Source organism: Phacochoerus africanus, chromosome 16 (genome assembly GCF_016906955.1).
Source record: "Phacochoerus africanus isolate WHEZ1 chromosome 16, ROS_Pafr_v1, whole genome shotgun sequence".
Lineage (NCBI taxonomy): Eukaryota > Metazoa > Chordata > Mammalia > Artiodactyla > Suidae > Phacochoerus > Phacochoerus africanus.
The window spans coordinates 36,357,036-37,390,403 of record NC_062559.1 but is presented as its reverse complement, the minus strand read 5'-3'; the positions used below and the strand labels follow the sequence as shown (position 1 = coordinate 37,390,403).

Sequence of the window (1,033,368 nt, the reverse complement as noted above, 5' to 3'; positions counted from 1 at the left end):
AAGACCTCTGCACAACTGGTCAAAAGGCCCTGGACCTACCTGTGGTTTTTAACAACTAATTGGACCCTTTATGATGTCCCTTGAGGACCCCAGCTCTCAGTTGTTCTAATTCTGATTTTCTTAAAATCTGCTTTTGGAAGATGAGATTTCTTCCTTGGAGCGCTTTGTTACTTCACTCAGAGAGTTTTGATTCAAACTGTCCTTTGATTCAGTCTGTCCTTCTGCTGCAGAAGGCTGAGGGTTTATAATTCTCTAATATTACACTGGTGGTTCTGGCTTGTTCTGTCTGAATGTGTTTCCTGATTGTTAAATTGAGCTTTGGCCTCAACCATTTCAGAGTAAGTTCCTTAATCAGAACAACAACAACAACAGCAACTGACCTGGGTGACAGGGAATATTTTAAAATCTTGTGGTTTCACGAAAGTGCCTCGTCTCTGACTTTCTCTTCTTTTGGATACCAAGGATCTCTCTCCTTGCTTGGGCTTCCCAGGATTCTCTGCGGTGACCCTTGGTTCACACCTACAAAGCCCAGATCCTTTGCGGACCCCGCCTCCCAATCAGAGCTTATTTACTCTACCTCCATTCAGTCCTGTCTCTGCTGTCTGCTAGGGAATTGGTAAATTAATCGACGGCAAGGGTGCATGTCTGCTAATTAAGAGAGTTCTGGGCTTAGGATCAGGGAAACTTTCATCTTCATCATGATTTCACCACTGACTAGCTGTGTGTCCTTGGGGAAACTGATCCACCTCTCTAGGTATCAGTTTATTTAACTATTCAATGGTGGTATATGTTGCCAGGATTAGAGGGAAATTATGAGGATTAAAGAGACAACAACATTAGTGAAAAAAACTTAACAGTAAACGTTAGATACATTTAACGCTAACAATGAATTAACACTATCCTTCTCAAGTACTGGAATTTTAACATGTTTTGCTTTGTGAATTTTCGTGGAACCCTTAAAGGGATATCCTTCTTAGCAATGCACTTCAGTAGATACAAAGTAGAAACTCAGAACACCCCACAGCAGAGGGCCAGCCCTGGATGGAATGCAGGGAGTAACCACGGTAGGAGAGAAGGTGGAAACCCAGGAGCCCACCTGCCAGGAGGTACACTGGTAGCTTCCCACCAGGAAGTAAGCCAGTGATCTTCAATGTGTTAACAGTGCAGCAATGGCAGCAGAGCACAGTGACCCAGCTACACAAGAGGAACTGTGCTCCAATAGTCCTTTCTTGCTCCCCATAGACCCCAGCCATTCACAGGTGCACCCTGAGATACTGGCTGGCAGACGTATGCTATTTATAACTACAACTGCTTTCTAAGGCCAATGCATTCTGTTCAACAGAACTTCTTTTGTCTGCTGGGTGCCTGATAGTAAATTTGGGAAAAGGAGCTGTGGCCAGTGAGTTGCTTATTATATGTGAGGCAGTAGAATTTGGACACAAGGCAGAAGGAAGAAAGTAGGAACAGAGAAGAGAGAAGCAGGGACAGATGAGGCCCTGGAGTCTTCCTGGATAAAGAATCAAGAGAGACGTGCTGGGAGATGGGGTGGCAAAAAGCCCTGAGCTAAAAGGAGGTTCCCATAGAGACGAGTAAGTTGTTTGCCGAGCCATGTGAGCAGTGATACTCTGCCTAGATCCTGAATGGAAATCAATGAAGACAATGAGCTTCATGTTTGGATCAGAGCAGAACAGAGCAAAGAAGGCACGGGTAGTGACAAGTGCAGAGGCGGAGGACCAGGAGATTACCTGCTGGGATTGACAAAGACCTTAGGGAGGGCTTTGGACTCTTACATGCTGTAGATGGATTCTTGCATGCTTTAGATCCCCCTATGCTATAGACTAGGGGCAGGTGGGCTTAAATTTTACCTAGAGCTCCAAAGTATAAAGGAGAGTTTGAATGCACATAACAGAATAAAATAAAATAAGCAAGCCGAAACAAGCTTCAGGCTCATTCATTCATTCTCTTATTCACTTTTGAATAAAAGAAGTCCAGAAATAACTGTTACGGTTATTCCATGGTGTCTTCAGGCACCTAAGCTTCTAATTTTCTGTCCTATTATCCTAGAACGAGTAGGACAGAAATTTTTAAACCTCCAATGACTAAAATGGGGAGTTCCCGTTGTGGCGCAGCAGAAACGAATTCAACTAGAAATCTTGGGGTTGCAGGTTCGATCCCTGGTCTTGTTCGGTAGGTTAAGGATCTGGCGTTGCCGTGAGCTGTGGTGTAGTTTGCAGACGCAGCTTGGATCCTTCGTTGCTGTGGCTCTGGTGTAGCCCGGTAGCTACAGCTCTGATTAGACCCCTAGCCTGGAAACCTCCATATGCTGCAGGTGTGGCCCTAGAAAAGGCAAAAAGACCAAAAAAAAAAAAAAAATCAGAGTTCCAAACAGAAGGAGAGAGAAAATATTCAGAGGCAACTGTCGACCATGTATATTATACACAAATACACATGGATATTTTTCTTTCTGCACTGAATATGTTTGATTACCTTGTGAGTTTGGGGAAGGTAGAATGGGGACACTGGCCTGTCCTATTCTTCCCAGTAGGGCTTTCTTTGAATGCGAGGCAGAAGATGCTCCCTAAAGGCACTTTTCTCTTCAACTCTTGTCCTGGACAGCCCGTGGAGAGACAAGTGGGCAAACATCCTCATGAAAATCATAGCGAAGACTGAAATGAGACAGGCTGCACTGGGGTCAGAGGACTATCTTGAGTAAGACCGGGCCCTGACTTACTAGGGGGTTTGCTACTACATTAAAAAGCCGTGGATCCGTTATATTTCTCCTGGGGATACTTCCACGGAAGAAGCCTAAGCAAAATGCACTAAGCTTCAAGCTGGCCATGAGCAAAACGCTAAAAGCAGCTTCAAGGCTCACGTGAAAGGTGCAGGACACTGCAGCTGCAGAAAACTAGAGTGGTTGTGCTTGAGCGGTCTGAGAGGAGAAGTGGCTAAATATAAGGTGAACTTGAGAACTTGCCTCAAGCTAAGTGGACCTTGACAGTTTCACTGCATGGACCCCAAAGGCACCCTGGGAGCTCAGAGTACTCTGTTGCAGGCTTCTTAGGAGTTCTGCCCTAAAGTTCTCTCCCTGCCATTCCCAGTCATCGTATCAAGAGTTGGTGGACAACAGTAGGGAAGATGAGGGAAGATCTTGAAATTGCTTCACATGGGGCCTGGCACAGAGCAAGTGCTTAAAATGTTGCATCTAGGAGTTCCCGTTGTGGCCCAATAGGTCAAGGACCTGATGTTATCTCAACAAGGGTGAGGGTTCAATCGCTGCCTTTGCTTGGTGGGTTAAGGATTCCGCGTTGCTGCAACCTGCAGTGTAGATTGCAGATGCGGCTTGGATCCAGCATGGCTTCGGCTATGGCGTAGGTCAGCAGCTGCAGCTCTGATTCGACCCCTAGCCTGGGTACTTCCATATATGGAAGGTGTGATCCTAAAAAGAAAAAAATAATGTTGCATCCAAATCCATATCCGAACTCCTGCCAAGTAGCGGGATGGAAAGGAAGAAGGGATGGGAATGAATATACTTTTATAGATTTGGGGAAAATAAATAATCAGAACAAATATATCCCTAAATGATTTTATGTGAAGACAATAGGGGATTTTAGAGAAAAAGATACAAGGAGTACAATTAAAGATAAAATTAGAGTCAAAGAAAAATTGTAATCTCAGTAAAAAACACAATAGATCATATACTCTGTTGCTTGCAACCCATCCCCACCAAAGCTCCCAGTGGCTCACCCAATGAAGAGTGAATTCCTTGGAAGGGCTCACGAGGCTTCTAATCATCTGGAGCCCTTATCTCTCCAGCCACATTTCTAATCACTTTCCCATGTCCTCTATGTCCTGGTGGCACCAAATTCCCAGTGTTATCCCCCAGAGAGGCCCGGATGTTCATGCGTCAGTGCCTTTGCACAGATTTCACTTTGCATGCAATGTCCTTTTCCTTATCCTCCAGGGCATCTTCTCCTTTTCATTCCAGTCCACTTCTTCTCAAAAGCCTCTGTGTCCCTTGTCAAGCACAAGTGTTTGCTCCATCCTCAATGCTCCCAGAACCCTTCAGGCAAGCCTGCACTGGCCCTTCCCTTTGTGGCATGGCCATTACTTTGGGCATCTAACCCCTCCATTGGCTACTGAGTGTAAGTAATTTAGTTCCATTACTGTAGACCATGCACCTGACTTATGGCAGATATTCAGTGAATGATCGTGCGGGTGGGGGAGGAGTGAGCAAAAATAATAAAATATGTTAGGTATTTTATCAGTATAGGGAAACAGACGAGGATATTAAAAAAAATGTTCTCAGGAGTATTATGCACATAGAAAAGCATTAAAGGCAGTACATTGGGGGTTCAGAAAGAAACGCTAGGGCAAATATTGTGGAACAGATTAGCCAAAGATACAATAAGGGTTAGCAACTGAGTTAGGATTTGAGAGGAAGCCCCAAACCGGGTGGAGAGAAAACAAGAAGCGAGGGTGTTATATTATCAGGGGGTAAAGTCTAGAGTCATGCAATTTCCTCCCGGTTTGTCATGGTTTTTGTAATACGATGGCAAAGTTTATTTCCCTATAGACTGTGGACCTGCCTGGTTGCTCTGACCAAGAGTGACCCTTCTTCAGGCCCTCATCCTTCTATCGTCTCCTGGGACTGGACCCCTGATGGCCATTCATTAGACATCTGGTGCCCCTCGTGTGACCTGCTGTGGTGAAATGCATTTCAGGAGTGGTTGATCCTTTCTGAAGACACTCCTCCTCACTGCTCTATGGCATCAATACCTCTACTCTCCTGGAATTCAAGCCATCTAACCAGGTGTTCCCTGCAGCATGGCTCCTTTGAAGGCATCGCCCTGCAAACTGACCGGTGCAGGCAAAGCCCCCAGCTCACGCCTTGCTTTAAAAGCTCTGGTGAGTCACCTCTCCTGAGGGCTCCAAATGCCTTAAGGCTGCAGGCCATGATAGAAGAAATCCACTTAGTTTTGATTCAGAAACTTCCCTTCCACTCTTTGATGTGAGAAAGGGCTCAGACTTTAAAACAGACGCGTGGGTTTAGAGGGCGGACCTGACTCAAGATACCCACGTGGAAATGATCTGTGCCAGGCTTATACCAGCTCCCCCAAAGACAATCCAATTAGCACACAGTACCATGAATAACGTCCTTGAATTCCACTGTGCAGAGAAATAGTTCATTCTCAATCAACAACAGCAACCTTTCATCCTGTCATTGTTAGCTCTGAAACTTAGATCTTCTATTTCCATGGAGTCAGAGGTCTTAAATTACATAATTATGAATGGAAAGAATCAGGGAGTGGCCCTTTTCCCCCATTTTCTTTCATTTATAAATTTTAATAAAAATGTAAGATGAAAGTCATTATTTCTCAGTGAACAGCTTCCAGACTTTCAGCATGAAAACAATTAGATTAAGCTAAGACAATTTTCAATTTAATGCCAATATGTGGCTTTTAAATAAAATCAAATAAATTTCTTATGAGTGGTTAAAAAAAAACCACCTTGTTGTTCCCATCGTGGCTCAGTGGTTAACGAATCCGACTAGGAACCATGAGGTTGTGGGTTTGATCACTGGCCTTGCTCAGTGGGTTAGGGTCCGGCGTTGCCGTGAGCTGTGGTGTAGGTTGCAGACGTGGCTCGGATCCCGTGTTGCTGTGGCTCTGGTGTAGGCCAGCAGCTACAGCTCTGATTCGACCCCTAGCCTGGGATCCTCCATATGCCACGGGCGCCGCCCAAGAAAAGGCAAAAAGACAAAAAAAAAAGCCAACTTAATTTAATTGGGCCCACAGTCTTCATAGCATTCTAGAAAACTCTTCATGGATCGAGTCATTCCATGTATACTTATTGCATATTATCGATCACCTTATGTCCAGGCACTTGTTGCAGAGAAGTTAAGAAAACTCATGAAGATTCCCATCCTTGCTGAGTATATGTTCTGTGGACTCAGAGTTCACTTGCAGTGCCATCTGGAAAATCAATTTATTTAAATATGGTTTGGAGTTTCTTGGTGGCTCAGCAGGTTAAGGATCCAGCGTTATTACTGCTGTGGCTCTGGTTACTGCTCTTGCCCACATTCAATCACTGGCTCCAGGAACTTCTGTGTGGCATGGGCATGGCCCTCCAAAAATATGGTTAAATCAGTTTTTCTTTTTGTCACTCTTCATCTACATGATCAGGAATGCAGCTGTATGGAAAGCCCCTCATTGGGAAACTCACAAACGCACCATTTCCACGGGGTGGGAAGCTCTGTATTTCTCTGCTCTTAAGCAGATGCTGAGGCTAAGCTCTACAGCTTGCACATAGACTGCTTCCTATGTTGACTCTTAAGCACATGTCATAGATAAAACGAGGCAACTTCTTGTATCAGTACATTAATTGCCTGAAGCCTTTTTTCTGTTCCTTATTGATCACTTGATATGAAATATCTTTCATTTTATAGAGTCACGGATCCCTTTGAGAATCTGATGAAAGTTGTGGATCTTCTTCTGGGCAAAAAAGCACATACACAGGAGTTCCCGTCGTGGCGCAGTGGTTAACGAATCCGACTAGGAACCATGAGGTTGCGGGTTTGGTCCCTGCCCTTGCTCAGTGGGTAAAGGATCCGTCGTTGCCGTGAGCTGTGGTGTGGGTTGCAGACGCGGCTCGGATCCCGCGTTGCTGTGGCTCTGGCGTAGGCCGGTGGCTACAGCTCCGATTCAACCCCTAGCCTGGGAACCTCCATATGCCGCGGGAGCGGCCCAAGAAATAGCAACAACAACAACAACAACAAAAGACAAAAAAAAAAAAGCACATACACAAACACACTAAATTTTTTGTCTTTTTTTTTTTTTTTTTTAACGGCTGCACCCCATTTTTCAGGTGTTTATGGATCCTACGTTAGAAACGCCTGGTTTGGAAGTTCTTACTGTTCTCAACTTCTTACTCTATATCCCACAGATGTGAAACTCCCATAAACTGACATTTTTTCCTTCTTAAACTTTCCCCCTTAGATTGGGAAATTGTGTGAAGTTTGGGGCACATCTATTTTTGTGTGAGCATGGTGATATAAGCTCTTCCTGTTGAGCAAGGGTGTCAGAGTGAACATCAGCTCTGTGTCTGGCTGTGGTCAGGAGGCTACATGTGGGAAACTCCAGCCCAAGAGCTGATTTCCTTTTCCTACTCCAGATGCCATGCCCTGGCTCTCCTCCTTCCTTTCCAGGTCACAGCTGTAAAATAAAAATTCCTCCGTATATCTCTGCATTTGAGAGAGAGCTCTTTTATTTTAGTTTCTAGTCCTCTTTTATGCCTTTTGTAAAAATCTTCAGAGCACTGTATCTTGGCCATTTAGAGAATAGGTAGTGGGTTTTCTTCCTGCCTTGAAGGAATGCTTTCAGAGGGTGAGATGTTAACAATAACTCAAAAAAAAAAATTTTTTTTTTGGTCTTTTTGCCTTTTCTAGGCATATGGAAGTTCCCAGGCTAGGGGTCGAATCAGAGCTGTAGCCGCCGGCCTACACCAGAGCCACAGCAATGCGGGATCCGAGCCACATCTGCGACCTACACCACAGCTCACGGCAACGCCGGATCCTTAACCCACTGAGCGAGGCCAGGGATCGAACCTGCAACCTCATGGTTCCTAGTCAGATTTGGTAACCACTGTGCCACAACAGGAACTCCAATAACTCAGAATTCGTTAGGAAATTCATTTTTTGATGAGGTACCCTGGATAATGCCCCTCCAAAGATGTTGATGTCCTAATCTTGGAATCTGGGATGACAAAAGAGATTTCGCAGATTCAGTTAAGTTAGAGATCTGGAAATAGTGAGATTACTCTGGGCTACATGGGTAAAGCCAAACATATTACGAGGGTCCTTATGAGAGAGAGGTTGAAGGGACAGAGTAAGAGTAAGAGATATGACCGTGGAAGCAGAGATTGGGGTGATGCAAAAAAGGGGAAGCAATCAGATAGTACCGGTTCTGTCTTCTTTTTCCTTGATTCTTATAACTACCAGAGGAGATAGGCTATGAGAGTGCTTTTATTTTTAGCTGTAAAGTGTGATAGAATAATGCTTGATATCCAAAAATCATTCTGAAAGTTTTATTAATCTCAACCAGTGACCGGCTATATCAAGGTTTTTTTAGGTAGAAATTCATTTATCCATTCTTTCATCATTTGTTTATTCAGATAATACTAGCTGATCATGTTTATATTTTTATTCTTGGTGATCTCTAACTCTTAATTGTCCTGTAGCTTTCATACAGATGGAGATCTAGAGCATTCAGATGTAACTCCTTCCCCAGGACTCTTTGCCTGGGGCAGCCAGGCCTGGGGTTTACTGGCCTTAGCATGTGCAAGAAAATGACATGAGGGTTTCGGGTCAGACAGAAAAGAGAGGGGGAAGCCTGTTCCTTCTGAGCCAGGAAAGTGGAGGAGAGGGACCTCAGAGATAGGTGACCAAGGAGCCAGACATGTAGAATATGACATCTGGTCCTCCAGCCAAACAGAAGGTCATAGGCATTAGGAAGACTGCGGGGTGGGGGCGGGCGCAGTTTCCCATGCTCCCCACTTGCTTTGTGAGAGGACACCATCCCACAGAGGGAACCTCTCAACTGCAGGAGGTGCCTGCGGCAGAATCAAAAGTGTGACCGCAGCCCATCTGGCAGGGCGGAGGTCTGGATAAGCATTCTCAGGTTTCTCTCGGCTCAAGGGGAGTGTGAAAGGGACTCACATATTTACTTGTGGCTTGCAAAAGAAGCAGAAGTTAGATGCTGAAGTAGCTGTTGAGATTTGCCAGTACAGGAGCAGAGATCCTGTAGCCCAGGGGTGGGGTGGGCTGGCACATCATTCAGGTTGGGGCACCAGCAAGAGCCCAAGTGAAGCCAATGCCATGGAAGGGCCTTATGGCTGAGATGGAGCCCAGAGACCAATGGCAAACTCACCAGCTCTAGATTTCATGCTCAGAGGCCAGCAATGGAGAAGAGGACACCCTCGTGGCTGCCAAAGGACACTGCAGGAACTGAACTTGTGGAGTGAGAGTCCACTCTTGCCCACCACCCTGAAATCTCCTCATTGTCCCCCACCCAGGTGCCATCTTGAAAAGGCGGAGGTAGGGAAATTGGGAAGACTGAGCGTTTATCCAAGAGACCTGATCACCCCAGAGAGATTATTCGAACCCATGGAGACTGAGAGATTACTCATCAGCAAGTAACATGTGTGCACATTATCTGTAGGATGAAAGGAAGATGCCATCATCAGCAGAAAATAAGGAAGCTGTGTCTTATTCCCATAAGCTGGAGGTGTGTGCAGTTTTTGACCCCAGTTAACAGGGCAATGATCACAAGAATGGCGGGGTTTGTAATGGGATGACCCAGCGCTTGCCCTGGAATAAGATCAGTTGGTTCAGGCTTGTGAATGACTAGAGGCTGAAGGACTCAAGGTCAAGCAAGAATCATGTCAGGAGATCCCAGAAGCACAGAGCCTAAAGGGGGCGAACGCAGCTCAGGGAGGGGGAGGGGGTGGGGCTTCACCGAGGTGGGGGGGTGAGATTACTTGGGGAAGGGATTGTGCTCACCCCTTACAAGGAGTGAGAGTCTCCTAAACCATGAAACTGAGCTGCAGAAGCCTGGCACCTTCCTAAGGCTCTTTTGGTTGTAAGGGACAGGAATCCGTGGGAACCAGCTTGAGCAAAACCTAAATGTCAATGAAAGCATAGAGAAGCCACAGAGCCCTAGGAAGACCTAGGCCCTGGGAACGATAAGGAATCAGAATGGTATCCTCACTGTTTCCTGCTGAGCCTCCTCTTAATTCTTCCTTTGGCTTTGGAGGAGCTTCCCCTGTTCAGTCCCCAAGGCCACCAATTGCACCTGAGTTTACGTGTTACAGCTGAACCCATCTCAGTTGAAATTCTCCAAGAACGGAATCAGTTGCCTCCTCTTAGACCCATCTGCTCTGTCTAGGAGAGAGGACGATCAAGTGCAAAACCGCTCTGCGGGTGGGAGCCGAGGGGAGAGGGATCGTAAGGGGCGAGGCTCGCGGTGCACAAGAGTACCTCTGAATTAAGCAGATTCTAGAGTCAGAAAGAATGGCCAGGCGGAGGGGAGGGGTGGTGGGCAGAAGCGAGCCAGGTACTCATGGACTTGGGAAAGCCGAGTCAGCATCCTCCTGGCTGTGAAGTCAGGACACAGAGCTGTAGGGGGTGGCTACGGACCATGGTCACGTTTGCTCTCACATTTTCATTATATCACCTTCAAGAAATTAAGTGAAACTGTCAGTGAGGAAAAAGAAAACTAATGGTGGGGAAATAATCTGAAGACAAAACTGGTTAAGCGTTACATGGAGATTGCACAGCAGGTTGGTGTACTGGTTTTCCCAAGGCTCCTTAGTGAGTCTTAGAAAAAAGAATCATGGTATAATATTCATGTGATTTTGATTGCTTTATTCTCAGTCATCCCGAGAAGTTTCTCATGATGCTAAATTATTCGTTTGCATAAATAAAAGTATAAGTACTAGGATGCCCGGGAATTTGGAGAAAGGGGGTGGTGGAGAAGATAAATGGAAGGAGAAAGAAAGAGGTGTGGCCAGAAAGCATGGCTTTCTCTCTATTCTCTCACAGCCACAAGTGGAAGTACTCTTGTTTTTGGTTTTTAATGGTTTCAATATTAGAGATCCATTAAAAATTCCAGATGAAAAATGTAAAACATTTTGTGTCATTTTTATGGATGCTTTAATTTTCTGCCATCACATTTCTGAGATCGGATTGCTTCCAGCCAAATGTGCAGGATCTTAAATGTGCAGTTCAGTGGGTTTTGACACATGTATATTTGTGTAACTGTCTCATTTTATTTTTGAATGCAGTTTTCTTTATATCACCTAACTTAATCAACACTAAAATAGCTTTGGCATGAGAGTCAAGATTCATAAATCAAATGAGTTTTCATAATTTGGAATTTCACAAGGTTTATTGAAACAACTGGGTGAATTACCATTTGAATGCCATGCTCCCTACACCAAGCAGACAACCATTCCTGGCTTAGAGGAGAAAAATAAATGTCTTCTAGATTGAAGTAAATGGTTGGCTTTGGTTTTAAAATTAAGTTGCTCGGAGTCTTTGGCCTCAATAATAAATAACCGAGTTTGGTAATTTTGTTTGAGTTATTTGAAAGCCACTTTTTATTATCAAACTAAATCACTTTTATTGTTCAAAGATGGAAAAATGCAGAAAGGCTTCCCCTGAAATTTCCTCACCAGTAAGTCTATTCTAGAGATAACCAATATTTACAGTTTGGTGTATACTCCCCCTGACATTTTATGCGTATAAATTTTTAAAATAAAAGTATCGTCATATATTTTTATAAACTTTACATTTACTTGACATTTACCAATAAACATTTGTCTCATGTCAACAATTATCCCTCCACACTTCCATTTTAAATAAATGCATAGAGTGTATTGCATGGAATTCACTCTAAAAATACCCTATTGTTGAGACTTTGGATTATTTCCATATATTTGCCATTAAGACGCATACTATGTTATACACCCCCCAACGGAAAACATTTTCCAATCCACTAATGATTTCCTTAGGATAAAATTATACCAGCGCAGTTGCTTAGTCAATATTTTATACATTTTGTCAAAGACTGTTTTTCATACAGCAAGCTTCCCGTGAGAAATTCTTTGCCCGTTTGGGCTTCATCAGCTGCATAGGATAGGTCTTAATTCTTCCCTCACTTCACCAACAAAGGCAGAAAATATGTCATTGTGTTAATTTGTATTTCTTTTGTTACGAATTAAGAGGTGGAGCCTTTTCCTCTTATGATTATTCTCTCTCTCTACAGTGTATTTTTCCTTTTAAAAATGTCTGTTTATGTCTCTTTATCTTTTTGGGCTGCTCATGTATTTTCCTCCTTATCTATAATAGCTGTTGCACATTACATATACGGAAATCATTACACTTTCATACATATTACAGACACTGTTCCTTTTTTGTTATTTGCTTTGTGGTTCTGTTTTCTACTGCAGCTCTACAGGTCAGCCCTGCATGGGGTGAAGAGCAGGAAAGAGGGTCTGAGAGAGCTGAGGTTGCAGAGCCAGGCACAGGCCAGTTAGCCTAAGGGCTGGCTGCTCATGCCAAGCACCTAGGAATTTCTACCGCAGAGGGAGGGATTTAAAACCATCTAGGGAGTGAAATCTTTAGGGTTTGCCGACTAGCTGACGGATGTGACAGTAATGGAGGTGATACATGGACAAGACCCAGTCTTCTGGCCCCAGCAGTGAGGTGGAGAGCAGTGCCTTGACCAAGGTGAGGGCCACCAGGGCGAGGCACGCTTGGAAGGAAGGTGATGAGCCTTAGAATCATCCTCTTTGCAGTATCGGCAAAGCTCAGGTATGATGGCCTTCAGAGCCCCTCACATGTGCCAGGACCTCAGCGTCAGGCCCTGGCACATAGTGGGTCGCCTAGTGGGTCAGGTTTAATGGAAAGGAATTCATTGTCAGCCTTTATCTAGTAGGGTGTTCTCCTCTCTGGTGCCCTTTGACCTCTGTGCCCGGTGCCAGACCCTCACAACTAATATTAATAATCTCAGTTCTGCTTCTACGGAACCCACAGAGTCCCTGAAAGAATAAAGGTCACAAACGACATTCCCTTGACCTCTGGCTGAGGGTCAGGATTTCTTAGGGGTTTTGTTTCTTTTCTTTCTCTACTCTGGGGTTTGTGTGGCCTTGCTGACGAAGTTAACTATTTCTGTGGTTCTGTTGGATTTCCTCGTGGAATCCAACAAGTGGCTTTTGTGCCCCTTTTTAATCTTCAGCACCTTCTTTGGCTCAGGTGGAGCAACTCATTGCGAACGCTCTCTAAGCCTCAGAGGAATCCGTTGGTCTCCAGAGAAGGCATGGCTCTGATCAGAGGTGGCAGGAAATGCTGCTACCACACAGCAAGTTCAGCATTGTGTACCGAACAAGCCATCCTGCGAGGGCTGGCAGCGGAGAGAAGCTGTGTTCTGACTCTGGGGGAAACCAAAGGCAAGGGGGTTGTTGGATGAGTGAATGGAGGGGGCAGTGTTTTAGGGAGGGGTCTAAACCAAACAGCTTGCAGGAAATTCACAACAAAAGCTACTTAATTCTGTGGTTGTAATTGTCACAGCTATGAATAAAGCTCACATTTGGGCTAATCCTACAAGTCATTAGTCATCCGCTAGGAGATGTGCTGGATTTGTGATCATACGAGAGCTCCACGAGCCACTAAAATGTCCCCCTTGCTTGTAGAATGGCCCCACTGCAAATCTCAGGAGGGTTGGTTGGTGTAGAAGAGGCAGCCACTGCATTTCTCTACCTGAGACTCCTGGGAAACCTGTGGGCACCTGATCTCCATCCACCCCCTCAGACACAGCTCTAGATATCATGCAACCTGTGGGCAAAGGAGCTTCCTCTCAGGTGCTAGAGAGGGGCTGGAGGTGGGAGGAAGCCAGGTGATCCACCCTGTAAGTAAACTTTGCATCCCTTTGATATTCATCCTATCTCTTTTTCATTCACACTTAAAACATTATCAGAGGAAGTCCTGTTGTGGCTTGGTGGTTAACAAACCTAACTAGCATCCATGAGGACGCAGGTTTGATCCCTGGCCTTGTCCAGTGGGTTGGGGATCCAGTGTTGCCAGTGAGCTGCGGTATAGGTCGCAGACTCGGCTCAGATCCCATGTTGCTGCGGCTGTGGCTGTGGCGTAGGCCGGCAGCTCCAGCTCCAGCTGGATGCCTAGCCTAGGAACTTCCATATGCTGTGGGTGCAGCCCTAAAAAGACAAAAAGACCAAAAAAAAAATTATTGGGCACCTACTTTGTGCCAGGTCATGCCAGTCACGGACAATTCAGTGATGAATAAAACACGGCCCCTTGTTCTGAAGAAGCCAACTGGCAGGAGGAGGCAAAAGGGACATCAGAACTTGGAATCTGGTGCCATTGCTCCTTCACAGAGGCATGAACAGAGCCCTGTGGAATCAAGAAAAAGGATGCAAATCACTCTGTGGGTTGGGGCTTGACAGAGGCCCATGTGACACAACTTGTACCGGTAAGAAGGAGTTCAGCAAGAGAAGAGTGTGGCAGGAGAAGCTGTGAAGGAGAGGGAGCGGATGCCAGGTGGATTCCTGAAGATGGCAGCTAGCACACAAGGTGCCCAGCAAGAGGGGGCAGAGCCGAGAGTGGAAATTCTGGAAGGCTGCAGCAGGGGAGAATTTAGAGCCATGTACATGCATTTCTTGCAGAAGGAAGAAGTACTGCTCCTCAGGTCTTCTGATGTTGTGTGCAGAGGGGAGGGGGTTCGGGAAGACCGTGCAGACATGCCATAGAGCGTGACTTCCCATCCTTTAAACAAACAGTGCAGTAGCAAGTGAAGAGCTTATCCTATTAGCTTTTAATTCCATTTCATTATCAACATCAAATATGTCGGCAGCCCCTGTGGAGAAGTGAGTCCCATAGTCAGTGAGGGCTGGGAGATACAGAGGTTTATCAAAGACGCATCCTTGGGCCCTTAGGTTTGCAATTTAAAATGGAACATTGTAAATCAACTTCAGTACAACTTAAAAAAAAAAAACATGGAAACACATGAGAAGAATTAATAGTGGGACAGACATATAACATTGTTCTTAATCCAGTGTTAGCTACAAGGCTTTGTTTTGTTTCTTTATTTTGTTTGCACCTTAGCACAGTGGCTTTCAAACATTTTTAGCCATGATCCAAACTAAGAAATACATTTTATGCCGTGACCCAGAACCCATAAGAAAATTTCACGAAGTACTATTGGAAGTTGAGTGAGTGAGATGCACTCTGATATTTTATATCCTCTTTTATTTTATTATTTTTTTTAAATGCTGGTCACTGACCCTCGAAATAGATTTCATGACCCACTGCTGGGTTATAATTTGCAGCTTGAAAATTCCTGTCTTCCCATGTCTTCGAAGGGGTGATGTGTGAGTAGGGGGGGAATGAGATCATGGACTGGGGAGAGAAGGAGTGAGCATGGCCACAGTGAGGAAAGGGGTGGCCTGAGGAATCGCCACAATAACCGCCTCTGCCCGAGGTGGGGAGTGAATGACCCAGGGGGATTTGCCAAGCAGGGAGGTCTACTTGCTCCAAGTGAGAAGATAATTTTTTGATATTGGGTAAAAGTATAGAATAGCATGGGTGAACCTCTGTTGTCTGGAACATTTTGAGATAATAATAGATATTCTTTAAAAAGTTGTTGAGTGGTGAAATAACTTTGAGAAATGCTAAAAATGTATATCCCCAATTTGGATGGCCACAAAGCACATTTAAAGAGCTGAAAACATTTCCAGTAACAAAATTGTTTTATCTGCTTTTAGAAAACCAGGATTTGGAGTTCCCATTGTGGCTCAGCAAAAATGAACCCGACTAGTATCTACCAGGTTTTGGGTTTGATCCCTGGCCTTGCTCAGTGGGTTAAGCTTCCGGTGTTGCTGTGAGCTGTAGTGTAGGTTGCCGATGCAGCTTGGATCTGGCGTTGCTGTGGCTGTGGCGTAGGCTGGCAGTTACAGCTCCAATTTGACCCCCAGCCTGGGAACTTCCATATGCTGCAGGTGTGCCCTTAAAACAAACAAACAGCAACAACAACAAAAAAGATTTAACTTACTAGATTAAAGAACCATTTATGTCTTGTACTATTACCATCTTGCAGAGCAGTTTGGGAAGGGCAGGTATAGTATATACATATACATATTTATATATTTTCTAATATATATATTTTTTTTTCTAGGAAGAGTATTTTACATTATTCGCAGTCTTTATCAAACCCTCTCTGATCTGTCCCTTCTTCTCAGACCTTCCTTACCTGCTCTGCCAGTGATGGGGACCAGGACAGGAGAAGTGTCCTTCTCCAAGGCCAGATTCATGGGCTCCTAGGCGTCCAAGTGCAAAAACCCCCGCGTGAATTACAATTAGCAATGTGGTCTTTGAACCTGTGTTTTGTAAGTGAAGTCTGATGGGACAAGGGAGCACGCGCATGAGCACAGGAGAGCCGTGTAGTGCACACACCCCCAGTTGCCTCCCAAGTCACATACACCCCATCAGCACAGAATTCCAAGGGACCCTGTGTAAACATGGGAATTCAGTCAGACTCAAAGTCAGTATAAAGGAAGTGTGTTAGGTCAGCTGCTGAATAAAGAAGCAGTGACAGCCCCGCTTACCATTCAAACGGGAATTTGCTCTGAAAACGGAAGGAAGGCAATGGTGCTCTAAGAAACACACATGGCCAAGGAGCCCAGTTGTGTCCTTTCTTGTTTGTGCGATATCAGAGCAAGATGTGACCAGAGAAACGTGTTTCAGAGAATCCAGGAGATGTTGCTACAGACGAAGGAGGGAGGAGGAGAGCTCTGAATTTTCCCCTGGGTATAAAGGAATTTCAGCCTTTAAAACTAAAAATCAAGGATCAGGGAGTTCCCACTGTGGCTCGGCGGTAACAGATCCAACTAGTATTCATGAGGATGAGGGTTGGATCCCTGGCCTCGCTCAGTGGTTAAGGATCAGGTGTTGCCATGACCTGTGGTATAGGTCACAGACAGGCTCAGATCCCGCATTGCCATGGCTGTGGCATAGGCTGGCAGCTGCAGCTCTGATGTGACCCCTAGCCTGGGAAGCCCCATATGCTGCAAATGTGACCCTATAAAGCAAAAAAAAAAATTGAGGATTGGCAAGATGCCAGCTGTCTGGAGGAAATCTTAGCAGCTAATATCTGGGTTACAACTGTGTTATAAGGAGAAGGGAGAATATTATTAGGAGTCCGTTGTATTAGTTTTGGTAGCACTGGTTGCTGAAACAACCCCTAACCATAATAAAAGTTCATTTGTCACTTTCCAGAATAGGTGTTCCTGACGATGGCTCACCAGCATCAGGAGGAGGTGGCTCTCCTCCCAGTGGAGAGTAAAGGACCTGGGCTGCTTCCATCCTGCGGCGCCACCGCCTTTATCACTCAGCTGTCCAGACGCTGTGGTCCTCTGCAGTGGTCTGTAGAAGGGAAAGAGCTTGGAGGGTCTTGTGTGAGAGGTTCGTAGGGGTCAGATCTGGAAGTGGCCCGCCTCCCTTCTACTCACATCTATTGGCCAGAACCCAGTCACATGCAAGGGAGGCTGGGAAATGTAGTCTTGTCTGGTGGCCAGGAAGACGAGGAAAGGGATTTGATGAACATCAGTCAATGAAGAAGTAGGGAAGGCATTCCAAGGGAGGGGGCAGCATAAAGAAAGGCCTGAAGGGGAGAAATGATGAGGTGAAATGGGGAACTACAAGCCATTTGTAGTAGTGAGAAGTGTTTGTGGAAAGCAGAGGTTATGGACGGAACGCCTGTAGCACAGTGCTTGGCCCTAACCGTGACGTCCCCTAAACTCTGCCCTGCAAAGGGCTAGAGATGGTTGGGGCATTTAAAGTGAAGAGTGAAATGGACTGGGAGTTTGGGGTTGATAGATGCAAACGATTACATTTTAGAACGGAAAAGCAATGGGGTCCTACTGTACAGCACAGGGTACTATATCCAGTCTCTTGAGATGAACATGATGGAAGATAGCATGAGAAAAAGAAATATATATATATGTATATATGACGGGGTCACTATGGTGTACAGGAGAAATTGGCACAACATTGTAAACTGACTATAATTAAAAAATAAAAAAGTGGAGTTCCCGTCGTGGCACAGTGGTTAACGAATCCGACTAGGAACCATGAGGTTGCGGGTTTGATCCCTGGCCTTGCTCAGTGGGTTAACGATCCGGCACTGCCGTGAGCTGTGGTGTAAGTTGCAGATGCGGCTTGGATCCCGCGTTGCTGTGGCTCTGGTGTAGGCCGGTGGCTACAGCTCCGATTAGACCCCTAGCCTGGGAACCTCCATATGCCGTGGGAGCGGCCCAAGAAATGGCAAAAAGACAAAATAAATAAATAAATAAAAATAAAAATAAAAAAGTGAAGAGAGAAACGAGTATTTGTAGAGGGTGGGTAGAAAGCCTTCTCTCCTCTTCTCTTCCCTCCCTTCAAAGCAGTGAGATCAGTGAGATCAGCATGGGTGCAGGGAAGAAGAGGCTCCAACTGGCTTAGGTCCTGAAGCCCCTGGGCTCTCGCATGGTCATGGGCTTCTTGACAATCGGGTGTCTCAGTGGATCAGAATCAGACCACCAAGCCTGGAAGCCCACCTTCCAGGTGTAAAGAATCAGCATTTGGTTGGTTTCTTTGCCTTCTTCCCCCACAAGAGCATCAGATGTACCAGGGCACGACGGGACACAAAACTGAGGCAGAGTCAGGTTTTAACATGATTCCCAACAGGCACACCCACCTTGTGCTAAAAGACCTCTCAGGTGCCTGCTGCTGTTTTACCTCCTCTTTCGAGTGCCTAGAGAAAAAGTCCAGAGCCATCCAGGGAGCCTAGGATGTCCTCCTGGGAACACGGTCCAAGCCCAGGGTGAGGTGTATCAAAGGGGGAAGGAACCAGCCATCTGCATTAACTAGGTCTAGTCAAGGACATTGTTTCTGTCTGCCTGGGTTTGACAAATCAATCGATCTAGCATGCTGTTGCCTAGGTGTCCAGAGAGCAAGTTCTCAGTTTTTCTGTACAAATATATCCCCGTTTTGAGCTCAAGTAATAGACAGGAGGTCATCAGTGACCATAAGAGAAAAGCGCCTTTCTTGGACGTCACTTCTCAGCACAAAATTGCTCTCATCCACACAGCTTAAAAGGAGAAAGCTCCCTTTTACGCGAAGCATCCCTCCTTGAGTGAGGCTGTCCCTGTTCCTCACAGGCTGTGCAATTACACCATTAAAGGACCCTCGCTGATGCCACCAGTTCCCTTCCAGACCTTTTCCTCTCTTCCTGCATCCTCTTCAATGATGTTTAGGTACCTTCTCAGCCTCTGCTCTTGCCTCCATCAAGTCACAAACAAAACGTCCCAGAGCCACTTGAGATGGTGCACACGACCACGGACAGTGCCGGCTATGTAATTAGCAGGGCCTGGTGCAAAATGAAAACGTGGGTCCCCTTGTTCAAAAAGCAAGGGAAAAAAAAAAAAAAGGAACCACTGAAGGTACTAAACTACAGACTTCGTTCTTTTCTCTGCAGGTTTTCTCATGCCTTATTGTGGTATGTAACATTTTTTATTTGCTATTACCTAAAGAAAAAATTTAAAAGATTAGTTCGAATTGACTCTTCACACTTACATTGTGCATGGCCCAGTTTAACTACAAATATAACAGCACTGAACTCATGTGAAATCACCAAAATTACACAATTCATATTTCATAGCTCCTGATGCATATAGATTTCATTCTTACCAAAACAGGGAAAATACTGCACACACACAAAAAAACCCTTTAAGTATTTAATTTCACCTCTTCATAGATGCAATTCTACTAACACTCTCCATCTTTGGCTCCCTGATTTGGGAGGAAGCAGTCAAAGGAAAAGGATGGACAGGGTGCCCTATCTTTCCCTTCCCTTTGATGTCATCATTTTCCGTCTGTGGTGGGCTACAGCAGGCAAGTAACAAGAGTAAGAAAGGATATGATAGAATTTCTCGGTCTTTCCTGTTTCCTAGAATGCCACTGCCTTCCTTTTGTGTTTGAAGCAACTTCTGGTTCTCAGGACTGTCAGCCTCCCCCTCACTCAATTATGGACACAACATACTTCCCTTGGGCTCAGTTTGGATCTTGCTGAGCCCCATGCACTGTTAGATTCCACTGGGCTTCTCTGCTCTGGGTGCCTCTCAATGACTAAATGAGAAGGGGGCAGTGGAGGCCAGCAGCCGTTCACAGAATTCATGTCACCTCTGCTCACGGCCGTGTGTATTGGTCCATCGGACTTCACTTACAATACACAAGTTCAAAGATAAAATTATTAAGAATTTCAGAATGCTGTACAGTAGGGAAAAAATATATGTGAATAAATGATACAAAAATAAAGGACAGTGAGAGAAGTGGAAAAAAAAAAAAGAATTTCAGAATGGCTTCAGCAGAACATTAAATCAGGCTCAGGGCCCTTCTGAACTTAACCCTGTCTGGCTGCACAGCTTGCCTACCTGTGAAGCCAGCCCTGAGGGTGGAGCCCACCCAGACAGAATTGAACTACGTGCTGTAGCCAGTCCTGCCTCATTTCCCCACCAGAATATTGAAAACAGTAGTCAAGGAGGGCACAGACACATCTTATTTTATTTGCATGGATTTTGAAATTCTGGGATCTTGCAGCAACAATAAAATATGAATGAAAATCATGAGTTAACTTAGATACACTATAGACAATGCTCTCTAAAGATCATCCATGGAGTTCTGATATTAATTTTCACCCAAGAACTGATGAAAAGCCCCAGTCTGGTATTACCAGGAGAATTGTCTGGTCTTGCCTGACTGTATTTTGATGTCTAAGGACCTTCCTTGTTCTTGTTCCACAGGAACCCTTGCTGTAATATCCACAGGGGGCTTTATCCTCAAGTTCTGTTTATAAACTTGTGCAATGCCCTTATTTAAGCTGTCTTGTTATTCAAGAGCGAAAATAGTTTTTCAGTTACAAAAATAGGACATGCTTGTGGTTAAAAATTAAAACAACACAGAAGGTATAAAGTTCGAAATTTCTCATCTAATAATCCCCAAGCATCACCACCATTAACATGTTTATGAAGACCTTTCCTGACTTTTTCAGTTCACATACATAGGCTCTCTGATATGCAGGGAACACACACACACACACACACACACACACACACACACACACGCACGTTTTTGTTAGTTGTTTTCCGAAATGATCTCCATATGAATGCACAGCATTCCAGTGCATAACTGTAATATTGTTTATTTATCCAATTATACTGACAGATATTTAGGTTGTTTTGAGGTTTTTTTTAAACTTCTGAAAGTAAAATAAGCACATTTTGGAGGCTTAGGCTATAAAAGGAAGGAATGAACTATCTCCTTGCTTGTCTCGATGTAGAGGGACCGTGGTGCCTAAATTATCCTTTTAGTCACCACATCACCTGATGGCAAATACCCTGGTCACCCGCCAGGTACACACGTGGTGCCTCTCCACGGCCTCATTCACTTCAGCGCCTTCTTCCACATGGACCCTGCAGTAAACTCCAGTCCGTTTCCTCCTCCAGTCGCTCTACTTCGGGCTCCATCTTTCAGCCACAATGATCCTTCTTTTTTTTTTGTCCTTTTGCCATTTCTTGGGCCGCTCCCTCTGCAAATGGAGGTTCCCAGGCTAGGGGTCTAATCGGAGCTGTAGCTGTCGGCCTACGCCAGAGCCACAGCAACGCAGGATCCGAGCTACATCTGCAACCTACACCACAGCTCACGGCAACGCCGGATCGTTAACCCACTGAGCAAGGGCAGGGACCAAACCTGCAACCTCATGGTTCCTAGTCGGATTCGTTAACCACTGCGCCACGACGGGAACTCCAGATCCTTCTTGATCTTTCTAAAAATAACTCCTCTTGTCTCACTCCTACTTGCAAGCCTTTTCATAAGCACTATCTGGAAGGGCCATGCTCAGAAGCTTCTGGAGTCTTTCTTTCTTCGGAGGAAGTCCACGCCGCCCTCCCTCTGCTCACACCATCATTGATGGGAGTAGACTTGCCTTATAACTTTCACGGTTTATTTTACACATCCCAGGAAGGTGCAGTTCAGATCGTTTGGCTTCCTTTCTCTTTTCCTTTGGCACATTCCCTTATCTTCCAGGACCTGTCACTTGAAACACGCTCTACGGAAACTGAGTTTGGGTGGCGACATTAAACAGAATTAATGGTTGGTGAGAAGTTAGGTTTTTGAGGGGAAACCTTTTCTATGTTTAGGCTACCTGAGACTCACATGTCAATTATTGTTGGTACTAGAAACGACTCTTGCTAATTAAGCAAAAGAAAAAAGAAAGAAAATATCACAGCAGAAGGAAGTAACTCCACAAACTGAAGACAAAGTTGACTGACCTGACATTGGAAAGGAGGAGTTAAATATGGTCGGTTTGGGACAAGTGCCATGGCAATGCCTGCCATGCATCCCTCCCCTGGAATTAAAATTCCATTAAGAGAGAAAATCGGTCTAGCTGGGTGGGGTTGTGGGCTTGGCCTGAGGAGTCTTGGCTCATATGTTGATTTTTACCATTACTCGTGAGTACTGGGAGATGTTTAGCCCTCCTGTCTTAGAGTGCTGGGGTTGCAATAACATGATGCCGCAGACTGGGCTGTTTATTTATTCATTTATTTTGTCTTTTTAGGGCCACACCCATGGCATATGGAGGTTCCCTGGTTAGGGGTCAAATTGGAGTAATGCAGGATCCTAGCTGCATCTGCGACCTACACCACAGCTCATGGCAATGCTGGATCCTTAAGCCACTGAGTGAGGTCAGGAATCGAGCCCGTGACCTCATGGATGCTAGTCAGATTCATTTCTGCTGAGCCACGACGGGAACTCTGTCTCTTCCTCTTCTTAGAAGAACACCAGTCCTATTAGATTAGGGCTCCACCCTACGACCTCACTTCACCTTAATTACGCAAATTCCTGTGTCCAAATACTGTCACATTTTGATGTACAGGGAGATAGGGCTTCACTGTAAGCATCTGGGGAAGAGGCTTTTTAGTCCATAATACCCCCAAAATAAAATGTGATATTGTCACCTGGTGAAGGGGAAAATGCTGCCGGGCAGGTTAGAGCAACAGGTGGACCCAGCCTTGCTCTTCTGGACCCTCATCATGACATAAGTGTATTTGTTCAACTTCTGCTTTTTTTTTTTTTAAAACTGGTGCAATTAAAAAAAATTATTTTTGTTTTCTTTTTACGGCCACGCCTGCAGCACAGGGACGTTCTCAGTCTAGGGGTTGAATCAGAGTGGCAGCTGCCAGCCTTTGCCACAGCCACAGCTACAGCTGCACCAGATCTGAGCCACATCTGTGACCTACATTGCAGCTTGAAGCAACACTGGATTGTTAACCCACCGAGTGAGGCCAGGCACGGAACCCACATCCTCATGGAGACTATGTTCGGTACCCAATCCACGGAGTCACAATGCAAGCTCTACATTTCTGTTTTTTAATGGTGTAAATGTATTGGGGCTGAGGGAAGGAGATGTAAGAGCCTAAAGGAGTGATAGTTCTTCTCAGTTAATCTCAGACCCACTCACCCCCTCCTCTGCTGTAAGACTATAGGCTGAGAGAAGAGAAAGGGAAGAAGACCATGACATATATGGGCTGCACCAATGGCCCCCTTGCTCTCTGATTTCCCATTGGGTTGAGCAGAAGGATGATAGCAGCAGGTGTGTTGGAAGGTGGCAGCGCATTGAAGTCAATGTATTTATTTCTTTGGCTACCTTCTCGCTGGGCCACAGGTTGGCAGTGTCTACAATCCTTACTGAAGTTTATAGCTCTTTCTGAGTTCCCTATCTTGAGTTCCAATGGGTGCCCCCCACTGTTACTAACCCCATGGGGCTTCTCTACCCCTTATTGGTTTTTATTAAATCTGCCCACATCTTTGTAAAATGTCCCTTTATTGCACTCTCCAATTACCCCAGTTTGAATGTATTACTTGTTTTCTGCCAGAATATTGAGTTACATGGTAATTAGTACTGAGAGAAGTGGCCCCAAGACACAGCCTCTTAAAATGGGATTCTGTGATTGAATTGCCCATATTTGGGGATTGTATAGATAATCTCCACAATGGAAGGAGAGGGAAAGAGGTAAGACACTGATACTCCTTGGCATGCAAAAGTGTCTCCTCTTAGCCACTCTCATCCTCTGGTGGTTTTCCCACTCCCTAAAAGTATAGTGAGAACTGATGCACTCTACTGCCAGAACACTCACATTAGTTCCCTATGGTGTGGAATGAAGATTATATTGATAGGAAGAGCCAGGAAGAAGTCCCAAAATAATCAGTTTAAAGCAATGTGATATCCCTGGAGGAACTGCAAAGATTAATGCCATCGTCAGAGACTTGGGAGATGCAAGGGTGATTATTCTTGCCACGTTTCCATTTGACTAGTCTGTTTGGCAAGTGCAAAAGCCAGATGGGTCTTAGAGAATAATTATAGATTGCCCCAGACTTAATCAGGTGTTTATGGCAATCACAGTTGAAGTTTGGGATGTGGTATCTTTATTGGAGCAAATTAATAAACACTCCTGGCACCTGGTTTTTAACAACTGACATGCAAATGCTTTGATAGGCAGTAGGAAAGGTGACTGTCAGTCACTCTCTTTCCTCAGCTACATTGGCGTTTGTTCAATGAGCTCATATAGAGAGTGGCAGCAGAGACAAATCTGGAGGCTTAACATGGACTTCTCCCCAAGGTTGATCTGGCTAGAGCCGCTATTGATTGCCCAACCTGCCAACAATAGAAGCCAACTCTGAGTCCTAATACATCACCATTCCCTGAAGTGGGCAATGATTTGTCCTCACAGGAGTGAGTAGTATATATCCCAGACACATATTTGTCTTCCTCTCTCAGAATTCTTCTGTTGGCACTCCCACTCACGGGCCTCCAAATGCCTTGTCCATTGCCATGGTATCTCACAAAATGTGGCAGCTTTCGAAGGTACTTATTTGGGGGTGAAGAAGGTGTGGCAAATGGCTCTTGCTTTCAGCATTCACTACCCTCTCCTGTCATTGAGCAGCAAATGACTTGATAGATTACTGGAATGGTCTGATAAAGAGAGTTCCTTTACAAGCAAGTACCTTAAGCCAGCAGACAATATCTGGTGCCATCTGGAACCAGAATGCATGAGCCTAAGAACAAGGGAAATGAGAATGGCTAGAGAAATGTGTAGTGTTATCCCTATCTCGAGATCTATATTCTAAGGAGGAATGTTCTGCCAAAAAAAACAGAGTCATGGTTTAATTAAATTGGGAGCTGAGCCTACTCCCAGGCTATTTTCAGGCTTCTTTTACCACTGAATTAACAAAGAAGGTGGGGAGTGGTCACTACAGGGTGGGGAATTGATACAGTGGTCTTATAATTTCTGAAAATACTAGGATAAGTTCATAATCAATTGAAATAAATGCTTAAGCAAACTGAAGCCATCAAGATATCACAGTAGGAAGTAGCTAATGCAAAATCTATCATCAAGGACTTCTTCTTTGGAGAAGCAGAAGGTAAAGTCCCCAGAGTCAGTAGGTAATTACACTATTCCCTCTCTTCCAAGAGAAGTATCTGCCAAGATTTTCTCCCATCCTGGTGCATATTCATTTGGAATCTGCAAGGCTTTCACAGCCATCTTTGTAATTTGTTCTTCATATTCAACATAATCTTTATTCATAGCCACATCAGGGTTTGATGATTGGACCATAAAGTAAACATTATGCCAAAAACATAAAGGCTTTAGCCAAGACAAGCAATTGCCAAAAACTGTTGTTTGGGGAAGTAGGCATTTTTTTTTTTTCTTCTATTGGCATCAGTGTTCTGCTGCTCTTTGCTGCAAGATGCTTTAAGCCCCGTGATTCTGTAGAAGCACTGCACCAACTTGACATCAGTGGGAATGATCATCAAATCTCTTAGCCTGTTGGGTATTGGTCTGCCAGAAAAGGTGCGACTGAGACACAATGGTATCAATGTCGTGGCTTGATAGAGGTAACACAGTATCAGTGAGACAAAAGGCATTGTCTGAAAGCTGGATCTATCACTGGAGATAGTTTGGCAAAGGAATGAGCTGGCTCTCTCTTGCCTGAGTGTACACAATGGCATTCAGGGTAGCTGCATTAGGAACCAAGGGCAGCTAGACAAGACCCCTGGCTGTTGTGGTTTCAATAGTCACCTGAGTGCTACTGTCAGGTTTTAAGATGGAGCTGATTGCTCAGCTCTGCCATCCTTGGCCAGATACTACACATTTAAATGGTCTTTGATGATTACATCTTCACTGTCCATAGCTTCTGACAAAGGCAGTATTGCTTCTTGGTTGGGGCTTGAGCTAAGAGAATAAATCCTAACTCTGACATCTACCAGCTGTAAGTCCCAAAGCCAGTTATAGAATACTTCCCAAGTTCTCTGATTCTTTATAAAATAGTAACGGGCTACCTTATTTGCTTTTAAGTGGGGGTAGAATCCCAGCCCCTAAAATCTCATCTTGACACACAGATGAGGAGAAACAAACTTCTAATAATTCCTGAAAGCACTAGACTTTAACTCTGGCAGAACCCCATTCACAACCGACTTTTAAAAATGTAAAGAGATTTTAGAATTCTTTAAAATAGCAATTGATCGATTCCTCTCATCTGGAAAGAAAACTAAGCTTATCTTCATCTAACCCCAAAGTCTACATTCCAGTGTATTATCAGTGTGTAGTCTAGGGACTCAGTTTTAGAACCATGAAGACCTGGGCTTGAATGTAAGTTTTGAGCCTTATTTTCCTCCAATCTGACACTGGGACAGTTACATCTGACAGTAAGACCAGTGTCACTTCATGGGTCAGGTGAGCACTTGTGCGGTACCCAGATGAGATATGGGGGACACCTCCCAAACATTGGTTCTCCTCTCTTCTCTCTCTTCCCACTCTTCACTCATGCACAGCTTTAGAACTGTTTCCTAGTTTTTGCATAGATTTTGCACATGTTTTTCTTCAAACCAATGACAGTATTTTCTGCCCTTTAGATGCTTCATAGAAGATGCAACCATTAACTGATTTCTATATTCTTTTCTCAAGAGTTCAGCTGCTTATGCCCTAACTTTACCCTTCTCGTCCCCATTTCAATCCATAGTCTTTTAAATGTGCTGCATTCTGTGCAGTAAATGCCATTTGAAAGCACTTAACATTTACAAAGAGCGCTCACATTTATTATCTGAGGTGAACCTCCCTCAGAGCATCGTATTATATACGGCTGCGAGATCAGAGTCACCCACTCCGCAGATCATTAAACGGAAATGTTATGCTGTCACCCAAGAGCACACCTTACCAAGGTCATTGGCAAATGGCAGAGCTGGAACATAAACCCTGGTGCTCTGACTCTGAGTCGGGTCCTCTTCTCACTTTGTCTTACTGCCTATTGTATCGACTCTTCCCTCTTCCTGTTTCTGTTTTGCTCACCTCCAGGTTGGATTTTCTGAGGTCTCGTCTCCACAGTGTTTTTGCCGTAACCCTGTGTATTAGCCAGGGCTCTTTCAATTTCAAGTGTCAGAAATCCCACTCAAAAAAGATTTATTGGTTCACGTACAGAGAAGGATGGGGAGGTAGGTGGTGTCAGGCACTGCAGGGTCTGAGGGTTCACTGATTTCATGAATTTTTTTTTCTCCTCTTCACTTCTCAGCCCTGCCTCTTGCCGATTTTTGGCCTCACCCACTTCCTGCAGATGTTTCGTTTTTGTGGTAGCAAGTCCGGTAGGCAACAGCTCCTACCTACATTTCCAGCACGTGCTGTTCCAGAGGAAAGAGAATGGCGTTTTTCATCTGTCTGTATGAAATGAGCTTCATCTGAGTCACGTACCTACTCATGGGACCAATAATTGGCCAGGGGGATAGGGTGTGCTTGGCCAGGTCAGTGTCACACATCATTCAATCAGCCAGAAGCTGGGGTTCTATGCCTGGCAGCTTACCATGGGAGAAGCATGTCTCAGGGGAAAAAAATCAGGGAAGGGGATGGCAGAGAGCAAAGCAAAGCAAAACGAGACCAAAACAAAGCCCGCAGGTGCCGCCCCAACATTCTAGATTGTCATAGATAATTCTAATTTCAAATACATTAAAAACTGACATAGCTTTCCTTTGAATTTTCACTTGAGGTTTTATTCTTTGCAGTCAAGATGATCCACTAAATTGCATGTGATTTAATTTAATACCCGTGAAAGCCTTTTCATAAAAATAAATGAAAACTCAGGAGAAAACACATTTGTCAGACCACACATCCTGATTTGGAGCTCAGTCAACATGGTCCCGGTAAGGAAGGACAGCCGAGCCTGCAGCAGGGGGTGTCTGTCATTGCTCCACCTGCCCACCTACGGGACTCTATTTCTTGGCAGGGGAGCCAGCCTGCTCGAGCACTCATTGAATATATATGTAATGGTGTGACATTTATACGATGCCAAGGAGACTTCGAAATGACTAAATTTAAAATAGATCTTAATACCTAAAGCAAGAGAGCGAAAGCAGAAGGAAATGAAGTACATTCTGGGAGTTTAAAAGACACATAACAACCGAGCTAAAATCAAATATGCCTGCAAATTTTCCAAAGAGACGCTAATTGTTTTACTCTGTCTTTTTCCTTCTGTTTCTTCCTTCCTCTCCACCCCAGACGTACTAGGTAAATTAGGGAACAATAACAATGATGATATTATTAATAGTAATGATTACCATGTGTGGAGTGCTTACCATGTGCCGAGCACTTTACCAAGATCTTTAGATACATTATCTAATTTATTATTATTATTACTATTATTATTATTATTGCATTTTTAGGGCCGTACCGGTGGCATATGGAGGTTTCCAGGCTAGGGGTCTAATCGGAGCTGTAGCTGCCAGACTACACCACAGCCACAGCCACACCAGATTTGAGCCCCATCTGCGACCCACACCACAGCTCGCAGCAGCAACGCCGAATCCTTAATCCACTGATCGAGGTCAGGGATAGAACCCGCAACCTCACGATTCCTAGTCGGATTCATTTCCGCGGCGCCACGATGGGAACTCCAGATACACCATCTAATTTAATCCTCAACAGACAATTTTCCAAGACATCTGGCAATGAATGGATGAAAACAGGCTATAAGGAAGAGCCAGGAGAGGGAAGAGTAGAAAATAAATGTGAGCAAAGAGTAATTAATGAAGCAAAATGATTAGAAATATGGAGAGAAATAGAGACAGAAGAAATCAATTCAGTTACAAAAGACAGACCCAGAGCCATCAACCAAATCATTTCCTCCTTCAATTGAGACATAAAGGCCAGAGAGGCCATCCTCTGTTAGCATAAAAGCAGGAGACCAGTAATCCAAGGGGGGTGGGGTTCAGCCACCGTCTAAGGATTTATTTCCGGTTTGGAAAGTTAGCACTTAACAAGACGTAAATCAAAATCTGTATAATTAGGCAATTTTCAGGGACTTACGGTAAATTTAACTGCAAGGCAAGATTATAGTATGAGCTGAGTCTAAGTATTACTCTGAGATGTAATTAATTCCCTACAGGTACAACCAGAATTATCGTTAACAGCAAAGAGATAAATTGGAAAGTCAATTTGCTTTTTTCCATTCCCCTTATACCCCTCCTCCCTGCAAGTTACAATTGTTTTCCCCCGAAGTGGATTCTGTACTAAATCATCTTAATGATGGGCCCTTTCTGACTTGGTTGTTTCTCTGCCTGTGGCATCCTTTTCTGCTTTCCTAACTCATCGAGTCTCACTCTGTTGTTGAAGCATTTCCCTGGGGAGCTTTTAGGCTTCTGCGTCCTAATTTCATTTCAGTATCTTCACTGTATCCTTTGCATGACATCAATGGTCTGTTAGTTTTGCACTTTGCTTTATGGTACCAAATTGATTAACACATGGTTTTAAAAACATAAATATGCATCCATGTAACAAAGTGCAAAGAACAAAGAAGCAGTTTGTATTTGCCTACCAGCTACAAAACTAGGCGGTATAATGAGCATTGACGCTACAAAGATGAATTGGACTTGGTTGCTGCCTGCCCACACAATATTTGTGAATTTCCCAGAACAGGTGAGTCCCTCAGGTATAGATTCAAATTCTGATTCTCTTTCTTCCTTTACTTTCCCACAGAGTCTACTATCACATGGAGAGACAAGCATAAGTTAATATTTATAAAAGGAGGGGAAGGGAACTGTAGAGAGATGGAACTCCATACATGATGGAACAGATGCATGAAAAAGCACAGTTTGAAAAGAAGAGCAAAAACAGGTCCGCTCTGCAGTATTCTCCAGAACCTTGTGAACAACTACGTGTAGATTTTGAGAAATCTCTCTTACTAAAGTTTATTTTGGGGGGGGTGCGGCACCTGGATTCAGTCATTTTGTTTTGAGAGATCACCAAACAAGGATCTAGGCTATGAAATTTTGCAGCAGAGGTCATTTTTCCCCCCAAAATATAGCCTGGATTTCATTCCTCAATGTTCCTGGTGGCAAACTTGGTAGCATTTGGGAAACACGCTCTGGCGTGTGGTACCTTTTACCCTCTAGTCTTGCGATCCTAGTTTGCCAAAGTCTCCCTTCCTCAGTTGCCTCATTCTCACAAAGTTGTTTGGATTAAATAAAAATAACAATATAAAGTCCCTTGGCACAAAGTGAGTGCTCACTAAGTGGTAGTCATTTAATTATTGTCATTATCATGATCACTAAATTCCTTTCTGGACTCTGCTTGTGATGTGTAATTATATAATCAGTGGAGAACAGTAGTATATTTCATTTAAATACTTATGTGTAGAGTTCCCCTTATGGCTCAGCAGGTTAGGGATGCCATGTTGTCTCTATGAGGACGCAGGTTCGATCCCTGGCCTCTGTAGGTTAAGGATCTGGCATTGTTGCAAACTTTGGTGTAGGTCACAGATGTGGCTCAGATCTGGTGTTGCTGTGGCTGTGGTGTAGGCCTGCAGCCACAGCTCCGATTTGATCCCTAGCCCAGGTGTGGTTGTAAAAAGAAAAAAAAAAAAACAACCTTAAATGCTGGAATTTCTTACCTTCTTTTGCAGTCTTATTTTCTCCTAGCTTTATTGATGTGCCATTTATGTATAATAAAAATATATGCTTTTCTAAGGTACAATTTAATAGGTTTAGAAATTGTATACCGTCATGTAACCACATCAACAATTAAGATATAGATCATTTTATGAAACTAAAAAATTCCTCATGTCTTTTTTAGTTGCTCCCTTCCCTGAACCTCCAGCATCAAGTAACCACTGTCTGACACCATACTTTTGTCTTTTTTAGAATTTCATATAAATGGAATCACACCACATGTAGTCTTTTGTGTCTGATTTTTCCTTTAGCATAATTCTTTTGGGACTTATTCAGCTTGCTGTTTTAATGGATGTTCTCTTCCTTTTTATTTCTTTTATTTATTTATTTATTTATTTTGTCTTTTGTCTTTTTAGGGCCGCACACACGGCATATGGAGGTTCCCAGGCTAGGGGTCCAATAGGAGCTATAGCTGCCAGCCTATGCCAGAGCCACAGAAACACCAAACGCGAGCCACGTCTGCAACTTATACCACAGCTCGCGCCAATGCCGAATCCTCAACCCACTCAGCAAGGCCAGGGCTCGAACCAGCAACCTCATGGTTCCTAGTCAGATTTGTTTCCCCTGTGCCACGATGAGAACTCCCCTTTTTATTTCTGAGTTGTATATCATAGTGAGGATACACCAGACTTGTTTATCCATTCACCAGCTGATGGACCTTTGGAGTGTCCCTAGTTTCTGACTCTTATACATAATATTGCTGAGAACATTAGAATACAAGTCTTTCTGAAGATGTATGTTTTCATTTCTCTGGGGTGACTATTTAGGAGTGAGATCACTGGATCAATGTAGCAAAGATAAGTTTCACTTTACAAGATAACTATCATAATAGTTCCCCAAAGTTGCTATATCATTTTATATTCCCAACAGCAGCGTATGAGGGTTCCGGGTGTTCCACATTTTGGCCAACACTTGGAGTTGACAGTTTTTAAAATTTCAGCCATTTTAATGAGTGTGTTGTATTATCTCATTGTGGTTTAGTTTACATTTTTTCATGTGATTTTTGGCCGTTTGTGTATTTTCTTTTGTGAAGTGTCTGTTGAAATCTTTTGCCAATTTATATCAGATTATTTGTTATTTTGTTGAATTTAAGGGTTTGCAAAAATGTATACTGGATATAGGCCCTTAACACAGGTATGTTTTGCAAAGATTTTCTCCAAGTCTTTCTTTTTTTTTTTTTTGTCTTTTTGCTATTTCTTTGGGCCGCTCCCGCGGCATATGGAGGTTCCCAGGCTAGGGGTCGAATCGGAGCTGTAGCCGCCGGCCTAGGCCAGAGCCACAGCAATGGGGGATCCGAGCCATGTCTGCAACCTACACCACAGCTCACGGCAACGCCAGATCCTTAACAACCCACTGAGCAAGGGCAGGGACCGAACCCGCAACCTCATGGTTCCTAGTCGGATTCGTTAACCACTGCGCCACGACGGGAACTCCCTTTTTTTTTTTTTTTTTTGTCTCCAAGTCTTTCTTTTTTATCTTCCTAACTGTGTCCTTTAAAGTTTTTAATTTTGATGAGGTCATTATTGTCATTTTTTTTTTTTTGGTCTTTTTGCCTTTTCTAGGGCCGCTCCAGCGGCATATGGAGGTTCCCGGGCTAGGAGTCAAATCAGAGCTGTAGCCACCAGCCTACACTACGGCCACAGCAACGTAGAATCCAAGCCACGTCTGCGACCCACACCACAGCTCACGGCAACGCCAGATCCTTAACCACTGAGCAAGGCCAGGGATCGAACCTGCAACCTCATGGTTCCTAGTCGGATTCGTTACCCACTGTGCCATGACGGGAACTCCACTCCTGGATATTTTTTAATGCTGTTGTGAATGAAGTTTTTTTAAATTTCATTTTCGAATAATTTATTGTTAGTATATTAAAACACAATTGACTTGTCTATATCAATCATGTATCCTGTGATATTGCTAAATTCTCTTATCAGTCCTATTAGCATTTTTTATTGATTCCTTAGGATTTTCCATGTCCATGATCATGTGATCTTCGAACAAATACGGTTTTAGTCCTTCGTTTACAACCTGTTCTCTTTTATTTACCTTACTTTATCATACTGAGTAGACTCTCCAGTGTGATAGGGACTAGAAATGATGAATGTAGAATTGCCTTCTTCCTGATCGTAGATAGAAACATGGAGTCTTTCAAGATTATTTCGATGACTAATTTTGTGTGTCAGCTGAGTTAGGCTAAGTTACACCTTTGGTCAAACATCAGTGTAGGTGTGACTGTGAATGATATTTTCCAGATGTGATTAACATTTAACTCAGTAGACCTTGATAAAACACCTCTGTACTGTGGGTGGGCCTAATCCAATCAGTCAAAGACCTTAATTAACAAAGACAAGTCCTCTGAAAAAGAAAGAATTTGGCCTCCAGACTGCTGGTAGGCTCCAGCAGTCTGCTGGTTGCCCTGTAAATCTGGGACTTTCCAGATCCCATAGTCAGGTGAAGCAATTGCTATAAATAAATACATGCATACATAAATAAATAAATTCATGGTATATGTATATGTTCACACACACACACACACACACACACACACACACCCTGCTCTACCAATTCTACGTCTCTAGAGAACCCTAATACAAATATATTGCTGCTGAAACTTGAAACTCAGCATCCGTCCACCATTGCCAAAATAGAAATGCAGAGACAGAGTTTGGGGCGAAGGAGAAAAAGATAGCTTTATGCTTTGCCAAGGAAAGGGGGCCACAGCAGGCTAATGCCTTAAAGACTGTGCCCCCTTTGAAAGGGGTCAGGAGGTGGTTTTGTAGTTTGGGGAGTGGAAAATAGGGCCACAGATAAGGATCATAGCAGGTGTTTAGTGCCTCCCAGGACTGGTTCTGGCGGTCCTCTTTCTTCCTGGAATAAAGAATGCTTCATCATTTGTTGGGGGTTTTAGTTCTGCAGAAAGACTCAAAGATATTGTTATGTCTATTCCTTAAGGAGGAACCGGGACTCTACCCCAAGGCTGCACTATTGTCTCTTGACTTCTCTTCCCTGGTCTTTTCATTTCTTTGCTTCCTGGATTACAGCTACCCTTTCAAGCTCAGGGAAGATCCTGGAGGCTGAAGTTCATTTCCTCAAAAAAAGAAGTGGAGGACACAGAAAGGCTTGTGTGCCCAGTGCTAGGTTTGTCCCAGGAAAACAAGACTTAGGTCTAGGCTCTCGCCCGGCTCTGGAGAGACATGATGAAGACATGACTAACTCTTCCCTAAAATCATGTGACCCAATCTTAAAGACTAACCCCACTACCCAGGAGAATGTCTAAACGTCTGTTCATATCCTACTAACAATTCCCCCAAACTGGTCTGTTCCTTTTCACCCTATTTACATAAGAAATGGCTAATCGGCTTCTGCACAGAAACCCCCTTTCTTGGCACCCACATATAACCTCCCTCCTTGACCAGCTGACTGCTGACCTCCCCTTGTGAGTCAGCCCGGCAGTACACCCTGCTAATAAAGTTTTTTATGCCTGAACACAGGTCTTGTCCTTTTGGCCAAACTCACACCCAGGAGCCTCCCAGGGCCCCGCTCAGTTATAATATTAGCTGTGGTCTTTTTATAGGTGTCCTTAATTAGAGACAATTCGTGGTGTTTTTTTTGTTTGTTTTTATTTTTAATCATGAATGGATTTGTATTTTGACAAATGCTTTCTCTGGATCTATTAAAATGAAGTATTTGTTCTTTAGCTTGTTAATGTAATAAATGACATTAATTGATTTTCAAATGCTGAACCAGGCTTGTGTTCTCAGGAAAAACTCAGTTGGTCGTGACTTACAATCTTTTAAAAAGACGGTTGGAATTCATTTATCACAATTTTGTTCAAGGATTTTTATATTTATGGTCATGAGGAATATTTTTCTGTAATACCTGGCAACTGAAGTTTGGCACTTGCCATCAGCCTCCGCATGGAGTAAAACATGAGCCACTGCAGCTGCTGACCGCAGCAGCCCCTGAGTGGAGCTCAGGGGGAAGACCAGGGGGAGGCACTCTGTGCTCTGGGAAATTGGAAGAACAGGTCTTCAGAGAGATATTTTTAGGAGACTTTATGAGTCCAATTCTTGCATCCTCTCATATCTAGAAAAACATTAAAATCCATCAATGATGACTGACGGCTGTGATTAGTAGTAACCTTCACGAGACCAGCAGCAAACTCCTGTGAAATGTGTGCAGGGCTGCCTGCACCTCCCCCTTCATCTTTATAACTTATATCTTGCTAGTCCCCCTTTCCTCTGTGCTATCTGAAATACTGCCTCCTGGGCTATAGTTATGGTCGCCCGTGAGAACAGCCACTCCCATGGGTGGGCCAGTGAGCCCTGAGGGAAAGAAGACTGGCCCACAGCTGAGGTGCCTATCAAAGGAGTGATGGCACCAGGAGTTCCCCTCGTCGTGGCTCAGTGGTTAAAGAATCTGACTAGGAACCGTGAGGTTGCAGATTCGATCCCTGGCCTTGCTCAGTGGGTTAAGGATCCAGCGTTGCCATGACCTGTGGTGTAGGTCACAGACGCGGCTTGGATTCTACGTTGCTGTGGCTGGTGGTGTAGGCCACCAGCTACAGCTCTGATTCGACCCCCAGCCTGGGAACCTCCACAAGCGGCAGGTGCGGTGCTAGAAAAGACAAAAACAAAAACAAAAGAACAACAAAAAAAGGAGTAATTCCAGTGAGCCCAGACCTTTACAACTTCCCATAGAAGCAGATTTTCTTTAAATCTTTTCCCGCAAATCTGGTTATCTGTAAAATCTTTTGTTCCTATTACCTTCCCTTTTTGCAAAAACTCATATATTCTAGTGAGGCAGAATATTAACTCAGGTAGTCAGTGTAGGAGCCTGGTCTCTGATACATTCTTGGACATGGTTATTGATTAACATTTGTGGCTTAAGGGCTCCAGGGAGTAACATCCCCGAAGGCCTTGTTTTATTGTAGGAAAGGCTCATTCCCCACAGGCTTTGTTTACTATAGGAAATGCATATCCCTAGCCCACCTCGCAACTAACAGAAAAGGAATGAGAGGAATGGTGACTTAGTCTAAGGAAAGAGAAGGACAAAAAGACCATAAAACTTACGGGACCTTTCCAACCCTAAAACCCCTACTGGACAAGGACTGATATTGGTAATTGAACAAGGCCAATGGGAGAAAACCACATCTTTCTTGACCCATGTTGGTGCCCTCCCTACCTTTAAGAGATAAAATCCCTATAGGACAATAGAGTAGGGGGGCTCTTCTCCCCTCTCCCAGTAGCCTTGGGAGTTATTTGCTTTCCTTTAATAAAGACTTTTCTTGCTTGCTGCCTATGTGTTCGAGGAGTTCATTCTTCGACTGCCGTGAACAAGGACCTCAATTCCGGTATCATCTTTCCTGTATCACTAGCATCCCTGCCTCACCTCCTCAGAGCTGCTTCTCAGGGCTACCTGAGATGCTGTCTCCTAATTTCACGCCAAATAAAACTTAACTCTCAACTTGCAGGTTGTGCATTTTTTTAGGTCAACATGGCCCTGGGGTATCTTTGGTCCTGATATTGAAGTGATATTACAGAATTAATTGGAAAAGTATTTCCTCTTTTTTTTAATCTCTAAAATTAGAGTTTGTGTATGATTAGCATTATTATTTCTTATTTATATTTTTGATAAACCATCAATGAAGCCATGGGAGCTTGACATTTTCTTTGTGGAGGAGTTTTTTTTTTTTTTAACAAATTGAATTCCTGTAATTAATACAGAGTATCTAAATTTTGTGTTCTTGGGTCAGTTTTGGTAATTCGTGACTTTCTAATGTTTTCCCATTTCATCTAAGTTGTCATATTTATTGGCATAAGCTGTTCATAATTCCTTCATTACCCTTTTACATCCATAAAGGCTGGTAATTTCTGTCTTCTCTTTTTTCTTGGTCAGTCCAGCTAGAGATTTGTTAATTTCATTTGTATTTCCCAAGAACCAGCTTCTGGTGAATGATTTTATTTTCTCTGTTTTATGTCTATTTTCTATTTCATTGATTTCTACACTTATCTTTATTATTTATGTCCTCATATTTAGATTTAATTTGCTTTCTTTGTCTAATTGCTTAAGGTGGAAATTTAGATTATTGATTTTATACTGTTCTTCTTTTCCAGGGCTCAGTGATATTTTCCCATGAAGGTTCATGTAGTAAATATACTAGGTTTTGCGTGTCACATATGATCTCTGCTGAATTATTTTCCTTCTCCTCCTCGTCATTCGTCGTTTTTTTACAACCATTTAAAAATGCAGAAACATTCTTAGTTCAGGGCCATTAAAAAAAAAAAAAAACAGGCTACAGGCCAAATTTGTCCCAAGGGATGTAGTTTACCAAATTCTGTTTTTTTCTAATATAAGCATTAAAAGCCATACTTCTTACTCTAAACGTGTCTTTAACTCTATCCCAAAATTTTTGGTATATTGTATCTTTATTATCACTCAAAATAATTTTTAATTTCCCTTGTGACTTCCTTGATTTATAGAATATTTAGAAATGGATTTTTATTATTTTCCAAATTTAGATGAGTTTCCTAAATGCTGTTTGTGATTTCTAATTTAATTATGTTGTGGTCAGAGAATGTACTTACATGATTTCAATCTTTTCAAACTTATTGAGGTTTGTTTTATGCCCATAATTTTGTCCATCGAGGTGAATAAATATTGGCAGTAGAACAAAAAATGTGTATTCTGTAGATGTTGGTTGTTGTGTTTTATAAATATCAATTACTACATAATGATAATTTTGTTCAGTTCTGTAATTTTATAACTTTTTTACTTAGTTTTTCTATCAAAGACAGAAAAATAGTGTGTTAAAGTCTACAAATGTGGAGTTCCCATTGTGGCTCAGTGGGTTAGGAACCCAACTAGTATCCATGAGGATGTGGGTTCAATCCCTGGCCTCCCTCAGTGGGTTAAAGGATCTGGAATTGCCATGAGCTGTGGTGTAGGTTGCAGATGCAGCTTGGATCTGGCATTGCTGTGGCTGTGGCAGAGGCCAGCAGGTGCAGTTCTGATTCAACCCTTAGCCTGGGAACTTATATATGCTGCAGATGCACCATAGAAAAAAAATTATATATATAATTTTATATATATATATATATATATCACTTATATAGCACCTACTAGATGCTGAGCACTGTCCCAAGTGCTTGACATGAGTTTACTCATTTACTGAGTACCTGCTGCATCCCAGACAATGTGCATTTATTTGGGTGTGTGTCTGTGAGGACAGGGACTTTTCACTCTTGATTACTAGTTTAACCTGGGCACTTACCACAGCGGTAGGCATACAAAGAGTGCTTGGTGAATACTTCTTTTAAATGCATGAGCCTCTAGGTACTTGGCAACTAAATCCCCAGAAGAAAACTAACTCATTTGATAGTAGCTCTGCAAAAGACAGCCTTCCTATCAGCAGAGATTTTAGTCAAGCTGCTTTCTGAGCCTTGGGCCAGCTGTAGATGGGGCTTTGTACTCTCTGTAGTGAATCTGACTTGCTAGGCTGTGAGCAGGAGAGTGGGGTAAGTAGTACAAAACACATGGTGACCTATGAACTTCTTGGATGGGAACAGTGAAGACAGCCTGAACCACCCAATAGAGACATTCAGCCATATACATAAGCACTCTCATGCATATTTGTGAAATGTATTACACATGATACGTAGATGTGGATATGGGAAAAAACTAGAAAAGAATACCTGTCTCCTTTCACTACTCTATATTCATTAGAAAAAAAATATTGGATAAAATATTAACAAGTGCCTCAGGATTACCCTGTCAGTATTGCAATGTGTGGGGAAAGGACTTTGGGTAGGATGCAGGACCTAGGTTCCTGCAATGGCGCTGGATTGAACATATAGGGCCTATCCCTTCAAAATGGAGCTTAATCTATGATTATTATATTTTTCTGTGATCACAGTCATACTTCAGAGCTAAGAAGGGTAAGCAAAGCTCTTTGCCATTGCATTGAAAACTTCAGATCAAAATAATAACTCTGCTATTGAACCAGCAAGCAATTATAAGGATTCTTTTTTACAGCATCGTTTCAAATGTGGAATATTGGAAAGAATCTAAGTGTCCAACTGTTGGGAACTTGGTAAGCAAACAATGGCAAATTCATACGATAGACTGTTTTTCAGCTATAAAAACGATGCTGTGCATGGGGAGGCAATAACTTGGAAAGATATTAAAATATATTATTAAGTGAAGAGAGCAACTTATACAACATCTATGTTTGATTGGATTTTTGCTAGGAAATACCTACTCACTTAGCTGGCCATCAGTTACCACCTACTGAAGGATATAGTCCTTGAGTGTATAAACTGGTTATCTCAGTAAAGAAAGATTATGACTCCTTTTGTGTTTTGTCCTCCTTTGCTTACCTTTATTTCAAGGGTATTTTTTTTTTCTTTGCTGACTATCACTTCTTAAAATAAGAGAAATAAATGGAACATACTGTAATGAGACAGAGAGTAAGAGTGAGACAGGTCAAGTGCCAGCATGCTAGAGAGAGTGTGTCTGGGAGAGAAGAAAGAGTGCATTAATTCAGAGATGAACTGGTGTCTCCATACCACTGCTGAACCTAACTCTGAACTTGACGTTGGACTTCAATCCACCTCCTACACTAAATCAATTCAAACCATGTTCCTGATGAATGACTAGTCCTTTAGTTTATGAGGTGTCTCCCTACAGCTCATACCTGTGACCTGACATCAACTCATGCCTGTGTCTGAGCTCCACTTGGACCCCACCTCCCTCCATCCATGCAGTCATGGTATAAGAAAGTTTTGTTTTAAGTCAGAGGTTGGACCATAGATAATGTACCAGGCTGCATCAACTTTATGATAGGTTAGGACTGTTTGCAATACACATAAGTACATCATGCAACAAACTTCCAGTCTATAATGGCAGTACAAGCTAATTGCCAGCTGTCATTCATTCATTAATGCTCTTAACTTTTCTTTTTTTGACACTTGGGTCAATTTTCTCAATTATATTACCTGCCCTGACATATATTATATAACCATGAATGTAAATTTTTTTGTATATTGAAACATTTAAGTAAAATTCAGTAACTGAGATTTTAATATTTTGGGAATTGACTTTTAAATTTATAATTTTACTCCTTAATGTTAAATGTCATACATTCAAAATTAAAGCTGGTTTTCCAAATTCTTTTCATTTATTGAACCGTTTCGTTTGTTCATTCTATGTAAGGATAATGAAAAACAAAATTTAACTCACCCGGTTCAGCTAAAGAGTTTAATGAAGGGATGGCGCTATGGGCTGAATGGTTGGGCCACTCGAAAATTCAGGTGTTGAAACGCTACTCCTCGAGGTTACAGCAAAAACAGAACAAAACAAACAAGTCATCTAGGAAGTGGGCTCTCACCACAGAATCTTCTGATGCCCTGCACTTGGATTCCCCAGCCTCCAGAACTGTGAGAAATAACTTCCTGTCATTTAAGCCATCCACTTTGCGGTGTTTTGCTGTAGAAGCCCAAACGCAAATGGTTTACTGAGATGCAGGCAGAGTCGAAGAAACCAAATAGGATGTGGAGACCGCCAGGAACTAACAATGCAGGAAGCTGTTATTAGCCTTAGACCTAAAGGAGCAAGAGGAGGAAGTAATATTTCTGGAACCCAGTGAGAGATGGTGTCACAGAGGAGGGGCCGCCTCCCTGGAGCTGTGGCTGTGAGGGCAGAGCCACACCGGAGGCAAGGGGCCAAAGGAGAGGTACTCAATCTCTCTTTCCACCTTCCCACCTCCTGTTGTCGGCAGCCAGTGGACAGTCATGCAGCAAAAACATCTGGGAGATGCAGTCTACAAGGGTCAGGACAGAGACCAGCAGAAGATGATGGAGAGCAGAGAACGAATGACCGGGTTGGGGGGGTGAGGATAGTGTATTCACCCAAGAAATATTTTGTTAAACTAATTGCTATGCTCCAGACATTGGGCTAAGTGTACTTGACCCAAGCTTTGTTTGGGATTTGTAAGTAGATCTATTGGGCATAGATCTTGAGGCAATTTCTTTATCTCTTGAATATTATTTCTATTTACGGCATTTCAGTAGGGATAGCTCCGTGTGGATTAGGTTTCCAGTGAGGTTTGCTACCTTTTGCTTCTGCTTACATAATAACACACTTTGAAAAGCCTTAAGTATAAAACAGGCACAACTTCTTCTAATTAAGCCGAGAAGTAAAATATACAGTTGAATTTTGGAATATGACATGAGGGAGTTTTCTAGGCTCTTTGTTGGCTTTAAAGAAAAAGCACAAATAAGGATGCAGAACACAGGAGACAGGAGGCAGGAAGAAAAACAAATAACTTGGTGAGCAATTCAAAGGGGAATTCACAAATTCTGCTTCCTGAAGCCTTAATGAGAAAGATGGAGACATTTGGGTGAGGAGTTCATATTATTACCGGGAATGTTTTGTATGGAGAAATGAAATGGATTTTCAAAGAAGCAGCATTCTGATAAAAATCCTAAATCAGAAATGATAAAACTTGCTTCTTCATTCAGAGCTACCCAAGCCAGTCTGTGGAATACTGAGTGAACTTGCATTTCGCTCTTCTAACCCCTGGCAATTTTAGAGGCCATTCCTTTGCTCTTTCAGCACTCCTACCCTCTCCCTTCCCTTCAGAGGGGCCAAGCGGAAGAATTTGGATAGTACACGTATATCTTATATCACACAGTAGATTGGTTCCTTCGCCACTTTATTAAATTGGTATTTCTTTATGAATGTGTAAAGCTTGAGAAGCAGAATGTCCAGGTTCTAATTCAGTTTCTGCTACTGTGTAGACTTGGGCAAGCCACTTAATTTCTCAGAAACTCATGGTGCCCATCGGTGAAATGGGTGAAGATCAACTGGAAAACAGAGGGTTTACCTGGGCTTCGGGAGGTCATTAATCACATGAATCATATGGAAAATTGTGTCTGCACATATCTGTGTGTTCATATTCCCACTTGTGAAGACAGGATCAGTGTGTTTTACTAGCTTCTCCAAGAACTCTGTTGTTCCTAAAAACTATTATGCAAATCTCAACCAAAACATGTTAGATAAATCCTATTTTAAACTGAAAAATTCTACAACTACATAAAAATCTTCCATCGAGATTGTAATTTCAGAGCTGCTTTGAGTCCTTCCTTTGAGTTTCAATTCACTTGAACTGGGTTTACCAATTCCAGGTTTCACTTCCCACTTTCTTTTCTTTCTTTCTTTTTTTTTTTCCTCATTTTGCTTTTTCTTGAGCCACTCCTACAGCATATGGAGGTTCCCAGGCTAGGGGTCTAATTGGAGCTGTAGCCACCGGCCTACACCACAGCCACAGCAACGCGGGATCCGAGCCACGTCTGTGACCCACACCACAGCTCACGGCAATGCCAGATCCTTAACCCACTGAGCAAGGCCAGGGATCAAACCTGCAACCCCATGGTTCCTAGTTGGATTTGTTAACCACTGCGCCACGATGGGAACTCTGAAGTTTCCACTTTCTTTCTAGTTTTCATGATCTATAACATATAAATCAGATTCCTAACAAGGACATAAGCCATCAAATACATTAGAAACGTGCACATTTAAAAGATTATTTTTACGACATAAATAGATATGCTCTATTTTATCTGTTTTAAAAATCACCATTTTAATATTTGGTTTCTCATAACATTCAAGGAACTGCAGCTTGAGATATTTAATAGAATTTCAGAGTGACAGAAGATCTTGCAGCAGCATTGTCCAAAACAGCATTCTGAGTAAATGGAAACAATCTATGAATTTGTACTGTCTATTACAGTGACCACTAGTTATAAATTTGAGCACTTGAAAGGTGGCCAGTGCAACTGAGGAATCCAAAATTAAATTAAATTTAATTTAATCACACGTGGCAAGTGACTACTATATTGGATTACACAGTCTTAGAGATTGTCCCATACAACCCGTATCAGGAGCTGAGACTCTCATAACACCTCCTAAAACAGATGTTCTCAACAGCAGTGCTCTTGAGCAAAGCCAGATGATTCTTTGTGGGGAGGGGGGCTCTCCTGTGCATTGTAGGGTGTTTAGCATCATCCCTGGCCTCTACACACTAGCTATCATTAGTATCCCAACTCTAGTGACAATGACTTCAGATACTGCCTGGAAGGTATATCTGCCCCAGTTGAGAACTACTGTCTGGAGATTTTCCTTGAAAATACCCAGGGGCCAGGCACTTCACCAGATAGAGCATTCCTTCTTGGCACTTGAAATTATTAGGAGGTTATTCCATACATATGGCTGCCCATACATTCTCTCATCTTTGTACTTGCTGGCAACTCTGGTAAACTGTTGGTTGATAAGGAGGAAGGTGGAGACAAACAAGCTAGTTGAGATGTGAATCAACAGGAAGCACCACACTAGTGGTTGAGGGTGTGAACTCTAGGACTAGAGAGACTGGGCCCAGTTTCTGGCTCTGTCATGGACCAGTTGGGTGGTCATTTGCAAGTTAATTCAGTTCCCTGTTTCTCAGTTTTCCTGCTAGTGAAATAGGAAGAATAATAGTAACCAGAGTAGTTTTAGGATTAAGTAAAATGATGTTTTTTAATAGTCTTGGTTATTATTAGGACAAGTAATAACAACAATAACATTTTACTTTCCTGTTGTGCTAATTGTTGTTAAATATTTTATCCCATGATTGATCCTCCCAATGATTTTGTTATTCCCATTTGATAAATGAAAAATGTTGATGGTCATGTGGTTTATGGGATATGCCCAAGGGTAGGCTTGGTGAGTAAGAGAGCTGGGATTTAAGTCCAGTTCAAACCCTCATATATGGAATATAAACAATGATAAACAAACAAATAAACAAAAACAAAGTACATGAACACACCAAACTGAACAAAAACACATAGTCATGGAGAAAGGAGCGATGGTTACCAAAGGGGAAGGGGTGGAGGGGGAGGCGAAATGGGAAAAGGGGATCAACTGCATGGGGATGGATGGAAAATAAATTTTGTGTGGTGAGCATGATACAGGGTAGATAGAAATAGAACTAGTATGTTGTACACATGAAACATACAACGTTGTAAGTTAACATTACGTCAGTAAAATAAATAAATAAATTCAGTCCATCCAGTTCCAATTCTAATGTTCTTTCTGTCATTCAGAAAACACTCTGCCCAATCTTCTGGTCTCCTATTCTTTGCCCATGAGGGACCAATCTATGTGTTCCAGGTATGGAGAGTTTTACATAGTAATCAGGAATTTATGTAACCCTTGGAAAAGCCAAATGTCAGAGAAGCCACCAAAGATCTCAGCCTGAAACACTAAAGCCATAAGTCTAGGAGTTCCCATCGCAGCTCAGCGGAAATGATTCTGACTAGCATCCATGAGGACGTAAGTTCGATCCCTGGCCTCCCTCAGTGGGTTAAGGATAAGGCATTGCTGGTGAACTGTTGTGTAGGCTGCAGATGCGCCTCAGAATCCACGTTGCTGTGGCCGTGGTGTAGGCCAGCAGCTACACTTCCGATTGGACCCCTAGCCTGGAAACCTCCATATGGCTGTGAGTGTGGAAGAAGAAGAAGAGGAAGAGGAAGAGGAAGAGGAAGGAGGAGGAGGAGGAGGAGGAGGAGGAGGAGGAGGAGGAGGAGGAGGAGGAGGAGGAGAAGTTGTTCTCAGGAGCTGGTGGAAAGCTGCTGTGAAGCTCCATCTATCCAGGTGTCCAGGTCTGCAGGATAAAGGCTCTGTTTCTCTTCTTCCTTCCAAATGTTTCTCATAGATGCTCTACCCTGGATCCTCCAGGCAAAGGCATTCTGGGAAAAATAGTCTCTGCTTTGCATCTGCAATGCAGAGGAGATGGGAGTGATGCTGAATTGATAGCCAAAAATCCAGCATACAGCCAAGGGACTCATTCAGTCACTAGCAGATTATAGGGGTCAGGAAATGTCCTGTGGGAAATGTCCGGGGTCCAAAGGCCCCTTTCAGAATGTATAATTATCCATGGGCAAGTTACTGTACCACTCAGGCTCTTTGCCTATCAGGGTTATAGAAAATAACACTAACTGCATGAGTCTCACCAAACCCGGAACTCAGTGAATGCTCAGTATTTGTTGTTGCTCCTGACAGCGGTAAACTGACTCATGTACTCTGAGGGCTGCTTGAGCTGAGTGCTCTTTAATAGTGCCAGACAAATCCTCTTTGGGCAGAGATGGCCAGTTGGCCCTATATCCATTATTCCTTCCTCCATAGTGATAGAGGCCATGTGATGGCCCAGGTGAAGGTTACATTTCTGGCCTGCTATTTATTTATTTATTTATTTATTCTTATTAGGGCCACACTTGTGGGCTATGGACGTTCCCAGGCTAGGGGTTGAATTGGAACTGCAGCTGCTGGCCTACACGACAACCACAATAACATGAGATCTGAGCCACATACGTGACCTACCCTGCAGCTTGGGGCAACACCGGATCCTTAACCCAATGAGTGAGGCCAGGGATTGAACCCACATCCTCATGGATACTAGTCAGGTTCGTAACCCACTGAGCCACAGTGGGAACTCTGATGTTTCTAGTCTCTTTGGAATCCAAGTCTGGCTCCCATCTCACCTGTGGCTGTGTGTGTGGGTGAGGGTAGTGATGCGGGCACATTCCAGGTCTGGCCTTTGAAAGGAACTGAATCTGCACCCCCTTCTTCTCCCTCTTTCTGCTGGCTGGATATGGCCAGGGCACCATGGCTCTCAAGGACTGTGGGCTAACGTGGTGGATTGAAGGCAGCAGAGCAGGGCGCCAGGAGGAACTGAGCTTTAGTCCCTCTAGGACTGCTGCGTCCAACAAGAGAGCTTGGACTCAGACTACTAGATGGATGAAGAATATACTTCTATCTTGTTGGACCCCTGAAGTTGCTCTGCTGTAGCCTATCTTCTAACTATATATTACTGGATTCAGAGGCTCCAACATTATTCCTCAATTATGATATAAAGGCAGCTTTCTGTAGGTATGCGAATGCTCACTTGAGACGGATTTCAAGCCAGAATGGCCAGTATCTCACTTAGCCAGCTACCTATATTTTGAAAGACAGATCCTGAAAGGGATGGGTGACAAAAGAAGTGCAAAAATGGGGAGAGGTATAGCGCCAGGAAGCAATTCCGTAGGCGCGTAGATGTCCTACAGGGGGAAGCAGGCGGTCCTTTAAAGCAGTCAGGTGTGCAGCTCAGAATGACAGGAGGGGTGATAAAAAATGCACAAGTCGCTGATGTTTGCTGGCCTTCGTGAATACTGCTGGTATTCAAACAAACAAACTTGACGGACAAAGCAGTTTCCCTCAGCTGATGCCCGCGTGATCATCTTCGCTTAGCTGAGCACCACACATGCTTCTACCAATAATCGTAATTTAAGAATTGCAAGTGATAAAAGCATCACACTGAAATATCTGTCGCCTTTACAGACATGACGAACTGGAAAGTACTGCCAGTCGTTGCAATCTTGGCTGGCACGTTTATTGTGGCTTTAACTACATCGTAACCTCATCAGTTGTATAGCTGTCCTTTCTCTAGACTGTGAACCCTCTGTGAATTATTTGCCTTTGTACCTTCCACTCCCTGGATGGTCGATAAATATTTAAATGGATAAATCTGTTCAACCTCTTCACTTCATAGTGACTTGTTCAAAGTCGAAATTAATAATAGAAAAAAAAAATCTGCTGGCTTTTTTCCTTCTAAGTAGAGAGTTCTAGTTCTCTTTTCCCCATGGCTTGGAGGGTTAAGACAAATTTCTTATTAGGGGTGCCATAACCCAGATCCACGTATACACACAAGCCCCCAAAACGCATACACACATTCACAAAAACACACAGGTACGCTAACAAATGGCAAACAGCCATAAGCACAGAGGCCTACACACAAAGAAAAACCACAAACCCATCACATGGTTTCACACTTGAAGTTTGGGTCAACAACAAGTACTTATTAGTATAAATAAGTCTTAAATATTGCACACACCAATACACATGGGACATATGTATACTAAAAGGATTGTTTGCTGTTTATCTGGAATTCCAATTTAGCTGTAGAATCTGTACTTATTTTATTTTTATTTTTATTTATTTATTTTGCTTTTTTAGGCCCGTACCCAGAGCATATGGAGGTTCCTAGGCTAGGGTCGAATCGGAGCTACAGCTGCCGGCCTATACCAGCCACAGCAATGCAGGATCCAAGTTGCATCTGTGACCTATACCACAGCTCACGGCAATGCCAGATCCTTAACCCACTGAGTGAGACCAAGGATCGAACCCACAAACTCGTGGTTACTAGTCATATTCGTTTCCGCTATGCCACAATGGGAACTCTGGGATCTATAATTTTATCTGCTAAATCTGCTAACCTTAACTCAGACACACACATAGATACACACATAGATACATACAGATAAACGTAAGCAAGTACACACACAAACACGTACACTCCCACCTATTTAGTTGTTCCCATCAGAGCTGGCCACTACCAAGCTGGTCATTAGAATCCCAGTTCTAGGAGTTCCTGTCGTGGCTCAGTGGTTAACGAATCCGACTAGGAACCATGAGGTTTCAGGTTCGATCCCTGGCCTTGCTCAGTGGGTTAAGGACCCGGCGTTGTTGTGAGCTGTGGTGTAGGTTGCAGACGCGGCTTGGATCTTGCATTGCTATGGCTCTGGTGTAGGCCGGCGGCTGCAGCTCCGATTCGACCCCTGATCTTGGAACCTCCATGTGCCAAGAAATGGCAAAAAGAAAAAAAAAAGAAAAAAGAAAGAATCTCAGTTCTAGTTTTCCCTCTGAGAGCTGGAGGTGTCAAGGAGGCTTGGGAAGGAAGCAGAGGTTGATTCTCTGCTCATAGTTGTCTGCAGGAAGAGAAAAAAGGAGTCTTATCTTTCAGCGATAGAAGCAACTGCTTTAGAAAGGGCACACCTCTCCCAAAGACTTACACACACATACACACACACACACACAGCCTCTGTAACACCCCTAACAATTCCTTCTGCATGATTTTGTAAAGAGGTTCAAGCTCCAGAGAGAAGCTTTTTTCCCTAGAAATCTGTGATGCCGAGTTTACAGATATGCTTGGCAATAAATGATGGGGTGGGTTTGCATGAAATTCTACCTCTGTTGCGGGTGCTAAAATGTACCCCTAACTTAGCCTATGGGTAATTCTTGGCTCTTCTTACTTTATTGCCCTCCCCAGCCCATAACCATTTTCCATTACATACCCACGAGGGTCTACTGACTTCGCCTCAGAAATGCTTGGAGAAGGTTTTGCCCTCCACTCCCAGGGCCACTGGCCATCCTTTGCCCCTTACCACCTCTCACCTGAAGATGACCTCAGCCCTATTGCCTCACCCCAGCCCACCGACTGATTCATCAGAATGAGGCACCCGATGTGCAGATTTGATCTCGTTCCTCCCTTCCTTTGATGGGCACTCTATTTGCTTCACCATAAACCCAGACATCTCGGCATGGCCTCCAAGGCTTTTCACTATCAGAAGCCATTCCAACTTCTGTTTCCACCTTCTGCCTCAGACATTCAGGCTGGCCTTACCCAAATGAATTGTTTCCCCACAAACACTCAGTCCCTTCTCTTGCTCAGCTTTCCCCCCATTATTCTTCACCTCCTTTCCAGCCTAGTGAATTAATTACCCTTCCGACCAGTTTACACATCCTTTCCAACCAACCCCACACCACCTCCCCCTGCCTGTAGAATTAATCACTCCCTTTTCTATGAACCCACAGAATTTTGCATATACATGCTTCTTTCTCTCTTACCATGGTATCAAGTAAGATGCGCAGACCACTCTCTCTCACAAACCTGTGAGCCCTTCTGGGGCAGAGGTTAACGCTTATTCGTATACAAACCACCAGTGTCCAGGATAGTGCCTGCTACAGAAGAGGTTCCGACAAAATGAGGTTGGTAGCCATGTGCATTGGGGTTAAGAGGGGCTTTGGAATCAAAGAGACCAAGATTGGTACCTAGAAAATACCATTCGTTAGCTCCAGGACTTGCAGTAGGTTATGCAGTATCTCTGTGGCAGGTAGAGTACTAGCTCCTTCCCCCCAAACATGTTCGTGTCTTACTCCTTGGACCCTAGTGACCTGTAAGGGAAATTTGGATTGCAGATGAAATTAAGGTTGCTAATCAGTTGAACTTAAAATAGGGAGAATAGTTCAGATTACCCAGGTGGGCCCAATACAATCACAAAGGTCCTTAAAAGTGAAAGGCTGAGGCAGAAAAGGGGTCCGTGTGATGCAACATGAGAAGGACTCAACCCAACTTTGCAGGTTTTGAAGCTGGAGGGAGGCCAAAGCAAGGACTGTGGGCAGCTTCTAGAAAACTAGGAAAGACGTGGAAATAGAGTCTCCCCTAGAGCCTCCGGAAAAACATGCAGCACTGCAAACGCCTAGGTGCAAATCAAAAATTATGTGTTACATGACTTGAGAAGGCTTAAAAAGTAGAAAAGTTCTGATTCTTTCTCTGGAGCACTAGGCCTCAATGAGTTACTTTTCCATGAAGAATGTCTAGAAAAACTCAATTAATTCTCAGTTTACCCTCCTCCAAGAGATATATATATATATCTTTTGTTTTTAGTAAAAGAGAGTCCGTTTCTGAAATCCTGATATAACATATTAAATATATATATATTTAATATATATATCTTTTGTTTTTAGTAAATGAGAGTCCATTTATATCTATATATTTATATCTCTATATATCTTTTGTTTTTAGTAAAAGAGAGTCCATTTCTGAAATCCTGATACAACATATTAAATATATGTTTTTAATGAATAAATATTTTTAATGAAAATGTATATTTAGTGAACAGATATATCACCAACAATGCCACCACCCAGAGTAATCATACTTGACGTTTTGGAGACTATAATTTTAGGGGTGTGCATGTGTATGTGTTTGTGTGTGCGTGTGTATCTGGGCATCTACAAACATGGCATAAAATCTTAAAATCTTTACAAGTTTTCCTTATCAGGCACATAACACAAACAGCCTTGCCATTTATTTTTCTTCTTTGACACCCCTCAGAAAAAATTTGGAGTCTTTAGAAAGGTCTAACACATTTCTAATTATATTTAGTCTTTAAAATTTTATGTTTGTGTAGCTACTGTGAAGCTTTTCTATTGCATGTTCTAAGAGGTTATTGAGGATGTGGCTATATTTTTTCATTATGTATACTAAAATTACCTTTCTGTACTCTCTTAGTTCTAATATTTTTTTCAATAAATTCCCAGATATTTTCCAAAGAAGCAATTATGTTTTCTAAAAATAATGGTAGGAGTTCCCATTGTGGCACAGCGGAAACGAGTCTAACTAGGAACCATGAGGTTTCAGGTTCGATCTCTGGCCTCCCTCAGTGGGTTAAGGATCTGGCATTGCTGCCAGCTGTGGTGTAGGTCGTAGATGTGGCTCAGATCCTGTGTTGCTGTGGCTGTGGTGTAGGCTGGCAGCTGTAGCTCCGAATAGACCCCTAGCCTGGGAATCTCCATATGCCGTGGGTGCAGCCCTAAAAAAGACAAAAGACAATAAATTAAATAAATAAATAAATAAATAAATAAATAAATAAAAATAATAGTAAATCTGCTCCAATAGTCGTAGCTCTCATTTAATTTTCTATTTAACTTAGATTCTGTGACCTATTCCAAGAGAAAAAAAGGAGTCTCCCCACGGACATCTCCTGGAAGATTGGGAAATCCTTCCAAAATATTCCAGAATCAGCTTTTGGTTTTTGCAAATTTAACTTCTTTAAACATCGCAGAAACATTTTATTTATTTATTTATTTATTTACTTATTTATTTATTTACTTATATTTGCTTTTAGGGCCATACCTGCAGCAAACGGAATTTCTCTGGCTAAGGGCCAAATCCTAGCTACAGTTGCCGGCCTACGCCAGAGCCACAGCAACGCCAGATCCAAGCTTCTTCTGCGACCTACACCACAGCTCATGGCAGCGCTAGATCCTTAACCTACTGAGCAAGGCCAGGGATAGAACCTACGTCCTCATGGTTACTAGCTGGGCTCGTTACCACTGCGCCACAATGGGAATTCCTTTTTATTTATTTTAAACATTTCTTTTTTAATAATAAAAGCATCAAATGCTATGAATTTCCTCTGAGTACAGTTTTCACCAGAATGTTATCATTAGCATTTCCTAAGTAGTTTATAATTGCACTTTGGATTTAGTCTTTGATCCCAGAGCTATTTAGGGGAAATATTTTATGAGTTTCCCCCAAACTCAAAAGCTTGATCATTTTTGTCTGTTTATTTATTTTTTTAAAATTTCTAAATTTGCTGGCTCTATCACCAGCATCTACCATATTGCTTGGCAAATGGTAATGCTCATTAAATATTGGATGAGTGGGAAGTTTGGGGTTGGTGGATGCAAACTGTTATATTTGGGATGGCTAGGCAATGGGGTCCTGCTCTACCATACAGGGACCTGTGTCTAACTGGGTCACTTTATTCCTGTACAACAGAAGTAGAAGAAACACTGTAAAACAACTGTAAAGACAATGAATGAATGGATGAACAAATGGAAAAATGCGGAAATGTGGCCTGCAGAATTTCTATTCTTTAATTTATTGGTGGTGTATTTTTTAGCCAACTTTGGTAAACTTTTGTAAATGTTTTAGGGACAATTTTAAGGAAGCCTTTTTTTTTTTTTTTTTTGGTAAGGTAAAAAGCTCTGTTTATTTATTAAACCACTTTAATGTATGTTTCAGAGCCTCTAAATCCTTATGTATTTTTGTCTATTTGATCTCTCAGTTTATGAGAAAAATGTTTCAAGCTCTCCATCATGTCTTAATAAATGTCAAAAGCAGAGATGATTATAGTTCTGGGCAAGATTTAATGTGAAAATCTTGTAGAAGCAGGGATATAGAGGTTTGGTGGCCTCGAAAGCCAAGGTGAGACCAAGCAGATAGTACCCAAATTGCTTGCCTCATTTCTCGGCCAAAAAAGACAAAGAACTGTTTTTCCCTATTTCCATACAGTCCCACACTCCCATGTTAGTCTAATTCCCTTAAATAAGAGGGGGAACAAACTCCTGACATGGGAGTCGCAGCGGAGAGGCTCTACCAGGCAGCTAGTTCAAAGAGGCTGGAATTACGTCCCCTTTTTTATTTCTCCTGGGGTGGAATTAGAGGACCTAAGGATGACATCAAATCATAATGCCATCCAGATTTGAACTGCTAAGGCACCATCTTTATTTGTTTGTTTTACTTTTTCTCTAATAGAAACATTAAACATCAAGAAAGCATCATATCCAGACTGAGGCAGAAGCTTGAAGGAATCTTGCAAACATTACATGGTCTCTCTGGGAGAGAATATGGAGCGTGGAAAAACTGCCGCAGTTGATTAATTCCATTTGTTTTCAAAGAGAAGGATAGTTTAAAAAATTTTTTTATTTACTTGTTTTTAACATGGCAATGCTAAAGAGCCCATCAAAAGAGATTTTCCAAGAGTCTTCTGACAGCAATTCCAGTTGTGGTCTTTTATTTCTCTGGTCTTTTTTGTCCGTTTGTTTACCTATTTCCGGGCTAGATTATTTCACAGAGAAATGTGCACACCTACCGTATTTCCACTGTGAATTGTATCCCTATCCATTAAAAATAGATTCTTTGTTTTACTTAATCCTTCTTCCTTGGATTTTACCTTGTCTGATAATATTACCACTCCGACATTGTGTGTGCTTTTGGTCACTTGATAGGCCTCTGCCTTCCTCATTCATGTGCAACATTCTTGTTGTTTGCTATTAAAAATATCTCTTTAAAAAATCTTGTAATAATGTGAGGAACCTTGTTATATAAACGGGAAAGTAATCTATATTCATTGCTTTATCTCATTCTTGTCATCTCTAAGAATTTAATTTTTTTCTATTTCTACAGTAATATATGGTTTTTCACTTTTAACCTTACATATTTCTGTTCTCTCTTCTTTGTTTGCTTAGTCTGCTCAGAATTAAGACTTTCTTTTATTTATCAATTTTTTTGTTTCAAATTTATAAAGTTCAATGTATGTATTTGTTATTCTTTTTCTTAAGTCAATATTGATAAAAACAGAGGTCATGTATTGTCCTTCTTTTGAAAATATTTTTGATTAGCTTTGGCCATACCTCACTAAAATTTGAGATTCAATCGAATCATTATAATTGCTTTCTAAATCATCCTTAGTGGCAGTTTTAATTTTGTCTTTGACTCGAGTGTTAGCTGTGTTTTCTCAGTTTCCAAGTAGTATTTTAAGAAGCCGTTTGCTATTAATTTGCAGTTTTATTGCACTGTCATGAAAAATTGGCTAGTATAATATCTCTTTGGAAATGACTGAAATTTAGAAGGTTCCAGCTGTAATGGTGAGCACTCTGGACTCTGAAATTACTGAGATTTGCTTTGTGGCCCTAGATACATACTGACTTTTATAAATATACTATGGATGGCAGTAAGTACAATTCATGATAGATAGAATGACAGATAGATGATAGATAGAAACCAAGCTTATAAATTACATTAATTTTTCATATCCTGGGTAATTTTCTCTATTATTCCAGATTTTATTTTAGGTAATTTTTTTTTTTTGCCAATGTCTCTTCCTTGTAGAGTTTGAACATTTTAATGCTATGTGAGTCAATGACTAGATTTAAGCATTATTTATGAGTACCTTTATTGTAAATATTGTTCAAACAATATAAAACAAAACTCACTTTGTCTCATTTAGCAATCGTTTCTCTTCATTTCAATTTTATTTGGTATTATTATTGCCATCCCTACATTCTTTTTTGGCCCTGTGTGTCTTTATCCAACTCATTATTTTATTTTCTTTTGGCCTCACTCGCATCATGTGGAAATTCTTGGACCAGGGATTGAACCGGCGCCATAGTAGCAACCCAAGCCACGACAGTGACATCGTGACATCCTTAGCCAACTGCGTCACAGGAAAACTCCAGTAATTAATTTCTGTCACTTCAGTTTTGTCATCTTGTTCGGTACTTTTAAATATTTTCCCTCATCTCTCACTTATTTTCCTTTCCCACCCTTTTTTTGAGATTGACCAAATTTTCTTCATTTGCTTTCTATTTTTTAGAAACTAAAATTTGTAATTTTGGCCTGGCAGTGATAGTCTTTAAGCTGAAAAATATGTATTTCCCAATTAATATCAAGGATAAAATAATGTGTTTGTTGAATACTGGATAAACTATGGGAGATTAGCACCCTCATACCTGCTCCTTCCTGCCCCCCTTCTTGTCTACTATCTCTCTTTGGTTTTTATCAATAGACAGCAGACTTTCCATCCAGATTCATAATAATAATAATTTTTACATTATGAACATTAACATTAAAGAATTATTCTTTTTTATTAAAGTAGTGTTGATTTACGATATTTTGTTAGTCTTAGGTGTACAGCAAGGTGATTGAGTTACATATATATATTTCAGATGATTTTTCATTATAGGTTGTTATAAGATGTTCAACATAGCTCCCCACATGATCCATAAATCCTTGTTTCTTATCTATTTTATGTACAGTAGTTTGTTTCAGTTAAATCCATACTCCTAATTTATGCTTCTCTCCTACCGCTTGCTTTTGGTAACCATAAGTTTGTTTTCTACATCTGAGTCTGTTACTGTTTTGTATACAGATTCACTTGTATCATAGCTTAGATGTTGCCTATAAGCATATCATATAATACCTGTCTTTCTCTGTGTGACTTCCTTCACTAAATATGATATTCTCTACATTCATCCATGTGTTGAAGATTTATTCTTGATATTTGCATTGTTTAACTCCAAGCTAATATCAATTATTTAGGCTAATTCAAAATTTTATTTTCTTGCTCATCAGCATTAATTTCCTATCCAACCTCCAGACTCAAATTCTTGGCTTGGAGACTTTGTGCACCAATACTTCTTCAGGAAATTTTTATTAAGGAAAATTTTGGATGTGATGCATCTTAGTTCTCGTATAAGACTCTCTTCTGATGCTCTCACACATATTAAATATCATGTTATTGGGTGCAAAACCCTTAGGTCATGATATTTTCTCTCTCAAATGCTGGGGCTATTCTCTGGTAACTTTTGGCATTTGAGTTTTTTTTTAAGAAATCTGGTGCCAAGTGAACTATTTTTATATTTGAACAATCACTTGTTTTTAATCCCAGAATATCTGTAAGATTTTTCTTTTTGTCATTTAAGTTTAAAAATTTTACTGCATAGATGTGCATTTCTTTTCAGATATTTGTCTGGTATTAGAAACTCTTTTTGCCCTGAAGCTTCCAGTCTTTTTACACTGAGGGATTTTTCTTCTATTATCTGTTTAATGATTTCTTTTTCTCCTTTGTTCTGCCTTTTCTAGAATTTCTCATTCATATGAAACACACACACACACACACACACACACACACACACACACACACAGAGTCCTCTGGGCTACTTTTCGTCTCTTTTTGTATTCCTTTCTTTACCCTTTTTTGCCTGAGTTTTGGGAGCCTTACTCTCATCTTCTTATAAACTCACGTGTCTGTAGAATCCCATCTGCTGAGGGAACTTCTACTGTATGTTTTAAAAGAACAAACTATTGACTTAATAATACAAATAATAGACTAATTCATCTTATTGATAAAACAAAATGAAATCTTCCCTGAACAATTTCCCAACTCTTCCCTTCCCCAAATTAAAAAGATGTATATGTGATTCTGTATCTTTTTTCTGTGTTATATACACCCCTATGGAGATGTATATTTTTCCCTATTATTTGCATGGAAAATGTCTACTCATACTGTTTGTAATTTTCTTTTTTCATTCAACAACAGGTAGTGGAGGTCCCTCCACGCTGGTTTAGGTCAGGTTTCCTGGGAAACGGAAGCTGAGATAGAGATTTGTGTGTAGGAGGTTGTTTAGTTACTGCTCTTAAGAATCACGGCTGTGGGAGAGTGAAGGAAGCAGGATTGATCAGAAGAAAGTCAATTGCAATGCAGCCACAACACCTCGTGGGGGGCTGTGGGGTCCCAAACTGAGGTCAGAAGGCCTTTATCCACACATGGACCAGAAATTGGATGTGAGCTGCTTCTGAATGGGCCATGACCTGGTGCAAGACCTCTCCCCTTGGCCGGGGATAGCTCCTGGGGAAGGACTCAGCTTTGAGATATGAACAGGGAACCAACCCTCTGGGCAGCTGAGGAAATAATCTCTCTGTTCTGATAGGGGACATAGACAAAGCATTACAGCACCCATCACACATCCCACTACTTGCATATCTAATATTACTAAATTCATGTGTGATCATTTTGTGGTAATCAGTTCATAATATATACATGCATCAAATCAGCACATTGAACACCTTAGACTTATATATATTATATATCAATAAAATCTCAAGAAAGATGGAAAAAATAAATGCAAATATAAAAACAATCCTCAACATCATATCATTTTAGCCCTTAACACCAAGCATACAAGTCTAAGATAAGATGGCCTCATATGTCATCTTACGTAGAATCACCAGGCCACAATTACATCTCATAAAATAACAAAAATTCCCGAGTGTGGGAGACCCCACTGTGGCACGGCAGAAATGAATCTGACTAGCAGCCATGAGGATGCAGGTTTGATCCCTGGCCTCCATCAGAGGGATAAGGACCTGGTGTTGCTCTGAGCTCTGGTGTAGGTCACAGACACGGTTCGGATCCCGTGTTGCTGTGGCTGTGGTGTAGGCTGGCAGCTACAACTCCAATTCGACCCCTAGCCTGAGAACTGCCATAGGCCACAGGTACGGCCCTAAAAAGACTCCCCGCCCCCCCAAAAAAACCCACTAACCAAGTATTTCATGTTGAAGTAATATTTTCTCTCAGCATATTGATCCCTTCGTGATGCGACAACGATGTTCTCTTGCATCCTGTCAAGAAGCTGGAAATACATTTTTCAAAAATGTATTTATATTGGCTGTTTTCAGTTTGTCATTTTATTTTTCCCTAATTTCTTATACAAAGCTCCTTTCATTTGAACCACTGAACTTTGTTTTGTTTTGTTTTGTTTTGTTTTTGCCTTTTCTAGGGCCGCTCCCTCGGCATATGGAGGTTCCCAGGCTAGGGGTCGAATTGGAGCTGTAGCTGCCAGCCTACGCCAGAGCCACGGCAATGCAGGATCCAAGCCGCATCTGCAACCTACACCACAGCTCACGGCAACGCTGAATCCTTAACCCACTGAGCAAGGCCAGGGACCGAACCTGCAACCTCGTGGTTCCTAGTCTGATTCATAACCACTGTGCCATGACAGGAACTCCTGAATTTTGTTAAACATCTGATGATTTTTCTTTCGAGAGGAAAGTCGCTCTCTGAAGTATGAATATTTGTAGTGTTTCCAGTGCTCATTGAAAGGAACAGGCATTTCAAAAGCGACGAGAGGAAGGGCTGCAGTCTGGACATGAATGAACTACATACACTCTTGGTACTTCCATGTGTTTGCAAGCTAAGATCTGCCACTGCCTGTGTGCCCTGGAGTTGCTTGGCACTGGAGGCTCCTCTCTGCTGAGATTCAATTTACCAGTTTAAACAAGAAAACATTTATATAAATGCAAGTGGATCACTGAGCCATAACTTTTGCTTAAAGGCTATCCAATGCTCCAGTTAGAACACGTGTCAAAAGAGTATCAACACTCCTGTGTACTGTGAGTTTCATTACTAACTTAGCTATTGAAGCTTTTCTTGTAAAATGTTTGCTTCTTCATCTTTCTCTCATGTCTGGGCTTCCCAGGGCTATTTCACAGCTCTTTGTCTTTTACAGCGAGATGAACATTTACTGTGGAATAGAGGGCTTCATTATCTCCCTTACACATTTGTATTCCCCGCTGAGCTCCAAAGTCATCTTATGGGTCTTAATTTTTTTTTTTTCTTCTGGAACACTACCTGAAGCTAGATGGTTCATTTCTCTGGAAATTTTTCCTCTATTTTCCTCTGTTGCCTTTACAACAACCTTTAATGCAGGAGTGAGCAATGTCTATCTCCAACTGCTCTTAATTTGTGTTCTCCCTTCATCTAAGTAATTGATATAATCTGTCAATACAAAAGCCAGATCTGTCTGCCTGCCTGTCTGCCTGTCTGTCTGTCTATCTATCTATCTATCTATCTATCTATCTATCTATCTATCTATCTATCATCTTTCATTAGAGGCTACTGACATAGAGAAGCAAGAGGTGGGCTAACTAGAAGTAAAACATCTTATGTCATTTTTTGGGGGGAATATATTTAGCTTTCCCCTGTTGGCTATGAGTTGAAAGAAAGGGCAAAAATCTAGGGAAGCTGGTGGCCTTGGCTACATACTGACAGTTCTGGGCCAATTACTGCACAGGTGATGGTTTGGCTTCCCAGCCTGGTTGCTACAGAGGTCGAGGGCCAGAGTTCTAGTGTCATACATGGCTTGACCGTTGTTCGCTTGTATGCTGTCTCGCATTCCTAAATAATAGTTGAGGAAAGTAGGGACAGAGTAAGTGACCTGGTCAAGGCACTGGAGCCAGTGAAGGCAGAGTTGGGATTTGAATCAGGTGGGTCTGTGGTTCAACCGGAGCTCAGGTCACCAGGCTCTAACCCAGCTCTGCTTGTCACCTGGGGCATCTCCCAGCTCCTCCCTTGCTCATGTGTGATCCAGAGTTGCTTCACTCTCTTTGCCTCTCTTCATCTAACTGAAAATAAATAAATAAATAAATAAATAAAAGCCAACTCCCTGGCTGGGTTTTTATGAGGCTCCAAGGAAATAACAGCTGCAAAGTGCCTGGCATGTGATAGACACTGTGAATATGTATCTTCCTTTTGAGAGACCAAGAATGAACTTTGTAAAAATAGGTTGGTTTGCAAGTAAGGGAGATAATTCCTTGCATTCCCAAATCTTTTTGTTTGTTTGTTTGTTTTTGACAAGGACATTTGGGAGATTTATTTGAAACATATTTCAGACAGCTTTTCTAGGAAAAGAATAAGGTTTATGGCTATATACGCCCACTACTACTTTTAATAAAATGTCTAAGCACTTAGCCATCATTTCTTCAAATCCTTCTCTTGAAATCATCACAGCTTGAAGACATTTCTGCTATTTTTCTTACTCTGGCAGCCCCCACAAGAGCATCTGCTTTCTATTTACAGAGCCAAACCCGCAGACCACGAGCCAGTCTGATTAATTAGAAATTACTGTAGTGGGATGCCTTCCCCAAACACAACAGTGACTCTTTTTTATCCTCTCAATAGTAACTAGCTTGTATCCCCCAAATTAAAGCATTTGACCTTCAGAGTTGGCTTATTTCAGATCCAATCAAAGACCAGTAATTGGCCTGGCCACATTCTGCTTACTGGAGAGGCTGCCTGAACTACTTTGGGGAATGGAATGGCTCAAACCAAATTTCTGAGAGTCTTGGAGAATTAAAATGTAAGAACCTTGATATTTCCAAGGAAATAGTGCTGAGCTCATAGGGACAGAATGCGCAGGGGAATAGAATAAAGTTTAGACCAGACATGAGGGCTTATTTAGAGCAGAGTCTGCTTCTGGCTCTGCACACTCTGTGTGTAACCTGAGTGGGTGGCAACCGTCTAGAGAGCAGCACTCACTCCTGGGATGCGATGAGATTTAAATGGAATGACAGGACAGAGTGCCATGATAAACTCCACCCACCGCAAGAATGGCGTGCTATTTCCAACTGCCATCATACCAAATGGCACCAAGATCCCACAGGGTAATTCGCCAGTGCAGACCACAGCCGGAGGATGGATTTTGGCTAAACTTATTGTCAGAAAACCCTTTGATTTTGTAGAAAAGTGAGAATCCAGTGCTTTAAGCTTGGCCTATAAGCTGGGTCTAGGAAGTAGAGAGCAGCCAGGTCAGGGGACTCTGAGAGAATATCTGGGAGAAGATGAAACTGACTTTATTCCTGATGTGCTCTAATGTGTTGGGAGGGGACTTAGAGAAGGGACAGATAGTCTGGGTAAATAAAAAGACAACAAAATTAAAAATCGATCCTGTTGTTCATTTCATAGAAAACCAATAGTTGTGCATATTCTATGTGGCTCATTGAGAATAGTTTACATGGTTATAATGTCAATGTTAAATACTGAATCATTAAGAATTTTGATTAAAGTGTAACAGATTTGAGGAGAAGTGTGTGCATCTGTATGAGAGAGATGGGAGGAGTGAGGGAGAGTGAGAGGAGGGTGGTGGAAGGAAGAGTAAAAAAGAATTAAATCCTTATTTCCCTAGTAGGAAATCAATTTATGCTGCCTAACACTGAAAAATCACAAATAGTGTTAAAAAGAGGATATAATATTGATACACAGGTAAAAAACCAAGAGCAACAGTTTAAAAAGTCACAAAGGTGGACTCCTGGAAATAAAAGTTTGAGATTGTGACTGATGAACAAGAGATGGTTTTGGTTTGGTGTGGTTTGGGTAATGATTCTGGTAGAACTATTTAACTCTACATGTGTACATGTCTAGCTTTGATTAAAAGACAAACTAAATTATAAAAATGATGGTCTTTGATCCGGAGGTCAATGACAATATCCTTTTTTTTGGCAATTTATTGTTCTGAATGGACTTCACGATTAAGGCAGAAAAATTCTTTCTGCTTGTGATCACGCAAGTGTATGGTGTGTGTGTACACATGTGCATACGTGTGTTCACGGACATGCTAACGTGCTTGTTTACTTACACATGTGAAACGAAGGGAGATGTGTTTATACATATTTATGCAGATGGGCTTGTAAGAAGCAAGAGAGTAAATAATGTGATGCTTATAAGACAAGTAACAACCTAAAATAATGGAATTCATTAAAGTACCATAAGCAGAGATTAAGTCTTTGAAAATCTAACTGAAAGAGTTCTTTTTTTAGAATGTAACAGCCTTGCTTGGATGAAATAACTGAGGATATGGAAAGGAGTATTTTTACTCTGCATTTATTTTCTATAAATAGACTGGGTAATTATCATTGTTAAAATAATCTATTATTCATTATAAAACTTATAAACAGAATTAACAAATTCTTGTCAGTTTCTAGAAAAAAATCAATGAGGGAAGTACTGAAGGAAATAAATATTTAAATGCCATCTGATTATTTTTAAAAAGAAAATTTGTATTCAAAATGTATAAATTTGGAGGATTAAAAATTAACAAGAGTTTTATTAGTATTTCTGCAATAGCATGGTGTTAAAGACTGCTCTACATAGTCTTAGAAGGAAACAAACTTTGTCACAATAGCATTCTGGAGGGGAAAGTGTGCATTTGATTTGAACCCTGGAATTTTACCTCTCACTGTCTGTTAAGACCTACCCAGTCCTAGAACTTTCTAGCTCAGGCAGAATAGAGGTGATCAAAGGTGAACCAACCCCATTAATGAAAACCACATATGGTTCACACACACACACACACACACACACACACACACACTACATTACCAAAACACAGACAGTGAACTCTGATGTTACCCTCTGGCTATTTCTCTGAGAAAGTAGCACCATCATCTTTCATCAGTTCCTTTCCTGGGTGTTACACGGTGCTCTTTAACCATAAAGGAGGCAACAAATTGTTCTCCTTTGTTCTAAAACTATGTTAGGAAGTCAGTATGTTTCTGTGTTTCCTGCAAATACCATGTTTACATCCTGAATCCTCATCACTGATTCCCAGCTGGGCATTGCTGGCCTCCGATTCACTTGGCTGTTGCTGATGTGGATGCAGATTCTGTGATTTTCTGTTCTGGCTGTGACACCCCATGCTCTCAGCTCTGATGACCACGTGCTTGGCATACTGTAACAAGTCAAAGGATGCTTTAAATTCCTTTAGCAGGGAAAACTCATTTCTGGCTTGGAGCTGGTGATGAAATCATTCCTTGGTGTAAAGAAACACAGGCACCAAGGTCTTTTCTAGGCAGAGCCATTACATCTTCCCAGGAGCTGAGATTCGGCGTGACACCACTCAAACATTCCAAACTTGGTGTCATCCAACTGGCAGCAGAATACTTAACCTGTTTTCTTTTCCTTTTTTCCAATATGATGGTATAAGGTCAGCCGTTGACAATTTCTCTGAGGTGTGCATCTGAATTGGTTTCTCTCTCCTCCTATCCCCATGTTCTGGCAACAAACCCCTTTTACAGCTGAGAACCCATTGCATGAGATTTAGGAGGGTCTGATCTCTCCAACTTCCTGCCCCCACAGGAAAGGAAAAAGATGCACATTAGGCATCTAGGGAGTAGAAAGAGGGGGAAAGGCAGTGTGGGAGGAAAATCCATCCTCGGTACTTAAGTAAGAAGTTCCAGGAAGAGGCAGCATCTCATTTGCTTCCAGGACCTCGGCCTACGCACATGTAAATTCTGAGATGACTTTGTTTTAATGGCGCTTCATCACTTCCTATTATTATTTTAGCTCATCCTAGCTGTTTCCTGGCTTGTCTGATCATCAGGAGTACCCAAAGAGCTTTAAAGTGAAGAAGATGAACAAAATGAATCCAAATATTCCAGAATGAGATCTAGAGGATGGGAATTTTTCAGATGCTTCCCAGAAGGTTCTTAATAGGAGCCAACTTTGGAATTCACTGGCCTGTACAAACAATGGTATCCATTAATGAAAACATGAATTAAATGATCAAATTTCCTTTTTTTTTTTTTTTGTCTTTTGCCATTTCTAGGACCACTCCTGCAGCATATGGAGGTTCCCAGGCTAGGGGTCCAATCGGAACTGTAGCCACCGGCCTACTCCAGAGCCACAGCAACGCGAGATCCGAGATCCGAGATCCGAGCTGCAGCTACAACCTACACCACAGCTCACGGCAATGCTGGATCCTTAACCCATTGATCAAGGCCAAGGATCAACCCGCAACCTAATGGTTCCTAGTCGGATTCGTTAACCACTGTGCCACGACGGGAACTCCAAAATGATCAAATTTCTGATTGCTATAGAAAGGCAAATGTTGGCTGAGTAAGAGGAAATACTCTTGTAGATGGTTTTACTGGAATATTGTTCCAGAGCTAGAAAAGAGATGCCATTACCCACTTCACTAGATAGTGGAAATCCCTGACTCTTCACAGGTTTAAATAAGTGGCTTAAATATTCCTGGTATCTATTATCTATAGCTTGTCATCTATTTGTTTCTCCCAAACTTTGAGAGAATTGAGCGTTTTGGAGACAAGATCAAGTACCTTTGGAAACATCTCCTCAAGACATCCTCTTACCCAGTCTCTGGGGAAGCAGTCCCACAGCCCTTGATCTTGGCACTGCTCACCTGCCGTGTGAATCAGGGAGCGCTGCTGGGGCAGACACGAGTCACTCTGACCCATGCCTCTCACTCCCTTGCTAATGCTAGTTCTCCCCTGTAGTCCCATTTTGTGAGTCTTTCCAGGCTTCTTAATGAAGTGTGCTCAGAAAGCTTCCCATCCTGGTGAGACACAGCTGCTGTGCTCTGTGATGGTGTGAGACCCTCTGACGTGCTGGCTGGCTATTCCGGGTGCCCACTGAATCATTCCACTTTCGACAATCTGGTTGTGCAGCTCTGCTGGATCATACTATTTAGCGGCAGATAATCAGGAGGGAGAGGACGTTTTGCCTTTGCAGAGTGATGCAGTATCAGAATCCATCATTTCTATTAGCTTGATGCAAATACTGTTTCTATCTGGGTGAGCTGGGAAGGCACCGAGACCCTTGGAGAGGAGCTGGCCTCTGTACAATCTTTCTGTTTCATGTGACAGTGCAATGCCATTGAAAATCTGACTAATTTCTCTTTCTTGTCCCTGAGGGTCCCCGTGACATAAATGACAGTGATGCTCAAAGTGTCACCAGACTGGTAATTGAAAGAACGCTTGGCGTCTTTGAGAAGGGTTCAAATGGAGAGATAAATCTCCTGGAATATTGTTGAGCTGCCCTTCCCAGAGATTTCCTTACTCCTGCCTGGATGGTAACAAATTGATTAAGTATCATGAAGTATGGTTTATGTTTAGACAAAAAGATATAGATTAATATATCAACACTTATTGCTGCCACAAATGAGGATGATGGACAAGTTGGAAAGGAATTAGAGATACAACAAAAAGCACTAAGTTGAGAGACAACCGTGGATCAGGTTCTTTTCAAAGCCAACAGAGAGAAGTATGTGGTCCCTTCTAGGTTCTGGCAGATTGCATGCTCTGATTTGTTCCTTTGTTCTTATTTCCATTCAGACATCTCTAATACATGGTGTGCCCTTCTGGAGGGGGCCATCACAAAGAGAGATTCATCATTTAGCATGAAGTTGATAATTAATAGACATTTCAATAGCAAACGCATGAATATCAAACATATTAAAACACAATCTCTGGGGGTAGGAAGAGCTTTCTTAAACATGATGTGTAAAAAATTACTAACCACAAAGGAAAACATTTGTAATCTGGGCCACATTAAAATTAAACATTGAATAGAAACATCAAAAAAGAGGGGGGGGGCTTTAAATGGCCAGTAAGTGTGTGAAAGGTGCTGAATTTCATTCGTCACAGGGAAATAAATGACAACTGCAAGGTGATACCAGTATACCTCCACCAGAATGGCTAAAACGGAAAAGACAGACAACACGCCCTGTTGATGAGGATGAGAAACCACCATAACACCCATACTCTGAGGGTAAGAGTGTAATTTGGTACAATCATTTTGGAAAATCATTCCATAGTATCTATCAAAAGTGAACACATATACACCTATGAGCCACCAATTCCACTCCTAGACACCTAGCCAAGAGAAATGTGTACATATCTTCACCTAGAGACAGTCCAGTACTGTGAGCAACAGCCAAAAGTTGAAACCCAAATGTCCATCCATGGTAGTATTTACACAATGGAAAACCCTGCAGCACTGAACACTGAGAAAGAATCAGCTATAACTATATGTCATGACATGGGTGAATCTTACAAATATAAAGTTGAGTGAAAGAAATCGGACACAAAAGACGGCATAGTGTAGGATTCCATTTCTATAAATTTGAAAAGCAGACAAAAGTACTCTTTAGAGTTAGAAGTCAAGATCATGGTTATATTTGAAGGGGGATCAGGGAGTGGAAAAGGGCCCATTGGGGCTTTCGGTGTTCTGGTAATGTTCAGTTTCACCATGTGAGTGCTGGTTTCTCACTTGGTAAGAATTCATCAAAGTGTATAATTATCATTAATATAATCTTTTCTGGCTGTATTCCATGTTAAATTAAAAGTTAACATTATAAACCCTCTACAGATGAATGATTGACCAAAACATCCAGGCAATGGAATATTGTGTAGCCCTAAAAATAAATGAAGTACTGACACACGCTACAACATGGATGAACCTTGAAAACGTCATGCTAAGATGCCAGTCACAGAAGGCCACGTGCTTCCATTTATATGGAATGCCCAGAACAGGCAAGTCCAAACAGACAGAAAGCAGATGAGTGGCTGCTAGGGGCTGGAGGGAGGACAAATGGAAAGTGACTGCTGGTGGGTATGTTTCCTTTTGGAATGCTGAAAATATTCTGGACTTAGTGTATTGCACAACCTTGTATACTAAAAATCATTTCATTGTATACTTTAAAAATGAATCTTATCACCTTTGGATTAGCTATCCATTTTTATAGATCCTCTAGAGTGTTAGCATGTTTTATGCATGAGCCTGCATTTCTACAACCACAAAGTCACATCGATTCTTTAGTTTATTGATTAGCTGTCCTGATCTATCTGGATCATTCAAACTATAGATTCCACATTGGTTTGACTACCCTGGGTCAGGAATCTTCAGCTTTTCTTTTACATGGAATGTGGCATTGTTACTGAAAGCTTTGTGGACCCCCAAACTGTGTTAAATATTTCAAGCTAAACCAGTATATTGGGCCAGTCAAATGTTACATACATTGAAGAGCAGTAAAGCTCTGCTATTTGTTTTTCTTTTTATGGCCATACCTGCAGCATATGAAAGTTCCTGGGCTAGGGGTTGAATCAGAGCTGCAGGTGGAGCCTATACCACAGCCACAAGAACATCAGATCCAAGCTGCATCTGCGACCTACACCAGCGCTTGCAGCAATGCCAGATCCTTAATCCACTGAGCGAGGCCAGGGACCAAACCCACATCCTTACGGACATTATGTGTGGTTCTTAACCCACTGAGCCACAATGGGAACTCCAAAGTTCTACTATTTCTAGTAATTTGTTATTCACATGCCCATAAATACACGTCAGTATTAGGTCATCCAGTGGGAAGAGCTAACACTTGCCTACTAAATAGATATAAATTAAGGTTTTCAAAGTCGTTCATACTGTTTGACCTAGTCATCCTACTTCTAGGAATCTAAAGAGATAATTAGAGAGGCTTATTCAAATTAAATGTCCAAACAATAAGAGAAGAGCAAAGAAGGGGAGAAGCAGGGCCTTCCAACACACAAGAACGATTCCAGGTACAGAGTCTGAGGGAGTCAACCTGGTCATCCCATCCCCACCCTTCACACACATTCCCCAGAGCATAGAGAATTTTTTTTTTTTTTTTTGGTCATTTTGCCATTTCTTGGGCCGCTCCGGCGGCATATGGAGGTTCCCAGGCTAGGGGTCCAGTCGGAGCTTCAGCTGCTGGCCTACGCCAGAGCCACAGCAACGCAGGATCCGAGCCGCGTCTGCGACCTATACCACAGCTCACAGCAACACTGGATCCTTAACCCACTGAGCAAGGCCAGGGATGGAACCTGCAACCTCATGATTCCTAGTCGGATTTGTTAACCACTGAGCCACCACGGGAACTCTGAGAAATGTTGCTAATGGGATTTCATAGATACTGAGCCAGACATGCTGAAGGCACCAATCCAAGTGGTCCTCCAAGCAGGTACGTGACAGCAGATCTCCTGTCTCCTCCCTCTGTCCTCTTCAGTCTACTTGTTACACGTATCCCAGCTGCTCAGGGCCTGACCTGGGGTTAATATCCCTGAAGACAACACTGACACGTTTTGGCCTTGACCAGTTAAAGTCTGCTGGGGAGCTTTGATCTGGAAATCTCTCTAGAAGTGGCATGGGGCTGTGTAAATAAATGTTTGGAAATAGGGCAATGAAGGTAGTTGGAGTGTTAAAACAAGGACATCTTCACTCGTTCGCACCAATGAATTCTCTGCCAAACGTTGCATCTCCATTCTACAGCCACAGAAAAGCTATGTGAGAGAAGTGGAAAGGAAGAGAAACTGGGTCAGCTCACCCCTCCTTGACCAGCTTCCAATTCTTTGAAGGGGAACATGGCAGGGCCAGAACAGGTGAGTTCCCTATAGTGGTGCTCCAGGGAATTTCAACTTCTGCCTCAAAGTAGCAGGAGAGCGGGTCAGTAATTAGAGGCTATGTTCTTGTAACTTGTTCTACTTTCTGTCTGAAATTCAAAAGGGCATCAGCATAAGAGAACATGAGAGAAAGGTGTGTATAATAACTTTAGAAAATCCTTTAATGAAAGCTAGTGTTATACAGGTAGCAGAAGTTTATTATTTAAAAAGTTGTATTTGCCTCACCACTCTGTCTTACTCTCCAGAAGTAACAATCATTCATAATCACATCAATTTTTTGTGTGTGTATATATATGTGTGTGTGTGTGTGTGTGTGTGTGTGTATAAAATAATAAAGACATATATTTTAGGACAATAAATTAATTGTCCTTAAACTTTAATGTAAGTGATCATCTGAGAAGCTTGTTAAGAATGGAAATGGGGAGTTCCTGTTGTGGCTCAGCGGTGATGAACCTGACTGGTATCCACAAGGACGCAGGTTTGATCACTGGCCTTGCTTAGTGGGTTAAGGATCTGGCATTGCTGTGAGCTGTGGTGTAGGTCTCAGATGTGGCTTCGATCTGGTGTTGGTGTAGACTGGCAGTTGCAGCTGTGATTTGACCCCTAGCCTGGGGACTTCCATATGCCATAGGTGTAGCCCTGAAAAAAAGAAAAACCTGGTCGGGGGCGGGGGGCAGGTTGTGTTACAAAAAACCTGGAAGATTTTGACGTGGGTTGTCTGCAGGGCCATCTCCAAGGCGACCATCTACAACTTCTGGTATTCACTCGCTGTGCTTCCCCGCCCACACTGAGCAGGACTGGCTTTTGGAAGCAGTAGAATACTGCAGACACAAGGAAGCGTGATGTCCAAGGCTAGGTCTCAAAAGTCACCACAGCCTCCAACTTGCCAACTCATGGGTCATTCACTCTGGATGAAGTAGCTGCTGTGTCCTACCCATCGAGGTGGTGTTATCCCAGCAGAGTTGTCCCCACCTCTCCTGCTGGTCCTACTGTGACTGCCCTCCCCCTCTCATGTGGCTTCTTTCTAGTCCACCACACATGTCTTGGTCATCTTCCCCAACATTTGCCTCCACATTATCCTGGCTGCTGAAACATCTAGTAGATTTCCTCTGTCCCTGACTTACAGGATCCCTCAGGGTTCGAAAATGCCTGATTCTGTATTTGGAGAGCATTTCCCATATTCTGCTTTTTACTCTCCAATCTTGCTCTTTTTGTTTTTTTTTTTTTTACCCAGGGAAGGAGGTAGGTTGGGGGCAGATACTAGAACCAGGGAAACTGGTTCATTTCTTGGCTCCAATGTTTATTGTCTGTGTGGTCCTAATTTTTTTTTTAACCTCTGTGAGCTTTGGTTTCTAATCTATAAAGTGGTATGATACCTTCCACATAGGGGTGTTGCTGTGTAAAGATGAAGTGGGGCACTATTTATAAAATGGAGAGGATGGTGTCTTCAGCCTCTAGTAGGGGCTAGGACTTGCTCTCTCAAACTGCTCTGCCCAAGCATCCCTAGTTCATATCCAGCTTATCTCTATTCTTTGGTTCCATTGCTTATTCCATTGCGCCCATGATACCTGTGCTCCCTAAACAAGACTGTAGCCCACTGAAATCCCTCCCTTCTATTGTTCTTTGAATTCTTTGGAGTCAGAGGTTATAAATCCCACATCTCCTCATGATGCAGGGAAGGGCGATCTCATTATTCCAACTCTCCAGATGTGCATCTGTAGAGGTAGCATTATTGCCTGGGAAGGGATTTCGTTTTGTGAGGTAAGAGGGGGGTGTTTGTGTGTTGGTGGGCATATCCTTGCACACCTAACTTATTTTAGGGTTATTTTAGAATTTACTTCTAAAAACCTATAAGGAAAAATGCATTGAGGCCAGATAAAAAGCCAGGGGGTATACAGTCAGAAGGGAAAAGACATCGAATCTTTGTCTTGCACAGGAAATAGAAAATTATTTCCAGAAACTTAATGCAACAAAAATAACAACAATGATGATGACAACAAAAACTGCAACAACAAACAGTGGGAGCAATAGCAGACTTAAAGTTGAGAATGAATTATAGAAGAAATGAGGAGTTCCTGTCATGGCTCAGCAGAAACGAATCTGTCTAGCATCCATGAGGATGCAGGTTTGATTCCTGGCCTCGCTCAGTGGGTTAAGGATCTTGTGTTCCCATGAGCTGTGGTGTAGCTCGCAGATGTGGCTCGAATCTGTTGTTGCTGTGGCTGTAGTATAGGCCGGTAGCTACAGCTCTAATCTGACCCCTAGCCTGGGAATCTCCATATGCTGTGGGTGTGGCCAAAAAAAAAAAAAAAATGAAAAAGAGAAAACCTATTGGGAAAATGCTTGTGAGAGAAAGACTAAAGATTTAAGGGTAGAAATTTTGAAAATGAAAGAATGGAAAATATATTTTTTTATTGAATCAGTAAGAGGACTAAAGTAAAAATTCAAACTGATGAAAAGGAAAGGTTTAGATATGAAAATTTAAACAATTAAAAACAAAACCTTCAGCTCAAAAGCTAAAATGAAAATCAAAACAAATTCAATGTCATGTAATGTAAGGTAGGATGTCAAAAATAAAAACAAGAAGAAATAATAAAAAGGAAAATTCTAGCTCTAAGCTGAGAAGGTTAAACGTTGAATGGGAAAGCAGATAAGACCAGACACTTCAAAAGGAGGAAGAGCACACCAAAACAACATACCAAAAAGCCATTTCGAAGTTGAAACAGTAAAAATAACACCAATAGTAATGAAAAGCATAGGCAGACAAGTAAGTTTCTGTTGCAGGAGGCTAGGGATCTTTGGGGTCCCAGGCAGGGGCCCTTTAGGGGCAAGACGGAGGTCTTCATGAGAGCTTGGAGATCAGAGCTGCAGCCCAGCTGGTGGTATTGCAGACCTTGAAGGCCAAGTCCCTTTCGTCAATGCCAACTTTTGCTTGGTCTGCAAATGCAAGGAAGAAACCCGTAGCCTCCTTTCTCTCCTTCCATTTCCCCCACTGCCAAAAACTTTAAGACCCTGGCTTGCCCTCTCCTTTTGGGACAGCTTTCCACTTAGAGGAAATCTATGTAGACAGTGGAGCAGGGATTTGTGTAGACAGTAGAGCTTGTTCAAGCCACCAGGGAGATTGAGAGGGAAGGAAGGAAGGTCAGACAGACTCCTTTTCTCTCCTGGCCCAGTTCCCTGGATACTCAAACCTCCGTGACCTAAACTGAATCAGCCATCTGCCCTCAGATGGGTTCCTCCCGCCCCCTGTTTCATGTGGACCTCATTGCCCTAACCCATGAAGCCAGCAGCCGCAGAGTCACTCTGGATCCCTCCCTGGCGTTCACTCCCTCAGCTGACGTGCCACCAAGGGCTGCTGCCTCTGCCTCCCAAATCTCTCTTCTCTCTTCCTCACCTCTGTTCTTTCCAAGCCCTCACTGTAAGTGAGATGGGTCTGAAGAAATAAACAAGGGTTTTTTGGTTTTGTTTTGTTTGTTTTTTCCCCCCCTTTTCCAGATATTTATTTTCCTTTATTTGAATACGTTATTATTATTATTTTTCTTTCTAAGCCTGCACCCGCCACATATGGAAGTTCCTGGTCTAGGGGTCAAATCAGACCTGAGCTGCTGGCCTACACCATAGCCACAGCAACGCCAGTCCTTAACCCAATGAGCGAGATTAGGGATTGAACATGCATCCTCACAGACACTATGTCAGATTCTTAACCTGTTAGGCAACAACGGGAACTCCTTGAATACTTTTTAATTCTTTTTTTTTTTTTTTGGTCTTTTTGCCTTTTTCTATGGCTGCTTCCTGCGGCATATGGAGGTTCCCAGGCTAGGGGTCGAATCGGAGCTGTAGCCACCGGCCTACACCAGAGCCCCAGCAACTCGGGATCCGAGCTGCATCTGCGACCCACACCACAGCTCATGGCAATGCTGGATCCTTAACCCACTGAGCAAGTCCAGGGATCGAACCCGAAACCTCATGGTTCCTAGTTGGATTCATTAACCACTGAGCCATGACGGGTACTCCAACTTTTTAATTCTTTATAGAATATTCAAGGTAAGGTCATCCTGTTTCTACCTTTTTTTTTTGAAGTATAGTTGATTTATAAGGTTGTGCCAATTTCTTCTGTATAGCAATGTGATTCAGTCATAAATACACACACATTCTTTTTCTTATATTATCTTCCATCGTGATCTATCCCAAGAGAAGATATAGTTCCCTGTGCTGTACAGTAGAAGCTCATGAAGAAATAAGCAAGGGTTTCACGTTCCTTATTTTGGTGCTGGGAATTCATGAAAACACTGGTTTGCAGAGAGCTTGTATACTACGTCAAAGGCAGAGGAATGGAAAGGAGCTGGGAAACTTGAGAGCTGGGAAGAGGTTGGTTAGCACTGGACCCAGGCAGATGTGCAGATTCCAGAATTAATTCTACAACACTGGCTCTGTCCAGTGCCACCCTGCTTCACACACTTTTCTGAGTGTGATGTCCTCTTAGGCAGAGAGGTGGACAGTCAGCGTCTCCATTGACTGAAGGGGGTCTGGGTAGATGGTCTTCAGAGTCCCTGTCTTGCTCTTCCCATCTAGTATCCATGAGGACTCAGGTTCAATCCCTGGTCTCGCTCAGTGGGTTAAGGAGCCGGCATTGCTGAGAGTTGTTGGGTAGGTCGCAGAGGCAGCTCGGATCTGGTGTTGCCGTGGCTGAGGTGTCGACTGGCGACTGCAATTCCCATTCCACCCCTAGCCTGGGAGCCTCCATGTACTGCAGGTGCGGCACTAAAAAGACAAAGGAGGACCAGAAGATCTGAGAGACGATGGATCTTTTGTCTTTGTCCTTCCACAATGGAGCAGAGGCTGCACAAATCACAGGTTACTGCTCTTAATCCAGGAGGCTTCAAGTCCAGGGACCGCAGGACACGGTTCAGAGCCTTTTCTCCCACTAATCCGATTAGACACTCAGTCTTCCGCGCTCTCTGATTCAGGCCGACCCTCAGACGCCACGGCATTGCTGGGCTCCCAAGAAATGTGCTGGGACTTACCTCGCATCAAGGCACTTTGAGCTGAACACGCTGTGAACTAACCACATCTGGAGGGGATTCCAGGGGTGAGAGAGGAAAACGGGGCTGCCGAGACTTCTCGCAACAAACGCTGACGCTGACATCCCTAGGAAAACAGCTCCGAGTAGTTGTCGTGCTGACGGTAATCAGATTTAAAATTAGCCTTAACACGCCTTCATCAAGGGAGGCTTAATTGCGGGGCCCAATCAGTAGACAACATACAGCAATGATAATTCTGCTGACAAAGTGATTCTAAACAAACCATTTCGAAGGGGGTAAAAATCTCTCTTTGGAATCACTCAGTTTTTGGGATCACTCAAGCCTTTCTCACTTTAGGACCACCTCTTCATGCTCCATGCTCTCTGATGTTAAATGCATAAAATTAGAATTTATACTTTCTCTAAACTCCAGGAACTAGTCTGTTTTGGTTGAATACCCCATTACGGGGTGGGGAGCGCTCTGTTTACCTACTCTGTGGTCCTGGACAAGTTACTTATCCTTTTTGAGTCGGTTTTCTCACTTGTAAAATGAGGGAATAAGGCTTAGCTTAAACGACTGCCAAGGGGTTTAAAATAAACAAGGTATAGGAATTCATTTTTATTTCCCTTCTCTTTCCTAAACCCTAATGGCTATGGATGCTCTCAGCCTGATGTCCTGAGGACATTGCTGCAGTAATTTTTTTTTTTTCCTTTCATAGCCTCACCTGCAGCATATAGAAGTTCCCAGGCTAGGGGTCAGATTGAATCGGAGCTGCAGCTGCTGGCCACAGCCACACCAGTTCTGAGCTGCATCTGTGACCTATGCTGCAGCTTGCACCAATGCCGGATCCTTAACCCACTGAGTGAGGCCAGGGATCAAACGTGCATCTTCATGGACACTACGTTGGTTCTTAACCCACCAAGCCACAACAGGAACTCCTGGAATTTTTTTTTTAATGATTCGTAAATAGGTTTATTTCGATTATATTTTGCTTGATGTCAGCAGCCAGAAGGCTATTCCCCTGTCCCCATCCCTTACATCTAGTTTAGTGATTCTCACCTGGGGAGAATCTCAATTTTGTCCCAACAAGGGACATTATCTAGAAACATTTTAGGGTTGTCGCAGCTTGCTGGGCAAGGGTACAGTGGGAGGAGGTACTACTAGAATCTAATAGAGGCCAGCGATGCTGCTAAATACCCTACCAAGTGCAGGACAGCCCCACATAACAAAAATTAACTCGCCCTAAATGTCAGTAGTGCCAAGGTTGAGAAACCTGGCTGTAGAGGATGGTGTATATATATATTCCTATTCGTGAGTTCCTTGAAGTAAGGAATGTGCCTTATATATCTTCCTTTTTCAAAAAGGTTTAAAAGAGAGTTGGGGAAAATACTCAAATGGGATTGCTTTTCTTACTGAGTGTAAGGAGAAGGTCTCAATTCAGCCTCATGTGGCCTGTATTTCTTTCCTCTTTGGTCTTCAAGTTGGGCTCTGTGAACATTTCTTTAACAGTATGTATTGTCTCATTTCCATTTTTTTTTTTTTTTTTTTTTTAGGGCTGCACCTGTAGCATATGGAAGTCCCCAGGCTAGGGGTCAAATCGGAGCCCCAGCTGCCGGCCTATACTATAGCAATGCCACATCTGAGCTGCATCTGTGACCTACATCACAACTCATGGCAATGCTAGATCCTTAATGCACTGAACGAGGACAGGGATCGAACCTGCATCCTCATGACTAGGTGGGTTCATACTGTTGAGCCACAGTGGGAACTCATTCTCAAAGGAACAAGTCAAGTTCCTTTTGACTTGAAATTTTCCTTCAACTTTTCCCCATTTGATATATGTGATTTAGGTAAGTTTGTTATCCTTTTCTTCTGTCAGTGCTGGACACTGAGTAACATAGAAGCATATATACAGGAAACTTAGAGAGAGACCCTGGAGGGTGAAGTCGAGGGTGCCCACCACCAGGGGACTTTTCCAGAAGTCATGGGGAGTGGCCACATGAAGTAAGATGCCAAACATTGGAAGAAGCTAAGTCGAATCACTGGGTGAGGCCCCAAGGAAACTTGATTACACCAAGGGCAGTTGTATGGATGCATTAATTTTCCCTGGCTGATTCCAATCAGTTGATGATACAAATACATATAAATACACAGTATATTCTCAATCATACAATATCTATAGAGCTATTGATCTACTCACCTATTTATCTAATATATGGAGAAATGCCTGGAAGGGGAATATATTAAAAGATGAATGATGGTTATCTTGCTTAAAGTCATTTTTTTCCTGTATACAGGCTTCTGAATTTTCCATGAGTATTTTGTAAATTGAAAAACAATAGACATAATTTCAAAAGAGTTTGAAGAGCCGTTTTCAACATGTCTTCCTGAACCTTATATTTTGAGGATTTCTCCTCCCCTGTAAATCACTAGTTAGATGTTGGCAAGCTGCTGCTAAGAGATAAATTGCTCTCCCACCGCCCCAGCTGAGAGCCATGTCTGGATAACAGCTGCCTCAGTAATGACTTTATTTGGTGATGGATGAATTCTTGGTTGCATTACAGATGTTGAAATGACTTGGGCCAAACAAAATTGCACGTTTGCTTGTTCATTTCTCCTCACTCCACTCACGGTGGGTGTAGGAAATAAATAGCCCACTATGGGGCAGAAGGAACGGTGTGACCTGGCCTTCCTCTCCTGAGGCAGTGTCAGCCTTGGATGCTTGCTTTTGGAGAGCTTCACGCAGCTGGTAAATGCACCAAGGCAGGGATGCTGCCCCACAGCAGACATTGCTGGGGGTACGAAGCTCCACTCCCATCCTGGCTCTTACGCCCTCTTCTGCTTTGCACTCTGCCCTGATGGCGTACCACTCTTTGCCAAATGTAAACAGAAAAAGACAAAATCCAGTCCTGATTGGAACTGTCTCACTTCTCAAATGGCCACAAGTCTTTAATGAAGGAAGCAGTAGAAAGTTATTTATAGGAAAAACCATGGCTGCTCCTTGTCACAGGGAGTAATCCAATGGCACTCACTGAAAAAGCAAATGAACAGCTCTCTTTTGTCTATGGAGGAATTCCTCACAAATTCTGGGCATATATTTTGGAATCTAACATTAAAGAGATATCCTAGCAGCGTTCAAGAACCACAATGATCCCAAAGAAAATGGAGAGGTAGCTCAAAAACTTAACTAAGAGCAAATATAAAAGAGAGAAATGGATCAGGATGAGAAAAGTTATAGACTCCAAGATAAATCAGTCAAGGTGTATAGGGACTTTAAGAATTGGAAATTCTCTTACAGTCTATGACCAGGATAAGGCATTAAAGATCCCTGGTGAAAAACCTAGGCAAACTAATGCAGCTGCAGAGAGTGCTTGCTTGTGAGGCTGAGCAGGTAACGCATGGGCTGCAGGTCTTTAAGGAGGCTGGTGTACAGCGCACAGCTCATAGGACTTGTAGACAAGCCTAATATTTCAGAGGTAAGGGATTTTAGCAGCAAAATGAAATGGTGTCTGTTTCTCAGGAGAGAAACATGCAGTGCCAAATTTAGGATGAAAAACATGAAACACATAAGCATCAGAGGGCGAAGGTCCACCACACACGGTTCCTTTGAGTGAGGAGAGCCCATGGAGTCAGAGAAAGCCCCAGATCCAACTCTTTCCTTACAATGTGCGCTTGGGTAGTGACCTGAATGCGCTGAGCTTTGGATTTCTTTGTGAAATAGGTACCACTACTGCCTCCTGGAGAAGGAAATGACATAATGCAAGGAAAGCGTGTAGCTCAGTGCCTGCCGACCAGATGGTCAGTACAGGCAGCCAGAACCACAAAGGCACTTCTCACATCAAGTACAGGCAGTTACAGAGAGCTCCCCATTATTCCTGGTGCCACATGGGATACCCCTTAGTTCCCAACCTTGCTCCCATCACCTGCTGCTCCTGCCTGGCTAGGCCAGAATCTGGTGAAAGTCCTTTGTGGGTTTGTAGATGACACTGTGTCAGTCATAGAAACATGGTAAATTTTATCGGTGTTAAAGAGTATTACAGACCACTTTCTGTTTCCATAGATTTTTACCTTCAATTTAACTTGCCTGATATTTATTTTCTCCCTCCCTGCCATCTCCTCTCCCCAAATGCACTGTGACTTTGTAGTTGCTGGTGTATCTTGCTCATGGGATATCTCTGTATTTTCAACTATTCTGTCATTTTATTTTAGGCTGATATCTTGTAATCAGATATTCATTTGTCCATATTTTGCTTTCTAGGTAAGACTTGGTCTTATTTCTATTTTCGTATCTGTATGTTAGGCTTAAAAAATATATCCAGGTTTCAATCACTGTCCCAGGAACTTCCATACGCCACGGATGCAGGCATAAAAAAAAATAATAATAAAATGAAATAAAATAAAAATATGTCCTTTTGACTTTTATTTTTCTGTCTTTGCAATGCTGTTCAAGTTTCACTTCTTTTACAGCACAAACATATTTTTTTGAATTCAATTAGTAATTTGAGTGATTGACGGATACTCTCGGCCTTCTTAAAAGTGAGACACCTTTACTTCCAGCTATAAAATAAATAAGTCACAGGATGTAATGCACGGCATAGGGGACAGAGTCAGTAGTATTGTAATTACTCTGTATGGCAACAGATGGCAACTTATCATGGTGATCATTTCTTTTTTCTTTTTCTTTTCTTTTTTCTCTTCAGGGCAGCACTCGTAGCACATGGAGGTTCCCAGCTAGGGGTCGAATCAGAGCTGTAGCCACCAGCCTACACCAGAGCCACAGCAACGCAGGATCTGAGCCACGTCTGTGACCTACACCACAGTTCACGGCAATGCTGGATCCTTAACCCACGGAGGGAGGCCAGGGATCAAACCCACATCCTCATGGTTCCTAGTTGGGTTCGTAACCTGCTGAGCTCCAATGGGAGCTCCAATTTCTTAATGTAGAAAAAATATCAAATCTCCATGTTGTGCACTTAAAACCAATATAATATTGCATTTCAATTACAATTTGATAATAAATAAATACACAAAGACAGTTTTAAAAAAGTGAGGCACCTTTGTCACAGGTTTAGCCTATTCTCCCTGCCTCTAGACCTTGTCTTCCTCAATTTGCCTTTTGTGCTGTGGCCAATGTGAGATCGGGGATCTTCAAATGCAAATCAGATCGTGCCATTCACGTAAGTATCTATGCCAGGGGCCCTAGAGCATAAAGAATATAGTTCCAGAGTTCCTGTCGTGGCGCAGTGGAATTGAATCCGACTAGAAACCATGAGGTTGTGGGTTCAATACCTGGCCTTGCTCAGTGGGTTAAGGAGCCAGCATTGCCATGAGCTGTGGTGTAGGTCACAGACGTGGCTCAGATCCTGCGTTGCTGTGGCTCTGGTGTAGGCTGGTGGCTACAGCTCTGATTCGACCCCTAGCCTGGGAACCTCCATGTGCCACGAGTGCTGCCCTACAAAGCAAAAAAAAAAAAAAAAAAGAATATAGTTCCAACCTCTTGACATGCCACTCGAGGTCCTCACCCTCTTTTCCATGCTTATCACCTACTTTTCTCTCTCCCACATTCCTGTCTGCTCCAGCCATAACCCATTTCCTCTTTCTCACGCTTCATGCTGTTACCCCTTCTGGAAAAGCCCTTCATCAATGCTCTTAGAAAGTGCTGATGGAGTATAGTAGGTGCCTGGCATTGGGCTCAAAGTAGGGCATGAGAATAGTGAGAACAACTGGCCCGGTGTCTCCTACCATGGAGCTTCTGGAGAGTGAGGAAGACAGTGGAAGCTCAAGCCATTACAACAGGGTAAGTAGAAGTGGCGGTGGGAGAACAGAGCAGGCGCTCCCAACCTTGACTTTGATGTCCAGGGAAAGGGATGACCAAGCTGAGACCTAAAGGATGAGTAGGGAGGGAGCCTTGCCTTCTTTCCCGTGTCACCTGGGGGCTTCCTGCTCATCCTGCCAGCCCCCTCTCAGGCCTCACTTCCTCCTGCTCTGTGTGACAGCTCCATGTCCTGCACACTATGGTCCTTTTAGCCCTGGACTGTGTTGACTTGTCAGTCTTTCCCATTCTAGACTAGGAGCCTCCGGAAGGCAGAATCACTTCTTACTTACTCTTGTATCCCTGTTGTGCCTGGTGCATACCGAGGCCTGATGGACGTTCTAGGGGCTTTGGTTCCTGGGTCCTGCTCTTCTGCTGCCCTGCACCTCTCCTGGACCCGGACCAGCTTGCACATTCCTGAGTCATGTCCTCTGGCCAAGCCGTCCTTGGTTGCTCTACTCCCACACGCCTCTTCTGATCCTTCTATTATTTTGTCTCTAAACTCACTCCCGTATTCAGAAGGCCCCTTTGTGGGTACCCATTTGCTCTCATCCCTCAAGGGGCTGCAGGGGTAACTCCTTTCATTTCACAAAACAGAGTGACAGACAAAGAGCATCTACTAAGAAATGTCTATTGTGGGCAAGTGCTTTTAACAGCATGTCCTCTCTGAACTTTGGTGCTTGGGAAAGCATGCTTTCGTATGAGGAGCTAGAACTTTCATTTCAACAATGAGAGCTATGTATCCAGTTCGCGTCCTTATTTACATTGGCTTCCAGGAAGCCCAGATTTAGATTTATCTAAATGTCCAAGCATATCAACTATCTTCGCATCATGTTTCTGGTAGAATTATTTCCTTCTTTCACTTGAGTGGGTTCTGATTATTTTTCTGAGTTTTTAAAAAATCCATTCAAAGTGCTCATTTTGCATTTTACTGTCAGAAAAAAATGAAATTGCTTTAAAAGAAAAATATAGGGTATACTTATATTTTCATGAGATTATATCATACATCTTCCACTCGCCTACCTCTGAATTTATTTTGAGGTTTTATTGCAAATCCTTATTTCAAGAGTATGTTCGATTTAAACTTTTCCCTTCCTCCTTTCCTTTTTCATAAAACAGTCTGAATCGGTTGAAACATGCCATCTAGTTTGAACTATACTGGAGATCATTTACTCAACTGCTATATATCACAAAGGAGAAGAGCAGATGTGAGGGAGGAGGAAAAGGGACCAAAAGAATGGGAGGAAACTTACTTACTGAGCAATGGCGGTTTCCAGCCCTCTCATCCATGGGCTGCTCAAGTCATGAGATCTCTGTTTTGTGAATGAGGTGAAAGGCTCACGGTGCTTAAAGGACTTGCCTAAGATCCCATTTCTTTGTTCGGAGAAGTTCAGCAAGCCCACTGTCTCATGATCTCCCCTCATTATCATTTCCTAACATCTCCTGTTCCTCCTCTCTTTCTGATTTTAGCCCACAGCCCTGTTATCTGCTTATTCCCTCCTTCCAGAAACTCAGAAGTCATTGGCATTCTTCTCTCTCCTTCACTGCAACGCAGCTAAGTCTGCTCTTTAATGTATTTACTGCCCTCCCCTCTCCCATGGCTTATATGCAAATCTGGGATCAAATGGTTCTTGTTTGAGACTATGGCAATCATCCTGTTAATATCTCTGCTTTCAATTTCTCCCACTCTAACCTTCCCCCCACGTGGGCGTTTTGTCTCTGTGAGATTTCTGAGTGGCAGATCTGACATCACCCTCAGATGGCACTTGCTTTTGCCCTCAAGTAAAAGTCCCTGGCCAGCCATCTCAGGATTTTTTTGATTTGGGTCTCTTCCACTCTCTGCAATCTTCTCTCCTTTATTCATCCTACGTACCAGCCACACTGAAGAACACTTTACAGATTCTGGAATAGTCACTGGTTTTCCTGCCTCCAAGCTCTGTTTGTGTGTTTTGCTCTACTTGGAATGTTTATCTCTTGCATGGTGAACATCTGCTCTCTTTCAAGACCTAATTCAGGGTTTTACTTCTCTCCTGGTTTCCCTTACCCCACTTTCAAAAGTGCTGAGCACAATCTCCTTTCTACTACTTGACCTTGTGCATATTTATATAGCATCACTTCCAAATGTGCTGCAATTATTTGGTTTTGTATGTGAATACACTCTTTGATGGTAACTTTCCTATTTTACAAATGTTATTCTGTTCATTTTAGACAAATTTTATTCTTGTTGCATCCCTAGCGTCTAGCTCTAAGCATGTTTTTTAATTATTGAAAGAATCTTTTACTTCTTTAAAGTTAAAGGTTTATATTGTAAATATTTCATAATTAAAGCAAAATGGATAAAAGGTGTGTATGTCAATCGGACAGACGCTCAGTTCAACAAGAGGGGAATTAAAGCATCGTTAGATGACAATTCAATGATCAGTTTTACTCAGGTAAAGAGGAATTGGAAAGTGCAGCTTAGACCTGGTGACACAACTGGGTGTCCTCCTTCAGTGCTCCCTTGGCTTAAGTTGATTTGTCCAGGCTTAGAAACTTGCGGCAATGCGAGCTGAGCTGGGGAGAGAAGGCGCACTGGCTGGAAAAGTAGCCTTGGGCAGCCTGGGTTGAGAAGATGAAGTGACTCAATGTGGACAGCAACCCTGCACCATGTTGCCACAAAATGAAGGAATGATGTCGCACTTTCAGGGTTTCACCAGTCCTTGAGAGGAGGGTCTAAGGGAAGGTACAGAATACTCCTTTTTGTTTGTTTGTTTGTTTTTTTTTTTTGCATTTTAGGGCTACACTTGTGGCATATGGAGGTTCCCAGGTTAGGGGTCAAATTGGAGCTACAGCTGCTGCCCTGCACCACGGCCACAGCAATGCAGGAACCGAGCCGTGTCTGCAACCTATACCACAGCTCACAGCAACACCGGATCCTTAACCCACTGAGCGATGCCAGGGATCGAACCTGCATCCTCATGGATCCTAGTCAGGCTTGTTAACCACTGAGCCACGAAGGGAACGCCCCCAGCATACTCCTCTAATAGTCCTGAAAGGGTTAGTTTCTACTTAACACACCAAAGAAGGAGCACTGGAAGAGAGAGGGGCTCGTTTTTCCCAGCAAGGGTCATAGGATGGATCAATCTCTTAAACTCAGAGTCCCAGGACCTCAGATATCTTGGTCCAAAGAATTCCCCTTTTCATGGATGGAGTCTGGACCTCCTAAGGCAAAAACAGTATGACTCAGCCTGATTTCTTTTACCTAACAGTTAGCTTTTTATTGGGATGTTGGGTAGATCCTGACATGAAGGATACATGTGTTAATATCATCCAAGCTTAATGTAAAGGAAGCATCAACTTGACACTGAGGTGTGAGTGCTCCGAGGGGAGGCATGACGGCTTGGGCATCACTAAGGATTATAAAGGAGATTTTTTTCTGTAATGTATGGAGGGCTCTGGACCACGTCATCTCAACCCAGGTTAATTTGTAATCACACATCTTGGTGTAAAGTGCAGTGACCTGAAAGCATCTAACACGTCTGTTGTGAGTCCACAGTGGCTTGTGCTGTGAATTCCACATCACTTGGACTTTCCTGACATCCCTTCCAGCCCTGGAGTTTATGATCCAGATATGCCTCCAGTGCAACAAGCCTCAGAAAAATCCTTTGCTGGGCTCTGAGCCATAGTTTATTAATTCCTAGTCGGATTTATTTAGTGCTGGCTTAATTTATTTCTTGTCTGTGGGTTTGCATTCTTTTCCATTGCTAACCGTGCTCCTTCAAAGTATGATGTGTTTCATTTGGTCAGTTCTCTAAGTTATACAACAGTAAGGAAGAAAAAATAAAAGAGAAAGTCACAGTTAGGCAGCAACAGGGTAAAATGATCAGATGACATTTTCACACAGGGAGTTTGATTTTCTAGATGACTTGAGATGCTCTTCTTAGAAAGATCATTCTCCACTAATGCTCAGAGCCTAGGATGACCTAGAAATGGTCAAGAGTCCTCGGCACCAGTGCTTCCCAAATTTAATACGCACATGCACACCCCGATTCTACAGGGCTGGGGTGAGGTTTTAAGAGTCTTCACTTCTAATAAGCTCGCAGGTGATGTTGATGACTGAGCAGCAAGAACCTAAATTACCGAATCAAAACACCAGCTCCCCAACTCATCACAATTAATTTTATTCCACAGCATGTTTAGGGGAATGTTATTCTCAGGAAGATGTTTAGGATTAAAATAATTAAAAAAAAAAACAACCCTGGAAAGTACACACATTTATGTATCTCTTCTTTTCATTAAATATATATCTGTTTGGCAAAAAATGTTAGACTCTTTTATACAAAAACAAAGCAAAAACAAAATAAAACAAAAAAACAAACAAACCAAAAAACCCCCCAAAACCAACAACCCCAAACCCTCGCAAATTGTCAATACCTGCAGTAATTACAATGATGTAAACTTGGATGTCTAACAGCCTGACCATCCTGTGGAACCTGCGTTGCGGCAAAACCCCCAGGAGAAGGACCCTCAAACCCTTAGAGAGCAAGTGCCTGTCACTGAGGCTTTCAGATTGAGTGTATTAGAGATGGCGCTGGACGACTGATTTCACCATTTGTGCTTTCAGCTAAGGGGCTGCAAGGGTGTGTGGCAATGAAGACGGCAGGTCTGGGCTGGGGTGGGGCGAGGAAACCCAAGACGAGCTGGGAGGCAGGAAGGGTGGTCACAGTCACAGGGCAGACACGAAGTGGGCGTGGAACCCGCTGACCGTGTCTGGGAGACCCAATGCTGGCGAGGACTAGGATGCGGTGGCGGCTGCTGCTCTGGGGACCAGAGAGGAACCAGGCAGGAGAAGGCTGGGTTTGGGGAGGGGATTAGGAAGCAGATTTCAATTCACTTGGAACTGGTGATATGAGCGCACCCCAGGGAGAAGGGGAACGAGGAGGTGGTGTTTGGTCTCCTCAAGCAGCTAGACCGTTTCTTCCAGGCCTTGGGGCATACCCCTTGGTCTGGCTGCGGGTTCGGGGGCAGTCTGGTGCTGCTGGCTTTCAGACTCCAGGAGGGGGGCACTTCCCAGCTGGGATGAAGATGGAAGGGCCCTGTGGCTCTCTTACTGGCGATGGGTTTTCTTTTCTCCCCCCTTAGACGGCAGCCGTGCGAGGTGACCTAAAGCAATGGAGTCTAGATACAGAATCAGGTCAGTGAGCAGAACGCCAAGGAGGAGGGGCAGAAAAACGCTGGGGCGAGAGGTGAGGCCAAAGGAAGTGGCGATGCACAGCTTCCCTCTATCACAGAGGATTCCAAGGCGTGGGCGCGTATTCATTCTTCTCTCGTGTTAGCTAGGTCTTCCAGTTTTGGAGGGGGTGCTTCTGGGCCCGGGTGCTTCAGTTACAGTCATAGACAAAGTCGTAGTTGCTGGGCTCCTTGGGGATGGGTGGGGGTGCGTCGGGGATCTGAATGTTTTCCAGGTCCAGGAGGCGGAGCTTGATTTCCATGCTGAGCAGCGTGTCCAAGTCATTCTGCGTCAGGTCACTCATCATGTCTTTCCCCAGCAGTGCATTCAGCCCATCTGTCCAGATACAGTACTGGAGGGAAAGGAGGTGACAGTGACAACTGCTGATGACAATTACAAGAGTAACAATAGCGAACACTTATGATCACTCAACATGGGCTAGGCTCTGTGCTAAGTGCTTTGCCGACATCACCGTTTAATATGCACAGCATCTCTACAAAGTTGGCACTTTATAAAGGTAACACTTCTGTCAGCATCTCTGATTTACAGATGAGGGAACTGAGGCGAGGAGACATGATGTCACTTGGTGGTACGTGGAGTGGTTGGGATTTGAACTTATGCCATCTGCCTCCAGTGACTGCACTCGTCTGTGCAGATAAGGACTCCCTATGTAGCAGCAGGAGGATTTGAGCTTTTTGGTCCTTGTGCCTCATAGTATCTCTAACATCCCACCAGGGAGTCAATGAGTTTAAGGTATTGGCAGAATATATTTCAACACTCCTGGACTCAGCATCAGGTCAAGCTTGCTTTTTCCTCACTTCAAGTATGGCTCCTAGTCTAGTAGCGAATTTCTGCCTATCCTATCTGATTCCTAGTACTCACAATGAAAATCCAGTCCTACCCTGGGACCAATGGTAGTCCCACCTTTGAATTTCTTCGCAAAAGTTCTAGGGGGAAACTAGCTAAATGCTGCCTGACGTCTGATATGCCAAGTGGCTAACATTATTGGGTGATGAAGGTCCCTGCGGACTTTCCCTGTTTTGGAAAGCATTCCATAGTACCCAATTATGACTTCAGTTCTTCCTTTCTCTTTAAAATTAATCATGCCCATGGCCTCTCCAGTAGACTGTGAGCTCCTTGAGGAAAAGGACCATGTTTTGTTTATCTGAGGACCTCTCTTGCTCTTGTCAGATTCCCTCCAGAGGCTGAAGCCTTGTGCTGCCCTGGTATTCGAGCCATGATACCTGCTGGGAGAACTGGCCTCTGTTGTCAGCATCTTGAAAAAAAAAAAAATCCTTCCTGGGAGGTCCCATCGTGGCTCAGCGGAAATGAATTTGACTAGTAACCATGAGGATGCAGGTTTGATCCCTGGCCTTGCTCAGTGAGTTAAGGATCCGGCGTTGCCTTGAGCTGTGGTGTAGGTCACAGACTCGGCTCAGATCCCACTGCATTGCTGTGGCTGTGGCATATGCCAGTGGCTACAGCTCTGATTTGACCCCTAGCCTGGGAACCTTCATGTGCTGCAGGTGTTGCCCTAAAAAGCCAAAACAACAACAAAATCGAAAAACAAAAACCTGCTTGCCTGCAGCAGAAATGGACACAACACTGTAAATTAAATATACTTTAATTAAAAAAAAACCTGCGTGTATTCTGGATTCTATGTTTTGTCCACATTTTAGGAAGTCATAGTCCTATATAGGACTTCTTTGATAGCAATTTCTCTGCTCTTCCTGTTGGACGTGCCTTGCTTCTAGAATGTGCTCTAGATTATCCCCTCTCTTGCCCTCACTGGGTCAAGCTGCAATTCCAGACCCTATTTAGCTTGTCCTTTGCACTGTGGCCACCTGAGCTATGTACCAGAATGTGACAGCATATCTCAACATAAAAGTACTATAAGGTGGCAAGCTCTCTACAAATCTTGTCATAATGATGTGATGGAAATCTACCATGATGCATATTGGTGGCCCCACTGTTTAAGCGGAGCAAGCGTATCATGGGTGTATTATGAGTAGTGCGTGTCTGAAGAGTGCGGCCCTGAACAAGTTCCTGAACCTGAGCTTTGGTTCTGCCTTGGCTATGTGATCTCAGCCAAAGCACTTAACCCAACTAAACAACAGCTGAGGGCTAAGGGATTTCTGGAAGCCTTATTAGCATCCTCGTGGATTCCTCAGATATATTCTGAACACATCTAAACATTTGTTGTCTCAGAAATAAGCTTGATAAAAATAGATACCCAGGTTCTACTCTGTGGATCCTTATCTTATGGATCTTGGGTTAGGAAATTTTATTTAGAAAAGCTTCCAGTTGGTTCTGATGCTCCTCCAGATATGGGCACCACTGAACCTCAGGCTCTCTAAGACCCCTTCCGTGCCAACACTGCTTCGTTGTAAATCCCAAGCTGCTGGGGATTACTGCTCTTTGTACGCAGCCTTCCCAGTCCTGGCTAGATTCCTAGGACAGATTAATTTAACTCAAAGGAACACTTCTGTGGTGTGTTTCTTTTGAGAAGCAACAAGCACAGAGAATTTCCTTAAAAAGTACATCGCCAATAAGTAAAAACTCTATGGTACTGACTCTAAGATGGAAGGATCAATAAGAACTTGGGATGTGTTTTTGTCTTTAAAAAAACATAACTCCAAGCTCTGTTGACAAAAAGACCTAAAAATAATGACTAACCAGGTACTGAAAGGCACACCTAATGTCCAGATTCTGCTTGCTGAATACCCAAAGGAGCCGAGGCTCCATACAGAAAAGGCAGGACATGTACAAGATGAACCTGGAATATGCTGTCATGACAGAGGCCTGAAAGCTGTCAAAGACGTACGTCAACAGGACTCAGAAGCTGACCAGAAGGTGTTCCTTCTTTCTCTAGATAAAGATAATTTGAACACTGATAATGACAATAACCAAAACCTACTAAAATACAAATATATGTAAATCCATAACTTCATAATGATACTCAAATACCAAAAACCCCTCATTGGTCTCCTTTGGAAGAGGCTCATTATTTTGAAACCTGGCAAAAGGAATCAAGTATGTCTCCTGCCTGTCATTTGTACACTGTATAACTTCAGGGCAACCGAATAGTTGATGAGGCCCTCTTCTCTTTATGTAACTATCCTATTAATAAATGAAGAAGAAAAAATAGAATTGAAATATTAACCTTTCCCAACATCAAATGGATCCAAGGATCTAGGCAATAATTGTCAATGGCTGTAAACATCCCCAAAAGAGAGACAACCAGACATCATGGAAGAATATAATACTATTGCTGCTTCAAGCTAAGCCTGAATTTGATTAAGCATCTAGCTACCACTTAATAGGAGGCAGGCAAATGTGAAATGACAGCGTAGGTTGTGGGAGGCAGAAAAATACCCTCCTTTTAAATAAGACCGTGCCCTAGTCCCTAGAACCTGTGGCTATATTAGGTTACATAGCAAAGGGAATTAAGATTGCTAACCATCTGATGGCGTTCTCATCATGGCTCAGCGGTAATGACTAGTATCCATGAGGACATGGGTTCCATCCCTGGTCTTGCTCAGTGGGTTAAGGATCCAGCATTGCTGTGAGCTGAAGTGTAGGTTGCAGACAAGGCTGGAATCCTGCTTTGCTGTGGCTGTGGTATAGGCTGGGAGCTACAGCTCTGACTAGACCCCTAGCCTGGGAACTTGCATATGCTGTGGGTGCGGCCCTAAAAAGACAAAACAAAACAAAACAAAAAGCAAAAAGAAAGATTGCTAACCACCCATCTGACCTTAAAATAGCAGTCTTCTCTGGTATTATCTAGGTGGGGCCAATATAATTGCAAAGGTCTTTTGAAGAGCAAATAGAATAGGAGTGAGTGAGAGAGAGAGCCTTCAATAGAAAAGAGGTCAGACTGCCTTACTGTAGACCATGGGGGTGAAGAAAGAGCCAAGGAATGTGCGTGACCTCTAGAGGGGGGAAGGGTGAGGAAATGGATTATCCCCTAGTCCAGAATGGAGTTCAGCTCTGCCGATAATGAGTTTAACCCACGAAGACATGCATCAGACTTTTGATCGCCAGAATCACATGATAATAAATTTATGGCGTTTTACGCCACAAAATTTGTGGTCATTTGTTACAGCGCCATAGGAAACTAATACATGGAATCAAAATCAGAAAAATCTAGAACTATTTTCAATGCTTCCAAAGAGATGAGCTGCTTTTTTCCAATGAACACATTACACGGAAACAAGGCATGTGCACATGCTCACGAAAGAGCAAGAGTGACCCAGAATACAGATGCAAGGAAACTGAAGAAACATGTGAACCAAATGCCAGGTATAGGTCTTATTTGGATTCTGATCTGAACAAAGTACCCCCACAGAAACGAGACAATTGGAGAATCTGAAAACCGACTGCGTATTGTGGTATTAAAACATTATAACATTGGGTGTGATCATGTATTGCAGTTATGTTTCAAAGGGGATGCTTTATGATTTGGAGATGCAACAGGGGACTATTTACAAATAAAATGTTATGATATCTGGATGTGCTTCGAAAATAACTTGGGGTGTGGCAACTGGCTGTGGGTGGGCCTATGGGTAGAACCTGATTGGTGGTGGGTTGGAAACTGCTGCAGCTGGGGGATGGGCACTGGCAGGAAGTCCGGAGGCCAGGTCCTCAGTTTTTCCTTCCAAGCTACACAGAGCAGGGGCCAAAGAGAAGCCACTTCTGGACAAGACTCCCACGGTTTAAATCCCAGCTCTGTCACTATTTGTTTGATCTTGGATGCGTTTCTTAACCTCCCTGTGCCTCATTTCCCCTTTTTATAAAATGGCAATAACATTAGTTTGTTTCTTTCAGAGATTACAGAATGCGGATTAAGTGGGGGTGAAGCACATACGGCATTGAATGGTACCTGGTACAGAATATTCTGATACCTTTATCGAGGCATTCAATTTTAGGAGGCCTCTCTCTCCTCCCTTAATCAATGAGGATATCTGTAATAGAACATTCTATTTTATGGAGTGAGAATGCAAGTAAAACAAGGTAATAGATACGGAAGTGGTCTGAAGAAATTAAAAGCATTCACGAGTGCATGGCATTTTTCTCTTTACTCCATCAACAAAAAGGGGCAGATATGAATAAAAATTTGGCAATCCCAAATCCTTATGTGGAATTAACATACACCAGGAGAAACAGCCTTGCATGGATTTAAATAACACCCAAAGTTTCCTACTTTAAGTAGTTTCTCATACATCTGTATGTATCTTGAATATGGTGGCCGGTGTACAACCACAATTTTATTTAAAAAGAGAAATGGTAGGACACAGTATCTATTTTCAAGAAGATGAAGACAAAGTCATCCCCTTCTGAGAACTAAATGTCAAGTAACACAGAATCATATTTAAGCACCACTCTAAATGCAGGATTGGCATTTTATCTTTCGTCTCTCTTTGGGATGTACAGTTTTATTCAAAAGCTTCAAACCAGTGAAAGCCAAAAGCAGAATAAGTTCTAAATGAGCTAAGTCTCCTGGAGGAAATGGGGAACAAAATTCAAATTCTATTAAAACGTTCCTTCCTTTCAAAAAGCTTTTTATGTAACCACAGGCACAACAAAAATTTGAATGGTATCATCTAAAAATAAGAGTTTCAAGCATGATGTTGGGTTCTAGTTTACAAGAGAAAAAGTCAAATCAGCCATCGCTGCCACTTCATCTTACAAATAAATGCATTTTCCTAGATTTATGCTAAATATTTTAAATATAGCTGACAGCGTTCTTCAAGAAGAAAAACAAATTATACTTATAACAAGATGTCAAAAAGGAATAAAAGCATCTCAAAAATAAAATTCCAACAGCAGAGACGGCCCTAAATCTCCTAAAATAACTTAAAGAAACATGGTAGAAAGCCTACTTCATCAAATGTTTTAAAGAGTGGAAACAAGTTTTTCCTGACCAAAAACTAAATATTCAAAGACAACCAAAGATATAACCAGGCTGATACTTCTTCTGGGTTAACAATCATGCCCTCACTGAGAATGAAGCATTTGTACATTCTTTTTCTTTACCATGAACTATTGCTCAAGCTAGTAAGAAGTCGAACATGTTACAGCTTGCAATTTTTCGAGAGGTTTCCATTCTATTCCAAGTCAACAAGATGTTCTTGATTTTTCTTAGGCTTTTTTAAAGATAAAATTTCTTCCCAATGTTTTTTTACCTGCCTGTTTTTCTCAAGAAAATATGACATTCATAAATGAACCCCATTGAGACCCTTACCTCATGCTTGTCAGGAGCTATGAAATTCAGCTGGCAGTTGGAGTCATACAAGATCGAGAAAGCGAGTTCGAGCACCTCCTACAAGAGATTAGAGAAAACACCACATTGACGAAAACTGGCATGTTTGTTTTGCAGCTGCAAGTGGCTGCAGGTTGCACGTGGAAGCGAGGTTCCAGAGCGTCCAGATAGGCAGATGAGGCAGATGGGAGGAAGGACTGTGTTTTTCAAGGTTCACAACACATTTCCTTCTCTCTGTTTAGGAGAGGACTGCACGGAACCATCTCATTTAATTCTCTACACAGCGCATGGAGCAAGTGCTATCATTCCCCTTCTGTGGGAAGGAGCTCAGAGAGGTTAAGTGATTTGTCCAAGGCCACACAGCCTTAGAGCTATGCTACTGTCCTTTCTTCAGCATCTCTCTCCCAGGGAGACCATGAAAAACAATCAACTGCATTATGGACCACTCTATCATCTATCACTTCCAAACAAACAGGTGTCCATAAGGTTATAGACTTCCTAGAACCTGGAAGCTACATAGGAGCTAATGAGGCTTCTGAGTGAACCCATTATCTGTAGGTAACATGTCTGCCCTTTGACCTCAGAACTACTGTAAAGCAAAGGTTATACGAAAGCTAGTTTCAGCCTATAGTGGCTGCAGAGTATAAAGGAGAGCATGGGCCCAAGGGTCAAAATATCTGGGTTCATTCATTGGTGACTCTCTACTGAGTATAGACTATGACCCAGACCCAAAGGATCAGTGTCATTTCATTGTAGCTGAGGGACCTTGGCTGAAACAGCATCATATCTAATATACATGTTAATGTATACTTCTCAAATTGCATGCCCTGTACAATATTGGGGATGAGGACTATTCTACTGGACTGAGCAATCGGCTGGGTACATCCTATAGAAGACAAGAGTCATTGCACAGCTCAATACCTGACAGCTTCTAACCTGGAGGGAAGGGCCAAGTGAATCCCCTTGGTGCTCTGCATCATGTAACACACATGCTAGCCCACCTCTCTTCTGTGCCATTATGAGGCACCGCTGATAATGCTCCAGGAGCTGTGCTCTTAGGAACTACCCACAAGGTGTTCTTTTTTGGGGGGAAGATCTCTCCATGTCATTTCCTACCTCAGCATCTGTCAGAGGACTTACCTTTGGTCAAAAGAAGAATGCCCCAGAAAGAAGACAGAAGGCAGAAAGATGAGGTCAATACCTCCAGATTTCAGAGTTTCAGATGAGCTAAAGAATCCTTCCAAACTGAACTCCAAAAGTCTAGCATTAGCTGGATGCCTCTTCTGGACATTGTCTGTATCTGGCTCAACTCTAGCTGTTCCCTCATGAAGGAAAGCCACTCTTGTTCTGAGCCCAGACCTGCCAGTATCTCACACTCCTATGGCATCCCACCCCTGCCAGAAATAGAAACGAGAGAAGGAAAACGTGCCGAGTCATGGAATGGGAGTTATTCTGTAAAACTACCCCCTCTTCATTTTTCATTTTTCTCTTCCTTAGGCTTCCATTCAAGCTTGCCCAGTAATGATCAACAATATTAAAAAAAAGAGTTCATCAAACAAACAGAAGCAATTTTCCCATAAGTTGGGTATCTCTTTTGGGGTCTTTTAGTTTATAATAAAAATGGTTATGGGCTCCAGCAGTGGTACCATAAATTGGTGTCTTTTTTTTTTTTTTTTAAAAGCCAGTAAGGTAATCCATACCAAGAACCAGGGAACCCACTCCTGAGGTTATTCCTAAAAAATTCGAAAGGAAGAAAAAGCTGTATACATTATTATCTGTAAGAACATAATCTGAGAAACAAAATAAATGTCCTCCCTTCTTTGAGTAAACCACTTAGGAAATCACAACTTAGCAACCCAGAGAAATACATGCAGCCAGGCATTCAATATAATTATGGAAATCGGATCTTAAGCTAAACAAACAAACAAAACAAAAAAAACCAGGTGAAATGAACATTATATACATACTGATCACAATTATGAACTGTGTCTACTTGGAAGCCAATATGCGAAATGAAAATAATAATGTTAAGTTGCTGAGATTCCAGGCAATTCTTTTCTTTTCTTTTTTTTTTTTTGTCCTTTTGCCTTTTTGCCTTTTCTAGGGCTGCTTCCCTCGGCATATGGAGGTTCCCAGGCTAGGGGTCTAATCGGAGCTGTAGCCACTGGCCTACGCCAGAGCCACAGCAACGCGAAATCTGAGCTGTTGTGACCTATACCACAGCTCACGGCAATGCCGGATCCTTAACCCACTGAGCGAGGCCAGGGATTGAACCCACAACCTCATGGTTCCCGGTCAGATTCGTTTCCGCTGCACCACGACAGGAACTCCGATTATTTTCTTCTTTCAAAAAATTGAAAATATTTTTTTGTTAAGCTCCAATGTCATAAATTCATAAACATTGTTCTTAGATGAGAAACATTGACATAAATAATGATTTATTTACTAATCTAAGTGTCATGCATTAGGAAAACTCTGACTCATACTTGAAATTGGAGAGAAAGGAGAGGACGAGCTTTGCTTTTGGACATTCAGGACATTAGAGTAGCACTAGGTGACCTTTGGAGGTCAATAGGAAAAGGGGAAATTGACAATGGATTCCTGGCTGATGCTGGACCGTGACTGCTGATTTGTTCAGGGCAGGCATGTGGCCAATCATCCCCTTGCTTATGCCAGCAGGTGTGAACATCAGCAGAGTCCAGGCGTGTCCTCTTGACTAGATGCTGAAGTCACTTGAGACCATAGTGTCAGCCTGCTTGTCCTTTGTGACACTTTCTCTTCTGTAAGGCACAGAGCACAGAGAAGGGAGGAAAAGGAGGGGGCCTGCAAACTTTGAGCTTTGCCCTTCTAAGGCATTTACCAGTGAAGACATGAATGAGCGGAGCTGTCATGACCTAGATTCCTGATAAACACAGGTAGGAAATGGGAAATTCGTCAGAATGTCAATCCCCACTTTAATTTCACCAAAGCTGCATGGGAGGGGCTGGAGGAATTACTTCTCTGACCCGCACGCCTGTGTTAAAGGCTGCTATCACCTATAATGAGTTTTATTGACGTCTCTGGCTTGCTGTCATTGAGGCATTGGTGAAGGTCAACTCTCCAGCACTGTGAGCAGACAGGCTGCAGAGCTGGGAGCAATGGCCCCTCTTGGGCTGACACTCCAGAAGCTGCCACCTGTCCAAACTGCCTGTGATGGAGAGAGGTGCCAGGAGGAGATGGAGTAAGCGGTGGTGAATCTGGGGCAGCGTCCCCCTCAGGGGCTCCTTGTCACACACCACAACACTCTCTTAACACATCTGATGCTCTGGGCTCTGCTCCTCACCACCTAAGACCTTTTACTCCTGCTGGATTTAGTTCAGTGAAAATCATGTCCAAGAGCATCTTATTTCTATCCTCTGTTCCACTAATTCACCTATCATATGGAGGAAGTTCTGGGATAAGTGAGTTTGGGGCTTATGGGAAGCAGGAGGAACTGATTTTACAGCCTCTGCTCCCGTACTCAACCCTCTGGCCCTGAGACCAGCAACAAGGGATCCTGGGTCAGGGGATGCTCAGAGAAGTTCTAGGCACGATGGCACCTTGGTTTGAGGACTGCCATCTTCCAAGGGTCAAATGATGGGCTGCCATTCCTTTATTGTTTTGGGGTGATGTGCCTCATTTGGCCATCTTGCCTGGCATTTGCTTTAATGGTATTGGCTCTCCACCATCTGACCAGGTCGTCTCGAGGGCAAAATATTTTGCCTAAAAGATGCAGGATGTAACTTGGCATGTGTGTGTGTTAAATATGGCCTGATCGCTGCTCATCTGCATATATACTATGAGTTTGAGTTTCTACTTTAGAAGGGAAAGGCAGTCATTCATTCGCTTATTTGTGATAAGAGAGGATATTGCCTTTTTTAAAGCGGTTATAGTGTTCTGGTCTCCACCTATCCTAGCATTATCAACCAACAGTTCTCCAAACCATTTTCATCTCTCTGTCCCCACCAATCCTATACTCTGAATTCAATGTTTCTCAATAAGAGGAAATTCCTTCTGGTGTCAAAGGCTCTTGCGCCTTTTCACACACTGTTTCCTCCTCCTAGAAAGTCTTCCCTTTGCTCCTCCACCTGGTCAAGTCCTTTCCAAAACTCAATTCAGACGTCATTTCCTCCACGAGTCTTCTTAAATCTCCTAGGTGCTTCCCGTGTTTAAATTTATTGGGGCACAGGCAATGTTAGATTGTATTGGCATTTGATACATAAGTCTTTTTTATGTGTGTGGTCTTTTTAGGGTTGCACTCGTGGCATATGGACGTTGCCAGGCTAGGGGTCGAATTGGAGCTATAGCCGCCAGCCTACACCACAGCCACAGCAACGCCGGATCCAAGCCTTGTCTGTGACCTACGCCACAGCTCACAGCAATGCCAGATCCTTGACCCACTGAGTGGGGCCAGGGATCGAACCTGTGTCCTCACGGATGCTAGTCAGAATCGCTTCCTCCAAGCCAAGCCACGATGGGAGCTCAAGATACCTAAGTCTTACATCTGCTCAACACCAGGGATGGCAGGACATATTTATCTTTGGATTCCTAGCACCTGGCACAAGCCTGGTATAAAGAAGATACTCAAACAGTATGAGTATGAATAATGAAGTAAATCTGAATAAAAGGACTTTTTGGTTAAGACCAGGGTTTTCAAGCTGATGCTAGAACATCAGCTTCTAGTGTCATCTGCATCTTATTTCAGGTACATGAATCATACAGGAAAAATAAAAGCTGGACTCTGGACATGGTGAGAAGGAAGCTTTTCTTATATTAAATACGTTCCTATTCATATCACTGAGATCTGGTCAGAAGTTCCATCTGGGGATTACGTGGTAACTGTTTAACTATAAGCCCCAAATTCGGTGGGATAAGTGCCAGGAATGTCCACATTCAAAATTAAAGCAACAAATCAGCTTTATTTGATAAGTTACTGAGTCTGAATTTAGAAGCTTTAATCCTTAAAAGTCAAATTCTTCCAGTTGAATATCCATTCATCTATGATAATTCTTTTCAAGTGTCAGAAATGTCCTAATCTCTCCTTTTTTTTTCTTTAAATGCTTGCACCCTGGCATATGGAAGTTCCCCAACCAGGGGCTGAATCCGAGCCACAGCTGCAACCTGTGCCACAACTGCTTCAATACTGGATCCTTAAACCCACCACTCCCAGGCTGGGGATTGAACCTGCACCTCTGCAGCAACTCTTGCCGTTGCAGTCAGGTTCTTAACCCACCGTACCACAGAGGGAACTCCAAGGCTTAACACTTTTTGCCTCAGAGAAACTCTCCTGTCACACCAACTTCTGTTAAAGATGTCAGAGTCTAAGCTCCAGGAGGCCAGGGCCCTGTCTGCCTGGCGGTCACTTACTTCCTATCTCAGGCACGCCGATGTTGAGTGACTGACTTTACAAACAAATGCCTCTGCCTTAGCAGAAAGGCTCGGTTCCTTTCCTTTCCTGTTGCCAGGACCTTAGACAATGCCGGACACGTCAGATGTCGAATGAGTGAGAAGTACTATGTTACCAACATTTTGCTGTTCACAAAGTATCTCCCTTAAGGATGCTCATGTCCCAATTTGCCCTGTTCAATAATTAAGCTAATGGGGAGTCCAGTGGCCCAAGATGTCAGAGCCTACTCTCTAGCTGGAAAAGTGGAAGAGCCAGGAACACGCCTTGGTTACTGCCCACTGCCGTGTGCTGATGGACCTCCTATGGACACATTTTGGCTGACTTTCCTTATAAGCTGCAGGTCTCCACTTTCCTATCCAGAAATCCCAGAAGTAGGGAGGAGCAGCCTCTGGAGTATTGGAGAAGGGCCGGGTGTGGGTGAGTTGAGGAAATAAATTATTAGAACTGTGGGTTTCCTTTCCGCCTTTTGATGTTTTGCCTGAAGAACCAGGTGTATGAACACCATTAACACTACAAGATAATTTTTATATGCGTATAAGTGAAAGAATCCCGCTGCCAGAGATACTACTGCCTCTCTCAGCTCTCAAGGTAGCCTGGAAGAGCCAGGAGTGGCTGGAACATCTGGGTCAGTGAATCCCAGAAAGTAGCCTCAATTTGGAGTCTTATCTATATGTTTATAGCAATGTGTCCCATTTATCCATCCATCCATTCATCCATCCATCATCTCATCCCTCTGTCCACCTGTCCCATTTTCTGTGTCATTACATTGTGTTTTTTTTTTTTGTCTTTTTGCTATTTCTCGGGCTGCTCCTGAGGCATATGGAGGTTCCCAGGCTAGGGGTCGAGTCGGAGCTGTAGCTGCCAGCCTACGCCAGAGCCACAGCAACGCGGGATCCGAGCTGCGTCTGCAACTTACACCACAGCTCACGGCAATGCCGGATCATCAACCCACTGAGCAAGGGCAGGGATCGAACCCTCAACCTCATGGTTCCTAGTCAGATTCGTTAACCACTGCGCCATGACGGAGTCATTACAATTTTTAAAAAGGTTGGAAATGTCATTTACTCTGTTTTGTTGGTCTCCTCTAAGGGGAGAGAAATCTCATACAACACAGTCAAATTTACCCACACATACCACATGCTTAAATGAGAGCATCATCTCCACACCTGTTTAGATATTGGTAGCTTGTGTCTTCTTTCATTTTTTTCCTGGTTAGTCAGGCTAGAAATTTATCAACTTTATTATCTTTGCCAAGAACCAAGTTTTGGTTTTGTTGATTTTTCTCATTTGTTTTCAATTCCATTGATTTCTTTTATTATTTCTTTTCTTCTGTTGATTTTAGGTTTAATTTGCTCTTCTTTCTCTAATTTCCTAAGGTGGAAACCATTGATCTTTAGATCTTTCTTCTTGCCGAATATGTGCATTTAATGCTATAAATTTCCCTCTAAGCATTGCCTTCACCACGACCCACACATTTTTTTTTTATATTCCAATAAATTGTATGTATGTATGTATGTATTTTTGGGTTGGCTGGGCTTGCTCTATTTTTTTAATAATGATTTTTATTTTTTCCATTATAGCTGGTTTACAGTGTTCTGTCCATTTCTACTGTACAGCAAGGTGACCCAATCACACATACATGTATACATTCTTTTTTCTCACATTATCATGCTCCATCATAAATGACTAGGTGTAGTTCCCAGTGCTATACAGCAGGATCACTGCTCATTTTGATAAATTATATTTTCATTCTACTTAGTTAAAGCATTTTGTAATTTCTCTTTAGACTTCTTCTTTGAACCATGGGTTATTTAGAAGTGTGTTATTAAATTTTCAAACATTTGAGAGGATATTCCAGCTTCCTTTCTATTACTGATTTCTAGTTTAATTCCACTGTAAACTGAGAACATACTTTGTATGATTCCTATTCTTTGAAATTTAACATGTATCTTAGGGTCCCAAATATGGTCCAGCTTGGTAAATGTTTCTTGTGAGCTTGAGAAAAATGTGTATTCTCTTGTTGTTTCATGGATTTTCTATTAATGTTAATTAGATCAAGTTGATTGATGGTGCTGTTCAGGTCATCGATAATCCTTATTGATTTTTCTGCCCACTTGATCTATCAATTACTGACAAAGGGGTACTGAAGTATCCAGGATAATAATACATCTGTGAATTTCTCCTTTCAGTTCTATTAGTTTGCCTCATGTATTCCGATATCTTTGTCCATCTCATTACTTTTACCTTAGTATTTATATTTAAGTGGGCTTCTTGTGCAAAACATATAGTCTTGCTTTTTATCTATTCTGATGATCTGTCTTTTAATTGGTGTACTTAGACCACTGACATTTAAAAAGACTATTGATATGGTTAGATCATATCTGCTATGTTGTAACTTTTTCACTTGTTGGCATTTGTTCTCTGTTTTTTTCTTTTCTCCTTTTTTTGTTTTGGCTTCTGTTTGAGTATCCCAATTCCTCCCTCCTGCCCCTTTTGACTTTGCTGTCATTCTTTTCACTTATCCATATGCCATTAGACTCCAACACATTTTACTATTACTATTTTAAGCAAAGAGTTATATTTTAGATGAATTAATAACAAAAATAAAATTTTTATTTTACCTCTACTTAATCCTTCTCTGATGCTCTTGCTTTTCCATTCTTTGTGTCGATTCAAGTTTCTGACCTGCATAATTTTCCTTCTGGCTGAAGAACTTCCTTAAACATTTCTTGCAGAGTAGGTCTGCTGGCAATGAATTCCCTGGTTCTCTCTCTCTTTTTTTTTTTTTTTTTTTAGGGCCTATGGAGGTTCCCAGGCTAGGGGCCTAATTGGAGCTGTAGCCGCCGGCCTATGCCACAGCCACAGCAACACCAGATCCGAGCTGCATCTGCAACCTACACCACAGCTCACAGCAATGCTGGATCCTTAACCCACTGAGAAAGGCCAGGTATTGAACCTGCAACCTCATGGTTTCTAGTCGGTTCATTAACCACCGAGCTACGATGGGAACTCCTCCCTTGGTTTTTGTTTATCTGATAAAGTCTTTATTTCTCCTTAGGTTTTGAAAGACAATTTCACTGGATATGGAATTTTAAGATGGTGGGTTGTTTGTTTTTTTTTTTTTTAACACTAAATATTTCACTTTCTTCTTGCTTGCATGGTTTCTGATGAAAAATCCACTTGGATTTTTACCTTTGTTCTTCTATAGGTAAGGTGCTTTTTTTCCTTTTGGATTAAGATCTTATCTTTGTCTTTGGTTTTTTTGCAGCTGGAATACGATATGTTTTGGGGGGGTGGTATTTATTCTGCTTGGCACTTTATAAGCTTACTGGATCTGTGGTTTGATACCTATCTTTAATTTTGGAAAGTTCTTGGCCATTATTGCTTTGATATTTCTTCTATTTCATTCCATTTGTTTTGGTATTTTATTTTATTTTATGTTATTTTATTTTTATGGCAGCACCTTTTATGGCATATTAAAGTTCCAGATCAATGACAGATCTGAGCCGCATCTGTGACCTACACTGAAGCTTGTGACAACACTAGATCCTTAATCCACCGAGTGAGGCCAGAGAGTGAACCTGGACCCTCATGGGCACTAGTAGGATTCTTAACGTGCTGAGCCACAACGGGAACTCCCTCTTTTGGTATTTTAAGTACACGTGTGTTATACTTGTTGCAACTGTTCCTCAGCTCTTTGGTGTTTGAGTTTTTTTTTTTTTTTTCATTTATTTTCCTCTTGGCATTTCAGTTTAGGAAGTTTCTACTGACTCAATAATTCAAGCTCACTAATGCTTTCCTCAGCCACTTGTTATGTCCACTGATGATCCCATTAAAAGCACTCATCACTTCAGTTACAGTGCTTTTTATTTTAGCCTTTCCTTTTGATTCATTTCTGGAGCTTCCATCTCTCTGCTTACATTACCCATTTATTCTTTCGTGTTGTATACTTTTTCCATGAGAGCCTATAACCCTTTGAATCATAGTTATTTTAAATTCTCCGTCTGATAATTTCAACATTTGTGTCATATTGAAGTCTGGTTCTGATGATTGCTTTGTTTCTTCAGGCTGTTTTTTAGTCATGCTTATAACTTTTTGTTGAAATCCAGACATTCTGTATCAGGTGATAAGAAGTGAGATACACTGATCTTTAGAGAATTGAGTTACGTTAATCTGGAAAGGGGATATGTTTAATGTTTGCTGTATTCATAAGGACTAGGGGCTTCAGATTCTTCTGTGTCCCTGTTTTTGTCTCATTTACTGACTCTGAGCTTCCCTAAGTACTTCTCCTTAGAGAGAGTTTGTATCTTGCAGGTCTTTCAGCTTTAGTCCAGTGTTATTACTTTTGAGTCTAGTTAGAGTGGTAAGATATAGGTGAAGGATAGCACTCAATTTTTCAATTAAATTGTCATCTCTTAGGGGTCCTATGTCTTGTGACTGTCACCTTTTCAGATATATCACCAGCAGCATAGCTTTTCCAACAGTATAGCTACAGAGTTTCCTATTGATTTCCTTGAGGCTCTGACTGCTGTTGATTATGTTTCCACCATCCCAACCCCATGGCTGAGATAGAAATTCTAAAAAGGGATTCAGTGGGAGAAATTCCCTTCCCTTAGCTAGGAAAAAGGTCCAGAGACCAGGACTCTGTTATGGAGAAGGCTCTGTCATATTCCATGATTACTCTCCTCTTTCACCTGCCGGAACCATGATGGAGGTGGGCTGTTGGGGAGGGGGGAGCTCTATAAGATCTTCACTGACAGACTCTGTTAGGGTTACTGGAAGCAAAGCTCACATATTCCACCCCTCCCCAAAGTTTCTCACTCTCTCACTCACATATTAGCAAATGATAGAACAGTCACCTGTCACATTTTTTTTGGTCTTTTTTTTTTTTTTGCATTTTCTAGGGCCACTCCCGTGGCATACAGAGGTTCCCAGGCTAGGGGTCCAATTGCAGCTGTAGCCACTGGCCTATAGCAATGCCAGACTCAAGCTGCGTCTGCAACCTACACCAGAGCTCACGGCAATGCCAGATCCTTAACCCATTGAGCAAGGCCAGGGATCGAACCCTCAACCTCATGGTTCCTAGTCAGATTCGTTACCCACTGCGCCACGACAGGAACTCCGAGAACAGCCATCTAAATGACTGACAGTTCATGGCTCCAGTAGATTCTGCCTCAGGTGAGCAGATCTCACTGTGATTCCCTGGATGTATCTAAATTTCCAGGTTCCAGGATGGTTGCCTGCCCTGCAACCTCAGTTCTCTTGGTAGTTCCAAGAAAATTGTTGATTTTCACTCTCTCCAGTTTCTTCTTTCTGTAAGGAGTGACAACTCCAAGCTCTTTACATGTTGGTGCTGAAACCAGATGTTCCTTCGCACCTGTTGTACATAATTCTCTATCTTTCTTCAGCATCCTTGAGTCCTGGCAGGTTGGTTTACTGCCAAGTACATCCCATTCTGGTCTTCTTTAGGTTACAGACTCTTGTTGCTGCCAATTTCCTCCACATTATATCCTGCTCAGCTCCAAGTGTTCTATAAGCATGGGGACCTCTGCTGGAGCTGAGCAGAGCCAGTGCTCCCCAAGAGGGTACTCTGAAATCAGGTGCTCCTGAAGGAAGGCAGCCCCACAGGAGGTAGACCATGAAGGCTGGGGACCTGCTGTTCTAGTTAAGGATGCTTTTCTGGAATCTAATGAGCTGTGGAATCCTCATTTCCCCACGTGGAGAAGAGAAATGCTATGAGACAGATGACCCACAGACTCCAAGGCAGGCTGTTATATTTCTCAGGGCATTGAATGATAGTACTGTGACAGGTTGACAAGGAGGAATTCATATGGACTTGAGGTGAGTTATACTTATGTAACTTCAGAAGCAGAGATCTTGTTATCAGTCTCCTCGGCTCTATCCTTGCCCCATTTTCTTCTTAAACAGTACTTTTGTAGTACTTTTGTTTTTTTCCTTAACCATAGATAGATAGGGCCATCCTACGCAGACCTAGATTCATCTTTGTCTTAAAGCATTTGAATTACAGAGCAGGGATTATTTACTTTAACCCCAATTGCTCCACAGGATGTGTATCATGTTTTTACTCCTCTTAGATACTCACACTGGACAGTAAAGGAGCAACCTATTGCTCCTTTACTATGTGATATTTTTGGTGCCGAGATGTCTGAAGCATCCGGATCAATCTGATTCATTCTGCTCATGAAATAGGTGCACTAGGTAACACAAAAAATTGGCTTCCTGACAGCCCCTCCAAGGGCAAATATCTCCAAACCGGGGGCAAAGGAAATTCCTTCATCTTTTCAGATAATGCTGCCTCCCACACCCTCTGTTATGGAATGTGGGCTGTCATGGTGACCAGCATGATAGGGGAGGCTGAACAATTTGCAAGGTGAAGAGTGGTTATGCAATATATACCTTTGGGGAAATTTTTCGCAATACTCTCCATGATCTGAAGAGTATCAGGCCTTTTCCAAGATTCTTTTGAGTCGTCTGGTCTCTCCTTTTCCCAGACTTCCCTGAGTCCCCAGCGTGGGGGAGGGGGGTTTACTAAGAAGGAAATGAAACCATTTGTGCCAAAGCAGGGAAGGTGGAATACGAACATATGTAGGAGATTAGGGGAGGCCTAGAGGATGGAAGGAGATGAATGGAGAAGGCTCAAGAGAAGACTGTGGCCACAGTGAGAGGGCGAGTCCCATGGCTGGACACAGACAGGAAGTGAGACGACGTATGAGATGAGGGGGATTTGGCAAGTGATCAGTGAGAGGAAAGAACAAGACTAAGAGATAGAAAAGGAATCAAGACAGGAAAAAGGGGAGCCAAGGAAGAGATATGTAACTGTGCCTACATGTACACACACACACACACAAACACACACACACACACGCACGTAGCTAAAAAGAAGGGCTGGGACCACTGCGGTCAGTCACTGCATTGTGCAAACAGAACAACTGGCAATAATTTAGAAATCATACCTTGTTTTGTTTAAGGGCACCTTTCTCTTTCATATGAGGGCAGTCCTTTCCCGTCACCACAGCTTTGATATCTGCCACCGGCACTGCAATTCACAAGAGAAAATGAAAGTAACTACATCATGTGGAAGCTTAGATGTCAGTAAAGGAGCAGACTCAGCACGGGTCCACTGGCACGGCTGCCACTCCCAGAAACTACGGCAGGAAGAGAAAAGAGGTGAAAAGAAGAGCGGTCAGGCAGTGTGTCCAGGACTAGACACTACGCTATATTCTTATATTCTGGTAAAAAGTATTCCTGGGGAGGAAAATCTATGTTCATAAGTAGAATCTGGTTCACTAAAACAAACACCTAAAAAAAAAGACCCCAAACAACAAAAAACCCCACCATAGTTGTGTTAAAACTGATGGTATTGGAGTTCCCATCGTGGCTCAGTGGTTAATGAATTCGACTAGGAATCATGAGATGGCGGGTTCGATCCCTGCCCTTGCTCAGTGAGTTAAGGATCCGGCGTTGCCGTGAGCTGTGGTGTAGGTCGCAGACACAGCTCAGATCCCACGTTGCTGTGGCTCTGGTGTAGGCCAGCGGCTATAGCTCCGATTCGACCCCTAGCCTGGGAATCTCCATATGCTGCAGGAATGGCCCTAGGAAAGGCAAAAAGACAACAAACAAACAAACAAACAAAACAAAAAAACCGATGGTATCAGAAGCAGCAGTTAATAACAATAGTAATAGTGGTACGGCTACTGATGCTGTGGAAGACATCTGCGTGTCAGGAACAAGGCCACATGCTTCCTATAGATCCATATCGCTTGCTATCGAATCCAGGCCTCTTTAGTTTCTGAGTTTTGGATGATGGGGGAAGTACCCTATGACAAAACTTGATCTGAATTGAAACCATCCTGAACACTCTCTCTCCAAATTCTTATTCTCGTTAATTCTCACAATTTTGTGAAACAGGTTTTATTGTTCCTATTTTATAGTCAATGAAACCAACCTCAACTAAATAAAGGGAACATTCCTTTCTGATAGGGAAATGATGGCTGGTATTTATCTGGGAAATCCTAAGACTAATGCACTTAGACAGAATGATGTTATCTCTCATCTTATTCAGGACTCAGGGGAAGATAAAAGACGTGGAAAGGTTTGTGCCTTTGAAATGTTTGTTAAGGGTTCCCATCATGGCTCAGCAAAAACGAATCTGACTGGCATCCATGGGAACACAGGTTCCATCCTTGGCCTCCCTCAGTGGGTTGAAGGGATCTGGTGTTGCTGTGAGCTGTGGTGTAGATCACAGACGCGGCTTGGATCCCGAGTTGCTGGGACTGTGGTGTAGGATGGCAGCTACAGTTCTGATTCAACCCCTAGCCTGGGAACCTCCACAGGTGTAGCCCTGAAAAAAAAAAGGCAGGAAAAAAAAAAACCCTTTTGTTAAGATCATCTGAGAGAAAGAAGGCAGCAGGATGGTTGGGAACCTTCATTCTAAGAACTGCAGAGTCATCTGTCTCTTTCCAATTCCTAACCTTTCAGTCCCACAAGGGATTGTGAATCTAGGGGCTCACTCAGGAGCCACAGAAGCTTTGTGTCATCACTTCCTTAGGCTCCCCTAATAATGAAGATAGTGAGAGATTTCATAATTAAAGTCGACCTATTTTGGGGGGGCATTGAGTTGTGGGGGTGATATTTAGATGAAGATAAAATTATAAAATACATAGAATAGAAATTGTATATATATGTGTGTGTATATACATACACACACACATACCCCCCCCACACACCCCATATCTTCTTAATCCATTCATCTGTTGATGGACATTTAGGTTGTTTCCGTGTCTTGGCTATTGTAAACAGTGCTGCAATGAACACTGGGGTGCATGGATCTTTCCAAATTATCATTTTCTCCAGATATATACCAAAGGGTGGGATTGTTGGATCACATGGACTATTTTTAGTAAAATTTAAGAAAACTATACAGCCATAAAAAGAATGAAACACCTTTTGCAGCAACACGGATGGACCTAGAGATTATCAGAGAGAGAAAGATAATTATCATATGATATTACTTATATGTGGAATGAAAAAAAAATGGACACAAATGAATTTACATACAAAGCAGAAACAGACCTACTGACATAGGAAACAAACTTACAGTTACTAAAGGGGAAAGGGGGGAGGGGCAAATTACAGGAGTTTGGGATTAACATATACACACCACTTTATAGAAAATAGATAACCAACAAGGACCTACTACATAGAACAGGGAACTATACTCAATATTACCTGTAGGGGAAAAGAATCTGAAAAAGAATGTGTGTGTGTGTGTGTGTGTGTGTGTGTGTGTATATTTGTGTGTGTGTACAACTGAGTCACTTTTCTGTCTACCTGAAACTAACATGACATTGTAAATCAACTATACTTCAAAATAAAAAAAAATAAAATAAATTATATAAAATATCAAAACAATATAACAGGAAGGCTTTTTAAAAGCTAACATCTTCCAGGTACCCTAAAGTTGCTGAGAATTTTGCCCAAATCCCTTGAACCCCAGAGAAGACCGGGGCAGTGATGAATTCTTCCAGAAATCTCTGCAGACACCCCTGCTTCCAGGTCCACCTAGTCTGCTTCATCATTCTACAGTCGTGGTTCTACATCTCTTTGGTAGATATGATTTGGACTAATAACTGCCTTTCCTCTCTTTGGGGGCATGTGGTAGACTAGGCTTCCCAGGAACTTTTGCAGTTATGTGGGGCCATATGATTAGCTTTGGTCATGAAATGTGAGAGGAAATGGCATATCTCTTTCTTGGCCAAGGCAGTGAAAAGTCCACGCCCACCAGCATCTCTTCCGCAGCTGCAAGCACTGATCAGGCCACATGGTCCAACCAGATGGTGCAGTTCTGAGATGGAAAAGCAGCCATCAGTCTGTGTCCTTGAGTGACTGCGTGGAGCAGTTCTTTGAAAACCCATGTCAGTTCTTTGAAAACCCAATGTAAGGGGTTAGACATAAACTCTTATCCTGAGCCATTGAGGTTTGGGGGGTTATTTGTTCCTGAAGCATACTGTCGTAATGCAGCCTCCAGTGAGTGGCATAACTCTTGATCTTGGACTCCGGTCATCCTCTGCCTGGCCATGCCGGATCAGTGTCTTCCTGGAGATAGCTCCTATGATTCCTGAACCTACCTTTGACCACAGCCACTGAGTTCAGTTCTCCTGAAATCCATTTTCATAACCAACAATCAGTTCTCAGTGGCCGACCTGGCTACCCGAGGAGGCTGGGCATTTTGTGAAGTTGGGTTTACTCTGGAGTTACTAAATCCACCACCAAAGTGAATCTGTGCTATAATTAACATGCCAACTCCAAAAACCTTCTCAAGCTTTAGATGGAGTTTGAGTCACAAAACCTTCTGTTGTATAATATGTAACATGGTCAGCGAACCAGACAGCGTGTCTATGATATATAAATAGTAAGATGGCTTTGAAAACCCATCCTATGGAGCAGAACGAGAGTCACACTAAAGTTTGTCGTGGGAGCAGTCTTCAGAATCTCTAATGGGAAGGCTTTGGGGAGAAAAGACACTCTTCCACCGTGCTTGTGGCAGTACATATTTTATGTATTTTATATGCATTGTCCCCTGTCAAGGAGACAAGCTGCTACATTACTCACAGGATTATGGCTAAAAGGAAAACACAAAATTCTAAAAATACAGCATGGCTTTTAAAGGTTGCTTTTTGCATAGTTTGTCTCTAGATGCACTGGAAGATTAGGCATCAGAAGGGCTAACACTGTCCTCTCTATACCCACCAGTGGAATCAGACTCACATCTCTTAAATCTCCACTCGAAGGAGGCAACAGAGGGCTCTTGACTACTTCAAAGCAGGGGTAGTGCTTCCATCAGGACTTTTTTTGGAGGAGCAGTATAACAAAGTGAGGTTCAGAGATAAAAAAAAAAAACCAGTAAGGTCACTACTGGCGCCTTACCTCCCAACACTAACTCTTTGGGGCCTGGCTTCATTTCCTTCAATAATGCTTTCATCAGTTTGAGCTGAATTGAGATAACCTAATTCAACACCCCCATTTTACAGATGGGAAGACTGAGGCCTACATAAGAAGAAATAAATCACGCAACATCACATAGCTAGTAAGGGACAGAGCTGGGACAACAGCTCTTGCTTCTGTTTCACAGTCCCTTACCAGGTCATGATTTTTTCCCTATGTTCGAAATGTGTCCACACCCCAAAACGTGCAGAACACAGCCCCAAGAAGTGGTTATCACTTGAGACATGTTCAGGAAACTCCTTGATTGCTAATATTTGTGGAAGGAACTTTAATTGTGATTTAAAGCAAAAATGCCGTTGAAAAAGTAAACGTGGCCACCATGGTAAAAATTGTTCTAGCTCTTCCTGGGAGCAAGTTGAGGCAGAAATCACCCCAGGAAATAGCTAGCAAGCCATGGGCACTTACTGTATACACAGCTCCATTGTAGAAGCTGCTGTGGGAAGAGAGGCAGGGAAGGAACAGGCTGATTCCAGTACAGTTCAATAAAGAATCTGGCCTCTACCTTGGCTGCCTAGAGTGATGGGAAGATTCCACTGGAATCACAGAGCCTGGATTTGAATTCTAGATGCACCTCCTGGCTATACCACATTGGGCTTGAGTTCTTGGAACCTCAGCTTCTTTACCCACAGTATGGAACTATAACATCCTTCATCTCATAGGGCTGCTCTGAGCGTGAACTCAGTGCTGGAGCCAAGATCATTGCTGGCTTGGAATCTAGGTGGTCCTGAGCAGGCCCTGAATTTGGAGGGCTGCATTCAGATCTTTGCTCTACTATTTGCTAGATATGTGACCTTCAACAAGTTACATAATGTTTCTGTACCTCAGTTTCCTAATGGGTAAGAGAAGGGCAATGAGGTTGTCGGGAGGATAATTTATGTAAAGCTCTTAGCAGAGTGCCTGGAATAGAGTAAGCACTCCAAAAACAGTGTTTGCAATTATTCTCATTATCAATAATCAAAATGAGTCCTCTCTGTCGACCGAGGGACCTGAATTATTTGCCAAGCTTCGATGACCCAAATCGCCCACTTTGCTTTGCTGTGCCCGCCGCTCCTCTCATCTGTTGTAATAGGCTTAATCGCCTTGTGTGAGGGAGTGAGGCCTCTCCTCCTGGCCCCTTTGATGTGGGAGAGGAGCGCTGGCCTAGATTCTTTCAAAGGGAGGCTCGGAGGGGCCCGGGGGCTGCTGGAAAGCAGGGGAGTCTGGTGTTGAGTGGAGGTGACGAGAGCCTGGAAACCTGGTGGGAGGAATGTGGGGTGAAGGGAGGTAAGGGGATGTGGACTTGCCAAGGCCACGTTTCCTACCAAGCAAAAGGAATATGAGAAGAGAGATTTCCTAAACCTCTAGCATGAAGACAGCTAAGGAGAAGCCCTCCATCTCCATTCGCACTCTCCGATGAAGAGGATTCAATTACACTATTTGATTCATCAATACCTCAGTATTCAGCACTGATTAACTTGAGGGGTGGAAGACAATTTTCCCCTTGGTCTCAAGAGAGAGCAATCGTACATGGCAAGAGCAATGGCACTTGAAATTAATTAAAGGAGCATCTCATTTTTCTAGTGGAATGAAGTTTTTGACTTTTAAGGGCTCCAAGAGGATGAACTGTTTTGCTCCAGGCAGAATGCAGAACTGGAATTAAAATGCAAACCAGGTGGCAGACCTCAAAGCAGCAAACTTTAGTTTCCTAGGCTGGGGCCTTCTCATCTCAGGCGTATCATAGCTTCATTTGATTTTATTACATGAATATACCCCATCCTTGGCACACATGTACATACAGATATGATCTCCTCAACACAAATACACACACACACACACACACACACACACACACACTTTGCTATGCTCACACCGATATGCAGTCTTGGTTTATCCTGCAATGAATAAACTATGGAGCAACCCTCCCAAAGTCTGAAATCCTGGATTTCAAAAGCCACAGAGGAAAGGAGCAGACAAAAGTTTCAGGGCCACTGTCAGAATGGACGGTTGCAACCCTTTCCCAGAACCAGCATCACTCAAGGCCATGACCATGGTCAAGGAGATTTGCAGCTCTGGCCTTGCTCTTCTGGCAAGGCCACCCTGGCAAGCTGGCTCTCCCTGGCATTGGCACTCTGGTTTCTAGGTCTTGGGGGTCCAGCCTTGGTGGGACTGGGGGGCATCAGCTCCTACACAAGGCTGAGGTGCTGTCTACACCTTGACCTTCTCTAGGAACAGGGCAATCAATTTCCTAAGCAGCAGGACCAGCTAGAAGAGAGCGCTGTATTTAAACCTGCAATCAATGCCAATCAAGTGCTTGGTTGAGAAGTGGATTATATCCCTAAAAATATGGGAATAAATAATACAACCTGTGAGAGGAAGCGCCGACTCACTGGGCCACGTGGGTTAGAAATGAATCCAGCTGTGGTTTTTCTTTCCTGCCCAGACCATTTTAAGAATGAGGCAGTGCCAGACTTCGTATAGAGCTTCTGGTGGCTTCGGCTGACAGTAACCTCCAACTCTTCATTTCGCCACCTTAGAACAGTGATTCCAAATGGCTGGCCTCAACTATAGCCATACCACCCTGAATGCATCTGATCTCTTCAGATCTGGGAAGCTAAGCAAGGCCGGTCCTGGTTAGTACTTGGATGGGAGACCAAAAGGCTGGACTCTGGACCATTGTGCGTTCAGGAGGGAGGTTACACTAGTCAGTTTTCACCATTAATAGCAAATAGAGGAAAATGAGGACACTGCTGTGAGTTTTTCATAGTGCTAATTCAATTTAGTAGAAGGGACTGTCCTTTTTCTCAAGATTAGGCTTTTTTTTGGTCTTTTTGTTTGTTTTTGGTAATCAAGAGTCCTTTATAAAATGAAAGGAATGTGATATTAAATTTTAATTAGGTCTTCTTTTTTAATAGCTTTTTTTTGACTGCCCAAACTAAAAGTTGACAATCCACTAACAATTCACTTTTTTTGTTCTTTTAGAGTTTTTAATTTATTAGTAAATGCCAAATTTAGGGAATCTTTATGAATCATCAGGCCAAATCTAGCCCAACAGTTCTCACTTTGAAGGCACATCAGAATCGCTTGGAGGGTCTGTTAAGACAGAGGTTGCTGGCCCCAGGCCCAGAGGTTCAGGTTCAGCAGGTCTAGTTCACCTGCTAATGCTGCTGCTAATGGTCCAAGGACCACACTGGGAGAACCACTGGTCTAGCCTCTCCATGGTGGGATGAGGAAGGCTTTCTGGGACCTGAAGGGAGGCTCCTGACCGAAGGCAGAGGTCTGCGATGCCCTCACTTCGGGGATGCATAGACACGGCCCAGACTCCACGGCCCTGGATTTCAGATTTCTTTCTTTTCCCATTAACTGTGCTAATACCGTGGGCTGAGGAGGCAGTGCTTCCATGAAAGGAAATCAGATTACTTTCTGAATCAAATGACACTACAAAGACCAGACTGTCCCATTTTTCAGCTGCAGGAAGCGAGAACCTTCCAGGCTGTCTATCTGAGATGTCAGCGCAGAGTCTGAGTGTGTTGGGAATTTGCCTCGTGGTGTATTTTCCCGTGTGATGGCCATTAGCTGCAGGGAAGACAGTCCAGATTTGGCTTCTGTGGGCCCCAAGGTGACAAGGGGGAGGGTGCTAGGACTTGGGGTCAGGATTCTGTCTGGGACTTGCTTAAATGAAGCATGGCAGGGTCAGGGTGACTTTTAAAAGTTATTTAAAATTTAAAAGTTATTTAAAAGTATCTTTACTTTTTTCTCATCCTTTGATTTCTCTACCTGAGAAATCCTCCGAGGCTCTAACTTTATCTCATTTCTCTTCCAAACTAATCCATTACCTTTTCGTATTTTGATGTTTCTATACTTTCAATTGTACTCTTAATGCTGTCTGAAAAACCTGGAACCTGCTTTGGTGTTAGACTGGCATATCACTGGCTCTTCCAAGCATACAGTTTAAAAAAGACATTGTACAGAAACAGCAAATTCATATAAATACTCTGTATTTTGGAGAATATTTAGCAAATGAGAGAATGTCACTGAGGGTCCGTCCGCAGTACTTGTTGAAGTAAGTTATCTGTATGTGGATCTGCCATTAGCGCTGCATTATAATCATGGGACACACTCAACTAAGGAATAAGCCTGGTGGGGATCAAACACATAACTCACGTGAAATTATTTTGGGTCATAAAAAAAAGACAATTGAGTGGAAATTTGAGGTTAGTAGATGCAAACGATTACATTTTCAATGGATAAGCAATGAAGTCCTACTGCACAGCACAGGGAACTATATCCAGTCTCTTGGGAGAGACCATGATGGAAGATAGCATGAGAAAAGGAATGTACATGTGTGTATGACTGGGTCATTTTCATTTACTTAATTTGTTTGTTTATTTATTTATTTATTTATTTATTTTTTAGGGCTATACCCACAGCATATGGAAGTTCTCAGGCCAGGGGGCAAATTGGAGCTACGGCTGCTGGCCTCCACCAGAGCCACAGCAACGCCAGATCTGAGCCATGTTTTCAACCTACACGCCAGCTCACGGCAACATAGGATCCTTAACCCACTGAGCAAGGCCAGGGATTGAAGCCACGTCTTCGTGGATAGTAGTTGGATTCGTTTCCACTGTGCCACAACGGGAATGCCCACATTTACATTTTTTAAAGTATAGTTGTTGTGCAGAACTTGGCACAACATTATAAATTCGCTATACTTTAAAAAAAAAAAGACAACTGACAATCAGGTTTATGTTGGTTTTGCTCCTTAACATTATGATCAGCGATGTAAAAGTGGTGTTTGAACCGTGGGTTGACATCTTTCAGGAAAGATACGTGAGCATTCCTTTTATACCCTCCCTGTCCAGACCCAGAGCCCACATCTATCAAGGTCTTGTGCTTGATGAGATGGTTTGGGCCAGAACTCACAGCATGTGACACAAGTGCAGTGGGTTTTCTCGGGCTGATGGTTTTGCTGCCTGATGTTCAGGAAACAAACATGTGAGCAGAACTCAAACCTTCTACACAGGAGAGACACTTACGTTTGTCCTGCAAGGAATCATGGGGCACTTCTCCCTGAGGACTTTCCTCCAAGTCTCCATAGTGCAGGACCTTGTGGTTTGGTGAAAGCCGACAATACCAAAATTTGTCTGCGGGAGAAACACAAATTTACAAGGTAAGCGATTCTGGTTTTCGGAAACACTGACATCCTGATTGCTCCATCGCCTGGTCTGGGAGAACAAGCTCGGTCTTCGGGAAGGGATGAATTCTAGAGCCCTGGCGGCCAGTCCCTCTTTGATTTTGATACTGAGTTAGTGCCTGTCCTGCTTGGCGGACATTGGGTACCGCTGGGAAAGTTAGCGAATCCTTCAAGGCAACGACAACAGGGCTTCTGAGGTGGTGCCTCCTAGAAGGTTATTTCATCAGTATCTGTAACGACTAGGGTGGGCCTGACAAAAGCGGGGATGGAGGTGGCGAAAAAACAGCTTTCTCAGAGCGTTTCTGCTTCTTCTGCTTCCCTCTGTGAGATGCTGAGACTGAGGATATGGCTGTTTGCTGTATCTCAGTTGCCAGATCAAACTCTTCACCCCTGAGCCTCTATGCACAAATTAATCAATGAACAAATCGTTAGAAGCCTAGTGATACACACGAGGGGTGGAGTTCATGAGGAAATACTCTAAATAATTCAGAAATGTATCCAAGAATGACAATATTCATAATCATCTTCTCAAAATCCAAGACTTAGGTGCTCTTAAATAGGCATGACCAAGACCTTAGGGTCATTCGGATAAATAACTCCCTCAGTTTGACTTCCTCTGACCCCCCAAATGTAATATACATCTTTTTCAAAGAGCTTATGAGGTAGTGAGAAGGAGGTAAAGAGTAGGAAACTTACATTGTGACACCCATCTTTGAGCAGCTCTCAAGACTATGTTTAGATGCTGCCTCCTCTGGGAAGCCCTCTGTGATTACTGCAGCTCCACATTCTCCCAGTCCTCTTAGCTGCTCCAACATCTCCTTTGATGATTGATGCCACCATGCTAAATACCTTGGTATTCCCCATCATCTGCCACAGACCCTAGGTAAGCAACTTGCTCTAGTGGGGGCACTGAGAACAATCACTGACAGAGGAAGAGGACTCCAGGACATTCATCAGCCCTGAGAGGTGAAGAAGTCACTGTCTTCACAATGGCACTGCCTCAATCCCTTGGCACAGTGCCTGGCATGTAGACATTGCACAGTTGGTGCTGGCTAACTTCATAAATGAGGACCCAAGGGGACTTGGTCAAGATGCTTAAGGCACAAAGCATCCACGTCTGGTGAATCCCTTTGTGCCATTATGCAGTTGGCAAACACAGTGACCTTGGTCAACTCACCCCATTACTGTGTCTACAAAATACAAATTGTTTTGAAGTCACTCTGACCAAAAAGCTCTCTATAACATTTAAGAAAAATTTTCTTCCATCTACAATTGCTTTCATGGCAAAACTGCATCTGGGCTACAATTCTTTTAGTAGAAAAAAGTAGTTTTAAAACTGGTAGTATAACTGCAAACCAAAAATCTACAATGGATACACAAACAAGGAATCTCTGGAGAAGAAACATATCTCATAGTAAGTAAGTGCATAATCCACCATGAAGGGGGTCATTTGACATCATTGTTGGAAGGCTGAAGTCTTCTTAGAACTGATTCTGATTTCCTCTCCATCAAAGAATTTACGATAATTATAATTAAATAATATAGGTCTACAATGGTATTATTAATAACCATTTCTCTCCATGGTACAATGTAAAGTCTATAATGTCTTGTTTATCACATCACCTAGAATGGTGTAATGCCTTTATTGAAGAACCAATAAGATGTAACAAATTGTGAGGACATATTTATATAGTTACACTGTTTTTTAACCAATTTACACATTTTATATTTTACTTATTTTCAGAGGGTGTATTATTTTTGTTATTCTTACCAGTTAAGTTATTCTGTTTATTATGCTATATAAAATATTTAATGGTATATAGGGCTTTCTTCTTTATAAATTTTAGTTGTATAATATACACAATTTTAATATAATGCTAATTTTTAAAGAAAAATTGAAATGTAATAGATAATACTAAATAGTAAAGATGAAAGCCATACAAAATGTGATAAAGTATAGAATAAATTTCCTATTTGTCTCAGCATATTTTCTATTCCACTTCTCCAGAGGGAGTCACTTAATCTGTTTCTTAAGATCCATGATATAATAATCTGTGTGAATGTAATTGTGTTTAAATATATGCATTTTATTTTGTAAAAACAAAAACAAAAACAAAAAACAAACAAACAAACAAAAACTGGTAGTAAAAGCCACACAATGAACAAAGAAAACACCCAAACTGGATCCACAAGAGCAAAACGCCTTTCTCATCTATAAATTGAGTTTAAGAATTCCTGAATGTAGTTACAATGTGGCAATCCATACATTAAAGAAATCTGAGCACTGGTGGAAACATTTGAGAGGAAAGAAAAAAGTTATTTGATGGCTTGGAAAACATCTGGAATCGGTAAATTTTCAAAATTCTGTTATATATACACTCACAGGTCATTTCACAGCCATTTTGCTTAGGCGGTTTTCCATGAAGAGACCACATTTGGGACTTTGACTCAAAATTCACAGTAGGAATTGTGATTCCAAAGGAACAGGCCAAGCTTTGGCAGTGAGCATCATGCTCTTGTGGGCCTTGCATGTCAGGCTATAGAGATTTCTTCCCCCAAAGGACTTTTCACTTTGTCTAAATGAACTGTGATAACCAAAAAGCCAGCTGGAAAAATATGCTAGAGAGCTTTCCTTCCACTGTCACCTCTGGGGTGGGACTTTGGCTAAGTGTGCAATTGAAGAACGGTGACAGAAAGCTGGGAAGAAGTCAGTGAGCCGAAGCATTTCATGCTGGTCTTATTTTGAGTACAGTCTTAGCCCGTTGTTTCTAGAAATCCCTCACTTCTCAAGCTGGGGAAACCCTAGGGATTAGCAGTTGTAACCTGAAGCCCAAGGAATCAAATCAAAGGAGAGCAGTCATCCTCGGTATATTTGGGGGATTGTTAAGAAATTTAAGTGGTACAAATAGATATATTGTGGAGTAAAATGCACAACTTAGATTCATTGGTAACACTTCAAAGAATCTGCTGCACATATACTTTCATAGGTTGTCTGTTTAACAGGTTAACCTATTTAATAGCTGAAGCCTCGTTCTCCAATGAATACTTGCAGCGTGTCTACAATGCTCACAGCGCTCTCCTGAGTGTAGCAAAAATTAGAAGGATGAAAGGCAGATATGAGGGACAAAGCCCAGAAGCTCAAGGAGAAGGTGCTCCCTCAGTTCTCAGTGGCAACTCAGAGAAAGAGGCTAGACACCCTTGTTTCCCAGGTCTGGGGAGCAGGGACAGGGACTCAGCAGCTCTGCCAGTACTACAGGGAAAAATGGGAAGAGGGAAGGTCTGTTGTGCAACATCTTCCTACATTCAGAAACTACTGGAGAACAGTGGGGTTTATCAGGGTTCCGGGAGGCAAAACAACCAGCTTCCTTGCAAGACTGTAGTCACTGCTTAGAGAAACACAAAAGGCTACCTGGAAAGCTATCATAGCAATATCAGGTGTGTAGCTGACAGATTTTCCTCCTTCCAGAGCTTAAATCCTCTTGATTTTTATGACACCACTCTCTTCTGGTTTTCCTCCTACCTCTGGCTCTCTCTTCTTGCATCCTATAGAAGTTTCTCTGTGTTTACTACCAAAATGGTACACAGCAAAAAGACCTCTGCATCTTCCACGGGAGTGATGTGTTCTGCTCCTCCTCACCAAACAGGAAGTCTTGGATGGATGATAAAATATTGGAAAAGGGGCTGAAGGGCTTGGAAAGGCTGTTTTGACTCATAAGCAAATGGGTGGATACCCAGCCAGAATCTTTCTCAGGATAAAGACTGGAGTTGCTCCCCTCCCTCTGGGAAGGTTAAGAGGCATCATAACTTGTGTGTCTGTCTTGAAGGCAGAAGTGCTGTAAAGGAGAGCAGCGATGCCAGCACCCACCAGCACGGCACACCCAGCTTGCTGGATGAGACAGTTTCAGTTCCAGCCGTCAGCGGCAGCTTGATTTGCAGTTTCTTTTATGGTAAGAAAAATGTGCATTTTCTTATCAAAACCCAGCATGATGTTACGGGTTCCCCAATCTCCCTGGGCAATGAATGAGTGGATTGTGTTGCTAAAAGCAATTAGCAGAAGGCATGCAGACATTAGTAAAGATTGTGTACTAGCATTTAAAGGGAACACAGGAGTTAATACAGAGGTCTTCCAGTCAATTACAAATGTTACTACCTTAATGGCCATCCTTTCATTCCCCAAACTCAAAAATGGAAAATATGGAGACAATTTTGTGCTTCACTCTTTCTCTGTGTGTGAAGGATCGGAGGGAAAAGCTGGTTTCAAAGCTCACAGCTGGGTAAGAAGGTCTCCAGGGCTGATTGAAGTTATTCCCAATGTCACATAGATCATTATGGAGCTAATAACCCCTGACAATTGTAATTTTTGTGATAATACTTGATAGAACTCTCTGCAACAATGCAAACAGTCTGCATCTGCTTTATTCAATAGTAAGAAAATTTGAATTTTATTTAATTTTAACTAAATTAAATAGCCATAGGTAGCTACACGGAACAGTGTAGCTTATTGTCTATCTTCATATCCAGGGTGGAGACAAGAGTGAGGTTGCCCAGCAGGTATTTATTTATTTATTCACTTATTTTCCTAAATTGAAGTATAGTTGATTTACAATACCGTGCTAATTTTAAGTGTACAGCAAAGTAATCCAGTTATATAAATGTATGCATACATGTTCTTTTTAAGATTCTATAATTCCCATTATAGGTTATTACAAGATATTTAATACAGTTCCCTGTGCTATACTGTAGGGCCTTGTTGTTTATATCTTTTATATATAATAGTATGTATACGTTAATCCAAAACTCCTAATATGTCCCGCCACTATTTTTCCCCTTTGGCAATCCCAAATTTGTTTTCTATGTCTGTGAGTCTATTTCTGTCTTGTAAATAAGTTCAGCAGGTCTTTAGGCAAGAAGGCAAGCTGAACTACACCATCGTTGAGTGTGAAATGCTGTCTATAAGGTGAGGCACGGGGCACAGCAAGAACTGAGTCCTGACTGACTCTGCCGTAGACCCAGGGAGACACCTTTGTCTGTGTGCAAAGCCCACATTTGGCAGTTGGCTACTGGTCCTGTGTTTGGGAGACAGGTGGCCTTCACTAAAGTGAATTCTTAGGGCGTGACCATGAGGATTTTGGGTCTTCCTTAGATTAACCTAAAATATGCAAAATCTTCAGTTTGCTCAGGAGAAGGTCTCCTTTCTGCCTACGGTCAAGCCATTCCAAGTCACAAAACATGAGAGACCCTAGAAATGTTTTTAAGGGGAAATCACATCTGCCTGGTGGTGAGATACAAGATTTTTCTGTTGGTCCAGTAAAGGGAGACAACAACTATAGAATACAAATCTTCCGCACTTCATTGAACATTCTTCAGAATGAGAGATTCTTTCCCAGGAGATTCTACTTTCACAGCAAAAGATAACTCCTGAGCCCCTAAGTCATTTTAAAGATGCTTTGGCCTAATGGATGCTTTGGAGTTAGCCATCTGAGTTAGACATCTAGCTCTGACACATCAGGTATGAGTCTTGGCCAAATTATAGTTATTATGATCCTTTCTTAAGTAATGCTAATAATTATATAAGAAAAACACATATAGGTTTTCCATCATGCACCTTTCACAGAGCTGGCTCTCAAATATTACTGCCTTGCTATTCTTCCAGTTAATGGTAACCCCTCTCATCCACACTACTGGTTCCTCCACCTTCTGAGAACAATGACTATCTGTTATTTTGGTCTATTGGAAAGTGCTCTTTTCCTAAAAATAAACTGGATTTTTTTTGAAGATTTATATTTATTTATACCTGCCTTTTTGTAAAAATGAATTATGATCAGGTTTGATTTAATAGTGAAAGGAAATTTCAATCAGAGATAAAGACATGTCTCTTTAGATCATCTGCCCATTTTTTAATCAGGTTGTTTTTTTTTTTTGATATTGAGCTGCACAAAGTTAATCCCCTGTCCATTGCTTAATTCGCAAATATTTTCTCCCATTCTGTGGGTTGTCAAAAAAAAAAAAAAAAAAAAAGGGCAGATGGTCTAAATAAACATTTCTCCAAAGAGGACATATGGATGGCCAAACAAACAAACAAACAAACAAAAAACACACATGAAAAGATGCTTGACATCACTAATTATTAGAGAAATGCAAATCAAAATTAGTATGATGTACCACCTTACACCAGCCAGAATGGCCATCATCAGAAAGTCTACAAATAACAAATGCTGGAGAGGGTGTGGAGAAAAGGGAACCCTCTTACACTGTTGGTGGGAATGTAAATTGGTGCAACCACTATGGAAAACAGTACGGAGGTGCCTCAAAAAACCGAAAACAAAACTACCATACAATCCAGTACTCCCATTCCTGGGCATCTATCCAGTGAAAACCATAATTCAAAAAGATACATGCACCCCAATGTTCACTGAAAGCACTATTTACAACAGCCAAGACATGGAAGCAACCTAAATGTCCATCAACAGAGGAATGGATAAAGAAGATGTGGCACATATAACGATGGAATATTACTAAGCCATAAAAAAGAATGAAATAATGCCCTTTGCAGCAACATAGATGGACCTAGAAACTATCATACTAAGTGAAGTTAGACAGTGAAAGACAAACATTTGATATCACCTATATGTGGAATCTAAACAAAAAGGATACAAATGAACTTATTTGCAGAACAGAAACAGACTCACAGACCTGGAAAAACTTATGATAGCAAAGGGGACAGGTTACAGGCGGATGGACTAGGGGTTTGGGATTGTCAAATGAACCCTGAGGTATATGGAACTATTGGCCAAGGGGACCTGCTGTATAGCACAATGAACCACACTCAGTATTCTGTGATAATCTATTTGAGAAAAGAATCTGGGAGGGAATGGAGAGAACAGATATGTGTATATGTATGACTGGGTCACTTTGCTGTACAGCAGAAATTATCACCGCCTTGTAAATTAACTATACATCAATGAAATTTAAAAAGAGAGAGAGAAAGAAACAACCTGCTCCCCCAAAGGGTTCATATGGTTACTGAAATGGCCTGAACATATTTTTTGGGTCTAAGCCTTCTGAGCAAGCTGAAAGAGCAAGGCGAGGACACTGGCCTTGGCTGAAGCACAGCAGCAGGCCACCTCCTCTAGGTATACTTCTTGCTCACTATTAGGTTTCACCTTAGGTCTGTCATGTTAATGCACAGAGAAGGGATGCTGGCCAACAAAATGGTCACTGTCTTCAACAAGAAGCAAAAGTCTCATGCCATCATTTTTTGAAAAAACAAAACAAAACAAAACAAAACAACCCTGGGCTCTTAACAGGACTATTCAGTGCATTTGATCCTGAAAGATCTTAATCTCTGAAAAGTCAGGAAAATAGGAGGCAATTATTTCTGGGGTTTCATCCTAACTCTCTTGGGAAGCCCAGGGGACACGGAAGCAAGGCAACCTCATCGTGGAGGATTATGAACAAGAAGCTTCCATACTCGATGGTGAGTGTGGAAAACAGTGAAGCAGGTATGGAATGTCCACTGACACTCTACAGCCTGTGTTGAAACCTATACCTGAGTAACTAACAACTAAAACTAATACCAAGTAGCATTAACGAATGTTTGACAATGTGCTCTAGATGCATGATTTTATTTAACCCTTGCAACCATTTGATGTAGGGGCTGACATCATCCCCATTTGACAGGTGAAGCAACGGAAGCACAGGGAGATCTCTTAGGTTGCCCAAGGCTACCCAGCTAGCAGGAGGGGAGGCAGGGACTTGAAGGCAGCTTGGTGTGTCTCACATGATTTATTGCCTCTCAGTTCTACTGTGGTCAGAATCCCCAGAAATCCAGATTTGTTTATTTCCACATCAGACTAACCACTGCAAATGAGGCAGGCAGAATGACGGGCAAGAAGCAACTCAGGGGCCTTCCAGCCAAACACGGTGCGGTAAGGGGCTCTAATTCTGCTCCTTCCCTTTCAAGTTTGGTGGGCTGGGAAACTCTTCCCTATTTTCCCTTATAAAGTTAATACTTAAATGCCTTATAAAGTTAATACTTAAATCCACTCATCTATGTCTGAGTCACTGGTGGACAAGTTTAGAGGGAGCGTGGCAGGTATTTGCTCGCCCTTTAACCTGGGATGGCTCATGGCTGTTCCCGTCTGAGATCTCACCTTTCTCCAAGGGATCAAAGTGATTTTACACCGTGTCCTCATTAATGTGTGTAAATCTAAATGGCATGTTTTGATGGAGTGATAGGAAACCAATTTCAGCACAGTCTGACTTGAGTTCCTATTTTTAAGCACACAGAGCTGATCACCAGATTTCAAATCAATTTACCAAACACCAAAAAGCCTTCCTTTCTGCATGCAGAAGGATGATTTTACACTAAACACAGATGGTTATGCTCCCAAGGGAGTTTAACTAATACATTTATACTCTAAATGCTAATTTTTTTGTTCATTAGGTAATTCATTTTTAGAAAACTGGACAAATTTTCATATTTGGGACTAACTGTAATTATGATATCTAGAAACAGGATGATTCTAGTCGAATCTACCCGTTTCAGCCTAGAAAGGGAAGACTCGTGGTGAAGTAGACCGCAACATTTAGTTAGGTTCTCTGAATTAGGTTCTGAAGGATTCGAGCTGCGCGTGAGTAGGGGCATTGGGTGGTACGTATCTATTGCCACCTCTCCCCTCTCCCCACTTCTGGGCCCTTTGCTCAATGTCAAGTAAATAAAAACTTTATAAATCACCTTTTGTGGGCAATATATCCTGAATGTTGATTTTACCAAAGGCAATGAGGGTATCAGGGCATATAATTGACCATCTGGCCAACTGAACTAACAGATCATCTGGTCCTGTTCTCCCACCTAATAGATGAGAAATTGTGGCCCTGAGAGGTCTCATGTCCTGACCAAAGACCCCCAGGTGGTTAAGCACAGAGCTGAGGAGCCTAGAACCAAGTGTGCTCACGGCAAGCTCATTGTTCTTTTCTATGAGATCTTCCAGAATAAAAGAGTAGCTACTCTTTCTGCTTTTTTAAAGCTGTTTTCTAAGTGCTGCATTCATGACCAGCTTGCTTCCTCATAATAGCTTTAGGAAAGAGGCATTGTGGTCCCCATTTCAGATGGGGAAAGTGCCCAAGGTCATAGAGCTGGACACTTGGTCTGGCTCTAGGGCTCTTATCCTCCCCACTGCACCACACTGTCTTCTTAGAAGAGCATCTGCTTTGACAAAGATGCCCAAAGCAGAGAATGTGATCAGGAAGGGGGAGGTTAACTCATCCTTCAGTGGTCGAATGGGAGAGATGGGTTCCCTCTCCCTGACGGGATGCTGTTTCCAGTCCCAGTGGTAACTCAGCCCTTTCTTATTCTGCCCATTGTCCTCTCCTGAGGCCCAGCCTGAAGCTCACTGTCATGGTTTCGCATCCTCTGGGAATGATCTACATTTTTATTCATCAAGGAAGTTCTGCCTTTGGATGTTCCTCAATATGATTTTTTTTTTGTCTTTTTGCCATTTCTTGGGCCACTCCCGCGGCATATGGAAGTTCCTAGGCTAGGGGTCGAATTGGAGCTGTAGCCGCCAGCCTATGCCAGAGCCACAGCAACACGGGATCCAAGCCGTGTCTGCAACCTACACCACAGCTCATGGCAATGCTGGATCCTTAACCCACTGAGCAAGGCCAGGGATCGAACCCTCAACCTCATGGTTCCTAGTTGGATTCGTTAACCACTGAGCCACGATGGGAACTCCTTAAAGTTTTTTTTTTTGTCTTAATATGATTTTTAATGGTTGCATTTGAAATACTTTGAATGTACTCAACATCCAGCATAAAGCATTAAAAGTAAATGGCCAGGAGGAAGGGCCCAGCATAAACATGGAGTGATGTTTGTCATTAGTGGATGAGCTCTGTGTCTGAGCAGGGCATCCACTGGGTTTCACAAATATCTGCCAGAGGTGCTCCTGGGCCATAACTGATGTTTGTTCTTAGTACCGTTGCTAATGTTTGTGTTTGTTCCTGACTGATCCTCAATCCCGTCACCTCTCCCCGAGTCTCCTCTCTCAGGTTTATTTTCTGACTGTCCTTTGTACGATATGGGTACCTTGACTTTGCAATCCACAAACTGTCAAGAAAGCAAGAAAGCAATCAAGGGACTTCACTTCCTTGGCTTAGAAACAGCTGGAAATACTTTCTGCCTGTTGGAACTCATCCAAGGGCACCCATTTTATATTGATGTTTTGGAATTAAAATTTAGAGACAAGTCATAAATCTGCCTTGCAAGATTATGAAAACTGATTCTATGTGCCACCTTGGTTCAGTTCCTTTTATCTACAAATAAAATAATTCAGACCTGGAAGAGAATCAGGATGGAGTTTTGAAAATACGTGCCAACCATGCTGAAAATTCCAAGATCCAGTTCAACGGTGGGTGTCATCTCTGCTGAGAGCAGAGTGAATCATGAAAAGTCAGGGCCATGCAGGTGTTGAAGTGTAAGTCCTTGCCTTTCTGTGACTTTGGGCAAGTTACTTCGTACCTCACTGTCTTAGTTTCCCCATCTGTAAACTGGACATAATCATAGTCGCTACTCCGTAGGGTTACTGTGAGGATGAAATAAATTAATATAAGCAAAGTGAGAGCCTGGCACATGCCAAGTTCTCAATAATGTGAGCTGTTGTTGAACCTCTACTGGCTTGAGGCACGAAATGGCCTAGACAGCTCTTCAGGTCCATGGGTCTCCTGGTAATTCTGGACTTGGATTCTCTCTGGGTAATGCAGGGGAAATCGAATTTACCTGGACTGGGACTCCTGTCCCTAGTAAAACATTGCATGGCCTGCCCTTAAACCAGCACCCACGCCTGTGTGATTCCCTAGGGAGCTGTTCCCCCGAGCTGGGTCTGGAGTGGCCACACACAATACCTTGCCTCCGCCGGCAGTTGAGTTTCCTGAAGCAGGTCCCTTCTACGAGGCGGTTTAGGCGTTGTTGTTTGATCAGCTCCAAGATTTCTGGCTGAATCTTCTCCTTTAGTTCCCTGTGGAAGGAGAAACACATATTCCACAGCAGGTCTTGAGAACAGCGTGTGGCTGAAAAGGCGTCATGGGCAGATGGGACAGGCGAGGACAAGTGGCATCTTTTCATGAACATCCTGATCCCTCGTGAGTTGGTGCTTTAGAGGATTATTTATTAGGCTTCGGTGGACAGGGTTATCTGTTCTAATAACCCTGTCGAGTCTCTGACATTCACAGGACACCCACAAGAGCACCAGCCACTTCAGTGATGTTTTTCCAGACCGTCTCCCGAGAAACGTCTACTTTGGTTTTTACAAAGCCACAGATATAAATTTATGCAAAAACTCCCTGAGCTCTGCTGAGACAATGACTCTCTGGTCATATGTCCCGTCCCCCCCCCCCCCATGGCAGAGAAACTCCTAGACTGCACTTGTGATCTGACCAAACCTGAATGTTAGGCAACCACGCAATTACTATCCTATAGCAAACACGGCATCGGACAAACCGCAGGACCACATTCTGCTTCCAATTCTTTCACTTACAGCTGGGAACAGCACATCATCCCAGACCCTAGCCCACAGAGATGGGGATAATGAGGGGATAAATTAAGGATTATTTGTATCTTGTCTCATGCTACGATAAGGTAATTTAGGTTTAGATCTTTACTGTGCTGTAAAGATACGATAAGAGCGTGCAAGGGGTTTTAAATCTTGTATTTCAAAGAGCAGAGTTTTTTTTTTATCATGTGAAATTTTATATAGCGCCCCAACATTTGAGTCTATTAAAGCTGCTGTTGTTCTAGTTGAGGGTCAATAGAGAGGGATCAGCCCTCAGAGCACTGTTGAAAGCACGGACCCAAACTAAGAAGACAGGATTTCAATTTAGGCTCTGCTCACGATGACCATTTCACGTAGCTCCTGTAAGTCTCAGTTTTCTCATCTGTAAAATGGGAATAAGAATCCTTCCTGTCCCAAAGGAGACAGTGGGGGTATAAATGAGCTAAAAGCACTGGGCAGTAATGCAAAGTGTTACTGAATCTCCTTTCACCGGCCCAAATTACACTGGAATCAAGGCTCACATTTCATCAGCTTCAACCTTAACTCTGGGCTCACCCTGAACTGCAGGCAATACGCCTTCACGTAGTGTTCTGTTCCCATGCACGGAAGTCACGAATACTTGGTAAGGGTCTACTATGAGCCAGGTAGTGTACTATGCAATTTTAGATCATTTAGCATCCCTTCCCCTCGTTCCCTCCCAAACCCCCCATCTTTTGGGTACAGGTATTAATATCAACATTCCCATCTCACCAATGGATTAACTGCTTACAGAGGTGAAGCCTTGAATAGGGGTACAGACTCAAGTCTTTCTCACATAAACGTTTTCTATTTACACATGAGAAAGAAAAAGAATATGCGATGTGAAAGGATCTGGCCATCTAACAGGGTATTTTAGTACTCTGTGAATACATATTTGGACCTTGTCTTCAAACACCCTATCATTTGAAACTGTTCCAACCGACCACTTATAAAGCCTAACGTGGAGATTCAGCCCTAATAGCAGAGCTCAGTGCATCTGCTTTACTTGCATTTGCTTTTCCAGAGCAGGTCTCCCAGGGTCTCATCTCAGGCTTTCAGATCACTGCAACTACCTATTATCAGCATTCAGCTTTGGTACAACGGACTCAGCAAATTGCAGCTTTGATGAACCCTGATCTGAATGGAGAAGGTGGGGGAATTGCCAGGGCAGTCCCACAGGACAATCAATCACCACTCCTGACTCCCCAGTTGGGGCAACGTGGCGGAGAAATCATGGGAGAGTATCTGGGGATGTCATCAATTCTTAGGTTAGCGATGAATCTTTGAATAATAGTTTTACTAGGCTCAATCTGTGTTATTAAAATGGAGATGAAGATGCAGAGGTGAGCTGGAGGAAATAACTGAAAGAACTTCTGGGTAAATTTAATTGATGGTATATAACTTTTAGTGTAAGACCCAGATGCGCTCGTCATGACACATTCCATTATGGACCATCTTTGGGGACAGACTATCAGAATAAGTGGATCTGCTGCTATAAGAGTTATCCTTTTCTTGTTATGAAGCCCAAAGGACTCCAAAACATGATTGGGCACGGAGGGAAATGAAAGAGCTCCCCCCCGCCCCCCGATTGACTTCCTCTTCTTTCTCTGCAAATGGACTCCGTAGCTACAAAATCAACCTCTATTAGGAGAACGTAGGTAATCCCTACATGATGTCTCTGTGACGGAGATGTGACCTCTGGGCTAATCCAGGTAATAACCATGGGCTGGAATCGGGTTTTGAAATTCTCAGTTTGGAGCCAGTGAGGCCAAGGTCATGGGTTCACTGGCTTTGCTTTGATAAATGTTCCCCTCATTCTATTCTGTTACGAATAAATAAAGGGAGGGAGATTAAAGGAGATAGAATAATGAGTGTGTGGAGAGCAATTCAAAGTCTAGCCCTGTTTCTGGGAGAGAATTCCAAGTCCAGGCCCAGTGGGGCCAGTGCCATGTGCAGAGGACAGACACGGCAGCATCAGACTGGTGGGTCCTGGACCCGGGTCAGCCCTGCTGCGCTGTTACCTGGCGTTCATCTACAACAAAGGTTGGCAAACTTATTTCTGTAAAAGGTCAGATGGTAAATATTTCAGTTTTGTGGGACAGCCATTCTGTTGCAGCTACTCAACTCTGCCATGGTGGGTGAAAACTGCCAACATGATGTAACCAAGGGAGCAGGACTGTGTTCCCATAAAACCCTAGTGACAAAAACGAGTTGTGGCCTGGATTTGGCCTAAGGGCTATAGTTTGCTGATCCTGGATCTACAAAGGCTCTGGGGAGACTTTGGGCTGAGTGATAGAGTCTGTTTCATGGACATTGATCTGTCTCACTGTCTCACCCCAGGGTCTCCAAGGTCAATCTTTGCACCTCTGCTGGTCTTTATATTATAGAGTCATGCCTTTAAATACCAACTTTATGCTGGCAACTTCCAAACCTATAGTTCCAACCTAGATCTCTTGGCCGAACTCCAAACTCATCAATCCAGCTGCCTCTCTGGGTGTCTCACAGACATCTCAAACTTGACATGCCCACACCTGAGCTCCTGAGCCCCTCGTCCAAACCTGCTCTACTCACTCTGCCCTTTAGTTGTTCAGGCCCCAAACCTTGAGTTCGTCCTTCTCTTACACCTACATCTAATCAATCAGGAAATACCTTTGCTTCTTATCTTCAAAATCTATCTGCTCTCTAGTAGAGACTCTGATTGCTGCTCAGTAGCTCCTGCTTGGATTATTAGAATAACTCCCTCACTGATCTCCCTGCTTCTGAACTTGCCTCCCTGGAGTCTTTTCCCAATACAGCAGCAAGAGAGATCATTAAAAACCCAAGTCAGGAGTTCCTGCTGTGGCTCGGCAGGTTAAGAACCCAATTAGTATCTATGAGGAAGCGGGTTGGATCCCTGGCCTTACCCAGTGGGTTAAGGATCCAGCATTGCCACAGAGGCAGCTTGGATTCTGTGTTGCTGTGGCTGGGGCTGTGGCCAGCAGCTACAGCTCCAATTCGACCCCTGGCCCAGGAGTTTCCATATGCTGCAAGTGTGACACCCCCCAAAAAGACCAAAATAACTCCCCAAACCCCAAAACCCCAAGTCAGAGCACATCAGCTCCCTACTCAAAACCCTCCAATGACTCCCCAACAAGGCCCTGTGTATTCAGGCTCCCAGCTGCCTTTGTGGCCAGGCCTCCTATTGCTTATTCTGCCCCACTTGCCTCCTTGTTATTTATTGAGCACCCAGACCTACTCTGACCTCAGGGCCTTTGCACTGGTGATTCCCTCTGCTGGAAATCCTTTCTCCCAAATATACACCTAGCCTGCCCCCTTAGTCCTTGACACATCTTTACACGCATGTCCCCATCCCAACTAGAGAGATCTATTCCTATCCCTTGGTTTAAAATTGCAAACTCTCCATTTCCCTAATCTTGCTTTGTATTTTCTGAATCCTTTTTCAGCAGGCTATAGTCTTATGTACCATGTTTATCACCTCTTTCTCCCTACTGAAACGTGATCACTACAAGCTGAGGACTGTGTATTCTTCCCTGTGGAATCACCAAAACATAGAACAGTGCCTGGCAAGCAGCAGGCACTTGATAAGTATTTGTCAAACGCATGGAACCCTGGCATTTGCTACGAGAGCCGTGAGCAAAGCTTGTGGCCAGTCTTCAGCAAGGACGCAGACTGGCAGGATAGGCATTAGCTTCATTCCTGGCTCTGTCTGCCTTTACTTTTTCTTTCTCTCCTACTTTCACTGTGTACATTCTGAAATAAGATGAGGTATAAACAAATGCACTCGCAGCATCAATTTTGCCATTTACATATTGACAGTCTGTCAGCGTGTTAAACCCTGGCTGTCGGCTCCTAATACGAGCGACTGTCTCTCTGAGTGGATGTTATGTGTGGGGCATATGCTAAGTGCTCTTCAGGCACTGCTTCACTGAGTTCTCCTAATAACCCAACCATGTAGACACTTTTATCATCTTCAGACATGAGAAAAACAGGTCTAGGATGGGTGACAGAACTTGACAAAAGAGCCCACATTTGCAAGTGGTGGCCTTGGAATCTGAGCCCAGGCCCGTCAGCTCCCGAGTCTGGCTTTTTTACATTTTGCTACTCTGCCTCACTGGTGTGTGTCCCTACAGCTCCCCTGCCCCCAACAATAGGTAAATGACCTATGTGGGGACTGAACGAGCTTTTTGTTCTTGTTCTTTTTCTTTTTTTTCCCCATTTTTGGCTCCCCCGTGGCATATGGACTTCCCAGGCCTGAGATCAGATCCAAGGCGCAGTCACAACCTAAGCCACAGCCGGATCCTTCACCCACAAGGTGGGGCCAGGGATTGAACCTGCATCCCAGTGCTCCCAAGATGCTGCTGATCCTACTGTGCCACACCGGAACTCCTGTTCAAGCTTTTTATATCCATTAACTCAGATTAATTGTGTAGATGGACTTATCTTCCCTGTAAAGCCTCCTTAAGCAGAAAATAACAAATACCTCCTTCTGAAACAATTAGTTAAGAGCTAAGACATAAAACACAGCTGCTTCATCCCACTGAGTACACAGTCTCCCAAAACATTTGTTCACACGGAGTGTGCACTTTTCTTCTCAGGAAATATAAACATTTTATAAAAACGAGAGGCGTGCCTCAAAGGGTCTTCGTGGTGCTGAGAGCTGCCTCCGTGCTGTGTGCGGCAGCCAGGCGAGGGGGCAAGGGCGGCCAGTGGGGTTCCTCACGCACCAGCCATCAAGCCTCAACCATGTCACTGTCCCTGTCTGCAAAAGGAAAAGCTTGAGCGGAATGACCTTAGAGGTGCTTTTCACTTCTAAAATTGGAACATCCTAACCTCCGAGCTTCGGTTAGATGCGTCTCCTGTGTGCTCTTGTGACAACCCACCCATCTGTGCGTCCTCCTACCGGGCACTGAGCACAGTCTCTGGTAACCCCTCCAAACCCCAGCTTTAAAGCCGGGCACAGAGGAGGCAGACCGAGGGTCTCTGGGTCTCTGCCTGTCCCATCACCTCGAGCTGGGCCTGGCAGGTGGGAGTTACTCCATGCATATTAGATCAACAAATGAATAAATGTTGTGAGCTACACGGGACGTCCAGAATAAATGAATGAATAAACGAATGAATGAAATCAATCACAACACGGTCTATGCCTTGTCTTTGTTGACTCGGGTTGATCCTGTGAGCCACTGTGGAGCATTTAAACTTCATCCAACCCCACAGTGAGGTCTTGTCTAGTGGATCATTCTAAAAGAGCATCCCTGGAGAAGAAGCCGGAAGCTGACACCCTCCTGCCTGTTTCAGGGGCCAGAATAATGATCCGGCTGGTTCATGGTCTCCCCCCTTAAACACTACAGCTCTGACAAGTCCTCACAACTTGACTGCAACAGTATCCAGAGGTCAGTGGACTGTGGTCCTTTCAGTCCTATGGCCTAGCGATGAGACCAAAGTTACATACATATAGGAGATTTCCTTTATATTTGCATTGTTTCTCTCTGCTTAATAAGCGTAAAGGTCAGAGCTTCTTATCATAAAGGGAAAAGAAACTTCAGAATGTCACAGGCAGAGCCTTGGGAAGAAAAGCTATGAAGCCAAAGCAGGAGCAAAGTGTTCATACTTGACAAGCAGTTAACATTCTTACTTGGAACAAAGTCATGGTCAGACATTAATTTAGAATCACTTGGCTTTCACTGAAGTGGTTCCTCAAGTCTCCCTTTAGGTTCTGAGAATTGTTGTCAAAAGTGTAATGAAATCTCCTGCTGTTCACACATCCCCTGAAACAGACATTACGAAATCCCACGTTTCAGGACTATAGGCCTGGGGGCGGGGGCAAGGTGCCACTGTCCCTCTTTGCAAGAGAGAAACCGCATCTCCGAGGAGTCGGTCATGTCGTCAAAGTTCTCTCTGCTTGATATTTGGGACTGTTCCCTTCTTTTAGCCCCACTGTTGTTTCTCGTTCCAGTTGCCCATGGCCAAGTGCAGGTATGGCTTAGGTTTTATGTAGATGCAAGCCGAAGACCCTCAGGAAGCATCTCCCCTCCCTGCTGCCTAACCTCATCCCCACTAAAGCCTGCAGTTCTGCTCTGCGGTTTCTAATGGTGCGTCTTAAGGCTTGAAAACCAGCACAAAAGAGATGTGTAGCTTGGCTATGGTTTTTTCAGATCTGTGCACTTTTTAAAACGCCTCCTTAGTCTTACACTTGGCAAAGGAGCTCTGGTAGGGTACATGAAGAATCGGCTAAGGACCAGTTGGCTGGAGTTCAAGTCCTGGCTCCTCTACCTGCCAACAAGGTCCTCCCTTCTCTAGACTATATCCTGGTCCTCAAGTAGGAGTAAGACTTGCCTCTCTCACACTGGTAGGAAGAAATGATTTAGCGTAGGGAGGGGCTTTGCAAACTGCCGAGCATTAAACACATCGAATAAATAAGAGCAAGAAACAGAGAGGAAGAGAGAAAAAGAATTAGGAAAGAATCAGGTTTAAGAGGAGCTTCATGACACCTATGATGGCTTCATAGAAAAGCTCAGAAGAAGCTGTGTCCAGTCTTCCAAGGGAGACTAAGAATAGATACCCAACACTTTCCTTTTCCCAAACCCTGTTTCCTATTTCCTTCCCTATACATTAGAAAGGCAACAAAACTGACCTACCACCTAGAAAAGGGCAAGCAAAGATAGACCAGTATGAAGAAAAGATGAGGCAAACAAAATAGTCTAAAACAATCTTCATCTTCAAGGTCCAAAACATCTTAAAGATGGAGATACATGAAATCACACAACTGTTGCAAGTGCATGTGACACAAAATCCTATTAAAAAAAAAAAAAAAAAGGAGCCCCCTGATTCTTCATCTTAGGCCTGTGGGTATGAGGTGTTCTGACACGAAGTGGAGCCAACAGAGCAGAGAGAAAAATGGGTCTTTCTCTTCCTCTCAAGCTCTCCCTCCCTCCCACCATGTTTCAATGTTCCCATTGCTTTAATTACTGGTAGGTCTTACTCTGGCTGGGGCGGAACATCTTGCCGCTCAAGGGTACCTACATGGATTATAGCTTCATGGGCAAAACTGGGCAAAGTGCCCTAAGTATTAGAAAAGTTTCCAAACTTTTCAGCTGAAATCCTGAGAGGACTCGTCAGTAACTAGGTCACTTCTTAATTTAGATCCTTCCACCAGCATCTGTCCCTACCACCCCCCCTAGCCTACCCCTACCCAGCCTACTTCAAGGAGCTGCTGAGACTTCAGGAACTGAATAGAGATCTTTTGTTGGCCCTTCTGTCAAGAGCTCACACCACAGCCCTGCTGTGTGATAGCCTTTATTCTAGAAATGGTGTATCAGAGTCTTTGAGGAGCTAGAGGTCAGAGGTAACTTACAAAATTGGGCGAGACTGGAAATCTTCCTGGTTCATCCTCTCAGACTGGCGGATTTTCAGGATCTCGGTGTAGCTCAGGTTCTGCAGTTTGCTCTTGAACTGGTCCAGGGAGCTAGGCTTGGTTGTAAGAGCTCTCATAACCTGCTCCTTCACCACCTGCATTACCTGTGAGATGAAAGGAAGACCATAACTTTCCTGGGGATCGATCTTGCCCATTCAGAAAAGTCTTCCACAGATGACCCCCTTCCTAGTTCCCTGATCGCCTTTACAGGCACTCTCAGCCCAGACTTTGAGTGTGTTTTTCCAAAGAGTCAACTACCATGATGCACAGCTTCCATTTTTTCCTGTACCACTGGAACCACAAGGAAGGAGGTTGATTGACCAACTTTGAACTGGCTTGGGGGGGTGGGAATGGAGAAGGAGAGGTGGGAGGACACAGACATATCCATTTGCTCACCGTATTATGTGACTGTATACATTGCGAACTCAAGAACGAAAGAAGTCCAAGCAACAGCTAGAAGTCTGCACAATCATTGTTTTTTTCCAGGAGAAAATTGCTGAGACACAATTAACCATGGAAGTTTGGTTGGCACTGGATCAAATGAATGTGAAATAATACCCACACCCGCCCCTCTCAGATTGCTTTCCCAGTAGTTAAGGCTTGAGTGTTCATGCAAATGATGTATTTGGAAATGTGCATGCGGTATTGCCTTTTTGAGCCAGGCACTAAAAAAAGAGGTCTACTGAATTAGGACAGACATATCCCGTTGGAAGCTTCAAGAAAAAAGAATATGGTAATTTGCTGCTCAGGACAGGTCCAGCTCATAAGGAGGCAATTAACCATCGTCTCTATTAATGTGGAATCATCTTCATCAGAATATATGGAGCAGGAAGAGAGAAGAAAACAGAAGCATCCAAGAGACTTGACGTAAATTCACTGCATCTTTTTTTTTAATCCTCCGTTACAGTTGAGAACAGTTGCTACCTTTGATAACATACCTACTATGTGCCAGATATTATGGAAGGTGCTTTATGTATAATCCTTCTCTTAAGCCACTCAAATCCGTGAGATAGATGTTATCATCATTTCATTTCCAGATGAAGAAACCGAGGCTTTGAGACATTAACTACTTCAAAATCATATAACTGATTGGCAGACGGTTGAGCTGGGATTTGAATCTACGACTGTAAATGTACCATGCCACTCCCCCATTTTGGGGGTCTTTTGCAACTTAAAAATAAGAGCATATCATAAATGGACCTCAACTATGTGGTAGATTCGGTGCCAGGCACTTGGCTGTTCACCCCCTCTTTAATCCTCTTTCGAATACAGTAGAGTCAGTGTTGTTACCACTGTTTTAAAGATAAGAAACCATCTTGATCCCCTTGCTGTACAGTGGGAAAATAAAAAATAAATAAATAAAAAAAATAAAGATAAGAAACCAGAGACCACGAAGAATTGAGCATTTGTCCAAAGTCACACATATCTGGTTGAATTCTATGACACTAGTGTGGTGGACACAGCATCCACTGGGTGTTGAACAGCCCTGGGGTACTGTCTATAATGTCACTATGAATGTGATCTTAGTACTCTCCTTATGGCTTCTAATCAGTTGTTCATTCAATAGTTCACACACAGTGGATACTCAGTAATTGCTCACTGACCAAAATGCCATTTTCACGAAATGATAGTGTAACAGAAGTAACAATTTTACAGCATAGGGAAGACCAGCAAACCAGAACTTCCAAACCTGCCTGACTGCCACGTGATGGGAAAATCACACCACCCCAGGAAATATTATGCACCTGACATGTCCCAACACTTTTTTTTTTGTCTTTTTAGGCATGGGTTCCCAGGCTAGGGGTTCCCAGGCTAGGGGTTGAAGCAGAGCTGTAGCCACTGGCCAATGCCACAGCGACAGCAATGCCAGATTTGAGCCGCATCTGTGACCTGCACCACAGCTCAGAGCAACACCGGATCCTTAACCCACTGAGTGAGGTCAGGGGTTGAACCTGCGTCCTCATGGATGCTAGTAAAATTTGTTTCCCCTGAGCCATGACGGGAACTCCTTTTCTTTTTTCTTTTTTGCCCCCCAACACTTGACAGCCACTTGCACTTGCTAAGCTCTGTTTAATGGCACTGCCCCTCTCTGATGGTGCAGGTTGCTTTCTCCAAGCATATGTCTCTCCTACAGCTGTCCTGTCCACATAAAGATGTGTCCAGTGATCTGCTTGGGTCTTAGAGGACACTGGGAGGCAGAACAAGAAAGTGAATCCTTTTTGGTAGCAAAACTAAACATGTCTTCAGAAAAACCTGGACATCCATGAAGGAAACCCACAAGCCCACGAGTCCCCTCTGCTCAGGACGCCTCACACTTTAGTCATCTGCATATGCATGCTTTTCAATGCCCTTGTCCAACCAGGGATCCCATGTCAACTGCTATGTCCTTTAATCGTTTGAACATGGCTGAGCCAAGGGTAAGATGAGTCACAGGTGGCCGGGAGAGAGTGACATAAACCCTCATTTGTCCTTATACACTTCTGACTTTTAGGAGTCCATGTCCAAAGTAAGAAGACCCTCTACTAAGTAACAGATTTGCATTTCATAGGGGGTGTTTGGGAAGTAATATCTTATCACAAAAAAAATGAACCTAATGGCAGGAATATTGGGAAACTATAGAAGAAAATTTGAAGGAGGACAGATCTGTATCATCTACGTATCGACCTGCTCTATCCAGTAGGCACCACTGTTCTCAGAGGACCTATGTGCCACGCTTCACTGTGAAGAAGTGGCTGCTGGTAACAACAGTGACGTCAAAGCACGAAGGCAACTGTCCTCCAGACCTTGAGTCACGGGAGTTTCTACAGCCATGGCTGGGCTGCTCCCTTCAGCACAATTCAGCTGGTTCTGAGCTTACCAGAAAGCAGACTGTATTGATAGAAGTTCTTAATAAAAATGTACTTGAAAAGCATTATTTGTGAAGCTAGCATAACAAAGTGCTCTCTATACTGGGTGAGGCGCTAGGAGCTTGAAGATGAATAAGACATGGACCTTGCTTTCTATGAACTATAGGTCTAATAAGAAAGCCAGAATGGGCAAAGCTCATGACAGCAGAAGTGAGGACGAGACAGAGCAGATAGGCTGATGAACTTTGTTGGCAAGTGGAAAGGCATTTATTATGGATTTTACAGGAAGAAAGGTCGTTCCTTGGTGTGGAAATGGGTGAATAATCTGGAAGCTACCGCACCTCAGCCACTTGGAACCTGGGCGGCATCTGAACTGGAACCAGTTACCTAAACACTGTTTCATGCCCCCAAGGCAACAGCATAGAGGACATTTTCCAGTTGACCTTCCACTTGACCTGCTTCTTTTTTCACTCAGGCAAAATGCTAAATTTGGGATCTTTGGCAAATTTTGAAATTGTGACCATCTCACATCAAGCGGTCTAGATAGTGGTTACATTTGGTCAAAGCTGAATTATAATGCTTTGCAGTTTAATGTGAGAGGCACCACAGGATCTGCCCCTTTCTCCATGTAGAGAAACTCAGAATTGAGCCAAGGAGATAATTACCATCTCTCAATATTATTTGACCTTCTGCTGGAAGGCAGGACATGTAAGAGAGACAAAGAGACAGCGATTAGAATACCAAAATGAAGAAGCAATTTAAAAATAGAATCAGGTTTAAAGCTGATTTTACAGGAGAGTTTTAGAGATATCTCCACTTCTCTCATTTTATAGATAAGAAAACCAAAGCTCAGAGGGCCAGGTGATTCCCCTACATCAGGTGTTTTTTAAGGGGCTCTCAGAGATGCCAGCCCCTACATGAGCCTAGACACAGCAATCATGCTGGTAGGTGGGCATGCATCATGAACTGACCAATCAGCATCCTGCCCAGACTCATGACCTGACTTGAGGCAGAGCTGAAGCATGCTCTTTCCTCACAAATTGAGACCTGTAAGACTGTCCCTGCTAGTAGAATCAGACCAAAGAAAGAGAGAAGTGTGTGTGTGTGTGTGTGTGTGTGTGTACAAGAGAGATGTGTTAATAGTAGTTAAGCCATATTCAACCATAAAGTCAGTTCAACCCTGACATTTGGTGGTTTGGTTTCATAAGCCTTTTTTAGTGTGCACCAGCGGCATATGGAAGTTCCCAGGTTAGGGGTCAAATCGCAGCTACAGCTGCCAGCCACAGCCACAGCAATGTAGGATCCTTAACCCATTGACCAAGGCCAGGGATCGAACCCGCATCCTCATGGATACTCGTTGGGTTTGTTACCACTGAACCATCATGGGAACTCCAACCCTTTTTTATTTTCTTAAAATGCTTTGAATGGGATTCCTGCCACTTGCAACCAAAGATCCTAATGCATATGTACAATGAATTCGAAAAGGAGTACCAGCTTATGTGGCTGAGGTGGCCCAGAATGGAGAGAAATAAGGAAACTGAATAGAAACAACAAAGTGTAACTTTAAAAAAAATCAGCTTCACAGAGTTCCCACTGTGGCGCAGTGGTTAACGAATCCGACTAGGAACCATGAGGTTGCGGGTTCGATCCCTGGCCTTGCTCAGTGGGTTAAGGATCCGGTGTTGCCATGAGCTGTGGTGTAGGTTGCAGACGTGGCTCAGATCCTGCGTTGCTGTGGTTCTGGCGTAGGCTGGCAGCTACAGCTCCGATTCGACCCCTAGCCTGGGAACCTCCATATGCCGTGAGAGCAGCCCAAGAAATGGTAAAAAGACAAAAAAAAAAAAATTTAGCTTCACGTATATGCTCACGGTTGTACTTTTTCATGGAAAGGATAATCCCTTATGTAAGCATAGAAAACTCTTCAGCTCCTACTTATGGCTTATGCTTGAAATCCCCTGCTAGAGTTCCATTTCTCTAACTTAAGACTTTGATCCCCACTAGATGTAAGCATCCGTAAGTGGAAAAATACTTTAAATTCCCAACAATCACTCACACTTCAGTTGGAAGAAAATACAGCCCATTTCTTAAGAGTAGGTTGAGGAGTGAAGGAAGAAGAGGTCTCGAGGGTACTGGTCCCAGGGCGCGGGATGCAAATGGCAGGAACATAGCAGGAAACAGGTCGGTGCAGACAAGACTGGTTTTGCCTACATCCCTTCACAGGTTTGCTTGGCACTGATGACCATGGACTTTTTTTTCCCCATTTTTAAAAGTTGTATTGAAGTATAGTTGATTTACAATGTTGCGATAATTTCTGCTGTACAACAAAGTGGTTCAGTTACTCATGTACACACATCCGTTCTCTTTCAGATTCTTCTCCCACATGGATTATCACAGAATACCACATGGATTGTCCCCGTGCTACAATCAGGTCCTCATTGGTCAATCGTTTCATATACCTCAGTGTGCATATGCCAGTCCCAAACCCCAGTCAATACCCCTCACCTGTCCCCTTTGGTAACTGTAAGTTTTTCAAAGTCTGTGAGTCTGTTTCTGTTCTGCAAATAAGTTCATTTATATCCTTTTTTATGTTCCACATGTGAATGATATCATATGATGTTCGTCTTTCACTGCCTAACTTCACTTAGTATGACGAGCTCTAGGTCCATAATGCTGCAAATGGCATTATTTCATTCTTTTATGGCTGAGTAATATTCTGTTGCATACATGTACCACATCTTACCATTGACTTTTGCTCTACAGTCACTCTGTGTGCCAAGGACAATGACCCCAGTGATGGATGTCATTTTTTTTAGGAAGGGACAAAGCAGTTAAGTCAAATAGTCTTGTATTCCTTTGCAATGTAGCTTCCATAAAGACTAGAATTAATGGCATAAACTCTCTGTTAATGCTCTATGTGTGCAATTTAAATCAAGACACTCACAACCACCATTCTTAACTCTGTCTTTTTTGGAAAATATCATGCCTTTAATCATTGAAAAACCCACAGATGGTGCTGCAGAGGAATCAGCAAATCAATGAAATTAAAAATTCTCCATCACAACATGGGCTTCGCAATGGACATCAAAGAAAACATGCTCTTTGAATCTGCATTTGGTATTGACTGATTATTTAATCAAGGTCTGAACCATGCCTGTGATGTGTTTCTAGAATTTTCCCAGCCCATGTTAGGAATAGTGTCACATGTTAGAAAAGAGGGAGGGGTCCCACAGGACACCTGTACATCAAATGGAGAACACCTTTGGCTCCTTCGAAGACTGGCTTAAAGGTGTAAGTGCTGGGGATCCCTGAATAGAATCAAATTGTCTGGTGGTCTAAGGGTGCTCTGGTTTTGTCTTTGTTAATTGAAAGGTGCTCCCGATCCCTGGAGCCTCCATGCTCCTGGTCCCATCCCCTCCTGGACCCTGCCTTTAGAGGCACACCTTTATCTAGCATCATTCATCTATTCACTCAGCAACTGTTTTTGAGTACCTACAATGTGCAAGACACTGTGCATGAGTGTGTGTGCTGAATGAGCTCCTGGTCCAAGAAAATGAAAGACTTGCACACACCTGCCTCCCTCGAGAGAGGAAGTGGTATCATGGTGGAGCAAGGGCAAGGTGTTCATTCCCCAAATATTTTCCGAGTCCCCCTCAAGTGCCAGAGGGCTGAGGGTGCAGCACAGGGACTTGGGCTGGGACTGAAGGAGAGAAAGGATGTAGGCATGATAAGATGCAGGGAAGGAGTCCGTCTTAGTGGAAGAACCAGCATAAGCCAAGGCTCAGAGGGAGGAGCTCTGGGTGGAGAAGAGAGGATGGCGGTTTCGTTTAGTTGGAGAAACAAGGTGGGGCTGCGAGGTAGGGCTTTGCTGGGCCAAGATGAAAAACTTGGATATTTTCTTCTGCGGCTAGTGATAAATCACTAGAGGATTTTTTTGGGGGGGTATGATGGAATACATAATATAAAGTATGTTGGGACACAGACAAAGGAATCTTTATTCCTGGTCCAGTTGGGGAAAGAAAGGAAGACAGCAAAGTCTACATGGCTGAGACAAAATTGTTGCTGGGACTTGAAGGGTGAATGGAGGTTAGGAGGGGAAGGAGAGGAAAGGGGGTCCAGGCAGAGGGACCAGCAAGAGCAAAGGCAGGAGGCAGACAGCATATGCTTCAGACATACAGAAAAGATGCTCTTGGAGTCCACGCCAACAGTTTTTGGCAAACACAGGGGTACCGGTTGCAGGAGAGGTCCACAGCCTTTAGGGATCAACAAACCCGATTTTGAAGCCAGGCCGTGGACGATCTCAAGACACTCCATCCCTCCCAGGCTCATTTCCCTTATCTGTAAACTCAGAGAACGAATCATTTAGGACTCATCAGGTCATTATTAATGAGATAAAGCCTAATACCCTTTGTGGTACACTGTAGATGTTTTTCAAACTCGTGTTCCTCTTCTTAAGCCTTCCTTCGCTCACTGTAAAGGGAAAGTAATAGTACAGAGTTCACAGGGTGGTTGTAAAACCTAAACAAGATATTACATGTGGAGCACCGATACAGGAAAAGGAACATACAAGATTCACAACAAATGTGAGTTCCCTTCCCTTCCGAGAGAGAAATTATGTCAGAGGTGTCTCCTGCTAAAAATATACTTGCTGGGCTATTCCCAGGCCACATCTGTGCCCTCTGGGAACTGGCTAGAAATTCAACTGCTCCAGCCCACCCTAGACCCATTGAATCAGAAACTCCAGGAGTGGGCCTGAGAGTCAGGGTTTCAACAGCCCCTCCAGGTGGTTCTGATGCCTCCTTTGATCTGAGCAGACACCCAGCACCACTTCTGAGCCTTTACTGGGGCTTCCACAGCAGTTCTTGTCCTATCACTCTAACAGCAGTTAAGTTAGTGACTGGTGTACCATCTGTAAGTCCCTGGAGAGCCGGCACTTGTTTCTTACTTGTATTATGGCCCATGGCACTTAATAGAGTCTCTTCCAGACTGTGATAACGATTGATAATGATCAAGACCGAAGATTCTTAGGCTCCTCCCTTTCATCTGTAGACTTAAACAAACTCATTCTTAACAGAATTGTAAGACTTTTAACATGGTTTTCAAAGAGCGCTTTCACACAGCCTAAAGAATAATGCCTATGGCTTTGAGATGGGGTCTCAGGGTTCCAGAGGTCATTCAGGGCTTCCTTCCAGGGCCGATCTGAAGCCAAGTGGAGGGTTTCTGGAGAAGTCACAGCAGTATAGCCTTGAAGGGGGGTGGGGGTCAGCGCTTACAAAAAGTACGCTTTTCCCAACCAGTGGTGCCCTCATTAAATAGACTTATCTTCATAATGAAGAGAAAAGGTTGTCTCCGGAAAGACAGATGCCAACACAGCCCAGCTTTAAAATAATTGGTGGGGGAGAGTTTTCACTGCTGGGCTTTGGGACAGGACCATTTTTCTTCCTAGAAATGTCTTTTTTTTTTTTTGGTCTTTGTAGGGCCGCACCCTCAGCACACGGAGCTTTCCAGGCTAGGGGTCAAATGGGAGCTGTAGCCATGGGCCTACACCACAGCCACAGCAACACAGGATCTGAGCTGTGTCTGTGACCTACGCCACAGCTCACAGCAATGCTGGATCCTTAACTCACTGTGCTGGGCCAGGGATTGAACCTTCATCCTCAAGGATGCTAGTCAGATTTGTTTTTGCTGAGCCACGACAGGAACCCCATTAGAAACTTCCTTTATACAACACAAAATGACAGAAGCCTTGCGAGGACCCCAGATTTGGATGGATTATGCTTGGAGTGGGGTCTGTGGGAAGGAAGACCCCAAGTACTCATGTGTAGGCAGGATAACTTCCTGGAGACTGGGGGGCGGGTCACTTTAGGGGGTGACCCTCCCAGGTGAGAATGTGGGAAGAAGTGGCTTTGCTCAGAACAAGTATGAGAAGTTAGGGTAAAAGCTGGTGATTTACATGGCAGGGACAATTATTCACCCAGATGTCGGCTGTTGATCCTCCCCTGTCCGCAGTCTTTAAAATTAGGACGGCTTCTGTGAGCTAAAGTTGGTTTTACGCTGTGGTTTTGCCCCAGTTGGGGAGCGGACTGCCTAAGCCAGTCCATAAGAACAAGAGTTTTTGCTGAGTATAATCAAGTGTATTAAGTGAAGGAAAGGAAAAAAATAAAAGTGCTGTCTGGGCTGAGGGAGCGGCATCTAAATTTTCTGTATTTATCTGGGGCAGTGTGGCATAGAGCAGAGGTAGGCAAACTTCTCTTGAGGGCCAGATAATAACTATTTTAAGCTTTGTGGGCCATACCGTGTCTGTTGTAACTCCTCAGCTCTGCTCTGGTGGCATGAAAGTGGCTGCAGTGGGCATGGCTGTGTTCCCATAAAACCTGACTTGATGAGACAGGTCATGGTTTGGTCAGCAGGTGGCGGTACAGAGGAAAAGTGTTTGGCTTTAGAGTCAGGCAGCGCTCATTTCAATGTCTGCCTCCATCACTCACTTAGCTGTGCAATTGCTCCAGCTTCTCTGACTCTGTTTCCTTGTCTATAAAGTGGAGGTGAGTATCCTTAGTTAGGATTAGAAGATACACAGCACTTACTCCAATATATTATACCTGTCATAGAAGACTTCAAGTAAATAACCACAGGACAACACGACAGCTTGGTGGTGGTATGGGGGTGTGTGACGGTTAACATGTGGAGGGCAATTCAAGATTATATTTAGGTTGATTTGAATAGAACTGATCCAGACAGATTAAAGAGTTTCTTTTTTTTTTTAAACAAACAAACAAACAAACAAACAAACCAACAAAGAGAAACACACACACAATGAACCAACCAACCAACCAACCAACCAAACAAGCAGTGTTCTCAACTCTCCCCTGAACAGTTTCAAGGACTGGAAGATACTCTGGCCCATCCTTGCTTCCTCCTGCCACACCTCCCACTGGGGTTTGACCAGTGCTGTCCCCTGCCGGGGCCCCTTGGGGTCAAGCTTAGTATCAATGAACAGAAGCTGTTCTAAAATCTGAGGGTCACCTTGGTTGGTGTTCCACCTCCAGCCCCTCTCAATTTCATACGCCCTCAATTATACCATACACATTTAAACAATTTTATTCATTAATAAATGCAAAGAAATGCCACTGAACTTCCCAGAGGACATGATCTAATCCTGGCATGTAGTAATCCTAAGAACCACGAGGTATTTGACTTCTCCCTGCTTCTGCTGCTCCAGTGGGTCTCTTAGAGCCCTCTGGGCTCTGAGCTCCTGTGGGCATCCATCTGAAGGGGTGATGATGACCTGAGTCAGAGCAAAAGGCCAGTGCTGTGTGTGTCGTGGGCAGGGAGGTCCCCGTAACTGTTCCTCTCTAAGATGGCATTGCCAAACCTAGTAAATATTAGGTTTGTAAACATTTTTAAAAATTACAAAACTTTGCTGTATAGCAGAAATCGAAGGAACATTGTAAATCGACTATACTGTAATAAAAATTAAAAAAAAATAAAAAGACAAATTGGGTTTGTTATGCAACATTTCAAAAGCCAAGATATGTACCTAAGAGCTGAGAAAAACAACAGTTCACTGCAGCCTGGAGCCTTCCATGGGTTCTACTCCTCCCAAGTTAGAGTCCGGGATGCAACCTGCTGACAGCCAAGGCCTGTTCTCAGGGCGCCATGTAGCAGGTCCGTAATGCAGTTCTAGTGACATTATGTCTTTGGTGAATGATGAAAAACTAGGTAGCAGGGATCAAAGTAATGGAACTACTGGTTTGGGAAACTGAATGTTCACGAAAGTTGGGCATTTGCCTCTGGAGATTATAGTTTTCAGGAGTGGTGTGGTGTTCACTCACCTCATGAACTCACCTCTATCTGCTCCTTTCCTCTACTTCATGCAGCCATTCTTGCTATTCTCATCATTCTCACTGACCCATCCCTGGCACCCTGCCCCCTTTACCTGTCCCCATTAACCTCTGACTTCAACTCTGCCCCTTCCAGCCCAGCCCCTCCTCCCAGAGGCTGATGTCCAGAATGCACATCTGATCACACTGTTTGCCTGGTTCAGCACGGCCGGTGGGTGAAGACCAGCCCCTCTGGTGTGAACACGTGAGCCCTCCTGGTTGCCTCCCGCTCTATCAGCTGAAGCCTCCTACTTGGCACCACCCTTTGCATCCCATGATCTAGCCACATGGATCCTTTCAGTGCCTTGAACTTCACCCCAGGCCTTCATTTGTGCTCTTCCTTCCACCTGTGACTAATGACCTCCTTCTAATACCTGCTCACTCTCCAATTCTATAAATTCATCTGACTTGCTGCCCTCCCCACAAAGGCCATGGAGGACCACTTGTCCTCCTGGCATAAGATGGTACCACAGCATCATGGACTGTGTTCTTCGTGGTTACTCTTGTATATTCAGGAGTCTGTATGATCCAATCAGAGTAATGGACAAAATATTGGCTTAATTTATGACCAATGCACTTAACAAATGATTAAAAGAAAGAAGTAGTCTCAAAATCCATTAATTCTCAACCCTCAGTCTACAGGAAAATTTAAAAGGTCTCTTTGCCTGGCCTTCCACCCCACCCATCCCCCTGCCAGAGTTGCAGACTCATCTGGTCTGGAATGGGTTCGGGACCCTGGTCATGCTCTCCAGAGCCCTCCCCACCCCACCCAGGGGCACTAATATGCAGTGGGGGTGGAGGGCTGCTGGTCTAAGTGAGGAGGTATAAGAAGGTAGGAGGGAGCCATGATGATTGCCATTCCTGAAAGGGACATGCCATCTTCGCTTGGAAACACCCACACTACTTACAGACCTCAGCTTGTCACCACCCTCAGTTCCCTGAGGGGTGGCCTTCAGATACCAGCTACAGTGGAGACAGGTTGTATGCTCTCACCTGGGACAGTCAGAGAGACAGTCAGGGGACTGTGTCTGCTCTGAGCATGCCTGGGCAGATCCCTCAGAAGCCACCTCCACTTGGGGGCCAGGCCAGTTGTCCTGGGCTGTTTCTCACCAAGGCAGCCACATCTGCTGTGGTGGTACAAGCAGCTGCCTACGTGGATCAGGAGCTGCTTAGGGACCACTTTTAATAAGGGCAGCCACCATCTTCCCAATAAGCCTGCAATGCCCTGGGCAGCAATCAGCATCAGTGTTCCCAGATCCAGGGCAGTGGTCTGCATGGCAACCTTGAGAGAGCAAACCTGTGGTTGGCAGCGTCCAGTTGGTCCTGGGGAACCTGGCCGAGGACTATTATTAGAGAGACTATGAATGATGACTTTTCAGACTCACCCTGAGAGCAAAGCAGATGACAGCGGAGCAGTTAGAAAGGGAGCTAGCTGCTTGGCAGTGCTGTTTCCTTGCTCAGGACGTCCCCTGGTTTTAGCTACTAATAAAATAAGAATCGAATGGCAGAGGGTATGATGTCCAGGCAGCCTCCAGCATCCCAAGAATCTGATCATAATCCAAACCGAGAGCTCTGAGGTCTTGGCCATTAGCCTCCCAAATAACTCCTTATTCAAAGGCCAGAGCCATGGTTCTGCTCCGGTGCTACCTGGGTGACTTCACATTCCAAAGACTAAGACACAGGCACTAAGAGTTGCCCTGCTCCCCATGAGGAGGTATTTTAATTTAAGGTTTCAGGCATCTTTATAGCCAGTAAAGAAAAATAAACCTGTCAACCAGCCATTGATCTTAAAATCAATTAGTGCTGGGTTTGTTGATGAACTATGGATAACCTCCTTCTCACTGTCTTCAGCTTCCACAGGAAGCCAGTTCATAAGGGGAGAAAGACAAGGTAACATTTGGGATCACTGCCTTCCCTCTGTATCCCGCCCTTGAGGAGAGAAAGATCAAGAGGCAAACATCATGTGACCAAGCCTCCCCTTCCCGCTGAAACAAGGAGCCAAATTAATACAGCAATCAGGCTAGATTTGCTGGTTAGCTAATTGAAGGCCCTGGTAGACAAAAGGAAGCTATTTTCACCAGTGTCTGAGGATGTCGGCCTCCGGCAAGCAAAGTCTGCACAAATCACATTAGGGGTGGCATTTAATCCACAGCTTTGAATAAACAACACGTCAAGGAAGTCAGTCAAAATATACGACTGTGTGTGGTAAGAGAGGCAGAAACAAATGGGGCTGGATTTCTTGCACAAAAAAAGGTTGAAAGCTCTTTTCCAACAGGGTTGGGGGAAAATGGCTACACATTTTTAATGATTCTGCGGCTGCTGGTTTTCTAACACTCGTTTACCAAACTTAGCCATACTTTATCAAGCTTGGGTGTGGAAAGCAAAGACTTGGGCAAATATTCTGAAAGTTACAAGAATGACCTCCCCAATGGACCAGTCTCCCAAATAAGAGTTGCTATCAAGATGGTGGATTCTTACAGCCAAGGGTGCCCTGGCTGACCGCAGTGTGGGGTTGGGGTGGATTGCTTCTCCTGGCAGCTCTCCAAGAGCAGGGGAGGGATTTCATTGAAGAAGTAACTGAGCCTGAAAGGAGTTTTTCTTTTTTTGTCTTTTCAGGGCTGCTCTGTGGCCTATGGAGGTTCCCAGGCTAGGGGTTGAATTGGAGCTGCAGTGGCCGCCTACACCCCAGCCACAGCAATGCCAGATCTGAGCCATGTCTATGACCTACCCACAGCTCATGGCAACATCAGATCCTTAACCCACAGAGTGAGGCCAGGGATTGAACCCGCGTCCTTATTACTGGCTGGGTTCATTACCACTGAACCACAATGGGAACTCTGAGTTTTCTTTTTTAAGGTCCACAATCATGATACTCAAATACACAGTGCTAAATGATAAGCAACTAACTCTCTATGTCTGTTAGTGGATAAATGGCGTTATGGGCTGTTTACCAACAAATCTGAGATCCGCTCACTGCCCTTCTTCACTCATAAGACATGAAGAAAAGCAGTGAATGGTAACTGTCTGCTCACTTGTTCATGTCCCCCACCCCATGTATCTCAGCCTCTAGGGATGGTGGGATTTTACCCAATTCATCTTGGAGTATCCAGTGTCCAGTATGAGATTCAAAAATATTTGTAGAGTGCATGAATGAGCTAAATGGAAATAGACAGAAAACATATCAATGTGCACAGATAAATCAGCCTCAGACTACCCTAAAATGAGTCACCATTAAGAAATAAATGCAATGTCTACTGTCTCCCATGGAGGATGAAACCTGAAGCCTCACATGTTTGGCTCTCCCAGCATGCTTTGCATGAGCTGTTAAATACTGACAAATGGAAGGGAGATTTAATAAACTTTTCATAAGCATACTCCTCAGGCAAGACCACAGGGGATACAGGGTGGAAGAGGCAGGGTCTGGCTTCTATAAACTAGCTCTGCCACCAGGCAAGGAGGCTGCCAACCTCAGAGGACATTGGAATCACTGCTTCAGCAAGTCACTCACTCTGGAGGGACAGTGCCACCAAAATAAAAGGGTTGCTGGTGCCCCTCAGCAGACAGACTGGGCGGGGGGATGGCCAGGCAGTGGGACTTAAAATTGAACCCAGCCTGTTGGTCTAAACTCTGTGACAAACGGAGAAGGACTATTCTGGCCACCCTTCTCCAAATACTTTCCCCTTTTCAGTACTCATAAAATGAATGGGGTGATATTTTTTCCCCCCACATACTGGTTTTATTTCATTAAAAGTTATTATTTTTAATTTTCAATGATTTTTATTTTTTCCATTATAGTTGACTTATAGTGTTCTGTCAATTTCTACTTCATTTATAAATTTAAAGCTTTAAAATTATGAAATATTTCAAACCAAAAAATACAGCAGATAATCATCCATTATGCTAATCTTACTTAAGTCAACATTTTGCCTTTTTTGTTTTAGATGTCTTTTTTTAAAAGATAAAAAATGCTATAAGTATGGCTAAAAGTCCTTTCCTCATTAAACTCTTGCCAGAGATAATATTCTTCCTGTAAGACATTTTATAATTCTATACATGCCTGTATCCATAAATAACATGTAGCATTTTTGTGTTTTTACGGTTTTAATTAAATGTTATATAGAATGTTTGTTTCTATAGTTAACAGTATGATAAGTGGACCACTCTTTGTTGAGAAATTCAAAACACTATGGTATGCATTTTAATTTCCAAATATATTCAGCCGAATCATCAAGGAAACATCTTGAGAGTAAATATGTTTTGATTTTCTACATTTTGTCTAATATGTTGTCAATTTCTGGTATTGCATTAGAAGCTTTAGAAGTACAACTGACCCTTGCACAACATGAGTTTGAATGGCTCGGGTCCACCGACTTGTGAATTTTTTTCCATAGTAATACTACAGCATTACACGGTCTGGAGTTGGTTTAATCCTCACATGTGGAGCCACAGAGAGGAAGGAACAGCCCAAATGGAGGGCCGACTATTAAGCTGCACGTGGATTTCTTCCTGCACAAGGGACTGGTCCTCTAACTCCCACATAATTCAAGAGTCTGCTGTATATCTTCAGTTCTGTATTAGCTCAGCTAACACGTATTAAGCATCTAATATCCCTGGCTGAAGTGCTGGCAACACAAAGAACCAGGTCCCATGTTCATCCTTGCAAAACTCAAAGGCAGTTGGGGGAGGGAGGTGTGTTAACAAATAATGAGAGGGAACCTCAATGAGTGCTATTGTGGGTTGGAGTTACCAGTATAATTTGGCAGGGGAAGCAAAGTGATGATTTGGCACACTATGGGTGTTTGTGCACGCAAATATAGTTCTATTCCTGCCCAGTCACTTCAAGGACTACATTTCTCAGAGTGTACTGAAGTTATATATTTCCTGTATCTCCCAGTAGGACCTTGAGCCCTCTGAAGGAAGAGACTATACCTCATTTGTCTTTTTATCACTAGTGGATGTCAAAATTTCTCATACCTGGGAAATTTCCCCCTCCGTCTAGTAAGCTGAAGGTCAACTTGTCTGTATTTCTGAGTTACATGCAAAACAAAATGATTTCTGACCCATCTTTGTGAAGGCTGGGGTCAAATCCCTGTGATAGTTTTAAGCAGAGGGAAAGAGGGGTGTAGGACAGCAGCAATGATAGATTAACTCTGGTTAACATGCTGCTATACCAACGTCCCGCTGTATTTCTCCCAGATGGTTGTAAATTGGGACACCTCATAAATCCCCAGGCCTTTTCTTTTTTTCCATGGCTGGTTATTACAGCATCCCAGAGCAGAAGAGCACTTTCCAAACTAAAGTAATTGTGAGCCATTTATTATCTTTAAAGGAGAACCTGTCAACCACCCTGGCCACAAAGCTCAGACAATTAAAACAGCCCAAAGTGCCCTGATTCTGCATGATCCTGACAGTTGTTTGGTGGTTTGAAGCCAGTGCACTCAGGGAAGATCTGCAATTGCTTTTTGTGTTTTTCTATTCAATATCTCTTCTTTCTGCCCATTTACTATATCTCTCTCAGCTGGATGAAGGCAGCTATTGCCACAGCTTCCAGAAGTCCACTGGGCTTGCTATGCTTTCACCTGAATGTGCTTTCCTCCCTTACTGATGGGTCCTTTGGAAGAAATAGCATAGATGGCAATTATACAGACTATATGCCATCACTCCTCTCTCCTCATGTCCATGGCAGACATGACTAATCTATCATGGCATTTTTTTTTCCTGCTGAACTAGGACTCTGCCTGCCATCAGCTACCATCAATCAATTGAATTTGGTATTCACAATGGCACCCACCCCTCATCTCTGAAGGAACTGATGTTAATAAGGCACAGTTAATCTCATCTAATACATCTGACTGTTTAATAACTTTGGATTAGGTTTTCTTAACAGTCCCAATGCCCCAGATCAAATTTCTTGAGGATTAGCTCAAATTCTTTCAGAACCTGGACTTGTGTTCAATTTTATGTCCTTGTAAAAGTTGTTTAATCCAATAGCTATCTCACTTACCATCTTGGTGATTGAAGCCAATACGAATACCTCTAGAAATGGTGTATCATCCAGGGTAAGGACCTAGTCATGGGCCCTAGAATAGTGCCAAACACTCAGAAGGAGCTGACACATTTGTTGAATGGATAAAATAGTGGGAAGACATGAGTCTCTGTCCTCAAACTGTACCCCTTCTGATGACGAACATGAGTTTGTTTTCCCTTCTTTTTAAATTTCAATAATTTTGTAATTCTGGAAAAAAATTTCTGACCACAACCAATGCTTAAGGGATTTTACTAGAATATAATCTGGGTAAAATAAACTGAGGATTTTTAAAGAAGTGATGTTTTATTTCTATAACACGAATGATCTTGAGACTTTTTTGTTAAAAAAAATGAAATGATTTCCAACAGGATATAACTGGAATTAAAGTTCTTCATATTGGACAATCAATGTTCTGTTAAATTTTGTTATTATTTTTTTAAGTGTGAAAATAGAGGAAAGCATGTCTCAGAAACAAAGTTAAGGGAGTTCCCTTTGTAGCTCAGTGATTAACGAGCCCGACGAGGATCCATGAGGATGAGGGTTCTTCCCTAGCCTTGCTCAGTGGGTTAAGGATTCGGCGTTGCATGAGCTGTGGTGTAGGTCGCAGACATGGCTCGGATCTGGTGTGGCTGTGGCTATGGCTGTGGCGTAGGCCAGCAGCTGTAGCTTTGATTGGACCCCTAGCCTGGGAACCTCCATATGCCATGAGTGCAGCCCTGGAAAGCAAAAAAAAAAAAAAAAAAAAAAAAAAGTTACACTACACTATTTCATTTGGTCCCAATTTCTGTTGGACCCTGCCATGCATGCCATTCTTGATTTAGAAAATATATTTTTAAATTGAAAACAAATTTAATATTCATCCTCTTTTACCCAATCAGGTATAGTCATAAGAGTAAAACAAGATGTGTGCTCGTAAAACACATTTTATCTGTCAGAGGTGATGGAATGGTCACTGTTAGCATTGACTGGGTGTTTACTAAGTGGGAGTACAGTGCTCAAAACTTGGTATCTATCATCTCATTATATCTTCACAACAATCTCACCAAACAGGGATTTTCCATTTCCTTTGGTTCCAGAAACCACAGCTCAGGGAATTTATACTTGCAAATGACAAGGGAGGGATGTAAATCCAAGTTTTATAATTAGAAAACCTCTGCTTTAAATTATTGCAATGGAAATACCATGCGGCAATTGATTTTAGAATATGAGGATTGAATAAAAAGATGTTTGCAAACTTAACCTATAGCTAATGAATGCTATTGCACTGAGCTGATGGAAAGATTAGCAAATAATGCATAGCTCCTCATAAGTACTCAAGTCATAAGCAAACAAGAAAATATTTATAAACAAAATAATAAATTTATTATTATTGTTATAAGGGCAACTGGGAATTAGCGTGAACATCTAACAGCTGAAAACTGGGGTCCAAAGAATATGCTGGGCGGCTAGGGTGGAAGGAAGAAGATATCTGCTTTGCCAAATGGGAGAAATAGAACCAGAGACTCCTGAAAGGAATATCTGAGGCCCTGCAGGAGCCAAAGGTCTTAGGAACAAAAGGGGACAAGGGTCACTGAAGATGGTACAGAAGACAATAGTCCTTTGAAACCCAAATTTGAAACCTGGCAACTTCAATTAATTGGTAACCATCTATTTTTCTGCGCAGGTTGGTAACTTGGGCTTGTCTATATAGGAGCACAGGATTGATAAAATGCTGAAAAAATTATGACACCGATAATGTTTTAACAACACAATATTACATATAACATATATGACATGTTATATATGACAAGTTATACATAACATATATAACATGTTATATTATATATAACATATATAACATGTTATATTATACTTAACACATATAACATGTTATATATACTTAATATATATAACATGTTATATTATATATAATATACCCAATAGTTTTGCCCAAATAACTATACTGTTAAAAGTGGAGAAGGACTCTAGAAGATCTTGGAAGTTATTGGGAAATTCAATGCTAGCAATAAATAAATGAATGGATGACTAAATGAATAAAAGACAAGCAAATAAATGGGAGTGAGTTAGAAGGGTAGAGGCCTCTCTCCACAATTTCACCTGCTGTGCCCTTCCTTCCGCATGAGGCACTGTACCAGCCGGCGGGAGGTAGTGGTGAGGCAGGCACAGAGAGTTCAGGACTCCACACATAAGAAATCATATCTATGATATATCTTCAGAATCCTAGAATTCTTGATTGCAGTGGGGGAGGGGGTGGACCTTAGAGCTCAGGTTGTACCATACACCAAGATAGAATTATGACTTTCTCAAAACCACACACTAGACAGTGGCATAGCAGAGATCTGAGCCGAAAGCTCTGGATTTCCATGGGAAGAGGGGAGACAGCTTCCACCTGGCGTGGTGAGGAAATACTGTATGAACAAGGTAGGTTCTAGGAGGGTTCCTGCAGGATGAGTACAATTTAGATCTAAAAAGACGAGTGAGTTGGGTGGGCAGTCCAAGTCAACAGAAAGGCAGTTGCTCAAGATTGCTAGGGCTTTAGTGAAAGGTCAAAGGAAAAGAGCGAGTTGGGCAGAACAGGGTTTGATTCTTGGCCCTCTCACTTTTACCATCTACGTGTCCAGGGGCAAATTTCTGAACCTCCCTAAGCCTCGGATTCCCAGTAAACTGGAGATTACGGTACAGACTTTGCAGTGTGGGGCAGGGATTAAAAGAATGTTTGTCAAACAGCTTCTGCAAGACCAGACATACCCAATGGCTATTGTTTATGCTCATACACTTAGGGAGAAGGGTAGGAAGTAAGCTGTGGGAGACAGGTCAGGATCAAACCATGGATGCTTGTAGCTGCTGAATAGAAGAATCTGAACTGTACCTCTCAGGATGTAATGAAAGTATTAAGATCTTTGAGCAGAGGAACAAAGTGATAAAAGTCAACCATTAATAACTGAGCCAGGACACCTGGTGACTATCTCGCTTTGCATTTTTCTTCTTGTTCTGCCTCCTGTGTAACCTTGAGCTCATCCTCTCAGCTCTGTATTTTCTCCCCCAAAGTGGATTTGGGCATCCTTGTAACTTTTGAATCAAGCATTTTAGATGTGCTAGTAAAAAAAAAAAAAAAAAAGAAAGAAAAAAGAAAAAGAAAAAGCACACTTAACAAGGGATTATTTCTCCTTAGGAAATAGATATTCCTAAAGTCTCTGGACAGGAGTTGCCAAAGATGTTTTCTGTCAGTTCTCTGTCAGCAGTAGGGAGAAAAGACCTGTTCTGGAAAGCACAAAATAATCTGCTGTAGCCGGTTTTGGCATGCCACTGAAAGAATAGCACCCCAATTAGTACTGAGACATTTTCTCAAGAACTTCAAGATCAATGTTTTTCTTCCTCACTGTCCCACCCAAAGGATAGAAAAAGATCAAAAGAAGAAATTTTGAGTAAAGAAACAGATGCTGAACCAACACAGTGTAACAGATGAATGACATGAGAAGGAAAAGTAAGAAATGTGTCAGGCAAGAAAAATACTATACTTAAAACCTCTTTTTTTTTTTTCAGCGAAAAATTCATTTGGTAAAGAAAACCTCAAACTATAAATGTTTGCTCTTTGGCATAAGATCTTCAAAAGGCATATCTCAAGATACCTACTGATACAAGTGCCTTTTGTCTGAAGGCGTGACTGGGAAGCAAGTAGGCTTCATAAGCAAATTTATATATGGTGAGACCCAAGGCACAGAGAAGTGATGCAGGTGTATAAACATATCAGTAACATGCCTCACGCTGATTCTGGGGTGCCTACCAAGAAACCAGACCCTAAGGCAATTCTTTTCCTGCAGAACCTGCCCACTCCCTAGTTAGGATAACCAAAAGTCATCCTGGTGTTTCTAAAAGTCTCCCCTTTCTCAAGAGGCCACCTCCTGTGCTCCCATCAGCCAACTTTCAGCTATTTATCTTTGACTAACTGGGTTTCTAAGATGCCTCTGCAAACGACTCACTCCATGCACATCATTAATCAGTGCCAAACTAAACAGGCTCCAGGCCCAGCTGAGAATACAGTGGCTTGGCTCATCACCCCAACACCTAATGAACAGACATGAGTGATGACTACTGGGTAAACCCACAGAGAATGCGAATCACCTAAATGCATCTTTCTTTAGACGTTACACCTAGGGAGGCTGTCTGACAAATATTGACATACAAATTCTTTCAAACATATAATAATTTTCCAATGAGATGAAGCTTGCTGGCTTTTATTTAAAGTGTTAAGTTGTAAGAAGGATAAACTTTGGGCCATTTTCTGAGTATATCCAGCGACTTCTGTGATACTGATAAATGTGTCTGAGCTGTAATCATTCTCACCTAGTTAAAAAAGAAAGAAAAAAACCCGAGTGGCTTTGTCAGTAGTTTTGTTTGAAAGGACATGAGTAGGCCCTGAATTATAAGAAAAGGTGCCTGCCATGTCTATGTACTGTTAGGAGATGTTCACACTTTAGGAAGAAAGATGACATACCCATGGAAAATCATTCTGTAAAGGCAGCGACTTAATTATCTCTGATATTAGTGCTACCAGGGATTGGGGAAATCATAGGAGAAAGATAGGAGACTGAGCACATCCAAAGGGATTTATTTTTGAAATTACCATAATATTAATGATAGTTAGAGCTGGTAGGGGACGAACCCTCAGGATGTTCTAGGGTACACACTGACCCATAATGGGCAAAGTGGAAGAGAGGAATGAAGTTGAGAGAAAACTGGAACACTGAGCAGTAACGAAATGGGTCATATTCTGCTTTATTATTTTGATGTATTTCCTGAGCTTCTTTAGTAATACAGAGTGGAATATCATGAGTTTTGCCTACAAGGAGATCTCTGGCAACTTGCTTGCCATCTCTGAGTCATAATTTCTAAATTCACTTAGGAAAACCTAATTAAGCCTAAACACAGGTAGGCACATTCAATGAGAAAGTGTAACTAAAAGTTCCTAAAATAATTCCTGACACATAGTAGGTACTCAATAAATATGAGTTTCCCCTCTGTCTTTCTTCACACTTATGGCATGTATCACTTCCACCATCCAATGAAGCTTACATCTTTGTTAAGTCGTCAAACTTTCTCAAACTCAAGATTTGTCCAAGTATTTACCCCCATGGCACCTTGCAGCCCATCCAGGAGGGGTGCAACAAATACTCACAGAAAAATGAAAGACTCAAGCCATCAGATAAGGGGTATATCGCAGCATGCTCCTGGGTTCAACACCTCTATTAACACAATGATCACATTGTGTACAATTTATAAATCCACATTTGCCTCTTTCATTGGACTGGAAACTCAAGCAAGAACTAGTACATATCAAGTATTCGACAAATATTAGGTCACAGAATCCTTTTTTTTTTTTTTTTTTTGGTCTTTTTAGGGCTGCATCCGAGGCATATGAAGTTCCCAGGCTAGGGGTCGAATCAGAGCTATAGCCATCGGCTTACGCCATAGCCACAGCCATGTGGGATCAGAGCCACATCTGTGACCTACCTACACCACAGCTCATGGCAACACCAGACGCTTAACCCACTGAGCAAGGCCAGGGATGGAACCTGTGTCCTCATGGATGCTAGTCAGATTTGTTTCTGCTGAGCCACAATGGGAACTCCTAGGTGAAAGACAGAATCTTTTAATGCACCTCTGTATCTGTTTGGGGGACTCTGTGGATCTGAAGGATGTTGACTGCAATGCCAAGCTTCCTCAGTGTGAGGACAAAATGTGCGAAAAAGTTGATTTCATGGGAACGTGTACAGAACTTATGGGAAAAGAGTCAAAATACAGAGGTGAAAGCTGTGGAATGTTTGCATTCTTGTGAAAACAAAGTGAGTTGGGTTCTGGACACCCGATGGCGTTTAACCAGTTTGAGCAGAGAAGACAGTGGAAGACGAAGTGAGACTGTCCTCACAACGGGATCCCTACCTCGTGATGATAACGAACTGAGACAAGAAAAGACCACACACACGTGTCAATAAAAAGCGACAAAGTCTGAACAAGAGTTCTGCCTTGGGGAAAAGTCTGGGGAGGAGTTTATGACACAGGCAAAGGACATCATGAGAAAAGGTTTGAGTAGTGTTGAGAAGAGTTAAAGTGAGCCTGTGTGTTCCAGTCTCTAGGTATTGGTGCTGCTTGCTCACCTCCTATTGACTTGTGTTGAAAATAAACCATGTAGTTGCAACTGGAGTCCTCCAATCACACAGCAGTAGTAGAGGATTCTTGACAGTCTCTCAACATCTCTCAACATGTGACTTGGCAGCTCAGAGATTTGTAGAGGTTTTTTTCCTGTTTTTGTCTTTTTAAGGCCTCACCCATGACATATGGAAATTCCCAGGCTAGGGGTCGAATTGGAGGAGCTGTAGCTGCTGGCCTATGCCACAGCCACAGAAATGCAGGGCTTGAGCTGCATCTGTGACCTACACCACAGCTCACAGCAACCCTGGATCCCCAATCCACCAAGCGGAGGCCAAGGTTGGAACCTGTGTCCTCATGGACCCTATGAAGGGTCCATAAGCCACAAAGGGAACTCCTTGTATGGAGTTTAAAAGCTCTCTATGACTCGCATGAAGAAAGGATTATTAACTTGGAGTTCTTCAAACTACCTGAAATTTGTCTGTTACATTTCAAGAACACGTGCATGCGTGTTCTTCCACCCCAGAGAATCCGTTGCTATTGCCAGATTCTTAAAAGTTGGTTATGATGAAGCCTAAAAGAATCACTGATTTAAAGAAAGAAGAAAAAAAATTATGCAAACCAGAGCTAACGTGGTATTTCTAGCTTTGAGACACAAACTGATGTTTTTGTCTACAAACCATTTTCTTCTAGACGTGTCCATAAGCCCGCTCACACTTCTGAAACTCAACTTCTCATCTTCCCCTTAAAACTGTCCTGCCTGCAGCATGCCCTAAAAGAGTTTATGCCTCTTCTTTTGGACCAAAAATAATGAAGTCCTTTGGAAATCTTCCTCTTCCTTAACCTCTGTGTCCAGTCCTCAAGTTAACACCTCCCTCTCCACGTTTCTCAGCTTGGCCCTTTTCCTTCCACTCCCACGTTCTGTGAGACTCCACATCCGTCATCTGGACTATGTCAGGAGCCTCCTGTTAACATACTGCCCTCCCTCCATGTTCGACTCCTCCCACCCCTTCTCCATTGTGTCATGAGCTCAACACACATCTGACCATTTGGACCCAAATGCTCAGCAGCATCCAAGCCACTCTTTTTAATGTCAGAAGAGCTGTCCTCCATCACAAGGTTCTGCATATCTTCCAGTCCCACTGACTGTCACTTCCCAGCTTAGACAATGCCTTCTAGAGACACCAAGTTACACCAATTTCCTTGTTCTTCCATGTTGATGTTTCTTTTTGAAATGCACTCCCTTCAATGGGCTAATGTTCATCCTTCATCCACGCAGGCTTGTCAGCCATCACAGCCCATCTCATTGTAGAAAAAGGCTTAGTTTGAGCTAACATCCCCTCCACCTCCTGCCACAGTGTTATATTCTTTGAGCAAGGACACGTCCCATTAATTGTGTTGGCCCCCAAACCTCGAATATTGCTTAGCCTACTGAGAATTTATGGTGCACTTTTTCTTGTAGGGGGATCCTTAAAGCCTGATGGCTGCTCTGAAACCTTGGCCAACAGAGCCAGCTTCAGGAAACTAATCCTGGAAGGAAAACAGTTCACAAATAAAGGCTCTACTTTGAACATGCAGAATATAAAACTCCACTTAATTCCATGAATCCTGCCCCTCTGAGACTGGGTCAGCCAGCTGAATGACAATTCAATTTTATCTCAATTTTTTATATGCATCAGCGTCTCCCAAAGTACAACATTATTTATTTCTCCATCAACAAAGCCCTGTTTGTGGTAAAAGAAGCTAATGACTTCCCCGTTCTAGGTGTAGGTGACCCTGCTCAATCTCTTTAGACATACATTTGTTTTTCAAAACTAAGGCTCTTTTAAAGTTTAAGGCTTCTTGTATCTGACTTTAACTATGTGGAAGAGGGATGATAAAACCTATCCCATAGAGTAATTAAGGTAAAACACATGATGCATATGAAAACACTTTATAAAGTGTAAGGAGCTATGAAAATGCACATTCTTATTCTCCATTGTTTTAGAATGACCAGAAACATTTGAGTAAACTGTCTCTTGGTGTAGAATGCAAGATCCCAGAAGTTCAAGTTGTGAAACCAGGCAGTTTCCATTTGACAGAGCACTGCTTCATTTAACAATTGGCCCTAGTAATAAAAGGCTAAGATTTGGGTAATTGTTCTGTCTTGCTCAGGACACTAGTCATAATATATGCATATCTGAAATAGAACCACTCCACAATGTTATTCAATATGTCTATTCTTTTATTTAAGAAATAGGCAGGGGAAAGAGTGATTGTGTACTTTTGAGGGATTCTGGTAGGAAGGAGTGAAAACAAGAGATAACCAAAGCTGACATCACGGTTTGTGTTCCAAATGTACACCCCTGAGAAGCGAGGAGAACTTTTCCATCACTAAACCTCCTCAGCCTTCAGTGCAGAAAGAATTCATGAATGAAAGGAGAAAGTCAAGTCAAATCAACAACTTGGAGAACAAGAAGGCTGGATTGCTGTTTTCCAATCTTCCTATCTGACGCAAAACAAAAAATAGCACAGGCTTGTGTTGGAAACCCAGGAGATCAAAGCAGGAAAGATGCTAACAGCTGAGTCATGGCAAGTGACCTCATCAACAAGGAGGCTGAATGTTGCTATAAATGAGAGATGAGATGGCTTGATCCTAAAGCAGGAGGTAAGGACCAGAGAGAGGGAGAGGACCAAGGCATCATTGTGACCCAGTGTGAGAATGACTTATGCAAAACTTCTTTCCAAAAATATGCTTAAACGAAGTTCAAGGAGGTTAATATTTAAAAGATGCAATGCTTATGTGCAGGCATTTGTACTCAGTGGGAAGAGCCATGGTTTTGGAGCTGGGGAGCTGGGAGCTCCAAGCTTTTCCACTTAACTTGACATGGTTCAGTTTCATCACCATTAAAACAGATGCAATAATACCTCCCTCCCAGAGTGGCTGTAAGAGTAAATGAAATGAGGCGCCTAGCATGGGGACGAGACCTGAGCAGGTGTTCAATAAATGTGTGGAGTCCCTCCTTCCTGCCCCAGCAGACAAGAAGCTTAGTGTACCAGTTCTTGTAATGTTCCTTTCTTCTCTAATCATTCTGTTATAGCATCTTAGCACGAGCAGAGAGATGAGACGTCATCTAGTTCTACCTTCGACCCAAGCCAGTGATAATCTCTACCATCTCTTGACATATGGCCCTGCAGCCCGCCTGCCAGAATGGGTGCAGCAATCTGGAGCTTTAATTGTGAGAAGATTCTGCTGCAGCTGTTAAAATATGCCTACCTTACAAGGGTTTATAAATTCAAATAATGTCAAAGTGTTTTTCAAAACGTAAAGCACCATATAACTGTAATATAAGCAGGGAGATGAAAAGACATCAGTTTATATTAAGTAGTCTAAAATTCTCTACGGCAGTGCTTCTCCCCCACCTCCCCCTTTGCCAGTAGAATCCCTTTTCAAATAGATCTTACCTACCACCCAATACACACAACAAGTAAAGGCAAAGCTTGTTTGGGTGCTTAACCTCTTTCCAGAACCCCCCGTCCCCCCCATTTCCCTGACACTATGAGTCACTTGAGCTGTACCCCAGGGCCCTGGAGAAAGGCAGCTTGAAATCCCTGCTCCAAGGAGAGACAGAGCTCGGATCTCAGCCTTGCACTTTCCTAGAAAAGGCAACGACATCACAGAGCAAGGACGGCTTTACAGTGTTATTTGAGCGAAAAGGCTCAATTTGAGTACAAGCAGTAATTAGCTTAATGAAGGCCAAAGCTGTAATTACGACCAGCCTGGTTGTAACGCAATTTGAGACACTTCGCAAGAAATTCAGTGCAGAAAGGAAAATTCAGTGAAATCCGAGCGATACAAGCTGCAGACTGCAATTTTTGAGAGATCTCTGAGTGAAACTCACAGAACGTTTTTAGGGCAAATAATACTTGATTGGTTTAACAGTGTTGCCAATACCATGATTTCATTTATTAATAGCGAATTATTATCAGTTTCAAATCCTGCTGCTAGCTGAGAGTGTGAGCTTGGATTGCAACGTTAAGATCTCTTTTCCTTACCTACAAAAATGAGAATCATTACTCTTATTCTGGGTGGGATAGTACTTTATTCTTTTTTTTTTTTTTTTTTTTGCTTTTTAGGGACGCACTTGTGGCATAGGGAACTTCCCAGGCTAGGGGTCCAACTGGGGGATAGTATTTCATAAGATCCTAAAATCATTCATCATATGATGAAAAACTGTTTGATTTACCTACATTAAAGAGTAAGAATATTTAAAGAAATTATTGGTAAATTATCAGATTAATAACTAACTAGGAGTTGATTCCTACAGCAGCTAAAGCTGACAAGGGATTAATACCTAGACTATAAAAGGAAATGGAAAAGTGGAGAAAGGACAAGGAAAGGTAGTTCTTGGAATGAAAAAATCTAAATAGGAAAAGGCACCTGAAGAGATGCTCAAATTCACCAGTGATCCAAGATATAAAGATCAACACAACAGTGACATGTATATATGTATACATATATATATATAATACATAACTGAGTTACTCTGCTGTATACCTGAGATGAACACAACTCTGTGAGCCAACTATAGTTCAATAAAATTAAAAACAAAAACAAACAATGACTTGCACTCTTAGCCATCAGAATGAATGACCAAATGTCCATGCCAAAAGGTGGAGGTGTAGGGAAGTGAGAACTCCCATGTGCTGTTTCCATGTAGGAAACCAACCTGAAATTAAATGTGCATACTTCATACGACGCTGAGACCCAATTTCTGGGCACACATCCCAGAAATAATTCTCACACAGGCCCCCAAGGATTATAAATGAGGAGGTTAGTTGCAGAATTTTTTGTGACCAGCGGGGATCTGGAGGTAACCTGGGTGCATACCAACTGGAAGAAACGAAATAAAATGGAGTGAAACGCAGACAATGAAATACTGTGGACATGTTGGGAGTCTACACAGTAACTGGAATGTACCTGAAAATATATGCTGAGTTTAAAACAAGCAACCTTCTTGCTTTGTCTAGCCTGCTTGCATTATAGACCTATTGTTTATAAAAATGATAATATACACATGCACAAACCATAAGATATATTTCATAAGGACGCATGCCCACTTGACTTCCAGGATATTTAGGTAGTTCTCCAGTGGGCAGGGGAAGGGGTTTGGGGAGCAAGGGTGAAGAGGAACAATAACAAAAGGAAAGTCTAACCTGAATTTACGATGGTAATAAGCTATGAACTGAGGACTATGTATGACTTAGCTCCAAATCTGAGGGCCGATCCCAAATGTTGGTGAGGTCTTACGAAGATGATGTGAAATCTATAAACCAAATTTCCTGGCAGTACTGGAGGTGCTCAACACCTATTTGCTTCCCCCATGACTCTTAGGAAGTACAAAAGGAAGAGAGTTTTCCTTCCTTTTTTCCCTGATAATTTAATCGATGAAAATAAATGAAATCTCGAGAAAATGAAGTACCAAAAGTAGCACTCAGATCTGGGTACAGAGGATTGGTTCTCAAACATGGGTGCTTGTCAGGATCACTCAGAAGATTTGCAAAAAATTCAGATCACCAGGCTCCACCCCCGCCCCACCCAGAACAAAGTGGACCATCGTCTCCGCATGGGGGAGGTGATGGAGACTAGGGCTGGGGTCTGATGAGCAGAATTTGAAAAGCATTGCCACCACGCCTGTCTGTCCACGAGGATCTCAGCCACTCATGTTCTTTGGAACATTGCTTTGAAAACCTTCAACAGCTTTTGCTAAATAAAGCAGCACTGAATTGCTCAAAAAGAAATATATTTCAAAATATATGACTAGTGTATACAGTATGGTACTCCATCTGCTCTTCCAAAATACTTGAGTTTTAGAAAATAATGTGTAGATAGGTCTATAAATTGCTACCTCCCACAAAACAAAGTCGACTTGCTTTAGGGAGTATGGGAAAATATTTTTTCTTTTTGGTTTATCCATAGCAGGAAAGGTAATCTATAAGAGCAAGCAAATGGGCAAGCATTCATTCAGTTATGTAGCCATTCAGTCAACACCTGAGGATGGTTCAACTAACTAATAGTAATTTAGCATCTGTAATAAAAATAACTTGCACAAACAACAACTTTCCCTCTCCTAGCTCAATAGTCAAGCAAGTAGGTGTGCATCTTGGGATGGAAGATCCTAGAAGGCAGAGAATGCAACTCTCTCCGTTGGATGTCATCGTCTGCTTCATGGAATCCAGCATTTGGTAAATAATGACTAGGACAAGCATTCTTTGCTATGATTCTTTTATTTCTCACAGCATTTAGCACCATGCAGCCTCTGTCTTTTCCAGTGCTGCTCAGATGCCGGTTGAAGACCTTTGAGCCTTAAGGCTATCCCTGATAAATTCCTGAACCAGTCTCTCTTGCAAGTGAGAGAGGCCTAGAATGGCTCAAGAGAAGCAGCACTCGGTGAAATAGGAAGAATGTGGGCTTTGGAATCAGATAACTCTGGGTTTGAAACTCAGCTTGGTCTTCTACTGACTGAGTCTCAGTTTCTCCATCTGTGAAATGGGACAATGACAACCTTTCTGGATTACTGTGAGCATCACACAGGGAATGTACAGTGCCTGAAACAGAGTGGACCTGGGAAATACGGAAGCGAGGCTGTTGCTGCTGCATGTGTTGCTACAAACCCAGTATCTAGTTTCCCAATGCTCACAAAGATCTAGTTCATATTTCTATGCTTTGTGATGTATACTGGGCTCACACTGAAGAGTTTATGAAGCTCTCATGAAAATGTAGCCCTCCCTGAACCCCAATACCATCTTAGCTGTAACTGGAACAACCCATCTAGCAATTTCTAGCCCTCTTTCCCTAGAGTCCTAGCCCCTGTCATCCCTAAATCTCTAGCCAATATCTGAAGTTGAGATCTTAAATTCGATGGACCATTCCAAGCTATATTGTGTCACCCCTGGGCACGCTCCACGGCAGGTCAAAAGCCCACACCCTCTTAGGAAATCAGCAGTAATGTGATCAGGATGCTTGGTTCTTCTCTATAGGCCTTCTAGTCTGGACTAATAAATATATAATATCTTTCTCCTCCAAGGGACAACCTTAGACTGCATCCTCTAGCCTGGCTTCAAAGACCCAGATCTCGCCCCTTCTACTCTGAGTAATATGCCTGTTGGCCAAGCCATTCCAGAGCCAATATCTAGGGTTGGGACCTACTCAAAAAATGTTTGTTGCATACAAGGGTCAGTGATTCCCTGAAAATGAATAATGGAGTGAATGAAATGCATCACTCCTCATTTCCAAATGAGATTTGGATTGACTGGTTAGCTAGACCATTGTCCAGTGCAGGCAGCCCTCACCTGGTACTGCCTCTGGAGAGAGACACTGACCTCTAAAGTGTTCATGTTTTCCATTCAGCTGATTTGTGGGTATTCAAAACAACTGCCACGAGGTCCAAAATTACATGGTTCTTTAAAATTTAATCATAACATAGTATTCATTTTATATCCTAAAATATAACTGCTCACCTAATACATTAATTTATATACATAATGAAATTCATACATATGTATGTGCATACATTTTAATGAATATCAATAGATCACGATGGTTTTATGCAGGAAAGATTTTTTTTTTAATCTGGCATAAAACATGTGCATATTAAATCACTCTCCAAAAATGGCAATTTAAGAACATTGAGAAGCAGTGAGCCTTGTGGTTAAGAGCTGGACCACTGGGCCAGACCTGCCTTGAGAACTTAGCTCTGCCATTTACAAGCTATGTGGCGTTATCAAGTTACTGAACCTCTCTTGGCCTCAGTTACTTCAATTCTAAAATGGCGATAACAGTACTCCTACCTTCAAATAATAATAATTGCTGTCATTGTTGTTGTTATTACCATTATTCTTATTACGACTACTCCCTTCCCACCTAGACTGTGACCTCCCTGAGAGCTGATGAGAATCTCTTTCTTACACTTGGATCAAGAGTCAAGTATAATCATTGGTTTACTGTAGGCATTCAATAATTATCAAACGAGTTCTCCAAAACCCCTTATTTTGAACAGAAAAGTTCCCAGAATGTTCCTCAATCGAGTGAGAGTCCAGATAAGATTCTGCCTTAGTTTGTTCAGGCTGTTATAACAACATACCGTCACCTGAGTAGCATATAACCAACAACAGAAGTCTGTATCTCATAGTTCTGGAAGCTGGGAGTTGAAGATCAGGTGTCAGCATGATGGGTGAGGGCCCTTTCCCTGGTTCATAGCTGGCATCTTTTCACTGCATCCTCACATGGCAAAAGGGGCTAGACGTCTCTGCGGGGCCTCTTTTATAAGAACACTAATCTCATTCATGAGGGCAGAGCCCCCTTTTCCCCCGTCCGAGGACCCCTTTTCTAATACTAGCATCTATGGGGGTTCGGGTTTCAACGAATTAATTTGGGGAAGCACAAACATCTGGACCATAGCAGATTCATTGCAAATACCTCCATATTTATGGCAGTCATTTATCTTTCAAAGCTGTATGACTCTTAAGAAAGATCTCTGAATTGCTGGGCTTTAGCTTTGTGCAAGTGCCCAGGTCAGGTTGCTCCAAAGATGGTAGGACCTCTCTGCATGAGCCTGGTTGATACTGTCCAGAATTCCTTCCCTTTCTTTCTTTTTTTTTTTTCCTTTTTGTCTTTTTAGGGCCACACCTGAGGTATATGGAGGCTGGGGGTCTAATTGGAGCTGTAGCCGCCGGCCTACGCCAGAGCCAGAGCAACGCGGGATCCGAGCTGTGTCTGTGACCTACACCACTGCTCGGGGCAATGCCAGATCCTTATCCCAATGAGCGAGGCCAGGGATCGAACCCTCAACCTCACGGTTCCTAGTCGGATTTGTTAACCACTGCGCCACGACGGGAACTCTCCTTCCCTTTCTTACAGAATTCTTCACTCTCCATCAAATACTGGGCATTCTCTATATCCGCTCCTTGCTAATTGCTTATTTTTCCTTTCTTTACAAGTATAAGGCAAACTTTTGGGAAACAAAGCAGGGTATCTAATTTGTAGTAAAATGGTTAAAAGTTCCAATAATGATAAGTAGGTAGTCAGGTGTCTAATTGTCCAACTGAAGCAGTTTAACATAAGAGAGGAGGCTAAGTTGAACAGTCTATTCTTGCAAGTAAATCTACTGATGCATTAGCTATTTTACTATGAATACATTTTCTCTCAGCCTCCAAATTGGCAGAAGCTCATGAACTTCTATTTATTATTTCACTTCAATGTTTTTTTTTCCTTTTTAAAGTCAGATATCACAGACTGAAGAAGAAACAACAGATAATTGAGCTTCTTTTATCAGCCTCCTCCACCAGGCACTTTAAGAGACATTTTATTTATTCTTGGCTTTTGGGAAATTTTCAGCCTACAGATTATTTGTCACTTTTCTCATTTTGGTCAATTTGTCATTATAATTAGTTTTATTCTTGGGTTCTGGGATCTTTTCCTCCTGAAAATTAAGAAACATTCCCAAATATGACTTGACAAAGAAGGAAAAGAAAAGGGGAAGCAAGAAGACAAGGAAAAATATGAAAACCTCCATCTTATAAATGAAGATGATTTAATGAACTGGCTTCTGCTGGGACAGTACCAAGAGGAAACAGAAGCTGAGTTCCAAGCTGTAACACACATTTCTGTTGTGGATGCTGCGCTTGGCTGCCAGCAGGAATCAAGGTCTAAAAATCTCATTTCATATTCGTCTTTCATGGTAGCTTTAAAAAGATGGCTGAGTGTTAGCCTAAAACTCCATCCTAATAACATGCATCCTGTGGACAGTGCTCAGAGCCTCTCACTGCGCCTCCTGTCTTTCTTAAGGGTGATAATAAATAAGAAGAACCACAGCTAAGTGACGGGCGAAGATGAATGAGAAGAGACTGTCATCAAGATGAGAAGAGACTGTCATCAAGACACTCACACCATAGGCATCCAAGGATTTCACTTTTACAACCCTTTGTGCAGTCTGTCCGTCTGTCTGGGCCTCCCTACAAGCTATCCTACCCTCCACTGGGCTGCTTCTCCTCCCAGCACATCACTCTGAGAGCATGCTTTTTTTGGCAGTGGAAACACTAGATAAGAAAGTTATTTCACTGGACTGTGAGTTCCTTGGAGGTGGAACTCTACTTGTTTTTTTTTTTTTTTTCTAGATGCTGATGAATTAATTAATGAAAACAAAGAGAGATTATTCAAACACCCAGAATAGAGCACAATCTTAGGAACTAATAGGCTCGTTAACGCAACAAGGAATGAAATTTCTTCTGAAATTGAACTTTCATAGAAAGAAAACTTTCTATGTCAATATTACCTCCTCAGAATGGATATATTTACATCTATAATTGATTCACTTTGCTGTGCACCTGAAACTAATACAACACTGTAAGTCAACTACACTCTAATACAATTTTTAAAAAATATTACATCCTCAGGTAGAAGAGAAAAGGTAAGAGGAAACTCACTTTCAGTTTAGAGAAGACAAGTCTCAGGATACAATGGCAACTAGACATCACAGAAGGAAGGAAACCCTGACAAAAACCCTGTGTTGGTTGGATTAGCAGCGACAGAAGGCCAGTCTACGAGCTTCGATTTGGTTAGGCTTTCCAAAGACGAAGAAGTTGGGTGGGGACCTTGGAATTTTCAAGGCACTTTTTGGAATTTAGAACGTTAGTGAATTTTTTTTTTAAACCAAAAAACAAACAAAAAAAGCCTCTTCTCAAGAATGACAAATTCTCAATTACTTCTTTGGGATTGGAATCATGCATTAATTCACTGAATTACATTCAGGGAGTGTCTACTTTGTTCTACATATTGGAAATTCAGAAAGGAAAATAATTGAAATACATCATGAGAAGAACCCTACTATACCATAGGTTATAAGGCAGAGAGGTAGCACCAAAGATAAGATTTTTTTGAGTTGAGTCAAGAATAATGAGTAGGAATTTCCCAGGTAGAAGGAAAGAAAGGAGAGGCATTCCTGGCAAAGGTATGAAAAAGCCTGCCACGGTTGGAAAATTGAAAGTCGTTCTGTATAGCTGGAACACAGACACTGAGGGAGCTGGCCAGGGGAAAGACTGGCAATAAGGCTTGTGTGGGCAAATCACACAAGTCTTATGTCCTAGGCCAAGGAGGCTAGATTCCGCCTGTAGAAAATAGCAAAGCCTCTAAACAAGGAGCAGGATGGCCTTCCACTGCGTATTAGAACAATGCCTCATCTAAATTCCACCTGTTCCAGCCAGACTCCACTTACAATTCTAAATTTGGATCTTTTTGTTTTTTTCTTTTTAAGCCCAAGTTTATGACATATGGAAGTTCCCAGGCTAGGGGTCGAATAGGAGCTGTAGCTGCCGGTCTATACCACAGCCATAGTCACACTTTCTGAGCCACATCTGCCACCTATGATGCAGCCTGCGGCAATGCTGGATGCTTAACCCACTGAGGGAGGCCAGGTATCCAACCTGCATCCTTGAAGATACTATGCTGGGTCCTTAACCTGCTGAGTCACGATGGGAACTCCTAAATTTAGATCTTATTAAACATTTAGATCTTAGACTATTGCCCAATAGCTCTGGCCTTGGCTTCATGGTTTCACTTATTTTTCCTGGGAGAAATACCCTCTTTCTTCTTTGGGGGTGTGTTGGATCTGGGAGCAAGAAGCTTACGTGGGCTGGAGGCTGTGGCCCTCAGTTCAAATCACCACTGCTTCATATGCAGGTGCATTGGAATGAGGGTAAAAGAAATGTAAGCTGTGAAAAAAAAACCCAGAACCACAGAGACCTCAGGACAAATATGTCCTCTTGGCACTGCCAAGTAAAAAAAAAAACACCCGTAAATAAAACCAAACGGAAACACTGTGTGGAAATGTGTTTTCTCTGGCTGAAGCTGCACATTTGGCAAACAAAGAACATATATTTGGTAAATACAATGCAAACATTTCATGACAAGAACAGTGTGCATTAAACTTACTACATGTTGTGGGGGATAAGAGAGGGTGGAAAGCATTTCATCTTCTTCAGGATGAAAATGGAGTGGCGGTGGGGGGTGTCCCTACAGGGATGGGGACAGGCAGAGGCAACGCAAGTAGGCACAGAGGACACAGACCAGTGGTCTGGGGGAATAGCTGACCCCCGGAGAAAACCTGAATGCAGGGACAAGGGGAAGGCCGTGTTTTCTGAACAGTGCTCTCAACTTGAGACAATCCCCCTCCCACCCAGGGAACATCTGGTAAGGTTGGCCATCATCCCAACTGGAGGTGGGGGTTGCTCCTGGCATCCGATGGGCAGAGCCCAGAGATGCTGCTACCCATCCCACAATGTACAGGACAGCCCCACAACCAAGAACTATCCAGCCCCAAATGTCCACAGCACTGAGGCTGAGAAACCCTTGACACCGTAGAGTCTCCTGGCTGTGCCCACCCTTGGCTTCACTATTCCACTTTCCACGGCTGTAGCTGAAGACAACTGCCAGTAGACCAAAAAAAAAAAAAAAAAGTAATGTCTAAAAATAAAATCATTTTTATACTTCAAGGAACAAACAGAGCGATCATTTTTTTTCTCCTGACTCTCTCAGTGCTTGAACATTTCCAAAGGCTGGGAAGAGCCACCCTGCGTTCTATACTTAGCTCCCAGCCTCTCTGATCCTCCCTGCGCCGTGCCTCACCGGGCCTCTCCAGGCTGGCTGCTGCTGCAGCAAAAGATAAGACCTTAATTTATGAAAAGATGCTATTCCCGGCAGGTCATGGCTAAACGCTTCCAGGAAAGGCATCCTTCCTTATGCCCAGCATCCCTCCCATCCCATCATTCAATCCCCAGCACTTGGTCCCTATATGGTCCCTGACTCATTTCAATTTTCCTGGGCCCCAATTCCGGGCCCAAAAGCCCAGCAAGTGTTTTTTGCCTTTTCTTTTCACGTTGCTCCAACCCCACTGACTCTGATGGCAAAGACAGGCCAGAAAATGAATGTTCTAACAAGCAATTTTTTAAAAGGCAAAAGGTCTGTGTGCCATTAAGAAGCCAGAGCCTAGCCTGCCTATTACCTCCGACAAGTCACCTCCTCGTAATTTTCTTCCAACAAATGTCTGCCAGGCTGCAGCAGAAATGTGTTCAATGACAGCCTCTAGAAAATGAAACACCGAGCAATGGTGATGGATGCATCTCCCTTCCAGCCCCATCCCCACGGCCCCTTTTCTAACCCAGTCCCAGCAGCCATGCGGAGGACCAAATGCGGATGGATGCCCCGGGCCAGAGGAATCCATCTCGGTTTTGCATGTGCTCTGTTCCTTCCCCTTTCCCTCTGGGTCTCCTTCATCTTCATTCCTCCACCCCCAGAACCCAGCAGTATGGCTTGGCTATGACTGCGGGGGTAATATTTTTACTTTCCTGCCCTCCTTTTTCTGACCGAGTTACATAAGGAAGATCCTGGCTGCCCAAGGCAGGAGGGGGAGGGAGGGCAAAACGCTGAATTCGTGACCGATGGAGACTCTGTCCTCATTTCCACCCTGCTGTGTAAGCCTGAGCACAATTCACTGTCATCAGGACAATGGCAGGTAGTCCCGTGGGAGAGCAGGGCTGAGACTCGGGCCTGGCTGCCTTCTCGCTTTACAGCAGACCTAGGCTTGGGTCTGGAGTGACTGGCTCAAGGTCATGCATTTTGTTTGGAGAGATTAGGGCCCAAGTCTCAGTGAGCTCCTGTCTCTGAAAAGTTGGCAATTTTTCCTTTTGTCTTACGTGTGGCGGGGTTAGAGTCTTTGCATGGGCCTCCAAAGTCCCACGGGGGAACTGATCCATTCAAACCAACAGTGGAATCTCGGGTCTTTGCCTGTTTCAAGCTTTTGGCTTTACTCAGAATTGTACTTAAATCTCATAGGATTCAGTCTTCCCCTCTCCTCCTTCTCTCTCTTTACAATGGAGGAAGGAGAGGATGGAGAGAAACTCGGCACTCAGTGCCTTGTTCTTACTTACCAGGAGACTGCATTCACGCATGCTTCCAACACATGGAGGAGCAAGGAAGAGCCACGCGAGCTGCCACTGGTACTTTCATTTCACACACTAAGCTCAGAGGTGTCCTTCCATGTTCCCAAACTCTTATGTTCAAATTCCTACTTGAATATAATGGGAATATTGTATTCAAGGAATCATACATCCCATGATTTATACTTTTCTCCATATCTAGTGTAATGGAATCCCATAATTTATTGTGTTTCCAGGTTTTACATTAATTTTGTTCTAACTCCACAAGTGCTGGAGAAGAAGAAATCCCTGTAACTTATTTTGAAGCAAACAACAATTAGCTGTGCAGAAATTGGTCCCTATGAAGTTGTCTGCAGGTGTTTAGCATCATTTAGAAAAGATGCCCAGTCTCTCTCTCTCTCTAGACACACACACGCACACGCACACAGCCAGATCCAAGCCGCATTTGCAACCAACACAACGGCTTGTGGCAATGCTGGATCTTTAACCCACTGAGCAAGGGAAGGGATTGAACTTGCACCCTCACAGATACTATGTCTGTTTCTTAACCCACGGAGCCACAACAGTAACTGCAGATGCCCAGCCTTTTAGTTTTAAAAATTAGAATAACAATAATACTGCCATTCAGAGGGCACTTACCATGTACCAGGTACAGTTCTAAATGATTTATGTACTTTAATTCATTAAATTGTTTCAGCAACCCTAGGAGGTAGATACTATCGTGATCCCCATTTTACAGGTAAGAAAACTGAGGCAAGTTGCTTAGGGCCATCCGGATAGTGAGTGGCAGAGGAGGGATTTGAACCCAAGCTATCTGCTCCAGATGCTTTAATCACCAGGCTATTTTTCCTCAAGTGATGCTCCTTGGCAGCAAGTTCAATGGCCAAGGAAAAATACAAAGGGTACATTAGATATTTATAAACAACTGGCAAATTCAAGATTCTTTGCTTAACCTGGTTTTTCTCAAACTTGTTGGACCATAGGACACTTCTACAAGATATACCTGCTTACAAAATCTTGAATACATATTCCATGGGATGTAATTTAGAATCTACAGCTTAGCAACAATCTCATATATCAGAATCCTTGTTTAAATTCGTGCTGGTAAAGTTCCAGAGTCTTCTTAGGCTGATTCTCACACTAACAACCAGGGGGGGAGCTATAATAACCTTCCCTTGAGAAAAGTCATTATTAACTATCCACAGTATGGCTCATCATGCCTCTTGCTGCTGAAGAGCCATGCAGGGACCTAATCAACCCACTGATTTCCCTGGATTCACTCATCCACTTTTGGTGGAGTCTCTAGAAAAGTGTAAAAGGTACATTATTTTCCATCAAACAAAAAATGGGGGGACCAGGACTTGGGAAAGGACCCCAGGAGTTGTTGAAATATTTCATGTGCCTCTGTTCCCCTTTTCTTTCTCTACTCTCCTTAACACATGGGAAGTTGCTACTCTCATTTTCCTTTGAGTGGATTTTCACCTCCAACTCAAAGAATCTGAGCAATTCCTGCCAGATGAGGCTGCTGAAGAGCATGTCCAAACCCTCACCCCCTTTGGCATGTTCCAAAAGCCATGTTCCAGCTTTTCTAGAGAAGCAGGACAATGAGCCATGCTGATGGACATGGCATCCTTGGCATATGGCTCCAAGTCTCACACCTGTGGTGGCTGCTGCTGTTGCTATTTTTAAAATCAATTTCCATTTCTCATCTGTGAGAGGGACCCACAACTCACAAGATTTACTCCAACATTTGAAATCACCAGTTGTAAACCCTGACAGACCATTGTAATTTGGGAGTTTCCGGGTGTTTTCTGAGTTCTACGAGGGATGTGATATGATGTATGGGGATGTGCATGGATCTGGGTCAGGCAGAGCTTGATCTGAATTCTAAATCCACAACTTTTTAGCTGTGCAGCTTTGTGTAAGCTAAGTATAAGTTTCATAATGTATCTTCAAAATATAAATGCTTAAATTTCTTTTTGGGTGTGGTTTGAATAAAGATTAGAGATACCTTTTCTTATAGAACACCAAAACACAGCACCAGACACAGAGCAGTAAATATTTACTGAATGAATGAAGCCTATGTTTGTAAGCACCCAGTTGTCCCCCACTGTAGCTGGGTGATCAGCTTCTCTCTATTATCTGCAGTTTGCTACATCTCTTTGTTGCCCAGGATTACATAAAACCTGAAGCTGGAGTAGTGGATTTGGAGACTTAACAATACACAGATGGCCTAGAATTGAGAACTCCCCACTGTGGTACCATACCCAGTTCTACTTTTGGGAGGCAATACCAAATTATTTTATTTTTTGCAAAACACATGCCTGGTCCTCTCATTCAATAAGTACAACTCTAAAAATCAAACTTGAAGCAACTAGTTCATACTAGAGTGTGAATGACTGATAGGGGGCCCAGAGGCTACTTACATATTTAAAGGGATTGGTTACTTTTAAGGACTATCATTTCAACTAGTGTAACAGGCTCAACAGGGTTCAAATACAGAAAATAGGTGACAGGTCTCTCAACTCTTCAGGGAAGACAGACTTACATTTAACCTAAATAAATCATAACAATCAACCTCTGATTATTCAGAAACTCAAACTTCATCTCTTAGTGCTTTCACATTTTCATTGGGTGGTGGTAAATCTCTGAAGATCTCAAAAGGCAAATTAGGGAAAAGATTCAGAAGTTTCTTTTTTCTTTCCTTCTCCTTCTCCTTTCTTTCTTTCTTTCTTTCTTTCTTCTTTCTTTCTTTCTTTCTTTCTTTCTTTCTCTTTCTTTCTTCGTCTTCTCTTCTTCGTTCTTCTCTTCCTTTCTTTCTTTCTTTCTTTCTTCCTTTCTTTCTTCTTCTTCTTAACAAGAAGATAAGCTCCTTTGGTACAAGTGAGGCTTCAAGATTAACTCCAGGATTCATAACTGTGTCTTTCCTCTGCCTCAGAAAACAGAAAGCTGGCTGTTTCTTGCCACCTGCACTTCTATCCAAGAATAGGATTATTTTAAGACCTTCCGAATCTCCTCCTACCTTCTGCCCTGCAGACTCCAGGGCTTTGACAGTAATGCTTTCCCTTCTCCATCTAATCAATAGGACTTTAAGCAAATCATTCAGTGTAACCAGTCAAAAGGAACCATCTTATAAGTTGGGTGCAGAAGGCAATTCCAACTGCATCAGTGACACATGAACAACATTCTATATTTGAAAAGTTGTCTCTGATAAGAACAGTGTATTTTGCCATCTTTTTAAAATCCTGATCCAGGAAGCACTGACAAGAAAAGCAGCAGGGCAGTGACACCCTGTAACCGAAAGATAATGTCGACATCTATTTCAGGCCCTGCTTGGTTCCCACTGCCTGGTTAATAACACTTGCCTCTAGAGTTGGCCAACCACCCCCCATCCCTATTCCCAGTCCTGGATTTTAGTGTTAACTATGGTCTAAAATGCAATCATCCCACCCACCAGGCTTCTTGTAGAGACCCCATGGAATCAGATGACCCCAGCTGAGGAGACTTTTCCTACTAGATTGAATATGAAAGAGCTTTTCTGGATGGCAAGAATGAACCCAAGTGTGCATTCTATACATCTGGCACCCACCCAGTATATGTGTGTGTGTGTGTGTGTTTACTTGTGTACATGCACAAATGTAGACAATAGACTAGAATGACAGGGGTGACAGGTAGCAGGGGCAGCCCTGCCACACATGCCACTGATAACCAGCACTCATGGAATGTTTTTCTCTGGCCAGCCACTGAGCTAAGTGCTGTACCTGCCCTAGTGGTAGAGAAGTTATCAACTTCACGTCACTAAGAAAGGGAAATCGAGAGAGGTGAAGAGCTTTACTCAAGGTCACATGACTAGGAAGTAGCTGGCCGGCAACCAAACAGCAGATACCAAAGCCCATACTACTTTGCAACTGTCTTTGAGGACTGACCTCAGTTGTGGGCAGCTGCAGACTGGGGTGTGGATTTCTTCTGGGCTCACTTCCCAATACCCAAGGTTGGCCATATTGCTGAACTTTGCCCTTCCCTCCTGTGTGGAAGAAAGAGGAGGTGCTGCCATTTCACTTAATTCCCTAGGATCACTTCTCCTCTTGAGTCTCCTGCCTGCCCTATCTAAGTTTTCCAAAAGAAGATGAATACATTTCAAGGCACCCGTTAGAACTTTACATTTTAGGTTGGAATTAGAATTGCCCGTGTAACTGTTTAATGGGCAAACACATCGTGACCCTCAGCATCACCTTGCAAACCTTTATTAAGCACCTTAAAGTCCTCCACCTTCATGTTCAGTGTGGTCCAGCTCTGAATGGTTGACACTCAGTCAATACTCGTTGAATGAATGAGCCATGAATGGCTCAATCAGCTGATGAATTTAAAGGAGGGTAAGTCTTAAAGTCACTGCAGCAGAATAATATAAAAGTAGCTGGCAAAGGTGTAGTGAAATATTAAGTATTAAAGTCTCTGATAGCCAAATCCATCATACTGGCTTCCAAATGGACTTGAAAAACACCACCGCCTCATGAGTCCGCCGGATACAGGCCAATGCTAATCTGGTCAATGAGGGACTCCCAAAGCGTAAGTACGGAGGGTCATCAGCATTGCACGTGCCTTTGGGAACAATTGAGAAAATGAGTAGTCTGCTGTTGCATGAGATACAAGTGGCTTAATGAAATAATGCCTCTCCTCAAGGGTCTAAATTATGTTTGGGGATTATATTGCTCATTAAGTAGCACCCCTGCTGTGAGGAGAACTGGTCAACCAAAGTGAAAAGAGTGGGAAAACATGCAGTCACAGAGCAGCCATGAGAGCTCTCTCTTGCAACTGAACGGACTACCATGGTATGTGGGATTTCCCAGCCCATAGGCCAGCTGCCGTTGACCAGGAGAAGCCATGGCCCCAGATGTACCTTGAAATTCTAAGTGGGCTATTTGGGGCCCAAGGCAGTTTTGTTAATAATATCAATAGCAGGTCAATGTTAGGCAATTCAGAAGCTGTATTTTGCTTTCAAATTACAGACTCAGTGAATTTATTCCACATGCATATATTGTAATATTTTAGGATGTGCCTTTTCAAGATGAAGAGAGTTGAAAGCCTACTTCCCTGCAATTCCCCCAAGTTAAAGCTATTTTAAATTTCCTTACCTTTGAAGGTTCATTTCTCTTATACTGTCATTAAAATTACTTATGCTTTTAATTCGCTGAGTTGCATTTAGTAGGAAGCCTCCCAAACCACATGCCATGTTTCGTTATTCACTCCTGTGTTCCAGGGGCCCTGCTCCCTTTAAGAGTGAGTGCAATTGAAATAGCCTCTAAAATAGGCTAACACCATCTTCTTCAGAGCATGCTCAGGTACATCACTTTTTAATGTTGTGTTTTTAGAAACATCTCACGGATTTTGTAAAATAAACTTAACTCAGTTTTCCCCTCTCACTGAGAAAGTCTCAGTGACTTTCTCATTCCAAAGAGAACGTCGAATTTGCAATTTCAGCTATTTTCCAACCAAGTGAAAAAAAAAAAAAGAAGTCAGCACATGTTCTCCAGGGTGGGAAAGGCACGCTTCCTTCCCTCTGCACAACCAGGGCACGCAGACCAATTCTGTGGACCTTTTCAGACAGACTCACCTATGAAGTGAGCATGTGGGCACTTGTAGTTTCTTTCTCCCACGTCCATCTCCATCACGTTATGAGTCATTGAAAGGGATCACAGTGGAAATGAGTCTCTGGCTTTCCTATTGCATTTAATCCATTAATGTCAATTTGAGAGTTGATGCATTGAGGCTTAATGTAAGATGTGAATGATATGGACACTTTGGCCATTATCACACTATTGAGCACCGTCTTACAGTGAGAAAGGCAGATGCAAATTTGGAAAGAAAATGCTTCCTTTAGAAGAAGTAAGGCAGCTTTGGGGGCTTCATCTCAGAGGGTCCATCTCCTAGGATGTGTCCTAGCTGCTTGAGCTGTAAGAAGCACTACTGGAAAGGAGGCCTGTCAGTATAAACTCATGGCCTAAAATAAGACCCATTTATTTTCTCAAAGCCTCAGTTAATCACAACACTAACATGGACTCTGCAGAGTTGTTGTAGGATTAAATTACAAACACATGCATAGCACCTGATGGCACATCCAACACAGAGCATGTCCTCAATATATGTAACCTGGACACAAATCCAAAATGTGAGCTGTGACCTTGGCACACATGCAATAACCTCCATGAAAAGAAGGAGAGTATCACATATCTTACGGAATTCTTTTAACGACACCTTTATGTATCAAATAGTAATTGAGCGAATTTTATGTGCTAGGAACTTTTGTGTCTACGTGTCTCTCTTTAAGAATGTGAGTAAAAATACGAAAGTTCTCTATGATAGAAGATGCTGTTTCAGGTAACCAGATACTATACACAGCAAGTTGTATGGGCCCAGGTGGTAAACATGTGCTGAGATGTAAGATGACCTTCTCTTTAGAGGGTCCACCTCATTCATTCATTCATAAAATATTTATTGGAGTGTGTTGAGAGGCAGGCAAAAATATAAAATTAGGTTGTGATGGTGGTTGTATGACTATAAATATAATAAAATTCACTGAGTTTTTCTTTCTGTAAAGAGGCAGGCAAGGCAGTCTAAGGCAGTACTAGACCCAGTTTAATAAAACATGGCCCTTGTCCACACATGAGAGAGGGCTTTCCCATAGTTCTTGGTTCAGAGTCCTTCGGAATAAGTATTAATTTCCTTCTTTTCCTTCCTCAAGGAAATCTCTGATTAACTGGGAGACAAATGCAAGTCAATTCAAGGGTTGGGTGATACGTGCTAATAGAGAGCAATGTGCCTAATATCCTTCAGTCACTTCCAGATTCATGAACAGAGGGAAAGAGTGTATTAGGGTGGAAGAGTCTATCTACTTCTAATTGGGTATCTGAAATGCACGGATAAAAATGTCCTTAGTTCAGACCCTGCTAATTGAAAGTCTTTGTAATTTAGAACAGGATTGACTGTGCTTACTCCTGTAGAGATAAGGCGGGGAAAGGGAGTGCTAAGGAAATACTAAGTGAGACAAATTTGGGGGGTTCTATAGGGTGTATGTTTCTGTTATTGGAGAGAGTGGGCTGAGGTGATCCTGAGGCAGAGATAACAAAGACCGATTTCATCCTTTTCTTTATGTCTTAAATATTCAATAGTCTCTTGGATGTTTCTAAGATGACGTTTCCCCATAATTGTTCAGCTTGCTGAGTTAACTTGACAACACTGCCCCATGAAATCCATTCATCTTTGGATGCCCAGCCCCAAAGTGACTGACACAGAAAAGACTCTAAATATTTGTTGTCTGCACAGATGAATGGGAAATGCCTGTTTCTTTTCTTTCTTTCTTTTTTTTTGTCTTTTTACCATTTCTAGGGCCGCTTCCACGGCATATGGAGATTCCCAGGCTAGGGGTCGAATCGGAGCCATAGCCACCAGCCTACACCAGAGCCACAGCAATGCATGATCCGAGCCACGTCTGCAACCTGCACCACAGCTCATGGCAACGCCGGATCCTTAACCCACTGAGCAAGGGCAGGGACCGAACCCTCAACCTCATGGTTCCTAGTCGGATTCGTTAACCACTGTGCCACGACGGGAACTCTGGAAATGCCTGTTTCTTATCTCAGGGTTCCTCCTGGGTGTTGCAGAGACAGTAGATGGGGAAAAGCCTTTCTAGGGCTGGTGCTCCAGTCAAGGCTCAGGGATTTTGTTTGGACTGGCCCTGAAAAATCAATAATAACAAGTTCTGCCTTGTTCTTTACAACAAGCCAGTGAGGCACTACCATGTCAGAGACAAATCAAGATGTCCATTTGGCTTAACCTGGTCTCAAAGAGCATACAGGGTTGGAAATTACTTTTTCTTTCTTTCTTTCTTTTCTTTTTTTTTTTTTTTTTGTCTTTTCTAGGGCTGCACCCACGGCATATGGACGTTCCCAGGCTAGGGGTCGAATCAGAGCCACAGCCATGCAGGATCCGAGCCTCATCTGTGACCTATACCACAGCTCACAGCAACACTGGATCCTTAATCCACTGAGCAAGGCCAGGGATCAAACCCGCAACCTCATGGTTCCTAGTAGGATTCATTAACCACTGAGCCACGACAGGAACTCCTGGAAATTACTTTTTATGCCACTCACCTTACTTGAAGAAGACTTTCGAAGTCCAGGCTATTGGCTGCAAATGACTGCATCCCAAGCTTGCTTAAATATGACTATTCACAATGTCACAGATTTTCTACAGCTAAAATTTTATAGGAACAGAGTACAACCCTAACATTTTCAAGGACACTAACCCCTTTGGTTCAAGACACCCCAGATAGGAATGACTAGTAATTTTCTTCTAGGAAGACCAGGTTATTTTTTTGTCGAAGAACAGGGAAGGGTCTAAGTCTGTGTTCTTCTCTTGGAACTTGGGAGTGGGAAGATGAATTGTATGTAGCTGCCACCAATCCACCAAGAGGAGAAGTTGGTGGTGAAATCACAGTTGTATGAACAACAGGACCCATGCTTGTCTATGCATACACACACATCTTTAAAGCTCTCTGTGAGATACTTTCTGTGCTGCTGTGAGCTCCAGTGATAGGTATACGACCAATCCAAGCCCTTGGGAGGGAAGAGCTGCAGAATCAGGGCAGAGGATGAGGGTAATACTCTCATGCATGCAAGGGCTCCATCTCTGTGAGAAGAAGGGCAATTGCACAGGAATCTTCCAGACAACCTGGGGAGTTCTGGGGTCTCCAACTACTAGGCCAAGAAGCCAGGGGGCTGGAGAGAAGAATGCACGGGCAGGTGAGAATCCCAGCCAGACCAGAGGTCTCATGGTTTCAGGTCTGTGGTTTCTACATTGTGTTCAAAAGAGGTGGAGAGATTCACCTCAGGGGACCAAGGGGCAGGACATCAAGTTAACCTCCGCCTATTTTAAGTGAGAACAGCTTGCTTTTAAGTTTCCCTTAGCCTTTTTCTTTCCTCCTTTCCTCCCTTCCTTCCTTCCTTTTTTTTTTTTTTTCTTTCTTCCTTTTTCTTAAAGAAAGCTCTAGTTATGGAACTCTTTGAAATGTGCTGATCCGGCTTTCTTTGCAGAATACCAGGATCTTGGGCGGGTTATAGGGACTGGAAAGAGCCCTGTGGGAGTGAAGCCAAGCGGGCTGGGCTGAGGAAATACGTAGCACCAGGAAGAGAGACTAAGGTTTTGTAGAGATTGAGCTAACATGATAAGGAGCAGGAATGTGGAGAAGTGGGGACACCTCAGATGGCAAGTCACATTCCTGGTATAGTGCAACTCAGGCTTATTACATGCACATTTTCATTCAACCCTTCCCCCCCCCCCAACTGAGACAGTGGGGTTGAGGCTGCTGGTCTGAGGAGTGGACAACGTCTGCCTTTGCTTTAGAAACTCTGCAGGTAGGGAAGGGCACGAGCTTTACAGCGTTCACACTATTTCCCTTTCCCTGAACACACCTGTGAAACCAAACCTGGTGGGAAGGCCTTCCAACCTTCAGGAATGGCTAGGTCATGCTAAAAACTGTTTACTTTGGGGCACTATAAAAGTTAATAACATTGGGGTTATTTCTGCTTTGGATGCAAGTAATTGAAATGATTGAAATGGAAATGAAAACATGGGCTTTTGATGATTAAGACATGAAAAAAGAAACAATTAGCAAGAAGGTTAATAATGGGCAAAACAATTTTTTTTTTCCCTTAACAATACAGACTCTAGTAAGAGGAAATGTCCTTGAAAAACTTTTGGATTTTGCAATGCTCCATTGTAATAGCCATGGGCCAGAGACATGCTGAAAGAAACTCATAGAAGTAGCTCAACTAAGGTTAGAGACAAAGACCCAGGCTGTCCCCAGTGTCTGAGCAGGAAGGAATCCATTCTCCATTTCTTATCACTTGAGTGAGATGCCAGGTACAAAGAAAGCTTCAGCTCTTCTATCTTGGACATTGTTACTGCTCAACCATGATAAATACCACCACCGTCTCCATCACCCCAAGTTTCTCCTGAGAGGTTATAAAGATATTACCTTGCCTCCTCCCCAAAAGAACCCAATACTCAAGTGGTCTTATTGCGAAGCTGGAGGGAGTACCTTTTCCTCCTCACTCTGTCTCTCTGTCTCTCCCTATTTTTGATATCCTTTCTTGGGGAGTGAGCCTACTTGCCATCTTGCTCAGAGTGCATTAAAGCACAAAGGGAATCTAAGAATCCTGTAGTTCTATGAAGGCTGTCTGTTCAGGTGGGGAACCCATCCTCGCAGCACAAACACTCCTAGAATTCTCTCTTGCCTCTGAACACTCAACAGCCTTATTCATTCACACATCCCATGAGACTCTTGGTACTCTTATGAGAAGGTGCACAATCAAGGGTGTGGAGACTGAGTTTCTAAGAAGCTTAGACTACATTAACTACTCCAAAAAGCATACAAAGAGCTTATCCACGCCAGTACAGGAAATGGTGGTAGCCTACTGCATGAGAAAGTCAGAAACATTCAGTGTTGAATGTTAGTCTAATACTCATGAGCTGTGTGATTCTGGAAAGAAGTGATTACCTTCCCCAAATCGTAGCTCTTTTGTCTGTACACTGGTCCTGCTGAGGTGCATGTTATTGGTGACCGACACAGTGATTGCCTCTTTCTCCGCCCTAAGAGAATCCTAACTGTACTGAGGTATAAGCTACCCTCCAGGCAGTCCTTGAGCCCGAGTTAGTGCTTACCCTGCCACCCTTACCTGTAGGTGCAGATCTGATTGGCCTGAGTATAACCCCCCTGCCCACACTTTTTAAAACAGCATTTAGTCCAGAACGGGGTTCGGATTCAAATTCAAGCCAAGGAGATAAGCAGAGGGTTGGCTCGGTGCTTCTATAAATGTTCTTGCTCCTTCTGGGATAACATCTTAAAGTGACCCTTCTCTTTTCCATGGGGTGCTGTACTGTGCACTAAAGCTGCCACATAGGTGAAGGCAAAGCCCAGGGAATCACAAATCGGTGGAGCCCAGGGAATCCAGACGTGCAGCCCTGGATTAAGCCAGCCCTGCTGTCTACGTTTGTAGCTTCTAGTTATATAAGCCAACACATTTTTTCTTGTTGAAGAAAATTAACAATTGCCAATTTTCTGTTAATTGAAAATTAAAGTATATAAAATGACAGATATCTATTAGAATTTGGGGGAAGATAAGTAAAAAATAATGTAAAAAAAAAAAAAGAGATATGCTGTGCTCAACCTAAGACTAAGTACAGGGTATGCATTCAAAACATGATCGTTCCTTTCACACAGTATCTTTTCTGGCTACACTGCCTCATCTTAAGTAGGGGATTCTCCCAGAAATCCTATTTTGGTTTTATTCAAGCACAGGGACATCACAGGCATTATTAATGTTGAGGGGCTTTGTTCTGTTCACTGACAGTGTCTAGGAATTGAAGGTACTGAAGGCAGGGAGAAGAACTATATTCAGAAAATCCTCAGTCCGTTAGGGTTGAATTGTATTTTCCCCAAAATATGGGTCAATGTCCTGACGCCAGTACCACAGAAGGTGATCCTACCTGGAAACTGGGTCATTGCGGATGTCATTAGATGAGGTCGCATCATAGTAGGGTGGGCCCCTAATCCAATATACCTGGTTTTCTTATGAGAAGATGGAAGGTGAAGACACAGGCGCACAAGGAGAATGTCATGTGATGACAAAAGCAGAGATTGGAATAGCAGCTGCAAACCAAGGAACGCCAAGGATTGCCAGCAAAACACTGGAGGCTGATGAGACGATTCCCTTACAGGCTCCAGTAGGAGCCTGGGTCTGTTGACACTTTGATTTTGGATATCTAGGCTGCAGAACTGTGAGATAATTTCCACTGCTTTAAGTCACTTGGTTTGTGATGCTTTGTTATGGCAGTTCGAGGAAATGAATCCAGTGCCTATTCAGAAACACTTAACAGAAAGAAATCAGGTGGAAAGCAAGTATTTTAAATCATCTCTCTTTTGAAAAACTTTAAAATGTTATCAGGTGTCCTCTATCTGGTAGTTTATGCCAGACTGCTAAAGTCTAAAATTTCCTCTCTAAAAGCATCTGAATCACCCTTATTTCAAGATACAATCATTCTCGAAGTCTTTTCTTTAAAGGTGAAATTAAATGCAGTAGTCAGCTGTATAAAACAGATAAAAGTGCAGCTCCTTTAATTGAAGGAAGCTGGGAAGGTTCAGACCTGCAGCCAACTTTTTCTCATAACTCCACCAGCCCAATCCCCTGCCCTCAAAATAAGTGATCAGTGTTCCAAAAAACTCAGGTTGAGAAACACTGTTCTAGGGGATGCAAATGATGTCTGTTTATGGTCATATTCAGAAGTACAGTAGGAGTTCTCTTAAATGACTGCTGCATAACTGACTTGACTGATTAAGAAATGCTATTCATCCTTCCTGTAAATATAGTGACTGATGCCCAAGCTGATACCACAAGCTAACAGTCTAATTGCTGGCATGCTCTTGTGCTTCTCTTCCACCAGCTGTGATATGAGATTTTGGGGTCAGTTTCCAAACCTGTTTCTGCCAGTTATACTTGTTAGTGTAATTATGAGACTTGGTTGCATAATATGTACACTGATGAAATGTAGGTGTGAAAAAGAAAATACTCTAAGTTGCAGGCTTTATAAGACTGGGAAAAAAAGGTTATTATTAAGCAAAATCAAACCTGGCTGTTGAGCCAGGTGTGGGTGGGTCAATCATTAAAGGCTGGAATATTCTGTACTTGGATTGCTTCTTAAGTGCCTTTAAGATCTCATTCTGCTTTAAGAAAACTGCAACTGGAAACTGCAGATGATGCCTTTTAGGTATGGTTTATCTAAAAATGGTCACTAAAAATTCCAATCAGCAAACCCAAGAAATGTTTTGGTCTCACATTTTTAAAAAAATAGTGAATTAATATTCAGATATATGTTTTAAGCTAAAGTAAAATATTTAAGGTACACATATGCCATGTTATTGTTCACCGTAACCATTTTCGTGGTCTTTTTAAATTAACTAGTCAGCTACCAGCTCCAGCTTCCTTGGATAAGAAGCCCCTTATTGCAGTTGCTTCATTTTTGGTGCTATGTTCTTGGATGGACAAAATGCTTGGGTTTTTTAAAATTTGTTTGTTTGTTTTATTTTGTTTTAAGTCAATCTTAGTTTCCCTCTATGGACACCTAGAATGTAAGCTCCATGAGGAAGGGAATGTTTGTCTGCTTTGTTTAGTGATGCTCATGTTTTAAAAATTCCGTTGATTCAAAACATCACAGACATTGTTAATTTTTTTAAAAAAGGACCATATGTTCACTGTAATTTTTAAAGCTCTTTTAAAAAATGGAAAATGACCTATAAATCACCTCCGTTTGGATATAATTATATCTTAGGCATGAGTCTCAGGAAGGACTTTGTTGATTTCCTTGCCATATCATACGTAGGTCAAAGACTTGTCCAGTTACCAGTGAAAGAAGTCCGAGACTTGTACCCAGCCCTAACCTAGTCAGGTGAGGGGCCAGCATCCTTAAAAGAGCTCTACCTACAGGCTCTGCATGTTTCACCTCCTTCAAGTAAAATTCTACAGAGTATAATTGTAAATCCCATTTCAACTTGGATTTCTGGTTTCATTCCATTCACTTACTTATCAAGAACTGCATTTTCCAAACATTCTCAGAGATGATACGGTAAATAAAACATCATCAGTACTGCAGTGGTGCTGGACTGTACCACATTCACAAAAGGGTCCCCATCCTCATTCAGATTGCACATAAACTCTTCCCCTAGGAAGCTGCACCCACGATGAGAAAGCTAGGCCAGGAAAAAGCGAACAGGAAGTGCTATAGCCCAGAGGAGACTGGCGGCCAGCAGGGCCAAGTGGCTGGTCCATGGTGTGCAGGGAGTGGTATCTGATCTAGAGTGAGAACTCAAATCTTCTGTTCTTGCCTTCAACATACTGTATGTCCCTAGCAAAAGCAAACCAGGAAGAAGAATCAAAATGAATGTGAATGAGTTCATAGGGCCACCCTATCTTTAATATGACACATGCCCCACAAATACCGGTTGGTTTGACTTCCTGACTCCGCAGGTGATATAAGGCTGAAAATCACTGGGTGTGTAAATCATCAAGGCTTTGTAAAAGAGAAGAATCTGGAGTGGCATATGTTGTTGGCATCCTCCTAACCCCATTAGCAGCTGGGCAAGTGGAGAGCAAATGGACAACCACTTCCCAGATCTGAGGCTGTTCTCTCTGGAGGGACTTTCCAAAGGTGAACACTGCTTAAATTGGCAATTAACCCAAACTTAACAAGGGCTTACAGTCACAGCATGGCAAATCTGGTAAAAGCAACCTCAGACAGAACCTTCCACACTCAAACTGTAGGAGAAAAAGCAATTGGCTGGTGGCCTAGAAGTCTTTCATTTATGAGGGTGATTATCTCTACAGTGGGACTTAGAGAGAAAGGGGAACCACAAAGGTGCTACAGAGGCTGCTCTTCTGGATTGGGAATGCTTGTCTCTTCATTAGCCCCTGAGAGGGTGATGCTTTGTGATCTGAAGCACAGGACATGAGACATTCATAGTTTTAAATACTGGATATGATGCTGAGAAAGTTATTGGGCATTTTTTAAAGCCTCAGTTCCTTTATTTGTAAAATGAGGTGAAATGGTATTTGCCTTAGTTTTCTTGTGAATATTAAATGAAATAATCAATGCTAAGTGCTTAGTTTGAGTAGATATTTAACCAATATTAACTAATTAGTAACTACCAAGTAATAATGAAAATCATAATAGTAAATGAATAATAATAGGGAAATATGAGAAATTCTCACCAAGTCAAACATCTGAGTGTCTAGGACATGCATGCTCTCTGCTAGACATTGTCAGGCTCTGAGAAGCACTCCGCAAGAGGAGTTTCTTCATCAGCAAAGGAGACAGCCATGAACACAACCAGTTCTTGAGTGAGATAGAAAATTATAAATAGGAAAAATCATTATAAAAAAAGAAAATTATAAACGCACAAGAGAGGCACAGGTAAAGTGTGATAAGAGGTTGGGAGAAGAAAAAAACAACTTCCAGCTTAGGAATTAAGAGCTGCTTCATGAAGGAGGTGGTGTTGCCCCTCACCTATATGGTTTGTGAACTATCTCTAACCAATGTAAATTCCAAATTATTTTCCAATTATACAGTATATTCTTAGGATAAATTCCATACTCTTATCCATAGTGGATCTAGAAAAAAATACATTGATTTCTCAAGTATCAGCTAAACAGAGGCCATGGAGGAAAAAACCCTCCTGCTCCAATCACTTTCACTTACCACTCTGTAGTATATTCAGAAGTCATGCATTTTCATTCTATATACTGTTTGGTATTTGGAAACACCTATAACACCATGCCTGTCCACTTGTACAGGTGTAAAAAGCTAAGGGGCAGCTCCTTTAGAATTCCTTGCATCAGCATTTTACAGAATATCTTTTGGGTTACATTAATTCCATAATATGCTGGGTGGGGTAGGGGAAAGGAAGTTGGATAAGAAGGAAAGAATAATCCGATGTAAAGTTTTGAGAAAATTCATTTCTTATATCCCCTTCCTGGAGGCTTTCTATATGCATTAGCATATACAGGTTAAATCTATTCAATTTATTAAACCCAGGATAGCACCAACATATTTGGTCACATAAGACTTCTTATCTTCTAGCATAATACCTACTAATTTTGCAATTCACCCTGGAAATTTTTGGCTTGAGTGATTGGCATGGCAATGCCAAAGGGTCATTAGAATAGCATGTCAAAAGTAAACCAATTCAGGCAATCTGAAAGGAAAGTCTGTGGCTTCTGGCCTTGTGATTTTGTGACCACTCCCAGGAAAGATGATCAAACACACACTTCCAAAGGATTTAACTCATCTTTCCATTTGGAAGTCACTGCATTCACTCTATAAAACACCCTTACATGGCCTTTCACAATATCTTGTGAAATGGGCCTTATTTCTCTCCTTTTCACAGGTAAGAAAATTAAAGCTCAGAGAGATAAACCAACACACCTAAGACTGCATAGCTAGGAGGTGTCCAGATTTGAATTCTGTTTCCTAAGCCTTCCTGGTCACTCCACCCCAGTTGCCTTGGATTCACAATAGTGCTAGAAAGCCAGAATCTCCTTAATTTAGTGCTGAGTGACTCTAGGGAGCAAATATTTTAGGGGCAGAGGTAAATAGTAATCAGTATTTTACATAAACCCAATGGACTATACAGTCATCATCTCATCAGCAGATATTCAGAGACAGATTTTTTTTTTTTTAAAGACACAACAGTCTAAAGCACAACCCTGTTAGGCCAGATCTCCACACACTGTTTCCCAGCCTGGTGGACACTGACCACGGAATAGAAGTGTCACCGAGCCACATCCAACCCTGACTCACTAAGTAGGTTTCTGCTACAACGAGAAAATCTTCCCTGTTCTATCATGAAGTGCAGCTACATGTTACTTCTAAGACCCCTCGGCTATATCTGGAAGCAATAAAATTATTTTGCCAAAACATAAGACAACAACCCTTGAAATAGACACACAAAGTAATTATGAGTAACAGTCTTCAAATTGTGCTAAGGCTCAAAAGAGGTGCTTTCTTTGTCTCAGGAGGCAGGCTGGTACTACCACCATCTGAGGAAACATGATGTAGGATGGGAATTTCAAGAGAGTTAGGGAGAGGATATTTTCTTTGCTCTGGACAATGGATTGTCTTAGTTATATAAAAACCATAGATCTATACCATGACCAAGTAAATCTGGATAAATGGTATGGGTTATTCCTCTTAAAGGAGGTGCTTCTTTGAATGGTGGGTTCACTGTGTTTTAGCTTGAAAGAATCATGACATGAGATCATACATGACCTCGTAGGCTCCTTAGGAGATTTACTGCTCCATTTTTAGCTCTGTGAAAAGAACCTACACATATGATGAACACTTGGCTGAGAAAAGGAATGCACAGTACAAGTAACCCAGCAGTCATTACACCAGCTGATAAGCTGCTCTAGGAAGAAAGGGAGAGATGCCCGAAGAGCTAGAAGGGAAAAGGCGGTTTTTACAGCATGCCACTGAGAGCTCCCAGAGCTCCCCTGCAGTGGTAAGTCATCATGACAAACCACCTTCAGGTCACAGCTGCAGCAGGCTGGCCCAGCAGAACAGAGTGCTGTGACAGAGACTGTAGCCACCTGTGGAACATGCATTTCCATCAGAGGTGCTCCCTAGAAGCTGCATCCCCTTATTCTCTTTGAGCTCCAAATTCTTCATTTGTATATTGGGGACACTCTTGATCTCATGGTTAGAGGATGATGAACATGTGAAGGAGAATGAAACAAGTTCACCAAAGTCCTTCCAATGTACTCATTCATGATCACTTACTTGTGTGGTCATGTACTTCTGGGATTGTCAACAATATATTTTCTTTAATTCTTAAAATAGTTCAAAGTAATGTTGGTATTTACGTATATCCAATCTTCCTATTTTCATGCCTGCTCATAAGCTGCACCTCCCCTAGGGTCTACACTGGTCCTGGCACAAGGTGCATCACCTCCTCCAGCCTAAAGTCTCCCTGTTGGTAGTCTGGATCATCATTCTCAAACAGATCTTCGGTCAACTGCTTGGGTCCTCAAGTTTCATGAACTGATATTGCCGATTTGATTGGAGTTTGGGGGGCAAAGTCTATCCCACTCCCACTTCTCTCCCCAGCACCCAGCATAATACCCAGTGTACAATCACTGCATAAGAGAGTTTGAATGAATGAATGAATGAATGTAATATATATTATCATCTTTAACAAGTGAAGTGTATTAAATAATAATACACTAAATAATCCACTCACCCCTTACTAGGTAAATGAGCTTATTTGGTTTTGGAGGAATACTTGGCACTTTTTTTTTTTCAATTAAATAATATATTTTCATAACAACGAAAAAGAAGCAAAACCTTAATTCCAGTTCTGCATAACAATACTCACACTGTCTTTCTCCCGGAGCCTCAGAGGCTTCCTTCCTGGCTTCGTGTGGAAATTGGCACAGCTGTCCTTTTGGTGAAGCCAGATGTACTTAGACAATAGCTGTATGCTCCCTCATGAGGATGAAAATAATGTGACTGGTTCCGCAGTGAACAAAGTGATCAAAAAAATTGTTCAGAAAAGCATGGGGAGAGTGAGAGAGTGGGAAGGAGGGAACGAGCACCCCAGGCAGGGCATCTCTGCCAGGTGCCATCTGATATTGTCACAAGGACACACTGAACACTTACATTCCTTGCCCTTCTAAGCACATTACACATGCTAATTATTTATTCACCAAGCAACTCTCCCCCTTTTAAACAAAAGGACGTTTAGGCACAAAAAGTTAAGGAATTTGCTACAGACGACCCAGCTAGTAAAGGGCAGAGCAGGGAGGTGAACCTAGCAATGGAGCTCCAGAGTTCCCGCTTGCCGCTTGCCAAGGTGATATTACACTGCCTCTGGGATGTCACAATCCTAGAATTGGATGATTATTTTCATCTATATTTTAAAAATACGATTCAAAGAGTCTCAAAAACTTGCCCAGAGGCTGCCCATTCACATAAGGAGTACACAATTCCAAATGAAGTCTGTCTGATAACAAAGCTTGTATGCTTTCCATGATAGTCTTGGGGTCTCCTACATGATATGCTCTCTCCTTCTCACAGGTTTAGTGGAAGATGACTCATTCTTTTCCATGCTGAGCTCCTTGCTCGGCTACACTATGGAATATCAATTTTACCCAGGATGAATTTTTCTGGTCTCTTCTCCAAAATGGAAAGGAGATTCCCTGATAACCAGAGCCCATTGAGTCGGCTCCACTCCACAAACATTGATCTGTCTGTCGCCTGCTGGCTGCCAAAGGCTGTATCGAGAGCTCCAGAAGCAGAAGGCCCTGGACAAGCTGGATGTGTGAGGCATTCAAAGACCTTATTAGCAACATAGGCCTTTACGCATGGAGACAAAGCCCAAAGCTCAAACCCTCCTAAACTAGTACTCTTTCTGAATGTGGAAGTATAACTAGAAGGTAACCTCACCAGGAAAACATTAGAGACTCTGCAATGATGATCAGTTGCCTAGGAGAGGAATATAAAGTCCTGAATTCACTCTGTGAACACAGAGCCCGGCGAACCTACGGGCTCTACTTTATACTGATGGCTGCCTCTTGTTAGCTTTGCTCTCCTCTCTCGGGATGAGGCAAAAGGGAAAAAGCACGGACAACTCTGCTTTGGGTGGGACACCCACCACCACCGAGTCATCATTCACAGGTTATTTCCTACAGCCGTTCTCCACAACACTTTTCCTCCTAATTTTCTATGTGGCATTGGTTAATTGCAAGGTGTCTATTATTATCATTTGTTTTCTCAAAACTGTGGCAGAGCAGGAACACAATAATTTGGGGATTGCTACTGCTATCTTAGGCACCTTCCAGGATCATCTGACCCACTTTGTATGATGTATACCTTATCTACTGCCAGAAGGAATGGAAGAGGCTTACAAAAGAATGCACTAAATCAGTGAACTCTCAGAAATCAGAAGTGGCAGCGATCAACGGGTGGGAGGGAGGGAAGTATGGGCACTGCCCAAACCAGAGCCCAGCCACAGCGATAGAGCCTCTGTTTTAATTTAGCACAAAGCTTTCTGGGCCTCCCCAGGATGACCATTTAGAATGCCATGGCTTCAATCGGCATTATTTCAGCTACAGGTAGAAGCCCATTATTTGAGAAATAAGGATGCCTCGGTATTTTTCCAATCATGGTGGCTCATTGTGTTCCCGCTGGCTCTTGAATGGGGTGAGATGGCCAAGGGGCAAATTTCCCCAGCAGGATGACTCAGCAGTGTGAAGAGTTCCCGGCCCTGCACTTTCTCCTTCAGGTCAGCATCCATGCCATGCCCACACATAAAAGCCCAATGTCTGCCCAGAGTCCTTGAAAGCACTATTTTTAGCGAGGCAGTCACATAGCACACCATCTAGAGTGACTGTGTGTCTCACCTCTCGTGATTTTCCTCTCAGTAGTACCGACTGAAATTAGAAGGGGTCAACAAATCCTCTTACCAGACAAATCCCCACTCCGCCCGCCCAACATGAAAAAGTGACATTTTTAAGAACCCCCTTGGTAATCCTAGAAGACAAGGCACTGGAGGCAGAGTATGGAGATGATGGATCTTCACCTGTGCCGGCCTTCGTGCTGAAGGAGGACAGGCTGGGGACAGGCTGCAGGCATGGAAGAGGCGGCCTGAGCTCACGAGAACAGCAAAGCTGACAGCTGTGCTTTTCTGCACCGAACACCCTGGGAAAATCAACGCTTGGGCAGCCTTGCTGCCATCTGTGGAGTTTCTACAGCAGACAGGTTATTTATAGTAACCTGTTTGTGCAAAGCCAATATTTACCTGTCGGGGCTGTCAAAATTTACAGTTCATCTGTGCCATTAGCCTGCTGTTTTCCTGTCAATAATGGAAATTTCCATCACCAGGAAGAGAGGAGTGGGGTAGCTACCAGGGCTACACTCCCTCCCGGGAGGCAGAAGAATGAGTGGTATTAATGGTTACAGGAAAAGCGCATCTGTTGTCCAATGGCCACTGGACCCTCCTGCTATGCTGTGAAGATCAAGGGTTGTCGGGACAAAAAAAGTAAAAATCTCCCTGTCATTTCTTTATAGTTGAAGCTTCAAAGCCACCCCTGGCTAAAACTAAAACGCTTTTGCGGCAACAATCTGTGTGTGTGTGTGTGTGTGTGTGTGTGTGTGTGTGTGTGTGTTGCTCTGTGCCTTCCAAAGGGAGACTGATACCTATAATAAGGATGGGGGTGGTATGGTTTTCCTTAAAGACCTACACTTTCCTCCTGAAACCTTCAGGACTCTATCTTCCATTGAAAACAGCCATGTCTTCCATCTCTCTGATCCTCCTCTTCCGTGGCTCTTGAGAATCTGCCTCCATCTGCCTGCCCCTTACATGCAGTCGCATAGTCCTGGGCCCTCTTCCTCTTTTCGCTCTCCGCCTTCGCCCTGGTGGTCTCCTCCTTTCAAATGGCTTATAGTTTTATCTCAGGCTTGCGACACCATTTTTTTTATCTTCAGTCCAGCCCACGCACGTTTGCCCATTAGACTCTCCAGCTTTGCATAGGGTATTACTTCCATGTGGATGGACCCAAAGCACTTTCCACCTGGCTCAGAAGCGGAACTCACCTCTCCCCTCAGTCCTGGTTTGCTCTCACTCCCATATTCTCTATCCCAGTTGGAGATTCCAACATGCCCCAAGAAATCAAGCCTGATTTCTCATTCTCCAACTCACTCTCCATTACATCCAACAGATCATCCAAATCTACTGATTCCACATCCTAAACTTCTATTGACTCCAGTCCCATTTTGGCCGCTACCTTGATTCGGGCTTGTACCATGTCCTTCTTGGATGAGGCAACCGCTTCCTAAACGTGTCTCTTTTCCAGGAATCTTGGACTTCTCAATCCAGAGAGTTCTTCTAAAGCACAAATCTGATCGTGTCTTTCCTCAGCTCAAAATGTTTCTGTTGTCTTCAATAACCCTGGGACAAAGCGTAAACTCCACAGCAGGAAGTATAAGGCCCTTTGCAAGCTGACCTGGCTCACGTCTGCAGCTGTACTTCTTGCCTCTCGTGTACGCACATGCTGACCAGTGACCTGGAAGCATCCATGGGAGTGTCCGCATTCCTCTGCCTGGAGTGTTCTCCAAGCACCCCTCCCCTCATGATTCCTCTCCTCCTTCCAGGTAGATCCCAATATATCAACTACATGATGAAATTCATGAAGGTGGAGCTCACGTGACAAAATATAAGCAAACACTTGTCTGTGACAAACACAGTCAAGTGGAGAATTTTGTGTTCTTTGACTTTGTTTTCCCAGCTTTTAGGAGTTCCTAGCATACAGGAGATGCTCAATAAATGCAGATTGAATAGTTAAGTGGTGAAAAGCATCCCTATTTAGAATGAGTCGGATCTTGGTTTAGTATGAAGCTTATTTTAGAGCAGCTTCTAAGGACTTTAGAGAATATTTTGTCCTTAAAAATCTTTGGCGAGACAAATGGGAAAGAGAAAGAGGCATTTGCTTCTGTATGATGGGGAAACTAAGGCAACATGTGGAATCCAAATTCACATAACTGTGTGCAGAAGAAGAGGGATGCCATCAGCTAAATTCTGGAGCAAAGAGAACATCTGGCACCTGGTTAGTAAGTTAGCCAGGTATAGGCATTTTGCATACGTTTTATTCTTACAAAGGTTCTACAAAGCAGATGAGAAGTACAATATTTTCTCTATGGCCAAGTAGATGCTCCATAAATGGGCTGGGTTTACCTACCTCTGACCTCTCTACCTGCTACAGCCCCCAGCTCTCCCACAGCACCTCACCTGGGGCCTTACATGGCGATAGATGGAGGGTAGGAAGCATTTGCTGATTTCCAGGGAGACTCAGGCAGAAGCTGGAATTACAGGTGGGATTGCTCAGAATGTCCTCATCTTGCTCTTCTGATAACAGACCAGCAGGTGAGGACAATTTTCCAATGTGGATGCCATACCCTTTTCTGGTGGCAGGCATCAGACCATACTTTCTTATTCCTTCTTCCTCACATGGTCTAGCCCAGAGTCTCTCAACCTCAACACTACTGACACTTGGTGCAGATAATTCTAGGTTTTCAGGGCTGTGTTGCGCATTTCAGGATGTCTAGCTGCATCCTTTGCCTCTCCCTGCTAGATGCCAGGAGCAAACCCCTCCTTTCCCCCTGGAGGCAACAAAACTATCTCCAGACATTGCCAAATGCCCCCTGGGGGGAAATCCTTTTTCCCATTTGAGAACCACTGACCTCACAAACCACTGACGTTTGATTACATTACGTGGACAATGTAAACTCTTTCCAGGGCAAACTCCCAGAGTTTTCCCAGCTAAGCCAATTTTACTGGATCCACTTCTCAATTCCTTAGGTCATGGTTCTCTGGGTCAGAGATCCCAAGCTTTCTATTCTCTCCCACTTCACTTTGATCTTCTTTCTATCCCCCTATCTCACCACATTTTTCAGAATTTAATTCTAGAAGATGAAACCACCTGTGTATACCCAACAGCTACAGTAAATGAGGAATAAAATACTATGCACAGCATACGAACAATAAGGCACATAGATGATTGGAGGTGACTGGCTCCTGACTGGCTGGATTGGCTGACATGCCCATTAGTCACAGGTGTGAGAGAGGAGGTGACATTTCCTTTAGCCTTATAAGCGAGACTCAGGAATTGAGCAGCCCACAAGCAGCTTTTTATGTAACCAGCCCACCATCTCTACAGGAGACGCAAAGAGTTTAAAAATGTTTTCCTTCCTGCTCCCTCCTGCAGTCCATCTTTTACGGTAGGTGACTGGACAAAGTGTCACTCACCATGGAGCCCCAGGTTTCTCCAATTTCCTCCTTCGCCCTAGGCCACTCCTATCTTCTGCCTCTGTCTTTTGATTCAACCCCCACTGGATTCTAGGGCCATCTGTGCTTCATGGCTCCAAGCAATTCACCTCTCTTTTCTCTCCTTTTTTTTTTCCTTTCCTAAGGTGAAGGTCAAGAGTATGCACCTCTTAGCAAGGCTGGGGACTAACCCAACACTTTTCCAACAGGAAAACTGCTCTACCTGCAGACATAACCATTTAGGTGCTCCTCAAACTTTCATGCACACAGGACACTGTGCTTTAGGACAGAGCCTTTATGGGGAATCAGTCTAATGGCTCCACTGTCAGGGGTCTGGGTTGAATTAAGGATGTAGCCCATGAGTTAGGCTGAGGATAGGCTCCAGGAAGCTGTTACAATGGGATGTCTGTCTGAACAGGTTAGGCGGAGTCTGAGATAAAGGCCAGGAATGCATGCCTCTCCTATTGCCTCTTCAGAACAGTACACGGCACCTTCATCTGTCCAATTACTCAAGGCAGAAACAGAGGAGTCGATTGTGACTCCTCCTTGCTCTAAAACTACTCCCCACTCATAGCCAGACCATCAGCAAGTCTTTGTAAACTTCTCTCTAAAACATACCTAGGAATTATTTTCTTACCTCTATCTTCATTGCTACTGCCTTAGTCCAAGCTACCACATCTACTGCTTGGACCCGTGCATCCGCCTCCTAAATAGTCTTGCTACTTTCACTCTTAAGCAGCTCCTATGTGGTCTGGGCTCAGCGGTGGAGATCATCTTAAAAGTAATTCATATCAGTGCAGGACATTGCTTAAAACACTTCAATGGGGAGTTCCTGTAGTGGCGCAGTGGTTAACGAATCCAACTAGGAACCATGAGGTTGCGGTTCGGTCCCTGCCCTTGCTCAGTGGGTTAAGGATCCGGCGTTGCCGTGAGCTGTGGTGTAGGTTGCAGACGCGGCTCGGATCCCGAGTTGCTGAGGCTCTGGCGCAGGCCGGTGGCTACAGCTCCGATTCTACCCCTAGCCTGGGAACCTCCATATGCCGCGGGAGCGGCCCAAAGAAATAGCAACAACAACAACAACAACAACAACAACAACAACAAAAAGACAAAACAAACACACAAACAAAAAAACCCAAAACACTTCAATGGTTTCTTACGTTACCTGGACTAAAGCTCAACCCCCCGACCCTGGTCTACAAGAACCTGTATGATTTGGTTCCTGCCCACATCACCAATGTCATCTTCTGCCACTGTCCCCCTCACACTGCTCTGGCCAAAGCAGTCTGGATTTCACTTCTTACACTTGAGACCATTTTGCCTTGTTTACTTCTGTTTTGCTTTTGCTTGTCTTTTACTAGACTGTAAACCCTACAGGGGAAAAACCATGGCTCTTTGTCTCAGCACTGCATCCCCAGTGACTGCTGCAGGGCCTAGTAGATGCTGGATAAATACTTGCTGAAAGAATAACAACACAAAGGGGAATTTAAGGGCCAGGGTAAGAAGAAACTCTGAACTCAAAGACCTCTATATGAAATTAACGAGTAGACTGAAGCAGGAGCTGGTGGGGAACCAAGAAGGAGGGCCTGGGCACCAGCGGGATGTCCCCAGGTGAGGGCAGTGATGGGTGAACAGGTGTGTCCCTTTGGCAAACCCCCAGGATATAAGTGCTCAGTGTCAGATGGAGGCCCATCTCCACCTCTGGGGGCTGCCGTCTGGCTCAGCATAGAACATGCATCCTGAACAGAAGCCCCCAGAGGATCCAGGCAGATTTGAAAGGAAATCAGTCAAAGAGGCCATCAGAGGCCCTTTAATTAAATGTTCTGCTTGGTAACCTCTTAGTGATCTTCCCCTATCCCCTGGGGTCAAACACAGCACCTGGCCACGGGAGGTGAGGGTGAGATGGAGCCAGCCACAGAAGCATCAGTGGCATTTTAATGAACACCGCAGAGAGCGAGTGGGGTAGGCAGACAAGAGCAGTGAAAGATGACACTAATGAATCTTATCCAGCTGTGCGGGTTTACGTGATTAATGCCCAGTGCAGAGTCAACGTTTGATTAATAAGACGGCCCCTCCGTACACCGTGCTCACCTCCAAGGCTCCAGGTAAAACGGCGGCTGTATAGGGATTGGGACGCTTTCAAGCAAGGTTCAAAGGAAAAGCAATCATCCAGACTCGGTGATGAAAATGAATGGAGAGAAAGTGGGAATTCTAATGGCACTTAAAAAAATAAAGACTCGAAACATTCTTTTCCATCACAGAGAGTCTCAAGAGAGGTCCGCTTACATAAGAAACATTCTAATGGTGTGTGAATAGGTGGGGAGGAAAAAATTACAGACATCACGGAAGGACTGGAGTTCTTCCTGCTCTTGGAAGAGACAAATCTCATTGTCACCCCCAAAAGCATTGGTTAGAGGACCTACAGGAAGATGACAGGACTCTTAAGACACTTCAATATCATGAGGTCAGGTGCCAAAAGATGGAAGATGGGTATTGCTTTCCTTATGTAAAGATGAGCATCGCTCAAGCCCCAAATTAACTGCGTAAATATTTAGGTCTGCAGTTAATGTCTGAAAGCCCAGCTGTTACAATCTGTTAGATATATTTGTTTATTACACAAGTATGTTAAATTCAATGTAATTATGGTAGAAAAAAATAAACATTTTTTTAAAAAAATGACCTTTAATCCTATCATCTACAAAGAAACTACTTAAAAATTTTGCTGCATATCTTTCTAGAGGTTTTTGTAAGAACAGTTTTAGTATAATATTGTATACATGGTTTTTAAACCATTTTTAATATAATAACAACAACATAAATCGCTTCTATAGAAATAGCTATGCTAATGCATCATCATCTTTAAGGAAAACAGTTTTCTACTCATTTAACTTTTCTCCTATTGTTGAACATGCACGTGATTTCTAACTTTAGCCTGAATAAAATGGATCCACGGAGAGTCTGGCATCTCAAGAGTGTGTGTATTAGCACCTTACTAAATAAATGACTAGATTTCCTCCTTCCTTGCTCCAGACCTGGGGCAATATGGGGTGTGTGGGGTGTGTGTGTGTGTTGGTCATCTCAAGGGGGCTTTTGGAAAAAGGGAAATTGAATCTTTAAATCCAAAGCTACCATCTTTATTTAGATGCTAATAGACTTGCAGTGAAAATTTTAATGCTCTTGACTCTATGCCTAAAACGTGGACCCTCCTCTGACTCCTAGATAGGCTTTCCAAAGACACAGTTGCTCAGAAGCGCATAAACACACAAGCTGCTGGAGGGCATGAGTTCATCATGGTGTTCGGGGTATTTGTTTAAAAGGCAGATTCTTACACCTATGCAATCCTACTGAATCAGAAATTCTACAGGTGGTTCCCAAGATTCGACATTTTTACAAGTATATCAGATGAGAGGTGTTTCTGGACTCCCAGGTTTGAGAGCTGTTCTCTAAGTTCATTGTAACTTTTGTGACCTTGGAGTCTTAATAAAGCAAAGTTCACAACTGAGAGATTAGTGTCACTGTCAACTGTCCTGTCTATTGTGCTTTAAGGCATGAAAAACTTTCACGTCACCTCATATGTCTCAAAACAGCTCAGTGGTTCCCTCTGCACAGAGGAAGGAACAAATACCAGGAGGTCAAGTGACTTTAGTCTAGGGTCATATAGCTTCTAACTGCACACCCCAGGAAGTAAAACCTCCTCTCTTGGCTCCAAACCTCTGCTTCTTTCTCCACACCATCTCATCTCTCTTAATTCTCACCACTAGGTCTAACTCACAGAAGATGGAGAACCCATTTTTCAAGAACAAATTCCCAAGAAAAGGTACTTGGAAAAGCAACACACTGAGCAGGTGTAAAGCCTTCCTTGGTGAAAACACCCACCAGATGAATTATTCACACTCACCATAGAAAAATGGTCTAATTCCTCTTATTTCTGTATAACAATTTGATCTCTGAATGTTTCAGAGTAACACCTAAAAATGAGGATTCTTCATAATGTCTTGGAAACAGGTATACATCTTTTTATTCTCCCTAAATCTGTCACAGGTATGGTGCAAAGAATCTCTGTCAGTGCTGTGACAGAGATTCTTGCTGCCCCTTGCTGCCTTTTTGCTCAGGCTGTTGTCCCCTCTTTGAATTCCCTCTCAGATGACTTCTACCTGTGCTTATGGATATGGTAAATTCTAGATCATCTTCCGAAGTCCAATTTAAAGATCTTACACTCTATGTAGGTTCCCTGCTCCCTCTCCCCTACTCTCTTTCCTCCCCTAAGAAGATAAACTGTTCCCCCTCTTCTAAAGTTTAATGGAATTCAACAGAGTAATTGCTTTATGTGTCTGTCTCCACCGCTAGACCATTTGATGCTTGAGACAAGCTCCTTTTTTCATTTTTATGTCTCTCTCTTAGTCAGCGCCTGGTGCATAAATAGATGCCTGATTCAAATTTATCTCTCAATATCTGTTCCCTTTTTAAAAACCTCCTTTTGTCTAGGGTGTCCTTAAGGCTATAAACACTTTGATTCAGGAACAGGTCAGAACAAAAAATCAATAATTCTCTCCAAATTCTGAATTTGCCTTCTCTTTTTTTTTGAAAGAAAATAATTAGGCTTGAAACTTTCAGAACAAGGCTTTGGTCTCGTCTATATCTGAGAAGTCACTTTGGACCAAATGCCATCTGATCAATCAATGTTTGTAAAGAACAATTCTGAAATTGGCCTCATTGCATGTAAGAAAAAGGATCCCTTTATCCAAAAAGTTATATTTTGCAGCTTAAAAAGGCACTGAGACATACAAGAAAACTAATTAGACTTTAAGACTTCCAAGTGAGGCCATCTTTCGACAGCCTGTAGTGACAAAGCTTTTTAGCAGTTGTTGGAAAGACTATTATCAAAAGTATGTTTTGCTTACATACAAATTATCAGCCTACATAAAAATCATCAGTTGGGAAAATTTTCAATGACTACTTTGAAATGGGAAAAGCAAGAAAGCTACACTTATCATAGGTAAATAATGAGTGGTCTGCAGGTTTGATTATAATGCAGGGAAAAAATGACAAGAAAGAATTAGCAGAAGCAAGTCTCTACTGCCTGTACACACTGACTACTCCAGTAGGCTGAGTTTCCCAAGTCCAAAATGTCTAGTGGTGAGCAAAGAAAAATATCATTTCCCAGTTATGTTCCGTAGTGATGTTGTCAATTTCCCACCAACTGTGATCTCCTCAAGAGATAGCCAAAGCTATTTAAATGCCGTCAGCCTTGTTTCTGTGGAGAGGGTGGCACCAGCTCTTTGCCAATGTAAATTTGAAGAGCTTTCCATAAAAACAGTATTTGTTGAAGCGTCAATCAACCGGTAATTCTGAAATACATTCAGGCAAAGACCCCAATCACTGGGTGATGGTTTTCTAATCTAGAGAAGGTAATGGACAATAGAAGGAATACGGTTTCTGGAAACCTTGAGATTGCTCTTGACAGGATGGAGGCAAAAACCCTAGAGCTCTGCAGCCCTTGTTAGACCACTCTCACTGGCGTCCAAGGAGTCCTCAGAGTGCTGCTGGCTTCTGGTCCAATTTCAGCTCTCCTTCCTCCAATCCTTCCTATCTCACCATGAGAACCACCAAAGAGACCGGTACCAACAAGGAACTATGTTCAAGACTGAGTATCCCACTCTCTCTGAGACTCCACCAGAATCTGCCTGTCATGCCTCTCATTCCTGTGGACCTCATTCATGACTCCAGCTTATTCTCCATCACCCAGACTCTCACAAATCTGCATCCCCAAAGGTGCTGCTTATTCCCTAGTCTGCTTGAAGCTCTAGCTACTCCTCCCACCATCTCCAAACCTTTCCAGTGAGTCCTCTGAAACCCAAGATCTATCATCAATAAATTATCCTGCATCTTCTTTAAGTGTTTGTTTCTTTCTTGCCCTGATGTAAATCTGGCTGACTTTCTAGGAGATGGTTTTTCTTGCAGCCTTCCCAAAATCTTCCTCCAACCCCTTGATACTGCTAATCTTGGATCGGGATCCTTACCCCACTGAGCAAGGTCAGGGATCAAACCTGAGTCCTCATGGGGTTCGTTAACCACTGAGCCACGATGGGAACTCCAGAACTTACCATGACTTTTCACATTGCCAATAGTTCCTTCCCCATTCATGTTTTCGCTTTCATCTTGACTTAATTTCTATTCCATTATAATTAAATCACTCCCTTACATTTGCTCCCAAATACCCAGCACTTTTCCCCTCATCATATGTGCCTAGCAAAAACATTGATCTTCCTTAAATCCTGTCCTCCATCTCTATCACCGGCAAAGTTGAGTGACGGAAGGAAAGCATACAATGGTGCTGTCTGCTGTCATTTTAAATCTATGACCTCAACCAACGAGTGAGTTCTTAGTTCTGTTGGCAACTCTGCCGTACTTCCCCAGTTGATTCGCCCTTCATAGTTTCTCCTCTATTTGCAAACCTCAATGCCCCACCCCTTCCTTCTCTGTCTTCACCAGATAGCTGATTCTCATTTCACTAAGAAACTAAAACCAATCACAAGAGAACTTCTCTAATCAGGCAGTGAATTAGAGCTGAAACTGCTTTAATTATGAGCATCAATGACCTCCATAAGGCCATTCTTGTAGAAAATTTATAATCTTCATTCCACAATAGTGTCTGAAGCAGATGATTACTGTCCCTTCCTAAAAGAGTCTTCCTTCTGGCATTTGTAATACCAGATTTCGTTGTTGCTGTTGTTTGTTTACTTCCCATCTCCTTCTCAGTATCCTTTGCAGAGTTTGTCCTCATTTTTCAGATCTCTAACTATTGAGTGTGCCCTGGGTTTGGTCCTTGACCTCTGTCTTCACCTGCTTTCTAGATGATCTGAGCTATGTTTGGAACAACTCCCAAATTATATCTCCAGTCACACCCTCTTCCTTAGAGTCAGATGTATCTATTACATTGCTTTCTCCACATCTGCACTTGGATGTCTTTCAGGTATCACATATCCAACAAGTGCAAACTCAACTCTTTCCTCCTCTCTCCTCACTCCAATCTGTTCTTTCTCAGTGTTCCTCATTTCCATAAATGGTGCCATCAAAACCCAGAGTCATCCTTGATTTCATTCATTCTCTCTTACCCCACACCCAATCTATCCCATCTAGTCAGCATATCCTATTGACTGTACCTTTAAAACAAATTCAGAATGTGATGGTGCTTTGTCATCTCCAACCCTTCCTCCTTAGTCTAAGCCATCACCCATCTCTTGCCTGATTTGCAACAATAGCCTTCCTCATCTGCCTCCTTTCACCTTACTCCTCTGCCATACCCGCAATCCTTTAAAACCTGTCATATCATGTCTCTCCCATGCTCTCAACCCTCCAAGGGTTCCATGTCTCACTCAAAACAAAAGACAAGGTCCTGACCATGGACTACAGGCCTTGCAAAATCTGCCCCCTGGCTAGCTCTCTGACCTTGTCTGCTACCATCCTCCTCCTTGTTCACCGCCCTCTAGGCACACTGACTGCCTTGATTTTTTTTTTAATTTTAAGGGAGAATTGCAATGATTTTTAATACTTATTTATTTATAATTGCTTTTTTTTGGGGGGGGGGGGCGCTGCACCTGCGGCATATGGAAGTTCCTAGGCTAGGGGTCCAGTCTGAGCTACAGCTGTTGGCCTATGCCACAGCCACAGCAATGTAGGATCTGAGCCTCATCAGAGACCTACACCACAACTCACACTAATGCTAGATCCTTAACCCACTGAGCGAGCCCAGGATCAAACCCACAACCTGATGGTTCCTAGTTGGATTTGTTTCTGCTGCACCACGATGGGAACTCCTGCCCTGATATTTTTTAGTACACCAAGCTTGCTCCCATCTCAAACTCCCTGAGTCCAATCTTCTCTCTTCCCAGAATACTCTTCCCCAGCTATAACTGCATAGCTTTCTTTCCACAGTTCCAGGGTTACCTCCTCCCAGAAACCACCCATGAGCACTCCGAACAAAAAAGTAGCCCCTACCCTTCTCTATCCCTTTAACTTTATTTAATTTTTTCCCATGATATTGTTACTACTTGACATAACATTATCCATCCATCTACATAATTAATTACGTTATTTATATGAGTTATCATCACATAACTAATTATTAGAGAAATAAACCATTTAACAAGCTGAAAATGATACTTTTAAAAGGTAGTTTGGCTATTCTTTGAAGTAGACAAGACTTTGATGAAGATCAGTGCTGTTCACAATGTGGCTATAGAGCAAGACTAATCTATGAGCCACTTGAGATCCGACCACAAAAAATAGAGAGCTTGCATGAGGATGCAAGTTAAAGTGCTGCTTCCTTCCTTGAGAAAGACATACCAGGAAAAAGATATGAAATGAACTAAACTGTGTGCTTAATGGCATAGTTGACTTACATTCTGTTGCAGATCAGTTACAAAGAGCTCATGAATCAGCGCTTTTTGTTTTTTGCTTGTTTTTTTTTTTTTTTTTTTTTTTTTTTTTTTTGCCATTTTAGCTACTCCTGCGGCATATGAAGGTTCCTAGGCTAGGGGTTGAATCAGAGTTGAGCCGCTAGCTTGCATCACAGCCACAGCAACACCAGATCCGAGCGGTGTCTGTGACCTACACTGCAGCTCACGGCAACACCGGATCCTTAACCCACTGAGTGAGGCAGGGATTGAACCTGCATCCTCACGGATGCTAGTCAGATTTGTTTCCACTGAGCCACAACTAGAACTCCGGGACCAGCATTTTGAGTAACTCTGATGTAGATCATCTAGTCCAGGGTCCCTTGCAGCTTCTTACCTACAGCTGTGAAAACTATTTTTTAATCTCTCAATATACTTGGAGATAATTAAGCGTGCTGTGAGGAAGTCGCGCCTTCCACACACATATATATGTGACACATACATTAATGACGACTTCGGAATATATGTATTGATGACATGTATCAAGTGGAGGAGAGAGGATAGATATGAAAGAAGACAAAATAGATTTTCTATTGAGAATCATACTGCAATGTACATGCATGAGTATAATTTGATAAATCAGGTGTGCTAGAAAAATAGGTAATCTCTACTACCTGACAGAAGAAATAAGCTTCTTTCAGGTTGAGGATCAAATTTCTCTCTCATTTTATATCCCTACAGAGGAAGATGCTACACAAAAATCTTCACTCTTTGGCATGCAAACATTATTAATTCAGCAGATATTTACCCGTGTCCACCATGAACCAGGGACTGGGGACCCAGTGGAAACAAGACAGAGATTCTGGCTTTCCAGAAATTCAACTTTCGTGGAGACAGAAAGAAAAACTAATCAAAATTGTTTTACAACCCAACTCCTCTGTATTTTCTAAGAGTATTACTGATGATATTAATGACAATATAGGGTGTTCACATTACCTGACATGAAAATTAGGGGGTGTTAGTCCACCAAACTCCTTGAGACTTAGCAAGAGAGGAGATGAAATAAACCTCTATTATTACAATATCCTCTTTAGTCTTACAAATGGACCTATTTTTTTTAAAAAAGAAAAGACTTCAACATTTCTTCCAAGAAAACACGCAGCCATTCCAAAATATTTTTCTTTTTTTTTCAGTTTGATGATATTTATGAATACCATTTTCTATAAAAAATACAAATACTCCAGTGGCTTTAAAGTATTTTTCTAAGGATGAAAAATTTTAAATGTCTTCAATTTAAAAAAAAAAGTTTCACGTGGTCCTTTAATACAATTTAAACAAAATACCCTCTTGCCCCTCTGCCCAACAGAACAATACTTGATACTCTGAACTTTTGTTTTAAATTAAAGTTTAGCTGATTTACAGTGTTGTGTCAATTTCTGCTGTACACATTCTTTTTCTCATAATTCATCATGTTCTATCCTCAGAAGATACATGCACCCCTATGTTCACTGTAGCACTAGTCATAATAGCTAAGACATGGAAATAACCTAAATGTCCATCAACAGATGAAAAGATTAAGAAGATGAGGTACATATATACAATGGAATACTATTCAGCCATGAAAAGAACAAAATAATGCCATTTTCAGCAACATGGATGCAACTAGAGATTCACATACTAAGTGAAGTCAGAAAGACAAATACCATATGATACCACTTACACATGAAAACTGAAATATGGTACAACGGAACATATCTATGGAATAGAAACAGATTCACAGACACAGAGAGCAGACTTTTGCCAAGGGGGAGTGGAAAGGAAGTGGGATGGACAGGGAGTTTGGGGTTAATGGATGCAAACTATTATATTTAGAGTGGACACTCTGAACTTTGACACAGCCACGCACACAGTAGTCTCTAGACTACTGTTTTCTATTGGCTGAGAAGTGAAAATCCTGACTCAGCCACAAAAAAGCTTTCATAGCTTAAAGACTGTGCTACTTAATTAAATTAGGCATCCTAAATGGAAAAGATTTTCTAATCTATACTTGCAAACATGCTGCTCTTCGGCAGCATGCTTTTGAAATTTTTCCTAAAATAATCACATTGTGCTGGATAATTTTAAGCTGTGGCTAAGGGAAGTTTCCTGCTATAGCTGCCCCCCCCCCTGCTCTAGAGAGGGTTCCCGGGCGACCACTGTTCCTATGTGCCTATCCTACTATGACTCATGAGGGGCCAAGCTGCTTGCACTGAAATCACAGGGGAGGTTTAAAACATACAGATTCTCAGGACTCATCCTGGGTAACTTAGTCCAGAAACAGAGGCCTGTAATGCCACGCTGTGGGGTTAGAATTTTATTTAGACAGCAACACGGCTGCACCGCAAACTTTGAGGCAGAGCAAGGCATCACAGGATTTACATTAAAATGAAGTATGAAAGATGGATTAGAGGGTGAGCCAAACCCGAGAAGAGGAGAACATTTAGGAAAGTCTATAGGGATCCAGAGTCAGTGATTAGGGCCAGAAAAACTAAGTGGGAGGAAGGCAGTGTACAGATTCAGGACATTTTTTAGGAGGCAGAACTAAAGGAACATGGTGAATAATTAGAAGTGGTAGGTGTTGAAAAAACAGAAGGAGCTGACAATGCCATCCATGCTCTGGCTTGGGTTACTGACTTATGGGATTTAACTGGGTTGGAGTGGGAAGAAAGAAAAACAAGTGAGAATCAAAAATTCAGGAACTCATCTGGTGCTTTGAAGCACCCCTTTCCTTCTGCATAAAGGATAGCTCAGTATCGCCTGCAATTAGAGGCAAAGCTTTGGGTATGTGTGTAACTCAGAACTGGGATGGTTATCCCCAATCATGGTTCCCTCCACTTCTGGAAAAATATTACAAATTGGAAAAGCATGAAAAGACATATTTTGAAGACTCTTTCATCCCAGTATTGATCCTAACATTGGAACAACCTATGTGTCAACCCCAGAAGATTGGCAAAATAAATAACGATACATCTATACACTGGAGAGCCATGTAGCAATTACTAGTGACATCATGACTCCACGTTTAAAGAGATGAGGCGACCGCAGAATGGTTTAGACGGTGTGAGCTCCCCACCCACAAACAGAAAAACACCTGAGAGAACATAGATTAAAAGCGTTTCTATCTGAATAGATGAATTAGATGTTTTTCCTTTCGTTTTTCCTGCATTTTCTATTTTCACCCATAAACTTGAATAGTTCTTTACAAAACACGTACTGTCAAAATATATCCTTTTTCCTATTAAAGAACAAAAACACTACTCAATTTTCAGAACCATGTCAATTTTTCACCTACCCATCGGATATCCCAAGTGTAGGAGTCTTTTCAATTAGCAATGGAACGTCTGCATCCCAGGCTCTGACAAAGAGTCCCCTTTAAACTGAGCGAGGACCAGCTCTTGTGAGAGGAGCAAGGGCAGAGAAAGCAAGCCTACAGAACCCACCCTGCTGCCCTGCCCCTGGGTACCGTGTGTGAAGTCCTTCGCTTCTGGAAAAGCTATCCACCTGGCTAGTTACTCTTATCTCAAACCATGAAATTCCTGCAGAGTCATGCTTTAATGCTACACTTGTGGTTGATGCAAAATTCCATGAAAGCCCATTTCTGGAGACTCTGGAAACTAATCTTATATCTCTGTATCTCTTACTTTGTAGGGTAGTTATTTTTGTATGTTTGTTATACACCTTATTAAACTGCAAGCTCATGGAAGGCAGAATTTATGTCTGATTATGGTTTGTATTCCCTAGAGTGTCAATAGTTTGCATATATTAGGTGTTCAATATTCATAAAGAGAATTATTGATGTTTCTTGTATAAGATCCAGTGGAATACATTATGTTGTAAATTTATTTTGGAAGTTTTTTCCCTTAAGAATGGATCGCCTTCCCTTTTAACTAATTAGAATTACATAAGCCATCATTTTCTTTTTTCTTTTTTTTAACCCTGGCTTTGAGAAAACACAGAACTATGTTTTGTGTTTTTTTTTTTAAATCATAGTTGATTTACAATGCTGTGCCAATTTCTGCTGTATAGCAAAGAGATCCAGTCATACGTGTGTGTGTGTGTGTGTGTGTGTGTGTTTATTCCCTTTCTTATGTTATCTTCCATCATAGTCTATCTCAAGAGACGGGTATAGTTCCCTGTGCTATACAGTAGGACCTCATTGCTTATCCATTCTAAATGTAATAGTTTACATCTATCAACCCCAAACTCCCTGTCCATCCCACTCCCTCTCCCTTCCCCCTTGGCAACCACAAGTCTGTTCTCTGTGTCTGTGAGCCAGTCAGAACAACATTTTTAATTCTCAATCCCACACTACCTGTTATTACTTCATCCTCCCTCTAAATGGTCTTGAGCTTTTATTTGAATGGGTCTGGGTTTAGGCATCATACGTATAAGTGACCTCAAAGCCATTTTGGACATTGATGAAATAAAAATATTAAAACCTTAAAAATATGTGGTTTAATAATAAATCTTTAAATCAAGATTAAGAGTACATTTAAAATAAAATGAGAAATACAGAATTTCCATCATGGCCTACAAGATGCTCCATCAGTGGGCTTCCTTACCCTTGACCTCTCTGCGTGTCACAGCCTCCCCCCCGCCTCCCCGCCCCATTCTTGCTGGGCTCCAGCTGCCTGCCTGCCAGACATGCCTTGAATACCCCTGCCTCAGGACTTTCAGGAGACTTCTCTGCCTGACACACTCCCAAGATCTGCGTGTGGCCACTCTTTCTCAGCCACTCATTCTAGTTCCTTACCCGATGGTCCTTCCTATGTTAGCCCCTTCCCTTCTTCCATCATTCTTTACTTTCCTTATAGCACCAACCACTCCCCCTGGCCTGGCTGTTTCTCTTGCTGTCTCTCTGAGCACATCTCTTGGCCCCTCCCATTCACTGAAGTATCCCCAATTCCTAGAAGAGGGCCTGGCAATGGGCACTGAAAAAAAATATTTATCCTATCAAAGAATGAATGAATATTTAAAGGCATATACCCCCCCCCCAAGTAATAAAGAAGAAACCTTGTTCTTTCTCCCAGAAGACTAATTTCAAACTTAGCTATGGGGAGAGGCACTGGGAAAAAAGCTTAGGGTGGGGGACCTCTGAGATGTCCAACCTTATCTCCATCACAGAGATGTACTTTCCTGGGCTTTATGAGTAGGTGTCCACTCTGTCTACAATAAGAGTTCTGCGGCTAAAATAAAATGTGGAAAGCAATGATCAACATAAGTAATAAGCCTTCAAAAGACTCCTGTCTCAAGTTAGTACAGAAAATTGGAATCGAGTTGTTATAAAAACATAGTCCCAATTACTATAGGTTGCCTTGTAATGACGACAGTGGAAAGGTCCAAATGCTACTGCAACCCATTCAAAACATCATTTCCTCTGCATTACCTGGGAGATCATTAACATCACTTTGGAGCATCACATTTGCCTGTCTGATACGACCTTAATTGGAACCAGGCATATCTCCCTACATGAGGAGTGCTGGGCTATTAGATATACACCACTGGATAGAACGCTTGCATTTTCATGTCTTGATCCTCCCATACTGCCTGTGTTAGTGTTTCATTTTTTTTCCTTGCAGAATGCCTTCAAAGAAAGGCTCTGAAGGAAAAATGAATACAGTTCATTTATTTTTAAACTCTGCCCAATCATCTCAGTCAAGCAATAGAAAGGAAAAGAGGAAAGTGCTTGCTGTAATAGAGCCATATTTTTTCTGCAGCTCCTCCATTAATTCTTAGGACCTCTGGCTGCCTTCCTTTCAGAATGCAACCCCATTCAAATCTTACATTATCTTGCCTACTTTCAGCTGTTCATTATTGCAGAAGCCAGGCCATAATGGCATTCTGCCAACATGAGTTTTAAGGTCACTTTTATATGCCCTAACTGTATACCTTGGAAACCATTTGTGAATCAGAAATCAGACCTGAATCAATGGGTCAGCTCAAAGGTTATTTATATTTGGCATCCTTTGTATAGCACTGAATATTAGGACCACAGGTTTTTCAGGCGAGACTCCTGAAAACTTGGTCCACCAACGCTGCTGCTCAAATAACGGTTTCATACGATAAGAATACTCCCTCCTGAAGCAGAGGCAGCAGTGGAAACTGCCAATCTGTGAGTCCCCAAGAAGAAGGCTCTTTTCTCTCTCAATCAATAATGATGACAAATCTATTCTCTAAAACTTTACATGTAAATGATAAATGATTAGGGTAATGTGTTGATATTAATATGAACAGTCTTCTCTTTCCTGCAAGTACTATTAACATCAGTGAATTGAATTAATGTGCCATTTGACAGTTTTGAACAAAGAAGTGGTGAAAGGGATTGCTAAAGGCTCCAGAGAAATAATGAAAAGAAACTTTGACCACGAAACGAATTATTCTACAAACGGACCAGAATAGAAACACCCATTAGAATTAGGGCCAGTTTTATTTAGGAGATCCGTTAACCATCTGGAAAACATGATAAACAGCATGTTGATGAAATAAACAGGCTGTTCCCAATGGGCTGGCTATCTAGAAACTGGAGAGAGAAATCTAAAATATGGAGGATGTTTAGAAATATGAATGGAGAATAATGAAACACCAATGCCCAAGCACAACTGGCTTGTTTGTCATTTATACTCCCATGTATTGGCAGGTAGCATCAGGAAGAAAAGTAGCAGCAGGTGTGCTCACAAGTGTTCACTGTAGAAAATGAATACAAACACCTCTGGCTTCTATGCCTTTTGAAAATGAAGACGAATTTAGTTTATAAGAATTTCTTTCTTCTCACATTGCCTCTCTTATCTAAATCATATGGAGATATATGATCTAGGTCAATTGACCCAAATTTGAATATTTTAATTACCTTGGCTACTTGTTAGAAGAGGTATATATATTCTGAGCCGTATTTCGGATGTGGAGGCCAGCAATTATGTGTCATTAATAAGCACCTCCGTTAACCCAGGCTGGCATCAGTTTTAAGCCTCTTGGACAAGTCATTTTAGGAGATTTGTTAAATTGCCACTAGGGGGAGTGTTGGCCAAGCTTTGTGCTTTTGGTAAAGGGAGGGTGCTGACTGCCTCCAGAAGCTTAGCCGTAGCAGAAAGAAAGGATAAAGAGACAAAGGGAGGGAAGTGTTCCCTGGTGAGTAGGAGGTAGTTTTAGTAGGGATTTAAATATCTGTTAAGGAACAGCTGATTTCTTCGGGATTAATGATAAAAGGCCCATGATGGAAGCACAGGGACACCAAAGACCTTTGTTTTTGGAAAAAGCATGTCCTCCTAGCTAGTACCTCCTCCCTCCATCTCTCATTCATTCCCCCTCAGGGGAATGGAAAGTAAACACACTACCCAGTGAACATTAGAGTCTATGGCATCCTCAGTCTTAACATGTCATGCACACATGGTTTCTATATGTGCTTCTCTTGTTAAATATTTTTCAATTGTTTTATATTAAAAAATCTCCTGTTATTGCAGTAATTTTATTGTCTAATTACAAAAAATTGCAAACTTATTGAGGAATATTTGGAAGATACACAAACTGACAAGGAAGTAGATAAAGATCACTTGTCATACCTTCACTCAAATAATAAATGTTAACCTTGTGACGCTGTCTTCCAGAATTATTTCAGTTCATAATTACATGTTTTTTCTTGATGGAATCATTCCATTTTTGTGTCCTCCCCCCACAAACATTAAAAGCAATAGCACACTACTGTGACGGTGGTCTTCCTAAACTCCGTCTCCCTCAAGGATTATCTTTCTAAATTTCTGTTTTCCTTATGATAAACACTATTTAATTTTGGAATAAGAGAGTTCAAGGATCATAGAAAGTTGTAAGTTCTTCATATTGCCATTTTCAGGAAGATTGTACAAGTATATATTTCAACCAACAAAGTAAGAGAATTTGCTTTGCTAGCAATTTATATATTTTGTTTCAAATATATCATCTTCACAGGAGGCCTATAATTATTTTGTCTGTGTGTCTGTGTGTGCCACACCAAATGAGCTTTATCCAGGATGACAGCGTATTGCCATACATCAAATTCATTAATAATATTTTAGTCACCTAATGCCTATTTTCGTCTCATATTATAAAATTGTTTCTTCATGTTTTCTCTGTATTTTCTTTGGTAAACTTGTCCAGGGTTATTACTTATTTAAAAGAAGTTGTTCTTGAATTCACTGTTATTTCTATTACTTCTCTTCTTCTAGTTTATTGTTTATTATATCTTTCCCCTTGCCCCTTCTTTGTTCTTCTGTTGTTATTTTCTAACTTCAGTTAAATCCTTAATTTTTAATCTTTCCATAAAAATGAAGATTTTTAGAGCTATAAATATACCAGTTGAGGACAGCTTTGGCTGTATCTTGTCAGTTTTGTCATGCCATGCTTTCACTGTCATTACTTTCTAAATAGCCTCTAATAGTAGCTTTTACTTCTTTTTTGATTCAGTAGTCACTTAGAAACTTGTTACTTTCAGGATTTTATTAAGGGCCTTTGACCAGGTAAGTGACACATTTTTAAAAAAAAAAAACTGCATGGATACTTGAAAAGAAGGCGTACATTCAGTGTAAGGCATCAATTCAATATGGACCTACTGGCTGACATTTAATTATGTTTTAAAATAATTCTATTTGTTCTCTTTAAAACATAATACAGTAATAATGCAATGATGTTTTAGCATAGCTATGTTTTTGTTCATTAAGTTTTTCTTTTGATGATACTGACATGCTGTGAATATTCATGACAATTTTATTTTTATTACTTGTTTGAACATTTTTATCTATGAAATGATTCCTTGTTCCATTTAATACTTTTAGGCTTAATTTCTTCTTTGATGTCCATATTACTATTTCTGCTTTCTTTGTCTCTCACTTATGTACCATATTTTTCCTTAATTTTTCCTACCATTTACTTATGTAGTTATTTTGTGATTAGAATATGATTGGATATTGTTTTTTTTTTTATTTTTTTATTTTTGGCCATGCCCATGACATGCAGAGGTTCCCAAGCCAGGGATCAAACCAAAGTGACAGCAGTGACAAGGCCAAATCCTTAAATACTAGGTCATCAGAGAATTCCTTGTATATTGTTTTTTTAATCCAATTTAGGATTTTTATCTTTTTCCAGGAAGTTTAACCTAGTATGTATACGGCCACAATGGGTGGTATCTATCACCTTTCTTCTCTATTTCTATGCTTTAACTTGATGCACATCAGAATCACCTTAGGAAGTTGGTGGTGGTGGGGGTGTGTGTGCGTGTTATTTTTAAACACAATTAAGCCTCATTTGAAATTCTGGTTTATAATGCTAAGGTAGTCCAGGGGCTGGAACTCTCAAAAAAAAAAAAAAATCAGTAAGTGATCATAAAGTACACCAAGGAACAAGAATCACTTCTTTAAATATTTCTAAAACAAATTCTATTTCTCCCATAATTAAATTCAATAGTAAACACACATTCCTTTATTGATAATGTTGTAAATGTTTGATTTTTACTAATATTTTATCAAGATTTATATTTTAAAGAATTCACTCTGTTGATTAAATTAAAATAAATATAAGAGTCAATGCATACTGCGAAAATATGTGTGGAAGAGCATTGTATTAAAAATAAAAGTCCTTTTCTGGGTTCCCCAGTCTCATTCTCAGCATTACCCATTCTTGATACCGACTTACTCATTTTCCAGACTTTCCTTACATACATGCAAACACACACAAACACATCCATACACTTCCCTCCTACACACACATAGCAGGGATCATATGCATGCACAGTTCTCCTACCTTCTTTTTTTTTTTTTTTTGTCTTTTTACCATTTCTTGGGCCATTCCCGTGGCATATGGAGGTTCCCAGGCTAGGGGTCCAATCGGAGCTGTTGCCACCGGCCTACGCCAGAGCCACAGCAATGCGGGATCCGAGCCGCGTCTGCAACCTACACCACAGCTCATGGCAACGCCGGATCGTTAACCCACTGAGCAAGGCCAGGGATCGAACCTGCAACCTCATGGTTCCTAGTCGGATTCGTTAACCACTGAGCCACGACGGGAATTCCTCTCCTACCTTCTTTGTTCACTGAGAAATAGTTCTTGATCATTTTCCCCTGTCAAATATAGTTCATTCTGTATAATAAACTCATATTATCATAATTCATTTAGACAGATTCCTCTTGGGTATGAGACATGATAACTTGGTTTGGGAAAGTCCATGCATGTGTAGAATGCAGGGCTGTTTTTCCTAAACATACTAGTTTTACAATGGGGGTCTAGGACTTAGTTCTCTTGAAGCTCATAATTCTGTTATTAACTAGATAATACTGTTTAACTGGGTCACCATGCTGTAAGTAGAAAAAAAATAATGTATTGGGGAAATTAAAAAAAAAATACTGTTCAATATGGTTTACTATGTTGTAAGCTTTTCACTGTTTTCTAAGATCCCCGAGAGCAAAGTCCAGACTGTGTTCTCTTCGGATCCTTCTCATTTACCAAACACAGGGCTTGGCACTTAGCGTTCACTTGATAAATGTTTTGTTGAATCAATGGATATTGGTGACAGTGCAAAATGACTACACTTTTACTATTCTTCTGAAATAAAAGCTAAACCATTTCCTAAAATGAAAGAACAAAAACCCGAACCCAGCAACCTATGTATGTGGTGGTTCAAGGTCAGAGCCGGTCCCTCCGTGTGGAATCCCTTCTCCAGAACTCTGCCCCGTGGGATCAGAAGCAGCAGTGGAGTCACTGAGAAGAACATGATGCACAGTGTAAGGCTGCCTGTGAAGAGACATCAGGGCAGAGGCCAACAGAGCTGGACACCAGGATGGGCACACCATTCCAGCTGTCACCGCCCAGGGGATGGCCCTGCCCCCACAGAGCAGCTCTCCCTGCAACTACTGAAGACTCGTTGGAGGAGGCGCCCTATGATCTTACAGTGTGAGAATAATTTCAACCGAAGGGAGCTTCAAAAGGACTAGCTGCAGAAGCCTTCTTTAACAAGGAATGAAAGGTCTGAAATCTTTGAATCTCACCAAACGCTATCTAAGAGGTTATGATAATTATCTACAAGTACTTAGCGCCAAGATGAGGCAAGAATGTCTTAAGGTATTTTATGGAAGTATGAGAAAGTCTTGGCAGGTAGGAAGTAGTTAAATAAAATTGCAAAAAATTACATTTCAGCAGGGACATCTAGGAATATCTCCCTTATGTGTCAAACAGGAGTTCTGAAAGATATGCTTGAGCCATTTAAAGTCAAACTGGGCCAATTATTTAAGGACATAAGAGAAGAAATCATTTTAAATGGGGGAGAGGGTTTAGGAAGGGAAGCGAGGAGACAGCTAGTTTAATTAGTCACATTTTCTCCTGATGCTTTTTTCTTTGGGGGGGCACGCCTGTGGCATATGGAGGTTCCCAGGCTAGGGGTCTAATTGGAGCCACAGCTGCTGGCCATGGCCACAGCCACAGCCACAGCAACATGGGATCAGAGCCGCATCTGCAACCCACACCACAGCTCACGGCAATGCTGGATCCTTAACCCACTAAGCGAGGCCAGGGATCAAACCCACAACCTCATGGTTCTTAGTCTGACTCGTTTCTGCTGCGCCACGATGGGAATACCCTCCTAATGCTTTGAAGGGTTGTATACACCTCACTTCCAGCTCTAGCTGGGAAAGACAGATTTCGAGATTCCAGTGACTCAGAAAAGCACCATCACCAAGAGATCAGTAAGCCTGGTGTTATTTACCTACCGAATTTACTCTTTAAAATGTGTTTGGTCAGCTGTGCTTGGCCTCTGTGACTGGCTGTATTTGTCCAAAGGCTAATTAGCTCAGAGGGTAGAAAGATCAGTGAGTTAATCCATAAACTTGAGTGACTGATGAAATCTAACTGCCAACTGGTACCACAGCAGATACTTTTTCTTTAAAGGATTAATGAGGCATGCTGGCTCTTCTCAAATATTAGCCTTTCCAAGAATAAGATGGGATGAAACAAGAGAAAAGACAGTCAGAGAGTTTTTTGCAAAAACTCTCTGCAAACATTTGTATGGAATTTTACAACTAAAACTTCCAGAATTCCAGAGCAGCATGTGGGTAGTACCTGCTAGGTGATTCACGGATCTGGGGTGGTCTTAGATAGAAGTTGTTCTTTTGAGTCCTTCGTAACAAATGAACATTTCATTGTCGAGTACTCACCATGGGCCGAACGCTTAGCATTTTACATGTTGTTAATTCACTTGGTTCTCACAATAACCTAACAAGGCAGGCGTGATTATTCTTTAATTTAACAAGTGAGACCATTCAGATTCGGTCCCCGAGCTCACACAACGGGTAGGATTTAAACCCCAAAAGCTCTGGCTCCAGAGGTTTGGTAGGTTTTTTTAAAAAATATTTTGTTTATATTTTTGAAAATTAACATTTTTTATTATAGTTGGTTTATAATGTTTCTTCAATTTCTGTTGTGCAGCGAAGGGACTCAATCCCATAAATTCCTTGTGCTGTACAGTAGAGCCCCATTGCCTATCCATTCCAAATGTAACAGTCTGCATCCCCAAACCCCAAACTGCCCGTCCACCCCACTCCCCTCTCCCCCCGGAACCACACGTCTGCTCCCTTTGGCCATGATCAAACATGTTTCTGTTTTGTAGACAGGATCATCTGTGCCATATGTTAGATTACACAAATGCGTTTTGATCTTCACCGCTATGCTGAACTGCTCTAAGGGAAAGGAAAGAGTTTGGGTCCAAGATCAAAGTTTTCCTGGCTCCAGTCCTCCTTTAGATGTACTCTGATTACAGCTTGTGTACGGATGGACCATGTCATGCAGCTATAGCAAAGATAAAAAATCACTGGGCCGAACGCTTAGTCTATTAAAAGAATCTATGCTTTTGAGTGCACTGCATTAGTTTGCTAAGGCTGCTGTAAGCAAGTACCACAGACTAGGTAGGTGGCTTAAATGACAGAAATTTATTGTCTCACAGTGTGGAAGGTCAAGTCTGAAATCAAGGTGTCAGCAGGGCTGGGTCCTCCTGAGGGCTGTGGGGCACAGATCTATGCCAAGCTTCTCTTTGGTTTGTAGATGGCTGTCTTTCCCTATGTCTTTCTACATTGTCTTATCTCTATGTCCAATTTTCCCCCCTTTTATAAGGACACCAGTCATCTCGAATTAAGGCCCATTTTAATGACCTCACTGTACCTGGATTATCTCTGTAAAGACCCTATCTCCACATAAGGCCACGTTCTGAGGTGCTGATAGTTACAACTATCATCTTTTTTGAAGGACGACACAAGTCAACCCATAACACACATCAAGGTTGCAGGCAGGTTTAAACGCCCACTTGTGTGGTACAACATATAGTCAGTACAGCTGGAGCACAGCACAGGCTCCCATCAATTCTGAAATGCCCAGCCTTCTACTTTCTCAAAGGCACTGTTGGGTATTTTTCCTCCTAGTTTCTGATGTAGGGACTAGTGAAGGAGTTGTCTGATCTGTAGGACTGAGTCCAGACATTTCAGAAACCACTCTTTTGACACTGTCCTGTTTGAGTCCCCCATTGCCATCAGCTACCCCTTGAGGTTGTAGAATGGCTTATTAAGAGGTGGGGTGCTTACATGGGGCTCAGTCTGCTCCATGAGAAAGAAACAAGCTTCAATCCATCATAGGATGCCCTTGAACTATGGAAAGCCATATCCCTGATCCTGTCTTCTAGAGTAGTGGTCCCCTAATTCTCTATTTTTAAAATCTTCGTGCCCCTTTCCACATTTTTTAAGTTGACTTTTGAAATATTTTATCAAAGTTGAAATAGTTGCAAAGAATTGAGTTTTCAGGGTATTATAATCATGATGTTTAAAAAATAAGACTGTCGATCGCTTTTAAAAATGCATCCTTGGGGAGTTCCCATTGTGGCACAGTGGAAAAGGATCTGACTAGTATCCATGAGGATGCAGGTTCTATCCCTGGCTTTGCTCAGTGAGTCGGGGATCCTGTGTTGCTGTGGTTGTGGCATAGGGTGCAGCTCAGATTCAACCCCTAGCTGGGAACTTCCATATGCTATGGGTGTGGCCCTAAAAAGCAAAAAAAAAAAAAAAAAGCATCCTTGGATATGCATACAGAGGTGATTTGATACCCATAATTGCTCAAACATACATGAATAAGTTCTTCTTTAGTAGCTGGAAATTTTACATCCTCATTTTTCTCCTTTAATACAGGTCACTAAACTTTTTACGTATAAGGCCAAATATTATTTTAGGTTTTCCAAGCTGTGTCTGTCATTCCTACTCTACAATGCTGTTGCAGCAGGAGATCAGTCACAGATGATGCATAGACAAATGGGCATGGTTATATGCCAGTCGACTTTTATTTATAAGAATAGGCAGCAGGTTTGATTTGGGCCATGAGTCACTTTTGCCAACCTCTGTCCTAGAACTCAAATTCCCATTTACTTCCCATTTCCCCCATTCTACCTTGATTCTACTCGTATGGAATTTTATCATAATCAAATTTTATGCTTAAATGTCAGCTGTTAATCATGTTATCATACTTTTGTGAAACACACACACACACATCTCAACTTGGAAGTCATATATACAGGCTTGAAAGTCAGCGAGACCTGGATTTGAATTTTACTCTGCCACTTCCTAGGCGGATCATGAGCTGCCTCTTCTGCGTGTCTGTTTCCTTATCTGTTAAAGGGGATATGATGCCTTTTAACATTGCTCTTAGTGCTGTTCTGAAACTGTTAGAAAAAAAGGATGGAGACTGAGTATCAGCACTGAAGGCGCCCTGATTCCCGACCTCCATCCATCCTCTGAGTGCAGGGCGGTCTACTCTTTGATAAAAACTAGTTCTCTTGATAGACTATGGCAGGTGGCCATTTAAAAATAATAGTTACACTAAAAATATTTTTTAAAGATTTGGGAAATTTCATTAAAAAGACTTATGCCTATGTAAAGTGCCTGGCACGTAGAACCACCACACAAGTGTTTCTGACGTTGCTCTGGCCTTGACACAAGTGACTAGGAGTGAGGTTATGAAGGACAATTAACCAGGGATGGGAGAGAGAGACCAATCACCACACACAGTTGGTGTGGTTATTGTATAATTACCTGCAGTGCTCAGGTTTGGGGATAATAGTTTTTCCTATCCACTGCTATTTATACCTCTACCCAGGTGACATGGAACTGCCACGGTTCTCCATCATCCTAGCTGCAAACTCCTTCTCTTTTGACAATTCTAACAATTCAGAAACCTCAGGTAAGGTGAAAAGAGTTTGGTTCATCTAGGTTTCATCTTGCAGGTTGCTTTGCAAAGCTACGATCGTGCACAGCTCTTGAGTTTGCTCTTATAATTCAGATTTTCTTCTGTGTTCTTTTCAACTCTGTGCGAGAGAGGCCATAAAAGGAGGCCGGAGGGGAAGGAAGGCACAAGACAGGGGCTAATTTGTTTGTTTTCATCGATTTCTTTCAAGTTGTTTTCAAATAACTCTTACAAGGTCCCCATCTTTAAAAGGGGCTATTTATTCCTTATGTAAATAGGCATGGAAATGAATGCAGAAGTGAATGCATGAGTGAATTAAAGAATATGTAGATAATCTATTGGAAATTGTTCCTATCATAACCTCTGTATTCTGTGAAATTCCAACTTTGACACTAATGGCTGCAGGAAAAATAAACCTCCGTGCAGGTTGATCCATAGATCTTCACTGATTATCTATGTTCGCAGATAATACCAAGGCCTGGAACTCATACACAACAGACATTCAGCAAGCATTGGTTGTTGAATACATTGAGAGAGCCGGGAAATGTGGTCATTGTCTGTCGTTAACAGAGACATATTAGTCAGTCAGTTAATTTCTTTGAGCCTCACTTTCTTTACCTGGAATAAGATAACTGCATGCTGTTGCCCTCCCCTCCCTGCCCACAGAAACACTGGTCCCTAGGCACGAAAGCTGTCATCAGATGACATATATTTGTCATTCCAGGACTCATCTTTCTTCAAGATGTAGGATGTTATAGGATTACAGTAAGCAGATTACCGGATGAAACAGAGGAAGACATCACCCCTCTCTCTTGAGGACTAAGGAAGTCAGGGGTGTGAAGTGCCTGGCTGGGGTGGGGAGAGGATGGCAGTCCAGGGCTGGGAAGAAAGCGACCAAGAAGTGGCTGAAACGTGCATATCGAAGAATCCCAAATATGCATGTTTTTCAAAACCTTTAGTATGTTTTTCAAAAAGAAGAGGGATAGAGTTGGTGCTGTGTGGCGCAGGCTTGGCTATCCGGGAAGATTTACAGGCCATCTGCAGAGACCAAGAACATCTTGACTTACAAATGTAAAAAGCCACCAATTATTTATGGCAGTTCACAGCCTTCCTGCATGCCACAAGGCATCTGTCTAAAAGCACAACATCGCTTGATCCTGACTGGCTTCCAACATCAGGAAAGCATACATCATCATCCCGGAGCTTCTGGTACTCTGCCTCCAGAAACATCATCCCAAGGATCCCTCCTCAAAAAACAAGGCTGAGTTGTTAGGTGATATTAGATTTGAAATGATAATAGCGATAGCTTCTGTTACTATCCACGAAGCACATGGCAAATGCCACTTTATTCATTCTCTGGACATTTCTAGATGTTAGATTAGCGTAAATAACATCTATGTTTCATCCATGAGGAAGAAACCCACTAAGATTGGAAAGGTAATATGGCAGGACCTAAATGTGACTAGTGGCTAAGCTGAGACTTTTGTTTGTTTGTTTTTCCCTTAATATCTGGCTGGCTTCTGGTGTTAGCAGGAAGTGTCTGAGAATGCAGAATAGGGGAATGATCTGAGAGCAGAGAGCATGCACACTGGTTGTCCAATGAGAGAACATTCCATAGCCAACGAGCTGAGGCAGACATCTGTGAGATATGAAAAATAAATAGCTTCTCCCCAAGGTATGTAATCATACTATCTTCTCCTTCTATAGTGCATTACGGTACGCTGATCACTCACCCAGACATCGCTCTAATTTTTATTCAATAGCCCTGTGAGAGATGCATCTTTACTGCACTTTTACAGATAGGGAAAACTAAGGTTCAGAGAGGTTAAGGAGCCATCTATAGAGTGCTTGGGAAATTTAGGGTGGACAGGGATTGTTCATAAGTTGGTCTTTGCAAAGCTTGTTGGGTCTAATTTGCAAAGGCATCAGAGCCTGGCTCATGGAATCTAGACTGGGGGCTTCTGCCCCTTCACCTCCAGCACTCTCTAAGTCTGGAAGAACATGGCCCTACTACCACTACAGTGGGTACTAGAAAGAGTGCCAGTGGACAGTACAAGATAACACCCCCACAACCCGAGCCTCAGATTAAAGCCTTAGGTCTTAGGGCAGCACCAGTGTTGGTGGCTTTTCAGACCACATCCTGCTTTGGTATCACTCATTGTAAGTGATAACACTTCTGAAATGCAGATTCCATACTGCTGGCCCACTAACCAAGAGTGGGCTCTAGTTCCCTTGCTGGGTCCTATGGACTGGCTAGTCCTAGTTAGAAATGATTTGCCCCAAGAGGTCCTAACCAGGGCTGCCAGCATGAAGGACATTAGCTGGTGGCTGGTGCTTCATTGCACCCAGGCAAGCGAATGTTAGAATCGCCCCAGATGCTACCTCAAATGTTTAACTAGAAGAATTCCAACCAAGTCAGGATGAATTTTTATTTCATTATGCTTCCAGGTCTGGGAATTATGCCAGTGAACTGCTCTCCTTGACAGGTCTCTCATCACTTATAGCTCAAAGGAAGAGAAAAGTGAGCTCCCAAAGTGCCAGGCTGCAGCCCTCCTTGTCAGATAGCAACACCTCCATGGAACAGCTGAGCAAGGGGATGAGTAAAGACCTGTCATTCCCTTATCGCTGGAACCCTGAACACTGAGGATAATTCCGTGTATGTTCCTTTCCAACGTCCTGCATAAGGCACAGAGCTGAGGAAAAGACCTAGGAGAGGGATGAAAAATCAGTTTCAGCTATGAGCCAATTCTGATAGCTTGGCAGTGGCTGAGGAAGCTTGTGTTAAGAAGGATTCCAAAACTCTATCTGGGTACCATGGAAAGACAGCTATGATCATGGAGCATAGGCTTTAGAGGATGGATTATTTGGAAGTTTGACACATATACGACCTTGCAAGTCACCACGTCTAAACTCCTTTTTACATGTGAAGATGCTGAGGATCACAGGGTTAAGTGACCTGTAAAAATTAGTTCTTAAACTAAAGACCTTCCACAACACAAGGTCTTAGATTCTGGATTACTGCTCTGTCATCTACACAAATACTCTTCTACTCCTGAATTTCTTGAATGTCACAGATTATTTGAAATAAGATAGCATATTAGTGAACTTTGAAATCCTATGGTAATGCAAGGACAATGATTATAATGATAATTTTGCTTATGAAACATCCAGCTAGTTCCCAGGGTCTCTGCACCCTCTGAAATCCCAGAGCACTTCTTTCTGCTCGTGACTGAGTGGATTAGCCCTTGGCTTGGCCAAATAACCAGCAGATTCACAAAGCAAGTTATCTTGCTCTTAAGATCCAGTCCCCGCTTACGGTTTAATCTACTTGGACTGCCCCCGTTACCTTAGGAAAAAAGATTAAGCTATGCCGTGAAAAGAAAGAAGTTGCAAAGGACTTAGACAATTTAATCCAACAAACATTTGTTGAGTGCTTAGGTGCACAAGGCCTTCTCTCTGACAATTCTGCCCAACATGCTGGAAGTGGGTAGAGATGGATCAGAAGGTATCCCTGATGTTACGGATGATAGAGAAAGATAGGGATTTGTTTCCTTTCTCAATGTTTTGTGTTATTCCTAAAAGAGCTCTTTATTAATGGAAGGTTTAAAGCACCAAGCTTAGCATGAGCTTTATCCTTCGACCTGCAGATTTGGCTGAAATCATGCTCTTTAGGAGGCTGGGACTGGGTGCCACTAAGGAGGCTTTGCAGCACGATTTAGATCTAGTTATTGAAGGGGTTGATACTGTTTTCATGGTTGGTTTTATATATCTTAAAAAAGAAAACTTTGGATAAGGCTCACATCTAAGGAAAAGATTTGAAGACCGAATTAACAGGGAGAACTATGGAGTCAGTAATTTCCAGCTCAAACAAAATTTGCAGAATCGAATCCGCTGACAAGCAATTAAATCATCCCTTAGTCTCAGTTTCTACTTGTCTCCCTAAAGAATTATCTGTTCGCAGCAGAGTTACTTTCTCTCAATTGCGGTTTGCTTAGCATATTATTAAAATGAAACCCATGTTCCCTGAACGTACTGAGTTGAGGGAGGTAGTTCCAAAGTGCAGAGTGGCAGGGCCAAGATACCTGGGGGCTGGAAAATGACACAGATGGTGTGCTGACTTTCTGTAATGGGAAATGGCACGCCTTTTAGTTCCTTCATGCCAAACAGCGCAATGGAGAAACCAAGATTTAGCTAGATGCTGTCTTTGATACATACCACGGTTAAATGCAAAAATAAGCACATCTGTGAATACTGGTGCTCTGTTTGCTGCTTTGTTACCAGGGCAGGTCAGCCAGGTACTTCATGGAGGTAAGAGAGAGGAAGGTGTCACAGCCTGATGGGGAAGTGAGAGAAGTAACCCGACTCAAGAGAACAGTTCTGGAGGGCCCAGCACTCCTCTACCCGATAGAGTAACTGCTAACCACCCGTGGCTACAGGAACCTTGAATCATGGCTAGTGTGACTGTGCCGTTGTGGCTTTTTGTGTTTTGTTTTGCTTTTTTGTTTGTTTCTGAGTCTTAAATTTTCTTTAATTTTAGCTAATTTTAATTTAAAAATTGGTACTTCAGTTATTACAAAACTCTTAAGTATGTTTAGAACAACTTATGTTCCTGAGTCTACTTTTTATAACTGTAAATGTCCTGAAATCTAAATACAGATTTCCTGTGAAAAGTCAGTATCCAAGTTGTGCTGTGCTATAAGTGTAAGAGATATATCAGATTCAAAGACTTAACATGAAAAACTGAATGTAAATATGTTGTTAATAATTTCATAGCTGTATGTTGAAGTGATAATATTTTGGACATACCGGGTTGAGTAATACATATGATTAAAATGATTGGGGTTTGGTTTGTTTTCTTTATGTTTTAACATGACTATTAAAAAAATTGAAACTACATAGATAACTTGCATTGTATTCCCCCTAGACAGTGCTGGTCGAGAAAGATCTGCCATATTATTCTTGAAGACCATTATTTTTTGAATAGTTAATAAGATTTTCTTTTACACATAGGCATACCTGGTATAACAGTAGAAACTGCATAATATGAAGTATGTATAACAAATAACCCATGTTTTTAAAACCTGCTACTGAGACCCTTACAGATTCCTTTTCCATATAGCAATGTGAGCTGGCTTATTTGCTCTGGTCTTTTATTTCATTGTATGGAATTGGAACTTTGAGGAGATCAATACTTTTTCTTTTTCCCTCTAGTGGCCTAACCTTCCCTTTCATTTGTCATTAGCAGGTCTTCAGTGGGGATGCCAGGTTATAAAACCGACAGAAATGGAGAAGCTCTGGTGGAGGTGGGAGTTGAAGCCTCCCAGTCACTCCCCCAACTGCACATTACCCCAGCCCCCTGAAGGCCCCCACCTCTGAGGGGCACGCTTTGAAAACTTGTGTCACTCAATGATTTCCACACTTCATCTTCCCAGTCTTCAGGTGCTGCATCTTGGCACGTCCACTGCAGTCTCTTTCTGAGCTGGGACCATCACTCCTGATCACAAGATCTTCAGAACGCGTGGTAGCCCTGGTGATGCCCACAGCCCCTGCAGGTCAGGCACACCCCCAAGCTGGCTGCCCTGTTGTTTCCAGCCCCTCAGGACCCTCACCATCGCTATGGTAACAGCAAACCATTCCTGGCAAAAGCAAGCAAAGGGCAGCCTCTGAGCTGGTGACCTTCCACCTCTCACAGACAGCCCAGGAGGAGCTGGTCGCACAGAGGACTGACCCAGTTCCTCGCAGTCAGATAAATGCTCTGCAGAGTGAGGGGCACCTTGCACAGGAACACAAGGGGGGGACAAAGGCAGCATTTTGGTGACAGCTTTTTACTTAGTTCAAACTCCTTTGCTTAAATGGCATTATTAATAATTCACCCAACCACCCTGACTGCCTTTCCAATTTGACTTTAATTATTGCAACGACTGTTTAATTCACCTTCCTGTGGCCTAACTCCACCAGACAGACCTACAGCCTTGGAAGACCTCTCTCCCCATCCACTCAAACTCTGCCCACCCATGAATATAGCAAACAGGTCAATCAGTGTGTGTGACGACACTAAGCCCTGGCCAGTCTCTAGCTGGCAAGAAGAACAAGGTCTTTAAATTTTTAAACAAGCTCTTTAAATTTTTGGTGACTCCATTTCCTCATCTAGAAAATAGGTATACAAATAGTCCTGCTGGGCTGTTATAAAGATGCAGTGGTTTATTACATCTATATAAAAAGTAGTGAACAGTGCCTGGCCCACACTCGATGCTCAAGGCAGGTTAGCTCTTCCTGTTGCGATTGATTTTATTCCAGTTGCTGGAAGAACGGAAAGATCCTGTCCAACTCTCAATGCTGAATATCAGGGACTGGATTCAACATATTATATTCACTTTGACTTAGATTGGACCACTCTAGAGTCACTTGAAAATCTGAGAGAACTCATTTTTATTTGTTTTTACATTTCCCTTTCTAATACATCCCACATCCTACACATGCCAGAAAGAGGCAGTGGGAAGAAGCCTTCCCTCCCAGGAGCAAACCAAATAGTTACAAGCCTGCAGTTAATTCTGGTGCCTGAAAGAGCCTTTTCATTTCAGGTCCCGTAACTAGCTTCACCAACCCTCCAACCTCAGGAGTGAGAAAACCACCACGATCTAGAATCATTTCCAAAACTCCTTAATTCAAACCTTCATCGAGAATGCCCAGGACCTCACTCAGGTACCGAAGCCACTGCTTAAGCCGGCAGTTGATTGAGATGGGGCTGTGGCAGGATTCAGTGGACCCGTTTGCGAAACGGAGATAATGAACTTGAGAGTATAATGCATTCTTGGCTATTCGTGTAGGGCAGAGATCTTACTTGACCCTGAAATGGGTTGTCATCAAAGTGTTATGTGATTTGGCATAACTGTATTTTCTTAAGGCCAAGAGAGAGTTTCATAGCCTTCAAATTCTTAGACTTCTGTGATCCAAAAATAGATTAATAACTTCTCTCTCTCTCTCTCTCTCTCTCTCTCTCTCTCTCTCTCTCTATATATATATATATATATATATATATTGCATTTTCACTGCTTCCATAAAAGGTTGTTTCTTTTCTCATTCTTGTCAACAGGTGCCAGCACTACACTTATGTCAAGTGACACTAGTGGGGGAGAGAAGACACCAAAGAGAATAGAGGGTCCTTCTCGTGAGATGACTGTCACTTAATGCACGTCTACTGGAAACCAGACTTCCTCAAAACTGTGCCTGAACTGAGATGTGCTGAGGAATGAGACGCAGCAGGAGAGAGGCAGATGCTCCCTTCCAATCAGGTGCTGTTCTCCATCCAGCACACCATCTTGAACATCTTGGGACCAGAGGACAGCCTACATTTCTAGAGAGGTCTCAGCTAACGAACAGGACACTGATCTGATCAGACAAGTTTCCCCCATGTTCTGTGCAGTCGCCCACAGTTAGGAAACTCTCCATCTCTTCCAGAGCGTCAGCCCCTTTTTCCAGGTCACAAAAGTAGAAGGTCTCTACCAAACACCCAATCACCCTTACCCCGATTTCGAGTCTTCTGCAGACAACACCTTCCTAGCTCTTGTTTCCTTATTGTTCATCCCAGAGCCCATTCAGGGCACAGCAAATTCCACTGTAGAGCCACGTGAAGACCCACAACCCTCTTCTGTCAGTAGGATACTGTTTTAAAGGACAAGCCAGTAAGATTTCCCACGGATGACTATTTCATGTGCATATATTTATGAACCAGATGATAATGCGTTTTCTCTTTTTCTCTCTCTGTTATTCGAACCTGAGTGGATTGTAAATTGAAAACACCAAGTGTGCTGTCAGTCTCTCTGGCACATAACATAGGAATTCACATTTTAAAAAAGTAACAGTTTCGAAGCCTCAAAATCAGAAGACAGAGGAGAGATATACTAGGGAGAGGTATGTAGGCAGAGCTGGAAGCCCCGAGTTCAGCCCCCACTCTCTGCACCCAAACCAAAGGCAATGCCTTGCCCCCTCCCACGTTTGGAAGGATTAGAGATCCTCTGGAACCCAACACTTGAGCACAGTGCTGAGGTCGGTCTTGCGACATATATTTTTAAGTTTGCAGCTGGAAGGGTCCCTAAAGGCAGGAGTTTCTCCTTTCACATGCTGCCCCCCCCCACTGCCTGTTTACAGCACTGCTTTCTTATTCTTTCTCCTTCTAGCCAACAGAATTGAAAATTTCATCACCAGTCTCAGAAAATTAAACCCCAGGGAGCAAAGCAATAGCTGAGAGCATCCCTTCCCTGGCAAAGAGCCAATCCTTGAATACAACTTTGCCAATCCTCTCTGGCTTTCGGAGGTTTAAACGGATGCAAAACGGAGTCATTTCAGAAGCTTTTTTTTTTTTTTTTTGACAGCTAGAATCTCTCCAACTGCACTCTAACTCTTTTTGCCATTAATTTTTTAAAAAGAGAGAAACCAGATTTCAATCTGGAGACTAGTTTCATGAAAGAAAGGGACAGGACTCAGGAGGGAACGGCAGCGCAGGAGGAAGAGATGCTTCCTTCTGTGGCTGAGGGTCTGAAGAAGTGTTTGATAGATCATTGCAACAACGTATCTCTTCACAATGCAAACCCAGCAGCACACTCAGGCAGCTCAGGGCTCGGCTCTGTGCCTGCTCCTTTCTCTCTCTTCCCAGCAATGCACAGGGTTGACTCTTATTAATTAAAGCATCCTCTTTTGAAATGGATCAGTGCCCAGGGAGAGACAGCAAAACTCCACTCTTCACAATGGTCCTAACTAGACAAACCAAATACACAGTCAACTACAAATCTGATCACACTCAAGCAGAGCACGCAGCCTTTGGAACACAGAGGCTCACACATCACGGGAACCCTAGAATGCCTGCTCTTCCCTGTGCTTGTTCCAATTCACGGTTTTCTAGGCAGACAATAGGACAAAGCTACATTTTAGCTCAGGCTGCTAATACCAGCAGACAGATGTGTAAGACTGAGGTTTACTCACCAAGCTCCCGTAAGTCCATCTTTCCCTACTACAAATACTGCTTCTAAGCCGCTGTCACCACCAAAAGACTTAAAGTCGTCCCCCTGAAGAGCAACGTGCTGGAATACCAGATGGTTCCTGAGTAAGCTTGTTTATGAAATAGATTTCCAGTTGAGCCATGTGAATGGAGACCCGCCGCACACCTTTGAATGGTATACACTTCAAGTCCAGAAGAATAAGCATGTAGCTTTGCTTATGTTTATGGAGCTGGAGCCCAGGGGTGCTCCGATTGGCAGGAATCGCAGAAAGATCAGCCAATCAAAGGGAGCTTCCATTTCAGGGAAACTCCTGCTCATTTATTTAGCATCTTCAGAGATCATCGGCTTTTCAAGGAAGAGATTTTCTCTTGGAGTAGCACAAGAGAAAACAATAAGTTCATTTAATTTTAGTGCCCTATGCTCTTTCATCAATAATGATATAGTGCTTCTGAGTGCTCTCAATATTCCCACTTTCCTTATAAAGAACTAAAAACAAAGGAAAAGAGGAAGAAGAAGAAGAAGGAGGAGAAGAGGAAGAAGAAGAAGAAGAAAGTGCTGGTGATGGGCCGGAGATAGTTCATATTCATCAGCCTCCACCTTGTTGGGAGAAAGGAAGGGGGAGGGCCTGGGCTCAATAATTACTGATTCTGTTGCCATGGAAACAGACTGGCTGCAGCGAGTTGGATTCGTGTAGAACATCTGCTGCCAGACCCATAATCAACTGCAATCTCATCTCTCCCCCTCTCCCTACTTTTATTTGATTGTGAGTTTGCTTTCTCCCTCCTTCTCTTTGCACAACGGTTTTTGTCCAGAAATGTCAGGTAACGGCCTCACTCTGGACACATAGCGCACATGCACCAACGGTGCTCACAGTCCCAGAAATGCACTCATGCAAGAGTGCATCCCAGCAGGGTTCCCATGGGAGGATCCATACTCTGATTCCCACTCAGGATGTAAACAAACACACACAGCCCCTCCTGAGCCGCCACCGCTAATTCAAATTTACTGTAAGCTACCTCAAAAATTAGTACGGCATCTTTTAAAATAGTTTCCATCTAACAGCCCTATAACCCCCCCCCCCATAAAAGTTTGCAATGGCATTTCTTGGAGAGCACTGTGGGGGTGGTTCCCAGCAAACCTTTGGAATGAGGCAACTAAACAGGGACCCTTGCAGAAAAAAGCTTGCACAAAGCACTTAGGCTCAGATCCTTCTCCGTATTAGCATTTCACCAAGGCGCCCTGAACATGGGGATCCCCCTGGGAATGTTCTCAGCCCATTTGCTTCCCCCTCTCTCCTCCCCTTGCTTGCTCCGAATTCTTCTGGTTGCCTGACCAGAGTTAATGTCACATTCTAGATGGGCTGCTATCTTTCTCTTTAACAGCAGGGGCCGCCACTGAGCAAAGAAAGGCTGCATGGCCTGGTCAAACACAGGATGGGGATCAGATGGTGAGGTCTGTGGAATAATAGACGGACCCTTGATAATAGAGACCGAGGGAAAATGGTAAGTAAAAAGAAGGCTCTGATTCTGGCTTCACTTAAAGAGAAGGGAATTATTCTCTGTCCCACTGTTGTGAATCTCAAGGAGATCCTTCCCCTAAAGGTCTCTACAAGCCTGGTGCCCTTAAACTATTAATAACACAGACCAGGCTTGGGAGGGAGCTGACACCAGCTCTTCGTGTGTCTCTGGTTCTTAGAGCCAAAGTGAACTGTTCATTACCGCACACCCAGTGCCTAATAAGCAAGAGAAGCCCCAGGCCTCCTTTATTCCTAAACGACTCTTTGTCCAAATCCGATTTCCATCTGTCTCCAAGTGCTCAGCTCTGGCCCAAGGTCTTGATTTGTACTTTCTCTTTCAAGAATCCATGTCCTGGCTTTCCATCTTGTCTCCTCGTGCTACTGTGAGCTTGGGAAGGAATTCTTACACAAGCTCTGCCTCTCAGGCACCCAGCCATCTTTCTCTGCTCTGTCCAGACTCCCTGGATATCTCAGGGTTTCTGAAAACTTTCTAACCTCGTCTGTCTACCCTCCTCTGCCATGGGGACACCTACTCTTTCTTTCCCTCTCACCCTCCTGAGACTGTTCAAATTGCCACTGTTTTTATCCCAAACCGTGCCATTCCAACCAGGTCTTCCCTCAATCAAAATTTAATCATTTGTTCGAATATTTAGTAAGTGTTTATGCTAAACACTGTGCGGGCGACAAAACAAACTGGCATGCCTTTTGCCTTATGGCACGATGACCCTGGCAGAGGACACAAAAAAATCTGAAAATGTAACTTTCTTACAGAGCATGAAGGAGAGCTGTGTGCAATGAGCACACATCATGAAAAGACTAGACTTTCGAGGTAAGGAAGAATGTCTCAGAGGAAGCGATATTTCAGCGAAGATCTAAAGGAAGAATAAAAGTTAAATGAGTTGAAAGTGAGGGGAACAGTGTCTCAGACATTAGGAATGGTACCTGCAAAGGGCCTGCCTAGATGCACAAGGCCTAGGAAGGAGGGTAGCGTCCTTGAAAACTTGAAAAAAAGACAAATGTGGCTGATCGGGGTGAAGGTGATGAGAAGGATAGGGTGAGATGAATTTGGAGAACAAACACAGGCCAGACCTGCAGGGTCCTGGAGATCATGGTCAGAGTCTGGTTTTTCTCCTATGAGAAATGATAAGTCACTGAAGTCCTTCACTAAATGACTGCCTGTCCCCGCTCCACAGCACACCTCCGTAACTCAACATATCCCCCAGTGACGTGAACAAGTTAATAGGATATCAATCTGATTAAAACAGTTAATTTCAAGGCACCCATAACTTGTTGGACTGACCTAGCTAACATTTACTAAGTGGTTAATAGTCCAGATAGCATTTCATCTGGATGAATCAAGTTAATCTTCACAACAATGCTGTGAGACACTATGAGCATCCCTGTTATACAGCATGAGGAAATGGAAGCATAAGAAGTTCAATAGCTGGACCCAGGTTATAAAGATAAAATGCGGCAGGGCTGGGATGTGCACCAAAAGATGCGAGCTCCAGTTTCTCTAAGTGTGATCTCCAGGGACCACCTGTATCAGAATCATGTGGAGCTCTCAGCAAAATGCGGATTCCTAGGGTCCCATTGCATCCCTCCTAAGCCACAGTCTCAGGGGAGGACTCTAGAGACATTTTCCCAAGATGTCCAGGGGATTCTTATATAGACCAGTTTGAGAATCATTGCTAAGGGAGGCTTAAATAAAGGGGAAAAAAAAAAAAAAAAGAAAAAGACTAACCCTAACTTAAGCTTTAATGTACCAGGTGGAGAAAGGCATTTTCTTTGAGAGTGGGGGTTTCACCACTCCAAGCCACCCCAAAGGACCCATTTACATCAGAAAAAGGTCACTATCCTTTAACTACCAATTTTCATGTTGAGGATGGGTACCCATAGCACAGTTTGGGGCTCAGTAGCAATGCTGGTGAGCAGGCAAATGAAAAAAGAATAGGTGAGCTTCTGAAAGACCAGATTCACCAGCTAGTTAGAGATGCTATCAGACCTGCCAGCAAGAAGACAGGTAGATAATATATTATCCTGAACCCTAAGAGCAATCATAAATTTTCTTTGGGTTATTTTTTTTTCCTAGAGAATTCATTTTTAAGACAAAATTGCAAGGTAGACAGAGAATACTTTTTGGCTTTCAGTAGAATCCACCCCCCTCATCTCTGCAAAAGCTAGCGAGCAGGCACTTTGGTTCACCTAGCTAGTCATGGCTTTAGTTCTGAAAAATAAACAGCTTCACCTACATTTCCAGAGGGGTCACTTTATACAGAATAGGTACAGAATCTCTAGAAAAAGTCTTCCCCAAATTTCCCCATGGATTCCTGTGTACTAGTTTCGTTATGAGATCACAGGCTGGGTTAGTTAACCTGCTCTTACTGGGGAATCTTCCCTTTCTAGGCTGTGCAATGCACAGAGAACTATATCCAGTCTTTTGGGATAGAACATGAAGGAAGATAGCACGAAAAAAAGAATGGTTATATATCTATGACTGGGTCGCTTTGCTGTACAGCAGAAATTCATACAACACTGTAAATCAACTATACTCAAATAGAAATAAAATAAGATTTTAAAAAAGAGCATACACCAATTTAGAGAAGTGCTGATGAATCTCAAAAAAAGGGAAACCTAGATTTTATTGCCTTGATATTTGAACTTCTGCTTGTCAAGTTCCCAAGAACTGGTATGAATCATACATTTCATGAACTTGGACTCTAGAGGCTCAAAATGTATTACTGGTAGCATATCATCAGGTTCCTGAACACATTCAGATTTATTATCTGCTGTCAGGTAGGAGAAGGGAATCACAGCATCCAATATCTGAAAAATCATGCCTAGACATCTGAATAAAATCAGAAGAAGTCTCTTTCCATTTCGCCCCACACTATGGCTTATCCTCTCTGCTCCACTCCGGGTAGGCACTGCTAGTACCATTTATCCTGCATTTTCTTGGGGAAGATTCAAGCTAATTAAATTCTATTCCTTTTCATAAACATGATTTGTAAAATGTACTATTGCCATTTTTTTTTTTTGGTCTTTTGTCTTTTTAGAGCCACACCTGAGGTATATGGAGGTTCCCAGGCTAGGGGTTGAATCGGAGCTGTAGCTGCCGGCTTATGCCACAGCCACAGCAACATGGGATCCGAGCCACGTCTTCAATGTACACCACAGCTCACGGCAATGCCGGATCCTTAACCCACTGAGCAAGGCCAGGGATCGAACCCACATCCTCATGGGTACTAGTCAACCACTGAACCACAACGGGAACTCCCGCCAAATGTGATGTAAGTCATGTACATTTGCCATACGTTCAAAATAAATACACAACAAAAAATTCCATTAGGTGACAGGTGTTTGGGGATCAGAAAAATGTTGTGACTATTGTGATTTCTAAACTAGCTGTCAAAATTTTCCTTCAATCTACCTACAGGTTTGAACCAAAATGAACACCACTTATATTGGGCATTTAAAAGAGAGCTGAAGAAGATTCCATTTACTGAATTATAAAGAGGTGGTGCTAATAGCAAATGCTTCTGGTCCCTAACAAATTACTTCCACAAGTTGGGCACTGTTTTATCATCGTGCATGTTCATCACTGGCAATCAATGTAGTGGGCATGACCTCCTCCATTCATGTCGTGGCTACACTGAGTCCCATTTTTGTTTGGTTGATTCTTAAGAGAGAGCCATTAGGGTCAAAACGAGCTGCAAGTCAATTCCAAACAAGTAGGGTGTGTATTGCACGAAGCTCACCTCCAACTACGTCTTAGCCTTCTTCAGATACCCTCTGTCCCTACCAGGCCCAGGAACATGAGGACACCCACACACTGACTTCATTTCACCCCCATCTAACAGAATCAGGCCCAGTACAGACTGGACCAGATCATGTGCCCCATGGGTGTGAGGTCAGGAATAAGCACTCGGTTCTAATGGGTCAGAAGTATAATTGCAGTTGGTCTGTTTAATAACATTATTTCATTCAAGAGACATTGGAGAGAGATTTCTCTAGTCAGTTGGGCTGGCTGGTATATATAGTTAGCTCTGACTTTTACATGGTGCATTTTAAAACCAAAACATATGCAAACCCTCAGCTATACATGGTCAGGATAATTTTACCTATCTTTTTATCCCCAGGGGGAAGTAATTATAATAATATTCCACGGAAAAATCTTCATACCCAAGCAGCTGCTTTTTTTTTTTTTCCGCCCTCATGATGAGGTGATCATAAGCAGAATTTACAAAGCCTGCATTAATGTTGCCTTATCGTTGGGTCCCAGGATGCTAAGCTCTATGTGATATAGCCTCAACATCTATGGGAAGAAGAGAGAAATAGAAAATGCATGTGCAGAGCTTCAGTGGGCCGATATGATAGTAAGACCCCCTTTTCTAGCAAGGGTGGCTAAGATCCATGACATAAGTAGAATGTCCATGTCACCATCCAGTAAGTGACAGACCCAAGATTCAAAGTTAGGTGTCTGTCTGTGAAGCACCATGAGCAGTGTACTGCAGTATGCTTCAGAGTGCCCATATGCAAGGAGTCTGGAGTAGGTAAGACTGTTCCATTAGCATCTAAGAATAAGCCATATTTTGTAACTCATGATGAGGCATTCATAGAAAGAAGTATATCCTTCAACTTTGCTATTCTTACATTCCCTTAAAAATGCCGAAAATAAAAGCAAAACCCACAAACACTGAAATAAAACTAGATACACGAAATGCAAACCCGTCTATAAGAAGGTCTCCAATCTATGCATTTTTGCTCCCTTCTTTCAGGGCACAGACCTCTGGCAGGTGGTCACCATGATTTGCATTTGTAGGTTTCGAAAAGTCAAGGTCTAGAAGTCCTTGGGACGTGAAGGACTTGTCCAAATGCAATGAGCTAACCTGAGAAGAACATGGGGGCCAGAAGAGCAAGGCTCAATATAAAGCATCCTTTATAATTCTGACTGCTTTTAAAGGAATAGTTGGTGGATTCTGAAAGTTTATGGTCTTGCCAACTTAAATTTTTCAAATATACCATGGAAGTGCATTCCAGAATTGTAGGCTGATGAAAAATCATGCCAAAAAGGAAAAATGAAAATGCCAAAATCCTCAGCTCAGCCTTGCCAAGCATATCCACCTGCAATATGGTGGCAAAAAGCTACTGGGCCAATGGTAGGATAATCTCTAGGTGATGCCAAATGGGAAACAGCTTCTTCACCATTAGGAAAAGGGATGCTTCTGGGCTGTCATCACATTCTTCTTGGTCTTCAGACCTAATGCATAAATTAACCTCTCCCAATTCTGAAAAACAAAGGATGTCACACGCAAAGAAGTCTACCTTTTGAGAAAAAATTTAGTTTCTGATCTTCTTGGCAGCTGGTAGAGATTAAATGTATTGTTTTATCAAATGGTTAACATGTGATGCCCTCACTTTCTCTGCTCTTTCTGCTCATAGATTCACAGATGACCTGTATGTTCTGGTCTCCTCTTGGAACAGGGATCACACGACTGCAGAACAGGGTAAACCAGGCATGAAGGAGGAGGAGAGTTGGCTGAGCAAGCGGGAAACCAAGAAGTAGAAGCAGTTCGTTCAGGCAAGGAGGGAGGATGAGGGAGGTGGTAGAGACGTAGTCAGTCAACTTCCGGGAGGTCAGGCTCTAAGATGTGAAGGGGGAAGGTAAAGCAGGAGTTGGAGGGCTTGGAAGAAAGTCCAAGAGGTCTGCACAGAGCCAGATATGAAACCACAAGATGAGGACACCCACGGGACCAAGAGGGTCACCATATGAAAATCTAGGGCGAGTCCTATTTAAACTCAGTTATTTTTACATTGTCCCCTGATAAAGAAGCAAGCTTTGTCAGCAGCCAGTCACATTACAACTATGTACCCAGCAACAACCAGTGTTTCAATATCAGCAACAACCCAGCGCCTCTCTAGGAAAACAACTCATGGCAAACTGGCATTGCCACCATAAGGACGGGCTTCTTCTTAAACTCAGTCCCTCAGTATTATCAGCTTGTAAGAGCCAGATTGCTTGCAAACTGTTCTCTAGTATACTTCCAATTAGAGAAAGCTTTGAAATGTGAACCATGACCCCTAGGCAGATGATATTAACAGGTTATTCCCAACTCTCACAAAGAATGAGCTTTGCAACCTAATTTGTGCAGCAATTAAATTCAGACTAAAACATAATTTTATTTTATTGCTCAGTACTTGCCTGCATTTTTTTAAGCCAGTAATTGCAGGAAGGAGTTAATTTGATAATATAAATAAAAACTGGCCCCAAAGGGCAATAACCAATCCATTTACATGCAAAAATGCTCCACCTGCAAACCATCCCTAGGCAAACATGAAACATGATTTCCAAAATTCATTGCCTGTAATTCTCTTAATACAGTGACAAGCATGAGAATTATGAAGCAAATATTTCAAATAATGACACATATTTAACCATGAATAAGTGCTCTTGTCCATATTTGGGGGGAATCTATTGTGTGTCAGATATCTCAGTTGTTCTATACATACACTGAAAAAATATATTTCATCAAAAAAGTCCAGTTTTTAAGTGAGAAATTGGGTCTCCAGTCACGCAACTAATGTTTAGAAAGTACTTATAAATGTATGTTGTCTCATGTTTCTTTCAAGTCTTGGGAAGCCAAGAATACAGCCTTATTATCTTCAGTGTAATAGTGCTCCTTTTATTAAGTTTTCTTTTTAGGTATTCATTATATTTCATGTCTCTTCCCAGTTAATTCTGTTCAGCTTTCCTGGTAAGCTTCTATTCATACATTAAAACCCTCCAAAGTAGAGTTCTTCTTCTATACAAGCCCTCCTGTGAATTTGTCTCATACAATGTATGGGATTTTGCTATTGCACGTGTCATGTTATTTTGTAATTATCCCTTTCCAGAGCTGTCCCCAATACTGCGAACTCCTTAGAGTCAGATTTATTAACGCAACACTGGGAATACCATCTCTACATGTCTCTGATACCTTAGCCAAGACTACAGAATCTTTTTGCAAACCTTTACAGTGACAAATCCTTCTCAGTACTCCTCTGTCATTCTACCAAATCTCATGGATAAAGTGAGGAGCTGAAGATGTCTTTGAAAACATCTCAGTGACTCATCTCAGGTTGTCTCCCATCCCTTCCTCCTCCCACTCCTGCAACCTCCAGCCTGAGCGAGAAGAGGATGCGCTGGAAAGCAGTCTTGAAACCTCCCCTTTGAAAACCCATTTTACAAGCAGCCCAGGTGCTGGGCCCAGCTCCGTCTGTGATATGGCTCATTTTTTCAAAGATGTCACATCTGCTCAGAACTTTTTCCCAGTTAATGAGACTTCCTCGAATGGAGCCTCTGAGGGTTTTGATCTTAGCACCAATCAACTTCAGGCTGAGGATGCAGGGCCCTGGCTGGGCCAGCACAGCTGCCTCAACCCCATGCTTTATCTGAAGGACAAATAAACAAACTTAGCCTGAATTTATAACAGGAGCTGTTGAAGTCAAAGAATACCCTCTAGACCAAGACCACTTATCAGACTACAACCGGAGCTTGGTGGCAGTATGAACCCCCAAACTTTGAAGTTGTTTTTTTTAAATTTGACTGTAAGGACTTACATATTTAGTAGAGAAAAGAGAAAAATGACAGTGAATCACACCGTGAAGAAGAAAACACGGTTACAATTTTCCAAATTTAACAAACCTTCTCAGTTTGCAGTTTTACTTGGTTAAGATATAATTTTGGAGCCCACTTCCTCCCCCATTTAATATAATATTTTTAAATGTTTCTTATAGTTAGAGACTCTACAAATGTCATTTTAAATGACTGAAAATTTTGACATATAATTAAAAGTGTCCACAAATTAATTTATCATGTTCTCATGCTGAAATGCTTGGCCAATGTCTATTTTCTTACCACTGTAAATAACAACAAAATGAACATCTATAGGAAGACCTTTCATTTTTCTCTCTGGAATGTCTATGATTCTAAATTGCTGCATTATATTGCATGGCCTTATAGATGAGGTCTATTGTTGGTGAATTTCCCAACAGGAAGTTTGTCCCAACATGTTTCTTAAAATTCTGTTGAAATGTCAAGGTTTCTGCCAGCAAAGTGGTAGCAAGGGGCCCTTTAGTGTCACTGTGGGTGCCAATTTCTCATCTCCTTTCTGCAGAAGGAACTCCAGGTCTGTCGCCTGATATAGACAAGGGAGGGGAGGATGGGAGTTACTCAACCTCACAAACCACTGGAATTTGTTCTATAGTTTGCAAAGTTTGTTCTGGGATGTGCTTTTTCCTTTTAAAACATGATTAACCTATTCTTTTTTTAAATTGGCTTCTCCCCCCACCACCCGCTAATGGCTAGATTAAAAACTCAATCTGCTTAACATTTGTTGCACACCTGTATACTTTTTTGGTAGGCATCTTGGGATAGAAAGGTGAGGCCGAATTTGTCCTTATTCTCAAAAGCAGAGTGGAAGAGAGTGCAGATAATGAACTATAATCTAAGACCAAGATTTCTAGTAGGTCCTTCCAGGATTCCACAGCATTGCTTTGGGCAGCTATGAGGGGGGACAAAGGGTGGTTGGGACCTTTAGAAGCAAGTTAATTGGCTAAAAGAAGTTTTCAAACTCAATGTATGGCCATGCATGTTAAGTGCTACAAGAAAGGGAAAAAGAAAGCACAGCTAGAAGTTCCCACTGTGGCTCAGTGGGTTACAAACCCGACTAGTATCCAAGAGGATTCAGGTTCAATCTCTGCTCCAGCCCAGTGGGATAAGGATCTGACGTTGCTGTAGCTGTGACATAGGCCAGCAGCTATAGTTCCGATTTGACCCCTAGCCTGGGAACTTCCATGTGCTGCAGGTGTGGCCCTAGAAACCCTGCCCCCCCCCCAAAAAAAAAGTGCACCTAAAATGAAAACCATTATTTCTGCCTTCTTGAAAGGGCTCTGCAGAACCCATGGGAGGGGCCTTGAACAATGGGCACAATTTCAATAAAAAGGGTGAAAGGTCTTTCAACAGAAAGGGTGAAAGGTCTTCCTGGTGGAGGGAACACGGATAAGGATGGAGACTTGGCTGTGCGAGGTGTGCTTGGGGAGCCATCAATATGATTCATTATAGGTTCGTAGGGGTGTGTTAGGGTGCAGTGGGCATGTTGTTTAGAGATGTGGTTTGCAATAGGATGGTAGAGCTTGGTTATCACACTGCAAGAAGAGGAAACCAAAGGTTTTTGGGAACAGATGTGTTGTTAGAAGACCTATGTTCTAGAAAGGTATTTCTGGCAGCTAGGGGAAAGAGAACTCATCGATGGGCTGCGTCCAGATTCAGGGAGAACATTCAGAGACAAGCATAGTCTCCACAAGAGGTAATGGTGGCAGGAAGCAGAGTACTAGTGGTAACAGCCAGATGACCCTTTTTCCTACAATGGTAGGTCCAGAGGATCTGGACCTGTTAGGAGAAGAGGAGAGGAAAAGCCAGGAATCACTCCAAGGTTCCACTTCTAAGAGACAAGGTGCCACTCCCAGAGGTGACAGATGATTGGAAATGAGACTGGGCGGGGAGGAGGAGGTGACAGGAGAGAAACAAGAAGGCCTGGGGAGTGCCTTAGCTTAAGGGGTCAGTGAGAGGTTGTGGCAGTGCCCTGGGAGTCCAGGAATGGAGAGGATCCCAGGAGGCCCAGGTAGGGACACAAGCTAATGCTTTAGGGCAGAGGAGCATGAGGAACATGGAACAAGCCATCAGACTTGACACTCAGGAGGTGACTGCGGACCCTAACGCAGCAATTTCAGTAGGTGGACTTGGGTGAATGTCAAACCACAGCAAGTGGAGGAAGTGGGCAAGGAGATGGCAATCTCTCCTGGAAAGTTCAGTGCAGGAGGTAAGAAAGAAACTGTAAAGAACTTGAAAGAGGATGAGGGGTGAAAAAACATTTTTAAGGATAGGAGAGATTTTTAGGCTGAAGAAAAGAAACTGAAGAGGGAGGAGGGAAGATGCCAATAAGTACAAAGGAGAAGGGGATAAAAGATTTATCTTTATAAAATTTTTGATGTCTTCTTCATCAGAGCAGAGATGCATGACAATACAACTTCTTTCAAGTCTTAAATGAGAACAACTCAATGATTCCTCTCAATCTCCACTTGCTCTTAGAAATCATGTCTTTTGTGGCTAAAGGAGGTTTTCAAGTATTCAGATTGTGTATTAGTGCATTTTAGGGTCGTGTTTCTCTTCTTGAGCTGAATGATATTTTTAGTTACCTTTTAACTTTTTCGTCTAAAAATATCACTAGTAACTGGAACGACAATAATTACTTTATTTCTTCCATATATACATAAAAGAGGAAGTAAAATAATTATCATTGCTCCATATGTATGTGTATACACACACACACACAGTGTACCACGTACACATCTTGTGTATGTGTTCATGTCCAAAGCCACAGTAAAATAGTTTCTAAGAAAAGAGTGGCCAACAGGGCCAAGTACTGCAAAGGAGGCAAATAAGACAGAGATTTTAAAATGTCCATTAGAGGTCATTCCTGACTTTGTCAAAACTGATGGCTTTTGTGGCTAAAGAGGTTTTCAAGTATTGACAGTATAATTTAGTGCTTGTTTAGAGTCATAACTTCTCTCCTTCTGCTTAGTTACATTTTTAGTGAGGGCAGAAGACAGGTTGCCATGGATTAATAAGTGAAGTGAAAAAAGATGGTAAATAGAGGCACCCAGGCTGGAGGTGGATAGAGGATCAAGAAGGGTTTTTATTTTTTTTAATTTATTTATTTTTGTCTTTTTGCCATTTCTTGGGCCGCTCCCACGGCATTTGGAATTTTCCAGGCTAGGGGCCTAAACAGAGCTGCAGCTGCCGGCCTACACCACAGCCACAGCAACACGGGATCCGAGCCTTGTCTGCAACCTACACCACAGCTCACGGCAATGCCAGATCCTTAACCCACTGAGCAAGGCCAGGGATCGAACCCGCAACCTCATGGTTCCTAGTCGGATTCGCTAACCACTGAGCCATGATGGGAACTCCAAGAAGGGGTTATTTATTTTTTAAAGTTTGGGAGACTTGAGTACGTTTAGATGCTCGTGAGCAGGTAGCATCTAAGAGGACGAGACTAATGATGTAAGAGTTAGAAGGGATTCTGATGGAACAGTCCTGGAGCAGAGGAGACGGGAGAGAATCCAAAGTATAGGAGGAGGAATCCACCTCAGGTGCTGCCTTGTCTGAAAAGGAGGAGGGCGGGTGAGTGCAGGTGTAGGAGAACCATCCAGGGTCAGAACTGGACTAGAAACCATGTCTTCCTGGAGTACCTTGTAGTCCTCATGAAAATGGCCCAGGTGCTTTATATATATATTAGGATAAGCCATAAAGAATTTACAATTTTGCAACAATTCAAAAACAATCAAATACTGTCCATTTCAGACAATCAGGTTCATGTTGGCTGATTTAACCCTCTCAACAGTTATATTTAGCTCCAACTATATTCTTTCGCTGATGAAGAGACCGAGAAATAGAGCAAGGGAATGAATTCATCCTCCCAAGATCACCCAGCAAGGAAATAACGGCGGTAGGGTTTGAATCCCACTCCCTGGGTTCAGGGTTTATACTCTTCATTTATTGAACTTCCTGATTGAACAAATTCTTTCTTTGTGAATTTCCAAACCCTTCTCTTGACACCCCACAACCATGGGAGGGGGGTTGGGAGCGGGGGGTGTGAGGGTGGGAAACCAAGCCTGAGGCTGTGTCTGCAGCAGCTTCAGGGTTTTGTTTTGTTTTTTTAATCAGCCAGGTCTGTCCAAAAGAGTTTTATAACTTGAAAATGTAATGAATACAAAATTTTGGTACACTGCATCAAAAAACCATCAATATCTTTTATTCAGTCTTATGTTTTCCAGGACGTGCACAAGCAGATTTTATCTGTCTGAGAAAATTCAAAAATAACTCTACATTCTTGACTAACTGGTATCTGTTTCATTGAAGCTTGGAGCAAATACCCAGGGTTTCCCAGTGCCCACTAAAGCAAGCCAAGCAGCTTTTTCTAACACATTTGAGGGCAACAGCATCACCATTTTATGTATTTCTTATCACGACAGACACATTTTCATAGGAAGAGCATCTCTGAGATGTGGTTCTTATCCTCTTCTGCCTTTGCTTTAAGAACACACAGTGGCCTGGGAGCTTTCAGACAGAACCCCATGCTCTGTGATTCAAAAAATGGAAATCTGGCATTATATGCCAATGACATTTTCTTCTGTGGCAGCTCAAGCGGCAAAAAGCCATATGCCCTACACCTCGGATCCAGCCAAGCCATGCAAACAGATATGGGAAAGGGAAATAAGGAAATCAGGAGCTGAAAAGTTCAAGGGACTTGATTACCTCTAGTGCTTAAAACACACAATCACTGTGGCAAGAATCAAGTCTTCCTACTCTGAGGACAAAGAATGCAAAACAATTTTTTTTTCTAATTTAAGAGCATTTGAGGAGATAAAGGTAAAATGCAAAAGATAATTTTTGCAATTTGCATGTTGGGCTCACGTTTACTATTTGACATGCTATATACCGGCCCCTGTTTCTTGGGCGTGCTTGGGAAGAGAGTGGTCATTCAAATGGGATGGCTGCTGGAAGGCACATTTGTCCTCTGCCTTGGAAGGCCTCTTGGTGGCCATTTGGTAAAAAAAAAAAAATAGATACCATTATTGGTATGGCTTCCCCCACTGGTCTGGAAACAAAGACTTGAGAGGGAATAGAGTATTCCCCAAAGGTCCAGGGCATGTGGGTTAAGCAGGCCTAAGAGTGATATAAGAAAGAGTGAAGGTGAAAAAATAAAACAGGGATTTAAAAAAAAAATAACTAGGGGCTCCAACCACTTTCCCTGGAAAAGGGAAAATCTGTTTATTCTGCAACTCTTCAATGCTTTTGAGGCTTTCTATTCATCTTCTACGAAGTTACAGATGTGGAAAAAAATTTTCATTTTTCCTAAGACATGGGTGACAATGTCAGTTTGTAACGACCTCAAAGATTTGACATTTGAAGAAGGGATTTAGAATGAAGGGTCTAGAAGTGTTTCTCAATAAGGTCTGTTGGAATTTGGGGCAAGAAAATTCTTCATTCTGTAGAATTGCAGAATATTTAGTACCTGTGGTCTCTAGGGATTGAACGACAGTGACCATCCCACATGAAAATAGCATAAATTAATTCCGCTGATTGGCCAGGTGGGCAAATATCACTAATGAGTGAATTAAACATTTCTGGAATTCATTCATTCAATATTTAACCCAAAATAATTGGGCAGATGCTACTTTAAAAACACCTGTAGGATATCAAGATTTAAAGCTATAGTTCATGTTTCCAATGGCATATTTACCTAATTTAGAAAGATAGATTTATAAATACACTACTATTCTACAGCTCGAAGATATTTTCCGAGAGAAATTTTGAATTCCGTGCTTTGGGGGCAGAGGTGCAGAATTTCATTCTTAATGAAAGAGAGACTATAACCTTCTTACTGAGGTGGTCCTTGTGCAAAATCCTAAAGTAGAATTTCAGCAGAAAGCTGGAGGAAGACATTTCTGGCAGAGGATGAAGATTTAGGGATGAGGCAGGGAAAGTATGGTAGACAATTAAAGAGAATTCTGAACATCTTGCTAAGGTTATGACACTTTATAAGGCAGACAATGCATGGCCACAGATGGATCAAGATTAAGAATAACATGGCCAGATCTGTGTTGGAGGATATTTGGAAAGTGGCAAGGTTTCGAAGCTGGGAGGGAAGTTACTGCTATAGTTGGTTTCTTAAGCAGCTACTGTAACACTAATGCTGAGTGATAAATAATCCCATTGCTGAGAAGTTCTTCTCCTAAGTCTCTGAGTCACTTGAGGTGGTTGTTTTAAGCTATAATTCTGCGGTATAGGTAGGGAAACTGTAACTCCTTTGCCCCTGCAATGAGGGGGCAAGAGGATGTTCATGTTTTTATTTCATCTCTTGATGAAGGCAGAATGCAAGAGCCCAACCCAACCACACAAGTCATAGGCCTCTGCTCACTTCATGTCTATGAACATTTCATTGGCCGAAACAAATTCACTTGGCCAAGTCTGAAGCTGAAGGACAGAAGAAATACGCTGCACTCACCATGAGGTCTTGGCAAGGATGTGGAGATATCCCAGTCCCAAGGAACAATGAAGAACTGCAACCAGCCACTCAGTCTACCAGATTTGGACAGAAGAAGAATATCTGAACCAAGGCAACGAGGAGATGGTGGAGGACCTGACCATGATCATGGTGACTTATACTGATGGTTTCTCAAGAGGGTCTAGTCCATAAACTGCCAAATAAAAACTCACCAGACCACTAGCTTCATGAGGGCAGGAACCACCTGTCTTCTTCACTTCTGATTTCCTAGTGCCTGGAGCAGTATCGACTATGTTGTGGACATACAATGACATTTGTTGAAATAATGGACCGCACCTAAAGTGTAGATTTTATTAGTAACCAAAAGTGGAATGCTGATATGGCCGGGCTGTTTATAGGTGCTGTGAGATAGTTATGCTGAACACCTTCTATATCCCAGATCCTGAGCAGATCCCATGAATATAGAAAAAGCAAGACCCTACTCACAGGAAATCTGAGTTAGATAGCTGCAGTTCACTGTGGTAAGCTCTAGGTGTGGGTATTCATGAGGACAGACCAGAGGGAGCACTTGAAGGGCGTCTGAATGGGTTGTTGTCCAAAGGGATACTGGCAGGCTTCAGAACTTTCCTAGAGAAGGCATTGGCCAGGTGTGGGAAGGATATCTGAGTTGACTCCTTGCCTAAATGACTTCCTCCCACATAGTTTCACTGAGCACTCACTATTATATTTAATTTTATCAGAACTGCATGGAAAATACATAGAAACAACAAAAGAAAAGGGAGAGGGAGGTAGGAAAAGAAGAAACCAGTAGTTTAGAATTCTCATCTTTCCAATTCAAGTTTCCATGTTGATGTTTCTCCCTATAAGAACTGGCTAGAGAAACTACTGTAAAATTGAGCCAATGAGGTCCTGCTATACAGCACAGGGAACTATGTCCAATCACTTGTGATGGAACATGATGAAAGATAATATGAGAAAGAGAGTGTGTATAGATATAAGAGTGGGTCACTTTGCTGTATAGCAGATACTGACAGAACAATGTAAATCAACAATAATAAATTTTTTTAATTGAGCCTTACTTTGGTAATCTCTTTTTGGCTCTCAACCTTTGCTCCTGCTTTTGATCTGTTAGACCCAGTGGCTTATATCTATGCCTGGATATGGAGTGGGCAGGTCAGCATCTGCATAACCAGGCAGGCAAGTGTTTTAGCTCCTATTGGGGAAAATGAAGGTGGATAATCTGGGTGCTCGGATGTAAAAGCATGATTTTGCAACACTTGCACAGCCATGTCCATAGTGTAAATTAGCAGTTGAATGATGCACGTTTAAATAATTAAAGACATATTTTCACCCCCCAGCCCCAAGATCTGTTATATTTTCAGGGCATATTTGGAAATCTCACTTGGGATCTCTTAACTTCTCCTACCTCTTATACTGAAGTCTTAGCAAAAACACCACCGTCTCATTCTAATCTTACCTAGGTTCCCTCTCTGCCCTCCATCCCCCACCACACCTCAACATCTGGTACCCTCAGCTGGCAAGAAGGAGCCTCCACATGACAGTACCTTATGCACTTCTGTTCAACCTTAGCAAACACATCCCTCTGTAGAAGTGCATTCTCAACTCCCTTTTAACACAATTTACTTCGCAAATACAAGATAAACATTTTCTTTTCAATTAAAAAGGACTTGGCATTTCTTGAGAGATTCCCATCTACTGGTACTCTTCTTAGCTAGCCAACTCTGTTTCCCATCTGCCTTTTAATTTAAAATGCCTAAATCTCTTTATGCCTAACTTAGTAGGTAGGTAATGTCCTTTTAATTGGACATATACTAATAAAATGGTTTCTGTGCCATTATCAAATCCCTCACATAATCCACATGGAATATGGAATTCAGGTCATAGGAACCAGTTAGGAATTCATACGGAGCCCCAGAGTGTAGTTAATAAAAGGGAAAAGAAGTGCCAAAAGTCACTGAATGGAGTTAGAAAGCGCAGTTAACTGAAAGAGTGGCCGTTATTACGCTCAGGGATGGTCTGCACTTGAACCATGGGGATGTCATGTACAGCATAGAGAATAAAGTCAGTAATATTGTTAAAACTCTATATGGTGACAGATGGTAACCAGATATATCGTGGTGGTCATTTCAGAGCATGTAAAAATATCAAATCACCATGTTGTATGCCTGAAATTAATATGACACTGTACGTCAATTATAATTCAATAAAAAGATATGAATATTTTAAAAAGGAACGGATGTGTCTCACCACTGTCCAGCAGAAGAACCTATCAATTCTTGGCTTCTCAAATTGGCAAGTCTCAATTTAGCACGTTACACTTTTTTTTTTCCCCATCTGCTTTTGTGGCCACACCTGCTTCACATGGAAGTTCCCAGCCTAGGGGTCAAATCTGAGCTGCAGCTGCTGGCCTACACCACAGCCACAGCAATACCAGATCCAAGATGCATCTGTGACCTATGCCACAGCTTGCAGCAATGCGAGATCCTTAACCCACTGAACGAGGCCGAGGATCGAACCCACATCCTCATGGATACTGGTTGGGTTCTTAACCTGCTAAGCCACAATGGGAATTCCACATGGCACACATTTAAAAAAAGATACACTGATTCTAGGAAGACTTTGGAAATGAGAAGAGCCTTAAGCCAGACCGTGTGCATAAAGGAACCCCCAAGATGTGTCTTTATTGTTGTCAAGCTTGTCCCAAAATTATTTGTGCAACTCAATCACAGTAAATATCGTTTTTACAAACGCTCCAGTTATAAAGAATGTCAAGAAAGCAAAACATGTCAGCAGTGTTTTCAGCCAGCTAAACCTACCAGTCAACTTTTAAACAGATTTTAAACAGTTTAACCATTTCTTATTGAAATTATAAGAACAGAATCAACAAAATCTAATTCTTTCTGGATGACTCAGGGATCCTCATATAAAACCTCTTCATGAGGAGACAAGGCCAGGCTGTTAGTGGCACCATGCCAGGACAGACCCTGGAAATGAACCACTTTACAGCCGCACCTGTTTCTTCATAAAACGTGCACACACCCTGTGTAGCTGGGACTACTAAGATGGCACACTGAGATGGGCATTCTATTACATTAATTACTAAATTATCGAGAGAGAAGCCTGTCTACTTTTTCTGAAAATGTTTGCTGCCAGCCTTGCCATGATATCCTTTTCCTTTTCAGAGGCATTTAGAACCCTGTGCCACCTGGTGCTTGCTCCAGGCCAGACTCAGCTAAGTAGTTTATGTGCCCGACACGGTCCAGGGCTTAGCACCCGCCCAGCCGTGGTAATGTTCCCATCCCCATCTTACAGATGAGGAATCTGAAGCCGACAGGGCTGAATCCCTCGCACAAGGTTATCCAGCTGGCAGTGGGGGACCTGGCCTTTGAATGGCCAGGGTGTCCGTCCTCTGAGATTTTGGCTAAGCTCCTGCATCACCTGCAGTACATCTGTGGGCAGCTGGGGGAGGGGCAGCCCTCATCACCTGCAACCCTGTACAAGACGACTTCCTCCTCCCTCAGAAATTTGTCCCCACCGTGCTCAAAATCCCCTTTTGCATCCAAACCAAAGTTTGGTGGCTCATACTGAGGTAGGGGAAAAATCTATATTTACGGATATTTGAACTAATCAAAGCAGCTCAATTATGCTGCACAACCAAGTGCAAATTACTGTTTGTCTGTCTCGATCAACACCTCCCATTTGCATGGGGCAACTTACAAAGCCTACCTTTGAGGGCCTAATTCTCACCATGACTCAGGGAAACACCATTGTTATTATTATTATTGTTATTGTTGTTGTTGCTATTCCTACTCAGCTTAGATGGGAAAGAACTTGGCAGCTATTGGACATGGTCAAGGTCATACTGCTGGTAAGGGGCCACTGCTGGGACTGTCAGAAGACCCTCTTGCTGCTCTCAGCCTGGGTTCTTTCCTCTCCACTTTGCATTCTCAGTGGGAGAGGGGGACAGTGCTCCCAGGGACAAAAATTGGTGCTTTGGATATATGCATGACTAGATCACTTTGCTGTACAGCAGAAATTGACCCAATGTTAGAAATCAACTGTCATAAAAAAATTTCAAAAAATTGGTTTTTGGAGGAGGAAAAAATCTGAGCCTTTTAACGTATAAAGCGTAGGTGTATATACATTACATAAGCAGATATCGTATCTACATAATTAAAGTTTCAGAGGGAGGGTGGTTAAGGGAAAGATGTCTACAAAAGCTCCTTGATGGGGCTGTTATTCAAACGAGTTTGAGAAATACTATTTCATCCCCCAGTGGCCTCCCTGCCTTGGTCAGGACCATGTTGCCTGTAATTAATACATTTCTTTTTAGAAAGGACATACACTAGGATCTATTTAAAAAAACACCTCTAGAAAATAATTAGTACAGTCGGTCTCTTTCTTAGTTTTTCTGCTGTCTCTGGGCAGCCATGATTACTGCCCAACAGAAAGTGGCAAAGACATAAAAAAGGGTACCACTACCTTAAGAGAACACCTTAAACACATTCAAACACACACACACACACACACACACACACACACAAACCATTTGCTACCTATCCAAGGGAAAACATCAAAGGAAAAAATAAATCTATTCATATAATACATTTGCTACTAGAAGAGATGTGATTTCCTTTATGCCAAACTCAAAGACCTTTGTGAAACATGAGAAGCCTTTTGAATAAATACTCCTAAATGGCCTAGACAGCTGAAAAATGGTAACCTCCTACTATATTAGGGCTCTTTAAAAGATTTTCCCCTCCTTAAATATTCATGTTTCAATTAAAATGTACACCTCCTTTATTAAGCACACCAGGCCCCGGGTTCAGATCAATAACAGCAGCACTAGATGGAATTCTAATGAAGATAAACAACGCCGAGTCCTCCCCAGCTTCCCCTGGGCACGGATGCACAAAGCCTCCTTTCACAACTTGCTCCAAGATATTTTACAGTCACCTGCCTCATGCAAATGAGGAGATTCATGTTTATTCATGGTGAGAGTTACAGACCACCTTTCATTCCCTAGGCCAGCTCAGCTAACCAACAGAGTGCTGTCTGCACCACTATGAAGTTGAGCTGGCCTGGCAGGGGGACGTCTGAATATCTAATGGCCCCCTGAAAAGCATGCACAGAAAGTCAGTAAGCTGGAAGCAGTTTGGGGGGCAAACATAGTTCCCTTTTTAAATCACGCCATCACTGCCTTTGAGCTTTCAAACAATTGCTTTTCTATACCCCACCATAATCCAGGAGATGTGACTGGTTAGTGGCTATTTTCCAAGGATAACCTTCCAGGGAACTTCTCAGGATGTTTTCTCCATCCTGCTCTCTATTTCTTCCTAATTGAGATTTTTTCACCCACTGACTCGGAAGAAGCTGGTAGCTTAGCCAGAGGCAGCTGCAGCTTTGTTTGATGGGCCTGGGTTCGCCCCGTGCCTAGCCTCTCCTATATAAGGAAGGGATGGTTTCTTATTTGCGAGCCTGAGATTCTAACCTCTACCATGCATGCTTTGCTTGTCATGCTGCCAGCTGACGTTTTAAGAGTGCTTTTGCTCTAGAGGGATGGCATTTTTCAAATCATTAGTTTCTTCCATCTTGGAAACTAGAATGAATGCCAGTCACTTGATCTCGGCTTTTAATGTCTCTTTGATAACATCTGAGTTAACACTAATGTTATGAACAAAATCACAATTTAAAAAATCAAAAACAAACGAACAAACGTACAAATATCCGGCCATCCCTGGAGAGATCTGGGCAACTAGGTAATTGCTAGAGAGGCCTTAACACTTTCCAGCCATCAAGTACAGGAAAACCATGGGACCTGGCTGAGTTTTAGGCTGCTACCCATGACTGGTCACGTGGAAAACCAAGGTACCTCATACAGTTGTTTGGAAAAAGACACTGCCAACATTTCAGCCTAAACCTTATTTATGCCAAGGGTAAATGAGTTATTTAACTCAGTTCAGAACTTAAATGGGGGCCTATAGCTTCACGTCTTTGGTTTTTTTTAATTCCTTTTTGAAACATAATGGAGCAGGATCAGGGAGAACCTGGGCCTTGCAGACCAACAGACATAGCTCTTCATCATGCATGCCATATATATGGGTCATTCATATGTGTTACGTTATGTCAACTGATGTAATTCTATGGACAAAATTCACCCTTAGTGATCCAAGCTACCGTAATGTTTGGAAAAAATCTATCAATAACATTGGCTCCACCCCAAAGATTGAATTGGCATATGGTGCCATTGGGCTCTGGGATAACAGAGCTTTCAAAGCCCAGCCCCTCTTCCCCCCCACCCCACCCCCACCCCAGTGATTCTAACACACAGGCAGGATGAGAAATACTGCTCCACACAAATACAGATTTTGATGTATATACCCTTGTTCAAATGTTTGAAGCGGAGCAGCCAGCCACAAAAGCTTTAAATGAGATTCCCATGTCTGAAATATCCAAATCACTTGCCTCCTCTTTCCTACTCCTGCTCAGAAATGAAGGCTTCATTGAAATGATTATGGAGCCACTTGTGTGCCGAGGTATCCAGCTGCAGTTTAGCTCTTCTCTAATGCCCATGACAATGAATAATGCATCCTCTAAAATATTGGTAATAAAAGGCAAAAACAGAATACCAACTCAATGGGCTGAATCAATGGATTACTCTGCAGAGACTGCTATATTGAGAAACTGAAAGAAACTACTTTTCAAAGCATAAATATTTTAATCACTCTCTAATTCTACTTCTCTTAAATAAATGAAAAACATCCCATCTGCTGCTTCCCAGGTCTGAGGGAGTGGGAAGACCTGGCTGATTTTCCAGATGCTCACTTCCAGCAGCAGCATTAACTACTTACTAAGCATTAGGTACCTAACAGCTAGTGTTCCCAAAGCCGGATGGCAGAAGAGATTCCTGTGTCTGCTGCAGTCTGGTATTGTTTGATGGAAAAAATCAGAATTTGAGATTGAGGGGTATTGCTTCTCCAGTAATGAGCTAAAGAAGGCTGATAGCTAAGCCCTTCTTACAGAAGCCTGGGTCTCAGGTTGACAATTAAATCAACCATCCAGGCTTCCATTCAAAGTGGCGAAAACCTGAGAAGATGTCCAAGAAAGTTCAAAGAAACTGTGTCTCCTACAGGGCTCTTTTAAGATACTTCTGAATTCCAATATGGATGATCTTAGGAAATATGAAAAAACATTAAAAAATCTATCAGTAACACCAAACCCACATTTGTTCCTAAATTCAATCTCTTCTGCTACCAGGTTAATAACAAGGAGAAAAGTGGACTGATTAAAATTTCACCTTTTTCTCTTTTCCAATGTATTATCTGTTCAAGTGAACAGTGACTGAGAGACAGGCAGCAGGAAAAAAAAAAACAGAAAAGGTCTTTTTTTTTCTTTTCTTTTGTTAAGGCCAAGGAGACAAAGAGGAAAAGAAAAGGGACATAATTATATCTGTATTTGAGCAACCACTAGCAGAACTCTGTGACCGGTATTGTGCTGATCTACCAGCAAAAAGAACAACAACAAAAGCTCTGTCCATGTTTCATTAATTTAAATGGATACCCACAGCTACAAATCTAATATACTTACAATTTAAATACACATCAGAATAATGCCCCCTCCCATTGGTGCCTATATTCTAATCCCCATAATCTTTGAATGTATTTCCTTATATGGCAAAAGGGATTTTTTTTTTTTCTTTTTACAGCCATGCCTGTGGCATATGGAAGTTTCCAGGCTAGGAGTCACACTGGAGTTACAGCTGTCTGCCTACACCACAGCCACAGCAACACTAGATTTGGGCCGCATCCGCTAACTACACTGTAGCTCGTGGCAATGCCAGATCCTCAAGCCACTGAGTGAGGCCAGGGATAGAACCTGCATCCTCAGGGATACTATGTTGGATTCTTAACGTACTGAGCCACACCAAAAACTCCAGTGAAAGGGAATTTAGATGGCATGTGAAATGAATGTTGCTAATCATCTGACCCTAACATGGGGAAGATGAGCCTGGACTCTCCAGCTGGTCCGGTGTGATCACAGGGGTCCTGACAAGTGAAAGATGGAAGCACAAAAGGCATCAGAGTGATGAGATGTGATGTGGAAAGGACTGGACTTGCAGATGCTGGTGTTGAAAATGGACAAAGAAGGTCATGAGCCAAGGAATGCAGGCAATTTCCAGAACCTGGAAGAGGCAAGGAAATGATCCCCTACCCCAAGAGCCTCCAGAAAGGAACACAGCTCTGCTGACACCTTGATTTTAGCCCCAAGAGACCCATTTTTGGCTCTTGAACTATGGAACTGTAAAATAATAAGTTTGTAGTGTTTAAACCACTAAATTTGTGGCAATATGTTACAGCAGGATTAGAAAATTAATACACATGATAAAAAGTATATAACTGATACACTTTTCTGGTTACAGAAGTAAGGCATGCATTGTATTAAAAAGAAAAAAGCAAACATGTTTTTGTTTTTGTTTTTCCTTTTTGGCCACACCCATGGCTTGCAGAAGTTCCCGGTCCTAGGCCAGGGATCGAACTTGCACCACAGGAGCAAGCTGAGCCACAGCAGTGACAACACCAGATCCTTAACCTGTGGCACCACCAAGGAACTCTGCAAACATTTTTAGCGCAGAAAACTTAAGTGCCTTGTCATACCCATCCTTGATCCTCCTCTGATATCCATTCTTGACCAAAGGACACGTGGAGTGGGACTTTCTGCCTCTCGGACCTCCAGCTGCCATAAACCATCTCTACTTGGCATCCGATGTGTGACATAACGTAGCATAAACATCATTCGTTTATGATGGTCCAATGCAAAAAGATGGCACCAGAGCCATAGTAAGAAACTGCATTTGAACCTGGCTCTTAGATCTTGCTGAAGAAACATTTTGCAGCCATATAATTACAAAAAAAAAAAAAAAAGTTTCAGCATCACACTCTGGGAGGCTTGCTGTCACCTAGCGGAACTGCTCACCCTGTGCAGGAGAACGACGTCTCCGCCAACCGGAGCACACAGCCGCAAGGACCGACACGGATCTGCGAGCCGAGCTCACCTCCTCCCTGCAGCCTCCAGACTGAGGCCTCTGCTTGCCTTTGCTGACGATGTACGCTTGGGGCTTCATGACCTAAACTTACAAATTCTACAGGAATTAACTGTCTACATACTCATTCCCTGGAGCCGTTCTGCTCTAGGAATTTGGTAATATTTTCTAGACATCTTATCTGTGCCTAGATCAACAACAATGATATTCGTAGTTTAAAATGTACAGACATGCAGATTTCTGTAATTCTGAAATCCCCTCAGAAAGCAGATGGATACCTTATGCCAGAATGCATGACATTCTTTTAGGAGAATGGGTGTCCCCAGCACATAAGAGCTGGGGACCAGACAGCTTTCAGAAACCCTGCAGCACAGGAAGAGTTGAACTGATCCAGAGGCGAAGCGGTCACAGCCATTTCCCAGACTACTGATTTATCTCTCCACTTTGTGGGGCTTGACTGAACAAAGGTCTTCCTGCTCCTTCTTCCCTCTCTTCCAAGAAGAGTTTGTACCTGAATTGCAAAGTCTCTCATAATCAAGCGAAGTACATTTAGGAGGCCGCAGTTACAATCATAAGGGAATTAAGGGGCTTCGTTCCTCAACTTCCCTTCCTGGGTCAAGTCTGTCCCAGGGCATCAGTGCTCAGACACTTGCAGCTCTACAATGCAGTTCCCAGATCTGTGTTTGCCACAGAAGGGGGTTGCGGGGGTCTGTTTCAATGAATTAAATGGATGGCCCAGGAAGTATATAAAAGGACTGAGGATCATGTAAGCCAGTACATAGGTTTTTTTTTTTGGTCTTTCTGTCTTTTTGCCTTTTCTAGGGCCACTTCCCGTGGCATATGGAGGTTCCCAGGCTAGGGATCTAATTGGAGCTGTAGCTGCTGGCCTACACCGGAGCCACAGCAACGTCAGATCCAAGCAACCTACACCACAGCTCACGGCAATGCCAGATCCTTAACCCACTGAGCAAGGCCAGGGATCGAACCCACAACTTCATGGTTCCTAGTCAGATGAGTTAATCACTGTGTCACGACGGGAACTCCTAGGTTTTTTAAAAAATCAAAAATTTTCTGTAAAGGCGATTATAACTATAATGAATAGCAATACGATAAACACGGAAGATGTAAACTAGGACATCAACATCACGAAATGTGAGGGAGGGGAGTAAAAAAAAATGTAGCTCTTTTAGATTGTGTTTGAACTTATACGACAGTCAGTCTAAAGCAAGTAGATAGAGGTATGGGTTAACATACTTGAAAACCAGTAAACACAAATCAAAAACACACAATAGATTTACCAAAAAAAAAAAAAAAAAAAAGAAGGGAGAAGGAAGGAAGGGGAAAAAAAGGAACTAAAGAGAGGACCCAGAATGACGGGGTGGGAGTGGCGTTCTCTGCTTCAGCTGCAGGTGAGATCATGATACTGATGGAGGCCGTCAGATTCTAACCTGGGGAAAGAGTGTCCTTTTCCTGGTTTTCTTCCTTTTCAACCAATTTTGGTTCAAGACGCCACACACCAGAAATATGGTGGAAAAGAAGGACCAGATGTAAGTTCAGAGAAAAGGGAACAGGAAGGCAAAGACCAATGAGAACAGCAAGTGACCCTGGAATTCAAGTACATGCCCATGCTAAGGCTCCACTCCACCCCCAGACTGTGAGATCAGATGCTTAGATTCTTTCCAAACAGTAATGTCCCTGGTACCAGGTCAGCAGACATGAGTGATGGCGCCAACCAAACCCAGAGCCATATACCATAGCAAACTAGAATTATTAAATACGGCGCCAACCAAACCCAGAGCCATATACCATAGCAAACTAGAATTATTAAATATGTAAACATACCGGTCCCAAACATCGGTTGTGATTAGCCATGCCATGATTGCTAACAAGGCTTCTTATCTAAGGATAAATATTTTTGTTTATCTAAAAAGGTGCACGTGATGTTTCTGTTTCCTCTAAGTTGGTCAACACTCTCCTCTCTACCCAACATTCAACTCAAACAGAAATGTGAAATTCACATGCTTCAAAAAGTCAAATGCTCTCTGATAAACTTACTCAACTCCCTGAAAGAGGTCTTGCATTGTAATAAAAACTCATCATGACATAGCCAAGGGCAGTTATCTCAACATATCTATAACCTACAAAGAAACCAAGTGACCATGGCAGCCTTCCTCATCTCATTGTCTCCCTGGCAGCCACCTGCACAGGTGGAGGGAAGGCATTTTCCCCACTAGGTCCTGCAGTAACAAGGTGTCCTGGATCGATGCCATTAAAGGAAAAAGTTCACCTTCTCAGTATTTCTCAAGAGAGAGTCTTTGCTGGTGGCTCTGCTTAGGAAGCCAAAAGGAACACAGCTGCTCCAAGCTCATCCCTAGAGAGATGAGAGCATCACTAGCACACAGCTTCCTGTCTATAGGGGTGTGCTTTTCTTTCTCCATCTTCAAAGCAAGTTAAAATCACAGTGTTCCCCATTCTCCTTCCACGCACAGCTAAGGGACCCTACCAAGGTGGGGGTTAGTCCAATGGGGACACAGGAAGCTGCTGCCTCTGCGTCAGATTCACCTCACCTTGTTGAAGTCTTCAGAAGTTGCTCTCATTTCCTTCCACGTCTTGTTCAGAAGCTGGATACAGATGCAGAAAAACTCCTCGAAGGATCTGTCATGGGTGAAGAACATCGGGTGGAAGTCGTTGCAGGTCTCACTGGCTGGAGGACAGAGGAGGGAAAGAAGGCAGGATGTTTGAAAAGGAAAATGAGAGGACACAGCCACGCGCTCTGAAGGGAGATGACAGGAGGCATATGTGGCTCAAGCCACAGTGGAAGAGAGGCGTTTTGAAAAAGCAACCAAAAGACAGTCACTGTGGAACTTTGAAGTTTAAGGTCGTCGGGTGGTCAGACCTACCCTTAGGCACCTATTTTGACTGAAGGAAATTAGCTCCTAACTCACCCCAAGATATGATCTTTTGGCTTTGGATCCCTGGTGTCGAACAGGGGCTCTGCATCTGCCTTCTTGACGTTATAAAGATTATTCAAACTACCCTGTCAGTCACAGCTCCTCCATCACCCTTTATTTCCCATGTCTCAACAGAATAACTGGCAGAAGAGGAGCTGTCCCGAATACATGATTAATTGCAACTTTGGAAAGAGCATCCTTGATTATTTCTCAAGGGGGCTCTTTTCCCTCTTATGGAAGTAAGCAGGGGACAGCTGAGATCATTAACCAGCTGATACCATTAACCATGTGCCTTACATCCCCAGACACAGGTGGCCGGAGGTCAAAACAACCCAAGTGGCTTTAAAGGCCACCACTGGTTCAGTCCTGGACCAAACCCCGAAGTCAATCAGATAGCCTTCAAGCCACCCCATGACAAAAGCTTCCTTGGGTTACACCCAGGGCTCTGAAGTGCTAGTTGTGGCCACCTCTCTCCTCCTTCCCAGACCAGCACACCAGCCCCTCCCTTCTCAGCTCTCTGTCAAGCTTACCTTTTTCAGCCCTTTCACATACACTGTGAGCTCTACAACGCCTCTTACTGTTCGTGTCTTATGGATGAGGACAGGAGCCCAAGAAAGTAGGCTTTGTGACCCCCAAAATAGGATCCTAAGTTTAAAAAAAAAAGCTTCCCAAAATATAAAATCTTATGTATAATAAAAGAATTCTAATTTTAATTGACGTCTATTTAAAGACCAATTTGTCTTCAAGGCCCCAAATGGTAGAACTGCAGGCCCTGGAAGCCTGGGAGAGGAGGAGGTGGTGGGGTGGGAGTAGGGTTTACAGCAAGGACCTTCTGTAGCTGGGGAAGGCCTGATGCATGCCGTGTAGTTGAACGTGGACTCTACTTAGTTAAATATTCTCTGGTGAAGGCCCCTGGTGGGTGAACCCTGATCAAACCTAAGTGGACACAGTCTGCTTGGCAGGGACACACCCATATGTAAACTTCTTCTATCCTCACTCCTTATAATAACAAGTGCTGTCTTCTTCCAGACAACGTCAGGGCATAGGCGAGCAGCAGCGTGCAGTCATGTAAAAAAAGTTGGGGTCTGGGGGCAGAAGATTAAGGTTCAAGTTCAGCCCACACCAATGAGGAGCAAGTCACTTCACATTTCTGAGCCTTGATGTTCTAAACTAAAGAATGGAAATGCAATCTCCCTTCTTAGGCTTTGGAGAAGATCAAATGACATGATTCGTGAGAAAGTGCTTTGGAAGGATAAGTTGCACAAACAGGGAACAAGGTGGTGGTGATGACAACTGTTGTGCCAGCATATTGTTTCCAGCAACAGAGGCTGTTCTTTGATTCTTAGTCAAGCCTGTTACATTTCAGAACTTAGAGGCAAAAACGTGTAAGTCACCCACTCCAGCTCATGTAACTGGTAGAGACGGTGAAAGTGAATGTCTGATCTGACACAACAACGTAATTTAGAGAACTTGAAAGGTAAACACAGGTGGATTGTGTGTTTACTACCCTGGGCAAAGAGCTGTCAGTCTCACTTTCACAAGCGCAGAAGCCAATAAAATTTACAAGTCTACAGAAGCACTTTAAAAAACTATCCCCATACAAAAACTCATTATTAATCACATTATCACCGTATCTTTTTCAAGCCCAGTGTGATTACATAAATACTTTATGCCCTAGTTAAAGTTTTTATGGGACTACTGAAGCTGAGATAGCCAGACAAACCTGAGCAACATCATTAATAACAGGGATCTGGGGCCAGACGATTGTGTATGACACACCAAGGGCTCTATTAGCTTCATCTTCACAGCAACCCAGGAGGTAGGCATGATGCTTATCCTCATTTTATATATGGAGGAAGGTGAAACGTGGAGAAATTAAGCCTTCCATCATGAGCCTTTTGTAGGTGGCCCCAAATGAGCATTTGAAACCCACAGTTCAGTTGACCCAGCAGCCGCTTTCCTGCCCTACTTGACATCAAGAGCTTAGGGCACTGCCTCGTGATTACTGCTTTGAAAATTAATTTTTCCACCCATGCTCCTAGCTCTCCTTGCACTCCCCCTTCAACAGAGACCAGGATCTTGACTCACAGTCCAGCGGGGCTGACAGCAAGTGCGCAGCCAGCATGTGCTGACGGACAACACCTGGCCATGTGTCAGTACCAACAACGGCCATACTGCTGACACCAACCACACGTCAGGCACTATGTTACTCTTACTTATTCTATCAAGCACGTAGGAAGAAAACATCAAGTTCTTTTTCAGAAAAATTAGAAGAAATAGGAGCGGTAGAAAGGTTAGGTAAGTTGTCCAAGTCACATGACTTGCAAAGGGCAGAGCTGGGGTTCAAGTTTGAGTTGACTTGGCTCCAAATGAACCGCACCTCGGCCACATCCCCCTCTCCTCAACACAAATCTGAAAGAATTGCTTTTCCACCTGTAGAAGATATTTATGAAGTAAAATCCTACAAATGGCACGCCTTTAAATATGAATGCTGAGGGTGTATTTAGAGTCTAGGGTTCCTCTGCTTCCTCTGATTGGAGTTACTTTCAAATCAGCAGGGTTACACTCCTCCTCTGGACCTCACCTCTCCTCTCCCTGGGTCAGGTCAAACTGCACGTCTGCTAACTCTCTTGAATGCCCAAGAAGTAGCCTACCTGGTTCTAGCTTCTACTGAACCAAATCCTTTGGCTTCCTCAACATAATCTCAACTTCTGTAACACACCAAGTTTTCCCAAGATAGTCACTGAGGAAGAGTCACAGTGGATGAATTAATCAGACTTATTTCAAGAAATTAAGAGCTTGAGTTCTGCGTTAATAGAACCCCAATTCTGTTCATTGCAACAATGTGCTCCCCAGAAAAACTATACCTCCCAGCTTCCCTTGAAACTACGAGTGGTCATTATGAAACAATCCCAACCAATGATAGAAAAATGGAAATTGCTGGAAAGACCTTTAAAAAGCAGGAGACTTGACTGGCTTGTCCCTGATACCTCTGCCTTCACACTTCAATTTCTTTGTGTATGGAACACAGGAATGATGGTTGGAGCTCCTGCAGCCATTCTGTCAGCTTAAAAACAAAGGCTATACCCTAGAGGAGTATGTTAGAAGGAGCTCCTGAAGACACTGTGGATTCACCATATCAACCTTGAATTACCTTCCTCAGGAATTCTTTGTATACAATTTATTGAAGTCATTGTTTTCAATTTCTGTTACTCTTAGTTACACGAACTACTGAAAACTTAAATTCATGCAAGCATACAGACATTGGCATAAGAGGACAAAATGTTCAGAGGCCATGGAAGCAGGAATGAAGAGGCAAAATCATTACAGTCAAACAGACCTGCACTCAAAGACCAAAACTGATGCTCCCTAACATGCTATGTAATCTTATACAGTTAAATTCCCTGAATCTGATTTCTCATTTGTAAAACATATGACCATAGAAAGTTTGTAAGCATGAAGTTAGATTATGTACATAAAGTTTGTGGTAAAGTACCCAGCACATAGTATAGGCTTATTAAAAATGACTATTAGGCATTATTTTTATCATCATTATCAGAGGACTATATAGCTTTTTATGTAATGATTTTTATTTTTTTCCATTATAGCTGGTTTACAGTGTTCTGTCAATTTTATGCTGTATAGCATGATGACCCAGTTACACATGCCTGTATACATTCTTTTTTCTCATATTGTCATGCTCCATCATAAGTGACTAGACATATTCCCAGTGGTACACAGCAGGATCTCATTGCTAATCCAGTCCAAAGACAATAGTTTGCATCTATTAACCCCAAGCTCCCCAACCACCCCACTCCCTTCCCTTCCTCTTTGGCAACCACAGTATACAGCTTTTTAAAGACATTAACAATTCTAGGAGATAAGGAAGGACAGAAAAATATGGTGAATGGCTTTTGAGGTCCTATTGATAGGGAGGGGGTGGGATCAACCAATCACTCTTGTTGTTATGTCAAAAACGTATAGAATACTCAGATTCCAAAGCTGAAATGCTGAGGGGACATGTGCCCATCAGCAGAGCAAAGGTAAATCAACACTGTCTCCAGCTAAAACAGCACCTGTTCCTTCCCACTGCATTGTGTTATGAAAAGAACCTACATTTTCGAATCAGGTAAGCCTTGACTCCAGCTCTCACTAGGTTGGTGATGCGAGCACGTCTTTATCAATAAGACAGACACCCACTAGTTGCCTCCTGAGGTGGTAGGGGGTGAAGCATCTGGGCCTCGACACAGAGTAAGTCTAAGTTCCCATCTTCCCTTCAAATCTCCAGATATCATCCAAGTCTCATAGGCTTTTTTTTTTTTTTTAGGACTGCATCGATAGCATGTGGAAGTTCCCAGGCTAGGGGTTGAATCAGAGCTGCAGCCGCCCGCCTACACCTACGCCACAGCAACATGGGATCTGAGCTGCGTCTGCGACCTGTACCACAGCTCATGGCAACACCACATTCTTAACTCACTGAGTGAGGCCAAGGATGAAACCCGCATCTTCATGGATACTAGTCGGGTTTGTTACTGCGGAGCCACAACGGGAACTCCTGCCAAGTCTCATAGGCTTTTTTAGCTGGCCATGCCAAAAAAAAAAAAAAAAAAAAAAAAAAAAGAAAGAAATTGCTAATGGTCCATTAAAAAAATACAAGAAATAGTGAGATAGTCACCTGGGTTGAGGTGAAGGCATTAGGGAGCAGTTCACCGCCCCCCTCCCCACCCCATTCTGGTGAGGGAGGAACAAAAGGGGAAGTGGTGGAGGCTGGAAAACCGGAGTCCCCAAACCAAGGAGAGCTGAGAAGTACTCCACTTCCCTCTGCCCTCTGTGTTTTGAAACCACTGGCTCTGGGGACTAGCAAAAGCAGAGACAAGACAGCCATTGTCCAGGTTCAAGTTAGCATCAGAACACAGTCACTGCAGGGGGGAGTCCCAAGACTGGCCAGCAGCCATGCCTGCGTTCCTAGTTACAAGAGAGAGGCCTGCAGTGGAAACCAAACTTTAAACAGAGCTATCATGGGGGAAAAAAGTGATTACGGGGGGCTGGTTACGTATTCGGTACTGGCCAGCAATCACTGACAACAGTGTGCTGGGCCCTGTCTTAACTCTCTGAATCCTTAGTAACAGCACAGGTACCACTATTATCCCTATTTCAGGGATGAGAAAACTAAGGAGCAGGGAAGTTAGGTAACTTGCAGTGACAGGGCCAGGCATCACACCCAGCATGCTACACCAGAGCCAGTGTCCTCAACGTCCCCAGGAGGATGGCTTTGCCATCCTCCTAAATGTCTTTAAGACTCCTCCTTGGCCATGAGGAATGGGCCAACAACAAGTCAAAGACAATTGGTTCCTTGACATGTTACAAAAGAAGCAATGAAAAGACGGATTTATTTTGGGATTTACGTTTTAAGGACGTTTCCTTAGAGACAAGGAAAAAGTAATAAGTGTTAACGTATTTTTTTCCCTCAAAAACATTGAAATTGCAGATATTCAGGATCAAGGATGAACAAGCAGGAAGGACCTGTCCAGATTATTTGATCTGTCTCCCTCTTTGATTTTGTAGGTAAGGGCAGTGAGAAAAAGCAGAAAAGGGGCAAAGATGCTGGGAGTCAAGTTGCCGGGATTCCAATGCTGGTTCTGTCACGTACTGCTGGGTCACCTGGGCAAGTCATTTCACCTATCAGGGTCTCAGTGTTCTCATCTGTAGACTGGGAGCAACAGAAGTATACATTCGTCGGGCGGCTATGGGGATTAAAAGGGAACCGTGACAGTAGGAAGCGAGTTCAATGCGAGTGCAAGTCATCAGGATTACAAGGCTCCTCATCATAGAGCAAGTGGACCCCTGCCCAGGCCATCCCACGGATAAACGAGAACTTGCATCAGCTTACAGGGATGGCCTAACCCTGGTGAACAGGGTCCTTAATCCACAAATTTAAACAAAAAAGCAAAACAAACAAACAAAAAAAACCAGAAACAAAAATGGGGGGGAGGGGGAGGTTTGTTATTCCTTTTTAAGGAAAATAAAAACACTTTTTTGAGAAAGAAAAAAAAGTGTTGAATTCCCAGGCAATGATTTTCTAAATGAAATTCCAAGAGAAATTTTCAATGAGACAAAAATAGTAAGACTTTTTAAAAACCAAATTGTTTTTAAGCACACTATTTTTAACACAGTGAGATTCTCTCTAAAAAAAAAAAAAAAGAATCAACTTAATGGTCTTTTAAACCTGGAATATTAAGGTATTTTCAGGGCTGAGGGTAAAATGAGTTCTTATTAATGTACTGACATCTAATTCATTTATAAATAGACCAGCTTTGGAAGCTTCTATGATCCATACACATTTGTTTTAAAAATGAAAAAGAAGAATGCTGTACACTTATGTAGCATTCTGCCTTTCAAAGTAGTTTTGTTCCTATTTTCCACTGGATAATGTGAGGTGAGGCATTATCATCAGAGGCTCAGAGAACAAGGGCTGCTGCAGTGCTGGAAGGAAACCATGAAAGGTGAGTACGAGAAAGGGTTCTAGTGCTGCCCTGTGACCTTGAGAGGGTCAACCCAGCTCCAGGGCTCCAGGTTTCCTACCTGTAAATGAGATAGGTTGGTAACGTTCCTGCCAAATCTAAAATTCTAAGACTACACACATACACCACACACACACACACACACACACACACACACACACAAAGCATGGTATGTATTCTCAAGTGCCTAATATCCATCAATAATTATAGAACTTGGAGACCACACCTGCATTGAACTCTATTTCCTAAATTATTATTTCCTTGAATGAGAGGAGGGCTACACATTTCAGCTGGGGTGTTAGGGCACCAATGTGGCATTTGATAAGCTTAGACAGTGTTTGATGAGCTAGTACTTACTCTGCCTTTCATAAGAAAATGGTTAGTTGTTTTCAGCCCCTTTCAGTCTATTAATATCACCTAATGCAGACCATTATATAAGAAAATTACTTGACTAAAGATAGAATGACAAGATGACACAGGCAAATGCATGTAACTTCTCTTTCATGGGAATTTTTTCTGAGACAAATAGAATTTCAGAGATGCTGAAAAGCTCTGTTCCATGCTTTCAATGACCCTTGTTATGCTCAAACTGTGAACCCATTTGCAAGTGACTAGAGAGACATATACTTTGGAGGCACTCGGTAAATTCTAAGAATTTTTACCAGGAAATAATGAGCTAGTTCACCTGCAACAGTCTTTGGAAATGGTGCACTTTGAAAGGAAGATAAGCACTGGCCTAACACAAAGGGCATTTTGTTCTAAAATTATAAGCTATAGGAAGGAGGGGATAAATTACAAAGCAAAAGCATTTAATACATGAAAACTGCCAGAGTGGTTGTAAAATAAAATCTTACTAATTATCCACGGCATGGAAACTCAGACTAGAACTATTTGTGGGTCTAGGGTCAGGCTGGATGAGATACTGATGAATTCTCTGATGCAAATATGTATTTATCCCTTTATCCCTTTGCAGATAACCCTTGTGGCCTTTGCGTTTTCTATTTTTAGGCCTGCTATTCTTTCATGGCTTGGTTTTCAAGTTTTGGTGCTGTGTGGGAAGACGCTGAAAGTTCAGAACCTTTCATAGGTGTGAGAGGTGAAAAGAGGAGAGGAGAGTGAGGACAGAGAATGTGAAGTCCCCCACCGCTGAGTTCCGCCAATATCGAGGCTTCCACCCCTGCTATTTCAGGACAGGGGATCAGAGGCTTGAAAGCTGCTCAGCTCTTCTCAGCTCCTGAAGCCTGGATATTCTTTTCTATCCTCTCTCATGCCTAAAAATAGTATGAAATTGACAATGAAAAGACATACAATCTAATCCAATGCTTCATTGTTCACTTCCCTTCTGGGCTTTTTTTTTTTTTTTTTTTTTAAGGACACAGAGAGAGAAAAAAAAATACCGACTAGTGTTAGAGCTAAAAATCAGACTCTAGCACCAAAGGACAGCCAATTCTTAATTCACCAAGAAGGACCTGAGGCCACATCCCAGGCATGCAGTTGTATGCAAATCGCAGTGTCACTATTTAATAAGCAACGGGAACTTGATCAACTTATGCTTCCTCTGAGCCTCAATTTCCTTGTTTTTTTTTTTTTTTTTTTAAAGAGTGCATCCTATCTCATCAGTCTGGTGCTAAGATTAAATTTAAAGTGATGCATAATTCATATATTAACTGAGATAAAATAAGCATCAGTAAGTGCTAGTTGTTACCAGTTTTACAGCAAAATAACCATTATGGTACTTAGCTAAAATGACAAATTTGGAGGCATTACACATGCAGATAGAAAGACATTATAAAACAATAATAATTAAAACAGCTTGATATTGGTCCATGAGTGGAAAAACAGAACAACAGAATAGAATAGGGAGTCCAGATACAGACTTAGATATGCAGCACTAGATTTACAAAAAAGGAAATCCACAGTGAAAAGGATTTTCAACAACTTTTGCTGGGCTAGTTATGTGTGTATGCATCTGAAAAAAATGAATTATGACTCCTTACCTCACACCACCCACAAAAATTGACTCTAATTAGATCATAGATCCCAATGTTAAAGGAAAAACACTAAGCTTCTATACAATACAGAAGAATATATTCATAATCTAGAGGTGAGCAAAGGTTTCTTAAATAGGACCAAAAAAAAAAAATTATTAACCCTAAGGAAAATGTTTGACTGGTTTATATTAAAATCAAGAACTTCTTTTTTGTTGCTGTTGTTCTTATTTGCTTTTTAGGGCTGCACCTGCAGCATATGGAAGGTCCCAGGCCAGGGGTCTAATCGGAACTACAGCTGATGGCCTACACCATAGCCACAGCGACGTGGGATCCGAGCCATGTCTTCGACCTACAGCCCAGCTCATGGCAACGCCAGATCCTTAACCCACTTGAGCAAGGCCAGGAATCGAACTCACAACCTCACGGATGGGTTCATTAACCACTGAGCCATGAAGAGAACTCCAAAATCAAAAACTACTGTTCATCAAAAGATACAAAAAAGATTCAACTTCTGAGTAGGAGTATAGCACAGGGAACTACATTCAATCTCTTGAGATAGAACATAATGGAATATGAGGAAAAGAATGTATATACATGTATGACTGGGTCATTTTGCTGTATAGCAGGAATTGGCACAACATTGTAAGTCAACTATACTTTAATAAAAAAAAAAATCTAAAAAAAAGAAAGAAAAATTTGCAACATCATCTGGCCAAAAGCTGGTACCCATTATATATAAATAGCCCTAATAAATCAATGAGAAAAGACAGGCAACCCAACAGAAAAATGGGCAAAATGTTAAGTAGGTACTTCACCAAATAGGATATCTAAGCAGCCAATAAACACATGAAAAGGTAATAAGCTTTTTTAATCACCAGGGAAATTCAAATTTAAATTACAGTGAGATATTTTTAAACATCCCCCAAATGGCCACAATGAAAAGATGGGAAAAAACAACAACAACAACAACAAAAAACTAAGTGCGGATAGAATGTGGAGCAAATGGAATTCTCACAAACTATTGATAGAAGTGTTTTTGGGGAGTTCCCGTCGTGGCGCAGTGGTTAACGAATCCGACTAGGAACCATGAGGTTGCGGGTTTGGTCCCTGCCCTTGCTCAGTGGGTTAACGATCCAGCGTTGCCATGAGCTGTGGTGTAGGTTGCAGACGCGGCTCGGATCCCGCGTTGCTGTGGCTCTGGCGTAGGCCGGTGGCTACAGCTCCGATTAGATCCCTAGCCTGGGAACCTCCATATGCCGCAGGAGTGGCCCAAGAAATAGCAAAAAGACAAAAAGACAAAAAAAAAAAGAAGTGTTTTTGTTTCAACCACTTTGAAAAACATATAACTGGGTCACTTTGCTGTACAGCAGAAATTGACAGAACACTGTAAATCAACTATAATAAAAAAGTTAAAACAAATAAAAGAAAAACAGTTTAGCAGTTTTTAGCCAAGCTAAAATATTCATACCCTATGATAGCGTAATTCTACCCAAAGATATAAACCCCAAAGAAGTGCACGCACTGGTGCTACATTAAGAAAGGCACCTGCATGTTCATAGCGGCACTATGTGCTTCAGCCAAAACCTTGAAATAACCAAAATGTCCATCTAATACATTAGATAAATAATTTATACCTTATTTATATAGCAGTATATTTACTACAAAGAAATAAGGTTTTTCTTTTAATTGTTCTACGCATAGTAAAATGAACATAAAACACAATGTTGAACAAATAGAGCTCTATACAAAAGACAACATACTCAATGACCCTACTTAGCTAAAGCTCAAAACAGACACATTTCAACTATGGTACTAGAAACAGGGAGGGAGAAAGAAATTGGGGAAGGGCAGCCCAGTCATTCTCTGATGGTTGCCTAAGGCTCTCTATCTCGAGCTAGGTAGTAGAAAAATGGATAGCGGGTGGCTGGAAAATTCACTGAGCTGCGTTGTGCTTTCAGGATCTGAACACTTCTATTCATTTAAGTTACACGCACCTAAAAAAGTCAACTTAAAAAGATATAAGCTTTCTGAGCAGATAAGAAGGAACAACCACACTTTAGACAGTGTAAAACTATGGCAGATGATTTCGATGAGCTTTCAGAAGCAGTGTTGTGTTTGGCCCGCCCATCACCTCTCGAACCAGAGATTGGCATTTTACGTGGCCAGGTTTACTGACCAGATAAAAAAGCATATAACCTGTCTATGCAGGCATTCTAGTTCAATTCCCTAAATGGTATCACCTTCTAAAGTTGTTCAGGGGCACCTCTCCACCTCTGGACTTGAATTCAATTTCACCTGTTGGTGAGATGGATAAAAGAGTATATGTGTGCATTTTCTTTTGTGAATGGGCATTCTGACCTCACTGAAGAATATTGCAGATGCTGATGGAACAGCTATAATACATTTGACTGGTTGTATATAAATTCCAAGAGCACGAGGCTCTTTTAAATTAGTTTCTTCCCTTCCTCCCTCCCTCGCTTCTTTCATCCATTCATTTGTAGCCCCTTTCTTCCTTCCTCCCTCCTTTCCTTCCTTGCTCCCTTCCCTCCTTCCTTCTTCCCTTCCATCCATGCAGGTGCATGTCCACCTGTCTGTCCATCCATCAGTCATCGACCCACCTATTTACCCATCCACACATACATCAAACTAGCAAGGTGGTTAAGAGCATGGTCCTGGAATTGGTCCACTTGAGTTTGGATCTGGTTCTGCCACTCATTATCTATATGACCTTGAGCTCAGGAGCAAGAAGAGATGAGTAAAAGACAAGGCTGAAGAGGCAGGCAGGCATCATATCATCTGATTCTTTGTAGACCACATTACAGAGTATGGGCTTTATTCCCCCTACAATGGGAAGTCTTTCACAGGGTTTAAATGGGAACCGGATAAAGTAACAACTTCCCATCGCCTTTCTGACTCCACACTTTATCTCTTTTTAATGGAATTAAAATTCAGGTAATTTGAGGATTCTTGTTATTCTGTACTCCACTTGCTCGATGCTTCAGTGTATTAAGGACAAATAATGAACCACATAAAAACTTTAGTGCTAAGTGGTTAAGAGTTGGTTTTGGAGTTAGGACTCATCTAAGGACTGCAGCTAGAATTCTTCCTCTACACCTTCCAATGAGCCCTTTAATGTCACCAATTCTCTAGTATTATGATGACAATAACAGTAATTTATAGCTGTAGAACTGAGTAAAGATATACTGAGAGGATTCCCATAAAACCCTTAGAGCCTGGCATATAATAAGCACTCAATAAATGTTATTCATAAAATGTTGTGCAGAATACAAAATATGTAATTTTGTAATTTGCCCCAAATCTTGAATTTAGTGAAAGCTTTAGCTTGTGTGAAATCTTATGGACTTCAATCTCCTCTCATGAAAGTACCAGGTCCCCTGGAAAGTTACATACAGAGCAATATCCTATCATGATCTTGTAAGATGTATAACCAAAGGACAAAATGTGCAGAAATTCCAGGACATTAAGATTTCTGCTAAGAGTGAGCTAAGCGATTTCTGGAATTTGGCTTATAATTGAACGGTGGTCTTACTGACATGCTCTGTATTTGTGCTTTCTCTTGGTGCTCTAGCTAAAACAACTAAGACTTGCAGGAAAATGGAACCTAGATCCTTGACACCTTATCTTGCAGCAAAATAACTGCTTCTGGGTCCACTTACAGGTCTACAAAAGGAGTTCTTCTCAGTCCAAAGAGAAGAAAAGAGCAGGAAAGAAAATGAATTCTTTGGAAAGGTGTATCAAGTTTGTGGTGCCTGTTAGGGATGCAAAACCAAATGTGAAGCACATATCTTGCTAAATACGGTTTACCTACCTTTTGGGGGATGGTATGGCTGGAGCATTGAGAGGTACAGTGGAAGATTAGGAAAAAGTTGGGCGATAAGTAGTCTAAGGCAGGGCAAAGGAGAGCATATCCAAGAAGAGGCTTCTGTATGTTCTTACTGAAACTTCCTTTACAAGGAAAATTATTCTGAGAACCACACATTAAGAGACTGTCCTATAGCAAATTTAGCATGGATATGAGTAATTGCCCGTTCAACCATGTGAGATGGGCATTTGAAGGTTATGCTGAGAAAGAGACTGATTAATGAGCAGCTCAGATGTACCTCACTAAAGACCCAGCAAGAACTGCGTCACATCCCATGACCACGGGCTGAACCTTGACCTGAAGCTCAGAGCCTTAACCAGGGCTTGGGAGCCGAACAAAAGGGGCTAAAAATAGGTAACCCTAATTCTGATTAAAATGAAATTAGGGAAATTGGACATGCCCAGGCTTGCTCATCATACACATTTTTTTCTTGGCCTTGGCACTCAGAAAATGAGTTGTCTTAAAAACTCAGTGATTACCTGTAGGAATTAGTATAAAATGCAAATGCTGTAGCAAAGCATTCAACACTTCCCAGTCTGACCCTACTCCACTCCCCTAACTTTTCTCTGACCTATGACTGAACACAAAGGTCAGCGATAGTTTCTACCTCTTCATCAAATAAATGTGCCTGCTTGTATCTGTACACAGTAAGCTCTTGGGTTTCCCTCTTCATGGAGCCCATTGATTCATCCTCCAGAGCCCATCTCTTTGCTAAAGGCATTTCCCTACAGCTTTGTCCAACTTCCACTTCGTGTTCCCACAGACCTTGAATTTTCTCCACCTGTTCAGAACCCCCACACTTGATTCTGAGCCTATAAAAAACAGGAACCTTAATCATTCTTTTCTGCATTCTTTATGGTTCTCACACGGCCAGCCTTCCATGGACACAACGCTCACCATCCCTGGCTTGGTTTCCTGCCTCCTTGTGCTTTTCTTCTCTGTGGTTTCCATTATGCACCACTTCACGCATTGTTAATAGAACAGGATGAGGAATGTCCGAGACTTTGGCATGACACACGTCTCAGGACTCTTGCTGTGATCGGGGCACTTTGGAAGGCTCCACACAGGCTTCACCTACTACTTTAAACTCAGTAGTCCAACCTTCTCTCCCCCAATTTTCTGAAATCTAAGTACAGGTGCTCTCTTCATAGGAAAATGAGGACTTTATAAAGGAAGAGGATTAATTGCACAAATGCAAACAGAAGAAAACCAAGTCTGAGATCTTCCCCAAACACAGTGATGTAACCTTCCTCTGCAGATCAACTGCCAACAACTTATCCTGCTTGGTGGGCAGCAGGCGGAGGGTGTCTTTCCCACTCCCCGCCCGCCTTATTTACCACATGTATGTAGCTTTGAGCACTAAACCCTTGGAGCGCTAGGGTTTAGCGCCCATCTCAGGCCCTTGTCTGACTCTGCCAAAAGAAACACTTGGCCTCAAGGACTGCAGGACAGTGCTAACCACATGTTCCTCCTGCACGGTGGCATTAAGGGAGATGGGGGGCATATTAGGGAATAATCCATTGACAATCACCCTTTTGGCCATGCGGGATTTGAGAGGATGGAGATTTCTACCAGTGAAGAATAAAGAGTTAAATCCCTAATATCTTTGCCTATATATAGTTCCCATCAATTGTCTTAAAGAAGAGAGCCTGATAAGGAGCACAGCTCTCTCCTACACGGGATCACGTGGGCAGTTTTGTGCCAAGGGGCCAAGAGGTCCTCTCGGTGTATGAACAGAGCACCAGGCCCAGGAAGCATATCCTCAAGCTTCGTGATCATCATTTAGGAAAAGGTCAAGCTTCATACAGGCACTTGAATGAGATTTATGAAAAAATTAAAACAAACAAAAAACTAAACTTAAAAATAAGGCCTTAAATTTTAAACCGGTAACAGCTGGCTAGAAAACTTGAAAGGGACATAATCTGAATTATAACACACTGGAGGTATCTGCTTCAGGGAATTAGAAGGTGAGCAGCTTAGAAAGGTGAGTTAATTATTTCAGAATATTGCAATGACCATGCAAAAGAACTGCTCTAAGCTCCTTACAAGTACTTCCTCATTTAATCTTCACGACAATTCCATAAAGTAGGCACGACTGTTATCATCCCCACTGTACGGATAAGAAAACTGAGGTACAGAGGAGAGATTTACAGGGCTAATAAGAGGCAGAGCCAGGGTTTAATAATAGTTTGGCTTCAGAGTCCCTGTAATCAAGTCACTAAACAGATACCAATTTTCCTCTATGGAAGATTTTTAAAGCAGAAAGTTAATACTTTCTAGAATGTGTATTTACTGTGATTTAAAAACAACCTTAATTCAATGTCTTTCTGTGATCCAGTATTTTAATAAAGACTTGATCTTGCTAATAACTAAGGTAATTTTTGGATATGCAAGTCTTATAGTTGGTAAGAACTCCGCATTTTCCAGTTTATCTACAGCAGACATGTATTCCCACGAAAATGTTACTGTTTCAATGCTAAGGGGGGAGAAAAACAACAATTCATAGACTCAATTTCAGGGACTTTTTGTTTTTGTTCATTGGCTTAATAGATCCTTACCTTAATAAAGAAGACACAAAATTCATCTATTTTAATGCAAGGCTAATATCCTGGAAGATTAAGAAAATGAAGCCAATCAGACCAATCTATTTTTTTTGTTAAACAATTAGAGGGCACTTAATATATATACCAGCCACTGCTCTCCATGCTTTACGATTATTAAATGATTGAATTCTCAGATGAGAAGTGCCAGTGAGACACATTTGAGTCTCATCTTTATTTTATAGGTGAGGAAAATTGAGGCACAGAGAGGCTAAGTGACTTTTTTGAGGTCACACAGCCAGAGAGAGGCAGAGCCAGGATGTAGTGTGGGAGGCAATCAGCCTGGAGAGGCTGTGCTCTGAACCATACGCCTGTTATTGCTTGGAGGTCTTCTTGCCTCAGTAGCTTTAAAACTGCATGGTTGCTGCCACGGTTGTCCTAACCATTACTCACTTAGAACTTCCCCAGTGTTCACACAATAAGGCCACTGAGCCCCCTACACCCTGACCATGCACATATATCCATGACTACCCCAGATGTCTCGGATTTAGAATAAGTAATCAAATTATATTACTTCCCTTCATTAAAAATAGTCCTACACACTCTGATTTCTTTTAAAAAATTATATTGGGTCTGGATTTCTATTTCACAGAAACAGCCTCAAAACCAAACAAACCAAAAAACAAAAAACAAAAAAAAAACAAAAAAAACACACAAGTATTAGTGTTTTGGTGATTTTTTGGGAAATAAATTTGGGTAAAATACGGCATGTTCACCAAGGTGAACTCCCAGAATGCATTTCATTGTCTTGAACATACAGACATCCTAGAAGTGAATCTGGTTTTGCAGCTGATAAAATTATTTTCACTATTAAAGGCACTGATACAATCAGGTTTAAGCTCTGTTCCTTACTGCCTTAACGAGGCTAGTTTTGCATCTTATAGATTGTGAGCTAATTAGCATTCCAAAGAATGAACCATTGCTTTCCTGTTCCTGGGCCTCCGGGATGGCCACACGTGTAGATTCTGCCTCAGAAATGTGTGTTTGTGAAGAAGTCAGTCTTAAATTGACGGGTGAAGATATGTTAACCCTCTGTTACCCACTGGTTTCTTAGACTGAACGTCTGCTTGTTTTTCCCTGGATTTTGCTGACATAAAATGATAGTTAACTCCTGAAGTTTCTAGGACATCCTTGTATTTTCTGGTGGTTGTTACCCCAACACAGACTGCCTCCAGTTGAATTTGTCCTAAACCAAATTCAGCAAAGTTTATTTTGGCCTTCAGCTTCTTGGCCATCACTTCTCTCTCTCACTCTCTCTTGCTTTTTAAACCCTCACCAGGAAGAGGACATTTTAGATAAGAACACATCTTAATGAAAAAACCTAACTATGGAAGAGACTAAAAATAAAATGCTTTTACCTTCAGGAGGAAGGTTCGGATGAAAATTCTCAGACCTTCCTCCTATATGAAATAAAAGTTAGTGCTCTCAGACACTTTCCTTCCCTTTCTTTGCAGACAGTTTTTTTTTTTTTCTTTTACATTACTTTTTGGTCATTTGGGTTTGTTCTTGATATTTTGACACCATTTGCTCCCTCTCCCAGGACAAAGGCATTCAGGAATTTTCACTTTACAGAAATCCCCCAATTCTCTAAAAACAGAGAGTGCTTACATTTTCTTACACAAACATATGACTGGGACATCTCATCTGGTCATTGGAAGGTACATAAGATATCCGCTATGGCACCATGTTCCCCGTAAGCGTGTATATGTACATGTGGACTCCCTATGAATGTTTTCAAGATTTTATTCTCCTATAAATAATGACGACAGCCCACTAGTGGTGGATAGTTGTTCTTCCCAATATCACTGCTCTTTCTTGTCTCCTTCACAGACTTGTTTGGTTTATTTTGTTTGTTGGGGGGGGGGGGAGGGTTCCTTATTCTGCCCAATCATCCTTTCTTCTCTCCACTCTTGCTGTAGAACTCATCGGGTCTCATGGCTTCCATGCTCACAGTTGCCAAATCTCTGTTTCAAGTCCAGATCTTTTCCTTGAGCTTCAGAAACCGACTCCTTACTGGACATGCCCGCCTGGATGTCCCTTAGTTACCTCACACTCAAAGGGACCCAAACGGAACGCATTCTCTCTCTCCAGGCAGGCTGCCCATCTCCTCCATCTCCTCCACTGGCCGGGGGAGCCTGGACTCCTCTCTCAGTCACCTTAATATCTTAAATATAGTTCCTCCATCCCCTTCCTGTTGCCACTGGGCTGGGTTCAAGTGCTCATCCCTGTGGCCCCAGATGGTGATAAAAGGACTCAAAAGGGTCTCCCACCCTCAAGCAAGTTTCATTTTCCTCACTGTTTCTCACGAGAGGTTCACGAAAATCCAAGGACAGCCACAGCAGGATACAGATAGAGCAAAGACAAGAGTGTAAACCTATTTTTATTAGTTCTTTTTCATGGTGAAAATAATTAAGCCATGTTGCTTAAAATCTCACAACATCCAAGCTCTTCCATAACTCTTCACAATGTAGACTCTGCTTAACCTTCAATAAGCCAATTTCAGAGCAGGTATATAAAAAGAAAACTTCCAGAATGTAATTATCAGGGGAGAGGGAGAAAAATGATTTCAAATTTTGAGAACAAAATAGAATAACTAAAATAAATCAAATCAGAGCAACTGTTTGCAAAACTCCCAGGATCCTGAAACATTGTGTCATCTCATTCCCCTTTTTGGTGACAACTCCTACAGGTCTTTGAAGATTCAGTGCAGTTGTTTCCACTTCTTTGGGTTTCCTTTTTCCCCATTATCTGTAGGCTGACACATCTAAGTGTCCCCATCTCACCCTCTGGCGATCCTCCCAATTCTCTGTCTGCTTTTGTGTCTCTGCATAGAAATTCTAAGACCCTGGAGACTCTGGACTATGCCTTCTCCATCTCTCTACGTAGGGCCTCCAAAAATGTTTGGTGAATGTGTGATTAGATGTGATTAGACCAGACTTGTACCGATGGGGCAACGTTATTAAAGTTGCAACATTCAATGTCTTCATCTCCTTACACTGAAATATTGCAATGAGATCTTATCTTCTTGCCAGTGCCAGTTAATCACTCACTAACATCTCTCCCCACTGACAACAAAATATGACCACAGGAGAAGGCTCCGCAGAGACTGTGCCCACACATTTCAATGCCTGGGCTAAAATAAGCATGTAAGTGTGTAGGACTCATCATCATATTGTACCAGGAAGCGTGCCCTCCCATGTTTAAAAATACACTTGTTTGGCTTGATTCAGGCTGCTCCCCGCTTCCAGGCTTGCATGAGTCACTGGAGAAACATCCTATTAGAGGGCACCCCCACGGACTGGCTTCCTTTGTATGTTCAGGATGAGTCAGGAGGTATGAGTCACAGTTCACTCTTATGACAAAATGAACTTGCTCATCTTTCCTTTTCATTACCAATATTCTGTGGGTTTCATTGGCACCTTTTAGAAACATCTAAGGCTGCCAGGGCAACTTGAGACTTGGCATTATTTATTTTTTACAAGCTACTCCACTTAAAGTGTCTTTCATCAGAGCAGCAGGATACTTTGCAGGTCTGACACATCTGTAGCTCACATGACTCCCATGAGCTATCTGGCTGGTGTTGCTCTGCTCTGTCATCTATGGGAAATAGGAGGGCTCAAAGGAGATAAAGATGCTGCACGTGGCCCCTCTTCAGGGCTGGCACCTAAAACTGGTCTCCCAAAGCTGCTATTGATGAATGGCTGGTTGGCTACCCTTTCTTGGTTATGAGATGCAAATGTGTGGCTAAGGAGCAAAGCATTCTTCAGCATAGCCAACGGTCAAGTAGTGAACATGAAATAGACTGAAAGGACAAAGACTGCAATCTTCCAGATGTCATCCAGGGCATTCGAAACCTGCCAATGGAAGAATTTTTAGGCTCCATGATAGTTATAAACAATAGAGCTTGCTTCCTTCCATTCTATTCCAGAAAACATTTTGAGTGGCTACCCATGGAGGTGAACCAGGCATGGAATCAGCAGCAGAATAAAGTAGAGCAAATTATATACCACAAAGGAAGAACACGCAAAGGGTTATGAGAATCCAGTGGAAGGACAGATTTATTTTGTTGGGGGAATTGGCGTTTGAATTGGACCAAAGGATGGGTAGAATCTAATTCATTGTTCTGAATGTGTTTTTCGTTCAGAACAATTTCCCAGTCAGGCTCATTTCAAATCCATTTACATGCAGACTCCAAATTCCATAATCAACATCTCTTGGAAGCCATTTAAATGCATGCATATAAGTCTGCCTGCAAGGGAGATGCTTCTATGTAGTCCTATCAGGAATAGCTTTACAGTGGCCAATAAATGAAACAGAGCAGAGACGCACTAAGTCCAGATCTCTCTGCTTTCCAGGGGATCCTGGTGCATTGAAATCCGCCTCTGCTTTAATAGAAGGTGATAAAAATACCTGCCACCCACCTACCTCAGAGGAACACTGCAGGGATGGATAATATTCAAAGCACTTTGAATTTTTTCGAAGAAAAATGCTCTATGAAAACAAAGCTTTGTTATCATGAATGTTGGGTAAAGAGGAAACAAAAACAATGTCTAGAACATGGTTTAGGGGGTGAAAACAAGACACTAGATTATAACTTTCACAGTCAAGGCCTGAAAGTCCCTTCCCAGGAGGTAGGGCCATAACTACTAGGGTATGTTGAATTATGAAGAAATGGGGGTGAATTTGTGTCTTTGAAGATAGAGGTTTCTGGTAACAGTATAGAATCTGGAAAAGGAATTGCAGGGCAATTTGTCTCATGATGATGTGTTGAGGACATAAGTACTAGAGGCCAAGATAATCAGAAGTGATTCTTAAAAAGCCAAGACAAGAACACACGGAGGACACTGAGAGAAAAGCTTTTCGATGCCCAAGCCTGAAAGGGGTGAGTGATCCAGAATATTTAGTGGTACAGAGTAAAGACAAAGAAAGTTAACGGAAAGATAAAGTTGTAAACAGTGAATAACCCTCTGAATTAGATTACAGGGGCTGTGTGAAAGGGAGAAATAAGACTCTTAGAAGGTTTAAGTAATACTCCATGCTCTGGTACCAAACAGACATATGTTTTCTGGGTGAATTACCTAATTCCTCACAACTTCACACAGCTGAGAACATCAAAGGAGAAAATATATAAAAAATACCTTCAAAGATGTTCTGGTATCATACAAATGTCAGGGATGGTGATAACTGAGCTGAGTTAGTGGGAATGATGAGAAAGCAGGAGAAAGTCCCTAAAGAAGAGTCACACGTTTTTGGTGGTGGAATTTTTTCTTCTGTCAAAAATACACCCAAGATACTGGAGCTGGGAGGAAGCTTTCGGAAAGGATCTAGTAACCCAGAAGTGATACAACCAGGCGTTTGAACTGGACCAGGGTTTGGACTCCCATGATAGGGAAATATTCGAGACGGATTTTCAACAAATTGAACGTGGAAGCAAAGATAAGAGAAAACAAAGATCGGAGTTCCCGTCGTGGCTCAGTGGTTAATGAATCCGACTAGGAACCATGAGGTTGAGGGTTCAATCCCTGGCCTTGCTCAGTGGGTTAAGGATCCGGCGTTGCTGTGAGCTGTGGTGTAGGTTGCGGATGCGGCTCAGATCCTGAGTTGCTGTGGCTCTGGTGTAGGCCAACGGCTACAGCTCCGATTCGACCCCTAGCCTGGGAACCTCCATATGCCGTGGGAGTGGCCCAAGAAATGGCAAAAAGACAAGAAAAAAGAAAGAAAGAAAAAAAAAAGAAAACAAAGATCACGTTGAGAGCCCAGGCTTGCAGAAATCATAGGAGAATGTAAATGGGAAGCTGGGAAGAGGAAAGAGGTGGTAAAACGGTGAGGAGTAAGGACTTTGTTGGTGAGAAATACCAGGAGAGTTATTATGGAATAAAACATGAGCTTCGAATAAAATAATAAAATGAGGGGTTAAAGATTTATTTGTGAGATTCTCTGCATCCACCAGGGAGTCTCACAGCAAATAAAATGGAAACTCTCCCATGTAAAAAGAGCAGAATATGTCCCTTAATGTCTTAACCAAAGATGTGCAACGAAGAGCTGTCTCCTGGGATTAGTTTTGAGGCCAGCAGTTCCTGTGTCTTATGCAGGAGAGTCACGCATGTTTTTCCATGTTTCTCAATAACCTCAAAGGCCTTTTGTTTATACCCCAGGGTAATATTTACATTTACACTTCCTTCCCCAATTCAGCCAAAAAACTGATCAGCCATTCTTTCACTGGGTTCCAGCCAGTTCTGTCCACTAACCCTTATTGTCGAGAAGCCTGGAGAATAATTGAGCTGTTACCCAGGAAGACACAGCCATTGCCTGTGCTGAGGCCTCCGTAAGCAGGGCCAGGAATCGGGCCATCAGATGGCCTGAGCAAACTGGACACAGGCTTGCAGCCCCTGGCAAAGGACCCAGTGACAGAGACTGTTGAGGCCAGCTTTGTTCTTGAGAAAATTCAGACAGAAAGAGGAGGGAGAGGCTAGTGAGAAATGAACTGAGGGAAAAGCAGTCTCTAACAGAACCCACAGAAATCAGGCATGAGCTGGGCTCCAATGCCACTGGAAACCCGGTCCGAGCAGTCAGAAGAAGTCAAAGTCAGGCTGCTTTTAACTAGGACAAGCTGTGTCTGGGAACATTTTAAATGTCTGTCTATAGATATGTCTCCCCCTTTTTCCCTCTCCATCCCTGGTATGTTCTGCCCTTCTCCCTGAGTATTTTTCATGGAGAATACAGAAACTCTTACTAACAAGTTGGGTCATTTTCAAAAAGTTTGATTTTGCTTTAAGACATCATCTCATTTTGACCAAATGAAGCTTATTACGATGCAAATACAGACACAGCAATCTATAGTTTCGGGTGTGGCTAATTTGGGCAACTACATCCCCCAAAGTGTTACTGTTTGAGTAAAGGAACGATGGGAACCTACAGAAAAGTCAACCGACTTGAAAGACACTGATTGGACGTTGCAATCAAGAGAACAATAAATGTTTCCAGAGAGGATGGTTGACTGAAGAGACACAGTGCTTGGGTGGACCCATCTGCTCTGCCCATCATCACCCGTAGCACAAAGAGATAGATTCCTTAACTTGCCTGTTTGGCCTGTGCTTTTCAATCAGGGAACCACACAGAGATCACCTCAATGGAAGCCAAAGAAAGCAAGCGTGAGGCCATGAGCTCTTTGGGACTAGCTAGCTACCCTTCCACCTTCGTGCATACCATTGCCTCATCACTTTCTACCTGCTCCTTGCTTAAGACATCCTTGCCTTTTCTTCTGCCTACTTGGCTCTAACCCCATGGGACACAGTGCGCACTCAGCCCCAGGTTCATGCTGCCCCTTGAGGCTTTAGGTCACTGACCTGCCTGTGCAGGCTCCATCTAGGGAGTGCCCTGGTGTCGCAGAAAAATTGCTCTTATTTTAAGAGAAAACTTTTGCAGGCAATGAATTAAGTCCATTTGGCTGGTAACCCAAAAGATGCTCATGATATTTTGGGATGGACTTTGTGACCTCCTTTAATTCGTACCATTAAAAGTGTAGGTTTTTCTGCATAGTTGGAGCATTACCTTCACCTTGGTAGCAACAGAGACTGATCGTGAAAAGGTATGACAGGTTTTTTCTTTCCCTAGAGATTTGCCTTTTAATATCACTTTTCCAAGCTCAGGAAACTCTGAGATTCTTTTTTTTTTTCTTCAAAGGGTTAGAAAAACTCTGGCTGATGTTTAGTGACACGAGTCACTGCTGCTGTAAACAAATGTGACTTAGTTTGCAAGGACACTCACCTGGGCATACACAGGCTCACAATGGATGGCCCCTTATGTCACAGGCTTATCAAGGGGTAAGCTGGACAGATTTATGACCTGCCATGGTCGGAGGTAAAATAGCTCGTTTTGTTTCAAAATGCTCATGCTCTTGCAATAATAAGAGCCACCTTCTCTCCATCCTTCCAGAAGCCTCCTAAGCACCCTGTCCATAGGGTGTGGGTAAGAGAAGAGACACGGGCTGTGTCTACACTCAGGGACTCCCTGCACTGAGACTGCACTCTGGGTCCAGCTGACGTGGGAGGGCAGAGCATTTAAAAATCTGTGTCTTGGCCCCTTTTCCCGATAAAATTGGAGAAAAGTTTCTTCATGCATCACTTTTACTTAATTCGAACCAAGAAAGGAGGGGAACTGAAATGCTTTAAGGGCGGTTTTGACCTTCAATGTTAAAGATGCATCAGAAGGAAGCAGTACAGAGCACAAGGGATCACGCAATGCCATCAACACAGAACTGGGAAGGTAGAAACGATTTGGGGCTCACTGTGTGTTCTCCTTGTAGACAAGTTCCCCTTTTTAGATTGATTCCAGTTGGTTCTAATTAAGCCTGTGCCTAATTCTTCTCCCTGACCCTCGAGAGTCAACAGTTACAATCCACATGACTTACGTGGATAGATGAAGTTCTTGGTTGTATTATTTGTTGACTGGCATTTAGTTCTTCTTTTTATCTGATCAACCAAATGCTGATTTAAGATAAAATGTAGGCTCCAATCTAAAATAATTTAAAAAATGCAATGACAAATTTTTTCATTTTACTTTGGAAAGGTGTTACATTATCGTGCTGTCCAGAAGAGCTTCCTGTGATCATGGAAGTGTGTGTGTGTGTGTGTGTGTGTGTGTGTGTGTGTGTGTGTTTGTGTCTGTGTGTAGTGGGGGGAGAGCAGAAGGGAATCTACATAGAGAGGACTCAGTGTCACTATGACACAAATGTAACTGACACAGAAATAGCAAAATAAACACCAGAGCACCTGGCTGTGATTAGTATGTGCCTGAAGTGATAGGAATGGCCAATCCCTCCTTCTCCCCAGGGTATGACTCCAGTGATAATGGGCCCTGGAACAAAAAAAGCCAGTCACAGAGTTGAAGGGGTGTATGTTTCTCACACCATGTTGCCCCCACTTGGTGTATTTCTCTGCCAGAGAAGGAGGAGTAGGACATTCTATTGCCCACAGCATCAGTCAGAAACGAGGGGTCTAAGAAATAAATGCTGTTCCTCCATTCTTCTTGTATCATTATGATTCTATATAGCCCTAAAAGCTATTTGGGGATAGGGAGTTGGGCAGACCAGAGGAGAGTGGAGCATATATTATAGGTCATGTCACCAGTCTGCATAGGAGAGGAAATAAGGAGAAACAACATTCAGGTTACATGGTTGCACGACCTTGGCTGTCCCTATAACGTCCTTAGAGGAAAGGAACAATGAGAATATTAATGTTGCCATTTGTCATTTTATAGCCATAAGCTTGAACACATGAAGCCTTATTCATCATGGACAGACCACAGGCCATGCCCCCCTGAAATATACCTGATATATTTCAATCAGGAAGGTCTTTGCCCACTTTTCTAATCTACAGTGGGCTTCTGAGGTAGCACAAGAACAGGAAAAGTCTGTGTGTGGCAAAGGGAAGTGGTGGGGCTGGGGGAACGGGGTGGGTGGTAGAAGGAGGTTTTTATTTCACGCTTTGAGAGGACGCACACGTTTCTAAGATTTGACTGCGTGCATGCATATAAACTTATATACTTTCTCCTCTGTCCAATTTCTCCCAGAAATTATCAGCCAGGGGAAAGGAGTGGGAAGTAGGATGGAGGCACAGTTTGAAAAGCACTGCTAAGGAGACAAAAAGGCCAAGTTTTTGACATAATTTTTTTTAAAATGCAGCTAACGAAACAAAGCCACAACACCTGAAATACTGGCCAGGGAAAGGAGAGTAAAAATGAGTATGTAGTTATGTACAGTTGTGACCTTGGCCACAAGAACACAGAAATAGTAAGAGCAGACACCTACTCAGGTACACATCCTGAACTGAACTGTAGTCTGTTACCCCAAAGGGGTCCTCAGTGTCCTTGATTCGGTTTTCTATCCTGATGAAACACCTGCAGCTAATTACATTTTCCAAAATAGATTCATGATTTATGTTTCACAACATACATAACTGCTTTCATGTATTCTCCACATTTCTTTTTTGTTCAAGAGAGTTATACATTCGCTGAAACTTGTAGTTTCCTATTTTATCTTATTTTATCACTGTTAAAGCATAGTCAGAGCCAGGTTTTTTTGTAAAACTGAGCTTTTTGGGGGTAAGTATTATAGTAATTAATCACAAGTTTCCATATTAACCCTATTCCCACCACTAAGCACTGATTTCTCTTAGTCGCAGCCTGATTTCTTCCTTCACTGGGTTAATCTGCAGCCCAGGCAGAGCTGCTCAGTTGCCATGTTGTGGCTATTGGGGTTATGGCTTCACATCTTTGGGCCCAGCAAGCTGTAATTACAGGTAGTGATTGGTGACATGTACAAAAAAGATGCAGATTGTATATAGAGAGACAAGGCAAAATATATCACAAGTCATCAGAAGTTCACTTCCAAAACTTGAGACATTCTTGCTTCTCCTCTTTCTCTCATTTCCCACACCCAGTGCACTGAAAGTCCAGAGGAGCCCCTCTCAAAAGCCAGCCTCTAAAAGTTGACCTGAATGGGTCCACTGATATCCATCCTCACAGGGTAAGGAAGCCACTGTCTTTTCACCAGCCTCTTAGCTGGTCTTCCTCATTCCATCCATCTACCTGCTACAACCCATTCTCCACACAGCACCCAATGGAATATTACTCGGCCATGAAAAGAACAAAATAATGCCATTTGCAGCATCATGAATGGAACTAGAGATTCTCATACTAAGTGAAGTTAAGTCAGAAAGAGAAAGACAAATACCATATGATATCACTTCTATCTGGAATCTAATATATGGCATAAATGAATCTTTCTACAGAAAAGAAACAAACTCATGGACTTGGAGAATAGACTTGTGGTTGCCAAGGGGGAGGGAGAGGGAGTGGGATGGACTGGGAGTTTGGGGTTAGGAAATGCCCAGTTTTGCATTTGGAGTGGATAAGCAGTGAGATCCTGCTGTACAGCACAGAGAACTATATCCAATCACTGGTGATGGAACATGATGGAAGACAACATGAGAAAAAGAACGCATATATATGTATAAATGGGTCACTTTGCTGTGTGGTAGAAATTGACAGAACATTATAAATCAACCTTAAGAAAATTTTCTTTAAAAAGTATCAGAACCTGTTTTTCCTTGCTTCAAACCACATGCCTATCACACTTGGAACAAAATCTACCTAGATGTCATTCTCCAAAGTCCCAGGAGCTCTGACCTCTGCCCTCCTCCCCCACCTCATCACCCCCACTCTCCGCTTCCCTATCCCTCCAGAAGCAGAAGCCTTCCTTCTCTTTTAATACTGGCAAACCTTAGTTACAACCGAAAGGCCTTTGCACTTGGATGGAATATTCCTTAATTCCACTTGGCTACTTTTCTCAAGACATAAAGGTCTCAGCGTAAATGTGATCTCTTCAGAGAGGGCCTCCTGGGCCACGCAACCTAAAGTAGCCTCTGCTGCTCTGCCATATCACCCTGATTCAGTGCATAACATTTTTCTATTGCAGGATATTTTCTTCTTTGTACAGGTATTATTTGTTCCCTGCTAATTCAACACACATTTGCAGTAGCCCCAGTTGAGCAGGAGCACTATATCTTTAGCTCACCATTAGTGTCCACGATACTAAGAACAGTGCAGACATCTAGAAGAGGCTGCGTATGTAAGTGGTGACCTCCCACTGCCCACCAAGAGGGGGTCTGCCCTGCCCCAAGCAATGTCTCAGAGCCTCCCAATCACTGCATGCTCTTCTCTCCTCAAATCACTACAACAACAAACAACCAACCACAGCAAACTGCAAGCAATAGACTGGTCTTCTCTCAGCTAATAAAGGAAGCATAAGTATGAGATAAACTGATGGATTCCCTGAATGTATTAACAGAACAGCTCAGATTTCCTCTCCTGTGTCCCTGAAATTTATTAAAGGCTGCTAGGCAGCACTGCTGCCCATGATTCTCAGCCCTGGCTGCACACTAGAATCATCTGCCTTTAAAAAACAAGGTCCTACTGTATAACACAGAGAACTATATTCAACGTCCTATGATAAACTGTAATGGAAAAGAATATTTTTAAAAAGAGTGTGTATATATATGTACGACTGAATCATTTGCTGTACAGCAGAAATTAACACAACATTGTAAAGGCTTTCTGAAAAGGACATATTGAAATTTGGGGGGTGATACAGTCTGTTTTGATTGTAGTGTTGGCTGCATGACTGTATGTGTGTACCAAACTCAAAGAACTATACCCAAAGAAAGGGTAAACTCTACAACGAGTAAATTACATCTCGATAAACCTAACTCTAGAAAACCACTGATGTCTGGGCCCACCCCAGATGAGTTACATCAGTCCATCTGGGCATGAGCCAGGTCACTGCTGAGAAGCTCCCTAGAGAGTCTAACATGCAGCCAGGATGAGACTGATGCACGTCTAGAACCCGTGGTGATAGGAGAGTCACACGAAGAAGAGGAGGCTGGCACAGAAGGGGCTGGGCTGAAGGCCTGCTATGCTGCCAGCTCTAGAGAGACAATTCAGGGCTCTCACTTTGGAGGCTTGTGAATTACGTTCTTCGGTCTCTTCATCAGGGGGATGCTGTCCCCTTTTCCCAATGAGGGCCTGGAAATAATGAGTATTTTTTACATGCATTAGACAGACTCTGGGAGGCACGTGATGCATGGATGTTTGTTTGTAAGGAAAATTCACTACAACCCACTCAGCTGTTTTTTTCCAAATAAAGACTTAAACAGATGCTAGAGTTCCTATCGTGGCGCAGCGGAAATGAATCTGACGAGGAACCATGAGGTTTCGGGTTTGATCCCTGGCCTTGCTTAGTGGGTTAAGGATCTGGCGTTGACGTGAGCTGTGGTGTAGGTCACAGGCGCAGATTGGATCCCGCGTTGCTGTGGCTGTGGCTGTGGCCAGTGGCTACAGCTCCGATTGGACTCCTAGCCTGGGAACCTCCATATGCCGCAGGGGCATAAAAATAAAAAACAATCAACAGATGCTTGTTTCATTTCGCTTTTTTTTTTTTTTTGTAATACAGCAAATAGGCTACTTGGGGGCATATGTGAAAATCCTCTGTGAGGTGTGGACTGAGACTTGGGAAGAGCTCTGTCCCAGCGACCTTCCTACTTCCCTCTAACCTCTCTGAGGGCGAATGCCCTCGCTATAAAACAAGGACAATGATTATAAAGGCCATTCCTTTCTCAGATCACCTGGGAGGCGCAGAACAGCCAATCTACATGCGAGTGATCTGTCACCTATATCCCATTAAAACAGCTAATGTGAACAGCACATTTACTGTGCTAAGCATTTTCATATCATTATATATTAATTCTGACAACAGTATAGGTAAGACTATTTCTGTTTTCAATTAAGAATGAGAAAACTGTGACTTTCCCACTGTCCCCACGCTGCCAAGGCCAATGGTATCCGCCAAGTCATCCCTTTACTCCACCTGGTCATCAGTAGCCTTTGACGTGGTAATCACTTCTTCCCTTGTGGGGGGAATCACCCCTCGTCTTGACTCTTCAGACAATTAATTGCCTGCTTTCCTAGTTCCTCCTCCAATTCTTAACCTCCAAACCTAGAGCTCAGTCCTGCACATCCTGGCTTCTCTCCCTGTACTCTCTCCCTGGGTGTGACAGCTCATCCCGTCTCTGGGCCATGCAGGCAGATGCACATTTTCCACCACGTACCTGTCATCACCACTGCGATGTCACACAGACATCTCAGACGAACATCCAGGCCTGGACTCCTGACTTCCACCCTCAGGCTCTCCCCTTCCCCAGTCTTCCCTTCTGTAGTAAATGGTTAACGACCTTGAAGCTTCTTTGACCCCCTTTTTTCTCAAATCCTCATTAATACACCAGCAAATCTGGCTGGCTTTCTCTTGAAAATAAATGGAGAACCTGACCGCTTGTCACCTTCTCCACCACTTCCTGGTCTAAGCCACCTGCCTCATACAGCCTCTTCGCTAGATATCCTGATCCACCATTGCTAGAGTCTCTTCTCCACAAAGAACCTAGAGTTATCTTTTTTTTTTTTTTTGTCTTTTTTGCCTTTTCTAGGGCCACTAGAACAGGCATATGGAGGTTCCCAGGCTAGGGGTCTAATCGGAGCTGCAGCCACTGGCCTACGTCAGAGCCACAGCAACACGGGATCCGAGCTGCGTCTGGGACCTACACCACAGCTCACGGCAACGCCGGATCCTTAACCCACTGAGCAAGGCCAGAGATCGAACCCGCAACCTCATGGTTCCTAGTTGGATTTGTTAACCACTGTGCCATGACGGGAACTCCCAGAGTTATCTTTTTTATAATGTAAATAAGATTTTCAATACCTGAGAGAAGAGAATGTAAGCTCCACAAGATGGGCCTCCATCCCATCTGTTCAGTTTGTACTCTTAGTGTCAACACGGGCTGGCTGGCACTTAGATGGATATGGGTTGAGAGGCTGGATGAGCTGAGGATGGCCACCTGTCCTGCCCCAGGCCACAGTCCTGACCCAGCACCTGCCAGAATCCACAGCCTGTGGCTTTCTTTCCCAGGCAGGATTACCTCTCAGGTGCAAGAGTAAGTCACAGCTCTTGAGTTATTGGATTACGCTTAGCTTTAAAAAGATGACTTACAGTTCATCCACACATTCCACAGAAAAGTTCTAGAAAAGTTCCTGAGGATCAGCACGACCCAGAGTTAGACACTGAGCTGTGCTGTCTTTGCATATATGTACACTGTATTATCCTCATCATAGGCCTCCTTATTCTTATCATTACTCTCAATTCAAAAGTTACTAAAATTAAAAGAATACTTTTATTCACACTATCTTCTGGGTCATCAGACTTGAGATTTACTCTAGAATTTCAAATAACCCTCAGCTATTTATGGGGAGAGATTCATTCTGAAAGCTGAGCCCTCAAAATATTCTACATGGTACCAAGGTGGTTAGAAATGTGTTCCTGTGGTGGTTCAGCGGAAACGAACCCGACTAGTGTCCGTGAGGATGCAGGTTCGATCCCTGGCCTCGCTCAGTGGGTTAAGGATCCGGCCTTGCCTTGGGCTATGGTGTAGGTCGCAGACGTGGCTCAGATTCCGTGTTGCTACGGCTGTGGTGTAGGCTGGCAGTTGTAGCTCCGATTGGACCCCTAGCCTGGGAACCTCCCTGTGCCACAGATGCGGACCTAAAAAAAGCAAAAAAAAAAAAAAAGAAGAAATGTGTGTACAATACAAATAAGTATGAATGAGAGAAGTAATGCTGGAAGCCATGCGCACAATGTGGTTGGCACTCTGTTGTTCACTGCAACTGTTCTGGGCTATTTTTTTTTCAATTTCTGTGCAAGGTTTTGCCTGGGTTTTGCTCAGATAAAGTGGCTGAGCTCTGAGATGGAGGTAACATTAGTCTCCCAGTATGAGGCGATGCATGCTTTACTGGGAATGATCAATACAGACCCTTAGAAAGAGTAACTACTTTTAACACAGATACGCCCATAGACACACTACAAGCCAGGACTGGATTCTGGGCCACCTAGAGTATAAATCATTAACGAAATACAAAGTTGTGTTCTGGGCAGGCTCGTGAAACAGAAAAAGAATGTTAGGTAAAAACCAAGGAATCTGAATAGAGAATGGACTCTAGTGTTACTATTATTAATGGTAACAAATGTAACGTACTAATGTAGATGCGAATGACGGCAAAAACTGGGTACTGGGTATAGGGGAACTTTGTAGACTATATTTACACTTTTCTGTAAATCTAAGCTATGCTAAAAAATCAAGCTCGTGAAGAAAGACAGTGCACCAGAAGCTAAAATTTTGCATTGTCTACTTACTGCTTCAAACTTGCATCATTACTGTAAAAACGTCTTCATATTTTTTTAAATCACATATATGTTTTCAAATCACATATATTTTTTTCAATCACAATAGTTCAAAAGCCTTTTTAAAAAGACTTTTTTCCCACTTGCTGACTGCTTTTGTTCTGCAGCAATTTCCCTGTCCTTATTCTCTATTAAATTTTTAAAATACCACTTATTTGGGAGGAGGAAGAGTTATTTATATATTTATGCAGTGCCTCATTCTACAAAGGAATCAAGAGAAAGGGAAAATAGTTAAATAAAGGCTTCCTTTTCCGAGTTTCCCTAAAATAGTCTAGGATTATGAAACAGTCTGTATTTCCATGATAAAAAAGTCTATTTTACGCAGTATTTCAGAATTAACAAAGCATTTCCCCACACATTATCACACATTAGGTAACTACTGTGATGTTTAGAATTATCTTTATTTTAGAGACAAGAAAACTGAGGCTCTGAGCGACAATGTAAAACCTTCCGAGTCAGGCAGGATTGTCTGCTTTGTGCAGACATCATGACTTCTCTCCTGTTCTCCTGGCCCTGGTGCCATTACTGTCACACCGGACGCAGCCTTCAATGGATTAAAACCCCAAAAGCACCTTGCCAAATTCTTAATCGATCCCCAGTTTATAATCATGACGTCCATCTTTGCATACAACCACTTTCCTGCTTCTTGAATATAAAGAAGCCAGCTGACTTATTTTTCCGTCACCTAAAACATACACTTCACCTGTCCCCTTTAAAAATTACAGAGTATGTATAACTGCCCAGCAATTAGACACAATTTCAACAGATAAAAATCAAGGTTAGCCTTAAAAAGAGAGAACACTATTTTCCATACATACAGAGTAATATTTATTAGAAATCAGAGCCATCAGAGCTGACTCTGCCAGACACATCAAGCATTCTTTGTACTCTTCCCACAAGGAATCCCAAGACATTAGCACTTATTGTGAGAAAAAGGGGGCCCACGCCTCTGCCCAGCCACCTTCCTGTCAGAGAACAGAGCGCTGCAGGTGTCCCACTCCGAGCTGCCCTCAGGCTTCAGATCAACTGAGGAAAGAATCCTGGTGTGTCTGCTCTCATTAGAGCGGCAGTTGAGGTTTGATGTTTTGATATTTTATAATCATCGATGAATCAAATGGGGGAATGAGAATGATGAAAACAAGACAAAACAAAAAAATCAAAGCCTGAGACAAATCAAAGACCAAGGCAAATGTCTGCAGTTAACCCTGATGCTCTGAAATTCATGGAGTGATCAAGGGGAAGGCAACAATATGTACCTTGCATGAGATTTTGACAGATCAGGAAGTGGGGAGGGGGGGAGTCTTTGAGAGATCAAGGGAGCTTCTGGAGCAAAATAACAGCTCATGTAAATTCACTTTCTGATTTTTTAAAGGGAACCTGGGAACTCTCTAAGCAATTACAGGACAAAGCACGAAGGGGTTTTCAGGATCCTTTCAGCTTGTGGAAGAGGCTGTGAGAGGCTGGGGAAAACTCACTAGGTGCTCACTAATGAAACAGAATTTTTCTTTCTATGTTTACAAGTCACAGGTTCCCATATAAAAAATTATGACTTGAGATCAATCAAACATTGCACATAAAAATATAGTCTGCACAATTTGTCTTTGGTAGTTGATGTTGCTGCTGCTTTAACTTGCAAAGGAGAAAGAGAAAGCACAGAGGCACAGACATGAACGTCTAGAGGGGCAGGGCCAGGGCCGGCTCACCTTTCTGTCCCCAGCCTCTGGCCCTTGGTCTGCAGAACATGTTTGCTGAATACAAACGACCTGGCCTTCCATTTTATAGGCCAAGTGGACAAACCAGCTTGTTAAATACAGAAAAAGCTCATTCATCAGTATACCTGCCTGTCATAGAACTTTCTTTTTATATTTATCTGACTTTGGCTACGTTGTGTAAGCACTGAAACATACAACCGAGACACCTGGGCTGACCACAAAACCTGGTCCAGTTTCAATAAGAGACCAGAGTGCCAGCTTGGCCCACAGTTAAGCTGGGCCCATTTTAGCTTATGGGGACTTACGGTATTCAAGGGGTATAGAAAAGTGAGTGAGTGGATGCACTTGTTGCCCACGGGGTCAAGGCATCACCATTCAAGGAGCCTCCCCAATAAGAAAATTCTGGCTGCATCACAGCTGTAAACTCTTTCTGACTAGGTCATGTGACCTCTTCTACTAAGATGCATAAGCATAACAATGCCTGCCACCACAAACACGGCTGAATTGTGCCTAAACTGAAACTCATACCTTGTGCCTGAGTTTGAGAGACTTTCCTAAATGAAGCATGTGAACTTTAATGCTTGAACTTGAAGTTATCTATTTAACACCAACAGGTTCTTTCTGCACTCAGTTGAGGTTATCAGGTAAGTATTCCCAGGAATGGAATTCATGCCACAGTTTTCTCTTTCCCTATCCTCTGTGAGAAATGGTATTTTTAAAAATGGCATCTCAAAATAAGAAGACCTTGAATTCTTTGATCAGACTATGTCACTATCTAATACTGACTATGGCAGCTATCTAAAAAAATCATTCTACTTTATGATAAATCATTGGTTTTGCCTTATAGCACTAAATCTTTACATCTTGACAAGATGTCTTACTGATTTAGGCCAGGGATTTTTCAACCTCAGTACTACTGACATTTGAGGCTGCATAATTCTAGTTGAGAAGGGGCTGAGCTGTGTGCTGAAGGGTGTTCAGCAGCATCCCTGACCTCTACTCACTGGATGCCAAGCAGCAGCCCTCCCACCAGTTGTGACAACCAAAAGTGTCTCCAGATGTTACCAAAAGTGCCCTGAGGTGTAAAACCAACCTAGTTGAGAACTATTGACTTGGTTACGAAAAACCTCGTGAAAAGCCTACTTTACTATATGTATTATATGCTTACAAAATACATTTTCTTAAATAATAAAGATGAAATAACTTCTCTGCACCATAGTAACTGATTTTAAACTATTTTATAAGAAAGCAAAGGAAACCGATTCTCTTGTGCATTTGCACAATTATTAGGACTATTCTGTTATTTCAAATGCTAAACAACTCTTATCCCTTTGGTATGATAGAGAGGAGGCCTTTGTCTTGGGATCAGTTCCCCATCCGGCTCACAAGATAAATATGCACAAGGACTGCTATTTTAAAATTGCTATGCAAAGGCTTGGCCTGAATACATATTTAAAAATATTTCATCTGGGAGTCCCCATTGTGGCTCAGCAGGTTAAGAACTGGACATAGTGTGTCTGTGAGGATGCAGGTTCCATTCTTGGCCTTGCTCAGTGCGCTAAGGATCTGGCATTGCCACAAGCTGCAGCACAGGTTGCAGATTCGGCTTACATCTGGCGTTGCTGTGGCTGCGGTGTAGGCTGGCAGCTGCAGCTCTGATTCGACTCCTGGCCTGGGAACGTCCATATGCTGCAGGTGCAGCCATAAAAAGAAAAAAAAAATTCATCAGGCCATCAACACAATGATTCTGTCTAGGTCCTTTAATGTTTTCAAGGTGCTTCCCAAGCATTGTCTCACTTCGGACACAAGTAGTCATTGTCTTCTGTAAGATTTTTTTAAGACAGAACCTACGTAGTAACCTATTTGTATAATTAAAATTTCAGTTAACCCAAAACGTTGGGCATTCACTGAAAGGGCTTGGATTATATGGGCAGCTTTCCTTGTCTTACACAGATGTGAAGATGGGCTGGAAAGGGCTATTCTCAATGAGCTAAATGGACGTGATGTGGTCAGAGAGGCCCCCTGGGAAAGCAATCACTTGCTATTCTAATCCTTTAGTCCTTTGATTAATGTATTATTTTGTATTTTTAATAACAATTTATAATTATTTAGTTTCTCTTTAACTTGTTTTCTCTGGCTTCTGATTGGAATGTCAGCTTTTAAGATAGAGGCTACCACATTTGTCTTGCTAATGGATAAATACAAAAGCACATACTGTACTGCCTCAGACACAGCTGGCACTCGATACATATCAGTGAATGAACTGGATAAATAAATGCAGGATCTGAGCTGAGGGAGGGCTACGTCCTACAGCCTGACCACTGCCACTGTTACCCTGGGACTCCCAGGACCCTCTTCCCAATGGTCCCTGGTTCAGCTTTCCAGCAAGGATTCTCCTCGGACTCCATCTCCTCTCCATGGAAAGACCATTCTGCTGCAGAAAGGATTCAAGTGGTGGCCTTTTTATACTAGTTAGGATATGGGGTATGTTCAACACCTTTCTCCTCTGGGCAACTCAGCCCTCCCGTTCTGAAGGGAACCAGGTGGGGGAGGGGGGATGTTAAAGAGGCAGAACTGCCCACGTTCCTTAAAGAGCTTACAAATTTTGTCTGATTTTCAACCACACATTTGCATGAGGGAAGTAGCTGATCAGCCAGTTCAGCCCAGGGAAAGTGTGATGAAAGGTAGCTTCATTGAGGGAAAACAATGAAGTCAATTTCCTTTAATAGAGTTTTTGGGGAAGAAATATATCCTAAAATGGAATGGTCAAATTTTCTGTCATAGGGGCTTCTTACAGGCTCTTAATTTTCATACTGAAGACTTACTTCTACCCAGGACTGCTCTCAGGGCCATCAAATCCTTCCATTCCCAATGACTGACATTGCTGAGGGCTTTCTCTGAGTTAATCAAATATTCTGGTAGATGTTTTACATACATTATCCCAATTATCCTCACAAAACTCTGGGAGAAGGTATTTTTAATCCCCATTTTAGAGATAGGAAAACTGATGTGTAGAAGTATTAGACACACTGCCCAGGGCCACCCAATTATTAATGGAGAGTTATGGGGATCTGATCCCTAATCTCCTTGCCCCCAATACTTGTGCTATTGGAAAATGCCACCTTTTCATCCATTAAAATTTAATAGCTCCATTGAGATACATTTTGGATATCATAAAATTTACCCATAAAATGTGAAGTTCAATGTTTTTTAGCATACTTAGAGAGTTGTGCAACTATCATCATTATAAATGCTAGAACTTTTTTTTTTTTTGTCTTTTTGCCTTTTCTAGGCCCGCTCCCGTGGCATATGGAGGTTCCCAGGCTAGGGGTCTAATCGGAGCTGTAGCTGCTCTGGCCTACGCCAGAGCCACAGGAATGTGGGATCCGAGCCGCGTCTATGACCTACACCACAGCTCACAGCAATGCCAGACCTTTAACCCACTGAGCAAGGCCAGGGACTGAACCTGCAACCTCATGGTTCCTAGTCGGATTTGTTAACCACTGAGCCACGACAGGAACTCCTGTTAGAACATTTTTATCACCACCAAACGAAACCTCATATGCATTAGCAGTCACTCTCCACTCCCTTTTTATTTTTAAATCTTATTTTTCCACCTTCTATCATTCTGGCCACTGAAAAAGGTTTGTTTTCTTTAATAAATTTAAAATTTAGAACTACAGAAATCAGTTGACACCAGCCTCTTCAAGTGTGGCTTTCTCTTGGGAATATGGCTATCCTTTTCTCTAGAACAATGGAGAAACCAAGAGCTTAAGTCAGCAGACCGGTTCGCCATATTCAAGCATGAGATTCAAAGAAAGCTGGCCTCTGGACCTCCCCTCAGGAGGAGAGAGATCCATCATAGACTTAACTTAGTATGAAGATGTAAGACATTCAGGGACAAATTATACCTAGGTGTTTGGCAAGAATAAAAACTTACTTCCCAATTCTCTTTTTCAGTAGTGCTTAATACAGACTTGAAAGAGAAGGTGGAAAGAGAACCAACAGTTATTGTGCCCCTGCAATGACCCAAATACCTTAGAGCAACTCCATGAGGTAGTTAACACAACCTCTATTTGATAGATGTGGAAGCCAAGTTCAGAAGCTAACTTGAAGTGTTTTTATAAGAGTCTCACTTGTGCTTCAGTGGAAAAAAGTCAAACATTTGTTGCTGATATTTAGCCTGCTCTAACTGAGGTTAACTATCATCCAGGGGGACAATTTAACCACAGAAGATAGCACATAAGGAAAGCCTAGTTTACTCCAAGGGCTTTGGGCAGGAAGCCCTGTGATAAATGTGGAATTTCCCATGAGAATTCTTCCTTGGACATGCTCAGCTTCCTCCCTCCTCTGGCTATTACACACACTGATTAATCAAACACTGTTTTCTCTCAGAGTGGAAATAAGTAACACCAAAATGTGTGAAAGAACTGTAATGCTAAAAAAAGGGGGCAGATGTGAACTTGGTCTCTTGATTACATTGGTAAGATATAATATTAAGAGCTTTTCAAATGGACACTGGGACAGCTGTATTTTACTCAGGAAAAAAAAAACTTTCAAAGAGAATTATTCAATAAGTGGACTAGTTCTTCAGGAATTTGTGTAATTTTTCTAAGCCTAATAAATCTGACCTTGAATTTGACAAGATGTCTAAATTTTGAAGGAGTATAAATTCTTCTACTCTCAAAGTTATTTATATGAAGTGTTATTTAATCACAAACCCTCACAGGATGAATGTAGATTAACTGTCATGTGTTATATTTTCTGGAACCATGTTCCTATTTTTTTCCCTTAATTTTAAGGGAGTTTTTCTCTTTCTACCAAACTCACATGTATCATGGAAAGCATTACTAAGTGCATGATACACTTAGGGTACAGCAATGAACGAGCTCCTGCTGCATAGCACAGGGAACTGTATCTAATCACTTGTGATGGAACATGATAGAGGATAATGTGAGAAAAAGAATGTGTGTGTGTGTGTGCATATATATATATGCATAACTGGGTCACTTTACAGCAGAAATTAACAGAACACTGTAAATCAACTATAATAAAAATTTTAAAAACAAAGTAAAAATTAACTTTGAATCCTTTTCTCAAGGAATTTGACATTAAAAATGTGGCTATATAATTTATGAACCTTAAGTAATTTGGCTTCGGCACAGGTGTTTACATAAGTTAGCTATCATTAAATATCAGAGATTTTCAGACTTTTCTTTCTTATGCTTTGTGTTCTTTTTTGCCATTACTAGTCCTTTTTCTTCCTTTTAGTTTTAGGTTTCCAAAATTTCCTCATTTGAGCTCAGTCCTAGATCTCTGGGTTCACAGAAACCAATGCTCACATCTGTCAGTTTCTCTGTTGTGAGGAATTGAGACCCCACGCAAGGACAGAGGCACCTTTCCTTGCTAATCCAGCTAAGCCCTTCTTTCATCTGCAGGACATGGACTGTCCTCCTCGGCACAGCTCAAGTTTATCAGATCTCTGCTTCCGTCGTCAAGATGTTCTGTCAATGTGGTTTCCCTAGCTGCCATGTGATGACCTTTACTCAAAGCTCTTCATTCCCATGCAAAACCATGTTAGTGTGGAAAACTGATATCTCCAACCACCAAGAGCAGGGCTTTGTATGTATGAGGGAAACCAAAAGTAAAAAGAAAAAAATTCCAGTTTTCATGTTGAGTTTATCAGTGACCTCAGGAAACCCTTAAGATGCTCTTTCTCAGCCTGTTACCCACCTTATCCTGTATTTGCCTTCATGTCTAAGTCTACCAAGAATTAATGAATATATGCCATGAAATGATTTTGCAGGCAGTTAGAAATGCAATCATTTAATTGATCAAGAGAGATCTACGAATGTCATGTTTTACCTACTGCAGCACTCTCAAATCTCAAATCTCTTCCAAAACTCATCTCTCTTGAGAGGTCAGTGGGCTGGAGTCCAGGCAGGCAGGGTGCCAGGCAGATTTAAGATAAGCAGGTAAAATTATCAGAAAGCTTGATGTAAGGATTTCATCTGTATGGTGTGGAGTCATCATAGTGAGGGTAACAACAGGCAATAGAAGCAACCTGAATTGTTGCAGGGCAGAGGTAAGTAAAAAACAAATCAGCCTGGGAGGACGCCTAAAAGGCCCTACCTTGATTCAGCACCACGGAGAGCGCACCAACCACTGCCCTGCTTATGGCGGTTTCCCCATGGCGGCAGTCTGGTCTCCTCCAAAGAAAAAGCCTGGAACCAGAGCCTGTGACTTATGGAATGTTCAGCAAATGTCTTAGAGTAAGGTGGGTGTCACGAAGAAATAATCCAGTTCTCAGTTTTTCCATCCTTGGAAGTAGGGTTGTTAGAATATTCTAAGAATCTGTATTTCCAGACACAGGGGAAACCCATTTAAAAAAAGTTTCTTAATTAGCAACACCCATGTTGTAATTTGGTTAAACCAGGAGCAATGCCTCACAACTTTGTAGTACACTTTCCTTTGTTTAAACAAAATCAAACAACAAACAAAATCCCTTGTCTAATTTCCTAAAACTCCATACATATTGGTCCTAGTTTACCTAGAGTTATGTGCAATAAATTAATTTTTTCACTTGACAATCCTTGAACTATTTCAAGAAAGTTTGTATTTCTCCTTATAGCCTTCCTACTCAAAGTCATACCCCATTTCTTCAACTGTTACTAAGAGACATCATTACTCTCTTCTATATATACTCTTATTTGACCAAGACCTTCTTAAAAGATGTGCCCCAGAATAATTCCTAGTATTGAAGGCATTGTCTGAGGCAAGTATATTTATCGTGAGACTATAACCTCTTCTTGGGTTTGGAAACTCTATTTTGGTGAGTACAGCCTGACACTGCACTGGTTTTACTTAACAACAATTTACCACGGGCTTAGACTGACAATGTCATTAACTAAAATACTCAAATCCTTTACCTAGAAAGACTGATTAATATATGCTTTGTTTTAAATTTGAGCAATGGATTTCTTTAAATGGAAATGCAAAAATTTTATCAAAGTTAAATTAATCTTGATGTTTGTCTCATGGTTTCAGCCTCCTAGAACATTTAAAAAATCTTTAATTATGAAATGCTCCTCTTGCTTTGAATATTCTGAAAAGTCTGAGAAGTAGTTTGCATACCTTAATTCAGATTATGGATTCAAATCCTTAAAAATATCCAGCCAAGGACAGACTCATGTATCTTCCAAGAAAATGATTCTAAGAAATTCTTAAAATAGATCCTGTCTTGGAGACTAAATACACTACATTTAGGGCACCTGGCTAAATTGTCATGTTAATACTTATGAAAGAAAAAAGTGATTTTTGCTAAAAATAAATTTCAGGAACCCCAATGACTCCAAGTATTTGTTACATTCTCTTGTAAAAACTAAAAACTAGTCTTTTAAAATAATCCCATTTAAATTTTTTTTGTCAGAAATAATAGTCTTCAGAATCCACTTTTAAAGATGATGAAAGTGGTAACATTCACCCTCCAGCCCTTCGCATACACTGGGTAACTGCCTGTCACAAAGATGCATAAGCAATGCATTTTTGCATCTATTTTCAAAGACATGGGAAGAATGGGGAATTGGTTATGGGCACAAGAATGCACTGCAGGCGGAAAGTGGTATGTGCTATAATAAAGTAATATAGAAAGTTACAAGGGGCCACTTGTACATTGGAGCTAAACAAACTGTGCCAATACTTTATAAATACCTTAAGGAAACCATAAGTGGTAATGTGAAAAGAAATTTTTAGCATTCTGCGTAATCTCGATCCAAGTTAAATTTAAGAATTTGTGTCGATTCAAATTATGTTCAATGTATCTGGGGGATTTGTATGAGATATGTAAATACTATAAAATCATAGATTTTCAAGGATGGCAGTAATGTTACCCTCCCCTTGCAAATAGCACACATGCCTATAGTAATTCGGAGAAAGGCACTTCTATGTAGCTATCTCCAGTTTTTGGCACCTTTCCCATCTTCATTGAAAATTTGCTAAAAAATTTTCATTTTACATTGCCTATAAATGTGAAACAGATAAGCTTCTTTGGTTCAAATATCTTTCCAACCATTCATGCACATATTAGCATATGTATAGCATTTCTTGTCCTAGCAATAATGCTACCGCTTACAAACAATAGAGCTAGGCATATTCCATCACCTAGGGAACAGATTTCTAAGGAGCTTTATCATTTAGCTTCTCCAAGACACCCATGTCTTCCTGTCAGCCATATCAAAAGCAGTTGGGGCTCATCCTGAAACATAAACACTGAACATTAAAATGAATATGAGAAAATGGCTCCTGTGACCAGTGGACAAATATATAGAGATAATAATAAGAAACAAAAAACTGGAATATCTACAGACAAAACTTGCCCAAATTAGAAGTAGCAGAGCATACTGCAAAAATCACAAGATTTAAAGGTATGGGTAAACTCCATCTCGACAAGTTACTAGGTATGGGAATTTGGTCAAGCTGAGTCTCTCTCTGAGCCTTACTTCATATTTTGACAGTCAATACTATAGCAGAAGCCAAAGATTCCTAGGTCCTTTTGGGTATGTGTGTAAACCTAGAATCAAAGTTTCAGTAGGCAAGATATCAACCTGCCCCCTGCAGACGCACACTCAGCCCAGCTATTCTCCTAAGAACCAACAAAGCATGGTCTCTATCATCCATTTGCAGGATCTGCTCTAACCAGCTTGTGAGTCATATTCAACAGGGTGTTAGCTCCAGGACTCCAGCAGGTGAAGTCTTCATTTGTTCTGTCTCTTGAGATTTTGAGTGTTAGAAATTGTCTGGGGCAATGTAACTGCTCACTCCACATCTGTATAAGTTCTATTAGTCACAGGTCCTGCTGTGCCCACAACTTCATTACTATGTATGGCTGAGCCATGCCCATTTCTAGGAGGCATCATAATCACCACAGGCCATATACATGGTGCACCCTTCCATCTGGGCAGTACCCAACCATACACAGAGAACTGCCACAATCTTTCTAAGAGGTATGCCTACTTATAGTCTGGGCTGAAGGAGTAGCCCTAGATGTCCATGTTTCATTCTATATAATCCATTAAGATTTAGCATTGATCTTAATATTAATCGGCAACCACTTAATCACAAAGTATTCTGAAAACATGAATGTTTTGAAAGGAACAGAGAAATGTAAAAGGACAACCCTTCCCAGACAGAATTTACAATTTACAATAGTCTTGTCTCTCTCAATAATATTTCAAGAAGATTGTAATTTTAATAATGTTTGTGGAGTAGTTTGTATACCTTGGAGGAAAGATGATTTATAAACACAAGCTATTTTTTTGACTATAGATCCCGAGCCAGTTCTTGATGAGCTCAGTACACCCATGAGGAAAGACAAGCGGTGATTAAGAAGCAACAACAGTTGCAGTTTCTTCTAAGCGACTTTCTTGACAGGAGTACCAGGCAGGGTCCACTTTTCACGCATCAGTTCACAAAGAGATAACTAATTCTGGTAACACCATCCTTCAGAGTTCCTACCGCACCCACTGTAATTAGATCCAGCGCAGCTCTCATGAAAAAAAGCTGAAACAGGACTGTGGTCCATTAGGTGGAGTGTCATTGCCTGTTAGAAAACAAAAAAGGATAGCCCTACCACAAATCGGGTCTATTTAATCTGTCGATTTTTAAATGCAAAAGGGATGATATGGTAAACGAAAGAAATAGGCTCTTGCCGCTGGTTCTTTCCAAGCAAGCCGATTTGACTACCTGCTTTAGTCTGGGTGGTAAGGCACTGGAATGGGACCCTTTTGGACACAGAGGAAAGTTGTTTTGGGGCTAACAGATGGAATTGCTCACCATCAAAACAGCTTCTTTGACCTTGCATGGGTGTGCATGGGGTGAGGGGGAGGTCAGAGGAGAAATCCAATGACACACACAGTAGAGTCCAGTGTGAAGGTCTCTGGAGACAGAGACCTCAGTTCCAGTTATTATCTGAACCCATTTTTGCTGTGCAATCTTGTGCCAGTTACTGGACCTCTGAATAATTTCTCTCACCTGTAAAATGGAGATTAAGATGGTAACCATTTCATAGAATGGCTGAAGTATTAAATGAGGTAACAGATATCAAAATTCTTAACAAAACATCTAGTACTCACAAATATTGGTATTCTGTTCTTAGTATGTAAGGTATAATACAGAGGAGAAAATTAGGATGGTGCTTAATAAATGATTATTAAATGGATTGAAAGAGATATAACAAGATGTGAATTATGCTCCTTTTGAGGGAAATTATATTACCAATGGCACACGATACATTTTCTGATTCCTTTTATGCAATCTTGCTGGGTTTTGCTGGCTCCGATTTAGGGTTAAAGTCAATGGCAGCATGGGGCATATTGGTCATGCTTTTGAGAAAAAAATAAGTTTTAACAACCATTTATGCAAATATCTAACTTCACAGGTTTAAAGAAAATGACGTGTTAGAGACTGACTCTTTTGGGGACCTCCACCAGGCACAGCTTACTCTTCATAGGATAGATGTCCTGCCCTGTTACTCCAAGTAGAAAACGGTAAAACCATTTGGGAGTAGAAATCAAATTTTCCCAAAGCCATGAGGGTCTCATGAAATAGTCTACAGAAGAGATTCTTCCCTGACCTTTTTTCTTTCAAGAGCTTCATCATTCCTCCTTTCAGAGATCTCAAAAATATAAAGGCTCTTACCCAGCTCAGTAACACATGTTCAGCCTGGTAAATTTGGAGCATCATCAGAAGAGGAGAGGCTAGTCTAATTAAGCTTTTGATGTACAGGAGCCTGCGCGTGTGCACACATGCATGTGCACACAATGGGCTGACCTCTGTCTATTTGGGAGGATATTCCTCACATGTCTGAGCTTCATCTGAAAAGTTGGCTTTGGTGGGGAGTGGGAGCTGTCAGTTCTGCTAGAAAATGATCTCTATTTTGAGCCTTCTCAGACGAGCAAACATTTTCTTTTGAGTTTGGAAACTGACATAAGGTTGTCAACTTCCCTTTGTGTCAAGTAGAACCATTTAAAAAGTTCTCTGCCATTACACCAACATTTAATAAAGAACAAGTCTTTTGTAACCCTAAAAAAGTTGGCAGGACACAGATACTGAAAATACAGTTAGTCCCTCCCTCTGTGCTACAAAAGCCAGATGGCAACTTTATACAAACATATATATACTAACAAACACACATGCATAAACACGTGTAATACATTGTATTATACGCCATTGTTGACGAACAGTGAAAGTTCTATCCCAAGCTAGTGGGGTCCTCAGTCTAGAGTGCCTTAGACTTCCTATGCTAAAAAAATCCCCACTTGTTCTCACTTTCTTTGATTCTATGGGGCTGGTTTCATGTACAAGTTAAATTCTCCATGATACGTATCATTCAACTCAAATCAACAGAGTTGCAAAATTAAGAAAAAAAAAATCTCCTACTCTTGTGGGGGACGTTTTAGCTGGTTCATCACATTTTCATTGCAGATTTTTTAATTCACTTTAAAAACCTAAGCGGCATGGAGCCATGTGGCTTCTATTCTCTCTCCTACCCTTGGGGATACTCTTATGCTGTTCCATCACTTCTTACCATACTGGGCAGACCAATCAGAGGGGACCAGGAAAGAAAGTGAGAAAAAAAAAAAATCCTGTCAAGGTTTCATCAGACTGACCAGAGGAACTGCTGGGAAATGATTTTGTGTTGTCATGAAGGTAAATAAACAACCCCTGCAGCTTCAGCAAGAGCCAGACACCTTTTACCACAGCGTGATGTGATCTCGTCCTCAGAGAATCTCAATACGGGAACCCCGGGGGTGGTTCCCCAGGACAAGGACAGCCTCTGGGCATCAGGTGTGATATACAGACTAGAAAACCTCTTGGCTAGAAAACCAAGAGGTCCTGATCCACATGGGCAACAGCCCTACCCAAGAATACTTGGCAGGAGGATTCCTCAAAGATTGTGAACCATCTGTCAAGTCTAGAGTTAGTGATCTGATTTCATCCTTAGCCTAAAAGGATTTTCAGAGATTTCTGAAACCCATGGTAGGTCCCTTGCTTTCTAGGGGGACATCCCAAGAAAGGACCAAGGGGAACCGCGGGGAGGGGCCTCTGCCCTCAGGCATTGTACTGACAGCTGTGAGGCAAGCCATCAGCTTCGGATTTCAGGCCAGACCACCTGGGGCACCTCAGGTCTCCCTGTGCTGAGGGTCTCCAAGGAAAAGGGTGCTGGGATCTTTTCCAATGCCCGGTGAACCCCCTGAGACAGCTGTTTTTCCTTCGATCTTCCACATTTTCCATACTGATGAATTCTCTTAATGAACCCAAGGTAGGGGTGGGGGGTGGGGTGGAATCTCATCTGCCCAGGACAACTATCCCATCAGTTAGGGGGCTTTCACAGACAGATGTTCTCTAAGACAGGGAGCCTGATGAGCTACCGTCCTGTGCAGTGCTCATTGTCATGCCCGCCTTAAAATGATTTCAAGACAGGAATGTGAGCCTAGGAGCAACAATGTCAGTTCTTTGCATATAGAACACCATAAGAATTGGATAATGTATCCTTATTGAAAACTAACAGTATGTGTGTCAAACTTAGTACACAGTAGTAGAAAATATTTTATGGCCTATTAATTAGCTGCTATATTTTCCTCTTTCATTGTGTGGCAGAAGCCATTTCTGTGTTTCATTGCTTTTCAGTACTGCCATCAATCGTATCTCACAGAGCCAAAAAATGATTCACTATTATGTTAATCATTAGGAATTATTCTAACTGGCAAGGAGATTAAGCCTTTAACTCCCACTTAAGGAAATGTGGCTTTGAAGTCATGTGAAGGAGGCCCTAGACAGCACAGCTTAATTCTAGGCAGGTTTCTTTTTTTTTCCTTTTTTATTCTTTTCCTCTCTCAAATTTTCCTGCATGAGACCTCATGACACCAGAGCAATAATGACAGCAATGCCTTTCATTTTCCCATTAGTTCCCAATGGCTCTAAATAACCCATCTGGGCTGGAAATGGAGAAAAGACAAATTAGTGATGAATAAATAAATGACTTGCCCAAGGGCAGGCACAGACTTATACCTCGCCTACCTGTTGGCAGGTTAGTTTTGATAATAATCCCTTTTCAAGGTTTCTTTGATACCATTGTAGGAAGAGAGTGGAAACAAGCAAAGTTACATACAAGGAAAAACATGTACTGAACACCTCCTATGAATTAAGCCTTCTATTCAGGGCTTTGATGCCTGTGATCTCTTTGGACCTTCACAATAGTCCTGTGAGATAAGAATCATTACCCATGCCCTTAAAAGTTGGTGCAGAAGGGCTTAGGGAAGTCTTTGTCTGAGGTCATGGAATCAGCAAGAGGCAAAGCAGCGACTTAATCATTTAACTCGAACCCTGGTGCTGAGAAAGCAACAGGAATGTCTCTAATGAGGCATAGCTCCTTCCCTTTGTCTGGTTAGAAATGGGCCTGCAAAATTCTAGAACAATAATCAAAACACCAAAAAAACCTTCGGGCAATAATTCTTTTGTGCTTTACAGCCTATATGATGTTAGATCATTGGCTTTATTTTATTTATAGTATAACTAAACTAAGTTAATTTGTCAAAAGCCTGGGTGAGGAGTTCCGTGGTAATCTAATGATTAAGAATTCTGCATTGTCATTGCTGTGGCTTGGGTTTGATCCCTGGTCCGGGAACTTTTCTATGTCCCAGGCACAGACAAAAAAAAAAAAAAAAAAAAGGAGGTTAATGTCCCAAGTCACTAGTTCCAGTCCCATCTGGTGCTGGGCTGGGGATAGGGAGGCACAGAAGAGGAGGAGCAGGGAACTCGGACAGAAGGTTTCTGGCCTGAGAGGCTCCTCAGGCTGAGATTCAGATTTCCCCTGTACACATCTGAATGACCATTTGGATCAATGACAGGTTTTGATCTCCCAAATTTGCTTACATTTTGTTTTTGCAAAGTGGATACCTGCCATACTATCAGGTTTGTTTTAGAATAAAATATTTCACACTCAAGTTTCACTAACAGAACAGAGAACTCAGAGAACTAGCAGTAGTTAGAAGAATGGTGGTAGGGGGATCATTCTACATGGAAATCAAGTAGAATAAGGGTTTTAAGGAAGAAAGGATTGGAAAAAAATAAACTGATAAAGTGAGAAAGTGGTGATAGACCTTGGTCTGTCACCTGCTGTTTACGACTGGGAGAGGTTTACAGAGAGGTAGCCTCCCTTCAAAGCACGAGATACAGCCAATATTTATGGAGGGAAAAATACATGTTCTAAAGAGACACCTTATTTCTACCTTCATATAGAAAGCATAACAAATGGCCAAAGATAAGCAACTAGGGCTGCCCAGAATTCAGTCTCATGGTGGCACCACCCTTTATCCCTGCCTCCCTCTCAGCCTCCTGTCCTCCCTCCCTGTCTTCTTCCCTCTCTGTCTTCCTCCCCCCCTCCCTCTCCTCCTTCCTTCTCTCCTTCCTTCCTTCCACAAAGCGTTCTTGTCACCATATACAGAACAGACACAGAGCTGGACTCGGGGAGAAGAGAGTGACAGAGTAGACAGTGGTCCTCAAGGTGGCATGTCGATAAATGGATGAAGTCATTCAGCAGTGAGGTGACTTCAGGAGGTTGCACTCTCTGTTGCATTTTATTAAGAGCATGGGTTGTTTTAAAATCAAAGAAAATATGTTCGAATAAGTACAATGAAAGGCATACATAGACATCGGACTTTCTCTGTGATGCAAGCATTTAGATTAATTACCACCCTTAGAGTTTCCACATTCTAATGTTTTTCCATCAGGGTTTTATTCTTTTAATCCCTAATATCCCACAACTAATATCATCCCAAGTGTAGATCCTTCATCGAAAAGAATGAAAATCACCCTGAAAGACATCTCGTGACTTTGGACAGAAATAAACCCTGCCTGGGTCATATTTCATTCTATGGGAAGTGTTCAGCATTCAACCTGCGGCGTCCTAGTTGACATAGCAGCATCCTGTAATTACCCCGAAAGGCCATTTGATTTGATAATATATTCACCACCATGTATAATTTACATAATGTTTTACAATTATCCATTAATATGCAAATGTTAGGCTAAAGATTATGTGGCCTAGAAATGCAATGCAAGTACTTCTCTGACAGTCACATTCTGTGTGCATATGGATATCTGACCCAAGAGGCCTTTCAATTTTAGCAAAGCAATGATTCATGGTAGTGAAGATGAAAGGTGAATAAGTACAACTTATCACAGTACACAAAGCCATGTGACATTCGATCAACAATTATTCAGTTTGGGACACCAGGTTGGGCATCCAGAAGATGCGAATGAACAATATTTTCTCTTTCTCCTAGGGCCCCCATAATGTTAGAAAGCCTGTCAAAAGGAGCAGCAAACAAAAGGCGGAGGTAAAGCGTAGACACAGGCATCCTTTGGACGTGTAATTACCATGAAAATAACTTGCCAGGTGAGCACTGCGACACACTAATCAGATAAACCAGTCTGTGAAATTCAGTCCTCCTCTCCTCTCCCCAGTAGCAATCCATCTAAAAAGGAAAAGGAGGAGTTCCCGTCATAGTGCAGGGGAGACAATCCGACTAGGAACCATGAGGTTGCGGGTTCGATCCCTGGCCTCGCTCAGTGGGTAAGGATCCAGCGTTGCCTGAGCTGTGGTGTAGCTCATAGATGTGGCTAGGATCTGGCTCTGGCATAGGCTGGCGGCAACAGCTCCAATTAGATCCTTAGCCTAGGAACCTCCATATGCCGCTGGTGCGGCCCTAAAAGGACAAAAGACAAAAAAAAAATTTAAAAAAAAAGGAAAAGGAAATGAAAGTGGGAAAAGGAAGACATACTCATGCCACTGTTGCATCGCTGTTGATGTGTTAAATGTACTAATGCCAGGAAATTCAGTTACTGTTCCCATAGCAACTGCAGCTCGCCTCTTGGACCTGGTAAATCAAGTTATAAAAATTAATCTTACTTAGAGCACATGGAAACACTGCACCCAAGCAAGGGAAACCACAGTTAGGTTGATCTTCACATTAACGGAGTAACCAACTCTCCTCAAGAGGAGGACCAGGAGGAAAAAACCCTCACATTAGTTACTCACTCCTGGCTATTGCTCAGGAGGACCAATGCTCTCTTCCACTGGCACCACCAGACCAGCTGAGGACACAGGGCACGTGGGCCCCGGGGCCCAGGAATTCCAGAGAGATCAAAGAGAAAGAAAGCTACCTTTGCCTTATATACTAAGGCAGGGGAAGCAATTTTGTACATTCCACCCAGTAAAAAAAGGGTCCACAATATACACACTATAACCTACTGTTACTTGTGAAGGCCAATTCTATTTAGGTTTGATGAAAACCAAGAGCGCAGAGGAGGCGTGGATCTGAAACTTGTATGAAGGTCAAAGTGTTAAGTCATGTGATTGTCAATTCAATTGATGATGTTCACACCTGAGCCAAGTCTGACTGTATGACTGAGGGGAGCTGAAGATTGCATTTTAAATCAATAAGGTAGGATGGACTGGGAGTCTGGGATTAACAGATGCAAACTGTTGCATTTGGAGGGGACAAGCAATGAGGTCCTGCTGTACAGCACAGGGAACTATATCTACCACTACTGATGGAGCATGATGGAGAATAAGGTGAGAAAAAGAATGTATGTATGTATGTGACAGGGTCACTCTGCTGTACAGTAGAAATCGATAGAATACTGTAAACCAACTATAATGGAAAAAATAAAAATCACTAAAAATAAATAAATAACAAAATCGATCAATAAGTAGTTTTTAGCGAATAACTAAATCTTGACTCATAGTAATTTAATTAAGATTTCATTATGCTAGCACTCATTTTCAGGCTCAATAGGGAATCTAAATTTTTAAAAGAGACACTAATAAAAGGTCTCAAGCTTAGTAACTGAAAACATTTTTAAAATTATAAGACATGTTTCTGCTTCCCCACTCTCTGATGAATACAAGTTAGTATAATAAGTGAACCACAAAATTGTTAATGAATATCAGCAATATCCAAAGGCCACTCATAAGAGGTGTTAAATTTCACATTATTTAGTAATTAATACTCTAGAATCAGGGTCACAGTCTTTCTCTTCATAACACTCCCGCTTTCATCCTGGACTATGTTTAGGTAATAAATACAATACAAAAATTTTTGTATTTCCAAACTTTTTGCATTGGAATATATTGATTCTGGTGATAAAGCACTTTCCCAACAATCAGGGGAGGATTTGACTATAGAAGGGGCCAGTTGATGGGGAATGGGGAATGTGGGTCCCTGGAGATGAGAGGGAGGGAGCGGGATGGATTGGGAACTTGGGGTAATAGATGCAGACTATTGCCTTTGGAATGGATAAGCAATGAGATCCTGCTATATAGTACTGGGAACTATATCTCGTCACTTAGGTAGGAGCATGATAAGGTGAGAAAAATGAATCTATACATGTATGTGTAACTGGGTCACCATGCTGCGCGGTAGAAAATGGACAGAACACTGTAAACCAGCTATAATGAAACAAAACAAAAACCACCATATATATTAAAAAAATTCCTTTACTTAACAGCCTCCTCTTTTACCTCCTTAATTAGTTCGAGTACGCCAACTGGTACAGCCCTCCAATCTCATCAAAACCTCAAGTCCAACCAGCCCCTACCCACTTCCATGTCCCTTTCCTCCCATCCAGAGGTGATGTCCCCTGAGTCCAGCCATGCTCTCTCTTCAAAGTCCCTGAAGTCCTTTGTCCTCTCCATCTTCTTTCCCATCCCATTGTTATAATCCAACCATGGAGGAGCCCTACAGTTTACTTTCTCTGGGCCTACACAGAACTGCTGAGACGACTGAGGGTGTCCCTTCCCATTGGATGGTCTCACTACTCGCTTATGGCCCAAACCATCAACTGGGCACCTTATGTTCTTATGCTTCTCTGGTCAGCCTGCCCCCCAACCCCCAATGAGACCACCTCATTTCATACATTTTCCACTTTCCTCATGCATCTCTCATTGGCTCCCCTCCTTCTAAGGGGATGTTGCTGGATTCTTCAGAGAGAAGACAAAAGCCATCAGTGGGGACTCATGTCAACTTCCTGCCACAGAATCTACACATCCTCTGAGATACAGCACAGAATGCAGAGGCCACGTGCAAGGGCTGGAGTATCAGATTACTGGGTTCAAATCCTGGTTCCTTGATTTAACAGCTGCGAGGCCGCAGGCAAACCACTTCTTCATCTCTTTGTGCCTCAGATTCCTCAACTCTGAGGACAATGACAGTACTGGCCTCAGTGTGTGGCTACTTCAGGAGATGATCCAGGCAAAGCCTGTGGAAGAGCACTCAGGAACATTAGCTGTCATCATTTCCACTGTTTTTGTTTTGTTTTGTTTGCTTGTTTAATAAATCTTGCCTCTCTCTTCTCTCATCTCTTTCTCTAAAATGGAGGACATATCCTCCTTCCTTGTAAAAGTCAATTTCCTCTAGTAGCTGGATCCCATCTCCTCCATCCTCAGAGACTAGGCTCCATCAGCACCACCTCTCTCCTTTTATAGTGGATCCTGCCTCTCTGCTGAGGTTTGCTTGGTGGTAGGTACATAAATGTGTAACCACTAGTTCCTGGAGGAAATGGTGGGGGCTTACAATGTTTGCTGGGTTTTGTAATGTAAATACTCCCATTACAGTCAAAAAAATATACATTTTTTTTGTCTTTTTAGGGCTGCACCTGCAGCATATGGAGGTTCCCAGGTTAGGGGTCAAATTGGAGCTGTGCCTACACCACAGCCACAGCAACAAAGGATCTGAGCCGAGTCTGTGACCTACAACACAGCTCATGGCAATGCCGAATCATGACAATGCGAGGCCAGGAATGGAACCCGAGTCCTCATGGATACTAGTCGGGTTTGTTATCGCTGAGCCATCACGGGAACTCCTACAGTCAATTTTAACCCGCTGCCAATTATTTACCCACTGGCTACCAAACCTGCTGAAAATTTAATAATTAGCTCCATCACATCATTGATGTGTGCTATATTTTCTCAACTTTAAACAAACAAACAAAAAAACCCAAAGACATCCCACGTGAAAACAAAACAAAAAAACCTCCCAGATTCCAACATTCCTACCTCTGCACACTGCACGCAAACTAGGACTCAGGAGGCTGCTGCCAGGCTCTTGGAAGTCCCCATCAATTTCTATGTCAAAACTTCTCATCCACTCCCCACACATCCCCTTCTGCCTTCTATCTCCAACCCTCTGTGGAAACTGGCTAAGAGCTGCAGTGCCCAGGCATATTTCTTTCCTCTTCTAACCTTAGCATCATCCACTGGGGCCCCTGTGTCTTCTGGCTCTGCCCCTCCCCCTCCTGCCTCTCCTTCACATGGTCTTCCTCTTCCTCTATGCGGCTCCTAAAGGAAGGTTTCCCATTGGTTTGCCTCCTAGATTCCCACTCGTCATATTCCAAATTGCCTCAAGACGATCTCACCAATGCCATGATTTTACCACCAACTCACATGGCAATGACTTCCAATTTATTATCTCTAGCATAAGCTTTCCTTCTGTGTTCTGTGATCTGAATATGTATTTTGACAGTGAAAACACTACAATCCTATTAGACTGGAGGGACAAATTAAGAACAGGAACGCTGCTTGCCTTGAACATCATTCAGGCTATCTGGGAAGAAGGGACAGTCAACCATGAAAGTCTCTGAAGGAAGACCTGGAGCCAAACCTTCAGGGCACTGAGCTTTGCAGCTACCATTGGGAGTGGCATGTCCATTAGTGTAAAGATTTATGCATTTATGCCTCACGCTTCTGAATCTAGTATTTAAGCAATTTGAGGGCAATGGCAAGAACTGGGCAAAATGGAATCTCCCTTGGCACAAAGTGATTCTCCAGAAACAAATACAGGGACCCTGGATGCAGACACTGGGAGGAGCACCCAGTATCCAAGCATTCAGGGGTCATCTTCTGAGAAGGTATTGTGGCTTCAGGTCAGTGGGCCTTTGTGCCTCAAAGAGCTACTGACACTGAGAAAACTGGACTCAAGGGCTCTTATCAATTCCAGGGTAGAGCAAAATGAATTAAGAAGATAAAGAAATGGGAGAGCAACGTATTTGTGATTTGCTACCATACTTGAAAAGCCAGTTGCGTTACCCAGTTAGGATAAACTAGTAAGTAACAATTACCTGCAAGAAGATTTACAATTGGTTGGACAGAGATGCCAATAAAAAGGACTTGGGAATAAATTCTCTATCTGAGCAATTTTAAGGGCAGAAAAAATTTTGCACAAGCTGTATTTTGAGGCAAACTTTGTTAGAATTTGAAGAGGATCCTATAGAAGTCCAGATTCATGTATTCTACAGAAACTCATTCATTCATTTTTAATTAAAGCTTTTAAATTTGCAGATGACACCAATTACTGGGGGGCAGCAGGCAGCCCAGACATTCATCTGCAGATACGAGGCTTCAGAAGTAAATATTTTTATCAAATGATGCTAAAGTGCCTCGTCAATTGAAAAGAACGTGAATAATCAACATGAAAAGATTATCCAGCCACACATATGTGCTGAGCATCTTAGCGACTTTCAGAAAGTCTGCTGGATGCTGGGGTACAGTGATGAGCAAGATTTCTAAACACCTATGTGCCAAAGACTGGCAGAAAGGCAAAGTACACGAACAATGACTATTGGGATGATTCTTTTATTTTCTAATTTTTAATTTTCTGATTTTTCTGCTATGCATAGGGATCTGTCTTACCATCAGAAAAAAAATGTAAAGAGGTTTAAGAAAAAAAACGTCAAAAGGGAGATAATTTCAGAGATGGCTTTAGATTGTTAAAGTATTAAGACATCTTCGCTTCTCTCTGATATCTCTACCAACTTTAGAATCAGAAAATTAACAGAGCAAAAATAGAAACTATTAGTCTGGAATATCTTGAAAACTCACATAAATTTTTTTAAAAGGCAGAAGGTTAAAAAAATCTCTTGGAAATGAAGGTCACGCAGCTGATAAATATGATGTCATAGGTTCTCCTTGGACTGGATTTATTCACCAATCTCAAAAGGAAGAGTCTGAAATGTGGACTCTAGGAAGGTTATCTTCACTCAGAAATAGAATAGTTCAATCTGTACCTGATGTTATGAGAATCCCAAATTCCCTAGGCTGGAAGTCCCCAGGACATTCGCATTTGAATGTTCCAGACAAAATCCTGAGCTAAGAGACTGGGGAAGGCCAAGAGGCAGTAACAGTCCACAGACTGTCTTGAAACATGTCCACTGGACTGAAGAGGACCCCAGTGTGGGCGACATGCATACCTCATCCCTCCCCAGGCGTGCCCTAAATGAAGACTGTGGGGGCGGAAGTTGGGCAGCAGTGATGCAGTTCTCCGCTGCCAAGGTGCAATTCTACCCCATTCTCTCCCTCCCAGGGAAGTATGGGACATTTTCGAACTTGCTCCAGCACTCTCCCACAAGCTTTGGTACTTTACCCATTATTAGTAACAAATTACGCGTGACCATTAGCTTGGGATAATGTCGCAAGTGAGAGCCAGTACATATGCCATTAATTCCTAGGACATATCCACACTTCTTTTGTTGTAGTTGCTAGGAGAGCTGCAATGCCCCCTCCACTAAGGCATGCAAACTTTAGCATTTGTTTGAGTCAAACAGAAATAAGAGAATCAACCCCATAAAAGAACAAAATAGTTACAGTACAGCTCTCTTAGAAATTAACATGACACACAATATTTAAACTTACAGAACTGATGGAGTAGGGCACTCTTTGGGGTAATTACCTGGTGGAATGAAACTCAGGAATGTCTAGGCTAGTGTACAAAGGAGGAGATGGAGGTGCTGACCAAAAAATGGACATCTTGAAGGGTTCTAATGAAATCCCCTGTAGAAGGGCCGTGCCCCTCGAGCTAATATTGCTTAGTAATGACTCTGCCCTTAGGTCATCAGATCGTCCCCAAATTACTTGAAGGCTGAACACCTACCTCTTAAAGGTGGTTGATACAAATTAATTCTAAAATGGCAGTTTGAATTTGTGTAACAGTTCTGCCTCTGAAATATAAACGTGTTAATGGCCTCATTTAAAAGTGATTGGAAGGTCGCTTGTCCCCAAATGCCTTGTCTCTCCAATCAAAAGTCAGGGCCATACCATGACAGTGTGGCAGTGACCTCTTCCAGGACACACTAGCCATTACACGTGTGCTGTTGCAGCCGCTGCTGCTCGGGAAGCCTCCAAGTACGGAAATGACTGCCTTCCCCTTCGGCACTGACTGGGGTGGTGAGATGACTCCTTTTTACTTTTTACTCTTCCATGTGGACAGACCCCGACTTTCTTCCCCCCCTGGGTTTAGCTAGAGATGATGGGGATACATATAAAAGCTTACTTTATTCACACCTTGCAAATCTGTTTGTAAGACTGATCTATTTAGAAGAAAAAGTATGTGTGTCTATATCCAAACCACTGGAATTAGAAAGTTAATCCTCCGTCAGACTGACAAAGAAAAAACAAATTCCACTCTATCGCTTCCCAGCCTCTTCACCTAGGAGACAGGATAAAAATCTAGAACCAGAGTAACTAAAAGCAAGGAGGTTTGGTGGTTAAAGCATGAAATGAAGAAATCCCTCAGAAGAGAAATTCTCAAATTATGCCCAGTGCCGTGAAGAGATATGAATTACTAATAGGTGCTAAAATTTCTAATGTCTCATATCATAACATTTCTCAAATTTTTAATTTATTTCTTAACAAACTTTTCATGGTCGATCTTTGGGAAAATTATTTCAAATGGAACCTATCTCCAATTTCATACCAAAAGTTAAGGAGACTATTGATCTCAGACTAAGTAATCAACTTTGCTAGAGTCTTCCTACTCACTCTGTTAAAACTTATGAATTGGAAGAATTTTAGAATCTGATTATGGGTTATGTTCTATTTTGCTCCATCTCACCAACATGAAGTTGAGATTTTTCTTATGTAAAGTTAGTCCGATTTCACCCTTTTTAACTTTGAGAACATGAGTTAATTTGCGTGCACACTCTGTATATTTATATCTAAATCCTAGATTTGCTTGGAAATGTGAATTTTATCAGTTGTCAGAGGCAACTCAACATGGAATGGTGAGATGGGGGAAAAAATCAAATTATATTCACATGAAACTTAAGCTGGCTCCCATCTGGCTAAACTTTAAGCTTAAAATAAAGGCAATTTTCTCTTCTTCACCTCATCCGATTAGACATGGAAGCCATTCCTCTGGAGATGGGGGGGGGGTGAGAAGACAGTAATTGAGGGAGGTAAGAGAGAAGAGGCTGCAAGTGCATCAGTTTAAATCCTGGTTACCCTACCTACGTGGCATCGTTCAACAGCAGAAGAGGCCATGCTACTTAACTCACTTCATTCTGCAGTGCTTCCAGAGCCTTCCATATCTTGTGGGAGTGTGATAAACAGACTTCAAGAGGATGTGGTAGGCTGAGAAAACTCATTGGAAGATGCAATCTCCTTTTTCTCTTTATTTCTTTTTCATCTGTAGGAAAGGGCTAAGACCTAAAAAAGGATTTAATTAGCTACTTGGCTGGTTCACTAAAAACCATACCCTTTCTTCACTTCCACAGACATCTGTGAACTTTGTAGGCCTACGTGTGTTTGTGTGTGTTATATACAACCCATGTTTAAGTATCAAATTTGAATACTATCTATAAATTAGGAGCAATGATTAGCAAATGAGGTGGGTTTATCCTCATGGTATCATCTCTAACTCCTTGTTTTTTTGAGCAAAACTTTCTTATTTGGTTCTGGCCATTATTGACTTCTAGTTAAAGATGATGCGATAAGATGCAAACTATTACATTTAGAATGGATACGCAGCGAGGTCCTACCATACAGCAAGGGAACTATATCCAGTCTCTTGGGATAGAACATGATGGAAGATAGTATGAGAAAAAGAATATATATACATATAGACAGATAGAGAGAGAGAGAGAGAGAGAGAGAGATGACTGGGTCACTTTACTGTACAGCAGAAATTGACACAACACTGTAAACCATCTACTCTCTAATTTAAAAAAGATGGTATAGAGTTCCCGTTGTGGTGCAGCAGAAACAAATCTGACTAGGAACCATGAGATTGTAGGTTCGATCCCTGGTCTCGCTCAGTGGGTTAAGGATCTGGTGTTGCCATGAGCTGTGGTGTAGGTTGCAGACAAGGCTTGGATCCCATGTTGCTGTGGCCATGGCGTAGGCCAGAAGCTACAGCTCCGATTCAACCCCTAGCTTAGGAATCTCCATATGCTGCGGATGTCATCCTAAAAAGAAAAAAACAAAACAAAACAAAACAAAACCAAAAAAACCCCAAAAAAACAAAAACAAAAAAACCACACCGTGAGGTAATCAGTTTCAGAAGGATGGGCATGAGTTTAGCTTTTTGGTCCAGGAAAGGTTCTGGTCCAACCTGTGGCACTACCATACTAAGATTAAGCAAGATGTGGTAATCCAGTGGAGAGGAAAATATGCATCTCTTGTCTCTCCACAAGGAATGTCGATTCCTTTCTCTATGCTTCACAAAGGGTTGGGGGGACACTCTCATCAAGTAACCCTAGAAAGTGTGTAACCCTAAAGGTGGAATAGGTAAGATTACTGAAGATTTATGGCAATCAGGTTAGATTTAACTTCATTAGCTCCACTCCTCACAGTCTTCCATTTTGCTAAGGCAAAATAAATTGTAAAGAGAATATTTTGGGGGGAGACAGAAATAGTCTCTATCCTGATTGTGATGGTGGTGACACCCCTGTATATGCTTATCAAATCTAATGAAGACTTAAAAAGGGTGAACTTTCCTGTGCTAATTATACCTCAATAAGCTTGACTTAAAAGGAGAAGGAGGGGAGCTCCCGTCGTGGCGCAGTGGTTAACGAATCCGACCAGGAACCATGAGGTTGCGGGTTCGTCCCTGCCCTTGCTCAGTGGGTTAACGATCCGTCGTTGCCGTGAGCTGTGGTGTAGGTTGCAGACGTGGCTCGGATCCCGCGTTGCTGTGGCTCTGGCGTAGGCCGGTGGCTACAGCTCCGATTCGACCCTTAGCCTGGAAACCTCCATATGCCTCGGATGTGGCCCTGGAAAAGACAAAAAAAAAAAAAAGACAAAAAGGAGAAAGAAAAACAAACAAACCAAAGCTCACTTGGCATTAAAACAGTATGTAACAACCTGGATGACTCTCTAAAACATTATATTGAGTGAAAGAAGCCAGACGCAAAAAGCTACATGGTTTATGATTCCATTTCTATGGGTTGTAGATAGACGAGAACAAATCATTTATCTCTTCCACCCACATACACACACGTACACACGCCATACTCCTCACTGCACTGCCAATCCTAGGGGAAAAAAAAAACCTTTCTATTTTTCCAGAAGCGGCCCTCATGCTTTCAATAAGAAACTAGCAAGGATTTCATAACTGCATTTTAGAGTCTTGAGTGGGACTGCTATTCAAGAAAAGAATCAATTCTGGACATTTTGCTAAACTCTCCTAGAGAGAATTCCAGACAGAGCTCCTTGATGGTGCACTTTCTGTTTATCACTCCCTTCCCAAATTTAATTGGCTCCATCATTTAAATAAAGAGGGGCATTTACGCTTGGCATCATCTTCCTTTATTTGCCATTACTCTGAAGAACACATCTTCTACTGTATCTTCTCTACTAACATTAGTCAAAAAGATCATCTCCCAGGCCCCGCAATTTTTCCAACCAATTAAGATAAACAGAATTCTGTGCTGCAAACCCAATATTTCATTCGCATTTCAAGCACTGTATCAGGTCAGACATTACTCTGGAATATTACCCAGCCATTAAAAACGTGAGTTCTACAGTCTCTCTCTCTCTCTCTCTCTCTTTCTCTCTCTCTCTCTCTCTTTCTCTCTCTCTCTCTCTCTCTCACACACCCCCCCCCCCATATAATAGCATATGCAATCAGAAAGGACTAGAAGAGCCCATCAAACTGAGGTTACTTCTGGGATGGGAGCTGGGACTCAAGAAGAAACAAGCTGAGGATGGAGAGGAACATTCATTCTCTTTACTTTGAATCTCATCTATAATTTAAAGTACTTTATAGTATCATGTGCTACTCTTTTAATAAAAGTATTAAGTAAAGGAAGAACCTAAGACCTTAAAAAATCAAATAATCAAATACTACCCTGTAGGTTTTGGGCAACTCAATAAAGAGAAGAGTGTCTGCCAAAGTGGTTGAAGCACCTACAAAAGGGACTTGAAAAGTCCCTTTGAAAATAGGGCTGGGGCCCCCACAACTTAACTTGTTATCACTGCAGAATGCAAGTCTATGTACAGCTCCTCTAAATATGTTAAAAGCAATCTGAAAAATCTAAAGTAAAATGAGTACCCTATATATGTTCCAAGTTAGAATTACCCATTCTCATTTATTTCAAAGAATAGATCTTCCTAGTCCCTATCTCAAAAACATGTGTCACCTGAAAATGTCATCTGTTTCTCTTATTTACGTAACATAAGGCATATGCTGTTTTCGTGTAATTAGGAGAAAACCATTTTGATACACAAAATATAAATGGGCAATACATATATCAAAAATATTTAACATTTCTCATAAGATAACCAAGATTGAGGTATTTGGAACTCTCAAGTTAACAATGAGGTTTCTTGGTTTTGTTGTCTTTTTTTAATGACAGTACTTAGTGTGGTGAGCACACACTCCCTCACATTCTGTTATGCGGGACGCAAACGCTGAGATAGCCTATTCAGAGGGTAGTCTGGCAATAGGTAACCAGGACTTAAAGGTGTATGTGACTAGCGATTTCACTTCTAAGAACTTATTCTCAGTAAAAGACTAAAGATGGATGTAAGATTTATTTGTAAGGAAAATCATCCTGGTGGTGTTCACAGTAGCAAAAATTAGGAAAAATCTCAACAGAGAAAAAGTAGACATCTATTATAAAAATCGTGGTGTAGCCACAGAGTGGAATGGTATCTAGTCATTAAAGAATATACCCTTGAAGGATATTTCAAAATACAAAAAGATGTTATAGATACGATAATTCCGAGTGTAGAGATTAAAAGAATTCTGAACTATACAGGCGTAAGATCTCACACTTTTAATATATGCATGTCTATGCAAACACAGGCATATATGCAGATAATGTGTGAGGATACAAACATAGATACTGCAGGGGGAAGACACAAATCCTTTGTCTAGAGCAGTTATTGCTGGGTGGCAGAATCGTGAGTGGCTTTAAATTTCTTCTTTAAAAATCTTTCCTATTTTCTAAGATTTCAACAGTGGGCATGCACTTTTTAAAATATTTATTTTTAATGTGTTTATTTTATAAACTTATATATATATATATCATATACATGTGATATGATGCTGATTTTGTGTGATTTTTTTTCTTTTGATAGAGAAATGGCAGAGAAAAATCAAGGGCATTTATTTAAAAACATAAAAATATGATCCCCTCTAAAATGTATAATATCATAGAGAAAATTTAGAAATAAAATACATGCTCTAAAAGATCATTTGCCTAAACAATGATAGAAACCAAAGGATAACTATGGTGGAAATAGCCTTATGAGTCTTCTTTTTTGTTTCTGTAGAATTCCTCTTCGCTGCACAGCTTAAAATGATGCATGGAAATTTTGTTATATCTCTAAATAGTTTTATTCACATGGCTGCAATGATGTTAGAATATAAGTTAATGAAGAGCATAAAAGTAATTCCACAATCGACTTTTAGATTCTTTTCAACAGATCAGCAAAGTTCCAGCACCTAGACCGAGGTGTGGGGCATCATGGACGCTCAAGAGGTGTTTGTCTATCAAGTCTGTAAGTTGGCCTCTCAGGAGGGAGCGAATCAGGTATTTTTTGAGCATAATTCTTTTTTCTTTCTTTTCTCTTTTTTATAGCCGCACCTGTGGCATACAGATGTTCCCAGGCTAGGTGTTGAATCAGAGCTATGGGTCTATGCCACAGCCGGGGCAACACTGGATCCGAGCTGAATCTGCAATCTACACCGCAGCTTATGGCAACACCAGATCCTTAACCCACTGAGAGAGGCCAGGGATAGAACCCACATCCTCACAAAGACAACGTTAGGTTCTTAACCTGCTGAGCCACAAAGGGGAATTCCCAGAGTTTTTGAAACATGGCAACTGCTATATAGAAGCACACTGGATTAAAATTAATCAGAAGGGCTCCCAAAGGTTTTGAGCCAATAACCTGAGCTACACAAATTGGGTTGATATTCAACCAAAAGCAGCTGTGGGAAAAAATGCCTAAGAGCGAAGGCACAAATGAGAGGCAAATGGGCTATATCTAAGCAAAATGCAAGCTGGTTGTGGTAGTTAGTTTAGGTTTTTCTTTTCCTTTTTTTTTTTTCTTTTTTGAGTCGTATATAAAGTAAGGCTAGAAAAGCAGAGAGGAGACAGATTATTGAGCCTTGAAAGGCCAGGGATTTTTTTCCTCATCCTAGGCTTGAGTGGGAGTGAATGACTATTCAATAATTTTCCTATTAGTTAGGACCTCAGAATTGCTTTTTCTTGCCTCATTTATTCTCTTTCACATTCCCTCGACTGAGTGAAGGGGGAGCCTGGGAGGAAGGAAGGGCATTTATCATGCCAGCCATTTCTGGTCAGGTTTTAGATACAAGTTTTTATGTTGTGGTGGTTGATGGCTTTCCATTTGGAATTGTTTAAAACAGAATATTTTGTTCCAGATACAACACTGGTAAAACACTGACACAAATTGGAAGCACAAAAGTTGTTCTAAGGTTCCGGTCATAGTTGGCACAAAAGACTGACACTCTCCTTTCATTAAAGATAGAATGGTGTTCCCATTGTGATGCAGTGGAAACAAATCCAACTAGCATCCAGGAGGACTCGGGTTTGATCCCTGGCCTTGCTCAGTGGTTAAGGATCCCGAGTTGCTGTGAGCTGTGGTGTAGGTAGCAGACGTGGCTCAGATCCTGCTTTGCTGTGGCTGTGGTGAGGCTGGCAGCTGTAGCTCCAATTAGACCCCTAGCCTGGGAACTTCCATTTGCTGCAGGTGCAGCCCTAAAAAGCAAGGAAAGAAAAGAAAAAGAAAGGCAGACAGACAGAACTTGTAAAAAAAGCAGAAAGCAGAACAGTGGTTACCAGGGAGTGAGAGTTATGGCGCTTAAAGGGACAAATTTGTAAAAAAACTAGTAAATGAGCCACAGAGAACTAATGCACAGTATAATGAATACAGACAATAATACTGTACTGTAATTATGCAATGTGATAAATGTCATTACCTCGGCAATCATATTACAATATACAAACGTATCAAAGTAACATGCTGTACATCTTAAATTTATACAGTATTACTTGTCAAATATATTCAAAAAATGATCTTCAAATGATGAAAATGATAACAATACTTCCCTCACATACTTGTTGGAAAGATTACAAGGCATTATGTGAATCATTTACTATGATCTCAAATATACATAAAACATAATAACCAAAAAAAAAAAAAGATGTAGCTTCTGGCTCCCTCTTATGTATATATAGGAAATGTCACATATATAATTCTCATTTTCTAATCGGTAGAGAAGCCCATTTAAGAGGAATGAGCCTGGAAATCTGAGGAGATCACTAAGAGCCAGAAGTGGGACCAAGAGAAAAGATCTGAGCAGGAATCACGCAGGAGATGCCTCGCTTGTATCACTGTGAGGCAGGCAACTCATCCGTTAAGATAAACTCTGGTGGAATAACACACTGGAATCAGAAAATGTGTAATGCATACATTAATGTGAAAACAGACAATGCTCGGTGGAGTAAGTAATTTCGAGATGAATTGCCTTATGATGGGGCAGGGGAGGGGGCGCTTTCAAACTTTTCAACCATGACCTACAGTGCAAAACACATCTTGCATTGCATCTCGGTACACAGGCAGGTGAATGCAAAACGGATATAATGAAAACTTGTCTCTGCTACTTGTAAAGCACTCTACAAGTTATTTTATTCTCTTTTTTAAAGCGCTATTCAAAATTCACTAAAGTGATTTCCTTACCCTGATGAATCACTCTTTGCAATTACTTCAAGAGAGTAATCCACTTGATTGCCTCCTTCCAGATATTTTTTTCCCTATTCCTTCAGATAAAATGCCTACAACCACATCTCATGCACTATTCAAAGTCAGAAATCAAATGACTCAAGGTCACGACCCAGAAGAATATTCAGAACAGTAGAAACTGTGGTATTATCTGAAGCATAAATGCAGGCAGCCCCACACGGCATAAGAACTGGTAAAATAAGAAAAAGGTACAAGGGTCCCCTTCTTACCATCTCACCAGCCACAATGACCAGTGTTCCAAGAGAGAAGCAAAATGGGTCAATGGGTTAGGTTTATTTATCTTTCTCTGTGTGTTTTGTTTCACTTGTTTCCCATCACCTGAAAACCCAACCCTCTGGCCACTCAAAATAACTCAGTGAGCATCACTGCCTTTGATTCTGACTTTTCCCTCAAGGGCAGGAGCAGCAAAGACACTTGAGCGCCACCCTTACCAAAAGAGAATAAAGATCTTGATCCTACTGATGACAACCTAGCCATAGCAGGACTCGCTTGCTGGTTTGTGGAGTCTGACTGATAGTGACCCATGTGGACCTGGGGCTGTCCCATTGTCCAGCAGGCAGGAATCAGCAGAGCAGAGGGCCATCCTGCTGGGCCAGATTCCCAATGCTTGCCTTCAGTGGGAGGATGATGACAGGCAGTATCTGCTGAACACTTCCTGGGGCTAAGACCCATCCCACTGCCTTCCATCATACCATATGACATTGCTTGTCCTATATCACTGCTTTTTTTTTTTTTGCTATTTTAGGGCTGCACCCTCAGCATACGGAGGTTCCCAGACTAGGGGTCAAATCGGAGCTACAGCTGCCAGCCTAAGCCAGAGCCACAGCAACCTGGCATCCAAGCTGCGTCTGTGACCTACACCACAGACCACAGCAACACTGGATCCTTAACCCATTGAGTGAGGCCAGGGATCGAACCTGCATCCTCATGGACCCTAGTTGGGTTAGTTAACTACTGAGCCACAAAGGAACTCCATATATGACAGGTTCTATTGACTCCCAACTGTCCAAGAAAATGGACAAAGACAGACACGTAGATGTCGTTTCCATGTAGTGTGAGATGTGCCTCAGTGGGAGAAGTTCAGGGATCAAGCCCAGCCCTGTGGAAGGCTGCTATCAGGGACTGGGATTGAAGAGTGAGTCTGAGGTAAGGATGCAAAGGAACAGAGGATGGATTCTTGAGGATGAAGAGCCATGTGTGCAAAGGTCCAGAGTGAAGAGAAGAACGTCATACTGGGATTTCTGAGCGGCGGCGGGGGGGGGGGGGGGGGGGGGGGTGTAACCTGACATTTGGACTTAACGCTGAGAGAAAACAGGAGCCGTCTCATTTTGGTAAATCAGATTAAACAGATCCGATTTAAGCCTTAGATAAAAGCAGGATGGCGCAGGGATGGACTGGAAGGGCCAAGTGTGGAGGCAGTACTATAGTGATGTGAATTAGGATGATGGCAGTGGAAACACAGAAAAAGCAGGAAACAGAAGCAATCTTCAGTGGTCAAAAGGTACAACCTTCCAGTTATCAGATAAATCAATCAGTGGGTTGTAATGTACAGTGTGGTGACTAGAGATAACAACGCTGAGTGAACAGTAGTATATATTTGAACAATGCTAAGAGAGACATCTTAGAAGTTCTCATCACACACACACACACACACACACACACAAATTTGTAATTATGGGAGGTGCTGGGTGTTGACTAAATGCATTCTGATCACCATTTTTCACTATATACATATATCAGCATCTCTTCCCAAATATGTTGTACACCTAAAACTAATAGAGTGTTACATGTCAATTATCTATCAATTTAAAAAAAGCAAGAAACCTTTAGGTGCTGACCCAACAAGACTTGGCCATGGACTCACTGTGGACGTGAGGCTGTGACAAAGAATGACGTAAAGTTTTGGGGTGGACACCTGGGGAGTTAGTGGATCAGAAGGAGCAGCGAGTTTGGGAGGGAAGCTGGTGAGTTTTTACTTTTCCTCTCCTTTACCGTGTCCAAGTCTCCCACTACTGTCCACTGATAATGAAGAAACGGGGCGGGATATATGAGCAAAGAGGTATCTCCTCCCTTCATGGGTAAAGTGAAGCAAAACTATTTAGAGGCCAGGGATATTTATACATTTTAGTCTGACATTTTTCTCTTTTATTTTTTTATTTTTTGTGGCATAGGTAATATCTATTCATTACTAAAAGTTTTAGAAGTATAGAGAAACATAATCAGGGCTGATCTGTCCATGGGGCTTGGCAGCCACGGTTCTGAGGATCCATGATACGTTCAAGCCCTGAAAGTTTCATTTGAATTGCTTTGAAAATCAGGAGAAAAAAAAATAGGGTAATAATGAACATATAATAATAAATCCAGCCGGGATGATCGTCATCTTTATGACTCTGCAGTCTTAAACTACGAATTTTAATACTGTTTTACAGAGAAGCCGCTCACAAAGGCAAAAGCACCTGGGGCTCATGAAAGTCATAATGTGGCTGTGGTGTGCAAATATAGATCCTATCTAGATCCACAAAACTCTCTCAAATATAATGTATCTTATTAGACCTATGTCTATCTATCTGAACATCTCCCTTCATGTTATCACTCCGGATCCCACCATCCCAGTTAGGTTTCTTCCTCGACCCCTGAGTCTTTTCAGTAGTTTAAAAAACTGTGTTAAACCATATGTGTAAATCTACATGATTGCTCAGTGGAGTGCAAATGCTTCAACCTTTCCATGGGTAAACTGTAAAGGAATAAAAAGCTGTAGAACTGCAAATTTCATTTGACATAGGACTTCTACTTAAGAATTAAATCTCAGGAAATAATCAGGTCAAATTATAGGATGGTCATTAGAGGGCTATTTCCACAAAAAATAGAAGCATCCCTAAATATTCTGTATTAAGCATCCTGCAAATTAATAATAGTTGATCCACAAAATGAAATTTAAGCATCCATCAGGCAGTGACATATATAATTATATATTTATTGTTGTAAGAGGATAGTCACAATATAAGAAATGGAAAGGACAGAATATTTTAAATATTAAGGTTTATTCTCACTATAATGGAAAAAGATATATATCAATCTATCTTGGGTAGGATGATGGATAATTATTACTTTGCTTCTCTGCATTTAAATTTTTTCAACAATGACAATATATTCCATTCGACTGAAAAAATACTAAATGTATGTGCTCTTTGATTCAGGATCTATCAGTGGACATTTCACTAGGGAAATTACTGATGAGGTGTGCAAAGACATAGCCACAAAGATACAGCTCTCTACCCCCATCCATGTTCCCTCTCTACTGTGTCTTTTCTCCTATGAGCACCAAAAGTGCCAAAATTTCCTCCACTCTTAAAAAAGCCCCACTTTAATGCAAATTATTGCAGCCACTTATGGAAAACAGTACGGAGGTTCCTTAAAAAACTGAAAATAGAGTTAACTATGATCCACCACCCTACTTTTGGGCATATATCCAGAAAAGATGAAAACTCCAAGAGACACATGGACCCCAATGTTCACAGCAGCACTACTCACAATAGTCAAGACATGAAAACAATCTAAATGTTCATGCACAGATAAACGGATAAAGAAGATGTGGTACATGGACACAATGGAATATTACTTGGCCATAAAAAGGAATGAAATATTGCCATTTGCAGCAACATGGATGGACCTAGAGATTATCATGCTGAGTGAAATAAGCTGAACAGAGAAAGACAAATATATGATATGACTTATATGTGGGCTCTAAAAAATAATACAAATAAATGCATACACAAAATAGAAAACAAATCTGTGGTTACTATAAAGGACAGGGGAATGGGGAGTAAATGAGGACGGTTCACAGATACACACTAGTATACATAAAATAGGCAACCAGAATTTACCGTATAGCACAGGGAACTATATTTAATATTTTGTAATGATCTATAATGGAAAAAAATCTATGTATGTGTGTGTGTGTGCATATATATATATATATAATATAAAATATATGAAGTGAAATATTATTCAACTGTTAAAATTTGAATAAACTCTAAGTGAATTTGTTTACTGAAAGAAAAGAAGTCGGTAACATCCTAAGTGAAAAGAATCAGGTTACAAAGTAACATGCATGGTATTAGCTTTTTTTTTTTCTTTTTTGGCTGCCCAGGCAGCATGCAGAACTTCCCAGGCTGGGGATCAGGCCCTAGCCACAGCAGTAGCTCATTTTTAGAAGGAATTTGTTACAGTATATTCGTTAAGGTAAACTCCTAATCCAAAACAAAAAAATTGATCAAAACTATTAATCAACTCCCCTAAGCCTTAAATTTGAGATTTCCTCTGATGACATTAACCACACAGAAGAGCAGCAAGATTAGTTCTGATCTGGCCAAGCTGGGATGGTCTGTGCAATTTGGTAGGATTCTATGGGCTCCACTGCAAAGCAACTCCTCAAACCATGAAATAACCAATAAAGCCAAAGAACAATTAGAGCTGTGCTTCTCAAAGTGGGGAGAGGTATGACTTGCAGAAATGTTAAGCAGCATTTGGATTTAGCCTTGTGTCTTCTTCCAAGTTTTAGGATTATTTAAACATTCCTGTTTTCCAAGTAAAAATGGGCGGGGCATCTGCTTCAGCCCCCAACAGCCCCATTGCACCATGGTGGCAAGAGCCACCAAAGCCAGGAGAGAGGATGCCAAGGTGGGAAAAGACAGTGTGAAATCAGCTAGGCATGGAAGAATAAAGTGAGAGGAATGTGGGTTTTTTTTTTTTTCCTGTTCTGGCAAAATTAAAGTTTAATTCTTCTCAAAGGACTCTGTTGGCAATAAATCTGATATTTCAAAGGAGGAAAAAAATCAGAGGCGGAAAGGCACACTTAACTCAACTTTATGCTTAAAAGGTAAGAGCACTCATATCTGCAAGTCCTCTGGTCCATGATGGGAGGTTGTTGCCTTATCACTAGAAGCCTCCTCACAAGGTCTTTGGGCATCTTTTCTTTGCTTTTGCACAGAATCCACTAACCAATCTAGGTTAGACATACATCCTGCGAGAACTGACAATGGCAAAGTTCTAGCTCTCTAATTCCAAGGTTAGGGTCACCGAATTGGGTACATAAAGAGGACCTTGCTTGGCACTGCAGTTTGGATCTGGTGGCCACCTGGGCAATAGCAACGTTTTCACCAGAGGAAACTGAGGACCACCTAGGATAAGAGGCTTGTCTAGAGCTGGTCGGTAGTGGATGTAGAATTAGAATCCAGGTCTTCCAGAGCTCTTCCCACCTCATAAAGATTACCACTTAACCATGATCCAGACTATACCACAGGAGAGGAAAAGGCATTCAAAAGGCATTGCCACATCTTAAAGAGGCCGGTCTGGCTGCCTAGGAATGAACTGGAGAGTTTATTAAACATGCTGATTTCTGGATTCCATGGAGGGAATTTCTATCCACAGAAGCTCCCCCACATGAATCTAACATGCAGTGAAGTTCAGAAATCACTGGCCTGAGTTATACAAGACAGAAGAGCAAAGAAACCAGCAGATGTCTACGAAAAAAAAAAAAAAATGCAAGTCATTCTCCTTACTCACTCTATGAAAAAAACAACATGGAAATAGAAATTATAAAGCTCAAAATAGCTTCTTCAGGAATAAAAAAAAAAAATGATTCACACTTCTAAAGATGCTCAGGCCACAGCTGCAATCTGGTCTTGTGGCCAAAACCCTTCGAAAGCTCAATTAAGGGAAGCCACATCGGGCTTGACTGCTGGGCCACAAAACCGTGCCCTGCTCTCTAGAGTCAGGAATGACCACACTCCAGAGAGACACACAGGCAGGTGGCCCTGACCTGCAAGAAGCTGGCAGCTTGGCTTCCTAACCGACAGCAGCTGTCTCACGGGGGCCTGGCTCCCTTCGGGTACTCGTGGCGGGGCATACCTGCTCGCACAGGAGACAGGAGGCATCTACGGAGGAGCAGTTACTGGCCTCTCGCTGGAGTCCAAATTCTGGATTGGTTGAGGTCTGCCCCATTTCCCATCCCAAGGGGATGGCTAGGAAAAAAGAAGCAAGCTGAGAGCTTTCTGGAGGCAGATGGGAATATAATAAATTAGGAAGTCACACAGCTGTGTGTTCTGAAACACAAGATTGAAAATAGATAATTCTTTTCCTCTTTGGGGAACATACTGTAGTGTTGATATTTTCGACTCCAAATTTGGACCCAGAAGGCTCTCTCACCAAATTACCCTGAGGAGGGGGACAGGGAGGAGGTGGGGGGAAGGGCGAAGAGAAGCCCTTTTGCATCGCTCATTCTCACTTACTTGAGAAGAAAAACGGATGCTGTTTGAGAGATTGAGGGGTAAAACACAGAGATCCTAAAACACTAAGTGATGTCTGAAGAATATTTTTGGAACTGACCCTGAAGCAAATAGAAAGCTGCTCTATTCATGCAGGAAATACTTATTAAACACAGATTTTATGCAAAGCACTAGATCAGAGGCTAGGATGGAACACAAATTCGCTCTGAGTCTAGTCCTCAAAGGGCTTACAGTCTGTTAGGAAGACAGGACATTCTTTAAAAAAAAAATGAAGGCGGTGGTTGGGAGTTTGGCGCAGTAGTTGAAAGTCAACTGCACTTTTCCTTTTAAATAGTGTCCCCGTAACAGTTAACTCATCTGTCTTTGTGACCTCCGTCTACTGCAACTCTTCTGGAGTTCTAGGCTCTGCATTTGTAAATCAAGATGCTCTAGCTGAAACAGAAAATTGACCTCAAGGAACTGCCTGCCAAATAGAAAGCACCAAACAAATGGTTGCGGTCTTGTTTTTTAAAGACATTCATTTATCTTTGAATGAACAAGTGGTTTTTGATTTTGAAGTTCAAGTGCCCAGGGTTGGGAGATTTCTGTTGGCATCTCTCTCCTAATCCACTCCAGCAACCCGGAAAATCTCTCCATCCACAGGCCTCAGGCTAAGGATAAGAAATTCTTAAAGGCATCCAAGAGCTTTCTGTCCTATGCTGCTCTCCCAACCAATGGGGACACTCTGGGTTCCACTGGACACTGTAGGAATTGTGTTAAAGACTGAAGCTGTGGGTATGCTTCTGGGTTTTTACTTGTTTGTTTCTGCCTTGCTCATGTGTATTTTGGTCTTAAAAATCTTATAACTTAGCATTTCATCATCATTTCAGTGCAGGCTGGCATTCTGATTCTGTTATTTTAAGTCCTTTCTTTCTTCCTGATCTATTTTATTTCACTTTACCATCTATTTGAATCTCCCAACATTCTGCTTATACTTTCCCTCGAATTTCATCCTTCGCAAATGAACAGTCAACTTTTACAACATCCTAGGACCTATTAGCGCCTAACCTGGTGCAATACACTCCTACAGTAAACGTTAGGGACGGTGATCAATGCTCTGGAGGAAAACTGCTGGTGGGTCTAAGTCCGGGGTTTGGAAGAGACAGACATCTGCAGAACTAGGGGGAGATGGTTTTCCCACTTCACATTTTTGAAGTGAGACTAGTAACTTTAATACTAGATGGATTTCCCAGATGAGGAGTGAAGAAGCCATCCATGCAAACAGCCTCCTTCATCTACTGGGGTCACTTGATGTCTATCTTTTTTTTTTTTTTTTTTATGATGTGACTACTTACAGAAGAAGCTGTATGTCCTGAAACCCATAGTCTTTCATGTGTATAATCACTGGATTTTAGGTAAGCCACATCCCCAGTATGGTAGAAGAACAGAAGGGAAAGTGATGAAAGCTGGAGCACACACCCCCCGATCTGCAGTGGGGAGGTGGCAGGCAGCTGTGAGCCTCTCTCAGACCTCCCTCGGCCAGCAGATGTTCTAAGCCAGGCTCTCATCCATGCCTCCTTGATGATGCCTCTTCCAGGATACCCTGAACCTCCCTCCCCACAGCCATCCTGGGCAGCTTCTTGCTTGGCAGGGCTCCTAGGACCTACTGCTCTAAGAGATAACAGGCCAGAGATGGATTCAATTTAAAATCATTTTTATTGGAGTTCTCTTGTGGCACAGTGAGTTAAGGATCTGGTCTTGTCACTGTGGTGGCTCAGGTTACTGCTGTAGCATGGATTACACTCCTGTCCCAGGAGCTTTTATATGAAGCAGGTGCAGCCAGGAAAAAAAATCATTTTATTTATTTTGATTTTTTTCCTTCAAATTATATGAAAAATTTTTCTGCCGTCTTATTTTTTTTTTCACATACTCCCTATTATGATCACTTTTTTTTTTTGTCTTTTTAAGGCTGCACCTGTGGCATATGGAAGTTCCCAGGCTAGGGGCTATTGTGAATATATGTATGTGAGTATATGCAGAGAGAAAAAGAATGAAAATGGTAAAGCAATTATGGCAAAATGTTAACACAACAGTAGGTAAGCCGGTTGAAAGGTACACAGAAATGAGTTCTTTGGACTTTCTTGCCAAAAATGTTTTTGAAAAAGGAATATATATATATATTTCTGCCCATTTTTCGTTGTTCTTCTTTACCAGGTCTATTTCTTAACAATTCTCACCTCCTTATTCTTCCAAATGAGCTCTACAGTCATTCCTTGAAGTTTCCATCCTAGATCCCATGGGTATTTTGTATGAGATATGAGCCTGCCCACTGATTGGGGAAATCAGATCTTGATCACAATTTTAATGTTTTCCTACCAGGAAGACACCATTTGCTTATTTATTTATTTATTTGAAACTTGTGTTGCACGTCTTAGTAAAGCCTTACAATTTTCTTCGCAGGAGTCCAAGATATTTTCTGTTACGATTATTCTGAAGCAGTTTGCTTTTTTATTGCCGCTGCTAGAAAAACCCTTTTTATACATTTTATAATTAACCAATTACTGCTGACATGTAGAAATGCTACTGAGTTTTGTTTATCCACTATGTAGCTACTCTTCTAAATTACATTAATTCTAACAGCTTTTCCTTTGTGTCTTCAGGGATTTCTAGATGGAGAGTTTTATTGCCTATAATTTAAAATACGTTATGGGTTGGGCTACATCTTGGTGTCTCTTGAAAAACACTTGAACCTACATTCTTCATCTGATTCTCAAAGGAGAATGATGATGATGATGATGATGATGCTAATTTGCCCAGGCTACAAGTGGGAAATTCAGGAGCAAGATGGCTTAACCACCTTAACCAAAGACAAAATCAGTTATGCCTGTAACCTTGGCCTTCTGATTCTGAATATAAGACACTTACATTCAGACCCTCTGCCTTATGATACCTCTAGTATAAATCCTGAAACCAACTGTGTAACTATTCGAAACAATTACTTGGGAATGACTTTTATACTCTCTGATAACATTTTAAATTGGGGCTGAAAGTGCATGTAACTTTCTCAACCCAGGCTCAGCCCTTGAACAGCTCTTCTCTGTTTTTACATTAAACTTAAGGCTGAAGTAGAATATGAAAGAAGAAGTAGGATATATACGTTGAAGACAGAGTCAAGATCTGAGAGGTTTCAACTTTCCATGGAGCATAGTCTTAGGAGGGAAAAAAAAAATGTCCTTAAGAGGTTTAATTGTTAAAAGCTCATTTTCTTGAGTTTTCTTTAGCCAGAGTGTTCTAAGAAAGTGACGGATGGTATTTCTCAAAGTACAAAAACACCAGTGTCCCAGAATTAAGTGTCTATTTTCATTGCTGTGCTCTCTGAAGAGTCCTTCAGATTGCCCATCTTTGTTTTTTTCTTTTTTTTTTACTCGCTAAAGCAGAGGCTCTGGGTGATGAATTACACAAGGTGCTTCACTCAGCACCACTGCTGTGTTATAATAAATATTTCTACTGGAGGACAAAGAAAGGGAGTGCTGAACATTTTCATAATGTGTGATGTAGACTTTGTTCTCATTTTTTTTTAAAGAGAAGTAGTTATTAAATTTTAATCCAATTACACAAATGGTCAAACAGGTGAAAATGGCCAAATTGTCTCAGGGAAATATGAAGGCTCCAGTCACAAACGTAAGTCCAGTCTGCCCTTCAGAGCACACCTGAGAATAACCCCCACACAAAAGCATAATTGAGGAAGTGAAAATAGCCATTTGCTAAAAGCAAAGTAAGGTAGTGGAGCCCAAGCACTGTGGTGATGAAAAATGAAATACATTATAATCAAACTTCAATTTCCATTTTTCTGCAACCTTTGATATTGCTACTTAAAAAAAAAAAATACTGTGCATTTCCCCAACTCCCAATAAAGGCAAAATGACAGAAGGCTGTAATCTGGCTTCAATTTGTCATAGTTTTTTGCAGCAGTAAGGAAAACGCAGAAAATACTTTTTAAAGTAAAGGGACAGAATTAAGGGTTTTAAGTAGCTTTTTTCCCCCTAATCTTAACAGAACCTCAATTTTCTTCAACTACCTACCATGCTATGGCCTTTCATGGAAGGCTGGTTCCAACCTAGGGAGAAGCTAATGATTGGTCTGACCTTCAGAAGGTTCCACTCCCCCTCTCAAAGCCTGGGTCAGGCATGGGTACAGGCCATAGTGTGAGCCAATGCTACATGAGACAAAGTTTGCTGAAGGGTCTTTGGGTCTACAGCCATATCACCCAAATGTACCGTATCTTATCTGAAGGGCTTTTGGAAACAATTCTGCACACCTAAAAGAGAATCACTGGAAGAAAGAGCCTCTTTTTGACCTGGACCATGTATTGGTAGCTGCCGTTTTGCTACCAGCATGAGGACAAATTTGGTACACCAAGAACAGAAGAACTGGATTTCCTGCTGTGGCTCAGCAGTAAAGAGCCTGACTAGCATCCATGAGGATGTGGGTTCGATCCCTGGCCCCACTCAGTGGGTTAAGGATCCGGCATTGCCGTGAGCTGCAGTGTAGGTCACAGACAAGGCTCAGATCGGGCATCTCTGTGGCTGTGCTGGAGGCTGGCAGCTGCAGCTCTGATTCGACCCCTAGCCTGGGAGCCTCCATATCCGGTGGGTATGGCCCTAAAAAGCAAAAAAAGAAAAGAACGGCAGAACTAAAAGACGAGAACCTGGGTCCTCCATGACATCACTGAACAGTTAACCAGGCCACGTAGGATGTGCTTAATCTCTGAAATGGTGACATTCAGTAAATGCTCTTACATGGGCCATTTTGAATTAGGATTTCAAGCACGTGCTGCTGAAAGCCTCCCAGCTGAAGGATTGTCTGGGCCAGGGCTAGAGTAAGGTAAGCTTGTCCTGGTCTAGCACCGTACATTATCATGCTTGCAAGTTCTTGTCACACGCAGAAAACACAATCCAATCCTAGGATTTTATGCCGGGGACTGGAACATTTCTTTTTTGTTGTTAAAATTCATCTCTCGGTTCCCACTGCCTGGCGAAGCTCCAACTCCTGTGCACGGTGCACTGTACATCCTGACACTCGGACTCTTTCCTCTTCCGTCAGCCCCTCCTCCATCTGCGTGCTCCTTCAAGCCTCCCGCTTTAGCCACATTGAAGTACAGTCCCGCAGTATCTGTGGGGGATGGGTGCCAGGATTGGTTGAATCTGAGGAGGCGGAACCCGAGGACATGGTGGGCAGCCTGCAGGATTCTCTAAACCTCCTGGTCTCCTCACCTACAGTTCTCCCTGCTTGGAATCTTCAACAGCTGCCACCCACCGCACACACAACACCCCCGCCTGCCTGGTTATTCTTCTCGTCATCTTTGTGATTCCACACACTCGAATATTCTTCTTGGAAGATGTGACGTCTTCCAAGATGCTCCCCTTCCTCAACCTGCCTGGCTCCCCGTGAATAGAAAAAAACGGAACTCTGCCTTCTGGTGACATCAGTATAACTTACCCTAATGTCACAAATAGCAAAATGTTTTATGATTATGTGTTTATGTGAAAGACTCTCCAGTCAGTGAGCTGCTTGAGGGTGGAGCGTGTGTTCTATGTCCTGGTCATCAGGAATAAGACCCTGACTCATAGGACAGAAGCCCTAGTTCTGGAATGAATGAGTGAATGAATGAGAGACAAAAATAAACATCCTAGCTCTACCTGTAATTGCAGTATAACTGGATGAGGTGCTACATAGCCAAAGGATGAGTAATTAACCTATTTGTACCCGGAAATCAGGTTTTCTTTCCATTCCTCAGCAACTTATTATTGCTTGGGAGACAGTATGATAATAACGAAAACAGCAGTTACCATGTGTAGCTCCTGTTAGGAGCTGGGTTTTCTCATAAGGACTTCACCGCGGTGTTGAGTATCTAAGGATTTGTCTGGGCTATGCCTCCCTTCCCTGGTAAGGGGACCCTCCCTGCTTCCCCTCACCCTCACCCACTCCACACTCACTCACACACACCTCTTCTTTTGAAAACTTGCTTCCTCCTACCTCAACCTTTTGCCTCTAAGTGGGGCTGCCTATCCTACAACCCAGGCCATGGCGATCTGAGGCTACATACTGATCAACCACGGCATTCTGCTTAGAGATTTTCAAACTTGAACCTAAGAGAACACAAGTGCCTCACTCTCCAACGAGCTTCATGAAGAAAGCAGGTTTTTAAAAAGATTTAGTCAGAAGGTAAAGTGAGGAAACAAGGGACATTGTTCCAGGGCCACTGACACCAGAGCACTCCCTCCCCCTGTGTAACTCGCAATATGTTCATGGAAAGTGTAAGATCCTATCACTTGCCAAAACAAAACAAAACAAAACAAAACTATCCATCTTCCAACTAAAGCAACCTCCTTTATCCCATTTAATCCTGCCAATAACTATGTGCAGCAGATAGCATCTCTATTTTCTGGATAAGGAACCTGAAGCTCGGCACAGAGAAGAAGCAAGCCCAAGGCATCTGATGAGTAGCTGCGCTGTGATTCACAAAAGGTCATTGAGATACCAAAATGCAAACACTCAACTGTGGTGTTTCTGTCTGCACCCTTCTTTGGGCATCCTGAACACCAGTTTGAGCTCAGCAACCTTAGACAATATGCAGTCAGTGCAAGTCTTCTCTTCATTAGTAAACATAGATGCTATTGATTTTGATTTGTTCCTGGGGGTGTTAGAGATTTCAATTAAATAACCTTCAGAAAGTGTTTTGAGAATATAAACCGGCATTGCTTTTTGGACCACACTATTAAAGGCTTGCATCTTACAATGTCAATAATTGGGATGCAGAAAAAGAGTGCTTTTTAAAAAGTAATCTCAGAAAAACCCTATGCATAAATATTTGGTATTAGTAATTTAGCTGAACATTAATATGTTTGCTTTAGGCACCAAGATATAATTGGTATTTCAGAAATGGGTTTCCTCTACAGACCTTAAATTAAATCAAAAGACAAAGCCTTTCTAGGAAATTGAATCTTTCTACTTTTGTGAAAAATCAGTTAGAATTTTAATTGGGTACTTCTTCAGTCTTCAGTGCTTGCTTATAGATGTAACATGACCATATCGTCCAGGTCAATCATTAACATATATCTGAGAAGAACCATGAACTTAGAAATGGAGAAAAGAAAACACACACAAACCAAAGGAAGATGGATTTGTATGTAAAACTAATTTTCCCAGGAAGAAAAATAGATATCTCCTCCAACATAAGACTGCACTCAGATTTACTTTTCCTATTAGTAACTTATTTAATATGGCAATGAACAAAAGGCAATCCATTAAAAAGCAATTTTCCTCTTACTTACAGGGTGTTTCATCATTTGATGTCTAGCACTCAATCAGAATAGAGCAATCCTTTAATATTTCATGAGCTGAAAACAGCTAGTTTGGCAGATTTCAGAAATGTGGGAGTCTTTGGGGGGCCTTGTAAAATGGCAAGAAGAGCCTTTGCCGTCAGTAGATGGTGAGCATGGGTCAACCCAAAAACTCAAATTATCAAAACATTGGAAAAATTATTGGAACAGATAGTGTGAGTGTGCACACAGGCACACTTATAACTAACAGGAAAAAATATCAGTCCCATCTCATTCTTACACTTTCTTAATTGGAAGACTCTGGGGAACAGAGACCATATCTGGTTGACTTTGTACCTTCAGTGTCCATCCTAGTCCCTGGCTCATTGTCAGCAATCAGTAGATTTTTATGAAACAAATGAGTAAATGCATTTGTCATCTTAGATGAAGGGAGCCTGCCATGAATATGTCAGGTCCCAGCTGTCCAAGCCCAACCTCTCTGTGGAGACCAGACCTGACCAGGTGCGAAGCAAACTGGCAGAATGTTGGAAGCCTGCTCTGCAGCAGAAGGTTCTTATCTTCTGGAATAATATATGGTGCAAGAAAAGCATCTGGCGCCCTCCAGGGATCCCGCTCTGTTTTCTCAGCCCAGAGGAATGGGATTCTGTCCTGGTTCTTGGCTTGACTCCCTGGGTCCTCAAAGGTCTGGGACGGCATCTCTACAGCAGCCAGAGGTCAGCCCCCATTTGGTACCAATTCCCTCCCCCAAAGCACAGAGCTGACACTTACCTGAGCAGAATTGTCTGCTCAGCCTCCTGCCACTAAGGGTCCTGTCTGCTCACCAGATGGGGCCCCACTGACAGGGAGGAGAGACCCAATTAGATCCACATTTACCTTGCCCACGCACAGCCCGGAACTTGGCCTTCGTGTGCTAGTTAGTTCCTCTAGATTGAATACCATCTACCCCCACGGTACACCTCCCACTCCTCTCACCACAATTTCAGCCACTAAGGTTACCTGTGATCGAGCCAAAATGCATACGACTACTCAAATCATCAGCCCGAATACTACGAATCTATTTCTGGGGAAAATGTGGGAATATGAGAGCCCAGTGAAGTTTGCGAGTGTGTCACCCAAGAACACAGAGATAGTAAGTGGCAGAGACAGAACCCAGCTGCCCCTTGTCCGCAACCTTCTCCCTCTAGTCACCACGTCTCTGTGCTGAGCTAACCTTTAGCATGATGGATACATGTTGGTTGGGCAAAGGAGAAGAGTAGAAAGCTGGATCTCTCAGTCAAAGTACAAGAGTGTACCTTCTGCTGCCTTCAGGATGACAGCTGAGAGCCAATCTTCACTGGGGAAGATGAAAATGAAGGAGGGGCAAGAAAAAGATGTCACAGGGCAGTAACCTGGACACAGGAAGGACCAGACAAGCAAAGCATGACTGGCCTCCAGTTTCTGAAAATCCTGGATGGTCTTGCAATGCTTTTTAGCAAGTGGCAGTCTATAGTTTTCCCCATCAAATTGCAATAAACTTGGAATTATCACGGTTATGAGACAGAGGAATTCGGGGGGATTTGTTGGATTCAAGACTTTAATCCTTCAGCAAAATGCACAGAAAGTGACACAGCAGACATAAATCTCAAGTCAGTCTAATGCGGAGTAGGAGGGATAACTCACATCAAGGACCCAGGTAAACTGAAAGGTTAACGTTGGTGATTGGTGAACCTGCGTGGATTGACACAGGAACCTCTCAGGTCCGCTGCTACTCTCTTAATGCAAAAATGCCCCTAATTTGGGCTCCCAAGCAATGAACTTCCATGGCAGTTCCATGTCAGCTTCAGCTGCTTCTCCGCCCACCCACACTGGAGGTGGGTAAATTCTGCTGTGCTTAGTCAAATAGATTCAAATTCTTAGCTTTTTCTATATTTTTAAAATAAAAGAGCCTATTGATCTGTAAATAAAACATAACCCCCTCTCCAATTGAATCATTAGATTTCCCATTAATCATTTCAGGCCATAATTTTAGCTCTCAAGCAGGTGACTAGATATTTATACTTTCACAGTAATACCAAACACCCGATGTTTCTCTGGTCTAAACAGCCTTTCTGGTGCCCATGTTATTAAGCCCACAAGGGAAAACTTATATGTGTGTCCGCTCTGTAGCTGTTGGAGGGAATGGAAGGCAGCCTCTATAGGGAGACTCAATGTTGACAATGATTGTCGGTCAGGTGAAATCAGATTTGCCTTACTTAACAGGTTAAAGCTAACTTATGCCAGTGAGCAAAAGGCAAGAAAACTATCAGACCCTCTGTTTCTAGGTATCCTCTTCTAAATTTTGTAATATAGGGAATAAAAAGCAATAAGCATCTCTTTCACCACATTTTTCATGATCAGATACCCATTTTCTTCAATCGTTCCTTCTTTCTTAAGAGAAAACATTCTAAACAAGTCAGATCCTGGAAGCAAGGGGATTTCATTAAGGCAGCCAATTTTTCTTTGTAGGAGAAAAATTGTTTCAAAAGGAAAAAGAAAATGATTTATTGGGTATTAAAACCTGGAATTTTTAAAAAGAAATCCACAGATCTTTTTCCTCAACAGAGTCTGAAAGGCAAGGCTGTCTTGATACATACTCATTTCTATAATATTTGAAATTCAATCACAACATCCGCACATTTTCCCATTCTAGTAGATTTTCATAATGTTTATTCCCAGAGCAGACTCGCAGAAATACCTACACTGGAAACCCAAGCCAAAGACTGTTCCGTCACAGCAATGCTGGTGCACGGCTGGGAGCACCTAGCAAACTCCCTCCTGGGGGGTGGGGGTGGGGTCAGGGGACTGCCCGGAAGCTGGGTCTCAGCCAAGCTTCACACCCGGGTTCGAAACACGTGTACTTACGCAGCTCGCCCACTTTCAAGATCTCACACAGCATCTTGGTCAGCTCTATACTACTGCGGCCAAAGGGACATTCGTGCTTATCTTCTCGGCTACTGTTCTCAAGCACGATCTGCAAGCAGGAAAAGGAATGGGTCAGAAAGGAAAGTCGGTCAGTGAAAAACATCAAAAAATGTTGGCTCTCCTGTAACAGGTCTGGTCCAGATCACCAATCTAAGGTTCTCGGGGGCAGAATGAAATTGCACTTGATGTATATTCTCTCATGTTTTCCCAACCTCCTAAAACCTTTTTTTCAACTCCGTAAGAGAACAGTCTGCTCTTTGGTTTCCACTTACACAAAGCTGCCCATGGAGAGTTTTTCAAAACAGTACAATAGAGACTCGTCCTTATGTGATAAAATTCCGCTCTTGTCCTTCCAGCCGCGTCTTCCCTTTCCTGGGGACAGGAACTCTCCTTCTATGACTTAGACTTCTACATTCAATGACATATTTTCCCACGGGAATGTCCATGTTCTTACAAGATCTCGTCCCTGCCTTAGTTGACTGGACCACACCTAAGGGCCATGGACACAAACTGGACCAACCAGAGCCCTTCCCTGAGACTTATCACACAGAAAGGTTAAAACTGCCCCAAATCTGTTGATAGTACCCAAGAGGTGTGAGTGGAGGAGCTACCTGAAAGCCTGCAATAAACAAACAAGCAAAAGAAAAGCAAGCCAAAAGCCCAAGGGAAACAGAGAGGAGTGAAGTGGCAGCCCTGGGAGCATTTAAGAGGCTGGTCCCACTTGTTCCTGCAGCAAAGCCACATCCCTAACCTTACGGGTCTTTGCTGAAACTTTCCTCTGAAAATGCTTTGGTCCATCTAATAAATTCTCCTCCTTCCTAAAGCTAGTTTGAGATATTCCTACTGTAACTAAGGGAGCCATTCTGCACACGTGTTAAACAAAAAAGTAAAACACAACAACAAAACTCTATTTTCAAGTTACTACATTTCAAAAATAAAGGGCCATTAACCAGCTGTTCTAAAACCCACAAAATTGAAAAAAAAATAAAGTAAGGTTATTAAGCTTCAAATTCCTATGTCGACAAAGGGAATTATCAGCTGATCCAGCTTTGAAGCCACCTCCAACTTGCGCAGTTGTATAGGACATCCTCCGTTGTCCCGTACAGCCTCAAGATCTTCACTGCCCTGAGTGGTGGTGGTAGTGGGGCTCTCAATTGAATTTACAACGTAGCTGTGCACCGACTTAGGTTGTTTTTCCCCTAGACTACGACCTCTTGGGTGGCAGAAAGGGTGCTTTATTCCTTCAATCAACAGTAGCAACAGTTGGTAGTACCTGTTATCTACCAGGGAAATGCCGAGGCCCCATAAGGTGGAGAAAAAGACTAGGGCCCTGATCTACTGGAGCGTCCTTTCTAATTGAGGAAGACAGAGTGAACAGAGGAGGTGATGACAGTTTATAACAAGGGCTATGAAAAAAAGGAACGGGTTGAGGTGGTAGGGAATGACAGGGAAGGCCTGGAGAAGAGACTGCAGATAATCAAGTGACTATTGGGAATCACAGGATGAGAAAGAGCTTGCCATGCCAAAGTCCGAGAGAAAGGATATTCCAGGCAGAGATCAAGGACAGAGCCTCTGTTTCAGACACATCCTCCGTACACTGCCTGGTCTGCAATGTGGAGGGGTCTGGAGCCGTGCAAGGGAGCAGCTGTGTTCCAGGAGCCTGAGGGGTGCCGAGCGAGCCAGAGCCGCATAGAGGTGAGACAGGGCCACAGGGCTGTGCGGGGTGTCATTCTCAGATCCTGAGGTGCTAACTTAGACATGTGAGCCCCGTGACCTGATGTGTTTTGAAGAGATCTGCAGATGTAACAGATGCATAGTAAACGTGCAGTCCTTCTGGACGGCCTGAGCGTCCCTGGCAGAGAAGAGGGTGGCTTAGACACCATAAATGACCACAAAAGGCAAGGAGAGCAGACAAGGAAGAAGAGAGCAAGGAAGGGAAGGCTTTTGGGAAGAGGTAAAAGGAAGGCTCTTTGGAAGGAGGGAAGAAGAAAGAAGGAGAGAAGAAAAAGGGGAAGAAGGAAAAGTAACTGACAGTGTTGTTTGACTGAACAGTCCGGGTTCCAAGTAATGAAGTAACATGAGGGAGCGTGGTCTATGGTGAATGGTTTAAAAGCAAAGGATGAGGATTTCCATGTGTTCCCGTTGTTTTCTGCACAAACATCGTAACAATAACACACACACACACACAATTATTGTGTGCATTGACAACATCCAACTAACGGATCAACTATTTCCATTTGGGAATGTTCCTTCCAGCATTGCATTTATACCTAGCCATATTTATTATCATAACACAAACAGCTCCACTTGTTGCATCAGGGTCAGTTTTTGAAGCTTCCCTCATTGTCGCTTTATCACCCTTATGATTGTCCAAGAAGTCGATGAACCATCTCATTTTGTGGAACTTTTCAACTGCGTGTAGCTTACATAAATAATTATGCATGAAGCTAGCCTTTATTGTCCTTGGGATTCATGATAGAAACTGATAGAAATTCTTCCTTACAGTCTCTTTATCTTTAACAAAGACCTCATCTGAGTTTGTTTTGTTTTGTTTTGCTTTTTAGGGCCACATTAAGGCATATGGACGTTCCCAGGCTAGGGGTCGAATCGGAGCTACAGCTGCCAGCCTACGTCACAGCCACAAGTAACTCGGAATCCAAGCCACATCTGCAACCTACACCAGAGCTCATGGCAACGTCAGATCCCTGACCCACTGAGCGAGGCCAAGGATCAAACCCGCATTCTCATGGATACCAGTCGGATTGGTTTCCGTTGCGCCACAAGAGGAACTCCCTGAGTTGGCTGTTTTTTCTCTGAGAAAGCCAGTCATCAACTCCAACTAAATCCCTCTCCTGACACGCAGGAAGCACCAGCGCTGGAGTCCTTGAAAAGGCCCTGCCCCTCTTCGAGATCTCCTTGGGAAGTCTGCCTGAGTGTGAACAGTTTCATTTCCCTGAGCCTGAATCCCCCTCTTCCTTTTAGGAAAATCCTTTCTGGTTCGAACCAGGATTTCCAGTTCAGGAAAGTAGGAGGGAAAAGCAACGAAATGCCCATCAATCAGTGAACCTTTATTTCTCTTTAAAAATATTTGTACCCGAGACAGCCGTATCAAGGAGCAAATGTAAATCTTTTGATGATTTGGAGATGAATAGGGAAAAGAGAGAGCAAGAAGAAGACAGAACATAAAGAAAAGACAGGAGACAGGTAGTTTTCAGCCAGCGCCCCACTCCCAGCGAAGACATTCCCTTGAATTTCACATTAACGTTCTATTAACATTTCATGAGCACATCCATATTTAATGAGGATGTGATCTGAATACACTGTAGGTAGAATTACTGCAGCCAATAAATGTTCTGAAAACATTTCTGAGGCACTGTTTATTAGCAGGCACTAAATTAAGGAGTAATTTAAGTAATCAATATGTAAATCAACTTGGAAAAGCCCTTCTCTTTACTCTTAATATACCATCCATCTTATCATATTTACCTACCTCAAGAAAAATAAACTCTCTTACTCAAATGATTTCTTTAGACAAGACAGACACAAATCTTTAAAATGGCCTATGTAGGCTTTAAGGACAACAATCTTACAGAAATATTTTAAAAAGACTATGATTAAGTATATTACTAATAAGATATTACTATAATGAGAGATGATTCTTGGTCTAGGTAGCAGTTTGTTTTTGTTTTTTTTAACTTCATACACTAATGGATCTACATCCAGTTTCAATATTCTGGTATTAACAATATTCACCTGAGATATTTTGAAACATTTCATCTGGAAATAGCATAGCATGTTTTCCATCTGTATTTTTTTTATTCCTCACTCTTTGGCTTTAAGAGAAAACACACTGGAACAGAAACCTCAATGGAGGGAGTACCTATTAAAACCTGCTATTATCACTCATCTCAGAATACTTCACACACAGAAAGAAGTATATGTAACTGTCTGCATATTTGATAAAACACTGGATATTTATGCAATATTAAGTATAAAGCCTGTTATTAAGCTTACAGAGTATATTTGTTTTTTCTATCCACTGATCCCCAACAAGTCCATAAGATCAATATTATTATTACTCTCGTGAAGAATGTTGCAACCAGAGGAAGAGGTGACCTGCTTAGATCATAGCCTAGGTCAGTCCTGGAATTCAATTTTTAAGGTCTTCCATTTTCATTCCCTTCATTCCCCATTATAGTTTATAAATTGCCCTCACAGAGACGTTGCCATGAAACTCAATGCATTTCATGTCTTAAGAGGGTGAGGGAACTTTGATCAATTCCCTCTATCTCACTGAAGTGGGTCTATAAATCCCAGTCCCTCCTAGACAAAGGTATAAGGCTCTCTCTTATCTCATTTATCCCGTGAAGGTCAGTAAAGATTGCTCAGGGTAAATAACTGTGTGTGGAGTGTCCCCAAAGCCTTTACTTTCATGCATTTTGAGTTCTTCTTCTGCAGTGGTGCAGAGGACAAGCCTCTTTGGCTTGGGAGCAACCATTAAGTGCTGAGTACAACGGTAGCCGCCATACTTGGGTGACTGCCTTTCTCTGGGTCCTGGGAACCACCCTTCCCCTCTTCGCCTCAGCACCACGTTGCTGATATATATGCAGCTGGTTGGCCCTGTCACACTTTTCTCCACTTTCTCTTGAACTCTTCTCATCCAGGGTCAGTTCACTGCATTCTGCTTTCCCTGCAGCCAGCCCTGGAGTAAGCCTCTAGGGCTTTTCCATCTCCTGTTATCAGTGGAGTCTTCTTGTCCAGGCTGCTTGGACTCTGAGGGTCAGATGAAGCCTGACAGCCTCCTCACAGGCCACCAAGGACAGGGGGTCAGCCTGCACTGTGTCCTCTCCAAAGAGAAGGGATCGTCCGTCTCGCCCCAATTCTGATCCAACGCTGCTTCGGGAAGCATGGATAACATAGAAAGCCTGGGTCAAATGGGTGTGAGCCTGCATAAGACATTCCATCTCTTTGTGAATTGCACATTAGTTCCATAAAAAACCCACTTCCTAGGACTGTGGCACATATTAAATCAAAAACTGAGGCAAAATGTCTAAAGCAGACTTGACAGAGTTGGTGTTTTTTCTCTTTATCGCCTCCTTCTTCCTATTCTTGTGAGGCCCTCAGCCAACATTTAACAGCAACTGAACCAAAATCATGACTGCAGTGAGACTGCCTCTCTGGTGACGGGCCTCTGGGGACAGAAGAAAGGAAGACAGAGGCTCTCCCATCATTTTAGCATGAGAAGCTTAAAAACAGCGTCATTACCTACACCAGAATGCAAGATAGGAAGTCCCACGAGCAGGAATCTTCCAGAGGCCTGTACATGTACAGATAGTGAGCAAGGACCTCAAAGAATAAGACAGCCTGATAATTTTGGCAATAAAGTATCAACACTGAACAGTGGCAGCCACCACAGGACACCTGTCCTTGGAATCTGTCAACCCCTCAAGCTCTGTTAAAATTTGTCTCCTGACCCACCAGAGGAAAAGCCAGTCTCTTCCCATGTTAAACCGATAAATAAAACCCAGAAACCTTCCTTTTATCAATGAGCCTCCCCCCCCTCAATACAAGAATACCTTTATAGCAGTAACAGAATCAAGGAACACCCTAGAATGATGTATTAGCCCTCAGATCACATTATCAAGTCCCAGACATCTTTCAAGGTCAAAGTGTAAGGCCACCGTGGGGTCCTCTCACAGAGACTCAGGGTCCAAGAGGGAGCCACCTCCTCCGCATACCAATGCTAATGGTGACTGTTCCCAGAAAGCCAGAGAGAAGCTTTAGAGAGAGCACTGAGCTGCCTCCAGGGGGCTGCACAAGAGCTTAATTGTGATCATGAATCTTGAGCGAGTCCCTAAAAATCAAACACATATGCCAAAGCCCTAATATGATTTTAAGTGGGCAGGGAACAAAGAACATTACAATTATAGAAAGCCTGCCAAGCGGGAAAATAAACCAGAACAAATCAGAATCCCAAGCTGTTAGTCCACCTGATCCACCGCCCCTACTTCCCAGACAAGGGAAGTGAGCCCCAGAGAAGGCCCCACATGCATAGACAAGAGGGCAGAGGAAGAGAAGAGCAGCTAACATTTACGGCGAGCATTTATTTCCCAGGTCTTGTTCTAAGTGTTTTCACAGATTATCTCATTTAAGGTACCTGTACTAACTACCACACGGCAGAAATCATGCACTATCCCACTTTAAAGATGGAGAAACTGAGGCAAAAAGACATTGTCGAATTTCCCCAAGGTCACACAGCACAGAAATAAACAGACCCAGCCCAGGACTACAGGGGGCTTAACCCCCGAGCACTCACTCACTTTGATTTGTACTGAAAAAGGAGAGGCTGAAATAGTAATAATAAAGCTTCGACCAGGTCCTTAACATGGTAACCGAGGAATAGATAACATAGCTCTGGACAGAAACAATTTTCGAGGATCTACTTCTAACACACTTGGTGACTTGAGGATACACATTCCTTAACCTCAGTTCTCTCCTGTGAAAAACAAGACCAGGAATACCTGCCCACAAAGGGCCGTAAAGATTAAATGAAAAAAAAAAAATGGAGATAAAGATCTCTTAATGCCTGAAATATCTCAAATACTCAGTGAGGGAGACGACTGATCTACTATTGCTATAATAATTACACGAGCTCTGGTTTTTACTGAGATATTCTTATAACTCTAGGGCAAAGATGTTGAAAAAAAAAAAAACCCACGCAACAACAAAAATCCCAACATAACTGCTACTGAAGTTATTAATCTTGCTCTTTGGAAAAGTAAGGACTTGGGTGGAATAAATATTATTTCTGACGTGGATGGGCTTCCTGAAGTTCTTTCAGCATCTCTTTAGAGACCCAGCCCAGGACTACAGGGGGCTTAACCCCCGAGCACTCACTCACTTTGATTTGTACTGAAAAAGGAGAGGCTGAAATAGTAATAATAAAGCTTCGACCAGGTCCTTAACATGGTAACCGAGGAATAGATAACATAGCGGTTCTCAGATTTTTTTTTTCTTTTTTCTTTTTATGGCTACACCTGTGGCACATGGAAGTTCCCAGGCTAGGGGTCAAATCGGAACTGTAGCTGCCGGCCTATGCAACAGCCACAGCAGCGCCGGATCCGAGTCACATCTTCGACCTGTGCCACAGCTTGTGGCAACACTAGATCCTTAACTCACTGAGCAAGGCGAAGCATCAAACTTGAATCCTCATGGACACTATGTCAGGTTCTTGACCCACAGAGCCACAACGGGAACTCCCAGAACAGTGGTTTGCAAACTTGAGTGACCTCAGAATCATCTAGAGGGCTTATTAAACATGGACTACTGGGTGCTTCCCCAGAGTTTGGTTCAGCAGGTCTCGGATGGAGCCTAAGGAAATATAAAAGAAAGTAAACCAAACTCTAAATTCCCCTGAGGGGAGTTCCCGTCGTGGCGCAGTGGTTAACGAATCCATCTAGGAACCATGAGGTTGCGGGTTCGATCCCTGGCATTGCTCAGTGGGTTGAGGATCCGGCATTGCCATGAGCTGTGGTGTAGGTTGCAGACGTGGCTCGGATCCTGCATTGCCGTGCCTCTGGTGTAGGCTGGTGGCTACGGCTCCGATTAGACCCCTAGCCTGGGAACTTCCATATGCCGTGGGAGCGGCCCTAGAAAAGGCAAAAAGACAAACAAACAAACAAAACCATAAATAAGTAAGTAAATAAATAAATAAATAAATAAATAAATAAATAAATAAATAAATAAATAAATTCTCCTGAGGTACTACGATAATTGCTAGGGAGGGAGGGATTGTTAGCAAAGCATTTAAAAATTATCTTCAGCAGCGTGCTCTTAAAAAAAAGAAAAACAGCTCCTTCCTTGATCCTTAATTGGCCCTTTAGAGAGAGGCAGCTGTCCATGTTCTGTCCAGGGCTGAAGAGCAGGGCCTCCAGGCCCTTGGAAGGGCCAAGAAAACAAAGTAATAGAGATGGAACACTAGTTAAGAGTGAGCATAACAAATCACCAGAGAAAAGGCCACCCAGAGAAGAGTTTGCAAAAACTTAAAGAGTGGTTTCCAAGGGCAAAAGAACAAGGCAAACCTGGAAAAGGAGAAAAAGCAGGTACAGAGGGTCAGACTGGCGAAAAAACAGAGTGGAGAGCAGACACAGGGAACCAAGATAAGTAACAATCTGGACAAATGAGAAGAATGGTATAAAACCCAGCTAATGAGGTGAAATCCTTCCAGAATAAAATAAGGCAATTGCACATACAGAGGCATAATAAAGGCCGTAAATATAAAATGGCAAGGAATTGACTGGGTAATGGTGTAGTAATTAAAGCCTGGAGGTTCATAATAGACCTCGAATTGAACGTTAATCAACCAAAAAGAAACGCTGCCTGCACTTTGATATAGTGCAACAAAAGCAGGATGTGTGAAACACAGCAAGCAGTCACAGCCAAGCTCTGCTGAAAAATCCTCCCTTTGAATAGGAAGCCGGGTAGCACCAAGAGGGGAAAGGATTAAATAAGAGCAGGGGTGACTTGTATTTGTGTCAGTGCTTGTGCCTGCACCTGCACAATGGCCCTGATGTCACTGGGGGAAGAAGCCAAGGCATCAGCTCTGTTGACTGTCCCAAAGGCCAAGGATAGCAGGGAAGTGTCCCTAGCTGATGCCGATGTCAAAGGAACCGGGTTGGAAGACCTCCTCTCCGACAGCTGTACCTGCGTTCCTGGGCCCAAGGATGGTACCGGTGTGAAGGCACCTGGAGGCATCCCCACGGGCTTGGCAGGGTAACATCTGGTTTATTTAAAGCAGTGGTTCTAGGACTTCCCCTGTAGCCTACAGCATAACTACATGGCCTTTTCTCTCGTAAAGCAGTGCTTCTCTAATTTCAGCATGCACTAGAATTGCCGGACCCCACTCCCAGAGTTATGATTCAGCCCTTCTGGGGCAAACCCAAGAATCTGCATTTTTTTGTCTTTTGTCTTTTTAGGGCCACACCTGCAGCATATGGAGGTCCCAGGCTAGGGGTCTAATAGGTGTTGTAGCTGCCAGCCTACGCCACAGCCACAGCAACGCCAGATCCAAGCTGAGTCTGTAACCTATACCACAGCTCATGACAACACGGGATCCTTAACCCACTGAGCGAGGCCAGGGATCAAACCCACAACCTCATGGTTCCTAGAGGGACTTGTTTCTGCTGCACCACAACGGGAACTCCAGAATCTGCATTCCTAACACGTTCCCAGCTAATGTAGATACTGCTAATTTGGGACCACATTTTATGAACCACTGCTTTAAAATTATATCATGCCTCTACTTCCAGTTTCCATCATTAGCAAACTCCTATTTTGAAGGATGTGAAAAACAATGAAAATAGACAGAAAAAGAAAGAAATCTGAATTTTGTGGGGATTTTTTTCCTGTGACTATAAAGCATTATTAATAAGCGTTAAAATCCATAGAGAAAGATTGAGGATTGGTAGTTACCAGGGGCTGGAAGAAGGAGAATGGGAAACAGCTGCTTAAGGGGTACTTGGTTTCCTTTTAGGGTGATGCTACTTAATGTCTTAGAACTAGAGAGAGGTGATGTTTGCACAACATTGTGAATATACTAAAGGCCACTCAACAGTTCACTTTGAAATGGTTAATCTTATGTGAATTTCTCCTCAGTTAAAAAACAGTGGACACCCTCGGACTGATTGTCATGTACCAACTCTCACATGTTTAACTCCTTTAGTCCTCATAAGCCATCAAAGCAGAACGTGTTTTAGATGAGGAAACCACAACTTGAATAACATGCCTGCTGTCTAGCAGTGAAAATGTGATGTAGCGGCATTCCGAGTCCACAAGCGGGGCGTCCACGTGATTTCTACACTGTGGTTTGAACTGCTTCTTAGGTGACATGGAATGTGTCTATTTCCAAACTGGGGTTTAGGACTGACCAGATAGGGTCACTAGGGGAGATGGTTCAGAAATAGGCTGACAGTCCTACAGGACACCCAAGGACAGCCACACCAGGTCTGTGAGGGGAATGAAAGTGAGAAGCCCTTACTAAAGTATCCACTCTTGGAAAACGGTTCCACGGCCTGCTGCTTAAATGTAAATAAATTAAATGCGTACCTTTCCTTGCATTTGTTTGTGCAAAATCACATTTTTATTTTATTCTGTTTAGGTATAGTTGATTTACAATCTTTCTTCAGTTTCTGCTGTACAGCAAAGTGACCCAATCACACACAGTTCCCTGTGCTGTACAGCAGGGCCCGTTGCCCATCCATTTCAAATATTAAACTCTGAACTACCCATCCATCCCACTCCCTCCCCTCCTCCCCTGGGAACCACAAGTCTGCTCTCCTTGGCCGTGATCTGTTTCTGTTTTGTAGGTAGGATCATCTTGCCATATTTTAGATTCCACAAATAAGTGATATCATACGGTATTTGTCTTTTTCTTTCTGGCTTACTCAAGACCACATTTTTAATTATATTTCAGATATACTATAGACTACTGGAGGTAGTCTCAAACTTTTAAAGCACTCATTTATCATCTGAGAATCTTGTTAAAATGCAGATTCTGATCCGGTAGCCTGGGGTCAGCCTGAGGTCCGCATTTCTAACCAGCTCCAGTAAGATGCTGATGCTGCTGGTCCAAGGACCACATCTTTAAAAAAGCTAAGTACTGCACATCCCTAAATCTCTCATGTGAATTCTAGCCCCACTCTCTTCCACACCCTTTGATTGATTCATTCACTCAACAAACATTTCTTTAAGCAATGATTATTGCTAAGCAAGTTGCTAGGTGCTAAAAATGCACAGGTGAATAAAACACCGTCTTTAGGGGCTTGCAGTCTATTTAGAAGATACAAGGGGATGGGATTTGTCAGGTGGACAGATTTTTCACTTGCTAGGTACCTCTCTCATGTCCTTCTACATTGTTTGCATTTTTTACAAGGAAATATGACTTTCTGGGATGAAGGTGCATGTGAGATGCAGGCAGGCTAAGCCTCATCAAGAGGGTGAACCTTGAAGGAGACGAAACTTCTGAGGGATCTTTTTAACATTCCAAACCAGAGGTGAGCTATGGAATGTAATAAAGATTAATTGCAACTGGGAAATGGATGCCAAATGAAGGCAGAGAAGCCTCTTTGTATCTTGGGCAATATTAGCAATAAATCACACAATCACAAGGCAGAATTGTGACTCACTCAACATTGCATGACTGCATACAAATGCCTCCTGTCTCCTTCAGTGGAATACAAAGACACCGAGATGTTTGGCAGTGTCTGACAGTCACTGTGGGATGAAAAATGAGGCTTGACATTTCTCAAGCCTGATTTCTTCCTGAGAAATTGTCACCACTGTCTTAACAGTTATTGCAGTCTTAAAACTATGTTACACTACACATATATTTGTCCGAAACATATTTGGGTATACTTGCTTTACTAAACAAACACATTCTCAGAGAGCTAGGGATACAATGAATTTCTGTAAGTCAGATCACACCTGGTTTTCTCACTTGGCTTATAGACTTACAAATTGACTCTAGTTTTGGAGACGGGATGCGGGGGAGGATGGAAACGTGAAGAGAGAACTATTTCCCATCATCCTCTTCTGGACAATAACCAATCAGCATTGTCAGAAACATTTGCAAAGAGAAAAGAGTTAATTTCCTAATTATTGCATATTAAATTAGCTAAAACGGGAAAACGATTTATTCAAACCTAATTAAGAGATTAAGCCATACATTGTTTTTCTTCAAGCTAAAGGCATGTGAAAAGGAAATGTTTCTTCTATTAAATCTGGCTTTTTAAATGGAATTTATCTCATGTCATCTAATTCTATATGCTACAATATATCTCTATGTTCCAAACCTTGGCTTCCTCTGCTTAATGAGAGATCTCTGCAGTGAGGCAGCCCTCCCACAGGGGTAGGTCCAGATGTGGTTTCCTTCTATGGAAATGGCTTCGCCTGACACTCTTCCACCCCGGCGCCCCCTCCTGCACCTGTCTAAATTGTCCTTCTCCTTTGGATCCAACCCAACGTCACCTTCTCCATAACACCTTACTCAGTCCCCCTAAAACCCTGCAATCCTTTATCTAAATCTTTCTCACAGCAATTCTCACTTTCTGCCCCCAATTGTAGTGAAGTCTATGTGTCTTTCTTCCCCTGGTGGGGTTGAAAGCAGGAATTACATCTCAGTCACTCGTGAATTTCCCACCTCAGCAGAGGCATGCATACACTAGGTGCTTATTAGTGAACAATTACCAAACAAGTGAATGAACAGTACAGGGAACAGCCCTAGCCTCTACTGGTTGGCCGTGCCCATCAAGGGCCCAGTGGGCATCTCTGTACTTCCTGGTGAATACCAGCTTGCCTGGTTTTAACACGAGAATCTCCATATGCCATTATTTATGTACTTTCACATGCATCCTGACTTCCAACCATCTCTTATCTCCTGTTATCTATATTCCACATCCTATTTCCCTATGAATTTTATCAGAAGCAATGACTTCTGTGATGCTCCCAGCAACCTTGGACCTCACTCCTTCCTTCATTGTGGGGGGTGCTTGGGGCCCAGAAGTTACTTGACAATCAGGGCATGTGGCTAAGAGTCCAAGCCATGGAGGAAAACTCATTTAGAAACTTTCTGAGTCCCCTGCTTGTGCAGGGACAATGTGGCCAGATGAAGGACAAACTCAGAAGGGAATTCTCTTGGGCCAAAGCCCACATTTCAAAGGCCTGCTTAGGGAAACTGTGTACTCACCTTCTTTGTGCATTGTGAAAACAAACATTTACAGAGCATTGGAATGTGTGAAAATGTCCTTAGTTGTGTGTTTGATGGAAAACACTTGCCAGCCTATGCTATACCCATGGCAACATCAGAACTGAGCCGCATCTGTAACCTACACCACAGCTCATGGCAATGCTGGATCCTTAACACACTGAGCGAGGCCGGGGATCGAACCCGCAACCTCATGGTTCCCAGTCGGATTCATTTCCTCTGCACCATGAAGGGAACTCCTAGAAATGGGATTGTTAAATCAAAAGATCTCAATATTTTGCCACTTAAAATATACTGATAAACCATCATCCGGGAAGCCTGTGTTTTTTCATACTACCCAAAGCAATGGGACAGAGTTCGCTTTAAAGTCATTTCAACACCAAAATCCGGAATGCTGACAATACCCAGCGTTAGCAGGGATGTGGAGCTACAGGAACTCTCATTCATCGCCAGTGAAAATACAAAAGAGTACAGCCATTTTGGAAGACAGTGTGTTGATTTTTCACAAAACTGAACAGACTCTTACCATTCCATCCAGTGATCATACTCTTTTCCACAAAGGAGTTTAACACTTACATCCACCCAAAAACCTGCGCAGAGAGGCTGACTACAGCTTTATTCATAATTGCCAAAACTTGGAAGCAGCCAAGATGTCCTTCAGCAGGTGAATGAATAAACAAACTGTGTTACATTCAGATGATGGAATATGATTCAGTGCCAAACGGAAATGAGCTCTCGAGCCATGAAAAGACATGGAAGAAACGTAAGTGCATCCTACCAAGGGATTCAAGAAGCCAATCTTAAAAAGACTACACATCACATAATTCCAATTACACCACATTTAGGAAAAGGTAAAAGTATGAAGAGAGTAAAAAGATCAGGGCCTGTTGGGGGAGGATGGGGAGCAGTGAGGGATAAAGAGGCAGTGCCCAGAGAATTTTTAGGGCTGTGACAATACCCTACAAATACCATAAGGATGGATACATGTCACTATACATTTATCCGAACTGTAGATGGTACAATGCAAAGAGTGAACTGTAAGGTACACTGCGGGCTTGGGCGATCATGATGCATCAGTGGGGGTTCGTGGATTATAACAAGTGGTGTGCCACTCTGATGCGGAATGCTGTTAGTGCGGGAGGCTGTGCATGTGTGGGGGCGAGGCATTTGGGAAGTCTTTGTACCTTCCCCTCAATTTTTCTGTGAACTTTAGACTGTTCTTAAAAATATGTATAACTGAGTCACTTTATGGTACAGCAAAAATTAACAGACCATTGTAAATCATCTATAATAAAAAACTAACAATAATCTTGGAGTTCCTGCTGCAGCACAGTAGGTTACAGATCTGGCATTGCTGCAGCTGTGGTGTAGGTCACACCTGCAGCCCAGATTCAATCCCTGCCCAAGGAATTTCCATATGCCATGCGTGTGGCCAAATAATAATAATAATAATAATAATAATAATAATAATAATAATCTTTTAAAAAATTTATGGGGCCAGTCTGAGCCTAGAATATAAAAGAAAGTCTATTTGTCCTTGACATTGTACCCTGATGGGAGAAATGGAAGGAAATGAGCAGCAAGCACCAAACTGTCTCAGTTTCCCCCATAGCTTCAAGCTGCCACCCCAGCCATGGCAGCAGCCACCTGAGTTCTCGCAGAGCCGGGATTCCCTCAGCCAGAGGCAGCTGCATCTTCCACGGTGGTGATGGAGGCTGGGGGATTCCCTTGAAGGCTAATTGGGGAAGAATTCCTATGTAAGTACATGTTACTGAATGCAGACAGTTAAGAAAATTCTGGATTCAGAAACGCTTGCTAGTGACTTCACTGTTCCTCCTCCCACCACGAAGGCGTTCCGGTCCAATCAGAGGCACTGGTACCAGGTGAAACCTCTCTTGCTGCCCAGAATCACCTTTTGTCAGTTCTTCAGTCCTGCTAACAGTAGGTTCCTGGGGCTCTGTGTCCTTCTCGGGCTCCTGCCCAGAGTGAGTCAGTAAGAGAGGGACAGTGTCCTTCCTTCTGCTCCATCACTTATTGGCAAGGGGAACCACTCCACTAACCCGCTGCAAAGATTAGGACCCTGGGCTTAATCCCACTGATTCTACATGGTTCATCATATAGCTGAGAAGAGCCAAGGGGATGATGCGTGTGAAGGTAAAGGGATTAGAGGAAGTGAGTAACTGGTGTGCCAGAGCAGGCTTACCAGCAATTGCTTAACTTCCAAAAGTTGTGCAAGCTATAAACACTTGAGAGAGTGAGATCAGCCACAGTGGGAATATTCATATCACAGAAATTGGCAGATCAGTTTTGTTTTGCTTTGGTTTAAAGCTTATTTACTAGCACACCACTGAATCAAATGTAAAGGACTAAAAAGGCACCATCAGATCTGCCTGTGTCTAAACTCCAAGTCTGCTTTTTACTGCCATTGTTCATTATAACAATGGCCAAGTTACTTAACATCCCTGGGCCTCAGTGTCCTCATCTGCAGAATGGGTACAATGGCAGCATCTACCTTGTAAAGTAGTGAGAAGTCAATAAGGTTATACAGATGGAGCAGGTCCATAAAAGCACCTGGCATACATTCATCACTCAGTACGTTTTAGCTTTTATTTGCTCCTACAATGTATGGAATGGAACCCCAAGCTACTAGGCTCTCAGCAGAACTGACCCCTCTGCTGAAATAACGAACTCAACTTTGGTCCTTTTAGTTGTTCTCCTATACAGAACTCAGGTCTGTGCATGTAACACACACATTTCTCCCAGCTTTCATAGCTGAGACTTAATGTGAGGCTTGATAACATGTAGCTCACCTGCCTTAACAAACTGTAACCATTTCAACGACACCATCCATTGAAAGGCAGATATCAGTTTTGATCCTCTGATATCCATGCAAGTTCTCTCATGCATGGCCATGGGGAACTTCGGAAGAGGAAAGAGAGGAGCAACACGAGTCAAGGATTCAGCATATCAAATCTTTAATTGTTCACTTAAAAAATAGTTTAAATGGCCCAGTGCTACTAGACAGTGAGGACAAAGAGCCAAAAAACGGGTCCTCGCTCAAAAATGTCATCTTTGAGAGAAATAATGATCAAATAATAAAACCTGTAATTATACAATGCCAAATCAAAGGAAGTAACAAGGAAACAAAACCAAAGAGAGAGAGAGAGAGAGAGAGAGAGAGAGAGAGAGAGAGAGAGAGAAAGAGAGAGAGAGAGAGGAGACTTCAGGATGAAGTCCCAAGGAATGAAGAGAGCTATGTGGGCAAGGAAGTATGCCCAGAGAAAATCAGGGCTGAATCAGCAGGAATAGCATGTGTAAGAGTCCTGTGGCAGAGAAGGATCACCATGCACGGACTGCAAATTCAGTCAACCTGGCTTCCCTGATTCTGGTAATCACAACTTTGTAGACAGCTACGAATGACACACATCAGGGTCCTCTAAAAGCCTCCAAGCATAAGAGCTCATATTTATGTACAGAATAGCATTTGATAAACCAGCCAGAGAGAAATTAGTTGTTAGGGCTGTTATATCTGTTACTAACAGTGTTCCAGTTGCTTTATAAAGCATAGGAGAAGCATGGTCTAACATTTACGATTTATACTAAATTTTGGAATCTCATCAATGCAGAGGAAAAGTTGATAAAATTAAGGCCAATGTAAAAATAAAGTTACCTGACAATGTCAAACACTCCTAGGTGTACCAGGTGTACTGCACAGTTCCTGAGGGGAAAGCTATTTTTACCGAATACAATGGGACATTTGAGAACGCTACCACCTAAAATTCTATTATACCAATACAAAATGCCTTCTAATTTGGTAGGCAGGTTGCTAATACCGGCTAGACTCTGTTCACATGAATACAATTTAAAAATGAAAGTCAGCAGTGATTCACCCAAGTATAAGTGTCAGCATATCTGGGGCAAGGCCATTTTGGGGCACATCCCTATAGCTGCTAATTTGGTTTCCACTCCAGGACACTCGCAGCCGGGGAGGTTCCAACATATTCCAGATAAAAGCCTATTTCTGTGGCTTCCTACTTTGGGGTGACTGGCAATCCATTCAGAAGGCAGAATACCAGAACCCCCTGGATTCAGATACCCATTTGATAGACATAGTTCCCTCGTGGCTCAGTGGGTTAAGGCTCCAGCGTTGTCACTGCTGGAGCTATGGTTATAGCTGTGGTACAGGTTGGATCCCTAGCCCAGGAATTTCCACAGGCTGCAGGCACAGCCAAAAAAAGATAGGTATGTGCTGAATGCCATCTATGTATCTGCTACAACACTGGCACTGGGGAACAGTACATAGGCCCTGCCCTCATGGAGCTTACACACTTGCACAGGTAAACAGGAAATACACAAAAAGGTAAATTTAGAGTATGCAAACAAGCATCACATTTGGGGTAAAACAAAGAAGGTAAGATAGGGAGCAAAGGGATGACGTTACTACTTTATATTTGGTGGTGAGGAAAGACCACCTGAACCTAAAGGAAGTGAGGGAAGAACCTATTTGGCTAACTGGGGACCAGATTCCCTAGAGAGGAAGCAGCAAGAGGTGATGTACCTTGGAGATATGACTTTGGTTCCAAACCACGGCAATAAAGTCACTATCAAAATAAAGTGGGTCATACAATTTTTTGATTTCCCAATACATATGAAAGTTATAGTTAACACTATAGTCTATTAAGTGTGCAATAGCATAGTGTCTAAAAAAATGTATATATCTTCATTTAAAAAAAAAAAAACTCTGTTGCTAAAAATGCTGACGAGCATCTGAGCCTTCAGTGAGTTATAATCTATTTGTTGGTGGAGGGCTATGCCTCGATGTTGATGGCAGCTAATTGATCAGGACCATGTTCCTAAAGGTTGGGATGACTGACAATTTTGCAAAATGAGACAACAATTAAGTTTGCCCCATGGATTGGTTCTTGCTTTCATGAAGGATTTCTCTGTAGCACGCAATGCTGTTTGATAGTATTTTACCCACAGTAGAACTTCTTTCAAAATTGGAGTTAGTTCTCTCTAATCCTGTTGCTGCTTATCAACTAAGTTTATGTGATATTCTAAATCCTTTGTTGTATCTTCAACAATTTCACAGCATCTTTACCAGGAAGAGATTTCACCTAAAGAAAGCACTTTCTTTGTTTATCCTAAGAAGCAGTTCTTTGTCCATTAAAGTTTTATCATGAGATTGCGGCAATTCAGTCACACCTTCAGGCTCCACTTCTAATTTTAGTTCTCTTGCTATTTCTACCTCATCTGCAATTACTTCCTCCACTGAAGTCTTGAACCCTCGAAAGTCATATATGAGGGCTGGAATCAACTTCCTCCAAACTTCTCTTAACGTTGCTATTTTGACCTCTTCCCTTGAATCAGGAATGTTCTTAATGACAAATGGAATGGCAAATCCTTTCCAGAAACTTCAATTTACTTTGCCCAGGTCCATCAAAGGAATCACTATCAATGGCAGCAATAGCCTCTCAAAAGGTATTTCTTAAATAAAAGGACTTGAAAATGGAAATTACCCCTTAATTCATGGGATGCAGAATCAATTCTGTGTTAGCAGTCATGAAAACTACATCCATCTCATTGTACACCCATCAGAGCCCTTGGGTGACCAGGTACATCATCAATGAGCAGTATTATTTTGAAACAAATGGTTTCTTTGTTTTGTTTTTTTCTGAGCAGTGGGCTTAAAATATTCAGGCAACGATGTGATAAACAGACATGCTGTCATCAAGGCTTTGTTATTCCACTTATAGAGCACAGGCAGAGTCGATTTAGCATAATTATTAAGGACCCTAGGATTTTCAGAATGGTAAATAAGCACTAGCTTCAACTTAAAATCAATAGCTGCATTAGCCCCTAACAAGAGACTCAGCCTGTCCTTTGGAACTTTGAAGCCCGGCATTAACTTCTCTTCTTTAGCTATGAAAGTCTTCGATGGCATCTTCTTCCAATAGAAGGCTGTTTTGTCTTCATTGAAAATCTCTTGTTTGGTATGATCACATTCATTCATTATCTTAGCTAGATCTTCTAGATAACTTGCTGTAGCTTCTACATCAGCACTTGTAGTTTCACCTTGCACTTTGATGTTATGCAGACAGCTTCTTTCCTTAAACCTCATGAACCAATTTCTGCTAGTTTCAAATTTTCTTTTGTAGCTACCTCACCTCTCTCAGCCTTCAGAGAACTGAAGAAAGTCAGGGCCTTGCTCTGGATAAGGCTCTGGCTTAAGGGAATGTTATGGCTAGTTTGATCTTCTATTCAGACCACTGAAATTTTCTCCATATCAGCAATAAGTCTGTTTAGCATTCTGATCCTTTGTACGTCACTACAGTATCATTTTTAATTCCATTCAAGAAATTTTCTTTTGCAGTCTTAACTTGCCTAACTGGTGCAAGAGGCCTAGCTATTGGCCTATCTTGACTTTCAGCATGCTTTCCTAAGCATAATTATTTCAAGCTTTTGAAGTCCCAGCTAATGCAATAAGATAAGAAAAGGATATAAAAGTATGGAGATTGAGAAAGAAGAAATAAAACTCATGACCGTCTATCTAGAAAATTCCAAAGGGTCAACAAAAAACTCCATAAACTAATATGCAATTATAGCACAGCACAATTGAAGGATATTAGCTTCATCAAATGTAACAAAATACCATATTAATGCACGATGGTAATAGCATGGGTAACTGTATGTGAGAGAGGGGCTAAAGGGGATATATGGAAATCCTATGTACTTTCTACTTAAGTTTTCTATAAACCTAAAACTGCTCTAAAAAACAATGTCTATTATTTAGAAATAATTAAAAAGCCAATGAGGCCCATAACACCTTCCAATTCTAGACACACTGAAGAGATGGTATTCCCAGAAAACTTTCCCCTCTTAAAGAAACAGGCAGAAGTGAACAGCAGCTCTAGGAACTTCTGCTCTCCAAAGTGGTACAGAAATTACAGCAGAAGCCACAGCAAACCCCCAGCACAATGGCTAGTAAGCCCCTCACAATGAAGGCAGAAAATTCATAATTAAAGGTGGAAGCCTAATGCAATGACAGCAGAAAGGAGGCAGCAGGTCATGCAGCAGGCATTCGATAAATATTTATTTAGGACCTCCTGCATAGTACAGGATCTATACTCAATATTTTATAATAACCTATAAAGAAATGAATCTGAAAAAAATCTATCTATCTATAACTGAATCACTTTGCTGTATTTCTGAAGCTAACACAACATCTTTTTTTTTTTTTGTTAAGAAGGGGCCTCACCCACAGCACATGGAAGTTCCCAGGCCAGGGGTTGAGCCACAGCCACTGTAGAAGCAACACCGAGGTGTTGGGTTGTGAGCCACACGGGAAGTCCTGAAGCTAATACATCTTAAATGAACTATTCGTCAATTAAAAAAAATGTGTGTGTGCGTATTTGTTTAACTAGCATAGTGGGAAATAAAAATGAACCATGTAGACCAAAACAGAGCCAATCTGGAGGAAGAACGGGAAGATATTACTAGGTCTAAAACAGAGACCCTAGGACAGTCACTGCTGACTAAGAGTTTTGCTGGTACCCTCATGAGGGAGAGTGTCAGCCACACGTGAGGCTGTCTGGAGTTTCTAACCCTGTAATTCACATCAGGCCTAGGTTTGCACTGTATCAACTGCATATAGTTCATTACATAACTTGGTTTCATTTTTTTTCTCAAGCAATCCATTGATGCATTTTAAAGTCCCATTGTATTTTAAATTTTATTTATTTATTTATTTATTTTGTCTTTTGTCTTTTTTGTTGTTGTTGTTGTTGCTATTTCTTGGGCCGCTCCCGGGGCATATGGAGGTTCCCAGGCTAGGGGTCGAATCGGAGCTGTAGCCACCAGCCTACGCCAGAGCCACAGCAACGCGGGATCCGAGCCGCGTCTGCAACCTACACCACAGCTCACGGCAACGCCGGATCGTTAACCCACTGAGCAAGGGCAGGGACCGAACCCGCAACCTCATGGTTCCTAGTCGGATTCGTCAACCACTGCGCCACGACGGGAACTCCCTTTTTTTTTGTTGTTGTTGTTGTATTTTAAATTTTAAATAAGCGAAACAAAACAAAAAGCCCTCCAGATATAGCTAAGTGAAAAATTCTAAATCTAGAAGTTTCCACTATGGCGCAGTGGGTTAAGAACCCGACTTCAGCAGCTCAGGTCACTGCAGAGGCACAGGTTTGATCTCTGGCCCAGGAAGTTACATATGCTGCAGGTTCAGCCATTTAAAAAACAAAAACAAAAACAAAAACTAAAACTAAAACTAAATTAAGCTAAACCTATTACTCATCTTGGGCTGTTAGCGCAAAGGAGAATAAAACAAGTAACTACCATGTTTTAGACCTGCTTCAGATTCCAGACACTGAGCCCAATGCTGAAAACACTCAGGTGAGAATTCAGAGGGTATATCCTGCTCTATCCAGCAGCCAGTCATCAGGTCTTCAGGGACTGTGGAACCTGCCTTCCCTCCCTCAAAGGATGGGTCTTCTGAGATAAAACCAAGGCCATGATGAACAATGACCTCATCCCGAAACCTGAAGCATTCCATTCAAATCGCTGGCTTTGGAAGTCAGAAATTCTGCTTTCCAGCGCAATTAGTAAATCTAATCACATATATTCACACTCTCAAGAGGTCCTGATTGTTTGGAAGTAACAGCTTGGTTATTCACAACCAACAAAATTAATGCCCCTATTTTTAAAACATGAAAAAAAGAACACTGTACATAAAAACAAGCCTCCAAGCTGTGGACCGTGGTCAAAGGGAGAATAAAAATAAAAAAGCAAAGAATAAAGTGTTTAAATGAATGATTAGATAAAGAGTCATTTTAAAGTCCCAGCAAGGCTTTGCCTTGAGGTCCTTGTTATTCTAAATTGATTCAGTGCTCTGGATCACCTAGAAGGAAAATGTCACTCAAATAAAAAAAGGTTCCTTTACACAAATCTGTGTGTTTAACTGGCAACATATAATTTCATTAAAAAAAAAAAATTAGGAGCAATTGCTGCTGAAGCTGTTTCAGGGACAAGGGGAGGGAAGGATCTGTCAGCACTATGGGAACAAAAAAAAAAAATGATGTGCCACCAAGCTTTATTCCAATCATTTGCTTCATAGTTAAGTTTAATTACACATTACACACTGTCTTGTAATTATGTCGCTTGGGAAACTGCCAATTTCCCCCTTGAAATGCTAAAAGTTCTTTAATTTATTTTAAAGGCTCAGCGTTGCCTCCATCAGCACCCCCCTTAATGCAGGAGGGATACTTGGTTTCTGTTCTCTTTAAGTGCAGGCTGTGGGCAGCAATTGCTCCATTGCATAGTTTAATGCACATCCCAGAGGGCTGACTGTGCTGAGAGTCCCCAGAACACTGAGCCAGGGTATTTATAATAAGATCCGATGACTTTTTTTTCTTGAAAATTTACAACGAAAGAATTTGAGAAGCATGCCTAATCTTTTCCCCTACTCTTGGGAGGTTGAAATTAAAGTCTTTTATTCTCAGCAAGCGAATAAATACTGAACACAAGATGAAGCACCTGCTTCCCAGGCGTTGACTACAAGAATAGAGAGACAACAAACATTAAGTGTAGAAATATGAAACCCCAGGAGAAAACACAGTAATTAAGTACGACTTGGTGGACCAGGAAAGAGAAAAGGCAGGTAAGAGAGATTGAGCACCTACTGTGTGCCGGCAATGCATTCAGGATTTCACAAAGGTCACCAGTTTCAGGGCCACTAAGTCAAGTCCCTCAAGTCCCAGGCAGACAACTAGGATGCACGAAGCAGCCTGAGAGAATATAATAGGGAATTCTGGGACTCACAGTTATTTGAAGAGGGAGTGCATACCCTACCTACAGGCAATTCAATTTCTCCTCCCTGTAAAAATACTTTGCCAGTTGAGCAAAAGACATCCATAGAACTTACTTGAACTTTAGTTGCAACCCTTAGATGAATTTACAAACTCCCAAAAAGGTACAGGCTGTGAACACTGGAAACAGACTGTTTGATCTTAAATTCAGCTCTAGTACTTCCTTAGCTCTTTGACAGCCCTTTCTGTCTGTCAATTTCCTCATTCACAAAATGGAAATAATAACTAGCAACCTCATAGTGGTGCCGTGAGAAATTAATGAAACTGTTTCGCATACTTGTAATCTCACAGCAAGCTCTATATTTGCTATTATGGTTATGTTCATGCCCTCTGATACAGGAGAGAGAAGTTGAAAAGTTTCCCCCAAATGCTTTGAACTCGTGATGGGGCTTAATGGACAGAGAGATCTATGCACTGGAAGAATGGGTACCAAAGCTACTTTATCTTCCTACCTCCAGAGCATTGCAAAGATTACAGGTAATGGATGTTAGGTACTTAAAATACGTAAAGACATAAATCATGACGGGGAGTTCCCACTGTGGCACAGTGGGTTAAGAATCTGACTGCCACAGCAGGGTTACTGCCACAGATGCAGGTTTGATCCCCAGCCTGGTGCTGCAGGGTTAAAGCCTGGCATTGCTGCAGTTGTAGTGCAGGCTGCAGCTATAGCTCAGATTCAATCCCTGGTCTGGGAACTTCCACAGTTCATAAAAAAATAAAATTAAATTAAAATTAAATAAAATAAAATCTTTTCTCATGCGAAGTCATCTTCCAGCCTTTTCTTGTCACTACTGTCTCAAAAACTAGGCCTGCCATGTCCCAGCTGTAAATTAGGGTCTAAACCAAAATTTCTCTCAACTATTTTAAAAAGTATTGTTTACTGTGTATGCACTCATGAGGAGGAGGAACATTTTCGAAATAGTATAAACATACTTTAAATTTTTTTATCTGTTAAAAATGGCTATCATGAAGGAAACTTGAGAAAACAGTTCTTAGGTACAAATAGCCAACTCTTCCCATAATTGCATTTACTTGACATATTATGAATATTTTTGTTCTAATTTGGTATAATACTGAAACATACATGTGCCCTGGCTCACAACTGCATGAAACCATTGAAATAAATCTTGCTTTTGAAGGCATTTCTATTTTTCCCCTCTTAGGAAATTCATTATCTTCTATCACAGTCACCCAGTGTGCCAAGATATTCCAACTGGATGAGATGTTGCTCATAAATTATGAGGGAGGTTGAGGCAAGAATTTCAGAGCATACAAAGAACAAGTAGTTTCCAGAATTTACTTCTGCTTTGGTGACTGGGGGCCTCAAGATCTTATAAACTGCTAGTTAGTTGGGTCACAGCCTCATTAAGAAAAACCTTTATTTATAACACAGCACTATACCCAACAAGATATACAAAAAGGGTCAAGTTTGCTTTTTTCCATATTGACCCAACATCAGAATATTTTTCCAAGTAGTGCCATGGTTTAAAATTGGGTCACTGGGGAAAGAAGCAAGTCCTAAGTGATTGTGATATAGTTAAACAGTATAATAATTTATAAGACAGTGAAATGTTTATCTATTCAATATATTGTAGGAAACTGCAAATAAATATCAAGTAAAGGTTTTTTGACTTCAGAGATGTGTCCAGGATAGGTCATATCTAAAATTTCAGAAGAAGAAAAACCCCAGGAGGGAAAAAAGAAAACAAGATTTTAAAAAAACCAACAAAAATTGCACTACCTTCCTTTGCTTCCTGTTTTATTTTCCGGTACCTAAAAACTAGACCCTGCCATCTTTGTTGACCACCACATCCACTGGGTATGGCCTTGGCCTGGCAGATAGCAGGTGTTTGATAATATTTCTCGAATGAGTCTATGAATAAATGAATGTGAATGTTGAAAGGGATTTCTCTTCCTTTAGTTCAATGCTTTTTAGCATCTGAGAAAATGAACTGTTTTTTTGTTTGTTTTCCATGTGGATATTTTTTCCCTTTGGAAAAGACATAAGCAATAACAGAAACATCTCATTTGCATGCATTTGGCTTTTCTTGTTGCATATTTAAATAGCTTATCCAACTTTTTCAAGGTCTGGGATTGATACACAGCATGCTTCTGTCTGGCTGTAATGCCAAGAGGTTCTGAAGTTCTCCTGAAATTCTGAAATACTTCTGCATGTCTCTTCTCCTGTCACTAGTCTGAAACTCATGACCACATGTGAGATCGGGAAAGCTTTGCAGTGATACCATCACCAAGCTCATTTATTCCTTTAAATAACACAATTAAAGTGGCGATCAAACATTTGGTAACAAGGCAATACATAGAAAAAAGACAGGCTTTGGTTTTCAAAGCATTTACAATCTAATAAAGATAATGTGATATTATACATGAAGTTTGCATGTTCTATAAAAACTGGAAAAACTTTACGAAAAGTTTATAAAATGGAAAAAGAAGGTGCCACCTCCCTTCCTTTTAGGAGCAACATTTGGACCACGCTAGACACAAACACTTGTTTGATGGCCCCATCAACTTTCCATGTCTTCTAAGCATTCCTCTTTGACTCTATCCCTTTACCCATCATGCCAAGGAGAACAGATCTGTTGTGTCCATCACACTCCAAGTCCTGAGACAGGGTGCCAAAGACTGGAAAGAGCCTGAGATTTGGAAGCCAAAGACGCAAGTTCAACAAAAACTGGTCAACTGGCTGTTTGATCTAGTGGAACTCTCAGCACTTCACTAAGTCCCAGGTCCTGGATCTATAAAACCATGATAACCACACTGTCTCATAAGCTATTCCTGAAGAATGAGCTAATATATGGAGCATGTAAGTTACCCAACCTGATCATTTCTGTGATCAAACAAGGGAAGACAAATATTACCATGAAGAATTAACTTCATTCTGAAATCACTCTTTCTTTTAGTTGTTAAGAGTTTTCTTAGGGAATTTTTTTCTGATCCCATTTCCACCTCAGCCCTGGCCATTGTGGGTTTGGAATCCTCAGGCTTCCTGCTCGTGACCTCCTGCTTTGTGAGTGAATCTTGGCTCCCACAATAGCCAGCAAGAGTCTTCAACCAAATGAAAACCAACTCTCCTGAGTTTCTCAGTGGCTCCTAGTTAAATAATTAAATACACCAGGAATCTATGTTCTAAGTCCAAAGGTTTTATTTCCGCTAATAGTCAATAATCTTCCTTTTTCCAAAGCACTGAGAATTGTCATTCCAGGGAGGGGGAAAAGCACAAAACAAAACCCAACACACGACACACTCAGCTCTGTGCTACCACCCTGTCTGTGAAGCAGTGACAGCAGGGTCATGGGAGTGAGCCAAGCACCGCCTTCCACCTCTCAACAGACAGGGCCTTGGTGGGGAGAGCCGGGGAAGGTGAAGCCTCTCCAGAAAAAATAAAAGCAATTATGCCCAGAGTAAATAAGACCCAGAAGCCTGAAATCACGCTATATCTCCAGATTTTACTCCAGGCACAGTGGGATGCTCAGATTTGCAATTCCTCCCTGTGTTCCGTGCCTGTCCAAGTATGGGGTAATTGAATTACATCCGATGCTTGCATTAGTACGTGGTTACAGAGGTTATTCAAACCATACACGAGAAATCAGGCTGCCCATCAATAAATCCATGCTTCAAAAATAGACCTTCATGTAATTGTTAAAAGGAGAAAAGGCCACGATTCCCAGATGATAAAAATGAATTGATCTCTGGCAAGAGACCATTGAAACAAAAACTAAAGAAACTCTTTACTCCATTAATAAGAAATCATTTAAACCCATTATGTGCCAGGTACCACAAGAGGTAGGATTGTGGGCCAGGATTTGTCCCTGAAGCATTCTAAACTCTGGTTAGGAAGCCTAGTCTAGCTGGCATGAAAGGTGGGTTCAAGGATACCAGACTTTGGCAGGGAGGCCAGGAAGATAATGTTGTAACAATCTAGAGGAACAGATTCAAGGCAAAGAAAAGGTTAAGGATGTAGAAAATATAGAATGTGGTGTCTACACAGGGCTTGGACTCCTTTGCCCATGTTGCAGGGCTACCAAAGCATCTACCTGGACAGATGTCCCACTGCATAGAAGGTCTAGATGTCTCCAAATGACTGCCCCTCAGGCTGGCAGATCTAGTTCAACTGTGACACCACCATCCATCTTCAAGCCAGTATCTCCCTCTTCCTTGGAGAGAGTCTAGTTTATCGTAGCTCCAAAATGATTAATTCAAACTGCTTCTCCCCACTGCCACAGCCACTACCGTCATTCTTATGCAACTAATGACACATTCAACATCATACTCTATAATTTTAGAAGCATTCATCCACAAACATTAATCAGTTAATGCTAAATTCAATTTCTATTAGGCTTCTTCTTTTCACACTCAACTCTCCAAGGCTATATACTACACAGTATCTCAAAAATATTAATTTATTTACTGAGAGAGCAGATTACATTCCTAGCAAATAATCTGTGCAATAAATACAGACCCATATAAGCCAAACCAAGCTTTTGTGAAAAATAATGTTCTTATGGAAAAATGCATTTCTGAGTACCTGAGAACTACATAAAACCTTTCAGAGAAATGCATAAAATCCTTTGTATAATCAAATTTTAAATAGCGTTTCAGTATAAGTGAAAGCTGGTCAAATAACATGTATAGAAAAACACATAAAGTTAAAATAGAGTGCCTGTGGGGAATTCTGACCTGACATGACTTTTTTTCCAAAAGGGTCACTACTGGTTGGGACAATTTTTCACAGTGAATGCTCTCCCATGTGTCAGAGGATTCTGGCCAGTAGCGCCCCCACTGGTCATGGGGACCACCAAAGACACATGCCCACACATTTGCAAATGCTCCCTGGGGCAACAATGCTCCCTTGTTAGAGGAGAAACTTTAGCCAAGATAAGAGGAATTGCCTGCAATTACATTACCAGGTCTTGAACCCTGGTCTCTGGAAAGCCAGTGCCAAAAGGGATCCAAAGAGAGAACGTCAGAGTCATGTCTTCCTCTGATTTCAGCTTTCCCCTTCCTGTAGTAGGCTATTCATTCATCGAGTATTTTCTAAGCTCATACCTCGTCATCATTTTAACCACCCTTGTCCCATTTATTCATATCCTCCTCCACCTCAATCTTGGACCTGTATACCTCACCCAGTTGAACCTGGGCTCCTTTTCCTAGGCACAGGGGACAGGTGTCAGCACAAATCTGGGGCCTCCAGTGGAGCAGCCCCGAAGGGCAGGCCCGCTTTGTCCCTCCAACAGCTCCAGTTCATTCACACTTTGTTCTTTGCTTTGTCCCTTGCTCCGCCTCAGCAGGTGGCACCTTCTCTTTTCCTCTGGTCCCACCCACAGAGGAATCTGCCTTGGTAGCTGGAGTTTCACTAGTCTGTTATAAAATGAAAGTAGGCATTTCTCGTCCCTTCCCAACTCCCCCACTCTTCTCTTCCTGTTTATCTGATCATGCCTCCAGCATTAGATTGAATAGAGCAGTACCAGACAGAACCCTGGGGCCCTTCAAGAAGTCACATTGGTCTGAGTGGTTTTCGTGAGTGTTAGGATCCTGCAGGGTTTTGGCAGATAGTTTGTTCCTCTTCTTTGTTATTTAAGGCTAAGAATTTTTTCATAATTAAATATTGAACTATGTAAAATATTTCCCAATATCTAATATATGTTTACCTATCATCACGTAAAAAAAATTAAAAGTGAAAAATCCCTATTTGGGTACTCCTGATTTATTTCATTCACTTTTAATTTCCACTTTATTAAGTGAGGAAAGTCACACTCTGGGGCCACTCTTCTAATGGTAATCCCTTCATATCTATAGATGTGAAATTTGAACTCAGTAGGAAACCAACAAGAGCTGAAAGGGGCTGTGTACTTACCCGGATGTAGGCATCTTGGTGGTGCTTGGCAAAGTACAGCATATTGTCCAGAGCTAACATCCCAGGAGGGGTCTGGGTAAAGTCCATGGCGGGGTTGACATGATTCTGTGATTAAAACAAGACGTTTGATCAGGTTAATTCTTCAGCAGATGTCCCCAACCCCCAGAGGTTTCCCTCCACAAAACCACAAAGCAAGCTCCAAATAATCAAGCAGGATGACATTTGCTATCTCCATGTAAACCTATTGGGGACAGTGATGGGGACTTTTTTTCTACAAGTGTAGCAAAACCAGCTTCTAGACCGAGGGGTCGGGAAACTCAGCTGAAGATCAAAATAGAGGATTATTAGACACAAGACAGCACAGGAAAATGATGTAATGTAAAAACTGTGTTTCTGGTGGCTGCGCTCTAGTGGAACTGACCGCTTTTGAGTAGAAAGACCTGGGAAGCAGCCACATCTCTGCCATTTGCCTTTCTGCACCTTAACCTCCTCATCCTCACATATGAGGGCTAAGTGCGGCCACACCTGTCCATCGTGTTGGTGAACTGCCTAGACTCATGCAGCCTGCAGGTTTCCAAGCACAGGTACCCTATAAAATTCAGATGGCCACAGGGTCCTAACATGTGCCTACTCACAGGGAATGTTCTGGCTTGTGGTCACCCACACAGTGCCAAGAACTACAAAAAAAAAAAAAAAACCCACGTTACTTATAAACACATCCAACAATTTCTCTATATGTTCGAGATCACTCAGTAAACCCCATGAGACTCATTCAGAGCAAAACCACCCTCCACTGTTAATTGTCAAAAATGATCACCAAGAAATTCAGATCTAGATGGTGAATGATTTAAGGGAAGTCATTTTCTGTTAAGAGATGGAAAATAGGAGTTCCCATTGTGGCTCAGTGGAAACAATCCAATTAGGAACCATGAAGTAGTGGGTTCGATCCCTGGCCTTGCTCAGGGGGTTAAGGATCTGGCGTTGCTGTAAGCTGTGGTGTAGGCTGCAGATGCGGCTTGGATCTGGCATTGCTGTGGCTGTGGCGTAGGCCAGCAGCTACCGCTCCAGTTAGACCCCTAGCCTGGGAACCTCCACATGCCGTGGGTGCGGCCCTAAAAAGCAAAAAAACAAAAACCAAAAAACCAAAAAAAACAAAAACAGAGATATGGAAAATAAATGTCAAAGAGATATTCAAGAAAACTACTCTTACATCATAATCTAGGTAATCTGTATGAAAGTACCTATTTTTGTTTCATTCCTGAAAGCGTCTTAATAAACAACTTGACTCTGATTTGCCAGAGAAATTTTGGTCAACTGTAATTTTTTTTCTTATTTAAGTACAGGAAGGACTTATTCAAGATTCAAACAACCCATGCTTTTCTACATTATTCAAGAGTACATAGAAGCTGTCTTTCCATTCTGATTTGAAACATTTTTTATGAGCTAGTAAACACCATCTAAAATTCTAGGACAGGAATTCCCGTCGTGGCTCAGCAGAAATGAATCTGACTAGCATCCATGAGGATGCTGGTTCGATCCCTGGCCTCACTCATTGGGTTAAGGATTTGGCATTGCCATGAGACATGGTATAGGTCACAAACACCACTCGGATCTGACGTTGCTGTGGCTGTGGTGTAGGCCAGCAGCTAGAGCTCCACTTCAACCTCCAGCTGGGAACCTCCATATGCCACACATATGCGGCCCTAAAAAGACGAAAAAAAAAAAATTATAGGACAGTGGTGCTGCCTACTGGCCACAGTTCCACAATTTCCAGAACATCATTGTCCACATCTGTACAGCAAGTTGGGTCAGTGTAGTGACTTCAATATCTTATTTTAGCATTTTATCCCGATTTGTTTAAAAATGTTGGAATTTTTTTTTTTTTTTTGTCTTTTGTCTTTGTTGTTGTTGTTGTTGTTGCTATTTCTTGGGCCGCTCCCTCGGCATATGGAGGTTCCCAGGCTAGGGGTCTAATCAGAGCTGTAGCCACCGACCTACGCCAGAGCCACTGCAACACGGGTTCCGAGCCGCGTCTGCAACCTACACCACAGCTCACGGCAACGCTGGATCGTTAACCCACTGAGCAAGGGCAGGGACGGAACCCGCAACCTCATGGTTCCTAGTCGGATTCGTTAACCACTGCGCCACGACAGGAACTCCCGGAAATTTTTTTTTTAAATCAAAAAATACTACTATTTATGATTTAAAAGATAAATTAAATATAGTTGTAACAAAAAGGAAGATCATTAGGCACATCAAATGAAGCGAGGTTCAGCCTTATTCTGAGACTCACTGGTGTAAGGGGGTCAGGTCTGTATTCAAGAGTGAGGGGAAAATCAAAATACTGGAAAGAAATGATCAGAGATTTTGCCTAAAAGGTAACTTGCAATGAAAGAGTTTATAATATTTTAATTCTTTAGAAGAAAATAGTGGAACTTCTCTCATTCTGTATACATTTGTTATTTTGACTTTGATACATAAGATTTTCATGAACACAAGTAATATAAAAATGCTAGTGCTTGATGAGTACTTTCTGGGGCCAAGTACTAGGTTTCACATATGTTATCTAATAAAGAGGAGGTGGTGGGCACTATTCCTATCCCCATTTTATTTGCTTATTTATTATTATTCTTTATATCTGACCCTGCTTTAATTTTTTAATTCTGGGGTCCTATATTCCAGAATATTAAATGGCTGTATATAGGTAGTGTAACTACCGGAGATTTTTATCTCATATTTTTTTCTCAGCTGTACTTTCTCATTGAAGTATAGTTGATTTATAATATTGCATTAATTTCAAGTGTGCAATGTAGTAATTCCATATTTTTATAGACTATACTCCATTTAAAGTTGTTATAAAATATTGGCTATATTCCCTCTGCTGTATCCTTATAATTTATTTTATATATAGTAGTTTGTACCTCTTACTTCCATAACCTTCTCTTGCCCCTCCTTGCTTCTCTCTCCCCACTGGTAACCACTAATTTGTTCTCTAATATCTGTGAATATGTACTTGCTTTGTTATATTCATTCATTTTATTCCTCAGATTACATACATAAGTGATAACATACATTACTTGTCTTTTTCCATCTCTCCGTCTAAATTAATTCATTAAGCATAATACCCTCCAGGTCCATCCATGTTGTCGAAAATGGCAAAGTTTTATTCTTTTTTTTTTTTTTTTGTCTTTTGCTGTTGTTATTGTTGTTGTTGTTGTTGCTATTTCTTGGGCCGCTCCCGCGGCATATGGAGGTTCCCAGGCTAAGGGTCCAATCGGAGCTGTAGCCACCAGCCTACGCCAGAGCCACAGCAACACGGGATCCGAGCCGCGTCTGCAACCTACACCACAGCTCACGGCAACGCCGGATCATTAACCCACTGAGCAAGGGCAGGGACGGAACCCGCAACCTCATGGTTCCTAGTCGGATTCGTTAACCACTGCGCCACGACGGGAACTCCAGTTTTATTCTTTTTTATGGCTGAGTAATAGTCCATTGTGTATATGGAATATGTGTGTGTGTGTGTGTGTGTCTGTGTATAATCGCACTTTTATCTATTCAACTCTCGGACACTTTGGTTGTTTCCATATCTCAACTATGCTACTATGAACACTGGGTGGGATGCATGCATCTTTTTGAATGAGTGTTTTCTTTGGATATATACCTAGGAGTGAAATTGCTGAATCACATGGTAGTCCTGTTTTTAGTCTTTTGAGGGACTGCTATGCTGTTTTCCACCGTGGCTGCATCAATTTTATTGATGAGGAAACAGCTCAGATGAGCTAAGAAGCTTGTCCAGGGCCTTACAACTTGGATTTGGCAGAGCAGGCGATGTTTTGCTTGGACAATATGTCTCTGTGCTTTTGTTCCTACTTTTTTCCTTACCACCAGTTTATAAGTTGAAGGCATTTATTTTAGTACGGCTAGCATTTAGACTTTATATAGCCTGAGAAAGGTTTGAAAAAAAATGAGGCTAATCAATATTAGCAGCTACACAGCCTTGTCCAGCCAACAAAGGAGAGTGTGCCAAATATAAGAGAGAAAAACATGACATTTATTTCAGACCTATTTCTAGTGTTGGTCTATGAAACTAGTCCAAAAATAAATACATAAAAAGAAAATCAAATGAAAAAAATAATTAGTTTCTCTAAATCCAGTTCAAACAGCCCCCCAAAGCTATATGTTAGTGAAGCTGATGAGGGAGGAGGTCCCTGTGGATGAAGAGTCATCAGTCTTGTTTGAATTGTGCTCCCAGGATCCCCTCGTAACCCCTTTCTATCAATCACACACCTCCTTAGGCACACACCAGGGGTATTAAATAGGACACTGCTGCTCTCAAAAGGTCTTACGGTTAAGAAACAATATAGTGTATTTTTAGGGCTCTTCTAAAGATCCATATGGCTGTTTAGCAAAGAGTCCCAATGAAATAATGCCTGACCCGTGCCAGGTATTACATAAAGCACCTTGCATATGCTAACGCTTAATCCTTATAAAACTCCCACAAGGTAGGGCCTCTTGTTGCCTTCCTTTGACTGAAGGAAACTGGGGCACTGAGCATCTGGGTAGCTTGCCCAGAGTTTCAGAGTCAGTGCGTGACAGACCCAGAATTTGAATGCAGTACAGGCTTTTAACCAGGATTTTAGCGTCAAGTTGTTGATCGACCAGACTCTGCTGGGAATTACACAAAGATGTCCAATGCAGGCTCTCAGTTGTGGTTCTGCTTAATCAACGTGTTCTGCTCAGGCAAAGTGGATCTGGGATCCATCCTTTTAAATAAAAGCTACAATTTCTCCAACCCTCCCAGACATAATAGACCAAAGTCCCTCTCATGTTCAATAAACCAGATCCCATTGTCTCCAACAAATAGGCTCTTATTAAGCAAAAGCCAATTAGAAAACTGCCTTTGATTTCCTATGACTTGCTCTAAATTATGAAGGGTCATGCATTTTAGATGAAAAAAATTCTGCAGTTGCGGGTGAACTATATTCTAACTTTTTTTTTTTCTGTCTCTCTCTCTTTTTAACTCTGGGTGTCATTTTCCCAGCCTCTCTTTCCTTGAAATGATTGTCTCCTTTTACTCTTTCGGTTTTAACAGCCAGTGAAATAATCTTACAAACTGGATTTTGATAACAGAAAAAGTAAATTACTTGCCAAAACATTTGAGAGTTTTCTCTACTGTGACAAAAATAACCTGAGAACCTGGCAAGGCCAACAGCCCCCATTCTTATTTATGAGATGCTTCGGATCCAGATTTATTTTCTTTTCTTGTTCCATGTTATTTTTCCCACCTGTCTTGAAATGGAAGCAGCAAGAGCTTTGATAAATGACTTGAAAATTCCCCTTGTTTTACTGCAAAGCCCGTATACCTCAGTACATCCTTCCAAAACACCTTTTGTTAGAGCCTCTGCACAAGTGCTGCTCAGTGAATCACATCAGACAGCTCTCAGCCCCTGGAGGAAGGGGGCAGTAGCCACTTCCCTTTCTGAGGCACCAGGGTTCCTCACTTTGGGAAAATGGTACCAACCGGTTGAAGACAGCCTGATTTTTAGTGAGCACCATACATGGTTTGTGTAGAGTGTTTCTGGAGATCTGTTTCTCTTCTGTTACCCACATGCCATGTTTTTAGTTGAATTATTTCAATCACACATCTAAGGTCTAACACAGACACTGTTATACACACACACACACAAGTTATATATACATAACAGTTTTATAAATATATATAAAATATATATTTACGGTCACACCTGCAGCATGTGGGAGTTCCCAGGCTAGGAGGTGAATCAGAGCTGCAGCTGCCAGCCTACACCACAGCCGCAGCAACATGCAATCCAAGCCACAACTTATGCCACAGCTTGCAGCAATGTTGGATCCTTAACCCACTGAGCGAGGCCGGGGATCCAACCCACATCTTCATAGAGACTATGCTTGGTCCTTAGTCCACTGAGCCACAGTGGGAACTCCAGACAGAAACTCTTTCAACATGTTCCAGGCCCATACACCAAGGCCACTGAGGAGCTGGAGTGGACCTCAAATATAATCTAGGCTTGTCACCTTATCTTATACTTGAGAAAACTGAGCGCCTGGTGGAAAACAGAGGTGCCCCCAACTTAAGCAGGCATCCAAATCGCATCTCCTGGAGGGTCTGTGGAAGCATCAATCACTGGCCCCACCCCGCATCTCTGATTCAGGAGGGTTGGGGTGAGGTCTGAGAATATACGTCTCTTACAAGTTCTCAAGTGATGCAGAGGCAGCTGGTTGGGGACCACAATTCAGACCCACTGATGGCTGGAATGGCTCATCTCAAATTACACAGGTCATATCAGAAAAAGATATAGACTCCAGATCCACCGATACCTTGAATACTAGGCAGCTTCTACAATACCACACTTTGAACCCTCTGGTTTCAGGATGCAATGCATTTACAATATAGCGTTTTCTCTCTACTTTGTGCTTCAACCTCTTATGGAGAAAATAGATGCCCTTTTGCAGAAAAAGGAATTATAATTTAGAAGCCTTTCACTTCTCCTATTGTTCAAATTTCTGACTAAAAGAACGTGTATTAGTCCCTCCGTAGGGAAGGTAGGAAATTGTAATCAGTCAACATTTTTGACTCTTGACGGCTTCCTGGTTTCGGGAGCAGTGACAGGATGAGCCTGAATGATTTTTAAATGATCTGTGTTTTTCAATTACCAATGTCATGCTAGTCCTTCGTTAGTGTGGATAATAAAGAGATTATTACAATAATGCCTGCCAGATGGCATATCGTGAGGGAAGCCTTTGAGGATTTAGGAGTTAATATTTGTGCTATATGAGTGCTTACATTTGCTGAACAAATGCAGCATTAAAAACAACCTTTCAAACAGGTCACATTGCGTGAATATTCATTCAGTCTATGAAAAGCCCGATCAAGGCTATTTCTGAAGCTGGTGGTTTAAGGTCATGTGCTCCAAGGGGAAGCAGGGTTTGATGGTTGCAGCAGATCACTTGGGAACTCTGCCAAACTACACGTGCCTCCCACACTTCTCCCCTCCCCGCCCAGGAGGAAGGAGTATGTAGGCGTTTCAACAGGCATCCTGGCACAGTGCTTATGAACCTTGGATGCACCTGAAAATCCCCTTGGGAGCTTTGGAAAATACTGATGCCCAGACTCTACCCAAAATCAGTTAAATGAGAAACTTTGTGCTTGGGAAACAAGCAACTGGATTTTCAGAGCTCCCCAGGTTGTTCTGATGTCTAGCCAGGTTTGAGAAGACTTTCCCAAATCAATGAGCCTCCAATTTGAGTGTGTTCAGAATCTCCTAGAGAGTCTGCTCAAACAGATTGCCGGGCCCCAGCCCTAGAGTTTCTGGTTGAGTAGGTATGGGGTGAGGCCTGAGAATTTGCATTCATACACATTCCCAGGTGTTACTGACAGTCTCAGGATCATCCTTCGAGAACCTCTGCTCTAAAGCCACAGTAACCCAAGGCTAGCATGTGCTAGCAATCTATACCCACCAACTGATGGGCTTGGAACCTTGACCCTCTGCATCAAAATACCTGCTTTAGGGAGGCCATGCACTCTCTGATTGACACAGGCCCCACTTCTCACCTGGCTGCTTCACACATGTGTATAAGGAGGTTCTTAACAACATCTGACGTTGTGACCCCAACATGGATCAATGTCAATGTTCCAAGAGTCCTGGCTGTAGCCTTTAGAAATCTTTGAATTCTGGCCTTGGTCTCTCTCCATTAAATTCAATGAAGATGAATAGTTTGGATAAGGACAGAGAAGGTATCCTATTAAACATGCCTTAAGAGTGGGCAAGATGATGTATAAGCTGAGGAGCTGAAAGATATCTGTGCCCAGGTACAGGTGGGTATTGGGCCAGGCACTCCGAATGCATGATTTAATGTCATCTTCTCAATTACCCCATGGGGCAGGTTACAAATCAGGTAAATGTTATTCTTCTCTTCCTACACATGACAGTAAGAACTTGTGACTCATGCAAAATCATGATTAGAAGTGACAAAGTCACCACTTCAACTCTGTAGGGTTTTTTTCCTATTTAGGTTCAAAAGGTCTTTGGAGAATAAGATGGACCCCATTAGCAAAAAGAAGTTGAATCAGAAAAATGTAAAGTCCTTTTTTTTTTTAAAAAAAAAAAAAGGCTTTTTAAAAAATTCGATGAATACTTCTACAGAATAAAGGAAATGTGGCTTAGAAATAATTCATGAGATTCCCACTCCACATCATTGAAATTTGATTCTTTTAGGTAAAGCACAAAGGATCTGCATGAAAGAAACACCCAGGAAGATGTTAAGGGTTCAGGGAAAGAGCTGCTAAACTACCCAACTTCCCTGCTGTAGCTCCCTCTCGGCTGTGCATCTCTGCTCCTCGCCTGGCCTCTGGAGCATCTCTGCTGGTCCCTCTCAGGCCATCCACCCACCTGTTACCCTTTCGTTCTCCTGACCTTCAACCTGCCTCCACTTTCCCTCCTTTGGCAGGTCTACAACTCATCTTTTGGAGACTGCCTCTGGTTCAGCTGGGCTCTGGGAGCATCTGCCACTACCCACTGTCACCAGGAACCCCCTCCCTGAGCCTGTTCTGCAACCTAGGAGAGTCCATGGCCAATCCTACTCTTAAGAACTAAGAGTTAGAGTTGGCAAAGTTAGGCCAAGATGGGTCAATTTTGCGTGGCAGTCAGGAGGCTCTGATAGGCTGGGTAACAAGAAGGACAGAGGAGGGTTCCACCAACTGGGCCCAGGTGAGGTCACCTCTGAACACAGTACACAGTCCTGGGGGCCATACTGACAGCCAGCTCCTGACACACAGGAAATCATGCACCAAAGGGCAGCCAGGAAGAAGCAGAAATAGATGAACAGAAAGGCATATCAGAAAAATTGGAAAAAGAAACATAGGATATTTAGCCCAGGGGGCCAAGAAAGGTATGTGTGGTGTGGTGGCAGAGTGAGATGGAGGCTGTGAACTGGGCTACTACCGCCTTTAGGCATCCAAAGGATTGATACTGTCCTGAGCAGCTACAGGAAACAGGATTAGCAGAGAAGTTCTTGTTTTTAGAACTATTGAAACAAAAGACTGGTTGTCCAGTAGGAATGTTGTCCAGGGAACCAAAGGACAGATAATTGGAGCAAATGACCTTTTAGATGCCTTGCAGGCCCCTGCTCATTCTTTCATCAAATAATTTTGGATTTCTACTACTGTGCAAGGCACCATGGGAGACAGACATGATACAATTCACCCGAAGATTAATTTAAACAAAAATAGTACTTGCCTCCCAGAAATGACTTATTAAAAGTCTTAACAATGCAACTTTGAAATATGCACACACATCACACACACATGTATCAAACACACACACACACACACACACACACACATGCATAGATAACTTCACAAATGCACACTGGGGAAGCTCTGACAAAGCAAATTCTGCACTTAAAGCAAATTTCCTTAGTTAAAAAAACAATGTCCCTTTTCAAATTACTCTTAAAAGGTCAGAAAAGGCCATGCAGTGCTGTGTATACAATTTATGAAAATCTAGGCTCATTCTCACTTCATTATCTTGAAGAAGCAGAGTTGAGACTTACTGAATAAAAGAATAAGCTCCAATATTGTTTATTTGATATGTTGATTCAACAGTCAATACAAAGAATTACCATAAAACTCAATTAAAATGCCTTGGGAATAAATCTTCTTTAAAATGAAGCTGCTTATGGCTTAAAAAAAAAACAAAAACAAAAACAAAAAACGACTTCATGAATAATGAAATAATGCTGTCAAGGTTTATAAAGATATCTGCACTTTTTCTACTGAGCTGACTGCATGCAGGCTTGTGAACACCCCCAAGCATCGTGGCTCACACTAGCAAGGCCCCACTCTTTCTTCCGTGAGCTCCCAGCTCCTTTCCTCACTGCTCCTTTTAGAACTTCCTTTTCACCTACCTTTTGTCCTTTTAAGACAGGAGGCGAACTAGCACTAGTCATCCCCTGGGTTTCTGTCTCCCTTTCTCACGCATCCCTGGGAAGAACACAGGCTGAAAGGGCCATCAAAGGACACAGAACCTGTGCTACCTTCACTCCAGGGCTGGCCTAGTTAGCCGAGCAGGAAACCCGGCCCAGCGCTCCAGACAGCCTCTGTCTGGTAAGGGAACCACCACGACATGGGAGACGAAACCTCTTTGCCACAATGGAGCTCAAGGTTGATCAAGCTGCAGCTGCTACAGATGGACCCTTGGGAGGTCAAAACCATGCAGGGGCTTGTGTGCTGCAATCCCAGCCTTCTCCAGGACCTAGCACCGCATGGCCCTAGCCAGAGACAGTGACAATGGCCATGGCAACTCCAATCATGGGAGCAGCAGCTAACACGCACATGCCACGGTAATGGGTGCCAAGGACTGTTCTCAGCCAGGGGTTACTTCCATGCAGGAGCCAAACTGGGTCCACCACTCAATTTTGTAGAGTTGTGAGTTTTAAAGTTTTGTGTCCTTTTTACACTTTTCCAAGTCTTTCTTTTCTTTTCTTTTTTTAACCAAAAGGAAAAGAATTATCTCTGACAGGTGAAAACTACATGAAATTAAAATTTCAATGTCCATAAAGAAAGCTGTGTTGGAACCCAGCCATGCTCATTTACTTACATATTGCCTGTGGCTGCTTTTGCATGTGGCCTGGAATGCCTAAAATAGTTACTTCCTGGCCCTTTACAAGAAAGGTTTACCAACCCCCATCCTAAGCATTTTGTCCTCACGGCAACTCTATTATGAGTTGAGAAAATCAGTGCCTCCTTAACCAAAGTTAAAAATCTCAACTAACAGGAGTTCCCTGGTGAAGGATTGAGGATCTGGTGTTGTCACTGCAGCGGCTCAGGTCACAGTGGTGGCTTGGGTTCCATCCCTGGCCCAGGAACTTCTACATGCATCAGATGCAGCCAAAAAAACAAAACAAAACAAAATTCAACTAACAAAGAAATGATCATGTTTTGCTACCCAGAAAACACATGAGCCCTTTGTAAATGTTCGATGCTTTACTCCCCTGGATAACACTGTAATAATTTTAAAGATTCCCAAGTTTTAACTGCAAATTCCGTGTCTTGCAAATTTTATGCTGAAAGGAATATTTTCAGTAGCTTTAACTCGTGGTTCAATGCCCTGCCCTGCTGTCTTTGAGCTCTTTCCTTCTGCTGATGGAAGGCAAATCTCAGAGGGTGCCTTAGATATATGTATTTTTATATGACTTTTATATGTTCATATACTTTTTTATACTTTTATACAAGATTGCTTGCAATTTTGATACGGCAGCATCTGGCTTGTGTCTGGTAAGCGTTCTCCTCCTTTCCCCCTTCAGTGTCACTCTTGGAAATGGCAAAGTCTTGGCCTTTAAATCTGGAGACTGTGGTCTCTTTTCTATATCAGAATAAGCAGAATTCTTATGCTTATTTTAAAGATGAAGACATCGAGGCATAGAGAGGTTAAGTACCTTGCCCACATTCATACAACCATTATACCAGAATTTGAATCCAGATATCCAGAGCCCATTTCTGAAATGCTATTCTAAAAGGAGAGTTGGCCAACCATACAGTGGAAAAAAAAAATCATCACTTGATGGAATACTACATAGCCTTTAAAAATTATCGTCACAGAGTACTTATTGATCATAAATGAAAAAGATAGGAATATAAAATATGCATTGTATTCTGTGTAAAATTTCAACAGTAGTATAGTATACATTCATTGGCTCTGTGTATTTTATAGAGTGCTCATTTTTATTGTTATACTACGTGTATGTGTGTATATATATAGACAACATCAAGATATATACTTAGCGTGTAATTGTGAGTTTTTTAAAAAATACTTTTTAAAACCTGGAAGGAAATTTACCGAAGTATTAATAGTAATTATCTGTGGTGGTGGGAAGAGGAGAGTTTTTTTCCTCTATCATATGCATGGATCTTTATTCATATTAGGGGGGTTCTCACTGTTCTCTAAGGGAACACAGACTAACCTGCAGGAGAGCAAGAGAAACAGATTGGATTCTTACCCTGGACCCTGCCCAAGGCTTTGCTGCTCTCCGGCAGGAAGGCTCATCTCCACCTGCCTAAGTCCTATGCAGGCAGGTGGGCAGCTTGGGTCCTGCAAAGAGCATTTCAGAAAGTGTGTGACATTGCCTCAGATGGAGGAGGCCAGGAAGAGGTCCTTGTCTGATCTCAACTCTCAGAACCGGAGGCAATCTTAGGTCAGGAGGCCTCTTGGGCTTGGGCCACTGCAGGGTATTTGCTCAATCTGCCCTCTGAGCTTAAAGGACTCCCTCCTTTAATGTGGCTCTTTTAAGCCAGCATCTCCTGGAGCCTGACACGTCACGCCATCCTTCATTTCATTTCTCAGGAAACTATGATCACAGCTTCGGCCTGGGCGAGTCACTTCACAACAGACTGGGCAATCCTAGGCCACCTGTAAATGCTGGCAGTTGGACAATATTATCTTTTTTTTTTTGTCTTTTTGCAATTTCTTGGGCCGCTCCCACGGCATATGGAGGTTCCCAGGCTAGGGGTCGAATCGGAGCTGTAGCCACTGGCCTACCCCAGAGCCACAGCAACGCGGGATCCGAGCCGCGTCTGCAACCTACACCAAAGCTCACGGCAACGCTGGATCCATAACCCACTGAGCAAGGGCAGGGATCGAACCCGCAACCTCATGGTTCCTAGTCGGATTCGTTAACCACTGTGCCACAACGGGAACTCCTACAATATTATCTTGATGGGACCTTTCAGCTTCAAAGCCCTCTGAGTTATAAAAGTTAGGGTTGCCTAACTTTTGAACCATTGAAACTGCCTGTATCTGACCATTTTTGATACACAAAAATGGAATTTCACATGGTTCAACCTAAAAATGATCAAGGTATATAGATGCAATCAACCCCAGTCATCTTGAAAATTCTTGGAAGGAGATGGCCTTCTAGAGAATGTAATGGAAGCAATTCCAAAGGGAATCAGCCAGAGCGGAGGATAAAAAGGCCTGAGGGAGTGCCACAGTTTTAGTTTGTTTTTTTAATGCTTTTTATTTTATGTCTGTCTGTCTGTATGTTTTAATGGCCGTACCCACGGCATATGGAGGTTCCCAGGCTAGAGGCAGAATCAGATCTGCAGCTGCTGTCCACACCACCGCCCATGGCAACACCAGATCTGAGCCTCGTCTGCGATCTACACCAGATCTTTAACACACTGAGCCAGGCCAGGGATCGAACCCGCATCCTCAAAGAGACAATGTTGGGTCCTTAACCTGCTAAGCCACAATAAGAACTCCTAAAAGGAGCTTTTTAAAGTGCATCTTGTGACACCTCTGTGAGCTCAGAAAAGACAGAAGTGGAAATCTCTCCCCTCCTGGGTGTCTCTCATAGGGACCAAGAGAAATGCAGGTGACCTCTGTTTAGGTTTGGCTTGGTTTTGCTCATAGAAAGCTACCCATCTGCAGATAGAGTGACTGTGACTTTTCCAGTCCTGAGCATGGGGGTCTGAAAAATAAGGATTTGAGACCATTACCAACCAGAGAGCAATAAACCCTGAAAGAGGAGGGGAATTATCGGAAATGTTAGATAAATAGCATGTAAATGCCAAGTTGCCCTTAACCTTGGCAAACAGATGAAACAGAATTAAACGCTACCAGGTCAGCGGGAAGAGGATCTGAAAGAGCATGGATGTGTGTACACGTCTAACTGAGTTACCTTGTTATACAGCAGAAATGACCACGACATTGTAAATCCGCTACACTTTAGTAAAACTTTAAAAAATGAAACAAACCCTACTAGGTAAACAAACAAACAAAAATCCTCTCGCAAACCTCACACGCTCTAGGAACTTTGGCTCGAAGGCCCCACACACCTGGAAGGATCCGCCCAGTTACTCAGAGGGTGAGGGCAGCGGGAAGGGGGCGCAGGAGAAACTGGAACTAACTTCTCGGAGTCTCACTGATTTTTTAAGTAGTTATTTTACTAACTTCAGCCTCCTCTAACAACTGGGGCTTTGATAATTATACTTCACAGAAAAAACAACCTTAAAAATATATACCACGGCTTTAAACCAAGTGTGTTATCACAAAATACGCTTGTGAAGAAAATTTTACTCAAAATTCTGACGACCATCCTTTCCGAGAACAAAACCTTGCAGGAAAACAATATGCCATTTGCACACAATAGGACAGAGAAGGGCCACCAGCTAAACCTGTCCTGTTCTTTTTCTTCATCGTACCCCCCCAAGTAAAGGTGTCTGAATAAAATACAGCAAAGTGTTACTATCTATTAAATCCAAGTGGTGGGTACACACATGTTATTTTTCTCTGAAAGAAATAGTTCCTTCTTACAATTTTTCTTTTCTTTTTTTCTTTTTTTTTTTTTGTCTTTTTAGGGCTACACCCATGACATATGGAGGTTCCCAGGCCAGGGTCTAATCAGAGCTATAGCTGCCAGCCACAGCCACAGCAACACCGGATCTGAGCTGCATCTACAAGCTACACCACAGCTCATGGCAATGCAGGATCCTCAACTCATTGAGTGAGGCCAGGGATCAAACCTGCGTCCTCATGCTTCCTAGTCAGATTTGTTTCTGCTGAGCCACAACGGGAACTCCCCCCCTTTTTTTTTTTTGGCTGTGCCTGCAGCATTCGAAAGTTCCAGGGCCAAGGATCAAACCTGCACCAAAGCAGTGATCCGATTTACAATTTAAATTTAGAAAGTCTACATTTTATTAATTTTATTTTTCCACGGCAAACTAAAGGAGGTTTAATAACTTTAGGACTTTGCACCTTCAATATTATGGAATAATAAAGTAAGATCAAAAGTGGCTGTTGCCAGAATTGCAAATGGGCACTTACGTGTGATATTGCTTTCATACTGATCACGCTACCTTTCTCCCCTGCTGTATGCTGGCATGTCAAGGAGAACTGAAATGTATTCTCAACAACAAAGGAGGAAGCCAACTATTAAAGAAGACCCTTGGAGATCAGTTTTCATATTTCCTTTTGTGAAATGCAGCAGATGCCTCTGCTGCTCTTAGATAAGGAATATTAATAGGAATATTTCAGTCCTCCACAAACGAACCTTTTATGAACAGACTTGGTGCAGATATGGTCAGTCTTTTTAAAGCCATCCTGAATATATTTATATAAATTCTTCCCTCATCTACAACAGACCATGATTTCCTCTCCTACTCCCCATTTTCCAGGAAAGGATCCACTTTAATTTAAATTTAATTATATTTTATTTGGCTGCACCTGGGCCAGGGATCAAACCCACACCACTGCAGCGATGACGCTGGACCCTTAACCTGCTGCGCCACAAGGGAACTCCAAGGATTGATTTTCAGTGAGGCACCCTAGGTGAAGGAGCTTTGCCATCAAAGGAGCTTTGTCCCTCGTCAGACAACAGGCAGAGGGGGCAGGATGAGTCCGCTCTTTCGCAAAGTGCTCACTCTTCATTGGTAAAGTTGATGGAGGTGGTGCCTCCCCCAGTGCAGGGCATGGAATGGGGAAAATCAAGGGACAGCTCAAAAGGAGCACAGCTGCCCCATCCCCCCCCCCCCAAATCCCAGAGACCCTAGAGAAGGCCATTCCTGTGAGTAGAGTGCCTGTCTGGGTCTTATGCCCACCGCAATCACGGGGCTTATCCTCCAGACAATCCACCCCAAGTGGCGCTGTACAGGCAGGAAAGTCTCTGGTCCTTATGCCAGACAAGGACCTCATCAGAAAAGAGCCTGGCTACCCGCAAAGGGCAGAGCAAGCACAGAGGGCAGCACGGCATGGTGGTAAACAGTCCAGATGTGGAGAGAGACCCCACGAGTTCCAATGCAAACTTCACAATTAGGTGATGTTCTCAGAAAAGAAATCCCACCTTCCTGAAATTCCTTTCTTAGAAAAGAAATTTCTTAGAAAAGAAAGATTCCACCTTCTTCACCTATAATGCTGTGTAGGCACCACCTCTCTTGGTGGCCTGATGAAGATCAAAGAAGATGCTGTAGAGCAAACGCCTTGAACGGAGCACCAGGTAAGTCCCAGGGATAGGGTGGGTCTTTTACCTTCCATCTAGAGTTCTCTGTTACCCCCGGCCAAAGCTCCCTAGCTCAGAAATCCTGGTCTTTTTTCTAGGTCTGGTTCCTTTCAAGACATCCATGAACCTTGAATTTTTAGTCTTCAGATGCTGTTAATTTGAAGTCTGGCTTTCTCGCTGGCCTCAGATCTGATTCCCTACCCTACGTTCAACCCACACTCACTCAATGATCTCACCAATTCTGTGCCAAAGGGGCCTCCATGGCAATGCTGTTTGAGCCATTTCCCCACCCCAGGGACCTGTCAACAGGATCAAGACAACTAATTAAAGAATCAAAAGTCCCCCAAAGATTCTGGAGGATACAGTACCTTCTCGAGCATGGAAAATTTCAGTCTCCCACACGCAAGGTGACTTGTCTACTTATAGGGACTTCTGGCAAAGAAGATTTAATAGCATTTCTCATTTTTCACTCATTTATACATTCAGCAACATTTTACCTGACTTCCAGATGCCGAGTTACATAATATAATGCAACAATATAGAAGACTGTCAGTTCCAAATTAGTATCCCTACACCACTTCACATAGGAAATATTTTAATGATCATCTTAGGCAATTGGCTTAGATACTTCAGATCCAGTGATCAATGCAACGTTCAAATATATAGGAAATTTCGCTCCACTGATTTGCACGTGCTTCCTTGATTGGCATTTACTGTGAAGACTGTCTCTGAGACATGATAGAAAGACTTGAAGTAAAATAAATAGGTATCTCAGTTAAACATGATGTCATCTTCCATACCATTCCAGGGCAGGGAGCGTTCATTAATGAATAGAGAGGCAGAGAGAAGAAAGGGAGAGAGGGAGAAATACAGGACTGGTGGAAGGTGAGGGATAATGAGAGAATAATCAGGGCGTGGGAGTGTAACTTGAACTAAATATATTTAATGTCTGATATTCCCTGAAGGACAAGAGTGAGAACTCCAGGAAACCACCACATAACATGGTTGAGGGTTTAGAAATACTACCATACACCACTGAGATATCTATCTATCTATCTATCTATGTATCATAGTGAACGGTAATAATTGTCTCACATGAGAGTTTAAAATCTTGACAAAGAAAATTTTTCCCAAGTTTAATAAGAGGACTCCTATAAAAGTATAGATGAAACATGCGTCAAGACTTATTCAACTCCATAATGAAGAAACCAGCAGGAGGGTAAAGCTGGTTCAAAGAGCATCTGAGGGGGAAGGTATCTGCAGCATTTGCAAAAAGAATTTTGGTAAAAGATTGCTAGGTTGTTTACAAAGCTGGTTGCTGTCCTACAGCTCATTACAACAAGCAGCCTACCGGGCGGCTCGACCAGCTTAAAAACTACACATGAACATATCACTTGCCAACATCTAGGCTCCAATAAAAGTAAACAACCAAGTCAAACACAAGGATGCTGCCCTGGAGAATTAAATAATCCTCGGCTAGACATTTTTTATAACACTCCAGTATGATATTGAAAGGATACACCACTCTACTTTCGCCTTCTTCCCAAGTTTTGAATTTTTTTCTCAGCAACCTATTGACTATAATAGTACACACTTCAAAGAAAAGAAAAAAAAAACAGGTATGACTTAGCTGAGTTGGGCTGCAAATGTTGATTTTTTTTTCTTGTTGTTTTTCCCTTTTTCAATTAGAAGATCATCCTTAAATCTGATCTCTGGATTTCTTAGAGGAAAACAAATAGCTGACTCATTAGGGGGGAAGAGAAAAAAGTTCTTCACCTGCCACTTAAATATTCAAACTGACTCACTTCAGATGTTCTGAAGAAGAAACGTGTTGTCAATATTTGTGAGCATAGGAAGGAAGGGAAGATTCACATTTACGAATCCAAGACATTTCAAAATCCCAAAGCTTAGTGCTTTTGACTTATGATTTTGATTAATGAGCACTGCTAAAGTCCACAATCTAGAGATAATCCTCATCTGAAAGATGAAAAAGCCTAGAAATTCTATTTTTAATTAATAAGATTCAGAATTAAGGTCACCATCTTTCATCGATTCCGGATGCACTTTTTTATATTGTCATCGTTCTTAATTTGGGCCGAATTTCATAATCAATGGCATCTTTCAATTGCTCTCCATCTGACAGCAGTCACAAAGCAATTTTCTTTTCATGAGCATGTGTGAAAATTAAAAACACCAGCATCACGACAGCAGAATGGGTACCAAGGTCTGCAATAAAAACCCCAAGACAATACTGAGCTCTTTTTAACCCCAAGCACGCAATGGTCATGGGGAGGGTAGGAGCTGAGGCAAACCAAGCCTGCCTCGCTACCTCTGCAGCCCGGTGGTAGCTGTGCAAACTCTACAAAACTGCAGAAGTAGGTGAGCAGAAAAGCCAAGCACCAATGACTTTTAATTTGTTTTCAGATTCCTTTTAAACTGCATCAGTAATGCTCTTAGGGCACTTGGGGCAAAGAGCATGGAAAATACAGATAATGAAGGGCTGAGGGGAAAGTGACTCAGAAGAGTTGAGTTTGTATGTAGAAATTTCAGGAATGAAACTTACCTAATTTATTTTCCTGGTATTTTTTCTTTTTCTTTTTTTTAGGGCCGCACTTGAGGCATTTGGAGGTCCAGGTTAGGGGTTGAATTGGAGCCGTAGCCACCGGCTGACACCACAGCTACGGCAACACTGGATGGGAGCCTCATCTGTGACCTACACTGCAACCTGTCGCAAAGCCACTCATCGAGGACAGGGATTGAACCCACGTCCTCATGGATACTAGTTGGTTCTTAACCCACTGAGCCACAGTGGGAACTCCTTTCCTGGTATTTCTTTTCTCGTGTTTACGAGAGTGTTAAGAGAAAAGCATCTATGTATCAGCAATTATAACAGAGGTATTTAAATACATAAAAATATTTTGTAAAATACTTAAATAATAGGAAGTATTGGTTAACAGTTAACTGGCTAGTTGTTTTTCTTCATTCTTAGTTGCACATTAAATGTATATCTACCAATCAGTGGCACCTTGGACAATGAAATTCAGGCATATAAATGCAGCTACAGCACCAAGATTTACCCAGGAGATTTCTAGGTAAACTCATGTGATTAGAAAAATATAATCTATTAGTTTATTACTATAACTGGGCCTTACTTTCTCTCCTAATAGGTTTTTTTTTTTCTTTTTTTTTTGCTCTTTTTTTTTAGGGCTGCTTCCTTGGCATATGGAGATTCCCAGGCTAGAGGTCTAATCAGAGCTATGTACAGCTGCCAGCCTATAGCACAGCCACAGCAACGCCAGATCCGAGCCACATCTGTGCTCTACACCATAGCTCATGGCAACACCGTATCTTTAATCCACTGAGCGAGGCCAGGGATCGAACCGGCAACCTCTTGCTTCCTAGTCAGATTCGTTTCTACTGTGCCATAATGGGAACTCCCTAATACATTTTAAAGGAATGGGGACACATCTAGTACATCCATCAGCTCATAAATACAATCAGATACAAACAAAAGGATAAAAATAAAGAAATTGTCAAGAGTATTTGCCTTTGGGGAAGGAAAAGGGAGGCTGGGGGAAAGAGGTTGAAGGTGGAATTTTCACCTTTTTTTTATTTTATACACCTTTTGAATTTTGTCCTATTGCCTATTCAATGTATAAGGAAAATTAATAAGTGTATTTTTTTTTTTTTGGCTACACCCGTGGCATGAAGAAGTTCTAGGGCCAGGGATCCAATCTGTGCCACAGCAATGACCTGAGCCACAGCAGTGACAACACCAGATCCTTAACCCGCTAAGCCACATAGGAACTCCAGTACGGATATCTTTAAATAAAAACATCATTGAGAAGAACACATTTTCACCATTTAGATGGCATAAATCATTGAGCAACGACAGAAGCTAGGAGTTTAAAAGAGCCTCCAATGGCCATCCTGTAAGACAATACTTAAACATGGAGCTGAATTTCTAGGACTAGAGTGAATACAATATCTAGAGGAAAAGAAAAAGGAATTCCATATGGAGAGTTTTAATTTTAGATGGCTTCTCTCGTCAGCTTCATTTCTATCTCTCCTCTCCTTTGAAATTCTGTAAAGGGTCGAGGGTAGAGAGAGAATTGTCTGTGCTTTCATTTTTTAAAAAAGTCATTTCATACTGAAATCCTCTTCTGAGCCACTTAGGATATCTCAGAAAAGAAATTTACTCCCAATATCTAGGAAGTGTTTTCTCAGTATCTCTTCTAGCATAAGAGAGAGGCTGAGACACTTCAATGCATCTCCCATTCTGTCTCCCCCGCCAACACCCTTATCCAAAATACCCCCAAACCACAACCAGTTTATTATTCTCCCTCTCCTTTCACAGATTCCATCAGCTAAGTCAAGAACAGGTAAGATTCGGTGGGATATTTGTGTAAACTTAGGAGCTAGTCTCATAGCCTTGATTATATTACATTATTAGAGTTTGTGGCAAGTGGCCAAATAACTTATCTTAGGTGGAGGGCACATCACCAACAACACCAGAAATAGCACTCAAGTCAGCGACTCAATTACCATCAAGTGGGAGCACGTAATGCTACCCCAAGAAGGAAAATGGCCATCTTAGTTACAACGCTGGAGCTAAATAAATAGGTCCCATGTGGGCATATAAGAACCACATGCTTGATACAGCACAACAGATTTCCCTGGACTATTTTCAGAGAGTCCACAGCTGGAAGAAGGCTATTAGTCATCTCAACAAGCTCCTAGCAGACTGGATTTTCTACGGTGCAAGGAGTGGAGGGCAGTAGGCAACACACATCCTGAAAGGATGAGGAAAACTGAGTTGAAACAGACACACGACAACCTTCTGTTATAGTAAACAACTTTCACAAGACTTGACTTTCCCCTCCGATGAAATGTGAAATAACATTTCCTGGATCTTAATTTAATCTGCCTAATAAAATGTCTCAAAGGATGACATTATCTGCAATTCCTTGGGATTTAAGGCAAACTCATTTAAACTCTAGAGATACGCTCTCTGAAATGAGATCTAGTGGCTACCCTAATATTCTCGATGCTCAGGCCTGGCCAGCACGGGTGGACAGGAAGGCATCCACCTCTATTTCTACGCCACCTACAAGCCCCACGTCGCCATCTGGGGGCATCCAAGGAATGGGCCCACGGAGGTGGCAGGAACCAAATCATAATGGTCCCCTTTGATGGAAAAAAGCAGTGATGGAAAGGACGACTGAAAATCCCTCTGATTTGCCTTTGAATGTGTGATTCCAACTCTGTCCTTGCTTTTACATGGAGCCTATTAACAGAGAATTCATTTCAAAGTGAACAATGAAAGTCCATTGCACAAGCTCGAATAGCTCCTAGCCCTTGCTGATGTTTCTGAGCGAATGATTAAATAAATGAATCAAAGGGGGTTCCGGAAAGCCCAGGCTGCCCATCCTCTCTGACCTCCTCCTCCCTCCCTGGGGTGGCATCTTTCCACAGGTAGGCTTAAAGCATAAATGCAAGGTGAACCCCTTCTGTGAGGTTAGCTTGTTACACTTCAAACTTATTCACAGAAGAGGTAAGAAGTGCTTTCCTTTTAAAGGGCCTCTCCCTCTCCTTTGGGCTCACCCAGCATCTATTCTATTTCATGAGACAGACAGGACAAAGAAAAAGCACAAAAGTGGTGCCCCTGCCCAAGGCTCCTGGAATTCCAAGAATTACTGTTTGTCTACACAGTCCTGTCTGCCCAGCTTCTGGTGGAAACCAAAGCATCTGGTGTCCGGAGTAACACCTTACGGATTATTGGAAGATGGCTTCCACTCAGCGTGACTCTGTCTGAACCACTCTGCCCCATTCCTTAATTAGTAAATGAAAGCACGATGAGGGTGTAAACCTGTCTGGGACTCCTCCCCCTTAGACCTCAACTCATTTTATGCACCTCAAGCAAATGAGAGTTATTCAATCCATAGTTAATACCCTCCCCATTCATTTTTTCTCTGTTGGGCTTGGCTGTCAGCTCATTCCCTGTTAATCACTATGCACAAAAGCCATGAAAAGGACAGAATTCACTGCAACACTCATCACGGAAGGCAGACCTCCTCCACCATATGAATCTCTGTGCAAGGTGTTCCGGGTTTGGGGAAATCTATTCGGAAGTCTAGTTTAATCACCAAAAATTAAGCCTCCCAAGCTTCATCTGGAAAAGAGATTAAAACGTCATCTGATCACTTCTAATAGCGAACACAGATGCTGAGCCTGGAGAGAAAAGGGTCCATTTGCCTCTGAGCTCCTGGACACATCAGCCTCAAGCTTCCGAGCTCATTCGCCATCTGTATTGAGCCGCTGTTGGGGGGATGCTTTTCAGGACTCTCATAATCCGGTGTCAGGCAAGTGAGTTTAAATGTCCCTCCTAGCTCAGGCATACCCCATGCCCACTAGGTCCCATGGGTAAGACAAACTTCAGGCATCAGTACATAATATTATTCATTGAACTGCTCTCACTTTATGATCTGTGGCTGGCCCACTGTTAATTACATCACCAAGAGAGGTCAAAGTCCGGCGAAAATGGAAGCCAGCTGTCCCACAACATAATCAAGTCCATCGGAGACACAGCGCCATCACCCTTAAATCACTGCCAAAAGCACTAGGTCCTGCAGCCTCTGTTTATCAATAAGCCACAAAATGCAGTCCCTGAATTCGGCAGTTGTTCACTATGAAATGATATTCCCTTAGCACACTCAAAATTTAAAGACAAAAATTTCCCAAAGGAAGCCGAAAGGAATGAAGAATGGCAGAAACTAAGAGGGAAGGGAGCTCTAAAGATGAAGTGAGGGTGGGATTGCAGGCTGGGGGAGAAGAGAGATCTAGAGGGTGGGGGAGGAGAGAGAGGAAAGAGGGGGAAACAGCACTGGGAATATCAGAAAAGGGCCAACAATAGAGGGGGAAATAAGGAGGAAGACAGAGAAAGAGAGAAAAGAAATGGGGGGTCTTTCAGCAATGAGCATATTAATAAAATGTGTATCACCTCCGAATGTTCACTGTGGGTTTCCCAACAAGCTGTCATCTACAATCATCACCTCACCCAAATAAATTAGTACATACTCCCAGCTCTTTAATCCGTTCAGCATATTTTCAGTGTCCAGTGGGCATGGGATAACAGGGAAACCCATCATCGAAGGCTTCGCTGGACTACAGAGTCAATCCTCCTCTTTTGAAACCAGACAGATATGGAGAGAGGGGAGCCTACCCTGGAGTTCTACCAACGCCCATCTTCAATCACCTCTCTTAATCCTACAGGGACACTGCTTTCACTCTGCTCTGTGCCCAACTCGAAAGCCAACGAACAACTCATGGTCTTAGAAGGGACAACGTCTCTACTCTCGATGCGGAAGAATGTAGCTGTGTTTAACTGCAAGTTGGACTGTAATACTTGAAGATGATTTTCCATAGCAGATTGAGATGCTGATTAGACATAAAGGAAAACTTTCAAATGATATTTGGAAAGCTATACAGGATACCAAGCCAGCTTTAAAAATAGCCTTTGATATTGTTGAGACGATGTTGTTAGTTCCTAGAAGTAATTTCAGCATAGATGACAGCGGGCTAGCACATGAATTTCTAACTGGGCTTTTACATCCCAAGGCTCTGATAAGCTCCCCAAAGACTCAGTGGCTGCTTCGCTTACACTATCATTTCCTAAAGGAATATCTTCAGAATCCTAACAGTAATTTCACATAAAAAGACTGCTTCCAAAATGGTCTTCCTTATCATTGCCTGATCCCCAAGACACTAAGTGTCTTCTTATAAATGACACCCTGTGCTAAAAACAAACACCACGTAAACACAGTGTAGAACCTGAGAACAATGAAAGCTATCCTACCCATTTAAGTGAAATCACTCAAAAGAAAAGAGAAAGCCGTGGGAACAATGATGCACAACAGAATATTGTTTACAAACAGAAAAAAACACGGCAACATTAAATATCCAGCAAATAAACATATCTAAATACATGGCAGTGTATCAATTCAATGACATAAACATTCATTAGGGTGATGGTGATACAACAACATGAAAAAAAAATCCTTAGAATCATATGTCCTCTAGCATTACAATTATGGAAATATTTACATGTATGATCAAAAAACTAGAAACAGAACAAAAATAGCTGGTTCATTGTAATGTCAACACAGAATTGAGCCTTCTTTTGTTTCCTTATTAATATTATGCTGTTGTTTGTGCAGTAAACAAAAATTGAAGAAAAAAATTAAAGAAGGAAAAAGAGCTCACAGCTTTTAGAAGAATGCACAACCTATGTCAGACATAAACCGATGTGGAGTAACCACTCGATGAGAAAGCACAGAGATGGCATAGCAATTAAAAATGCTAGAGGAAGAAGTGCAGATGTATGAGAGGCCAACTCAGAAACAGACACTGAATGTTCGAAACTAGACAAAAACGGAAGGACGCGCGTTCTCAGTGGAGTTGAAGTTAAGGGCTTTAAGGAATTACAAAAGATCACCTTTCAATTAGAAACCTCGCCCATGCGTTCTCTACACATAGCATGTTCTAGAAGACTGTGGGAGCAGCAGATCTGAGATTTTACTTTCTCCGCCCTGTCAGGAAACCTTCCGAACCTATGTGGCTTAGGAAGGTTCATGATACTCAACTCCGCAGCAATGGTTGCCAAATACAGTCACACATCAAGCAAGAAACACTAGCAATTAAATAGAACATCTGCATGAAAACGTACAGAGAAGAGGCATGGAAATAATATTTGTTTCAATTGTTCTTCAACTTCGGAGCTAATTAAATTTTTTTTTCCTTTCCCAATTGGAAGCACAGGTAATTAGCAATATTCAAGCTACAGCATAATAATTTAGAATGTGTTCTGGGGGACATAATTAGAATTAAATCATAGGAAGTAAATAAGGGTGATCTTCCTTCTAAAGATTAGCTTTGTAAAAATAATTATGTATTTGTTTTCTTTCATTATGGGTTTTATTTTATATGTCACTCTATGTTCAGGATGACATTACTATAAAGACTTTATGCAATATATACTAATCATTATGCTGTACACCTGAAACTAATACAATGTTATACGTCACTCGTACCTCAATAAAAAAAAATGGGGGGAGTTCCTGTCGTGGCGCAGTGGTTAACGAATCCGACTAGGAACCATGAGGTTGCGGGTTCGGTCCCTGCCCTTGCTCAGTGGGTTAACGATCCGGCGTTGCCATGAGCTGTGGTGTAGGTCGCAGACATGGCTCGGATCCTGCATTGCTGCGGCTCTGGCGTAGGCTGGTGGCTACAGCTCCGATTCGACCCCTAGCCTGGGAACCTCCATATGCCATGGGAGCGGCCCAAGAAAAGGCAAAAAGACAAAAAAAAAATGGGGGGAGGTGTAGTTCTAAAGTGTGTCACAAATTAGAAAAAGGCTGAGAGTGACAATTTCAGCTACTTGTGATGACATGTTGACTATTGTTTGTGGATCACTCAGGCCCTTCCTCACCTGACTCATTAAATTTAATATTTCTAGAACCCAGAAAGTTCACAAGGGAAAGGGAATTGAGATAAAATCCGCACTCATGTTATTCCGCCATATTTGAAGAGGCGGTTTATGTTGAGATTAAAATCAGCTTTCTGAAATACCCATGGATGCTTAATGCCAAATAAAGTCCCCTCTCTGAAACTCAGAGAGGCAAAATTCAGTGTTAGTAGGAAGTTGGGCACCAAGGAACCTACTCAAGCCTGCCTATGCCTCTCGCGGGATTTGTTCCAGTGCATTCGTCTGGTTCACCCAAAGTAAATACCACTTAAAAGAAATTTCAAAATGTTCTGTTATTGACACAAGACTCTCTAAAACCCTTATATAGTGGCATACCCATGCTTTTCAGATGGAGTTGAAAGGTTGAAAGTATTTGACAAAGAGGAAGCAGTGCTCTGATTTGATTTCCTTCCATGGAGATATCCTATGTTCTACAGAAAACATAAAGGCGTTCTGGGGATTTTGTGTGAATAACGGAGTAACTGACCTCAGCATTCCAATTTTTTAAAGAGTCATAGTGCCATAATGAGGTGTTTAAAACTGAAAAACAGAGGAAGAATATAAGAAAAAAAATTTTTTTTGTCTTTTTTTTTTTCCCTAGGGCTGCAATCTTGGCATATAGAGGTTCCCAGGCTAGGGGTCAAATCAGAGCTGTAGCTGCCGGCCTACACCACAGTCCCAGCAATGTCAGATCTGAGCCACATCTGTGACCTACACCACAGCTCACGGCAACGCCGGATCCTTAACCCACTGAGCAAGGGCAGGGACCAAACCCGCAACCTCATGGTTCCTAGTCAGATTTGTCAACCACTAAGCCACAATGGGAACTCCAGCATAAGAAAAATTTTGAAGTCAGTGAAGATATCACATATCTCAGATATGATGTGAGATGCTGGGATATGATGTGATGAGATGATGGGATATGATGTGATGGCACTTCGTCTCCATCACATTCTTTCCTAAAAGCCATAACCCCAATTTAATCATGAGAAAATATGGGACAAACCCCAATTGAGGTACATTCTTCAAAACACCTGACTCCTTAAAAAGTATCAAGGTTGTTATAAACAAGGAAAGACTGAGAATTGGAGGCCACTAAGAAGATATGACAACTAAACGCATCCCAGGATCCCAGTAAAGGAAAAGGATGTTATTAGTGAGAAAACTGGGCAAACCCTAATAAACTCGGTAGTTTAGTTAATAGCTTCATACCACTGCTAAGTTTCAGTTTTGAGAAATACACTATGATTGTATAAATGTGGACATTACCGGAATCTACGTGCAGGGTTCCAGTAACTCTCTGTACTATGGCTGCAACACTTCTGTTAATCTAAAATTACTTCAAAATAAAAAGTTTAAAACAGAAAGAGAACAACAGAGAAATCTGTCTTAGTGGGAACAGACTGGAAAGGGGAATTTTGTTCATGTGGCTTAAAAATAATCCAAATTTAATCTGCATATATTTGCATATAGCTTTTTCATTTCAACTTTTCAAACAGAAGCCAAAATCCTTTTAGGAAAAGCTGAGTTGTCAAATACAGCAGGAAAGGGGAAAGGAAAGCAAAGATTTGGGAGAGGCTGGATAAAGGGAAGAGAAAAGAGTAAAGGGAACCACTTCCCTGGGTCTGCTTCTAACAATAGCTATAACACTAATACAAAAACAGTCTTAAGAAATCAGCCATGGAGTTCCCACCATGACACATGGGAAACGAATGTGACTAGGAACCATAAGGTTGTGGGTTCGATCCCTGGCCTTGCTCAGCAGGTTAAGGATCTGGCATCACTGTGAGCTGTGGTGTAGGGTGAAGACAAGCCTCGGATCTGATGTTGCTGTGGCTGTCGTGTAGGCCAGCAGCTGTAACTCCAATTAGACCCCTAACCTGGGAACTTTCATATGCCATGGGTGCAGCCCTAAGAAGCAAAAAAAAAGGAAATCAACCATATATCACCATTGACATCAGTGATTTGCTTTTTCCTCGCAAGGTAGTAACATGCTGTTCCTTGGCAGGAGGACGTGACACTGCCCTGGCAATGAATGCCCCATCCTCCTGGGAAGGGGAGCAGGAGTAGAACAGGCGGACGGAATTATCCTCCCAATTTACACTGCAAATTGTCATTTTCTCATTCAACATGAGACAAGTGAATGAACAGACAGTAAACTTCATTTGGGTTCATGCTATCAGAGAACAATGATTTTAACCCAGAGGATGGCACAGCACGATTCAGTCACCGCCCTCTGGTCTCCAAGCCATAAACCTCCTGTGAAAGGGTTCCCGAGTCCCCATGCTGCAGACTTTCGGTGGTCTCAGGGTCACAAAACCGTGCATCACTGGAGCCCACAGGGTTAGGGCATCTTAACAATGAAGAGCTAAAAAATGCCACCTACACACCATTGCTGGATTTTGAAGAGATAATATGAGATGAACAATGTTCCTAGGGCTATCATTTGAAGCAGCACTCATTTTTCCATAGTGTGGTGTAAAATATAACGAGAACTTAAATCCAGTCATAAAAAATATCAGCCAATCTCAAAGTGAAAGACAATGTACAAAACAACTGGTCCGTATTCTTCAAATATCATCAAGGTCAAGGAACAGAGAGAACATCTAGCTGCTTCAGATTAAGGGGAAGCAAAGAGGAAGGCAACTAAGTGCAGCACGTACCTGTGGCTCTGGACTGAATCAAACAGTATAAAGGACATTTGATGAAACTCGACTAAGGGATTGTGGATTACAAAATAGGATTTATCAATGTTAAATGTTCAGATTTGGGTAATTGTGCTATGGCCTTTGTTAGGAAAGACACACATGCTAAAGTTTTACTGGGAAATAAAGTTTAACTTGCAGTTGAGACATGTGTTCAGCCATGGTCCTGGCAAAGAGAATGCCTGTGCTCAGCAGAGGAAAGAACTCTAAATATACAGAACATATCTGTTCAGATAAAGACTCACAGATTTTAATGTGTATGCTAACGTACATGGTGTCATTTCTCCCTCGCTGCCTTCCCTCTTCATAAACACCCACTGAAAATTGGCTTGCACTTACTTTGCCTAATTAAGCATTGGATCATCAAGCTTAGAAGGTAAGAGGTGATCAGCAACCAGGTGTGGGGTAAACATGATCTCACAATACCATCCACCTCCGCGACTCTGTGGACACTGTGTGAAGGTGCTGCCCCCTGGTGTCAGCATGAGGCAATGAGCACAGTACCGTAAAGACCTGAGTTTCTCACTTTCTAGGGAGTTTTATGACACTGGCCATGCATCTCACACACCGTTTTAGACATTCACTGGCAAATACTGGAGGGTAGAGTCATATAACAATCCAATAGCTATTCACTTTCACTTCAGTGTGTCTTGAGAGTGAGAGACAAAGGGGCAGCCTAACAGCTCAGGCCAGAAGGAAGGGGTATATATGTAAATGAATTCCCTCCTGTGCTTTCCTAGTGGGAAAAGTTACAATGTATCACACAAGAAGCTGAACTAACCACTCCTTCTCTACAAGCACTTTCTCATTTGCATTCCGGAGTTCTCATCACCTTTTGTTGCAGAGAGGGAGCCTGGTTTCGTGCCAGATAACAGTGCCCTGGGGGTGAGACAAATTTATCACTGAGTCCCAAGGTCACTCTTAGCATCTGTGAGACTCTGGGCAAGTCATTTCGCCTCAGTATTTTCAGATGTAAAATAAGGGCAAAACATCTATTTCACAAACTGGTTGTGAAAATTCAGTGAAGAAAGTATGTCAAACACCCAGGAGAGGCCTTGGCACAGGATAATAAGCAGACAAAAAATGTCTAGTTCTTTTGGCGATCCATGAAGAAGGTTCATACCTCTGCTACTGTCTCTTTTTTTTCTTCAAAGCCTTATGGGAAAATGTCAAACAACAACAACAACAACAACAACAAAAACCAGTCGCTGATACATGGAAGCTAGACTTAAAATGCAGTGGCTAAGATGCATTTGGTAAAAGTGATCAGTGTGCAGACATACTTTTGTGGCAGCATTTTAAAGGGAGATATTTTACAGATAGACAACATAAAACCTTCGCAGAAGGACTCACAGAGGAAGTGAAGTTGCTAAAGTGATAGAAAATAGAACACAGGTATAGAGGAGAAGGAGGAGGAGGTCGAGGAGGAGGAGGAACAGGTCTATTTATAGCAATGGACCATTTCATTTTTGCCCTGATGAAACAGGCTGTGCAAACATAAAACCTGGCAATAAAGAAAAATGGCAAACATTCTGCTAGTGTACTCAGTAAAATAATACTGTCTCATTAATTATGTAATTTCTTGTAAACCACTCAAAAGCATTTGCAATAAAGACAGGGCAATTCCAAGAAAAAGGCAAGGGGATGGCAGGAACTGGGGGACCCGAAGCTTTATTCATTCACGTAGGACGCATTCATTCCACTCCTATTAGGGAAACAGATAAGAAAGACCTAGAAGCTGACCTCCTATTATTCGGGGTCCATCAAGGGAGAGAGATAAATCGAGAGATAAACTGGAATTTGCTCTATGAGAAGCGACAGATTTGTACACAAAGTGTAGAAGTAGCATAGAAGAGAGAGGCATCAAGGAACCCTGCTCCATACTCCCCATGCCCTCAATTTTCTCTCTTCACTTCTCACATTCCAGAACTTTCTCTTTTCCTCAGGTTAAGGAGAATAAAGAAGAGGAAAAGATGGATAGAATTGCTCTATCTGCTTCTATTCCATTAGTAAAAATGTTAATAAGAGCAAAATGCTTTACGTTTCTTCTCACAAATAATCATCATCAACTTAACATTTTCGGAAGGTTTACTATGTACTGGGAATCTTCAGGAATTTTTATTTCAGAATTTCCGTTTAGTTCTTTCCTATTGTGTTTATTTCTCTACTGACGCTTCTAATTTTTCTGCTAAGATTTTCATTCATTGAAAACATGGTTTGCTCCTTTTCATTGGGGATAGTTTCCATGGTCATTTTAAACTCCTTATCTGTTAGTTTCAACATTTGGTTCATCCTGGAGTTGGGCTTGATAGATTTTGTCTCATTCTTCATGTATTAGGGAACTTGGGATCATACTCCAGACATGATGAATGTTAAGCTGTGAAGATTCTAAATTATGTGATTTTTCCCTCTGATTAATATTGAAACTTTTGTTTTAGCAGATAATTTTCTTGTCTGTGTTCGAATTGCAAATTGTTTTAAGGGCTGCAGCTCTAGTCTCAGTTCAGACCTTTTATCTATAGCTAGGCTTCTTTATCTATGGCCAGAGTCTGGCTACCTAGGTGGTCTGGCTCCAGGCACTGGTGCTACAACTGCAGACACCTGTCGACATGGGTCCCTATGAATTGCTCTACACAGTGAGGGTTAAAACCCTAAAATGTAGGCTGGGAGACCATACTCCCTACAGGATAAAAATACTGCAGACCTAGACCATAACATTTGCTCAAGTCAACCTGCATTTGTTGGAAGCCTACCTCTGTTTAATTCCATCACAAATCACTAAATCACCTTTTTTCTCCTGTTCTACATATCTGACCAAACTGCACATCTATTGTATAAAAATCTTCTCACCTTTAGAAGTCACCACATAGGAAGATGGAGGATCTTTTCTCCATTGTAAGGAGGTGGATAAACAGAGAATGGACCACCATCAGGCAATTCCCATTTCCTCTCCCATCATCTCATTAAAAACGTCTAAGGAATGGAGTTATTCTGAATGAAATCTGATAGCCTCAAGGCAGACAAACTGCATCTTATGGTGAATTTGTTGTCAATCTCTATTTTTAACACAGCAGCAGTCAGAGTTTTCAAAAAAGAAAGCATGTCTATATTTTTTAAAGAGATTGCAATGCAACTTGATTCAAGCCCGGCATAGTTAATAGGGAAGTCTAACTAGTATCATTCATACAAAGGAAGGCTTTGATAATACTTATTGTTTCCATTTACTACTTGTTAAAGTAACACTGTTTTAAGAATCACAAAGTAAATAAATATTCCTGAAAAATGATAAATAAGCATTTATGTGATCTCCGAGCTCCCAGCAAAGGTCTACTTGTTGGGTAGGGCATTCCAGTGGACTTGAGCATCTACACCCTATGTATACACTCTTCTTGGAGAAACAGTTCTGGGTATAATCTGGAAAGACCACAATACCCTGGGCAGTTTCTGATTGGGCCAAAGTGGTCATGTGACTCAAACCAGACAAGATTTCCATTGAGAAAATGTGAAGCACTTTTTTTAGAGACCATCAGTCATCAGTGGGCACAGGATTTGGTATGTTACGTAAAGCTAGAGATGGAGCAGCCATTTCCGGCCACATTCATGCTGAAGAAAGAAAAAGCAGTCTGCAGAAGTGACCAACAAAGCAGGTGTGCAGAGAGATGCAAAACTGCTGGCATGCAGTCAGAGGAAGATGGAGCAAGGTGGTACCCTGGGCCCTAACTTGATGGCAAGGACGGGGTTACTGTACTATCTGTAGTTAAATGAGTAACAATCCTTTGTTCAAAGGAGGGAAAGTACTTCGTTCTGGACTGTGCTTCTTGCTAGAAAGACAATGGAAGAAGATTTTTTAAAAATTAATACATGAGAGCAGGAGAAGGCTCTAGGAAGGAGATGGAAAATGTGGCCATGGGGAAATAGAAACAGGCATTTTAGGGGATTTTTTTAAAGCTGCAAAATTAGTAGAGACAAAAGAAGAGTCTTCAGAGTTACTGAGGATTCAGTCAATGGGCACTTTCTAAGGCTATTATGGAAATGAAAGTCGTTACCATGTTTCTCCTAACAAATTTTGAAATATGCATCAAAATCCCTAAAAACAGCATGGCTAACCCTTGTTGGGGACAAGGGCACAGAATGCTTGGATGCCACAGGAGTCACCTCCATGACATCCTTCCACGAGAAACTTCTATAAGTAAGTACATACAGAAAAGGTGCGTTTCATCAATTACACAGCTTAGCCTTCAGTATTTTCGAGACTTTCACTAAGTTTCTGTGAGCGAAAGCTAAGCATATCCCAAGATGGCATAATAAACTCTACTAGAAACCTTAAAATAAAAATCGCTTTGAAAATTACGAAAAAATACTATATGATTACATTTTAGAGAAAGCATACTTATCCATATAAGCATAGAAGATATTTAGAAAAGATATGCATATGCACCAAAATTGTGATGGATTATTTTTTCTAAATCATTTTGGTTATCTATACTTCTGAATTCTCTGCAGTAAGTATGTCTTATTTTCAGAATTAGAATAGTTTGAAAAAAAGGATTCAGGAAGTTCCCTGGCGGTGCAGTGAGATAAGGATCTGGCGTTGCTGCAGCTGTGGCTCAAGTTGCAACTGCAGAGTGAGTTCAGTCCTTGGCTAGGGAGCTGCCATATGCTGTGTGGGCAGCCAAAAAATAAATAAATACAATAAATTTTAAAAGAATTCAAATGAAGTAGTTAGAAACAATGTGAATAAATACCATTTCCTGGAAAGCAGGATGACTTTTATAAAGTAGAAGTACAAATAAATAAAATTATAAATTATAATCTCTCCTAAGGAAATAATCCTTAATGTGGACAAAGAGCTATGCATAACATGTTCATTGAATCAGTTTTTGCAATGTAAGATATCCTTAATTATGTAGGAGAACATCTAATTATGGTACAATCAATTAATGTAGTGCTATCCAGCCACTGCGTGTGATTTTTATCAAGGTTTACTTGAGGCAAATGGAATGACAAGACTTTGACCATGAAGGTTAATCTCAATGAGGTAAAGCTCAGAGGTCACAGAAAAAGCAACAAAGGAAACATGCTAAACAGGAGCAGTGTGTGTTTGCTTTGCTTTTCCACAATTTCCTCTCCTCTCCCTAATTTCCACAATAGGAAAGTGTTACACTGAAGAGCAGAAAGAAAGACTGTTAAAAAGTGAAAAGCAGAAAGTAAATGAGGTGAAAGTACAAAAAAAAAAAAAATTGCAGATAGGTTTTCAGATCTGGAGAGAGACCTTTTTTGAGGGCTTTGAAGAATCCAACCTGACAAGTAATTATCCTGTGACCAGGTCTGCACCACCTTCTAAAAGCCACCAAGGACTCCGTGAGTTCTCTGACTGCCTTCCCCAGGTGTTTCCAGGAGTTAGGAAAAGAAGGTGAGTGAGAAGTAAGGCTGGGGGAGGCCAAGCAAACTCGAGGCCCTGCACCTGACAGGGGTTCCTGTGCACAGGCCACAAAATGACGCCCTTCCCACAAAGGCCCCTGGCTGCCGGGGCTTCTGCCAGGCTGACACTGTCACAGAGATCTCTTTTAGGATGGAGGTAATTTTTTCCGACATGTAGACCGAACACAACAAGCTATTACATAAGCAGCAGTGGAGGGCAGAAAGGTCAGATTTGTCAGCCACCGGGGTAGGGATGTGCTCTGCCCGGCTCGGGGTCATCAGAGAAGGACACAGAGCCAGGAGCCCCGACTCTGGGCGGGGTCCCTTCAGGACCAGAAGCTTAGAGGAGTAGCCGCCTTGGTAACCAGCAGCCTTAGGCAGAAGACTCACACCCAGTGCCAAGAATCGGGCAGTACCATGTATACAGTGTTGAGTCACTAGGAAACACTAAAAATAGGAGGATGCAAAAAGCTTTTTATAGGAAGAATAGCAATTTTGTTTCCTAGCTCTTACAAACAAATCAGAGGGTTTCTGTGTTACACGGCACCCAATTTCCAAAGTTCTCATGACTTTCTCTCCTGCAGGTGGATGGGCACACACACACACTCACGCCTGTGTGCACGCACGTGCGCACACACACAGAAACTTGTAAATCTGTCACGCATTCTCTGCTCAGAAGAACCCGCCTGGGTATCTGAATTGTGCTCTAACTGTACTGCCGCCATTCGAAAGCACATAACATCCCCGTGTGAATGCAGAGAAAAAAGACTGCGGGACTCCACTCCTGCAGAAGACGCTGTATACTGCCACCAAGGTGAAAATCCTTAGCTTTGACCACATAGCCTCCTAGTTTAAAACTATCAAATATCAGAGTTTCCTGATGGCTCAGAGGGTTAAGGACCTGTCATCACTGCAGAGTCTTGGGTCACTGCCACAGTGCGGGTTTGATCCCTGGCCCAGGAACTTCTGCATGCTGTGGACATGGCCAAAAACCAAAAAAGATCAAATATCATCCAAACAGCCGGGCACACATCTTTAATGGCCTGTCGTCAAAAGAGTGTTCTCATCACATTCTCCAGTTGTCCACTCCTGCTCATCACCCACGCTCCTTCTCCATGGCTAATCTATGCTGGTCGCTTCGTTTCTCCTCCAATTCCTACTCATCCAAACGCTTCCTGCTATTGGAGATAATGGCCAGCGCCCATGCCCCTCCCTCCCTCCCATGTGAGCTCATGATTTCTCCAATTCTTTTTCTTCCATTTGGGAATTTCAAGGGCACGTCCTACTCTATTTGTACTTTTCTCATAGTATACACCACCCTCTATCTGGTACGCAGACACACACACATAAATGTGTCTTCCTTCTTGAATCATAGAGCTGTTCATGGATCCATCCATCCATGTATTCATTCGACACATGGGGCTGCGTGCTGGTCCACTGTTAGGAACTGGGCTGGGGATGAGGGATGCAGTCGAGTGCACAACAGGCAAGGGCTTATCCCTCTGGGTAGTGAGCCAGTAATGACAATGAGGGAGACGAAATGGAATGAACTAGAGAAGGTCTTGGAGCTGGGGCGGCTCCCAGCCAACTGATCTTTTCTAGCTTGAGGATAGAGCACCTCTCACTGGAAGGAGAACTGCAGAAGAGCCGGAGAAGAGGGGGCAGCACGCAGAGTGGTCCAGAGGGACACTAAACACTGAGGTCCATGAAGGTCTTGGCTTTTGCCTGGTTCATCTCTGTGCCCAGGTAATCCACGCGGTGCCTCAAATACCATAAGTGCTCACGGGAATTGGCTACATGAAAAAAATGAACCGATCCATTTGCCTCCTATTTTTACTCTTGATTGAACTCTGATATGATCCTGTTCTGTTGTCTGATCCATAATTATCAAGATACTCTTGAAGAATCCATCCTGCAGTGACCCACTCCGACCAGACAGCAGAAATCACAGTTGCCCCCCCCCCCATGCCTTAGACACCCCTTGTGGGTGCTCAGCCAAACCCAGCCAGCTGGAGGAGGGGCCCCCTTCTCTGCGCAGCCATGCAAGCCTTTGCAGGGCTCCCCCAAAGAAGGAGGGATGTGTCCCCTCCCACAGCTCAGCACAAGGGCTGGTCTGGCTCTTCTCCAAACAGACCTGCTCCTCAATGGACTCTCTGTGGTGCATCCCCCAACCAGCAACCGAACTTGCAGGGTCTTCCTCTTCCTGTTCCCCGTTCTCCAGCCCGGCCCCCTTTCCCCAGTGCTCATGAGTGACAAGGAATGGCTGCAATGGCAATGTGGGAGGACTCTGCCAGAAAGCTAAGAAGGAACATACAGGACACCTCGGATAAATAGATCACAGAATGGATGGCTGAGAGACGCAAAATCAAAATTTCTTTTCTTTTTTTTTTGTCTTTTTGCCATTTCTAGGGCCTCTCCTGCGGCATATGGAGATTCCCAGGCTAGGGGTCGAATCGGAGCTGTAGCCACCGGCCTACCCCAGAGCCACAGCAACGCGGGATCCGAGCTGCGTCTGCAACCTACACCACAGCTCACGGCAATGCCGGATCCTTAACCCACTGAGCAAGGCCAGGGATCGAACCCGCAACCTCATGGTTCCTAGTCAGATTCGTTAACCACTGAGCCACGACGGGAACTCCGCAAAATCAAAATTTCTAACGAAACAATAGGAGACAGAGGATCAAGGCCAACTGGGGGACTTCCATGGAATAAGGAAGATGGGCTTTCAAGACCCCCATCATCAAAGCCTAGCTTCCTTTCATCACTGAGCTGTGGCTCTGGCGCAAGTGAACAGCAGCGCAGCAAAGACAAAGCATCTCTGAAGGTTACAAGACTCCACATGGGGAGGAAGCACAGGAGCGGGGCAAAGAAAACTGTTTCAAAACCAGTTAAATTCAAAACCGTTGAGAGAGCAGAGGAAAGTTACACGAGCAGAGAAGGGAAACAAGGTCCCCCCGTTTCACCTGAATCTACAGGGAGGGAAAGCTCTCCCGAAGCATCGTCATTGTTCCTTAACTAGCAGGACAGCACAGCCTGGTGTCGGGGCTGGAGATCAAGTCAGGATAATATGGGGCCGAATGCTGGTGCTACCACTAGCTGGGTACTTTCAAAGATTCCCCAGGACTCTGGAAAACCAGAAGCAACACTGTTTTCAAGAACAACCAAGCACCATTCTGCTTTCTCCCCCCTCCCCCTCCACACACACAGATGCGGCCTTGCTCCTGCTGGATTTGAACCGAGAAGCAGCGAAGCCAATGGTCTGCTCCTGTTCCCTTAAGAAGAAGCCAGCAGATGGTCAGTGTGCTGTCCTCACTCCTGGTGAGACGATGTTGAGGAGGAAAAGGCCACGGTGAGACCAGCATGGGCTTCTCAACCCTGGCAGGACTCCACGGGGGTGGAGAGTGGCCTGGCTCTGTCCACCCTTGCAGGGCGCCTGGAGGTCAGAAAAGAGCCCTGCCAAGATGTGCTAGCTTCTGTTCCCTACTTCACCACCTTGCTTCCCCTGCAGCCTGTGCCTTTGGCGACAACTCAAGAAGTGACACTAAGTCTGCAAATGTGTCCCTGTCCTGCCAAAACAATGCCGTCCCCTTGGACAGGTTAGCCTCTTAAAGCTGAAAAGCCTTATTCTCCACATTTCTGAAATAGGAAAAATAGAAGCTGTGCCCCAAGCCTCATGGGGATGAAGTGAGACCCTGCACAGGAGCCATTTGGTCCCCAGAAGGACTCAAAATGCTGCTGCTGCTCAGGTGGCCGCTGGGGCTGTTTTGTCACTGATATAAAACCCCAATGGGCCACCTAAAAATGACACAAGCAGGCTGATCAGCTTGGTAAATATTTAAGGAGGAGGGGCAGGAACAAGAAGAAAGCAAAGGGTTTATAAAACCCTGTCCCACCTTTTAAACTCCGTTGTCTCCAGAACCAGCTCAGGAGCATGCATCATTTCTCACTGGAAAGTCTGTGGGTTTGCAAGAGTTCCCAGACAATTCCTCCTGCTCCCCTTTCTCTCCCCTCAGGAATGAACAAGCATGGGAAGTGTGCCCGAGAGGCCTGTGCTGGGACAGTTCTTATATAACCACGTTATTCTCAAATTGGTTCTGGTCCCTTCCATTGGAAAGGTTTTGACAGCCTTCCTACACATACAAAATGCCATGCCCAGAATTAGAATCCCACGCCGCAGAGCCAGCTCCTGGTGTATAAATTACTTCCTCCCAGACATAAAACAGGTCTGGATGGCGTGTTCACACCTCCTCTCCCAGGTCACATCACACCGAATTCAGAGCTATGAGACACACTGGCAAATGGTGACCATTTGGAAAAGCGAAAAGAGAGGAAAAAAAAAAGTCTCCAGGAAAAGGGTGAAAACAGAAGGCAAGATAACTTGACATGATGCCGTTTGATGGCTGTCAAAGGCAGGGTGGACAGCATGCAGGCACCTGCATCTGGGGTCTGCATTTCTTCACCCTCTGGCCTGCGCCCCAGAAAAGCCAGTACTGCTCTCAGGGGTGTTTTGCTACGATTCTACCAGGGGTAAAATCACGAGGCCGGGCCAGGACAGCAGAGCATAACAGGAAGGGTGTTGGACGCTTATAAGAATCCATCATAGGTACCAGAACCCCATAACTGCTCATCCTGGTTTAGACTCTGATCTGGCTCTGGCTCTGGCTCTGGCTCTGTCCAGCTAAAGTCCACGGGTTATCCTGGATGGAGTCGGCCAATTGAAAAGTGCTTCCTGTTGTGAACAGCAAAATTTCTTTGATTTCTGCTGTGATTTTTGTTCCCACCCTTTGAAAATTCTCACAGGGGCAGATGCCAGTGGAGACTGGATCCCTAAGGACAGGCTTAGCAACAGGCCTGCATGCTAGCTCTGAGCTGCTCCTCAAGGCAGAGGAAAAGGAACCACCTCTGCATTCAAGGGGCTCTCCGACGATTGTAATTTTCTGCCCTGCCCAGCACTTTTATACCAACGCTAGCCCTCATGGACTTTGGGGTGTATCACCCCTCGGATTAGCTTCATGTTGAAGCTACATATTTCTACTCCCTGACCTGGCTGGTTATAGTCAAATGGAGAACAGCCAAAACGCAGGCCCCACACTCATTATGGCCATCAGACTCAAATGGCAACATCGATAATCAGAATTTATTAAAATTCTCTCAATGCCAGGCAGGTTTCTAAGGACTTGACTTTTGTTAACTCATTGATCTCCACAACAAAGCTTAGGTAGGAACTCTCACTACGTCATTCTTACTGATGCAGGTGCTGGGATAGAGAAAGGTTAAGTACCTTGTCCAAGGTCACCCAGCTGAGGAACAGTGGAGCTGGGACGCATACCCAGGCAGTCCCACTCCAGAGCCTGTGCTCATAAACGCTGTGCTCTGTTTGTCCCAGATGAAACTGACGTGGTATGTCACTAAGCCCGCATCCTGCATCCCTTATCACCCTTTGCCTGCTGGACGGTGCCCTTTTACTTCAAAGTTCCATTTACAAAGAAAGAATGCGAGGAAAGAAGTACTCTAAGGGGTTAAGGACGAACACGACTTAAAAAAGTCCTTCTGCCACAGCCTTGTTTTAAAGGGGATAAAGTTCTTGTGGGTTTTAGGTAAAAAGCGTAAGGCAGAAGGTTTCGGTTTGGGCAGGGGTCCCTTGTATCTTTTAAAAAATTACCCCACTTAGTACTCCCCCTTCTCGGAGCAGCTCTTTATGAAAACATCTTCAGCCTGCAAAGTGACTAATACACATGCTTTTGTTCGGGGCACCCCCTAGTGACCAGAGAGCAGATTCGGCACTAACAGGAGACTGCAGGGCAAGACAACCGGGCACTTAACAAGAAACGACTCGGGAAAACAGGGAGCAGGAGAAATCCACCTCCTCGCTCGGTTTTCAGTTCCCCTCTGAGAATTTTTGCCTGGAGTTAAAATGAATGACAGTAAAAAATACAAGAGGCAAACGAAGCTCAAGTATTGTCATGGCAATGAATCACGGCTCACTTATTTGTAAAAGTTTTCCTTTACCATATTTCCTTTAAAAATACCCAAGCATTTCAAGAGTACAAGTAGTCACGTGTCGGTGGTAGGACCTTCTTCACTCGCCGTCCACAGCGAGTAACTGCTGGCTCTTTGGGGGCCGATTCTGAGAGGCGATTATCCAAGTTCTCTCTGCTCCTCTGCCCCCTCTCCCTGCTGGCTAGGGAAGGGGGAAAGGAAGGGACCCGTCACATACGTAAAGTCACCGACCTGATGGAAATGACAGCGACAGCACAAGCACTACTGCAAGAGGCAGGCAGAAGAAACGAGCCACGATCCACCCCTCTCAGTGATGAAGGCATGTGGGGACTGCACCCCGCAAGCCGGCCACGTTGCGCCCCTTTTTGACTGTCCTTTCCCACTCCAGCCGGAGAGCAAAGCAGGGTCAGGGAAGAAAGCATCTGCAAGTGTTCTTCCGGGAACCTCTTGATGTCTCTCAGGAGCACTAGAAAGTGCGATGACGCTACCCTGGGACGGAGGCGGCCCTAGGAGGACGCGAACACGGAAAAGAGCCCTCCGCCCAGGAGCTCTTCCGGTGACCCGCACCTCGCAGCTCAGTGGTGCGGAAATAAAGCCTGATAGCTGATCCTCCTGGGTTCTACCAGAGCCTTGCCAAAGCTAACTTTTTCTCTTTCTATATGGGCAGCTACAGCTTCAACAGAGCTATGGTCTTCATACTTGAAGCTAAATGCAAAGACGGTGTGTGTGTCCTTGCATCGTTTACCAAAATCATCCAAGAAAGACACGGCAGAGTCCATCCTGGCCCTGGTGGTCTCTTCGCCTGTAATGAGGAGTCCCCCTAAAGACACGACTTTCACCTGACAATCAAGGAAGTGACCAAAAGAACTGCAAGTTTTGGCTTAAACGTTTGGCATCGTCCTAGAATGCTCTCCTTCGGCTATTTTCCCTTTCCGCACCCCCTTTGCTATTTGTTGGAGTGAGGAAAGGAAAGGCAGAGCTACAAGGCAAAAGAATGTCCAAGAGGCTCAGGTGCTCCCTACCATCAGGACTGAAGTCTCAGGGCATCTCTGAACATTTAACTCCAGAAGCAGTTGCTTAAAAGAAAAAGTTGAAAAAGGAACCTCTAAGATTGCCCTGAGAAAGACATGTTCAAGAATCAGCTCAACCTTCCCAGTCAGCTTCCTACTATGTCCCAGCAATACTGCTGGATTTTGACCCCGTTCGCCACTCCTTCCCCCTCCCTATTTCTGCCGTCACATATTTCAATTGTGCATCTTTTTAATCCCCCACATAGCTTTTTATGATTGTTTCTACAGTCAATATTCATTTGGATTTTCCATTTCCAGTGCATTCTTTCCTGCGTGTCCATGTGAAGACAGGAGAAAATATTAGCTGTACAGATTGTTTTGCCCCTTGTAGAAGACTTTCATGATAGCATAAGGAAAAATAATTGAGAATGAGAGAGGAGATATAGGTACCACATAAATGGTCATCTGCCCTGAACGGCATGCAAATCTAACTTAACAAGGCCAGCTGGGCATCTTGGAATGTTCCTAGCTTCTGCAGGGTCTCAGGGGAGGCTAAAGAGACCCCCTGAGAAGATCCAAAGGCTTCACACTCTGCAGACTGATAAGCAGAGCTGTCATGCAATTGGGTGCGGCAGTGTCTGGTTGTCAGAATTTAGGAGGGTGGAGTCTGGTTGGGTCTTCAACGGCTGTGGTTTTGCGCCCTCTGGTGGCTGATTCTGCTCACACGTCACTGATAATCCCTGGAACCTCCTGGCTAGTTACAACCAGATGGAGCAAAACTAGACACGATTCCCGGGATTTGCTGCGTGTTGAATAGGGTAAGGGGGTTTCTGATGAGAATGAACGAGAGCACAGTGTCAATGACACAGAAAAGGGAAGATCTGGTTCTGGGGAATAGACGCATACAGTATCTGCCTGCCAGTTCACCTAGACTGAACCTAACTGTTCAGGGTCTCAGTCATTGAGACTGAGCATCTGCAAAAGGTGGGAGGGATAGGCTGGGGCCAGGTGGACTGGCTGGGACTTGTCAGAGTTTCCTCATGCAGCACTCCAGCCTGCACTGAGACCGCCTGAATCCTGTGTGGCTAAAACTTAAATAATTTCAATCAATGACTGAAATAAATAAATACTAGCTGTCCTTTTGTTTTTATGATCTGTTGTTTATGGCTCATATCTTTAACCACCTGAAGGCAGAGTGCTTGGTTAGGAATACTATCTGAATTACAGAATCACTCATATGGGAAGATGTAAATTTCTTTATAAAAATATGCTTTACTTTGTGGTTTCCAGAGACGCCTTGTTGCAAAAGGGGAATGAGGACCACGAAAACTAGCCAAGTGTTCGAATTTACTGCTATAATTCCATATTCGAGATTCTTCCTAACACTGTCCTTGTACCCCAAGGGACTGGGTTACATTCTCAGGACAAAACCTTTAAGAAAGTCCTATCAGGAGTGAAATATAAGTCAGGTCCACCATAGGCTGAGTTCTCATCTGTGTAGAATGAGTTTAAAACGAGAACTAAGGAGTTCCCGTTGTGGCGCAGCAGAAACAAATCCAACTAGGAACCATGAGGTGGCTGGTTCAATCCCTGGCCTCGATCAGGGGGTTAAGGATCTAGTGTTGCCTTGAGCTGTGGTGCAGGTTGCAGACACAGCTCAGATCTGGCATTGCTGCGCCTGTAGCGTAAGCCAGCAACTGTAACTCCGATTAGACCCCTAGCCTGGGAACCTCCTAAAAAAAAAAAAAAAAAGAGAACTGATTGTAGAATGAAAATTCACCTGATTTTAGGGACGTGGTATTTTGGTACAGCAGAAGTTTATAGGCAGTTTCTTGAAATAAAGGAATCAAGTCACCATGGTGACTGACCTGAGCAATGTCATGTTTTGCAGATGTTTGCTGACATCTCCCCTGCCTGTGAGCCAGTGAAGGACGGGCTCTCTCTTCCCCACTTCATACATACAGGACACGTGGCTAGGAGGGAACGGAGCCTAGGGTCACCTGGGATTCTCCTCTTCATGGCCTACCCTTGCCTGAAAACTCCTCAGGGACGTAAACTACACTGAATTGCCTTGTTTCTCGAAGTTGTGTCACTGCAGACCCTGAACGAACCAACACTGAGCTATGGCTCCTATGGGAAATACAGGGTTAGGTTCCTTCAAACTACTGGTCACAAAAGCAATCCGTTGATACACAGCCTTCTCTTCCGTGGATTTCTGTTTAAAAACACAGTATTTAATACACATTATTAACTCATGAACACTCAACTCACAGCAGCAGCATGATCACTCATGACTGGAGTAAGTTCCTCTAATACACATTTCCTCCATAAGGCACATCACAGCCTCCTGACCCTTAGGGACACTGTGAAACAACAAACTCACCAACAAAAAGCAAAAGATTTCAGAAAATGTGGCCCTGGCTAGACTGCAAAAAGGACATTCATTTACAATATGAGCTGAAACAAGAAAGCAGAGGGCCACCTTGTCTGATCTCTTGGGCATGCTCGGCAACTCAAATCTTTTGCCACTATGTGCTTGTCTGCAAACAACTATGAATGCACCATGACTGATTGGTGGGTTACAAATAAATTTTAGTGAATAGGTGCATGTGCCAATACAGAATCCATAATGATTGAGTGCATATTCCAACCCATTGACTTAAAAATTCTCTATAATCTGTCTCTTATTTGCAAAGCCAACCCTATTTCCTTGTCCCCAAGCAATATAACTGGCCATGACAAATTATTTGCAGTTTCCCAAGCACAAAGTATTCCTTCATCTTTTTTTTTGTTTTGTTTTGCTTTTGCTTTTTAGGGCTGACCCCGCCGCATATGGAGATTCCCAGGCTAGAGGTCAAATTGGAGCTACAGCCACCGGCCTAGGCCACAGCCACCGCAACCGCAACGTGGGTTCTGAGCCATGTCTGTGACCTATACCACAGTTCACGGCAACACCAGATCCTTAACCCACTGAGCGGGGCCAGGGATCAAACCCTCAACCTCATGGTTCCTAGATGGATTTGTTTCCGCTGTGCCACCTTCATCTTTAACTGTTACTTTGAACCATGTATTTTCTCACTATCTTCCTGGGACAACTTATAACTCTCACATTCCCCCATCACTGTCACACTGTCATGGGGGGGCGACATTCCAATAACAACATCAACAGTAGCTGAAACATCACCGTAACAGCATCCAAATCCATAGTCTCCTTACTGTGTCCAGGCACTGCTCTGCATGATTTATAAATATCTACTAATTTAATCCACACCACAACCCTAAGGATAGAGACAACGGACATGCCCCATTTTAAAGATAAGAAAACTGAGACATGAAAATGCCAAGCAATGTGCCGGAATCACTCAGCCTGTGAGTGAGAGAGTCAGGAATCAGCCTGGACCACCTGAATCCAGAGTCCAAGCTTCATCCTGACATCACACACTTCCAGTGGCTGCTGACTTCTAGTAGCATTTAGACTAAGATGCTTTCTTCTGCAGTCTGGGAACAGGGATGGGGATGGAAGATAGATATAAATATACATCTCACTTCATTCCCTGCCATCTGTATTTGAGAAAATATATTAAAATGACACCAAGGGCTGCATATGTAATTAGGTATAATTATATTTGTGTAACTATGCATAATTATCTTTTATCACCCAAGAAGGTAAAAAAAAATCCTTTAAAAATCTGAACATAAATCTGTATTGATGACTTTTTTTTCCCCACTTTTTGTATTTTCTGATGTTTTCATATGTCAAGTCCTTGCTGACATTGGAGGGATGGCCCTTAGCTGGGTAAGCTACTTCCCAGAGGTAAGAAGCCTTGTCTGTCATATGCAAACCAACCAATCCAGACCCTATTCCCTAAAGAGCTCCTTTATTAGGCTTTCGCACACTGGGCCACCATCTCCCTGCCCTGATGACCTCAGGGTCAGGTAGCTGACAACTAGGAGGAGCCCTGAGACCCCAGAGCCTAAGGAGATTATCATTATTATTATTATTGTTATTGTTATTATTATTATTATTATTATTATTATTATTATTATTATTATTTTGTCTGCTTTTTAGGGCTGAACCTAAGGCATATGTAAGTTCTCAGGCTAGGGGTTGAATCAGAGCTACAGCTGCCGGCTACACCACAGCCACAGCAATGCAAGATCCAAGCCACGTCTGTGATCTACACCACAGCTCACGGCAACACCGTATCCTTAACCCACTGGGAAAGGCCAGGGATCGAACCCACGCACTCATGGATACTCGTCGGGTTTGATACCACTGAGCCACAATGGGAGATTATTCAAACTAGCTGGTTCTGAGCCTGCTCACCCTTCTTGTCTTGGCTTTCCTGAGGAAACCTCAAGGAAGCTGCTGCCTGTGTATCCCCCTTGCTCTCTCAACCTATTGACCCTAGTGCTCCCCCTGTGTCCCTGTGCAGTGTGACAGGCTCCCTCCTCTTGGGAACTGAGAATGTCAAGCTGTCTTCTCAACAGCAGTCATCTCCAGGGCAGTGCTGGCCTTACCATATCTGTACACCATAAAATTTGCACTTTAAAAAAGTCATCATTCTGAAATAATATTTTCCCCTTACCTTTTTCCACTTTCACATGTTAGTCATTTTTAAAAAATTTACGACAATCAGAAAATGTCAAGGGAAATATTTATCTGGACTTTTCATATTAAAGCACATGATATTGCTCAGAAACTTTCTTTTCTTAAAAGAGCTTATTTTGGCTCCAGTCAAGCTAAAGGAAAAAGAAAAAAAGTCAGCTTGGAAAAAAACCCAGGCATGTCCAAATTTTTTTCCTCTTTTTGGCTTCACCTGCAGCATGTGGAAGTTTCCAGGCCAGGGGTCGAATCTGAGCCACAGCAGCGACCTGAGCCACATCAGACCCTTAACCCCCTGAGCCACAAGGGAACTCCCCGGGTGTGTCCAATTTTAACATCCGTTTGGGTCCAAGTGAGCTCAGAAAAATGAACAAGAGACATCTCCTTTTGAATGATTGTCCAATAGACTGATCAAAGGTAAAATTCACAAATAGAGAAGTTATCAATTCAACATCAAAATGGATACATTCTGAAGGGTCTCTGGCCAGAAATTCAACTCTTCAGAGAGTATGAAAACCATTTTGTGCAGTTCCTGGTCATTATAACCAACAGGGCATAGTTCGTATATGAGCATTCCCCCTGTTTTCAAATGGTCATTCTAAAAGTGTGAATCTGCCTCCCATCACTGTGAGACGTACACCTGCCCTTCCTTAGAAGTTCCAGTAAGACTAATACTAACCCAGACAACCTTGACCCCTTCTTCCTCCCAAGGGACCCACACGGGCATGCCCATTTTGCCACTAGGAAACTATTAACTAAGAGATCTTAGAACAAGCAGCTTTGTTTTAAAAGCAAATGCTTTTCTGTGTTATGACTAACCACAGAAGCCATTTAGCCACTTGAGATTGAGACTTTAGAATTATTTCATCAGAAAAATCTGCTCTGTGTGGATGCTTGCAGAGAAGAAATGCGAGCCCCATCTCTCTTCTCAAAGTTGGTGTGCTTTATTATCTTCTAGCAAACTGTGCTTCTTGCCTTGTTGGAACAATGGCTCCTCTCCTTTGGAAAAATTGAGAAGCTGCCTATGATTTCTTTGATGCATGCTCTCTAAAAAGCAAGGATGGGAGCTGCCATTTACTGGGTGTATCCACAGTGCTGGTTGATAATGATGGCCTTACAGGTCCCTCCCGCAGCCGTAAAATCGAAGAGCTCCTGCCCAGTTTCACACTGAGGAAACTGACACCCGAGTAGGTTGATACTGACACCTCACTGGCCAGTTATTAATAAACGGCTTATAAGTAGGAAGGATGGAATTAACACCCAGGCCCACTCAACTCCAAACTTTCTGGACACTGCCTACTTGGGAGACGTAAAATGAGAAATCGCAATCTTGTATGAATTGAACTTTTCTTCCAAGAGATCCAAATCTCAAATTTCTCCTGAAGGAGGTAACAGGAAGGTGGTCAGTAACGAGTTAACAGGCAAGATAATCCCTTCTTTGGAAGCGTCCCGGACCAGGACAGCTTCCAGCATCCAGAGCTTTTGCGGCCAGACATGTGAAGCACTCAACCAGCTTTGAGCACTTTGCACAGCAGTCTCTAGGTGGCGCAATGAGCACATGTTTCCATTACTGAGACATATTCCTAGTGACTGGGTTGCTTCTTAAAGATGAAAAATCTCTGCTTGTGACAGCAGTTGTATCATTTCTAGCACGAGAAATCATTACTAATTAGTCTTTCCAATTTCTCAATTCTCTGGTGCATGATCGTGCTTTTGGAGGAGTTTCAGAGAAAAGAGCTCAAACTGAAAACTCAGAAAAGAATCAGGGAAAGTTTAAGGAAGCCAGCACTCTTCTTTGGTTCTTCTCTGTTCAACGTCTCTGCTTTTTCTAAAATGACTTTTCAAGTCCTTGGGGTGGAGGCCACATAAATGACAAAGGCCTTAAAACCACATTGAATTAACTTTTAGTTTAAAAATTCGTAAACACTCAACAGACACCGAAAACTAAGACAGATATACCCTAGTAGCCAACTATGGAAGGAATTAACAATCACGTTAAGACAGACGGAGCACCATTGAGAAGAATCACTCAGAGTTTGGCTCACAGAAAACCCTGGTGATTTTACAAAGGAGCAGGGCATGAGGATAAAAAGGGAGTTGCTTCCCCTTAGGTATACCTTTCTTAGAGACCTATAAGAACCCTAGAACCTGTGATCATCTGAGTCCCACCAAGTGGTCTTGCCCCAATTTCCTTTCCTCCGTCTCCCATACATGAGCCCAGGAGGGAATAACTGTGTGTTCTGGGATCCAACTGCCCCCTGACAAAAAAACACTAGGATCCCGGGGCAGAGATGCATTGAGTCCAGGGAGAAGTATAGTTAAAGAGCTCATTTTGCCTTTTCTCCGTAGTTCAAAGGCACCAAAATCCAAGCAGTAGCAAAAAAGAGGAAAATGACGTAACTCAGGCGTATGCTACCACCAAGATCTCCACCAGGACAGACTGTCAGGATCAAGGGGGAGCATCTTGCAGTGCACATGCCTTGGTCCCTTCCCTGGTCATCTGGATGTGACTCAAGGGCAAGAGAGATTGGGTAGAGGGCGAAGCTTCCCAGGTGACTTGGATATGCCTCTTCATTTAACACATAAAAGTAAAATCTGGAAGGAGCTGAGGGGGAGGTAGGATGTGAGCTGCATCCACATTCCCACGGCCAACTCCCTGGTCAACGGGTTCTGCCAACACAGGTGGGTGAGAGCAAGGCCAGGGCCACCCATGAGCCTTGACCATCGACACACACCAAGTACAGGAACTCTCACCTCCTCCATGAGTCATGGAACTCTTTGTTAAAAGTTAGAATAGATTCAGCTAAAAGATCAAATGGAATGTTGAAATCAAAATTTAGGATATGATGATATAAAAATGATGTCATAATACCACTGTAAAGCAAGTTGCAAAGCTGAACACAATGTTTGACAAGTATTCTTACTTAGAAACAACACGTTAACACTACCAGTATAAAAACAATAACATCAAATTATTAGTGTTTTTTAAGTTTAAGAAATATTATTGGAGAGTTTCATAAAAACAGTCACTCTGCTCCACCGCTTGTTAAGGTAGAAATTATACAACGTTTATGCAAAGCACGTTGATGCTACCGAAAGCCTTAAAAATATATACCATAGGGAGTTCCCGTTGTGGCTCTGCAGTAACAAACCCAAATAGTATCCATGAGGATGTGGGTTCGATCCCTGGCCTCACTCGGTGGGTTAAGGATCTGGTATTGCTGTGAGCTGTGGTGTAGGTCAAAGATGTGGCTCAGATCCTGCTTTGCTGTGGCTGTGGCACGGTCTGGCAACTACGACTCCAATTTGACCTCTAGCCTGGGAAATCCCATATGTCACAGGTGCGGCCCTAAAAAAAAATACCATAGAAATGCCAGTTCCACAGATATATCCTAATAACATGATCATGGACATGCATAAATACTGAACTGCAAAAACGTTAATTATAGACTCACTGGAAATTTCAAAATACTAAAACATTCAGTAAAAGAGCTTGGTTAAACTGTAGTACAATCAAATAGTAAAAACTTGGAGATCCCCAGTGGATCAGCAGGTTAAGGATCCAGCGTCGTCACTGCAGTAGCCATGGTCACTGCTGTGGCACAGGTTCAAATCCTGGCCCGGGAAACTTCCCACATGCCTCAGGCAAGGCCAAAATTTTTTTTTTTTAAATAATAAAAACTCTTTAATAGTGAAAAACAAGGCATGTAACTGATGTAGAAACATTTTCAAAGACAATTTCCATGAAAGACAAGTTTTTCCAGATAAAAATAAGGCATGAATATGGATGTGTATAAATAAATATTAAGATTAGAGTGTGTGTGTGTGTGTATTTAAGGAAAGGGGATTTGTGGTTATAAAAAATGTCTGGTAATTTATAGTCACTGAAGCCAAAATCTCATTTATATTGTTTATGAAGGAGGCAAAAAAAAAAAAGAAACCCAATTTTATACTTGCAGAATCTGAGATTCATTAACCAAAGTTCATACAGAAATGTGATGGTGATAAAAGAACGGTCAGGAAGGAGACACAAAAACAAAAGACTCTATTCAGGACGAGTTATGTCCTGATTTGCAAATTGAAAAAAATCTAGGAGGTATTAGCACCCTTAGCAAGACAAAACATAGGAAAATATAAATTGCATCAATCATGTCGTGATCAAATTTCGGGAGACTCTCAGTTTGATTCTGACATGAAATTGATAGGAGTAATCCAATGACTAGCCCAACAACAAGATCCATCCCACAGCTGCCATTCAACTCAAATAGAACCATAAGCCAGTCGTGTGAAGGAGGTTTAACGAAGTCTACATACTTTCCTGAGCGAACTGCTCTTGGTTACACTTAATCAGAACTGCATAAACAAACTCGGTATTAGTCACACTTGTGCAAGTTATTCCAGTTCCCTGCAGCCAGAAGGGATTTTCATGTGATCTTCTTTAAACCAGCGAAACATCTGGAAGATGTGGAAACTATTCTGTAAGGCACAAGAGGACCACACGCTCGGAGGAGACATCAGTTACGTGGCTGAGGTCAGCCCCCGGGGTTGCTGGAAGGAGAGAGCTGCCTCGAGAGAGAGCTTACTTACAATGAAGCCAAGTTTTTTATAATCCCGGGTGTACATGGACTTGCGCTTCTCCATGCTGCCGCTGCTGTTATTTGGTTCAGACTCTGCATCAAAAGCAATTCTTCGAAGTTCAAATATGATGTCCCTCTGAGCCTGAAGGGGTCAGGAAGAGAAAAAGGGAGGTGAGAACTGCCTTCACAGTGTGACGTTACATCTACTCTCTTGTCCCCCCAGGTCTGAATGAATCACTGTGTTCAGGCAAAAGAGAAACAGATAAAAGGCAACCAGCGCTCTAAGTTTCGGCTCTGCACACTTCTTCTCCTCCTGGCACTCTCCCCGCTGGTCAGCCCTGGCTTTATTCCACAGTTATCCTCACAGCCAAGTCATTTGGAGGGCTGATATCAATTGCCTCGTGAAGTTCTTAATGAAAGCCCCAACGACGATGGAAGGCTTGTGATGCCAAAAGCAAGTTGGAGGACCTGGGAGTCCCGCACTGTCAGAAGCAACGTGAGAGGCGCAAAAGGTTTATGAACGATAAGCAGGGGACTAGGGATCCCTAACACCTGTGAGAAGTGACTTCATAGACAGAAACCTTAAAAATGGCAACGATGGTAAATTTTATGCTACACAAGGTTTACTACGATAAGAAACAATACACCTTTTACGTAAAAGGTAGGTTTGCAAACAGGGAGGGTCGTTCCCTACTAAGACCCATTGCCTGTTGGACTAGAAGTGGGGGTAAGACCGTCTTATCTTTCTGGGATGATTACACTCGGCGTTGCCAAAAGTGTGGGGCCTGTGAGATGGCCTCTCGAAGCCACTCCATCATGCTTAATCGCGTGGCCTCACGCCACAAACAAAGGGCTGCGGCAGTTACACACTTCTCATGTGCCGTCCACATCTGCGATAGATCAGACCCTCACGTGCCAATAACGAGCCTTTTCCTTTCCAAAGCTGCAGCGCTGTTTAAGTTGCAAATGTGTTACAGCAGGACTCCCAGCTGTTTCCTCTCACTCTGTCCTCACACGGTAAAGGTCCCCCCGCCCCAAGCCTTTTGGATGGAGACAGTCTTTCATGCCCAAGAACCAGAGACCTAGAGAGAATTGGAGCAAAGAGCCAACTGACAAAAACATAAGCCCAGAAATCAGATGTCACCGGGGACCTCCACTCGTGGCCCTGACCCCAGGAGAATGGAAATTATGCTCTCAAAGCAGAATTGCTCTCACACACAGCTACCAAGTGGCCTTGTCTTCTGGGAACTTGACACCCAAGCTATCGCCATGGAAGATACTGGGGCCAAGGGCCAACGTCTGTAGCCATATGATGTCAAGCTTTCTTGTGCAATAAAGAAAAAAGTAGGTGTGTGTTTGATGCATAAGGAAGTCATTCCTTTACCTTATTCTCTGATCCTGGAGTCACCTAAATTTTAAACCCATTCCCTAAGTTCTGAGATGATCACGAAACAATATGATCATCATCTAAAAACTCTGGGTTTCTAAGTAGCCCAGGCAAAGACTTTTAAGAACACTCTTTCCCTCGGTGCTTTTACTGTTGTCTCGATGAGCACTCACCTGGTCCTGCGGGTCCATCTTGGTCATCATCCTGTCTTCCAAAAGGTTAAAGGTCAGCACCTGCAGCACGTACAGCTGGTGTGCCATTTCATTGTTGATGGCCCGCTGAGCTCGGATGACATGCTGGGGGAGATGGTTCACAAATGAATATTTTTTTAAAAAAAAGAAGAAAGAAAACGCCAACAATCTAAGTGAACACCATCATGAGGCCAAGTAGCACCTCAGAAGTCCTCGTGTTGAGGGGGGGATGTAAGTGGGTGGAAATATCTTTGAGGAGGGACACGGGCACACAGGTGACCCTGGAGTTTTGCTTTACAATCCAGGGCCCCATAAGGTTCCTGATCTTTAGGCCGGAACCAGGAAAGAGACCTACTCTGTGCAAGGGAGAGTAGAGGAGGGAAAAGCAGTGAGAATTTGCTGGCAATTACAGCCATATAAATCAAGAGAAGGTAGGCTGAAATGAGCATCATCTTAAAGAGAACTGGGATTTCTACAAGAGCAGCATTCCTTGTCTGCAGTAGAGAAATAAATGGTGCACATGTATTGTAAGCAATTTTGCCATCATCTTACCCAACACCTATCTCTGACAGTTGATCTTACTTCTAAACAGAGAAAAGTTTTTGAAGCACCCACACAAAAACAAAGTACCCATCATCAGATTTGTAGTGAATTCACTGTGGAAACTAAACAGGGACCACTGCCACCACAATGCAGGGAGTGACTTTATGTGTATTACTTTACTCTCCTGTTGACAATGAAATTTTTACAAGTTGACTTTTCCCCTTAGAAACAGAGCCAAAATGAAACACACTTAAAAGGAGTGGCAGGAGACCAGACACGTGGGCCTTTGTCCCTACCAGGGCTGGGATTGAAACAGGATTCAACACGGGGGCTTAATATACATCTGCCTGGGCAGAGACCATGGTTGTACATTACAAATGCCAGACAAGAGTCAGGGTGGTGAAACATTCAAATGAGTGCTTTTGAATGGGCTAGATCCAACCACAGCTTGCTGCCTGAAAGGACTTTGTCTAGGAGCCCCCCCAACCTGGCCTGCACCTGGACTCCATAGGCCGGCCGGCTCTGAAATAGCCAATTAAAGAGGGAAGGTTGGGGTGGGGAATGAAGAATAGAAGGAAGGTGCTGAACCAAATGGGGGCTGTGGGGGGAGAAAGCCAGGCAATGGGAGGGGGGAGAATTGAACCTCACATTCTCCAGTCTCCCCATAAGAATGTTCATTCATGGGAGTTCCCGTCGTGGCTCAGCGGACATGAATCTGAGGCTGCCGGTTCGATCCCTGGCCTCACTCAGTGGGAAACGAATCTGACTAGCAGCCATGAGGACTCAGGTTTGATCCCTGGCCTCACTCAGTGGGTTAAGGATCTGGCATTGCCGTGAGCTGTGGTATAGGACGCAGAGGCAGGTTCAGATCCTGCATGGCTGTGGCTGTGGCTGTGGCGTAGGCCAGTGGCTACAGCTCTGATTTGACCCCTAGCCTGGGAACCTCCATGTGCTGTGGGTGTGGCCCTAAAAAGATTTAAAAAAAAAAAAGAATGTTCATTCATAATATATGTTCAGTATCCAAAGTGTATGGATACCTGAGCATATGGGTATCTATTCTATTAGCAACTCAGAAGTGCCTGCACTCCAAGATCTTGCCAGAGAATACCAAACTCGAACTTCTGGCCATCAAAACCGCATTTAAAAAGTTCCACTGACACCAACTGATCTTTCAGCCATGGTGGCTACAGTCATTCCATCCGCACACCCCCGTCCCCCACGCCTCCCCATCCCCGCCTCGGGGCATTCTAACTCCAGCTGCCACAGCAAGGTAAGGCCAGCAACCCCCTCAGACCTTAATTCCAAGTTTCTATTCCTCATCTCTCCACACTCCTGCCCCTGCACAAACACCTTCACTGCATTGTGCTTTAATATTGCTGCTTCCACTTTTATTGAGAACCAGGATAAAAAATAACCATATTATGAATCCTTTTGCAATGTCTACAAGACCATTCTTGGACCAAGAATCTATTAGAATGCTCTAACAACACCCATTTCAGATTTCAGTTCCAGAGGGGGAAATATGTCATCCCCTGAAGAACCAGGGTACCTCTTTTATCAAATGATGAAAATTACACTCATATGGTTTCTCTTTACTCTTAACAGCCAGGAAATTTAACATCAAACTTGATGACAAATTGTAGTCATTATTATTGGCTTTGGGTTCTGGAATATTTATTTTGTTTGCCCTCATAAGGTTTTTAATTTTTAAAGGTCTCATTGCATTGGAATGTGTGTGTGTGTGTGTGTGTGTGTGTGTGTGTGTGTAACTGTAAGCCTGCAGAATTCCTTTTCGGAATTACACAAGCACACATCATTTTTTTGCTGAGCAGGGGAACCAATCACACACGCTTCTTTCAGCCATTGATTAAAAGTCAAGTAACAGATAAGGCCTCAGGAAATCTTGCTATTTGATTTATTTCTAAACATTCACCACATAGCATGTAGAGCCTCCTCTTGACTGAAGTTTCAGGCTCTCTTTGCATCACAGTTAATGAGTGGGTTTCATGGCTGCCTTTCTTGCCTTTGTCTTGCAAAGGGGCCCAGGAAAATGATGGTCAAAATTTCAGGACTTTTCTCAGCATCTGATGTGGATCCAGCATGTGATGTGTTCTCATTAAAAAGAGTATAAGCTCACACTGATGGATTTTTTAAAGTCGGGGAGCCCCTGATTTCCTTAAACGCAAAGACAAAGCTATGATGAGTACAGTAATCCCGCCCCACTGACAGACTGCCAACCCCTCCTGCCAGAATGTCTTTCCCTCTAGAGCAGTTCCAGAGACCACCCCTCCCTCCAGTCACAGGAGGCCTTTCCTGTAGGAAAGCCGTGTTTATTTATTCCATTTCCCAAAGCACACTTTTTCCTCCTTCCTAGTTCCTCCTGCTTCACCACAGAAGCAAGTCACAGAAGAAACCCCAAAATGAAGCCAAAAGAGGAGACACATCAATACACCAGACCATTCCTTCCCAAACAAGGTGGTGGCAGCACACAGGTACTCACTGTCAAGATGATGGAACGAAGTTGCTTCTGAGCCAAAATATTCGCCATCTCCTACAGAAGAGAAACACACCGACACAAAAGCTTCGGTTAGCAAGATACTTTGCCATGGGGCCCCAAGTGACTTTATCCTGGAGTGTGCTTCAAAACTGGATATCAGCAGTATTTCTTACCAAAGAATGGACTCAAATGACGCTTTGAAGGCTGTTTAGAGCTCAAAGCCATGTCCGAAGGCAAAGGAAGGAAATCTGACACCTGCCAACGTCTTTTTGTTTTTTAGGCATTTCCCCCTTCCAGGAAAAGGTGAGTGTGGAAAAGAAATCAAACACTCCCAGTGAAAACAGTGGTTCTCCATCAGAAAGGGTCATCAGCTTTTACCGGACTATATACGTGCAGAGCGTTCTCACTACAAGGCAACCTGTGTTGGCACCGAGGAGATTCCAATATCAGAGAACCATCGCTTTAAAGATCTGAGACTTCTAAAAGCATTTCATCTTAATCTGTGCACAACCGAAGAGGGAACAGTTCACACCCCAGAGCTTAATAGTCTATGCAGATGAACTGAGGGCAGTGTTAGCAAAGGACAAACATCTGGACAGAGGTGAAGCCCCTTGTGTGTGTGAGGGTCCACCCTCAGCATTCCTGGGCCTCAGTTCTGCAGACCGTGCTTTGTGCCTTGGCCTGCCTGCCTGGCACAGAGGGTCTGCAGGCGATTTTATTGAATGAAATGAGTCACAGATGCCCTTTCTAAGTCCTGTTAAATAGATACCGAGGGGGAATTAAATAGGTGAATACCGTCTCGGTACAAACATGCAAAAGGAAAAATACTGCTCATATTCAGGAAGTCACTTGAATCTCCATTTTTGGTGGAGGGTATTTTTCGTGGTGCCACTCTTACTGAGTAGAGCAGAAACTAAGCCACAATTTAAAAACACAACCACAAATTCGATCACGGTCAAAAGAAACTTGCGGAAAGCCAGGAGAACTCAGAACACAGGGAGGACGTACGAGGGGACGCACAGGCAGGGCTGGAAGGGGGGCAGAAGGGAAGCGCAGGGCCTGCTTTGTGCTGACGAATGGAACTTACAGTCAGAGGACAATCAAGGATGTCAACACTGCTCTCTACACCAACCTAACGGCCACCGCCACCACAGAGAGGAAAGCAAGCAGGAGAGAAGAAGGGATGGAAATTCAGAGCACTCTGTTAGAGGTTACAGCTTAATCTTAACGCTCCTGCTGGACCCGCTGCACTGCGGAACAAAGCACATAAATACTCTAAGGTGATCTAACCAGGCAAGGTGGAATCAAAGTCAAAATCCAATACGAGGTCCTCTTCCATCCTCTTAAAAACAAGAAGGCAAGGATGAAGACACTTTCAGAAACAAGTTAGGAGTTCCCATTGTGGCTCAGCAGAAACTGAATCCAACTAGCAGCCATAAGGATGCGGGTTTGATCTCTGGCCTCGTGCAGGGCGTTAAGGATCCAGCATTGTATGAGCGTGGATCTGCCGTTGCTGTAGCTGTGGTGGAGGCTGGCGGCTGTAGCTCCAATTTGAGCCCTTGCCTGGGAACCTCCATATGCTGCAGGTGTGGCCCTAAAAAAAAAAAAAAGAAAGAAAAAGAAACAAGTGAACTGCCCTTTTCCCATATGCAGAAAGCTGTATCTTCTTCCCGATCAAAATAGAAAAGTCCACTTTTTTTCCTTGAAAACAAAAAGCCCAACGTTCTTTTAATTTCTTTTTTTATAAAAATCAAATTATTGTCCAATTGACCCACAAAGGAAAAATTCTCTGTGCCTATTTTAGCTACAGACCTATAAAGGTTTAAAATAAGTCAGAAGGGAAAATACATTGCCAACATCTACCAGAGCACAGAGAATAATATTTTATTATTATAATATCTGTCTATAGTATTTATCTTCTGCATAAGAATAGGGACTGAAGGGCACTGACTGTCCTTTTCATCTTTCCATTCCAAGTCCACAGCATAGCGGCTGGCACAGAGTAAGCAATAAATGTTTGATAAAACAGTCCACTACGCTCCTAAAGGAACACGTCATAGAGAAAATTCAAAAATCCCTGTCCATATCATAGATTTTTTTTTTTTTTGTCCAATACTAGGGAATGGTTTGAGTGAACTCTAGAATATATGGAGAGTATTTAAAACCATTAGGATGATATGGATACAGGCACACCTCGGAGATATTGCAAGTTCAGTTACAGACCACCACAATACAGCAGGTACCGCAATAAACTGAGTCACATGAATAATTTGGTTTCCCAGCGCATATAAAAGTTATGTTTATAGTATAGTAGTCTATTAAGTGCGCAGTAGCATTATGTCTAAAAACATGCATACCTTAATTTAAAAATATTTTATTGCCCAAAAATGCTAACATCATCTGAGCTCTCATAGAGTTATAATCTTCTTGCTGATATAGGGCTTAAAATACTGCAAGAACTACCAGAGACACCAAGTAAGCAAATGCTGTTGGAAAAATGGTGCCAATAGACTTGGCTGAGGCAGGGTTGACACAAACCTTCAATTTGTAAAAAACAAAACAAAACAACAACAAAAAAAACAACAGCATCTGCAAAGTAGGACAAAGCAATGTGCAGTAAAACGGGATATGCCGGTATAGATACATTGACATGGAAAGATGTCCACAAAATCTTGTTTTAAAAGCTGTTTATAAACAAATGAAACAGTGCATGCAGTATGACCACATCTAGTTAAAAAATAATGTCTGGGGGGAGTCTTTGCCCAGAACAAGGTAGGACCATGAGATTCACATGGGTGTGAATGGTGGCAGGAGTTGGCTCTCTGGGGATGCATTACTGTCTTTGAAATTTCTTCCTTTGGAATCTACATTTTCTGATTTCCTACCAAATCTCAACTAAAAAGGGGGTTTTTAAATAATGCTTATCAAAACCGTAAATATTTTAGAGAAATGTGGAAGGGATCTGGCCAACTTCTTTGCCATGAAAATAAGAAACTGAACGTTGTTAGAAAAAAAGAATCACTTGCCCACTAGCAGCAATTCCCTCTCTCACAAAACAAGCACCCCCCCCTTCATTTAGGGAGAAAAAGGGAGAATCCCCAATATCTGAGAGGCATGGAAAGCATGACCCAACCCCCTCCCAAGGGAGGCTGATGCGGGGGGTGGGGAGGGGGGGGGGGGAATGCCTACACAGAGGAGGCAGTTAGACTCCAGGCCCAAGCCCAGTGCTTCCTCAGTCAGGCCAACTCAACACATGGAAAACAAAAATATCACCCAGGTTTGCCTGCCAAGTAAAAAGCAGAAATAAGGTATAAGTGTTTAATTCCTTCCAAAGTCACTTTATACATTTTGAAAATAAAGAAAACCCAGATAACAGAGTTCTACCCAGGTGTTTGGACTAAAGTGGAATTTATTCAATGTCCAAAAGCTTTAAAAAGACAAACAAAATGGGACATTGCTGTAAATCCAGTAAATAAATGTTTGGATTATGTTTTAATCGAAATGAAGTAAGAGGAATTCACTCCGTGGCACAATAGGTCAAGTATCCGACTTCAGCAGCTTGGGTCACTGTGGAGGCATAGGTTCCATCCCCAGCCTGGCACAGTGAGCTAAAGGATCTGGCATTGCTGCAACTGTGGCTTAGATCACAGCTGTGGCTCAGATTCAAGTCCTGGCTGGGGAACTTCCATATGTCAAGGGTGAAGCCATCTATTAAAAAAAAAAAAAAGAGTAAGAAAATGGGCTTGGTGTCCTTCCAGGCATCAGGGAAGATCTTTAACAGGCAAATACAAGGTCCTTCTGCAGGGGATGCCTCCTTGACTGGCACTCCATGGGATGCTTTGGAGATAGGAGCAAGGATAAGGTTGGGACTCTAGCTCTGACTCTTATTAGCTCAGCACTTGGGGGGAGTTCTTTACTTCCTTTGATTCTCAACCTCTTCATTTATAAAATGGAAATAATAAGGCTCTCTATAGATAGGAGAATTAAATGAAATTACATAAACCACTGAACCCAGCATGGCACACGGCAAACTCTCAAATAGTATCAAATATTATCATTGGTGACAGGCTTCGGTAAATTTTCCTATTTGCCAAAAATATTCAGAACTTTGAATCTTTCAAAGCATAAGCCAGTAACAGTATATAATATATAGCAAGTCAAGTGATTGTACCAATGAGCTTGATCTTCTGGTTTACAGGCCTCCACTAACATTCAAAAAATAACAGCAGATAGACTTTTCTTCATTATGAACTTGAAATAATTTTTAGAGCCAACTCTTTAACTCACTAAAAATATTTTTAAAAGAAAAAAAGTCAAAATACTCCTTTTTATGACCAACAATAGTCACTGATTCGTCTTCAATTCAACATAAATCCAAGTTAATTTTCAATGAACAAGTATCATTATTTTTATTTCAAAGACTTAATTAGTCATATAATACTCTTGATTTCCTGGTGGATTATATATATACCTTATCTTTCTTTTTTTATTCTTCTTCTTTTTTTTTTTTTTTGGTCTTTTTGTCCTTTTAAGACCACACTGCAGCACATGGAGGTTCCCAGGTTAGGGGTCGAATCAGAGCTGTAGCTTCTGGCCAATACCAGAATCACAGCATCACCAGATCCAAGCTTTGTCTGTGACCTACACCACAGCTCACAGCAGCACCGCATCCTTAACCCACTGAGTGAGGCCAGGGATCGAACCCTCAACCTCATGGATGCTGGTCAGGCTCATTACTGGGCCACGATGGGAACTTCCACTTTATCTTTCTTAGCTGAATTTTTTTTCTTAAGTGGTTAATGTTATTAGACTCCCTTTGGGACTTATTATTATTATTATAGTAATATATTGTGCCATGTCAGTTTCATAGAGCCTAATTTTTCAAAAATAAAGATTTTTTAAAAATTTTCTTTGTAAGCTGCACCTGTGGCTTATGGAAGTTCCCAGGTTAGGGGTTGAATCTGAGCTGCAGCTGACAGCCTGCACCAGAGCCACAGCTACACCACATCCTTAATCACTGAGGAAGGCCAGGGATCAAACCTGCAGCCTCACGAACACTATGTCTGGTTCTTAACTCTCTGAGCTACAACAGGAACTCCCCTGAATAAAGATTTTATAAGCAGAATCCAAACCTAATGTTAATAGTATTCTTAATATGATGGTAGTCCCCAACATTTTAATTGTTATCATCGCCCTGGAGTCACTGGCATCTAATTCCCCATTTCCCTGCGGTCATTCGATTCCAATTCAACAGATTAACAACAGCTCTCGGTGCAAAAGAAAGAGGCAAATTCTATGCATCTTACTTGGTGTCTAGATCCAGAGACCCTAGTGAAATCATAGCACCAGGGGTGGGTATGAGCTTCCACTTCTCTAATCCAGGCACAGGGGAAAGGATAGTCTCAAGAGGCCAGGCCAGAAGGCAGGTTTCTTCACCCCACTCTACAAGTAGCTACCAGGGGGCCTCGCCAGGCGTCCTTGGTCTGGCCAGTAGAAGGACCAAGCTTTTCAATGACCATGTGAGGCTTGTGAATGTGACAGCTGCCAGGCAATTTGCTGGGCTTCTGGGAATTACCATGGACCCAGCATTTGTATATACATATAAAAGGAAGACCTACTCATGATCCCACTTAAGATCCGCAAAGCCACCCGTAAAGACCCAGCTTGGAGCACCAGCCTGGCGAGGGCGGGCACCTCCTGGCTCCAGCCAACACCAAACCAAAAGCACAGGAAACTATAAAGTCACACTACTTATTGTGCAAACACAGCCCCCGGGAAGGAGCAGACAATTTTAAATGGAAAACCAACCAGAAACCCTCACATCTAGTCGCTAAGGCTTAAAATCCTTGGCGACAAAAAAAATAAAAGAAAAAAATAAAATTCTTGACCCGGTGTTGAGTAGCATGCTAACTTTCCAGATTCTTCTAAAACAATGGATTGGTAACTGTCATGGAGCTCCCCAGTACACTTTCTAAAGGTGGAAAGATCTCATGTTTCTGTCTGGTTTTTAAATGAAGTAAACTGTGGCCAAGGTAACACAGTATGTTGTGTTGATGGAAAAAAAAAATGGATTCAGAAGTGTGAGCCAAATTCTAAAACACGTTAAATTCATTTCTTCTGCAACCCCTTTTATTTGTCCTTTCCCCAGCTGAAGAAGAACCAAAGATCTGCAAAGGAAAGGGTAGATTTCATGCAGATGCATTTAAAGGGTCCCCTTGTCTTATTTATACAGAGGAGGGGACATGCATTATTTAGTCCTCCTGGTCGTATTCACACATGGACAGCGGAAATATCACCAAGCAGAGAGCAGCCCCTCTCACGTCTCAACAGTTCCCTCAACTCTGGCAGCGATTTGCATGTTCTCCCCACGGTCCCCTCACCTTCCTGTCTCATACTTCCCCAGCCAAAGCATGATGACTCTCAGGGTTTAGGTGTCCTCATCAGAAAATGGGGACAATACCTCCCTTGCCCCAGGGAGTATCTGGTGAACTGATGGGAGATCACAGGGGCTTCTAACTCTGTGCCCACCTCAGGGGCAGAGTTTCATCTTTCTTTCATCTTTGTTTGGGTTTCTCTGCTAGGTTTCAGGTGATGAAAGGGCTCTGCCACTAGAACACTCCTAACGTTCTTCACCAAACAGATACTTGCCCATCTCCACCAGTTCCCACTGGATCTGAGAATGATCCCTGGCTGCCCAGCCAAGCCACAGAGCAGCCAGGAGCCCTAAGGAGTTCCTAGAATGGGACGTGGAGGGCGCTCTCTGCACCAAAAATTGCCTGCCCTGGGCATAGTCTTTAAGACAAAGAAATGCATCTTACCTGCCTCCTCTCATCAGGGGCCTTTAGGAAAAGTGCATTAATCACCGCGATGGTGTAGGTTTGGATTTCTTGATCTGTCCTGCAAAGACATGGAACAATACAGAAAGTCAGAAGAGGATACCCCTGAGTGAGATCATGATAAGGCTCATGATCATCTCCCCCAAAAAAAGTGAGAGAGAAAAAAGGCAGGACTTAGAAAACACAGTCCGCACTGAAAATACATTTCAACCAACACAAGGCCGGAAACACAATGGGGAGACCATGACTATTGCTAGCCTGACAAAACACTGCTCAGAGGGGATCACCCAGAAGTACAGGTGGCCAGCTGGCTCTCTCCCTCCTCCTCTACCAGAGACAAAAACATGAACTAGGGGATGTACTTGTGTGTGTGGGTGTGTCTGGGTTCACGTAATTTTCTCTCTGAGGCATGAACTATATCTAGGAACAATCCTAGGTCTACCCACATTCCGGGGCTTATCATAAAACTGCTTTGTCTCCAGGGCAATAGTATTCTAAAAATCTAGTTCTAAACAGAAACTTTGAAATAATGAGAAAAATGGGTTTTTAGGTTTACAAATTTGCTTTTCACAGGAGTGAAATCAGAAATTCCAAATGAAGCAAAGATCCAATGTAAGTTGCATAGCAAATACGGTAAATAAGAAGGACCTGAGACATAAACAAAGAGCAGCTGCCTGTGAGCTACATTTAGAGACAATTTAGCAAGAGGCAGTGCTGAGAACACAGCTATGGCAGGACGAAATATGAAGCCCCATGCCTCATAGGCTGGCTGTGTGGCCTTGGCTCTGTCCCTACTCAGTTTCCTCATCTGTAACCCTGGGTAAGAACACACTAATTTCAAGGGGCTGATTTTAGGGTGAAATGAGGTAAGGCATGTTAACGTCTTTAGCACAGCGCTTGGCAAATAAGAAACTCGCCAATTGGCAAAGTGCACTCTGAATGCACAGTGATGCTGAGATTCAAACAAAAGACACGGACGGTAAAGTTAAAAGAGTTCACACTCAGGGACACGTGAAACTGGTATCCAAAGCGGTTTCACACAAAAGCATCATTTTAGAGCATGTGCTAATTTTCCCTGAGGCCACAATCCATAGCTGTGTGACTTACAATTTTACTTTCTAGTCACCAGCTCCCCTCCAGTGAAGGAAATATCAAATGTGCTTTGGTAGCTTATATTATAAGCACCTAGTCAACATTTTTGGTACATTGAGAAAGACTGAATATTCCCTACATGCCCATCCTGCACCCCCAACCCAAACAGGCCAATCAGGTTTCCTCTTGAAAATTTGCCAGTGTGACCTGAGAGACCAGGGGCGGCAGTTACTGGGAGCCAAGTCACATCAGTGCCAGCCAACATGCTAGAGAAAAGGCCTGTTGTGAGGACTCCAAGGAGGCCATAGTTTCTGTCCTTCCCAAGGCTTAGCTACTTAAGTCACTCCTCAGTTCTATAAAGTGCCCCAGTATCCTTTCAATACACCCCCTGTCCTAGCTCAGGATGCTCCTGGCCACCTGCAATCCCAAATACTTTAATTGATAAAGAGGCATCGTACGAGGGGGTCCGTCTCAGGCTTGTATCATCAGAGAGGACCTTACTAGTTACCTAAGGGAGAGATAACCTTAACCAGAGAAGGAGAGAGAACCAAAGGCTGGCTGCGAGGGCAGCTGTCTCAAAGCTCAAGCCTCTAAAAAAATGCCCATATTGTAAAGTACATGTGAAGGAGGTCGCTGTAATCACCTGGAGCCTAAAAAAGAAGCCTGGCTTTAAAGATCTCTCATTAACTATGAAAATCCTCATTATATCGCAGAAAACACCATTTTCTGTGATTAAGGATGAAGACTCGTTGAGAACTCCAGAGAACAAATTGTCATATTGCGTCTTATTAAAAGCGAAACTCTGCTGATTACCTACCAACATTTACCAGAACTTAGTGCCTATGAAGGCAGTGGGGACAGAAATGTGCCAAGGACAGGCATGGGGCACACCCAGGGGCAAGGAGCTGCACCATGTCAGTGTGATGGGAGACAAACGAGGGGCATGGTTTGATTATATGGCAAATTAAGATTCTTCTTCGGTATATTTAATCAAACCACCGTGAGACCTTTCCCAGGGGATTATGGCGGCCGTGTACCTGAAGCCTCCCCACACCCTCAGTGGCGGGGTCACTCTTGCTTACCCTTGAAGATGGGGAATGAGCTGGCCGATGGTGATCTCCTGCGCCACCTTCTGGTAGAGGTCATGGCTATTGAGCACCATGGACTCCAGAATGGCCAAGGACCGCTGCAGGATGGAGACGTCTATGGCCGACTTGTTGACAAAACTTGCGATCTGAAAACCCAAGCAGGACACAACTGACTACTCATGACAAGCAGAGCAGGGAAGTGGAGAAGAGAGCAAATCAAGAAAATCAGGAGTTCATTTAAGAAACACCAGACACTGAGGATGAAAAGTACCTGGAATTAGGGAACAACGGAATAACCAGAAATGCATGGAGTCAATGATAGTTGTTTATGACATTATTACAAAGGATTATTATCCTATTTCTCTAATTCAATCATTCACTTTCGAAAAGAGACATTGGAGTTCCCGTCGTGGCTCAGCAGTTAACAAACCCGACTAGTATCCATGAGGAGGCGGGTTCGATCCCTGGCCTTGCTCAGTGGGTTAAGGATCCAGCATTGCCGTGAGCTGTGTGGTATAGGTCGCAGACACGGCTCGGATCCCAAGTTGCTGTGGCTGTGGTGTAGGCTGGCAGCGGTAGCTCCGATTCGACCCCTAGCCTGGGAACTTCCATATGCCAAGGGAGCGGCCCTAAAAAGACAAAAGACAAAAAATAAATAAATAAATAAATAAATAAAAATAAATTAAAAAGGGACAGCTTCAAAGCATGATCCTGGCTGGTGTTTCAGCTTTCAGGGAAGACAATTTCAACACATTTGTGAGAACTCGTGTGTTTCTCTAAGACACTAATGCCAACATATAACAAGATGAGAGCTCTTCCCTTCCAATTCCAGACCACTCCTTCACCCACACCACCCACAGCTTTTACGTTCTCATTATGCTCCTGCCACATTCTCAAGGGGTTCACACACATCCTACTTGTCAACACAATTCAACTGGCAACTTTGCAGTCACTGGCTACTTTCCTTTTTATTCCTCAGTGAAACACTCTTTCCCCCATTCTTCCAGTTTCTTAGGGTTAAAATGAAATTCTTCTCATCTCTCTCAAATGTAGCAAAGAGAAAAACATTGAAATTAGAAGTGCTAAATGTTAAAAGAGTCATTTAAGCGCTAAAATATATTCCCTAAGGAGTTCATCCCTAAAGCCTCAAACATAATAAATCACAATGTAAGAGGGAAATAAAATAAGGGCTAGAGTAATGGATCACAGCAAAACAAACACATGGGTACCATAAAGGTTTTATTTTAGAGGCCGCATTAAAAGTTATTACTGTCTGTTGACAACTCACACTAAAATGTTGTTATTATATCATCGTAATGATGGCTTTCTTAAAAGCTAAATAACTTGGTTCCGTGACAAATCGACACTTACTGCTTCCCCTGTCAACACTAATTTCTCCCTTCCTGCTGTCCATCGACCCGTTCTCCTCATTCCCCTCTCCACCCTTGGACAAGATAAAATGCAAAAGCACCATGGCAACTTAACAGTTACCGTCTCAACTGTTTTTTGCCCATGAACTCCCCCTCAAAGCAGGGGTGAGGGGTAGAGAGATCCACAGCCTCTCTGCTTCCAGATACCCCTGGACCTTGGGGGTGAGCAATAAATGACATGAAGAAGCAAAGTAACATTATGATTTCATATTCCAAAAAGCTATTATAGTACAGACTATAGGAAGAGTATGCAAATTTTAAGATTCTCGAAAGGCTGCATTTGCTCCTTTCATGGCTAATAAACTTCCCCAACGTGTTTACTGTCCCTGGCAAGCCTTCGCCTTAATCCTTAATCCTCACGAGCTGGTTCGGCTTCCCTATCAGATCTTTCCCCTTGCTTTCTCTAAGGGGACGTTTCTCTCACAAAAATCCAATTACCCTCATACCGTCCTCATGGTTGAACATTTTAAATAGAACATAAATTCTTTGACTTCCCCACCAACACTAGGCCAACCGTTTTTCCTCATCCCAGTACAAGGCTTGGTACTTACTAGAAAACTCCAGAACGCGCACAGAAATGCACTGACAGTACTTCTGATTTCTCTGCACTGATTCTCTCCTGCCTCCACGCTCCGTTTCTTATCTCCATTTAGGAAATTTGGATGTACTTTCAAGACTCTCTAGAGAATTTTGAAAGCTTATGGTCAAACTCCCTCCCTCATCCGTTAGCCTTCAGCCCCTCTTTTCATTCATTCAAGCAACAGATACTGACCATGTGCCATGAAACAGGCTCTTACTGACCTAGGATCTTGAAATCAAGAGATGAGCAGCCCATGTGATATTTAACTTCAAGGACCTTATTATGGTGGCACAGACAGACTGATAAAAATTCATTTGCTATGAAGTATGTTAAGTGCTTATTTTCAGTATCCAAAAATCTACTTTGACCTTGATATTCCAACAAAACCTAAAATTCAACGGGATATAATCAATCTCATTGTCTTCTCATTCCTCCCTTCTCAAGCACCATCTTTTTCCCAAGTTTGCCATGATCCTTAGTGATCAATAGTCCCAGTTCCCGATTTTCTGTCCATGGGAACACACTTGCTATGTCCCCCCCTCAGATACACATTCTGCTGTATACACACAATGTCAGCCCATGGTCCAACTCATCTCTGGTTACTAAGACAGCATCCTTCCAGCTTCCTCTACGTTCAAGACTTCCCTCTAATACAGATTTACCCTCTTCTTCCATATATTTTGATAGTATTTCCTTTCTTAAAATACTCAATCAGATCTCTCAATGTTTTCCTGATATGAAGTGTACCTTCTTATAATGGGTTTTAAATTTCTCTATAAAGTATTAACTCTCACCTGCTCCCAAGAGTCTTGCTCAATGGCAGTAAAATTGTTGGTAGCCTTTGCTTTAATTCAGACAGTGTACCCCACATTCAGATTCCATTTCTATTTGCCATTTCTATACATTTCTCTACCGTGAAACTGATCCCTTACCTTCATCAACGTACTGTTTAAAATTAATTTTTTCTATTACTCAACTCTACCTTGCCATATACATCCCATCACTTCGGCAATCCTAAAACAGGTTACAAAATTGCGTGTGATACACTTAGCTGAGTACTGCCTGGCAGAGAGCAGGTGCACAAACCGTTGGGGTTCTATGCACAGTTCTACAAGAGAAACTTGTTTTTTGAAACTAACTTCTATCTTTTCCCTTATTTGTCAGTGGTTCTAACCAGACATTGACATGACCCAACATTTTCATCTAATGAGTCCTAATGAACAAGGAATCAAAGCTGACTGGCAAACATCATGGCTGTAAAGAGGTGCTTTATTCATGCATGTACAAATCTGTGAATATATAAATGTCATTTTCTATGTCTAGTCTAAAAACTAGAGATTGTAGTATAGCTATAGAAGGTTAAAGATTATCTGGTTAAATTTTTAATTCCCCTTGTCTTCCCACAAATCAATAATGACTTTGCCTTTACATTTTTTTTTCCCACCCCCATTTCTGTACTTTTGGCCAACACAGGTGAACCAGCCTAAACCAGTCAAAATACAGGTTCTTGAAAGTAGGTCTGTGTCATAGAGAAGAAGAGCTAAGGGGAGTTAGCAATACTTATATATATATTACCTCCACATGCTTCCATTCATTTAAAAGAGTTACCCAAGTAAAACATGGGAAAATCTGGGTGACTTTTAAGAAGCTAAGGAGCATCGCAGTGCATGAATCAATGATACAAATTACTAAAATCATGTAAACATCTTGCAGTCACCCAGAATGAGATCTTAAAATTGTCTTATGTTATCAAAACTGAAAAGATCCATGGAGAACATGGAGGTCCACTCCCCTATTTTAAATTATCTGTGCAGAGACTTATAAACCTCTCAAGTTGTTTTTTTTTTTTTTCCTTCTCCCAGAGAAGGAAGGATTTATTATTTGCAGCAAGTATGGAGAACACTTGTTTTCCCAAAGCAGTGTCTCAACCTCTCAAGTTTTTAAAAGGCAAAAATTACTGGGTCTCTAAACCGAAAACTGGCTGGATATTTATCCAGGCACTGAAAATATTGCAGGGTGAACCAGGCCCTCCTGCAGAGCTAAGGTTTCAAGAGCATTCATAGGAAACTTTCCTTCCAAGAAAAGGCACGGATGTTATACTTGGCTAGAGGAAATCCAACTTGTAACACAGAAAGTCCTAGTTTTCTTTTTAATTTCTTTCTCCATGCTTTCCTACCCTTTCCCTAAGCAGGCAAGTTTTTAAAAAGCAACAACATTATACATTAGCATCAAAGAATTCCAAGTTTCAGGGTGTATATGAAATGATACTATTTACTACCCATAAAGTTTGTAAACCAGAATCTATCCACACACAACAAAATAGCGGGTCAGAGGAGACCGAGGCTGTCAGGGAAAAAAAATATTTCTCCAAACTAGTATGAATTTGGCATTAATAGGAAGCCAAGCCTGGACCACAGAGATAAGCATCTTTTGTCAGCACATTTCCTAGCTGATTTTTGTCTAGATAAAGCTCCATTTAAAAGACAGTTGCCTGTGTACAATTCCTGGGTTGTCAAAGTGCTGAATGTGATCCAGCTAATGAATAAAAAAGTTAACCTTACAAAAACTATCAATTATAAAATTCACATAGGGAATCTAGATCTAAGTAGCAACGCAAAGGAAACAGAATGGCTAGGAATAAGGATGGGATAGATTAAATGCATTGCCTTTTGAAAAATATTTAATTTTTAAAAATTTAAACTACCAATACTGCTAGTTATTGCTTCCTTAGGTCTAAATTTTTAAATTTAATTTCAGTGAATGAAAACCGTTTTCATAAGAAATTAAAAAATTAAACTATTGCAAGTCTCTCTAACCTCATCTCCCACCATTTAAAGAAAGACAGCTTTGTGATTCCTTTCTACTGGTAACTGAAGTTGTACTTGAAATATACGTAAATACAGTGGCACTGTATCTTTTTCTTCTTCAAGTTCTAGGGTTTAAAAAATGTTTCCAAAAGCAAATTTAATTCATTCACTTCACAGAAATGTGCCAAGGATCTCCTCTATGCCAGGCCCTGAGAAGAGAGGCAGGAAGACAGCTGTGGTTCCATACCCGCAAAGGACTCGTGGTCTCTTGGCAGAGCCAGTCAAAAGAACAAAAAATTCACAGATATGTGATAAGTGCTGCAACAGGGGCATGCAAGATCCCAAGGAGAATGGAGAACAGAAGAAATCGGTTAATGCTACACCATTGAGGTCAGGGAGGGCTGAACAAGGGGCAACGCTGGTTCAACGAGTCAGTTCAGCAGCTTCAAGAGCTATTCTTTCTATCACTTAAAGCACAGGTGCACAAGGATGGTGGGTGGGGGAGGGAGTTCTGAACCACGGGACTCTCTCTGACCTCACTTCGCCTCCCAAAGCTGCTGCATCCTAGCATCCTGACCAGGAAGGACAAGACCATCTGTTCTGTTCTGCAAAGGATTGCTGTGGGGATCAAAAGGGATAATGGAGATGAGAGCACAACATAACTTCAAGGAATTCACGTTCAGAACAGCATGGATTTTATAGCAAAAGAGGCTCTAACAACCGAAAAGCCAAACAACTTGCCTGGAGGAAGGAAAGGCTTGCCATACATTCAGAATGAACTAAAAAATGATGTTAAATATATAAAAAGGCCCACAAAACCCAAGATCTTCAGATGTGAACTTGCTTCTCTAGAACTTTTATCTCGGAAAGACAGAATACAGCAACTTGGTCTCTACATTCATAATTTAATGCTTACATCCTGTGCCACCACCCAAGGAAAGTACTTCCTAATCCATGAGATTTTCCTCGGTTTTCTCATCTACTACCCTTCTTTCTTTCCTTCCTTCCTGCCTTTCTTCCTTCCTTCCTTCTTCCCTCCCTCTCTTTCTTCCTTCCTTCCTTTCTTCCTTCCTTTCTGCCTTTCTTTCCTTCTTTTCTTCAGCAATTCCTACCACAAATACAGGCAAAAAGAGGCCTCATCCTCTGCATGTTTATCAGGTGGCTTCCACTACTTGTCTCTGTTGACCTTTACGCCCTCACATAAATTAAAAAAAAAAAAAAAAAATCAGAGGTGAGTCAAAACGGCCCTGGGTTTCTAATCAGCCCTTGTCTGAAATAAACGGGCAACATGCATGATGCAAATATTCAGTCTGTGGGGCTTCCATTCCCAACACCCCACTTTAACAGACGAGGGGCTCTCCTATGCTCTTCAATTCAAGGCGGTGTCTCTCTCCAGGTATTGAATAACCTCAAAAGGAAAAGATGTAACTTCACAGCAGGGAGACCCAGAAGATACCATCCCGACCACCTAATCAAGGTCAACATCATTCATAAGACATACTGACATCACATCCCCCGGTGTGATGCTCTGAAAGGGGCACATCATCATTACTTCTCTGGGATTCTTCCAAAAACACATAACCTTGATCTAACCACGAGGGAGATATCAAACAAGGTCAAACTGAGGGACATTCTAAAAAATAACTAACCAGTATTCTTCAAAATTGTCAAAGTCATGAAAGACAAAAAAACAAACAAAAACTGAGGCACTACCAAATAGGAAGTCACTAAGGAGACATGACAACTATACGCAGTCTTGGATCTTGGATCAGGTTCTTAACCAGAGAAAGGGACCTTGGTAGAAAAACTGGTGAAATCAAATAATGGAAAGAGTAGTGCCCTACTGTTAATTTCCTAGTTTTAATAATCATACTATTATTACACAAAATGTTATCATTAGGGAAGCTGGTTGAGGAGCATATGGAACATTTGGTACTATTTTTTGCAACTTTGCTACAAGTCTACCATGATTTCAAAATAAATGTTTTAAAAAATTCAAGTGACTCATTCTGGATTTTGCTTTGATTTTCTGTCTTTCATACAGACTCTCTAAAATTCTTTTAGATAACCTTTCCCAGGAATCTAGACCTATGAGATACATTTATGTATTCCCGACACTTCTTCCGCTCCCAACAGCAGGAAGAAAGACGACGATGCATTTAAAACTACTTGACAAATCCAAAGAGATGAAAAATAAGTCAACCAATTAATAAATAATACCGTTCTTGATTTAATACTACATTTAAGAGTCAGAAAGTCAGGGCTATTCATTTTTGGTTAGAAGACTGGAACCAGAATTATAAATGTGCAGTGTCTTGATTACAATCCAATTGCTGGGAATGGGGACGGGGCTCCTTTGCCCCCTCCCCCCCATACCAGGTCCACCTTGGCCTGCCCCTTTGTTAGCTTCCTCCTAAGGAACAAGGAACCAACTGAACCAGATGATCCCAGAGGTACTTACTATATCCAGATTACAAGTTAGCAGGCTTACCGTGCCTCTTTCTCGCAGAGCTCTGCTTCAAACCCACTCATGTATTTTGCCTCTTTCCCTTTTCCTGAACCCCTGGTTGAGGGGAGCAGGTTCAAGGACAGCAGAAACTCTACTTAGGTCTTAAAAACAACACAGTTCACAACAAGGACTTGGCAAAGGGTTTTCTTGTTTTATCAACACGTCACCTTGATTCCCTTGACTGTGGGTTCTCATGAACAGCCCCTTAGGATTCCAGTGGGGAGAAAATGTTATTTTCATATACAATTTGGGGGCCTTGACCCCCACCCCCACAATATTATCAAAAATCACACTCACCTTTTCACACACATAACTAAAGGAAACAGTTGTAAAATATACTGAAAGCGGAGAAAAATATCTATAAAAGAAGTAAGTAATTTAAGCCTAGGGAAGTGCAATCTGAATTACCTTCTTAATGAATGCCACTGAAAATGTATCCCAGGACACTATTCCATGGTCCATCAGCTCCACAAAAGCTGTCAGGGTGAAGGACAGCATGTCTCCAAAGCTGGAAAACACAAAGAGGCATAAGGGTGATGGACCCAAGAGCGGAACACAAAGAAAGACAGCAGCGAGAAGGCTTCGGAGTTCCTGTAGTGGGTTAGGGATCAGATGTTGTCACTGTTGTGGTGTGTGTTCAATCCCCGGCCCGGGAACTTTCACATACTGCGGCCGTGGCCAAAAAAAGCAGTGAGAAAGCCTTAGAAAGATGAATAAATACAAGGGAGCAAAGTTGTAGAAGGTGCTGGGAATAAGCAGCTAGGCCACAGACAACATCCTTGCAAATGTGAGTCAGCAGAAAGGAGGCAGGTCAGCTTCACAGAAGGGAGCCAGGGCCTCCAGAGGACAGACCTGTGTGCATACGCTCTAGTCAGATCCCTCTGAGCCTCTGTCTCCACTAAAGAACTGGGTAGTGATGTCCACTTAACCACAGGGCTGCTGTAGAGCACTTCGTTCAGTGCACTTAGTAAATGACAGCTTAAAGAGGCTTCTCAGTAAACAAAGCTTGGGAAGAAGGTGTTGTGCTTCTTTTGTTATCCCTGGGTTTCCAATAGGGAAGGCTAGAAATAATCCTACTAATAGTATTTGCACTTTGCAAAGGATTCATGTAGTCTATATATATCTCTGTGTGTGGGTGTGTGTGTGTTTGGGTAAGTCCATACGCAGGTACATACACACGCTAACACAAAGATACAAATATGTATCTAAATAAGCGTATGTATTTCTTTCTTTTTTCCTATTACCTGCACCTGAGCCATATAGAGGTTCCTGGGCTGGGGTGGAATTTGAGCTGTAGCTGTGGCCTACACCACAGCCAGGGCAACACAGAATCAAGCTGCATTTGCGAACTATGCTGCAGCTTGCAGCAATGCCAGATCCTAGACCCCCTGAGCGAGGCCAGGGATCAAACCTGGGTTCTTAACCTGCTGAGCCACAACGGGAATTCCAGCATATTCATTTCTATGTTACACTGGCCAGCACTTTATCTTTAGTTAATAGGCATTATAGAATATCCTAGAATATTGTAGATAATAACGTTGGCTGGCCATACATTTGCTGTGATGCAGAAGGCTATAGCAAGGGTCTCATGAGTGGGTTAGAAGTCCAAACAGAGATGAGGCAAGCTCAGGTAGAAGCACTGCCTTCTAAAATAACTCCACCCACGATCCTCATCAGACAATACCCTGGTTTCTAGTGCTTTCAAAGCAACAGTGAGGTTTTTGCAGAAATTCACTTCCATTGTAAATTACCATCATAATAAATATTAACTTAAAACTCTCAAGACAAGTACTCTCTCTTCAAGTACACTGAACTACATCCATCAGATTCTCCACACCACAGGCAACCACACTGATTCATGGGCATGATTTTTTTTTTTTTTTGTCTTTTTGCCATTTCTTGGGCCGCTCCTGCGGCATATGGAGGTTCCCAGGCCAGGGGTCAAATCGGAGTTGCAGCCATCAGCCTACGCCACAGCCACAGCAACGCGGGATCCAAGCCGAGTCTGCGACTTACACCACAGCTCACAGCAACGCCGGATCCTTAACCCACTGAGCAAGGCCAGGGACCGAACCCGCAACCTCATGGTTCCTAGTCGGATTTGTTAACCACTGAGCCACGACGGGAACTCCTTGATTTTTTTAAATAACGTTACTTGTTCAGATTTTTTTTTTTGTCTTTTTGCCATTTTTCTTGGGCCGCTCTCGCGGCATATGGAGGTTCCTAGGCTAGGAGTTGAATCGGAGCTGTAGCCGCCGGCCTACGCCAGAGCCACAGCAACGCGGGATCCGAGCCGCGTCTGCAACCCACACCACAGCTCACGGCAACGCCGGATCGTTAACCCACTGAGCAAGGGCAGGGACCGAACCCGCAACCTCATGGTTCCTAGTCGGATTCGTTAATCACTGCGCCACAACAGGAACTCCCTACTTGTTCAGATTTTTAATCTGTAGACATATATACCACAGTTGATTCACTACAAAGTCTCATAATGTGTTTAGGTTGAATCTTACTGTGCATTTCCAATTAGTAGAATAGAAAGCAAGCTCATCTTCCTTTTAAAACAGCGTTGCAATTGCTCTTCTTCCTAGTGTTCTCAGCCCAGCCTCAATAAGGGACCTTAGAAATTCTGCATCATCTCAGAAGCTGTGAGGCTGAAAAGAAAGCTACAAAAGAGGAGCGGCTCTCAGGAAAGGACTGTGATCCAAAAGCTACCAGAGATCAGAGGGAATGAGATGCACTAGATGGAAATGGCTAAGTAGGTGGCTTTGGAGTCAGACAGCAGAAGTTCCCCCTTCAGTTCCAAGTGGGCAAGTCATCCTCTGCCTCAATTTCCTGACTTACTACAAATAAGGGCAGCACTATGACAGCGGTGGTGTGGATACCTAATTCAGATGATTGCCGCGAAACGAAAGGAGCTATTGTACCTACAGCCTGCCCAACGGTGCAGAGCACGTGGAAAGCAGCATGTGAATGTTAGTTATTACCATGTCGCCAAGTGATGTTTTTATTTATTATTTATTTATTTGTTTGTTTTTGTCTTTTGTCTTTTTAGGGCCTCACTTGAGGCATATGGAAGTTCTCAGGCTAGGGGTCCAATCGGAGCTGTAGCTGCCGGCCTACACCACAGCCACAGCAACGCGGGATCTGAACCACATCTGTGACCTACACCACAGCTCATGGCGACTCCAGACCCTTAACCCACTGAGCAAGGCCAGGGATCAAACCTGCAACCTCATGGTTACTAGTGGGATTCATTTCCGCTAAGCCACGACGGGAAGTTCCTAAGGTGATATTTTTAAAAGGTACACAAAGCTCATGATTTTCCAGTGTTTGTTTTCATTGTGTCAAGAATTCTCTGTCCTTGGAGCCAGGAAAAAAAAAAAAAAAAAATTGCAGGGAAAGCCAAACCATTCAAGCCAGATCGAAAAACAGCAAACACTTTGAAAAAGACTTTTCTGAGTCACAGATGAGCAAGCCCAATCTCACGGGTGCCCCCTAGGTGGCATCAGAGGATTGTGGCCCCCCAAAGAAACCACACACCAGAAAACTCAAACTTACTCAAAGACGACAACAAAAAAAATAGAAAGACAGGTGGAAAACTAATTAAAAAGACTAGCAAGAAAGGTTCTATAAAAATCCCAGAATGACTCTTTCTACAGTGAGTCACATTGCAAAAATCAAACATCACATTGTAAAAAAAGGAAAGTTGCCTCAGGAAAATAGGGAGCAGGAGTTCCCGTTGTGGCTCAGAGGGTTAAGACCCCGACTTGTCTCCATGAGGATGCAGGTTTGCTGTGGCATAGGCCTCGATCCAACACCTAGCCTGGGAATTTCCATATGCTACAGGGGTGGTCATCAAAAAAAAGGAAAGAAGAGAGTCTGGAAATAAAAGTAATTAGTAAAATGTATTAATACATTATGCGGGCATTAGTATTACTGTGAAAGCATTATTACATAATGTATAGAATTATTAGCAAACAATATTAGCTAATTTATTATTTTATTATATTATTAGTGGTAAACAATATTAGCAAATATTTTTACTTAATAAAAGGCAAAACAACCACCAATTGATAACTAATGGTTGCCATTTGTTTATACCTGACAAGCTGAAAGCCCTCAACAGCTAAAAGATTCTCACCTAGGTGACACTGGAGGCTGCATCCATGGCCTCCACGCAGACAAAAACACTGCCTCAGTGCTGTCACTAAGAGAAGAAGCAATGGGATAGGCAGGGAGAAAGGAACACACACACTGCTGGAATCGAATTCTTCGTTACAATCCCTGTAGCTGGGTCTAGACATATGTCTTCATTAACTGCTTTTAAAGCAAAAGATAAATTATATTTATGCTCTCTAAATATCTACGGGCAAAATGATGCCATTCCTCACTCAAAGGACGCATAATCCAAGTGGCCTTCGTCACATCTGGGGATTGTCCCTCCTGCTCAAATGCTCCAGAACTGCCTACAGACACCTACAGGCTGCAAGGACCCAAGAAAAAGATGGAGAAAAAGAGAAAGAGCGTCTTTTGGTTTCCAAATCTCCGAACTGCTCTGGGGGCCAGGGTTTCAGCTTTCGTGGCTGTGAAGGAAGGCGAGCACCATTTCTGAGACCAGAGCTAGGGCTTCCTGGGCTTGGCAGTCATCTGTTACTGTGAACAACTGGTGACAAGGGAGAGAAGCTTGTTCACATCACACACCAGGATGCCCAGAGGAAGGATCCTCTCTTGGTCCATCTAATAATATTTTAAATAAACGTTACAAAATTTGTATTTGTAATTTATATAAATATCATCTACTTGCATTTTATCTATTTAAATATATAAGTATATACTCTATGGATATAGTTATTAGGCATATACATATTATACATAATCATGCATATCATATAACATTGATATTAATGTTATTAGATATATTATGTTTGTGTGTTAGATATATATTATAAAACATATAACACACATATTTACCATCCTATGTATATATATATAGTATATACGTGACACATAGAGTTCATTCTAACTGGTTGTTGGATGGCATGTTAGGTCTCCAAATGGGAGAATTTTTTCAAAATTCAGCTTCAAAGCCTCAGCTGCAAGGAAAGGACGGCCATGCTAAAATTTTATTACCTTCCAAATCAAAGGATGCAATCACCTCATTTCAAATGAGGTAGCTATAAAAGCGCTTATCAAACCCTCACACAGATGTTTATTTTCACTGCTGGAGAAGCGACTCAGGCTCCAAAGAGGGAAGGCAGGAGCCAAGGGCCTGTCTCTGAAATCAGAGCGGGGTGCCCAAGATCAAGGCTCAAAGGATTGCAAATATTAAAAAAGCAACCACATGGCACATGCGGGGCGCATTTTCATTTGTTTGGTTTATTTGTTTTTTATAAAGTGCTAAGCTAAAGATTTTGCAGTACCGACTGCCACAAATGAAGCCGACTGCAAACTTGACATGCTGGTTGAGAGCCGTGTCACAGCCAACACACCATGTGTGCTGGAATGATTCAAATAAATGTTTCTCATCAATTCAGTAGAGACCATCTTCATTCCAACAAAATCCAGCCAATCTCAAAGCATTTAAATTTATGCTGCTAGTTTTATAAAAGTATATGCTTCCAAATGTTTCCACTGGGTGCCATGCCCAAGAGAGAAGTAGAGAAAGATGAAAATGAAGGCTACTTTCCACGCTATCAATAAACCATACGGAGTATATCCCTAATTGCCAACGTTAATGAATAAAGTTCTGCCCCTCCCTTTGAATTTTTCCAAGTCTTTTATTTTGTTTGTGGTAAAACTTAAATACATTGAAACACATGGATTTCTAAATTGCCCTTTAGACATTCCTTAGGCTTCAGAATCACAACATGACTTATGTTAGCATACATTCTTTTGGCTCCTTTGTTGAAAATTAATCTGTGGATTAATTCTGGATTCTTTATCCTATTCCATGGATCCATCTATCCTCTTATGCCAATATCATACTGTCTTAGTAACTAACTTTATAGAAGGCTTGAAGCCAATTAATGAAATCTTCCAACTTTGTTGATTTTTAGGGTTTTTCAAGACTCTATTGGCTATTCTGGGTCTTGAGCATTTCCTTTAAGTTTTAGGATTGGCTTGTAATTTCTTTTTAAAAGACTGTGTAGCACTGAGCCTAATTTGGGGAAGAACTGCTATAACAATATTGTTTCCCAATCCACGAAATGGTATATTCTCCACTTAATTTCTTCTTTAATTTCTTTCAGCAATATATTTATCTTTCAGGGAATAGACACTGATGTCTCTTAAATTTATGCCAAAAAATTTTATGATTTTTGACACCTTGTGAATGGAAATTATAAAATTCCATATTCTAGCTGTTTGCCATTAACATATACAAATGAAACCCTTTTATACACTAATGCTATATACATCCTGAAACCTTGCTATATTCACTTATAACAGCATTTCTTTGTAGATTCCTTAGGCTTTTCTACATAGACAATCATGTCTTCTACGAATAGATTTGGTTTTACTTCTTCCTTTCTGGTCCTTACATCTTTTATTTCTTTCTTGATACATTCTTATGGCTAAAGACTATACTACAATGTCGAGTACAAGTGCAAAAAGTGAAATTATTTGCCTTAATCCCAATCTTTAGTGGGAAAGATGGGGATTCAGTCTTCCAGCTTTAAGTACAATACTTCCTATTGCAGATGGCCTTTATCAAGTTGAAGAAGTTCCCTCTATTGCTAGACTGCTGAGAAATTTTTATGAATGGGTATCGAGTGCTCCGAAATCTTTTTCAGTATCAATTATCTCTTTTCTGTGTCTATTAAGATGATTTTTCTCTTTAAGTTTTCTCCCTTATTTTGCTAAATGCTAAATCACGGTGATTTTTTTTCTTGACTCTTAGGCATTATGAAAGCATGTCTTTTAATTTCCTAACATCTGCAGTTTTTCAGCAACTTTCCCATCGAATTTCATTATGGTTAAAAAAATATAATCTGTATAATTTCAATCATTTGACAACAGACTTGCTATGGCCTACCATTTGATCTATCTTTGTGAAATTCCATGTGCACTTGCAAAGAATATGTATTCTGCTATTGCTGGGTGTGATTCTCTCTATATAAATGACAAACCAAGATCTATTATAGTGTAAATCAGATCTTCATATTAATTTTGCCTAGTTTTCCTATGATTAGAAGAGAGTGTTAAAATCTCTGACTATAATTATGGATTTGTCTATATTTCTCTTTCATTTTCAGTTTTTGCTTTATGCTCTTTAAAGCTTTATATTAGATACATACACATTTAACTTTGTCTTCCAAATGAGCCAACCATTTTTAATTGTGAAAAATTCCTCTTGATCTCTGATAATATATTCTCTTGATCCTTGTTCTATCTGATATTAATAAAACCACTGTTTTATTATTATTTGCATTTACATGGCATATGTTTTCCACTTTCAAACTACATGCAACTTTGTATTTATAGCATATCTCTTATAAACAGCATATAGCTGAGCCCTTCTTTTTCAAATTTGATCTGAAACCTTTTAACTAGAGTGATTAATCCATTGACATTAAGGGTAATTATTAATGTTATTAAGTTTGAGTCAATTTCTTTATCGTCTTTTCTATTTGTCTCAACTGGTTTTTTTTTTCTCTGTTTTTCTTTCCTTACCTTTTTTGAATAATCAAATTACTTTTTAGTAGTCCATTTTAATTCTTTCATTGGATTTTGAGCTACACCTTTTTGCATTAACTGTTTTAATTAATTAATTTATTTATTTATTAATTTATTTTTTTGCTCTTTTTGCTATTTCTTGGGCTACTCCCGTGGCATATGGAGGTTCCCAGGCTAGGGGTAGAATCAGAACTGCAGCCACCGGCCTACGCCACAGCCACAGCAACACAAGATCCGAGCCGCGTCTGCAACCTACACCACAGCTGACAGCAATGCCAGATCCTTAACCCACTGAGCAAGGGCAGGGACCGAACCCGCAACCTCATGGCTCCTAGTCGGATTCGTTAACCACTGCGCCATGACGGGAACTCCCTGCATTAACTCTTTTAGTGGTGACTTAATGGACTGCAGTATGTACCATTCACATATTAACATCTACTTAAGTAGAAGACTGTACCACAGGAAGCTTGCTGTAATCCAGTTTCTTTTATCCACCATCTTTTGTGTTCTTATCGTCATATATATCTACATATGTTATAAACCCTCCAAAGTCATGTTATGATTTTAGCTTTATATATTATATGTCTTTTAAAGAAGTTTGAGGAATTTTAAAGAAGAACAGATAACCATATATTTTTTTTGGTAGTCACCACACATTTAGAATTTCTCATGTTCTTCATTCATTCCTGTAGATTCCAATTTTTATCTAATATCACTGCCCTTTGGACTGAAGAACACCTTCATATTTCCAGCAGTGTATGTTTGGTAACGATGAATCATCTTGGTTTTCCTTTCTCTAAAACTGTTTGTATTTCACCTTCACTTTCAAAATAGTGTTGGAAAAGAATTCTTGGTTGACAAGTTCTTTTTTTCTTTCAACACTTTTAAGATGTTGCATTCTAGCTCCCACTGTTTCTAATGAGAAGTCAGTTCTTACTCTTATTTTTATTTTCTTAATGCCATAAGCTATTTTTCTCTAACTGCTTTCAATGTATCATTTTTATCCCTCAATTTCAGAATTTTGACTGTGATGTTTCTAGGTATAGTTTTCTTTCTGTTTTTCCCACTTGCAGTTCAATGAGCTTCTAAGTTCTATAAATTTATATTTTTCAACACATTTTGAAATTGTATGTCCTTATTTCCTAATTTTTTTTACCCCATTATGTCTTTCCTCTCATTCTGATACCCTAATTAAACATATTTTAAATCAATTGTTACTATCTCACAGGACAATTATTCACTATTCATTTTATCTAGGCTTCAGATTGGGTAATTTATACTGTATCTACTGCCATCTTCAACTCCTATGGTGGATTTTTCATTTTATTTTATTTTTAACTTTTATTTTATTTTTTGGTCTTTTTTATCTTTTCTAGGGCCGCACTGGCCCCATACGGAGGTTCCCAGGCTAGGAGTCAAATCAGTGCTGCAGCCACCAGCCTACACCAGAGCCACAGCAACGCAGGATCCGAGCCACGTCTGTGACCTACGCCACAGCTCACAGCAATGCCAGATCCTTAATCCACTGAGCAAGGCCAGGGATCAAATCCGAAACCTCATGGTTCCTAGTCGGATTTGTTAACCACTGAGCCACGACGGGTACTCCCGGATTTTTCATTTTAAATATGATACTTTAAGTTTTATAATTCCCAGTTGGTTATTTTTCACTGTTTTCATTTCTCTGCTGAGACTCTGCATTTGTGAATTCAATATGCTAATACTTTTGTTTAGTATTTTAAGATATTTATAAACATTGCTTTAAAATCTTTATCTGCTAATTCCAACATCTGGGTCATCTCAAGAGCAGGTTCAGACCTAAAACTTTATTTTTTTTCTTAAGTATGGGTCATCTGTTTCTATTCTTTATATACCAAGTAATTTTTTATTGTGCTCTGAATATTGGGAATGAACATTATCAAGGCTGAAAATTCAGTTTTATTCTTTTGAAGAGTATTTGTTTTTGTTCTAGAAAGAGGTTAATCTGGCTAGAGTCCAACTCCAAACTCCACAGGGAGTGGCAGTTTAAATCTCTTCTCAGTTCTTTCCATTTCCAGTTGCAGATTTTACCAGGTCCCTTTGGGCTTTACATACACACATGCACATTCACATTTTGGTGATCAGTGATAGATATGAGCAGAATTTATACATAAATACACGGTATCATGCCCTCTGAGCTTCCTTTCTTTCATAGATTCCCCTTAATTATCTAGCTGTTCTGCCATCCCCAAACTATACAAAGACTGAGGGGGGGTTGTCACCCCTTGCTACCTGCATGAATAGGGATCCTTGGGCAAAATGCTGCAAACACACAAATCTCATCTGGGGCCTATTTGTTCTTGCAAAGACTGACTTGACGTCTCCTTTCTGTCTACTTTCAGTGGCTATCCAGTTCCTTCAAATAGTTGTTTGTAGATATTTTTGTTTGCACTATTTTGTTCATATTTTATCCCGATTATCTATATTACTTGGTCTGATTAAGCTACTCTTGCCATTAGCAGAACCAGGGCCCTAAGCATCGATGTGTCTATAACTGATGAACGGAAATCATGATCTACAACTAGTCACACTCCAAAACCCCTATGTACCAAAAGATTAAAACCACTGGCAGATAAATTTTAAGAAACTACTTTGGGGAGTTCCCGTCGTGGCGCAGTGGTTAACGAATCCGACGAGGAACCATGAGGTTGCGGGTTAGATCCCTGGCCTTGCTCAGTGGGTTAACGATCCGGCGTTGCCGGGAGCTGTGGTGTAGGTTGCAGACGTGGCTCGGATCCAGTGTTGCTGTGGCTGTGGTGTAGGCCGGCAGCTACAGCTTCGATTAGACCCCCTAGCCTGGGAACCTCCATATGCCACAGGAGCGGCCCAAGAAAATGGCAAAAAGACAAAAAAAAAAAGAAAGAAACTACTTTGGCTTCAGAGCCCAAAATTCTTCTGCGTTAGCAAATTGTAGAGAAAAAATCAGTTTGAATCCCAGGTCCTTGTGTTAACTTCTGCATCAAGGAAATAATGCTGATTTTACTAATCTTGTGTGGTGGCTATAAGTGTGAATTTGAAGTAACAAGCATAAACATCGAGACAGTGCCCAGAACAGAGTAAATTCTCAAACAAAATGGCTTATACTGCCATTACCATTAAGTGCATCCACTACAGTAAAAATATACATCCAAAGTAGATTTAAGCAGCTCTATCCTAAAACTCGGTATCTCTACTTTATTAGAATTTAATACCTGAAGAGGTCCTACAGCTAATACTTTTTCTGGTGGGATGGAGAGGGGAAGATGAGTGATTTAAGAGCAGTATTATACACTGAAAGTGATCAGGATTTTCTCTGAAGCCTTAAATATAAGGTGCACATTTTCAGATGCTGTTCGGTCTTCCTCCTCAAACTGAAATTGTATGCCAAATGATTTGGCAAAATGGAAATTCATTCATCCTATTATAGAGAGCGTGTTAGACCCTATGTGGACTCACCTTGTTTAGAGGACAGTATAGGCACTGAAGAGGGAATCCGCTAAGAAAGAAGTTTTGAGATCTCCAGATGCAATTGCCATGCAGTGCACTTAATATATCGGTGACTGAACACTTTCTCAGACTCCAACTAAATAATTTTCATTCCATACTTCAATCCTGAATATTTTTTAAATGCAGATCTTTTTCTTACTGAGCCATTGAAGAAAATCAAAGACTTCTGACTTTGAACATCAAATAGGCCACAAAAAAGAAAGTTTTTGTTTAAAGTATTATATAAAATTATGCCTAGCCTTGCTCTAGGAGAAGGGTAGCAATCCTGATGTGATCATTTTGTGGTTACAAACATAGTCTTTCTACCACAAAGTAATGTAAAGGGAAATAAATTTTTAAAGAACCTGTTTATAAGAACATCAAAAAGAAAGTAAAAAAATTTTACTTACTCAAAATATCTAGGCACAGAGTTACACAATCAGTCAGAGGACAGGGTTTAATTATGCAGAGAAGAAGGAAGTGTTATATCATCTGTATCGACTGATCAGAAATTCTTACCAAGGCTTCATGATTTTCTGCAATTTCTGGTATCGTCTGCAAAATTGAAAAACAGTCATGTGAGGCGCAGGTTTGAAAGCAATGATTTTTACATAAACTGCATATCAGAAAGCCCAGGATAAAATGTCAGGCAGACTTAAATGTCATTAAGGGAACTTCATTTCAAAACATTTCTCCAAGTAATAAAATGGTGTTTTTTAATGATAAGAAACAATCAAAAAACAGGGATTAAACCACTGTAACCAATCTACTCCATTTGCAGTAAAAGCAATAAGAACACACTCCATTTGGATCTGAAGGGTTATATATTCAGTGAAGGGAAATCCCTAGAAATAAGGAAGGGCATATTTTCAACCCAAAGTAGAGCCCAAAAGTACTAGTCCAGCTGTTTCTAAGTATATGCTCAGCAAGGAAGAAAGAGTTGATTATCTTTTGTTGGTAAAATGCCCACTAATTTTACTTTCTCTTTGCTTAAGACACACACACAAAATGCCTCTTCTGAAGGAAGACACGAGACATTGAAATAGTCTTGGACGACACACAGAGAACTCTGGGGTGGTAGCCTGCAAAAAAGGGCACAATAAACAATCCTCGTCTGCAAGAAAGGACCATCAATTACGCTTCTTAAAAAAACTGAAGATTAGGTCAAGAAGATCAGAAAAGATCAGAGTGATTCTAACCTTATCAAGCCAATTCCCATTCTTCGAGTCTGGCATTATGGTCTTCCTTCTCCATGGGGAACACCACGCCCCACCCTTCTCCCTGCCCCCCCCTTCCACTGGGTTAGGCAATCTAAGTTCTACCCCAAATTCATCTGCTTCTAGGCCCCTCTGGGAAGTCTCCCTGACCTCCAATTTCACTTCCTTGACCAGATTGAGGGTTCGGCCCCCGTGTGCACGTGCTGAGAATACATCTGCTGTAAGGCAGGACATCTCACCATCCTTCCAGCTTCCTGAGGGCAGAACCTTGCTCTGTAATTCACTACCATAAAGTATACAATGTAGATGCAGAGTAGAGTACTCAATTTGGAAGAAGTTTCGCATTTTTCAACCGCATGGAATGTATCCACTTCAGAAACCTAACTGACCGTAAGAAGATCAGATCGAGTGTTTGGTAAAACTAGGGGTTTAAAAATGTGTATAAAGACATCTTCATCTTCCTCTTCTCCTCCCCCTCCTTTACCTGCCCTTTACAATGTGTGTGTGTGTGTGTGAGTACTGAAAAAAAATGTCCAATCTAAAAGTTGAGAGTTAAGTTTTATTCGGAGGACTTAAGCCCAGAAGACAGCCTCTCAGACAGCTCTGAGGGACTGCTCTGAAGAGGAGCCAGGAGAGACAGTTTTGGCAGCAAAGACCAGGTAGTCAGAACATCAAAAGATTACTGTGAATTAAAGAAAAACTAGGCATCCTAAAGTTAATGAATTTAGTGCTTTTCGTGTATGAGAAGCAGCAAGAGTCTGGACTCACTGAAATCCTCCCTTTGAGATGCACCTTAACTATCTAGGGCCGGTGTCCTGCTTTTCTCCATCCAGAATGCCCTCATGGTGGGGGAAGCTGCAGAGGCTGATGGCTTGATGGCCACAACATCCTTTGTACACTGACATGGCAGGTGACATTTTTCTTCCAGATATATATTAGCTTCCATTCTTCCTCCTTCAAAACCCATTGCTTAGCATGAGAGAAGTAGATGGCCATGGGGAGGCAAGCCTGAGCAGAGTCAGGGCCTTGTTGTAAGAGCCAAACACTAACCTCTACCAAAAGGAACTGGGGCTCCTTGGGGAGATGCTCCTGCCAGGGTTGGGGCAAGGAAAATCCAGATAAGCCTGGAACATTTCACTGAGCCCCCAAAGTAAAGAAATGCTCAAAGAATAATGGGAGACAAGGCAGGGCACAGAAGAAAGCTTGCAGAAGCTTCCAAAGCCATATCCGAGTCAAAGTGAGCATCAAAATAAATAATAATAGTAATAGATTACAGCTCGCTGCATAAAACAGGAACAAATGGCTCTCTATCGCTTTGAAGAGTAGTGTGCTGACACTGTGGAAGAACCCAATCTCTGGGAGAAAACATGCAAGCCTGATCTGAACCATTTTCCATTTCCCCTGGTGTAACTAATGCCAAAATATTCTTTCTTAATTTTTTACAAAGGGGGGAATAGCATCATAGGAAGACACCTGGAAGGCACTACCTTAACAAGCGGTCAAAGTGAATACTGGTAATAAGACAAAGAGCCATCAAAGATATATAATAGGGGTCTTAAAAGAGAAAACATTGGATGAATCTGTAAAAAAAAAAAAAAAAAGAATGTGTGTTTTAATGGGAAATTCTGCAGTGTCTACATCTTATTCTTTTGGGTTAGCAGATTCCAGCCCTGTTGTCTTTAAGGTGTAGGTAAGTGAGGAATATGCATATTTTGTCCTGGTCTAGCAGCAATTTAATGGACTTCCTCCCTTCCAGTTTTATCTCCACTTGCAATTCATTTCAATATTCCTTTGCGCCCTACAAATCTGTGCCCTTTTGATGCTTCCTTTGAACTGATGAAAACATCTGCTTGGTTCCCTGATATCACAGGAGTACAATAATACATTCTTTTAACACATGTTCAGCTTTACATCTGCATGAGTGCCATGCTTTTATCTTTCCTGGATAATTACCTTTAATTAATTACCTTTTCATCAACCCCCACTGAAAGATATTCTAAAAATGGCTGACCTATAATCTCAAACAGTCCCAAAGCCACAAGAGAAAAGGAAAGAGTAAGGAATCGTTCCGGTTGAGATTAGAAGATGGGACAACTGGGTGCAAGGGGCTCTCTTGAGTTAGATCTTTGCAAAGGACATCACCAGGACAACTGGTGAAACTTGATCTTGCAATGTTTCCATTAAGTTTGGAACCGTTAAAATAATTAAACAAAGACGCCTTTAGCCTGAGGTGGCTTTAATACTCTGGTGGCCTAGATAAGCAATCCAAAACCCTAAACCTGCAAATGCCTCCAGGTTAGGAAATGGAAACCTAAGGCAGAGCAATCACAAACAGCCAGCCAGACTTTAAACCACAACCAGTCAAACAATTCCCTTGCTTTGCTTCCGCCTCTTCTCAGTACGAGTCTTCCCTCAACCCCCAACCAGTTCTGGTGGGTAGAGTATTCCTAACCATGTCCAGTCTGGCACGGACCGATTCTGCTTTTTACTCAAATACACTCTAAAAACTTCAACATGCCTCAGTTAACCTCTTAACAGAACTGCATCAAAATGAATACTTGTAGGGGTGTATGCCTGTATATGTAACACATAAAGCAATCACTGCACTTTTTCAAAATAGTTTCCTGGCATGGGTCCTGAGCATTCTTAGGTGCTTATATGTGTTCCACCCCCTGCAGCAGACCCTGACCTTACAACGCCCTCCCTGACCAGGGTTCAGAGAGAAATTCAGTGCTGAAACACAGTGATTCTTGCGCTTCTTCTTAACTCACGTTGGCTTCAGAGTCAGCCTAAGCAGAAGAGGAATTTTTCTTGCATTGTCTGTTTTCCTAACTGAGGTTCTCCCGTCTCTCTCTCTCAATATAGATCCATTTTAAAAGAAACATGATCAGAAGAACAAATGATTCTCAATAGACTGATATTTCCCAGTGACCAGAAGCCTCTCACCTCAGCCCGAGCTGTGGCATCCTTTCCCTAGCAGAAGCTAATCTCTTCTTTAAACAGGCTGCAGGACCCTTTCTCATTTCCATGACCAGAGTGATGGACAAAGAGGCAGAGACAAAGCCAAGAGAGGTGGGGAGGCGGAGTTCCAGCAGAAGGAATTTTCTGCCACACAACCCTCCACAAAGCCAAGAAGGTGGGCCCCTTTGGCGTTTGTGATGCAAATTTCTGGCAGGGCCCCAGAGGAGCCTCTCCAGTTGGAAATCCCTAAGCTCTGCGGAGTGCAGCTCCAGGAAAGCGGGGAGAGGGAGACGGGAAGATGGGCAGCCTTCTCAGCTGGGGCCCACAGACCACACAGAGCAGCTTCTTTTTGGCCCCATCTGGGGTGCTGCCTGCTCCTCCCCGTGGCCTCCGTCTGAAGTGAAGCGCACGACACGCATGGTGTGACCTGTGCTTGGCGGCTGGTAGCCAGTTGCTCATCAATCTGGCCTGGACCTTCCAGAAGCCAGAAGCCAAGGCTCGTAAGAGACACTGAATTCTCAGAAGCAAGAGCTTACTTAGAGTTGATAATCCCTATTTGTGGAGGTTCACAAAATTACTTTCAAAAAAGAAATCCCTCTTTTGTGTGAAGACAAAATTTCAAAAAAGGTCACCCATTGTCCCAAACTGTCCTATGCCTGTTTGCATTTTCCCCACCCACTTCTCCCCATGTGCCTAACTCAGCGTCAGGAATATTCAGCACTCAACTAATACACACTTTGCTAAATGAATACAATCTATAAGCCCGTTCTCAAGTGTGGGTGTCAGGCAACATCAAAGCCAAGACATTATTTCAGAGTCCTTAATTCAAGTCATAACTCGATTTTAACATTTCCTGAAAAACAGCCACAGCTCCGATTCCAGCCAAGAGCAAGCGATGTGAATAGTCAACATTTAACATGAAACTGTTCCTATGCAAACAATGTTAAGTCTTATAAACACAAACACACGTGGCTACTCAGATACACAACATCTTCACCTGTGCCACCTGCATGACAGAATGAGGAGGGGATTAATAATTTATACAACCCACGTGGTTTGTTTTTAAGACACTAACAGGCTTTGCATATCTCTAAAATAACTATGGGACTCTTTCCACTGTTCCTAATGCAGCCAAATTTTGGAGAAATGACTTCACCCAAGCAAATAAAAAGTACTTGTAAATTCCCCAGATTAGTGAAAACTCCTCAAATACTTTTCTTAGGAAAGCTAGAAACCCTAAGGGGACACCAGCCCAGTCCTGACCAGGGTGTTAGAAATGGACATACTCCTCCATGAACGGTAAACATATAAATTAGGACACAGGGTTGTTCTTATTTTAAAACAGCTTTAAAAGTTTATATCCTCTGACACTGGAATTTCATTCCGACAGAATTAATATTCCCAAAGATTCTGCGGAAAGAAAGGCTGATGAGAAAATGTTCATCACCGGGAGAAAACCCGAAAACAATGTAAACAGCTAACAACAGAGGAATGATGAACTATGCTCTGGGTATCCATCAAATTAGCATAGGACACTGTGTATCAATTACATCTCAACAGAGCTTTAAAAATGAACTGATAGGCAGATAACACAAATGAAGAGGGAAATAATATTCAATGACAAGGAAATATATTACAGAAAGCAAGTTACAGACAGCAGAACTATTATAACTCTACTTTTGTAAAATCTGTGCATGAGTGTGTGTATCTGAGTGAATATTCAAAAACAAGGTACACCGAGATGTTAAAGATATTTGTCTCTGGAAAGGCAGATTACAGACAATATTAACTTTCCTCCTTCTTTATTTACATTTTTTTAAATAATAAATATGATTTTTTTTTTGTTAAGGAGAGAAAGCTAATTCAAAATTAAAAAAAAAAACTGAGTTTTTGGTAAATACATGAATTTAACTTTTTTTTCTCTTTTCTGCCCAGGGTGGTGCTGCAGCTTACTCATAGTCCAACAGCATAATTTTCCTGTCATGCTGCCAAGTGGGAAACTGTAAGGATCCTGCCCTTTCATTCTTGGAAATGCTCCTGCTGTTCTTCTGACTGTTTAACAGTGCGAGGGCACAGGGTAAACTGTGTGCAGAGCAGCACAGACAAAGAACAAACGGTTTTATTAAAACCTGAAGAAAGGCAGTGTTATTCACTACAATGGATTTAGAGCTGCAGGTACAATTTTTTTCTTTTCAAATAAAACATTTCTGAGAACTCTTTTATGACCCATCTTTAAACAAAAAAAAAAAAAAAAAGAGTTTCCATGGTGGCTTAGCGGTAACAAACCTGACTGGTATCCATGAGGATGCAGGTTTGATCCCTGGCCTTGCTCAGTGGGTTAAGGATCCAGCATTGCCTCCAGCTGTGGCACAGGTCACAGATGTGGGTGGGATCTGGCACGGCTGTGGCTGTGGCGTGGGCCGGCAGCTGCAGCTCCAATGTGACCCGTAGGCTGGGAACTTCCATCTGCTGCAGGTGTGGCCCTTAAAAGACAACATTTGTAAAAAGCACTGACTATGCTGTCTATTCCTTAATGGCCACGGTTTCCTAGCTCAGGTCGGGGAATCACATTTCCCCATCGATTTATTTGCTTCCACATCTATGTTTCAAGCTGAAACTAGGAATAGAATTTCAAAATTCCACAAGAATAGAAAACTTAAATTCAAGGTTTCGACACTGTGTTCTGCTAAAGTGACAGTCCCCCTTGCTCCTTTGCTGCTAATATTTTCCCCCGTGGTCCCTCCTGGTACCAGCTGGAGAGAGATCTTCCAAAGCCCAGCCATGGGTAATGACAAGCAGGGCAAGCAATCTCTGAATCTTATTATAGCTTGAAGTAAGGAGAGAAATTCCAGCTACATTTCTTCAGGGTTTCCTAAAAATTTCCACAGGTCCTGCTTATGAAACCTCTGCCTTCCTCAGCTGGAGGTCTGCCCAGGAGTCTTAAGTAAATGCCTTCCAAATTGCAGGATCTATTTAATTTGTGCCATTTCTATTCCAAAGCTTTCCTGTTAATTAATTAAAGTCCTGTTAGAAGTTTAATGGAGAAGCTAGGTTTCCTTATAAGAAAGGTGTTTTTCTCTTTTCCTTTTAATCTGTGCAAAAGATCTGAAAATAGCAGTGCATCAAAAGAGCAGCTTCTTCTCATGAGTTGCAGGACCCAGTAGAAGAAAGGCGGGAGGGTAGAGAACTCCAATGCCACTTTCCACCATCTTTGAAAGTAGCATGACTTTGAACTTGTGTCAAATGGTGATGAAGCCACACCCCAAAGGTGATTCAGATATGCCGTCCCTTCCCAGGTACAGAGTGTCATGAGAAAGTATAAGAGACAATGCCAGCCAGAACTCTCCCAAGATCTGGTCCTGAGTTCTGATCCTCTGTCTGAAATCTGGCTGCATGTAACACGTTGAGATGGCTTACAGACATAAATAATTAAAATATGAATGCGTGTGGTACACTTTAAAAAAAGAATTCAGTTACTGTGGTTCACACAAAGTCAATTCAGTATTGACATGTGAAACATAGGGCTATAATTCGGACCTGCTGTCCCTAATCCTCAGTCTTTGGGCCACCCTGCAGGTCAAGATGAATTCTGGAGTAAGGCCATAGCACAGATAAAAAGTAATAATATACAATTATTGATGCAGAGTGTACATAGTATCAGTTTTTAACCCTTTTTCTTTTCAAGAAAAAGTGATACTGTCCCTTTGATGGGTGTTAATGGGCTGAGTTGTGTCCCCTAAACTCGTATGTTGAATCCCTGACCCCCAGTCCCTCAGAAAGGGACAGTATTGGAGAAAGAACCTTTGAAAAGGTGATTACGTTAACATGAGGCCATCAGGGTGGGTCATTGTCCAATCTGACTGGTGTCCATATAAGAGGAGGGCATTTGGACCAGAAAGAGACACCAGGGATGACTGTGCACAGAGGAAAGACCCCGTGAGGACACAGGGAAAGGCGGCCATCAGCAAATCAAGGAGAGAGCCAGAGAAGAAAACCAAGCTTGCCGACCCCTTGATCTTGGACCTCCGGCCGCAGAACTACAGGAATACAAATTTCTATTCTTTAAGCCACTTGGTCTGTGGTAGTTTGCTATGTAAAGTACTAGCAAACAAATATAGTGAGAAACTAGAAAACTAATGCTCCTAGCATGCCTTTTTCCTCTCTGTCAAATATATAACTGCCAACCTGCACAGGTACTGGAGCTCAGCCCCAGCCCTCTATTCTGAGTGCATGTCCCATGGACCCTGGCTCTCAGAGTATTTACCTTTTTAATTGTATTTATATGACTGCAATTCTGATAAATTTGGGAGTATTCACACCACATCATTCTGAATACCCTAGAGCTTAAGTCTCTGGATACTTAAGTACTTGTGGCAGAACCTAACATAAGCAAGTTCCATCATAACTGGCTCTAGCGCATCGTTTTTGATACATCAATGGCTAGGACTTAGATTAATCCATAAACATGGGAACATGTTTCCATTTTTGTTTAACATGTTGTAAATGCGACAGAAACAGAAAGCCCCAGGGTTCACTGCCCCTCCACAAGCAGTGGTGGGTCTGAAACAGGACCTCCCATGAGTGGCAGTCCCAGTCAAGGGGCTCAAAATCACAACTCGTACTCCACTGCTCGCTCGTAACAAGGAATGAGGGATCAGGCACACTGCACACTAGATTCAGCCTGGAGCTTCAGACAAAGACTGAATTTTCTTTCTCCTTTCCCTCGGGCACGCCTCTTGGATCCCTCAATGTATTCAATTTCCCTCGAGCTGTTTCAAGATCCAACTCCAACTTACAGTAACTACTTTGGATTCTGCTAACACCCAGAATCTCAGCTCTCCTGCCCTACTCCAAGCTGATGTTTGCCAAAAATGTACTAAGAGTTTTAGCCATCATTAAAAAAAATAACGGATACCTGTCTACAATTGCCCCCTTCCAGATCACCTAGTCTTGCTGGCCAGTCCTCTTGGATGTGCCTTTTTCCCCCTCTTCATTCCTAGATATTTTCTCTACTTGTCTGTAAAGTAAGACCCCCCCCCCCCAACTCCAAACTCTAGAGAACGTTCTTATATAGGAGATATTCCTGCTGTTATAAAACATGTTCTCTTTGAATGAGAAAAAAAAGAATCTTTTATTAGTGCCAATTGCAGATGCTAAATAATGCCAAGTGTAGGAGGAGACAGGAAGGAAGGAAGGAAAGGAGTGGGCCGAGACCCGTCTCTACCATACACAGTCATCAGGTCATTCTTCTTTTTTTTTTTTTTCATTTTTATAAAATCATGCGTTTTAACAATTAAAAAAAGAAAGTTTGAGTCGACCTCACTATTCTTTAGCATGTGTTTCAGAGATAAAATGCATTTTAAGATGATGTCATTAGGTACATTTATTTCACAATATGATGGCCTTATACTGTCTCCTTACCTTGAATGAGTCCAGGCATAAGACTACAACCTATGATTCTACTATATTCTCTAGCTGGGTGTCAACCTAGCATCATGGTGGTGTGGATTCTGAGTGGGTAAGATGGTTGGGTTTTAGTTAAGCCCAGAAAATGAAATTCCCATAAGTGATTATTACAAAGGTGTGGCAGTGGGATGGAGGCAGGGGGCTCAGCAGCCCAGATTTTTCATCGTGATTATCAGGTCGTTCTTTAAATCACTTTGTACTGAAGAGAGGTTTAACGGAGCCAGGTTGAAACCCCAATTCTCAATGCTATTTATTCTTTCCTAGTAAACACCTATCCCAACGCTGCACATCATTTATATGGTGGAATACAGACAGTGTAGTTAGTGGGCTCTGCATTCTCACGTGCTGACTTGCACGCTCTAATGGTCTCTGCCAGCAGCACCTGTCTATAGGAAATGAGCCGGTCCTGTGGACCCCACCGGGCTACTCTGGTCGAGCGAGTTATCTGTCCACTCATATAAAAGCCAGACCCACATGGCTCCTTAGACGCCACAGTCACATCAGAGAATCAAACCCTTCCCTGAGAAGGTGAGGGCGCCAATCAGAAACGCCCGTCCTGGAGTTCCCGTCCTGGCACAGTGGAAATGAATCCGACTAGGAACCATGAAGTTGCTGGTTCGATCCCTGGCCTTGCTCAGTGGGTTAAGGATCCGGTGTTGCCTTGAGCTGTGGGGTACGTTGCAGACACGGCTCGGAGCTGGCATTGCTATGGCTCTGGTGTAGGCCGGCAGCAATAGCTCTGATTAGATCCCTAGCCTGGAAACCTCCATATGCCACGGGTGCGGCTCTAAAAGTACAAAACAAACAAACAAAACCCGCCCGTCCCTTCCTCGCTTGTGACAGAACTCCAATCCCTGTCCGGTTCATGAGATACAACTGGTCCAACCTCTAGACTCCCAGCCTTCAGGAGGAGTTGTAGCTCAACTGAATTGTGCCTCCATAAATTTTTGGATGGTTAGGCTCACATCTTTTCAAATTTTTTTTTTTTTCCTTTTTAGGGCCACACCTAAGTTCCCAGGCTAGGGGTGGAATTGGAGCTGCAGCTGCCAGCCTACGCCACAGCCACAGTGACACCAGATCGGAGTCACGTCTACAACCTATACTGCAGCTTGCGGCAACGCCAGATCCTTAACCCACTGAGTGAGGCCAGGGATCAAAACCCACATCCTCACGGATGGTATGTCAAGTTCTTAACCTGCTGAGCCACAACGGGAACTCCGATCTTTTCAAATTTTCCCAACTTCTACTTTTTTGCATATGTAGATACCGAATGAATATTTTCTGTATTTAACGGTAAATAATTAAGGACACATATTTCATCAGTCAATGTTAATTTTTTTTTAATTACTTCAGGGATGTTATTTTGACCTGGTTTAAGACTTTGAAACATAAGGAGGTGTTCTTATACTTTTTAAAATGGAATCAGGGAACAAAAATGTTCTTGGAGATAGGCAAGGAATATGAGGGATTTCTGTTTTGTAAGAATTGTAATTTTAGTATCAGAAAGGCCCTTAGAGATAATGACCTAATATTTTTCCTTATAAATATGAAATGTCAGATATTGTCCTAGATCCTGGCTAGTCAGTGGGTGGAGAACGTGGTGATACTTAAATTACAAACCACACCCCACACACTATCTTAAAAGCCAATTTTTTCCCCGGCGCCTAGTCATTTCTGGTAATTAAAACTAGAAATTGCTAGTATAAGGAAAATAACAGACACCCAGACTGTCATTAAGCAAGTACAGGGCAGATGGAAATCGAGATAAAAGACGCTTACTCGGTGCCGCTCTCCACCATCTGTGTGAGAAGAGAGATGCCGTCCAGATTGATAAACTCCTGGGCAAACGTGACATCCCGCGACAGGCTGGCCAGGTCCTTCAGAGCCTCCAGTTTGGCGTCCATACTCGACGACTGAATCCGTTCATGGAGCTGCTGGGCGTTTTGAGCCTCACCGGGGACAAAAACAAAGCACAGAGTCTTCAGTGGAATCCACAATGGACAGAAAAGTAACATATTGAAAAATGAAGATACATTACTTAGATGAATTATTACAGGCTAAGGGCAGGGTTTCAGCCGTCGTGATCCCACCTTCACGCGATGCCTGTCAATTTCACAACAGGCATCTGTCGCCTTCTTTGAACAGAACCCATATTTCCATCCCATGGAAGAGCGACAGCTCAGGAGCAGGGATGCTCCGGCAATGATGGCAGTGCGCAGGGAAAATGGGGAGAATGTTTACTTTGTAGTAAAATGATTATCTATAAGTGACAAAAAGCTATTTGCTTAATTAAGCAATTACACAAATTTATACAGCATGTTCACCCTGTTCAGTCAATACTCTGAGTAATAACTGCCTACACACAATGTTCAAAAGCTTCATTACACACCCAAATAATTTTTCAGGGTTACTGAATATCTTTCAGCACAGCACAGTGGGGCTTGCAAATTCCACCTTTCAATAACATGTGTTTCACATACATTAGTTATTTATTGCATGAATTTAAAACAAAATAATTAGGCAAACAAAGTGGCAGCTTTGCCTAGAATTAGAGTTCTCCTTTTTTCAAGGCATTTGCACTTGGCGTCTACATGTAGCACAGAGAGGGACAGAAATATATTGGAGGAGCTAAACTTCCAGATAATAATGTGTCTTCTGTATTTCTCATCTACCCAGTAAAGGTTTTCATATATACCCTTCAGTTGGGATAGAGAGAGAAAGAAAGAGAGAGAGAAAGGAAGAAAGGAAGGAAGGAAGGAAAGAAGGAAGGAAGGAAGGAAAGAAAGACAGACAGAAGGAAATAAGGAAAGAAGGAAAGAAAGAAAGAAAGAAGGAAGGAAAGAAGGAAAGAAAAAAAGAAAGAAGAAAGAAAGAAAGACAGACAAGGAAAGAAGGAAAGAAAGAAAGAAGGAAAGAAAAAAAGAAAGAAGAAAGAAAGAGAAAGAAAGAAAGAAGGAAAATATTAATTTTTTCTGCCTATGTTTTTGCTTAATAGAAATAACTGAATATCTTTTGTAGTTATTAACTTGAAATTGCGAGGGTTGAAGCACTCTGCCATCTTCAGATTCTCCTTCTCAGGTACTGGCTTTCTCCTTTGAAAGCTGTCATATTTCAGAGAAAGGGGAAGATGGGGTATCTGGTGCCAACAGTGAGGGGTCTTCTCCCAAAGAGAAACTGATTAGAACTGTTGGAGGAGCCCCATGTGGACAATAACAGGGTTAAGTTTGTAGAGCAGAGGAAGGGATTCCACACAGGAACTGAGAGCCCAGGGCTCCACCCCAGCGGCCCCCCTACCTCCCTGTCCAGCTCCCCTTCACCATCACCTGGAAGCAGCCCGGGGAGAGAAGGGGATTCCACAGGGAAACCAATGCAATTCTTCAGCGACTAAGACAGATGAAACCCAGGCTCCGATCCCTTTGTCAGAGACATATGCTATGGTCCCCCATGTAATTATAACCAAAACCTGACACTTTGCATCAGAAATTAGAAGAAGGGGTGAAGGAAGGTGCATGAGAATAAGAACCGCTTTCCCTACTCATTCAATGATCCCCAGAGAGGTGACAAATGGTTCAAATCCTAAATCTCATTTTTTTTTTAGAAAGGGAGAAAGGAAAGCTGAATGAGAATCACTTCATCTTTTTAAAATTGTTGAAAGATGTCCCATTCTCCAGTATTTTCAAACGGAGTTACAGCATTAACATTAACATACAATATTTAACCCAAATGAATAATTTTGAATTTGAAAATACATTTTTTCTCCCAGCAGGAAGTCCACATTTACTATAGAGATTATGATAATAATGAGGACTCAGAAATGACTGCATTGTCATTATTAGTGCTAGTAGTGGTTGGTACTGTTAATACAAAAATAAAAACAGCTGGTAGTTACTCAGCATTTTTTTTTATGAGCCACTATTCTGAAATATCATGAAGGAATTCATTCAACCCGCATAATAGTCCTATCAGGAAGGTGCTTTCATTATCTTTATTTTACAAAGGAAGCTGAAGTTCAGAGTAGTTAAGTAACTTGCCCGGGGTCACACAGCAGTATGGGAGCTGAGATAGGACCTGGGCAGCTGGCCTCTGGAAAGAGGCTTTAAAGCATGGGACTCACACACTATGGCATGCCTGAGAACCCTCTGGACTGCTTCTTAAAACAAGGATCCCTGGGCTCCACTCAGAGTTTTTGTCTCTGCAGGCCTGGGATGGGATCCCCTTAAGTGTATGTTTAGCAAGCTTCCAGGCGCTGCTGATGCTGCTGGTCCTGACATCACATGCTGAGAACCACGGTTCTAAAACTCTACACAGGAGTTCCCGTCGTGGCTCAGCGGAAACAAATCTGACAAGTATCCATGAGGATGCAGGTTTGATCCCTGTCCTCGTTCAGTGGGTTAAGGATCCAGCATTGCCGTGAGCTGTGGTGTAGCTCGCAGACGCCGCTCAGATTCTGAGTTGCCGTGGCTCTGGCGTAAGCCGGCGACTACAGCTCTGATTGCACCCCTAGCCTGGGAACTTCCATATGCAGCAGGTGTGGCCCTAAAAAAAGAGACAAAAAATTAATAAATAAAATTCTAAGGACACTGCCTCTCCAAGTGATGAGGAATGCATGGCCCCGCCCCACAGGGCACACAGGCTCTGCCTCTGTCTTCCAATCCCTACCTCACCTTCTTCCGCTGGGGCACAACAAGACACCCCACCGCACCCCCTGTACCAAAAAGACAATCCACTTGCCCATTTAAAAGTATACACTTCTAGGGAGAAACCCTGGTTAAGAAAATAGAAAGAACGAGTCTGAAATTGTGGAATCTAGGTAGATGAAATTTATTATTCTTTCTGCTATGGGGCGTGTTTAAAATGTTACCTACTTTGAAGTTAATGAATAAATTAATTGAAAATAAGAGAAGTGAAGAGCGATAACAGAAACCTGGAAAGGCCAAATGTCCCAAGCAGGGGAATCCAGACTGAAACTGTCCCAAATCCCAGGACGGCTAATCGGTTGCTGCTGTGGAAATGGAACATGTTTTACTAAGACGATCACCCACCAGCATAACGAAGCAAGACTCTGACTTGCTGGGGGTCTCAAAGAGTCACTCGCAGCAACAGTAAGAAAGACTTCTCCAAATTGTGTCAGACTGGAACATCCAGTTCATGGATGCATTAGCCTGAGAAGTTTCTAGGGAACCGTCAACCTGCTCCTGCACTTGACCTAGTGCCTGAACACGATACGGCCCGTTTTCATGGAGGGTCTTACCTTTCAGGGGAGACCTTCCTCCTTGCATGGTTGCCATCATCCAAGGACTCAACTCTTTATAAAAATCTAGAGTTCCCAGGATGTTCAGAGTTGGGCAAGTTTTCCTCTCAGTTCCGAGACATAAGTAAACCACTGGGGGGGGGGGCGGGGGCAGACCATTGATGAGGACGGGGGACTGGGCCAGCTTGGTGGGCTGTGGTGGGAAGCTCCCCGAAGGAGGAGTGAGAAGCAGGGGCTACTTCCTGCCCCGACACTCCTCACTCGTTAGCTCTGGTGCCTCAAGGAACTTCTCTTAATCTCTCTGGGCCTCGCCTTCCTCATCGGTGCCCTCAGGGGCGGTGAGGACATCTCATGTAGCTTTCTCAGGTCACAGATGGTTTCTCGGGGGGGCAGGAACCCTCATCAGGAAGGCCGCCAGGAAAAAGCTTGCTCCAGAGATGTCAGTCCCCGAAGTGCGCCCCAACCAAAGGAGTACATCAAACTGCTGGGACCATTTCAATGCATTATTTTCCCAGCGGGAATTGGAACAGGTAAAGATAAGTGTTCTTTTTAGGTTTTCTGATTTCTAAATAACACGGATATGAAACTTTTATTGTAAAAAACAATGGGAGAATAAAAGTTTTATTATTAAAATACTTGGGTTTTGTAAGGAAATCTTACTTTGTGGCATCCGTTATTGCCAAAGACGACTCTGCACATAATTCTACTCGGCCTTCCTTCAGACTAGTGTTTACAGTTATCTATTGCCAAGGTACAGCCCCTTCAAAATCAAAGACAGAATCCTCACTCACTAATGCAGCAAACACTCCTGGACTTTTACTCCCCGCTAGGCACGCTTCTGTACATTTGGGATTTGGCAAGAGACAAGAGTTCAGGGTTCTTGCCCTCCTGGGGCTTACAGCCTCAAGGTGGGGGACAGACAGGAAAACAAACCGATAATGAGAAATTAAATACTGATGAGTTCATAGCAAAATCTAAAAATGGAGGAACGTGAGAAAAAGGGACTGGTTCCTTTTTTTTTTAATTTTTTTTATTTAGGGCCGTACCCACGGCATATGGAAATTCCCAGGCTAGGGGTCAAATCAGAGCTACAGCTGCCAGCCTACACCACAGCCACAGCAACGCCAGATCTGAGCTCATGGCAACGCTGGATCCTCAACCCACTGAATGAGGCCAGGCATCGAACCCATATCCTCATGGATCTTAGTCAGGTTCGTTAAATGCTAAGCCACAAGGGGAACTCCCAGTGACTGGTTACTTTTTAAGAAGAGTTGGTTTTCAAGGGCAAGTGGCCTAAGGAAGTGACATTGATGCAGAGATCTGATTAAAAAGGAGTCAACCACATTGCGGAGGGGCGAGGGGGATATTCTGGGAGCAGGAATGGTGAGTTCCAAGGAAGAACAGAAGGAAGAACCCTGGCATCTCTGGAGGGGCTGAGGGGGGACCAGTGTGTCTAGGGTTGGAGGGCAAAAGAGAAGTGGGAAAGTGGGAGGAAGTGAGGATGGACAAGCAGACTGGGCAAGGCAGTCTAAGGAGCTCATGAGGAGCCAAGCTAGAGAAATCCTGGATGGTGATAAGCTTGCCTGATTGAAAGGATGCATTTAAATAACGAGACAGATGTGTGGGAGTTTGGGAGCTCTTAAAATAGCATTTATAGGAGTTCCCGTCATGGCTCAGCAGAAATGAATCTGACTGGTATTCATGAGGACACAGGTTCAATCCCTGGCCTCGATCGGTGGGTTAAGGATCCAGCACTGCCGTGAGCTGTGGTGTAGGTCACAGACACGGCTTGGATCCTGAGTTGCTATAGCTATGGAGTAAGCCGGTGGCTACAGCTTTGATTCGCCCCCTAGCCTGGGGACCTCCATACGCTGGGGGTGCGGCCCTAAAAAGACCAAAAAAAAATAGCATTTATATTTGAATGCTAGAAGCAATCAAAATGGTCTAAGCAATAGGACAAGGGTTAAATAACCCATGATATAGTCATAGGATGAAATAGTAACATGGAATTGAAAGTGAAACTTTCAGAGAATACAGGATACCACGGGCACATCCTCGTGATGGAATATTAGGAGAAAGGCTAGATGCAAATATATTTTATTGTTTGTGGGGCAGGGCTATGTGTTCATGGGCAAGGGCTTGTATCCAGAAGAATGTGAGAAGAAGAAATATGTCAGATTTGCTCACCGCTTTATTCCCTATACCTAGGACCATGCCTAACATTCAAAAAAGCATTCAAAAAACATTTAAGGAGTTCCCGTTGTGGCACAGTGGAAAGGAATCCGACTAGGAACCATGAGGTTGCGGGTTCAACCCCTGGCCTCGCTCAGTGGGTTAAGGATCCGGCGTTGCCGTGAGCCGTGGTATAGGTTGCAGACGCGGCTCGGATCCCGTGTTGCTGTGGCTCCGGCGTAGGCCAGAAGCACCAGCTCTGATTAGACCCCTAGCCTGGGAACCTCCATATGCCACGGGTGCGGCCCTAAAAGGACAAAAGACAAAAAACAAAACAAAAACAAAATTCAAAAAAATTCCACTAAATGCATGAAGATGTAAGTGATTATGCAGGCACACATAATATGCATAAACACAATCCAAGGAAACAATGCAAGATATGACCCGTAGTTATTTATGAATTATAATATTCTGCATCATTTTCCTGTAGCAAGGTTTTCCAACTTTCCATAATTCTGCAATATTTTTCTATTTTGGGGAAAATCGACACTATCTGAAAAAATAAAATAGTCTTAGTTCTGATTTCTCAAGCAGGTAGCCCAAATGACAAGAGTCTAGTAGTTGCGGGCGTGGCTGTATCAGATAGTGAGTTTTCCTTTCTGGCATTGTCCTAAGGATAGAAAACGAGGGTTGCCTCTGAGCCACTAAAACAGCCTGATGTGGCTGCCAAACATCCTGGGCTGAGAAAGCTCTGGGCCCAGGCTCAGAGGTCACAGTCTCAGAGGGCTCTGCGGTGGGTACAATATTTACAATGATCCCCAAGCAACTTCCAGAAAGGCTCTCGATCCGTGATACCAATTAAGAAGGGGTCTAAAAAGTCCTTAGGTTGACATGTTTCACAGATATTTTCAAATGTGTACTCAACATGGCCCAGCAATCCAACGACCCTTTCCTAGAATGTTTGCTGTGTTCTTCTAAAATGACTCCTCCACAGCTTTCTTTCTCTGCTTAAACTCCCCCAGCCCCTGCTTCCCTCACACTCATGAGCCTGACCTAGGTTTTACTGAGGAAATCAAAGCAATCGGCCAAGCGTTCGGGCATCTTCCTACTTCCAAGGGCTCTGCCCGGAGCCTCTATCCTCACAAATGGCCTCATCCTGAATCTATGCACCTAGCGTCCGGTTTCCTATTCAAGGTCCATGCTGCCCCCCCTCCGCCCCCAGCTCTCGAGCCCTTATCCTCTCACCTTCTCAAGGCTCTCCTTCTAAATTGTGCCCCCTTCTTCTGTACATCTCTCTCTGCAGTGGATCATTTCCAGCTGCAAACTTCTCTAACAGATCCCGTCTTAAAAAACGGGAATGTACAGACTGCTGTACACTGAGCCAGTTCCCCTTCGGCCGGGTCCTCGTGTCACTGCTCCCATTCTCAGCAAAAGCTCTGGAATGAAGAGGGGTCTCCTCACTGCACTGCACATTCTCTCTTCTCCTCACCTTCGTCCTCACTCCTACCTACCCTGAGAGCATCCATGACGCTCCCCACATCTCTGTGCGGCTCGCCCACCTCCCTCATCTGATCATCCTCCCTCACCTTCTCAGCAGCCTTCGGCACACCTAAGTGCGCCTTTCTCCTTGAAGCACTTTCTTCTCTTGGCTTCTTGCCTGGCTCCTCCTCCAAACCTGAGCATGTGCCCAGGGCTCTGCCTTCCCGAAGGCAGGTGACCTCGTCCAGCCCACGGCCTTCCTCACCGTGCACCTGTGATGGCTGGCACACCTCCAGGCTGCTGGACACACACCCCTACCTGCCTGCTCATGGACACACAATGTGCATTTCCAACCCTGTGTTGTCCCTTTCCTCAACCTTCTCCTCCAGTGAACAGCACCACTGTGGACTGCACCCAAACACCCGGGGCATCCTCGCTGCCTCCGTCAAGGAGCAATGCATCCAAAGTGTCAGGAAGTGCCAGGGCTTGCCCTCCAACTCTCCTTCACACCCTCCACATCCCTACGAGGTTAGGCAGCCCACACCATCTTGTGTCCTGCCCAGGCTGCTGCCCTGAACTCCTAACCTGTCCGCCTGCCACACTGGCCATCTGTGCTTGGGAAGCAGCCAAGGGGATCTCGTCACTCCTCTGCCTACAAGCCTCCACTGGCTTCATCTCTCTCTGTTCGGCTCAGAGGGCAATGGCAAGAAATAGAATTTAAGACATTTGACAATTCTTTTTGAACTTTCTCAGCTCAGCACTGAAAAAAAAAAAAAGAAAGAAAGAAAAAAGAAAAAAAAAGAAAAGTGGTTCCAAAAATTATTAATGGTCTTACTGTTAAGAATCTCTGATAACCTGAATCCACAGAGTGACCGAGATAAGACAGTTTTTCTTTTTGCCAGAGTAACAGGCCCCTCAAACCACTGTGACAGGTCTCTGACCTGGATGTTTCTAATATCAGTTCCCTCAACGAGAGAGGGCAGAAAGGCAGCATTAGGCTTAGAGCTGACAAAGCAATAATGGATACTTGATAAGCAGTTTTATTTATTATGTCCAAACAGACCAAAAGGAGAAATAATGGAAAAGAAGAGTTCAGGTCAAACGTAAAAGGGTTCTTAAAAATCTAATAGTTTGGAAAACTGGAACGTCTTCAGCACGGAACATTATGCTTCGCCTCTTGTGTATTGTAGTGGCATTGCCATATTTACTTGTGTGTGTATTTGTTTAATTAAAAGCAGCGGGGAGTTCCCGTCGTGGTGCAGTGGTTAACGAATCCGACTAGGAACCACGAGGTTGCGGGTTCGGTCCCTGCCCTTGCTCAGTGGGTTAACGATCCGGCGTTGCCGTGAGCTGTGGTGTAGGTTGCAGACGCGGCTTGGATCCCGCGTTGCCTGTGGCTCTGGCGTAGGCTGGTGGCTGCAGCTCCAATTCGACCCCTAACCTGGGAACCTCCATATGCTGCGGGAGCGGCCCAAGAAATAGCAACAACAACAAAAAAGACAAAAACAAACAAACAAAAAAACAACAACAAAAAAATTAAAAGCAGCGGGAGTTCCCGTCTTGGCGCAGTGGCTAACAAATCTGACTAGGAACCATGAGGTTGCGGGTTCGGTCCCTGCCCTTGCTCAGTGGGTTAACGATCCGGTGTTGCCACGAGCTGTGGTGTAGGTTGCAGACGCGGCTTGGATCCCGCGCTGCTGTGGCTGTGGCGTAGGCTGGTGGCTACAGCTCCGATTAGACCCCTAGCCTGGGAACCTCCATATGCCATGGGAGCGGCCCAAGAAATAGCAAAAAAAAAAAAAAAAAAAAGTAATGGCCACACAGAGAATAAAAAGCAATCTGTAAGTACTACCGGAAGTTATAAAATGAAAAAAGTATCCCAATATTAACAGTTTCCTGGGTTATCCCTTGAGAATCATTTTTATCCTTTTATCACCATACATCCACCTCCTTTCCATGTGTATAATAGGGGTCCCTCTATACACAGGGTTCTGCAATCTGATTTTGCAATTAATATTATGTTTTTGAGATGCCTCTGAGGCAGCAGATGCTGTATTCTTTTTAGCAGCTACACAGTATTGTATTACATGGATAGAACCTAGTGCATTTAACTAGTCCCAACTGACAGGCAGTTAACAGGTTCCAGTTTTTCATTACTGAAAGCAATGATGAATACACCCCTGCAAGGATGTGTATGGTGTGTTTGTGTGTGTGTGTCCTGCAGTGCTTTTGTGAGTGCATCTATTGTGTAAATTCCCAGGAGTAAAACTGTCAGGACAATGACATATGTATTTTAAGCTTGGGTGGATATAACTAAATTGCCATCCAAAGAAGATGCATCCATTTGTACTCAATACCACAGCATATTTGCCTCACATTTTGATTATCTAGGAGTGTAGATTTTCATCTCTTTTGAGGAAAAGATTGTGTTTCTTCTTTCATATATATCTATCTATAAAGATCTATATAGCTATAGTTAAATAGCCATACCTATATAGTCATATATAGATCTGTATAAATTTATCATTAGATATATAGTCTCCTTCTCCCTCTCTCTTAGGTATATGTATGTGTGTACACACACACACACACACACACACACACACACGAGCCAAGATAAAATAGGTAAGTAAATATAGATTTCTAGACAGAGAGAGAAATAGAGAGGAAGGAAACGCGAGATCATTTTTCTTCATAGCTTTTGGCCATCTGTTTTGGGAGCAGTTTGTTTATTCATAAGAGATCCTGTAAACTGCAGAATTAGCCCTCTATTTATCATGACTGTTGCCAATTGTTTTTTCTCAATTTGTTGTTTTTGACTTTGTTTCTAGAATTCTTTCCAAACATAAAGATTTTGTGAGGTTGTTTTTATTTTGGGGTAGTCAAATTTATCAGTATTTTCCTTTATGGCTTCTGGGGTTTGTATCCTACTTAGGGTGGCTTTCTGCACTCCAAGACTGCACATATATTTACTGTAAAAAGTGAAAACAATGGCCTGGTAACACGAACTTCCTTGTTTTGGAAGGAACAACAGCCAAAAATTATGTAAAAGATGCTTTGTGCAATGTGTGATCTCAGGTTAGATTTCTACTAATTATCATGGCAGGTACAAGGAAACACTATTTAGCTGCACAATCTCAACATTTCCAAACCTTGAAATGCTCGGAAACTCACATACATTTGCATGCGTTCCCTGGGTGTGTTCATTGCTATATTTTTCTGATAATGGGGTGATGGATACGGATATGACACTTAAAAGGCCACTAGAGAGACTCTTTAAAGATGTACAATGCAAAGGACGACGCTTAGACAAATGCTGGGCTTTTAAAAGAATAACAATAGAGGTTGTTTTTTAAGATCTTCTTTCATTAATGCCTTATCTTGCTAGGAACCAGAAACGATCATTCTATAATAGAGGAAGACTGAAAATAAATCAATAAAAATACCACCACCAATAGAGTGGAGGTGATACTCAGCAGAGTTGCACATCACCTAAAACAAGAGTGTGCAAGCCAGTGTGTATGCACATGAGTGTGTGTGAGTCCTTGTCTGGCTACAGAGAGTTCAGCTGAAAGGACTGGAAGTGCTAGCACAACCCCATTTGTTGTTTTCTTTGTGGTACCCTAACATTTCCTAGCAAATTTAATAAAGACAAGTTTTTTTTTAATTCTCTGATGGCTGCACCTATGGCATGTAGAAGTTCCCAGGCGAGGGATCGAATCGGAGCTGCAGCTGCCAGTCTACACCACAGCCACAGTAATTCCAGATCCAAGCCACATCTGCAAACTACACCACAGTTTATGGCAATATCAGATCCTCAACCCACTGAGCAAGGCCAGGGATCAAACCCGCATCCTCACTGAGGCTATGTTGGGTCTTTAACCTGCTGAACCACAACAGGAACATGCCACAGTGTGAGTAGGTTCACTCTGCAGATACTGACAAACCTCACCCTACCAAACACCTAACCTTCTTTCAAGGAGTAAATTAGCACTGCAGAAATTTTATTCAGGAGCCCATGGCAAATAAAAAAAGAGGACCAACTTCCTCTTTGGCTTAGAGAAGGCCGAGATTAAAAAAAAAAAAAAAAAAAAAAAAGCAGTACCTTTCTAATTCCAGGATGAAAGGAAAGGCCAGATCAACTCTTTCTGGCCCACAAGCAGATGGATAATTTCAGCAGGACAAATAATAACTACAAAACCCAAATGAAACCAAGATCTCGAAAGGTGACATTAACATGAATCATGCTGACGAAGGGAAGAAGATCACAGTAAGGCAGACAGAAACGTCTCAGTGCATCACATGGCCGCTGAAAAATGAGCACTAATGATAATTTCCATTAAGTGGAAAGAAGGCAGCAAAAGACAGTTCAGCCAACTCCAGTGGGCTTGTCACTGTGTTTAGGCTCGAGATGTTACTGGGTAAAAGGTTTAGGAGTTTTTTGTTTGATGTTTTTGTTTTGTTCTGTCTTTTTAGGGCTGCACTGGTGTGTATGGAGGTTCCCAGGCTAGGGGTTGAATTGGAGCTGTAGCCACCGGCCTACATCACAGCCACAGCAACACCAGATACGAGCGGTGGCTTTGACCTACCCCACAGCTCACGGCAACACCAGATCTTTAGCCCCCTGAGTGAGGCCAGGAATCGAACCTGCGTCCTCATGGATACTAGTCAGATTCATTTCCACTGGGCCACGATGGGAACTCCTAGGAGTTTTCAAACCTCTCTAATATAATTTTCAACAAAAAGAATTTGTGGTAGTTACAGTACCCACAATTTAACTTTAGCCAGATGCTTTCCCCAATTTTTAAATTTATTTTTAGCCTACCACATGGCTTCAGTGGAAACTGAAAATGAGAGCTAGACACAGTTTTCATCACATATGCAGAGTGGAAATAGTAACACTTGGTGTATTTTGTGCCGACGATTTTTTTAGGAAAGTGATAAAATGCACTGTGAAATAACATAGTTTAAGTATGCTAATGTTACAACCCAAAGTATGTATAAGCAAGCAAGCAAGATCAAGATAAGCAACACGGTCTCAGCTACAGTAATCTAAATACACTGTAGCATGTTATTTAGCAGCTTTTATGCAGAAGGCTTTAAAGTGTTTTTTTTCTAGAATCAGCTGTCAGGGAAACAGTATAAGTGGCAAACCCTTCTTAAACTATACTTTTGTGAATTGTCATAATGACTGACCCAAACCAGAAAATGCTTTAAAGTTCTTGCTCTTTCAACACACACAGACACACACCCACACCCACACCCACACAGACACACTCTCTGACTTTAAAAGGGAAGTAACAGTCTTGGGTTTTGTTTGCTTTGTTTGTCGTCTGAATTTGTTTTGATGGCCTTCAGTCCATTTGTGGGCAAGCAGGTAAAACCCATCAGCGCAGCTGAGTGATCCCGTCTGCAATATGAGAATTGTTGAAATGACCACAAAACTCAGACTTTAGAGCCGACTTACTTGCACATAACCTGGAACAAAAATTTCCTTTTCCGTAAAGCTAAATAGAAGGAGGGGCATTTCTGCCCATCCAGAATATGAGGACACGCCAAAGTCTTTTGTTTCACACCAAAGTCACCCCTTAAAATTAATATCCCATAATCACACATAACGAACTGGAGATCAAAGACTACTGGAAAACTACAAAGATCAACTTACTGGAGATGTGGTTAATCGAAGGATAGTGCCATTTTTTATTTCATTGCGATTCTGAAAAAGAAAAAAAAACTTTGTAAACCTTCAAGTGGAGGCTTGATAAAAAAAGAGAACAAAGGCAAATATAATCTAACAAACTCTATATAATAAGTAATGTATAATTCAATTTATGCTCACTTCTACAAAGAACTTTAAACCAAGTCCCAAAGGTATTAACTTTATGTGAAGTCATGGACAGCATTCAGCACAGAGGCAGTGAACATACACCCAGAGGATAGGAGTATGGGGCCCAAGAATAACCAAAAAAAAATTTTTTTGTTAAGTCATTAAGGATTAAGCTCAGCGGGGTACAGATCCAGTGTTAGCCACTGCTGTGCACAGGTTCAATCCCTAGCCCAGGAACATGACCCAGCAATAGCACTCCTACATACATACTTAAGAGAACCCAAACTACACATCCACAGAAAAATTTGCACATGAATGTTCATAGGAACTTTATTCATAATAACCAAAAAGTGTAAGCAACCCGAATGTCCATCAGAGGATGACTGGATAAACAAATGTGGTAAATCCATTCAGTGGAATATTATTAGGCCATAAAAAGAAATGAAGTATTAATGCACGCTAACACATGGATGACTCTTAAAAACATTATGCTAAGTAAAAGACTCTAGACACATATTTTATGATTCCATTTATCAGAAGAGGCAAATCCAAAGAGAAAGAAATTAGTGGTTTCCTTGGGCTGGGGGAGGAGGATTTGCAAATGAGTGCTAATGGGTGCAGGGTTTCTTTTGGGGGTGATGAAAATGTTCTAAATTTGATTGTGGCCAAGATTTCAGAAGTCTGTGAATACAGTTAAATCCAATGAATTGAACACTTTGACAGGTGATTTTTTATTTTTTGGATTGTGAATTATATCTCAATGAAGCCGTTATTTTTTTTTAAGAGGTTATAAAGAAACTCGATTTCTTCACACTCGCTGGTTCCCACTGCATGCTGCCTTGAAGTTAAGAACAAACAGCATAAATGAGCGGATCCCAAATTGGTCCATCTTTCCTTGCCAAGTATATTTGAGGTGAATGTTTTGAAGCTTTCCCTTAGCATCTTTGGCACTGAAGGGAGCATTTCACGGGCAGTTTTATTTTCTGCCACCAGAGTACGCACCATACTCAGTTTTGGAATTGACCTTCTGGGAGTCACACCACTGCAACCCCCATCCTGAAGCACCCAGGCCAGGAGGTTAATACAGGGCCTGTGGGTCATTCTCCTGCACTGTTTCGGACAAGCCACCAGCTAGTATTGCTCAGGCTGTAGCAGACACACAGAGGTGGTAGGACATTTCCTAGATGAAAGGCCCAAAACACACAGAACACTCACTTTCTCTCTCTCTCAGCCAGTTCTGATTATTTATTAGAAAATGAATTTTCTAAAGGAGTTATCTGAAAGCAAACAGGCTTCGGGCCAATACTTTCTTCCCAAGCAACCGAATCTGAATGCTTTACACCGAGTCCAGGTAGGCCTGAAAGCCCCACACTGCTGGATCCAAACCTTCTTTGGGCAACTTCAGCCCAATCTAGAGCATCCCCAGCCAGACACCCAGGGCCACCTCTTGAGACAACAAGGTCCTCATTATTGGATGTGTGCAGGCAAGGGCTGAATGACCGCCTGGCAGGCAGGCTCAGGTATGAGGTGGTGAAATGAATTTCAGTCTTTTAAAAAATTTCCTTTCAATTCTCAAATTCTATGATTCTATGAGAACTAGAGAGGAAGACCACAAATACTAGTTATAGAAGATTAAGGCAGCTGAATACATAGCCTACCTCTTTCCTGATCAGCTTCTAAATGAAGGGAAAAATGAGAGAGTCAGAAGATGAAAGACTGAAACATCTCCTTTACTGTGATTATGGAGAACAAGGCTCAGAGTAAGAACCAGCAGACAGCTAACTGAACCCTTAGATTTAGCACCTGTGGAGGTAAGACCAAAGGTAGGTTCCCTCCCAAGAGGAAAGGGGGGCCTGGTTTATTCTTGCCAAATTGCAAACCAAGTAGTAAATGAGGGTATGAAGAGGCCAGAAGGGTTTAGCAATCGTCTCATGGAAAATAGGAGTGGGGATGAAGTGTTCCTAATAAAAGCAATTAACTAGCATTTATTGAAAGGCACTGGGGTGAGTTTCTGAGTTTTGGTGGAATGTTTATTTAACCACCATAATAATTTTATGTTTCATTTTCAAGAAACCATTGCAGAACTATTCACAATAGCCAAGACATGGAAACAACCAAAATATCCATCGACAGATGAATGGATTAAGAAGATGCAGTATAGATTCACAATGGAATACTACTCAGCCATAAAAAATAATACCATTTGCAGTAACATGGATGGAACTAGAGACTCTCATACTGAGTAAAGTAAGCCGGAAAGAGAAAGACAAATATCATATGATATCACTTATATCTGGAGTCTAATATACAGCACAAATGAACCTTTCCACAGAAAAGAAAATCATGGACTTGGAGAATAGACTTGTGGTTGCCAAGGGGGAGGGAGTGGGGTGGATTGGGAGCTTGGGGTTAATAGATGCAAACTATTGCCTTTGGAATGGATTAGCAATGAGATCCTGCTGTGTAGCACTGGGAACTATGTCTAGTCACTTATGATGGAGCATGATAATGTTCAAAAATAGAATGCGTACATGTATGTGTAACTGGGTCACCATGCTGTACAGTAGAAAAAAAATTGCATTGAGGAAGTAACAATTAAAAATAAAATAAAATAAAAGACAAATACCATATGATATCACTTATATCTGGAATTTAATATATGGCACGAATGAACCTATCTACAGCAAAGAATCAAACTCATGGACTTGGAGAACAGACTTGTGGCTGCCAAGAGGGTGGGGGAGGGAGTGGGATGGACTGGGAGTTTGGGGTTAATAGATGCAAACTATTGCATTTGGAGTGGATAAGCAATGAGATCCTGCTGTGTAGCACAGGGAACTACATCTAGTCACTTGGGATGGAACATGATGGAAGATAATGCGAAAAAAAGAACATATGTGTGTGTGTGTGTGTGTGTGTGTGGGTCACTTCACTGTACAGCAGACATCGACAGAACATTGTAAATCAATTATAATAGAAAAAACAAAAATCTTAAAAAAAAGAAAAGATAAGAAACCAAAGCTGCCAAGAAGATAAGTTATTTGCCCAACATCATGGAGGGGGAAGGGGGGATTCAAACCTGTCCTGCTGAGGAGCAGAGGAGCTAACACCAGAAGCTGTGTGCTCTCTGGAAAAGATAAGAAGACCTAGACCTTGCATTTGTCTTTAGAGAGGTGAGCTCATCACCTGGGCAACAGACATGAGAGCAAAGACTTAAGAGTAGTATTAACAAAAGCTCTGCATATTCCCAGGCACTCCCCGGGGCGTCCACAGGGTGGGAGCAGGGCTGGGGCAGCCTCAAGCCCTTGACCTCCAGGCCCCCTTCTTGTCTCCTGCAATGCTGACTCCTGACTTTCTGGGATCCAAGTATGAGTTCTTTGCAGGAAGGGTCTCAAGGATTGTTTGTTTAAACCAAAAGCAACATTAAAACCAGTGACAGGCAGGGCTGAGTTTAACTTTTCCCCGCCTCGCACCAGCCGTGTGTGCTCAGTGCAAGCTACTTAACCACTCTGATCTAAGTTTACTCTTCCCTAAAATGGGAAGCACAAGTCATTGCCTAGAGGATGTAGTAAGCAAGAGAGGTGACAGATGAGCTGTGTCTGGCCCAGAATCGGTTCAAAAATGAGAGCAATCAGGACTGTTACACCAAGAGCAGCATGCATCCCTTTTGTCTGTGCCTTCTCAGTTGGCAGCTCATTTGCCTTCTGTCTCTTGCTCGTCCCTAAAAAAATTTTTTTAATCAGTGTTTTATATTCGGGACTAAAAAAGATAAGTAGAAGAACCACTGATATGTGCATTAAAATCTTTAAGGTCCTGACAGAAAGGTAGATCAAAATCAAAGACAGACATCTGCTTCAGAGATTATTCTATCAGGAAAATCACAGCGACCCCACCTCTTGTATTAGGGGCTGATGGAATCCTTCGCTCTCTGAGGATGCCTAACTTGGGATGTAAACAAAGGGAAAGGCTTGGCCTGGCTCTAATTTCACAACTTCCATCCAGACAGTGTAGAGCATCCCTTAAGAGGTGGGTTTCCAGGTAGGACAGTCTCATCTGGACCCACATTTCACTTCTTACCTAGGGAATCTGGTACAAGTGACAGCAGTCCTTTTTGCACCAGCTTGTTCCTGTGTAAAATAGGGCTGGTGCCTGTCTCCTAAGGCTGCTCGGAGGATTAAATGAAATAATCCATTTAAAGAGCTTAGAACAGTGAATGGCACATGGCAAACACTCATCCAAAAAAGTTAGCTCTTTATTCATAACTGCACAGATAATATCCAAAAGGCACGTTGATGCATATGCTTAGTTGTATTTAGCTCGTCTCTATATGTAATCCGATCCGTAAAAATAATAGTATGATCTATGTTATCCTAAGTCTAAGACCCTAAAGGCAGCAGCACACATACAGCAGAATAAAAAACATTAGCAACTGTATGCCTCTTCTATCAGCAGATCAGAGTGGCTGAGGAGGAGGCCTGGCACACAGCATGCTCCACATCAAAGGCTGGGAGCCCTGTACTCACCCTTTTGTCATACTCGGGCCTCTAGGTCTGTTTCAGAGGGGTCTTCTTTGATGCAATCCTCCAAGTGTTCAATAAGGGCGGTGTGTGTGTGTGTGTGTGTGTGTGTGTGTGTATGATTTTACTTACTTATCCTGCCTACTGGCTATCTCCCCTCTACCCGTGAACATACACTACCTGCCACGGCACTGGCAGGCACTGTTCTCCCTTCCTGCAGTGAGCAATAGACTGGTCAGCTTTGTCTCATCAACAGGTTGTCAGGTTGTGCTGGTGACCTTTGGGAAGCAGCTTTCAACAGGACCAACCCAGCAGCATTCAACTGCGCCCAGGGTCACCTTTACCCAGCCTGCTAAGAAACACTACTAGCTGACATCTAAACTGACATATAAAAGCATGTGGGGAAGGAAAGAAAAAAAAAATGGGCAAACTCCCTCCCTCCAAATAGAGAGGTGGATTCTGCCAAAACGAAGACTGTATCCATCAGCCCGTGCTAGGAAATTGCTCCGTGCCCCTTTCTGGGAAGTCAGTCTTTAATCCCCATACCTTTACGTGGCTTCAGAATCACCATGGGCATCAAAATGCAGATTTCCAGGACTCCCGCCCCCCTGGAGCCACTCACTCAGGGGTCTGGGATGCTGCACATCACTAGGCTCCCAAGTAATTCGGAGGCACAATAAAGTTTGGCATCTCCGCAGTCTGATGCGTAAGACCACAGAGCACACGGGGCGTAAGTATTCTGAATTTCAAGGTAATAAAGTGAAGCAAACAAGACTCATGCCAGCTCTCCAAAAAGGAAGAGGAGAAAGCAGCAGAAAGAACAGTTCTGCAGGGAAATGTCCAAACAGCACACAATGTTCGGGAAAATGACAAGGGGCCCAGTGACAGCCCGCGAAAGCCCCGCTGTCGCATTTACTCACACCCAGCAGTGGCAGACTGTACTAGCCCCTGACATTCACAGGCGTCTCCATAGGACGTCTTTGTGTTCCCCCACAGAGCCAGCTCCGTGACTCGGCCTCTGTGCGGATGGGATAATAAGATCCTGCAGAAAAATGTCACTGTTGTCATAGTTTCTCCCTCTGAAATTGGTTTTTCTCAGTATGCCAACTTTCTATCTGGCCGGACAAATTAAGAATTATTCCCTGGTCAAAAATTCCAAATTCTACCCCTCTTCCTGTTATTGAGCAAGGAAAGCAGGAGGTCAGGGGTGGGGTGGGGGGGAATTACGACCCCCCCGCCCCGCCAGGTCCAGGCAGCTCCAGGGTCTTTTCTTGGCTCTGTCTCTCCTCCTCCTCATTCTGTCTTTGTCCATCTCCCTCTCCCGATGTGACGAGGTCCTTCCTTTGGACTTATGACTAGGAAATAACACAGTTCTTCAGACTCATTACTCGATTATCACAAAGACTGATTTTGCGTGCAAACCTGATCCTTTCTGTCCTTTGTATGTTCATTTTTGTGATCTTCGAATTTGGGGGCTGAAGGAAATAACGAAGGACAGCATATGACATGCTGGTTGCTAGGTTACAGAGCGATGCCTCTACACGGAGGACTACGGGTCTACCATTTGAGGAGGAGGACGGAAATACCCGAAAATAAATCCCAACCCCCTATAAGCCAGGGAAAAAAGAGGTGAGGGTGGGGGAAAAGGATAGGAAAGAAGGGGTGGCAAAACCTCCTAAATGCCCATTCCCCGTAACTAACACTCCAGCCTTTTCAGGTCCTGAGCATCAGCCACCACGGTCCTCCCTCCCCTCCCCGCCCAACCCCAGGGGACTTTAGCAGTTTATCACCACCCGTGGATTGAAGCATCTGAATTTGACTTCTTTTCCACCCCCTTTTTTTTCTCATGTTCCTAACTAGATGCTAGTCCCAGGTATGGTTTTTCTTTAATCATTTCCTTCTCACTGCACCCAGGGACCCTTCCCACGATTCCCAAACCCAAAAGGCAGACAAGCCAGGTGTTGAGTAAGATAGCGTCCACTGCCCTTTTGCGCTGTATAAACACAGACCATGATGAAGGAAGGCCTGGGAGGCTTTGTTCTCTTTCTACCTGTCACGAGACCTGGGTGGGGGGAGTGGCGGGAAGCAGAGAGACAGCCCCACTGGAGCCCAAGGAGTCTCTGGGACCTGGTGAGCCCCAGGGGAAGAACCGGAGGAGAAGGCCTGTCCCCCTTGGCGTTTTACTCCACTGCTAGTAGAAGAGGAGATAAAGAACAATGTTTTACTGGAGAAGAACCTGCTTATCTTAAAGGAACAGGCCCCCTTAGATGTTCTCTGCTGCTAAAAAGAGGCGCCCTTTTAGAAAGGCGGGGAAGCTGCTAGTTTCCTAGCCAATTTCACATGGCAGGAGTGAGAACACATCTGCCTTTACCCGGTGACCGGACTCCAGGCCCAAAAGCTCAGGGCAGAACCTGTCCATGTCCATGTCTACATCCATGTCCCTCTAACACCTTGGATAAGAACTAACGGAGTGCAGTCTGTTAAGAAATGATGAAAGGTCGTTATTTAGATGGTGATTCTTGAACGCAGCTTTGAAGTCAGAGTAGCCAGTCCCCTTCGGCACAGAGGTGAGGAGGATGATTTTGACAACACGGACAGGAGAATAAGCACCAGCAAGGTACACTGTGAGCTTCAAAGAGTGAGGATATGTATTCAAAAACTCTCTTTCCACTTCAGCGCTGGACTGGGGGAATAATAAGGGAGTGAGGACGATGGACCAGCAGGGGTCTGGGGGCCTGGAGCCAAGTGCACTGGGCTGGAAGGAAGGAAGCCCAGGCTGAGCCTGCACGAACTGACTTCTCATGTGACCTTGGGCAGGTCCGTTGGCTTCAGTCTCCTCATCAACGGAATGGAAGCAAGGGGCCCAAGCCCAAGGTCAATTCTCTTCACTTCTCTTTTATTCACAACGCAATAAAGAGGGGACATTTAAGGCTTTTGAGCAAGTTGGTCGATATGATGAAGGGGATGTGTGAGAGAAACGAATCTATCAGGAGCAGTGAATCAGACTGGAAAGGGAGGAAATCAAGGAGACCGGGCAAGGTGGTGGAGGGATCCAGCAGTACCCTGCCACCTTGCAGGGCTTGGCACGTCCTAAGTTAGACCCCAGGCTCCAACCACGCAACCACTGGCTCTGAGCATCTCTCGTCTCCAATTTAACAATCTAATAGATGAGCCCAAGAACCAAAAAGCTAGGAAGCAATAAGTTCTATGACAAAAATATGTGCCTTCCTCCCATTCATAAGTTGAAGGGCAGTAAATAGACACCCATTTTTCATGGGTGATTTTGTAATGTTTAACGAAAGCCTTAAAAATCAAAATCAAATTCTATGTATTTTTCCTTTGGAAACATCAGCGATGCAGCCATTTACATAGGATGTCTATGGCAGCATTGCTTATAACAGAGAAACAAAACTAAAAGCAAGCCCAAGTGGTCCAGCTGTTCATTTACTGCCTCTCAACCCTGAATTCAACATTCTTGGCTGGACGTTGTATCCTGGAGTTGGCCCTTGCAGGCATTTTTCCTCTGCCATCTGGAAGAATGTTAACGAGCATACTGGAATGATCCTGCCTGAGCCTAGAAAGGCAGTTCAGTTTCGATCCGCTATTATATGATGGTTATTATTAAATGTAGAAACCCTCAGGCCTCATCCACCCTAGGGTCTCTTCCACCCTCAGGCCCTTCTAAGCAGCTCTGCTTACTCCACCATCAGAAGCCACTTCTAAGCAGCTCTGCTTACTCCACCTGCCAGCAACAGACACACTCCCGTCCTTCAGCACAGGCCTGCCTCCTTCATCACTGCAGGGTGTGCCTGGGAGAGCCGTGCCCTCTTTGAAGAAGCCTGGGGAAGGGGCAGTTCCCTCTCTTGGTCTTTAGTGCTTAAACTGTTCTCTCCTCTCCATGCTAGAGGCCACAGCTACTTTGCTGCAACCAGAGTCCTTTTTTTTTTACCCCTGTGCCTATAGTTAACATTTACCAATTTTTAAGTTTTCCCTTTTCTAATAATGGCATGGTTTCTATGTTCTGACTAAACCCTGACAGATTTACCACGTCTTCCAAATGTCACTTAATGTGAAGGAAAATTTAAATAAATATAGTAAAGCTGGCCAATGATACATAATACAGCCATTGGAGTGTGCTGGTATGAAAGAGTATTGCATATGAGAACATGTCACATGGTACTGTGAAGTGTGGAAGGAAAATTAAAACGGAGTTGGTATTTGGAGTTCCTGCTGTGGCACAGTGGGTTAAGACTCTGACTGTAGTGGCTCAGTTGCTGCAGAGGTGTGGGTTCGAAACGAGTTAAAAGGATCTGGCATTGCTGCAGCTGCAACATAGGATTCACTCCTTGGCCCAGGAACTACCATTTGCAGTGGCTATGGCCATTAAAAAAAAACAACAACAAAAAACAACTGGAGTCCATATTGCTAAAAGAGCTTTTTTAAATGGAGCTGAGGGCCTTTAAGGAAATGTGACCTATGCACATCTCAGCCTGGATGAATCTGACCTCTTAACTTGATGAAGACATCCAGAACACTTGCCAGAAATTCAAAATACTTATCAGACACTTACCGTTGTGACGGTCTATATTACGTATTAGACTCCTAACATAAAACAACCTGTGATTCCTTAAGGACCAAATATCTTTTCTTTTTTTCTTTTTTGCTTTTTAGGGCCGCACCTGGGGCATATGGAAGTTCCCAGGCTAGAGGTCAAATCAGAGCTATAGCTGCTGGCCTGCCCCACAGCTCACGGCAATGCCGGATCCTTAATCCACTGAGCAAGGCCAGGGATTGAACCCATGTCCTCATGGATACTAGTCAGATTTGTTTCCACTGCACCACAACAGGAACCCCCAGGACCAAATATTTTCTTGTTCACATCAGAGTCCATCAGAATTCTCATTAGGAAACTTTTAACAACCTCATGGCTTTTGGTCTTTACAAGCCCCTGACTCTTTCTCTTCCTTGGAACACTCTTTCATGGTCACCTCAATCTGTGCCTCCCAAAGTGCAATTCTTAAGACCCCAAATAGGCTCCTTTCTTACTTGCAGCCTCCTGCATTATTTTTTTAGTTGGCAAGTGAAAAATGAAGGCTGCAAAGTAGTACTGCAGTATGAGTCCAAATTGACGTAAGGAATACAATGTGTGTGTATATACACCGGTAAAATGCTGGTGCCCAGGCAGAAAATCAGGTGAACAATGCTTCTCACTTGCAAAATATAAAAAAAGGAAAGAAAGAAGGAAACATGCCTGATATTGTATTTGCCCAATACGGTTAATGAAGATTGGCTTTATATCTAAGGGAGAGAGCAACCTCCCTGGTTTGGGACAAGAAGGACCTGCACAAGCTGGGGTGAGCCATGTTAAACCAGCTTTCTCCTGCAATCCCATTTTTCTATCCATCTGAGATAAAGATTTGATTGCAGGCCCCTCTGCTCTCAATTTTAACCTACCAATCACATGACGTGTGCAAATGTGAAAACCTGTGTTGCCATGGGAAAATCAGAGCCTGTGGTCTCAGAAATCCACAAAGGGCTGCAGAAGAGAGCTGCACTTACAGGAAAGAAGATCACGCTTGCAAAAATATATATACATATATTTTAAAGGGCCATTCCAGTGGCATTGGCAGGGACCACTGAGGCTGCTGCTACACAGCTGAAAAAACAATACCGACTGTGGGGCCTCTTCTAGGCAAAGCCATTACCATCAGAGGACTATGGAGTGAGAACTAGACATAAACCTTTACAGTGGAGTAGCTATGGAACAAAGTGGGATGGAAACACCAGAGAAGGAAGAGTGACTGAGCTTTCCAGCTGGCTTCAAAGAGCTAGTGTGGTGTCACGTGGTGGCATCCCAAATACTACCTGCTAGGGAGTAAGCCTCCCAGATACCAGTATCAGATGGGCCTGATTCAAACCTTGGCATCGCAACTAACAGCTCTGTCACCTGGGCATCTGGCACAGCTCCTGGCACATAGCAGGTGCTCAGTGACTAATCGGTAAATTAATACATGGGTGTGACAACGGCTCTGGCCTCCCTCGCTGCTACATGAAGACCCTCAGCCCTAGACCGTATGGTGTTGTCATGGGGATTGAATGAGACAGTGCTTATAAAGGTTTTTCCTGGCACCCCACAAGGACTCAATACATCATTCATAAAGAAGAGGCAGCCTAGGTACTGGGTACCGAAAAGAGGGAAAATTTGCCACATCAAGAAAGGGGAAGAGAAGTTCAGGCAGAGGAAACACAGGCCAGGCCATTTTGTTCCCCTGCCTAAGACATTGCAGGGCAAGGATTCTTTTCCCTTTCTTTCTGCCCCCTGGTCATGGATGTTCTGGCAGTTTGGTGAAGTGTCTTCTCTGAATATTGTTTTTAAATGCATGGGTTTTTTTTTTTTTCTTTTTATGGCTGCAACTGTGGCATATGGACATACCCAGGCTAGGGGTTGAATTGGAGCTGCAGCTGATGGCTCACACCACAGCCACAGCAATGCCAGATTAGAGCGAGCTGCATCTGCAACCTATGCCACAGCTTGCAGCAACACCAGGTCCCTAACCCCCTGAATGAGGCCAGGGATCTAACCACATCCTCACTCACCGACACCATGTCGGGTTCTTAACCCACCAAGCCACAACAGGAACTCCAATGCATAATGTTTTTAAGTGCATAAAAGTAAAATACATAAGCTCACAAATCAACAGTTATCCAATTCTTAAAATTGCGCTATAGTGGGAGTTCCCGTTGTGGCTCAGTGGTTAACGAATCCGACTAGGAACCATAAGGTTGCAGGTTCAATCCCTGGCCTTGCTCAGTGCGTTAAGGATCCGGCATTGCCAGGAGCCATGGTGTAGGTTGCAGATGCGGCTCGGATCTGGCGTTGCTGTGGCTCTGGTGTAGGCCAGTGGCTACAGCTCCGATTTGACCCCTGGAGCGGCCCAAGAAATGGCAAAAAAAAAAAAAAAAATCGTACTATAGTAATATATGTGCTGCTTTATCAGTGTAGATATCAGCAAACTTTTTCCAGAAAGGGTCAGATAGTAAGTATTCTAGGCTTTGTGGGGCAATAAAGTTTCTTTTGTAACTATGATACATAAATGAATAGGCTTGGCTGTATTGTATTCCAATAAATTTTATTTACAAAACCAGGTGGCAGCCTGGATTTGGTCCACAGGCTCTTGTTCACTGGCACCTTTATCGATGCATGAAATAACAAGATACACTATAAGTTCTAATAACTACCGTAATTTCTAATTAGTGTAACAATCATAAATGACATTTTGAGATCACTGCAATAATAGTAATAAATGGAAATATCTGTAATTTCTACCTGTAACATCAGCACAGATACTGTTTATATTCCTGTGGCTTGTTGCCTATATTCATAATTGAAATAATGCAAAATTTTGATTTTCATATAGCTGTAGCTTTCTTCTTCTTCTTTTTTTTTTTGTCTTTTTGCCATTTCTTGGGCCACTCCCACGGCAGATGGAGGTTCCCAGGCTCGGGGTCGAATCGGCCCTGTAGCCACTGGCCTATGCCAGAGCCACAGCAACACGGGATCCGAGCCTTGTCTGCAACCTACACCACAGCTCACGGCAACGCCGGATCGTTAACCCACTGAGCAAGGGCAGGGACCGAACCCACAACCTCATGGTTCCTAGTCGGATTCATTAACCACTGCGCCACGACAGGAACTCCTGTGCTTTCTTCTATAGAAGTTCATGGACAGTGAGTTAAAACAGTGGCTTTCCAGAGTTCCCACTGTGGCACAGTGGGTTAAGAATCTGACTGCAGCGGCTCAGATCAATGCAGAAGCGTGGGTTTGATCCCCAACACAGTGGGTTAAAGGATTTGGTGTTGCCCCGGCTGCGGCTCAGATTTGATCCCTGGCCTGGGAACATCCATGTGCCACAGGTGCAGCCATTGAATATATATATATATATATATATATATATATATATATATATATTTTAAGTGGCTTTCCATTGTACTAGAAGAAAATCCAAATTCCTACCATGGTTTAAAAGACTCCCAACATGGCCCAGCCAACCTCTACAATCATATCTGATACTCCCCACTCCCCAGATCACTATCCTGTTTCCTTTTGTTCCTTATCACACCAAGCTCGTCATGCGTCAGGGCTTTAGAACTGGCTGTGCCTTTTCCTGCAGTGCTATGATCTGCCTCCTTGTTATTCTCAAGTTTTGCCACAAATGTCACCTCTTTAGAGAAACATTCCCTCATGCCTTACAGCAATCTTGGCCACAGATCCAGGGGCTTGCAGAGAGTTGCAAGTTGCCCCAGGGATGGTACAGCCCCAAAGTGAAGACCTGGAACCCAGGCGTTTGGGTGGCGCAAACCCCGACAGCGGAGTGACAGCCCAAAAGAGGGTAAGTATGTTTCCTGGGGCTCAAATAATTGGAAGACGAAGGGTCTTAAGCCCCGCCCCCCCAATTCTGGAAACCATGTCTCCCCTCCTGTGACTTCATTTACATCTGGTTACCTGGAAACTTAAACCAAGGCAAGTCATATTTCTGACCCATTCTTGAACCTAAATTACTTGGCTAGCCTAGCAGAGTAAGCTGGATGGCAAAACCTCCCACACTCTGCCCACATATCTTTATCATGTCACCCCATTTATTTCCTTCAGAGCACTTATTCCAACCTAAAAATAAATAAAATCATTCCTAAAATTTTATTTTTAAAAAATTTCCTGTCCAGCTCCACCCACACCCATGAGAACATAGGCATGAGAGGAGTGGGCATCTTCCGGTTTTGTCATCACCTGTGCCTACAGCAGTGCTTGGTATGTAAAACGTGCTCAATACCACATATTTTGAATACATGGAATAGATATTTTAATCATAGTAGGTCCTAAAGCAATAGCCAGGATGTATCTGCAAACTAAAGCTAACTGGCCACTTATGTCTTCAAAGAGAGAAATACAGTCCCTTTCTCTCTCCCACAATGTAGATAAATCCCAGAAACATCGTTCCTGTCCTTCGCTATTCTACAACCTCAGTCAACCGGTGGCTCCTTACTTACTGTTCATCTAAGCCATAGCATCAGGTTGCCTAACACAAAAACAGGGTTACAAAAAGCCCCAGACTTCTACAGCTGACCTCTGAGGCTCACAAGACCACCAAGAAGCACTCCCAGAAATGCACCTATTTCAGCCCTAAGAGGAAGGCCCAGTTATGAGCACAGGCTAGACAGAGGCCTGAGAAAAGCAGGATCTGGCCTCAGTGCTGGAAGTGAAAGTACCTGGCAGTTCACTCTAGAGAAAGAATGGCCTTTAGCTTGAATCCCACTAGAGCTTCCTTCCTTCCCTCTCATCTTTTCTTCCTCCTTGCACCAGGAGCAAAATTAGTGTTTAAGCAGAATTTTTCTATAGGAGTGAGTATGGATGATAAATGAAAGAGGAGGGAGTTAAAACAGTCAAAAGTTTGAAAGAATAACCATAAAACTCCTAGAAGAAAACATAGGCGGTAAGCTCCTTAACATGGGTTTCAGACTTTTTAGATTTGACATTACAAGCAAAGGCAACAAAAGTAAAAAATAAACAAGTGGGAGTACATCAAGTCAAAAAGCTTCTGCACAGCAAAGGAAATCATCAATAAAATGAAAAGGCAACATACTGAATAGAAGAAAATGATTTATAAATGACTTACAAATCATGTATCTGATAAGGGGTTAATATCCAAAATACATGAAGAACTCATATAACTCAATAGCCAAAACACAAACAATCTGATGGGGAAAAAAAAAATGGACAGAAGAACTGAACAGACATTTTTTCCAAAGAAAACTGGCCAAGAGGTACATGAAAAGATGCTCAATATCCCTAATTACCAGGCATCTGCAAATCAAACCACAATGAGATATCACTTCACAACGGTTTTCACCATTATCAAAAAGATAAAAAATAGCAAATGTTGGCAGGGCTGTGGAGAAAAGGGAACCCTTGGCACACTGTTGCAGTGGTGCAGCTGCTGTGAAAAATAGTATGAAGGTTCCTCAAAAAATTAAAATAGAACTACCATGTGATCTCGCAATTCCACTTCTGGGTGTTTATCTGAAAAAAAACACAATGCCTAACTTGAAAAGATAAGTGCGCCCATGTTTACTGCAGCATTATTTGTAATAGCCCAGACATGGAAATATCCTAAGTGTCCACTGATGAATGGAAAGTGGGATATTACATGTACAATGAAATATTATTCAGCCATGAGAAAAGGGAAATTCTGCCATTTGCAACAACATGGATGAACCTTAAGGACATTACGCTAAATGACATAAGTTAGACAGGCGTTCCTGAGGTGGCACAATGGAAACGAATCCAACTGGGAACCATGAGGTTGCAGGTTCAATCCCTGGCCCCGCTCAGTGGGTTATGGATCTGGCACTGCCGTGAGCTGTGGTGTAGGTCACAGATGCAGCTCAGATTCCATGTTGCTGTGGCTGTGGTGAAGGCTGGCAGCTGTAGCTCTGATTCGACCCCTAGCTTGGGAACCTCCATATGCCACAAGTGCAGCCCTAAAAGAAAAGAAAAGAAATTCAGACAGAGAAAGATAAATACCATATATCTCACTCGTGTGTGAAATCTTAATAAAAAAGCAAACAATCCAGAAACAGAGAACAGATTGGTGGTTGTCAGAGGTGGGGAGTATGGGGTGGGCAAAATGGGTGAGGGGTGTCAAAGGTACACATTTCCAGTTGGAAAATAAATAAGTGATGGGAAAGTCATGGACAGATGGTGACTACAGTTAATAATACTGTATTGCAAATATGAAAGTTGCTAAGAAAAAGGGGTAACTGGGTGGTAAGGGATGTTACCTAGACTTACTGCGGTGATGGTTTCACACCACATACAAATGTTCGATCATTATGTTGTACACCTGAAATTAACATAATGTTAGGTCTGAGTTCTTGCTGTGGTGCAGCAGGATCAGGAGCTTCTCTGCAGCGCTAGGACATAGGTTCCATCCCTGGCCTGGCACAATGGGTTAAAGGATCTGGCATCACCGCAGCTGAGACATAGGTTGCCACTGCAGCTCAGATCTGATCCCTGGCCCAGGAACTCCATATGCCGTGGGGCGGCCACATACACACAAAAAAACATAAATATAAATGTAAACATAAATATATATAACAAATACTGTGGTGAAATGATCACCAGAGTAAGTCTAGGTAACATCCCTTACCCTTTTTTCGTAGCAACTTTCCTATGTGCAATACAGCATTATTAACTACAGTCACCATGCCGTCATGACCTTCCCATGACACGTCCATATTATATACACACATATACAATACATAGAATGTTATGTCAGCTAAACCTCAATTTTAAAAACCTTAAACATACTAAAAACCTCATCTACATCTTCGCTTTTCTCCTCCTTTTTCACCAATACACCCACCCTGCCCTTGGACATCCAGGCCTCGCCTCCTGAAGCTGGTTGTCCTTTGGGGAGGACTAAACCTCAAGTCTGTGAAGCACGGGTGAAGTAGCAAGCAAGAGCAAGAACACACGAGTCATCGAGGACAGGTGTTTCCCTCAAGAGTTGACCCAGGAGTTCCCGTCGTGGCTCAGTGGTTAATGAATCTGACTAGGAACCATGAGGTTGCAAGTTCCATCCCTGGCCTTGCTCGGTGGGTTAAGGATCCGGCGTTGCCGTGAGCTGTGGGGTAGGTGTAAGCCTATGTGGCCTGGATCCCGCATTGCTGTGGCTCTGGCGTAGGCCGGCGGCTGCAGCTCCAATTTCACCCCTAGCCTGGGAACCTCCATGTGCCAAGGGAGCAGCCCAGGAAATGGCAAAAAAGACAAAAAAAAAAAGTTGATCCGAAGTTATTGCCAGAGAAACTCTTTTTTATAGACTTATTCCCTGCCATAAATGTGTCTATCCAGATGAATTAACTAATCGGAATAAAGGGACAGCTACCTGGTGAAATAATTGCCTTTATACTTTATAATTTAGACTCTATAATGAGATTTTGGTTTTTTTACCATAAAAAACACTGCAAAACAAGCTTGACATACATCAAAGAAACATCAGCTGATTTAAAAGCAAGGGTATTCAGCAATAGGTAACGATTTAGATAAAACTGAGTTTAAATCCAGGCTGAAAAAAAAAAAAGGAGTTCCCGTGTAGCGCAGTGGTTAACGAATCCGACTAGGAACCATGAGGTTGCGGGTTCGGTCCCTGCCCTTGCTCAGTGGGTTAAGGATCCGGCGTTGCCGTGAGCTGTGGTGTAGGTTGCAGACAAGGCTCGGATCCTGCGTTGCTGTGGCTCTGGCGTAGGCTGGCGGCCACAGCTCCGATTAGACCCCTAGCCTGGGAACCTCCATATGCCACAGGAGCGGCCCAAGAAATAGCAAAAAGACAAAAAAAAAAAAAAATCCAGGCTGTACAATTAGTCATATACAATCACCAAGTTACTGAATCTCTCTGATACTTAATTGGTTAATAATATAAAAAACAAGAAATACACTGATAAATATATCTCAGTGTATTTGCAGAAATTAAGCTCAACAGAAAGGCTTGTACACAGCAAACACTCAATAAATCATACATAAATAGCCATAAAGAGTGGAAGTGCTTAAAAAACAGATACAATTTATGATAGATACAAAATTATGAGGTTCCTAGGCCTATATTTTACTCAATGTATGTAAGAATTTTGAGGGAATAATTATCAAACTGTTGAAGAATATTAAGAGACATTCTAATAAACAGAAAAATATATTGTTTTGTGGATAAGACAAACAATATGCTAATGAAAATAATCCCCCCAATTAATCCCTAAGTTAATTCCTTTTTGATCAAAATGTTTATAGGATTTGACAAGCTGATGCTAAAATTCATAGGGCAGATTAAAAGGCAGCTTATACTATGCACAGTGATGTGTGTGTGTGTGTGTGTGTGTGTGTGTGTTATTTTGGGGCAACACCTGCAGCATATGGAAGTTTCCAGGCCAGGTGTCAAATCAGAGGTATAGCTGCCACCCTGCATCACAGCCTCAGCAATGCCAGATCCGAGCTGCATCTGTGACCTACACCACAGCTCACGTCAACAGCAGATCCTTAACCCACTGAGCAGGGCCAGGGATCAAACCCTGGATACTAGTCAGGTTCATTACTGCTGAGCCACAATGGGAACTCCCTGCAGGGTGATTTTGATAAAGGAAAAGAAGACAGATTCATCCCACGAGACATCAAGTCTTGTTTCTTGTTACTGAGTTGTAAGTGTTCAAAGCTGTATGGTAAGGAACAAAACAGAACACCAAAGACATGTCCACACTAAAGGCAGCTTGACTTTCTAGAGAAGTGACAATGTGGACCATGGGGGTAGGAAGATGGGCAATGAATTACTCAATAAAAGGTGTTAGGAGAAAAAATACAAAATCGGATCCCTATCAATATACACATACCCACACACAAACACGCTTTCAAAATGGGTTAATGATCTAGATGAAAAATAAGCCTTTTTTAACTTTTAAAGGAAAACATAAGAGAATAGCTTTATAATGCATCATAAAGAAAGTGCTTTTAAAACAAAACATAAAAAGCCCAAGCAAGGAAGGGAGAAAATGATCAATCTAATCATATTAAAATGGTTTTATTAGCTTCGGTTTGACAACAGTATGATACCACTGAAAAGTGAAACAATTACAAACCAGTGCACTAGATGGGGCTATGTAAAAAAGACTCCTGGAGTTCCCTGGTGGTGCAGGAGGTGAAGGATCTGTTGTTAACTGCTGTGGCAGAGGTTCTATCCCTGGCCCTGGAATTTCCATATGCGGGAATAATGAGGCTTTTTATTATGCTGCATTCCTTAAACGCAGTCAAAAATAAAAAATAAAAAAAATTTTAAAAATGTAAAAAAATCATGTCCATATCCTATAAAGAACTCCTAAAAATCAATGAGAATAAAACACCCCCTTCCCACTACTGGACATAGACTGTACAGGCAGTTTATAGAAGGGAAATCTGAAGACACATGAAACAGGAAATAGGCTGGGCCTCACAATTAGGGAAATAAATATTAAAGCCACATAAAGTGCCCCCCGCAATCCAGTCGACTAACAGCAGCAGAGCTGTGACAACAAACACTGGGTAAAATTAAGGGAAGAGGAACCCTACTTTGTGGGTGGCACTAGGCTAGCAGAACCACTCTGGAAAGCAGTTTGGCAACTCCTAGTAGAGTTAAAAATTCAACTCAACAGTTTCTCCATTCTAATCTAGAGAAACTTTCCAATGGGGTCACATGAATAAATGAACAAAGATATTCATGACAGCACTATTCATGATACAAAAACTGGGGAAAAAACAGCTTATCAGCAAAGAAAAATGGATAAATTGACTGTGTTTTATTCATGTCATGGGACATAATTTATCTCAAAAATGTAACTTTGAGTGAAAAAATTAAATTGCCAAAGGTTACCTTCAGTATGACACCCATAATTTAAATTTTCAAATGCAAAACAATTCCTTGTATTATTCATGAATACATACATATGCAGAAAAATCTATAAAACATTCATGAAAATAATATACATCCATTTCAGCTAGTATTTACCTCTGGGGAGGGAGGAATCAGAGGAGAGACAGGAAAAAGAATAGAGTAACGGCTGTATCTGGACTTGCACTTTTTTGAAAAAGATAATCTGAAGCAATAGGCAAAATGTTAACATCTGTGAACATCGAGATATATACCCATTGGGTATATGGGTATCAGTTATATCATTTTCTGTACTTTTTTTGACATGTTTGAAATATTACTTGATTTTAAAGTTTTAAATTACTATTCAAATGATGCCCCCTTTAAAAAACAATCGCTAGTGCCAAACTCACCTGTCTGAATCAAAAGCAGTGGTTGGATTTTTTACATCTATGCATTACTCTGTAATGAGGGAACAATTAAAGATAAACATATATTTTAAAACAATGTGCTGACTATAAATTAGCCTTGCACAATCCTGCTCTTCTTTTCCCTGCCAACAGTTACATTCTTAAAACAACCCAAATGCAGTCTTTTTTAAAAGGGCCTATTAGTCAAGCCAGTGTTTTTCAAATAATGGAATCTTTTTGTTCTAGAAAGGGGGAAAAAAACCCTCTCAGATGATGCCTTAGAATCTAAAATAGACAAAGAGGTATTGTATTAATATTAACGTGTTTTATGAGCTTAGGTTCGTAAATGTATATTTTATTAAGGTAACCAGTGGGAACAATGAGGCTTCTTATTAACATAAAAATTCATTATCTGGCATTATGGATGATCATGATAATAATACAACAAGCTTTCACATTCAATTCGATTCACTTTTGTGTTTTGTTATTTCACTAAATGCAGAGAAAACCTGGATACAGTCACACGATGTGCTAGTTTTTGATTGCTACATAACAAATTACCACCACCTTAGAAGCTTAAACAAATGTATGATGTCAGTTTCTATGGGTCAGGAGAGTGGCAATCCCTAAGGGGTTGTCCAGGGCTGAAATTAAAGTGTCTGTTGACTGCATCCTTATTTGGCACTCAGAGGCCACTTCCAGTTTCATTCCAGTTGTTGCCAAATTCGTTTCCTGCAGCTTGTGTGACTAAGATCCCACTTCCCCCCACTTCCTTGCAGCTGTTGACCAGGGACCACTCTCAGGTGAGAGAGGTCACTCTCAGATCGTTACCCTGTAGCCTTCTCCACAACCTAGCCAAGAGGAGAGCATCTCTTCAATGCTTCACCTTCTTTAAAGGGCCCATGTAATTAAGTCAGGTCTCCAAGGAAAACCTCCCTCTCGATTAACCTCAGATCAACCAAAGTCAAGTGATTAAGGACCTTAACTGCATCTGCAAGTCCCTTTGACATACAGCGTGATGTAATCACGGGAGTGACATCCCATCCCCTTCACAGGTCCAAGCCACACTCAAGAGGGGGGAATTCTATGGGACATGCAAAGTAGGGGGAAGGAATCTTGTGGGCCATCTTGGAGTTCTGACTTCAATCTCAGATACGTAGTTGTCAATGGTAACCCTTTAAGATCTTACCTTGAAATCTCAGGACTTTCTCCAGATGCTTGGAAAGGGAACAGTAGGGCACTTTTAAGTCTATATAACTAACATCTAGTCTCAACTCTCTTTCCTCAAAATAAATATTGGAAGGTTGGCAAAAAACACCCCTAACCTACAAAAAGGAATAAAATTAGGTCTTCCCATTATTAGAAACCTGACATGCGCCCAAACCAAGAAGCCAAAACTGTCCTTGATGGCATATGAACCAGGGACTCAGGTGCTGCAGCAGTCAACTTGCTTAGATAATGTTATTTGGGTGGGCGGATTCATGCCTGATTTAAAATAAAACAGTACCATCTTCCCAGTCGATGACACGGTTATAAGAAGTGCAAACATATGCATAGGGATGGAAGAAATGAAATGCTTCATATTGAGGCGTAAGTAAGTTAATGATAATGAAGCTATTATTACACTTTATGTTCACTTTTATTCATACGGAAATAGTTCCAAATAATAATTTAAAAGGCCAGATAAATCAAATACTTCTGCAATTCCTGAACCATTTCTAAAACCTCCTGAAACGGAACCTTCTTCACAATAATATAGAAGATCTCGGTTTCAGTTCCAAAGATGACACTCAGAGTTGTGTGGCCTAAAACTCCAAACCCCTCCTCAAGACCCCTGTGAGCCCTAAATGCCTAAATGGAACCACACATGAAACGTACCTGGCACCCAGGGAGCCATCAGTAAACGGTGGCTGCATAAGTCAGGAGGACCTAGTTTGACTCATTGTTCAACCACTATTGATATTTTGTAAGGAGATAGTTAAATTCCACAAAGGACTTGGTTTAAGGAATGGACGCTTGGAGTGTTATTTAGAAGAAGAAGGAGGAGGAGAAGGAGAAGAAGCGGGGAGAGAAGAGGAGGAGGAAAGGGAAGAAGGAAGAAAGAGGAAGAGAGGAAAAAAAGGGAAACAATCTAAAACTCCAAACAAAAAGAACTGATTAAAAACTCAGTTGAATACTTTTCAACCATTAAGAAAGTTTGACGAATAAATAGGAAATATGACTCACTGTGGGATGACCATGGGCTAAGCGCCTGCCATAGTGTTTTGCCAGCATTATCTCGTTTAATCTTCATTAAACAGTGAAGTAGAAAGGGTATACTAATGTGTGAAGATGCCGGCTATATATTAAGTTTAAATACAAGTAATGAAAGAATATCTATGCTATGATTCCATTTTACAAAACAAATGCACACCCAAACGTAAATATGTTTGAAGTGTATATATTAAAACATCAGTGATTTTCTCCAAGTACTAGGATTCCGTTAATCAAAACAATTTTTACCCTTTTTTCTTCTAGGATAACTCCGATGTGCTTAACAATGTGTGTAAAATTTTTTAATGAAATTTGAGACTTCATATCTATTTGTTTGGGAGCAGTAGATACTGAAAAAAAAAAGAACATTTGATATAAGTTGCATTAAGTTAGTAAAGTGGCACCTCTATTTTTTATAGCTAAAAATTTAAACCTAACTATAGTGCTTGCAAGTCTAAAGAAGCAAAGGGGAGGACACCTGAATATAGAGAAAAAAAAAAAGAAAGAAAAGTAGATGAACAAAGACCAGGAAATTTTTAAAAGATAGCTAACAACCTCATAAAGAAGATTGCCGCAAGAAAAAATGGGGTGAAAGAAAACTAAAGTTACAGACTAATAGAAAGAAAGAAGGGAGGGAGGGAGGAAAGAAGGAAGGAGGGACCAGGATGAAGATAAAGGGCCACAGGAGAACTAAAATTAAACATTAAGGAGCAGAGAAAGAATGAGAAAAGAGAAGAAGAAGAAATACATTAAAAAAAAAAGAAGAGTGGACGAGGAAGCCAACCTTTCCTATTCATCTCTTAATGAAATGAAAAAATCTTATATCACAATGAATTGCCTTTAAAATTATTTATTATTGTTATTTTTGTATTTTCCCCTGTAAGAGGGAGAAGTGATTGAAGAAGAATGCACTTGATGACCAAGGTTAACTTGACCTACACCTGCTTTGTCTTTAGTCACAGCACTAAGCACAAGACTGTCTTTGAAATGAAGAGTGGTTACTGGTTTACAAGTGCAGTCAATGGCAACAAAGCACTCACGTTTATTTTTTAACTTTAATCTTCAGTCGTGGTAAAGGAAGTGAACTGATTTCCCCCAAAATGATACTCAAATTAAGATGTAAATATCAAAGTGCCTAATTCCTTCTAAATTCCTCTGAACACTTGCTCAATTTACCCACATTTTCCTCCCCATCCTTAAGAAAGAGAAGTAACAAATCTTGCCTTCTCCTGTATCTTTTATCAATGTGGAAAAGCATCTCCTTGCTGCTCTATTTTAATGATGTAAAAACTTTCTTGTATTTCTCTTACTTTATCTTTTCTTCTTCCTCTTAGCTTAGAAGTTGAAATCTAGCAAAAGTAAAAGGCACAGTTAAATCTTTGGATAACTTCTGGAAAATAGTAACAGCTTTTCCCTGAAAGAGGAAGGTAACGGGATGTGGCATATGGTGATTTAATTAAAAAGCCCCAAAGTTCCCTGTCATTCTTTCCATAGAGAGAAGGGGCCTGTGTCTTCTCTTGAATCTGGGCAGGTTTAGGACTGCTTTCAGCAATAGAGTACAGCACAAGAGTCTTCACAATTTCTCAGGCTAGATCGTAAAGAGTTGTGCAGCTTCTACTTGGCTCTCCTGGAACACTGGCTCACAGGAAATGCCCTCTCACTGCCACCATGCTGTGAGGAAGCCCAAGGCATATGGAGAGGCCACAGGTGGACACTGCAGTTTACAGTTCCATCTGAGCCCAGGCTTTTAGTCATTCTTCCAAATGATTCCAGTGCCCAGATATGTGTGCCTTCCCAGATGAGAATCTAGACATCATCGGAGAGAAGCCATCATCCCTGTTTTGCTATGTCTAAATGCCTGATCCAGGGAATCTGTAAGCATAACTAATAATCTCCACTAATAATGGGTTCTTGTTTTGTGATACTAAATTTGAGGTGTTTTAAATGCAAAAATAGATAACTGGAGTGATGGCGGTCAAAAAGAAATGATCGTGCAATAGTTATTACTGTCACTTAACTCTGATGCCAGTGGAAAGAGTGGGCATCCTAGGACCCCAAAGTCACAGAGTGTCATACCCAGAGAACAGCTGCAGATACACTACTTTTCCTGGGTAGAGGCGACATCTCCTTCCTCTGCCCTCTCTCCAGTCTCTTTTTCTTTCTTTTTTTTTTTCTTTTCTTTCCTTTCCTTTCCTTTCCTTTCCTTCCTTTTCTTTCTTTTCTTTTCTTTCTCTCTCTCTCTCTCGTCTTGCTTTCTGGTCTTCTTTCGTATTTATCTTTCTGCCTTTCTTTCGTTATTTCTGTCGTTCTTGTTTCGTTCTTTCTTTCTTTCTTTCTTTTCTTTTCTTTTCTTTCTTTCTTCCTCTCTTCCTCTCTTTCTTTCTCTCTTTCTTCCTCTCTTTCCTTCTTTCCTTCCTCCCTCCCTCCCTCCCTTCCTGCTTTCCTTCTTTCTTTCTCTCTTTTATGGCCACACCTGCAGCATCTGGAAGTTACTGGGCTGGGGTCAAATTAGAGCTGCAACTGCAGTCCTACACCACAGGCACAGCAATGCCGTATCTGAGCCACATCTGCAGCCTACACCACAGCTTGTACAATGCTGGATCCTTAAGCCACTGAGTGAGGCCAGGGATCGAACCTGCATGCTCAGGATTACTAACCCACTGAGCCACAACGGGAACTCCTCCCCAGTCTCTCCTTCGAACTTTGGATCCTTCTTTTATAATTTCCTGTCTTCCTTTTGGTTTTTGTTCACGCCTAGCCCTCAAGTCTGCCCTTGGGTCACTGATTTACTGTTGTAGTGGGTATTCACTCTTCCATTAAATAAATATTTTTGAACATAGGTCAAGACACTGGGATAGCAAAGGTGAGGAAATCTAACTTTGTCTGTGACCTTGTAAAGCAAAGAATGTAGTGAAATGTCTTTCACACTGTGGATCACAATCAGTAATAGTCATGAAGTCATCCTGATGGGTCCTAGCAAATATTTTTAAAATAGAAAACAAAATAGAAAATGACAGACCAAAAATAACAGCAACAATGAAAAGGCATTTCGGTGACTATTGTTTCATGACTCTTTTATGTTACCTTTGGCACACACAATGTGTATATTGTGTCTCCATCTTAAAACTTTGAGAACCTAGTCCAATAGCTGTTCAAAAATAAACCTCATTCCTAGAGTATAAAAAACATTAATGGGACTGTGCTTAGGAAATCTGCAACTAGGTTTCTGGCTTTGGAGCACAATATAAGGGTCACAGGGCCATACTCAGAACGAACCCCCTCTACTGATAATGGGTTTTTGTTTTTTGCTGTTGTTTGTTTTGGTTTAGAAGGGGTGTTCTGGTGTTTCTAGGGTCATTTTTGGGTAAACAAGTGCCTTGCCTTTGCAGAAACCTATGTGCTACCCATTCTGCACCCGAGCGTTACACAGTTAAATGTTTCAGTACTTGAGTCAATCTATTCATTGGTTTAATCGCTGAACTGGAAAACATGGAATTATCATGACCTCTGGCATTTGTCTTCGCCTGCAATTCTAAAAGCAGGCGTATCTTACCAAACACAAGCTAAGGAGCCTAAGCAAAAAAAGTTCGCTGCCTGTGTAATCATCGTGTTATAGCCTCTATCCAACAGTCGGTGGTAAACATTAAATAACATGTCATAAAACCCACTAACATCTGAGTAATGCCGGTGGCAGCCTGAACCCTCCTCTCTCCTGCTCCCTTTCATTTATGTGACTCAACTCAGTCTGCCTTTTTTTTTTCTTCATCCTGAAATAAGTACATACTCTTCCAAGTGCTCTTTAGAGGGAAAGCACCAAATGATTTAAAATGATAGCTCCCATCCAATTCCCAAACTCTAATTAGAAAACTCGAAAAAACACCCCGAAATGTTTTTAGAGACTTCAGAAAGTCTAATGCCGGTTTAGTGTGAGTCACTAAGAGCCAAGGCACCAGGAGAGAGGTGGGGTGACATTCCCAGTAAAGGAAAAGACTGGTGAAGCTTAATGCCAGAGCCGGACAGCTCCTAGGGAGTGGGGAAAGTCCGAGGCATCTGTCTGGATGTGTGTATAATACGTTCCAGTTTCCATATGCTGGGCTTGATGGGTTGAGAAAGGGTGGAGGGAATCCAAGGGTTGTGCCTAACATTCTGTCCCAAACATTATCCCAGGAGCCAAATATCCAGGTGTGCCAGGTGGCTACCATCCTGCCCTTAGCTCAACCCCTGCTTTTTGTCTCCGACTAGTGAATAAGGAAAAATCCAATGTGTTCTTAAAGATTAGTAACATTAAGGACGTTTGGGTTCCTGGCTTGGAGGCACTCAAAATGTAAGGACTGGGGTACAACACTAAAATTGTCTTGGTTCACAAGTGGCATGCTTCTCTAGGCTGAATGTTAGTGTCCCCCCCAAAAGTCACCTGTGAAATCCTACTGCCCAGTGTGACATTAGGAGGTGTGGCCCTTGGGAGGTGATTGGGTGATGAGAGGGGAGCTCGTGTGAATGGGAAATGGGACTAGTGCTCTTGTAAGAGTCCCTGCTTCCCTTCTGTCGTATCAAGACAGAGCAATAAGACAGGGGTCTTTGAACCAGGAAGCACCCTCTCATCAGACTCCGAATCTGCCAGCACTTTTCCCTTCACTTCCAGACTCCAGAGCTGTTGACTGTAGTACACCGTCTATAGCGTTTTTGTTATCGAAGTTGAAAGGACTAAGACACTGCAAACACAAGATGATAAATTTCAAAGTGTTTTTCCTGTGAGTCAAGATTTGTGCTGCAACCTTTGCTCTGAGTGATTGGCTTTTACTGTATGTATGTCTAATTCTGATTGCAAACATTTGCACTCCATTGTTCTTTGGCTACTGGAAAATGTGTCACCAAAGTGGAGTGTGACTGTGGTTGGCTTTTCCTTCATTTGATGAGAAAGAGCACGGAGGGTGAGGGCAGTGAATGCCAACGAGTCACTGCCCATGTGTTCCTTCATGGAAACGCTAGTGCATGTATGTAAGCGTAGAACTCTCTCTACTCTTCTGCGACCACTGCTTCCACAGAGCTGACTGCTTGAAATACAGAACCAAAGATGGGTGAACCACATGATTCTCAATGGATCCCCCAGGGTTAAATAAAGTAAAGCTCGCTTTCTCAGAACTGAACAAGCGCACAATTTGGGGTAAATTATCTGTCACGACTACAGTTTAGTTCTTAGAGGTTGTTGATTACCCCAAGGAGAAGAAACAGGATAATACTCGGACATTGTAAGATTCTTTGATCATCTGCCTAATGACGGAAGATTTGTATAATGTGAGGTACCAGAAGGTTTCTTATTTTTCCCCTCCCCAGAGCTACTGCTATGAGCTAGAGATAAAGTCCTGTGGTGGACCAAGTTCTTAGAAACAGGTCATTTCTTCTAAAGAGGGAGCATTTAAATTCAGGGGACTGGGTTTAAATATCATCTTATGAAATCTCATGAATCTTTAAAAATTTTAGGCAACATCCAGCAAAGTATAAATACTCTGTGCGTGTGTCTGTGTGTAGGTATGTCGTTCTTTTAGAAAGGATAATTAATCAGTTGTGAGGTACGGAAAGCCAACTTTTTAACACTGGTTTAAGACTCTAAGAGGAGCATTAAAATTCATTTATTCACTCTACAATTCCTCCACTGAATAATCTGAAAGTACATGTGCTTATTCTGGTAATTGAATTAACCAACATCATACATAATTGATGAAGCAACTAATTGTACTTTCTATCTTACAAAGAATACTGTATCCCATAGAATCCACCCTCTTCGAACACCTATAAAATATGTTCAAGGAACCACGTGAGACACTGTACAGGGGACTCAGAGGTGGAACAGGGAGTTCTGGATTGTAAATCACTTAGCATCCCAGGGAGGGGAACATGCAAATTAGCACACAAACGGTTAAATAATACTTCAAGGCAACAATAAAGAGATGCAGGTCCTGATTAGCTGACCAATAAACCCGAGAGACAATACACTGCAGAGACAATAATTCCTATATTGTCAGCAGAGGAAGGGGAGAGATTTAGAACTGAAGGACTGAATGAAGAAATTCATCTGCAATACTGAGGTTGAGATTATCTCAGGCAAGCAGCCAAGGTTTCCTCCAGCTCGAGCAATTTAGGACCAGAAGAGAGGAGGGTCAGCTGTGCTGCGGTGGCACTACGTTTAATGCCGTGACTTCCAATGTGTGTTTGTCAAGACTCATCTGCCCCAGAAGCAAGGATAGCATTTCATATCTGTGTCTCCAGCACTTAATCTAGTACCTGAAACGGAATGGGCCTGAGGGAGGGAGGGTAGGCAGGACGGAATTCCACGTTAGGAAAGATACACGAGGGAGACAGAATAAGGTTTATCTGGAGAATACTCAAGCAGTGTGGCTTAAAGGCAGTCGGGCTAAAATGGAGACAACAAGAGAAGGCCAGCAAACTGAAAACGCTGACTGGGCTACACTGTGACACACCTTGACAGCCAGGTTAAGTAAGGAAGCTGGACTTCATTTTCTCTCTGCAACAGTGGAAACCAAGCAGAACAGTGTCTCCAGTTCAAGGAGCACACGGGACTACAGGAATTCACAAAATGAGTTTTCTTCTGCAGACAAAAAAAGAATGTCACCTGTCATTCCACTAAACAAAGAATGCTGCCTGCCATTCTGGTGAACTACTAATGTCGCATCAAGCCATCAGCCACAGCAGCCTGCTGCTCTTGGTGCACCTGGGGGGGATTCAGGATGGAGAAAGACAGGATAGTGGCCCTAGACAGTTAAGATGCATATCTAAGGAATAATTTCAGTGAGCCCAGACCCTTGCATCCTCCCAAATGTAGAAAAGCACTAAAATCATTACCTTGCGATGCCTGCTTTTCGTGATGAGTAGTAATCTTTTGAGGATTCACTGAATGTTTGGGGTGTTTATTTTCCCCCCAGCAAAACCGCCTACACACCCTGGCTCCTCCCTTTGGGACAGCTCCTCAGAGCGATCTGAGAGGCTGTCTCCTGGGCGCTGGTCCTCAGCAAAGTCTCTGAATAAAACGTAACTAGCAACTTTTAGGTGGTACATGTTTCTTCAGCCGACGCATTGCCTGCAGTGATAAAGAGAAAGATCCAGAGGCTGCTCACACGTCCAACAGGTAATAGTGAAACGTGGCACTAATACCAACTAGACTTATTAAAAAGTGTTTGGACCCCAGCCTTGATCTACCGAATCCGCATCTCTGCATTGGAGGCCGTGATCTGCATTTAAGTTGGAGAGCTGCTGGTTTGGAACTTGAAAATACCTGAGTAGAAATGACACAGCTTTACTACCTAAAAAATACAGCACTGGACAACTCTGTAAATACATAAACAGGAGTTCCTGCGGTGGCGCAGTGGATGAAGAATCTGACTGTAGTGCTTGGGTCGCTGCGGAGGTGAGGGTTCAATCCCCACCACCCAGCACAGTGGGTGAAACACCCAGCCCTGCTGCGGCTGCAGCTTAGGTTGCACTTGTGGCTCGGATACAGTCCCTGGCCCAGGAACTTCCATGTGCAGTGGGTATGGCCAAAAAAGTTGTAAATATACTAGAAATCATTGCATTGAATGCTTTATTTTTTTTTAGTTTAATTTTATTGGAGTATAGTTGACTTACAATGTTATATTTGTTTCAGGTGTACAGCAAAGTGAATCAGTCATACAAATAAAGTATATCCATTCTTTTTTCCCACACAGGTTATTACCAACTACTGAGATCTTCCTGTGCTATACAGCTGGTTCTTCTTGCATGGTACACTCTAAATGGCTGGATTTAACGGTGTACGAGCTCTATCTCAACTAAGATCTTACAAAATCTCAAGCTTAGCAGAGAGCCTGGCACATACAGGAAGTCAGTACAAGTTCCTTTTCTGAATTACATGCATACATGGCTCTTTTCCTCCCGGCATGGCTGTTTCTTTTTGACAGCCCTGATTATGAGCTGGCAGATCCAGGACAAGAAGTCTGCCTAGAAGAGCTCAAAGCTTTCTAAAGGCTGGTGACAGGCTTATAAGCAGCCAAAAGGGTAAGAAGCATCCATACCAGAAGGCTTGGTTACAAATCCGAGGAGAAAGAATTTGGCAGCAAGGCACACGTGGACGTGGGGTCTTTAACAAAGGGAGAGCAGGCAGCAGTGTGTGAGCAAAGGCAAGGGGCATGGCAAAAGGGACAGCATGAGAGAAGGCTGGGAGTCAAGCCCCAGAAGCACTAAGGTGAGGAGCAGAAACATCCTTCTGCCCATTCCTGCTCCTGCCTGCTGAGAGCCAGCCCTGGAGGCGCTGGCCCAGATGCTGGTCACACCTGGCTGAAGGGTAACTTGCTGAGTTGGCCACGGTGGCTTCTGTTGGACAAATCCAGACTCTCTTAGGAGTCCTCTTGTGGCACAGTGGGTTAAGGCTCCAGCATTGTCACTGCAGCGGCTGGGGTCACTGCTGTGGCTCAGGTTCAACCCCTGGCCCGGGAACTTCCACATGCCAGGCGTGCAGCCAGAATCTTTCACCACAGGCAACAGAAAAGGGAATGTTGCATAGGATGTGTGGCTGGGTTAGGAAATTTACAACGTTCCTGGGCTCTGGTTTGCTCCAATTAAGATGCCTGTTCCAGTGAAAGGTTTTTGATCACCAGTAACAGACCTGCACACGGTGGTTTTAAGGGGCAGGGCTGAAAAGCCGCAGCAGATCCTCTCATACGGATGGAAGGACAGGACATCAGGGTAGGAAGCCTCTCCCTCTCTCCTCCTCTGACTCCCTCGCAGGCCTCCATCCCCACTTATCTCAAGCCTCAAGCCTTTCTACAGCCTGGTTTTACTGAGAACTTACAGCTGGGGTTGCAAAGCCCTGTATCCAGCTTATAGGAAGATATATCAGCATATCAACTTTGACTCCATCTGACCTTCCCTTCCTAGCAAACACTTGCACCCAACTCACCTCTCAATTTGAGAGTCCCCAGGGAGAATTCATGGGGGTTCACCTAGAGTAAGGTGTCGACTTCTGGTCCCCTGAGCTATTGGGGAGCAACAGGAAAGGGATGCGTGGCACCAGGTTATGAGACTGCCCTCCTAGGAGCCAGTGGAGGGGCAGCCCCCAGGAAAAGATATGCCTCAGTTTGCTTTGTATTTTGCTTGGTGATGGTGGTCATGTTACAGACTCTGATCTTTTTCTACTCTATAACAGTCCATTTTTAATGCTCCTTTAGCTTACTTAACTGATTTAACTAATAAGTGAAGACCAATAGTTTGAAAAGCCCTGCGATTGTCTCTATTGTCCTGTCATTTTATCATTTAAAAACAATTTTATACTTTTCACATTAGAGTCATCTAGGAGAAAACTCCCCAATCCTTTTCCCAGTAATTCCCAACTCCATAATATTTTAGCCACTTTTAAAAGATGAGCCAAGCTGCCCAGAGGTGTCTTTATATTGAGACATCAATACAAAACAGAGGTAGATGTAGTTACATGAATGGCCCTGACCTCGTTTACCAGACAGCCTACAGCCTACGTCCATCACACTAAAAGCCACATTTGAAATTACAATTACCCAAGGCCATATACAAATTTGAATTGTTTTCGTATAGTGTCCTTGGGTCAGCCCCATGACATCCCTGTTCTCAACCTGTTTAGTGACCAACAGGGACTCATACCCTCGCGTTAACCAGCCCACCTGAGAAGCACCAGCCACCGTCTCTTTGCAAAGCCATCCCTTGGACTCACTCCTCTTGTTCCAAATGGGAAAAAAACCCAACTCTGCTGGTAATGTACGTCCCTCTGGGGAATCAGCAATTCCTCTCTTTTTTTAGGGCCATATGTGAAAAGGTCCCAGGCTAGGGGTCGAATCAGAGCCTACACCACAGCCACAGCAATGCAGGATCCGAGCTGCATCTGTGACCTACACCACAGCTCATGGCAATGCCAGAAACTTAACCCACTGAGAGAGGCCAGGGATCAAACTTGGGTCCTCATGGATACTAGTAGCATTTGTTACCTCTGAGCCACAACAGGAACTCCGAATCAGCAATTCTGATCAAACTGGATTATAAATTAAATCAAATGCTTTTTGGAGGACTGAGAGATGGGAAAATAAGGACTATCAGCAGAGGAAACCATGGAGGGAAAAGAGAAGATGGAAAGGTTTCCATCTCCGGCATCAAGAACTGGTGTGCCTTCCATGTGTGGCACAGCGTGATGAGAACTGCTGAAATTCCTGCCTGTCCCAGAGCAAGCCCGAGAGAGCGAAATGCTGGATCAGACTCCCTGGGTCCAGCTCCAGCTCTGTTACTCACACCCCTGAGCCCAGTTGGACTCTGCAGTATGAAGCATGGAACAATCAGACCTGGTTCACAGGCTTACTGGGAAGATTCAAGTACAACTAATAGCCTCTGCGAAGTGCTTAGCTAAGCACCTGCCACACAGTCCGTATCTAATAAATGTTCAGGGCAGTTGTTACTGTCCCTCAACTAACGCCCCAGCTAACCTGCCAAGGGGCTCAAAACTCATGAGAAGAATTCTGTCCTTGAATGAACGCTTTTCCTGTTATTCTCTCAAAGTTCAGTTCAGATCTGCTTAGCCCACTCCAGGACCCTTTTGGATCCTTCTTCTCTTCTATAATTACTTGGTTCCTTCCTGTGCTTCCTCAAAACCTGTGCCTGCTTGAAGGCTTTCTCCCTGACCAGACCTTGAGGTCCACGGATGCAGAAAATGAAAGGGACTCATCTTGCTAAGCTCTTTGGAGAGACCAGTGCTCAAAGCATGAGAGCTGAACTGAATTCCACATGATAATTGAGAGCAGTCTCCTAACCTGGTCGGATAGACCAGTTCCAGGGGCACACAATCCCCATCTGCCTGTCTGAGCATCCAGAGCACCTAGGAAGTGGGAATGGCATTAGAAATGGCTGCCCCCCCATATATCAGGACAAAACTTCCATTCAAAAAGATACATGGATGCCTATGTTCATTACAGCTCTGTTCACAATAGATAAGACATGGAAACAACCTAAATGTCCATCATCGGATGGATGGATTAAGAAGATGTGGTACCTATATATATGCAATGGAATATTACTCAGCCATAAAAAAGAACAAAATAATGCCCTTTTGCAGCAACATGGATGCAATTAGAGATTCTCATACTAAGTGAAGTCAAGTCAGAAAGAGAAAGACCAATACCATATGATATCACTTATATGTGGAATATAAAATATGTCACAAAGAGTTCCTGTCATGGCTCAGCAGAAATGAATCAAACTAGCATCCATGAGGACACAGGTTCAATCCCTGGCCTTGTTCAGTGGGTTAAGGATCCGGCATTGCCGTGAGCTGTAGTATAGGTCACAGATGCGGCTCAGATCCTGTGTTGCTGTGTCTGTGGAGTAGGCTGGCAGTTGTAGCTCCAATTCAACCCCTAGCCTGGGAAACTCCATATGCTGTGGGTTCAGCCCTAAAAAGACCAAAATAAAAAATAAAAATAATAAAATATGTCACAAATGAACTTATCTATAGAACAGAAACAGACTCACAGATATGGAGAACAGACTTGTGGTTGCCAATGGGGAGAGGGAGGGAATGGGATGAACTGGGAGTTTGGGATTAGTAGATGAAAACTATTGCATTTAGAATGGATAAGCACTGAGGTCCTGCTGTATAGCACAGGGAATTATATCCAATCACTTGTGATAGAACATGATGGGATAACATGAGAAAAATAATGTGTGTATATATATATATATATATATGGGTCACTTTGTTGTACAGCAGAAATTGACAGAACATTGTAAATCAACTATAATAAATTTTTTTTTTAAAAAGGACCATCAAAGGACCCCACTACCTTCCCAATGGTCCCCGAGGCCAGTGTCGCAGAGAGGGCTTGGATGAGGCATTGTTATCGCTACTTTTACAAAATAAGGACTTACAGAAGTAAAATACTGCCAAGGTATATCCTTATATTTCACACATTCTGAAGTAGGTCTTAGCACAGGAGGACAAAATGGCATTGTGAAATCATGATAAACCCTCAATTGTCCACAAGCATACGAGCTCCTAAGGGTGTCTGCTACCACGTCTGGGGACTTACCTGTCTGCTTAGGGTTAAGGAGGACAAGGCAATCTCCCTGTTTGCCTAAAAAGCATGGTGTTAGTGCAATAATCCTACCTTTGACAACCTCACAATCCAGACTTCGCTAGTCCATACTAAGGGCAAGATTATCTGTCAACTTCCTCTAGGTCATCTTTTTAATGAATAAGGAAGCCACAGACTAAAACTGGTAACCAATATTCACTGGCTGTAACTTCCTGTATTTATTTTCTTGAGGCAATTACTGTCAGGATCACTGGCCTGATATCAGCAAAAAAAAAAAAAAAAAAAAAAAAGGCATCATAAACAAACTAGGGCCTAGGCAGTGGGGAGAGAGGGTTTCCAGGAGGTGACATAGAGAGCTTTGGAGGCAAGCCCACCTGCGTCCACGCTTCAGCTTGACCACTGCCCAACTGTACGACCTAGACCTAGACAAGCTGTTGCATAATCTCTCTCTGTCTCACTTTCTTCCGCTGTAAAATGGAGATAATAATACCTGCATCATCAGACTGGAATGAGGATAATGACTAAAATGCTCAGCACTCTCTCATATAAAATTCTTTTTCAGAAGACAAATTCCCCTGAAATACTTAAAGTAAACACAGTTGGCAAAAATAAACAAGTAAGGCTACATCAAACTAAAAAACTTCTGCACAGCAAAGGAAACCATCCACAAAATGAAAAGGCAGCCTAAGAAATAGAGAAAATATTTGTAAATCAAATATCTGCTAAGGAGTGAATATCCAAAATATATAAAGAACTCATACAACTCAATAGCAAAACAAACCGGTACAATCCAATGTTAAAAATGAGCAGAGGAATTGAATAGGCATTTTTTTCGAAGACGACAAACCAGCAGCCAACAAGTATATGACTAATTAACATCACTAATCATCAGGGAAATGAAAATTGACATCACAATGAGAAATCACCTCACCCCTGTTAGAATGGCTATTATCAAAAAGGAGAGAGAGAGAGAGAGAGAGAAGTGCTGGTAGATGTGAAGAAAGGGAACCCTCAACCGTCAGTGGGAATGTAAAGTGGTGTAGGCACCACGGAAAACAGCATGAAGGTGCCTCAAAAACATAAACATGGGAGTTCCCACGGTGGCACAACAGGATCGGTGGCATCTTGGGAGCGCTGGGACGCAGGCTGGATCCCCAGCCCAGCACAGTGGGTTAAGGATCCAGCGTTGCTGGAATCGAATACCTGGCCCTGTGACTCTATATGCCATGGGGTGACCAAAAAAGAAAAAAACAAACAAAAACCTAAAAGTAGAACTACAATAATGATCCAACAGTCTCACTTCAGGGTATACAGCCAAGGGAAATGAAAATGGGATATCTGGTATCCCCATATCCACTGCAGCATCATTCACAATTGCCAAGATGTGGAAACAACCTAAGGGCCCTCAAGGGAGGATGGATAAAGAAGTGGTGTCACATACAATGGACGATTATTCAGCCGTGAGAAAGAAGGAAATCCTGCCTTTTGCAACAACGTGCATGGATGGATCTTGTGGGCATTATGCTTATGTGAAGCAAGTCAGACAGAGAAAGACAAATACTGCATGGAATCACCTATTTATGGAACCTTAAAAAAAAAAGGTCAAACTCACAGAGACAGAGTGTAGGAAAAATGGTTGGCAGGAGCTGAAAGGTTGGGGGAAATAAAAAGAGGCTGGTGAAAGGGTACAAAATTTCAAGTTATAAGAGAACTGAAATCTGAGAATCTAAGGAAACATACGATGACTTAGTTGCTAACACTGTGTTGCATAACTGAAATTTGCTGAGACTAGAACTTAAATGTGACCACAAAATAAATAAATAAGTGAGCTGGAGTTCCTATCATGGCTCAGCGGAAACGAATCCAACTAGGAACCAGGAAGTTGTGGGTTCCATCCCTGGCCTCGCTCAGTGGGTTAAGGATCCAGTGTTGCCATGAGCTGTGGTGCAGGTCGCAGATGCAGCTCGGATCCTGCGTTGCTGTGGTTCTGGTGTTGGCCGGCAGCTGTAGCTCCGATTCGACCCCTAGCCTAGGAACCTCCATATGCTGTGGGTGCGGCCCTTAAAAGCAAAAAAAAAAAAAATGAGGTGATGGCTGCGTTAATGACCTAGATGGTGACAATCCGTTCATAACGTACATGTATATCAAACCACCATGGCCTACCCTTAAATATCTTACAATTTTATTTGTCAAGTCAACCTCAATAGAGCTGAAAAAATATAAATTCTTTCCCTCTCTCTCTCTGTGTGACATCATCCTGAAATATGAGAACTTCTGGGGCAGAATCTGAACTTGTAAAGAGCTGAATCTTAACTTTCTCCGAGGTATTTGCATGCCATACTCCTGCTGAACACTGCTCAACAACCTGGCATTCCCCTCTCTTGCACTGAAAAATGGAAGTCAATGGCCCAATAAGCAAATGAAGACAATTTCAGACAATAGGCTTGGATGACCTGAGAAAAGCAGGGGAGGTGCCTCCCTGAGGATCTTACAAGACACTCAGCAAACATCCATCAGTTACAGAATGTGTTCGCTTGTCCGGCTGGGGCTGGAGAATTTTAAAATTACAGGTGATATTCTATCTCTGCCAGCGGAGGGGGAGACCATCTCACATACAAGGGAAAATCAGGCCCTAGGAACATGCACAAGTTTTGAAAATTAGTCACCGGTTACCATGGTAACACAAATATTACCTAACAACTCACTGGGCTGTACGTAACCAAGATGATGCTAAATACGTTACTTTAAGAATGGGAAATGGGCTCTATTTTTAGGAAAACTTGCAAGGAACTAGATGGACCTAACTGCAGACTGAAGGCAGCCCAGGTTTGCGCCTGGAGACCCAGGATTGGAGGTCCTTCTCCCACCCAGTGTGTGTCAAGTTCTGTGCAACATGCATATGCCGCGGTGCCCAGTAAGAGCTGCAGGAGGAGGAGTGATGACATTTTATTTATAAACAAAGAGCTATGATTGAGAAAATAAGTCTTCTCATTCCCTAAGCTTTTAGTAAAGGAAGAATCCCTGCTACCGGCCAATGAAGAGAGACAGACAGATTGATGACAGATTTAGGTAGCAGTTCCTTTAAATTCAACATTAAGGATTTCCTCAGACTAAATAAGATTTCCCAGAAAATGACTAGGATGCCTGATAACATAATAATTTTCCCATTGTTCTGAGTAGTTTTAATTTTCTAAGTAGATACTAATGTAAATTAGAATGAAAGCGTAACTAGAATCTATACATTATTTTTCCATTGTATGAATTTGTACATTATTCCAAGAATTGGCTGCACACAAACACTCCTAAATCAAACTTAGCACATGACTTCCGTTTATGGTGCCCAGTGCCCAGGACACTTGGGTCCCATCTCTTCAGAAAAGTGACCCCATAGCAGGTTCCTTCAAGGGACCCTTGGGTACCACATCGGAAGGCCATGGAGGGCTCTTTTTTTTTTTTTTTTTTTTTCTTTTTAGGGCCGCACCTGTGGCGTATGGAAGTTCCCAGGCTAGGGGTCGAATAAGCACTGTAGCTGCCAGCTTAGGCCAGGGCCACAGCAGCACCAGATCTAAGCCACATATGCAACCTATACCACAGCTCAAGGCAATGCTGGATCTTTAACCCACTGAGCAGGGCCAGGGATCGAACCTGCATCCCTATTGATACTATTCAGATTCTTAGCCCACTGAGCCACAGTGGGAACTCCCCATGGAAGGCTCTTAAACTGCAAAATCCTAGGCCACATCCAAGGCCTGCACATTCTGAGTTTCTGGGGTTGGGATGTGAAAATCTACATTTTTAAAAGGTTCTCCCTGCGTGCGATGCTTACATTCCCTAGTCTGAGAATCCCATCCTTAGTAATCTCCGAAACAAGGCTTCCTGACAATGATGACAGAAGATAGGACAGCCACCAGGGGACACAAGCCAACACAGTTAATCTGAGGCAGAGCTATGGGTAACTCAATGGCTTTTGGGGCAGAGTCCAGGGTAAAAAAAATTAGCACAATATACATGTATTATATATGTGCATGGGTGTGGCACAAGTTTTTCACAAGCAACATAGGTGAAGTACTCTGACCTATTTTACTCCACTATATTCCAATTTTTAATGCTATGGCAACCAACTAAGTTGATTTCACTACCCACTAATTGATGATTATAATTTCTACTGTCCTATACTTTTATCACCTCATTTTCACACTTTTTCATATTATATCCCAAGTAGTAGAAAGCCATCCAATCTTTTCCAATAATACTCCAAAAAGTCACACTATTTTAGTTACCTTTAAAAGATGAACCAAGGTGAAATGAGATAGCCTTCTGTTTAAGGAGATCAACAGCAATACATTTAACAGCTAACATTTAACTTTTATTTTTATTTATATCCTCTTTATCTCCCAAAGAATAGCATCCAGATTATATAAATACAATATAAAATAAATGAAAAATCTTAAGAAAATGAGGCAAAGGGGAAATAAAGACAGGGAACTGTTTGTGGAATGCAGCAAAGGAACAAGGAGAAGTAACAAATACAACACAGGTCAGGAAATCTAGTCCCTTGCTAACTCTCAGCTTTCTGGCAGTCGGTGTGCGGAGGAAAACACGATCAGTTAGGAGAATTCCCATGCCCACTGGGGAAGAATACAACAATTCTGAGAAGCACTTCCAGGCCTCTGGCAATCCTCCCTGGGGGCTGGATGGAACACCCCTCCCCGCCCTCCCCACCTCTGCAGGGTAGAGCGAGCAGTCACAGGGGGCCCAGGACCCCCACCACTGCCTCCACCTTCCACTCCCGCGTGGTTCATGGGTAAACTTACGCTCACTCTAGGGACTGCTGATGGGCACAAACAAAGCTCAGGAGGCCTTAGGTCCCCAATCAATTCTCCCCTTCTCCAGATCATTTTGTATTCCCCCCCCCCTTTTTTTCTTTTTAGGGCTGCACCTGCAGCACATGGAAGTTCCCAGGAGAGGGTCAAAGCAGAGCTGTAGCTTCTGGCTTACGCCACAGCCACAGCAACGCCAGATCCGAGCTACGTCTTCTACCTACACTGCAGCTTGCAGCAACACTGGATCCCCGACCCACTAGGGTCAAACCTGCATTCTCATGGATACTAGTCGGATTTGTTTCTGCTGTGTCACGAGAGGAACTCCCCATTTTGTATTCACTTCTGCCACAGCGCTGACCACCTGGTTGTGATGAAATCTGTTCACAGAGCTCACTCTCCCCTCCCCACCAGGCCCAAAGGTTATCAGTCCCACGGAGACAGTAGCGGCTCCCATGCATTTCAGTGAACTCTCCATAAAACTGAGCTGAATGCTAAACTTTTCTAGAAATTCCCCCAAGGAAAAGTGATAAAAACACAAAGATCTAGACATGCTTCTTGGTTCTAGGGTTTATTACCCCTGAGATACTAGCCAAGCCATCTGATTTTTATGATTCAGAGTCTCATCATCACCAAAGCTAGTGCTGTGGCCAACAGATATAACGTGGCTGACCCAGTTCCTGGCACACAGTAGGTGCTGAATCAGTGTTAGTTTTCCCTTCTCCTATCAAGGATCTCTAAGATTAATTGTACTTGTTGCCAGAGCCATTTTAGTCTTCGCAGCCCCCTCCTTCTCCTCCAAGCTTCCTAAAGGGTGAAAATCATCCAGGAAGAAAGCAGCATTCTCAGGAGCCACAGAACACTCACTGCCTACACAATGCCACCTCCGAAATGGGTTTTTGTCATTATTTCAATTACTTTAAGCAGGGATTAGAGGTTGTTCCAAGAGGAAAAAGGAAAGCTAGACTAAGTCATTAAGTATCAAATAAATGCTTTAACCAAGCAATAAGAAAGAGAGAGAATTAGTAAATTCCCTGTTAGAAGGCAAATGCTGTTGCTAAAACAGGATGCAGAAACATATTTGGTCTTCGCTCTTGACTGGGCTAAATATCCCCTTGTTAATGCTAAAGTCGCTGTTGTTTGCTTTGCAGATGCTATTTTCGTGGAGGGTAGAGATGTAAAACTTAGACCAGCAATGTTTAGTCCTGAGCAGAGGAAACATCAGTTGTGTTTTGATTTCCTTAAATATCAATATCCCAGATTAAATAACACGGGTGACCTACCTTTTCTGTGATATAGAAGTTTGAACTATCAGCATGCTGCAGTGCAAAATACTCGTGGTTGGCAAGGGACCACCTGAAAAATACAAGCATAAACGGATCAGGAAAACAAAAGAGGGTCATCTTCCTGTTTATGGGTTGATGGAGTTAGATGAATGAAACACCCTGTGAATGGATTTGGGCCCATACCCAAGAGACACACAGTGGCTAAAACAAAGCAGAAGGGCCTCAGCCCCCTTTCATGACCCTGAGACCACCCATTTCAGATGTGAGTGGTCTAGGTCTTACTTCAAGCCTACGGTGTGCCTTTAAGTATTTCATCTCATGGCTTCGAGGGAGGGATATTTAAATAGGAAGTTACATTCCTGCCTATTATGAAGGAGTCTAAGTAGAGTAGAGAGAGGAAAACAAAGGAAATCCGTGGCAATTTCATTTTTTAAATTGAAGTACAGTTGATTTATAATGTTGGGTTAATTTCTGCTGTATAGCAAAGTGGTTCAGTTATACATACACACATTCTTTGAGGGAGGGGGGGGCATGTCTTTTGCTTGTGGAAGTTCCTGGGCCAGGGACTGAATCCAGTCCACAGCAGTGACAATGCTGAGTCCTTAACCAATAGACCACCAGGGAACTCCCTTATACATTCTTATACATATTCTCTCCATTATGGTTTATCACAGGATATTGAGTGTAGTTCCCTGAGCCACACAGTAGGATCTTATTGTCTATCCACTCTGTATATAATAGCTTGCATCTACTAACCCCTAAGTTTTTGATAATTGCTGCATTCCGATCACCTCTATATTCTACAATCCCCAGTCAGTATGCTTGCTGTAGACTGGAACATTTCAATTAAGGATCCCAGGTCTTAAAAAAATTCTAGATAATACTCTATTCACAGTTCTGCTTTAAAAGTTAAAAAAAAAAGTCATACAACTTCCACATGTACGTGCTTTTCCTTCGAATTGTTAAAGCAACTGGAGGAAAGTTCACTGTCAATGTGAAGTTCCATGTGGCAGCACAACCACCCACCGACTGGTCTTTAAATTATTTTATCTTCTGTGGGACCTGAACGGTCCTCTCACTTTATAGCAGACAAAGTATGTACTTAACCTTGGGAGCTTTCGACTGCTCCCTACTGAGCTGAATGAAAGAACCACAACCTTTCAAAATAAATAAAACCCATCCCAGTGTGCATATAACAGCCCTTCCATACTTTCTACTTTTTGAGCCAAAGAGATAGTTTTTTGGGTGTAAAAGGCAAGGGAAACTTAACTAGTCCTTCCTGGAGTCTTTGGGCAGGTCAAGGCATGACTTAATCAATGGTATTTTACAATTGTACAAGGATATTTTATTTGCCTCTCAATTTGTCGACTGGAGCACCCCAAATAAACCCTGATTAACACTTACCCATCACAGACTTCCTTTATTATTGCAGACAGTGGTTTTTTCTGAAAAAAAAAAAAAAGGAAATACTTTCTGTTAGTTTCATTTCATCATTTTCAGCTTAAAAAGAAAAAAAAGGAGCAGGCTAATGAAGAGATATCTAAGTAAGGAGAATTTACATTTGCTATTCTTGGTGGCTGTCAGTGAGTCTGTTGTTTTTCTCAAGGTGATAATCGACCAGCCATCACCAAAGGTTTATCACTCTTGTGGTCTTTTTTTTCTATACTTAACATCATCAGTTGAACAAAACTTATGTCATAATTAACTTAGCTGAGTTAAAATCAGGATGAAACACAGCTTTGGTCAAAGATCTCATACGCAATGAGAGTCATCAAGGTCAAATGACAATCAGAATTCCTCAGGAGTAGTACATGAATTGGGCAACCAGCAGTTTGGTTTTATGAAAATAAGCTTGGATTGGGGATATTTTTATGAGAACACATGGCAAGTGGAACAGGAGGCATGGTGACATTGTTCCTACAAAGTGCACTGAATTCTTCCCCCAACCAGGGCCCTGGCAAATGCCAATCATGCAGCAAGCAGCTTGAGCAGGACACCCTGGAGTAATGAGACCTTGACACCATGTGCCGTGGTGTCAACTGGCGGCTGACCACAGCTGTGCTCTTGGCCCAGCAGCCACAGCTGTGCTCTGCCTGCCTCCAGAGAGAAAGAATGTAGTGAACACACACACACAGACACACAGCTTGCCCGGAGATGTCGAAACTCTTTCCGCTTTGGATGCAAACCAACCTTGGCTGTCTCCTGGGATGGGCAGTAGTGTGTCAACCAAAGGAACACATCACAGACAAGAAACAAATGGGGAAGAAAAACCAAAGAAATATAACACAGGGTCCTGGATTTCCAGATACAGCCATAAAAAAAGCATCTGAACACGTTCTCTGCCCCTCTGAAGGGCATGGTGATCTGGGGGGAAGGGATCCTGAATCGAGCAGTTCAAATCCTAGCCGTGTCAACACATCTGCAGTAAGACCTACAATTTCCTTCATTTCCTGACCTCAACTAGTTTATCTGTAAAGTGGGTACAGAACCTACTCACTCCTCGGGGCTGTAATAAGAATTAAATGATATTAACTGAGAATTAATACGAAGGAAAAAAAGACTCAAAAAAAAAGTTAGGGGGAGTTCCCGTCGTGGCGCAGTGGTTAACGAATCCGACTAGGAACCATGGGGTTGCGGGTTCGGTCCCTGCCCTTGCTCAGTGGGTTAACGATCCGGCGTTGCCATGAGCTGTGGTGTAGGTTGCAGACGCGGCTCGGATCCTGCGTTGCCTGTGGCTCTGGTGTAGGCCAGTGGCTGCAGCTCCGATTAGACCCCTAGCCTGGGAACCTCCATATGCCGCAGAAGCGGCCCAAAGAAATAGCAAAAAGACAAAAAAAAAAAAAGTTAGGGTTCTACTTCTTTACCCTCTCATGTCACTGGAAGGGCTCCATTTTCTCCTTGCATCTTCGCCCTTGGACATGATCCTGCTAGGTCTGCTCTCGTAGTTATTTCTGAGCTCTCCTCACAGTCCTTTCTAAGGACTGATAAAGGCTCCAACACGATCCTCAGGGTTCATCCAAGGCTCTCCCTCCCTCTGGAGCTCCAGGGTCTATGACTAGGTCCCCCACCACATTTTCAAAAGAATGGCTGCTTACAGCTATGCACACAGTGCACAGGAGAGGGACTCAGAATCGTTGAGGACTGGAAGGACGGTGACATTCTGAGCGGGGCTCCTTCAGAATAAGATTAGAAATGGAGACTGGGTTCTATGGCGAGGTTCCACGCCTGCACCTTTGCAAGAACTTGTCCATTGTTCATGGCTTCTAGCTGTGACTTGAGTTGTGAGGGGCACATGTATTCTCACAACCAAAGAACAAAGAAACTTTAGGAACAAAACTCTTCCTGAAAGATGAGGGTTTTGCTCGTCCATCTGCCAGGGACCTCTCCAGGCAATCATGGTGTCATGAGGACCTACAGGTCTCCTAGCCACCTCGTCTGACTTCTTGCATCCTCAAAACTGAAAGAGAAGTAACAGGGCCGGATTCCAGGCTTAAACTCCCCTGAAAGGACAGGAAGCGTTGCTACTGATGTAGGAGAAGGCATTTTAATTACAGCTTTCTGAATTAGAATTCTTAGTATAAATAACTTGGAGGAATTTCTTGGATTTTAACGCAGGTCTGATTCATAGATGCAGAATCAAGTTTGAAAAGACAGAAGCCTGAGGACTTCCAGAACTGTTATAACTGGAACATTCTGAAGATGGACCTATGAAAGGAATAAAGACTATGGATGAGCAAAGCTTAGAGATTTAATAGAGAAAGATTACAATGTTAAACCACAGAGGAAAGGGAATCCCAGTTAAGTGACTATAATGCACCCATAATGCAGCCTCATCAATTAGACCGAATGTGACGTAAGGACAGGGCTGGTCCCACGGCCTGCTTCCTGCATCTTTATCTGCTCCAGTGAAATGGTGGCCCCCACCACCCAACCTAATTCCAATGACTTTACACAATTCTTATCTCCCTTAATCCACCCACCTTATTTGACAATGTCATTACTACCTTCTCTTTTGAATCCCTCTTTCCAGAGGTGCTAGATTTTCTTCAATCTCCTAGTTATAACCAATGATCCTTCAGTAAAATCCATTCATTATTTCTCTTTGACGTCTAGCTTCCTCACTCCAAATTTCTGGTTCCGTCTCTGCTTTTCCTTAACTGGTCAGTTCCTCAGTCACTTCAACTGCCCTGAGTCTATAGCACGATCCCCAATACTCACTTGCAAATCTCTGACAATGTGTTAGAAATGGCATGTCAGCTCTCCTTCAAGCATCTTATTAAATATACAGACAGAAATCCTCACTCTCGGCGCTCCCTACCCATCAATCCAACCCAATAATTGCACGCCTCCACTCCTCCCTCCACCCCGGTCATGACTCTCTGTCTCATTATGACACTAGTACGGCCTGGGAGCATCATTAACCTTTATTTCTTCCCTCTCCACGTCTGATTTATAGCAGGTTATGTAGCATTTTCCTCCGTGACATTCACATCATTACTTCCTACCTCCTCCTCACTACTCTTCTAAAATCCCGACACTCCTCGTTCCGACTCCCACCAAATAAATCGCGCTCCAGTCCCTTCACCCTTCATTCCACGTCCTCAGCCCCAGCACCTTTCCTGAGGATCAGTCTCTCATTACTAGCACTAACTACTGGCCGTCAATTTCCAATCAAATGCTCCACTGGCCTATCAAACTTGGATTCCTAGCTCGCATTAGTTCCTGCACTTGCTTTGCCTATTCTGGCAGTTCTCCCATGCTTCTTGCTAGAGAACTTATCTTCGCCTTCTCTATTTTGTGATGCACACACTTACAAGACACTGACTCTCATCATTACTTCTTCCACAACCTCCTTCCCCTTTCCAGACCTTACTACCACCTCTGACTAACATTTTTCAGGATCTCGGCACCAGATCCCCGCAAATAGGTCTTGGCATCTCCAGTTTCTTTCTCGCCAAGCCCCACGTCGACTATAACTGGGCAAAAATCAGACTCTCCCCACAAACTTCATGCGTGTCATCCTTTTGCTCAAATGTCCCCTATAAATCCCAGTGACCATGACCCATGTGGTATAAATCCCTTAGCTCGTCGTCCAAGGCCTTCCACAATCTGGTCCCAAGCAACCTAACATTCTACCGAGGTCGTGCATGGTCTCCATGTTGGATTAGCTGATGATTCACCCCCCAACAAATCCCAGCCCCAGACTTTCACTTTACACCACTTGTTGAAATGTCCATCTCCTCCCTTCTGTTCTGCTACCCCGGAACTCTTACCTACCATTAATCTCCATGTTAAAGCCACCTCCTCCAGGCAGAAAGTCCAGAGATCAGTCCCTCTGTACCTAGCACCTTACATGAATCACTCCTAAGGACTTAGTATATCTGTCTTATCTTCCTGTCCCTTGAGAACAAGGAGTTTTAATTCTTCTTAGTAACCTGCTCCACCTCTCAGTACTAGTTACACAGTAAACAGGTGTTCATAGGATCAAAGAGGAGACAGTGCATTTCTCTTAAATGCAAAACCCCATATTCACTAACCTTCCTTTCAGAAACCAAAACAAAAAAAGGCTTGACTATAAAGCAAACCATTTGGAAGGACAGCCTGGATTAATCAACATATACCCCACTTCCTACCATGTAAACCACTGCGGGGTGGCTCTGAGCAGCTGTTGAGACACGTGAAAGCTGTCACTACTGCCTGCACAGACTACTCGGTGAGTCACAGCTTGGAAGTGCATGGAGCCAGTCAGCTGATGAAGAGTGTAATTCAACAGGTGATAAAACAGATCCCAGTCAAATGATTGTTGCTGTATCTTAGCCTGGGCCACGCAGGTGAGCAGGACTACCCTTGTAAACAACGACTGAACAAAATACCCCAAATACGCTATTCTGGTGGCAGCACTTTTCTCACTTCCTCTATAAAGCCCTCAATTTGATGTAAGCCCCTTGCCTGACTTACATTCAAGCCAAATACTGGCTCTAGGTTTTAGTTAACATTTGCTCAGGTTACATAAATCTTTCCATTTGCCCAGTTCTCTAAGACTTGGGTATAGGGGACAAGTTCAATACCTTGGTAGCTTTCTAAAGGAAACTTGCAGAATCATTTGCCTTTTATTTCACTGACAGAAAAGTCCAGAGAAAGGAAACTCTGATCTGAAATGGTGAAACTGGTTCTTCTCCCTTTGACTCCATAAACCCTAAAGGAACTAAAAATAAATCCTATACTCTATTTGAACATATTTGGATTTAGACTATTGAGGCAAAATTATATTAACTGCCTCAGTATAGGCAACGAAACTTACCAAAATGTGTAAGTTTAGCATAACTTACAAAAACTGTAACTACATCCCTCAAGCTTTTTGTTTTGAAGGTCAAAACTACCGTTCGGACACAGAAGTGAGCTGAGGTGGGGAGAGCAGGAATGTCTTTAAGGATAACCTAGAGCGTTTAAGAGTTACCCTTAGGAGTTCCCGTCGTGGCGCAGTGGTTAACGAATCCGACTAGGAACCATGAGGTTGCGGGTTCGATCCCTGGCCTTGCTCAGTGGGTTAAGGATCCGGCATTGCCGTGAGCTGTGGTGTAGGTTGCAGACGCAGCTCGGATCCTGCGTTGCTGTGGCTCTGGCGTAGGCCGGTGGCTACAGCTCCGATTCAACCCCTAGCCTGGGAACCTCCATATGCCGCGGGAGGGCCCCAAGAAATAGCAACAACAACAACAACAACAACAACAAAAGACAAAAGACAAAAAAAAAAAGAGTTACCCTTAAACTGCACACAGATTTCTCCATGCAGGGGCTCAGCGGTCATGTGTACTCTATAACCCCATTCCCTTTAACAACAGTGAGGTCCTCTTGCAGCATATGGAAGTGCTTCTTCCCTTTATATTAATCTGGGAAAACTTTAACAATGGCACACATATTTGATTTGCCAAAGTATGCATTTCCATATGACTGTGATTGGCAAAGTACCATGTGCCAAGAGTCATTTTCAAGGAGTAAGCTTTTTCCTGTTGTTTTTTGCAAAGTTATTCCTCTCTTTTCATTTTAAGTCTTATTCTCCAAAGGAATTCCTTGATTCAACTTAATTTATTGGAGACAGTAAGAGCAGAAAGAAAATTTCCTATCCCAAAAGACTTGTTCATCTACTTTTTATAAAATCAGCTAGATTCCTAAAGACGGCCAAATTCTCTGGCAATTCATTCTTTTTTAATTTGTTCATTAGAGTTACAATATTCCGTCAATTTCTGTTGTACAGCAAAAGGACACAGTTATCTATCCATATTTTTTTTCTCACATTATCCTCCATCATGTTCCATCACATGGAACATGTGATTAGATATAGTTCTCTGTGCTATACAGCAGGACCTCATGGCAATTCACTTATTCTCTACGTCTCTGACAATCCTCTCTTCTCTCTCCAGTCCTTAAAGTGGGAGTTCGTCCTCTGCTTTCCTTTCTAAACGCTCTCCCTTGACTTTGATGAAATGCCAGTCCCCTAAGTTCCTGAATCCGCACCTCTCACTGTGACCCCTCTTCTAAGGTCTGGTCCTTCATTCCCCACATCCCCTGCCTGGTGCAGATCCACAAGGATGTCCTGCCACCCCTTCAAGATGCACACGTCATCTTCTTCCTCACTCGGCCAGATCCTCCTCTTGCCTCCTTTTCTCTCTTAAAAAAAAATGATCAGTCTCCCATCCAAATCTCAGGGTTCTTTTCGTGCACGAGAGAACCCCAAGAGGAAACATCCTCGGGAGTCCCCGGTTATTTATTTCGGAGGTTGTGGGGTCCAGCCTGCTTTAAGGCCCGTTCCTCGGACATGTCCCAGCTGTTGTCCCTCATCAGTGCCCCCTCCCCGAGGAGTGCAGTTCCTATTCAACCACCTGTTCCTGTCCGTTGGCAAAGGCACCTGGCTTGCGGACTCCACCCAACCCAAATGCTCACCTCGGAGCGCTCAAGTCTGCCGCTGCCCACGTTTCTGCCCTGACACCGGCCCATGGAGGCTGGTAGCTCCCCCACCCGCTGTGATACATCCTGTCTGTCAGCAGCTAAGGATTGCGCGCTTCTCCCTGCCTCTGACATCCACTGCTCAGGCCCTTGTCTGGCCCCAGATAGGCATCACCCTGAAAAGAAAGCTTGGCTTCGCTGAAAGCTTATTCATTTCAAAGGTTTTTAAAGACACGGGGGGAAAATGCTCATGAGATGATACTAAGTGAAGGGATGCTAAAAAACAATTGGAAGGCTGAATTTTTATCAACGACTTGCTTTTCTGTATCTTGCCCAGAGTATGAGGGCGTGAATGACAGAAAAGGATTTCCTGGAATTGAACCCCAACTTCTGCAGTCCCTGATTTTGTAGCTTTAGCCCTATTACTTCTCTCAATGTTTCCATTTTCTTTTCTGAAAATAAAATCAGGACCTTGCACAGTACTGAAGATTAATTGAGATGATGTATGCAAAACCCTTGAAATAGTACTTGGAGCAAGGCAATGGATAAATGTTACCTATGAATAGCTTCTTTCACTTCTTATTTCCTGCTTGGACACTCTACAGGTCCTTTTTTTAAAAGTTGGTTAAAGAAATTAAACACATGAATGAATGAATAGCCAATTCCTCCTTCTTCCTCGAGCGACTCCGGCCTCCGGTGCTGCCTTTGGCACTCATCCCATCCTGTTCTTTATTCTTCGACTCTTCATTTCTTTTGCCAACCAGATTACACTTCATTGAAGGCAGCGACTGCCTCTGAGACATCTCTGTCACCTTCCCAAGTGAGTGGCTGCTAGGCCGTAAGGCGTGCAATTAATGAGAATTTTTTTTTTTTATTAAGAACACATCTTCTTTTTTCAGACTTTTAGCTTCTTTCCCTTTTTTCCAGTCTCTTCTGACTGCCTCTGAAGCTTAGGTAGGAGCTAAAAATGGACGGCCACAAGAGAAAGCCAGGAGCAGTCCCCAATGACCACCACGCAGCCACCTTTCCGCAGGGCCAGGGTCGCAGAGGCCTTTCATTGCAAAACCATCTTCCACCAAGACTTGACGTTTTTGGTCCTAGATTATTAAAAAGCCTTTCTTGAATGCTTTAAAAGCATGTGACAGCTGCTTTATTTTGACACTTGGAGGTGGCACAGTACAGCACTTAGGATTTTACTTTGCTTTTATAGACGGAAATTCATTGAACATATTCTGCACAGCAGTTATGAGTAATGTTGGCTCAGAAAGAAAAGACACCCGGCTTCCAAATGTCAGGACACCTCTGAGAAGGGAGATGCATGTTGACTACGACTTAGTCTGCAATGTGACTTGCAGAAACTTTAATGTGCAGTAACCCTTCTAGTTCCCGGAGGTGCCTCCTGACACTGTGTCAATGACACTAGTCATTTTATAACAGCTTTATTCTTCCTCCAATGAGCCCAGTGACTACTCTCCATGCTTCGAGCCACATACCTTTAGTGTGGAGGAATCGGATATGTCCTAAAAGGTGTGCATGCATATTCTGTTTTCCTAATAGCATCTTAAATCAACTGAAAGGTAATGACAAAACCACACTTTCCTGAGGCAAACTGAGCTGGTTCTTGGAAAGCAAGTATTTTGTCAACAGTTCCAATGTGAATCACTGACACAAAATTCCAGTGACTGTCAGGAATGACAAAGGGGCTCACAACTACATCTCCAAAGTACTAAAACCACGTATCACATTAATTTTTTAAAAGTGAAAGATGACAGGCTATGCCATCTTTTCTTGACAAAAGATTTGTTTCAAAAATGGTTTACTAAAGATGACTTTTTTCAAGCTTCATGAAGCTACTTCAGTATCAGGTTGAGCAAGACAAAGTACAATCTTTGCATCATAAAAATCATTGGGCTATGCAAATGAGCAAAGACAAAAAATAAGTAGTACTCTCATGTATCCGTGGGTTAAAGAGGGAGAGGGGCACCCCTTTCTCATTTAAGTATTCTGACATAATTCTTATCAGCAGAAACTGTATTTCTCTGCAACTGGAAGGAAAAGAGTGATTTTATTTTATTTTTTATTTTATTTTTTTAGGCAAGAAATAGATTTATTAAGATAGAACACTTGTGAGAGATGCAAGCAGGCAGGCAAGGAGGCTCTTGAAACTATGATTTTAGAAAATGTAAAAAATATTGAAAAGTACAAAGCAAAAATAAAGCCGTCCTCATATCAGTTGTCTGTTGTGAGTCTCCTTCCTTGTCCTTGACGAGTTTATATTATCCTGATATCAAGCTTGCTTTGGAGAGAAAACAAAATTTTTTTTCCCAAATTTCAATTTCCTGGGCAGCAGCAACAACACATTTCCTAATTCCTATATCCGTCTCTGCGTTCCTTAATATCCATCTTTTCCAAGAAGTACTCCCAGATGACTCTATCCTGGCTGGCATGCTATTTCATCCCACCATACCTCGCAGTCAAGTGTCCTCCTTTATGTGGAAATGAGTGATTCACACAGTGATTCAATTCAGGCCTGAAAGTCTGCCTACCTTCACTCCTGTGCAATAGTCTACTTATTTGTGTCAAGTTCATATGTGGAAGGTTAATCCTAGCTATGCGTATGGAGGAAAGTAAAAAGTCAGACAACCTTGGTAGGATAAACAGAAATGACTGCTGGCTCTGATGGGTAGGGTAATATCAGACCATGTGGGTAGATGTGAAAAAAACCAGAGAAGCTCTGAAGGCAAAGTAGGGTTCAAGTTCAACTGAAACACAGGATTAGGAAGGTTTATCAACTACGAAGAAGCAGAGATTAGATGTAAGACAGCTGTCAAAAAAACACTAAGAGGAACTAGTGCCAAAGGGAGTATTAAGAAGTGAGTTTACAGTTTAATTTAGGGGGTTTCCTCCCTTTTACTTCTTGTCTCTCTTTGCCGTGGAGTTGGTTCGCTTGTTTGTGGGTGGATGCACTAATGACAGTCCATGCTTCTTTCTTGAGTAGTATGAGATGTGCTGAGATGTCTGCCAGCAAGTAGTGGAGGATCATGAGCTTCCAAGTCTCAAAGATATGTCCTATGAGTGTGACCATGGCTACCCAAGGCTGAACTAGAGCCTTGCGGGATAAAAACACAGGGTCTTCCAGAAGGGTCTGGAATATGCAAACAATGGCCACAACCTCACACACTTTCAAAAACTCCTCTACTTTTGACATATCAACAAAATGTTTAACATCTCTCATCCCTTGGCCAGCCCTTCTGATAATAATGATAATAGTAGCAACTACTGCATATTGAGTGACTACCCTCTACACCCTGCAAGATGATGTTACTAAGTTTATATTACAAATGAGAAAACTGTATGAGCTCTTGAGATGTTAAGTTGCTTGCTCAAAGCCTCACAGCCTGTGGGATAAAGCCAGAATTTGAAACTAGACCGACATAATTCTAGAACCCTTGCTTTTAACTCCATTCCAAATCTGGAGTATCAGCAACCATCAGCAGCAAGGCCAAGGGTCCAGGCTAACACCTGAGGGGAAAGCACTGGAATTCTGGGCATCTTGGTTCCTGGCACATAGCGAGTTCTTGAAAAATGTTACTTAGGGCACAATGTTGCAGGACTACTATGAAAATAGTAGCTTATCCTGCCTCATGCCTTATCTCTCCATAAGTTATGATGAAATTCTAAATTAACACTGAAATTTTATTTTTTTAATTTTTTGCTTTTTAGGGCCACACCCGCAGCATATAGAGGTTCCCAGGCTACGGGTTGAATCAGAGCTATAGCTGCTGGTCTTCACCACAGCCACAGCAACGTGGGATCCAAGCCACATCTGTGACCTACACCACAGATCACAGCAACGCTGGATCCTTAACCCACATAGCCAGGCCAGGGTTCGAACCTGTGTCCTCACGGATACTAGTCAGATTTGTTTCTGCTGAGCCACAACAGGAACTCCTGCTGAAACTTTTGATATAGAGGTTGAAGAACTCTCTGCTCCAGCTATCTTCTCACTTTTGATGCTCAAATCAACACCTCCAGCTCTGACTTCTCTGTAGCTCCCTTCTGTCTCAGGCCATTTTAACTTAATGTGTATCCTTCCATAACCTCAAAGTCAAGTCTTAGTCCAAAGTTCTCTTTTCCAATTTTCCACTTCTACTCATCTTTTTTCTAATTGGCCAGAACATAACCTTGCGATAACATTATACCTTCCCTCTCCTTCACGTTGTTGTTTGTTCTTCACTTCTGCCGAGTCAACCTCAGAGGTGACTCTCTAAACCTTCTTTATTCTGCCTGTAGGTACAGAGAAGCATTAAAAATAGTTTCTATTTGGATTGTTTAGGGCCCTTTTGGTTCAAGGCATGGTAAGTGGATGTTGGTACTGCATATGGAGGAGCTGACGTGCATGCATGTCATATGAGAGAAAGTGGCTGGAAAGGCAAGCTGGAGGCAAACAATGTCCAAGTCTCATAAACCACCCTGGATGATTTAGACCCATCACAGGTTTTTAAGCAGAAAAGTGACATAATCAAGTGTGCATGTTCTAATGAAGGTGATCACACCAGAGGCCAGTTAGATGGTCAAGTTGACCAGTGTATCAAAACCCAAAGGAACTCTGAAAAGAGGTCTTATTTTCCTGTACCCATTTGTAAGGGTTCCATGAAGAATGTGAGTCCACCTACATGTTCCTCCATGAGTGTTTTCCATCTTGGTAGCTGTCACCATTTCACAAGAAACCTCATTATCATCCTCAACATTTCACTCTCCTTTACCTTTCTATCTATAATCAATCGCCAATTATCTGTCAAGTTAATCTTCTCATGTGTCTTGATAAGACGTATGTCTCACTTCTTTCTGTCTCTGCTGTCACTATCCTAAGCCATGGCAAAATCATTTCTTGCCTGGGCTACTGCAAGAACTGTCTAATTAATCTCTCTTCCTTCATTTTACCTCTCACAAAACAGTTCTCAGATTGTGACCCTCTAAAAGTACAAATCATACGATATCACTCCTCCTTCCCTTTTCCCATGACTCTTGGACAGAATATCAAGTCCATAGAGCTTCTCATGGCAGAGCCTCTACTCAGCCAACCAGCCAAATCTAGAGCCCCTGTGGAATTTCTTTCAATTCCAGAGAGGTATAACATATCAGCCAGGACCTCCTCAAATAATTGACTCTCCACCATTCCTTCCATTCTTTATTGACAGGACTGCCAATTAGACAGAATGGAACATCTTAATTTGTCCTTTCAACAAAACTTCACATTCATATTTTTCCATTATTTTATCTTTTAGGCTCTGTTCTAGATGAATTCCTCATTTTCACCCTCTAAGTTTTTGATTCTCTCTTTAGCCAAATCCACTACAGAGTTACTCTGTTTATTTTATTGTTTTTTCCTGTTGTAGGTTTTTTTTTTTTTTACATTTTATTTACTGTATGTGCTTTTTTCATTTCTGAGATTTCTAATTGGTTCTTTCTCATATCTGTCTATTCTCAACTTATATCTACCTACTTTATGTGCATAATTTCCTGTTTGTGTAGATATTATTCCCTCTTTTCTAAAAGACTTCCTTTGAGGATATCTGACACACTTACTTTTAAGTCCTCCCTTGATCTCTATTTCTGCACATTGACCAGAAAGAACAGGATCAGCTAGAGCAGTAGCAGGAAGTGTGATAATGAAGAACAAGATGCAGACAAGTTTTCTGAGGTAATTAACTAGATGGAAAAGCTGAAGGAGAGAGAAGAGTCTAGGAAGAGGTAGTTTCAGCTACAGTAAACTGAGTATATGTTCATGTGCCATCAAGAAAAGGAAAATATAAAGAAAAGCAGAACTGCACAGGTTTGGAAGTAGAAGGAAAAATGAGGAGTGTTTTGAATATGTTAAGTTTGAGGTTCAAGGGACATCTAGATGAGCAAGACAAATAAGCAGATAGGTATTTATTTATATGGGTTAGGAGGTCAAGAAAGAGGTGACAGTGGAAATTATGAGCATCTGAGGGTGATGATGCTGATGAATGCTAACAAATCTGCTAACGGATCACTACAAATTTGTCCCAGAGTAACGATCCATCTGTACTCATTTTGAAAATTGATATTGCTTATCTCAAAGCCATTTGGCTATCTTATGATTATGGATAATTTTGATGGAAGGGCAAAAATAGATCTTCATAAAGTCAATTCATAAGGTCTAATAATATATTTAGAATGCAAGGTGGGAACAAGGGAAGGAAAGTTCTTCTCACCAGAGCCTCTCCTTTCATAATTATATTTAATTGCATCATTAGCCAGAAAAGGTACAAACATCACGTATTTCCTCTGCTCTTATTATTATGACTTTACCACCTATCAGGCCCTATAGTAGGCAAGGGGAACACACTTGGCCCATGTAGATCATCACACAGTGAATTAATGGAGCCATATCGAATGTTACAATTGCACAGAACAAGAGCCTTCATCTGACCTGAGGAGTCAGAAAGGACTCCTAAGAAGCCTACATTTCATCTGGGATAGAGGGTGAATAGGAGTTAGACAAGCCAAGGGGTGGGAATTTCCTGGTAAAGAAAATCACATCTGTAAAGACTCAGAGAAGTGTGCCTTCGTGAAAAGAAGAAAGTCACCTACAGTGAGACCCAAGATAGATGGGTTTGGGGGAAGCCATAGTGACTCTAAGCAAAGCTAGTGATATAGGCAAGACCTGGGGATAGGAGGGCCCTAGTAACCACAGCAAGGATGGCTGGATTTTATTCCGAGTGCAGCAGGGGAGCCACTGAAGAAAACGAGGCTTGGGAGAATGCGTTGGCGGGGAACTAAGAGTGGTGAAGAGGAGGCCAGCCGCAGTGCTGCTGAAGTCACCTAGTGAAGGCAAATGAGAGCAGTGGCAGTGAGAATGGAAAAAAAAGGTGGACAGACTCAAGAACCATTTAGGAGGTAAACTCCCCAGGATTTGCTGTTTGAGAGGCTTTGGGCAGTGGGGGCAAGGTTGTCCAGCACCGTGTTGGTGCCATTGACTGACAGCACCCAAAAGTGCAGCTGATGGGATTTCTAGAAAGAAAGAAACTAGAAAAGCATGTATTTTCTTTCCCAGAGGCCGCTTTTATTCCCTCAGAGGTCTTCACACACTGCACACGTCTACATACCCCTAGAGGTAAAGTACAAGCTCTCCTTCTCTAGAACAAAACATGAGTTTCTGGAGTCCTTCTTAAAGCTAAAATCAACACATGCATTTACCCCACCGCAAACTGCCAGGTGACCTTACAGGAAAATGAAGTACAAAGTGTGACACACACAAGGCTCTAGAAAGGGGAGCCGTCTGAGTCACCCGGTCTCAAGGAAACATGGTTGATAAAAGGCTGTGTCCTGAGTTACCCAATCTGCTCTTAGTGACAGAGTTGGGGGAGGGAAGTCGAAGGGAGAAGAACACCACCCCGCCTACCTAGAAAGCAAACTGAAATCTGCAGTTCATTTTCAGAAGAAAAAGCAGAATGCGAGAGCTCATTCTTGTGCCATTAAACTGGGTTCTCTGCTGCGGGGAGACATATGTTTTCTGTTTTTCCTATCCAAAGCATGGCAAACGCTAGGATTTTAGGAGGTTCAACACTCTCACATACGAGGAGAGAGAGCTAAAACCAGAAAGGGAAGCACCCAGCACTTTATATTAAAGGAAGTTTAAGAAATAGCTGTAACACTCCCAAATCCAACAGCTGCACAGATCAGATGAGCGATGACAATTCCTGTCCCCGCATCACTCTCCCTGATTATGACAGCACAAAAGGCAGCAGTGCAACATCACACAGGCTCTAGCACACGTTTCTTAAGTGGAACCAAAGAAGCTCTTGAAGGTATTACTTACGTTCGAGCTTCCCAAGAAGCTCTGGCAACTAAGAAAAGGCAAAGAATAAGTATTAGGGCCATTTTACTGAATGGAAGCATTGAGGTGCTCCCTAAATATTAGTGTGGGAGCCAGAAGTACCACCAGCAGATTGAGCCAGAAATTTAGAGGACCTCACAACACTGATTTTTTTTTTGCGGGGGGTGGGGGGGGGTTCTTTTTAGGGCTGTACCTGCAGCATACTGAAATCATATGCTGTCTAGGCTAGGGGTCGAATCAGAGCTGCAGGTGTCAGCCTACGGCACAGCCACAGCAACACCAGATCCAAGCCACATCTGCAATGTACACCAGAGCTCACTGCAACACCAGATATTTAACCCTCCAATTGAGGCCCGGAATCAAACCCTCATCCTCATGGATACTAGCATGGTTTGTTACCACTGAGCCACAACACAAACTCCATGACGCTGATTTCTAAGTCTGGATCCAAGGGCATCCGCATGAACATGGAGCTTGAAAAAACAGGAATCCCCAGGCCTTGAATAACACCTACGAATCATCCTCTCCGTACGTCCAATATGTTTCATATGTGATTCTGATGCAGAACCAGGCCTGGGAGCCACCAATTTAATTCATTCTCAACAGGGGAAATGTGTCCACCACCCAGGGAGACACTGGCCATGTCTACAGACATTTTTTGGTTGTCACACTTGGGGGAGGGGTGCCACTGGCATCTAGTGGGTAAAGGCCAGGATGCTGCAAAAATCTTACGATGTACAGGACAGCCCTCAAAACTAAGAATTATCTAGTTCAAAATGTCAGTAATGCTGAGGTTGAGAAATCCTGATGTAATCCAACCATTCAGGAAAGAACAGTCGAGGAAAATCACATGACTTTTCAGTCCTGCAGTGAAAGGGTGGAACCTCGCTTTCCAGAAATTCAGTCTCGTTTTCTTGATCCTGTGGGATCTTTTTTATTGTTATTATTATTAGGTAGTAAAATACACAGAACATTAAAATTACAATCAATCACAACTGTTTTTAAGAGTACCGTTCATTGGTATTACATACACTCACATTGTGCATTCTATGTGACTGTATCTGAATTTCAAACTCTATTTGGAGCTCGACTGTCATTTTAGTTGACTAGGCTCTCAATATTTAAATGTCTTGGGAATTATGGGTTTTCAGGCTGAAGAGTTAGCTTTAATGCCTTTAAGGAAAAGTTTGCATTATTGGTTCCAGTCCCACTTGAAACATAAGAAACTTGTTCTATGCTATGTACCACTCTTTAAAACAAATCATAATTGGCTCCTAATGCTTATCCTTATTAAGCAGAGTGCTGAGGGGTTATCTCACCTAACTCCACAGCACCAGGACGCATGTGTGAATATTGACAATTCTTCCTTACAAAGCAGAAGGCTTGTCCCCAGTCACACAGCACTTAGTGACAGCCCAGATTCAGAGTCCAAAGAAGTCTGCCCAAAGCCCATGCTCAGAAGCTCCAGGTCAGCCTGCCTCTCCCAGGGTCCAGCCCCAAAGAAACCAGCCTTTTTAGGCTCTGTCTCATTCCAGGTGGGCACCCAGACCACTCGCCATATTTTTCCCTAATGTTTAAGGAGAGGCGGTCTTGACCTGTCACAGTACAGCATCTCCCTGGAAGTGACGTTGCTCGTGGGTGGAGCAGGCAAGCTGGCAGTGGTGTAGGTGTCTGTTCAAACCAAGCTGGTGTTACTGGCGGGAACCCCTGAACTGAGCCATTAAGAGACGGAGAGACCCAAAGAGAACTACCAAACACATGAACTAAGCCAAAGAAAGAAAAATACCACCTACTACCAGTTACATGTGGAATCTACTGAAGAAAAATCAAATTCATAGAAACAGAGAGTAGGAAAGCGGTTGCCAGAGGCTGACGATGGGGGCAACATGGAAGGTTGATCAAAGGGTACGAACTTTCAGCTCTAAGATGAACAAGGCCCGAGGATCTAATATAAAGCAAGGGGGATGTAGATGATAATACTGTATTGCATGATTGAAATTTGCCAAGAGAGTAGAACTTAATTGTTCTCATAATGGGTCAATTATACCTCAATGAAATACTCAAAAAAAAAAAAAGAACTAGCAATCAGATTTATGATTTCGGTGAAACTGCCTGGGTTTTCATGTCATCCAGTGCTGGATTCAAATCAATAACTTCCTAACTGTGTGATCTGAGGCAACTCAGTGAACTTCTGAACAATTATGAACTAGGTAGGAAGTCTAGAGCCTGCCTCATAAGGCTGTAGTAAGGGGACAGAATACTCCGTGCAGGGCACTTAACACACTGCCTGGCACGCAATAGGTGCTGATTAGACGGCGCATGCTATTACTACTGCTACTGCTACTATTGTTATTACCTACAGAATGAGTATATCTCCTCTGTTGAGCACAAAAACCTCCACGCGCTTTCGGCAATAAGCGAGCTTTAAAAAAGGGCTTGGGTAAATCAAATTTATGCATATTGAATTATATCTTAAATATACTACAGAAATAGGATAGCTGAGGGAATGCTGAAGGCAATCATTTTGCATACACTTGCCTAAAAACACATGCCTCTATGTTTCTTTTAGAAAAATAAAATCCACAGCCATGTACGGGGAGGGCTTGCTCTTGCAGGTTTTTCTGTTGGGAGGATGGAGAACACCAATGTTTTATTCTCATCTTTACTCCTCACACTTCAAGCCAAAAGTAAGCCCACAGAAACGGAGATCAGTGTGATGGAGCACAGGGTACAAATGCAGGTACAATCTGGCTGGCCACCAGGAGCTCGCAGTCCACTTCAACAGACGTGGGCACGTTAAAAAAAAAAAAAAAAGGAAATAGCATCAGATGCAGGTTATATTAACGGTAAACAAAAGCTGCGGGCAAAGAAAATGGTATAAGAAATGAGAGGGGTGGAGAAAGCACTGCATTATAGCATAATCCAAAAAGACAGGAGCAGAAAGGAGGCTCTCGGCAGTGCAAAAGCCAGGAGGGAGAGCAGTGGAGGGGGGAAGAGAGGGCAGGAGGGATGCGAGCAGGCTGGTGATAAGAAAGAAACTACATAAGCCGTTCCCTGGTGACCTAGCAGTTAAGGACTCAGTGTTGTCACTGCTGTGGCTCAGTCTCGATCCCTGGCCTGGGAATTTCCACAAGCCACCACCGTGAACTGTGAACACAGCCAAAAACAAGAAAAAGAAACTACACGAGATGAGACAAAAAAGTGCATAAATGTGCAGGTCACACTTCTAAATGGGCAGCTTCTACAAACAAGAGGGCACCTGAGAATTACACACACGCACCTGCAGATACCTTGGACCTGGGATAATGCAAAGGGAAATCATGGAAGGACAAGAGGGCAAGCTAAGGAATCTGATTCGAGTCTCAGGGTTACTGGAAAACTCAGGAATTGTTCTTGGCTTTTTTTTTTTTTTTTTTAATCGTGGTATGCTATCTTCAAACAAAATCTTTCTCCAAAGCATCCAAACATGAAAACAAGTCAATAACAGCTGCTGTGGCCAGAGTGAGCATGGAGAGCCTGGCAGCCCATTGCACACACCCTCGTCCTGGAACCACTTGAGAAAGCTCTGCAGAACTAAGGCTGAAAATCATGCATCTCTTCCCATTATCCTTTCCGGGCCTGAACTGAAAGCATAACTGCCTACTCAAGTGATTGACGCACACGTAAGAGGGATGATGCCCCCCCACCACCACCACCACCTGCCAAGATGGCCCAGGCTGGCTTTTCTTGATTAGAGATGAGACCTATCTCCTTGTATGGAGAGAATGGAGTTTGTACACGTGGGGTCATAAATACATCTAATGATCCCTCTTCTACATGAAATAACTTCCAAAAGTTGGTGAGGACCTATCAGATCCCCCTTCTTTAGGTTCACATTTGAGCAGTTTTATTGACCATTTGCTTATATTCTGCAGACAACTGAAGGTTTATACAGGGAAATAATATATCCAATAAACAGAGAGATGAATGGATGACCAGCCCGAGGAGAGGTTGGTGACCAGAGCTGGTATTACTCAGATAGAAATTATACTTAAAGACATGGAACAGAACATGGAATCTGAGAGTCACTGACGAACACACAGACCAGAGGGCTAAGCATTGAGGTTGTGACAGAGTTAGAAAGAAGGAGAATGACATGGAACCATGAAGGAAGCCCATGAAGACTAATCAGATAAAGAGGGAGAATCTCAGAACTGAAGCTTAAGGAAGGGAGTGGAGGGTTTTAACAAGATGTGAATGAGAAGCTCTGCCAAGTGTTACCGAGAGGGCAAGGCCAACCGAGGCAGAGGGAAGACCACTTGATTTAGCAAACAGGAAGGCACTGGTGCCATCAAAGAGGGGGCAGCACCAAGGAAAGGAAAATTGTTATACATCCTAAGATTATGTAGATACCAAAGCAACACAGATGACACATACCGACAACACTTAAATCGGCTTGGAATGGAAAGACAGAAAGTAAATTACATACTAGCAAGAGGATTACTAGGTCAAGAGGAGAATTTTTCCATGTAGGTACAGAAGAGCTTCCTGTTGAAAGCAGAGGAAAGAAGAACAAATGAAGAGGATATTGATGGGGGCACAAGCCCCAGAAAAGGAGAAAGGACAAGTTAAAACACAGGTAGAGCCAAAGAGATAGGGGTTGGAATGCCTTGGAAAGAGAGAGGGGACACCTCTTCCTCCTCTGCCGGCAGTGGAAAAGGAAGACAGCATGATAGGAGACAAAAGCATTGAGTGGTTTGTGGAGGTGTGCAAATACGTAAGCAGAGAACTTCTGAGACCCAGATAGGAGCAGTGGCTTGCTGGCTTCAGCAGACTCCTTGAAAAGCACATCGGGGCAGGGCAAGGCAGGAGAAACGGTAGGACTGAAGAGCACGTGCAGGGAACACAGAAGCTGCTTCCCAGAATATTGGTGTGTGGTCAAGAGATGGAAGAAAATATCATAAGGGAGTACTAAGGAGCCAGTGAATATTCCATAGCATGAATTGGCTGCATATCCAGTTAGCATGCTCTTATATTACTAGGCGATGCCTCCCTCACACCTGTCCTTTAATTTTCTCTCCGTCCTCAACATTTACCAAGTTAGGCAGAGAAAGAAGGGGAAAGGTGGGAAATTGTCCAGGGTGGAAGGGCAGGTCAAAAGGAAAATCAGAGCCTCTCATTTTCCAATTTGATGAGAACTTGCTTCAACTAGCAACAACAATGCCTGCCTTTACTGAGTAATTCACTCTGAACCGGGCCGTGTCCTACATTCTTTTCATATCGTTTCTTTCATCTTCACGACAATCATACAAGTGGCAAAATTTTATCTTGACTTGGCAAGTCAAAGGCGCTGAGGCTCAAAGAGGCTAACTGGACCCTGACAGTAAGGTGGGCTCCAGGGCACACACCCAGGTTGAAACGTCTCAGTGCCAGGACTGCATCTGTTAGGCCACGCTGCTCTCAGCAGACGCCTCATGTCAAAGTGCCAGGGCTTCTATCCCTTGACTGGAAAATAGGCGGTGCAGTATACAGTAAGTGAATACGAAGAGTGGATGGGGAGCCTTTTTGGCTCCGTGTATCTAGATAACCATCACCTAGGGCCTCAAGTGGCTCCCGAGTTTGAAACCCAACCACAGACAGCGAAGGCGGGAGCAGAGGCCACTGCCGAGAAAAATGAGCTCACTGACAGCTCTTTCAAGAGCCTCACATGATACAGCAAACTCCACTTGCAAAAGAGTCCTCGGGGCTTTTCCTACTGAGTGGAAACATAGAAATGTCTCGTCAAAACGTAGAAGAAAGATAAACCAGTCTACTCCAGGAAGACATCCCCGATGGGCCCTGTTGGAGCATGGCCGAGCAGAACTGAGCCCCACTCAGGAAGCTCCCTCTCCCGGTTATTCGTGAATTAAATATATTAAGGAAGGGCTTTTTACCAGGCACTGGAGGAACAGTACTCAAAGACAAAGTAACTCGCAGGCTCACGACTGTTTCTCATGAGTCCCTGCATGATGCCATGTGGAAGGCCCTTCTATGGACTCACTTGGTGTTCACCAAACACCAGATTGAGGGCCCATCCTCAGCTGACAGAATCATCATCTCTGCAGCTGGGCTGGGAATGTGCATTCTTCACAAGCTCCCTGGGTGGCTCTCCGGCACTCAAGGTTGAGGACCACCAGTTTAAGACGATAGACAAGGACAACACGCTGAGATAAGTGAAGGGTTTGGAGAGGAGATGGGGCAGCAATGTCCAACCCAACTTCCGGAAATACGTTTTAGTGCCAGGGTAGCTCTCCAGGTTAAAAAGCGGCAAAGAGCTTTCTGAACAAAGGTAACGTGCAATGGGAGAGAGGCAGGTTATGCGACCTTTATTTAAAAAGATAGAAGATGAGGAGAAAACCCAAGTGATGATCATTGCTAAAGTCTTCCTCGCTCGTGCAAATACACTTCCAACTCTTGTGCCAACTTCCGACCCAATCAAGAAATGACACCAGACATCAACACTGCCTAGAGTCTCACTCCAACCTCAGCAGCTGCAGGGCAATAAGGGACGGCGTTTCTCGTGGTGGAGGTCTCCACACGGCGTGACCTCAATTCAGCCTACAACTCAGGCCTACAACTCAGCCAACTTCTACGTTCAGAGTGTGGGAGGCCTGGATTCCTGGGTTTGTGTCACAGTCTCACGGACTAGCGAATCATCTAACTTCTACAAACCTCAATAATTACACTTGTAAATCCAGTATCATCACCAAGAATAGACACAGCAACATCACATGGCTCCTGATATGATGCCGCAAGGAGGACACAACATCACCTCTCTGGCCTGTCTGCCAAAAATGCAAAACTTGAGTCTGATAGAGAGGAAACATCAGTGAAACACAAACTGGAGGTCATTCCACAGAAAAGCCATCCTGTATTTTACAAAACTGTTAAGGTCGCAAAAGACAAAGACGAAGGAACCATTCCACATCCATGGAGACCAGAGAGACATGACAAGAAATGTAATACATGATCCTGGAGGGATAGCAGACTGTGAGGAAAATACTTATAAAGGACCTTATTGGGAACACTGATACAATTTGAATGTGGGCTTTGGGCTTTGAATTAAATGATAGGTGTTGAACTAATGTTCACTTTTCTGGTTTCTCTAAAGAGATTGTGGTTATGTAAGAGAATGATTTTATTCTTACGGATACTGAGATTTAGGGTTAAAGGGATATGATGCCTCTAAATCACCCTCAATCGCTTCTCAGCCTTTTGGCTAAGATCAAGTGTAAATCACCTTCAAATCATTCAAAGGGGGATCTATATACTGCAGAGAGAAAAACAATACAGCAAATGAAGCAAAATATTAATAATTAGTGAATCTGGAAAGAAAGTAGACAAGGGTTCTTGCCATTTCTCCGTATTTAAAATTATATCAAAATAAAACTACCATATGATCCAGCAATCCCACCACTGGGCATCTATCCAGAGGAAAACCATAATTCAAAAAGATACACATGCCCCAATGTTCATCACAGCACTACTTACAATAGCCAAGACATGGAAGCAACCTAAATGTCCTTCCACAGAGGAATGGATAAAGAAGATGTGGTACATATGCATAATGGAATATTACTCAGCCATAAAAAAGGAAAAAATTAATGCCATTTGCAGCAACATGGTGGGACCTAGAGATTACTACACTAAGTGAAGTAAGTCAGACAAAGAAAGACAAATATCATACTATATCACAATTACATGGAATCTAACCAAAAATGACTCAAAAGAATTTACAAAACAGAAACAGACTCAATGATTTTAAAACCAAATTTATGGTTACCAAAGGGGAAATGTGAGGCGGAGAGATAAATTAGGGGATTGAGACATATACATACAACTATAGATAAAATAGTTAGGTAACAAGGGCCTACTGTATAGCACAGGGTGATCTACTAAATTCTGTGTAATAACCTATTGGAAAAAGAATCTGAAAAGGAACAGATATATTATATGGATATCTAATTTACTTTGCTGTACACCTGAAACTAACACAACTTTCTAAGTCAACTATACTTCAATAAAATTTATTTTAAAGAATTATATCAAAAGAAGTTACTTTTCCAAACTATCAGGCCTTGAAAGGCAAGGAAATGACTTAGAAATTATCAAAGACTGGAGGAGACGGAGGAAACACTATGACCATATTACATTGCAGTTGGTATTCCTAGATGGGATTCTGAAACAAAAGAAGGCTATCAGTGGAAAAACTGATAAAATCCAAATAAATTCTGTAGTTTGGTTACCGGTGAGCTACCATAGTTTTGGCAAATGTGCCACAGTTATATAAAAACTCTCTATACAATCCCTGTAATTTATCTGTAAATCTGAAATTGTTCTAAAATAAAAAGAATACTTAAAAAGTTATTAAGGTATACACAGAGAAAAGGACATCACCAGAAGCCAGAACAGGACACTGATGCCACAGGCCCCTATGAGTATATATTAGGAGCTGAGGTCTTCCAAACACCACGGGCCATGGCAGAATCAAAAGGAAATAGTTTACCTGAACCACTGACTCAGAATCTCTTAGGATGGGACCCTGGAGAACATTTGATCAGGTGTCCCAGAGGGTTCTGATGAGGCCTCAGGCTTCTGCACCAAGAATCCAGTTCAGCATTTCTCAGACACAATCACTCACAGGAATGCCCTGGAGATCTTGTTAAAATGCACATCGGGGTGAGGGGGTCTGGGTAGAGTCTGAGACTATTTTTAAGAAGCTCCCAGGTGATGCCCAAGCAGCTGATCCTCAGCCCCACCTATGAAAAAGGCACTGGAAAATCAGATCAGCCCAGGACTGCCCAGTATGACTTGAGAGGCCAACTTCTATCCCATTGAAGCCGTTGGTTCTCTCAGGTTGTAGACAAACCTAATCCTGGCAATACTTAGTCTGCGCCAAGTAGTCCCAGTCCTATTTTAAAGTAATGCTCAGAGTTCCCACTGTGGTGCGTCTCAGCAGAGCTAGGATAAGACTCAGGTTCGCCACCACCCCCTCCCGGCCCCGCCCTAACACACTGGGTTAAAGGATCCATTGTTGTCGCAGCTGCAGCATAGGTTGCAGCTGGGGCTCCCATCTGATCCTTGGCCTTGGGAACTCCATGTGCCGTGGGGGGGTCAAAATAGAAAAAAATAAAAAAATTAAAAAGTAATATTCAACTTGTACTCTCTCTCTCAAATAGCACATGAAAAAAGGTAACAATTGTTGACTGACATAAATATATATAAAATTATTGGGTCATGGAGTTCCGTCGTGGCTCAGTGGTTTACAAATCTGACTAGGAACCATGAGGTTACAGGTTCAATCCCTGGACTTGCTCACTGGGTTAAGGGTCTGGAATTGCCATGAGCTGTGGTGTAGGTCGCAGACGCGGCTCAGATCCCGATTTGCTGTGGCTGTGGTATAGGCCAGTGGGTACAGCTCAGATTAGACCCATAGCCTGGGAACCTCCATATGCCACGGCTGCGGCCCTAGAAAAGGCAAAAAGACAAAAAGAAAAAAAAATTACTGGGTCGGCTTCTCTACATTCATGGGTCACTTCTAGAGTCACAACAAAATCTGCCTCAGAGAAGAGTTAAAATGACAATGATGTGCTGGTCTGATGACATCTTTTTTGACAACAATCCTAAAAATGTACCTTTCTTACATTCATGCTCGCACTCAACTAATTCTGATTGGATCTTTATAATTTATTTTAATGAGTCCTTTGGATCCACACAATGCCATATAAATCTTATAGTGTAGTGGTCTTCAGCCAGATAAAACATCTGACCAGAAAAAAAAGTATAGATCATAACAATAAAATAGTATCAAGATCATAAAAAGTGAAGTTTCCACGGAATTCTACTTTTGAAAATGTAGAAAGCCTGTATTATATGCTTTATGAAGCCCTAAGTGCACACAAGGTCTCAGTCTTTTTTTTCCTTTAAATCATTTGCTCCAGAATGACAAAAGTAAGCTTCCTGAGGTAGCCTATAATCCAACAGTAAATGAGAGATCCATCATAAGACTGTCGGTACTCAAGCTGAAGGAAGCCTCCACAGGTAAAGCCATTTCAAAAGTCTTCTTGATAGGTTTTCATTTGGTAAAAATTTACTGCGTATTTATTCCATACCAGACAAGAGAACCCACAGTGCATTTTAATAATAAAATTACAGCTGGCTAGAATCTAAGACCTAGCCCCTCTACACTAATTTCATTATCAAGCTGTTAATATGACAAAGTAGCAATATACTTGTTGGCTGCTTCTGCAAAAATCGAAGAAAAAAAGTGATTCCAAAAATTAAGTTTTGTGTTGTCTATGATAAAACAATCCGCACATGGTCAGGAGCCCCTCCCTGCAAGGCAGGGGTGGGACAGCCTCCACTGTGTCACCTGCTCAAAGCCTAATCCTCTTGTCCCTTCTGCTCCCTCCCTCACAGCTTCAGACATAAACCCTGTACTGACACCCTCCTAGGAGATGCTGGACAACTATAAGAGCCCCATCCATCGCCACTGCGTGTGGAGCAGAAATCAAACTGCCCTGCAACTCCTACCACACAGAGCTTGCAACACAGCCAGAGAGAGAACAGGGGGAAAAAAGAGCTATCCAAAGTCTGTGAAAATGTCAGAATAGAAGGGAAACTAAAATACCCCCCGAACCACTGCCAGTATTACCAACCTGGTCGATTTCCATGAGTTTGGGGTAGGCGCCCGGCCATTCTATGGCCACCTTGACGATGTCCGCGGGGGGCGGCATTGCAAATCCCGAGAACGTCCAAAGCCGGTGCAAGTGGGATCCTCTGCGGCAGACGGACACACGTGTCTATCCCTAATGCGGAATGACAAAAAGAAAGAGAAGTCGCTCAGGGCAGATGCAGGGTGAATTCTGCTTTATCACTTCCTGTTTTCACTGGTGGTTTAGGTAGAGAAACGGCTCTGGCGTAGAAGACACAAGGCGCCAACTGCACCACTCGGGTAGCTCCTGAGAAGAGGAGACAGAGGAGGAGAAGGGGCCAGTGCCCCGGAGTCGCAGACGCCAGGAGACGAGGCCCTGGCGAGGAACGGCCTCCCGAGTGCCCAGTGGGAAGCAAGGCATGCCTTACCACCCCGCTTCTGCTCCGAATGGTGCCCAGAGTCTGAACGAGCTGGGCTCAGTCTGCCCAGAAGAGCATGCAAACCCCTCGTGCTCGGCAGCCTCCGGAAGGACAGATTGCCCAGGAAGTCATGGCCAGGAAGCAGTGTTTCTTTAAAGTGTTCTCTGTGTGTCACAAATAGAGCTCCGCACTATAGCAACCAGGATATCAGAAGGCAGGAGTGATGCCCCAAGGTTCACTCACAGGCACACACTCGCTCCCTCCCCAAGGCCAGTTCGCATGGTGCCCCATCAGAAGCAGATCGACTGAAGCGGCTTGGGGACAGCATTCAGAACAGACTTCGAACGCTCCCTGGAATGAATGGTGCTGCTGACACAAGGGAAGTAAGATCATTCTCTGCCGCCTCTCTCTCCCAGATTCGACCGTTTCTTTTAGGATGACTTTTTTTAACTTAATATTTTTGAACAGGTAAAACATGCATGCGATTCAAACCTTGAATGTGTGTGCACGCATCTGTGGGCACATGTAAAAATGGTGTAGAACCTCCTTCCTCCCAAAGTGATGTACCTGCCCGGTAGCCACCTCTATCCTCATCTCTCCAGCGATTCACTCTTCATGGTTTCTTACAGATCCTTCCAGAATTTCTTCATAGATTATAAGTGAAATACAAAAGCATATTGTATTTCCCTCTTTCTTTATATAAAAGGGAGTATTCTATACCTAGTGGGTTTTTTGGTTGGGGTTTTTTTTTTGCGGGGGAGGGGGGTTGTTTGTTTGGCCACTGCCCAGGATGTATGGCCAGGGATCGACCCAGTACCACAGCTGTGAGCTGAGCCCCTGCAGTGAAAACACCAGATCCTTAACCCTCTTAGCCACAAGGGAACTCCTCTATACCCTTTTTTTAGGGGTGGTATTTTGTCTTTTCATTTCGTGTCTCTCCCAAATCTTTTTGTACTAATACAAATACTGTGTCCTGGCTCCTTCTACAGAGGCATAGTCGTTCTTGATATGGAAGTATCCTATCTGCAGAACCAGTCCCTGGCTGTGGGCCACTGGTCATCTCTCACCTTTGTAAACAAGCCTCTGTGAATAACCTCATGCATATCATTTTGTTCATGTGCAAGCATATTTCTAGGGTAGATTTACAGAAGTGAAATTCTGGGGTCAAAGAGCATAGGTAGTTTTAGATTTCGATAGGCATGTCCAAATACCCCTCTGCAGTGAGATTTGTATCCATCCACACTCCCTCTAACAAGAGATGAGGCTGCCTATTGACACACAGCCTCACCACGTATTGCACTTGTGCTTGCCTAATGCACTGAAAAAAAAGTGTATCACAATGTACTTCAAGTGTCTATTTCTCATACTGCGACCGAGGTTGAACATAAAGAGGCAAAGTCCCATGTCCACTTTTGTGTGAACGGTCCAAATCCTTTGCACTGTTTCTACTGGACTCCTGGTCCTTTGTAGAAATTGATCTCTATATGAAGAGTCTAATCAAACATACACATTTGGTTCTTTATCAGACCAGAGGAGGCCTTGTCAGTTACTATCCCCAATCTCAGTGGTGGATGGACGAGACTAAGATGATAGAGATAGGAGAGCTAATGATGGCAGCCTAACGGCAGTTATAATAACAACAGCAGTTATAGAAATAATGTCACCAGAGCCAACGTCACCAAAACAAAACTGCTGCCCCTTTGGTCAAGGAAGATCAAGATAGCCTAGTGTGAAGATAATCACTGCTAACCAGCAAAGAGCAAATCTACAGAGCAGTGGTTCGGTTGCTCACTCAACAAAAACTTTTGAGCCCTACTCGGTGCCAGCCCTGTTCTCAGTGCTGGGAATACAGCAGCAAATCTAGATGTTAGATGACATCGCAAGGATTACGGACAGAAATGAAGAGGGAAGGGGAATCGGAAGCATGTGAGTATATCTGCATGGGAGGGCAGGGCTGCAATTTTAAAAAGGAAACCAGGGAGAGCTTCAGCGACAGGCAGCATCTGAGCAAAAACCAATGATAAGTGAGGAGGCGAGCCACGTGGACCTCTGCAGAAATCATGTCACAGGCCAAGAGAACAGCAAGTGCGACGGCCCTGAGGCAGGAGCAGGCTTTGTATCTTCCTGAAACAGGAGAGTGCACAAAGCCAAGTAAGTAGGGGCCAGAGTAATGCAAAAATGAGTTTTGATAGCAGTTGAATCATAACTCAGTACATTCTTTCCCCATACTCTTGACTTCCTAGACACGCCTACCATATCTCTTGGCTGTGACTTCTAAGGAAGAAAGTTTATGTCCATAAACACCTATTCAGAGTATAAATTGACACAATTTCCAGGGGTACATTTGCAGGCTGTAGACCAAAGCCCTAAAATTTTGTATTCCCTTTGAGTGATCTTGCTTTTCTAGGGTGTTTCCTCAAGAAATATATATATTTTAGGGCCACAAGTGCAGCATATGGAAGTTCCCAAGCTAAGGGTCAAATCAGAGCTGTAGCTGCCAGCCACAGCCACAGCCATAGCAACGCGGGATCCAAGACGCATCTGTGACCCACACCACAGCTCATGGCAACTCTGGATCCTTAACCCACTGAGCAAGGCCAGGGATGGAATTTGCATCCTCATAGATACTAGTCAGGCTCGTTACCACTGAGCCACAACAGAAACACCAAGAAATAATTATTACCTTAACCATAACAATGCCAATTGCTATTTTGGTTATAATTCCCCAAATTTGAAAACAACCAAATATTCAAAAACAACTTGTTACAAAACTGTGGAGTCTCATATGCACAAATACAAGCAGACAATCTGTACTGGGACATACTTTGTAGTCTGTACACTCTTTTATTTCACTTGAGAATTCCAAGGACAGTGTATTTTATCCGTACCACCTCACTTCAATTCAGGACCCAGATTCAATTACACGTCCTAGAACAAGAGTTAAGAAAACAGACTCGGGGTGAATATCAGGTAACACTATTCAAAGCAAGAACACATAATCTTGGTGGATAAGAGAACAGATGATAGAAATAACAATGCACTTTGAGCACCTCCTTCCCAACTCTACACAAAATAATCTAGAATTACACAGAAAGAGGTTGTCTGGCCCTCCAGGAATCAAAGGCTAAGTGTATTTTTCTTCCCCTTTAATGGATATTTATTTCTCAAAGACTGTCCAGACAAAACCTGTTGAACAGATGAGAGGAGAATAAAGTGGTTCTCCCTGCATCTCTGAGGAGAACAACAAAGGAGCGGTGTACAAAGCAGCCATTGAGAGCAAAGAGCAAAGAGGCAAGGGGGCATCCGCTGGGAAGGCACTCAACCAGCCCAATTAGACCTCCTCAGTTTTCCCCACATTAACCAACAGCACAGAGGATTGTCACCAGGCTCCCATGGGTGGAGTCAGGTGCCCATGTGCAGAATGAATAATCCCGTTATCGACACAGGTCCACATTTTATTCTCCTGTATTTAAATTTCCACGAGGGAACAGTTAGCTCGCCGGCTTCTATATATAGTTACTGTTGCTACCAATGAAATTCAGTAAAGAAAGTTTCTAGCCCAGGTTTTCTCACCCTTGGCACAGTTAGCCTTCAGGGCCATGGTCCTTTGTTGTGGGGCTGCCCTGTTCATTGCAGGATGTTTAGCAGGATCCCTGCCCTGACCTCTGCCCACTAGAGGTCAACCCTCCTCTAGCTGTGACAATCAGAAATGTCTCCAGACATTGCCAAATGTCCTCTGAGGGGCAACATCATCCTCCAGGTAAGTTGTCAGCTACCAAGATCTCTGGATAGACTAGTGATGATCAGGGCAACCCGTGGCTGAACTTGACACAAGACAGTCTCATCATGCTCTCCAAGAAAGATCAATGTGCAGGCTCAGGGCTTGGTCTGGCATAACTGAGATAAAAATGCAGTTCTAAATGGCAATCAACAAATGCAATTTCCTGCAGTCTTTACTTCCCCTGGCACAGCATTCATGGCACTTGAGTCTTCTGGTCACCCCCCTCTCCCCCCCATCCCTATCACACCTGGAGCACTCTAAGGGAAGAATTCACATCCCAATTATAGTTACATCACCAGGGCATGCAGGCATCTTATTCATGGTGTCAGCTGAATGGATCTTCTCCACGACTGAAATCTCATCAGAGCTACCGGCAATAAAACCAAGTGTAGTCAGAATTCCCCAAAATACGCTGCATGAATTTGTGTAATAAACCACTTGATATAATAATTCTTATGCAAACTAAAGTTTAAGAACCACTAAAAGGAAGTGTAAGCAGCTGGCTTGACCTTCCAACTACTCTGCCTTGTGGTTCTCCCTACCTAGGGAATGAGTGGAGAATTCCACAATGTTACTGCTTGCCTGCTGACTGATTTACTGTATTCCAATAATAAGACTCTACAACCTTAACATGCATGCCAAAGATTTTGTTTACAGTTGAGTGAATTAAATGGAGAAAAACAAACAAACAAAAAAATGAGTCACTTCTTACTTGGGAGTTAGTTACCAAAACCTGCATGTCAGTTAGATGTGCCTCCATAATCCCTGAGCAAGTTGAAGTTGTCTTCATCAGTCTGCTGAACAGCTTAGGGCTCCACCCACGGCAAGTGGAGGTTCCCAGGCTAGGGGGTCGAATCGGAGCTACAGCTGCCGGCCTACACCGCAGCCATAGCAATGGGGGATCCGAGCCATATAGGCCTACACCGCAGCCACAGCTGATGGCAACGCCAGATCCTTAACCTTAACCCACCAAGCCAGGCCAGGGATCAAACCTGCAACCTCGTGGTTCCTAGTGGATTCATTTCCACTGTGCCATGATGGGAAATCCTGAACACCTGCTTCGAATGTTTGGGTCCTGCGTCCAAGATAATGGAGAGAACCCGTTCTTAACTCCCAGCTAGAAATCAGTCTATCTCTACACATCGTTCTATGCCCAAAGTGTTATATGTCTGCATTTCAAATTCACCTCACTTCAGTCTCTTTAAGATCTGTTACAACCCTACATGTTTTTCCAGGTAGCTCGATTAGGTCTTGGACTTCACAAAGTCCAAATATCTGACCTATTTTTTTTTTCCTGAATTTTCCACATAGTTTAAGCTTTGGGTCCCTGAATGGTTTTAAACCCTTTTATCTTATTTCTAGTCTTTCTGTTATACCAACAAACCCCATTAAGTGAATTTTAAAAATCAAGCCTTTAAGAATATTCTATAGGAGCTGTGTAGTGGGAAAACTAACACGATTGCCCTGATGAACTGTGTGCCCCGACAACTGCACTGAAAGAGCCTGACAGACGGGTCAGTGGAAGCCAAAGGCAGATCATTGGGAAAGAAACACCAAACAGCTGGAGAAATGATTTGCTTCAACTCCTCTGTCCCCTTCCTCCACAGGCAAGCTGTCCTCTGCCCCACCAGCCATCATTATGTACTTGTGACAGATAATAGGTTTATAATGAATACAGGATTAGTGGGGAGGGAGAACTAGTCCCATATTTTAAACATTGAGTGACCCCTGATAGAAAAAGAAATAGACAATATTCTCCTTTGGCATTCAAGTTAGGTAGAAAGGGAAAGGACCTCTACAGTGGTGCTGAAGCAGCCTTCCATTCCTTCTCTCTGTAGTATATAGAGATGGGGGGGGGGGCACTTTCCTCAATCCTCTTAGGTTCAGTGGCTGGGGACTGCAAATTAAACTAATAAAACAAAGGTTAACAGGAGAAAAAAAAATTATTTATTCACGCAACACCCGTACATGAAGGAGAACCCAGAGGTGAGTAACTCAAAGAGAGGCTTAAAACTTGGAGCTCACAAACTGTCTTAGCAAGGGGTGATAAAGTGTGGAGAAAGGATAAACAAAGAAAAGGGGGCTTGGGGCTTCCTGGAGGAGGGCAGAATGTAGGTTGTGGAAAGGTGGCTTGGAAATGTATGGTAAGAAAGGGTTGTTTCGTAAGGTTTCTTAGGCAATCGCAAGTCCTCTCAGCTGACAGGAGCTGTCTCTTTGGTTTGGGAGAGGAGGACACTTTTACAAATGGAAATCTATACCCTGCTTTTAAGTAGAAGAAGCAGGGCAGAGAGCGCCTCCTGAGTATGCTGTTCCTTAATTGCTTTTAGCTCAATATGATCCTCACTGCAACGTGGCATATGTTGACGTGGCATCTTCGAATCTCCTTTGGCTGCTCAGTCTGCCTTGAGCTCTCTGGGTTTCTCTTATGAGGACACTGCCTTGCATGACACACTGTGCCTCAGAAAAGCTCGCTGGAAACAGATCTGGATAAAAGTTTGCTTCTCCTCTTCTTTGTACAACATTCTTCTTATTCCAGTTAGACTGACGGCATCTCGACACCCTTACTGTCTAGCTCCAAGAGGACAGTAAGGGACAGGAGCTCTCAGCTGGACATTATTCGGGATGCTGCGCTCATCCAGGTTTGCTGCCTCTGATTCCCTTCCCAAACAAACATCAGGGAGGAACAGCATTCCCCTTCACCAGTCACAGAGATCAACAAAAACTGCCAGGGACCATGGGAGCAGGGGTGTGGGCCTGTGTCCCTGCATCCAAGGTCCGGATAGATCAATACACAGTGGGAGTGCCATTTCAGAGTCTCTGTCTCCCTTAGGAAACTGATGGCCATTCTGAGAAGAGCAGAGGGTCAATGAGGAAGCTCTATGGCTTTAGAAACAGGGCGAACACCGTGCAAGACAAAGCATTCAGAAGAAGGTGAAGAGAGAACTGAATCAAATGCAGAAACCCAATATTCCACTTTACGGATATGCTGTGGACAAAAGCCTCATGTGGTAATCCCAGAAATAACTCAGCCCATTGACCTGCCAGGTGGGGAAATGTGTTATTAGACTCCCCTGGTTTGCAATATGCTGCAAACCTGCAGAGGAAAGTGCTTCCACAGCATCTTGAATGGTCATTACGGGACAGCAGCAGAAAGGGCAGGGCCTGTGCCCAGAGCAGGCACTGCATCGGGCACTTGACATACCCACTTGCCCACTTGCTCTTCACCCCAGCCCTGAGTGGTAGTGGGCACCATCTTCAGGAAATGAATGAAATACCAAATCTTGGTGAGTCTGAATAACTTCCCCTAAATATTTATATACTCTGGAGTCATAAAGGCCCCTCTAACATGATGCCTATTGTGGGCCTTTGTGTCCCCCTAAATTCTTAACCCCTCGTACCTAAGAATGTGACTGTATTTGGAGATTGGGTCACTGAAGAGGTAATTAGGTTAAAATGAGTTCACTAAGGTAGCCCTAACCCCAGTGGACTGGCATCCTTATAAGGAGAGGAAATTTGGACACAAGCACAACGCGATGCCCATTTGAGGGCACCAGGAGAGGACAGCCACCTATAAGCCAAGGAGGAGGCCTGACCTTGACAACCCTGCCAACACCTTGATCTCAGACTTCCAGCCCCCAGAACTGTGAGACAATGCAGTTCTGTTGTTTAAGACACTCAGTCTCTGCCAGCAAACTTACAAACCAAAGAAAGAAAGCAGGAGGAAGAGGCTGATAATTTAACATTAAGGTACTTAAAATCTTCTGCATTCCAAAAAGCCTCATAAAAATTTAAAGACAAATAACAATCTGAGGAAATATCGGCAACAACTGTGACCCAACCTGGCATAAATATCATTCGTAATGATCTCTTATAAATTTATAAGAAAAAAATACTTGTACAACCTAAAGAAAAAAAAAAAAAAAACAACTCACCCAAGAGGAAACATGTAATTAATCAATACCTAAAAAGTCATCATTAATAGTAATAAGGTAAATGCAAATAACGTATAAAAAGATCTTTGTTGATTCTCATAATGGTGGGAAATAAACTCTTCTTGACTGGTAAGAATGTAGGAAAAATAATAGCTTCATATAGTGTTACCATCAAGAAAAAAAGTAAAAGCAAAGGCCTTTTAAGAATAAAAAAAATTATCTTTAATCCATTATATTTAGAGTAATAAATTTGGCAGTTTGAATTTCTGTTCTGATGGAACCACTAAAGCAGGGTTTCTGCACTATTGACATTTTGGACCAGGTAATTCTTTGCTGTAGGGCGACACTGGTGGCTGCAGGATGTTAGTAGCATCCCTGGATTCTACTCACTAGATGCCAGTAGTGCCTCCTCAGTTGTGACAATCAAAGTGTCTCCAGACCTTGCCCAATGTTCCCTGGGGGACAAATGACCCAGGTCACTCAGGTGACTGAGTCCATATAGACGAAATTTGCAAAGTGGATATTGATAGTCCTACATTTATTATTACTATTATTATTATTATTAATTTTTTTAGGGCCTCACCTGCAGCATACGGAAGTTACCAGACTAGGGGTTGAATGAGAGTTATAGCTGCTGGCCTCAGCCACAGCCACAGCAACACTGGATCCAAGCCACATCTGTGACCTACACCACAGCTCACAGCAACACCGGATCCTTAACCCACTAAGCAAGGCCAGGCATTGGACCCACACCCTCGTGGATACTAGTCAGATTCGTAACCCATTGAGCTACAATGGGAACTCCTATAATATTTTTACTGCAAAAAAGGGAGCTGAAATATAGAGCAAGGATCAGTTAATAAAAACCAAAAGGAAAGGGAATTCAACATGAAAACATGAATATCTTGATACCACTTGAGGATAATGCCAGAGTGTGGCATTTTCTCTCCACACACTGCTCTAGTGAACTCCTGTTGCTTCAGTTTTTGTCCATCTTGGGAGCTTTTCCATTTCTTTTTTTCACCTAGCAGGCCCTGTCCCATGGGCTACTAACTAAGAGTGAGCTTGTGGCCAGGCCTGGCCAGTGACAGCACCCATCTCCTTGGTAACAGTGATTGGTCCAAGGGACAGACGATCCAAGCAAATCCATTTCTAGGGAATGAACTGTAAAACCTGCGGGGCTTGTTAAGCTGAATCTGTCCACCTCCCTGTTCTCTCTAGGTGGGGAAGGGCCAGAGGAGGAAAAGAGGCAAAGAGAAACAAAGACAAGCAGAGAGGAGAGACAGTTGACAGGTGCCCTAACTATGTTGAATTTCAGGCTCCTACACTTTTCCTTCTGTTCTCTGATCTATCCTGATAGTCTTCCTAGATTTATGAACACTTAAACTCCCTGTTATGCTACATGAGTTTGAGTTAGGTTTCCATCACTCGTAATTAAAAAACTCCTAACTAATAAATCAACTCTACCCTAATGGTTTACTTCCTTGAGTTAGAATCTAGCCATTCCCTTAGAGATGACTGACACACAAAACACACTGAAGTTACACAATCTAACTTCACAGCCAAGGAGTGATGATATTTTGCTCCTAAATTCTAGAATTCTAAGACCTACATGTCCATATTTCTGATGCAGCCCTCCGCCCTAGGAGCTGCCTTTGCTCTCCTGGGCTGCTGGCAGAAGCCATGCCTACATTTCAAGAATGAGTCTTACTTAGCCCAGCAATTCCCACACAACACTCCTCCTTTGAGATATTAGTTGATATAATGCAAAAAAAGAAAGAAAAAACAGTCAAAGCTCTTGTAAAACACTGAATGGATAATAACTACTTAGGATAACTAGTTCATATACCTTTAATGTATCTACACTTTCATTAACAACCTCATGAAATAGGTACCACTTAAGAAACCATTTTATAGACAAGGAAACGGAGAGGCAGTCATGAAGTTGCCCTAAGTCCCACATCCACCTATGGAGCCCAGCCAGCACTCAATCCACATCTGTCTGATTCCACAGCCCCTGTTTTTAATCGCTATCCCGTATTTTGTAAAGGCTTCATTGACACAGGGCTTCTCGGGCCTTTACTGTAAGAGACATGTCCTGTGAAATCTACAGTTTTTCCCAAAGGTATCTGTCCAGAAATCTTTTTCTTTTTTCGTGGCGTAGCCTGTGACACTGGTTTCTCAAGGCACACACTTTGAGAAGTGATACTTTGAGACCCTTTGCATCCTTCGTCTCTCGGGAAAAATGAATTGCCAAGGAATCTTGGCCAGAGACATAGTGGAAAGTGGCAGAGAAAATGCTTTCCTTTCGTCCCATATTGAATTATCATCACCTGCATCTATGGGACTGTCTCCAGGAAAACAGCCCAACTCTTTGAGTAACTCTTTCCAATTCACATAGGACAATAAAAATTCAATTAACCACGGCGTCTACCGTGTAAGCCATCAGAAGATAAACAGCAAAAGAAGCAGAAGAGGTGTCTTTGTGGTAGCTAGAATTAGAACATCTCGCTGCTTGCTTTAAATCGTTGAATGGTGATTCGGAGGCTACAGCACATAAACCTTTCTGGCTGCATCCTGCCTCTGAGTACCACTCCTTCAGGGCACCCTTCCCCACCCACTGTATTCCTTGCCCCATGCCCACAGACACGGGCAATGACTGGAAGTCAGACGTGACAAAGCGGCTTTCCCTTCAGATCATCAAAGGTCCTTTGGCAGTGGCTGCTGGTAAGCACTCTGTAAAGAAGGCAAGCCCCAGACTGGCCAGGCCTGGGTCACTCGCCAAGTGCACCCTGATGTATTAAAGAGAGAGGGATGACAGCACCAAGAAGAATGCTGGCTATCTCTGTCCCCATAAGACTGTTGGCCGTTCCCTGGGCTTGCCAAATTCTTACGACTCCTGCCTCTGTTCATCATGTTTCCTCTGCGTTCCAGAATGTCCCCTCCTCTCCCCTTTGGGTTGGCTTCAAAAAGTCCCACCTAGACTTCAAAGCCAATTTCATGTGCCCATACCACTGAAAGACTGCCTGGACCCCACAGCCTCCAAAGCTAGAAGTAACTGGCCCAATGCCTGTCTTCTTACCAAGCACTGATCAGAGTGCCTTCCCACTTCTTATGCTATTAGTTGATATGAATTCCCCGAAGGGAGAGGTTTTACTCATCTCTGTACCTCGGGTCCTGACCAGATGGCATGGCAAACAGCAGCTCAATAAATATTTTTCAGACAAGTGAATAAATAAATGAATGAATCACTCTTTCCTTAAAAGAAAATGCAGAGTTTTGTTTTGTTTTTAGATGTGAGGGATTACTCAAACCAATGGTGTATTTTTTTTTCTTTTCAATACAGAAATTCCTTGCACAGAAAACCTTTCGGTGCTTCTTCAAGCAGCAGTTACTCATTTGGCCCACTGGACAGAAATAGAAATGGAGGCTCTCAGAGGTGAGAGCAGGGTCAATTCCAGATTCATTTCCCTCCTGGAGACATTCTGTCAAAAACAAGATGAGACCCGAGTTGAGCTTCTGGTTCTCATCTCTTCACTCTGAGTGCTCACATTTAGGGAATCGACATCTCAAATGGCAAGTTCATTATTTTCAAACTAGTGTACATACTTCCCCCTTGCTCTGATTTTTGGATATTTGCTTTTCAAATTCCTTTTCAGCTGTCTTAATGCCAGTGTCTGCACCGCCGCCCCCACCCCCCAGCATCTCCCCCAGCTCCCCTTCCCCGGCAATCCCTGTAATTCCGTGATGTGTGCTGACATTCCCCAGTGGGCCAGGCAATGCTCAGGCCCCGTTCCCTATCTCAGAACCCAGACTCGAGGCCGCAGGAAATGCTGGAGCGTTTCCACCATCCTGTGAGCCAAGCACTCAAAGTTTCCAAACCTGCTGATCAAAAAACAATACGAGAAAACTTCTCCCTCCCTCCCTCTCCAGCAACGGCAGAGCCCTAAAGGCCAGCCTAGGAAATTGGATTGCATCAGATTAGCAGTGAGGGCCTCCTGCAGAAGGCGGGGTGCTGGCTGTGCTTCCACAGACTTCCACCTGACAATGTAGCACAGAATTCGTCATTCTGAAAGGCAATGCCTGACACAGTGCCGCAGCCCCCACTCTCACAGGATGGCAAGAGCCACTGCCTGTTTCTCCCTCCTCTGGCCCTTTAGGTGTCCTTCTCCAGATGAGCACAATCTTGCTCATGAGTGTTGTCAGATGTCTGCCTCGGTTGAGCCTGGTTCTCCAAGTCCACAGACAAGTTACATAACATGGCCAAGCCTCAGGGTCCTCAGCTGTAAAACTGCAGCAACACTAGACCCTTCCTCAGAGGATTGTGGTGAAGACCAAACACATAAAGCAACCACAACAGGGTCTGCCATGGCATCATGCTCATTATTCATTTCCCAGACATGCAGGAGCTGGATGAATAAACTGGGGGAGCCAGTCCATAACCTCCTCTAGTGAAACACAGAGGTCCCACCGCACGGCAATTCTTTCTCCCTTAAGCATCATAAGAGAAGTGGACAAACTTCAGAGTAGAAAAGAAATAATTTGGCCTGAGGTAGAGGGAGGTTTTATAAACTTGAACTATTTTTTTCTTCCTTTTTCTCTCTCTCTCTCTCTTTTTTTTTTTTTTTTTTTTGTCTTTTTAGGGCCTTATCTGCTGCATATGGAGGGTCCCAGGCTAGGGGTCAAATCGGAGCTGCAGCTTCAGATCTACACCACAGCCACAGCAACATGGGATCGGAGGCTCATCTGAGACCTACACCACAGCTCACGTCAACACAGGGTCCTTAAACCACTGTGCAAGGCCAGGGATCGAACCTGTGTCCTTATGGATTCTAGTCAGGTTCATTACTGCTGAGCCACAACAGGACTCTGACTTGGGACTTTTTTTTCTTGGTTTTAAAGGATAAGCAGAGGTTTCTAGATAAATGACTGGGTTGAGAGATATTAGAAAAGGAAGGTTAAGCTTCTGGAAGGATCGGACGGCACTGCAAAGGCAGGAAATCACAGAGAACAACCTGAGAAGATAACCTGCTGACCCGGAAGAAACCCATTTTCTCTCCTGACATCGGGCCCAGGCCTCCCAGGAAAGCTCTCTCAGTACACCTCTTCTAGATCCTTCCCCCCAGGGAGATGTAGATGCGGTCTTCAGCTTTGAGGCAGTTAACAGTCCCCCCAAAAGGATGAAAAGGGTGCTCTCTGCACACCAGGAGACCTGCCCCAGGTATGGACCAGCTTCCCCAGCTGGGTGTCCTTCCGGCTTTGTGCAAGCTGGGGGTTTAGTGGGGATGAAGGCTCTGTGGCCAGTGATCACACATCTCCTCTTCTGGCTCCAAACAGAAGAACTTTGAAATGTCCCTCAGGAAAGATGAGGGAAACTAGAAAACATGAGTTTCCCCTCTGTTCAGGGTTTTCGGTAGTTTCTCCCTCTGGTTACTGGGCACAACCTCACACCCACCCCCAGCAAGACAAACAACAAACAACAACGAAAGCCTCTAGCATTTCCCCTCTTAGCTCTTTCATTTCAGGAGGGGCTCTCAAAACTCCCCGGATTGTAGGATAGAAGTCTCTTCCTGCTGGTTTTTATCTAGGTTCCCTCACAAGTTTGCTGCAGTTTGTCTTCAGATAAAATACTCTCCGGGAGGCGGGGGGGGGGGGGGGGGAATGCTATCAGCATGCACAGGTGGCCACACTTTGAAGAGCGTTTCCCACAAACATCAAGATAACAGTGAATCCATGGGCCAGTCAGCGTTCCCTGTTCATGGGGAGACAAAAGGCCTGCCCCTCCCTAGATATCCATGAATCCAGCAATTCCTTATCACGTTTATTTAAACATAAAATCAGGGTACAAATTGGGGGAAAGGTGGCCGCAGTTCTGTTCTTAAAATGAGTATTTCTGATGACATCCTGAGGTAACCGACATCCAGAAGATCATTCTGAGTGGATTTGTTAAAAATGCTTTTCCCGGAGTTCCCGTCGTGGCGCAGTGGTTAACGAATCCGACTAGGAACCATGACGTTGCAGGTTCGATCCCTGGCCTTGCTCAGTGGGTTGAGGATCCGGCGTTGCCATGAGCTGTGGTGTAGGTTGCAGACGCGGCTTGGATCCTGCGTTGCTGTGGCTCTGGCGTAGGCCGGTGGCTACGGCTCCGATTCGACCCCTAGCCTGGGAACCTCCATCTGCTGTGGGAGCGGCCCAAGAAATGGCAAAAAGACAAAAAAAAAAAAAAATGCTTTTCCCCTTCACTTTTCACTGGGCCAAGCCTCCCTGCAAGCTGTCTGCATGCCCTGGGAAGCAGTGAGATTAAAACCTGATAAGATGAAGATAGAGGGACTTCCAATTCAGTGCTGGCAGTTTGCCCAGTACCATTTAAAATTTACATTGGTCAATGAACAGGATGATTTAAGATTCTTTTTATCTTGGGAGTTCCCATTGTGGCACAGTGGGAAAGAATCCAACTAGGAACCATGAGGTTACGGGTTTGATCCCTGGCCTTGCTCAGTGGGTTAAGGATCCGTCCTTGCTGTGAGCTGTGGTGTACTGCTGCAGACACAGCTCGGATCTGGCCTTGCTATGGCTGTGGCATCGTAGGCCAGCAGCTGTAGCTCCGATTCGACCCCTAGCCTGGAAACCTCCATATGCCGTGAGTGTGGTCCTAAAAAGACAAAGGACAAAAAAAAAATTCTTTTTATCTGCACTCAGCTCTAGCAAACTTGAGACTCAAGAGCTAATATCTGCTTTGATAAGGACTCAGTCATACACAAAACAAACCAACGAACCAACGATAATACATAATAAAAACAACCATGCACACACACAAAAAAACCTAGCTAGATTAGTGAAGGAGATTATGGAAAAAAGTAGAAAAGACTGCTATGCAGCGTATGTTCCTACTGTAATAGACTTTGTCTTGCCTAGAAAAAAAGGTCAGATACTAAAAATCTTTGTGGAACACTTGAGCTCTGCTAACAGGGCTGCGTCAAATTCTAGGACCTAATTATCCGAGGCATGAATTTAATGAATGAGGTCAAAGAAAATCAGATTCCACTTGATACCTTAGAATCTTACTTTTTTTCAGCTTTTCAAATCAAAGCCAACTGCTCCAAACTTTATAGAGGCAAGATGGCATAAGAAAGAGGCCAGGATTTGGACTCAGTGAGATCTGGATCTGAATGCAAAAGTGGGTGATAATTTAAGCCAGGGCACTAGATAACCAGATTCGCATTTTGCCTTAGCCTACGGGAGAACAGTCTGGAATGGGGCAAGGACGGACTGGTAAGGCTTGGTAAAAAAGCAACTGATGGCAACAGCTTGGACTGGGGTGATGGTCTTGGATGTGGAGAAGATGAAGGATTTGTGAGGGGTTTTTTTGTTTGTTTGTTTGTTTGTTTTGTTTTGTTTTGTTTCCATTTGTGGCCGCTCCATGGCACATGGAGTTCCCAGGCAAGGATCAGATCCAAGCTGCAGTCGAGACCCAAGCTGCAACTGTAGCAATGCTGGATCCTTAACCCACTGTGCTGGGCCAGAGACAGAACCTGTGTCCCAGCGCTCCCAAGATACCGCTGATGCCATTGTGTCACAGCAGGAGTTCCTATGAGCTATTTTTTAAAGATTAAAAATCAATAGACATCAATCATAAACTGAATCTAGGGGCAGAGGGAGAAACAGAGTCAAGGGGGACCCAGGATTCTGGCTTCTGTAACAATATATGGTGAAGTCATTACTGAGCTAGGACTACTCCAAAGGGAAGATGCATCCCAGCCAACTCACTGACTACCACCAAGTAGACTCATCTGGAGGCACCAAGCACTAAAGACCAAGCCACTAGTACAAGAGACACCCCTCTTCCTCACCTCTTCTTTGTAAACCTAATCTGCAGATTATCTCAAAAACTCATGGCCATTTCTTTCTTATTAAGTTAGAGGCAGCAGAGTACAGCAGTTACAGCCACGGACTGGACTCAGATTGCATGTATTCTAATCCTAGTTTCACTGCCTTCTAGCCAGAGGCCCTGGGAAAATTGTTCTCTGAGCCTCAGTTTACTCAATAATAAAATGGGAGAAAACCATAACTATCTCTCAGCTTTGAGATGAGTAATAAGATGATGACCGTAATAGCTAAGGTTGACATAGCTTCTTATGCGCCAGGTGCCCTACTGAACGGTTCATGTATTGAACTCATTCAAGCCTCTCAACAGCCCTCCAACATAGGTGCTGTTCTTATCCCCATTCTAAAAAGGAGGAAATGGAGTCATTGAGGAAACCAGTCTGTGTTCTGAACCATTATTCTGAACTTCCTCTCAACTTTAACGAACACAAAGGGCTTAGAACTGGGCCTGGCACAGCGTGAGAGCCGGCCACCACTAGCACTATGAATTGGCAAATCCAGGCCTTTTATAGCCAATATGGTTCACAAGGAAGAAGGAGGCTTTAAACACTTTTTCCATTATGAATCCCTACTGCACCTGCCCACTCTCATACTTACGTACCATTGACTGTGACTTCTTGAACTTGCTCCTGACTTTGACCCCATGGACAAGAACCATACAGCCTGAGTTGCTGACATACTTCTTGATGTTGTGACAGAACCTGCAACTTGAAAGGAACCCTGAGACACAGCTCTTCGGGAAAAATACCCTATGTCTATGATCATAACTTCCTGTGAGTTGACATGTGGATCACTTTTACAACCTCTATCTTTCTACCTTTTCACTTAACGAATGGATAAACTTTGTGTAAGACAAATATACTCCCCTCCCCCCGCCCCATAGAGGGAAGAGAGGGATTCTTTTATAAGCAGGTAACATGATTTTATTTCCACTAACAAGGAATAATCTTAATTGACATCTACCTCTGTCAGAGTACAGCCTAAGAACAAGTACTCAACTGAAATAATGACTTTTGGTAGCAGGCCTCAGCATTTAATGAGCTTATTATGGCAAAGAACCTAAATAGCAAATCAATTCACTCAGGTGCAAGAGAGTTCACTGGGAAGTTACACAGCTTAAAATGAAAGTTTAGGAGACTTCACTGAGATTTTTGTTTAAAAAAAGTAAGGTAGACATTTCAAACATCTACTTAAAAATTTTCCAGGCAAAAATTAATTCAGCCATGCATTAAACCATAGAACTCTGGGGGGGGGGGGGGGGGGGCAACAGACACAAACTACTTGTTTTGAAAAAAATCCAGGATCTGTTTGAGGGTAATCCTTGGCATAACCACCAGGAGGTTGGGTGACAACCTATTCAAAAGCGAGATCAAATTAAGCTCCTCAAATTTCAAAAGGATTTCAACTCAATCCTCAGATCAACTGACTACTTAAGGCATATGTGGTTCCAAGTAACCGCCAGGGATAAAGAGTAATTGCACTCTGTAGTCTTAGTAAGCATTATCTTGAACTCACCACCATCTATACAGATGGTGACTGCATTGTGTTCAATAGGCTTAAGGTTTACTAATAGGAGACTGATTTAATCACTTGTGGTGAGACTTGAGGATAGAAGCAGTGGTGAAAGATAATACCCTCCCGAGCATGCCAAACTGGAACCCTCAACACATATTTCCTTTAGAATCAAATTCTCCAATCAGTTTTTAGGTGTGTCTTGATTATATAAAATGAGACTCCAGAGACACTCAGGGGGCCCTAACATGGCTGTGTGTCTAACATCGATTCTGCCAAATATGGTATTGAATCTATGACTAAAAACGTTCCAAGTTTCAGACAAAAATTTAGAGTGTTGAAACAGACTTGTGCTTCCATTAAGTATCTTCTGAAGAGTTTTACTCACACCTGACCATTCTGGCTTTCACCTAAGTTTAATCCAATTGGGAAAAGAGACTTCTTTCCCTATTTGTTTGTTTCAAAACCCTTTCATGTACAGGAAGAATAATGGATGAGTCCTAGAAAGCATGTTTTAATGTTTTAATTCTGGTCTTTATTTCTACTCTGGAATCTTTTTTCCAGGACCCTTCCTCTTAGCAATTAAGAGAAAGTTCGAGTCAAACAAAATTTCTTCTTTCCCTCATTGCACCATCTTAAAATTTGGCAAAATTTGCTGGAGAAAGCGAAATATGGTAGACTGCTTTTGTGGACACAGACTGTTCTCATGTGCAGGACAACTCAGGATATTTCCTGTTCTACCACCACTGATGGAAAAACAATTCTGAAAGTGAATCCTATTGAAGGTGAATGAGAAGCATCTTAACAAAGCTCAGAATGTTTTCATAAACTCATATACATCTTGCAGTTGAACTTGTCAAAGCTGAGTTCTGGATGGTATTCAAAGCATCTTTAGATTTGACAGTTGTGAATGACTGTCGTGACTTGAAAGGTGAGAAATGTGGGTGAGTTTTTAGCTTTTATCTCATAAAAACCTCTTTGTCCCCACAGGTTCACATCTGAGCCTGCATGACACAAGAAAGCAATCACAGTTTGCCTGTCTATGCCCATCCATTGGAAAACACATCCACTTCTACTGAAATGACTTCTACTATTAGGCTACATTTCCACTTTGTGTTCTAAATTTTATGAGGTGGTCCCACATTCCTAGAGTAATCAAAGGCTGTGAAACTTCACTGAGTGAAGAGTCTTTCGAGTGGGCATCTGAAAATAAAAGAAGTTCTGGTGGTGAACACATCAATTCCTGAGCTTGCTGCAGGGGGTTGTGTTGAAGTGTAAGGAGACAGGAGTGAGTGAAGCCAGGAGCTTAGAGCTCAACAGGGAAAAGACAGCAGCCTCCAAGTTCGCTGTGGTTAGTGTTGGCTGGCACCAAATCTGCTGCCAGATATAAAGGCAAAAAGAGGTCTGCCTGACACTGGTCCCTGGAGAAGCACTCCTCATTAGAAAAAAGCAGAAGACTGTCACCTACTGCAGAATGGACAGTTCTCAAATACCAGCTACTCATCTCAGTCACTGATCCTTCAGACCAAAACTTTGATCTCAGAGATCATGAAAGTTCAACCCAGTGTGAAGACACAGGAAAAAAATGTGGCTTCCGAGGTGAAGTAAAGAGCTGAAGAACAAACCAGCCCATCAATCAATGCAGACCATCTGAAGATTCTTCTTTTCCTCAGTAGTAGACCCTTTCTCACAATTATTTATAATTATTCCAACTCACCACTTATCTTTTGCTAGGCAGATAAGAGATGCAGTAAAGTATCACTATGAGCACCATTCTCCTTCCTCTGTGGTTGTAATATCAACTATGTGCAATGATGTTAAGCTCCCAAGCAGAAAACGTAAAATGGTTAACACTCATGGTATAACCTACTAAAGATTACAACCACTACGTTGATAAGAAAACATCAGATGGATGAATCACCAAACTAAGATTTCACTTCTGTCCATCATTTGCAGGGACCTCTCCATCAATGAGGTTCCTACTGTTATTAAAATGACCTAGACATCATCTCTAAATTCTAAGCAGAAAACCCAATCATACTCAAAGAGGCTAAAAGATGGGAAGGAAAATTCAGAAAAAGTATCCTTACTTTTATCTCTCGCTTTTCATAACTGTGCCATTCTTCCAAAAGATAAAGGAAGAAACTAGAGCTCCTTTCAGCTCACTCCCTTCTACCACTCAGGACATCTTGAAGTTCTTCAAAGGTACCATACTTTCCATCCACCGTTCCCACAACTTCCCATAGCTGGCATGTTCAACAAACTCAGGACCCAGCCCAGAAGCCTTCTTTTCATGACCTAATGCCAGTAAAATTGGCATACGCACACCCCTGCACACTCATCCTTAATCATCCTCTCTCACCCTCCTACACTCATCATTTATCACTACCCTGAACCATACTGTACACTCATCTGTTTGATTATCATAATTCGACTCCAGAGTGTAAGCTCTGTGAGGGCAGGGATGCTGCCTTCTTCACCATTACATCTCTAGTCAGGCAGCATGTTCTCAAAGAATATTTGGTGAATGAGGAAGGGAATGAATGTATAAACTGATCAGATTTTAAGGCAGGCAGTTATTTCTTAGATGCTTTAAGATAATTTCTCAGAAGCACAGTGAAAAATAACAGGTTAACAGATTAAACTCAATAAGTGGCAACCTGGAGAGGGTGGGGAAGACTATAGAAGAAAGAACTGATTGTTTAAGCATAGTTTACATTAGGTATCACCAGATGCAGTAGAGAAAAATGATGGGCATCAGACCTGGGTTTCAGTGACAGCTGTGGAATCAGAATGCTTGAAATAAGGAAAAAAGCTGGAAATAATAACCAAAATGAGGTCATCTATGTGCAATTATTTTATAGCTTATAAACAAGCAGAAATAATCATACAGCAATCATATGTTACCCCCCCCATTAATATTCACTGTGGATATCTTCATCAGTCATTAACAATAAACTTAACTCCTTTCTGCCATGACTAAACAGGGCATCAGAATCACCAACACATAAATCAATCATAAGTTTTTAAAGCTCTTTTAGCAAAGTAGGCAAATTAGGAATAGAGGGGAATTTTCTTCCTAAAGGATTGTGCAAAAAGCAATCATCATGCTCACTTATGAAACATCAAGACTTCCTTTTAAAGTCTAAAATAAGGAAGTCAAATAGCACAACCTCTATTAAAAAGTGTACCCCTACATCAGCCTACATAATAAGACAAGAAAAACAAATAAGTCTTATAAAGATTGGGGAGGGGGCAGATGGAGTTCCTGTCCTGGTTCAGTGGAAAAGAATCTGACTAGCATCCATGAGGATGTAGGTTCAATCTCTGGCCTTGCTCAGAGGGTTAAGAATCCAGTGTTGCCATGAGCAGTGGTGTAGGTCGCAGACGTGGCTCAGATCTGGTGTTGCTGTGGCTGTGGCATAGGCCAGTAGCTATAGCTCCAATTTGACCCCTAGCCTGTGAAATATGCCAAGGGTATATAGAGACAAAAAAAAAAAAAAAGATTAGGGGGCCTGGGGTAGAAAGTTTGCCATTATTTGGAATGATGTGATTGTCTACCAGAAACCTTATTAATATGACAGTTTACCAAGGTTTCTGCATGTGAGATAATATACAGAACTGGTTTGCATTTCTATACACTAGTAACGAAGCATTAGCAACATTGGTCTTTTAAATATATAACAATAATTTTAAAAAAGATACTTAGAACTATATCAAACAAAATTTTACAAGCTCTTTCTGTATAATTAAATGTATTGAAAAATCTTGAACACCAAAATAAATGGAGAGATGTATAAGGTTTATGAAAAAGAGGAATCAAAATTGTAAAGACATCAACAAGGACATATATCATTTATAAAGGCTGGAGAAGGGTACAGAGATAGAAGCTTGCTATGTGCTAAAGCTGATACTGCGGACTGGTATGAGGGAACTAAACTAATAAATGGCATTGGAACAATGAAGGAAAAAATTAAATTCAACCCCTACACCGCAATATATATTAAATGGAACCATTTCTAAGACTAAGTATTTAAATGAGCAGAAAGGGAACTTAGAAAAATTATACACAAGAATATCTTAATTATCATAGGGTAAGACATAAATAGCTCAAAACATTAAAAAAAGATCAATTCATCTATAACATAATTAAGAACTACCCCTCAAAAGATACTATACCATGAGAGAAAGTGTAATGTAAAAATATGCCACACACTGAGAAGATAATGAACAAAGACTTATTCCACATAATATATAAAGAGCTCCAGCGAATCAGTATGAAAAGGATATGCAATCCAAAGGCATATGAAAAGATGGTCAACTTCATTAGTAACTGGAGAAATGCAAAGAAACTTCAGTGTAACACCATTTTATAGCCATGAGCCCAAAAAACAACCTAACACTCCCAAGTATTCATAAGTATGTGAAGAAACACAAAGTTTCATATAATCCTGGGGAGAATCTAAATTGGCGCAACTACTTTGGGAATACACTGGCAATGCTTGGTAAATGCTTACTAAAGCTGTAAGTTATACATCCTACAACAAGGCTCCCACTCCAGGGTATACATCCTGGAGAAACTCTTGATTATCTAGGAGAGGTGTACAAAAATATTCATGGCTTCACCATAACATCAAGAAACTGGAAACAATGCAAATAAATGTCTGTCCCAGGAAAAATAAACTGTGGCATATTCACAAAGTGGGATATACTATGGTGTGAAAATGAATTGCAGCTACATGCATCAACACGGGTGAATCTCAGAAATACAATTTTAATGTTGAACAAGTCACAGAGAGGTTAATAAAGAATAGTTCCATTTCTTTTGTCTTTTTTTTTTTGGTCTTTTCTAGGGCCGAATGTGTGGCATATGGAGGATTCCCAAGCTAGGGGTCTAATTGAAGTTGTAGCTGCCAGCCTATGCCAGAGCAACAGCAACACGGGATCCGAGCCTCGTCTGTGACCTACACCACAGCTCACTGCAACGCCAGATTCTTAACCCACTGAGTGAGACCAGGGATCAAACCCGCAACCTCATGGTTCCTAGTCGGGTTTGTTAACCACTGAGCCACGACAGGAACTCCAAGAATAGTTCCATTTCTATAAAGTTCCACAATATGCTCTCTATATATGTTACTATAAATTAAAAACAAATCAATAATTAAATATTCAGGACAAAAATTACACATCTGAGGGCAGGGAATGGCTTCAAAGACACTGGTGATGTTCTGTTTCTTAGGCTGGATGGTGGGCATATGGGTATTAATTTTATCATTCCTCATTAAACAATATATATTTGTTTTAGAGCCTCATTTGCCTATATGGTATACTTAATACAACTATAAAATTCCATCATAATTAATTAAAATAAAAATGTCAAAATTTGGTATTTATTTACCCAAAAATTCATCTATGTGAAAGACCAAATTCTTGCATGAAAACAATACTAATTAATACTAGTACTAATTAATAAATACTGAAAGTGCTTTTAAACTTCCCTGTAAATATTTAAATTAGATATGTCTTAAGAAACTATGCTTGATGCATAACCTGGTAAAGAATGAATATTTTCTTTCCAAAAAATAAGGAGCATATTTTCTATTGATGTAGAGTTTAATAACCTTCAAATCTGAACAGCACAGAATAACTGCAGTTTCTTCCTGGTTCTCTTAACCAGTGGCATTTTTCTTCTTCCTCGCCTGAAATTCCCTCCTCTCATGCACCCCCTGCATTTACCCATCACTCTCTTAATGAGCTGATGGCCTGTCATGTGATTATTTAGCAACTCCAGGGGATGGTGGAATTGGAGTGGGGGTTCACACAGAGAGAAATGAGAAAGCAGTTGAGATGTAGGCTGAGAAAAACCTTCTTTCCACGTCCCTGTTACTGAAACTAATAAACAATAACGGAGAAGTAAAATCCCAAAATGATTTCAACTGCTACAAATACTTGCTAGTAATTGCCATTGTGTCATTCTCTTGACCTTTTGCAGTGACTATAGGATGAACACTGACTCTGCTCAATTTCAGTTACAAAAAAAAAAAAAAGCAAAGAGCTTCTAGGTCCAAAACTCTATGATTTGTTATAAATAATCTAGTCCTGATCCTAAATTTTAAAAATAAGGAAACTAACCAGAAAATTTTAAGTGTCAGAAGCAACAAATTTATCTTCATTAAAATTAAGACCATGGGAGCTCCCTTCATGGCTCAGCAGTTAACAAACCCGGCTAGGATCCACAGGGATGCAAGTTTGATCCCTGGCCTCGCTCAGTGGGTTAAAGATCTGGCGTGAGCTGTGGTGTAGGTCACAGACACAGCTCAGATTCTGCGTTACCGTGGCTGTAGTGTAGGCCGGCAATGGTAGCTCCAATTAGACCCCTAGCCTGAGAACTTCACACACTCTCAGATCTAAAAAAAAAAAAAAAAAAAAAACTAAGACCATAACTTCTGAGGTCAGAGCATCTGGGTTGGAATCCTGGCTCTGCCACTAACTAGCCAGGTGACTCTGGGCAAATCCCTTCCCTTAAGCTCTCCAGGTCTCAGTTACTTGTCTGTAAAATGGGAATAATAACCTCGGAGGTTTGCTGTGATGATTAAATGATACCAAGTGCTCCCACAAGACCCTGGCATGCAATAAATGTTCAATACATGATCATTATTTTTATTTTTATTCTGTAAGGTCACAAAGCCTAATAGGGCCAAAATAGAATTTTCCATAGATTTCTCTTTTCATTCATCCAACTCTAATCTCCACATCCCATTTTTAAAGTTATAGCAGTCTAATTAACATTTTTTTATAACTCTGAATTGTACTAATATACTTTTCTCTCCTCCCTTGGGCTAACTGGAACATATGCAAGTGTATTTCCAACTAATAAAGATGCAATAATTCAATAAATAATTGTCAGTCTACTTTCTGCCAATCCCTTCAGTCTAGTTTACACATTTAATGGGTATTTTCAGCTGTGTTTCTAGATAAATCCTTCACTCATTAAGGGATCTGGCAGTTGGCGCTTCTCTTCAGCACTCTTTTTTTTCATAATTATCTTTCTTTTCAACCTGGCAGAGAGCAGAAGGGAGCTTAAGATTATCATGAGACATCTCCCCAGTAAGACAGGCTCTTCTGATGGATGGCAAATGAAGGTAGAACCAGCCCTGTATCCTGAGGCTTGTAAAGATCCCCTTCCTCTTCTACCCAGACTCTACGTGCTGAGAAATAGTCACTCTCCTGCTTTGCAAGTCAGCCTCTTACCTGACAGCAGGAGAGTCAGGTGTCAAACTGAAGATGGCGCTAGGGGAGGTCTGTTCTGGGAAAGACAGGCTTATTTACCCTAAAGCCAAAAGCAAATAATCTAACAAAGCCAATATGCAAAAGTGGTCGTTTAATAAATTTAGATTTTGTGGCAAATCCCTCTGTTGAGTATTTTGCTTAATTTTTTTTTTTATTACGAGAAGTCTAAGGCTTATTTGCTCATGGTGCTATTTTAATTTAAGCAATGCTTTTTCTTTTACATGACTAAATGTGTAATCATAAACCCTTAATGGCTATGCAAACAATTTGTACTCACTTTAAGCCAACACCACTACCCATGGAAGCTCAGAATGTAAGCGGAATCAGTGCATAATTCTCAGTTCTCTCCTCTCCCTGCTGCCAGAGGAGGCCCACTCTGAGCTCAACAAAGGCTCATGTTTAAGGCACTAGCAAAACTGGAACATCTAATCAATGAGAAAATAAAACATCATTTGTGACTTAATAGTCCTAAAAACAAGCTGGAGTCACCATCATGGGAAATAAGTGGCATTTCCTGACACTTATTTTATGATGGTGTCACATTTAAATTATATCTGGGGTATGGGTACCACGGATGAAGGTCCCAAAGAGTACAACTGGCCTTGGCCCAGCTTCAGCCTGCTTTTCCCAAGAGCTCTCCTTTATTATACCCTGAGATCACATTTAAAATATTTAACACAGGCACAGGGTGAGCAGTGACCAATCAGAATGGACTCTGGCCATGAGGGACCAGTATACTAGTGAGCTTGAGCTGAAGGCCAGTGTGCCCTGGACACCCAAGCAGCCCCAGGAGGGAGAAAGGAGAAGCTGGCTGTTCAAGTTTTGCTGTGGTTATGAATCCATTTGTATTGAACTGTATCAGCATTCAGCTCCCATTTTGCCATGTTGTCCAAGAACTTATTAATACATCTTTGGAAGTCTTGCAAAAAAGCTCAATATACTATATCCAAAGTATCATTACCATTTGTCAGATAAAAAGAACATTTCTTAATTGTTTAAAAAAAATCTAGAACTTCTACACAGTAATTGTTGGCTCTTTGTTGCCAACTCACTGATTCTTCTAATTGTTTCTCTCCTTGGAAGCAAAGTAGACCTCAAAAGCAGGCACAGTCACACCTTAAGGGGTTGCCATTTCCCTGCTAAAAACGTGGTAACCCAAAAAGAAGGAAAATCTTTCTGTTTTTACGAACCCATGACTGGCTATCAACTTTTTCCTAATCATAAAACACCAGTTCATGTAGCCCAGGAGGGAAGGGCTGAATCAACTCAGTTAGAAAGGTTTAGGATTATACTTTTGATCAGAGCCTGACCTTATGACTAAATATTTTCATTTATCCAAGATCAAGACGTTGCAAGAAATCTGTGAACCTGTAATTCACAGTATCCTTTAATTATCCATTAGTTAAAAATCTCCATATCCACAGGATGTGGCAGGTCTTACAAGTTTCAAGAAAGGGAAGCTGCCAGCCCATGTGTCTGTCTTTGGGTGGACAAACTTAGGTCACTAGAAGCAGATCTTGCTTCAGGGATGAGTCAACTCCGTGGCCTCACATCGTTATGCAAATGAAGGGTGAAACTCACCAGGAAAGGGAGGGTCGTGACCTTTTGTGACTTGAGAGGGTTCCCCCTCCCAACACTCCCTGGTGGCCAAATGCTCAAGGAGGGGAAATGGTTAAATCTGCATTAGGATGGAGGAGGTGCCGCAGAAAAGGGGATCCAGAATGCTTTCTTTTGACATTCAACTTAACTAGCCTCTGATGGGTAGGCACTGTCCAGACAGAAAAGGAAATCTAGAGTCTAAAGGGATTAATTAATAGCTCACCAAAATGGTATTAAACTTACCTTAAACTGAAAACAGCAGAACAATCTGCAGCTACAAAAAAAAAAAATCATCTAAACTTATAGCAGAGTCTCCTTAAAATACAGCTGCCCTGACCTCACCTTCAGAGGGAAGACCTGACCAAAGAAAAAAAAAAGGCCTAATAGAACTTAAAACTTGGCTACTGAAAACTAACACTCCCCACCCCCCGTTTTTGTATAAATTTTTACTTCTGGCTTTTGGCAAATTACTCCTTACCGAGTACTCCTGCAAGGTCAACTAAATAAACCTTCTCTTTTTTCCTGGTAATCCATCTACTGTCAGTTAAAGGACAAGCCCCAGACTGTCAGAACCTAACAGGTAGGGGTTCTTTCTTTCTATGACAGAAGGAAAAATCTAAAGTAAAATCCAAGCTCAAAAACAGGATCTGGAGGGTGCTTCCATAATCCGGTTACCCTGGCTCTGAAAGCAGCAGCTGAGCTCAGGTGCCTACCCAGAACTGTGACACAGGAAGGCCACTCTGGGGCACCCCATGGGCTGTGCAAGGATCTGATCCAGATCTGACGCCTAGCTCCCTCTTCCTGGCATCTAGAAGCAGATCTGAAACCTGGACAGATCAACTGCTAAAGTTTTCTGGCTAGTGGCCACACTGAGGAGATGGGGTGTTAATTGACTTCCTACTAAGGTATACAAAATTATTGAATGTTCAGAAAACTGATCATTCAAAACATGATAAAAAATAAAAGAATACTGACCAAATCTGGACATCAAAACAAACCCACAGAGAGAAAGAGAGGGAGAGAAAAAGAATAAATATTTAAAAAATTCATGGGCTTGGAGAATAGACTCTGGGCTGCCAAGGGGGAGGGGGAGGGGGAGGGAGCGGGATGGATTGGGAACTTGGGGTTCATAGATGTAGGCTATTGCCTTTGGAATGGATAAGCAATGAGAACCTTCTGTGGAGCCCTGGGAACTATATCTAGTCACTTATGATGGAGCAGGATAATATGAGAAAAAAGAATCTATACATGTATGTGTAACTGGGTCACCATTCTGTACAGTAGAAAATGGACAGAACACTGTAAACCAGCTATAATGAAAAAAAATAAAATTAAAATCATTATATAAAGAACAAAGGAGTTCCCGTTGTGGCGCAGTGGTTAACGAATCCGACTAGGAACCATGAGGTTGCGGGTTCGGTCCCTGCCCTTGCTCAGTGGGTTAACGATCCGGCGTTGCCGTGAGCTGTGGTGTAGGTCGCAGATGCGGCTTGGATCCTGCGTTGCTGTGGCTCTGGCGTAGGCTGGTGGCTGCAGCTCCGATTCGACCCCTAGCCTGGGAACCTCCATGTGCCGCAGGAGCGGTTCAAGAAATGGCAAAAAGACAAAAAAAAAAGAAAAAATATTTTAAAAATTGCCATAGCTAAGACAAAAAAGGGGGGGAGGGAAACAAATATTTACCAGTGGTCTTTTATGTAAACACACTTATATCTAATTTGCTAAATTCTTGACTCTGTTCTCTGCAATGTTTCTTCAACATCTCCCCTTTCAGAAAGTGGAACCTCTATTCAAGCAATCTGAGAATCATTCCTAACTTTTTTGTCTTATCCTCTCCTTCCATATTTGTCATCAAGACCAGCAGATCTGATCTCCTAAGTATCTCTCCCAGTCTTCTTCCACTCCTACAGCCACCATCACTTCTGCCAGGATTTCTGCATTAGCCTCCTAACTGGTCCCTTGCATTATTTTTTCCTCCTCCCACTCCCAAACTCATTCACTATGGAGAAATTATAAAATATCTTATGACTTCCCAACTCAGAATCCCTCAATTTCCAGTGCTCCTAGAATCTTAACCATGAACTTATCATCCACCATTCTCTCCTTGTTCATTAATTTTCAGTCACTAAGGTCTTCCTGGAAAGGGTCAGGCTCCATGCTACCTTACTCTCCACTTAAACAGGTAAACGGAAGCTCATCTTCTGATCTCGGTTTAAATGTCACCTTCTCAGAGAGAAAGACAAATACCATAGGATATCACTTATACATGGAATCTAAATGAACCTACCTATGAAACAGAAATAGACTCACGGACATAGAGAACAGACTTGTGGTTGCCAAGCTGGAGGGGAGGGAGTGGGACGGACTGGGAGTTTGGAGTTAGTAGATACAAACTATTACATTTACAATGCATAAGCAATGAGAGCCTACTGTAGAGCACCGGAAACTATATCCAGTCTCTTGGGATAGAATATGATGGAAGATAATAAAGAAAGGGAATGTGTATATATGTATATATGTGTATATATGTATATATGTATGTATGTATATATATGTATATATGTGTGTATGTATATATATGTATATATGTATGTATGACTATGCCACTTTGCTGTACAGCAGAAATTGGTTGGCACAACACTGTAAATCAACTATACTTTAATTTTCTTAAAAGATAAAAATTTTTAAAATGTCACCTTTTCAGAGACCTCCCTGCCTTGCCACCTGTGAATGATAAAAAGTCGCCCGCAATATCAATAAACAAAGGAATTTGCAACCAGCAAGCCATCAACCTCTGCAGCCACTCCCACCAGTACACCTTGAGGGGACAGGGGACTGGGATGGCAGGATACTGGCCCTAGGTAGCTAATGAGCATATTGAAGGAGCGATTTCAATAAGCCCAGACTCTTGCATCTTCCCACACATAGAAAAACGCTAAATTCATTAACTTGAGAGGACTGGTTTTCTTTACTTAACATGTAATCTTTTGGAGTTCCCACTGGGGCACTCCAATGTTCTGGCTCATCTCTGTGGACGCAGTGCATTAAGCATCCAGTGTTGCTGCAGCTGTGGTGTAGGTCACAGCTTCCTGGCTGGGGAACCCCCATATGGCATGGCAGAAAAAAGAAAAGAAAGGGAAAAAAAATAAGCTTTTGATGTTTTAACTACCTGGTTTTGTTACAAAACTCCTATATATCCTGGCTCCTCCTTTACCTCCTTGGAGAAGTCCTTCAGAGCTATCTGAGGACTCCCGGGCTTGAAGTCCTTAGTAAGTCTATCGAATAAAACATAATGCAAAATTTTAGACTGTGCACTTTTTTCAGTCAACACACCCAACCTCAAAATTAGATATTTACTCCCTACAATTACAACCTACAAAACTGGTTGTAATTTTCTTTCATTGAACCAATCAACATGTGTGACAATATTCTTATTTGCGCGTTTATTCATTCATATCCCCTCTTCCAATAGACAGTAAACTCCATGAAGGCAGGGAACTTGGTGGTTTTGTTTACCATGCCCCGTATAGCACCCAGCCACATAAGAGAAGGCCCAGAGATCTTTGGATGGTACTGAAATCAGGTATTTTAACCTCCAGATTACATGTTAGGATAGGATGACTACACAACCCAGTTTGTTTGACTCAGTCTTTGTTTACACCTGTTGAACTAACATAATGATTAATAAGTTCTCACTTTCATTTTGGACTTTATGATGAGTAATATAGTCATTCTACCTACAAGGAAGCTAAGATTTGGAGAGGTCAAATAAAGACTCAATTCTCTTTATTTGCGGTAGTTATGCTCTATAAAATCTCCATGAACACTGAATTAGCAAATGCTGAACCACTGCCCCAAGGGGAAACACAGAATTAGGTTCCCACAAGCAAGCGACTAGCCACAACTCTTCTTTCAGCCAATCAATAAATAACTTGGTTTCATGTGTGTTTCTGTTCAGAGACACCCTGTTTAACATATATTGTTGATTCATTAACACTCAACTCGTGGCAACAACATGGTCACTAGGGTCTATACAAAGCTAATCTGTATACACATTTTCTCTTGAAGGCATGGCGCACTTGGGAACACAGAGGGTACTCCATCACTGTGCTTTGGGCTAATTTAAAACAGTGAAAGCACAAACAAAAGGCATTAAAATGTGGAAAACGCAGTACTAAATACCCTGTGCAAAGGATTTGTTTACAGTATGAAAGCTGAAACAAGAAGACAGAGTGCCTTATCTGTCCCCAGCTGGGAATTTGCTCATTGGGCAACTCAACGTGTTCCCTGCTCTGTGCATGTCTGTGAAGGACTACAAAAACACCATAAGCATTGATGTGGGGTTACAAAGAAATACTCTCGAGTAGGCAAATTCACAAATATGGAATCCACAAATAATGAGGGTAGGCTGTGGCAGTGCAAGTGAGGACAGACCCCAACATCAGTATTACCAAGGAAAGAGCTGCTCTTTCTAAAACAGGCTACCATTACTCTAGATAGATTGGTCCTAGTTTTTAAAACCTGCAGATGGCCAGTTTATCAAAGCTCCAGTAGAAAGTACAGAGTGAGAGAGGCAAAACTCTTCTTCACAGAAAGGACATAAACCTGCATAAAGGTAGTCAGTGATCTATAGCTCTACACTTTGAAGAGATAAACTGCAGGAACTCTCTACTACTTTGGTGACAATTCCCAAGGGAGCCCCAAGTTACCTGTAAAAACACTGGGTGACTTCACAATGGGATGTAGACCCGAACGTTAACAAAAACATAAATTTATGGGAATATAAATATTTTTTAAGAGTCAAAACTTGAAACATTCACACTATTGTATATGGAATGGACGGTCAATGGGGACCTGCCGTATTGCACAGGGAATCCTACTCAATATTATGTGATAATCTATATAGGAAGAGAATCTGAAAAGGTATGGATATGTACATGTGTAGAACTGAAGCATTTTGTCGTACAGCAGAAATTAATACAACATTGTAAATCAAGTATATTTCAATAAAATTTTTTAAAAAGAAAAAAAAAGTCAAGAGTTCCCGACTAGGAACCATGAGGTTTTGGATTCGATCCCCAGCCTCGCTCAGTGGGTTAAGGATCTGGCATTGCTATGAGCAATGGCGTAGGTCACAGGAGCGGCTCCAATCCCCACTTGCTGTGGCTGTGGCATAGGCTGGCGGCTACAGCTCCAATTCGACCCCTAGCCTAGGAACCTCCATATGCTGCAGGTGCAGCTCTAAAGGACAAAAGACACACACACACACACACAAAAGAGTCAAAACTTGAACTATACACAAACTAATATCCATGTAACTTCACATGTGGAACATGAGAAATCCAGGATTTGTGCCTCTTCCTAGTCCACATGGAGGAAAGATTCTTAAACAAGTTTTCAGTACTTGATCACTCTCCTTGATCATTCTCACTATTCAGGAAATCTCCCTTATAGTTTTCTCACTCCCTAGAAAAAGGTTATCTGCTCTTTTAAAACATATTCCATAACAAGAGTTGGGACCAGCCTGCAAGAGCCTGCAGTCTTTTTATTCATATTGCTATTCATGAACAGTATGAATAAAAATATTTTAAATTACAGATTAGTTTTCTATTTAAGAATTTAAAAGACTATTTAAGACTATCTAAGAACTCACCATTAGAAAAATACTTCCTACTGGTCCACTATATTCTAACTGGCTCTTTGAGTATGTCAAGACTCACACTGCACTCTGGATACAAGATAATGTCTGAAATATTTTCATCTAATTAACACAAATTTAAGGCAATCTCAGACTCATTTTCCTCTTTTTTTCTTAAAAAAAAAAAGAGGAGTCTTCTTCCTACTATTTAGAAACCACTGTGTTAGAGGAGATGCTGAAATTTTGGAGGAAAGAAAATAATCTCTTCTAAATTCAATTAAGAGTTCATAATTTGAAATAATTTCAGACTCATATAAAAGTTGCAAGATGACCAAAAAAACAAACTCAAAAAATGGGCAAGAGTTCTCTTGTGACTCAGCAGGTTAAGGATCGGGCATTGTCACTGCAGTGGCTCTAGTCATTGCTGGAATGCGGGTTCAATTCCTGGCCTAGGAACTTCAGCATGCCGCAAGGATGGCCAAGAAAGAAAAAAAATGGGCATAAGACTTGAATAAAGATTTTTCAAAGAAAACTTGCAGATGGCCAACAGGCATTGGGAAAGATGCATAACATTTCTAATCATCAGGGAAAAGGAAATCAAAACCACAATGAGCTATCACCCCACACCTGTCAGAAAGGCTATCATCAAAAAGAGCGCAAATAAATGTTGACAAGGATGTGGAGAAAAGGGAACCCTCCTACACTGTTCTTGAGAATGTAAACTAGTGCATTCATTGTAGAAAACAGTACAGAGGTTTTTGAAAAAACTGAAAACAGAATAATGATATGATCTAGCAATTCCATTCCCAGGTATACAACTGAAAGAACAAAATGAAAAATCAATTTGAAAAGATACATGCATGCCAATGTTCATAGCAGCATTACTTAAAATTGCAGAGATATGGAAACAACCTAAGTGTCCATCAACAAAGGAATGAATGAATAAAGAAGACGTGATGTGTATACACAATGGAATACTACTCAGTCATAAAAAAGGAATGAAATTTTGCCATTTGCAACAACATGGATGAGCTTGGAGGATATTCTGCTAAGTGAAAGAACTCAGAGAAAGACAAATATTGTATGATATCACTTATATGTGAAATCCAAAAAATATAACAAATAGTGAATATAACAAAAAGAGGAACAGGGGTTTCCACTGTGGCTCAGCAGTAACAAACCCGATGAGGATCCATGAGGATACAGGCTTGATCCCTGGCCTTGCTCAGTGGGTCAAGGATCTGGCATTGCCATGAGCTGTGGTGTAGGTCACAGATGCAGCTCGGATCCCATGTTGCTGTGGCTGTGGCGTAGGCTGCCAATTGTAGCTCCGATTGGACCCCTAGCCTGAGAACGTCTATGTGCCATGGGTGCGGCCCTAAAAAGAAAAGAAAAAATTAAATAAAAGAGGAACAAGCTCACAGATATAGAGAACAAACTAGCAGTTATCAGTGGGAAGAGGCACATATACAAACTATTATGTATAAAATGAGCCACAAGGATCTACTCTACAGTACAAAGGATACAGCCAACATTTTATAATAGCTATAAATGAAGCATCACCTTTAAAAATTGTGAAAAACTATATTGTACACTTGCAACTCTATACCTCAATACCTCAATTTTTAAAAAATGTACAACTCTATACCTCAATTTTTAAAAAGTTCCAAGATGAATATGAAGAAAGATACCCTCCACTCAGATTCCCCAAATGCTAATATTTTTATCACAGTAGCTTTATCTAGTCTTAATTACTTTTGCCTGAATTGTGAGACACCACACCAAAATGTGCCATTTTACCATAGAATTATTTTGAGCTAAAGGCATTTTTTAAAAAAAAGCAGCCATAGGCTAACAATCTACCTGAAAACAGAAGATGAACCCTCTCTAAGGTGCCCCCACCTCCCATACCAAGAAGGGATGAGATGGCACCAGATGGACCTACACAAACAGGCCTTAGTAAGTGGACTCTCATCTTTGCCACCCTTGGAAGCCTAAAACCCCTTTCCTTTGTCCTGTCACTTTTCTAAAATGTATTGTTCTAAGATATTACATAAGCCCAAGTTCTAACCACTCCTTTGTGGTTAAAAAATCATCACTGATTTTTTCCCCATGTGTATGCATACTCCTTGCGTCAATAAATGTGTTTTTCTCTCATTAGTCTGTCTTTTGTCAGTCTAATTTGCAGGGTCCCAGCTGGAGAACGTAGGAGTATAGAGAAAAAAAGCATAGTTTTTTCCTGTCCTTTACTGTATATGAACAAGTTACAGGCATGATGCCCCTTTACCCTAAATATTTCGATGTGTATTTCTGAGGTTCAAAAATATTCCCTCACCTAAACACAGAACAATTATCAAAATCAGGAAATTAAAACTGATACAACACTAGTATATCATCTACAAGCTCTATTCAAATTTCACTAATTGGCCCAATTATTTCCTTTATCTTATAAGAACAAAGAATTTGCTTCCCTGGTCTGGGAGCCAATCCAGGGTGACTTACAACATTGAGTTATCTGCCTCTTTGGTCTCTTTCAATCTGGGAGAATTCCTCAACCTTTGTCTTTTGTGACTTCAACATTTTTGAAGTGTATAGGAAAAAGCTACAGAAGTTACTTTGCAGAATGTCCCTCTGTTTGGGTTTGTTAATGTCTCCTGGTAATGAGATGCTGGTTAAGGATATTTGGCAGAAGTGCTGTCACATCTCAAATCAGGAGGCACCTGTCGTTGGTTTGTCCCATTGTCACCTTTGAGCACTTGGTCAAGATTGCATCTGTCTGGTGAGTTCACGAAATTTTACTTGTCTTTGCAGGGCATCTGATGCAAAAATCTTAAAACATTTCATAAATGATCCACTTAGATAGGATCCTATTGTCTGCATTTTTGGTTACATTTTTAGAGATTTAATTTGGGGGTTCATCTTTTATTTCCTACCTATTTAATGATTTCCTTTATTACTGAGTATGATGTTTCCAGCACTTTTCCTTTCTTTCTTATAACATGCAGTACAGGAAAAATGTCTAACTAAAGATTATTTTAGGCAGTGTTCAAAATGATGTGTGTTTTAGGTAAATTCTGAGATACTTAGGTTTTGTTAGCTGCTCCTATATTCACTTGTGGTATGTGTGGAATATGTTGCTTAGACAATCTATTGGATGCCAATACCTATTTTGGTCATACAGACTGAAAACAAATGCACATGAATAATGTGCTGATGTGTCATTCAGGTCCATAAAAAGGACCCTTGACTGGGTGGCTTGTAAACAACAGAAATTTATTTCTCCCAATTCTTGAAGCAGGAAGTCATGGTGCCAGTCTGGTCAGATTCTGTTGAGAGCCCTCTTCTGGGCTATAGATTGCCTACTTCTTTCATCCTCATGTGGAAGAAAGAAAAAGCTAGCTATCTCCATGGCCTCTCCTTATAAGGGCACTAATTTCACTCATGAGGGCTCCACCCTCATGACCTTATTACCTGCCAAAGGCCCCACCTTCAAATCGCAACACATTGGGATTAGGCTTTCAATATATACATTTATGAGAGACATAGAATTCAGTCCATTACACACATTAATTACTTACAAACAAGATAAATGAGGTGATACAAATGCAAATTAAAAATGTAAGTCATTAGAAAAGATACAACATTTAAACAAGAGTGATCAAAATACTTAGATTGCAGAAGAGAATTTCTATTTGTCAGGAAAACACTAAGGTTTAGATCTACTCAAAAAGCTACCTCAGAAACTTGACCCTGACAAATTAGTTCTTTCACTCTAATCTGTAATAAAACCAGCAAGAGCTGTGCAAACAAGACAGGAATATAAATGCACACAAATTTGTCTGAGCGTGTAACCTTGTTCAAATAACATTGCAGGTATCATTTTTTTTAATATATGGAATTATTTGATGAAGTACAGAGAAGATACATTCTATACTTTGCTTTTAATAAGCACCATCAACATGGCCTAAGAATTAGTTCTAAGGTTTAATATTTTTCTTGCAGCAAATGCATAATCCTCCTTCTACACTGATTGAAAATCTCTTAGCTGGTCTTCCTGATTCTAACTCTTGCCCACAATAGCTAATGCCCAAGAGTGACCCACTTAAGACATAATTAGATCATGTCACTCCCCTGCCCCAAAACCTTCAGGGGCAGGCCATCACACTTAGAACAACTTGCAAAGCTGTGTCAGGAGTCAGTTGTCAGCCTCTATGAATTGGCATCTGACTCCTCTCTGCACCTCCTTCTCCATCTCTCCCTCCACTACAGTTACGCTGGCCCTGCTACTCCCCAGCACTCCACGCCTCTCTACCTAGAACATTCCCACCGCCCAAATTCCCCTGTGACTCACTCCTTTCTTCACTCAGGTTTTATTGTGGCCTCCTTGGGAAAGCTGCCTTCCCTCCTACCTAAAATGATACCCTGGTCCTTCTCACCTCTCTCCTCAACTTTGTTTTCTTGCTGATGCTTCTGAAAGCCTGACATCATCTTAGGCATTTGTTTACTTATTTCTGGATTCCCCACCAGAAAAGAAGCTTCATCCGGGCGTGTATGTTTGCTCCAAGATACCACCGAATGTCCACATCTAGAAGTAGACCTGGCATGTGTTGACACCTAATAAATATGTGTTGCATGAAGCACTGAATGAGTGCCTAGCTTTCCACATGGCAAAACACATGCACGCGCAGAATATGGAGGGCAGCAACTTTGTGCCTGTATCAGAATGGCCTTGCATCACAATGGAGTTTTGAAACTTCAACTGTCAGGTCCAGTCCCTGGAGATGCCAATGCACTGGGCACTCCCAGTGTTCAACACTCCACAGCTGATTCGGATTCAGAGCCAGGAGCCAAAAACCTCTCTCAAGAGGCTAAGCTACCTGTCAACTAAAGATCGAGGCCCCTCTTCAATTCGAAGGCTCCTGGGCAGAATTTAAGATGCTGTGCTTTTGCTTTCTGCTCTTGGCTGGAAATAACTTCAGCTATAAAGGCAGTACCTACAGCCCACGGTCCTATGGGCCACAATGACCTCATCCCCAGCCCTGGAGCCTGCTTCCTTAAAGGATAAGAACATTTTAACTAATGTGTTTAATTTATGACAAAAGTATGTGCCCCAAAAGAATTCAGGTCTCCTTTTCTTTACAAGCCTATCTCAAGTTGTGATTGTTATGAGCAGACAACTGGGGAGGGAGAGAGGGAAAAGGAAAGAGGACTCAAGGTTTGGAAAATGGGCATGAGGTAGCAGAGCAGATGGCTCCTGTCTAGGGAGACTCACTGAGGAGGAAGAGGTTGGAGAAGAGGATCTGTTTCCTGATATGCCTCCCAAGAGTCTAAGGCTTGTCTCCAAGAACCTGAGCTCAACGCCTTCACACAGAACCTCCCAATAAATCACGTTATAGACAGTTTGCATCTCCAAATTCCTTAATCCAGTGTGATGATATTGAAGGTAAAGTTTGGAGGAGGTGATTAGGTCGTGAAGGTGGAACCCTCATGACTGAGATTAGTGCCCCTTCAAAAGAGACCCCAGAGAGCTCCCTCCCCTCTTCCACCAGGTAAGGACACAGCAAGAGGATGAACTCACTGTCCTGACAATTCACGTGCACATCTATATGGTTTTTTTGTTTGTTTGTTTTTGCTTTTTAGGGCCACAGCCATGGCATATAGAGGTTCCCAGGCTAGGGGTCGAAGAGGAGCTACAGCTGCTGTCCTACGTCACAGCCACAGCAACACCAGATCTGAGCTGCATCTGTGACCTATACCACAGCTCATGGCAACACAGGATCCTTAACCCACTGAGCGAGGCCAGGGATCAAACCCACAACGTCATGGTTCCTAGTCGGATTTGTTTCCACTGTGCCATGACAGGAACTCCACATCTGTATGTTAAAAGCCCAGAAAAGTCCTTCAGTAAAGCAATCTGTTGCCTTGTTTTTTCCAGTGTCTCTCAAAGTTATTTGACTGTAGAACCCTTTAAACATCATATCTTTTAACAATCTGTGGCACACACCTGAGGAAACATCTTAAGTATTTGTGTAGAATGAGCCTTGATGAATTAAAGCCTCATATGAGAGTGAAAGTATCGGCACTCAGGAGTGGATAGTCTGATATGGAGACATGGGTTTTTCCTTGAGTAAACGCCCACAGAAACCAAAAACAAAAGATAAATTATCATGAATTGCAGTTTTTTTCTTTTTTTGCCATTTCTTGGGCCGCTCCCACGGCATATGGAGGTTCCCAGGCCAGGGGTTGAATCGGAGCTGTAGCTACCGGCCTACTCCAGAGCCACAGCAACTCGGGATCCGAGCCGCGTCTGCAACCTACACCACAGCTCACGGCAACGCCGGATCGTTAACCCACTGAGCAAGGGCAGGGACCGAACCCGCAACCTCATGGTTCCTAGTCGGATTCGTTAACCACTGTGCCACAACGGGAACTCCATTTTTTTTTTTTTTTTAAGTATTATAAGAATACTGATTTTTGCTCTGCGGTCTATGCAGCTGATTTTCTGTAGTAGTTCATGTACCACTGCACTTTGCAAAATAACAACATTTCACCCTTCTGGGAAGCTGAGCTTGGGGAAAGGAATATAATATGGGGCAAGACATGTGGCTGGGGAAACCAAATGTCATCCTGGCTCCCCACCAATATTGAACTATTGCTTGGAACTAAACAGAAGTGGGAGAAGGTAGGCTTGGCCTTCTTCCCTCCTCTTCCACCCATTAGAAATCCATTCTGTACATGACATAGTCCTGTATTTACACAAGAGACCACATAAAATACAGTTGCCACCTACTCAAAACAACATTCTGAATTGCAACAAAAACTTTGGAAAAGGATAACTTTAAGTAGCACATGAAACAGTGCAACACATAGTATGGTTTCTAAAAATAAAACCATGTAATTTAAATATTTTTGAAGCAGGACTTGCTCAAATACTTCCTTGAATACAGGGACCCAGAGACCATTTCAATACTGAAAGGCTTGAGTTTTTCAGGTTTTTCTCTTTTGAGCAAAGTAAACTTTCTTTTTTAAACTTTTAATTTAAAAAAAGAAATTACAATGCAACCCCAAAGTAGTACTTTCCACAGCAGCAAATTAGAGAGGGCTAATTTGTGGGCATAGCCATGCTCTGTTATCTGTACCTTGTCACTTTAATTTAGCACAACCAAAACCTCACCATTTCTTTCGTTTTTACTTCTCCACATAGCAGAATTTTAGCCTTCACGCTGGGTTTCAAAGAATCCAAAATAAAACCAGCCCACATTAAGCAAAACAGCCACATAAGACCTTTCCTTTATGTTCGAAGAAAAAGACTTTCAAAGTTCAGAAGGAGGATTTTTTTTTTTAAGGCACTAAGGAGTCCTGGTAATGTTTTCGAAAGTCTATTTTAAAACATGGAGATTTATTTTCTTCCATTGTGCTGACGTGAATGTGGACAGACACCTGTATGTCCTCAAATAGGAGCAATGAAGTTGTTACCTTGAAGTCTGTACACCTCATAATTCATTGCCAAAACATCTCAACTATGCAAGAATTTCTAACAGTCACAAATTATCAAGTTAAAAGATATACCATCCATCCTGCATTAAAAAACAGCAATGATAACTTGGGCTCAGGGCTAGTCTCCAGATCCTCAATATCCTGCTCTTACCATAGCTGATCCAGCCATCCTTCAACCATAGGAAATAAACTGTCAAACTCTAGTAGATTCAAATGCTCTCACCTTCACCTGTGGGTGCATACAAAGCATGAAGCATGGGGGTGTCCCCAAGATCCTTTATTAATTCTCTGGCACATGTAACCCTCATTAGGGGGAGCCACTCTCTGAAAAAATATTAATCACTATAAACAGAAACATCTGTTTTTCACAGCCTCATGGGTGTCACCTCACTTCCAAAATCTCATTGCCCTCCTTCCCCATCCCACCTGCCTTTCTCACCTCTTAAAATTCAGAGCAGATTTCCCAGCACTTTCTTCTCCCAAGGAGCAAAGTCTTAAGTATGTCTCACCTGTGCTCTCATTCTGCAAATCATTTGGTTAGAAAATACTGGTACCAGTGGCATCAGCCATCACAGTAGCAAGTTGTAAAAGTGCACCACACACATGGAAATGCAGACTCTTTGAAACTCTAATGGTAATTGGGATTCAGAGCTAGCGCCCCACCATAAATCTGTACTTTGCAGCTGTCACTGGGAGTGAAAAGTCTGCCTCTTGACTGAGCAAGGACCCAAAGCCCATTACAGGGAGCCATTCCTTACACAGCTGTCAGCCTTGGGCCACGTGACCACTTGGAGGAGAGGAATCAGTTTCACATCAGTTTCACATCCAGCTCACAGCCCCCTCACCAAGGGGAATGCCTGGCAGAGTTGGAGATGGCAGAACTTTTCCCATCAAATACGAAATCTGACTGACAGAGGCACAGCTTAGTAGATACGCCAAGGAACACATTTCTTGTTACTGCCTGCCTTTCCCTGCCCCCTGCACTGCCTTCCCCAACTCCTAGATGCAAGGAGGCCTAGGGACAGAATGAAAGTGAAAGTTTTAGGTTCCTAAGCAGGCCACAGGCCCTACTGCTTTGAATAACATGTTTCAGGAGATTCTACTTCTAATCCTTTGCACTGGTCCAGAGTATGGTATTGATCGCAGCCCCTAACCCAGTAAAAAACAACAACAACAACCACAACCACCACCAGATGGCAAAGATGAGTGCCAGAATTCATATGGGGTTTTTGGTTTGGTTTTGATATGTTTGCAAATGGAAGCCAAGTCTCTGTTCCTTGAGCCTTACAGGTGCTCATCACCCCACCCTCCAAGCTACTGCTTCGGTCCACCAGGCGCTAAAGGCGTGAGCTCTTCGTGAGGCAGCACTTTTAGATCAGCAGACAGTCTAGCTGCTGACATCTGCCATAAAGCACAGGTGGCCAAGCTGGGACTCAGCAGCTGACCTGGTGACCATGCAGACACTGTTTCCCAGTCCCTCAGTAGAACAGGTGCTTCAATGTCTACAGTGTAGAAACGCAAACAGGACGTGTTCTGGAAAAGCAGTAGTTATCATTTATAAAGGCATTTGTATGGAAAGCCTTATCATGGTATAGGCAAAGGAGTAAATAAAATATAAAATTACACCAAACCAAGGACCCTTAAGTTGGATCAGTGTGGGCCAGTCCATATATGTATGGGTGATTCCTTTATAAAAATCAAAATGACCTTCTAACCTTCCTTTGAAGAATACAGGGTTGCTGCCTGAGAGCACCCATGGCCTTCATCACTCACAGAAGAACTCATGCCTTCTTGGCTGGTCTCTGACCAATGAGCCACACAGAACCTTTGCTCCTGGGCTACAGGCGACGCACCTGTATGCCAGGATTCAAATTTCCAGCACCTCTTGAAAAACAAGCTCTAGCGCTCAAGGTTTGGGCAACCCCAGGTAACACTCTCCAGGAAATAAACATTTGGGACCACAGGTTCCAGGGCTTAAGCACCCAGAGGCCTTCAAGTGCCCTGGAGCAGCTAAGACCATTTGTGGAAGAACAGCAAGCCCTCCAGGGGACGGGGAATTGAAAGGGCAGGGCTGGTAGTGGGTCTCAGTCCTGAGAGAACACTACTCAATTGTAGATGGAGAACTGCAATCTCCAGGCACAGACAACAGCCCTGCATGGACTTTGCACCAAGGAACCAAATTCTTTTGGTTCATAGAGGAGGGCACACTGGTCTCACAGGGTAAAAAGATCCATTTTGGTAAATCTCTAAAAGAAAGTGTAACCCAGAGAAGTTAAATAGACCATAAGAGGGAGTTCCTGTTGCGGCTCAGCAGCTTAAGAACCCGACTAGAATCCATCCACGAGGACGAAGGTTGGATCACCGGCCTCACTCCATGGGTTAACAATCCTGCATTGCCCAAAGCTGTGGCATAGGTTGTGGATGCGGCTCGGGTCTAGCTTTGCTGTGGCTGTTATGTAGGCTGGCAGCTAACGCTCCGATTTGACCCCTAGCCTGGGAACTTCCGTAAGCTGTGGGTGTGGCCCTAAAAAGACCAAAAAGAAAAAAGAAAGAAAAGATATTCCAAGGAGGTGGCCTCTTAAAAAAAAAAAAAAAAGAAAGAAAGGCTTACCTCCTTTTACATGACTCCAGACCTAAAGAAAATAAATAAACAGAAAGCAGGAAGTGTAGTCTCTTTCTAACCCAGGTTCCAGAGTGGCCAGTAGCAAGAAGGATCTCCAAGGAACCTGAATAAAGTGATATATGTCCCTGAGAAGAAATGCATGAAATCAGCCTAGAAGGAGTCCAGTTAGAATCACACACAAGCAAAGACATTCAGGGATCCACACCTGGCTGAGGACGCTGCCGTATCTAAAGAAAGGACACAAGTCGAGAGGTGGCCGACTGTGAAAGCAGACAAAAACTGGAGCTCGGGAGGCCCCCCACTCCCCCAGCTCTGTCCAAGGGAGGGCAAGCCCCGGCCCCGCCCCAGACGCACGCCTCCAGGTAGCATTGCCAAGTATGAGGCTCCAGGCAGAAGGCAGCAATCAGGCTCCCATGGCTGGATGCCTCTGGACGCTCTGATCACACTGGCCAGCTCTGCTCTCGCTGTGATTCCTTATTTACCAGGCAGTCTCCTGATTACCACCCGGCTTCCCTTGAAGTTTGCTAAGGGGAGGAAATCTGCTAATCAAAGACTGCCAGAGGCCTTGAGTCCCTGCCTCATAGTACATCACCAAACTGGCATTTTGCTCCCCAGTCCCTAAAAACCTGCTAATTGTACCTGCCTCTGGGAGGGGCCTCTGCTCTTCTGGAGCTGACAGTCTGTCTTTGGGGCCTGTTTTCATATGCTGAGAGCTGCTGAGATGCAGGCTTGCTCTTGATTGTGCCCCTAGGCTTCACCATCTCTTCACCCCCAGTCTTCTGAAGGAACACCAGGGGCTCTCTTCTGCATACTTCCATCGGCACATAACAGAGCGAATCTCATCAGGGCAACTTGTCCATGGGGAAAAATCCAAGTTTGTTATATATATATATATATATATATATATATATATATATATATATTCTCAAATTTTATTTTCAAGCAATCTCAAATTTACTCCCAAAAGCTGCAACGAAAGTACAAAAAACTTTCTTTCTAAAACACTTGTCGAGGGAGTTCCCATCGTGGCGCAGTGGTTAACGAATCTGACTAGGAACCGTGAGGTTGAGGGTTCTATCCCTGGCCTTGCTCAGTGGGTTAAGGATCCGGCATTGCCATGAGCTGTGGTGTAGGTCACAGGTGCGGCTCGGATCTGGTGTTGCCGTGGCTCTGGCGTAGGCCAGCGGCTTCAGCTCGGATGAGATCCCTAACCTGGGAACTTCCCTATGTCGCAGGTGCGGCCCTAAAAGACAGAAAAAAAAAGAATAATAAAAAAATAAATAAAACACTTGCCGAACAGAAGCCCCATCACTCAGCGATACTTCGGTGTGCATTTCCTACAGCGACATACTCCTCCACAACCACAGCACAACCAAAAAATCAGGAAATGAACTTTTAATACATGTTGCATTTGCTCCTGGACTGCATTCAAATTTCTTCAACTGTCCCAAGAATATACTTTATAGCAAAAGGATCCTGTTCAGAGTCACGCAGTGCTTTTAGTTGTCATGTCTCCTCAGCCTCCCTCATTCTAAAACATTTTTCTCCATCTTTCTCTGATTTTTCTGACCTTAACAGTTTTTAAGATTATAGGCTGTTTATTTTGGATAAAGTCGCTCAATTTGGCTTTGTCTGATGCTTCCTCTGATTACATTCAGGTTATGAGTTTTTGGCAGAAAATCATGGAAAAGTGATGCTACATCCTTTTCCGTGAATGATATCAGGTGGTGCATGATTTTGATTTGTCCCTTTGCTGGTAATGTTCAATTTTTTCCCCCAGGTTGTTTTGTGTATGTGTGTGTTCAAGTCCCCACAAGTCTGGCCTGCCTAACCCAAGGACAGGCTGAGCTGGGGGGCGGGGGGGTGGCTTGGGCGAATCTTGGTTTGTACCTTCTCTGTCCTCCTACAGGGCTCCACTGCGTCGACTTCTCCCTGGAGGGAACTGTATTGATGGAAATGACAGCTGATTTATAGAGATGCATTTACAGAGGTGGGATACAGAGAAAAGGAAAGAAGAAAGACAATATGCTTTTGTGGACAAATAACAGAAATCCTTAGGTCATACCACACAATTTTTCCAGAGCTAAATAGAGGTAAGTTGCATTCACTTCTTCATGCAGAAAAGGTCCCATTTCACTCATTCATGCCTTCAACTTACACACATTTAGACACGGGGACACCAACGTACATTAGACACTGCCCTGCTCAGGATAGCATAGTCTCTCAGAGAAATGTGATAAATAAAGGGCTACAGTACACTTCTGAGAAGGAGAACCTAGTCCAGGTTGAGGGAGGAGCGATCCAGCATGCAGAATAGCTGGCCCAGCACAGTCTGGCATAGTCTGCTGAAAACAGATGTAAATAGATCCCAGATCAGCCTACGAGCAAAGGTGCGTTGCAGGAGAGGGGAGAATGAAGTGAATGGGAGCAGGTAGATTCATCGAGTCTGTGTACTTGTTCCTTAAGCCAAGAGGAACCATAAAGGGCTTGAGGCCAAGTGGCAAGATCACGCAGATATTTTTTCACTATAATCCAAGAAGCCATCTACAGATGGGAAGAGGAGGGAAGAGAAGGGAAAGCAAGTCCACGGAATATAGCGAGGAGACAACTGCAGTCATGGGTCAGACCAGAGGCTGACGAGGATTAATTCAGGGCAGGAACAATGAGGAGGAAACAGGGAGCAGATTCCATAGAAACACAGGATGCAATATCCATGGGATTCTGCAGGAGCGTAAGAAGTGGAGGATCAAACCATACCAGGAGGGCCCAGAGGCTTCTGGATTAAGTGGATGTGAGTAGGGTGCCTTGAATCAGGATCCAGATATAAGAACAGTGGACGTTGCTAATGACACTTCCAGACACAAAACCAATTTACCAACTTCTTAAATCTGGAATCCTAGTGAATTTATACTCATCCCAGTTAGCAGAGGATTTCAAAAACTGTGTTTGCCGTTAAGGATGGGTACCACAGCATGCTGAGTTTCAGCCCTAGTATTTTAATTACATCTGAGTTCCTAACATTACCTACTGCAGTGATTGCTGTGGACATAGCTAGGAGAAATTTTACACTAAGGGACAGAAAGAGAGAGATGTTTAAGACTTGTTCATCCTTGCCTCTCTCACTGCCACCTACCCCTTATGTTTCCCTAATCATTTCTAGTAATTGTTAAGTTGAGGCAGCCTATTGTCAACTTAATGTCATAGCACACCTCTCATATATTTATTTTTAAGTAATGTGAATTATAACCAATTTTGTTTTAAGAACTTCATGAGATCTTTAAGAAAAACTGAAAACATCCTACAATGTTCAAAAGCTAAGCTCAGGGAGTTCCCTTGTGGTGCAGTGGGTTAAGGATCTGGTGTTGTCACTGAGGGTGGCTTGGGTCACTGCTGCAGAACGGGTTTCATCCGTGACCCAGGAACTCCACATGTCGCAGGCACAGCCAAAAACAAACAAACGAACAAACAAAAACACCTAAGTTTAAGAACTGTTCTTTTACACAGTAAAAGATGAAAACTTGCTATTTGGTCAAGGTCTAGAAGCATTTATGGTTCTTCTCCCCTCCCAATGTTTCATTTGTTAACATAAAGCAAGCACCTCTGCTATTTCTTATTTTCTACCCACTTCTCTATATACACCCAACAAGCAAATATTCAGGTCTGAGTAAGTGATGGGGACTTTCCAAGTAAATGAGTCTAAAGAATTGCATAGACATTTGGCACACTTTATTTTTGATTTATGGGGAGGAAAAGACACAATAGTATCATAGTTCTTTTTGTAAACAATCTTTTTTTTAGACATAGTTCTTTTCATGAGCAATCTCAGCACGGTATTGGATCACCCTCTGCCACATTTTATCATCACTCTTCTTGATAAGAAGTATGTGAGTTTTCAGGCATCATGATGAAGTATAATTAGCAGTGGACCTTGATTCACAGAAACCTGAGCTCTTTTGGTGCCTCCACATTATACCCCGCCCATCCTGAACAAAGTCACTTGAACATTCTTGAGCCTCTCTTCCTTCCTAAGCACAGTGGAGAGAATGATAATCTCACCTAAGAAGAGTTATGTGAAGATTAAATTGCAAAATGCATGTCACGAAGTTTCTCTCTTTGCCAAACTTTAGTCAGGCTCCTCTGAGCCCTCTGCTTCCATCTAGTTTCAGTCCAGTTTTAACAAGAATTCTGCTAAATCAGTTTAGAAAGAATCCTCATCCTCAATATCTGATCAAATTACTCATCCCCAAGGGGAACTGTGATCACTCTGGCCTGCCTTCAGCAAGAATCCTGTTGAGGTGGTTTAGCAAGAATCCTCCTAGATGTTCCCTCTTAGTGATTTTCCATCACTGACTGCTCCCAAACCCAGTTCCTTGGCTATAAATCCCCATTTTCCCTTGTCATATTTGGAATTGAGCCTAGTTATATGCTGAAGCCTCCTTTTCCTCTATTGCAATAGTTCCTAAGTACAATCAGTTTTACTGCTTTAACTACTGTCCAGCTCTGGTTTTTCTTTGACACAAGTGAAAGACTTTAATGTTGTTCCTAGTGTAAAGCAATTTCCAAAATGTTTAAAAAAAAAAAAAGCCTCAAACAAATTTAAAGTAATTACATATGAAAGATGTATTTAATTCGATGAGAAAACCAACAGAAATATTTTTTCAAAGGATCATAGGAGAGGAGAAATATTTATATTTAGTCACTGAAAGAAAGAACATTGAAATCAGACTGGTAAAATAGATAGAAATTTTGTTTCATGCCTTACAGTGCATCAAAATTTTACTTTTGGGATTATCTTTTCTGATGGAAAAGAATCATTTACATTGCACCAGTTTACATAGGTATACATCTACCCTTATAGACTTATACAATACCTTCAGAAACAGTAAAGAATAAATCAAAGAAAAGCAAAGAAAGGCACACAGGCCTAGATAATTAGATAATCCTTGGATAAGGACTATAATCCAGTATGACTTTGAGGGGACACACAGTCATCCTTTTTCCTATTTACCTGTTTACAAGTTTCAGATATCTATATTATATATAGATATTCCCCCTCTATACTAGAATATCACAGGTGTTCAGTGTGTTGGCCAGAAAGTAATTATTTTGAAAAAAAAGCTTATATATGAAATCCTATAGGACTCAGGCAAAGGAGTAATAAGAGGAAAATTCATAGCATCAAATTCTTTCATTGAACAAGAAAATAATGGAAAATAAAAAATGATGACATCATGTTATGAAGAATTATTTGTCTAAGTCTGATAATGTAACCCTGAGAAAGGCAGAATGGTACAGACTGAAAATAGGAATTTTCACCAGAAAGAAACAAACTATCTGGAAATATAAAATTAGCCATACTCTTAAACTCTTAACAAGCAGGTAGAATGTCTACCAAATGTATAATCAACTGAATTTTATTTAATTTACTTATATATTAAAACAAGAAATAACACAATACCCAAGAGAAGCTCAAAATACTTTTTTCTACAGCCTCTCATAGTATAAAATTTCTTAATTTCATTTCTTCATCTTCCCATCCCTTTGAATAGCAATGCTTAAAATACGTCATGCTCAAAATAGGAAGACTCAGTTATCAAAGATTGAGAAAGTTGAAGAAAAGTTCATCTTCAAATCAAGACGAAGAATATATAAGGTAAAAGCAATGGCTATAAAAGATATACATAGACTGACCCATTTGGTAGCACAGGTGCACCAGCAGGGTTATGGACAGCATGTTTGTGAAGATAGAGTTGGAATTCCTCATATCCATCTACCAGTGATTTTCCAGCAGGCAGCCCACATAACCTCTGAGCTTCAATTTTCTCATCAACATGGCCAATAATACTAGAGTTCCTGTTGTGGCTTAGTGGTTAATGAACCCGACTAGTAACCATGGGGATATGGGTTCAACTCCTGGCACCACTCAGTGGGTTAAGGATCCAGTGTTGCTGTGGCTGTGGTGTAAGCCGGCAGGTACAGCTCCAATTCAACCCCTAGCCTGGGAACCTCCATATGCCATGGATGCACATAACAAAAGACAAAAAAAAAAAATTAACAATAATAAGCTTTTCATTAGATCTGTTGTGAGCATTAAATGAGCTCACATCCATACTAACTCTAGCACAGTTGCTGACACATAATAGACACCAGTAAATAAGTACTACCTTTTTATGCCCCTGGGGCATTTTTTTGGATATACAAATTCATGAAAAGAAGTAAAGGATCTTTGAACTGTACACTCAGTCACCTGGAAAGTAAGGAGGTTACTATTTTTTTTTTATTTTGTTTATTTTCCCTTCCTATCTCCAGGACTTTCAAGTTTCTTTCACATGAAAATTCAATCTATATATATTTATCTAAAAGTAACATTCAATTAATCATGACATGCTCTTTCTTCTGAAGCTCTCATCACTGCTTAATTTCAAGTAACAGGATAAGGAAACTGAGATGAGAACAAAAAAAGGACTGACTTCACCAACCTTGTTTAACTTCCTGCTTTGTTTCCATTATTTTATTTACCTCCTGCATGTGATTCCTGGATTCTTGAAACAAAAGAAAACTTTTCTAAGTAAGGAAATCAAAGGGCAAAAGTTTCCTTCCCCAGGGAAAAGACAAAGAGGGGCAAGAGATCGGAAGATAGCACAGGCTCTTGTGTACTGTTCTGATTGTCACATTAGTTGTCCAGCCTTACTTTCATCCATAAATCCCTCCTGGAAATGGAAAACAGGATGACCTTACCTAAAATAGGATGACCCATTGATACCTTTGAGACTCAGTCCCCCGGAAGACCTGATAGACAGGTCTGTGACCTGCGTGTGAGTCTCTCCCTCACCCTCCTCCCCACACCGAGAAACATAGTACAGCTTCCTTCAAGGGTCCCTATTCTATTCCTGGCTCTTCACGGGGAACTACCACGCTCACCTTAAGACTCTATCTTCCTAAGGCTCATCTCCATCTTCCTGGCATGTTCCAACCCAGAACTGACTTTTCATATTGAGATACTTTGGATCACCAAAGGAAGCTGGTCCTAACACAGCTTCATTAACGCTAATACTTAGCAGAACAAGGAGCATATACTACATATACCCTCACATATCGTCACCAACCCAACAAGACAACTGCTGGCCAGACCTCTGCCCCTGAGACCCTCCAGTCTGGCACCACATTCTGCCACTTGGCCGGACAAAGATCCTCAGTCCGGGTTTATGTCCTCCCAACGAAACCCGTCGCAATCTAAGAGACAGATCCATTCCAAGTTCTGGCTTCTCCTTGTCTTGATGTCATTAGCCCACCCATGTGCTGAGATCACCCCCTTGATGACGTGATTCACCCGACAAACACTTAAAGGAAAGAAAAGAGGGAGGAAAATGATTCTCTTCCAAGATTTGGGGAAGTGGAGTGTCAGGCAACTTCAATCTAAATTTTCTGTAGAGATTTCGGCCAGTGAGTCCTTGCTGGAGGGACTACCGATTGTGTGTTCCACCAGGGCTCTAACCCGCTCCGAGGAAGCCCTGTGAACAGTCACCCTGTGCCAGCACATCATACCCTCTACTGCATCCCCAATGCCAGCCCAGTGCAGGTAGAGAGGAAGAATCCAAGTACTTTGTTTATGGGCCACCGTCAGTGTGTGTGGAAAAGGAGGAAAGGCTGAACTTTTAACCTTTTTCTTCGAGTAGACAACACTCACCATCCTTTTGGACAAGACATGGCATCGTGCTGTCAGTAAAAGGAATGAGCTGAGTCATTCTGTTTGGGGAAAATTTTATAAATCCATGGAGGCTGGGAACCGTGTCACCTGAAGTTACTTGGAGAACCATTACTCCAACAGCTTTAGCAGATTTTCACGTGTCCTTCAAGGACCCATCTCCTCTAAAATCCTCAATTCTCAACTTGCTGCAACATAAAATGGGGATAATACTGTAACTCCCACTCCAAGTACCAGTATAAACTCCCTTTCCCCTAGGGTTGATGCAAAGATTAAATATTTTTAAATATGCAAATAATTTGACCCAAAAAAGTGTTCCTGAAATTGATAATTCTCGTCCCCCTGCATTTATATGAGAAATGCCAATTAACTGCAGAAGGGCAGAACAACTGATTTAGTGGCAAATGTTAAGGCTTCTGGGGAAACTACTGCTCCAGGTCAGCCACTTCCATCGCAAAGTATAATAACTCCTATTCTGGAGGGAGCTATGCATCATAAGGAGATGACACCTGTCTATGTAGAACACCAGAGAGCACACAGGCAAACCTAGAACTGAGGCCCTTTGTCTTGCACAAAGCAGGGTTCCTTTATTTAAACTCTATACCAAAGAGACCTGAAAAGCAGCATGCTGCCCAGGACCAGGGAGGCATTACTGGACTGAATCACTACCAGCATCACGAAGGGCTGTGCGAATTGTGAAGCCACTGGAATTATTTCCAAAATAATTTTTAAAGTCAGCTCTGAATGGAGCAGTGGATTCACCAACTCATCCTTAGGGACCAAAGATCTAGTTTGTTTGCTTTTCGTTTTTTTTTTCTTCCAGTTTTGAGATATAATTGACATGAGCTGATGATTTTAAGGTGTATAGCATAATCATGTGACTTATATACATCACGCAATGAATGCCACAATAAGTATAGTGAATACCCATCATCTCATATAGATACAAAATTAAAGAAACAGAAAAACAATTTTTTCTTGTGATGAGAACTCAGGGTTAACTGAACAACTTTCGTATATAACATGGCTGTGTGAGTTATATGCATCATGTTGTAGATTACATCCCTAGTATTATTTATCTTATAACTGGAAGTTTGTGCCATTTGACTGCCTTTATCCAGTTCCCACTTCCCCCTTTGGTAACCACAAAGCTGATCTCTTTTTGGTGAGCATGTTTGTTTTGAAGTATAATTGATCTATACTATGTTACTCAACATAGTGCTTTGATACATTTCTATACATTTCAAAATGATCACCATGATAAGTCATCACCATACAAAGATACATTATTATTGACTATATTCCCCACACTATATATTTCCTACCCCTGACTCATTTATTTTGCAACTTCAAGTTTGTACCTTTTAATCTCCCTCACCTATTACTCCTCTTCTCTCAGTCCTCTCCCCACTGGCAACCACCTGCTGATTCTCTTTACCTATGACTCTGTTTCTGCTTTGTTTTATTTGTTTATTTGTTTAAATTTTTTTCTTTTTATTACTCAATGAGTTTATTACATTTATAGTTGTACAATGATCATTGTTTAAATTCTTTAGATTCCACATATAAGTGAAATCATACAATATTTGTCTTTGTCTAACTTCACTTACCATAATACCTTCGGGGTCCATCCATGTTGTAGCAAACGGCAAGATTTTATTCTTTTTTTTTTTTGTCTTTTTGCCATTTCTTGGGCCGCTCCTGCGGCATATGGAGGTTCCCAGGCTAGGGGTCTAACCGGAGCTGCAGCTGCCAGCCTACGCCAGAGCCACAGCAACGCTGGATCCGAGCCGCGTCTGCAACCTACACCACAGCTCACGGCAACGCCGGATCGTTAACCCACTGAGCAAGGGCAGGGACCGAACCCGCAACCTCATGGTTCCTAGTCGGATTCTTTAACCACTGCGCCACGATGGGAACTCCAAGATTTTATTCTTTCTCATGACCAAGTAATATTCTATTATTCCATTTAAAATATATATATATTTATATACCATATCATCTTTATCCATTCATGTCGATGAACACTTAGCTTGCTTTCATATCTTGATTATTTTAAATAATGCTGCAATGAACACGGGGATGCCATACCTTTTTGAATTAGTATTTTCATTTTCTTTAATTAAATTATTAGAGTGGACTTGCTGGACCATATGGTAGTGTTCTATTTTTAATTTTTTGAGGAATCTCCGGCCTACTTCCCATTTGGCTGCACCAACAGTATACAAAGTGTCCCTTTTCTCCACTTCCTTGCCAACATTTCTTATTTGCTTTTGTTTTTTTTTTCCCTGATGTTAGCCATTTTGACAGGTGTGAGGGGACATCTCACTGTAGTTTTGATTTGCATCTCCCTGATGATTCGTGGTGTCACGCATCTTGTTATGTACCTGTTAGCCATCTGCATGTCCACTTTTGGGGGGAAAAAAAAAAAAGTCTATTATGTTCCCCGCTCCATCTTTTAAACCCAGACCTAGTTGTGTTTTTTAAGTGTATTTGCTATTCCTAAAATTTCTTAAAATCACTTCAGGGGATACATATTGATTACAGAGAATTTTAACTGAATACATTTTAAAAGCCCTCAACATTTGCTAGCACAAATGAAATAACGTCATCGAATGTAAAAATGCCAATCTGAAAAGTCCACAAATTTCACATAAACATGGAAGGGAGTCCAGAGAATAGAAGAGAACACAAATCATCCTTTTCAATTACTCAGGGACATTTGATAACTTGTTTTGAGAAGATCAAGAAAGATCAAATTTTTCACTTTTTCGGGGTAACACTCAGGCTGCTGGCCGCCATCTTATCTTCCACATCCAGACCATCTCCTTGTCCAGAAAGAAGGAAGATTTAAACCACTTTACAAATGGCAAAGTCCTCCTCCTTTAGAACAGAGGAGCAAACCTGTGAACAACATGTGCATTTGGTAACATTTTCAAGGTAAAAATCCCAAGTATGTTATGCAGCACTTAGGAGGAGATCAATGGCCTTGTCTCACTTTGGTCCAAAAGTCCGACTCTTAGAATTGAAAGAGACATCCATCATCATCTAACCCAGGGGGCTTACACCTTAATTTTAGCTACAGAAGCCTTATCCAAAGGCAGTCCCCTAGGAGTCCTAACCTGTGACAAAGCTGAAAGTGTTCTTGTCCAGGAAGAAGTAGGAGGCCAGAGTCTGGCTCCCTCCTCACCCCCAAATCCCCCTGCAGGGACTTCTAAGCTCATCTTCAGAAAGTTAGGGCTCAGGGAAACTCAGTTTGAAAGTAACTGATATCATATCACAGATGAATGAGGATGTTGAGGCAAAAAAAAAAAAGTGCTAAGTAGATCCTATTACAGTCCCCTGGACAAATGAGTACGGCCTGGTCAAACTTTAGCGGGACTCAAAAAAGCCACATCCTGGCCTCCACGCATCTAGAGTAACTAAAGGACCCATTTGAGGCCAAAAAGACATCAGAGGAAATTTGCTAAAGGTCACTTTTCTAATATAAGAGACGAAGTTAGAGGAGAACGGCTGGTGTTTCCCTCTTTCTTCCTGTTAAGGGGGTGAAGGCGCAGTGCCTGGTGCTACAGCAGCCATCTTGAGACTATGAAGTGTGATCAAAAGACAAAAGACCAACATGCTTCGTACAGTAAGCAGAAGAAGAGAAAAGAGCTTGGGTCTTTGATGACTTCCTTGAGTACTTGATGAATCTGAAGTCGCCCAGCCTGCCTGCTGGTTAAGTAAACCATACATGCCCTTACAGTAAACGACTGTTGGTCAGGTCTTCATCGTGTCCACGATACAAAACACTTCTCTGTGTATTTTGGAATCAGTGTACTATAACTGAGGTGGAAGCACCTGCATTTTTCCATAAATTAGCTCTAAGTTCTGTTCTCAGACTAGAGAGCATGTGGGAAGTTAAAAAGCCATGAGGAATGATACAGCCACCTTGGAAGACAGTTTGGCACTTTGTTACAAAGCCAGACATTCAGTTTCTACCATCAAGCTATCAAGGCATAAATAACATGAAAGAATCATAAATGCATATCTTTAAGTGAAGGAAGCCAGTTTGAAAAGGTGACAGACTGTTTGATTCCAACTATGTGATATTCTGGAAAAGGTCAAACTATAGAAACAGTAAAAAGATCACATGTGTGGTTGCCAGTGGTTTGGAGACTGGGAGTGCAGGCAGAAGGGGCAGGGGTTGGTGGTGAGGAGTGATGAGTAGGTGGAGCGCAGGGGTTTTTTCAGGGCAGTGAAAGTATTTTGTATGATACTCTAATGGTGGCCACATGACATATGCACTTGTCAAAACCCATAGAATGTATAACACAAAGAGTGAACCTTAATGGAAACTATGGACGTCAGTGGATATTAACGTATCTATAAGAGGACATTAATTTTTAAAAATATACCACACTGATGCAAGATGTTGCTCATGGGGACAACTGTGTGCAGAAAAACGTATATTGGAATTCTCTGCACTATCTGCTCAGTTTTCCTGAGAAATCTAAAACTGTTCTAAAAAGTAAAGTCTATTAATAGAAAAAAGAAAAAGGAAAGAGGGGTTTGGGGGAAGGGATGAATCCCTAAAATTATAATTGATTTCTTCTCAAATCAGTCCAGAAACTCACCCAATTTAAAGAGTGCCTGGGACGGTTTGCATGAGCACCTTTCATCCTCATCTTTCCACAAACCACCTCTCCCCGCTCCCATGAAGACCCATCTCTGAACTTGACCTTGGGCAGTGCCTCCCCTTCACCTTCACTTCACTCTGAAGAGTGCACTGTGCTGCCACTCCCTCCGCTTTCCAGAGCATCCCTAGGGTTCCTGTGTTATTTTTACCTCTGATAATGACATCTCTGGAAAAGAAAGCATCCTTCAGACTTTTTTTTTTTTGCATTAATGGAAGTAACAACCTAGTAAATAATAAATAAATTCCCCAGGTCTTTTGGGTTTTTTCCAGAAGGTTCTCTCACACCCAAAACATTGTCCAATCCCTCTCTATCTGCAGGGCCCAAAATTCCAAACGGTGTTGAGATCTTCTCTGCAGAAAGGTAACAGAGGAGTTCCCGTCGTGGCGCAGTGGTTAACAAATCCGACTAGGAACCAGGGTTCGGTCCCTGCCCTTGCTCAGTGGGTTAACGATCCGGCGTTGCCATGAGCTGTGGTGGAGGTTGCAGACGCGGCTCGGATCCTGCGTTGCTGTGGCTCTGGCGTAGGCCGGTGGCTACAGCTCCGATTTGACCCCTAGCCTGGGAACCTCCATATGCCGCGGGAGCGGCCCAAGAAATAGCAAAAAGACCAAAAAAAAAGGTAACAGAGATTCTGAATTGAGCATAAAAGAGGGAGGTCCCACATTCAAAATAGTTTACTGAATATTTTCTTTTTTATAGTGTTTTATGGAGTCTGAAAGGCTGACTTAAAAGTTTAGTTCTAAATAGTCTGAGGTTGTAGATGGATAATTGTCACTTGATGAAAAAACAAAATATCTAGTAAAAAAAAAAAATCAGCTCTTGTTTGGCTCAGATTTCTTTCCTTCTTTTCCTTTTTTATCTTTTTCTGAACAACATGCAAATGGGCCCAGGATCAAGAGTCCTCACTAAAAGGGTGGATTTTGTTAAATTGGCCCGGAAGAGGGCATTTGCTGAGCTAACATTCCCTGGGGAGAAGTCACTGTGGCCAGTTCAGTGAAGTGTTGGTAATGGGGGCCACCAGCTGGGGGATTGAATTGCTTCTGTTAGACAGCATAACTTGGGGGGTGATAATGGGATTTTGTCTGAATCATTCCCACGAGTAGGGTAAGTTATGTCCTTAATACATTCAGACCAAACAAAAACCAGAATGAATAATAGCTAACAATTCTTCCCCAAAGGTCAGGCTTTCTCACCACTCCCAGCCTTTGCACATACTGTTCCCTCTGCCTGGAATTCCCTCCCCTCCCAGCCCAGCCTAAGCCTCGGGCCCACCTGTTCCCACCTTTGTCACACTCACGCATTATTCAGGATATGGCAGGAACATGCCTCCTTGGAGGAAACTTGCAAGTTCCCCAAAGTGTTGATTCATTTCTTCCTCTCTGCCCCCATCACCTGTACCTGTCTCCTTTGACAGTGACTGTCTGTTTGCAAGTCTTTGTCCCCACTTGACAGAGTCTTCCCAAGACAAAGCTCTCCTGTTTTTCCTGTCTCTAACTCCAGCAACTGCGACAGTCAGCTGCCCACAGTGGGTCATCAACAGATGCCCACTTAAAATACAAACCACCGAAGAAACGAACACACAAACGGACTTTAGAGCATGCTGCATGCAGTGGCTTTAAAATGCTTATAAACAGAGTCTCTTTCAGCAAGAAATATTTTTCAGCTTGACAAAATATTAACATGCATTATGTGCATCGCTTGGCATAAAAATAAACTCACATAGTTTAACTCTGGGGAAAACTGGCTTATCTGTAGTTATTCTCCCAAGTCACAAAATAAAACAAATACATTTCCTTGCTGCTTTGACTGACACAAATACCTGTGATGAAATGAACTGCCCCAAACTGCAAGGCTAGCCTTGTAGGCAATACGTTCCTTCGTTTCACATCTGAGGCAAGCACATAGCAATTAAACTTCCGTATGTGTGGGACACTGAAATCATGTTTGGCATGCTTAATGGGACTCAGGACGCTGGGTTCATTAATGGGAAAGAGGTTATTGGGAGACAGGCTTATTAGAGTCAGGGCAGTTACGAGACGGACTAGACAGGATCTCTTCCAGGCTTGAGGGATGACAGAGGAAACCACGTGTCTCAGGTGGGACAGTGCGCAGGCTGCTCTGCCGCACAGGGTCAGCTCTGCTGGGCTGAACAGCCAGCCTCTGGGAGGTGGCCCTCAAGAGGACTGAGCTCAGGAACACGGATCAAAATTCACTAGGGAACCTGTGCAAATAAGGACAATATCAACACTTCCTTCCCTTCTAAGTAACTCTCAGGTCCAACAGAGGCTACAAGCAGAATCAGGAAATCAAGCCCAAGCTGCAGAGGAGATGAGAAAAAAATGGCCTTAGATGCTTCTTCTTCTTCTTTTTTTTTTTTTTTTTGCCTTTTTAGGGCCGCGCCCATGGCATATGGAGGTTCCCAGGCTAGGGGTCCAATTGGAGCTGCAGCCTCTGGCCTATGCCACAGGCACAGCTACATGGGATCCATGTCTCGTCTGTGATCTACACCACAGTTCAGGGCAACCCTGAATCCTTAACCCACTGAGCAAGGCCAGGGATCAAACCTTCATCTTCATGGATGCTAGTCAGACTCGTTTCCACTGAGCCACGATGGGAACTCCCCTTAGATGCTTCTAGGATCTTGTCTTTTGCTCATTACATCTTAGGGTTCATTCCATCATCCATGCAAACACCTGTGTGCTTTCCCTAGTTTAGATCCTGTGCCTAACATAGTGAGTTCAGTAAACAGCCATCTTCTTGGAGTGGCTGGTGAAAAAAAAAAAAAAAAAAAAATATATATATATATATATATATATTGCAAGCAGGAAATCTGTACTAGCAAAATCTTTCCCTTTTTTTTCTGTTTATACATTTCCCGCCTGCATTGCAAATGTGAAAGGTTTCCATATGATTTGACACTGAATTCAATATGCCAAAACTAGGGACATAAAACAATAAAACAGAAAAATATTCTTAGTAAAGGAACGTAAAGGCAATACTGAAGTAAAAAATTGTTCTTAGTGGAGTTCCCGTCATGGCACAGTGGTTAACAAATCCGACTAGGAACTGTGAAGTTGTGGGTTCGATCCCCAGCCTTGCTCAGTGGGTTAAGGATCTGGCGTTGCCCTGAGCTGTGGTGTAGGTTGCAGAGACAGCTCGGATCCCTCATTGCCATGGCTCTGGTGTAGGCCAGCAGCTACAGCTCCGATTGGACCCCTACCCTGGGAACCTCCATATGCTGCGGGAGCGGCCCTGGAAAAGGCAAAAAGACAAAAAAAAATTGTTCTTAGTCTTATTTTTTTCATCTTTAAAATATAAGTGTTGACTAGAACGCTCCAGAGGTCCTTCCAGGGCAGGTTGAAAGCCTGATGACTCAACTAGTAATCAAGAAAATGTAAATTAAAACAGCAATAAGATAGGATGCTCACCTTGCAGATGACCAAAGATGAAAGAATTCTACAATATCAAATGGCAGAACGTGGAGGAAATAGGATGGCATGCGCTGCCAGTTGGGAGTATCAATTAATGTAACTCGTTTGGAGAACAATTTGGCCATGTATAGTAAAGATGAATCAATTCTATGGGGCTTTTATTCAATGTCTAGGATAATTACATACATGCTCAGGATGATATGGATAGAAATACTCACGGAGGAATTCCCGTCGTGGCGCAGTGGTTAACGAATCCGACTAGGAACCATGAGGTTGCGAGTTCGGTCCCTGCCCTTGCTCAGTGGGTTAACGATCCGGCGTTGCCGTGAGCTGTGGTGTAGGTTGCAGACGCGGCTCGGATCCCGCGTTGCTGGTTGCTGTGGCTCTGGCGTAGGCCGGTGGCTACAGCTCTGATTAGACCCCTAGCCTGGGAACCTCCACATGCCGAGGGAGCGGCCCAAAGAAATAGCAAAAAGACAAAAAAAAAAAAAAAAGAAATACTCACCGAGAAATACTTTTTAATGGCAAATGGGAAACAACTTAACATGTCCATTAATAGATAAAAGATGATACAGCCTAAAGGTGACCTAATATGCAGCAATTATATATAAATAAGCTCTATTTATACACAGGGCTGACTCTCAAGAGCACTAACAACAGGACAAAGCAAGATGCAGAACAATATAACACATACAACACCATTCAGGAAAATGGGAAAATAATACATTTCCAGGATAGATGTTTGTTTATATATTGTTTTATATCATATAAAATCAGTGGTTCTCAACCAGGAGTGGCTCCTCCTCCCCTGGGAACATTTGGTAATGACTGGAGACATTTTTCTGTGACATACCTTGGGCAGAGGTACCACTGGAATGTCGTGGCTATTGGCCAGATATCCTGCTAACTTCCCATAATACAAACAGCCTCCCAATGACAAAAAAAATCATCTGGCCTAAAATGTCAATAGCACTGAGGTTGAGACACTCTGTTCTAGAATTATGAAATGCAGTTGTGTTTACCTATTAATTATTTAACCAGTAACCTCACAGCACAAATTGAACTTTCCCAGCACATATAAAGCTCTAAAGTGGCCACTGGCTAGTCTGAGTGCAGCAAATTCCAAAATACGAAAAGCCATGCTTCTTTTTTTCTTAAAAAAAAAAAAAAAGCAAGCAAACAAACAAACAAAAAACCCCAGTGGTTTCCGAAGTACACTCTTCTCCCCTTTGAAATCTGAGAGATTAAAATCTCTTCCAATATCCTCAAACTATATCTGTGCATAAACTCCAGCACTACTGTTGCACACCGTTCACCCAGCCTAAACAGGCTGACATTCACTGTGACCCCTCTCTCCTCCACCTCATGCTTTGTCACAACACTTCTACCTCCTCAGTTACCATGTGCTTATCAGTAAATACAGATTTGTATTTCATCTGAAAATTTATTTATAAATTATCTTTTGGTAAACTGAATCATGTTTGAAATGAAATAAAGGAGGTCATTACTTAAAGGAACTTGCTAATAAACCCTTTGTGACATTATAAGAACATACACAATACATAATAAAAATAATAATGCAAGCCTACTTTATCTGCTGCATAAGGACTCATGACTATACTTCAGAATCTGCAGCAAGGCACAGGCATGTTGAAGTCAAGCCTGCCCCAAGTTCCTGAGGTGTTCTCACCTTATCCAAATTCACTAAACTGCACCTTTTTGTGGGACCCATTCAAAACCTTGCAGTGAGCGCTGCAAAATTTCTTTACTACCCAACTTCTACGAAGATCTTGTCCACAAAAATGTGTGAAGGTACATGTGCTCATTCTAACTAACCTGGGACAAGATCTATAAATATCAAAGGCAAAAAGGAAGATCAATCAATCCATTGCTTCCAACTTTACTGATGCTGAGACTAACTTGCACCAATGACTCCAGGACGGCTTTTTAAAAAACGTATCTCTGACCAGTGGTCACCAGAGATTAGGGCCAGGCAGGGTTTGGGGAGGGTACAACTAGAGAGGCCGAGCTGTGGGGAGTGCCTGCAGTGATGGATCAGTTCACTCTCTTGATTGTGGCCATAGTTAGATGAATCTACACAGGCACTAAGATTTCATAAAAGTGGATACATACACAAAAAGAGAACAAGTGATTGCAAAAACGGGTAAAATTCCAGTAAAACCTATGGTCTAGTTCATTGTATTGTGAAGAATCAATTTCCTGGTCGTGATAATGATCTAGTTAAGTAAGATGTTACCATAGGAGGAAGCTGGGTTAAGGAACTTCTCCATCTTTCTTTCTTTTTTTTTTTTGCAATTTCTCCTGAGTTTATACTTGATTCAAAATAAAACTTTGAAAGATAAAAATTAAAAACATGTCACATGTGAAAAAACATGACGTCACATACAGTCAACATTAAATGCCATTAGGAAATTTCAAATTAAAACAAGATAACACTACATACCTACTGGAATGGCTAAAACCCAAAATACTGACAACCCCACATGCCGGTGAGGATGTGGACCCATAGGAAGCCTCATTCATTGCTGGTGGGATTGCAAAATGGGAGAGCCATTAGGGAAGACAGTTCAGCAGTTCCTTACAAAACTAAACATAGTCCCACCATAGGATCCAACAGTCACACTCCTTGCTATTTACCCAAATAAGTTGAAAAAGAAGTGAGCTAACAAGCCACACACACACACTCAAATCCACGGATGAATCTTGCATGCATAATGTTTCCGAGTGAAGAAAGCCATTCTGAAAAGGCTATATACTGTTTGATTCCAACTATATGATGTTCTGGAAAATGCAAAACTACAGAGACAGTAAAAGGATCAACAGTCACCAGTGGTGGGTGGTGGAGAAGGGAAAAGAAGAGAAGAATAAATAGGTGAAGCTCATTGGATTTGGGGGACATAAAACTATCCTGTAGGATATTATAATGGCAGATACCTACATTATACATTTGTCAAAATGCATAAAGCCACATAAAACAAAGTGAGCTATAATTTTATAGTGAGCTAAAGTTTTATAGCTATGTGAGCTATAAAACTAACTCGGTTGGTTCATCAGCTGTAACAAGTGTACCACGATAATGCAAGACATTAATAATAGGGGACGTGGTACAGGGAGAGAGGGGATATGAGAACTTTCTGTACTCTGTGCTAACTTTTTCCCTAAACCAAAACTGCTCTAAAAATATAACATTTATTAATTTTAAAATATAAAGTAAAAAAAAACTGTGTTAAGTCTATTCATATGAGAAGCCCACTTTGGTAAAGAATAGTGAATATGGGAGTTCCCGTCATGGCTCAGTGAAAACGAATCTGACTAGCACCAATGAGAATGCAAGTTCAACCCCTGGCCTTGCGCATTGGGTTAAGGATCCGGCATTGCTGTGGCTGTGGTGTAGACTGGAGGCTACATTTCCAATTTGACTCCTAGCCTAGCCTGGGAACCTCCATATGCCATGGTGCAGCCCTAAAAAGACAAAAAAAAGAAAAAGAAGAAGGAGAAGAATAGTGAATATTACATTAAACACCAACAGCTTTGTGGAGTTTATATCTGTTACCATAATTGTATCCTCAGGTTCCCCATGTGAAAGAAACAGCCATCATGTGTAAGGGTTAAATAAAATAATGTTTGTAAAACTGCTTTGAAAGCAATACAGAGCCGTACAATAGAGATGTAACTCTAATACTACTTAGGCTACACAACAGATAATGCCTATAGAGGCTAAAACCCCCAGTTGAAATCCAAGCATCCTCACTACCTGATCATCTGTAACTAAGATATGTTGAGAAAAAAAGATGACAATGAATATAGATAAGCTTCTCTCAAATGCATTTTAAAGAGATTCTGCTGTTGGGGAGGGGGAGGGGAAAATAATAACAGCAGAGTGTGTTTGCACACCCAAATCCACTGCACCATTGCTCACAATAGCCAAGAGGTGGAAACAACCCAAATGTCCACGGATGGATAAAAGGGTAAACAAAATGTGGTATATGCATACAATGGAATATTACTTAGTCTTCAAAAAGAAGGAAGTCCTGTCACATGCTACAACGTGAATGAAAATGTGGATGTGACATTAAGTGAAATAAATCAGTCACAAAAGGACAAACACCACATGATTCTACTTACATGAGAGAGTCAAACACTTAGAAAGCAGAAAGTAGAATGGTGGTTGCCAGGGGCTGGGGGGATGGAGAACAGGGAATGGGGAGTTGTTGTTCAACAGGTATGGAGTTTTCACTTTGAATATGAAAGAGTTCTAGAGACCTGCTGCACAACAATATTTATAAGTGAAGAGCACTGAACTGTACCCTTAAAATAATAAAATTTTATATCATGTTTTTACCACAATAAAGAAAATTTAAAATAACATCAGAAGCATGACAGTCATAGAACATTCTGGAAGTTTAAACATTGATTACAAGCCTGGTTATGACACTGAAAGCCTGAGTGCAACTCTGACTCAGCAGAGGACAGAGTCCAACAAGCGTCAGCATCATAAATCCCAGAGAAAAGGACTCAGAGAGCTGACACACAACAGAGATTTTGTAAATGACAGAAAAGTGTACAGAACAAGTTTCCTAAAACCCACTGGATACCAGGTTCATGGGGGAAGTTTTAGGTTGTGACCTGAATTTGAATTAATGCTGATTTCCATTAACTATCTTCTCAACTACCAACAACAATGAAAAGAGCTACAGACTTCCCTGGTAATACAGTGGGTTAAGCTGTCACTGCTGTGGCACAGGTTCATTCCCTGGCCCAGGAACTTCTGCATGCTGTAGGCACAGCCTATATTTATGTACATTTTTTTTTTTAATGAAAAAAAGCTATCCCTAGTGAAGCATTAGTTTTGTACTGGTTTCTATGCATCATTTCAATGAATCCTCTTGTAACTTTACAGGGCAAATGCCCTGGTTATTTATTTCCGGGTAACAAATGATTTCAAAACTTAGGGCCTTCAAATAACAGCAGTCATTGACTTTTCTCAGGAAACTACAATTTGGCAGGATTGGGTAGGCATGGCTGGTCTAGGCTCCCTATGGAGGCAGCTAGAGCCACTCACTTAGGGCCTGGTGCAGGATCCACTTTCAAGATGGCTTATTTATAGCAACCCAAGATGTCGAGCTGAGCTAGTAGTCAGCTTGGCGCTCAACCCGGCCCGTGGGCCAGGGGCCTCAATTCCTCCCATGGGACCTGCCTGTGGGCAGACTGGAGTTCCTCCGAGAGTGATGGCAGGCTTGCAAGAACTAACACCACAGAGCAAGATGGAGGTGCACATAGCACTTTAATGATCTAGCAAGTCATGCAGCATCACTTCTGCTAGACTCCATTGGTTCAGGTGATCACAACATCCCACTCCAGATCAAGGGGCATAAACCTTATCACTAGAAGCAAGGACTGTCAAAGTGATGTAAGGACATATGCAATGAGACATACTGGTTTGCCCATCTTGAGAAAATACAATCTGCCACAGTACTGTCAATGCCATCCCCATTTTGTAGAGAGGGAAACTGAGCTTTAGAGAGATTAACTCCTCCACCATGCATCAAAAGTCACACAGCTATTAAGTAATGAAGCCAAGATTCAACCCAGGTATATATGACTCCTAGAGTCAGAGCCCTTCATTATTCTTAACTATTCTCTTCCCACTTCCTCACTCTCTACATACTAAGGGCTTATTTTAAGCAATTAGCATGAAAATAAAGTTAAACTTCCCAAATACAGCAGTTTACTGACTGACACAGAGATAGCTCTCTAAATTTTTGCTAAATTAGATATGTCTTCTTTCCAGTACTAAGCTACGAACTCCTTGAAAGAAAGGAAGTTTGGTAAAAAACAAAGAACAACAACAACAAAACCCCTGATATTTACATGGTATTTGATTCACTTCCTTGCATAGAGCAGGAGTTCCATAAGTGCTTATTTGAAATGTGCCTACTCATTTGCATGTCTCCCCTCTCCTTCCACCAAAGTGTGAGATACCAAAAGGCAGAGACAGAGGGTTGGAGGCCAAGGTCACAGTAACCTCTAGACCCGGCCCCACCCCAACACCCACAGGGCCCTCAGTAAGTGTTACACTGAACAAATGAATGCATGAATAAGTAAACTGCGTAGAGGGATGAAAATAGAATGAACAATAATCCAGGTTTACAAATCACCTTCTTCATTCAAACAAGAGAAAAATAATATGATTAGAGATACCACCATGGGGCCTACTGGCTTAGCCCTAAGTGAAGGCAATTTGACTTATAATTTGGTGGAGAAATAAGACAAAAAAACAAACAAACAAAACAGTGGGTTGCCTGTCAGGAGAGGAACAGATAAAGCTGCTCTAAGTGGAACATTTTTTCAGCCGCATGAAAAAAAGATGCTAATTATAAGCATCCTCTCTGACCCTTTTTGACACCCTCCCTCCTAGGATGCTGGGGTCAGTGCAGACACACATGGGGATTAGAGGAGGAAGGGAATTTGAGTTCAAAGATGCTGTTCCACTCTGCTATGGAAGAGCTCAGGCTTCTCCCACAGATACATTTTCACATAAAACCTAGAACAGCTGGAACAGGAAGAAGGGACAAAAAGTAGCATGGCATTTTACTGAATCAAAGAAAACCATTTTAAGAAATAATTGCAGAGATACGAGGACTCATCCTACTTTACCAGTATTTTTAATGGGAAATCACACTGGTCTTCATGCTGATTGTCAACGGATGGATTCAAAGAGCAATCACCTCCTTCCACACACACACACATCACTGGAAAAAAATAAAGTCTCCCTTCTTTCATTTACCACCCAGCCTCTGGTTCCTCCAGGCTTTCTACATCTGCTACAACACTTATTTTTAAAAAGAAATCACTGCAGCAAGGTTTATGCTCTTTCTTTTCCAGGAACAAGTGGGTAACGTGGATGGTGGTAGCAATGAAAGCGGAAAGTGACAGCGGAGAAAAATTAATATCTTCATGTTTGTCATCCCCCAACTTCTTTAAATAAAATTTAATTTTGCTGGCTATTGCCCTTTAAACGTGTTAAATTAGAGAAAGGTTAATAATCTCTGCTTTTCCAATTTCTCTATTGTATTAAGAGTCTCTTGTCATGCAGTCTACAGAGATAGCTTTTTTTTCTTTCTTTTTTTTTGGCCACACCCATGGCATATGGAAGTTCCCGGGCCAGGGATCAAACTCAAACTGTAGCTACAGCAGTGCCAGATCCTTTAAGCCACTATGCCAGGCCAGGGATTGAACCAGCGCTGCCACAGAGAGAAGCTAGATCCTTAACCCACTGCACCACAGCAGAATCTCCAAAAATGACTTTTTTTTTTGAACGGGGTGGCAGACTTTAGCAGTATATTATTGTGTCGAGAAAACTAACATTCATATAACTAATGAGCATATTTTTCCTTATCTGGTTCATGAAAATTTCCCCTGTTACTTCTGGTAATTATCAAAAACACTCACTCCAAAGCGAACATTCTCCATTTCTCAGAAGTTTGCCTCCCACTCCAGCAGTAATATTGCGATGGTTTTGAGGTCACATGGTCATGGATGGCTTTTAGTTTTGATACCAGCATGAGAACGGTGGTTCCCGTCTTTCACTGTTGTAACCATCGCTCTATATTTCAGTCCCAAGTGTGTATTTAACTAACATGTGTTCCACAGAGGGGGAAAAAATCTGTTCAAATTAAAATGCCCTCCTCACTCTCAACTTCCATCCACAAAACAAGCAATTTGAATGAAACAATACTAACCAGCATTCAATGCCATGGCTCAACCACATTATTTAAATTACAGAAAATAATTCTTACGATTAGAATACAATTTACAACGCATTCTAAAGCCTTGACTAGGAAAGAGTCCTTCAAAAGAACAGACTGAAGTCTCGAAAAAAAATCAAAAAGGATTTGGGTGGATCCGTGGCATGGCTTTCAGACTGGGTGCCATTCTCAGGGTCCAAAGTGTCTGTGGGGCCGTCCTGGGTGCTAATAGGAGGCTGTGTCCTTCCACAGTCACCTCAGCCTGAGTCACTTCTGCTTTACCTCTCTTACGTAGTAAGTTTCTGCTACAAGAAACCTTTCGACTGAACTACCAATTTTTATTTGAAATAACTAGTTTAGTAGATGAAAATACACTTTTAACATTATTTACACCATAGTTTACCAATCAAAACAGTCTAGCATGCCAACTGAGCTACCACTGTGGTAGACACAACTAAAGGCAAACCACTGCAATGCAACCATTGTTTTTGCTTCTGTCATTTCTTCTTTCAAGAATAGCAGTGGTTTTAAAATTATATGTGCACATTTTTGACACTCCTCCCTTTAAAAAATGACTCCTAGTTCGCCCTCCCCTTAGACTGGCCTCTTCTAAAACACGGAATGCTTAAGAAATGATGCCATGTGGTTTCCAAGCCTCGACTGTAAAAAGGATATAGCTGCCACTTGACTACCTCTGTCTCAAAAGTTCACTTTGGGAGAGGCCAGCTGTCATGTCAAGAGAACAAGCACCAACTTACCAGCCATATGAATGAACCACCTTGGGTCAAATCTTCCAGCCCTGGTTGGGCCTTCAGATGACAACAGCCCCAGCTGTCCTGCATCTATCCCCTCAGCTAGAACCCATCAACCAAGATGCTCCTGGATTCCTGACCCATAGAAACCATAAAATAGAATAAAGACTCATTTTTGGCTTAGCCACTAAGTTGTGGGCTAAATTATTATACAACAAAAAATCGCCAGTACAAGAATTCTTTTTTTCTTTCTTTAACTGCTTCATAATATTTAAACCCTTCCCCTAACTCTTCCTCTATCTAAAGTTCCCATTCTTCTCCCTTCCTCCACCTGCAGAGGACTCCTCATCTCCTCAGGAATCTTTCTCTCCTCCCAGACTTTTTTCTGTGCCTCCCTCCGCACTTGACCCTTTGTCTTAGTTATTTGTGTTCCTGTCTCATCTCCCTGACCAGATTAAAAGGCCAAAAAGGCTGCACTGCTATGGAAAGTCTCTCCACCAACTTAGACTCCACACAAAAGACCTTGCACAGAGCAGCCATTCAGTCCCTTTACTGAGCAGAAAGACATATCAGTTGGTACAACATGGCGAAAACAGGCAACCACCAAATGAACCAAGTCATTTGAAGGCATTTCTCACTTCTCAGATGAAATCCCCAGGGCTCAAAGTGAGTGTCGATGTGACACGCAAGCTTACAGCACTTAGTTCTCTTTTTCTTGCTCTCTAAAACAAGAAACATCGGCCTGTCACTCCGTGAAACATCCTTCAGTACTTTTCTGAGAACCGAGGGGAAACCTGCAAACAGCAATGTGAAAGAGTAAATTAGGAGAACTCCCTTTACATCCGCTGGGACACTTATTAAGTGTAAATCTGAATCATATAATGGGTAACATGTCATAAAGGCATTCATGTTGCTAAGAAAATTTTTTAAAGTTTTCTTGGATGTTGGCAGTCAACACTAATATCTGATCACATCTATGGGACTGCTATATGGGAAAAGGAAATACGCAGAATGCCACCTCTAAGAAAGCGGCTAGAAAATCTTTCTGTGTTTAGCGGTAATTATAGAAATAGTCACCAAAAACATCTGAAGCAGAGAAAAAGCCTATACATCTACGTATAGAATATCAACACATAAGAGGCAAAGAAGAGAGGAGATTAATATCTTCATTAATCTAAGTTACAGGTACACAGGTCACTGGCCGCGGTGGACATTTGTTGGCTGCCTCTCTCAAACACCGATGCTCCCATTCACTCTCGGTAAAAAGTATCAGATTTCCGTCCTGCCATTCTTTGGTAATCACCTTGCTCATTAGCTAAGAGAATTTGCCCCTTGCTCAGCTCCTACGTTCAACTCTGGCAGAGAAAGAAAAACAAAAAGAAACCAAACCCTAAATGACGTAGGGAGTGGCTAAATCAAGCTAGTAACTAATTCTATAGCTCCCTATAGAACCTTTAACCTCTAACCTTTTCACTTATATAAACTTTTATTGTTTAAACCATTTGGCACCAGATCTTCTGTTACTTACCACCAAAGTCATCGTAATTGCTAGACCGAAAAAAATCTAAAAGAATACATCATGGGTGACTTATGACAAATCTTATCTGCCAGAACAAAACAAGAACAAATAATCAAATAATTGTCAGGTACATTCCCCAAACACTTAATACACCTTTTTTTTTTTCTTCTTGGGGATTGCAATGCAATAACATATATATATTAAAGGCCTTGACAATTTTCTGAAATTACAAAAACCTATTTAACTTTTTAAACCGATTATCTAAGATGATTTGATTTTGGTATTATTTATTATACAAAACCAAGTAACATCCTATGTTCTAAAACATATAGTTTGGGCCATAGTTTTCATCTTGATAACAACTGAGTCAGTTCTCAAGGTTCTCTGTGTATGAAGTCTGTGGATTTCTTAATTCCTTGCTAACATATCTTGCAACCCAGAGTTCTCTTGGGGTACCTCCCACTGCTTTCAGGTACTGCCTGTGCAAATTAGCATGATGTCAACTTGAACAAAACAGATTAAGCAAAATGAATCAATCCACTGACCCAAAATTCACAGTACGTGAAAATGCAGAGGCCTTTCGAATCAATGAAAAGTCGTAGATTGTGCCTGTAATTTTCTCCTTGAAAGCAAAGATTGCCTGTATCTGCAATATCAAGAGTGCTGGGTTAAGAAGTTTGGGATCCTAAATAAATAAATTAATTAATTAATTAATTAATTAAAAAGGAGTTCCTGTCGTGGCGCAGTGGTTAACTAGGAACCATGAGGTTGCGGGTTCGGTCCCTGCCCTTGCTTGGTGGGTTAACGATCGGGCGTTGCCATGAGCTGTGGTGTAGGTTGCAGACGCGGGTCAGATCCCGCGTTGCTGTGGCTCTGGCGTAGGCCGGCGGCTACAGCTCTGACTGGACCCCTAGTCTAGGAACCTCCATATGCCGCGGGAGCGGCCCAAGAAATGGCAAAAAGACAAAAAAAATTTTTTTAATTAAAAAAAAAAAAAGAAGCATGGGATCCAAAGCCAGAAGATCTGGGTTCAAATCCTGTCTCCACCACTCGCAAACATGTAACTTCGGTGAGTTTGTTTCCTGAGGTCTCAGATCCTCATTATAAAATGTGAATTTGAACAGACAATACTGAAAAGTTGAGTCTGGATATAAAAATTAAATGATAATAATCTATCTAAAGCCGTTAGCACAATGCCTGGCATATAAGTGTGCAATAATATTCAGTGCTGCAGTTGTAGTAATTAATACCAGAAAGGAAAACAATTAATATACAAAAAGATACACAGAAAGATATATCAGAATTTCAAGGGAAAAGAAACATGAATTAAAGTAATAATAACTCTCAATATAAAGTAAATGGGTCCCACTTAAATATTATTGCTTGATTATTAGCTTTGGGAAGAAAAAAGGAGTATATTAAAATAACTAGCACTTCAGGAGTTCCTGTCGTGGCGCAGTGGTTAACGAATCTGACTAGGAACCATGAGGTTGCGGGTTCGGTCCCTGCCCTTGCTCAGTGGGTTAACGATCCGGCGTTGCCGTGAGCTGTGGTGTAGGTTGCAGACGCGGCTCGGATCCCGCGTTGCTGTGGCTCTGGTGTAGGCCGGTGGCTACAGCTCCGATTCAACCCCTAGCCTGGGAGCCTCCATATGCCACGGGAGCGGCCCAAGAAATAGCAACAACAACAAAAAGACAAAAAGACAAAAAAAAAAAAACCTAGCACTTCAACAACCCATAAACCAAATAGCTACAGCACATCTTCAATAGGTCTCTAGGGAAGAATTCCCAGAAGACCAACAGACCCACATACAAATTAAGTTCAAAGTATATTCCATAATGAAACTACAACCTTTCCAATAACCAGCATTTCAGATGATCACCACCACTAAATGAGCAGGCAAGTTCAAGCCTGTATTTTCAGATGTGCAACTGACTTGTACCAGAAATAAGTGAACTAACTATAGATAATTCCTTTATTGGACTTCAATCTAAAGCTAAGCTTTATTTAGGCCTTCAACTTGGAGCATCTATTTCCTAAATCAGATGTGCTGCCAACTATAAAACTGACGACACCAACTTCACAAAGATGAATCAGGGAGAAAAATAGCAATCTGACCTGCCATCAACTCTCAGGTTTTACCTTGAAGGATACTATAATAGGCATATATATTCTCTAAAATAGGGACTATGGTTTAGAATCTTGGGAATCCCATTTCTATTGAATAATTAAGACAGCGGCATGTGGTTCAAGTTTCACATGGTGACAATGCTACTCGGCAACCTCATGTAACCCCGGGGAGGACCTGGGGCCACCCCCACACAGGGCTCAGGTGTGGCCCCTGGAATCCTGGTGGCAGCAGCATTCACACAGACCACAATACAAATTGCACCCTGGAGCTGAACAGTGCACAAGCCGTGTGTCTGTCTTACAGGATCACTCTGGAAAGGATAGACACATTAGCTCAGTGTAGCTAGGGGCTTAGATTCTCTAGACCCGGCCCAACAGAGTTCCTTTGTGGTCACTTTAAAGAGCAGCACAGGAGATTTCAATCAAGCAAATATCTGAGCAAAATTAGTGCCGACAACAACCTTGGAAGCAAAATGTGTGTGCAAATGAGTCCTGCAGGCCACAGCATTGAAAGAGTTAACCTCTGCTTTGCCCCAGTGTTACTTGGTGTGTGGTTCATTCACTTCCTCATTTTGTCCATGAACTGGCTTGTGAAATCCCAGGACCGGAAGTGACTGGCCATAAAAGTTAACCCTTAATGAGCACTTTTTATAAGCCAGATACTATCCCAAGCCTTTTCTCATTTAATTTTCACAGCAATCCTATAAGAAGACATTATTATCTGATGGGTCTTTTGGGGTTTTCTTTTAGATTTTTGGCTTTTTAGGGCCACATCATTTGGAAGTTCTCAGGCTAGCAGTCGAATTGGAGCTGTAGCCACTGGCCTACACCACAGCCACAGCAACGCCAGATCCGAGCCATATCTGCAACCTACACAACAGCTCATGTCAACACTGAATCGTTAACCCACTGAGTGAGGCCAGGGATTGAACCTGTGTCTTCATGGATACTAGTCAGATTTGTTTCCGCTGAGCCACGATGGGAACTCCTGTTTTTGTTTTGTTTTTAATTTTTTTGTTTTGTTTTTTGTTTTTGTTTTTGGTCTGCACCTGCAGCATGTGGAAGTTCCTATGCCAGGGATCGAACCACAACAGTGACTCAAGCCACTGCCATGACAATGTCAGATCCTTAACCAGCTGCACCACAAGAGAAGTCCAAGGAGACCCTATTATCATCTCTTTACAGCCAAGAAAACTGAGACGCAAAGCAGTTTTGCTGGTGGCCACACCACTAAAGCAGGCGCGCAGGACTGTATCATAGGCAGCTGTTATGGGTTGAACTGCGTCTCCCCAAAAGCTGTACTGAAGTCCTAACCCTCAGTATCCATGAACGTGACCTTCCTTGGAAATAGGGTCTTTGCAGATGAAATCAAATTAAGACAAGGTCATCAGGGTGAACCCTAATCCACTATGACTGGTGTCCTTACAAGAAGAGGAAAAGAGCATGCAAAGACAGACACTCATGGAAAGAAGACGGCCATGGGAAGATGGAGAGATGGAGGTAAAGCTGCCCAAGCCTAGAAATGCCTCGAGCTACCAGAAGCTGGAAGAGCCAAGCAGGGATCCTCCCCTGGAGGCTTCCCAGGGAGCAAGGCCCTGCCGACACCTTGATTCTGCACTCCTAGCATCCAGAACCATGAGAGAACAAATTTCTGCTATTCTAATTCACCCTGCTGCAATTTGTTAGGGCAGCCCTAGGAATTGAACCCAGCCATCCAGGCTCTCATCCACTACCCTTTTTCCTGCCAACACTTCCCATTTAACCTGACATGTCTGTTAGAGAAATGAAAACTTCCATTCCACCATACTTTCCCAGACTCGAGACTGTTACAGGTAGAAACTGCAACATATTTTGAATCATCTTTGTATCTGGAGGGGGAGGGGCTGTGCCCACAGTATGTGTAAGTTCCCAGACCAGGGATCAAACCCATGCCACAGCACAGACCCAAGGCACTGCAGTGACAATGCTGGATCCTTAACCTGCTGCACCTCCAGAGAATTCCTTCAATAGCATTTAAAATTTTTTTTATTATAGTTGATTTATAATGTGCCAATTTCTGTTGTACAGTAAAGTGACTCAGTCATACATATATATATTCTTTTCCTCAAATTATCTTCCACCGTGTTCTAGCCCAAGAGATCTGATACAGTTCCCCATTCTATACAGTAGGATCAGCCCAAGTCATCTCTGCTCCCCAGCTTCCAGCCCCTTCAGCAGCCGGCAGCTCTGCTGTCCTCCAAGCAGTTAGCAACTTAAAAACCAGATCGTCTTTTCAAAGCACGGTATCTTCTAGTGACCTGGCCCAGTTAACTGCAATGGAGTAAGGCCCCTGGGAGATTCCAGAATCTGGAACTGGATCTGTTCAGGCCTCTGGGGTGAGCAAGGATGCGAGCAAGGAGAGAGGCAGCTTTGGTAGCTGAATGGGAGTGCACTGCTCCAGGGAAATCTATCTGCTAAATGTCAAGGCCAAAGATGCCTTGGATCAGCTCAAATAACTGGGTCAGCCTCTGCAGGTCAGATTGGGAAAAAGAAGCCTTCAGCAAGACGAAGCGGGGTGAGGACCAATCTAAGAACCACAGCATCCCCAGGTACAGGCAGGGAGTCAGAATCAGGGAAATCTTCACACAGGTCTTCCAGGGAGGTGTCAGTTCCCAGGCTGGGGCAGGAGGCAAACTCCAGCTTTTGCACTGGAGAGCAAGGAAGGCAGGAAGGAGGGACTGGTGTGAGCCAAGGGCTTGGCAATCAGTGGGTTCTCCTGGCAAGGATTCCAGCACTTGAAACAAAACAGAAACCAGGTAGAGAACATGAGTCAGCCAGGACAGGAGAGCATCCAGGATGATCTGCTGCTCTAGGAGGTGTTGGTCCCTGGTCCGAGAGACTCCTTCAGCAACCCCACCCCCTCCCCCAGCTTCAAGGGCTGGGTCTGCAGCGGGGCGGGAAGCACAGGTGGCTACTCAGGAAGCAGGCAGGCTCTGACCCTAAGCGGACTTCTACACCTCCTTGAAACACAGAAAGCATTTTTCTGATGGAACAAACTAAGGTTCCAAACTCCATTCTAGAATGTCCATGAAGAAATAATCCAAACCAACACTGTTGAAATACATGTGGTTTAAAATCTAAATAGAAAACCATTTTAATTGAGATGAGAGTAGTCTTTTTTCCCTTTGTTACAGTGCTTGGCAAACAGCAGGATTAATTAGGGGAGCATGAGGAAGGAGATGGAGATTTCTGAAATGATGCTATCGGGGTATTTCAACCAATTCAAAGTTTTTAGTAGTGGGATGGGTTTGTTTAGTTTGATCTGTTTTCTATTAAAAATGTGTGTCTCCTTTGTTCTCTCAGAGTTGTGAAGATTAAATGCAATGTGAGAGAACTTTGGAAAGGCAGTAAAATATCAGGCAAATGTAATGCTGCAATACTGTTATTTCGAGGGAGGGTATCAGCAAATAATTACTGTAAAAACTATAATTTGCAAGATGCAGAAAACTATAAAGGATGAGAATAAAGTCTGGTCATTTGTCTATCATCCAGAAATGGCCAATGCTAACATTTTCATAAGTTCAGTGTTTTTTAAAATTTACTCATTACTGGAGTTGCCGTCATGGCTCAGTGGTTAATGAATCCGACTAGGAAGCATGAGGTTTAGGGTATGATCCCTGGCTTCACTCAGTGGGTTAAGGATCCAGTGTTGCCGTGAGCTGTGGTGTAGGTCACAGACGCAGCTCAGATCCCGCGTTGCTGTGGCTGTGGCATAGGCTGGCAGCAACAGCTTCGATTAGACCCCTAGCCTGGGAACCTCCATATGCCGTGGGTGTGGCCCTAGAAAAGATTTAAAAAAAATGTACTCATTATTTACATAAATTCAGATCATACTCTTTCATAACATTCTGTTTTCACTTATATTATATGCATTTTTTTCCTTACAGTTAACGTTATATCGTCATTTGTAATTCCTGTAATCGTCCTTTGCATGGAGACATAATTCAAGCATTATGTCCAATTGTCATTGGACAATTAGAAGGCTTTTACTTTTTTACATCCGACAAATGAAGATTGAACATCTTCAAACATAAATCTTTGCCTAGTGCGATGATAATAAAAAATAAACAATGTGGATCAAGCTCTTACAAAGTTCCAGGCATTATGCTAAGCACTGTTAATGCATTATCCCAACGAATCTTGATACCAGCACTGAGTTATGCGCTCAGCTAATGCCAATTTTATAAGGAAGGGAGGGGGGGGGACCTTCAGTTTGGAAAAGTTAAGGAACATGAAGTCATCGGTGGCTGGGTTTCAATCAGCCTGGACCTGCCTTCACTCGCATGCGCTCAGCCCCTCAGAGGCACACAGAGTCTGAGAGGCCAGACCACCGAGTCCCAGCACGAGAGGGTCACAGGCTCTCAGCACACACAGCCTAATGGCTTCCCAGAAAGGCTGGAGCAATTTTCACTCTGAAGGGCCGTGTGAGAGTGAGCCCAGCACCCCCTCGCCAGCACTAAGTGCTCCATGGGGCACAGAGCAAGTAAGGGAAGAGCACATTTTATAGGCAGGCGTCAAAGAACAGAGATACATTTACCGTGATGTTTAGGCACCTTAACGTGCAGGGCCTCTCGCTTGACTGAGCCCTTCCCATTCTCTTCCTAAATAAATACTCACTTGTGTACCTAATTTTGTGTAATTTTCTAAAGTGAGCCTGAAACTTACATAAGCTTCAGGCCCCACAAAACCCAAGTCTACAACTGTCTAGGAAGAACATTCAGGGCTGTGGCAGAAATGATGCTGTATGTTCAAGGCAGCGATTGCATTTTGCACAAGCACGTGGCCATACACTTCCGGGTGTCCTCTGCGTTTGGCCCCAGCTGTAGTTCACTTCCGGCTCAAGGTAGCAAGGTAGAGACAATGGGTAGTGTGTTGAGTAGATACTGATGCCTAGGGTGACCCCATTGGACTTTGATTTGATCAAACATTAAGTTCTTATTGCATTGCCATTGATATTTTGGGGTCATTGTAACAGCATTTAGCATTCGCAGAAGCAAAGGGTCCAAAGAATCGGCCACATCTCTGATGGCTCTCCTCACATGCCTGTGTCACAATCACCTTTGCTCACTTGGCATCTTTCCTTCTTATTTCTAACCAATCCAGTAAAGCTGATTTGCCCCCAAGTAGCCACGCTTGCATCTGACAGCCTTAGATTTCATTGCTGGAAACTCTGCTGCCACGTGGTAGGCAAAAGTAAAACCCAGAGCCTTAAGCCACGTCTTCCTTTTAAAAACACACTCTAAGCAGCAGAGGCTCAGCTCTTAATCAGGAGACAGAGTGAGTGGCAGTTACACACTTTCCACCAAGCACTTTAGAATCCTAAGTTTTCTGCAAAGGAGCACAGATGTTCCTATCTCTGACAACAGCCAGAAGCTTCTTGCCAACACATCGGCCCATTTCAAGAGAAAAACAGACACAAATACCAAATATATGCCAAGTTCTCTCTCAAACAGCCTTTTTCTCCCCATTTCCTTATTTCAGCCAACTCAACTCCTTCTACCTTGCCCACCACATGTTTTCTGATCTCTTGGTGCAGGCGCATTTTGCACCGATCAGCCGAGAGGGCTCAAGAGAGCTTGTACCCTTCAGAAACCTACTCTCCTCTACATCCAGCAACCTCCTCGAGCACTCTTTCAAAATAAATATCACAGTTCATTTGGGCCACGGCGCTCTCTCCCCAGATGCCTCCAGTCTTTCCCCATGAGGACAGTCCTCCAGATTTCAAAGCAAAGCAAACGCAAAGCTGGAAACTCTCTGACATAATCACGTCTTTTAAACTCCAAGCCATTCTGAAACTATCATCTCAATTCAATCCCCAGCTTCTTTGGGAATGAATATGCAGCACATGGATGAGGCTGCAAAAGGAGAGGATGGGAAATGAAAGGCTTTATCAAAATTGGAAGTTGCCATGGGTTTTTCGGAATGCTCTTCCAACAGGCAAAGATGAAAGAGCCAGCCCTCACAAACAGCAGCAGGAGAGGGCCTGCCAGAAGGATTAACCACTTTCAATGGCTAAAACTGGCCCCTGCACTTGGGGTTTCCAAATGCACTGGGATTTAACCACAAGGACCTGGAGATAAAAAGGATGGGCAGTGGTGTTTCTGACCTGAGTGAGACCAGGGAGACTGGTTCTCCTCCCAAAGGGCAGACAAGAGGTGCCTCTGTCCCCATACAGATGCTGACCTTTAAAGACTGCAGCTCACCAAACTCCAGTTGCATTTTGCAACTGAGATATCTGTTGCCTAGTCTGACTGGTTAGCTCTAATGGTCAGGCCATCTGGCTAATAAGATTACAGCCAGCCCCAGTGTAAGAAAATTAGCTTTCCTCTCTTTCAACACTACAGACTCATCCTTATCCAAATTTAAAACAATTTCACAAAGCAAGGAAATAACATTTATTGATTACCAATTACATACATAGCATTAAGAGAAATAAATTCAATAAAAACAGGAGTCTGCATTATTTCTCAAAGTCTTTTCCAGCCCTGAGTCTTATTTCTGTGTGTTTAGACAAAGAATTTACATCTCTCTGGCTAAGAGGTTGGATGTTATTGGCTTCAGGCATCAGATTTTCCCCCCAAACCTGTGCTTCCTTTTGGCCTAAAGGAGCCAGTACAAGTCTCAACACATCAACAGTATTAGTACAGAGAAGCTTATGTGGTTTTCCTGCCTCTTTTAAAGGACTCAGCTGTTGGCAGGAATATACACTTTTAGGGAATTCTGTTTAGTCATGAAGCAATTGGCATTCATGATTTTAAATGTTTTGGTGGATTTTTAAATGCTTAAACAGGTGTACAAATAGACAGATGAAGCAGGAAATGCCTGCCTTCCTGTTTAGGAAAAGGGTTTTGAATTAGTTAACTGATTGTAAAAACTCCAAAATGGGTTTTAGTAATGATATGCTATAAGATTTCTTAGGAAATAAACAAAATCAGACAAGCACGATGCCACACTAAGTCAAGTCACAGGGTTTACAGCACTTCCAGGGGGCATTTCGGAGCTCCTCTCCAGGTGTGATGGGCACCATTTAGAGACAGTTTCCTATTTATAGTTTCTAATAAAAGTTATCATTTATTAGGCACTCTTCATGTAATGTGCCAGGCTTGTTAAGCACTGCATGATGTCTTCGAAAGGTCTGTATTATTATCTATGTTTTATAGCTGAGGAAATTGAGATTCAAAAGCATCACATAACTTGTTGAAATTCCTGTATCTAGTAAATGGAGAAGGTGGAATGCAGGCATGGCTCTTTCAAGCTCCAGGTATCATGCTCTTTGAGCTGCACCAATGTGTGGCTTCCACATTACAGCTTATTTCCTAAAAATATGTAGAGTAAAAAAGCCCACCATTTCCCTTCAAGTCGTTTTTCTATGAAGCCAGGCATTTCTCTCACAACCAAGAGTAAACTCCTACAGATACAATTAAGCCTGTGTTTCTTTTCCTACCCTCTTACAGTTCTGCTTTCACTTCTGAGGCTAAATGAAACTTGCCCTTTTCCCTTTTTTTTTTTTTTTTTTTTTGCCATTTCTTGGGCTGCTCCCATGGCATATGGAGGTTCCCAGGCTAGGAGTCGAATCGGAGCTGTAGCAGCCGGCCTACACCAGAGCCACAGCAACATGGGATCCAAGCCGCGTCTGCGACCTACACCACAGCTCACGGCAACGCCGGATCCTCAACCCACTGAGCAAGGCCAGGGATCGAAACCGCAACCTCATGGTTCCTAGTCGGATTTGTGAACCACTGCGCCACGACAGGAACTCTGCCCTTTTCCGTTTTATATAATTTCTCAAACATCTATCCCCATTCTTGAACTTTTCATTAAGAATTTTTTGACCTCTTTCGCCCAGAAATAAATCCTGATTTTGCTGTGATCCCTAAAGTCATGTGGAATGAAATAAACAATTCCTTCTCAGGCAAGTACCCTCCTGGGGAAACCTAGATGTCTATGAGAAACCTAGAAATGAGTTTGACAGACGGTGTCAGATTCATTTCCCCTTCTCTTCTTTTAAACCATAAGTGCCCTCTACCAGAGAGGCTGCATTTCTAACCACTGACATACCCCTATCTAAAGTTGAGAATGCCCTTGTCCTAAATTAAATGATCTGCGTGAGGTTGAAGTGTTGCTTCCGAAGGGCTAGGCTGATGGACCTCACAGGCGGAGACCCGTTGAAAGTAGGGTGTCCCCTGTGGAATACAGTGTCTGGTCCAGCATGTCACTTCCCCCATTCCCAGGGCAACAAAGAAAATGGTAAAAAGCCGTGAGCATACCAGTGTCATATCATCATTTCCTCCATTGCAGAATGGTCTTCCTCAGCCACAAATTCCTTGGAGAAGAAGATATGCAAGTAGAAAAGTCATGTGCTTTGTTGACTTTTTTTATCTTCCACGTGGGCAGCTCAGAACCTCTAGCCCAGTGAATTCACAGACCCCCTCATACTGTGCCAATATCAGCCGTCTTTCATAGGCTTGAAACGTATGAGGCGACAGAAGCTATGCATCCTTCCAGGAGTCCTCTTCAGTATTCATGAGCAGAGATTTACAAGGCCACCGTGTGCTCTATAATTCAGAAAATCACCAGACAGACACATTGCCTGGAAGCCACAGATAGTGCTCCCACATTGAGGCCATGAAGGACTAGCCATCTGACAAGATTCTGTGCCCCATCTCTACTGTAACTAAACAAACTATATACTCCCCAGGAATCTGTTGATATTAGCAATTTGGGTAGAGCCTTGGAGATTCTGTCACGTTAGCAACATGGCCAAAAGCCCAGGAATCAAAAAACAGATGTTGATCTGAAAATTCTAGCCAATGAAACCATTTAGCAATCAATGCTAAGAAACCTACAGAGATGTTTTTTGACATGACTGCCTTCATAAATACCCTATCTTCTAATGACTGTCTAGGGTCCATGGTGTTGAGAACTGGGCTTCTTAGCTTCTTACCTCAATCCAGGGACCTCTGGATCATTTTGTTTTTAACTTCCCAAAAAGCAATGCACACCAAAATTAATAGCAATTATAGTTACATATGCTGGCTGTATACCCATTGAATGAGTGAGTTAATGACACAAACTTTGTCAACAACTAGTTTTGACTTTGGCCAAGTCATCCATCATGGACCTCAGACTTCTTATGTGTAAAATGAGTTAAAAGGATCAGTTTAGGTCCCAAATGAGTGTTTCACAGAATATCGGTTCTGCGAAATGCGATGGGGTTTGTTGGGAAAAGAGGGAAACTGTGGTTAACTGCATTTGAAAACCATCATATTGGAAGTTCTCATTGTGGCTCAGCAGTAACGAACCCTACTACGATCCATGAGGATGCAGGTTCGATCTCTGGTCTCGCTCAGTGGGTTAAGGGCCTGGCATTGCCATGAGCTGTGGCGTAGGTCGAAGATGTGGCTCGGATACTGCATTGCTGTGGCTGTGGTGTAGGCCAGCAGCTGCGGCTCTGATTTGACCCCTAGCCGGGGAACTTCCATGTGCCATGGGTGTAGCCCTAAAAAAAGCAAAAAAAAAAAAAAGCCATCATATTAGAGAAGAAGACAGATTTCAGACTACAGGCTTCTCAGATTTAGCATGCTGATATATAAAAAGGATCTTCCCTAAGAAAGCCTTCTAAGAGTCACCCACTCCAACAAGGCTACAAAATCCTTAATTTACAAGAGTCTCCAGGCAAGTCTCCTGATCCCTGGTGCCTAGGGATTCCACACACTTTTAAGCTCTCAATAAATATTTGCTCTGAGAGCCTTCAAGTCTCCTAACAAAAGGATCCCTTCTTCAAGGTCTTCTTTGATGTTAACTCTTCCCTTTGACCTGAGATCAGCTGATGTGCAGTCCATTCTTCCCTTCAGCTCTGCCTCTTCCTGGCTCTATGATCTCTGGCAAGTCAGTCCCTATCTAGGTTCATCCCTGGCAAAAGGCAGGCTTTGGATTACATCAGCATTTCCCAGACGCTAGTTCTGCAAAGACCATTTCCCAGCCCTATTTTGCTTAATATTTCTTAAAGTTATTTCACCTTAGTTTCACCCTACGCAAAAAAATCTGTGAAAGCGTAGGTTTGATGCACCTTGTTATACTTTTTGCAATAGGCATTGAAATAAATGATTATTTAAATATCTTTAAAAAGCCAGCATTAATACCTACCTCATCTTCAACACCACATGCTCAGAAACCTTGGCTGAGGACCTCCTAAGATTCTTTCAATAAAAGATGCTTTCCCTTCTCTTTGGAAAGATCACAAACAAAACTTTGCAAGTGCTAACCTGACACTGCACCCCCCCCCACCCCCCGCTGCCGAAGTAAGTATCATGGTTCAGACCATCAAAGGGGTCCTTTTTAGAAACTATATTCCAGTCATTTAATAGCCCAAACTCAGAGACGACAAATGGCACAAAAGTTGCCTGTGACTTTCCAAAGCAAGTGTGGCATTTAGAATTCTCTCCCAAGTTCAGATATTTGAACACTTTTTTTCTGTCAAGCAAATTAATATGTGTACAAAATGGTTTGCCAAAATGGACAACTATTCTGTCGTTAAATTCCCAGGGGGGAAAAAAAAAAAAAAAGGAACATCTCTAGGATGTGCTACATTAGCTCAAGGGTGGGGAGATATTTCTTAAGATATGTTTTGGGCTAAGACTCATTCAAATTCTAAAACTGAACCTCACAAAAAGCACGCAAGAGGCATGACGACAGCCAGCCAGGAACAAGAGTACCTGCTCCACCCCCGCCCCACCCCCAGCAAAAGCACAGGCTGAAGAACTCCATCAAATGAAATACCACTCCCCACCCATCACCTCACCCGGGGTTACCAGCAACCAAGGCTGAAGAGGCATCACAGCTCACTCCAAAGTCACCCTCCTTCAGACGGCGGCCAAACCAAAGCCACTTTGAGATGGCAAAAGACATAAAGAGCATTGTAGACTGGTTATAAGTAGAAAGACTGAAACTACTATTTTGTAAACATTTTCTGGGCCCCAAATGTTCAGCCCTTTCATGAGCAGAATCAAGCATAAATGGTCGTCTACATTATCTTTGCTATGTCTTTACTTCTCCTGCCATCATTTGAAAGCCTTTTAATAGCTGTCTCTTATTCATTTCCAGGCTGTCGCAAATTATAGTTAGAGGAGATGGCTGCTGACAGCTCCCTTCTTGTGTGCATGGCACGCTCCCGCTTTCCTGCAAGGCCTGGGGTCCTCCTTTGTGGCACATCTACAGGAACATAACGATCCTGCTTAAATGGAATAATAAAGACAATGGTACCCAGGTCTTCCAGTTCAGACGCTTTGGTTCCACAAGGCCTCTGTCTATTCTTTCTCATGCTGAAAAGAGGAGAAAAATGTTTTCCCCATACATAATCCAAAGGCATTTTATCAACATAAAGGACACATGTTTGTGAAGGGGAGAGTGAGTGTGTGTGTGTGTGTGTGTGTGTGTTGGAGGAGGGCAGGGACAGTGATTTCATTGAAAGGAATTAATATTCCAGTTATTACTAATATCATAAACCTCATCCTCTCAGGACTGACATCCCAGGGGAAAGAGAATTGGGTCAAAGGCGCAAAGCAGTCCATAAAAAAATAAAATATTTTTGAAGCTAAAATAGTACTTAATGAGAAAAAAAAAATGGAATGATCACTTTTGGCACCTGGAAAGTGGTACAGCCTGTCCCCAAATATTAAAATTGTATGAATACAAAAATAATTCTTCAGAGGAGCTTTCGGAACTCAGGCTGATGAATCCACTTATGTTGCTTCTTAACTGCCTTGACTAAATGGAACATTCGACTCTGGATAGGGATGGGGCAGAACCAGTGAGCAGCAGTGTATATGCTTGGAAGCCCAGACAATAATCAGGAAACAGAACCTTCCAACGACGCTTCTTTCTAGAACTCTGGTTCTGTCAAGTCAATATGTAACCTAAAGATCAAAACAATCAAATGAGAAGACACACTGGTGAGACCCCAAGGAAATATTTTTCAGTCTTTATGTTTTCAAAAATTCAAAGACTCAACCAATGAAAGTACAGCCATACGCAAATTAATGGCTGCTCAGAAGATGAGCTTTTTACTTTTTCTTAATTAATGTTCTGTCCTTAATCCAAAAGCAGAAGTAAAACAGACGCTGTACAGTGCTTACGTACCTCTATGGTGAAGTGTCACCTTTTTCCCTCAGGCTTTCTTTATCCCCATGGGAATGTGTTTAAATTTAAGATGCAGTCTTGGCAGTGTGTGTAGCTCAGTGATGCAAATAGCGTGGGACGGCGCCACCCAGAACTCTGTGAGTGGGAGGGCAACCAGGAAATCAACTTTCCTCTTCTCAGTGTGACTCTGTTCCGTCCAGAGGAGGATCTGGGCCCACAGATTGTCAGCTGTCTTTTTCAATGAGGGAAGGGAGGAGGCATAGAGAGGGGATGCTAAACCACACGCTGGAAGAACCTGCATTTGCAAAACACCTGCGTGTAAACTGTTCATTTCTAACTTGTCTTCTTCTCCCTCCCACCCAGCACTGCTCAGTGATGCCACATCCATCCTGGGGGCCTCGAGGTTACGAGATGGAACACAGTCACCTCTGTCACAATCAGATATTTCAAAGGAAGGGACTGCACAGATTCACCCACTCCATGGGCCGTGGCAAATCTGTTGGAGCCGCTTATTTGAAACGTCTCTTAGACCTTTCCCAGGAGTGCTAACAGGCAGAGAGAAGGGCTGATCTTCGGTCTCACCACTCTCCCATCTTGCTGTCTTTGAAGATGGCTCTCTGGACACATTCTACGTGCCAGGCAGGGGGCAGGGCACTGAGGACACAAAGATGAACATGGTACCCTCATCACGCCCAGGATCTCCCAGGCCAGCAGGGGAGAAAGAAAGGTAAACAAGCACAAGTTGATGAGTTCTTTCTTTTTCTTTGCGCGGATGTATGATTAATTCTCTATGGAGGGCCAATCAGTCAGAGGTCAGAAGGCTTTCTGAAGAAGACATTTAAGAAGGCTTGGACAGGTGGTAGAGGATGAGGAATGAAGCGCTCGGAAAGAGGCACCTGGAGTCATCCAGGGATTCCTGAAATGGGGCTTCATATCACAATTAGCTGGGACTGGGAGTCTTGCTATAAATACAGATTCCAGAATCTGCCCAGAATCAGAATTTCTGCTGTTGAGGACCCAGATTCTAAATTTTTTTTGTAACTACTGAGATAATTCTGAAGCAGCTGACTGATCTATGGATTTTTTTGCGTGGGATCCATCGATTACATCTAGCCCCCTTCCTCCAGAGAATACAGCTAAGAAAAGTGAGGCCATCAAGGTGGGCACAGATTACAATCAGTGTCAGCCCCAGGACCAGGCCTCAGGCATAGAATCCTTGATCCCGAATTCCATGGCTGGACAGCCAGAGCCCGCAGGGCTCATGAAGGGCAACCACCTTCCATGAAGCACGACACTGGGCCAAGAGCAACAGTGGTGGGTGCCTGCATGAGAGCACCAGCCACCCTGTGTCACTGGTGTGTTCATCACTGCCTCCTCCTCCCCTGGAGGGAGGCAAGTCACCCCCTGTGTATCCCCACTTTCCCGGCATCGAGTGCTTAAAGAACAGGTTAATGAGTGAAGTTCATAAACGGGGCCCACAGACGGGATGCCCCACAGCATCAGAGAAGTACTGAGAAGGTCACCTGTCCTAGGGACCTTATTTTCTCTCAAGAGAGAAAAATAAGTCCCAAGAATCCAACTCTGGTAATGGAAAACATGGTGAACTTTAGGTCATAATGCAAAGAGCAGAAAACGTCATGACATTTTTTTGTAGACATAACCTATTCTAATGAAATGGCATTTTTTTTTTCAGACAAAAGTTAAAATCAAACACAGGTTTCAGAGTCAGCAAACCTGAAGCATGGGGGAAGATACAGGAAAGGGGCATCTTGTGAGTTCATTTGTGACTCCTAATCCTTCCCCTTCTAACCATCCAATGGCCTTGAACACACAATTTTGGAGAAGAGGCTCAAAAAATATATCTCTTTTCACATCCATTGCACATTGACTGGGGCCAACGTTCCTTGGCGACATGTTTCATTTTATCATGACATTACATGGACGGCATTTCCATTTATACATGAGGAAACGGAAGCTATGAGAGCTTAATGAACTTTTTTTCCAAGCATGTAGGGAATGAGTAATTTCAAACTCCATCTGTGTAGCTGTGGAGATGGAGCCTCTGTCACTTCAAGAAAGCTCAGCAAAGTGTCTAAGAGATTGAAGGCATCAGGCCTCCAGCCAGTCAAGGCCTCTGTTTAAACACCGTCTAGTGTGGCAGTGTGGTTCCCATATAGACAACAGAGTCAAAGCAGCAATCAGAATAGTCAGATTTGCACAGACCTATGGCATTGGCTAGTTAATCACGGTGTTTCTAGAACTGAAGTAGATAGGAAGTCTACCAAACTCTCACTGAATCTACAGAAGCAGAAAAGTTCTAGGTCAAGTGAATGAAAGCCTAACCTGAACCCATAAGAACAGAGTCACGGCCCCTCCATCCATTCCCCACCTTGAACCAGTTTATAGACTCAGATCCCTTAAGTGAAGAGGAGCCTGGGTCCCCATGAGGGAGGCCCCTGGTACACTGCCAAAAATATATACTGCCCATCTTTCTCCCAGTCTTCCCCCCAAGGGACCGACTACCTTTCACTGGGGAAACTGTGCACTGGGGGAAAAGAAACAATCAAACCTTTGGGGATTACTGGTCACTGACTCTGAACTGACACTAATTCCAAGAGACCCAAAATGTCCTTAACCACCCACCAGTCAGAGTAGGAGCTTATGGAATTCAGGAGACGGATGGAGCTTCAGCTGAGAGCCATCTTGCTGGGGGTCCCTGAACCCATCCTGTGGCAATTATCCCGCTTCCAGAATGCATAATGGGATAGACAGACGCAGCAGCTGGCATTATCCCCACCCCGGGGAAGCAAGGAGTTGTTTGGTTATTTAATTGAAGGAGAAAAGGGCTGGGGAAGGTCTGAGAATGAGACTCCGAAGGCCCAAATATGCTCCACTTCCCGAGTGAGCTCAGAATATTTAAGATTGGGGTTTACTGTGTGTGTGCTGTTTGGCTTAAAAGAAATAGGCTCTGCTCAGCCCTTGAACATCAGTATAAATTGTTCCAGTGATGAAGAGCCACGACACCTATCAAGTTTCAATCGCTAGCTTGAAACCCTTGATAGCTGCTAGAAAAATAATGTGCAATTTTAGCCTAGAAACATAAATTATCAAGGCCACGGTGCTCTCCGAATGTAATAAGTGAAATGTAGGTAACCACACATGCGGGAAGGATCCCAGCCCCCAGCATGTGTCATGAATGCCTGGTCGCCCACAGGCACTGGGAGGAAGGAAGAGAGAAACATATTCTCCAGATTCAACACTGGCTGAACTGTGGATGGAGGCACAGAGGGGGTAGAAGTTTCAGGGTGTAAGCCAAAAAATGTTTTCTACATTCTTCCAACTTCTGCTCTCCTAATATCTCTGCCCCACAGGCTTTTCCGTGACTCGGAGAGAATTACAAGCAGACACGTGAGGTATAAATACTTTTGCAGGCAGTAATGCAGTGACACAATGGTGGAGTTCCCTGGAATGTTCATTACACGCAGGGTAGATCTGGGCACAGTGGAGTGGCCAGAAAGCAGAAACCACTGCCACCACAGGATTAGGGCACTGCAAAGCCAGGGGCCATTGTCCTCCCCACATCTGACATCTGGTCTGGCCCACGCCTCCGTCACCGTGACCTCAGGCGGGACTGGGCTTCAGCGAAACTGAGTGCGATGAGAGTTAACATGCCAGCCATCCCTGAACCGCGTGTCCGTGAGGCCCTGAGTCGGGGACCAAGAAGCCATTTGAAAGGGCTCTTCCGAAAGGATGCAGTGCTTGTATACACGCACCACAGGGCATCCTCCTGCAAACACGGACAGAGCACCTGTTATGGACTCAGGCCAGGGACTATTAGCCCCCAGGACCGCCAGTCTACTCAAGAACAAAGACAGGAATCAGAGTGTAAAGAGGCATGGTAAATGCCAGCCCAGAGAAGCACTGACTATGTCCTTTGAGGGGATACCAGGAAATCAAGGAGGGCTCCCAGAAGAGGTGACTTCTGAGTTGCGTCATGTTGACCATGGGGAGATGCGGGTTCGGGGCACCGCAGTCTCTTCTCTCGCCACCAAATTGCCTAGTGACTTTTCTGCCACTTCTTTTCGGCTCTAAGTTTGTCTTTAATAGTCATTTCAACCTGATTTCAACTGAAGGAATTCTGGGCTCTAACACACACTGGGGAACAGCGGTGAGCCTACTCTCCCCCCCTCCCCCACGAGTGGCTTCTGAGCAGAATTTTAAGAGGGCACCAGAGAACAGAGCAGCTAAAGGAGACCCTTCAAAGTATCCTGGTATCTCCGGCCCTTTACGTCCCTGGAGACAATCCCATATTGTGGTAACTCCAGACTGGTCTCTCCCCTGTGCAAAGTACTCTGTCTGCTGCTCCAGACGGCCAAGTAAGCAGAACCCATGAAAGGGCTCCTCACCCTCCTCACCGGGCCAGCTTCCCCACCACTGCCCTGCCTCACAGCCTCATGTGGGACATATACAAGAAGATTCTTAATAAATGGTGATGAAATGAAAAGTAAAATATCAGAGACAGAGAGCTAGTAAGCCACCGATCTGCGAAAACAGCTGCATATGGAAGGATTAGGAAATAAATTAGAAGAAACTCCAAGGATTTAGAATCCATTTCAGGTGTGCTGGAAGAAAATCCCGCCAGTATTGGGAGAACAGGTTCAAGTTGAAACCCAGGCAAGAACGAGGGTCCATCCTCTATTGGCTGCCTAATAAGCTTCTACCTTGAAGTTTATAATTCTATTTTCACTCCTTAGCACTTTCTTAGGACAAAGTTTCTCAAAGTGGAGTCAGGACCACGTGCATTGGAATCACCTAAGGGACTTGTTAAAATGCCATTTCCGGGTCCCCAGTGATTCTGAGGCACTTTAAAGTCTGCGAACCACAGAACCAGGTACTTTATCATCCTTAAGTGGCTGCAATACTCATGCTAAATCACTTGGTTAAATTGCTGCTTAAAATGTGAAGGAGACACTAGTGGCTCAATTGATTCTTTTAGAAATTGTTAAGATTCTAAAAGTAGTCATAGTGCAGTCATATTGTGACCAATTTTAAATGATGCAAAAGTGATGCACAGAAGTCAGAAAGATCTTTGCAAAACATAAATGTGATCACATCACTCCCTTGGGTAAAACACGTCAGTGATTTCCCCACTGCTCTTCTGAAAGAGGCCCAAACCCATGGTCCCGAGGAGGCCTCCTCCCCAGTCTAATCCAGGCCTGGAGTGTTCCTTGCCTGGCATTCTAGTCTTCCGTTCCTTTGACAACCAAGTCTGCCCTCCACATGACTTTCACATATGCTAGCCATCCGCAAGGACACGTCTTTTCCCAGGAAAATCTGTTCTTCCTCTTCCCAGATCTCCCAGACTATATTAATCCCCCTGTCATTGGCCCTCCCAGCATCAGCCCCTTTTCCTCCGCAGCCCCTGGCACACTTTCAATGTCACAATGATTTGCGAGATCCTCTGATTAACGTACATGTCCTGCACTGGTGTCTAAGCTGCCCATGACATCAGCTACAAGACTATTTTTTTTCCCTCGGAAGGAGACCCAACCTTGTCTATGTATCACCTGGCACATGCATGGTACGTAGCAGGTCCTCAATAAATATTTGCGGATGAACAAAGGAATTAAAGAGTCACAAAAGCAAACATTGGGGGCAAATGCAAACCCACAGGAGCCACCAAGAATTTAAAATACACTCTGATCCCTCTCCTAAAATTAAAGACTCTAAAGTCTCTACAGAGCCGTGGAGACTAAAGTCCTATGGTAGTTTCCCCTTCCCTGCCTATGATACCAGATACCTTCTTTCGCACTTATCACTTCAAATGGATGAGCCCAACTCTTCCTAATGCAATGCCTGGATTTTGAAAGAGTGAAATTTGACATTGAAAACTGCTATTACGCCATTTCTCTGGGCCTTGCATTGATCTGGTTATGAGAAATTACCCTAGAGCCTGTTTATTGTCTGAAAGATATATGTTGAAATAAAAACAGATCTGGGGGTTCTCATGATGACCTACGTCTTCTATTTTTGCACACCTTGGTGCATCTTACCATTCTCAGCTCCGGCTGTGGATTCTTAGACCGCTTCAAGGCATCTTCAAATGCTAGCAATGTTAGCAGATCTGAATGCTCTCAAATGGCCTTAAACAAACCAGCAATCATTACAACACAATTTCTACAAAGGGGGAGTGGTGTTCCACGGGGATAAAAATGAATCCACCATCACTGCCCTCTTCTCTCAGCCCTACTGCCGGCAATGGGCCCCAGCTCGGGTAATGAATGGTTTGAGGCCCTGACTGTGCTCTTTTACATGTTCCTGAAGCAAAGCTCTTACAACAGATCATCCCCCATCGTTCGCCAACTAGATACAACATTCTCATGTAATGGGTTCAATGGGGGCCAAAATGGCCAAAATCGATGGAGACTTGGCAGCAAGACACCGTAGCATTTGGTGTGCAGCAGAAAATTCCCAGATTTTGAAGAGTAAAATTGAACATTTAAACTGCCACTATGCCATTTCTCTGGGCCTTGCACTGATCTGGGCAGCCAGCCCCCTGACATGTAAATTTCCTCATCTGTAAAATGGGTACAAGGGGCATTCACAGGTTTGAACCACTGTTAATCTGATAAATATTTTGGTATGGATACAATTCTCCAGTGATTTACTGTAAATCTATATTTCACTATGAAAATCTTTTTATGGGTCTTTTAGCATTGAACAGTGGTTCCCCTCTAAAGCTGCTCTCTCAAGCCTCTCTAATCCTGATATAAAGAGGCATCAACACACGTGACAGTCTAGCAGCTGAACAATCCATACTTATTACCCTACCTGGGGGGAAGAGAAAGTGACTGAGAATTTTACCGCACACTGAGGAGAGTATGTCATTTGTCAGGTACCAAATAAGATTTGATTACAGTGATTAGACAGGTGATTTTTCATGACTATAGTCATGGGGGTGTGGGAACTATACTTTTCAAAGCACAAGCTTGGGGACAGTTTCCATTTGGCACATTTCTCTCCTACACCCACACTTCATGGCAGGTCAGTGCCTACAATGAGGTCTATTTTTTTTTTTTCTGGGCCACTCCATAAAAGCCATTACTGCTTAATGAGCTGATGAGCCTGTCAGCTAGTGGTTGTCCTCCTGAAGGAGCACAGAGAAGGCATCTAAACAAACTGGCCATAGCCAGAGAGAATGAGCAGAAATGGAAACAGGTGGCTTCTACTTAGGTGACCATAAAGTGAACTGTCCAACCGAGGGCACTTTTGAGAGTGAAAGTTGATACAGTTCATCATGCTGAGATGACAGCGCTGTCCCGGAACTGTTCACTCAGGACTGTAGACATCCTACTTTATTTTCTATTTTTAATCTCTGGAATATTTTCTAATTTGATTTACAGGTTCAGATTAAAGAAGAAAAATTAACACTTGTCTACCACCCACCTGCCCAAGAACATTCTCTATTTATAGGAAGTTCCAAATGATTCAGAAAGGGACATTTACAAAGTGTTATTGGAACCATGGAGCTAAGTCCTTAACATGCAATATCATCGTATAAAACCCAGTTCCACTGCATTAAATTCCTGCCAAATGCTCCTCTACAATTGCTCCACAAACTGGGGGGTTCTCACTGGGCTTCTGTCCAGGCTGGACAAGTGCAAACGGCCCCCAGAAGGCTGGGTTCAAGGAAAGGGAAAGACCCCCCAACTCGCCATCTCTGTTCTCTCTACCCAAAGTAAAATAATAAAACAGTAAAATCCCAGGTCAGCTGTCAATGAACGGGGGATAGAGATCTATTAAAAAGCCTTGTTATTTGAGGACCCCACGTAGCTAACATGATTCTTAATGTCAGTTCTTTTAATTCACAAATGACAGAAATTTTCCCTGACCTGTATTTCAGCAGTTTGCTTCTAAATTCCTGATGAAAAGATATCAAGCCAACAGTCTCATGAAGATTTTAGGAGGAATTCCCCAAGTTCCTTAAAGGAGACAAAATAATAAATGTATATCTTTAAATGATTTTAGCAAGATATTTGAATAAAAAATTTGAATAAAAAGTACTTAGTATTAACTAAGAATCAGGACTAGAATTAGTAGAATTACTAATCTAGAATTAACTAGAATATGAACGACATCAACAATAACAGCCAATCCAACCCCGTGCTTTCAGGGTACCCTCCTTTATGATTATCATATTTAATTACCTCAGGAACTCTAAGAGGTAGGCACTTGTTTTCCCATATGAAAGATGTAAAAACTGAGGCTGAGAAAGGTAATTATCTCACACGCAGTCAACCAGCCAAGAGTCAAAAAGACACTTGAACCCTCAACCAACAAAGTATGTATTTATTCAGCTTTAAACCTCAAAGACGCCTATATTTCAGTTTTTCCCCAATCCAATAGGCCCCTAATCTTTTATTTTTTTCAAGAATTTCAATACCCTTTCCCTCTGGTTTGCATCCAGCTGAGGGGAGGGGTGGGGGATCTCTGGATGATGTCTCTTTAGAAGAAGAGGATGGGCCCAGGACTCAGACTTGAAGGTGGGAGGGAAAGACCTGCTTTCAAGTTTTAGGTTTACAAAGTAAGCCCTCCGCTTTACTTATTTACCAACAAGTATTATGTATTTATTCAGGTAGGCCTAGAAGGAAGGGGTACAGCTGCCATCTTTCCTGGGATGGGACTCCCTCCACCTGTCCCCTTTCATCTACCTTCCCTGTAGACTTGGGACTTATATTTCTCATTGAATTCCAACTGTGTCTTTTCTTTCTCTAAAATCCTTTAGCACTCCTTTCTGCTCAATCCAAATGCCCAGCTGCTGGTAGAGCTGACACAAGCTCTCTTGCGAACTTTCTCCCCACTCCCCTGATAGTGGGGTACCCTGAACACAGCAGGTTCTTTCTTTTAACGCTCAGATTTCTAGATCTGGGAGTTCCTACTGTGGCTCAGCGATTAATGAATCTGATCAGCATCCATGAGCCATGAGGACACAGATTCGATCCCTGGCCTTGCTCAGTGGGTTAAGGATCAGGCTTTGCCATGAGCTGTGGTGTAGGTCTCAGATGCAGCTTGGATCCTTCATTGCTGTGGCTGTGGTGTAGGCAGGCAGCTACACTTCCAATTCGACCCCTAGCCTGGGAACCTCCATATCCCGCAGGTACGGCCCTAAAAGGCAAAAAAAAAAAAAAAAAGATTTCTAGATCCATCTCAAAGACCTTTCCTTGTGCACCCCTTCTTCAGTGAACTGCACACACTCTAAATACACATTGATCCATTTTATAATGAGGATCTATTAATGGGTCTGTTTCTCATTCAAGCCCCCTCCCCACACTGCTCATGTGAAGTGGGTCTTCTAATGTCCAGCAAGAGCCTGACTATGGGACATAATATGTGATCAAAACGGCTGCTGAATGAATGAATGAATGAATGATGCTGTATTATGATGGGTGCTTCAAGCCCAGCAATATTTCAGTTTTAAAATATTTATGTGCATTTTAAATATGTCGCATTTATATTTAAAATATACTACAATGACGAAATAAATCTTTATTGTGCTTCTCTCATATTAATCCAGGCAAATATTCTCAAAACGCTCACCTGAAGACTGGATGGTAACTGGGTAAGGAGTTCTAATGATGTGAAGTCACTTCCAGGCAGTGGACTAAGATGAAAAATGATGGAAACATATTTATTCCTTGATACAAGTGTTGATTTAAGGTAATTCATACTGACTTGCTAAAAAAGAGACAAGCACTGGAGAAAATAAGCAGGTGATATAATACTTTCTTTGCTCCTAAAGACCTTCCAGTACTGGGAGAGCTGCGTGGTTGTGTGCGTGTCTGTGTGTCTGTGTGTCTTTCTCTCTCACACACACGTACATAGACAACACACACATACTGTTTATTGTGTGAAAGAATTGGTCCCATTCCCCCCAATCTAAATTTTGGAATACATGGTCACTTCCCACGTCGTAGCCCAGAGTTGGAATAACCAGGGCATGAGGTCCACTATAAAAACTCTGTGAAAATGACGGGGCGGGGCAGTGGTGAGGGCGGGCAGGAGTCAAGTCAAACCCAGCCTTACTGAGCTTATTGGAATTCTCTCGTCACTCAGCCAAAAATACGAAATCTAACCAAAGTCCCTCCACTGGCTCCCACCTCCAAGCCACATGCCTTCTGGGGGCCAAGGGCAAAGCCAGCCATAGCTCTGAATTTGGATTAAAGAGCCTGAAAACAGAAAAAAAAAATTTTATTTTGAAATGCATTACGCTTCGAAATTAAGGGTAATTGTGTGTAGCAGCCTGGAAAATATAGCTCATCCAGGAATGCTCAGCCACAGAACCCCACAGCAGAAAACGCTGGCTTTCGAAATGCAATCTGAAAAGAAAAAAAAAAAAAAAAAAAAAGAAGGCACAAAGAGCGGAAGGAAGGGTGGAGGGCAGCTATACGGCTGTGACTTATAAGAAAGCACTGCCTCAAGGAGACACAGCTAGAGCACAAGCCCTGCAATATCGCCACGTTGCTGAAGCCACTAGATGCTGCACTGCTACAGGGGCTGAACAGAGAAGGTAAATAAAAAGGTTGACAGATAATTACGTAAGAAAACAAATGTGGCAAGATGAGGGCAGAAATCTAACAGACAGAGTGGAAAAGGACTCCCACATGTAGCCGTACTTTAAAGCAGTGTCCTGCTCACACTAATGGAATATCAATATCTGTTATTACCCAAATAGCTAAGGTGTATTTTACAAGCAGAGGAGGCCTTTCACCCAGTTAACTCTTTCCCACGCAGACATGTCCTTATCTTGTGCCCGAGACCTCTGCATGAGCCCGGCTGAGCTCCAGGACCACGGTCCTGCTTCATGTGTCTTACTCCCGTTATGTGGAGGTTACACTGCATGCAGTAACCAGTGGCCAGAATTCAAGACCTTGTGCAAACTCAGACGCAAACTACTAGCTACAGTTTTTGTTTTTCTTATGGGTTTTTTTTTTCCCAGCCAGAGGGTGCCAGGAAGAAACACAAACGAAATTCAGGCTTGAAACCGACTTGCGTTAGGAAGACAATTACAATTACAGGAGGAAAGGAAGCCAGGGAGGAAGTTTGGAGAACCAGAGGAAATAAATGAACATAAGGGTGAGACCATCCATCCCTGAATAAACCACCTTAGGGCAAAGGCACAACCAGTAAATAGAAAACTGGGGCACTTATAACCGCTGTCTGAGAGCCCACAACTGGACCGATTTATGCAAGAAAACATAACAGTCATTCGTAATCGGGGGAGGGAGGTTGGCAATTGGCAATGTCTGGAGATGTATTTGGTTATCACAACTGGGTGCCCTTACTGGCATCTGCTGGGTAGAAGCCAGAGAGGCTAGTAAACATCCTGGAATGCACGGGACACTCCCCACAACAAAGAATTATCCAGCCCCAAATGTCAACAGTGCTGAGGTTGAGACCGCCTGATATAAAGGGTCAACACAGAATGGGCAATAGCCTGCAGGAAGAAAAAGAAGAGAATCAGTAGCCTCAGCATCATCTAAAGGAGAAATCATCCTGGTTAAAGACTCCAGTCTCTGTTCACGTAGCTGGCATTAATCTACAGGGCAGGAGAAGTAGCAAAAATTATGACTAGCTGGAAAATCCTCTGCTGGATGTATTCCCTCTCCCCAACGGATCCCCTCACCACCAATTGCTTCTATGCTTTGCTATCACCATGACTCATCCACAGAGGATAAAAAATGTTGGCTAAAGAATATATGTCTATTCCTCTTGGCAAACATCATTCTCATTTTTGATTAATGAACTGCATTCTGGCTTACACACTTCAGCATCATGCATGAACTTGGGTGATGGGCATGCTGTCCTTGAGAGAAGGATCCCCCGAGACGAAAGAGGTCAGCTTTGGGATGTGATATCCAAAGGGAGGCACTAACTCTGACAACCTTGGCCTTGATGATGGCAGACACACCCATGGGTGCCATGGCAACCCAGGAAATATCCATCAGAACCAGGGCATTTCTACAGGCATACAGCAATGAAGGATGCGCTGCAGCATAGCTCGACGTGGAGGTGCTGGCCTCAGACCAGGCTAGTCCTAGAGAACCATCAAGAGAGCAATGAAAACAACACAGACACACAAATAGCAGGGGAGAAAGAGTCAGAAAAGCTGGGTGGAGGCTCAGATCTACCCTCCAATATGCCAGTGACATTTCATTGCTCCAAGCCTCATCTGTACAACGGGATAACAAAACTATAGGAGTTATTCCCCTCCATTTCCAAAACAGCATTCCAGAAGGAAGTGCAGCAGCTGTCGGCAAAAGGAGGAAAATCTTGCGTGGATCGAGTGGCTCCAGGCCCGCAGGGGCAATGCTCAGTCAGGGCTTACTCTACCCTGGGGTCCTAAAACCACTGCTCCTTATCCAGCAAGTACAACCCACCCAACACAGAGTACGTTTCCCAGTGTTTTCCACTGAGGAAAGTTCCATTCCCTACATTAAGTGTCAGGTCTAAAATAGCCAAAACTAGCCTCAGGTCCTAAAATTGAGGTTCCAATAATAATCCTGCTCAGATTCTAGAACTCGGGGTCTGTGGGGGCCCAGAGCATGGACTGAGACTCACCACCTCTTTCTATTTATACATGTGACTAATTTCTCTACTCAGCACTTTGCCAGGTTGTTGCTGTGGTTAATTCTGTTTGATGAGCTAGCATTCCTTCTCCCACGTGGATTCCTATCGGATACTCAGCTACTCACCCCACCTTAGGACAGTGACAAAATTCTGCTCACACCGACGTGCACTTATTCTATGACAGTTTAGAAAACATAGTACCATGTCTTCAGTTGAATAAATTAATCGTGGATCATAAGAGTGATTTGAGGGCTTCAGTTCTGACTATGACAAAGAAGTTCCGATTGTTAACACTCAGCCTGAACTATCCAGGGAACTAAAAACTGCAACTGGCGTATGCATTGTGCTTGCAGGCTGGCTCTGCTGTAACCAAAAATGCTGTGCTAGGCATATCCAGAGGCTGTCACGGGCCACACACATTTCATGGGCGCTTTGGCCCCTGGATGGATAGCTGGTCTTCAAAATCCTGATGTTTTGGATCATGCTAAAGGAAGGTCTCAGCCTTTTTCTTCTTTGGTTGGCCAGTTCCAAGCCCTGGTCACCTAAGAAGCTTAATCTACTTATGGATCACAGCAGTGTGGCTGCCACCAGAAGAGATTACTACTGTCTTTGCAAACCTCTGAATGTAATTAAAATCACACATATGGGGACTGTGAGGCGCAAAATATGAAAGGAAAAGTTCAGTGGAATAAAGGTCCAAAGACCTCAAAAGTTTAAAGACCTCAAAAGCTCTAAACTGCAAGTTGGCCCAAAGAAAGTACTTGCAGCTGTTACTAGAGTTATTACACGTAAACTACTCTCTGTTCACATCAGTGGAGTGAAAAACATACACCTGGATCTCCAGCTTTGCCAAGACGGCAGCATCAGGGCCCAGCAGACCATCAAGCTCTATAAACAGTAACATTTTAAAAGAGCACTCAATGGCTGATGCTCTTACTGCATCAGACTCAACATTTGGAAAAGACATCTCTTGCAGGAGATTAAACCAACAGCATTTTGTAAGGATTGGGGCGGGGGGCAGTGTGGAGGTGCTAAATGTTTCTTAAAGTATGGCCTTATGAACCACGTTCATCAGAATCCCTGGCAAATGGTTTAAAATGTACATCCTAGGGCCTCCAGAATTATAAAAACAGACTTTTGTTCGTCTCGACCCACATTAAGCAATACATTCGACATTAAGATTTGGTGTCTGGGGAGTTCCCGGTGTGGCGCAGTGGTTAACAAATCTGACTAGGGACCATGAGGTTGCAGGTTCGATCCCTGGCCTCTCTCCGTGGGTTAAGGATCTGGCGTTGCCGTGAGCTGTGGTGTAGGTTGCAGATGCGGCTCGGATCCCAAGTTGCTGTGGCTCTGGCGTAGGCCGGTGGCTACAGCTCTGATTAGACCCCTAGCCTGGGAACCTCCATATGCTGCGGGAGTGGCCCTAGAAAAGGCAAAAAGACAAAAAAAAAAAAGATTTGGTGTCTGTTTTGTAAAACATTCTATTTTCTACTATATTCTCTTCTATTGCATGTGTTCAACTGCTGTTCTGGACCTAACAGATTGGTATTCCGATCCATTCCTGGTTGCAACCTTAAGCTTCAAAAACACTAGACTAGTTGACTAGAAGAAGCAGAACTGGAGTTGTGTAACCAGCAGCCAACACTTGAGGCTTTGTGCTGCAGAGAGGGTTTAGTAATCCCTCACCTTTTCTAAGTTCAACAGAAAGTGTGTCTTACAAACCAAACTATCCACTTGGATGGTTTCAGGCATTAAAAGGTGGTTGCAAGCTTCAGTTACAAACCCTAAGGGTACTGTCTTAGATCCAGACAGGAAACGTCCTCCATAGGAATGATTACCTCTAAACCTTCAGTGTTAAGAAAGATGATAATGTCAGCAAAATGTGTGCTCAGAGCCCCTTGGCACGCCCCCAGCCACATCCTCTCTGGCAAAGGCTTCAAAGCACTCCCTTCCTCCACCCCTCCCCACCCATTCACACCCAACACCCAAAGAAGGTAAATTACTTTAAAACACTCAAATATTGCCCTATCTGAATGCTGTAATTTAATAAACAATATGGTTTAGCAGCACCGTGGAAGCCCCTCATCTGTTTTCTCTCTTTCATTTTCCTGGACATTTCTCATCTCCCCAGCATCTGCCACCCAGCTCCTTTCTGTCTCCCTCTGCTTTCCCCCTTACCTCCTCTCCTTCTCTCCTCTCTCCCATCTGCTAGGGGAGTGGAATGAGATACAGTGGATGTCTCTGACTTTACTCAACAGTAATGCCTTCCTTCCTAGGGGAGTGGTTCTTTGGCTAAAGTAATACCCACTTTAAAAAGATCTCCTCCAAGGGGAGTGATGAAACAAATACCAGATCTGGAGTGGTTATGCGTTATTAATAAACTGTATTGGTTTTCCACCCTCCCAAGGAATCAGCTCTCTGTTCCTTTCTTCGGGGTTAAATTCTAAAGGAGGAATTTACTCAAGGTAGAAATGGATCTGCAAGAAGTGTGGTTGGGCACAGAAGAGGACAGAGGAGAAAAAGCAAAAGCCCCATTACATGGGCTTCTTATTTGCTGCCAATGCTGCAGCATTTCCCTGGTCAGCCTCTCCGGTAAAGGCATATCTTAGTCAATGAGTATTTATTGAGCACCTACTTTGTGGGAATCAGTCTAGGTTCTGAACCTGTAAACAAGACAAGGTTCCTGCCCTTGTGGAACTTCTATTCTAAAGGGAGAGACAGACAGTAATCAATTAAACAAATAATGCCAGAGGGGAATAAGCACTACCAGGGAAAACTGAATGACTTAAAAGGACCAGGGAGTGGCTGGTTGCTATTTTATATAAAGTAGTCAGGGAAGCCTTCCTGTATGCTGACAATGGGCAGAGACCTGAAGGAAGCAAGGGAGAGCCATCTGGACATGTGGGAAGAAGTTCCTTGTGCAAAAGGAGTAACAGGTGCAAAGGCCCTTGGTGAAAAAGAAGTGCCAGGCAGTGAGAGTGGCTGTAGTTAAGAAGGGCGAGAGCTGCCCGGGGGGAAGAGGGGGTGGGGCAGGATATGGCCATCAATAGGACCACCCACCCTGTAGCCCAAGGACTGCAGCAGGTCCCGAATTCCATCAGACCCAGATGTGGGCCAGCCTCCCAGCCTGCCCCTCCCTGACACCTACCAAGCTTCTCCCCCAGTTCCCGCCCCTCTAGACACCATCTCCCCACTGCAGCCACCCAGCTCTCTAGGTCATTCCCTCTCAATTTCCCCAGAAGACATCCATTCTAATTAAAAAAATACAAAAAAAAAAAAAACTAAGTAATAAGGGTGGTAAAGAAAGCAACATTCACATTTGACCACAGCCCTTAAGATAGGAAATGTACATAGTAAAGAGCAAGTTCAGAAGGTCAGCTATAAAAAAAAAAAAGGTCTTCTGCTTAACGTCAGGCAATCTGACCTTCCAATTTACAGTCCCCAGTTCTGTAAAGTGGGGAACAATAATCCTTGAAACAACCTTGGGAAGTAGGTATGAAGGTGAGATAATATGAAAAACCATGACCAGGGGAGTTGATATATAAATACTGGTCACTGATTATGTTTATTTTATAGACAACCCCCCCACCCCAAGAAGAGCAACTCAGAAATTCTTCCACTGCCCCACCCACACCACCCCAAGCGACCGGCAGCTGTAACCCACTGCCTTTGCCTCCAGAGGCAGAAACCCTTGCCGCAGGTTCTCATTTATGGTCAGTGGTGTCAGCAGGCCCAAGGCCTAGGGCATGGGCATCACAAAATATGCTCTCCGAGTCTCCGGAGCTGTCCAGAGGCCCCCAGAGACAAATCACTATGGGAGAGGGGTGGGCATGCGCTACTGCTTTAGGTCAATGCAGGTCTCGCCGCCAACAACCCCTGCCCAGACCTGCCAACTTCAAAGGGCCCCTAGGCGGGAGGGGTCATTCGGCGGGCACTCCCGGCCTCCATAGCCCCTCTCGATCAAGACAGACAGACACACACACACACACACACACGTACGCACACGCGCGCGCCCGCGGCATCATACAGACTTCCCAGCCCCAAACACACGCGCGCACCCCCGGGCCGCCTGAGTTCTCTATTTCCTCTTCCTCAAAGCTACTCTTGCTCTCTCCGCCGCCCCTCTCAGTTCGGTTTCCAGGGCCCCCGGAGCTCCGCTGCCTCCCTTCTCTTAAGGCTCGCCCGGTGCGCCCCCTCTCTGATGCCGAGATCTTGCACCGAAGCCCCCCACCTCCTTTCCTAGTCCCAGTGGGGACTTCGGCATGTCCCCGGGAGGCGGGTATTTACTAACAGTCCCCAGAGGCTCCCAGCTGCCCCAACTACCCCTTTGCGTGCCTGCGGGCCCTCCACCCCCTCTAGCCCATCACCTCCTCCTCCCAGGAGCGCACTCACAGGGGGATTCCCTCCCCTCTGCAAGTGCCAGAGAAAAGCCAGGAGCCCAAGCGGCCAGTCGCTGCTCCCGCGCAGCCTCTCCAGTCTCCGAATCCCCAATCCCAGACTCTACCCCTGCGCCTGCAGCGCAGCCCTCGGTTGGCCCCCTCCAGCCCGCCCCGGACGAAACGCCTCCGCGGGTTCCCGGGCCCCGGGCCCTGCGCTCCATCCTCCGCGCCCCTCCCTCGGCTCCCACTCCCCCTCCCGCCGCCCCCTCAGCCCAGACTTCCCAACTGCGAAGTGCCCCGGCGAGCCCGCAGCCTTCACCCCGAGGAGCGCCGCGGCCACCCCGCCCTCGCCGCGGCGACCCCAGGGCAGAAAACAAAAGTGTCTCGGCGGCGCCCAGAGTCCCCCGGAGCAGGACGCCTCCTCCTTGCCCCAGCCCCAGCTCCCTCCTCGGCCGCGCTGAGGTCAGCGAGTCGGGGCGCCGCGCCAGCCCAGGAAACTTTACGAACCTGCCCGGGGTCGCAGGACAGCGGCGTTGGCGGCGAGGGTTCCCAGCGATCAGCGCTGTAGCGACCTGCTACCAGTGAACGGAGGCCGAAGGGTCTGTCGCCCAGCTCGGGGCCCCGGCGGTGTGAGTGGCTCTGCCTCTATCCCTAGCCCATCCTCGCCCGTTCTCGCTCACCCGAGCACACGCACTTACACTCCGGGTCCGCCGGCTGCTGCGCCGCCGGCTGCCGCTGCTCTCACTTCCTCTTCCTTCCTCCTGCTGGCCAGAGACACATTTTGCATCTGCAAGGCATCCCAAGATCAGCCGCGAACTCTCCTCCCGAGCGGACGCTGCAGAGTGGTGGCCGTCGCCCCAGGCACCTGCGTCCGGACACGCGTGGTTGGCGCGTTCGCCTCCAGCCGGCGCCCCGATGCCTGCCCACCGCACTTTTTCTCCCGGGGAGATGGGGGTGCCCACGACTTTTTAAAGTCCCCCTACTCAAAAAGAAAAAAATGTCAAACACCGTGCACGCCTCAGTTCTGCTATAAATAATATGTGTGCAGAGCATGACTTCTCGAATGAGCTCACACGCGGCGTTTTGCAGGCACTAATTAACTCCGTCACCCTCATAAGCGCCACCTCCGGGAGGCCGAGAGTGCTTGGCTTCTTTTTATAAGCTTTCATTTTGGGCACCTGGTTTGGAATTTTGAGGGGAAACTTCGGTGGGCTGTGTTAAAGCTACTTTAAGAGGTTTGTTTTGACGTTCTGCCTCGACCCTTGGACCGCGTGACAAACGTTTCCTCCCCCTCTCAGTCACCTGTGTGTGCTTTTACCCACCACAGGAATTGTTTCTAATCAATTAAGCCAGGGACTCCCTAATTTTGCCTAACTTTGCATAAAGCGAGTCATCCTACCCCCAGTTTGGTATTTAGGATTTATTATTTGATTCATGCAACCCACTTCAGTCCTTTTCAAAGCGGAAATCAAACACGTTAAGTCACAGAGTAGATGCCAGGAGGGAAATGACAGTTGTTGGAAGGTTGCAGGAGAAACACCTGTCCTCTCCAAATTCAGAAATATCTACGTTGGCTCTGCCAGAAAAGGCAAAGGCAGTTGCTATGCACTCCCTGCAAATTGGCACAGGAGGTAAGTGGGGGCAGGGAGGCATTAGAAAGTGAGGTGGATGCACAGCTCCACTTTAAGTTTCTATGCCAATCCCCACCCCACCCCAGCCCCCCAAGGAGATTTACTTTTTAATTCTGTGCTACCTGTCCATTTGCAGCCAGCAGCTCCAAGTGGCTACTGAACCTGAACACTTAAAATGTGGCTAGTGCTGAGATGTTCAGTAAGTACAAAATAGACTAGACTTAGTGTGCAAAACAGAATGTAAAGTAGCCTGTTAATAATGTTAATGTTGATTACATCATTCCAACAAATGATAGTTTAGATGTAATGACTTAAGTTAATGGCTAGGTTAAGATATAAATGTATATTATATATACTAATTTAAAATAATTTCACTGGTTTCTTTTTACATTTTTAATGCTACTTCTAGAAAGAGTAAGATTACACACATGGTTCTCATCAGTGGCTCACATTATATTTCTAATGAACAGCCGTGATCTGACCCCTTATTATATGCATAACCCCAGGAGGCAGTATTGGTAGCAGGAATACTTGGGTCCAGATCATTATACACCAATAACTTAAAATGGGACGATTCCAGGAAAGTAATTTCACTTCTTTATTTCCTCATCTGTAAAACAGTAATAATACAATAAGAAGTCAACAGGGCAACTATCAAATGAGATAATTTAATAAGCAGTCAGTAAATGGAGCCTTTACTAATGATGCTGAGACGCTTGTGGTGGTAAGGATGACTTTGATCCAGAACTTTCTAGCTAAGGCACATAAAGACCTTAACTTTGGCGCAGACACCATGAGCATTCAGTAAATGTTAGCAGTCATAATTCTTCCAAGAGCCGACTGAGAACTTTGCACAGCAATTAGGCAGACTCACCTCCCTGCAACCTTTGGTCTCAGCTCTGCCCTCTGCAGGTAACATGGAGTAACTCACATCCTTCCTCCAAGAGAGAACCTTTCAGATCTCTGAGGACAGCCCTAGAATTCTTTCTAAAGTTTCTCTTCCGAGGATTAAACATCCTCAGTTACTCTAACTCCTTTTCATGTGATATGGCTTCAAATTTCTTTCACCTTGCTACCTTTTAAAAAAGTTAGTTGTCATATAATTAACTAACCATTAATTAATGTTTTTACAGTTCATACAGAGAGTTCCCTGGTGGCTCAGCAGGTTAAGGATCCGGCATGGCCCAGATTCAGTCCCTGGCCGGGGAACTTCAACGTGTTGTGGGCGTGATCAAAATAATAATAAAATAAAATAAAAATCTGATTATGTTTTTTAAAAAATTCATGCAGCCTAAGCTCTTGTCAATTATTTTTCAGATATATCTCACTGTTGATCCCAGGGCAAGGGGAAGACAGGAAATTCTTTGCTGTGTTACTGTTTGGGCCATGTTGGTCCTTATGAGGAAGTCTTGGAAACCAAAGTCTCTGGTCCACCTTCTCTAAGTCTCTTTGGGTTTGATTCAAGCATCCAGTGTCTCCTCGTGTTTGCAGATTAAGTAAGTACACTAGGGTTCTGGATGACCCTACTAAGAAGCTCCCTCTGCCATGGTAGGGATCAGCATGCTTTGGATTCACTGATTCTTTCAGATAGTAATAGCCGTCTTAACTGTGCAATTGCCAAGCCTTATTTTTCAATTGTATTCATAAAGACATTCCCTAGAGAAATCCACCTTCACCCTGGGCTCAGCTGGTGATTTTCAGTGGACTCTGCATGGTGTCGGCTGTGTGGTGGTTTCATGGTGAAGGGTCCATCTCTGGACTTGCTCGTTGAATATAAATTCCAGCATTGCTGTTTACTAGCTGCATTACCCTATGCAAATAAATTAACTCATGGACTAAAACCATACCTGGGAGGGATGGGTGAGGATTAAATGAGTTAATATAGAAAAGCTTTCAGAACAGGGCCTGGCTTGTAGAAGCACTCACTAAGTGTTAGCTTAGCTATTATTATTTATAACATTCCTCTAATCGACAAATAAGAGCAACATCTCCCTTTGCCCACATATCAGTTTCTACCCATAGGGGAGGGAAAGAGCTATTATTATGACTCTGATTCTATTTCAGCTCCTGGTCAGAGCCTGGGACGTTCAATTAGCAGGTCACACTGCGGTAGAAGAGGACTATTTCATAATAAGGATCATAAGCCAAGTACAAGCCATCACTAGGACTTGCAGAAAGTCCACCTGGGCGGGGCTGAACTCTGCAGATGGGCCAGCTTCGTCTCCATCTCATGTGGTTAGGGACATGGACTCGGAATGTCCCCAGCAGGACCACCCACCTCAGTTTCAAGATAGGTGGGAGACAAGGAAGCAGGGCAGAGAAAGCTGGCTAAAGGACAAAATTCACTGAGTCCTCAAGTCTAAACTGTTTCCCTCAACTATGCTTACAACAGCTTTGCATTGTTGATGGGTGGGGAGGTACTGGGCAAATTTCCCAGATTTAATAACTTGATCCTGTGTTTCCCACAACTTTATTCTTCCTTGTGTTTACAGAACTCCAAGATAGGAAGGATGAGTACCCAAATGTCACCATGAAACCCCAAATTGCTAAAATGGCCTGCTGTATTTTTAATCAAGGATGATGCGTGTTGATCAACTCTTTCTGCCCTAATCATTCACAAATACTCATTTCTAATCATTTAAAAACAAAAAGCACTTCCTGGACTGCAAATGCGCCCTGTGTATTTAATGATACATTTCATAATTTGCTTTGGAATTCTGCCTCAAATCAGCCTCGACTTCCTTGATCTACAGCTGGAAGTCCCTATTCTCTTTTCCTGTCTTAGAATCAGGCTCATGTTGGCTTGACTCCAGTCTTGAAAAGCCTCTGGGGGTAGAGAGAGTGACCTCAGCTCCAGGAAGCTGCTGTACCAGAGATAACAAAAGTCTGGGTAGCAGGCAGACACCTGCGGTCCTGAGCCACTGGGGTCAGCCCTGGGACAATTAGAGTGACAAGGAGGTCTGCTGTGCAAGGGGATTCCTTCTCTCCATCATTCATTATTCAGTGTGCCTTATATGAAAGCTACTGTGGGAGGGTGAGCATGAGAAACATGGGATGCCCCCTCCTAGCACTTGCAACCCAGTTAAAAAAGACAGACTTCAAATGAATACATTAACTGAAAGTCTCAGTACCCTATGGAGGCAGGGCTTTACCATCAGCTGTAAAAGCCTCCTGGGAAAGCTCTGCCAGAATTGAAACCTGAAAGGTGAGTGAGTGTATGTTCGCCAGGACGGAGAGGGGAAAGCAAGTGGGTTGGGTCATCGGGAAAGGTTCTAGATCAAAAAAAGCAGTTCATACAAATGTTTATAGGTATCATGGTCCAGGCAGAACCTTTAAAAAAATCAGTTTGGTTAAAGTGTGAGAAAGTCAAAGTTGAATCTAAGTATGGAGAGCAGAAGACAAAATTTCAATGCCCTTGGCAGTCACATCATGAATTTTGGATATAGTAAGGAAAATTAGAAAGACACTGCAAAGTTTTTTTCTTGGAGTTTTGCTTTGTTTTCCAAGTGAAATATTTTAAGCAAGAGGCAGTCATGGTTGGGTTTTTATTTTAAAGGTTCATCCTACTGAATAGAGAATGGATTAAAGGGGAGACAAAAAGGCACATGGGAAGAACAGATAGGAAGTTTCTGCAGGAAGCCAAGGCTGGAAGGGGTAGAACCTAAGTCATCCAAAACTGAGGGGCTGGGGAGAATCGGAGAAACCGAAATGTTGCAAAGGAAGTAGAGAGCATATAGAACAGGTGGTTGTCCGTTCTAGTTATAGAAGCCCACAAACAAGCAATCCACATGTGCCTTGCTGCCTTGGCCTAACCAAACACTGACCGTGGTTGGCCTTCTTATAGCCTTGAGTTCGATATGATATCTCCTGCAACACCTGCCCCCAGGTCAAGGAGAGGCTCAAGAAATGAAAGGGATGACTATTCTCTTGTTTGGCTACTGATTTTTTCCATTACTCTGGATTTATGTCCAGCTCGTCTGTGTTTGACGGTCATAATATTACTTTTCACGGGTGGAGGACACCCATCAAAAAACAAAGGGCTCTCTTCTGCTTTAGCCATCTCACCCTACTTTTAAACAAAAAATATATCCATAGACTGCCAAGTTATCCATTAACCAAATGCACTCTCCAGTATGGGTCTGGGTTTAGCAGGGTATTTATTGAGACTTTTCAGATCTGTATCCACTATCTGCCATCCATTGCCAGAGAACGGGGGCCAAAGAAATAGCGCTGATCAATAATCCAAAGGACCCCTGCAATGATACACCAAACAGTGACAAAAGGATTGACACACCAGTCTCATCAGAGCAAAATCTGTAAAGTATTAAATATCCAGGTTTGGGGATTTACGAACATGGAAAGATATCTCAGCTCTACTTCTTAATAGCCTTGTGACCTTGAACAAATTATCTTATTTTTCTCTGAACGTATAAAATGGGGATGATGACATGAAAATACTTCTCTCAAACAATGTAAATGCTCAGTAAATGGAGCCAAGATGTAATAACTACACTTGTAATAGCTCTTAATCTCGTCTATAATGGTCAGGTGAAAGTACAATATTCCTTTTTTTTTTGTCTTTTTGTCTTTTTGCCTTTTCTAGGCCCGCTCCCACAGCATATGGAGGTTCCCAGGCTAGGGGTCAAATCGGAGCTGTAGCCACTGGCCTACGCCAGAGCCACAGCAACTCGGGATCTGAGCACCACGTCTGTGACCTCCACCACAGCTCACGGCAACGCCAGATCCGTAACCCACTGAGCAAGGTCAGGGATCGAACCCGCAACCTCATGGTTCTTAGTCGGATTCTTTAACCACTGAGCCACGACGGGAACTCAGGAAGTACAATATTCTTTATTTTTTCTTCAAAAAAAATTTTAAAGAAATATACGTTAATTTTTAAGTGTAAAATAATAAAAGCAAAAATCTTCCTTTTCTTTCTCCAGTCTTAGTACCTATAAGTCAATACACTCGATAGTTTCAATTTTTAATTCTTTAGTGCCATGGTTCTAATTATTTCTACTATTTTTTTCTTGGTTTATTAACTTCATGCAGTATCTATTAACTCCTTTATATGCAAGGTTTTTACAACTTTGGCTTATCCCTCTTTCCCAATTCTTTTTATTCCTTTGATTATAACATCACATTTCGGTTTTTTACTGATGGGTGCCCTGCCACACAAACCTTCTGATATCATCATTCAGGTCACTTCATTTTCTCTCTCTCTTTTTTTTTTTTTTTATCCCTATGAGCCTTTACACTGTCTGTCCTCTAGGAGCAGACCCTGCCTCTATCTTCCAGCTCACTAATTCTGTCTTTAGCCATGTCCATTCTTCCCATGTATTTAGTTTAGTGGTTTGTTTGTTTGGTTTTGGTGATCAAATTTTTAATTTCTAGATTCTCTAATTGGCACTTTTTGTAATTACGTTTAGTGACTGCTGTGTGCACCACAGAAACCCCTCCCCACTTTCCTTTCCACCCCTCACCCCCACCTCAAGACCACGGTGCTCAGTTGCCCAATCACCACCCTCTCCCGGATGCCCCCGGGGCTGCTCAGAATATCAGTGTTGATACCTCAATGCCTGAGTGCCTTCCCTCCCCAATTCAGAACATCTCATTAAGGCTGTCTCAGCCCTAGAGCCGAAAAGAGATCAGCTGAGGTTTCCTCCCACGTTAATTTTCCCTATATCTGATCCAGTCTACTCTCTAAAACTCCGATGACCTTCCTCCCTTCCTTCTTTCCTTTTCTGGTGTGGCTAAAAACTCTTCTTTTTAGCCCCAGGAGGTTGGGACTAGAGGAGGGGTAGGTATGTGTACTTATGACATTATATTTCCAAATATAATATTACTTTTACATTTTCAATGTTTATTATTTTTATATTCTGCTACCTTCTTTCCTGACACTATAATGAAAGTTTCTTTATATATTGTCTATTAGTTGATTCTTAAAGTTTAAAAATAGAATTTACAGTATTGTATTACCTAGAACTATCACTAGTTACCATTACTAACAATGTGTAGGGTCCAGGCAAATCCTCTCATAGAATAGCAAACACCTTGGATTTGCCTATTACCTATGGTGTCACTTTATTTATCCCTCTATCCTTTATGCAATTGTAGGAGTTGGGCGCAATGGGCTTCAGGTTAAACAGTTTGGGCAAGAACACTTCATGGGTGATATGGGTACTTGACACTGCATCGCATCAGGACATGCACTGTCAGTCTGTGCCACTCTTGGTGATACTAACTTGAACCACTTGGGAAGGTTGTCACCACCAACTAGATTGCTCCTGTGGAAAAGTACATGTTCCCATTACAATTAATAACAAATCTGTGGGAAGATACTTTACACTGTACAAATATCCTATTCCAGAACGATCTTTTACCCAGGGCTTTTAGCATCTACTGACAATTCTTCCCAATTACAATTCCAGTTTGCTTCCTATTTACTTTAGTTTTATTTCCCCAGTTCTGAATTCCAGTAACCAAATCTCACTTCTCTTCCACCTCTGCCCCCCCCCCCCATTGGTGTTTATCCCTACTCTTACCTGGCTCTAAACTTCTATTATTTTGTTCTATTTCAGACTCATGTCTCCAGTCCCATTGTCTGCCACTCACTGTCTTTGCACCAGTTTCTCTCCCTACAACCTGGTAGGTACTATCTCCTTCGAGGGTGGAAGGAATTTGGCATATATATTGTGCTAAAGGAGCTGATTTCTGTCAGCGCGCGCGGTGTAAGACATCAGCACGACATGATTTGCGGAGGGATAGAGAGGGCGGCTCGCCACACAATGGTGGGAAATAGCATGGTGTATTTTGACATGAAAGAGTCTCAAAAGCAAAGGAATTGTTCCTTGTTTGCTTGCTGCTATTAGACGTCATTTCATGTCTTTCCAAGTATCGGAATCTGATAGAGAATTTTCCCTTCAAAGACCGCAGCAGTCTTTGACGGGGAAAATTTCCCAGCGGTCTCAAGTGCCCTTCCGCGCGTACTGGGCTAAGTTCTCCTGCAGGAACCAGAGAGAACAGCACACACAGCTGTGTAAAGATCACAAGCCAAGGAGGGGGAATTTGCATATTACAAAGGAGGTCCAACAGGTGAGGTTCACATCCTGGGGTTAAAATGCTCCAATCAGTTTTTGCAGTTTGAAGTTTTGATAAGTTCGTTTCCCCATGTTTTCTCTATTTTCACCTTGAGGTTCATTATTCTTCTTTACCTGGGCTCTTTGGGCCTGTATTCCTACTTTACTCTTTTTATTTTAATCCTCCGTAAACAAATTTATTTTTCACCAGTTCCTTGATTGCTGTGAAAGTAAAATCCTTCCTTCTAAGGAAGGGATTCTTTCCAGGTTAAGGGCAAAAAAGTGTTCTCTTAAACCACGTAACGTTTCCTTGTGCTCTCCCCTCCACTCACCCAACCCTAGGCAGCCACGGATATGCTCTCTGACACCGTGGATGAGCTTTACTTTTTCTAGAAATCCATATGAACAGAATCATAGAGCACATACTCTCTTATATCTTGCCTTTTTTTCACTATGCGTGATGTTTATATCAGTAGTCCATTTCTTTTTATGGCTGAGTAGTACTGTATAGATAAGTCATTATTTATTCATAGTTATTCATGTGGTTGGCTATTTGGATTGTTTCTAGTTTTTAGCTCTTATGAATTAAACTGCTACAAATATTCATATGGTTTATGTGTAAACATACATTTTCATTTCTCTTGGGTAAATGTCTCATTTATTGATTATGGCAGTGATTCCATGGTTACGGCAATTTGTCAAAGCTCATCAAAAATGTAAACTTTAAATTAGTACGTTTTGTTTTTGAATAGGAGACTGGCTAAGTCAACTGTGGTCAGTCATACCATAGCATGATATTCGGCAATAAAAATGAATGAAATGTTGATACTTAGAACAGCTAAGATGGATTTCCAGGGAATCATGCTGAGTAAAAAAAATTTGTTAAAATCCTAGCCTAAAGGGTCATACATTATATGATTTCACTTAAATATCACTCCTGAAATGGCAACGCTATAGAAATGGGGAACAGATCAATGGTTGCCAGGGGTCAGAGATGGTGGGGGTGGGAAAATGGGGAGAAAAGATGTGTATGGCTATATAAGGGCTGCATTGAGGGATCCTTATGATGGATCTGCTCCTCTTCTCCACTGCATCAGTGACAATATCCTTGTTGTGACGTTGATTATATATAATATGTATATTATATTATATATATATATATATATATATATAGTAATTTTTTACTACGGCTTTGCTCATCTACTAGCTGGGGTGAATAGTTCATGGAATTTTCCTGTATGATCTCTTACAATTGCATGTGAATAAAAAATTATCTCAAAATGAAAATCTAATTTTTTTTTTTTTGGTTTAGTCTAGGGCCACACCCATGGCATATGGAGGTTCCCAGGCTAGGGGTCAAATTGGAGCTGCAGCTGCAGGCCTACACCACAGCCACAGCAACACAGGATTCTTAACCCACTGAGTGAGACCAGGGATGGAACCCGCAACCTCACGGTTCCTAGTCAGATTCGTTAACCACGGAGCCACGATGGGAACTCTGAAAATCTAAAAATTTTAAAGAGATGAATTTTCTAAAAGATGTGTAAGTTATGCTCTCATTCAAGTTGATTTTTTCTTTTAATGGCTACACCTATGGCACATGGAAGTTCCTAGGCTAGGGGGTTGAATCAGAGCTGCAGCTGCCAGCCTATGCCACAGCCACAGTAATGCACAATCTGAGCCATGTTTGTGACCTACACCACAGCTCTCGGCAATGCTGGATTCTTAACCCACTGAGCAAGGCCAGGGACTGAACCTACGATCTCATGGATACTAGTCGGGTTCATTTCTGCTGAGCCACAAGAGGAACTCCAGACTTCATGTGGTTCTTGTATAAATAAATTTTTTAAGTTTTGCTAAATGCCTGGATAAAACTTGGAGGAACATTAGGTTTTATGTTAACATCATAACATTTATTACCAAGAACAGTAATTATTCACTTCTAAGCATGGAATTTGTTCCCCTGATGAGTCTAGTATTTGGAGCATGAATGGGGAAAGTAAAGGGCAAATAGAATTTCCTGTATATTTGCCTGAAGCCAAGAATCTTAAATAGCATTTTGTTTCCATGAGCAAAAAGTTTTAGCTGAACCTAAAGAAGGTAGACCTTCCTTTGTGGAAAATTCACTATGGATTTGAAGATAAGTGCAAGGTGAGTAACAAGAAGAACATAATTATGTTGTCTTGATGCTCATAATTGAGGTGAGAGCCTCTTCAGGTTGCATATGCACTTATGAAAGTAGGAAAGTTTTGTAATATTTGGGGAAATGATCTGTAGTTTATTCCAAAGAGACTAATTATAAAGGAAAAAATATTTTAGTATTTTAAGCAGTGGGTTGTGGGTATGTTCCTTTTAAGTAAGATTGAAAAAATAATTTATTCTAGATACTGATATGCCTTGCCTGAAATTTCTAACTGTGAGAGTCAAGAATCAAGAGAAGGACTTTTGTTTGTGTTCAACTGTGCGACAACTAAAGGAAAGATATTTTATTATCAACGGTCTCTGAGAGTGAATCATGTGTGTTTGTTTTACTTTTTTTGTTTGTAATTTAAACACTGGGCACGTATTTCCTTAAAACATTGTAAAAAAGGGAGTTCTCATTGTAGCTTAGCAGGTTAAGATCTTGTCATAGTGTCCATGAGGATAAGGCGATAAGGGTTTGATTTCTGGCCTCACTCAGTGAGTTAAGGACCCCAAGTTGCTGCAAACTGTAGAATAGTTCACAGATATGGCTTGGACCCTGTGTTGTTGTGGTGTGGCATAAGTTGGCAGCTGCAGTGCCACTTCAACCCCTAGCTTGGGAACATCCACATTTCGTGGGTACAGTCATAAAAAGAAAACAATTTTCAAAAACAGTTTTAAAGCTATGTCTTAGAGTCTTTAACGTTAATGTAACCTCTATCTTTTCTGCGTCTCACCATCCTGTTTTTTTTTTTTTTAATTTTTTATTATAGTTGATTTACAATGTTCTGCCAATTTCTGCTGCACAGCAAAGTGACCCAGCCATATATCCACATACATTCTTTTTTTCACATTACCCTCCATCATGTTCCATCACAAGTGATCAGATACAGTTCCCTGCGCTATATAGTAGAATCTCATTGCTTATCCATTCCAAATGCAAGAGTTTGCATCCACTAATCCCAAACTTCCCCTCCCTCTTGGCAACCACAAGTCTGTTCTCCAAGTCCTTGAGTTTGTTTCTTTTCTGTAGACCCCCCTGTTTTGATGTCTATCACTCCTATGGCACTTGGCAAAAAAGCCAAAAAACTAATCTCTCTATGAAGATCATTGCTTCCTCAATAGGTAGAGCCTCTTCTTATGTAATGCTGAGTGCTTAGAAAAATTCAAAACCACTTGTGAGGTGAGTGACTGAATGGGTGACTGGATGACTGCCTTAAACATTTCTTAGAGTTGGGTTGTGTCATTTGCTCTCTGAGTGGGTGGGATAGCTATTGATTTGAAGAATCATGTAGGTTTCTGTGTTAAGGGGGCATCCATCCTGTGTAGGATCACCCCCCCCACGTGTCATTTTTTGTGTGTTTTTACATTGGGTGATCTCCTTAGGTGATGCGTAAGACTCAACTTTTCTACCCAGACACGGCCTTGAGTACTGATGGAATGCAGGGTTCTGGCTTGTCAAATATTCGAGGAACCTAGTTTCTTTTTAAACATGCCTAGTGGCTACTGCTATAAGCACATTTTCATAAATCCATTAAATAAAGCATGTACTATTACTTTTACTCAGACACCTCTCTTATGAATATCTGGGGCATATTGTCAGAGGCCTTATTAAGAATATTGAGGCTTAAGTATTTCAAATTTAGTAGAATGTTTACACCATTTCCTAAATCCCTTTCTTTCTTACCTTAAAAGGGGAGAAGGAATCCTACCTAAGGCCTCATTCATTTCTTCTCAATGACTGGAAGAATTATATAAATTACTGCTGAAGCATATTCAACGAAGACATTCATCTTTTAACCAAAATTATTAGTAAATTGAGAAAGACCATTTTTCTTTAAATGAGGATGGCTAAGACTCTAGTTTTTATCTTATGTCATTAATACCTTCTTCTTTCTTGTCTCCATCTCCTGCTTTGCAAAGGTTGGGAAGGCAGACTCTGGAGTTAGAACCTGGGTCTTCATTCTGTCTTCACCACTCATGAGCTCTGGGGTCTGGTGTAATCTCTTAACTCCTTGAGACTTGGATTCCTCATCTATAAAATGAGATAGAGTATCTGTCTTATTGGGTTGCTAAGAGAATTGAATAAAATAATGTACTTTAATTGGAAAATTGTAATTGCCTTTAGGGTGTCAGCTATTATTAATTTAGCTGTGTAGGATCGTACCAATATGAACAAAAAAATACTGTAACCAAGCAAAGGCTCAGGTGCCCACAGCACAAAAAGTCAAACTCTGGCAGCAGGTGTTGGCAGCAAAGTCAGGATTTGTTGCAGCGCACCAAGCAAGGCAATTAGAAGACAAGCCTCAGATCCACTCCAACTTACTTGGTCCTTGAGTTAGCGTGTTTTGTTTTGTTTTGTTTTTTTCAAAGGGAAGAGCAAAGGGGCTGGGGTTAATCATCTTGTGACATTTCTTTTTCTTTCTTTCTCTCTTTCTTTCTTTTTTTTTTTTGTCTTTTGTCTTTTAGAGCTGCACCTGCAACATATGGAGGTTCCCAGGCTAGGGATCTAATCGGAGCTACAGTTGCCAGCCTACACCACAGCCACAGCAACGTCAGATCCAAGCCTCATCTTCAACTTACACCACAGCCACAGTAACTCCAGATCCTTAACCCACTGAGTGAGGCCAGGGATCGAACCTGCAACCTCATGGTTCCTAGTTGGATTCATTTCTGCTGCACCATGACTGGAACTCCATCTTGTGACATTTCTTATTTGTAGTTTTGGGAGTCAAGATGCCTACCATTTAGGAGTCTCTGGTCTAGTGGTCCATGACCTGGATGTCTGTTAGTCTCTCTTGCCCAGGAGAAACAATCTGAGTCTCTGCACGTTAATAATGTTATCAACCACAGCAAGTTTAGTCACCTGACTCTGAATCTGTCACATTTAGTGAGCACAGGATGGAGTTCAGAGAGGATAAGAAAGAGAATGAAATTCTGGATAGAGAAGTTAATCATAAACTCGGCAGGAGAGCTTGGTTTTAGGGAGAGTTGGTTTCAATACTGTGATCAAAAGAAGACTTCTCCCAGTTCACACCATTTATTATAAATATTGCTTTTTGGTCAGTTGGTTCTTCCTGTATTTTGAGCAGTATTGAGAAAAGACGTACTGTAGCACGTTCACATGGTATGTCTTGCATGTGTTATGGAGACAGGCAGAAAGAGATTTCTCTGCTTCCCTTTAACAGCAAAATTTCTCTCAAAGACCGACTCACTCATGGTCCTTCCTCACCCCCACCCCCTGTACAACCCATGCCAAACTGACTCCTGTTCCTGACATGCCATCGAAACTGCTTTTGACAAGGTGGCCAACCACTGGCATTTATCAAGTCAGAAGGAAATCTGTCTTCCTTCACTCGTCTGCCAGCACATTGCACAGAGGGGGCTGTTTCCTCCTCCTGAAATATTCCCTTCATTTTCCTTCAAATCACACTCCCCCACATTACTGTCCTCCCTTTCTTGGGCTCCTTTGCTAGTTTTTCCTTGTTCATCTGACCTCTGAATGTTTGTTTGCCTTGGGACTTGGTCTGCGTCTTATTCTGTTCCATCCAAAACAATCTGTTCCTATCCCATATCTTTAAATACCATTAGATGTGACTCTCACTCAAATCAAATCTCTGAGCCAGACATTTTCACATTATCAAGTGCGAGCTCATAACTCTGCCTACCTACTTGACTCTTTCCCCTTCAAATACATTGGGTCTAAACCCCAACCCTCCACACATACTCCATGCTCCCACTTCTTCCCAACCTCGGTAAATGGCACTACCACTCACCCCAAATATGTATCATAACAATCCCCTTCCACCATGATCTTTTTTTTTTGTCTTTTTGCCTTTTTTAGGGTCGCTCCCTCAGCATATGGAGGTTCCCACGCTAGGGGTCTCATCAGAGCTGTAGCCACCAGCCTATGCCACAGCCACAGCCATGCCAGATCCAAGCCACATCTGCGACCTACACCACAGCTTATGGCAATGCTGGATCCTTAACCCACTGAGCAAGGCCAGGGATCGAACCCACAACCTCATGGTTCCCAGTCAGATTCGTTAACCACTGAGCCACAATGGGAACTCCCACCATGATCTTTAAAAAAAAAGAAATGAGGTAATGTCACAGTTTAAAACCCTTGAGTGGGAATTCATGGCTAATGGAATTAAAACAAAATGCCCCCCTGGCTGCAAGGCCCACGTTATCAGGGTCCCCAGCCTGACTTCAGCTCCTGCCACTCTGCTCCTCTGGGGAGGAGTCTCACCCTCTGCTCCAGAGACGCTAGCCTTTTACTTTTCCTTGAACAGAGCAAGCTTGTGGCTTCCTCAGTGCCTTTGCCTGGGATCTTCTCCTGCTTAATACGTCAGACCTTGGCCTTGGTTTCCCCTCCAGGGGCTCTGCCTTGATCATCTATCAGAATAGACCCTCCCACACTGCAACGTATTCATTCCATTTTGGTCACAGCTCTAGCAAAACTAATCCTTATAGATCAGCTTGGGAGCTACTTGAGGACAGTACCTTGTCACTGTTCATCACCTGTTTGATGCTATAGCCTGGGAGTTAGTAGAGGGCTTAGCACACAGGTAGCTCTCAGTAAACTGGGTTTATCAAATGTCTGTATGTCATAGGCTTCTAAGAATGTGGCTGGGTATGAAGGAGACACAGGCCCTGCCCTGTTTAATAAGCACTGTCATAATAACCATATAATGTGCAATGGAACCTGGGAGGTAAAGAAGCTTCATGGAGGAGGTTATGTCTGAATTCAGATGAGTATAAATATTCCAGGGGAAGGAGTAAAAGGAGGTTTGGGCCAAGAGAAGAGCATGAGCGAAAGCCTAGAGCTGTGAAAAAAACATGTCATGTTTAAATTATCAGCTCAAACAAGTTTTTTGAAGAACGTAGAATTTATGCAGATCTATAGGACTTGGGAGAAGAAAAGTCAGGACCTAAATAAAATCAGATGATGGAAGAAGAGTTTTAAGTTTAAGCAGAAAATGCAATTTCACAACTATGGCTCATTTAAGCTACTGGTAATTAAAAGCATATATAGTAACAAACACCACCTGGGTCTTGCAGGTGTAGGTAAACTTTAAAAAACTGTGGAAGGAGGCATAGTTTGAAACAGCTCAAGATGCAACTAAAGAGATCCTAGGCTGTGACTCAGTGCCTTCCATCCAGTAATGGGAATGAGTGTGGTGATGGCAGCAACCATGTGCAGAATGATTTTGTTTATATCATTTTATTTCCCTTCAATGGGACAAACATACATTCAGGTTCTGAGATAGGCAGTGGGAATAGAAAAAGAAATAATCTTGGGCTCCAAGAAACCACAGTCTAATCAAAGCCAAAGGCACATGAATAATTGCCAACCTGGGATTTGAAGATAAGAAGAACCTTCTCTGTAACCTCAGTAAATGCTGTCTAAAGCAATGCAGATTATTTCTTCCAAAAACCCAACTGGACGTCTGAAGTTAGCCCATTTTCTCGTAGGATGTTTAATTGAGTCTGAACATGAGGGCACTTCCAATGGTGAATTGAACAGAATATGCAAATACTGGTCATTGAAACTGGTTGGAAAATGCCAATGAATTTCTTTTCATTTATGTAGAAAATACATCTCTCTTTTAAAAAGAAAAAGAGTAAAACATTTTATAAAGTTAATATATATTCATTTTAGAAAACTAACTATTTAAATGAAAATAAACACATGCCTATTACATATAGATTTTAATAGGCATTTTAAAAACCAAAATCAGGATCATATCATATGTTTGTGCTTATCTTCCTTGATTTGAAGGTCATTTACTGTGCATTTCATGTTGCTGTTGGTTGTCTTTTTAAAAAAACATTAAAAACCATAAATTTCTTACATCAAATCAAGAACGGAAAACAATCTTCTGAGTCCTCATAGGAAATGTGGAATTTAAAACCTTTTTCCTACCCTAATTACCTTAATTCTTGGGATTTATACAGTTAAAGGTTTTGACTTACATTTTGAGAAATAAATGATTCTCTTGTCATACAGATCTTCTTTTTCAAAATTTTTTTAGACCTGTATTTCATAGTGCAACTAAATTCTCAAGAGTTATTTGAACTACGTGGTTCTTGTTATCAGCCGACTTTTATATATAGTCTTTCTGATAGTTAGTGTATGTCAAGTATTTTGTCAGGATGTACCTAAAATTTCTAGGAATGGGCAAAAGCCCACCAAGTCAAATTCCCCGGGATTTTTGGTCTAGGAAAGCATGACACATCTATGTACAATTCTTGCTCTTCTGTCATTGTCTTTCCTTCCTCAGGTTCCCCACAGAATTGCTCAGCTGACTCTGTTCTCTGTCCTAGACACTTATCACCCTCTTTCTTATTCTTTTTTATTCCTTCATTCTCCTTCTCTGTTTTCCTGAAGAGTCCTAATCTTTCCTCTTTACACTGATTTGATTTTCTGACAATTCCCCCCCAGGAACTGTTGTGATGTGAGGTTCTGCTATTACTATATTGCATGTTTTGTTTTCTTGAACACCTTCCTTATCTCACCTCATTCCCTTTTCATCTTGGACTCTTCTCTTTTTTTTTTTTTTTCCCCTGCTTCTTTTCAGTAAAAGTTGTTTTCTTTCACCTTGTTGAGGTTGACAGTTTTGAACAATTTCTTTTGCTTTCTGAAATAAAGCCATTTTGGAAGCTTGTTTTTCCTCCAGAGTTTTTAGCATCATGTCTTGCATTCTTTATGCCTTGTTAATACATTTTTTTTCCATGGGCATATTTTGCTTTTGTTTTCCTTGCATCTCTATCCCAGAGGAAGATAAATCTGTATACCCCCAACTGCCCCCCCCCCCCATTCTTAGGTTCCACCACCAGTGCAAGAGGAAAGCAAGTTCTCATTGTTTGGCAAACTGGTATTCATTGAATGAGCCACTGATGATATTTTTCTTTTCTTTTCTTTTTTGTCTTTTTTGGGGTCTTTTTTTGTCTTTTTAGGGCCGTGCCCATAGCATACAGAGGTTCCCAGGCTAGGGGTCTAATCGGAGCTGTAGCTGCCGGCCCACACCAGAGCCACAGCAACGCCAGATCCAAACTGCGTCTGCGACCTACACCACAGCTCATGGCAATGCCGGATCCTTAACCCACTGAGCGAGGCCAGGGATTGAACCTGCAACCTCATGGTTCCTAGTCGGATTCCTTAACCACTGAGCCACGACAGGAACTCCCTGATTATATTTTTCGATCCAATTCCATCAGCTTTAGTGCTAGAGAGAATTATTTCCAAACTCCAATAATAGAGTGGTAGGAAACCTTAGTTTTTGATGTGGTTGAATGTTCTCCCTTCTCTTGACATCTTCATCTGTATTTTATTTTTGGAAGTTAAGAAGAGCCACTTGGGGCCAATAGCCTGGTGTCGTTTTTTTCCTCCTCCATAAAAGTAATTTCCTGCAGACCCATTTCTCCAAGGCTCTGAACTTCTATTGAGTGATTAGAGCTTCTACTATTGATGTACTAGGTTGGATTTGCACCTTGTGATAGAGAGAAAATCTCCCTGTTCCCATCAACCGTTCCTAAGCCATTCTTTTCCTTCATATTATGACAAGCAAATGGTCAATAATAAAGCATAAAGCATCCTTCTTCTGAAGCATTTTTCTTAGTACCAGAGAGGGCAAATCCCTGGGGTAAGGATGAAGGTGGTTCCCAGGCAACAGAAGCAGTTTATGCACATTCACTGGGGGACCCTTTTTGATTTTGACTATATAGGGAGCCTGACCATCTGACAAACTGGAGTTCTACACTGTGACGGAAGTCACCAAGCGAAGTACTTTAGTATTCACTAAATAATTCAGTTTAATCTAGTAAATGGAAGCTATGCAGGTGCCTTTTGTATTAGCCATGTCTTTTATCTTCTGTGTCTGGAGGCTTCGACATCTCAAGTCTTGCTCACTTTGGGAGGACCACTCCTCCAAGGGCTTGTCAACTGCCAATTCCTAGAGATAGTGAGCATCCAGCCAGGGAGCACACCTTTCAAATGCAAAATGGTCAATCCAGAGCCCGTATCCTCAATCATCCCCTTTATCCAACTTTCATGTTCTGGGCCACTGTCCACTTGCCCTCATCACCACAGGATCAGGTTCTCAACAACCAGGGACAGACGCTATGCCCTGAAGCCCACTGAAATGATCTGAAATTAGCCAATCCTGGGTCAGCAGCTTACCATGCCAGACCCATTCCTTCCTGCAGAAATCACAATAAAGGCCCTGGCTCACAATTTTCCTTCTCCCTTGGCCTCCTGACCAATCCTGGTGCTTCCCTGGGTAGCCCCCATTGTGTGCTGTGCCCCTCTTCTTGGCATCTCTGACTATAACAAGCTACCTTTCCAGTGACCTTTGTCTTCTGATCTGGAGGCCTTGCCATACTTAGGGCATAATAAAACCTATATTTTAAAGCACCTTCAAATGGCAGAATTAAAACCATTTAAGCCTCCTCCTTCATGTTTACCCATCAAAGCTGAGGAAATCATGGACGAATTTAGAGATAGGATTCATAGGAGTTGGGGCATGGAGAAAACAAAACAGATAAAGAAGGCGCCAGAGCCACCTTTAACTTCATGCGCACGTCCATCTCCCATCAGTGCTCATGATTTGATGTCCTTTCCTAAAAGAAGTAAGTTCTGGAATCAGCACTAGGAGGTTGGTGAGCATTTTCCACCTGTCTGGACAGCGGGAAGCAGGGAGTAGTAAGTATGCAGAGGACAATGTCCCCATGGGCAGGTGGAGAGGTACGTGCTACCCACAGTTACCCTGTGGGGCTGGTCTCCCTAATGGTTTCAGCTCCCCATGTTTCCACACACTTCATTCCATTCACCACTTTTTTAGTCTCTAACTTTCCTATTCTGACATTAAACACAGTATTTCTTTTGTTCCCATTTAATTCTTTATTTTTTACAAATTGCTTTCCCAAGTGCTTAAATTAATGAGTGGCTTTAAGAAATAATTATTTTTTTTCTTCCTTGCAGTGGCAGTGGTGCTGACAGGGAACCCAGCTCTGCTCTGCAAATGAGCAGACTTGTTAGCCGTGGCTTCTGGTGGCAGGGAGAGGACACAGGGCTGATTCCTTGAGGGTCACTGATAAACAAAGTTCCTTTTAATTTTCATTCCTTTGCTGTTAAAAATGGACTATTCTTTCTTTCATCAAGCTCCTGCTTTTATTCCTCTAAGTTCTCAATGAATTTCATGATAAAATTCTTTATGAAATTATTTATTCATCAATTATTAAAGAATCCTTGCCTAAATTCTCTTCAAAAACTAAAGTACAAGTGTGTTTAGAAGCCAACTGAGCTCCTATTGATTTTTTTAAAACTGATTACTTACAAATATTTAAACAATGAATATTAATTGAGTGTTTATACAGTATCTAGAGCACTGTTCTAGATGCTGGGTATGCACCAGGGAACACAATAGAATAATTTCTATCATAATTTAAATTTAAGATAATTTCACCATAGTATTAGCCAAAAGCACATAGAAGCAGTAGTGCCCAAAAAATAAATATAGGGATAAACCTAAATATCCAATCTTTTCTACCAAGGTTGATATGAAACGACTGGTTTATTCTAATGCTTTGGCCTCCCAGATGGGGTAGGACAGAAGAACACATGTCCAAGCACTGGTTGGGAGAGACTCAGATCCCTTGAGCCAGGGTGGAAGAGGTCATGGTTTTTTCAGCCACAAAATGTTTCATGAGTTCTGCCAAATCTAGTTTCAGCCCTATAAATATCAAAGCCCACTAATGAGTTAGTGCAGCAGCCACATGTTCTGGTAATAGATGAGCTTTCTGTCTGAGGGGTTCTTGTTCTCTGAGTCCCCATGGACATTTCAGGGTGAGGCCAAGTTAGAAACCACTACTTAGATGCCACATGAGACCCGCATAGCTGTTTTTCAGAGTTAGATTTTCGAAAGCTGTTTATTCAGCAAATAGGTGAAGGTCTTTTAATCTTTGAAATCGCATAGGCTAAAGGTATATGATGAAAAAAACTAGCTTTGTCTCTGACCTAAGGCTGTACAGATTTTTTAATGGCCAGAAAATTTTCTTGTCATGTATTTGTGTTGTAAAGATTAGGAAGAACTGTATTTCTCCCAGCAGGTAGGTACTATGGTATTTTTTAAGTGATCAGCTGGCCAAAAGGGACTGGAAAGATGGGCTCTTGGAGTTGGAACTGATAGCCTTGCCTGACCAAAAGAATTAAGTCAAGGATGAGGTCAGGGCAGGATCCCCTCACCTAAACCATGGCAGATACTTACACTGTGCCAAGCATAGAGTTGCTGCTTGTCGAATGAATAAATGATGACCTGTTCTTCAGAGTATGCAAAATGCTTCCAGTATTCGCCCAGAAATATTCGGAATGGGGGTCCTTTATAGGAAGTAGGTCTTCCATGAGCTGGTGAGGTTTCCTCTGTGAGTGATATCAGGACCTGAATATGATCTATTTTTTGCCAAAAACCCTGTGAGGATAATTCAATGAATTAAAATGGTTTCTATCCCTAGGTTTCAACACTTGTTTTAGTAGATAACTCTGCTAAATTTGGTATTTAGGACAAACAGAAGTGGAGCTTCTCTGGTGGAGAACCTGAAGCATGTCCCCCTGAGCTCTCTCTCCCCTCAGCAGCCTCCATAGGGCAGTTTGAAAACACTGGCCTAGTCACATGAAAAGATGCTCAACAGCACTAATTATTAGAGAAATGCCAGTCAATCTGCAGTGAGGTACCACCATAATTAAAGTCAGAAGGCCATAATTTAAAACTCCACAAATAACAAATGGTGGAGAGGGTGTGGAGAAAAGGGAACCCTCCTATACTGGTGGTGGGAATGTAAATTGGTGCAACCACTATGGAAAACAGTATGGAGGTTTCTCAAAAAACAAAAAAATAGAATTACCGTATGATCCAGCAATCTCACTCCTGGGAATATAGCTGGACAAAACTATAGCTCAAAAAAAGATACATGCACCTCAATATTCACAATAGCACTACTTACAATAGCCAATAGCCAAGACATGCAAACGACCTAAATGTCCATCAACAAATAAATAGGTTCAGAAGATGCAGTACATATATATGATGGAATACCATGAAAAAGAACAAAATAATGCCATTGCAGCAACACAGATGCAACTAGAGATTACCATGCTAAGTGAAGTAAGTCAGAAAGAGAAGGACAGATACCATATGATATCACTTATATGTGAAATCTAAAATATGGCACAAAAGAACAGAAACATACAGACACGGAGAACAGACTTGTGACTGACAAAGAGGAGGAGGGAGGGAGTGGGATGGAGTGGGAGTTTGGGGTCAGAAGATACAAACTATTACATGCAGAATGAATAAACACGATCCTGCTGTATGGCACAGAGAACTATATCCAGTCTCCTGAGCTAGACCATGATGGAAAAGAATATAAAAAGGAATATCTATATATGTATAACTGAGTCATTTGACTGTACAGAAGAAATTGGTACAACATTGTAAATCAACTATAATTTAAAAAAAAAGAAAAAAGAAAAAGAAAGCACTGGCTTAGAGATGCATTCTGGAGTAATTATCTAGATGACATAAACAGGTTAAGTGTATTTAACCTTTACCCTGATTTAACCTTTATCCCTGATTTGAGAGTTAAGATTTGGCCATTTAATCTCATTCTCAAGATTCATGATTTCCTAATCAAATTCTGGAAGACTGCTCAATCTGTATTCTTGGCTTCATGTAGGAGAGAAAAATTCTATCAAGTTTAAGCTCTGGAGGTCGAACACTGTGACAAATGCCATCTAGTAGTCAGCCATTTGACACCAACTTCACTTGGGGGCTTCCAGTTTTCAAGGCAAACGTGTGGAGGATCAAAGCTCTGCCTGAGAAAAAAATCTCACTTATGTAAGAGCTTGTCATTAAAATTCACATCATGGTGCATGAGCCTTAGGGAATGGATTAGAGGTTGGGATGGGGTTTCGTTTGATCATTTTCTTTTTATTCTGATCATTTGATTCACTAATAATTTTACTGATAGAGTTTTATTAAATAAATAGCTTGTGCTTTCTAACAGAGTCCTAGATTGTGGTCATTGCTTCTTTTTTCCTTTTCCTTCTATCTTCTTTTCTTTACTCTTTTGCAAAGTTTTATTGAAATAATAATTCATATACATTACACATTTAAAGTATGCAGTTCAGTGTTTATTTAGTATATTCACAGAGTTGTGCAACCATCATCGTAGTCAATTTTAGAACATTTTTTGTCACTTCAAAAGGGAAGCCCATATCTTTTTAGTTATCACCCTTACATTCTCCACAGACCTAAGCAACCACTAATCTACTCTCTATCTCTAGAAATTTGCCTATTGTGGACACTTCATATAAATGGAATTGTATGATATGTGGTCTTATATGACTGGCTTCTTTTACTTAGCACAGTGTTTTCAAGATTCATCCATGATACAGCATGAAATCAGTACTTATTTCCTTTTTATGGCTGAATAACATCCCATTGCCTGAATAACCACATTTTGTTTATCCATTCACCAACTGATGGAGATTTGAGTTGTTTCTACACTTAGGCTATTATAAATAGTGCTGTTATTAATACTTGTGTACAAGTCTTTGTGTGGACATATGTTTTCATTTCTCTTGGGTATATATCTGGAGTGGAATTACTGAGTCAAATGTTACTTCTATGTTTAACTGTTTCAGGAACTGCTAAACTGTTTTCCAAAGTTGCTATACCATTTTACATTCCCCCTAGAGGATATGAAGGTTGCATTTTCTCCACATCCTCACCAGCACTTGTTATCTGACTTTGGGTTACAGGCATATCTCATTTTATTGTGCTTCACTTTATTGTGCTTCACAGATGATGCATTTTTACAAATTAAAAGGTTCATGGAACCTGAGTTGTCAGATGATGATTAACAATGGAATATTTCTAAATTAAGGTGTGTACATGGTTTTTTAGACATAATGCTATTGCACACTTAATAAATTACAGTGTAGTGTAGACATATGTACTTTTCTATGTACTGGGAAACCAAAAATTTAGTATGATTCCCTTTATTGAGGTAATTGCTTTATCAGAGTGCAGTATATTCAAGGTATGCCTATATTGCCATTCTAGTGTGTGTGAAGTAGAATCTCATTGAGGTTTTGATTTGCATTTCTCTGATGACTAGTGATGTTGAGCATCTTTTCATGTGCTTACTGGCCATTTGCAGAAATGTCTGTACAGATGCTTTGCCCATTTTTAATTGGATTACTTGTTATTACTGAGCTATGAGTTCTTTACATATTCTAGATGCAAGGTCTTTTATCAGATATATGACTTGCAAATCTTCCCTCCAGTTTTGCAGGTTGTATTTTCACCTTCTTGATAGTGTCTTTTGAAAACCTGTAAGTTTTTAATTTTGAAGAAGTCCAACTTCTATTTTTTCTTCTCATCTTGCTTACATTTCGGGGTCATACCTAAGAATCCACTATCCAACTCAAGGTCACAAACATTTACCCTCATGTTTTCTTGTATGAATTTTGTAGTTTGGGCTCTTACGTTTAATCCTTCGATTTATTTGGAGTTAATTTTTGGTTATGGTTCTTGTTTTCATTATTTCTTTCTTCTTTCACTTTTCTGTCTTCAACAATACAAGAATCAAATTTGTTTAAGACAAATTGCCTGAATAATATGTGGAAATATTAACAAACGGGTTATTAGGTGTAAAGAAGGGGGAAATATAGGCAATGAGGTTAGTTGGTTTTGAATTTGTATTATGTATTATGTGATCTACACATCTAAAGCATTCTGCATAAAATTATGGTCAAATAATATTCAGAATTTCATCTTCACTTCCTCCTACAAATGAACACGTCTTCCATTTTACTTATGAATATTCATACCTTGTTTCCATTCTTGCTATACAAGCCATTTCAAACCATGCTGCTTACATAACACAGCTTTTGTTTTCCAGTAAAAAAAAAAAAATCTGCTTTCTCCATAGGCATACTGCCACACACACACACACACACACACACACACATGCGCACGCTCACATGCACACACTGCTATCTCTTCCCAATACGATCATGTGTTTTCTGTCACCGATGTCCCTGCAATTCACCTCTTCTTGTCATTCACCTTTCAAGTTACATACACATGTGAGGTTTCTCAGTTATTTTTATAGGCACAGTTCAGCATGGGAGCAATCTGGATGATAAGAAAAAAAATCACAATGGAAAGGAAGGGCCAGATAACACACTAGAGTATTTAGTCATTCCCTTGTGTTTTAGGATAGAAATGTAGGATTTAGCCATAGAGTAAGCATAATGCATAATTATCACATTGGGATGCTAAACACAGAGGATGCATTCACTCCTAGCATAGAGTAAAATCTGGTTTATGAGAAAATGCAGGTTTTGCATTTTTCCAACAAAATAAGTGAGTGGGAGTGGAAGGAGACTGGCATTCTGATGATTATTTCAGAATACTAATGCCTGTCAGAGGCGGTAGCAATGATGGCCAGTCCCCACTGCCTTAGGTCGACAGAAAAGTGAGGGTGTCCCCTCCCCTCTTTAGGCAGCAGCCCAACAGGTACTTCTGACCAACCAGCAAGTAATTTTTTTGTATATCTGTGGAAGAAAACATGGTCCAAGTGCTCAGGGCGGACCCAGGCCAAGAAAGCCAAAGCGATCCTCATGAACTAATGAAAGGGCAACTGAGCATCAGATTGTGTGATCCTGAATATAAAGGCTGAAGGAGAACAGAGGGAATCAGTGAGCTTTAGAGGATGGGGTGGTGGGATGTTGAGAGGCTTTTATGGAGAATGTGGGTTGGGATTGGGTTGTGAAGAATGAAAACAATTTTTTAAAGGAAAAAGGGAAAAAGAGAGGGTAAGCCCCTTGCAAGAAAGGACAGAAACACAGCCTCACAATGAACCAGGCATTGGGCAGAGCCTCGTTATGCTCTCATTTGGAGTGTTTCATGATTCTGAAAGTGGGTATAATTACCCCTTCAAGGAGTTGAATGCCTTGATCCTGGTCACTCAGCTTCTAAGCAGTGAAACTGTGTTTGGATCAAAAGTCCTGAGTCTTTTCCCCAGTAACACATGCTATAGATGCTGTCCTGCAGGCATGGAGACCAGAGTTCGGACCAGTGCTCTCTGCATCAGCTCTAATTCCTCCCTACCATTCTCTCTCTGACCTACCAGATTAAGAATCAGTTTCAGACCATGGGTTCCCAACTTGCTTATCCTTAGAATCATCTTAGTAGTTTAAAAAAATGACCTGTTTCTAGGCCCTTCGCCAGACCCAGTGAAACTGAAAATCTAGAAGTAAGATACTTGGGTCATTTCCACTTGTCCTCCATCACCTCACAAAGAACCCTGGATAGAGTGGGCATCAATAAATGTCTATCACATAAATCAGTAACAAATACATTGAATCATTGTTTTACCTACAAATTTGATGATTGTAAGTTCCTTGTTGCCTCGGTTTATTTTCTCTATTACGCCAACATCATCCTTTTGTGGAAAAGTCTCTTTCTAAGTGAAGAAAATGAGGACTGATGGGCTTTTCCAGTCTGGAGTCCATTGTGAACCCAAAACACATTTTCTAAATTTGAAATGCAATTGACACACAATAGTTTATTAGTTTCGGGTTACATTCATAGTTACATCATAATGATTTGATATTTATATACATTTCGACATGGTCACTATGATAAATCTAATTACCATCTGTGCCAAAGTGCATATTTCCAGGACTGATAGAAGGCAGATGCATGTCTCTGGCACTGGTAGGGGGGAATAAACACACCCCAACTTTTCTCTCCTTTTTATCTTGGCTCTGTTTTCTTCCTAATCTAAACCATCGTGTTAAGACCAGCCTTTGCTGTTTCTCTTTTCCCAGAGTTAAACATCAAGCTTGGTTGGTTGGTTTTGTTTGTTTGTTTACCCTCTTTACTGTTGTTGTTCTGTGGAATAAAAGGGTGATTGATAGACCCTTGTTGATTTTCATAAGCTGGCCCAGATCAACTCTGGTTGGTTGCTGAGTTTGGTAGTAGAATGGAAGATGGAGAGAGGCAAGTAAACTTACGTGGTCTTTATTCATTCCATTTGTAATCTGATTTATGTCAAATTGTAGATATGCTTTGGGTTGACTGTGTTCATCAGGATGACTTAAACATTGCTGGATTTGGTTCCAAATCGAAGTGCTTGATAAAGTGGTCCTGTGATTTTCCCTTCGCTTTCTTCCATCCACTTCAGCATGCTACCAAGGCTTCCGCACTGTATCATCAGATTCTCATAGAAACAAGTGATGGGAGATATGTGACAACATGATTAGAAATATTGGAGTTCTCTAAGTTTAAGAGTGCTTCAGTCATGTCATAATTACTAGTGCAATAGGAATAGGAAAGGTCTAATTGAGATTCACCCCTCTTTGGTAGCCAATGGGTCTGAGATGATATTTCAGCCTTGCTTCATTTTCCCTTCTGCATTTATTATTCCATTATTATAAAATGTCACTTTGCCTATAAAATACTGTGCCTTGCTGTCAAGTTTTATTTGGTTCAGCTTTTAAGTCAGAAGAAGATTTTGTGGCTGATCATGCCAGCTTGTGCCAAAGGAATTTTCTAAGCTATAGTTAGTTTTGTCAATACACACAATGTTTTTAAGGTAGTTTGGGAACAAACATTCACCTTAAAAAATTCATACTTAAGCAGAAGACACACATTCACGATTTGACTCAGGTCTTGTATATCTTTTATCATATACACTGGATTTAAAAAATTGCTTTTAGAATTGGTTTGGGTGGGAGAAAAAAGGCCAATAGTCTATTCAGTTCATGGGACAGTTAGTCACTAGGGAGAATAGCAAACTGTTTGAAGTAAAAAGAAAAGAGTTCCTTAAAAGCTTTAACACGCATGAGATGATTCAGTTTTGCCACCTTCTCCTGGCCTGCTCCACTTTCCCACCCACCATTTCAATTTCGGTGACCTTTTCCTGATCATCCATCTTTCAAAACTGTCATCCGAATTTCCAGCTGCTTCTTCAGCCTGCAAAACTCCACCCAGTCTAGTGGAAGCTCCAAAGCTAGGTTGCCCTTTCCTCCTACTGCTTCTTCCTAAATAGAAACTCTTCATTAGATTAATTCTCTCCGTATAGTGATGAGAAGCAGTCTGTTACCACGAGCACATCCTTAGTCTTTGAAAGGGGAACAACTTAAAAGATGTTTTGAGATGAGAAACCATTTTTGTAGGAAAAAAAAATCTAATAGGAGCTCTGGTTAATTGATGTACTCAGCATGTTTTAGTTCATGCTTATGAGATTTGCATGACCACACAAGTTTAGTGTTCTGTCTGAAATCTACCAGATTGCTTTTCCCATAAAATAAACCATCCTTACTGCTAATGTTTGCAGCGCATCCCTTCCCGGCATAAGAATAGACAGGAATTATTTTTGAAGAAAGCCACCAGTTCTCATCTAAATCTGTTTTTCAGGTGTTTTGTCCATAAGCACAATGGCTGACAGTTACCTCTATGGAAATCAGCACTTTTGACAAAAGTGTAACAAGTTAATAGATTTTACTTTTTCTCAGGGAAGGGGCTTTGCTTTGATGAGGTTTTTGTCTTTGCTAAATTCATTGTGGATGGAATTCCTACCTTTATCACAGCTCTGGACATGCTGCGTGGACCACCCTTTAGAATGTATCACAATGACCACTGTCAGCATTCAATAAAGACAACAGAAGAGGACCCATGATTTATGGCCAGTACCACCCTGATCTGTGTGTAGTTATGGACTGTCTCCATTTCAGATTCCTTGCTGTCAGCCAGCTTGTGTGAGAGGTCTTTCACCGGGAATGACTATTTGAAGTTGCAACCATACTGTGTGAATAAAGGCCAAGGCAAGGGAAAGAACCAATGGAGAAGGAAAACCTCACATTAGATGTACTAAAAAGAATCTACATTTTTGGTTAATTTGTAAAAAAAAAAAAAAAAAAGTGTGGGGGGGTGCCTTTTGATGTGGCCCCAGTCAACTTCTCACTGAAAAAGTGAGGATCTGGACTCAGAAAGCACTTGACTTGATTCTTACCAATGCCTCGGAGTGAAAAGTGATTAGATAGCAGAAGGGAAAAGGAAGAAATGCCGTGCCAGCTGAAGGAAGAGAAAGAAGCTGAGAAGAATTTAATGTCACAAAGAGAGATCACCTGGAAAATAGTGGGTTCACACATGCCCTCTGACCTGACCTGCTCTTGCACGTACGTCATTTTTAATATGTTAGACTTTCAGGGCGAGAAGGGAAGGTGAAGGTGAGGCTCTCTCAGGTGATCCCAGCCAGGAGAAAATACAATAACTTTGCAGTTGAGTTCAACTGCCAAGAAGCAGAAGACATCCCTAACTCCCGTCACACAGATGCCCCTTTAAGGGTAATTTGCAAAGGTGGCTTTTTGTATGGGGTCCATTTGTCTTGATAAATGGTGGAGCTGATGAAAAACCTCCTGGCAAGGAACTGGTGATAATTCAATAAATTCTCCAGGCTGGCTGCCATCTGGGAATATAGTCCCAGACGGCCACTTGGCAGGGCCACTGGGCAGCTCACCCCTGTATGGAGTGCCCTGCTCAAGGCTGGAGGCTGCATTCTCCCTTTAAAGGAGTCTCATTTTCCCATTTTACGAGAACAATTGCATTCAGCCTTCAGTGTGCCTGGGAATCTACTGAGCTTGGCTCACTCCAACGCCACCCCACTCCGACCCCGTGCACGGAATAGACTGTGATTTAATGGGGATTTTCATCTCTGCCTCAACAGAATGGGTTTCCTGCATGAATCACCTTTATTGTGGTTTTTACCCTGGGCCACTTAGCCATGTTATAAATGATCTTCAGAGGCATAAAATAAATCTGCTGCCCCTTTGATTCACCAATTCTACAAACCAAAAAAAGCTCAGGCTTATTTAGCAATCTATTTCCAGAGAGGCCAGCAGGGCTTTTGGTAGGCTGAAGGCACAAGACGAATGGGCAGTTTCGGGGTGGCCTGTGAAATGGCTTGTGTGTGAGCTCCTTGTATTCCCTGCCCTGTCATTCATCTTCCCAGTTTCTGCTAGCAGATCTTCTTCTCCCTCTGAGTTTATGTTGTGTGCAGCACGCAACTATCTTTTCAAAGTCTCAGCCTTCTTCCAAATAACCGCCTTCAACAGGTTCCTCTGCTACCCACTGGGGACAAACCTCCTTTATTTGCCATAGCGTTTCTGGGCAGGATGGGCTGAAATGAGTTCCACGCACTTCCAGGATCAGCCTCATTAAGTAGGTGAAGCTATGGAGTCCTTTGCTTCCCTCCTTTCCCTCTTTAAAAAAAGGGGCAAAGATTGCATTTCAGACAGGTGCCTGCAGAACAAATCTTTTAATGACTTCCTTTAGCCTCCTTCTGTTCTTCATGTCAGTGTCTTATTTCAGGAACTATTCCTAGGTGCTCAAGGCGTTTTACAGAGAGTAAATTTTCTGGGTGACCATGCACGCTGTTCCCCCGAGGATAAGGGACAGGCTCTGCTCAGGACTGGCCTTGACCTTCCATAAGATTGTTTGGCTTTTCTATTGCACACTCTGTTCCCAGAACCCAGCAGTCCTGTGATCTGTCTTTGTCAGGATTTGGAACTGATACATATCGGTAAATATCAGAGGCAGTAAGCAGCCAGACAAGGAGCATGGCTAATTCCTCCCCACCTACTGAAGGACTCTGTCTCAGGCTCATCCTGTGCCCTGATGAGTTCTTCTTGTTCAGGAGGATTAGTGGCACCAGAGATAGTAGAGATTCTTCCACGACAAGTTAACTTTCATTTCTAAAGAGGCTTTTTCAAGGCAGCGTGGCCCTCAGCTGGATGCTGGAGAAGGCCATGGGGTGGACCTTATGATGCAGGTCTGTGAATGTGCTTTGTTGTTCCTTGTAGGCTGACACATTGTGCCCATCTCACATCAGTGATTCTTCAAACTGATGGCCAATTCCCCAAAAAGAACCTTGATTGGTTAAAAATTACCAGCTGCAAAAATCAGTTTATTTCCCAGGCAAGATGGAAATTCGGCAATAGTTTAAAACTTTTTACTTTGAAATAATTATAGACTGATGAGAAGTTGCAAAAAAAGGTACATTTAGTGGTCCACTTTTTGCTTAAAGAATGGCTGCAAATGAAGATACACAGGGACACTCCATGGGTCATGAAAAAGAAGGATCCCATTAAAAGCTACTCCAGGAGTTCCCGTTGTGGCTCAGTGGTTAACGAATCCGTCTAGGAACCATGAGGTTGAGGGTTCGATCCCTGGCCTCGCTCAGTGGGTTAAGGATCCAGTGTTGCGGTGAGCTGTGGTATAGGTCGAAGATGGAGCTCAGAGCCCACATTGCTGTGGCTCTGTTTTAGGCTGGCAGCTATAGCTCTGATTTGACCCCTAGCCTGGGAACTTCCATATGCCATGGTGTGGCCCTGAAAAAACAAAACAAAACGAAACAAAGCCACTCCAGGTCGCCTTGAACTCTGTTCCTACACAGAAAATATTCTATGCAAGGGGTGGTGTATTATTCAGGAAGAGGAGGGTCCTTTATTTCAAAAATAAGAGACCTTCAAACAATCTTTGTTACCTTTAAAGTTAAGCTGTCTTGGCTAATTGAGTCTCTCCTGGCATCTTACTGGGGTATCCCAGTTCCCCGGATATCTTGAACAATGCACTGGCTGAATGAAGCTTAGAAAGGATGGAGGGTCCGCCTTATTAATAGTCATGTACCTAGGATGGGTTGGCAAAATGTGGTTGACATTTATTATATAAGAGTTTAGCACTTGAATCCTGAACTCAGACAGGGCAAGTTTAAGTCCCAGGCTTGCCCCTTATCAGAAGACTGACTTTGAACAAGTTACTTGACTCTCTAAGCCTCATTTTTCTTATGCATAAAATGAGGATGATAACAGCGCCTGAGAAATCAGTGTCAATTGATTGGAAGCTCTCAGGCATCTAGTAGGTGCTCAACATATTTTAGCTGTTGCTATAAATAATTATCTCTGATTATGGGTATTCTGGGAAATCATTTTTATTCCATTCAGTTTCTTGGACCTATTTTCAAAGCTGGCCCAGACAATTTGTGAAATAACTCCCAGTCTTGCGGTATGAAAAGTTTCTGGATCAGAGTGACTAATCATTATATTTGGAAAATCATTTTAATTTCCAGCACAGTTGTTATTTTAAAATAGTAATTGCTCAATAGCCTATAATGCATTATAAATCTTTGTGTAAGTTCCACATTATTAACTGTTTGTTGATAAGTTATTTACATTATAAATAATCTAAAATTGGTTTAAAAAAGAGTTGCGGAATTTTAAAATCTAAAGTTAATATAGCCTAGGTCCATATAACTAGTCTAAAACTAATGAGTCTAGATCTATAGTTACCTGGACATTAATTTCTTCAAAAATGTAATAGATGCCATTGGAACTGGTTGTGAAAACAAGTCAAACATTAAGGAACATTAGTTTTTGTTGAAAAATTTTTCGTTGTTGTGAAAAGTACATCTATTTGTTACCATGGTTGCCTGTGTCTTGTTTATAATTGTAGGTTTTCTTTTCCTGGCAGTTAAAGATTTAGTAACCAATAGCAAATGTACCCTCTTCAACATCAGCCCTACTTTAGCTGATAATTATTTAATAAGTCACTGAAAATTGCACATAAATAATTTTAGGCTTCGATTTTAGAGTGGATGGAGAAGCTTTACCCTGTCTCCCTAAAATATGTTATTTTTAAACAGAATATTATACTCCCAAATGTTGACGCAAATTAGTAGAATGAAGAAAAAGTGGTTTATATCAGTGCTTTTAAGTGAAGAATTATTGGCAAGTAGTGTTGGCAAAATGAAAGGAGCCCTAACGGTGGCATTAGGAGGCTTGGTTGCCATTTAATATGACAGCAAGTTGTGTTTAAAATTTGTAAATAGCGAGTTCCCGTCATGGCACAGCGGAAATGAATTCAACTAGGAACCATGAGGTTGTAGGTTCAATCCCTGGCCTCGCTCAGTGGGTTAAAGATCTGGCATTGCCGTGAGCCATGGTGTAGGTCGCAGGTGTGGCTCGGATCCTGCATGGCTTGTGGCTGTGATGTAGGCCAGCAGCTGGAACTCTGATTAGACCCCTAGCCTGGGAACCTCCACATGCCGAAGGTGCAGCCCTAAAAAGACAAAAAGACAAAAAACAAAAACAAAAACAAACTTGTAAATAAACCTGGCTCTACAGTGGTCTAGCTCAGAAGGCAGATGTCTCTGACTGACTAGGAATACATCCCGGTAGGGCTTAAATTTTAAAAGTAACACCTCTTGAGTAATGCTAGTCTTTTGACATCTTATACTGAGAACCAGCCCAAATGAATTACAGTGACAGGAAGGGGGAATTTATATTGGTGACACCAAAATAGAAGGCCGGGAACCAAAATCCAGTCCTTTACATGAGATGGTCATCTTCAATGCGAATCTGCTTTCTTTGCTTTCCTTTTCTTGGAATGGGAGAGAGCAGACAAAATTGCTGCCCTGAAATTTCTGTGAATTGTATTTTCAGAGTACCAGAAATATTACAAAAATTTTTTTTCCACTTTGACTCTAGCAATGCAGTCTCAGAAAAACAGAAGAAATAGAAGAAACCTAAAACCATCAACAAGATTTTCTGGGTAAGCAGATGGGTTGCTTAACACAAAGCAAGGACACATAGTTTTTTTGTTTTTGTTTTTTAAAGAAAATTTAAGGTAATATTGATCTGATATTTGGATATAGAACTACTTTCTGAGCATAAAAGGGATAGAAGGAATCACAAAAAGAACTATCAATATATTTGAGTGCTGAAAAATGAAGAACTTTCATACATCCAAAATATCATAAAGACAAATGCCAAACAAGAGCAATATTTAGCCACAATAGGCACAGATACAGACAAATGAGAATATTTTTAATACTTAACAAGTTTATATTTGGAAAAAGAAGAGTTACTGAGAAGCAAGTGATGGAAATAGACAATTGACACTATAAGAAATACAACTGGCTAAGTAACTGTATGAGGAAAGCACATAAAGTTGCTAATATTAAAATAATGAAACTTAGGAGTTCCCATCGTGGCGCAGTGGTGAACGAATCCGACTAGGAACCATGAGGTTGCGGGTTCGGTCCCTGCCCTTGCTCAGTGGGTTAACGATCCGGCGTTGCCATGAGCTGTGGTGTAGGTTGCAGACACAGCTCGGATCCAGTGTTGCTGTGGCTGTGGTGTAGGCCGGGGGCTACAGCTCTGATTAGACCTCTAGCCTGGGAACCTCCATATGCCGCGGGAGCGGCCCAAAGAAATAGCAAAAAGACAAAAAAATAATAATAATCACACTTAGAAACAATAATGAGATACTGTTTCTTCTCTATGAAATTAGCGAAGCATTAAAATACTGGATATAAGATGTACCTTTCAATGCTGGCAAAGGTTTCTTCAGTGTAGTGAAGGCCAGATCTCTGGCATCAGATCATCTGGGTCCAAAAATCTGGTTGTATGACTTTGGGAAGGTTATGTAGCCTCTTCGGGCCTCGTTGATCATCTGTAAATGGGGATAAAAGAATACCTACTTCAGATTGTTATGGATAAAATTAAATGAGATAACACATACAGCATTTATCATGGTATCTGTCACATAATAACACTTCTACTACCAGCTATTTAATCTACAAATTGTAATAAGACTGAAGGTGATATGGCAATATTTAATCAAAAGCCTTAAAAACAGTCAAGTATTGGAGTTCCCACTATGGCACAGTGGGTTAAGAATCCAACTGCATGGAGTTCCCGTTGTGGTGCAGTGGTTAATGAATCCGACTAGGAACCATGAGGTTGCGGGTTCGGTCCCTGCCCTTGCTCAGTAGGTTAAGGATCCAGCGTTGCCGTGAGCTATGGTGTAGGTTGCAGACACGGCTTGGATCCCGTGTTGCTGTGGCTCTGGCGTAGGCCAGTGGCTACAGCTCCGATTCGACCCCTAGCCTGGGAACCTCCACATGCCGCAGAAGAGGCCCAAGTAATGGCAAAAGGACAAAGAAAAAAAAAAAAAATCCAGCTGCAGTGATTTGGGTTGCTGTGGAGGTTCAGGTTCAGTCCCCGGCCAGGGAAGTTCCATATGCCCCTGATGTGGCCTTAAAAAAAATAGTCAATTATATTTTTAGGAGAATGTTCCAAGAATGTAATCGGATATTTGCAAACATTATATATAAAGATGGTCCTAAAGATAAAATACTCCAAGTGATCTAAATGTTCAACAATAGAAAAAAAAGTTTAGCTTGATTATGGGGCATCTCTCTATAGTGGAATACAACAGGGCTATCAAAATTATTATGTTTTTAAAGAGTTTTTAATAATATAGCATATGCTTAAGATATAACATTGACTTTAAAAAGGAGAATATGAAACTGTATTTACAACATGCAATTATGTGACTGTAGATATAAATAAAGATATAAATACAGAAAAATATGAAGGAAATAAACATTTTGGTGGCTGTTATTTCCAGGCAGTGAGATTATGGGTATTTTTTAAAATGTACTTTTCTGTCTTTACTTTTTCTACAGTGAGCCTGTATCACTTTTTCTACAGTTAAGATGAACCTGATTTCAGAGAAGATTTTAGATGTCATAGTGGAAAATGTCATTTGAGCCTCATGAAATTTAAAATGTGTTTTTGGAGCTCAATGTGGGAGAACAAGAGGAAATAATCAGTAAGAGTCACAAAAAACACATTCACGTTTTGATCTGATTGATCTCCGTAAGGGCTAAACTTAATCTCCACCTACGGGTGAGTTTTTCTTTGTAACTACCATTAGTTGATCAACATTGTTTGTTGTGGGCCTCCTGTGTGCCAGGCACTGGGCCAAGCCAGGCAGACTGTGTTGTGCAAAGCCAACCCTGTCTTCACCCTCCTGGAGCTCATGGTCACATGGGTATTTAATAATTCCAGATAAAATCTCAACAAATGAACTCAGGCCCTTGTGTATTTAGAGATTTATAAATTTACTGGAGTTGTTCTTTAAAAAAACATAAAATGATTTTTTTTATCCATTAGAAGGATTTTCTTTTTTTCTTTTTTTTTTTTTTTGCTATTTCTTGGGCTGCTCCCACGGCATATGGAGGTTCCCAGGCTAGGGGTCGAATCGGAGCTGTAGCCACCAGCCTACGCCAGAGCCACATCAACACGGGATCCGAGCCGCGTCTGCAACCTACACCACAGCTCACGGCAGCGCCGGATCCTTAACCCACTGAGCAAGGCCAGGGATCAAACCTGCAACCTCATGGTTCCTAGTCGGATTTGTTAACCACTGTGCCACGACGGGAACTCCAGGATTTTTTTTTTTTTTAATCAAAAAAGAAAAGGCAAGATGTCCCATGTGTCTGAGATGCTGGCATTGTAGACGTGGCTAAAGGAAAAGCTAGCACGGGTCTTTGGGAGGGAGTTAATGTTTGAGGATCCAGTGTTGCCAGCTCTGCTCTGGGTCACAGAGAATGCCATTGTTTGTTCTTGGAAACTGCTGCTTTTGTTCACCAACTCCTCCATCCTGCTCCAGAGCAGACAAACTTCCAGGAGCATTCTGCTCCTTTGTAAAGTACCCTGATTGCTGCTTTTGTTGGCATGTCCACCATTTAGTAACCTTAATAAAGATAATTAAGCAATGAAAGTAACTCAAAAAAGCAGATTCATGTGAAGTCTTTTCCCAAAGTGGAAGAATGAGTTTCTTTTTCACTCTGCCCCATATTATTAAACACACACCCACAGGTATGCATTTATTGTTTGTATACACATATACAGATATGCATAGGTAATAATGCAGATGTGCTTTCTTATAAATGAAAACTCTGAAGCACAATTTGACTTTTTTTGTTAAGAAAGAAAATATGCTGTTAGTACATAAAAAATAAAATAATTAAGAAGATTTATATAATTTGAGGGGGGGCACAAAGCTTTTCTAGAAATGTTATGATTATAACCACAAGAAAAAATAGCTTAGAAAGATTTGCTTGAAATAATAGTTCAACTGCCCACGATTCAACTACCTGCAGTCTCACCTTTTGGGAAAATCATCAAGAATGAGAAAATAATTAGAGAGCATAGCCAGAGTAAGACATTGCAAAGTATCTGCCACTTCCCTAAGCAGCATTTCCTAATTCCACTGGGCCCCTGCTCTCCTTCCTCAATATGCATTTCTAACAATCTAAATGTGGTTATCAGCCTTTCAAGACCTCTGCAGATTAGAAATAGAGGGATCCTCCCTACTGCTTTGGTGTATTGATAACAACATAAAATAACAATTAAGGAAAAATAAGAAAACCATACAATGTAGGTACAAAAATTCAAAGAGCAAAATTGCTTGGATTCATGTACTTAAGGATAAAGAGTCCTCAGTGGACCCTGAAAAAACCACCACTTTTCAACGCTGTACAGAATACATTCTCCCACAGATTGTGCTAAGTCTTAATACAATGGTTAAACCTTATCCTGTATACTAAGCTGGAGTGGTTATCTTAGTATATTATCCATTTAAAAATATTTTAAAACAAGTAGGTTTAAAGGAGCAAATTTTGACTTTACCAAAGAATTCTCATTTAAAATAAAACCCAGAAAATGTGTTTTAGGAAGTTCTAGAGAGCAGACATCCACATGTACACACACACACACACACACACACACACACCCCAATGTGCACACACTCCTAACAATAATTAGCTGCAATTCAGGAAGATGCTTTCCTTTGTGATTCAAACTACAGGGGGAAAAGTTGCTTTGGTTTTTTAAAAAGGGTTTTGAAAATATCCACAGGGAATCAGCAATACATTTCTCTAAACTCCAGAGATCAATGTAATTACTTCAAAAGGCAGATCAATGTGGTTCGACTTTTGAATACCTAATATAAATACCACCCATTTCTCCCAGAAGAGATCTATTTTCATTGCATTCTATAAAACACATTTTTCCCATTCTACAAAGCTTGAACTGCTTTCCAAATATTCTATTACATACAGGGTTGAACCTGCCACTCTGAATTTTCTTGGATTGATAGTAACTTCGTAAAAATTCATCTGGAGATTTTACAATGAAACCTGTAAGCACTGATCTTTACCATATAAGCTATAGGAAACTGAAAACAAAGTTTCCTAACATCAGGAACTTGTCAACCAGCTAGGGATTTTCACTACTAGACAGATGTAGAGCCATCCAAATCCAGTTCTCAGAGTTTTGCATAAAAATCTTAGGTCAGAAAAACAGAAGTTCTTGCTGTGGCACAATGGGATCACCGGTATCTTGGAAGCGCTGGGATGCAGGTTCCATCCCTGGCCCCACACAGTGGGTGAAGGATCTGGCATTGCCACAGCTGTGGTTTAGATTACAACTGTGGCTCGGATCCGATCCCTGGCCTGGGAACTCCATATGCCACAGGATGGACAAAAAAAGAAAAAAAAATCTTATATCATAAAAATAGATTCAGGTCTCTACTTCACCTTCACTGATCTGATGCAGTAATTCTGGTGTTTGGCAGTGTGGCCTAGGAATGTGTATTTTAACTGACTCTCCTGGTGCTAGGTGACTTATTCTTGGAGACTTCCGAATTAGAGGTATCCCCAGGGCTATGTAAACCACTTTTCCATTTTTCTCTGTCTCTTGGTCTGTTTTCTTTATCAGACACATTGCCGTTCTATATAATTACCCCTTTCCAAGATTAAAATTACCCTCTCCTTTCTTTTTGACCTTGCTAAATCAAATGTATTCATCCATGTGAAACCTTCTTTGGTCTTGAGTACACCACCTAGCGTGAAAGGAGGTAATTGCTGGTTCCTTTGAAAATGCAAAATGATTTTGAGTGCTACTTTAGGTAGAGATTTAGTAACCAGACTTTTCTAGCCAACATTTCAAAGAGATACGGACTCTCTATAATTTCCTTATCACATCTTTAAATCCTAAGCATTTAGCAGATATATTTAATCAAGTATTCCTTATTGCTGGAATAAATATCCTGGTTAGGGTAAAATTTCTTAAATATTTAGACCGGCATTTCATCATTTCATATATGATGCATGTATATTTTATAGTACATTGGGCACCTCTGTCTCGTTAGTATGTTCCATTCATGTATGATTTTGGATATAATGTAGTTATACCTACTTCATGGGACTTAGAACAGAGCGTTAACCTTCTGAATTATTACCGGAGTTAACAGCTGAATCTGCATTTGTGATAAGATGTTGGTCGGAGAATGTTTGGTCTATGCTTGGTCAGCATTATAACTCCCAGCTCTCATGTTCCTTTTCCTTAGTGACAACTGGTTGGGTGACATTGGCATGCAGTGGTTTTAAAGATAGTCTGCCTTTATGAGGGATGCAGGGGAAATTACTACTTGGAAAGACTGCCTGACAAATGACGCCAGGCAGAAAACTAAATTTTGTGCTGAATATGAAGCCACAAATAAATGATAGTGTAGGTTTTCCTGTGCTAAGTTTTCATGAATAAAGTAGGAGAAGCTAGATTGTCCTTATTCCACCCAAAATTGTAAATTAGGAATGCATTTTGGTACCAACTCCCCACATTATGCCTTAGTTTAAAAAAAATGTAAATGGAAAATATAAATATGATGCTATACACAAATATGCAATAAATATTAACATATGATATTAGAAATAAATATGATATTATAACAAGGGGTCCCCTTTGCCCTTTCTTCCCTCCTATTTCTGAGGCATCATCATCTCCCAAATTGTCTCAATTAATTGTCACCCATAAGCATGACTGTTATCACAGATGAGTGCTTATCAAAACAGTTAGCAATCCCTTTACACATGCTCCCAAAGGAGAAAACATTATTCATTGCACAAAGAGGAATTCTTAGTACTGGAAAAGGTAAGATGACTAGTCCTCAAACAGAGTACCACTTGGAATGTGTCTGCTGCTTCTGGTTGTGCTATGGTAAGAGTGTAGTCCACGCCAACAAAAATCTTCCCTCTCTGCTGGACCATCTCAGTCTGACCTGTTTGCCACATTAGCAAGAGGACTGATTAGAAAAAGGCATGTTAGAAAGGTATTTCTCAAAATGCGTGTCCCCCGAACTTTACTGATTTTGAATGTTCAGATGTGTACTTGACTAAATGATGTCACAGTCAGATAATTCTTGGAACCATTGTGTTCAACAATGTCTGCAGTGTTCTTAGCGTAGGATATCTCAGAATATTTCATTTTCAGTTTTCCTTTGGGTAGGTCATGAAACAAATGTTTCTAGGGATTTGCTTTAGAAGATGTTGGCTTCATAGATTAACTCAGGAGTATTTTGTGCACATACACACAAACAATGTGCATGCATATATTAACATGAATTTGGAAAAACAGAACTATTGTTCTCTGTGCTCTGTAATTTACTATATAGTTCTCAGTTAAAGACATTTTCAACTATTCATTATAAAATGTAAATAATCATGTCATGGTGAAATCTCAAGTTAGGAATTGCCACACAGCACATCAGTTCTGTCTTGAAGACCTCGGGTGAGTGGGAGCTGTGAAAATTAAATGGGAAACCTTACCAAAACGGAGTTGGGGGGCCAGAAGGGGGAGCTTTTTTTGCACATACCGCTTGTGTCAGTACAGATCTCAAAAGGAAGACATATACCTAGCATCTCTGGCAGGAAGCGACATGACTACTCAGGAGGAAGAGAGACTTTTTTTTTCCCTGCCTGGCAACAGCTCAGCCAATGAAAAACTGCTATATTTTGAACTCCCAGTTTCCTCCAATGGGCTTTTTGTTTATAACAGCCTCTCCCAACATCCCCTTCTTCTCTCTCTTGCTTTACCTGAAGTTCACATGGTTCGCCATAACTGCCTGCCCAGAATTGCAATTCTTTGCTGCTCCTAAATAAACCCTGTTTTGCTGGTCAAATGACTGGCTGTTTTATTGTTTGAGGTGAACAGAGCAGAAATAGGCATGGGAAGAGATAGTTTCAATGTAATGTGAAGAGGTTTTGAGCTACTGCTACAGAATGCTGTAGGACACCGTAAGAGTGTGCTTCAGTTCATTTGTTGGACAATGTGTCTTGGAGGAGACAATGCTTGTGCTGAGTATTAAAGAATAAATACAAGTTAATAATTCAAAGATTGGAGTCAGGTGGGACATGTGTTCCAGGCTAAGGGATAGCCTGAGACACAGAAGAGCCTGTGGTATAAGAGGTGGGAAGTTTGCTTTATTAAGAAGAAAATGGGGAAGATGAAACTTTCTGTGAGTAGGGAAAAGCCAGACCATGGAAGGAGTTTGGACACAGTGTTTTTTTTTGTTTTTTGTTTTTTTTAATTGTATAATGACTGTCATTAGAAAAAAAGAAAAAAAAAAACCTTTGTATGTATTTTAGTGGAAAATAGAGTCTGTCAGGGACTGCTAGCCAGATGTGATTTTTAATCAATTCTTTTGAAAATTCGTAGCAAATAATGAAATTCTGGAGCTATTTATCTCTTTAGAAATGAGCACAGCTATTTATCTGACAATTTCCACATAAAAAGCTTAATTTTTAGAAGCATATTATTAAAAAATCACAGTACATAGAATACTTTATTCTGATGTTTATATCCACTTGGACCTTGTTACAGCAATTTTGAAGTTAGTATTAATAGCTACATTGACAATTGCTTGACTTTTTTCCCAGATAAGGAAGGCTATGAGGTTGGTGAAAACTGTATGAAAAGTAGTGAGTGCGTGTGTGTGTGTGTGTGTGTGTGTGTGTGTGTGTGTGTGTGTGTGCTGGGGCTGGAGAGGGTAGGTGGCTGTCTTAGAAAATCTTGCTTAAAATAGCAGATACATTTCAGGTCTAAATGAAGATTGCCTGACCAAAAATGAACCTATCGCCAGCCATTTTCTGTCCCTAAACATGCCAGAGAGTCTAGGACACATGGGGAGGTTGGCATTTCTGGTTTGAGCCAAGAAAATAAAAAGGCCAAAGTATCAGCACACAACTTTCTGTAATAACAATCACATGATCAAAGACATGCTCAAGGACATCCTTAAGTAGCTATTGTTTTATTTCAGTAAGGTCTCTGGCTCTTGCTCGACTCTAGTTTTTAAAAACAGTTTTGTCTCCAAAACAACAGCATTGACATAAGCTGCAGCCATTAGAGCACTTAAGGGTGAATGTCAGCTTGGCACTCCCTGGAGGTGAATGTGTATGTGTGCGTGTGTGTGTTTAAGTTTTCAAGTTTAATCACCATCCCATTTCTCTTGATTTAAATGAATAAAATATCACCTTATTTTTAAGGTTATACTGTTTCAAAATGTTTTCAGGAGTTCCCTGGTGGCCTAGTGGTTAAGGAGTTAGTGTTGTTACTGCTGTGGCTCTGGTTCCATCCCTGGCCCAGGAATTTCCACAACTGTTTTCATCTAACATAAATGGGCTTTTAGAAACCAAATGATTTTTCAATCTATATAGATCTTACCCAATGAAACTTTCAAATTAGGCAGAGTTATCATCCTCATCTTATAGGTGAGAAAACTGAAGACCAGCAGGTCCCAGTCCTTCAAGTGGTGGAACACAGGAGGTGCATGCTATTCTTCTGCTTTGGGCTACTAATTCAGGGCTCTTTTCACCATTGCAATGGTCTCTGAATCTAGACTCTGCTAGAACTTTTTTCTTCTGGACTGGAAATGCTTCCTTTGTCTTTGTTTACACAGTAACAGCTTAGAAAATATCACTTTATTTTAAAACTTTATGGAATCTGCCTCTAATGAGCACATTTATATGGGGTGGGGAAGGCCAATGTCCAGACCCACTTGTACCCCTAAAGTTGATATAAAGATTATTTTAAAGTAAAGAAATTTAAGATTCAGATGCAGAAAGAAGCCTTCCTTTACCACAAAAAGCAGAAACTACCAAGAGTGAGGCTGCCAAAAATCCCCTATCCCAGAAGCTTCACAGCCATAAAGGAAGAAACTAAGACCGTTTCCATTTGCATAAACAGACATTATCACAAACTTTCTCATCTCCTATGTGTTTCCCGTAGAAAACCATTTGTTCCTCCCATTGAAGATTCTTCCCTCCCTCCCTTCATCTTCCGCTGTTAAGTTAAATATATAAACTCCCAGTTTTAGTTGCCTGGAGAGCCACTTTTCTGTGCATCCTTATGTGCATATAAACATGCTTTGCTCCCCCCCCCCGCCATTAAGCACTAAGTTAATGTTTAATTTGCAGACCCCTAGAACTAAACCTAAGAGGGTAGAAGAAAATGTTTCCTCTCCTACACCATTACCCTAAATCATATTCTTCTTATTTTTCTCACTGAAGTAAAAAACACATATCATAAACTAGATTCATATCTTTTTATATATTTAAATCCAGTCTTGACATTTTTGTAGATTTTGTAATAAATCCATACCTTTTTAGACATAGATACATGATGCAAGTATGACATAGATATCATTCCATTAGATATAATTCATTGAGCACTACCTAGTGCTAGTAAGTGGGATAAGTTGTTTCATATTTTAGCCCATTCAGTCTTCCCAAATCTTTAAGGTAGATGTTAGCTCCTTTGTGACATTTTGAGACCAAGGACCTATGGGAAGCACAACTGACCCTCCAGAAGGCATCCATCCAGACTATTTAATGACAAATAGGAGGTCCACATGCATAGAATAAGATAACTTGCCCAATTTACCCTTCTCCAATTGGGTCTGTGTTTGGGCTTTACAATCCAAAAGAGCAAAAATTTGAAAATGGTTCTATTAAGAAAAATTAGAGCATAAATCTCATGAATCAAGATCCAGAGAGGTGAAAAGATCCACCTGGGAAGAATCCATGCAGTTCTCAGGGGCCATGGGGAAGAGGACCAGCTTTTCTGGATGTAGGATACAGTAAAAAGGGCACAGGTTTTGAATAAGACCAACCTAACTTTGGACCTCAATTCTTTTACCTCTTTGCTGTGTGACCTTAGGCCGATATTGACCTCCCTGGATCCTGGGTTCTTCATCTGTAACATTAGGATAATATCCTTTTCAGAGAGTTGCTGAAAGGACTAAATGACGTAATGTGGTAACATATCCACAGGAAGATGATACTTAGCAAATTCAGGATGGCGCCTATTCAGGGAATGAGAGAGGGAGAGGAACAGGACTCCGGAGGGGAGCAAAGGGAGCTTCTGTTTTAACTGGAATATTTTGCATCTTTTATACAAATACACAAAGATCCGAAGGAGGTGGAAAGCGATATTGACATTTGTTCATCTAGAGACAGGGCTTGTTAAATACTGTCTGTACTCTTTTTGTTTTTAAATTAGTAATTAAATGTTTTTAGTGTCTGGCATACATAGCATACTGAAGATGGATTCAGATCCTTGTCCACAGCCCTTGTCAGAAGCTGAAGTCTCTGTTGTGATGCATTTAGGCGCCACCAAAGGAGACAAACCCTGCTATGAGCTTGAGCTGACGGGGAGTGTACCCTGGGGAACTGGGCATCCACCTTCCATAATGGAGTTCAACAGACAAGTTCACCTTCCTCTTGCAGACTGTGAACACATGCTTCCCTGCACTGCCTTCTTTCGTTTCACCACTTGGTGCAGAGACATGGTGTTTTATGTGGTCTACATTCTACAGCCAGATTCCATTTTCCATATGGGATTTTCTATCAAGGAAAGCTGTTTACATTTTAATTTACTATAGCATGCCATGCCTGCCAACATATGTGTCACCATGATTTCCATACTGGAGTCTTCCCTTCCCCACAATGATGTTTATTTAGTCTCTACGGTTTGTTTAGATTCTCCTCCTGGATTTCAGGATTTAGGGTTATGAAAATAACTCTCGCAGAGCTCCTAAATGTGGTGAACTCCACATGAAAGTGGGTTTTCCTGAAGCTTGCAAACCAAGCGATTACCCTGTACAGAAGGGCAACTGGGCTTAGAGATGACATCCACCCATCCTCATGGTGCACCAAGAATATTCACATAACACAACTCAGAGTTTTTAGCCTCTGAAACAACTCAGGGCTGTTGAGTTATTTAGCCATTTTTTTTCGATCTCCTAGTTTCCCATCTCTGTGCGCTCCTAGCTTCCCACCTCTGTGCCCTCCCACTCTCCCCTCACCTTGACTCTGAGAAAGGAAGAGGGAAGGTTCTGGAGATAGAAATTAAATGAATTAAGCCCATCCTGGCAGGAGTGGTGATGGACTCCCCATCATTTCTAGTCTATAGAAAAAGGCCCATTGTTCACACATGCTGGTCTTGGAGAGCGGTATTCCTCCACTGCCAGAGAAAGAGAAAAATAGTTCTTTTTTCTTTCTTTCCTTTTCCTCCCCCCGCCCCCCAGAATTGATGCAGGGTACACGTGGCTGTCAGCTCACTCAAGATATGCACAGAGGAATTTCAGAATGTTTTAGTTCTAAAATTGCAAGTTAACAGCCGACAGAGAGGTATTTACGGAAATTAGTCTTTCAAATCATTTATCAGAGCGCTTACAATTCCCATCGCAAGGCAGGTGAAATAATAACGGATATTTGGGACTCGAATCATATTCAATGCAAGGAAGAAAAAGCTATCTGCATCCACATTATTTGAATAAATGGAAGAACCAGCATTGCTGAGCAGATTCTGCAGCCGCCGCGGTTTTAACATGATGCGGAGCAGCCACCAAGGGAGAAGGCTGAGAGCTAGTAGTGCTCACTGTCATTAAACCAAATCTTCCTTGTGAACCCACATGCCAGCCCTGCGACTCCCAGACTGGGAGAACCAGAAGTCAAAAAACAATCGGCAATCTTAAATGCAACAGCAAAGAAGGTGGCTGCCTTTCAGAGAGAAGAGAGAAAACCTTTGTCATAAAAATGCTGCTCTCTTCCTTGAAAATGATTCCCTTGGTGTTTTAAAAATAATAAAACGGCGATATCCCTTTAAGCCAAAAAGCAATCTCCCCAAAGTAATTATTGCACATCAACGATAAGTGGAAATATGTCATAGGAAGTCAAGGGAAGGAGAAAATCAAGGGAAGGAGAAGATATTTCCTAGGTTAAAGCTAATGTGAGCACTGTTATGGTATTTGGTTATGGCACTGTAGCCCAGCTGGGAGAAAGGAAAACACGTAAATACCTGAATCCCTTTAATTTGACAATAGCGTTTCAATGGAGATTCCACTGAGGCTTAGTGGCATTTTTACTGTCCTTTCCTGGGAACACAAATGTAATTATTCACAGACTACCTTGCAAAATAATCCAGGTAAATGATATATACCAAAACCAAAGAAGACTAGTCAAGTCAGAACTTGTTACCGCCAGAAAACTAGCACAGAGCTGTTATTTCCATGTGTTAATTTAAGTGATGTGATCATTTAACTCACTGGAAGAGTTGTTTATCCTCTGTCTTCTAATGTGGTTGTCTTAGAAAGACTTTCACTTTTAAAGACAAAAACATTTAATTAAGATAGCAAATTAGAAAAGAAAGATCACAAAACCAAAACTCAAGGCCAAATGCCTCCTTGACTCTCTTCTGCCCTCTGCTGGTCACTGTGTATATCCTCTTTGTTAAGGGGCATGTGGCAGGGGAAGCATGTGCATTTTCTCATCTCACTTCCTCCCAAAGACAGTGTGGAGGTGGATCTGGATGTGGCAAATATTTCTATTCTGGTAAATCTTGTGGGCAGATATCTTGAGTGGGAGTCACATGTTTATTTCCTTTTTCTATTTTTAAAATTATGAGAAAATATACACAGCAAAGTTTACCATTTTAACCAGTATAAGGTTCAGTGGCATGAAGTACATTCCCATCGTTTTCCAACAATCACCACCATCCATCAGCAGAACTTTTTTCATCTTGCAAAACTGAAATTCTATACCCATTAAACACTAACTCCCCACTTCCCTTCCCCAAACCCCTGGTGACCACCATTCTATACTGGGTATCTATAAATTTGTGTACTTGAAGTACCAGGCCTTGTGTCATCAGGTGTTTATTTATATTACTTATAAATGTAATATTGGGTAACAAATGGGGAGACGGTCTTTATTTTATGCTGTTTTCTAACACTCTGGTTAGAAGCATGTATGGGTAACATGCAGGGAGATGAAACAGAGAGTATATCATTAGTACATATTTAGCGAGCATAGGAAGGAGACCAGATGTCAACCTAAACAGAGGGGCAAATAGAAGAGCAGTGTAGCAACTCCTGACAGGTGCTTCACAATTACAACCCTGTAGTTCAAAATAAGCCCCAAATAACTAAATTGCACAAGGACACACGGCTGACATGTGGCAGAGCTTGGTTTGAGTCTAGAATTTTCAGATTCCAAAGTTTTACTGCACCTGGTATTTTTACTTTAATCAACCAATGTCCTTTAGTGCAGTTCCTCATCTTTCACAAAATTAAGAAATTCCCCAGGAGTAAAGAACATGTCCTTTTCTCACTGTTCTCTCATGCATGCAGTCACCTGTCAATTCATTTTAATATGTCTGACCCCTGAGACCTTGAACCCCAAGTATCTCTCATTATCTCACTTTTTGTCTCCACCACTACAAGGTAAGGGCAGCTGCTGACTTAGAGCTTGGGCTTACTCAAGGCTGACAGTCATGGTCACTTGGAAACAATGTGAAATTTTTCCATTTGGAAAGATTCTTTAAAGGTGCCTGAGGGGTTTCTGGATATCTGTAGAACAGACAAAAGAATTAGTTGAGCCAAACTGAATCTACATGAGTTTCCTTTTAGTAAGCACAAGTATAGCCAACAACCAAGCAATAAAAAGAAAACGAATTTCATTGTGCTTCCAAGGTTGATGAGCAGCACACCTCGCCACCAGCATGTTGGGGCACTGGAGTTGTAGCCAGGATTCTGCTGCTACCATGGCCCCTCTGGGCCCAGAGGCTCTCACCGTGGACTTGAGGCATCTAGATCCTGCACATTGGGTTTTCTCCCTGCCAGGGCTTTGAGTTCCCATTTAGAATATCACACAGTCTTTATTTTATGCTGTGTTTCTAACACTCTGGTTGCTGATGTTCCTGTTTGCTCTGGATAAGTCTGTGCAATTGCTGGAGAGGTGATGTTCTCGTCCTGTAAATCTACTAGCTGTTTAAAAACAAGCAAATAGGCTATCGTTCTCATTGCTGGTGCTGGCAGCCCTGGGGAAATTTCTAGTTCTACCAGATTTTGGTGGGAAGAAAAGAGTTCTGGTCTGGAAGAGTACTTCCCAGACCCCGCTCCCTGGAGGGCCCTTCCTCCGTGGTGGCTTCCCAGGCAGAGCTGTCAGTGCCATCCTCCTGCATAACAACTGGATTCAGGAGTGTCCTCTGCTGCTCCTACCAGGTTTTATTTTGATGTTTGTTCAAGAATTTTATGCCCATTGATGACATTTACAATTGAGCTGTAGTTTCTTTTCTTTCTTCTTCCTTTCTTTCTTTCTTTCTTTCTTTCTTTCTTTCTTTCTTTCTTTCTTTCTTTCTTTCTTTCTTTCTTTCTTTTTCTTTCTTTTTCTTTCTTTCTTTCTTTCGTCTTTTTGCTATTTCTTGGGTCGCTCCGGCAGCACATGGAGGTTCCCAGGCTAGGGGTCCAATCAGAGCTGTAGCCACCGGCCTACGCCAGAGCCACAGCAACGCAGGATCCGAGCCGCGTCTGTGACCTACACCACAGCCCACAGCAACACCAGATCCTTAACCCACTGAGCAAGGCCAGGGATCCAACCCGCAACCTCATGGTTCTTAGTTGGATTCTTTAACCACTGAGCCACAACAGGAACTCCGAGTTGTAGTTTCTTTTTTTTTTTTCTTTGTCTTTTGTCTTTTTGTCTTTTTTGCTGTTGTTGTTGCTATTTCTTTGGGCTGCTCCCTCGGCATATGGAGGTTCCCAGGCCAGGGGTTGAATCGGAGCTGTAGCCACCGGCCCACGCCAGAGCCACAGCAACGCGGGATCCGAGCCGCATCTGCAACCTACACCACAGCTCAGGGCAATGCCAGATCCTTAACCCACTGAGCAAGGGCAGGCATCGAACCCGCAACTTCATGGTTCCTAGTCGGATTCGTTAACCACTGCACCACGACGGGAACTCCCGAGTTGTAGTTTCTTAATAAATGATCAGTGGTTGAATAAACCGTCAGAGAGGACTTCAGTTAAAATATTTAAGGCACTGTTTCTCAGCATATGATCAACTCACATCCTTTTATATAGCAGTAGACTGGCTCATAAGAATCAAAGACAAGTTACAGAGAACATTTTATTTAAAATTCGATTTGACGGCAAAACATATAGTTCCCACTCCAGTTTACTAAGACCAGAGAATACATGATAATTAATGCTTGATAGTGAACTGCCCCTAATATAAGCTGAGAAGTGTCTTTATTTATAGATCTGGGTAGGATCCCCTCCTGCAGTGGTCTTCCTGGGACGGACATTAGTTTGCACTGGTCCTCACAGAGCTAGCTAAGTGATTCCCTCACTTATTTTTTAGTGGAGAAGGATCTGCTGGAGAAGCTGCCCACCTCAGGAACAAAGCCTGTATCTTTAGCTCCACCAGCACAGCACCTAACCAGCTGCAACTGACTTTCTGTATCAACCTTCTGAAAAGCATAGCAGAAGGCTCAGAGCCTCACTTCTGGCCTCCCCCACAAAAGCATTCAGACCCCAGCTCGCCCTCTCACTGACTAAAAGATCTCTGGCAATGATTTGCCTCTCATGGGTGCTGGAAGCATCCAAGAAGGTGATGCTCCAAAGCCCTAGTTGGGTCCCTGTCACCAAAGGCTCCCTTTGTACAGAGTGGCTATCCCTGGACTCTTGAAAGGTGTCTGGGCTTCCAGGTTGGGGCTCTGGCTTTCGGCTCCACCCTTTTATTCTTGTTTTTGTCTTTCTTTTTGTTATTATTATTTTTTGTCTTTTTGCCTTTTCTAGGGCTGCTCCAGTGGCATGTGAGGTTCCCAGGCTAGGGGTCTAATCGGAGCTGTAGCCACAGCGATGCCAGATCTGAGCCGCGTCTGCAACCTACACCACAGCTCACGGCAACGCCGGATCCTTAACCCACTGAGCAAGGCCAGGCATTAAACCTGCAACGTCATGGTTCCTAATTGGATTCGCTAACCGCTGAGCCACAACGGGAACTCCTGTCTTTCTTTTTAAAACCACTCTTCTTATAGGTGAGGCCCTGCCACTGTTTTCCTTTGTAATCCAATTCTAGGCTGAGCGATGGTTTGACTTTCTGAAGCTGTATTTGCTTATTACCACATTTTCAGCTATCATCTTCTGCTTGGGACTTCCCAGAATAAAATGATCTTTTAAAATAACTGAAAAGGCTTCCAAAGCAGCAGCATTGGACTGCTTGGGTCTCCACCCCAGCGCTGCCTTTTGAAGTCCATATGAGCTTTAGAAAGTCCCTTCTTTACTGTGCCTTAGTTCAGGCATCTATAAAATGGGGAACAACAGTGCTTCACAGGTAGTGGTGAGGCTCTGACAATCAGGCACATAGAAGTCACTTCAGCCAGTACCTGGCTCCATGATTAAACACGACCATCATTGTTAATGCCTCTTCTACTGATGAGATATGTGAAAAGACAGAGCAGGCAGTAGGGGACAGAAAATAAGAAAAATAGAGGCACGTGAGGTCCCAGGAAGGGGCCAAGTGGAGCCTGCCACAATAGGGGTGACGGGTCATCCCCAGCCTGGGTTTGATACATTCATGAATCACAGCTTGTTCTCTTTCCCCCAAAGACTGACATGACTGTAAACTACCTTCTCAGAATAACTTATCTTGGAACCTTCCATGCCCATGAGGATGAGGGGACATGAGATGATTTTAGGACATTTCTGTGATCTAAAGTTTTGTGAACTTAGTTAAGGGACCCTGTTGAGCACTTGCCTTCCCTGAGAGCCCTTGTCCTTAGTCTTTTTCTTCCGACTCCTGAAAGGATGGAGTTTAACCAAGAAAGTTACTTGATGCGGCAGTTGAAATAACTGGTTCCAAAAAGCAATTTACCTAATTCACTTAAAGTGTCTTATTTAGGGAAAAAATTCCTAACATCCTCTTCTGTAAAACAGAGATGATAATATCTATCTTACAGGGTTGTTTGAAAAATTAGATAGAATTACATTTGTACCAAGCAGAGAGGTTGGCACAACAGAAGATTTCCCTCCCAGGGATGTTGGAAGCATCCAAGGAGGTGATGCTCTAAAGCCCTAGTTAGGTTCCTGTCACCAAAGGCTCCCTTTGTACATAGTGGCTATCCCTGGACTGCTGAAAGGTGTTTGGTGAGGGGTGTTTAACTCACAATATTTCTTGCTGCTGGTGCTGGTGAGGAGAATGGTTATAACTAAGGTGCACACCCTAAGAGGGCACTGAAACAAACATGTGGGTGGCCCCCACCGGGCTTAATACTACACTTGCACACGGTGCTTTTCTAGTGACTTAGTAGAGTTTACAAGGTACTTGCATCCATGTTATCCTATTGGGTCCTCACAACAGCAAAATGAGGAAGATATGGCACAGAATAATATTCAACCAGCCAGAATGAGAGCTGATGGGGAGAGGTAAGGAGGTGGCAGGGTGAGACCTGTCTCTCCTGCCCCTGCAGTCTCCTGACAGCTTAATAAAATCATCAAGTATTCATGCTTAAAATCCGTTAGCCTTTAAAATTTCAGAAAGTGGGGCGTTCCTGTCATGGCTCAGTGGAAATGAATCTGACTAGTATCCATGAGGACACAGGTTCGATCCCTGGCCTCACTAAGTGGGTTAATGATCTGGTGTTGCTGTGTCTGTGGTGTAGGCTGACAGCTGCGGCTCCGTTTGCACCCCTAGCCTGGAAACTTCCATATGCTGTGAGTGTGGCTCTAAAAAAAAAAAAAAAAAGACAAAAAGGAATAAAATAAGATTTGAGAAAGTGGGACCCAATCTCTTGGTTTTTGGCCACCTCCATGCTCCCATTTGCCCTGCACCCTCTGCTTTTTCTAGGCACTGAGTTTCCCATGGCAGGTATTCATGAACCATTGGTGACCTGAGCGACCCTGACTTTGGCAAGGAAAAAGCTCAGTCAAAGGCTTGTACTAGGATTCTTCTCACAAAACCATTCTCAGAGAACAGAGAGATTTATTCCTCTCAGAATCGAGAAAAGGCCAGAAACTTTCTCTTTGGGAGGCAATGGGAAAGCAATCCAGAAGGATTTGGGCACTTCTCCGTTTTAGTTACGTGACCAGGAGCAACCTCCCTGAGCCTCAGTTTCCTCATCTGTAAAATGGAAATAGTATTAACTATCTCATCTTAGAAGGATTAGTGATAACATGTGCATACATTAGGAGGGCAATAAAGGGCAGTTACCGTAATTACAGCTGCACCTCCATGGTGGGAGGGTGAGACGGGTGGAGAGGGAGGGAAGATGAATTGTGTCACATAGGCTGGGGATATGTTTATGTAGGGCCTCTGTTTTCTGAAATCCATCTTCTATCTTACAATCTAATCCAGATTATTACAGAAGAAACACACACCTTCCCCAGGCTTAGCATTAAAGTGATTGTGTGTATCTATCAGAACGCAAGCTGAGCTCTCTCAAATGCCCATCTCAAGTCCTGTGTTCCAAGGACACCTCCACAACGCTCCTAGGAAACCCAGCAGAGATCTGCAGGCTTCACGGTGCTCGTGTCTTCTCCAGCTAGAGCTGACCTAATTTTTCTGTAGACGAAAGATGCACACGCCATGCACCTCTGCATGCGAGCTGGCTCCGATGGTTGCAAACCGATGCTCCTCCCATCCTGAAGCCAAGCCCGGATGGGAGTAGTGACATGGAGACAGTTTATTCTCTTAGTGGTCCTTGGAGAATTCCTCTTAGTGAAGGTCTACCTTGGTGAAGAAATGCTTTTAAGGCTTCCACTTGGGGCAGAAATAGATGCAGAGCTGGAGAAAGGCAGGGCATGGAGTGGGAGAAGCACTACCCTGGAGGGGGTTGGGGGAAGAAGATCGGGGGGGAGGCAATGGACAGTGTGAGCTGGGTCAGGTGAGCCTTCCCTCCAAATCTTAACATATGTAACAGCCATAAGCTGCTTGTTGTGGTTCATTCCTTATAGAAAACTGTGATAGGATTCACAGGTGTCACCAGGTGAAATCAACACAGCAAAAGAGGACGAAGAGACTGAAGCAGTAGGACATGGCAAATGTTAGGTCCACAGCAACTAGGAGGAGAGCTTTAAACTTTCCCAGGCCTGGATGTCATTGGCCTCAAAAAAAAAAAAAAAAAATCTCCCTTCAGTTTACCTCCTCTTTCATTGATTTCTCTCTTGCTTCCTCTGTACCCCAACACTGGCCTGTTTGCTGCCCCCAAGCCCGGCACAGGGTCTTTATACCTGCTGTTCCCTCCCCCAAATGCTCTGCCTCCTGTTTGTCTCTGTTCTCCGTGTTTGTCTACCTTTCTGCAGAAGCCGTCTCTGCTGCCTCATCTAAGATTGCACCTGCCATTATCAACTATTAACACACCCCCACTTTAATTTTTTCAGAGCTCTGATTACTCTCAGACATCTATATCAATTTATTTGTTTATTGGCAGTTTCCCCTGACTCGTAGATTCACTCTCTGGGGCCAGAGCACTTGCCTTTTCTGTTTATTTCCATGTCTCCAGTTCAAGAATGCTCAATAAATATTGGTTGAAAGGTGACATCTGGGGGCACAGTGTTGAAATCAGATGCCCTCCTCAGGACAGCTCACATTCAGCCTGCTTAGACTGGCACAAAACTCATTTTCTCAAGGGCTGCCTGCTGACTTGGAAGATGGCATGGCTATTTTATTTCTTTTCTCATTCTCTTACCTCCTCAATGTACTTTTGCTATTAGAGCTTTGGGGACCCTGTTAGCCCTTTTCCTACCTGCTCTGCTACATATCCCTGGTCATACACAAAGATCATTTCATTTCTCCTCTTCACATCCCTGACCCCAAGCTGCCCAGAATTTGCCTGCCTAGACCTAATGTGCAGTGCACGTTCTGTGACCTCTTGCCCTCTGATTAGGTATTTGGAGTGCTCTGCTCTGGATTTGATTCCTGGCTCTTTGCTGATTAATGGTGAAAGCATGGAATTTATTTGCCATTCTCATTCTTGGTTTCCAAATTCGAGTTGATTTTTCTCAGTCCCGAAGGATGGGGGAGGTTCTGCCCAGTGTTCCTCCCTCACCTGGCACAGGGCTTGGTAAGTGACAGCCATTGCTGTCATTCAGCCTCTGGGGGGTTCCCATAGAGGAAGACGAGCAAGGGTGACATTTAACTCTACATCCTCTTAATAAATTTCATCGTAAAACATGCTGGCCAGGCATCGGGGCGGGGAGATCCAGCTTGGGTCCTCAGCATCTTCCACGGCTGTCCTGATTTTCACACTCATCATGACTCATGGCCCCTTTTCCTGCAAGTGCGGTCTTGGCTCTGCCCCCAGGTAGGTGAGTTTCCCACTTAGAAAGAGAAAGAAATGAGAATATTTTTGTTTTTTTCAGATCACCCAGAGGTAGACTCTGAGGCAAGAATCTGGTTGCTGGTGGCTTATTGAGGGGTGACCTTAGAAGCAGAAGCAGGGAGTGAACCAGTGAGAAGAGAAAGTCAGCAGTGGGTTCATGGGCGAGGCAGCTTCAGGCACAGCAGAGACTCTGTCCTCCAGGGACTCTGGAGAAACTGTGAAACATGCCTCAGAACGATGCCATGCAAGCATGGGGAGGTGAGTCTTTATCTCAGGTCCTCCTGGGAGCGTTAATCCTCATACTCCCCGATAGGTTGTACCTGTGTGCAACCTGTATTGCTAAGAAGCCCCCTGGGGGCAGAGAGGCCCAGAGATGCATGTGCTCAAGACTGGAAGCTGTCAGTAACCGGATCGTCTACCTCAGCTGTGAGTCAACACGGAGGTGGGCTGAGAGCACAAGGGGCTTGCCACAGGTTGGATTCCAGGAAGCAGATTCTGGGATAGAGACTCGTATGCAGGAGGTATTATAGGAAGTGCTCTTGGGATCAGCACCTGCGGGGGCCAGAAGGAAGCAGGTGTGGGCAGAGGGAGAAGTTTGTTTGGCTGTGATGCCATTTAAAGGAAGGCTCAGCTGACCCCTCGGGGAGCTTTGAAGCAAGGATAGCTCTTCAGAGTTGTCCTAGGTTGGAACAAAAGGGAAGGGTCTTTGTAGGACCAGTCAATGTGGACCAGTCATTGGATAAAGGCTGCCCTTCAGCCAAGGCAATTCTCCAAGAGGGTTGAGAGCTGAGGGCTATTGGCCAATAGCCCACTGAACAGCCAGGAAAATGAGTCTTTAATTCCTGAAGGGACATCTGGGCTGTACATCACAGCCTCTTCCACAGACGTCAGCAGCCTCTGTATCATGCAGTTTGGGAGGAGTGGAGGTAGAGAAAGCTCAAAGCCACAAAGCCCAGGTTTTTTAGGGTAAGAAAATAACCCAAGCCTCACTCCTATCCTGACTCTAAAATATGACATACTCGCCTATCTGGGACCCTCAGAATTATTTGGATCCATCACTTACTATGACAATAATAAATGTGTTTTCTCTTAATTCATCATCTGTGCTGGCAGTGGTGGTTATGCTGATTAAAAAGTCATGAAAGTCAAAGCCACAATGGGCTGAAGCCAGGCTCCTTAGCTCCATTATGAGCCACCTGGTTTTGAGGTGGCTTCCAATAAATATATTTTTTGGTGGCCACTGAAGGAGGCACAAGAGTGAAGACCTAGAGTGGATGCATGGGCTTGGATACGTAGGCTTTCCTGGGCCAGAGAGGATGGCACTGTGAGGGCTTGTGGAAGAGCATCTTAAAGCGATGAGTGGAGTTCCCGTCGTGGCGCAGTGGTTAACGAATCCGACTAGGAACCATGAGGTTGCGGGTTCGGTCCCTGCCCTTGCTCAGTGGGTCAACGATCCGGCATTGCCGTGAGCTGTGGTGTAGGTTGCAGACGCGGCTCGGATCCCGCGTTGCTGTGGCTCTGGCATAGGCTGGCGGCTACAGCTGCGATTAGACCCCTAACCTGGGAACCTCCATATGCCGCAGGAGCGGCCCAAAGAAATAGCAAAAAGGCAAAAAAATAAAAATAATAAAAAAAATTAAAGCGATGAGTGTGCTCATTCAGTTGCTTAGAGGTGATTAAAAACCCACATTTCCCAGAGTTCCCGTTGTGGCACAGGGGAAATGAATCTGACTAGGATCCATGAGGATGCAGGTTCTATCCCTGGCCTTGCTCAGTGGGTTAAGGATCTGGCGTTGCTGTGGCTGTGGTGTAGGGCCACAGCAGTAGCTCCGATTGAACTCCTAGCCTGCGAACCTCCATATGCCATGCATGCAGCCCTAAAAAAAAAACTCCACATTTCCCTAGAATTCTTCCCCAGGTCCCCTAAAATTCAGACTGGATTAATAGATGTTGGAGATGATCTCTGAGCATGTCTGTTGTAGTTTATTGGCCAATGAAAAACTTATTTTATTGATACAAACAGCTGCAATGACAACACAAGTATTTCTGGGTCCTGAGCATCCTGAGAGGACCTAGAAGTACCTGTGAATCATCTCATTAGCATTATACATCTGTCTTTGCCTCCGTCGGCCCCGGGCACATTTGCAGTTTTATATCACATTAATGGTTTCTTGGCTAATTTTTCTGGAGCTCTGTGTATGCTGCAAAGGTTTCCGTGATTCCTGAGCTTGAAAAAGCAGGTGACAAATCCACTAAGGTAAGGTACCACCCACACTGAAAACTATTCGTGAAGTGGAAATTCTCTCACTGTTTGTGATTCATTCACTGACACTTTGACCAAACTGCCAGGTCCCAGGTTAGCGGAGGATATGATGGGAAAAGGTGGGCAAGAAGCAGACTCTTTTGCACAATTTCGTTTGGGGAGGTGGGAGTGGGGCCTCCCAGGGGGAGTAGAAATGTGTGCTAGTTGAGGCAGCTCAAGGCGGGCTGTGTAAAATGAGAAGCTGGTGGCTTCGAGTGAGGCCTCACCATACCATGATTAAAATCTCAGTCCAAGAGGGAGGGCCAAGGTCATCAAAGGTTACTCCAAAGGGCTAGGCGTGAGAAGGAAGAAGAGAAAGGGAACAGTTTTGTTCTTTGGGTGGTTTTAGTTTAGGGCCAAGCAGAACAGGACATCTCATCTCCGCTTGGGTCTTGGTTATTGTGTGCTCAGAGATATGAGTCACTTTTATGCTCATGTTTATGTTAGCAGGCACTTGGGTCCAAACTGGAAGTGAAGGTTTGGGGTAGGCAAGAGCAAAGTGTTTGGAATATGATATAAAGGTGTGGATGCAGATATTCCCTGGCTCATCCTCTAGGTATGAGGGGGCTTCAATGGAACCCAATGCTGGAATCCTTACAGGAAGCCACTTCTCTGCTCGTGATTTGGGGAACAGAGGGGTAGGAATCAGAAGTGGCAGCCACATGAGGCCTTTTCTCTCCATCTGTATGGTATCTTATACTCTTGACTATCATTTTAGGGCACTGTCACCTACATTCAAGTATTTTAACACCACAGACAGGATAGGGAACAGTGGTGTTTCCTACCACAGACAAGGAAATGGATCTCAGGAGAGTTGCAGTTACTTGCTTTGGGCAAAAAAGTTGTAAGTGCCAGAGAACAGGGCACAGAACAGGACTTGCATCCCAGTGTGTTGTGCTTTCTGCCAAGCGGTAATGACTTTTTTGTCTCCTGTGGTTCAGCTTTGCCATCCATTTCTGTACACCAGATCTCTCTCTCTCTCCCTCTTTTTTCTCTCTCTCCTTGTCTGCCTACCTGTCTGTCTATCTATCTTATCTATCTGTCTATCTGTCTGTCTATCCATATACACATACATGTGAAAAAGGACCCAATATGCATGTTAGTCTTTTAAACAAGGCATGAAACTGACTGCTGGACAATAGTCAAATAGCTATTGCTGATGAAACATTTCTTTCATTTAAGCTACACAAATTCATCATTTTGTTGACATCTCACCCAAAGCGTAATATGAGCTATCTGTCAAGATGAAAATAATTAGTGAGAATCCAAAGAGAGGACAGGCATAATTGAGAAAATAATTAAGAACTTTAGACATTAGCAAACTCATGCAATTAATGTTTGCTGCTGTATATAAACAATCAATGTACTAAATACTCAGCCTACTAAAGCCAGTTTAGCAAGGTCTCAATTTGAAACACTTTGTTGATTATTTGTGTGAGTGACTCTATGTACGAGAGTAGAATATGATGTCATTAAGAGAAAATGAACTTGAGAAGATAGGCTGTTATTAGAAACTGTTATTCTATCGTAGAATTAAATCAGACTCCAGCCTTTATTGTTAGAAAGCAGAGAACAACAGTCCTAGGAAGCCAGGAGATAATGCCATTTGGCCTCCAGGGAAGACGTAAAACTCCTTTGCATTAACCCACTGCATCCCAGCTCAGAGGAATCTAATTTGAAAGGATATGAACACAGGGATATTTAATGACTCTGAGCACTTGCAGGTGGAGAATTTTGAGAAACAAGGAAAGGGGTTTTGATTCCAGCTTGGAATAGAAAGCTTTCCTTTTTGCCTCCCTTCAAATTTGCTCTTATTTCTCCTGGGACTACTTCTGTGAAAGGGGTGAGGGACCGCCTCCTCTCAAGAGCTGTTTTCTCTTCCCCTCTCCTACTTCTGTGGGCCTGGTGGTCAGATTCAGATTTCTCCTCCCTCTTCCTTGCCTTTTCTTGGCATATTTTTCTCTGGAATGGCCTTTCCTGGTCATTTGATGGGCAATCATTAGAAGGCTAGACTGTGAGTCTGGGCTACAAGGAGATGCATGGAGGAAGCCCCTCTCTCATCTTTGCCCATAAGTCTTAGAGCTGCCAGGTGTAAGCAAGAGAGTTACTGAGCCTCTACTGAGAATCTTAACCTAATATGAGAAGGATGCCTGGAGTGTTCCAGGGATGAAGAGGAGGGAGCAAGTACCACTGCCTGGAAGCATCAGGGAAGCTTTGAAAAGAAGGGTAACTTTGACCTGTATGTTGAAGAAAGGGTCGTAATTCCCTCAGCAGAGTAGAGGAGGAAAGAAGAGGTGCAATGTTGTGGAGCTGAAGGGAGCTGGAGAGCCAGTCGTGAGGGGTGATGTCTGAGAGCAGGAGACGTGGCAGAAGGTCATCATGAGAGGACTCATCATGGGCCGCGCTGATGATTTGGCTTTTTTTTTTTTTTTGTCTCTTGAGGGTCACACCTGCAGCATATGGAGGTTCCAAGGCCAGGGGTCAAATCAGAGCTGTAGCTGCCAGCCTACACCAAGCCACAGCAACATGGGATCCGAGCTGGGTCTTCAACGTACACCACAGCTCACAGTAAGGCCGGATCCTTAACCCAATGAGTGAGGCCAGGGATCCAGCCCACATCCTCATGGATACTAGTCGGGTCCATTAACCACTGAGCCATGATGGGAACTCCTGATTTTAGCTTTTACTTGGAGGGCAAAAAAGGAGCAACGGTGGGAGAATGTGAAGAGTTTTGCATTTTATAAAGCTGGGGGTGAGGGGTGGTATGTGTTCAAGAGGCTGCCTCTGGAGAAGGGGTGGTTTCCCACAGTCCCTGGGACTCAAGTGTCCCTGAGCAAGAGTACCAATTATTGTGAAAATATGCTTTAACGGTCCTTCATTCAAAAGAATCCAATTAACCATTTTTCTTCCTTCTATGTAAACCTAAATATTTCTAGCATATGAAATATTTAAGGTAGCCCTAGATTGCTTTTCCAGTTAAAAACATATATGTGCTTGTACCTTGTTTATAGAAGCTGCCTTTGCCTCTGAATAATTGAAAATCTCCTCTGTGGTTGCAGTGCTGAGAAGCCTTTTGTTTCACTCTAAAGCGCTTTCATTCTGATTTCACCTCTGCACCCCCAGGTCCTGCTGTCTGCACTCCGGGGACATTAATGTGCAGGTCGGTTTGTGTCTGTCACCTTTCTCTCTGCCTCCTGGGACCTGGGGGAGGCGTATGAACTTGCCAGCTCCCTTCCCAGGACCTCGGATTCCTGGTCCCCTCATGGCATCTGCCAGGTTGTTTGTTCACTGGGGCTTTTGGCAGATCCAGTGGCTTGTGAAAATAACACGATTTGTGTTAGACAAAGAAGTGCTGCCAAAATGTTGAGCTCTGTGTTGTGTCGGGTGGCGGCAGGTGCTCTGCATTGGAGCAGCAGCCACGTCATTAGCAGTTACCTTGTGGCAATTTTGTCATGTGCGTAAATCCTTTCTCCACAAGGCCCTCTGTGCACAGGAGCAGAGATGCCAAGAGAGCAAACCTCTCTGGCTGGGTTCTTCAGTCCCTCGGTCCCTCGGGGAGTCTTACTGTGGTTGAGATTCGACAATGCCTTTCCTGTTGATGATTCTTATTCTACAGGATGCTGAAAGTTAGCAGGAGGGGAAGTTTCTCTTTGAAACATAGAAGTCAGCGGGGAAGAAATAATCATTGGGGCAAAAGGGATCCCAGAGATGCATTTCTCTGAAGAAGCCTATAGGGAATTTTACTGCATTGCGATTTCTCTCAGTCATTGAGTGGACTTGTTTGGACCTTTATGGACTATAGCAGTCTGCTAGGGCTACCATCACAAAATACCACAGACAGGGCAGCTTAAACAACAAAAATATATTTTCCTGAAGTTCTAGAAGCTAAATATCCAAGATCAAGGTACTGTTGAGGTTGGTTTGTGGTGAGACCTTCTTCCCACCTCCTCACTGTGTCCTCACTTGGCCTTTTCCTTGTGCGCGTGCAGAAAGAGCTCTCTGGTATTTGTCTCTTCCCTTCTTTTGTTGGTGGGGGTGCCACACTTGCGGCATGTGGAGGTTCCCAGGCTAGGAGTTGAATCAGAGCTACAGCCATTGACCTACACCACAGCCACAGCAACGTCAGATCCAAGGTGGGTCTGCCACCTATATCATAGCTCACAGCAATGCCGATCCCCAACCCACTGATCAAGGCCAGGGTTTGAACCGGCAACCTGATGGTTCCTAGTCAGATTAGGTTCCGCTGTGCCACGATGGGAACTTGTGTCTCTTCGCTTCTTATAAGAACACTAATCCTGTGGGATTAGGACACCACCCTATGACTTCATTTAACCTTAGTTAACCTCTATAAAGGCCCTATCTCCAAATATAGTCACATTGGGGGCTAGGGCTTCAACATATGAATTTGGGTGGGTGGGTGGGGGTCACAATTCAGTTCCTAACATGGCCTGACTAGAAAAATGCACCCAGGGCCTGATGGCCATGAAAGCCAGGCACTGGAAACTTGAGTTTAGACCTTCTGGGCATTCTGAATAGCAAACCCAAGGGACCAGGTATCATGGGAGTGAGGGCAGGGCTAAATCTGGAGCAGTGCTTCACCAGCTTCAATGTGCCCAAGAATCACCATGGGATCTTGCTAAAAAGCAAACTCTGATTCAGTGGATCTGGGGAGGGGTCCGAGGTTCTCTATTTCTGAAAGCTCCTAGGTGATGCTGATGCTGCTGGTCCAAGGACCACACCTGGAGAAGCAAGGTCAACCTGTTATAGACAAAATGGGTACTAGGCACTACTTCTGATTGAGGGGCTAGAAGCTTTGAGAGAAGCTGATGGAAGAAAGAAGAGCAGATGAGCCAGGATGTAGTGAAAGTCAAGCCATGCTGCCCATTTCCCTCACCCACCACAAACTCCCAGAGCTACTGAATAGCAGGGGATAATACTGGATATTCTTGAGAAGGTAAAATCAAGAATTTTGAAAATCAGGTCATTATCTGCTGGATTATACACTGAATAAATTTGAGAGGTGTGAAATATCTGGTAAAAATATTTCCATCAAGAATTGCTACATGAAAAACAAAAAGTGGGAGTTGCAGGTAGTGAACATCTGTTGGAAAGAAAAAAAATACCTCTGCAGATTTCCCAAAGGATTAGGTAAATAAAGCATTATTTAAACTTGCAAAGCTACTTGCTAAGCTCTTGTGGTGCCATGGATTCTGCTGCAGTGAGATGAAATTCCAAGAAAACAACAGATGTTCCTCCTTTCCTGAATTTTCTTGTTGCCCTCAACTCTCTCACCCATGGAGTCATCCACTGCTCTGGGAGATAGTGGATTCAGATCAGTCAAGTTTCTAAGTAGAGTCAACTATTTTGAAAACTCCTGGTAATAGAGCCAGAGCCAAGATTTTGAGAGAAGAAGTTTTTGAGTTTTTAGAAAGTCGAAGAGTTCAGTATGATGGGAGCGCCCGTTTTACCTCTTTGGAGATCTTCAGTCAAGCTTGATTCACTGGTAGACAAGGATGCTCAAGCTCAGACTCTAGCATCTCAGACTCTAGCAGTTTGGCTGCCATAGGGTCAGATGCCTGTGAGCAAAGATCCGAGAAGACTGTCACAGATGTTGGCACTTGATGGGCCTACATGGAAGGGAAGATGGGGGCCCCTCATGCTGCACGGGAAACCTCCATGCCCTAGGAATGAACCGTGCCTCCAATGAGAGGGGGAGAAATGAGACAGGTGGGGAGTGGGGTAAAGTATTACAGGAACCATTTACCCAAAGGAGTGTCTGAGGAAAAATGCAGAAGAGAAAGGTTTACCTTGAAATGGAAAGTTTTCGATTCTCCCAACCAGTGAAAATTGGGGTTTGAGAACAAAATAACATGCAATCATTGCAAAGTAGAACAAAATAAAATGCAATCATTGCAAAGTAGTTTCATTTTTACATACCCAAGTTGGTGATTCTAAATCTTGTACCTGCACTAGAATCTTATAGTCTGGATAAAGTCATTGCTAAATAACTCCCCATTTGGATCCAATAGATTTTTATTAAATTCCTAGTACATGCCCACCACCATTCTAGATGCTGAAGACAGCAGAAAACAAAATAAGTTTCTGCTCTCTTGAGTAGGAGGGACAGGCAGTAAACAAATTTGTGCCAGGTGTTGAATTCTATGAAGAAAAGTCAAATAAAGGGTTAGGGGCGTGCACATGATGTATTCTTTGTGTGATGTGGACTCGTGTGTGTGTGTGTGTGTGTGTGTGTGTGCGCGCGCGTGTGTGCACGTGCGCGCATGTGCGCGCGCGCATGTGAGTGAGCTGCATGTTCTGTGTATGATTTTCTATTAGCTGATCTGAGAAGACCTCCCAGGTGAGGTAGTACCTTATTTCGGAAAAATCAAATCATTCTGTATTCCAGGCAGAAAAGATAGCAAGCCTTAAGTTTTGAGTGGACTTGAATGAGTGAATGACTCTTTTCTGTTAAAAACATCACTAATTCCCTTTCCCTCAAATTTATTGTTTGGTTTTATCTATTTTTGAACTTTGTACATTTTCTTCTATGACTTTTTGTTTGTTCGTTTTCTTTTTATTTTTTAGGGCCGCACCCTCAGCATATGGAGGTTCCCAGGCTAGGGGATGAATTGGAGCTGTAGCTGCCGGCCTACACCACAGCCACATCAACGTGGGATCCAAGCCATGTCTGTGACCTACACCACAGCTCACAGCAATGCCAGACCCTTAACCCACTGAGCGAGGCCAGGGATCAAACCCTCATCCTCATGGTTACTAGCTGGATTCGTTTCTGCTGTGCCACAATGGGAGCTCCTTTCTGTGACTTGATTTTTACCCCTTGCTTATTATAAAGCTTTTGAGATTCATTCATGGCGACATGTTGCTGTAGTTCATGGATTTTCCCTACTTCGTCCTATTCCACCGACCTATCACGCCACCATCTATCCATTCTGTTGGTGGTGGTCTTTTGGGTGGTCTTCTGTTTGTTTACTATTATTAATAATGCTGCTATAAAATATATCCTTGAATACTTTTCTTGCAAAAGTTTCTCTTTAAGGCCATGCTTCCCAAGCCGTCATGGCACACATTGAAAAAGATGGTATTTGTTCAGCATGTTGGGGTGAGTTGGAGGGAATCTAGGGGCATCTCCATAGGTATTGGTGAAAAAAAGAGCTATTTTTTCATATTATACAATTAGGTTAAGAAAATTATTTTTATATTACGTAATTAAGTTAGGAAAAATACAATACTTCCACATAGAATCTTTTCACATTTTTCTAAAAAGAGAAACTTGAGATTTTCTCCTTGAACATACTTTTTCAAAAAATCAGGTTTCATGCATGAAATGGTTACATGCAATTTTGACCAAGATTTTAAATGATGATCTCGAGAAATTCTTTTTTTTTTTTTGTCTTTTTGCCTTTTCTAGGGCCACTCCTTCGGCATATGGAGGTTCCCAGGCTAGGGGTCTAACAGGAGCTGTAACCACTGGCCTACACCAGAGCCACAGCAAAGCAGGATCCGAGCCGCATCTGCAACCTACACCACAGCTCACGGCGACGCTGGATCCTTGGCCCACTGAGCAAGGCCAGGGATTTAACCTGCAACTTCATGGTTCCTGGTCAGATTTGTTAACCACTGAGCCACGACAGGAACTCCCCTCTTGAAATTCTTGATAGTCATCATGGACAAAAGCTTTTACTCTCAAGGTTGGGAATAAAAATTTTGAAACCACATAATAACAATTCAGAAAGGATACTTAAAGAATCAAACAACTCTTCCTTTTTTTTCATTGACAAATGTTAAGTCAGAACTCCCTTCATAATGCAACTAGATTTCAAATTCAATAGCAATTTTTTATACCAAATATTACAAAATAATGAGGAAGCTCTTCTTTGCTGAGGAAGCTTGCCTGGTTAGAGCAGTCACCTTGCAGCTATATGGATGCTGCAACTAGATTTCAAATTCAATAGCAATTTTTTATACCAAATATTACAAAATAATGAGGAAGCTCTTCTTTGCTGAGGAAGCTTGCCTGGTTAGAGCAGTCACCTTGCAGCTATATGGATGCTATGAAAGGCAATATTGGCTACAAACTGCTGCAAGCCCCCTTTAGAGACCTCTGACAGAACTACACTCTGGGAGTCCTGCCACTCCTCCCAGGACTTGGCCCTACAGTCCAGAAAGGCTCATCCTCAATTTGTACAATTTGAGTAGAGCTACCCAAAATAGCATGTGGATAGGTCATGGCTGTCCCTTGGGGCTAGTGGGGCTGCTGGAGGACTTTGCTTTTTATTATGGCACAAGAGGTAGACATCCAGAGTAGAGTGAACCCCTTTCCTGCGCAATACGTGGGAAAGGGAAGCTTGTGCAGGATTTTGCTCATATGCTTGCAGCCTGCCAGGTGTTCCACCAAATCTAGGCCTCCTCCATCTCAGCATCCTTAGAGGAGCAGCCAAAGGTCATAGGCAGGGGGTACCACTGGCCAGAAAGCTTGGCTACAGTTTGGAATAACTGGATGTTTAAAAAAAATACTGATGCTTTGGTCTCACCTGCAGAGATTCTTATTTGATTAGTTTTAGGGGAGTTTGGGCATCAGGATTTCTAAAATCATGCCAGGTCATTGTGACATGAAGCAAATGTGGGGATCCATTCTTAGATGGGGACTTTCTGGGCTGCAGGATTGTGGGTTTTCAATTCTTCTTGGCGATACCTAATTATGTTACAAAATGGTTATACCCATCTACCTCCCACCAGCAGAATATCTGAGTCCTTGATCATTGCTGTCTAGCCATGCTTGGTATTTTAGCAACTTGGTGGGTTCGAAATGGCATTTTATTGTGATTTTAACTTGCATTGTCTTGTCTACTAGTGACATTGAGCATATTTTCACATGTTCATTAATCTCCCTGATTTCTCTTCTGTGAAATACTTTTCGGATCTTTTGCTCATTTTTTTATTAGGCTGTTCTTTTTCTTACTGATTTATGGGCATTCTTTTATTCTGCACATGAACCTTTTGTTAGTTAAATGTGTTACAAATCTCTTTTCTCAGGTTGTGCCTATCTTTTCAATATTTTATAGCATCTTAATGAGCAGAGGTGCTTCATTTTAATATAGCTGAATTTATTAATAGCTTTTAAAAAATAGTTTGACCTAGTTTTGTCTTTAAAAAATATTTTCTCCTACTTTAAGGTCACAATTATATTCTCATGTTTTCTGCTATAAAATTAAAATTTTTGCCTTTCATATTTATCCTTAATTTATTTCTGTTTATAATTGAGTTTTGTGTATGAAAGTAGGCAAGGAGAGCTGTGTTTTCATTTCCTTCCCATGGGGGTCACCAACTGTCCCAGCATCATTATGAATGTATTCACTCTTTCCTCATGGCTCTATAACAGTCCATCTCTCGAGTCAGGGGATGAGCTATTGCATGTCAGTCCCAGGTACACATGATTCATATCTGTGCTTCCAAAAAATTATAAACACCATAAGTTCTCACCTATTCCCTACTGTTCTAGTCCTCACAGAAATCACATAAAGAAGTACTTTGCTCACGTTCTTTTTACAAATGGGAAAACAGTCTCAGAGAGATTGTCAGTTGTTCAAGGTCAGAGGGTTCAAATGCAGGCTGGCTCCAGATCTGTGCCCAGACCATTGTGCTGTGCTGCCTCCATCAATGATTATATATTCTGAACCTTTAGAGGTCCTCACTCATAATTATTAATCATTATTGCCTCCACTGTATTGATACACGACATAGAAGTTTAACTAAACAGATAAGGAAACATAGATGATTCCTAACTGGTGCCCTTTAAAAAAAAAACAAAACACTCTATTTTTAAGCATTCCAAAAAAATTAAGAAATCTGCAGAGGCCTTCAATTCTCACAGTTTCCTAATGACTATAAACAGCCTGTCACTCAAGCTGGCAGGTCACAAAGTCCACAAGTACGCCTCCTTTGGCCAAGTTCACCTTGAGGGTTAGTGCTGCAGCTCTTGGTTCTTTTCAAAACCAGAAAAGTACCATTTCTCTGTTTTTAAAAAGAAAACAACTTAAAAGAGACCTGGTTCCTCTAAGCACTGACTGGGCCCAAGAGGCTGGGGACACAAGGGATGGGGTGGGAAGGGGTGGACCAGATGCCAGAGGGGAGGCAGGGCTTTGGTTCAAAGGTACCCATTGGGCTGAGATCAGGTCTCTGGTCCTGGAGAGGTCAGTTGGAGGCTCGCTGAAGTCAGAAGATGAGGAACATATGTGTCTTTCTCTTTTCTGAAAGCTGGCAGGTAAGTAAACTGATCTGAGACCGGAGGGCTTTTGGGTATGATAATTGGGTTCTCCTGCAAACAAGGTGGCATGCAACATCAGCTGTTGGCAATTCTAATGACCTTTTGGATGACTACAGAAAAAGAAATTGCTACATGGCTCTAAACAACTGTGTTCTGATGTTTTCATCAACCTTTTTCTAAGCACTGTTTCCAGAAGAAAATGAGAATGATACTCATGCCTATGAAGCCTTTTCACCTCCCCTAAGAAGTTATTCAGATAAAACAGAAACAGATTTACAGACATAGAGAACAAACTGTTGTTGCCAAGGGGGAAGGAGAAGGGAGTGGGATGGATGGGGAGTTTGGAGTTAGTAAATGCAAACTATTGCATGTAGAATGGACAAGCAATGAGGTGCTACTTTAACAGCACAGGGAACTATATCCAGTCTCTTGGGATAGAACATAACAGAAGATTAATACAGGAAAGGAAATGTGTGTATGTGTGTGTGTATAAATGATTGGGTCACTTCAATTATTGCTCACAGAAATTTACACAATACTGTAAATCACCTATACGTTAATAAAAATAAAAATAATATGAAATGGTTAAGATTGTAAAAATAAATAAATAAATAAAGAGAAGTACTGTTCAAAAAAAAAGTTATTCAGTCCCACTGCACCTTGAAGAGGGAAGGTGCTGTCTTCCTGACTTCAGCTTCCTGTCTCCAACTTCCATATCAGCTCCAAGGGAGACCTGGTTCATAGATGTTGGAAGCTCAGCTCATTTTTCCCTATCTTTATAGACACCAGTTGTTGCCACTGCCAGTGGACAGGAAGAACCCAGTAGTTAATGCCTTTCACTCTCTACTCCCACCTTCCCAAGATGAGAAACAAACATAAACAAACCCATCCAGTTGTGGAGCAGGAAACTAAAAATTAAAATTCCAAAACCTTTTTGGAAATCACCAGTCCTAAAGATGGAGTGAAAATAACAAGCCTTTGTTCTGCAAATGGGATGCATTGAAATTCCTAAAGACTGGGAAAAGATGTGTTCTTCCTTTTGTTTACTTTCCCAGGAGAGTGTAAATTACTATCTTCCTTTTGGTAGAGAAGAAAGGATTTGGGAAAGAAGAAAAGGGGTTGGGCTGTGGAATTAGCAATAGAGATTGATTGGGGTTGGGGGAAGGATTCCTGCTCCTCGCTAAGAAGGGGGAAGTGAGTGGCCATGGGTCCTACTTCGACTTCCATGAGTAGATGGATCTAATGTAATGTAATTTCGTTCTTTTTTTGATCAAGGCAATTAGAGATTTAACTAAATAGGATTTGATTGTCATATTTTTCAGATATTTGAAAATTCACAAATCTCTTATGAAACAAATCATGTGTTTTGGTCAGGAAAATGGATGCTGTGTCTACCTGGGCCCTTCTATCCAGGAGCCCAAGGATGGGCTTGTTCAGAACCTGCTGAGAAGTCAAAGTCAGGATCAGCATAACACTGCAAATATCTTTTTCTTCCCCACCAGGGATGGGTGAAGGTGCAGACTAAGCTAGGAGGCAGGGTGGGGCGGTCGAGGTCATTCATAATGAGAAATTTAGAAAAACCAGAGGGAGCAGCCCAAGGGGCTCTCCATGGCACCACCTGGGGACTCAGGAGAACCAACGGTTTCATGGGGCGAGGGGAGGGCTTGTGATGTGAGATCCCCTTCTCATGACTCACCTTTCTCTCTAAGACATCTCCTATGTTGCCTTTGTCATTCCATCTCTTTAATAAAAATGTACAAAACCATGAGGACATGGACACCCAGAGAAGTTAGACAGATTGTCCCAGGAAGTATAACTTGTTGATGGCAGAGCCAAGCCTTAAAAGCCAAGTCTTGGGATTCCTGACATGAGGGCACCCACAGCACAACACTGCTGAGAGCTTACTGCCTCATGTCACCATAAGTCATTTTGCTGTGGAACTTAGCATTTATACCAAAGTATGGCAAGATTGTTTTGGTGGCTAGAGGCGGGGAAGATAAAGAAACATATAATAAAGGTAAAATTTCTTTTGTTAGGAGACTTCAGAACTAGGCAGAAGGTACCAGGGAATAAATAATTTAAAGACCATGAGACGTGTCTAAAGCCACTGCTTCCTCACCTACAGGAAGTTTGCCTCTGTGACTAGACAAGTAGCTTCCATCTGCCTTGTTTCCTCTGGGTAGTTTTGCTCTATGATTCTTCCTACAGAAGGAAAGATATTTATTATACAGTCCAGCGGCACTTAATGCAAATTTGAGCCATGCAAGTTTGAAATAGGATGACCTGGGAGTAATAACAAAGTCTCAATTGGTTATTCAAATTTGAAAAAAGCTAAAATTCCTCAAATTAAAAACAAATTCAGACAATTTCAAAGCAGGGGGCCTGTTTGAATTGCATCCTGTGTTCACACTCTGGCTGGGTGACAGTGTCACTTTAGCTGCTTAATAGAAATATCCTGCTTCCCTTGTCAGCTGGCTGTGGATCACTCTCAGGTTTGTACACACCAAAATCTCTGCAGAGGATTTTCATCCCTTTTGTGCTATCATTTTAATATTCATTGCTACTTAAATATTTAAAACTTTTTATACCACATAACAATATCATCTAGGATGTCACTGTCACATAGCCTGTGTGAGTACTGAAAATCAGGTCTGAAAATCAATACCTTTGCAATGAAAATCACATAAAATGCCATTACAGAAGCCAAATGACCCCTGGGATAGGCCAGGCAAAATAAATTCTCAGTGTGTCTGCAAAGAAAAATATGAGAGACGATACTGAGAAAAGAAAAAAGGGAAATATTGAAGAACGACATGATACATACATTTCCGGATAAGTTTACTTTGCCCTCAATTATTGTTTTTTCTTTAAAAAATTATGAAAGCTTTAATTTATATGAGGTTTTCAGGGACTGCGTCCTTGACATAAATGAGGATATGCTCTACCTAAGTGTTATGGGTTGAATTATGTCCCCTCCTAAAAGGTGTTGGCGTTTCAGCCCCCAGGACCTGTGAAGGTTACCTTATTTGGAAATAGCGTCTTTGCAGATGGTCAAATTAAGGTGAGATCAATGGGGTGGTCCCTAACCCAGGATGACTGGTGTCTCTATAAAATGGAAATTTGGATGTGCAGACAGACATGTACAGAAGAAAGATGCCCTGGGGAGAATGCTGTCTATAATCCGAGAGATTCCTGAGGCCACCAGAAGCTGGGGAAGAGGCATGGAACAGCGTCCCTCACAATCCTCAGAAGGCGGCCGCCCTGCTGACACTTTGATTTCAAACTTCTGGTTTCCAGAACAATATGACAATAAAACTCTACACCTTAAGCCACCCAGTTTGTGATACTTTGTTATGGAAGCCTTAACAAACTAATGCACTGACTGAACTTTGTTGAAATAACTCATTGTGAGGGTAGTAAAAAGGCTCTCAATGTTTTGGCCAAACCGCCCCCCCCACCCCCCGCCACTCCGCAACCCCCCAGTCCCGAAGGGAGAACCTTTACTTCCTCATCAGTCATTTACATGGCAGTATGACTAGTCCATCAGATAAACTTCTTAGCAGCTGACTGACTTTATGGGGGAAGGTGAGACCTCTGACTGGGGTGAGGAGATTGCAGGGGGAATTTGGAGCATTGCCTGGATGCTCCCAGGTCTGGCTCCCACTTATAATAGAGCTGAGGTAAATTTGTGGGAGTTATTAGGAAGGTTGATGTTTGTCTAAGGGGGTCAGAGCCAATATTAATAACCTGCATTTTGGTCTAGAGCCAGGTGTGTACCGGTACAGAAGAGTGGTGAAGGGGGTGCAGTGGGAGGTACCCTCGTTCAAAGTGTTGCACAGAGCCGGCTCCCCCAGGAGGATGAGGCTGGCGATTTCGGTGGACAAACACCAGGCTGGTGGGAACAGAAATAGAGGCCTTCTCTCTGTGCTTGGCCAAAGGCCACAGCAGAGTAGCCCCAGGTAGAAGGGAGGGATCAAGGCAGCCTGCACCACACAATTTTGGAGTCATGTGTCTGATCATTCACAAAGCAAGCTGGCCTCTCGGGGTGATGCCTATTTCATATGTAGGTTTGTGGTTTTGGAGACAAAACCAAGTGCCTGTTAGGCTGCTGTGATTTCTGAAGCAAAAATGTCTAATGAGGACTCTTTGTACAGAATGCAAAAGAGAGCTGATCAAAGAGGTTGACATATGGATGCATCTCCTAGTCCTGGAATGGCTTAGACCCCTTCTGATCCAGCAGGTACCAAGTTTCTGCTTCCATTTCTTCCACGGTCTTCATCCTTCCACAGCCATCATGTGAGCAGACACAGAGGTGAGCAGACACGGTGGGGGTAGCCATGATAACAATAAAAATAATAGCGATGGGAATCCCAGTAATGAATATTTCCTGAGGACTTTGGATGTGCCAGGCCTTGGGCTAGGTATATGGAGTCTCACTGTAATCATGCAAGGAAACCATCATTATTCCTTCTCCATAGGCAAGAAGCCAGTCTTTCCCAGACTTTAGATAAATGCTCCATGGCACATAGATGGTAAATAATAGACTATGATAATATATGGTATTATAGAAATATATAATAAATAGAATCGTGGCCTGGGTTTTCCTCACCATGATTCTCATCGTAAAATGAGAGATTTGAGCCACATTAATCCCTTGGCACAAGCTGTGACAGGGTGGGGAGGCAGAACTCACAGGATAGCTGGCTCTGTTTTTCCCAGAGAGGTCTAATAAGTGGCTGCGGAATGAAAAGAGAAGTGAAGGTAGAGTGTGTAAGTTTCAGGGGAGGGGGGCGGTTGCTATATGGTGAAATTCAGATTTCGTCAGTATGCGCAAGTGATACATATCATTAGAAAAAGGTAAGTCAGGGGCAACCGCTTTAATAGAAATTCATGGTTTGGTTCGCTTGTTCTTACTGTGAATTGCTGTTCTATAGATTGAAATTCTGAGGTCATCAAGATGAAATTTCAGAAATGGTCCCTTTGCTCATTATTTATTACAAATCAGAGAGGAATGTTTCCTTATCAAACACCATTTCAGTGACAAGAAGCTCGCTTGTATTTGAGTTCCTCTTTTGCTCTATTCCTCAGCTGCCAAATGCTGGCAGAGTTTTGGTGGTATTTGCACATGCAGTCATACATTTGGGTAATAAAGGTGGGGGGAGCTTCCTAGCTTGGCAGTGTGTTCTCCAACATGGCCAGAAGTCCTCTGTGCAACTAGAATAATGATGGATGATTAGGCTGGTCGCTGAGTTAGATTATAGAGCTTGGCCAAGGTTAAGGCGGGCCCAGATGAGGCCATCTGAAGGCCACGATGGTGCAGATGAGTGGAGGTCCAGAGGTGTCCCAGAGGGCTCCTTGCTTGGGCTGCAGAACTGCTCCTATGTCAGGGGGAGAGTCTGAGGGGCAGGGGAGGGGGGAAGGAATGGTGGGGATCTAGGCCAATGTCCTCTGCAGCAAGCCGCAACCCGGACTCTTCCTCTGGGCAGTCTGAGCCATTCTGTGGCCACCCTTAGTCCTGTAGGTTGCTGTATTAGATTCCTGCAGCTGCTGTGAAAATGACCTGAAACTTGGTAGCTTACACCAAGAGAAGTTTATTTTCTCACAGTTCTGGGGGCCAGGGGAGAATCCTTCCTTGCCTCTTCCAGCTGCTGGTGGCTGTCAGCCCTCCCTGTCCTCCTTGGCCTGCTGCTCACTCCAACCTCTGCTTTGGTGGCCGCCATCCCTCTTCCTCTTTATGGGTGATCTTTCCTGCCTCATAAGGATACTCATCATTGGATTTAGGACCCACTTGCTCAATTCAGGATGATCTCATATAAGATCTTTGACTTAATTACTTCTGCAAAGACCCTTTTTTGAAATAAGGTAACACTGATAGGTTCTGGGCATGAAGAAATAGACGAATCTTGGAGGGGACCACCATTCAACCCATTATACAGAGGACACTAGGAAGACCTATATCTTTCCTATTTTAAAAAATTCTTTTCTTTGGTCCCTGAGTCACATGTATCTCCTGGGCTTGAATTTGTGGGTGGCTTTTAGTGGCAAGGCAAGCCAAAATTCAGGGTGTCTTTTAGCCAAAGCTATGCTCCCGAGTGACCCCTAGGTGACTCTTCTCTCCCTGGGGTGTCTACAGCTCTTTCTCTGCCTGTGTTCTTCCTCCCATGGTGGACACATTAGGCTCAATAACTAATAAGAATGCAAGGGACTTCAGTACCCACCTAACTCACATGGGCTCAAGTGTTTAGCACAAGTGTAACTGCCTCCACCCTACATTCATGACATCATAAGTATCTTTTGTAACTTCTCAGGCCAGTCCTCAGAGCAGCCACCACCATGGGTTAGAGTTAGCACACAAAGGGAAATGTCTCTGCCATCTCTTGACCCCAAGCAAGCCTCATTTTCTGGGTGAAGAAACTGAGACCCAGAGAGGATGTGGGAATTGATAAAAGTGGTGCTCTACCCAAGTGGAATTACAACATTTCATTTCCCATCTTAAAAAAATCAGATTAACCACCCCTAGATTCCCAGATTATGATTTTTTTCATGTTCATAACATCTACATGTTGACCTGATTTTCTTTTTATTTTTTAATAGCTCCCTACCCCACACAAACACCCTACCAGATTGACTTTTAACACACCATACAGCAGCCATTCCGTTCTGGAGCTTTTGGGCCCCATCTGCTAGCCCATATAAAACAAAATTTATATGAAATGGAATTTTAGAAAAATCATCACGGCCTATATTGAACATCATTTGTCGGGAAACAAAGCATATGTTGCCAATTTTGCTTCTGAGTCTTGGCTTGGGGACATTTGAGTTCTAGGGGAGGAAGGGGAGCCCCTCTCCAGGCTTCACTGTGCCCTGCAGTGTTGTCCCTGACACCTCCATTTCCTGTGTGAGCAGTTCACATCTTGAGGCTGAGTGGCTGAGCCTCTGACCACCTTAGAAATTTGAACTGGCCTTGTTTAGACCTATTGTTAGGAAAGGACAGCCCTGTGACACAATTCAACTCAGCTTCTCCAATAGTTCTTTGAGCTGCTACAATTTGGGGCGAGGGCAGGCGGAGGGAGCAATTGGCAGCATTAGCCTGGGCAAGAGTTAAGAGAACAGGAGTGAACATTTCAAGTTTGGAAAAAAATGAAGCACCAAGATTGGAATCAATCTTGAGCTTGGCTTACTTGCTCCTAAGGCTCTTGGTCATTTGATACACAGGATGAAGAGACACTTTTGGGGTTGGGGAGTTGAGGTAGAAGGGACTACACTTTTCAATGACTATGGGGCTGTATTAGCCAAACAACAACCCTCTAGGATAGCTCTTCTTGCTCCCACTTGACAAAGCAGGCAACCAAGGGTGGAGAAATTGGTTACTTGCCCAACATCAGTTAGTAAATGGCAAGTGAAGTAACTGATTTCCAGTGTTGTCTTCTAATTAAGTAAGGTGTTCCAAGAAGAATCGGTAATAATTACTGGGGCTGTTTTTCTCCTTGAATATGACATTTCTCTAGAAGAAAAATCTACAGGTAAATTAGATGGGACCAGTCACTGATGGAAGGCATCCAGGAAGACCTCGCTAAAGGTTGAGAGCTAAGATGGAACACAAGATATGAGAGGACCAACTAAGCAATGAACTGTTTTCCTTTCGTATATCCCCAAACTGGAGCTCACTGAATTCCTGAAGTCCTTCTTGAGCTCTTCTGCTAATGTGAACTTTGCAAACTTCACTGGCATTGTTGGTTACAGTTTGATTATATTTTGAGTGACTATTAGGGCTACCATACTAGGGGCTTGGCAATAGCTAAGATGAGATATCTGATTTAATCCTCATATTAACTTGGGGTGGATGAGGTAGTTATTGTCATTTCTATTCTACAGATTAGGAAACTAATGAGGAAAGTTAGTTGGTTAGCCCCCAGTCCTAATCCTAGGGCAGAGTGGAATTTAGCTGCAAGGTTATGACTCTCCAGCCTGTGCTAGGTAACATCCTCTGGTTTGAAGCTCCTCTAAAGTCAGGAAGAATGGCTTTTCATTCATTTGTTAGTTTCCCTTTAACTGGGGAAAAAATGTGTCATCAATGAGTCCCTTTCTTTGTTCCCTGATGCCTTTGACCCTTTAATATTCACATTTCGGACTCATTTTGGTTTGGATTTCCACCAATTGAAACCTAATCCCTGATAGTCTTAGCTGAGGGAGAGCATCACATATTAATCCTCCAGGGAAAGTCTTTTTAAAAAGAGACTCTGAAAGGGCAAAAGGCCTTCAAGACTCAGGCGCTCTACTAACAGAAATGGAAGCAGGCTGAGAGGGAAGCAGCTTTTGAGAGGAGAGAGCTCAGAGCGTCAGAACAGGTAGAGGAAAGGGTGGCTCATGGACCTGCAGGACTGGCACCTCCTGGGAGCGTAGGAGAAGCGCAGGATGTGGGGTCCACGCCACCACAGGATTCCCAAGTGACTGGGAGTACATACATTGCACTTTGAGAAGCACTGGTCTAATCCACACTCTGACTTCTTTGCCTAAATACAGGAAAGGGCTGAGCTCAGAGATGGCCCCGAAAGCTGAACTTGGAGCACCTTTTTCAGATCAGGCTGAGAGGGAACTTTAAGCCAAAGCAGTGGAAAGTCAGATGTGGACCTACCAGAGCTAGCAGTCTGTCAGGAAACACTGCCAACTGATTCAAAACCGAATAAATGGGCTGATCTCATTGTATAGTAATTGAGTTAGCAAAAATCTGCCCAGTCAAAGCCAATCCAAAATGTTTTAGCCTTCAATAAGCAATATCTAGCTTTTCCCCCATGAGGGTAAATGTGAAATAGCCTAAAATTTGAATTAGCAGTTGGCAAGTTGGCCAGATAGATCCCTTTTCTTCTGGGAACCAGTAGATTCATTTCTCTCACAGCTCAGCTCATGAATTAACTATTTCCCCTGGAACTGAAATTGGAAGAGTTTCTCTGAGAAAAAAGCAATTTCATTCCCCTCTGATTTTTTTTTAAGTGCAGGTTAGCTTGAAGTTCAGCGCTGCCTGCTCTGCAGAAATGTTCCAAGCTGACCTGTCCCTCTCTCTCCACAATGTCATCTCACAGATAAATCAGAGCCTAAGAATCAGAAGAAAAAGCAACTCCAGAACTTGGCATTTTCTCAGCTTATCACAGTGAGTTTTTGGCAAGTCTTTGAAACTTTAAGTGTTTAAAATTTTCTCTAATATGTTATCATTTACCTCGCCATCTCCTTCGTGGTGCTGAGTGAAGGTTAATGAGATGATGCAGCTGCTTTGATCTCCTGGGGAGAAAAAGAAGCTTATAAATTTATCACACACAATGACTAGGTATAGACAAGATTTTTTTAATAAAGGATAAATTATTAACACAATTAAAAATCCATATTCACCATGCTATGATCAGGCCAGTCCTATTTATAGGTGTGGCCATTAGAGTCATTCTGACCAGTGAGACTTTAGAAAGGGTTCTGTCTCTAACACAGCCAATCCTTTCATTCTTCCACTGTGCACTTTACAATGTGTCCCCATTGCCATCTGAATTACATCTCAAAATTTCCATTTTTGTGTTTTGATCTTTGCTTGCCTCTTCAAACTTAATTTTTATCACTTCCTAAATGTTTAACATTTTTGTTCTCCCAACACACCAGCCTCTCACTCTCTCTTCAGGGTACTTTCTTATGACATTTGCTGTTCTTTTTGCTCAGAATACTCTTCTCCCATCTCCCTCAGCATCACCCCCAGGCCAACCCTCATGGTCCCTTAGGTCTCAGCTGCCTCCTTGGGGAAGCCTCTCAGGGTTCTCCAACCTGGGTGGAGAGGGCCTCTCATGGTTGCATTTCATCATGTGTTTAAAACTCTTTTTAGTAATTCCCTGCTTATTCATTTTTCTCTCCTCCTAGACTAGTGGTTCTCTGCCTTGGTTGCATGTTTAGAATCACCCGGGGACACTTAAAAACTCCAGATGTCCAGATCACACCCCAGACTAAGGAAATCACAATCTCTGGGAGTAGGTTTTAGGTATCTGTTCTCCTGGTGATTCTAGGGTACAAATCAGTTTGATAACCACTGCACTAGGCTGTAAGCTTCTGAGACTGGGGACAGTCGACAATGCTTGGTACGTAACTGGCATGCAATAAAACTCGAAGGAAAGAGCAAATGAGGTGTCGAGGCCTCAACTTTGCAGATGGTGAACTTTGGTCCCTGGGTCCCCACTGGAGGATCAGGTTGTTATACCTGAGGCCCTGAGATTCATCCTTAACAGAAACCAATTAATATTATTTTCAGGAAATGCAACAAGATTAATCAAATACTTTTATCATCCTTCTCTGCTTCCAGCCTTTAGCCCATTCTTCTCCCAAGAAAGCCTTCTGAGAAAGCCAGATTAAGATTAGATAAGAAAAAGGAAGGAAGCAGAAGGTCTTACAGGATGTTTTTATTTGGCTGTGATGCTTGATAAACATCAACTCTCTACGAAAGATCCCAGGGACTGGATATTCTTGGCATTTGAGATAATTCATCTGAAAGGGCTTTGAAAACCATAAAACAGCATTGTTACTACTGTATTTCACTTACTCCATTGCAAAGATTGGGAGGGTCTTTATGGTTGCACTAATAGTAGGGTTATGTAAGGGAAAAGGGGCTGCTGCTGCTGTGAGAGAGTGTGCTAGAGGATTCCCAGACAGGGTCATTGGCACCCAGGGTGGTGAATCAAGGAATCCGAGAAAGGAGTGCTATCCAGCTGACTCTTCCCCTGGATGGTGAGTAAGTGCTGTAAGGAGAGAGGCCATTAACGTGCATTTCCTCACGGCGTAATACAATTCCTGCTGCACAGGAATTATGTGCAAGTTAAATAAATTATGGGCCACTTGGCAGATAGGTTTCTTTGAGTTCCAGGTATGAGAAAACCAACTAGGTTCATCCAAGCATAAAAAGATTTATTAGAGGGACAGGGTAGTTCAGAAAGTCAAGACCGACATCAGAAAACACACACACACACAACCTCAAAGCAGAGACTTGGGGAGGCTATACCCAGGACACTTCACAGGACTTCTGACACTGGAACCTTGGGCCCCCTCAATGTCACTCACCTCTGTTTCTCTTGTTTGTGCCAGGTCCTTTCTCTCCTCTTGCAGTTGGGCTTGGGTCATGCAATAGGCCTGGGGCAGCTGATGGCTCTGGATTCATGTTTTCCTGATCTTACCTCCAGAGCAGAAAGTGCTGTCCCTCCCAAGCTCAAGTTACACTATTCCATGGGAAGGACTCTGTTGCCCAGGATGAAGATGTTGCCAACACTGGACTAGTCACTGAGGCAGAATGTGGGAGTTCATCTGTAAGAGAACCAGAGTAGGGGGTCCTTAAGGAAGACAGATATTTTTTCTTAGAACAGTACCACTTGCTGGCATGTAGCTGTTACAGGAGACCCCTGTATTTGGCATTTCCAAATTATGAGAAGCAGATAGGATTAATAGGCTGTGGCTACTAGTTGTAAATTTTAAGGAAAAGAACAAGGCTTTCTAAATACCTCTCTGTAGACAATCACAATTATAATGCAGAAGAGAATGAAATTTTGCAAACCCTAGGCTAAAAGCCCATTTGTTTATACATCATGCTTATTTGCTTTTATGTTTCTACCAAAATTAGGATGATATTTATCTCCCAGTGCCGCAAATCTGGTAAGATTAAGTTATGATCACACCTTTTGGGCTGAATGAAATAGCAAGAGGGTAGAGATGGTTACCCTGCCCTGTGAAGGGTCACTCACAGAGTTTTGGCTGCTTTGAGGACTGTGGACCACTAACTGGGGTTCCCTGCAGATCTCTAGGTGAAGAAGCCCCCCTTTATCCAGGAGTGCAGGTGCTAAGTTTCCATCACTTATTGTCCCAAAGCTTTCTTTTTTTTTTTTTTTTCTTTTGTCTTTTTGCTATTTCTTTGGGCCGCTTCCGCGGCATATGGAGGTTCCCAAGCTAGGGGTCGAATCGGAGCTGCAGCCCCTGGCCTACGCCAGAGCCACAGCAACACAGGATCCAAGCCGCGTCTGCAACCTACACCACAGCTCACAGCAACGCCGGATCGTTAACCCACTGAGCAAGGGCAGGGACCGAACCCGCAACCTCATGGTTCCTAGTGGGATTCGTTAACCACTGCGCCACGACGGGAACTCCGCAAGGCTTTCATTTTAATACAAGCAAATGACTCCAGTGTGGTGTTTCTCGAGTAAGGAGGCCTTTGGCTGTTCTTAGACCAGTAATATTTCCAAGGTTCTTTCTGATGGCCCAGAGTTCCAGAAGTGAGGAAGAGAGTACAATCCACTGAAAGTAGAGAATTGGAATAAGCCTCTGGGAAGAAACATCTTGTGGGAGTTGGGAGGTTGGAGGAAGAAATGCCCAGGAAGGGATGCTGGTCCTCGAGGCTTTCACATGGCCCATGAAAACTGGGACTGGCAAAAGTGCTAGGATGGTAAAGCTCATTGAATCCTGCTCATACGAAGCCAAACAGGTTAGACAGAGTGGGCACAATTCAGGGGAAGCAGATTTTCCAAATCAGGATAGATCTAGAATAGGCTGGGGCTCCTGGCCTAGGAAGAACAAAGTAGTTCTCTGTTCTCAACTCCCATAAAGGAGGTGAGAGGTCAGAACAGTCTGAGCAGAATCTAAGAGACTGAATAGAGCTTCTGGTTGGAGGGCTGAGTCAGGAACACCAGTGATAGTTGGGCAGATCTCTGGGCTGGGCAAAGGGGGTAGGGTGGATTTCTTCACATTGTCTCACTTGTTCTCTCCCAGGTTAGTGACCCAGGAAGATATGATGACAGTAGCATTCTTATAGCTCATTTGAAATAGGACTGCCTTTCTGCAGCAGGCTTCACGGACAAAGTTTCCATACCAATTGCCCCTGAGTGTTTGCCACATTTTAAATAGGGTTCTTTGGTGAAGCCACAGTTCAGGGTAGCAAAATTTTTTCTGATTGCTATTTAAACAAACACTGCATCTCTGCTTCTGCACTCTGCTAGCATAATTGCTCTCAGGGGACAAATGATTTTTTGCCTAACTAAATGAATTAACAGATCTGTGGCTCTAGTGAACGCAGCTTTCCCTGAAACACAGGGTTTGGAAGCTGGAGACAGAATATAAAAGGGAACTGAGTAGTTTTGCAGGAGAAATTGAGTTGAATTCAGAGTTTGTGTGGACAGACAGAGGGAGAGAGTAGAGGAGGAAAGGGAGTCAGCTGAGCACGTGACAGGAGGCTGAGCCTTAAGGAGAAAAGAAGCAACCAAAAAACCTTAAGCTGTCCCCCTTAATGGTAGGACTGGCCGGGGACTTGTAGAAACTTTTAGAAACTGGCCACCCTTCAGGTGTCTTACTTTACTGAAACTATTAATTCAAGAGTAAGATGCTAAAGTGCATTACTCATTTTAAGACGATAAAGGAGAACAGTGCCTATAAGTCTGATTTTAAAATATTCCATTTTCATTTATGTCCTTTGATGTTCTGTAATGTAAGCCCCACCCCCAACCATTGCCCCAGGATCTTTGGTCAAAGTGATTGCACAGACCTGCCTTGTGTGTATGTATAGGGATGTGTAGGGGGTTTTGTGGGAATCAAGGAAGAAGGGGCCACATTCCATATTTGGTCCATGTTGGGTATAGAGCAAACATAAGGGGAGACTGATGGGAGGATTTGGAAGGTGCAGGAAATCAGAGCAAGGACTGCCTAGGAGAAATGTGGAAGGGTGCCAATTTCCTACCCACTAGGCAATGGCCTTGATGCACTCTCTCTCTCTGTACCCTCTCTTCTTCTGCCTTTTCTTTTCCCCATGGCTATTTTCTCAGGTTCTCTGTTCTTGAGTCTGTTTCTTACTGTTACTCTGTCAAGCATCCCCTTGTTACTGCTATCCCAAGCTGAGTCCAACGTGGGGACACTGGCGTCTTAGAGGACCGATGTGCTCTGAGGGAGGAAAGAGTGCAAAAAGTGTGGCAGGGGGACCGAGGGAGTAGGATTTGGAGGGGATAAAAGGTCTGGGAGGTTATTGAACCCAGAGGGATCCCTGGCAGTCATCTGGGGGGAGGCGGTCTTGGACAGAGCTTTCCCTCCCTGAGTCTATCTCTTCTCTTTCTGGCTCTCTATCTGACCTTTAAATCTGTCTGTCCAACCAAACTCCTCTCTTTACCATTTTTTTTCCTTCCTCATGTTCAAATGATGCTGAACTTGGGGAAGGCTGTTGAAGCAGGGACAGGATATGCCACTCAGCAGTTTTTTCTTCTTTTGTTAGGGATGTTTGTCTCCAACAACATCTGAGACGTCCTTTGGTGGTCTCTTAAAGGAAAGCAGCATGCGGCTGTAAAGAATAATGTTGGCAATAATGAATAAGGAGGAGGACATAAACTATTTTGTAATTTTATGTTTGTTTCCACTTGGCTGTAAGTGCTCATGGAATAAACGGGTATCATTTCAATGGTTGGAAGGCTTTCTTTACCACACTGCTGTCTCCCTGCAGCCTTCTCAGGAGGATGGAATCTCCTTTGCGCCAATTAAAGAATTAAGGAAGACACAGGCGCTGCATTTCTAGAGTCCTGCAGAGCAAGTCTGCTAGCCGTGAACCTGAAGGCAGTGCAGACAGCCCCCAGGGGTCTGCTGGAGCTGTTGTTCCAGCCAGTATGAAGATATTTGTTGAGAAACTGCAAGTTCAAATGGCATTTAAGCAGGTGCATCTCCCATAGCAACCACTGAGGGCCCAGTAATGTGCCTCTGAAACCCACAGCTGACCTCAAAACACCCAGGGCTTCTGGTTATTGCTGCACTGGATATGGCAGCACCCAGGCACAGCTGCAGAGCTGAGGTGTAAGAGACAAAATCAATGATACTTTTTCTGCCCAACATCATTTCATCATCCAAATTGGGTCTCACATAAACACAAAATCTGGATGGGCAGGCAAGGGCTAAATCCGGCTCCAGTAGTAACAGGTGCTCCTTATAAGATAGCCACACTGGGTTTGCTGCCTTTGAATTTTGTGTTAGATGGTTGAAATGTGATTTTCCCATCTTCCAGGAGAAACATTAAGAGAATATATTAAGGTTAGCTGCAAATAAAGTTACAGATCCATTATCTTTAAATTCAATGAAATCAGAATTAATTGGGAACCAGTTCTGTTCCCTGCATTGTGCTGTGTCTGCGGGGAGATGAACAGATTGGTGAAGATGACCTCGGACATGAGACAGGGTACAGAAGTCCAGAGGGTGTGACAAGAATTGGGAAAGGCATTGGGAAGCCCTCCTGCAGTAGGTAGTATGGTAGGAGCAGGGACACGAGGAACTCAAAGGACTTTGGTGAGTGGGAAAGGGAGCTCCCAAGCGAGACGGCTGACAACGTGAAATGCTGCAGCTAGAGCTGTTCCTGGAAGTGGAAAGCAAGTTGAGATTAGACCAATAGTCTGGACCTGTTTGGTGGGAGGCTATGAAAGCCTTTCTGGGAGTTTGGGTGTTTTCATGGTGTCATAGGGAACTATTAAAATTTCTTCTGCTTTTTGAAATCAGCATGGACTGAGTTTATGTGGAGGGCTGACTTTTAGAAATGGGAATTTTGTTGTATGCTTACACTTTCACAGAAAATGCGAGCTTTGAGGTCAGAAAGACTTGGCTTCAAATCTGAAATTCTGAACATTTAAAGAGAAATGAAACAACCCTAAGGACGGGGCTGTCCCTCCCCCCACCCGCTCTCTTCTCTGTGGATAGACTTAACTTTCTGAGTTGTGCTTTTCTGCAGTTTGGTAAGATAATACTTACCCCCTATGAAGTTATTAGGCACCTGACATGAACTCAATTAGCCCGGAATCCAGTCAATCATTCCCAGGTACCATGTCTACCTTGACCCTGTTCATTTGCTAAAAAGTCAGTTTTTCACTCTACTCATTCAATTCCTTCCCTGCCTTTAAGTTGTCCTGGATGGACTCAGGCACCTTCCCTTTCCCTAATGTTTCTAATTAAGTGTATGCATTTGATGTGAAGGTATGTATATGGGGGGGGGGGCGGTGCAAAGGGAGTCTGTTTGTGAAGTCTATCTGTGAGCAGTGGTGAAGCAAAACAGAGTTGTCCAGGCAACACCATGGGTGCTGACAAAAGCTACCATGTTGCCTGGCCATTTTGACAATGCATTTAACCCCAGTGCTTGTCCCACATACATCTTTGCTGTGGCTGCTCAAACACTTTGGGTCATATACATTCTGAATGAGGCCTTGGTAAGTGGGCAGCCACCTAGGTGAAATTTCTCATTTCATATCTGAAAATGAGGTGTGCTGCAGTGTCAACAGCAGAAACAGAAGACTTTCTAAGTGAATTTTAAAATTCAGGCTGGGTCAGATCATCTATCAAGTTTCTTGCCTCAAGCGTTTGGCAAGGAAAATGTTTCAGTATGAGTGCAGGCAAAGCAGGAATTTCAGACTTGTCAGATGCCAGAGTTTAGATGTTTGGAAGGTGTGGCACTTGGCTGTCTCACCCCAGAGATGCTCCTGCAACCATGCTCCTTGTCTTCAGCGCACTCACCTTGGCGTCTAAGTATACATTCATCAGCGTGATTTCATCTGTCTTCCTCTGAGACCATGAGCTCCGAGAGAACAGAGACTACACCTCACACAGTGCCTGGCACACAAGAGGAAAGGAAAAAGATGAATATGCGCTCAGTGTGTATTTATGAGGTAGTGCCAACTGATTGCTAACCAGACAACAAAGACATTGTTATCAAATGTAGCTGGGGAACAAAATATTTGTGTAATTTGGATTTGTAGACTTTACATCAAGCTCTCATTAAACCTGCTCCTCTAAATTGATAGTCTAAATAAAATCCTTTTATTTGGATCTTGAGTTTGTTTCTTCTGGTGCTCCAATAACAATTCTACATACAATTGAGATGTGCATATACAATAGGAGAATAGGGCTGTGGATTGCAATATTTTGAAGACATTAAGTAGAGGCAGCCCTTTTAAAAAGAAAACAAAATATTTAGTTATCAGCAAACATCTATTTTCTCAACTGTAGCACAATTAAAGGGTGTTAGTTTTTGTAGAAGAAAATGAAATATGGAGATAAGCATGAACTGACCAAGAATCACTTGGAAACCAAAGGTTACAAAGAGTGTGATTTGGGAAAGAAAAAAATTTCTTGAATCCATTGAATCCCTGGTGAACTGGAAATGGAATAATGACATGAATAAAGCTTCACTGACGAAACATGAGACTGACTGAAATAGTTGGAAAAGTCAGGATATGAGATCAAATACAGTTCGCTTGTGCTGAAAAATAACTTTAGTGGCAATGTTTCATACCACGGTTAATATAAAACAAGTCATTATTTGAAAAGAAGTAAAGCAAGCTCACCTTATTACATCAACTCAATAATGCATTTTCTAGAAGCTCATCATGGTTCTTCCCATAAAGGCCAAACAACACAGAGAAATCATCTTTTATGTCTGCTTCTGCCTTCCTGCCTTGAAGGGTTCATTTCATTATTCTGTCTTGGTTCAACCTATAAAAATTCTCAAGGGGTTTCAATGCAGATGAATACAGGCACTCTATGTAGCCATCTAAAATAATTCAAGACAAAAAAGAAAAAGTAAAATAAACAACCTTTTTCTATTTCCAATCTCAACCTCATCCTCATAGTAAGGTGCTTTTTGTTGTAATTTTCCAGATAATTAGCTCATTTTTTCCACTTAGTTTCGACTTTACAGAAATGGCTGTAGACTATGAATGCTCTTTTAGTCTGAAATTATTAACACTTATTACAAGTCAGGGCTGCTGAGAGTGATCCAGATTCCTAAATTCCTGGTCTCCTAATCTGGAAAAGGGGCATAATAATCCCTACCTTATAAATCTTGGTTAGCATGCAATGAAATAAGGTAAATGAGATGTCAGTGGTAGGATCTGCTACACAGAGGCTGCTTCCATTCATCCTCTTACTCATTTGTTACCTCCTTCGGCAGCCACAAATTTAATTTTTTTTTTCTTTTTAGGGTCGCACCCAAGGCATCTGGAGGTTCCCAGGCTAGGGGTCCAGTCAGAGCTACAGCTTCCAGTCTACGCCACAGCCACATCTACAGCAAAGCCAGATCTGAGCGGCGTCTGTGACCTACATCTCAGCTCACAGCAATGCCAGATCCTTAACTCACTGAGCGAGGCCAGGGATCGAACCTGCATTCTCATGGATCCTGGTTGGATTTGTCAACTGCTGAGCCATAATGGGAACTGCTGACAACACCAATTGATCACCCATTAAGTGCTTCCTCATAGGAGTTTAGAATCCTAGAGAATTTAGAATCTTGTGAGAAAGACAAGCAAACAGAAATTGGAGTGTGGTTAATGCAATGCTATAGGGATGCGAGAGGCACCTGCCCCCCCAAACTGAGTGGTGAAGGTGAAGGGATATGAGGCTTCCAGTAGAAGGAACTGTGAGAAGCCAAGAAGAGGCATGTGGGAAGGAGAAAATGCCCAGAGGAGAGTGAGCTTTGCTTAGAGAACTGAAGGGGTTCTGTCCAGCTTGGACTGTGGTAGAGAACATACTAAGACAGGTTTCTCAGGGTAAGGAGAGGCCAGATCCTGAAGAAAGCTACATGCCTTCTAATGAGTTTTGGAGTCTATTATGAGGGCAATGGAGGGTATCTCAGTGTTGTTTCTTTTTTTAAAAAAATAGTATTTGTTTCTTTGGAGTGCGGAAGTTATGCCTGTTCATTAGGGAAATACAGGAAAGTTTATAAATGAAAATGTAAATGAAAAGCCTTCACAGTCCTCTGATCCTGAGATAACCATCACTGAAACTTTGATGTAATATTATTCATTTTTGAGACAATACATTTCATTGCTTTTCTATGTTGTTATAGTACATGTTAATTGTAATAGAGAAAATTGAAATACAAGATAAAACACACTAAAAATTTCTGCATATAGCTACACTTAACATGTCATTTCAGTCTTTTCTCTGTGTCTATCTTGCTTTTGGTCTCTGTTATTTGTCAATCCCTTTTTTATTTTTTGTTTTTTGTTTTTGGGGTTTGTTTTTGTCTTTTTAGGGCTGCACTTGCAGCATATGGAAGTTCCCAGGCCAGGAGTCGAATCAGAGCTGCAGCTGCTGGCCTATGCCACAGCCACAGCAATGCAGGATCCGAGCCGCATCTGTGACCTACATCACAGCTCATGGCAATGCCAGAGCCTTAACCCACTGAGCAAGGCCAGGGATTGAACCTGAAACCTCATGGTTCCTACTCAGGTTCGTTAACAACTGCGCAATGACGGGAACTCCTGAATAAAGATTTTTGTAAAACAAAGTTATTTAATTAATTTCTTATTATGAACATTTATGCCTCTTCACATTTTTCACTGTAATAACAATATCATGACAAAAATTTCATATCTAAGCCTTTCACGGATCTCTAAAAATTTCCATAGACTAAAGCATTTAAGTTATTTAACATACTGCTATTTATAATATATTGTGTATTATTACTGTTACATTGCCCACAGAAAAACAATTCCAGCTTTTCTCCTAGTAGACATCTATGTCTGTTCCCCAGCCACTGATATTATCCATTTTTTTAAATAGTTGACAATTTTACAGGTAAAACTCATTGTCAATTTGCAGTCCTTTGCTTAATACATAAAGTTAAGTATATTCTAATGTATCAATTAGTTAATTTTCTCTTCTCTTCCAAACTGTGTGTTGAAGAACCTTTGTCATTTACTGTATTAATCCTTTTCTTAACAAATCTGATATAAAGGAGATGAAGTCTTTGTAGTATACATTGAAAATATTTTTTCTAGTGTACTACTTTTTGTTGAATTATGTTCATGTATATTTTGTTGCCTGGAAGCTAAAGCAAAAAAGTTTTCAACATTTCAGTAACTGAATTCATCAATCTTTTCCTTTAAGGTCTTTTGTGCTCTTGGTGTTGGGCTTAGAAAGTCATCCCCCATTGCATGATTGCATGGGTCTTTGCCATGATTTATTCTGGCAATTATACTTTTTTATCCACATGGAATTTATATTTATGTACTATGTGAGGTAGAACTCTTATTTAGTCTTCTGCCCCCACCCCATGTGCTCACCAATTCCACATTTCATCCTTCATTTAAAATGCTACTCATGGCTGACACCATCATTACTATTCATAACCATTTCTCATTCTTTTTTGGACTAATGGAACCCAGTTTGGGGGAGCAATGGACCCCTATTTCCTCGCAGCTGGCTGTTTGAGGCAGAGAGCAGAACAGCTGAAGCTCCGGGGACAGCTCACATTTTCTGAAGTGGTGGCCTGACTGTTAGGCATTGTTTCACTGTTCTTCCTTGTTCCTAGGATGTGAGGTAGATCCCATCAGCCAGTGAGGTAACCATCTTCCTACCCTGAGGGCAAATCCACCTGGTGAGGGTGGTGGGGCAGGCGATTAGAGATCATCTGGTCCCAGGTGACTTTCTGGAGAATCAGTCTAGCTCTAGACGTCTTGCTTGTGAGAAACAGAAACTCCTCTTTGGTGAATTCCTCATAATTAGATTTCAGCAGTTACTGGTTGGCTCTTTTGAGTTCTTTTCCTGATAACCAGTCACTGAGAACTAACACAATATTTTTCCCTCCCCATATCTCCATCTGTTATTTCTTTTCTTGCATCAGTACCCCGGTGTGAATATGTAAGCATTGTTACAGAAGCATGCTAAATCTTTTTTTCTTTTTCTGACTTTAGCAAGAATGTCTCTAATTCATCATTGTGAAATCTTATGCTGGCTTTGAGTTTTGAGGTACACTCCCATTTCTGGTTTTCCAAAATATTTTAGCAAAATAAACTTTGAATTTTGTCATTTGATGTTTTACCATCAAAATGATCACCTGCTTTCCTTCCTTTCATCTCTTGACATTGTTTAATATTTCTCAAACTGAGTTGTAAAGTACATTATGTCTGGCATTAAAAAAGATTTTATAATCAACTAAATTTGGAAAGACTGAAGACAATTGCTCCTTCTTATATAGGAACAAGTTAAAGGCATTGAGAACTCTTGCAGCCAGGAGATTTCAATTCAGCTTTTCCCCTTTAGCTTATCCCCTTGCCTTAGATTCCACCAGACATTTGAGAAATGCTCAAGTAATTAATGAATTTATTTAAAATTATAATATTGATCATTGAATTTCTGAAATTTATAGCACTGAGTTAGATTTTCTATTTCATTCAGAGATTGAATATTAACATTTACACATAAGCATACAATATATTTTGTTTTTACCCTCTGCATGTTATTTCTATTAGAGTTAGGAATCAGGATTATGTTAGCTTTTTAATATTAATAAGGAAGATTTATATCTGCTTATAAGATCAAAAGGGATCTAAACAGCAAGCACATACTTTTTCTTTAAGCTCTGAACAAACTTGCCTAAGAAATGGCTCCCTGTGGGCAGCAATTTTGGTGCTTTGACAGCTGCATCTTTTTCTTCTATGATTATTGTTCAGTTCTAATTTTTTCCCTCTTCTTGTTTTCATTTGGTTTCTTATTTTTACTAAAAGGTCATCAATATCAATGACATTTGCAGAGTTTAAGCATATAGTTATACATAACATTCCCTAGATCTTAAATAAAAAAAATACCCCTTTGTATTTATATAGTTTCTTTCTTATTCCACAGATTTCATATTTATATTTTCTTAATTTTGATATAGCCTGATTTTCAGCAATTTGTTTTGATGACATTTTAAAGAATGTTTTTTAAACATGTTCTTTAAAAATGTTTAAAGAACCAGTATGTATTGATTTCTTGTAAAATTTTTGTTTTCTAATTAGTCAATTTCTGCTTTTACCCTTATTAATTCTTCTCACCTGCTTTTTAAAAGTTGATTTATCATAGCTTTTCTAATGTCTTCCTTAGACTATTATGTTATATATTTTCATTCTGATTTAATGGTAAGTATATTTAAGGCTATACATCTTTCTCCTAATATAGGTGTAGCTGTGCCTTGCTGGATGGCAGGACATAAGCCTTTCCAGGAGTCTGGTCATGCTTGGAGGACCTTTAAGTTTAGGTGGGAAAAAGCAGCATTGGTACTTTTCAGAAGGCTCATTACACTTTGGAAACAGCAGAAATTCTCTCCCATCCCCCTTCTTTCCACGCACAGCTGGGTAGTTAGTTAATTGTTCAGTTTCTGAATTTAGAATGCCCAGGTTGGCATCTCAGCCTTGACACCTAATAGCAGAATAAACTACTGAGAACGCAGGAGGACTTACTGCAGCTCAGAGGCTTATACTTGGTTCCTCCCTTTTCCGGATTTGCTGTACTGCCCTTTGCTCTGAGGAAACCACCACTGTTTGGGGGCAGGGCAACACCATGAAGTGGTCTCCTCCCAGAGTCCCCGGCAGGAAGTGGGAGGAAAGCCCCCCTGCCCTTGGCTTTCCCCCAGCATGCTCTGAGACTTTAGACCAGAAGAGGCCATCAGGATTCAAGTGTCTCACTACTTTCCTGTCCTTCATTCACTTTCTTCTGTTTCAGGGACCAGAGAACATATTTTTTTCCCACTCTCTCTCCCCCTGCTGAAACTTCTTTACATCAGACCTCACCCTTCTCAAACCAACCCTTTTGTGTTTGGCCAAGATGCAGGAAGACACAATGATTCACAGTTAGAAAAAAAAAAAAAATCAGAAAATGATTTTAAAGCCCTGTACCCATTACACAGATAGAGTACCATTTCTCTGTAAAACATTTACCTATATTATGTCTTGAATTCAGAGTTATCAATGGCAAATTCATCATCGAGGAAGAAATCCTATTAAATAAACCAAAAACCTGACATACCAATTAACCATGGCACACCATTAAATGTACATTATGATCCACTTTCTTTAGTGTCTCAAAGTTTAGTTCTATGATTTTTTTTTCATCGAGTCAAAATTTTTTTCTGAAAAATTTTGGCTATGAGCAATTGGTTATGTACTATACCATGAAACTAATATTTTTTACAGTCCAGGTGATTGAACTTGAATAATTTAGAACATTTAGGTTTAACAATAAAATATAAGTACTTTCAAATGATATTAAGATTTTTATCTGTATTTCCTATTCTACTAAAGGGTTTATTTTGCTTTTTTCTTTAGTGGAATTATGTCCAACAGTTAAATAGCTTCTATTTAAAGTCAGTGAGTTTTGACAAATAGAAATTCATTTCCTAACTGAATGGTCTCTGTACATAAATAGGTCACTCCAACACATGTGATTATTGAAATGTGTCTGATATATTTAAAGATAGCCAGCAATGATCAAAATTAAAATAAAGGCAGAAATTAATAAAGAATATCATGATTCCATAAGCTGAGTTTTTGAAAAACTACTAATATTTATAAACATTGGCAAGACTGATAAAGACAATGAGGAAAGAAGACACAAATTACTAATATTAAGGATAAAGGAACATCGACACAAGATCTATAGGTATTGAGAAGGTGATAAAAAAAAAGACAATGAACAAGGTAAGGCCAAAAAATTTAACGACTTAGATAAAATGGAAATTTTCCTTGAAAAAAGGCACAACTTACATAAAATAACAAAATGAAATAGAAAAAGCCAATAGTCCCATCTCTATTAGAGAAATTGAATCTATAACTAAAAGCTGTCTTTCAGAAAAATCTCCAGGCTGTGGTGGCTTCAAGGATGAATTCTAAAACATTTAAAGAAGAAATAAAACTAATATTATCTAAATGCTTTAAGAAAACAGATGAGGGAACATATCAAAACTTGTTTTATGAGGCCAACATAACTCTGATAATAAAACAAACATATTAAAAGATATTTAAAAAAGAAAAATTACAAACCTATATCTGTCATCAATGTAGATAGAACATTCTTAACAAAATACTGGGATAGCAAGTCCAGAAATATATAAAAAGGGTGATAGATTATAACCTAGTGAGTTTTATAATAGCAATGCCAGGTTGCTTTAACATTTGAAAATCAATCAATGTAATTTATTATCTTAACAATAAAACCACGTGATCATCTCTATATATACGGAAAAAGCATTAAACATCTCTATAAGACACCACCTCTCAGCAAATTAGAAATAAAGGGCAGTCTTTTTTCAAGGACATCTGCAAAAAAAAAAAAAACTTACAGCTAATATACTTAATGGTGAAAGATTTCTTTTCTTCCTAAATTTAAAAATAAGGCAAAATCTCCCACTCATCACTTCTATTAAATATTTTACTAGAAGTCCTAGCTAGTGCAGTAAGGCATGAAGATGAAATAAGAAGCACACAGAGGAAAGAAATAATTAAAACAATTTTTAGCTCAGTGGGTTAAGGATCCGGCACTGCAACGAGCTGTGGTATAGGTGGCAGATGAAGCTCAGATCTGGTGTTGGCATAGGCCAGTGGCTACAGCATAGGCCAGTGGCTACAGCTCCGATTTGACCCCTAGTCTGGGAACCTTCATATGCTGCGGGTATGGCCCTAAAAAGACAAAAACAAAAAACAAAAAACAAAATCCAACAATTTTTAGTCATAGATGACATGATTATATATGTAGAAAAAAAAATTTTTTTTTGTCTTTTTGCCTTTTCTAGGGCTTCTCGGGCAAGGCTGGATCCTTAACCCACTGAGCAAGGCAAGGGATGGAACCCACAACCTCATGGTTCCTAGTCGGATTCCTTAACTACTGAGCCATGATGGGAACTCCATACGTAGAAATATTTATTTATTTATTTATTTATTTATTTATTTATTTATTTAGGCTTTTTAGGTCCACACCCAGGGCATATGGAGGGTCCCAGGCTAGGGGTCAAATTGGAGCTGTAGCTGCTGGTCTACACAAGAGCCACAGCAACCAGATCAAAACCGCATCTGCCATCTATACCACAGCTCACAACAATGCCGGATCCTTAACCCACTGAGCAAGGCCAGGGATCGAACCCGAAACCTCACGGCTCCTAGTTGGATTTGTTTCCACTGCGCCATGATGGGAACTCCGAAAATTTTATTTTTATTTTATTTTATTTCTTTATTTATTTTGTCTTTTTGCCTTTTCTAGGGCCACTCCCGCGGCATATGGAGGTTGCCAGGCTAGAGGTCTAATCGGAGCTGTAGCTGCCAGCCTATGCCAGAGCCACAGCAATGCAGGATCTGAGACGTGTCTGCAACCTACACCACAGCTCACAGCAATGCCAGATCCTTAACCCACTGAGTGAGGCCAGGAATCGAACCTGCAACCTCAGGGTTCCTAGTTGGATTCCTTAACCACCGAGCCACAACAGGAACTCCAGAAAATTTTAAATAAATCCATAAGAATAACTAAAGTAAGCTCACAAGACAGAAGTTAAGAAACAATTTTTTTTTTTGTCTTTTTGCCATTTCTTGGGCCGCTCCTGCAGCATATGGAGGTTCCCAGGCTAGGGGTCTAATCGGAGCTGTAGCTGCCAGCCTAAACCAGAGCCACAGCAATGTGGGATCCGAGCCACGTCTGTGACCTACACCACAGCTTACGGCAACGCAGGATCGTTAACCCACTGAGCAAGGGCAGGCATCGAACCCGCAACTTCATGGTTCCTAGTCGGATTCGTTAACCACTGCTCCACGACGGGAACTCCAAGAAACAAAATTAATTTTATTTGTATGTACTAGCAATAGCCAATTAAAAAATCAAGCCAATTAAAAACAATGCCATTTATAACAGCCAAAAATTCAATATACTTACAAATGACATGTAAGATTGCCATGCTGAAAACAATAAAATATTGCAGAGAGAATTTAAAGAGGACCTATACCATGGATATATTTCTATCCTTATGCCAATAGTACACTTTGTTAATAGTATAATTTTATAATAAGATTTAAAATCATATACTTGCAGTCTCCTTTTTTGTACTCTTTCAAAATATTTTGGCTATTCTAGGCCTTTTGTATTTCACCATAAATATTAAAATCAGCCTCACCCAGAATAAGAGATATGTAAATTAAAATTTCACTAAGATATCATTTCTCACATACCACACTGGTAAAAATCCAAAACCATGACAGCATGCATTGTCAGCAAGGCTGAGAGAAAGCCAAAACTGTCATTCACTATTGGTGAATTACAAAATTACGTATGCACTTACCCTTTAACTTAGTCATCCCATTGTTAACAATCTATCCAGAAAATACTCTAGTAAAAATATGAAAAGATATATATTCTAGATGATTTATTGCAGGTCTGTTTCTAATAGCAAAAGTCTAGAAATCAGCCAAATGTAGAATAGCAGAGAAATAAGCCCTGGTTGATCAGCACACTGGAGACTATACAGCATAAAAAAGATGTGAGAGCTCCCTGAGTAGCTCTATAAAGGGACCTCTAGAGTTTGTTGTTGTTGTTGCTTGCTTTTTAGGGCTGCACTTGTAGCATGTGGAAGTTCCCAGGCTAGGGGTTGAATCAGAGCTACTGCTGCCCACCTACACCACAGCCATAGCAACGTGGGATCCAAGCTGCATCTGTAGTCTATACCACAGCTCACAGCAATGCCAGATCTTTAACCCACTGAGCGAGGCCAGGGATCGAATCCTCATCCTCATGGGTCTTAGTCAGGCTTGTTAACCACTGAGCCATGAACTCCCAGAGAATTTTTTATTTAAAGAAAAGAACACCAGAATCAAGTTTGCAAACTATGCTACATTTTACTTGAAAAATGGGAGGATACAAATATTACATCCACATTAACTTACATTTAAAAACTGATGGAGGGAGTTCCTGTCTTGGCTCAGTGGCTAATGAATCCAACTAGGAACTCTGAGGTTGCGGGTTTGATCCCTGGCCTCGCTCAGTGGGTTAAGGATCTGGCGTTGCCATGGGCTATGGTGTAGGTTGCAGACATGTCTCGGATCCCGAGTTGTTGTGGCTGTGGTGAAAGCTGGTGGCTTGGTGGCTACAGCTCTGATTAGACCCCTAGCCTGGGAACTTTCATATGCCATGGGAGCGGCCCTAGAAAAGGCAAAAAGACAAACAAACAAACAAACAAACAAATAAAAAACAACTGATGGAGGTGTTCTGTTGTGGCATGGTGGTTTAAGGATCCCGTGTTGTTACTGCTGTGGCCCAGATCACAGGTTTGATCCTTAGACTGGGAACTTCACATGTCGTGGGCATGCCAAACAAAGAAACAAAGAGCAATGGAAGGATAAAGCTAAGAATGGTTATCTGCAGGGAGAGGGAGAAAACAGATTGGGGCAGGGGGTAAAGATAGAAGCTAGACTTTGTATGCAGCTTATTTAGTAGATCTGATTTGGAATCATGTGTATTCTTTGCATTACCATGAACAAAATTAAGCCAAAGTAATAAAAGGCAAGGTGACGCAAATAAAATGAGCTCTGTATTGAGTTGGTGGTTTTACCAATGAGAAAAAATTATTTCAAGTGATCTTAAAGCACAGTAATTTGATAGTACATCCCTTGTGAAATAGATTCTGTGGAGTGAAAGACAGCAAAATTTAAGCTGATTTTAGTGATCATAGTGTTAATGTTATTAAGATTGCTATTCCAAACCAAAATGTGTATCATAGGGATGTGTATACATACACACATGTCTATATATGGATACACATCTAATACATATACATATATATTATATGATATCCTAATGTATAATATACATTAGGATAAAGTAATTGTTTTAATGTTGTTAATCGTCAATATTATATTTTCAGTATAATAGAAAAGAGATATAAAGAAAGTGCGTAAAAACCCGTAGTCCCTGAATACTAATTTCCATAAAAGGAACAAGAGATCTTTGGAGAGATGGCTGATTCCTGGTCTGTGCCAGCCAATGTACAAAATCAGCCTGAAACCTCAATCTTCAAAGTAATGAAATTATTGAAAATCACTGGAGTCATATCAAAAGGACACAAGAGTCAACTTGAATTGGCTTCCACTTGTCTCAAAAATGGGATAATTGAACCATCAATAGGGATAATAACTACAGTGAACTGGAGCATATTGAATGCATTTAAATCCATGAGTTCGTAATACTTTGAAGAAACAAAAATAATCTTTTCACCGTTAGAAGATGCCAGGGAATCAATTCATTCTGAAAACCGGTAAACAAATGGAAAGCAATTATCCTGTAATTTATATTCAAACTATAATGAAGACTATATGTACAGACATATACTCATATTCCATTGATAGAATCCATAAAAGAATTCTAAATGAAAAGTGCAGAAAGAACGACAGAATTAGAATACCAACATTTCACAACCCAGAATGAAAACTGAATCTAGGCAAAGAAAATCAAACCGTATTAAAATCATTTGGAGAAAAGCTAATAAAAACTTTATAGTGGACTACTCAGGTTGGCTACTGACCAATTTTAACATAAAAAAATAAGAGAGACAATCAGAGAGTCTGTAACTCCTAAAGTGATGCAAAAGGAAGTACAAAATATGAACTAAGAAGTATTCTTGCCCCACTGAAACTGAACCAATCAAGTCTCTAATTACAACTGTGCAGGAAACACAAGGGACAGAAGAGAATGTTGAAAAACACCCCAGTGACATGTTAGTGAAATTCAGTATGTGGAAGACTCTACAGAACAAATAACCTACTTTCTTTAAAAGATAAATAAAATTTAAATACAGATAAAAATATAAAGGAGAGGGGAACTATTGTTTACAAGAGAAATAAGGGATATAACAATCAATGCCAGATGTGAACTCTGGATTTTGATTCTGACTATAAAAGCAAACAAATAACGAAAACAACCAAACAACTAACCAACCCACCAAAAACCAATAAAAACATCTATATGATATATCGTGAGATTGGAATACTAACTGACTAAGATACTAAGGAATTATAATTGGTTAAGTATAACAGTGGTACTGTGGTTATGTTAAAAAGAAGAATCCTTATCTTTTAGGATTGGCACATTCATGGATGAGATATTATAATCAGTAACTTGCTTCAAAATAATCTAGTGTTATGGAAGAAACGGTGGGAATATGAATGAAAGATTGTTCACTAAAATAATTAAAGTTTGAGTCATGGGTGCACAGATTTATTGCACTACTCTTTCTACTTGAGTATTTATTTGGAATTTTCCATTGTGAATAAACAAACAAAATCTAGAAGGACTTGCCTTTCCTAAAGCCAAACAGATTTCTTAGGGGATGTTTTCATATGTAGGTGCCAGATAACGAATATCTCCTTAGCCTTACCTGTTCAAGTTTGGGTATCTTATCTTTTCATAATGGACTAAGAACACATCTCAGTGATTAACAAACGTCTTAATTGCCTTTTACTTCAACAGTTTCTACTGTACCACTACACAAGCACATTTTTTTGTTAATCTTTAGGATTTTATGCCATCTACAGTTTCTCCTCTAAATCACATACATATGAAACAGGTCCTCCTGAATCACCACTGCTTTTGTTTATCTAGGAATGCTCACATGTTATAGGATCCCTCTTTTCATGTGTGCAATTTCTTTAATAAGCATTAATAAATAGTGAGTACAATGCTTGCTCTATGTCCTAGACTAACATAGGTGCCTTAGGGAACATGGAATAAACATAATTACATCCTTCCCTTCAAGGAAATGGCATAGGCAAAGTGCTTGGCACATCACAGGAGAGCTACAGAGGTTGATGAACTTCCCTTTCTGTGAGCCTGGTGTTGCTCAGAAGGGCAGGCTCCACAGTCATGGGACAGAGAGAACAACTCATATTACCCTGGGTGCTGTTAAGCACACTGCCACTGCGCATAGTATGTTTAACCCAAGGATGGGCCAAAAAGTATCTGAACAGCATCTTTCATTTTTCCCAAGACCCTAGCTATGCTACTTGTTGTTCCAGTGAACACTCCTTTTTGTGGGAATGTTTTAGCATTACCCTAGGTGGAGATGGGGCTTAAGAATATTTTTGGGAATTATTATTTTGGTGGGTCATTACCAATACTTTAATCATTCAATAAATGCATGCATGCCTACCATGTGCCCCGCACTGTACTTAGTACAGCGATATAATGGAGAAGAAAACAAAGTCTTTGTTGTTCTGATGCTTATGGTGCTGAGGAGAAGACAGATGTTTATCAAATATACACATGCATATAACTGCAACCTGTGACAAGTTAAAGAAAATGTACCATTTTTTATTTTAGACTGTATAACAAAGGGACCCAACTCTTCTAAGCAGCTGGCTGAGCTGCACAGGACTTGAGTAGAGGTAGGATTGTGCAAAGGCTGGCGGGGGGCAGGGTGGTCCCTTGGAGGTAGCTGGTGGTATTGCAGGGTGTGTATTCAAGAGCTTGAGACAGAGACTACAACCTTTGAAGACCCTGAGGCAGAGCAAGGGCGAGAGTTCTCTGAGGGGCCATTTCAGGAAGTGTGAGAAAGCAAGTGGCAGATAACTCTAATCTGGGAAACATACACAAACCCTAACACAAAGATACCAACCCAGCTCGGCTGGTAAATATCCACTGAGATGAGAGAATGTTGGGGGCTGATGAGAAGAGGGAGCAGCAGGAGAAAAAGACAGATTTTTAAGAGAGCAGCACACATTCAGGGGAATACTTTTTCATTCATCTCTTTTTTTTTCCCCCTGAAACCCTCCAATTGGTGGGTTTCCAAATGCTTACAGTCTTGGGGAGAAGCTGGTTACTTAAATTTTATAGAAATACCTAAGTCATCGTTCTTCTAGCCAAAGAGAGATGATGCTTTCTTTAAACCACCACAGTGTATTTTAAACCCAAATCAAAACAGAAAAAAAGGATTTAAGAGCTATCTCAAATATTGGGCCAAAAACCAGGTTGAGCTGAGGAAGGAGGGCAGGACAAAAAAATCTAGGAAACTAGCATTTATTGTGTGTTTGAATGAATAAATGAATGAATGAATGAATACTATGCTAACCGCTTTATATGTATATGGTGTATATATTTATATGTATAATACATACCACACACACACACACACACACACACACACACACACACATATAGTTTCTTCAAATTTTCCCAAAAGACAAGTAAGGTCATCATTGTAGTTATTATTTTTTATCATAATTTTACCGATCAGGAAAGGTAACTAATTCAGATTACATGGTTAAATATGTGCTATTTTTACTAAACCTCATAGGAACAAGGATTGGGTAAGTTTTCTTAGCTATTTTGTCTTTCTCGTCCATACTGGCCATTTGGCTCGGCACATGCTTAACTCTTGCCTTGCCCTCTGTAAGAGCTAATAGCCCACATTACCCAATGTCATGGTAGTAAGAATTGATGTCCTCCTCTGCCAAGGCCAGTCTGGAAAAAGGTCTTTGTTCTCAGAGTGTAGACATTTCTCCTGTGTCCAGAAGAGGCTGATTTTTTTTTTTTTTTTTGTAAATCCTGCTTTGCAAAGCTTTGGTTTTTCCCCTTGGGGACTTAACATGTATATGCACAACAGATCCTGCTTATGAGTCATTTATCATCAATTTTTTATTAGGTTTTCATATCTTTGGTGAATCATTTAGATTACAAGCTGAAAAACTTTATTTTTTAAACTGAAGTCAGGTCAGAATATTATTCCCCCCAAAATGCCTTTTATGAAAATCAAAATACGCACACACACACACCCCACACACATATAGCAAAAACTCACACTGGACAGACCCATCAACGTCTTATTGTGTATTAGACAAGAGGCGTTATTTGTCAAGCAGCATCCTCCTGGTCTCCTTGGAGACCACCAAGAGCAGAAAAGCAACGTGAAAGTCATGGAAGCTTCAAGGGCAGTGGAATATGAAAGACTGATTGTAGCCTCTTCAGGAGAGGAGCAGTCCAGAGAAACAGCATGATTCAGACCCAGGAGCTATAATTTTGACTTTACCACTGACTGGCAAAGGAGGCTTTACAAGTCACTGAATTCTTTGTGATTCAGTTACCTCATCTAAAGGTTAAAGACAAAAGATCTTGCTTCTTCCTTCCTAAGTATTGATTATTAAAACCCTTAAGAGTAAAGACATTATATTTTCCAGGTGATTGGATTTGGATGGTCAACAAAGGACCCCAAGGATTTGGTAGTCATTAAAAGATTTAATATTTGGCTTTTCTGAGCCTCACGTGTAAAATAATACTTAACTGAAATGAGATCATGTATTTGAAACACATACCATGTAATCAAAGAGTAAACACACTGGCACCCTGTAAACATTTCCTATACAATTGTTAATATTATAAGACAGAGCATGATGTAATGATTTTTATAAAGCACATGGTTTGGAAACAGACAAGCCCGGGTTAAATTTCTAATCTGCCCCCATTTAACCCTAGTACAGTAATAAACCTTGCTTTTTGAATACTTTTAAAATGGGGAAATAGTTCTGTTGTGAGGAGTAATTATGCAAAGTACTTAGAGCAATATCGGATGCATAGGAAGTACTCAAGGAATAGTGCTGTCTATCTGTCTAAATATTCATGCACCTATCCATTGTGTGCCTCTGCCTACAGTCTAGCTTATCATATTCTGCAACACCTGCTTCACTGAGACCAAGTCACATTGGAAATGTTGACTCACTGAATTCATAGAGCTGCATCCAAAGCTTAACTATTTTCCAAAGAGGAATATTAAGATGAGAACAGGCAACAAAAACACCTTCTCTTCCCCTTGAAATACCACCAGGTCAGAAAATTAAGGGCTCTGACATACATTGTGCTATGAAGTGCACGAATAAAAATACTTGCAATATTTGTGGGTAATTGTTAACATTTATCATCTCTGCTTCTTTGTACCACTGTCTCAGATTTATAAATCTGGATGTTTTATTTTTTATTTGTGGTGATTTGGCCTGGAATCTTTGGAGTTAACTGTTTTGCTATTACTAATTACAGACAGTATCACAGAGAAAAAGAGAGAGAAAAAAAAAAAACTGGTGTTTTTGGTGCCCTAAATATCTGAAATCAATTTATGAAGCTGGGACCAAGCCCCATGATGTGCACATAGGAACTGTTAATGTTCTCTTTCCCCTCTAACTTAATTTGGTTGTCAAGGAAAGATATGTACCGTGATTTAAGCAAAAAGATGATTATCTGAAAAGGTAGAATCACTCTAGAGCCAGCATAGTGGCCTGTCACACTTGCTTGGTTATATCTGGAGTCTGTGTAAATGGATATATATGGCTATCATATAAAATGTACTTTATTTAAAAACATTTCCACAGAGGGTTTCCTGTAAAGACCTGCTCTTTTCTTCCCTTAACTTTATTTATTTTTTACTTATTTTTCTTTTCTTTTTTCCTTTATTACTCAATGAATTTTATTACTCAATGAATTTTATAACATTTATAGTTGTACAATGATCATCACAACCAAATTTTATAGCATTTCCATCCCAAACCCTCAGTGCATCCCCCGACCCTTAACCTTATTAATCAGCCCTTTCCTTGGTTTTTTAACTTAAATTAAATTAAATCAAATTAAATTAAACTCATTAGTACATAAAATTATTTGAATATATCTGGTTTTCAGATCATGAAATTTCCACCAATAGAAGCTTATCACATTAAAAACTGTTATGTTTTAATACTGTTACAGCATAAATGCTAAATATAAAAATACTTAGTTTTGATATTAGCATTGAATTCAACACATATTTAGCAGAACTACACTTAAAAAAAAAAAAACAGAAAAATGCACTACCTACTAATAACAAGATAACTAAAACATGGGCTTTGACTTCAATGAATATAAAATCCCAGGGTAACCATAGTCGACTAAAAATTACAAACCATGTCAATTGTATCAGCTGGTATAGAATTTTTTAATATAGTATTTTTATTGTTGGCTTAGCAAAGCATTTTCCCTCTAGGCTAATTCTGAAAACATACACAAAATTAGAAATTAAAATATTTGATAAAATAAGTTTCAAATGAGATAATTCGAGGTACTGAAATAGGGTTAAACACTGTGCGAAGAAATTGGTAATTAGAATGAAAGTCATAAATTAAAAGGATGAATTTTTCTGATGGAGCTAAAGCTGAAACCTGAAGTACTGACTATGATGCCCAAAGTAAAATATGCCATTACTTAAATGATTAAGTTGACATCACTAGGTTTAGTCCTTTTGATTTTGCAACCAGAGTATGAACTCTTATTTATAAGAAAACCACAACTTGTCTTATTTGTCTCTTGCTTCCTATCTGTTGTAGTATCTTAAAGTGAAAAAATTGCTTAAAAATTCAGACTATAATTGATAGCACTGTATTTTATAATTGAAATTTGCTAAGAGAGTAGAACAAATATTCTCACCAAAAAAATAAATAAAGCAAGATAAATATGTGAGGTGATGGATATGGATGTATTAATTAACTAGACAAGGAATACTTTTATAGTATATATATATAAAATCACCATCATGTACACTTTAATTACCTTACAATTTTGTATGTCAATTATGCCTCAATAAAACTGGAATTAGACAAAAAACTCAGACCTTTAAGTTAATAATGTAATAGCTTTAAACATCTATTCTGAAATAAATGGCTTTCTATTTTTTATTAGGAATTCTGAGCACCTGTGCTGTTTCACACTCCCTAATTTTCTGCCAAACTCTTTCAGTTTGAAAAGGAGGTTTTAAAAGATAGAGCAAGATTTCCTGCTCCACAATAAAACAATTAAATGAGAGTTTCTGAGAAGTTGCCAAGAACATTCAAGAATGATGTTGCTTTTTACACAGAATGCTCACTAAAGAATAGCTTTGCATCTTGGTCAATGAGCAGATTCTCATTATTTATTTAGATTTATCTGGCAGTTATTCTCTGAAGGGCTCATTAGAGGAAATTATTCCAGGATCATATACATTTACAGACTCAAGTTATTTATCCCTATGTTGTTTTCATATTTTTGCAGATTTTATCCATGAATATGTCTTGAATCTAGTCACATTTCTCTATCTCCACCATAATAAACTTAGTCCAGACAATCACCACCTTTCATTCACTGCCTGTAAACTGGGTTTCATGCACTGCCTGTAAACTGGGTTTCTCACCTCCACTCTTGCCTTCTCCATCTGTTTTTTGCTCCACAGTCCAGTCATGTCTTTTTGCAAAAAAGATGGCTGGGATTTTGATAAAAATGACACTGAACCCATAGATCAATTTGGGGATTATTGTCATCTAAACAATATCAAATATCTGGTCCATGAACATGAATGTTTTACCATCTGTTTAGGCTTTTTTCTTTCTTCTTCTTCTTCTTCCTTTTTTTTTTTTTTTTTTTTAAGGGCCACACCCACAGAATATGGAGGTTCCCAGGCTAAGGGTCAAATTGGAGCTGTAGCTGCTGGCCTACGCCACAGCCACGGCAACGCCATATCCAAGCTGCATCTGCAACCTACGCCAAAGCTCACACAGCGACACCGGATCCTTAACCTACTGAGTGAGGCCAGGGATCGAAACTGTGTCTTCATGCATACTAGTCAGATTAGTTTCCCCTGAGCCATGATGGGAACTCCTATTTCATTTTTTGGGTTTTTTTGTTTTTTTTTCTAATTTCTTTCTATGATGTTCTGGAGTTTTAGCAGTAAAAATTTTGCAGCTGTTTTGTTAATTTTACTACTAAGTATTTTATTCTTTTATTCTATTTGATGCTATTTAAGTGAAATTTTATCACTCTCAGATTGTTCATTGCTGCTATTAAAACTGATTTGTATAAGTTGATCTCATATTCTGTAACCTTGCTTAACTCACTAATTAGTGGATGCCTTAGGATTTTCTATTTTGTAGATAATGCCACTTGGAACTAGAGATAGTTTTACTTCTTTCTCTGTAATCTGGATCTTTTATTTCTTTTTATTATCTAATTGCTCAATCTGGAACCTCTAGTACAATGTTGAATACAGGTGGTGAGAGCAGTCATCCATGTTTTGGATCTCATCAGGAGATCTCGGGAGAAAGCCTTCAGCTTCTCCATTAAGCATGATATTAGTTGTGAGATTTTCGTAAATGGCCTTTATCAGACAGAGAGAGGAAATTACCTTCTATTTCAAGTAAAAAAAATTATGAAAGGGTGTTGAATATCGTCAAACGCCTTTTCTATACCTATTGAAATTATTATGGTGATTGCAGGGGATTGGTTCCAGAACCTCTGCAGAGATCAAGATTCAGTAATGCTCCAGTCCTTTATGTAGAATGGTGTAATAGAGTCAGCCCAGTTGTATCCCAAGGTTCTGCATATGCAGATTCAACCAACCTTGAAATTTGATATGCGGTTGTTGAATCTGAGGATATGGAATCCAAAGATACAAAGGACTGACTATAGTTTTCTTTTTCCTTCTGTTATTCAGATTATATAATCTCTATTAATCTTTGTGTTTTATAATTCTTTCTTCAGTCAGCTCAAATCTTCAGTCAGTGTTGAACTACTTCAGTAAATTTTAATTTCAGTTATTGTACTTTTCAACTCCAGAATTTCTATTTGGTTCTTTGATACACCTATTGATATTCTCTATTGGGTGAGACATTGTCATCATATTTTTTTTTTTACTTATATAATATGCTTCTTTTAGCTCTTTGATATTTATAATGCTACTTTGAGGCCCTTAAGGTAATTTTTGTTGTCTACTCCTTTTTTTGTTAATTGGCAACACTTGCCTGTTTATTTTTATGTCTCTTTTTTGTTGTTGTTGAAAACTGGACGTTTCAATAATGTATTATCGCAAACATGACTACTGATCTGCCTCCTCTCCTATTTTGGGGGTATTCTCCTTTCCTCTTTTTTTTTTTTTTGTCTTTTTGCCTTTTCTAGGGCTGCTCCCGCGGAATATGGAGGTTCCCAGGCTAGGGGTCGAATCGGAGCTGTAGCTGCCAGCCTACGCCAGAGCCACAGCAACACGGGATCTGAGCCGTGTCTGCGACCCACACCACAGCTCAGGGCAACGCCAGATCCTTAACCCACTGAGCAAGGGCAGGGATCGAACCCGCAACCTCATGGTTCCTAGTCGGATTCGTTAGCCACTGCGCCACGACGGGAACTCCTCTTTTCCTTTTTTTTTTTTTTTAAATTTATTTATTTTATTTACTTATTTTTTTTTTTAGGGCTGACCCATGGCATATGGATGTTCCCAGGCTAGGGGCTGAATCAGAGCTATAGCTGCCAGCATACACCACAGCCACAGCAAGGCAGGATGTGAGCTGCATCTTCGACCTACACCACAGCTCACAGCAATGCCGGATCCTTAACCCAATGAGCGAGTCCAGGGATGGAACCTGTGTCCTCATGGATACTACTCGGGTTTGTTAACCACTGAGCCATGATGGGAATTCCAGTTTGGGGGGTATTCTAATTGTTTGCTTGCTTAATTATTAATTTAGTGACATGGCTGAACTAGTTCAGTGAAGTCTACTTCTCATGCAGTGTACATGCTATGATGCCACTCCCTAAAGGGTGCAGCCTTGGGCATGTGTACAGTTTCACTGACTTCCTTCCCCATGGGTGAATATGGTTGTAGCTGGTCTCATTCACTGTCTCTTTCTTTGAACCCCCTGTTAAGCTTCAGGCTGGTTGTCACATTTAGCTGTTAGCCACCACTATTGCCAGCTGATCTCTCTATTATTTTTCACACCACCTTGCTCCACAGTCTGATTCAGTTAAAGTTGGGCCCCTTTGCAAGGGTAGTCTTTGAGACTTGATTTACTTTAGGAGAGCCCGTCTTAGCTATCTTGTTCTCTGATTCTCTCTGGTATACTTCTAGCTACTCTGTTATTTTTCTTATCGATGTCAAGGAGACTCTTCTTAAGTGCCTGCCTCCAAGAACTCTATTGCTTTCATCAATGCCTTTGAGCTTGAACATCCTCATACTCTATTACAAATAAAGAAGTACCTTTCCTGATTTCTCTATTTAAACTCACAATACCTGTAACTCTCTCTTCATTTTCCCTACTTTACTTTTCTTCATAGCCTTTACATTGACCTGACATTAGGTTTCATATTTATCTTATTGTCTATCTCCTCCATGATAGTATAAGCTCCCCGAAGGGAACTTATAGCAATATACACAGTTCCTATGCCATATACATAGTTACCAGAATTCTGCTTAATATAAAGGAGGCACACTAAAAGTGACTGAATAAGTGATTTAGTGAATGATGAAGGAATAAATAAGCCAACAAACACCACTATCTGATGAAAGGAAAAGGGAAAATTCACAGTGTGCTAAGTCTTTGGGCATACATATGACTGTTGACAAAAACTTTGAAGTCTATGTTAAAAAAAAAAGTGTTGAGAAAATGAAAGTTGCAGTGGGATGAGCAGGTCTAATACCTCCAAATGAAGATGAACTCAATAATAATGATGTTGCTAATGACAATAACACAGCTAACATGAACTAATGCTTAGAGAAGACCAAGCCCTGTGCTATGTTCGAATCCATTATTTCTTTACTACTCACAATAATGCTTTGTAGGGAGTACTGTTTTGCAGATGTGTATACCGAGCACAGATGTGTTAAGGACTATATTCAGGGCAGTAACACAGCTAGCAAGTGGTAAAATTGGGTGTCCAGATTGGGCAGCCAGATGTCAGAGCCTATTTTATTAAATAAACTATGCCAGTATACCTAAACATGCATGATATTAGGAATTAAGGAAATGGTTAAAAATAAAGGAAATAAAACCAGAATCTTCGTAGATTCCAAAAGCTGCGATTAAAAGTGAGGTCATGTTAATATTAATTCTTGAATTATTTTGGCTCACTACCTTATTTCTTGGAGTATGACCTTGGTCCCCTATGTAACAAAAGTTCTGAGGGATCCCCACAAAGAATATCATCTGTTTCACAATTATTATAAATGTGGTCTAGGTACTGCACAAATATCCAGTGGGCTCACACCACCTCCTGCTGGACCTCCTGGCCTCCCTGGGTGTTTTGTCGCTGCTCTCTGGCCCCCATGTTTAATGCATTGATTTACAGGGCTAGAATCATGGTAGTTAATGGGTTCTGAGCAGAAACAAGAACATGCTCATGGCAGTCACTCTGTCTTGCACTTTATCTATGGTCTGGGAAACCAAGCAACTCTACTTATGCCTAAGTTGTAAAAAGAGAACTTTTAGCCTCTATAAGATTTAGAATGGAGCTCATGGGCTCAGTCTTGGGAAGATACTTGAAGTTGTTTCCATCAGCTCTTTTAAACCTTTATGTATTCATGTAAACCTGCATATATAGCCTCCCTTCTCCTCTTAAACCAAAGCGAAACACTAGAACAAAGGGATCTATGCGAACTGATATCCTTTAAGTGCTCTTTGCTAATCACGATCAGACATTGTTAATTCCACCCCTGATGCAGCCTCAGCTTAAAGTTGTTTGTCTCCAAATCTGTTTGTCTCCAAAGCTACTGCTCCTAACATTATATTTTATTTTCACATCTAGTTGACTTTCCAACTTCTGTTATCTTAAGTTTGTGGACCACCAGGGAAGCAACTAGAAAAAGCAAAATGGAGACAGGCTGCTTATCCTCTCTAGGATTCTAGTCTCTACAACTCGTAGCTGGAGGGCCCTGTCCAGAACAGCTACTAAATATGCAAATGATCACTTGAGGAAATACCTCAGGGTAGAAGAAGGGGATTTCAGGAGAATGCAGTTTCCTTACATTGCACTGGGAGAGAGTGACATCTTAGCTCTAAAGAATTAGAGCAGCTGTCAGCTCTGACGGAGCATGTGGTGAAAACAATATATACACTGAAGTCAGGCGCATTTGGATTAAAATCCTGGTTCTTTCACTTTAACTGATTTCAGCAAACATGCATTTAGTGCCTACTATATATGTCAGCCACTACTAAGTGCTAATAATAGAGATGAATAAGCTATTATCCTGAAGTGATAGAGTTTAAAGTCTAGTTGTGGCAAATCACTTAAAAACAGAAAAAAATAGATAAAAGGATTACTAGGTCAGGTATAGTACAAAGTTACCTTGAAATTAGATCAAGCGAATTGAAAATTCTTAAGCCTCAATTGCATTTTTTCATCTAAAAGTTGATGGTCGTAATAGTTTAAAAGATCATTTTAAGGCTTGGAGAAAATAAAATATACATATACATGTATGTATACATATGCATACACATACATAAACAAACACAGAGATAGAGAGTAAATGATAAAGCAATTATAATCTTAACCAAGATTTGCCTTTCATTAACAAGGTTAAATAACCTCTTCAAAATACTGCTATAAGTTGAAGGAAGAAGCACCTGCACCTCTTTCCTCTTTCGTCCCAAATCTCACTGACATTTCTGAAACATGTATTTTAAAAGAAATAATTTCCAACAGTGATGGGAAAAAATACAGGTCTGCTATCAGTAGAGCAGAAGTCTTGGGGCATTGCAATTATGAACCAGAGCTAAAGGAATACAGCTCAAAATATAGGTTGGAGAAAAATATCTCAGATGGGATTCTTCCCTATCCAAAGACATCCAGAGAAATTATTAAAGGCAGCGTCAACAGACAATCATTGGGATAATTCATTAAAGGGCTTTCTTCAAAATAGCTGGGCTAGTTGGGGGGGGGGCTGCTGCTTCTCCACTTACACTGCCCACCCGGGAGGGCCCTGGGGAGACTGTGGGCTGGACTGAGAGGCAGAGCAGAGATAAGGCTCTACCTTTGGGTGACAGTTGGGAGTTAAAAATGGAAAGGAGCAGTAGACATAAGCCTTTACGCCTAGATTAAAGACGAGGTAGGAGTTTCTGCAGAGAAAATCCTGAAAGAGACTCCAAGAGAAGCATTTGGTTGACAGGAAGAATTGAGAGCCCTACTCTATTCACTTGGCCTCCTGCCCACTCTGCCCAACCTCATCCCCAGCCCCTCCTCCCAACAAATACCACTAGTCCATGGTCAGGACTTCTAGTCACAGCAGGGGAATGAGAACCTTTGGGGAATGAAAACAGTCTTGGGACCAACAGTGTTTTAAGTCCAAACCCTCAACTCAAAAAATAGGAACACAGGGTTTTAAATCATCAAAATTTTAAGAAGACTAATAGTATGAAACGGAGGCACTGATATCACGAAGACAAAAGAAATATGTAAGGACACAGAGCTCATGGGGGAAACCACAAAAAACATTAACAAAGGAGGATTCATAGATGCTATAAACTGAGATAGAGTTCTTGGAAATTAAAAAGAAAACAGTGGGTGAATTGAATTGCAACGCTGACACGAGTAAAGAATGAATTAGTGGTCTGAGATTGAGAGAAGGGTCTTCCAAAACTCACTGCGGCGGAAAGAGTAGGTTGACATGTTTGCAGAGTTTGGCTCTGACGCTGTGCAAAGAAGTTATTCTCTAGGGGCATTGCCACTATGAGCAAAGCTAGTGTTTGTGCTCTGTATTTCAGAAGCTAAAGGCCAAGGAGGGATCTGAACCCCTAGTCAGGGTGGGGCTTAATATTAATTGGATGGGTTTTGCATTCCACAGGAATTCATTTTATTTCATGTTACCTCCTATGTTAAGGTTTTATGGCTGACCAAGAGGAGAGTATGAGTGTTTGTCAATGTGAACAGACTGTCAGCCTCCACTATCCATTGCTCTCAATTCTTTTCTAAGATCAGCCAGGCAATTTATGTTTCAGACCTCCTAAGGAGGGTTATTTCTAAATGTCTTCGGGTGGATGGCTATGTAATTGATATAATCTGGAACTCAGAATAACTTTCCTGTACCTGGTACCTGGTGAGGAAGAAAAGACAAACTCAAAATCTCCATTCTGCTGGGGCTCGTAACCCATGGTGGATATAAAAGGCAGATGTTATGTTTTATTAGGGAAACTGTTCATTTTATGACAGTGACTCTGAACTGTTTATACAATAAAAAACTCATACAGGAGTTTGCCACAATTTCACACCCCAATGTGATGCTTCTGCAAATGTTATGGGAGTGTTCTGCAAGATCCCTAAAGCAGGGCTGGGTTGGAGTGTGTGTCCCCAGTGGACCACTTGCCAAAAGCAGCTAAGTTAGAGTCTTGTCTGAAACTATGTCCCTAAGATAGGTTTTATCTGAAAGAACTTTCTCTGATGTGATAAATATGTGTCTTCTTCCTCGGCCTCTTATGTGAGTAAAGTGAATAAACGTGATTTTTTTTTTTTTTTTTTTGGCTGCACCACAGCATATGGAAGTTCCCAGGCCAGTGATCAAATCTAAGCCACAACTTCAACCTGTGCCTCAGCTGTGGCAACACCAGATCCTTAACCCACTGCACCATAGCAGGAACTCCCTAAAGGTGACTTTTTTTTTTTAATGACAAAGTTCTCTAAAATTGCCATGGCACGCTTTTAAAAGAGATTTACTATTTGGGGGGAGGCATGAGCCAGCCAAAATGGGGGTCACTTTTATTTTGGAACATTTTGAGGAAAGGGGTGGGAAATACTGACAGGGAATAAATTTCAAAATCTCTAAATGTGTGAGTTTTTAAAAGCCTAAATATAATGAGACAATTTTGTTTGTGATGACTCAGTTAAGGTAGGAATTGTTGATTGGTTTAACATGACCCTGATTTTTTTTTTTTTTTTAGCCGTATCTGCAACATGTGGAAGTTCCCAGGCCAAGGATGGAACCTGCATCACAGCAGTGACCCGAGCCACAGCAGTGACAGTGCCAGATCCTTAACCCACTAGCCACCTGGGAACTTCCCTACGATTTTAAACAGGTGAGTTTACAGCTAAAAACTCACTTCAGAGTAAAGTGTCCTTCAAGATTGTAACCGGCTTCAGGCACTCATACTGCAATTCCCAGTCACTCAGGCTAACTCCTAGGAGGTGTGGGACATTTTATGCACAGTAGCTGGCGAGAGAATAGTCATGAAGACCACTATGTACTAACTGAACAGATGAGAGTCTTTAAATTGAAAGAGAAATTTAAAAAGTGTTAGGACTAGTATCCAGATGAGATATTTATTCTGGCAAAATTTTTGAACTAGAGGTTCTGCTCATTTTATATGTTCAAAGATAGTGCAGAAGAAGAAAAAAGTTAACCAGATAAATTTCCAAAGATCCATACTTACTCTCCCACAATTTTCCTGGGCAAGAAGCAAGAATGGTGGTACTTTATAGTGAAATGTCTGAGGTGGCCCAAAGAGTTTAACTATTGGATCCAGATTCCAGTGATGTGAAACCTTTAGCAGTCTGAAGATGGATAAAACTGGATTTTACGTTACACTTTCCAGAAGTGCTTCAACACTTGTTTGCTCTAGAGTCCTGAATATAATTACAGTGATTTCTGTTAATAGCAGAAGGCACAAACTATGGTGCAGAGGCCAAATCGGGCCTGCTGACTGTTTTTATTTTTTTTTATTTTTTTTTATTTTTTGGTCTTTTTAGGGGTGCACCCACAGCATATGAAGATTCCCAGGCTAAGGGTCGAATTGGAGCTGTAGCTGCTGGCCTACACCAGAGATGCAGATCGGAGCTGCGTCTGCAACCTATACCACAGCTCACAGCAATGCCAGATCCTCAACCCACTGAGCGAGGCCAGGGATCGAATCTGTGTCCTCATGGATGCTAGTCTGATTCGTTTCACTAAGCCATGATGGGAACTCCTTGTTTTTATAAATTCACGTTTATTGGAACACAAGTCAATGGTGCATTGTCTGCTTTCTTTTTTTTTTAATTTTTAAAAATTGTATGAGTGTTTTTGACTTAAAAGGACACATTTGAGTAGTTGTGGCAGGGCTCATATGGCCTGCACAACCTAAAATATGTACTAGCTGACCATTTACAGAAAAAGTTTGTTGACTCCTGCTTAAAACTTCTCATAACACAATACATGCTCGCTCAAATTAGGACACAGAGTGGTGAATAACAATGTACTACAAAAGACAAGTGAATGCATCACTATAGATAAAACTCCACTCAAACTGAAGGCAACTTTGTTGTGAGCCTGTCCAATGGGGAGCCTAAAACCTGCCACGGTCACTATTGTGACGCTGGCCCTCTTACAGGGTATACCAACAGTATCCCAACTGATCAGCACCTTAGCAACAGGAGGTTTAATTCTCTATTTATCTACATAGATGTGCTACAGAATCAGTGGGTTGGAGACCAGCCTGTGCCACTGAAGAGCTGTGTCCTGGGCTGCAGGAGAAGATATAACATGATGAGCATCACTTTCCACAAGTCTCACTGTAGCTGGCAAGCCACCAGCCTTTCAGCACCATCACATCAGGATACAAGCTGACTAAGACCAAGATAACATCATTTAGATTTATATTTTCAAAGCAGTGAAATGTGTAAAAAATAGAAAAGAAATATGATCTTCTATAGTTATCCTAGGGCCACTCCTATTTAAAGCAAAGTTTTTGAGGAGAATGACGTCAGCCTCATGGTGACATGAGTCATTCCTTTTTTCTCTTCTTTTTAATTTACAACTAACCAGACATCCTTAACCCATCAAAAGTGCCTCTGCATACTACACTAAGACACCGGGAGATCCACTCACCCGTCGAAAGTGGGTGGATCGGAGCTCAGAGAAGGATGTGGATCCAAGGGAGTCATAGCCTGCCCACCCACACTTGCCACCGAAAGGAAAAAAAGGTAATCTGGAGAGCACAAAACTGGGCACTCCTGGGGGAGTATCTTGGAAGTACAGCCCACCTGACAGGAGAACTCTGTGGGCCATCGAGCAGGATGGAGACAGTTTGGAGGCACAGAAAAAGGAAGAACAGGCTAAGGCAGCCTCACAACCCAAACCAATGCTGCAACAAGCTAGGGCTGTGGTGGTGGCAGGGGCTACCTCTCTGGCAGAGGAAGTGGAAAGTAAAAGTGTGTAGCCTGGAGAGTCAGTTCAGTCAGAGAAACCAAAATTGTGTTATAGCACCATCTTCTGGAAAGCAAAAGAAAGTTTTCTAATTGACAGACAATTGAACTATTATAACCAAAGTAAACAAAGCCTTCCTTCGTAAATAAGAAAGGTATTTGCTACTTCACATGCAAAAGCACAGGCACATTTCATCAGTCACAATGAAAAATTGCAGTAGTAGGGTATCACAAAAAGAAAATGACAATTCGCCAGTGACAGAACTCAAATACATGAAATATTATGATCTAGCTGATAAAAATTCAAAATAGCTGTTATGAAGAAATTCACCAAGCTACAGGAAAACTCAAAAAGGCAAGTTAATGAATGCAGAAATAAAATTTATGAGCAGAGGGAGTACTTTATGAAAGAGACTGAAAATTTTAAAAAAGAACCAAACAGAAATTCTGGAGCTGAAGAACCCAGTGAATGAGATGAAGGAAGGATGTGTTAAAAAACACTGGTAATAGGGCAGACCTGATGGAAGAGAGAATAAATGACCTGGAGGATTGAAATTTAGAATGATTCAGATGGAAGAGGAGAGAGAACTAAGATTTCTAAGAAGTGAAGAAACCCTGCAAATGATACCAGTCTCTGTTGGGAAAGCCTATACAAGATTAATGGATGACTATAGTTAATAACACTGTATTGCATATTTGGAAGTTTCTAATGAGTAAATCTTTAAAAAGTCTTCATCAAAAGGAAAAAATGTATCTATTTAAAAGGACAGATGATAACTAGACTTATTGTGGTGACCATTTTGCAGTATATATAAATATCAAATCACTATGCTGTCTATCTAACACTAAAAAAATCATATGTGAACTATACCTCCATAAAAAATTTTAATAAAAATAAATGAAATTAGGAATGACATTAGATGAATCTAATTTATAATTGTGTCCTCATCACAAAAACACCTCATTTAAGTAGATATTTAATTGTTTGAGTTGACACATAAGATAAAAAATATTTATCATATATATAATGCATATTTAATACTATCATAGTATCTCCAAATGTTGTGGTCTTATCCTGACCCCTATGCCTAATGGAAAATGAATTCAAATGAAATTAGTGATAACAACAGAGTGGTCCAGATGACTGTCTTTCTAGTAATGAGGAACTGGAGGAGCAACTGCAGGTATCTACTGGTTTTACTTGTTTTGGGTGATACTGTTTCTGGCAAAGCAGAAGCAGGGGATCTTTGCATGCTCTACTTTCTGGGCTGGCCATGGAGAAAGATGTGTGAACAAGTGAAAAGATAGCATTTCACATCATTCATTCAGATCACCACGCACCTATAGGAAACTTTTGGGTGCGACCCTAAAACATACATATGATGTAATAATAGTAATAGCATTATCTTACAGGGTTATATGAGACTACATAAGCTAATGTGAAGAAAATACTTATTGAAGTCATAAATATCCAATAGATACTAGCTAATAGGATTATTAATCATTAATGCAACTCTGACTAACATAATAACAAGCAATAGCAGTATTACTGTTCTGGATATAAACAGTATATCCAAAGACAATGAAAATACTAATTCAAAAAGATACATGCAGAGTTACCTCCATGGCACAGTGGATTAAGAGTCTGACTGTGGTGGCTCAGGACGCTGCAAAGGTTCATGTTTGATCCCCAGCCTGGGGCAGTGTGTTAAAGGATCCTGCGTTGCCGCAGCTGTGGCATACATCACAGTTATGGCTCAGATTCAATCCCTGGAAACTTCCATATGCCATGAGTGTGGCCATAAAGCATTCTTTAAAAAGAACAAAAACAAAAGATATGTGCACCTCAATTTTCATAGAAGCATTATTTACAAGATATGGAAGCAACCTAAGTGCCCATCAACAGAGGAATAGATAAAGAGAAAATGGCTTATATATACAATAATACTCAGCCATAAAAAAGAATAAAAATTTGCCATTTGCAATAACACAGGCAGACATGGAGCATATTATGCTTAGTGAAATAATTCAGACAAAAGACAAATACTGTATGATATCACTTATATATGGAATCTAAAAAATAAAACAAATGAGTGAATACAACAAAAAAAGAAACAGATTCACAGATTCAGAGAACTAATGATTACTAGTGGGGAGAAGGAAGTGGGGGCAAGATAGGCGGAGGGGATTAAAAGACACAAATTATTATGTACAAGCAAATAAGCTACAAGGATATATTGTGCAGCCAATTTTTTACAAGTGGAATATAATCTACAACAATTTTGAATAACTATGTTGTACACTAAAAATAATATAGTATTGTGAATCAGCTGCACATCGATAAACAAAATACACTATTATCGTTAATAATCTTGGGCAAGTTATCAAAATATTTTCCTTCCTTTTTTTTTTTTTTTTGCTTTTTGCTTTTTAGGGCCATACCCATGGAATATGAAGTTCCCAGGCTAGGGGTTGAATCGGAGCAACAGCTACCAGCCTATGCCACAGTCACAGCAACACGGGATCCAAGCCACATCCACGACTTACACCACAGCTCACAGCAATGCCGGATCCCCAACGCATTGAGTGAGGCCAAGGATTGAACCCACATTCTCATGGATGGTCAGATTTGTTTCCACTTTGCCACAATGGGAACTCCTATCAAAATATTTCTGAGTTTTTCTTTTCATCTGTAAAATGAGACTGATTTCCACCCACTAGAGTCGCTGAGGAGATAATATTTTAAGATTGACATATAAGACTGTATTAATTTCAGGTGTACCACATAATGATTTGATATTTGCATATATTTTGAAATAATCGCAACAGTACATCTAGTTAACATTCATTACTACACTTAGTTACAAGTTTTCTTTTTCTTGAGAAAAAAGCATTTAAGATTTATTCTCTTAGGGAGTTCCCATCATGGCTCAGCAGAAACAAGTCTGACTAGTATCCATTAGGATGCAGGTTCAATCCCTGGCCTTGCTCAGTGGGCTAAGGATCTGGAGTTGCCATGGGCTGTGATGTAGGCCAAAAGCTACAGCTCCAATTTGACCCCTATTCTGGGAACCTCCATATGCTCCCTAAAAAGACAAAAGACAAAAAAAAAAGAAAAAAAAGATTTACTCTCTTAGCAACTTTCAAATATACGATATAGTATTAACTATTTCTACCATGACGTACATTACACCTCCAGGGTTTATTTATTGTCTATAAAATTATTAAGATCTGCTTGGCATATTAAGCATCCATTCATCCATCAACCCATCCACCCACTAAGCAATCATTTATTGAGTGAATATAGTGTGTTTTGTGCTATTGTGCTAAGTTTTGGTCAGTAGGTAGTAGGTGAGTCATAGTCCTTAATGCATTGTCTTCTGTTGAACTGTACACAAAATATGAATACTGGATTAAACCAATGAGTCTATTATGATAGAGAAATAAAGGTTTTGGTGTCCACGTTGGGAATGACAGCAAGTGAGAGCAAGTGTGTGAATGAGAAGACTTGTACACCAAGGTGAAGGAATTAAACGACAAAAAGACACTGCCTAGCAGAGTGCTGGCCAATGTGACGAGGTGACGTTCCACAGCAGGTGACAGGTTCCCCAGCAAAGGTGGAATCAAACTAATGGGCAGCTTCTCTAGCTATGCTGTTAGGTATGATGCCTGGTTCAATAAGAATTCACTGAATAAATTAACAAATTCATCCTTCAAGAAAAAATGTACTCTGGAGATGGCAGTGACCAAATAGATAATTGAGACCAAAATGTTAAATAAACAGAAAACTTGGGTAGTTTTTTTAACAATTAGAGTGAAACTTTAGGGACTGCACAACTTTAGGTCCATTGTAATTGCCTCCTAAACTTCTCTGGCAACAGCTGGTTATTCTCAGGAAAACTCTCTGAACCTCTCACTCGAAGAGTGAATGTTGGGTACCAAGGAAATCATCAGTGATGATGAGTTCCAAGATAGGGCTCCATCAGGTGGGAAGGCTTCTTGGAACTAAAGAAACCACATCTACCTTCAGCTACAGGGGGCAAGCACAGATCCACAGAGGGGAAGACAAAGCCAAATAGTCAGGAGCTGAGTATAGGTAAAAATGGATTATGAGGCAAGAAGTTAAAGTCAAGAGAAAAAGTCCAAGACTATTTCTGTAAACAGGGTCAGGATGTGTGAAGTTTAGATTAGGTGCTGGCCTGGCTTAGCCTGGAATAAAAATTATTGGTGATCCAGCTGCTAGATGTATTTGGGGAGTGTGTGTGTGTGTGTGTGTGTGTGTGTGTGTGTGTGTGAGAAAATATATCAGTGAATACATTTAAAAACTGAATTCTTCCCCCATGTTTTAAGACTTAGTGTCTAAGTCAAAATACCATTAGATTTCTATTTTAGGGGTGTGGTCTCCCACAGCGCAAGGGCTGATGCTCTGCTTCTAGAAAGACAAGCTCTACTTTTAAAATGGCAACATGCAGCTTGTTTCCTAAGAAATGCATAGGCCTTGAAACTAGTCCCTAGCTGAAAGGAAGCATGGTTTTGGGGTACATTTATGTTTTACCATGAAATTCAATTATCACCCTAGCAACTGTCCTGAAATGCCTTATAATAGCCTGACATGCATATAAATAGGATTGCCCATATTATGAGAAGCCAGGTGAGTATTATTAGTTATTCCAACAAGAGGAGTATTATGGCTGTAGACTGCAAGGTGGGAGCCTCAATTTGATTCATCATCATCATCATCATCATCCCGGCCACCTCTGTTGCCATCATCACCTTCTCATATAACAGTATTTCTTCACAGGTGCTGACTTTTTTTTTAATAACTTAATATAATGTCTCAAAGAACTAAATAGTAAAAATCCTTAGGTCTCTACACTAATGGGGGTGTTTGATGGTGTCTGTTTTAGAACACTCCTTATGTGGAGTTTGAAATTCATGGAATACTTTACAGGAAACGTGCTACTTTAGACCAAGTTCATGAACATTAAAACAAACAAACTGAAACAAAATGATACAGTAGAAGCCTTGGCAATGAACCCATTGTCTTAATTAGCAAAAGAAGGCTCAGAAAGTCTGTATGGTTTTTCTAAGAATACAAGTTTACTAGGTGAAAGGGAGGAATTTGAACATAGATAAAGCTCCAAATCCTTGTGGTACTATGAGTACAGAGTCCACATGCTAATTCGTGTGGCTAGAAGGTTAAATTGTGACAGGGATATCGTGACAAGTCACCAAAATGAAGCTGATCAATATTCCTTAGACATAGGTTATGTGGTTTTCAAGCAGGCATGCAGCAAGGTTGCTGCTGGAAGCACAGAATGTATGATATCTGGAGAACAGTTCTAGGACACAAATGAATGGACTGGTGCCCAAGTGGAAGTGTTCAGGTGACTGATAGAGATCTTAAATATCCATTCTGTTCTGTTGGACATCTTGAATGAAGATGTAGTGATAGGTTTAGGATCCAAAAATTCTGGAAAAACCCAGAGCAAAATAGTTTAGTAAGAATCAATACAAGGGTCTTCTCATAGATCTAACAGCACAGGATGGTGGAAGATGTGCTTGCAGGCAGCTCTTAAAGAAAGCATCACATAACAAAGAGACAGTATTTCACAGGTCAGAGCACACTGAAGGCATTCTGGATAAACCCTAAGAAAGAGGAAGTTAAATAAACTGAAGGATATTGAAAGCAGAGTGACTAGGAGGGTGGGGGAGCTCAAAACCACATCATGTGAGTATTGTTTTAAGAGAACACAGCTCCGGGTATGGAGAAGAGAAGACCCAGAGCCCACTAGTCAAAGGTCATCAGAACTTTCAGTGCTGTTGTGTAGAAAAAGGATTGCGCTTTCTCTCTGTGGTATAGGGGGAATTGAACATGTGGGCAGGTGGTATAGTTAGACCATTCAGCTAGTAAGTAATGATTAAGTGTTGGAGCTGCCAATGAACAGGTAGTGACTGGATCATTACTTGGAAGGGTATTTCCAGCATCAGTGCATATCTTCAAACACTGAGCTTCTGTGCTTCACAGATCCCTCCCTTGCTCTTTAAATATTCGACATGGTTTCATCACCAGCCTTATTTTTTATATTGGGTCCCAATATTGGCAATCATTTATGTCACTAAGATGATTCTGAAGACCTGCAGCAGAGTTCAGCCAGAGTTTACTTCTCACATTGACTTAATAGGTAAGAGCTGGAAGCTCACAAATGCCACATGCAAATTTTTCCTAATGACCTCTAAATATAGATTTGGAGTTAATTCTTCTGGCACTTATTTCAGTGGAGATGAAGCACTGACCAAACATACTACAAAGTGAGGAAGAGGATGTGTTAGCTATCCAAGAAAATAAGCAGGAGTATGCAGGAAATTCTGAAAAGGAAGACATTCCATCTGAAGCCTCATGGAAGAAAGAGGATGTTGGCTGAATTCTTATTTGGAAATAACAGAACTACAAAAATAATTAGTGTTACATCACATATAGCACTGAATTTCCAATGTGGGTCATATTTTTAAAATAAACTTCTATTATTTCAGTATAAAGTATAGACATAAAAGTACATAAGTTACAAAAGTGCAGATAAATTACTAGGAGCAACCACCTAGATCAGGAGATAGTACAGAAGTCCCCTTCTTTCATTTACTCCTCCCATTTGTCCCAGAGGTAAGGACTACCTGACTTAAAATATGTCAGTTTTGCCAGTATTTAAGCTTTATATAAGTGTTACCACACAGTGAATTATTTTGTATCTGGCCTCTTTTTATTAATACACCGCTTGCAAAATTCATATGTTTTTACATGTATGTATTCATTCATGTTCACAGCAAGAGCAATTCTATTCATCTTTTTTTTTTTTTGCTTTTTTTTGCTTTTTTAGGGCCACACCCATGGCATATGGAGGTTCCCAGGCTAGGGGTCGAATCGGAGCTGTAGCCCCCAGCCTTCGCCAGAGCCACAGCAACTCGGGATCCGAGCCGCGTCTGCAACCTACACCACAGCTCACGGCAATGCCGGATCGTTAACCCACTGAGCAAGGGCAGGGACCGAACCCGCAACCTCATGGTTCCTAGTCGGATTCGCTAACCACTGCGCCACGACGGGAACTCCATCTCATGTATTTTTTTGATAATATATTTTATTTTTGTTTGACATCTAGAATGTTTCAGATTTGAGTTGCTATTATTTAAAACTGTTGCAAACATTACTGTAACTTTTTTTTATACACATACATAGGCATTTTCTTTTGGGTATATAGTTTCTAGTTCATGAGATATGTGTATGCTCATCCTGAGAAGTAACAATTTAGTTGTGCCACATTTCCACTCCCTGTATCAGTATATTAAAATTGTATTTACTCTACACCCTCTGCAAAACTTCATATTGTGAGTCTCTTAAATTTCCACTATCTGGGGTACAGTTAGTGGTATTCCATTGTAGTTTTTATTTACAGTTCCCAAATTGCTAGTAAGGATGATCAACACTTTATGGGTTTATTGGGAAATCTTTTGCAAATTTCTATTCATGTGCTTTGTGTAACTTTACAGATGATACTAACCTTGTTGTATCATGTCTTTTTCTATATATATATATATATATTTAATATGAATCTGTTGTCAGTTATATAAACTACAAAAATCTGCTCCCACTTCATGGTTTGCCCTTTTATTCTCTCGATGACAACTTTGCTGGGCATAAAATCTTATTTTAACATACTTTAACTTATCATTATCTTAAGGGTTAGTGGGTTTGTATCCTTAAAAATATCTTTCCAATCCCCGAGGTTATAAAGATATTCTTCTTTGTTATTTTCTAGAAATGTTATTGTACCTTTCACATTTAGGTCAGATCTCCATCTGGAACTGATTTTTTTTTTTTAATAGAGTGAGGTAAGGCATCAAAATTCATTTTTTTCTTTTAATTGAATTTCCAATTGACACAGCCTCACTTATAGAAAAGATTATGTCCCACTGTTCTGCACTGACACTTTTTTTAATATAAATCAAGTATCCATATATATGTAGATTAATTTGTGAACTCTATTACTCTTCCATTGGTCTATTTGTGTATTATTGTGCCAATACCATATTGTCTGAATTATTACAGATTTAAAATAAATCTTGATATCTGGTAATTTAAAATTTTCAAATATGTCTTTTTTCCACTGTTATTGACATTTCACACTCTTCATATTATTGTATAAATATTCAAATCAGTTTGTCAATTTTCATGAAAACACTTGTTAAGATTTTGATTAGAAACACATTGAATATAGGCAGTTTAGGGGAAGAACTGACATCTTTACAGTACTGCATCTCTTTATCGGAAAGCATTGTGTATTCTTCCATTTACTGAGTTCTTCTTTAATTCCCCTCAATGTTTTATATTGTCCTACATGGAAAACGTATCCACCTTCTGTTAGATTTATTTTAGCGTTCTCTGATGCTAATTTAAATAGCATTATTTTTAAAAACCGTATTCTCTGCTTTTGTGTTGCAAATGTGAAATGCAGTTGATTTTTGCAAATTAGCATATAACTATTATCCACTTCACTAAATTAACAAATTTATTCTATTAATGTGAATGTATAGTCTCTGGAATTTTTAATATACAAAATCAGGGCTCTTGCAAATAAAGGCCATTTTATTTCTACTTTTCAATACTTATACCTTGTCTTGCCTCATCATACCAGGTTAAGATAGATCCTAGATTAGAATACAATGTTGAATAATATTCTAATGGTCAGAAGTTACCCTTGAATTGTACCTGATATCAAGAGAAAAGCTTTCAATATTTCTCACTGAAGCATGACATCTATGATATGATTCTGTAAGCACCCTTCTCTTCTTAGTTTGTAGGTTTTCTTTTTTAAAATCATAGACGGATATTTAATTGCATTGAATGATTTTTTTACCTCTATTTAAGATGATTGATTTTTCTCCTTGATTCTGTTTACGTGGTGCATTGCATTCATAGATTTTCACATATGATACCATCTGGCCCTCCTGGAATAACTGTCACCTAGCCATAATGCATCATCATTTTTACAAATCACTGGATTTGCTTTGCTAATACTTTGTGAAAGAATTTTTGTCTCTATAAATGAAAGTGTAGCCTCCTTTAAAATCCTTTAATGTAGTGTTCTTACCAGTATTTGCTACCAAAGTTATGATGACCTCAAAATATGATTTGGGACAGTTTTTTCTGTGCTCTGGATTAGTATATGTAAGGTTGATTTTATCTAAATGTTTGGAGGAATTCTCTAATAAAACTGCCAGGCTTGGAAAATTTTTTTCAAAGGATTTTAGTTACAGATTCAAACTTTTAATACATACTAAACTATTTGTATTTTGTATTTCGTCTTGAGGCATTTAGGCAATTTTGGTAAATCATGGCTTTTAAAATCATCATTTTATTGAAATTGTTTTCCTTCCACCTGTGGTACACTTTTGCTGTTCCTGAGCAACTCCTTCTATTAATTCCATTAGTTCATGTTTGTAGATTACCAATTATCTTAGTTTTTGTTTGTCTGGAAATGTCATAGTTTGTCTTCAAGATAATTAACACATTCATTGAATAAAGAATTTTAGGTTGGCAGTTATTTTCTTTCACAACTGTGAAGATGTTTTTTTCATTTCCTTTGGTTTCCATTGTTGAGAAATTTGTTTTTACTCTTATGTTGCTCATTTAAAAGTAATTTCCCCTTTCTAATTGATTTTAAGATTTTTTTCTTCTTTTTTTGGTTTTTAGCAATTTTTCTAGATGTAGCTAGGTGTGGGTTTTCTTCATTTATATCTTGTTTGAGAGACATAGCACTTCTTGAATCTATGTCTTTTAAAAATTATATAATTTAAAATTTTATTACCTCTTTAAATATTGGTTTTGCCCAATTATTTCTCTTCTCTCTTTTTAGGACATCAATTATGAGTATGATAGAACTTTTCCCTATGTCCTTTACATTAAAAAAAATTGGCCCTTTTCTTCTGCCTTTTTTTCCCTCCTCTGTTCATCAATCTGATGTCTTCTTCTGACCTATTCTAATTCTCATATTCTGGGTCTAATCCGCTATTATCCTCCAGCAATTGGTTATTTAATATTAATTATTTTTCAATTTAGGAATTTCTATTTGATTTTTAAAAGATAGATTCTGGTATAAAATACAAAATCCTCTATATTTCATCTGTTTCTTCAAATTATGAATCACGGTTATTTTAAAGTTCTTTAATTCCATATCTTCTCATACATCTGTTTCAATTTCCTATTTATTGTCATAGTTTGGGTTTTTCAGTCTTATACTATGACATGCCTGCTAATATTTAGTGAAATTTGGACATTGTGCATAAAAACATTTGAAAGCAAATTTGCTGATCTGTATTGTGTTATCATCCTTCAGAGATTACTTTTGTTTGAGGTTGGACATATAATGTGGTGAATCCCCTAATCTGTTTGATGATTATCTAATTACCTCTTAATTTAGTTGATTTGAATTGAGCTTCGATCCTGTGACGATCCTGTGACTGCACAGTATTTCTAGTTCATACCTTCTCCTTAGGTGTACCCTGCAGGGGTCCAACCTGAAAGCTTAAGGTGACTATAAAGGCACAACCTCTTTGGTGATTTCTGGGCTCTAATTGTGGTCCCTAACTTAAATATCCTTCACTTCTAGCTTCCTTGCTACCCTTTTCTGCTTGATTCTCTGCTTCTCAGAGGCCAGTTACAAATAGGAGTACCTTGAGTAAAAAAAAAGAATCAATCAGGTTCACCTTTGTTTTTCTCCTCTGGATATTTCTTCAGGCCTTCACTGCCTTGCCAGCTTTCTAAAGCATTCAAGCCAGTGGGATTTATATTCTATACAATTTTTTTTTGTCTTTTGTCTTTTGTCTTTTGTTGTTGTTGTTGTTGTTGTTGCTATTTCTTGGGCCGCTCCCGAGGCATATGGAGGTTCCCAGGCTAGGGGTTGAATCGGAGCTGTAGCCACCGGCCTACGCCAGAGCCACAGCAACGTGGGATCCGAGCCGCGTCTGCAACCTACACCACAGCTCTCGGCAACGCTGGATCGTTAACCCATTGAGCAAGGGCAGGGACCGAACCCGCAACCTCATGGTTCCTAGTCGGATTCGTTAACCACTGCGCCACGACGGGAACTCCTCTATACAATTTTTTAAGTTGTTCTCAGAAGGTGGATTCATCTGTACCAGTCTTCTCTACCATTACTGAAATTCCTCCAGCCTGAATTATTTTCAAGCACATAACATTTTTATTCCTATGACACAAGGAGTGCACATCTGCTGAAATTGAAGACTTTCCAGAAGTAGAGTCCTTCCTTTGAAATTGAAAAAACAAAGCTAGGTGAATTTACAACATTATGTTTGAAATGAGAAGTGTGAACAATAAGAAAGAAGAACTGCAAAATATTTGCCTAGTATATTAGTGTTCCAGCATTGCAAAAGAGACCAGAAATAATCTGAAATAAGCACAATTATAATTCTAATTAGGGCTTTTAAATTATCAAGAACTTAGGGATGGTGTAAGTTTGATGGTCTCATAATTTTTTTTCTTTTATGGCTGCACCTACGGCATATGGAGGTTCCTAGGCCAGGGATCGAATTCGAGCCACAGCTGTGGCATACACCACAGCTGCAGCAATGCCAGATCCTTTAACCCACCTTGCTGGGCTGGGGATTGAACCCATGCCTCTGTAGCAACCTGAGCTGCTACAGTCAGATTTTTAACCCACTGACCCACAGTGGGAACTCCCCATAATTTTTTTTAATGAAAAAATCTCAAATTAGAGTTTAAAAATTGGAGCGGAATTTTAAATGTTGATGTTTAATAAATAAGCATTTTAAACTCACAGATTTCTATACAGTATTATGTGATTTACAAGGATAATTATATTTATAAAGTGTCAATGTATACTACTGCATAAAATGGCAAGCAAGTTGGAATAATTTAGAAGCTTATTTTTCTTTCAATATTTGCACTATATCTTTATGATTGTACGTATAGCTTCTTTTGAAAATAATGTTAAGGGTATAAAAAATGAGGCTATGAACAAACACACACCCCTCCTCTGGCACTCTAATAAACTCTGGTTCAAATACCTCTCTCAGAGTTCCCAGTGTGGCTCAGCAGGTTGAGAACCTGGATAATATTCATGAGGATGTGGGTGCTATCACTGGCCTTGCTCAGTGGATTAAGGATGCATCATTGCCGCAGGCTGCAATGTAGGTTGCAGATGTGGCTTGGATCCCGCATTGCTGTGGCTGTGGTGCAGGCTGGCAGCTGCAGCTCTGATTTGACCCCTAGCCTGGAATTTCCATATGCCATAGGTGCAGCCCTAAAAATAAAAAAATAATAAATAAGTTCTTAACTCTAACTAAATAAGCTGATGGGAGTTGCCATCTTGGCTCAGCGGTAACAAAACTGACAAGTATCCATGAGGACATAGGCTCAATTCCTAGCCTCGCTCAGTGGGTTAACAATCCAGCATTGCCATGGGCTGTGGTGTAGGTCAAAGATGTGGCTTGAATCTGGACTTGCTGTGGCTGTGGTGTAGGCCAGCAGCTACAGCTCCGATTTGACCCCTAGCTTGGGAACTTTCATATGCCACAGGTGTGGCCCTAAAAAGCAAAAAAAAAAAAGAAAAGAAAAAAGAAAAAAAGAAAAAAAATCTGAGAAAAAAAATAAAATAAATGAGCTGATGTTAGTGTCATATTACAGTCACTATTATATATCAATTACAGAGCTGATCACCAAAATATGAGAGTTGGAGTCCTAGGTCCCCCATGGGGTACAGTACAACTCCGTAAATTTTCTGAAAGGAAATACTGTATATGCAGACTTCCACCCTAAACAGCACACAGTTGCCTTCTGTTTCATTTTGATAATATCACTGTCTTTTCCTCCTCACTCTCGACAAAATCCAATTTGAATAGTTTTTTTTAATGGATTCTCATCATAGTCCTAAAACCTTAAAAAATATTTCTTTACAGTTGGCCTTCCTGTAATTTTGCAACTTGAACTGTTCATCTTTGAGCTTGGTTTTTCAACGCTAGTGTTTGAAATGGTCTTGAGGTTTTGCGGTTGCTGTTGATTCTCTGCAGAACTTTGAACACGAGCTTCCTTTTGCTTGGTGAACTGGCCAGGCCCTGTGAGCGTGTGCAGACCATGGAAGTGCCCAAGCAGCCTTGCTGTTAGAAAAGATTCCTGTTTGGATGTCAGACGGGTAGCCTAACTCCACACATTTCCCTGAGATATCTGGCTTGTTCAGGTAAGTGCAAAAGAATTGGGGTTGGGAGAGGGCACGCGAACAGACGTTATGCAGAAAGAGAGCTTGGCCGACTTGCCTACGTAATTCTAATTCAGAATCTCCAGAGAGTCTTACTATAGGAAACAAGCTTATTTACACTGACCACAGCTCCTCCTTTACAGAAAGAATTGTTCCAGTCTTCCTGTGTAGTACATACTGCTCTGAGGGTGAGATGTAATTTTATTAGCCCTTAAATATGGACAACTATATTTTTAGAATCTATCAAAAAAATAAAAAAGAACTCTGGATAAAAACATGCTAGAAGTTTTTAGGGGATCTGGTGTTGCTTTTAGACATTATTCAAATTTTATCTTTTAGGCAGTTTTATTATGTTTTATTATGAAAATCTTTTAACTATTTTTGAGAATATTGTCATACGTAGTTTGAAACCATTCTGGCAGCTCAAACTGATAGGAAAAAAGCAATCAATAGCAATCAAGTACTTTGAAATTTCTAAAAGAATATATTCAAAATAGCACATGTGACTGCGTGATAATGGTTATTATAATTCTTTGCATTCTACACTGACGGTACTATGTGACAGGAGGAATCTGAAAACAACTTTAAAAATCACTTAATTAGGAATTAACAGCAACATCTGTTCAAATAATTTTCCTTTAAGTGAGTTCTTTCCATACCATTACTTCCTTTTCATAAGAAGTGCTACATTTCAAACATGCGAAATGGAAAATAATGCAAAGTCAAAAAAAATTAGCTGGTGATAAACAACCTGAGCTTGAGAGCTTAGTCTTGCCCCTTTAACAAATTTTCAATATGATTTTGGACAGGTCACTTCGTTCTCTGGATTTCAACTTCCTATACAAATGCCCAATTATTTATCTAAGAAGTTATTTCTTAAGTACTTCAGATTTACAACTCCTTGTTTTCTTTTTTATTGGATTTAAATCAATCAATTAGTCAATATTTTAACTGATCGGTAGGAGTAATGAGAGACCAATGGATGAGAAATCTGGTGGTGTGAATTCTTGTCCTCTATTTTCTGGTAATTGGCTGAATAATTTGGAAGATATTTTCTAATCACTGCGGGCCAAATATTGGCATTTTTTTTTCTATAAAGACTACATAGTAAATAGTTGTTTTGCAAGCCTGAGAGGCAAAATTGAAGATAATATAAGATTCTTACATAGCTGTTTAAAAATGTAACCATTTGAAAATGTAAAAGCCCTTCTTAGGTTGTACAAAAAGGAGAAATGAGCTGGATTTAGCCTCAGGGCTCTAACTTTCCAATCCCTGTTCATGGCAATGACTTGTAACAACTACAAAATGGAAGCTCTAGACTAGATCATGTAATCCCAGAGGAGTTCATGGATGATACTTAGGGTAATCCACCAAACCCCTGACACTGTATACACAAATCTGAGTGTTTGTAAACATGTGCTTTTTTAATGGGAAAAAACTTCCCCAGTATTCATTCGATTTTCAAAGTGCTCTAAAACCCAATTAAGATTAAGGACCACAGGACTAGCTGACTTCTAAAAATGCTTTCCAAATCTAAAATTCAGGGAAATGCTTACTGGATGTCTGTCTAAGCCACTGTGCTAGGACTGTAAGAGATGTTAGCATATTATAACTAAAATAACACGTCAAAAATACTTTAAAGAAGATTTAAATATGCACAAGTCACTGACATCCTTCAAGGTAATAATCTTGAGAAAGATTCTGTAATGGTCAAACATTTCTGAAAATATTAATTTGTGAAGTGTCTTCAAATCTATTATGAGTCAAAATATTCACAAAAACATTCTTACTGTACCATCTTGTTTTTGATGACAATGGCATTATTCATGACAATCATAATAAAACATAATCTAAACAGGGGGTCTTTCCCAAAAATATGATTTCCTGAAGGAACTATTCTTTTTTTCATCTTTGTATTCGGAACAGTGTTTGTCACATACTGAGTACTCAACATCCCTAGAATAACTATATGAATAAATAAATGAATGATGAATTAAAAAGATAAAGACAGTATCATAGAGATTATGCGCATTAGATACTGAAGACTAGAACCCCAAATGCTCTAAAAACAGTAGTTGCTAAGTCCAAAGATTGCCTTACTTTTCAACTTTGGATGTTAACTGGAATTTCAAAATACTTGGTCAGCTAAAGGTTGCAGTTCCTGGAGATTAAGTAATTTTTTTAATAGAGTGAACTTTGTTGAATTTAATTCACATGTTAAAGATTTCCTAGTAACCTATCCTCTGGGATGGGGGGACTAGAGAGTGAAGTTTTGTTAATGAGTAACAACATGCTCAGCATCTGAGCGCTTCCTGCTCTGAGACCAGGAAGGAGTTTGTACCAGCTGGAGCATGACATGATCAATGGAAGGTTTTTCTGGGCAATAAAAAAGTCAGATCTAATAGAATTCAGGATATCACTCTGCTCCCTGACAGGGAAATGCAGTCTGACCTCCAAAGCCTGGTCAATGGATGATGCCAAAATCTGAGCACCATGCACAGGGGAGTGCCCACAGCTACACCGGGGGTGGGGCGGGGTGGGGATGACTTGGGATATAAACATACCTCTCTTCTCTCTCTAGGAAAATTTCACTTTCTGAAAGAGAAATTCGGCCTACAATAGATGGTTTATGGTTCATTCACTTCTTTAGGGAAATTAAAATCTTAACGACTTAAAAAAATTTAAGAAATGTTCATGAAAAGCCTACACAGCTTTGTATAATCTGGTGCCATGCCTGAAACATCCTTATTCCAAAAAGTGCATCCTACCTCCTCCCCTCCCTTCACTTTCCCTCCACTTAAGAATCTGTGAGGGAAATAGCAACTTACTTTTTACTTTGGGATGTAATTATTCAGTGCACCTGTATAGTATTGGTGCTTTAAGTGGCTCCATTTATTCAACTGTTTAGAGGTTATGCTGAGGTCATATCCCCAGATCTCCTTAGGGATGGAGATTAGCCCCAGATTGAGTCCAAAAGCCAAAAGATTCCTACATGGAATCTCAACTATATAACTCGTTTCTGTGCTTGGTCCAAGGTCTCTTTTAAGTGATGACAGGAAGTTCAGTCCCCTCCCAAGGACTTCTTCTGAGACCTGGATTACGCATTCTACAAATCCAAGGCAACCAATGATGCTCATGCTGACTGCTGCCCTGAGATCTACCTGTAGATCACCTCTGTACCCCTCTGGTGCATTTGGACAAGGTCCCTCCAGTTTCCTGTCAAACACAACTACCTTGAATCTGTGACAAAGTTTTTGGGTCCAACTTTTTCTTAAAGGACCAGATATTCAATATTTTAGGTTGTGTGGGCCATACTGTCAATCTCTGTTGCAACTCCCTAGCTCTCTGATTAGAATATGAAAACAGCCAGAGGTGATACATAAATGAATAGGCATTGCTGTGATCAGATAAAAACTTGACTAAAACATCCCATGAGCTGTAGCTTGCTGGATCATGAACTATATCAGAGGCTTGATAACAGCTTAAGAAATTACAATGTCCTAGAGAGAAATGAAAACTCAAACAAGTTAGAGATGACCTGCTGGAGGCATTTGTACTTACGCCTGGAGGTTCCCAGCAACCTCTCTCATTAGCCCTGGTTTGAGGCCATGCTGCTAGGGCCTACTTATTATCCTGGGCACAGGACTTCTCTCCTCCTTATCTTTACATCCACAAATTCAGTGTCTTCCTCCCTACAGTAATTACCGTTAAAGGATGTCAAAAATAAGTTCATGTACAATCACCTCTGAAGAGCAAGGCTTCATTGAATGGAAATGTGGTCCTTCTAGGTCTGAAGCATCTTCGACACTCATAGTGGCACAACCTTCCATTTGTACTGCTAAAAGGCTCGTCAAAATTATGCTTTCTTGACTAAAGTGAGAGTCTGCCCTAAAGACAAACTCTTTTCCTATTTCTTCTTAATATTTTTATTTACCATGTTAACCCTTTTTAAGTGTACAGTTCAGTGGCATTAAATACATTCACGATATCATGCAACTATCACCATTATCCATGTCCACATCTTCCTCATCATCCCAAACTGAAACTCTGTACCTCTTCAACAACAATTCCCCATTCCTTCCTACTCCCCCCATCTCGGAACTGCCATTTTATTTTATGTATCTTTGAATTTGACTATTCTAAGTTATTCACATAAATGGAACCATAATAGTGTTCTTTTGTGAAAAAACACAAATTCTTGCTTGTATTCTTAGAATCACATGAAAAAATAAACTGCCTGTCTATTCTGGTGTCCAACTATCTCTGGTTTAGAAACATAGGGGTCGAAGCTGAGAACACCTGAATGTGTACCTTTCATAAATTATATTCCACTATTCTCCAATCTATTTCCTCTGTATCAACTATTAGGACATCTCATCTTTCCCCAAATGCACATTGCACATTATTGGCTTTGGAATATTATGATCCACGCCGTTAATGTCACCATATTACAAGGGTTTTAGGAGTTCTGTGTCATGAATTGGGGGCAAAGCAATATATTTATTTATTATTTCACAACAGGTACAATGGTACTCATGTACTTCATCGTAGACTATGTAAGATTATTTTAGTACAGGTCTTTTCCTAAATTGTAATCTCTTTGCAAAGTCATGACCATATCTAGCACAGACTGTATTCTGTGCAGTGGCTTAATTTAGGAAAATTTTAGGGATTTAAACATGAGATTATTCAAGAATTAAGAAAAAAATTGTCACATTTATCAGTTCTCCCCCTACTTTCTTCCCCTTTCCCCAACTCTCTCTCTGTCCATAAGCCATTAAATATAATCCATCTTACAAACATCTGTTCCAAGAACAAAATTGTTGAACTGGGCTATTTCAGATCTCTTCCCATGAAGAAAATTTGACATAAAACTTTAGTTTCTTTTAGTTGAGTTTTCAGAAAAAAATTAATAGTAAATATGGATTTTTATACCTACTTCACTCTTTATAATATTATAGGTAGAAAGACACACAGAAATATTTAAAGATGTTTATTACTGCTACTTTCTAGAAGAAAATAATATGGTTGGAAAGACACAATTTATCCATGTGAAAAAATGCAAACATCGTTAAGTCATTATGAGAATGTGTATTTGTCAAATGCTTTGAGGCTAATAAGGAGGAGGTAAGTATATTAACCTTATTTTACTCAATTTTTTCAGAAAATTTAATTATAAGAACTTGAAAGTTTAATCTTGAATTTTCTTTATGGGAAAAGATCTGAAACAGACCAATTCTAAGTGTTTTGTTTTGTTTTGCTTTTTAGGGCCACACCTACAGCATATGGAAGTCCCCCGGCTAGGGGATGAGTCAGAACTACCACCGCCGGCCTACACCAGAGCCACAGGAACGCAGGATCCAAGCTGCATCTGCGAACTACACCACAGCTCATGGCAATGCCAGATCCTTAACCCACTGAGTAAGGCCAGGGAATTGAACCCACAACCTCATGGTTCCTAGTTGGATTCGTTTCCGCTGCACCACAATGGGAACTCCCTGTAAGATTTTTCTATTGGCAAAGATACTTAACAGAAAAAAAATGGTTAGATAATCTTTATCAGATTACATAAAAGGAAAAATAAGAATTACAAATTATTAATCAAACGACTGGAAGGGTAACTAGTGTTCTAGACCAGGTCTCTTAATACCATCAAGGCTTATTAGAAAAAAATTCAGAGTTTTTTATCAAGAATGCTTAGTGCTTTACAAAACATGGAGACTATTTTTCCTTTATATTGCAAATGATGAAATCAAGGCTTAAGGTAACTTGAATACTCTTGCAGATCAGGAGAGGCAACATTTGTTGGTGGTGTGGTAAAAAAATAGATCGTAAATATTTTCAGTTTATACAGTCCCTATCATGACGACCTAACTGCCACTGTAATGGGAAAGCAGTCATAGATATATGCGAACAGGTGCGTGTGACTGTATTCTAATAAAACTTTACTTGTAAAATTAGTTGGCAGGTGGGATTTGGCCCTTGGGCTGTGGTTTGGAAACCCAAGCTCTAGATTTTAAGTAGCCAGAAATCTCAAATCAATTTTGATTTTTAAAAATGTATTTTACATTTTGAATAATAAGTACACATAAATCATTCTCTTTATTCGCTTTTTTTTTTTTTTTTTTGCTTTTTCGGGCCTCACCCTCAGCATATGGAGGCTCCCAGGCTAGGGGTCGAATCAGAGCTGTAGCCACCTGCCTTCACCACAGCCACAGCAATGCAGAATCTGAGCCATGTCTGCAACCCACACCACAGCTCTTGGCAACGCCAGATCCTTCACCCACTGAGCGAGGCCAGGGATGGAACTTGTGTCCTCATAGATGCGAGTCAGATTCATTTCCTCTGAGCCATGACGGGAACACTAAGGCAATATTCTTTTTTATAGGAGAGTCCAACCTATGTTCTTCCCCCTTCCAAAGAGCTTAATTTAAAACCCACCTGCCCCAGGAAATCTATGTATAACCCAGGCTGGGTACTTCATTCTTCCAAGCCAACCAGGATTTGTCCCCTCAGCTTAGACTATAAGGCACATGTGGACCCCAATAATGCGTGAAAATGTGTCATTGTGACAAGACATTGTTCCTAAGAGTTGCAGTTGAAAACTTAGGGAAAATAAATCTTACAATTCACTGTGATTTAGCAAGTTAAAAATAAGTCCTCCAACTGTTCCAAATGGAATATAGCAAAAAGAGAATGTATTAATATTTTTCCTCAATTTCCTTCTCCAGTTTCTTATGTAATACTTTGTGACATAATATTATGGTTACATATTATCATATAGTAATAATAAATATAAATAAATAACAATTAAGAAAATGGTAGCCTATACAGTTTTCTCTATGTTTGAATGGGTTGCCTCCAGAGGAATGGAGGGGAGTCTTGCTTCATGACCCAAGGGGAGAGTTTTGATAAACACCATCATCTCAGCTCAACTTTGTTTCCACTTTATTTCACCCCTACCTAGAGTTGCCAAATTTAAAATACAAAAATATAGGACTCTCAGTTAAAGCTGAATTTTAGATAAATAGTAAATAAATTTTTTTTAGTATTGGTATGTGCCAAATAGTGCATGGGATATTTATACAAAAGTAATTATTTGTTGTTTATTTGGATTTCAAATCTGAATATTCTGTATTTTATCCGTCAACTCTACACACAAATCCTTAAGGTTCAGCTTTCACATAGTGCATGTACTGGTTTAACAGAATTCGATTCAATTTCCTGTTCAGCTGCATATGAGCCCTTAGGCAACCTACTTAACCTGGAGGTAATAATTCATATTGCAGAGAGGTGTCATAGGAATTGCAAGGAGAGAATGCAAATAAATTGCCTGGGTTAGGCAGGCACTGCTAGTAGGCAGCTGCTCAAAAAAACATTGGCCAAATATTTATTTCCCTTTTTTTCTTTCAGCTTCTTTCAAATTTCCATCCAATCTTGCTGGAAAGAATTAGGTGCTGCTCCCTTTTCCCTCACCATAGGCTGTGCCTATTCCATACAGCATTTATTAAAAATGAGTTAAGGCTTGATGACAATATAGTTCCCTTCTTTCCTTCCTTCCTGCTTTCCCTCCTTGTGTTCTTTTCTTTTAGGTTAATTTAACTTGCTTTTTCTTCACTTTATTCTTCCCTTTTACTAGTTTGGAAGATACACATTCTAGTTTTATTCTTTTAGCACGATAAAAGAATCATGAACTTCTATGTTAAGAACCCCAAAGTTAAACGATGTCTTTCTTTCTTTCCAAACAATACACAAACCTTCTAACACATTGACAGAGAACCCCTTTCTAGGTTATATGATGTTGTTACACAGTATTTCAGTATTGTCTTGTATTGTAATCCAATAAATTAGATATCCTTATTAATATCATTTTATATGAAATCTGGTTGGATTTACCCATATATTTAGTTTCTTTGACTAATATTTTCCCCTTGTATCTTAGGACTTTCTTTCTTGTATAACTTTCCTTCTTCCTTAAGTATATCCTGTGTATGTTCCTTTCATAAGAATAAATGTGTACTACTCTCTTTCAATTTTTGTTTGTATGAGAGATCTTTTTATTGCCTTTATTCTTGAGGGATAATTTTGCTGGGTACACTTTGTAGATTGATGGTTATTTTCACTCACTGTTTAAGATAATATCTTACTGTATTCTGACCTCCACGGATGCTTTTAAGAACCCACCTCTCTCTGTAAAAGCTTTTCTTTTTAGTTGATCCATCTTCTCTAATAGGCTGCTTTTAGCATCAGCATCTCTTTTTCCTTAGAATTCTGAAGTTTCATTATGCTGTGTCTATGTATGGATTTCTTTTTATTCACACTGCTTAAAATTTTTTGACCTTACTGAATCTGACAATCAATGTTCTTCATCAATTCTGGAAACTTCTCAACCTTTATGTTTCAGAAAGTTGACTTGAATTTTCTTTCTCTATCACGTATTCTGGAACAAATTTAACCTCCATGTCACTGCTCTTTTGTGCTAAGAAAGGTGTATAGTATGTTTGCTCTTATTATTTTTCTTTCTGAGCTGCGTTGAGCAATTTTTCATATCTATTACATAGTTCACCAATTTTTATATTCTTTGTTGAATATGTCCTTTGAGATTCTGGTTCTACTGGCATATTTTTCATTTTCAAAAGTAAAATTTGGTTATTTTTCAAACTGCCTGATCAATTTTTAAATTCATTTACTTTTAATATATTCTTTCATTTCTTTACATATTTACATTTGCATTGGAATTTGTGTGAGTTGAGTACCATCGGCTGGATACCCTGGGGCATTTTGAAAACTGCTTGTACTGGCCTTTCCTCAATGTGTTGGGAAAACATTGAGGGGAGGGATAGAGAAAGTTCTCTAACTTGATAAACGTGATTTGAAATGACAATAAGATGAAGGTTTGACATAAAATAAACCAAAGCCTGAGGCTGGGAATTCAATTTGAAATTGAGACAGTGGTTTTCATCCTTGGATGCTCATTGGAAATATTTGACAAGTATGTGAAAAATATGGATACCCAGGCACCTTTGTAGACATGGGAGCCATGCCTCAGTGCTTTTCAAAAGCTTCCCAGGTGGAGTTCCCTTCGTGGCTCAGGAGTTAGCGAACCTGACTAGCATCCATGAGGATGCGGGTTTGATCCCTGACCTCGCTCAGTGAGTTAAGGATCCAGCATTACTGTGAGCTGTGGTGTAGGTCACAGACACGGTTCAGATCCTGCATTGCTGTGGCTCTGGCATAGGCCGGTGGCTACAGCTCCAATTCAATCCCCAGCCTGGGAACCTCCATATGCCACGGGTGTGGGCCTAAAGACAAAAGACAAAACACACACTCACACACACACACAAAAGCTTCCCAGGTGATTCTACCATGCAGCTGGCATTGGTATATCAACGAGAGTATTACAAGGAAAAACAAAAACAAAGACAAAACGCCAGATGTTCCAAACAGGGAGGAATTTAATGTAGAGGATCAGAGATTGTGATGTCATTGGAAAGGCTGCAGAAATAAAGATTAGGGGCAGCTTCTGACTTCTGTCCTGGGAATCAGAAAACCACCACTGAAGACTATAGCTATGTATGATCCAGGGAGGATGATTTAGAGGAAGACAGAGACACTCCATTAGAAGGGCTTCTCTGCTCCCTCCCAAGCCCTCAGGCCTCAATGCTGTTGACAGAGGAAAACTCATGGTCTCTCTTCAGTTTCACCTTCAGATTGCCAGGGGGTACTTATCACTGGAGGTATCTAATACCAAATCCTCTGGCCAGGGAGTTTTGGGGATGCAGAGAAGGGGTAAAATTGTGCAAATCTGTCAATACCTTGAGAGTCACTGGTCCAGGATAGGTAAACCTCCAAAATTCAGAGCTCAGAGGGACTCAGGTCTATCAGTAACTCTGAAGATCAAAATGTTTTTAAAAGGTCTAAGAAGGCCTGAGGTTAAAACTCTTCCAGTGGAGAGAACTTTTCCCAATCCCCCAAGTTTCTGTAAATACCAAGAAGTAGAAATACCTTTTATTCCCCTATAGTGCCTTTAACTTTCCTGGCAGTGCTAAAGAATTCACAAATGAATGGCAAAAAACTCTGTAAGGAGAATCTTAGTCACATGAGTCAAAAGCTGTACTTTGCAGAGACTAAGCTGAATCTGGTATTCAAAAGGAGAGGTCTAATGATGGGCACCATGAAAATCTCACTGTAAAAAGGGAAAATGCACCTTATACCAAAGCTCATGTTCTTTGTTTTTTATTCCATTGCCTCTTTATAAGCAAGTCACAGTATGAATTTTTTAAGAGTCTTTTCTTTCTTTTTTCTTTACTTTGAATGCAAATCTTATTGACCACAGACTCTTGCAAAGAGACTAGGCATGGATGAAAGAAAATAAGAGAGGCCCCATCCCTTGTTGGTGGTTCTTGTTTTGTCTCTTTCTGAGAGTGACTTCCCACCTAGTGTGTCCCTACTTCTCTGTCACGGCTGTAGCCTCTTCCTCTTTCTCTCTTATGTTTCCCCAACCTTCTTCTCTTCTTCTTCCCTTTACCTCCTTCCCGTTAAAGTGTCTGGTAGTGGAGCTGGGCAGAGATGTGGTCAGATCTGTGTGGGATGGGGTAACCTCAGACACTGCACCCAGGGGGAATATATCGCCCTAGAGGCAGATACCTTGCACTCTGAACCTGCCAGACCTTCTCCTGTCATAATATTGAACATCTACTGCTTGCCAAGATGGTCCTAAATGTAGCAGTCAGAATCATATTTAGTACCTTAGTATAGCACTTTTACCAAAATGTTCACAACAGCATTACAAAGCAGATAATCCTATTATTCCTGTTTTATACTCAAGAAATCTGTAGGCTTAGAGAGACTGAATATCTTGCCCAATTTCAAACAGCTAATATTCAGATCAAGTAATGAGCATCCCACTGTGTTCTGAGTTTTCCTGATTATAACATATTTATGCCTCCGGTTTTGCTATTATAATTTGAGAAGAACATCGGCCAACTAGAATGTCCATAATCTGGTCATATGAGGAAGATACTGGAAGCTATCCTGTCTTATCACAAATCATCATAAATGATGCACATTTATGCAGTGTAACCTCTATACCAAGTCCTATGATGTGTTTTAAGTCAACTATCTGCATGTAAGTAAAACATTTAGTGCAACAATTTTATGAAATAGATAACATTATTATCATCTAATGAAAGACAAAGAAATTGAAGTATGGGAATATTGATTAAGTTTCCCAAGATGGTCCAGCTAATAAATAATAAATGCAGAAGTCAAGTGCCAAAGCGTACCTGAATAAGAAAAGATGGCAAGGTACAGAAGTTGAGAGGAAAGAGATAAGATAGGAATATTCAGTTGATAAACAAATATCTTCTAAACAGAAAAACATTTACATTGCAAAATGCCAAGAACAGAAGTATGACAATGGTGGGATTGTTAGAGGAAGACAGACTTCCTGTACAATATAATAAAGAAATTCCCATCAATTATTTTTGTCTTAACAACACCATAGACTGTATTATAAAATAAAAGTGTGAATTCTATGAAGCTAAGAGTGTTTGTCTGGATATGAAAGACATGTTCTAAATTGAAAAGAACACTGGAGTGTGTATGACCTCTTAGATAGTATGTGACCTCTAAGATGCTTTGGATCTAGAAGTTAATTCATTTAAACCATCACAGTAGCCCAGCATATTTAAGGATATCATTTTATAAGTGGCCATATTGAAGCACGATGAGGAAAAATGGCCCAACCTAGATGAAGAACTAATTTAGTCATTGAATTGAGTTCTGAATCTAGTCTTCAATTTTGTCAGCATTTTTCAAAAGTTTTCTCCTGACAAATTACTTGGCAAAAAAACCTGGTCAAAAGCAGTCTGTGTTCCAGTTATGTAGGAAGTTGTTGTTCTTCCTGAATTTATTTTTGTGCTAAAAATCACATTTCTTCCTCCATGGTTTAATGGAAGTTCTAACAGGGTGGTGACAAAAGGAGGTGTCATTTGCAGGGAGTAGTGAAAGCTAAAACTACTCTTGTAAGACCTGGGAAAATGAGTAATAATGACATGTCTGAGAGGAACGCTGTACTTGCACGAAAGGTAGGCGTTCTGCTTGGGAAAAGGCAGATTACTTCAGGAAACTGACAAGGGGGAACAGGGAGGCATGGGCAGGGACTGTCCCCAGGTAAACAGTCCTTTCCTTATATAACCATTGGCCTCATTAGCAAGAGGGTTTGAGCAGAAATAAGATGTCACCACCCAAAGGCCTTGCTTAAAGTACAAATTCAAATAAGCAGTAATAATGGCTATTTTTTTTTTTGTCTTTTTGCCCTTTCTAGGGCCACTCCTGTGGTATATGGAGGTTCCCAGGCCAGGGGTCTTATAGGAGCTATAGCCCTGGCTTACGCCAGAGCCAGAGCAACTCAGGATCCAAGCTGCGTCTGCGACCTACACCACAGCTCACAGCAATGCCAGAACCTTAACCCACTGAGAAAGGCCAGGGATCGAACCTGCAACCTCATGGTTCCTAGTCAGATTCGTTAACCACTGCACCACGATGGGAAATCCAATGGCTACTATTTTTATAACATTTTATTGATTATGATGCATGTCCAGGTATGGGATCTCACCCACCTCTTCTCAACATATTACATACAAAGAAAACTGTGAACTTAAAGGCTTATAAAGATTCTTGTATACATTGTGTCTCATTTATCTTCCAAGTGACCTTGAGATCAAGGTGTTATTAAATTATATTCTTCACTCAGCCAAGGAAAACTACATATAGTTACACAAGCCATAGCCCCTATTCTGAGTATATCCAAGGCTGTTGTTTCTGTCTGTCATCAAAGTCATTATCATCAGGCAATTAAGAAATACAGGGCAACTGTGCATGATGAAGGAAATATTAGAAAAATTAATAGTTTAAAAATATTTTTATAATAATGAAAGTGTATTCTTATTTCTGAAGAGGATTTGGAAAACACTGGAGAAGTATGCAAAAAGAAATCTAAATCATTCATGTCCAACTGTCCAAAGCGCCTAGTTTTAAATATACGATAAATTTACTTTCAATAAATACATATATTCAGATAATACAGTCAAGAACATAATGTATAAACACTTTTCTTTATTACAGGAATTACCTATTTATTTTATATTTCTTTATAAGCATTATTTTAGTGGCACAGTGGGTCATATGGGTACAGCATAATTAACTTATTGTTAACGAATCTCCTTACATCTAGTGTGTACATCTTGTGCACACTATTGGGTATTGCTCTTAGTAATTCCTAAAAGAGAGATTCCTGCCTCAGAGAGCATGATTGCTATTCATGACATTGCCATACTGCCAAATTGATTTCTAGAAATACGATTCCAATTTCAACTCTAATGAGCAGTGTCACCTTATCTTTTCCATCATTGAAGACTGTCAAAGTGTTTCACTTCACTAGATGAAAAAGATCATCGTTTTGATCTTTTCTTATTTGAAAACCTTTGATGGCAAAATCACTTTACCGTGTCAATACAACTCACTAAAGGCATGGATAAAAGAAATACCTGTAAAGGATAGTCTTTTTTTTTTTTTTTTTGTATTTGATAGAAGCTTTTTTAATGGCTACGACCTAAGTCCATATACAAAATTAAGTGAACTAGACGTTTCCTGCAAAGGGTAAAGTTGAGACAATGGGCACAGTAAGTACTTAAATGTGCAGGAGGCTTGGGTATTGAGTCCAAGAGCGGGCAGCAGAGTAGCAGGGACTAAGGTGTGTCTGTTTGTGAGCTGGCCCCTCTTCCTTCCACCAGGAGTGATTTTTTTTTTTTTAATTGAGTGAACAGTCATTGAATGCCTGTTGTGTCCCCAGCACGCCTGAATGAAGTTTTCTCTCAGTGTTTGTTTCACAGCATGGGTTCTCTGTTCACAAAGCCCTCTTTGCAGAAGGATGGCTTCTTAGAAGAGAAACAGAGTACCTGGTGATCTGGGGGGTGTCCCACTGGCAATGTTTCCTTTGGAGGCATTGAATTTTATCATATTCATTCTTCATAACAGCAAATGGAAGTATATCTATCTTTCACCATTGTTTATATTTTTTTAGAAAATGTTTTGTCTCCTTATTCTTTTCTTTTTAAATTACTAATTAAAAATGTCATTATGGAAAATTTGAAATACACATCCCAGCACGTGACAGTGAACCCCATGTATCCATTACCCAGCTATGCTCAGCTATAGCAACGCAGTTCACAGCTGCTCTAGTCTGATTCATTCCACCTCTCCCAACCCCAACAACTGGGTCATTTTTAAGAAAATCTCAGAAGTAATACCTTATCCACAAATATTTTGATATGCATCTTTAAAAGATAAAAGAACTCTGTAAAAAAAAAAAAAAAAGCCGTGACTATAATACTATTATCTTACCCCCAAATAATTCTTTTTTTCTTTTTCCAAATAGTTCTCAATAACATCAAACAGCTAGTTACTGTTCAAATTTTCCTGACTTTTTTTTTTTTTTCAGTTGGTTTCTTCAGTTTGGTTCCAAACAAGACCTGTATATGCTTCTGTTGATTTGTTTATTATCTCTTTTAAAATCTAGAATTCTCTCCTCTCCCTCTCTTTTCTGCAGCAGGCAGCTCTGGTTCCTTGCAGTGGGAAATTGTATTGAAAGCAAAGTCTGGGTGCCAGGGATGCTTATTGTTATTGATGTGGTCTTTTTTTTTTTTTTTTTTCCTGGAGAGAGCTAGGAAGTAAGTAACAGGAAAGTATTTTTGCTCTGTTTACACAATTTTAATTTCTATTTACTTATGTATTTAACAGGAATTTTTTTTTTTTAACTCCTGAATTTCAGAACTCCTTACCTGTTTAGTCAAATATTCAATGTGTTTACTGTAACTGATGGTGTTCTAGGTTCTTTGGGGTGAAAATGGGGAAGGCTCACCACATGATCTAGCTCTCAAGATTTTCCTTTATACTCTGCAACACTTGTGAATCAAAATGAAAAAAAAAAATCAGGGGGAGAGACTGAAATTATGTGTAGTAAAATAATAGAATGAGAGAGCTTCGAGGGGCTACTGAGATATTCCAAGCTGACCTCTTCATTTTGTAGACAGGTACACCAAAGACAGAGAGGTGACTTGCTCAAAGTACCTAAATCAGTAGTTCCAAAAAACATCATTAGAAACTGCTAAAACAATGTTGAGCTTCACCCCAGAGATTCTGACTCAGTCAGTCTGGCTGGGGACCTGGTGATATCAATGCCGCCAATGTACTGAGTAACCAGGAGTGGTATCCAGCTGTTCCCTGAGAAGCAACCAGTGTGAGCATCTTCTTGGCTACAGCCTTGTTGAAGTACAGAGGAACACGTTTTGAACCACGTGGGAACAGATGCTGGAAAAATCAAATCATGGGGTCCAGAGCAGGTAAATTGTAGGTTGGCTGGATCACTACCCACCTAGTGTGATTCATGAAGGAAACTGGGCTGCCTGCCCCAATCTATTTGGTGTTCTCCAAATTTTCACCACAGATTAACTCTTTTAAGTTAATTCCTCCTTTTAAAAATCAGGTCCTTAAAAAAAAAAATCTACCTCTGCTGGAAGTATTTTTTTTTTTTAGCTTTAAAAACAGTTCATTTGTCATCTTTAAATCATTAAGTATTTATATTTATTGAGGTACAGTTGATTATATTATATTAGTTTCAGGTGTACAACAATATTATATTAGTTTCAGGTTACAACATAGAGATTCAACATTTTTAGTTATTTAATGTTATATAAAATATTGGCTACATTCCCTGTGTTGTGCAATATATCCTTGTAGTTCATTTATGTTATACATAGTAGTTAGTACCTTTTTTTTTTGTCTTTTTGCCATTTCTTGGGCTGCTCCCGTGGCATATGGAGGTTCCCAGGCTAGGTGTCGAATTGAAGCTAGCCACCAGCCTACACCAGAGCCACAGCAGCGTGAGATCCGAGCCATGTCTGCAACCTACACCACAGCTCACAGCAACGCCAGATCTTTAATCCATTGAGTGAGGCCAAGGATCGAACCCACAACCTCATGGTTCCTACTCGGATTTGTTAACCATTGAGCCACAACGGGAACTCCAGTAGTTTGCACCTTTTAATACCCTGTCCCTATAAGCCCTCCTTCCCTCTCTCCACCGGTAACCACCAGTTTGTTCTCTTTGTCTGTGAGTATGTTTCTTTTTGCTTCATGCACTAGTTCACTTTAGTTTTAGATTCCACATATAAGTGATAACACATAGTAACTGTCTTTGTTTCACTTATTTCACTAAACATAATATCCTGCAGGTTCATTCAAGTTGTTGCAAATGGCAAAAGTTCATTCTTTTCTTTTTGTCCATTGCTTCCTTTGGTGTGTATATTCCAGGAAGGGAGAAGAGCCCAAGGATTCACACTGGTGGTTAAGGGACTCAGAGTATTCACATGTGTATGCATGGAGGCTGAGTGAGACTGGTACTAAAAAGTGCAGAAAAAAAAAAAAACCCAAAGACAAAAAGGGTAATATGGTGATCGATCTGCCTACATAATATGGCTTTTGTTTGGACTACAGAAACCAGACTGCCATTCATTCCTCACACAATCTTTCCCTGGTCCCTGGATAGCATATCAAGTTATTCATCAAAGCCTATTAAAAAAAAAAAAAAGATAAACCTGATACCTGAAAGATGGCAGAGTGATTGCCCTTCTGGTGGCAATGCATGAGGGACTTGATTTAAAAACAACAACAACAACATAAAAAAACACCTATTAAGGACATTGTATTCAGTTGGTTCCTGCCAGCCAAAATGCTATGTAGTAAGTTATCCCAAGACTAGATAGCTTAAAGAGCAAGTGTCTATCTTCAAGTGTACTGACTGAGTGAGGGTCAGCCAGTTTGGTCCAGGCTGAGCTGGTTGGCTCTGCAAATCTTGGGTGGTCTTGCTTCTACTTCCTGTGTCTGCTGATTGAGGCTGGGCTCTACTGGTTGGTTTAGCTCCACTCTTTGTCTTTCCTTTTCCTCGGGAACCAGGACTAACCCAGCATGGTCTTGTCAGGGTAATGGCAGAGGTTCAGGGAATGTGAAGAAAGTGAAGGTCTAAGCACAAAACTCTCACACTGTCACACTGTCATTCTATCTTAGTCTTCTGACCAAAGCAAGTTATTTGGCCAAACACAAAGTCAAGGGGGCTGGAAATACATTCTGCCTCTTCAGTAGGAGGGTCTGCAAAGTCACATGTCAGAGGGTTTGCAGATAGGGAAGGGTGAAGAATTGGGCAAATAATGCCCTGTCACAAATATAGACAGTATGATACCAATCAAGTCGAATAATATTACATATAAGAAAATTCAGATAAAATACTATTAGATTCTGATGCTGAGGTATAACACTTTTTTATGGATAAACTTAAAAAAAAATAGCTAGTGGGTCCTAGGCATATCTGTTAGGTCTTGTTTAGATTTCTCCTTTTTTGCTGCCTAGATTCTTGTAGCTCTTTTTCTGTCTTCCACATGGTTACATTTGTTTGCATTGAGCCTTATCACTTAATGAAAGTTTCCCAGACTCTATATCTGGAATTGTTTCATCACTTTAAATATATGTCATCTTCAATATATGCTGCATTGTTGCTAAAGAATCTCCAATTCACTGTGCAGAATACCCATTCATTATATATTTATGTGATTGAAACCTTATTTCTCTATTTGACTATTTTGTATAATTTTGGCTACTATTTATTAAGGAGTTCTTAATGCAAGCCTCTATACCAGACCCTATATATCTTTTTGTTGTCTCACATAACAATATTGTTAGTATAATCTCCATTATATAAATAAGAGAACTGAACCCAAGAAGATTAAATAAATTCCTTAAAATCAAATTGATACTAGTGAAACTGACAGCATTAAAGGCTTGAACCTAGCCAGAACACAGATTGGGACTTGAACCCACATGCTGGGACTAGAACCCAGCCTAAACCCAAATTGGGACTTGAACCCAAGGTTTTAAATTAGAATCACCCACCCTGTGTCTGGACTAACTGAGGTCCAGGTTCTTCATGTCTCTGCGCAGAAGGAATTCAGCGAGAGACAAAGTGATAGGCAAGAAATAGATTTATTAAGATAGGACATTTGTGAGAGAGGCAAGTGGGCAGGCACGGAAGCTCTGCCCCAGGACCCTGTGGGCTACAGTTTTTATCATCCAAAGGGAGTAGGGTTGGAAAAGCCTGCCTCTGCCTTTCTGGGAGTAGTAGCTCCTCCTTAGTATCGGCTAAGGTGTGTATTCAAATCTGCAGAAGGGTGGTCCTCAAACTCTTGCCCTTGGTTGGAATATGAATGCAGGCCTCATCCCATCCCCCGGCCAATGACCTGAGGCAATGCTCAAGGCTCCACTAATGAAGCAAACCTGCCTTGTTCTGATGGCTTTTTTGAGCAATTTATTTACTTACAAAGATCTCCCAATGTCCCCTAAGTTTCCCTCTTTAAATATGGTCCTTTATCAGGACTTCTACAACTACCTGTGTCTACTCCATCCCTATCACTAATATTAGAATTCAAACACGGTCCTTTTTGGCTACAAGGTCAATAGCTTTTCTACTATTTTCTGCACGTCTTTTGTTTCATCTTCCTTGTCCCTCCTGGACCTGGGTTTCTAGATTTTCTCTGAGATACAGTGAACCATAGGTTTTATGCCAGGTAATTTGGTGGCAAATGCTGGTGGTGTTCTTTTTTACTCTCTTGAGAGCCTGTAGATTTGGCAGGGCATGTATTATTATTATCTTCTATAAACCTGAGGGAGTAATATTTTCAAGTGAAGAGATGTACGCAGCCAATAAGCAGCAGAGCTAGGACCTAGGCTCAGGCTATGTTTCTTCTATATCATTTAAATTGCTACACTATATCATGGTGATTAAAAGAGTGATGGTCTACAGTTTTGCTAGTGGAACTAGCAATGTAGCTTGACTTCAAAGGGCTGTATTTTCCTATAAGGCCCTAAAAGTTTTCAGTAATAGTAACAGACTGGCTGTTCTCACATTGCAACAAAATAAAAGGTAAGCTGGTAGAAGATAATTACTGTGCAGGCTTATAGTTTCCTAGATTCTAGAGTGTTACATTATAACAGAATTTTTTAAATAACTTGGAACTCTTGGTAACTAATTGTTAGTTACACAGCTTCTTAGGCAATTCAAGTTAAAGAACAATCAAAAAAGAAGCAAATTTGAATTCATCCAAATAAGCTTGAATGAAACAAAATTGAAGTTTTTTTTCCTTTACATTACCCTTATTTTCCGATGACTACTGTTTATTGTAAAGGTCTAGCCCAAGAAATCAAGAGTTTATTTTTCTTTATGTTTTAACCTGCCATTTATGGAGCAAGCCCTGTTACACCATGGTTTGTTAGTATGGTGTGTGGAAACAGGATGTAAACTATTATGTTCTTTGCAATGGCTTCCCATGAACATGTGTCTCAAGCACTAGGAGTCTCAAAAAAAAAAAAAAATCATTGAGTCTTAGTTTGGGTTAGTTGTACCCTTGTGAAAACTGGAAGATGAAGTTTCATTCCTGAGTATTATCTATCTTTATTTTGAATTCTTCAGAACATGCTATTATAAGAATTTGGGGTTGCTGATATATTTCAGGGTATTTTTATTTTTGTTTCTGTTTTTTAAAAAAAGACCTTTAGATGTGGAAAGAAAGATGGAGAAACTATTGAGATTTAAGGAGTGGCTGCTGAGTATCCAGCCCCATGCTGAGTACTTTACAGAATAATCTCATTATTGGTCCCACATTACAGATGAGGAAATAGCATTTTTATGAATGCAAACTTGATAAAACTCTAATTTAACTTTTTAAATTATCAGATTTTAATGATTAAAATTTTGAAAAGAGGTTTTGTTTCCTGTTTTTTTCCCTATTAGGATATTCTTTTCTTTCCTTTTCTTTTTTTCTTTTGCTTTTTATGGCCGCACCCGCGGCATATGGAGGTTCCCAGGCTAGGGGTCAAATCGGAGCTGCAGCTGCCAGCCTACGCCATGGCCACAGCAACACCAGATCCAAGCCACGTCTGCGACCTACACCACAGCTCACAGCAACGCTGGAACCTTAACCTAATGAGTGAGGCCAGGGATCTAACCCGCATCCTCCTCATGGATACTAGTCAGGTCCTTAACCCACTGAACCACAAGGGGAACTCCCTAGAACATATTTCATATACCAGATACCTAAATGTCTATTCCCAAGCTACCACTTAATCAGCATCATGAGCCTAATATATGTCTTCTGCTATGGCAGTGAAATGACTGCAGCACTTCTAAGTCTCAAACATACTCACTCCACTTTGTAAAACAAGAGAATCTGCCTTTGCTCAGCATTCCCAGAAAGAGTCCTGAAATTCTTTCTTATTGGACTATCTGAGGTCATATGTCCATCTTAGATCAATAAATATGATTAGGCAGAAGATGGGGGGTAAAATGTACTGCTCAGTGTACCATAGGCCAAGTTTAGAATTCCATCATTGAAGTTGAGACATGGAGTCAATTTCTCCAGAATAACAGAGATACTGAAATGGAAATGATGGGCTTTGAGGAAGGTATAAACAGAGTCTGAGGAGACAGGCAAACACAACTGTCCACAGATTATTCATTCTTTCAATGAGCCATGTAGACAGCAGTCTTACTAAGAACTGGGGGGCGGTGGGGGGATGAAAAGAATTAGACGTAGTTCCTGCACTGGTTGTCTATATTTTATTACAGAGAGGGAGGAACTAAATTAATAATTATAATAAAACTTTGAAATGATGTGAAATAAAAGTGGTACAACTAACTACTGGGAAAGATTCCTCTTCTTTGGAATTCCTTTGGAGAGGAATAATGGAAAATTCTTGAAGGAAGTGAAAAATGACTTAGAGCATATAGGACTAGTTCAAAACTTTTTTTTTTCAGTCATGTGTAATATGTTGCTGAGAAAAATTGGGACACAGGAAAAAAATAAGCTTTGTTAGGGAATAGGATGGACAGAGGTTAGAAGTAATATCCAGGGCTTTCATAGAAAATGTAGCACCCTAAAGTGCAAAAATTACCCTATTTCACTGTTTTATTTGGGATCTGTTTTTTTCAATAAGGATGGTCAAAAAAGTTAGCGTGTGATCAAAAAGTATCATTTTTTGTTGGCTGAAAGTGGTAACTTCTGTATTCTTTACAGAGTTTGTTCTCTTGCTTAGGTATCCCTGCACTGCAAAGCGTGTTTTCCTTTCAGTTTACATAATTCTCTTCTTAAGTTCTATTTTTGAATGAAGTTTCAACTTTATTTACTTCTATCTCATTTGTCATAAAAGAGGACATAATGTTGTTGAACTTTCAGCTAGGTTTTCAGCTCAAACTCTTTGTTTTCCCTTATGGACTGGAAATGAATTCCTATAGGACCAAGGGTGTTGTGAGCATTTTTTGGGCCCAACTCTAATAAGATGCCCAGCAAGACATGTGGAAGGTTCTCCAGGCAAACAACCTCAATTTTCCATGTTGGATATTATCAAAAGGGAGCAAGGCCATATGCCTTTCCTTCTTGGCCAGTCTTGGAACTTGAAGGTCCAAGTCCTTTTTGAGTGTTCTATCTTAATGCCCTTCAGGGCTGAGGATAATTTTGTGGCCAGAATCCAGAGAAGCTACTGATATTGGTATACGGCAGTTTTAGGAGTCTGAAGGGTGAACCAGAAGCCCAGAAATAAATGTCTTTGTGTTTGGTCACTAGACCATCACAAGGTAGTTCTGTGGTCTGAGCCTAGGGCAGAAGTCTGGGTGAGCTAAAAGATGGAGTAAGGCAGGACTGCAAAAGCCAGGTCTTTGTTAAATTATAGAACCTCAGGATTGTTCATCTTATCTGACCATCAGAATCAATGATAAATTTTCTGTACAACAATCTGCCAAGAAGTTTTCCAACTCATGTTTGAATAACTGGTACCTCTTCCTTCATCCAGCATAAATGGTTAGTAACTCCTTCTATTCATTTTAACTTCGTACGTGGACCTCAGCCTGTGTTTAATCATGGAAATACTGGTCCTCTTTTTCCTGTCGAAAGGACCAAAATGCTCCTAGAAACCTAGTTCCTCTCTTCAAAAATATTGAAACTTAAACTTTGACACACATATCTGAGAGTCCTGAGGCATTTTTGTCTCATCTTAGAATTCACCTTGGCTGTGGTTAGAATATGTAGTTCAGAGGCAGCTGGTTAGCAAAATCAAAAATAAAGAGTTGCTGGAGGGAGCTGTGAATTAGACAGGAAACTGAGGAAATAAGTGGCACCTCCTCTACTCTACAATTTCTGCAAGGAATTACCTTAGGCTCTCTGGGGTGGGATGGGGATAAGCTTTTAAGGAAATAGGTAAGGGAATAGGAGCATAAGGCAAAGCTTGAATTCTTCCAGAGATACTATTAGAAGTAAGGCAACGATGTGAAGGGAAGCAGGAACAGTCCCTAGAAACAGGGGTCAGAATGTGCAACAGAGGGAGGAGGCCCTAAAAAACTTTAGAGCCAGGTTGGAATCAAAATTTGCGGGGCTGGCTGGTCCTGCAAGGGTGAATGATCATAGAGACACATCTAAATTAATGTAAGGCCATGAAGTACAAGACAGAAGCATCAGAATGAGAAGATCTTTGGGGAATTCAGGGAAACTCAAGACCCAGAGGGGACTGGAAGGCAAAACCAGGAACCAGGTGAAAAGCAATCAGAGGAAAGGCATGGTGTGACCCCAGCCTGGCACTCCTAGGAGAAGACTGTGTTCCAGCTGCTCATCTGGGATCCCTGGGCACAGGGCATTGGACACTTAGAGATAGCAGTCCCTCATGCCCATTAATAGCCAGACACAGCTTTCCTGGGCTAAGTCCATCTGGGGTTGAGCAGCTGGTCAGGGCCCACTGTAACAGTCTCTCAGCATGATTTCCACTTTGTGGACTTAAAGTTCAAGAAGTAAGAAGGAATTAAGAAAAGGGTTCAGGACTCTATAGCCAGGACAAATCAAATTTTGGGAAATTAAACTTTAATGAATTTTTGTTTTTCTATTATATTGCAACCTGACAAACTACTTCTCAAATATTTATTGGTGTTAGAGTGAGCCTATTTTAATAACTTTCTATAGCATTCACATTAACTGCCTTTAAATAAGCTGGTCGTAGAGGTATAGACAAGTGCAGTGGAGAAAGAAGGACCAATTACCTAGGTGACTCCTCACCTCAGAGGAGATTAGAGATGGAGCAGTATGGAATGGCCACTTTTTTTTTTTTTCCACAGGAGGAAGATTTCAGTACTGCTGCCCTGTGAACTGGCACTCACCATTTGAGTTTCAGTGCTGCCGCTTGTTAGCTGAGTGGAACTGAGAAAGTTGCTGAGCCTCAATTTTTCCATCAGATATTAAGGATATTGCCCAGATTCTAAACTTCTTGGGAGAATTATAAGCAGTATATGTCATATTACCAGGAACTGAGAAAGAACTGAGGACATCACAGCTATAACTGTCGACAAGTTGTGCTAGAAGAGACATTTTGCCCATTGCTGATGAGAAAGCATAAACCCAGAGGCACCTGGGACTGAAGATTGGAGGAGGGGGCGCCTGGCTAATTTCTCAATAGCTTTGACTTGTGGAAGTCTTACTGCTGTGAGTAAAATATTTCACATTCACTTTGGAGGTATGGTGCCTTGGTTAGTTCTCAAGTGAAAAGCCTCTTTCCCTTAATCAAGAAAGTTAACATTCTCTAAAGTCATTTCCCATTCCCATTTCTCCTCAGGTGTTCTATTGGCTGTGGCATCTTGACTTGTTGGCAGATTACATTGAGATCCAAGACAGAGTTCAATTATTTCTCCAGAGCTTTATTTAGATATGAAGAAAAATCAGGATTTGAATAGAAGAATACCTATAGAACTTCACTAGTTTTCTCTCATTTTTGGCTTAGCTTGCTGAGTGAGGGCTGAGAGTATGGTTTCAAGGGGCAATGCATTACTTGAGGCAAGTATTTTACCCCAAACTCCTTATTTTGCCCATTTCAGAATTCTGCCCATAAGAACATAAATAAAGATTGCTGGATGATTTGCCTAATTTAGATAAAGTATTCTTAAAAACCTTCTTAATAGAAACAGCTTAAATTAGAGAGCAGGAACAAACCTTTTACTTTAAGTGAATATTTTGTATTTGTCAATGTAAAGCAATTTTACATATAAATCAAGGTCCATAAATATTTTCATGTTATGCAACCACTTTTTTCTTGGATATCAGTTTCTGAATATAATCCAAAATATATAAAATGGTTAATTCACAAAGATGTTTATCATAGAGTTACTTATAATATCAGCAAGTAAAAAACATCCCATTGCTGAAAATTTGGTTACATTACAGTGAGACCTTGATGGGATATTATGTAGTCATTTAAAAGCACAGAAGCTTCAAAGCTAGGTATTACAAAATGTTACTACCGAAAAATAGGCCTTGTAAATTGAGGTACAATGTGATTATATCTATCTCACTAACACAGATACACAGAAAGATACTAGAATAAAATTTACTAAAATATTCAAAAGAGTACAAAAAAACTTGTTCATCTAATTTTTTCTTTAGTTTCTTTAATTTAGTTGCCTCTTTTTATAATAAAATAAAAAACAGAAACACTGAGAAAACAAAAGGAAATAAAATCCTAGTAGTTATGAAGGAAAAAAGATCATGGAGCCAAAGCTGTACAAGTTGATAGTCAAGCTCAACAAATAGTCATAGTGGTGCTGATAGAAAGAAAGCCTATTTGTGATACTCTTAGTGAAATACACTTACCGTGAATCACATGAAACGAAAATGTGAAAAACAGCCTTCTTTAGTGACATCCTATCCTTACTTTATTGTTTTAATTCTTCATCAGGCTATAATGGGAGCTTAGAGGCGAGGAAGTTACCAGCATGGCTGACGACCAAGTTTCATCTATTGGAAGCCCTCCTCTCTTACTGGTTGCCTGACAGTTTGCTTTTCTGTCTTTGGGTGTTGGGTGGATGAGATAGGCCAGATTCTGTGATGAGGGTGGTGAGAAAGACCACTGCAGCCTCCGGCATTGGGGGCATTCCAGGAACAAACTCGCAAAGATTTAACATTTCCTGAGAACAAAGAATGGTCCTTGGGCAACAAGGTATTTCTCTGAAGCAGGATTTCCAATAAGGAGTAAGGGACACACACTAGGGTCAGAATTCACGGCACATTTTAATACCTACAGACCTACAGATCTGAACAAAGCTCCTTCTGGGAATGAAAAGAACTCATACACTGCTTCTTATTTTGAAGAAAGCAGGTGATAAAATAGTGTGTTGAGGTGGGCTGCTGGGTAGCAGGCTCTCACTCTGTTCCAACACGAAGCCTCTGAATTTCAACCTCATGGGGATGCGACCTCAACTTTCACTTCCCTTATGGGTAACCAGAAGTTATCAAGTCAGGAACACCATTTAACTCCTCAAGTGATTGCAGAAATGACAGCTCAAATGCCAAATGCAGTTGTTGGTTGAAATGGAATTTTTTCTTTTTTTCTTTCTATTATAGTTGAATCTTGTCAAATACTTTTTTGCATCTAGTGAGATGATTATATGGTTTTTAGCATGATATATCACATTGATTTTTGGATGTTGAAACATTCTTGCATCCCTGGAATAAATCCCACTTGATCATTGTATATGATCCTTTTAATATCTTGTTGCATTCAGTTTGCTAACATTCTGTTGAGGATGTTTGCATCTATGTTCATCAGAGATATTAGCCTGCAACTTTTTTTTTTTTTTTTTAATAAGGGTTGCCTTTGTCTGGTTTTTCTATCAGGGGGTCTCCTAAAATAAATTAGGAAGCATTCCCTCCTTTTAATTTTTTTGGAAGAGTTTGAAAAGGATAGGTATTACATCTTCTTTAAATCTTTGGTAGAATTTATCTGTGAAGCCATCTGATCTTGGATTTTGTCTTTTGGGAGGTTTTTGATTATTGATTCAATCTCTTTATTTGTGATTAGTTTATTTGGATCTTTCATTTTTGTCATGATTCAGTCTTACAAAGTTGTATGATCCTAAGAATGTGCTCACTTCTTTTTAGTTGTCCAATTTGTTGGTGTATAGCTATCCATAATATTTTCTTATAAATTCTTTGTGTTTCTATGGTATTTGATATTTCTCCTCTTTCATTTCTGATTTTAATTATCAGTGCTGCTCTCTTCCTTCCTAGCTAAAGATCTGTCTAGCTAAAGTATTGTTAATTTTGTCTATCTTTTCAAAGAATCAGCTCTTAATTTTTAAAAAAAAAAATTGAGACTTGTGTCTCAACATATGATTTATCCTTGAGAAAGTTCCCTGTGCACTTGAGAAGTGTATTCTGCTGCATTTGGATGGGATGCTATATACATCTATCAAATCCATCTGGTTTAATGTTTAAGGCCACTCTTTCCCTGTTGGCTTTCTGTCTGAACGATCTATCCATTGATGTAAGTGGAATGTTAAAATCCCCTACTGCTTTTGTTTTGCTGTCGATTTCTCCCTTTAAGTCTATTAATAATACATTGAAGTCTTTATCTATGTGGTGCTTCTCAGGCGCATATATTTTAATACTATTGTGTCTTCTTGATGAATTACTTTATCATTGTGTATTGTCCATTTTTTTCAACTGTTACTTTTTTGGCTTAAAGACTATTTTGTCTGATCTGAGTATGGATACATCCACTTTCTTTTGGATGTCATGTCCTCAGAATGTTATCCGCCATTCCTTTACTTTAAGCCTATGTTTGTCATCAGAGCTGAGGTGAGTCTCCTGGAGGCAGCATATGGTTGGATCTTATTTTTTAATTCACCCAGTCATCTTGTGTCTTTTGATCATTGAATTCAATCCATTTATATTTAGGGTGATTATTACTAGATGAGGACTTAGTACTTCCATTTTATCTTTTGCTTTCTGGTGGCTCTATATCTCCATTGTTTCTTTTTCCTTGTGTTTCTATCTGCTATTTTGGTTTGGCGGTTTTCATATGATGTTTTCCTCAGTTTCCTCTTTTTTTTTTTTTTCTGTTTTATGCCTCTGCTCTAGATTTAAGCTTTGTGGTTACCATGGTGTTTGTATAAAATGTCTCATAAATTAAAAAAAAAAACTCCATTTCTCCTGATAGTATCTTATCTCCATATACCTATGTGAGTTCCATCCTTTTCCTCTTCCCCTTTTGTGTTTTGTCTCCAATTGTCCCTTTTTATATTAACTTTGTTACAAATTGAAGTATAGTTGTTTTGTCTTTTTTCCTTGAATCTTTATACTTTAATAAAGTGTTTAAGAACTTATTCTGATACTGAGTTGCAATTTTCTGATCTTTCCATCTACTTATCACACTACTAATGATTTTGTGTACTTTTGCCTTTTGTTTCTGGTAGAAAGATTCCTTTCAACATTTTTTTTATAAAGTGGGTCTAATGTTGATGAATTCCCTCAGCTATTGTTTCTATGGGGAAGTCTTTATTTCTCCTTTGTATCTGAATGATAACTTTGCTGAATAGAGTACTCTTGGATGATAGTTTTTATCTTTCAGTATTTTGAGAATATTATTCTACTCTCTCCAGGCCTATAGCTTCTGCTGAGAAATCTGCTAATTCTATAACTGGGATTTCTTGTAGGTTACAATCCTTTTTTTCCCTGGCTGTCTTTAAAATTCTTTCTTTAGAATTCTTTATTTCCTCCTTTCTCTCTTTCTTCTTCTAGGATATCCATTATCCTAATGTTGCCCTTCCTAAGAGTCAGATAGTTCTCATAGAATTTCTTCATTGAGACTTGATTTTCTTTCCTCATTTATGTCCTTTCCAGATTTCTATCTTTGAGCTTGCTAATTTCCTCTTCCCTATGGTCTACTCTATTTCCAGTGCTTTCTAAGGCATTCTTCATCTTGTTTATTGAGGTCTTTAGCTCCAGAATTTCTGTTTGGTTATTTATTAGAGTTTCAATCTCTTTGGTAAAGTATACTTTCTGCTTATTAATTTTATTTTTGAGCTCATTTAACTGCCTTTCTGATTTTTCTCTTACCTCATTGAGTTTCTTGATAGTTTTTTTTTGAATTGTCTATCAGATCATAATATTCTATGATTTTAAGTTTGGTGTCTGGAGAATTGTCGTTTTCTTTTTGCAATACTGTGTTACTGTGGTTCCTCATGGTGTTTGATGAGTTGTTCATGTGATGATGCATTCTAAGTACTGAACACCTCTCTTCCTTAGATAAAGTTGGTTTAGTTTTGTTTTTTCACATATCTCTAAGAATTCAATGTTAGAAATTAGAGGCATTTCTTCTGTTTTCCAATAGGTGGCGCTATCACATGAAATTTTGATTTCTCTTACCTCAGGTGTCTCTGATTGTATTTGAAAATTGGCACTTTGCATCCTTCACTTCTTCTATCCGAGGTGTTGCCCAGGGCCCTCATTATCACTGCTGTGCCTCCAGGATCACTGGTGCCTCAATGCTTCCACTGTCACTGGGATCACTGCTGGGGGCACCAGGAAGTGGGCTCTTTCATCAAGCTCAGGATCTCTTGAGTTGCAGGCTCCCCTACAACAGGGTAAGGTGGTGGGGAGCTGGGGTAGTGCAGGCACCTCTGCCATGTTTGGTGTTGTAAGGTTCACAGGCTCTGCTGCTGCAGGCAAAGGGCAAAGGGCCTGGGGTTGTGGGAGCCTCTGAGGCTGGAGGGACAGCCTGCTACCCCTGCTGCCCCTTTATCTTTGGCCGTGGTCACACTGTGGCTGGAGGCCAGAGTTGTTTGCACCTTCTCCTCTGCTGCTGCTGCTGTTCTCTGGGGCTCTGGGGTGGCTTCTGTGGGTGGTAATCTGAGATTGCAAGCATCATCTCTACTGTTTCTCTGGTCCTAACTTCCCTATTTGTTCAAACACACCCATTTTTAGATGTACAGATAAGTGGAATTCCCCAGCACCCTGGTGTGTTAGGCAGAGGTGCCTGTGTTGAGCTGTGGATGTCTTTCTGGTTGTAGATTGAAGGGGAGAAACAAAGAGAGTTTCTCACATCACTGTGATGCTGATGTCACTCCCTCACAACTTTATTTTGGTATACTATACATCTTACTTCTAGTAAAACTAAGTTTTACTAGAATATACATAAATGATTCAGGGAATTTCTGAGAGAGGTAGACTTTCTGAGTGCTCATGTATCAGAATATACCTTTCCTTTTCTCTGCATTTCAAATGGTAGTTTGGTTGAAAGCAAAATTCTAAATTCATGATCACCTTTCAAAACAATTCAGATTTTTTCTCCAGCATTTTGATACATCAAAGTTCAGATGCTCATTTGTTTTAAATTCTTTTATACAGTATCTTTTCTTTTCCCTCTACGAGAACTTTCAGTATGGTTGGTTTCATTTATTCAACAATTATTTATTAAGAAGGTATTATGTACAGAGCAGTATTCCCAATGCTGGAATTAAAAGAGTGAACAGAAGAGAATTTTTTGTCCTCAAGGAGTTTGAATTATATTGGAAGGAGCAAAAAGACAAGCAAACAAACAACTCAAACATATGGTATGTCAGTGATAAATGCTGCGGAGAAAAATAAAGTAGAAAAAGAGGATGAGATGTTCTAGGTGGAAGCGGTCAAGTGCTGACATTTTAAGTATGAAGAAAAGGAATTAATGAAGTACCTTTGGTCATAGATGTGAAGAAGGTGAAGGTGCAAGTTGTACAGACATCTGGGGGAAGAACACTCTTGAAGAGGAAACTTCATGTGCAAAGGCCCTGAGGTGTGAACATGTTAGGGATGTTAGAGGGAAAACAAGGAGTTATTATGCTTAGTTGGAATAGACCAATAAAAGGAAAAGTTATAGGAGATAAGATCAAGGCAAGAGAGTATGGGGGGGAGGGCTTAAATTCTGTAGGACGTATTAGACCATTTTCCAAATTCTGGCTTGACTCTGAGTAAAATGAGAAACCATTAGAGGGTTGTGATATGAGGAATGACATCTTCTGAATTATATTTTGAAAGATCACTCTGATTGCAGACTGGGAATACACTATAGAGGAGGCAAGAATAAAAGAAGGGAGAATTAATGAATTTACCATAACATTCCCAGAGAAACATGGTGTGGTTTGAAGAAGAGTAGTAATAATATATGTGGTGAAGAGAAGCCACACTTTAGATTGAATTTATTTCTTTGTAATTTTTAACTTAGAAAAATTTTATACTTATGAAAATATTATATGAATAGTATAAAGTATGCTTATAAAAATATTAAATGAATTGTTTAAAGACCCCGATATATCCTTAACCCAGATTCCCCAGTTGTAATATTTACCACATTTGCATTTCACTTTTTATATCAACACATTATAATTTCTGATCCATCTGGGAACAAGTTGAAAACATGATGCTTTTATTTCTACGACATGCAGTATATATTCCCTAAGAACAGTACATTCTCTTTATATAACCACATACAATGATCAAAGTCAGGAGAATAACACTGATGCAATTCTGTTACTTAATCCATAGACTCTGTTCAGATGTTGTCTGTCATCTCAGGAATGTCCTTTATAGAAGGAAATCTTCTATAAAGATCCTATGTTGATTATGTTGAAGAAGAGAGGGTAGAAATTCCTTAAGGAGTAGAGGTTAACTTGGGGAGATAAAGATGAATCAAGTATGACTCTAAGGTTTTTCACTCAAGCAACTAGAAAGCAGAGTTACTATTCCCTGAGACTGGAAGGACTTGGAAAGTAACATGTTGGTGTCCATGTCTGGGAGGCGGGGAAGAAAGGTGCAGGAATTCAGCTTTGGATGTACTACATTGGAGATGTTTATTGGCGATGACATCCAGTGCATATGCAAGTTTGTTCTTTGTGATTTGAAATTCCACTCCGATGTGCCCAAATGTTAGTCTTTTCTATTAACTCAACTCAGCTGTGGGTGTGATCCTTTAACATAAAGGTGTCACCTTTTTATGTGTAGGAAATGGTCTTTGATTATTTGAGCATTCCATTCCTTTTTGCTCTCTCCAGATGATGTTGGAACTTCTTGATTTGCCCTGGGTGTTTGGTAGCATTTCTTTTCAACATTTTCTCTTGGTGCATTTTGTTCTTGTTCCACTCATGAAAATCTTTCTGAACATTCTTACAAGCTCACTAATTTGTTAGTTTGGTGCATTTTCTATTCAATAACAACTGTAGTTGAATTTATTTCATATAATTTATTCTGAGGGTATTAATTGCATTTAAAGTTACTTTACCCTCTTTGTCCTTTTAGCAAACTAGATAGTCTGTTTCGATTGCCTGAGGAGTTTGACATCTTTTTAATGTAGCATTTGCTTTCTTTAAATGTTCAGTGATTATTCCCATCTTTTACCTGTTGGTTTGCTCTGCAGATGTCATCACTTGCTCACTGATGTACCTGAAGCACACAATGTCTTCTCCAACCCCACACTCTTCTATTTTTGTGTAGTTTAGAGGTGACTTCTCCCAGGTGGTATCAGCTTGCACCAATCCTTTTAATATTTAACCTTGATCAGCATAGTAGCCTGTTAATATCACTCTTTTTGTCCTGCCCTCCTCCAATCCTTTCTCCATTCTGCTGCCAAAGCTAAGCTTTTATAATTGAAACACTAAAATATCATTTGATATTTAAATTTTTGCATTTCTAATAATTTTCAGAATAAAATGGGAACTCCTCAGCATGGCAACATGTTGTGTATTTGTCAAGGTTCATTTACAGATATTCATCTCTTTTCTACTCATTTACCTCATGTTCCTGGTACGTCTAACTACTGGTAATCCATGCCTTTTCTCAGACTCTTGTCTTTACCTGGGGTTCTCTAACTCTTCCTCTCTGCATCTGGAACTTCAATGCATCTTCCAAGATACAGCACCTGTTACATATCTGTGCCCAAGCATAACTCTATCGCTATGATATTGTGATGCTTTCACTCCCCACTAGATTAAATTGAATGACTCCCCTTTCTGAATTCTTGTGGCATTTTCAATGTACCTGGAGGTGTTGTTGTAAATAATCTATGTACTTGTCTCTCCCCTAACAGATAAAAGGAGATTGAAATGTAGGGAAGGATATGTTTTATTCATCTCAGAATATTTACTACCTATGACATGAAAAATACTTAAAATGATATGATTTGTTTATTAAATGAAGTGAGAGATCCCAAAGTAGATTATAGATACTCCTCTAGAAAAAGGAGGGGTCCTGGGGCCTGAAGTCTACACACTCATGAGGATGTGGATTGCTTAATGCCTTTTTTTTTTTTTTTTTTGGTAAGACTACAATTTTTCCAGGACTCTTACTTTGTAGGCTGGGCTCTGATGTTGGTTCTAGCATAGATTTCCTATAAAACAGCCACAGGAGCTAATTCCATGTCTTACTTCTACTACTGAGGTAGTCCTCAGGTCGTGGGCAATGGGTAGGGCTGTAGGCAAAGCATTGGGAAGGGAACTTGTAAGACTCAAGGAAAAAGCCCCTATCAAGCCTTGGGCAAAGCCGAGGAGCAATCCTGTGTGTGGGGTGAGGTCAGAGATCAGAGAAGAACAAGGAAGAAACAGTTCAAGCAGGATGGGGGGGTGGGGGAGCATCCTGGAGCTCCAATGACAGATGTAGAACTATAAAGGCCAGTCAGACATATTTAGTATGTTATGCTAAGAGAAGGCTCTGATGTATGAGGCAATGGGAGGCCAGGGGGAGTTTTTAAGGAAAACAAAATCATTTATGGTATAATTTGGACTTCATTTTTCTGTGTCTAGCTGTACCTTGGGATCTATAGAGAGAAGAAATGATGTGTAGTATGAAAAAGAACTTCCCAGGAATGACAAGAAGATCTGTAAATCTGGGGCATAAGCTGAGAGCAGGGTGGGGAAAGAGGGGTCATGACAAAAATGATGCTTTGAAATATAAGTTGGGGTTAGACTGCATGGTAGTTATCAGACTTCATTCTTTTCACTAAAAGGAACCAAAGAAGGCTTTTAAGCAGGAGGACGAGAGAGAGCAAAGGAAAACTGGAGTTTGAGGCCAGGCTTCTTGCTGTGCTTCAGGAGTCAATCACAGAGATAAGAGATCACTGCCCAAGGCAAGGTGGTTCCCAGAAAGCTAAGGCGGCAGCAGCCCTGCTCCCTTAGGAGAGTGTCCTCTGGGCCCACAGTTTATTCCAGGTCCTGACATCACTTACTGGATTAGACTCAAATGTGGCCCTTTCAGAGATACCGTTGACAAGGGCAAGGTAATTTTTCACCATTATTTCACCCATTCAGTTAACAACTCATGCCTAATACACCCCCTCAAAAAAAAAATCGATTTAGTTCTAAAAGAAATTCAGTATTAAAAACAGGTACAGAAATGACTAAAATAAATAATTTAAATGGAAATTAATAAAGCAAAGAAAGGAGAAATGCAACACTTAGGTAAAGCATTTTGAGGATGCAGCTAAGAATGTATAAGGGGACCAGGGAGGCTGGCAAAGGAAAAGAAATTTGAGTTTCCAGCTCAGGGATGTACAGGAGGAAATGAATATGGTGGCGTATTTGGGGAAGAGGAAACACAATGAAGATATAGGGATGCCATACCCTCTTCTCCTCCTCATCCTTCCCTTTACTCTTTTCCTTTTCCTTCTCTGTCTTTCCCTTCCCTCATTTCTCTTTCTTTCACAAACTCATTCAACTAAATGTTGAACTAGTGTTCACATTTTTTTTTTCCTACAAAAAATGGGTGAGGCGGAGTCTTTAAATAATAATAATAACTAGTGTGTCTCGAACATTCGATCTGGGTGCTTTCTGAGTTTCATGTGTTTTCCTCTTCAAAATGTCTTTGTCCCAAACCAAGGGCAAATTTCAAAACCTGAGCCTGAATTTTTAAAAAATCCAAACATATAGATAACATCTAAACTTGACATCCAGGGAAAGTAACAGAGCATTGAGTTTCATTAGTGACTCTTATCTGCCAGTGTTTACTGAACCCCATTTGGCAAGTTCTATATATAACACATGTCAAAGCCCCAGCTGAGCTCATCCTGTGTACCATGACTGGCACGTGGGTGCTGGCTCAAATGTTCTAGGTCCCCAGGTCCTGCCTGTGGGGTTTCTCCCCCTGGCCCATCTGTCACAATGCCCACTGCTTCTCTCAGGCACTCTCTCAGTTTTCCCATTGTAGGGACTGTTCTTCTTAGCAAGCTATTACTCCTCAGTGAGGCATGGGAAGCATTTCTGAACAGCATTTACTATTTTTATTAGCAAATGAAGATATTTCTTTCCAAGATTTTTAAGCTCAGAACTTTTATTTTGTGCAATAACTTGAGATATCCCCCATTCTATTAGGGTATCCAACTCTAATACATAAAGCAATAGATTAGGAAATATTTAGCAGTCTAAGTTCTAACAAATCTATTTACTTTGGTTGAATGGATGTTGCTCTTAATTGTCACTGAGAAATTTGACAGTAAGGAAAATATGACATTGCCCGTATCTCAAATGAGAATTGTCTGCAGATTTCAATGTTTCAACTTCAATTTGGAGAATACAGTTCTTCAATGTAATATTGATAAAATAATGCTGTCTATCCCTGTGCCCATCTCTTCTCAAGTATCAGGCTGCTGTGAACATGTGGGAATGCCCTTGTACCTACACAGGTAAGGAAGTGACTGACAGTGTGGTATAGGATATGCACAGTCATGGCTACAACCAAGTCATGCATATGGGAGAATTTAAGCGTTTCTCTGAGAAAGAATGAAGGAGAGGAGAAATAAAATTTTTATGCCAATTAATTAAAAATTTCTTTTAACCCCTGGAATCATATCCCATATGCAGAGTAATACTTCTTGGACATACATTTTTTTTTTCCATTTTTTTGGCCCTGGGAAGAAATTAGGCGCAAATCCCTATCTGATCTCCCTTAATACCTATGACTCTCTCCTTACTACCTATGACTCTCAAAAGCCTTTACTTCTTCATTGTCTTCCTCCTCTAGGCTCCATTCTAGTGCTTGTTTTCAAAAGCCGATGAGACATCTTGATAGAGGGAGATAACCACACAGTCTTCAGGAGAACAAAAAAGAGAAAGTGCCATGTAGAAGGAGGCAAAGAGAAAGAGTGTGTTTGTTTTTAAAAAGGAACGCACTCTAGGAGGAAACAAACTTTTAACCTCTTTTTTCACTGTGTTACATAGCCCAGAGTGGGAGCTGGGTTCCTCGGAAGTGATATGAGAGAGTGCCAGGGGGATCTGCAGGCAGATTGAGAGAGTGCATGGCACAGTTCAGCAGAAAGATAAAGCAGAATAAAGAAGCTGTGATCTAAGCCAGACCATCTGGGAGTCTTATGCAATATCCCTGAGGAACACGTATGCAAAAACCCTTAACAAAAAAATTTTTTTTTGTCTTTTTGCCTTTTCTAGGGCCACTCCGTGGCATACGGAGGTTCCCAGGCTAGGGGTCTAATTGGAGCTGTAGCTGCTGGCCTACACCAGAGCCACAGCAACACCAAATCTGAGCTGCGCCTGTGACCTACACCACAGCTCACTGCAACGCCGGATCCTTAACCGACTGAGCAAGGCCAGGGAAAGAACCTGCAACCTCATGGTTCCTAGTCAGATTTGTTAACCACTGAGCCACGACGGGAACTCCTACAAAATATTAACAAGAAAAATTCAACAGCACATTAAAATAATCACACATATCGACCAAGTGAAATTTATCCCTGGTTGGAAGAATGGTTCAATATACATAAACCAATCAATGTGACTCACCTCATCAGCAGAATAAAGGATAGAAATCATAAGAGCACCTCGATGGATATAGAAAAAGCATTTGATAAAATTCAACACCCTTTCATAATTAAAAAAAAAACTCTCAAAAATTATGTGTTGAAAGAACTTACCTCAACACAATTAATGCCACATATGAAAAATCCATAGCTAACATCAGATTCAATTGTGAAAAACTGAAATCTTTTCCTCTAAGATCTGGAACAAGGCAATAGCACTCTTGCTATTTCTATTCAGCATGATCTGAAATTAAAAAGAAATTAAAAGAGCAATTTAAAAGAAATAAAAAGAGCAAGAAAAAGAAATAGAAAGTATCTAAAAGTGCCCTGATGGTGCAGCAGGTTAAGGATCCAGTCTTGTCACTGCTGGGGCTCAGATCACTATGGCATGTGTTGGATCCCTGGCCCTGGGACTTAGGTATGTTGTGGGTGTGGCCAAAAAAAAAAAAAAGATGACAGTTCTGAAAACATTTAAATTTAAAATTTATACAATTGGAGTTCCCGTCATGGCTCAGTGGTTAGCGAATCCAACTAGGAACCATGAGGTTGCGGGTTCGATCCCTGGCCTCGCTCAGTGGGTTAGGGATCCAGCGTTGCCGTGAGCTGTGGTGTAGGTTGCGGATGTGGCTCGGATCCCTCGTTGCTGTGGCTCTGGCGTCAGCCGGTGGCTACAGCTCCGATTAGACCCCTGGCCTGGAAACCTCTATATGCCACAGGAACAGCCTTAGAAAAGGCAAAATTGACAAAAAATAATAATAATAAATAAAATAAAATAAAATAAAATTTATACAATTGGATGATTGTCATGGGGGTGAGCAAACAGAAATAAAAAACATCCAAATAAGGGAAGAAAGAAGTAAAATTATGTCTCTTTGCAGATGTGATATTATAAGTACGAAACCTTAAAGACAAAAAAAACCCAAAAAAACCTGTTAGAACTAACCAATGAATTAATTTAAATATGTAGGACAGAAAATCAACATACAAAAATCAGTTGCATTTCTGTAAGCTAACAATAAGCTATCTGAAACAGAAATTAAGGAAACAATCCCATTAACAATGGCATAAAAAAAGAGGAATAAACTTAAGTAAGACTTTACTTCGAAAACTATAAACCACTGATGAAAGAAATTAAAGCAGATAGAAATAAGTGGAAATACTCTGTAATATTCATGGATTAATATTATTAAAATTATTACCTAAAGTAATCCATACTACCATAAGTGATCTGCAGATTTAATACAACCTCTATCAAAATCGCAATGTAATTTTTTATAGACATAGAAAAAAATTTTCTAAAATTCATATGGAACAATGAAGACTCTGACTAGCCAAAGTAATTTTGAGCAAAAATAACAAAACTAGCGGCATTACATTTTCTGATTTCACAATATATTACAAAGCTATATAAAAACTACACAAAGCTGTAATAAAAACATATTACAAAGTAATTACAATAGTATGGTACTGGCAAATAAACAGACTCATAGACAAATGGAACAGAGTAGAGAATCCAGAAATAAACCCATGTGTATATGGTCAACTGATCTTTGATAAGAATACAAAGGGGAAAGTATAGTCTCTTTAATAAATGGTCTTGGGAAAACTGGATGCAGAAAAATGAAACTGGTGCATCATCTTACACTACACACAAAAGTTAACTCAAAATGAATTAAAGATTTAATGGTAAGACATGAAACCACAAAAACTCCTAGAAGAAAACACAGGGGAAAAGACTTTTGACACTGGCCTTGAAATGATTTCTTGGATGTGACATTGAAAGCATAGGCAAAAAAAGGAAAACTAGATAAGTGAGATTATATTGCACTAAAAAGTTTCTGTACAGCAAAGGAAACTATCCACAAAATGAAAGGGCAACCTATGGAACTATGAGAGAAAATATTTGCAAAGCATGTATCTGATAAAGGGGTAAAATCAAAAATATATTAGGAACCCCTATAATTCAAAAGCAGAAAACCCCAAATAACCTCATTCAAAATGGGCAAAAGAGGAGTTCCCTCTGTGGTACAGTGGGTTAAGGATCTGGTGTTGCTACAGCTATAGTATAGGCTGCAGCTCCGGCTCAGAGTTGATCCCTGGCCTGTATGTCATGGGTGCAGCTGAAAAAGAAAAAAAAAAAAAGGACAAAAGAACTGAATAGACATTTCTTTAAAGAAAACATACAAATGGCCAACATGTACATGAAAAGGTGCTTAACATCTCATCAATCATGAGAGAAATGCAAACCAAAACAATGAGATATAACCTCATAGCTATTAGAATGGCTATTATTAAAACAACCTAAAGGAGTTCCCTTTTGGTGCAGTAGGTTAAAGATCTGGCATTGTCACTGTAGGGCCTCAGGTTGCTGCTGCTATGGTGCTGTTCAATCCCTGGCCTGGGAACTTCCATATGCCACAGACACAGCCAAAGGAAAAAAAAAAACCTAAAATATAACAAATGTTGGTACAGATGTGGAGAAAAAGGAACCGTTGTACACTCTTGGCTGGAATGTTGCAGCCACTATGCAAAACAGTATGGAAGTTCCTCGAAAAATTAAAATAGGATTACCATATGATCCAGCAATCCCTTCCTGGGTATATATTCAAGGAACACAATCAGGATATCAAAGAGTTATTTGCAATCCCATGTTCACTGCAGCCTCAGCTTTATTCACAATAGTCAAGACATGGAAGCAAACTAAATGTCTATTACTGGATGAATGGGAAAACAAAGTGCGGTATATATAAACAACGGAATATTATTCAACCTGAAAAAAGGACATCTAGCTCTTTGTGATAACATGGGTGTACCTGGAGAACATTATGCTCAAGTGAAATGAGCCAGACACAGAAGGATAACTACCACATAATACCACTTATTTGAGGAATCTAAAATAAAATAGTAGCAGGGAGAAGAATAGTATATGCCAGGATCCGGGGGTGGTGGTGGGGGGCAAGGAAGTATTAGTCAAAGGGTACAAAATTTCAGTTATATATGATAAATCCTAGAAATCTGTAGAGTACAGAGGTTAGAGTTAACAATACTGTATCGTGTTCTTAAAATTTTGTTGAGGATAAATCTTATATTAAGTTTTTATACCGAAAAAATACTAATGATAATAAGAAGGTGGGAGGAAATTTTTGAAGGTGACGGACATGTTTATGGCATGGATTGTAATGATAACTTCACAGGTGTATAATGATATTTAAACTCATCAGGTTTTATACATAAATATACACACCTTTTTGTATGTCAATAATGCTTTCAAGAAGTGGGCTTTATAAAAAGCAATGGATAAGGAAACTAAGTGGATAAATATAAACAGCTATTGATTATTAACAGTATAAGACAATGGTTATAATGTTATGTGAGGTTTAAAATGTATGTAGGATTAAAATTTATGAAAATTATAAAAATAGATGGAGAGAGTAAACGGAATTAAAATATTCTGAATTTGTGTCAACATGAGGGGAGTGGCTGGAGTAATAATTTGTATTAGGCTATAATATGTAAAAGATGCATACTATAATCTCTAGGATTACCAGTACAAAAAGAGTAGAAGAATTTATAACTAAGAAGTTAATAGAGAAGGAAATGAAAATATATTTGAATAATCCAAAGGAAGACAGAGAAATAACATGGATGACTGAGTCAAACAGAAAATAAAATTATGATGATATACTAAAGACAACTTCAATCATAAGTTACTTCAAATGTAAATAAACAGTTCAAATAAAAGACAAGTGTTGTTAGAATGAATTAAAGAACCCAATCCCAATAATATGGGTTTTACAAAAGACACATTTCAAATGTTAGAACATGGACAACGGGGGCTCTACCCAATATCTGTGATAACCCATATGGGGAAAGAATCTGAAAAAGAATGCATATGGGTATGTGTATAATTGAGTCACTTTTTTCTTTCCTTTTTTAGGGCTGCACCTGTGGCATACAGAGTTTCCCAGGCTAGGGGTCAAATCGGAGCTGCAGCTGCCGGCCTTTGCCACAGCCACAGAAATGCCAGATCCAAGTCATGTCTGCAACCTATACCATAGCTCGCAGACAACGCCAGATCCTTAATCCACAGGGCAAGGCCAGGGATTGAACCCACATTTTCATGAACACTAGTTGGGTTTGTTGAGCCACGACAGGAATTCCCTAAGTCACTTTGTTGTGTGCATAAATTATCACAGTGTTGTAAATTAACTATACGTTAAAACTTTTAAAAAACGAAAAGTTAGAATAATAAAGGTTGCAAGTAAAAGGATGGAAAAAATGTAAAGTGCAAACATTAAACAAAAGAAGGCTTGGTGTATCAGAAAAAGTAGATCTTAAGGAAGAATCAAATATAGAAATAAAGAGGATACTTTAAAGTTGACCAACTGAAAAGAATACTGCACAATATATAACAAGAGTGGAAGACCATGACAAACTACTCTCAACTGCTTGCTTCTAGAACAGGGGAGAAATAAAGCCACCAGAAAAGAGAATGCATATAAAATATGTGGAATAAAATTAAATGTAATCTCAGTTGATTCTATAGAATACTAGAAGTAATAAATCAATGCACACAGACATTTTTAGAAAATGGGAATGAGAGAACATTTCTAAGTTTATTTAACAAGGCCAGCAAAACCTTGTTATACCTGACTATGGCATTGAGAAGAAAATTATAGACCAATCTTTCTCATAAGAGAAGCAAAATTTTGTACAAAATGCTACTGCTTCAAATAGAGTGATATATTAATGAGGTTTATACAATATATCAAAAGCAGTTTTATTTCAGCTACGCAAGTCTGGAGCATTCAAATCAATCACTGTATTTCATTACAATCATATGATTATCTCAATCATTATAAAAAACATATGAAATACCTCTATATGGAAAGCCACAACACATTACAACACATTATTGAGCCAAAGAAGATTACAGAAAATGAAGGGGAAAGAAAAGGCATTGGATGGCTGGAGGAACTCAAGGTGGCATTAAGAGTTACTTACAGCAGAATTGATGCAACATGATAAATCAACTGTATTTTAATAAAAAAAAATTTTTAAAGAAAAAGAAAATGGAGGGAAGAAGTTCCCTGTTTTGCAGTGGGTTAAAGATCCAGCATTGCCACCAACTGCATGCAGTTCGGATTTGATCCCTGGCCTGGGAATTTCCACATGCTGTGGACTGAGGCGGAGAAGGGGGAGAAAGAGAGAGAAAGAAGAAGAAAGGAGGGAAGGAGGAAGGAAGGGAAAGAAAGAGGGAGGGATGGAGGAAGGAAAGAAGGAAGGAGAGAGAGGGAAAGAAAGGAAGGAAGAGAGAAAGAAAAAAAGGAAGAAAGAAAGAAAAAAGAGAAAATGGAAGAATATATTATGTTCAGTGATTAGAAGACTCGATGTTGAAAATCTATTAATATCTATCTAAAGCTATTGGTATCTACTATTTCAAGGCATATCCATTAAAGACCCTACAAGTTTTTATAAGCAGATTTTAGAACTAAATGGACATACAGAAGGTCAAGTACAGCTCAGGTGACCTTAAGAAAAAGAAAGCTAGAAAAGCTGCACTACTTATGTGAAAACTTACTATACTGCAATTGTGATTTAGACACTGTGGTATTTGTCCAGGTATATAGATCAATAAACCAGCGGAACCTAGTGGAGCCCTAAAATGGACTAAGTTGTCTCATGTGGTCACCTAATTTATAACACAGCTGACACGGCAGTTTAGTAGGGGTGAGGATGGTATTTTCAATTAATAATTATGAGTCAATTGGTTAACCATATGAGAAAAAATAATCATGACCTCCTTTTTACATCATATTAAAAAGCCAATTCTAGATGAAATGTATATCTAAAAATGAAAAAAAGACGTTTAAGATAAATAGAAGATGAACACAGCATACCATCTTTAGTACATTTGAGTAGGCAGATTCCTTAATAGGACACAAAAGGGCTGACTGAAGGAAAATTTGACGTATTTGTAATACTGAAAACTAAATGTTCTGTTTATCAGAAGATACCAATTAAGCAGTTAAAGGGAAGTGGAAGGACATATTTACAATACATATCTCCAGCAAAGGAGTAATACAGGCTACATAAATAACAAATAAATAATCAGTAAGAAAAAGCAGACCACCAAATAGAAATATGATGAGACTTCAACAGGCACTTTACAAAACAAGATATCCAAGTGTCCAATAGATACGTAAGAATGTGCTCATCTTTATTATTTATTAGGTAACGGCAGATTAAAACCACAATGCAATATGGCCATTTAACTACTATAATGGCAAAAGTAAAAAGGACAGAGAATTCCATGTATTCTTGAGGCGGTGGAACAACTAAAACACTCATCTACTATTAGTGGGAATTTATATTGGAAACTGTGGTTTACACCAAAACTGAACATATACATACCAAATAATCCATCAGTACCACACTTTGGTAAATTCCCAACAGAAATGCATACTTATTTTCACAAAATATATTTATAGGAATGTTCAGAGTAGTGTTATTTATAATAGCCCTATAACTGGAAACAACACCATTGTTCATCAACAATAGAATGGATAAATTGTGAAATATTTATACAATGATATAGTATACTAAACAAGGATAAAATAACTAAACTAGGGAGTTTCCTGGTGGCTCAGTGGGTTAAGGATCTCTCACTGTCACTGCTGTGGCTTGGGTCGCTGCTGTGACATAGGTTCAATCTCTGGCCTGGGAACTGCTGCATAAACATAGCTGAAAAAAAAAAAGAAAAGAAAGAACTATAAAAATGAATGAATCTCAAAGCATACTGTTGAGTGAGTTAAACTAGAGACACACAAAAGGGGACACTGAATTGATATAGAATTCAAAGTAGACAAACCTACTGTATGGTTTTAGTTGTCAGGTTAGTGATTACCTTTTGGTGGGGATATGTTTACCATGTTAAAATGCATTGAGCTGTATCCATATAGCTGAGCACTCTACTATGTTAGTTTTCAATAATAATATTTACATTAATTTTAATAAGTTTACTAAGTTCTGTGAATATAATGGAAAACACGATTCTTCCCTGTTCAGTCAATGTTTGTAAGGCAGAAGTGTAATATGGTCTGTGTGTTAAGTACCATAATAGAGATAAGCATGGTGAGTTCCATGCGACAGAAGAGAAATGGCACACAACCTGAATTGAGAGTGGAGATTAGGAAAGATTTCCTGTGAGAAATGATGCCTTAGTTGATTTAAAAGAGAAATAAGAGGAGTTCCCGTCGTGGCTCAGTGGTTAACGAATCCGACTAGGAACCATGAGGTTGCAGGTTTGATCCCTGGCCTTGCTCAGTGGGTTAAGGATCCGGCGTTGCCATGAGCTGTGGTATAGGTCACAGACGAGGCTCGGATCCTGTGTTGCTGTGGCTCTGGTGTAGGCCAGCAGCTGCAGCTCTGATTAGACCCCTAGCCTGGGAACCTCCATATGCCGCGGGAATGGCCCAAGAAATGGCAAAAAAGACAAAAAAAAAAAAAAGAAAAGAAAAGAAATAAGAATTAGCCAGGTATTTCAGGGTTGTTAACTGCAAACAGAACCCACGTTAGCTGGTTTAATTAAAAAGTGTTTATTAGAAGGTAATAGCTTACAGACTATCGTGGAATGTCTGGGAACCAGGCTTGGTTGCTACAAAGATATGATCCACACAGATAGAGAAAAATGTTCAATATCAGTCGAGGCTTAAGAGCAGAAACATCATTGGCTCCAACTACTGCTTCCTAAAATTCATGTTTAGCATGGGACACCTGTGCCATAGCTGTCCCAGAGCAACCAGACATTTCCACTACTGTCTTGTGAAATGCTCTAACCTTTTTGCACACTGACATCCCTCACTTTGCCTCCCAGTTTTGCAAATGCAACAGACTAGCAGAAACTAGGTCACATACAAGCACTGTAACTGCAAAAAAATCTGCACAGACATTTTCTGGCAGAGCAGAAAGGGTTAGAATGGATGTTGAATGAGCTAATTTATATAATCTGCTGTGAACTAAGTAAGGAATAGGAAAGTGAGGAGTTCCCTTATGGCATAGTGGGTTAAGGATATGGTATTATCATTGCAGCCCTTCAGGTTGCTGCTGTGACGTGGGTTTGATCCCTAGCCCAGGAATGTCCACATGCTGTGGGCATGGCCAGGAAAAAAAAAAAAAAAAGGTGAGAAATCCAAAAAGAAGGAAGAGCAGCTTTCAAGATACATTGCCATACAGCTATGTGAGTAGAACAAACATTCTTCATGGCTTCCCCTCCTTCTTATGTTAAGGTTTAGAAACTTGGGCTTAGGTGATGTGCAACTCACTTCTCCATGATGTACAATAAGGACACGTGTGTGTGTGTGTGTGTGTGTGTGTGTGTGTGTGTGTGTGTGTGTGTGTGTGTGAAAGAAAGAAAAAAAACAGATGGAGAGATACAGAGAGAGAGACAAGACTTTGGAGAACTTGGCAAACAACATCTGGTCTGGGGTTCAGTTTCTTCATTTGAAAAATCAGTTTAGTGATACATATAAAACACACAGGACTGCTGTGAAGGTTATACGAGACTATGTTCAGGCAAGCATCTCTTGTAGTACCTGGCACATAGAAGAGATTTAACATGAGCTTCTCATATCTGAAAGAGAGAGACAACAAGTTGGTGAGAAAGAAAGAGGGTATGAGACAAATGATACGAAATTGATCATACTTTCTTCTTTCAGAAGCTGGTCCTTCTAGGTCAGTAGCTGAAAAAACTGACGAGTAGAACTTAAGGTGGCACATTCATCCTTGATTCAGATAAGAACACAATATAATTTCATGTTTACCTGATGGAACTACTTTTCTACAGAGAAAAATAAAAGGCAAGTACAGAGATTACACATCACATAGAAGTATAAGCCTTAAAGTGGGTTGCGTGGAAATTCTATTCCATACCCGTGAAAGCAGAGGCTCTCTGGTGTCAGGTTACTGTTATTTTTAAAACTAGTTTTATTAAAGTATAAGTTTATATGCAAGAAAATTCACCACCTTTAAGTGTACAATTTGATGAGCTATGACAAATAGCTACAATTGTAACCAGCACAATAGAAAACATTTCATCACCCCTAAGTTCCCCTACACCCCTTTGAAGTCAATCTCTTCCCCTGCAACCTGGGCCCTGAGCTACACTGATCTTCCTGTCATATTAGTTTTGATTTTCTAGAAAAAGAAATCATTGAGCATGTAGCCTTTTGTGGCTGGCATCTTTTATTTAGTATAATTTCTCAACTTTATTATTGCACCTTTAAAGAGCCTCTTTGGACCCATTTCCCTGTCTTTCCCCCTCTTACGAAATTTTTATATACCGTCTACCTAGATTTTCTACACTAAAAGATTTTTCACACTTCCAAAACAAAATTTTCCCCCGGGGGGGTAGTACTGCCCAACTGAGAATACATGATTCAGCATAATGCTTTTCCACTGCCGTAGTATTGTATCAGTAGTTGGTTCATTTTTATTGCTGGGTAATTTTGATGGTATGAACAGACACTCAAGAAGTGAATAAGAATAACTGCAAATGTGTTACAAAGGTCAAGTACTAAGTGCATAATTCAATGACTGTTCTTTCTTAGTTTGATCCTCAGTTTCCCTGGTATCAGTTACCACACCTCTTACCACACAGTTGTTCACGTAAGGTCTGGGAGCAATTGAGACACTTCCTTCCCCTTCATTTCTCCATTTACAATTCATGTCAAATCCTGACAATTTCACCTTTAGATTATTTCTTGAATCTGGTCTCAAGGGATCAGATTTTGCCATAACCCAGAACATTCTAGACATGTAAGAATTTTTATTTTTATCTTAAAAGAAATAGGAGGCCACTGAAGGACCTTAAAGGAGAAAGTGAAATGACTTGATTATTGTAATTAAAGATTAATAAGTCTTTTATTCATTAAATGATAAATTAGAGTGTGAATAATAAATTAGAAGGGATCAAGACAGTATAGAGAAGGGATCTTTAGAGAGGAAAAATAATAATGGTGCTTTTATAAATTTAAGGATGGAGGATGGGAGAACTGGGAGACGTGCTATGATTTCAGGGGAGCCCACTAGAAGAACTTAGGCAAGTCTCATTGTTAGCTGATAATATAACTGTGATGAGAAATTCAGATATACTCTCATATTGCTTGTCGCTGGCTTCATTTAGCCAATTATTTTTTGCCAAACTAATGAGTATCCTAAAGTAATTAAGTGTTAATATGGATCATTTGCTGATGAGTTGGAAGGAATTAGAGAATTAGAATAACACATTAAAAAATATTCTATGTACTTAATGCATCTACTCTGTTTTCTATTCCTCTTAGGATTGTGTGTATATGTGTGTGCAGTGGTTGCTGCAGTACTAGCATCCATGTATCAGTTTCACATGGTCTGCAGTCCAATTTCACGCAAACTGTTTTGACTGTACAGATAGATGCATGTCTTTGGGGAGGTCTTTAGCCTGTTCAAGGTCAAGAATTAATGAGGTCTTTAGTCTATCCAAGGTCAAGAATCAATGACTTATCGTGTTTTCAGTGAATGTATGTTACAGCAAGCAGATAGATAGGCACAAGCAGAGAAGGGGGGTATGGGGCCAGCTGGCAGGACATCACACATCATGCAAACAGCAGAGTCCATGGGCAGACAAAGAAAAGCCAGAACCTCCAGACTGACAGGAAGCCACACATTTTGGGGGTGACAGTGCCCTGGAGGCAGATAAAGAAAGGTGGAAAAGGGCACAAATCTCTAGTGCCCGAATGTAACCTGTTGCTCATTATGCTCTCATTATTTAAAACAACAACAACAACAATCAGCTATGCGGATAAGAAGTACCCATCAAACACACCATAACACTGCCGATAAAACCAAATAAACACAAAAATCCCTTCTCCCTTTGGGAAGGTGGAGCTGGGATGAAAATTAAGGACTACGACCCCCAAACCCCACCTTCCTAGTGAATATTTCAACCATGCAATTGGATACCCCTTCTGTGCCAAAAAACAAAAACAAAAGCAAAATGAAGGGCAGCTGCTTGCCTTTCTGCCTGCCTCTCAAGACGTGTATTTCTCACCTAAATAAATCCTCACGTTTCTTTCTCAATTTCCGTCTCATTTCTGAATTCCTTCTGCGACAAGACAAGAACCTACTCTTGGGGAACACGTATACAGAAATGCATGTGACAACAGTCTTCATTCTTAAGGCTCATAAAGTTTACGTCATATAAATAAATAAATGACAAAGTCACATTGTCAGTACAATGTGAATGAAATGTGAACAAAATTCTGGAAGTTTGTTAGTTAACACTGGTGCTTTATCTCTCCCAGGTGACTTCTGAAGCATGGCTGGCCACAACACCTCCTCCTGTGATGATGCTATACTGACACCCCATTTAACCAGGCTCTACTTCGTAGTACTCATTGGAGGGCTGATGGGCATCATCTCCATCTTGTTCCTGCTGGTGAAAATGAACACCCGGTCCGTGACCACCACGGCCGTCATTAACCTGGTGGTTGTCCACAGTGTTTTTCTGCTGACAGTGCCTTTTCGCTTGACCTACCTCATCAAGCACACCTGGATATTTGGGTTGCCCTTCTGCAAATTTGTGAGCGCCATGCTGCACATCCACATGTACCTCACGTTCCTGTTCTATGTGGTGATCCTGGTCATCAGGTACCTCATCTTCTTCAAGCACAAGGACAAAGTGGAATTCTACAGAAAACTGCATGCTGTGGCTGCCAGTACTGCCCTGTGGCTACTGGTGATTACCATTGTGGTACCCCTGGTGGCTTCTCAGTATGGAATTCGTGAGGGGTATGATAAACACGATTGCTTTAAATTCCATAAAGAACTTGCTCATGTATATGCACAAGTCATCAACTATATTATAGTCATTATCGTCATAGTCATTGCAGTGGTTCTCTTGGTCTTTCAGAGCATCATCATTGTGTCAATGGTGCGGAAGCTACGTCACTCCTTGCTATCCCACCAGGAGTTCTGGGCCCAGTTGAAAAACCTTTTTTTCATAGTGGTCATTCTTATTTGCTTCCTTCCCTACCAGTTCTTTAGGATCTATTACTTGTACACTGTGGCACACTCAAGTCATTGTGACAACAATGTTGCATTTTATAATGAAATCTTACTGAGTGTAACAGCGATTAGCTGCTTCGATTTGCTGCTCTTTGTTCTTGGGGGAAGCCGTTGGTTTAAGCAAAAGATAACTGATCTGTGGAATCGCCTTTTGTGCCGTTAGCCACAAACTACAGTATTCAGAAGTACTTCCTTTATATTGAGAGTGAAAACAGGAATGGTTAGTTCATTACTTGATTAAAACGATGCTTTGATGCAGCCAAACAAAAGGACTATAAAATGTCAGAGCATTCTTTTCATTCTGTATTTAATGTCTACCATCTCTGGATGATAAACATACAAAGACTAGTGATGTTCAATCCACCTGGAGTTACAACACTGCATTATTTTCCAATGTAAAATGTCTGCTTGGCCCATCCAGGTACCATGGGTTTAATGGTTTCTGAGTTTCACTAGCTTATTTTAGTTTCCTCAGTTTGAAACATCGTCTTTTCTTTGGACCGGACTCAGCCCTCTAGTTCTTTTCATTCCACTTAACCTTAGTTAAGATTAATCTTGGTAATGATTCAGCTTCAAAAACACAAACTCCACTTAGCTAACCAGAAGAGATGTCCATTCAACTTATGCCCTCACAAAAAAAAAAAAAAAAAAAAACACAAACAGAGAAAGGGGCAAGAATAGTAAAAACACTTTTTTTAGATTACCATAGCTTTGGTGGGAAGTCACTTATTTAGAAATCAAGAGAAATAGAACTCTTGTAGCCTTCTTCTATAACCAGGTAATCTAGATTTGTTCTTTGAAAGATCAGGTTTAAGAACATGGAATCAACTCCCTGAATATATCCTAAAATAATTTAAAAGCTTACTGAACACATTTAAATAATGGTGACTGTAACTTAGAGAATTTTACTGATGAATGTGTTGCTAGGCATTAAATGAGTTCCCAAGGGAAGTGATTAAATTTTTCCCCTGTTTTTTGAAGAATTTCTAGATGTCTTGGGCCACAATTTAGATTTTCCTTGGAGACAGAAAATTATACTGAACTCTTTATAGAGTTGCATTCTACTCTTAAAGTTATATTTAAATAAATGAAAATATTCTTAAAAATAACTTCAGAAACACATAGAAAAATATTCATTTATACCATGAGATTAGGCTGCTAAGTTGAAACATAGTCTTGTCAGGTCTTTGCTCTTCTACCCATATTTCTACTATTTCCCTCAAAGTTTCACAGTTTTAGAGTTCCCTGGGGGCTCAGTGGGTTAAAGATCTCGCACTTTCACTGCTGTGGCTCAGGTCACTGCATGGTGATCCCAGTCCCGGGAACTTCGGCATGCTGTGGGATGCAGCCCCCAAAAAAAAAAGGTTTCAGTCTTGAAACTTTCCAAAGAAACGGTTCAGTTTCACATTTGAGTCTTCAGAATCTGAAGCAATTCATAGTAGGAGAAGAACCATGTGAATTTAGGTAACTTTTTTTCCCCCAGCAAGGTTAAATTTTTAGCATTTAAAGATTTTTTTTTAATTTGTATTACTCTATGGAACCACAAATTCATCAGATGGATAAGAAATACTCCTTGGGTTTTTATGATCACAAAAGTTACTGAGTCACATAAATTAATTTTGAGGAACAAAAAGCGACAATATATTGAGTACATGACTTCCTCCCCCATTTTTTCCAATTTAAAAATTTCTCTTATCCTTCCTTTTTTTTTTTTCTTTTTTGATTTTTAGAGCCGCACCCGAGGCATATGGAGCTTCCCAGGCTAGGGGTTTAATCAGAGCTACAGCTGCCAGCCTATACCACAGCCACAGCAACTCGGGATCTGAGCCATGTCTGTGATCTACACCACAGTTCACAGCAACGCCGGATCCTTAACCCTCTGAGCGAGGCCAGGGATCAAACCCGCAACCTCATGGTTCCTAGTTGGATTCCCTTCTGCTGGGCCACAATGGGAACTCCCTTTTTTTAAGTTGTAGTTCTTTTATTTCTTATTTGTCTTCTTTTCCCATTTTTTTTGTTTTTTCTTTCTCATTTGACCCAAAATATGTGTAAGATAATTTCTAAGAACCAAAATAATTTAAAGAAAATTTGTTAATCCATAAATTTGGAAGAAAATGACTACAGTAAAATCTTTTAAAGTTTTTAAAACTATTTTGAGTATGACATCAAGTTTCTCTTCTTATATATCCATGTCTTACTATCATAATATCTGCTAGTGTATAGACTGTATTATAGTCTCTTCCAGATTTTAAATATGCTGAGGTCAGGTAATCATGCTTTTCTCCTTATTATCATATGTTATAATAAAGGGTCTATTCTTGTGGACCTATAAGAAATATTTTCCTAAATATAGAAATGCAATAATAATATATCTTATTAACATTTACATAATAAACCAAAAAATTCAATTTGCTGGTCCTCTGTGTCTAATTGCTTTAAAAATGAATCTCATGCAGGAGTGGGAGTGACAGTGGCTTTTCACTTTTGGATGTCACAAATATAAGTGAGTACCACTGGCATTTGATGGCTGGGGTCACCCTGCCTTGCATACATTTATAAATTTTTAGGTCTTGCGCTGTTTTGGAATGTTCTTCCAGACATTTGTGAAGTAAAATATATGCTCATAATAATAACAGCAGTTAGGTTTTATCTACTTTTCATAAACACGTAATATTTTTTTGGTATGGTTTTACTTTTCTGAATTTCCAAGAAATCCCACTACCATGGATGTTGAAGAAAGATTTTACTCTATTTTCCTCAGACTTTTCCAAGAGTTGTTAATTTCCTGGGTGGGGGGGGAATCACCTTTTCTTCTTTAAGGGCTGCACCGGTGGTATATGGACTTTCCCAGGCTAGGGGTCGAATTGGAGCTGTAGCCACTGGCCTTCAATACAGCCACAGAAACACCAGATCCAAGCCATGTTTATGACCTATATACCACAGTTCACAGCAACGCCAGATCCTTAACCCACTGAGTAAGGCCAGGGATCAAACCACAGCCTCATGAATACTAGTCAGATTTGTTTCTGATGAGCCACGATGGGAACTCCGAAAATCACACTGTCAATGGCGACACTATCTGTGGCATTAACATACCACATAACACACCTGTAAACAATACTCGTAGCTGTTATATTCAGGTAGATATCGGATATAGGTGCCAACATCACAGTGCCTCATTTTGTCTACTTTTGCAATTATGTCTCAGCATTTACACCCTGTAATATATTTTATTAAAGCAACTTTCTCTTTCATTACTCATTTATATGATAATTAGAACATTAGATGTATTATCTGTGATTTTATTTTAGATGGCAGAAGTGTTGCCAAATATTTATAATAAAAAGTAAGGCACTGGGCCTGCAAGGATTGAGAACCACTGAGCTACCATAAACAGGGTCAATATAAAAGAGAGAACTGCCAATTATGACATTATGGACTGGAAAAATACTTCTGTATTTTGGGAATACTTAACTTCAGTTTGATTCAATTCTAAATGATTTCTCTCATTTCTGTAGTAATTAAAAGAGTAAATGCAACTTTTAAACAAATACAAAAAAGAATATATATGTATTTTTCCTTTTTAATAAGAAAAAGGCATTTCCCTGAGCCTCACAACTCTCAGACTGGCTTCATGGTCAATATCTACCAGATTTTTAACCTATGGATTATTACAACTTTTTCAAAATGAAATGAACTTTGTGTGGAAAGAAGCAACAAGTGTCGAAATCCCCAAATCCTTCTCAATGGGACTGCTATTAAGACTGCATTCCTAGGTTAATATGGCAGTTCTTCTGAAGGAGGGCAGCAGGCCAATTCACTCTGGTCTCAGCTCTTGAGCATGAAGTCAATGAGGTGAACCTTCATGAAAGTGCCATTTCGTAGATTTGGTAGATTTTGCCCACTTAACCTCTAATAAGATAAGGCATAGACCAAGGACTCTCATATCTATTGGGGTTAATAATAGGAACAAGGAAACTCTCCTTGTAATAGACATTGGCCAAAGCACTTTGAAGATAGTTGGTAACAAAAACCTTACGGTAAAGGGGCACATTAATGGTGGAGTTACCTGAATACTGCTGAGAAATCTCAGGAGACAGAGAAGATTTTGGTCTTGGGCATGGCTGAGTTCTCCTTCTCTGATAGAGCTAGAATTCTAGACATTTACCAAGACAAAACTCAGAAAAATGAGCAAGTTCTGTTTCCTGAAGGGGTATACATGGTGACTGGAACTTTCAGAGATGGGAACTTGGCCCCAATGTCAAAATGCACCTATGGAGGCTTCAACATGAGACACACTGCAAAAGCTATAGTAATCAAAACAGTATAATGTTGTCATAAAAACATTCACAGAGATCAGTGGAACAGAGAGCCCCATAATAAACCCCATAAATGTGCATATAATCAATTACTTTATGACAAGGTGCCAAGAATACCTTACAGTGGGGAAAGAATAGTCTCCTCAACAAACTGGACAAGCACATGCAAAAGAATGAAATGGGACCCCTATCTTATACCATATGCAAAAATCAACTCAAAATGAATTAAAGGCAGATTTAAGACCTAAAAATGGAAAACTCTTAGAGGAAAACATAGGGAGCAAGATTTTTGACGCTGGTCTTGGCAATGATTTTTTTTTTTTTTTATTTGACACCAAAGGCAACAAAAGCCAAAAATAAACCAGCAGGACTTCATTAAAACTAAAAATCTTCTGTACAGAGAAGGAAACTAGCAATAAAATGAATACCTATAGAATGGAGAAAATATTTACAAGTCATATGTCTAATAAGGGATTATTATTTAAAGTATATAAAATATACTACTCAATAGCAAAAACCCAAATAATTCAATTTAAAAATGGGCAGAGGAACTGAATAGACATTTTTCCAAAGGAAACATACAAATGGCTAAGAGGTGCATAAAAAATTCTCAATAACTAATTATCAGGGAAATGCAACCCAAACCACAATGAGATATTACTTCATACTGTTAGAATGGCTATTACTCAAAAAAATGAGATAACAAATGTTAAGCATGTGGAGAAAAGAGAAACCTTGTGCACTGTAGATGGAAATATAAACAGGTATATCCACTGTGGAAAACAGTATGAAGTTTCCTCAAAAATTAAAAAGAGTTCCTGGCATGACACAATGGGTTAAGAATCAAACTGCAGTGGCTCAGGTCACTTCAGAGGTGTGGGTTTGATCCCTGACCACTGTAGTGGGTTAAAGGATCTGGCTTTGCCAAAGCTGTGGCTTAGGCCCAGTTGTGGTTTGGATTCAATCCCTAGCCCAAGAACCTCCTTGTTTCACAGGTACAGCCATAAAATTAAAAAAAATTTAAATTAAAAATAGAACTATCATATGATACAGCAATCCAATTTCTGGATATATATCCAAAAGAAACAGAAGACAAGGAGGAGTTCCCGTCGTGGCGCAGTGGTTAACGAATCCGACTAGGAACCATGAGGTTGCGGGTTCGGTCCCTGCCCTTGCTCAGTGGGTTAACGATCCGGCGTTGCTGTGAGCTGTGGTGTAGGTTGCAGACGAGGCTCGGATCCCACGTTGCTGTGGCCCTGGCATAGGCCGGTGGCTACAGCTCCGATTCAACCCCTAGCCTGGGAACCTCCATATGCCGCGGGAGCGGCCCAAGAAATAGCAACAACAACAAAAAAGACAAAAGACAAAAAAAGAAAAAAAAGAAAAAAAAAGAAACAGAAGACAAGATCTCAAAGAGACAGCTGCACTTCCATGTTCATTGTAGCATTATTGAAGGATAGCCAAGACATGAAATAATTTAAGCATCCATCAATAGAGTAATAAAGATTATCACATACAAATATACACAGTATTCCACATACAGTATGTAGAATCTAAAAAAAAATCAAAGTTAGAGATGTAAGGGCTGGGATGGTGGGGGAAAGCAGGAGATGTTGGTCAAAGGACATACATTTGCAGTTATGTGAGTATGAATAAGTTTAGAGACCCATTGTGAGGCATGATGATTATTTTTACTACTGTGCTGAACAGTGGGAATATGCTGAATGTAAATTTCAGGTACACTTGTCATACACCAAAAATGGTAACCATGTGAAGAGATAATACATAAACTAGCTCAACTGCAGTTATCATTTCACTATGTATTTGTACATCAAATTTCATGTTATACACCTTATATTTAGCTTTTATCTAAAAAAAATCTTTTAACTATACCATTAGCATCTAACTTCTGTCATACTGAAAATATTATCAACACAAAAGTTTACAAAAGGCAAAAGCAAATGTATTCTTTAACACTAGATGGCAGCCCAAAGTAACAAACTGTATCAGCTTTTCAAAGCTTTGTTGTTTGAGTTTTAAATTTATTTTAAAAAGTGAGAGGGGGAATGAAATAATGACATTTTAGGATATTCTAAACTCTGCATAGATTCTCAGGGGTTTTTTTCCCTAGAAGGAATAGTTTACAGTAACTCTGTTTTCCTACGGGAAATGGACTGAGAAGATATTAAAATATTGTCTATACTTAAAAGAGCAAAAGTAATTCTGAAAGCAATTTTTTTTGGCTTAGCTCATATTACAAAATCCTCACGCTTTATTACAATAATAGTTTGCGGCAACTAATTTTTGAAATTAGATGAGGTTGATCCTTGCAAATAATTTGTACACAGTTGTTTTTATAGAGGATGAGATTTAGATGGCCTATTATGTTTTTAATAAGTGCAATTATAACATTTGCATGCCTTAACACAGGATGTCAGGACACTTCTCTACAGGCAAAATCCTGCAAAGGCTGGAGTATACGGGGAACAAGCCAGTACCCACTCAGGGCTTCCTCTTCAATGACAGCCTTTGATTAGCCCTGGGAAAATTTTATTCTTCTGACTTGTAAACAGTATGAAATATTTCTCTAAGTACTATGCTATACAATTTATGATTGCTGAAAACTGTATCAGCCCCCACCCCCAACTGCCCCCCCCCAAAAAAATAGGAAAGAGAAACCGAGTTAAAATTTATTCTCTCTTCCACAAGGTTGAATGTGTGGCGTCCACTGGGTATCAAAGCGAAAGAAGTGTTCATGAGGATTACTAATGTGGAAAACTTGGTGGTGGTGGTGGTTTTTATCATTCTCAAGCTTTCAGAAAAATTACAAATGGAACACAAATAACTTCTTTTTCTGAACCATATCAGGGTGACTTGCTTGCCTGATGCCCTATCACTACCTAATATTTTAGTCTGAATTTCCCACAAACAAAACCTGCATCTCCTCAAGTTATTATACAGCCATCAAAATAAAGAAATTAATGTTGATTCATGGCCATGATCTAATCCACAGACCCCATTTAATTGTCAGATTTCTTCAGTCTCCTTCACTCTGGAGCAGTTCTTCAGTCCTTCCTTATCCTCCACGAATTTAACACAAATTAGATTTTGTATAGTTTGTCCCTCAGTCTGGGATTGTCTCATGATTAGATACGGATTATGTATCTTTGGCAGTAGAATCACAAAAATGATGCTGTTTTCTCATTATATCTCATTGCCATGAAGTCATCCACAATTTTGACTTGTCCCATTACTGATGACATTCACTGGGGTCACCTAATTAAGATGCTGTCACATTTCTTTGCTCTGAGATTCTTTTTTCTCTTTGTAACTATCTTGTGGGAAGCTATCGTGAAGTTATGTATAATCCTCTTCCTCATCAATTATTGGCCAACTATAGTAATATCATTAGCATTCAAGTAAAATCAACAAATCAAGCAAATTGATATCACTAGCATTCAAGGAAGTTCAAATAAGGTGACCATAAGCAATTTTATAAGAAGTCTTTTTTTAAAGTTTGATAAAGTCTCTTAATGGTGAGGGTGAAAGGCAATTTTATCAGTATATTAGTACTCTGCTTTTTTGGAGTACAATTTAGAAATAATAAAATAAGTGTTTGGGTTTTTTTTTTTTCTCTCTCATTTTTTGTATTTTTTAGGGCTACATATGGAAGTTCCCAGGCTAGGAGTTGAATTGGAGCCGCAGCGGCTGGCTTACGCCACAGACACAGCAACTCAGGATCTGAGCTGCAACTGCAACCTACACAACAGCTCACAGCAACACTGGATCCTTAACCCACTGAGCAAGGCCAAGGATCAAACCTGCATCCTCATGGATACTAGTCAGCTTTGTTAACCGCTGAGCCACGATGGGAACTCCTAAAGTAAGTTTTAGAGGTATATATTTTCTGGTATAGTAATTTTATTTCTGTATGTTGGTCCCTAAGAAATCCACACATTCACAAAGATATATATTCAAGAGTATACAATGCAGCATTATTTGTATTAGCAAAAAGTTAGAAAGGAACTAAATGTCTTCAAGTGGGGTGATTAGTTGATAAGAAAGCTATGGTAAATCCATGTTATAGAAATCTATGAATTAACTGAAATAAATAGTGGTATATGTTTTGAATTGGAAGAAGACCTTCATCTTACTATGGAGAAAAAAAGCAAGTTGTGGAGTTCCTGTTGTGACACAGTGGAAACGAATCTGACTAGCATCCATGAGGATGTGGGTTCAATTCCTGGCCTTGTTCAGTGGGTTAAGGATCTGGCATTGCTGCTTGCAGAAGCGGCTCAGATCCCACATTGCTGTGGCTGTGGCGTAGGCTGGCAGCTGTAGTTTCAATTCGACCCCTAGCCTGGGAACTTCCATATGCATGGGTGTGACCCTAAAAAGCAAAAAAAAAAAAAAAGAAAGAAAGCAAATTGTTTTCCTTCTCCATATCTTATGGTGAATGCACATATCCAGTCTATCAGCAGATACTGTCAAAATACATACAGAATTCAATTACTTCTTATCATTCTCACTTTTATCATCCTGTGTCATCAAGGCTCAGCATGACAAGTGGTTCATTAAAATCAGGTAATTTGAGGAGGCTAGATTGGAGGAATTGTTTAAAGGTATGAGTAGAGTTTAGGAAACCTGAGTTTAGGAGGAAGAGAATCAAAACAAACCTGCTAGAGACATGTCCCAGGAAAACCAATTTCAAAGTAATTTTGTTTCATTTTGTCTTACTTTAAAATATATAAATTGCCATAGCTTATGTAGAATTTCATGCTATGTTAAGAAATAAGCACATCGCTAAGAAAGACAAAACAGTTGAATTACTCTAGAAAATGAATTGACCTAAGATTTAGGAAGATCAGTAAATGAAGCATAGCATTATTCACGTTAAGATGTGGCATTAAGAAAATCTGCATTGTGTTAAAGTGTAGTGGAAACGACTTTTCATGTCTAAAAAGAAAACTATGGTTCCTGGAACAATCATAAACAGTAAATATGTGTCACCCCCAGGAAGCAGAAAACATTCTACAGCAATAAGATAGAAGGGCAGTCTCACTCTGTCTCAAAGTACACTTAATTTTTTCCTAGTTCAATTATGAAAATTGTGACTACATGAAATATTTACAGACACTCCTAATGATAATGTATCTGTGAGGATGGAGAATAAAATGTAGGTAGAGGAGTTCCCATTGTCGCTCAGTGGATTAAGAGCCTGATCATCGTCTGTGAGGATGTGGGTTCAATCTCCAGCCTTGCTCAGTGGGTTAAGGATCCTGTGTTGCTGCAAGCTGTGGCCTAGGTTGCAGATGCAGCTTGGATCTGGCATTGCTGTGGCTGTGGCATAGGCCAGCAGCTGCAGCTCTGATTTGACCCCTAGCCTGGGAACTTCCATATGCTGCAGGTGCAGCCCTAAAAATAAAAATAAACTAAAATGTAGGTAGAATTTAAACTTCATAAAATAAAAATCCAAATCAAGAGATAAATCATTCAAGATGAAAATAATTGTCTAGAAAAATATCAAAGGCTTGCCTTAAAATTTTCAATTTATAATTTAGATAAGTCCAACAAAAGGAAGATTTAGGAATAGCCAATAGGCAATAAGGTTTAATGGTATTGGGTTTTAGATTTTTTAACTTTATTTACTTTTTAAACATTATATATATTGTAATTGAAAAAAGAAGTCAGAGTATATATTTTGTGACTTTCTGAAGTGGTACTTCAAATTGAAAAGAGTGATATGCATATTTTTAATTATCTTAAACTTGTTTACCCTCATTTAAATATTTTCTAAGGTTTTCATCTCCTTTGACATTCTAATTTCTATGGCCTCTTCTCTATTTTCTGTTAGCAAGTAAATGTGAGATATATTTAGGACGAAAAAGCCAGCACAGAATTACCTAATAGGTTTTAAGTTTAAACAACTTAAATTTCCTATTAGGTTAGTTTTCTACAGTATTTAAAAGTAACTAGATCTGGAGTTTCCGTTGTGGCACAGTGGTTAATGAATCCAACTAGGAACCGTGAGGTTACGGGTTTGATCCCTGCCCTTGCTCAGTGGGTTAAGGATCCGGTGTTGCCGTGAACTGTGGTGTAGGTCACCAACGTGGCTCGGATCCCACATTAACATGGCTTTGGCGTAGGCTGGCAGCTACAGCTCCGATTAGACCCCTAGCCTGGGAACCTCCATATGCTGTGGGAGTGGCCCAAGAAATGGCAAAAAGACAAAAAAAAAAAAAAAGTTACTAGATCTAAGCACGATGCCATATACTTTATCAATCATCCATCATTCAAATACTGCCACAAGAGATAGAAAGCATATTATTATTATCTTTTCCACAATTTAATTGAGGGCTTACTAGATGTTGGAGGCATTCAGAGTACAACACCCCAAAACAAACCACTTTGACTTAGGATTGTTTTGAGCTGCAGATGATTGAGAGGAAGCAGATACACAAAAAAAACCTGTCCTCTTTCTTTCTGCTATGAAAGCTAGGGTGACACTTAACCACCAGAGACAACTCCAGACTCTTATCAGCACCAGAGGAATCAAAGAGAACCACCATATGATCCAGCAATTTCACTGCTGGGTATTTATCAGAAAAAGACAAAGACACTAACTCAAAAAGATATCTGCACCCTCATGCTCACTGTCGTATTATTTAGAATAGCAAAGACATGGACTCAACCTAAATGTTCATCAGCTGATGATTGATAAAGAAAATGTGTATATCTACAAAATGCAATATTATTCAGCCATTAAAAAGAAGGAAATTTTTTTTAAAAAAGGAAACCCTGCCATTTATGACAACATGGATAAACCTTGTGAGCCTTATGCTAAGTGAAATAGGTCAAGATCAGACAGAGGAAGACAAATACCTTATGACCTCAATTACAGGTGATTTTTTTTTTAAATTAAAACAACAACAACAAACTCATAGATACAATAGATTGATGGTTAATAGGCAGGGGGCCAGGAGTGGACAAAATGAGCACAGGTGGTCAAAAGCTATACACTCAGTTGTAAGATTAATAAATCCTGGGGGAGTTTCCATTGTGGTTCAGCAGTAATGAAGCCCACTAATACCCATGAGGATGCGGGTATGACCCCTGGTTCCACTCAACCGGTTTAGGATCTGGCCTTGCCGTGAACTGTGGTGTAGGTCACAGACGAGGTTCCAATCTGGCACTGCTGTGGCTATGGCTGTGGCGGAGGCCCACAGCTGTAGCTCTGATTTAACTCCTCACCTGGGAACTTCCATATGCCTTGGGTGCGGTCCTAAAAAAAAAAAAAAATCCTGGGTATGTAACCAGCATGGTGACCATAGTTAAAAATACTGTATTGTATATTTGAAAGTTACTAACAACATATCTTATTTTCATCACAAGAAAAAAAATTTGTAACTATGTATGGTGATACATAGCAACTAAACTTACTGTGGTAATCATTTCACAATATATACATGTATCAAATTTCAATGTGGTACACCTGAAACAAATACAATGTTATATGTCAATTATATTTCAATTAAAAAAATATGGATTCACTGAAAAAAAGCCTTTATTTTCCACTAGATCCCCATATATTTACCTTCCCACAGTTTGTTGCCCCTAAAGACCTAAACCCCCTTTCCTTTGTCTTGTCACTTTTCTTTGTGAAGATACTACATAAGCCTCAAGTTCTGCTCATGCCTTTGAGTTACCCATTACTGAGTTCTCCCACATGTATGTGAGAGGATAGGGGGTACAGGATATATGAATTTCTTCTTCCCTACAGTAACAAAGGTGAATAAGGTTTCATCCCCACCTCTTGGGAAATCCCAGTCTAATCAGAGACTGATACATAAAGAGGTAACTACAAAGAGAATGATTTAGCTATAATAATGATATGAATAGCATTTGCAAAGATACAGTGAATTACTAACTGGTATTTGTATCTCTGTGTATGTGTCTGCCTATGTTTTACCACTTGGAAGAGGTGACATTTAGGCCTGTTCTTCAGTGATACAAAGAAACAACCCCCCAGGAAGTTCTGGTTCTAGATTAACAAAATGAAGATGAAAGGCAGAGGAAAGATTTGTGGGACCATTTTATTTAAGTGGGAAGCAATTTCTCCTGTGCCAAACAATATTTGTTAAAACCAGGGTCCTCCCTGCGCTAGTATTAGTAGCAGCATCTCTTTACCTTCAGTATTTTGCTTTTACAAAGGAAGGAGTTTACCTTAGTGTGACTTGGGCTGGCTTTTTGTCTTTTTCCCCTCTTATTAAAAGGCTATGTTTACAGTACTTCTTTTCAGAAATGCATTTCTGTGGTGATATTCATTAATGTACTTCTGCCTACTGACAAAGGAGACTGTATTACATTACAGAGAAAATCAGATTTTTCAGACTTCTGGGTCCTAGCTCTATGCCCCTCCTACATCCAACCCCATTATTCCCTTTTGCATTCTATCATTTCCCAAATTAATGAAACTAAACAGGTGAACGAAGAGTTGATATGCTGAAGTATATTTCAAATTAATAAAGCAGCAAATAAATATCTTTAACACACTACCTGATGTTCCAAAGAGAAATAAATGAATGCTTTCTTATTTAATGACTTTTTGGGGATTAAATAATTGGAATGTTGTCCTTTGCCCTTCCTCCTCACTCCCCCCAAAATTTCTTCTTATAGTTTAATATTATCACATCAGTGAACTGATTGACTTCTTTTTCATCTGTGGTTTAGAGATGTTCTAGTTTCATATCAGTGAATACATTTTTACCTAGACTAAGCAAGGTTGAAAACTCAATAAAATTAACCTTATTTCATATTTATGATATTCAAGTCCACTGTGCATATTTAAACACCATGCCTTTTTATTAATGGAAATTCTGAACCATGAACTGGAAAAAAAAATTAGGCTTGCTCTGAAATTGGCTTCTGCTCTATTGCTTCTCATTTTGAATTATATTTCAGTAACTGAGAAACAAACGTATTATTTTCTAATAATCAAAATACTTATTTAATATCTGAATTTATTTTCTGACATTCTATATAGTAATCTGAACAGTGAATTTTTTTTCCAGGAAATATGAAACAACACTGCCCTAAAACTCGTAAGAATTCTGTGCAGAATTTACCCAGCCTGCTTTTGAATATGAGTGCATTTTCCTTTCAGTCCCAGTTCTACTCCTGATTAGTTAAAATACTTAGTTGAATTAGAGGGTTTTGTGCACTCAAATCTAGAATAATGGCTTTCCCATCTCTATGTTTTAAGGGTTTTAGAGAGTAAACTATGTAAGGAGCTCTATGCCTCTTTAACAAATGGCACAATGTAAAATGTAATACTGCTCTGAGCAGTGGTATTTAAATTTTTTGGAAGCATTTATCCCTTTCCTAATTCAACAAAAATTATGTGTTCTCTTTCCAGAAAATGCCTACACACAAAATTTTGTGTTAAATTTTAGGGTATCCAAAGACCTTCCTGGAGTCTTCCCTCAGATCTCCATTTCAAAAACGCTGGTCTGGTAGGAATGCTACTTCACCTTTTTTTTTTTTTTTTTTGGTCTTTTCCAGGGCCGCACCCGCAGCATGTGGAGGTTCCCAGGCTAGGGGTCCAATCGGAGCTGTAGCTGCCGGCCTACACCACAGCCACAGCAACGTGGGATCCGATCCACGTCTGCGACTTATACCACAGCTCAAGGCAACACTGGATCCTTAACCCACTGAGCAGGCCAGGGGTAGAACCCAAAACGTCATGGTTCCTAGCCAGATTCGTTAACCACTGCACCATGATGGGAACTCCTACTTCATCTTTACTAGGTACTGTTTATGAGGCATACCATAAAAGATTAAAAGTAGCATTATTTACATCACAATTTAGGTTAATAATTTAACAAAGCCTGCCAGAATGATGTGGCAATAATATACTCATGGAACTGAAAGTTGGTTAATTTATTTAGGGGCTGTCTCAATGTGGAGTCAGAACTAGACCTAGCAAATAGTTCCTGAAATATGGTTTAAGAGGTACCATTACTCACTTGACAAATACTTATGGAGCTCCTATTATGTACTAAGAATTGTACTAGACAATGAAGCTAAAAAGCTTATAAAAAAAAAAAAGCTTACACTTTGAGGGTATGAAAACTTACACTGAGGTATGAAAACAAGTAAGGGGCAATAATGATACTAGATGATTGGTATTAAGATAGGGTAAGTAAAGGCAGCTAATAGAGTAAATAAGAAGAGCATCTGGAAGGGCAAATGAAGACTTTCTAAACAAAATAATGAATGGGTCAGTCCTCTCTGAAGGATAAAGAGGAGCAAGCCATATCTCTTATGCGTGTTTAAAGAGTCAGATACAGACAACGCATACAATTCAAAAGCAAAAAAAACAAACAACCCAATTGAAAAATGGGCAGAGGACATAAACAGGCATTTGTCCAAAGAAGACATACAGATGGACAATAGGCACATGAAAAAGTGCTCAACATCACTGATTATTAGAGAAATGCAAATCAAAACTATGATGAGGCACCACTTCGCACCAGTCAGAATGGCCAGCACTATTAAGTCTACAGATAACAAATGCTAGAGAGGGTGTGGAGAAAAGGAACCCTCCTACACTATTGGTGGGAATGTAAATTGGTACAACTACTATGGAAAACAGTATGGAAGTACCTCAGAAAACTAAATGTAAACTACCATATGATCCAGCAATCCCACACCTGGGCATATATCCAGACAAAACTTTCATTCAAAAAAATATATGAATTCCTATGTTTATTGCAGCACTATTCACAATAGCCAAGACATGGAAACAACCTAAATGTCTATCAACAGATGAATGGATTAAGAAGATACAGGAGTTCCCATTGTGGCACAGTGGAAATGAATCCAACTAGTAACCATGCGGTTGCGGGTTTGATCCCTGACCTCATTCGGTGGGTTAAGGATCCAGGGTTGCCATGAGCTGTGGTATAGGTCACAGATGCAGCTTGGATCCTGCCTGGCTCTGATTAGACTCCTAGCCTGGAAACTTCCGTATGCTGCAGGTGCGGCCCTAAAAAGAAAAAAAAAAGATGCAGTACATATACACAACAGAATACTATTCAGCCATTAAAAAAGAAAAAATGCCATTTGTAGCAACATGAATGCAACTAGAGGTTCTCAGAAAGAGAAAGACAAATGAAGTCAAGTCAGAAAGAGAAAGTGAGGTCAGAAAGAGAAAGACAAATATCATATGATATCACATATACATGGAATCTAAAATATGGCACAAATGAACCTCTCTACAGAACAGAAACAAACTCATCAACCTGGAGAACAGACTTGTGTTTGCTGGGGGGGGAGACGGGGATGGACTGGGAGTTTGTGGTTTGTAGATGCAAACTGTTGCATCTGGAATGGATAAGCACTGAGATGCTGCTGTATAGCACAGGGAACTATATCCAATCACTTGTGATGGAACATAATGGAATAAATGAGAAAAAGAATGTATATGTATGTATAACTGGGTCACTTTGCTGTATAGCAGAAACTGGCAGAACATTGTAAATCAACTATAATAATTTTTTTTAAAAAAAAGTAAGAATTCTATGAGCCTTGTTAGAAAAATTTCTATCCCTCCATCTCTTCCTCCCTGGAGTCAATCACTTCCAATGATACATGTGGATTATTTGTGCATTTACCTCTATTTCTCAAAGCAACATGCTTAATTTGCATTTTAAAGTTTTTTTATTTAGGCCTTATCTTTTGATATACAACTATGGGTGATGAGGATTTTGCTCTCTTTAATTACTGCATCTGCCAACCCTTTGCTCCTGGCCTTAGCACAAACATATGTACACATACACACATCCCTCCTATGCCATACCTCATCTTCCCATTTTGTCAGCATTTATATTGTATTAACATTATTTTCACTATGTAAATGCAGTTATATACTAAGATATAATGGTTTGACCTTTCCTACGTATTTTGTCAATATTTGCCTGATTTGTTTGTATAGTTTTCACTGTACTTAATATTAATTCAAGCCTAAAATTTCTACCCGATATGTATGTTTCCTCTGAAGATGTTCAACACATTAGTTATTTTATCAATGTTCATCTTGAAGAACTCTATCCCTGAGCCATCAGACGTACTCCGATTTGAACTAGTGGCTCTCTAGGTCTGTGGTCCAGCTGTCATGTTGGGACTACCCTTAAACACCAACTTGGGATTTCCTTTGCTTCTTTATTGATTTGAATTTCCTTTTTCCTACTTTTAATCTATAGATCAATTGAATAATAAATTATCTGGGAGATCATTCTAATAATTTTCTTAAATCATTTTCTTTTATAGCCTTATTTCCCTCATTTTCCAGTAGCTTCCTTAGAAAGGGTATAGAGGAGGCAATATTTTGAGACTTTAGATACAGAATTTTATCTTGCAACTCTTTTTCTCTCATAATTTTCAAATCATTGATCTCTTGTCTTCTTGCTTTCAGGGTGGCCATTCACAGGTCTGATGTTATTCTATTCTTGAAACTTTGTGTGCATGTGTTTTTTATGTCTCAAGTTGTGATTTTAAAAAATAATCTGCCTTGGAGTTCCTGTCGTGGCTCAGTGGTAAATGAACGCTACTAGGAACCGTGAGGTTGTGGGTTTGATCCCTGGCCTCGCTCAGTGGGTCAAGGATCCGGTGTTGCCATGAGCTGTGGTGTAGGCTGCAGACCTGGCTCGGATCCTGCATTGCTGTGGCTGTGGTGTAGGTCAGCAGCTACAGCTCTGATTGGACCCCTAGCTGGGGAATCTCCATATGCTATGGGAGCGACCCTAGAAAAAAAGGCAAAAAGACAAAAAAAAAATCTGCCTTGGTGTATCTATTTTGCCATAGTAAAATACCAGGTATCGTGGATTAAACAACAGAACTTTATTTTCTTACACTTCTGGAGGTTAGAAGTCTATGACCAAGGTAGCAGCTGGTTTGGTTTCTCCTGAGGCCTCTCGTTTGGTTTGCAGCCAACTGCCTTTTCACTGTGTCCTCATGTGGTCTTTCTGTGCTCTCAAACCCCTAGTGTCTGTATATGTTGAAATGTCCTCTTCTAATAAAGACTCCAGTAAGACTGGATTAGGGCCCACTCTAACAGTCTCATTTTATTTAACTAAATTACCTCTTTAAAGGCCTTTTCTCCAAATATAGACCTATGCTGAGGTACTGGTTTTTAAGCCTTCAAGATATGAATTTGGGGGAGAAAGACACAATTTACCACATAATGCTGGGCTTATTTCTTTGAGGTTTATGGTCACTTTCCTGAGTCACAAAAATTAACTTTTTTTGTTTGTCTTTTTAGGGCCACACCTGTGGCATATGGAAGTTCCCAGGCTAGGGGTCAAATCAGAGCTGCAACTGCCGGCCTATGCTATAGCCACAGCAACACCAGATCCAAGCTGCATCTGCAAACTTGGCCGCAGCTTGTGGTAACATGAGATCCTTAACCCGCTGAGCAAAACCAGGGGATTGAATTGGCATCCTCAAGGACACTATGTCAGGTTCTTAACCCACTAAGTCACAAAAGCAACTCTCTTTTTTGCAATTTTTAAAGGAAATATGTGCCCAGTGTTCAAATTACAAACAAAAGAAAACAAACACACATGATTCACTCTCAGAGAACAATGAAAGTAAAATATCTTTCCTTTAGTTGTTTTGGAATTGAACACAAACAAAAGGCCACAGCTTGCAGCAACTCTAGATCCTTATCCCAATGGGCAAGGCCATGGAATGAACCCACATCCTCATGGACACCATTCGGTTCTTCACCTGCTGAGCCACAACAGGAACTCCCAACTTTAATTACTCTCTTTATTGCCGTATCTAACCTCTCATTCTTGACCACTCTAGTCTGTTACTGTTATATGTCCTCCCTTCCAGAACTTTTCTTTTACCCTTTACCTATATCTATCAAGACAGAGTAGAATAGAAAGATTCAAAAAAGAAATCAATTGCTTTGAGGAGTTCCCACTGTGGCTCAGCAGTAACAAACTAGACTAGTATCCATGAGGATATGAGTTCAATCTCTGGCCCCACTCAGTGGATGAAGGATTCAGCATTGTTGTGAGCTGCAGTATAGGCCACAGATACAGCTTGGATCTGGCGTTGCCAGATAATAATCACAATCAATTAAAAAAAAAGTAAATGAAGAAAGAAGGTGGTGATCAGAATGAGGTGCTTGAAGCTGACATTTTCAAGGGGATGCAGGTACTGATAATGACAAAAGTCTGCCACTGACCACGGAAATGAGGTGGCTGAAGATGGAAGAAAAGTTCACTGGAAATGAGGTGGTCAAGCAACCAAAAAGCCAGAGGGAGGTGAATGGGAGGTTACAATGGTAACTGAAACCAAGTCCCTTCCCTGAAGGAACTTACTTCTTATACAAATACATCTGGCCCATCTCCCCCCAACCTTCTCTATAGCTTTTTTTCCTCTGACAACTGTGAATGAGCGTTTTAACCCACCCACTTTCCACAAAAACCCAAAATAGCATAATCTAAAAAAAGAGAAAAAGTACTTGAACACCCAATTAGTTGGCAGAACTGCTCAATTTAGCTGGAAATAAAAAAACTAATCTGCTTATCAATATTCCAACTCTTAAAACATGGCTGATTTTTTTCCAAGATCAAAAATATGCAGAAAAGTTCGTTTGATGTTTATTCGTTATTATTATACTTTTTTTTAGGGCTGAACATGTGGCACGTGGAAGTTCCCAGGCTAGGGGATCAATCAGAGCTACAGCTGCCAGCCTATACCACAGCAGATCCCTGACCCATTGAGTGAGGCCAAGGATCCAACCCACATCCTCACGGATATTTGTGGGGTTCATTTCCGTTGCACCACAACAAGAACTTCTCTTTGATGTTTAAATCAATTCCACATACTACGTGTATTGATGAAATCTTTCTAAATTTGATTTACTTATCTCCCCGACATGAAGGCATGGAAATATACAGCTTTTTTTGACTTAGATCATTTTTAATTAGCTAGGATCAAAAGTAGGAGGTAGTCTGTGGTGGGGACAGCCTTCTACAGTAAGAATCCATTAATAGGTGGCTTACCAGATAGCTGGTAAATTGTACTGTCCATTGGAAACATGTAAAGTTTGAAAGATTATATGAAGGTCTATATCCTTCCCTAATCATTCTCAAGGTAACAAGGACATATTTGTTAAAAGGGTTCTGATTTTTAGTGAAAAAACAAAGAAATTCTAAGTAGGCAAATTCAAAATATTCAACCAAACATTTACTGAATGAATACTACATTGTGAAAGAAACAAAAAGAGAAAAAAATTCTGCTTTCAAAAAGCATACAGTCTACTCAAAGAGAAAGCCATAGGTAACATCATGATAAAAAAAAAAAGTATAAATGCTGTTATGGCGTTATAAAACAAACCCTGTCAGAACAAAAAATTTTGAAAAAAAGGGATGACATTCCAACAAAGTCAAAATATTTTGGAGTTCCCGTCGTGGTGCAGCAGAAACAAATCTGACTAGGAACCATGAGGTTTCGGGTTTGATCCCTGGCCTCGCTCAGTGCGTTAAGGATCCAGCGTTGCTGTGAGCTGTGGTGTAGGTCACAGACGCAGCTCAGATTCCACATTGCTGTGGCTGTGGTGGAGGCTGGTGGCTACAGCTCTGATTAGACCCCTAGCTTGGGAACCTCCATATGCCGCAGGTGTGGCCCTAAGAAGACAAAAAAAGACAAAAAAATTTAAAAAAATATGTTGACAGAATGGTTAAATTTAGAAAATAAGTAGACAAAAAGACAGGTACCTGTCTTTGTTTAAGAAATGCTAAGAAGTCCAGTGTGGTTTTAATACAGGATGAAGAGAATCACAGAGGATTATGTATATGATGGTAACAATTTTTACTTTATTAGGTATTAAAGAGTAATTACAGACTTCTGAGCTAGGAGAGTTAAATGGTAGGCAGGCGATATAGCCAGATCTATAATTTAGGTAAAAAGATGACAACAGAGTCCAGGAAGATATGGAAGCAGGAGATTGAAATATAGGTACTATTAAATTGAGGCTCCTATAACAATCCAAGTAAGAAGAAAGTTGGCCAGAAATTCCAAGTAAAATTTAGCAATTAAGTCAGACAGGGAACATTCTAAATAGAATATAGAAAATTCAAGAAAGTATTTACTTAAAATTTAGTAGTTTAAAGAAGTACAACCAGTTTAAATTATTCCTGAGTAAACCATAACTTTACATACAAAACAACTACAATGTACAACATATTTTATAATGACTTTTTTTACAGTATTTTAAATATTAGCAAAGTGCAACTTAAAAAAATCACATCAATTTTACCAATTATATGCATATAATTTATGCAAAAGTTTTAAGGTTTTTTTCCCCCATCACATCCAATAAAGATACCTCTAATCAATTTATTGCTAGCTGATAATATTCATATAATACCAGTTAATTTTATTAGCATTAAAAACCTAACTTAATTATGGTCCCAAATAATCACCATCAATTTACAAAACAATCAGTATACTATCTGCTGTGCAGTCAACTAGTATTTATTGAGCACCTCCTATTTTCCAGCACCAAAACCACATTTATTACGTCACAGAATTCAAAAAAACCATCCTTCAAGATAGGTAAGAGTATTTTTTTATATAACGGATGAGAAAACCAAGAATCTGACATGAATTTGCTCAACACCATAAAGAGTAACATATTATATTAACTGCCAATTTTATGGGATCATGTATTTTTCACATTTGTGTTGTTATGATGACCTCTCGGCTTTTACATTTCTTTTTATTTCTACCACCATTATTTCTCTTTCCCACCTGTCTCCCTAAGGTCATCACAAATCTCTAATTTCTTACTTTTAATATAATTACATATAAGTGGGAAGGCATAGTAAACTATCATTCTGGAATTTTAAAATGACACAAGTACACATTTAAAAAAATTAAATATATTAAACAGATACAAACTCAATTTCTAAAATATTACATACTTTAAAATTTAACCTAATTGAAACTTTTGGTTTATAAATATATCTTAAATACAGGCTGTTGAGAAGCTTAAATGACTATGTATTATGATGGTCAGCCATAAGGTTCATATTCTTTCCAGTTTAAAGTACCTCTCCTAAGGACTGCCCTAATGGTTGATTCCTCATTTTAGTTCAATTGGAATGGAATTATAAAAGGAGTATTTTCCTTTATAATGCAAAAAACTATAGCCCAAAGGCCAAGCAATACCGATTTAACAAATACTGAGAAGAATCCAACAGTTAATAATATCAGATTCTAGACAGCATTCAGTCTTAAGGATAAGATTATCATATATAAATAATCTATTAAAAGTGTCTTAGCAGAAAGGAAAGAAACTATAAAGAAACATTATGTTACAGATCTAGTTAAGTGCCTTCATTTTACAGATTAGAGACTAAATCACAAACCAGGTAGAACGATGAATGATTCCTAAGTCTGCCTTCTATTCTGGGCTCTTATTTACCATATCTGTGTTCACTCATTTAAAATATAAAATAAAATAATATTTTCAAATTCTTTATTCACTGTATTTTTATTTTAAATTTGGACAATTAACAAGTCATGAAACTTTTTCTATCCAACAACTCTCTAGTTTTTCTCAAAGGAGCATTACAAGAATATCAGAGCACTTGCTTGGCTTCATTAAAATAAAGAAATTTATACAGAAAAAAACTTACACACAATCTGATCTGGCCAACAAAAAGCTTACATAAAAGTCACAACTTTAAAACCTCTTATATCATCGTAACTTCATTTGTTGTGAAATGGTTTCCTATAATCCTGACATTTCCTTCAGATAGCCAGTTTTCCTGTTTTAGCTGCCTTATAAGAGCTTCCAAAGACTTCAATCTTCCTAGAGTTTGTTGTTCTTGTAACTCAAGGTGAGTTATCTTTGAATGCAGTTTAGAGACCTTCTGCCAAAGGTGTTCCTTACTTACATCTTGTCTGCAGTAAGAATGCTCAATTTGTAAAACTTCTGTCTCATAGTCTGCATCCTTATATGAGTCTTCAACGTCTATGTCTTCTTCCATTTCCATGGTTTCTTTGGGGGTGGGCATAAAAGAGTTAACTGTAGGTTTGGAATTTTCTGCAGGTATCAAAATAGCAATAACAGATTCTTTATTTGTATTTAATTCTTCAACTGTTTGAGTAATTGTGCTGAAAAAGAATGGGTTTTCCTGTGCTGGATTAATTTCCAAAGAATTATTTGTAAAGTTTGGGTTAGTAAGATGATTGGTAGTTATTTCAAGCACTTCCTGGGTTTCCAAAGATTTTGTGATACCTTCTGAATTTGAACTTGTCAAAGTGATAGCTGTGGAATTTAGATCCTCAAAAGATGTGTGAAACTCATGTATACCTATGTCTTGGTTAACTGGTGTTTCTAAGGTAGATTCTAGTTTTCTGGTATCTTGTTTAACTAGATTAAGAGTTAATACATTATTCTGTACACTTTCTGCTTTTAGATCTGGTGGCTTTACAAAGGCAGATAAATCAAGCAATTGTGCATGTTCAGGGAGGACATTTGAGTTAACTGTATTCTTCTTTGGCTCATTTGATGCAAATGATTCCTCTGACTTCGATTTTAGGCATACTTCTTTCTCATCTTCTGATTTTTTCTTCTGAGATTTTTTTTTGGAAGGGTCTTTCTCCTATAAAATAATATTTTCAAATTCTAAAAAAGATGTTCTTTCTAGACTGTTTCTCTTATTAGTTAGTGCTGACTATTTCATTACAACTTCGAGCAGTATACTGGCCAGGCAAATTTATTCAGTTAAAAAAATGTTTTAGCAGTATAACAGCACAAAATATACTTGAAGCCATTTTTTAAAAAATATTAAGCATGGGAGTTCCCAACGTGGTGCAGCGGAAACGAATCCAACTAGGAAACATGAGGTTGCGGCTTTGATCCCTGGTCTTACTCAGCTGGTTAAGGATCAGGCATTGCTGTGGCTGTGGCATAGGCCAGCAGCTGTAGCTCCGACTGGACCCCTAGCCTGGGAACCTCCATATGCCGTCGGTGCGGCCCTAAAAAATTATATATACATCAAGCTTAATCATTATATGATGGAAAAAGCTCACATCATTCACCGGACCAGTAAAAAAAACTTAGATAATTAATTTACATTAATAACTTGATAATTTACATGTTATCTTCTGCTCCTAAGCTATGCTTCAGAACAGTTTAAATTTTTCAAAATTTATCACACTTTCAGTAAAAGCATCAGTTTTCCTTTTTCTCAAGTATGTTTTCCCAGCAGTTATCTTTCTCTTTCATGCCCTCTACCTAATTATATGCCACCCTGAAATCTGCTACCATGTTTAGCACTATCCCCTTCTCCCCTACTTCCTGCCTCCAATACCTGATTGTCTTCAGGCAAAGAAAATATTGTTGGAATTGCAGTTTGTTTCAAATAGCGAATACCCCATCTGATGTCAAGAGAGTCAGGAGTAAAATGATCACTACACAGGAACTGGTATTTACTGGGAACCCATGAATCTCGTTTCATATTCTTTAACCATTTTTCAAGTCTTTCTTTGTCATGTAGAGGAAACCTGAAATTAAAAAAAGGAAAACTTTGCTATATTTTAACAATCTTGCCAGAATCCAGGACTGCACACACAGGTAACCTTATAGGTCAAGTGCTACAAAAGCAAGACAACCATCTCCACCATACAAAAGCATCTTCATGACAAAATTACTACCATATCATTTCTGCAGCAAAGAGGACTAAGCTATGAGATGTGTAGCCAAAACATTTGTCTGAGAGGAGTGGCATGTAAAACATAACTCAAGAGTCCCTTCAAGCAAAATATATGTGTTACTAAAGAGGATAAACTATCTTATAAAAATTAATATATTTTCTATGGATTATGTTTCTTTTTTTCAGTCATGTAGTTTGCCTAGAAATGGTAAAGAGTTTTGTAACTAAAAAGTCTTATTCAAATGTATTCCACAGTAATAAAAGTCAAACAGTTTCTTATCTATAATTCTAGGAAATATTAAACTCTAGGCTCTTATTTATATTAATATTTTTAAAGTAAGGAGATGTGAACTCAAACAAATGGTTTATCTGACATAAAAATGAATACTAAATCTTGTAAAACTACATATATGCCATTCTTTTTACTAGAATCAGCCTCAAATCTACCCATTTGTAATTCAGTCCAATATTTCTCAACATCTCTAGCCAGTGGACTGGGAACTCTTAAAATTTAAGTATTCAAGTTCTGAAAGAGAAACTGACGCAAGACCTAAATATATTAAAAAGGAAAGACTCATATTTTATAATACGAAACAAACAGAAAAGATAGAGAATGGCAAGACAGCTCTTTATAAGTTCTGTTTCTGTACTAACCTGGATTTTTAGAGTTGCCTCTACATAGCGCACCATGTCTTATGGGTAAAACTGGACCAATGGAGGAATTTCACGGAAAACTTTTCTACCAGTCTGAATATGTTTGGCCTATTCTGTATTAAACAACAGTGGCCTATACTTCCTCTGATAATTTTTAAAAGAACACAGTCCAAGACACATACTACATACTTTCCTATTTTTTAAAAAATAGTAAAACATAAGGTTCTTATACAAAAAGCAGCTGTTATACATTCCCTCAATCTCGACGTTTTATGCTTTGTAGTAGCATGATTTTTTAAAATAAATATTGGTAACTTTTTAACATGCTAGAGGAAGTTTGGCTACTTTATAGAAAATACTTTTTAAACCTGATATCCTTCCATGGTAAACGCAGATAAACTGCCTTTCGAAGTTCTTAACATAGATACAATATTCATACACGGTTTGAAAGAAAAAAAAATTTCAAGGTTTACTTACTTACTTATTTATTTATTTATTTGTCTTTTCTAGGGCCACACCTGCAGCATGTGGAGGTTCCCAGGCTAGGGGTCTAATCGGAGCTGTAGCCGCCAGCTTATGCCAGAGCCAGAGCAATTCGGGGTCTGAATCCGAGCCACGTCTGTGACCTACACCATAGCTCATGGCAATGCCAGATCCTTAACCCACTGAGCAAGGCCAGGGATCGAACCAGCAACCTCATGGTTCCTAGTCGGATTCATTAACTACTGCACATGACAGGGAACTCCCTGAAAAACTTTTAGTGATGACCTAGGTTATAAGTATAATGGCATGATGAAAAAAAGCATTTAATGACAAAAAGAATCTCCTTTTCAGAGGGCTTGAATTCTGCTAGCCAAAGATAAGTTCATGTCTTTTCTGTTACATCTAAAATGAGAATATGTCTTTTATAATGTTTTTAATGTAATTTCATGTAAAAGGATGTGGTTTATATATTATTTCTATTGTAGCATTATGCAAGTTATCAAACAACTTAAAAAACACACTTTGTGAATGTCTTTATTGGTAACTGGATTGCAATGTTTTCTCAACAGCTATCTCTAAGAAATTTTCTAGAATATGTTTCTGGAACAACTTAGTATCTTTACATTGGTTCAGTCTGTTTGACCAGTAATTTTGTCTCACTGTCTTATTAACTTCTCCTCAAACTGGTCACTATATGTATACATACATTCAGTGAATTCCCAAATTAGTATAAATTTATTTTGCAACTTGTTATAGTGTTAGTATGAGAAAATTCAATTCTTCAAGTTTGGTGCTATTAGGGGAATAAAAGTAATTCATTTTATGGATTACACATGAAATTTTAAAAACACATTAGAAAATTCAACTTTCAGTAAATTCACATTTTTAGAAGAAAAATTTTTATAATTGACTTCCTCTGGCATTTTATTTTCCCTTCCTTAAAAAAAAGTAACTACACAGTCCGCAAAGATTAAAGACTTTTTAGTTTGACGTTATGACCAAATAAACCTGAAAAATATGAGATTATATCAAGCTCAACATGATCCTTTGCTACAAACCTTCTCAGAGCCAGAGCCACTAACATACTAGCATACATTTCTCCCCAAAAAATATCTTTGCAATTTGTGGAAGGGCTTCAAGAAATATAATCCTGGAAATATAGCCAAATAGGGTGCATTATTTGGAGTTATCAGGGTTTTTTTTATTAGTTAAGATAATGGAAAGCAGCTGAATCATGAGCAGATGATCATGATTTGCGAGTGCAAAATCAGAGACAGTTAAAAACAACCAAGTCACAGCTAAATTATTAAGTACAAGAAATAAAGGAAATAAAATATTCTAAGGATGCTGATTTTCACATACATTATATTCTAAGTGCTGTTTTACCTCTTTAGACACTAAGTGTGAATTAGGTTCTATTAATGTCTCCACTTTACAAATGGGAGGTCTTGGGTAGCAGAGGTTAAATAATTTGCAGGTCATTCAGCTACAAAGTAGTGGAGCCAGGGGATTTGAACCAAAGTCTGGCTTTGGAGCCTGGACTCTTACTTGTTACACCATACTGCTGCCCTCTTCTTATAAATAAACAAAAATGAGTACTTCTGGGGTTGCACACAAATATTTCATGGCTCTAGAATTTGGAATACAGGTACCCACTTTTCCAAAGTTGGCTTTCTACCAGTTCAGTTTTTAGGAAAGACCTAACAGGTACTAATGCCTGAACAAGATTTTCACTTTTACGAGAAAAACGCAACTGCTTTCTTGCTTAGAAAAGGTTTCACAGGAACGCTCTACGTTGGGATAGCAGGGAAAACCTATCAGCCCTTACTTGTCCTGCTCCCTGTACGAATGAGTATCTAGAGCCCAGAACAGGGGCTTAGGATATATCTGGCTCTGCCACAAAACTTTCAAGGTCAGTTATCTAACGTTTCTGAAAGGCCTCAGTTTCCTCAGGAGAAAATGGAATTAAGTAACATCAATGCGACCTAACTTACTGCAGGTGGAAGTTAAATAACTTTGAGTGCACTTTCCCACTTGGCACGGTGGATGCACCTGGTGGTCAAGTGCCTTTAATGATATGAGGTCAGGTGAGCTAGGGAAACGTTCTGAAAACCACGGAGCATCGCGCAAACTTTACTGCTTCAAGCGCCCTATTAACACCCGCAACAAGCCCCAACGCCTCGCCGCCCGCCCAGCGTCCTATCCAGAAATGTCAGAACACGTCTAGGAAAAGTTTACGCGAGCCTTCGCGCCCTCCTCCCGCCCACCGCCCGACCACGGCCGGAAAGCTGAGGCAGACTTCACAGAGCTGAGGAAGACTTTGTAGAGCTGACAGGAGATACGCCAAGCCCAAACGCCCCAGAACTGCGGCCCAAAGGCAAGATAACGCTTCCGCGTTAGATCAACTCACGGGTAAAAACTCAGCTTCCGGTCTGTATTGTTTCTTCCCCGGCGATTCTTACAGCAAATCGCTGCGCAATAACGCGGCATCGCGACAGAAACCCGGGCCCCCTGAGGTGTGGGCAGGCGGGCCTTGCTCACCGAGGCGGGGCCGCAGGATAGGGCCGCCCGAGCCACTGCGCCTGCGCCAGGCTGGGCGGAGCGGAAAGACGCTGCAACCCTCTCCTTACTTCCGCTTCTGCGGGCTTCAGTCCTACCCTTTCGGGAGTTGGGGCCGGAAGTGACGCATGGGCTGAGCAGCAACAACAGTTTTCCACGTGCGCGTAGCGCTCCAGGGTCAGGTGGGTGGGCCAGAACCAATAGGGAAGCGTTTCGTGTAGGTCTTCTCCAGAGGTGGAGGCGCCGGCCGCTCCTCCCGCCAGTAGGGAGCGGGCGGAGAAGGGACGCGGCTGTAGCTGTGTGAGGCCGGTGTACAGGCGGCCTTGGGCACGGGCCTGCTCCCAGAGCGGCGGAGGCCGGGGTGAGGGGCCCAGCCGGACAGCTCTGTGAAGTCTGTGGTCAGCGTCGCCGGAGCCTACGCTCTGTGGAAGAGCAGCAGCGGCAGCCAGAGGGTGCGAATGAGGGACGAGGCCGGGGTCTCGGGGAGGGAGGTTTAGGCCTCGTTGACCGTCACGGTCGCCGCTCGGGCTTCGGGCCGCCTAGTGTTCTTGAGGAAGAGAACAGGAGAAAGGACATGACCGAAGCACGGGGTAGTGTGTTCTGTCATAGTGTTGTGCCGCTGGCGTCGGGCACCCCTCACGGCCGGACCCCGGGCGGCGAACAACTGTTGGCGCCTGGACGGACGGGGCGAGTATCGGTCGGCTTTGGCTTCAGGCTGATGGTCCAGGCCAACCAGCCACCGGCTCTGGGGAGTGAGTCCCAGGCTACTGTCCGCCAGGTCCTTCTTGGGAATGAGAGGTCAGAAGAACGCAAAAGTCGGTCTCCTAGGAGAGTATCGGATATTCAAGTTGAAACTGGAATAACGTTTATTAAGAGTAAGGTGCTTCCCTGTCAGTTTTAGACCCGCCCTTTGACTAGGGAACAGCCAAAGTACACGCTTGGTTTGGCGTTCTTTAAACCAGGAGTTTGTACTTGTACTTGATTCTTGCTACTCGTGACTGTGAGTAACTCTGAAAAGCAGTATTCCGTCTGCTAATTAGGCTCCGAACCGGCCACAGGAGAGGAAGGCAGGCAGTTTCCACAAACCGGAGTGTCTTTCATCAGCCTTGTTTTGTCATCCTAGGTTGTTAAGGACTCCTGTGGTACAGCGTTCAAAAACCAGGATCACATCTTTTTGAATCCCAAGTCATTAAATCTCTATTATGAAGAATTCTAAGTTGAATTCTAGGTTGAAACTTTTTAAAAAATTAGATAAATATTTTAATGACTCCTGAAAAGTTTGAAAATAAGCGTTTATCTTATCGAAAGTTCAGACTCTGAAAGTCCATTTTTTTCTGGCAGCCGTTGAAGAAATCTTAAGTTGTATTAATTATGAGTTTTTAACAAAATTTAGTTATCCGTGCTTTTTTGTTAAAATGGTTGGGATCTTACAGATTAAAAAAAGATTACATTCTCTTATATTGCATTGTCAATATTATTGTGATATTGAGATTCTCTATGCAATCCTTGGCTTACCTTGCTGAAATGAAAACTGAAGCTTCTGAGAGGAAGATTACTACTGATGTAGACATACTGGGCTATTTACGTTGGTAATATACTTTTTTTCTGCGAAGTTTTTTTTAATCTTTAAACTCTTTTAGAATATGAATCGCGCTCCTTTCAAAAATTGTTTGTATTTTTCACTCTTGATAAAGCTTGCATAGGATGAGTCTTTGGTAATAACTGATAATAAAAATTAGTTATTGAATATGTTTGTATCTACTATGTGTATGGCTACAGTATTAGTGGAAAGGTAAAGCCAAAAAAGATTTTTCTCAGTGTGGTTGAATCACATTTGCCCTCAAAGAGATTACAGTCTATGGTAGAATAGCCTGTGTAAATGAAATAACGTAGAAACAAGTACAATATATACTACATATGCTTAACATTTTCATGCTTTAGTAGTATACTTTGAATCCTACAAGTTCATTGGGTTTCTTTTAGAAAAAAATCTTAATGATAAATTGTTTTTATAGTTTAAAAAGATAAAATTTTTTTTCTTTTCTTTTTTAGGATATTAGAAATGGCTACTCCCCAGTCAGTTTTCATCTTTGCCATCTGCATTTTAATGATAACTGAATTGATTTTGGCCTCAAAAAGTTACTATGATATCTTAGGTGTTCCAAAGTCAGCATCAGAGCGCCAAATCAAAAAAGCCTTTCACAAGTTGGCCATGAAGTACCATCCTGACAAAAATAAGAGCCCTGATGCTGAAGCAAAATTCAGAGAGATTGCAGAAGGTACGTAAATGACCATCTCCAGGGTATCATGTGTATTAACTAGTAAAGGAGGATGACAGCTAAGAAGTATTTATGTATTTGAAGGTTTTGTGGAGCTGGGAGAAAAGAGTGGGATCTACAATTAAAATATAGTGAAATTCTCAAGACTGTTTACTTAGAATGGACACTGTGATCCTGGATGTGTGGAAGTATATATTTTTATTGGCACTCAGATCTAAAAAAATTGAAACTGTACTACTTCATTCTCTTATTTATAAAATCACTTATTGTTTCCACATCAAGAGGATTTTACAAAGTGCAGAGATTAAATATAAAACTATTAAGTGTAAAAAATTAAATAGACTCTAAAATGACTTGGGGTTTTTTTTTGTTTTTCATTTTTCTTCCTTGCTTGGTCTACATCTCAAAGACAAAGTCACCTTTGTCTTTAAAGGAAATGTATGAAATAGATTTTGACTCAAGACCCATTCTAGGGAGTTCCCATCCTGGTGCAGCAGAAACTAATCCGACTAGGAACTATGAGGTTGCTGGTTCGATCCCTGGCCTTGCTCAGTGGGTTAAGGATCCAGCGTTGCTGTGAGCTGTGGTGTAGATCACAGACGTGGCTTGGATCTTGCGTTGCTGTGGCTTTGGTGTAGGCTGGCAGCTGTAGCTGCAATTTGACCCCCAGCCTGGGAATTTCCATATGCTGTGTGCAGCCCTAAAAAAGACAAAAAAAAAAAAAAGACTCTTTCTAAAGCAGATTGCATCTTCTGAGCATTCAGTAATTAATGGTGGTTGTTGGTAACTGAGTAGGGAGTTGGAGTTAAACATTTACTTCAGCTAGTAAGGCAGTGAAAAATCTAAATTCTTAAAATTTGTTCATTAAAAATTTTAATACAAGTATTGGTTTTACACAAGTAATATGAGAATAACTCTATAATTGTTGCCCATCTATTTATTTGTAGTAGTGATAGCATTTATTCAAAAATATTTATTGGCTGTCTCCTAGAGGCAGGCATTGTGCTAACTGCTGATAGTAGCAGTAACAAGGCAAAGTCTGCCTTTTGTGACTTTTATTTTTTCTTATGTGCTTGTAGCGTTTGGTTTTAATTTTGATGTGAAATCCTTTCATAAAATAGATAAATTTAAGAGGTTTGAATATATGTAATATTGATTAACTTCAGTTACTAAACTATTTTTATTTCTTTTAGCATATGAAACACTCTCAGATGCTAATAGGCGAAAAGAGTATGATACGCTTGGACACAGTGCTTTTACTAATGGTAAAGGACAAAAAGCTAGTGGAAGCCCTTTTGAGCAGTCATTTAACTTCAATTTTGATGACTTATTTAAAGACTTTGGGTTTTTTGGTCAAAACCAAAACACTCGATCCAAGAAGCATTTTGAAAATCACTTCCAGACACGCCAGGATGGTTCCAGTAGACAAAGGCACCACTTCCAGGAGTTTTCTTTTGGAGGTGGGTTGTTCGATGACATGTTTGAAGATATGGAAAAAATGTTTTCTTTTACGGGTTTTGACACCACCACCAGTCGGCACACAGTACAGACTGAAAATAGATTCCATGGATCTAGCAAGCACTGTAGGACTGTCACTCAACGAAGAGGAAATATGGTTACTACATACACTGACTGTTCAGGACAATAATTCATTCTTTTTCTGTTCTCATTAAACCCAACTAGTTGACTCTTCTTCAGTATCTTTGATTCAAAAGAATTTTCTGTGAACTGTTTTGACAAGTGCATGATTTCACTTAACTTGATATAGCTATTAAATATATTTAAATTGTTTTTAACAAATTCAGCATCATTCAATTAGTAGAGAAATAGCTAATTATTACTCTCCCTGATTAGGAAGACTTCTTTAAAAAGAGAGATTATAATTCTGCCTGGTCTTTTTTCTCTACCTGCCCTTGGGCTTATTAACATGGCCAGTTTTATTACCAAGAAACGAGTGAGTTTGCCTGATAAATATTTAAAGGTTAAACTTGAAAAGTTATTGTAAATTTAAATTGTGTGAATTTGAATGGTTTTGGAGTGAAACCTTTGCTAATTTAAAATTGCATGCTCTGTAGCATCTCTGACTTGGGTTGCTAAATGTATGTGAAACCGTATAATTGAGTTGTTCAGCAAAGGATAGCAGTATCTTTGTTAATTTCCACTGAAAACTTCAGAAAGATGTGGTTCAGTATTTACCACAGAAGCATGCAGAAGAATTAGAGGTAAAGGAAATGATTGTATTGCTCATAGCCATTTAGGCTAAAAGAAAGTTGAAAGCTTATGAAATAATTGCCAAGAGATTGTTATGTGTTTGGTCCCTGGCTAATGATTTTGTAGTGCTGAAATCATAGCTACTTGACACATCTTTCTTACTTTTTGGAGCTCTAGGTCTTCATATGGATTTATGTATTTGTGTGTGTGTGTGGTTTCTCTTCCTTACACTCATCTTTAGAGATTGACTAATACCTCATTCTGTTTATAAAAACAGCCAGTAATTTCTGTGCAACCTTATTATGTGCAATATTTTTAAATCCTAAGAAATGTGTGCTTTTGTTTTCAGATAGACTTCTTTAGTTCTGCACTTTTCCATGTTATACTCCATATGAGTATTAATCCTATGGATACATATTAAAACTAGTAAATATCTCATACAATTTTGTGAGTGAGAGAAATATAGTATTTACAATATGATGTTCTTTGTTGTCATTTTATTGTTAAAAGTTTAGCCATTCTGGATGTATGGAGGGTGTATAAGCATTTGGGCTGCTTATACTGACCATAGATCACAAGTTACTTTTGACTAACCTGAAAACCCTGAAATGACCTTGTTTGCCACTTGGTAATTTTTCTTGCTTTCTCATTGTCCTTCATCCTTTCCTCACAAATTTTGGTAGCTTAAAGATTTGATTTTGGTGTATTTGCTTGCTAGACCAAATATTCTTGCCATTGGTTCTTTTCTCTTTCGGCCTCTTTGGGAAAAAGCAAACTTTACATGAAGCTATATTTGTTAGTAATCATCTTTAATTTAAATCTGTGAAGAAAATGAGTTTGTTCTATTATATTTATGTATCTTAATTGCTTCCTGGAAGTTATGTCTTTTATTTTTGTTTGATAATAAGAAAAAAGCCATACCTTGAGTTTTGGTCTGAGAATTATCTATGGCCTATTAAACAGAACAAATGAAGCCAAAAAAAAAAAAAAGTACCATTTTCATATCACAATTAACTTTAAGGATTATAGGATTATTTTAATATTGTTAACATCTCTTTTTCTTCGGGGCTGATTATCTTTCTTGTTTTTCCTGTTTTAAACATTTATTTGAATCTTCTCTCTTTCTCTCTCTCTCTCTCTCTTTCTCTTTTTAACCTCCGCTTTGGCTCTTTGACATGCTTTTTGTGAGGAAAACTGTACCATGAATTATGCACACTTAGGGTACAATTAAATATCAAGAAAGATAGGTAATCTATAGGTGTGTGTGTGAGTAGATAGCTATATAAGTAGCTGGAAATTAGACTAGTAATCAACACAAAAGTGGGTTAAGAATCCGACATTGCCACTGCTGTGGTGTGGGTTTAATCCCTCACCAGGGAACTTCTATATGCCGCAGGTGTGGCCAAAAAAAAAAAAAAAGATTTCCTGAAAATACCCATTATTTTGGAGTCCCTGCTGTGGTGCAATGAAATCAGTGGGGTCTCTGCATGCCAGGTAGCAGATTCAAGCAGGTTCCATCCATGGCCCAGCACAGTGGGTTAAAGGATCCTGTGTTGCTGCAGCTGTGGTGCAGGTCAAAATTGCGGCTCTGATCTGATCCCTGACAAAGGAACACCATATGCCGAAGGGTGGCCAAAAAAGAAAAAGTATCTTTAATAAATTAAAGTTTTTTCTGTATAATTGGATGGGTTGAATGTACAAGGAGAATGGTAAGCTTCTGTAATTATGAAATGATCGATACAATAACTTAACCTACACTCTTTATACAAATCAACACATGAAATCAATCACTTTTTTTCTGCATAAAGTAGTAATATTCATAACATGACCATATTTTTCTTGAACCCAATTTCTATAATTCTTGAGGCTGTCTGAATTGACTATGTCTTGGCATTGGACACTATAGGGCACTTGGTAGGCATGACATTCTTTTGCTGCTCTAGATTAGTATATAGTTAACGCCACATCTGACAGCTAATTATAGGCAGTTTCTCTGCTATAAGTTTCAGATCCAATTCAGGGATTAGTTCCATGGAAATTTAAGTTGTCCAAGATCAATTAAGAATTTGTATGTTCCTGGGGTAGTTATTCTAGTTTCTGAAATGGGATTTTGTTGAACAATTAAAAAGCACTCTTAAGGAAAAATGAAACCATTGCCAAACAGAATAAAGAAGAGATGGGTAACAGCAGTAGATCTCTAAAATTTTTATGTTCTTCATGTTAATGCTGGGCACCTTCTTGCCAGGTGACAGCTTGAATAAAATCAGTCATGATTATTTCCCCTGTTGATACCAATGACAGAAAATACAATCCAGAAATAAGACAACTAGAAGTTTTGAGACTTGATATAAAAGAAAGTATAAAGCAGAAGGAATTAAGAGAGAAATCATGGAATCACAGCTAAGCTATCCTGGGGAAGCTTTGAATTCTCAGATTTTAGGCAGTTGGGGCAGGGGAAGCAAAGGAATGGGCTGGAGTTCAGCTATGTTAATTCATTAAAGGACTGCATTGAGAACCCTTGCCCTTTTCTCTTCCCTTGGTAAACTGTTGACAGCTTTTTCTTCGGGTCAAAGAGATTATCCTGGGCAGGCTCCCCAGTGAGGGTATTGAGATGCCATAGAAAGGTAGAGCAGAGAAGTGAATTTTCACTTGGTAGTGGAGAGGGTGTTGGTGAGTAATAGGGACACTCCACTCAGAGTAAATCCTTCTTCTTTGGCATTTGTAGGAACAGTAACTTCTGCATGCTGACCACATACTCACCTCCCTGCAGGTTGAAATATCTTGACAGCGTTACCGAAACTCAGTCTCTGTCCACTAGTGCCAAACAGAAATGCAGAGATGGTTTTGGGCGAAGGAGAAAAAAAATAGCTTTATTGCTTTGCCAGACAAAGGAAGCCACAGCAGGCTAATGCCTTTAAGTCGGTGTCCTCCCCTGGGAGAGATTAGGAAGTGGTTTTATAGTTTAGGAGTAGAGAATATGGCCACAGATAAGGATCATGGTAGATGCTAGCTTTCCTTCTTCAGAGTTTGTGTTTAGTGGCCCTAGGACTGGTTCTGGAGGTCCTGCTCTCTTGGGGGTTCTTTTTCTGCAGAGCTCAAAGGCATTGCTATGTCTATTCCCTGAAGAAGGAACTGGGACCCTGCCCCAAGGCTGCACTATTGTTTCTCCCTGGTCTTTGTTTTCCCTCCCTTCCCTGATTAGCACCTCTTTGAACCTATGCTTCGCAACTCTCCCGAGGTCAAGGAGGCTGGAGCTTATTCCCTAAAAATAAGAAATTGGGGGCACAGAAAGGCTTGTGTACCCAGGAGCCCCATAGTGTCCTTTTTGGTTTCAACAGCTTACGAGAAACCATAGCTCCAATTCCAAAAGGAGTTATAACACATGCATAATATAACCACTGAAGAAACTGCTTTTCTCAGCCATCTGTGCAAGTCGATGTAGTCCTTCAAAAACACATACAGGTGCCCAAGGAATTCAGACATTTAAGGAAAACCAAAGGTAAGGAAGGGAAACCACAGCATCTAATCCTGCATTTACTGGCATGCATCAATGAATCATGTCATTCCTAACCTGCTTACTCCAGGGTTTCTATCCAGGTGGTAGTGGTGTAAAACAGGATTAGATGAAGCAGTATGAATCCACATTTAGTTTACACTTACATCAACTACAACCAAAATTGGTGGAAGATAGAGCAGATACGCAGGATGTATATTCCCTACTGTTAAAAACAAAATTCAAATGAGTAAATTTTAAATATCTTTCTAGCTGTATTCAATGTATCATGTATCAGGTAGCTTTCCACCTAGCTGATAGAAAGGAGCTCTGAGGAGCTAAACAAAATGAAAGACTTACAGACAGGAAGGAACAGGACAAGGAAGTTACACCAACAAAAAATTGTGTCACGGTTACTTTAGGGGACAATAGAGGGTCTATCAGGCAGATTACCTTGCTAGTGCTGATCAGGTAGTTCCTGACTGACTGATTTAAGATTCCATTTCTGGGAGAGCTGAAACTACTTAAGTCTTGGTGACCTAAGTGACTCCATTTGGGGGCTGTTGTCTTATTTTTCATGCTACCACACAGGTCTTACTTTGACTCTCTTCTAGAAAATTCAGATTTTTCCTCATCTCAGCTTTGCTACTCAAATCTCTCTTTAATTTCTCTTCAGACCTTGCCTTATGGTTGAACTACCCAGTGAGGGGAAGCAGAACTTGCCACCCTTAAATATGCCTCTTTGGAATAAGGGTGATTTTAGGCTGATTATTGAACACACAAAAACATAGGAGAATCTCAGAAAACCAAGTAGATGATACCCTTCTGTAAGAGACATTTACATTTATAAGAAAATCTTTATTTTTAGGAGTGTTTCTCTCTATATATATACAAGAAAGAAGAGAATGACTAAATGTCTAGAAATTCTTATTAGTGGATAAGTTTGGATTTAAATCTGCGTAACAACTATAACCTTGCTTACTTTGCCTGAAAATCTCCTATAACTGTCTCCCACTCCCAACATCTTTATATCTTTTCCTGTCTTTCCCCAGGTGATGGTTTTGGCCATTTCCGAGAGTTACTTAGTTTTCCTGGTTATCTTCCATAAATTCAGGAGGTATGCATGTTGTTAAACTTTTACTTGTTTTTCTCCTGCTAATCTGTCTTATTAATTAGAGGTTGGGGGGAAATCCTCAGACAAGAGCCTAGGAGAATAGAGATACAAGCCTACACTACACTGGATAATTTGATGTGCAGTTTTATTTATTGTCATTCATAATACATTATGAGGTGTGTGGGGTATAGATGCTTACATTCCCATGGAAGGAGATGGGCAATAACCATAATAATTAAGTCAATTACTGTCAACTTAAATACACTGCCAATAATTTCTCCAGCAAAAATGGGTTTATTTGGGATCAGCCAAAAAATTGCAACTCAGAGTCTGCAACCATGGTGAGCCACATGCAAGTCCCCAGCAAAAATGGAGAGGAGAATTGTTCCATAGAAGGGAAAGGGAAACTGGAAGGGCCATATTAAACAAAGATTCCCTGGCTTTTCATTGACTGAGTTGTGACAGTCTTGGCTGAGCTCTTGCCAGGAAAGCGAGGAACTTTCTCTTCCTGTTGGGCTCTGCTGTGATCCTAAGGTGTAAGAGCTCCCCATTGTGGTCTACTGACTATTTAATTGAGGGTTCTGCTTATTTATTTATTTATTGGTCTTTTGAGGGCTGCACCCACGGCAAATGGAGATTCCCAGGCTAGGGGTTGAATCAGAGCTGTAGCCGCCAGCCTGTACCACAGCCACAGCAATGCCAGATCCAAGCCTTATCTGTGACCTGTGTGGCAGCTTTCAGCAACACTGGATGCTTAACCCACTGAGCGAGGCCAGGGATCAAACAAACATCCTCATGGAAACTAGTCGGGTTCTTAACTTGCTGAGCCAAAACGGGACTCCCAGTTTCTGTTTACTTTTAAATTTTACTGTGTCAGGTGATACACTCTACCCGAAAAAAAAAAAAAAGAAAGAAAAAAAAAATCACAGAGGAAGGATATTAGGAGGGCAGGAGGGTCAAAGATGTATTGCAGTTTTCAACAGGATGGTCTGTGTAGGCCTCATTGAGAAAGTGAATTTACAGGCTCGAGTTATTTATATGGAAGATGGAAACATGTGACTGGTTCTAGAAACAGCACAGTAGCCAGTGTAGCAGGAGGTCACTGACAAGGGAGAATAGTTGGAGATGGTTTCATAAAAATAGTGGGGTAAGGGACGAGACATTGTATAGGGCTTTGTCAGCTTTTCTAAAGGATTTAACATTGGAATGTGATGTGAGAGCTGAGTTTTGAGCAAATAAATGACTTCACCTTCCATACATTTTAAGAAGGTCATAGTGGCTTCCGTGTTGATAATAGACTATAGAGGGGCAACTGTGGAATAGAGAGACTAGTTAGGAGACTTTTTTTATTCCAGAATGAGAAATAGATGCAGTGCACGCATAGTACCAAGAGGGTAGCAGTGGAGATGGTGGGAAGTGGCTGAATTTCAGATATACTCTGCAACTGGAGACGGTAGGATTTGCTTACTGATTGGTAATAGCCATGAAGGAGAAAAGGATGATTTTAAATTGCTATTAACTAAGATGGGGAAACTATAGGAAGAAGACATTTAAGAGGGAAGATAGGAAATTCAGCTTGGATGTATCACCACCTTTGAGATGTGTATAGAGTTGGAGATATGCCTAAGATTTGGAGAGAGCGCTGAGTTCAAGGTGTGTATTTTGGAATTGTCAAATACACAATAGTTTAAACTGAGTCCAAATGAAATCACTAAGAGAATACATATTTTGGAATTGTCAAATACACAATAGTTTAAACTGAGTCCAAATGAAATCACTAAGAGAATACGTAGAAAAACAGTCCAAGAACTGAGCCTTCGGGTACTCTAAAAGCACAAGGAAAAAATAAGGAAACCACAGAGATATATGAGGAGTAGCAGTCAGTGTGTTGGGAGTTTTGTGTCTTGGGAGAAGGTGAAAAAAAAAGTTTTATCAAGAAGTAGGAAGTCATGACCTGTAGTGTAGGTCGAAGATGCAGCTCAAATCCCATGTTGCTGTGGCTGTGGCATAGGCTGGAGACCTAGCCTGGGAATTTACATGTGCCTCGGGTGTCACCCTAAAAAACAAAAGAAAAAAGAAGAAAGTGATCAACTTTGTAAAATGCTGCCACTGAGACCAGTAAGATGAAGCCAGAGTACTGACCTTTTTTTTTTTTTTTTTTAACATTTTAAAAGTGGGGGACCAGGAGTCACTCTGTTTCTCTGAACAAAGGCCCTTAGGCTTTAGCCCACAAGACTTTTATTAGGGAAATTGATGTGTTTAGATTAGTGAGCAAAAGTAGGCATCAGGAGTGTCAATGCTATCTTTTAGGGAGACTAACAACAATAAAATTCACAGGTGTGTACATCTTAGGATATAATGCAGCTGCCTAAAGAACAACATAGTTAATGTATAAGCCCCTTATTTTATTTTGTAGGAGACCCTGCACTTTAGAACTCTGCGTCATCAGACATGCTTATCTGGCTTTTGCCATCCGGAGCATTCCTTGGCTTATTGTGCTTTTGCATGTACCAAGTTTGCTTTCTGCAGAGTTCAGCAGTTCAGTGGTCTCCAACATCTCCCCCTTTTTTATTTAGTTGTTGTATAAGAACAGTCATAGTAAATTTTGATTGCAGGGTGTTCATTTAGTTTCTATGGGTCAATCTGATTCTGCAGACTGCACAGACTTTTTTTTTCTTTTTAGCAATAACCTTCAGAAATAAGCCTAGCAAGACTAATCTCTGTCAAGTGGTGGGAGTGTGCCTGATTGGAGTAGGTTTAATACAATGGCAGCAAAACCAAGCACTTTTAAAGAAATTATTTGTAAAAGAATTTATAGTTGAATACATTTTTGAACAGAATTTTTAACATGGATATTTTAGTTTGAGTTTCAATTATGACTCTGTACATGTAGCAAATAGCTTGTTCTTCAGAATGAGGTTAATAAGTACGCCGTGGGGGAGTTCTCGTCGTGGCACAGTGGTTAACGAATCCGACTAAGAACCATGAGGCTCGGATCCAGCGTTGCTGTGGCTCTGGTGTAGGCCGGTGGCTGCAGCTCCGATTCAACCCCTAGCCTGGGAACCTCCCTATGCCTCGAGAGCGGCCCAAGAAATAGCAAAAAAAAAAAAAAGACCAAAAAAAAAAAGTATGCCGTGGGGAAAAAAATGTTTAAAAAGATTTGTGAAATACAAATTGATTCAAACCTTGTTAAGTGTTTCTTTATGGGGGGGGTTCAGTATTGTGATTTGTAAGAAATGCATACTTAGTCATTTTGGTGATTAAAATACATTTCTTGTATATACACTTGACTCTTGAACAGCATGAGTTTGAACTGCACAGGTCCACTTATACACAAATTTTTTTCAGTAAATACCTAAAACTATGGTACTTCATCATCTGATATTGGTCGAATCTGTGGTTTTGGAACCTCGGATAAAACTGGCTGTTTGTGAAGTAGATTTTCCCCTGCATGGAGGTTAGTGACCCTAACATCCATGTTGTTAAAGGGTCAGCAACCTGGCTTTCATTCACAGTACCTGGTTCCTAGAACTCTCGGAATTTTGTGAGAGAGCAGTAACTATGTCTCTTGTTCTGCTAATGATACTACTTTTGGACCAAGGATAAGAATAAGAATTGATCAAGTGGTTAGAGCTTTGGCACTTTCAGTCCTACCCCTAGACTTTTGAGAAGGGAGCGGGCCTTTGACTTGGTAATCAGTGGCCAATAATTTAATCTTTCCTATGTATGTAATGAAGCCTCTATAAAAACCAGAAAAGGAGAGTGGAGAGCTTCTGGGTTGGTGAACATGCGGAGATTGGGGAGGGCAGCTGTGGAAGCTTGGTGCCCTTTCCACCTATCGTGCTCTATAATCCTTTCCATCTGGCTGTTCCTGAGTCATATCCTTTTATAATAAGTCAGTAAAATGTTTCTCTGAGTTCTGTGAGCCTCTCTAGCAAAATAATAGAACCTGAGGAGGGAGCTCGAGAAACCTTTAGTCTCTGGCCAGTTGGTCAGAAGCACAGGTAATAAACCTGGTCTAGCAGTTGGCATCTGAAGTGAAGAATAGTCAGTCTTGTAGGATGGAACTTTTAACCTGTGGGATCTGACCTTGGCTCCAGGTAGATAGTATCAAAACTGAGTCAAATGGTAAGACACCTAGCTGATGTCAGTAGCATTACTTGGTGGTGTGGGGGAAAGCCTCCCCAGCACGTTGGAAATTAGGGTTTCTGAATACCCATTTATTGGGCTTCTCAGAGGTCTTAATATCCTAACCTATGTTGTGAATCTCCAATAGAGATATTATTTACAAAACTTACTGGACTATAGAATCATTTTTATTTAGAACCATATCCAAGTGTGCCACAGCAAAAGTTTGGTAAATATTGGCCTAAATAAAACTGAATAACAAACCATAATGAATTTTTAGAACATGTACATGAGCAAATATTAAATAGTACTTGAGGTAGAACAAGGATGGTAGCATATATTACCCTTGTGTTCCCTTTATCCCCCTCCCTGTCTTTTTCTCTTTCATCTGTGTATCTGAATTAAATATGACCTGAAAAAGATAGCCATCAGACCCATTATGTTTTTATTTAACCTATCTTTTATTTCATCAACATGCTTTCCTTGTTTTGGTCACTACTCTATTTAAATAACATTTTTTTTTAGAACTATTTTGTACCTATAAAAGCCATCATCGAGCAAATTGTGACAGTATAGTTTATGTAAATGAAAAAACTCTTTTATTATTCTCCCATGAAAATAAAAGCTAGTCACTGTTGTTTGTATATTGTATTTTAATAAGACACTATTTGAGAACAGAAGAGTCAAAGTGTGATTATTAGGATAAAGAGCAAATGATTCTTATAGTCTCATCTGTTGACTAATTAGACTAGTATTAGGAGCTTGTGATATCAAACAGGTTCTGACAGGAATGAAATAATTGCACATGCACACACACATCCCTATATAGTCTTTGCTTGTTGAAATATCCTTTGGCTGTGTCTACAAAATAATGGGGTACTTGGAAACAGATAAAAATGTTAATACAAGTGAATAATTTGTCAGTCTTTCAAGAATCATTTATTCTTTTTTTACTCTACAAATATGCATAAATTTAAAAAATGACTGTTCTTATTCCTAATGTGAACTTTTATGATAAAGTTTACAGTAAAATGCTGGCAAGATGGACTCATCTTGTGGGGGAACATAAAGGATTCTTTTCTCTCCCAACCCTAACCACACCAAAAAATAAATTATTACAAAAGGGTGAGAGGGAGGGGGGATGAGAATGGAAAGAGAGGAACCAAAGAGAGCAAGTCTGGAAGAGTATAGTGTATAGATTTTTATTACGAAGAGTTGCAGAAAAATGAGCAGTATTTAGTGGGGGAAGTAGAGTGAAAAGTTTCCCTTTGAAGTAGCAAGAATTAGTTTAACAGACATTTGGAAAATAATACCAGATGCTGAAGTTGAATGCAGTAATGTCTTCAAAGATCTGAGGGAAAGACACTTTTGAACTTAGAACTTTGTAACCAGATAGATTATTAATAGAAAGTGAACCCAAAATAAAGACACTTTAGAAATGCAGAAACTCGGTTACTACCCCCATACCCTTTATGAAAAAAATTAACTGGTTTTTACTCTAAATTACAATGTATAGGAAAGTTACAACATGGGAAATAAGACAATGGCAGCTGAATATATACCCTTATAAAGAAAGAAAGCTAGAAAATTGAGAGCATGCATTAGAATCTGACACTTAAGAATTTTTCATTTGGAAAGCAAAGATATTGTTTCTTTTATTACCTAATTTACAACAAAGTTGTTTATATAATTGTATTATAAATGTTTTTCAATCAATTTGAAATAGCACACAAAAGATATATTTATTGGATAATGGTGTAAAATGTACCTCACATTGGGAAATGGAAGAAGAAAGGAGAGGAAAAGGCTTTGTGTATTAATTCTATCATCTTTCATGATAGGCAATCAGTTGATTCTCTCTAAAATTGATATATTAAAGACAAGTGATTTAGGTTTGTCATTTTCAGTTCTAATGACAACCACCAGAAGATCTGCTAATAGACACTGATAACATAGTAATTCCTGAAGAGCAGGACTAGGGGGTCAAGAAAGACATAGTTTGCATTTTACATCAACCTATTATGTTTGAATTTATGTTTGTGGATGCATTTTTCCTGCCCTAGTATGTTTTTAAAGAAAAAAAAAACTGATGATTTGTTAAAATGTCTGCAACTAACATAAAAAACCCTAAGTAAAACTTACTCAAGCAATACAAAGCTTATTCTTTTCTTAAACAAGGAGTCTGAGGTCAGGCAGCTCCAGGAGTGGTGTTTGCCAGGAATCTGGTTTTGCTTCTTTGTAGCTGTCTTGGCTTTGATCTCTGTTGGCTTCATCCTGATGGCTGTTACCAGCCATGAAACCTTCTCTGAAATGCCCTCAAAAAACTTTCCCTCCCATCTCATTGGCTAGAAATGTTCCATGCTATTACATGTACACACCCAAACCAGTTATTAACAAGGAGAATATGACCACCATGGTTGATTTGGGCCAGTCAAGACCACCCAGGGATTGGGGCTTTTCTCCTCGAAAACTAGAGGGAAAAGGTGCTCTATTAGTGAGGACTTAGGAGGTTACAAACAGTTGAGTATTTAAACTTTAAAAAAAAAAAAAAACTTGGAGTTCCCGTCGTGGCTCAGTGGTTAACAAATCCAACTAGGAACCGTGAGGTTGCAGGTTCGATTCCTGGCCTCGCTCAGCAGGTTAAGGATCCGGTGTTGCCATGAGCTGTGTGTAGGTCGCAGATGGGCTCAGATCTTGGGTTGCTGTGGCTCTTGCGTAGGCTGGCGGCTACAGCTCCGATTAGACCCCTAGCCTGGAAACTTCCATATTGCCGCAGCAGCAGCCCAAGAAATGACAAAAAGACAGAAAAAAAAAAAAAAGGCTTAAGTGGTCTTGAATGTTTTACTTCCTTTATGATTTATTCTTCACCATTAGATGTTTCTGAAGAGGATTGGGCTGTTCTCTTTGTATCCCCAAATGATGACAGATTTTGTTTGAGGTAGGAACCAACTTCCCCGTAAGTACTATAGACTCTTGGCATTGGTATGTTTAATGTTTATGGTTTCAGTTATTTGGGACAGACCCTGAAGTTTCATAATACAATAATTTGTGATTTTTCTAGGTACAACATTGAATTCCATACCTTACATGTCTATTAGGATATAGTCCTTGAGGTAGTTAAGTAGGCCCAGCCACCGATCTAATACCTACATATCAAAATATCTTTGAGTAGTTTATCATTATGTAGGCATTTTAAGAGGGAAATTCTTTGCTAAATTATGTTTACTAAATTAGAGATCTGAGTCTCCTTCAGAGTCAAGATGGTTCTTTATCCTGTGATGACTGGTTGCTGCCATGACCCATTTATCTGATCAGATATTTTGCATCCACCTTGTCTGTTCTGTTCCATCCTGCCTCAGTCAAACGTCAGTTTTCACCATTTATTTGAATACTGACTTTGAATTTTTAACTGCTGGCCTGTAGCAAGTCAAATCTACACCTGGATTATTTCCCTCAGCCTTGGCCCTGCCAACTCATTGTTTTCACATTTCCCCTTTCAATCTATGCTGCTGACAACCCAAGGATTCCTCCTGGTAGTCTTTCTTTGGGGTTATGATACATTATGTATTCATCACTCACTAAATTAGCAGTTTAAATAAAAGACTTTCAAGTATTTAATTTTTTTGACCGTAATTTCCTATTATTTAAATATAATGTCACACAATAATCACTTGAAGAATTACATGATTCATTACACATATTAGGGAGAAGTCATTAAAATTTTCTGCCGTTTCACAATTTACTTTTGCTTACAACTAAATGTATTAATACTTAAGTAATTATTTAAAAGAACAGCCACATTTTCTTGTTTTAAATGAGTTTTACTTAGCATTTTCTACATTGTATTACATATTTCATAATTAGAAGTGGAATGAACTGGTGTTTGCTTATGCATATTATTTGGTTATTTGTATTCATTCTTATCATTTAGATAATACTGATTCTCATTTTCTGATACACAGAACAGGAATATAGGCCCACATAGATTTTAGATATAACAGATGAGAAAAACATTTTTCTTTGCTTTTCACAGATGGTTTTGATTCATTCACCTCTGTTCCTTTCTCTGTGTGAGTAGAAGTAGGTATTATGTTAGTTGGCAGAGTCTATGCTGCAGTAATATATTAGTCACATTTTCTTTTCTTTCTTTTTTTTCTTTTTTTCTTTTCTTTTCTTTTCTTTTCTTTTTTTTTTTTTTTGTCTTTTCTAAGGCTGCACCCGCTGCATATGGAGGTTCCCAGGCTAGGGGTCTAATCAGAGCTGTAGCCACTGGCCTACACCATAGCCACTGGCCTACACCATAGCCACAGCAGTGCAGGATCCAAGCCACATCTGTGACCTACACCACAGGTCACAGCAATGCCGAATCCTTAACCTGCTGAGCGAGGCCAGGGATTGAACCCACAACCTCATGGTTCCTAGTCGGATTTGTTAACCACTGAGCCATGATGGGAACTCCTAATTTTCTTAAATATTGGAATAATACCAAAAATGAATATGCCTAGTGATTTTATTAAGTAATGCTATATTTTTGAAAAAGGAATAGCTATATACTAGTTTTTCCTAAAATATGTTATGTGTCTGTTCAATGAAAACAAGGATTCTATAGTCAGGTGTGGGAAACACTAGGACTAAAGACTAAAAACTGCTCAGAGTCTTTAACATGCTAATTTTACACTGGATAGCTCCCAGAAGCAGATAAGTGCATCATTTCTAAAATCCGTGATCATTAACATCTCCAAATCAGTCACATTTTTGTTTACTAACAATGAAATATTAGAAAAGGAACTCAAAAAAGCAATTACCTTTCAAAATTGCACCCAAGAAAATAAAACCTGGGAATACACCTGACCAAGGGGGTAAAGGACTTATATGCCGAGAACTATAAAACATTAATCAAGGAAATTAAAGAGGATGTAAAGAAATGGAAAGCTATTCCATGCTCCTGGGTTGGAAAAATTAATATTGTAAAAATGGCCATACTACCCAAAACAATCTACAGATTCAGTGCAATCCCTATCAAACTACCCATGACATTTTTCACAGAACTAGAACAAACAATCCAAAAATTCGTATGGAACCACAAAAGACCCAGAATTGCCAAAGAAATTCTGAGGAACAAAAACGAAGCAGGAAGCATAACTCTCCCAGGCTTCAGGCAATATTACAAAGCCACAGTCATCAACACAGTGTGGTACTGGTACTAAAAACAGACGTACAGACCAATGGAACAGAATAAAGAACGAAGAAATAAACCCAGGCACCTATGGTAAGTTAATCTTTGACAAAGGAAGCAAGAACACAAAATGGGAAAAAGACAGTCTTTTCAGGAAGTATTTCTGGGAGACCTGGACAGCTACATGCACATCAGTGACACTAGAACACACCCTCACACCATGCACCAAAATAAACTCAAATTGGCTTAAAGACTTACATGTAAGTCAAGACACCATCAAACTCCTGGAGGAGAACATAGGCAGAACATTCTCTGACATCAACCTTACAAATGTTTTCTCAGGTCAGTCTCCCAAAGCCACAGAAATAAAAGCAAAAATAAATCCATGGGACCAATCAAACTGACAAGCTTTTGCACAGCAAAGGAAACCAAAAAGAAAACAAAAAGGCAACTTACAGAATGGGAGAAAATAGTTTCAAATGATGAAACTGACAGAGGCCTAATCGCTAAAATACACAAACAACTTCTACAACTTAACAGGAAAAAAGTCCACAACCCAGTTGAAAAATGGGCAAAAGACCTGAATAGACATTTCTCCAAGGAAGATATGCAGATGGCCAATAAGCACTTGAAACAATGCTCAACATGACTGATTATTAGTTAAATGCAGATCAAAACTACCATGAGATACCACCTCACACCAGTCAGAATGGCCATCATTAATAAGTCCCCAAATAACAAATGGTGGATGGGGTGTGGAGAGAAGGGAATCCTCCTGCACTGCTGGTGCGACCACTATGGAGAACAGTGTGGAGGTACCTTAGAAAACTCTTCATAGAACTACCATATGACCCAGCAATCCCACTCTTGGGCATATATCCAGACAAAACTTTCCTTGAAAAAGACACCTGCATCCACATGTTCACAACAGCCAAGACATGGAAACAACTTAAATGTCCTTTGACAGACGATTGGATTAGGAAGATGTGGTATATATACACAATGGAATTCTACTCAGCCATAAAGAAGAATGATATAATGCCATTTGCAGCAACATGGATAGAACTAGAGACTCATACTAAGTAAGTCAGAAAGAGAAAGACAAATACCATATGATATCACTTATATCTGGATTCTTATATACAGCACAAATGAACCTTGCCATAGAAAAGAAAATCATGGATTTGGAACATAGACTCATGGTTGCCAAAGGGGAGGGGGAGTGAACGGGATGGACTGGGAACTTGGGGTTAATAGATGCAGACTATTGCCTTCAGGATAGATTAGCAATGAGATCCAGCTGTGTAGCACTGGGAACTATGTCTAGTCACTTATGATGGAGCATGATAATGTGAGAAAAAAGAATGTGTACATGTGTGTGTAACTGGGAAAATTGACAGAACACTGTAAACCAGCTATAATGAAAAAAAAAAAGTCATATTAAAATAAAATCTGTTATCAAAAAACTGTTTTTCTAGGAGTATCTCTCTGGACCAATTAAGTAAAAGAAGAATTCTATGTAACACTCTTTGCAAATTCTAGACTAGAAATATCTTTAATAAAAGAACAAACTTTTGTGGAAAACACTAACTTTTAAAAACTTTATTCTAAACCATGAACAATGTTAGGACTAATGTCCCATTCATTGGCACTAATATGGAGAGTAGAGAAAATTTATTAGAAGAATGACTTGAAAGAGAGTCATGACATTAAAAGTGTAAAGCATGTGTATATGGTATTACCTTGCTTGTCTTTGTTATAAACATTAGGAATCTCTAGATTAAAGTTAGATGTTGATCATAAAGTTAGAATACCCATGATTAAGACATCTAATTCTCATAGTAATGCATCCGAAGGAGTAAGAGCCTAAAAGTCCCAGAATGCTCATTGATGTCTTTGTGTTTGTTTGCCACCTGGAAAAATGACATAAAAATTGTGGCTATAGCATTGGGGTAGTTAGAAAATTCACCTGGGATGGAAAAAAAAAAAAAAAGGTACAAAGATAAATGCATCTGTACTCATTTATAGCTGGCAATCTTTCTTCATTGAGAAAACTGAAGTGATCCAAAACGAACTTCCCAAGTTTCCCATCATCTTCCTATAGCAGCAACTCCACTTTCTCTGCCTTTCCATGAGCCCACCACCAACAATAAACTCTTCGTATTCCCTTCTAAAGCCAACCCCTCCACCATACTCTGGATCACATTACTCAGAGCATTGAAAAATACTTCTTCAGAAATTCTTATCTTCTACTGCTATTATGGATTTTTTGCTTTCCTTTTAGTAATTCCCACCAGGGAACAAACTTTCTTCTTCCCTGTCATCTCTTCTCTTCCTGTTATACTCATTACTTTCATGTCTTTTCATGGTGTAAAAGTCATCAGTATACCTTCCGCTTCCAGCTTTCTGTCTCTAGACTGGATCTCTCTCCTAAACTTCAGATTCGTATATTCAGCTCTACTCAGCATATCTAAAATAGAATTCTTGGTATTCTAACTCAGATCTACTCCATCTCAGCTGATTGTTAATCCATCCTTCCAGGTTCTCAGGTTGAAATCTCAGAATGATTCTTGATTTCTTTCATGCTCTAGCACTCCCACCCCATAACCAATCCTACTGGCTATACCTTCAGAATATTTTCAGAACTTCACAACTTCTTATCACCCCAAGGCTAATACTGCCATCTCTCAAATGGGCTAGTGGGCAAAGGTAAATTTCCATCCTTTATAGTGTGTTATCAAACCAGCAGCTAAGATTATCCTTTTAAAAGATAAGCCAGAACTTGTCATTTCTCTGCCTAAAACCTTCCATTTACTCCCTTCTCATTCACAATAGAGGCTAAATCCTCTATAACAGTCTGCAAGGTCCTACACCATCAGCCCACCCTTGCCTTTCACTTGCTAATTTTATCTTGTCTTCTTTTCCCCTTTTTCACTCTGTTTCTGTCAGTCTGGGCTCTTTACTCTTCCAGGAACAGGCCAGGAATGCTTCCTCCTTAGGGCCTTTGCTTTAGCTATCTCCTCTCTTTGGACCATTCTTCTACCATATGATCAACTCTTTCACCTTCTTAAAGTCTTAGCTCAAATGTCACCTTCTCAGTAGAACCTCCCGGGCCACCCAATTTAATTCTACATGGTGTCCCTCCTCTTCCACCCTCCCCATCCCTTTCATCTCCATTTTTTTTAAAAAATGCAGCATTATCATATTATTTGCTTATTATTTTATCTCTTTCCTTTTGATAGAATATAAGTTTCATGAACATAGGAATCTTTGTTTTGTTCACAGATGCGACATAAATGGTTATCTCTGTGACCGGCATAGAGTGGATACTCAGTATTTACTGAATGAATGAATTGGACATCTCAACAAAATGTGCATATCTCAACAATGTGATTTTTGGAAACATTACACAATATTTTACTTTTCTTATAAAATGGGTGAAACTAAATGGGAACATTTTGATTATACCAAATAAATGACATCTGTTCATAAAGATGCTGAGACTCTAATATAGTCATCCTGCAGATTTTTTTTTTCTCTCATATGATAACATCTCTTTTGCTGTTAGTTTTTCTCATTGTTTTTCTTGCAGACATAGGGTTGGAAAATATTTTTTTTTTTGCTCAAATACCATAGTCCAAGCTGTCAGAGATAGCATCTTTTAAGAAATAATTTTTGAAAGGAGACAGAAATCAGTTTATATATTGATGCTGGTGGATCTTTAGATAGAAAACTAGAATATGGCTCCTCACCTATTAGATCAAATGGGAAATTTTAAAAAGCCTCTGTTAAGAAGTTAAAATCAGCTGTTAACTTTTTTATATATAGAGAGAGACACTCTTTCCTGAATGGGGATCTGTGAGCTTATCTTTTAAAAACTTTGAAAATAATGAATCTTCCTTTTCCCAACCCCTTAGAGCTGTGTGCACAGGGACCTAAACATGTTTAAATTTCATTTTAAAGCCATAGTAATGGTCTACTGAAAATGTCCCCTATTTGGTCATTGTAAACAAAAGAATTCTCTCTTTTCCAATACTTCCAGAATATTTTAAAATTGATCATAAAGTAGGTCAAAGGAAATCTCAATGAATTCATGTTTGGATAATTTATAGAATGTGCTTTCAGCTGAGACTGCCAACAGAAAGAAGGATGTAAATTTGATGCTGCCAAGGGCTACATTATGGAAATAGATAAAGAGCTTCCAAGGAGGACTTCAGAGCCATTTACACCTGGATCCAGCTATGCCTGAAGCTAATACTCCCCTTGAACTCCTTGGTTATGTGAGACCAAAAAAAAAAAAAAAAGTCTTCTTTTTTACATTAGTCAGTCTGAGTTGAATTTATCATTCAATTAAATCCTTCATCAAGTGTCAGGAGCAGTACGGAATCACATTGGGTTGCCCGAGAGAAGGAAGGGGAGGACAGGAGGAAAGGAAGCTTATGTTTAGATAAGAAGATGGATATGTGCTGACCTCATGGAGACAGGGCCCCTCTGAGACTGGGAGGAAGCAGAGGTGGCAGATTAAAGATGGTAGAGCTTCCCCCTCCCACTCAGCTGCCCTGGAAAACTCCATGGATCCAGACAGTACATGCAGGTCTGTGGTTTGATTCCTGTCTCAGTCTCAACAGCATTGTTGTAAAGCCCCTGTGACCACTCCCATGGTCATTGTAGACTACTTCACCCAAATTGTGCTTGGGCATGACAGGATTATCCAGTTGCCCCAGTATCCTATAAAATGTTTTCACTTTCACTAAGTTCCCTGATGTAAAGAAGAGGTTGGAAGGCACTAGAGAGAATTACGTTGTAGGGCTTCTAACATAGTGTCTGTCGTAAGTAGGTAATCACAACCCAAAGATGTCCATGTCAGTTCCCGGAACCCATGAATATGTTCAGGTACTTGACGAGGGGGAATTAAGGTTGCAGATTGAATTATGATTGTTAATTATTTGACCTTTACATGAGAAGGTTATCCTGGATTATCCAGATGAGCCTAATGTAATCACAAGGGTCTTTAAATGGGTCAGAGAGAAGCAGAAGAGTCACAGTCTGAGATGGTATCCTGAGGAGGGCTTGACTTGTCACTGCTGACTTTGAAGGGGGGAAAAGGGCTACTAATCAAGGAATGAAGGCAGTTTCTCTAACGTGAAGAAGATAAGAAAATGGGTTCTAGGGGAGTTCCTGTCGTGGTGCAGTGCAGACAAATCTGACTAGGAACACTGAGGTTGAGGGTTCGATCCCTGGCCTTGCTCAGTGAGTTAAGGATGCGACGTTGCCGTGGGCTGTGGTGTGGGTCACAGACTGGCTTGGATCCAGCATTGCTGTGGCTGTGGTGTAGGCCGGCAGCTATAGCTCTGATTGGACCCCCAGCCTGGGAACTTCTGTATGCCATGGATGTGGCCCTAAAAAGACAAAAAAGAAAAGAAAAGAAAATGGGTTCTCCCCTAGAGCCTCCAGAAAGGAACACAGGCCTGCCACACCTTGCTTTTAAGCCCAGTAAAACCCACTTTAAACTTCTAGTCTCTAGAACTATGAGGCAATATGTTTGTGTTGTTTTTAAGCCACTAAGTTTTCTAATAATGTGTTACAGCTACAATAGGAGAATAATACCATGTTCTGTAGAGGGCAGAGGTTCAGGCGGCAGAAGGTAGATAATGATGACAGATGTGGACTAAAGGCCAGGCCTGCCTCATTTTGCTGTCACCATCTTAGTCCCCAGATTCTTTTACATTTCTCAGAGGGTGGCAGGGTACCCCAATAATGATATTTACCATCCCATCAGCAGGTAGGTAGGAGTTCCAAACCAGTGGTCTTGCATAAGGCTATTATGGAACAGTAAAAATGTCATTTATCAATTATGTGATGTCAAGTTTGAATTTTTTTCATTTATACTCTTTTGAAGTCACTTTTTGAACTAATTACTAGTGTCGGGTTTTTACAACTGTGTCTATAAACCCCACAACTGTCCTTTTCCTGGAAGGCTTTTTAGTGTATGAAGTTCATGCATTTCTCCCTTTTGACATATTGTCACCAGCAATAACACTGATCATCATGAAAGATCTTGAATTTATCTTCCATTAGTATTCAACTACTTGTCGTACTTTTTAAACTGTAAACTGTCATTGAAGTTTCTTAAAAGTTTTCTTTTTATTCCATTCTCTGACCTTTACATACTCTTTCTTCTGAGTACTTTCCCCTGAATTCTATGTACTGCATTATTAAAAATACCATTTGTCGATCAACTTCCCAAATTTTTTAATTTGAATTTGATTTATAACAGTTTCTGCAGTTTCTGCTGTATAATAAAAATGCATAAACAATTCAATGTCAAACGGAAGCATACTATAAAAATTGGGCTGAGCTCTTACATTGGTGATACCTGGCCACAATTTTTTCTTTTCCCAGCTCCTTTGAGTAATGATAGGAACTCTCAGACATTTAATTTTTCTTGTTGACTGTGTCTTGGAGTGGTTAGGTACTATTTTTCATGTATCTTAAAGTATTGTCCCCTTTAAACTGCCACATAAAGAGTGACTTTGCAGTCTTTAGTGCTGCTATTATTTCTTATAAAAAAAAAAAACACTTGGTATTTTTGGTTGAGTTGTGGTTTAAGATGTAATCTTTGTTTTAACTAATTGGATTAAAAAATATATTTCCCAAAGGTGAAAAGACTTTCTTCAAAATAATTATGGTTTTCATTTTTCCCACTATTACTAGGAAAGAAGAAAAGATTACCTTTATTTTATTCAGCCTACTGCCTGAAGGACAGAATTTTTTTTTCATTTGGTTTCAGTGATGCATTAGTATTTGTGACACAGCAGAAGCTGGAACATTACAAATGCCTGTAATTGTTTGCATTGCTGTAGGGAATATAATGTTGTTAATATCTATTACTGAACTAAATGAATGAATAAAGTAGCCAGAAACAAATATGATTGTCAAGCATGATTTAGTTGGAGTATAGCTTTAGAACAGCTGCCAGATTTAATATGCAGGGTGGAGGAGGGTTTCATAACATTTGCAAATAACATTCTCAATGTCAGACACCTCTGCTTTTCCACTAGATGGAGGTCTTGCTTTGCTTTGAGAGCCATGGACCGCTTGGGTACTGCAGTGTGGTCTAAAATGAATGACGTTCTATAGAGTTTTTCCTTTTCCTTCTGTGTTCCATTGCACTGTTTTTATTGTTAGCGGCCCAAAGAAATGGCAAAAAGACAAAAAATAAATAAATAAATAAATAAAATTTGGCAAGACATTTTATTGCCCCAGATGCTTTGGGGCTTCATTTCTTTAATGATAAAATATACATTATATAAAATTTACCATTTTAACCAATTTTAAGTGTATAGTTCAGGGACATTAAGTACTTTAACATCTTTGTGCAACTGTCACCACTGTCTGTCTCCAGAATTTTTCTTCATCTAAACTGAAACTCCATACCCATTAAACAATAATTCCCCATCCCCTTTACCCCTAACTCCTAGTAACCACTATTCTACAACCTGTCTCTGTGAATTTGACTATTTGGGTATTCTTGATATAAGTGGAGTCATAACAGTATCTTCTCTTTTGTTTTTTGTTTTTATTTGTTTGTTTGTTTTTGTCTTGTCTTTTCAGGGCCACACCCACAGCATTTGGAGGTTCCCAGGCTAGGGGTCCAATTGGAGCTACAGCTGCCAGCCTACACCAAAGCCACAGCAACTTGGGATCCAAGCCACGTCTGCGACCTACACCACAGCTCATGGCAATGCTGGATCCTTAACCCACTGAGCAAGGCCAGGGATCGAAACCACAACCTCATGGTTCCAAGTCAGATTCGTTAACCACTGAGCCACTATGGGAACTCCTATCTGCCCTTTTGTGAATGACTTATTTCACTTAGTATAATGTCTTCAAGTTTCATCCATGTTGTAGCTTATGTCAGAATTTTCTTCCTTTATAAGGCTGAATAATATTCCATTGTATGTATATACCACATGTTGTTTATCCGTTCATCTGTTGATGGACACTTGGGTTGTTTCCACCTTTTGGCTATTGTGAATAATGCTGCTGTGAACACTGGCCAGCTAGTATCTGTCTGAGTTCCTGTTTTTGATTCTTTTGGGCTGTACACTTAGGAGTGGAATTGCTGAGTCATAAAGTAATTCTCTTTAACTTTTAGTGCAATTGCCAAACTGTTTTTCTCAGCAGCTGCACCATTTTATATTGCCACCAGCGAAAAAGCATAAGGGTTCCAACTTCTCCACATCTTCACCTCACTTTAGAGAACTTTTTATTGTCTATACTGACCTGACTATCTGCAGGACCAGCCTACAATTTCTTCAAGGACTTGGAAGAGCAAGCTGTGAGAGCCAGTGTGGAGATGAGTGGAATAAGTGTAACTGAGAAGGACCCTATGGGACCTTCCCAGGAGAGATCCCGCCCTGCGCCCCCGCTGATCTGAAGCAGATTTCCTCAGTAGTTTTACAAACCCTAAAACCCCCACCAAATGGAAGGTGTAAACTACTTAATGACCCAGAGAACATAGCCCCAGACCTAAGAATTGATAACCCCTGTGTGTTACCTCATCATCAACCAATCAGAGAATTGTGCACTAGCTGATCACATACCCTGGAACTCCCCTCCCTTACCTGGTCTTTGAACACTGAAACACTTTGGGGAGTTTGGGGTGTTTTGAGCACTAGCTGCCCTGGATCCCTTGCTTGGTGCCCTGCAGTAAACGCTGTACTTGCCTTCTCCACAACCTGGTGTGACTAGATTGGCCTTACTGTGCGCAGGCGAGGCCCCAAGTTTAGGTTTGGTGACAGGAGGATAGCTACCTAAAGCTTTCTCTCTACATCCTACGGGGTCCAGTTTGGAAGCAGATGTCAATGACTGTTAGGAAATGGCTGAGGCTGGTCCAGTTCCCTCTGTCAACAAAATCCTGAGGCAGCAGACTGTGCTCTTTAAGAGCTGAGAACGAGGAGGGCCCAGAACCCTGGGTCATAGTCTACCTCTTTTTAGCTTCCCGGCCTACTGGTGGGCAAAGTGAGTAAAACCAAGACCTACAAATGAGTTCTTTATTCTGTATAGATTTGTCCTTTCCATTTTTCTCAAAAAATCAGTATTAAAAGGTAGGAAGAGTTACAGAAGCTAGACCTTCCCAATTCAGAAATTATCAACCCTCTTTTTCAGACTGCTTATTTTTGTCTTCCTCTTTTATCATATGGCTAGTTCGGAAGTCAGAATGAAGACTACCAAGACCTGCAGTGTAACTGTTCATGGTTTCTTTCCCTCTCATTGTTCGACTTTGTCTTCCTTGGAGCTTCCTGTGGAATGCACAGTGGGACATAAGTGCCATCTCCTCTTTCTTGAGCTTTATCAATGGTGGAAATTAGTTCTAATTTAGCCCTTTTTATGAACTTATTAATCTGTTCATAAAACGTGTCATAAACTTCTACAGTCATGGTCCACAGTTCAGCAATTAAAGATAGATAAAACGAGCATTTTCTGGCTGATAATAACTGAATGATGTGGCTAAGGGCCTCAGGTGAAACCAAGGCTCCCCTTTCCCAGCAGGAAGCAGCAACATTAGTTGATAATCCTAGCAGTTATCCTTAGCACTTTATATGCATTAACTAAACCTCACCACACTCTTGTGAGACAGGTATTATTTTCCCTATTTTAACTATCTTAAAAAGACTAAGAAGCAAATTGCTTAGAGAGTGTCTGCTAAGCCTTTGACTTTTCACAGTCATGTGGTGGGGAGAAAACTGGGACAAATAGATGGTTTCTTCTCTACCTTTCTTTCCTCTGCTAAAAGACTGATTGGAATTTCAAAAACCTTTTTGAAATAACATTATTATTTTAATTTTATTTTTTTACTTTTTGCCCAGGTCTTTGAAGAATTTAGAAATCAAGAAAAATCTGTCCCTGTAATTAAAATGTGAAAACAAAAGCTATTTGTGGCAGAAAAACATCCCCTTAATGTGATTTCCTTGTGGTGGATTGACAAGTTCAAAGCAGGAATGTATGTTGCCATGGCCACCAGCTTGTATTTGCTCTGCTGGTTCATTTGACTTAGCTGCTGTAGGAGGAGGGTAGCATTCAGCCAGGAATCACTGAGCATTGCTAGAATAGATTTGTAATTTTTATGTAATACCTTCCCTTTATAGATCTACACAGATAACAGCTGCAAACTGTTTATAGTCACTTTAGGGGCAGAATTTTCAGAATCTCTCAGGAATATAAACTGCAGAGTGGGGCACAGGAGAGCGCCTTTTCTCCCTTCTCAAACATCTCATCCATAACAGTCTGTAAATAAATATTTGTCAAAAAGATGGGGTGGATGGGTGAATGGATGACTCATTATCATGCACCAGCTGCCTGAGTTAAACTTTGGATTTATGAGGAGGAAGGTTGGGAAAAGAAGTTGCTGAAGAAAAGGAGAGGGAGAGGGAGATTTCAGGAGAGAGAAGGGAGCAGACATTCTGGAGTGGTTGGTGATCGTTCAGACACAGGGGCACAGGATTAAAGCTGTCCTTCTGCAGTGACAGAGAGAGAGAGATTAAGAGCAAGTGAGAGATGCCTGCTGCTTGCCTAAAACCACTGAAGTCAAATACATAAAAGGCAGTTACATTTTATTAGCTCCATGATGCCCCCAGCCTCCTCTCTCTCTCTCTATTTTTTTTTTTTTTTTTTTGCCATTTCTTGGGCCACTGCTGCGGCATACGGAGGTTCCCAGGCTAGCGGTCCAATCGGAGCTGTAGCTGCCGGCCTACTCCAGAGCCACAGCAACACGGGATGTGAGCCACGTCTGCAGCCTACACCACAGCTCACGGCAACACCGGATCCTTAACGCACTGAGCAAGGCCAGAGATCAAACCCACAACCTCATGGTTCCTAGTCGGATTCTTTGACCATTGAGCCACGACGGGAACTCCCTCCTCTCTTTTTCACTATGTTTATAGGGTCTGATAGCAAGTGAGAAATGGGAGGGGTGGCTCCCTCTCTGGAGGGGCAGGAGTAGTTCCTTGATGCTGATCCAAACAATGAAGTTTTGCTTCATTTGTTTTAAATTTTCAGGACCCGGTGACTTTCATTTTGAATTATGCATTTTCCTTCCCTGACAAATGAAGCCTCCTGCCAAGGCCTTTGGATCAGGAAAGGCTCCTGCTCCTCATATACAGCAGCAGCATTCACAGTGTAAAATGATGGTTCTGGAATTGCAGTGGAAGTGGCAATATTTCATAGTGATTTTCTCCCATCCTTCTCCCTCCTACCCCATGTTGAGTGTTGTCTAAGCAAACTCTGGTGGTGTCTTGTGTCTGCATGTTGCCCAAGTAAGCAAAAGGCAAGACAAAGTAAATGTCTTCCAAATCTCCATTTATCATGAACACAGATTGTAATTTCAGCTCTTTCGCTTGATGCAAATATATATCATCGACAGCAAATCTCATGGCTGACGTAGCTGCTGAATTTGTCTATATTCTTCCTGGAGAGGGATAAGTTATAATATAAAATGTTTTGATGCTAATGCTCCCTGACCTCTCTGCTTCACTCCTCTGCTTTAGTCCCTAAGGCACATCTTTTCAAAGCTCTAGTCCCTAGGGGGCTAACGGCTTGGCTGCCCTACAGTTCAGGATATCCTGGTCTCAGTTATCTGTTGAATTCCAGACTGTTTCTCTCCTTCACCTGTTTCCTCTTCCACTTCTTCAGCCATCACCTGACTGGAGTTGCATCCTTTTCTCAGTTATTCCTTCGCCCTTGCAGATACCTGTTTGATCACAATAATCTGATAAAGTAATTCACAACACCCACTAATGGATGATAAATAACAAAGGATGTAATTTTTCAAATGTTCCCACTAAAATCCTCTAATGATAGAAAAAAGTGAATGAGTCTCTCCAATGAGGCTGAGGGATGTAGGGTGAGAGGCAGGGGTATAAGGTTGAGGGAAGAAAGGGCAGAGGGAAACTGCTTTAAAAATCTGTTTTAAATTATTTATTATTTAGGTTACTTTATGCTCTAGCTCATCTCAAATGTCCAACAGAATGCACTCTCTCCATGCCTTTTCATCCTGTGCTTTTGCAAACTCCCAGCACACTGCTGTACACTTTTGAAGGTGAGCAGAGAAATCTTTAATTCAGATGAATAAAACTCCATTGTAAGTTATTACATCCTTTAAAAATTTTTATTAGTATTAATATATTATAAAACAATATTTGCTTTTGTAAACATCAAATATCATAGACAAGTATCAAGAAAAATATCCCCTCTTCTTAGTTCCATTCTTTTTGGAGAAAACCACTAATAATAATTTGCTGGTTATTTTTTTTAGACTTTTTTTGGTAAATGTATATCATTATCTATAATTTATTATGCAGTCTTTTAGCTTTAATCCATACCTTAGGGCTGATGAGTTAATCTTCGTATACATACGATAATCAAGATAAACATTCAAGGAATGGGTGGTTGCTATTGAAAGACTAATCCCAAGGCTATACTCTAAAGGCACTAGATCGATCTCCAGTTATTTATGTTTTTAGCATAATGGGTATTAGAAATAATATTTCCTTAGTAAAATTATTAGTGTTCAAGATGTGTGAATAAATTAGAATTTTTATATAGGCACTCCTGCCCTTGAAGGATAGGCAGGAAGACCATTTGCCTGGCACATTAGGTTGAGGATTTTATTCTATCCTGTGGACATCTTTGAGGTAAGAGAACTGAGTGTGATTGTGTTTGTGTCTGCCTGCTAATAAATCTTTGTCTCCTGAGCAAAAGTCCATAAGAAACCTGCTTTCATTTTACCAAATACCCCCTGTTGGGCAGGTGTGGGAGGAGAGTCCCTTGCTATCAACAACTTCTAACTTTTAGAGCCAATAGCTCTCTATCAAAAAGAACCTAATGATTGTGAACAAATTGGGTTGGGTCAATTCTCAACACATGTATAATGATATAAATAATAAATAAATATATATTAAAGTACATACTCATTTAGAAAACAAAAAAGAGGGATCAAATCAAAATGGCGGAGGAATAGGACATGGAGCTCACCTTTTCCCACAAATACATAAAAAAAAAAAAACCTCACAGAACATTTACTAAATGCTAGCAGAAGACCTCAAACTTTCAAAAAGGCAAAAAAAAAAAAAATCTCCACATGACTGGGTAGAACAAAGGACAAAGAGAGAAAGGAAGCATGTTGAGACCAGCACTCCTGGGAGGGAGCTGTGGAAGAGGAAAGGTTTCTACACACTGGGAGGCCTCCTGACTGGTGGGGTGGTCACCCGGGGCAGAAGGGGAAATTCAAAGCCTCAGAGAAGACTGCAGCAGCCAGCCTGAGGAGGGCAAAGTGGAGGGAGAGCCACGCAGATAGTCAGTGCTGACACTCAGTGCACCCAAGTCTGAAAAGTCAAGAAGCACTTTTGCTGGAGTGGGCAGGTTTGAGTGCTGAGGCTTAGGAGTTATGACCTGGTTTGAGGACTAAGGTTGGCTGTGTGGAAACAACCTGAAAGGGCTAGAGTATAGTGAACTACAGGTTAGCGAGTGTGAGAAGAGACCTGATCCTGCCGAAGAAACAAGGTGCCATTGCTGGGGAGTGCAAGAGGAGGGGGCTGGGACCACCATCGGAACTTCTTTCTCTCCTCTGGCCTCTCAGATGGCAGGGCAACACTTACATGGGCCACAGGGACAGGGACAGGCACAAGTCCCTGCCATCTCGGACTCCAGAGGTGTGTGCAGCCAGCTGCTTCCAAGGGTCCTGCAACCAGGCCCTTCTCACACACACACACCCATGCAGGAGCACCCACAGCCTGCTGCCACCATAACCACTGCTGCCAAGGGCCCTGCGACTGGGTGCTCCCTGCTGTCAGGCCATTATATCTTGATAGTGAGTATATAGGTGTGCAGGGATAATAGCCTGTGTACTTGGAGGAAAGAGACAGCAAGCCTCCAAACCACAAGCAGCCCTCATGCCAAGGAAGAAAAAAGGCTAAACCAACACAAGCTACCCAGGGGTGCTCCTGCATATAAATAGCCCTCCAAGACTGCAGTAGATAATTGTTTCCCTTAAACGCACAGAGTAAGAGAAATATAAATGAAGAAGCAGAGGAACCATTCCCAGTTTAAAAAATAAGAGAATTCCTGAAGGAGCACACAATGAAACAGACTTCTTCAGTTTAACAGATACTGAGTTCAAAAAGGTGGTAATGAAAATACTGAAGGAATTAAAAAAAGGCTTTCAACAGAAATACAGATTACTGCAAAAAGGAACGAAAAACTATAAGGAGGAGCAAGAAAAATTAGAAAATGTGTTTGCCGAGATGAAAGCTGAGCTAAAGGCAAGTGTTAAAATATATGCATGATAGGAATCCTAGAAGGAGAAGAAAGAGAAAAGGGAATTGAAAATATATTTGAAGAAATTATGGCTGAAAACTTTCCAAATCTAAAAAAGGAAACAGGGAGTTCCCGTCGTGGTGCAGTGGTTAACGAATCCGACTAGGAACCATGAGGTTGCGGGTTCGGTCCCTGCCCTTGCTCAGTGGGTTAACGATCCAGCGTTGCCGTGAGCTGTGGTGTAGGTTGCAGATGCGGCTCAGATCCCGCGTTGCTGTGGCTCTGGTGTAGGCTGGTGGCTATGGCTCCGACTGGACCCCTAGCCTGGGAACCTCCATATGCCGCAGGAGCGGCCCAAGAGATGGCAAAAAGCCAAAAAAAAAAAAAAAAAAGGAAACAGATATCTAGATACAGGAAGCATGGAGGGTCCCAAAGAAGATGAACCAAAACAGATCTACAAGACATATTATAATAAAAATGGCAAAAGTTAATGATAAAGAGAGGCATCTAAAGGCAGCAAGAGGAAATCAAAAAGTTAATTTACAAGGGAAACCCCATAAGGCTATCAGCTGATTTCTCTACAGAAAGGCTGCAGGCCAGAAGGGAGTAACAAGATACATTCAGAGTTTTGAAAGGGAAAAATCTGCAACCTGGAATACTCTACCCAGCAAGATTATCATTTAGAATAGGGAGAGAAATAAAGAATTTCTCAGACAAGCAAAAACTAAAAGAATATGGCAATACTAAACCTATCCTGAAAGGAAATATTTAATGGTTGCCTCTAGATAGAAAAGAAGCATGAAGATATAGGAAGGAGGAAATCAGAATTGGAAAGTAATCACTTAAATAAGCCAGTATACGGATCACAAAGGAGAACAAACAAAAAAACTATTGTGTAAAGCAGTAATAAACACAAGGAACAGCAAATGGATAAACATGAAGATGTAAAAAAGAACATCAAAATCATAAAATATAGGGAAGGAGAGTAAGGAAATATATACTCTTTTTTTTTTTTTTTTTTAGAATGTGTTTGAGTGTGCCTATATGACTGTCAGTGTAAAGCAAGCAGATATGAGAAGGGGTTAACATACTCGAAATGACAAACCAAAACAAACAATAGATTCACAAAAACCAGAAAGAAGAGGATACAAGCATAAAATAAAAGGAAATCACCAAACCACAAAAAGAGAAACATAGAATCAATTAAAAAAAAAAGGTTTAAAATGGCAATAAGTACATATGTATCAATAATTAACTTAGATATCAATGGACTGAATGTTTTAATCATAAGAGAGAGTGGCAGATTGTATGAAAAACAAGAGCCTACAATATGCTGTCTACAAGAGATGCACCTTAGGGCAAAGGCTGCACATAAATTGAAAGAGAGGGGATGGAAAAAGGTATTTCATGCAAATGGTAATGACTAGAAAGCAGGAGTTGCAATACTCATATCAGACAAAATCAACTTTGAAACAAAGCCATAAAAAAATATAAAGAAGAATACTATATAATGATAAAAGAATCAATAAAAGAAGAGGATTTTCACACTCATCAACTTATATGCCCTTATAATACGAACACTCAGTTACATAAAACAAATACTAATAGATATAAAGGGAAAAACTGATGAGAATATAATAATACTAAGAGACTCTAACACTCTATTCATATCAATGGACAGATCTAGATAGAAAATCAGTAAGTTAACAGAGATCCTAAATGACACAATAAAACAGTTAGACTTAACTGGTAGTTTCAGGACATTATATTAAAACAAAAAACAGGAGTTCCCATTGTAGTGCAGTGGAAACAAATCCTACTAGGAACCACAAGGTTGCAGGTTTGATCTCTGGCCTCACTTAGTGGGTTAAAGGTCTGGCATTGCCATGAGCTGTGGTATAGGTCACAGACGCAGCTTGGATCTGGTGTTGCTGTGGCTGTGGTGTAGGCCAGCGGCTACAGCTCTGATTAGACCTCTAGCCTGGGAACCTCATATGCCATGGGTGTGGCCTTCAAAAAGACAAAAGACAAAAAAAAAAAAGAAAGAAAAAAGAATATTCATTCTTTTCAAGTGCACATGGAACCTTCTCTAAAATTGACCACATAATAGGAAACAAAACTAACCTCAGCAAATTTAAGTGTATGGAAATTATTTCCAACATCTTCTCTGACCACAATTGCATCAAACTAGAGATCAACCACAGGAAAAGAAATGAGAAAAAAAAAGTCAACTACATGGAAACTAAAGAACATGCCACTGAAAAACCAATGGATCAATAAGGATATTTAAAAAATACCTTGAGGAGTTCCTGTTGTGGCTCAGCTGGTTATGAATCCAACTGGTATCCATAAGGATGTGGGTTCAATCCATGGCCTTACTCATTGGGTTAAGGATCCAGTGTTGCCACAAGCTTCAGTGTAGGTCTCAGATATGGCTAGGATCCTGCAGTGCTGTTGCTGTGGCATAGACCAGCAGTTATAGCTCCAATTTGACCCCAGCCGGGTCATTGCCATATGCCATGGGTGTGGCCCTAAAAAGAAAAAAAAAAAAGAATTAATACCTTGATTCAAGCAACAGTGAAAACCCTGCCATACAAAATTTATGGGATGCCATAAAAGCAATTCTTAGAGAGAAGTTCATAGCAATACAGGCCTTCCTCAAAAAATAAAAACAAAAACAAATCTGAAATAAATGACATAACCTACCACCTAAAAAAATTAGAAAAAGAAGAACAAACAAAATCTAAAATCAGCAGGTGGAAGGAAATAATAAAGATCAGAGAGGAAATAAATAAAATAAAGATTTTAAAATGGTAGGAAAAAAATCGATAAAATCAAGAGATGGTACTTTGAAAGGGTAACAAAATTGATAATCATCTGGCCAGGCTCACTAAGAAGAAGAAAGAGAGAACCCAAATAAACAAGAAGTAAAAAAGGAGAAATCTCAACTGATACTGCAGAAATACAAAACCATTAGAGAATACTATGAAATAACTATATGCCAACTATGAAACAAATATATGCCAAAAAATTTGACAATCTGGTAGAAATGAACTACTTTCTAGAAACATACAGCTTACCAAAATTGAATCAAGAATAAATAGATGGAGTTCCCGTCGTGGCGCAGTGGTTAACGAATCCGACTAGGAACCATGAGGTTGCGGGTTCGGTCCCTGCCCTTGCTCAGTGGGTTAACGATCCGGCATTGCCGTGAGCTGTGGTGTAGGTTGCAGACGCGGCTCGGATCCCGAGTTGCTGTGGCTCTGGTGTAGGCCAGTGGCTACAGCTCCGATTCGACCCCTAGCCTGGGAACTCCATATGCCGTGAGAGCGGCCCAAGAAAATGGCAAAAAGACAAAATAAAAAATTTAAAAAAAGTAAGTAAAATTAAAAAAAAGTAAAAAAAAAGAATAAATAGATAATTTGAATAGACTGATCACTAGAAGTGAAATAGAATACACACACACACACACACACACAAGTCCAGGAACAGAGGGCTTCACAGGTGAATTCTACCAAACATACAAAGAGGAACTTATATTATCCTTCTCAAACTCTTCCAAAAGATTGAAGAGAACATTCCCAAAGATATTCTATGAAGCCACCATCACCTTAATACCAAAGCCAGACAAAGATAATATGAAAAAAATATATATACATATATAGGTCAATATTTTTGATGAATATAGATGCAAAAATTCTCAACAAATTTTAGCAAATCAAGTTCAGTGATACAAAAAAGATCATATCCCATGGCCAAGTGGAATTTAACTCAAGTTCATAAGGATAGTTCAACATAATGCAAATAAATCAATTTAATACACTGTGTTAACATAAGAAAAGTCAAAAACCATATGATCATTTCAATAGATGCAGAAAAAAAATCTGACAAGAACATCCATTTATGATAAAAAAAAAAACCTCTTATTAAAGTGGTATAGAGGGACCATATCTCAACATATTAAGAGCCATTTGTGACAGGCCCACAGCCAATATAATACTTAATGCAGAAAAGCTGAAAGCCTTTCTGCTAAAATCTGGAACAAGAGAAGGATGCCCACTCTCACCACTTCTGTTCAATATAGTGTTGGGGATACTAGCCACAGCAATCAGACAAGAAAAAGAAATAAAAGGTAACCAGATTTGAAGAGAAGGAGTAAAGTTGTCAATATATGCAGATGACATAATACTATATATAGAACCCTAAGGACTCCACACAAAAACTGCTAGATCTGATAAATGAATTTAGCAAAGTAGCAGGATACAAGATTAACATTCAAAAATCAGTTACGTTTTTATACCCTAACAATGAAATATCAGAAAAGGAATGTTAAAAAAAAACTTTTAAAATTGCACCAAAAAATTAAAATACCTAGGAATAAACCTAATTGAGGAGGTGAAAGACTTATTTAATGAGAACTATAAAACATTATTAAAGGAAATTTAAAGAGGATTCAAAGAAATGGAAAGATATTTCATGCTCTAGTTAAAATGGCAATACCACCCAAACAATCTACAGGTTTAATTCAATTCCTATCGTTACCCATGATGTTTTTCACAAAACTAGAAAAGATAACCCCTAAATTTACATTGAACCATAAAATTACCCATAATTGCCAAAGAAATCCTGAGACGGGGGGTGAAGCAGGAGGCATAAGAAGATGTACATATACAAAATGGATTACTACTCAGCCATAAAAAATAATGAAATGATACCATTTGCAGCAACATGGTTACCACTAGATATTCTCATACTAAGTGAAGTAAGTCAGAAAGTGAAAGACAAAAACCATATGATATCACTTATATGTATGTGGATCTAAAATGTGGCACAAATGAACCTATCTACAAAGCAGAAATAGACTCACAGACATAGAGAACAGAGTTGTGGTTGCCAAGGGGGAGGCAGAAGGAGTGGGATGGACTGGGAGCTTGGGATTGGTGGATGCAGACTATTACATTTAGATTGTATAAACAAGGTCCTACTGTATAGCACAGGGAAGTGTATCCAGTCTCCTAGAATAGACCATGATGCAAAAGAATATAAAAAAGAATGTGTGTATATGTATAACTGAGTCACTTTGCTGTACAGCAGAAATTGGCACAACATTGTAAATCAACTACAATTTAAAATTATAAAAACAAAAAAACAAAAAGAAATAGGGTTGTAAATATATACTATTTACTCAAGATATATTGTGGAATAAATGTCTAATTATAGGAATTTGGGTACCTGCAGGATATTGGTGAAAAAGATTTTTTGGGTAGAATTGACTTTTACAAAAATCTTCTTAAATTTTTATCATGTAAGTGGATATTTTAAAATATTTGCTTATTTTCTGATTTTTATAGTAAAATACATTAGTCATGGAAAGATAGAAAAAAATCCAGAAGAAAATAAAAATATATCTAATGCTGTTATTTCAGTGTAACATCGCTCTCATTTCAGTATAATAATCGTCAGTATTGATTTTACATGCTTCCTTCCAGTGTGTGTGAATATCTGTATACACACACTTATAAATAAAATTGTTCTGTAGGTATAGTTTTGTGTTCTGCTTCTTTAACTTAGCATTATATAGTGAGCATTTCTACAGATAATTAAAGTGGCTCCAAAGCATAATTCTATACTTGCCAATAATTCCATCTTATGGGTAGATCATCGCTAAACCATTTCCCCATCATTGGACATTTGCTAGATTTTTTTGTTTTAATATTATCATATTGTGATATTTTATTTTATTATTTTTTTATTTTCCCACTGTACAGCAAGGGGGTCAGGTTATCCTTACATGTATACATTACAATTATATTTTTTCCCCCACCCTTTCTTCTGTTGCAACATGAGTATCTAGACAAAGTTCTCAATGCTATTCAGCAGGATCTCCTTGTAAATCTATTCTAAGTTGTGTCTGATAAGCTCAAGCTCCCGATCCCTCCCACTCCCTCCCCCTCCCATCAGGCAGCCACAAGTCTCTTCTCCACGTCCATGATTTTCTTTTCTGAGGAGATGTTCATTTGTGCTGGATGTTAGATTCCAGTTATAAGTGGTATCATATGGTATTTGTCTTTGTCTTTCTGGCTCTTTTCACTCAGTATGAGATTCTCTAGTTCCATCCATGTTGCTGCAAATGGCATTATGTCATTCTTTTTTATGGCTGAGTAGTATTCCATTGTGTGTATATACCACTTCTTCTGAATCCAATCCTCTGTCGATGGACATTTGGGTTGTTTCCATGTCCTGGCTATTGTGAATAGTGCTGCAATGAACATGCGGGTGCATGTGTCTCTTTTAAGTAGAGTTTTGTCCGGATAGATGCCCAAGAGTGGGATTGTGGGGTCATATGGAAGTTCTATGTATAGATTTCTAAGGTATCTCCAAACTGTTCTCCCTAGTGGCTGTACCAGTTTACATTCCCACCAGCTGTGCAGGAGGGTTCCCTTTTCTCCACAGCCCCTCCAGCACTTGTTATTTGTGGATTTATTAATCATGGCCATTCTGACTGGTGTGAGGTGATATCTCATGGTAGTTTTGATTTGCATTTCTCTTATAATCAGCAATGTTGAGCATTTTTTCATGTGTTTGCTGGCCATCTGTATATCTTCTTTGGAGAACAGTCTATTCAGGTCTTTTGCCCATTTTTCCATTGATTGATTGGTTTTTTTGCTGTTGGGTTGTATAAGTTGTTTATATATTCTAGAGGTTAAGCCCTTGTCAGTTGCATCATTTGAAACTGTTTTCTCCCATTCTGTAAGTTGTCTTTTTGTTTTCTTTTGGGTTTCCTTTGCTGTGCAAAAGCTTTTCAGTTTGATGAGGTCCCATGGGTTTATTTTTGCTCTAATTTCTATTGCTTTGGGAGACTGACCTGAGAAAATATTCATGATGTTGATGTCAGAGAGTGTTTTGCCTATGTTTTCTTCTAGGAGTTTGATGGTGTCCTGTCGTATGTTTAAGTCTTTCAGCTATTTTGAGTTTATTTTTGTGCATGGTGTGAGGGTGTGTTCTAGTTTCATTGCTTTGCATGCAGCTGTCCAGGTTTCCCAGCAATGCTTGCTGAATAGACTTTCTTTTTCCCATTTTATGTTCTTGCCTCCCTTGTCAAAGACGAATTGACCATAGGTGTCAGGGTTTATTTCCGGATTCTCTATTCTGTTCCATTGGTCTGTCTGTCTGTTTTGATACCAGTACCACACTGTTTGGATGACTGTGGCTTTGTAGTATTTCTTGAAGTCTGGGAGAGTTATGCCTCCTGCTTGCTTTTTGTTTCTCAGGATTGCTTTGGCGATTCTGGGTCTTTTGTTGTTCCATATAAATGTTTGGATTGTTTGTTCTAGTTCTGTGAAAAATGTCCTGGGTAATTTGATAGGGATTGCATTGAATCTGTAGATTGCTTTGGGTAGTATGGCCATTTTTACAATACTGATTTTCCCAATCCAGGAACATGGAATATCTTTCCATTTCTTTACATCTTCTTTGATTTCTTTGATTAAAGTTTTGTAGTTCTCGGCATATAGGTCCTTTACCTCCTTGGTCAGGTGTATTCCGAGGTATTTGATTTTGTGAGGTGCAATTTTAAAAGGTATCGTATTTTTGTATTCCTTTTCTAATATTTCATTGTTGGTATACAGAAATGCAACTGACTTCTGAATGCTAATCTTATATCCTGCTACTTTGCTGAATTTATGAATCAGTTCAAGTAGTTTTGGGGTTGAGTCCTTAGGGTTTTCTATGTATAGTATCATGTCATCTGCATACAGTGACAGTTTGATCTCTTCTCTTCCTATATGGATTCCTTTTCTTTCTTTTGTTTGTCTAATTGCTGTGGCTAGGACTTCCAAAACTATGTTGAAGAGCAGTGGTGAGAGTGGGCATCCCTGTCTTGCTCCAGATTGGAGTGAGAAGGCTTTCAGTTTTTCCCCATTGAGTATTATATTTGCTGTGGGTTTATCATAAATGGCTTTGATTATATTTGGGAATGTTCCCTCTATACCCACTTTGGCGAGGGTCTTGATCATGAATGGATGTTGGACTTTGTCAAATGCTTTTTCTGCACATATTGTGACATTTTAGACCTAAAGCTTTGCCCTCATCTCTGATGCTAGAATCCTGTCTAGAGTTTGGAAAGCATGGTTTATTCATGACCTATTTCAACCTTCTCATTCATCTGTCATTCTCCAAAAATAAACACATACTTTGTGACCTCATGCTCTGTCATTTAGGAATATTTGAAAAGCTTTAGGGGAAAAAAATGAATATTCTAAGGAAGAGTACTGTTGGTATTACCAGCTATGCTTTCATTTTGAAAAAAGAAAAAAGCCTCTTTATTCTCTTTCTGATGCCTGGTTTAGGAAGCATAGATTTAGTGTTCTAGTCTGACTTAACCATCAGAGTAGCTCCTTGCTCAGGGTTCTGTTCTAGCTCCATCCTCATCCAGTAAATTTGGCTTTTTCTGCCATTATATTGCCATCCATTGAAGCACCATCCCTTCCTTCAATCACTGAGCTCAAATGATTCCTTCCTTCACTCCTGGTTTTTCTTTGAGGGGAAGTAAACATTTGAGCTTTTGTGTGGCTCCCATCAGGTGCCAGTGGCATCCAGAAACATCCCAGCCCTAAGCTCTACAAAGCAATAAGGTTGTGCTAGCCACCTTGCTTAGTGTTGGAGCAGAGAGAATCCACAGCTGTTCCCTTCCTGCCCTCTCATCTCCTGCATCTGTGAAGTGACAGTTTCCATGGGCTCCAAGTAGATGTAAGGAAGATTTTGAGAGTCCTCTGACCCTGAAAGCTGCTAATTAAAGTGCTGCTAAGATGCTTACATGAGCTCTGAGCTGGTTTCATGTACATTTTAAAGAGCCGGCCTTTCCCCTTTCTGTCTCTTGCGTCCCATTGTGAGTGCTGTGGGTGGTCAGCAAATAATAACTGATAATAACCCTCTCCTATTCTTTCAAACCTCTACAGAAATGCAAATTGCTGCCTTCAGAAGAAAACACACAGGCATATGAATTTTATATCAGCAGGGATTACCAGTGAGTCATGCTTGATGTTGTTTAAACTATTCAGGTGGGAAGGCTAGCACAGCAGTGAGAGAATACGATGGGGAGTGTCTCTTTTTCCTGAATGTTCAATTATCAGAGAAACACAATACGCACACGTCCCAACCCACAAAAACAGACAATTGCATACAATGTATGCCAAAATCTCCACAGGGAGGAAAGCTAAACTCTTCAAAATCAAATGGTTATCACAATGCAGAAGAGAAAAAAATCTGGAAGGTGATAAACAGTTAATACCTGAGCGAGAGTGCCAAAGCTCATGCAGATGTGTGTTATTTATGCCCTTAATTGTTATTTCCAGTAGGTGTCTGGCTGCCAGTGCACACGAGTTAAGTACTGTAAAATAACAGATGTCACACATCACAAGAACAATAGGGAGTCAACATAAGCAGCAGCATAAATCTGATTACCTCAGGTACTAGGGAAACAAAAAGAGAAAGTACACAAAAACGATGAGCCTGTGGCTGTAATTTATAAAACAAATGATCCCATTCAAATATGTTCTGCACTAATTATGTATTTGCACTGAGTATACGAAGAGACAAACCATCTTGAAATAACAGCCTATTTGAGTAACAAAGTTTCCCTTCATTCTGCAAAGGGCAAAGAAAAGGGGAGAATGAAAGAGAATGAAGGAAAGGCAACAAAAGAAGAGAACCAAGTCAGCCAGTGACATTTTCTAGAGAAAGGGTGGGATGCAAAAAAAAGACTAAGAACCTTAGATGTAAAATTTTAAAGTATTATTAATGATCCGGCAGAAAGATGTGCCAGTGAGGCTTGCAATCTAGCACCAATTCATTGTGCTGAGAACCCCACAGAATGAGATAGTTTGCAAAGACTTCAGAGAGTTCAGAGATTTGAGAAAAAATCCACAAAAAGCAAAACAAGATACAACTGAAAAATTGAACACAAACACATCTGAGAAAAAATAGTCTTAAATAAAGACACCCAGTTGGAGGAAAACTGCGACAGCCTGGACATAGAATAAAGCAGACAGCAAAGCCTATCAGAATTGCAAGGTATTACAACAGCTCCAGAAGGTGAGTTTCCTCTTGAGGTTTTAAATACAGAGGTGTCTCATTATGGAGCATTGACAAAGGAACTCGTGTCCCTTTTTACTAGCAAAATGGGACCCTCGTTACCTAGCTGAATAAATGAACCTTGTTCACAGTATAGAGTACTTTTGGAGTCGTGTAAATATGCATATGTGGCTGAACTGTTCTGATTCTGTCATTTCTAGTCAAACGATTTAACAGAAATTTGATTATACCAACCTATAATTTTCCATTCTTAAGGAACTATTTAATAATAATGCATTTACTAAATACTAGGCATTCGTTGTAGGCACTTTTATATATTTAACTAAATCCTCATAATTCCTCCAATAGATGCGATTGTTCTCCTCAAAAGATGGGGAAGCTGGGGTGCAGAGCTTAATGAGACATCCCGAGGTCATACTTTTAATAAATGGTGATTCTGGGATTCAAACCCAGTCAGACTGTCTCCTGAGTTCATGACTTTTTAACACTACACAAGACTTCTGTCTGTGGGTAGAAAAGGAGGTTTACTCTATAATTCCCTTCAATTTGATAAATAAACTTTATCTCTGAATAGAGACCTGGAAAGGCTAATGATATATGACCAGCCTATATCACTCATCCTCCTGTATGCCTTCTGTCTCCTCACTCTCAACTATCCAGTTCTCTTCCAAAAGTCATCTACATGGTCTGCTAGACACAGGGTCGGAGGTTAACTTTTGTGGCTCCAGTCCCTGGACATTTTTTAACCTTTGGCCCATTAAACTGCAGTGGTCTTTGAGAGACTTGGACATGCCAGAGACTATGAAGAGCCTGTATGGATTTAAGGATCCCTCATGACTTTTGTCATTTAGGTGAGAAATTAAAAGAGGTTAATTTTGGGAGGTTGTTTAAAATAATGGCAGTAATATAATTTTTGAAATGTACTCCGTGAAAACATTTGTAAGTTTATATTATTTATGAAGCATTGGTTTCTTTGGAGATACTCTTTGTCCCCCCAGAATCCTGAAGTACAGATAGTTTCCCCCCATAACAGTATTTGGAAGGAAACAATAAAACTGTGACTAGGGAAGAATACATTTTTCCCTGGGCTGCCCTGGTACTATTCTCTTTCCTCTCTGTCTTGAGTCTCCCACCATTAGAGTCATGACTTCAGCTCTTACATGGGTGCCTGAGAGGTGACCCGGTCCAGCGATGGTCCAAAAAGACTTGTTTTACTGTGATTCTGCTGCCAGCCACATCCACCCAGAGCCACAGTGTCTCAATTACAAGAATAGTCTTCCTTGGGACTGGGAGAACCGGAGATTAGATAGACTACAGGTTTGATTCCACTTATTGATTCTTTCACTTCATCTGAGAAATATCTTTCCCCCTTTCAAGAGACTGAGATTGAGTTCTCAATTCAGTAGGTTTGTGTGATGAGGTCCAAAGGATTATGCTCAACATTTTTTATCCTTGCTTTATGTCTCCTGGCTCATGCAGAGATCATCCAGAACGAGAGGCTGGGAGTAAGTTGATAGAATTAAAATGTAGTGTGTGGCATATCCAGAGAGAAATAAGTTGTAAGACAGAATTGTGTGCCTGATTCTGCCTACTAAAGCATCTTCAGGCAGTCAAATGATATACTTCGTGTAGGTATTCAAGTATAATAATACCTAGATTTAGTTATATATTTATTTATTTAGTATATGTAAAGATTCATGTATGTGTGTGTGTATATATGTATATATAAATAATGGAGGGGGAGGAATTTATATTTATTAGAGGGATTCATCACAGGATATATAGGCTTAGACATGTGATGGTTTCTACTCAGTCCTAGAGTAAAAACAGAAACTAGGGCAGTCTGGTAGATCTCTAGCCAGAGATCATCTTTTACAAGCTCTTTTTCAGGCTCTGCCCCTGAATTGAACATGCCCCAAACTTTTTTTTTTTTTCCCACGGCATATGGAGGTTCCCAGGCTAGGAGTCAAATTGGAGTTGCAGCCACCAGCCTACGCCAGAGCCACAGCAGCACAGGATCCGACCGCATCTGTGACCTACTCCACAGCTCACAGCAACGCCGGAGCCTTAACCCACTGAGCAAGGCCAGGAATCGAACCCGCAACCTCATGGGTCCTAGTCAGATGGTTAACCACTACACCACGACAGGAACTCCGAAACTTTTTTTTTTTTTCAACTATCTTTGTATCACTCTTCCTAATGTTCAAAGCAGGGAAAGAGGGTTACATTCCATGACTCGGTGCCAAGTCTCTGATTAGGGAAGGGTACAGTTCCCTTACGACTACACAGACAGGTGAGGAAGTAATTTCTCTAAAGCGAATAGGGTTACATTAGAAAGAGGGAATGAATCTTGTTTAGCAAAACAATAACAACAACAACAATAATGACAGCAAACGTCCACTAGATTCTAAATCCTTCTTGCTTCAGATCTGGTGATATGCCCAGGATGACTCCTTTCCAATATGTTGGGCTAGTCTTGGCACCCTATCTGAAAGAGGTTGCCTACCTTTTAAAAATCTGTATTACTGATCCTGAGGAGTTGTTAGCATTTCTTTAAGCTCTGGCCCAGAGCATAGTTTTAAGGGCTAAATTTATCATCTGCTGATTTTCAGGGCTTAGTGTCTTATCTCTGTCTTCTGGACAAAGCTGCATGCCTGCTTTGCTAGTTTATGGGGAAAGCAGGGCTGTGCGAAGCTGCCTTTCTGCATCTTACCCTGTGTCTGTTCTTCTAGCTGGCTGATCTCTTGTTGGACTATCAGGCTGCTCTGCCCTTAGGCTGTGTGATGAGGGTGGGAATAACACATCGGCTTTTGTTTAATAACAGCCTGTCCACATCATGTAGTCTAGCATATGTTACTTGGGAATGAAGAAGATTCTAAGAGTTCATAGTACTCTCAGGAGTGATTTTTCTCAAATTAATTAGCTGTCACTTTGAAGGAGAGGCATAGTAGTGATAAACTGTGGGTAGATAGATAATAGCAGGAAATGTACAGGAAGGCCGCCTTCATGGGTCCCTGAGCAGCCCTGGGGATGCAGGGGTCTAGAATGATAGAGCTTCCTCGCTTCACTGTCAGAGCGTTTATGTTCCTTTTCACCCCTAAGCACTTCATTTCCCTCATTAAGTACCTGGAATCCTGGTGCTCTTTCTCAGTTCTTATTAGAGTGGACAGAAAGTAGTCTAGTAAACACCAGCACACACCAAGGTGCTGGGAACTGGGTGGAATGCTCCTCCAAGGAGAAATTACAGTTTTAAATATAAGGGCAATGTATAAAGCAATGGAATTGATTCTTTTGGCGGGGTTTAGTTAACATGGAAGTGGGGAACATACTGTTGGACAATGGTGGTTTTCTTCATATCCATTTGACCATTTCCTGATTATGAACATATGCAACCTTAGTTGGAGGCCATGCATCTATTGTGGAGAGATGAAAATAACACTCATCAAGAAAAAGAGCCCAGGGAGTGCCCCTCGTGGCTCATCAGAAACGAATCTGACTAGTATCCATGAGGACGCAGGTTTGATCCCTGGCATTGCTCAGTGGGTTAAAGATCCGGCATTGCCGTGAGCTATGGTGAGGTTGCAGATGTGGCTCGAATCCTGTGTTGCTTAAAAATCCTGTGGCTGGAAGTTGCGGGTGATGCGGCCCAAAAAGACCGAAAATTAAAAAAAGGAGCCCAGCTTCCTTTGGCTTCAAAACAAGTTTTGTGCTTTAAGGGAAGGATTAGGGGAAGGAGCCATTGGAAAAGCTGGTTTGAATGGCATTTAGCTAACAAAACGTTCTTTTTTAGCTCTCCTTAACCCCAGGAGAGATCACACCTTGTTATACTTTTTACCATCATGCAAAGACCAAACCAATCAATATACACTTAGAGGAGCCAGTGCAAATAAATCATAACTAGTTTAGGGCAGGGACTATTCGTTCAGCTCCTTTATGTAATACATCCCACCCTCATTCATTCAATTCATTTCGCAAACATTTATTGAACACCTACTATTTGCCAGGCTCTATGCTAGATGTTTGTGATTCTACATGATTAAGGTGTGTTTCCTCTCCTTAAGGAGCTCAGAGCCTAGTGAGAAAGACAGATGAGCACGTGGTAGTTTTAAAGCAGTGGGTGAGTTGCATTCCTACCTGTAGGAATACATTGGTATTTTATCATTGAAGAGGAAGAGTTAATTCTGTCGAACTTTAGCAACACTGGCATTTGAGCTGGTCCTTGGAAAAGATTTCTCCGTATCTCACTGGCTCAGCATCTTAAATATAGCAAACTTTTAATAATGTCATTGTCTAAAAATCTCGAAGATGGAAGAAACTAGAATTCCTTGAAAGTTGAGACCATTGTTTTTTTTCCCAGTTTTTGTTTGTACCAAGGTTGAACCAGCTTGCCTCATTAGTGAGACCCCTGTGTGATTCTAGCATGGCATCATTTGACCACATAATCAGTGTTCCTGAGATTAGCACATAGACACCATATAGGAGTTGAGAACTTGACATATTATGAATGCAAATGTAATTAAGTGATGAAAGGTCATTTCTCCTTTTTCCCCTTGCTTTTGAATCATTTTATATTTTTAAGTTATCAGTCTTTTTTTTTTTTTAAGTTGTCAGTCTTGATACCATACTCATAACCCCAGGAATTCAACCCAGATGACTGAAGCGTGTTTCTGTGGTGGCACTTAATCTGGCCCTATTGAGTAGTCAACTCTCATTAAGCTGCAAATTTTAGATTTTTTTAAAGTGAACTTTTGATCAAACTGGCCTTTTTTTACCCTAGTAATAGTTATCCATTGACTAGTACAGTATTTACAAACTAAATGTTGAGAAGCCCACCACAAATTCTGTGTAGTTTTAGCAACTTTATTTTTAATAGTAATGATCACATTATGCTGATGAATTGAATTTCTTTTTTCAGGCACCCTAAAAAACTAAATTGAATGTTGTTTGAAAAAAATTATTGAATAGCTTCTCCCATCAGTTTTTTTTTTTTCTGCATCTAGGTAATGCTGTATATCTGAATAAAAAGATCAAATGCTACCAACTATTAGGTATTTCAAAATATCTGAATTTGTATGATATCTAGAAACAATGAGATGATTGAATCTGTCAGTTTCTTTTTAAACTTGAAATTGAGTATAAATAAGTTTTTGCTGTTTAGTCAACTTATAGATTTCAAAAATAGTAAATTTCCAATTTTCACCACAAGGGGGAAGTAGAACACTAAAATTGTTATGCAGTGGCACCAAATGAAAAATGTATATGTGTGTTAAGAAAACCTGTATTCTATAGCCAAAAGTAAGACTTTTTAAAAAAAAATTTGACTAAAAATTAGTAATCTTTGTGGCTTTATAGTCACCTTAATTTCAGCCTCTTTATAGTTTGTAAATTTCACCCTTGAACTAAAAATTTGGTCTACAAAATGGACAAAGAAAATAAATAATTATCAGTGAAGGGAAATACTTCACATATCATCTTGAATGACAGCATGTAAATTCTCAAATATTTGGGGGAGATTATCAGTTTTCTTAAGATGTCTGGTTGGCTGGCTGGAAAGGCATATATATATATTTTTTGTCTTTTTGCCATTTCTTGGACTGCTTCCATGGCATATGGAAGTTCCCAGGCTAGGGGTCGAATCAGCTATAGCCGCCGGCCTTTGCCAGAGCAACGCGGGATCTGAGCCGCATCTGCGACCTACACCACAGCTCACAGCAACGCCAGATCCTTAACCCACTGAGCAAGGCCAGGGATCAGACCCTCAACCTCATGGTTCCTAGTCGGATTCATTAACCACTGAGCCACGACAGGAACTCTGGAGAGGTGTATATTTTTGAGGCTTCAACATCAGTGGAAAATAGATCAACCAAAGTAGTTGCATGATATGGTTTAGCACTTAAACAGAAAAGGTAAATATTTAATCTGTTTTTCTGGCCTTGCTTGTAGTTCAAGGCAAGCTTTTAAATTCTTGTCAAGTCTGATTCAAGATTCTCTTCCTTTCAGAAACATTCCTGATCTCATTCCACCCAAAGCGAATGCCTCTTTAGTGTGCAATAGCACCCAGCGCAAGAGTTCTGCAAAAAAGACTGTGGGGCTCCTCCCCCAGGGCTTCTGGTCTGGTAAGTCTGGGGAGGGGCCAGAGAATATGTAATTCTACCACGTTCTAGCTGTTGCTGATGCTGCTGTGGGTTTGAGAACCCACAGTGGTGCCTTGTGAAGCAGTGGTGCCTTTAGAACCGTTGTTTTAACATGTATTCACTCAGTTTATGTTACCAAATCCCATCACAGCAATGTCTAGAGAATGTTACCTGTTTGTTTTGCTGGAATTTGGTTTGGCTAAATAGTCTTTGAAACCAGAGGTGGCTGTTGACTGTGGCTCAGAAAGCTTTCTCAGCTCTGCAGTTGTATGTATTTATATATTTATTAGAATTTGATGTGACTTTTGGCCCACAGCTTTGCATACAGTGGTTTCTCAGATGTTTTATGAATACATGATGTGTCTTTCTGAGCACACTGTCACTTGAAGTGGGCCTGGTCCTTTTGGCCTGTGCTTAAGAGTCCCCTTGAGCTAGTACAGCACTTACTCTAAAGCATGTGTGCACTCAAATCTTGAAACCTGAGGACAAATTAAAATATCAGTACATATGCTAATTAGTGAATCGTTCTTGCCAGAAATGCTAGTACTGATATAAAATGAGGATTAGGGAAGGGTTTGGTCTGAATCATTCAGGCTGTATAGCTATAATCATTAGTTAAATGGAAATTGGTTAATTGTATTTCTTTACCTTTTCCTCAATGAAAGAATAAATGAGTCAAACACTGTTCTAGGTATCAGTAAACTTCTAATTGTTTTGGACACAAGATTAGTGGGTAAATTGTAGCAATGTGATCTTCAGCCTTCTGGAGTAAGAGGAAAATAGCCACACTTACCTAAATAGATCCACTGAAACTGACAGCTAGCAACAACAATAACAAAATCCTTTGTAAATGTAAAGTGCTAGAAATATATTAGGTAAGGAGAATCAGTTTGATATTATAGGTTTTACTGGTCAGATCTATTTCTTTACAAACCACACTTCTAGGAATAGAACAATTATAAGCAGAAGTATGGATCCACTGAGGACAAGGAAATACAATCGCAACTAAAAGATACTGAAGATTAAAGCTGGCTTTTTACCAGCATGGCATAATGGGTGTTAGACTCTGTGGCACATATTCTAATTGTTTAACAAATCAACACGGGCAAAGCAATTAATCTGGTAGGTCCCGTGCCCTCTACCACTGATTCGCAATACGCCCACAGATTCTCTAATTCTTTGGAGGTTCTAGAACTATGTGTGATCACTGCAAAACAAGTCGTGAGATTCCAGTTTCTAAGTCACATTGTCTTCTCTCCAGCCTCGGTGGAGGTATAGAATATGCAGCAGGGCCATGGGAAGGTACTGGATTCTTCTCTAATATTCCAACCCTAGTTTCAGGGCACTGAATAAAAAGAATTCCTTTATGAGGGTCTCTGCGACAGTGTTTATGAAATGTTTTGAGTTCTTCAGATGAAGGCGTGATATCCCACATGTCGTTATGCTCGTCTCAAAGAAAGATTTTCAAAATGTATTTTTTTAAAGCAAAGAGAAATGAAAGAGTATTTGACCTGCAGAATTTGCTCTTGAACGAACCAGGCTTACCAAGATGGCTCTTTCTAGTTATCCCTGTCAGATGGTGGTTTGTAATTGCAGGTGGTTAAAGAGGGACTGGTCATGGCTGCCTATGAGACTGAGCACAGGCTTCCAAAGCAACATCACACACCTACCTGCTGGCCTTGGCTGTAGGGCTCAACCTTTTAAACATTTGCCTACTAACTGACTCCTTGTACCCCTGTCTTGATGTTTGGCTGATTCACTTCAGTTTCTTGCTCATTTTAGCTATTTCCTCACTTTTAGCCTGTGCTTCTGAGGGGTTCTGGCAAAAGCATAGACTGTCAAGTCTCATTGCCTGGATCTGATTCCGATTCTACCACTGGCTTTCTGAATCTCAGTTTCTCTCTCTCTGACGCAGGGATAGAAACTGTCTCAAAGTTTGTTGTCAGGATTTGCAGAGATAAACATAATTCCCGACAAATATTTGTGCTCAAAATGTGCCAGCTATTGTTATGACTAATTAGGTGTTGGCACTTTTAAGTTCCACCCGGTGTTAGCTACTTTGGCTTCTCAACATGTGCTGCTTTCTCCTGCCTAATTCCATGCCACTGATGCCCTGTCCCAGCTTTTCTTGACCTGGGCTCATCCTCTGCCTCACTTATAGTCCTCTTGCTTCCTCTCTTAAAGTCAGGGCCCCTGAGGTTAGGAAAGCTCCTACTTGCCTAGTAGCATCAATATCGTTATGCTTCAGACTCAGACAACAGCAAACACTCTTCAGATTTTACTAAGTAAGAGGCCAGATGGGCAGTGGAATTGACCCCCTGGTTTTGTCATCTGAGTAAACACTACAGATCGCCTCCTGAAAGATTTGGCTTCAGAAATCAATATTCATTATTGGTAACGTGACTGAATCTGTTGGCCATTGTCACACTCACTACTCATTGATTAATTGGTAGCATGACCTCAGAATTCTCATTTTGTGAACGATCATTCCAATTACAGCCAAGTGGACATGAAGCCTCTTTGTCTCCAGCCAACTTTTAGGTCCAACCATTATGTGTTTTAAATTTTTAATGCCTTCTTTTAGAGAAGCCTCATTCTCTAAAAGTAGCTTGAAATATTTTCTGTAACCTAAAGCCAACTAATTTTGCTATGCTCTAGGTGTGAGAGGTCAGGCTTCTAGAGTCTGGAAGAGCCAGGCAACAAAGCCCGGAGAATTTATTTCCCACTCATATAGAACAAGTGGATGGAGGGTTTCCTCCTTGTGAAGCTTTGTAGGACACATTTTGGCTCTTTAAAGAATTGGTAGGGAAAAAGGTAGGGTTAAATAAAGAAGAAAATTGCATACTGTGAACAAAAAAGCTTCAAAAGAAGATTTTCATCTATGGAATAAGACATATCGTCGTGGCACCATTTTTCAGATGAATCAATCTTAGCCTGTCCTTTAACACGAAGTAAATAAGGAACCTCAATCTCCATTAATTTGAATGCTTGTGCTACATCATTCTCACCAATGGTTTGTTCTTTTGCCCCATCAATGAGCTGAAGACAGGGCCTGACTTTCATATAAAATGCACTGATTTTTGTTGGATTCTATTGCATTCTCATGCTGCTAAAGAGTCTTTTCATGTTCAAATTCCACTGTGTTTTCAATGTCAGATTTTTTTTTCTTTCAAAAGAAAAAGGGTCCCCTGTGGAAGTTTATGAAAGCTGACACATTTTCTTGTAAAATATCCTTCTGAGATTATGTGGTTTACTGGTAAGCACATATTTTTGGACCTTTTAAAATGAGCATTATGAAATTAGCATGAGATGTTTTTAGAAAAGTGAACACTGTTGACTTGGTAGGGCAGAATGTCTGTCTCCTTCGTGGTTGTTACTCTTTATAATTCCCTGCAAAAGGCATTTTCAGATAATTAAAAAAGGTATTGGGAGCAGAAATACTTATCAAAAGAGGTTATATAACACAGGCACGGCAGCCACTTGTCAAAGTTAAATATACCCATTTCTTTTCCCCCAAAGCCATTAGATCTATTACCACCTAATTGCTTGGAAAATTCATTTTCTTTTTCTCAAATCACAGCTTTAATTGAGGTCTGAAAGCTCACCAAGTGCCTCTTAAATCAGTAAACCTAACTTTAAAAAAAATTCTATAATTTATCTTTGTGGCTGAGGGCGTATTTTTTTCTTTGAGACAGTTATGGCAGTTAGTACTAGGAGAAAAAACTCTTACTTTGAGAAATAAGAAAATGAGGGAGCATGTCTCATGTTTCTGATAATGTACGTTGGGGCCAAGAGTTCACAGCAGAGTGAACAGATATTGATGCAAGCACGGTATTTAATCATACTGCAACCAAAAGATTTTTAACTAATTTATGTATTTTATCCTGAATGTCAAGATGAGAAACACACATCTGTTCTTCATCCTGGCTATGGAAATCTGCCCTTCATGTAGCTGTCATCCAGAGTACCATAGATGTAATATGCACAACCTTATTCCTTGTTATATAAATCCTGAAGAATATATATAGCAAGAAGTAATTTTCAGCTTTGGTTTATGATATATCAGTGGTGCATCAATGGTGATTAGAATATCTAACTTGGTATCTGAAACCATAATTAATTTTAATTATATAAAAGTAATGAGAGTAAATGTAAGTTTTTTTTTTACACAAACATAGAAGCAATTGTTCAGTTTAGGGTTGCTTGTTTAAGGAATCACCTTGGGAAATTATAAATAAATTTGAAAAAAAAAGTCATTTTTCAAAGATTTTTAAAACCCCTCTGTCAGAATTGCTTCAAAGTTAGTTTATGACCCATCTCACATTATTATTTATTTACAAATTTCTAAGATTTTACTTGAACAAAATCAATTGGACTTGAGCAGTGCCAAACCAAAAGTGGCTAGGAACTCAGGGAGATACTTTCCCAGGGAAAAGGCAGAAGTAAGGAAATTATAGATTGGCTATAGCAAAAAGTCTAGTTGGCTGTGATTGGTTGCCCTTAGTGTTTTGATTTCATAATCTTCAGGCATTTACGGGCTTAGATTTTGGTTTGCTAGTACAGGCCATTATGGCATTAGAGCCACATCAGTCTAAAGGCCTCTCTGTTGAATCAGTTTAACACCCTCCCCCCCCCCCCCGACTCCCCAGCTTTGGTCATCCTCTGATATATTAGGTATTGACCAAAAATTTAATATTAACACCACTGTCAAGGTTAAGTTGCTCTTGTCTCGTTGTGAAGGAGGTTATGATGTCACTACATTTGCCAGCCTATACCACAGCCACAGCCACGCTGGATCCAAGCTGCATCGGCAGCCTACACTACAGCTCCTGCGATGCCAGATCCTTTAATCACTGAGCAAGGCGTCCTGGTCAAACCTATGTCCTCATGGATGCTAGTCAGATTCATTAACCTCTAAGCCATGACAGGAACTCTGAAGCACAGTACATTTTTGATAAGACACAAAACCTTTGCTTTCCAGGTAGATTACTTGAAAGGTTAAAAAAAAAAAAAAAAAAAAAGCTTTCACAGACTCTTCTCAAGATCAGACCAATACAACAGAGAGGAAACCAAATTCTAATTCTGTACCAATGTACTTTTGATATTAAAACTCATTCTTTCGGAGTTCCCGTCGTGGCGCAGTGGTTAACGAATCCGACTAGGAACCATGAGGTTGCGGGTTCGGTCCCTGCCCTTGCTCAGTGGGTTAAGGATCCGGCGTTGCCTTGAGCTGTGGTGTAGGTTGCAGATGCGGCTCGGATCCTGCGTTGCTGTGGCTCTGGCATAGGCTGGTGGCTGTAGCTCCAATTCGACCCCTAGCCTGGGAACCTCCATATGCCGCGGGAGCAGCCCAAGAAATGGCAAAAAGACCAAAAAAAAAGAAAAAAAACCTCATTCTTTAAAAACTTAAATAAATTCTTTTCAATTTTAGCTTGACCGCTCATAAAATTCGTTTTCCAAGATCCTTTTTCCATATTCCTTCTACAAATTTTCATTTTGCCTTTTTTTGTTTTTAAATATCCATTCAGGTTTGTTTTATTTTGTTTTGTTTCTTTAAGGGCCGCACCCGAAGCACATGGAGGTTCCCAGGCTAGGGGTCTAATCAGAGCTACAGCTGCCGGCCTACATCACAGCCACAGCAATACGGGATCCGAGCCACGTTTGCAACCTACACCATAGCTCATGGCAACACCAGATCCTTAACCCACTGAGTGAGGCCAGGGATCGAACCTGCAACCTCATGGTTCCTAGAGTCGTTTTCTCTGCACCATAACGGGACTACTCCATTCAGGTTTTGTCCTATATTTTTTCTCTTTGTCATTCTTTAATAACCAGTTGTGCTACTTTCCTTACCTATTTTTCATACGCAATTGTTTCCTTTCACCTGTATTATTTCTAAGTAGTTTTAATTGCACATATTGAGTAGATTTCTTAAACCTTAAAATCTTTTATTTATATTGAAAACTAAGAAATAAGTGATTGTGGACTGTCTGGTATACTAGCATTCTGTAGATTGGCAAATTTATAAATAAATTATTTCACAGTTTCTAGAAGTATATTCTTCCTCATAGTAAATTTTTCAATGTGGCACATAACATGTTTACTAATAGACCAGTATATCTTTAATTCCTCTGTAAAAGGAAGCCAAAGATAGATAAACTTATGTTCACTAATCAGTGTTTCAGTATTTTATCTTATTTGGATATAGTCTGGATATTCAGTGAATATCTGTCATTCAAGTAATCTTAGTATAATTTTGAGTTTTGAAATTACCAAAAATATTTTGGAAATTATTTTTAAGTAAACATAAAATAAAGCATAATTATTGTTGAAAAGTTTATTTGTAAGATTATCTTACATCTATTTAATTTACTTGTTCTTAATTATGTTTAGAATACTCATGAAAATTTCATGAGATATTAAACAACTAGCCATCATCTTAAGTCACTTTTCTTGCTGACAAACTCTGTAATGGAGAAAATATGAGCTTATTTGACTTTTAGTAAACCTAGTAGAATAAAAATATTCTATTTAATGCTTATAATTCTAAATCAATAAACTTTAGCTTTTATCCTAGATCAAGTGAACTTGAAGAGCATTTGGTTAGTTTCTCTATTTCTGAGAGTACGCTTGATTTATATAACTTTTTGTTTGTCTTTAAGTAAATTAAATAGAGCTCTTGACAAATAAATTTTGGCAATATCATCCAGAGGTAGAAAAATTCCACACAACTATAGCATATACAGAAAGACATACAGATGCATTGATTTTACAGTTTTTTTATTTTAAAATTTTAGCTGTGAGACAGGTGCAAAATGCAAAAATCCCTATATTATAAAAGAACAGTTGGTTGTATTTCTGGCATATAGACTAAGTTAAGGTTACTTGCTCAGAGGGCTAAAGCTTTTACTAATATTTGTGAAAAAGACTTAAGACTTTTCATTCACCTCATTTCCAAATAGCATAATTTTTTTCCTCTGATAAAAATTATCTCATAAATTTGCACTTCAAAAGATGGCTCTGGGTTCCTAAAGATCAGGTAGCATATTTACATCTCAAAGGCACAGGGAAAGGCTATAAGTCTCTCCCCATAGGGCTTTTGTTTCCTAAATGCAGGTCTTTTACAACATCTATAATCTTTATGAGATAAATAGAGAAATTTTGAGGATTGGTTAAAAAAAAAAGGCAGACTTTGAATTGTTGCTAGAGCTGCCTTTCTGTTCTTGTAAGGACTCAGTTGTAAGACAAGTAGAGTTGTTTTTAACTCCTCAAAGAATTGGGTTATAGCCTAAATAACTTTAAAAAGCTGACCCCATCCAACCATATTATCCTCAATTTGCTTCTTTATATTGAGGAGACCTTCAACTCACATGGAAATCAAAAGATTCCAAGATCTGGATTTAGAGCTGTGTTTCTTTGGAATGTTTTAGCAATCCTTCTACAGTGGCTTCAGAATGTTTTTCTTTCCCTCTGGGCACAGAATTTCAGTCTGGCTTAGAGGAAAAGGTCTAAAAAACAGATCCTATCAGGATCCAAATATCAGCTTCCAAATTAGGTCAACTTCTGAACATAGAGCTACTTAAAAAAAGGGGAAAAATCCCTTTGAATATCTTATCTCAAGTTTCACCTGAGACAAACAGTAAATATTCCTGGCAGTACTGAACAATTCCACGGATACCTCAATGAGGGTGTAAAAGATATGACCCTTCCATGATCTAGATCTAGAAGGATGAAAGACTTAGTTCCCCCTGGGAGCTGGGAACAGTCAGTAGGACCCTGGCTGCAAACAGAGTGCAACCTACATTTCAGTCTGGCCATATTTTTGGGTCCTGCAACCTGATGATTGCTAACTTCTCAGAACACAAAATGGGACAAGAAGGCAAAAGCTGCCCCTGGGATTGAAAGGATCAATAGCTTTTCCCTGCCAATCTGAATTTAGAAAAGAAGGGTACAGTATAGAATTTTAGCTTCCTCTCTCGAGAAGGCACCACAGAGAAGGATCTGGGGAGCTGACTTTGGTGAGACTCCTCACCCTTTGCCAGGTTCTGCAGCTTTCCCAGGATTCCACCCACAGGCTCTGGAGTGAGTAGTGTCCCATCAGATCTCACCCTGGTCATCAAAAACTGTAGAGGAGGAAAAATAATTTTCCCTCTTTCCTTTATAGCTAAGTTCCTGTGTGAAACTTCTTTTGCTCTAGAGTACCTCACAAATGGATAAGCCTATGTAAGATGGTTAAAATTCTCAACTGTGGACACTGTAATTCAAGAATAGCTTTGGTAAAGTTAACCTCCTAGTTTAGCCTCAAAACAAAATTTTATTCACCTGCAACCTCACACTGGACCCAGTCCAGTTTAAAGTGTTGGACCCAGTTTGTCCCTAGGTCATGACCAGTTTCTAAGTCTAACTCAGTCCAACCCCAAACCAAGTCCACCTCTGGCCAGTTTCTGGACCCAGTCCATAAGAAGAAATGCTCAAGTAAAGTCCGAAAGCTCATAATGCAAACGCTGTGGAGCTCGGATCCAGGATCCTGGAAAGACTCATGCATCACCTCCAGAGGCAGAGAGATCAGGGGGCTCAAGAGGTCCTACTCCTGGTTGCTCATCACTCTTAGGGCCGTTGGGGTCTCCTTTGCTTCCCTTTTTAGACACCAGAGCTGTTAAAAGATAAACATACTGGAGTAGGACCTCTTGAGCCCCCTGGCTCAGTGGTTAATGAATCCGACTAGGAACTATGAGGTTTCAGGTTCGATCCCTGGCCTTACTCAGTGGGTTAAGGATCCAGTGTTGCCATGAGCTGTGGTGTAGGTCACAGACACGGCTCAGATCCCGTGTTGCTGTGACTGTGGTGTAGGCCCGTGGCTACAGCTCTGATTAGACCCCTAGCCTGGGAACCTCCATATGCCGTGGAAGCAGCCCAAAGAATGGCAAAAAGACAAGAGAAAAAAAAAAAGATAAACATACTGAGAAAAAAAAAGGAAGGGGGAGAGATGGTGCAAAGATTGATTCCAATTGGGCAGCACCAAACTGGAAGTGGCTAAGGGCGATCCTTATTATTATAGTTACAATTTTACTTTTGATGGTGTTGCCTTGCTTGTCCACCCATTTTATTCATTAAACTAACTCAGAGTGAATTTTGTTAATTGAGAAATTGACAAAAATGTGATATAAACCATTCCAAAATATTTTGTGTAGCAGCGTCTTCTCTGGAATGGCTATGTTCCTCGCCTTTCACCCCAGGATAATTTAGATTTAAAAGTGGGAAGAAGGAAACCGAGTGATTAATGTAAACCACTTTTCGTTGAATCTTTACCAAAGTCCTATGAAACAAGTATTCTCTCTCTTATCCAGAGGAAGCAGAATCAAAATGTTTAAGGGATTTGAATCCCTTAGAACTAGTGTAGAACTGGGGTTTATCTGGCACTAAAGTTCTGCTCGTTCTTATACTCCCTAGTATCTTCTTCCAGGGTGACAACCTCATTTTGGAAGGGTAAGTTCTGTTGGGTTTGTGAACGTTCACTTTGCTTTTAAATTAACACCTCCACATATCTATGTAAGCTTGGGCCAGAGTATGATCGATATTCTTAATGTTATCTTTGTGATTATATAGCTTTGAGAAATGAAGAAAGGGGAAGAAATGTCATTTGTTCATGCATAGCAAGCACTGTGATGGGAAGCCAAATAGTATTAGGCACTATTAACAATAATGACGTTTGACCTCCTAGTGTTGCAAAAATTTGCCACATTTTTTGTTTTGTTTTGTTTTTGTTTTTAGGGCCACACCCCCTGCATGTGGAGGTTCCCAAGCTAGGGGTCAAATCGGAGCTATAGCAATGGCCTACACCACAGCCTCAGCAATGCTGGATCCAAGCTGTGTCTGTGACCTATACCACAGCTCACGGCAATGCCAGATCCTTAACCCACTGAGCGAGGCCAGGGATCAAACCCGCAACCTCATGGATCCTAGTTAGGTTTGTTAACCACTGAGCCATGACAGGAACTCTGAATTTGCCACATTAAACAAGGTCAAACAGATGAGCCAATGAGGGAAGCCCCATTTCTAACAAATAGGCTTCAAGAGAAAGCAAACCAATGAGAAGTGAGTTTGTAATGCTAACATAAAAACCTTGGGGAAGATGAAAGAGACATGATTCAGCCACTACTTCAGATGATAAGTTTGAAGACAAAAGAATCCTTAATATTAAGTCCTAGTTCCAGGATGAGGAGTTTAGGTGGTATGCATCCCGCTTGCCCAAATGACTTGACTTTTGAAAAGTAATAGAAATTGGAGATGTGTAACAATTTAGTTGTAGTTCAAAAGAGCGATCTTTCCATGTGTCACCAAAAAAGAATAATATGTATACACTGCTTTCTATTTGCCAGGTAGGGAAACCAACTCATCCTGGTTTACCTGGGAATTACTTGGTTTTAGCATCAAATATTCTGTATCCTGGGAGCCCCCTCATTCCCAGGAAAAGCAGGATAATTAGTCATGGATGCCAGGTTCTGTTCTAAACATTTTATATCTAGCAACACATTTAATCCTCACAACAACTCTGTGAGGGAGGTACTATTATTATCCATCTTTTACAGACAAAGAAATGCTTGCACAGAGAGGCTAAGAAATGTACCTAGGGTCCCATGGCCAGTAAGTGACAGAGTCAGGATTTGAATTAGGCAGTCTGGTTCAGTGTCAGTCTGCCTCTAAGTGGACTGCCTCTAAGAGTGTCCTGCTTTATAATAGAGGGAGAAAGAGAGATTGTTGGGAAGAAGATAATGGAGAAAAACCTGGTCCCACTCGCCTGGTGCACATGTGGCATATATGGGAAAGAAAACAGGCAGTTACTGGGTCTGAAAAAAAAGAAGCTCTTGTCAGAGGCCTATAGAGTGAGCCCTTTGAGGATATTGGAAGCTAATTAACCCAACTTGTTTGGTCAGGGAAGATGTGAGATACTATGTGAAGAGCTTAGCCTCCGCTAGATGTGTTCATTGTCATTAGCCTTCAATGGTGGCAGCTGTAGAAGAATTTGACAGTAATGACAATGGCTGCAGAAAAGTAGAAACTATTGCTAAGGAGGAATATGAACCCCTCAGGGCTTCCAGGACAGCAGAGGTCAGGATAGAAAGATTTGGGTAGAATCAATCACACTGTGATGATCCCCAAGGCCGGAATGGTATTGGTTTGCAGGTCTATGTGGTTCATGGAAACCTGGGTTAAATAAATACATACCACTGAAGATTTCCTGTCAGGGAGATTCATAGGTATAACTGTGATGGGATTACAATATGTTAATACAACCACATCCCCCAAAACAAAAAATAAACAAATTTGGAATCATTTTTCTAAAGGGTAGGAACTATGCTATTTTGTGCTATGTTACACAGGGATTAAGAGGTTTCAGAGCTTTTCCCTGATTTGGTAAGTAGTAAACACTGTCATTTACTAAAATCCTGATCAACAAGGGAATAATTTAACTGTTACTAGTAGATTTGCCTAGGACCGTTTGAAAGTTCCGCATCCCAAGAAATCCCTTAGTCCTTCACAAACCGGACAGCTGGCCATGCTACCAGTAGACTGGCTCTGGAGCCACTCAGTCCTAACTCAAGAGCTCATTCCAAGCTCCGTGACTTTGGGAAAATTACTTCACTTCTTTTAGCCTCAGTTTACTTACTTGTTAAATGGTAATGCTAAGAGTACCTGTCTGTATGGTTATTGTAAATATGCATACACGGTGTGCTTGTACTTATTGGGGCCCCTTGCTCATAATAAGTTTTATAAGAAAATAGAAAAATCCTAAAAATATAAGGGTTTGCCTCATCTTCTTTGTCCCAACCTCCCTAGTACATTAAACCAACCCTAGCAATGGGCCGCAGGTAGTTTTGTTGCTCACCAAATATATCTAGTTCTCTATCTGGGCATGTGGTAGGATTGATGTGAGGTGTGACCACAGGACTTGCTTCGGTCAAGGAAATAGGAGAAATGATGTATGTAAATGTGCCAGTGGAAGCCTTAAAACTGTCACATGGAACATCGTGCTCGCTCCTGCGGGAAGATTCCAAACAAGGGTTGCTCTGTCACCCAGGGGCCTTACCTAAGGACAAAGAGAAGCAAAGGTCCCAGTTGACCTGTGTCAGATAGGGCACAGGAGTGAGAAATGAACCTTTGTTGCTTTAAACTGCTGAGGAATTTTGGGTGTGTTTGTTAGCACAGTGTTAACTAGCCTGTACACCAAGGAAGTGGCTGATACTTCTTGAACTCTATCAGTGGAGAACTGCAGTTAAACCAAAACTGACTGACTTAACACAGCCACTATTAATTGCAATCTTAAGTTGATTTTTGGCGTCAATTCGGTTTTCAGTTTTGTTAAAGAATAAGTTGACATAGCATGCTTTCTCATGGTTTGACTTGCATGGGCAATGTTGTTATCTGTAGCACACTATGTTTATACTCTATTTTGCCTTGCATTTCTTTGCTGTTTGTATGTCAAGCTTCAATTGGACAAACATTCATTACTTTGGCTGCACAGTAGATTTTTGGGGGAGTTCTAGAAAATATCCATATCCAGGCCCTACCTACACTCTAGTTATTTTTCCCAAAGTTCCCCAAGTGATTCATATGTGAAGCCAGAGGTTTGACCCTTAACAAGATCATTAACTTCTTAATGAGGGCGTTGACCTGAAATCCTTCTTGTCTATAGGAAGCAGGAGCCCAGTACACAGAGGGCTATGGGGCGCCATGACCAGGAACGGTTGACATGGCTTAGTGGAGACTCTTGTACCATACTTCTGAGTGGTACTGGCCAGCCTAGAACAAGCTCTCGGTGGGGTTTGACATCATCTTTCTGGAAGGGTAATTCAGGGCTGTAGGTGCCAATTGAATGCTTATAGAATTAAGCTTGTTACAAGTGTTAACATCATCAAGAAGATGTGATTTCCTGAAGAAAGGAAGGGGTCCACTCTTGGTAGATATACTAAAGGAAGTTCTCCTCTTTTGCAAAGGGTGGTACTGATCTACAGCTCACTTTGGAAGGTGACCTCTTGTATCTGGCTGTTTCTTTGCCTTCACTTGTAACAGATATCAGTTCTCTTACTGTGCCTCAGTTATTCATTATCTGTTTGATACTGCCTTCCTCCAACTGAAATGTATAACTTGTACGGGCGCTAGGATTTTATTTTTGTTCCTGTCCTCATTTGTGCTAATGAATCCCTCTATGGTTTGGTTCCTCTAATCCTGAATCCTTATGGTCATGTGGAAGGAGCACTTGCTGAGCCTGAAGAGGACTGCCTGGGCTCTTATTTTTGTTCCTTTGCCCACCTGGAATGTTTCTATTTTTTTAGCTCAACCTTGTAGCTCATGTCCACGTGGGCTCAGCATAGGCTGAATGAAGGCAAGATCTCTTGCTTTCTGCAGCTTTTGTTGGTCTCCTTGTCCTTTGATACCTATAAGCCAATTGTGAGCTGCCTCATTCCATGAGGCACCCTTTGTATCCCTCTGACTTTCTATTTCTCCTACCTTCTCTGAGAGTTTAAATACATCATCAGCAGAAGTTAACTGGAGATAAAAGTTTACAGTTAAACAGGCAGGATGTGGTACAATATCCATATAATCTAAAGTAACTGGGGCTCTCTCAGGGTCATTGAAATGTACAATGGTATTCTCCCAATGCATTTTTAAAACCTAGATAAATTGTGTGTCATATAAAATGCATTATAAAAGGTTCCAATTGAGTCATTGGATTAAATGAACCTTTCAACACCTTTCAGAAGAAAAGAGATTGTATTTGGTGGTGTGATAAAATAGTGCTTGGCTTCACTCTTAGGTGATACGGTGATCACCAAGGGAAGACTTTACTTAAAGAAATAAAAAGAAATAAACCAATGATCTCCTGACTTTGTATGAAATAAAAAATATTATTGTTATTTTTAAAACAATACCTTTCAGGATGTTCTTAGGAAGAAACATTATATCCAAAGCTCCTTCTGTCCTTGACCTACTGTTAAGATAGGTAAGATACCTAATCCTCCTCCCTCTACCCAGCATCCACTAGCATCTGTTAAAACTGATCATTCATATGCTAGAAGCTGTGTGGACTTCTCTCTTTCCTTCAGTAGTAAGTGTTGCACTCTGCTAAGGTCACAATTATTAACAGGAAGCCAGAAGCTGATCTCTGACCAGCAAACTGATATGGAAGAAGGAGAACAGATGTGATTAGCATATTAGAAAGCATTTGATTTTCTTCATTCTTTAATTAAAAAAAAAAAGTTCTGAACCTATGTTTTAGAAAACTATTTAAGAGATTCTGTCAGTTTAGAATCCATTTAAATAGTCTCATATTTGGGAGTTCCCGTCGTGGCGCAGTGGTTAACGAATCCGACTAGGAACCATGAGGTTGCGGGTTTGGTCCCTGCCCTTGCTCAGTGGGTTAAGGATCCGGCGTTGCTGTGAGCTGTGGTGTAGGTTGCAGACGTGGCTCGGATCCTGCGTTGCTGTGGCTCTGGCATAGGCCGGTGGCTACAGCTCCGATTCAACCCCTAGCCTGGGAACCTCCATATGTTGCAGGAGCGGCCCAAAGAAATAGCAAAAAGACAAAAAAAAAAAAAATAGTCTCATATTTGGAGAAGAATTTAAGGTCACTCTTAGGGATGCTTAATTTCGTATGAATAACATTGTGCTACTACCTTTATGAAGAGACTGTTGGAAGGTGGAGATATTGAATAAAATCTGAGATGCTGAAAAAGGAAATAAGCAAATCCATGAAGTGCAATTATGAAGTTTATTGTGGGTAACTCTTACTTACAGAAAAGCAGGATTGGGCAGAGGATGATCCAGAGTCATACCCTAAAGGAGGTTCGGGGGCCTAAAGGGGCCAAAGCTAAAAACAGAATCTGACCACTAAGGGAGAAGCACATCTGCAGGACAGGAACCAGGAATTTTTCCTCCATCTGTGGATCTCCTGACCATTAGCCTTCTTCCAGTTTTCACATCAGACGAAAGAAAGGGTACAAGTTGATAGGGAACTTAATTGGCTTGGATGCATTCCTTGTGACTAGGCTAAAGCTCAGTCATGCAGAAAAGGGAGGGGCCAGGCTGGCAGGCCTGAGATGGAGCTGAAAAAAATGGAGTCAGCATGGTTCAGTCTAATCCTGCATTGTCTAAATTCTCAAGTTCACCTCTTAGACCTTGGCTTCCCTCATCTCACTTTCAGGCTCTTTCTGTGAGTTGACCTTCCCACTGATTTGTCTGTGACATCATTAGTTTGCTTTTCAACTTAAAGGTAATATTTTGTCCAAGTTTTCTTCTTCCTCATTTGTATATCTATATGGTGATTATTTTTCTTAAAATTTAAGGTATCTATGGGTCAGGGCCTTGCTCCTGTTAAAGTGATGCTCTTGGATAGTGATGATAATAAGCTAAAATAAGGAAGAAATCAAATACATTTTATATTATCACAAATAGCAGAGCTTTTTGGAAACAGCATCAGAGGTACTAATAAAGTTAAAATTTATAAACATTGTTTTTCTTCTTGAAATTTCCATTCAACTTTTTATTGAGCAACTACCCTGTGCCTCACACTGACTTTAGCAATCCTAAGTGGTCTTTCTATTCCAATCCTACCTGGATGGAATCCCAGATTTTCTTACACATCTCGGATGAGAGTCGGGAAGAGTAAATTGGCTGAGATTCTGGCATGCCAAGGGTTGCTGTGGCAGAGTGACCTTGCAGCTGAGTGTCACAGGATAAACCACTGTGCCAGGACCAAATGTTTCAATGAGAGATAAGATGGGCTTAAAGAGCACAAGTCTTAAGGAAACTGAAAGAGGTCAGGCCATAATCCCACCAGCTGCCAAATTTAATAGCAGATGCCAGCAGAACATCTCAGGACAGGCTCAGTGGTACTTCTACAATTGCTAGTCCAGAGAAGAAGCATAAGGATGGAGAATATAAGTCCCAGACCTCCTCCCCCCACTAAACACACCTCATATACACTGAAGTCTCCTTGGAGAAGAGGAAGGAGAGAGAGGGCGTCTGAAAGACCAAAGAATTATCTAAAATATACTGTGTTCTCTAGAGAGAACTAAATTAATTTATAAGAGAGGAATAAACTCAGTTTTTAATCACCACTCAGTGGGTGGGTTCCAATGAGGAAGATTAGATTGGTTACAAACAAAATAAAGAAGCTGAATTTTCTCTGCACATTTGTGTGAATTGAGGGAAATTTGGAGCCCTCTACTGTGTGTGTGTTTGTGTGTGTGTGTGTGTGTGTGTGTGTGTGTGTGTGTGTGTGTGTGTGTGTGTATTTGTGGTGGAAGGGCCCATCTCAAAATACAGAGAAGTAGCAATGTAGCAGGAAAAATTTAAACTTGTTCTTGGTGGTTCTGGAAAGCAGTGGCCCGCCTTCCCTACCCTTCACTTGCTCCCATTACACATGAACAATGCAAAATAATAGGAAGTGAGGGCCCACTAGAAATAAAAGCAACACACAAAGGGAGTGTTAACAACACGATTTGGGGGATCATGAATGACTTGGCCTTTGAGATATATCCTGAGGGTGAGCAGATTTTCAGTAGGAGACTGTTCGAGAGCCCCAAAACCAGGGGATGTGAAGCAGGCTTAGTGACAGGTGAAAGGTCCAGTTTGCCTCCGTGGAAGCAGGACACTGGGATGCGTGAGGGCGCTTCGTTTGCATCATTCTCATGCTGCAACTCCCAAATGCGTCCTCTTAGACAACAACTTCAAACCCCAGAATGGTTTAATAATGCCTTCTGGCAGGCGTTCAGTGGAAAAAGTGGTTCCAGGTCAAGGAAGTTTGGAAAATGTCCTACATCAAATTCTCTTCTCGGAGAGTCATGATGCACATTTGCATATTAAAAGTTCTTAGAAATCCTGTGGTAAAGAAATTGGTTTATCATTGTTTACTGTTTTAACCCAGCATTTCTTGGACCTATTTGATCAGCTTTTTTTTTTTTTTAAGCATATCCTAAAAGCAGTATTTTGCTTGTTTAACTTAAAACTAATTCCTCACATGAAAATTGCAAACTCTTCATGATCTGGTCCTCTTTGTGCAATGAGCTTCTTTCCCTTCAGCAATTTCTGAGCAGCTGCTATATTTCTCAAGACTCACCTGTCACCAGATTTTCTTTAGAACTTTTTTCGTTTGCTGACAAGGGAAGAATTCATTTTTCTTTTGGTATGGACTCCACTGTGCCTTTTATAGTGTATCTTTACTATTATTGGTTTTCTCTATTGTTCTTTGAGTCACTCGAGAGTAAAATACACACCTTATTAATTTCTATATTTCTGTTATCTAAGATAGTGTCTGGCACATAGCAAAGACTCAATTTATGTTAAATAAATGAATAATTCCACACTTGAGTGTATCAAGATGAGCATAAGTCTCCAGGGCAGCCGTCTATCCACAGGCTGATGGCTAGTTTATAAGGGACAGACATCAAATTCTGTCCCAAAGCAGGGTTTTATTCTGATTAGTAAATTGGTCAGACCTTGTCTCTTAGGCAGCTTAAAAATGAAGCACACAAGAAAAGCACACAGTGAGTAGTGGAAACATCAGAAGAGAAATACACAAAGAAATGGCCTTAGAAAGGAGGCAATAGTAGAAGTAGGAAGTTAACAGGAGTCATAACTCGAGGAGTAGAGAGAAATCAGCCAGCAATAGAATAGAAGGAAGCAGGTAGAAAAAAGAGAGAGAAAGAAAGAGAGACTGTCACCATTTTGGAGGAAGTGCTAGTGTTAGAAGAAACAAACTCTCATCTTTGGGTGAACTTGAGTCCCGAAGGACCGTAAGAGCAGCACCTACCCTGCCTTGAATAATGATAAACACCACGCTGGTTATCAGGATGGTGACCGAGAAGTTTCCTTTTCATCTTTATAATACCCTACATAATATCCTTATAATATCCTGAGGTAACTGGAACCTATCTCTTTTCCTTAAACCTGAGAGAGCCCAGCACAGCATAATTATTCTAATTTTTACAGCAAGGAAACCAAGGCAAAAAGAGACTAGGTATTTTGCTCAAGTTCAGAAAACAAGTAAGCACTGGAATCAGAAGCCGAAGCCAGATTTGTCTGACTCAGAGCTGATATTCTATCTAATTCAATACAAAGCTTCTGCCAGCTGGGAAGCAGAGAATGGATTCAAAAAACACTGCAGAATTAGCATCCATGGTTCTTGGCGACCCAGTAACTGTTTCATTTACATATCATTAAACAAAAGGTCTTAGAATGTTTTTTTTCTTCTCCCACATTTTTTTTTAACCTCCATTTGTGCTGTGGGAAGGTGACACAGAATCACAGACTCAAAGGGCTGTGATGCTGTTGAGTCCAGTTCTTTGTGTTCTTTTTAAAAAGTTTCTGAAACACATGTGAATTTGCTTCAGCTTAACAGCAGAGACTTCTTAAATGTAATGATTCTTGATTTTGGGTACTGGTGAAAACGGAAAGTTTTCCACCGCTCACTAGTATAGATGGAAGAAAGAAGCATGGTACCCAAAACCTCACACAATTCACAAAAACATTCTTCTTTCTCCACCACCGCAATAAGTGGTTTTCTTGAGGGGGGAGGGGTATACCAGTGGCATAGGGAGGTTCCCAGGCTAGGGGTCAAATTAGAGCTGCAGCTACTGACCTACACCACAGCCATAGCAACCCGGGATCTGAGCCTCAACTGCATCATACACCACAGCTCACAGCAATGCCAGATCCTTAACCCACTGAGCAAGGCCAGAGATCGAACCTGAAACCTCATGGTTACTAGTCGGATTCATTTCCGCTGCTCCACAATGGGAGCTCCCACAATGAGTGTATTTATTGACAAATTCTGGTGTAAGCCTTGTTCTCCTTTCGGGAAGGACCCCACTAAACCTCCTCTGAGGGGGCTTCCAAGCAAATCTTATTAATTCTGTCACCATAAACTTAAAGACGAATGAATAAGATACAAGATGGTCTGAAATGTATCCCTGATAGGCACATAAAAATCATTATTTTTTGAAAATTGGTAGAAGAAGACTGTGGTAAACAGCTTTCTGTCAGTAGCGTTATGTGAGGGAAAATGTGGACCTAGTCAGCCTCTGTCCTCCCCAGTACATCATAAGCTCCATGAAGCGGGGATCAGGTCTTTCTCATTCATCACTGAATTTCCATCTCTAAGGGAGTGTCTGCCACCTAATGGCTACCTGTTATGGACTGAACTGTATTCTCCCCAAATTCATATGCTAGAACCCTAACCCACAGTGGGATCGTATATGGAGATGGGGCCTTTACAGAGGTAGTTAAGGTTAAGTGAGATCTTAGGAGCAGAGCCTTAATCCTGTTGGATTGTGGCCTTATAAGGAAGAGGAAGAGAGATGAGAGAGCTCTCTCCAGCCCAGAGGAAAGGCCCTGTGAAGATGCAGTGAGAAGGCAGTCATCCACAAGCCAGGAAGCGAGGTCTCACCAGAAACTTACCCTGATGGCACTTTGATCTTGGGCTTCCAGCTCCAGAAGTGTGAGAAAATGCATTTTTATGGTGTAAGCCACCCTGTTTGTGGTATTGCGTTATGGCAGCCTGGGCAGACTACTACCCCAAAAATATTTTTTGGAAAGAAGGAGAGGAAGGAAGACAAGCAGGGAGCAGAAGAGATCTGACTTTTCTACTGACTAGATTGCATGGTCTTTGGTGAATCACTGCAGATGTCTCTATTTGAGCTTCTGTTTCCTAGTAGACAAAATATAGATGAAAATAAGGCCCATATTTCCGGGTTGTGGGGAGGAGTAAGTAAGAGAATATGTATAAACTACAAAATACTATTCAACAGAATGGCCTTCATCAAAAAGTCTACAAACAATAAGTGCTGGAGAGGGTGTGGAGAAAAAGGAACCCTAGTACACTGTTGGTGGGATTGTAAATGGTGCAACCACTGTGGAAAACCACTATGGAGATTCTTCGGAAAAACTAAAAATAGAACTACCGTTTGATCCAGCAATACCACTCCTGAGCATCTATCCAGAGAAAACCGCAACTTGCAAAGACACATGTACTCCGATGTTCACTGCAGCACTGTTTTCAATAGCCAAGACATGGAAACAACCTAAATGTCTATCGACAGAGGAGTGGATCCAGAAGACGTATATATATGCACAATGGAATATTACTCAGCCATTAAAAGGAACGAAATACCGGCATTTTTAACAACATGGATGGACCTAGAAATTATCATGCTAAGTGAAGTCATCCATACAATGAGACACCAGCATCAAATGCTTTCACTGACATGTGGAATCTGAAAAAAGGACAGACTGAACTTTGCAGAACAGATGCTGACTCACTGACAGTGAAAAACTTACAGTCTCTGGAGGAGGCAGTTTGGGGGGGTGGGGGGATGCACTTGGGTTATGGGATGGAAATCCTGCGAAATTGGATTGTTATGATCATTATACAACTACAGATGTGATAAATTCATTTGAGTAAAAAAAAAAAAAAATGCTGTTCAAGTACTAGTTGCTCTTGTTCAGGAAACTGTTTTCTCCAAAATCTTAGTTACTTCAGCAAAGGACTAATTCAGTGACTTTTTATTGTAAGTTAATGAGGACTTCTGGACTGTGAGGTCTAGAAATGTTCTGTATTTTTGACTATGGGAATAATGAACAAATGCTGAGGCTTGTATTCAATGATAAAATAAAATTATTTTAGGGAATAAAAAAGATATGGTTATTATTTTTATTCAGTTTCTCTATTTCTTTCCATGTCTTTCAAAAAATAGTGTGTGTTTTTTGGCTGTAAGATCATCTCAACTCCCTTATATTTTAGTGGTAGCACAGTAAAATTTGTACAACTCTCCCAGCATTTATGTGTTGTAAATGCTATTGACAGTAAGGGGCAATGCAAGCCATTGTTTGTAATCTGGTATTGATGTCTACCCTTTAAAAAGGAATAAGAAGGGAAAAAACAAACAAACAAACAAACAAAAAACAAAAACCCTGCCAAGCAGTACTAAACTATCAATAGACTTTTAGTGAAACTTTATGAAACAAGATGTGGTACAAAAAGCAGTAGGCTGGAGTGGCCTTGTACTGGCTTGTGAGAGCCAATTCTCATATTTTCAACATCTCTTTCCAACTCTGTATTCAATGATGTCACATTGACAGCTTGAAATCGGCCTTGTGGGCTTACTTATAGCATCGAAATTGACAAACACCCCAAACCTCGGTCTTTCCCGCTCCCTCCCCTGAAGACCCGGTGCTTAAACATTTCTCAGCAGACAAGTGTAGACAACAAGCAGAACTGACTGCAAGTGATCCTCAGGCTCACTCAGCGTGGCCCAGACAATGAACCAGCTGGGACCCTGAGGAGCAGTCCTCTCAGTGACGGATGGGGAGTGTACCAAAGTCAGCTTCCCATGGGACCTTGAGCATCTTCTCTCCAGCAGGCGGATGGCAACAACTTATGTGACCCAGCGTCTCTACAGCTGGGCAGCTTGGTGTTTGCAGATAAATACCATACAGTTCTGATATCCCCAAACAGACTGCCTAGGGCAAGCAGCCTACGTACTCCCTCACTGCTTTCTCTTACCAGTCCTGTGAAAAAGGCAGAATAACACACTACAAGGCTGTGCACTGGAACTCAACCCCACAATCCCTGCCCAGCAGAGCCCTAGCCAGTGTGTATTCCTGTGAAATAATGGGAGTCATGCCATGTAATACTGTCCAATTTATCCTGAATTCTGGTGTTTTTTTTTAAATTATTAAGGTATAGTTGATTTACAATTTTGTGCCTATTCTGCTGTACAGCAAAGTGACCCAATCATCAATATATACACACATTCATTTTATATATATATTATTTTCCATCATGGTTTATCCCAGGAGATTGGATATAGCTCCCTGTGCTATACTGTAAGACCTTGTTGTCTATCCATTCTTATCATAATAGTTGGCATTTATTAACCTCAAACTCCCAGTCCACCCCACCCCTCCACCCTCCTCCTTTGCAATCATAAGTATGTTCTCCATGTCTCTAAGTCTGTTTCTGTTTTGTAGATAGATTCGTTTGTGCCATATTTTAGATTCCACGTAATTCTGGTGTTTTAAGATGGGATACATTGCCAGCAACAGAAAGAACGAAAGAGAGAGGAAGAAAGGTCGAACTCAGCAACTTTGAAAGCTTATAGTAATGCGACCTAGCCATTCACATGGCACCCATTTTATTTTTGGATCAGGTTCTCAAAGATGCTTGCTTACTCAATTTTTAAAAATTTGTTTTTAACCTTATATTGTTACAAAAAGGTGGGTTTTACACACACACGTTTATATATGTATAAAATCTTGGAATAAATTAGATACATTGAAAGATTTTGGACAAAGAGACTATAACTAATTAAAGGAGAGGAACCTGTACATATACAAGTGTTAGTCCTAAGATGCTATATCCTTCCAAGAGGTAGTCCACAGATTTTCTCTAGTGGCCAACAGGAAGACAAAAACACAGCCACTATATTCAAAGGATTCTTAAAGCACACACAGATTATTCAGGAAAAGTATTAACTATTTCTGGTACTGTGACAACAGGACACTACGTGATGCAGTGAATGATGTTCTCAACAATACCCTGTAGTTACTAAAATATTCAGTTTCACTGTGCTGTTTCTTATCATGTCTCAGTGTAAGCTGATGTTAATTTCCATTGTTTCATCATTAATGAATTGTCAAGACTTAGAGTTAGACTTGATTATAGGTGTTACCTCTGTCAGATTTTTCTTTCATCATCTTGATTCTGCTTAATTCTCTTCTTTGTGTTCTAATATTTGTGTCCTTCTTTAGTATTTGTTGTAATAATCACTTTCTTATAGTAAGACCTTTACTATTAACTGCAAAAAACTCTCAGTCTTTTGGTCTGCAACTTTGTTAAAGTTTAGTCTCAGTATAATAAAGTTTTCATCAATTGTTTTAGTAAGAACATTTGATGTGGCCAGTATGCTTTGCAAAATTTTTAACTCTATTACCTGGGAATGCTTTTTCCTCCAGGGTTCTGATCTTGCAGCCTGTCATCTCTTGCTTTTATTTCTGTGTGTCTTAGGCTCTCTGAGTAGTCAGAATGAAATTTATACTTTTTGGCATAAAGAATAGCCTCTAAATCAATTCCAACCTTACAGGTAAAGAGGCTGAGGCTTAGAGAGGATAAATGTCTCTCAATCAGGAACAGTATCAGGATTTTAACTCAGGTTTTTTTGATGCCATGTTGAATTTTTTTTTTATTACTCAATGAATTTATTACATTTATAGTTGTACAATGGTCACCACAATCCAATTTTATAGGATTTCTATCCCACAACCCAGCACATCCCCCCACCCCCCGAACTTTCTCCTTTGGAAACCGTTAGTTTTTCAAAGTCTGTGAGTCAATATCTGCTCCACAAAGAAGATCATTCTGTCCTTTTTTCAGATTCCACATGTCAGTGAAAGCATTTGATGTTGGTGTCTCATTGGCCATGTTGAGTTTTTAACTCCTTCTGTTTTCATGCATTACTTTTGCTTTCTTCCTTTTTTTTTTTTTAAAACTAGACTTTATTTTTTAGAGCAGTTTTAGGTTCACAACAAAACTGAATGGAAAATATAGAGAATTTCCACGTCTCCTGTCCCTACCATTGACCTCCTGCACTAGAGTGGTGCCTTTATTGCAGTCAATGAATCTATATGGACACATCGTTACCAAAGTCCATAGTGTGCACTAGGGTTCACTCTTGGTGTTATGTATGCTACAGATTTTGACGCATATGTAGTGACATGCTTCATTACTTTTTGGTATTGCTTTTGAACCATTTCGCACATTGTTCAGACAGGGTTCTTTTGCAAACTGATGAAGTCTCTGTGAGTCCAGAATACAGTTTTAAGAAACAATTTTATCAATTCACTAAGGAATGATGAGATTCTGAAGGGACTGACTTCAGGCTATCAGGCCTCATGGTTTTATTTGTTAAGCACGTGCTAACTTAATATTCAGTGGGATTTTACCCTTCTTGTTGTTAGAGAAGCCTTATCTAAAATGGCCCTTTTTATGGTCACACTTCCCTGGAATCCAACTTGGGAATCCAAGTTGCTAATCAAGAAATCGTGAGGCAAACGTGAAGATATGAGATAATGGTAAAATAAACTGAGTAGTCTTGAAGGATGTTTCTTTCAGATTGTGGCAGAAACCAGAGAAAACACTCCTGCTTTACTGCTGATGATATATTTCTAATGACTTGTGTACCAGGTCTCTCAGAATAAATGCCAACAAGTTATTATTCGTCAACTCTCTGTTCTCTAAACTTCAGGCATCGTGCCACATCATTTTGTTTGCATTTATTACAAGCATGTGGTCATCCAGGTTATCCAAAGCTGAAACTCAGGCTACGGTAACTTACATTTGGGCTGGGGACCCTAAGGAGATTTAGAGACACCATGGTCTCCTATACAACTCATTTCAGAGTGCCTCTCAAGGATTACTCCTGCAGAAGGCTAATCACATTCATTCCATATTAATTAATATAAACTTCAGTTGCAGAGGATTATTGTTTAAAAATAAGAGTGTCGATCCCCCAATACTTTCCCTCAAAATTCCCCTTGTACCGACTCTACCGCGGCTCCTAACTTAGGCTGCTAACACTTTTAGGGAGTGAACTCCACCCTGATTCAACCTCCAGTCGTGTATCTTATGTTACCAGGAAAGTTTTTCTCTCTTGGATTCCTAAAACCAGCATCTGTCAAATTAAGTGTCACTTTCTATTGCGAATGAGATGTGAACCACTATCTTCAAAGGAACAGTGTTAGAAGAACTCATTTTCCCAGCCTTCCAGGTGATAAGAGTTTTGTTTGTCAGTTTTAAATTTGCACATGCACTGCCTGAACATAAATAAACGAATGTAAGTCTGTCACCAGTGACTATGGATTTGGTATGAAATATTAATTCCTTTTTCTTAGCCGATTCTTTAACTATGATAAATAGCACTCTTTTTTGAAAAGAGATGTCAAAACTCACTTTCACCTCCTTGTTACACTCCTTCAGTTTGACTGTAACATCCATGCTTGATTCATGTCAAGACTGTAAATCTTCTAATCTTCTTGAGAGCTCTTAACTTTAAAAAAACCGCAACCCATTCCTATTTTAATGGGGCAAAAAATTCCAAGTTGGAAGTCTATTTTCTAATGAAAATGATTTTAATTTTGAGCAGTGAAATAGTCATGCCATTTGGGAGATCAGTCTACCATATTTTCCAAGCACAAAAGTACAGGTTTTCTTAAACATGTCCCCTTTGGAATTAGTGGCAAAATTGATGTCTCCTCTTTCTTAATCACTAAACTAGGCTGGTACAGACAAAAGGTCTCCTGCCTTGTATACCTCTTCTCTTTTCCTTAAAACGTTGTGTCAAATTAAAACTTAAAAATGACAGTCAAGAAAATAATTACACCCTTGTTCATTGTTCTTGCCAGAGGGGTGATCATAAGTAAACAAGAAGAGCCCAGTGCTTTGAAGCTATAATAGTGTTTCCCTTGTGTGTTTTTTCCTCTTTGTATAAACATTAGTTGAAGTAAATCCCATTTACTTAATAACTGCTTGGATTAAGAAAGTTTTTGAAGAGACTAATCTACATAAAGTAAACTGATTTGAATAATTTGTGCTAGTTTGGATATTGAAAACAAAACACACACCTGCGATTTTGTAAAAGATTTTGGCTTGATTGGCATTGCCTTGGGTGTTTTTTCTGCGAATGAGGTTAAAGTTTCCTTACTGTGTTTATGCATCAGTGGAGAGGGCTGAAGAGAAATCTCCAGACAAATAAATTCTTTGGCAACTCATTACTTGACACTTTGCCTAAAAGTCTGTATTGCCTAAAGGTACAGAAATATGAAACCAAAGGACAGATTAATTCTTCTGAAACTAAGGATTCAATGTTTTCCTTTTTTAAATCCTAAATAAGTGCTAATAATATTTAATGATAAAAATGGATACAAATTAAAGTTTGCTTTATATTAGAAAGTTAAATGCTTTTTGTAATAATCAATAACAATTCTATGAAAAGTATTTCACTCAATTTTGTGTAAGAACCAAGGTGTAATAATCATGTATAGTTTATGTCTAAAGTTTCATATCATAAATTTAGGCAAGGTTTCTGAACTTTCCCTATAAATAGCACTTTTAGGGTCTGGTAGTTTTTTCATTGCAACCTTGGGCTGAAAGACTCGACTAATAGACCTATTTAGTGAGTATGTAGACCCAAGTAACTTAAGTTTTTATATCCTAGCATCACAGAAGCCAGTTAGAAAAATAATACTTATAAGTGGAGAGAAAAATATTTTCATTCTTAAATATTCACAGTTATTTGCACAAATTCTCAAACCATGGAGTCAAATGGACCCACTTCTCTCATTTCTTGTTTTGTATTGATTTTTGTTTAGGTCTTATTTTTATCACAGCACCTGCCAAAAATGTTTCACAAAGATATGATATCATGGCAATGTGTACGTGTACTAAAGCATCACGGGTTGTACACCTAAAACTAATACAATGTTTTATGTTTGCTATACCTCAATAAAACTGGAAAAACATGGCATCAAGAGGAATGTACATGTTGAAACTGAACTATCTCAGAACTGTTGTTTGCATGTCTGACAGATATCACTGTGTTTCTTTTGGCAATTGAAATATCCCCTGGCACCCATTTATGAATTTGCTGCAGCTCCCAGGGGCAGCTCTGTGAGTTTGAGAAGGGCAGCATTTAGGACAATATATTTTAGAAAGTTTTATTGTATATCTTAATCATTTAACTATCTAAGGCTAAACTTCTTGTTAGTGTTCCCAGTTTTCAAACTAACCATTAGTCATTAACTGCTCAAGAAGGTATTGGCTGTATTCATATACTCAGTAAGCATCCAACTGTAATCATGACTTCAATCTATTTAAGGAATAGTGGCATTGTTTTACATAAAAAATAATTGTTGGACATTATTTTAACTTTCTAGAAAAGCAGTATATAAGTAGCCTTCGAATGGGTCAGAGACCAGGATGGACCCAGCTGTAGAATGGAATAAATGGCCAGATGAACGAGGGATACTGGGAATCCCCATTTCCTGGAGTATTTATCTGACTGTGCTTTGTTTGCAAATTCCTGACTTCTGTTTTGTTTGGAATGCCCATCCTTGTCATTACTCCTTCATTAACACAAGAAACATGGGGGGGGGGGCTTGGGTTCAGGAAATTAGTGCTAAAATAAACATACCATTTTAGAGAATAGTGGGGAAGTGCGCAGTGGATCTGTCATCTTACCTACATTGTTACCTGCGCTTAAGTATCAGATTAACTGTCTATTGCCTGGAGAAGAAGGGGGTTGTGAGGACTAGCCGGAGGACAGCTAAAATATAGTGCGCAGATCTAGGTTAAGTGGATCAAACATGAAATAAGCAGGAGGCAGCATGAGGGCACGAATAGGATCTAGGTTAGGGAGGATGGAAGAGACTGGGATCTGCAGATCAAGTTTGTCTCTTCCAATGGGGGAACTGCTCTAGTAGGGAACCAGCCACTTCCAGGCGGTTACAAGGCAATTCCCTTGGATAGTCCTTAGGTTATTGACTTCTGGAACTCATAGTGGGCTAAATATTCTCAGACATAAATCTTTATGAACATGTGTGATAATTTCTGTTTTTATAATGATTTTTATTTTTTCCATTATAGCTGGTTTACAGCATTCTGTCAGTTTTCTACTGTACAGCAAGGTGACCCATTCAGACATACATGTATACATTCTTTTTTCTTTCTTTTTTTTTGTCTTTTTTTTTCGTCTTTTCTAGGGCCATACACACGGCATATGGAGGTTCTCAGGCTAGGGGTCTAATCAGAGCTGTAGCCAGTGGCCTGCACCAGAGCCACAGCCATAGCAATGCCAGATCCGAACTGCGTATGCAACCTACACCACAGCTCATGGCAATGCCAGATCCTTAACCCCCTGAGCAAGGCCAGGGATCGAACCTGCAACCTCATGGTTCCTAGTCAGGTTCATTAACCACTGTGCCATGATGGGAACGCCCATTCTTTTTTCTTGATGATTTCTTTAAGGACAGATTTCTAGAAGGTGAATTGCTAGATCATAGACTCTAAGTATGTTAAGATTTTTGGTTCACTTTGTCAAAATATTCCTCAGAAAAGTCAAAACAATGAAAAGTGCGCCAGCAGCGTATGAGAATAGACACCAGAAATGGCAAGTTCCATTTCTTCTGGCAAGCTCCACCTAGGACAGTTATACCTGTATATAGCCCTAAATGGGGATTTTGCTTAAAAGGCCAGATGTTGACTCACTGAGAAATGCTAGATATACACTAAAAGGTTAAAAATAAGCAAGTAGACTGAGTGTCAGTTTTTGAATACTGCCAAGCATCTGTGAATACTCAACAGTGAGATCCTGGCTACAAACTCTAATTCCTCTTCAAGATTGGGAATACCCAACTAGAGTGACTGAAGGAGTGGGCTCTCTTTGGTTTCATCTGGATACTTTTAGTCACTTAACAAAATCTTTAAAAATTACATTATTTTTTTCCAAAAATCTCTTCTCTCTAAATTTTCCTGTCTTTGTGAATAGAACTATCATCCCCAAATTTGGCCAAGCCAGACTTGGGAATAGTAAAAACTAACACCTTAAGCCCCACACAGACCCAGCAGGCAATTTGTTACCAATTCCTATCACTCTATTCCCTGATTTCCTTTCAAATATATCCTGGTTTTAGTGCCTTTGTTTGCACCTTTGTCATTTCTTGTTTCTTAATGTTCTGGCTACCCTCAGCCTCATATTTCTCCAATTTATCACACTGTCACTAAAGTCAAACTTCTAAAATATGTATCAGGTTATGTTTTGTTCCTTCTCACAGTTCTAGATAGATTCCTATTGCCTACAGAATAGAAATTATAACTTGTGTCCAGTCTTAAAGGACCCTATTAGCCATAACGTTCATTGTTATGTTGCAGAGCTGGTATTGCTGAGCACCCATTACTGATCATGGTTTTCATCCTGAACCTCTTGCCTTCACCTTTTTAGGCACCATATCCTGATTTGAACCTTATCTTTCATGCTTCTCTTTTTTTTAGAACCACACCCACAGCCTATGGAAATTCCCAGGCTATGGGTCAATTCAGATCTGCACCTGCTGGCCTACAGTGACACTGATTCTGAGCCGCATCGGTGACCTATGCTGCAGCTTGTGGCAATGCTGTATCTTAACCCACTGAGCAAGGCCAGGGATTGAATCCACATCCTCATGGATACTAGTTGGGTTCTTAACTTGCTGAGCCACAATGGGAACTCCTCCTTCACACTTCTTTTTTGTTGTTGTTGTCTTTTCTAGGGCCGCACCCGAGGCATATGGAGGTTCCCAGGCTAGGGGTCTAATCAGAGCTGTAGCCGCCAGCCTACGCCAGAGCCACAGCAATGCAGGATCCGAGCCACGTCTGCGACCTACACCACAGCTCACAGCAATGCTGGGTCCTTAACCCACTGAGCAAGGCCAGGGATTGAACCCACAACCTCGTGGTTCCTAGTTGGATTCGTTAACCATTGCGCCACAACGGGAACTCCTTCACGCTTTTGATGTGTGATTTATCTTCCTAGGCACAGCTTCATTTTCACCTCCCCAGCTCATGCTTAGCACTGTGTCTCTGGCTTTGACCTCTTGTACCCTGCCCTACCTATTTTAAAGAATCTCCCTTTCTCCTCCTACTGTGGAAAAAAAGATATCCAGAGTTCTAGTAGAATCAGTGCATCAGTTCAGAGCAAAACTCTGTCCAGAGCTGGCCCACAGACTGGGGAAGGACAGAACTGACCAGAAGAGGTTCATTTGCTTGAGCTTCAGCATTGTGGGTCACTAACACCAGAACTAAGACCTAGTTCTTAGAGGCAAAGTTCCATCTCAAAGTTCTGTCTCATTTGTGGTTTCTCCAAGAAAGCTATCAAAGAGGTGCTGTTGAGGAGATGAAGCTTTTAACAGTGTTCCTTTTGCAGGTTTAGAAAGAATGGTTTCTATTTGCTAAACTATTTGCACTGGAGAAATGCAATATGATTTGAGAGAACAGGAAAGCACAATATCCTGACTGAATCTTTGACAATTAAGAAATAATATGACAACTGAATTAAGCTGACTATCCTAATTTTAATGTTTTCTATGCCGAAATGCAGTTGGTTAATGAAAGGAAACAAAAGCGTTGCTCGTATAAATAACGAGAGATATTTATCTTATTAAAATACTTCTGGAGTTCCCATCGTGGCTCAGTGGTTACAAATCCGACTAGGAACCATGAGGATGCAAGTTTGATCCCTGCCCTTGCTCAGTGGGTTAAGGATCTGGCATTGCCATGAGTTGTGGTGTAGCTCGCAGACGTGGTTCGCATCCTGAGTTGCTGTGGCTCTGGCGTAGGCCAGGAGCTACAGCTCTGATTAGACCCCTAGCCTGGAAACCTACACATGCTTCAGGCATGGCCCTAGAAAAGACAAAAACAAAAACAAACAAACAAAAAATTCTTAATGTTTCCGGTTAAATACACCAAATAAATGCATTTTAAGAAAATAAAAATTGACATTACTGTTATTTACCTAAATAATATAACTAAAATATTTATAATTTAGCTATTGAGTCTAAAGTGCTTTGCTGCCAGTTACTTTACAAGAACTTATGTTTGCTTATCTTTCGCATGAAAATAATGACTTTTAAATTTTCTTAAGAGCATAGAAAATGAAAATATATATTAAAATAAAGCCATGCTGTAAAATGTGTAAATAAGCCTTATGAGAATCAAACTTGTATTTTTATCTTTGGTACAGTTTTAAAAATTATGATATGTAATATTTTTAGGTTGGAAAGGCTTTTCACTGGTGTTCAGTCACACAGTGTATGAATAGATGAGGATGATTTAATTGGGAAAGTATCTGAGTCCCAAACAGGATTGTAGTGTCCATTTATCAGGGAAGCATGGCAGGCTGGAAGGGGGTCTGAGGATGGAGAGAGAAGACAATAGTTATGTCAACCCAGATCCCAGATAGGCAATACTAAAGAGATGTTCTCAAATATATGTAAATGTATGATCTATGTCTTCATTGAGTATTGAGTAAATAGTCAGCAGATTAACACTTAATAATAACATCAAAGAGTAAGAGATTCTGTTTTTTTTTCTTTTTCATAGAAAAAGAGAGAAAATATTTACATTTAGGCAAATGTTGATTATGACACATGTTGTGAACTTTTTCCAGATTGAAATAATTGCCTCTCACTCAGAAAAGCTTTCACTGACACCCCATCTTGAGTAATAACAAACATATTGTAAAACCCATCCAACTGATTAATAGTTTTTGGCTTTTAGGAGAGTTTTCAATAAGATAAAGAGATTGGAGTGAAGTGGAAGGGAGGCCATCTGTTTCAGTGTTGAATTTTAATATTTTATTATTAATGTAACAATTAGAAATTGATAATTATTCCAGATAAAAGCTGTGCTCATAAATATTTAAAGCAAGACAAGTGGGTGGGTGGGTTGGATGACTTGGAGGGGATTTGGATCAATGAAATCAGAATTTAGTTGTTATGTGGTTTGTATTTCTTGTTAAATCCTGGAATGGTACAGACATATAGAATGGCATTAAATTAATTTCTTTTTTCACTCTTGTTTTCATGCAATTTCCCACATTATACCCTTTGCTGCAAAATGTGCCATGTTCAATTAAGGTATGCTAGTATGTTGAAGTATTTTTCAACAACTCTGTTGAAATCTCATGAATGAGGTCAGCTCACAGGGTCAAACTAATACATGCTAAATGCTTGTATGTAATTTTTTAGCTTGAGACAGGCCCAGAGGCATTTATTTGACGAACTCTTGAGAATAATTGGTTCTCCAACAACCTTGACAGAATAGGCTTTTTGAGAATAAACTAGGTCCTCTATTCATTCCTTTCCTGTAGCTCATTTTAAGTAGCGTCTTATAACAATCGTAATTTTAAAGTAACTTCTCTTCACCCAATGAATTAACTTGTTTCTTTTGATCCTTTTGGTTCCTAGGTCTTTAAATTGCTTAGAGCTGTTCTCAAACTGAAGCTGTTAATCACACACATTTGTTTTGCCTTATGCTGTTAGTAGGATGGAATTGACTAACTTCTTTGCACGATCCTGTTATACCGATACACATCTGCCATAAATGATTTCTTAAGATTTAGTGAAAATTATATTTCAACATATTTAGGGAATAAACTTCACTGAAAACGCAAATGGTATACTCACATTTTAGTACTCTCCCAGCCTTTCAAATTATAATTAAGATATAATTTCATTTCCTTATTATTTTGGAGCCCCAAGCTGTCACAATATGTCTTTTCTTTTATGAAGTATTTTCCCCTTAAATCAGAAAACTTTCATTTTATGCATTTAAGCACAGGCTTTAATGGCAATTTATTTTTCTGATCAAATACATGTTTCAGAGTTTGGAAGATTTTGTGATTTTCAAAGTAATACAGAGGCCTAAGTCAGGAATTTAACCCAATAGATGGAATACACACACACGAACATGGAAATTGATGAACTTTTTTTTTTTTTTTTATTACTCACACCAAAACTTATTTTGTTCAGATGGGTAGAATCACTTGGGTCACTGAAGCTAAAGCAGTAAGTCCAGACTTTTATGTTAAAGCATTAGCTTAATGGATTGATATGTATCCTCCGAATAAACGGCCCTCTTGAGACTGATTCAGCCTGTGAGTTCAATAAATTTACCTCCCCCTCCAAAGCTTTAGGCTTAGAGTTCTGGTATCTTGGGATATCAGCCTTGCCGACTCAAAATCAAACTTTTTGTCACCCATAGCATTTCCTTCCTTGCCTATGCTCTTTGTTTTGGGAGACTTTGTGACTAAGGAGACTCACTTGTATAAGGTATAGACTTGTAAATTTAGCTCCATAATTAGTGAGTAGAGTGTGCTGCACATCCAAAGGTCAAAAGCTTATTGAACTTTTGGGCAACTCACTTTATCTCTTGGAGCATGAGTGACCTCATTCTTACAATAAGGGTAGGCTTTATATATTTTGGAGGATAAAATGGTTAAAAGGAACATCTTCAGAACTGCTACAGGGAGGTGAGTAATGGGGAAATGCAACTTCAGCTGAAACAGGGTTGGTTGACCTGAATCCATTAAGTATTCAGCAAATATTAACTAATATTACTATTAAAATTAATTTACAGCAATTTTCCATTGCTAGATATGGAGAGCACAAAATTGCTGTAGCAAGGCAGAACACAGACCACACAAGACAGAGGCTCATGTTAGAAAGCAACCCTATTTCAGTATTAATAAATGAAATATCACAGGTTTGGTCTGAATATTTCTTTTTAAAGGACATAACAAGCAAACATTCATAAAAATCCTTCAATAATTTTTTTTTTTTGCCCAAAGCACGCTTTGAAAAATCATTTGAGAATAATCTACAGTAGTTTTTTGTTGTCATTGTTATTTATTCATTTATTTGGTCTCTTTAGGGCTGCGCCCACGGCATATGGAAGTTCCCAGGTTAGGGGTCTAATCAGAGCAATAGCTGCCGGCCTATGCCAGAGCCACCGCAAAGCCAGATCCAAGCCGTGCCTAAGACCTATGCTGCTGTTCATGGCAATGCTGGATTTTTAACTCACTGTGAGCAAGGCCAGGGATCAAACCTGTGTCCTCACGGATACTAGTCGGGTTCATAACCGCTGAGTGACAATGGGAGCTCTGTTTTTTTTTGAAGTAGAGTAATCTGGTGGTTCATGAATGAAATTTTCTCTTCAGTGTATTTTGCTTGAATGTTGAGATGGTTTTAAAAATAAATTTGTATGTGATGGTAAACGGGATTGCTTCCCTAATTTCTCTTTCTGATCTTTCACATATATTTTTTTCTACTGTACAGCATGGTGACCCAGTTACACTTACAAGTATACATTCTTTTTTCTCACATTACATGTTCCATCGTAAGTGACTAGACAGAGTTCCCAGCGCTACACAGCAGTATCTCATTGCTAATCCATTCCATAGTAGTAGGCAATAGTCTGCATCTATTAAACCCAAGCTCCCAATCCATCCCACTCCCTCCACTTCCCCCTTGGCAACCACAAGTCTGTTCTCCAAGTCTGTGATGTTCTTTTCTGTGGAAAGGTTCCTTTGTGCTGCATATTAGATTCCAGATATAAGTGATATCATATGGTATTTGTCTTTCTCTTTCTGACTTATCTCACTCAGGATGAGAGTCTCTAGTTCCATCCATGTCGCTGCAAATGACACTAGTTTGTTCTTTTTCATGGCTGAGTAGAATTCCATTGTGTATATATACCACATCTTCCTAATCCAATTGTCTGTCAGTGGACATTTGGGTTGATTCCATGTCTTGGCTGTTGTGAATAGAGCTGCAATGAACACACGGGTGCATGTGTGTTTTTTGAGGATAGTTTTGTCTGGATATATGCCCAAGAGTGGGATTGCTGGGTCAAATGGTAGTTCTATGTATAGTTTTCTAAGGTACCTCCAAACTGTTCTCCATAGTGGTTGTACCAACTTACATTCCCACCAACAGTGCAGGAGGGTTCCCTTTTCTCCACACCCCATCCAGCATTTGTTATTTGAGGACTTATTAATGATGGCCATTCTGACTGGTGTGAGGTGGTATCTCGTAGTTTTGATTTGCATTTCTCTAATAATCAGGGATGCTGAGCATTGTTTCAAGTGCTTGTTGGCCATCTGTATATCTTCCTTGGAGAAATGTCTATTCAGGTCTTTTGCCCATTTTTCAACTGGGTTGTGGGCTTTTTTGCTGTTAAGTTGTATAAATTGTTTATACATTTTAGAGATTAAGCCCTTGTCAGTTTCATCATTTGAAACTATTTTCTCCCATTCTGTAAGTTGCCTTTTTGTTTTCTTTTTGGTTTCCTTTGCTGTGCAAGAGCTTGTCAGTTTGACTAGGTCCCATGGGTTTATTTTTGCTTTTATTTATGTGGCTTTGGGAGACTGACCTGAGAAAACATTTGTAAGGTTGATGTCAGAGAATGTTCTGCCTATGTTCTCCTCCAGGAGTTTGATGGTGTCTTGACTTACATGTAAGTCTTTAAGCCAATTTGAGTTTATTTTGGTGCATGGTGTGAGGGTGTGTTCTAGTGTCACTGATGTGCATGTAGCTGTCCAGGTCTCCCAGAAATACTTCCTGAAAAGACTGTCTTTTTCCCATTTTGTGTTCTTGCTTCCTTTGTCAAAGATTAACTTACCATAGGTGTCTGGGTTTATTTCTGGGTTCTCTATTCTGTTCCATTGGACTGTATGTCTGTTTTGGTACCAGTACCACACTGTGTTGATGACTGTGGCTTTGTAATATTGCCTGAAGCCTGGGAGAGTTATGCTTCCTGCTTGGTTTTTGTTCCTCAGAATTGCTTTGGCAATTCTGGGTCTTTTATGGTTCCATGTAAATTTTTGGATTGTTTGTTCTAGTTCTGTGAAAAATGTCATGGTCATTTGATAGGGATTGCATTGAATCTGTAGATTGCTTTGGGTAGTATGACCATTTTTATAATATTAATTTTTCCAACCCAGGAGCATGAAATATCTTTCCATTTTTTACAACTTCTTTAATTTCCTTGATTAATGTTTTATAGTTCTCGGCATATAAGTCCTTTACTCCCTTGGTCAGGTGTATTCCCAGGTATTTGATTTTTTGTGGTGCAATTTTGAAAGGTAATTGCTTTTTTGTATTCCTTTTCTAATATTTAATTGTTAGTATACAGAAATGTGACTGATTTCTGAACGTTCAACTTACATCCTGCTACTTTGCTGAATTTGTTGATCAGTTCAAATAGTTTTTGGGTTGAATCCTTAGGGTTTTCTGTATATAGTATCATGTCATCTGCATACAGTGGCAGTTTTATCTCTTCTCTTCCTATTTGGATGCCTTTTATTTCTTTTGTTTGTCTGATTGCTGTGGCTAGGACTTCCAATACTATGTTGAATAGCAGTGGTGAGAGTGGACATCCTTGTCTTGTTTCAGATTTTAGTGGAAAGGCTTTCAGCTTTTCTCCATTGAGTATTATATTTGCTGTGAGTTTTTCATAAATGGCTTTAATTATGTTAAGGAATGTTCCCTCTATACCCACTTTGATAAGAGTTTTTATCATGATTAGATGTTGGACTTTGTCAAATGCTTTTTCTGCATCTATTGAGATGATCATGTGGTTTTTGACTTTTTTTGTTAATGTGGTGTATGACTTTGATTGATTTACATATATTGAACCATCCTTGTGAACCTGGGATGAATCCCTCCTGGTCATGATGAACTATCTTTTTGATATGTTGTTGGATTCAGTTGGCCAAAATTTTGTTGAGAGTTTTTGTATCTATATTCATCAAGGATATTGGCTGATAGTTTTCTTTTTTGGTGGTATCTTTGTCTGGTTTTGGACAATTATTTATAACCTCTTTCTGAAGACAGAAGCAGAGGGGATACTTTCTAACTCAGTATATGAGAGCAGAAAAGAAAACCTGCAGAGTAATATCTCTCATGAACATAGGAGGAAAAATCCTTGACAAAATATTAGCAACTGAATCCAGCAATATACACAAAGAATTACACATCCGGCAAGGTGGGACTTATCCCATGTATACAAGCCTGGTTCATATTCTAAACTCAATTGACGTTAGTCCATTACCTCAATAAACTAAAAAGAAACAAACAAACAATCCTATCTATTAATAGATGCAGGAAAACTATTTGACAAAAATCCAACACCCATGGAGTTCCCACTCGGGCGTGGAAGATTAAGAATCTGACTGCAGTGGCTTGGGTCTCTGTGGAGGTGTAGGTTCAATTCTTTGGCCCAATGCAGTGGGTTAAAGATCTGGCATTGCTACAGCTGTGTAGTAGGTTGTACCTGTGGCTTGGATTCAGTCCCTGGCCTAGGAACTTCTATACACCATGGGTGCAGCCATTAAAAAAAAAAAAAAAAATTCCAACATCCATTCATGGATGAAAGCACTCAATTATCTATGAATAAAGGTTTTTGTTTTTTTTTTTCCACTTGGTAAAGACTATCTACAAAAACCTTCAACTAACATCATATTCAGTGATGAGAAACTCAAAGTTCTCCAACTAAGATCAGGTACAAGGCAAGGATATTCTCTCTCACCACTTCTTTTTAACATCATACTGTAAGTTCTAGCTACTGGAATAAGGCAAGAAAATAAAAGGTGTGCAGATTGGGAAGGAAGACATAAATTTGCCTTTGTTCACAAATGACATGATTGTCTATGTAAAAAAATCCAAAAGAATTGATAAAAATAATTCCTAAAACCAATAAGCAAGTATAGAAAGTTTGTACGATACAAGGTTAATATATAAAAATCAATTGCTTTCCTATATACCAACAACGGATGAATAGAATTTGAAATTTAAAGCATAATTCCATTTACATTAGCAACCCCAGAATAAATACTTAAGTATAAATCTAACAAATATGTGTAAGATCTATATGAGGAAAACAAAATTCTGAAAGAAATTAATGAGGAACCGAAGAAATGGAAAGATATTTCATGTGCATGTATGTATAGAAAAAGTTGAGTATTGTCAATCTGTCAGTTCTTCTCAATTTGATCTGTATACTCAATGCACTCTCAAAGGTCCCAGCAAGTTATTCATGCATGTTGATGAGCTGATTCTAAAGTTTATGTGGAGAGACAAAAGACCCAGAGTAGCCAGCACAATACTGATGGAGAAGAAAGCTGGAGGACTGATGCTACACAGCTTCAAGACTTAACTATAAAGCAACTGTAATCAGATAGTGTGGTATTGGTGAAAAAAAAAAGACAAATCAATGGAACACAGTAGACAGCCTAGAAATAGACACCGTTCATATGATAAACTGATCTTTGACAAAGAAACTAATGCAATATGATGGAACAAAGATAGTCTTTTCAGCAAATGATGCTGGAACATCACAGGCAAAAAGCATCCATACACAAAAAGTGTCTAGACATAGGCCTTACACCCTTCACAAAAATTAACTCAAAAGTGACCAAAGACATAAATGTAGAGGGCAAAATTATAAAACTCCTAGAAGATAACAGGAAAAAACCTAGATGAGTTTGGGTATGGTGATGCGTTTTAAGATATGACACCAAATCCATGATCCATGAAGAAATAATTGATAAACAGGGATTCATTAAAATTAAAAACTTCTGCTCTGTGAAAGACAATGTCAAGAGAGAAGACAAGGGACATACTGGCAGAAAGTATTTGCAAAAAGCACATCTGATAAGTGACTATTACCTAAAATGTACAGGGAACTCTTACAACCCAACAGTAAGAAGGAAATTCCCTTGTGGTGCAGCTGATGAAGGATCTAGTGTTGCCACAGCTGTGGCACGGGCTGCAACTGCGGCACATGTTCAGTACCCGGCCTGACCTGGGAACTTTCGCATGCTGTGGGCACAGCCAACATAAATAGATAAAATAAGAAAACAAACAACCGGATTATAAAATGGAATAAATTCCTTGGACATCTCACCAAAGAAGACATACAGATAGCAAATAAAACATATGAAAAGATGCGATACATCCTATGTCATCAGGGATATGCACATTAAAACAACAGTGTGATACCACCATACATCTATCTGAGTGCTCAAAATCTGGAACAATGCCAACACCAAATGCTGGAGAGGATGTGAAGCAATAGGAATTCTCATTCATTGCTGCTGGGGATGCCAAGTGATACAGACAATTTGGAAGACAGTTTGATGTTTTCTGACTAAACTAAACATTGATCACATGATTCAGCAGTTACCTTCTTGGTACTTACTCAGTGGTGCTGAACACTTACATCTACACAAATATCTGTACATGAATGTTTATAGCAGCTTTGTTCATAATTATTAAAACACAAAAGCAACTAAGGTGTCTTTCAGCAGGTGAATGGATAAGCTGTGGTCCACCCAGACAATGCAATGTTATTCAGTGCTAAAAATAAATGAGCTTTCATTCCATGAAAAGGCATGGAGGGAACTTCAATGCATTTTACTAAGTGGAAGAAATCAATCTGAGAAGTCTGAATATACATACTAGTATGATTCCAACTATGTGACATTCTGGAAAAAAACAGAACCATGGAGACAGTAAAAAGATCAGCAGTTGCCAGGTATTGGGATTGTACTGCGAGATGAATAGGCATAGCACAGAGGGTTTTTATGGCAGTGAAAATACTCTCTATGTTACTATAGTGATGGATATACACCATTATGTGTTCGTCCAGACCCAAAGAATGTACACCAAGAGTGAACCCTAAGGTAAACTATATACTTTGATGATTATGATGTGTCAGTGTAGATTCATCTTTTATAAAACGTTACCACCCTGCTGAGTGTTGTTAAATGGGGAGGCTGTGCATGTGTAGGGTAGGGGGCATATGAAAAGTCTCTGGATCTTCCTTTCAATTTTGATACAAACCTAAAACTGCTTTAAAAAGAAAAAGGTTTTAAAATATAAGTACCTCCGTAATATAAATATAATCTGTCTTTCATGATGAAAAAATGATTTGAATTACTTTATTCCAGTTTGCTACACACTGCACTAGCCCCCAATGTTTAGAAATGGGCAGGGTTTGGAGTTCCCATTGTGGCTCAGCTGCTAACGAAAATGACTGGCATCCATGAAGATTTTTGCGGGTTCAATCCTTGGCCTCACTCAGTGGGTTAAGGATCTGGCGTTGCCGTGAGCTGTGGTGTAGGTCGCAGATGTGGCTCGAATCCCTTGTTGCTGTGGCATAGGCCAGCAGCTACAGCTCTGATGGGACCCCTAGCCTGGGAACCTCCATATGCCACGGGTGCGGCCCTAAAAAGACACAAAAACCAGAAAAAAGAAAAAAAAGGAACAGGCAGGGGTTTATATTATTATGTACCTATGTGGGATCTGTAGCTGATTTAGTTTATGCTCCTTGATAATCAGGCATTTGTTTTAAGGGTTCTTTTAGGCTATCAGATGTGTAAGAAAAGAGCGATGTTAAGCACTAAAACATGCTCTACTAAATCAGGAAGAATTTTCTAGACCAAACCGCTCCGTTAGTTGTGGCTCAGTATTTCCATTTTTAAGGAGGAATTAGAACTTGCTGCTGCATTTTCCCAGATGTTAAGAAGTATTCATAAATTAACATTATGAGTAAACCTTAGTTCATTCTTACTTTTTAGTGTAAATCTAGTACTTTTCGGTGAACTGATTTCTGGCCTCAAAGAGGTGACAGAACTCCTTTTGTCATTGCTATGAACACATATAACTGTCCTGGCTGGACCTTGCCTGAGGATTCCAGTGCCATTGCCAGTGTCCATTCTCACACTGTCGGCAGACTTTCAATTATTATTACCTTTCTGAGGAATTCTTTGGAAAGTATATCAAAAGTCTTAACACACTTATATTCTATGATCCAGCAAGGAATTCTTTTTCTAGGAATTTGTTATGTGGAAATTGCATATCTTACACATAAATATATAGTTTTGAGGATGTCTAGTACCCTGTTGGTTGTAAGAGTAAAGAATCAAAAATAATCTAAATGTCCCCAAATGAATATTTGTTAAATAAATTTTATGGTAATTTGGAATTTGTTGCGCTCATTCAAAATCTTTTTATTAGAGTATTTAGTAATTGAAGAAAATATTTACACCTAAGTATCTTTGAAAAAGTATGTTATAAAATAATGTGTTTGCTATGGTCTCATTAGTCTTCATAGAAGCAAAAATAGAGTCACAGTGTAAGTTTAGAAAATACCCCAAAATGTTAACAGTGGTTCCCTGGGTGTTAGGAGTGTGGTTGATTTTTATTTCTTCTGTGCGCTTTCCTATGTTTTCTACATTTTATTGTTTTGTAATGAGAGCAATACTAAAAATAACTATTTTCAGAGATATTCTAGTGCTCTGATGGTTAATACTAGGTGAGCAGTACCCCTTAAAGGCTACTCAACCAGTGGGCCGTGCTCTCTGCCTGAGCTGGAAGACTTGGGCATCCCATCTCAGGAGGGCCCTTTCAGCAGTATGGCTTAATGCTCTGATTTTGAGATAATCATGATTTGTAGATCTCTTGTCATCTCAAGCAACTTTTCAATCAGAGAGGTATTGGAAGCTTTTCACCATCAGAGCTAATGGTCCATACTGGTACTGCTACCCTGTAGAATAATTATGCTTTTGAGGGGAACATTCCCTGCTACCCTGTGATGGTTAAGTGTGGGATTGTTCTCTCCATTGCAAGAGGAGCGGCTCTAATTTAATGATTCTGGATGATATTGAAAGGAATGGATATTTGTTCTCAGAAGGATCTTTTTAATAGGATCATTGCCTTGAAGCAATGTTCCCTTGGAAACTGCTTGATGTCTGTGTAGCAGGAGTATTAGATTTTTAGAAGTTGGGTGCATGTGTGTATGTGAATTCATATTGAAATAGCTGAAGATAAGTATGAATAAAAGAAATGCATCCGTAGCCTAAAAATTCAAATTAAATTAAATCTTATAACCATATTTTTCAGAATAGGGAGATAATGAAAAGAGGAAGCATCCAATTATTGCAGTTCTTTCAAATGTTTACATAGTGGGAAAAATTAACTTCTAAAATACACAACTCTGAGAGTTCCTGTTGTGGTGTAGCAGAAACAGATCCAACTAGGAACCATGAGGTTGCGGGTTTGATCCCTGACCTCGCTCAGTGGGTTAAGGATCCAGCGTTGCCATGAGCTGTGGTGTAGATCACAGACACAGCTCAGATCTTGCATTGCTGTGGCTGTGGCATAGGCTCCAATTCAATCCCTAGCCTGGGAACTTCCATATGCCACAGGTGCAGCGCTAAAAAAGCAAATAAAATAAAATAAAATAAAATAAAATACACAACTCCCAAACTCACATTAGCTTTCAAATTCTTTCTTGGCCTCTATGCTCTGGGTTATATGAAGAAATTAATATATGTCACGGCAAAGTTGCTGGCTTGGCATGTGAGCCCTTGCTCACTTATGATATTTTGGGGATGTGGGAAGGTAAATTAATATAAAAACTATTAACATCTGATGCTTTTATGGATATTGTAAAAGGAAAAAAGAAAGCTTATATTCACTGGATGATGTATGGTGTATACAGACTGCATTAGAGATATAAAACACCTTTTCTTTCTTTTTTTTTTTTAAGAGCTGCACCTGCAGCGTATGGAGGATCCCAGGCTAGGGGTCGATTGGAGCTGTAGCCACGGGCCTACACCACTACCACAGCAATGTGGGATCCAAGCCACATCTTCGACCTACACCACAGCTCAGGGCAACACCGTATTCTTAACCCACTGAGCAAGGCAAGGGATCAACCTCATGGTTCCTAGTTGGACTCGTTTCTGCTGCACCACGACGGGAACTCCATGAAACATCATTTCAGTCGATATGTTCAGACCACAATCTATAGGTGATAACCATACCTATTAAATATTTAAGAGGATATTGGAGAACTTCTGCTTCACGATCTTGAATGACCAGTAAGTATGTGTATTAGGGGATAGGTAAAAGGGCTTGAGAAAATAAGAAATAAGAAAACAAGAAATCAATTCTTGAGCAATTTCAGACTTCCAAAATCTCTGTCCCTTAAAGGGTTGTATCAGAGTTGAATGGATGAATAGAAAGTCCTTATGTGAAATTTGAAAAATTCTCAGATTAATGCTTAAAAACCATGCACTTTATTTTCTAAGATTTATGAATTAAAATATCAGAGCTGTTAAGTGGCATTACATAAAATTACCAAACTTGTTTTGGAGAAAACTTAGATTAATTTTTCATCCAGTGGATGAAGTATTTTAATTTTTAATATACAAATTAGAATGGAAGAGTAGGATAAAAGCATGAACAGATTGAACAAATAGCTTCTCAAATTGCTTTACGTTCTCTGCCCCATATCAACCCACTTTTTTTACTTGTCACTTATTGATCGATTCAGTCATCATGACTGCTATTGACCTAGCTCTGTGTCATGTTTTCCCCTTTGGTAAAGAAATGAGTGACATTTGAGAAAATGGTCTCTACGATGTCAAGATGTAAACCTAATTAGAAGGGTTGAAGCATGCGGAAATGAGCAAAAGGAGACAAGTACAGCTAAATGATTGCTTCAAGAAGTTTTCACTAAAGAAGAAGAAAGAGTGATAGTATAGTTGGGTACTAGACAAAGGATAAAACCTTTTATGAGATGCAGCCAAAATAATCATGGATACGTATTGTATAACTTTCTCTGCATAATGTTGGTGCGATACATGAAATGACTTTCAGGCTTTTGCTGCAAAATGCTGCATAAAAGACAACCCCAAAATCTAGTAGCTTTCAACAATGTATATTTTTTTCTAATGGGCTTGTGGGTGGGATCTGGCTTGTGGGCTCTGCTGGGCTTGGGTGCTGTAGTGGAGCTGGCTCTGAATGAAAGCACAGGTAATTCACTGATGGGAACAGAGAGGAAGGTGGAATACGTGTAGCTGGGTGGGTGGAGGTGGAGGCAGTAGCTTCTAGAGCTCTTCATCTTTTAGAGCTATAGGAAGCAAAGCTAAGAGTGAAGATGAGGAGGGACTGAAGTTTTGAGCTGAAAGAAGAGGTATAAAAACGTTATTTAAGGAGAATGAAGAAGTTGTGTAGAATAGAGAAATGCAGTCCATTCGCTGGACAGCCCTGAAGGTCTTTTTGAGATTAGTGATCATGATTTAAAGATACAGAAGATTGATATTCTCCAGCCACATTCCGCCTCCTGGGTGCCAGGACAGAGCAGGTGGCTAGTTAGCTTTAACTAATTAGAGTTTTACCTATAAGGTAAGAAGAGGATGAGGGTTGAGAAAAATGATGGACTATGAATTCTAAACTACGTGGGAGAATATATGAATAGGATGTGGGGAGAAAAGGATAGGTCCTGGTTGGGAATGGGACATTAGAGAAAAGACCTGGAAGGACAAGAGGTGGTGGTTGGAGAGTGGGATGCTAGCTGTTGAACTTATGGGGCAGTTGCTGTTATTGGTAATGAGAAGGTGACTGGTTTAGGTAGCAGACAAGATCATTGGAGATGAGCTCAAATGGATTGGAAGGAAAATTAGGTGGATATTGAAGTCACCAAGAAAAATGACAAGTAGGGTACTGGACTTGATAGTGAGTTAGGAGAGTAATTCTTCAAGGAGTGGGGAAGGGCTGAGGTCTGTATATAATTGCAGCAAGGAGGGTTAGTGGGTTGATAGTCTGATGAGTTGAGGGGAGATCATATTTTGAGGGAAGAGCCAGTTCAAGTAGAGGACATTAATGATTGGAGGGATTTTGCTGGTGATGGATTTTGGGTTCCAGTGGGATTGAGGGATGGGTTGGAGCTAAGTTCATAAAAGGATAAGTACACAACCATCTGATAATAAGAGCCCAGGGATGAAGGTATTTCTTGGTGACAGGGGGATAGGGTTTTTGAAGTGATCAACAAATCAAGAATAAAGAGATGTCTGCCTGAGTCACGAGGCAGATAGACTATGACAGTTCATGTAGTGAGGACGAGGGTTGAGATTTACTCATAGCACATTAATTTGGAGACCTTCCTCTTCATGTCAAGGATAGTATAGAAGACGGGGGAAGAGTGCCGTTATCTGGTGATTGTAGAGTTCTAGGGCTTGGAATTGGGGTGGTGTGGTGTGAGTGGTTGAGGTAATACCTGAGGCTATTATCTAGGATCACCTGTCATAATCAATTCACCAGGGCTCTTTGTTTTCAGGGTCTTAGGTTTAGAACATGGGACTCTTTTCCCCTCATCATAATGACTTTTTTTTCATGATTATGTCATAAAACCCATGGTTCAGTAGCCAGGTGTTTGACAGTTGAGTTAAAAACAACAAAAACAGAAGTTCCTATTGCCGCTCAGTAGTAAGGAACCTGGCCAGTATCCATGAGGACACTGGCCCTGATCCGTGGGTTAAGGATCCCCTGTTGCTATGAGCTGTAGTATAGGTAGGTCGCAGATGCAGCTCAGATCTGGCATTGCTGTGGCTGTGGTGTAGGCTAGCAGCTACAGTTTCGATTCAGTCCCTAGCCTGTGAACTTCCATATGCCACAGGTGCAGCCCTAAAAAGACAAAAACAACAACAACAACAAAAACCAGATTGAGAGCATGCATATGAGACAGAGTTATAGGTCTCTTTAACTATCAATCTATCCATTTCTTTATTTACTGTGTGGGAATATGGTTGGGTGTGATGATGTTTGAACTCAAATTTGAGGATAAAAAATGTGCTCAAACTATTTAATACGAAAAGAAAAAAATCAGGGCCATTTATCCCCTTCCTTCAGTGTCTGATCATGTTGTGGCCCCGCATCAACTTTCACAGTTCACAGAGGAGGAAGATAGAATCCTCTGAGTTGTCCATCTTTATTTTTAAGATTCTCTGATGAGGTTTTTTGTTTGTTTGTTTTGTTTTTTTGTCTTTTTGCTATTTCTTGGGCCGCTCCCGCGGCATATGGAGGTTCCCAGGCTAGGGGTCGAATCGGAGCTGTAGCCACCGGCCTACGCCAGAGCCACAGCAACGCGGGATCCGAGCCGTGTCTGCAGCCTACACCACAGCTCATGGCAACGCCGGATCGTTAACCCACTGAGCAAGGGCAGGGACCGAACCCGCAACCTCATGGTTCCTAGTCAGATTCGTTAACCACTGCGCCACGACGGGAACTCCTCTGATGAGGTTTATAATAAGATCCTGCAGGATAGGAGGCTTGAAGGAGATTCATTCTACATACCTCATGGTGTAAAGTCATCTTCCCCCTTAATGGAAAGCTAGAAAAGGTTGAGGAGGTCATTTTGACTGTTTCACAATAAAAATTCCCTTTATTTTGTTTAGCAATTGGGGCATAAATATGCTGAATTTTTATAAGGTATGCTTTTATAGCTACTTCACTTCCTTTACTTACAATGGTTAATTTTGTGATAGAATTTAAACTTTTTGCCAACTTTAATTTATGGTGTTAAAGTGTTACATTTGAGTACTTTGCTTAATTGGCTTCCAGAGAGTGACAGACGGGCATGGCTTACGTTAATCAGCTCTGAATCTCTATGGCAAATTTTCTTTTACCTTTTTTATTAATTTTATTCTTAGGGGCTGTCAGGAAATAGTTTAAATCCCTTTGGGGAACCCCTATTCTAGAGAAGCAAAAGCGTGGCAGGATAATAAACCATAGCTCCTTGGCCCTTGTGCTCCTCCAGGATGAGATTCTCGAATAATTATACCTCCACGGGTTGAGAAGCACCACTCTACTGTACTCAAAAATGAAATACAAGGAGTTCTCAGGTGGTTCAGTGGGTTAAGGATCAGGTGTTGTCATGGCTGTAGCACGTGTTTGATCCCTCTCTTGAGAACTTCTGCATGCTGGGGGCATGGCCGAGAAAAAAAAAAAAAAGAGAAAAGAAATACATTGCAGTTCATCAATAGCATCCTTTATTTTGGAGTCTTGGGGGTAGAGCTTGTAAATGTCTTCTAGACATTTCCTCTAAGTAAAACGACTACTAGCAAGAGAATAGAATGTAACTGTCTTAGTCCATTTAGGCTGCTATAACAAAATACTGCAGATTGGGTAGCTTATGAACAACAGAAGTTTATTGCTTGAAGTTCTGGAACCAGGAAGTTTGGTATTAAGGTGCCAGCATGATTAGGTGAGGGTTCTCTTTGGGGTTGAGGACTTGTTGTATCTTCATATGGTAGAAGGGGCAAAGGAGTTTTTCTGGGGTCACTTTTATAGCAGCATTAATCCCATTCCCGAAGATTCCTCCCTCATGGCCTAACCACCTCCTAAAGTTCCCACCTCCCAACACCACCACTGTGGGCACTGAAACTTCAACGTATGAATCTGGGGGTTGGGGGACACAAACATTTAGATCATAACAATAGCAAATTGTGTTGTAATGGGTAAGGTTGTTTTGTGTAATTTTATTTTTCAGGTGAAAACATTAGTTGATTACAGTACATAACATAGTTTCTATTAAGTAGTAAAATTATGTCATAGATTTTATATAAATTAGGTTCACCCATCTCAATTGTTTTAAAATTACCACTGAGATCACACATATTTTTAGAACTAGGAAATGAAAATGTATCTTGGTGGTCATTCACGTAGTTTGTCTTTATATGCTTGTAGAGAGGGATGGAATTTAATTCCTATATTGACTTACTTTTTCTGCATATAGGAAAAAAAATTCCAGTTTTACAGTCATAGGACTTCAGCATACTCCACCCAGAACTGGAGTCTTCTAGAATCTAGGTGTTTGGTGCTATTGGTCACAGGCGGGAATTTCTACCTGGGTGGCTGTCCTAGGACAAGTCTATCCTTACCACCAGCGCAACTGACATGCAGTTTCCAGCTCGCTGTTCGGTCTTATTTTTAGGTTGTAAATTTTTTTTTTCAGAGACAAGCTCTGCATTTTCAAATGCCCTGTGTCCAAGTTTTTCATAATAGCTCAGTAAATATTTGATGCGTGACCGCAGTTTCTTAACAACTACTTCATTTCCAGGAGAAGAATGAATGTGAGTTGCCAGGCTCTGTATTCTACACAGTACTTCTGTTAGTAGGAGGATATGGCAGAGTATCCCATCTTTTATTTATGTTTATAGTTACACAATGCAATTTAGTGATTAAGTGAGGGATATAATTTGAAAGGGACTCTCCTGGGTGGAAATATCCTAAAAATCCACAAGAGGGAGATATATTGCCATTGAGTGGAGCTAATGAGATAGCAATTCCTAACTTTTCAGAATACTCAGAGCAGAATACTTCAGTGTATTTCCCCAGCTGAAAATAAGAAAAGGAAATGCTTTCTTAAGCTTGGTCTCCCAGTTTTCTTTTGGGATGGAGATTAGATTTAGGAATGCTCAGAGTATTAGAATATGCATGATATGTCAAGGTTTATGATGAATCAACAACTTTAGTGAGCATATCAAAGGGCTTTAAGGATTGTTGTTTTGTTTTTGATCTTGACTGTGGCTCTTTCAAGGAGGGACTGCAAAGCTGCCTTTTCTCTGGCTTCCTCTTTTCACTTCATTGGCAGTGGCAGTGGAGAGTCAATGCGGGCCAGATTGGGTTTAATATTCTTGCTGGGAAGTGCCCTCACTGTCTCCTTTGGGCAAGATGTCTCAGCTGGATCAATCATTTTGGTTTTCAGTAGCCTTTACCTACCAAGAGGCAGGGCTGAACTCCAGGTAACTACAGAAAAGGAACAAAAGGAAACTTTATTTTAAATAGCAAAAAGGATGTATATGTATGTATGACTGGGTCACTCTGCTGTACAGCAGAAATTGACACAGCACTGTGAATCAACTATACTCTAACAAAAAAATTTTTAAAAAACCATGATTAAATGGAAAAAAAAATGACTACATTTGCACTTTGAAATTTATACTCCTTACCTGACCTCCTCATGTTTATGAGGAGACAGAAACCCTTTTATAATTTCAAAAGAAGTATTTACAGCCTTATTATGAGGTTACTTACAAATTTTATTTTCCTTCTTTTTAGAAAAAAATTTTTTTTCTCTTCATATATATATATGTATATATATATATATACATATATATATGTACAAATGAAGCTAATGGTATTTTTAGTGTTTGCCTGCCTTTCCTGAAGATGCTCCAATTCTTAAAACTATTTCTTTCTCTTTTTGGGGGCCTTACCTGTGGCATGTGAAAATTCCATGCCAGGAACTGAACCCTGGTCACAACAGTGACCCAAGCCAATGCAGTGATAATGTCAGATATTTAACCCAGTGAGCCACAAGGGAACTCCAAAACTATTTCTTCCTTGGTCTTCTCATTTCCTTCTATAGCTTTCCATTCTCAGTGTTCTTTAGGTGGTATTTCCTTCGTCCCACATCATTACTGCCCAGAGTTACTTCTGTGGTCATCCTCTCTTAGGAAGGCCGTATTGTGTACAGACTAAGAGCACAGGCTGGAGACAGTCTGTTCTGGGTTCACACCCCAGCTCCACTACTGACTAGCTGTGTGACTGTGGGCAGGTAGCTTAAATCATCCAAGACTAGTCTCATGGAGTTCCCTTGTGGAGCAGCCAGTTAAGGATCTGGCATTGTCACTGCAGTAGCTCAGGTCACTGCTGTGGTGCCAGTTTGATCCCTGGCCCGGGAACTTTCACAGGCCAGGGGAATGCCACCCCCCCCCACCACCAAAAAAAAGACTTAGTCTCACAAGCCATAAAACTGGAATCATGATAAAGCCCACCTCATTGGATTTGTGTGAGGATGAGCTGAGTTAATATGTGTACAGGGCTTAGAACAGGGTCTGGCACATAGGAAGCACTCTTTAAAGGTTGGCCATTCTTATTGTTTTTATTAGTAATCTCTTCCACTAGAAACTCTCCTTGTTGGAGCTCAGCTCAACCCAGAGTCTCAAGTGTTCCCTTCATATCTTTTCTGAACTCTAGACACATTTCCTAGAGCTTTCTGGACATCTTCATAGGGGCTGCCCACAGGATCCCTCAGATTCAACATGCTTAGAACTGAACTCATCATCTGTCAGTCTCCACTCCTTGCAATCCTGCCTCTTTTTCTAGTCCCTCTTTTAGCCAATGACATTACTTCTTGTCTAGTAGCTAAAGCCAGGAAATAGTGAGTTATCCTTGCCTTCAATCCTTTACCTTCATCTCATTTGATTACCAAAAAGGCCGGTGTACCTATTCGAACTTCATCTACACACAGGCCCTTTATTAGCAGAGGGACCCTGAATCCATCTCCTTGCCTCTACTTGTACGTTGTTCTTTCTAATTTGTTCTGGATGATATTTTATAAATGAAATCTGATCCCATACTTCCTCAGATCAAAGAGTTCCATATTTTTCAAAGCTTTCAGTGTTACATATAGTCTGACACACAAGATCCTTCCTGATCTGACCCCAGCTCGCCTCACTGTGCTGACCTATTGCTTCTCTCTGCCACATGGAAAATGTTGTCCTCATTTTGATTTGGGGGCACAAAAGGGAAACCTCATTGTGCATGCATCAGAGAGGGATTAGTATCCACACGGCTGCGTTTACTAGAGATTCTAGCATATCGTAGGTACTGAATATATATTAATATCTGTATGAGTAAAGTCTGGACTCCCCATGAATGGGAATGCTTTCTTGCTCATGGACTTTAAAACTGTCCTCCATGTGTTGATTGGAATCAGCATGTTCCACAGCATAATTAAAATGTGAGAAATGTTTCTAGCACATCAGTAATATAGACACTTTCAAATAATGTCTGAGGAAATGCAGGCTCAAACTTACAAATAGCCTTTTACATAAACAACGCTCAGAGATGCATTTTCCCCTTAATGCATGTATGTAACTTCCATTAACGTTCTTTGCCTCAGCGGTTAGCTTTTACTTTTATGTCTGTTGTATAAATCTGAATCTTGACACTTTAATGGAAAGATCTCAGTTAGTAATGACATCATATCAAATGTAAAGCAGAGATGGTTGTGTGGTGGGACACTTTTATCTGAGAATGTTTATCTGTAGTTCTGAAAAACAAATATTTTAAGCCAGTAATATTCTGCTCCCCAAGGGAGCCTCTTCAGTACAGGGGTCCCACATGCTACCTTCACCCCTCCAAATTGTATCTCTGGATGATTTTTGGTGGATAGCTATAGAGAAAATGGCTTGCTCTGGCCTAATCCCACTCAAAAGGCAAAGGGCTCAAGCTTGAGAGAGATGCTAGAAATCATTACGGTTTCTGTAGGAAGGACCCAGTGTGCTGAGGGATGGTGATGAGAAGGAAAGAGTCATGGGGAGAGAACAGCTGAGCTCATTCTATTATTATTATTATTATTATTATTATTATTATTATTATTATTATTATTATTAACAGTGTGGTTTGTATTCTAGAAACTGTTCTGGGGAGACTTTGTTCCACATCCTGTATAACCTAAACCTTTTTGTACCAACTTTGGGGCAAGTTAGAGGTTTGAATGTACCAGAGTTTCTTGGGTTTTCTCATGTTGTTCTGGGATCCTGACAAATTAGAGGTAGGCATAAATCTTTGATTCTCCTCGCAATTCGCTTGTAGGCCTTCCTGACAGAAGGTGTGGCCACTGGATCCTGCTTGTCATAACGGAAGCCTGAAACCCAGCAGTGTCCCTAAGTTATCTTCACTCAGTTCCCACCCCACCTACCCAATATAGCAACTGCCCTGATGAATGATGTGTGACTTGACCTTCATGCTGAAGTGTGACCCTGACTTTTTATTCTAGTACTTTGTTCACTGGAACAGACAGATGCTGAGAGTTTTTATCCCAGGGTAATACCACTTTTCCTAACGCAAAACTCAGTGGTTACTTCAAGGATTATAGAATATTGAACTGGAACCTAGGTTATTGAACTCTTATTGAGGAGGAACAGACTGGCAGAGCTGGAGTTCCTTTCTCAGGGTGGGTTTAGTGACAGAGTTAGGCTGGAAGCTCAGTTATCTGATTTCTAGCAGGGACCTTGCTTCTCTGTTTCTCTCATTCTCCCTTCCATTCTTTCTTTCCTTTCTCTCTTCTGTTTTACTTCTGTCACTTGGGAACACTTTCACAGTGTGGAAAGCACAATAATTTTTATATCATAAAAATCCTAACAAGCATCTCTTAAATGATCCCAATGTATTATTCAAAAGCATGAAAATATGGACTTTTTTTTTTTGAGGATTTTATTCACTATTAACTTGCCCTAAATCAGAGAGATGAGTCCCAGCAGTTTTGCTTTCTGCCTGCTCAGCCACTGATGTCGGCTTGTTCTTCTTCATGGCTCATTTTTTGTAGCTGCTGCTCTTGTAAGGGCAACTCGTTGTTTTGTTCTTAGCTCAGCCTGCTCTCTTGTGTCATTTAATATCACCGTGCCACTTCTCTCTGCTGACAATTAGACATTAGCTGCAGTAATTATTTTCTTTTTAATTTAAAAATATTTCAAGCACACAAGAGATAATAACAGAAACCCATATTTTCCACCATCCATATCTATTACATATTAACATTTTGCCATAACTTCTTTAGATACTTTTAATGAAATACAACTTTGTAGATACATTGGAAAGCCTCTTAGCACCCAAATCTCCTCATAGAGAAGCATTTGAAAAAAATTTTTTTAAGTGATTTTTATTTTTTCCATTATAGTTGATTTACAGTGTTCTATCAATTTCTACTGTACAGCAGAGTGACCCTGTCACACACACATACATATATATATATATTCTTTTTCTCATATTATCCTCAATCATGTTCTGTCACGAGTGACTAGATATAGTTCTCTGTGATATACAGCAGGATCTCATTGCTTATCTACTCTAAATGCAATAGTTTTCATTTATTAACCCCAGACTCCCAGTCCATCCCACTCCCTCCCCCTCCCCCTTGGCAACCACAGGTCTGTTCTCCAAGTCCATGAGTTTCTTTTCTGTGGAAAGTTTCCTTTGCGCCGTATATTAGATTCCACAAATGAGTGATATCATATGGCATTTGTCTTTCTCATTCCAATTTACTTCACTCAGTGTGAGAATCTCTAGATCTATCTGTGTTGCTATAAATGGCATGAGGTTGTCCTTTCTTATGGCTGAGTAATATCCTATTGTATATATGTATCACGTCGTCTTAAACCAATCATCTGTCAATGGACATTTAAGTTGTTTCCATGTCTTGACTATTATAAATAGTGCTGAGATGAACATGGGGGTACATATATCTTTTTTGGTGAAAGTTTTGTCCAGATAGATGCCCAGGAATGGAATTGCTGGGTCATACGGTAGTTCTATATTTAGTTTTCTGCAGTACCTCCATATTGTTTTCCACAGCAGCTGTACCAGTTTACACTCCCACCAACCATGTAGGAAGGTACACTTTAGGAGAGGCATTGTTAAAGTGTGCCCTCTTCTTTCCATTATATCTCCAAAACACAATGTGTTCTTAATAGAATCATTGCGTATGCACTCTTTTGCAACTTTCCTTTTTAACTCAAAAGTACTTTCTTCAGATATATTTGTGCTGATAGAGTAATTCATTTTCATTGGTCTTTTATGTATATTATTATTTTATGAAAAATATCATAATTTATCTATCTCTTCCACTATTGATAGACATTAAAGTTGCATTTAAAATTTTCTATTATAATCCATGTTGTAGTGAACATCTTTGTCTGCATTTTTTAGTGGATTTATGTAGGAGGTTCTGTAGAGCACCCATCTAAGAGTGAAAATTTTGGTTTGTAGCTTATATTTAATTTTGTTGAGTGTGCTAAATTATTTCTCACAGTGGTTTTCCAGTTGACATGCTTCTCATCACTGGATGAGAGTTCACATTTCTCCACATGCTCTCTTTTACAGTGATTGAGTATTGTTCACCAATGACTTTGAGCTCTCTGCCTTCTAGGTTTGTGGTGGCCTTGAACTTGTTAACTTTGAAGTTAGGCAAAGGCATGAGATTTGTTTTAGGCAGTAAGATGAGAGCAGAACCTTAAGGGCTAATGAGGCACTCATCACTTCTCTGGACCATAGTGAACTTTAATATCCATATGGTGACTTTGTCATGTTGGGGCTCAGTGAGGATGACGTGCAGTATAAAGCCTCCCATTGACTGGACAAAAAACATTAACTATGAGCTATCATTATGATACCATGATGCGTTGTATCAGAGGTTGGGAAACTGTGTCCTGTTGGCCAAATTTGACCCACTGCCTGTTTTCATAAAGTTTTATTGGAACACAGCCACGCTCATTTATATATGTCTTTTCTAGACAGAGTTGAATAGTTGAGACAGAAACCAGGTAGCCTACAAAGTTGAAAGTATTTACTATCTGGCCCTTTGCGGAAAAAGTTTCCTGACCCCTGTTTTAAAACATTGAGCTTCTGTGATTGTTTGTTATTGTTGTAGAACATAGCACATTCTGACTGATATGCTTGCCACCATGTGGCATTATCTGACTATAAGCTTTTTGCCAGTCTAATAGGTGTCTTGAAATTTTTCTTATCAGTTCAGTAAATAATTCCTTTTTGAAAGCCATGGACATATTTTGCTGACCCTAATGGCTCTTTCTTTTTAAAGTTTTTAAAAAATCAACTTTATTGAGGTATAATTACAATAAAATTGACGCATAAAAGGCAGTCATCACTGTAACCCAGCTTTAGAGTGATTTCGTCAGGCCCAGATGTTCCCTTGTGCCCTTTTGCAGTCAGTCCCCATGTCCACCTTTCAATGCAGACAACCACTGATCTGCTTTCTGTCTGTATGAATTTTTCATTTCTGGACATTTCATATTTTTGGAATCATGTAAATCTAAATGGAATCCTGTAATCTTTTGCATTTGTCTTCTTTCACTTAGTATAATATCTTTGAGCTGCAACCGTTTTAGCACCAATCAGTAGTTTGTTCCTTTTTAATGCTGAGCAGTATTTCATTACATGAAAATTCCACATCTTGTTCATTCATTAACAAGCTGATGGAAATTCACTTTGTTTCTACTTTGGCTATTACGAATGCTGCTATAAATATTTACATACATGTCTTTACAGAGACATATATTTTAAATGGGTAAATTTCTGGGAGTGGAATTGCTGCATAGAATGGTAAGTTTATGTTTCACTCTTAAAAAAACAAACAAACAAAAAAAACTGCCAAACTATTTTCTAAAGTAGCTGTACCATTTTACATTCCCACCAGCAATGTCTGAGGGTTCCAATTTTCCACATCCTCACCAGCATTTGATGTTGTCTGTCTTTTTGATTATAGCCATTCGGGTGGGTACACAGTAGTATCTCACTGTGGTTTTAATTTTCATTTCAGTAATTACTGATGATGTTGAGCAATTTTTCATATGATTATGAATCATTCACATACCTCATTTATGAAATAAGTAAATATTTTTCCCATTTTAAAATTAGTTTGTGTTTTCTTTTTATTATTTAATTGAAAGAGTTCTTAATGTATGTTCTGGGTACAAGTCATTTATCAGATATATGATATGCACATACTTTCTCCTAGTCTGTGGTTTGTCCTTTCATTTTCTTAGTAGTGTCTTTTCAAATGCAAAAGACTTTAATTTTGACTAAGTCATATTTACTGCTTTTATCTTTTATAGATCATGTGTTTTTTTGTTTTTGTCTTTTTGCCTTTTTGTCTTTTTAGGGCCACACCTGCGGCATATGGAGGTTCCCAGGCTAGGGGTCTAATCAGAGCTGTTGCTGCCAACCTACACCACAGCCACAGCAATGCCAGATCCAAGCCGTATCTGCGACCTACAACACAACTCACAGCAACACCGGATCTTTAACCCACTGAGCGAGGCCAGGGATCAAACTGACAACCTCACTGTTCCTAGTCGGGTTTGTTTTCTGGTGCACCACAGCGGGAGCTCCTAGATCATGTTTTTGATGTTGTTTCTAAGAACTTTGCTCAACTTAAGGTCGTAACAAATACCTTCTGTTTTCTTCTAGAAATCGTAAAGTTTTATCTTTTATATTGAGGTCTATGATTCATTTTGAGGGTTTTTTGTTTTGTTTTGTTTTTTTGCTTTTTAGGGGCACACCAGCAGCATATGGAAGGTCCCAGGCTAGGGGTGGAATCAGAGCTATAGCTGCTGGCCTATGCCATAGCCACAGCAATGTAGGATCTGAGTGGCATCTGCAACCTGTACCACAGCTCAAGGCAATGCTGGATCCTTAACCCACTGAGTGAGGCCAGGGATCCGACACACATCCTCATGGATCCTAGTCGGGTTTGTTAGCTGCTGAGCCACGATGGGAACTCCTTGAGTTGATTTTTTCTGTATGGTAACCCTAGTGGCTCTTATTTCATACTTTTTGGGGTTACTGTTACAGGGGAAGGAAGTATCAGTGGTGAAAAACTAGTGCTTTAGAATTAGATAGAAAAAGGGAGGCACAGTCAGAAGCCAGAGAACCTATTTTCTAACTTTCCAAATATGAAACTTTTTAGTATGAAAATATGTTCCTTCTGTGAAAAATACATTTTAAAACATAATCAATGTTTATATTGCGAGCAAGTAATGAGAGCTTACGCCTCTTATGTGCATAAAGTTGGGGATGTTTGAAAAGAAACTTTAATTGAAGCTTATGCAACCTTATCTCTCCTTCTGGTTTTACAGACTTCAAGAGAGTTAGGCAAGTCCAGAGAGGCTTAAGTTTTCTTCAAAGATTTCAGGACATAACTCAACTCAGCAAGGAACACTTTTACAATTCTTTCATAAAATGAGGGGAACACAGACGTCTTTGAGTAGGACTAACACTGCTCTCTGTGGAGATTTAATTGTACACGTGGAGATAAGCTTGTTTTTCATTCTAGCTACAGCAACTTGGGAGCAGAGTGGGAAGTTGCATTGGGCTTACTTAGCTGCAGAATAGGCAGTTATGAATCAGTATTTCCCCTGCCCCCCCCCCAACTAAAGAGATAGGCATCAGTGTCACAGTAAGAGTAGCAATATCAAAAAGATCCTCCTAATATCAATCCACCAAGAAAATGCCCTTTTCCCCACACTCCCCATGTTGCTTCCCCTCTGGGCTGAGATCTGGGTACTGGCTCCACCCTCCAGGTTATGGCTCTTGACTGTGTTCCCTGTTGCTCTGCTAGCCAGGGCTGGTGGGTTTCATGGTCAAGTGCTGTCTTCCAGGCTCCTTCACCCTCTCTCCACGTACACACAGGCCTTGGAGTCAAACAAACTTGGTTTGACTCCTGCCTTTGCTAATGGCTCCATGACCATGGACACATCATTTGCCCTCTTCAGTTTCCTCTTCTGTAAATATGAGGTATTTACAGAACTTTCAGGATTGCCATGTGGATTAGAGACAGTATGAAGCACATAGTACAGTGCCTAGCTTGGCATAACACTTCTCAGCATAAAAAAATATCTTGTTGGGAGTTCCCATCATGGCTCAGTGGTTGGTGAATCCGACTCGGAACCGTGAGGTTGTGGGTTCGATCCCTGGCCTCACTCAGTGGGTTAAGGATCTGGCGTTGCCGTGAGCTGTGGTGTAGGTCGCAGATGCGGCTCGGATTCTGAGTTGCTGTGGCTCTGGCGTAGGCCAGCAGCTACAGCTCTGATTAGACCCCTAGCCTGGGAACCTCCATATGCCACCAGAGCGGCCCTAGAAAAGGCAAAAAGACAAAAAAAAAAATCTTGTTGAGTACATATCATAAATAGTAGCCAAACAAACAAACAAAAACCAAAACAAAACCAGAAAACAAACAAAACCCAGTGGCAGTGGTAGAAATAATGGGGCTTTTCTTTCTTCCCCTCTTCCCTCTCTTCCTCTTCCTTCTTCCTCCTCCTCCCCCTGACCTTGTGACAGATGACATTAGTGTTGCAGATGTTTGATGGGTACCTCTGTGCTCTGAGCCTGAGCCAGAGCTACTGTCATCACCACAAAAAATCCTCTTCCTGCTGGCTCACCATTATTGCCACCATCTATACGATCTCCCTGTGACTTTAGACGGGGGCTTACCCATCAGAACTACAATGCCTTTCATTCCAGGGTAGCATGGGCAGAGATATTGCCAGTGTTGTAGGGGATAAACCTTTTGGAGCACCACCTGGAAGCAGGGCACCTCGTCTGCAGCCCAAGTTATTGATCTAAAATGTGGAGTTTTGAGTGGCTGCTTATCTGGGGAAAGTCAAACATCTTTCCAGTGCTGTCTTCTGGCTACAGTTCTCTCCCCTTTTTCCTTCTTTCCCAGGAAGCTGGAGAGACTTTTTTTTTTTTTTCTGCTCTGTGCTGGGGTTGCAATTTCCTGTTTTCCATGAATTTTGTCACCCATGGGATCATCCCATCAACATGAGAAAATACTTCTATATTTACTGTTAAGCCATTATTACCCTCACCTAACATCCTTCTCCAGCTTATGCTCTCTCTCTCTGTTCCCTTCCCAGAAACAGTTCAACACATGTGCTGTTACCAGCCCTCACTCTTGTGTCTTCCTCATCACTGGTCTTTTCCTCACTGACTCTGGTCAGGCTCCATCCCTTTCTGTCCACTGATGTTTATTCCATCCAGCTTACCTGCAGCCTCCCTGTTGCCAAATTCAATGGTCCTTGTAGGCATTTCTGGGACTAGGGTGGGGCAATTGTGGCATTGCTGGCTTCTCCTTTGCTCTCCAACCTACACATGCGATGTGCCCCAGGGGCCAGTCCTAGATCACCTTTCACCTAGTTGCTCTCATCTGCTCTCGTCTTTAAATCTGTATGCTGGTGGCTCCCATATTTATAACTGTAATTCCAACCTAGCAAGCTCGACTCATATATCCAGCTTCTCTGGGTTCACTCCTGCAATATTCTGAATGTTTGTGTCCCCCCAAATTAATACTTTAGAATCCTAGCCCCCAATGTGACGATATTAAGAGGTGAAACCTTTGGGAAGTGATTAGGTCATGAGGGTAGAGGCCATATGAATGGAATTAGTGCCCTTGTAAATGGAACCTCAGAGAGCTCTCTAATCCTCTTTCCATCACGTGAGGATACAATGAGAAATTGGCAGTCTGCAACCTGGAAAAGGGTCCTCATCAGTAACCAACCATGAGCATCCCAATCTTAGACTTCCAGCCTTCAGAACTTTGAGAAATAAATTTCTATTGTTTGTAGGCCACCTAGTCTATGATACTTTGTTACAGCAGCCTGGACTAAGACACTTCTTCTGCTTCTAAGACATCTCAAACTAACATATCCCCATAAAAATCCTAGATTTCCTCCTTCAAACAAATTCCTCCTTTACTTCTCATATCCGTAAATGACACTTTAGTCTGCATCCAATGCACCAGCCTGTGTCTCGGCACCCCATTCAAAACATGTTCCAATTCCTTGGATATCACCCCTTCATGACTGCGGCAAACCCGAGTTCAAGCCACCACCATGTCTCCCGGAAAAGGGTCTCTGCTACCACTTTTAAACTGTAACGTATAGCACATTTTGCAGCCAGAAAGATCTTAAAACATAAATCACACCATACGTTATCTTATGTAGAACCCTCTAATTGCTCCCCACTGCTCCTAGCATAAAATCCGAACACTTTATCATGCTTTTACCAAGTCCTATATGTCCTGGCCCCACTGATGTTCCTCTGCCATCATTTGCTGCTTATATTTGCTGTATTCTAGCCACACCAAAAGTCTTTTTGCTCTTTAACCTAAGTTAGTGTATACCTCAGGATCCTTACTTGTGCCATTTCCTTTGCCTAGAATCCTCCAACCCTATGTCTTCTCATGGCTATGTTTTCCTTCTCATTTTGATTGAGTTCAGAAGTCATGTTGACAGGGAGGCCTTTCCTGAATGCTGGATCTAAGAAGTCCCTCCACTGTCCTAGTCATTTGCTATTGCACTGTCAGTATTTTAATTGTGCATTTGTGTATGCATTTATTTTTTATTTGTTTGGTATCTGTTTCCCCCAACTAGTGTGCTAGTTCCAAGAGAAAGAGCCCTTCTCTGTCTTGTTCACCTCTTTATCCTCAATGTATAGTGCACTGCCTAGCACACAAAGGACTCAATAAACATGTGTTTGTTAAGCAAATAAACAAGTATCCATCCGGAAAGCACTTCTGACCAGTTCCGGCTACTCAGATGTTATGCTCCATGAGTTCTCTCTCTTGGCCCTGAGAACATCCCGTCACCCTCCCCCAGAGAGGAGTTCCTGGTGGGGATTGGGTCTGGCTCTTGTTCTTTCAGGATTTGAGGTAGGATTCTAGCCTTGATGCCTCCTGCCCATTGTCTGAATTCTTGTAAATGATGACAGTCTGGTTTTTGGAGTGTTGGTGTCAAAGACAGAGTGTTGAACCATGGAAATCAGTTGGGTTAGTTAGGAACTCAGCTGAAACATGGAGCAAAACTGGGTACTGGGATTTTGGCTGGTGAGGATCTGTGCTCAAGAAGCCAGCAATATGAGTGGCCCAGGGAGAGTGATCTAGATGGATAGATTTGGAGTATGGAGTCCTGAGGCAATTTATTATGGAAAAAGAGCATGTATTTAGTGTGGCTGATATAGGTTTGTTTAAGGAATTGTAATGTTTTTCATGGAGTTTGAGACTCCTTTTAGGACTTGCCAGGTCTTTCATGCTCCCTCTGCGTCTTCCTCTATGAGGAAGACTGCTATACTTTTTCCACAGTTATGCTTTTACATTTTCTCTATTCTCCATTTTTCTGTCCTGGGAACAACAGAGAAACGTGCCATTTTATAGTCAGATTTTCAGGAGTGAACCTTGGATTCAGTTTCCAGATACACTTAATCTTTTGCACCAAACATAACTTGCTTCTGAGAGATCTTTGCCTGCCATCCACAAGGCATAATTGTTTGAGGCAATATACAGAGATGTCTTTTAAGAAATTTCAATACACATAAATCTGAGCTTGCTGAACTCTAACATACACACCAGAGGTCATTATGTTACAAAACAATAAATAGTGGATACCATAAGATCCACACACATTTATGACATAAAATAAAGAACAAATATATAAAAAAGCCACCATCCCTCCTACAGTAGAGCATTTATAGGTTTTTCTTAACTTCACCATATACAGAGAGTCTAAATTCTGGTTGGATTCATTGCTTGGCAAAGCCATTGTTCAAGGCAGCAGCAGAGACATAAGTTTCCCTCAATTCTCACATCAAAAAGTATCACCCAGAAGTCAGAACTCCCCAAAAGTAACTTCTCTGCACCATGGATTATCATTTGTGCTTTGAATAACCAGGGTAGGTGCTATTATGCCTCTTTTATTGATGGGGAAATGGACAGAACAGCTTGCTTCTTATAAATGTGGCTGAAGCTTCATAAATTGTCCTGCTTTTTGAATGACAATAGTCCCTCTTCTTTCAAATCAAAAGCCCAGCAGGTTTTTAACTTCACCAATTTTCTTGGTGAGAAGCACGCTAAACAATGATGTGTCGATAAAAGTATGAGCAGGAACTGCCGCCCTAGAGTTTTGCAGAAAGGGAAAGATGCAAGAATACTGATTTTTTTTGTTGTTGTTTTTGACATGTTGGGAAAGTCTGTAGACAATTTTGGGTGTGAAAGAAGTTGACTAAGAAGTGTGAATTTACTCTGCTGTTTTGGCCTCAGAAACATGTTTGTACTTCATTTTAAACCTCCCCCCTGCCCCCTTTCCTAATGACTTTGTTTTCTGATTATGAGCTGTTTGGCTGGAATTCTCCAGGCATGACTATATTAGAATTAGATTAGTTTAAAAAAAAAAAAAAAAGGAGTCTCCGTTGTGGCTCAGTGAGTTATGAACCCGACTAGTATCCATGAGGATGGAGGTTCGATCCCTGGCCTCCCTCAGGTGTTGCCGTGAGCGGTAGTGTAGGTTGAGGATGCATCTCGGCTCCTGCCTTGCTGTGGCTGTGGCATAGGCCAGCAGCAGCTCTGATTTGACCCCTAGTCCCCTGGCCTGTGAACTTCCATATGCCACAGGTACGGCCCTAAAATGCAAACAAACAAACAAAAACCAAAAACAAGAACAAAAAACCCAAACAAAAATACTACCAATAAAAAAGATTAACATACAATACCATTAGATATGGTTAGTATTCTAATAGTTATATTCATTCAGATAAAAATTCGTATAGGATTTGAAAATGACCATGGAGAAGAAAGATTGTTTTCTTAATGCATAAAATAACCACTCGAACCTCTCGAACTTCCTAAATAATTGATAGAAGTATAACCATCTATTTTCCCTGCAGTAGTAGCTTGAGAAAGTGCTTCAGTAGATACATTTAATTGTATCTTGCACACTTATTTTTAAAATGTTGAAGAATTCTGGAAGCTTTCTGGAGGCATTAGTGTTTATTACATGTAGTTACAAATTTAGAGAAAAAAATTGATTTCTTCCTTGGAATCAACCTGCCACAACCATTTAAAAACAGTGGATCCATGTATTCTGAGGAGATAGAAATAGCAGGTGTTAGGAAATGAGGGAGTAAAAATTTAAGATTACTTATTTTTTATTTGAGAAATTTTTCAAAGTCAAGGTATTGATTTCATCTTCTAGGACTAATATTGAAAAAGAAGTCAATCTGATAAAATAGCTTAAGAACTGTGATTAAGAAGAGAGTCAGATCTAGAATTTTGAGATAGCACTATAGCGAAAAGAGTTCCTTCACAATAGCAGTTACAAGAAGGAAAGAAGGAAGCCCTAGTGCCAGGTAACTTACTCTCTAAGAATAAGCAAATACAAACAAATAAGTTCTCAATGAGCTAAATTATGTGTGTGTGTATATATAATATATATAATTAAGTAAATATACACATGTATATTTGTATACTTATACATATAGTCATATAAAACATTGGAATAAACAACCTGTTTTATGTTCAGAATTATAGTAGGAGACATGGAGGGTATAAGTAAATAAATACATTGTATTTCATGATTCTTGTTCTTATCAGCGCTATACAACTCTGAATGTACTCTCCCTGCCTCAGTTCTCTGTCATTTATTATTTATTTATTTATTTATTTTTGTCTTTTATCATTTTTTAGGGCTGCACCTGCGGCATATGGAGGTTCCCAGGCTAGGGGTCAAATTAGAGCTGTAGCTGCTGGCCTACATCACAGCTCATGGCAACGCTGAATCCTTAACCCACTGAGCGAGGCTATGGATCAAACCTGTGTCCTCATGGATGCTAGTCAGGTTCATTAACCACTGAGCCATGATGGGAACTCCTCTGCCATTTATTTATAGTTCTCTTCTACATGTAACAAAATTAAGGTTTGTCTGGATCTCTGAGAATTAAAAAAAAAATCAATATATAATTATTAGAGATGATATGCTTCCCAAACCAAAATCTGGAAGACTAAACCAAGCTTGAATGTAATATAATCAGTGATATTAACATCACTAAAGGAAGAATTTACCAATGGAAGCATGAAAACAAAGAAAAATGAGGAATAAGATCATGATCTTGGAGAAAAATTGCTTGGAAATTGCAGGGGTATTGGGCCCATAAATCAAATATGCATATACAGAGCATCTGGCTCTCCATACTTGCTGTATTAGCCACTATAATTACACAATTATCTCTTTTTTTTGATTCTTTACACTGACTTTTGATTATAATCCAGCTTTCCATAAAGCTTTGCCTCAATATCAGTACAGTATCTGACGCCCCCAGCCTGAGATGTCTTTTGTGAAAAAGGCATACTTTGACATTCTGACCCCTACTTCAGTATTTTGTGAGTTATCGAGACAGGTTTCTAAGAGATTGATCATCTGATAATTGATTTGCATTATGTAAGCTGGAGGTATTTATCATTTTTCTGAGCTAGGTCATGGTCTGAGCTGTGAGGCCCTCACTATATAAAAGTCATCATGGAAAACTCTGAGTGGGCTGCCAGGGGCCCGGGGGTTTTGCCAACTGTACTTTCTTCTCAGTGTATCTCTCCTTCCAAAGGACGGTGCCTTATTTTGTATTCCCCACTCCTCTATTCCCGATGCACTTTCTTCTTACTCATCCCCATCCGATCTTAAGAGGAAGGTCGTTTTCCATCTATTGGCTCAACTTTGGCTGCTCATTAGAATTACTTGGGAAAGTAAGAAAATTCTCACTGTCAAGCCCACACCTCAGACCAATTAAATCAGAACCTAAATAGATGGGAACAAAGGTAATTCCAATGTGCAGCCAAAGTCAAGCACCACTGCTTAGAGAGACTCTATCAACTTAACAGCCCACTTGAATTCTCCCTTCTCTGAATTCTCTTCATCACTTGAACTGTTTTCATATGCTTTTGTATTTTTCTTGTTTGTTTTTCTAATTTGGAAATATACTCCCTATGGTCATGAGTTGTGTCTTGAATGAATTTTATGTATAATTATTTAAATTACTTCTGACATACATAAATACTTTGGATAATTACTGGGCTTATAGTCTGTCGTACTTATAATGAACCATTCTTCTCTTAGGTTGCTTAAGTACATGTCAAAGTTGTTAGGATACAATTCACATTCCATGTAATTTGGTAATCTGAATCTGTCATCTTTGGCATACATGAATGGGAGAATGTGTATCTGTGTGTGTGTGTGTAAACAAATATATGCATAAATTAAGTTCTAGTGAAATTTCAAAATAGCATATTAAAGAGTAGAGGGAAAGTTTATTTAATTATATCACTGATAGCTACTTTTCATGATTTTATTTTTCCCACTCTGTACAACCAGAAGCTAATGTTTTTATTGAAATTTATTAATATGCATAATCAGTATAGCATTTAATGTACATGGTAAAGGATAATGTCCTAGTAATATCAGGACAGTCCTAGGATTGTCCAGGATACTATCTTAGACAATCTAGGCTGGTGATTTAACTATATGCTAATATGCTATTATATCCTAAATTTGAAGATGAACACTGTGACATTCGTAGTTCACATGTGGACCAAATAAGACTCTAGACTTTTAGTGAAGATATCTGTCTCTAGATTTTCAACCGAGCTCAAATGAGTTCAAATGGTGATGTGACCCACCTGTCTCTTGATTAGTGTAAAAGGAAAGGTTTAACCTTTTTGGAAGAATTTCCCACTTTCCATGTTTTGCTCTGATTACAAATCAAGCTTCTAAGGGTATGACTACAAGGACACTTAAAAAAATTTAGCAAATAACCAGGGTGTTGAAAGAGTAAATGCAGCTCAACTTAGTGAGTTTTTTTTCCCCTTTGTTTTCTTTTCTTTTTTCCTCTTCATCATGATTCATAGTGAATCACAGTTGTTTGACAAACGGCAGGATTAACTATTTATGATTTGTATTATATAAGCTCGAAGTATTTTTCTGATAGGAACCCTAATAAAATGTCCGGTTAAGACTTTTCAAAATTAATTAATTGGAAGTTTTTATGTCTTTTTTCCTCGTGAAGTTTTATCCAGGAACCTGGTACTGATTCTCATTCTCCTCTCTTCCATGAGCTCCTTCGTTGCTATAAAATAATGTCAGAGCCTGCTCTTAAAGAAAACATCCTTTCAAAATGAAGGGGTTAAAGAACTTTGAATTACTCACATGTGACTGTGACAAATTGCTTTAACCTTTAGCGGCTCTGTGTTACTTCTGACTCACTAAAGAACAGCTTAAACCCAGGTTGCTTTCAGAATAGACTCCATTTTATTTCTGAAAGAAGTGATTATGTTTGAAACGCTTTTAAACTTAACAATTACGAATATTATCATCCGATGACAGGCAGTACCTAGTGCATCTGGATTCCCTGTATGATGAAGTTTGACATTTCATGCTAGAACGGAGGATACCTTTTCTTAAAATCAAGTCTCCTCAGGAGTCGCTTCTCCAGCTCATTCCGAGAGGAGGCACCTTGAGGAGCATTGTGTTCTTTCCCGTTTGTACACCTCGTGCAGTAGCACTCTTGTTGATTAAAGGTGCTTTAGCAAATGGAATTTAAAAGAGGATTATTAAAACAGCTAGCAAAAATGCAGCACCAGAAATTCTGAAAGCTTACAGAACTGACTTGTTAAATGCAGTCTTTAATGATTTATATTTGACATAGTAGATTCTGAGTGGCTCCTGAGTGAGAAGAGGCCTGGAATAGAGACAGCATGTTGCCTAAGGTTTCGCTGAGCTAGATGCATCTAAAGAGTCTTGTTAGAATTAGATCAGTTCTAGGAATTTCATGGCAATGAGGAAGTCTGAGCAGTAGCAACGATGTATGCCAGCTGGGATTGCACTGTGACCCTTTTCAAGTGTTGAGGTCAGTTTGATTCAAAGATATAAATGGGGTTTTTGTTTGCTTTGGGGGGTTTATTTTTCAGGATTATTTTGGTTGCAATAAACAGAGACCTCTCTCAAGTGTGCTGAACAAAGTAGATATTCCTCTAAGAACAGAAATCACAAGAGGTCTGGATTTCCCTGGTGTGGTGGCTGGATTTAAGGCCACCCATGAACCTTAGCAGCAGGAGCTCATGCACTTTTCCTTTGGGCACAAGCATTTCTGGGACTCAGCAGCACTACAGATATGACTGCATATTTCTGTTCCCTTATCCAGTCAACTGTGGGACAGGGGAAATCAGCGGCCCACTGTCCACTCAACATAGGCAATCAGCAGAAAATGGTTCCTTGATAATAAAGATGAGATATTATCCCCAAATACATTGCTACCAAAAATGTTATTGGGAGCAAAGGAGGAATGAATCCAGAGAAATGTGTGGAGAAGATATATAAAATTTAGGTTTGCCTGTATTGCACAAGGGTGACTGTCGATACCCAAATGTGTATGTGTAGAAGTGATTTGGTTGGTTGAAGCTGAAGCTCAGGACAGAGGGCAGAGCTCCAGAACCAGCTTTGGTTGCCATTAGCACATGGGTGAGAGTTCAAATCATTAGCTCAAATGAGGCTACCTGAGATGAGGATATGGAGAGAAAGGCAGTATGCAGAAAAATTGAGGAGAGGATAAAACTCTGTCATTTAAGGATCAGGCGGGGGAGAAGCAAAAAATATTTGTATAGGAGATAGTTACAGAATAGGGGAAAACCTAGGAGAGAATGATACCATGGAAACCAAGAATATACAGCTTTAGAAAGGACAGAGTTTCTACCATTCTCGAATAGGACAGAAAGAACCAAAAAGTAACAGAAAGTTGTCAGATTTGACATGATGGAGATCATTGGTTGCCATTTCCAGGGCAGGATTTTGCAGAGTTGAGGCAAGTGTGTGACAAGGAGGAGGTGAAAACCAGCTTTTTGTGGCTGAGAGAAAATGGGAATGGGAAGCAAGGATGTAGAATTAGTTGAAGAATATTCTTCAGAAGCAGCACAAGAGGGAAATATAAAGTATGCACCTAGTTAGAGGTAAGGCCTGGGCAGAGAGAGATGCTTTTTTCAGGACAGAAGAAATTTGAGCAAGTTTCTTACTTGGGGCTAAGCGACTGGAGGTTGTAAGAGGACCAAAAGGATGAAAAAAAAAAAAATTACGGTGTTAATAAAGCTAAGAGAAAAGTAAAATAGAAGAAGACTTTGCCATGATACGTAGTATCCAGTGATAGCCTGGCAACTCTGCGAGTTGGGCACTACTAAGTAACTGTCAAGATATTTGTATATAAAGTATAAGGTCTAATTAACTCTTAACTTGGTTTATTAAATCATTGATATCTGTACCAAGTTCTTCTGTCTCTGATCTCTCGTTATAGGTGATAGCATTTCTTTTTCTTTTCCTTTTTCATGACTACAATGGAGTTCAAACAACTCTATTGCTCTTGACACAATGATGGCAGGAACAATTTGAATCCCCCGATAATTCATTATGAACTATTTAAAAACCACTTTTAACCATTTGGGTCTGTTTTAGTGAAATTCAAAATACAGGGTCATTGACATGTTTTTTGTTTTTTTGGTTTTCCTCCATTTCCTGTCCAACTTACCCCCAGGAAAAAATACTAATGAGAAAAAAATTCTAACATTTCCCTCAGCAAAAATAGTTAATAAAATATTGCCCAATTCTCCCAACTCCAACAAGATGGTTGGAGTGGCCTATGCCACGAGTCAGTTTTGTTCAGGCGCTTTCTGTATATAAAAAGTTGTAATCATTTCCTCATGGTGTTGGTGATTCCAGAGTTGCCTTTATGCTGCCAGTGGAGCTCAGTCACTCGTGACAGCAGGACAGAAAACAAAGACAGAGACTCAGAAAGATGTAGCATGGGACATTTATAAAGAATGAATTAAGGAAATGTAACCATGTGCCCATCTGCTACACAGTAATCTACAGTCTCAACACAAATTCCTGATATTGCACCTTGAATTCCTGGCTACATGAAGTCAGATATAACAGTTAATTATTTTTTGAAGTGTTTGTCATTAACGGCCCCACTCAACTATGCATGTTGTGATCAAAGCTCTAAGGATATCTGTAGACTTGTAGCAGCCAACGTCTCTTTCTGTTCAAGCAGAGAAAAAGAACACTGTAGCTCAACCTGACATGCTGATAAGACCCAAAATATTTCGCATCTACTTCATTTGGTGCCTCTGACTTGAAAAATTGATGACAAATAGTATATGCATTGCTACTACCGGGAAAGTTTTATAGAGTTCCTTTATATATATATATATATGTGGACGACTCAATTAAAATTTTAAGCTAGGGAAAGATAAAAACCTGAAGTAGTATTTGAGAGGGAGCAAAAACTGCGGAGTGTAGGAGGGCAAATAATAAAGCCATGAAAGTGTTCGGCAATGTTCTGAAGGGGGAGAGATTAAAAATAGGCTCATGGATCAAACAAACAGATTAGAATCAGGCAGTGAGGTTTGATTCTTGGTTTGGGCACTTACTAGCCCTGTGACATTGAATGAATAATACAGGTCCACAGACCCCAGTTTACCCATCTGGAAATGGGTTGCTGTGAGTTTTAAATGACATGTGAAGTGATAAGCATGACACCTGGCCCATGGGAGAGATGCTTAATGAATGTCAGTCATCACAACTGAAGAAAGATATCTAAGGGATATATGAAATGGAAAACGGGTCTGATGACTATACCGGGAATCTGGGTTAGAAACAAGTGGAGAACTATGGATAGACGAAAGCACTGCAGGTGTGCTCTGCGTGGGGGAACACTAATGAGTAGGGAGGATGCTCACTTCTCTTTAACAAGTGGTACACCTGTTTAGTTTAGTTCAAGGACTAAGGACAAAGGCTACGTGGAGAGTTAAAAAATATGCATATTCACAGGCTGCCTAACTTCCCTCCACCACCCCAACCTAAATGCCATTGACTAGGGCAGGGGTAGGATCCTGAAATCTGTACATTCAAAGTGATCCACAGTGGGTCTGATTACTTAGTATATTCCTCACCACTGGGTGAGGAAATGAGGCTTAGAAGGACAAAGCTAGTTTAGAAAATCTTTGCAACATGGCAATGATTTAAAAAACACTGGGGAGGACTTTGAAGCCCTTTGAAAATCTGATATAAAAATCCTTTTAAAAATGCACTCAGTACCTACTCAGAAAAATTTGCATACGTTTCAAAGTGTTCCTTTACCTCTGAAGCTCAGCCACACCAGGCTAAAGAAAATCCACTGTAAGTAATTATTTATGGAAACAGAACTCTGTGGCACACAGAACTCTGTTTATAACAACTAGTCAAATAAAAGAATTCCTTCCATGGGAATCTAGCGGTATGTGACATAGAGAGCTAGCCTTTCATCAAAAATGTGTGTGTCCTTCTATTATACTGTAAAACCATCGCTGGGAAACAACTACATCTGTCCCAGCCTTCCTCACATGTGGGTATGGCCATGCCAATGACCTTGCCAATGACATATGAGCAGAGGTGACACGTGTCACCTGCAGGGAGGAAGGGTCAAGAATGAACACGCCCTCACCATCCCCTCTTTTTCTCACCTGCTGGCTGGATGAACTCCCTGGGGTAACCTTGAAAACCGCACGCTGAAAATAGAAGAAGAGCAAATTGGATGGAGGCTGAGTCCTGAAACACTGCTCAGAGGAGAGCTGGCAGCTGGTCAGGAACATTCACTTTTCCCTTACATGCAGGAGAGAGAAATTTGTGTGAAGCCACTGAGATTTCAGGGGTTTTGTTTTCAGAGATACTAGTGTTATCTTAACTAACCACTGCCAGTTTTTGGAACTACAGTGCGGGGTTGAGCCCCAGACTACTACTTGTGCAACAAGTAGCAAGCATATAGTTTTCTGGCAAAGGTCAAGAGGTTCAGTTTCTCCTGTTGTGAACAGTGAAGGTCCATAGAGGATGTCCTGGGAAATAAAGCAATGGATGAAGGTGATTTTGTTCTCTGAAGCGACGGTATAACTGGTCAGTTACTAATTTCCCTGATGCCGTGGTCAGCATACTCTCTGTGTTGTAGCTTTCTGTTTAGAAAATGGCGGCGATTCTCTTTCTTCCTGTTTCCTAGGTCTATGTCTTGAGGATTGAAAGAAAGGTCCAGCGCCACGCTAGCAGAGACCGGTAGATATCCTTAAGTCCCTGTTCTCCTTTTCTTCATGAACACATGCCTGGGCTCATTTTCTAGCTTCTCTTCCATTGCATTCAGTGTAGCCATGTATCTTGAGTCCTAGCTCGTAGAATGGGGGAAGTGATATATGCCACAATTTTCTGGCTTTGAAAAATCTCTCAAGTATGATCGTTCATCCTCTTTTCCCTTTGTGGCTGGATGGAAGTGACTTCAGAATTGCTTCTTTTGAAATGATGGTGAGTGAAGGGCTGAATCTCACCAGATTAAGGAAGGTCCTGCAGAAGCTTCCTAGAGGCCCGGGGACCACTCAGAACAAAATCAGGAATGTCTTCAATTGGACAAACCTTTAAAGTTTCCTTTGGATATAACATACTCTTGTCCTCTTGGGAAAACACAACAAGTTTTTCCATTTTTTTTTTTGTCTTTTGTTGTTGTTGTTGTTGTTGTTGTTGTTGTTGTTGTTGTTGCTATTTCTTGGGCCACTCCCGCGGCATATGGAGGCTCCCAGGCTAGGGGTGGAATCGGAGCTGTAGCCACCGGCCTACGCCAGAGCCACAGCAACGCAGGATCCGAGCCGCGTCTGCAACCTACGCCACAGCTCACGGCAACGCCGGATCGTTAACCCACTGAGCACGGGCAAGGACCGAACCCGCAACCTCATGGTTCCTAGTCGGATTCGTTAACCACTGCGCCACGACGGGAACTCCAAGTTTTTCTATTTTTTATTTCTGTGTTTAGCTGACAGATAACACTAAATTCTGCTTCCACCTTCCATTTTGAATAATAGTTACCTAACTATGCTGAAACAATGGGAGTCCAATGATATTTTATCTTCTTCTCCAAGCGACCTGGAGAAGAAAACACCAAGTTCCCAGGAGTCTGACCAAACTGCAATCTAGGATCTGTGTCAACACACTAGTAATTACTTTTGTAGAAGAATCTTTGATATCTACTTTTAATGATAGAATTATCGTTACCGTCCCTTTGAGCTTTGAGTTTTATTCCTAACCCTGTGTGTGCATTTGTGCTCTGTAAATCCGTGCATTATGTGTGTGTGTAAAACGATCGATATCTTTAGCAATGATCAATAATACATTTGATTAGGGTCCTCTTTCAGCTCTGTGGTGAAAGCTATTCATTTGTTAGTTTATGGTTTTCAGCCTTATCCTAAAGTCTTATTCAACAAAAATGTTGACTGGTTTTATTCGTCAGCATCCCAGCAGGACATAGATGGGGTACTTAAAGGGAGTAATAAATAGGGGCAGGGTAAGTGCAGCAAGGTATAGCATAGTAAGTACCTGGGAGCTAGTAACAGTGGGGTGTCATCACTGTCTGTAGGCCTGAGGAGGCAAAAGGAAGGAGTAGTTACCGGAACCTGGAGATGGAAAGGCATCTGGAGAGGGACATTGGAGCCCACGGCTACCCAGCAGGAAGAGAAAAGGGAGATAAGTAACCCAGTTTCTTCTCTCCTTCTCTTCTATTTGCAGGGAATTCCCAGTGTCCAAACTCAGATTGCAGGCAGAGGGCAAAGGCATCCAGTTACATAATCCCAAAATCCATGCCTGTGAGCCTAGGGGGTCTAGAGTAGTGAAGAGAAAGGTAGAGACTTGATTTGAAAGGTCAAATGCAATATCTACCCAATGATCATGATCTTTGTTATGAAATTCAAGACTATTTGTAAATGTTATGGTAATTAGTGCTTAAGGTGGTCAATAAGACTATCCTTTTATTTTTTTAATTTAATTTAATTTAAATTTAATTTTTGCTTTTTAGGGCCACGCCCATGGCATATGGAAGTTCTCAGGTTAGGGGTCAAATTGGAGCTATAGCTGCCAGCCTACACCACAGCCACAGCAATGCAGGATCCAAGCTTCAGTCTGTGACCCACACCACAGCTTATGGCAACGCTGGATCCTTAACCTACTGAGTGAGGACAGGGATCAAACCCGCATCCTCATGGATCCTAGTTGGGTTTGTTAACCGCTTAAACCACGAAGGGGACTCCCAAGACTATCCTTTTTTTAAAAGAAATACGGAATACTTCACTAATTTGCATGTTATCCTTGCAAAGGAGGCATGCTAATCTTCTCTGTATTGTATCCAATTTTAGCATATGTGCTGCTGAACCAAGCTCAAAGCTATTCTTAATTATAAAAATACAGGGACTCTAGTTCTCTGTCCAGTATGATAGCAAGCAGCCCCGTGTGGTTATTTAAATTGGGATTAGTTAGAATTAAATAAAATTATAAATGCAGTTCCACAGTTACACTAGCCGCATTTCAAGTGTTCATTGGCTTCAAGCGGCTGGCGGCTTCTGCATTGGAAAGTGCAGATGGAGGTCATTTCCTCCATTACTGAAGGTTTTGTTGGATAGCTCTAGTTATTTCATTTCTCATTGTCCAATTTCTTTCCTTTGTTGTGACTCAAAATGAAAGTAAAATGACTTTTGGAATTATTCATTTTCCCTAAACTCCTAGATCCCCAAACTAGTATGTTAGTATCAGATACTAAAATGCCTTATTTTGGATGAGTTAGAGTTATTTGGGTGCATGAAAAAAAAAAAAATCAGCTCTGGCCAACTCAACAAAAATTGGAATATATTGAAAGGATCCATTGGATCCCAGAAGGAGGTGAAGGGAGGTTGAAGAACCAAGAAAGCAGAAAATCCAGGAGTTAAGGAAGCAAGATTTCTAGATGGCTTTATTAGATGCTGAATGAAAGTGGAGCCTCTTATTGTCCTATTGCTCATGGAGAGGGTCTCATTTACTACCAGATGCCTGTGCTTTGACTAGGGAAAAACAGGGTACCTTGATATATGGGTCCATTTTTTGATTACACACAATGAAAAGGGCCATTCTCCAAAGGAAGTCCGATTCACTAGTGCCAAGAAAGGATGGCATGGGAGTTCCCATCGTGGCGCAGTGGTTAACGAATCCGACTAGGAACCATGAGGTTGTGGGTTCGATCCCTGGCTTGCTCAGTGGGTTAAGGATCCAGCGTTGCCGTGAGCTGTGGTGTAAGTCGCAGACGCGTCTTGGATCCCACGTTGCTGTAGGCTGGCGGCTACAGCTCCGATTAGACCTCTAGCCTGGGAACCTCCATATGCCGCAGGTGTGGACCTAGAAAAGGCAAAAAGAAAAAAAAATGGCATGGATGGAAGTGCTCCCAAGCTGAAGCTGTTCAGTACAGCCCATCCTCTGGCTACTTAACATCCACATGTATCTTCCCTCCATGTGCAGAATGCATTCTCATTTGGGGTGATGTTACTCTCAAGGGGGTAAAATTGGTTTTTGGGGCGAAGAAATGTTGGATATTTGTGGTGGGCTGAATAACAGTCCCTCAAAGATCTGTCTGTCCTAATCCCCAGAACATGTGACTATGTTACCTTAAGAGACTTTGGGAGTTCCCATCGTGGCTCGGGGGAAGAGAATCTGACGAGCATCCATGAGGATGTAGGTTTGATCCCTGGCCTTGCTCAGTGGGTTAAGGATCTGGTGTTGCTATGAGCTGTGGTGTAGGTCGCAGACATGACTCACATTCTGCGTTGCTATGGCTGTGGTGTAGGCCAGCAGCTGTAGCTTTGTTTTGACCCCTAGCCTGGGAACCTCCATATGCCAGGAGTGTGGCCCTAAAAAGCAAATTGAAAAAAGAAGGAAAGAAAAAAAAAGAAATAAAAGAGACTTTGGAAATAAGTTTTTTTTGACATGGGGAGGTTATCTTACATTATCTGAGTGAGCCTGGTGTAATCAGAGTCCTTATAAGAGGGAGGCAGGAGGATCAGAGTCAGTTGTAAGAAGTGATGACAGAAGCATTAGATTTGAAGATTATATGCTTCTGGCTTTGAAAATGGAGAAAGGAGCTATGAGCAAGGCATGCAGGCAGCCTCTAGAATCTGGAAAAGACTAGACTCCTATAGACCCTTTGGAAAAAACATGGGCCTGCCAACACCTTGAATTTAGTCCAATGAAAATGATTTTGGACTTTTGACTTCCAGAACTGCAAGAGAGAAAAAAATGAGATGATAAGCTGTGGTAGTTTGTGCATGGATAGGAAGCAAATACAACCCTCCCACCCTCCAAATAGTTTGTGGTACTCCAAAGCTCAACCCCAGGTGAAAAAGTCTTATTCCTTCCTATTTAATTTCACACTTGGGAGAATTTAAATTTTATATAATTTTTCTCCTTGGGAGAGGTATTAATAAAAGATTGAGAAACTATGATAATAGCGTTTCAAGAATCCTCCTATTTTTACATTACTTACAAATTAAACTATATTCATCCCTTTCCCAAATGGAGATAGCCTAAAGTGATCAATTCCTGCATCTCTCTCCATGTATGAGACACCTGGATGATGTTTCATTCCTTGTGGTTTCCCTGTAATCAATCCCTCCTGATATTACCCACGTTGCGGACAAAATGGCAAGGTTAATCATCATCATTAAACTCTGTTTACAGCACTCTAAGTATAGAAGGGCACTAGGAAAGTGGAAGGAAATTATTAGATGAAAATTGACTTAGCAAGGAAAAAGATATGAGTAAGGGTTAAAGTTTTTATTTCCTACATTTATTATTTCTTCTGCACTACCCATTCTGGTCCCCTTTGTCCTTGGTTGTTTGCCCGGTGATATGTTCCAAACATTCATTCTTCAAATATCCGAAACCTTGGTGACATTTCATTAATTTTTTTTTAAACAGCTTTATCAAGATTTAATTGAAATACCAAAAAGCTACACATCTTTAATGCATATGAGTTTGTACATTGTACACACTCTTGAAAGCATCATCACAATTAAGATAATAAATATATCCATCCTGACCCGAAAAGTTTCTTTGTGTCCCTTTTGTGTGTTTGTGTGAGTGGTAAGAATGCATAACAAGGAGTTCCTGTCTTGGCGCAGTGGTTAACGAATCCGACTAGGAACCATGAGGTTGCGGGTTCGGTCCCTGCCCTTGCTCAGTGGGTTTAACGATCCGGTGTTGCCGTGAGCTGTGGTGTAGGTCGCAGACGAGGCTCGGATCCCGCGTGGCTGTGGCTCTGATGTAGGCCGACGGCTACAGCTCCGATTCGACCCCTAGCCTGGGAACCTCCATATGCCGCGGGAGCGGCCCAAGAAAAGGCAAAAAGACAAAAAGAAAAAAAGAAAAAAAAAAGAATGCATAACAAGAGATCTACTCTCTGAATAAATATTTAAGTGCACAACACCCCATTTTTAACTGTAAGAGTTATGGTGTACAGTACATCTCTGGAAACTTATTGATCTTGCATTACTGAAACTTTTGCCTGTTGAGTTAAAAGCTCCGCATTTCTTCCCCTCCACCCTCATCCCTGGCCACCACCATTCTTTTCTCTGCTCCCAGGAGTTTGACTATTTTATATGCCTTTACAAGTGAAATCATATGGTATTTGTCCTTCTAAAACTGGCTTATTTCACTTAGCCTAATGTTCGAGTTCATCTATATTGTTGCAAATCATAGGATTTCCTTCTTCTAAAAGATTGAATAATGATATTCCACTGTTCCATCTTTTCTTTTTCTGTTCATCTGTTGATGAATATTTGGTTTGTTTCTATATCTTGGTTATTGTGAATAATGCTGCAATGAACAAAGGCTAGAATGTCTCCTCAAAACCCTAATTTCAGTTTTCCTAGGAGTAGGATTGGTGGCTCATGCAATAGTTCTATTTTTAATTTTTTGAAGCACATCCATACTGTTTCCTATAGTGGTTGCATCATGTTACACTCCTACCAGGAGTGTACAGGGGTTCTAACTTTTCCACATCCTCGATAACACGTTCTTAATAGCTGTTCTAGTAAGTCTGAGGTGTTCCTGTGATTTTTGACTTGCATTTCCCTGATCATTAGTGGTGTGGAGCACCTTTTCTATACCTTGTGAACATTTAAATGTCTTCTTTGGAAAAATGTCTGTTCTTGAATGTTGTCCTTTGCCCATTTATTAAATAAAGTTACTTAGTTTTTATCACTAAGTGTGATGACAAAAGATGTGTCCCAGGGAGTTGCCTGGGTTTCACGTTTTACCCCAAACCCATTTTGTAGTAGTAGCCACTTTGGGCTCTTGGTCAACACTGTAACACCTGCTTTTGCCTATTTCTGCAATGGGTTGAGGATCCCTGTGTGGTCAAAAAAGCAGTGTTAGTTTCCATTTCAGTGAATTGTAGTTGGATGTCTATGGTAGAAATTCCTTCCTTGGAAGTTCCTATCGTGGCTCAGTGGTTGATGAACCCAACTAGTATCGATGAGGACGTGGATTTGACCCCTGCCCTCACTCAGGAGGTTAAGGATCCCCATATTGCTGTGTTGTTCACAGGTGCGGGTCAGATCCCAAGATGCTGTGACTGTGGCATAGGCCAGAAGCTGATTGGACCCCTAGCCTGGGAACCTCCATATGCTGTGGTACCGCCCTAAAAGACAAAAAAAAAAAGAAAGAAAGAAAGAAAGAAAAGAAAAGAAATTCTTGGAGTTCCCGTCATGGCACAGTGGTTAACGAATCTGACTAGGAACCATGAGGTTGCAGGTTTGATCCCTGGCCTTGCTGAGTGGGTTAAGGATCTGGCATTGCCGTGAGCTGTGGTGTGGGTTGCAGACTTGACTCAGATCCCACATTGCTGTGACTGTGGCATAGGCTGGCGGCTATAGTTCTAATTAGACCCCTAGCCTGGGAACCTCCATATGCCGCGAGAGCGGCCCGAGAAATGGCAAAAAGACAAAAAAAAAAAAAAGAAAGAAAGAAAAAGAAAAAAAAAAGAAATTCCTCCATTGTATAATCATTTGCTCTTTTGGGTGGTAAAAACCTCTAAACTTCTCAGACAGAACACATTGTAGGTGGATCACTGTGTGTGATTGGGAGAAAACTGAAGAGTTTGACTTGTAAAAGGCAATGAAGTTTTTTAAGAACTGGGGTGAGATGATCAGCTTTGTCTTTAGCAAGTAAGACTGTATTTAGCTTACTATCTGTATTATTCTTTGTTTAATTAGTTGATGATCATGACACCTCAAAATAAGATTTGCCTTTGCTCTGCCAGTTCTCTGGAACTGATACCAACCTGGAAATATCATAAATTACCATTTCTTCTTGAGAATTTCTTCACATCACTCAGAGAGTGTGAACTCAGATTACGAACATGATTTTGAAATGGTTGTGAATTACTAGGGTAAATGCATATTTTTCCCTTCCAAGAGAGCTTAGTTGGCATAGGTGAGTTTCTTTTCTGCACTTTTCTGTGTAGTGACGTTTACCTTTACATGGTGGGTGCAGCAGGAACCCCTTTATCAAATTATCCACCTTGAGGAGCCCTGGGCTTTATGTCACAACCTCTACCTCCTGAGCAGGTGTCAAAGTGGAAGCTCGAGGTCTCACAATTTCTCTCTCTCGCTCTCTCTCTCTCTTTTTTTTTTTTTTTTTGGTCTTTTTAGGGCCACACCCTCGGCATATGGAGGTTCCCAGGCTAGGGGTTGAATCGGAGCTGTAGCCGCCAGCCTACGCCAGAGCCACAGCAACACCAGATCCGAGCGTGTCTGTGACCTACACCACGGGTCATGGCAACGCCGGATCCTTGACTCACTGAGTGAAGCCAGAGATCGAACCCACAACCCCATGGTTCCTAGTCGGATTCGTTTCCACTGTGCCACAACGGGAACTGCTCCCAATTTCAATAAAAATCTTCAGGTCGAGAGTCAGCCTTGGCTCTTTTTTATTTCCTAGAGCTTCTGGTTACTTTTGAGACTCAGCATCTTTACTTTTTTATTATCTCAGTGATGCATATTAAAAAAAAACTGAAAACATTTTATCTGATATTTTATTTTATTCAAATGGGTTGTTCGAAGTGTCTAATCTGCCATCATGTCAAATGTAGAAGTCCCTCTACCTTTATTTCAAAGTTAAAGAACAGACTCAGAGTTGCCATGACTTTCCTAAGATCACACAGCTCTTTGGAACAACCATATATCTACTATTAGAGACTAATTTTAAGGCAAGATCAAAATCAGGATTTGTTTACAATGCTTAGAAACTTGCTTTTACCTCTGTACCTAAAAAGATGGAGTTTCTGTCATGGCCCAGTGGTGAACGAATCTGACTAGGAACCATGAGGTTGCGGGTTCGATCCCTGGCCTTGCTCAGTGGGTTAAGGATCTGGCATTGCTGTGAGCTGTGGTGTAGGTCCCAGTCATGGCTCGGATCCCGAGTTGCTGCGGCTCTGGCGTAGGCTGGTGGCTACAGCTCCAATTGGACCCCTGGCCTGGGAACCTCCATATGCCGCGGGAGCAGCCCCGGAAAAAAAGCAAAAATAAATAAATAAATAAAAATAAAAAATAAAAAGAGACCACTGTCTCAATCTAACTCAATCTAAGTTGACTTGACCATACAACACAGAGCCTATTAAAAACATGCTAAACCAAGAGGAAGATTTGGGTGGTCTTACAGAACCCAAAGGTGGGATGTACAGTGTGACCTCAGGAGGGGTTGACATTGGATGTGAAAACTGACCCGAATTCAAGGCAGACACTCTCTCTGTCTCTCCTGCCCTCAGGGTTTCCCATCTATAATTTTCTTGTGCCTATTTCATGCTCTCACTATTTCTGTTAACTTTCTTTTTTAAAATTATTATTATTATTATAATTATTGCTTTTTAGTGCTACACCTTCATCATACAGAAGTTCCCATGCTGGGGGTTGAATCAGAGCTATCCTTAATCCACTGAGCGAAGCCAGGGATCGAACCTGCGTCCTCATGGATCGTAGTCGGGTTCATTAACCACTCAGCCTCAATGGGAATCCACTGTTAACTGACTTTCTGTACTTCATTTTGGATCAGGTTAAAAAGAACCATTCCAATCTCTTTTAAGTTACAGATAAAATATTCAGCAGAGCCTGACTGGGGTCTCTCAGTTCTAACTTCAAAATGATGATTGGAGTAAGATGGCATTACCGGCTCAGCTTGGGGTGTTCCCTGTAGCCTAGCAGTTAGCTGTTCAGCCACTGCTATGGCTTGAGTTGTATCCCTCCCCCAGGAACTTTAGCATCACAGCCAAAAACAAACAAACAAACAAACAAACCAAAACAAAAAACAAAGCAAAAAAAACAGGCTCCACTTGGATGTTTCTTCCTATTAGCCTTGGTCAGAGTGTCATCTTGAGATATGATAACGGGCTTTAAGGGAATGAGGTATGGACATATTATTTTATTTTTTTAATTAATTTATTTTTGTTTTGCTTTTTAGGGCTGCACCTGTGGCATATGGAGGTTCCCAGGCTAGGGTCCAATTGGAGCTGCAGCTGCCAGCCTATACCACAGTCACAGCAACAAGGCATCCGAGCTGCATCTGCAATCTACAACACAGCTCACAGCAACACTGGGTCCTTAACTCACTGAGAGAGGCCAGGGATGAAACCCGCATCGTCATGGTTACTAGTCAGACTTGTAACCCCCTGAGCCACAATGTTAACTCCCTGGACTTGTTATTTTAAAAGGAAGAATAGGGAGGAAGAGACTAAAAACAATATATACTCAATACCTAGACCACTAGGAAAACAAATAAATATTTTTTTTATTAAGCTAAGAATTACTGTGTAATTTGGGGGCATACCAATAACTTGGGTGCTTAAAATAGTGGAATGGATTGTTTCCCATTTTGTTAAACAAAAATAAGACCAAAAAACTCTGTCTTCATACTAACCTTCTGTTCATATAATATGCTTGTTAGAGTGACATTTATTTCTTTTCCAAGGTCAGTCTGAAAGTCACTAAATGTGGTTTAATGCTTTGTTCCATCCAGTGTGTACCAAATATAGGATGCAAAAGAATGCCCTTTTTGAGCCTGACTCCTTGTAAAGGATAGTTGCCAAAAAGAAGTCAGCTTATAGGTAGATTAAATGAATGGGGTAATCCATCATGAACAGGACAAGACCTGCTTGAAGTTGCTACTGATTGTGAACCTATTTCAGACGTTTTATTCAATTGAGTCCATAGGATCGATTCTTTCCTTGGTTTATTTTATCTCTTTCAAATTATTCTCATATCTGAAATTCAGATTCTTTTGACTACTAGGTAGAGAAAAACAAAATAAATGCAAATTGTTATGTGTGTGTTTTGTGTAGAAGAGAGAGGAAATTATTTTCAACAATTATGCAAAATATCTTCTAAGAATTAGAAAGCTAGATTTTCAGGAGATAATTTGAGAATATAGCCTTTTCAGTGTAAATGTAATATAATGTAAAGAACACAAAAATAAGTTTTATATTTGGATGACATTTTGATATCCAGAACAATTCCTAGAGAAATACTATGGGAGTTAGTGAAAATCCACGGAGAGTAATACAAAGTTGGAGAGGGGAGAAGAAAAACTGGGAAGGATCACTCTCTTTCTGTCTCCAAAGGGAATGGTAAGAGCATTGTAGGGAATTGGAAAAGAAATAAATGAACCAGTTTAAATTTAGTGCAGTTTTTGTTAGGAAGATAGTCTGTCTCCTTTCTAATACTGCCCAAGCTCCTAGTAGTTGCTGACTTTATGGTTGTTAATCAAATCAGTTGTGGATTCTCCCGTCCTCAAACCACATTGTTATGACCATCAGAACAGACCATAAACCCATTTTAAACTGAGCTACAAAAGGGTTTTTTTCTGAATTAACTTTCTCTCTCTCTCTCTCTCTCTCTTTTTTTTTTGGTTGTTTATGTGATATTATCTAATACGACGCTGTTAAAATAAGCTTAGGATAGTTTGTATCCTGGGAAAAATCTCTTTCAGGTTTTTCCCCCAGATATCATTTCAGGAGATAATCAACAAGTGTCTTTTTGAGAGTTTACAAACTCTCATAGAGAGCTATAAGAGAAATGTACTGTGTTTCTAACTCATGGACTTGAGGAACAGACTTGCGGTTGCCAAGGGGGAGGGAGTGGGATCGACTGGGAATCTGGGATTAATATATGCAAACTATTGCATTTGGAGTGGATAAGCAATGAGATCTTGCTGTATAGCACAGAGAACTATATCTAGTCACTTGTGATGGAGGATAATGTGAGAAAAAGAATGTATATGTGTATGTATGACTGGGGTCACTTTGCTGTACAGTAGAAAATTGACAGAACAGAGTAAACCAACTATAATGGAAAAAATAAAAATCATTTAAAAAAAAAAAAAAGAAGAAGAAACTGAAAAAAAAAAATAAGACCAGCAATATGCCAAGTAACTGATACTAGGCTTGAGCCTGAGGCCAACCTCTGAAAATGAATAAAAAGAGAGGAAGGATGTCAGTTTAAAATCTGCAAACAGCAAAGACTTCTGTTCTAGAAAATTGAGGAAGATGTGACCTAATTATGTCCCTCTCCTTTAATAAAATATTCATATTTTATCTCAAAAAAATGTACTATGTTTCTAAAAAGTCAGGGACTGTATTATTCACCAGCAAAGGTACCATTCTTAGCTAATGAAGTGCCTGGCACAATATATGTGTTCAATTATTATGTGTTGGATGAGTGGACAAGACACATGTTCTATTGGCTCCAAAGAGAATAAATGACATGATATACTACCTTAGACTTCTCATTTTATTTTGCAGGGTGTAATCAGGTGAGTAAAATAAAAATAAATGTGATATCAAATTGATGTGTTATTCAGGCTTGGAAACCTAAGAGTTTCTGGGTCATGAAATGATGGGTAAGGTTGAATCTACATAATCTACATTAACTGCTAGTTTGTCCCTGAGAACTTGTCCAGGGCTCACTGACATTAAAGGGAGCAAGAATTATGAACTGCAGCCTTCCCAGACACATAATTTATCTCTTTTCTTATGGCATTTACCTTGAATAGTGATGAGTATATTAAAAATATCATAAATAATGTCATATAAGCCTGTTTTGGGAATTTTGAAATGGAAAACTTAGGGGGGAAAGGATGCAGTCATGGAATGAATTGGGTTATGTAGTGATATCTTTTAGTAAAATTAAAATAAAATTTTAATTATGATGGAGACATCTTTATATTTTCTCATAGAACTGGAGAAAATAACTGATAATTTAGGATATTTTGCTCTTGATATTCTGCTAGGTTGAATTGCTGAAGTGTGGGAATAATGTCCTGTTCTTTTTTGAATTTCTAAGGCCTAACATAAAGTCTGGCCTCTCTCCTTCGAAAGGGAAACGTCGTTGATAATAGTAAGTGCTATGTTAATCAGATAACCCTGCTAAGCTTGGCTGACAACCCACTCATTAAGACCTTTGTGTGCAGTTTATAAGTGAAAGCATTTCAGACCTTTCCTTCAGAAATCCACCTCCAATTTCTTCCTTTTCACTAATGAGATGTTTCAGTGCGTTATTGCTTTTAAAAATGTTTGGGCCATTTGAATGGCAAGAATGTCACCAAAATTATTATATAAAAATTCCATTTTCTACAGGGGCAAAAGGACAAAGCATAAGGACTGAGGCTTAAATTTCAGGTTTGAATTGAATGTATCTTGAAACATGAGGCAATATATCTTTGGTTGACTCAGGTAATGCATAAGATGTAATACCTTTTACAGAATCCATCTTGAAAAGTATCAGCCAATGACAGGCAATCAGTTCTTTTTCAAAAAGAGATAAGGACATAGTTAAAAGCCTTAATATTGATGAGAAATAGGCTTGCTGGTGCTTTAGGGGAAAGAATGGGTTGTTCCTAGGAAGAGATTTTTATGTTTTCAGGAAAATTTTAAGTGTAATAAGATGTCACTGAAACAAAGTTTTGGGGAATGTTAACTCTGCTTAGAGCAGAAGGCTCTGATATTATTTCTTTCTGGCCCACCTCTGCCCACCCCTCCAGATTAAGTGATACTCAGTTTTATTATTACTCACTACTCTCTCCTACATGTGCCATTGATCTTTGTAACCAGCCTTGACTTTTCCATTGACCTTGAGAATCATAGATACATTCCTGGTGGACATCTTCACTTGGATGTCCTATATTGGCTGAAATTAAATCACAATCTTCTTCCTTTTCCCCAGTGGTCCCCAGAAATGGCTCCTCTTCTAATGTTAATGATATCACCATTCATTAAGTTGCTCAAGACAGAAAACTGAGAGTTACCCTGGACAGTTGCCACTGTTTGCTCATGTTGTGCTTTTGCGACAAGTAGGAAGAGTTGACATTCCTCTGTGCGTACATAAACTCTACTTGGTAAGCAAAGCTCAAGCTGGATTCCAGTTCCCATTTCTCCTCTCAATTCAGAACATGACGTGCCTAAATAACATGGATCTGTCCTCATTCTAGGCTCTTCTACCGTTTTTTACCTACATACTTGATCAGTTTTCAGCATCTAAATCTCCGGTAATCTGTAACTCCTTTTTCTTTTCTGCTTAATTATCTGTTAACCTAAATATTTAATAAGAAAAGTGTATATCTTCTGAATGTGTGTTTACTGTAATATTGTAAAGAACACCAGTGGAACTCACCACCTTCCCAAGAACCAGAACATAATTGGTATTTTCCCTTGTGCTTTCAACTCCCCACCATGACCACATCCATCTACCTACCATATCACTATACATTTAACCATTTCACTCCCCTTCTTAAAACTCTTCCGTAGATTTCTATTCCTTAGGGAAGAGCCTCTAAGTTGCTTGGCATGGCTGAGAAGGCTCTTCAAGTTCTATCCCCTGTGGAGCAAAAACCCCATCTTCTGCAGAGTTTAAGCAGAGCTGATGGTGGTTCCCCAAGCAGCTCACTGCATTATTTTCTATGCCTGGAGGCACTGCTTCCCTCTGCCTTGTCCAGTCCTTTCCCATTTTATTGAAATGATCTCTCTGTGTCTGTCTCCAGTCCTAGACTGCTAGCTATTTGAAGACAATAAATGTATCTTGTTTACATTTTTTTTTCTGGGTCACAGTAGGGTTTCAAATATTTGAATCAAAATGATTAAGAAGGAAGTTTATCTCAATATTTTGGGGGGGCGACACCAAACCTTCCTTCTGAAATTTGCTTTTAAATTCAACCAGCCATCTGGACATTTGTTGTGGATACCCTTCAGTGTTCCTTTTGTAAGTCTTTGCCATCACATAAACATAGCCTCTGAATTACCTTGGGGAAATTACTTAATGTGAATCAGGGGCTCTGTCAGTTAAAAGAGTCAGATGGTAGTGTTGATTTTTCCCTCCACTCCAACATAATTAAATGAGTAAACCCAGAGGATTTGCTTGGTAACATGTCATCTTAGCTTACATAACTCTTGTCCCAGACAGGACCTCTTGGTTGAGGTCTCAGAAGTTTCCTTAGAACCCAGGTATCTTCTCTTTTGTCCCCTTCTTTGATCTCTAGCTCACCCCTCTTCCCATCCCTGATTCCCACTCTGCTGCTCACGGTCAGCTGAGGCTCCTATCAGCTTGTGCTCCCAGAGCAGTTTCATTTGCTACAGTTTCCTCTCTACCCTCTTCTGACCTCAAACCTGCTCTTCTTCCAGAGACACCATTTTTTACAGGCTGTCATGAGGGAAACAATCTCATTAAATTAATTCAATTAGTATATGAATAAGCCTTATTTAACTTAATCTGTGGATTGTCTCACGTATCTAAGTTTTAAAGGAGAATACTTCTTACCTGAAAGTAATGAAGCTTGAATGATGCATGTGTTCAGTGCATAGTAAGTGCATCCTGGCATTTTTCTAATCATACCAAACAATACATGTGCCTATTACTTTTCCCACCAAGCAGCCTTGCTTGGATATTATAATACTGAAATCAATCTTTTCATAAAAGAAAGCTTTATGCATATTATTTAGTGGCAAAGTCAGACAGATGTACAAAAGCATTCAACACATCAACTTGGGTAATTATTATCTCTGGATGTCAGCCATAAGAGCAAAATTTTTAGCCTCTTTAGGTATTGTTGAACTTATAAGAAACAGGTTTAGCTTTGACTTCCTTTCCATCTCCACCACAATCTCATGCCGCGAGAAAGCTTGGTTGGTAATGTGGTCTCTTCTCTCTTTTCCAGTCCTAATGCATAGCAAGGTGATAAGGGATGTTTGAAAATTTCAGTACATTTTTCAAAGTGACAAATATTTGTCAGGAATATACTATTTTTAGAGCAGTGTGCAATGAATAAGATGTGATTCCTGTCCTCCCATAGCTTATTAGAAGTCCTCTTGCACAGATAGAAGGCAGGATGTGATAAATGTTATACAGGAGGTACAAATAGCCTCCTCAAGTTTCCAGGAGAAGATTAATTCTGTTTGGCAAAGACTGAAAAGATTTTGCAAAGGGATGGCATCTGAGGAATAGCCGTAATCTCAAAATGTAGAGATATTGGACAAGGGTGTTCCAGATAAAGGGAAGGGTATGAGCAAAATACAAAGGCAGGAAGGGAGAGGAGGTGGGAGGGTTTGAGGGGCAGAGAGTTAGAGGCTTCCTCCTTTAGGTTTTGACTGAGAAACCTCAGCACACAGCAACTCCTTGTTATTCTTGGAAAAAGAATCCAAGCCTGCTCCTTTTGCTACATAATATATTTTTACAGTTCAATTGCTTTCATTTTCAGTTCCTTTGATTTTAGGGGATATAAAAACTCCTTTGCTATCAACTAATAGGAAAACTTAGGAATTGGTTCACCCTTTGATATTTAAATATTACATTTTAAAACCTCGTGTTGGCAATGAGTTTTAAATTCTCTATAGCTTGTTTCAGACTCTGGTAATGAATTTTAGCAAGTAATTACTGAGTACCAACTATATACCAGATGGCATTTTTGATGCTGTAATTGAGACAAAGTCTCTGCCCTCATGCAGCTGACATTCTACTCAGGGAGGCAGACATTAAACAAGTAAATAAACAATAGAAAAGCCCTCACAGATTAATAAATGCTCTGAGATTTTGTTGTGACAATAAAGAACAGTCAATTCTCTGTGGCTTAAACACACAGATCTGGGATTAGCTGCAGTGACTGTTTCCTGCTCTGAATGGGTTCTGGTCTGTTCCATGTATCTTTCATTCCAGGACCAAAGTTGAAAGGGCAGTGGCTGCCTCAGATAAGCTCTGCTCATAGGGTAAAAAGGTCTTAGGAGCATAAGTGGGCTGGTGAGACTTACCGTATCCCCTAAAGCTCTCACTTCCAAGCACATTTCAGTGGTCAAAGCAAGTTATATGACCAAGTCTCGGGTCAATGGACTGAGGAAGTACACATCTCTTACAGGAGATATTGTGGGAGAGAGTCACTATTTGCTGAAAATAATCCAATCTACCTCAAAAACAAAGTAAATAAGAGTAAGATCTTAGTATTGTGTATCATAAAGAAAATATACCTCAAAAAATAAAGCAAATAAAAGTCTTCGTAATGTATCATAAAGAAAATTAAAGAAAAATAAAATCAGGTGATGGGATATGCTATCTGGGGATAGAGCAAGATGTTCTTTTAGATAAAGTGGTCAGAGAAGAGGTGACTTAAATGGGATCTGAATGATGAGCAAGGGCCAGTCACGGAAAGAGTTGGAAAAAAGGCGTTCCAGGCATAGGCAACAATAGGTGCAAAGACCCTGGGGTATATATGAGCTTGACTTGCTCAAAGGTGAAAAGATGTCCAATAAAGCTGAGGAATGGTGACTCCTGGGAGTGGTATGGAATTTAGCACTGCAGAGAGGAGCCAGTGCAGACCAGAACTTGTAGCTCAAGTGAGGAGTTTAGATTTCATTCTTAGTGCAATTGGAAAACATTAGACTTTCAAGGCACAGTAATGACATAATCTAATATGTATTTAAAGCAATCTCTCTTGCTGATGTGTAGATTAAAAATTATGGGGGTGAGGGTGGACAACAGCGGAAGCAGGAAGATGAATTAGGAGACTTCTGGAGAAGGTTCGGAGAAATATGACGGTACTTGGCAATAGGGTAGTGGAAAGAAAAGGGGAAGAAAATGAAAATGGGACACCTTTTGGAAGCAGGGTTTTTTAACTTTTCCATTAAAGGAGATGGCGAGCTTTTGACTAGTCCAGGCAAACACACATTGTGGTGGAAGGGAAAGGACATGGGACTTGGAGTCAGAAGATTGTTCTGGATCCAGGCTTTGCTTCTTAGGACTTGTTGACTGAGGGTAGCTTGTAACTCTTCTGAACTTTAGTGTCCGTAATGCCAGTAAACAAACAAATAAACAAATGAGTGATAATAAATCAATTGATAGGGAATGATACCAAGGACATATTTTTTTCAGAAGATTTAAATGCGAAAGAAATTCATATGAAATACAGAGTCTGCATGGGTAAAGCTTACATTTCTTTGCTTAAGCTCAGGCATTTGTTGGCATTCTCAAAAAAATGTTCCAAATATAGGCAGTCCCATAAGTTGTGTGTTCTGGAAGATGGTATAGTGGTAGCAATACTGGCTTATAAATTCACCTGTGCTCTTACGTGAAACGTCAGTGTGGTTTCTCCCAGTCTCCAAGTGAGTGTGCTCACTGGAAAATGCAGGAACTGCTGAAGCTAGAGGTTTTTTAAGCACGGATGTATGATATACATTCTTCGGAGTCACCCTCTCACGGGCTGACCTATATTCTGCTGCCAGGGATAAGGGATAGTGTACCATAAACCTTATCAGTTAATATAGCCGTTTGTTTTGCTTGTAATGGAGTGATTAAGCCCTTGTTTTGGCCAAAACACCTTAACGCTGAATTGAGCTGTCAGGGATTTGCTGGTAATGTAGCAATTTTTCAGACAAGGTTCTGGTATTTTCTGATAACATCACTGTTTTATATCTAATTAATACTACTGCTATTTGAGTGGTGTTTCTGAGATGTGGACTTCAACTACTTCTTAAGCCCAGGATGAGGAAGAGAGGTGACATTTTCTCAAGTATCTGAATTTGTTTTCCTCTGTTTTTTCCCCTCCCCTAAACGGGTCTTTGTAAACTTACTCCTGCTGCTCCTTATGATAAAAAGCAGAAGCAAACTCCCAAGTAAACTTAAAACTATTTCCGGGTGGCGTTTTTGATAAACAATCAACTAATTATAGTTATCTATACATCTTTGCAGCTTGGAAAATATACAGTTAATTGAGTCACTTTAACATAAATAGTCACAGTACATGTATGTATCTGTCAGGTTCTGGAACAAGAGAAAATGTAAGTCATTGGGTTCTTGGGCCCACTCATAGAGGGTGAGAAGTTTTAAGGAAACAAATGAGGGATGTTGAGGCCCCCAGAAACTAGCAACCAGGGATGCCATTCAAGACCCTAGGCTGGAAGAGTAATACTATTATTTGAGCCGAGTGAGATTTGGAGCTTTGGAGAAGGGATAAATCAATATATATATATTTTTTTTTCTTTTGTTTTTTTCCAGGGCCACACCTGCAGTATATGGAGGTTCCCAAGCTAGGAACCTAATTGGAACTGTAGCCGCTGGCCTACGCCACAGTCACAGCAATGCGGGATCCGAGTCGAGTCTGCGACCTATACCACAGCTTCATGGCAATGCCGGATCCTTAACCTAGTGAGCAAGGCCAGGGCTTGAACCTGCAACCTCATCATTCCTAGTCAGATTCTTTAACCACTGAGGCATGATGGGAACTCCAGGGATAAATTAATATTAATTGTAGTCCTGGAGGAATGTAACTGGCATAAATGTAATCCAAAGCAAAAAGGAGAAGGGAAAGAAAAACAGTGACTTCTCTCCCCTCCCAACCTCTGGTTTCCTTCTGATGATGCTCATTGGCCAAGCCCTACTTAAGCTCAAAGTAGGCCTACAAAGGTGCTTAGGTGCTTGGCCACTGGACCAGTCTTACAGTGACAGAGCAGGGAAAAGAAGAGCCAAGAATGAATTTGTGGGACAAAATGAACGATGATCACACAATTTCTAATTCTCAGCTGTGCTACTGAATCCTGAACTAGGTTCCAGTTATCTGAGGTTTTTAAAAAATATTTTCTGGGAGTTCCCATCGTGGCTCAGTGGTTAACGAATCCAGCTAGGAACCATGAGGTTTCGGGTTCGATCCCTGGCCTCGCTCGGTGGGTTAAGGATCCAGCATTGCCGTGAGCTGTCGTGTAGGTCACAGATGCGGCTTGGATCTGGCATTGCTGTAGCTCTGGCATAGGCTGGCAGCAACAGCTCCGATTAGACCCCTAGCCTGGGAAGCTCCATATGCCTTGGGTGCGGCCCTGAAAAGATAAAAATGTTTAGCCATCTTGTGGGGTAATGTCAGAAAGGCCAACAATAGCATTGCAACTCTAAGTCTGGAAATAACTGGGTCATGATGAATAGCCTAGTATTGGCTCTACCACTGTGTATGTATGCTGAACAGGGGGTTGGGAATTGCAGACTCTGGCTCCACCACCAAATAAGCAAGTCTCCATGACTCTTTAAACTTCTGTTTCCTCATGTATAATTACTACAAATCACACATAATTTCTGTAATATATACTTAGGAAAGGCAAATCAACAGCAAATATTTATGTAATAATGAAACCCACGTGTATGTGATTTTAGTTTTATCACTGTTTGGGATTATCCATAACATCACACTTAAAACAGCAAGGTTAGTTGGAAGTTGTCATAAACACAGATGTCTTTTGTACAAACAGTCTGCTATATCTTTGTGATATGAAATTGAATGCAAATATTTGTAACCAATGAAAAGCTGAAACATGAGAAATTGCTGGAATTCCAATACCAATACTGCTGAGATGTGCATGTTTTTATACTTCCCTTACAACATATGTTTGCAAATGAGTATTTGTGGAAGGTCAAAGATAACATTAGTGAAACCATTGGCTGTTTTGCATGTGGTTTGTCCTCTCAGACTAGACTTAAGTCTTCCTCTCTTGCTTTTCACAGGACAAGGGCTTATTTTTCTCCTAGGCAGATTGTCTCCGTATTTATTCAGCTTCCTTCTTCCTCTTTCAAATTTTATGTTTTTGTCTTACTCTCATGCTTTTTTCCTAAGAGGAGTCATAGTTTGACATGTAGTAGAGGTTGCAGGGTTCTTAAGAGCTGTCATAGTAGAAGAAAGCAAGTGGGATCAAAGTCTTTTGCTGATACCAAAAGTTCAAGGTTATGGGAGTTGCCTATTAAGAGAGAAGGTGACTTTAAGATATAAAGAGGCATGTCTGGTATGTGTCCTTGTTTTCAGACTTACAGGGAATGAAGTATGTATTTATCACTAAGAGTCAGGCTTAGATGACCTTTCTTCCACTCCTCCCGAACCAATTCTTCTATAGCATCTCAGTAAGTGGCACCCGGAGGCCATTTAGGGAGAGTGACTCCTACAGTGACTAAGGAGGCACTCTCCCAAAATCATCACACCCAATAGACCGTGGCATCTAGCAGAATTCTGTTGATTGCATTTCCTAAGTATCTCCTGATACATTGTTCAATCATTGCCTTGTTCATTCACTCAACAAGTACTTAAGTGTTAGGCACTGCATGCTAGGTTCTGGATCCAAAGATGAATAAGTCTTCATGGTCTTGACCTTACAATGCAGATAATGTAGTGCAAAAGAAAAATAAATACATATACAAATGCACATTTATATACTGCTATATCACAAGATGTAATGTTAGAGAATTAGAGAGGGAGGAGCTACTTTAAAAGGGTATTTAGTTAAGACCTCCCTGAGAAGGCGATACTGAAGAAGAGGCTCAGGCAGGAAACTTCAGTCATGTAGTTAATATATGAGTTGTTTCCTTCTTCAGATCCACCTCCCTTAGCCTGGCCATCCTGTCTCACCTGGAGTTCTGTAACGGCTCCTAACTTGTCTTCCCAGTTTTAATCATGTTCCTCTTAAATTTTTTTTTTTTCTTTTCTTTTTAGGGCTGCACTCATGGCATACAGAGGTTCCCAGGCTAAGGGCTGAATTGGAGCTGCAGCTGCCAGCCTGCATCACAGCCATAGCAAGGTGGGATCCGAGCCACGTCTGTGACCTACACCACAGCTCATGGCAATGCTGGATCAGATCTTTCACCCACTGAGCGAGGCCAGGGATCAAAACTCACATCCTCACGGATACTAGTCAAGTTTGTTACCACTGAGCCACAATGGGGATTCCCTCTTAAATCCTTTTTACATTCTTTATTTAGAGCAACATTATAACACAGTATAAAACTTCAAAGTTCTATACTTCAGATGCTTTCATGATTCCCATTGTGCTGATATATAAATAAACCAAGACCCCTCCTTAATCCAGTTTGTTAAGGTCTGCCACCTGGACCTGTTCCAGATTGGAACAGGGAGAGGATCGTGGTCTGGATACCCACGGCCGTGGTGCTTGCTCCCTTTGGGGTCTAGACTGAAGCCTATGGGGAATGTTGTCCAGTCTCTTTCACTACACGTTGTTGTAGCTGTTGTCTTTGTCAGCCTGGACTGCCACAACAAAATACGATAGACGAGGTCACTTCAACAACAGCATTTTTTCCCCCTCTCAGTTCTGAAGGCTAGGAAGTCCCAGATCAAGGTTCTAGCAGGGTTTGGTTTCTGGCAAGGGCTTTCTTCCTGGCTTGCAGGCTTCTTGCTGTAGTCTCACATGATAGAGAGGGAGAGCTTCTTTTCATGAGCTCACAGTCCCACCTTGATGACCTTGTATAACCTTCATTGCCCCCATAATGATCTTATCGCTGGCCACACTACATTGGGAATCGGGACCTCAACATATGAAATTGGAAGGGACACAATTCAGTCTGTAGTCGCTATTTTAAATATTCTGCCTTCTGCAAAGACTGTCACCTGCATGAAGGCAAGGATACTATTGCCTTTGTGTTTGGCAGTATCTTGCAGAGTCCTGGCGGACCATGAGAGCAAAAGAAACCCTGAATGCTTGAAAAGACTGGGCATTTCTAGTTGACTAACTGAATTTCCCTTGGGGAAAATCCTTGACCACTTTAGGCCTAAATTTTTCTATCAGAAAAATGAGAGGTTGTATTCTGATCACTAAGATTTGACCTGAACCTTTGAATTTTATAATTTTCCTTGCCTGAGGGAAATCGTCTTAGCTTGCTTGGTAGAGCTTTTTATGCCCTTCTTATGACCTTACTATCAATCAACAAGGATATACATATAAATGCTTGGGATACCAAAGAAGAACTTAGTCAAAGGCATTTGACATCTCACTTCCTGCGTCTTCCTCATTTTTGCTTAAGAGGTTCATAGAGAATGTCAGCTCTCTTTGCTTTGGATGCTGCTATACTAAAGTAACATAATACTATTGATTTTTATCCATCACTGCGTAAGGTGACTTTTCTAACTTTCAAAATTAGGAATTTTCTAATATTGAAAAATTACTCTTGTTCTTCACATATATAAAGTGTTACATATATTTCTCACCAATAATTTGTGGGGGGTGAATATTTTCAATATATAGTTGCGCTGTGTGTCTTTTTATCCTGAGTTTGGTGTTTTTAGGCATTCCTGACTGTTGCAGTTATTGAATTTATTTGGATGACCGTCTTATATGTTAGTATAACTTCTACCCTGAATGGGCTCTGAGTGGGTGAGTCCGGAACATACAGATTCAATGTGACCTCTCTCCATCTCTGGATTGGTTTGATCTCATACATGACAGAGTCTGAAAGTGAAATCCTCTTCTAAATTTGATTAGCTGGATACTATTTTTGGAGCAATAGCACTTGTTCTGTTCATCCTCATCCCCATCCCCCCTGTTAATAACATGCGTTTGCTAATGAGGACATAACTGCCAACTTCCCAAAGCTTGTGCAGTATCCTGGAAACATATGGTAAACCCTAGTATTATCAGTAGAATCTCATTCCCCTCATCTGCTGTCTTATATGGAGAGGCACTGGGGTGAATGGAATGACTAATGAAATAACCTATGAAATCTGTGCTATTCTAGCAGCTCAAGATAAAGCAAAGAAAGTATATATACAGATTTATTCACTTTTTCTCTTCAAGGAACTACCTTATATTTATGCATTTATTATGGATTCCTTCATGCATCTGTATTTTTTTCAGTGACTACTCAATACTTGATTTTGAAATTATTCTCCTTTTCTTTCCCTACTTCAGAAATCCCCTTTTTGCACATGGAAGGCAAATTTTAAAGGCAATTTCTTTGGTTATCTTAATGATTACATCTCTATATAAATTGTCTCAAGATGGACATTCTGGATCATGCCCTAACAGAAACAACGTTCTTTTCTTCTTGTGAATAGGAGCTATAAAAGTCTATGTACTTTTGGGTTTATCATGCAAATTTTGATACACTATTACAGTTCAACAGCAGTTATATAGAGGTATGTAATATGAGGACTATGGTAGAAAGAAGCTGGATGCTATTTAAGAATAGATAGGAAAGACGTGAATAAGACAGAACTAGCAGTGGGGTGAGTCTTCCGTGTACACTATGAATGAGTAAGAGTGGAACCCAGGAAGATTCCTATCGCTCAGGTGTGTGGTGTTCCTCTGGGCTAAAAAATGCTTCCCATTATACAGGCTTCATTAGCACAACAGTCTTGTAACACCCCAGTGCAGCTGAGAACTGCTGGGGGCCTCTCAGCATCTGCCAGGCATGGATCACTGATCAGAGTCAAGCTTTCATTGCCTGTGAATTCCTACTCATCAGTTCAGCTTGGGAAGGAAGGCATTGTGCATAGAGGCAAACAAAGAGAGTAAACAATGTTTGGAGGAAATGCTGGATCAAAAGTCATCCTTTGTCTTCACAGAGCATGAATGACACAGGCAGAGCCTGCGTGGGGTTACCTGAATTTCCCTATCCATGAGTAAGCTGGCACGCACTCCCAAGGATGAACTGCTTCTGCAGAGCCTGCCTTGTCACTCTGCGCTGTCAGTGATAACACCAATTAGTGTCAGTTTTAATGATGGCTCTTGAGACACAAAGGAGACTAATATCTTGGCTACTGAAATAGGAGTTTGGTTTTCTATTCAAGTGAGAAGAGAAATGAACCCACAGCAACTTGGGATCTGAGCTGTGTCTGCAACCTACACCACAGCTCACGGCAACGCTGGATCGCTGGATCGTTAACCCCCTGAGCAAGGGCAGGGACCGAACCCGCAACCTCATGGTTCCTAGTCGGAGTTGTTAACCACTGCGCCACGACGGGAACTCCTCTTTTGTCTTTTTAGGGCCACACCCATGGTCAATGGAAGTTCCCAAGCCAGGTGTTGAATCAGAGCTGTAGCTTCCAGCCTTAACCACAGCTACAGCAATGCCAGATCCGAGCCACATCTATGACTTACACTACAGCTCCAGGCTACGCCAGATCCTTACCCCACTGATCAAGGCCAGGGATGGAACCCATGTCCTCAGGTTGTTTACCATTGAGCCACAACATGAACTCCCAGGAAAACACTTTTGTAAGCAGAGATTAAATACTGAGGATGAGAACTAGTGCAAGCCATGATATAAGTTTACTCTTGGGAGTCAAGCTGACATAGAAACCTGACTAGGCATTAAAGACCCATAAGTTTTTCTTCTGGTATAAAAAGAATTTAGGTTGTTATTTTGGGGGGAACGGGGAGCTACCACTTTTTAGCTGTCAAATTCAGGGTGATCATTACCACACATTTCCATTACACATACTATTATTCTCTTTATAGTAATATTATAGACTCCTGACAACATGATCTACTCTGTCATTGTAAACAGAATAGGTGGTTGTTGAAGTCTGTTTAAAAATCGAGTCCATTTAGACTTAAAAAGGAGTCAGGTAACTTTTCCATTTTATCAAATGATGCATTTATTAGTCTCCCTTTCCGAACATTGTGGCAGATTCTAAAAGGGCTTGTTTGGCTGTCTTGGCATGACAGGCTTCTCCTATTTTACTGCTGTCATAGGTGAGCTTGACATGCTTCTCAGGAATTCTGAGTTCTGCTGAGGAGTGTAATTTCGGTCGTAGGGTGGAATTTTAAATCTTGAACTAAGAAACTCTAAGAAATCCACCCTACCAAAGTTTTCTTTAAATATAAAACATGGGAGTTGCTGTCATGGCTCAGTGGAAACGAATATGACTAGCATCCATGAGGATGCAGATTCAATCCTTGGCCTCGCTCAGTGGGTTAAGGGTCGGGCGTTGCTGTGGGCTGTGGTGTAGGGCACATGCTCTTCTTGGATCTATAGCTACAGCTCTGATTCAACCCCTGGCCTGGGAACCTCCTTATGCCATGGGTGTGGCCCTAAAAAGACAAATATATATGTATGTATAGATATAAACTCACACATATATATACATATATACATACATATGTGTGTGTGTGTGTGTGTGTGTGTGTGTGTGTGTATATATATATATATATATATATATATATATATATAAAATGAAGTTAAGTGTTTACCAGTAATTTGATGCAAATCCAAAAGCTATGTTCAGGAAGCACATAACCTTATAGGGAAAATGGAAAGAATATAATGAATGTTTATTTTCAAGTTAACTTAAAAGTAACTGAGATACTTCTGTATGTTTTATATATATAATATTCACAATTGTATAAATAGTATCTAAATGATTTTAATAGTATCAGTGAGTTCCTATAGGAGTATAGGGGTTAACTCACCTAGGACTCCCATTTAAGTCGTATAGGGACTAACAGTACCTAATGGCACCTACTGTGTCTATGACAATTCATATATATACCTATATATAGACAGACATGAATGGAGAGATGAGGGAGGATTCGGGGGGAAAGAGAGTGGAAAGAAGAGGGAGTGAGAATGATAATGAAGAGGATGGATAATCAACTTCTTGCCTGGTTCCAGGGACTAAAATTTTGAGCTCTTGGAGAGGGTTTGAAGAAGCTGAGAGAACTGTTTAAAGAGATTTTATGAGAGGAGTTCCCATCATGGCTCAGTGGTTAACAAATCCGACTAGGAACCATGAGGTTGCGGGTTCGATCCCTGGCCTTGCTTGTGGGTTAAGGATCCAGCCTTGCCGTGAGCTGTGGTGTAGGTTGCAGACGCTGCTCAGATCCCGAGTTGCTGTGGCTCTGGTCTAGGCCGGCGGCTGCAGCTCCGGTTCGACCCCTAGCCTGGGAACCTCCATATGCCGCAGGAGCGGCCCTAGAAAAGACAAAAAAAAAAGAGAGAGAGAGAGATTTTATGAGGTTCTGGGCACAGGCAGAATTGTTTGGGGGACGGGCATTAAAGAGTGGCATGGTACTGAGGAAGACCACCAATATTCTGATACTTTGAGGAGCTAAAGCAGGCAGCACCCTGAGCCTCTGACAACCTTTGTGGGCAACACCCTGGGCCAGACCTTGGCACGTGAACAAGCAGGGTAGTTAGGTCAGGAAGACTATCTGGGTGTGAGAAGATGGCTGTGGCAGGCAGACCGTTGTTGGAAACAGCTGAGACCTCCTCTCTGGGTTCTCCCAGAAATGAGCAGAGCAGTCAAACCACTGTGTGGGGTGAAAACCATACCATCCATACTTTGAACACACAAAGGAAACATGATCTTGTTTTATGGTCAGAAGCTGATAAGAGAGACCTTTTTTTGAGGTTAGAGGCTATACTGGAATGAAGTGAAATCATTTATGTGAAATGCTTGTTTTGGCTTCTCATTCGGGATGGCTAATTGAGCACATATTAATTTCCTTTTCTTTTTAAGACTCAAGTAAATTGTTAAAGACTAAGAAGTGGAGTTTACTTAGTGGCGAAGAGGGGCACAAGACTTGAGACTATATTTCAGCCCTTCTCTGCAAGATGAAGCAGACAGCAGCATGTTGGTGCATCCAGCAGAGTGGGGCAGAGGCCAGAAAAAGTCAGGCAGAACCACTCAAAAGGCCCTTGACTTCAGTGGACCATATAGAGGGTGGGAATGAGAAAGTATGCTATTAATAGGCCTAAGGAAGTAAAAGGTGTGCCCATGGGAACAAAAATACTTTGATTTTCCTCTTCCCCTTCTTCTACCCTTCCCTCTTCTCTGGCTGGCAGACTGTGAATGACTCAGTATTTAACCCTTAACAAGAAAATCCATAAGATTCTTTTCCACAGAAATGAAACAAACTGCCTAGGAAGAACTTGAGCCACTATTCTGGCATTCAGGCTGTCTTCCCATTATAGGCTGGTTCCTTACAGTTTATTCTTTTTTTCTTTTTTTAATTTATGAATTGTTTATTTCTGGAATTTTCCATTTAGTATTTTTTTTCTTTTGTTGGGATTGTTTTATTTAAATGATTTTATTTTTTTCCATTATAGCTGGTTTACAGTGTTCTGCCAATTTTCTACTGTACAGCAAGGTGACCCAGTCACACATACATGTATACATTCTTTTTTCTCACATTATCATGCTCCAGCATAAGTGACTAGATATAGTTCCCAGTTCTACACAGCACCTTACTGCTTATTCTGAGGCAGAGTCTATCAGGTGACAAATCTTGCCTTCATACATAGCTTTGGGTGAAATTTCCTATTCAGAAGAGACCTTGGAGGGAAAAACAGAAGACCTATGTGTACAATAGCAGAAAAACATCTCAGAGGTAAAAGAGCTAATTCAGAGGACAAAACATAGCTTAAAACAAGTACAAACAATAAATTCCAAACTTCCAACATGGATCCTCAGAATAAGATGTAACAACTGATTAAATCAGGTAAACATCTCCTGAAAGCAAAACCCAGAACAAGAAAGAATTCTTAAAAATTGGAAATGTTAGGAGTTCCCATTGTGGTGCAACAGAAATGAATATGACTAGGAACCATGAGGTTGCGGGTTTGATCAGTGGGTTAAGGATCCAGCGTTGCTATGAGCTGTGGTGTAGGTCGCAGACGTGGCTTGGATCCTGTATTGCTGTGGCTGTGGCGTGGGCTGCAGCTGTAGCTCCAATTCTCCAGTTAGACCCCTAGCCTGGGAACCTCCATATGCAGGGGGATGTAGCCCTAAAAAGCAAAAAAAAAAAAAAAAAGGAAATATTAATGCAGAACTAAGACAAACATAGTAAATAAGTCAAAAGTTAAAGTCAAAGAGTAGAGTAAAAAAATCTTTCAGAGTAGAAAGAGAAAGATGAGAATGTGTGAGAGGCAGGGAGAGACTAGAAAGGTCAGGATAACATCCACCTATAGGAATTTTAAATAGAGGAAAGCAGATAAAAATGAGGAATTTATCAAACCAATAATAGGAAAAATAAATGCCCATTCTTTAAAAGGACTCAGTGTGTATAATGAATGAAAACACATGCAGGAAACCAAAAAGAAAACAAAAATGCAACTTACAGAATAGGAGAAAATAGTTTCAAATGATGAAACTGACAAGGGCTTAATCTCTAAAATATACAAACAACTTATACAACTCAACAGCAAAAAAAGCCAACAACCCAAGTGAAAAATGGGCAAAAGACCTGAATAGACATTTCTCTAAAGAAGATATACAGATGGCCAACAAGCACTTGAAACAATGCTCAGCATGACTGATTATTACTTAAATGCAGATCAAAACTACCATGAGATACTACCTCACACCAGTCAGAATGGCCATCATTAATAAGTCCACAAATAACAAATGCTGGATGGGGTGTGGAGAAAAGGGAACCCTCCTGCACTGTTGGTGGGAATGTAAGCTGGTACAACCACTATGGAGAACAGTATGGAGGTACCTTAGGAAACTATACATAGAACTACTATTTGACCCAGCAATCTCGCTCTTGGGCATATATCCAGACAAAACTATCCTCAAAAAACACACATGCACCCGTGTGTTCATTGCAGCACTATTCACAACAGCCAAGACATGGAATCAACCCAAATGTCCACTGACAGACAATTGGATTAGGAAGATGTGATATATATACACAATGGAATTCTACTCAGCCATGAAAAAGAACAAACTAGTGTCATTTGCAGCAACATGGATGGAACTAGAGACTCTCATCCTGAATGAGATAAGTCAGAAAAAGAAAGACAAATACCATATGATATCACTTATATCTGGAATCTAATATGCGGCACAAAGGAAACTTTCCACAGAAAAGAACATCACAGACTTGGAGAACAGACTTGTGGTTGCCAAGGGGGTAGGGGAGGGAGTGGGATGGATTGGGAGCTTGGGTTTAATAGATGCAGACTATTGCCTACTACTATGGAATGGATTAGCAATGAGATACTGCTGTGTAGCGCTGGGAACTCTGTCTAGTCACTTATGATGGAACATGTAATGTGAGAAAAAAGAATGTATACTTGTAAGTGTAACTGGGTCACCATGCTGTACAGTAGGAAAAAAAAAAGATAAATAGATAAAAAATAAAAATGCTATCCTACAGACAGAAAAGAAATCACCTCAAAAGAATGAGAATCAGGAGTTCCCGTTGTGGCTCAGTGATTAACAAATCCAACTAGGAACCATGAGGCTGCGGGTTTGATCTCTGGCCTCACTGAGTGTAAGAATCTGCTGTTGCCGTGAGCTGTGGTATAGCTCACAGACGTGGCTCGGATCTGGCATTGCTGTGGCCGTGGTGTAGGCCGGCAGCTGTAGCTCTGATTCGACCCCTAGCCTGGGAACCTCCACATGCCCCAGGTGTGGCCCTAAAAAGATAAAAAAATTTAAAAATTAAAAAACGAGATAACCCTTAACACTAGAAAATCATAGGACAATGTCTTTAAAACTCTGATGGAAATTATTTTGAATCCAGACTTCCATGCCTGCTCAGTTATGATGGTAAATATGTTTTGACATGCAAATATATAGAAAATCAAATTCCTGAACATATTTTTTAAGAAAGTTAGCTGAGAATTTTCTCAAGGACTACAAATTTGAAACCAATGAAAGGGCAGATGGAAGACTCAAAAAATGTAGAATTCCAAAGTGTACTGGAAACAAATTCAGGATATCAGATATCTGCAGGCCTAGAAATCGAGTACCACAAGGAACCTGCTGAAGAATGGAGTAGAATTCAAGCAGTAGAGAGGAATTTCAAGTGTAGAATAAGGAACTGTAAGACATTAGTGATATAGAGAAGATAACATGAAAAAATAAAGGCACATTTGAACTCAAGGAAAAAACCAGCAAGCACACACATGCATGCACAAACCTCTGTAAGAAAGTGCCAGTCTATTAAAAATTAAAAAAAATAAATAAAAAAAGGTTCTCCCTGGCATTGTCTCTGCTGTGGTGCAGGTTCAATCTCTAAGAAAACCACTGTCCAAATACTAAGCAAATGAGCAAATTGCCAGGTTTTGAGAAGTTAGTGGGGTATAAAAAGAAACCATTTGACCTGAGTACTGGGATAGCAAATACAGAATTCTAACACATTTCTTGGCCTTCCATAAATATGTATAGTTCACTTTGTGGATTTTCAATTTGAGCAGTCAATTTATAGACAAAGCAGAGTAAATCTTAATAAACAGAATAAAATGTAAATGTTATCAACCTTAACAATATAAAGGTAAATATATAACCAACAGATGAGAAACAGTGCCAATATCTTCATTTTACAGAGCAGTGTCCAGAATTATTAGCACAAGTTAGTGAAAAAAAACACCCTCTACCCACCTCGGCTACAGGAACCAAGCAAGCCTGGCCCCACCGAAGCTCCCCTCTCCAGCCGCGAAGCCCAGAAAGAGTCCTGCCCCCAGCCACTGCCCCTTTGACCCTGTGTGCTGGCAGCCAGCGGCCTGGGCCAGGGCAGCGGGAGCGGGCAAAGCAACGTGCTGTGCAGCATCAGCCTCTGCGACCCTAGGACTTCCAGCCCTGGTGGCAAAGCTGAGAGCCGGCAGCTGAGGCGGACGACGAGCCCAGGGGTCTCCAGGGCAGCCAGCAAGAGCTCAGCCGCTAAGGCGGCCTCGTTTGTCCAGCCTGAAACAGCTCGAAATCACAAGTGCATTGCGGATACGGACGAGACCAAGGTCCCAGACTGTTGCCGCAACTAGAACTAGCCCAGGCCAAGGCCCCTATGGCCCCCACGGCCGCCACGGGCGACCCCGCCCCGAGAGGGCGCCCCGCCCCTGCCCGGGTGCACCACCCGCCGGTGCCCGCCCTCTTGAGAATCCTGAAACAGGCGCCCGAGCCGGGCTCCGGAAGCCCATTTCCGGACCACAGCCCGGCCTGAGAAGGTAAGCAGAAAGCCGGGTCCCTGAAAGATGTTTTAGAGCCTTTGCGCTCACTGCCTCCCCTTTTTGCCAGTAGGTAGTGTTAAGCTGAAGTCGAGCGCGCCCTGCACCCTACCCTTCCCAGGCCAGTATTTACTGGCAACAACCAGAGTTGGAAGCTTGGGAAGAGGGAGTTTGGGTATCTTGTCTTTTCTTTTTTCTTTCCCTTTCCTCTCTTTTTTTCTTTTCTTTCTCTCTTTACTTTTTTTTTAAAGTAGTACTTAATTTGAAACATATTAAATTGTATATAACCATCTTCCCTTCTTGTCAGTGCTGCGGGGCTTCTGGGCGTCCACCAGGAAAACCTTCTTGTGCTTGTGGACAGTTGCAGGTCCCCTGGGCCTCAGCCCCAGTTGGCACTCCGCCTGGCCTGGCCAGGCCTGTTTTTCCCAGACGCCTTAAGGGCTGCGGTCACACTTTAGTGGCAGGGGCTTAGTGAGTTTTCTGAGTAAAGCACAACCCGTCCCTCAAGTTAAAAGGAACAGCGGGCTTCTGGAAGGCACCAAAAGCTGCTCATCTTGTGTTGTCTGAGCAGGAAGAGATGGAGCCAAGACCACATGGAGGCAGGTCCAGGCATTTGTAGAACTCCATCTCCTTTGCAGTACACAGGCCCTAATAATTTGCTTCAGGGGCCAGTGGAAGTGAGAAAACATCAAGGAAGAAAAAGAAAAGGGAGTTCCCATCGTGACTCAGGGGTTAACCAACCCGACTAGTATCCATGAGGACGTGAGCTCGATCCCTGGCCTTGCTCAGTGGGTTAAGGATCCAGCGTTGCACTGAGCTGTGATGTAGGTCTCAGACGCTGCTCGCATCCCGACTTGCTGTGGCTGTGGCGTAGGCTGGAGGTGTCAGCTCTGATTGGACCCTTTGCCTGGGAACCTCCATATGCCTCAGGTGTAGCCCTGAAAAAAAAAAAGAAAAGAAAAGGAAAAGAGCCCTTGGAAGCTTCCTGGCTGGGAGGGATGAAGTCCTTTGCCACTGCTGTCTTGGCTGCATTCACACTTGGGCCTCCCTGCCATCCTCCTTCCAGAGTTCATCCTTGAACCTGCGCCCTCCAGCCTGCATCAGAAGATTCAGGATGAGAGATGGGAGCTGGAGGCCACAGGGCCGGGGTAGGACAGTAGCCTAGGGGCTTCCCTGAGGAGACAGCCAAAGCATACCTCATGTTTTCTGTCAATATTAGCCCCTGTCCTGTCCTGGTGTGTGTGTCACTGCCATGCCTGGGCCTGTCCTGGTCCTCAGAAACCAGAGTGCCCAGTGTGCCGGCCCAGGCCTCTCTGGGGACAGATCAAGGATCCGTGGCGTGGCTGCTCCACCAGGTTTCGGACAGAGGAAACCCTGGGTGGTTCTAGGCGAAGTGTTTCTGCTTTCTCTGCAGCACCTCCTTGCACCATATCTTTAGGGCCCGTGTTTGGTGTGTTTGGTTTCCTTCTAAGAGGACAGGTGCATGGGTTTAGAGGTATGTGCCATGTTTGTGGATATTTCTGAGAAAGAGTCCTGAGGAAAGGGTACAAGACTAGCCAGGGCAGGGTGGGGACTGGTGGGCCTTCTCCAGGAGAGGGATTGGAGTCCCTGGTGTGAATGGAATCTTGGAATCCGAAGCCTGGGTCCTGCTCTTCTCATCCTGCTGAGCCAGGAAAAGAGCAGAAGTGCCAGCTCCCCATACCTTCCCCAGGACCCTGGCTGAGGTCCAGTCCTGTCCACAGAACCTCGGAGGAGGCCCACCCTATGGACAGGGCCTGGGAGACTGGCCCAAGGGGAACTGGGCTAAGCCTGTGGGTCAGTACGTACCAGCTGTCTCCTGCCTTCTCCTCATCCCACCGCCTCAACCACCTCACTTAAGGCCCTCCACTCTTCCTTGCTAGAAGCAAGGAAGTCCCGCGTCTGAACCAGAGGGTTCCCCCTCCCATCTCCATGTCAACCCTCTTCTCCCAGAAAAGGAATAGTCACTCCGTTTGGGCCAGAAGCAAGGGCAGGAGAGGCAGCCCCACAGGGTCTGTGCTCCATGATCAGGTTGGTTTGAGATGTCTTTGTGTCTTTTTTTTTTTTTAAATCAGTCATTAGTGGGATTTTCCTTTAGCCACCCGTCTTGGCCTTGAAGTAGAGGGCTGTAGCCCTTGGTGTTTGTAAAATAAGAATGAATACGTAGTATGACTGTGGTTGGGTTTTTTTCCCCCTCCTTTGAGAATTTTCTTTTGTAAAAGCAAAATTCAATACTTTTAAAAAGCTACGTCTATGGATGAAATAGCCGAAAGCCCCTTCTTGGAATATTCAGCCTAAGAACCTCATGGGACTGGGAATTCACCGGAAATTTTCATTTGCCATCAGGCTGAGCTTTTAAAGAAAAATTGTTCTCTAACCAGGGTTGTAAATACTATTTCAGAGTTGAAAGTTGAAGGTGCAGATATCTATATAATGTCCTATATTTTAACAAATAAGCTTCACGTGACTTTATTCCACCTGCTCTTTGTACTCCACGTGTCTTCCACAAACATCACCTGCCCTTTCTCCTGTTGTCCCATAATCCAATAGTTGTATTACTGCCATTAAAGGATACAGTTATTTTTTTGAAAGAGAAATATTGTGTATATACATATATATAAATTATTTAAACTACGTAGGTGTCCAGTAGAAATGTATAGTAAAGTTATAGTAAAAACCACAATAACTCAAAATTAGGAGAGGCTAGAGAGAAGAGGTAGAAATATGATTAATAAATTAAATCTTTATATTTCATATTGGAGAGGCAGATATGACAGATTCAAGAAATTTGAATGTAAGCCTATTTTTAGGTATTAAAGAACTATCAGAAGAGCTAAAACAAAAAAAGTTAAAAGTGATCATCTCTTGAAAGCCGAGTTCAGATTGGAAAAGATGGCTTGGGAATATTTCTTTTCATTAGAAACACCTAATATAGAATTTTATTTGTTCAACAGTACATGTATTACTTTATCATATTTTTTAGAAAATAAAATATCCAGAATCTAGGATGTGCTTAATAAATATTCCTTTCCACATACTTATTCTGAATAGAAGTCTCTGAGTAAACAGTTCTTCTAAGTCACTTCTTAGAGTGACTCCCCTGACGTCTGAGTTTTAGTTCTGTGACTCTCAAATGTTAATGTGCATTTAATCTCCTAAGGGCTCCTATTAAAATGCAGATTCTGATTCAGTAGAGCTGAAGAGGGGCCTAAGATTGTCTGCATTTTTAACAAGCTCCCAGTTGACATAGATGCTGCTGGTCTGTGAACCACATCTTGAATAGGAAGTAAATCCCTGGATACCTTCCTTCCTCCCCTTTGCATGTATGGTGACTGTTGATTTGGTGTCAGACTTGGTGAATGTTATTTGGTTGCATGCTGAGCATTTTCATGTTCTTATAATTATTCTTGAACTTTGTTCTGGAGTGTAGCTAAGTTACTTGAAAACAATCTGATCCTTTTGAGGTGTCAGTGGTTTCTGAGCAGTTTTTAGTCTAGGGGTAATTTTAACATCCTCCTCCCCCGACTCCCCCAACTGAGGCAAGACTCTTCTGAATTGAGTTTTTCACTCTGGCTGTTGGGAACACGAACTATTCCTTGCCCTTTGTGAGCTCAAGGGGTTCTTTTCTCTGCTTTTGGTAGTTTTTTTCCCTTTCTCTCTTTTTAATTTTTCTTTTTTTCCCCTTTTTTGGCTGCCCCTTGACATATGGAGTTCTCAGGCCAAGGATCAGATCCGACACTCAGCTGTGACCTGTGCTGCAGCTGCAGCAGTGCCAAATCCTTTAACCCAGTGTGCCAGGAAGGGGATCCAGCCTGTGTCCTGGTGCTGCACAGACACTGCACATCCCCTTGCACCACATCGGGAATTCCTGGTAGTTTCTTTGTACCCATGCACTGATCAGTACCCAGTTGATGACTGGAGAGAATTCTCAGTGGATCTCTGGAGTTCTCTCTCTGTGCAGTCCCCTCCTGTCCTGTTCTTTGCCTTGCAAACTCTAATCTGGGTTTCTCAATTCTGTCTCTTTAATTTAGAGAAAATGATGGACTCTTCCTGGGTTCTTTTCCTTGCAGACGGGAAATTCTTACAGGCACACCCCCTCTCAGAAATCACTGTTCTAAACTGCCTGATGTCAAAAAATCTTAAAGCTATTGTATTAATATGTTTTTCTTGGAGTTCCCATCATGGCTCAGCGGTTAACGCATCTGACTAGCATCCATAAGGACGAAAGTTCGATCCCTACCCTTGCTCAGTGGGCTAAGGATCTGGCATGTAGGTCGCAGATGCGGCTCAGATCTTGCCTTGCTGTGGCTGTGGCATTGGCAGCTACAGCTCTGATTTGACCGCTAGCCTGGGAATCTCCATATGCCGCGGGTGTGGCCCTAAAAAGCAAATATATATATATATTTCTTAGTGTTACAGTTGTTTTAGGCATGATGACAACTTTGGCTTATGACTCTATCTTGGCCACATGCAGAAGTTCCTGGATATTATTTTCTATCCTAATTGGCTTTGCTTATTTAGCTTAGTGTCAAGAAGTGTGCAGAGTCTGAGATTTTTACCTTGCTTGCAAAATAACAGGTTAGTCTGCCATAGGTTTAAAATGCTAGCAGAGGACAAGAGACTCTTGGATCAGAGACAAAGGATTTATTATTCAAGGCACACCAAAAAGCCTGAGGTTCCTGTTCTCTTTGTTTCTGCTGTCCCCTCCAAGTCCCATGGAGTGATGTGGAATGATCTAGATCTGGTGTGCACAGAGTGGGTCTCTGTCACAGCTGAGGAATCCTGAGTCTCAGAATATAAGAAGATGATGCCAGTTTGCCAAAATTTGTTCCAGAGGGAGAGATTTTTAAAAATTATTCTTGTCACTAAAGAAATCTGTCCTCTGCCCAGAGGGAGATATTATCTTTTTCTCCCAAGACTGTTTGACATACAATCATTCTCAGATATAAGCACAGACAGAAACTGTCACAAGACATGTTAAAACGATGGAGAATAGCTCCGAATATTGACCTTTGCTGAGTGACCTGCCCAAGGGTTTTTGGGGCTATGGTTATTTCAGTTATTTTTTATCAGGTATTGAGAGTCAGAATATCTATGTAGGATGACTTAAATAAGGGCCCTATTCGTTTGACAATGAACAGCTTTTAAAATACACACATTGATTATTTGGCATGTGCTCAGTTTCAACAAAGTGGATTTTCTGTAAGCATTAGAAAGCACTCAAGTTACTCACTTTTTCAAGGAAAATTACCAAGCAAGGTAGGTTTCTGCACTTGTAGAGTTGATATCCGATCCCAGCTTTAATGTGGGCACAGAGTCACAATGTAGATTCGAGGCCAACTTATTGAACTTCTTCAATAACGTATAATATTTTTGAGCATGTAAAGCGATCATTTCTAATTTGAATTTTATATGTCTTATCATCAGGCTGGTTATTTGCTAAACTGGAAAGTTAAGCAGTGAGAGTGAAGGCTGCTGTTCTTCTTTGGAGAATGTCTTGGGCTTTGATAATACTTCACATGTGATGCTGTCTGGAAGATTCTAATTATGTGAAACAGAGAGTAGATATGCTACAATTAGATTTGATTAAAAAAAAAGAGCTGATAATATTGACTTTATTATTTGGCAAAATCCCATAGGAAACCGGAACTATTAGGGAACCCTATCTTGACAATGTTGTAAGCAAGTCAGTAGGAGCCACTCAAAGGCTTAGCCGGCTTATATAACAGTTTAAGCACCTTACATTCTCTAAGGAGGCAGGTTTTATCAGATATTCAAGACAGGCTCATGACAGATGTAGAGACATTGTGCTTATTGTATGAGTCCGTGTTAGAGCAGAGTGGGAAGGAATAATATTTATAAATGACTTCAAGGGTAAATTTGTGACTGTCTGACTTGTAAATGGATCTAAAGCTTTTTGTGGGCAGCATGAGAGAAGTCTCTAGTTCTGTATCAGCAGGAGCTCTTGTCTTGGTTTATGTGGTCACAAGGGAGGCTTCAGGAAGCCTGTGAATCTGTTAAGTTTGATGTGTATGGATGTGTTGTTGTATTTTGAGCAGAGGGATTCAGTAACTTTAATCAGAAGGATCAGTCAGGATTAAGAATGGGAGTTCCCTTGTTAGGGATCCAGCATTGTCACTCCAGTGGCCCAGGTGGCAGCGGTGGCATGGGTGCGATCCCTGGCCTGGGAACTTCCACATGCTGTGAGCACGCCCCCCTCCCCCCAAAAAGATTAAGAACAGTGTTTCACAGCTCAGATTAACCAAGGAATAACTCAGAGACATTTAGCTAGGTTTTTTTCTGTACTTTTAGTTATTTGGAATAAAAATTATACATGCAAAGGTAAGGGAAAGTGAGACTGAGTCAAGAGACAAAGGAGAAATCAGGATTAAAAGAGAGAGGGATGAGAGTAAGGTAAAGCAACCAAAACAACTGTAGTTAATCTGAGAACAAAAAAATCTTGTTTGTACATTCTTTTGGGCAAAATAATTATCTGACAAGTAGTAGAGAGGTCAGGCTGGAGATTTTTTTTATTTGAGATGGACACCTAAATTATCCAAGAAAATGATTTTAGTTGTTGATAAATTCTCCAGAAAGCCTTGAGAGTTCTGCTAAGGTATACACATGATATATTCTCTCTTCACATGTCCATCCATCATCACCTTCACCACAGTCATGTTAGTTCAGCCTCATTGCCCTCAGAATTTCTCACAGGTCAAGTTGAACAAAACCCTAGGAGAAGATCACATAGCAGAAAAACCACACAAACTCTTCCCTGAGTGATGAGCCCTGATCTCTAATAGCCAAACTCTTTTATTTTTTGCTTTTTAGGACCACACCTGTGGCATATGGAAGTTCCTAGGCTAGGGGTCGAATTGGAGCTGCAGCTGCCAGCCTATGCCACAGCCACAGCAATGCCAGATCTGAGCAAAAGCTGAGACCTATGCTACAGCTTGAGGCAATGCTGGATCCTTTGTCCACTGAGCAAGGGCAGGGATCAAACCCGCATCCTCACAGACCCTATGTCAGGTTCTTAGCCCACTGAGCCACAATGGGAGCTCCTCTAAAAGTCAAACTCTTGAATTAGTTCTATTTTAATGCTTTTTTTTCAGGGCGCAGTCACTTACTTCAGAATTATGGACAAAGTTTTTGACACACATTTCAAACTCTGTTAACCTAGAAACAACTGAATTATCATTTATTCAAACTGTATTTTATATGAGAAGCATAATTCACGAGCACGTGTTTTATTATTAGTCACTGCACAAAGCAATTTCATATCGCTAGGAAAATTACCAAAGATGATTAAAGGCTATTTAATAATTAATTGGCCTGTCAGAATCCTTTTTCCTCAACATTCAGGAGCTATATATTGGCCTAATTATGCCCAGGAAAGTAAGTGATCCCAGACTACTTTTTGTTGTTGTTGTTGTTATTTGTCTTTTTGTCTTTTTAGGACCGCATCCACGGCATACGGAGGTTCCCAGGCTAGGGGTCTAATTGGAGCTGTAGCCACTGGCCTACGCCACAGCTACAGCAACTCGGGATCTGAGCTGCGTCTTCGACCTACACCACAGCTCATGGCAACACCAGATCCTTAACCCACTGATCAAGGCCAGGAATCAAACCCTCATCCTCAAGGATGCTAGTTGGGTTCGTTAACCGCTAAGGCACAACGGGAACTCCTATCGTTATTTCTTTACTCTGTTTTAAAACATTGTCAAAACTCCATTAGAGAAAGGAAGGATATAAAACTCTATGGTATTCTATGTTTCATTAGAGTTATCCTGGCTTATACCTGAAGACCCCTTTCAAATATACTGCCTCAAGATTTCAGGACATGCTGTTCTGCTTGCTGGAATGTTCTTTCCCTGGATATTCACTTTCAGGGTGTTACTCCAAAGTTTGTTCTGTAAAGATGTTTCCCCTTGTCATCTTGGAAAATATTAATCCAAGTTTCTAAAATTTAATTATCTAAAATATTACCTACACTTTTCTTTCCTCTATGCTGCTTTATTTTTCTTCAGAACACTTGCCCATTGTATTCTAGACCTATTTTTGTTGGTATTCTTCAGTAGCATAGAAGGAAGCTTCGTGAAGACAGCTTCACTGTTGAATCTCTTGCTTCTAGAATGGTGCCCAGAACACCAAAGTTCCTATTTATGGAAAGAATGAACTGTATGTAAACTTCTCTCTAAATATTTTGGAATGGTGTCTTTAGATGGATTGAATAGTCATCCTTCATCTATACCAAAAACAACAGCGGCTTCTCTGACTTTGTTAAATACAGAATATATTGCCTTATTCTAGGAACAATTTCTAAGAGTTAGATTTTATGCTTAGCAGTTGCTAGAAGGAATAGCTGTACATCAATAGCATAGTCTTAGTTGTCCTATTTACTACAAATTTATAAAATATAATTGGTCACTTTTTATTCAACAGTTTAAAATTCCAAATTTTGGTGTTTAAGTGGCCTTTTTTCTATTATTTTGCATGGATATATGACATCCTGACCTATCACTAGTACAGAAGATTAAAAAGCAAAGATATAAATTATCCATTTATCATTTTACTGCTCATAATTCCAAAATCAAGATCTATACAAAAAGTAATTGAAATAATAAAAGTGGTTCCATATAAAATATGAGGAGAGGATGGTGTGAGTGGTTAAAAATGTAAGTTACTACAATTGTCTATTATTTATATTCTTTGATTCCATAAACTCCACAGCTGAATTTAAGGTTCAAGAGGTTTAATCAACTCAACTCAGGTGCTTAAAAGTAATATTCCACCTGTATCCTTCAGGTGGTCTTATTTCACTTTTATTCTTAAAGATCGTATTTTATATTCTGTGATAATCTTTAAATTACTTCAGGACTTATTTCAAATGCATAGGGCATGGAGTCAATTAAAAAAAAACAAACGTGAAGAGTTCCAGTTGTGGCTCAGTGGGTTGAGACCCCAACTAGTGTTCATGAGGATGTGAGTTCATTCCCTGGCCTCGCTCAATGGGTTAAGGATCTGGCATTGCCGCGAGCCGCATCGTAGGTCCAGGATGCTCTTGGATCTGGCGTGGCTGTGGCTGTGGCTGTGGCTTAGATCAGCAGCTGCAACTCCAGTTTGACCCCTAGGCTGAGAACGTCCATATGTCACAGGTGTGGCCCTAAAAAGACAAAAACCAAAAACAACATGAGCTTCATTTTTAGAAGAGCTGTATATGTAACTCTATATTGCATATTTTAGTATTCATGGTTATAAATTGTAGACTAAATTATGATTATCTTAATGTGGAAAATGAACAAATATTCTCAAAATATAGAGTCAAGATAATTTTACAGCTCTTTAAAATCTAAAAATTTCAATTTCCAACAGTTTTTTTTATTATCAACTTTTGTCCTTCTTTTTGATGAAATGGGATAAAAGTTGAAAAAAGATAATTGAGGAAACGGTTAAAAATGACTTCGTTGTACTGATCCAAATGGTCTTAGCCTGCTATCAAGGTTTGCTGCTGAAATTTTTTCCATTACCTGTCATCAAGAAGAGGAGAAGTATGGTTCCTATAAATTATGTTGCAGAGCGATTGCAGTAGAAAAATGGCACCCATTATTTTATCAAATTACTTTTTATCTACAAGACTGCTCTCCTTGCTGCCATGGTATTGTAAATTAGGTGGTAATGTTTGAAAAAGGGAGTTGTTACTTAGTTTCTAATCTCTACTGCTATCACTGACAAAATAACTTTGTTTTTTAAGTAAATCCCATAAGACCCCACTGAGTGTTTTGTGGTCTGGGCTGCTGTACTTGTTTACTACTGATATATTCTCATGATAAAAATAAATTTAAGGAATGTTTTATTTCATTAGTATTATGGGACTATGAGTTAGCCAAGAAGTATTATTAACTTGAAGAATGGTTAATTTAACATGTAGTGTCTAAATCTCTTGGTGTTCTAGCTTCCAACTGCAACTTCTTCATTGAGCTAAAATTGTAACCTGTGGCATACACTTCTATATATTTCAGTATTTTTCATAAATGTTATTCAGCTGTAGATGGGGATGTGGTTTGGCAAAAACAAAACAAAACAAAACAAAAACCAAAAAACCCCCTAATGCATGTCCAAGGTCTTTGATGTCTTAGCTGTTTTATCTTGTCCAGTGCTTACATTTCAGTACCTTGTAGATACCTAGTAACCAATGGTATTATTACTCTCATTTTATAGAAAAACACACTTTCACCAAGTCATGCAACTTTGAAAAAGTGGAGTTAAGACTGGTCAGGGTCTAAAGCTGTGTTGTACTATCTCATATTATTCACATACATTTTTCATATTGAGAACTATGAGAAAGGCAGGGATAATGATGCTTATTTATATGATGAGCATGTCTTTATGAAGGTGTAATTTTAAGAAGCAGGATGACGTATGGAAGTAGTCCTGAAATTGAAGTTTTGGAACTTGAGTCCTTGATTTAAGCACTAAATAACTATATGGGTGAACAAATAATTTAACTAAGAAGAGATCCCATTTCCTTCTATGTAAAGTGAAGGAGTTGGTTTCAGTATTTCAAGTTCTCTTCTACACTGGACTCACTTTGATTCTATAATGTCGAAAGATTATTATTGCCTTGACTATCTTGATTTTGATGAAGAGAGAAAATGTCTTAGAATGAATTTGTGAAAGGCACAAAGGGAATTCTTGTTTACTTAAAGGCAGGGTTATAATCAGAGGACATGGAAATACCATCTTTAAGATTTTTTAAAATGTGAAGAATCCACTTTATTGGAGTGCCTCAAGAGTGAAAAAATTCACACAAGAGCAAATACACTTCTGAGTCCTTCCCGTGTGCAAAGCACTGTGGAATTGTGTAAGATATAACTACTATCTTCAAGGAGACTTTGATCAGGTTGGGGAGATAGATGTGTAAACACTAATAGAATTTAGTATTTGTACAATACTATACAGTAGGATCTAGTCCTAGTGAGGTACTCAAAGGAACAATTTAGAAACCCAACAATAATTCAGAATAGCTCTATTTATTTATTTGCTTAAACCAAATGAAAGGCAATACATAACCTGAAGTAATACTTTAAATACTTCCTTTGTTGCTCATCCATTTTCCTCATAGTTTCAACTCTGTGCCTCTTCTCAAAGTTTCTCCAAATCACAGCCCTGTACATCTTGTGTCTTTCTCTCTTCTTACTCCTCCTTCTCTCTTATGTACAAATTTTGAAAGACAAAATTCACAGGAACCCATCTGGCATGAGAAGCTCAATCTCTGTAAAGAGAGAAGGGAAAGACACCAAGACAAGGGAAAGACAGTTCACCCTTACAGGATCTGTGATGGTTATAGCCTGGCTTTTCCAGCTTCCCTTCCCTTCTTTTTCTCTTTGGTACAGAACTCCTTCCTGTGGGAAATAGGAGCCAGGGAGCTTGTTGGGCCTACACTATCACCAGCTGTCCACAGAGACAGACAGGCTCCAGGCCTGGCCATCAGGCTCCTTCATTCCCCTGACCGAGGACACGAGTGGTTCAAGGACATGAATGCATCCCAAACTGAGTCAATCAGATGCCCTCTGGGAAACTGGTTACAGACTCTGTCCTCCTTTTGTTCACAAGCAGTGAGGATCATAATGTGGAATTGCCAGAACTCTTTGGTTGGATTCAACCAGTGGCCCAAGGACTGAAGCTGACTAAGAAGGAGGGCAGAACTGGAAAACAGAAAAATCAATTGCTGGCAGCATGCGCCTCTAGGTCCAGCAGTGTCTGAGGCTGAGGCACCACTGAATTGTTCAGTTACGTGAACTAATCCCATCTTTTCGTCTCCTTAGCTAGTTGATTTTCTCCTTCTTGAAATGGAAAGAGCTCTGTATAAGGCACAGCTTCAGCAGTGTTTGTGGGAATATTCACACATCAATAATTGTTGTCCAGTCATATGTCCCAAGGGTTAGTCTTTATGGAGGCTAGCAAAATATTAGTCCAGAGTACCTAAATATTTTCACATCTCAGGTCCCTCTTTGCTTAATTAGTAGGGCTTTGTTTATAGCTGTGTCTCTTCTTTTCTTTTCTTTTCTTTTTTTTTTTTTTTTTACATTGAGAGTGTATGTCACACCTCTCGAGTCCCTCTCTAGGTGCTGTGAAGTAGACCCCACTTTAGTTCATTGTAGTACCTTCTTCAAACCTTGGTGTTGGGGAATGGTTAACTTCTCAAAGAGCAAACCAGCATTGTTAGTATTTAATCCCCTCTCCTTGTGACCGGTGTTTTAACTCTAGAGATGAAAAAGGAACATGGGAAAGACCTCTTTGACACCATAAAGCCAGAAATAAGGGCTTCTTTTGGATGTCTGGGTCTGTAATCCTCTAGGAGTAAATGATAGAATAATTAAATCCTTCCCACTTATGACCCATTAGAAACAAATTAAGGGTCCCAGTCTTGATCTAAGTCTCCTCGCTTACTCTGGAGGGCTCCCTGACCATGATTAGAGAAACCAGCTTATCTCTACCTGCTGAGAGCTCATCTGTTAGGATTTGTCTTCAAGGGAAAGAGATATACCTTCTTTACTTCCAGATTCCAAGACCACTCAAAGGGTGTCATGTCTGAGCTTCATTAGTCTTGTGTGGATAGAGATTAGCTAATTATCTCCTCAGTCTTCATTAGGTTCAGTATTCAGAGTTAATGAATGTTTTTCAGCTTAAGTTTCTGGAAGATTTTTGATGCTTTTGTGTGAAATAGAAAATATAAGAGACGGTGTAGCTTGGGGCATGTGGAATGTGAGTTACCAGATAGGTGTGCATGGAATTGCCATGCCAGGAGCTGGAAATACTGGTCTGAAACTCAGTACAGAGGCTCTAAGTTGAAGAGAGTGGGGGAGGCTGCTGAGGGATAAATGATTAGAAGGGGAAAACATCAGATGGGCATCACTGTGATGCCAGTCAGTGATCCTCACATCAGGGTACAAAATGACTTTGCAGTGGGTACACTGGTGGGTCATTTAAAGGGAAGCCATTGTCCAGAGAATGGCCTTCATATGTACCCTTTTCTACAACTGACTGACCTGAACAGTTATTTGAGGTAGGTCTTCCCTTTGTCACCTCCCCTTCCACGAAACCCTCTTTTGCCCATGTTACAAAGGAAACACCTACCTTCACCGATCAAGAATCATATTATGAGACCTGACCTTGGGCTTCAAAACCTGCAGAACAGCAGGCAGAGGAACTGTTCAGTGATTCCTCTATTCAAGACTATAAATTTTACTTTCTCATTAAAAGGTATAAGCCCAACAGAGTTTTACTTTTTGTATTTATCATTTTACTGTCTAAATTTATACTTTTTATATTTGTGTTTACCCTTTAAATTTGTGTTATATATAGATTATTTTTATTAATTTTATATAAATAATTTTAATGAATTAGTAAAGAAAATTTATAGGCTTGTGTTCATAGGATATTAAAAATAAATTCCTGGAAGTTCCCATCATGGCTCAGCGAAAATGAATCTGACAAGTATCCATGAGGAGTCAGGTTCGATCTCTGGCCTCACTCAGTGGGTTAAGGATCTGGCGTTGCTGTGGCTGTGGTGTAGTCCAGCAGCTGCAGCTCTGATTCATTCCCTAGCCTGGGAACTTCCATATGCTGCAGATGTGGCCATAAAAAGAAAAAAAAATCCTGTATTTGTTGCAGACAACCATAATAAGGTGATAATGAAGAACTTTCAAGTATAAGAGATATACATAAATATCACCTGCTGTGAGGATACAGGAGATATACAGATTTGAGGAAGAAAGGAAACACAGACTTTTTCTCAGGACCTACAGACAAAAAAATCTGAACTACTTGAACATTACTGATGCAAATGATTGGGATGTCTTTGGCAAAGGGAGCAGTGCTCCAGTGACAAATGTCTAACAGAAAGATACGTTTTTTGTTTTTTGGTTTTTTCTTCCTTAGAACCGCACCTATGGCATGTAGACGTTCCCAGGCTAGGGGTTGAATTGGAGCTGCAGCTGCTTGTTTATGCCGCAGCCACAGCAATGCAGGATCCTGAACCCACTGAGTGAGGCCAGGGATCGAACCCACATCCTCGTGGATACCAGTTGGGTTGGTTACCGCTGAGCCACAACGGGAACTCTGAAAACTAAGTGTTCTGATGCTTAGACTCCAGCTGTCTCCTTAGAACCTAATTTAGAATCTTACTTTATCAATTCATTCTTTTGCAGCTCCTTGGGTCCTCACCCTTGGGAAAAACTCAGGGACCTGAATGGTTATCTTATTCAGTCAGTGTTTGATCCTGTGATCCTGAGTAATCTTTTCAATTCTTTGAAAAATTGATTCATATTTCCTTCATCTGTCTCTTCATCTCTTTTCCTCCACCTCTTCCTTCTTTGCAGAACACATTTATAAAATGAAATTTTTACACAAAGGGTTTGTGGTAAGTATTGGGGATATGATTGGTGAAGAAAATGAGAAGTTTCTGACCTTTCTGAGCCTACAGTCTAGGGGGAAATACAGCCAGTGAAACAAGCATTATTGTAAAGTACAAGGTCTATAAACAAGGAAGCACAGGATATTATGATGAGCCATGTAGGAAACATGTTACTTTGTCTGGGAAGGTAGGGATGAGGATTGTCAGTAAATATTTCTAAGAATAAATGTCATCTAAGTTCACTCACTAGATTGTCACTTTGTCCTTTCTTGCTCAGCACTGTTCTACTGAGAATCAAGACTGATAAAATTCACATAAAGCACATTCTACCTGAAAGGTAGAAATACAGTAAACAGCCAGTTGAGGAAATGAATAGGATAAATTTCATGTAGTGATGAATGCTATGTAGAAAAATGGTAATTCATTCATTTCTTACATTAAAATTTAATGAGTGGAGTTCCTGTTGTGGTGCAGCGGGAACAAATCTGACTAGGAACCATGAGGTTGCGGGTTCGATCCCTGGCCTCACTCACTGGGTTAAGGATCCAGTGTTGCTGTGAGCCGTGGTGTAAATCACAGACGAGGCTCAGATCTCTCATTGCTGTGGCTGTGGCATAGCCCAGCAGCTGTAGCTCCAATTAGACCCCTAGCCTGGGAACCTCCATATGCCGTGGGTGCAGCCCTAAAAAACAACAACAAAAAATCTAATGAGTGCCTTGTATTTTCTTGGTGCTGGTCTAAGTGCTGGGCATAAAGAGAACAAGATAAGACAGTGTCCCTTTTCTCATGGAACTTACATTTATTTCTATTAGAGGAATAATACACAAACAAAAACATACAGTAGGAGGTTAGATGGTGATAAGGGTTAGGAAATGAAATGATAAAAGAGAAAGGGAAAGAGTGTGGAGAGGTCTTTTTTTTTGTCTTTTTTTGCCTTTTCTAGGGCCGCTCCCACGGCATGTGGAGGTTCCCAGGCTAGGGGTTGAATCGGAGCTGTAGCTGCCGGCCTACGCCAGAGCCACAGCAACGCAGGATCCGAGCCGCGTCTGCAACCTACACCACAGCTCAGGGCGACGCCAGATCCTTAACCCACTGAGCAAGGGCAGGGACCGAACCCGCAACCTCATGGTTCCTAGTCAGATTCGTTAACCGCTGTGCCACAACGGGAACTCCAGAGAGGTCTATTTTTGATAGATGATGGTAAGGGAAATTTCCTGAGGCTGTGACAATTGAGCAGAATCCTGAGTGAAGTGAGGGACCAACTCATGCAAATATCTGGGAAAATTTTGTTCCAGGTAGAGGAACCTGCAAGTGAAAAGACTGTGAGGCCAGAAGCATGCATCATATGTTCAAGGAACAACAAAGAGGCCAGCAGAGAGAAGCACTGGCAGACGGCAGTTGAGGATGAAGGTAGCCGGAGGTCAGACCACGAAGCTTTGCAGATCATGGTAAGGAGGATTCTTTTCTAAATATGATCTGGAGGCACTGGAGGATTTGAGTGGGGGGGGGGGCGGTGAGGTGGTCTGGTTTATGTTTTTAAAAGATCACTCTGATTTGGTTCCTATTGTTAGTTTCTATGAGCTTGAGGGTTTCTTAGCTTGGTTTGTCTGAGAAGGATATTTGAGCTGGGTCCCAATGCTGCAATCTGAAGGACAAGAAGGACTTACCCGGACATTGAGGAGAAATCATTGTGTTGTATGTAAAGACATCAGTGAGAGCTGAAGTCTGATGGTGAGTGAAGGAAGCATGTCCTCTTCAGAGATCTGCAAAACATTCATTTGGGCTGATGTCCAGAGTACAAAGGCAGGACGGTTAAAGAGGAGGCTGAGAATGTATAGTGGTGAGGGAGGAATTTGGATTTTATCCTAAAGACAATGGAAGGGAATGTTTTGAAGAATTTTAGGGAGGGAAACATCAGAGCAGTTCTCTATTTTGAATGTCTTGCTTAGACTACTGGAGAGGAACTAGAGATGGGAGATCAGGTAGCAGGGTGTGGAAGTAACTCTGGTGGAGGGATGGAGTATAGTCAGACTTTGAACATTTCTTGAAGCTATTCTCTCTTAATTTTGGACAGCTGTGGTTGTTGAATAGGTCTTGCCTTTGGAGTCAGTCTGCCATCTTGGAACTTCCACAGTTTATCTTAGTTTTGTTCTCTTGTCACATGGGACAAATTTAATTTGGTTTCTACATGGCAATCCTTAGTATTTTTGAAGGCAACCTTTCCCCATATTTCTTTCCATCGTGTGGGAGTATTTTTTGGTGGGTGCATGTCCTGTATTTCTTCAACTCATGAACGTTGAGTATTCCCCATGTCACATAGCTTTTTGTTCCTTCTCAATATTCTGATCATTTTTATTTAGATCAATTCTTGTTGGTTAGTGACTGTCTCAGAGTGTGCCACCATACTTTTACCAGCACAGTAAAGGGAGTAATTATTTCTTCCCTCGTTATGACCATTATATTTTACAAATAATAACTGACATTCTCAAGAGATTTTTCTAGTGCCTGTACAGTGTTATTAAATATTTTAGTTGCAGCCAACTAAAATTCTCATTTTCTTCTCAGTTATGTTACCATTAAACATGAGTCTGGCTGTGTGAATAAATAGATACAGGGGACCAGGGTGGAAGCAGGGTGTCCAAAAAGGTGGCTTTGTGATAATCAGATCAGAGAAGATGGAAACTTTATCTAGAGCATTTATAGTAGAAATGGAGAAAAAGTGGTTGAATTCTGGATACATTTTGAAGGAAAATCCACTCCATTATTTTGTAACCCCTAGAAAATGTAAATATCAATGGCATGAAGAGTCAACCTTTGCCATGTTGTCTCAGGTTAACTTGCCCTTATTTAGTCCCTGCCACATGGCTCAGGTTGAAACCTTTCATTTAGTGCATATTTTACATACATTAATATACATGGATACAATGTGTCAAAATAATTGACTCCCATGATAGGTTGCAAGTATGTAACTTTAAAATACCTGGCATATGCTATAGGTTTTATTTTGTTTCACTTTTGTTGTATTGATCCAAAGTGTGTCATAATTGAGACTTTTACTGTCAACTTCACATTTCATTAAATCACTCATAATAGAAGACACTGACAGAGGGGCTGGTTGTGCTTTGTGTCTTTTATAGGATTCATAGGAAATGTCATTATGATTATGTCTTTTTGCTAAATGGGATTCATAAGAACTGCTTCACATTTATAGAGAAGACGACTGCCCCTCCCATCTGAAAGAGCCCCTCAGCTCCATGCCTATGAATCCTGGTGCTTTTGCTCACACTCATTTCTATAATGCACTGTGATCGGAGATTTTGGTGTCCTATTGACAAGTCCTGGTGAGACAATGTCAGCGTGTCTTGTGCCAATTTATCTGCACATTGAATGACAGCTGTACTATCCCTGAATGGTAACAGCGTGAGAGGTCATTTGACCTGGCTGTGCTGCCAACTGAAAGGCTTAATGTGTTTTCAAATCTTGGGTTATTAGAGCCAAAGGAACTTTATAAATCACCTTGACTCTTTTCTCATCTTATAGGTGTGGAAAATGAGAGAATAGCTAAGAAGAAAATGTTCTTTCTCTTTTTCTCTTTTTAGCCGTTATTACAGACAAGAAGGTGTGCATTTTAAAAAAAGCCATTATCTGGGCCTGAGTGACTACGTTAGCGAGAGATCTTGTCAAAATATTATGACAGTCATTCTGGGGTCAGAGTCATGGTATCAGAAATATGGCTTGTGAAATTATCTTCAGAGAAACAGCCAGAGGGGCAGCTAAGAGATATGTCTCTTGTAAGTGGACGTGTCTCCACCTGTGACGACACACATAGGAAAGAGAGAAGAGAGCAGTTCCTTGCTTCTTCTTGGAGGGCAAATCATTGTAGCTACTCGGAAGTATTTTTAAAGGGCTGTTCTGTTAATAATAGTTAAGAAAACTCTGGGGTGTAAAAGCAAGATTAGTAACCCGTTAACACAAAGGGAAGATAATGCGTAATAACGTCTTTCTCCAGTGGGATGCTGCCACTTAAACTCACATCATGCCTTAGAGCAGTTCATACATGCCTTCTTTTTAGTCACCAGCTGAGACCGATCTTATTTTCTCAGATATTTCTGAGCGGTGAGAGGTAGCTGCCTAAAAGGAAATCCAGGGGCTGTTCTTAGGATGAGGTGAAAATTGATTCTGAGAGGGAAAACAATAGATAGTCCCTCTCATAAGGGGAGTGGGGAGGGCAAAGAGGTTCTCTGAGGGCTCCTTTGTGATTGAACTTGCTTTCCAAACCAGGATGTCATAGAAAGAGAGGTGGAGTGGGACAACAAACTTTCCAGTACCCGAGACCTCAGTTCCTCACCTTTTATTTCTTAACATCCACATGTCTTGGTCAAGGTTTAAATCTCTTTCTAGAGTAATCCTTTTGATATGCCCACCTGCTTGCTGTCCCTGCAGTGTGGACCTCTTGCTGCGTGCTTCCGGGGGCACATACAGACGTGCTTCCCTGAAGAGAGAGGCTCAGAGACAAAGAGAGACAGAAAGAGGAGGTCCAAGACAATTTTCACCATTTGTCCTTGAACCTTGTGGACAGTGTTGTGTATTCCCATGTGAACATGTGTTTATGGGGAGGGAATATTGCCTACAAAATGGTGCATCACTGTAAAATATATGTGGGAAAACATTTTAGAAGAAGATAAGGTAACTGCTCTTCAGGATGATCAGGCTTCGGGGGAAGTCTATGAGTGTGAGTAGGTAACTCTGGACAGTGAACCTCTAACCACACTGGAGAGAAGACATACATCAGGCTTTCAACCAACCACATGTCCCTAGTCACATGGGAGTATTTCCTGTTCCCAGGACATGCTGTGCAGTTTCTCCCCATGTGCATATTCTCCCTCCTGTCCCACTGTTGGAAATTACAATAACTCTGGCTCAGGTCGTCAGTGTCAGAAAGTGAGACACACGGACAAGGAGAAATCTCGACAAGGCTCTTTACTTCTGCAGAAGGGCTCGGACACTCCAAAAAGTGTGTGCGCTGAACAAAGGACCCTCCCCTATTTATCCCTAGCGCGGGTGATGTGCCTGTCCCCTTCCCATTGGTTGGGTCAGGGCGCACATTCTTCCCAGTTGGCTAATTTGAAACAAATTGTTGCTGGGAAAAGAGGTAAAGAGGAAGGGGGTCCTAGGGTTGATTCAGCAGAACCCAGAGCAGGAGCAAAATGGAGTAACCAAGATTTCCCTTGAAAGAAAAGACATTATGTTACTTTCCACACCACTAAACCCTTCAGCTGCCCTACTGTCTCTAGCCATTGACCATGACTTTCCTTAAAGCTTCTCTGAAAACTCTCCCCTGAAGTCTATCCTTTTCCATTTACGGTGCTATCTAGATTGAGATGGTCAGAAGACGTCTGTGGTTTTTTGTTTTTGTTTTTTTTTCTAATTATAGTTTGAGGATGAATGTTTTTCCCCCCCAGTTAGAGGCTATTAAGGTGTGAGCCAGGATTTTTAGCTACTAATTCATTGCTTTCTGGAGAAGATGGTCTGAGAGAGTAACTTTAAAAGTTTCATAGTATCCAGTATTACATTTAGGTCTTTGATCCATTTTGAGTTTATTTTGGGGTATGGTGTTAGAAAGTGTTCTGATTGCATTCTTTTGCATGCAGCTATCCAGTTTTCCCAGTACTACTTATTGAAGAGACTTTTTTCTCAACTATCTCCAATTCAACCCCTAGCCTGGGAACTTCCATATGCTGCGGGTGCAGTCCCAAAAAGACCCCCCACCCCCTCAAAAAAAAAAGAGAGAGAGAGAAAGAAAAAGAAACATCTAATCTAATCTATAGTCTTTTAACGATTATGTTAGATATTGAGAAATCTGATATTATTTTAATGTGCATAGCTATAGTTACATGAACAAGAAATTTATTGAAGTGTAAAATCTTTAGGTTTTGCTGCATTCTTGATTCTAGCTTTCTCTAGTGAATTACAAGTTACTGATTTTTAAACTCAGAAATAAAATCTTGGAGTTCCCATTGTGGCTCAGTGCTTAATGAATCCGACCAGGAACCATGAGGTTTCGGGTTCGATCGCTGGCCTTGCTCAGTGGGTTAAGGATCCGGCGTTGCCTTGAGCTGTGGTGTAGGTCGCAGACGTGGCTTGGATCTGGTATTGATGTGACTGTGGCGTAGGCCAGCGGCTAGGAACCTCTAGCGGCGAGGTGCGGCCCTAGAGAAAGGCAAAAAAAAAAAAAAATCTCATATGCTAGTGCTTTTTATTTTTAAAAAAGATTATCTTTAGTTTTACCTTTTAGACTAATAAATTCCTTATAAGTTTGTGAAAGAATTAAAAAATCATAATTTGGAGAATTAAAAATAGTGTATTTTTTAAATTACTCTTAGGCACATAGAGTGACTTATTTTATGATTTGCTAAAGTTGTAGATATTTTCTGATCCTTTCTAAAGCAGAAAGTGTGTGCTACCTTTACAAACTTTTCCTTAATTTGGATCTGTCTAAAGGTACTTTTTAAGAACTATATAATTCTGATCAAGAATTCTGTTTCGCCCTGAAAAACTTCTTTCTACATCTGATTGGGATGACATGATCATGATTATCTTTGTTCCTACTTAGATATGTTGAAATTGTCTCAAGGCTTTGAAGTTCTGAGATTTAAAGAAAAGATGAAATACAAATATGTCTACGCTATATTCACATGGGAATAATATTCTGAACGAAAAGTAGCTTCTTTGTTGGCATACACTGAGTCTTCTAGAATAAATTAAAAAGTACTTGAGGACAGGCTCCATTCTTTTTCTTGTAACTTGACTAAGATACATTGTTAAGTGGAGACTGAAATTCCTAGGATTTTAAAGAATAATTAATACATTTTCATTACATTTTAGCACTTCAGAATATGAGAATTTTGTTTATTTCTATGTTTGAAGTGTGTCCATTTCATTCCTGAGCTCCAGTGTTCTTTTTTTGTTAAGTACCTCTATATTTTATTATTTCTGATTATTAAAGTTGTAAATTTTCATTGTAAAAAAGTCAAGTAATATAGAAAAGTAGAGTGAAAATTACTTATAACCTCTCCACACAGTCTTAGCCACTATTAACCTTTTAGTATAAGCCCCTTTCATACTTTTCTTGTCTATATGAATCTTTGGGGGCATAACTCAATCTGTGTATCTGAGGACATTCTGTGGATGTCTTCAGTGGACCTGTTTGGGTGGGACTCTCTTTGTTGCGCTCTCTCTCTTTTTACATGCTTTTCTGACTTTTATTTTTGCTTCTTTGTTGCTCATCTTCTCTCTGTCACACACACACTCACTGTTTTTCACCTTCTCTGTATATGGTTTTATACATCCGAAGTGTGTGAGTGAATCTCTATGTGTGTACCTGTGTGTATGTTTGTGTGTGTATATATATATATATATTTACTTTTTAAAAATTATTTAGTGAAAGATTATTTAAATTCTATGGTACTTTAAATTTTTCAAAAGTTCACATACATGGCTTCATATAATTCTATAACTCTTTTTTTAAAAAAACCCTGCCCCTGTATTGTCCCTCCCTTCTTCCCTCTCCCACTGTGTGTATATATATTTATGTCAAAATAGGACCATTGTGGAGTTCCCTGGTAGCTCATTGGATTAAATATCCAGTGTTGTTACTGCTGCGCCTCAGGTTACTGCTGTGGCCTGGGTTTGATCCCTGGCCTGGGAACTTCTGCACACCATGGGTATGGCCAAAAATTTTTTTAGATGTAGAACCATTAGATATATGCTGCCTTGATATTAAAAAATAAATAAATAAATAAATAAATAAATAAATAAATACAAGAACAAAAAACAAAAAAACCCCTTTTCTATAACAATAAATATAGATCCAAAGCTCCATAATCAGTTACTGAATGATATTCTGTAGTATCGTGTGGTCTAGATTTAATTTATCCAATTCGTTGAAACAATTTATTTTGGACTTTAGGTTGTTTCCAGTTTTTTTGTTTGTTTGTTTGTTTTAACCATATTTAGCCTTTTTAATGCACATTTTTACATATTTATACAATCATTTCTTTGTAACTGAAATGTTACTGTTAGCTATTACTAATAACCCTTACTGTAAGTATCCTTAATTAGCTGTTCTAAATTATGTAAACTTAAGCATGTACTATTAGGCTAAGTCCAATATAGCTTTTATAAGATTTCTTGGGAAAAGCTAGTTTTCTTTAAATAATAAAATTTTACAGGATGTTGCTAGCAACTAAGGGTGGGATGTGGCTCTATATTGTTGTTGGTCATTTCGAATAATGTATTTGCTGATGGGTATGTCCTGAGCTCCCTTCTCCATGACCAACAGGAATAGTGTTTTAAGAAAACAGTTGGGGTTACAGCTGTTGTTTGTGATTCAAAGAGCAGAATCAAGCTACACATTCACAGAGTAGGAACAAAACTCACCACCCTGCCCTAACCATTTGGATCAATTGTATTCTTTTCTTAACCACAGCAGGTCTTTCTTTCAAGTTTTGCCTCCCTTTTCTTTCATTCTTTGTCTAAATAAGCTCTAAGCTGCTTGAGACAGGAGCCTTGTTTTCACTGTGTTGTTTTGTAAAATGCCATATGCACACATGACATTTTGTAGATAATAAAACAACAATGATTATAGGCTGTTGGTAGTCCTCTGTTGATATCCCTGCTGGTAACAATACACTAAGATATCACTTGACATTCTATTGAGTTAACAGAAACTGTTGTGCTGATTTTTACTGCTGTTAAGAGCAGGGAGAATATTGATTTTAATCAGAAGGAGCAGGGAGAAATTGCTTTGACATGTGTTTTTTTACTTGATCTTTGAGAATGTCATGAAAAAATAAAAAGAGTAAATAATAATCTATGTGAGGTTCTTTCAAAAGAGCTGAAAGGTTGTTTGAGAAGAGTGACCCAAGGATAGAGATTTAGTTTCAGAAATGAAGTGTTTTATCAGCCATCTCAAAGTAATCTCTTGCATGACGCAAAGAAACCTTTCTTTGGAATATTAAATAACTGTACTTTTAATCACATTCTGATTAAAATATAAATAAATATGGTTTCATTTGTTAATCACTTTATTATTTATGTAGTTCCTTATTCCTTCAGCAAATATGCAGTGTTCACCTACAATAAGGCTGCTCTTGTCCTAGGTCCTAGGGTCACTCTAGAGAACAAAGCAAAGTCCTCGCCTTGATGCAATTTGCATTCTAGAGGAGGAATAGGTACAATAAAAAATTAGGTAGTAGGTCAGGTGGCAATAAGTACTATGGAGAAATAAATGGAGCAGCGGTGGGGTATGGATGGTAATAGCTATTTTACATATCACAGTTGGAGAAAGCCACTCTGCAGATGTAAAGAAGTCACGAATGAGCCCTGTCAATATTTGTTGAAAGAGTATTCCAGGCAGAAGGAAGAGCAGGGGCAAATGTCCTGAGGCAGGAGTGTGGGCCAGGGACAACCAGGAGGGCTGTATGGGGAGGAAAGTAGCATAAATCAAAGGGAAATGGGAGGATTCTGATCTTCTAGGGCCTTGGAGGCCATTGTATGACTTTAGCTTTTACTCTGAGTGAGACGGAAGTCAATAGAAAGTTGTAATCACAAAAGTGAACCCGATCTTCTTTTCTTTTAAAGGGATTAGTCTGGTTGCTATGAGAAGAACTCTCAAGGTGCCAAAATGGAGAAACACTGTAATAAGCTGGTTCATAGCCAGGCAGTGGAAGATGGTAGTTTGGATCAGGGTAATAGCAACAGAGGATGTGAAAAGAGATTTGATTTTTGCTATGGTTTGAAGATAAGGGTGACAGTTTCCTGATGTATTGGATGCTGGGTGTGAAATAAAACGAGCAAAGATGTTTCCAAGATTTTTGACCTGAGCAACACAGAAGGGTAAAAGGCTGCAGAAAAGAGGGATTTGTAAGGAACACGGCAGTGCATTTTGAGATGAATCCAGTTTGGACGTTAGAGATTAGAATTTAGTTTCAAGAAAGAGGCTGTAGCTGGACATGTAGATTTGAAAGTTGTCAGCATGTAACTGATACTTAATACCATTAAAGACAGAAAACTGAAAGAGATCATTTAGGGAGTAATTTAGATAGAGAGGTTCTGAGAGCTGAGGCTGGGGTATTTCAAGGGTTAGAGGTTAGAGAAATCAGTGATGAAGACTGAGGAGCAATGAAATAGGGAGGTTCAAGGGCACCAAAAGCATCATCTTTCAAGGGTCAAGTGAAGTAACTGCTTCAGGAAGGAAGGAGGGAGGGAGGGGGTGTGGAGTCCAAAGCCATTTGTAGGTCTGATAAAATAAGGACAAAGTTGACATCTGGGAGTCCTTGTTGACCATCTTGTGAGTTGTTCAGAGGAAGAGAGAAGGCTTTCTGAAGTGGGTTCAAAAGAGAATAAAGATAAAAAATAGAGGCAACAGGAGTTCCCGTTGTGGCTCAGTGGTTCACAAATCCGACTAGGAACCATGAGGTTGTGGGTTCGATCCCTGGCCTCACTCAGTGGGTTAAGGATGTGGTGTTGTCATGAGCTGTGGTATAGGTCGCAGATGCATCTCGGATCCCGTGTTGCTGTGGCTCTGGTGCAGGCTGGTGGCTACATCTCCGATTAGACCCCTAGCCTGGGAATCTCCATGTGCTGTGACAGTGGCTCTAGAAAAGGCAACAAGACCAAAAAAAAAAAAAAAAAAAAAAAGGCAACAGTGTAGGTAAGTATTGAGGAGTTTTGCTGTGAACAGGAGAATGGTACTGTTGTGCCAGCCATGTTGAATGGATGGCCAGTGGCACACATGCCAGGCCTGCAGGAGCAGTGTTTGTTGGGGGAAAACTCACAGGGGCAGGACCAGTATCAGGAGCGTGAGCCCCCACTGTCCACTGCGTTTGGGCAGTACACAGAGATCCAGCGGGGCTGAGTGTCAGACTCTAGGAGAGGGACTCTGATGTCAGGCTGTGGGGCTTTAAAGGTGCACCATCTCCACTCCTGATGTGAGTACAGGCTGCAGTGATACTTTCCTTTCAGCCTCAGTCCTTCAATCCTTAACTGCTCACAGGGCCAAGGTTCATTTCTGATTGACCAGGAGTGAATATAATAAGTACTAGTTTCCATGGGAGCTCTATAGGACAAGGATTCTTTTCTGAGAGCCCAGCCTTAAGGAGATGAGTCTTGCTAAGGTAAGCTTATCTCTAAGTAAAAAGAGAGCAGTAGGGAGGCTATGGGAGGGTTTTTTAACCTCCTCTTCTTCCCTTCCCTCTCTCCCTCTCCTCCTTCCCTTTCTTTGGTGTGCAATATTAAAGATTTTTATAATCTAGTTGAGAGGAAAAACCATTGAGGATATAGGGGAAAGAGCCAATGGAGTGATTGCTGTTGAGAAGAGGATTGGGTAGGATCCAGGATAGGAGTGGAGGGCGTGGCCTTTGTGAGGGGAATGGATAGCACATCCCTATTAGAAAGAAGACAGGATTTATAAGCACAGAGGTGCTTATGCTGTGGTCACAGCCTGTGGACATTCTTTTAGGACTGCTTCTAACTTTTCGCTGGAATATAAACTTGCATTGAGAGCAAGGAGAAAGAAGCGGGTGTTGGAGTGATTATAACAATATGTGATTAACAACATTATTTTCCTGATGAAAATTTTATTAGCTACATGCTCGAAAAATCCTCTCTTACCAAGGATTGAATTTTATGTCATTTTGGTAGACAGTCTTGGTTAAATTTGTTTAGCTTTTTTTGGTCAAATGTTTATTTCTATGGGCCAACTTTCATACACCAAAAAAAAATCTCATTTTTTATGGTGTTCAATGATTTGAGTCATGTTAGATGATTCTGTAAACATAACACAGAGATAAGCAAAATGTACTTGGGCTTAATGGCATGTGTGCAGAAGAATCTGTACTTATTAAGCATACAAATATGTTTAAGATTCACTGTCTTTCATGTGGCTCACAGCAAGCAAAAGCATGACATTTGAAATTGTGTCTTCATTGCCTTCTCAGGACCTGGGATGATTGACACATCCTAACCTACTTGAAACTCTGAGACTGAACCAGTTATTCACAGAAGTTCTCTGCCTCCTCTACCCCCATTTTGGAGCTTAGATAATTGGATTAAATTATAACAAATAAGTCAGGCCCACTAACACTCTCTCAACTGGCAAGAGATTGGCTATTCTGGCAAAGTGAATACATTTTATACATTTCATTGTCATGTATGACTCTTAAAAAATAAGCGAAAATCTCCTATTTTAAAATAAATAAAATAACAGATAATAAGTGGAATCCCTAATCTTTCATTTCCTCAGGTTTAATATGGAGGTCAAGCTAAGGTTGTACTAAATTATGGTATAGGCCTTTCCAATTAAATTTTATGATCTCAAAATAGTTTTAGTGAGTGAGCCATTTGTGGCTAAGTTATTAACCTAGATGATGCCATATACTAGATTTCCAACGTATCTCTGGTCATTTCCTCTGACACAGCATTTCCTTAGTTCCTTTTGAGATTATCCTGCCTTGTAACTTCAAGTTGTTGAGGTAGCTTAAATAGAATTGAGGGACTTTCAAACCTCATTAGTTTCTAAACAGCAGGTGTCTGGAGGCAGAATTTCCCTGGAACTTGTTAAAAATGTAGGTATGCAGGACACATCTTCTAAGCTTCTGACTTAATGATTTGAAGCTGGATTCGGAAATCTGCATTGTAGTAAGCACTCAAGTAGTGTTGAGGCGAGTAGCCAATTAAACACGTTTTGGAACATAATCCTGGTTTATATGTAGAATTTATGTATATTTGCCTGATTTAGGAGAGACTAGACACAAGAACTCAACTTTAGCCAAAATGTTTAGTTAAAAATCAAAAGATGATGAAAATTATCAAAAGGAATGGAAATCAAAGCACAGTGTGGCAGACTGATTCTTTTCTGATAATTTCTAGGTTGTCATGATGATGAGAAGAAGGTGACCATGGGAGGAGTCTATAAAATATTGTAATGAGAGGTGTCTTACATAAATGTAATTTAGCATGTAACCTTTGAAATGAGTTTGGAGACCCTTATACACTGAATGCCAGGAATTAACACATCATGATGTAGAAAAACCTCTGAGAGATTTTACAAATCACACTAGCTCTACCTTCTGTTAGTATTCCAGAACTACAAAGAACGATAGCTACTGAAAATATGGGCCTTGAATCTGTACCATACGTAGTTCCGTACATCCATCCTTGAAATCCATCTTGAATCCAGAAAACTGTCATGTTGGAAGTTAAGAACCCTGTTGAATTATGCTCTGCATTCCCTTTCTTTCTCCCTCCCTTCTTCCCTTCATTCCCTCCATTTTTTTCTCTTTCTCTTTCTCTCTTTCCTTTTTTTCCTGGCAGTTTTTTCCCTAATATCTGCATCTTATGTATGTATTGTATAGTCAAGGGAAAGCCTTCTACCTTGTTTTGTCATAAAAAAAAAAAAGTTTAACATTAAAAAAAATTATAAGTTCCATAAAGGTAAAGTATTATGGCAAATTCTTGTTTTTTTAGGAGCCATTAGTATTTTCCGCTGCAATTGGTAATAATAGCAACCAATATTTAATGAGCTCTCTGCTGTTCCTTTGCTGAGTCCCTAAAATTGTAATAGTTTAGAGCCATCAAGTTGACCCCGAGGATGTTTTTTCAACCTGTTTCAGTCAACATTTGTAGCATGAGTTAATGTAACCCTGGTGGAATAGAGGCAGAAGGGTCTGGATCCTGACTAACAGCTGCCTCTTCCACTGCAATCCCAGTGGCATCAAAGAAAACCATGTAAGACTGAGCATTTATTTCAGTTTCCAGTATTAAAGAACACAAGAACAGTTGTAGAAATTTGTTTCATCTCTTGACCATGTTCCTTTCTAAGTGTCTTATGTCCTGGTGAGATTTTTCTCTATTTTGTTTTTTAGTTTCTGAAGCAGCCCTTCTGCACTTAAAACTGTCAATTTCTTTACTCCTTTGTCCTCAAAAATGCATGTTTTTCATTTACCCTTTCTATGAAAATCCTTTGGGCACAGAAACTCAAGGAAAAGGAGAGAGAGAAAAAAAGGAAGGTATAGAAATAAAGAAATAAAGAAGGGGGAAAGAAGCTAAAAGATGCTTAAAAGCTGGTACTTCTGAAACTCTGACATTTAACTGAAGCATTGGCTTTCTTGTTATATGCAAATGACTTTGTCTGTATTTCTTAGATAGCAAATCCCTGGAGCAGAAACCATACCTCTGCCTTCCGTGGTATTGTGCCAAGTACAGTGTGAGCATTCCATAAACAGTGATACCATATTTTCATCTTCAAACTTAAAGATTCTCTTTGCAATATGAGATACTCAGTAAGAATAATACCAGTTCTTTTTCTCTACCAGATCTGTTTCAGCCATAAGCATGGAATTAAAAAATATTTACTGAGTACTTATTTTTTCCATATCAATAAAAGAAAGATGGGCATGCTTTTCTTTTGAAAGGATTCTTTTTTGTCTTGTTAATGAAAATATAAAGATTTTTCTTTAACAGCTGCTTAACATATTTATTCCAAGACCTTTCTCTTAGAACTTTTATGAGCTTTTAAGTTCTAACCCACAGGAACCTGACATTTAAGATGAAATACATGGTGTGGCAGTGATACTTGAAACTTAAGGGATGTTTACTATTTTTCAGGTATTTAGTTTCACATTTTTATGATCCCTTCAGAGACATTAGACTTTTTAATTCTAAATACAATATTTTATATTTAAAAAACTAATTAGGCTATTTGTCAGTGATGCTCACTGAATGAAAGGTCATATCATTTGGCAGAAAAATATGAAAAATACTAGCACTTTTCCTGAAGAATTTCAATTACATTTTTTAAAAGTTTACAAGTTTGGAGTTCCCGTCGTGGTACAGCGGAAACGAATCCGCCTAGGAACCATGGGGTAGCGGGTTTGATCCCTGGCCTCACTCAGTGGGTTAAGGATGTGGTGTTGCTGTGACCTGTGGTGTAGGTCGCAGATGTGGCTCGGATCCCACATTCCTGTGGCTCTGGCGTAGGTTGGCGGCTCTAGCTCCGATTAGACCCTTAGCCTGGGAACTCCATATGTGGCCCTAAAATGACAAAAGACCAAAAAAAAAAAAGTTTACAAGTTTACTTTGGTAAATGAGTTAGTTCTTAGTGCTCTTGGCTAAAATTAATTCTAGCAGGAAAAAAAAAAAAAAAAGGTTTCCTGGAGTTCCCGTCGTGGCGCAGTGGTTAACGAATCCGACTAGGAACCATGAGGTTGCGGGTTCGGTCCCTGCCCTTGCTCAGTGGGTTAACGATCCGGCGTTGCCGTGAGCTGTGGTGTAGGTTGCAGACACGGCTCGGATCCTGCGTTGCTGTGGCTCTGGCATAGGCCGGCAGCTACAGCTCCAATTAGACCCCTAGCCTGGGAACCTCCATATGCCGCAGGAGCGGCCCAAGAAATAGCAAAAAGACAAAAAAAAAAAAAAGGTTTCTTAAAATACAAAGAGAGAGCACAGTCCTTTTTCTATTGATTGATTTCCCCACAATTTCTACCAAACGTTATGGTGTGTGGGAAGAAACTTTGTTTTTATGTTATCGAGAAATGCAATTACAAATTTTATTTAAAACAATTAACCTCTCTTGAGCAGCAGATGAGATTTAATTATATGTTTTCATGAGAACCATAATCCAATTTTATAAAATAAAATTAAATAAAGCAAATAAGTTCACTTTTAGAGTAGCTGCAAAAGAGAAAGCATTTTCGGCAAAGAATATGTAAATGATGTGACAGGAAGTGGGGTACCTTGGGGAAAGCACACTGTCAAAGATTTCCAATTATTAATTTGAATTTAAGATATAAAAATATAATATATATATATATATAATTTTATGGGAAAAAAAGAAGTTCCTTTAAATATGACTTTATTCCTGGCTGGCAAGTTTTTTCCTTTTTTTTTTTTTGTCTTTTTACTATTTCTTTGGCCCACTCCCGCGGCATATGGAGGTTCCCAGGCTAGGGGTCGAATCGGAGCTGTGGCCACTGGCCTACGCCAGAGCCAGAGCCACAGCAATGCGGGATCCGAGCCGCGTCTGCAACCTACATCACAGCTTATGGCAACGCCGGATCGTTAACCCACTGAGCAAGGGCAGGGACCGAACCCACAACCTCATGGTTCCTAGTCGGATTCGTTAACCACTGCGCCATGATGGGAACTCCCCAAGTTTTTTCCTCTTTTAAATAACAAGTTTACCGATCTGAATTCCTTATTTTGATGAACACTGGCTCACTGTAGAGAGAATTGGGAGGGGACTGGTTATTCTCAGACACACTCGGGGACCAGGTCAGTTTTTAGACCAACCCTGGATACATCTGGGATTTGGGCTGCATGGCAGCTGAGGTTATTCTAACAGCAGATACAGGCTATAGCTGAAATTTGACTGTAGCAAAGCTTAAAAAAAAAAAAAAAAAGATGGTTTTCCAAGCTTTTAACTGTAAGATTGATAAAGATTATAGATTAGCAGCTACACAGTGTGGTTGAGGAAGAAAGAGGAAATAATCAAAACTGGTAGAGACCAGTGGTCAGTCCTGGATAAGTGAGCCATTCAGAAGCATTTCATGGTTTTAGATGACTCAGAGTTGAGTGACTGGCATCCCAGCTCAGTGGCAGAGCATTACAACGCTCGGCAGATATTTCCCCACAAACACACAAACAAACCTTAATATTCCAGGACGGAAGAGTTTATTTCTTTTTTTTTTCTTTTTGTCTTTTTATGGCCGCACCCGTGGCATCTGGAGATTCCCAGGTTAGGGTTCTAATTGGAGCTGTAGCCGATGGCCTACGCCAGAGACACAGCAACATGGGATCCGAGCCGCATTAGTGACCTACACCACAACTCATGGCAACACCGGATCCTTAACTCACGGAGCGAGGCCAGGGATCGAACCCACAACCTCATGGTTCCTAGTCGGATTCGTTTCTGCTGCGCCCCGACTGGAACTCCCGGAAGAGTTTATTTCAAGTGGAGGTCAAAACCAAGTTACACTGTCTTAGAAGGAAACACAGGAGAGCAGCAACAAAATCAATGTTAAGTAACACCGTTTTAAAGAATAGGGTGCTTTTGCTGTGGCTCTGGCGTAGGCCAGTGGCTACAGCTCCGATTAGGCCCCTAGCCTGGGAACCTCCATATGCCGTGGGAAGCGGCCCTGGAAAAGGCAAAAAGACAAAAAATAATAATAATAATAAAAATAAAAAATAAAAACGTAAGTAAAAAAAAAAAAAAAAAAGAATGGCATGCTCAAGAAATCTTGTACAGTTCCCTGTTTCAGTCCTGAGAATTGGTTTGGCCTAAACGCTTTTTTAACATCATAGAACATTGTAAACATTCATTGCTCTTTGTGAAAAAATTATTTTCGCATTATACAATGTTTAGAATAGCTAGTGGATTTTAAATCATTTATAAAACTAATCTTCCTGCCCTTCCAAACATGCGATGGTGAAAGGAAAGTGTCAGCTCCTTGATGTTTTCTGACTTGGTGAGTGGTCTGACTGGTGAGGATGAGTTATTTTAGATTGTCAACTGATGGGTCTTTCCATAGGGAAACCATAAGGGCTGCAATTATATTTCAGCTTTTTCTTCTAAATCATTTTGTAAGATTAGATCTCTCACAGTTGATATGACAGAATTAATGAGACTGTATAATAATATTTGGATGTAATAAATGATGCCGAATGGAATTTCTGTCATCCAGTCCAGTAGATCTGAGGCTAACCATTATTCTCTAGTGAAAACTTGGCAAGTACAAATAGAGTCATAATGAAGTATCTTGTTCTATGACTTCTAGTAATAAAATCTTGGCTAAAATTTACCTTCCACCCCAGAGTCAATAATATGTTAACTGAGTCAGAGAGTAAAACAAAACAGAACTTCTGAGTTCTTTCTTGGCTTGATTACTTGTTTGAAAAGAGCATCAGGGAGATTAAGTGCATTGAGTAGTATACATGGAATGTATAATAACGGACACAAAGAGAAATAAAGCATAGCACATTTATCAAATAATTTATTGGCTTTTGGGAAAGATAAAACCTAAATACAAATGACTATTAATAAGGAGGAACTTGATCAAACCATTTAGAGTAAGACTGGGAGACTTGGGAGTTCCTGTTATGGCTCAGCAGGTTATGAACCTGACTAGTATCTATGAGGATACGGGTTTGATCCCTGGCCTCCCTCAGTGGGTTAAGGATTTGGCGTTGCTGTGACTGGTGTAGGTTGCAGATATGGCTTGGATCTGGTATTGCTGTTGCTGCGGGGTAGGCCAGTAGCTGCAGCTCCGATTCGACCCATAGCCTGGGAACTTCCATATGCCACGGGTGCAGCCCTTAAAAAAAAAAAGAAAGACTGAGAGACCCGAAGATCATTATGATGGAAAGGAGGAGATTAAGAGAAAATACACCCTTTTCTAAAGATCCAATATTAATTTTACTAAATGTATAATGTTGGTGTGGAAACTGCAGGTTCCTTGCATCTATCCTCTCTCTTCAATCCACCCCAAAGAAGAAGGGTGATAATTTAATTGGTTAAATTTCGGAGATTAATTAGGCAGCATTTGCTGGTATGCAGTACACTACACATTGATAAAATAGGTACATAGACTTGTCCTGCATTTTCTCTTTCTTACCTAATATAGCTGAAGTGATGAACTGATAAAGGCTGTACTGTCTGAGAAATCCTGACCATATTTCATCATATATTCCCTTTTTTCCTTCTTCTTCCTTTTCTTCTTCTTTTTTTTTTTTTTTTTTTTTTTTTTTGCAGAGACCTTTGGCTTTATAGAAGTAACTTTGCATTCCCATTACTCCTCTGCTCTGTGACTTTCCAGCCAGTTCTGGGTATAAAGCTTTGGCCATAATCTATCTATCTGAACTTGGAATTAACCTTGGGAGAAAACTCCTCTTGTTCCATCTGTGTTTTGTCATTTTGGAATGTGTGTTGGATATGGCTTTCTATACATTGCAGTGATAGGGTCCTGTAGTTGGGTTTGCGGATGGCGGGAAAACACACACTATCTTTTTAAATAACTTGCATTGTTTTCTCTAGTTGAGTGGGGACATAGGGGTGGAGACTTACTCTTGGAAACAATGTGCCTCATAGCAAGACAGAGTTTCTGTGTTGGGAGATGGGAGATATATCTAATGTGAGGACCTCAAAATGTAAATAGAAAGCTGTGTTGAACTAGATGAGGAATAGGAAGCTACATTTAGCAAGGCTGTGCAATTTCAAAACTGTGTACAGTTATATATTATTAAGTTAAGAACTTCAAATAACTTAACAAAGCAATGTGACATAGTAGGAAAATTAGGTCTTTAGTTGCAAATGCAATTTACTGATTGAATAACTTTAACTTTGATTCTTTACCCATCAGTTCATCCTGTAAAGTGCAAATAATAACATTTACTCCTTAGAGCTATTGTGAGTTTTAAACTCAGTATAGGACATTGAATCCTACTGTAGTCCTTGACACATGGTGGGACCTCAACAAATTGTTGCCGTTTGTAAAAATCTCTTGGTACTTCATAGGTTTCCAATAAATATTAGTTCTTCTGAAACTTTTAATCATTCTGTGGAGGGTTACATGCCTAGCTGTGTTAACAAATATGCTGTATCAGCAGTAAAAACATTTTATCTTCATTTTCTTATGATACTTATTGGAAATACCAGTGAGGTTTTGATGTATAAAGGTGGTTATTTGGCATTATTATGCCAAAAGTACTCAGGAACAATCAAATCCTGCCCTAAATTATGGCATCCCTGTAGTCCTAAGGAAGACATACATGGGAGGAACATAGCCATGGAAGCAAAGAAACACTTTAGCCAGACTTGTGCCTGAAATTCCAACAGAGTTCTTAAGAACTGTTTCCTTGCCTCCTAGTCCAAACTTGAGGGCTTACCATGCTCCAGCAGGGAAGAGAAAAAGAATGTACTAGAGTGCACTAGAAAAAAAAGAAATACTGTATTTTGGAGAAAAAAAAGAATGTACTAGAGTCAGGAAATGGTCACATGTATGGCCCACTTCATTTATTCATTCATTTAAATACAGTGACCCTGTTCACTAGGAAATGTGGCTCACCTCTGTCCTGAAATCCAATTAACATTCTTTTTTTTTTTGCTTTTTCTTTTTTTGCTTTTTAGGGCCTCACTTGTGGCATATGGAGGTTCCCGGGCTAGGGGTCCAGTCAGAGCTACAGCTGCCGGCCACAGCCACAGCCACAGCCACAGCAATGCCAGGTCCAAGTTGCATCTGAGACCTACACCACAGCTCACAGCAAGGCCGGATCCTTAACCCACTGAGTGAGGCCAGGGATCAAACCCACAACTCCATGGTTCCTTGTTGGACCCGTTTCTGCTGTGCCACGACGGGAACTCCAAATTAACATTCTTTCTGTTTAAAGGAGTTTATCACTCTTTGGAAATCAATTCATTTAGTTGCGTGGAGGCTCTAGCTTTCTGACAGACTCACAAAATGCTACATATATGATCATATGCTTTCATATATGATCCAGCTTTTCCTTCTCTGGAAGTGGAACTTCAAAGACTGAGATTTTTTGGTATTTAGACATTAAGTAAATAACCTAAGTTTCAATAAGTAGAAAGTTGTGTTCAACTCCAAAACCCACTTTCCCTCCATTATAGCACATTGAATTATTAAGGTCTTTAAAGCCCTGGAATAATGTTAATAAGTTGTATGTATATAGGGTTTTTCCAGTTAAGAAGACTTTAGCTTTTACACTTAGGAGATAATCGAGTCTTACTATTTACACATTATTAAGGCCTTAGCTTACAGTAAGAAAAATCATGATTTGAAAACTTAAGGCAGTATGGAATTAAACTCAAAACTGCTTCTAAGCTTCGCATAATTTCATATCAATGTGGATATGTAAAATGGAGATAGCCATATGTATTCTTTAATTTTTTTTTTTTTGGTCTTTTTGTCTTTTAGGGCCACAGCCACAGCATATGGAAGTTCCCAGGCTATGGATCCAATCAGAACTGTGGCTGCCTGCCTATGCCAAGCCACAGTAACACTGGATCTGAGCCTTGTCTGCAACCTACACCGTAGCTCACGGCAATGCTGGATCCTTAACCCAATGAGCAAGGCCAGAGATCAAACCCATGTCCTCATGGATGCTAGTCAACCACTGAGCCACGATGGGAACTCCTGGATTCCTTAAATGTTGAGTGTATTCCCTAAAAGATAAAAAATTAATTAGCGGGAAGTTTAGTACCTGAAAAGGAAAACTAATTAGTGAAAAATGGCACTTAATCCAAAGTTTATTAATTCTTGAGCTACTTCCAGCCATTGATATCATTTCTTTCTTTAGATGAAAGTCAAATGGATGATGATCTTTGAAACTGTGCTGTTGTCTTAAAAAAAAAAAGGGGATTTTGCTGTTCTTGTAATGAGTGAACACAACTTCAGAAATAATGCCAACTTATCTTTCCTAGAATTTTTCTATCAGTGGGAGACCATTATTAGGGGTACAAATTAGTATTTTATTAATATTATCATTTACACATATTATTTTAATAACCCATTTATAATTATACTGAAAAACAAAGAAGGCATACAAAATTCTTCTTAAAGACAAAGAAAACATTATTCATGAACATATACATAATTTAGACACTAAAAGTTATGGAATTTAAAGTTGAGGCAAGTGGATGGATGGTTTGTTCGCCTCTGGCAAACATATGAAATGGCACAAATTTGAATATGATGTTCTTTCTAGTATATCTTTTAAGTGAAATGCATTCTATTCCTAAAAATCTGTCCAAATTCACATGAAGAGAAAGGGCAAAGTATTGAATTTATAATATGGAAAAATTCTACCCCAAATACTTTTGCATTTTAATAGGTTTCAGGTCAGGTTTCATCCTAGAAATGATTAAGAAACATGTAATAAGATTTCGGGGGTTCCTGTCATGGCGCAGAAGAAATGAATCCAACTAGGAACCACGAGGTTGCGGGTTCAATCCTTGGCCTCGCTCAGTGGATTAAGGATCCAGCCTTGCTGTGAGCTGTGGTGTAGGTTGCAGACAAGGCTTGGATCTTGTGTGGCTGTGGCATAGGCTGGTGGCTACAGCTCCGACTGGACCCCTAGCCTGGGAACCTCTATATGCCACGGGTGCAGCCCTAAAAAAAAAAAGAAACGTAAGATTTGAAGAAAATCACAAACCTTTTTGTCTCAAAATATATTCCATAGTGCCTAAATTCTTGCCATTGAAATAGGTTTATAGGTTTAGTGCGTTTCTTCTAGATGGAGCCTGGAAATTTCATCTTTTGTCTGATGGAATGAAAAAAAGGAAAAGTCAGGTTAGCCAATTCTCATCTTGTAGAAAGGATTGCAATGAGAGAATGGATTGCAGCAATGAATGTGTGTGGGAGATAGATCAGAAGGGGTGTAGAACTCATGACATTTCCTCAGAGAGAGCAATCATGATAAACCCAGGAAGACACTGGGCAGGTAGGAAAAGAGAATGATCGTGGAGCAAAGCTTTCCCCAGATACTTAGTAGAGAATGTACTTACCCATGTGGATAGTGTCTAGTCCTTGTTAACAACGAATCAGAGTGCACACTTTTTACCAGATATCTACCATGGCTGAGGCACTGTTTTGGGAACCATGGGATAGAAAAATAAGAATAATTTCTCCTTTATGAAGTCTCTGATCTATATGGAGATACATCATTGCAGAAAAAAGCAAAGAGAGGCAACAGCAAAGATAAATATCTGCAGAAAGAACTGAGAATGTCCATTGAGTTTTGTAGCAAGGTGTTATTTACAATTCCTAGAATGAAATAATTGGGACCAAATTCCATTGAGAGAGTAGGATTCGAAATGGTTCCTGAAGACTGAGAAAGGTTTGGATGAGTGGCATGCAGGGGCCATCTTTCAAAAGGAGTTAATCAGCAGATGCACAATTCAGGGTAAGATCAATTTGTTTGGAGCAGATGCTTCTCAGTGGGGAGAGGTAGATTAGTAAGGAGGTTTAGGATAGCAATGGATTGTGGGGTCTACTGCTCATGCCCCTCTTTCTTTTTTCTTTTTTTTTGGGGGGGGGCGGTTTGGCAGGGGGTTGTTTGGTTTTTGGCCACATCTGTGAAAGTTCCCAGGCCAGGGATGGAAGCTGCACCACAGCAGCAACCCAAGCCACTGCAGTGACAATGCTGGATCCTTAACCCACTGTGTCACAAGGGAGCTCTCTTACTTTATTTCCTCAGTGTTAATTCTGCCTTGGTCTCCAACTTTTTTTTTTTTTTGCTTTTTAGGGCTAGGGGTTGAATTAGAGCTATAGCTGCCAGCCACAGCCACAGCCACAGCAACATGGGATCCGAGCTGCATCTGAGACCTACACCGCAGCTCATGGCAATGTCAGATCTTTAACCCACTGAGCCAGGCCAGGGATCAAACCTGAATCCTCACGGATACTAGTTGAATTTTTAACCCACTGAGCCACGACAAGAACTCCCTCCAAACGACTGGGCAAATTGCTTAAGCTTTTTGTACCTTGCTTGGTATTTTTGAAAGAAATAGAAGTAAAGTTATTGTTATTTTCAGGAGTTTTGGGAAGACAAAAACAGCTAAAAGATGTAAAACTATAAGAACAGTGTTTAGCACGTAGTAAATCCCCAACAGGTATCTTTTTTTTCCCCCGCAGTTACCTCAGCTAGTGTGTTTCATTGCTTTTCTCCCAGTATTTAATTGGTCACAAAGTGCTATCAAATATATGCTTCTGCATTTCCTTCTCTCAATCCCCTCTGGTATGGCCTTAGTCCAGAGATGCATTACGTCTCAAATGTATTGTTGAGGTAATTGTACTAAACTGATAAATGCTCTTTCTATCTCCAATTTCACTCCTCTCCCCTCTAATTTCCAAAATGCCACTACTGTGACCTTTTGAAACTGCACTGAACAAAACGTTTCAAGAAAAGTGAATTGCATTCATAATGAGACCCAAATTCCTTTGCGTCACACCAGGCCCAAATTGCCTCTTTGTCGGTCTTCCACCGTTTTCCCAACAACTCTAGATGCTTCAGACATGTCAAATATTCCTTGTTCTTTGCATTTTTACAAAGGCACATTTTTTCCACTTTTAAGTCCATTCTTTAATTCTTTTTCTTCTCTTATCCAATCTTTACTTCTTCTTTATGACCAGATGATTTACTTTGTCTTCCTGAATATGATTCTTCCCAACTCATTCTAGGTTGGGTGATGTATCAAGAAAACAAAGAGCATATCCAAAGCAGGTAATTAGAGGAAGGTTTAATAGAGGGATTATTTACAAAAGTGTGGGTGTGATGAAGGGAAACCCACAAAGGATTGTGCAAGATCCCAGAACTAGCAACAGCTGGGAGCCATCATCGCCCCTGGGCCTGACAGGGCAAGAAAGCTGGTCCCCAGAAGGGATCACCTAACAGGAGATGCAGTCAGTTATACAACCTTCAGCTACCTCTCCAATAGGAACTGGAGGATAAATACCTGTCCTCAGTGTTCTTGCACCCCCTGTCCTGCTTTCAGTGTCTCCCATTGTCTGAACCCAACCTAAAGCCAGAAGGTAAGACTATTGAAACAGCCATAAGTTCTGAAGTGTCTTGGGAAAGGGTGGGAAGGAGGTCTGGAAAGACCGTTGAAAAGCATTCAACAAAGATGCTATTTTCTGTAGTACCTGGTCCCCAGAACATACTTTTATTATGAAACTTAACACATTGTATGCATTGAATACATATTATTCACTTTTGTCATAAATTGTGAAGTTTGTGATCATACAGACTGCATATATATTTTTGTTTTGTTTGTTTGCTTTTTAGGCCTGCACTCACAGCATATGGAGGTTCCCAGGCTAGGAATCCAATCGGAACTACAGCTGACAGCCTACCCCACAGCCACAGCAACACCAGATCCAAGCCATGTCTGTGATGTACACCACAGCTCATGGCAATGCCAAATCCTTAACCCGCTGAGCAAGGCCAGGGATCGAACTTTCATCCTCATGGATCTTTGTCAGGTTCATTAACCACTGAGCCACGAAGTGAAATCCCAGACTACTTTTATATTTTCTCAACATTTAGATGGCCACCCAGTCCTTTATCATGTGCTTAAACGAGTGAATGGATGAATGAGTTAATGTCAATATCAGGGTAAAGTCTCTGCCCTGTAAAATACAGGACTCATTACTCTTTGAAGCTGTTTATCTCGTTCACCTTCTGGAACTCTACATTTGTGCCCTAATTCAGGCTTTTCTGTTAAGACACGACGATATGCCTGTTTCTCTTCTGTGTGATGTGTAAATGAGTGCAAGTGGGCACATGTGCTGTTTACTTCATAATTTTTAAAAATGATAATGGGTCAGACAAATACCAGACAATTCACAAACTTGAGACAAATATGAGAAAACAATTTCTCTAAGAAAATGATCTCCATTTAGTCATTTATTCACTTGATTTAACCCCATGCTGTTATTAGTAATGCAGAGAAATAGTGTTTTAATGACTCTTTAGAAAATGTTCACCACAGGAAGAAACACTGTATGCCTGGAATAGGCTAAAAGGATATTTATCTCTCTGTGCATTTTGTGGGTCTTAATACTATCACACCTATGCGCTCCCAGAAAGCTATTGTAGTAGAACAGCTGCTAACAAAGTGTTTATAATTCATATGGAAATTAGGACTTCAGAAAGAGCAGAGTCCTTTTGAACATATTATCTGGTCTAAATATAAAATAGAAATTACATGACATACCCTTTCTATTCATCACCATGACTAGGATTGTAATTATAGATAATTTAGAAAAGAATATAAAGAGTTAACTTAATTCTGTTACTTGGCTTTTTAAAATGACGTCTTCTCATTAAAAAAGTAAGGTTAAGTTCCTGCTGTGACTCAGCAGTAACAAACCCAACTAGTACCCATGAGGATGCGGGTTCAATCCCTGGCCTCGCTAAGTGGGTTAAGGATCCAGCATTGCCATGAGCTATGGTATAGGTTGCAGATGCAGCTCCGTGGGGTATGGCTGTGGGGCAGGCCGGCAGCTCCGATTGCTATGACTGTGGGGTAGGCCGGCAGCTCCGATTCAGCCCCAAACCTAGGAACCTCCCTATGCTGCAGGTGCGGCCCTAAAAAAAGAAAAAAAAAAGTTACCTTGTTATGATAATTATGATCACTCCAGCTTCTTTTATAACAAGAAAATCAAGTTATTAAGAGTTTGAAGGAGATATGTCAACCCCCTCCTCTTAAACAGATGAGACAACTGATTTTCAAAGAGATTATAACTTATGAAAAGCACTTTCTACTTAGATGCAGAGATAGAACACTTGTTTATGGATTTCCAAACCTAAATTTCTTATACAACCTCATGCTGTCTCCCTAATGCTAAGCACTAATGGAGTAAGACATCATCTAAAATTAGGTAGTCAATCCCCTATGGCATTTGATGTGGGAGCTGCGATTTCTTGAGAGAGCCAACGACCTTATTACAGAATACAGTGATTCATTTAATAAGAGCTTTCATACAGAATATGGAAGCCCAGATCCATTTATAAACTGCAGAACTAGAAAATGTCTCTGCTAAGAAAATTTTGTGGGTGAATGGTTGTAAGATGCAATCATTAATTATTTCCCTTCATTAATGGCTTATCAAAGGAAAGCAGAAGGGGTGTCTATGTTGTTTGGGGTAAATGGTTTTGCTTATTTTCTCTCTATTTTCATCAACAAGGAAGACCATTTTTTCTAAAGTATTTTTTATTACGGTAGCTTTTTATGGAAATTTCACTTCTTCCCTTTTGCTGATGCACACCAAATCTTACCTCCCTATATTTTTATAGCCCAGATTTACTGTTAATTTTTTTGCCCTGTTCCTAACCTCCTCCATAATCATCTGTATCTGCTTGAAAGCTGAATAAAAGGAAAAATGAGCTAAGAACCAACTATTCACTTGATTAAATGGAGCTCATTTATTCTCATATCATGGATGAGAACTTATCTAAAATATCATCACCATTTGTTTCTATCTCCTCCGTGTTTCCAGTTGCTGAATGAGAATCCTTTAAGGCTTGGAGCATTTTTTTTTTTTTTTGCTATTAATCTTTAAAAAAACTACTACTAATCTTTGTCATTTATGACATGTCCTGACATTCGGACAGCTGAGTGTGACTTGGGAGAAGATAGATATAATGTTATCTGAGCCATTTCCCCATCCGGCAAACATCAGGGGTCTCTGCTGAGATAAGAAAGGGGTTCACTTCAGCAAAGGAAGTGTTATCTCTGAATTTTACTCTAAGTTTCAGAGTAAGATTATTGACTCCGCCTGAACGTTCCTCAACAGCTTCTTGAACTTCCCTTGCCCCTTGCTCCCCAAACTTCCTCCTTGGTAGTCTTCCCCGCTGAAGTGGTGTTGAAAATATGACCCCAGCTTGGATGATGGGAGTGACTAATGAAGAAATATAGAGACCTGAACTAAATACCTAGAAGCTCAGCCTGTGGTCTTTCAAGAATACTGTTAATTATGCCAGATACAGAAAGAATTTACAAGTCAGCCAGTCCATCCACCTGACTTGAAGGGGTGGCTACACCTAGAATCTCATTGATGTGAGAACTAATCCCCTTAAGGCATTTAGAAAACATATTCAAAAGTAGCTGTCATGACTTGCCTGGGAACAGATGCCTAGAAGGTTGAACATGAATTAGAGATATGTATATATTAAAAGAAAGACAACACAATTGAAGCCTATTCCAAGAATGGGGTAGTGTAAGTGTCTTTTAGAGGGAAACTTGTGCTGTGTGTGAAGGGAACCTTCAGCTGCCTTCAAAACTTTCTTCTCCCTAAGGTATTCTGTGAAATAACTGGGAACAGGAAGAGGCTCAGCTTCAGTAACATTTGAATTAGTGTCTGGAGGGTTTTCAGAGCTAGCCTTAGATGCCTATAAATGGGTGAAAGTAATCCACATGTCATAAATCATACCGGTTATTAGTAATAGGTGGGATAAATCCTGCAGTAAGTAAAGAGAGACTTAATGAGAGTTCCTTTATTCCGAAAGCATTTGAGAGAGAGAGAGAGAGCTGTAAATAAAAGGCCTGGTGAGAAATAGAAGAGGGAGGGCACTGATGAGCTGCCACGATCTGAAACAACTGGTATCTGCCACTAAACACCTTAATGTGAGGACCTAGATTGCTGAGCATTGCAAAAATAGTGCGTTGTGTGTCTGAAGAGATTATAAAAAATGACTTCCTGAAAAAGGCCAACTATTGTTTTTGTTTTTTAAGTATTTATCCTGGGCTCCTAGCATCAGCAAGCTGAGTTTGTTCCTCTGAAAATATTGGGAGACTGGCAAGGGACTAAGAGAAAACCAGCGTGTGAAATAAGAATTCTGTTACCCTAAAGACTCCATATTGACTCTTCTTAGGAGCTAGTCTTTTTTCCCGGCTCTCTCATATCTTCAGAATTTTCCTCTTCACTGGCCTTTACCAGCTTGTCCGTCTATAAAAATGTCCACACACTAAGAATTATTAAAGTTTCCTTGGATCTTGAGTCCCTCTGCTTCTCAATATTGTCTCTATCCTTTGTAGCCAAATTTGAGAGAAAAGGCTATTCCACTGCTTCTGTCTTCCTCAGCCTCCCTCAGATTCTCACTCCTATCCATCACTGTACAGAAGCTGTCTTCTCAAAGGTTACTGACAGCATCCTACCTGCCCTATCTAATCACTTCTTTTCAGAAGTTATCCTCTAGGACTTCTGTGGCATTTACCATGACAAAGCATCTTTTGGCTTCTAAATCACTACTTTCTCCCATTTTCCTCTGAAATTTTTTAAACCATTTTTTATCAGTCTCCTTTTAGGTTTCTTTTCCTTTCAGGAGCTTGTAAATACTGGTATTTTCAAAGGATAAGCTCTTGTTTTTCTACTATTCTTATTCTCTTATTTATGGCCGGGGCCTCAGCTATGCTGATTTCTACAAACCTCTATCTCCAGCCTGGAGCTCCTGTCTGAGCTGCCAATTATTGCCTTCATGGAGTCTACCATAATGCGTCTCAGAAGCCACATAGCTAACTCCTGTTCTCTGGTAAACTTTCTCCTCCTGCACTTTCACTCTCTTAATAGAATTACTCTGAAGTCATCACCACCCCCCAACAGCTTTGCCATCTTTGACTCCTATTTCTCACAGCCCAAGGAACCAGTCATAAGATTCGATGATAATATGTCAAAACTAGCTTTAAGATTTCTTTTTTTGGAGCTCCTGTTGTGGCTCAGCGGGTTAAGAACCCGGCTAATGTAAATAAGGATGGGGGTTTCCATCTGTGGCCTTGTTCACTGGGTTAAGGATCTGGGATTGCCGAAAGCTGTGGAGTAGGTTGGCTTGGATCCGGGGTTGCTCTGGCTGTGGTGTAGCCGATTTGACCCCTAGTTTGGAAACTTCCATATGCCATAGGTGTGGCTCTAAAAAAAAAAAATTCTTTTTTCTTCCTCCATTTACTCTGCCATTCCCCTCATTTGATTGCCCTCATTTCTCAACTAGTTTAGTTAGATAGCCTTCTAATAATCTAATAATATTTTGTCTTCAGCCGTTCTCAGTACCTTTCCACACTTCTCCCAACTTTTCTGTGATATCTTTCCCTTATCATGTCTCCTTTCTTCTTAAAAGAGCAAATGACTCCTCATAGCCAAGGACATTAATTAGTATGGCTTTAAGTCCCTTCCTGGTTGGTTCCTCTCTGTTTCATGGTGATCCAAATGTGTTAAGAAGGGCTTGGATACTCTCTTTTGTCCATAAAGGGAAGGAATGCTGATTGTGCCTGACTCCGCTTCTTAGAAATTGTTTTATGCAAATCTCAGGTCTCAGTAGAACAAAACACTTCCTCTCAAGGGCATTGCAGAGAGGAGCTGTGTGCTAGAATGAATGTGTATAATCCAGTGCTAAGGAAATGCCATCCTGAAAAGTTAAGTCCCCATTAAAAGGTAAGTATGAAATAAAAAAAATTTGGAAAGAGGGAATAAAATAGGGGTGTAACTGGGGAGTTTATTTTTTAAAAAATCTTTTTTTGGAGTTCCCTGGTGGCCTTGCAGTTAAGGATCCTGCATTGTCGCCACTCTGGCTCAGGTCACTGCTGTGGCATGGGTTCGATCCTTGGCCCAGGAGGTAACGCATGCTGCAGGCCCAGCAAAAAAAAAAAAAAAAAAAAAAAAAAAGGAAAGCAAAAATAAATGAGACTGCATCAAACTAAAACTACAGAATGAGAGAAATAATGCATCTGGAAATGTTAGGGCAGCTGTCAGCAGCCCCTCAGCCGCAGTGTATCAGCTCTAGTGACAGTCCTATGGCTGTAGTGCACCAGCTCCAGCAGCTCTGTGGCTGCAGTGGATCAGCTCTTTCACCCGGTGAGAAACCACGCGAGCCCTCGGAGAGGTGGAGAACTCAGGCTTATTACGCCCGGCAGGCTCAGAGGAGAGCCCCCAAGTCTGAGCCCCCAGAGTCTGAGCCCCCAAGAAAGGTTTCACAAGGCTCTTATGGGCGACCTCTTCCGTGTCCGTGCTTGGCTGGTCGGACCGGAGTGACGTCAGGCAAGGTCGTCGATGCGGAATCAAGTTCACAGAAGCAGATGTGTGTGTGTGGGGGGTTGGGGGCAGTTGGCTGGCCTTTGCTCAGTCGTCATGGCCGGGGTCTCTCCTTTCTACCTTTTTATAGGGACAGTTTCTCCTACAATAAGAGGTTAATATAAAAATGTATAAAAACTCAATAGCAGAAAAAAAAAAGATTGACAGTGTGGCTGTGACATTCCACAGTAAACGCTGCTTTAGTCAAAACTTAATTCACTCCCTTTATCACTCTCTCCACCTATCTTATCTCCTTTTATATTTTCAAGCTTGGTGGATGGCATTGCTATTTAGCCGTCTAAGGCCAGAAATGGGATAATTGCAGATTTTTCTCTTCTCCCATATCCCACATCCAACTGGTCAGCAAGTCTTATTCAATCAATCTCCTAGTGTTTCTAAAATGGTCACATTTCCCACTCTGTTCCCACTGTCTTTATTTTGACCCACATCATTTCTTCTCTTGAAACTGTGGCAGCCTCAGTCATCAATCATCATGATATCTCTTTCCTTGCCTGCTTTTTTAATTTATTTATTTTTTATTTTTTCACTTTTTTTTAGAGCCACACCTGGGGATATGGAGGTTTCCAGTCTAGGGGTTGAATTGAAGCTATAGCTGCCAGCCTACGCCAGGGCCACAGCAATGCGGGATCCGAGCCATGTCTTCGACCTACACCACAGCTCACGTCAACACCAGATCTGTAACCCACTGAGTAAGGCCAGGGATCGAGCCTATAACCCAGGCTTCCTAGTTGGATTCGTTTCTGCTGCATCACAATGGGAACTCCTTTCCTTGCCTGCTCATCATGTCATGGTCCCTCCTTCCCTCCTTTGTATACAAAACATTTAAGAAGAAAAATCAGGAGTTCCCTTTGTGGCTCAATGGAAATGAATCTGACTAGCATCCATGCATGAGGACGCAGGTTTGATCCCTGGCCTCCCTCAGTGGGTTAAAGATCTGGCATTGCTGTGAGCTGTAGTGTAGGTCACAGACATGGCTTGGATCTGGCGTTGCTATGGCGGTGGTGTAGGCTGGCAGCTATAGCTCCAATTAGACCCCTAGCCTGGGAACCTCCATGGGCCACGAGTGTGGCCCTTAAAAAAAGGACAAAAAATCAAAATTCTCCTTCTGAAATCCTTTCAGTGGTTGAATCAGCTCTGTACTCATTGCTTTGATTTTGCTCTGGAAGGTTGTTTGGAGATTAGTCATGTCTTTGGGCTGTGCTTCAAGGGAAGGTTAGGGCTTCCTGACCGAATGGAATCTGGAAGAGAGTAAGCATCCAAGAGCTGGTTCTGTCATTTTCCTAAAGCAGCAAAACCCACCAGCCCACCCATGGAGAGATGAGACTGCACTTAAGGCTTGAAAGCTCTCCCCAAGCAGTGCACTGCCTCTTTCCATTTGCATGTTCCTTCTCTGCTTGTACTTCTTGGGGAAGCTGGTTCTAATAGGACTGATTGATGGCCAACCTGTTTGGGAACAGGTGAAACATCAGGAAAACTTTAAGAAGAGTTCTTGCCACGGTCAACTTTAATGTCTTCTTAGTTTTCTTCTTAAATATTTTTGTTGTTAGGTAGGAGGAAGTAAACTTAATAGCTTTTTATATTTGAGGAGTTCCTATCATGGTGCAGCGGAAACAAATCCGACTAGGGACCATGAGGTTGTGGATTCAATCCCTGGCTTCTCTCAGTGGGTAGGGATCCAGTGTTGCCGTGAGCTGTGCTGTAGGTAAAAGATGCGGCTCCAATCTAATGTTGCTGTGGCTGTGGCATAGGCCAGCAGCTGTAGCTCTGATTTGACCCCCAGCCTGGGAACCTCCATACGCCGTGAGTGCAGCCTAAAAAGAAAAAAAAATAGTTTTCTACATTTGCAAAATAACTAAAAGTTGTCTGGTTGCTGAAAATGTCTAATTGACTGATTGGCTAATTTGTGAGATTCTCTGTCCAAGCTGCATAGACCCTGAGTCAACTTTGATTGAATTAGGTGGGCTTGAGTTCTTCCCCACAGAACCCAGTGAATTTTGTCTTCCACATTGTCTTCTATGACTTTAGCCAAGTCTCACTGAGCCCTTGAGTCATTCTCCATGGGGAGTGATAGTTTTAAAACACCAACATAATATTATCACTTTTTTTTTTCTTAAAACCCTTCCAAGCTAATAGATCATCATTGCTTTTGAATGATTTGCTTTTTATGTAATATACCATGATCTCTTCTTGTCATTTTCTGCCTCTCATTCCTGCCACTTAAGTCCTGCCCTCTCTCCACCACCCTGCATTTCTTCATCTGTTTCTGCTGTCTTCCCCAGAACCAATGCCATCTGGTCAGGGAAGGCTTTCTGCATTAACCCTGCTTCCTGTCCTCCTTTTTGCACATTCTGGCTTAGGTAACAGCCCCCTCTCCATGGACCACTCTATTTAAAAAAAAAACCCCAGTGCTTACCTTTGCCCTAGCATCGTCCATGTGCTTCCTGATCTCATGAGCCACCAGACTGAGAAGTCCCAAGGTCAAAAGTCCTGACTTATTTTACTTTGCTCTCTTAGGTCTCCTATAGCGGGTATTGAACATATCTGTGCTAACTAAAATTAAAAACCAAGTACAGCTCCATGGGAAAGTTGCTTTTAATGAAATTGCAAGCTCTCTCAACCATTTTCCCACAGCTAGCCCAGGACTTTCTAGATTGTGACATACCCTGTGGAGAATTCCTTGGGGGATTAAGTTTGCCTAAATATTTAATATAATGTATTACACACTTTTGAGGAGAGAATTGTCCATTTAAACCATGGAGTCTAATATAGGCACATATGAAGAAAGTCTCTCTAACCTGACTATAAGTTCTCAGTAAGTGTTTTCAGAGACTCTGGATTAGTTCTTTAGAGAAGAGAGGAACAATTTATAGGGCACTTGTAGCTGAAGCTCCTTGGTTCACTTGCTCAGGGACAGGGTGGGGGGGGGGGGTTGGGGGTGGTGGAGCAGGACCAGACTTGGGGCCATCATCTTGTGCTGGTGGATATTTTTTACACTCATTCACTTTTTCTCATGGAAATGATTGAATTGACTGGAAAACATTTCTGGTGAGATTCACATGAAGTACCCACACAGGAACATGAAGGAGAGGGATCAGTACCCTGCCTCTCTCAAATTGCTTATTCTCATTTTGTCAGCATTGACTATTAAGTGAATGCTCCTTCTTTTAGTTGCAGTAAACTATCTTATCTTTCCATCTTTTGTATTGACCCCAAATGCCAGATTTATTTTCCTATTTGGGGCATGTCTTAAAATAACGGTGGACCAGGGAGTTCCCGTCATGGCACAGTGGAAACGAATCCGACTAGGAACCATGAGGTTGGGGTTCAATCCCTGGCCTCACTCAGTGAGTTGAGGGTCACAGACACAGCTTGGATCCCGAGTTGCTGTGGCTCTGGCGTAGGCCGGCAGCACTGCTCCGGTTAGACCCCCAGCCTGGGAACCTCCATATGCTGCGGGTTGGCCCTAAAAAGACAAAAAAAAAAAAAAAAAAGGTGGACCAAAGGTCTTAGTGGATACACAGTAGTGATGAGCTGAATCTGTCACTAGATGTCATTGCATTTTCAAACAAATTGCATTAAAGACCACTGAAGTAAAATGGTCTTGATTTTTATCTTCTTTTCTGTGGCATCTATGGAGTAAGTAATAAAACTATCATTCACTTTAACACATTTTCCCTATTTAGATTTTGGAATGTATTTTGCCTTATCCAGCCCGTTGCATTGTGAACTGGTATTTACAGTGTGTGAATAGTACTTTTCATAATGCAATACTGATCTTGTCTTCACTTAAGAAGATGTGAAAACTATTCAGAAGCACAAAACAATATATATTTAATGCCTTTCCATTACAGAAAGCTAATAAAAATTCCAATATGAATAGATTTTGCTTGGGAAATTACATTTCCATTTCTCTTGGGAAAAATGGGTACTTTATTTTTTTATGTTTCTTTGTAAATGACTACTAAATTGCACAACTTCTGTGCCTTTTAGAATTGTTCAGCAATTTTGTCAATTTTTTAAATAAAAGTGCTACTAAATTATTGTCATCAATTATACTTTCCGATATGAACTTTTGATATTGCGCTAGGCATACTTCACCAAAGGGCTATACATGCATCTGCTTCTCCAAAAAAACAAAGACAAAACAAAAATAAGACTGAATGTAAAAAAAGATAATCGGTGAAGCATAGCAGTCTCACACCTGCCTGTTTTATAATCTTTGATCCAGCAGGAGTAATAGTTATCCAGCTGCATATCTCAATAATAGGCTTTCAAAATCTGAATGCAAATCTGGTGTTATTATGAATTGACATATATTCTTTGTTTATGGTTTTTTGAAAAGATTATTATTATTTTTGTTTGTTTGTTAAGGGCCATAGTAGCGGCTTATGAAAGTTCCTGGGCTAGGGGTCAAATCAGAGCTGTAGCTGCTGGTCTACACCACAGCCACAGAAATACCAGATCTGAGCTCTGTCTGCAACATCTACCACAGCTCAGAGCCACGCCAGATCCTTAGCCCACTGAGCAAGGCCAGTGATTGAACCCGAGTCCTGATGGATACTAGTTGGGTTCATTATTGCTGAGCCACAATGGGAAGTCCTGAAAAGATTATTATTGTTATTATTTTGTCTTTTAGGGCCACACCCGTGGCATGTGGAGAGTCCCAGGCTAGGGGTCCAGTTGGAGCTAGAGCTGCCAGCCTACACCACCGCCACAGCAATGCAGGATCGGAGCCAAATCTGGGACCTACACCACAGCTCGCGGCACCCTGGATCCTTAACCCACTGAGCAAGGCCAGGGATTGAACCTGTATCCTCATGGATCCTAGTCCGGTTCATTAACCACTCAGCCACAACAGGAACTCCCAGACATCAGGTATTGTTGACCTGACTCTGGAAAATGAAACACAGAGGGTCAGATGTGTTGAAAAATATTACATTATAGAGGGAGAGACTTCTAGAAAATCCAAGAATAACCTCACAGGTACTGAGGGCAGATTTCATTTAGACCACTAGTGGACCACTGAGACCCCTTGGTGTGTGGTCCATCATACCTGTTCACTTCTAACCAGAACAGCCCGGCTACATCTGTTTTAAATATGAAAGCAAACTGTAACTGGGCTCAGGGCAGAGTTGTTTGAAATCTGGCTTCTTCCATCACAACTTGGTTGATCTTCACAATTTACTTAACTTCACTATTACTAACTTTCTTCATTACCTGCAGTGCAAATGGCAGGTAATATTACCAATCTCTGGTTGCTTCTGTAGGGTTTAAATAAATTAATACACATACGTAGAACAGCAGGTGGCATATAGTAGTACTCAATATTAGTTACTGCTATTTTTATTGTTCTTATATTGGATTTCTGCCTGCTGATTCCTTTGAAAAATGGAATAATTTTCTTCAGCCAAGAAATTTTGAAACCTAACAGTCTAGACTATTACTATATGAAAATTCTCTTTTCTCTACTCAAAGCATTTTACCTGGTAAATTGGAATGGGTTCCACAGATCAGAGCAATGAAACACTCAGGTCAGAGCTGGGTGAATCCAGATGAATTGTTCTTTGATGAGTTGTCATTTTCTATTCTTAAAAGGGGCATTAAGAATTTATAATGATGTTCTCACTGCATTATCATTTGGAGAGAGTGTTTATGCTAATTTCTATTGCCAATCCTAATTACTGGTGGTTAAATTCATTAAAAAATAATTTTTTTCCAGACTCTTTTCTGAATCACCTTGCTTGTTAGAATATCTCAATTTCTTTTTGGTTCACTTGCCATAAGTATCAAATGATTGATTCACCAAACATGGTAAATCAGAGGTGCTTTTCCTTATTCACCAGTCTGTTACTAAATGCAGATGCTTTGTGGGTATCCAAACATTTTTCCATAATACCTTAGAGGTCACCTAGTCCAACAGGTCACATATTGTAGAGTTATTTTTGTATGCTTAGTGACAGGTGGTTCTCTGTTCCATGAAGGCTAGATTCTTGCCTGGGAATAGCTTATACTGTAGTTGCTGATAGATAATATACAACCAAGAGTAAAGTTACAAAGCTTTCACATTTTTCAATATGGTAAGTCAAGCATACAAATATTACTTACTTGTCCAAGTCACATACTAAATAGTAGTAGGGTTGAGAACAGAATTCAGATGCCCAGCTCCTAAAATACAACTGTATCAGAACACCACTTTACTCAGAGCCATTTCATCTTGTAAGAAATACTATAAATAATGATTCAATATTTAGTTAGGCTATACAACTAAACTTGATTTAATGAAAAAAATACTTGTTTTTGTGGTCAGAAGTCATAGATAAGAGACCAGGTTTGGTCATTAAACAGTTGTGTGAGCCCATAAACCTCAAAGAGCTTCAACTTTCATCTGTAAACTCAGGATTATAATGCTGTCCACCTTAGAAGCTAGCTATGGCATCGGATGAAATTACTCTTTGGTAACTCTTACTTTGCTCAGATTCTTTTGTAGGAGGCAAGGTTTCTAAATTTAGGAATATATTCATCCTTAGCATATATTCTCCCAAACATATGGAACTACTTACATCCTGGAGAAAAACAACACGCTTCATCTTCACCTCACACATCTTGTAAGACCTCAGTATAGGCTGTTGAAGGGGACACAAGATGTCTTACGTAGCAGGGTAGCAGGAATGAATCTCCATCCACAAATCCAGTCTTTCAAGAGACATGCCTGGTAGAAAGTACTAAACACAATGTTTATTTTCCTTTTCTCTCAGTCATAAAACCCTGCAAATTTTAGCTCATGGATTTTCAGAGTAAATATTTTCATATTTCCTTCACTACGACATGTGTCCCTGTGACTACATTCTGGCCAATGGAATGTAAGCATACATGATGTGTGAAATTCCTGGGAAAGAATGTCCTTTTCTCTCAGTTTTCCCTTTCTTGCTGTCTGTAATATGGATGTCCATAGATTTTAACTCAGTTATCCCAAAGGCGCTGGAAATATACACTGTTAGTATTCTGACTCTGCTGGTGAGGAATTTGGGGCACTGTGGCCCGGGTACCTTATCCAAAGTCACATAATATATGTATAAATTATATTTGTATTTTGTAAATATATATAAATATTATATTTATATACAAATATATAAATTACACATTATATATGTATATAAATATATAAATTATATATTATATTTATATTTTATAAATATATATATACTTTTTAGGACTGCACCAGTGGCATATGGAAGTTCTCAGGCTACTGGGAGCTCCAGCTGCTGGCCTATGCCACAGCCACAGCAACGCCAGATCTCAGCCATGTCTGTGACCTACACCACAGCTCATGGCAATGCTAGATCCTTAACCCGCTGAGCAAGGCCAGGGATTGAACGCGCATCCTCATGGATGCTAGTTGGGTTCATTACAGCTGAGCCACTGTAATGAGAGTAAATTTCTACCTGTTTTCAGCTCAGAAAAGGAGAGAAGCCCGGAATTCAGTTGTTAGACCCAGAAGAATTAGCATTTAAGGAGTGATGAAACTATGCCTATTCTGCTCCCAGTTCCCCTGACACTGAGTGAGCCTTTATCTTATAATTTTATAATGAAAAAAAACTTTTTTCTCTCCACTCAAGGAAATAGTAAGAGCTATTGCTTCTTTGTCTAGATACATTGGTGGGAGGACTTTATGGGTTTCGTTTTCAACACTGAAGTGCAGTGGGAAGAGACGTTTCTTCCCAGTTGAAGGAAATTATTAGGGAGTAATGAGGAG

General features: G+C 41.4%; 4 protein-coding genes, 2 long non-coding RNA genes and 1 other non-coding gene across 15 annotated transcripts; 2 read left to right on the top strand and 5 right to left on the bottom strand.

The window, feature by feature from the left end:
* Window positions 1-81,881: 81,881 nt before the first annotated feature.
* Window positions 81,882-643,058, bottom strand: ELMO1 (engulfment and cell motility 1). Of its 7 annotated transcripts, XM_047763109.1 has the most exons (24): window positions 630,648-630,784; window positions 622,732-622,795; window positions 621,027-621,116; window positions 530,805-530,954; window positions 505,728-505,768; window positions 504,321-504,393; window positions 464,337-464,387; window positions 451,549-451,718; window positions 440,645-440,680; window positions 429,356-429,455; window positions 421,616-421,767; window positions 419,424-419,502; window positions 412,609-412,659; window positions 409,548-409,670; window positions 407,998-408,129; window positions 358,114-358,218; window positions 329,547-329,655; window positions 250,017-250,153; window positions 129,752-129,915; window positions 121,736-121,848; window positions 110,676-110,783; window positions 101,613-101,695; window positions 89,196-89,273; window positions 81,882-83,303 (listed from the first exon to the last, which is right to left on the bottom strand). In XM_047763109.1, exons 4-24 carry the CDS (start codon window positions 530,880-530,882, stop codon window positions 83,103-83,105), a joined length of 2,184 nt encoding a protein of 727 aa, XP_047619065.1. In that variant the 5' UTR covers window positions 530,883-530,954; window positions 621,027-621,116; window positions 622,732-622,795; window positions 630,648-630,784; the 3' UTR covers window positions 81,882-83,102. The 7 variants fall into 7 exon arrangements, with proteins under 7 accessions (XP_047619065.1, XP_047619062.1, XP_047619063.1 ...); XM_047763106.1 differs by lacking the exons at window positions 621,027-621,116; window positions 622,732-622,795; window positions 630,648-630,784 and adding exons at window positions 630,839-631,119; window positions 642,918-643,058; XM_047763107.1 differs by lacking the exons at window positions 621,027-621,116; window positions 622,732-622,795 and having other exon boundaries at window positions 630,648-630,774.
* A 12,011-nt stretch (window positions 643,059-655,069) lies between these two features.
* On the bottom strand, window positions 655,070-659,026 carry LOC125117310 (uncharacterized). Its single transcript, XR_007132588.1, has 3 exons — window positions 657,122-659,026; window positions 656,481-656,638; window positions 655,070-655,235 (listed from the first exon to the last, which is right to left on the bottom strand). It is a non-coding gene; the product is annotated as an uncharacterized LOC125117310 (long non-coding RNA).
* A 2,473-nt stretch (window positions 659,027-661,499) lies between these two features.
* LOC125117309 (uncharacterized) lies at window positions 661,500-714,603 on the bottom strand. Its single transcript, XR_007132587.1, has 7 exons — window positions 714,399-714,603; window positions 713,569-713,664; window positions 711,200-711,367; window positions 708,124-708,363; window positions 706,256-706,317; window positions 664,490-664,619; window positions 661,500-661,796 (listed from the first exon to the last, which is right to left on the bottom strand). It is a non-coding gene; the product is annotated as an uncharacterized LOC125117309 (long non-coding RNA).
* Window positions 714,604-754,826: 40,223 nt separating this feature from the next.
* Window positions 754,827-804,249, top strand: GPR141 (G protein-coupled receptor 141). Its single transcript, XM_047763002.1, has 3 exons — window positions 754,827-755,030; window positions 778,312-778,675; window positions 802,136-804,249. The coding sequence occupies exon 3, from the start codon at window positions 802,150-802,152 to the stop codon at window positions 803,059-803,061; it is 912 nt and encodes a 303-aa protein (XP_047618958.1). The 5' UTR covers window positions 754,827-755,030; window positions 778,312-778,675; window positions 802,136-802,149; the 3' UTR covers window positions 803,062-804,249.
* An 18,832-nt stretch (window positions 804,250-823,081) lies between these two features.
* On the bottom strand, window positions 823,082-830,691 carry THAP5 (THAP domain containing 5). Its single transcript, XM_047763006.1, has 3 exons — window positions 830,510-830,691; window positions 826,621-826,813; window positions 823,082-825,909 (listed from the first exon to the last, which is right to left on the bottom strand). Exons 1-3 carry the CDS (start codon window positions 830,587-830,589, stop codon window positions 824,995-824,997), a joined length of 1,188 nt encoding a protein of 395 aa, XP_047618962.1. The 5' UTR covers window positions 830,590-830,691; the 3' UTR covers window positions 823,082-824,994.
* A 183-nt stretch (window positions 830,692-830,874) lies between these two features.
* Window positions 830,875-835,632, top strand: DNAJB9 (DnaJ heat shock protein family (Hsp40) member B9). 3 transcript variants are annotated; one of them, XM_047763004.1, is made up of 3 exons: window positions 830,875-831,110; window positions 832,711-832,937; window positions 834,131-835,632. In XM_047763004.1, exons 2-3 carry the CDS (start codon window positions 832,721-832,723, stop codon window positions 834,583-834,585), a joined length of 672 nt encoding a protein of 223 aa, XP_047618960.1. In that variant the 5' UTR covers window positions 830,875-831,110; window positions 832,711-832,720; the 3' UTR covers window positions 834,586-835,632. The 3 variants fall into 3 exon arrangements, with proteins under 3 accessions (XP_047618960.1, XP_047618961.1, XP_047618959.1); XM_047763005.1 differs by lacking the exon at window positions 830,875-831,110 and adding an exon at window positions 831,461-831,533; XM_047763003.1 differs by lacking the exon at window positions 830,875-831,110 and adding an exon at window positions 832,059-832,247.
* A 115,964-nt stretch (window positions 835,633-951,596) lies between these two features.
* LOC125117835 (U6 spliceosomal RNA) lies at window positions 951,597-951,704 on the bottom strand. Its single transcript, XR_007132742.1, has one exon. It is a non-coding gene; the product is annotated as a U6 spliceosomal RNA (small nuclear RNA).
* Between the last annotated feature and the right edge of the window lie 81,664 nt (window positions 951,705-1,033,368).

Excerpts from the sequence above, each read along its gene's own strand:
- DNAJB9 (XM_047763003.1), top strand. The coding sequence starts at position 832,156 with ATGCAATCCTTGGCTTACCTTGCTGAAATGAAAACTGAAGCTTCTGAG. Across the intron at positions 832,248-832,710 it reads ATACTGGGCTATTTACGTTG|GATATTAGAAATGGCTACTC; the intron begins GTAATATACTTT and ends TTTCTTTTTTAG. Across the intron at positions 832,938-834,130 it reads ATTCAGAGAGATTGCAGAAG|CATATGAAACACTCTCAGAT; the intron begins GTACGTAAATGA and ends TATTTCTTTTAG.
- THAP5 (XM_047763006.1), bottom strand. The coding sequence starts at position 830,589 with ATGCCGCGTTATTGCGCAGCGATTTGCTGTAAGAATCGCCGGGGAAGA. Across the intron at positions 826,814-830,509 it reads CGGAAGCTGAGTTTTTACCC|GTTTCCTCTACATGACAAAG; the intron begins GTGAGTTGATCT and ends TTTTAATTTCAG. Across the intron at positions 825,910-826,620 it reads CTTTGCCTGAAGACAATCAG|GAGAAAGACCCTTCCAAAAA; the intron begins GTATTGGAGGCA and ends ATTATTTTATAG.
- ELMO1 (XM_047763106.1), bottom strand. The coding sequence starts at position 530,882 with ATGCCGCCCCCCGCGGACATCGTCAAGGTGGCCATAGAATGGCCGGGC. Across the intron at positions 505,769-530,804 it reads AACTCATGGAAATCGACCAG|AAAAAACCACTGTCTGCAAT; the intron begins GTTGGTAATACT and ends TTTTTTTTTCAG. Across the intron at positions 464,388-504,320 it reads ACTTCTATATCACAGAAAAG|AATCGCAATGAAATAAAAAA; the intron begins GTAGGTCACCCG and ends TTTCTTTTTCAG.
- GPR141 (XM_047763002.1), top strand. The coding sequence starts at position 802,150 with ATGGCTGGCCACAACACCTCCTCCTGTGATGATGCTATACTGACACCC.